The sequence below is a fragment of the Talpa occidentalis genome, unplaced genomic scaffold, assembly GCF_014898055.3.
Source record: "Talpa occidentalis isolate TD23 unplaced genomic scaffold, MPIMG_talOcc4v2.1 talOcc4.11, whole genome shotgun sequence".
Classification (NCBI taxonomy): Eukaryota; Metazoa; Chordata; class Mammalia; order Eulipotyphla; family Talpidae; genus Talpa; species Talpa occidentalis.
In genome coordinates, this window is record NW_023601104.1 from 51,882,447 (window position 1) to 53,035,879 (window position 1,153,433).

Below are 1,153,433 nucleotides of genomic sequence, written 5' to 3' on the forward strand. Positions count from 1 at the left end.
TTATGAAGATCAGGTGGTGCACTGATGTGAGAAATGTTGCAAAGCATCCTGTTGATTGGTTCTAATTAACTGCAATGCTCTTGTGTTCTCAGTTTTAGCCAGCACACACTACACAATGCCTTTTATTTTGCTTTGAATGGATTTTTACTTAAAAACAGCTGATCTCAATATCCACAGCATTTGGCTTTTTTAATCTCTGAAAATTTCCTGCAATATTTTCTTTTCTTTTCAATTTTAAAAGATAAATTTGAAAATATTTCAAAAGCATAAAGTATAATCAGTTAAATTAACAGCACTCATGTGGTCTTTCACATGTATTTTGCATGTTCTATAGTACGTGATTACATTCTTGAACCATATTTCAATTCCTCTTTAAAGTTATACATCTGAGTGGTGGTTAAAGCAGTAAATTCTGAAAAGCAATTTAGAGCATGCTGCTATTTTTTTTTTTTTTTGTAATCAGACTACTAAATAGAACAGAGTTAAAACATTAGACTATGAGCAAGGGATGGGAAGGATTCCAGAATTAAAAGTATTAAATAAAATCCTTTGCACTCACCTTTTTCTGATGATTTAAGTTCAAGCAGCCCTGAGAGAAGTCATGAATTTTCATCAACTTCACACATGCCATACACTTAAAAAGATTTTTATTTGCCCTGGGACCCCTGCATGTCTCTGAAGCACAGTAACAGTACTATGCTGTTTTGTGGGAATAAATTCTATGAAGTCCTAGAGATTTCTAGAAGATATATTACTAATGTAAACAGGCCCTTGAGTGAAAAAATAAATAAATATATAAATAAATAAATAAATAGCATTAACTAACAGGAAGTTTCCAAGCAAATGTGGAATTAGAATGAGAGTATTATTAGGAGCAGTGCACTTTCTATTATTTTAAGCGATATGATTTTACCCGTACACTATCTTTCTGAGAATGTACATTCATCTGAGTTGAGAATTATTTTGGACAGGAAAAGTCATAACCTAAAAATTAAGGCTAATTTATAACTATGTAGACACTGAAAGTGATTAAATAGTCCTCTTGTTCACATGAGAATAAACTATGACTCATGTAGCAGAAAGGCCATAATTTCAAAAGAGCTACTCACATTCTAGTTCCAGGAAAAAATTAGCTGTATTAGGTGTGATGCAATAAAAACAGAATTTTGTACTAACTAGTACATCTTCCAAAAATTTCTCTTCCTATTACAATTGAGTAAAATCATAAGATAACATAAGAAATGAACATTGGGAAAGATAAATAAGTACAAAGTTGCAAAGTTAGAACAATATTTTTTTAATGGCAATACAAATAATTTCCACTGCTTCTCACTTCAGTACTATGGAAACTGAAACCCAAAAAAGGTAAAGTGACCTTTCCAAGGTCTTACAAAGGCTAAGATGTAAAGCTAAACTAGAGCCAAGTCTTTTGACTCCTGGGACACTTTCCACAACACTACACAGTCTTTCAGGACAGAAATAGAAATGTCAGCTCAGGTGGATGTCAGTCATACAAATATGTAAAAACAATGAGCAGTGTACCCTTGATCCTATAGGGTATGTACAGGACATACAAAATTAATCAGCAATCTTTCCCTAGTGTCAACGATTTCCTTAAAATTTCCCTTTTTATGCCTCATAATATCTTTATGCCTTCATTGTTTCCAGGGTTTTTGGGGTATGTAGCTATTTAACAAAGTGAGTTCTCTTTATCACTGTTACATCTAGTCAGCAAGTAAAAACAGCTACACTGTCAATTAATTTGACCCCACTTCCAAACCATTTTCCAGTCTGCTGACCACATGTCTTTCTAAAATTCACATCTGATTATGTTCAATTTTTTTCAATGGCTGCTACAATATAAATCCGCACTTTTTAGTCTGGCGTTCAAAATGTTTAACCCATAACACCCCTTCAGTTTTCTTACTAACACTTTCCTCCCACTTACTGTCCTGGCAATACAAGCTAGATGTGAATCCCTGGATATGCTTTTTGTAGTCTCTGGGCCTTTGCATATGCTGTTTCCACCATCTGGAATGCCTTATAAAATTTTGCTCCTTCTTCAAGAGTGAACTCAAGTATTACCTTTTCTCCTCCTGCCAAACATAGATGTTTCTTCTTCCCCTGGGATCCCACTGCATTTCGAATAGACCTCACATTATTTCACTCACTGCATTGAATTCTAATTGTCTACTTACATGTCTATCTTCCCCAAAGTACTATCTTTGAGATTAGAGACATAACTTTTACACTGTGCCGAATACGGTGCCTGCTATAAGCTCTCAGTGAATGATTACTGACTGAATAAATAAATCAATGCACTGATAACCTTATTTTTTTTCTTATCAGAGAATCTTTAAGCTTTAATAACCCTTAGTTCTTCTGTATAATATAAACTAGATCACATTAAGAACAGAATAAGAGTATCAACCTCTGTTTATCTGCTTTCTCTATGTACAATTTTTTAATCACTATAGTGAATTGACTTTGGCAAGGAGTTGGTGGCAAAGTACCAATTCTGATCTACATGTGAATGAAGAGGTGAATTCTTTGGTAAATAGTGGATTACCATTATTCCAGACATAGGTAAAGGACAATTCCTTGTGGTGCTCCATTTCTTAACAGGGACACAAACTGAAGGGTTACCGGCAACATACTAACACTGTAACTGCATGTTGGAATATATAAAGGAAATAAAGCAGTATTTTCATGTCAAGTGGATGCTTTAAAAGAGGATTTTTAGGCTTAAACAACTGGGGCTTAGTTTGAGATTAAGCTTTTTGGGGGTTTTATTGTTTGACAGCTCTGTTCTTCCTCATCTTGCTGTGCAAATGCTGCCCAGATACAGATGTTTTCTAGGAAAACTGCTCTTCTAAAGCTAGGGCATCCTTGGCACATAAACATACATTTTCTAGTTGAAATAATACCCTCATGTTCATTAATAGAATAAATTCAAATTAGAAAAGAATTTGGGAGTACATTCTCCCGTTAAAATTGATGTCATTCTTAATGCAGGCCCCAAGTCAATGAAGAGCGACTCCCAACATGGTTTGGGCATCCCAACTCTGAAGCTACCCAATCTCTTGATTCCCTTCCCCCTCCACTCCATTGTCTCCATTGTTATACAAAGCTGTAGTCCCTACTCAAATGTGAGGGGTACTCACCAAGGACTAGAAGTTGGGAACATAGTAAAAGTAGACATTGCTCCTGTGTAACAGATTCCTCTTGGGCATTGGACTACCTTCCATTCCATATGTGGTGTTATCATTAACAATTAGCACAACTTTTTAAATTCCTTTCTAGTAGGTGAAATCACTTTGGCCAGTTCCCACCCCATCTCCTAAATGATAGGCTTTTTGACTGTGCAGTCTTCTTACCACTTCAGAAAATGGCTACCCTCTAGAGTTTTAAAGGTCTTATATGGTAGGTATGCTCTAGAAAGTTTAATTCTGGAATGTACAAAGAGAACAACTAAGAATTTTCCAAGTCATTCATTTTTAGGGTTCATTCAAACTTGGGGATGGGTGTTTGTTTTAAACATTATAGCAAATAGGTTTCATTTGAATAGGCAGGGAAATGTGAACACAAGCTTTTTCTCTTGCTAACTAGCAAGGAATGGGACTCTTTCATTTTTAGTTAAACTCACCTAGAATTTTAACAGTTTTTATTCAAATAGAAAAATGCTATTAATACTCCCTTATCTTTACCATTTGCATATCAGAAAAGATTACAACAAGGTAAATTTAAAGTATTTCACAAAGTAAATCATAAATCCATTCATTCAACAAATACTTGTTGAGCAACTATTATGTGCCAGGCACTAAACAAGGAACTGACTAATAGCAATATACAAAGGGGAGGGGAAGAATATGGTTGTTTACATTTCTAAATGTAAGTATGTGAAATGTGGCCACTATCAAATCACATAGGCTTGAATTACCTTCTATTCTCATTTTATCTGTTCTCTCAAAAAAAAAAAAAAAAAAAAAAACCAAAAAACTTCTCTGGCAGGAAGTGTTAGTCAAGATGGAAAATGTTCATCAGCACAAATTTCAACTTTATAACTTAATAAGCAACAAAAAATTATCCATGTCTTGGGTGGGGTCATTAGAAAGTTCTTCATAAACTTACAAAAAACTCAGACTTTGGTTTTCTTGATGGTATGAAATGACCCCATTATATAAAAATGGCTCTTGTGACAAGAGCAAGTAATGATTTGCATTGTAAGCTAATGAAATTGGAGGTTAGGCATATTTGTGCAATAAGATCTCTTTTTATTCACTTTTATAGAGATTCTCTCCCATTCCTGCTTAAATGAACTTGGAAGATTGTTCACCATTCAGTATTGTTTAAATTATAAGGCACAAATCTGTCATCTGGTTTTTAAATATTTTTCCCTTTTGGTAATGTGGATGAGTAATGTCTATCTTCATTTTTTAAGAATACACTAATGTAATGATAGTCTAATTTTAAAAAAATAAATTAGTTTTCTATGTCTCACATCGAGAGACCTCCTGACATATTAGGAAAATATAATATTCTTCTTAAAATATACTTTGTCAGCCTTCCTGAACACTCATTCTTCAGTGAATTGTACTTTTCTGTTCTAAAAGTGCTCTAAGACATCTTACACCAGCAAACCCCTAGAGACGGAGTCACTGATGCGCTCTGTCTGCTTTTCATGGTCCCTGCTAGGGAAAGTTAAGGTTATAGCTTTCCCTTCAATCATGATATTTCTTTCTAGGTTCCCAAACCATTTTCAATAGAGAATGTGGGAAAAGGGCTTATGCTACCAGAAAGGGGAACCCAGGAAGTCTTGCTTAATATTGTGATTCTATTATCTTATACTCCTAGCTTTTACATCCTCAAGGAAAGAATGCATATATTAAAGAAAGGGGTGTTTTGCTTTTACAATGTCCCTCACTGCTAACTACCTGCTTGATTCAATTTGAGGTAGGGAAAAAAACTATTATTGTATAATTTTGACTTTACATTGAAGGTAGCAGTAATGTATCTATTAAAGCACATGCAAAAAGCCAGATGTTTGCCCTATTGACAAGAAGTGATAACCCTCCAAATTTCATTAAAAGTTCTTGATATTTTCCTCTACTACTATCAGATAACGGATGCTTCTCCTGATTTTTGTTCCCTGTTAGTAATGAGAATCCTATTTCTATTTATGGCAGTTTTCAAAACTGGGACTATCAAGTAATGCACTTTCAACTTACTTTCCAAAGAAACTGCCTGAGTGCTCCTGTACCTAAGTGATTTCTTATCATTTCCATCCCTGCCCTTCCCACCAGTGAATTCCCCCCAGAATGACTTATTACATGTATGAAGTGGAAGACTAAGAAATGGGGCTGATGATGGACCTGCCTGCGGCCCCTGAAGTTTTCCTAGTACCTTCTAGATGATACTGCAGGATGCATGGCTGACTCACTCCTCTCCTTGTCTCCTGGCAGCTAAATGGGAATATTGGAGAGCTGCCAGAAGGATAGGTAGCCAACCTGCTTGCCCTTAATTTTGCCTGCCAGCTTTTTAATAAAAGAAGTAGGGTCAAGTAAGTGAAATCACCACGAACTGAGGAGCGTATTCTGAGAATGCAAAGGCAGTTAATGTCCTTCCAAGCCTCAGATGGCTGGCAACCCTTGGCAGAGTAATCTATGATTTGTGGCACCTGACCCTTCCACTGTAACTGTTATCTGTGTATTCACTAGAAACATATTTACACAATCTCTCCATTAGCAAAGATGCCTTGTGTGCAATTACCCAATTGTCATGGTCACACTCGGGTTTTGATAAGAGTTCCTATTCACAAATGAAAAACTGCACTAAACTGCACACAGGACTGATTTAAGGCAAGGATTTTCAAACCATGGATCAAGACTTCTCCTGGTAGCTCTCAAAGAGAGTATCACAACCTTGTTCTCTTCCTCCATACCCCTAAAACCAACACTCCCACCCACTACCCTCCAAAGGCAGGACAGAGTATTCCTTTATTTATTCCCTTGGATCCTTGAGAATTCTTAATGAAGTGAAGAATAATTAGCTATAAGAATTGGCCAAAGAGATAGGTCTGTTTAGAATAGACTCCACCTCAGAAAATATTGGAAGGGTGCACCACTTACATAAACCAGTTAGCACTGCTCTACATTTATATAGAATTTAGTGTCAACAAAGTACTTTCTCCTCACTTAAAATGTTTTAGTTACAAAGGCAGAGAGAGAGAGTTAGGTTGTGGGCTGGCTTTCCTCCGTTCCTTTGGAATCAAGCACAAAGAACTTTTTTTTTTTTTTTTTAAGTCTCCCTGTGACAAGTAACAATGAGAGTACTTGCTAGGAGAAAGTTTATAGGGAAGTTTAAAAGTGGCATCTTCCCCACCTCAAATAAATGGCATTGACGTCCTCTGTGCCAGACAATTGTTCGTGTTTACATCCTACGTGGGCTCAGGGCTTAGCGTTTACTGAGAGACCTGAGAGAGGTGAAGCAGTCATTTAGGCACCCGAGTCAAACCCCTTAGGAGCAAGTAAATGGTCATGAGCCCAAATGGAAAAATAAGTGATAACCTTTGTCATTGCCATGTGTTTCCCAAATGAAGAGATGTTCTGAGGAAATATAGGCAACAAAGTCGCCCCAGATAAATGAAGGTGATAAACTCACCACAGATCAAGAACTGCTACTAAAGAGATCTGACTTGTCAGTGCGGTAATCGCCGGGGACCCTTGTGAACTGCATTGGGGTTAAAAATCCTGAGATCTGAGATCCTGACGACCCAGGCTTCAGGCCCTCCGAGCCTGGCAGGCGGCAGTGCCCCGAGGCCTGCTTTCAACGCCGCCCAGGGCCTGGCGACGAGAGGCGAGAGGCCGGCCCGGGACGCTGCGGGCCTGGAAGGCCGCCTGAGCCTTGCGCTCCGGGCCCAGGGCCCACGCAAAGGAGTCTCCGCGGAGAGGCCGCCACCTTCCCCACCCCTGGCGCAGACTGTGCGAACAGTTGGCCGCCCCGCCGGAGCTAAGCCCCCGTCGAGGCCTCGGGGGGGGGGGCCCATTCGGGCAGCTCCCGGACCCACACGGCACCGCACTGACCACGCCGCGTCCGCGGTGGGAACGCGCGGTCTCCACGCCCCTTACAAGGGTCCGCTCCGCCGCGGAAAGCACCACGCGGGACGAGCGCCCCGTGCCCGCCGCCCGCGCAGGGAGCAGCCGCGCGCCGCCGAGGGTGGGCCGGCTCCGCGCCGGAGGGGTGGCGGCGTCAGAGACCGGGAGACGCCTAGAGTTTGGGGCGCCCTTCGCGGCTGGGCGTTAGCGCCAGACGGTTCTTCCCAGGCGGTCTAAATTCAACCCCAGAGAAGATGCTCCAGCATTAGCGAGCAGCCCGGGAAGAAAGAAGACTTAAGAAAATGGGGGAGGGGAGCAAGAGAGGACAAGGAGAAAAGAAGACAGTGAAGAGACCCCTATCATCACCCAAACAATTTCTAAGGAGCCTGAGGTTTTACGCTTAGAAATTTCACTTTAAACGCTGGAAAAAAAAAAATATTCCCAGCTTTTAATTGAAGTAAACAAAGTGCAACAAATCCTAACTCAAATATGATTGCAGTGAGATTAGGGTCTAATTGCTTAGGGTTCAGGTGGAATCTACGGGCTAAATCCTACAGGGCCAATCTGAATTTCACAATCATTCTGTCAAAAGGAGAGCGATGAGAGCCCACACGCTTCCTAACAAGTCATTTTTAACAGTTACAAGCTTCGCACAAAGACCACACAGGGCGTCTAAGAGATGCAAATCTAATCCCTGGTCATTCTACAGGCCTTCAACAAAGATGTGCTAAACCCTAATAGAAAAGAAATCAGTTCTCTGTCACCAGCCCCTGGTAAAATCTATTAGAGAATGGACAGAGCCTTATCTACAGCAGTTGCCGCAAAGGTTAAGGACAAGTACAAATAAGGGGGACCCAGTTTTGTTTTCCGTGTGAAATATCGGGAGACGCTAACCCCAAACGAGTGATGGGATTCGATCCGTGGCTTCGCATTCATTTGAATGCTAGAAAGAAATAAACACGCACATTAAGACTTTTGAAGACCCCGTTTCTGAATTTAGGAAAGATGAAACAAATTCTCCCCCTGAAGCTGGAGATCTTTGCCTCCGAAATGATCGAGCACGATTAACGCGGAAGGGAGGGCGAACTCGCTGGTGGAAGAGGCAGGACCCCGGCGTCTGGACTGGCGGGACCCACGCGGTGCCGTGGCGCCTGGTCCTCCCCGGGAAAAGCCCCGACGGTGGAGCTGCCGCTGTGTGGGGGCTCGGGGTGCAGGCGGCCTCGCCCCGCCGGGGCGGAGCGCTAGGCGCCCACCGTGGGAAGCCCGGGAGGCCACCCCCTCGGACCTCGCCGCCGCCCCGGGGCCCGTGGGGAGGGAGCCCGGCCTCCCGGCCGAGAGCGTCACAAACGTGCACTTCGGTGGTCACCAACCCAATAAGATCCTCCCGACTCAGCTAATGTCATGCTGGGGTGTTCCAAGGGTTAATGTGCTGCGGCTAAAACACATCACAGTGGGGGGTGGGGGTGAGAGACCCTTAAAAACAAAAAAGAAAAAAAAAAGAAAGAAAAAAAGAAAGGGAAAAAAAAAAAAGGAAGGTCCCTCGAAGAAGCCCCCAAGCGGACTGGGCGGGGCTGGGATGGGGTGGGGGTTAGCGGCGTCCGGACGCCGCCAGTTGCACGGCGGGAAGATTCCCTTCTCCCCTCCGCGCGGCGGAGCCCGGGGGGTCGCGCCGGCCCCAGCCTCCTCCGGCGCCTCGGCCGCGGGGCTCCGAGCTGAGACAGTCCGCGGACCCCCGGCAGCGCGGGAAGGGCCCGGGGGCGGTCGCCCGGCCCAGGGTCGGGACCGCTGGGGAGGCGCCGCCCGCCCCCTGGAGGACGTTGCTCGGCTGTGCCGCCCTCCCAGGCCGCCTGCTGTTAGGGATGGATGCCCGGGGCCCCAGGGCGAGGGCTGCGGGGCGGCCGGGCGCCGCGCCCCGCCGGACTCGCCCAGCCTGTCCCCAAAGCAGCTGGGGGCTCCCTCCACGTGGCGCTCCTTCGAGGACGCGCTCGCAGGGACGAAAGGGGGCGCTGTTCAAAAGCCAGGGCCGGGAAAGACCCAGAGGCTCCCTCTTTTTGAAAGTCCTCTTTCCATTTTCAGGGAGTACTTGTGCGAAAGAAAGGATTTTTGTCTCTTCCCACAAGCCACTATTTCTTCTTCCGGGAGCTTCGTCCTCTGCTCCCCGATTGCCCCGAATTTGCCCCTCCCCAGGGTGCAGAGCCCAGAGCTGGGCAATCTGGAGGAGCAGGCTGGAGTTTGGAAGGCGAACTTCAGTCTCCGGTCCCTCAGCTCCGCAGCCCTTTGATTTGCGCTGGCAAGAAAGCAGCTATTCTTAAGGTCTGGCAGGAGGTACAGAAGGGGTTGCTAAATTTGCCTCTCAATTCACAGACAGACCACTATATATACACACCGGCTTCCTCCGCAAGCCGTTCTGTGCGTTGTCAGGCCAGGGGGCATGCCTGGGTCGAGGCTGTATTCCTTCCTTCCCATCTCCTGACATTAATTGAATTTCTGTGCACTGCTGCTTCTCTTTGCTTCTGTCATTTTTTTTCTCCCTAGTCCTCTGATAGACTGACCTTGGCGGTTCTCTGGTCTTCTAACCCTCCCACTGGCCTCCCACATGGGCCCTACTGGCTCGCATTCTTTGTGGCCCAGCACATCCACTTTATCTGCTTTTCCCTCTAGTATTGACATTAGGAAAATGACACAGAATTGTCTGTGAAGTTAGACTGCAGCTATGAGGCTGGAATTGGAGAAAGCAAATAAAATGTAACAATTGAAATGAAGAAATGGAAAATGAGGAGACAAATGAAAAGTAGGTAATAAGGTGACATCAGGTTATAACGACAAGAATAAAATACTCCTGCAGTTGATCTTTGATTCCTAATGAGTGTCTTCCACATCTGCTTTGGGGAACAGGGAGAGGACTCCTTGAGGAAGGCAGGCTAAGGTGTCTTCTCCCTCACTGCGACTGCTTCTGAGGACATGGACCAGCATCCTGAACCCGTGTAACTCTGGCTCCCAGAAGGTGGGGTGGAATCAGCGCAAATCAACAGCCACTTGGGAAATGGTGCTGTAGTCACCATATCTCCATGGGACTCTCAGATAACTGAAACTTCTTGCTCAGGGAGCCCGCTCTGGCTTTCTGTTACTCTGGGGACACATTTCTTGGTACCCTCTCTACCAAATCTAGCTTAGACTGGGGTCCTGTCTTCAGGGAGGTGAACTCATACCCTTCAACCTAGCAGTTTGGGTCCCCTTGGTCCCAGCCTTTCCCTCACCTCCTGTCAGTTGTAGGAGTTCTCTCTGCTGCTTTGCAGAAATAGGGAGCCTGGAGGCTCGCCATTGTGAGAGGCCTGACCTTCCCCTTCCTCCCAAGGTGGGTTAGTGCCTTGGGACCACTCTTGCTTATCCACAGAATGGGTTTAGTGGGGGGGGGGATATTTAGAGAGTTTATAGCTGGGGTGACTGTGTGAAGAATGTTTTTAGCTCGTTGGTGTCCCTATAATTTAACACCTGTTAAAAACAACACCGTGGCTTTTAGAATGAGTTTCATAGAAAATTGGGCAAGCCAGTGGGAACTGTGCTGATCCCTGCCCCCCTTTTATTGGTTCGGCTGATACCTTCCCAGGACCGAAAATGTTTTTCCAGAACGTCTAAAATCATACCGCCTATCTAGGGGGCACCAACTGGAGTTGAGGGATATTAATGAAATATCCCTTTTTGAAATAAAAATGGAATCGGCAATAAGCACGTACTATTATTAGACTATGTTTCCGCCAACTAGAAAGTTCGTTAAATGCTGGTACCTGGGCAAAGACGGAATCCCTCTTTTCCTTAGGAAAACGAATCAGGGAAATACCAGTATTTTGTGTAGTTGTTCGAGGAAATGTGTATTAAAAGATCCCTTCAGGGTAGGGTTTGGATCTTCGTCATGGTCCCAATGAACTAATAGCTATATATTTTAGAGTCAAAATTCATGAGACTATTCTCATCTGCACACCGGACTTCCAGGTGTGGTATCCAGGAGTTGGGGAGTCCGCAGGTGGCGCGGAGCCGCGGAGATTCCGGGCGCCGAAGGAGTGAGGCAGTGGGCTGGGCTTTAGAGCCAAGGCCTAGGGTGGGCGGGGTGAGGCCTTGGACGTGGGTTGAGGAGAGGGAGTTGGGGGTGCCGCCGGCAGGAAGCGGAAGGTATGGACTGCTGCTTGCTAATCTTGGTCCTAGAAACCAAACTTTCTTCGACGAGAGACCAGATTTTAAGTGCCCACACTTCTAGCTGAGATCCCTGACATCCAATTTGAAACCGCGGGACCGCGACGGTCCCTCGGGTCTTGGGCGGTGCAGCAGCGAGGCGGGGAGCTGGGTTTTGGTCGTCTCAGCTCTTTGCCTCGGCTCCGCGGACGCCCTGCGAGCCCCAGCCACACCGGGGGAAGGCTAACCGGCCCCTGCAGGCGAATTTTAGACCCGGGAACTTCCGGCGGTCCTTCCTTTAAAAACAAACTTGGTTCTGCATTAAATCTCTTACCCGTGTACTCTTCACTAAATGACTTAATGAGCACCGAGGGGAAGCACAAACAAGGTCTTTCACCTTTTTTTGTGCCCCCCCCCACAATGGAGTCTCGATTTTCTAAGCAATTAGGTTATATATTCAACAGGAATATTTGATTTAAAATACATCGAGACTAAAGACTGACGCCTAAGGTCTGAGGCTAGAAGAAAATATTTAGTGCTTGCCTGCAGATTCTGTCACCCATCATCTGCTCGGAAAGCGCTCTGTATCTTTCAGCGTGTCCGGCTCTTATGATTGCAAATGGCCCTGTTTTCAAATGGAAATAAGACTTGCAAACTGATTATGTGTATTGAATCGGAATCACTCCCTAGATCCTCTTGTTTAAAATGTATTGAAAAAAGGATGATGGCTGCAGACCTCTGTAACCAGCTCGCTCTCTTTTCCCGGAGGTCGATCTATTTTGCAACTTTTTGCCATTTGAGCATGTTTCAGCAAGATAATTATGTTGCCATTGTGTCACTGGTCTACCGCTCAGAGGTGGTACACTATCTCCCAGCTCCCCTCCCCTCCCTACTAGCATGCCCCTTCTATACCATACACCACACGCTTGTCCACCTGCCCCAACACTTTGACCCAAGACCAGCTAGAACCAGGACACTCAGCTGCCAACAAACATTAGCAGAAGCCCGCACATTCCCCAGGCACAGTTGTGACTAGTTTCTTCTCGCCCCTCCTTTCCAGCCCCCTTTCTTCTTGCCTTACACAGAAAAATCACATACATCCAAACCCAGCTTCCACGGACACGCCACAAACAGAATCTAAGTATTTAGTCATGTTGAGAATTTTCAACGATTAATTTTGGTGTGGCATTGCTGTTAGAAAACAATTCACACAGGACAGTTAATGTCAACTGTTACGTATGCATGTTATATGCTTCCATAGCTCTCAAAGATTCTCTCCTTATATCCATCCAATGTTACTTTATGACTCTGGGTGGGTTGACTTTTGATAAATATTTCCAAAGGTTTCTCTGCCATTTGATTTCAGTATGAAGCCAATAGGAGTGTAGACCCTCTCTAAACTTTACCTGCTGTGTGAGTTGAGTTGGGGGTATGACACTTCATAGCACAACCAAAGTTTACTATACCCAGCCCCTTCGCCTTAGCAGTCTTGCCAGAGAGCTGTAATCAACACTTCAGGTAATATTGCAGGTCAATTGGTAGTAATGAACTAGCTACACATTCCACCTGCCTTGACTAGAGGTGGAGATATATGCTCTGTGCTCGCCTTTGAGGCAAGGGTTCCGATTTTTTCTGAAGCACACTCAGGAAAAAGAAGAAGCTATCACTGCCCAGTTCAACACCCACCCCCTTCAGTCCCCACCCAAGCCTTGCAGACCTCAAGGCACCATTGAGTGGCCAGGCGGGGGAAGAGGTTTAATCCTCTGCGGCTTCAGTCTCCTCTGAAAAAGCTTGTCACTGCAAGTTTGTTTAAAAACCTGGCGCTCTGGTGGGCATCTTACAGGGACCCTAACTGTACAGGGCTAGCTCTATAGGCAGGCAAAGCTAGATTAGATAAACCATTGACCTAGTCTCCTGGGTTACAGCAGAGTGAACAACCAGCTCAGAAGAACCAGCCCTCTGTCCTCTTCGTGTCATTACGGTAATTCCTAGGTTTACATCTGCGCGCGCACTCAGCCGCATGTGTATCGGGAGATCAGGTAAATCGGTAGCACGCGGCCCAAATAAACCCTTGTTTTCCTAGAGCTTTGGACACCTTCCTGCGGCGGCCCTGGGAGAGAAAATACCAGGAAAGCTGAAGGACATACTGTTCTGGGGGGCGTTTCTACAAAATGACTCCCAAGGAATAGCGACAAGGGAAGGGTATCCAAGGACACTTTTCATGACCTGACATCTTTGATTTTGTAGAAATGACATTATGAACAATCACCAGACCCCCTAAAAATTAAATGTTTAACACTCCACTAGCAACAGCCTATGGTTGACAATTCCACCTAGTGATCAATAGGTAATGGGGGTGGTGGGGTGGGAGGAGGAAAAGTTTGACTTCTTCTTGCTATGGACTGCATTCAGACTGGCCGCCTTTTTTGCACTACTCTATGAAGGAGTATGTATCCTTACAGGGTACACTTACAGCAAATAAGAAACAACATATCTAGTTGATTTTGTTAGATGGAAAATTGCGTTCATACTAACAGATTTTATCAGTGGATCATGTAGGTGTGGCAAATAACAACAATTTTGTTATAGATTACTTCAAGTGTCCCATGTACAACTTTATGCCTCAAACAACAAGTTCATTTTCTTTAAGAACAAATTTTGGTATTTCCACCAAACACAATTAGGTTCCCAGACTTTCATATGAAAACAAATTAACATTCCCATTAAAGTGGGCAAAGGCAAGGAAAGTTTTTGTTTACTTGATTTAAGGGAAACTTGGTTTTATGTGACTTTTAATTGAGGTAACGAAGGCATTCCACTTTCTTGCATTTAATAAGATCTGCAAGTTCTTCCAAGAGAATCTTATAGAAAATGATTTTCTTTTTGCACATCTCTAAAAAAATATGTTAGATACATGTGTGTATATCTTTCTATATATACATATACAGTCAGGCGTCTGTATGCAGCCACTTACACCTACATACAGAGTGGGCAGATGTGAATAGTATATTGAGGAAAGAGTCCTCTTTAAGAAGGCCTTTTGCATGCAATATTTATGTTTATTTCCATTTCAAGCAGAGCACTAACAGTACTCAATTTATATTGTGGTGTCCTGCAAATAACTAAAAAAGAAAGGATAATCAAGCAGATGAATGAATTTCCAAAATCTTGTTACAATTCATGAATAACAAAGATAATAAATGATTCAGAAGCAGAGACCAAATGGGAAACATTATCATGTAAGAAGCATGGGGCTTAGATTTAAGCCCTCCAAGTAGGACATTAGGTCACTATCAGAGAGAAATGCAGCCAGACACTTCATATATGAGTTCAGACGAGGCTGAAGCTGTGTTGTCACGTTGCTGAGTCTGCTTCTCCTGGTTTCTTTGTAAATCATTAAGGAAAGTTAAAAAACACAACTATCCAAGGGTAGAAGGGGTAGATACAGGCATATCCTTTCCTCCACTCCCGCCCATACTCAATTCTTCCAGCCTCCTGAGTGGACAAGCTCACCGGAGAGGGAGACTGGGGAAAATACTCTCCCGACAGAAGATGCTGGTCAAAAAGTCACTAGAAAGTTTTCTGTGCTCCAAGTTAAGGCAGGAGCCCAAATTGGGTCCCACAAAGGGTGACCTGAAGCTTCAGGAACACGCTTGCACAACTACAAACACACCAGCTAGGAAAAGAAAAGGGCCCGTGGAAAACTGTGTTCAGCATCTCCTAATAGGGTTCTGGCTGAGCAAGTAAAGCATTCCATCTCATCCCTCCCAATAGTCACATCTATCACTTTTCCTCCATTCTGAAAGAAAGCCGCATTTGAAACAAAACAAGCCAGCAAACCATGCCTAAGAACCATATCATTTCAGATTCACATTTCCCAACAGGCTTTCTAGTTCTCCGCAAATAATATCACCAGTTCACTCTGCTCTCTAGTTCTGGTAATTGGGGTGGGGGTGGGGTCCGGGCTTGTGGGCCGCGATGTCTAGGGAAACTGGAGACATTCGATCAGAATTCTAGGCTGCTTCTTACAACTCTCTGGTTTATAGAAAATGAATGTCTGCCTGGCTTGCTTTTCCTTCAGGAAAGGGGTGAGTCTTTATCAGCACGGTTCACATAGATCTGGGTCCCCCCACCCCCTTATCTTAAATTGACCCGCTTTTAAGATAAAGACATAATAGAGAAAGCATTGACCTTACCTGGTCCCTAATGAGTTGGAAGTCAGGAAACCCCGCTCTCATTTCCTTTTATCTCGGGTCGCCTGAGTAGAGACTCAAGCTACCTTTTGTGCACTCGCGCCTGGAGATAACCCCTCGCGGACACCCAGAGCCGGTGAGCGCGCTCAAAGAGCGCGCGGCCTCTGAAGTCTGAGATTCTTCTCTAGGGTCTCAAAATCCGAGACCTGGATGCAGACCTAGGCCAAACCCTGACTTGCAAGATTTCTGAAATCCCTGCGAAGGCTCACAAGCTGGTCCTCCCCTTCGAAAGGACCAGCTCTAAGCTGTGGGAAAAGATGACTCCTGCAAGGCCCTGGGACTGGAGCGCTGGCGGCCTCCCCCGCCTCCGGGAGTACGCGCTCAGAGCCTTTCTCCCGGAGTCAGCTCCCGCCTGCCTCTGATTTCACTCCCGGGGCCCCAAGATACTTCCCACCAGGCTGCCTCCTCTCCCAGAGCCGCTGCCCGGCTGCGGAGGCATTCCTGCCCCAAGGCCTTGAGGACTCCCAACTACACTCGCTTGGGTCTGGGTCGGGGGCGGCGGCAACCCAGGCGCTCTTCTTCCCTGCTCAGGGCATCTCTGTCCCGCTCTTCTCGCCTGACCCGCGCCCGGCCCCTGTCCCTGGCCTGGCCAGCTGAGAAGGCTGCTTTCCTTCCTCCCCGACCCACAGCTCCGGGTTCCCAGGCTGGGGCGGGGGTGGGGAGCCGCTTTGGGATGCTAAACATCAAACAAGCCAAGCCTGGGGTTTCAGGCCCCGAAGCCACTAGAGCCGCTCTCCAGGGCTCTCGAGAAAGTCCTCGTGTTTACAAGGCTGGGTGGGGGTGGGGAAGAGGAGGAAGGGGGGATGCCGTCTGCAAAATATCCCCCACTCTCCTTAGCCTTCGGGGCCTAGAGATAGGTGGGGTGCTTAGGCGGGGGGCGCTCAGCTTCTTCCGGATCCCAGGGCGAGAAGCGTTGCCCCCACACTGGGGAAGCTTCTTGGCTCTTCCAGGCGCCTCAGTGCCAGGGGCATCCTCAGCAGGCTGATTTCTCCTACTGAGAGGCAGAACCTACCCGGGCCAGAAAGGCTGGAGACCTTAGGGGAGGTCAATTGCGGGAGAAGACGACGATACACTTCTCAGAGGTTGACCAGCGGCGTGTGGGGTGGGAGGGTGTCCCCAGGCTGCAGTCCTTCGATGAACCCAGCGCGCACCTACTTCCCTCTCAAGACGTTCAGATTGTGTTCCAGGGACGCTTCCTGCGGCTGCAGTAACCGCTCTCCTAGGAGCAGGGAGCTGGTGGACCCCACTTAATTTATGGAGAGACGAGCTCAAGGCCATGTTTGTTTCGGTCCTATCGAAGACCCGGCTGAATTCACCTTTCCCTGGGACAAGTAAACAGACTTCAAACTAAGCCGGCTCTAGACAGCAGGGAGAAGAACATATCTGATAGAAACTCCGTCTAGTTTAGGGAACTCCAACCCACTAACATTGTGATTCTCAGGGGCCTACTCTAGCTTAGAATGGGTGGTTGGACAGCCACAGGCCATTATCAGGATAGCCGTCTCCACCCTGACTAGGCTTGTGCTGGGCAGGGAGCTGGCTGTGGCAACTTCCTACTCCCACTGACTTGGAAGTTCAGAGCTTAGAGCCAAACATTTCTCCTGCCAAGCTTTGGCCTGAGCTAGATGTCCTGGCCACGACTCACCCTATTCTCCAACCACTGCTGCCCATTCCAATACAAGTGTTCAAACTTTACAATTTGTTTTCCAACATGTGAGGCCTGCTGAGATTTTTGTACCGCCCCCCCCCTCCCCAGCACATTCTCTAGACACAACCAACCATCCTCTCAGAAACTCTGAGTCTCCTCTGGATATTGAAGACTCTTATCTCAGAGTCCATGAAGGAAGCCCACCTAGCATCCCAGTACTAAGGCACCACAAGAGGAGCATTGTGGAATATAACCTGTGTGGAGCAAGGCTCCAGGGCAGGTAATGTCCCTTACAAGTTTGGGGTGGGAATGAGACTTGAGAGGAGATGGTAAGGGTGGAGGGGAAGAAAGACCCAGACTGAAAAGAAAATGAGATGAAAAGAAAGGAGATGGAGAGAGGCAAGAAAGAAAAAAGGGAAAGTTGAAATTCTAATCGAGAAGTGAGTATACGCCAAATTTGAGTCAATCCCCCACAATCTCCCACAATCACTTTCAGAACTAGAGAAAAGTGTGGGGAGGGACATCATTTCCTAGGTATATTTCTCAGGAGTGACATAGAAGGGGCAACAGCCCACTTAGGGACTGTGATTTCTTTGCAACAACCACTATTTCCCCCTCTCCTCCCCATTACAAACCCGAGTTCTCCAACACACACATCTGGGCACCAAGAGACTAGGAAATTAGTGGTAGGAAGAAAGGGCAAAGGTACTTTTGGTTTTTGCTGGAGGGTGGGGAGAGGTGGAGAATTAGGAACAGGAGAAAGACTCATTATTGTCAAGATTTAGGAACCCAGAATGGAAATCTGTGGAACAAAGAGAGAAATCCCAGCTGCCAAAGTCCTGGCAGGGGTGTCCTCAAGCCAGCAGCTCAGCCCAACATCTCCGGAGGCTAAGAGGCCTTGAGAAACCAAGTATCTACCGCTGGTCACTCACTATGTAAAGATCCGTGTTTTAGAACAGAAACGAAACCTGGACTTCCCACTGTCCAAAACAGTCTCCCACTGGATCTTAGAATTCTAGTTGAGACAGGATACTGAACTGAAACAAAAATTTGAGGTTCAAATGTACAGAGACAATCCCTTTTCATTAAAAATGATAGCTCATTCAGGATTATTTTAAAATGGATGTCCTGGCCGACTGTTTCAAAAAGTTGACTCAGCTGTACGAGCCCACAGTAGATACTTCGGAGGTTTCCAAAAACAGAAGCCTGTCTCTGAAAAGGAGTCCCTTGGTTTCTTTCTCTTCCTCCCGTCTCTCCCTTTCCTTCCTGGTTGAAGTAGTTTAGCTTTTCTCCTTTCTATTGCTGAGACCCAGGCCTGCTCAAGGTTTGGTTCCACTCCATTCTGAGGCAGAACAGAACTCCTTCTTCCCATGGGACAAGGATTCTGGGCCCAGCCCCTTTGGTTAATTCAGGATCCTTTGAGCCCCCAAACAATTCAAATCCCATCAGGCTAGTGTTGAGCCATTCCCCCAACCAAAAAAAAAAAATTTTCACTTAAAGCCAAATTAAAACCAAACAAAAGGAGGATTTTTAATCAGAAAAAGAATCTTTTTAATTTGTATAATTTATTAGAAGCTTCTTAGGAACTATATTTAAGCCATATATCTACATAAGTTACAACAGAAAAAGACTGACGCTGCAAATACCAAACTGCCAAATAATATACACAGATTTATCAATGCCCATAAAAAATACCATGGGCTGGGGATGGGGACTGGGTTTTTGTGGTTTTTTTTTTTTTTTACAACAAATGTACAGATTACTAAAAACTAGGCGTTTAGTCCAACTTTTGACAGTGTTTTACAGCTACAAGTTCACATCAAACGTAAAACAACTTTAGCCAGGGCGGGTCCCCACTGAGCCCGGGCTGCCAGAGGGCACGGGGAGGGGGCATTTCCTTTGTGTCAGTGACAAAGAGTCTTTCCTCTCCCCAGCCCGGGACTCCCTTTCGAAAGAAATCCTGGTATTTACAAGCGAGTCCACCTTGCTGGCACGGCGTCCCCAGAATGAAGTTTTCGATCTTTAGAGTCCAAAGCCGATCTCTAGAGTCCAGAGCCTTGTCAGCGCAGAACCCTCTTCAAACTGTGCCCCGCCCCAGCGTGTGAAACCCATTTGAATCACCTAAAAGACACCCCCAAAGCAATGCTTGTTATGTCCTTCTCTATTTAAAGACTCCTTAAGGAATTGGTTGTTTTTATTTTCTCTTTTAAAAAATAAATCCCACAAATTTTAAAAAAGAAAAAAAGACGTCCAGCAGTTTGGCCTTTGTATTTTATCCCTTGGTCTAAACGGGGACAGGTTCTTAAGAAAAGTCGAAGCGCGTTGGAGCGGCGGGTGGTTGGTGGTGTGTGGTGGGCAGAAGGGGAGGCTGTGAGGCAGCGCGCTGGGCTAGGCCCGGCTCCGCGTCCTTTCACCAGGTCCGACCGTATAGCAAGGTGGAGCAGGACATGGTGCCATAGTCCGAGCCCGAGGAGTTCAGGTGGGACAGGCTGGAGACCTGGCCCTGCAGCGCCGCGGGGCTGGCGGCGTGGTGCGCCAGGTCCGGAGACTGGCCCGCGCTGCCCGGCTGGTGGCCCGGGTGTGCCCCCAGGCCAGGGCCTCCGCTACCCACAGAGATGGCGGCCGCGGCCGCCTGCGCGGCTTGCGCCTGCTGCTGCGCCTGCTGTTGCGCGTGGCCTTGGAGGCTGGCGGCGCCCGGCGCCTGAGCGCCCGCCTGGCAGGGTTTGCCGTCTTTCACCAGGACCGGCACCGCCACGCGGCGCGGCGACTGCTGCTGCGCCTGCTGCTGTTGCGGGCACCCCGCGCCCCCGCCGGCACCACCGCCGCCGCTGTCCTGCTGCAGTTGCTGCTGCGCCGCCTTGTCCTTGGCTTGACGCTTCATCTTGTAGCGGTGGTTCTGGAACCAGATCTTGACCTGCGTGGGCGTCAGGTGGATCATGCTGGCCAGGTGCTCGCGCTCAGGCGCCGACAGGTACTTCTGTTGCTTGAAGCGTCGCTCCAATTCGTACACCTGCGCCTGGGAGAAGAGCACCCGGCGCTTCCGGCGCGGCGCGCTCGGCAGCGGGGCCATGTTCTTGCTCACGTCCCCCAGCGAGCCCAGGCCGCCCATGCCGGTCATGTTCATGCCGCTCGCCGGGCCCATGAAGCGGGAGACTGTAAGCGACAAACCACAGCGTCGGCCGGGGCGGGCCGGGCCAGGCCACCGTTGCCTTCCTAGCCCTGGTCCGGCCCGGCCCGGCCCGCCCCGACGGCGCCCTCCTCACCTAGGCCACCTGCGCCCAGATAGGCCCGGTCGCGGGGCATCGCCAGCGCTTGTCCCGGGCCACGCCGTCGAGGACGTTACTGGAGAGTTCCCCGCCTCAACCCCGGCTACCTCCCAAAAAGCACAGTGAAGAAAGGCAGCTCCTGTTCTTTCGCGCCCAACCCGGGCCGGAGTCGCGGGGTTAGCTGGCGACACACAGGCGGCGAACTGGGCCCAGGCCAGGAGTTGGGGTCCGACGGTAGACCCCAATTTGGGGAGCTTAAGAGAGGGAGGTGTTCTCTTCCGAAAGCTAGCGCCTTCAGGCACGCTTGCTCGTGGCCCCTCTCTCCTGTCCGCCCCAGTGAAGGTACTTGCTCGGCCCATATGGAGCCCCCTCTGGAGTCGCGCGTCCCCCCACTTTCCTAGACTCGGCTGGAGAGCGGGACCGGCCCGGCGCCCGAGCGCGTCCCCGCAGGGCAGCCTCCCACCCGGCCAGGCCGCACCTCTCCGCGCCCTGCTGGCCCGGGCTCCCTCAGCTGTGGGGGACACCTCCCTCGGCGCTCCGAGGTCACCCGTGCGGAGCTGAGCTGCCAGACGGCGGCATCCGGGAGATGCCGAATGCCAGCACCTGCCCGCAGGAGCCCCGCGCTACCAAGTGCCTCTGGCTGGACCCCTCAGCCTGGCAGAGAGAAAAACCGCCAGCTCCCGCGCCGGACTCCCCGGAGCCTCTACCCAGTCGCCCACCCCGGTGCCCAGCGCGCAGCCGGCAGACGCCGCGCCTCCCGGGCGGCTCGCCCCGCGCCTCGCGCGCTCAGCCCGCGGCCCTGCGGTGGGGCGGCCTCACTTACTGGCGGGGAAGCGCGGGTCTGGGTTGGCGCCGTACCATCCCGGGCCGGAGGCGCTGTTCCGCATGGTGTCCTGGTACGGCGGCAGCTCGCTCATGTTGCCCAGGTTGCCGTTGCAGTAGCCCCCCACGGCGGAGTGCGAGAGCTGGGGCACCCCCGCCGCCGTCATGTGGTAGGCGGCGGTGACTGCGCCGTGGTGCCCCACGGCGTGCTGCTGCATGGCCGCGGCCGGCGCCGCCGCCTGGCCCTGCCTGTAAGCCGCCAGCGGAGCCCCGAGGCCGCCGCCCTCCATGCCCACTTTCTTGTAGCTTTCCTCCAGGGGACTCAAGATGTCAGACACTGAGAACGGAGTCGTGTGCTTTGGACTCATCGACATGATTCGGCGGCGGCTGGAGGAGGAAGGAAGAGGAGGAAAAAAAAGGGAGAGGGGGAAGGCGAAGCCTCGCTGCTTTTTTTTTCTCCCTTTGCCAAATATTCTGGTGTTACCTTAACGCCGATCTTGTTGGATGTACACGTAACCGAGTGGACCGAGTCCGCCTTAATTGGCTTGAGTGGAGGCTCGGGGGCTGCCTCGCGTTTGTTTTAGCCCGGCGCCAGGTTTTAGGCAGCCACCAGAGGCGGGGCGTAAGCGCTAAAGCAACAAGACAATAGAAGCCTACATCTTGCCCGAGATAATTAGCTTACATGCTGATGACAAGGTAAACACCTTTAAGTTTCACTTGTCAGGATTTTTAGGTCTCAAAGAGGGAGAGGAGAGAGAGAGGCAGAGAAGCGACCCGCAGCCTTGCTTTCCCCCCTCCCCCGGACACCCCCACCCCCCATATTTTGTGGGGTGCGGGCGGCGCGCGGGGGGAGGCGGTGGGGGGGAGGGAAAGGAGGAGGGAACCGACAGAAGGGAGGGCAAGAGGTGGGGTGGGGAGTAGCAGAGGCGGAGGGACGCCGGGGAGGAAGGAAGGTGAATGCTGCTTTGCCACCAACTTGCGGAGTTACAAAGTGGAAACCACTTTCCAGTTCAGTCGGGGTGACCCGGGCGGGGACCGGTCTTTGGAGGGGGGGGGCCGAGGGACGGGGTAGGGGTTCACCTGAGCCTGCCGGGGCTGCTTCTCCCTCCCGCCGCGGCCTCCCAGCCCCGCGCCTTCCCACCGCCTCCGGACCACATCGGGCTTCGCGGCGCCGAGCCCCAGTCGCCACCAAATGAGCGCGCGAGTCTGGGGACGAGCCCTGGGGCCGCGCCGTTGGTCTGCGTGTCTGTCAGTCTGTCTGCCGCTTCTGCCGCCGTCAGAGGGACACCTCTGCTCCCCGCCCCCTTTTCCCCTACCCGGGAGTGAATCCCGGCGGGCGGAGGGGGCGCTGAGCAGGGGGACGGCGGCCTCGGAGAGGCTGTCCCAGATCCCCGCGTTTCCTCCCCCAACTTAGGGTCTCTTCCTCCGCCGGCTACGGCCCCCCCTGCATCACGCCCCCAGCCCACCCCCAACCCCCACAACCGTCTCCCTTTCCCCACCCCCACCTCTGGCAGAGGTTAGGGCTCCACTGGCCGCTGGAGCAGGGAGGCTGGGGGTGGAGGGGCCGGACAGGAGGGGGCATCACTGAAGTTGCCCCACCTGGAACAAACCTGGTGTCCCCGACCCTCTCCCATCGCCCGGACGCGCGGGATTCCGGGCCTGGAGCTGACTTTCCGAGGACATCACAGCCCCAACACCCAAGCCCAAGGCCGCGCCGTTTTCCCCCTTGAGGCTTCAGGGAGGGAGCGAGTAGGGAGCGTCGTGAGCGCCCGCCCGCCTGTTGCCGACAGAACAGAGCCTGAACCCCGGTGGGACTAGCTGGCTGGGAGGGGGCGAGTCCCGACGCGCGCACAGCCCAGCGGGCGGGAGGCCGGGCTGAGGTCCGCCTCCGCCCGGAGCTCAGCCATGCAAAAGTGCACTTGCTTCCCCGGGAATAACCAAATATCTTTGTTTAAAGTGGCGGCGTAAATGGCCAGTCGCTTTGTGGCCACGCTGGATATTAGTAGATGAGGATCATTCTGCTTCAATTGGGCGCCTCTCATCCGGCGAGCAAGAAACTGCTTAGGAGGAAGTGAGTTTCCTGTCTGCGCGTTCCCAGGCTTCAAGTGTGAGCCCCGCGCCTTGAGGGTCCTTGGGCGCTTGGAGAGGGGAAGCTGTGGACGAGCTTCCCAGCGGGGCCGGAGGCGTCCCCCGCCGCGGCTGCGGCCAGGCCGGGGCTCCGGGCGGGTGGACGAAAAGAGCCGAGCTCTGCGCCGCGCACGTCCTCACACTCCCTCCGACTTTTCTCCTTGGATTTTTAAATGTTTTGGTTTTGTTTTTGGCTGTTGTTTTAATTGTGTTTTCTTTTTGATTCTTTTTCGTCTCCTCTGCGCACGGGCGACTGGGAGCGCAGAGTGCTCGGTGGCCTGGCAGGGGCCGCCAGAACGCCGTAGGGGGCGGTCGAGGAGGCTTCCCGAATTTGGATTTTGTTTTCACATTTCCTTTCCCCTCCTTGTAGAGAAGAGGCTCCCGGTAATGAGCAGGCACTTTTGAACTATTTGATTCTGCAGGATAGGCACCTTTTCATTAATGACAGGTGTAGTGCCGAAAGATGTTTTGTTTATCGACTTTTTATTTGAAAATCTCAGTCCTCTCCCTGAGGACTACTCTGCACTCCGTCATACACGTCAACTTCTATGACAGCACTAACTTCTCTCACCACCCTCCTTCCTAACCAGGGGAAGAGAAAACTCGGAGGAAACCCACCCCACCCCCCATCAAGGGCCCACATTTCTGCGCAACCCCTGGGCAGGCTCGGGGCAGCAACACTGCATTTGGCGCCGAGACGCGCTTGCGGGTTGTGCAGCGAAAGACCGGTGGGAAACCGGATTCCTTGTCCTTCCTTCCAGGTGACTTCTCTGGGGGGCGCTCACAGGAAGGATTCAGACCCCATCAGCTCCTGTTTGGTCAATGTAATGTCGAAGTCCTGAGAACGAGGAGGGGAGACGACGCTGGAGTCAAGCAATGGTCCCGGGCAGCGACAGCGGGCTAAAATGAATACAGATTTTGCCACAGGCATCATTCCGGCGGGCTGGGCCTGCGGCTGCCTTGGGGTCTTCGTGCCAAGGCGGGTTGGGCTTCCCAAACACCCGGCTCTCTTTTTTTTTTTTTCTGCCCTCCATTATTCCGTATTATTGGAAAGTGTAAGAAGTACCAGGTCTAAAACGTTGTAAGTCTCTCTCAGTCTCAATGCCATTTAGAAATGGTGGCAATTCTTCACGCGGTTTTTGTGGATTCAAGTAAGATCGCGCACATAAAAGAGCTTTGAAAGCTGAAATGTTTAAGTTCAGTGCCTCACTCAGGATTTCTGTAGTTATTGTTATCGCTAGTACCCTCCACCCCTCCTCCCCCTCACCTCCTAAAGGGAAGAGTTGAGCGAGTCTTGCAAGTTCCTGGGTGGTGCAGCCTTAGCCTTCGACCCTCAGCTGCTTTCCAGTCAAGCAGCCGGCCAGGGCGCACGTGGCTGGCTGCTCCCCGCCCTCCAAAAGGCTCGCCTGGGGATGAGTTCCCTCACCGCACCCACCAAGCAGGCACAGAATTACAGTATTGGGTTGGCGCTGGAAGCCAGGGGGCTTGGGGGTCAGGGAAACAGCTCCCGCTCCACCCTGTCAGGGCAATCCAGAGAGTACTGCACACCCACTGGCTCTCCTCCAGACCTTGCCTGGGCCTTTGCAGCTCCTTTGGGCATCAGCCCCATCTCTCTCTGTCTCTGTCTCTGTCTCTGTCTCTGTCTCTCTCTCTCTCTCTCTCTCTCACACACACACACACACACACACACACACACACACACACACACACACACACACACACACACGCTGCTCCACATTCTTTCCCAGATGCACTGCACTGTGGAGAATAAGTCCCCAGACTAAGGCGCCTTGTGGGGAAAATGCAGATATGGTTATCTCCCAGCTTGTCTAACCAAGGACCTTGAGAGGCAAGGGCCCGGGAGTCCCTCCCCTGGCCAGAACACCTCTTCCAGATCAGAGAAAGTTCTTTCTTTTAGGGCCTCCCAGACTCATCTCAATAGGGTGATTCCCTAGTTAAACCAGTACTTTCTCCGTGCCTGTAGGGGACTTTTGGGTCCACCCGGTAGGACCCTTGCCTCCTCCTCTATTCTGCAAGTAACTCACTACCCGGTGAGGCAGGAGCAGGGTGGGACAGTGGCTAGACAGGGTCCAGCTCTGACCTCTCCAGGAGCGACCCCACACGTCCCCCTCCATGCCGGTCACACTCTGCTTTGCTGGCTGCCTCTTGGCCTGGAATCCATGAGCCGGGGACACACAAGTCCAGGCCCGGTGACCAACGTGCAGAATTGCCAGCAGTCTTTGCACCTCACGCGCAAGGCTGATGGGAAACGCCCATCTCCTCTCCTGGGTTCCTTCTTTCATAACTTAGAACTGTGAGTTCAAACAGAAGATAATGCCGCATCTGTATCTCTGGCCACGCGGGAATGGAAGGGACATGTGTTTTTCACTCTCCTCCTACCCCCCCCCCAACTTTTTTCTAATTCCTTTCATGGTGCTTCACACTTTTTCTAGGGTGGTGAGCACAGGACAGATTTCCTTGTAGTGTTATTTGCCTTAGAGTTTTCTCGTAATTCATGAGTCAGTTCATAACAATTTACTGAGCACAAGTTCAATGTCAGGCTCTGCGCTAGGCCTGAAAATTCTGTCTTATATACAAACTGGATATAGCTCCTCACTCAGAGAGCTTACAAATGAACACTCGATCACCCAAACATTATGTAGTTACTTTATGACAAATATTACTCCAGGATACAACCCACATAGAGTCTGTGCTCATTAAGTCTCGGCTCATTTCCCGATCTTCAAGTTCTCCGAAAAAACGGGAAGAGCACTTCAGTAGAATGCACAAGTCCTGGGGTTGGAGCCTGGGCTTTGCAGACTTTGTGGTATGGCTCTTGTGGATTCTCACCACACCCTGGGCCCTCTACCGTTACAGCGGGCATAGTTTCCTGACCCTCCTCCAGAGCAAGACCCCATTTTATTTGTCCTGTACAGGCTCGAAAAAGTGTTGAATTAAGGACAAAGTACTGTTTCTCGAGAGACAACGATGAGAACTTGCCCTAGGTGCCTCCCATATTCTGCTGAGGACTGAAATATTTAAAGATGGGACGATGTGCACAAGTTTGTAAGTCATAACATTCGCTAGCAAACGGAAGGAATCCAAGTCTCCAGGCCTGAGTAAGGAGCGCATAGGCTTCTCCGCCGCTCCCGCAGCCAGGTGCAGGCTCCTGGGCCAGGCTGAGCTGGACTCCCAGGTGCCATGCAGGCCACCCGCCCAGAGAGCCGGGGGCAGGAGCACAGCTGGGCTCTGGGGGTCGTTGCTCTCCAACCCGGAGACACAAGGAACCGAGAAAGGATCTGGAGCCCCCTCTGGAGGGCGTCTTCCCTCTGCGCCCCTTTCCTGGGCACCGCAATTGAGAACCTGGAGAGCATTAGCGCAAAGCTAGGGCTGGGGCTAGGGCGTAGAGGGATGATTTCCCCAAGACGCTCTCGCAGACACAGTTCGAGGCAGAGATTCGGGGATCCGCGCTGAGGAGGACCACCTCTGCTGCTGTCTCTCCCGGCCTGACTGTTTAGGGCCTTCGAGGGCTTCTTTCCTTTGGGGGACGCGTTCTATTCGCCGTGGCCTCTGGGCAGGTCGTCGTGGGGAGTGGGGCTAGGCCAGCACGTCCGAGAGCGACTCCTGCGCCACCCTCTCCCTGCACTGGCGCTCTGGGGTTGGAGTTCCAGGCGAGGTTGTGTACGAGAGGCCCGTGCACGCGGAGCGCCCCGGGAGAAGAGGGGAGTGCCCTCCGCAGAGGAGAGGCCAACACTCTCCTCGGTCTGGTCAAGTCCTTGGAGAGATTAACATTTGCATCTCAAAACTCGCCTATTTTCGTGGCATACAGTTCAAGCCCAGAGTCAACTTGCCCCCAGTTGTATCCAGGTTCCCTAACTTCTCTACTAACTACCGAGGGTATCCCCTTCGGAAAGGGTTGTAGAATAGGAGCAAATTTGGGGACTGACTTACAAAGGCAGAGATAGCGGGGAGTCAGCCATAGCGACACCCTTTGAAAGCCCCAGACAAGTGTAGAAGTGGGGTACTCGGCCTGCAGTTGCTCTGACGCCCATCGAGGCTGATGCGGGGCGCCGCAGGAGACGGGTGAACAAGCTGAGCGGCACCCCACGGTGAATCCGCATTGTATCCTCCCAGTTCTTCGTTATTGTTTCGATTAAGAGTTTCTAAGCAGGCGCGAGAGTGAATGAGTGGTGGTTCCACAGTAACCTGGATAAACGCGAAGCCCCACCCTAAGGAGCTGGGACGCCTGTGAAGGCGCTCTGGGGGCGCGTGCAGCTCAAAGCAAAGTTTTGCAGCCCTGTTGAAATCAAATGACATATTCAGAAGTATCCTCGGGGCGGCGCGGCTTCACCCCAGGACCTGTGCAGCCAGCTGCGCTCAGCCTTCCGTGGACAAAACCTGCGACCCTTCCTGCCGCCTCTCTCTCGTCAAACCCAAAGCCCACTAGCGCGTGCCCAGGGGCCGTGCGCGTTTGCGTTTCCGGCCAAGTGGCCAGCAGCGCCGGGGGGCTCTTCCTCCACGCCTCTCTCCTTTGGAACCTCTCCTGCCCTCCACTGCCACCGCCACCGCCAACACTTGGCTACCGTAAAGTTTCAGGTAGCCGCATACCCACCCCTGGCCCCCCGCGGGAGATCTCTGAGGCTCTGGGTTTTCTAGGAAAGATGCCAAGACTGTATTCCCCTTAGCGGCCAGGGGACTTGGGGGCCTTTTCTCTGACTGTTGCAGACCAAGGCGATCCGCAGCGCCCTCTTCCGGTCACAAGGAGAACTGAGCCGTCAAGACTGTCCCGGAGAAGCCTTGTTACCTGGTGGCCTCCGCAGGACTGGCAGTGGTTAATCCGCCACATATTTGCCTACTTACCTATTCACCAAATTATCCATACGACCAGCTGCTAATCAATCGGTCCATCCAAAGTATCTGCAAGAGTAGGATATAGTAACTTTTTGGAGTCACCCAGGCTCTTGCATCGCTCTTTGAAAGACCCTATGTGTGGATGGCAGCATTGGGGTCAGCTATGACACCTAAATCCTTCCTCTAATTACACTTTGCTTTGGTATTACAGGAGAATGTTATCTTCAAGTCTGACGGTAAATGCACAATTACTTGGTGGCCAGTGGAGTAGCTTGCACGTTCTGTATGTGCAAAGCCTGCAGGAGGTAGTGACCCTACTTGCTTGACTTACGGGGCTCTGTTTGCTGTTGGAGCAGTAGAGGCATGGTACCTGAAAATACTGATGCAGGAAAACTTGTAGGACTAACTACACTAGGACGGGTGCCCTACAGCCTTTCCGTCTCTGGCACCAATTCACACACACACACACACACACACACACACACACCCAACCCCAGGATTTCTCACTGGTTAATTCCATCATCCTTGTGCTCCCGTCAAAAATGGAACCACTCCACCACCACCAGTCCACATATGCTTAAGTTCTTTCTTTCTACTATTCTTTTCCTCTTAGTCAGAACATTTTTATTCCCAACCCTGTAACTGAATCATACTCTTCTTTTAAAAAGAAAGCACAATTGCCTCTTCCAAAAACTTTTGACACACTGTAGGAGCTCGATTAAATGGATGACAACTCACCCTCACTGAGTGGTTTCCAATGTTTGTGTTGTCTTTTCAGGTAGACTCCTTGATTGTCAGGGCCACATTGGCCCTTAGACTTCCCCAGACATGTGCCCAGTGCTCTGCAGCATGACTGTTAATCATCCCTTCTCAGAATTCTCTCCCTGGCTTCGGAGTTACCACTCAGTCATAATTCTCCTCCATTGCTGGCCATTCCTTCTCTATTATGAGGTTTTTCTCCTCCATTTTATATCCGTGTCCAGTATATTCAATTGCCACTGAGTGCTAGTGGTTCCCAAAATCCTCCTCTCTCCAGAAGTGTGTTTCCAGATGTTTGCCTCCTCGTGAATGTCCCCTAAACTTAACATGTTCCAATTTGAACTCATAACATAATCTTTCTGTGTTCTTGACTTAAGGGAATGGCCTGAACATTTCCTCAGCCTCACCACACTACTATCCCCAAAAGCTCTTGTAATAGTCTGCTTGGGCTACCAAATAAATAGACTGGGTGGTTTAAACACAAAATGTATTTCCTCCCAGTTCTGGAAACTAGAAGGTATAAAATCAAGGTCTGACTAAAGTCAGTCTGTAGTGAAACCATTCTTCTTGTCTTTCACACAGTGTTTTCTCCTTGTGGCCTCACATGATAATGGAGAGCTCTCTCTGTCTCTCTGTCTCTGTCTCTGAAGATTGGGACCCTACCCTCAACATTTTATTTAACATATTTAACATTAATTACCTCTTAAATATACTGTCTCCAGTTATAGTCAAATTGACAGGACTGTAGCATATAAATTTGTGGGGTGGGGGGCAAAATTCAGTCCAAAGCCATTCCCAAGACAGATCTGATACTCCAACCTTTTCATCCAATTTATCGTGTAATCATGTCAATTCCACATCTTAGATGTCTCCCCAATCCAGCTATTTATTATCTAGTTATTTATAATCAGTTATTCTCTCCTTTAAATGCTTTCTTCATGGCCACCCATATAGCTCTTGTTTCTATCATTAGACTCTTTCCAATCTAGTCCATGACCCTGTGTAAATTCTCTCTCCTGCCCTTCCCTGCACTCAGTCCATAGGCCATGATTGACTTGCTTCCTATTACTATAAAGTAGTTATAGTTTTCTAGAATTTTACCTAACTCTAATCAAAAGAGCATACACTGAGGGGATTTTTTCATTTAGCATAATTATTTGGATATTCATCCATGTTGTTACATGTACCCATAGATTATTCTTTTTATTGTTGAGTTGTATTCAATAGTATAGATATACCAAAACATGCTTCCACTTATGGGGGGGGGCATTGGGTTACTGGGGGGTATTATAAACAAAGCAACTATAAACATTTATGTCAAGTATTTAATGCAGACCTATGTTTTCACTTGTCTTGGATTAACACCTAGGAGTGAAATGACAGGGTGATATGTCACATGCATGACTGTCAAAGCATTTAATCTTTTGTCACTAAGTATGATGTTTGAAGAAGTTCCTTTTCATTCCTGTTTGCTGAGAGTTTATTAGGAATGGATACTAGTCCAGTGTTTTTTCCTGCTGTCTTTTGAGATGACAATGCAATTTTTCATTTTTAGTCTGTGAATATCATAGATTATATTAATTGATTTTTTACTGTTAAACCAATGTTTTATTTTTATTTTATTTTATTTTATATATATTTTTTACATCATTTTTCATTTTTGCACAATGTATAAATTTTCATTTTGGTTATATTCCCCATACAATTCCCACCCCCCTTATTTTGACCCTAATCCCTCCTCCTCTCCCCTCCCACCCCTGGAGTGTAGCTCTGGTTTATAGGTGCTTGTTGATTTTGATTTTTACTTTATTATAATTAGTATTTTTCCTGATCCTTTATTTAGGTTTTCTAAATTCCTGCTATGAGTGAGACCATCCGGTATTTTTCTTTTTCTTTCTGGCTTATTTCACTGAGCATGATCCCTTCCAGCTCCATCCATGTTGCTGCAAATTGCATGAGTTTATCTTTTTTAGTTTTTTTGATTGCTGAGAAATATTCCATGGTGTGTATGTACCACATCTTCTTGATCAAGTCATCTATTTTTGGGCATTTGGGTTGTTTCCATAGCTTAGCTATTGTAAGTAGTGCTGCTATAAACATAGGGGTGCAGGTGCCCTTTTGAGTTAATGATTCTGTGCCATTTGGGTAAATACGTAGGTGTGGAATTGCTGGATCATATGGAGCCTCCATCTTTAGCAGGTTGAGGAATCTCCACACAGCTTTCCACAGTGGTTGGATCAGTGTAAACTCCTACCAGCAGTGCAGGAGCATTCCTTTTTCTCCACATCCTCGCCAACATTTGTTGTTGCTAGTTTTTTTTAATATGTGCCATTCTCACTGGCGTAAGATGGTATCTCATTGTAGTTTTGATTTGCATTTCCCTGATTACAAGTGATGCTGAACAGTTTTTCATATGCCTCTTGGCCGTTTGCATTTCCTCTTTGGAGAAGTTCCTTTTTAGCTCTTCTGTGCACAAATTTGTATTTTTGAGATAAACTACTTGTTCATCATTTATTATCCACTTTATATAGAGTTGTAGTATTCAGTTTGCTGTAGGTTTGTTCAGAACTTTTGTATCTATGTTCAAGATCATGTTAATCTAAAATTTTCTTTTCTTGTAATGGCTTTGTCTGGTTTTGGTGTCCGAGTGATGTTGGCTTCATAGAATGAGTTGGAAAGTATTCCGAAAGAGTTTGTGAAGAATTTCTAAGTCTTTCCCAAATGTTTGAATGTTTGGTAGATCACCAGTGCAGTCATCTGGTCCGGAGTTTGCTTTGTGAAAATAATCTATCTCTATATATAATTTTATGTAATGATAAGATATATATTAATTACCTGTTTCTTCATGAGTGAGATTTGGTAGTTTGTGTCCTTCAGGAATTTTTCTGCTTTTATTTTTAAAGAATTATTTTATTTATTTATGCATACAAGAGCTGGGGTGTAGGCCAGAGGTGTTGGGGGTATGTGTGAGAGAGAGAGGATTCACCAGAGACAGAGTGGGGAGCAGAACAGACAGATCTACTGAAATACACTGCTGAGGAGAGCAGTAGGTAAGACAGGAGAGGTCTGTTGTGCCATGCGGGTTATCTCCCTGGCTGGGGATCGAACTCATGCTACAGTGGCTGGAGATAGCTTGATATCACTGCGGCTTTAACCCCTTGTGCCATTAGGGAGGCCCAATTTTTCTGTTTTTCTAAATTGTTGAAATTATTGTTATAAAATTATTCACATGAACTATTTCCTTTTTATCCTTTTAATACCTGTGGGGTCTATCATTATGTTATCATCTCTTTTATTGTTATATTGATAATTTGTGTCCTCTCATTCTCTTTTTTAGATAAGTAAAGCTAGCTGTTTATCAATTTTATGGATTTCCTCCAGTAATCCACTTTTGGTTTCAGTGATTTCCTGTGTTGTTTTTGTGTTTTCCATTTTAGTGATTTTTATTCTCATCTTTATTATTTCACTTATTTTTCTAACATTTTCTTAATTTGCTATTTTTGTAGTTTCTTAACATGGAAGGTAATGTCACTGATGTGAGGCTATACTCATTTCATGTGACTGCTTTAACTAATTACCACAAATGCGGATCCTTAAAAAAAAAAAAAAAAAAAAAACCCAGAAATTTACCTGCTCACATTTCCAGAAGTCAGAATTCTGACTTCAAGGTGTTAGCAGCATCACACTCTTTCTAGAAGGGCTAGAGGAAACGCTGTCCCTTGCCTCTTCTAGCTCCTGGTGGCTTGTTGGCATCCCTTGTCCTGTGACTGTGTCATTCTAATCTGTCTCTATTTTTGGCCTTCTTCTCTGTCTGTGCTTCCCTTTGCCTCTCTCTTATAAAGATGCGTGTGATAGCATTGACAGTCAACCTGATTAGTCCAGGATGATTTTTTCATCTCTAGATCTTTCTTTTCTTTTTTTTTTTTTAAAGATTTATTTATTTATTTATTTATACAAGCACTGGGTATAGTCAGAAGCATGGGAGGGTGAGAGAATTCACCAGAGTCATAGGGGAGAGCAGAGCAGGCAGACTGACGAAGTACACTGCTGAGAGGAGCAGTGGGCGGCAGGAGAGGTCTGCGCACCATGTGGGACCCTCACCCGGTGGCTGGGGATCGAACTGGCACTGCAGAGTCTGCGGGAATCTTCCCAACCCAGCGCTCAACCACTGTACCACCAGGGGAGGCCCTTCATCTCTAGATCTTTAACTTATAACTGCAGACTCTTTTTCCAAATAAGCTAACATTCACAGGCTCTAGGGATTACAATATGTTTGTTTTCTGTTTTAAATAAAATTTTATTGATTTACTATTGGTTTTCAATACTATATACATTTCAGGAAATAGCTTCATACCTCAATATGTGTATGTGCCTAACTGCCTCCATCACCAGAGTTCTAGTGGCATTCACACTATCAAATCAACCCTCCTCTACCCTTTTTTACCACCCCCCTTCCCATGTGATAGCCACAATATTTTTCACAGAATCTAAGAGTTATTTTTGCTGCATTGTGTTAATTCCTTTGCTTTGGTTATTTATATTCATGTATGAGTGAAACCGTATAGGAAGATAACCATTGTCTTTCAACTTATGACTTATTTAACTTAGCACCTCAGGTTTCATTCATGTTGTCATGAAAGGCAAGATTTCGGGGTTTGTTTGTTTGTTTATAGCTGAAGCATTCCATTGAAGTACCACAACTTCATTGTCCAGTCATCAGTCAATGAATATTTAGGTTGTTCCTGTGCCTTGACTATTTATTATGAATAATGCTGCTATGAACATAGGGATGCATATGCATATGTATTTTTGAATTAGTGTTCTCATATTTTTCCCATAAATACTAAAGTATTTAGCTGGAGTATTTAGTTGGATCTATGGAATTTCTATTTTTAGTTTTAACATTTTTTTTTTTTATACAAGCACTGGGTACAGTCAGAAGCGCGGGAGGGTGAGAGAATTCACCAGAGCCAGAGCGGGGAACAGAACAGGCAGACAGATCGAAATACACTGCTGAGGGGAGCAGTGGGCTGCACGTCATGTGGGACCCTTGTCGCTGGCCGGGGATCAAACCAGCGCTACAGAGGCTGCAGGCAGCTTCACAGCCCAGCACTCAACCACCAGAGGAGGTCCTATTTTTAGTTTTTAAAAGAATCTCCATACCATTTTTCAACAGAGGAAGCACCAATTTACATTTCCACCAGCCGTGAATGAAAATTCCCTTGTCATGATGTGGTGATGGGATGTTTACAGGGACTACAGCTGAGGGGAAAAATCAAATGCTATAAAATAATGAACAATGCTGTAAGAAGGTTAAATAGCTTAATAATAAAAAAAATCCTTTTCTCCTCCCCTTCACCAATGCTTGTTATTTCCAGTCTTTTTGATATACACCATTCTCAAGGTATAAGGTGATATCTCATTGTGATTTTGATTTGCATTCCTCTAATAACAAGTGAAGCTGAGCATTTTTTCAGGTGCCTATTGGGTATCTCTGTGTCTTCTTTGATAAAGTGTTTATCCAAATCCTCTGCCCATTTTTTGGTTGTGTTGTTTGTTTTTCCCATTGTTGAGTTGTATAGAATTCTTTGTATATATTATATATTAACCCCTTGCCAGGCAGATGATATACAAATAGTTTCCTACAATTAGTAGGTTGCCTTTTTTTGTATGGTGGTTTCTTTCCTATACATAAGATGCTTGGTTTAATGTAATCCTATTTGTTTATTTTGGCTTTTTTTTTTTTTTTTTTGCTATTGATGTCAACTCTCTATAGACATCTTTTTTTTTTAAATAATAAATTTTATTTTTATGTTCCCCCATACAATTGCAACCCCCCCATTTCTATAGACATCTTTGAAGTTGATATCCAGGAGTGTATCAGCAATGTTTTCTTCTATATATTTTGTGGTTTAGGTCTTACACCCAAGTAATTAATCAATTTCAAATTAATTTTTTGTGTGTGATGCCAAATATTGATGTACTTTCAGGTCTTACACCCAAGTACTTAATCACTTTCAAATTAATTTTTTGTGTGTGATGCTAAATATTGATCTAGTTTCAGTTTTTTGCTTGTGGTCTTCAGGTTTCTTATCACCATTTGTTAAAAGAGTCTTTTCTTATTCTATGGTTTTGGTTCCTTTGTTATAAATTAACTGTATATATTGGTGTCAGTTTATTTTTGGATTTCAATTCCATCCCTTTGGTTTGTGTATCTACCTTTGTTGCAGTACCATACTGTTTTGATTGCTATTGTTTTGTAGTTTATTTTGAAGTTGGGATGCATGATACCTTCATTTTTCTTCTTTTTTCCTCAGAATTTCTTTCACTACTATGGGTCTTTGTGTTTTCATATAAATTTTAGAATTGTTTGTTCTATTTCCTTGAAAAATGCCATTGGGATTTTGGTAGGGATTTTGTAAATTGCTTTAGGTAAGATGGTCAATTTAATAATGCTTAATTCTTCCAATCCATGTGAACAGGATATCTTTTCATTTCGTTGTATCTTCTATTTCTCTTAACAAAGGCATCTCTTTTTGGAGGTCACAATGCATCTGTCTACAGAGATCTTCTTTTCTAAGTAGGTGTTTAGTGCTGCAAGTTTTTTTCTAAGCACCACTTTAGCTATCTCCCAAAAGGCACAAAGATTGAAATCTCTCACAGTATCCTATATGAAGATTATGGAACTGTTCTGATTGCTTCCAAAACGGCAACCACTATATTTCTGTGGGGAAATATCAGTCAGATATTCTATAATTACTATTTTTAGTGCTTTTCAGGATATAATTATCATTATCATGGTTATTATTCTCTTGCCTAAATCTCTTATAAATTATCCATCAAGATGTATTCTTTGGGGAAATTGAGGAGGAAATTACAATATAAGTTTTCAAAAGTGTTGAAGTTGTTTATTAAAACCTTGCTGGCTTTAAAAACAAAGTATTAGGAGAATATAATTGAAATGCATTTGTCAAGGCCTTTTGACAACAAAGCTTATGGAACGTTCTTAGATAACGGGAATCCTTCTTTTGGACAGAGCCCAGGAAATGTGCTAGGCATTTTGACATTCAGATTAAAAGACAGAGGTATTATTTTCCTAATTTTTATCAATGAGGAAAACAAGGCTCAGAAAGATTAGATAAATTGCTGAAGATAAATAGCTAGTGAACTTTAGAACTAAGTTTTGATTGTTAGCATCATATTCCGAAATACAAGAGGAATTTTCACCTAGACAAACAGAAGCTTTTAAGAATTCTCTATCTATTATGATCAACTAATCTTTGACAAAGGAGCAAAGAATATGCATTGGAGCAAAGAAGGTTTGTTCAACAAATGGTGCTGGGAAAACTGGGTCGCTACATGCACAAGAATGAAGCTTGACTACTACCTAACACCATGCACAAAAACCAACTCAAAATGGATTAAAGAACTAGACATAAGACCTGAAACCATAAAATACATAGAAGGAAATATAGGCGAAACACTCCATGATATGCACATCAAAGACATCTTTACAGACACATCACCCAAAGCAGTGATAGTGACGGCAAAGATCAACAACTGGGACTACATCAAATTAAAGAGCTTCTGCACAGCAAAAGAGACCATAACAAAAACAAAGAGAAATCCCACCAACTGGGAGAACATTTTTGCACACAACACTAATGATAAAGGACTGATCACAAAAATCTACAAAGAGCTGATGAGACTCAACAAAAACAAAGAAAATAATCCAGTCAAAAAATGGGCAGAAGAGATAAAAAGAAACTTCTCTGAAGAGGAAATGCAAATGGCCAACAGGCATATGAAAAAATGTTCAGTATCACTTGTAATCAGGGAAATGCAAATCAAAACTACAATAAGATACCATCTTACACCAGTGAGAATGGCACGTATTAAAAAAACTAGCAACAACAAATGTTGGCGAGGATGTGGAGAAAAAGGAACTCTCCTGCACTGTTGGTGGGAGTGCAAACTGGTCCAACCACTATGGAGAGCTGTGTGGAGATTTCTGGACCTACTAAACATAGAGCTTCCATATGATCCAGCAATTCCACTCCTAGGTATTTACCCAAAGGACACAGAAACATCAATTCCAAAGAACACCTGCACCCCTATGTTTATAGCAGCACTGTTTACAATAGCTAAGCTTTGGAAACAACCCAAATGCCCAAAAATAGATGACTGGATCAAGAAGATGTGGTACATATATACCATGGAATATTACTCAGCATTCAAAAAAGATAAACACATGCAATTTGCAGCAACATGGATGGCGCTGGAAGGGATCATGCTCAGCGAAATAAGCCAAAAAGAAAAAGAAAAATACCGGATGGTCTCACTCATAGCAGGAATCTAGAAAACTTAAATAAGGGACCAGGAAAATGAATATAAGAAAGTGAAAATCAAAATCAACAAAAAAACTATGAACCAGAGACACTTTTGGGGGGTGGGGGGCGGGAGGGGAAGGATTGGGGTCAGAATGGGGCGTTTGCAATTGTATGGGGGAATATAAAAATAAAATTTATTATTTATAAAAAAAATAAATAAAAATGAACAATGATGTAAAAAAATAAAATTAAATAAATAAAAAGATGTATATTCAAGAAACTTTCCCAGATAAATGTTTGCTAATATTTTTGTATGATCTTAAAATAAAAATATCACAGTGTAACTTTTCTCAGAAAGGCTTAAATACTGTGTTTTCTTTGCCATATTCCTTTGAAGATTCTGAGAGTGAAAGAATATATAGTTTGTCAATTAAGTTGTATTAATTCATGCTTCATTCACAGTAGATTTTAAAAGTGAAAAATAAACATTTGTCACTTGAAAAAAAAAATAAGGGGGTTGTAATTGTATGGGGATTATAAAAATAAAATTAAAAAAAATAAAATTTAATTTAAATTAAAAAAATTAAAAAAAAAGATTTCTCTATCTAACCCCCATTCACATCTTTTAGTTTTATAGTATTTTGGCAACAGGGTACTTTGAATGTTCATTCAGATACTTGAATAATTTTTTTGTATTCTCCCCTTTTGTTCTACCTTGGTAGTTCTCAAACTTCTGTGCATAAAAATTACTGTATAAAATTATATGCTTGAAATTTCATTACTATTTTATAGGATTTTCTAGGGTAATTTTAATATTATTATATTTTTATCTTAGGTATTATCACATTTAAAATCTAGCAATAGAATAGAATATTCTCTACTTTATTACAATGTTCCCTAAAGTCCAACAAACAGGTTCCAGTGCTTTTGGGAAAATGTATCAATAGTAATAAGGAGAAATTGTTACCATATTAATAGTGCTTTGCTTTCACTGTTAAAGGAGTGTGGCTATGTACTAAGGAGATTAAGTTGTTTATAGTGAAGAAGATTACTTCTTGAAAAATAAAGGTAAGCACAGAAGTTTATGTAAGAATAGCAGCTCTCAAATGTTAGAGTACATAAGAACCACCTAAAAAGCTTGTTTTAAGTGTATAGTCTTGAATAGTAGTTCTGATTCTGGTAATGCAAAGTAGTTTATATCAGACCAAGTTTTTCTCAGATTTAATAAACTTTTTATGACACACACACACACACACACACACACCATTTGAAGGCACCAGAAAGTGGTCAAAAGCAGGCAGAACCTGAAGAGAGTCTAGTCTTTAATGGAACCACTTGCTGGGTAAGAGGCTTATAAGTCTCTTCCATGGTAAGTACTACTCATAGATAGCTCAGTGGAGCTAGAAGCAAAAAGGCTCAATGTTTTCAGCTTGAGGATTTAGAAGATGGAGTTATAAACTGCATCTGGATATCTGGAAAATTAAGAAAGTTAACAGAGAAAACTATGTAGGGATGAGTAGAGTGGAGGATGAGTAGGGTAGGGGAAGAGGAAGACTGGACATTTAAATCAATTAATTAATTGATTAATTAATTATTAAAAGGATGTATTTATTTATGCACACAAGAGCTGGGGGACAGGTCAGAGGTGCAGGGGGTAAGAGGATTCACCAGAGAAAGAGTGGAGAGCAGAATAGGTGGTTTGGCTGAAATACACTGCTTAGGGGAGCAGTGAGTGAGATAGGAGAGACCTGTGCCATGTGGGTAACCTCCCTGGTCCAGGAGAGAACTTATGCTCAGTAGTTGCAGATAGCTTCGTAGTACTGATGCTTAACCCCTTGCACCACCAAAGAGGCCCTAATTGATTTTTTAAAAGATTAATTTATTTATGCATATAAGAACTGGGGTACTGGCCGGAGGTGGAGGGGGGGTGAGAGGATTCATCAGAGACAGAGTGGAGAGCAGAACAGGCAGGCTGACTGAAATACACTGCTGAGGGGAGCAACAGGTGAGACAGGAAAGGTCTGCTGTGCCATGTGAGTCACCTCCCTGTCCTGGGATCTGCAGATTGCTTCATGGTGCTGATGCTTAACCTCTTGTGACACCAGGGAGGCCCCTGGAAATTTTAATTTAAATGCTATTGAAATCACAGGCTAGCTCCTGAAATTCATATGCCCAGGAGTCCAAGAAACGCAACATTAAACAGTACCTGAAGAATGTAAACACAGAGCAAGAGAATTTGGAGTTTGATTCACACCAACTTAAATGGATTCACTGAACACTCTGGTTTTCCATTGAAAGGAAGCTTGCCTTGGAAAAGTCAATGTCACAGAACAAAAATATTGACCTCCAGTGTGAAGGGCAAAAAGCATGATGAGTAATGTGTAAAACCAACACAACAAGTTCAAGGATATTAGCTAGTAATTTAACTACTTGCTAGAACAAAAATCAATACTATTTATTAACAGACAAATAACAGGAGATAACAGAATACAGACTTCAAAGACTCTAAAATGTATTATTTACAATGGCAGATTGTATAGATTACAGATTACAATAAAATTGTCCAGATTACAGATTGTACAAATTACAGGCTTGTGAAAACAAAGACGATAGGTCCCAAGGCCAAAAGAGAAAGCAGTTAACAGAAACAAACCTCTAGCTGACCAAGGTGTTGGCATTAGCAGAAAAGTACATTTAAAGAGGCAAATACTTACTACAATGTAACATATTCAGAAAAATTAAGATATTGTAATTGAAGAAATGGGAGAATTTATCAGGGGAAAGGAAGCTATTTTAAAAATCAAATGAAAATTCTGAAACTGAAAAGTTACCATATATGAGATGGGGAAGACATTTCTTGAATAAGCTAAAAAGGACACTGAAACAGCAGAAGGTAGGAAAGAGAACCAGAAATTAGGGCCCTCCTTGGTGGCACAAGGGTTAAAGTCTCAGCGCTATCAAGCTATCGCCAGCCACTGCCATGGAGCTAACCCACACAGTGCCGCCCACCTCTCCTATCTAGCTCGCTGCTCCCCTCAGCAGTGTATTTCAGAAGATCCTCCTGTTCTGCTCCCAGTTCTGGTATGCATGAATAAATAAATATTTTCAAAAAAAAAAAGAACTAGAAAATAGACCAACAGAAATTATTCAGCCTGAATCACTGAGATATTAAAAGATCGAAAACAAAGCTTAGTGACCTATGGGAAAATATCACGTGCTCAAGAAACACAAAGCATAAAGATTCATTTTCATGCTCTATTAGATCATTAAACAAGCAGAGAGGAATTTTTCTTTTCAAATTATTTCTCGTTCAGTAAAGAGTATTCTTACTATGGCCATCAGAATTGTTAGCCTCGATAAAGGTATTTCTTATCTTTATACTGGTTATAGACTCCATCCATGGTGTGACAAATACCTCACCAGCATGATCAGTCTATTCATTTATGCTTTGATTAAACCTCACCAGCAAAATTTAACACATTTTTAGATACAGTGTCTCCTAAGAATTTCTTCTGCCTTCCTTCCTAGCCAGCAAAACATGGATCATTCATTATTGCTTGGCTTGATTTCTTCCAGCAGAAAATTAATCAGACCCTTTGCTGAATAGCTACACATTCCTCTTTTTTCTTCAGAAGAGTGGGGAGAGCATTCTAAAAGAAAGTCATATCATCCTTTTCCCCCCCAATTTTCTTTAGTTGAATCTCATAATTTTGAAACCAATGAAATACTTCTTTCACCAGTATGTTAGATCTACTTTTTGTGTTCAAAGGCCAACTGAATATTTCTTTCCATTACAATAGGCACAGCATTAATAACCTTATGATGAATTATTTGTGCATTAGCTACTTGATATTTTCCAACAAAACTTCAAAAAGGAGAAATTCCTCTCATTTATATATATGTGTGTGTGTGTTTTATATATATATATATATACACACACATAAATATACATATATATATATATGACCTTACTGATAGGATGGTTACTATGATTTTGCAGGATTTGCCATGCTCAGTCAGAAAACCCAGTAAAGAGCTATTCAGATTCATTAATTTAATGCCTATTCAGTCAGCATCTTCCATCTTGCTCTTAAGGCTGCAAAATCCAGCAGAAGTTATTTAACTTCACTAGGCATTGGGCTGGGTCCTGCTTAAACTGCTGGACTTTATCATCCTGTTGCATATAGCTACAGAAAATATCCCTCATACATTTTATAGTCAAACTAAAAGGACAGTCTTTTGACATAATTACTATCAAAGTCACTTTTCATCAAATTTGGAATATATTTGGCCCTTCATTCTTCAAATAATTTTCTGTCATCTCCCTTTTTGAACTCCAGTTACAAGAAAGCTAGGTTGCTAGAAAGTTTCTATAGATCATTAGATATTGCCTGTTTTTTCTTTTTTGTGCTTTAGTTTCTATAGATTCTATTGCTATGTCTTCAAGTTAAGTAATACTTTATTTTGTCCTGTCTAATTTTCTTTTAAGCATATCCAGTGAATTTATAATTGCAGATATTTTTTCTTTCCAGAAGTTTGATTTGTTAGTTTTTATATCTTCTAATTCTCTACTCATTTTGCTTACATTTTCCTTTAAATCTTTAAACATAATAGCTATTTTTAAGTCTTACCTGCTATCCATCGCCTTCATAATTTCTGGGTTTCTGATTTTTCTTCTAGTTCTGGGTTAGATTTTCATGTTTCTTTACATGCCTGGTCATATACTTTAATTGGAGGTGCTAAATATTATGACAATTACATTGTTGTGTGTATAGATTGTATTACTTTACAGCATTAGACTTTGTTTTCCAGACAGTTAAGTTACTTGCTGATCAGTTTGTTCATTTTGAGAGCTTGCTTTTAAGTTTTAGAGGCAGGATTAGAGTATCTAGATAAAAGAACTAAGTTGTCTTTAAAGAAATAAAAATCATGTTATTCTCAGAAACACAGTATTAAATACTAAATGATAGTAGACTGATAGCTACACAGTTCAGAAGGAAAGGTGGTTGCTAAACTATAAAATGTAAAAATTTTAAAAAGTGTGTCATAAAATCTATGAAATTCTGCATGTCTGGAAAAGCAATATCCAGACAGTTTTTGGGAGCCTGTAAACTTTCAAGGACCGTCTGACTGGGGTCTTGTTATTTTCATGTCAGGATGTTCTTATTATCAAGGAGGAACATACATGCCATCCAGCTTAGCTAGGCAGAAAATAAAAAAAAATAATAAAGATATACTCTCTTAGAGTGATGAACAGAGTTTCAAAGCAGTATTGTGCAGACTGGCAAGACTGAAAGTTAGAGAAAAAGTTTCATTGTGAATGTATTTTCTGTATAAGCTCTATATAATACGTACTATTCCAAAAGCTAATGATATCTTTAAAAGATGTCAATAAAATCTCAAGTTTCTAGTGGTTTTAATGTTTTGTTTTACTTACGTGGACATTTGAGAATCTTTGTCTTTTTGGTTTTAAATGCCTTCAACAGGTCTGAAAAAAAGACAAAACTTGCAAACTGACCATATATCTATGGCACACAGTAGGGGAGGGGAGATTGAGGGGTCAAAACAGGGGAGGGAAGAGCACAAGGGACCATGGTGATAGATGACAGGTGCTGTGGTTGGTGGGAGAACTATGGGCACTACACCTGAGGGGAGAAATCAAATACTGTCCAAAAATGAACAACGATATAAGAGAATAAATATAAAAATAAATAAATAAATAAATGCCTTTAACCAATGATAAACAGATGATAACATAAGTGATAAAATAATTGGTTTTGTTAATATCAATAAAATTTAAAGGCTTGTTTCAGTCAAATAAAAGGTTTTTTTTGTAAACTCACTGAGTTTTTCTTACAGGGATATCATTTTAGCAATGTATAAAAGCTTATTTGTTTTGAGATAAACAATGACTTTATCCTCCTACTTTATTTTTTTAATTTATTTTTTTTTTATAGAGGCATGTTTTATTTATTTATTTGTTTGATGGTTTGTTTATACATGCACTGGGTACAGTCAGAAGCACGGGAGGGTGAGAGAATTCACCAGAGCCAGAGCGGGGAGCAGAGCAGGCAGAAGGACTGAAGTACACTGCTGAGGGGAGCAGCGGGCGGCAGGAGAGGTCTGCGTGCCATGTGGGACCCTCCTCCGGTGGCCGGGGAGCAGCCGGGGATCAAACCGGCGCCTCAGAGGCCGCGGGCAGCTTCGCAACCCAGCGCTCAACCACTGCGCCACCGGGGAGGCCCTATCCTCCTACTTTAAAAGAATTTTATTGAGATCATTCTTGACAGTCTCTTTTTAGACAGTCTCAAACACAAACATATTGCTTTTAGATGTTTTATACTATTATTTTATACATATTATTTATACATGTATACATTTATACATATATACATATACATTTATACATTTATATATATGTATATTTATACATGTACATATATACATATTTATATATACATATATACATATTTTATATATACATATATATGTATATTTATACATATATATACATATACATTTGTACATTTATACATATTTTTACATATGTTTTATACTATTATTTTATACATATTATTGCTTTGAGATGTTTTATACTATATGTATACATAACACTGAGAGTATTCTCTGTTTAAACAGAAATACTGGCCACCAAAAACTATTCTTCGATAGCAAAACCAGCAATTATTATCCCAAACCAAAAAGGTGTTGCATGAGTCGGAATAGATTACACAGTGGTAAATAAACAACTCTCAAATCTCAATGGTTTAGAAAAACATGTCCATCATCTTCTTCAGGGGTCCCTGCTCATTGAGTCATCCAGGGTCCAGGCCTGTCTCTAACATCACCCATCTTCTTGCCAGAGATGAGTAAGTGGTGGCCTAGAAAGCCTTATCTCATTTCTGCTCACAATATGCAGGTCAGAACTAGACACATGTCTCACCAAACAACCACAGGGCCAGGATGGACTTTCCTAACCTGTTCCTAGAAGTGTGAACGTTTTTGATGAATGGTAATAATGACAAACCAAAAAGGTGTTGCATTAGTCGGAATAGATTACACAGTGGTAAATAAACAACTCTCAAATCTCAATGGTTTAGAAAAACATATCCATCATCTTCAGGGGCCCCTGCTCATTGAGTCATCCAGGGTCCAGGCAACAGCAGACATACTTTCCCGTACACTTTGGTATGGAACTTCAACTGAAACATAACTTCCCTCATCTCATTCAGACCCAGTTCTACTCCATCAGGAGCAGATGAATGGTACTTGGTAGTAGAGACTAGCAGAATCCCAATAGGTGCCTGAAAGATCCTAGTAAAAGGCAACTTAAATCTGTACATGGCAGACAAAATACTCAGTCAAAAACCTTATCATCAACTTGGCTCTTACTTTATTCCTGAAATAAAAGCTGGGATGAGCTTTAAGTGTATAGGGGATAAGCTCCAAAGAATCTGGCGTCAAGGTAAATTTTTCCCTGATTTAAGATCCAGACAGCTAGCTTCTCTCTGTTACGCTAACTTGAAAGCTTAGCAAATGAATGCACAAGACTGACCAGTGAGTTTCCTCATGGCCTCTAGTTCCTTTTCCCTTTTCCCTTCTTACTTCTTTAGTTTTTTAATACTGTCTCTGCCTTCTTGACCTACTCATCTTTGCTTCCTGCCTCTCTAATCTCCAGAGAATATTCTCCCTTTTCCAGAAATACCAGCCCAAGCTCTCAACCATGGAGCCAGAGGCAAGTGGACTTGGGGGATAAGGGTGATCTGGGAATAAGGGTCATCTGTTGACAAGAACAGGGTGGCTGGGACCAATAAGAGACTCCAAGTCCACTCTCTGCCCAAATCATACTTCTGTGCAAATTAGAAAAAGATACATCCTCCTTTCAGATAGATGTAGATCTGTATTCTACATATACAAAAATTCTTGTGGGATCCCGCTAAGTATAGAGGTGACTGAATTCACCCTTAGGGTATTGCTTAATCACTTTGAGCCTTTCCTTGTATATAAAATGGGAATAGCAATATCTTGGTTTGGAAAACTATTGTGATGATAAAATGACATAATATGTGTAAAATTCTTACCCTGGAGCTCCTTCAGGCACTATAGAGGGAATTCAATAAAATGTTAATTTTTCTCTTCTTCCTTTCCCAGAGAATAGCCCCAAATAATGGCAGCTGGGGCCCATTGTCTTCTAGAGTGCAGGGAGGAGACACCAGGGAAACAACTTCCAAGCCAATTGCTACGGGCATCTAAATCAACTAAAGTGGTGAGTTTCCAGAAACATGTTTGTGGGAAAAATGACTCGACAAAATTCCTCCAATTTGTTTGCTTTTTTTTTTTTTTTTAAAGATTTATTTATTTTTATGCAAGGCCGGGCTAAAGGCCAGATGCACAGGAGGGTGAGAGGATTCACCAGAGACAGCGCGGGGAACAGAACAGGCAGACTGACGAAATACACTGCTGAGGGGAGCAGCGGGTGAGACAGGAGAGGTCTGCTTCTCCATGTGGGATTCTCGCCAGTTGGCTGGGATCGAAGCCGCGCTGCAGAGGCTGCGGACAGCTTTACAGTGCAGTGCTCAATTGCCTGCACCACCAGGGAGGCCCTGTTTGCTGTTTTGTGAAATATCTTTAGCGAGAGATATTTCTGTTTTATGAATAGCAGTAGTGACAGCAGAAAGTGCCAGATACTAGATTTTTTAATATGTGCCATTCTCACTGGTGTAAGATGGTATCTCATTGTAGTTTTGATTTTCATTTCCCTGATTACAAGTGATACTGAACGTTTTTTCATATGCCTGTTGCCATTTGCATTTCCTCTTTGGAGAAGTTCATTTTAAGGTCTTCTGCCCATCTTTGATTGGATTATTTTCTTTGTTTTTGTTGAGTCTCTTCAGCTCTTTGTAGATTTTTGTGATCAGTCCTTTATCATTAGTGTTGTGTGCAAAAATTGTCTCCCAGACGGTGGGGTGTCTCTTTGTTTTGCCCACTGTCTCTTTTGCTGTACAGAAGCTCTTAATTTGATGTAGTACCAGCTGTTTATCTTTGCCTTTGCTATCACTGCTTTGGGTGATGAGTCCTTAAAAATGTTGCTGACAACAAATGTTGGCGAGGATGTAGAGAAAAAGGAATGCTCCTGCACTGCTGGTGGGAGTGCACACTGGTCCAACCACTATGGAAAGCTGTGTGGTGATTCCTCAACCTGCTAAAGATGGAGCTTCCATATGATCCAGCAATTCCACTCCTACATATTTACACAAAGGACACAGAATCATTAATTCAAAAGAGCATCTGCACCCCTATGTTTACAGCAGCACTGTTTACAATAGCTAAGCTATGGAAACAACCCAAATGCCCAAAAAATAGATGACTGGATCAAGAAGATGTGGTACATATACACCATGGAATATTTCTCAGCAATCAAAAAAGATAAACTCATGCAATTTGCAGCAACATGGATGGAGCTGGAAGGGATCATGCTCAGTGAAATAAGCCAGAAAGAAAAAGAAAAATACCGGATGGCCTCATTCATAGCAGGAATTTAGAAAACCTAAATAAGGGACCAGGAAAAATACTAATTATAATAAAGTAAAAATCAAAATCAACAAGCAACTATAAACCAGAGACACACTGGGGTGGGGAGGGAGCAGAAGGGAGGACGGATTAGGGTCAAAATAAGGGGGGGTGGGAATTGTATGGGGAATATAACCAAGATGAAAATGCATACATTGTGCAAAAATGAAAAATGATGTAAAAAATGTATAAAATTTAAAAATTAAATAATATTTAAAAAAAGAAAGTGCCAGAGATAGATATTCTACACAGGAAATAGTGCCAGACTAATCTAATGACCTTACATAAGTCACTCAATCTTTTCTTTTTACATGCAGTCAACCCACTCTTTTCCTACTTTTATCTATAAGTTTTGACAAAGCATAGTCATGTAACCACCACCAGAATTCAGATACAGCAGTTTTGTCATCCCTCAAACTCCCTCATGCTGCTCTTTTGCAGCCAACCTTCTTACCACTTGCTCCTGGCAACCACACATCTGTTTTTTGTCCCTACAATTTTAGCTTTCCCCAAATTCCATATAAATGCGATCAGATAATACATAGCCTTTGGAGTGTGGCTTCATTTACTTAGCATAATGTGTTTGAGATTCATCAATGTTGTTGTAAGCATCAGTAGTTCAGTCCTTTTTATTTCTTAGATGTCTTCCATTGTAGGGATAGATCATTATAGAATGTACCAGACTGTGGGCCCCAGCTGCTGCAGCTGGGAAAGGAAAAAAAGAAAAACTAACATTTTATTGAATTCCCACTATGGTGCCTGAAGAAACCGAAGATAAGAATTTTTACACATATCTCATTTTAGGAATTTGTTTATTTGTTCACTGATTGAAGAACATATTGGTGCATATATATAAAACATTAAAATTTAGTCTGAATTTTGCTCAGCAGAACACTGCTGGGACATGCAAAGTAGTACAGAAAGGGAAACTCGGGGCCTCCCTGATTGTTCAGGGGTTAAAGACACAGCACTGTCAAGCAATCACCGGTCATTGCATCCACTGTTTCAGTGGATCTGCCTGTTCTGCATATAAAGGTTTATTTATTTATGCATGCAAGAACTGGGGTGTAGGCCAGAGGTAAGCAGGGTAAGACAGAGTGGGGAGCAGAACTGGCAGGTCTACTGCAATACACTGCAGAGGGGAGCAGCAGGCGAGACAGGAGAGGTCTGCTGTGCCATGTGGGTTAGCTCCCTGGCACTGACTGTCAATAGCTTGATAGCGCTGAGACTTTAACCCCTGTGTCACCAGGAAGGCCCAAGGCCATATTTTTCTTAACATGTGACATCTTTAACTATTTAGCTTGAAATTAAAATATCCAAGAAACATGAGATAAACTGTGGAAGATACTGTTGGTACATGTCATGTCATCTGTATTTCATAGAGATTTTGATTTTCTCTTGTCTAGTTCTAAACCTTTGACATATGTAAACAGCTGTGGTGTAGCCATCCTAATAGTGCCTACTTTTGTAGGACAGCAAGTTTCCCTTACTTGATACAATCGAATGTGCTGCTGGAACAGTGAATATATCTATTTATAAAATGAAGATTTAAGATATGCTGTATAACGATCATCTTTAGAAGTCTCAAAAGTAATGAACCTAACTATTGATATATTGTCTTTTCTCTGAAAACCATAGTGCATGAGTTCCAATAATGGTAAAATCATTATGACCACTAAAACAAAGTACTACAAACTAAATGACTTAAAACACCAAGAATTTATTCTCTTATAGTTTTGGGCACCAGATGTCCAAAATCAATTTTATCGACCTTAAATCAACATGTGGGAAGGACCAGAGTCCTGCCAGAGGCTTCAGTGGAGAATCTGTTCCTTTCCTCTTCCAGTCACTGGTGGCTGCCACATTTCTTGACTTATGCTGCACCACTCCAGAGAATGCCCCCATTCTCTTCTCTGTGTATAACTCTCCCTCTGCCTGACTTTTATAAGGATATATATTATGGCATTTAGGCACCACCTGGATAATCCATGGTAAGCCCCCACCCCAGCTCAAAATGCTCAATTTAATCCTATCTACAAAGACTATTTTTTATACACGGTAACATTTACCAATCCCAGGGATTACAACCTGATATCTTTGGGACTACATTCAGCTCATGGTGATATTTTTCAGGTAAGCCTTTGGGTAAATCAAATTTAAGAGACACTTGACATCACAGAAAATATAACTGGGCCAGGCCAAGCCTAGAATTTTTCAGAGGGACTTGGTGTTTTATAATCCCAGCTATAGATGTATATCGATGGATTTTCTCCATATTTATTTTTTCTTTTTTTAACAACTGCAATCCAAAAACATTAAAAGTAGTCAACAAAAGAAAAAAATATTATCTCTTATTCCATCACTTACATTAAGTTATTGATAGCATTTTGGAGTAATTCTTTTACTTACTTATTCTTATAAATATTCTTACTTTGTAATAACCATAATTTACAAAGAATTTTATATCTATTTTTTCATTTCATATTAAATTATAGCAATATTATAATTTAATTTTCACAATATTATCTCATGATCTTAAAAACAATGATTGTATAACATTCTACAAAATAGAGGAACCTCTAGTTAACCATTCTTTTCTCATTATTTTCTCATTCCTTTCAATTTTTTACTCTTCTAAGTATATAATATTATTGTAATTACATCCATGCTTCAGATTTTTTGGTTTGTTTTTTGTTTTTTATAACTGTTTCCTTGGGATAGATTATGAGAAGCTGAATTAGTAGATTAAACAGATGTGAATATTTAAATGAATCTTAATGCATTTTTATAGAGTGCTTTCCAAAACACTCTCTGCTCCTAATGAAGCCTGTTTCACCACACTTTGGCAATACCCCGATACTACCATTTTTTAATTTTCTAAGTGATTACAATGGTATCTTGTCATTTGGTTCTTGATTATTAATGAGATTGAATATCATGAGGGTTGACAATCATTCAGTGACCTCTCCCTTCTACTATTCATTCCCTTATATAATACCCTCTAAGTGGGGGCTGGACTTACTGACTCACTTCTAATAAGATAGTGATATATGGCATATACCAACTCATAGAACAGATGCCTTTCATTTTGGGAAAATTAGATCAGTCCTTTAGTAACAAAAAATATAAATTAAATACAAATTTTCTTAGATAAAAGTATGACATTTTAAAAGGTTGATTACAGATTCTGTCTATCTTAGTGGGTTGTTCCTTTGACAAGTTGGAGAATTATTGGTTATTTTAAGGACAGATGTAGAACTGACTATATTATCTCATCATTCAGGTTAATGGGGACCTGGTTTTGGCCATGGAAGCCTAACTGCATTGCATTCAGCAGGTCACAAAGTTTGGTTCAAGTTTAAGGGTGGGCAAGAACAGTAAATCAGACTTGGTTCAAGATTGCTTTTACTTTGATTTACTGTTAAAGTGAGCAAAAAGCAGAGTAAAGTTTATAAACCCAATGGAGATGCTGCATGTCTCTCTCATTAGCCCGTCCAGAATGAGATATTTCACCCAACCGGAGAGGTGAAGGCCTTTATACCCCTAGCCACAGCAGTACACTGTGTTCTACCACACAGAGCAATCATTCAGCTTCGTCTCCCATGCCAAATGTTTAGGTATTGGCCTTCAAGCTCTTTCTATGATGACACTGGGGAAAATGCCCTATGATTCTTCTACTTAATCTCAGTCCATTGGGCAAGTCCATTGGCCCTGGGCCACCCCTCTCACCCTGCCCCACCCTGTATCCCCCAAATGACAGTGGATGGTAAAAATGACCACAAATCAAAAGACTTTCTGGACTATATCAGGATATCTTGTTAAGGACAACAACAGCAAAATCAAGCAAACATCGAGAGTTGTTATTGTTATTATACATGGCTGTTTTGATTTATCCTAGTTCTGATACTGATTTGGATAAATCTCTTCTTTGTACCACAACTTTTTCTGAAGGACTGGAAAAATTCTACCAGATTTTAATAATATTATATATAATTCTTATAGAATATTAAATCACTTGGAAAATAAATTGAAATTGGACTACATACATGACATATTTTGAGCTAAAAGTTTAAATTGCCTATATGTGTGAGTTTATTAGTTTTTTCCTGTATAACCCAGTCCAGGGGCACAGATTTTAATGGCCTCATCACATCCTAGATTCAGCAGAGTTAAGTGTTGCTGTGTTTATTTTTGCAGCCACAAACCCTGCTAGTTTGAGTGAATGACGGTCTTTCCTCAAATCATATCCCTAAGTTCAGAAGCTCATTTCATTCACTGATCTTTTCATTTTTTGTAACATTATTTAAATTTAACAAATTGCTGCATGTGATTTATTTTGAATTTAATTACAGAGCCAAAATGCCACATATAATTATGGATGTAAGTAGCAGTCAATTCTTTACCCTGATGGCTTGAGAAAGGCTGTAAAGTGTAGCAGACTCTACATAATCTCCTATGAGCCTTCTCTCCCTGCCATTGAATCAGTGCTGACAAATAAAGTATCAGAATAGCAACTAATAAGAGGTCATGCTTTTGTGCTGAGCCCACCCCTCGCTCCTCATTCATGTCAATGCTAATGGGATGCCATTTAACACGGCTTAGGAAATTTCATAAAATCAGCCTGCTTGGGAAGAATCTTTGATCAAAGATGGACAAATCACAGCACTCCAGGGGTTGGTTTAAAATAAGTAGTAGTATGACATATTTCCCTTTGTTATGAGGTAAAGCTCTAAAGTGCATTTCTATACTCGGAAGGAAGAGGTTCAGCTCTCTGGAACAGAAGAAGTAAATATGAAAAAAACAATTACCTCATTGATATCACCCCAGTTCTCATTCTATACCATACAACTAGTGGTTCCAACATGGAACATAGGTCCCACTATTCTCTGGGATTTAGGCTGCACAAATATTTTTCTGGGGTCCTTTGCTAAATGAGAAGCCTCCTATCTTCTCAACATTACATGTGCAGAGATGAGTTTACTGGCAGTGAGGTTTTAGGCAGGTTATTTAACTTCTCTGAATCTCAGTTTCTGTATCTGTACTTTAGAGAATCTAATGCCCCTAGGATTGTGGTTTGAACTCCCTGCATGTGTGCACAGCTCTTAGCATGGTGCCTGGCCTGGTGGTGAGTAACAGTTTTTATTACTAATTTACATTTACTTGTCCTCTATTGATTTTTTTTTAACTTCAGTTCCTGCAGAAAGACATAATATATGTTTAGGGTTTGTTATGTAGTCAAAGTTTTGATATTGGTGTGACTTTGTCCAGTGGCTGTGAATGCAGGGGTTCTGGTTCTGACCCTCATAGTCCACTCAGCAGTTTAGTTTGGGCTTCTAATAACAAACATACCACGGTTGGTGGCTTAAATCATTCCATTTTTCACAGTGACTAAGGATTTGTTGCAGTTGCGTTTGGCTAAATTTCACTGGTTATTTATTTTTTTTTTAAGATTTATTTATTTATGCATACAAGAACCGGGATACAGGCCAGAGGTGTGTGGGGGGGTAGGTGAGAGAATTCACCAGAGACAGAGTGGGGAACAGAACAGGCAGAGTGACTGAAATACACTGCTGAGGGGAGCAGTGGGCGAGACAGGAGAGGTCTGCTGTGCCATATGGGTAGCTCCCTGGCCGGGAATCGAACTCGTGCTGCAGTGGCTGCGGACAGCTTCATAGGTTGCGTCTTAACCCCTTGCACCACCAGGGAGGCCCTTCACTGGTTATTTCTATTCCACAAATGACTAAAACTATCTGGTAACTGTCTTCACTTTCTCACTCACTTCATTTAGCACTGTCACCTCGAAATCCCTCCATTTTGTCCCAAAAGGCATTATTTCATCTTCTCTGAAGCTGAGTAGCATCCCGTGGAGTACATGTTCCACATTGTCTTTATCCAGGGTCTGTCAGTGAAAACTGAGGTTGGCTCCATGTCTTGGCTCTTGTGAATGACGCTGCGGTTTACACAGGAGTGATAGCTCATTTCTTTTTAGGACTTAATAATATTCCATTGTCTGGATGTACTACAGTTTATTTATCCCTTCATTGCTGAAGGACATCTTAGTGTAGCTTCCAAGTTATGGGCATTTTTATGAATAAAGCTGCTTTTAAACATCCATGTACATGTTTTGTGCAGATTAAATTGCATCTCCTTTGGGGACATTCTAAGAACCTCAATTGGCAGATCATGTGGTAAGACTGTTTAGTTCTGTAATGTTTTATACTTAGTGCCTTTATTAGCACATTCCCCCACTTTTTGAACAAAGGATTTGGCATTTTTGTTTTGCACTGGGCCCTGCAAGTGATACACAAAATGGGCAAGGAACTGTACTGGTGACTAGGAGCGTGATTTGGCCGGAAGGGAATGTGATAGCCAAAATAAGGGCAAGGTTGGGTGTCATGGGTGCTTCAATAATGGGCATGGGTGTTGAAACTTCTGGGAGGTAAGCTGATACATGGATATGAGCATATGGGAAGGTAAACATTGTCAGGAAAACAAGCATTGCATAGGTATGAAGTCCTTTCTTTACTTTGAGGATATATTTTATATTTTGCAATTAAAAGATAAGTGTAGAAAGTTAATAGAGGCCTTTTGAAATGTTTTATAAGAGGTCCAGGATGTGTACATGTTCTAACCCCACCTGCAGCTTTCCTACATGAATGCATCTTCTTAGTCAACATATTACAAGAAATAATAGCACAGGATGTGCATTCTTAATATTACTTGGTGATAAAGCAACTTACTATTTTGTGGTATAAGCAAATAGAATCAAACTGTAGGTATAAATTTGAATGATCCTTAATTCAGTACAAATAACGTTAAGAGTGAGAAGTCCTCATACAAGATAGAACATCTACAATAAATAATGTGTAATATTTAAAGAATATTCAAAGGTATTTTAATTCAGAATAAAGGTTTTTTTTAATAATTTTTTTTAAAGATTTATTTATTTATTTATACAAGCACTGGGTACAGTCAGAGGCATGGAGGGTGAGAGAATTCACCAGAGCCAGAGCGGAGAGTAGAACAGGCAGAGTGACGAAGTACACTGCTGAGGGGAGCAGCGGGCGGTAGGAGAGGTCTGCGCGCCATGTGGGACCCTCGCCCGGCGACCGGGGATCCAACTGGCGCTGCAGAGGCCACGGGCAGCTTTGCAACCCAGCGCTCAAATGCTGCGCCACTGGGGAGGCCCCAGAATAAAGTTTTTAATATCCATTCAAGGCCTCCCTGGTAGCACAAGGGGTTAAACACAGCACTGTGAAGCTTTCTGCAGCCACTGCAGCACGAGTTTGATCCCAGCTGATCAGCCAGGGAGCTACCCACATGGTGCAGCAGACCTCTCCTGTCTGGCCCACTGCTCCCTTCAGATTTCAGTAGATCTGCCTGTTCTGTTCTCCACTCTGTCTCTGGTGAATCCTCTCATCCCCTGCACCTCTGGCCTATACCCCAGTTCTTGTATGCATACGTAAATAAATCTTTAAAACAAACAAACAAACAAAAATAAAACAAGCACAAAATCCATTCAAAGACCAACTTGTTAAATTTCAATATTGACATTTGGTATTTTAGAGTGTTATAATTTTGTTTGCATCTGACAAAACTCCAGTTTACCTCAGAAACTTAAGGATAGGCTTTCTCATCTTGAGCTCTGCATTTTATTAACAGTTCAAGATACTACTTTATATATTCTTCCCCTAATACATAGGGATTTACACTTATAACTCTTAGAATATATTGGTGAAAACATCATCCCTGATTTTTTGGCTTTGACGAGATCATCTTCTAATCTGTGTTGAACATTTTAATTCCATTTCTCATCTTAGTTATATCATTGACATAACTAACATAAAAAGTAATGTTGGACAATGAATTTTCCTATTACTAATACTTTTGGGGGATGTCAGCTAAAACATGATGAACATACTATATTAACTTAAGATCACTAAACCTTCGGGAGAATTGAGGACTGGTTATATATCTAGCCATGTTTTTGATATTTCTAAATATTCAAGACTACATATGATTTAAGAGGGAAGGTGTTCTGCTACTGTAATTTTCAACTCCTTCCTGGTCTTTGCTTTAAAAACTGTCTTCCATATTATGACTCAGCAGCTTGTGCTCATCTAAAAAATTCTCTAAGTGAGGGGTTGAAAGCCAAGCTGTGGCCCACAGGCCAAGCTCTGTTGCTTGTTTTTGTAAACAAGCTTTTGTTGGAACAAAATCACACCCATCAGCCTATCTGACCCTAGACAAGGAAAATTTGCTGTCTCTTGTGTTGTTGATAATCTATAAATTCTACTCGCTCGTTTAAAAGAGAGACCAATATATGCTCAGTTTAGAAGAAAAATTATGTGAAGTACCATATTACAGCTTCGACCATTTACTGTTGTCATTCATTCATCAAAATAAGTTATTCAGGGGCCTCCCTGTTGGCCCAGGCAGTTGAGCGCAGCACTGTGAAGCTGTCTGTAGCTTCTGCAGTGCCGGTTCAATCCCCACCGGCCACAGAGATACCCACATGGCGGGACAGACCTCTCCTGTCTTGCCCGCTGCTCCCCTCAGCAGTGTATTTCAGTTGGTCTACCTGTTCTGTTCCCGTTTCTCTCTGGTGAATCCTCTCACCCTCCCGCACATCTGGCCTGTACCTTGGTTCGTGTATAAAAATAAATAAATCTGGGCCTCCCCTGGTGGCGCAGCGGTTGAGTGCTGGGCTGTGAAGCTGCCCGCGGTCTCTGCAGCACTGGTTCAATCCCCGGCCGCTGGCTAGGGTCCCACATGGTGCGCAGACCTCTCCTGCCACACCTGCTGCTCCCCTCAGCAGTGTATTTCATCAGTCTGCCTGTTCTGCTCCCTGCTGTGGCTCTGGTGAATTCTCTCACCCTCCTGCACTTCTGATTGTGCCCAGTGCTTGTATAAATAAATAAATAAATAAATCTAAAAAAAAATAAAAATAAAAATAAATACATCTTAAAAAAAAAAAGCTATTTATTCTATTTCTGAGGCAAGTGGACAGAGCCAAATGTGCACAAGATGATTCAACCCAGAATATCACCTTTTAAGCCAAAGGGTGCTTTCATGGTGTAAAATCCTTAAACTATTGAAGCAAATCAGGAATAAAACTCCTTGTTGAAAATCAAAATTTTCTTTATATTTAAAAAAAATTGTAAACCAAAGGTTTGTTTCTTTGCACTTCAATACACTCTAAAGAACATTATTTAATTTAAGCTTCAAAATGAGAGACAAAATGGGCTTTACAATCCTTTGAGTTGCACAGAGATAAATTATTTTCATTTTGCATCAGAAAACTGAAAGTCAGCTGTTAAGTGTATATTTTAAGGTTAAGGCTGGTAAGTGACAAGTTTGGTCCTAATCAAAATGTTGATTCCTGATTTAGTGCTATTTCTAACTACCTCCTTGCATCATCCATTTTGTTTTAATCATGGCAAATATTGTTACTAGATCCTGAGAATCTTTCACTTTCCAGGGAGTTTATACACCATGTTATTTGATTCTCACACAGTTCTTGGAGATAACTGGTATTATACATTTTTATAGAGGAATAAATTAGAATCAGAAAGATTAAGTAACCTGCCCAAAACTATACAACCAATAAATCTCTGTGATCCCAAAGTATATACTCTTTCTACTCCACCACAGTGGCATCAGCACAGAGTTAGCTTAATATTTGATGATTCAAAGGAGAGTGTTTAAAGTCTGTGATAATGTAGATACATTTTTCAGATTTTTGAAAAGAATTCCAGTTCTCCATAAATTTTTACTTACATGAATACAAACTAGATCTAAATGATAAAAAAAATTAAATCTATTAAAAAAATAGAGAAGGAGGGCCTCCCTGGTGGCCTAGGGGTTAGGTCTCAGCACTACTACCGTGAAGGCCTGAGTTCAATCCCTACCAAGTTGGTGACTCACATGGCACAGCAGACCTCTCCTCTCTTGCCTGCTGCTCCCCTCGGCAGTGTATTTCAGTAGATCTGTGTGTCCTGCTTCCCACTCTGTCTTAGTGAATCCTCTCACACACACACTCCCCTCTAACCTGCACCCCAGTTTTTCTATGCAAAAGTAAATAATTGAAATCTTTTAAAAAAATAGAGAAAGAATATGGAATGAAAAAAATATTTTTTAAAGATTTATTTATTTTTGCATATAAGAGCTGGGGTATAGGCCAGAGATGCAGGGAGGTGAGAGGATTCACCAGAGACAGAGCAGGAAGCAGAACAGGCAGATCTACTGAAATACACTGATGAAGGGAGCATCAGGTAAGACAGGAGAGGTCTGCTGTGTCATGTGAGTAGCTCCCTCGCCAGCTGGGGATCAAACTCGTGCTGCAGAGACTGCAGATTGCTTCATAACTCCTTGTGCCATCAGGGAGGCCCCTGGAATGAAAATTTTTAAGTCAAGATCCATGTTTTGGCAAAGATTGACATATCACTCATCTAGTTAGTTAGCTAGCTTCTAGCAATTTGACAGCTTATGTGCACAGAGTCAGGGAAAGTAGTGAACAAATTCACTAAACTATAAATTTGTTAATAAATTATAAATATTGTTTATAAATAATCATCAACCATTTCTTCTTTATCTCCTCTTTTCTCAGATCCCTATCAATTAAGACAGCAATTTCATGTATATACTTTGCAGAATTTTCTTTACAGGGACCCATACTCAATATTTCATTGTGTACCGTATAATTAAAAGTATTAGAAATTCCTCAGGCTGATAATGATTCTTCATATTAGAAGTCTTGATGAAATTATGACTCACTAATTTTTTTTTCTATTATCACTATGATTTGTCATAGCTTTTAAGAGAAATCTTTTGTACAATAACCAAATGTCCAGTTACCCAGTACTGAGGGTTTCCTTAGCATGCAGGACTTGCAGTGTTAAAACCGTAACAAGAAGAAGATTTTAAACAATGATGTGTTGCAAAATTGGGCATTGGAATTAAAAAAAAATATTCAGGTAACATTGGTTTGCAACATGATATGTGATTTAGGGGAATAGGTTCACACCTCAGATTTATGTCCCCTCCACACCCATCACCAAAGCACCCATAGTCCTTTACCCTAGACCACTGGTCGCCCATCCCCCACCTTGTTCCCATCTCCACCCTCACTTCCTTTCTAGTAACCTCGATTCTGTAGTTATATATCTTGGCTTTGTTTTTGTTTAGTTTTTTAAGTTCCTTTGTTTAGTTTCTATATATTCACATCTGAGTGAAGTCATCTGATATTTGTCTTCCCCCTTCTGCCTATTTCACTTAGCATAATCCCCTCCAGTTCCACCCATGTTGTCACAAATGACAAGATTTTATCATTTTTTTTTAAATAGCTGAATAGTAGTTTCTTTTTCTCCACACCCTCACCAGGATTTGTTCTTGGGTTTTTTTTGTCTGTTTGTTTGTTTTTTTATGGGCTGGAGTGAGGAGATATCTTACTGTGGTTTTGATTTGCATTTCCCTAACAAGTGATGTGAACATTTTTTCATATGCTGTCTTCTTTGGCCCATGTGCTGTCTCTTTTGCCCATATTTCGATTGCATTATTTGTTTTCTTTTTGTTGAGTTGTAGGAGTTCTTTGCAGGTCTTGGATATTAGCCCCTTGTAAGATGTATGATATGCAAATGCTTTCTCCCATTCAGGAGGGTGTTTTTTAGCTTCACATAGTCCCATTCATTTTTTTGCTTTCATTTCCTTGTCATTGGAGTCGACTCCCCAAAGACAACCCCAAAGTCTATGTCATGGAGTGTTTTGCCTGTGTTTTCTTCAATGTATTTTAGGGTTTCCAATCTTATATCCATTTTGAATTAATGTTTGTGTGAAACTGGTCTAGTTTCATCTTTCTGCATGGGTTTATCTAGTTTTCCTAGCACCATTTGTTTTTTTTTTTAAGATTTATTTATTTATTTATACAAGCACTGGGTACAGTCAGAAGCGCAGGAGGATGAGAGAATTCACCAGAGCCAGAGCAGAGAGCAGAACAGGCAGACTGACGAAATACACTGCTGGGGGGAGCAGTGGGCGGCAGGAGAGGTCTGGGCGCCATGTGGGACCCTCATCCGGTGGCCAGGGATTGAACCGGCGCTGCAGAGGCTGTGGACAGCTTCACAACCCAGCTTTCAACCGCTGCGCCACCGAGGAGGCCCGTCCTAGCACCATTTGTTGTAGAGATTTTCCTTTCTCCATTGTATACTCTTGGCTCCTTGTTGTAGTTTAGCTGAGTACTGGGATTTTAAAATAATCTGGGGCTCCGATCTCCTTTTTGCTTCCAATTATCAAGGAATAATTATTTAGAATATTATTTAGAATAATTATTATTATTTATCCAATTATTTAGAATAATTCAGCATTTCATCAAAAAGGTGAGAATTTTAGTGTCTACTTTATATCTTTTTTATAAGACATAAAAACATATCTTAAAGTTTTTTAAGGGGAAGAGAGGTTTCAATTAGCAACCTTCTACACAGGATTCTCCTAGCCTTGACCTCTTTTAGTTAATACAATCTATACATTAAAAAGTGAAACATTAAAATTGGGGAGTCCCAGTGATTAATAGAGAATTAATAAAATAACCCTCAAATTTCTCAGGAAATGGTTGCAGGATGTGTAAGAAAGATCTAACTTCATTTCCTTTTGGAGACAATTTTTGGTATGACTGTTTATTTCACTATTTTTTTTCTTACCATTAGAAATGGAACATTTATCATGTGAACTTGGATCCATGGTTAATCATCCTAATAAATTCTTTGACTATTCCAGCTATGTGTTATTATTGCATTGTTTCAATCACAATGATTTTAGAGTAGGTGTTCTATCTGGGATACATTTTATTTACCCTTTAAAAATATTGTTACAATTCTGCTATATTTATTATTCTATATGAAGACATGTGTACATATACATGTAATTACTACATGCGCATATACGTATCCCATACATATACACTAATTCTAAGAAAATCCTATTGTTATCTTTCCATGCAGGAGATAGTAGGGCTTTACATATATTGCTTTTTTTTAATGTCCTTTAATAAAATGTTATAATTTTTATCTATAGGATCTTACTTAATTTATGCTTGAATATGTTTTAACTCACTGACATTATCTGACTCTAAATCTTACACAGGACGCACTAAATCTGCACTGTCCAATAGCCACCAGTCACATGGATATCTAAATTTAAATTAGCTAAAAAAATTTTAAATTAGTTAAGACTAAAAATATACTAAGATTAAATAACATTTAAAATCCAGTTCTAGATTTAACTAGTTATTACTATGTTTTCTTTAAAAATTTTTATCTATCTATTTTCTCAATTTAATTATATAGCACCTCATCAATTTTCTAAGTATATGATGAAATAATTTGCAGGTATTTAGGGAGTTATTTGGATGACTTTCAGCTGTGGGAGGACTACTTATATAAGTTAGAAAGCTCAGGGCCTCCCCTGGTGGCGCAGAGATTGAGCGCTGGGCTGCGAGGCTGCAAAATAAATAAATAAATAAGTTAGAAAGCTCAAAATCCATAAATGATGGTTGGGCTACATAAAATTTTAAAATTTCTGCATAATATTAACAATAGCTAGCATACATTGGGCATTGTTTTAAGAAGTTTGCATTTTAAAAATACTCAGGATATGCTAGCTAAAGTTTGGCTTTATTACTTTTGACAATGATTAGAATCAGTCAAAATGTTTTGTCACAGGTACTTTAGGGGCTTTCAGTCAGTCAAGAAAACAGGAATTTTAGAATTGAAACCAAGCGAAGATAGAATGACAGAAGAAGTAAGGATGACTGTGTGGTTTGGGTAAATATTGCCTCTGATGGTTAACCAGGAAAACAAGTCATATGGAAGGCAGTAGGATCAGAAAGGAAACAATTATATCTGTGAACGCCATATTGGAGTGCAATTAGAGAGGTTAAAGAGGCCAAAATTTCTCCCTTTTAACCTAGTAAAATAGCAGGTTACCTTAACTTTTTGGAGATCACTGTATGTGGATATGTATCATTGAGGGAGTGGCGAGAACTTTAGCATTTCTTCTCTAGCAAAGTGATCGAACAGAGTGGTCTTGAATTTAGGGCAGACTTTGGCTAAACCGTATCATCTCTTAATATAATACAACTGGAAACCATCATCCTTCATGAAGAATGCTTCTTAGCCTGCCTGGTAACCTAGGATAGTCCATTACTCATGCCAGACAACCAAAATGCAGTGTTTTTAATCACTTCTTACTGTCCTGCTAGTGTGCCATCAATAAGCTAAAAACAGAAACTTGGCACCAAAGTGGACACTGATCAACATAGCAATTAGTCCCTGAATTCTTCATTCGCCATTCTGTAGCATCTAGAGAATTTGAATGCTACGTTAAGTAGTGGTAGAAACATCAAAATATGTGAACAATCCAGAAAGATTTGTATCTTAGAGAAACAGTATCACCTACCTTACTAATAAGTTGTGCTGTGTCCTGAAGATAACAGTCCCCTCCACCAGGGGTCTCTGCTCACCGACATTATCTAAATCTGACTCTTCCATGGGATACACTAAATCTGTGCTGTCCAATACAATAGCCACCAGCCACACTAGGCTATCTAAATTTAAATCAGTTGAGATGCAACAAAATTTAAAATTCAGTTCCTGAATTGTACCAATCACCTTTTAAACGCTTAACAGACTCCTGCGTCCAGTGGCTCCCATTTTAGACGGTATAGATATCTAAGAGCACAGAAAGTTCTAATGGTCAGTACTGCACCAAATCCTGTAAGTTTAATTCATCAATGAAGAAATACTAACTCAGAATCACAACTGTTAAAAGGGCACAGAGGCAGGCCCTCCTGACTGCCCACCTCAGCCTGCATACCATGTGTGAATCCTCCCATTTTCCAGGTGTCCTGGGGGGATGATGAAAACTTTGTAATCACAATTTACTCTCCCTTCACAATATGTTATATCACTTTAATAATTCATAGATAACATTTCCCTTTTTTCTCTTATTGAGAAAAGCAGGGCTGGGAAATTTTAAGAAAAAGACATAATTTAAAAAAAAAAACAGAAGGTATTAATTTTTATTCTCAATTTTGCCCTTAACAAACTGAGAGACCTAGAGAGCCGCTGACTTTCTCTGAACCTGCATTTGCTCCTGAGGTGACCAGAGGTTCCCTAAGACCTAACACAGAGGAATCTATACCCAAAGTGCAGAAGGACCATCCTATCTACTTATAAGTAAACTAATCTCAGCCCCACACAAGAGTTCCAGTATGCCTAGAATGTGTAAGCAGCTTCTGCCTTACATCACAGATAAGCTCTAAAGTCACTGACTGGTGTGGCTTCAGCAGTTTTAGTAAATAACCTTGGGTAATTGTTTAGATCATCCCAGAAGATAATTGCTATTTTTAGGATAAATATCATTTTCCATTTAGATGAGACTGAGACCTTAAGAGATAATACCAGTTCCATTCTTTATTGCTAATGTGTCACAACATTACCTCAGTGAGAATATTTCAAAGTAACACTGTGGTTTTATTCTGAGGATCTCCATTATAGACTCCATGTGATTTTGTGATCATTAAAATAAAAAAAAAAACTCTCTCTAGGTGGTTTCCTGAATTATTCCTCTCTATAAGAGACCGGTCCTTGAAATAGACATCACTCTTGAGGCATGGGCTATGTTCTCTGTTCTATCCACTCATATTTGGAATAAATGGGTTTTTTTAAAATAAATTTTATTTTTATATTCCCCATACAATTGCAACCCCCTTATTTTGACCCCAATCCCTCCCCTCCCCGCCCCCTACCCCCCACAGAGTGTCTCTGGTTCATAGTTTTTTGTTGATTTTGATTTTCACTTTCTTATAGTTATTCATTTTCCTGGTCCCTTATTTAAGTTTCCTAAATGGGTTTTTAATTGTTTTATTTAATTTTTTAAAAAAGGTGGTCTTCTTTTCAGGCTTAATGTTCCTGTCTTTCTCAAACTGTAGATGAAAATATTTTTTTGTACCTGGGGTTTCACGTGCAGCTAGAAGAGTGGGCTACATCCTAACTTATTCACATGAAGTTCATTGCTTATCAAGTCTATGATTCATGGTAGGATGAAAATGGGGGAAATCAATGATAAAATGGAGTTAAAGGAGAGAAAAGTGTGGGCAGGAGGAAGCAGGTGATTGAAATGAAAATGGTGGTCAGGAACCTTAGTTGTTTTCTCCAGGTGCTTTGTTGGCAGAAATTAAAAAAAAAAAAAAAAACTTTTCTATCAAACTCCACCTGAATTCTTTCAACTACAATGATGAAAGAAAATACACGCTAATTATGAGCAGGAACATTATCTATTAATATGTTAATGAAGCAGGTTTGCTAATGGGGAAAGACCTGAATTTTAATAAAATTTTAAGAGCTTCTTGATTACGTGTTTGTTAGTCGATATGATCATTTAAAATTATCTCTAGGTGGCTTTACATGGAATAAAACCTACATTAGAACTGTATTCTAAACAGGCCTTAATGAAGCAGGTGAGGATACCATCTGTGACATAAACACTGTCAGCCAGAAATTCACTTCAAAAGAAATGTAAACTAGTTAACAGGAAACATGTTATCATATCTGCCAGTAACAGCTTTCAATGTAGGTAATTTATTTATGCATTTACTTGCTAATTTTTTCAAACATATTTGCTTATGAAAATAATGTTCGATTGAATTAATGGATACTGCCTTACAATATTGGAAGGGTTATTTTTCATTAAAAAACCACAACTCTAGTGTCCTGTTTTGACAACATCCCATACATAGATGAAAACTGTTTTATCCACCCAAACCCAGACCTCTTTCAAGAAAGAAACTGTAGTTACCAAAATTCCAAAAGTCAAACCAGAATGAGTATAGAAACCTCATTGGTGTGTCTCCATGAATAGGAAAAATTGTGTTAACTATTCCCCAAGATGATTTTGACATCAAAATGACTGTCAATCCTCGGCTTTCTCTCTAGACCAGGGGTGAAGGCTTCCTTTATTTTGCACATTAAAAATACAAAGCCCTGATAATGGATGAGCCCGGTATACAACTGAGGGCTTCTGAAGAAAAGGCAGATGCCAAGGAGGTAGAATGGAAGCCCAGATGTGTATGAGCCCAAGGAGCCAGAGAGAAGTGGGCCTGAAGTCTCTGCAGGCCGTGTGCAGGGGACCTAGGTGTCTCTTTGGGGGAATGTTGTCTGGGTTTGGGTGGGGCCTATGACTTCGTATCTGGGGTAGCGATGAAAGTGTTGGTGAGGGAAAGCAAAAAAGGCAATCCTAGACGCCAAGGAGTAGAGGCTAAGAACGACGTCTCAAGTGCTTAATGGGCCAAATGAAGGAAAGTAGAGAAAAAAAAGCAGGCGCCTCCTTTCACCCAGTCACTGAGATCTGAAGGGAGGCTGCAGGGAAGCTATGATAGGAAACCGGTTTTGAAGAAAGAACCATGTCTGAAAAACCAGAGTTGCTTCCTCCTGAGTTTTTCCATAAAGGTGAGGCAGATTCACTAGGCTTATTAATTTCCCATGTATTATAACTATTTACTTGATGGTATCGATAAAACATACCTCTGTGGTGGTCATTAGAAAGTGATAATGCTCTCAAATTCTTTTTTTTAAAAAAGATTTATTTTATTTACTTATGCATACAAGAGCTGGGGTGTAGGCCAGAGGTGGTGGGGGGGGGTGGACGGGAGGGTGAGGGGGAGAGGATTCACCAGAGACAGCAATGGGAACAGAACAGGCAGATAGATTGAAATACACTGCTGAGGGGAGCAGCAGGTGAGACAGGAGAGGTCTGCTGCGCCATGTGGGTCAGCTCCCTGGCCAGGGATGGAACTCGGTGCTGTTTGGTTGCTGATAGCTTCATAGTGTTGAGACTTAACCCCTGTGCCACCAGGGAGGCCCCTCAAATTCTTAATAGAGTTTCTAATGAGATTTTTGAGGGCCATATTTTAAGGTTGTCAAGAAACAATTCAAGAAGATAATTGGTCATTTAAATGGCTTTTAATTGAGTCCTGGGTGGATTTCTTTGAGGGCATGCTGCCCTCTAGGGGTTGAAGTACAAGGCATAGAAAAGGAATTCAGAGGTGCAAGAGCTTTGTTTGAGGGATAATTTGTGCTTTCCTAGATGCATATTTTTTCATAAAAATGACTTGTCTTTTCATCCAACACTGTCCAATGTATTTCAATTCTTGGAAAGTTTTATGTTATAGAAAGCATCACCTTAAATATGCAATATTAGATTCAATATATTCCTTTAGTTCCTTCTTTTTTTTTTTTTTAAGATTTAGTCTTTGCCATGAGGAGGGATAGGTGGGGACAGACAGAAGAGGTACAGGGTTTTTAAAAACCATAATCCTTCAATTTCTGGTTATTTAATACAAAATTCCCCTAACCCTTTATTGGGCACTACTTTCTGTAAACCTTTCCACAGGCAGCCACATTTCACTCACACGTCCATTTTACTAAGCTGTTCTTTAACAGTCAAGAAACAAATCTATGACAGCCATACATTTTATCATTTGGTAACACATTTATCCAAAACTTCAATTTTACTAACATAGACTAGAAAGAAAATCAAATAGGACAATTAGTAGTGTGGTATGTGCCAAAGCCCAGAGAGAAATTCAGGTCCAAAAAGACTCATGGAGTGGGCCAGGAAAACTTGTAATAATAATAGAAAATAAAACGGGAGGCACAGGGTAAACTGTAAAAATAGAAAAAAAAATAGACAGTAGGTTCTGACCCCTTAGCAGGGTGCTTCAAATATCACCGGAGGACTGTGGGACATCCTGGGTATGAGCTCCCTCCCTGAAGGTTGCTCCCAACTGGAACCTTCTCTCTCCATCCCCTGCCTCCCTATTCCCAGCCTACACAAAACATCAGCAACAAAAGGTCAGGACAGGCTGTAAAACTGTTCTGGCTGGGACAGATGCTGTGTTAGTGGAGAGAGTGTTTGTGGAGTAGAGAGCCACAGTGCAGAGAAGGGTAATACAGAGCAATAAACAGCTGCAGCTGGCACTTTACACACAGAGCACCCTACACACACACACACACACACACACACACACACACACACACACACAGAGAGAGAGAGAGAGAGAGAGAGAGAGAGAGAGAGAGAGAGAGAGAGAGAGATAAATAATAGCACCATAGAATCTCAGATTTAAAAACACTTTACCAATTTGTTTTTTAACCCAACTATCCAAATGCACAAGCCTTTAACTCTTAGCAAGTCCTTGCTTAACTTATATTCACTGCCTATCTTGAAATCCTTTAGTTGTAGCTCTGGCTGGTGCTGGTGACTTTGATATTTATAGTCAGTTGTATCTTTCCTAAGTTCTGACTTATAATACATATTGAGGAAAACCCTCAGTTCCTGCCCCCACTCTTGGTGATCATCCCCCATTCCCAGCTGTCCCTGATGTGCAGAGAACACTCGAACCAGGATGGCTGCTTTTCTGATGATGGTATCGATGTTAGCAGTGATTTTCGTTCTTTTTTCACAACTTTTGAAAACGTATCCTTGAAGTGGAAAAAATAATGCTGCTGACAAAACTCTAAATAAGAAAAATCAAACTGTGTAGGGTCCCCTACTTGCAAAAGAAACTTGTAGAGGAAGAAAAACATGTTCAGTTACTTAATGCTTGAAGTTGCTTTGGAAAGTGGCCTAGCATACCCTCTTCTCTTGAATCAGAGATGCTTTTAGACAAAACTAGGCATAAATTGATAGCTAGTGTGTGGGGGTGGGGGAAGGGGAGTGAGTGGAGAGAGGAGAGAAGAGTGAATTGAGTCTTTTAATCACTCACTTTCCCTGCTGTGCCTAACCTTATATATCCTACTACAGTTTCAGCCCAGTTCCTCTAGGCCTGACCTCAGTTAAAATGAAAAACTACTCATCACACTGACACCTTCTTTCCCATCTCTTTTTCTTTTGTAGGTTTTTGAATAACTTCTTTTCCTATAGAAACATTTCTTTAGGTTTTTGGAGAATTTATTCTCCAATCTTTTATAAAATGGAGAAAAAATGGAGATGGAATTGTCATTACCTCTATCTAATGTTGAATTTAAGGAGGAATATCATGAGGTTTACAAAGTTTTACAATTCTTATTAATTCTTAACAACAACAGATTTTTTATGACTCATCTTCTGTGAAATGTAGCCACCCCTTTCCTCATTTTAAACTAGTTTAAGATCAGAGCACTCACACTATCAGATTAACTTATTTGGGCATAAAGAACCAAATGACCCAGAATAAACTAACTGAGAAGAAATTTCCCAAGAAAATACTATATTCTCTTCCCCTAGAGATAGAGTTGGTTCTAATTTAGGGTCATGTAAATGGCCTTCCCCACCCAACTCAATCTATTATTTTCAGTAGAAAAAGTGCCAAAAATCGGAAGCTTCTGTTCCTAGAGCTTCATTCACAAACATTTTAGATGTATTTCTGAGACTGTCTTGTGGCAAGCATAGTGCAAGGTGTCAGCAACACAGAGGTGAACACAATTTACATGATCCCTGTCTTCATGGCGAGTGAAATAAGTAAGCAGACAATTACAGAAGTGTGGTTAGAGTTGTGATGGAAGCAGAATGCTGCTGACATGGACTGGCAAACAGAAAAACCTCTTAGGAGAATATGTCTGCATCAAGCAAGGTCTGAAGGGTCCTTTGAAATAGGACGAAAGGGAACAAGTGTGAAGATCAAGAAATTAAAAGCTTGGGCCTCCCGGGTGGCGCAGCGGTTGAGCGCTGGGTTGCGAAGCTGCCCGCAGCCTTAGCATGCCAGTTGGATCCCCAGCCACAGGGCGAGGGTCCCACATGGCACGCAGACCTCTCCTGCAGCCAGCTGCTCCCCTCAGCAGTGTACTTTGGTCCTTCTGCCTGCTCTGCTCCCTGCTCTGGCTCTGATGAATTCTCTCACCCTCCCGCACTTCTGACTGTACCCACTGCTTGAATAAATAAATAAATCTTTAAAAAAAAAATAAAAGCTTGGGCCTCCCCGGTGGCGCAGCGGTTGAGCGCTGGGCTGCGAAGCTGCCCGCGGCCTCTGCGGCGCCGGTTTGATCCCCGGCCACCAGAGGAGGGTCCCACATGGCGCGCAGACCTCTCCTGCCGCCCCCTGCTCCCCTCAGCAGTGTACTTCGGTCCTTCTGCCTGCTCTGCTCCCCGCTCTGGCTCTGGTGAATTCTCTCACCCTCCCGCGCTTCTGACTGTACCCAGTGCATGTATAAACAAAACAAACAAACAAATAAATAAATAAAAACATGCCTCTATAAAAAAAAATTAAAAGCGTGATGTCTTTAAAGAACTGTGGAAAAATCAGTATAAATGACTGTGTGTGTGTGTGTCTGCACGCGCGTGTGTGCGCAGAGCACTGGAAGAGAGGAGTGAGTCAAGCGAGAGAAGAGACCAAATAATAGCTATATCCCATCTTTGGAAGTTTGGACTTGATGATGGGAGTTCATGTAGCTGCTGTAGGGTGTTAAGCAGACGAGCATCTTGGTCAGACATATATTCCAGGAACGTTGATGTGACTATACAGTGGAGAAGGAGAGTAAAACTGGAAGTAGGGAGGAGCCTGCAGTGTCCTGGCTCTGAGCTGGGTCTCTTGACCAGTGTCCAGGAATCATCTTATTTCCCTTCTCATTGTATCTTCCCTGATGAAGATAAATCCCTGCATGGTGGGTGATTTGTTTTTGTTGTATATTAATCATTTTTTTTAATTTTATGATGCTATCAAATCTTGGAGCCTTGTAGACAGAGGAGGGACTGACTCTCCCAGGACTAGCTAATCCCTAGAGATAGCAAACAACTTTCCTGCAAGCAAGCCTTCTATAGCAAGCCAACCAATCCAGAGTCCATACTCTAAACCCTCTCCTCTGGCTTCTGCACCCCAGGAGGTAATATCCCTCTGTCCTAAGTACCCCAGGGCCAAGTATGGAACCAAAGGGACTAGCCCTATAGCCCATGGAAATTTTTCGAACTACCCAGTTACATGCCTGATCAGTTGCTTACCTTGCCTTGATCATTCCTTTCCACAAACCATGCTTCCCCTCACTCCTTTTGCCTCCTGACTGGCTGTGGTCCTTTTCTAAGGGCACTTTTCTAGTACCCTGTGTGGTATGGCATGCCTCCTCCCTCTTGGGCACAGTGCATTACACAATTATCTTTTCAGTGTCAATTGTCTCCTGATCTGTCATCCTCAGCCATACCTGAATATAAAAACAAAACCGCAGGTACATCTTAAAACAAGTTTCATTTCATGTATGTGAGTCTCACACTAAGGAGATCTTGGGAATCTAAGACTAATTTTCTTTAGATCCAAAGAGTTTTACAGTTTTATCTGTGACTCTTACAAATTGCTCTACTTATAACACCTACTGTAGTCTTCAGAGTTTTGGAAGAAAGTTTATAGTCTCTTGTCAATCTCAGATTCAAATAGTATTAGATTTAGCAATCTAGAGATAATTGGTGGCATTGATGCAAAGAATTTCACTAGAATGGTAGGAAAAAAATTGACTAGAATAAGCTTACAGGAGACTGGAGATTTCTTTTTTGACCATGAAGTATTAGCACCAAGAAGAATTATCCTTCAACTATATGCAGTCATAGGATTTTATAAAATAGATGATACAACGGTGGTCCAGCAGAGGAATATGATCACTGAGAGAAGGGAAACAAGTGAGATGTACTTTAGAGTTTCCTAGCTTCCTGTTTAGAGCCAATTTTCAGATCGTAGAGCAGGGAAGGGAAATCCAAAGAACCTGAGTTCCATCCCAGCCAGGGAGCTACCCTCCTGGCACAGCAGACCTCTCCTGCCTCGCCCACTGCTCCCCTTGGCAGTGTCTTCGGTCCACCTGCTTGTTCTGTTCCCCACTCTGTCTCTGGTGAATTCTTTCACCCTCCCATGCCTCTGGCCTGTACCCCAGTTCTTGTATAAATAAATAACTCTTTTAAAAAAATCTTAAAAAGGGCGGAGCAACATGGCGGCGAGGAGACGCTGCGAGTAAGATCTCCCATTAAAAAAAGTGAATAGGGAGGAAAAGCGGCAGGTCCCAGTGAGAACTGGGACACGGAAGATAAACGGGTGACTCCAGCAAACTGCCCAAAGAAGAAAGTTGCCATAAAAGAGGACCAGAAGGGAGGGAAGCGCAGAACCCTGCTCCCCTCCCCCGCCCACAGAGGCGGCACTCTCCGACCGGCAGAGGGGAGGAAACAACAAACCAAAACGGCCAACAAGAAAAACGGACGCAGCAAGCGGGACTGTGAGTGGAAAGGAACTATTGCAGCCACCACACCCCGTGAACGGGAGCTGTGGAGAACCCTGCAGGATCCGCTGCGGCGGTGAGCGAACGGCTCCGGGCGCCATTAGAGAAGAACAAAGACCCCGGGAGACGCGCACACAGCCCGGGCTGCCGGTAAGCTGGCGCGGATAGCGGCGCGCTCGGCGCGCTTGAAAAGCAAGTGCAGACCAGGATCACGGCTGCCCAGGTCCCCGCGCCTGCGACCTAGGCTTGGGAGACGACCTAGGCTTGCGGGGAGGCTCGGAGGTCCTCACTGAGGTGAAGGTCCCTCCCTGAGTGAGCAGGAACCAGGCGCCCAGGCACGGGAGCGGTGCAAAAGGCGCCCTTCCCGCGCCACTGAACTGGGCTACAGCCCGCGTCCTGGAACTGAGGGCTTTGGAACTGAGACCCGGGGCACGAAATTAGGGGCATGGGTTCCCCACGACGGTGGGGCACAAGGCAGACACAGCACCCCAAAGCCGTTGAGGTGTACCCTACCATCCCCGCTTTGCTCCCTGTCCCACGGCGTGGAAAATCAGTTCCCCAAGGGCTCTAGGAGAGATCTTTGGCGCCACCTAGCGACTTGTAGACAGCACAGGCTCCTGAAGGAACTAGTGGCCAGCTGGGGAGTTAGCCCACACCCGGCCCCTTCCGAACAAGTAGTCTGAGCCCACAGGGAGAGCGAGCACCCACAGCCAGGGCAGACCAGGCACGCAGAAGAGTGTGCCTGACACCGGACGCGCAGGGAGTGTGTCCCACATCACCATTTTAGAACAGGGACATTTCTTCAGTAAAGACTACCTGCAGAAGGCTTCCTCAGGAGCCAGAGGTGAGCGGGGGAAGTTCGCCCACGCCAGACCCCCTCTGGCCTGCAGTCCAAGCCCAGAGGGGGAGCAGGAACCCACCGCCGGGGCAGACCAGGCGCACAGGGGAGTGTGTCCCCACATCGACATTTTAGGACAGGGACCTTTCTCCAATAAAGACTGCTTGAAACTGACAGATGACTCCAGGAGGAACCAGAGGGGAGAAGAGAAGCCCACCCAAGATGCCGGCCAGTCCCAACAACACAGTGTCCCAACGCATACGGCAAATTAGAAAACAGACAGTAGGGAGGAGAAGAACCACACGCAACCTAGCAACTCTCCAGAGAAAAAGCACACCACAAAAGAAAACCAGCCCCCAGATTGCAACGACAGTAACTTGGAAGAACTTCTGAGCCTTCCAGAAAGAGAATTTAAAATTGCCGTGATTAAAAAACTGACAGAAGTCATAAAGGAAAACAATGATAAGGGAAAAATAATCAACGATCAGAAGAATGAAATTGAGTCCCTAAAGAGGGAAGTAAAAGAAATGCAGGAGATCAAAGAATTAGTGGAAGAACTAAAGAATTCTGGGAAAAGCAATGAAAGCAGAATTGATGAAATGGAAGAACGAATAAGTGCTCTTGAAGACACAGAAATAAAAAGAACCAAAACAGAAAAGGAAAGAGAAGTACGAAGGAAAAAGAATGAAGAAAGACTTCGGGAACTATCTGACTCCATGAGGAAAGGAAATATAAGAGTTATAGGAATACCAGAAGGAGAGGAGAGAGAAGTAGGAACAGAGAAAATATTCAAAGAGATAATTGAAGAGAACTTCCCAAATGTGAAGAAGGAGCTGAAAATTGATATACAAGAAGCAAGAAGAACACCAAACTTCCACGACGAAAGAAAAAATACAGCAAGACACATAATAGTAAAGCTCCCAAGAATCCAGGACAAGGAAAAAATAATGAAGCTGGCAAGAGGGAAGAAACAGATAACATTCAAAGGAAAGCCAATCAGGCTGACATCAGACTTCTCCGAAGAAACACTATGGGCAAGGAGAGAGTGGAGGGACATAGTCAACAGACTCCAAGAAAACAGATGCCAACCAAGAATACTCTATCCCGCAAAGCTCTCCTTCCTCTTTGAAGAAAGAATATGGACCTTCCCAGACAAACAGAAACTCCGGAATTTCATTGCAACTAAACCCCCACTCCAAAAAATACTACAAGGAGTCCTAAAGCCAGAACCTCAGAGGGATGAATAACAATGAAAGAAGGCCAAAAAAAAAAAAAAGTTATAAAAGAATAAATAAATAAAATCAAAGGAAAGACAAACACAATGGCAAATACAGATGTTAACATATCAATATTAACTCTAAATGTAAATGGACTAAACTCTTCAATAAAAAGACACAGAGTTGCAGCCTGGATTAAGAAACAAAACCCAACATTTTGCTGTCTCCAGGAAACACATTTAGCTACAAAAGATAAAAATAGGCTCAAAGTCAAAGGATGGAAAACAATCCTACAAGCAAATGGGCCAAAAAAGAAAGCAGGAACAGCTATACTTATATCAGATAAAACAGATTTCAAACTCAAAAAGATAAAAAGAGACCCCAATGGTCACTACATTATGATCAAGGGGACAATACTTCAAGAAGAAATAACACTCATTAACATATACTCACCAAACGAAGGAGCACCAAAATATATCAGACAACTGTTGTCTTCTCTGAAAACAGACATCAGAGAAAACACATACGTAGTGGGAGACTTCAACACACCACTATCAACAATGGATAGATCAACAAGACAAAAAATAAGTAAAGAAACCAAAGCTCTAAATAAGGACCTAGAGCAATTGGGCTTAACAGACATCTATAGAACACTAAACCCCAAAAAAACGGAGTACACATTTTTCTCAAGCGCACACGGATCATTCTCCAGGATCGATCACATACTGGGGCACAAGACAAACATCAACAGATACACCAAGATTGAAATCATACCAACCATCTTTTCTGACCATGAAGGCATCAAACTAGAACTAAACCATAAAAAGAAGGCAAGGAACTTTCCTACCACATGGAGATTAAAAACCACACTACTGGAAGACCACTGGACTAATGAGGAGATCAAAGAAGAAATTAAAAAATTTTTTGAATTGAACGACAAGGAGGACACCAATATCCTAAATGTATGGGATGCAGCAAAAGCAGTAATAAGAGGAAAATATATAGCAATAGAAGCTCACATCAAGAAACAAGAAAGAACTCAAAGAAACAACCTAATCTCGAAGCTCAAAGATCTAGAAAAAGAACAACAAAAAAACCCCAAAACCAGTAGAAGAAAAGAAATAATAAAAACCAAAGCAGAAATAAATGAAATTGAAACTAAAAAAACAATCCAAAAGATCAATGAAACCAAGAGCTGGTTCTTTGAAAAAATCAATAAAATAGACAAACCCCTAGCCAGGCTCACAAAGGAAAAAAGGGAGAAAGCACAAATAAACAGGATCATCAATGAAAGAGGAGAAATCACAACGGACACAGCAGAAATCAAAAGAATAATCAGTAACTACTATGAACAGTTATATGGAAATAAGTTTAATAATCTAGAGGAGATGGACAAATTCCTACAACTCTACAATCACCCAAAGCTAGATAAAGAAGAAATAGAACACCTAAACAGACCAATTACAATTAGCGAAATTGAAATGGTAATCAAAAACCTCCCCAAAAACAAAAGCCCAGGACCTGATGGATTTACAAATGAATTCTACCAAACATTCAGAGACGAATTAGTGCCTATCCTTCACAAACTCTTCCAAAAAATTGAGAAGGAAGGGACAATACCAAACACGTTCTATGAAGCCAACATTACACTAATACCAAAACCGAACAAGGACAACACTAAAAAGGAAAACTACAGGCCAATCTCCCTAATGAACACTGATGCAAAAATCCTCAATAAAATTTTAGCCATCAGAATCCAACAATGTATCCATAAGATAATTCACCACGACCAAGTAGGATTCATTCCAGGGGCACAAGGATGGTTTAACATCCGAAAATCAATCAACGTTATCCAACACATCAACAAAAAGAAATATAAAAACCATATGATAATATCAATAGATGCTGAGAAAGCTTTCGACAAAGTGCAACACCCATTCATGATAAAATCCCTTGAAATTCTTGGGATACAAGGAACATACCTCAACATCATAAAGGCCATCTATGACAAGCCAACAGCCAGCATCATTCTCAATGGTGAAAAGCTGAAAGCAATTCCATTAAGATCTGGAACAAGACAAGGATGTCCACTCTCACCACTGCTTTTCAATATAATACTGGAAGTCCTAGCCAGGGCAATAAGACAAGAGAAAGACATCCAAGGAATCCAAATAGGAAAAGAAGAAGTCAAACTATCACTATTTGCAGACGATATGATATTATACATAGAGAACCCCAAAAACTCCACAGAAAAGCTAATTCAACTCATCAATCAGTTCAGTAAAGTGGCAGGATACAAAATCAACATGCAAAAGTCAGTAGCCTTCCTATACACAAACAATAAATCTGAAGAAGAAGAAATCAAAAAAACCATCCCTTTTGTTATTGAAACAAAAAAAATCAAATATTTGGGAATAAATCTAACAAAAGAGATAAAGGACCTATACAAAGAAAACTATAAAACACTGTTAAAAGAAATAGAAGAAGACACAAAGAAATGGAGAGACATCCCCTGCTCGTGGATTGGAAGAATAAACATTATTAAAATGGCCATCCTTCCAAAAGCAATATACAGATTCAATGCTATTCCAATCAAAATTTCAATGTCATTCTTCAAAGAAATAGAACAATTATTGATGAAATTCATATGGAATCACAAAAAACCCCGAATAGCCAAAGCTCTCCTGAAAAAAAAAGAAGGGAATGGAGGCATTACACTCCCAGACTTCAAACTATACTACAAAGCCATAATCATCAAAACTGCATGGTATTGGAACAAGAACAGACATACAGACCAATGGAATCGAATAGAAAATCCAGAAATAAATCCACAGATTTATGGTCAACTAATCTTTGACAAAGGAGCAAAGACTATGCATTGGAGCAAAGAAAGTTTGTTCAATAAATGGTGCTGGGAAAACTGGGTCGCTACATGCAAAAGAATGAAGCTTGACCACTACCTCACACCATACACAAAAATCAACTCAAAATGGATTAAAGAACTAGACATAAGACCTGAAACCATAAAATATATAGAAGGAAATATAGGCGAAACACTACGTGATCTGCACATCAAAGACATCTTTACAGACACATCACCCAAAGCAGTGATAGTGAAGGCAAAGATAAACAGCTGGGACTACATCAAATTAAAGAGCTTCTGCACAGCAAAAGAGACAATAACAAAAACAAAGAGAAACCCCACCAACTGGGAGAACATTTTTGCACCCAACACTAATGATAAAGGATTGATCACAAAAATCTGCAAAGAGCTGATGAGACTCAGCAACAACAAAGAAAATAATCCAGTCAAAAAATGGGCAGAAGAGCTAAAAAGAAACTTCTCTGAAGAGGAAATGCAAATGGCCAACAGGCATATGAAAAAATGTTCAACATCACTTGCCATCAGGGAAATGCAAATCAAAACTACCATGAGATACCATCTTACACCAGTGAGAATGGCACATATTAAAAAAACTAGCAACAACAAATGCTGGCGAGGGTGTGGAGAAAAAGGAACTCTTCTGCACTGTTGGTGGGAGTGCAAACTGGTCCAACCACTGTGGAGAGCTGTGTGGAGATTTCTGGACCTACTAAACATAGAGCTTCCATATGATCCAGCAATTCCACTCCTAGGTATTTACCCAAAGGACACAGAAACATCAATTCCAAAGAACACCTGCACCCCTATGTTTATAGCAGCACTGTTTACAATAGCTAAGCTTTGGAAACAACCCAAATGCCCAAAAATAGATGACTGGATCAAGAAGATGTGGTACATATATACCATGGAATATTACTCAGCATTCAAAAAAGATAAACACATGCAATTTGCAGCAACATGGATGGCTCTGGAAGGGATCATGCTCAGCGAAATAAGCCAAAAAGAAAAAGAAAAATACCGGATGGTCTCACTCATAGCAGGAATCTAGAAAACTTAAATAAGGGACCAGGAAAATGAATAACTATAAGAAAGTGAAAATCAAAATCAACAAAAAACTATGAACCAGAGACACTTTTAGGGGGGCGGGGGCGGGAGGGGAGGGATTGGGGTCAGAATGGGGGGGCTGCAATTGTATGGGGAATATAACAATACAATTTATAAAAATATAAAAAAAAAAATAAAAAAAAATCTTAAAAAAAAGGTCATAAGGTACCTCTTCACTCACAAGAATGACTAATATTTTAAAAGACTGATGATCCCAAATTGAAGATGTGGAACAACTAGAACTCCTAGATATTACAGAGAAAGCAAAACGATACAGCCAATTTGGTAAAAACTTTGGCAGTTTCTTTTACTGTTAAATGTATACCTATTAAAAGACCTAGCAATTGCATTTTTAAGTACTTACCCAAGGGAAATGATATTTGTCTATTAAAGACTTGTTCATGAATACTCATAGCATTTTGAATCATAATATCCAAAAAGTGGTGGGAAAGCTGGTTAACTGGTAAACAAATTGTGGTACATCAATATAGTGGAATATTACTCAGCAATTGAAAGAAGCAAAAACTGCCTGGATGCATTGCAAAGTATTACACTACATGAGAGAAGTCCTATACAAATGCTATTTTATTTCCATTTTATAAAATTACAGAAAAGGCAAAACTATAGATATGGAAAGCAGACCAGTAGTTCCCAGAGGTTAGAGGGTAGGGTAGAAGACTGACTACAAGAGGCACACGGGAACATTTTTCAGTTGATGAAAATGTTCTGTATTTTAATTGTGGTGGTTGTAACATGAATGTTTGTTTGTCAAGAACTCATCAAACTGGTGAATCTATTGTATGCAAATTCTGCCTCAATGAAGATTATACAAGAGAATGGAGAAAACTGAATGCTGTGACTATAGATAAATATTAAAGCGTTTTGCTAAGAGATGATGAGAGCTGGCAATGGAAGGAGGAACTACTGAAAATACTTTTATTTTTTTAAGATTGGGGAAGTAGCACCATATTTGTACGCCAATAGGAATGATGCTGTAGAGAGGACTATTGATAATGTAGAAGAAAGCAAACCTGCTGGATATCTTTGGAGTAGAGAGGAGAGGGACAGTTGGGAAGTCAGAGTATAGGGGAATGCTTGGTGTGAAGGCGGTAGAGTGGTGGTAGAAGTCTAGGGATTATCTCTCTTCTGTGAAGACCTCAGTTTTCACAATGAAGTAGGAACCAAAGTGTAAGACAGAGTTCTATTCTTAGGGTTAAAGGTTCATTTAAAGATAGGAGAGTCCATTTAGATTATTGTTAGATATCCTAGCTCTCGTCTTCCTCATAGGCAGTGACAAGTTATTGGCACATCTGCAGTGGTGAGCCCCTGCAGCCCCATGGACTCATTAGACGTGAAGAAGCGAGCTCACCTACCCTGGAGCCCTAATTCCCATACCTGCAAGTCAAAGTTTAGAAAAGTCTCTCAGCCTCTCTCTGTTCTCTGTAAATTAGCTGACTGAGGCATCACATAGTGACAAATAATAAGAGAAAGTTAATGTCAAACAAAAAACAAAGGTACCTTTTCACAGGGATTGAAGGCAACTAAACATTCCAAATAATTTACTCTTTACCATTCCTCTGCCTTCTCAGTCTTTACAGACATGGGTTTGGGTTAACGGAGGTTTCAGAAGTCCATTATTTACCAGAAGCTGATGAATTACAGCTTCTGGAGAAACAGTATTGCTCTGCAAGAAACCGACAGTAAGCTTCTTCCACGCCCTTTGGTCTAGCTTCACAGTCTGGTTTCCACCATGTGGATGGCAGAAATGGCTGTGGTTTCCAATGTACGATTCTCGGTTAAGGGAACAAAATGAAGCTGCAGAGAAGAAAAAACTGAAGGATATGGGGGAATTGTTCTTTCCAAACCTATATGATCGCAGTCATTTCTCTTTATGGTTATAATTTACAATTATACAAATGAGATATTTCCCCTGCACTTTTAGTAGCTTACATGAATCTCTGATTTATTATGTCACTATTAGTGAGAGACCAAGTGTCATATAAAATAATGATATGTAAGAGTATAGCTTATTTATGCATTCCTATGTTTTACATGTTATCTTACAAAGAAAATGTTCTTTTTAGAATAAGAAAAAAAAAATATCCTTCTTCCATCGGCCTGACAAATGAAATTATAAATTACAGGGGATTTTCTGTAATTTGTAGGGGATATGTTCCAACATCCTAGTGGATTCCTCAAACCACAGTTAGGATGGAAACCTAAATATACTGTTTTTCCTCAAACTGCATCCATAGCTATGATAAAGTTTAATTTATAACTTAGTCACAGTAAACACGGAACAAAAAATAATAATAAAATAGAACAATTATAACAACATGCCAAAATAAAAGTATGTGAATGTGGTCTCCCTCTCAAGGCCTTACTGTATAAAAAATTCTCAGGCCACCTTTGACCTTGGGTAGCTGAAACCATGGAAAGTGAAATCACTGATAAAGGACTAGTGTAATTTTTCTTTCTCACCAAGAGAAAAGAAGTGAAAATTTCCAAAGTTTGCTTCTGACCCACTGATAGATGCATGTATAGTGTGCTTACATCCTTAAAGGTTAGCAGGACAGTTGTGGAACTAGGTTGCTCAGTTCCTAGACATACCCAGGGTATGTGAGTACACATTTGCTTTCCTCTCAGTGACAAGTTGGGTGAAGAAAGAGAAGACTCTTGTGGTGTTTTCTGGACAACAAAATTCTGGGAGCTCTATTTTATTGTTGGCCCCTTCTGGTCCCACACCCTTTCCCACAAACTGATAAAATGATTAACCTTATTTAAGATAATATTTAATTCACAAATATGAAAAATAAGAAAATCCTATCCTATTTCTACATTTTGACTTAAGTTTGAAACATCCCCTCAGTGAATTAGGAGCACTGCTCAGCATGTAGACAGATGACTGGATCCATCAGTGTGGTCAGCAATAAAAAGTTTCCCAGAAAAGCACTTACTTCTTTACTCACCATATCAGGTTTCTTTTGTCTTTTGCTGGTGTTTTAGTGTCTTTTCCTCTGCATTTAAATTTTATTGTGAAATGGTTTTCTTGCCATTGCACTGATGCTTATCTGACTGTGTCAGACCCTGACATGTTATGATTCAGGGTTGCTTCTAGTTGAGACTTTACCTCCCAAGACGTAATTTAAACCTTAGCTGTTAAGTTCTTTAGGCTGGAAGAGTTGCTGCTTAAGACGCTACCCTTCAGCAAAGCTGGAGGAGGAAGGTATAACAGATAGCTCAGGTGAGAGACTCAAGGACCCTTTTTCATGGATAGTTTGGTACTTTTATCTCCAGTTTAATTTGCAAAGAGCCTCCACTCCCCTTCCTTCTGAATTCTGACAAGTATGCTATCTGACCCCAGGAGTGGAGAAAGGGAAAGAAAGAGGGGGTGGGGGAGATGGGGAGAGGGGAAGAGAGAGAGAGAGAGAGAAACAGTTGGTACTGGGAAGAGAGAAAAGGGACAGTTCAATTGAGACCTCTTAGCTGGGGAAAACCTGTTGACTCAAAGGACCACCCAGCAAGAATGCAGGAGGAAATTAAGCATGACCAAGGTCCCCTCAGATGTTTGCTCCATAATACCCTACTCATAGAAACTATAGTTAAACTATAGCACCTTTTGAAATTACATGACCTCAATTAAGACCTAGAGATTTTTATTGGTCCATAAAGCAGGGTATTGAAGAGAAAATTATATTTCTAAAATGATATTCTCTGTATAAATTTAAAAGTTCTTCACTGCACATGACTGCAAAAAATGAGAACACCTGTGCTTGAAAATTTAGGGTACATGTGAAAAGGAGTTGGGGTGGGATTAAAACTTATGATTATTTAATAGTCTAGTCAATTCTTCCTGGTTCTATCACAAATGTATGGATCAGCATTGAAGGGGAACATTGTTCATTCCTTTTGGGAGCTTCGAGGCTAAATAACATGAATGGTGGTACACAGGAGAAGGGAATGTCTTATTCCTTTAGTTATTAGTCTAGAGAGTATCTGGAGGGGAATTAGCAGGTGCAGAATTGGAATTCTGAAAATGAATAAGGTAACATTTAGTAAATCTCCCTCCTACAAGGTTAGTAAAAATGATGAGTGACCTGGGGGGAAACAATTTTGCATGCAGGTTTTGAGTACTAAAGGGTGCAATCACATTCAAGGACAAGATGATGCTTTGGGGTAGGGACAATACTGTCCCAGCAGTCCAAAAGTCCTTTGACTATCCTTCATTGTTACAGATAACCCACCTAAGCAGGCTAAATGAAATATCCAGAGTAGAAAATATGGTTAACAAATTAGTTAACTGTGCCCAAACTTTAACTATTCTGCCTGGGCATTTTATTCCTAAGCCTAAAATGCTTTAAAGGTAGTGAAGTGTGTGAATGTGTGTGTGTGTGTATAGTGGTGGTGGTGGTGGTGGTGGTGGTCAAGAGACAAACTGTCAACAGGCAAAAGAATAACAAACATCTAAACACCATTGTTAGAAGGGATGGTATAGGTTAACCCAGACTCAAATAACTTCCTTCTAGCCCATCAGTAGCACATTATCTAAGATTCTAAAGTGCTAAATTGGTCAGATAAGAGATGTGCTAAGATATAAGATCTCTTGAACAATGAGGAAAGAAAATTGAAGTGAAAATTGCAATCTCCACCCACAAGAGTCTTAAGTGAGATGAAGTGAAAATGTTTACAATGGAAGAAGAGAGAAAATGTGAAGAGGATGATATTTCATAATAAAGATAACACTGGAGACCTAGGAAGGAAACAGATGACTGGAGAAAGGGCTCGGGAAGTCAGTCACAAACCTCAAGGCAACTAGGCCTAGGAGCGGGAAAAACTAAGAGGAGTTTCTCAGAGCCTGTAGCAGCGCTACCAAATGAACACTAAGTAGGCAACTGGTGTTGACTCAGTAGTAACAGATGTTTTTCTGAAAGAAGAATGGTGGGGAATGATAGTCACAGGAAAATATTGTGACCTGCAGACAAGGGCTGTGTTTCATTGACAGCTGGACAAGGAGACACACAGAGGCTGTGTGTGTATCTAAAAGCTGGAGGTTTGATTGATGGGGAGGTGGGGGCAGGGTGAGGGAGGAAAAAGGAGGAAGGGAGGAGACTGAAACATGGTAAAAAACATGTCTCTTGGAGAAGCATCTGTAAGGTAACGAGGCACATCAACTGGGAGAAATAAAACATAAAGAATGGGTAATAATTCCCACCATGTCATTACAGGTGCGATCTGGAGATCAGACTGCTTGGGTTAAGGTCCTCTCTGTCACTTACTAGGTTTGTGACCCTGGACAAGTTGCTTATAACCTCCTTGGCCTCTGGTTCCTCATCTGCAAAGTGGGAACAGTAGAGACATCTCAGGGGATTGTTGTGAAGATTGAAAAAAATTATATGAAAAAAATAATTTAGAATACTGCCTGGTACACAAAAAAGATCAAGAAATATTAGTAAACACTATGACAACATGTGATCAGCTTCTGTAAGTGGCTCTGACCTGTGTAGGGTGCTTTTGACTTGTTCTCTCATCCTTCCAGACTACCTGAAAGACTAGTTCTTGCCAAGGGGTAGTGTGTATATTGCTGCCACATCAAAATCCATCGTGGCATTCTCTCAAGCTTACAAATGCTTTGAACAAGTCACTTACTTTCAAACATTGAGCCTCAGTTCCTTATCTGTAAAATGGGGGGGAGGTAATCACATATACCTGCATAAGGTTTCTGTGATATCAACTATGAAAGCACCTAGTACAAAACCTGGAACATCGTTTCAATGCTATGAATTTGCTATGAATCTACCTCGTGATGTTGGTGATGGGTGACAGTTTGAAGTATTAGGGAAGAACATTTTAAGTATCCTCACAGCTGCTGGTAGAGAGGTCTTGGGTTTAACCTTTCTTGTCAGAACCAAAAAATAATTGATTTTATATAAACATCAAACCCTTATAAATGTAAATTTATAAGGAAATTGGCTTTTATCTTTTCCAGCTCATCACATGTGTAAACAGAAAAAAATGACAGCCTGAGTCTCCAAAGTGGATCAGAGGTGATGGAGTACACTTTTAAGTCTCCCCTGCAGCCTTTCTCCTCTAAAGGAAGGGGCCTGAAAAGAAAAAGCAGCAAAAGGAAGCAGGTAACAGTTTATATAGTGTGGTTCCCGATGTTAGTGTCATAGTGAACTTGTGCCTCTTCCTTTCCAGAAAAGGTTGGTGTGCTGGGAGGTCTCCTGCTTAAGCGCTGATCACAGCACTGGGAAGCAGGTAAATGGCCTTTGTTATTGTAAGATTTCTGGATGAATTTGGTTGAGATCCTGTGGACCTTATATATCGAAGGGTCTCTCCACTTAGTAAAAAAACCTGAACTGGTGGTGATTTCTTTTGCACTTTCTCCCCAAGAATATTCATGTCTTTGTCACCAGTAGCAGCAAACAAGCTATGAATCTTTACTTTCATTCTTGGAGAAAACCACCCCTTTATGGAGGAAGAACAGGGAAGAGCCAAGCACCCAGCCAGCTGACTATAGGGGGTAAGTCCCTGTTCTTCCTCAGAAATCCTTTCCTCCTTTTCTTTCCCATCTGCTCTGCCAGGGCTAACTGGGAAGCCACCAGGCAGTTTCCAATATATGTCTTACAATGTCATGGCTCCCTCCCCAGCAATCATTTATTAGAAAGAGGTTTTATGATACAAATTTGATAATCTCCCATCACACTGGCACTGTTATAATTGAAGTTGTAAGCCCATAAAATTCAAACCCTTTGTCTTCCTGAAGGCCACAAGGTTTAAAAAGATACCATTGTCCTCACTAACACCCACTACATTGTCACCAGGGACTGATTAAACAGAGTCCTGAATCGAAACAGTGCGGATTTTGTCTAGGTCCTTTTCAGGCCTGACAATGCCCTTTTCAGTTCCCAAGACAAAAGGAGGTTTAAGGATAGAGATTCTTCTTAGATAACCGCATCCATATGGAAGGCAAGGTGGCCAGCAGCTGAGACCCAAATACCCCACTCCCTTCCCCCTCCTCCCTCTCTCCCAAAATCCCAGGTGATAACACTGCATCCTCCTCCTCACAGACGTCCTGGATCCCTTGCTGTATCTAATGCCCCAAATTGCTCTCCTCAAGCTCTTGTCCCTGCAGTAGGCGCTAGGGAGATCATTACTCTGGGAGAGAGTGACTGCCTCTCCCAGGCACAGAGGCCTGCCCCCAGGCTCAAAGCAGTTAGGGCCTGCAGGGGTGAAAACTAGATCCTAGAACTTAGAGTGCACTGGGACTGTGGGTGAAATGAGACCAATCAGCAGATCCCACACCTATGTCAAGCCACCAGTGCTCTCCAAAGCATCCTCCCTTAGCTGCAAGCCCTGAAGTGGGTCATTCCCCATCAGTCTTTGATTTCTTCACTGAGCCACCCCCTCCTCACCCAGACCAGGTGTCACACCAACAAGAGGTAGGAAATCACAGCCACCAAGGCACTCGCAGACTGAACTGGTGGTTACAAGTTCTCCGAGGGGTGCACTTCCGGTTCCAAGCCCTCTGCAGCTGAACTCCGCAAACACCCGGTTGATAGCCAGGCCTGGGCCACAGAGAGTGCGGTGCATTTGCCCGGGGCCGAGGACCGGTTTCCAGAGAACCCTTAAGAGAAACTGATTATGTTCTGCCAACTAGGTTGATTTCTGGTGTTTGAAAGGCCAGCAGCGCTTGGAACCCTAGGTGCCTCCAAGTCATTTCAGGGCCTGAGCTGCCTCTTGCTGATGGGGACCCCAAAGGTGGCCTCTGCTTCCTCCCCGTACCTTGCTCTGCCCGCCCCTCCACCCCTGCCCCTAGTATCATCCTAAAACCTTGTGGGGGCAGGGATCACCTGGGGTGGGTTTTAGCCAGTGAAGAAGTGACAGGGCATCCCTGACTCAGAACTGCCCTCCGGAAAGCACAGGTCCCAACTACACTCCCGGCAAGCACGCAAGAAGACCCAACCCTATGCATTTTATTCTGCACCACACTGAGAAAAAATATTCTATTTCTTTTAAAATAAATGGCTTCCCATACAAATAGCTATTTAAAAATATACAAATAAGGTCCAGGCAATAAAGTCTAGCTCTGGGGCCGGTGGGCGAGGGAAGAGGCGAGGGGGATCTTGGCGAAGCTCCCTGCGCGAATGCTGGTCAGGGCGGTGGCGCTGAAGGAGGCGGTGCCCACTGGGAGGTGGTGCCCGGGGAGCGCTCCAGGTCTCGGGCTCCGGCTCCAAGTCCGGGGACGCTCCAGGCGCCCGCGTCCCGCAGCTGCCTCACCAGTTCCAGGAGACCAGGGCGGGGGGCGCTAAGTGCTGGTAGGCGGGGAAGAGGCCGAGCGCCGAGCAGGGCCCGAAGGCGGCATAGCGGGGCAGAGGGCAGGCCGCGGCCCGGGGCGCGCAGCTCTTGTCCTGGGGGGCGGCCGAGCCCACCTCGCCGCAGCCGCCCCCACACGGCTGCCCGTCGCGCACCAGCACCGGCACCACTACGCGGCGCAGCCGGCCCGGCGGAGCCCGCAGCTCCGCAGCCGCGGCCAGGTCGGCGGCCCCCGGCGCGCGCGCGCGCTTCAGCTTGTAGCGATGGTTCTGGAACCAGATTTTGACCTGCGTGGGCGTGAGGCGCAGCAGGCGCGCCAGCTGCTCGCGCTCGGGCGCCGACAGGTAGCGCTGCTGCCGGAAGCGCCGCTCCAGCTCCAGCGTCTGCGCCTTGGAGAACAGCACCCGCCGCTTCTTCCTCTTCTCCGCGTCCGAGCCGGGAGACGGCCGCGGCGCCGCGTCGGGCGGGCTGGGCTCGGGGCTGCTCTCGTCCGAGGCTGGGGACGGCAAAAGCAACGCGACCCGGTGAGACGCCGGCCCCGCCGCGCGGCTCCCACTTGCGCGCGGGCGTCGAGCCTCCGGCCCGAAGGCGCCTCGCTCGCCCGCGTTTCGGGGCAAGGCCGTTTCCTTCCCGGGGCCACATCTGGACACCCCTCCCCTCCTTATTCGGGAAGCTCGTTCCACCGCAGCCCACCCACTCGCGGACCCTCGGCACCAGCCGCGGCGCCGGCAGACGAATTTACGCCAGCCGGGTCACCAACCCCGGCCACCTCCAAGTCCACAGTTGCCGAGGTTTGAAAAATAAAAAAAAAAAACATCCAGAGGAGCCAGGCTTGCCCATGCTGCCCATCCCAGACGGAGGCTGGGGGACGTGATGTTGTTTTCCGGCACTTAAGAGCGACGCCTTAAGCCGGTAACTATTCTGACCTCTAGAAATATGAGCCCAACCCCGGGCGTCAGTGCCCAGCAAGGCGCAGGGATCTGCGCTCAAGGTGTGCCGAGAGGGACGCCTGGCACAAGGGTTTGAGGAGGACGGAGCCTCCGCTTCCAAGACCGAGAGTCAGAGTTTGGGCGTCCCTGTCCCGCAGGGGTCGGGCTCTGCGCGCCCCCCTCCCCCGCCGGGGCCCCCCGCTTACTCACAGGGATAGTGGCCCCGCTCCGATTCCAGCCAGGTGGCGCAGGTCCTGGGGGCGCGAAGCTCTGGCTCCTGCCTCCGCAGGAGCTGCGCATCCTGCTCGGGTAAATCCAGGAGGCTGCGCACCGTGAAACTGAGGCGTCCGGAGGTGGCCATGGCCGAGCAGGGAAAGGAGGCGGGGGCCGGGTACACTGGGAACCCAAGGGCGGACGGGGACGCCGCGCCTACGGTCGGGCGCGAGGGGCGCACGCCATGCGCGGGCTGCCGGGATATTAGCGCGTTTACAGCCCAATCCCTGTTTATATAAACAGCCCTTCCCACCCGGGAGTTTTGAAAGCCGAGGTCTGGGTCTCCAGGGTGTTAAGTACCTGAATGAGCGCGGGACCAAAGCCCCAACGCGCCCGGAAGGTGCCACCTCCGCCCCCCGCTCCGCCCCATCCCCCGCCCCTTGGCGCCCCGTTACCTCCTAGAGGCGGCAGGAAGCAGCCCTCGGCATTAGCGATTCTGTCTGATTAGCCCAAAGTGGGGACAGATAATGGGGATTGTTACCAGTGAATAACATCTTGGGTGGCGAGCAGTAGCCACCACCCGCCCGTCCCATCCCCAGCTTCCTCCTCCTGGGCCAACCTGGGGCCTGGCCCCGCGGGAGCTCCGGGAAGGGTGGGGGCGGCACGGGTGGGTTTATGAGCACCCAGGAATTTATTCCCTGTTTGCATTATTCCTTGAGCTACTGTGCTGGAGTGTTCGTTTCCCGCAATTATCCGGAAAGCGATTTACAAGGCAACGTTAAACTTTCGAGTTCTCTTTCTGATTTTGGTACGGCCCCCTCAAAAGATTCAGAGGAGAGAAGTTTCGGGAGGGAGGAGTGGCCTGATCCCGCGGCTCTAGGTGCTTCCCCATACCCCAAACGCCCCCCCACAACTTTCTGGTTGCTGGCAGCTTCCAGGGAGCCCAATTCTGTGCCTGTTTCCCTAGACTGGTAAAAGGAGGCGGAATCTGGCCAAGCTGTTCAGGTCCGAAGTGCTGGCCTCTGTGGCCTGGTCGCTGCCGGCCGTGGACTGGGACCCAATGGCCACACTCCTCAGAGTGAGCCGGGGCCTGCTCGCTCTAGTGTGCGCGGGCTGTGTGTCTCTCAGAGCGGCCTGCAAAGTCGTTGGCGCCTTCTTGGCATCGCCGCTTGTGCGCTTAGGCTCCGTGGCCTTAATGGCAGGGCCCTGCAGTATCTGCGGAAAACCAGGTAACAGTTGCCCGGCCAGGTCTGGGAATGGATCGATGGGGAAAATTTGAACTGAGCCCGCCGAGCAGAAAAGACTCCCCCCTTGCACCCCCCCCCAATCAGGATTTCTCCAAGATCTTCTAGTCCCCGTAAAACTAGGTCCCACTCGGAAAAAAAATCAACATATAAGGCGCAGGGAGGCTCCCTTCCTGGGTACATTTTATTGGCCCATGGCTTTGGCGGCACTTCAATATAGGGCTCAGTGAGCACGCGCTCAGGGGCTGCTCCCTCCTACTGCCAGTGGTTTGGTTATTTGGTTGCTAAATTTTACTGCATCGCCTGGGGGGTAGCACCCTAAGTCTTGGCTCCACCGGAGGTGAATTCGGACTTGGTGTCCGTGCAGGAGCCGCGACCCAGTCGGCAGGGTGCACTCTCCCTGGCAGCCTCCCTATCTAGCATGCCGAAGGCGCCGGGGGCTGCCTTGCGCACTGGGTGGTCGGGCGGAGGCAACCCCAATACAGGCCAACTGCTAGGCCTGGGACAAAGGAGAAATGGAGCTCGACGTCCCGGACCTGTTGGAAGCGTTTGTTCCAGTCAAGATTTTGCATTTGTTCAGTCCGAAATAATGCGTGATTGACGCCTGCTTACAATGCGCTTTAGCGCGCCGGGATAAATCGGAGCTTGTCCCGTGTTGTCATGGTTTTCAATGGGGTTCAATGGGGTTGGGAGCACGATCGACTGCTGGCCCTCTCTCCGAGCCTGGCAGTAGATTTATTAGTTATGTCTTTTTAAATAAGATTAAATGGAAACGACTTGGCTGTTCTCTCTGAGTTTGGGAGGAAGAGGGAACATGGAGTAGAGAGGAGGTGGCAGAAATCAGAAACTTGCTGGGCACTGCCATCCCAGAACCCAAGCTCCTAGCATCCTAAAAGATGGGGCAGGTCACAGACTGACCCAGGGCCTCATGGACTTATCTCCAAATAGAGCCAGAGACCAGACAAGCTCTGCCAGCCCATGTCCTCAGATTTGGAAGGAGAGTACTGATCTGGGGAGACATTATCACAGACTCCCAAATTCCAGTCTGAACTGTGAGACCCTGTAGGGTAGGGGGAGCTTTGCCCTGGGATTCAGTTGGCACCCTGGCTCTACCTCTGACTAGCCTAATCACCTCATCACTCTGAACCTCTTTTTTTTTTTTCTTTTCTGAAACAGAATAGGCTTGGTAATTTCTAAGAACCCTACCTGTTTCATGATTCCATAAATCATACAACCGGAATCTAAACCAACATCATTGTACTAATCAGTGAGGATCTGCTCTTTCCTTCCAGTCCTGGAACACTCATCCCAAGAGTCTGATTCCACATTCTCTGGCATGTTCTAGGAAAGGATGTGTCATCTTTTGAAATTCCAAAGAGCCCTCCACAGGAGTGGGGTGAGGGTAGATAACAATTTTGGAAAGAGAACCAAATCAGAAGAAGCAAAAGAAGAGTCTTTCTTGGAGTGACTGACCTCTCTTAGCCTTTTAATCTATTTAACATCCTAAGCCCACACTGGACGTGTAGAAATAAGTAAATGGCACTCTTTAGTACTTAAGAGCTCTTCAGTATCAAATATTTGCTTTTACTCTTAGTATTTGGCTCCCAGAGAGGAGATACATCCTCTCCTCCCCAATCTAGCTGTTGTGCTCTGGGGAGGATCTAGATCTGGGATTAACTCCAAATATTACTTCTGGCCTTGCCTTCCCTGATCTGGCAACAATGTTCCCGAACCCTAGTCTATGCTTAGAATTCCCAAGGAAATTCTACCTCCTGGTTCTAGAAAGAGATTCAACTTTCCTGGTTCATGGTGGAGACCTCCCTCTTCTAAAGGTGACTGTGAAAGTGTAATCTCCTTGACTCTGCTCTAGGGCTTTTTCTAAATTATCTCCCTAAGCTAGAGCCTCGGGACTCCAGGAAGATGTTCCATTCAAACTATGCTTTCTAAAGAAATGGAGAGAAGGAGGTGGAGAGCCAGAATTATTAGAGAAAGATGCTGTATTTATTGCCTCTTCATGCTAGGAAAAACCCAGGAGGTGAAAATTAGTTTGATAGTAAGTAGGTCAATAGAATAAAGTAGTCAAGATATTAAGTTTTATACATGTTGGAAATATTTATCTGAATTGCCTCCAATTCATGAAAGATTCTTAGCATCACAAGTACATCTAGCTGGCATTACTTCCAGATTTTTAAATACTGTTTAATGTTCTGGACACTTGAATTTATTTTGCATCTCTACCTAGTTTGTCAGTATTATTATTTGATAATAAGTATGTTTCTCTGTAATTGGATCGAGTGCATCTCAGTATCAGTAAGAGTTTGAATCTTTAGGTGTCTGTGGCGTAGTGAGTCTATTTAAGCAGGCTGCACTGATCACTGAGTTATCCAGTACATCACAGCTGCGTGCTTAAGAATTTAAGACTAGAAAATTCTGAAATAAAAGTAAAGTATCTTGATTTTTTAGAAAACGATTGCATCTATATCTTGCATTCTAGTTTTAAATCCTTCCATTTTGGCTAAGTGTTTCACAAAATCCTGCAAATCTATACAGTATTGAAGAGAGGCAACATTGCAAATTCCCCTTGATAGATGGAGGGCCCTCAACTGCCAGGACATTTTTCTTTGCCTCATAGCAACTGCTCTCCTTTTTTAAAAAAATCAGTATTCTGGTTAAAATGGCGAAAGGAAAATAAAATGAGCTTTTGACACTTCCAAGAAGAAGTGAATGATCTTGACTGGCTTTAGGAAGAAAGAAAAGGCAGCATTTAAAATCAGACCTCTTTGGCTTTCCTTCTGAAAACTAGTTGCCATGAATAAGTAAACATTTCCCTTTTAATGGCTAATAATCAATTGCTTGGTGGTGGTCCAGGCCTGGCTGCAATTCTTTCTTGTTGTATTGATGATATATATACACACAGGACAAGGAACAGCAATTATTTTCAGATGGAATTTAGTACATCTTTTGAAATGGGCTTTAGATTTTATTGTTTAATGTCAAATGACCAGACTCGAAAGATCCCATATTGACTTGGCATGGGCTTTTTTGTTGTTGTTCTTGATCTTTAGGTTATTTAAGTATATCCATGAAAAATAGATGGGGGAGGGGGGAAGAGCGATGAATTAGTGAATAAATCCAATATATTAAACAATGAATATATTTAATTACATATTCTATAGTCTCCATTTCCGAAAGAATCGGTTGGTAACATTGAATTTTTAACTGGCTTCATGAATATCTCTGTTCTTTCTCACGCTTTAGAGTGGTGTGATAATCGTAGTATAGTTATAGGACCATGGAATATAAGTTGTCAGACTAAAAATGAGATCTTGCATTGGCGGGGAGGGGGTGACATTTTATTTGTCCAGAGCTGGACTTCTCATTTTGGTCCAATATTTTTTTAAGCCACCAATATATACTCCTTTGTTGACTGATACATAGTTTATATAACGTAGGACCCTTATTAGTGATTTAGGCCCCAAGTCATACTTAATGGCACAGTAAACTGACCCCAGGGCCATAGTTTAAGATACTTGCTTCAATACCTCAGTAGGCCTGCCTACTGTGCTTGCTTAACCATCAGCACTTCAGTTCAACTCAGTGATCATTGTTTTTTCTTAAATTACCCAAGCATTAGATCAAGGCCTCTTTCTCTTTTATAAAATCTACCTTTAGTTTGTTCTGAAATTAACTTCAGAATTTTCAAAGGGTTGCATTTTTAACCTGAGACATTATTTCTGTCTTATTTGAAAACACTTTAAATACTAAAGTAGCTATTATTCTGGAGACATATTTGTGAATATTTGGAGAAGATAAGGACCATAATTTCTCAGAGAGGTAAACTATTCCATTACGTTATTAGTAATGGTATATCAGCAGTAGAATATCACTTTATTTTTATGTATTTGAGAATGTTTGCAATATGTACTCACACTTGTTACCAATCCTAAATCAGATTACTGACAAGCAGCAAAGCTTAAGGAGAGAAACTTAAAGGCAGATGGACTGTGATATTCCTAGAATTGAAGAAAGGGGTGGAGGTGGGGGAGGAGAGAATGAAGAGGATCTAAAGAGGAAAAAGAGAGTCTATTATAATGGAAGGTATTAGTAAAAGAATGATTAAAAGGTGAAAAAAGAGTCTGTGCTAGCTTAGAGCTGTGGGTTCAATTTGATCTCATTAATTTTAAAAAAATGCATGAACCAGAAAGCTCCAGTCAATAGTAGCTTCTATATATTCTTTCCTAAAGTCTTTATATTTTAAAAATTAATGACTGTAGCTTCCAGTTAGGAGATTAAAAAAGTCATGGGAATGTAACATACACCATTATGACCATAGTTAACAATACCGCATTGTATATCTGAAAGATGCTAAAAAAGTAGATTTTAGAAGTTCTTACAAGAAAAAATATTGTAACTATTGTGGTGATGGGTGTTTACAAACTTATTCCAATAATTATTTTTCAATATATATATATCAAATAATTATGTTGTATATCAAATAATTATACAATGTTTTATGTTGATTATGGCTCCATAAATTGAAAAAAAAATGACAGTAAATCTCAGCTTTAGTGCACATCAAGTTTTTCTAGATTCTATTTTGTTTACCTTCAGTGTTTCTTTGGAAATATCTTTTTCCCTCTTTTATGAGGCGACAAAAGTATACAACAGGAGCATTAAATGACCAATTGTAGGAATTTCCCCACAAAAATAGTAAAAGAGCTACATAGGTTTACTGCAGTTGCTGGAAATCCCTCAGCCAGCAAAGGTGGTCGTCTTTGTATTCTTGATTAAATGGGTATTTGCACTGAAGTCACATACTAGACAAAGGAAACAAAACAAAATAAAAATGTCCTTCGTGTTCTGTTTTTCAATCATTTGTGTGAAGGGGGTTTTTGGCCTTTATCACTGTCAGTGAAAAGTTCTTCATTGGGAGGAGACATTCCACTCACCCTGCTTCTTGTGCATAGGCAGCTTACCATGGAAACTACCTCGGGAGCCATCAGACAAATACGTAAGTGATGCAGCTCAACACTGGGCGTTTTAGGTTTAGCTTAATCTAAATGAAGGGTATGATGAGGGTGTTTAGAAGTTTTTTAAGAAATGTATTGTTTAATTTGTCTGGCTCTGAATCCTAACACACATAAGTTGAACTCATTCAAGTCAGGAAAAAATCAAGAAATGACTGGAAGGAAATTCTGATACTAAAACACGTGTGCTATGTACTTAATACAACTGTGTATCATAAAGCTGTGCTTTTTTAGACTTAAAAATTTGATAACCTCAGAGTCCCCATCTTTAATAGGTATCTGTATTCTTTTAATTGAGTATTAAGTAAAGGTCATAACTGAATAGCTTCATAGTGCTGTGCTTAACCCCTTGCGCCAGCAGGGTGGCCCTTACATACATGTACACTGGAAGTACATGTATGTTTGGGTGGCTTGTGGCATGAGAAAGAAATGAATGGTCACCCACTCAATTTTAATTGTTGTGAAACAAATTTAGAAGGGGATTATTTTTTTAAAGATTTATTTATTTATGCATATAAGAGCTGGGGTACAGGCCAGAGATGCAGGGGGGTGAGAGGATCCACCAGAGACAGGTTGGGAAACAGAGCAGGCTGATTGACTGAAATACACTGCTGAGGGGAGCAGCAGACAAGACAGGAGAGATCTGCTGCGCCATGTGGGTTGCTCCTTGGCTGGCCTGGGATAGAAGTCATGCTGCAGAGGCTGCGGATTGCTTCATAGTGCGGTGCTTAACCCCTTGCGCCACCAGGGAGGCCCTAGAGAGGGGTTATTAAAGAAATAATGCATGTACCTGAAGTTAGACATTCTATTTCGTATGTACATCTAAAATGACCTTATAATGATGAACTCTGAAAGTTCAGATGACAGACTATAGCGGGCTCCACAATATAAGAAGCAGTTCATTCTTACTGAATTTAGCTTTCTGGTTTCTTCTATAATAAGAATAAAATAAAGAACCACCCAGGTTTCATGAATTATTTCAATCTTTATTTTATAGAACCATTAGTATATGAGTATATCTTTTCATTATGTACATTTTGTTTTCCCATTATTGAGATTTTCTATCAAATCCTAGAAAAGTCAAATCTGAGAGATTTTCTGTTATTCAAATCCTCATAGGATCCTGACTGTCCCATTAGCTGATTGATCTCAAGAGCATCTCTGCAGGGAAGGTCAAGGGAAACCTGTTTGTGTTTTTAAGTGTATCTGGATGTTTGCTCTGAAAAGAGGTAGAAGTGACTGTGTGGAGGGAGGAGGCAGGCAGAAGGAAGGAGAGCGAGTACCTGGTTCAGCTGGGCTGTCAGCCACCTCCAACCAGCCTTGGCTTTTACCAGCTGGTGGTTGGTGAGAGAAAGGTGAGTAGCAGAGATAGGTTTTATCACCTCTGGAGGAGCATGCTGGGAAGTGCAGAGGGAAAAGGGTGGTTTTGTTCAGATACCAATTAATGAACCTGAAGGCCTGCTACATTTAGAAGTTCTGTAGGGAACAGAGGCTAATTTCTAGGAATCCTGTTGCGATTTGCTTTTTAACAACATCTCAATGACTAGCAAAATTTGATTTCATCTGGTGTAAGTTATATTTGTTTCCAAACAGCCTAACAATGCTAATTGGGTACACAGAAACCCTTTGCAAGTTGCATTTTTAAAAAAAGATAACTCACCCTAGCAATGAGCATAGTTGAAAACCAGTTAAAAGCCAGTGAGAACAAATGTGTCTTAAATTGAGGATGAAACAAAGGGAAGGTGGGGGCACATCCCCTAACGTCAATAGTGGAAAGGCCACGTGCATAATGGCCATGGGAGTGACCACCCAAGGTGATCTGAGTTAAATTTGGAAAAGGACAGAGACCAGAGCCTGGGGCCAGGTCAGCCACCCAGAGCCCTGCTCATGAGGGAACCAGACCAGCACGGTGGGGAATTGTTTTATTCCTGTTTTATGCCATGCTTATATTCACAGCCAGTTTTCTTTCCCCAAATATAATCTAAGTGTCAGGAGGTCTGCACTCTGTGGTCAGCAGTCACACTCACAGTGGATCCAGAAGGCTGCTAATGAGCGTGATCAAGCTCTACCTAGAGTTAGTTGAATTATAAAAACAAGTAACTCCATTGACCCCCTCCCCCACCACCACCACAAGGCTGCCCACCCACCCAGCCATTTATCAGTAGCATGTAAGTCTCTCAAGAGACAGAATTTTTGGGAAAATTGTAATCCACAAATAATGGTGAATAATTCATGAGCTCCAGGCGCTGAGCTAGTACCCGTGGCTGACCTAGTCACGCATAAGACATAGTCAGAAGAAGCAACCAGAGTTTTTCTAACATGCACCAGATTTTGAGATAAGATGGACAGAACCAGATCTTGCTTTGAAGTCTGGCTCTCCTAATAATCCCTGAACACCTAGGTCAAGTTTTATAATTTTTTTTTGAGGGGGTGGTCACAATTTTCTCATTTGTAAAATGGAGATAATAATTCACTTGGGTTGAGGATTGATGAGATATTGTATGTAAATATGCCTGGCGGTTTGTCCTCGGTTGGTGCTTTGTTAATTGTTGCTATGATGTGTGGAGATTGTCACTCTAATAATAATGCATCTTGAGGGAGGTGGGATGCATATAAAGAGGCTGAGTTTTGCATGCCAGTGGGGGTTCCTGTGATAAGGTGAGAACCCTTAGAGAGCTAAAGTGAACTTTTATGTAGTTCACAGAAGAAACTGAGGCATAGAGAGAGGTTGTGTGACTAGCTCAGCATCTCAGGATTCTGGCTTGGAGCCCAGATTTTCCTAATCTAAGGTTCTTTCCATTTCAGCACACCCTGCATTACTAGTCCCTGAAGTAGCTTTTCTCCTCCTAACAGAGTTAGGTTAAAAACTGCCTATAAAGAGATTTCCGTAAACTCAGTGGCATTACCCAGACCCTCCAATTTCAGATTTGGTCTCAGGTCTATTTGCCTCCATGGCTCTGAAATCTGTTCACAAGGCAAAGACTCTCATTGCATTTAATGGAAGGATAGAGGTTCTGCCTTCCAAGCCCTAATGTTTTCATTTCGGGGTGCCTCAATAGCCGCTTCAGGTGTTTTTTCCCTCAGTCTCTATGCTCCAGGATTCATTCTTCCCAGTATGTGAATCCCTGAAGTAGCATTTGAGTCCTCTCAATACGGTCAGAGCATTTTGTAGTAAAGTTCTCTCTTTAGCACATATGAAACATCGTGTAAGAACAGAATCACATGAATTAGAACCAAGTGCATTTGCCTGGAGGACTAGAAGCAAGGTAACTATTGACTGCTTTAAGAGCAAAGAGAAATGCATTAAGATTTAAAAAAATAAAAAGGTCCTCTACTTACTGGGAAAAATGGAGAAGAGGGTTCAATGCTGGATGGGACAGTGACTCACAACCCCATAGATTTCCCTGGGGGACTGCGTGTGAATGTGGTTGGACAAAGGTGTTTCATTCTGTGGGTCTGCATTCCTCATCTATTCCTGCCTTCCAGCACTGATTTTTTGGATAGGCAAGGAATATATTGCTAAATATAAAACAACTGGGCTTTTTAGGCAAAAAACATTCCATTAGAAAAAACTGTTTCTTTTTGGCCACGGGGGTGTCTAATCAGATAGGAACATGAGTCCTGATTAATTTTCCATGGGACCCAAGTGATATAAGAATCATTTCCTGCTTGAGGTATTGTGGCATGCCACCAGTAAGGGGTGTGTTGAAAGCGGTCACCCCTTGTTCGAGAGAACTCATAATCCTTTGATCTTGGAGCAAATTATAAGGGAGTTCGCTATTTGTATGAAAAGTTCTCTTCCCTTGGTGTGTGTTAGACACAATACATGATAACAGCTGATTCAGAATAGTTATAGTCTAGTGTATAAATATGTAAACATGGGTAAGTATGTATTTAGACAATTTAAAAGTGTGTCTCATTTACCCAATTATAAACAGCTGTCTGAGAGCAATTACGATTTATCATGTAAATGCTTATTTGCATAATTCAAAATATGAATATTATTTGCTTGATAAAGACTGTAAATAAAAGGCAACCCGAACTTTTTCATGCTTAGAGTTTTATGCTAAGTTTTTACCTTGTAGAAAAAAAGGCACTTTGTTCAAATTGTACTAAATTAGCTAATTCTAGCAGGTCCAGATAATAGCTAATTTAATTTTAAAAAACCGTAAGTTTTAAAGATGGCTCACTGAGAATTAATGAAAAGGGTCACACTATTCTGCTACTTTTAATCCTATGTAGGGACCGTGAAATTCCTTATAACTGTTTTCATTGAACTGAATGTTTAATGGTGAGTTCTGTCATATCTTATGTAGTACAATTTGATATACACATACTTTAAAAAAAAAAGACTTATTTATTTATTTATACAAGCACTGGGTACAGTCAGAAGCGTGGGAGGGTGAGAGAGTTCACCAGAGCCAGAGTGGGGAGCAGAACAGTCAGAAGGACCGAGATACACTGATGAGGGGAGCAGTGGGCACGGCAGGAGAGTTCTGTGCGCCATGTGGGACCCTCGCCAGGTGGCTGGGGATCAAACCGGTGCTGCAAAGGTTGCAGGCAGCTTCCTCGCAGCTCAGCGCTCAACCGCTGCGCCACCAGGGAGGCCCTGGTAAACACATACTTTTTCAATAATATATCATTATATTTTTTACAAGTGTAGGACTAATAAATGAATATGCTGCCAGTGTACTCAGGATCATTTTCCCTTAAAATATAACTTCTATATTGATGAGAACAAGCAATAAAATGTGGACATTGAAACATCTACTCTGTTTACATAATGTACTAGTTTTCTAGGGCTACCATACCCAATGAGTGACTTATGACAATGGAAATCTGTTCTCTCAAAGATCTGGAGATAAATCTGAAATCAGCAGGACTACCTTTAGATCTTTCTTAAGGCTTTCCTCGCCCCTTTCCAGCTTTTGGCAACCCTTGTCAATCCTTGTATCACTCCCACGTTTGCCTCTGTCTCCATGTGGTCTTCTTCCCTGTATGTCTGTGTGTCCTCTGATTTTCTTAAGATACCAGTTACTAGATATTAGGGATACCATCCTACTCCAGTGTGACTTCATCATAACCAATTATATCTGCAGATACCCTATTTTCTAATAAGGTCACATTCATAGGTACTCAAGGTTGGAACATATCTTTGGAGGAGGGGCACACAGCAACCCACTGCGCTCAAAGAGAGCCAGTATGTGCTGTCTTTGAGCACTAAAGGATCCTAAAACAGTAACTGAGTTACCTCTACCCCAAGAGTAATTTGTATTGTGCATGATTTTGATATTAGAGCAGAATATTTTATTATTTGGAAACTAAGCATTCCTATGTGATACAGAACATGTCATATATTTATAGAGTATATTCAAGTATTTACCCAGTTTCCATTATGTGAAAAGCAATGTAATACATGAGAACACCCTTTACCATACAGTTAACCAGAACACTGCATTCTTCTGCTACTTTTGACAAATGAAAGATCATTATCTTTCCTTGATCTTAGTGCTTCCCTTGAAGTTTTCACTGCTATTATTGTGCCATTAACTGGGACAAGTCTCCCCAGGTGGATTCAGCCTTTCTCTGCAGTTCTCCATTGAATTGAGGGACCAATCACTGCCTCCCTTACAATTCTTTCCACACATCTAGAGAAGAAGCTACAGTATGCCAAGTGCAGTGCCAAGCATTTTATAAAAGGTAGCTCATTCAGATTCACAACTATGGGAATCATTTTTATGATACCCTTATTTTATAGCTATAAATTCTGATCATTTCATAGGGTTATCCAATAGCTACTAAGTGGCAGAACCAGGCTACAAATCCAAATGGCCCTGTCTCCAAAGCTCATTATATCTTTGGAGGGCAACATTGTGCGATGGAGGGCAACATTGGCTCCCTCAGCTGTCTCACACTTCCAGATGTGTCTAGGAATGCTTTCTGTGTTGTTTCGGTGGGCTGGTTTGCCATATTGCTACTCCTCCATTAAGTGGTTTCTGGTCCCCAGGAGAGTGCATTGAGTGACTGGGGTTAAGGACTTGGAAACCTACACTGTTCAGGAGAGGAAAGAATAGATCATCACTTAGAAGACCCTTATGGATGGGCCCCCCTGAGAAAATCAAAGCAAGAGAAATAAGGCACCACAGTGTTTCAGAGGTGAGCCTGAGCACAGGCATAGGAGCTGGTTATAGACTCCCATGAGCAAGACCAAAAATTTGAGATTATCAGAGCTGAGGTGAAGTATCAGATTGCCAGCCTGTCCTACACCAGTGGGTATCTAATGATACTCATCAGGCAAAAAAGAACTGAAAATCTCATGCTTAAATTCTATCATGGCCCAAGAGTATTGCTGCCCCTCTCATCCTGTTTGGGTATTTTGCTTCTCTATGGTTAGCATGTCCTCTGCTTCTCATTAGACTTCCCAGAGCAGTGGAATGGTTGTCATTTCCACCTTATTTCCCTACTTGTCCTCTTATGTATGTGTCCCATCAGCCCAACCAGACAGCAGGTTATTGAGAAAAGAACATACTCTCTTGCTATCCTCATGTTACCAGACTCTAAAAACTCATCCCATCTCCAGTGCTCGCTGTTCAGAGAGGGTCACATCAATAAGCATAAATAGATAGGAAATTAGTCATTGACAAGCTCATTGAATTTTAACTTTTCCCAGTTAAAAAACTTTACTTCTAAAAGAAAAGACATGCTTTGCCTAACCCAACATCCTATCCCTTAATAAAAGACCCCCAGCCTTTATAATTTATATGAGGCTTAGATGCTGCAAAATGCCAAATGACTGGCTCAGGACCAGTTCCAGGGTTAGGAGAAAGTGACAGAATCAGTATTCAGTGCAAGTTAGTTGAGAGTCCTGTCTTTTTTGGTGAGGATAAGTTGTATTTTAGTAGTAACTACTGAAAATCAAATCTGCTGTGGAAGTCAGACTTCTGTGATTCCAAATCACACTTTCAATGCAGGCTGAAAGCAAATTCACTTCATGTCTTTGTTTTCTAATTGTACTTTCCCTCCCCAATCAGAAAAAAGGATCGATTCACATTTTATGATGCCTGTTAGGAGCCAGTCAGGTCATAAAAGTGTCCCAGGATTTCCACACTGACATAAGCAATGACCTTCCCGTGGGTCCTGAACTGCTCTCAGTTAAACCAGGAGAAGAGGTCCAGCCTGAGTCACCAGCCTGGCACCGACTGTGTGAGGGTTATGACCTTTCCCAGAAGGCCAGGCAGTGCAGGTCCTCTAGTCACCTGTCAGTCCTGAAGTGACAGAAAAGGCCAGTTTGTAGGGACCTGCCTTCTGCGTCACCTTCAGTCATATTTCAGTTTCATTTACTACTTGCCCTAATGTTTTTCAATTAGTTATTTCCTTTCTAGTTTTCAGGGCAAACTTATGGGGGAAATTTATTTTGCTCTCTCCTCTATGAATTAGCTTCAGGTTAGGATTGTAAGTCTGTTTTGATTGCTAAGCTGAACATTTGAGTTTTAGAATCAATTATTTCCCCATTGAGGGTTGTTAATTTATCATCACTATTTTATTTATCTATTCCTTCCAGCAACAAGCATCTGTTCAATGCTTTACCATGTGGCAACGGCTGTGTTAAGTTTGGAAAATGATGTTTACACGTGTTTACAATTTCCTTTGTTTTGTTTTCAGTCCTAGGAGGCAGATATTATCTCCCCTTTACAGATATAAAAACTGAGAGATAAAAACAGCCTTTGTGGGAGCAGAACTACTACTACAGGTTAAACTACAGAGAGACCAGAAGACTATCAGATATATTTTTGTGGTATTGTACTGGAGATTTCATAATAAAAATGGTTCAGTCTCTGACCTTATGGGGCTAAATGCTAAATACATGAACCATAGAGTTTGCATATAATTTACTATCCAAACAGGGCACTTTTGGGAGGAAAAAGAGGCTTTGTAATCATGTCAGGGCAAGTGATACAAACTGGAAGGGATGATTACCCCTTTCCTCCCAACCATTCTGTCCAAGGGGAAAACAATGAATCGCTGGAGACACGTCATGTCTGCCCTCACAGAAGCCGGGCAAAGCCGCAGAGTATGTGCAAGTGTGGGGAGTTGGGGGAGGTTAGGAGGGATGGACAGAATGCGGCAGAGAAAAGGCAATGAGGCCAAAGAATTCTTCCTGGGTTGACATCTCATACTAACGAGGTTGTCATAGATGAAGCCAATTTGAGAGGCAGTGTAAGGGCCGGACCGGGCACAGTGCAGGTTTTCTTATCCCATGCAGACCGGGTAAAGGAGGAGTCAGAGTCCTCAGTAGTTTTGCAGGTTTTTTATTTGGGGTTCACCAGGCATATGACAGGCAGGGGTGCTGGCTGGCGGGCTGGGAGGCTGGCAGGCCTCCCAGCCCCCAGCAAGTCTTCACTCTATCTGAGCTCTCTGGCGTTCTTTCTGCTGCTTCTCCGCTTCCGCTTCGGCTGCTGCTGCTGCTGCTGCTGCTGCTGCTGCTGCTGCTGCTGCTGCTGCTGCTGCTGCTGCTGCTGCTGCTGCTGCTGCTGCTGGCGTCCCCGTGACGCCGGCCTTGAAAAGCACAGTTTTAGCTCAGCTGAATCCCATCTACCTATGCCCACACCCTATTCCAGGTGCCCGCCATCAGGCATGCATTCAGGATAAGAATCCATCATCTATCCTGATGGCGGAAGGGCAGAAAAGCCTGACATTTTCTTTACCCTACAGGCAGTGACTGCAATGGGGCTGGAGGCTGACAGCTCGACCTTGGCTGCCTCTTGTTGCTTTAGTTTAAACTCTCTGAGGAGAGGGAGTGAGCGGAGTGTATTCTCCAGACAAAAGCACACCATCTTGTTCTATATTCTCTTCTAGAAATGCCCACAGTGAGTGAAAATTCCCAAGCTCTTTTTCAGATTTTTAAAAAATTAATATATTTTTTAAATCATTGTTCATTTTTGTATAATGTTTGCTTTCTCCTCTCAGGTGTAGTCTCCATAGAATTCCTACCACAAGTTCACCCGGGCACCATCACCATAGTCCCTTGTGCTCTTCCCGCCACTGTTTTGATCCCTCTCCCTTCCCCTCCCCTGCAGAATGTCTCTGATTTATAGTTAATTGCCTGTTAATTTTGTTTTATTAGTTCTTATTTTTTAAATAAATTTTGTTTTAATTTATTATTTATTACTTATATACTCCCTCCCCCCAGGAATTTATTCTCTGACTTGATATTAAAATAACTATTCCTGCCAGGTGAGTATTGGCCCTTAAAAGCTCCAGAGGGCAAGGAAGATACCATTCCATGGTTCATGAGCAGGAGCTAAATGGAAGCAGTTGTGTTAAGACTGTGTGCCCAAGATTGAGACTCTGCCCTCAGCAGGAATCACATCTCCGGGATAAAAGGAATCTCATAGGATTCTTTTTTTTTTTTTTTTTTTTTAAAGAGAATGGGGGACTTTTTTTATAGAGGCATGTTTTATTTATTTATTTGTTTATACATGCACTGGGTACAGTCAGAAGCACGGGAGGGTGAGAGAATTCACCAGAGCCAGAGCGGGGAGCAGAGCAGGCAGAAGGACCGAGGTACACTGCTGAGGGGAGCAGCGGGCGGCAGGGGAGGTCTGCGCGCCTTGTGGGACCCTCCTCCCGTGGCCGGGGAGCAGCCGGGGATCGAACTGGCGCCGCAGAGGCCGCGGGCAGCTTCGCAACCCAGCGCTCAACCGCTGCGCCACCGGGGAGGCCCTCTCATAGGATTCTTGATTCAGTCTTCAGCTTGTAGGCAGTTAACTCACAAACTCCAAAAACCTCTAAAGGATGTTCATAACGGTATTCTCAGAATGTTATAGATTTCCTGTACTGACTTTTCTCCTGCCAATCCCACATCTTACCATTTCTGCATGTGAACTCAGAATGATGGTGGTGATGGTGATGATGATGATGATATCTAACATCTTTGGAGCTCTTAAAATGTATCAGGCAGTTTTCCAACTACTTTATTTGTGTTATCTCATTTGTTGTCCAGAGTTCTACAAAGTAGTTTACATTAGTAGCATTTTATAGCTGAGAAATCAAGGGCACAGAGTGGTAAGAGAACTGTGCCAGGTCAGCATCTGCAGGTGCTGGAGCTTCAGGCTGAACTTTATGCCATTTCTCCAGGATGTTCCCCTCTGTCTAGAACACTGATGTCCCAGGTCTTATGTGCGGTATACTTTTCCCCCTTGGAGATACAGCTAAGTGTTGTATCTTCAGAGGTGGACTTGTGTGTACCTGGTCTGGGCCTCCACACGCCATGTACTTGGGTCTTTTGTGGGGCCATCTGTTCTCCTTGCTGCCTTTTATGACGGTCTTCCCCTCTGTACTGACAACTTGAGGCTAGAAACTGTCTTCTATCTATGGTTTCCAGCACAGAACCCACTGTCATTTGCTTAGTAGGTTTTCCAAAAACAGAGTAAAATGTACATAACCAGAAAGCATATTTTTTAAAAAGCTGCCAACTTCCCTTTGCAATGCCTTGGAGTGGGGAGAGGGACAAGGCTAATGTGTTAGGAATCCCAACACAGTTACCTATGGGGTTGAGTCCAGTTTGCAGTTTTAATTTAGCACTGGTGTTTGGCAGCAACTATTTTAAACCATGGGCCAACGAAGACTGAATTGATGGTAAAAATTAAATATTATTTTGGAAAAATATCCTGGAAAAAAAAAGTGCTATGAATCCTATTGTATGTGTGTTGGTTGACATCACCTGCCTGAAACAACTGGGCAAAATAAATCAAGGACTTTAAAAATAAATGTAATAGCTTTTTGACCCTTACACTTCTAAGAATATTTTTTCTAAGGAAAGATCAGAAATACACAGAAATATGTGTGCATGAAGTATTATTGCAGCATGAAAAATGGAAAGATGGCAGTGACCTACATATCAAATGTTAGAGGTATAGTTAGATCACTGTTGTAGGGTAAAGAAAATGTCAGGCTTTTCTGCCCTTCCGCCATCAGGATAGATGACGGATCCTTGTCCTGAATGCATGCCTGATGGCGGGCACCTGGAATAGGGTGTGGGCATAGGTAGATGGGATTCAGCTGAGCTAAGACTGTGCTTTTTAAGGGCGGCGTCACGGGGACGCCAGTAGCAGCAGTAGAAGCCGAAGCAGAAGCCGAAAGAGAAGCCGAGAAGCAGCAGAACGAACGCTAGAGAGCCCAGATAGAGTGAAGACTTGCTGGGGGCGTGGAGGCGTGCCAGCCTCCCAGCCCCCCAGCCAGCACCCCTGCCTGCCATATGCCTGGTAAACCCCAATAAAAAACCTGCAAAACTACTGAGGACTCTGACTCCTCCTTTACCTGGTCTGCATGGGATCAGAAAACCTGCACCGTGTCTATTCCTGACTCTGCAACTGTTCAGCCCAATGATTGGCTCTATGTAGCTACTTATATTCTGTATACAAAGAACTTGTACACAGTGAGAATATGTACATAGTAAAAGCATCACTCACGATCATGTTTGCAGGGTAAGGAAAAATGTCAGGCTTTTCTGCCCTCCCGCCATCAGGATAGATGATGGATCCTTGCGGGCCTGAATGCATGCCCGATGGCGGGCACCTGGAGTAGGGTGTGGGCATAGGTAGATGGGATTCACCTGGGCTGAGACTGGGCTTTTAGGGGCGGCGTCACGGGGATGCCAGCAGAAGCCAAAAGAGAAGCCGAAAGAGAAGGAAGAGAAGCAGAAGCTGAGAGAAGGCCGGAGAGCCCGGAGTGAAGACTTGCTGCCAGCCTTCCAGCCCCCCAGCACCCATGCCTGCCTTGTACCTGGTAAATCTAAATAAAAAGACCTGCAAAAAGCCACTAAGGACTCTGACTCCTCCTTTACCCGGTCTGCTTGATCATAGAAAACCTGCTCTGTGTCCATTCTGGCCCTAACAATGTTCAATAAGCAAACAAACAAAAATCCCTAGAATATAAAATTATACAAACAACTCAATTTCAATAATGAAAAAAAAAGTATGAAAACTAAAAGGAAATTACTAAAATATTAATGATGGTTATATCTGATTCATGAAATTGGGTAATTATTTTTATTTACAGGTTCCTTGACTTCTCAAGTATTACACATTCAGCATGTGTAATATTTTATTTTTCTGGGAGTGCAAGTGATAGAGTGTTATAAGCTACAAGTATGGACTTTTGTTTTATTCAGATAGCGGGATTTTGAATGGAAGAGTGACAGGATCTGACTTGATTTTATAACATGTATAACTTTAGTATCTGGGGTATATTTTGTTTTTAAAATACTGTATACAACATAACATGCTATTACTATAGAGGAATAAAGTTGAGATTATTTGTATTTTCTTAGTTTAATTAAAAATATGCCACTATCTCACAAATCGAAAAAATAATGAAATTAGGCAAATATAGCAAAAGTTATAAGTACAGTCAGGATGATTTCATGAGCAAAAAGCTGATGTCAGGAGATCTGGTTAGTAGTATTTGTGTCAGTAATTGTTAAGCATGGGAGAATCATTTAACCTCGTTTTGTTTGTTTCTTCATTTGTAAAAAGAAATTGCTTCAGTCAGATGATCTTCAAGTTTCCTTCTGATTCAAAAAAGTCTAAGGTCTTTATCCATCATTCTGTCCACTTTTATATGCATAAAGAGCCACAGTTTGGGGTGATTTGACTGCACTAGATTTGACTGCACTAGGTGCCGAGTGCGAATTCACAGAAACCACCCCATGTCAGCAAAAAGGTATTGACTAATTAACTCCCAAGTGAGAGTCAGTGCAACTGTGATGCTCAGGGAGTAGAAAATGGTGGGAAAAGCATGGAGGTGATGGGAGAGGCCAGATGGAATGGGAAGAGTCCTGTTTGACAGAAGCAGCCACTGCTTCCTGGTAGGCAGTCTGTGGTCGGGGTTGATTGATCAGTGGTTGAGAGGCTGCCTGACAACTCACCAAAGGAAAAACAGGGGCTAGAGGGGGGATGACCTTTCACCCTCTCGCTCCCAGCACCAGTTCCCTGGAGACCCACTGTCATATCACTCTATGGAGTTAGACATGAATGAATGAAAACAAAGTTCCACTCAGGACATGGCCAGAGGACATGGTTTTTGACCTGTGGTTACTAACAAGCAAAAGAAATGTTTTTAACCAGAAAGCAAGCATTTAGCCCAAAATGTAAACAAGGGATAAAGGGAAAGGAGTACTGTGGAATTCAAAAAGTCCTGTGTCCTAATCCTGGCTTTGCTGCCGTCTTGCTGGGTGGCCAGCAAGCCATTCACCCTTTCCTGCCTCACTTTCTCTCAGTAAAATGGAGACAGCAATCCCTGTCCCCAGCGTAGGGAGGGTGTTAGGAGAATCACAGATGAGTTGTGATGCTTTATAAATCCACAGTGTCCCATTTTCTTTCTCCTTAGACAAGGTGAATCTGCTAAGGGGTGGCAGGTAGGGAGGAGAGAGATCAGTGTCCTCTCACGTAAGGGGTCATCCCACTAACCACACTCCCGAATTTAGCAGATGTTAAATAATGGCAATCCTATAACTTAAATTGAATCCCAAATTATCTAAATTCTTCTAAACCAACCAACCAAACAAATAAACAAGCAAACAAAACAAACAAAAAACCTCCGAAATTCTGGGAGAAGCAATGGATACTTGGAAATTCCACATTATTTTTTTGTGTGGCAAATAGTAACACTACTCATTTCCTTCTCAATGTTATTTTAACCTGCAACTGCCATGAGTTACTAGCTGTTTTTATTTTCCCTGTAATACCTTCTGGCTTTAAATATTGTTGTAGTGCAGTAGTATTTGATTAACTTGTCCTTAAGGGTAGAGGCTCTATCTTCTGCTCTCTTGTATTTTTAGGGGGTCAGAATAGATATTCAAGTTCATGCTTCATCTAAAATCCATCCCATTCCTTCCCAGGACTTACTGCTAGCATTTGTGTTTCGTTATGCCCTTTCAAGCCTGCTTATAACTCCTGCATGACACAAGAGCTATTAAGGTGAAGGTGTTGTGGTATCTTTTTTAGTGATAATAATGGAGCTTATTTCTGGCTATGGATTTAATTGATCCTAATCCAGAAGGCTCTGAAATCACAATAATTCTAGGCAAGCACCTCCCATGAAGGATGATTGCTTGAAGACCTCTGTCAATCACCCAGCAGAGATGAGTGCCCAAGTATTTGATTTTAAGGAGCTCCTTTAATCCAATCAATTGCCAAGAGTCTTACTTCCTATAAGCCATGCATGGATAAATTCTATAAGAGCACCTTTTCCATTAAAGAAACTGATTACAAACTTCCCTTCTAATTGTGAAAATGCTCACCTGCTCAGAGTAAACAGTTCTGAAAAGATACCTTCACTTTGCTTCAGGCATTTGGATGAGGAGAGTGTAGTTAAAATTCTACACCCATCTACATTCACAAATGGAGCAATTTGTGCCTAAGATGAGTGTAGAAACTACAAAGTGACCTCACTGGTCACTTTGCAAGGACCTCGATTGATTATAACAAAAAATTAAAAAAAAAAAAAAATGGAAGGGAGAGTGGAAGGGAAACCCTAGTAAGGGAGTCTGGGAAAGGTGAATATAAGGATGCATTGAGTTGATTATTAAAAGAACAATTATCAACAATTGGAAGCAACCTAAATATCCAAGAATTAGAGAATTATTAAATCAGCATTCTATTGAACTTAGTATATTTATCTGCTGGAGTACTATGAAAGCATTAAAAATCACATTTCCAAAAATAAAATCACATTTCTTGAAAAATTATAATGAGATGGGAAAATATTTACACACTGCAAAATGAAAAAAAAAGTGTGAAAAATGTATGCACAAATTTTTGAGAAAGAAATTTTTGAGTCCTAGAGAAAAGACTGGGCTGTGCAGTAGCTCAAAACAGTGAAATGAATCTAAATGTGCTAACATGGAAAAATATCTAAAATCTGACAAAACATCTAGAGGGTAGGTTTCAAAACAAAATACAGCACAGTGCTACTTGGTGGGGAGGGACTTTGTATTGGGGAGATTAAGGGAGACTTTATATTTCATTTGAGTTTCCCTAATTAGAATATATTCCTGTATTATGAAATTTAAAATCATATTTGAAAAATGTAGAGTAAGGATAAAAAGGGAGAGAAAATACTGGAAGAAATTATTTCCCAAATGTTAATTGCTGGCTATCCCTAAATGTTTTTTTTTATTTAAATTTTATTTTTATATTCCCCATACAATTACAACCCCCTTATTTTGACCCCAAGCCCTCCTTTCCTCGCCCACCACCCCCCATAGAGTGTCTCTGGTTCATAGTTGTTGTTGATTTTGATATTTTCTTTCTTATAGTTATTCTTTTTCCTGGTCCCTTATTGAAGTTTTCTAGATTCCTGCTATGAGTGAGACCATCCGGTATTTTTCTTTTTCTTTCTGGCTTATTTCGCTGAGCAGGATCCCTTCCAGCTCCATCCATGTTGCTGCAAATTGCATGTGTTTATCTTTTTTGAATGCTGAGTAATAATCCATGGTGTATATGTACCACATCTTCTTGATCCAGTCATCTATTTTTGGGCATTTGGGCTGTTTCCAAAGCTTAGCTATTGTAAATAGTGCTGCTATAAACATAGGGGTGCAGGTGCTCTTTGGAATGGATGTTTCTGTGTCCTTTGGGTAAATACCTAGGAGTGGGATTGCTGGATCATATGGAAACTCTGTTTAGTAGGTCCAGAAATCTCCACACAGCTCTCCATAGTGGTTGGACCAGTTTGCACTCCCACCAGCAGTGCAGGAGAGTTCCTTTTTCTCCACACCCTCGCCAACATTTGTTGTTGCTAGTTTTTTTAATATGTGCCATTCTCACTGGTGTAAGATGGTATCTCATGGTAGTTTTGATTTGCATTTCCCTGATTACAAGTGATACTGAACATTTTTTCATATACCTGATGGCCATATGCATTTCCTCTTCAGAGAAGTTTCTTTTTAGCTCTTCTGCCCATTTTTTGACTGGATTATTTTCTTTGTTTTTGTTGAGTCTCATCAGCTCTTTGTAGATTTTTGTGATCAGTCCTTTATCATTAGTGTTGTGTGCAAAAATGTTCTCCCAGTTGGTGGGGTTTCTCTTTGTTTTTGTTATTGTCTCTTTTGCTGTGCAGAAGCTCTTTAATTTGATGTAGTCCCAGCTGTTTATCTTTGCCTTCACTATCACTGCTTTGGGTGATGTGTCTGTAAAGATGTCTTAGATGTGCATATCATGGAGTGTTTCGCCTATATTTCCCTCTATGTATTTTATGGTTTCAAGTCTATGTCTAGTTCTTTAATCCATTTTGAGTTGGTTTTTGTGCATGGTGTTAGGTAGTAGTCAAGCTTCATTCTTGTGCATGTAGTGACCCAGTTTTCCCAGCACCATTTGTTGAACAAACTTTCTTTGCTCCAATGCATAGTCTTTGCTCCTTTGTCAAAGATTAGTTGACCATAAATCTGTGGGTTTATTTCTGGATTTTCTATTCTATTCCATTGGTCTGTGTGTCTGTTCTTGTTCCAATACCATGCAGTTTTGATGATTATGGCTTTGTAGTATAGTGTGAAGTCTGGGAGTGTGATGCCTCCATTCCCTTCTTTTTTTTTTTTTCAGGAGAGCTTTGGCTATTTGGGGTTTTAAAGATTTTTTTTTAAATCATGCTTGTTCTCTTAAGGCTTTTATTTTATTTTTTTAAGATTTATTTATTTATACAAGCACTGGGTACAGTCAGAAGCACAGGAGGGTGAGAGAATTCACCAGAGCGGGGAGCAGAACAGGCAGAAGGACCGAAGAACACTGCTGAGGGGAGCAGCTGGCGGCAGGAGAGGTCTGCGTGCCATGTGGGACCCTCGCCCAGCGGCCGGGGATCAAACCTGCGCTGCAGAGGCTGCAGGCAGCTTCGCATCCCAGGGCTCAACTGCTGCGCCACCCGGGAGGCCCAACCAAATGGTTTGGTTATAGTTAATTGATGAAACAAACAGAAGAGCTTGCAGAGTAAATGACTTGAAAATTGATGTAAGGTTCAATCCCTGGTCTCTATGACTGCAAAGTTCATGTTCTTTCCACCTCATATAGTCTTTCTACTCATGTCCTTGGGGACTATGTGGTCAGGATTGGTCAGCTTAGGGGGCGAGGACAGAAAAGCAGGCTTTGGGTAATAGGTGCTGTCTTTATTCATGGGCTTTACATCCCAGAGTTTAGCACTGGAAATCAGGGACCAGGTCAGTAAATCAGAGGCAGTGAGGGAGGTGGAAATGGCGCCACCAGCAGATCCAAAAAAATCTGCAGCTTCCTTGCAGTGGTGGGTCACAGAACAGCCTATTTAGGAGCTAACAGATGAGTTCCAGGACACCCCCCCCACCCCACCCCGGAGATTGTGACCCAGCAGGTCCCAAGCGTGGCCCAGAATTCTGCATTTTCACAAGCACCACCCACCCCATGGTTCTTGGACCATTTTTTAAGAACCCCTGGTCTAAAGATGTTATGGATCCAGAAAACAAATACACAATTGCCACCCTCTATTTCCCACCTTATCGGACAATCCTAATGTGCATCCTATGTGGTCCTTTGTGCTCATTTAAAGCGAATTTCACTGAATTAAAATACTGGGTGGGGACATTGGGGCAGGGGTGGAGGTAGGGAGGTGGTAGAGCACAGCGTGACTGGGCTGGGGACATTGGGAGAAGTCAGGAGTGACCAGTGAAGAGCAGGGCAGCAGCCACATAAGTGCTGTGACGTTTAAAAATCAATAAAATTACTCTTTTTTACTCTTTTTTCTAGATATGACCCTGTCAAACATGACATAACAGAGTAAAACCTGTTAAGTAACAGTCACTGTCAGAGGATTACAGTGAAAATAATTGCAGCATCTGAAAAGTGAGCATTTGGACCTTGATCATTAGCTTAGCTAGTAGAAAATGCTGTTAGCCCACCAGGGTCAAGAAGAACCACAGTAATAAGGTTTCTTCCTGAAAAATTTGTCCAGATTGCTGATACGCCTGGAAAGCAAAACAAAGGTCCTATGTTGCCACCTAGAGCCCAAATCCTGGAAGAATTGACTAAAGACCTATAAATTTATCTGGCTCTGTGGAGAAATCTCTGTCCAGGTTCAATTATACCACTTAAAAACCACCAGATTTGGGCTTAAAACTGCAATCAACCCTTTTTTTCAAAGCACATGAATACGTTTGAACTCAAGCCTTCATAATGATTGAGTGATTTTAGGATGAAAAAAAAAAATTGGCTATTTTAAAACCTCTATTGAATGTGAGAAAGCATGTTTGTGGGGTGTGTGTGTGTGTATGTGTGTGTGTGTGTGTGGGTGGGTGTGTGTGTGTTAACTGCATTGTCTAGATGACCTTAGGTAAATCACTTAACCCCTCAGGACTAGTTCCTCTTATATGATGAGGATTGAACCAATTTGACAACACTATAACCTTTAAAGCCCCACAATTCTGCTACTATAATAATCTTAACTATTTGAAACCAGACTTCAATCCAAAAGAACTGGCATAGTTAGCAAAAGCTGTGGGTACCATGCAGCTTTTCATCAAGTACCATTTCTTCATTAAGGAAACCATGTCTTTGCTGCCCTCTAGAGCTCTCTCTGAAAGCTGTTTGAATTTAATACAAATATCCCCCAAATGAGACTGACTTGCTCGAGGCTTAAAGCCTTGGCAGCTCTCTGTAGTCCCTGACACACTTTTCCCCTGCAACATATTTATTATTCTTTCCATTCTTGTTTCTTATACATCTTCTGATTCAACATTTTATTCCAGAATTCTTTTCCAACTCTTCTGTTTATGGCTTTTGGCTGCTGGAAGTTAAGTCCACATCATTTATTTGGAAGAAGGGACCAATTTTTTTTTCAAGACTTCTCTACCCCATAAATGTGCTTCCTCTAAGCTGTACAGTTGCACCAGGGAGGATTATCTGTTCTAACTCTTGGTGTCAGTACTTATAAAAATAATCCCATGCTCTTGTGTCACTTCCAAGAAATGTATGCACCAAAACCCCCACAGCGCTGACCATGAGGACTCTTAGAAAACTGTCAAAGAAGCACAGACAGCTGAGTGGAAGTTCATGACTGAGACTGCAGAGGATTCCGTTTTTCAGTCTCATCTGGGAATTATAATTCAGTCCTGAATGATTTCAGAACTACAGCAAATCTTTTACCCTTCTGATCTGCAAGTTGGTGGGCTATACATAAAGAACAGCTTAGAGAAAAGTAGAAAGAAAGCCTTTTGCCAATTGCATCTTTTTTCACACTGGAAAAAATATCTGTTTAAGGCAGGAGACTTCAACTTTAGTTGGAGTTTTTACCCTGAGTGGAACTCCTGCTGTTGCTATTATAAGAGCAGTGACACATATCAGCATATTATTCCAGAAATTAAAGTGTTGGTATTGATCTCCTAGAAGCTCAAATACTCCATGAGTCCAGTTCTAGGGTACCTAGAGATTATGCCCTTTCAAGTCACTGCTGAAGAGGAAGCCCGAGCCCCCTCATTGATCTAGAGCCTCATTCAAAGTCTCATGCACTCCAGGATTCACACCACTGCAGGGTGTGAAGTCAGGCACAGTGGGGATTGCGCTGTGCTTTTTAGGAACTAGTGATCAGAGAGATCAGAGAGAGATTTGCAGAGCTGCAAATGTTCTTCACTGTTCATAGTCATAAAAGTATCTTCCAGTGGCTAGTGTTAAGGGATTGTTAGTATTTATTATAACTCTAAAGAGACTATCCATAAACTTGGCTTTTCAACTTACCCATAAAGCAGCTAAAGGGCCAGCCAAGCAATACAGCAGTTTCCTTTGTTTGGCCAAGATACAGAACCCTTAAATTTCCATCAACAGAAAATAATAACTTGCTCTCTTCCCCAGAACCTGGCCATGTGTTCTTTTGTTTAATCCCCCCAAAACCACACTCCCCAAACAAAGATCCTGCCCTGTCTTGCTTCTACCCCTGTTGACCATGATGACCGGGGGTGAGGCAGGGGAGCAATCAAACCATTGAGATAGTCCAGGAGAGTTTCTGTCCACCCAGAATTAAAAAAGTGGAATTAGAACCCTCTGTTTACTATAGCTCTTGGTTGTACATGACCTGAAAACTTGTTTCCAGTGTCAGGAAAGGTAGGTTTGTAGAAAGGAGGTAAAGGCATCTTACAATGACATTATTGCTGACCACTGATATTTCTATGTCTCCTCTTCTTCCACATGCTTAAGAACATTGCTCCGTCCAGCTCCCTGGCCAATAAAATATGAGAGAAAGTAAAGACAATCGCTTCTGTGTGGAAAAAGTTAATAGCTATTCCCCTCTTGCCCTGCATAGAAATCTGCCAATGTCACAGTGCCACAAGACCAAAGGATCCTGGAATGTTGAACCAGTATTCAAAAGACAGCTGCCTAGAGAGTCTGTTGGACCTGTAAAGGAATAAAGGTGAGTGAGAATTACACCTTTGCTATTTAAGTCTCATATTTTTGGGGAGTTGCTAATTACTGCAGCAAATCCAGGCTCTCCTGACTGTACTTGCCTTTGTGCTACTATACTTTTTAATCTGAACATGGTTGTCCTCATCAAGGGAGACAGAAGCAATCAGAAATTCATATTTTTCTCCGATCTCATATTTTTTCTCAAATTCATATTTTTCTCTGATAAACGACCACAGCAGTCTAAATGTTTGGCCTAACCATGCTTGCTCTAAAAAATAATTTTCTTATTCTAAAATTTAAATTCCCTTTTAGCTATATTTAGCGTTTTCTGCCAAGCTTGCCTTACTGGGGACATCAACTTTTCCAGCTCTGCTGCCATTACGTATCTATGCACCCTCTTAAGTTTGTTTTTAATATTATGTCTCTCTCCTCTCTCCCCCTCACAATATACACACTTTCAATTATTAGTAAATATTTTTCTTAAGTCTTGGCTCTTTAAGTTTTTTCCTTCCATTCCCAGATCACATAAAATTACATTTTTGAGAGTTTTCATCATTATTAAATGGTCTTTCCTTTTGGCACTCCCTGCAGTAGAACTATATCTCTTTTGCCCTGTCCTTTAAAATTAGTTTTCCACAAGTCATCTAGGATCATGGTTCCCAAACTGTGTGCTTGGATGCCCTGGTCAACACAGCATACTCACATGCTGACTGTGAACTATTTTAAATTTCTGAGAAAAACGCAGAGATTCCCAATGTCTCTTGGACATAGTATGAACTACTAAGTCACGAGTTTTTATAATTTCAACCTTAGAGCATATATTTTTGTTGACAGTCATCTTTACAAAGTTGGATTTTTCAGTGATTACAGTGATAAAAAGCAAGTGCCATGTGAAAATCAAAATTAAACAGGAAATGAGGGTGGTAGTATCCTATTTGAATCCAGAGTTTGGAGTATTGTGTAATGTCAAACAGGTACACACATTTAATAACTGTTGGTTATTTAAGAATGAAATTGATATATCTTTTTTTTTAATTAATGTATAATATTTTCTCAAACAGCTCTTAAGTTATCAGCACAAATAATGAATTTGTTTGGCCCTAACTACTATAATACATAAATCTGTTAGGTATTTCTTTTGGCCTAGGAACACCATAGGAAAATTGCTGAGACATTGAGGTTCATCATGTGGGAACCTTTGGTCTAGTACACATCCAACCATTCTCAAAAACTTGTCCTGTTGGGCCTCCCCTGGTGGCGTAGCAGTTGAGCGCGGGGCTGCGAGGCTGCCCACAGCCTCTGCAGTGCCGGCTTGTTCCCTGGCCACCGGCGAGCATCCCACAAAAAAAATATATATATAAAAATAAAAAAAATTGTCCTATTACATCTGCTTAGCGACATGGTCCAATATCTTCAACAGTGTTACTGAGAGAACTGAATACCCATATGAAAAATAATGATGCTGGATCCTTACCTAATACCATATACAAAAATGAACTCAAAATGGATCAAAACCCTAAGCTATAAAACTTTTAGAAGAAAATGACCTTGGATTTAGCAGTGGTTTGTTAGATGTGACACCAAAGAGAAGCCCAAAAAAGTACATAAATTAGACTTTTTCAAAGTTTTATACATCAAATGATACTATCTTGAGAATTAAAAGACAACCCACAGAATGGGAGAAAATATTTTCAAATCATATATCTGACAGGGTCTAGTATTCAGAATATGTAGGAAAGTCTTACAATTCAACAACAAAATACAAACAACCCATTTTAAAAATGGACAGAAGACTTGAATAGCTTTTTCCCTCAATATATAAGCACAAGAAAAGATGCTTAATAACATTCGTCATTAAGAAAATTTGAATCAAAAGCTTGTGAGATACTGCTTCACATCCGCAAGGATGGCCATAGAAAATAAACAGAAATAGCACGAGTTGCTGAGGATTGAGAGAAATAAGAGCCCTCATTGATTGCTGGTAGGAATGTAAAATGGTCACTGACTATGGAAAACAGTTTAGCAGTTTCCTCAAAAAGTTAAACATTGAATTACCAAGTCATCCAACAATTCCACTTCTAATATATACCCCAAAAAACTTAAAACTGCTATTTAAACAAATGCTTTCACACAAATGTTCATAGTACTATTCACAATAACCAAAAGGTGGAAATAGTCCAATGTCCATCAACCGATGAATGGACAAACAAACACTCTTACAACTGGATGTTATTCAGAAGCACGAAGATTAAAAGCACTGATACATACACAACGCAGGTGAACATGGAAAGCATTATGCTGTGTGAAATAATCCAGACACAAAAGGTCACATATTATATGATTCCATATATAGGAAATATCCAGAGTAGATACATCTATAAAGACAGAAAGCAGACTAGTGGTTGTTGGGGGATGGAGAAGAGCTGCTAGCGAGTGACTGCTGAATGAGTAGAGGGTTTATTTTTAGGGTAATGAAAATTTCTTGTAACTAGATAGAGGTGCTTGTAACTAGATAGATTGCATAATCTTGTGAATACACTAAAGGCCCCTCATTTGTACACTTTCATAGTTAATTTTGTGTTATGGGAATTTTCTTTCAATTAAACATATTAAATGTTTATATAATTAATTTGGGTATATATTCATTTAAATGTCTTTAATTTATATTATGTATATAAAAGACCATGGTCATTTTCTCCCAAGCTTTCTGTATCTTTGTTGCCAGTAACTCCCACTTGCTGATAGAATTAGTTCACTGTATCAGGGGCCTTGTCATCCTTCTGTCCTGTCATATAGAGATTCTTAACCTTTAGTCCACTTTCTGGACGTCCTCGAGGGATCCTTTAAAATTTAGAGTGAGATGTTGTGTCCATGTGCAGTAGGAGAAGATAGTGCAATGCAGTTGCCACGGAAGTCTCAGCCTCTCCTATGGGAGTTTCTGAAGCTGGAGTGGTCTTCAGGTATACCACAGGGTGCGGACACAGGGTATATAAAAGAAGTTGGGTTCAGGCTGCTCGGGGCAGAGGACGTAATTTTCTGCCAAAAGCCATCCTAGGGAAACATACAATGTGAGCTGGGCAATGAGTTCTGTGGTCATGGAGTGGCATCCGGGCAGTGCACAAGAGCAATTGGTAGAGTTTTGATAGGACCCTGGTACCAGTAGGTGCAGTAGATTCCAGATGCTCCCTGCTTCTCCTGCATGGGGCTTCTTGTCCCAGGGATGTCTCCTCCTGCTGAAGTTACCTGACAACCTTTCTTTCAGTTCCCACTTTCCAAGTGGGCTTCTCATGGCGTGTCCTCCCACTGCAGGTAGCCCTCTTGAATGGTGCGCCTCTTAGGATGACCTAGCCCAACCATTCCAAAGACTTTTCTATCATATACTCAAAGTGTTCTTAAAAAAAAAAAAAAGTGACCCTCCTCTAAATGTTGCCAGAAAGAAAGAACTACTCTAAATCAAATTCGTCATTCTTGACAGATGTGCTCTGTCTTTCATGTGGCTTCTATCCAACAATTTCCAACCTCTGGTCAAATCATTTCACTATCTGAGAATATGATTTGCAACTAATTCATCTTGAAGTGTTTGACCAGAACCTACAGTGCTTAAAATTAGAAATGCTATGTGTATTGTATTGAGATTTTTTTTCAGTGCCCAGGGTGGGTGATTGCTAACATCTGCTTTGAAAATTTTCCAAGCTAAAATCATTATGGCCTTATGCTACAGTATAGAACTGTGGATCTCAATGCCTGCTCCTCGGTGTGTCAGAACAGGCCTCAGGACTGTTTGTTAGGGGTTATTTCGACCCACTCATAGTTTAATCTTTCATCCCACTGCCATGTAGAGTAGGTTTTGGTTAGACGCCGTAATTTTCAAAGAATCTTAACTCTACCCTGGCCCTACCTTGTCTTTTCCTTTAATTAACAATTTAAAATATTCACCCTTCACAGTCTTTCCAGAAATGACAGTTTTAAACTCTCTAACATGTATCAGAAGTTTTGAAGAAGTATTTATATGGGCTAACTTGAAAGGCCAAGGAAACATTCCTCTAGATATTTTAAAGTTTTACCTTTTACCAGACCGTGGGAGTCTCAAGATGTTAGTAGATGTGTGAATCTGTATTTAGGCCTACACCAAAGGATTTTATAAGAGACTCCCTTTTGAATTTATGGGGACTGTGGTTGAGAAACTATCCACTTTATGACTCTGTTTCCTCTGTATGAGGTCTCTTGGGTGTAAGGAAAAGGTCTACTCAAAACCTAGCTTGTTTGGTAGGTAGTGGAAAGCATTATCTTTTTTGTTGTTAATAAGCTTTTTAATTAATTTAATAAATAATATATAAGTTTAATAAATAATGTGATTTTTAATAAATTTAATAAATGAAATAATGCACCATTTTTAAAATATTTTATTTTATATTATTCTTACATCATTTTTCATCTTCGTACAATGTATGCATTTTCATTTTGGTTATATTCCCCATACAATTGCACCCCCCCTTATTTTGACTCTAGTTCTTCCTCTTCTCACCCCTCCCTAATCCCCCCCCCCAGTAGTGTGTCTCTAGTTTATAGTTGCTTGTTGATTTTGATTATTACTTTGCATTGATTAGTCTTTTTCCTGGTCTCTTATTTAGGTTTTCTAGATTCCTGCTATGAGTGAGACCATCCGGTATTTTTCTTTTTCTTTCTGACTTATTTCGCTGAGCATGATCCCTTCTAGCTCCATCCATGTTGCTGCAAACTGCATGTGTTTATCTTGTTTGATTGCTGAGAAATATTCCATGGTGTATATGTACCACATCTTCTTGATCCAGTCATCTGTTTTTGGGCATTTGGGTTGTTTCCATAGCTTAGCTATTGTAAATAGTGCTGCTATAAACATAGGCAAATAATGCACCTTTTTTTCTTTTTTAAGGGCTAAGTGAAATTTTTATTTATCTATCTATCTATCTATTTATTTATTTATTTTGTGGGACCCTCGCCGGTGGCCAGGGATCGAACTGGCGCTGCAGAGGCTGAGGGCAGCCTCACAACCCAGCGCTCAACCCTTGTGCCACCAGGGGAGGCCCAATAATGCACCATTATTACAGCAAGCCTTTTATAAACCTAAAGTCTTAAAATCTCCTTCTCCAGTGTATCTGTAACAACAAAATCTATTAAATTTTTATATATCAAAACATTTATTTACAATTATTAATAGAAAATCATTTGGGGCCTCCCTGGTAGTGCAGGCAGTTGAGCACAATGCTGTGAAGCTGCCTGCAGCCTCTGCAGTGTCGGTTCGATCCCCACCGACTTCGTAGCAACCCACATGGCAAGGAAACCTCTCCTGTCTTGCCCGCTGCTCCCTCAGCAGTGTATTTCGTCGGTCTGCCTGTTCCGTTCCCTACTCTGTCTCTGGCGAATCCTCTCACCCTCTCGCACCTCTGGCCTGTACCCCAGTTCTTGTATAAATAAAAAATAAATCTAAAAAAAAGATTTATTATAAAAAAAGAAAACCATGTGGTGACTTAATGTCAGCTTTCATAGTGGCATCCATAGATAACACAAAAGAAAAGTGATTTGCTTTATTTCATGCACACACTGATCCATCAAACACAGCTTTTACTGTATAGCAAGGTCTTGGATGGTTAATACAATTGCAAAACAACTGAAAGTACTTCAAATATTTATATATGCTCTCTCTATATAATGGACGAACAAAACACACCCACAAAAGATATCCACTAACAAGAAAAGGAGGTTCCAAGTAATTGCCAATATTTTTCAACTTTTCTTACTCCAGAGAAGCATCCTCAGAAATACTTTGTCACTTCTGTTGCTCCTGTCCATTCAGAGAAAGCACAGCAACTGCACCACTCCTTTTTCAGTTACTACAACACCCTAAGAGTTTGTGTATTTTACAATTATCCACTTATCTTCATTTGAAAAATTACCAACAGAAAATTAAGAATGATTCCAACTTATACAATTGCTTATATAATATAATCTCCATGGAAACATAACAACAAGGTATACAAAAATTGTTTAAATAAGTAAATGTGACCAGAAGAAAAGGCACAGAAGCCGAGTGAATCAGTGTTAACCCAGGACTTACCTTTTAGCAATTTAGTTTTCTTACTATTAAGCTTTTTAAAATGGAACATAGTGAAAGACTATTAGGGCACTGGTGGTGGGCAGGGTGTGAAAATATATATTTGTAAAGGTTTCAGCCTATTTCCCCTGGAACAGTTACAACTATGTAAACCTACTTTACCTCAATAAATATAATTTGGTAAAAAAAAAAGTTTCCTGTTTCACGTACTTAAGAGGATTGGCAATAAAGTGGGGAGCATGAGACAAGAGACTGGTTATGAATAACTTCACTGTTAGGATTTTAAGTACACAGCATACTAACTTGGAGCTTGAATTTGTCTAATTAAAAGAAAACTTCTATTTGTATCTGACAATATGATAAATAGGTTACCATAGGTTACCTCCTCCAAACCATCCAAGCTCTTACTAAAGCTATAAACTCATTAGTTCACTTTTTGGAAAGTAGTAATCTTGAAACTCAGCATATCTCCTTTATATTGAATTATCACAAATTTCAAAGCCAAATTCGTGACTCATCCCTAGCAACTACCAAGACCTTAGATTATGCATTTTTTTCATGACTTAGCTTGTTTGTAGTTAGTGGAAAGTGTGACTCTTGATGTTCAGTGTATCTTCCTTCTTACATGAAATTATCATAAAATGTGAAAGCCTAATTTGACTCACCCATAGCAACTCTCAAAATCTTAGGATAAGCATTTCTTGGTATTAACTTCACTATCTGCCTATTTCCTTGTCATAGATTCCTTTAATTATTTCTATCCTTAATTTTGTACATGTTTATAAGTTGCCTTATATCCTTCATAGAAAAAAGCTTGGTTTATAAGTAAAATGGAGTAGTCATCCCAACTCCAGTCCCACTGCTTTGCCTAGACACATTTCTGTTTTTATTATTTTTATTATTATATTTTTAAACAATGTTTGCTTCCTCCCACCTTCTCAGATTGAGTCCCCATAGGATTTCCTTCCCCAAGGCACCCATGCACCATCACCACAGTCCCCTGTGCTCCTACCTCCTCCCTCCTCCCTCACATCCTCCTCCCCTGCAGGATGTCTCTGATTTATAATTGTCTGTTTTTTGCTTTGTTGTGTTTTATCCTGTTATTATTTTTTTACACTGATATATTATTTGGTTTCCCTATATTCCTGTTATAAGTGAAACCATCCGATATTTTTCTTTTTCCTTCTGACTTATTTCACTGAATAGAATTCCTTCTAGCTCCATCCACATTGCTGCGAATGGCATGAGTTTGTCTTTTTCATTGCTGAATAACATTCCATTGTGTATATACACCACAGCTTCTTTATCCAGCCATCTGTTTTTGGGCATTTGGGTTGTTTCCAGGTTTCACCTATTATAAATAGTGCTGCAATAAACATAGGGGTACAGGTGTTCTTTTGAATCAATGTATTTGTGTGCTTTGGGTAGATCCCTGGTAGTGGAATTGCCGGGTCATATGGTAGCTCCATTTTCAGTAGACTGAGGAGCCTCCAGACAGCTTTCCATGGTGGTTAGACCAGTTTGTACTCCCACCAGCAATGTAGGAGAGTTCCTTTTTCACCACATCCTGGCCAACATTTGTAGTTGCTTGTTTTTTTGATATGTGCCATTCTTACTCGTGTAAGGTGGTATCTCAGGGTGGTTTTGATTTGCATTTCCCTGATTATACGGGATGTTGAACATTTTTAAATATGCCTGTGGCCATTTGCATTTTCTCTTTGGAGAAATGTCTTTTTAGTTCTTCTGCCCATTTCTTGACTGGATTGTTTATTTTGCTTTTGTTGAGCTGTGTGAGTTCTTTGTATATCTGCCTAGACACATTTCATTTGACTTCTGAGAGCACACTCTATAAGAATAATTAGATCATTAATGATGATGATGACAGCAGTAATACTGTTGGTTGAGATCTTCTGTGTGCTAGATTCTTGACATGCATACATGTTTCACTTAATCTTCAAGGCTACCTCTCAAGGCAGATGTTATTTCCTATTTTTTAAAAAGATTTATTTATGCATACAAGAATGGAGGTACAGGTCAGAGATGTGGAGGGTCAGAGGATTCACCAGAGACAGAGCGGGGACCAGAACAGGCAGAAAAACCAAAGACACTGTGGAGGGGAGCAGCGGGCAAGGCAGGAGAGGTCTGCCGCGCCATGTGGATATTACCCTGACCAGGGCTCGAACTCGTGCTATAGAGGCTGCATTAGCTTTATAGGGTGGTGTTTAATCCCCTGTGCCACCAGGGAGGCCTATTTCCCTGTTTTACAGAAAAGGGAAACTAAGGCTCTGGAGGTTTTAAAGTATTTGCTTAAAGGTAATAAGTGACAGAACCAAGACTGGAATTCTCCAGTTCTTTTCTCTGTGCCAGACTGCCCACTCTGTGGAATGACGCTCCCTCACTCTTTGTAAGAGTCATCATTCTATAGATTTGCACTCACACAATGACACCTACCAGTAAAAACCCAATGGTTCATTTTACAATAGGGATGGGACATGAGATGGTGTATCTCAGCCACTTAGCAGGTTTTGTTCAACCTTGCTGAGTTCCCTGCTCCCTTCAAAGTAGGTGAATACTGGCACCTACACCAGAGTTAGAGAGGGGAGTGGAAGAAGGAAGCTAACAAGATCTGAAAAAGAAATGTTTGACTCAATCCCAATGCTGGAGAAAGGAAAGGAACTGGGGGTTCTGTTTTCATGGACTTGAAAGACTAATTTTTAGGCTCAATTTTTTCCTTGAGTAACAGGCAGAGAAAGAAACATGTTGTCTTTTATTATTTTTCAATGTTAGGTTTATTGAGAAACAGTTGATGTACATTAAAATTCAGGCTTGTAAGTATATAGTTGAGTAAGTTTTGACAACTCTGTGGTATGTAACCATCATCTTGACCAAGATGCATCACCCCCAAAAGTTTTTCTTCTGCTCCTTTGTAGTCAATGCCTTCCTCCCAACTTCCTGACCCCTGGCAACTATGTAGTAGTGCATTTTCTAGATCATATAAATGGAGTTGTATAGTAGGTAGTCTTTTCTCTCTGTCTTCTTGTACTTAGCATAATGCATTTGGACTTTATGTTGTTGCATGTAACAATAGTTCATTCCTTGTTGCTGAGTGGTGTTCCATTGTGGATAGAATTCACTTATGTTGAGTTTCCAAAACTCATTTACCTACTCACCAGTTGGTGAACTTTTGGCTTGTGAGTAAAGATATTATGAACATCTTCATGCACATGTTTGTGGGGGAATACCCAAAAGTGGGATTGTTAGATTGTGTGGTAATTGGATGCTTGACCATGTAAGAAACTACCAAAATAGTTTTCCAAGTGCTATATACCATTTTGCATTCGTAACAGGAATAGATGAATGCACCACATTCTGCTGTACACTTGCTATTATCTTTTAAATTTTAGTCATTCTAGTGAGTGTGTGTGTTTTGTGATTAAAGTTGCATTTCCGTAAACACTAATGATGTTGAGCACTTTGTCATGTATGTAATTGCCATTCATATTTCTTCTTTTGGTGGAGTGTGTATCTTTACATCTGTGCATTTTTTATGGGATAGTTTATATTGTTAACATTTTTAATTTATTTTAATTTATTTTTATTTTTAAATTTTTTAAATTTTTTACATCATTGTTCATTTTTAAAACAATATTTGCTTCCCCCAACCCTCTCAGGTGTAGTCCTTATAGAATTTCCTTCACCAAGGCACCCGTGCACCATCACCTCAGTCCCCTGTGCTCCTCCCTCCCTCCCTCTGATCCCTCTCCCTCCTCCTCCCCTGCAGGATGTCTCTGGTTTATAATGGTCTGTTTTGCTTTGTTGTCTTCTGTACTGTGATTATGTTTTTACACTGAAGTCTTACTTGGTTCCCCTATATTCCTGCTATAAGTGAAAGGATGGTTTGTCTTTTTAATAATGATTTTTAAAGTCTCTATATATTTGAGTTACAAATATTTCATCAAATATATGTTTTGGGAATACTTTCTCCTTTTTGTGGCTTTCTTTTTCTTTGCCTTAATTGTGTCTTTTAAAGAAGAATTTTTATTGCATTGTTTTTATTGAGGTAACAATGGTATATAATACTGTATATGATTTGGGAGTACAGTTCACAACTCTTCAGATGTATGTTATAACACCATACACCTAAACACCCATAATTCTCTAGCATAATCCATCAGGCCCCCTCCACTAATTATTCCCCTCCTCCCACTCCCAGTCCCCACCCCCCCACTAGTAGTTTCATTTTTACTGGTAGTTTCATTTTTAGATTTCTAGGGTTTGTTTCAGTTTTTATTATCTGTTTCTTTGTTTAGTTTCTCTGTATTCCACACATGTAAATGAAGTCATCTTGTACGTGTCTTTCTCCTTCTCAACATAACCTCCTTTAGTTGCATTCATGTTGTCACAAATGGCAAGCTTTCATCTTTTCTTAGAGCTGAGTGGTATTCCACTGTGTATATAGACCACATCTTTATAATCACTCATCTGTCATTGGGCCCTAGGTTGTTTCCATAGCTTGGCTATTGTAAATAGTGCTTCAGTGAACATGAGTACATACATCCCTTCAAATTAGTGTTTTTGCATGCTCAGGGAAGATCTAGGAGTAGAATTGCTGGATTGTATGATGGATTTTTTTTAATCTTTTGAGAAACCTCCATACCATTTTCCACAGGGGCTGGACCAGTCTACAGTCCCAGCAACAGTGTAAGAGGCTCCCCTTTTCTCCACACCCTCTCCAACACTTGTTGTTTCTGGTCATATGCATCCTCATGAATATCAGGTGGTATCTCATCATGATTTTGACTTGTATTTCCCACATGATAAGCGATGGTGAACACTTTTTCATTTGCCATCTAGAAAACTCTCGATTTAGCTCTTCCATCATTTAATTGGGCTGTTTGTTTTGTTGTTGTTGAGTTATATGAGTTCTTTGTAGATCTTGCATATTAACCCCATTGTCATACATATATACAATTATTTTCTCCCACTTAGTTGGATTTTTAATTTTTATGATAGTCTCTTTCACTGTGCAGAAACTTTTCAGTTTAATGTAATCCTTTGCATTTCCATACACATTTTCTAACCTTAACTTCTAAAAAAGAACAACCTCCTGTGTTCTCTTTATGAGAATTTGTTGAATTTGTTGGTCACTTTGGAGAGAAACTTACCTTAACAATATTGAGAATTCTAATCCATAAACACAGTGTATAAGTCTATTTGATTCTGTGATTTTTCTCAACAAAGTACAGGGTACAGGTGTACTTTATGCAGATTATTGTGTGGTCACATCTACTCTTATTACCCTCTAGAGACTTCTCCCATGAATCTAAAATCCCCCAACGAGTCCAAACCCTGCAGGCCTGGAACAAACCTACATGTGTATATGGGTTAGACACACAAGCCAGTTTTAGAGAATTGACATATTTTTGCTATTGTTTCATAACTTGCCAGAGGCTATCCAAGTGACAGAAAGCCATGGAAGAGGAAAGATATTCTACATGTCTGTGATCTTATCCTTCTACCCTCCAGCCCTTTCCTTCATGGTGGAGAGGGGATTCATGAAGGAAAGCCACATGCATATGACTTCTCCTTTGGAGATTTGCTAGGGAGCATGTGGAAGTCCAGCTGAGATTCCTGTAGGAAGAAAATGTATTACACAAGGCGGTTTTTACCCTTGCTTCATGAAGACAGGAAAGCAGAAATGAAAATCTTGGGGACCGTACCTTTAAGGCTCTTTCCAGGGGATGTCTAAATCCTCTTCACGCATGGGGACCAGCATAGGCCTTGGAGCTCAGTCATAGAAGGAACATTTGCTGGCAAATCAAATTTGGTGTACAGCCCTGAAGTGACTGTTGTCTGAGACCAAAGGAGCTGCGTCTTGCCAGAGGAAGAGAATCTGAGTCCACTCAATTTCATCAATAGTAGTGGGTCTGTTTCGTCTCTCTGGCATGGGGGAGTATGACTCTTCTCTGTACATATAAGTCTTGACTCCAATCCTGATAGATTCCCTCCCTGATCCTGAGGAAAAGCAACCTTGTTCTTCAAATATGGCTAGGCAATGATAGCTGTTATCATCCAAGATTCTTTTAGGAAACAGAGGCTATGCTCAAATTAGGCTATTCTGAGCATTTAATAAGTGAACTATTTGCAGAGATGTGGGTAGGATCCATAAATACCACTCTAGGACTAGTAATTGTGGGGCTCCATTGCTGCCTCAAGTCTGAAAGGAGGAGGGGAAGACATTGTTTCTGGAATCTGAATGGGGCAAGCTGTAGAAAGAGGGTCTCCTGAGCTGCAGCCACATGGGATGGGAGCCAGGGAATGATACCCCTCTACCTCACTGTCTAACTCGTGTTCCATGTTGGCCTATCCCACGGGGAAACCAGAAGACCAGGGATCCTGTTGATGAGGTGGCCTTCTGGGTTCCAGAGGAGGGTAAAAGAGGGTGGGATGTAGATCTGGAGGAACAAAGGGAAGACATCCAGTCAGGTGCTGTGTACCCTCACTCCAGGCCCATCTTCCTAGGGCAAAAGCATCTCTCCTTGTCCATATTAGCATCTGTTCCTTGGGAGGAAAAGCTCAGGGTTCCACCATCTCTGAGGTGGAACCAAGGAGTCCGTCATGGGACCTGGCTCTTGCCACTGCAGCTGGGTCACCAGGTGGGCCAGACTGGAAGGAGCCAGAACCCATGCTCTTTCTGCCAGTGATAAAAAAAAAGGGCCCTGGAAAAGGCTAACTGGCAGAGTGGAGTTTGACCTTGCTCATTCCTGTTAACATCCTCTGGCAGCCAGGGGCACTGAAAGGAGGCAGAAGTAAGGAAAATTCCAAGAAGCTTTTACTAAAAATAAAGTAAATAGCCATTTCTTACAAGATGCCCAGCCACTAATTAGCTGCAGTACTTCTGTATGAGGAGAGGCCCTTGGCTACAGAATATGAATTTAAAAACTAAGCTGCATCCAAAGTGGCAATTAAGGGCTTTACCCAATCATAATAAACCTTGGTCTTCCTTTCCTAAGCAAGCTCTGCATCTAGCTGCCAGAGCAAACCCATCAGCTCATTCCTGGTTTCCTTCTTAAAACAGAGCTGAGCTGTGATACTTTGCAGAGCAAATGCTCTTGGTTTGCTCTCCAAGCTCCCTGTGTCCAAAGAGCAGCTTTCAGGGCCCCTTAATAGTGTTGACATGGGCACGGCAGACCCCAAGTATCCTTCACCCTTGGGCTTCAGCCCAAGCCACCAGGACACCTTCCACGAAGACTGTGTTCCTGGTGGTTAAGGACACGGTCTTTGCAATCACAATCATTGTGTTTGTAAGAACAGAACAAGAATCTACACTTTTCCTTCGTGACGCTGATCCAAGTTCAAAACTTGACATGTACCAGGAACAAATGTTTTTATCTCATGAATTCTCTGCCTCTTTCCTCCCACTAAAGAAAATCCTGGCGTTGTCCTCTTGACTTCTGCTCCTTTCTCTGTTGTCTGGAGAGCAGAGCAGGGAGCTACGTGTGAAGCGAAGACAGGCATCACACAGTGCAATGCTTGAGGGGTGGGAAGGGGTGCAGCGGGTGAAGGGGCCATGTTGAAGCAGCAGAGTTGGGGCCTCTAAAGCAAAAGTAGGTGAAGCTCTGACCTCAGCTCAGTCCAGTCAACTCTTGTCAGGCCAGAATGTTGCCTCTTTGTAGCCAGATCTAACTTTTTTTGTTTTAAGTCAAACCCCAAATCTGAATTTGTTACGCAAAACTCCTTTGATTGTGAGGAAGCCAAACTAAGCAAGCTGTAGCCGGTGTGTGACTCCAGTATGTGACTCTTGGGTGAGACGATGTCCATCAGGAAAGAACAGAAGATGGTGAAGGGGGGATGTGTAAAAAGCCAGGTTTTAAAGAGTCCTAAGCTGGGAGTTGGGAGGAAATTAGCAGTAGCTGAATAGTAAGGTTGATTTTGAGTGTTTGGAATAGAGAGAGGTGATTTTAAAGATGTTTTGGTGTGCATTAAGAGTGGATTCCCTGGGCCTCCCTAGTGGCGCAGTGGGTTGAGCGCAGCACTGTGAAGCTGTCCGCAGCCTCTGCAGTGTAGGTTGGATTCCTGGCCGGCCAGGGAGACACCCACATGGCGAGGCAGACCTCTCCTGACTTGCTCGCTGCTCCCCTCAGCAGTGCTTTTGGTCCATCTGCCTGTTCTGCTCCCCACTCTGTCTCTGGTGAATCCTCTCACCCTCCCGTGCCTTTGGCCTATACCCCAGCTCTTATATAAATAAAATAAATCTTAAAAAAAAAAAGAATGTATTCCCCATGTGGAAGTTACCTCAAGACACTGAATAAGGATTGTAATTCTGTTGAGTATTCTCTGCTTGGCTGAGTTGTTTGACTGTGCCCGGCTTCTCTGGATGGCTCACATTCATTTATCGAGGTCTGTATTCACTATTATACTGTGAGCCACCTGAGGACAGAATAAGGGCCCATTTTGCTTCTCACTGTTGGTTGAGTGAAAGCCTCCCCTTTCATCCTGGTTCTTTTCTCAACAGGTGCAAATTTAGTTTAAATTCACTTTCACTTTCCCCTGGACCATCAACATAATCAACCATGATACAATAAGCAGAATGGGGGGAAGCTGGGATATCCGAGGGTTAGCAAAGACAGAGCGGACTGTTCTTGAAGTACAACCTGGCTCCAGCTTGGCTGGTGTTCCAGTAAAGGAAATAGTTGGAAGGAAACATAGTTTGCCCCACTCCTTGAACGAGGGTTCTGTCATCTATCCCAGTGGTTGGGCTGACTTTAATCTCCTTCCTTCACCCTTAGGAAGGATATGAGTTATCTATGCTGTGTTAAAAAACTATGCCAAAACTTAGTGATTAAAGCAACACACAGTTATTTTAGTTTCTGGTTGTCAGGAATCTGGGCATGGCCTAGCTGGGTGCCCCCAATTTAAGATCTCTCATAAGACTGCAGTCATCTCAGTGCCAAGTTGGGAAGGGTCCATGTTCAAGTTGACTTTCCTGGCTGTTGGCAGACTTCACGTCCTCCCTCGTGGCTGGCTGGAAAGGTCACTTCTTTGCCACAGAACAGCTCATAACACAGCAGCTGCTTCCTTCAGAGCAAACCTGTGGGAGCGCAGGTCTTTTCATAACTTAATGTAAGTACTGATATCAGATCAATTTTTCTCTGCTCTATTGATTAGCAGTAAGTCACTAGGACCATCCCACAGTCAAGGGGAAGGAAATCTACAGGGCCTGAATGCCAGGAGGCAGAAATCCTGGTTAGTTTAAGTCCAGTTTTCTTACTCCCTGCCCACAGGGGCTCCAGAGGATGTGATCTCTTGTGGTCATATCACTGTGGAGATGACCCCGGCTCATCTCCCTAAACAAGCTGGGGAATACACGTAACTGTTCCTTATCAACCATCTCCCTGCAAAAACCAAGCGCTGACGTAGTTGTACATGTGCATGCTCCATATACAAATCCTGAGGAAAGTTGAGTCATACTGGAGTTCGTTGAGGAGAATGAGTTTGAAACATAAATTCAGCAGATTTTCTCCACATTCTCCTGTGATCTCCAGATTCAAGTTCTGGTTCTGCCTTTTACTAGCTGTGTGACCTTGGATAAAAAACATCCCTAAAGCTCCCTTTCCTTATCAGTAAACTGGGGATAATAACAGAATTCATACCACTGAATTTGGGGTGGGATTAAATAAAAGTGATTCTATCTATAAAGATCTAGCATCGTGCCCAGCACATTAAAAGTACTAAAGAAATCTTGGTGCCTATCATTATCGTTATTATTCCATTACTATTCTCTAATGTATTTTCTTTCAAGCCTTCTGCTCTTAAAGCTTGCCTTGCCTCCCCTTAGGATTCATAAAAACTGGTCAATGTTAAAAACTCATGGGCTTATTTTATGGAACCAATGTGTGTAAATTATAATCATACTCTTTGGAGATTTGATGCTGGTAATTGGCTTTTATCAAAATAAGGCAACTCAAAATAAGAACAGGTTATTGAAGAAGTTTGCATGGCAAAATGATATAGTTTGCATGGCAAAATGGGAGAGTGAAGTTGGTCTTTTTTATTTCACCTCTTTAATCTTTGCCCACATTTTAAGTCCACACAGAGAAGATCAGACACCTTTTCTCTGGGGTTGGAAGCCCCATGTGTTTCAGAAGGAAGAAGGTCCATAGATACTCACCAACATTACATCCTGGAGTTAAGCAGAGTCCAGTGTCTTTTACTGCTCACCTGAAGAGTGTTAGTTACATTCCAAAAGTTTAGAAATACGTGGATGGAATATGATCTATGAAATAGTTGTTGACTTTCCATATGCTTTGAGACAGGGCTAAAGAGGACAAAGTCACTTTTTTCTTTCTCAACTATTTTTCCCCCCAAGAAGCCACAGAATTTTGACCCACTTCACATCCGCCTCCTGCCTCTGGTTTTGAAATCTGCAGCCTGATGGCTTGTTTGCTTGTTAGCATGAAAGGCTTGCTCTGGGTCTGTGCTTGCTTGTTAGTAAGGAACAAACAAGTATAGCAGTCCAAAGGTAATCACAGAAAGAAATCACTTCCAGATGCCAAACCCCACTCCTGATGGTGAAACCAGACTTTACAATTGCAGTGGACCAGGTATTCAATGGCTCTCACCCAATCCTATTAGGGTTCTGAACATGCACATATGTTCGCCTCTTCCTTTTCCTCCTCTCCCCTCTCTGCCTCCCTTCCCCTTCTCTGTCGCTCCTTGCTTTACTGAACTTGGATCAATTTTAATCTGAAGAGCAAAACCCAAGCTGAATATAACCTAGTCTCAATTCTCCCACAGGTATCAGAGCCGCCGTAATCCTGGGATCTTTTAGAAGATGATTGCTCCCCTCTTAGAGATCCAGGCACCAGAGAGGAGGAGCTCTTCCTTCCAGCTCCATCTTCCTGGGTTCTCAGAAGGCCTGTCCCAGGCAAAGTGCAAACGTGAAGAATACTGTTCCTCGGACAGTTGGTAATGTTGCAGCTGGAGCGATTATCCTACCTGCAGGATGAGGGGCACTGTCCGTACTCGGCTCAGAATTGGCACAGAAATTAACTGGCTGTCAGAGCTGGAACTCACACTGGTGGAATGTGCAGGGCTCAGGCGTGACAAGGGATACTGTGTTTTCAATCCCTGCCAGCTGAGATGTGTCAGCTTCCCGCAGAGTTTGATAAAAGAAAGAAGAAAATAAGATAAAGAGAGGGAGAAAATGAGGCCAAAGGCAGAAACCGACTCAGCACTAAAAGAACATTTTAAGAGGCATTTAATTAGAGTGCTAAAGTCTGAAAAAGAATAGAAACAAGAAGACTTTCAAAAGAGGAATTCATCATAGACATATTGATTTTCTCTCCTCAAAAAGTGAGTACCATGAAATCCAATTTCATGTCCCATTTCAGCCTAACCCCTGAAAGTACTTAAGTGGCAGAATCTTTCCTTCATTGGCTAATTAGTCTCTTTCACCAAGCCTCCAGTGGTAGAGTTGGCCATTTGTGAAAGCAAGAATCAGTATGATTTGATTTGATCATCTGCATGTAGGTAAAACACAAATGAAGCATTTGTATACAGTCCATAGGTTTTTAAAAATCTCTTATTTGACTTATGTGCAGCTAGTAGTTATTAAGTTATTACTTCCCTTGTGAATAATTCATTAAAATTGAAATGTAACACAAATGTATTTCTTCCCAGGCAGAATAGCATATAGCTCTCACTCAACCATTTATTCCCAGAGGTTTATATCCATGGGGTCCAAGAACTCCATAAAGCTAGGATAATAGCACATTGAAAATATCTGGCCACAACCCATAAAAGAACGTGTGTAATAAAACTGCTCCCACCCCCCAACCCTCTCTCCAATGCAAAACTTCCAAAGTAATTTTTCAAAGGTGGACACCCCAATTCCTATATTCTCACATTACCAAGACCTGAGTTCAAGATTAAATTGAGAAAATACATGTATCTAACCCCTTTAAAAACAATTTCTTAAAAATGAACCCAGAAAAAGGTTATTTTTAAATGGCTGGAGAACAGTTTGTTATATTGTAAGAAAAAGTAAAAGGGGGTGTCTTTGTGGGAGAGTATATATTCAAAATAATGAAAGTATTCTCCAAACAACCAGAATCCCACCATTCTGTTAACATATAAACAACAGCTGCTTCTCCAACCAATTGCTAATACTGCTTTTTTTTTCTGTTTGGTTTTGGAAATATAGATTATTTTATACCATCCACTCAAGCAGCTACTCATCTGAGATCCATAATAATTTATGCCAAATAGCAAAAATCTCTAGTTTATTCATTTCTGGAGTCCTATTAGAAATAAGGCATCCAAAACACTGACTAGTTAGATGTCCAGCCAGTCAGCAGCATCTGTGGGTCCTCATCTAGTTAAGAGGATAGAAGTAGGTACACGAGGGAGAAAGCCCTGCTTCTGCACCAGGGGTATAGGACAACCCTAGGCAGTGTGCTGGAAACAGGAAGAAGATATGATATATGAAAAGATGGATGAAACACACATGGCTCCTGGAGCACAGAGCACAGTGAACAGTCACCGAAGGGGGAAAGGAAGGAGTTGAAGGACTTGTGTTTGACAGTGGAACAAGTGAGAGAACAACCAAACTGATTTCAAGTCAGAAAATCTGGGGTGGAGTTAGGCTTTTCCTCTTAGTAGTCATGAGTTTGGGCTTTGTTTTGTCATCTATAAAGTTAAGATAATCACCCCTACCATGGCTGGTTGCTGAAAGACCAAGTGAACTAAGAGGTTTTACAAATTGTAAAATACCATACACAGATCCCTTATCAGAGTGAGTGAAGTTGTATAAAGAGTTAGACAAACGATGAAATGAAAACCCCCTGGAACCTGGTCTCATTTTTATTTATGCTCTCCACGTGCTTGAGGAATGCTTTCCATGTCATTTCTTTATCAGTTAAATGAAATGGATACTGCATTTATTTTACATGGCTGTTGCATGATCAAATGACAGGCTATGCACAGAAGCTTTGTAGAGGGTGAGAGGATATTTAAACTGAAGGCTTTATCACTCTCTGGTGAAACATAGTATATGCTCATTCATTCACTTATCCATTCATTCAACAAACATTCTTTTAGCAGGGAACTAAGGCTCTGCTGTCCCCTAGGAATATTGTGGCAAATTAGACTAGACTCTGTCCTCATGGAACTTATAGTTGTTTGTTAACAAATTACTTGCACAGTGAAATAGATAAGTCCACTTTTCACTATTATTGTTTTAATTGCATCATTTTTTGTTGAGGTAACTTTTTTTTTTACAACACTGTATATGTTTTAGGGGTATAGCTTCATATCTTTACAAATGTATGTTATCACACCACACCCATCACCAGAGCACCCACAATCCTCTACCATAGTCCATTGAGTATCTTCCGCCCCACTTTACTCCTTCCCCTCCTCCTACACTTCCCCTCTAGTAGCCTCAGCTCTAGTCAAATTTGTAGGGTTTGTTTTAGTTTAGTTTTGTCTGTTTTGTTTCTTTATATTCCACATAGGAATAAAGTTATCCAGTATTTGTCTTTCTTCTTCTGACTTATTTTACTTAGCATCATCTCCTTTAGTTCCATCTGTGTTGTTGCAAGATTCCACCCTTTTTTATAACTGACTAATATTCCATTGTGTGTGTGTGTGTGTGTGTGTTTCACATCTTTATCCACTTATCTGTCGTTGGGCACTTAGGTTGTCTCCAAACTTGATAAACCCACTTTTTGAAGCCAAATATATTTACAGAATTCCACCATGTTTACCCTAGACAGAGAAACACAAAGCCAAGAAAGTTTAGTAGAACAATAACTATGTAAGAAATTATGAGATGAGGATTCATCTCAATTTCAGATCTTCATAAGCACATCATTCAAAATCTTTGTGCCACCTTTTTCCACTAGTAAGTCTAGGCTAGTACAGGTTCTATGTGCTTCAAGGGCTTTCTCTCATGATAAATGGGTAGATGCCCTTATCTAAATCCAATAAATTAGAAACCTACTGCAATATAGACTACTGGACAATTGATCTAATTTCTTCCACAAGTCAATGTGCAAAGAAGAAAGAGCATGGTGAAAGATACTTAAGAGCTAGACCTCCATATAATGTGTAGACTTTGGATTAAAAAACCACCGGTCACAGATATGTTTGAAATAATCATGGAAACTTGAATATGGCCTGTTTGGATGATACCAAAGAAATATCAGTAATTTTGTAATAGGTATGATAGTAGCAAGATGAGTTTATCAGAAATTTCCCATACATTTTGGCATATATAAGTCTGAAATGACTTAACATCTGGAACTGCTATAAAATTAAATACTAAGTTAACAAAAGGATAAATTATATAGTGAAGGAAAAAAGTGAAGTCTTCAACAAGTGTGTGCATATATGGACACATCTTACAGACATATCTTAAAACCGACATTACTCACCAGCATTTTTCTCTCCTCTGATACACAAAATAGGTTACACGGCTCTTTGAAGTGGAAATATTTCCCCTAATTGCTCGAGCTTATAAGGGTGGGGAAAGAACTTAGGAAAGAAAGTTTCCGAAGTTATTTCTGTGTGACAAGATTTTCTTGAATCCATGGGTGGTAGACTTCAGCTGGGTGATTAAGGAAATTTGGGTGCTTCTGGCACTGCACCTGGCTTTGGGACAGTTGCAGAGTTCAGGAGGGAGGATAACTGGACACCGAGGACCAAAAGTCATCAAATCCTTCTACACCAATGACTCGATACCATTACTCAGTAGAACTAAATTGGTAAGGCATTTTTTTTCTAAGCACGTGTCTCTGCATATCTGAAGTAATATGTCATTAGCAGTGTTTTAAACCCTCACTACAAGTGGTCCTCAGACCAACAGTAGAGGTAGCACCTGAGCACTTGTGAAAAAATGGTCTGACCCCACCCCAGAGTTACTGAATCAGGATCTACATTGTCTTATGTGGCCCTGAAATTTTGAGACTCCAAGGTCTAGGTAATCATCTAAAAGAACAACAGCAAAGAACCATATCCTTTCTTTCTTTAAATGTCTGAAGTCACTGACTCCTAAAGAATATAAAGGTATATGATAACAGCACCAACAATCTCTCAAACCCTTATCTCTTTGTAAACTTAGAATTTCTCTAGGAAATTCTTAAAATAGTCTGATCTTGATTTATTCAGCTCTTCCAATGACTTTTATACCCTCCAGTGGTCAAAGTTATGATTATTAGAGAATTTTTTCCTGCGCTATTGCAGTCTGAGGGTCTGCAAAGGTGAAGGGTCCATTGTCTTGTACTCAGCAATGACCCACCCCCCAAAATGGTCACCACTTTCTCCTTCACCACCAACCCCTGAAACTTTGCTCCTCCAAACAGTACAGCCCTCCCCTTGACCTTTTGCCAAAGAGTAGCTGCAGCAGCCCCCAGAGGTGACGTGCTAGAGTGATGGTCCTGTCTGTGCCAAACCAGATGATCATGTTTCACTTATTCTTCTTAAGCTCCATTGTGCAAATTCTACATGTTATTCTTTGTCTGGTGACATTTATTAAATTAATCCTCTGGCTATCAGCTTTCTGTTCCATTTAAGGCTGCTTGCAGGACTTTTCCAGTTCTGTCTCTCCATATTAAAATGGGTGAAGCATACTATAAGTAGAATTAATGCCAAGAGTTCAAAATTGAATAACAATGCAAACCTGATCATTTGTGTTATAGGAAAAAGCACACTCCCTTTTAAAATTCCACCAGTCTTTTGTTTTGCTGGGGTCCTGGATATCTGGAGGCTTGGAGGGTGAATATAATAGGAACATCCTAGGCGCCATAACAGCCTCATAAATATCTCCTCGGCAGGGCTGTGGATCTCCTTCTGGATTTGAAGAGCTTTCTTTGAAGTCACGGGGCAGAAGTTGTGCACGTGGAAGAGGTATGTAACTTATTATTATCATTATTCACTATTGCTTTAGAAGCTTTTAAGTAATACTAGATTTATCACATTTTTCTTACAGCAAATTTTAGTTTCATCTAGTGTTTCTTCTGAAGCCTGAACCAATAAACTAGTTTGTCTTTGTAGTTGATCTGCCACAGTAGTTCCCATATTTTTCTGCCAAGAAGTCCTTTTGGAATCTGATTAAATGGGTAACATGACATTTATAGTTTCAGAGATTAGAACACCTGGAAAGAGGCCCAGAACGTATCCAGTCTCCCGGGGACCCTCTACTATAAAGCAGATTGGCCCTGGTCAGATGGATCTGAGAGTCTGCCCGTTGCTACTGTCCCCTCCTGAGGTCTCTTTTTTTGGAGCAACCTCTCAGGTTGAATTACCGAGCATTGGACATATAAGTGCTCAGTAAATATTTTGTATTCCTTTGATTTTGCTGACGGGCTCATGTAAAATTAGTTTGCATGTAAATGTTTTGCCTTGTAGGGGAGGAAGAGAGTTACAGACCCATGGAACACCTCCATTCCTGTGAGAGGTTTATACCCTTGCTCTCTGTCTGATTTGTATATGACAAAGATGTCATTTCTTTCTTCAAAACACACACACACACACACACCTTATTTTTGTTGTCATTATAAAAGTAAAATGTGCTCATTATAAAAACACACTGTAAATAAAAATAGGTATTTCCCTACTATCAGGTACCAATGTTAAGTGATAGCCCCACTGTCATTCCAACATTTCTCTGTATGTATGTGAGTGCATGTGTTTGTATGGTGCGTGTATACATAATGTCTTATACTTTCCAGTTATCAACATAACTTGCAGGTCCTCCCTGGTGGTGCAAGGGGTTAAGTCTCAGCACTTTGAAGCTATCAGCAGCCACTGCAGCATTAGTTCAATCTCTGGCCAGGGAGCTACGCACATGGTGCAGCAGCAGACCTCCCCTGTCTCGCCCACTGCTCCCCTCAGCAGTGTATTTCAGTGAATCCTTCTGTTCTGCTCCCCACTCTGTCTGGTGAATCCTCTCACCCCCCTCCCACCCGCCTCCGCCACCCCCCACACCTCTGACCTGCAACGCAGCTCTTGTATGCATAAATAAATAAATCTTAAAAAAAAATAGGAAAGAAAAAAGGGGGAATTATAGTAGAGGTAACAGAAGCCCCCAACCCCAGAGGTAAAGATTGGCATTTGCTCAGAATGTACAACTTAGTCTGCAATGTGAAAGATCTATGTTTGCGACAGCTGGGATGGGTGGGTCTTGCTTTCTCCCCCTCTGGAAATAGAATGATTAGCGTGGCAATTTTTGTCTCCCAAAAGCCTAGGACATCTGTCTGGGAGGACTACTGGTGAACATATGAGGGCAAAGAGAAGGAACACCATATTTGAGAGAAATCTGGACTCCTGCAGCAGCTCGAGAAAAAAGACAGTGCTACCCTAAAGACCTTCGCTCCAGAGAGAAGTTCTCCTGATTTGGGCAGTTGTCAAAGTAATCTGCCCCCCTGTGGATTGGCATTGGCAATGGGAGCTCCAAAAGGCCATGCCACAGTGTCTCCCAAAGTTCTAAGGGAAACTATTTTGAAGCTGGTTTTCTATATCCAGCCAATTTCAAGTATGAAGGCTAAAGAAAGGTACTTACATGCACATTAAGACTTCAGTAAATTTAGTAACTACACACCCACAAGAAAAAATTACTTCTGAAGTAACCCAGCGCAATCTAAAAATAAGCTAAGAAAGAAGAAAACATGAGATACAGTTACCTAATAAGACCCAAGAAGATTTGTAGAAGTGAAAAAGAAAATGAAAGACAATCCTTTAGACACAGGTATGTGGCAGATACTTGAGTGTTCCAGATAGAGGGCTATATTTTCTTCTCTAGAGAGATATGTTTTCATATGATTTTATAAATATTTCATTTGGTTTTTGATTATTGAAATCAATCTATAGACAAAGGAAAAAGAGGCAAAGTGTGGTTTAAGAAACTTGCCATAAATAATACTATAATAAAAAATATATATAGGAGTTAATGAGTTAATCAGAGCTGAGAAACCATTGCAGTTCCAAATTCCTCATGTTTTGTCCCTAGAGGCTAATGTATAGTAACCCAATTCAACAAAGATAAATAGGAGCATAATTTGATTATATATTTTTAATTGATTATATATTTTTTAACTGTTACAACGAAGCATAATAGAAACTGTTTGCAGGGGTTGGGGACAGTGAGGATCAGGAAAGGGAGAATTCAGTTTTTCATTTGACATATCCTTATACAGTATGATTTTTTAAACCTTGTGCATGCATTACTTGATGATCTTTCCAGGTATAATCCAAATGTTACCAGCCTGTGGATATAATTGAGATCACATTTTCATTTTTGCCCAAATTGTTAGGGGTCTGTCTTCATTTGGAGACCTTAGCTCCCTCTTAGTATTTCCCTATTTTTGGGAACTCCTGAAAGGATGCCTCTCCATGACCAGAGTGATCTCTTTCAGCCCCAGCCACCATGATCCATTGGGTCTTCCTCTCCTTGGTTCATGGCACTTAGTGTTTTGTTTTTTAATATTTATTTATTTATTTATGCATACAAGAGCTGGGGTACAGGCCAGAGGTGTGGGGGGTGAGAGGATTCACCAGAGACAGAGCGGGGAGCAGAACAGGCAGATCTACTGAAATACACTGCTGAGGGGAGCAGCGGGCAAGACTGGAGAGGTCTGCTGAGCCATATGGATCAGCTCCCTGGCTGGGGATCAAACTTGTGCAGCAGTGGCTGTGAATAGCTTGATAGTGCTGAGACTTAACCCCTTGTGCCACAAGGGAGGCCCCAGCACTTGGTGTTTTTAATAACAACCATTTCTTGATTTTTGTAAAATCTTGTCTCCCACTCCAAACCTTCAAATCCAAAGTCAAAACTTCCAATTTAGAGAAGCTCTAAGAGGTACAGGAACAGGCTAACTATCATGAGGAAACAGGCAGACACCAGCGGCAAGTGCCTGGAGCAGAAAGGACTTTCCTCTTCAGTCCCACCTTACTATGGCTGTGGAGATTCACTCAATGCAAACTCAAGGGCCACACCCAGATGCCAGAGGTGTCCTGGGTCAGAGCTAACAAAGAACATTTTTAGGTCATTGGGAAATTTGATTTTGGTCTAATTATTTTTATGAATGGAAGCTGAAAACATCCTGGCATGGAAAGGTCCAGATCGCTGACTAAAACAACAAGTACGATGTGATGTCTTAGCAAACACATGCATCTAAAAGAATATTGACAGTGGTTGTCTCTTGGTAAGAATGTGTTTTAATTTTATAATCTTTTAAATGTCTGTTTATCTTTTCTAATTTGATATCACAGGTACTGCTTTTGTAATAATAAAAGGTTATAAACATTTTCCCGGAGACTTTACGATCCTTTGCCTGTAGCGGACCCTTCCTCCTCCATCAGCGTGTAACAACTAACAACAGAATGGGGTCTCCTTTCTATCAGTGTCTTCCCTCATCTCCATCAATATTTTATTCTTGGAAACACAAAGGTGGTATGGATGCATAAGCTGGGTAATTAAGGCTGGTGGATTGCACAAGTGGGAATCTTCTGAAATCCACCCCAGTCTAGGTAGACTGAGACTTCATGTGCATACCTGGTGTTTTTAATTCCTCAGTTCACCGTGGGAGATGCACGGCTTTGTGAAGGTCAAGACATAGCACATCGTTCCTCAGGTCATAGCAATGCACCGAAGGTAAGATGGATTTTAACATCTCTTGTGCTATTGCTGACAAATAGCTGATGGAAACCTTAAGGCTTCCTCTGTCAGAGAAAATAACGCTAGTTGTGAATGGCATATGAGACATAGCAAGAGGCCCCTCTCGCCGCACAATGTGAGCTGCACATGTGCACCCACACTTGACTCTGACCCCTAAGCATTTCCAACACCAGGAATGTTAAAGGTACACTTTCTTGAAACAGCTCTTTCCCAGGTACTCACAGAAGACACAAAGAACAAGGGCGAATTTATAAGGCTGTGAAACCCATGAGAGTTCCACATGGGGGGAAAAAGGGAAAAAAATCACAAAATTAATCAGTAACCCTTCATGTTATCTGTGCAAATGTTTGGCCTTCTGGGAATTTGTGTAATTAAAGTCACATAGCTGGAAAAGCAACACATAATAAGTCCTGGGATATATGTGCAGGATGATGGGGGCGGGGAGGCTGGAAGTTACCGGGAGGATAATGAAAAAATTTTTAAGAAAATCCAGGTTTAAGTGAAATAAGAGAAAAGCACTTTATAACTTAGCGTATTTGCACATTTAAAGAAAAATTCCTACACCATAGTCTTCCTCTGCAGTTGCGACAGACCATTCCAAAGAGTTAAGATTCTTCTACAGCATCACTTGTTTTACCATGATTTGGGTGCATCCTGAGCCAGACTGTTGCAAATAGATCCAGGAAAGATGACAGGACTGTTCAGCAGCGGTGTGGAGAGCCATCCCAGCCTCCAACAGCTCTATCTTTTCCTCCATTCTCAACACTATGTTGTAGGGACCTTGAAAAATGAAAATAACTGTCAATGCAATTCTTCCCTTCCCCCCATCTTTCTCCCAAGATAATCTGTAAATATTATGAGATGAAGCATCCTATGGATCATTTATTTAAGCCCCAAATACAGATGATCTGGAGAGGGAAAATGGCTTCCCAAAATAATTGGTGACAAAACAAGACCTGACTCCAGTTCCAAATTCCAACTCCAGAGCTGCTTATTTTGAAGCCCACATGCTTCTTGACACAGATAGTGCTTAACTTAATCCTCTTCTTAGTAAAGCTAAGCAAAAGAAAACAAAAATTGGGCCTCCCCGGTGGCGCAGCGGTTGAGCGCTGGGTTGTGAAGCTGCCCCGCAACCTCTGCAGCGCTGGTTCAATCCCCGGCCGCCGGTGAGGGTCCCGCATGGCACGACAGACCTCTCCTGCTGCCCGCTGCTCCCCTCAGCAGTGTCCTCTGTCTGTCTGCCTGTTCTGCTCTCCCCTCTGTCTCTGGTGAATTCTTTCACCCTCCCGCGCTTCTGACTGTACCCAGTGCTTGCATAAATAAATAAATCTTTCGGAAAAAAAAGAAAAAGAAAACAAAAATCCCCAAAATCTTTCTCCCCCACACATTAAAAACCCACTCTTCCCTTAAGAACAGCCACAACACTCTGCCACAGTTTTCTGTGACCAACAAGCACTAAACCTGAAAACATCCTCAATGTACAGAAGAAGCCTTTGATCTTAGGCTTTCAGAATTAATCATGTTTTTCTATACCTTCTCACAGAAACATTTAGTATTTAATTCTTCAAGATAATCACCCATTCTTTATTGTCTCAAAGAACATGTTTTAAAATAAGGAGTGAAATATTTATAATTAGTTATTTGCATCACTGTTTCTTCCCTTATATTATAAGATTGTAGATGACAGGCATCTGTCAAATTCATCTGTTGGTCCTCATATCCTGCCTGTAAGTAGGAGAAAGAATGAGTGAATGAATATCTTTTGGATGGCTCTTCCTGCCCTCGGGAAGATAATCCCTTATAGTCATCATGAAATAATGCAATGCACTTCTGTTTAGCACCTTAAATTTTACTACTAAATATTTTTTAAAGATTTATTTATTTATACAAGAACTGGGGTACAGGCCAGAGTGCGGGAGGGTGGGAGGATTCACCAGAGACAGAGCGGGGAACAGAACAGGCAGACTGAGGAAATACACTGCTGAGGGGAGCAGTGGGTGCGCGACAGGAGAGGTCTGCCTTGTCATGTGGGACCCTCGCCGGCCCGCTGGGATCAAACCCATGCTGCAGAGATCAAACCCGTGTGGACAGCTTCACAGCACAGTGCTCAACTGCCTGTGCCACCAGAGGAGACCCACCACTAAATATTCCTAAAATATCTAAGATTTAGTAGGGATTTTGCAACCACTAGCACTGAAAATAAATGATGATATAGTTCATTTTTACATGACAATCTTTTCTATTTTGTGGATTTTAAAATTTTTTTAAACCATGTGAATTTAATTTAAACTGTATGGTGTCTAGCAAGGCATAGGAGCTGAAAATCCTAAGGTAAGATATAAGGGTTTTTTTTTTTAAATGGTAGAAAATGAGTTATGCAGAAATTTTATTTCCAAGCTCTTCAGAGACTATTATTACAAACACAAAATAGTCTTTAAAAGTGTCACAAGTTAAATCAAAGGCATATTATCCAAATAAACACATGTGTAAGAATGCATTTCACTTGCAACATTTGTATACTACTTTGTTTTTAACCATTGCAATATCCTGTAGGTTATATTTTTAACATTTTTTAAAGACATGAAGTAATATTGTTTTTAAAGTACAACCACAACTATAAAATAGAGGCATTTAAAAAACAAAGATCAACTCTGCTTCAAACACAGAAGGGGACAATCTTATATAAACATTATTCTTTTCAAACAAGTTTGCTAAGAAATATTTCCCATACTTAGTGTTAAAAATAAGAGAACCTCCTCATTTAGAAAAGTCCACCTATCATTTCATTAATACTTACTCTTCCCCTAATTTTACTTGCTTGTCTTCACTTAGAAATTGGGTTGTGTTTTTCTTTATTTTTTTTTTTTTTTGTGGGACCCTCGCCAGTGGCCGGGGATCTAACTGGCGCTGCAGAGGCTGCGGGCAGTCTCACAACCCAGCGCTCAACCGCTGCACCACCAGGGGAGGCCCTTCACTTAGAAATGAGGAAAGAACAAATTTTGTTATAATATAAAAATCTTACAACAAGTTACAAATATGCAGTTTTTTTTTAAGTAAACAAAAATGTTTCCTTCCCAAAATATAAACCAGTAAATAAAATACATAATATTCCAGGTATAGAAACACCAGGAATTCACTTATGAGAGAGGTGCATTTTGGTATATTTGATGATAAGGTATTTGTTTAAGTATAAAGTACTTTACCCACAAACCAGACCATTATTACTTAAAAGTCTATGGTTTCACCCAATTTCCTTATTTGAATAGAAACACGTCAATTTCTGTAGAATTTTGCTATAGGGCCACAGAACAGGTCTGAAACATCTAAGTTGCTTGGCTGGCCAAACATGTTTCCATGAGACTTGAAGGCAGGCATTCGTTGCATTGCTGTTGAAAGCATTCCTCAATGAACGTCTTCCATAAGTTTCCCCCAGGAGCTACATTTCTTCCTCCATTAAATCTCAGAGGTATGTTTTGAAAGCTTTTGGGAAAGAAATCACAGCTGGTGGTAGGAATGGAGTGTCTTCTCAGGGCAGTCACTGGTCCTCAGAGCAACAACCAAGCAGCAAATTACAGCTCAGTCTTCAGAGTAAAGCGCAGGATCTGGGCTCCGGGAAGGGGTTGCTTCCAGCTGGAACGATGACCAGCAGGGCGTTGTTGCAGGCGTTCTGCATGCAGTACTGTTGAAGCTCTGTTGCCGCCAGGGAGACCTTGGAAGTTCTCTGAACCCAATCATTTGGGTTTCTATGGAGGCTTTATTACATAGGTATGATGATTAAATCATTGGCCATTTGCAGTGGATTCAACCTCTAGCACCTCTCCCAGGTGGGTGAGAGGGGATTGCAAGTTTCAATGTTTTAATCACTTGGTTGGTTCTTCCAATAACCAGCCCACTCCAAAAGTTGCCTCATTAAATAACAAAACTCCTGTATCATCTCATAAGCAATTCCGTGGGTTTCAGGAGCTCTTGATTCGCTCCACGCCAGCCTCCAGCTTGAGCTGCCCCACCAGGTGCTGCAGGGTGTTCAGGCTGGCCCTAGAAGACATGGCCGTGGTGCTGGCTCCAAGGGGGTGAGATATTAGTTTTTTATAGCCAGTCAGTGACCAACCATGATTCAGGTAATCTGTCTCCAAAATCACACTTCTTAATTACATTTTGAAAATATATCTTTCGGGCCTCCCTGGTGGCACAAGGGGTTAAGAGGCAACCTATGAAGCTGTCTGCAGCCACTGCAGCACAAGTTCGATCCTTAGCCAGGGAGATACCCACATAGTGCAGCAGATCTCTCCTGTCTTGCCTGCTTCCCCCCTCAGCAGTGTACTTTGGTCAATCTGCCTGTTCTGTTCCCTACTGTGTTTTTGCTAAATCCTCTCACCCCCCACACCTCTGGTCTGTACCCCAGTTCTTGTATGCATAAATGAATAAATCTTTAAAAATAACTGAATAAATAAATCTTAAAAAAATACATACATACATACATACATACATATATACATACATAAAATATATCTTTACTTCACCTCTTTGGGTTCTTCAGTTTCCATGTTTATAGTTGGGGGCTTTGTCTGTACAGTGGTATGCTGGTCAGTGTTTAACAACTAACTCTTTGTAAGGGGAGGGTCTCCCCTCCTTTGTAGGGAGAAGGTTAAGACTCTATTTGGAGCAACTGCTGATTTCTGTGATGTATATATTCTACAGCAATAGACTGAATGCTACCAACATGAACATATGTTAGAAAGAGACGCGTAGTAGCAAGCCATTATCTTAATATGTTCTTATATGTATTTCATCATCCACACAAAGGAGACATACATAACCTCAAGAATACTTAAGAGTAATGAGGAAGTGATGAAATTTTAACCTTTGTTTAAAATGTATTTAATTGTACCTTTATATAACTTGATTGTTAATAGTGGTTGAGTTGAACAACTGGCTCGCTAAACTCCTAAAAATTTAATAACTAAAAATTTCTTAACCCCCAAGCCTGTCACACAACTGGGTCTAACCCAAAGTGCCAGTATGTCTCTTATGTGAACTTGGATGAGCTATTTGATCTTGCTTGCCTCTGTTTCCTTACTTGTGAAATGAGACTAATAATAATGCCTACTTCATAGTGGAGTCCTGGGGATTAAATACATAAAGTGCTTGGAATTGTACCTGGCAAAAGATAAGCACTGCATCAGTGCTACCTATTATTGCTGTCATTCTTCCAACTAATGGGCTAAAGGTATACCATTTTTAAAATTCAGAAGACTCAGAGCAGTTTGTCTTAACCCCTTTCAAACTCTGTAATAATGGCCCAGCCAGAACCAACTTCAAAGAAAGCAGATACAAAATGTGATTCATGTGGATATTACTTGCTTATAGCCAATACTTTCTGGACAGAATTACATTATTATAGAATGTGGTTCTCAAGGTAGCTGCATCATCAAGAAATCTGAATAATTGAAACCAATTGAAATACAATGTGAAGGGCCTCCCCGGTGGTGCAGCGGTTGAGCACTGGGTTGCGAAGCTGCCTGCAGCCTCTGCAGTGCAGGTTCGATCCCTGGCTGCTGGCGAGGGTCCCACATGGCGCGCAGACCTCTCCTGCTGCCCGCTGCTCCCCTCAGCAGTGTACTTCGGTCCTTCTGCCTGTTCTGCTCCCCGCTCTGGCTCTGGTGAATTCTCTCACCCTCCCGCGCTTCTGACAGTACCCAGTGCTTGTATAAATAAACAAATAAATCTTTAAAAAAAAAAAGAAATACAATGTGAACACTACAAAAATATCTTTTAACAATATTAAAGTTTTAAATAAAAATAGAATGATGGTTTGGAAAACAAGTTGCTCTCCTTTGGCTTCCACCCCTCCATGATGCTAGCATCAGACAAGAGTAAGGAATTAGATAGCCTAACCTGGCAGTGAAGGTGCTCAGGATTATTAATCCATCAGTAACACCTATATGACTTCAAACAAACAAGTTTCTTAACTTTGCTGCTAATGAATTTCCTCATCTATTGGAAGGGGATCTTTATAGCATCTCCCTCATGGCATTGTTGTGAGAATTACATAAGAGATGTTATGTGCTTAGCACAATGCTTGACACAGAAGACATGCTAAAATAAATATTAGCTTTTATTGTTATCATCATCACTGTGGGCCTTCTCATTGAGATAACTGCAAATGCATTTAACCAATTTTTTTTAAAGATTTATTTATTTATTTATGCAAGCACTGGGTACAGTCAAAAGTGCAGGAGGGTGAGAGAATTCACCAGAGCCACAGCAGGGAACAGAACAGGTAGACTGATGAAATACACTGCTGAGGGGAGCAGCGGGCATGGCAGGAGAGGTCCGTTGCGGACCCTCGCCAGCGGCTGGGGATCGAACTGGTGCTGCAGAGGCTGCGGGCAGCTTCGCAGCCCAGCGCCCAACTGCTGCGCCACCAGGGGAGGCCCTTAAGCAATTTTTTAAAAGATTTATTCTTTTATGCATAGAAGAACTGGGGTGTAGATCAGAGGTGCAGAGGGTGAGAGGATTCACCAGAGACAGAGTGGGGAACAGAACAGGCAGACTGATGAAATACACTGCTGAGGGGAGCAGCGGGCAAGACAGGAGAGGTCTGCTGCGCCATGTGGGGAAGCTCTCTGGTGGGGGATCAAACTCATGCCTTCTTTCTCTCCCTGAATGCTAATATTAATCCACAAGAATTTTGAGATGCTCCATAAGTAAGATGACCTTACAGCAATAGAGGCTAGACAATGGAGGAACTGATGTCTGACTCCTTTCTTGACCTTGGTCAGATAGGGAAATTAAATAAGCTTTAAAGCCAGGGTTTGTCATCCCTTAGCAACTGAGTGACATTTCTCAACATCTCACATGTCTTCATGAGCTATAAGAGTTAACAGTCTGCAAGATCTGCTGACCAACTGTAACATGCTAGTTTAAGGGAAATGGTACTTTTTAAAGCTCTGATTAATCTGGATTATATGTTACCATATCCAACACTTTTAAGACCAGAAGGGAGAAAGCAGCAAAGTCTAAGTGATGCATAAAACATCAGTATTCTTGGATTCGATTCTGCAATTTGGTCAATGCATGTGGCCATTCCATCCTGGGTAAAATAGGCCAGTGGCTTAGAGACTGAATCCTCCAGAATCCTAGAACTACTCAGCTCACTTATGGTTCTGCAACCAGTATTTATTTCTCTTTTTTACACAACATGCAAGTGGTCCCTTTGAAAAAAAGCTTGAATGAATAGAGAATGGACGCCAAACCTCAACAACCTTTTCCCTAAATGTCCAGACACACTTGGGGCCATCATTTACAGGTAAAAATTGCCAATAAAATCCAACAAAATCTTATCTAGGCCTTCCCAATGTTCCTCCCATTCTTAGGAAGCCACAAACCACAAGCTCTTGCAAGGTCAATCAAAAAGACAATGCCAATTTAGGCCTCCTAAGACCCAACTACCTCTTCTTTGACTAACAACAATCATGGAAGAAAAAATTTAAAGGTAATAAAAATTCCTTTCCAAACAGGTGAGTAATGGTTGAAATTAAAAAATCTGAATCATTTGCATCTTTATTTACATGGAGATCCAAATAAATAGCCAAATTAAGTGATTTTATTTATCATCTCCCTTCACACTTCTGCCCTTGGGTCTCACCCCTGTCCTTTGGAGAAATATGAAATAATGTATACATTCATTCATTCCTACAACAGAATTTCATGACTATCTTCCCTGAGCAACGCACTGTGTTACCAAGTGAGCAAGACACATATGGCTCTTATATTCTTGGAGCATCTGTCTGGAAAGGAGAGTGAGATTATGGAGGGATGTGTTACTGCATCAACATCTGGATTAAAAATGAGAATATGCTGACTGTGGTCTTGGACAGCATAAGTTCAGCATCATTTCAATATGAGAGCCTGTCAAGTATTTGAGAACACCTAAGTCATCCTTTCCTGTGTCATCTGGTCTCTCAACAATCCCAGTTCCATCAGTCATTACTAGATTTGGGTTAGGGCCTTTCATCATTCTGTTGGCACCATTTTGCCCATACAATGTAATTCCCAACCTCCCTCTTACATGAATGAAGACTGGCGCTAAGACATGTGCCAACCACAAGAGGAGCAGAATACTCACCCTTATGCTGGATACTTTACTCCTTTAACTTCAGCTAAGAAAATAAGGTTCGAAGCTCATGTTGAGCTTACAATCAACAGTAGATCTTAAGTTTACTTACGCTGCTATCCCTGACAGTCCCTTCCATACATTCATGCAGTTGTTCTGCATCTGAAATACTTTATACTTGCCATATATATTGATTTGTGTTAGTTATGGTTAATTATTCCTGTCTACTTAAGGCATTTTTGTATTTTGAGTGTGTCCTCTTTCAGATTTCTTATCTTCCTAAGTATCATGTTTTACACATAGAGGAAACGTGCCAACAGGCTCTCAGCAACCTGAAGACCACCCTTTGGGGACCTCTTACATTCCCCTGGTATTTTGTGTCTAACTTCATTACAACATTATACTGTTGCCTTATTGCTATTATATTTTTACATGTCTCTTTCGTCACTCAACTCTGAGCCTCCCTAAGAACAATGGCTTATCTATCTTTGTATCTCCAGCACTGAGCACAGTTCCTGACACATAGAATTTACTTAAAAGTAAAGCTGTTTATTTTGAGGCATGAGTGAGTGAATAAGCCATTCAATTATATCACCCAGGCTATGTTTCTCTATTTTAATCCCAAGGCTGCCATAAAGAACTTCATCAAATGCCTTATTGAAATGCAACTCTATAGCTGTGCCAACTCTGCTACCTTTCATTTTCCTTCCATTTTGAATAAAAGCCACTTTATTTCTCCGTGCCTCAGATTCCCCAAATGCATTCTGTCAAAGCTTATAAAGATTAATAAATGAAATAATATGTAAAAGTGTTTTACAAAACTGCAAAATGTGCAAATGTAAGATGTAAGCATTCTTTCATTCTAGGAACCTTATCAAAAAAAAAAAAAAAAGGAAATATGTTTATTGACCTTGCAAGAGCTTGTGGTTTGTGGCTTCCATTTAGAGGCAGGAAGCAAGACCTCTGAAGAGAGTGGCAGGGAAAGGCCAAAGGACAGCCCTGCAGTCCCTATAGAAGGGCTCTGAGGGAACACTGATGCTGCCCATCCAGATCCTACCCTCTTGGCTGGACTTTGGGGCATTTCCAAAGTCCAAGTTGAAGGGTCCAGAGAGGGTTTCCTGCAGATCTTTTTTTTTTTTTGAAGATTTATTTATTTATGCGTACAAGAACTGGTGTGCAGGCCAGAAGTGTTGGGGTTGAGAGGATTGACCAGAGACAGAGGGGAGCAGAACAGGCAGACTGACTGAAATACACTGCTGAGGGGAGCAGTGGGCAAGACAGAAGAGGTCTGCTGCACCATGTGGGTTGCTACCTGGCTGGGGATCGAACTCATGCTGCAATAGCTGAAGACAGCTTCATAGGCTGATGCTTAACCCCTTGCGCCATTAGGGAGGCCCTGCAGATCTTACTTTGAGTGAACCTGTGAAACATTTTTAGGAGACCATGAAATTTTTTTGTGTGTGTTGAGGTGCCATTGGTTTACATTGTTGTTTGTTTTTTGGAAGGATCCCCTCTAAAGGTGTTACTACCATAGTACTCCCATCCTCAAGTACCCAAAGTCAACCACATAGTCCACTGGGCTCCTCCACAATTTGTTCTTGCCTCTTCTGTCCCTCTCTAGATATTTCAGTTCTATCATGAGTTTTAAAGGGCTATTTTTTCAGTTTAGGCCATTAAAATGTATACCATGTGAATGGGGAAATTGTCCTTTGTCCTAGGAAAGAAGGAAGAGCAGCCTAGAAATAATCCTTACCCTGCTGAGTGGGCACCAGAACCTGCAGGGTAGCTGTTACAATTTTTTCCCCCTAAGATTTATTTATTTATTTGTGCATACAAGAACTGGGGTACAGGCCAGAGGTGTGGGGGGTGAGAGGATTCACCAGAGACAGAGTGAGGAACAGAACAGGCAGATTGACTGAAATACACTGCTGAGGGGAGCAGCGGAGGATCAAACTCGCACTGTGGTGCCTGCAGATAGCGTCACAGTATTGTGCTTAACCCCTTGGGCCACCAGGGAGGCCCTCGCTCTGCTACAACTTGTTGTCGTTGTGAGAAACCAGCTGCTTGGCACTATTTATGGGCCTCTCTTTTTCTGTCTGGGTATCTCACTGCCGTTGATATTATTGTCTTACTGAAGCTATAAAACCGTACTACATTGGGTAAAGCATCCATGTTGGAGGTAGGTCCTCCATTCACCTGTGTTTAGGAGTTTGGAAGCTAGGTTTCATCTTTGCCAGAGAATCCACTTGTCTAGCAGTCTGTCTCCTTCACTTCCAAAGAAGATAATTGTATTTAAGGACTTTTGAGAATAGAAAAGAAAATTTGCCTTTGCCAGAAGGAACCAATTTTATATAGAACCCCAAGCTGAGAGCCATATTTTATCATCAAATGGTCCACCTTATCTATGAGATCACGTCTTTCTTCTTTGTTATTGTACCCCCAGTAGGTTCTCAAGAAATATGTATTGATTATGGGAAGTGCCATTTTAGAATGATCAGGATAGTTACGGAAGGCCTTGGCCGGATATTTAAAAAGATAATACCACCTCCCCAGGCCAGAGTTAAGATGACAGAATAATGACAGTAGGAGTGACCAGAGCAGTTCACCAAGGATAAGTCGGATGGGAGCACCCAGCACCTGCATTCCTCCTTGAGAGTCTCTGGTCACAACCAGCCTCGGCTGACTGTAATAGGGGTGGAGGGACACTTACAGCACCTCTTAATGTGTGAAAAGGAAGTTACTACACTGTCCGGCTCAAGTGCTCACTAACAGAAACCCCGTGTTTTCAAAAGGAGGCAAGGATGAAGCCAGAGAAAGGAACTCAGGAATGGGGTTCCCCTGAATGGGGAAGGGGGACCAGCTGTAATTAGTGTCAGAAACCTAACTCTGAAAACTGTTCTTTCTACAACATATTTCTGAATGTTTTGTTTCCAACCTTCTGACTTTATTTTCTTTTTAAAAGGTTACTTTCAAAATTTTCTACCCTGTTGGCATAAACAGAGAGGAAAAGTTTTATGTCTTCAGGTGGTGTCTTCAGGCTGGAGGTGTCCCCAGGAAGGGAGTGGAGGTGACTCAGACAGGCTGGCCCAGCTGATCGCTGCCATAGGGCTTGCCCCCACTCAACCTGGAACCTACCTTAGGAGGCCACAGACACCCCTGACCTCCAGTTACCTCTTTCAGCTTCTTGCTGTTGGACTTGAGGAGGGGCTGAGATCCCCGGAAAGTGAAGGCTCATCCCCTTGGTGGCTGACCAGGCCTTGGACTGGGGGGCGGGGCTAGGGGTGGCGGGAAATGCTGGATCCTTCGGCACCTTCCCCCAGGCGGGAACACAAGAACCCGGTTGCGCGTGGGGGTGTGTAACTGGATAAACTGGGTCCTTCCTTTCAGCACTGCGGAAGGACACCGACCAGATGCTTAGTTAGCACAGGGATTCCTGGAGGCATCCGGAGCGTTATGAGGGGAAATCGCGCCAAGAAGGGACGGTGGCCCGGCCCTGAAGCTGCTGCGGCTGGGGCCATGTGCGAAGCTGCACTTCCTCAGAGGTTTCCTCGGGAGATGGCGCCACAGCCCGCCGCAGCGCCGGGCCAGCCCGCCTTTCCCCTGCGGAGCTCCAGCGGTGCAACAGCAGTGCAAACACCAGGTGGAGTCGGTGGCCCCCGCGCTGGCCGCCGTCGGGACCCGCGAAGCGCTGCTCCCTGGGGCTCTGAGCTGCTACACGTGGCGATCCAGGTTCCCGGAGCCGGACTCGGAACCCACCCACGGCTGCCCGCGCGCACAAAGCGAGCTCGGGTGTCCCTGGCTCTCCCCACCTGCGCGCCCATCACCCTCTGTGATGACCCTAGTGTCATTTGTTGGGCCATGGTCTATAGGTGCCTCCCTAGGAGCACCCAGGGCAGGGACTGGGCTGGTGACTGGTAGGAGAAGAGGAATAAGCTGAGAGCCAGTTTCCCCAAGACTCTTCTCTCTGTCTTGGGGCCTCCCAAGTTTTTTCTCGGGGGTCACCAAACACCATAAAGATAAGGTCAGGTCTGCGCTCCTTAGCGATTCGCAGTTCGTAAGTACTAGACTGGTGAGTACTAGAAGATCTGCGGGTTTTGTTTGCTTGCTTGCTTGCGTGCGTGCGTGCATGGATCTCAGCCGCCTAGATCCGCAGTGACCACCTAGTTCGCAGAGTGGGTCTGGTTTCGCGCGTATTGTCGAAGGAGGAACCGTGCGGATAGCCGCGCGCTCGGCACGACTGCGCCTCTGGGTCTGGCAGGGGCTCTGGCCGATCAGGCTCGGCGCCCTTGTCCGCGATCCTGGAGTCTGGAAGCCGCGGTCGGCGGGAACAGGACGCGCAGCCGGCACCGCCTAGGGAGCTGGGGCTGCCGCAACGCTGCGGTGCTGGACGCCGAGTCCGGGGAGGAACGGACTCGGCGCGCAAGGGAGAGTTTCCGCAGATCCGGGAGAGGGCGGTATTCACCAACCCCTTCGCAGGAGTAACCGAGCTAATTGGGGATGGCTAGGGGTGGGGAATCTGCACACGTCTGGACGAAACAGTTAGGGCCTTCCTACCCCGGAAGGCTCGCATCTGGGGGCCGACTCCAGAGCTCAGGTCCCGGGACAAGAACGCGCGACCTATTTTTCCAGGCGCGGTGCCTCCTCCTCCCGCCACTCAGCCGCATTTCTGCACTCCCCAACCAAGGCTCAACCCTCGCCTGAAGGAGAGTAGCTGTCCGAGGGCTTGTGCAGCAGACGCTTCGTGTTTTGCACCATTTTTCGCTACAGTTCTCTCCATCCAAATCGCAAAACATTATTCTCCGCTGTATTTCTAGCTAACATTTAACGGTGGACAAGGGAATGTTGTTGCACGCGGGCTTCAACCTCAACCTGGGAGTCGACGCTGTAAATAGGAGGCCCCGAATTCTTGGTTGGACCCTGGAAGCATCTCTGGGAACATTTGGGGTCAATCCCCCCAAGCAATCGTCCTGGCCCCATCCACCTTCCCTCCGTTGGGATGATTCAGGGTAGGATGAAATACCAGGTCTCCTAAATCGTTGATATCTTCGGGTCTGTAACAATTTTTGTTTCGCCTTTGAGCCCATCATCCATTCCTAACTGCCTAGTTATTTAATGGACGACCTCTGGGGTTACAGATATATATAGCGTTCGAGTGGCCTTTCTGAGAGAATTATCGTTCAAAGGCTACCACCCCCACAAAAGACCGTCAATTATTTTATTGAGTCCTTTAAAAAATAATTTTAGAAGTCTTTTACATGTTCTTATAATTTAGCTGTATGCATCGTTTTACTCAAGAATAGATAATTTCCATGTAGTCCCCAAATTGTCCACATGACCGAGGAGAACAGACCTGAGGACTTTTCAACCTTCAATAAAAAGAGGAGGACTTTATGACTGGGGTGAAAAGGGGCTGGTGAGCTAAGCCAATGAGGGCAGCAGGCCTTTACTATGTGTAAAAGCATTCAGACACATGGCGACCCTTTCGCAATAAAACTTTATTGATGATCGTTTGAAAGTTATGGCAACTCCAAGGTTATAAAACTTGTCATAAAATACCAAGCAGTCATTAGTTTACCTGACCTCATTTCAATATAAACTTCCACAAAACATTTTATTTTGTTCCTTCCTATAAGTGGGGAAAAGAAGTTGAAGAGGTTGGACACAGTGGCCATTATTGAGGACCCAAGATATGCAATTTGATGCTCTGACCTTAATCCAGGCAAATAAAGCAGTGAAATTTACATTCTGTTCTTTTCTGCAAATATCATTGTACAAAAGATAATGATAGCAATGTTTGAGTCTGACTGTCCATTGTTAGCACATAACCTGAGTTCAAATTTGGATGGAGAGTTGCTCTTCTTTGCAAGATATCCTAAGACACTTTTAACAGTTGTTTTAGCTTATCTGCTCCCTAAACGATGCCTAAGAAATCTAAGAAGCGTATAACTACACATTATTTGGCATATGACCTGATGAGCAAATTATTTAAAATATTTAGTTGATATTTAGAGCTATTGCAAGGTCGGATGAAAGCTCAGTCCCCTCTCACCCTCCAATCATGAACTTGAAGGAACGCAGCTGCCATAATTGAGATCAGCACTTAGAACTGAACTGCAGCAAATCAAACGGAGTTCTCTCAAAATCGTCATTGTTTCTGGTACAACTGTATGTGTGCACTTAAACCACTGATGGAGAAAGAACAAAACAGTCAAAAAGCACTGATAATTCTGAGTAGCTTCTATCTGTGGAGGTTTCATGTGCCCCCAGTGCTGTATAACTAAGGTCAGTTTACCTGCTTTTAGGGCAAAGGGATTTGTGAGCAAGTACAGATGACAAAGGTTGACCTTGTGTTAGCTGCGTGCTAATTTCTCCCAATCAAGTAAAGGTCTGGATATACTTTTCACGGGTTGTTTAAAATATAAGCTTCAAGATAGATCCAGGCATATATACATTTATGGTGGTTTAGGAATCTAATATGAAGAACGCTAAACTGCCTTATGACCTCACTGGAACTCATCTTGGTAATGTTATGCTTAGTTTCCTGGTGTGCCTTAAAATATTTCAGGGATTTCATGGAATTTTAACTAGAAAAGAACATTTTTAAAATCAAAATCTTATGTAAAACTCTGCTTTCTTCTAGGAGTGTTTAAAGGGGTGTGTGTGTGTGTGTATGTGTGTGTGTGTGTTTGAGAGAGAAAGTATTGTATCAGAGAAAGCAGTAGAGATGGTGTTCAAGGAAGTAAAAGATACAGTACTAAGTAAAAGGCAAATTTTCCTGGTGTCCTTAGTTTTCCCTAGTTGGTGGGTGTAAGTTGTAGTAATTTGAGTTACTATTTCATAGTCACTCAGGTTCTTAGGCACAGTGATGTTTTGCATCAAAAGAAAGAAAGAAAAGAAAAGAAAAGAAAAGAAAAGAAAAGAAAAGAAAAGAAAAGAAAAGAAAAGAAAAGAAAAGAAAAGAAAAGAAAAGAAAAGAAAAGAAAAGAAAAGAAAAGAAAAGAAAAAGATTCTGTGCTTCCCTGATTTAGCACTTCCAGGGAGGATGGGGCTGGGTTTGCAGACTTGTAACAGCTCATAGCTGACCAGAGTATCTTTATCGGATTTTAGAAGCAAATATGGAATCTAAATTCAGCCCTTTGGGCTTGGGATATTTCTAAAAAGCTCATTCAGGGGTAAGTTGGTAAATTATTCTTATAATTGAGTCATTAATTTATTGAGATATGTACACAAACATTCATACAGACAAACATATTGATTACATTATAACAATAACAGCTGTGAGTTTAATTTATAATGTTTGTATCCCTCTGCTATTAATCCCATCATTCAGTATAGTTTTCCTAGATGTAGAATGAGGTGGAAGGAGGAGATACAGGAGAAAGATATCTTTATTTAACCAGTAACAAAAATATTTCATCTTTTCCCACCTTCCTTCTTCACCCTAAAAGAATCATTTAGACTCTTTACAATGATGGACAGTCATGAATGCTCTCCATTTAGTTCTATTTAAACACATTTACCAGGAAGACTTTATTAAAGAAGCATCCATTTGGATTCACCTTTCTGAACTCTCCCATGTATACTAGGAAAAGCATGGAAATTATCTAAGTGGATTTGAGAAATAATTCTTATGTCAGAAAGGTATAAAAGGACAGCATATCATGCACACTTGTTTTGCTTAAATTCTTTGTTCAGAGATGTGCAGGTCATTAGGAAGCATTCCTAAGACACTCTGTACTCCAGATTTTATCCACACTTGCTTTCCTAGGTGATCTGGTTCATTAGGGCTTAACTACATGATGAGAAGTATGTCTTCAGGGGGGCCTAGAAATGTATTTGTTTGAAGATTTTGGACAGCAGGGTGATGCAATTGTGAAATCCTAAATTATGCCTTCAGTTCTTTGCAGATGGCATGTACTGACTGCATAGCTTTACCATCATCATTTCTATTGACACAAAAAACTTTCTTATGAGGGAAAAAATGCAGCTTTTATGTAGCATCATCCAAGTGTAGTTATTCATTCCTTCTATATAATTCAATATATATTTTTACTGCAAGGGTATATTTCCCCCAGTGAGACTAATTTGCTCTGGTAGAAATATCTCCACTGTACCTAATACCTCTACTCCCAAACCCTGATGTGATTTAGCAGATCCATAATGAAGCAGACAGATCATGTGCATGTGTGGTCAGAAGCTGTGGTTCATCTTACACACTAACCCTCTAGTTTCTGTTTGCCTTTGGTGCCCTTTGACTTAGGGCACCCTTGAGAAACAGAAAGTCAGGTATTTTCCTTTCACATCTAAAATACAGACAAGTCTGATTCTAAAGGAAAACTCATGCAGTTTTTGGTTGACCCTTCAATTGAAAGTGAACAATTTAGAGGACACTTTGGAAGTCATAATTTTTACGTAACCTAGTAACATCTGAAGTCCCAGTACAGAACGGTGTTCTACTGTGTATTCTCCTCTTGGGAGAATGGATGGATACTTGCATTTAGTTCCAAAATTAAATTTGAGAAAATGATAACGAAATAGACCTATTCACGTCAATTACCATTGGAAGACTTCATTTTATGTCAGAGTTGAAGAAATGCATAGAGCTAGTTTTGTATGATAAAAACTTACTGGATTTAGTAACTGGAAGATTTACGAGGTGCGTAGCATTTACTGCATGTCTTTATCTTATTCTGAGTTGGCATTTTGTTACTTACAAGTTAATTTGCTTTCCTTAATCTTTAAACCCATTTACCAATACAGCCAGTGCAGTATTTTCTCTTAGCCGGTAACCTCTGAAATCTACTGACATGAAACATTCAAACTGCAAGTGAAAAATCTGCCCAGTCAAGTGGCACTACAGCACTCTCTCTCTCTCTTTAATTACAGCAGCAGCAGTGCTTGGTTCCCGGAATGGTCTTGCTGGGGAGGCTTGTAAATGTACCTTGTATTATAAAGCTGGGCAGCAAGCATGATTTCTCCCAACTAAAAAGAATTTTAACTTTTCTATTTCCTGACTTTCAGGAGTTTAAATTTTTAGCCCTAAACTGGCATTATTGAAATTCTCTTTTTTTTTACATTGAGTAATGGGATCATTATTTCTCCCCCCACTAAAAGGGGTGTCTCCAAGAATGGAACCATGTGGCTAGGCAGACTGCAGCCCCAAAGGGAATTGTACAAGAATCAATTGCCCAGGCAATAAAAATTGCTAAGGGAACTTGTATTGTCAGTTCACCAGAACATCAGATTCATACGTCTGGTCCTGTTTAAAGGTGATAGTGGGCATGACCTTGACTTTCTATCCTTCTAAGAAGTGGCTCACTGTTCAGCCACTGTCATGAGCTAGTGTCTAGATCTTGCAGGAAACAGAGCCAGCCTTGTTCTTCCAACCATCTATCTATGCTGGGAGCCTGTCAAGTATAGCAGCTGCACCTTTGTAGGTTACACGTTGTATGCAAGACCCTGGTCCAGCATTTCTGGTGCTAACCTCTGGTTGTTGCAATCCCCTCTTCCCTACTGTAGCCATCTATCCCATGCTGGATTTTTGACAAAATCAAAATTGTAATGCCTTACTATGTAAGAACTGAAATATCACAGAACTGTAGGAATTGGTATAAAATACAAATGGTCTCTGGTATTGTTTAAAACCTATTTTTATTTTCCTGAATTCTCCCCTCAAAAAATTCTTTCACTTTTGTTTCTACTATGCCAATTCTTACTAAATATAATGAATTTTGTTAAAAGCTCTACAAAAATGATTTTTATTAATTGCACTACCAAAGTAGATCTATGTAATTAAGATATGTACTTAAATTTCTTTGTACATATTTTAAAACATTAAGTGGCCTTTAGGGGTGCAAATTCCTTTACAATATAAACAAATCTTTCAAAAATTTATTTTATCACAACTACACAAAGGACATAGATGTACTGAACAAAATCATTAGCACTTACTTGAGCTATCCTAAAAAAAGAAATTGGGTGAATTTATATTAATTTTAGAGAGTTTCATTTGAATGAAAAAGAAAGCAAGTCAGAAAGACAGTATTTTTTTCTCTCAGGAAAAAAGTAAACTCCATTTACTCTGCAAGGATGTATTACATTTTATCTCTCTGGATTTAGGAAAGAGTTAGAGCTCTTGAGAGGTTACTGGTTTGTTTTTGTTTTTGTTTTTTTTACATTTTTTTTCCCTTAGCCTGTATGTACCCACCAAAAACGACATTGCTGTGTCCCTCGGGCATTTTCCCCAGAACTACTTTCCAATCATGTCAGCGGAGAGGTGGTTACATCCTGTGTTCCCACTGGCTCAGACTCACGGCTAGTCTCAAATGCCAGCGCTACTGCAAAGGAGGTGGGAGACCAGCTCTTTCGCTGGAGGAGGTAGGAGTAGAATTTTTAGATTGACAGGAACTCAGCTCTTGCACAAGAAGAGAATGCTGGACCGGGTAAGTGGGCCTCTTGGGGTGGACAGCCTTGGAGCTGAGGGGCTTACCTGAGCCTGCGAGGGCGGCGCCCAACCAAGAAAAAGACAGACGAGTGTCTTAGGACCCTGGCTCCTCAGGTCCAGGCTGCAAGAACACAGCCAGATTCTTCCTGGCCTGCACTGCTCATGTAATCCCAGCCAAGACACGGGCCACCAGATCCTGGTCCGGATTGAAGTTTCTGTCTGAAACCTGAAAACACCAGCGTGGGATTTCTCAGTCTAGGGCCGAGTCCCTGACCCAGAGCCCCTCCGTTGCCCCTCCCCAGTCCCACCCAAGGGACTAGCACCTAACAAATTCTACACTGGTTGAGCAGCTGGGGAGCATTTTCCCAAGCCAGTAGAGGGGCACTTTCCCTACTCCTAATAATTTCACAGCTCTTTTTTTCTCCATGCGCCGCCTCTCTCAGCATGCGCTGAAATCCCCTTGTCATTATTAGTATTTTTTAATGAGATGATTTATTTCACCGCTATATCCGGGATAAAGAAAAGAGTTGAGCCAGACTCCAAGATGCACCCCAGAGCAAGGAAAACGTAGCTGTAGTCGGAATTCGTGGCTCGCTGCCACGTGCACGTCGGAGCCACTTGGGTTCAGCGAGCTGTGTTAATTATGCGTTCTAACTTCATTGCAACTCTGCCCCTCCCTGACTGCGCCCACTATAGTGGTCTTAAACAGAAATACCCACACCTTGAATCCTCAAGAAAGACAGGAAGATTTCTCTGCCTGTGGGTTGTACGCTGAGAGCACACGGGAGCCAGATGGGCAGGACCCGACACTCATGAAAAAATACCTGATTCTTCCCCAACCTCTCCCTGTCCTTTGGTGACGGCTCTCCCGGGGACGCTCTGTATCCTCACGGTCGCTTCGGTCCACGCCTCCAGGCACCAGGATGGTCCGGGCCAGGAGGGAACAGCGCACACTGCCAGAGTCCGATCTCGGTGTCACCGGGGCAGTTCCTCAGCGTGAAGGCTGTGCCCCTAGAGAGGAGACACAGCAGGCCCTCTTTGCTGCAGGTTCGCAGTGAGGCCTTGGGCTGGTTTCTCTCCCCTTAGCCGTGGTGGTGGGGTATCCACATTCCGTGAAGACACCTGCGAATGGGGGCTTCTCTTTGGGCTTCAGCAAGAGCTATTCCTGAAGAACAGAGAAATGGGGAGAGCAACGACTCTTGTGGAATGATGAGATTCAGACCCGACGTAATTAATCGTGTGATCTCACCTAATCTAAGAACCATGTGTGTTCTTATTTAAGCCAAGCCTCTGTTTTATCTGTTGTAAAGCGGGAAAGATAATAACCTAATTTGTAAGATTTGCAAATAGTAGGATGAACTAGTTAAGGGTGGAACTATCACTCCCCTTCCTGGTGCGGGTTCTTTTTGCAGTTTCGGGCTATGAGGCTCTAGAGCAACCACAACACGCAGCCCTTGGTCCTGAATAACCCTTGGGAACCGCGAAAGCTTCCAGCCCCGCAGCGTGCAGAAGATCAGCATTCTTTCAATCACGAAATGATTCACGCTGGGGTTTGCCTTGGAACATGGTGGAGAAAAGTACAGGGGCTTGGGGTTCTGTAGAAAAATTATGGTGGAGGAGAAATTGGAAGGGGGAACTAAAATTTTAGGGTTATCCAAATTCTGGATTTGCATAGGCCTTTAAAAAAAAAAAAAAAAAAAGAATTACTCCGGGAGCGCGATCAAACCTAACACCTACAGGTGGCGCTGCGACAGGGTAACTGGACCGCGGAACTGGGGAAAATTCCCGGTGGTTCGGACCCTAACACTGTTCCAGCCGCAGTTCCTGGTTGCTGGTTTTGTTTTGTTTTGGTGGGCTGGGGAGGGTAGCGAAGGACGTGCAGCAACAACCTTCGCTCTCGGGATCCACCTAGGGGTGGTCACTGCTGGGGTTCGTCCGGACTACAGGTTGGAAATCCAACTCCTCGACGCCACCGGGCAGGCCCACCACTCTACCCACAGGTCGCCTGCGAGGACTCGAGGGGCAGCGCAGGACCCGGGCGCGATCGCGGGACCCAGTGGCACCCACAATCAGTTGGGACAGCGAAGCGAGCAAAGCCAGGCTCTGAGCATCACTGACCATGGGAGCAACGTTCGTGCTTAGCAAGACTGTTGGTTCGAAGGGTTCTTCCGGAGCCTCGAATCCTGCAGGCAACCCCAACCTCGACATATAGCTGCACTCTGCATAACCTAGACCACTGTTTGCCCCCACCCATCGCATCATGACTTTGCATTTGCTTGAGAATCAAAATCAAGACTTAGAGGCGCGGCCTCCTTGGCGTTTATCTTTTCCAGACAGCCCTTAGGCCAATCGGGTCTTCTGAAGGAAGTCGCCCCTCTACCTTCCCACCGACGCCCGCGCTTAGTCTTTAAGCACCCCGCAACCCCGAGTCCCCCTCTCGTCGCCGAACCTCGAGACTTCTGCAGGGGCTTGGACCCAGGCGGGGCAAAATCCCACCTCCTCTGGCCCAGGCTGAGCCGGGCCTCCCCAAGCGGTGCTCCCTCTGCCCCTGCCTCCAGCCAGAATCCCATCTTTGATGGCACTCGCCGTCCCGCAACCACCACTTTTGCCCCTTGCACAAAAATGTGTTCTCTTTCATTTGTGGGTTTAATAAACAAACCTAACCATATCACATGGGGCTCCGCGCCGTCCTTCTGAAAGCAATTCTGCTGTTGAAAACTGAAAAATGGGTGTAATTTGCGTTCAGAAAGTGATGTTAGGGTCATGGCAATTTTCCGGGCCATTATTTATTTTTACTTTAAAGTCTTTAGGGAAGATTTGCTTCTATGCTCGGAAACCTTCCAAAGTGAGGGTACCAGCACCCCCACTCGCCTGCCTTCACCGCGCGGGAGGGGGCGGGGTGGGGAACAATTACTGAGTGACGCTAATATGGGGAAACTGAAAAGAAATGTCGATTGTTTTTATTGTAACAGAAGGAGTGAGCAAACAGAAAAACCAACCCGGGTGATCGGAAACAGGCAGGCGGAGAATTAAAAGCGGGTTTCTGAAGACCACAGGCCCCTCCCCTGCCCTCGGAAGGAGACAGCGGAGCGCAGCGCTCGCAGCCCCGGGGGTCGGTCCCACGGCCCGACAGCGCTGGGACCCGCGGCCGCGGCCCCGCCGCGCGCAGGGAGCGAGAGTCGCCCTCGGAGCAGAAAGGTCTTTGGTCGCGAGAATCGTCGAGGGCAGGCGGAGCCCGCGGGGAGGCTTTGGCGACCCTCGGAGCTGCGGGCCGGCTCCGCTCGCGGGCCCTGCGGCCTCTGCTGGGGCCGGCGCGTCCCGAGGCTCCCGCAGCCGGCGAAGTCGGGGCTGGCAGGTCAGTGCGCGAGCTCCCCTCCCCGCCCCGGGCCCCGCGGGGGCCGGGGGGGGGCTGTCTCTCCCTCACCCCTGTTCCCCTCTAGCCACCGCCCCCGACCCCGCCCGCGGCTCCACGCGCGGCCCGGGCGCAGCCCGCAGCTGGCGGACCCGCCCTCGCCTCGGGCGCCCGGCGAGCTTCCGGCTGCCACGTGCGGCCACTGCGGCCGGCGGCCCAGCGGGAGGAGGCGCGGTCGCTGACCCCGCGAGGCCCGGCCGGGACGGGGGCGGATCGGGGTTTGAACCCGCGGCCCGGGCGCTGGCAGCGCAGCTTGGCGAGGACTGGAGAGACCCGGTCTCTTTTTCTGTCTCCACCGCGCGAAATCCTGAACTTACCCTGGGAGAGGTGTTCCCGGGGGTAGCCGGATCCGAGAACTCGCCTCTGCAGGGCTGGAGAAGCCACTGTGCTCTGAGAAGCCGACCCGGAGCTCAGACGCTGGCTGCCTCTCGACCCCCGGTCCCGGGAACGCCGTGGGTTGGGCGCGAGGCGGGTGCAGCCGCCAGGGCCTCGCCGGGGGCTGCTGTTCCGAGCACGGGAGAAGGTGGAGGACTCTGCTTCTTAGTGTTCTCGGCCAGCGCTGCACTTGGTGCTCGCAGCTGCGAATAGCAGCCCCCTCTCCTGCACGCACACACTCCCCTCGCGCTGCATCCCCGGTTCGCAGTCGTCGCTGACCTGCAGGCTCCGGGAAGCCGACGCTGGGCGGAGCAGCCCCGGCAAGCGCGGGTCGGGTTTGGAGAGTTGGGGTGTGATTGGGGGTGGCCTCTGGCCCCCTGCACAGCCTGTAGCGCCCGGGTCCACCTCGGCAGCCCCCACCCCCGGTGCCCCCAGCCTTCTGTCAGACACCCTAGGGCAGCCTCGGAGGGAACTGGATTCCGGTTCCTTTGCTGCGGCTGCGTCTCTCCTGAGACCCTGCCGGTGCCGGGAGCGCGACGCCGCAGGTGACCGCCGGCGGCACTGGGACAGCTGACAGATTTATGAAGACTTTACAGCATCTGGCTTGAGCCCCGCAGGCGAGGGCTGGAGCCCAGCCGAAAAGGCGCAGTGCGAGCTAAAATTCCCCCAACCTCGTACCCCGGCCAAGTAGCCTCTGGAGTACCCGACTCTGGCTCCCCACGGGAGGGTGCGCACATCTGTCGCCCGCAGCCAGAGCAGAAAGACTTCTCCCAAGCAGAATGCCCCCTCTTTCACACCCTCCAGCCCGACCAGCTTCCAGTCTCCCACTGAGTAAATATTTACCCAGAGAACTGGTCGCCCCTCAGAGGAGGCCACAACAGCGCCCTGGGAAGGGTTTTTGGCTTCTTCGCGGCCTGTGTCAGCTGCAGGCCTTACTGGCTGTGTTTTGGTTATGGTCTTAAATTTCTTTTAGTCGAAATTCTTCCGATCTCTGTGTGATCTCCCGGGTCCAGAGCGAGCAATAACCAGGGGGCGCTGACCCCTGCTGACCCTTGCTCTTGCTCGCAGCAGCCCTGCATTTCTATGCCCACCATTGAGACTTACTGGCCCTTAGTCTCCCCTCCTGCCTTCCACCCCACCCCCATCTCTCCGTCTCTCTTCCTCTATCCATCTTTCTCTTGGTCAGGTCGGGTCACTTCTCCTTGGGGCTCAGAGGGTATTCTGCTACTTGACCGTAGCCTCAGCGTGCATCCTGGGGAGTGTTCAGAATCAGCCTCTTCCTTTAGGATCTCACTGCCTCTGTCAGTTCCCTGAAGCTTGAGCTTCTCTCGTTCGCGGGGCCCCAGCCTTAGTTTGTTGTGGATACGTGGTGCACCCAAACATCCAGAGTTCTTCATGCGCTCTTGGGAGAGCGCTAAATAGAGAGAGAGCTCACCTTAGGCACCTGATGAGGCCGGCGGGGTTGGAAGAGGGGTGAAGCAGAGGGTCCACCACAGCTAAGAGAGAGCGCGGCCCCGTGCACCTCCGCGGCGGCCGTGCACCTCCACGGCCAAGCCCAGCAGGTGGAAATGGAGAGATGGCAACCCACCTGGGCGAGACCGAGGGAGACGTGAGGCAGGTGAAGAAACTGGGGGCGAATGAGAGGGAGTTGTGTTTTAGATTCACTTAATCAGAACTCTAAACAATACGAGTCTCTAACTGGGCTGGTGCTGTAGAACCGCGAAAGTCCTCACAGAGCAAGCACATGACCCACATGGGCCACTGGTGGAAAAGCCAAAATTTACCCACATCGCCGCCCTGCAGAGTCGCAGAAGCGCTCCACGCGCGCAGACCGGCTGAGCACAGAGTGCAGAGGTCGCTACTCAGTGAGAGAGTCTGTTGGAGGAGGGGACAGGGGGATTCTTGTTCGAGATGTCCAGCAGTCCATTCCTTCACAAAAGCCTAAGGCATAGTTTTAATGTCCCCCCTCAGATACTTCAGTCTCAGCTAATTTGCACCTCAGAACTAAGGAATAGCTGCTTTTAAAATCTTAGATTCCCAAAGGACCCCCACTTTGTAAAACTCCAGGAGGCCCCACCCAACAGGTATTGGGAGTCAGGCCAGGGTGAAATTGCTAGCAAGTCAGATTTAGAAATTTCAGACACTTGAAACAAACAAAAAAGGCAGACAATTTCAATTACTTCTAGTTGTGAGATATTTTCTTTTCACAAAAAAAGGATTGAGAAGAATTAAGAGTTTGATGTATTTTTAATCTTTCAAATACTTCCTACTTAATTTGAACTTAGAGATTACCCTCCCTGCAGAAGTGTGAGGTCCTGGAGAACATTGTTCATTTTTAAAAAATACCGATGATCATTAGTTTGCCCTGGGTTTTTGTCACTTACTGGCGGGGGATCTGAATCCAGTCGGCTTCGTTGTGTGTAGACCAGAGCTGCACAATCCCTCGGGACTGTGGAAGGATCAGCCCGGATCCTGTGTGCACAAGAAGGACCGTTTTATCTGTCAAATATCAGTATCCTCGACCGGAAACAGTACAAACTTCCAAGTTCATAAAAAAGATACTTCTTATCTTGCTTTAATTTGGATTCACATTCTTCACAATCCAGACACAAAATGTGAAAAATTTTGGTCGCCAAAAACGAACTGTTAAATTTAGATTTATGCTTAGAGTGAACGAAAGCGAAAATTCAGAAGCAGGCAGAATCGCTGGGCCTCTGGCAGCTAAACGGAAGATGCAGGAATGGCATAGTTGTTCAGGCTGGGTGTTCACCTTTTGGGGGACCAAATCTTATTTTCCTATTTAAACAAAATCCCTTTGCAATAGTTTGCTGGTGGGGAGTAATCCGCAAACAATTCTAGGAAACTGGCTGAGCGCAGCAGCAGCGCCTGTTTCAGCCGCGAATGCCCGCGCACCCGCAATTGATAAACGTGACAGGCGCGCCTGGTTTGGCCGCGTGTGGTTAAGTTGCCTGCACACCGCATGGCCCCTGCCTCCAGCCTGGTGTTGAAGGCTGGATCCTGCGCTCTGGGGAGGAGCCTCTAGAGACTGCTGTGAGGGGCTTCTCTTGGGGGGGGGTCCATCGCAGGGTCTGTCCTTGGCGGTAACCGACCTCCATCTCTGATTCATCTCCCTGAAACGTCCTGTCTCTTGGACGACCTACCTTCTTACACCTGTGCTCTGACCACCTGGCATAGGCTGGACTGTGCTGCTGTGGACTGCTAACAATGTTGTTCTCTTTGCAGTCCCTGGACGTCTGTAAGACACGCTCATCTAAGACCTCCTTCCCCCATCTCTCATGACAGTGCCCCCCACCTCTGATGACGGGGGTGCCCACCTCCCACTTGGAAGGTTAGCTTCAATTCTGAGACGTTCATCTTTTCTCCAAAGAAATCTCAGCCCCTTTGAGTCTCTCGTATTCGGGTCAAAAAGCTTTCGTTTGCTTATTCAGCATTTTTAACAGCCTGATTTTGCTGTCAGTTTGCGGTGTTCCTGGGAAGGTGTCAAACACCCTATTTCATTGTATTTAGTCACCCAGGTGCGGAGCAAGCCTGAAAGAGACAGCGGAAGAACTTTCCAGGACTGCGCTGTCGCTCTCTGGCCCACACCAATCACCGAGCAGCCTGTCCTCGGGTCCTCCTTTTTTGGGGGCGTGTCCCCAGTGAGTGATAGACGGAGCCGCCCGGCCCCACTCAGCCCAGCCCACGTTGCTGCTTAGATTGAAATGCAGAACTCAAGCCTCTTTCATCGGGGCGCAGACTTCCTTTTACTCCTTCCTTTTGCACTCTCACCGCCTCCTCCCGGGGAGAAGCGGAGGCACCGGCAGCCCGGGACCGCGACAGTCAGGGTCCCTGAGGCCGTGCGCAAAGTTTCTTTCTGGGAGCGCAGAACTGGGGCCCGGCTGGTGTGCTGCTCGGAGCAATGGGTGAGTGGCGGCGGGGGGACGCTGTCAGAGCCGGGCAGGGAGGGAGGGAGCGAGCTGGCGAGGGAGGGAGGGAGCGCGCGAGCGCGCACCCCTGAGCGCTCACACTCTCCTTATTGACTTTGCTCGTGTTCCTACAAGTTGTCGGAACGCGCTAAGGGTCAGCGGCGCACAGCAGCTCAGCCTGAACGTGGGCTACCAGGCTGCTGCTGATGCCATTTTCTGATTTTAAGGAAAAGGCAGCAGTGGCGTCTGAAAGCCCCTCATTCCCACTGGCAGGCCAAGATTTGTTTCACGTCCACGCACCCGCGCCGACAAAACAGAAAGAAAACAAAAACAAAAACAAAAACAAAACCCTAGCAAAACCTAAAAACCCTGGATTTTCCCCTAGACCTTGTCTAGTTGCGCAGGTCCCGAGGCGGGGCGCTGGGGATCAAGGGGGAGCGGCCCAAAGACTAGATTTGAGCTGGCGAGCAGGAGCGGGACGCAGTCGTCAAAACCGATTTCCCCGCCTGCTTCGGAGAGTTTTGGACACTAGGAGCTGTCCTCTGTCCCACCATTGAAAATTGGTTTGTAGCGGCCACCGCGGTGGTTTGGGGCAATTGAGTCAGGCTCAGGGACCTTATGGCTTGGGGGAAACCCGGGTCTTTAGTCCGGGGCGTGGGCATCCTCCCAGGCCCCTGGCGCGAGCGGAGACCGAGTGGCAAGTGGCTGTCCCCAACCCGGGTGCGCGTCCCCGCGCGCTGTGTGTTCATTTTTCAGAGCCGGCCTTTGGGGAGGTGAACCAGTTGGGAGGAGTATTCGTGAACGGGAGGCCGCTGCCCAACGCCATCCGGCTTCGCATCGTGGAACTGGCCCAACTGGGCATCCGACCTTGTGACATCAGCCGCCAGCTACGGGTCTCGCACGGCTGTGTCAGCAAGATCCTGGCGCGCTACAACGAAACAGGTTCCATCTTGCCTGGAGCCATCGGGGGCAGCAAACCGCGGGTCACCACTCCCACCGTGGTGAAGCACATCCGGACCTACAAGCAAAGGGACCCCGGCATCTTCGCCTGGGAGATCCGGGACCGCCTGCTGGCGGATGGCGTCTGTGACAAGTACAACGTGCCTTCGGTGAGCTCCATCAGCCGCATCCTGCGCAACAAGATCGGCAACTTGGCCCAGCAGAGCCATTACGACTCATACAAACAACACCAGCCCGCGCCGCAGCCCTCGCTGCCCTATAACCACATCTACTCGTACCCCAGCCCCATCACCGCAGCGACCGCTAAGGTGCCCACGCCGCCCGGGGTGCCTGCTCTCCCCGGCTCTGTGGCCATGCCGCGCACCTGGCCCTCCTCACACTCCGTCACCGACATCCTGGGCATTCGCTCCATCACCGACCAAGGTAAGGGTTCTGGGGTCAGATGTGTGGCTGTGCAGACCCTCCCTCTGCACCTTTGCTGAGGCCTCGGTATCTGTGGCCTCCCTGACCGAGGCCCACGTCTATCCCACCACCTGAGGCTTTTTTCTTTGGAAACGTAGTAAGGAGTCCTCCCAGGGGGTGTCCTGATCTCATTAACTTGAAATTCATGCCCTTCGTTTCCTTGCCACACACAGTCTCCAGCCTCATCTCAAACTACCAGACCCATAACATCCCCCCATCCCCAACACATGGTTCGCATTTTCCACACTCCCCCGCCTCTCGCGCTGCGGCAGCCTCAGACTGGCTTGCTCGCTTGGAGAACGCGGCCGGGGCCGGACTTGGGGCGCAGCCCAGGAGGCCCGAGCCGGCGTGGGGCTGCCGGCTGCAGACACCGCTGCGGGCTGCTTGTTTGGGGATCAGATGCAGCCGCGAGGAGTCGGGCACCCTATGGAAATTGCAGTATTCTTCTTGGATTCTGGCAATCAGGCCAAATTTGCTCAGGCAGGAAGTTCAAATGTCACCTAATTGGTTTCATTCTTATGCTTCACTTCATTTTCCTCGGAAACAGAGGTCCTCAAAGTTACTACTATTAACTTGCATGTTACTTCATTGCTTGTTCTGGGACTAATTTTCTTCTTTATCACTCCTTCAGCTTTATATATATATATATGTGTGTGTGTGTGTACGTACACATATACATACAGATACGTATATATATATATATATATATATACACACACATAGGTATATATAATCTTACAAAGTGTCACCAACCACTCTGTGATGGAGACAAAAATACGTGACGATTCCATACTGTTCTCTCTTCTGTTCTTTTCCCTCTCCCCTGCCGCTTCCCTCTAGGGTCACCCAGTCCCAGTAATGCGAGTGGACATTTAGTTCCTGCATGTTTGCTGCGGTGCCATGCCACTGTTCCTTTTCTTTCTCACCCTTGACCTTGCGGTGTCCTGAGTGTCTTTTCTACTGGTTAAGAACAACTCATCGAGTCCTCATGCTCAATTGGAGGAAACCCGAGGGTTTTGTTGTTGTTGTTTTGGTTTTTGTTTACTTTTTACTGCATTGTTAAAACAACAGCATTAACTTCTTTCTCAGCAGGGAGAAAAGAAAGTAAAAATCCCCTAGATGCAGAAATTAAATAATACGGAGAGCTTACTTTTTTAATTTATCAACCGAAAGTTTAAAAAGTACAGAGGAAAAAATAGGAAAGGCGGAGAAGAGTTCTTTTAATTATTTCCTGCCTTTTAGGTTGCCACCACACTGGCACAATTATCTTTTTAAGTAATTAAAGCAGAGCCCCCTGATTTCTCATCTTTCAGTTTTCTGACAGTGAATTTACAAGATCCTTCTAAGAGTTTAGTTTTATCTTACCCGGAGCTGGTTGGAGATTTAGTTGGAGAGTTTGCTGTTGATTTATAGGATAAACTGACCTCACTGACATTTAAAGGAAGCCCCTGTTCATGGGAAAGTGTGAGATCAGCAGAAATGGGGGCTCACAGGGGATCTCAATTTCTTAAGATAACTTCAGTCTTGTGCCCACCGACTGTCTTTTGTCTGGAAAGGCAAGGAGAGACTGGCAGTTCTGGGCCAAAACATGGTTTTCTGGTGCAAATTGGAACACAATCTAATTCTTTGGAGAGGGGAAGGCAGAGTGAAAAAAAAGACTGACAGAGCTGAAAAGAAAACTTTTTTTTCCCTGGGGATCCTACAATCAGACCAAATGTCAGTGGAAAGGTATTAGATAATGGAGAGGAGCAATTCTTTACTTTAGATGTTAATTCTGGATGCCGACTTTCAACAATCTGTTTTCTGACAAATCTATGCATATAAAGTAATTGTCTCTACAAATGGTCAGTTCTACAAGTGACCATCCCTCCGAAGTGCTATGTCAGATGGAGTGTTTTAAAATCACGTTCGTTGTAGTCACCTTGTCAAACTTTTCTCTTCCATCCATAGGTCCCATACTCAAAAACAAATTGCTGGTGGTCTTTAAATATCTTCTCTTTAAAATTGCACTCGGTCACTTTAGGATAACAGTGATTCGATAGGCACAACTCTAGGTATTGTGGCAATCAGTTTATACTATATACTTTTATTTGCATCCCTATTAGAAACACAAAAGAAAATCGACAGTTTCACTTTTCAAAAACACTTAATTGTGTCTCTTAACCTTTCATTTCATTCTAAAAAAAATCTTCTCTGAGCTTAATACTGACATTCAAGTCATTTATATGGTAACTGCATTAATTCTTTGTGCCATATACACATGAACTCATACATTTACTGTGTAAGTACAGAGCGTGGAGGGGAGTCTCACACAAGCCAGAAGCCTATGCAGGTATATTTTCCATGTGTGTTGTGGGCATTTTTTAGTTATTTGCAAAGGACTTTGCAGGTCCATCTGTTGACATAAGTAGTTCTCCACAGCACAGCGAGCACTTTTCTGGGTGTCTCTGAGCACCAGCACGAGCACCAGCAAGAGCATGGGTAGGCCAATGCTCCTCTCCGCCTTTCAGCGGGCACCAGTGCAGACCTTCGTCACCACCATCCTCACCCCAGACTCTGGGTCAGGAGAGGAGAGGAAAATGGGCACCCAGCTTCACAGTTTCTTCCCCCAATTTGGCAAAACTTTCCGGTTCTTTCCACTTGTTTCCCTGGGTCAGCCAGGAGGGGAGGAGGAAATGAAACACCGGTTGAAAAGGAAAATATTTTCCCGAACACATGAGAGAGTTTGGAGAGGCCTACTCTGAGGCTAGGAAATGTTACCGGGTCCTGGGCTGGAGACCTGGGAGGATGCCCCTTGGTCCCGAGCTCTTAGGAGGCCAACGGCAGAGGGCCGACTGAGGTCGAAGCCCCAGTGATCTCGGGTTCGGGTCCCATCTCAGGAAGGGGCACTCTGCTGGCCCTTCAGCCTGACGGTTTCTCTTCCTCCTCAGGAGTGAGCGACAGCTCCCCCTACCACAGCCCCAAGGTGGAGGAGTGGAGCAGTTTGGGCCGCAACAACTTCCCTGCAGCCGCGCCGCACGCGGTGAACGGGCTGGAGAAAGGAGCCTTGGAGCAAGAAGCCAAGTACGGTCAGGTGAGGAGGCCAGGCCCCTGCTGGGTCTTGGCGGCGGGGTCTGGAGTACCAAGCACCCAGGTCTGTGCCTGACCCTCCACGGAGGAGAAGCCCAGGCCAAAGACCAGCGCTGCCAAGAGTTGATTGGGCAGAACCGAGGCCCGGATTTTCGAGGGCGGAGTTGAGGCCTAAACCCCCTGCCAGGGGCCCTGGGGCTTGGGGCGGAGGCCTGCAGGCTTGTCCCTAGGAGCGGTCCGATGTCTGCAAGACCTCTGGAGGCGCTGGGAGGCCGAGCCCGCAGCCCTTTGGCTGCAAGCATCAGGTCTGGAGTTACCCTTTAGGAAGGCGCTCGCTGAAGGCCGGCAAGCGGCATTGGACTCTCAAGAGTAGCACGGACGCGATCGGCCTCCAGGCCTGCGAAGTCCACGTTAAGGTGGCGGGCTGCGGGGTCCTCACGCCGGGACAGTTCCCATACTGCGGCTCCCCCAAACAAGCAAGCGTGACTTGTCCTGCGATGGTTAGAAGAGGGCAACCAGATAAACTTAATAAAGTTACCATTTCCCTTTTAAAGGTCACGTCGTAATCTCTCAAGGGAGATTAGTGAGAAAACCTCAAATTATACGGACTAGCTGTGAACCTTTTAATTTTTCTTTCCTCCTGTTCCTCCCCTGACTCTTCAAAAATAATTTAAACACCCGTGTGTGTGTGTGTGTGTGTGTGTGTGTGTGTGTGTGTGTGTTTCCTGAGAAAAACTAAGCAAGCACAACAGCAAGCACCCAAGAGTTTTGAGTAAAAATTCATCACTACATTGGAGTCAGGGGTTCAAAATTCTCAAAAATAAACATACAAACAAAAAATGAATCTTAAAGCGGCTCTTTAAGCAGACCTGGGTAGATTTGCTAGTTTCTTATTCCCAGATGCCAATTCCAAAGCCTCAAGATAGCCAGTTTTTTTTTTTGTTTTGTTTTGAAGTCTTATCTGTAAAAATCAACATCAACATTTTAGTGAAGTGGAATTTGTTATTTTTGTTAGCTTAGGAAAAATCCTAGTCATTTTCAACCAAACTCCATTTCCACTTCCTCTTCCCTCACTTATTTTGTTAAAACAGATATATTTTAATAGCTCTCCCATGACAAATATCACAGAAAAAGCAGCAAGGAGAGTCTCTTTGCTGAGTCTGCTTCTACTGTAAGACGCTAATGAGAAATTATAAGAAAGTCTGTCATTTTCTTTTATAAAATGGTCTATAATTCATAAAGAAGAGACAATGTGTGATGGTTAGGCACTCCTGCCACTTAAGCAAATTAATAATTTTTTAGAACCCCCATTTCTTCATCTGTAAGTAGGGAAATAATAGTCCCAACCTTACAAAATGTGAAGACTCCACGAGATAATGCAACCATATGGCACACAGTATTAAATATTACTTGTGGTTGTAAATGGTAGATATTGACTTCTAAAAACAAGCAGTTTTTAAAAATCAGAATATGCTTGGTTCTGCTAGCACATAGTCAAAAAATGTCAGGGTATTTTATTGCAAATAATAGAAGGAATGTATTGAAGCACCTAGAGTTGTAGCAAGCATTTAATAGATACTCAGTAATTTCTATTAGGTAATCATTTACTGGAATAGAATCACAAAGTATACAATTGGTCTCTAGTTGTTACATATAGTTGATGAATATAGTTTATATTTAAAAACTCTGTCATAATCAAAAAATCTTTATGATTATATTAACTCCCTTGAATTGTAGCTGTAGTGTTTAAACTTGTTTAGAAGTGGCTAAAGTAACTAATATAAAGTTAAAAATATGACAGTTTCAAATTATATATATTCTGAGCATTAGAAATCAATTACCTTTTATTCATTGACTATTGAATCATTAAATTACCAGATTTAAACTTAAGAAAGTGACCAAATAAGTATTGTTCTAAATGCTTAAAAGTTCAATTTTTTTTCCAGAAGAAAAAGATAATTATGACAAACTTAACTTTGGAAATTTCTTAATTGAAATGTGGCAATTTTTGGCATTGCCGTGTAGTAAGATAATTCAAACAATGTAAAATTTCAAAACTGGAAGTTTCTAAAGACAATAAAATCAGTGGTTACTCTAGGACAATTATCAAAATAGTGCTCAATGTTGAAAGTAAACTAAGTTGTGTCATTTTGTGAACAGTTTTGGAGTTTAGACATCGATCTCCTTGAGGGTAAAATTATACATTAATACTTGCTCTTAAACAAACAAGCAAAGGTTAGGTAAATATATGCATTTCTCTTATCAATTTTCAAAGGGAAGCTTTATTTTAAAATATATTTTTCAAGAAGTTATCAGCTTATGTACATTTTTACAACCAAAATGTAAACTCAGGTAGAACATTTTCTCTATTTGTATATAAACAAAAATTTAAAAGTCTTTGGCATAAAAAATTCTCAAACTTTTTGTACTTAGTAATTTCAGGGCATTTGCAGTTATTAAATAGTACTATAAATATGATCCTGGTTTCATTTTAGTTATAAAAGAGGAAATTGAGAATTTGCAATCATAGGACTGACAGTATAATCTTTTTCCCACAAGGCACCTGTAAAATTTCTAAATGGGCTGAACTGGCGACTGGCTGTAGGTACTATTTATCACTGAACTAGAGTTTCTAGTTCTAGCTTAAACTGCACATGCCTAGTTAAGAATAATTATAACCTCATATGTATTTCAGCTACATAAACCTATCTTTTGTTTTTAAAACACTAGTTTAGAATATGAAACTTGTCTTCCAAATTAATATTGCACTGCAGTTGATATTTCATAGTGCATTGAGAAGTGCTTATTGTCTACCTCATTTTACTTAAACAATTTAAGTAGTTGTATACTTCTTAAAAATTTGTCTGCCACTGGTCATGCTTTCTTAGAAAAAATATTACATATCTGGTAATTTGAATGGTAGTTTTATTATCTTCAATTTGGAGCAGTGTATATGAACTCATACAGCAAATTTAGCTACAAATAGAGATGTCAGAAATGGAGAACATGCTATAAATACTTGAACATAAGAAAAATTTGAGAATTAAACAAGTTGTGATAATAGATGAATTTAAATACATATATTAATATGAGACTATTATGAAGCATTCACTTGAACACTGAATTGGAAATAAAGACAGTACTTCAGAATCCTAGAATACTTTTGTAGTGCATTGTTTAAAAACACCAGCCACCCTTGTGGATATATTGTTCCTATGAAGATATGAATATAAAGTTGCACTGAATTTTTCATCATATGAAATAAAGTTAATTTTGCCTAAAATAATGTATAACTTAATGGAGAATAAAATTTAGGCAAATATCAATAGAGTGTCTCTGAAATCATAACATTTATTATGAAGAATATTCTTTGACATGCCTGGTTTTGAACTATTAGTGTCTGAAAACAAAATTACTGATTATGTAACAGTAAAATGTATCATATACCAAAAAAATGTAATTTAAGGCTTTATCAATTTTAGTAGCATTTTAGAAACAAAATTTAGGGAAAAATTAAATTGTGACTTTCCCTAACCTAGAGGCATTTAGATCTTCAATATGATAACTGAATATGATTAAGAAAGATCTTTTTGAATGAATGTTGAGATTATTTTATCAGACTTGCTTTATGAGGTATACGCAATGGATTAAAAAGGGCAGAATGACAGAGAAAGTCTTACCTGACTTTCCTTAAATGATATGGGGGGTTGAAATTCTAAGTAAAAGACACCTTTACTTGTGGCTAAATCTAGTTTATTAAAAAGTCAGGGTAAACTCACTTTGCCACAAGAGGAGCAGATATAACTGATGAGTGGATGAAAGATTGTGGGTAGAGGACTTGGCACGGCTGTTTGCATTTTCTTCAAGAGAGAGAATGTTGAGTAGACAATTCTGAGAATTAGAAGACTATAAACTCTCATTGCCCAGACAGTTGTCATACCAGTTTTCTTCATGGTCTTAAGTGTTTGGATACTAATGCATGTCCATTTTATTGCATTGGGGGAGGGGAGGGAATAAATGGACCGACCATAAATCAAATAATGAATGGCTAGCTTAGAACTTTTATTTACTTTTTTCAACAGCTTTATTTCTTTTGCTTACTTAAAGTATAATGCTTATTCCTTGAAAAAGATTCCTAGTTTGCTTTTTATTTTTAAAAGCGAGAATATCATGTCATTTGCTTTCAAATGTCTGCACTAATTTTAAGTATATGAATGATTATGAAATGCCTGTAATATGTCCCAGTTTGTGGGGATAAGAGATGATTAAGGCAAATTCTTGCCCTCAAAATGTTTACAATCTAGCTCTTTGCCAATACAGTTTCTCAACATTCATTTAAAACATACTTTAGTTTTTTAAAAATTGAGGTGTCATTGATTTGCATCCTTTTTAGTGTAAAAACATTTTTTAAAACTGGAAAATCTATATTTCTAACATTTTAGAATAAGTGATTACTCATACTTTCATTCATTTTTATGATAATCTTAACTAGACTATGTTTATTTTATTTTAGACAATTTCCTTTAATGTCATGGGATAATAATACCTTTTTTCTAAAAAATACTCAACACAGTATGTAACTTTTCCCAGGGTATGTAATTTGACCTGTTTTATTTTGTATTAGTAAATCTTATTTCAAGATTAGGGAGAAGAGAGTTTGCTTTAGGGAGGACCCTTAGTTGTTTTTTTTTTTTTTAACACTTTAAAAAGACAGGTTTATTAGGAAAAAGAGAAAGAAAAAGAGAGGCACCTGCATAGTCATAGGTGGGCAGGAGGGCTGCCCTTGTACAGTTCTTTAGAGGAAAGGATTCTCAGGTCTTCCATGGAAGAGCATATAAAAAAGTAGCTGATGGACCGAGGTCTTATTTATGGAATCTTTAGGTAAAGTCATTTTCAAAAATGAGATTTCCATTACATGCCCATTGCTGGGGTTTCATTTGGAAAATTTGTTTACTCTTCCCTGGGGATTCCATATGTTGGTTGATTTATAAATCATATTTACAATCCAATTAAATAGAGTAATTTAGCATGTTTGCTCCCACTATATTTATGGTGTACATTTGGTAGTCTACTCAGCCTAACTAGCTTTTCAGATTAATTACATGCCCTTCATTGAAAACATTAAACAGATTTGGGAAGTTTAAGTCTTCTACGCTCTTGCTGGAAAGAATAAACAAACATCAATGCTACCTGTAGTTGTTTTCCTTTGCGGTGGAAAATTTTACTCTTTTAGTGATTGCTTCATAAATAACAATTACTTTACCCAGTAGAGATTTATATCTTTTACAATGTCATGTTTTAAAATTAATAGTGAGAAAATTGATGTGTTTATTGAGTCACTAAAGTGAATGAATAGTGAAGTGGCAGGTACATTTAAAAGCATGTTTGTTTTCACATCTTGCTTATGCCATTTAAAAAAATTCTATATTGAAACTTTAAAAGAGGAAAATTAAGACAAAATCTTTCCCACCCCATCTAAGTCATTATCTAATCTAAGGGAAAGCTAAGAGCTATTTTTGTATTGTTCATTGTTAAAATTTCTTCTCTCTCTCTCTCTCTCTCTCTCTCAGCAAATACATTAGCCTCCCCTTGCCTTTTTCTACAAGATGAAGAGGTCAAGCCTCTCCATCCTTCCTTTCTTATTGTCTTTTTCTGTAAGACAAGGGAACTGTATCACTAAAATCACCGTAAGTACGTTGTGGATTTTGGAGAACTGCTAAATCTTTAATACTAACAGGAATAAAAACATGAAATCAAGTTTGGTGCCTCAAGTTGAGAAATTGGACAACTATGGAAAAAATCAGTACTTTTTTTTATACTTAACACACAAATTTAGTCATGGAGTAAGTGGGGCACCTGGAGGTAGCATGGGCCTAAATCCAGTGCTCTGCCTTCTCCTAAATCCCAGAGCACTATCCAAGATGAGTGTCCAGTCCAGGCTCAGAGGTCCTTGTCCAGCAGGGGAACTTCTTTGTGCAAAAAGAAGTGGGTCCAGGTAAGGGGACTGTAGACATAATAACAGAACAGCTGAAGAGTCCCAAGTCCCAGGGTGCATCAAGAAACCATAGATCCAAGGGCAAGGGTGTAATGGGGCCGAGGGGTGGGGGGGTTGGAGGGGTAGAGTGGGGGAGAAAGATGGCAAAGCAAATATTTCAGAGAGAAATGGATGATAAACAAAATACAAAGTAAATAGCATGGGTAGGAAAATTTTGGCAGTGTTAAAAAAATGAAACTGCCAACAGATTCTTTTTTTCTGCTAAGTAGGACGTTTTTGTCATGTGTAATATAAAGGATTTTAACCTTTAGGTACTTGAAAAATGTTGAGCAAAGGTTTTTATTATTTTAAAAGTAATTTTACCTTACCATTTTAATATTAACATTCCTATTTTAGGATTCTTTGTGCGCACTAGCACCAATAAGTATAAAATCCTAATTAAAGCTGGAACAGAAGAGGCCAAACACAGTTGGAAATACCTTTCGATACTGAATTGCAGCAATGTCTCATCAGTTATTAAGAAAATCTGAAAAAAGATCTGAACTTTAATGGCTATGCAATGCTAGATTTCTTTTGCTGTTTGACAGCTCTCTGTCTTTTTACTCGTGTGTAGAGTCTTAAAATGTATCTCCTTTGAGCCATCCTCAAATGTGCCATTCTCAGAAGGGAGGAAAGATGATTTTTAGAAATTAAGAAGCAGAATAAAAATCTAACAATGAGAATCAGGTTCTAGAAGAAGACAATTTTTACCAGATGTTGTCTCTGAAGATGTTCTAGTTTGATATTAAATTATATATATCTTTTAATTGTTCAGGAAAAGCAATATAACTTGCCACAGAGAATCCTGCACAAGACAGGGGTTATAACTTCTTTTAACACATGGCCGTTGACATGTCAATGGGTCTGCGGTAAATGACTAAATTCCTGGGTCTATGTTCTTGTGTATAAAAAAAGGATAGTATTCTATTTATATTCAGCAGGCATGTTCAATGGTTTATTGTTAAAAAACATACAGCATCAGCTCTTGGGATCCTTGTAATATATTTCAATATCAATTGTACATTGTGTTGTACTTGTGTATTATCCTGTAATTATTATGTAATTATTATAAACCCAATAATTTATAAGTTATAATTGATCAGTTCTCTATATTTGATAAAATATATTGGCTATTTCTTGTTGCTTAGGACATAGGACATACTCAAGAAACCTTAGTTTCCTTTCCCTTTCTTCATTTTTCAAAGTATAGGCACTTTGACAACCAGAACTTGAGGTGTGTGATCTTAAACACCGAGGACACAGCTTATACTTCCATTTCATCCTCATCAACAGTGTATTTCTTTAAACAGAAAAATTTGTTGAGACTGTTGCCATTTGCATTCTCATAGATGTGGAAATAAAAATAATAACCAAAGGAATTAAATTAGAAAACTATTTCTATGTTGCAGTTGAATTGGAAAAACTATCTAAGATATGTCTGTTTCACTTACCTCCAAAGATTAAATCAGCTTTACTAATAATAATTCTATTGTTTACATTATATTTTCACTAGGAAATATGTTGATTTGTTAATTCATTCACCTCACTACTGGGAAGTCAGAGTTACTCTTTATTTCTAAATAATATAGAAATTGAGGAGGGAAAGTTTCTTGAAGAAGAATGACAAGTGTTCATGCCAGAATCAAGGCTTAGAAATCAAGGGGTTTTGGTGTTGTCAATAGTAACAATACCAACAATAATTATTAGATGCCAAGAGAGCACTGATTTTAGGCAGACTTGCCTGCCAGAGCTGCTGCATTTTGTTTACAAACTAAGATTTTACATTTAAATTATTTTCAAGAGATATATCCATGTGGCTTTTAAAAAATCACACTGCGGGCCCGAAAAACTTTGTAAACCAATTTTCCAGTTTCAAAATCACGCATACACTGTTATTCTATATTAGAATAGAATTTCCTTTTTGATAAACTAGTTTGGAGAAGGAATACCCCAATCTTCGTTTAAACACACACACACACACACACACATACAAAACTTGCCTGATTTTGTAAATCCTGTGTCCAATGGGTATTTTCAAGATGATGTTTAAGAATACAACCCATGTGTTATTTAACAAAGTTGTGCCTATTCTGAGCTTCCAAAGTGACAGTCCATGCTTGCTCTGTGCCCTTCTTTACTGGAAATGAAAGCTACACCAACTTGGACTGTCGCAAATGCCTCAACAAAAGAGTCAAACAAAACCCAAACATGGAGAGAAGGCTGACAAAGGCATTGGATAGCTGAACAGAGTCTAAGAGTATTTAATCACCATTCATTGCCTCACCCTGCATTTCCTTCCTATAATGCCAAATAGCAAAGACAAATACAGGGAATTTTCTGGTTGTTACCTTCTCTAAAACCTTTGTGGAAAGAATATCTTGTCTTTCGGCATTATATTCGCTTACGTAGCAAGACGGTGAATGCATTTAGAATATAATTAAGGTCAGATCTAAAACAAATTTAGAAAGCAGAGTCAGAATATTGTCAGCTGCTAGTTCTCAGAACTTACGTTGTTTTTTTTCTAAGAACCCATGAAATGTCAACTGTTATAACATGATTCTTTTCGCCCCTTCTTTTCCCTCCTCTTAGGCACCAAATGGCCTCCCAGCTGTGAGCAGTTTTGTGTCAGCATCCAGCATGGCTCCTTACCCTACCCCAGCCCAAGTGTCGCCTTACATGACCTACAGCGCTGCTCCTTCTGGTTATGTTGCTGGACACGGGTGGCAACATGCCAGCGGCACCCCACTTTCCCCCCACAACTGTGACATTCCTGCGTCGCTGGCGTTCAAGGGAATGCAGGCAGCCAGAGAAGGTAGTCACTCTGTCACGGCTTCTGCACTCTGATGGGAAATTCCGTTTGCAGCGGCTTCACCCAGGTCCCCCCTCTCGGCACACCCTCCCCTGCTCCCCTGGTCTCGGATCCCACCCTTCCTGCTCTCCAACTCTCCTGCCTCGAAAGCTGGCTTACGGACTCACATCCTTTGTGCTGATGACACTTAAATATTTTCTTGCCATAACTTCTCTCTCACAGAAAACCTGACATGACTTTAAGATTTAAAAACAAAAGCAATGCTAAGAGGATTGAACGAGACATTTGTGTTGCCCACACACTGTTTTAACGTAGTGAAGAAACCTGCACCCCTCAAAGGGCTTAAGGAACTTTGTAAACTAGTCTTTGGTAAAACCACATGTGTATATTTATTCTAAATCAACCTGAACTTTTGAAACGTGCAATTGTTGAGATTTTTCAAATCAATAAAGGAAAATACATGTAGAAAAAAGCTATGCTACACCCTCTAATCAAATAAGGTGGTGAAATAAGCCTTAATACTTCATTAGAAAACCAATCAATAATTGACTTGTTTGAGTGATGCTTTGTTTATTTTTGAGATGACCTATTTTGTTGCAAAATAGTTGTATCACACAAGCAGTATCTGAATTCAGCTCCTCCTGGTGTTTTGACTTGGGTTCAAATACAATAATGTTTATATTTTCTACTAGTTTGTAAATATGGACTCTGGATGGTGCATTTGTGTTTTCATGCCTCCTCCCCACCCCCACTCCTATTTTTTTTTTTTTTCCTTTCCTTTTGCAGAGGTGACTTTCTGACAATGTCTTTGTCTCTGTTTGGTGGTGGGCTGCTTGGGCTCCTGGACCTGGACTTGCCCCAGATTTTGTGTGTGCAGTGAAGGTTTTGACATCTCATGAAGGACATTTTCTTTCTACAGCTGAGGACTCAAAAAAACAGATCAAACAAGCCAGTCTCCCATTTTGTATCCTAATCAAATAACACACATGCCAAGCATATAAAGACAAGAGGGTGGAAAATATCTGAACAAGAAAGCTCTAAAGAAAGTCACTTAGAAACTTATGTTTAATGTGAAATGCTTTGCAAAGACACTTACATGAACTTTTTGTTATGAGAACCACTGTGAAACTAAATTGTACTGTTATTGTTGGCTTACCTGTGTGTTCAGCAATCTCAGCCCCAAATTATGTTGTAATTTAAAGAAAATGGAAAATTCTGCTCTAATGAATGTAAAAATGGCTTGCTGTGAAGTTTACATTGTTGTACAGAAGCATGTTTCACGTGAGGTAAACTGGTGGTGGTATTAGAAATACAAATGCTATTTAATTTTAACAAATTCCATTTATTCATTTCTGGAGTTGCAGGACACAATTTAACTGATAAGTCTTACTAGACCAATTCATTTTTCACTTTCATATTAATGGTAGAGCTGTGGGGTATATGTGTGTGTGAGTGTGTGTTATGTGTTATATTTTAAGACAATTGATTTTTTTTTGGGCAAAATTCTGTGGTTTTGATCTCTTCTGTTTAGATGGTTGTTCCTGCTTGGCAATATAGGCTTGAAAATACATTTTAAAATCATTGGTACAATTCATCTATTGGAAAATTAATATATTGTGGGTCTTTTGGTATTAATTCTGTGCAATAACTAAAAGGGCACATTGCTATATATGGATGTTAAAAATGCATTCGTTAGGTGATTTTGATTTTTTTCCTATATATGCTGTGCACAGCCTATATGGCAATCCAGTTCCGTCACATCATTTCCATGACTGCATTTAACACTCAGATGGCTAGATTAGCCACATTTTCAAATCACTGGGATATAAACAGTAAGCAGATTTCTGACACACAAGTTATGTTCAAGGAGTTGCTTTTTTAAGCAGCCGATATCTTATAGGGAGCTTTGAACTGCATCTATTTCTAAAGCAACTGAAATTCAGTGCTACAAACAGAGGATTATAACTTCAGGAGAAGAATAAGCAGAAGGAGCAGATGAACTCTCAGGGCCATAGTCTTCCTTTGATCTTGTAAAACTCCCATTGACATCTGGAGTTCCCAGTCTTGTGAGAAAATAGACTATAAACCAAATGGAACAAAAGATATCAGTCCAATAATTTGTTGGAGACTTTAAAACCATACCATACAGGGACTCTCCTGCCGTCCAGAAAAACTGACATAAGGTACAGAATTATTCCTTATTAGATGTTTTTAGGTGGCTATTAGGAGTCTTTAAAAAATATCAATTGTTTGTATGGAAACACAATTAAATATTATTTTCTTTATCTAAATTAAGAAATCTCTTGTTATTATGCTATTTATATATTTTTTTCTGGTTCTCGTAATTTTAAAAATTTATGACTATTAATGGTATCAAAGTTTTCTTCTCCCCCCCGCACCCCCAGGTCTTTTCATTACCACAGTGAACTCACATGCAGTAAATTAAAAAAGACAATATAAAGTCCAAGTACAATTTTCCATTAAGAGCAAATTATGACTTAAGGTTATTTTAAAAAGAAGAGAAGGAAAATGGGATGGGATATAAGGTTTGGATTATTTGATTTTTAAACATTATTATTATTGGTTAATATTGACATATTTGCTGTGTTTCTTGGGGAAGGGGGAGTAACAGTATTGTTTTAAAACTGGCCAGTGCACTCTTCAGAGATCCTTTTCCATCCCATCCACGCCGAGAGGTTAACGGGCACATCTCATGATCTCTATGCTGCCATGACTCTTTCTCGCAAGATATGAGTATTACCTGCAAGGTCAGAACGCAGTTGTACAATAGACACAATCTGATTTCTCTTCTTTTTTCCTATTTTTAATGACCCTTTTATTGAATATTGGGCTGAAATATAAATTAACAAACATGTTGGAAAGGATGTACAACCGAAGGCTGTGTATGTATATACAGTATGTCAAAAAGCCTTTATTTTTATACTTCAAATGCTCTAAATTAATAAAAAGTAATAATTACCGTGCTATCTTTTATTTTTTATTTTCAAAATGCCTAATAACAGCCTCATGATAGAACTATCTTGTAGTACTTAAGAACAGGTGTTTTCTAGAATGTGCAAATATTTTTGTTGATTTTTAGCTACTGAAGCAGCATCATTTCAGGACGCAGAATTAAAATGAAGTTTGGTTATATCACGGACAAGGAGATATTTTTTGGAGTGCATGTTAGTACAGGAATCTTCAGAAATGCTAAGAATGTACTTCTACTTTGAAACATTTTTCCTTTCATAATACATATTTTAACAATGTAGATAGCAGACTTCACACCCTAAACTCACTTATAACTAATAACCTGGAAATGTAGTCTTCTTCTAAACATTGTTCTCACTTCTCAGTAAGAGTTCTGAACAGAAGTATTTGGATGCAAATAGAGACAGTACAAATGGGCCCAAGGAGTGGTTCCAATTTGTGATTTCACATGAAAACATTTCAGCAACAAAGCTTGTTTTCGAAGGAACTACGTGAAAGAAAAATAGTTTACGTTTTCTATTTGCCATAAAAGACCTCAAATATCATGCTTTTAAAATGTGACCTGTTGGGCCTCTCCTGGTGGCGCAGTGGTTGAGCTCTGGGTTGTAAGGCTACCCGCAGCCTCTGCAGCGCCAGTTCAATCCCCGGCCACCGGCGAGGGTCCCACAAAAAAAAAAAAAAAAAAAAAAATTAAAACAAACAAACGAATAAATAAATAAAAAGTGACCTGTTGTAAACAGCAGTTCAAAATACAGATTTAGGAAAATATAACTGAGATGTGTATTATTACTACAGAAAACCAACAGGTTTTCATTTTAACATAGTACTCTTAAAATTCAATATTTTGAAAAGGTATTTTAGTGCATTTAAAAAATATTTTTCTTGTGTACTTTAAATGTTTTTTTGGAAGAACTTAATTCCTCATAGAAACTGCTTATATTTTGGCTTAACAATTTTTTTGAAAAGATTTATTTATTTTTATATAAGAATTGGGGTATAGGCCAGAGATGCGAGGTTGAGAGGATTCACCAGAGACAGAGTGGGGAAACAGAACAGGCAGACGGACCGAAGTACACTGCTGAGGGGAGCAGTGGGTGAGACAGGAGAGGTCTGTCCCGCCATGTGGGTTTCTCCTTGGCTGGCCGGGAATTGAACTCGTGCTGCAGTGGCTGCGGATTGCTTCATAGGTTGCATCTTAGCCCCTGCGCCATCAAGGAGGCCCGGCTTAACAATTTTTTAACCGAGTTTTTCTTTGAATAAAGACATGACCACAGAATGATTTATTTTCAAGAACTTTCTTTAAGCATTTCTTGGCAAAAATAATTATCAATATAATGAAGTTTCAGAGCACAAAATTTATATTGCGATTGTGAGATACATCTGATTTCTATGGCATTTCTCTGTATTCAGTTTACATACTTTATTGCCTCATGTTATTTATTTTTTTTTATGATTTTATGGACCGGTCTAAACCACAGTCTCAATTTGTCTAGAGATAATTTCAGATGTAGCAAACAAGTTCTTTTCTAGAACAAATAATTTTCCCCTCTATAAATGTATAATTATGTTATAATTATATTGGCTTAGCTGATTGACCTTCTCTCCTTATAGTGCTACATAGCAAATATCCATTATCTCAGAGGGGGAAACACATCCGCAGGCCGTTACCACTTCTCCTGAAGCCATGAATAGGCGTATTCATAAACCAGCAGCATCACTGCACCACCTGGAAAAGAAAAGGGCTGGTTTTTATTGCAAATTCTGTAAAATAGTGTTGTCTTACGCACTGGGTTTGTGAGTCCATGACGTGTGACACAGCCTAGCCAGTAGAGACTGCTTTATGAAGATTATCGTCCTCAAGCTACAACACACTGATAGCAAACAATTGTGGAACATTCTCAGGGTAAAAATCAAGACCATCTTAAGTCTCCAAATGCATTTTCCCCATGAATTTCGTTAACTTTCATCAATTCTCATCAGATTCTTTTTTGGCACTTTTAATTTTTAAAAGTCAATAAATTTAGACATATTTAGTCATGTAAGGGCATGCAGCTTTCCTGCAAACAGAAACCTTCCTATGTAGGCAAAGGATTTATCTTTTTCAATCCATAACTAGCATTGTTGTCATTGCCTTCAAAGAAGAACTCTAGGATGGTGCTTGATGGATGAGTCTGTTTTTTCTCTGACAACTTTCAAACTGAATTACACGTGATAAATATTCTTTTTCACAAAATGAATATTTAAAAAATCTGTATTACAAAACTTAGCTAGCTTTCAACCTCCTTTCATGTGCCTCAGTTACACATTAAGGAAATTGAAAATTGGGTATGGGGGTTGGGTATCCTAGACCATCCTTTGTTTGGAAGAGAAGAATTATGTAACTGACTGCAAAGAGGCTTGTTATTTAATATGTCAACAGGAACATGATACAGAAAAACAGGCACTGAAGCTGCTGGGTACCTGGATATCAGGAGAAACATTTATATGTGGATGATTTGGTATTTTATCTGATGCAGCAAATAGCACATGTTCCATGCCCTTTAAGATAATCTCTATTTATCTTTTCATGTCTGTGTGAAAAATATTACAAAGGCAAAATGTGGACAAATATCCTGAGCACAACTTAGGAAAGACTTGGCTGCATGAATTGAAGATTGACTTCTGATGGAAAGAAATAAAACTTGATTTTGATCTTAGTTATTTTGTACACAATGCCATGTGTTTTATTTTTTATTTTTTCAGTCTACAGGCCACACATGTTTGTGTAACTATATACCAAAGATAATTATCTGCCTGTAATTTTCATTTTTAACCCATGATGATACTTTATTAGGCCCCTCCTCACAGCTGCTTTAAACCCTCGCGGAGCTCTAGCAAACAAAAAGGACACATTACATGTCAATTTGTATGTAATTGCTGTGTTTACTCTTATTAACTGTTCACAGTGTAAGACAACATGCAGAATTGCTCTCGGCCTAGTGATACTTGGAAGTGAAACCATAGACTTCGTGACCTTCCTTTCTTGGGCAGTACCTGATTGTCAACCACATAAAGGTGCTAAGATTGTTAGAAAAATATGATGGGACGGTATTCCAGAGCTAAGGATGAAAACTCTAAGTTCACCACTTTTCCCCCCACCATCTCTGTTTTTCAGCTTGTCTCTCTATATTAAAAAAAAGAAAAAAAACTTATCCTTAATTCGAAAGTCTTACCTTTTTCTCTACCTTTCTTTCCTTGGAAGTTTCTAGGACTTGCACATTTGGAATAAGAGCGGAGGCCAGGTCCTTGAGCAAGCATTCTAGTCATTCAGTTTTGTTTAGCCTACACAGTTCTCAACAACTCTTGTCATTGGACTTAACAACACAGCAACTCAGGACACCTCATGCAAAAACATTTAAAAAGCCAACCAAACATTTGCAAGCCTCTAACAAAACTTGGGGTCAGATTATTTTAGAGTTTCGGATTAAGGTTCCAGTCAATTAGCTTTTTAGCTAAGTTCTTCCTGGTCAGAAGGTCCATCCCCTTCTGAAAAAGCTAAGTTGGGGCCAGTGCTGTGATTTTGTCTAATACTAGGTCTACTGGCTGGTTTTTACTGGGTGGTGAAGGAAATACACCACATATGTGCAGCGAGAGCTGCATAAAATCACCAATATTCTTTATTATTGGACCAATGACTAACATAAGGCAAGTCTGGATCTCAAAGATGAAGCAAAATCCATGTTCAAATTCCAAGGGAGGTTTGAAGACATGAACTGGGAGTCGTGGGAGTGTTTTCTGAATAAGTGAAATTGTAACGGTTTCACTAGCTTCAATTTCCAGTCAATTGTTCTCTCAGATGCTGTTTTATGGATTGAGATTGAAAAGTAAATGTGCATGTGTGTGACTGTGGTGGGAGGAGGATATTGATGTTAAAATGGCAGGAGTGGGAAAGGGAGCGAGGAAAGGAGGAGGAGAAAGTTCTAGTGAAGATTACCAGATCGTCTAGGTCAGTGAGTAAAAATACATGCACACCCTGTGCATACTCTGCACTGGTTTATAATCCAAGGCTATTTGCCCAGGCCGTTGAGTCTGCAGCAGTTGTTTTTTTTATCTGTTTACAGAGAGGCAGCTGACTCTCCCTGTGGGAATGGCAGCTGGTTTTTTTGTGGGCTGCCCTCCTGAGGGAAGGCCCTGAGCCAGGAGCCTCCACCTTCTTGCTGACTGAGGCCAGAAGGTGAACGCCAGGCTGTGGCTTCACCTCTTCCTAGAGGTGACTGTGAGGACGAGTGACATTTACTGTTCAAGGAGGCAAGTTGTCCTCTTTTTCTCTTTCGAAAATAGAGGTGAAGCAGGAACAGGAATGAACTAGGAGTACTGGGAAAGGTTTCCCTGGGTGGGTCTCTCACTCACTGAAAATCTTCCTCTCCAGCCCGGAGTCGCTGGGTGTATCTGTGCTCACCTGAGCGGCCACTGGCGGCGGATCCTGTCCTATTGATTTAAGCTGGGTTTTGGCTTCTATCAGCCTCCAGCAAGGCCATAAATAGTGCCTTATAAACAAAGGTAGAACATGTGTCATGGAAGCCTTCCGTATCTTGAACACTCAGAGGCAACTTTATATTCTCAATGTTTTTATCTTCTAGTACAGCAAACTTTTATTGTGTGGCTGATAGAAACAAATAAGAAAAAAGGGAGAAACTGGAAACAATAAAGAAGGAAGGATATAAGTAATAAAAACATCGTTACCTGGTCCAAGCCTCATAATCTTGGGAAGCAGGCCTTTGTACAAAGCTAAAATCCTGTAACCAGAAAGGAAAGAACATTTTTAGTCTGAAAATTAAATACTTCAGTTTTGTTCAAATGCTAATCCAGAATTTACAAAAAAATATTAAAATTACTCAAATCCCAAACCAGACAGTATTTGACTAAGTATTCTCTGCTGCAAATTGGACGAGGGGACAGAATCAATTCGTTATTACCCAAACTATGTTGAGCTCGTCCAATCAGAAATAGGACTTTCATCAGCGAGATGGTTTTTGCTTTCCAGACGGATCTTACTTTCAAGGCAGCTGTGTATATGGACAATATGACTTTTATAATTGAATTTAAAAGACCACAAACTCAGTCTTCACATAAGGAAATATGATGCAGTTTAGATCAAAATAATAAAATATTACTTGTTTACTTGAGACTAAGACCTGGGTGCGGAGGGATGGGGGGTGGGGTGGGTAAAAGACCACCAGAAAAAGACACATACTTTACATTCTTTAAAGAAAATTTAAAGGGAATCACTTTTGAAGAACACTCCTGTCTAATTCTCTTAGTAGAATATGATTAGGTGACATTTTGATTAGCTCTACAGTCAGCAAACAATCGTTCATCTGCCTGCATGTTAATGGGGCATATTCTATGTACATTATGTAGACAAGTTCAAAGTTCATCTTAGCATCTTCGGATCCATGTGGAGCATATTGTATGGTGGCAGCTCATAGTTCTTGTTGGTGGAAGAATGTTTTGCCAACAGCTGATGATTGTGTTGTCCTGCAAAGTTGGTCCTCGATCTCATAGAGCTTCCCAGACACACACCCAATTTAAGCGAACTTAAAGGCTCTCATCAAAATGGAAGTACAGGACGGTTTTAACCACACCGAGTCTTACATATTTATTAAAACGAGAATGCATTACCCTTCTTCCTGGTAGACTGTTGCCATTGTTTGAAAACAAGTTCTGTACTTGATCTCTCCAGGAACTGGCTGAGGCCCTTGAATCCTACTCTTGGCAACATCAAAAGGGATGTTAATGACTGAGGCGATTGTGCCCGAGACAAGACCAATCCCAAATTTTCTGAAAAACTCCAAGGTTGGATCCTAAAAGAAAAGAATAAAATAACAGAAAGGGAAGCGGAAGCCCCTAAATCGGTTAAACACTCTAAAGCAATATGTATTTAAGCAGAGCATTGCACTCCCGGCACCCTCCTGTTATTCCAGCGGAACACATTAGGATTTCCTAGGCTGGAACTTGTTTTCTTGACAATCCCATTGGCTATGTTTTTACACATGGTCTAAATTGCTGAAGTACACATTTCCTCACACAGGATTTATAAACACAGTTCATAAAGAAAGACTGGTATGGCATATGGGGATGATTTGTATAATTGGGCTTCACAATGTACTTAGTATTACTGTATCAAAACAGGAGAAATCCAAGCACACTATTAGCTAATTGGCCAGAATATTTTACAAATGACAGCAACTTCCACCATGAAGCCTACTAAAATGCTCATTTGTGTGTGGACCCCCAAATGTTAAATTAAATCAAGGCTACTCTCGGTCTGCTGCTATTCCCCTCCAGGTTTTTTGCATTTATTTTCACGTGTAGCTGATCCACTGTACTGAGAAGTGCTAGCTTCCTGTTATTAACAAACCAACTTGGGGAGGCTGCAAAACAGCCTGTGACATTCTGTGCGTTTTAAACAGTAGTAAGTCAGTGGACTAATTGGCTGAAGAATTTACAACCCATTGTTCCTGAATCTTATTCCTCCTTCATGGCAAAGCAAGAAAAGGAGAGAGACAGAGACCCACACCGAGAGGGAGGGGTGGGGGAGGGGAGGGGGGGAGAGAGAGAATTTGTCTTCTTTCCATTTGAGTTTAAGTCCTTCATTTTGGTCTGATTTGATTTTCCACCCCTCCTTGCTCTGCTTTCTGACATCAAAGTATTTAATTAGGTCTTATGTGGGAGTCACTTTCCTTCGGTCTATTTTTTGTGCCCAGCAAGCTTACATTATGCTTTGTTATAATGAATTTTCTGGGAAGTTCTCATTATGTTTTCAGCCTCAATTCTTGCCCCAAAGAGAGGTCATCTCACAAACCATAAACTGCCGACAGAGCTCCCGCGCCCCTGACCTTGTCCTCTTTTTTGGTTAATATTTCAGAAGGATCTTCACAGAGAAGCAATATAGGGTAGAGTCATCATACTACTTTATTCAGCATGAGGAATGGGGCAGTGAGGAACCATATTTTCCTTAATTAAGAACAAAAAAAATCAGGTTTCTAGGGAAGAAGAAAACTTCTAGAAGCTCAGAAATTTTCAACTAACCAAGAACCAGATACCATCACAGAAACTCCTATGTGGCTAAGTATAAAAAGCAAGGGGTTTGGTAATAATTTTTGGATCTGAGCCATACAGGTGCCGGCTAGGTTTAAAGGGATTTAAAAACCAACAGGGTGTTTCAACAGGAAAAACAATGCAGCTATCGCAGTATGAGGGAGGTGTGTTTAAATAATCCCCCTCCCCCATTTTTCTCTTTTACAAGGAGAGAAAAATGCCTTTATGTTACCCTTCTCCATTATGGCGCAGAAGCAGAACTGGGGCTCAGGAGGATGCGGCTTCGGGACCAGCTTGGCTTGTCTGACTTTGCACAGTCACCAAATCACTGAGTGCAGTGTGTGAAGGGGCATTAAAAACCTGCCTTATCTTTGTACTGTATGGTTTTTCTAAGAAATATAAATAATGATAGCAGTAAAACTGCTATGAATATTGTACAAATCTGGCGGAAAATCAACAGAATTAGGTAGTCTATTTTCTGAAGACTAAAACCACCCAGTAATAAACTCCTTCACGGTGTCCCTGTAACACAGCCAAATTCTCTTTCTTCTTTCATTCGAGGACAAAGGGTGAAAACGATGACTTGTATGCACATTGTCCTTTTGGGAAATTCAGACGACCTTGCCAAGCATGCAGCCTCTCCATCTCCTGATATATTTGCTGAGGATTAGCGGCGGGGATGGAGGGTAAACTACAACATTCAATGGAGGTCATTGTGTTTGAGACACTGTTGGAGACCAAAACTGAAGGTTTTCAAGACACGGTGTTCATGAGCATGGGTATAGGGTGAACCCACATTTCCTGTATATATCCCATCATGATGTTATGTCCCGCAGGAGTTCCCCAATCCTTTTATGCATCAGGATCACCAGCGAACTTCACAAAATTTGGGGACCTGGGCCCTGCCTTAGGCCTACCTCAGGTTCCCAGATTACATCACCTGTTGCTGGTCAGTTGCTATCCCTCTAAAGACAGGAGGCACAGCTGGGGGTGGAGGGCCACAGAAGGAGCACCAGGCTGGGTCAGGGAGCAGAAGCAGGGGCAAATGATAAATTTACAGATTCCCAAGGGGAAGACAAGACAGGGCAGGGTTAACAGTTTAGGATTGGCTAGTTTAAATAATTGCAGTGGGCCCTAAACTATAGGGGTGGTTCCAGGTTGCCTTCCAGATCTGGATGATTAAGGCAGAAGAATATTCCTTTTGGGGGCATGTGGGCCAGATAAAGGATTTTTCTGGATTGGTTAGTATGCATATCAGTGGCATATCTTAATTGGGTGCTTTGCTATCTCTATTGTCTAGCACCCTGGTACCCTGGCAGTCTTTCTCCAGCCAGAAAGATTTTTAAAGATGTCAAAACATCATAGGCAGAAAATATAGTGGGGTTAGCCTGCCTCAGGAGTAAAAGTAGTGTGGGACTCTAGCCTCTTTCAGACTCTTGTTCTTTCTGCTGTTGCTTTTGGGGGGCCTCTGGATAGTACCCAGGACAGCCAACTTCAATCCTACCACACCACCCTTAGAGGAAGAAGCATTTCCATTCTCTCCTCCCTGTCCCTGAGCAATTTGCCCCAGATTAACCACATCCCTTCCCCTGCTCTCAAAGGTGGTAATGATTGTAATAACATTACAATGTATGCATGTATTTTGTGCAAATTTCCATGTATTACCTCAGTTACAATCTTTGAGGCAATAACTATTATTATTATTCCTATTTTACAAATGAGTTAACTGTAGGTTAAGAGGAAGGGGATTCTTGTTACATCCAAGAGAACCCAAGATTTTGCCTTAGGATATTTTTTAAAAACTGATATTTCTAAGGGTCTTTGGGTGGGTTGATGGGGGAGTACTCCAAGAACCTCCTGGGGCCTCCCCGGTGGCGCAGCGGTTGAGCGCTGGATTGCGAAGCTGCCTGCAGCCTCTGTGGCGCCGGTTCGATCCCCGGCTGCTCCCCGGCCACCGGAGGAGGGTCCCACATGGTGCGCAGACCTCTCCTGCCGCCCGCTGCTCCCCTCAGCAGTGTGCTTCGGTCCTTCTGCCTGTTCTGCTCCCCGCTCTGGTTCCAGTGAATTCTCTCACCCTCCCCCGCTTCTGACTGTACCCAGTGCTTGTATAAAAAATAATAATAATAATAATAAAATAAATAAATAAATCTTTAAAAAAAAAAAAAAAAAAAAAAGAACCTCCTGGAATTATAAGCCATACTTCTGTATATGTGTATTTAGAACTTGCTGAAGAGGATGTGTATAGATTTTTATCAGGCTCACAAAAGCTTAAAAACAACTTCATGAGATCATTTTCCCTACTGGTAAGTTAATAAAGTAAGAAAAAAACAGTGTAGGGTTGAAAGGATTGGGGCTAAAGGCAGGAATCTCTCATTTTCTTGGGGGTGACCAGGCAATTCACCTTTACTTTGTGAAGAGATTTGCATACACATTCTTGCTCTGGAGTCAGGCTACTCATGTCTCAACAACATGTAAGAACTCAATGGTCTGAGAGTGTGGTCCCCAAACCACCATCATAAGTATTTTGTGGGACCTTATTTGAAATAAAAATTGGAGTTCCACCCCAGGTCTAATGAACCCCAAACTCTGGAGGTGGAGTCCAGCAATCTGTTTAAACAAGTTCTCCAAATTTTGATGGATGCCAAAGTCTGAGAATCACTGTTTAACTGTAGTTTATGGTTTATCTCTTTGGAACGCTGAGATGGATAAATGATGCTCTCAGATTCATTTTAATTATTGGCTCTAAGGGGCTCTGGATGTGCCAGAAAACATTTTAAAGTTTCTGTAATAGAAGCAAGGCCTTCTTTCTTTAACGCTGTAGAAAGGAAGACAGTGCTGTTAACTCTGTTCAACCTTTCCTACCCGAGCTCAGTTCAAAGTAAAAATGCTCATCTGTGAGACCGTTGGGTCTGAATGACATCAATCATGTAGTCTGAATGGGTCTTTCTAAGCTGATTATCAGTGGATCATTCTAGCATTCCTTTCAATAATTATAACAACAAATGACAAGAAAATCAATGGCAAAATTAATAGAAACAATAACATATATGTTATAACATTTATATTATTTTCCACAACTTTCATTAGGAGACATAATGTTACTATAAATAATACTTATTGCTAGATGTATCACAGGCAAAATATGTATCTATTATATATCCCATGAATCAGGTATATAAGACCATTTTACAAATAAGGACATGAGAATTAAAAAGTTAAATAAGTTGTCCAAAATCATACTGCTTATAGGTGAAACATGGATTTTTTTTTTAAAGATTTATTTATTTATACAAGCACTGGGTACAGTCAGAAGCGCGGGAGGGTGAGAGAATTCACCAGAGCCAGAGTGGGGAATAGAACAGGCAGAGTGACGAAATACACTGCTGAGGGGAGCAGTGGGCGGCAGGAGAGGTCTGTGCGTCATGTGGGACCCTCGCCTGGCAGCTGGGGATTGAATGGGGCTGCAGAGGTTGCGGGCAGCTTGGCAACTCAGCACTCAACAGCTGCACCACGGGGGAGGTCCAAAACATGGATTTTTAACTCAGATTCTCCTAGAAGAAAACATGTGGGCTATTCCTCATGACATTGGTTTAGTGATGATTTCATGGATATGATATCAAAAGTACAGGCAACCAAACCAAAAATAGACAAGTAGGACTACATCAAACTAAAAAGCTTCTGCATAGCAAAGAAAACTAAAGAATGAAAAGGCAAGCTATGGAACAGGAAGAAAAAAATCGCAAACCACATATCTGAGAGGGGTTAATATGCAAAATATGTAAAGAACTCCTACAACTCAATACAAAGAAATCTAATAACCCATTTTTAAGAAAGGGCAAAGAACCTGAATAGACACTTCTCCAAAGAATGGCCAACAGGTAATATGAAAAAGTGTTCAATGTCATTAAGCATCTGGGAAATGTAAATCAAAACCCAAGTGAAATATGCGCCAGAATGACTATTATCACAAAACTAAAGACAATTGTTGGACCAATATGGAGAAATGACACCCTTCTGCACAGTTGGTAGAAACACTATGCAAAACAGTATGCAGTTCCTTAGAAAATTAAAAATTGAACTACCACATGATCTAGCAATCCCACTTCTGGTATTTATCCAAAGTAATTGAAATTAGTATCTTCAAGCAATATTAGAACTTTACATTTAAATATTTTAGCATAATTTAAAATAGCCAAGTTTTGCAAACAACTTAAATGTCAATTTACAGATGAATGGATAAAGATTTTTGAAAGCATGTATAGATACACTATGCAGTCTTTCAGAAGAAGTAAATTTTGCAATATGTTGAAAACATGAACAAACCTTCAGGACACTGTGCTCAGTGAAATACCACTCACAGACAGACAAATACTGCATGATTCCACTTACATCAAGTATCTAAAATAGTCAAACTCAAAGAATAGAAGAGTGGGGTGGTGACTGTTGGGGGAGGATGGAGAGTTACTAATCAACAGGCATAAAGTTTCATAAAGTTAAGCAAGATGAATAAACTCTAAAGATCTGCTATCTGAAATTGCACCTATACTCAGCAAGAATGCATTGCACTTAGACATTTGTTGGGGCTAGAGCTCATGCTAAGTATTTTTACTACAGTACAATATATTTTTTTCATTGTAAAATATTTTTTTAATTGATGGAAGACTAAGTAAAGACTAAGTAAGACTAAGTAAAACATTTAGAAAGGACATACCTTAATAATGTAAATGCAAATCTTATTAAAAATTTCCAACTTCCATAATCTGCTCCAACTGTCACCAATCAGGAAACTTCTCTTGTTCCTAACCCACATTTCTCATGCATAATTCTAAATTATTTTTTGCTCAATTGCGAGGGCAATCAACTGGCACCATTTTGATGTAATTCATTTGGATTTAAAAACTTATTTAAGTAAACTTTTCCTAAACACACTGAAAAACCACAGTATCTTTTAAATATTTATAAGTAGCATTATTTCCCTATCTATAGAGGAGTAGTCTTTTTCTCTAAATATTTTCCTTTTTTTTTTCTCATAGAAGATGGGACTTATAACCAAACTGGAACTGAATAGCCTGGAATATTAATGAATACATATGCTTTGATCTTATTGGGATAACAATAGAAAATCCAATATTCATAGCTTTTAAACATCACCTACTTTTAAGAAAAATATTATATGATTCCCCTGAAAAAAATTTTAAGAATCATGTTAACATTTCAGCAAAATTGAGAAAATTGAGAAAGGAAGGTGTAACTGGCCAAAGAGGTATGACTAACTAGTAAGTATCAGAACTGGGAATTAATGCCAGGTCTCTTACTAGAACCCTCTGACAGTTTCCATCACCCTGGGATCTTAATGAGAGAGCAGAGCTGAAGAGAAGTGTTATCCATCCCTTAATCAGCCTCTCTGATAGGAAATATTAATTATAGACTCTCCATGGTATGTGATCCCAAAATGTTGGTGGCTGTAAGGTTTTACAACTTGTAAAAATTCAACAAAATTGGGCCTCCCCTGGTGGGGCTGCGGTTGAGTGCTGGGTTGCAAAGCTGCCTGCAGCCTCTGCAGCGCCGGTTTGATCCCCGGCCACCAGCGAGGGTCCCACATGGCGCGACAGACCTCTCCTGCCACCCGCTGCTCCCCTCAGCAGTGTATTTCGTCAGTCTGCCTGTTCTGTTCCCTGCTCTGGCTCTGGTGAATTCTCTCACCCTCCCTCTCTTCTGACTGTACCGAGTGCTTGTATAAATAAATAAATAATTCTTTAAAAAAAAAATTCAACAAAAGTTAGCAAGTTATCAGAAATGGGATCATATGGCTCAAAACAGTTAATCATCAACACACAACATGCTTGTAATTAATGTAACCTTTTAACCCAAATGCTGTAGCCAATTAAAGACGACATCGGTAATTTAAGGAGTGGGCTTGAGGCGTTAATATGCACAGAGGCAAGCGTCTTGGTCAAAAGCACGCGCTTCTTTTTCACCTTTCCTGGCATGGACTTCCACCGCTTGCTTACAAGTGACTGGCCAGCTGGCTGTTAGCTTGATAAACAAAGACTTCACCCATCTCACACACCTTTGTGATTAGGGTCTGGCATCTTTAAGAAGACATTTCAAACAGAGACCTGCCATGAGGGGGAATTAAGGAAGATGGCGAGAATGTTTATTAGTGAGTGAGGACTAGGGTGGTGAGGGGGACTGGCCAGGAAGCCTGCTGCCCCCGACAAGGCAAGATTGAGCAGAGTACAGTAATGGGTTTTTCATCTAAGGCAGCTCAGCATGAGTATATACATATGTATACACACACACACACACACACACACACACACATTAAAGTCTAGTCTAGATTGACTTTTCCTACCTCAGGTTAGCCCCAAGCTCATTTCTTTTGCTTCCTGCAATTCACTCATCCTTTTATTCCTCCTGGTAACACGCTTAACTTGAAGTCTAAAGACCCTGATTCCCCAGGCAATCCTAAAATGATCACTCTGAGAGGAATGTTCTCTGTTCAGAATTGGCCTTGGATAATCCTAGAAAGGATTTAATGTTAGTAGTCAAAAATTGTTAACATAGATTTGCGATTGGAAGAACTAAATTTATTCTTTAAGAGTGACTGAAGGAGAAAATAAAAGACAATCTGGGGGCCCTATGAGCAGTCACAGAGTTTTCAGGGTCTCACAAACTATGTCTTTTCAGAACTTCCTTTCTTCTCCCTCATCCCCCAGTGTGTAAGTTGTTGGATAATGAGAATGTCACAACTGTAACAGTGTGATTCAAAAAGAATGGAACAAAAAAAAAAAAAAGGATACTGAGTCTACCAATAAAAGAATATGATGCAAAAAGAATGGAACCGTTTGATAAATACATTACTGAGTAGTTAGATTATATACGATGAGGTCAAAGGCAAATTTTAATAAGATCTATCACAGTTATTTCTACAATCTAACAAATGCCCAGTTTGTACCAACAACACACATCAATTCTGTACTTTAATTCAAGCTTCTCATTTGTAGCACCTTTGTTTCCTCAAGACTGCAAGCGAGAGGTGATACTAACATGAAGCATGTGATGTATCCCTACATGAAGAAACTGCAAAAAAGTCACTCTAATAGTGAGATTTTGAATATTTTCCTTTCTTTTTGAATCATCCTGCACAGGTGATCTCAGAAAACCATTTGAAAAGGTCTCCCACGTTATCCTGAAGAAAAGACATTGAATTAATAAGATACTGCATGGAGGAGGGTGGCTGAGAATATAGCCAGAGGAATTCTCACCCAGCTAAACAAATGTGCCCATTTTGGCAGCCAAAAGAGAGGCCCATGTGGCTGGGTGAAGATGTGGAAGACTGTGCGTTGGGACTGCTGGTGACACAGGCTGGGAGAGGAAGAGAGAATGCCAGATGAGAGACTCAACACTAACATTACCATCACTCTTATACTCACCTGAACCCACAGGATTAAATGTAAGCATAGTAAAGACAAACTGCTTAAGTTTAAGATAAGGGAGTCTTCAATTGACCGCACTTCATTAATCTGGGGATTTTAATAGACCATAAAGATTTATACATGCCAACATCTTGATGTAAAAATAACACCCATTTTCTCTAGTCTCCACCCCTGACAAATCACCCAACAATTCATCCCTAGACAATCTTTGGCTGCATGAAGAAAGGCACGTGTTCAGATCACAGGAAGGGTTCACCTTGGTGGACTCTGACTTTGTCAGCTCAAAACTGCAGCATTGTGATTAGTTCTGATATTGCCATTGACCAATTGGATGCACTTACAGAGGAACAGACAGACCAGATCTCACAGAGGACCAGAAGCTATGTCATTTGAAGAGGTATCGAGGAGCCATGGATCTATTCTGCAGAAGGAAAGACTCAGACTCACGTATCCATGAGACTAATACCATAGGCTCTGGTGTCTTTGATAGGACCTAGTGGAGATGGGCTTTGACTCTGTGAAGACTCCTCAATGTCTCCTAAAGGAAAAGGCTGTGCCAAGTCGTGTTCATTTTTGTATGTGTGCGAGGCCTGACACATCATAGGTATTTGACACATCTTTTCTCTCCCTTATAAAGACATATTACACAAAGAACAAAGGTCTCAGAAGGAAATTATAAAGGGGGTACCTCCATACACTGGTTAAGCACCTGGTTGCAACTGCAAGGCAAATAACAGCAGCTCATCATTGCCTTCCCACAGCTGGCACATCATGAAAATGATTTGGTGAGTTGAGATCATAGTTGCCTCCTGGTAACCAAACAAGGAGGCAGCTTGAGTGAGAGTGAACTGCTTTTTTTTTTTTTTTTAAGAAGAAATTTGCATTGTTAGTTTTAGTGAGTAGAAGTCAGTTAGGAGTCAGCTCTCAATATAACATTTCATTTTCTCTAATCTTGGCTTTTTTTGTTATTTTGTTCATCAACTTTAACAAATGCTTTCTCCCCTCTGATGTCATGGCATCATGCTGTTTTGTCCCCCAATGAAAATAACTACTATTGAAGCTTAATTAAAAAATACAGTTGTTTCCTCTTCACAGCTATCAGAAGAATCTATTACAGTGTTTGTTTTTTCTTCATGTGAGATAATTTGGGGAAATGCTAGCTCCTCACTCCACAGAAGGTCACTAACTAAAATGAGATGGTTTAATTGATAAGCATTCTTTCAGGAATGCGGAGTATTCCCAAGATCCTATCCTTGCGGGGCTCTGGGCTTTGGAATGAAATCAAAGTCTTGTTAAAAGCTCAGCATCTAAATGTAGCCATTCAGAAAATAGCCGTGAAAATTTCTTTTTTCCCCCTAAGCTATCTGTTCCTTAAAGTGTTGTGAAATGTAAAATAATTTTAAAGGTCTTACCCACTTAGCTCAAATTATAAAATACAAACAATGTCAAAGTGGGTTAGGATTTATGCATAACAGCTATCACTGGATTAGTTCATACATAGATGGAATTTCATATATATTCACACATATAAATATCTTTTATTCTTTCAATCTCTGGTCTCAGTTTCTCTATCTCTTTGTATATGTACATATAAAAATGTATACATAAATATATATGAATATGTATATGTGCACATATATATTTACATATATATTTCTATGAGTAACTGTCTTCCAAGAGTTAATTACATGACTGTGTAGTACACAAATGCAGGAAAGTATTAATACAGTTCCTTGGGAACCTAGTAAGAGTCTGCTGTTTTGGTGTGTTCTATCTATTCCTTGCCTCAATAAAGGCACTGACCCCAAGGAAAACTAACAAACCAGGTTCCCAGAACAAAATTCAAAAGGTTGATAAGTCAAGGCAAGGACACACTGAGATGCTTTGATATGGAGGTAGGCAGATGATCAAGAAGAACAAGTCTTTGAACCAAGTTTATTTCATATGATTCCACTTCTGGATTTCTTCTATAAATGAAACGTTCCCATGCCCATTTTGTTCCACTTATGCAATGTTTGTTCGACATGCCCCCTCAGTGAAATCATTTGAGGCTGCCTGACTATTACATGCCTAAAACATTCCATTCCCTTTAGCCTCTGCAGCCTCCACTGTCCCCCCTCTTCATTCACCACACACCAGTTATCTCCTCCCAGGTCCCCAAGCTTCTTTCTGCTTCGAAGTCATCACACAACCTGTTCTCTCAGTCTGGGCTCCACGCCTGCTCTTCATCTTGGTCGGGCTAATCCTCATCCTTAACGTTGTTTTTGAAGGTAGGTCTTTTCTACACCCTTGCCCTGCTTCTCTCCCCACCCCCCATTAAGACTTAGATTAGGATCCTTGATTGTAAATTCCCAGAGGTTGATCGTTGTTTTTCATAGCACTTATAATGCTACATCCTTGCTCTGCTTCTCTCCCCATCCCTCATTAAGACTTAGGTTAGGATCCTTGATTGTAAATTCTCATAGCTTGATCGTTGTTTTTCATGGCACTTAGCATAGCAGCCACGATTCAGTTCCCTGTAATGACTTGTTAATTGTCTCCTCTACTAGATTGTAAGCCTCATTAAGGCAGGAATGGAGCTGATACTCAGTGAGCTGGTGCTGGGCATGTGATCGATGGAATGAATGAATAGAAGGAAACTACTGAGAATCTAATATGCACCTTCTTTCCATATACTTGGGTGGTGCGTGACTGGAAACTTTAGGCTTGAGGTTTATTTAAGAAACTGTCTGAACTCCTGCCCCTCTTCTCTCTGCCCTCCCCATGCCCTCCTCCTTCCCATGACACACACACACACACATACACACACACACACCAGGGATTCTATGAAAACTGCCGATGACAGATAGCCCTTTATAACCACAGAATCTTGTCAAATATCCTGGAATTTTAAAGATAATATATACTTGTAGGTTAGCCCCAGCGGTTACCAGAGAGGAGAGTTGTTCTTAATGAAACTTTAATGCTCTTGCCTTTCCCATTACCGGATGATTGGTAAGACTAATGATCGAGTAAGAGAATCAGAAAAATAAATGGTCATAAATTAAATCCTACTATGATCTAATTCTACTGAGATTCTTCTTTTCAAAATACAAACAGCTCTGTTTAAGTTCTCCACTTGAACCCAAAGGTACATTTGTCATTCAGCTCAGTGCACACCTTAGGGAAGGGTAGAACTCTCAATCATGAAACTCTTACACATTCCCACATTACTTCTGATAAACCTGTGTGTGTCTGGCACCACCCTCAGACTATCTACAGAGTTTACAAAACAAAGAAAATATTAGAAATCAGAATTAAAAGAAAAAACATTTGCATTTCTAAAAGGTCATCTTTTATATATATTACGGTCTTTTATGAGTATTAGGAGAAAATAAAATATGTTTGACTTAATGCTGTCTGTAGTAAAATGACCACAGGGACAGGTCTAAATGGTTTATTAAGTAAGAAAGATTGAACATATGAAAAATTGTTCTCTCCTAGAATATTTCTAACCCACATATGTAATTTATATCATGGCAAAATTCAACACAAAAGGTCTATTGTTTTTGGCAAAATAACCTGCAAACATGCTTAATTAGGATGCAAACTGAAAGCACAGTTTAAAACTGTTGAAAGCCATGAGCTTGAGAGTGATTTCTGCTGTTATTATTATTTAAGTTATGAAACATATGAAAAGCAGTAAATATGAAAGTAGAAGACAAAGTTAGTAAAGTCATGTAACATTTTAATCTTAGGATTCTCATTTTGCATGTCAACATCCAAATAATATGCTCTGAACATCTCCAACTTGGAAAAGAAATGAAAAAATTGTTTTTGCAGTGTATGCTTACTCTCATGGATATTTGGAAAAGATCTCAACTTTTAAGTTAATATCTGTTCCAGTGGGCTTTACTTTGAGAAGTGATGGCCTCTTTCTGGGAAGAAGGGATAATTCTTTAAATGACATTCCATTCCTTTTACTGTGGGATGTAAATGAATGCCTCCCTGAGATGAATTCCACAGTCAGTTAATATCCAAAGCAGCCTTTTCCCTATTGTAGTCACTTATTTACCATTCAACAGGTAAAGCTAGATCCTAAAAATAAATCTGAGAGAATACAACACAAGTCACCGTTTTCAAACTGGTAATGCCCAGTTCTTCTAGAACTGTGTCTTGTAATTATTTCCATGGATTACAGACTAAGGCTATGAAACGAGAGGTTACAGGTCTGAATGAGGCAGAAGAGAAAGCTGATTATATTATTTGGATATCCTAACTGTTCCATTTATTGAAATTTTGGTCACCATTTTTAAGAGACAATTTGACAACACACAAGGTAAAAATATATCGTGAAAGCGTCACATGGCACATTGGAGTGAGTTCTAGCTTCTTGTTCTTCCTCTGACCTTGCTCAATGGCCTCAGATAAATGATTTCAGTAACTTTTGACACTAGATCTTAACTTTCCACTTGGTTTCCTTATCTGAAAGTGGCATTACTGGGGTGAGGAACAGGCAAAATCACAGAATCTACAAAACATTTTTAATAATGTCAACAAAGGTGAGGATATTTCTGTGATAATTTGAAACATGTATCTACCAGAGCCCAAAGGGTTAAAGTTACAAACTTCAAGGCTGAAGATTTGCATGAGTTATCGAGGTTTACTGTTTCAAGTTCTTATTTTACCTCTGTAGCTATAGCCTTAGAGTTAACTAAAATGTGAAAAAGTAGGTTAGATACTCTATTTGATGAAGTTCTGTTAAGTTTTTCACTGATTTATTTCCTGTTATGAAATTAGCACATATTTATTGTAAAAGCTTCCAACAACTCAGCATAGTCTAAGCAAAACGTACTTTACCTCTATTCTTCCTCTCCCTCCCCCAACACTTCCCCATTTCCACTCCCCAGGGGTAATCATTGTGGAGAGCTTCCTATAAAATCAAGTACATCGAAAAGAGAAAACATTGCAAGACAATTTATGGATTTCAAAAGATAATAGATTAAAGAAAAGCCTAGAATTACCCCATGCCAGTCAGAGATGGTGAAATCTCAAATTGCACCTGAAACAGCACAATGACCAAATGCTGGGAGAAGAAACAGAAACAATAACCCTGTAAACAAACTGTCCAAAGTGTTAGACTAGATACAGCCTACAGCCCAGAAGGAATAAAGCCTTCAAGGAACACACGTCCCCTTCATGGTTAACAACTTGATGACATTCTTCAACATGTTTAAATGATTATCATACCTTCTCCTTCACTATGGATTGATTTATTATGGTTGAAATTTAAAGAATACTGGTTTTCCAGTTGAATCAATCTTGGATTACAGAACACATAAAATCAATGACTTTGTTCTAGGCAAGAAAAAACAGTGTTCTTTTAAGTACAAAAGGAACAGTCCTGGGGAAATTTTTTTATGCCACTCTACATGCTGCTTTTACCACTTCCCTTCCTTCTCACTTCTACAGCACCTTAACATTCACAAGCAATTTCATAAATTATTTGTATAAATCCTCAATAAAATTTTGTCAGGTAGAAAGAAGAATCTTAGTTTTATAAATTACAGATTTTTAAAAGAGGAAGCTCAGAAAACCCAGTAATGGGTATTCTTGCCCCGGGATATTGCTGAGTTTTAAATGTCTATATACAACTCAGCTTTCTCAAGTTCTAGGACCCACATCTGATCATTGACTTTACATCTGTACTTTGCAGCTCCATGCCAGTTAAATTCAGTTTCCAGGCTAAGCCCATAACCGCATTCTCCCATAAACTTGTTTCTCTTTCTATGGTTTTCTTTTTCAATGAATGGCACTATTATCATTTTAGTTGTTCAAGGCAAAACCTGGGCATCAACTCTACCCCTGCATTATCTCAAAATGCATATTTAAACCATAACTACATCCTACAGATTTAGCCTTCTGAATTTCTCATATCTGCCACTTCTCCTTGTCTCCACCATGAAGATTATGGAGTAAGACTGTAACAGGGTGGTCCCTAGGAAAGGGGGAGGTTCCAGGTTTCCTGCCCCACCCAAGGGAGGGTGGAGCTGAGCAGGGAGAGAAGAGGCTGCAGAGGAGAATGAGGAAGCAGGATGGAGCCAGAAGGAGACCTGGAGGAGGCACATGGAGCAGAGAGACATGTGGAGAAACTGTGCTTGCCTTTTGGTCGAGACTGGTTGACACAGATGTGGGTGAGACCCGTGGGGAGGTGACAATGGTGGTTTTTGCCTTGATTTTGGTTTTGCTCTTTTCCTTCCAGACTCTTCTGGTGGTTTCTGATCCTTTTCTGTGGGTCCCCACTGGAAGGTACTTTAGACTTGTGGCAGGCTTTGGGGCCTTGCTCTGGGCCAATCCTGCTTGGGTGGACTTTTACCCATGAGGGGACAGGTAACTTTGGGTGTTTGATTTAGAAACTATATTCTTTGCCTTTCCTGTATTGTTTCCTAATTGTATTAGAGTTCCTTCCCATTAAAGTCTCATATGTTTTGTGTTGATGTGGCGGATGGTAGAACCTATTTAGAGCAGGCAGGTTTTCGGGGTCTGGGCTGCCCCTCTCCCTGCCCTGTAACAAGACCAGGCATCTCTCATTTAAAGCATTTCTGTGTTACACTCTGCCTCTCCCTCTCCACCCTTTCTCCATACTCCTCTGCACCCCTTCCCTACACTGAAGACAGAGTGATCAGGTAATTCGTCTGCTTAAAATCTTAGGCTGGTTTCCCAGACTCTTTAGATAAAGATAAGAATTCTTAGTGTGACCTATAAGGGCCAGTAGGATCTAACTTCTAGAAAGGGCACCTACTGGACAATCACAGAATTCACACTAGCAAACCATGCACTTCTATTCAGTGATGAGATTTCCAAGTAGATTGAAGCCTGGTTAACAAATTTGACCTTTGTGAGTGAAGCAATGTCAGCCGATAGATAATGTGGAACATGCCTCAGATCTAGCTGTTACTTGAGGATTATGGGGGGTAGCTGAGCACAGGTGGGCACAACCAAATTCACTCAAGAGTCTGGTGACAGGCATATTAGAAATACTTTTGTGATTTATAAAACGCTCTTCAAAATTTTTGTACTAAGCAAAATAAAGAACTCAACCTCTGGGAAACTTTTTGCTTGTGAGCAATATTCCCCCAATTGGTATACTTCCAGGATTGCAATTCCCATTGCAAGCAGGCAGTGTGAAGGCAGGAAACTGTGATGCTATAGTCTGAAAGGTGCTCATTTTAAAGTATGTCATTTGTGGAACTGGAGGGGATTATGCTAAGTGAAATAAATCAGAAGAAGAAGACACATACTGGATGATTTCACCCACATGTGGAATATAGAGAAATAAAAAAAAGGAACAGATAAAACCAAACCAAATCAATCCCTGGAATTATGACTGAAGAAATAAGTCTGAGAGAGGATGAGGGTGGGTGGGAGCAGGAACAAAGGGAGGAAGGGCCCACTGGTTTCTAGTAAAAGACTATGGGTGCTTTGGTGGTGGGTGTGGTGTGATCATACGCATTTGAGGAAGTGTGAGCCTTCTTCCTCAAATCATATACTGCATTGTAAACCAATGTTATCTCAAAAATTAAAAAAAAAAACACACACAAGTGTCCTCATTTTTCCTAAAAAAAAAGTACATCATGTACTTTTATCTTGTAGAAGTTTGAAAAACTGCTGGCATCTGTAAGTTAACATTTAAAATAATAAGCATGTAATATTGCTATTATTTTGCATCAAGAGCAAATGTTCCAGTAAGAGTTGATTTATATATACCCTATAAAATATATAAAGGTGAATTTAAAAATTAATGCCTGGGCCTCCCCTGGTGGCTCAGGCAGTTGAGCGCCACGCTGTGAAGCTGTCTGCAGCCTCGGCAGCGCCGGTTCGATCCCAGCCTGCGAGGGTCCCACATTGCGCAGTGGACATCTCCTGGAGCGCCTGCTGTTCCCCTCAGCAGTGTATTTTGTTAGTCTGCCTATTCTGTTCCCCGCTCTGTCTCTGATGAATCCTCTTACCCTACTGCGCATCTTGCATAAAATAAATAAATAAATCTTTAAAAAAAATTAATGCCTTGGTAAAATTTAAATTTTAGGCTGAACTCAAATTCTCCCTTGAGTTCTAAATTTATTTAGACTATAAATTTTTCAACTTTTTAAAGAAAGTTATACTTTGGGGAAAAAACTAAGTAATAACACAGTTTCTAGAAATTCCCAGTAGGGATAAATGGGATGCAGTGAGGTGTGATGACACATTCGTCAAGTAGGTGGATTTTGTTGTCAGATTTGAGTTCAAGTCTTCGCCTTTCTCTTCATTATGTTACCTTGGACAAATTTACTTGCTCTTTCTAAGCTTCCATTTCTGAATTTAAAATAGGAATAACACTCAATGTAAAGGGCTGAGGTGAGGATCAAATTAGATGAGTTTATCACAATGACTGGGACATGATAAACACTCCACAAATGTAGCTATCATCAGCAATAGGGTTTTTCCTCCAGAATTTTAATCTATTACATAGTTACCTTATTGACAGGGATAATGTTTTTGACATTGTGGTAGAAGCCAAAATAAACCATGTTGAAAACTCCATGACGTCCCAAAGTTGCTGTAAATCCTTTGTTGAGGCCCTGGAGTCCGAAGCCTTCCTTCTTGATGATGTGTCTTGCATAACTCATAGTAGATGGTTGCTGCAGGAGAGAGAAGCAAAGCCAGAAAGACCTTCTTTGGGACCATGAAATAGAGTAAATTACCAGCCTAGCCTCTCTTTCAGCCAAAATTATTAGGAACTTTTTCCCCCCCAAAACATGAATAATCATGCTTAGTGCTTTTTGAAATTAGGAAATGCAAAAGTAAACAAAATGGCATGCATAACAATAGGCCTTTAAGGGAAGATTGTTAACAAAGAAGAAACATCTTAGGTGGAATTAGTAAAATGTAATGTTATGTAATAACGATCACCATTGTCAGCATGTAAATAGTTGTATCCAGTTCTGGATTATCTGAACTAACGGAGGGATTAGTCGCATAGATACACTACAATCCATAACTGTGCATAATCCAAAAGGAATTTTTTGGCTCCTGAATCCAACATGTTTACTTTTCCAATTATGTTTTTCTAGAGCAAATGTTGCAATTAGCCTTGATTTCATTGCTTCAATTATTTAAACAGGCTTTAGGTTAGAAATCAGCCATGGATAAAGCAGTTGATAGGAGACTTCCTCAAGAGGTTGGGCCATCAGCGTGCTTACCACTTACTGTGCTAAATGGCCAATCAATGGTGTGGGGAGTGCTGGGTTACCTTTAATTTACTCCTTGCCAGTCCTCTGATTGATAACATAAGGTTAAAATTCCTTGACTGCTGAAATCTAGTCTGGCTACTTTCGGATCTTGCTAAAGAGCTCACTTTAGTTTGCCCTGAGGTTTACAATTCAATGCAATACAATTACAACAATTCAGGTGAATTTTTAAAAAGGTTGAGTGATTGCTTCCTTTTGGGAGGTATAGCACAAATCTCACAAAGGATATCTCTCCCTCCTAAATTTTTGACTGAATAATAAAGAGGGGGAAATGTTAAGTATTTCTTTTCCGTTTTTTTGCCTAAGGGGCAAGCACTGACATGATATCTGATATTTCACTAGAGCAGGTTGCTGGAGTGGTCATGGCAGCCTGATGTACTTTCTGACAAAGTGTTCTTATCATGTGCAATTAAGACTGCCTCAGCAAAACAGAATAGAACAAATCCAATCAAAGTCTTTTCATTCAACTTGTATTTATAGTACTGTAATTAACAGGATACATATAAATGAGCTTGTTTATATAGTAAATCCTAGAGTTTTTGCTGATAAATGTTTCTAAAACTCTGCCTACAATGCTATACTCAAAGTCATCTTTTTCATTTGAGAGGATTAATTGCAATAAATTACAGTAAGCTTAAGGAAACCCTTTTTTGTTACATGAAAAGAACACCTGAAAATATATCTTAAAACAAGAAAAGACATTTTGTATAGAAAATCCAAAAATTTTCAGAAGATTAAAGTGCTTGCTTTTTAGTACAAAATGGGATTTTGGCATATGGACTATCAACCCAGATCATTTATTTTGGTTTTCTAAAGTGATTTGAGGGCAAGTTGAGCAGAAGTTCATTTCTGTTGGGGAGACCCTGGAAGTACTGAGCAAGTCTAGGTGCTGTTCTCCTGCTCCAAGGAAGGCAGCCTAAGGGGCAGGGGATGGAGACGAGGCAGATGGAAAGAACAGGGCAGAGGCAGAAGTGAGACCACCGGAACAGACTGACCAATGCTGGAGCACGCCGGTCAGGTCCAAAATTTCTCTCCATTCTTACCTACTTTGAGATCCCAATGGCAGGAGGAATAGGGAACTCAGACGCCATCAGATTCTAGAACAATGGATGATCCAATGACTGAATGAAAGTACAAACTAACATGACTTTCTTTAATAAAACAGGGAGAAAGATGTTTGTGTTGTTTAAAAATCCTAGAATGCTGAATCATCAGAATTAAAAGAGGAGATTTCGAAATCTTGATGAGGATTAATAAATATTCAAACAACATTTACTGGTAGTCTGATCCCCTGATTTTCATTGGTCTGTGTGTTGCATGGGTACGGAGAAGCAAGACATAAATTTTGAATTCAAGTGCCTTGTTGAGTTTGACTTGTAGGTGTGAATAATTAAGTAAACTCACATAGAAGGCAGAAAAATGAGAAATAGGGGTGGGAATCAGCCCCAGGTTTGAGTCTCAGCAATAACTACTTATTAGTTTAGGTAAAAATTATATGTTCTGATTTAAGCTCACTTTGCTATTCTGCAAAAAATAAGGATAATAGTAGAATCTTCCTCATAGGATTGTTGTGATGATAAATTAGTCAAAGAATTTATTCCTTTGTAAGCATTCACTATACATTGTTAACAATAATGGCAATTACTCTGATAATAATACAAATAGAATAATAAAATAACAGATTAGTTGAAGGCAGTGATGATCAAAAGGTGGAAGCTGATCTGAGGGAGAGGAATGACATGGAGAGGAAGGAACTATCAATAGCTTCTTCCTTCTTATTTCTTCTTTCCTTTTCCCAGAGCTGAGGACCCTTGCAATCAAGGCCACCAGAGACAAATCCAGGAGGCAAGATCACAGGTCATCTTTGTGGGGTAAGGTAAAAAATCAGGCTTTTCTGCCCTCCCACCATCAGGATAGATGAGGGAAACTTGTGATCCTGAATGCATGCCTGATGGCGGGCACCTGAAGTGGGTACACCTGCGCTAAGACTGTGCTTTTAAGGGCAGCATCATGGGGACGCCAGAAGAAGCCGAAAGAGAAGCCGAGAGAGAAGCAGCAGAAGCCGAAGAGAAACCAAGAACGAACAGAAGCCGGGAGAGAAGCAGAGAAGGCCGGAGAGCCCAGATAGAGTGAAGACTTGCTGGGGGCTGGAAGGCCTGCCATCCTCCCGGCCCCCCAGCACCCCTGCCTGCCATATGCCTGGTGAACCCCAATAAAAGACCTGCAAAAAACCACTGAGGACTCTGACTCCTCCTTTACCCGGTCTGCATGGGATCAGAAAATCTGCACTGTGTCCATGTCCTGCCCTTTACAATCTTCCTCTGAGGCCCAATCAAATCCAACCCTGGGGCTAGAAACCTCCTTTCTGGGATAGTTCCAGGTCTTCCATCTCTGGAACACCAGATCCTTAAATTGGCTTCTTTGTTATCCCTTGGTAAGCATCCTAGGTAAGAACGCTCCACTTGACACGTCTATGGGCTGTAAAAGTAAAGCCACAGGGGTGCAAAAGCTGGAACAGAAAAGCACTGTCTGGCCTCTACCTCACATGTTTTACAGTCTGGAGAGCAATTTCATGTATGTTACCAGACACCTGGATCACAGTAAGTGCTCAGCACCCTCAGTCACTGTCACAGCGGCTTGACCTTACCTATATTGTCTAATTTAATCCTCTTAGTAAGTGTGTGAGACAGGTGTTATCACTACCCCATTTGACTGAAAAGGATACTCAAGTCATTTGGTCAAGATCGCAGAGTAAGTGGTGGTGCCTGAGCTCAAACTGATGCCCTCTGGGCATCCCCGTCTGAAGTTTCATACTTTGCCTGGTTCTGCAGAAGCTTTTTCTTTCTTTATTTAATTTTTTAAAGATTTATTTATTTATACAAGCAGTGGGTACAGTCAGAAGCGCGGGAGGGTGAGAGAATTCACCAGAGCCAGAGCGGGGAGCAGAGCAGGCAGAAGGACCGAAGTACACTGCTGAGGGGAGCAGCGGGCGGCAGAAGAGGTCTAGCGCGCCATGCAGGACCCTCCTCCGGTGGCCGGGGAGCAGCCGGGGATCTAACCGGCGCCGCAGAGGCCGCGGGCAGCTTCGCAACCCAGTCCTCAACCGCTGCACCACCGGGGAGGCCCTGCAGAAGCATTTCTGATTGCTTCTCTCAACAGCTCTGCAAGGTAGGTACCAGGGATAGTCTCCTTATTTTGCAAGTGAGGAAGCCAAGGATTGTTAAATTATATTCCGATACATAATGCAACTGTATTTTCTTGGCAATTTGGGACCTTGAATAAAGAAAATCCTGTACTCTAATTCCCATAAAAATAAGAATGCTTTTTGCTTCACTCAGCAACATCATATCACACACATGTAAGCAAATATTTAATTAGAAAGGCAAAATGACTTCCACTAGGATGCTTAAATAGGAAAATATAGAATCATTTTTGACTAGATCTCTGTAAACACAAGGAATTTTACTAAACTTATTTGATTACTAGGTTTCCATTTCAAAACAAAATGGTGACTGATTAGCATCATCAGCCAAATGATTCCAATACTATCCAATCCAGCAGCTCACCCACCAGTTCGGTTTCCTTCCAATATTTAGATTCACTCCAATTTTCATATTTAGTTACCGATTGTGAGCCAAATTGCATTCTATCGTCTCTAGATGTACCTTTCACTGACTGCACCAGAGCTGCCAGCATGGAAGAATAAGTGGATTGGAATGTAGTTAATATTGTGATAGCACACTGCTCTCCACAGTGGTTTATAGATATCTTCAGTTCACTCATACCTGCCAGAAATATTCTCATTTGAAGTAACTCAAAGATTCTTTAGCTTTGATTTCAGCTATTGCCAACTGCTAATTCTGGGACAGCCCTGCTCTTGCATGCATTCATTTATTCAACAGATACCTTCAAGTTACCAATGCATTGGAATAAGTGTTCAGCATAATACTTTGCTCATATTCTAGAAACTTCACACATATTTTTGCTTTGATTTTTATTTAGTGAACTATGCTGATACTTTTTATAGTTGCCTATTAGAATACATATTCATGTTATGATGGTTACACAATATGGAATAAAATTTATCTTTTAAAGGTCCTTAGGAGTTAGTTAATACAGAAGATCCTTTGCCTACATTACTCTGGGGGACTGATTCCTCACTCTCTGAGAACCCAGATGACTATGGCAATCTGAGCTATTTTTTCTGGAATTCTTCCATCCAACTATTGACTGTAGCTGGTTCTGAGTATCTTGTGAAATCACAGACAGAAGTTTTAGGCAGCAGGCATTGTCCCTTGGGTAAATAGCTATCAGAGAATATGGCCAATAGGTTCGGGCATGGGGTCTGTGTCAGTGGATTTCTTCCATCTCTGAGGTCAGAGGAGAATTCTAGGTATACCAAATCAAAATATAGCATGCTCCACATGCACTCCTTTACCTGCTTCCTAAAGCAAGGTGAATTTTGTTGCCCTTTAAAGCCAATAGAAAAGGGTGTTGCACTGGATTTCATCGCATGGCTGGAAAGCAAACCGGATAAGACCTTTACACAATGGAGTGAGTGTCCATACCTGGGCCTTCAGAAAAATGCTGCTTTGTTAAAAAAGAAGAGAACCAGTTGCTACATTTAAGTAGGAGAATACTCTTGCTTTTCAGAAAATATAAGATCACTTATGCTTTTCATTACTCAAATAAGTCTTAAAGCATTTTCATAAATTAAAAAAAAAGAAAAAACTTTCCTTTTATCTGAGAATAAAGTGTAGTAGAATCAGTTTCAAAATCCCATATGTACACATTTATTTTACCTTAGATGTTCATTAACTTATTACTGTTTAACAAGTCATTATTTTAGACAAAAAGACACCCCAGATATAATTATATTCTATCTAGAATTCACAATGAACAGATCTATTTTAAAACAGCTTGTGAATGGAGGATAATTTGCTATAAGTAAATTCTCCCAGATGCTAAGCCACAAAACTGCCCAATAACTGCCCTTGGAGAAGCACAGCCTTCTCCAGGTGACAAGATGCTGATAAGGTGTTTTGGTTTTTTTTTTTTTTTTTTTGCTGATAAGGGGCTTTGATCCTGCAAGACAGGGCAGAGTGGCAGGGGTGGGGCTGTTAGTGCTGAGGCCCCAGGGCTAACTAATTGGAGGAAGGGGGTGGGGGGGGGGAGACTAAGAATGTGGAAGAAGCCTTTGCTTTTTCATAGTTTCAGAAACATTTGATTTTCCTTACAGCTTCTCAATTGCCCACATTTATTTTCCCAAGTAAATTCAGTGTGATTTACTAGAAAGAGACCTTTATGTTAATGTTGAGTTTCTTAGAGTTTCTAACTTCAGTGGGCTTTATTATCCCTATACATAAAATAGAGATAAAGTGTGTGTGAGCGTCCAGGAAGGCAGAGGATGTAAGGCAGTTACCAGCGTGATGGGATTACAGGCAAATGCTGGCAGAAAGCATCAATTATTTTTTCTTTATATAGCTGTACATGACTTGCTTTGTGAAAGAAAGGACATGTATTACTTTTGTAACTTTCAAAATTATATGAACTTTAAAAATCAGATAAAGGAGGGCCTCCCCTGGTGGTGCAGGCGGTTGAGCGCAGTGCTGTGAATCTGTCTGCAACCTCTGCAGCGCCGGTTCGATCCCCGCCAGCCAGGGAGGGTCCCACATGGTGCAGCAGACCTCTCCCGTCTCGCCGGCTGCTCCCCTCAGCAGTGTGTTTCATCAGTCTGCCTGTTCTGTTCCCCACTCTATCTCTGGTGAATCATCTCACCCTCCCGCGAATCTGGCCTGTACCCCGATTCTTGTATGAATAAATCTTATAAAAGGAAAGAAAACATGGGAGACATCTTGCACAGTCTGGTGTACAACAGATGTTCTGTAAGTGGTAGCTATTATCGTAACTTCAGAGTCTCAATTCTGAAAAAAAAAAATCTACAGTTCCTGGCATAGCTGAATGAAAGGCTGATGTCTATTTTCTGTAAATGATAATAGAGAAGCAACTTGGCTTCTGCCTTAGGTATTGTTGAAAGATAACTATAGGAATGAATTCATACACATAATTCACCTTTCTGCCACAAGCATCATAGATTGAAAAGAAAAAATTTATGTACTGAACAGTTTCCAAGCAGTTTTTCACATAGTAATAAAGGAAAAATCTGAACTTAACCCACTACATCATTGCAAATGTTGACATGCCTTGAAGCTGGCTTCTCACACCATCTATAAACAGAGCCACACGCTCACTTTCTACATAACTTAACTTCGCTCTTGAAAGAGATGATCACAAAATACAGTGCCTCTCTTCACTTTATCTTAATAAAGTTTAGTTTAAATATTGTAAATTGTCTATGGAGAAAAAATCATGTATAATCATGATATCATGTATAATCTAATTGGTCTCTATTAAATTATTAAGCTTCTAGGGTGAATTGTGCAGAACTAAATCAACCAAACCTAAATCAAATCTTGAGCTAATAAAAAATCTCTATTTTTAAGGATTCTACCATCAAGTATATATTGACCCTTAAAATTATAATCAGAGTGCATAGGTAGTAGACAAATTCTTCCTTTTGCTGGCTAAACATCCTTAAAGACTAAGTTGAGGTGAAACAGGCTTTTGCAGTTTCCTAAAGGTTAAGTTTCATATTCTAGGGTGAAAATGATTATGTTCATATGTAATATAGATAAAAATGACAGAGTAGAAGGAAACCTGTGCCCCATCCACACATCAGAGGCAAATCCTATAGACCTCAAGGGAAGGAAAACATAACCCTTTAGCCAAATAATGACTTTGAAGTAGATTTCAAAGTGGAGAGAAAAACTGGGAAACAATTCATACAAGATTTTGCTTCTGGGGAGAAATTCACATTTTCCAGGCTAGCAGAGAACATTTCAGCCAAACAACACTTGGCTTAGCACAACTGATAGGGCACATCTAGTCTTTGTAAATATACAAATAAAAGTGATACACCCAGTTAGAGGGAAGAAAAATCTTATAAGGACAAGCTATAGAGTTACACCTTTGGCAAGGCTGGATGTGGCAACAATCTCCAATAGTGAAATCCTCGGGCAGGCCTAGTTCTCAGTCTAAGAGACTACAAACCAGAACAAAACTTTGCTGGGGTTTAGTTTGAAGGGGGGAGGAATTTGGGTCTGTCTTGATTTTATCTGAACATGTTTTTACACCCACTGAACCAAACCAGAGCATGACAAAGCTGTGATTACTTTGCTCCCCACAGAAGGTCAAGCATATTTAAATTAGAGACTGGTTTTCTTTATTCACTGTGAATTTTAAGATGCTGGCCAAGATTCTGGTATTGGAATTAGAGGAAGTGTGGCAGGGATTATAGTCTTTGAGTGATACGGGGGTAATTTGGTAATGGATGGTAAAAAAGGTGGAGGCAAGACAAGCACACCTATTGAAACACTTTCTATGGAAGCTGGAAAGATACATGGGAAATATCGGGAACCCAATTAACCACAATTTCCTTTAAATTTTGAGAATGGTTTATGGTTAAACTGGGTGGGAAGGCATATTTTCTGAGTAACATACTTCTGACTGGTGAGAGAATCAGCCCCTAGACAACAGAGGGGAACTGGGACAGCTGGAGCCCACAGAGTACCTGTCATTCCTGGGAAACCCTGATGGGAATTGCATGTGGGGGCTCTAAGAACATAACACACACAGCTTCTGCTCTGAACCAGTACTGACCTTGAACCCCAGCTAGAGAGGCCAGAGGAGCTCAGCCAACCATACATTACCCACGAGGCCAAGGGGGCATCTACTAACATCCTAGACCATTCTCTGTGAACTCAGGCCCGTGACACCCCTTTTGTTCATCTGTATCTCTCCACCATTGTCTACAAGACTTTAAGTGTAACATTGACTGCTGTTGCCCTAGGCTGTGTTTCACTGCAGAGTCCCTCTATGTAGCAATAACTTCTTGGGACATTTGCATATTTAAAGGACTATGTCCCTTCTCAGTCTGACAAAATAGGAAAATCCACAATTACTGTGTAGAATTTCATGGTGTTTCATATTTAAGAAATGATGGTAGAAAGTGTCAACAGTAAACCTGCTGCCTGGAAAAACTCACACTATAGGCAGAACAACAAGTTTTGTGTAAAATAAGCTCCCAGGGAAATGACTCTGCTTGTCTTAAAGATGTTGCCAAGTCTTTTGCCCATTCTACTTGCAGCCGATCCATTGAGTGTTCTGCTACAACTGGTAGCTGTAATTCACTGAAAAGATTAACAGTGAGCTTAGTTCACATCCTCCCTGTGTAGTGACGAAGAATCTTTGATCAAGAATCCATGTTACCGTCATATGATTATTCCAGAGGAAGAAAAACTTGACATGGTAGAATTCTTTCCAATGTGATTTCAAATGTTTTCAGTTTCAGCTCTAACTTCTGTTGCTACAGGCTAGTTATTCATGGCAAACAAATATCTAACTATTACTGTTCATGACAGTGGGCTTACATCTGAGTTGAAAGACCTTGTTAGCAGGCACTGTGACGAGGCTGCCAACCTTTAAGTCTTTTTTTTTCAGATTTATTTATTTATGCATACAAGAACTGGGGTATAGGCCAGAGGTGTGGGGGTAAGAGGATTCACCAGAGACAGAGTGGGGAACAGAACAGGCAGATCTACTGAAATACACTGCTGAGGGGGAGCAGCAGGCAAGTCTGGAGAGGTCTGCTACGCTATGTGGGTCATCTTTCTGGCCAGAGATTGAACTCATGCTGCAGTGGCTGTGGATAGCTTCATAGTGCTGTGTCTTAACCCCTTGCACCACCAGCAGAGCCCCCAACTCTTAAGTCTTGATAAAGAATTCAGGCTGAATGTATGGTACTGGCAGGGGAGAAGACTAATCATTACTCAGTAAGCTGTTTAGGCATCTATAGCTAGAGTGAGTTGTTACTGTTCAATATTAATTGGGGCAATAGCTCAAAATAAATATGTCTCTACTTAAACTTAAGAGCTCGTAAGATTAACTTGCATATACAAATTGTTATCATTGGTTGAGTGCCTACCATGTACCAGAAAAGTAAGACCTTTGCATGTATTACCACATTGCTTACTTATTTTTTAAAGATTTATTTTTATTTATTTATGCATGGAAGAACTGGGGTGCAGGCCAGAGGTAAAGGGGGTGAGAGGATTCATCAGAGACAGAGTGGGGAGCAGAACTGGCAGATCTACTGAAATATACTGCTGAGGGGAGCTGTAGGTAAGACAGGAGAGGTCTACTGTGCCATGTGGGTTAGCTCCCTGGCTGGGGATCAGACTCATGTTGCAGTGTCTAGTGATAGCTTGATAGTGCTGAGACTTTAACCCCTGAGCCACCAGGGAGGTCCCTTTATAGTATCACATTTAAATTCTCATAAAACGCATGTTGTAATGATAAATAATACTTATTAAACCATCATCACATGCCAGACTATTGACAATTTTACACATATATCTTATTGAACTTCATTCATTATCACTATTACTATTATACTTACTAGTAACAAAGGAATCAGGGGTAAAGTCAGGGTGGGAAATGTGAAGTTGGCACATAGTCATAACAGATTGCCTTCTAGAGCTTGACCATGGAAACACCTTGCTGTAGAGTAGCTGAACTGATCACCATCATTTCACCATTGAGGGACTGCAAGTAACTTGTGCAAGGCCATGATGTGAGAAAAAGTGACGAAATGCTGGGAACTTGGGTGTATCTCTCCTCAAGCACTGTTTGGCAAGTGCATTAATTGCCTTTCTATTCTAGACAGTTCTGTTTTCATATGTTCTTCAATACTTTTCACATATAGCTTAAATAGTTTTAGAAATTATAGAGCAGGAGAAAATGGGAGACCTTGCGTCTATGAATGGAACCTGAATTATGAAGAATTGAGACCAAAGTTGGGCCAGTAAGTCATTTCATCCAAGTCAACTGAGAAGGTGGGCTTGATGCTGGCTGTCTCTAGAACATTCATTCTCTTCTTTATCCTGTTGTGTATTTTCTAAATTTTCTACAACAAGCAAGTGCTACTTTTTGAAACAAATGTTCATAGATAATACTGAATACTTTCTCATGTTAAACATTCAGCTACACACTTAGCTTCCTCTTTTCTATTCCAGTCTTCTTTCCAGAGTTAATCTCATTTAGAATTTGGTATGAATTCTTCCAGACCTACACTGTCGCATAAGGAAGACACTACCCCATGTGGCTACTGAAATATCCTCCTCCAAACTGTGTGCTGTTTAGCATAAAAGACATATGAGATTTAAAGACTTAGTTTGAAGAAAGAGTGAAAAATATTTGATGTAATTTTTATATTGATCACATGTTGAAATGATGATATTTTGGATATATCGGATTTAATTAAATATAATATTAAATTAATTTCATCTGTTTCTCTTTACCTTTTAAATATAGCTACTAGAAAATGTGGCTCACATATTTCTATAGGACAGCACTGCTCTAGTGTCTGGATCTTTTTAGTACACTTACCCACATTCACAAATATAGAAATATAGATTTTGATGTTTTATATTTGAATTAAAACTATTTTTCCTTAAAAACAAAGTATAGTATTTAAATCTATTGGGCATTAATTTTTTTTAAAGATTTATATATTTATTTATTTATTTATTTATTTATTTATTTATTTATTTATTTATACAAACACTGGGTATAGTCAGAAGCGCAGGAGGGTGAGAGAATTCACCAGAGCCAGAGCAGGGAGCAGAGCAGGCAGAGGGACCGAAGTACACTGCTGAGGGGAGCAGCGGGCGGCAGGAGGGGTCTGCGCGCCATGTGGGACCCTCCTCCGGTGGCCGGGGAGCAGCCAGGGATCGAACTGGTGCTGCAGAGGCTGCGGGCAGCTTCGCAACCCAGCGCTCAACTGCTGTGCCACCAGGGACGCCCTGGGCATTAAATTAATTCCTTTTTTCTTCCCTTTTTTCCCCCTCTCCCTACTCTGTCTTCAGCTCCTCCATACTTCTTAACAACCTCCAAAGCACAGAGTAAAGAAAGTAATAATTTTTCTTGGCCACAAAAATGCTACAGTGTACACACCTAATATTTAGGTTGATTCAACAGAGGTGCAGATTAACAAAATGGTATCTATCTTCTTATTGGATAAAAGAAAGTGTTGGTCAATGGAGGGAAGATTTGGAGTTCACGAGTCCTAGACAAATGACTTAGGAAACAGCTGCATCGATCCATCAGCAATGATTTTTAAATAAGTAGACTCGAAATTTCTACGCTTATCATGTCATCTCTTCCTGTCAGATTTTTTTTTTTTGCAGTAAGTATACTTTTATGGTGGTTGACTATGTGCTACTAACTGCTTCTCAGATAGGTCAATATTACCTATAAATTACTACCTCAGTTATGCTACTGAATCCTGATAATTGCTGAAAAAATATACTGACATGTTAAGTATGTGATCATTACTTTGCTAAGTTCTCATTAGTTGAAAATAATAGTTCTCATATATGTAATTATATAGGAAGATTTTAGTTTGTCCAAGTAATATATGAAAATGAAATGAGCTCAGTGGGTTCTACAAAAGAGATGACTTCAAGTTTCCTTTTCTCTTCCACTTAAAAATGGGCTACATATGCATGAACAATCTGCACAGACTACATTGGTGTAAATGAGCTGGGCACACGTGTACACATGCAGCAGTCTTTATGGGGATGGAAGGGTGTTAACCGCGTGCTAGCAGGGTCGCAGTGCCTAGAAAACCTTAGCAGCTCAGCTTACTTGATGCTCAGTGTAGATGCTCCTTGCAGGCAGAGGAGAGAAAAGAACATTAGGCATGAACAGAGGTGCTGTGAAAACTCAGTATTTTCAAGCCCTTCAGACCTTCCTGGGGCTCTGTCCACGAGGAAGAGTGTGTCCATCTCTCTGGTTACAAGCAACTTGATTAAAGATTGCAGTTGAAGGCTTATTCCTTTGCCCACTCATTGCTGCCCCAAGACAAACTTCCCAATGAATAAAATGATTCATGAGCTTGGGCACTTCTAGTTGGTGTTTCCACATAAATAATCAATTTTTCTTAAGTAGATTTCATGGGGGCTCTAGGCTGATAGGACACTTGAAAAGGGTTTCTTTTCCCCATATTCCTCACCATCTTTCTTTCATCCAAGGAAGAATAGGGGAAAAAAATATGCTAGAAACAAAGACTAGGATAATACAGGGATTTTCAACCTTTTTTGAAGCGCCATACAAGACAATCTTTTGAAATTTTAACGAAAATTCCCCCCTAATGAGGACTGACCTATCTGAGTAGATAGTCTCTGCTGTAGCAACCCCACCCTGTCCTCCTGGGGTCTTAGCAGGTACAGGTGAGTAGGGGCCTCTCTCCTCTCCACATCCCTGCTGAAGAAGTTGCCAGGAGATCTCAGGCAGTATCAGCAGGCAGGAAGTGGGTGGGAGTGAGGGTGTCTCCACCCATTAGCAGCTGCTTAAGTAGTAGGCTGGAAGCTTTTCCACAGAGAAATTCAGGTCAGTATATATACTCCCAGCCATTTTTCACCATATGCTACCCAGTTGTGGAATGAAATTAAAATGCTAAGAAATGTCCTGGACTGCCAATCCTCTTATTTTTTCCCCTAACTTGTGAAGAATAAAAAAATACAGTTGGACTTGATGGTTTAAAAGGAATTATTATTTTTTTTTCTTCCAGTACTTTATTTTATTTTATTTTATTTTTTTTATTTAAATAATAAATTTTATTTTTATATTCCCCCATACAACTGCACATGCCCCATTCTGGCCCCAAACCCTCCCCTCCCGGCCCCCACCCCCCAAAAAGTATCTCTGGTTCATAGTTTTTTGTTGATTTTGATTTTCACTTTCTTATAGTTATTCATTTTCCTGATCCCTTATTTAAGTTTTCTAGATTCCTGCTATGAGTATGAGTAAAAAAATAAATAAATAAATAAAAGGAATTATTAGGCAACTGAAAGGAGATGAAGGGAGCACACACCAAGAGAATATGTCTTCATGGAACACCACGTACCAGCAATTAAATGTCAAGAATCATCGTTGTCCTAGCGGTGATGTCTACACAGGCTTAGTAACTTGCTCATTCACTGCTAACCAAAAGACAAGCTTGACCCATTATCAGAATCTTTGGGGAAGGGTGGTAGGTGGAGTGGGGAAAGGAGTGAGGTCGTTTTTAAAATGACTTTATACTTTTTTTAAAAAAAAAACACCAATGTTATCACTGTGGTAGTGAATGTTAGCAGGAAGTTTTGCTGATATTTGTTAATACTTTCCTAGTGAAAGAAATTTGACTTTCTTATATTACTTTTATAACAGTAATTTACTATGGATTTAACAAGTGGGATCATAATTTTATACATACATATAAATCTTAAAAATACTTTTTATATTCCCTCAACAATAGGAAAACGTAAATGATTACCTCTTTAAATGTGTTCCGATTGGCTTGCAAGCCAACTTTTACTACCTCAAAAGGGTTAACCACGATGGCTTCTGTTAGTCCTGCTCCCAATCCAGCAATGGTAAATGTCTACAAAAATTAAATCAATCAATACTTTAAAGCAAGTTATTATGTACACTGGGTTAAACATCCTACTCATTACACTATGCAGCTGAATGTTATGATGAGAATGGAGAAACTAGCAAAAATGTACCATATACCATTACTAAACAGCTTTGGTTCTTGATTAGATGCTGACAATTCATGAAGAAGAAATTACAGAAGCCACAAACCACATCCTAACAATTCAAAATAAAATGTCAAAGCCCCATCAACAATGACTTTTTTCTTTTAATGAAAAGAAAGGTTGTTTTACTGATTTAAGGAGGATATGAAAACATCTGCACATGTAACAATTAAAAGAGAGTTTACTTGTAAAAGGAGAGCTTCATTTTTAAACATCTACTTAAATACATTTATTGAGCATATAAAAAATTCAAGGAGCAGAACCACAAATAAAATGTTTATAAAAAGCTAAATTTCAGGTAACGAAACAGTGTTGCTGAAAACCTTTAAATGGATAGCCATGTTCTTAGAGTCATATTATAGACAATTAACAAACAAAAATTAAATTTTTTTTTCATTTTTCCTCTATTTAAGAAAATGAGCAATTGGCCTATTCTTCTACATCTAGAAACTGAGTAACGATAGCTGAGATCAGAAATGGTTAGGTTGTTTAGTTAAAAGATTCAAGTAAAATCTAGAACAGTTATCAAGAGATGACTATATGTCAGACTAATTTGTTAGCTATTAAGAATTTCTTCAATAGGAAAGAACAATTTTCTAAAATTTCCTCTAAGTGAAATGCTTAATAAGTCAGATTTTTCTGAAAATATGTATCACACACACACAAACACACACACCCAGAAAAGCAAAATGAATCAAAGCTGAAAAAAAATTTCTTTAGTGCTGAAGCTCTAATTCCAGAAAAGGTAGTTTTACATATATCTGAGAGAAGAAAGAAAGCATGCAAAGAATAAAGAACATACATTTCTTATTAGGAGTCTCTAATGTCTTCCAAGTAGGAGACTAAAAGAGAAAAAGGAATGGCTTATAATATTACAAGGGGACACAGGGGGTTACTATCTGTAGGCTGTGTGACCAGAGCTGCCATGTACATAGTTGTTGCACAGATAAAAAGTATGTGTGGAGGCTGAAACTAGTCTGTATCCTTCCTGCCAACCCAGAGTGCTGGAGAGGCTTCTATCAGGAGAAAAGGGCACCTTTTCATAATTCACACAGTGGCAACCTATGTGCTAGCTGCTGCTCTGTGTCTAAATCACCCATCCTTTTATACATCACAGTCTTCTCATCCGTAAATTGGAGACAATACTATCTAATCTCCCCATCTCACAAGATTATTGTGTAATAATGCATGATTAATGTAGGAAAGTCTTTATAAAGTGCTGTACAAAATCCAATGTTTTTGTTACATATAAAAATGGAGAGGAAACATGGAATCATACACAAATTTCTAAGAGAGAGGGAACAACTAATGATGTTTTCTCTTCATTACAACTTTAAACATGTTTGTATAGGGTTATAGCTCACTATTTTATTCATTTATCTCAGACTTCCATCATGGCAGCCAAAAGTGGAAAAAAAAGTACTAGTCCCAATCTCTTCTAACTTAGAAAGCTAAAATCCAGATGTTCAGGTTTTTATTACTATATGCAATCTTCCAAGTAATTCACTTTTTTGTTCTGCTATAAAACTCAGCTACATGTGCTGTCAGAATCAGTGTTCAGCAGTCCCTTGTCAAAAGAATTGATCAGCTATCAGTAGATCGTGTTACGTAGATTGTTCCAGAGACTGACGGTAACTATGGGGTTTCCAGTCTCCTGGCTTTTCATGTGAGAGCACCAGGGGATATTTAATGGTTGTTTAAGTGTGTAGCTGTATTGAAAAACTGGGATAAATGAGTTCAAGGAAAGAGAAAAATGTACACAGTTTGTGTGCATTTGGTTATAGTAATTGGCGAGGCCAAGATGCTCTTCTGTTTCCATTCTCAGTAGTGGAAAGAACTGCAGTCTCTGGTCCTCTGGACATCATATTTTGTTGACTCTTGCTAGGAAGTTTTAAATCTTCCTTTTAACCAAGATGCTTTAAAAATTAAGAGTGACATCAAGGGAAGATATTGAGGAAATTTAAAACATTCTAGTTAATTTTAGGAGTCATGCTAACATTTCTCCGTGGTACGAGGTCACCTTGTGTAGGCAAGAGGTTTCTTTGCCATAACACAAAACCAGACTATTAGGTTTCTTAATAGGTTCCTTCTTGGGCAACAGCCATGCATCATTTTTAAAATTAGAGATACTTCTGCTTGGAATGTCTTCTTCTTCTTCTTCTTTTTTTTTTTTTTTTTTTTTTTGAGTGTCTATTTAGCAGAGCAAATATTCCAAAAGGAACCTTTACAAGTAAAATGATTACAGAGCTGGAACTCAAAACATGGCCTCATTGGTTGAGTTTTGGGGCACATTTCAGCTGGTAAACTGGGGGATTTTCCTAGAGGCTAGAATTGAAGGGGCAATACAGATTTTGTTATGTTTTGATTTGTAGATTTAAAGGGATATAGTACATTTGTTCTCTCTCAGCTCTCAATGCACAAATATTTGTAGGACCCATTTGGTCCTTATAATTTAACTTGTTTTGTGAAGGGTGGTGAAGTCACCCAGAGGAAAGAAGTGGCGTCAGGAAATCTTCAAATCACCAAGTGATATTCAGATAATAGTTGAGCTGTGTCATTGTAAGATCACTATCCTCCCTGACTACAAAAGGCCCTTCAGTCTTGTCTGACCACTGAAGGCCTATATTTATGAGAGCAGTGCAAAGCAGGAAAAGTGACCAGTTATAAAATAATCTCAGGCATATTGACTTTTTCATAAGTAGATCTGAGCAGCATGTCTGTAAACACACGCATGTTTTGGCTTTAAAAGAGCCTTTGACAAATGCATTCTTTATTTTATATTCTTGACCATATCTCATATGGATCTTTCCACACATATCATTATTATCATAAATTCATCATTGGGAGCTATAAAATAGTCAAATTGTGAGTTATTAGGAAGATAGCTTTCAACAAGTAGCTGAACATTGAATAACCTGAATTCATATTTTAGTAACTGGGCTTGGGGAATCAAAAGGGTTTTTGTTTCCAGATACTGCTTTATGAAATAGCACACACACTTAAGTATAATAAATACTCTCACTTACCAATGCTGGTGACAGTGACACATATCCTAGCAATTTCTTGTACTGCTCAAAGGTGAAAAACTGTGAAACAAAACCAAACCCAGAGATTTATAACAATTTCCTGAAACAAACCCTTTAATTGACTCAAATTTCTTTAGTAAATCATTGCATTAACCAGCATTTAAAAAAATGATAAAACATCCAATATAGCTTTTTAATCCAGTCTCGGGTAGTTGCTATTGGATTCTATTTTAACTTTCACATTTTCAAATGAAACTATAATAACCTACAGAAGAGTTGATGGAATCCTTTATAGCAGTAAATGAACCATACAGCTTCCATTTACCATGACCATTTTCAGTTTCCCCAGACATCAATAGCCTTCTTTTTATGGCAGCAATTCAAAATTATAGGCATAGAGACCTGAAATCTTTGGTCTCCTATGTTTTCTCTATAACTGCTTTCCCAGTAAATAGCCAATTTTCTAACTTACTTCTAAGAGATAGCCACTTCTCAGCTTCAACTGTGCATTTATATGGTTGCAATAAATGCAACCATAGCATTTCTGAATACTTGATGATGAAGATGCTGTGATAAACTAGGGAAGGACCCAAGGAGGAGAACACCTACATCCCCAGCCTTAAAACCAGATTGATGTCAACTTGAATGAAGAAAGAAACTGCTTACTCCTTCTTAAAAATCTGAAGATGACGGTTTTGTTTATTTCTTTAGTAGATGATGCTTAATACAATTTTTCTTTGCAAATAGGTTTCTACGAAGGCAACCTAGTCATTTGTTTCAAATATTGTAACTCAAATACATTTTCTTCTTCTCTTCTTTCTGCATTCTACATTGTTTGAACATGATTTTTTTTTAAAGATTAATTTATTTATTTATACAATCACTGGGTACAGTCAGAAGCGTGGGAGGGTGAGAGAATTCACCAGAGCCAGAGCGGGGAGCAGAGCAGGCAGAAGGACCAAAGTACACTGCTGAGGGGAGCAGCGGGTGGCAAGAGAGGTCTGCGCGCCATGTGGGACCTTTGCCCAGCAACCGGGGATCGAACAGGCACTGCAGAGGCTGTGGGCAGCTTCACAGTCCAGCGCTCAACCACTGTGCCACCGGGGAGGCCCGGAATATGATGTTTTTATTCCTGGGTACTGTGGTAGGCAGCTGCCAACATCACTGAGGAAACACTCTCTTTCATAGGTCCTGCTAGAATCTTATTTCAAGACTCCCAAGTGGCATGAGTATTTGATGGTCCCAACTACATTTTACTTCATTACTTTATAACTCAAGAAAATGGGACAAGAATAAATTATGCATCTGGAGACAAGATAATACTTTTATTAGAAAGAGGCAGTTTTGTGTAGATGTGGCTCAAACGAGTCTTTGGGCAACTCAAGAGTCATTACATCACCGGATTAATTTTGATTTGCTCACAGACCCAGAATAACTTTTGCACCACAGTTCTTTAGATCTAATATGGATGCAGATTTTTCTAGAGCAGGAACTCATCCAACAAATTTTTATTGGTTGCCTCTTCTGTTCTAAGCACTGGGGCTGCAGGAATAAACAAAGTGAAACTCCTGCCTTCTTGGTCTAATGTACTAGTGGATGATAATAACTCCCACTGTTTTGATGAGATATGTACTAGAAGCCATTGCCATGGTTAAAAAAAGGGATATGGTCCTAAGCCGTATAAATCATTTATTTTTTTCTTTCTTTTTATGTTCATCACCATCATTATTCTTTGACAGTCATCTTCCTGGGATTTCAAGGGGAGCTGTCCTGGATCTAAATCCTTGCTATGCTACTTAGCGGTGAAGTGCGGACAGGTCACCTAAACTTTTTAATACTCAATACCACACAACTTACCTTTAGAGTAGTTCTTGGTACAAGAATTTAAGGAAGATTTACTGAGATGCCTGACACATAGGAGCCTTTCAGAAAACCCTAGTTTCGATTTACATTCCCTTTCTATGCTATGCGTTACCAAAGGAACCAGAGATGCTTCAATTGCAGGTATCACTCATGGCAGCCTGCTGTGGTCCAGGAAACATGCCAAGGCCTTCACATGTGCTGCTGCAGCTAATCCACACAGCATCACCAGGTGACAGGATACATAGTGCCACCACAATGCCCATTTTATAGATCAGTGTCCTGTAGTGAGTGGAAGGACTAAGATTTCCCCCTAAGTCCTCCATAGACTATGTATGCTTTCAACTCATTGCTGAATCACAATTGTTAGTGGTTGGGGAAGAGATTCTCTGCCTTAGCAATTTCATGCTGTGGAGGTATTCTTGCTTTCTGAGACCCTGGAAGCCCAGGGCTCCTCAAGGCATAAGACTTCAAACTCTCTCTTTTTTTTAAAGATTTATTTATATAAGCACTGGGTACAGTCAGAGAATTCACCAGAGCCAGAGTGGGGAACAGAACAGGCAGACTGACAAAGTACACTGCTGAGGGGAGCAGCGAGCGGCAGGAGAGGTCTGTGCACCATGTGGGACCCTTGCCAGTGGCCAGGGATTGAACTGGTGCTGCAGAGGCTGTGGGCAGCTTCTCAGCCAAGACTTCAAACTTTCTTTTACTACAGTCTACATAAAAAATATTTACCCAGTGCATGAGCATGAATGGTTGCAGTGCACATTTGTATTTATAACTGAAACCAAACATTGTTATAAAACAAAATTTACCTCCTTACTATGTGTAATGTGCTCTGCTTCTATTTTTTTAATTTTATATATTTTTTGCATCATTTTTCATTTTTGCACAATGTATGCATTTTCATCTTGTTATAGTCCCCATACAATTCCCACCCGCCCCCTTGTTTTGATCTTACTCCCTCCCCCGCCCTCCCTCCCCACTCCGTAGTATGTCTCTGGTTTATAGTTGCTTGTGGATTTTGATTTTTACTTTATTATAATTAGTCTTTTTCCTGGTCCCTTATTTAGGTTTTCTAAATTCCTGCTATGAGTAAGACTATCTGGTATTTTTCTTTTTCTTTCTGGCTTATTTTACTGAGCATGATCCCTTCAGCTCCATCCATGTTGCTGCAAATTGCATGAGTTTATATTTTTTGATTGCTGAGTAATATTCCATTGTGTATATGTACCACATCTTCTTGATCCAGACTGCTTCTATTTCATTACCAAAATCTCTGGTCACCACTTGTTATATTTAGTGGCTCACTAAAATGATTTCATGACTCATGGGTCATGACCAACATTTTGGAAATACTGCTCTAAGGGGTGCTCATTGGGTCTAGGAGATGATGAACCTCCAAAAGCCCTTGCTGTTACCTCATAAGCTTCCAGTGTATGGATGCCTGTCTGCCTGTCTGCCTGCCTTCCTGCCTTCTTTCTTCCTTTCTTTTTCTCTTCATCCTTCCCTCCTACCCTCCTTCCCCAACATTACAGGGATTAAGAACCAAACAGAGATCTCAATGGAGAAGTCTGGGGACAAGGACTTTGCAGGTCACTAAGCAATTCTGACAGGGAATCTCAATTCTACACCTTGGGAGTTACTATAGGTTTGCCATCTTATTTTTAACATTTCCTTTTTATAAACTTATTTATTTTCCTACATCATTGCTCATTTTGCACAATATTTGCTTTCTCCCCTCAGTTCCCCTACACTCAGGTGTAGCCCCCAAAGTTCTCCCATCACCATAGCACCTGTGATTCATCACCATAGTCCCCTGTGCTCTTCCCTCCCCTGTTTTGACCCATCTACCTCCTCCTCCCCTGATGCATACTTCAGTTCTATGGTCAGTTTGCAAGTTTTGTCTTTTTCCCTACCCTTTGTTCAGTTTCCCTATATTCCGCCTATAAGTGAAATCAACTGATATGTCTCTTTCTTTCTGACTTATTTCACTTAGCATAAACTGTAGGGTTTTTATCCTTTAATTTCCCACACTTTTACATCTATAATATCTATAAAACTGTTAAAAAAATAAATTAATATGAGGGTCTCCCTGGTGGTGCAGCAGGTTGAGCACGGTGCTGTGAAGATGTCCGTAGCTTTGGCAGCGCAGGTTTGGCCCCGGCCGGCTAGGGAGATTCCCACATGGCACGGCAGACCTCTCCTGCCTCTCCTGCTGCTCCCCTCAGCAGTGTTTTTGGTCTGTCTGCCTGTTCTGCTCCCCACTCTGTGTCTGGTGAATCCTCTCACCCTCCTGCACCTCTGGCCTATACCCCAGCTCTTGTATAAATAAATAAATCTTTTTTTTAAAAAAAGACTTAAAAAAAACCCAAATTAATAAGAGCTAATTGGTGTTTATCAACAGTCTTATCAGTAGCTTTTGGTGAAGGACTAGAATAAAGTGACTTAGTTTCCTGGGAATAGCAAAGCCCTGCAGGTCATAGTGATTAACTGCTAATGTAGTAAATTCAAAAGTAATGAATAATACATTAACCCATATTCTAAATAATCAAACAGTGCCTGAAACTGAAAACAAACAGTTTTCATTTCACCTTGCAATCAAAACCTAATTTACTGAATATAAAATAAAACAATATTTTAAGAAAGGAAACACTAAAATTATCATTACAATTAGAAATCAGTATTTACTAAAAATCTTCACTCATTCATCAACTATTAAACTGGATGCCTTCCATGTTCAAAGCTTAGAAGACATTATACTAGAAATATATTCTTAGAATTAGTAGATTGACTATTGTTTTAATTCCTCTTTGTATTGAGTATTGCTTTAATTCCTCTTTGTATAATACTACTCCTTAATGGTCTTCATGGAATATTTTAGTAATTTCTCACTGACAACATTAGTTAATTTATAGATGTGATAAAAATACTCTGTCATTTACGATATGAAATTACACTCTAAAGAAGCAGTTAGGAGAGTCAACATGTAATAAAGCTACCAATGTCATAAAATGTGTGACTATGGAGTTTTGAAATCTAATCTAAACCTAGGAATCCAAATTATTTATGTTATATATAACCTATGTATTGGAATCTAGAAATGTGTGGTTTGGCTAGTTTCATTCTTGGGAGACGGGCTGAGGCTGGAGGATGGATCACATAGGCCACTGCTGAGGTTGGGGAGGGGAGGTTGGCACAGTTTGCTTGGGTGACCCAGCCCTTCAGATAGCTTCATCCATGCTCACTAAAGCATGGATGACTAAACACAATCTGGTGACTAAACTGCCCTCCAAGATACTCTTCTGGAATGCAGTTCTAGTACATGGAAACAGCTTGATTCACTTGCGTTTTGTTGTTTAGGAATTGGGATTTGAGCATTGCTCAGAAGAGGGCTAATTATTCCCATGATGGCAGCAAATCCCTCCTGACTCCTCCCCTCAATGCCCCGTGGATGTCAAAGCCTTCTAGTTTGACTGGTGGGAACAGGCACTATTCCCCGCCCTGTGTGACTGCCAAGTATCGTTCCCTCTAATCCTTTGGACAACTCCTTTCTGGGTCTTGCTAGTTTCCTTATATGCACAGAATGGTCAATCCCTAGCTCAGAGCTTCGGGTATCCCTCTCCGGTCTTAGCAGTTCTCTCTCCGGGCGGCTCTCTCTCCTCTAGCACTCTGTCCTGAGAACTCTAACTGTCTTGTTCTCTCCGGCCTTTTAGCTCCTTTTCAACCCAGGAAGTCCACCTGACTGACCCTGGGCCTGGAAATCCCATCAAGGGAGTAAAACATAAGGGGGGCGATTTACTTGTTTTCCATCCATTGCTATCCTTGTCCAATGGCTTGAAAATGGTGGTTTCTTATAATTTACTCATTTCATTTATTGTCATTCAGGAGAATAAATCTGTTCCTTGTTAACTTTATGTTGGCCAGAAATGAAGTCCTGACCTTCTAGAAATCCTAAATAGTAAATATGGGAATTTTGGGGAAAAGGACAGAAAAAGCTCCTCTAATAAATTAAATTAATAATTAAAATGCATTAAATTAATCTCATATCAACTCTACATATACTATGTAGAGATGGTGATAGGTGTGGGGATACAGTGGTGAAACAAAACCTTTCACAGTTTATAATTTGTCATGAGCTGGGTAAGCACTAGGAAGTCCTTGAGGGTCTGACCATGGAAAAGTCATGTTTCTGGACCTGTGGAGCTGAAGGCCAGAACCGGGGACCTGGAATATGGTGCCTCCTGTCTCTGAGGGACCAGCAGTCTCCTTACTTTATTTCCTTCATTTTCTTGCTTACCGCAATATTAATCGGCCTTCATTTATGAAGGGGGAAGTTTCATTTTTTTTTAACATCAAGGAATATTATTTTTTAATGATGACTCTCATTTCAAAGTATAAAAAGTATAGAAAAAACTTAGCATCATCTGTTTTTGATTATAGCTAATGATTGTAACTGAAGTAGTGTCAGTACCAAGGAAGATACATTATAAATATCTATATAAAATATTTAAATCAGTTATATGTACATTATGTATGTGTTTGTGTACCTATATAAATTCTCTGAATATATTTTCTGAAATAAGCTTTGATAATGTACAATGGAGCAGTTTATGATGTATGAAATCGTTACAATCAGATGATTGTTTTTCCTCACAAATCCTAAGATAAATAACTATAAGAAGAATGTTTTCGAAAATTGTGTTGAAAAACCAGTGCTATCCATCTGGTAAAGATACACTGAACTCCAAGTTATACTTTAAAAGCCAACGTACTTACCATATGTCTCAATAATTTTAAGGTAAAGTCTACTTGAAACAAGATGTCTGGGACACATACACCATATCCAGTTGCCCAAAAGTTCATCTGTTAACCATTGTTCTGGCAGGGAGCATTGCTTTTTTGCAAAGAGTCTAACTCAGTTTTGTAAAGCTCAACTTTTTTTTTCTTCTGTGAAAGACTGCTCAACATTGATAAACCATAATCCTCTTAAAGTTTAACTTGTCTCCAATATAAAGTATTAAGGAAAAATATTTCAGGAAAAAGTTTAATTGTAATTTACTTTATTTATACATGTAAAACACTGAACAAATGAATATGTTATTCTATGGAGACAAAGTGACTTTCCTTTTGAACAGGAACTCTGCTCTGTTTGTTTACTTGGGCAATCTTTTATCAAGTGAAGCCGTTTCATAATTCAATTCAGCCCTCTTGTGTACTTTGGTGAACTTTTTCCAGATTCTCTACTGCGATTCAGATTCTCATAATGAAATTTGTATTGAAGTAGTAACATGAAATTACAAAAACTATGGCAACAAAGAAGATGCATTTATAGAGAAAGTATGTTTTAAAGCTTTGCTTTCTGAATTCTAGACCCAAATTGAATCCTATTAAATTACTGTTTTGACATAATATGAAAGTATGGTGTCTGTGTATATATGTTGGCTATTTTATCATTTTTAACCCAGTCACTTTCTTAATTTACTGAGTAAAAGCATATAAGCTGCCCTTCTTACCTTTCAGAAATATTGGGAATACAAATTGAGTAATGCATGTCAAAAAAACTTTATGTCATTATTGGAAAGGAAGTCTTTCAGTCCAAGTTTATGTTAGCCTTATTGTGAAAAGACAAAGCCTTATATGGTTGATGTCAGCTAGGTGGGGGTGGGCAATGCCAGGCAGAGTCACTGTGTTCAGAGTTTTGTCTGAGAGAACATATGAAAGAGTGATCTGATTTAGTTCCTTCTCCCCCGGAGGTCTTGCCAGATCTGAGTTCCTATCCACATACTGAACCAGCAAGTGGCACATAACCCTCCATATTTATGTGGTTAAAGAGATGGAAATTAGGATAGTGGAAGTAATAATTTTGTGAAAACAGAAAAGATAGGGGTGAAGTTAGCATGCCAAATAAATGTGTTATATGAGACTCATAAAAAAAGTACAGTCTGTTAGTTTACTCTGTTCTTATAAAGGGAATGATTTGGGGAGAAAGGTTTTCCACATATCCTCTCTCTTCTCTTCTCCCTCTCTCTTTCTTTAATAATTATTGCTCCAAAGGAAAACATATGAATTTCCTTGAGAAAAAGTCCAATAATTTTGTGAAAACCACGTTGATGCCATGGTTTGATTATGTGAGTTTCATTCAGCACTATACTTTTTTATATAATTTTCCCATTGGAGGGGAGTGCCTTTATCTAAAATGAAAAGCTGCAAACCAATATTGGAATGATTTACCATGTCTACTTATAATAAAAATTATGCTACAATTTTTGCATTAGAATTATGAATGTCTATGTTTAATTCACATTGATCTCCCATAGTTTGTTGTGGAATGTTTTAATGATACAGCTGTTGCTATAGTCTATTTTTACTTGGTGAGAATACTTACCTTTACTGCCCTTTTTGGTGTTTCAGCCAAGATGGGTGGCAGGATTCCCTTGTAAAAGCCAAACAACCTATGGGAGAAAGAAAATATTTCACATAAGTAAAGGGGTTAGGGGAAAAGGTAATTCTGCCTTTATTGATGAATAAAGTAACAAATCTTAAAGTACTCCCAGTTATTCAATGTAATATGCCAGTGTTGAAGACCTCCTCTGTATTTATTCTAAAGAGTGAAGTATGAATTCCATGTTTATTAGCACTATGATGATCAGAAGAAGAAATGCTACTGTGACTAGAATCCCTTAGCAAGTTGCTAAACAACCTGACTTGCAATCTAAAGATGAAGTTGACCCCTTGTGCCTCACTAAGGAATGCTGACTTTATTTATTCCCCTGTGTAGTAGGTAGTATCAAGCTGTCTATTATAATATTACATTTCTTCCCTCATGATAACCAAATTAAGATAGGGTTATTGGGCCTCCCTGGTGGCACAAAGGGTTGAGCACAGCACTGTGACGCTGTTGGCGGCCTCCGCAGCACAAATTCGATCCCCAGCCAGGGAACTACCCACATGGCACAGCAGACCTCTCTTGACTTGCCTGCTGCTCCCCTCAGCAGTGTATTTCGGTCAGTCTGCCTGTTCTGTTCCCCACTGTCTCTCGTGAGTCCTCTCACCCCCTGCACCTCTGGGCTGTACCCCGGTTCTTGTATGCATAAATGGATAAATCTTTAAAAAAAAGATAGGGTTATACCTGAACCCACTAGACTGAAAGCTGTCTGAGGCTAGCCAGGTGATGAATTTCTTAATTTTAGGGAATTAACACACTGTATGGCTATGGAACTTGGGCTCCCAGTCCTGTAGTTAATTAGGTATAATTTTTTAACTTTTTAAAACTTCCTTGACTGGGGAAGGTCAGGGAGGGCTGAATACAGGAACATATGGTGCTGACAGAAGAAATGTCAAAATCCCTTGCTGATGTGCCATTTCACAGAGCCTGGGTCAGCTCTTGCTGCCAATGTTGAGGGACTCATGGTCACATATTCAGATGTTTTTCAAAACAAACAAGCAAACAAACACAAACAAACAATAAATGAATGCTTATGTTAAGATTTTTAAAAAGTAAAACTCACTAATTTCTTACTAGGTTTTAATATTAAAAATATGTCTGCCCTGGAATATATATATATATATATATATATATATATATATATATATATATATATTAAACCTAAAAATATATGAATAGTATATAGTATTCTCTTATTTTCTAAGGTAATCAGTTTTCCTGGTGAACACATAAGAGGTTACAGATAAGAGCAGGAAGTTCATGTCACTATGTCAGGAAGTTCATTTAACATAAGGCTGGAGCTTCTCTGACCCTTCGAGTTTCACTACAACTTCCTTAAATTGGGTTCTGCTTCTAGCTGTGCCTTTGTAACAAGAAAGTTAAGCGTCTATTAGGACTAAGCCACTGTGCCACCCAACTCAACATGGAAATCTCTTGCTTTTTGATTTCTTGGCTTACATAGCACTCTTCAGTGAGGGGAGCAAAGGGTTTGTCTTACAGCTTCTAAACTGTACGTAGGTAACCCCTTGAGGGGTGGGTGTGTGTTAGGGTACTTGAGAGAGAGCGCCAGATACCAGGACACAAATATTTATTAAGCATATGGATTTCATGATGATAAAAAAAAGAATCAAATGATCCTCTGATATGGGTTTCTTTGCCAACTATTTTTTACTTAATGGATATTGCTAGCATTACTAATAGGAAGGAAAGCAGACATGTGATTTGAAGAATGAGATTCATGAATTCCCCACTGCCATACCTCCTTCCATTCCAATATCAACTTTTGATGTCTGAAATTCTCATATCAGCACTTTTTTCCTTTAGAAACTTTTGAAACTTAAATATCACAACTTTGTATAATCTAAATTTTGTTGTAAACGATTTTGAAATATAATTGTCACCCCGAGGGTGACTAAGCATAGATTAGGTCTTCCCAAAAGATTAATGTGATTTTCCTGAATATAAGTTTTATATAATGAAAGATGTTATTAGTTCTGCTCTATCTGTGCTGATCTTTCCACATCTGGAAGATTATGCTTGGTTGTTAGGGGAGGGAGAGATTAAGAAGACCATTTAAGTAAGCAAAGGTTTTAGAACAGACTGTTAAGTTAGATAGATATTTGAAATGCCATACAACAGAAAATAGTTAAAGGAAGAACAACTGCTCGGTCTGGAGAAGAAAGATCAGAAGGGAGAGATATGTTGAACACACGGAGCTCTTGAAAGGCAGACATTTAGGAAAGAGATCAGACTTTTCTGTTTCCACATGGTAGATCTAGGAACAACAAAGAGCTGCAATGAGGAAAGAACTATTTTGGGCCCAATAGGGGCTTAATACAAACAAATACTTTTACTAGTAGGAACTATCTGGAGCTAGAATGGGCTTTCCTAGAAAGTGGTAAGTTTCCCTGTGTGGTATGTGATCAGCAATTTGGAAGACCACTTGCCATGTGACTCATGGAGAGGTGGGATGTGCCCAGCAATGGATGGATTTGAGGGCTCTTGAGATTGGTCTGCTCCAACCCTCAGGATTTGTTATTCTAAGAGAAAAAAAACAAAACAAAACAAAACAAGGGGACATGGGAAAGCACTTTTCTGAATAGACTAACTGTCTCACTTCAAACTCTTGCCTAAAGTAGCACACTGCTTTTCTGGATGAGGACAGAAGTCTTATAAATAACACAGAAGGTCTTTATTTCAAACATGATGGGAGAAAATATTAAAAAGAGGTGTAAGGCAGGAGGGGAGAGAGGCAGCTGGGGGACCATAAGGGTTTAATCTGAAAAGAGCTGGGAGGTCCAGGGACCTCTGCTTCATGTTGGCAATGCTTCCTTGAAGTGCCCTCCTTCCTTTCTTTCTGATGGTTCCTTTCATTTAATAGGATGACTATCCTACCCCCACCCCATCGCCTCTAGCCATTCTACCATCTTGAAATTTCTAACAGTGAATGAACAGTTTTAAAGGGAAACTCTCAAAGACCAAATGCAGCCTTTGCTGGCCAATGGGAAACGAGGACTATCAACTTGTCAGCATTGCGTTCATGGTGTCTTCCCGCAGTAGTGGATATCTATGGCATGGTTAGGCTGCCACCTCTTCTGCTGAGAATGGCTCATTTTTTTAAAGCCACTGGAACCGCCATATTATTATAGTGTGATATTGCCTGTAGGTAGCAATTGATTGGACATCTCACCAAGTAATATTCTGTCACCATCCCAGTTCATCTGATCCAAATGAGACAGCAGATTTTTTTTTTAACCCAGATTTTGGAGTTGGAACTAGAAAGGTCAATCTTTTTCTTTGTGATTGAAATTCTAAGATCTGCAGCTAGGATATCAATGGCATCATGTGTTCTGCCCTTGGAGAAAGTCAACCTGCAGAGATAAAAATGAAGGAAGCCACCCTTCAGGGACACAAGAAGCAAGATGGCAAAGAGAAGTTCTGGTATTTTAAGTATGAGTAGGCTGCCAGGATTTCTTTAAACTTTGTTGTATCTTGACTTTTCTTGAGTAGTGGCATCACCCTTTGCTTCTGATTCTTTGAGATATCCAGTCACATAATTTCCCTTTTTTTACTTAGATCTTTTGGAGTTGGGCTTATTACTTATAACCCAAAGTCCTGGATCCAGAAAGTAAGCATTATGGCCCTACAGTAAAATGAGTGCTACAGGACCCCCATACCATACCATTTCCCATGAAGAGTCTCTTGGCAGGGAAAAATGGGCCCTTGGGCCAATCAGAAGAGTCACACCCAAAATGCAGGCACGAGAAAGTGGACAAGCACTCAAGGAGATGAGCTTTCCTAATATAAAATGCGATATATAGATATTAGACACAAAAGAAGTAATTGTAATGTTTTATAAAGGAGTTACATTTTTTCCCACCCAAGAACTGATGTTGATACCCACATGCACTCTTCATTCTGCCAATTTTTTTCTGCCCTCCTAGTTCCAGCTTGAAATACAGATCACGTTGTTTACCAAGACGATAACTAGGGACTTCTAGAGATTTGTGACACATATCAACACGCTCGTTGTGCCTCCTTCTCAGGAAGCAAACTGGCACATTCAGTCTATCCTCTGGGTGAACAGAAAGTGCGGTCCTAACGTTGATGTAGCATTAATAGCAGTTTCCCCTGAAAATGGGTCAAAGTTTTGACCCTCATCAACCAACTGGAGAAACCTCTGGAAGAGGCACAAGCGCCTATGCCAGGCCTCCCATAAATCTATGTAGTGTGAATTGCATGGCAGTCCTCGTATTTTGTTTCTCAAAGTTGTTAGTTCCAAAAGTGGTGAGTTTGTTTTTTAACTGTACCATGTAGGAAAATGTTAACCTGGAATCCTGTGGACTTTTGTTAATATTGTTATAAATGGAAATCGCCAAAATGTGTCCAATACTTGCTATGTACTAGGTACTCTGTCAAGATAAATATACACAGGCACATGAACATTTTTCAATCTCCTTCAACTCTCACAGCAGTCCTTTGAAGGAGGTATGTTTATTACCTTCATTTTGCAGATGACACCTACTACCTCACTGCCAAACAGAGTTCTGTATCTCAAATAAAATTCCATTGTTCTCACAATACATGGCCTTGACTACAGGCTTATACTGTACTGAGGTCTTTTCTTAGAATTAAACTGTTTTTAGAAATACTTTGGAAAGATAAATTATTTCTGTTGCAAAAATATCTTATCACTTCTTATTTAAGTAGGAAGCAGAAGAGACAGTTAAAAATTTGGTTTCTAACCCCATTTTCATTCAATCCCATTTTAAAGTAACATGATAGATCTGGATTGAGATGAACAAGATAATTTTTTGGGTGAAAGCTTTTGGGTCATTGATTATTTTCTAGTTGGGTGAGAAGGAGGAAAATATGCAGGCCCTAGGATAAATTACTTTTTCCCCTAGGTAAACTGTTGCCCATAAGAAGCACACCAGGTTAATTCTGTCAGTGTGGGAGAAAAACAAAGCATAGTTAGTAACATGATAAAACAGTGAAATATTTTAATACTAAAATGAAAACTGTTAATATCTAAAAAGATAGTGGTGATCATCTGTTGACTCAATAGATACCCCTTCTCATTCCTCTTTGTTCTTGGGGTGCAGATATTTCCCATGCCCTGTTTTCAGGAAAAAAGCCCTCCTCCAGTCCAGAGAGTAAAACAATCATTCAAGCCAGTCATGGAGGTCCCATTCCCATGCTAGTGAGTCAATTAGGCATGGGCATCTGACCCAAACCTCGCCCAGGGACCAGCAAGGAATGATGTAATGCTGGAGGTGGTGGATTTCTAGCCTAGGGAAAAGAGGCACATAAGAAGAAAAGTCCCCCCTTTTTTTTTTTTACTAAATGTTGTCCTAGCTGCATAAGATGCCAGTGTGGCAGCCAAGTGAGCCATCGCTGCCCGCTAGCTGAGGGCGGCCAGCAGGAAGAGCAAAGGACACAGGCCTCAATGACACTGTGGAGTTGCTGAGTAATTAACCAACTCTGGCATCCTACCCCCGGATTTTTGGTTATGTGAAATTAAAAATGACCCTGTATTATTCAAAATGCTTTCAATTATGTCTTCTGTTAACGTACAGATAAAAGCATTCTGATTTAAATAACTTTTAACACTTCTGTTTCTGAAAAAGCCTTAAATCATAATTCTTCTAAAAGCTACTTCTGGAGAAGAAGGGGAAATGAGATGGTAAAAGGAAATGTACGGGGTTTCACCTACTATGTGATATGTCATCTTTTAGGAAAAAACATGAAAAATATTAAGATTTGAAAAAAAGTCATAATTTTTCAATCACAATAATATTGAAAATAGTTGTTAAAAGTTAAGCAAAGTGTTTCAAAGTGTTTCAAAGGAGACTCTGAGAACCACCTTTAAACATGTTCCTTGGTAGTTTCTTTCAGGAGCTATCTCACTTGAAAACCCCACCCCCTTAGTATGATTATCTGCACCCCAAACTGCAGCTGGAACATGAAGAAGCTCATAAATAAATATGAGGACACCGCACCAGCTCTCCAAAGCCATTAGATGAGAACGGTCCATACACTAATGAGTTATTGTTCACAAACATAAGTAGATACAGAGCACTGCAATATTGGGTCACATTTGTTTCTAATTGTATAATCAAAACAGGCCTTGTATTACTTATGTACATCTATAAAACGAAGATCAAAACTACACTGCACGTGTTCTTCTCGAAGACACAGCTCACACATAGCTTATTTGAAATACAGATGTGTGCCAAACCCTACAAAATAATTTTACCCCTCATTTCTCCCCTCCCACATTTTTAAAGTGTGAAGCTATTTAGCATATTAGGTGACTCCAAGGTCACAGACCAGCCCATGAAAAGATACTGATTGTATGAAGCAAGGAAATGTGGAATTTCCTGTGTGTTTCAGATTGTGTCCTGCCTCGGTGGTTCATTTGCAGCAAGTCAAACCCTGGAAGAAGTCTTCCTGCTGTCTTCATTACTAGGGTCCAATTTTAAGTTACCCTGTTTAAGGTCCAAACTTTAGTCATCCAAAGAGACTAGACGAATCCTTAATCAAACATCTTTTACCTGATACAAGCTTTAGCCTACTTGGCATTTGGATGGCTTAAAAAAAGTTACTTGGCTTAAAAAAAGTTATTTGTCTTAAGTCAGTTACTGAAATCTGAAGATAGGTAATTAATGGGTAGACAGATGAGAGCTTGACCAAGGCCAAAAAAAAAAAAAAAAAAAGTAGAAAAATCATGTCTCATCTGCTCCTCCCTTTTTCTCTGTGAGCCACCCCCATGTTATTATTATTTTTTTGTCATTTTTATTATTTAGTTTACAAACGTGTTTGCTTGGAAATTGCCTGTGCCATGGCGCTGGTCTGCTCCTATGGGCAGGCTAGGAAATTTCCGAAGTTGCAAAGGTAATAAGCAGGTCTGTGGTGTTAGCAGCAAGAACATGAAATCTTTTCTTTTTTGCACCCCCTAAGGAGAAAACAAAATGTAGCTGCTTCACCACTGACCTTTAGAGGGAATCAAACTCTGTTGTCTATCAGAAAGGTTATCGTAAAATTCACCTGGTAACTGAGAAAATCAAGACAAGGAAACTGAGACCAAAATATCTTCCCCAAGAAGAGAGGAAAAGGTCACCGTATAAATCTGCTGGCTTGGGAAACGGAGGCCTTCCCTGTTTTTCGGAGATGAGGTGCTTAGGAGCCCAGACTGCTGAGATTAACACCACAGGTCCAGCAACCATCCCACAGAACACCAGGACCCAGACATACATTGTCTGAGCTGAAAAGGCCAATTATAGAAATGACTTCCAAGTTGAGCTGCCATTTCAAAGCCACCTGCAGCGCACGCACATGCTGTACGAGAAGGATGCTTTCACCTGCATCCCACTTCTTCGCCAAAAACCTGGCATTCAGCAAGCATTCAGTGCAGTAATAATACTCGCCGGTGAAGCATGAAATAGGAGCGACAGGGAAAGTGACACCAGATCCCCAGTTGGGGAAATTGGAAAGCATTAACACATCTGTGTACCTAAGAGAGCACAATTACTACATTTTATTTTGTTTCAACAGTCAGGACCTAAATGAACATCACCATTCAGTTCTGTTCTGGGCAACAATCCAAGCTCATCTTTGGTACAGTTGATTCTGAAGGCTCACAGTCAATCATATCTTCACAATTTGTTCTTTCAGGCTTCAGGCATCCTCCTGATTTCCATTTCTTGTTTGGAAGCCTTGAGTCATCTGTTCTGGCAACATGACCAACCCAAATCAGTCATTTTCTCCAAATTATATTGAAATAGGGATCTTGCTAGTTTGTTGTTTTCTTCCTTCTTTCTTTCACATAATTTTCCCTTTAAGGATCTCCTAATACAAAGCTGATTGAAGGCATACAATATCCCCTTTCTTCTGCTGTTGTCAAATCCAAGTTTCTTACCCACATGCTGGAGCGCTGTAATTAAAACAATGAGGGCTCACTCAGCCCTGGGTTAGGAGTGCTTGGCTTCCATTGCTGCAGCTTGATGGGCGGGGGAACCCAGGGCAGAATTCTGGCCCTGACACTCCACCTTTAGGGCATTATTCTGACAACATTTACACTCCACAAATCTCAGCGGGTCGCAGAATCCAAATGTAAGAGTGAGGTTTCATGGCTCCATAATTTGAATTATGTAGAATCTGAAGTTCACAAAATTGTATGCATCCTGGGGCCATCTTGGTTTTTTTGTTTGTTTGTTTTGTTTGTCAGTCATTTCCGAGGCCACTTTCATTTAGAGAAAAGAGAGAGAGGAGAAACTAGGTATTCTTCCAAGGAAAACAAACAAACAAACAAACAAAAAACAGCTCAAAACAGTGCCACAGATTCTTTTTTCGAAAGCAGCATGTGATCTTTAGACAGTGCAACATACTGAAAGTTTTAGCTAATATTCTAGCATAAAACTAACGAAAGTTTTCCGTGCTTCAACTCCTATCAGGTCTTCAGGCACAAAAATATAGTTATTTTTCATTACAGAGAATTAATTGAATTAAGTTTCTGCATATGGTCCTTGGATGCATTTGTTACCCCAAACCATACCACTTTCATTATATGCTCTATGGAGGAATTCTTTAAAGTTTTCCCGAACCCACATTTTTAACTGAACTTTCAGCATGATTTTACCACGACAAACTTTGTTGATATGTCTAAAATAAACTACAACTCTGATTTTCTAAGATACAAGAAAATTAGTTTAGCTGTCAGTATCATTTAGGAGGTAGATACATGGCTCCCTTCCCTGGAAAGTTGGCAGGGCACTCCATGCACTAAACATGTTGCACGGCTCAGCCCAAGGAAGGCATTAGCATGATATGAGAACCAGAACCCTCATGGAAAATGTTAAGGAGAGAAAACACAAAAGAGATACTTGAGAAGGAACTAAAATGGTAAATAATGTGGGTAAAATGGGGTGTTAATACTCCATTGATCTGTAAGTGAGGAGACTTAGGTAGAGCTGATAAGTGTATTCATTTTCAGTGACAGCAGATTACCTTGCTTCTAATGATAAACACATTTCCACCAGGAAAGAAGAACTTCGCCACAGTCTTTCACTCTGAACAGCAACTAGGACACAAAGGACTACAGCAAAACAAAACAAAACAAAAAAACCCAAACAGCTTTATTATTTCTTGGAATGGGACTAAAATCAGGAAAAAGGATCTGATCATGGAGTCAAAATGTCCTTTCCCCACCCACTCCCAGCCAGCTCTTTACTGAACAATCCCACCAAGGAAATTTCTTGCTCCATCCTAGTCCTCACCACCTTCTCACCAGTCTCCTTTTTCTTTCCTCTTCTGTTTTCTAATTTCTGTTCTTATTTATGAAGTTGCTAAAATTCATCTATTTGCTCATTCATTCTTTCAACGAACTTTGTTCCAAACACTAGGCTAACCACCTTTTACTGGGGTCAAATGTGGATAGGGCAGTCCCATTTTCCCCAAATCATCTATGACCTTAAATTTCTTGAAGCAGTCGTCTCTGAGATGGTAGACCAAATCTTGATAGTGCATATGCCTGTGTTAATTGACCCAGATATTGCCTTTCCTATTCCATCATGTGCTTTACACATCATAACATTGGCGAACATTATATTGAATATACTTATATTCAGAAAAGAAATGTAGGTACTTACGCATATACCTCTGTATGTGTATACACACATATGTATATAGATCCACACACACAGACTTGCCTTGTTATCCACATTGTCTCATATTTTTTGTATACTTTTAACTGAATAGAGTATTTGTTTTTCACATGATTACCACGTTTAATCCAGGTTATAAATTGCTTAACAATGGTAACTCCTGTTCTTTATCACCACCCTCCAGCATTTAGCATTATTTCATTGCTACCTGTCAGTAAAGCCAAAGCAACGTAATGGTCAGGGGGCGGGCCCTGGGGCCACACTGCTTCAGCTTGTATTTCAGCTGAGCCATGTGTTAGCTATTTACCCAGCGTGAAAAACCATTGGCGCAAAAGGTGAGCAGATTGATTCCCAAGCACCATTGCCAGAATAGAGGTTTTTTTAAAATGCCAGCCCACTCTACAAATGCTTATGAAAATCAGTTAGTACATTGTTGTAAGCAGCCAGGTTTAATAGCTTGACCTAGCTTCAGGGCTATATATGGCCACAGCTGGGGCAGAAAGTAGCAAAATTCAGAGATGTCCTTCATAAATGGAACTTTACCTAAGTGTGTGACCCAGTGGCTTAGGAATTCACACTCTGGAATTCTGCTACAACTAATTCATACAAGTTTGAGGCCAAAGATGTTGTGCAACTAACTGCACTGAGCAGGCTACTCCCAAAGTATAAGTCACATTTGGAAAGGTATTAACTCTTTATGGCTGCCAGTTACTACCCTAGGTTCCAAAATTAATTTCTTGAGGTGCCCCCTAGTGGTACTAGAGTTAAATGCAGTTGAACAATCATCTTCACCGTACCAAAGAACAAAAAAGTCCAACTATTTGTAAGTTACAGATTATAGTCGGATTTAGCAGATTTTAATTCATTAAATTAGGTTCCAAAGGAATGCTACTATCACAACTTGGACTTCTAATGGTATTGAGACTATTGAGAAAAACCTGAGAAACAAAAATAGCGTTCGTGCCTAATGCTTTACAACTATTACCCCATTCAAATTTTACATGAAATAGATTCTAGTCTTTCCATTTCACAGACAAGGATGTAGAGATTCATAGAATTTAAATAACTTTCCTACTAGCCAAGTAGGTGGTAAGTGGTGGAGTTGCAGTGTACCTCCACTCTTGACCGTTGTGCTTGATCCCCATGTTCTAGGGAAGAGTGAGAGTTAATTCACTGGAAACATCATTCCACCACCTGGCTTTGATACTCCTTCCTTCACTTAGTCTGGAGTGCTTGACCCAAGGCTCTATTTGGCTTCTGGGAGGAGCTAAAATGCTGGCTTTTGAATGGAGGAACAGTCAAGCCAGTTTTTTTTTTTTTTTTTTTAAAGATTTATTTATTTATTTATTTATACAAGCACTGGGTACAGTCAGAAGCATGGGAGGAGAGAGAATTCACCAAAGTCAGAGCGGAGAACAGAACAGGCAGACCGATGAAGTACACTGCTGAGGGGAGCAGCGGGCAGCAGGAGAGGTCTGCGCACCATGTGGGACCCTTATCCGGCGGCTGGGGATCGAACCGGCGCTGCAGAGGCTGTGGGCAGCTTCGCAACCCAGTGCTCAACCGCTGCGCCACCGGGGAGGCCCTCAAGCCAGTTTTTATAGCCCCCTTTCGTCATGCACAGTCCTCTGAGTTGAACAGATTAAAAATATAGATTAAGTGGAATAGCATGGAGCTTTATGGAATTATGAGTCAAACTCTATATGTAATTTTGTGGGTTTCTGGCCAAAAATAGTCTTCCAGATCACTTTGAAAAAGTGTTTCTGTCACACCACATTATTGTCAATGAATAATTAAAGGTAATGATTTTCCTACCTAAGCCCTTCAGTCAATGTCTCAGAAACTACAAGTTGGATACACTAAGTAGAATTCAAGGCCTTTGAAAAACATTGCAAAAGACAACTCTAGGGCTTAGTTTCTGGACCTTGTCTATCTGCTGCTTTCTTCCAGTCCTGTGACTTAAATTATCAACCATATGCTGATAGCGGTCAGGCATCTCCATCACGGTGTCACCACTTGACATCTCCACTTGGAAGTCTAACTGGAGTGTTATAATTGGCACATTCAAAATGAACTTCTGAGTCTGCCTCCACACACTTGTTCCACCCACAATATTCCCCAGATCAGTTAATGGCAACTCCACCTTTCCAGTCCTCAGGCCAGGAACTTTGAAGACATGCTTTCATTCTCTCTTCCTTTCATTCATGTCTATTGCCCTGATCCAAACCTAGACCATCTCTCTCCCTTGAACCATGGTGGTGGCATCTTAAGTGGTTTCCACAACAGTCCATTCTCAAAGCAGTCGCAGAAAAAACTGATTAAAATAAACAGTGGATTGTGTCACTTCCCTGCTCCCAATATCCAATGTCTTCCTAGCTTTCTCAGAGCAAAACCAAAGTTCCTTTAGAGGTCCTAGGAAGTTTGCTCCTGAGATACCTGTTACACTTTCTCCCTCATGTCCTGCTATAGTTTCCTTGATCTCTCCCCTCCCTCCCCAGTCACCTTCTTCTTGTTCCTTAGAAGGGGTCCATTCCCACCCAAGGGCCTTTACGCTTGTGGCATGCTGTCTACGATACCCTCCTTTGCATATCTCCATGGCTCTTTACTTACCTCCTTAAACTCTGCACTGATATTCTTTCTCAGAGAGGCTTAACCTCACCTTTCCTCTATTTAAAATTACAACACCCTCACGTGATGCTACCTATCCTTTCTACTTGCTTTATTATTATTTTTAAAGGTTTATTTATTTATGTATGCAAGAGCTGGGGTATAGGCCAGAGGTGCAGGGGGTGAGAGGATTCACCAGAGACAGAGTGGGGAATAGAGCAGGCAGATTGACTGAAATACATTGCTGAGGGGAGCAGCGGGTGAGACAGGAGAGGTCTGCTATGCCATGTAGGTAGCTCCCTGGCCAGCCAGGGATCATACTCATGCTGCAGTGGCTGCGGATAGCTTCATTGTGCTGAGACTTTACCCTTGTGCCACCAGGGAGGCCCTGCTTTATTTTTCTTTATAGAACTCATCTCCATCCAACATGCTTTATAGTTTACCTGCTTATTTTAGGTATTCCCTGTTGCTCTCACTATGATGCCAGCTTCATGAGGTCAGGGCAAGGTTTTTTTTGGGTTTTTTTTTTTTTTTTTGGTCTATTTTATTTACTGATACGACCCCAGGGATAATTATATTGAATCTGACATTTAATAGGTGATCAGTAAACATCTGTTGAATGAAAGAAAGAATAAATGCATTATATTCCCGTTGACCCAGTTTGATCATGCTGTGAATAAAAAATTGCATCTGATATTTTAACTCACTTCAAGATCAATCTCACTTTCCCATCAAATGACAATTCTTCCTGGTCTCTTTGAGGTCATCTAAACCACCAAAATTGCCATTGAAAAAATGGAAACTAAGGAAGCCTAGACTTCATGTGTGTGTGTGTGTTTTTTTTAAAGATTTATTTATTCATATAAAGAAGAACTGGGGTACAGGCCAGAGGTGTGGAGGGGTGAGAGGATTCACCAGAGACAGAGTGAGGAACAGAACAGGCAGACTGACCGAAGTACACTGCTGAGGGGAGCAGCGGGTGAGTCAGCAGAAGTCTGCTGTGCCATCTGGGTAGCTCCCTGGCCGGAGATGGGACTTGTGCTGCAGAGGATGCGGACAGCTTCATAGGCTGTGTCTTAACCCCTTGCGCCACCAGGGAGGCCCTTCATGTGTGTTATTATTCCCATCTGCTACCAAGCCAGTGTAGCAAATGCCATTTTTCACCCATTCAATCTGCCCCATGCCTTCTCCATGCTGGCAGAATGTATTTCCAGAGACTTTTTTCCTTCCTAAAAACAGAATATTGTATTTTATCTCCAGAGATCTGGCTTGATAGGCCCGAATAGAGAGAGGTTCAGGAATTCTGAACCTCCAATTCTGATGCAGAAGGTCCAGGAACAGCACATTGAATAATAGAAAAAACACTTTCCTGGACCTCCCCGGTGGCGCAGCTATTGAGCGCTGGGTTGCGAAGCTGCCCGCAGCCTCTGCAGCACCGGTTCGATCCCCGGCTGCTGGGCGAGGGTCCCACATGGCGCACAGACCTCTCCTGCCTCCCGCTGCTCCCCTCACAGTGTACTTCGGTCCTTCTGCCTGCTCTGCTCCCTGCTGTGGCTCTGGTGAATTCTCTCACCCTCCTGCGTTTCTGACTGTACCCAGTGCTTGTATAAATAAATAAAAAAATCTTTAAAAAAAAACCAACACTTTCCTAACTGGTTAATGACCTAGGGCCATTCTTGCCCAGATGTTCCTTTGTAAGCAATCAGGCCAGAGTACTAAGTACCAAAGTCAGGTAATCCCCCCCTTACAAACTCATTCACAATTTCTTGCACTTGCAAGTCTAGAGTGTATTTCCTTTTTTGAGTCAATGACTGCTAATTGTATGTGTGTTCCATGCCACTGAGATGGCCATCTTTGATCTCGGAGACCAGGAAACTACAGACGTTCTTACCATTAGTCACTGCTGAATGGGGTACCAGGCTGCCTTCCCCACCCCCTGCTGCCGACCTTTTGGCTGGAGTGATTTTGTTCCTGTAAGGGCTATTTCTTGGTTTCCTCTTTGGTTTATTCAGGAGCAACATTGAGACAACCCCCCCAAAGATTATTATCTTGCCCACATCTTTTCAAACGAGATTAATAGTTCATTCTGCCTGTCTATCAAGACTAGCAATAATCTGGGTTGGCATAAAACATGTTTCCACTGTTCAAACACTAGAGAAAAATTTAAATGAGAGTATTTTTCTCTCATTTTACTAACAGTCAGTTCTTTGCTGAACAGGTACAACAGGAAGTCGCTCCTGCTGTAAAACAAGCAGGACCACACCTACGGCTGATTGAGCTGAAGAACGTAGAAAGGTAATTTCCTTGTGCCGTATGGAGGGAACCAGCACAGAAGCGTCTCCTGGGTTTGGCAGATGATGAATTTTCAGAGATGCAATACTGTGTGGGGAATGTGGCTTCAGATTTAGTATATAAATTGATTATATACTTGACCCAAAAGACCTGTATATTACCCACTGAAGGGTAAGGAAAAATGTCAGGCTTTTCTGCCCTTCCGCCATCAGGATAGATGATGGATCCTTGCGGTCCTGAATGCATGCCTGATGGTGGGCACCTGGAATAGGGTGTGGGCATAGGTAGATGGGATTCACCTGGGCTAAAACTATGCTTTTAAGGGCGGCGTCACGGGGACGCCAGCAGAAGCCGAAAGAGAAGCCGAGAAAGAAGCAGAGAAGTTGAGAGCAGAGAAGCAGAGAGAACGCCAGAGAGCCCAGATAGAGTGAGGATTTGCTGGGGGCTGGGAGGCCTGCCAGCCTCCCGGACCCCCAGCACTCCTGCCTGCCGTGTACCTGGTAATCTAAATAAAAAACCTGCAAAAGCCACTGAGGACTCTTGACTCCTCCTTTACCCGGTCTGCATGGGATCCTAGAAAACCTGCACTGTGTCCAGTCCTGCCCCTACACCCACTAATCTTGGTGCTTATACTTCTCACCCAAACCACTTACTGTCTAGGATTCTTTTGTACCACGGAGATTCCTGTCTCTCTCATATGGTCTATAGATTTATCACCATTTAGTCACTGTTTTCAGAAGCAGTCACTTATTTATCAACAAATATTTCTTCAGCTTTTATTCTAAGTCTGGTATTAATTCCCAATAGTACATGTAATTTGGTTACTGCTATATAATTCAGTTAATTATCAAGATGATCAGCTAAAGAGTGTCTGTCACAATATTCTACTACTCTATGTAATGCACCCAGAAGGCAGGAAACTATTTTTCTACCATTTCTCAAGGCACACTGAGTATTAGAAAAGTTGTATTTGCTTCTGGTCTTAGACAAAAAGTTGAGCTCCTGATGATTCATTTGGAGAGAATTTTTCTCTCCAGTAAAGTCACTATTTATTTATTCAACAAATAACTGAGCACGGGCTCCCTAGTGGTGCAAGGGGTTAAGCACAGCACTGTGAAGCTACCCACAGCCTCTGCAGCAACAGTTCAGTCCCCGGCCAGCCAGGGAGCTACCCACATGGCACAGCAGACCGCTCCTGTCTCACCTGCTGCTCCCCTTAGCAGTGTGTTTCAGTCAGTCTGCCTGTTCTGTTTTTGTTTTTTTTTTTAAGATTTATTTATTTATTTATACAAGAACCAGGGTACAGGCCAGACATGCAGGAGGGTGAGAGGATTCACCAGAGACAGAGCAGGCAACAGAACAAGCAGACTGACTGGAATGCACTGCTGAGGGGAGCAGCGGATGCAACGGGAATGGTCTGCTGTGCCATGTGGGACCCTTGCCTGTCGGCTGGGATCAAATTGGTGCTGCAGAGGCTGCAGACAGCTTCACAGAGAGGCGCTTGCCTGCGCCACTAGGGGAGACCCAGTCTGCCTGTTCTTTTTTTTTTTTTTTTTAAAGATTTATTTATTTATTTATTTATACATGCACTGGGTACAGTCAGAAGCGAGGGAGGGTGAGAGAATCCACCAGAGCCAGAGCGGGGAGCAGAGCAGGCAGAAGGACCGAGGTACACTGCTGAGGGGTGCAGCGGGCAGCAGTTGAGGTCTGAGCGCCATGTGGGACCCTCATCCAGTGGCCAGGGAGCAGCCGGGGATCGAACTGGTGCTGCAGAGGCTGCGGGTAGCTTCGCAATCCAGCGCTCAACCGCTGTGCCACCGGGGAGGCCCCCAGTCTGCCTGTTCTGTACCCCACCCTGTCTCTGGTGAATCCTCTCACCCCTCACACCTCTGGCCTGTACCCTAGTTCTTGGATACATAAATAAATGAATCTTAAAAAAAAAAAATAACTGAGAACCTGTGGTGGGCCAGTCATGTCTCTCTTGTTTAGAGGTGGAGCAGTTAGCTATAAGACTGGGAGTAGTTAAATCCGTAGAGACAGAAAGGGTGGTTGTCAGGGGTTAGGAGCAGCAAGGGATAACAGGGGGACAGGATTTATTGTTCAGTGGATACAGTTTCAGTGTGGCAAGATGAAAGGAGATTTTCTGAGGAATAGAGGTGATAGTTGCATAGCAAAGTGACTGCACTTCACGCCATTGAATTGTTCATTGAAACACGGTTAAATGGTGAACTGATGCTATGCATGTTTGTCACAATACATAAAAAGTTATACCAGAGTGAGAAGGTATAGGGAAAATAAAATAGGAGAGTAACTGGTTGCCATGGGGGAATGAAAGGAAGATACTAATTTTGACCAGGTCTCCAGGGAAGACACCTTCACCAAGAGATACTTGCTGGGCTTAGGACTTACATTTGGAAGTGGTACCATCTATTGCAAGCAGAGAGAGAATTTAGAAATAGAGAGCTTTAGGAAAAAAATCACACATCTTGGGAGAAACTAAAGCAACAATTTATAAGCTTTTGCTTTGCTCTTCATGTAAGGAGGATGGAGAAGTCCGAAGTAGTCTTTCAGGATAATCTAATATTAATTTTAAAAATAGCTCATGCTGGGGCCTCCCTGGTGGTGCAAGGGGTTAAACGCCACACTATGAAGCAATTCACAGCACCAGTTCGATTCCCGGCTTGCCAGGGAGCAACCCCCATGGCGAGCAGACCTCTCCTGTCTCACCCTTTGAGCCCCTCAGCAGTGTATTTCAGTCAGCCTGCCTGTTCTGTTCCCCACTCTGTCTCTGGTGAATCCTCTCACCCCCTGCATCTCTGGCCTATACCCCAGCTCCTGTATGTCTAAATAAATAAATCTTAAAAAAAAAATAGCTCAGGCTTTTTAGATTCATTCTTTTTCCCTCAGAGAATTTAATGCATAGGAGTTGTACACTGTAATGGCACTCAAGATCTAAAATTGAACCATTGGGTTAAACCATCAGGAGAAAAGTCAATAATAAATATAGAATTGTAGTACAGCATTCTGGACTAGGAAGGTTCTTCCGTGCCCTTAGCCCCTCTTCTGAAGTTTGATTTTTTTTCTGCAATGTCTCCACCAAGTTGTCACACTGGCTGCTGATCAGACACCACTAGCTGCCAGGATCACCCATCCTTTCAGAGTGTCAGTCTGATGCTGAAGAAAGACCCTCCTGCTTTGAATCCATCTTCCATTTCCAACTCATTTTCATGTGATGGTTAATTTTTTGTGTCTATTTGATTGGGCCATGAATTTGGTCAGACATTATTGGTGTTTTTCTGAGGGTGTTTAGGATGAGATTAACATTTGCATAAGTAGCCTGCATATAGATGATTGCTTTCCGTAGTGTGGGGGGGCATTGTGCAATCACTTAAAGATCTGAATAGAACAAAAGGCCAATCCTTTCCCAACTAAGAGAGAGTTCTTCTGCCTGAAGGCCTTCAAACTGAGACATCAACTTTCCCTGGTGACAGCCTTTGGACCTGAAGTGGAACATCACATTTTCATCATAAATTCTGGATTTGCCTATCTCCATAATCTCATGGGTCATTTCCCCTTCCTTCCTCTCTCCCCTCTCCTTTCTTCCTTCCTATTGGTTCTGTTTCTTTGAAGAACATTAATACACCAGACTATATAAAATGCTTCCGGTTATCTTGATGAACTGATACATATTTGAAGATGGTTACTGCGCACCCTCATGCTTCTCTTATATAAGTTAGACACCTCAGGGTTTCATATGACAGGGTCCCAGACCTTTTATGAATCCACCTTGGAATGCCCTGGACCAAAATCCATGCTTAGTGTGGGCTGATCTGGGAACAACAGAGCAAAGCCATTACTTGTACTTATAAATGTCATATACATCTATCTGTGTGGCCAAAGACCCACTTTGATTTATCAATGAAATTCTGCTGTATGTGTGTAGAGCACACACACACACACATACAACCTGCTGCTGTAAATCTGCCACTCACTTTGTTAAGTGTGGAAGAAAAGGAGGATTGGTGAGGAGAAATACATTCCAAGTACATTAAAGGGGAGGAACAAATTTGATGGCGCTTGCTTCTCATACGTCATCTTCCTTCATCTTTATTTACAGATGAGGAAACAAAAATTCTTGGTGGTTAAATGACTTAACCACATTAAGACAATGGGGAAGTAACTGAGATGGGATTGAAATGTCTCTGATCCTGAAGACTGTGGCCTGCCCAGTGCTCACACCACACAACATACACACGATGGGCCCTGAAAATAAATGCCAGAATAATATAAGTTGGTGGTGTGAAAGTAGGAGAGAAAGGTGGTGCCTAAGGAGGAAGAAAAGGGACAAAAGCTTAATGTAGGATTTTTGTATTCTTTCCTACAGAATTCAAGAAAATTTTCATAGAAAACTTCTTACCTCCAATAACAATGTGTGGCAAAGGAAAATTAATTACATATTTTTCAGCTGAGGAAGGAGTGAGGAAATGGAATAAAATAAGAATACACACTCAATAATCATTGCCTTTAACTGTAAAATTGGTACTTGGATGAAAACTACAAGTGTTAGGGGACAGAGTAGGACAATACAAACTTTTGAAAGAAAATAATATATATAAACACCTATCTACAATTCTAAAGAGGAAAAAAGGAAAAAAATAGAGATTTATATTTAGTCTTAAACCTTGAAAATTTGTGATCCAAATCACACCCTCATTTATATCAAATATTAATGAATAGAGGCAAATCTGCTAGCTGATTACATATTAGAAATATCTGACACTAAAAATATCTGACATTAGAAATATCTGGGTGAACCATTTCACCCAGAAGGGGTGAAGGTTGGTTCCCTGTTCATGAAAACAATAGTGAGGTACCTGAGAATAATTCAGTTACCCCCCCCCCCACCTTGAAGAACCAACACTGTATTCAGAGGCTTGGAGTTTTGCACATAGAACTATCCACACACCACGTAAGTGCACACACAGAGACTGTTTCCAGACAGGATTTTCCCCTTCATCTCTGTCAGTGCCTGTGTGTGGGGGGGTCACTGAAGTCCACACACCCCACGTTCCCCGGTGACTGGGCATCAATGCTACAGCATTACTAGCTCATGTGTCTGGTGATAGCCTCAGAGCTGACCCTTTTGTCGAGGCCTGGCACCTCTACCAGGGCTGCAAATAAGAGCTTGGGACTCAGGACTCAACATGGATTTCCTGCAAGGCCCAGCCCAGAGTTTCCCACTATGCAGCCAGATGTTTCTCTATAGCGCCCTGGCAGACATGATTTGGAAAGAAGCCAGAACTGATTTCTAAAGAGAAAAGCTTGATGGAATGCTGGGGTGGTGCCATCCCATAATAAGAGGGTGGTCTCTCAGATTGGCATACATTCCTGTTTGCCTTGGGAGTTGCTCCAAAGGGAGAGGGGTTTGAGTAGAAGTGGGTGTGTCCATCCAAATCATGCCAGCACCTGGGTGCAGGAGGGGAAGTCCAGGGGCTGTGGGAAGGTGGCTGGAGAAGAAAGGTTCTGAGTGATTGGGAGCTGGTGCCAGATGGAGCTGGAAGACAGTGATCTGCCGCCTCCCTCCACACACGTGTGGCCACTTGGGGCTTGTCTGGCTAGGCACGTTGCTTCACATCTGTCAGTTAAATCAAAGATGCATAATTGAAGATGCAAAGCGAGAAACATTACATGGTTCACAAGGCTCCCCAGAGGATTTTGGATCTGTAATCCAACAAGGAGATTTTAATGAATCCTGAGCCTAGTGCTCTCATCTGTGAGAGGAGATCTCATTCCAGCTGTGTCCGAGACTGGGCAGAAGTAATTTTTTCAAGACATGGGCAGTCTTTCTTGATTGGCCACTGCATGCCCAGTTTTCTAGGCATCATTTGGCCATCTTTCTCCCAAAATACTTCTTTTTGAAGCTTAGACAATTTCTCAGCAATGAGGAAAGCTCAAAAGATGCTCTGATGGAGGTTTTTGGAGAAATGAGCCAAGGAAGGCTATGCTAGATAAAACTATTAACCTGGAATAATTTCTTAGAAGTAAGTTCAAGCATTTTTAAATGTTTAAACATAAAAGTAAATAAACATCCAAGGTAAAAATTCAAACAGTACATGAGAATGGAAACTGTGAAGTAGGGCCTCCCTGGTGGAGCAAGGGGTTAAAACGCAACATATGAAACTATCCACAGCCACTGCAGCACGAGTTCTATCCCCGGGCAAGGAACAACCCACATGGCACAGCAGACCTCTCCTGTCTCCCCGCTGCTCCCCTCAGCAGTGTATTTCAGTCATTCTGCCTGTTCTGTGCCCCATTCTGTCTCTGGTGAATCCTCTCACCCCCCACACCACTGGCCTGTACCCCAGTTCTTGTATGCATAAATAAATAAATCTTTAAAAAATGTGAAGTAAAAATAAGAATAGGCCAATTTTAGATGGCTTATCTAGAATAGTGCTTCTGAAATGTTCTATAGTAAAGGATAATTTTTCTTATTTCCAATCTTCACGAACCAATATTTTTATAAAATACAGTAAAAAATAATTATTAGAACAATTATAAAAAAAGTGCTCAAAGCCATACAAAAATAAAAAAAATTAAAAAATATCTTTCAAGTTCAACAGATCACACACTTGGATATAGTGAAAACATCAAATTGTTATAACATTCCAAAATTCTAAAATTCTGCTCTAATTGTGGTTTATACTTTGAATGTTTATACTTTCGCTAGAGATTTAAAAATATATCTATACAAAAATATAGAAAAACTTTTAAAAAAATCATAAAGTGGAATCATAGTATATAACTTGCTATTTGTACTTAATATAACTTTATATCTTTCATATTAGCTCTTAAAAATATATACCTCATTTCATTTTATAGCAGTCTAGTTTTCTAGAATGTGAAGGTACCACCATTTTATTTTAGCTGCTCTTAATATTTATAGACAAGCAGATGGTTTTTAGATTTTGCTTAAGGTCAACTTTTGATTGCATGATCCCCGGAAAAGTGCTGATAATAATTCTACATACTTTTTGATGCCAAAGTTACCACTAGCACTTGCTAGAAATATGCTTTGTGAGCAATAGCAAAATGTTTTGCATTCCTAAGGTCCTTTTACTTCAAGCCAGCTTGCTGATCTGAGAGTCACATCAGTCGTGTAATGGCTGGAATAAGCATTTATCATCTTGTCCAGCATATGGCAGCCCCTGCTCCCCAGGGCTGGATCCCCCCTGCAAGGCAGTGGGGATGGATACTTTAACGGGCAGGCTTTGCCTTTTCCACTAGGTAGCAAAAACGTCAATGTGCAGTGAAGACTGCAGGCTATCTTGGGGGCCCTAAACATGACAGCCTCTGGACTCTTATCTGGCTGACTCAGACCTACCCAGGGAGTCTGCATGAAGGGAAGGAAGGTCAGGCTGGTGACTAAAGTCCACTTACTGCACAATCCCTCTCTTGCAGTATTTTTGCTAACAAGTAAATCTGCTACTCCTTAGGATTACCTGCATGATTTTTCACATTATTGTTTAAGGCTTCAAGTGGCCCATCGTGGGAGCAGGGAGCTTTGTGTGTGTAAAGCCACGCTCCCAGGCAGGCAGGTCTAGTCAAGATGAACCTGTGCATTTGGCCACAGCAGTATTGCTCCAGGCATAGGGCATGACCCAGGAGAGGGGCGTAGTGTTTCTGGTGTTTGTGTTTAAGATGTCTCCAATGCAGCCAGTGATGTCAGGTCTCCGGGCATGTGTGGAGGTACTGGGAGGGATTTTGTGTTGAAGGCAAAACTGCTCAAGCAGAAAGACCAGTTTTCCTTTCTACTGGGTAGGCCAGGTCGAAAGGAAAAGGAAGTTCTAGGTTTGTACCAGGAAGTTCATCAACTTGGGTTTGATTATCTCAATGGGGGGACCCAGAAACTACTCCCCTTTGCATTTTCAGTACAGAAGTCATCGTGAATACCCCCCAAACTCCTAGGAGCCAGAAAATCTATTCGTGAGAATTAGACGTGTGAGAACTGAGAGACACAAAGGAACCAATTCTTCAGTCTTGTTAATTTCAAGTGGTCCTGACGAGAGTAGAAGCATCCAGGTTCACAACTGAGTTAGAGTTACATGGAGAACAGATGAGTTTTCCAGAGCTTTCCTTCTGGATGTGCATTATGTGCGTCAAAGGAGGCTCAAGAGAGGTTTTGAGCACGTGACCCAGACTTGTGTGGGCGCAGTCCTTATTAACCTCACCCATAGCATGGTCTCTGAGATGGCAACTGTGTCCCAGGCTTTTCCTGCTCTGGAAAAGGGTTCAGGGCTCAGCGTTTCATCAGTGACCTGCCCATCCCTGACGTGGATCTCCCGCAGGGATTTTTTTTTAATTCCTGCAAAGAAACTTTTGAGAAGAAACCTGCCCCAGCAGGTCTGCCTTACACATCTCTTCAGAAATGTTTTCTTTTTATTCTGAATATGCTCTTCTGAGTGGGCATCCTTCCTACTCTCAGCCTACTTTGTGTGAAAGGAAAGCTGACATCTAAATCTGGGGGACGGATTCTTAAACGTGTACCAAGTTTCCTTGTCAGAAAACCAGGAGACCCCCCTTCCAGCAAACATCACCTCCACTTCAAAGTCGTAAGAGGGACATTTTGTTTTGCTGATAAGAAAATGCTGATATTTGTCTTTAGACTCCCTGATTCTCCACACTCTTTTGCAGGAAGGCTCTAAATGTTTTGTGTAGCTGAGTTTATCCTTGGCTGTACGGGAACACTTTTCTCATTGCTGTTTGGCCCTGGATGACCTCAGGTATGTCTTACAGAGAAAACCATATCCCAAAAGGGATTTTGATTTTGACCAACAGGATTACAGAATAACTCACTAATACAGACAGAAAAAGATCATCCCTTCCTGACAGCATATAGTTCTCATTCCAGATGATAATGACTAAAGCAGTTACAAAAGTAAACTGCTAAATCCCTGGGCATTTTTTCCTCACATCACCTTGATCAGCTATTTGGGATACAATTTCAGTGAATGCTTTCTCTGTGGGTAGGTGAAGAGAGAACCGGGCAACTCGCTGACAGTTTAAGGAGGACTGTGCTCCTGGTTGTGCCAGGGGATGTGATGTGGACACCGTGATTCCAGCAAGAGTTGCTTCCCCTGTGACAGAGCCTTTGCACCGCTTTGTTCTACATCGTCACGGGCCATGGCAAAGTCAACCCAAATCGCATTTTACCAGGCATGACTAAATAATTACTGTGACATTATTACCATGTTGATTTATGCAGCTAGGAAAGAAAAAAAAGATCCCGTACGTGATAATATCCAGAGAAGAGATTCTATAATTTTTTTGTCTTACATTGTTCTATGTAGGCAAGGAAAACTTGGTCGCTACCTCCAAAGCTTCTCAAACTCAGTGGGAGTGAAAAATTGAACACAAAACTAAGCACTATTCTCTGCCTATCACCAGGAAGCAAATGGCAGCTCCTCACTGGCACAACCAGAATTTGTCCATACATCCAAGATTTTCTGTGTGAAAGGGAACGGCTTAGTCAGATCTGACAGCAGCTATCTCACAAATCATTTTTAGAAATATTTTCACCATTTGTCTAACTTCTCACTCATTTCCATATCTACTAACAGCATGGAAGCCTGTATGTCCTTGTAGGAAAACGCTCTCCAAGAATGTGCTGGTTTCTTCCCAAAGAGAGAGACAGAAAAGGAGGGATGAAGGACAATCCCAGGAGAAGAGAAAGGAAGGAAAAAGGAAAAAAAAAAAAAAAAAAAGGAAAGGAAGGGAAAGAGGGTGACAGGGGAGAAATGAAACAGAGTGTGGAGTGGTTTCTGACTCATTAGTTTTCATTCTTGTCCAAGTTGGATGGCAGATTCTTAGAGAATGCAGTCTGTTCCTTGAAAACCAACTAGATGTCTAGACCAGGCTGAAAGGCATCTCTTTAATTATAGCCACAAAGATGTTCCTCTTCTCTTTCATCTCGGGCCTTTGTGGGGCTCAGCGCTGGCCCTCACCATTATCTCCTGAAAGGTTATACTGCCGCAGTGCCATTCAGTTTGTGCACCCAGTCAGAAGCCTTGAAGCATTCTTCCCTTGCTTTGGTTGGCACGGCCATCCCTTGGGGTGTGACTTTACTACTCTCCCTGTCCTTTTTTGTTCTCTTGCGCGCTCTTCACATTAGCGTCCTGCTCTGTGCCAGATACGTCCCTCACGACAGCATTCACTTCAGAAAACTTCCTTGAGGGGGTAGCAACTATGCACCTCTCTCTCAAAGGAGGCAGACCAGGAAAAGGCTTGCCACTCTCTTTGTAGAGCTGGTTCATTTTTAAAGCTGACCCAATCAAGTGGCAGAGCCTGCTAAAGAGCATTTTAAAAGGATTTGTAACAATTACTGGAAGTCACTTAATCTGCACAAATTTTCATAGAGGATCATAAACTGCATTTTGTAGATAAAGAAACAAACCAATAATCTTTTTTAAAAAAAGATTTATTTATTTATGCATACAAGAGCTGGGGTACAGGCCAGAGGTGGGGGGCGGGGTGAGAGGATTCAGAAGAGACAGAGTGGGGAACAGAACAGGCAGATGGACCAAAGACACTGCTGAGGGGAGCAGTGGGTGAGACAGGAGAGGTCTGCTGCGCCATGTGGGTTGCTCCCTGGCCCGCAGGGGATCGAACTCGTGTTGTAGACGTTGCGGACAGCTTCATAGATTGTGCCTTAACCCCTTGCATCACCAGGGAGACACCCAAACCAATAATCTTAACGGACTTCTCAGAGGCCACACAGTAAGTTGGAAAAGAGCCAGTTTAAGAGTTCAGTTCATGAATCAATAGTTCAGACTATTCTGGTCTCTTGACACTAGGTTATATTTACATAGAAGCAATTTAAGAATTAACATGGGATTAGTCCCTAAGAATAAAAAAGGATACATATAAATGTGGACTATGATGGCATTTAGAAAAGTTTGTTCAAGTTATCAGATCAACCACAGAGACATGCAAGTTGGTACATCATGAGTTGGGTGCCTTTAAGGACATGGTTATCACTGATTATTAGGTGCTAATTATTTGAAGGTAATATCTGGGGTTAATTTAAGTTTTTGTTCTTTTTTCCTTCCTACTGCCAGATTTCTGCTTATATTATTGCTTAAACATGGAGTATAGACAAGAGAAGAAAATGTATAGCACAAATCTGATCATTTTTACTGTATCAAAATCTAGGTAAGCCATGAGGAAATACATGTAGATTTCAATAATATGATCTACATTTGCATATGGAAATAGTTACCGTGCAGCCATGAACTCAGTGAAGGCAGCATCACCAAATTTGGTAAGACCTTCTGCAGAACTGAGGGATCATCTCCTCTAGTGATCACACAGGATGCATGTGTCATAGATTCAGGAAACTTTTATGTCAATGAAAATAGCAATCACATCAATACCAGTTTATTGTACATATCAGGTATTGAGTTAGTTATTTTATACAAATTATTGTATCTAATTCTCATGAGTATCCCAAGGCAGAGTTTTTTCATTTCATTTTTCTTTTTTTTTTAAAGATTTATTTTTATTTATTTATGCATATAAGAACTGGGGTGTAGGCCAGAGGTGCGAGGCGGGGTGGCAGAGAGAGGATCACCAGAGATAGTGTGGAACAGAACAGGCAGACTGATTGAAGTACACTGCTGAGGGGGGCAGCGGGTGAGTCAGGAGCGGTCTGCTGTGCCATGTGGGTCAGCTCCTGGCAGGGGAACTAACTCATGGCTGCTGTGGCTGGTGATAGTTTGATAGAGCTGAGACTAACACAGGGAGTGTTAGTGCGCCACCAGGGAGGCCCTATTTCATTTTTTCTGTATGAAGAAACTGAGCTCAGTACCAGTGCAAGCAGAGCGGAGAGGCACTTCTGGTTCTGAGTCTTTCACTGAGATTGCTGTCTTGGTCTAGTCCTCAATGGATAGTGTGTCTCAGTCCTTAGAAAGCCAACTGTGAGAAGTGTCCTAACTCACATAGGTGGCATGAATTTGAAAAACTATGTGACATTGGAATCATGGCTATTTGGAAGGCTTAGACTTCCCTGAATATTGCAGATTCATATAAGTTTGAAATACAAACTGTAGTCAGTTCTCATAATATGGTTATCAAGCATTTAAATCAGGAATTGGATCCTAGTTCAAATCCTGGCTCTGGCATTTAGTAGCTGTGTAACCTTGGACATGGATCTCACTAAACTTTAGTTTCTTTATCTGTAAAATGGGCTATTATGTTCTGTTAGTTTCTTTCATTTGGCATGGGAATTGAGATAATGTTTATAAAGAGCTTATACCTGTGCCTGGAGCTTAGCGAGCTCTCAATAAATATTAGTTATGCCTTGCTTAACTTTAGGGATATGTTCTAAGAAATGCATCATTAGGTGATTTCATTATTGTGCAAAAGCCGAGTGTACTTAACACAAATTTTGATAGCATAACCTACTACACACCTAGGCTATATATAGGCTCTCCATGACTGGTCACTGACTGAAATGTCTTTCTGTGGTACGTGACTATATTATGGCATCTCTTCGGCACAGAGTGGAGTTTGAGAACATGTCATTCAATTAGTCCAGCATACTTTGACAACACAGCAAAAATAAGCCCAACACATTAATTGTATAGACTCTGTTAGTTATGTGGCTACAGAAGCCTATAACTGCTACAAAAGATTAATATCATGTCATAACTATCTTCCTAATTTAGCTTAGGGAGCCTGAATTAAACCATGGAAAGCAAAGAGGTCTTGGAATTTCAAAAAATCACATTGCCATTTTCTAAATCAAGAAAAACAAAGTTAAATAATATTCAATGCAGACTTCTAAACACCAAAAAATAAATAGATACACTCATTCTGGGGCTGAACTGTACGATAGGGGCCCAGAGCTGGGGTTTATCCCAAAAGGATTTAGGACACAGAAAGAGAACATTCATTTGTTTAATTTCTCACCCATTTAATCCTTCTCTCTTTTGTTCATGAAATAAATATTTATTGAGTGTTGCTAAGATGTACTTGGGTGGTGCTGGAATACTGGGGTGAATCACATGAGATTTTCCCCTGTCCTTGTGGGGTTTATAGTCCTTTGGGGAGGAGAGAACAAGGCACTATTAACAAATAACTGACTAATGACAAAGGTGGTGAACGCTTTCAACAGGAATTGTGTGTCTCATAGTCACTCCTCTACTGGAGGGGAGACCAGGAAGAGCCTTAACTGTTTGAACCATATAAGAAATGCTGGCCGGCCGGCCTCAGATATTTGGGTGGGGCCCTGGGGTGCCAAGATTAACATGGATGCTCACTCTTGGGGTGGGGTCTCTGCTTGATTTCAAGGGGCATTCATATAAGAGTCAGACACCGAAGCACATTAAGAAGACCAGAAAGAGCAGTCCCAGCAAATCCATTATCAGAGACACTGTCTAGCCTCCCAAGACAAAATGCACCCCAAGGAAGGGGCCATCGAGGAACCCTCACTTGGTCCAATACAATGCTTCAGCCAGGGGCCAGCCCTGGAGCTGCTTTCTCTGACAACCTGACATGCTACTTGGACCTGGTCCTCAATAGAAGCTGAGTTCTGGGGACTCCTGCTGTAAATAGAAATAATGGAGACAAAAAGTCATGCCAAGGGGAGTGTATAATCTTGTATAATCTTTATGAGACACTGATGCATAAGCTGCATAACATGCAGACCAAGCTAATAGGAACAAAAGGGATTTTAGACTCACTCCAACATACAAGTTCTTCACCACAGGGGAGGCAGAGGCCATAGCTTTCACAGTGATGGAAGCAAGTATCCTGAAAGTGTAATGGCAGCCCCCCCCCAGCGGGTGTATGACAGGCAGCCCACAGGCACCCCACAGGGCTTCACGTGTTGCAGGAGCCCTACAGCACAGGGGACGTGAACCTGGAGCAAGAGGACGTTGACCATAAATAACTGGTTGCCTTGCTCTTGAACACACATGAGACCCTTTGTAGACTTCCAGAACTAGCTAGGCAGGAGGGTCTGTGTCCCTGCTTTTTAAATCTAAGTGGACTGGGTAAGAATTTTGATCAATAAAACATTGTTCAAGAGATCTAGGCCAGGGTCTCCCCTAGTGGCGCAGTGGTTGAGCGCTGGGCTGCAAGGCTGCCCGCAGCCTCTGCAGCACTGGTTTGTTCCCTGGCCGCCGGCAAGGGTCCCCCGCCAAAAAAAAAAAAAGAAAAGAGAGATCTAGGCCAGTTTGGGGCCCCAGGTCTTTTTCTGCAACTGAAAACTCCGATTACTTCCTGCATTTTGAAATGTTTGCTCTTTTGTCCTAAGCTTCCACACAAGAAGTCTGACTACCTAGAAGCTGCTGTATTCTGAGGCCAGGTGTTGTGAAAAGGCCTAGAGCAGGAGATCCCAGGTGGAGAGAGCTAAATGCCAAGGAGCCCTGAGGTACCAGACGTCTGAGTGAAGAGACCATCTTGGAAATGATCTTCTAGTTCCTTCTAGCTCCAGCTGCCCCAGCTAACCATGTGAAGTGGAGAGGAAGCACTTGGCCAAGCCTGACCTGAATTCTGAGTCACAAAAGGGTGAATAAGTAACATGGGTGTTTCTAGCCCCCAAAAGATAGTTTATTACACAACAGAAGATGACAGGGACTGGGGGTCTGAAGGAGTAGAAAGATGGAAATTAAAAGCAAAGAAACTACACACTATTCTATTTGAGATTTCCTCCTGTATTTTAGGGGTCTGGCATCTCTTCCCCCAGACTATATTCACAAGGATGTGTCCTTGACTTCCCCTTCTCTCACCTGGACATTATTTACTCTCTTCAACTGCAACTCCCCCTCCAAACAGGTGACAACACACAATACTCCACATCTGATAATCTAGCTCCAAAGTCTGTCCTGGGCTACAACTTCTGACTCTCAATTGCATGTTTTATACATTTTAGAATGTGAAACTGGCTTCTTGGAACCTGAAACGCAACATGCCCCAAATCAAACTCTCTTAGCACACAAAGCCATTTTCTCCACCCAGATTTCCAACCTTTGTTAATGGTCATCAAACCAGGGGCCTCTTGAATTGCCAAGTCATTCCCTTCTAAAATATCTTTTGATAAATCTCTCCCATTTCCCTAGTTTCAGCCTAGACTCCTGCAATAGCCTGTAATTGGTTTATTCACCTTGTCCCAGTTTTCTCCACCAGTGTTTTCTTTTTTTTTTTTTTCCCAAAGATTTATTTATTTATGCATGCAGGTACTGGGGCCTAAGCCAGAGGTGCAGGGGGTGGTGGTGAAAGGATTCACCAGAGTGAGTGGGGAGCAGAACAGGCAGATCTACTGAAATACACTATTTAGGGGAGCAGCAGGTGATACAGGAGAGGTCTGCTGTGCCATGTGGGTTAGCTCCCTGGACAGCCAGGGATCGAACTCGTGCTGCAGTGGCTGTAGATAGCTTGATAGTGCTGTTTTTAACCCCTGCACCACTAGGGAGGCCCCCCGACCAGTGCCCTCTTACTTGGGTTGCAATTGGTCAGTGAGTAATACTACAGTAGTTACTATTATACTATCAATAAAACTAGTAGTACTAGTTATAATTGATTAAAAAAACATACATAGAGTTATACCTCAATAATAATGAGATAATTACTAAAAGAGGAAACAGGGCCTCCCCGGTGGCGCAGAGGTTGAGTGCTGGTTTGCAAAGCTGCCCGCAGCCTCTGCAGTGCCAGTTCGATCCCCGGCCACTGGGTGAGGGTCCCACATGGCGCGCAGACCTCTCCTGCTGCTCGCTGCTCCCCTCAGCAGTGTATCATCAGTCTGCCTGTTCTGCTCCCTGCTCTGGCTCTGGTGAATTCTCTCACTCTCCCATGCTTCTGACTGTACCCAGCGCTTGTATAAATAAATAAATAAATCTTAAAAAAAAAAAAACCCTAAAAAAAAAGGAAACAAATAAAATAGAACAGGGTAGAATATGTCAGTATTTTGCATATAATAAATATAGTTTTTTTTTTTAAGATTTATTATACAAGAACTGGGGTACAGGCCAGATGTGTGGGAGGGTGAGAGGATTCACCAGAGACAAGTGGGGAACAGAACAGGCAAACTGACTGAAATACACTGCTGAGGGGAGCATCAGGCAAGACAGGAGAGGTCTGCTGTGCCATGTGGGACCCTCGCCGGCCAGCCAGGATTGAACTGGCGCTGCAGAGGCCGCGGAGAGCTTCACAGTGCGGCGCTCAACCAACTGTGCCACCAGGGGAGGCCTAATAAAAATAGTGTCTTACACAATTTTCCTTTCAATCAAAATCTAGGTTTTAAATATGCATACCATGTTGCAACGGAATGTGTATTTTTTTTTTTTTAACTGTGGGCTGTGATCTAAGTAAGGTGGGAGAGCACTTGTTTGAACTGGACATTCCTGCCAGATTAATGTTCCTGAGGTAAATTCTGGTCATACTGCTCCCCTGCTCCAACCCCTTTGACAGCTAACTCTTGCTCACCAAAGAAGTGCCCTCTCTCACTCTGGGTTCCATAACCTTCCTCATTTAGCTTAATCCCCCTTCTGGCTTTTTTTCCTTTCATTTGTCTTCATAGGCTCTTACCAGTGTGTGCTGTTGTCATTCTCTGACCTATCCCCGCTCTCTGTCCTCTGGTCCTTTGCTTAAGTTGTTCCCTTCGTCTGCTCTGGTTTCTCCTGACATCCCTGTCTGACTTCACGCCAGAGCTCAGGAGGCTGTGTGGCATGCGCGAAGGTCAGGCCTTGGAGTCACACCCACCAGGAGTTGATTCCAGGCTCTGTGACTTTGTCTCTAGTCAAGAGAAATAAGCTGAAGACTGAATTTCTTTATCTTTAAAAAGGGACTTTGTGAGATTGGCATGAGGATTACATGAGATAACACACATTATGCATTCAGCACAATTTGTGGCACAGCGTAGGTATCTCTGAGTGGAGCGGTGTCTCTAACACGCTAATGTTGTATGAGGGGTTTTCTGTTTATGACACAGCTATTAATTACATTGTTGTACATATAAACAATCATGATATAGTGCCAGACCTGTTGGAGACACTCACATATCCTTTCTTCTTTCTTTTGCCTTCTTTCAAACTTTCCTTCTAATTTCCTTCTATTTTATACTCCGTGATTCTTGTTCGTTTTAATCTTTCAGTGGATTTAGTATTCCTAGATCAGGAATTAAAAATATCTATCTGGTGTTTCTCATAGTGCTTAATAAAGTGGCTGTTATCTAGGATATATTGATGAATGAAATGAAATTGGAAGCAAAAATGCTACCACACTCTGATCTAGACAGCGAGAACTACTACATCTGTGGGCTCTGCCTAAATCAACTGAGAGTTAACCCTGACTCTCCAGGGTTTTATTCTGAACTCACAGGACAGTTTGCACGTCTTTTGCTTAAAATCTGTATCCATAAGTAGCTTCTCTTAGAGTGGAAAATACTTAGTGCTATTATAATTTGCCTTAGAGAGAGGTGATGAAGCTCAAATCCATACGTTCTGTGAGGTACTTTGGGAAAGTCAGTATAAACATAAAAAAGCAAGAATCTGAAACTAGTTATTTTAAAGGAGAAAGGAGCCATCAAATCTTGAAAAGTTGGAGTGAGTCAAATACAACCAAAGATCAAATGTGTAAATCCCAGGACTGCACTTACTCACTTCTTGCAGTGAATGCTCTTTTCCTCCTAATCCATTATGCTAATACATATGCCACATTTTATGAGGCCAAGGTGAAAACTAATCAGGCTCTATTGTAACTAAGCCTGTTTAGCTGACACCTGACACCCAAACGGATTTCCAGCCTAGCAAATCAAGCCCGCTGGTATCTGCTGGGAGGTGATGAATAATGAGGTAATCACAAAGGATTGTCTCACCAGGGCACTTTGTGAGGAGGTGGCAAAACAGGCTTCGGATCTGAAATTTTAACCCTTTTACTGGACATCTGGTGCCGCAAATACTACCATGATGAAACTGTGGTACTCCTGACACACATCTGGGCTGACTCCCGGGCACTGTTTCATTGCATTTTGCAGAGTGGAAAAACGTGTGACTGCCTGCAGCCCAAAGAATCTAAGAATCTTCAGGATTCCAATTGGCTCTTCACATTTTTGAGGCCCTGGAATCAGCCACTGGCAATGACTTTGTTTAATGGTTTCAGTGCATTAGGGATGGGCTTCACATAGTAAGGATCAAAGAGCCCATTCTCTTGTTGACCTAGAGAGACAACAGAAGAGAGCCAGCTTCAGTCTGAGAACCAGCATGCAAGAGATACATCTAATATGAAAGACAGCAGCGAAACAAAGGACAGAAGCAGTTGTGTGCCTTTCTATTAGCATTGACAGCCTTCACAGCAGAGAAAACCCAAACCAGTAAGCCGACAATGTTGTGGGTTTCACTACTAATAAATTTATTTTTAATAAGTAATTATTAAGATTATTTTAAATGCCCTTTTAAAAGAAAGATTTATTTTTTTTTTTATGTATACAGGAGCTGGGGCACAGGCCAGAGGTGTGGGGTGGTGAGAGGATTCACCAGAGCCAGAGTGGGGAACAGAACAGGTGGATCCACTGAAATACACCGATGAGGGGAGCAGCAGGCAAGACAGGAGAAGTCTACTGCGTCATGTGGGTCAGCTCCTTGGCCGGGGATTGAATTTGTGCTGAGTGGCTGCAGATAGCTTCGTAGTGCTGAGACTCAACCCCTGTGCCATCAGGGAGGCCCCTAACTGCCCTTTTTTAAATAATAGCACTACACATCTCTTATTCTGACGCCACGGTCATGTGTTCTGACTCACTCAGGCTTTCTAAGTGTGGCTGCGGCCTGCTACTCCTTTGACAGCTCTTTGGCTGAGGCAGTGAGACACAAATTGCTTTTAGCTGACCAAAAGTTGCTGTTAGACCTGAGCTCAAATATCTCCAGGTTCTGAGCAATGGAAAGGTAAGTTAACTTCTCCAAATCTGTGAATGAAAGTAGTGATAAAAGTCATATTTTGGGAGTGGTTGAGGATAAAACAAGTACTGCATGTACAATGCGTGGCTAAGTAGCTAATAAATGATGATTGATTATAATTACTTGAGATGACAAAAATCCATTTGCCAGTTTGTCTTTAATAATTCCTTGACAAAGAAATATAATTTCCTTTGAGGTGATATTGGTATTTGTCACCTAATATTGTTGAAATTGAAGCTAATGGAAACACAGGCGATAGGATGGTATGAAAGTGTCTGTGGATACAGAGATTTGTTTGGAAGCTGTAAAGGCAGGAAGGGACACGGTGCAGGTTTTCTGATCCCATACAGACTGGGTGAAGGAGGAGGCAGAGTCCTCAGTGGTTTTTTGAGGTCTTTTATTGGGATTACCAGGTACATGGCAGGCAGTGGTGCTGGGGGGCCGGGAGGCTGGCAGGCCTCCCAGCCCCCAGCAAGTCTTCACTCTATTTGGGCTCTCTGGCGTTCTCTGCTTCTCTCTCGGCTTCTTCTGCTCTTCTCAGCTTCTCTTTGGCTTCTACTGGCATCCTCGTGATGCCGCCCTTAAAAGCCCAGTCTTAGCCCAGGTGAATCCCATCTGCCTAGGCCCACACCCTATTCCAGGTGCCCGCCATCAGGCATGCATTCAGGACCGCAAGGATCCATCATCTATCCTGATGGTGGGAGGGCAGAAAAGCCTGACATTTTTCCTTACCCTACAGAAGCATAATACTTTCTTTGTCTTTGTTTTCTATCTTGGTTCTTTTTAACATGTCTATCATACTTCCAGCCATTACAAATTTCTCCTCCCCTCTGGGAATTGGCTGGGTAGGCGAGAGTTCTTCCTTTCCTTTTAATAGTCTTGTAATGGAAGAGTTTGGTTTTGGAGTTTTCTTTTTTAAAGCCACGTTATCGAGTTATGGTTGGTACAGAGAAAGTTGTGCATATTTGACATAATCAGCTGGATGAGCTGGAGGTAAGTACTCCTATGAAACTGTCATCACCATGATCTATGCTAGAAACAGACCCATGATCTCCAATAGGTTTTGTCTCTGCCCTACATTATACTATTATTTTTTTAAAGGTGTTTTCAAGTATTACTGTTTTTTAAAATTACATAAGTTTTTAAAAAATTTCTATCTTTTCATTGGGTTAATAAGACTATCAGTTTTAAAGGTCATTCATAATTTAGAATTTTTCCTCTATCAACACTGGGAAAAAGGATTTAAAAATAAAGTACCAGTGATTACAAAATAGAGCTAAATTTCCAAAAATCCCAAGGAGTATCTACTCTCATCACATTATTTTCATGTTACTCAAATGCCTAAGAAAGATGGCAGTTTGCTTTGGATGTTTACATATTACTTCCCCCAAGGGCATATTAGGATTTTTAAATTTCCTTAGTTGCTTAAGATTCTTTTTAAAATATGTAGACCCATGTTTTTCCTACAAAAATAGAATCCATGACAAGGAAACTGAAGCCTTCTCACAGAATACAAAACCTCAAGTGGCACAGAATACTGACATTTTTGTATCACTTCCATTGCTATATTCCTTTACTTAAGGCTTCTTACTCTTGAACACTTCTGTGGTGACCCTTGTCTTCTACTTTATTTAATGTCAAATCCTCACAAGGCTGGCATGAGCCTTGTTTGAAGAATGAACAGTCCACATTTCCTGTGAGGTCAGAGACTGGTGCCTTTGAAGACAGAGGCCACACATCTTTAGAGAGCAATCTAGAATCCATTCCCTTGTGCTCGCTTCGGCAGCACATATACTAGAATCCATTCCCATCCCAGACAAGAGTTCTAGTCTAGACAGAGCTTGTCTCAAAGATTGAAAACTGAAAGATTTCCCTGCTTGGTTTATATCTACTTCAGAAAGCATTACACTATATACACACAGCATTTGTTGTTGATTATTTATGATTTCTAGAAAATGTTAGGCATCGTGATCTTGGTGAGGCATATAATCCCCTATTATGACTGTTTCTATGAGGAAATCAGGTTTGACTTATGTCTTTCTTACTTATGTTACCTTTACTGGGAACGTAGGTAGATTTGGAAGTCGCCTGTATTTCATTTTGCCATATGCAATTATGTTATATGAACAATCAGTCTTAAATATGTGTTGGCTAATTCCTATGACTCTTGTAACCCTCTTGACTTTCTGCATATCTGTTTTATTTAGATGTTTAACTAATACACTGATGGATGTCCACCTCATGCTCTCATGTACGTGTAATCCTACCCTCTTCTCTCCCTTATCAAGGAAGTCTAAATTTAAAGGCTCTTCCTGGAGACTGGGTCCAGGGTGCTGCATTATGACTCCATAGTACAGTAACTGATATGTCAACATTCCACTGTGATAAACAACAGGTGAAGATGTAGGTTTTCAAGAATAATCTCTTGTTCGCTCAAGTTTTGTTATCTGACAGCCCATCTGGTCCTGAACCTGAGTGCTATATTTAAATCTTTAAGATGCTTTTAAAAGTATTGCTTAATATTTCCCTTAATGTGTAAGTCTCAGCATTCCTCAAGTACTGTATGAGTCTTACCAAGACAGAAATACTACAACTTAAAAAAATATACAAAATAAATCACTGATTCAATCTTATTTTTGCAATTGTCATTTCTGGATGCTAGCCAAGAGTGGATTTTTTATTTTTTTGATGCGGCTTATGAATGCAAAGTACAACTCCTTTCATTGTTATCAGAACAAAGATCACTTACTTTGAATGGCTCAAGATATGTAAACACAGCTGGTCCAATAGCTTGAGTGGCAATGAAATACACTGCGACAGAAGAGCTGGGTTCACGTGTGACCCAAGGACTCCGAGGCTCTTGTGCAAAAAGCCCAGAGGCTGTACAGTGTCTATTTCTGAGTGAGAGGAAAATCTTGTGCTCTCTAGAGAAATTTCTCCCTTGCTGAACCTTAGAACTAGATATAGTCTTTTGGATTTCCCAGATAAGCAAAATTTCAAAAAATCAGGAGCGGGGGAAGGGCGAGGGACTAGTATTTAATCTTGCCAGGTATGAATCATTAAAAAAATCTTATCATCTACTGACACCATCATTGTATTAAAAATGACATTTTAACAAAAAAATTAATAAAGCACATCCCTTTCAATTGCATATATTTAAGGTTTACAAAATTGTCTCCTTATTTTGTATTATACCAGAAAACACTTTGTTATATAGAGTACAGAGAGGTATATGGAGCCATTTGTCTGGCCCCTGTGTGATATTTGCTGCTAACTGCCTGATCCACAGAGGTTCAGGTTCACAAAGTGGTGTCAGGCAGGGCACCATTTTCCTCATGGTCAAGTGATGGGAGAGCTGGCCAAACCCTCTGATCTCCCATTCCAAGAATGTGCTATGCCAAGACCACAGCTTGGCCACAGAGCACTGTTCCCAGTCCATGTGGGCTCCTTCAGGCAATGCCATATCTCCGAGGCATTCATAGGAAGGGAAAAGAGAGCACTCTTGTAGCTGACCACTCAGGAGCCATTTTTTAATGGTATTAGAGCAAAACTAGGAAATTTTTTAGTGTTATAAAATCTCATCCAGAATGACATGTTTGGTAATTACTGATAATTGCAAGGGATAAATCCTGAGAAAGGAAAAATCTCCTAATCTGTGGATATGGAGATATTTGCATGGGTTCCTCAAAAAAAATAGTTCTTTTTTTTTGATTCGTGTTTCTGAATCTTATTGTTTCTCCAAACCAAGGAATGAAGTAAACTATTTTTGCTCGTTCAGTATTCCTGATGATTTTTTTTTCACACTGAAACCAAGTTTCTAATTACCTTTAGAGTTACAACCTAGGTCAGAAGTAGAGGACAAAACAACCTGATTGGAGAGGGATGCTGAGTGGCTGACTAGTCCAACTCACTAGCTCCTCAATCACTCTCTAATGCTAGCTTCAAAGTACATGTGATTCAAATTTGAACCTCAGCAAAACTGCCAATTAACACATCACAAACCTTCATGGTCGATTGCAAATATTCAAAACCTAGAGTGTTAAATCTGTGAATACCAAGGGTCTCCTGCATAGTTCTCTGGCAGTTCAGTGTTACATAATTTGGGGTGAGAAACCCAGGTTGCTGTTGAGAATGGTAACAATCACTAACTACATCTTCCTTTGCTGCAATTCATAGCAAATAAAAGCAAAAAGGATTTTAAAAACACATATAGCAACTGCCTATATGCATTTCTCTTGTTTTTCCAATGCACTATGGCATGGCAGTACATGGATTTTATGAATTAAGAAATTGAGAGATCCATTAAATATTGTTCAGGAGAAAAAGCTGGTTAAGGTCTCTTTATTGCTGAGGTACTATGTTAAAGAAAAAAGTATCTTACATTTACTAACATTCTTGAGAATTTCATGTTCTCTCAAAATAAACTTCAAATATTTTGCCTGGCTGCATATATGATGACAGATTTTGAGGAGGAAAAAAAAATCGCCTACCAACCACTGGGTGGCTGAGCAACAGTGTGCAAAATTTGTGTCTTTTCAGCTGTGAGTAATGAGTTAACCACCCCCAGACACTGCTGTGAGACAAGGTTCACTATCTAAGGAACCCAAGGCCATATCAATGAACCATCATCTGTTAAGACTCCTAACGAACACAGACGTGGTAAGTCATGAATAGAATATGTGATGGGAAAAGATTTTGTGCTTAGCTTAGCCTCAGATTTTTATCGGGTTCTGAGAGAATATGTTTAAAATTTTAAAAGTCAAAACACACTCAAAATCTAGAACTTTGTTCAAATCAATTATAAAAGAGTAAAACGAACAACCTCTGTCCTGGAGGAGCTCCAAATCTCATTGTACTGACAAGAGCAGAATTCTAATAGCAAATACATGAGTAACATTTACTGAGTGTGTACCAACCTGTGCCATTTCATTTCATTCTCATGATGAACCTAAGTGGAGAGATTTAGGGGTGTCAATGGGATATACACGAAAAAACTAAGGCTTTGAGAAGTTAATAACTTACCCAAGTAGGTCTCTTCTCCCTGACTCTAAAGCATACGCTCTTAACCGTTTTATCATGAGTACACACGACTGTGGGGGAAGCAGAACTGTAGCAAGGCAAAGCTTCAAGGTATTCACTGATGCTTTGTGTGAAAAGCACATATGAGTTGTATTAAATGTCCATCTGATGGACATTTGTGGAAGTCTTGGCTGCATATGTCGACCTCTACTGAGTAGATGAATAGATGCCCAGAGATCAGGCACATTTCTTCTTTCCTTTGTGGGAGGAAATTGTAGAAGTGCTTTCTTTGTATTCTTCTAACAACCTTTTGCCATTTACTGCAGTGATTTATATAGTTAGAATTTTCTACTAGACTGCGGGCCCTTGAACAAAAAGGAGGTAGTTGCTTTCTTAATAGTTGGCAAGTATTTTATATCTAGTAGGAACCTGACATTTGTAAACTCTAACAGTTTAATTACTCACCAGGTATGGGGAATAGTTTGATTATATTGCTAGTTCCTACAAATTGATTTGGCTTACACATTAGCGATATTATTCCATATGACATGAGGAAATATTAAAAAGTGGATAAAAATGTATTTTTCATCATTTTTCCTGAGATGACTTCTGATTAAGCCAGCAGAAGAAAGTAGTAATTTGCTACTCACACTCAAACACTCACAAAGTGTTCTAGACTCCAAAGATGAGCAGAGGCTCCAGATCCTTCTTATTAACACAAATTTGGGGGCTGTTTTAGAAACTAGTTTAGAAAAGAAACAGATCGCTTCTTGGTCTTTGGCTAAGATCAAGTGTAGAAAAGAAACAGAAAGGGTACAGTAAGAACTTAGATTATCTGTTGACCTTTGAGGACTGTGACTAATTGAGAAGCCTTTCTTTAGTAATATAAGTTTTGTCCCCTATCTTGTCATTTAAACAAATTGTTAGAAACTAAATTTAAAAAGATGATGTTTCTAGTTTAGAAATAATCATAGTTTAATATATCCTAATGGAAATTTAAAATAATTTAAAATTTATCTCAATAGTACTAATGTGCAATATTACTTTAGTAATCTTTGCAGCATAGAAATATTAATAAATAGAACAATAGGAATCACATAATTGATATCATTCATAAGATTTTATTCCTTTCACTCAAGAGTTGCATATGGAGCATTCTGTAATTGCTCATTTCCAAAAAACCATTTGGGTAGAAATTAATTCCCCTAGGACTTATAAAAACAAGTGTGTCAGCTTTAGTGAAAGGTAAATTATTGCTAGTCAGGAAATCAACAGCAGAAAATGTGAAGAGTAGAAACTCAGTTCCATGTTTAAGTTTGGTTTCCAGAGTACTTGGATTTACCCCTAGGTGCTAACGTAAGAGCAATTTAAAGTCATCAGAGATGTGAAGAATGTGTAGCCCTTTAGAAACGATCTTCTCAACTAATTTACAAACATTGACAAATATTTAAGGACTTCACGAGTCAAAAGCAGTCAAACCTGGTTGAGGAGAAGGAGAGCCTGCTTTCAGCACTGGGCTTCTAGGAAGGGGGAGGGGAGTATGCTAAGCGAGGGGTCCTCATGCTGAAGTCACTGGCACAGAAGTTGAAAGAATGATTTAGAAGATTGAATGTGCATAAAATTCAGTGGAAAAGTAAGAACCTTCTATATTCCATAACCAAGTGAGTAATGCACCACTATTTCTTGACTGTCCCTGAGCAGAGAGGTACTCACTGCTTTCTTGCATTGGTCAGTCTGAGCCACATTTGTGCCAGTTGCTCACATTAGTGAGGATGTAAGTTTTCCCACGTTACTCTCATCAACACTAGCCATCATATTATCCTCCATCCCACCCTAACACCGCAGCCTAATATTTCCTTGACTTATTTTCAAAAAAAAATTTTTTACTACCACCTAAATTTGGCAAACTGATCTCAAAGTCTAAGCGTTGCATCACTTGGAACTGAGCCTCTTTGAAGCAGTAAGGGCCACCAGACCATTTTTCTTTCCTTATCCATTGCTCTCATTGCGTTGGTTCAATCACACCAGCTTTTCAACCTCATCTGGATCTGCTCCTTTCATATTTCTTGTCAGTGCAGTCTGTTAGAACTACTCTTGGATTTCCCTTTCCTTGTTATATTCTTTATTATTATTATTTTGTAATCACACACCTACATCAATTTTTAAAAACTCTCAATTGCTTTCCTGATCCTATCCCCAGGTTTTAGCACCACTGGGGAAAACCACTTCAGTGGAAGGTTGGTGCCACCCAATGTCACCAGGGTGTGGAGTCCATTATCAACAGGGAGCTCAGAGACTCTTGACAACTGTACCATGAGTTCCTGATCTTTTCTTTCTCTTCTCACCAGTATTATTTCTAACTTTCATGCCACTATCCCCCAAGTTTCCTCTTCATTTTCAGCAGATAAACTTGGCTTCTATTTCACAGAATAAATGGTGGTTATCAGGAAGGATGTCTGCCAACACCTAGCTCCCCAGTGTCAAATCTACTTACCTTTACACATCCACAAAACCTGACCTCTGCAGTGGGTTGAATAGTATCCCAAAGAGACATTTCCAAATCTTAAGCTCCAGTATCTGAAAATATGACCTGATTTGGAAATAGGGTCTGTGTAATATAATTAAGCTAAGGATCATGAGATTAATCATCTTGGATTAGAGAGTGCCCTACAGCCAATAAGGGGGAATCAACCAACACAGCAGGGGCAAAACCCACTAGCTGTATCTTCCTCATGGAATGTGTGCCATGTACCAGACTAAAACTAGCGGTTGTTCCCTTTACCAACTTCTACTGTAAACCAGACACTACTGTCCGTATCTGATATGCAGCCAGTTCTATGAGCTCTATTATGTGGAATAAATATATGTTATGTTTCCAGGATGAACATCAAAATGCCCACATTGGAAACAATTTGGAGAACTGTCTCTTTCAGCACATGGCACCCTGCTTGAAACCTGCTTTTAATGCCACAGCATCTAATCATTAGTCATGTTTTCATGACTAATGCAGGTTTCTGCTACCTAAAGCATTTCCAACAACAGCATTGACATTAATAATGCCCACTAGCATTTCTAGTGGCTTCACAGTTACACTTCATTTTCTAGAAAAGGTATGCCCACGCAGAGTTTCTGATCTTGCATCCTCTGAAGGTGCTCACTGCATCCAAGGATGCTCTCACAGGAGACAGTGTTGCTCATCACAAGCCTTTGCACAGGCAATAGCAGCAGCACTGCCAGCCCACGTTCCCCACCCACATCAAAAGTGCCCTCTAGGACCAAGCTGTGCAGATGTGTGCCTCACAACAGGTAGAAATAGAAGCTAAGCGATTGGGTAACTTTATTACTCTGAGATGATGCCAGCACTGCAGAGGCTGCGGGCAGCCTGGCAACCCAGCGCTCAACCGCTACGCCACCGGGGAGGCCCTTAATTATTTATTTTTTACATCACTGTTCATTATTAAACAGTATTTGCTGTCCCCCCACCCCCAGGTGTAGTCCCCATAGAATTCCTTCACCAAGGCACCTGTGCACCATCACCTCAGTCCCCTGTGCTCCTCCCTCCCTCCCTCTGATCCCTCTCCCTCCTCCTCCCCTGCAGCATGTCTCCCTGCAGCATGTCTTTGGTTTATATTTATTGTTATTTGTTTGCTTGTTTTGTTTATACATGCATGGGTACAGTCAGAAGCACGGGAGGGTGAGAGAATTTTGCAGCAGCGGGCCGCAGGAGAGGTGCGCGCCATGTGGGACCCTCCTCTGGTGATCGCTGCCGCCTATCGCAACCCAGTGCTCAACCGCTGCGCCAACGGGGAGGCCCGAAACCATCCAACATTTTTCTTTTTCTTTCTGATTTATTTCATGGAGTATAATTCCTTCTAGCTCCATCCACTTTGCTGCGAATGGCATGAGTTTATCTTTTTTTGATTGCTGAATAATATTCCATTGTGTATATGTACCATATCTTCTTGATCCAATCGTCTGTTTTTGGACATTTGGGTTGTTTCCAGGTTTACCTATTGTAAATAGTGCTGCAATAAACATAGGTGTACAGGTGTTCTTTTGAATCAATGTTTTGTGTCCTTTGGGTAGATCCCTAGGAGTGGAATTGCCGGGTCATATGATAGCTCCATTTTTAGTAGACTGAGGAATCTCCAGACAGCTTTCCACAATGGTTGGACCAGTTTGCACTCCCACCAGCAATGTAGGAGAGTTCCTTTTTCACCACATCCTCACCAACATTTGTTATTGCTAGTTTTTTTGGTATGTGCCATTCTTACTGGTATAAGGTGGTATCTCAATGTGGTTTTGATTTGCATTTCTCTGATTATAAGGGATGGTGAACATTATTTCATATGCCTGTTGGTGGTTTGCATTTCCTCTTTGGAGAAATGTCTTTTAAGTTCTTCTGCTCATTTCTTGACTGGATTGTTTACTTTCTTTTTATTGAGCTGTGTGAGTTCTTTGTATATTTTTGTGATCAGTCTCTTATTAGTTGTTTGGAGTGCAAATTTTTTTTCCCCAATCAGTGGAGTGTCTCTTTGTTTTGGTTAAAGTCTCTTTTGCTGTACAGAAGATTTTCAGTTTGATGTAATCCCAGGTGTTGATCTTTTCCTTGACTTTCTTTGTTTTGGGTGATGAGTCTTTAAAGATGTTACTGAGATGTATGTCTTGTAGTGTTTTACCTATATTTTCTTCTATATATTTTATGGATTCAGGTCTTATGACCAGTTGATTTTTGTGCATGGTGAGAGGTAGTGGTCTAGTTTCATTCTTTTGCCTATGTTGTCCACTTTTTCCAGCACCATTTGTTGAACAAACTGTGCATGTTCCATGGCATATTCTTTGTGCCTTTGTCAAAGATTAGTTGTCCATATAAGTCTGGCTTTATTTCTGGGCTCTCTATTTTGTTCCATTGGTCTGTGTGTCTGTTTTCCAATACCATAGTGTTTTAATTATTATGTAGCTAAATTAATGATTGGATAAAGACAAGCTGAAAAACTAACACTTGCTAGCTGGCTACAGAAGACACCAAGGAGACACCAAGGAGAAAAGTTAAAGGGCATAGGGAGGGAGAAAGAAGAGGGAAGGAAGCACAATGGTCTATGGTGGTGGAAGATGGGTGAGTTGGCGGTGGGTACACTATGGTGGTATTACTTAATGCGGGTACCCCAAAATTCCTCAGTTAAAATAAAATAAAGAACAGATTCAATAAAGAACAGACACAATAGAGACAATCAAAACACAGTTAAGGGGTTCAGCCTTACCATTACCTCCATGTTATTGGTTAAAAATGGAGACCCCCCGATTGCTCAGAATTAGTGTTAGGCTGAAGAAAGTGTTCTTTCTCCACTTCCAGAACATTCCCCAGTCAGTGAGACACACTCCATAGTTGTGTTTCTGGGATGAGTAAATTTCTTAAAAGTTAAAAAAAAAAAAAAAACTACTTAAAATCTGAAAGAATATTTAAAGACTTGAATATTCTACTTTTTTTTTTTTTTTTTGCCAAAAATTTTCCTGTGCCAACAAAAATAATTGCTCAGAGGTCAGATACTTTGCAGTTGAAAATTTTCTCTGAGCCAGAGAGATTTTAAGAGTTAGCTCACTGGTAGCAAAAGCGCCATGTAAGCGAGTCCAGAGACCTCTCCTAAGTAGCACGCTGTCTTTTTTAGAGCCAACCTCACCCTCTCCAGTCAGCTTCAAGGTCAGGCACAATCTTTTTTAGGACTTGAGAGGTAAGGGTGGTAACCACTCACAGGAGTCTCCAGGGGGAGCACATTCTTTCCTTTTAGAAACAGATCTGTAAGTTAAAGCCAATCAGACAATTTCTACAGATAAGAGTGGGAGAGCAGAAGTAAGAAGACAAAGTGATTGGGTTCAGCTTTATGTCTCTTTTTCATGAGACTACAGAAGCGGGAATGCAAATGCTGACTCAGCACTTACCATATGCCACTTGCTATGTTACCCCATGGACCAGCTACCCAGATTCCCCTTTCACAGAGAGGGGCTCTGTATGCTTACAGTGCTGTGTATGTCACACATATACATTAGGCAGTTTGCTTTTTAAAGATATTTTATGCAGTGAGCAAAGAGGTGGGACCTTAGAACTAAGAGCCAAAAAAAATTCTTAGTTACTCTGTGAATGCTTCTGTCCCTCCTGTTCCTTATTCCCACATGAAAAGAGGTTAATTAATTATTCTACCCGGGCTCTCGGGAAGGCTGGTTGAAAGGAAGTGACGGTCCAGCACAATGTGTAATGAGTCTCTGTACCCTTGTGGGTACAAAATCCACTCAAGAACACATGGCCATTTCTCCTACAGGAACAGATCAGGGAAGTTCCTTTAAGATGTGACCCAATCTTTCCTGGCATAAAGGTGGGCACTTGTGAATGGAACATGAATTTGGGCTGCTTTTTGCTTTCTCATTGAATTCTGAATCCCTTGGAATCTTGGGTTTACAAACAAAACAAAACTAAACTAAACCAACCACCTAGGAAAAAAAACAAGTAAAAAATAAGTTTGTAGGTTTCATCAACAGGCATTTAATTGACTGAGACAGCACATAGAAAGTAACCTTGCTAAGCCTCACTCTTGCATGTGAAAAGTAGATATGTGTGTGTGTGTGTGTGTGTGTGTGTATACACATATACACTCCCTCATCTCCCCTGAGGGGTGGTGAAAAGATTATTGAGACAATAGTCACAAAGCTATTTGAGCTTTGTACTAAAAGGTGCTACTGGAATAAAATTATTATTAGCACTCCCATGTTATGTGGTTTTAAACTACAATATTAAAAGCAGGGTATATAGATCAGTGTGTCAGCATCCTGCATAATTTAAGTTCGACTTGAAGCTGGTTGTCTTTGCACGCTTAGGTCCCATATTAAAGCATTCTTTTGATGAAAGCACATACAAGGGGCCAGATGTAGTCACCCAGCAAGAATAATAATGAAGGTGCAAGAACAGACATGCACAGGTAACACCTGTGGAAAATGGATGTTTGAGCTCTCATTTCTTTAATGCATGTTTATATTACAAAGTCCCACCACAGTGAAATTTCGGGACTCTTACAAGTCTTTATTAAGTGCTTAATGTACAGATTATGTGACCTGAGACCAGCTGGAAACAGATACTGAAATTTTGCTTTGATAAGTGAAGCATTTTGATAGAAACTGAAAATGTGGTATCACTGAGCATTATTTTTTTGGGATAAATGTGGTATTTCTAGTCATTTGAGACCCTGCCCATGGGTTTGATCCTTGGGAGGCACCCTGGTGCACAGGCGAGTGCATGGGCTCTGGATCAGACACGCCTGGATTTATTTATTAGCTGTGGGACCTCAGGCACCTTGGTTTTGACCTATAAAATGGGACAATAAAATCTACCTCAAAGGTTGTTGTGAAGATCACATAATGTAATGTGTATAAAGAACCCAGCACCAGAGTAGGCACTCATTAAAGACTATTCCTGTCCCCTGCTGTTTGGCACGTTTCAAGCATCCATACTGTTCTTCAAATACAATCGACAAACTGGCATTATTTTACAAAATCCTAGTTTCAATACTTGAATCTATTGGGCAACCCAGAGGTGATTTTTTTTTTCATAATAACCCACTAAAATTATATTCTGTGATATTAGGACAGGCTGACTAGAACAGTTCCATTGTTCTGATAATCAGAAGAATTGTCAGTAACTGAATTCCAGAATATTCCCAACTTGTGTCTGAATTCCCAGGGACATCATTCGACAGTGGAGCAAAAATTCTTAAGCACTTTAATCTCTCCAATAATCTCTTTGCAAGGTTTCTCTGAGTCTTGAGATCATGTTAATTGTTTTCTCTTGAAACCCAAAGGTCCTCTAAAAATTTATTCTCCCTTCATCCTCATAGATGTTCCTGTGCTTTAAAATACCCACTAAAGGCAATCTAGAAAAGGAGAAAAAGAATGGCATGAAAATGGTGTTGGGGGGCAACTTTGAGAGTCTGGCATATCGCCCTGCACCCCAGGCCCCAGCCTTTGTACAGGAAACGTTCTGGGGCACACTGCTGGCCTTGGTAGAGGCCCACAGTCTTTTACAGCAATTAGAGCTGATGGAGGTGAGGCCCCTCACCTCTCTGGCAATTATGAGCCTGAGGTAATAAAATAAACACACACAGCCACTGTCCTCCACAAGTTTCCTTACTTGAGAGTTGCCGAGTCAACACCGAGAGCCTTGATAATGAAAGTTAGGTGTTGGGGCAGGGACCTGGGCTGCGTTCCTTATCATTTACTCAATGGGCTCGGATGCGCCAGATGCACACACAACCTGAGCCACCTGCTCTCAGTGACTTGAAGGAATTTTGCATTCACTGGAAAGAGCAGTGAAGAAAAAGAAAGGCGGATAAAGGCCATTACATACAAGAAGCCTTGAAAACCATGGTGGGGGGAGGAAAAGGACATTTGTTCTAATTCCAGCTAGGGGGCCTAATTTATTTAATTATTTCATGACTGTTACCACTAATTTTCCTTTTCTTTTCAAAGGAGCTAATGACATCTAAATATCAAAATAATAGATGGAAACTCAGAAGGTTTTAAAACACATATAGAATGGCGGTTCTAGAATCCAGTTTCTGGATGTTTTCAAAAAGGACAAACTCTGTCATGAAGAATTAAAAAAATCAGTATTGAAACTGACATTAATTTAGAAAAGATGAAAACAGTGAATACACAGCCCATTAATACTCAACAGAGCTAATATTTTAAAAATGTGTAAATATGTTAACAAAACATGCATAGGTTATGAACAAGATAATATTAAGAGCAATATCATTTTCTAGAAATTTTTTCTTATTGAAATATAGCAAGAAGTCTTTAAAAAGTATTACTCGGGCCTCCCTGGTGGCGCATGGGGTTAAGAACCGCACTATGAAGCAATCCACAGCCTCTGCAGCACGAGTTCGATCCCCGGCCAACCAGGGAGCAACCACATGGTGAGGGCTGCTCCCCGCAGCAGTGTATTTCAGTCAGTCTGCCTGTTCTGTTCCCCGCTCTGTCTCTGGTGAATCCTCTCACCCCCCACATCTCTGGCCTGTACCCCAGCTCTTTAATGCATAAATAAATCAATCTTAAAAATAAAAAAGTATTACTTGCTGCAGGAACATTTTATTAACATAAGAATAACTAAGGCGGCGAATTGGTTTGTCTTATACTACTTTTAACACCTAAAATTCCTGTTTGGGTTTTTTTCATGAATGAACAAATGGTTTCTTTGTGTAGTTCTCTGCAATCATGCCTGTTTTAATCAGAATGATAATGCAACATGTACGCGGAGCTGAATCGAACCAAGGGGAAGCCCTGGTGTAGACGCTAAGAGTAATTCGTTTGACGTGAACCTTAGACAACTACAAACACTAAGTTAAAGCCTATTACCCTCCATCCTTCGAAAGACAAAGACTAGCACTTCTGAAACTCTCCGAGTTTATGTCTCAAGCAATGGAAAAAATAAAGAGGCCACTTTTTATAAGTTTGGACATATTTACAGCATCGCTTTATTTTCTTAAAGCATAACAGCATCCATTCATCACTTGAGAGTAACAAAGCAGTAACCTGATATATGACAAATATCATGAGCTTAATGGCTGATGTCCATTACCGATGGGTCCCACTCGCTCTTAGGAGGAGATTGGCACTGAAGGATTACTGAGCAAACAGAGAACCTGAAAAAACTTGCACTCCACAGTCTGTCATCAGGGCTAGGATGAGGGCATTACCTGAGAAAGGCGGCTCTTATCTGAAGCTGCAAACTGCGGCCACTGCCAACAATTTTCGACAAAGAGCAGCGGTCACGGAAGGCTGGGCCACCGCGGCAGGCGGCCAGGGGCCTCGCCTCCCCACCTCCCCCTTCATGGATTACTGAGCACCATCCCACGCTGAATTGCTGATGACCACAGCAACTGAGGACAGGCATCCCACCTCTGCACACAGTGACAAAACAAAAAGACTCCCAATAATCTCTTGTAATTCTGTACAATATCTAGCATTTAACTCTGTCTTTAATTTCACAACCAGCTGAGGAATGTGTGTGCGCATATGTTTAAAATTCGGATGGAAATCTTTGGATTCAATCAATAATGAAAGTATGTGCTTCTGTTGTCTCCTATCATTCTCCCTTCCTAAGAGGACCTCATATGAGAACTAAACTTGTCTTACTGGTTTGACCCTCACAAAAAGTAAGTCACTGCTTTCTCTCCAGTTATTTTACCTAGCTAGAAAAGATCAGTTTTCCAATCATAAGGGTTTATGGCTTAATGGACGTCAAATTTATAATTTCCAGGTGAAACAGGATTTTGTGTAGATTTGGTTTTACTCGTTTTAGTGTCTGCAACCAAATAAAACATCTACAGATTTCCAAGAAAGAGATAGTTATCTAATATTTCTTATTGTTTAGCACATGTATTTTATTTCAATTATATATTAACATTTGACTTATTTTAATGTCCATCTAATTTCATTTATGAAAGGTTAAGTATATTATTACAAATATTAACTTTGTAACAGAATAAAAAAAAACTATAGTAAATTGAATTATTTGGAGTTAATACTACATTTCATTACTCTGACAATCTTTCATAAATAAATTCAGTGAAATGAATAGTAGGGCTCATTTGATTTCTGAACTTCTGCCACTGATAATTGTGTTTTCCTTCTTTTTAAAAGAGGGAGAGTAATAAAGCAAACATTTTCAGGGAGGAAAGGACAGGGTTGGAGTGAAAGAAGAAAATAAAATTTCTTTTTAAGAAAACCATTGATAGTCAGATACACTTTTGTATTTAAAGTGATTGTTACGCTTTCATTTTGGTAGTAAGTCCCCCCCTCCACCCCGCCCGGAAAAATTTTAGTTGAATCAAATTTCATCAAAGAAACCAGACAGCATTCACTATATTTCATGATTATCATTTGTTACAAACACATTTGTACACAGATTTGGGTAAAAATAAAATGTGTAAAAAAAATGATAAAAGTAAAAGATGAGCAGGAAAAATATGTCCATTTTGCCTAGATAAAAGTGCATTCCTTACTATATTTAGATTTGATGTATTCCTTTCTAGTGGACAAGAGAAAAATCAATGATTGATAAAAAAAGAGAACAGTATGAACAAAGTACTGTTTAGGACCTTTGAAGATGTGCTCCATAAGCGTTATGGGGTGGCATTTAGTATCCATTGATCCAGCACCCAAAAGTGTTTTTGTTAAGTCTAAATTTTCTTTCTGCTGGGATGGTAGCTTAGAAGAGCATTATATTTACAGTCATAATGCAAAGATAATAGGTAGAATAATAATCATTAACTCTCTTAAAGGAAATGTCCAAACCAAAATTCAAAACCATCATCAAAATTTCAGATATGTATAAAAATTTTCAATTAATTTTAATCCTAATTTTTGAGGGTTGCTGTGTTATTCTGTATAAACCTGCAAATCTGTAAATTATCTATTTTTCTCCTGCTACTTTTGAAGTTCTGTGACATCTGCTCTTGCCAGGTAAAATTCTGAGTTTATTCTGCTGTAGTGCATTTAAAATAAACTATGCATTTAGAGCTGTGAATTCACAAGATTCATTTGCACACGACCCTATATTGAATATTCAAAACGGTTCCTATTCTGCTCATACTTAAACCCACAGTTCACTCAGTTGTAGATAATGAGAATTTTTGTTCTCCAAATGCCTGCAACACTTTTGAGGGTATAAAAATAAGTCCTCTGTTAGAAAAGTCACAAAATAATGGGATTTGGGAAATCTGGTTTAAGATGAAAGGTTAGCTAGCACACACAATTGGATGGTGATGATTGCCCTACGTTTTGAAAAATAAACTTTTCAAAGCAGGAACTTGGGAAGGCTGGACTATTATAAAACTACACGTATCACAGCATCACAGCATCACAGTGCTGGAAACAGGGGACAGCATGTAGCCAAAATCCATACTACATATTCCAAAGATAATATTTCAGTAATAAAAGGAACATGTTAATATCAATTTCAATTTAATAATAGAGTTCAAAATTAAATTCATCAAGACAGATCTGTCCTTTCTTAAATTTCAAAATAACAAGAAATTAGTGACCATAAACAAAAGACTGTAGGCTTTAAAACTACCATTTATGCTTACATTAGAACAGTTTGATCTAATTGAACTGTTGTATATTTCTAAAAGGATCATCAGAATTATTTAAATCTTAAAAAATTAAAAATAAAGTTCTGCAGTAAATTGCTAATTAATGAGTGTCTTTTCGGAACTGAACTATCCCTGTTTAGGAAACACTTTAGAAATGCATATATTACTTTGGATTGAACTGAAAACTTCTCCACTCAATCACCTTCCCAGGAAACATTCTGCCCTTTTTAAGATTTTAGTTAATTACTTATTTACTTTCCTCATCTAAACAAAAATGCTTTACCTGCCTTTTAAAGTCTAGAAATTTCTTTCCCAAAACTCAGTGAAAACCTCTAAGTTTTAGTAACTAACGTCCATGGAGAAAAACCTGGCTTAATTATAGTTCTTAGCTCCACCAGCAGCCATTTTAAACAGAAAACTGGTTTAGTTGTGTTGACAATCACATTTTAAACTGATTCTTTCCAGATGAAAAGATACTTTTTCAAACAATGTAATAAAAATGTAAACTCAGCTGTTTCACAGACATAAAAGTGATTTATATCACATGTACTGTGCTCATGGAGTTTTTCTCCTTACACAATGGAAGTTTTATTTTAAGGAAAAGTTAATAATTAACAGCTAGGAAAATCCCACAATGCAAAGAAGTCAGCTATAGGGGATTAACCGCCCCCCTTTGCTCTCTCACAAAAATCAGCCAATAAACCTGGTGAGAAAACGATGTGATATTTGAAAATTAAAAAGAGTCAACATCAGGATGGTCCCTACCTTGGGTGGGGGGTGGGCTGCAGGAGGAGGCGCCAGGAGGCTTCTGGGAGCACAAAATACTCTGCTTTTTGCTCTGCGTGTTGAAACTTGGGTATGTAGCTTGAGAAAATTCACTGAAACTGTACACTTATGTGTACTTTCTACTCCACTTCAATGAAACATTTTAAAAAAGATCACATATTGTCCTTTTAAATGATAGTCTGAAAAATGTTTTAATGTAACTAGACAAGTACTTGTAAATACTCTGAGTTATTGTCAGACCCTCAAGTATTCTCCCCCGAAATGTATTACTAGGGGGCTAAAAGTCATGCCAGTGGGTCATGTCATGAGTCCCACACTGGTCCTAAAGAAGCAGGGAGGAGGGTAATGTTTTACGTTTTAGGAGAGGAAAATATGTGTGAGAGAGAAAGAGTGGGTATCTAAGGTAACGTATCTGAAATCTCCACAAAACATGGTCTTTTTGAAGAGACTTTAACAGAGGCCTGTAAAATTCATGTTCCTAGCAGAATCTTTTGATGGCTGTGAATCTGTATTGTGTACATCTAGTTTCCAATTATTCCTGTTAATGGGAGGCAGGCCACAAGGGGAATGGAAAACCCACAGTCAAGAGCTGGAACATGCCCCTCCCCCATCCAAATGGGGGCCCACGTAGTGTAGTACATAAATAGAGAAATTGCTTTGTGTTTGAGTTGCTAATAAACTGTGAAATGTCCAAAGAGGGCGGGCAAAGAACATCATTCAGCTAAATATCCCTTGAAAATGTTAAAATTGGGCACATTATGTGTGTTCCTATTGTAGCAGATCTGTTTGATCCATTAGCTCAGAAACCTTTACTACTTACATTTTCTCAATATAATATTTCTCTTCTCCTTAAAAAAAGCAAATAGGTTTCACTTTTGGTATCACACGTCCCCAAATCACACTCAGCTGCCCAACATCACCAGGATGGTCATCAAGGAAAAATACTTCTCCCATGATCACAGATCTCAGCACTTCTCCCACTCCAATGTGAAAGGCAGTTCTCTCCAAAACTCCTCTTTCAGCTTATTTGCTAATCCTTGCCTTCCTGTGGTGTCCTTGCTCTCAGCAATGGGGTCTTATACTAACTTTGCATTTTTTTCAATCCGAGTCAAATAAAAATATCATCTTTAAGCATCTAGCTCTGTACACATTTTTCCTTCAGACAAAACCAGAAGCTCTAGATGTGGACAGGCAGCATAAAGGTAAGGGGCATATGGTCTGATCATCTCTCTATCCTGTATGGTTCTGCAAAAGGTACTGCAAAAAAATAAAAATTTCATAACTTGAAATCTAATCAGCTATTTACTGAGAGAAAACAGAAGTAGGATATGGAGGTAATGGGGGAAAAAGAGACAGATTGGTTTTGTTCCTAGCAGTCATCAGTAGGAAAAATCTGAATAAATTCTATGCAACAAGGAACTAATGCGCTATTTTATACCTCACAATCATCCTGATGGAGAGAAGTCTCTTCTCATACAATTTTACCCTCTGTCTCCCTCCCTCTCTCCCCTCAAAAGACACACACAAATCCCCCAGCACGAATGCCATGACGGTCTCATACATGTCATATTATTTGCAGTTAGGAATTAAGGAGAAGGACAAGCATAAGTATATGATGAGCCCAAAGTTAATGGGCCAAATGTTTTCAGAGTTCCTTGTGTACATCCCCAGGGTCAAATTCTATCCTCAGAAATCCACGTGCAGTTTCCATAGAAATAACTATAAACACCAAGCAGGGAAAAATAGCTACAGTCAGTCTTTTTCTCTGTATTGACACACAGCTTTTATTCTCTCCTGGCTTTATCTTTTGAATGACAAGTTTTGGCTTGGTTTTATTTATACAATGAAACTTCATCAACTCACACATCTTCAGGAGACCCACAGTAAAATACTCTTTGTGGTAATTAGCAGAGAAGTAGAAACGTTGGTGAGAAGAAGCAAATCAAAGAAGTTCATAAAACATTTATTTTATTGGGCTATGAAAAAGAATACAGACTTGGAAAGTGCATATGATGTAACCTCAAAGGAAAATAAATAGTTAATAGAGATGAAGGTGTCAATCAGCACGCATCAAGGCAAATGTGTGAAAAAAAGGGGTCTGTGGCCACAACTAAGTGTAGATAAAATGCCATGCAGGTAATGAACATGATCAAGGGAAGGGGAAGTGGTAACAAGGGAGTAGAAATGAGTAAGTAAGATGTTTCCTAGTTAGAGATGTTCATTTTTTTTATTTCTCTCCAGGGATGTTTTTATTTCCTCCAATGAAGATAGAAGAAAATTAACCCCCACCTTTAATAACGTTTAACAAAATGAACTGCAATGAGTCTTTTAACAGGCACACAAACCAATATACAGTATTTCAGAATGAAACAATATTAGAAAACATGTAGTGTTTAATCAGATTAAAACAAGATTAAGAAATATGATTATGTAATGAAACAAAATTTTAGTTGTAGAGTTACTTACTTTTGATGCATATAAACATTCAGGAAAATGACTCTTGTCCAAGTAATAAGATAATGTTAATAATAATTAAGTAATAAAATTAAAAGGTTTATTTATATAGTAAGAGTTATATATATTAAGAAAATAAAAAGTAAATGTTTATGTCAGTGGTGTATTGTATCAATGAAATTGACTCAAAAATTAACAGTATAAAAAGCTCATAAATTTGAAATTCAAATTTTACCTGCACTAGCAATTTATGCATTTTCTATATTTGTTTTTATACACCATGCTTATTTGGTATATAATTGGAGGCTGCTAAACCATTCTGACAAAAACTTCACTTATTATAACTTTGTGAATCTAGGGGAAATGAGGGAATTTCTAGGCTACCCTAATATGACCATGGTATATTATAATAACCTTAAAGATACAATAAAAATTAATCAATTTAAATTGTTCATTTTGTTATAGGAGCTTTTCAGGAAACTTCTTTTAAAAAAATGAAAATTAGAAAATTTAAAAATTTAAAAAATGAATTAGAACACAGTTTTAAAATGCTGCCGAGAGGTATAAAGCTTAAAAATGATTGTAACTTTGTTACTAGGACAAAAAGGATCATAAATAAGTGGTCAGTTTGGTCAATTTAAATTGCAAGTCAACCGAGCCGTTTTGAGCAGAATTTTGCTGGAGGCAGCGTCCCGTTCACCACTCAATTCCTTCCACATCTCAATTCCAGCTTCTCGAGCTGGGAGCAGTGTACCTGCTTGCCTGACAGATTCTAACAAAGGCCCACATGTCTTAAAGAAAGTGTAAAATACAATGTGAATCACTTTGACTTAATACATCACTAGAGGTTTGGGGTTTGGCTTTGAAGGAGGGATGGATTTACGTGAGGTTTCTGGTCACAGAAGTCCCAGGCTGAGGAAGAGTTTATTTGCAAACCTGGGGATAGTGGGTTCCATGCACCACAGAAGAAGCTGAACGGTCCTTGTGGGGACCACAAGTAGATGACAACTATCTGCTGAACCCAAATCCCTGTTGCCAACCCAGAGGAAGACCCAGGATTCCACCTCACAGAATGGGTCAGAGAGCCATGGCAGAGCTGTGAGCTGTGCCTGAAAAACAACAAGCAGTTCATAGAGATGGGTCTGAAGGGTGTGGGGAGGAGAAGCAGGATTCAGCACATGCAACACAACATGGCCATAGCCCCCTCAGCCCCAGTGTCACAGAAATGCCAAGGAGTTGTCCCTGCGCGTCTGACATGGGTGATGTAGAAAAGGACGTCTGGGATGTCTGATCAAGGATTCCCCGCTTTATATTAAGAAAGTGAAGTGCTGCACAATATACATCAGAAGAAGCGTCCACAAACCTCTTACTTAGCTCTCAGGAAGAGTCAAAACGTCGATGCTGTAGGAACAAAATGAAAATCTCATAGGCACTGTAACTACCAATTTACTAGCGATCTCTGCATGACTAGACATTAAAGCACTTTAAAAAGGAGGTGATCATCACTAGCATGGACATGATGCCGAAAGGAATTAAAAATAAATTACATCTGCTGAGAAATAAATTATGCGTTGCACCTGGTAAATTAAAAAAAAAAAGTATTTTTTTTTTTTAAAGAATCAAATCTCTCTTTAAACAGAGTTGAAATTTTTTAATACAGCTTAGTTCAGTTCAACAAACATTTGTCGAATTCTGCCTTTGATCCAGGCACGATGATGGGTCCCAGAGGCACCGAGACTGGGCAGGAGAGGATCTTTAAGTCGCTCACTGTGCCTGGTGGAGACGTGCTAATGAGCTTTAGGTGCGCACTTGGGATAAGATTCCATGAAAAATCTACCTCTCAGTAGCTGCAAGGTTCTGACATGCCCAGTCTGTATGGTCAATTCGCAAGTGTGATACTCAGCACCCTGACACAGAAACCTCCCAGACTCACGGGACGGTTAGTGCAGTGATGAAATCCGAATGTTCACTTATCAACTTTGTCAGGAGAGAAACGGTTTTAGCAAAAGGAAAGAGCCAGTGCACTTTGCTGAACTGCCTTGGGGCACAGGCATCGGCTAGTAAACCTGGTTTCCATTTCTGGCTCAGCAGCGGCTCCTTAGCGAGCGACCTTTAACAAGTTGCTTAATTTTTTCCTCTCATTTAAGTTACTCAATGCAAAATGGGATCAGGAGAGCGCTGGGGTGGGGGTGAGTTTGGTAAAGAGAGGAATAGTAAGAACCAGCCTGAATATTATTGGACTTAGATATCTGAGTATAGAATCCTCCTTTATTTTTTGGAGTAGACGTTAGCAGAAGCAATATTAGTAGTAATTAAAATGAACATCAAGTTAAAAAAAAATTAAAGTCAAGTATTGCTCATTGAACAACAGTTGATGAATCTATTTTTAATCTACTCAGTTATTTCCAGATGGGTAATATTTCCACTCATTGGAAGAACAGTTTATTTCTTGTGACATTTCAGATGTCTCATTTAAAATAAAGACAATAATCTAATGCTTGTTGAAGCTTGGCTAAATTTAGGTGATACTGAAAACAACTCCTTACCAGTTGAAAACCAGTTTTAAAACAGTTTAAAGGACTTCCTGTTCTCCTTCCCTCCAACAATGATTAAAAAACACAGAAGTAAACAACAAAAACAAAAAATTAAAGTTATTTATTTGTAAGTTACAGGAACCAGTGGGAAAAGACAGTTTCTAATATGAGCAAGGTGGTTTAGATTTTACTTTACTGTTAACTAGAAAGTTGGCATGGCCCATGTACATTTTCTTGCAATAAATCTCTGAACGGTAGCATCTTCTGTTCAAAGTTTTAGTTAGTTCCAAACCCCTGTCGTAAAACATAATTTGGGGTAGGGAAGTGGAGGGAAGTAAGCAGTGGGATGAATTAAGGGAAGAGCGTTAAAGATCAACACAAAAGTTTTTATGTAGTTGATCCCAAGCCTTATTTGAAAAGTCTGAATAGGATGAAAAGGTTTTCTCTATTCAGTAGTTTCACTTAATCCTCAGTCCAAACATTTGCCCCAATAAACATTAGATTATTTTTATGTTAGCTATAAAGCTGTCAGTCCTCAATAAACAGATACACTCCTGGTGGTTTTACCTTTGCTGTCAAAGAATTGTCAATATGCATAATGGCTCTTAAATTAAAACAAACACACAGGAAAAGAAAGGTAAAATAGAATCTCACAGCAGAGTTTAACTGGAGACTGTTGAAATACCAAATGAATGATGGCTCAAAGAGTCGATGGTGATTAGAAGTTCAATATTCAGTGATATAAAGCAGTCAATGCGTTGTTAGCGCCTTGCTGTCTCTCAGTGGAATGCTGTAACCTCTCCTATGTTCAGGTAAGACAGACCCTTACGCCAGCGTATCTCAATTACATTTTATGTCTGATGTGTCCATTTGTTGTCGGAAAAGAAACAAGGTCAATGAAAGGGACACTTTGAAGATTTTTATTTCCTATGGGGACAGTTTACTTCTGTCTGGAAAGTCCCTTCGTAGTTTTTCTGGGCTTTTCCACTGTCGTTCTGAATGGCTATACGAGAGATGTGAGATCCGAAGGTATTGAAAATACAAATCTATTTCCAACTGGTAGAATCTCGGCCATCTTGCAGTTGCTTTCAGAAGGATTTTCCACAAAGGTCAGTAGGATCATCTGACTGAAACAATTTTGCTCAGTCATTTCATCACAGAATTAAGCTTTTAGAAGGTTAAAGTTGAGGCCTTTTTCTTTTTTCTTTTTATGTATTCTGTGCGCTGCCTGGCAGAGGTCTGGTTGCACATCAGCAGCCATACTCTGCTAAGGCTGGTAATAAAGTTTTTGCTCTTCATTTAGATCAAAAAGCTTTGTAAACTTAGGGAATTAGGTCTTGCACTAGAAAAGAATTTAAGAAATATGTAATCATGTGACTGCCCAATTTCACAAAGGGAATTGTTCATTTCACATCATTCATTGGCAAAACAAATTAATTGTGTTCGGTAGCTCTTTCTAGGAAAGAAAGAGGGAAGAGGAAAAGAAAAGAAGTCTTTTATATTGAAGAATCCAAAATAAGAGATTGAAATAAGATGGGGGGCACTTAGAAGTATAACTTGGGTGAACAAAGAGTTTGAGCAAAAGAGCTAACGGCAAATATGTTGGGAATCCGAAGGTCCCGATGAATACTCCCTTTGTACTATGTAATAAATGTATGATCTTCTGAGCCAAGGTTGAAAGAAAATGAATTTCCCCAAGGAATGTCCTATCACTGGAGAAGAGATCTGCCATCAAAAGCCATCACGCTCTGAGGAGGTGTTGCAAAAAGACTAAACATTTAAGACAGATGATGGGGAAGAGGAAGGAGTGAAGACAGGGTTGTAAAAAAGGTAAAATGTCAGCATCCTGAAAATGAGATTCACAAACATGAAAGGAGGAAATTGAGAGTGTCAACTTTAAACCCATGGTTTGTATGTTGTGGCCCTGAGCGATCTGGAGTTTCAGGAGAAACACAGCACACTCTGTTCGTCACAGTTGTGTGTCTTACATGTCAAAGGTGCATACACAGCCCATGCCAAAATATATTAAGCAGTGTCCCCTGGTCCAGGAGGAGCTATGAAAAATTTAAAGGCCATATTACAAGAAGAGTTTAGTGCCCTAGCCAATGTCACTTAAGTATCCATTTATTGAATATTTCCCAAAGTTTGCAAGTAGCCAGTCAAAGCACAGCAATTAACATTTCTTTAAAAAAAGTATTTCTTTTTAAATAATAAGAGGTAAAGATCTTGCTGTAGATCACCTGAAATTGGTAGATCACCAATTTGATGTAGGCATCAAATTCTAATAGACCATGAAACATTAGATGAGTTAATAAAATTTTAGGCCTTGGTTGACTTATGGATAAATGGGATGAAAGATGAAAGATGAAAGATGGTTTTTTCCCATAAGTTATTGTGAGAATGACATGAGTTAAAGTCAGTGAAACAAACAGTAAAGTGCCTGCTACCTGGCGAATCACTATTTTAGTTGTTAAAAATGATTTTAAAAAAAGTATGATTTCTCTCATCAAAAAACATATGTATTATTATTTCTATACCTTTTCAATCAAGTAATTATAATATTGAGTACTTGCTACTATACAGCAGTAGGATAAAACATGGTCCCTAATATTTAAGAACTTACCAACAGTAAGTTACTTGCTGACAATATAATAGTAGGTTGAAGACTTTCCTAATGAGTTCTTATTTTCTGTTATAGTATTTTTGAAGATTTAGCAGATTTCAGGAATCTGATGGTGCAATTCCCTTTCTTTTCCTTTCTTGAACATATTTATTGTATCATTTTAAAAAAGCCCCTGCCTGTTAAAACTAGAATTATCATGTGATACAGCAATTCAACTTCTGTGTATCTATCAAAAAAACTGAAGGCAATTGAAGAAATAATTGTATATCCATGTTCATCTCAGCATTTTTTGTAATAGCCAAAAAGTGACAACAACCCAAATGTTCAATGGCATATGAGTGAATAAACAAAATGTGGTTTATACACACAATGGGGTATTATTCAGTCTTAAAAAGGAAGGAAATTCTGACGCTTGCTACAGCATGTAAAAACATTGAAGACACTATGCTAAGTGAAATATGCCAGTCACAAAAAAGATAAATATCATACTACTCCACTTCCATGAAATACCTAAAGTAGTTTCAATTAATAAAGAAAATAGAGTGGTAGTTTCCAGGGCCTGGAGTAGGGAGGAATAGGAGTTATTGTTTGATGGTTACAGAGTTCAATTTAGGAATATTAAAAACTCTGGCGATAGATGATGGTTACGACTTCACAGAAAAGTAAATGTACTTAATGCCACTGAACTATATACTTAAACATATTAAAAATTATAAATTTGGGCCTCCTCTGGTGGCGCAGTGGTTGAGTGCTGGGCTGCGAGGCTGCCTGCAGCCTCTGCAGCGCCGATTCATTCCCTGGCCACTGGCAAGGGTCCCACGCACACAGAAAAAAATTATAAATTTTACATTATGTATATTGATCACAGTAAAAATTTAATTGAACTAAAAAATCTCTGTCTGATAATTTCAACATTTGAATCACACCACACCTAGTACCAAGGCACCCATAGCCCCCACCCCATCCCCATAGTGCTTTGGGCCCCCTCCACATTTTGCTCTTCACCCTCCCCTTAACCCTTCATAGCCTAATTCTACAATCTGATTTCTAGGTTTTGTTATTGGTTTGTTTTTATCTCTTTCCTTCTGACTTATTGTGCTTAGCCTTATCTCCACCAGTACCATCCATGTTGTCAAAAATGGCAAGATTTAATCTTTTTTAATAGCTAAGTAATATTCCATTGTGTATACATACTCCATCTTTCTAATTCACTCATCTTTCCTTGGGCACTTAGGTTATTTCCATGACTTGGCTATTGTAGACAGTAATGCAATGAACATAGGGGTGCAAATATCCCTTCAAAGTAGTCTTTTTGCAATCTTCAGGTAGCTAAGTAGGAGTGGAATTGATGCACCATATGGTGGATCTCTTAATATTTTGAGGAACCTTCATACCGTTTTCCATAGTGTCTGGGCCAGTCTACATTCCCACCAACAGTGCTAAGAGGGTTCTTTTTCCAGATCCTTGCCAACACTTGCTATCAGTTCTTCTAGGTTATTGAACTTACTTGCATACAAATATTCTTAATAATCTCTTACATTCTTCTGTATTTCTGAGACGTCTGTTTTAACTTTTTGTCTTTCATTTCTGATTTTATTCATTAGTATTTTCTTTCCTTTGTCTTTGTAGGCCTACTTAGTGGTTTTTCTGTTTTGTTTATTTTTTTTATTTCATTGATCTTTTGGACTTTCTAATTTTAATTTTAATTTTTATTATTTCCTTCCTTCTACTAGCTTCTGGTTTGTTTGTTTGTTTTGCTAGTTCCTTAAGATGAAAGGTAAGACTATTTGAGTTCTTGTTTCTTGATGTGGGCCTATACTGGTCTATATTTTACTCATAGTACTGCTATTTTTTCTGTTTCCTATAGATCCTGAAAGGCTGTATCTTCATTTTCATTTGTCACAGGTATTTTTAAATTTCTTCTTTGATTTCCTCATTAACCCAAGAGCTGTTCAGTAGTGTGTTACTCGGTTTCCACATCAGAGGTTTTTCCTCTAAGTATTTTGAATATGTCATCCAATTCTCTCCTTGCTTATGAGTTTTTCTCAGAGAAGTCAGATATAAGTCTGGCATGGGTTGTATATCCATGGCAGGGGTATTTTCATAGGTTACCTGCTTTTTATCCCTAACTATCCTTAGTATTTCATCTTTGTATTGAACTTTGGAAGTTTCACTATCATATGACCTGGTGTAAGTCTCATTACGTTAGATAACCTGGTATTCTTTTGGTTCATAGACTTTATATTTAGTTCCTTCCTCAGGTTCAAGAAGTTTTCCTTTATTATTCCTCTGAATAAATTTGCTGTTCCCTTCTTTTTCTCTTCCCTTTCTGGGATACCCATTGCTCTTATATTGCCTTTCTTAATGTAGTTAGATAATTCTCAAAGTGTTTCTTCATTTTCTTCTTTCATGTTTCTCTGAATTAAGCTCATGCAGTTAGTGTTAACCTTAACTTGTACCCTAAGACTTCTTTTTGGAGATGGTTGTGTCTTGAGGATCATGGACCTTTATCTCGTTCTTATGGGACGATGGTGCCATAATTCAGAACATATCTTAGTCCAATTAAATTTTACCCAAGACACATTTTCCTAAGTTAAACCTTTGTATTTTTTTGAGTATCAATATTATTCTGGGGATATCACTAATCTTTCAGCTAAAGTTTTATGGTTTGTACAATGTAACCAACCATCTCTTCCCCACTTTCCCCAGAAGCTGTTTTGCCAAGCAAGATAAGATATGTATTACATTGCTTTGAACCAATAGAGAAAATGGTATAAATCTGAGGTGTTCTATTATTATCCATACTATTATGAAGTTATTGACAGAGCAAGGAGCATGATCCAAATACAGAAGACCCTGGATGAAGCCCTACCCCAACAAATACCAACTGTAGAACTTCTTTAATAACACTTATCATTTTCTTGACCAGATAACTAGAAATGGCCCTCCCTAGCTTCCTACCTTCCTGGGTTCTCATGAGCATCAAGTGAGGTAATATATGCAGACATATTTCATGAACAATAAAGGATCAAAATGGTAACAGTGGTTTTACATATAATCAGTTATATATAATAATGTCTGAACCTTCCTGCTTTCTTCTAATTTAAACCACCTGAAAGATCTATAGGAAAGATAAAGCTAAAGTCATAAGATTAAGCCCCTAAAATTCAAGGGCTGGTGACAATAGCATTATAATTGGGTGATTAAACAGATTCTTAAGCAGTAATTGAATTGAAACAGGCATTATAATTAACACTCATGGATTCATCAATGGCATGGGACTTACTGGATTTACAGAGAAAATGTAGCCATCTGAACTATAAGCCAGTCAATTAGAATTTAAATAAATGCCTATGACATCTTAACAGTTTTCTAGAATATTAAAAATCCATATGACTTTTTCCTTTATGCAGAAAATAAGACCTCTTGCCCACTTATTACTATGCAGGTGCCTTTCTTTTTCTCCTTTTCCTAATAAAGAAGATCAACTCTGTATATATTAAATGAATAGAAGGCATTCTATCAAAAATATAGTATGTCGATGATTAATTCCACAAAATCAGACACATTCATTGGAGTCAATGATGAAGAAATAACATTAACTTCTTTAACCTTGTCTATCTCAAACCATGGCTTATTTTCTACAATAAGAGAAACAAAAGTAGAAGTGTTTTAAGAAGATTTTCTCTCCCATTCTTATCTGAAAATGTTTAATAGTCACTAGAAACAGGATTTGGGTTTTGATAAAAACATTTTTTCCTGAGGTGATTATGCTTCTAGCCCATCAGAAATCCAGAGTAAGTTAAAATAAAAGCCTGAAATTATTTCCAACTGGACATCTCCCCTCGACTACGGATCTCCACCCTCACCCACCTACCCACCCATTAACACTCCATAAAACATGGGCACATCCGCTCAGGCTCTGAACTGGACACCAACCTTCTTGAAAGACAACACTTCCACCCAAACAACTGGTCTTCCTTTCCTTCTTGTCAGCACTGTGTGCTGAGAGAGGCTGTGTTTGGTCTCTTAATCAGGCCTTGCTGACGGGCTGACATCACTGCAAACGTTTTCACTTATGCTTTGGCAACACTTAAATCTTTGCCAAAGACCAGTCAGTAAGTCAGAAAACGTTGTCAGTAAGAGGCTGGGGGAGTTGGAATGTGACTGTCAGCTAGCAATCTGTGGTGATGACAGGAGGGAAATCTAGGAGCCGAAACCATTTTAAAGGTCACTTTGTGGGCTGAACAAAAGACCTCTAATTTAGAAAAGGAAACAGAGCCTTGGGACATTGAGGCACTAGGATGAAAGCACTAGAACTGAAAGTTCACTATCTGCTGTTTGATTCTAAGACAAATTTACAACAGAATAGAGCTTAAATCAACAACTATTTTGCCTTTTCAGTGGTATAAAACAATCTGCTAAAACATAAATGCCAAATAAACTACCACTAGTCCAATTTCTTATTTTTTTTTAAATCACTGCCTATTCTTTAGTATTCTTTCTCCTCCTTTTTCCTTTCATTTTCAACCTTGAGTGGTTAAATCGTCAGAGCTGAAGTTCTCAGCAACATAAAAAATGGTTTCTGTGAAAGGTAATTACATAAACTTTAAGACTAAAAATTTATGAACATACTATATTTAAGCACTGATAAACCATTTTTAAATGGAACAAAGATCATTCAAGAAAAATAATAGTGGGCCCATGCCTGAATTGAGGTCATTTCTTCTTTCTTTCTAAAATAGGAGTTGGAAGATGAAAATGGCCTCAGTGCAGGAGCCCATCACTTATGCAATCTGCAGATAGATTTGCTATAGTTTAATCCTCCAAACTTTCACCATCTGTATTATTTTTTCTTGTTCCCTATTTTCCTGCCTAAAGAGGACACTGGTGCCATAGCTAAGAAGCCCAGACAGGCCAGAGCTAAACTGAAGCGTGGGAGCAAAAGCAGCCTGGAGTTTCTGTTTCCCTCCTCATCACCACATCAAAACAAGGGCACAGAGATCCAGTGCACAGCAAGATGACTACAAGGAATAATACTGTAATATACTCAGCTGCTGGGAGCAGATCTTACGCGTTCTTGCTATACATACAAAAATGGGAAATAGATGAAATGACAGATGTGTTAGCAAATCCTATTGTGGTAATTATTCACAACATATATGTATTAAATCATACATAACTGTACACAGTGTTATATATTAATCACATCCCAGTACAGCTGAAAACGAAAAAAAGGAACATTTAAGGGAGGTTCAGGGGGTTCCAGGAAAAGACTCTATAGTAAAACAAAAAAGAAGGGGAGAGAAAGCTCTGAAGGCACCAGGAAACTCCTCAGAGAAGTCAGCGCTCATCAGGCACCCACCAAAGACTGAATTCACTTGAGAAAACAAGGTTTAAATCCCTGTCAGCACAGTGATCTATATCAATGTGACTGTACTACAAATTATCTGCTTAGGGACAGCCCCAGGATCTAGTCATCAGTGATGTCAAAAGCCTTTCACCCAATTCCAGCTCTGCAGTGATGAGTAGATGAGTTGGTTGAGTTAGTTTCTGTTGGATGATGAAGGGGAATCTACAGAAGAGAGCGAGAGCGAGAATGAGAGCAAGATCGAGCAAGAGAGAGAAGAGCAGCAGCAACTACTGGACCTTGTGAAGTTGGAACTTGGTTTAGGAGGTGAGGATGCTGATTGCTCAAAATACCACAGTTTCTGGGAAGTGCTGGTTCCTTCACTGTCTCTTCAAACCCAGTGATTACCCTGACTTTCCCCTAAAAGTAAGAGACAGTTTCCAGGGACTACTTTACTCAAGGGTTCTATAGAATAGGTGCTTCTATTTGCATAGCGTGTTTAAAATCATCCAGCTGTGTTAGGTTAGGTAAACCACTTTTTAAAAAGTAGACCCATGAGGACACCATATTAAGCCAAAGATCTTGGAGTGGGTCTACCTATAAAAAGAAAATGCCCAAATCTCACCAGATTGTTGTTGATTTTGAGTTGTAGACATCCTGCTTCCTTTGTCTGTGTCACCAGCCACTCATTCCCCTTCTTAATGAAAACAAGAGGGAGTGATTATACCTCCTGGGGCTGTGCCATTTATGCTGTCTGAAAGGCACTTAAACGAGTGGCACATTATCTCACACATCTGGAGTTTACCAAATTAGCCAATTATGCTGGAGCTCATAAAACGAGGCCTTAAATGTCATTTAACTAGAAAATATTATAATCACCAAGTGGTCTGATTGTAAGATGATACTCGGGGCAGCATCAGTGGTTACAGAAAACAAATCGTGAAACAAAACACAGTTCAAATGCCCCCCAAATACAACCACATATTTTCTACAGTAATACTTTCTGAGGAATACCATATTTCTGAAGGCACCAGCAATCAACATGTTTCTCATTTGAAACTAAGTTTAATCTGACCTAGTTGTTTCCTAGTTATTTGCCTCAGGCAAACCAATACCCAAGAATTTTTCTTGTAAGAAAAGGAAGGAACATACAAGATGAAAGTAGAGCAATGGTAAAGCATAAACTTATCAGAGATATGGAGCTGTCTGTAAGGGCCATGAGGGAATTAAGAATCTTGAGTTGTCAGAAAAGTGTTTCAGAATTGGCAAGATTTGATTGACTGAATGCACACTGGTCTCCTAGAGCTTTTATACTTGACTTAAGACACAAAAGCTGCTTTACATGGTTATGTGATTTGAAGGTGAGATTACCAAAAGTTTTATAATAGCTATTTAGAACTTAGGAGACAAATAAAACTTTGGGGCTTAAACAGCCACTGCTTCCATATTGTCTTCCTTTCATTCAATAATTAATGAAATTTAGCGTATGTGACATGTTAAAATGGAAAAAAAAAATGGTATGACACTAATACCTGTGTGACTTTAGGCACATTGTGTAACTTCTTATTTCTCTTCAGTTACCTTATACAAAATACATAATCTGTGTTGTACTGACCATAATACATGAAAAAGTCCCTCATACATTGCCTGGTACACCGAGAAAGATAAATATTAGTTTTATGTCTTTCTTTCCTATGTCACCAGAATATCTTAAGTTCGGCTTAACTCTTTTTCTCCTTATTTGAGGAAGAGTGACTAGTAGGTGCTTTCAGAGGAGGAAGACTAAGGGGTGGGTGGTCCTGGTTTTTATTAGCGTCATTTGTAATCTACTCACTGATTGTTGAACATCTCAATCACTCTCTTGAAAGGAATGACAAGTACAAAAGAGACTAGAAAAACTTTCTGGAGATACTCTGAAGCAAGAGGAAGTGAGGCATGGTATATGAACAAATGGTAAATGGAGATACCAGGCACTGTCTGCCTAGAGAATTTACAAAATGAAACTTACGGGTTTGAGAGGCCCTAATCAACTAAGCTATATCTTAATGTCTTTTGGGCTCACTATTATGGAAGAGGGAATTGTTAGTTTATTTTACCAAACAAGAGAAAGATGAAGAATCACAGTGAAAATGGAGGCATTCTCAATAGTGACAGTGTCTTTCCTCTGAGTTCTCCTTTCTCTGTTGAGGAAACAGTGATGGTCTGTTTCCATATAACAGAAATTCCTATTCAGAATTTGGAAGAATTTTTTAAAATGTAATTTCATCTCTGCAAAACTGGGTAGAGAAACTTTGTCTTTAATAAAAATGAAATGGATCTATGCTTTAAAGAAGAAAAATAATTTTAAAAGAAGCAAAAGGATTTGGGGGTCTTGTGATTGAGTTATTGTCCTTGGAAAACATTTGAATTCTGGGCAAAGGTGGGGAACTGCATCTCTAAGATGCTGAAGCATACCATTTCACTTTCTTAAAGCAGGAAAATGGGAGAGCTGTGCAGATTCTAAGGTCACTAACAGACCTTAAGGTGTTTAAATGACAAGAAGGACTAGCTTTCAAAAAAAACCCTTACCTTGAAGGAGACAGGAAAAGCTAGAAGGGGTGAATTCTCCTAGTGATGCTAATCATCAAACTAACATGATCTCCCTGCAAAGACCAGACTGACTCTATGCACCTGAGTGAGAGAAACTTTGAAAGCAAAGTGCACTCCAAGAGCTAAATAAGAAAATTAAATGGAACTGCTTTCACTGGGGAAAAAAATTCAAAGCAGCATGTGTTAAAAGGTTTTCTTTCTTTTCTTCTTCTTTTTCTAACCTAAGGCTACGAAAAGCTCTTGCTCTGTAACAAAAATAACGGGCAGCTTTTTCTTTTGTATTTTTACAAATATTTCCATCTCTAAAACTGGGGTTCTCTGGTTTTTGGCTAAAAATATGTCCAGATCTAAAGACATTACAGAAGGAATGTCAATTTGCTCTAGAAGCAATTATATATACAGACTAGGAAAAGACCAATTTTACTATACAAGGACCACACAAACTGTATGTTTGTTATATTACTTGATATCAAAGGAGAAACATCAAATTTTTCCTAGAACACACATGGAATGAAGAGCCTGACTAAGAACTCCCACATCCAATTCAGTGATATCTGTTACAGCTTACAGAACTTGGCAGTGCTGACATAATTGTTTTAATGGAAAGGGACACTTATATTGACTACATAATGCACTGGGTGTTTTTTTTACTTTATATTTTGGGTAACATGGACACAATTTTGACCCAGTGTTTTTTTTTTTTAAAGATTTATTTATTTATGCATACAAGAGCTGGGGTACGGGTCAGAGATGCAGGGGGCGAGAGGATCCACCAGAGACAGAGTGGGGAACAGAACAGGCAGACTGACTGAAATACGTTGCTGAGGGGAGCAGCGGACAAGTCAGGAGAGGTTTACCTCGCCATGTGGGTTGCTCCCTGGCCGGCTGGGGATCCAACTCTTGCTGCAGTGGCTGTGGGTTGCTTCATAGTGCAGTGCTTAACCCCTTGCGCCACTAGGGAGGCCCTGATCCCAGTGTTCATAAATGCAGGTATATAACCAATGTAGGCACTTAAGTACCACATCACCAGAGTAATGGCCAGAATTTGCTGAGCCTTTGTCACGAGTGTGTGTGTGTGTGTGTGTGTGTGTGTGTGTGTATAAGAAAATAAAGTTAACCTAAGAGAAATGGGCAAAGGACACAAATAAACAATTCATGAATGAAATGATACGTAATGATATAAAAGTATGGTCAATCCCATTAGAGCCAAAAGGATACTAACACAGTTTTATTTTTCACCTATTACATTATAAACAGGAGATGCATATGACTGACAGTTACAAGAAATCATAATCAGTAATGTTTGAGGGGTTGTGGGGAATGAGAACTCTTAAACATTAAGGGTATAATATCAGTATATACTTCTTGGAAGATTATTTTCCTACTCTTATATAAAAAGTACCTACCACTAAATTCCCTAAACCCATAGCTAGCTACACTGAAACACACACACACACACACACACACACACACACACACACATGTGCAAAAATAATAGCATGAGAATGAATATAGCATGAATAACATAGCATGAATATTAGCATGCGAATATTAATTAATTAATGTGGATTATTTACTATGCTGTTGTCAAAAATAATATACCTTCATTTGAGCTTCCGTGGTGGCCCAGGGGTTAAGTCTCAGCGCTATCACCACAACAGCCTGAGTTCGATCCCCAGGCAGGGAGCTGACCCACATGGCACAGCAGACCTCTCCTGTCTCACTCAGTGCTCCCCTCAGCAGTGTATTTCAATAGATCTGCCATTTCTGCTCCCCACTCTGTCTGTGATGAATCTTCTCACCCCTGTACCTCTGACCTACACTCAAGTTCCTCTACACATAAATAAATAAATAAATAAATAAATAAATCTTTTTTTTAAGACTATATCTGCATGGAACAATATTCATGATACATGTTTGACTTAAGCAATTAGCAAAGTAGTAATACTATACAGTACAGTATATAATCTGTCAGAAGGGGTAGTGGTTAGATCTTCATGGACTAGGGGTCAAATAGATGTGAAATGGAGTTCCAATTTAATTACCTACGAAATATGTAAAACATACTAACTTTACTGAATCTGGGTTTCTTTATCTGTCCAAATGGAACGGATTCTAACAGAAGATGCCTCACAGAGATATAAGAATTCCTCATACACAGTAGAGCTAAATGCATGGTATTATTTTTGTATAATTATTATTTTCAACCAATTTTCTTATGAAATCAGCCTCAAAAAAGCAAACCTGATATCCTTTGGAAAATTATGCTGGATAATATCTTTAACCGAATCTATACATTAAAGACAATTTTAACTAATCAAAATATTCTATTAACCAGGTCACTTAACAGATAGGACGATTAATTTGACATGTCAAATTTTGATATAGAACTGTTTTGACTGAATAATCATAGAATACAATGAAAAAAAGAAATACATTTAGGCATTATATTTAAGTACCAAAATAACTATTATATTTAGGCAATCCTAATTATGAGAACCTCAAAAAGTCCTTAATGGCACATATTAAAAACTAACCTCAGGTCATCAATTAATTATAATAATATTAATATTTTTGTGGTAGTTATTATTGTATTTATATTTAGTTTTCACTTGGGTTATTAGGGAAAACACACAAAAAGTAGGACACTACCCTTTAAAAGATTCTCCCCTATAAAGATAGGAAAATAAGCCATTCAAACTGAGGACATAAGTTATGTAGTGATAAATTGAAACTCCTATACAGCATAGAATCTGTACAGGAAGCACCATACATACCCTTCTGTGCGGAAAATCATTCGAAAGCTGTCTCCTAAGCTTTTATAACTATGTGGATCAGTTGCACGTCTCTGGATCTGGAATCTAGAAACAGAATCAAACAAACCAAAAATATCCAAGTTAAATAGTTTTTCTCATTTTTCAAAGTCTTAGGAAACTCAGCTTTTACAGATTAATCTAAAATATTTTGGGTCTTGCTATATATTTTATTGATTTATTTGCTTTATATAATCTTTACCTTATTTTGTGGCCTTAAAATCATGACATTTCTCTGTACTTTAAGTGAAACTGTAGAAAAGTTTTTTTTGTTTTTTTTTTCCAATCTGTTTCTTAACCAGGCAGATGCACCCTGGGGCATTTATATTTTTTTTCTTTCGTGAAAAGCATACACAGATGTCAAAGATTGTTTTAACATATAATTCGGAAATCTGAAGATGCATATGAAACAAATAAGTAGCTCTATTTCTTATCTTAATTAGTGTTCCTTGATGGTAATTTAATACAAAGGTTAAGAATACAGAGCAGCTAATATGGCCTAACTTTGATCCTGATTATGACTTTGGAATTCATTCTGGCAGACAGAAGCCTGCGCTTAGAACAAGAGTTAGAGTTGTATGGCTGAATGGCCGGTGACCAGGACTTATCATGGACAGAGTTGGTTTTTGTGGGTGTTTAGGCCACTGAACCTTCACAGAAGCAAGGTGCTCTGCATAGAGTTGGTGCTGAATAAAATGCATCCCACTCCAGAAAGCTCGATTTTTCTTTTTTCTTTTGGGTATGATCATGCATTTCAGAGCACCTTCAAAATGTGGAAGTTTCCATTGTATAGGTCTTAACTTTGGATTTTGAATTTTGCCCTGGGGTTTTTCTCCTAAAGATATTTATGACAGGTACTCTCATTCCCCCTACATCTCATTTGGTCTCTATTTTTGCTTTCTTTAGTCTGTCTATATCAGTACAGCTAGCTCATTTACACTGCTCTAGATCCAGGGGAACACTGGATGTGTGTGAGACCACTGGATCAGAAGACTCAGTAAGCAGATATTTGTTTAAAATCAAGAATATGACTTGATGGTCAGGTGGATGGACACTATTTGTTGTTTTTGAACTCAGTGCATGTAGATCAGATAGCTTGGTATTTACAAAACAAATGAGTTAACTCTAAGCACAAAATGTACAATAGGAAATCTATATGTAGGTTTATATACAAATAACTGAGAGCAGCAAAATATGATTCTTCAAAAAAAGCATCTCCATCTCTGTATTTGCTTATTTATAAGCTACAGTCATTGTTCAGTATGAAACTTCTTAAGTCTAATTGGGAAATTTAAAACTCTAACTGTTCTTTTAAGAAAAATGATTTAAAATTGTAATACTTTTACAATTGTAATTACATGCTCATACATATTTCTCATAATGTCTATAAGAATTTCCATTAAAATCATTTGCCTTTATCAATTCCTTTCTGGATTGCTAAGTATTTTTAAAAACGTTTCCCATATTATATAAGATGCTACTGGTTTTACAAAAATCCAGGGCATTACCATTACTCTCAAGAAATACAATAAATATAAAACATGAGAAAAAAATAATTAACAACATGAGGAAGAATATCCAAAATGCCTAGTAGCACCAGTCCCAAGTTGCCCAGGTGTTTATCAGGGGAGCAATTACTGTTTTCTGTGGAGGCTCAGGAAGGACTTCAGGAAGGAGAAGGGATTTAAGTTGGTCCTTGTGGGATTCAGAGAGGTAAAAAGAGTTAGCCAGGGGGAGCACTCCAGGTGGGGAGAAAGGAAGGCCAGTTAGGGGAAGCTGCCCTTTCAAGAGAAGTGAGAGGAAACACTCCTCCCTCCAGCCCTCCCACTCCCAATAATCTTTGCTGAGTTTCCTTCAGGACAGATGTCACAGCTGTCTGTTGGAGGACTCAGCTGCTCAGGGTGGGTGGAGACCCAACCTGGTTGGAGGAGGGTATTTATGTCACAGATAAGTCAAAGTCTAATATAGAGCATTTGACCCTTTCCTGCTCCTCAGCTGAGCATTTCCACTAATTTTGGTTGGCGAGTCTCACAGGTAAGTGGGCCTAGAAGATTCTGAAAGAGGCAGGAGAGGGACCAACCCTAGTTCCTCGTTTACTACCTGGGTTAGAGACATAAGCTCTGGCGATGATGTCTGCCTGCTCAGGTAGTACCAAGGTGGGTCTTCTGTCAGCTCACACAAAGATGCACACAGAGTACAGTTTTTTCATAATTAACTAGTTCTGACTACTGGGAGTCTAGGAACTTCCTTCACTAATTGCAATTTCTTTTTTCAAAATCCAGCAGATAAAGTTTTCATTCTTTTTCAGTTAATGTGTCCTGAACACTATGCATTAGGTACTCCACTGTTCAGGGTGTTATAAAGAAATAAAATATAACCCACCCCTTTATAAATATATACAGTTAGGTGAAGGAGATGTACAAATAGATGATTACCATATGCAAAAAATATTTTGGAATACTATTTCAGAGGATCATATGTCAGCCAATGAGTTTTACTGACACCGAATAAACACTAGTTTCACTCTTATTGGAGATGATCTCTGTCACGGACTGTGGCCGGCAGAGAAGAGTACTTTGCAGAGAGAGACACTGGAGGGAAGACAAAGGAAGGATATCTTTGGGCTAAATATCTGTGATTAAATGCTATCCACCCATTTAGAACAGGCAACATAGGCAGTCTGTGGAATCCTTGAGGAGTGTTCCATTTGGAAACTGTCTGATGAGTGACGCTGTGTTAATTACAAACAGGAGTGGCAGCTTCAAAATGACATTAAATGAGCTGTGTTGCATTGCAGAGCAATGCAAAAGGATGAGCAGGCATAGTAAACACTAATTCCTCTGTAAAGCCTCCCCACTACTCTTTATTATGCTAAAGCATTTGGAGGTCCCATTAAACAGGCTAAGGCAAGTACAGTTGTCTCTTACACGATGCATCTGACACATGGCATGTCCACACTTTGCAGAGAAAGTACATGCAGTATTTAGTTGTACTACACATGACTTATTCTGATCACAGAGTTATCAGTTCTTTTAAGGAATCTGTTTCAAGTTGATATAATTATAGTGTATTTTGGTTAATCATGTAAAACAGCAATTTCCTTCTTCCTCTCCACTGCATTTCAGCAACTTAAAAGGTTTCTCTCTTGGACTAGAGCTTTACATCAGCATTTTCCAAGCTGCATTCTGTTCTTACAAATTCTCTATATGCGCTGGGAGACAATTTTCCAGTTACGTAATACAACTCTTTGTAAAATTACAAAGGCTAAGCCACACTACTCTTGATTGTGTTTAGAAGAAAAGGTTGGACCTTTCCATTGTCCTAATAAAAGCAACTTAGACACATCTGGAATCTCCATCTGAGTAACTTCTTTTATTAGAATGAAATCTTGCTGCCAAACTGGCAAATTGGACAATGGAGTAATACTTGAGAAATATTCAGGGCCTAACATCCATTCAAAGTGAAATACATAGGAAACAGTATCACTCAAGCCCTGTGCTTCATTGCCCAGGAGTCAGCGATCCCATCTACCGAGGTACCAGGGAGCACTTCTACCAAAGGGAAAGACAACCTACCATGTTCTCTGTGCCATATACATGAACTACCAGAGTCAGGAGGATAGCATTTGCAAGCGATCAAGCCCATTTTTAAAAGTCAAAGGAAGTTCTCACCAAAACATTTTTCTCTAGACTTGTTAAGAACCATGACATTTCCCACTGATTTAATTGTGTGCTCAGTCATTGATTCCAAATTTTAAAGTAGTCTGTGGCTGATTCTCAGCATAGTTACCAATGGCACTGGAGGCATTCAGATTGTCAGAGCTCTTCATAAGATAGGGCCATAAAAAAAAGTGTGCAAGAAATAAAACAACTTTAATACTTTGAGATTATTTGAAAATTCCAAAATTTAGGCAATGTCTTTGTTTCTAAAGTAATATCTCTATAGATTTCCCTTGCTATCTTGAGATCATTTCTATTTGGTATAATTTGGTAAGACTATTTTTTAGGCTGGGAATGCTAAAAATTTTTCCATATAAATTACTGGTAATAATATTCCCAGGACCGTCAAAAGACCTACCAGTTCATACCATATTGGAACATTAATGCTATTTTCAAATAGCAGGAGAAACCTGTGCCATCTTCTTAAAAATACTGATGGCCAGTGGAGTCTATTTTGGGACTAGAGGCTTCAGGACACACACACAAACACACAAGTGGATATAGATGCATATATACATATATATCTAATATATTACTATAAAGGTCAGCAATTGAGTTATAAGGAATCAAATTGGGGTAGGTGATGAGGGTTGTCCTGAAGCTACGTATGTGCAACACAAACTCTCTTATTTAGTTAGAATGTATAATTATTTGTGGTGTTTTAAGGGAGAAAATCTATGGAGATTTTGGGGGTGGGATGGGGAGAAAAGCCATCAAACCATCTCTTTGGTATCGCTACTACTTCTAAACAAGACAGTGAGTCAGGGGAAAGTGCCTTGTAGCATCATCTCCAGGTCATTTTCCAGTTCAATACTGTTGTACTCACCCCTGCTTTCCCCAAGTCAACCCTCTTCCAGAAAAGCGTTCATACTAGTCATGGATCCTTACTGTGGCTTGTATGTTGATACACTGTCTCTGAACTTGCCCCCTGCTGAAGGGATTCCAGCTATCAAGGAGAGGCTAGGAAGACTTGGTGTGGTTTAGGCTGGGTTTATGTGGCTCTTACCACCAAATACTCCCCTAAGTGAACCTCTTTTTCCTGGGTAGAATTTTATGCTATGTTATACACGAGGCCACATAAAAATTACACCTTTGTGTCAGAGGAGTTGAGGCATATTGGGGAAATGAGACACAGACTAGGAGTCACCAGATATAATCCCAGTGTTGCCAGTGATAAATAGTATAAATGGGTGAGATTTGTAATTTAATCCCTCTTTGCTTTTCTCCTCAGGAGTAAAATGGAAGAGCAGACATGATACTTTGTTGAAGGGACAGTGATACACAGACTTAATATTTGATTTTAGCCATCAGAGAGAAGAGACATCTCATTTTGTTTTGTAAAACCCCAAATTTCAGATTTCACAGGGATGGGAGACCACTAATAAAAACTGTACATTGACAGTAAGTGATGAATCTAATGAAACTCCCTGCAGAGATCTTTGTAAATGTGCTATGAACAAAGATTATTAGTAATTACCAGACTGCTACACGTGCTCCTTAATAAGCACTTAAGAAATCCACTAATGAATCAGAGATTAACAGACTAAAGGTTTGCAATTACAGAACACATTAAAGGGATAACTGTAGGGAGATTAAATAAAGATTTTTTTAACTCTCTGTAATTAGCGTATTTTACTGAAATAAGATGTTGCTCCTACAGAGTATGTTTGCTCTCTTACTGGTTGACTGAGCATGGCCAAAGTCAGACTGAACGTGCAAAGACACGTCTGAGGTTTTGAAATTGAAATGTACACACCCGCCCACCAACTTTGGAAAAAGGCCCTAGAAAGCACTTCTCTAGAAACATTGCCACTGCATGTGTTAGTATCCTGTACGCTGAGAAATCAGCTACCAGGAGAAGAAACACCCTTGGCCCCCGAAAGGCAGATGACTGAACTGAAGGAGGAGGCAGGCTCTGCTGTCACCCATGCAGGAGACTCCGCCAGCCTGGAGAAGAGGCTGCTGGCTTTAGAGATGATCCGTCAGTTTTCTTTAGCAAGTTCTGGGGAGAATGGGTGCCCTCTAGCATTGCTCTGTGTCCATAGCCTTATTATTCCAAATTTAAGTAACTAGTGATTGTGAATGGTCATTCAAAAAAAAAAAAAAAGTGAGCTCTGGGCATTGTGTTTTACTTCAGATTAAATACAACCAATTGTAACGATGACAAGCACAAGATTCCTCTGATGAAGTTGAAAGGGTGTGGTTTATAGTCCTCGAGACAGAGTTCTGTCTCAATATTTACTGAGATCCCCATCTGCAGGTTCAGGTGAAGTGAATAAAACATAGATCTTGCCTTCTAGGACTGAAAAAACAGGTGGGGTGCAGGGAATGTTAGTAATTAATTATAAGATAAGGCAGAAAGAATTCAAGTGTTAAATAGAGTCACGAGACTTGATTCCCTCCCTTGCAATCTAAGTAACAACTCTGCTTGCTGGATCCGGCACGGATTAACCCCTTAAAATAATGCTGACATATTCACAAGGGTCGTGAGTTAGGTTCTCTCTGAGCGGTGATCACAGACTGAATTTCAAAAGTTATGCTAGTACATATTTGGCTGCTTATCAAGTTATTCTAAAAATTTAGGGCAAACAGATACTTTTCCTGATTGTTGCTTAGTCATTTCCCTAATAGATTATTTTATAAAAGAAATAGAAATATATCTGGTAAAAATTAAGATGTCATTTGCCTGTTTAAAATCTAAATGCCTCTGCTGGGTGTAAGTAGGCTGGGCTATACTTTGATTTAGCATTTATGATTTTGTAAAGAAGACTAATAAATTTCTTTATGTTATAGTAAAACAATTTCAAATTTGAAGAAATATATAACCCGGAGTGAGCAGTCAGGCTAGATAATTGCTCTAGATAAGGGAACAACATCTTGGCAAAGCCACAGAGGGAAGGAAATTTTCTGTGCTATATAATTTTGAACATGCTTTTGAACAGAGCCTCAAAAACATTATCTTTCTGAAGTATCAGATCAACCTAGATAACCCAATTATACTTTAAGTAATTCCCTGTGATCCTAGACACATCTAATTACAGTCTTCTTTCACAAGCCGAGCGAGAAGATTTAAAGTCTGATATTCTATGACTGTGCATTTTACAATTCACACCTAAAACTTAAAGTACACTTAAATATCCTATAAATGGATCATCATTTTGCCAACCACAAATTTTGTTACATTTACTTACATGTCCCTAAAAAATGTGATGAAATAGGTCTAGTTTTGTATATCTTACACAAGTATAAGACATATGGCATGTCTAGCATTTAGAATCTGTGTATAATTTGACATTGAAAATGAATCATGATAAGAGAGTTTATTATACCACCTGGCGTAAGTTCTTCCAGTTGTTTGTATTACTTATGGGATAATAACTAAGTACACTGACAATATAATTCTAAAATTTATTTTAATGACAACATACTAGTTAACAAGTCAGAGACAAATGATCATTAGAGATTATAATCTAAATCTAATAATGTTAAACCACAAGCAATAAAATAGGCTAATTGACATAGCTATATAATTAAAATGCTCCAAGCATAAACTGGTCTCAATTAAACAAAAGCCTTACTAGCACAAACTTTTAATCATTTTGTTTTGTAAAATATGTCACATTACAAAACTATACTTAATATCAGATTATTGTGCTGCCACTTTGAATGTACATGTGTGTATATATACACACACTTTTAACTAAACTTCATATTTAATGCCAACAAATGACATCACATTCAGATGCATCTACCTGTGGTTTCTCAAGTGCACAGACCTAGGTTGGCCATTACAGCAATTAATTAACAGGAACCCAATTTGCACTTGGGAAATGAGGGAAGGATGAATCACAGATTGGAAATAAAAGCCATTATCAAGGGTATGAGAATAGAGAGGGATACACTGATTTCAGAAATCAAATAGTAATACTACCATAGTCATGACAGGTATCATGCTTTCCCCATATCCCCCAAATAGTCATAAAAACTGTAACTTCCCCTGATGCCCCACCCCACTCCCGCCAAATTTATCTGTGTCCTTTCTTTTCTCACCCTTCCCACCTAGCCCATGTGACAGTGAACCACACGACATTCTTCTTACCTGTCAAACCTCAACTCATTGTTCAGGATGAGACTGAAATTTTTGGTTTTTAGCATCCATGAGAGATTTTCAGAACAGGCAATTCAAATGTAGTCGAATCTACCAGAATCCTCTTATGGCCCTGGGAACTAAGCCACTTCACAGAAACTAATCACACACTAGAGACCATAATCCAGGATCCCAGGGAGGGAGAATGTCAAAGCATATAGAGTCTCTGCAGACCTAATATACCATTCCATTTTATTTTAACTGATAAAATGTGCCTATTTTATGCTTTATTTAGCACTGATAAGGAAGGATGCTTTTCAATAATGTCAAAGCAACAAAGATTAAAAGAATGGGTGGTTTCTTTGCATTCATAAGCATAAAGGCTTATGCTAGAAAGAAATTTGGGGAATGAAGATAATAAACTTGGCTAATAAGAAAACATGCTTATGCTTATCATAGCTGAGGAAATTTTTAAGGGAAGTTTTTATTTTTATACCAAGATTGACCTCATATGTGACCAAGATTTGGAACAGTTATTATCAGTTCCAAATAAGGACACAGTTTTCCAAAGCATTTCAGAGGTGGACAAGACCCCAAAATGATAAAAGTGGCAATTACACTTGTAAATCATTCTTAATTTTGGAGCATTTTTACAAATATGATCGCGCCTCAGGGTGTCCCTTAGTTTCCCAGTTCTTTATGCTTGTGAGTTTAAAGTCGCTTGAAAAAGAATTGGCTTGGAGTTTAAAAGGTGTCAGACTAGAACAAGTTTCTTGAAGTCTTCCAGTTGTACTCAGAAACTAATTTAGTTAATAAGCTGAAATATTACTTCTCTGAGCCCAAGTATTTCCACTTTCTACTATAGAGGAAATATTACTTGTGTATTAGCCAAATGACTTCGAAACTTAACTCTGGAATGCTAAAGAAATCAGCCCTGAATTATCTGTGTTGTGGGGAGCCAGGTTTCAGAAATGTACCAGTTATGTTCATTTAATAAGATCCCTCACTGACAGAAGTACAGAGAGCATAAAGAGATTTCATCAGGAAGGTGGGATAGACAACTCTGTAGAAAAATTTAGATGCAGTCCTATTTGAAGAACAAATAACATCATGTGATTCCTCTCAATCCTCTCATTGTTGATAATTACATTTATATATCTGGATAAAAAAAATCTTGCTATATTTATCTGGTATCTGTTTTATGGAATTTATTTATTTCCAAGTTTTAAGGGCCTACTGTGTGTTGGGGAACATCATTAAGGCCAATATCAACTAATGATATCTTTGTTTATAATCCTCCTCTCTCTCTCAAATGTTTTAATAATGAATATTTCATTATGTCATATGTCATGAACCCATGTTCAAGTGAACCCCAGTGGAAGGGTGTGGTTTCACTATTACCATCAAATAACATGTTAAAAATAATTAAAAGCACATCGCTTGGAACACTGGCAACAAAAGAGATGCATGAATTATTCCCACCCAGAAGCAGGCCTAACTTGTCCATAGAATGTGTGCAGAAAACTATGTGTCACTAATTAACCAAAAATTTAATAAAAATCAATTAATATTTTTGGCAGAATTATAGGTGGCACTTTGGCAAGTAGCAAAAGACAAGACAGTTCAAGTCATTTAATATAAAATGCTGATCTTATTCCAACTAGTAACTTGAAACCATAATTACCCTTTAATAATTAACTCTTCCCTGGACACATTAAGATACAGATAATTGGATATCTGGGTTAATTAAGGTTCTTTAAAATCTTAAAAACTAAACATAAGACAGTCATTTAAAATGAGACTCAAGTGAGACACCCATAGTGAATCCATGAGCTATGTCTAGTGAAACTCCACTCACTCTTACTCAATCATGAAAGCTAAATGTGAAGATTAGATTTAAACATTTGGAGTTTTAGCCCACCCTTTCATAAGTAAAACTTTATCATTACCTTAACAGGGGTCTCCCAGGTAGCACAGGGGTTAAAGACAGCGCTATGGAGCTATCCACAGCCTCTGCAGCCCGAGTTAGATCCTGGGCCAGCCAGTGAGCTACCCACATGGCGCGGCAGACCTCTTTTGTCTCACCCACTGCTCCCCTCAGCAGTGTATATCAGTCCAGTCTGCCTGTTCTGCTTTCCAGTCTGTTTTTGGTGAATCCTCTCACCCTCAATCCCCTGCAACTCAGGCTTCAAGCCAGGTAACGATTTTTTTTAGGTAAATATGGTTTGCAAAGTTGTCTGTGTATAGAGCCATAGAACCTCCACTTCAGATGTTGTTATTATACTGCAATAACCACAAAAGCACCCACAATCCACCACCATTGCCCATTGTGCTCCTTCCCCACTTTCTTCTCAACCCTCTCCCTCCCTCTCTGGTAGCCTCAATTTTGCAGGCATATTTCTACAGTTTGACTTTATCTGACTCTTTTACATCATGTTCTTGCTTCATTGCTCTAGCCAGGGCTTTCAATTCTAAGTGGAGTAGAGTAGTGAAAGTGGACATCCTTGTTATGTGCCAGATCCTAGTGGAAAAGCTTTCATTTTTTCACCATTGAGAATGATATCAGCTGTGGGTTTTTCCTATATGGCCGTTATTGTGTTGAGGTATGTTCCATCTACCCCAAGTTTTTCTAGGGTTTTCATCATAAATGGATATTAAATCTTATCAAATGCTTTCTCAGCATCAACTGATATAATCATTGATTTCCACCTTTCCTTTTATTGATGTAGTGAATAATGTTGACTGATTTTTTTTTTTTTTGATGTGGAAGAATCCTTGTGTCCATGGAATAAATCCCACTTGGTCATTTTTAATGTAGAATCATTTTAATGCATGTTGAATTGACTTTGATATGATTTCGTTGAGGATTTTTACATCTATGTTCATTAGAAAAACTGGATTATAGTTTTCTTTTTTTGTGCTGTCTTTGCTTTTGGTATCATGGTAATGTTAACTCTGTTTGGAAGTATTCTCTTTTTCTCAATTTTGTGGAAGAGTTTGAGCAGTATAGAGTATTAGCTCATCTTCGAAGAATTAGTAGAACTCATTAATGAACACTTCTGGTCCTGGAGTTTTGTTCTTTGGGAGACTTTTGATTGCTGTTTCGATTTCCTTGGATGTAATTGCTCTGTTCAGGTTTTCTATTTCTTCCCTATTCCATCTTGGATGTTGGTATATTTTAAGAATTTCTCCATCTCTTCTAGGTTATTCAACTTACTAGCATACCAATGTTCATAGCAATCTCTTATGAGTCTTTGATTTTCTAGATTTCTTTCATAACTTCTCTTTCACTTCTGATCCTATTTATTTGATTAACAACATTTTTTTGAGTGCCTGCATGAAATGGGCACTTAGGAGTTAGATTCTGCTTAAGACATAGACCCTTGTACACATGTTTGCATTCTAATGGTGACAAAGATGTAGCATGAAAATATTAATAGGCAAGTTTTCCCAAATTTATTATATTCTTACTTGTCTCTTTGAGTAGTATGTAGGGATCCAACATAGTATTTTCATAGTGACTGGGGTTGATAGGGGCCTTCTGAATGGGACTGGGCCTCCTGGGATGCTATATAGTGACTTCCTGAATCCTCACAAAGCTGAGAAAGGTCAATTCCTACACTAATGGTTTCACAGTGCTTTTCTCCTTTTTGTTTTTTCCCTTTTTTAGTTTTGTTCTTTCTCCTCCCTTATAGCTAGGCAATGAGCTATCATTTTTTGCACATCAGTGTGTCATCTGCCCCCAACTCATTCTCCTTTTTTCTCCACTTTTATTTCCTGCATTCTCCCATGACCTTTAATTCATCATTTAAGACCAATGGCAAACTAATGATCAGGTAACCCAACTTGGTCAGGGATCTTAGTGAGGGTCTGGCCTTTGTAATAACCTTTTTTGACTGTAGAGAGACCATGTGCATATGTTTTGTTGTTCAGTTCTGTGCTGGAGAGTTGAGGTTTTGAGATCAGTGGCCTCTGACTGAGTTGACTTTTCCCTGAGAACAGGAGAGGGTGGAATGCAGCCTTCATTTCCCACTAGTGTTCTCTCTCCCTCAGCTCTGGTGCCATGCTCAGGTAGAGTAGCTCAGGCGGATACAGTCTCTCCTCTTGGTGAGAGGATGACCCTGCTCCTATCTCCTCAGAATTCCTTCACTCAAAGGGTTTAATAAAAAGGCTCGTCACTCCTTGAAGTCAAACAAGAACTAATTTGAACTTATGATGAGGATGATGACAAAGCAGAGCTGATGCCAGCCATAATAATTTCTTCTTGATTTTGTTCCCCTTGTTTTGTGGATTCTGTTTCTGTTTGTTTCTTCCATGTTTCTTGCATATGTGTGCGTTTGTTTTCCATTTCTGCATTATAGATTATGTGGTTATTTAGATTCTCATAAATGTATGTTTAGTTTGAAAATTTGAGAAAAATATGAAAGTGTGTTTTGAAAAACCTATATATTTTCAGAATTCTAACCAAATCACTATAGTTTTCTGTTGATTTGGTGGCATTACATTATCCCTTTGGGGGAGAGAAAGGGGGAGAAAAGGAGAGGGAAGGAGGAGAGAGAAGAAAAGAGAACCACTGCAAATCTTTCTACTTCCCAGTACAATACTTCCAAAAGCATTGTAAGCCACTGCTAAGCCACTCTTAATCACGCGTGCTAGGTCAAATTCTGGCAGAAATCATAGGTCAGCTGCAACTCCACAGTTTGAAATATCTTCTTAAAAAGTCTTGATATAATTCATAGTACAATTTGCAGCTATTATTATTATTTTATTCCCTTGAATGTAGACAACTTTAAATATTTGATGCCAGGCCTCTCCGGTGACTCAGTGGTTGAGCGCTGGGTTGAGAAGCTACCGCAGCCTCTGCAGCGCCAGTTCTATCCCTGGCCACCAGGCAAGGGTCCCACAAGGCGCGCAGACCTCTCCTGCCGCCCGCTGCTCCTCTCAGCAGTGTACTTCGTTGGTCTGCCTGTTCTGTTCCCCGCTCTGACTCTGGTGAATTCTCTCACCCTCTCGCGCTTCTGACTGTACCCAGTGCTTGTATAAATAAATAAATAAATCTTAAAAAAATAATAATAAATATTTGATGCCAAGAGAGCATTCTACAATCAAGACTGATTTGAATATGTAATTTTTAGTGATATTACTTGCATCATGTTGAGTGTTAGATAGCAAGTGAATTAATGATTATTTTATGATTTAAGAAAAAAAACCCACATGTAAACAAGCATACCATTGATAACATACTTTTTTCTATTGACATAATTTTGTTTTATAACATTATATAAGTTTCAGGTGTTCGACATTATAATTTGACATCTGTACATTACAATGTGGTCACCACCTGAAGTCTTGTTTCCATTCACAACTATACTACTGGCCCCGGTCATACATTCCCAATTCCCTTCCCTTTTAGTAACCACTGACCTGTTCTATCTTTGAATTTGTTTTTTTTTTTTGTTTTATTTTATATTCCACCTATGGGAGAAATCAAGTGGCATTGTTTTTCCTCTATTTGACTTATTTCACTTAACATAAAGCCCTTAAGGTCTATCTACAAGTTGCAATGGCAAGATTTCATTCTTTCTTTATGGCTTAGTAGTATTCCATAATATAAATATATCAGATCTCTATCCATTCATCTGTCAACAACCAATACTTTGGTTGTTTCCATGTCTCAGCTGCTGCAAATTATGCTACAATGAAATATACCATTTGAGTATACCTTTTTGAGTTAGTGCTTTTGTATTCTTTGGATAAGTACCCAGAAATGGAATAGCTGTATCATATGGTAGTTCTGTTTTTAATTTTTTGAGGAGTTTTCATGCTGGTTTCCATAGAGGCTGTACCAATTTACATTCCTATCAACAGTGTATGAGAGTTCCTTTTTCCCTAGATACTTGTCAACACTTGTTATTTCTTGTCTTTTTGATAACTGTCATTCTAACAGATGTGAGGTGATATCTGATTGAGGTTTGATTTACATTTCCCTAATCACTAATGACATTGAATATCACTTCATGTGCCTATTGGCCCTCTGTATGTCATGCTTGGAAAAGTGTCTGTTCAGATCCTCTGCCCATTTCAGATAATAAGGCTACTTTAGCCATATTAATTAATCCAACCCATAAGCACAGAATAACTTTCAATTTCTTTGTGTATTTGAAGATATCCAAGTTTTGGATTAAAAAAATAAAGAAAAAATTTCTTTAAAACCCCAAGTTTAAACATCCTGGGAATTTTAAGACATAACCAGAGATCTCTTTTTGTGTTGTTACATTGCAATACCTTTCTTAAACGAGGATGGCTTCATCAGGGTTTTGGTTGCTAGGACGGGCATGTCTCAAAGTATAATAGGAAACAAACCTAGCGGTCTCCACTTACTCTTTATGCCACCACATGAGCCAAATACTTTTCATTTGTTCCTCCAGATCTGCTCTTCACCCTTCTCTACTCTGTTTACCAATCTGAGAAGTGACCTGAGTTATTACATCACAATTCTCCTATATTCTCTACTTCCCTATTGCATTGTGGCAATGAGAAGCCCTGACAGGTGACAGGAGGGAAATGAGTTTGGGATATTTATTTGTTTGGTTCCTTCTTATGTGCTTCCTCAGGCTTTGTCTCTGTCTATAAACAATTGCTGCTCCTCACGCGGAGCCCTCTCCTCATGACTGTCGTCTTTCAGCCTTTGGTAACCTTGCCCTTTAGCATGACTTTGAGTTTAGAGGAAGTGACAGCTTTACTTCCTACTACTGGTGGTCCCAGGATCCTGAGTTCTTCTTTGTGATTTCCTTATATCCTGCCCATACATTTGTAATAAATCCATTTATAAGTCTCTTTAAATTATCCTGCTTTGAGAGTGTTATCTGTTTTCAATTGGTTTGTTCACTGCAAAAGCAGAGCAAAGTCAAAATTCTCTAGGGTGTGGCCTGTTCAGCCATGTCCAAGGTGTAGAGTCATTGTGCAAACATGGCCCAGGCCCACCCATTTGGCTGAGGCTGTGAGTGGTGGAGACTGACAGAGAAGGAGGCGTTTAACAGGCACCGCAAAACACGTCTACCAAATAGTACGCCTTCATATTTCCTGGTTAAAAAAAAAAAAAAAAAACCTCCTTTCTGTTCATTCCTCTTCAGCTATATGATTGCCATGATCTGCTGTTGCAATTCTTTTTTTCCTAGTGGGTTGCTTCACCACGGAGAGAGCACATTACTGCTTTTTCACATGCCTGTGCTTTGTGAATAGTGCATTCTCTAAGTATGCCATTTAGAATCCACATCATCACATAAAAGTTGAAAATGTTTATAAAAAACCAAAAGGGAGAAAAAAGCAAAAATAACAACAGAATCAAGAAGTTTTTTTAGGAGAAAATTGTATTGTACCAACCTGGATATGCCATAGATATGACATGCAGTATTTGTATTCAAAGAACTAGTTACGCTTTTTTTTCCTACCTTTTTTTTGGGTATCATTTACATTCTTTCCTACTGCCACTAGTTCCCAGTGCTCCAAAGACACTCAACTGAATGAGAAATTGTCATTACACCAAGTATCTTACCACTTCTATCTAGAGTGAAAAATGCATCAACATATGAGAGACCAGGCAGATTCAGTAAAGTATCTAATTTAAGGCACTATAATGATTGTGTGGATATGCAGATAGAGAATCCAAACACATCACTCATGAACCATCACCATGTTGCCTTGTGCTCTTCCCTCCACTGTTTTGATCCCCCTTCCTCCCCCTCTGCTATATGCTTCAGTTCTATATGGTGGCAGAACTGTGGGGAATGTAAGAAAAAAGCTAGACTTAAGCAACAACAACAAAAAAATAGAATCCAAATATTCCATTTTAAGGGTTTATTTTTCTCTAAATATTTTATCTTAGTACACTAGTATGTCTTTGGTGATGACCATTATATCATTTTTTTTTTTTTTTCAGAAAAAGGGGAACTAGAAAAAGATAAATCACTTTCTATAGATCCACTGGAAACTAGCTTTCGTGCTGCACTGATTTCTCAGCACACTATTTTTCCAATTTTAGCTAGGTACATGTATACACCAGGAAGTCTGGGTATGGTACTCACATTGCCCCTTGGGACAAGACAAAAATGGGAGAAAATATAAATTTCATCCCACTTAGTTTTAGAGTTGCATATTTTTATATAAGTTGAAATAACGTTAAGATTGCAAAACAGCTAATTTTCCAAATTAGTGTGTTCTAAAGGAATATCACCACTGCCTGCACCATATAGACAACCCATATCATCCCCTCTTTTGTATCCTACATCATCAATTTCAAGACTTGATATGTGTAAAAGCTTAGACCAACTAAGACTTCATGAAGGGATTCTAGTGAGAGGTGATTATATGGCTTTAAAAGTCAGAGACTGAGGAAATGGCCACAGTTTTCTCTTGCCACCTCCTGTACCACACCCAGACTTCCTGGCTTATGCATGTACCTAGCTAAAATTAGAAAAATAGTGGGCTGAGAAATCAGTCCAACATGAAAGCTAGCTTCCAGTGGATCTATAGAAAGTAATTTATCTTTGTTTTATTCTGTTTTCTCTAAATAATAACTATATACAAAAAGATCATTAAAATAGCACTGGAGGGCCTCCCCTGTGGTGCAGCGGTTGAGCACTGGGCTGCGAAGCTGCCCGCAGCCTCTGCAGCGCCAGTTCAATCCCCAACTGCTCCCCGGCCACTGGAGGAGGGTCCCACATGGCGCGCAGACCTCTCTTGCTGCCCGCTGCTCCCCTCAGCAGTGTACTTCGGTCCTTCTGCCTGCTCTGCTCCCCGCTCTGGCTCTGGTGAATTCTGTCACCCTCCCGCGCTTCTGACTATACCCAGTGCTTGTATAAATAAATAAATAAATTAAAAAAAAAATAGTACTAGATCTTTGAGTAAAATCAATAGAGGCTTAAAACGCTCTGCCCAACATGGTGGTAACTAGTCACATGTGGCTATTGAGTAGCTGGAGATGTGACTCATGCAACTGAGAGAATAAATTTATTTTAACTGATTTAGATTTAAGTTTAAAAGCTATAGGAGTAGAAAATATTTTTCTATTAGAAATAGTTTAGGGCCTCCCCGGTGGCGCAGCGGTTGAGCGCTGGCTTGCGAAGCTGCTGGCGGCCTCTGCGGCGCCGGTTCGATCCCCGGCTGCTCCCCGGCCACCGGAGAAGGCTCCCACATGGCGCGCAGACCTCTGCCGCCCGCTGCTCCCCTCAGCAGTGTACTTCGCTCCTTCTGCCTGCTCTGCTCCCCGCTCTGGCTCTGGTGAATTCTCTCACCCTCCCACACTTCTGACTGTACCCAGTGCTTGTATAAACAAAACAAACAAACAAACAAACAAACAAATAAATAAATAAAACATGCCTCTAAAAAAAAAAATAGTTTAATTGTTTTTTTAAGGCTATACTTTAACTGTTATATCCCATATGATGTTGCTTTATAGTATGTAGCACTTTTTACTCTTTAAGAGGAGGCCACCAACAAATTAAAATTATATGTTTGATTCACATTATATTTCTTTTGGGAAACTCTGGTTTAAAAGTTAAGGTTTAAAGCTAACGTATTTTTTTCTGCATATATTGTACCCTAATATATGCAGCATTATCAAAAATTGTGGGGGAAACATCTGTAGTACAGTTGAGTAGGTAAGAATTAGGGAAATATCCTGAATTTCAAATTCAATTCTCCTTTTATTAGCTTAGTGTTACTAATTGTATAGTTCCTCATTACTTCAGTTATTTATATAGGTTTAAAATAAGTAAGGTTCCACAAAGAAACTTTATTACACCAGTTTTGAAATGATTAGAGATCAAAATATCTTCTTTGGTGTTTTTTAAACTATTATGAGATACATCAATGCTTAGAATGAAGTCACAGTGCCTATAAGTCTGGCAAAAATGTTTTCTGAGAAATGCAAAATGGAATCTACTGAATTAAATTCCAAACCAAATTAGGAACATTGAAAAGACTCTTAAATACACAATGTTCTTTTCCTTCAAGCTATTTGAGTCGCAGCTGAAGATACCAGTAAAGTCTGTTCCAAGTATAAAATTTGAGAAAGATCTCTACATAGATATGTTTAAGTCACTTCCATGTCTGTGTCTTTGCTAGTTTGATAAAAATTAAATAGTATCTTAAAAACAAAAGGGATTGTCTGTCTAGTCTTAAAACAAAACAAAACAAAACAAAAAAACCCAACAAAATCCCTCGCTGTTGCAACAGAAATAGCCAGTTTCTCAGGAGAATGCTAGAAAGTAGTTGGAGTTGTTAACAGAGAGATAGTGACTTGAAACTCACCGGAGTGTAATGAAAATTAAATAATATTTTTCTTTCCAAATCAACCTAATGATGCTATAAAATAATACCTGTATCTTCAGTTCAGTGAGTCCCAACAATTTGAGCTCTTCCAATGAAAATTTTATGCCCCTTTGTTTTTCCTTAGACAGGACAAGAGACAAAATCTGGAAAGTTTGGGTCATATGGATCATGGCAGCACTGCTATGTCTGGAATTTTCTTATAAATATCCTATTGCTTTGAGGCTCACAAGCCTGGCTAAAACAGCAGGGACAATCTCATTTGCACTTTTATAGTTGTAGAGGGATTTTCAAGAGTTAAAACAATTTTCCATAATATTCTGTATTAACTTAATGGATCTGAAGTGTGATTATTACACCTTTTCACGCTTTTCTGCAAGATGAAAATTTGGAAGTAATTTTAGAAAAACAAACAAAATTATAAACAAATGCCAAGAGGAAGGCATTCTTGGGTACTCAAAAAAGTCTACTTTGCAACAAATTTTTACTGCCTGTTTGCAGCTTTATGCCTTTTTAAGATTACTTTTTAAACACTATAAATGACTGTTTCTACCCTTGTGAAAATCATCACTTCAAAGCAACGTCTTGTGGCACTCTCCAGCGACTAAACAAATCTCAGAAAACAAAGTGGATGCCACGCTTTCTGTGTTGATTAAACAACAAAGAACATTTTATCAGGATCTATTTTTACTTGACTAAGATAAATCTCATTGTTTAACTGAGCTGGAAAAATTTCACTTGGCTTAAAATTAGAAAAAATACTTTCATTAAAATGGAAAGCTTCCATATAACTCCACTCACATTAATCTTTCACCTCACCTATAAAGTTCGTAGCAAACTAGAACAGGCATAAGGATACCAAAAAAGGCAAGATATAAGGAAGTTTAAAAATCAGTCAATGAGAAGGGAATTCAAAGTAAATATATGGTGCTAATAAAATAAATTTTATGCACACACAAAGAAAGTAAATAAATGCTTAAAGGAAATAGGATATACAAACCAAACTGATGGGATGGAGAACAGGTTAAATTGGAGAAAACTTATTTGAAGCTGTGCATGAGATACGTGCATATCAGTAAGGATTGATAACTTCTTTCCGAGAACTAAATCTATAATTTTCGAAAGTTTTGAAGGAACATTCTAGAAGCTCAGAAGAAATGTACATATAAAGTACCTAAACAATAGGTAGAGAGTAAATTATCAGTTGATTCAGATCTACTTCAGAAAGGGCATTGGTTTCTACTGAATTTGGCTCTGTGAAGAGAAAACTGTGCCAGACCAATTTAATTTCCTCCACAGAAGAGTGACAGGCAATGTCAACCAACAGGAAATAATAGTGAAAAAGGAGGTTAAAATAGGCCAGGCATGAGAGAACCAAAATCTGGAACACAAATTTGATGAGGGATTTGGAAAGGACAGAATACAGGCAGATACAGCTGAAATTCTTTTAAAAGTCCAATTTTTGCTATGAAAAACCATTTAAAATTGTGTGAAGTAGATAATGAAGCAGTGGCAGACTTCTAATAACTGTGCATTGCTGGATCAAAATAGCAAATCAGACATATTTCCTAAATTCAAGAGGTCCTCGATTTGAGAAACCTGTAAATTTTAGTGTACACTTCTCCCCCTTGTATCTTTTGCACACTGATGTCACAACTAAATTCGAAAATACTGTGAATGAAGGTATGCATCAATTTTGTAATAATGCAGTATATGAACTATGAGCAATGTAAGACTCTGTTAAAAAGAAGTCACCACGTTGCATAAGAAAGAAAAATTAACAGAGAATATTAATATTCCAAAGAGCAATTAGGTAAACTTCAAGAATCTCTTGTATTAGGGGAGAAAAGACTGAACTTCAATCAGATAAGATTTCATTGACTTCAAATCTTTTACCTTTAGGATCAGGTTGTGTGATACAGTGGAAATAGGAAAAGTTTTGGCATCACACAAATCTGGGTTCAAATCCTGACTCTGCTCTCACCTTCTGTAACAACTTGGACAGGGATTTTATGCCTGTTTTTTTACTTAAAAATGTAACACCTACTTTGCCATTTGCAGTAAGGATTAAACAAGATAATGTGTGTAAATGTTTGATACATATATTTCTTAGTAAATATTGGCTTCAATCTACCCCTTCTCAATCATAACCTCTCTTCCCTCCTCTCTCCCTAACACCCCATACGCATGGGAGAGGGAGATATAAGAAAAGGCAAAAATAAAGTCTTGTCTTATGAAACAGGAAAAGGGACACAGCCTCACTTCCTTTTACTCTTAAACCCTTGTTAAAGGTTTCCTGACTCTACAAGGAACCATTCACACTCATTTGGCATTCTCACGGTATTTCCCTGTTTTTCCATGAAACATGTTAATAAGCTGAACGAAAGAATCTCCTTGTCAAGTCATATTTTTTGGTTATTTCCTATATATATGTATGAGATAAAATACAGTCCAAATGAGTAAATCACCAATAAATGTTAATTCTATTAATGCTAAAAAACAGCCATCCGACCATGTCAGCTTTACAACTATAACCTTGAACTGGGAGATCTGTCTCTTTTCTTCCAATGGATTTGTCCAGTTTTCTCAAGTAAACAAAAGTCAATTTCCTACCAAGCTCTATAACATCTCCATAGCAATTTAGCACCTATGCATAAAGAAAAAGTCAGGGATTATAAAATCACTTAGAATGTATTATTTCTAGACTGAGCAGACATAAGTCTTTGAGGATTAATTTCATGCTGAGGGTTAAATTTCACTTTCACGATAAGCTAACCATTGCCCGGGGCTGCACAGATAATGAACCTGCCAAGGGATTAGCAAGGAAACACTTGTGTTATTATAAAGCGGGTACACTTCCCTTTCTAACCAAGTTCATCCTACATGACATTAACAAATTACTCGTTCTCTCAGCCCACATTTCAATATAATGTGAGCCAGTAAGTGACCCTGAACCAATAGGACGCCAGATAAGATCTTCTCAGTGCATGAATAGCTATTAAACTCGGCTGAGAGAGCGAGACCTCCTGCAGGGAAACACAAGGCATTTTATCTCCATGGGCCCCTGCCTCAGATGCAGAAACCTTTCTTTGGTCATACAGTCTCTAAATGGACACAGAGCCAAGAGGTGAGGGAGATTTAACACAACATGTTTAGCCCACAGAAAAGATACTCTCCAGAAAATACAAACGACATAATTCTTTTTTGACAAACCCACAAGGATGTAATACCTCCTACACAAGACTGTATTGACTTAACTTTTTTAAAAATACAAATGATTAAGAGATTTCTGGTATTTCACATAAAAATATCCTTTTCTCAATGGAGCCTTTCTTACATAACAGGTATGTTCACAGATGTCGAGTCTGTTGGTTTTTTTTCTCTGTCTTCATTTTGGGAGATCACCTTCTGCTCAGGCAACCCATCCCCAGCCCCCACCCACGTGGAGGGGTCCCTCCCTCTGCTGAAAGGCACTCATCATGGTCTCCTTTCTACTGTAGTTGTCTTCTTCCTACTTGACTGTAAACTTCCTGAAAGCAGACAGTTCATCTTAACTCACCTTAGCTTTCCCTCCAGAGTCTCACCTTCATAGAGAAGACTCAGCCATTATCAACTACATTTTCCCATATCCTTATTTCACTGTTTATTGCTTGGAACAGAGAAAACATAATGGTTATGCAGAATGTGTGGCTTCTGTTGTCTATGAAGTTGTAATTTAGGAGTGTCTAGTATTAATGAGGAGTGCTTTTGTCAAGAAATTGTTCTGTTATTGAATAAAACAACCACTGCTTCAGTGACACCTGCTACTTCTTCCCAGTGAGTAGCAGATGGAGAGAATAGGGGTGTTTAGGGCATCCATTGGCCTTTGCTACAACACATCTTGGTTCAAACCATTAATCTTATAGGAAATTATGATGAGGTTTTTTTACAGTGTATTAGTACAACTCTGTTCAAAATGTCTTAGGAACAATAAGTAGATTAATATTTATATAAATGCACATTATTTGCCAGCTTGAAGGCTTTAGCATTGGGCCCATAATGACATGGTTGCATTTCATATATATTCTCAGACAAGTAGGGTATACAGTTCTCAACACAGATGAGTTCAATGCTAGCACAGAAGCACTGAAGATGAAGGGGCCTCAGCTTGGACCTGTGTGTTCTGCTAGTGCCACATGAACCTTTGTTTGAGAAAGTAGTTTCAGAGATGGGTGGACGTGGGATGCAGCACCTGGGTTAGGAAATAAGCAGGTGGCAGGGAAAATGCATGTGAAAAGTAAATGCAATATTCCTCATTAAACAGTTCGTAGAATAAAAGGAAAGAGGAGACAATAACCAAGATGAATAGGAGGCTTTGTTTGTTTGTTTTTATTTAAGGATGGGGGAGACATTTATAATTAGAGAAGAAAACTGGGTTAGATGATGAAACTGAAAAAGCAAAGGACAGAATGGATATGTTAGTCCTATAGGTGTAGAGTCAAGAGAATCTATTCTTAGAAAAGAGATCAGATACTGTCTCTTTGGAAATAAGAATAAGGAACGACAAGAGAAGCAAACAGGCTTAAACCAGAGTAGAGGAATTTTGAAAATTGTTCCCAATTTCCTTAGTGAAAAAGGAAGAAAAATTTATCTGCAGAGAGTGGTAGAAGGTGTGTCTGAGGTGTGTGGAGGGTTAGGACGCCTGGACAGGCTGCTACGGGAGTCAAGGGGGATGCCGAAGAGAAGTTAGAAGCGTTCTCTAAATGAATCAAACAGGGACCTCCCTGGTGGCACAAGGGGTTAAGTCTCAGCACTATGAAGCTATCCACAACCGCTGCAGCACTGCCCCTAGCTGCGCTGTGGCTGCGGAGCTGATCCACATGGCACTGCAGACCTCTCCTGTCTCGCCTGCTGCTCCCCTCAGCAGTGTGTTTCAGTAGATCTGTCTGCTCTGTTCCCCACTCTGTCTCTGGTGAATCCTCTCACTCCCTGCACCTCTGGCCTGTACCCCAGCTCTTGTATGCATAAATAAATAAATCTTTCAAAAAAATAAAAGAATCAGACGAGTTGCAGTGGGACCAGAGAACATGACCTGGGGTTCCCTGTGCCTGAAACGGCTGAGGTTGGGCCTCCAGAGTGAGAGTCAAGTGAAGTCAGAAGGGAGCAGAGGACTAGGAGAAGCAGGGGGAGTGGACGAGCAATAGTCCTGAGTGGGATAAAGAGGGGGCACAACACACAAAAGTGAGAAGAGCAAGAAGAGGGGTATTTCAGATTTCCCATGAAGAAGGCGAGTCTGCAGTCACCGCCAAGAACGGTGCAGGACTGTGAGGACAAGAGGCAAAATGCCTGGTAACGCTGAGGCTGAGTCTGACGATGCCACCAGACAACAGTCTCTGGAGCCTTGGAGGGTGGTGGGGCCTTGGGCGTCAGCTGGCAAGTGACCGAGGGAGGAAAGGAAAGATGTCGAGTGCGGTGAGGACCACAGCGAAGGCAAGTGAGGAACATGCCCGCCCCTGTGTGAACTGCAGAGAAGCAGCAGTCTCCACTGGAGAGGTGTGACGAGTAGTCAAGCAAAGGGGTGGAAGGAGGGCGCCAGGAAATGTCTGCTGAGAAGGTAGATGGGGCTAGTGAGCCAGGCTGGAGGGACAAGTTTCGGGCGATCTAGTCCTGATCTAGCCTGGAGCACAGAGCAAGAGGCAACAGGACACCCTGGATTTGCAGTTCCTTGGTTCTCTTTGCTCCAGTGACCGCTATCTCTGTACTCCATCCCAACACTCACCCATATAGCTCAGATTTGACCTTGTCAAACTGGAGTAATGTCTGCTACCATGATTCAAATTTTGACTTGTTGCTGTTTTGCTTTCCAATTTTGCTAGTGAATGAGCTCTTCAGTCCTGGGAGCCAGTGTCCATGACCATCTTTACCTCCCAGTCCCAGAGCAGTGGGCCTGCAGGTGGGCTCAAGGGCTCATTCGTAATGAGCACCCGGAACCCTGTCACTACCCAAAGGGAGAGATTAGATGCAAGCCCGGCACAGCTTTGCCTCTGGAAGGCTGAAGTGGTTTATGATCAGAGTCCTTTTACCCAACTAGTATCAAGATGTGTATTGTTGGGGAAATGAGGTGCCCAGAGGTGGGCAAAGTGCTCACAGCTGGCAGGATCCTCATTGTTTTCTGGGTAAGCTTAGGGACTTGCTAATGTGGAGTTCAGCTGGAAAACTGAGGAGCCCCGAAGTCTGTAAGATTTTCTACTTTCCTCCGGAAGGGTGAAATAAGGCAAATATTCAAGAGCTGTAGTAGAACATAACAGTTCTTTCTCAAACACTGTTAGTGGCAACTGCACAGCCCTGTGGGGTCTTTGGGGTGTCTGGGAAGCCACTGGGACCCTGTACCTGTGCCGCTTTTGGGTGACCACATAACTTCTACTTAGATTGCGTCTCTTTTGCTAAATAAATCAGGACTGTAATACAGACTTCCAGAGCACGACCACATGGTAGCCTCCTTGGGGTAATGTGGCTGGGGTGTGAATAACAGGATGCAAGATCCTAAGTCTGACACCCCAGACAGAGAGCCTACTCTGCAAAAATCAGCTTTAGAGATGGAGCAAAGTAAATTTCTGGGATGTTGGAAGATGGGAAAAGATCATTGTTAGAAGCAATTTATAATGCTTTGAGTGATATTCTAGGCTACAGTATCAGGGAGATATTTGGTACACAAGTCAGCATTCCTGTTCATGGGAGCATGAAACAGCGATGCTTATCTTTAGTTATTAAGAGCGAGTCATATTCATTTGTTAGTAATGAGTAGCTGCTGGAAGAAACATACCTTTCCCCTTTTTTAAAAAAAAAATATTTATTTCATTTTATTTATACAAGAGCTGGGGTACAGGCCAGAGGTGTGGGAGGGCGAGAGGATTCACTAGAGGCAGAGTGGGAAGCAGAATAGGCAGAGACCAAAGCACTGCTAAGGGGCGCAGTGGGCGAGACAGGAGAGGTCTGACGTGCCATGTGGGAATCTCCCTGGCCGGCTGGGAATCAAACCTGCGCTGCAGAGGCTGCGGGCAGCTTCACAGTGCTGTGTTCAACCCACTGCACCCCCCACCTTTCCCTTTTAATAAGCATTTTGGTAGGTTAAGAATATTATACCAGTATATTTACTAGATTTTTAATGGGAATTTCAAGTTGTCACATGGTTAGTACTTTTTCAGTGTCTCACTTGCTAGAAAGGGTGCATCTATCATCTGCCAAAAAGCATTCAGCTGAAGGAAGTCCTTTAATTTGCATAATTACTAGATAAGATATAGTTAGTATATTTTTATTTGATGTTTCATTTAAAGGAGTCAGTGGCATCTATCCAAGATCACTTATAATAAGTTTCCATTTTCTATATGAAGATTATTAAACCTTCATTAAAGTGCAGTCAACTATTAGAGGCTCTTACTCAAATTATATGACAAAATTTATTATAAGTCCCTTTGGTATAAATCCATTAATTCATCTCTCAAATCAAATTTCAGAAACTATTTGAATTTGTACATACCAGAGGGAATATAGTAAGTATACATTGAATATCTACTATGCAGTAGGTATTTTTTTCTCAGGAGCCAGAGAACTAGGAATGCAAAGGACCAGTTTTCTTAAAAAAAAAAAAAAAAATTGACCATTTAAGCTAGTAAATCATCTCCACAGCTTAAATGGAATTGGCCAAACAAAACTAAACTAACTTTTTGTATAGCTGAATTTAGTAAAATGTCACCCTAGAGCATTAAATGATATTCTTTTGATCTGAAAAGTGAATTTGACATATCAAAAACTAATTCCCCCTCAGTCCTTGAATGAAGTCAAACATTGACAAATACAACTGGAACTAAAAGTTTCTATGCAAAGGAAAAAGACTCTAGAGATTCAACCTACATCAGTGCCAGAGAGGTAAACTTCCCGAGGGAAACTAGACGCATAAAGCAAATTCTATGAAAACATTCTTTGATAGTCTTCATTGCCACATGTCAGAGTAAAACTGAATTCAAGGTCAAGAATCAAAATAAGAGTTAAGAAAATGATTTTCCAAGAAGTCTTTGGGGAAAACCCATGAGAGTAAATCCCTCAGTGACCACGCAAGAGAAAGTTTTCTAATGAAAAACAAAAGGAAGAATTTATTTCAACCATGAAATAAATGGCTGTTAGCCTTTATCTTTTAAATTTCTGAAGTAAAATAACTGTTATGCTATCCTTACTTGGAACTATCTTTTATCTACCAAATATTTCAGTATTCTTAAAATTATTTAAAAAAACTGGTAATCTGAGCAAATTCCTTATTAGCCTCAGTAATGGGAACAGAAAAATCCATTTGTTTTGGACAGACTTTACTCATATAAACTTTCTTTAAATGTATTGTCCTTCAAGTGGTTTGATAATATTGATTTACTTAGGTTAGGTTCTCAACAACTAAGTGTTGCTACCAAAAAGTATTCCCAGTTAATATTATAAACTACAATTATGTAAAACACAAGGTTCCCAAGTCATTCTAAATTCAATAAGCTATGACTTGCAAAAATCATAAACAAATTACTTTTCAATAGCTCTGCTGTCTGATGAGGTGGAAAGAAGGGAGTAAGAAGTAAGAAGCCAAGTGGGATAGCATGGAGAAAGGGGGCAACTTTGACAGTATTTTGGGGTTGAGCCAGTTCCATTACTTAGCGGTATAAGTAAGGCTAGCACTTACCCTGCTGTGAATGAAAAGTAAGAGATAGTAGGGGAGGAAATAAAATTATGTTTGACAATATACTTGCCATAAAGCAGGCACAAATTAAATATGGATTGTTTTCCTTTTAGGAACTTCAAGAAAATGAAATTTCCTTTTTCTTTCTTAGTGAAGAATTAATACAGTAAGCCTTGAATTTCTTGAAATATAATCAAAATATCAACATGTCCTTAGTGTGTCTTCTGTATGTAGTAGATAAGGATTTTAGGAACTATTGTTTCTTTCATGAAGACATTCAACTTCTTTAAAACAGAAACTACTGGGAATGTTCCAACTGGAAACATAGACAGCTAAACACAAAAGCCCTCTGCAGGTCTTGATGAACACAGTAGAAATAACTTGGAGGTTTTTCAATTCTACAAACATTATTTCATGACTTTTGTTATATATTTTCTTTTTTTTTTTAAAAAAAGATTTATTTACTTTATACAAGAACTGGGGTACAGGTCAGAAGGGCAGGAGGGTGAGAGAAATCACCAGAGCCAGAGCGGGGAGCAGAACAAGCAGACGGACCAAAGACACTGCTGAGGGGAGCAGCGGGCAAGCAGGAGAGGTCTGCGCACCATGTGGGGTTCTCCCTGGCCGGCGGGGAATCAAACCGGCACTGCAGAGGCTGTGGACAGCTTCGCAGCGTGGCACTCAACCGCTGCGCCACCGGGGAGGCCCTTTTGTTATATATTTCCTATCCACTCTTTATAGTTCTTCCTCAAAACCTACAAAATCCTCCAGAACGTACAATTAATTCCTTTGGCCTTTGTCTCCCAGGCTAGAATACTCAAAATTATCTATTTTCTTTTCTTTCCACTCCTTAATCATCATCCCCCTCAATTTCTCTTCCAAACATTTTACAAGTTTGTTCTTCCCTCTTCATTTCCATTGATTTCTTAGAACAAGGTCTATATTAACTCAAACTGTAACTCATTTATAACTCCAGCATCTGTCCTTTCCTTTGTAATTAGCAGTCACCCTAAAATACTACTTTCACCTAATGAATGACTCGCTGAGCAGCCTACAACAGTTCCCTATTGCTTGGCCCATCAAGATCAAGCATGTGTCTTGGGTTCAATATCCTTCATAATCTATCTCTACTCCACCTGTAATTTTAGTTTCTATTATTCTCCAAACCAATCTGGTTAAGTGAGACCAAGGTACTGACCCTGACTACTCAAATCTTCTTGTGCTTTACTTCTGCTGTTTCTCCTCTTTGGAAAACTCTCTAACCTTATCTCATATAAATCTTATGCAAAGCCAGAAAATTTGCCTGTAGATTTTGGCATGCTCTGGTCTCTCTTCTGTGAGTCCCATTTAGATTAGCAGCAAGTTATCTAATTTTTCCATATATTTTGCCTTATTAAATAAGTTGTAAACTCTTACGAGATTAGGTGGTAGGAGATGTGTCCTGGTTTCCATGTATCCTACTCAGACCAGAGTCTACATGCAACATACAGTGTGACTCAGTGAGATACTAACATGCTGGAATTGCACATTACTACTTGTCTTGTTTACATTCTTTCTCCTCTTCCTAATAAATTCTCTGGTTTTATTTGGGGGCAACAATATGTCCAGGGAAAAACTACATGTTCAACCTATGTACAAATTGGCTAGGCGCTGACAGAAATTATTAGGCGAGGTTCCCAGGATGCTACTTTAAAGGTGGTTGACTCAGCTAGGACGCATATCTTCTTTGCCCAAAAGGTGGATGTATAGATGGATTTCTGGTGGCCATTTTGTACTATGAAGTAACTTCACAAAAAAGTTGGAAGCTAAGACTAAAGATAGAGAAGCCATCAGACAGAAAGAGCATAGGTCCCAGATGATATTGCAAGACTACATCCCTACATTATTTGGAGAGGAGGGCTCCCCATTACAAGTAGCTAAATACAATTCCAGGGCCTCCTTGGTGGCATAGAGATAAAGTCTCAGCACTATCAGGCTATTATCACTAGGGCCTGAGTTCGATCCCTGGTCAGGGAGCTAACCCACATGGCACTGCAGACCTCTCCTGCCTCACCTACTGCTCCCCTCAGCAGTGTATTTCAGTAGACCCACCTGTTCAGCTCCCCACTCTGTCTCTGGTGAATCCTCCCTGCCCCCTGCACCTCTGGCCTACACCCCAGCTCTTCTAAGCACCAATAAATAAATTTTTAAAAAAGCAAATAGCTAAACACAATTTCTAACTTATAATCTTTGATGCCAAAAAAGGAAAGACTTGGGTGTAAGGTGACATAAAGGGAGAAGAAAATACTTGGTATAAGCAGGAAAAGAGTAAGGTAGGAAAGGGTTAAAATTGGGTAGAAAGCTATGGGATATCCAGAGAAGCACCAACATTGCACTCCAATACTGGTGCTTCAGAAGCAGAAATCTGGGCTTGGGGAATGTGGGGTGAGGGCTAGGGGAAGGTACATCTGGATCTGTTACTCTCAGGGTCTGACCCATGGATGTTCAGAGGAAAGAAATTGCTAGGGGACATGCTTGTTATTACATGGAGTCTGGCTAATGCCATGTAGAAATCCTTGGTTAAGAAATTTGTATGTCTAGTAATGGCATTCACAACAGCTGTCAATTTAGTCTGAGTGTGTTAATCAGGTGGGGTATTGCATGGAAATGCTATGGCTGACTGAAGGGAGGCAAGGCTAGCTGACTTTACTGTTGACACCACTGAGAGTAGCTGCAGAAACCACTCACTGAACTAATCAGGGTGTCATTCACTTTGCTTACATAATTTTTATTTAATATTTAAAAGTCTTGTGAGGTAAATACTTTAAATATTTCTCATTTCCAATATTCATCTAGAGCCATCAGTTTTTACCATTTTGCCACATAGTTTTCCCTCTCCTTTGCTCTTACTCCTTGTGTGTTGTGTATATTAATAGATATATAACATTTTATTTTATTGACTATTTTATTGACTTGATTGACATTTACTTGAAGACATCCTGACACATTACTCCTAAATACTTCAGCTTGTGTCTCTAATAAAAAAAGATGTTCTCCAATATAACCAAATGCCATCATTTTATTCACCAAATTGAACATTGGTACAATAATATTATTCAATATCCAGCTCACATTCAAATTGTTTCAACAGTCCCAACAGCATCCTTTGTAGTTTGTTATTGCTTCTAGTTCCACAAAGTACATTCAATTGTGTGGAGTCCTTAGTGTCCCTTAATCCAGGAGTGCTTCCTAATCTTTTATTTGGTCTTCCATGACACTTCCAAGACCTCTTTGAAGACTATAGACCAATCGTTTATAGACTGTCTATTTGAATTAGACTGATTGGCTCTTTACAGCTTTTCAGATTAAGTATAGCTATTGTTGATAAAAAATACTCCACAGACGATGCTGTTCCCGCTTCATGTGTCATATCAGGAGGCATTGTGATGCAACTTTGTCCCATTATAGGTGGGTGAAACTACAGGTTTTAATGCTCTATGGTACTTAAGAAACCACCTATTCCAAAGGCATTTAATTTATTGGCATGTAAATCTATCATTAAGCAAGTCAGTAACATTATACTCAGCATTCATTTTTTTTTTTTTGACATTTTAAGAACACATTGTTCCCAATTATAACTCCCCCTCAATTAGATAAGTAAGAGTGTCTTATTTCTGACAAGTTGTCTGTCAAGGGGAATTGCTCCTGGTCTGCATGGTACAGAGGCACAGCATCTTTCACTTGTCTCTTCCACTTGCCCTTGCTGGAAGGTGAGTACAGGTAGGCACACACAATGGCAGCAGCACATGGGGTGGAGGGGAACCCCCTCAGCAAGCAGATCACATACAGTTGTTACCCAAGAAAGTGTGAGGAAGAGATGAAGTCAAATCTGAAATGTGATCCTGAGCACTCAATCATTTCCATTTTATTTTACCTAATGAGGCAGGAGTTAAAATGGTGACCTGATCAGAGTCAGATGGAAGCCTAAAGAGCAGTGGGCCCCCCACTGCCCTCCTGTACGACACCCTTTGTTACCTCCAAGTGAGCTGAGACCAGGCTGTGAACCATGTAAATAGAAGACTTCCAGGTTAATGAAAAGCTTCAGCACCATTCAAAAATCTGGACAGAGGGTCATGCCGTCTCCTAATCCAAAGAAATTTCATGCAGCTCAGTAATAAAGTTTAATGAATACTGGTCATTTGGAATCACAGCCTGAGAGACTGGCTAAGGGCTAATAGTTTCCTTACAGAATCTTTCCTTTAGCTGGGACACAGCAAGCACTTGAAACCCACATGAGAATCCAGAGACATCCATGAAATGTAATATTCCAGATACCCAAATCTAAAGGGAAGTTTCTAAAAAGGGCAGTAAACATTTCCCACAAGGTGATGTTTTTATTAGGTGATGGCATGCTTTGTGCTGCATTTCATTAATTATCTGCAAAAAGAACTTTCTTTCAGCGCCATGTCAGATTTGACCTATTACACTCATGTAACATAGTATAAAGCCAGCGTGCAAAGTAGCTTCTCCATCTTTCTAGGGGCAAACACATGTAAGACAGGCTGACAATTTAACTGAAATTGACCTTGGAAAAATTCGGGTCTCTGAGACAATCAAGAATGGGATTGCTTTACATGGATTTTTAAATGTGAGTACCCTAATTGCTTCTAAAAGTAATATGGGAAAGGATGGATTTTTGGAAAAGGTATGTATCATTTTAAGAATGCATGAAAAAAATAACTCATAGAATAATGTCAAGACCTAAGGCTACTTTCATGTGAATGGACGCAAGCCTTACATCCTTGAGATTCACTTTAAAATACGGTAGAAATAATATTCTAGCTACCGAGTACATAGATTTAGATATGACATAAGTCAAATCAGGTCCTAAAATTTGTCTTGCATACACACAGAAGTCTAAAATGTTCCAAGGTATTGGGAAATGTATGAGGTATTGGGATTTTGAGAAATGCAGAGAACATTTTGACATTTAAAAGAGCCTCAAATTAGACAATTTCAAATAAAACTTCTAAAGATTGATTCAATTGATTGCAAAATCATCATTTTTGTCTCAAACTCCTCTTTCAACAAAGAGGACTTTCACTTATATTCTTGTAAAACAATTAGTTTGGATTTTATACATTCTCTTGTCAGGCATGTCTGGGAATTCAATATAAATATGGATTTGAAGATTTATGGGGCGGAATATTGTGATCACACACCAGCGCTTCTCCAGTTTTCCAGAGATCATAATTCCTTCCTCTGTTTATTATTCAGTTTATGGTTGGAACATAACAGATAATTCATTTTTAATGCGATAAATGTTTGGGGGTTTGTTTGAGGGAAATAAAAGTTTATAGTTCAGCACTGGACATGGATAGTAAACTGGAGTGTAAGGCAATATATTTCTAAAACATGGTGATTAGGATATTTATTTGCTTCTTTATACCCAGGGCACCAGTGAAGAGTGACTGATAGTGTTTACTTTTAAACCCCAAAACCATATTGCACTGCTTTGCAACTTTGTGAACTTTTTGGAAGGAATTTTGATTTTCTCAAAAAATTGAAAACTACTGCTTTCGGGTTGTAAAAGGAATTTAAAATTCCCTATATGTAGAAAGTACTGACTATAGAAAAGTACCAAAGAACAAGATGTGATCAAAACAACAACACTGGCATGTGAAAATTTATAATCGATGAAAAAAAAATGCTTAGAAACACACAATCTCCATTATTTGAATTGTATCTACATTAATTCAGAGTTGTTTAATTCATGTATGACTTCATCTACCCACCCAAAAATTTATTGAGCATATACTGAGAGCCAGACACACTCAGCACCAGTGATACAGGTTTTGGTGGCAAAACCTTCCCTGAAAAGAAGTGAGACTATGTGGCTTTTATGCCATTCAGTGTGAATTTGCTCTGTGCAGCTGCAGAGTTGTTGTGTTTGACTATGGAGAACTGCCTCAGGCCCACTGGCATGTTTTTATACTTGTTCGGTAAGTGCACCATATTACTTTTATAAGATACAAAAATTTCTGAGTTCTAAAATATATTGGTCCCCTGGGCCTCCCCTGGTGGTGCAGCAGTTGAGCACTGGGCTGCGAAGCTGCCTGCAGCCTCTGCAGCGCCGGTTTGATCCCCGGCTGCAGGGCGAGGGTCCCACATAGCGGGCAGACCTCTCCTGCCACCCGCTGTTCCCCTCAGCAGTGTGCTTCGGTCAGTCTGCCTGCTCTGCTCTCAGTCTGCCTGCTCTGCTCTCCGCTCTGGCTCTGGTGAATCCTCTCATCCTCCAGCGCTTCCGACTGTACCCAGTGCTTGTATAAATAAATAAATAAATATTTTTAAAAATAAAATATATCGGTCCCCAAGAGTTTTTTTTATAACAGTTTTACTGAGTCGTAATTGATATACAAAGAATCGTACATATGTAATATATACAACTTGAAGAGTTTGAACCCACGTAAACACCTGTGATACCTGTAGTCCATTCAAAGTAACAGATACATTCACTACTTTCCAGAGCGTCCTTGTGTCCCTTTGTTTTGTTTTTATGGTGAGAACACAATATGAAATATATCACTCTTAATTTTTTAAAAAAGGGTTCACTCTAACACCATGATGGGTAGCAGATCTCTAGAAATTATTCATCTGGCTAAAGTGAACTCCCTATTTCTCACATCACTGAGTTCCTGGCCACCACTATCATAGTCTTTAAGTTTAACTATTTTAGATATCTCATCTAAGTGGAATAATATAGCATCTGGCCTTATGTGATTGGCTTATTTCACTTAGCATACTGTTCTTCACGTTCATCCACGTTGTTGCAATTGGCAAGATTTCCTTTCTCGATGTTGAATAATATGCCATTATATGTATGTATCATATTTTTTTTAGCCATTCATCTGTCAATAGACATTTGAGTTGCTTCTATACCTGGCTATTTATTGCAAATAGTTCTGCAATGAACATTGGAGTGCTGACATCTCTTTGAGCTCCTGATTTCAACTCTTTTGTTATATGCCCAGAAAAGGGATTGCTGCATCTTATAGTAGTTCTGTTTTTTAGCTTTTGAGAAGCTGTCATTCTATTTTCCATAGCGAGTACACCATTTTCATTTCCACCAGTGACAAAGAATTTAGGCTAAGGAACTTGGACCTGTAAACCATAACATCAGAAAGTGAATGAATAATTGCATAAAAGGATGGATGAAGAAACAGATATTTAGAATTAGATGAATTTGAAAATTCAACTAAAATATTTAATTTTCTGTAATCGACAGATTTATACATTTTGAAATATCTCAAACCTAAACTCAGGATAATTAGTAATTATTGGCTTTAATATTCATTAGTTCATTTACTAGTACCTACTTGTCTATAGAGAAGACAAAAATAAGGCATAGTTTCTGTCTTTGTAAAGTACAATCTAATAGGAGAAGCAGACATGAAAACAGAAGAATGTCACACACTGTGATAAATGCCACAATCACCTTATTCTGCCTGGGAGAACTGGGCAGAGGAGGTGACATTTGAGGAGCGTTGAAAGATGAGTAGGTGTTTGCCAGGCAGAGAAGGTGAGAGAGGACCCTCCAGGAGGTGGATTTCTATGTTCAAAGGCTGACAGAATTTGAGAAGGGCATGGCATGTTTGAGGAAAAGGTGAGAAGGTCACCATGGCGGTAGCAGAGGGTACACGGGGGTAGGTAGCTCTGAGGTGGAAACACAGGAGTCATAAGAAAACCTGTCTGTTTTTTTTTTTTTTTTTTTTGCAAAAGAGTCTAGACATTTTTGTAGGATGTTTTTAGGCACGGTGGGGGAGTGGCAGAGGGAGTGGAATGAAACACCCAAATTTTTTGCTGTTTTTCATCTATTATTTCAAAAGATAACTCTGGAAGCAGTATAAAAGTTAGGCTTGAATATGAACTGAGAGTGGAAGGCAGGCACTGAGGAAGAGGTAGAAAGGCTGAGCTAAGGCAGGGGCAATGGCAATGGGAGGGCAGATTTCAAGGACATTTTTTTTCTTTTCCAAATTCTGTTTATTGAGGTTAAGTGGGGAAATATCTTTGTATTGACGTAGATCCAAAATGGTGATCAGTGGCTATGTGCAGTGAGGGGGAAGCAAGAGGCAGGGTCTCTGGCCCAGAAGCCTGGGAGGAGATCAGATAGAGAAAAAGCACAAATTGAGACCTATATATGGTATTGCTAAATATTAACCATCAACCTCCAGATGTTCATTATCACTCTACCTCAAAAGGTAAATGATTTTCTGTTTTACACAACTGTGGACCTTATTTATAAGGCACAATAAGATTAGACGTTTTTTCCTTATACTTAGGGACTTAACAGTGGGACAACAAAAAGAATTAGATATTAAGTATATTCACCATACTGTCAAGGCCCAGATTCGTTTTCAGTGTCATAAATCATCATAATTAACAACCTTTCAACTAAATGGATCCCAAAGCACTTCCCAAATTATGCAACTCTGGAGGTGAATTGCCTCAGCTGTCCAACAGCTGTCAGCAGCACTCTGCATCAGGGACAGACCAAGAGGGAGGATGCAGAATCTCCATGGAACTCCATGCAGCATTAAGGATTGTGGAATGCAATTCCCCAAAACGGAACTTGGCCTAGAAGTGGGTCTCAGCTACCTCTGGTAGAAATGCAGTAAATGGTCAACAGATTCCTCTTTCTTGCAAAAAATACCTGTGAATGGAATCAATATCAGCCTCTGCCTCTGAGAATTTGTTACTTCTAATTACATTTCTTATTTTGGTAATGGCTTTCTTAATAGTTAATCAGGGCATGGTGAGTCCAAGAAGAACTGCATTTCTATTTCCCATATTAAGAGATCAATAAACACCTGTGGAATTGAATTGAAGGAGGCTATCTATCTCAAATCTCATGAGTTTCATGCTAAGATCTACTTTTTTTTTTTTTAATCTAAGTTTGGGTTTTCTGAGGGACCATTTTTGTAACCTAATAAAATTTTAGCTTTTCATCTCTTGCCCTATTATTTCAGCCCCAGCTGATCATAGTCACCCCATTTTAGAATATTCTTTTAATTCCATACTTTTCCAAATAATTTGAGCAGAGGATTTGCAAAGTCATAAAGTCAACATGGTAAATTTCCTTGGAGTTTCTAATTTATTCTAAGATTTGGGATCAAAACAAAAACAGATATATTATGAAGTGTGATGTAACACTGAAATAAATTTTAAAGATATAACATGGGAATTTGAATTTGCTGTGAAATGCTTGGGTACTTCCCTAGATAATCCTCTGCATTGCTTCCTGTCCCCATCTGCCCATTTGCATTTGATCCCCTTTCTTTTGATATGTAGAAGACTTTGGGGAATCCCTTCTGAGACACTGCCATAATGAGTACTTTTATTTTTAGAGCATTGCTCTTTTGGACAACATGAGGATGAATCACATATTTGCAAAATGAAACCCATATTCAACAAATCTGAAGTTAAGGAAGTAGCAGTGATGAAAGGGGCTTATATATTCATGTTTGATAATAAGCAAACACTACCACTACTAGTCTGAGAATAATTCAAAACAATCATGCCCCAGTTGACATAAATTATTTTATCAATATCATTCTACAGGGAGAAGTTAGAACTTGATTCTTTTTATATTAATTCAATAGAATGAAAGTTTCTGCATTGCCTATCATGTTTAAAACACTCAGCTAATAACTCCAAGTGCTGCAAAGTGAACTAAGATGGAAATGGCATTGTTAAAGCTTTGAGCTATGCTAACATTTAGGACAATCTGAGTATATCTCTGGTGGATTCTGGAGAGCAATTACTCAGATTTTATTTCCAGCTTAAAACTCATACTAGAACTGTAATAGATGCATTCAGATCTGATGTCTTGCTCAGTTAGTCTTTCTGAATCAAAGAATTAGACTTTTTAAAAGATTGAGCTTGTTTTGCTTACTTCTAGTTACTCATTGATCACTGGTTAATTCGTCTACCCACTAAGTCAAATCTCTTTCCTTCAAATTTTATTAACTTGCTAGTCACTTACATAATTCTATTATTTGGAGGTACATCTTCACACCTCCAAAGTGCACATGCTTTACTCACCCTCTACAAACTCTCATGCCAATGTCTTATCCCCAGCCTCCCCCATCCCTCCTCTCCCCGCCCATGCCCTTTGGTAGCCAGCGTATTTTTCATAGACTCTAAGAATTATTTTTGCTGTGCTTTGCCAGTTTGTTTTCTTTGGTTACTTATATTCTACGAATGAGTGAGCCCATCCGGTAACTATCTTTCACTTTCTGACTTATTTCACTTAGCATCATCACCTCAAGATTAATCCATCTTGTTCCAGAAGGTACTATTTCATCTTTTAATTAGCAAAGTAGCATTTAAATCTTTATTGTTCTCCAGTTATGTACCAGTCTCTGAGGGCCAAGTGAATGAGTTTCTATAGTCACAGAACTTTCAGTCTCATAGGATACAGGTAAATGAACTGGTAACTGTGATAAGGGAACATTGGGGTGGGGGATCAGTAGTAGGTGGGGAATTGGTTCTAACAGGAGAGAGTGACCTTCCAAAGAAAAAGATGCATAAACAGGGACTTAAAAGATGAGGAGTTAGCCAGGCGAATGGTGAAAGGATTAAAGAGGAGGGAGAAGAGGGCTCCTTGTAGAACAGGAGCCAGCATAGGCAAAGGCAGAGCAAAATAAGAGAGTGGCATTTGGGCACAGAGTTCAGAAAGGGACAATGATGGGAGAGGAGGAGGAAAAAGGACACAGGGGTCAAATGTTAAAGTCCTGTGAGCAGAGATGAGGTACATGGGTTTTCCTGAAGGTCAAAGGTGCCTGAGTCCTAAGATCAGAGAAGAATATGAACTTTACCTAAACAGACATTATCCTGACTCTCTGGCTCAGAAAGCAAACAAAATATCCGTGCATGCTTCCAATCACACCAATCCATATTGCTTTATTTTTACTGATGTTTGCCTGCTTGCCAACATGATGACCATGTCCAAAAATTAAATCTTTTCCTGGGACATGTTTCCTTAATTCCTAAATAGGAAAGGATGAGCAGAATTTAAGAAGCCAATGCCAGAAATTGTAAGGCATTTTATATATATCATAGCAGCTAAGACAACTATCCCATTAGGAGGCTATCATGACTGTTTTACTTATCAGTAAATTTGTAAAGTCACACTGTTAGTAGGTTACAGAGTCATGACTCAAACCTACATCTGTATTGCACTAAAACTAAAATGTTTTCCATACCTTACCTTGCCAGCTACTGGTGGCAGCAGAAAAGATTAAAAAAAAAAAAAAAATTCTGCCTGTTGTCTCTGTTAAGAAAAAGACCTAAGCTCAGCAAAAGCTACTGAGGGCCTCCCTGGTGGTGCAGGGGGTAAGCCACAACCTATGAAGCTGTCCACAGCCACTGCAGCACGAGTTTGATCCCAGGCCAGGGAGCTACCCACATGGCGCAGCAGACCTCTCCTGTCTTGCCCTTTGCTCCCCTCAGTGGTGTATTTCAATCTGCCTGTTCTGTTCCCCACTCTGTCTCTGGTGGGGAGACAGAGTCTCCCCCGCACCTCTGGCCTGTACCCCAGCTCTTGTATGCATAAATAAACAATCTTTTTTTTTTTTAAAGCTACTGATCGGATCACTCAAGCTACTGATGAATCACTCAAAAATGATGCTGCTCAGGGAACCTGCCAAGCACCCTGGAAAACTGACTGAGAGTTCACTGCTTTTTTTTACAACATCCTGGCTTGCCCTGTAACACTCTCTCCATATCACCTTGTAGGGTAAGGTAAAAGGTATCAGGCTTTTCTGCCCTTCCGCCATCAGTATAGATGAGGGAACCCTGTGATCCTGGGTGCATGCCTGATGGCGGGCACCTGAAGTGGGTCCACCTGAGCTAAGAGACTGATTTATAAGGGTGGTGCAGCAGAGTGCGGTGTGGTGGTGGTGCGGTGTCGAGGGTGGAGGAGTGGAGTGTACGGTGGCGTGCGGCGACTACAAACCACGGCAAAGAGCATGTGGCTGCTAGAACCGTTCATAAACCTGCTCGGAATGGGTTGGTTGCCATACAACTGGCGTCGACGGCAGGATGGTTCGAGGCAGGACAGCTCTATGCAGATGAAACCCTTTGAAATCTGGGGAGGGATCCCCGGATGGCTGGCCACGAGCAGATGGTACCCGGTGGCCGACCTCCTCACCCAGTGGGCACCTCCCCAGCAATGGCCAGAGGTAGATGGATCCCCGGGGCAGTTGGAACAGGCCCTGTATGAAATAGAAGAAACCCTGAGTGGATGCAGTGCCCGCGAGGCGGCAGGAGCCGTGGGATGGGTGTTTCTCACGGCTCTGCGAGAGTCCAGGCAGACAGAGCAATCTAGGATCCGGCAAGTACTGGATGAGATGCGAGAAGAGATGCGAGAAGAGATGCAGATACAGCAACAACATTTGAGGATTCTGGAGGAAGAAGTTCGGAGAAACCGACCCACCCCTCCGGAGATGCCAGACTCCGTCTCAGGAAGGAAGGAGAGGGAGGCTGGCCCTTTGCCCGAATCACAGCCGGTGGTGGCAAACCAGCCTGCGACTCCAGAGATGCCTGACCCCTGCTCAGGAGAGGGGGAGAGGGAGGCTGAACCGTTGCCTGAGTCCCAACAGGCCGTGGCAAACCAACCTGCAACCCCGGAGATGCAAGACTCCTCTGGAGAGGAGGAGGAGGCTGGTCCCATGCTCCGGGCCCGCCCGGTGGTGACTCAGAAAATGAAGAGGCAGCCACCCATGGCCCCAGGGGGTCTGGCTGTGGGACCACCACAGATGACGGAATTTACTACCTACCGACCTTACACCCAGGCGGAACTGGTGGACTTGGGCAAACAGTTCCGCCAGAAACCAGGGGAACCCTTGGCAGCCTGGCTGCTATGTTTATGGGGCCTGGGGGTGGATGGGATTATTTGCATGGCTCAAGAGATGGAGAGACTGGCCTCCGTGACTTCACACCCATCCTTGCGACAGAGGCTGCAGAACAGCTGGCGGTATGGCCAGGGCGACCACACCCTCCTGGAGTGGATAATGGCTGCCATACGGACAGTCTGGGCTGATGCGGGAGACGTGCTGGAGACAGTAAGCGGATGGCAGACGGACGCCGAGCTGGTGCAGGTACTTCGGGAATTGGGGATGCGGCAGGCCATGTTTAATGTGAATACGCGTGGTCCTGACGACGAGCGTTTCACAGCAGGGATGAGAGACTTGGTATTAAAGAATGCCCCCTCCTCTACATTTGGATCTCTCATGGCAGTTCTAGCACCCTATGTGGGACGTCAGATACATGACGTCACCACAATGATAGCCAGCTTGGGAGAAGTTGAGAGCCAGCGCTCTCAGAAAGGAATATGGGTAGTTTCAGAAAGGTCAAAAGGAATGCCAAGGAGGGCAAGGAGGCCTCTTGGCATCACAGAACCTATAAAAGTCACCCGTAACCAAATGTGGATGGATTTAATAAGAGCAGGTGTAGATGGCACTAAAATAGACGCGCAGCCCAATGCATATTTATTGGAATTATGGCAGCAGCTGCGAGAAGACCAGAGGTTCACACCCATGAGAAGAACTGCTGCTCAGGGGGAGCCTGGAAGCCCCAGGCCTCAGGCGTGCGCCCTGCGCCTGGAAGACCACTTGCTGCCAACCCCGTCCTCGGGTGATGGCCTGATATCCTTTGAATAGGGTGAGGGCCAAGGAACCCGTCCACAGGGGACGGGCGGGGACCGGAGGCCACATGTGGAGCTTGCCATCCACTGGTCCCCAACTAACGTACAAAGGCTTTTAGCTCTAGTAGACACAGGAGCAGAATGTACTCTGCTCTATGGGAATCCAGAAAGATTTCATGGGTCTACTTGTTATATTGATGGCTATGGAGGCCAGAGTGTCAAGGTGACAGCAGTAAAACTATCTCTGGGGATTGGGCGATTACCCCCAACAGAATAAAATTGCCAATCCCAGAGCTAGTGCATCCTGGGGGTGGATGTTGTGTGTGGCTTGTAGCCGAGACTACAGCCAGAGAAGGCCAGGAAGTCTGACAGCTCCTGGCATGTTGCAATAGATGTCGTGAGTGATTCCCCTCCCTCGTATGAGCAGTGCCTTCGGCAGCAGGTTTGGTGGCTCATCTGCTGGTACCAATAATTGTCTTTTGCACTAGGTTGGTGCCCTGCCTGGACTTATTTGTGTTCTGTTGTATTTTGTTATATTGTATTTTGTTATATTTGATGTATTTGCTTTGGTGGGCCATGGCTGCATTGTTTGTTTGCTTAGAAAATTGTATATATATGTATGGACTATATGGCAGAAAACCCTGAGGGGGTGGACTGTAGGGTAAGGTAAAAGGTATCAGGCTTTTCTGCCCTTCCGCCATCAGGATAGATGAGGGAGCCCTGTGATCCTGGGTGCATGCCTGATGGCGGGCACCTGAAGTGGGTCCACCTGAGCTAAGAGACTGATTTATAAGGGTGGTGCAGCAGAGTGCGGTGTGGTGGTGGTGCGGTGTCGAGGGTGGAGGAGTGGAGTGTACGGTGGCGTGCGGCGACTACAAACCACGGCAAAGAGCATGTGGCTGCTAGAACCATTCATAAACCTGCTCGAAATGGGTTAGTTGCCTTACATACCTGTACTCTCTAAAGGAGACATGGTACACAAACACCTACTGAAGTCTCTAAATGGATTTTAGTGCCATTCAGTCAAAAAGGAGAGCCTTTCTTCAGGAAGCAATGTTTTGGTCTTGATTACACTCAACGGGAATCCTTTGCTCACAAGTAGAAATTCAAACAAACTGAATAATACCTGGAGCACATATAGGGACCATGGCAGGTAACAGGGAATCCTGTTTTCTACCTATTCTTTCCCTCGACCAACAATGTAATGGTAGAAATGGTGATGAAAGATGATGAAATTCTCCAGTCTTCTCTAAATAAGAGATACAATTTAAGATTTTAAAGTACAGCACATGCTCTGTGCAGGGAACTGCTTGGTATGTCTATTTAAAGGAAAGTATTCTTATTGTGAACAAGCTAACAGATGCTGGAGTTATTCCTAGTTTATTAAACGTGGTCTTTACTATGCCCAAAGATAACCTGGGAGCCATTTGTGTCACATGATTCGTTAGGATCCAATCACACCTAATTTCAGTGGCTGAAGAAAAAAGAGGCAAGCAATTAAGGGAGCGTTTGGTCAGCTTCTGTTCAAACCAAGGAAGGAAACCTGCACAGCTGGAGACAATTCTGAGCAAATTGATCAGAATTCCTTTACCTTAACTACAGCCCCAGCTAACAAGTTGATACTCAGGTTTTCTATAATCAAGCAGCAAGAATTTAGGAACCCAGAGAGGCAAGTCCACCTTGGAATATTTAGTAATTCAAGTCTGTGTCCTTTTATGGAGCAGGGACACCTGTTAGTTTGGTTCAGGCAGGCTAATTTTTAATGAAAAATATAACTCGCTGGATACCAAAAGCTCTATCTGCATGTCAGGAGAATTAACCAATTGAATGTGGCTGATTATAAAGTAATGACAAACTACACCAAAAATGGGGACTAGTGAAATGATGGAAATTATTACTCTCAGTGGCATAATATTGGGTATTCAAAATGGTATTAAAAAGAAAGACTTAGATTTAGATTTTTAATGTGTGCTCTTCAAATGAACAGCCAGGTCTTCTCTGAACTGCTAATCCCCAGGTCCCTGCAAAGAGTTGCTTTCTATAGACTGATGTTTGTTTGCTCATTTGCTAGCCAGAACAATGACTAAGGCCAAACACAAAGTCTTTTCCTGGGACAGATTGGCTACTTTAAGGAAGTTTCCCTAATTCCTAAATAATGAACATGGTACTCTGGAAGGATACCAAGCATATTAAACATTTGGAAGAGTTAGTGAAAACACTGTTACATATTTTCTTAATAATAAAATTGATCTACTTCCCCCCAACCTTGATTATTTTTGCAGTTGCAGACTTTAACTCAAAGCCAAAAAAGTACTGGAAACACACTCTTTGCTATTCAAATGAGCATGCTGCATGTCCTCTTCTCTACTGCACAGAGCAGGGAGGCCCTACCCAGGAAAAGCGCATAGCCCAAAGGCAAAACCACCTACACACACAGCAACAACCTGCTTCCATCTAGCAAGAGGGAACCTGGTTAGTTTGCATGAAAATCCAAACTCTCTTCCTGGACTCTACATCTTTTCTTAACTATACCGCTGCTATTAAAAAAAAACACACACACCCAAAAAAACAACTAACAATTAGACACACCTGCTTAAAAAGTGCCCTGTGCTTTGTTCACACTTCATGGTGTATCTTAAAGTGACAGCATATAAAATGTCAATGCAATTCCTGTGCGTTATGTGGCCATAATGGCTAAAAGCACAATTAGAGTTCCCACTATTATGTATTTGAACTTGACTCATTTAGAGTGCAAAAAATTCATACATTACAAGAAATATGGACTTTTCACAAGATTAGAAAAAGTCAAAAATATTTATAAATTCCTACTGGTTTTTATTATTTGTGTTTTTAGAGTATCATCATAGAATTCACTGGGTATCTAACATCATTAGTTGAGTATAATACATGAAATTTTGGATAAGGAAATTGTCACTCGTATATTTCCAAGATAAACATAAAGCTAACCATATTCAGCTTTAAATATATTGTTAAAAAACCACACAGGAAGCATGCCTAACATTTTACATGGAAACCAAATATACTGAATTTGAATATAATGAATATCATAAACATGAAATGGGATCAAATTGTTTCCATGCACTAAAAAAGGAAAACTGTAAATCTGTCACAGCATATATCCCTGGTAACAAATTGTGATCTATTGTGAAAACCAGGAGTATAACTAAGTACTTATACTGTAAGATTGTCCCAGTAGCCAAAAAACAAAAAGGGAGAATTTTAAAGGAATTTGGCACCGAAACCAAAAAAACAATTGTTCAAGGGGAAATAGTATAATTAAATTGTTTGTTTGAAAACTGTAATGATAAGATATGAATCACATACTCCAGATAAATGGTTTTGGCAGGCCTCTGCTTCCATTAGAATCTCCCAAGGACAACCCTAAAATTGCAAAATTTGAGATGTTGTCTGAGTAAATGTTGTATGTAAATAAAGCATTTCTTTAAAAAAATATATGTATGCATGTAAAAATGTATACACACATACACACACAGATAGAAAGGTAAAGTTTGTTTACAACACTGTATATAAGTAAGAGGTGAAGGACCACACTTCTTCAAGCTATGTTACCAAACCACACCCACCACCATGGCAGCCATAGTTGCCCACCAATGCCCACTGGGACCCTCCACACTTTGCTCTCCACCCTCTTCTTCCTCTCCCCATAGCTTGTTTTACAGTCAGATTTCTAAGGTTTGTTTTCAGTTTGGTTTTGTCTGACCCTTTGTTTTGTTTCTCTAAATATCAAATAAAGCATTTCACAGTAAATTGTCTAAACACTTCTCAGCATAACACTACACTACTTCAATTTATCAACCTCTTATAAACAAACACTCAGTCCTTCCTGAAGTAGTGTGGCTATGAGACACTGTATTGTACATCAGAGCATTCACTTCTGGCTTCTAGAAATCTTTTTCTAATTTGCTAAGTAGCTCGATTCCCTCGATTCCTGCTCCCAGCCCAGGTCATCATGCCCAATTCCTTCTTGCTTGTGGAAGCCCCTTTCAGCCCATTTGGACACACAAACATGTGCTTAAGCCACTAAATAATTGGTGGGACCAGGAAACGTGCTTTGAAGGCTGCAGTTGCTCCAGCTTGGCTACTCCTGGTTCTGCTGGACCAGTGACAAATGCCACAGCTTTTTAATGGTCTGGTCCCTGGGACTTTCGTCAGCCAACACCCTATTTTTCAGAGGTCTTAGATGTCCTCTGAGACCCTCCAACAAACACTGCTGCGTTATGCATCTAGTGCTTTTGTTCCACTTGGATTAGAGAGCACAGTTCATATATTGTCTTATTTTTCCCCCTTTTTTATACAAAAGTGGGTAGGGTGAATATCTTTTAAACTATAGAATTTAGAATTATGCGTAAGTGTTCATTTCTACTCAGGTTTGGCAACTGACAGATTGATGTGGCCTGGATACATTTAAAGTTGGGATATATCATTTGTTTACTCACTCACCCATTCCTTTATCTAGTATTTTTATAATATATATAGATATACTCCCAGGCATAATGACAGTTGCGAGAATTATAAATGTAACTACAACAGGATCTCAACTTTTAAAGAGGGCACTATAAAAAATGATGATAATAACATCATGATATGAAACATGCAATTTTACGTACATTATAGACACATGCACCACATGGTGCATGCATAGACACATACACACAGTTTTACTGTGTGAGAGAAAGGAATGGTTCATTCCACATGGAGATGTAGTAAATCTTCACAGAATATAACACAGAGATAATTTATTTGAATTGAGTCTTGAAAGATGAGAGAATTTCCCCAGGATGAAACTGGGTGGGAATAATCATTGCAAATACAAATAGTGCATATTGTGCTTAACATAGGCAATTAAAAATGGGAGAGAGAAGGCTTAAACAGTATACATTCCACACCCATGGCTACCTCACAATTGATAAATCAAGTGCCAGCACAGAAAGTTACAGGGCATAGAGTCAGATTTCCATTCCTGGCCCTTTGCTTTAATCATTTCTTGAGCTCTTTAAGACTCAGGTTCCTCATCTGTAAAATGGGGATGTGTTTTCTTTATGGAAGTACTAAAATTTACAACATGGCAAAGAATAGCACATAGCACACAGTAAGTGCCCAATCAAAGTAATTTCTAATGATTTGTATGTGTGGTTACAAGTCCTGTTTGGGAAAAAAAAATGATAGTCAGGTACACAGAGGTGTACCTGACTATCTGCACCACATATAATATTGTAAACCAATGTTGCCTCAATAAAATTTGTGTGTGTATGTGTGTGTATGTGTGTGTGTGTGTGGTGTGCATCAGAGCCAGTGGATACAGCAGATTCTGAAAAAGGCCAGTTGCAGTTCTATGTAAGGGACCTTTTGCAGATCATGCTTGAAAGATGGACTTGATTTTATCAATAAAGGAGTCTCACGAATGGTCACAGAGTTTGGTCAAGCACCTGCTAAGAAACCTGAAGGTACACAGCTGTAGTGCAGAAGGTAGCTGGTGTCTTTGGTAATTGTCCCGAACATCAGGGAGAAGAGGCATTTTGCCAACCTTGGAAATTACCAGGGGGCATGACGGTAGCAGTTGGCCAGGAGAGCAGCCAACAGAGTGTGTTGTCTGGACAGAGATTTAAAAAATAAAAACATTGACTTGCTTTTGTTATCACCAGTTATGAACAATGTCATTGAATATATGAATATATATGTATGTATACATACATATATATACACATATACATATATTAGCATATATATATATATGCTCTTCCCTGCTGGGCAAGGCGCCCTCAATAAACCACAGCTTGGCAGAAGCTTGTATTGTGAAATCTGAGAATTAACAAGCACCCAGAACTGGGTGACCATTAGGCATGGGCTAATTCAGGTGCAAGGTATGGACCCAAAGAGTGAACAGTCAGGCAGTTTTAGAGGGGCCTAGGAGCTGGAGAAAGTTTGGGGCATCTCCCAAGGGGAACAGACCAAAGAGGGTGGCACTAGAAAAAAGAGGCCAAATGACAGTGAATGGAGAGAAAGATTCAGACACAGAGAAGGCTTAAACCAATATATCTTCCTCAACTACAGTTACTTCACTATCGGTCGGTCAAGTGCCATTCCCATAAGGTTCTGCCAGGTGGTTTTCAGGACCACCAGCATCAGCATCACCAAGTTAGTAATGCAAATTATTGGCTTCCACCCACATGACCCAATCAGTAACCTTGGTGGGCCCAGCCATCTGATTGAACCAACCCCTCAGGTGACTGTGACACACACTAAGGTTTGACAGTCACAGATCTGCCATCTGTGTTGAGCTCCCTGACCACAGAACTATGTCTTCTGGCTTACAGCATCATATTCAATTGAGTCACTGGTATTTGTGACATTTGTCACATCAATTTTTGTGCCTATTGTACACATGAGCAATGGATTCGTCCCTTTGTTAAACCCAGTGTTTCTTGTGGTGGGTGGATGGAGAGTGATTTTGTCCCCCAGCAGGAATTTGGCAATACCTGGAGACGGGTTTATCTGTCTCACTGGGAGGAAGGTGTTACTGGCATTTAGTGCATGGCGGCATGGATGCTGCGAGACATTCTACAAGGCCCAGGGCAGATCCCCCACAACAAAGAATTAACTGGCCCAAAGTGTCAATAGAGCCCAGGGTGAGAAACCCAGTTAACCTTACAAAAAGATTTCCTTAGGATCTCCATTAAGTTGGGGGGAGGGAGAAACTAGGTGGGGAAGTCGGCATCCAATCTGGAGTCTTTGAACACAAATCCCCTCTCGTGCAGTGAGGAATGTTTACTGATTGGTGACTGACTGTTTATTGTTGGTCCTTAAAGGAAGTAGGAGCTTTATGACCCTAACCAGGAACTGCTGGCTTTGTTTGCTCTCCTTCTCTTGAGCTTGTCCTTCTGTATATTGTTTCTGCCCTGACTTCATTCTTTGATTCCAAAGCAGTCAGGCCAGTCCTGATCTGCATCTTTAGCTAAGGTTTGAATCCTGGCTCTTGACATGGCTTCTAAGAAGAACAGGGGTAAGGGCTGGGATTTTGGAGACTGCTAATTTGGTAGTGGGTACACTGGGGGTAACAGACTCACTGAAATGCTCAAGGCAAGATGCCAGAGAACATCGGAAGAGTCTCCCAATGACCGTTCGCTCCTTAAATTAGGGGGTACCAGTGGAAGGAGAAATCTGCACCTAGTTAGGGCCATGCCCGACACATGGGGTGACTGACAGTTTGCAACCTTGGGATCCCCACACCCTGATACGTTGCTGGTACTGCAGAGGCAAGCACATGAGGCTATTTGTTAAGTGAAGTCAGCAAGATCCTGAATGAGGCAGGAACTGGGCTTAATAGTGGGGTAGAAGGACAGGAAGGAGATAGATCTATGGAGACTGGAAGCTGGGCACTGGAAGCATGTCCCACACAGAAAATGAGGACTCAAATGGAAAGAACAAGTGAAAGGCAGAAATATTTGACTTGTTTTCTTTTCACGTAATATGGGGGAGGCTTGTCTATTGTGCTGTCCAAGGAAGCTCACCGCTGGTGCAAAAGGACATTTAATTCCTACAAACAACTCTTGACATCTTCTCTTGCATAATGATTCTTACAGTCTTCACATTTCCATGGGGTCTTTTCACATTCCCCAATGTCTGATGACTCAATGGTGCACTGGAGAAGCCAAGTGGAACCGAGCTCTATTTTCATTTTAAAGGGAATTCTTTGCACTTACAGTCAAAAGTGTATTTTTGTATTTATAAGCGTGCTCTATCTTAGGCCTGGGGTCTGGATCTTCTGGGTTTGGGCATCTGCCTTTCTTATCAACAGCAATGGAGCTGGGCAATATGAAAGCTCTGGAGGACAATACCAACACTGGAAGTTCACTTCCTAAAAGACACAGAGCAAGTGAGTGAGGCTCTGGATGAAAACACCTTTTAGGCAGCGCCACAGGGAGTCTCTATTTAAACAGGTGACCTTGTGGAGAGGGCTCCAGATCCCATTACTGACTGCCTGGCTGAGAGGCAGATTTGTTTTTATGAGCTCTCAAGGCACACATTGGGGGCCAGGAATAAATATGGAGAAACTCGCATGCAACTTACATGTACAATGCAAGGAAAGAAAATTATGCGGAGGCATTTTGAGAATGAATAACATAACAGCAAATGGCCAGTGTGCAAAGTGGTTCGCATTCAATTAACACTTTCAATGGATTTCATCCAGTGGGATAAAAACGAGTGATTAGACATTTCATTCTTCCTGCTTCCTTCAGGGAATGGTGAGAAGGGGGAAACAGCTGCTTCTACATGCAGCCGTCTATGGGTCAGATATTGCTCTGCCCAGCGGTGCTGACATCACTTGACTCTCCCCGGGAGAGGGGCGCTGGCGTCACTGGCTGGGCTGGGCGGCCGCAGGCCTGAAGATGGGCTGGCGGACGCTCCCATTCTGTTTCTCCTTGAGCACCTACAGGGTCACAAACTACCAGCGAACATTGCAATTAAGACTCTCAAACTTTGTTTTTATTGGCTGTGGGGGGCGATTTTTTTATTCACAATTGATGAAAACAATGTAGCCCAGTAAGTTAAAATGTGGATGTGAGTTTCAAACTTTGCATAGTCATTAGGCTAATCATTAGTCATTTGTGGTTGACGAGGAGGGTTATAATTTGACACCTGGCAAAAATCAAGCCGATTTCAGAGAATTTAGAGCTGGGAAATGAGATGGAAACAACACCCTCTTTTTCCCTAGGAGGTCTCATGATGTAACATTTGCAAACCACTTTTCTCTCCATAGAAGTGAACAGCTCGGTATTCAGGGCTATGATGTCTCTCCATCTCTGACGGCTGCACCCCCTTTTCCCCAAGAGCTTTAGAAGCACTGGCCAAAGAATCTGGCTCAGAAGGTTCCCAGAAGTGAGCCTCTGGGAGTTCAGAGAGAGAGATAAATAACTTCTCAACCTGATGCTTAAGGAACAAGAGACCACCAGAAAGTGCAGTGTCAATTGTGAAACTAGTTTTTGAAATGACCTGGAGTCATGGGAGAAAGCAGTTTTAGAATGACAGAATCCTCAGTTCCTGATTTCTCCATAAAATGCCAGATTTTCTTCTGTCCACTATCTATGGCCATTTTCTTTTGTGTAATGAGATCAAACTATGGAGCCCTGAGTTTGTATTTTCTGATCCCTGACCTCTCACAGGTGTTCTGGCTCATTTCCTGAGAGTTATGTTTGATTTGGGACTGCTTCCCTCTTTTCTCCTGTTCCCCTGTTACAGTTTGAAACCTGGAACACCCGCATACAAGACCCTGACTATCTCCCTGTGCTGCCCAAAAAACACTCTGAAATGTTCTCTCAAAACCTGGCAAGCATCTGGACAGGGACAGTTTCTCACACTCTGGGAAATCAAAATATAAAACAAAAGTTCGTTTCCAGTTCTTCAACATAAGGATAAACTTCAGAGCCATTTCTTTTTCTCTTTCTTTTTCTTTTTTTTTTTTTCCTATTTAACCTAAAAGTACCCCTGGTGTATTACCAAGAGGAAATCAAACAATCTACTTAAGTTTTCAGAATGAAATAAGGAAATAAAAATATTAATTTGAGATACTTTAGGAGGAAAAATAAAAAGCAAAAAGCAAATAATTATTCCAAGGTCATTGTTCGGAAGCAATAATTAATATTTTCCCTAAAAGTTGATCTCTTTCCCCTCCTCCTTCTTTCTCTCCACACCCCTTTCTCACCCAGGAGGACACTAGGAAACAGAACTTTTGGAAGTCAGGAATTATTATTATTTTGAAATGAGGCTAGAGCCCCATTTCACACTACTCTTCCACCAATTTCAATTGGCACTGAAAAAATAAGTTAGGACCAACTACTGATCTAGCAAAAAGCTACTCTGAGGAAGGCAATGGCTCAGCCTACTCTGTCTGTTGTTATTCATGGAAGAAGGAAAAGAACAAACATAGCTTCAGTTGTGCAAGCAAAAATGAGATTGTGTGCACTAAAAACCTTTCCTTAAGGAGTGTCTAGGCCTGCATCTCATGAACCCCACCTGGCACAGCATTGTGGCATCAAGCATCTCCCAGGAGAGCGAGTCCTTCTCTCCTTAATCCAGTGGGTGGGGAGATCACCCACAGCTTGGATTGGGAAGAGTCTTGAAGGAGAATGGACAGGATGGAGAAAGTCTCAACTATCCCAGGTCAAGATGACAATTTCTCTGGATCAGGATTAGTAAGAGAGCAGAGGACAAATACACTGACACACAGTGAATGTATAAATACCGTTTCTAATTCTTGTTGGCATAAAACTATCAATCACAAGTTAAGAACTGAAGAAAACACAGCTTATATTGTATAAACACCCATGGTAAATTCCGTAAGGTATTTGAATTACCTTAATGTGAAGCCTGGTTCATGATTAGAGCAAAAGACAGATTTCATTTTTTAATTTTTTTCCAAATATATAACCTGTAAACATACATATTGTGTTAACTTTAAGCTACAAGCAATTATTCATTCACTAAGTATCTACTGAGCACATACTTCATGCCAAATACTCTTGTAGACCAACCTCTATCCAAGAATCAGGGCTTTGCCTTTAGAGTCTCCAGTCTAGTGGAGGTGGACATGGAGTTAATGAGCACACAAATAAATCAGTGCAATGAGATCAGATGATAATAAAGTAATGTGAAAGTGAGCAACACAGGAGGCCACTTCAGATGAGGCAGCCAGGGAAGACTCTCTGAGGAGATGACAACGGAGCTGAGGTATGAAGGCTGAGAAGGAGCAGCTCATTCCAGGAAGACGGGCTAACACACTCAGGTTCTGAGATGAGAGAGAACCTGGTGGGTGTAAGGAGTAGAGAAATCGTACTGCTGTGTAGGTCATAAGACGAAGCTATTTTTAAGCAATGAAAGCATAGGCAATCTCGTTAGAAGAAGCCTCTGAAATCATTTTGGGAAATGCTCCTAATTTCCAGGTGAGGAATCAAATCCCAGGGCAGTTTCCTTGATCACACAGCTGGCAAAGGGCTTCAGGCTGCTGCCCCCTCCTTCATTTTCCTGCACGAGCCATGGCCTCCATAGTTGATGTGTGTTAATCACATTTCCCCTTGACATTGTCAGACTGTCCACAAAGGGGTCCTTTCTGCGAATGTGTCCTTCTGGAATGAAAATTCTGAATTTTCAGACTTCTATCCAGTTCCCACTTTAGAATGTCTAGAAATAAAATCAATACATTTTTCTTATATGTACTTGTTACTTTTCAGAATTTTTTTAAAAGATTTATTTTATTTATTTATGCATACAAGAACTAGGGTCTAGGCCAGAGGTGCAGGGTGTGTGTGTGTGTGTGTGTGTGTGTGTGTGTGAGAGAGAGAGAGAGAGAGAGAGAGAGAGAGAGAGAGAGACAGAGGATTCACTAGAGACACAGTGGGGAGAAGAACAGGTGGATTGACTGAAATACACTGCTGATGGGAGCAGCAGGCAAGACAGGAGAGGTCTGCTGTACCATGTGGGTCAGTTCCCTGGCTGGGGATCTAACTTATTGCCACCGTGGGTGGTGATAGCTTGATAGCACTGAGACTTTAACCCCCTGAGCCACCAGGAAGGCCCTACTTTTCAGAATTTAAAGGGGTACAAATATTGACATAAATTTTGAAGCCTATCTATTTTTTCATTGATTATCAGTACTAAACTCAATGTGATAATGAAACATTAAGCATGATTTTTTTTGCATAGAAAAGGGAAATACATATGATAGATTTAAATAACAAAATGTGAAGGTGTTTATGTTAATTTTAGAGTGCTTTTGCTGTAAAAAGAAAGTATGTAACCTATTAGGTACTCACAAAAGTTTCACTGAAGAAAATATTATTCAATAATCCCCAAATGGGAATATTTTATTCTGTAGAAACTTGGCCCAGAGTAAGTAGAGTTGCATCCAGAGACTATACAGCTCTATTTATCATCTTACAAACTTCTTCATTATGTCAAAAGTAAATCTCAGCTGTACCTTGACTGCAAAGCAAAAGCAATACCAGCTATTTTATCCATCTTAACAAGAATATTTTGAGAATTAACTGATTTTCCAGGAATGTTTAAACAATTTTATCAATTTTAAGTCAAGGTTTATAGTTACATTATCAGCCCTGAATTTATGTTTGTCTAAATAAATTTATGCATTTTATTCTTACTTCACAAAAAAGGAAAAACAACCTTCTAGAATGTGCATGACGGCCATAGTTTTTAGGCTTATTACAATCTCAACAATTTAGATTCCATTAGACTTGATTCCCATTACAGGCTCAACTCCAAAGCTTTCCCATGAGCATGGGTGAGCTTCTAAGGTTCAGCTCACAATGAGATTTTCATCTTAAGCAGCTTCTTTAGCAACACTTTTAGTTTTTCTCATGCTACAGGAAGAGCCCAAGTAAGTAATCTAAAGCGTTTCCTCTATGGCACATGCCTTTTAAAAATTATTCCAGCCCTTTTGAGACAGGGATCTATTCTGTAGAGACACTGCTGAGGAGAAAACACCCTTGACAAGACAATTTTATTTTCACTGGCAATAGGTTCTTAGAGTTAAACTAGAAATCATTTAAAATAATGTCAGTGTGACAGCCAAATAAATAGCCAACATTTTGAATGTTTGCTTTACTTCCCGAATTTAGAGCTAGAGCTCACCTCAGATAGCCTTTCAATAACCACTGAAAATAGACATGGTATTATTCAGATGCCCCTCCCCTCCAATCCTAAGCTTAAAATAGAAGATTATCTGGGAAAAGTGTAGGATTGCACTAAAAACATTAAGAAAAAATATTACATTTGTTTTTAACTCAAAACGATCCAAAATCAGTTTATTTGATTCTTATATTTTATAGTCATATTAAATTATAATAACCTAAAGGTGGAATCTAAGTCATGCTTGAGGTGAAATGTCATTGTAAGCGGAACCTGCAATGGGCATTGGCTGAAAAAGTAGATTAATGAAGTTGTTGAAAATTTAAAAGCAATTGGGATAAAACCCGAATTGGGACTGGGAGGAGGAACAGAGGAAATAGTCTTCATGCTGATGCTCATTTTAGAAGTAATTCACTTTCCCATGACAAGGATAAGAAAGCCATTTAAGAATTATTTACCTTTCAGCTTTAAAAAAAAGAAGCTGTCTGGAGAAGGCCCTTGATAGGCATGAGGAATGCATGGGCACTTTGCCTTCTCATCGTCCAGGCTGGGATCCTCATAAAAAGAGGAGCCTTTGTAGCTAAGCAGAGGGGACAGAGTAGCAGCCCAACAGAGCTCACCTGATGTTTCCAGCTAAGGTGGAATCTTCTCAACCCATTTAACTAGTTGAGGAAGAATAGTGGCAGTACTTGAAACAAATGTCAAATCTTTATTTTAAAAATTTAGACCAAAATACAAATTCAGGAAAGATTAAACACTTTACAAAGGGCTCCATAATGTGGGTCATAAAAATAGCAGCCTCCTCTAGGGAGTGATTTTAAAAAGAATGCCATTTTCAAAACAAAAAGGAAAAAGTGGTAGAGCGCTGGGTTGTGAAGCTGCCCGTAGCCTCTACAGCCCTGGTTCGATCCCCGGCTGCTCTCCGGCCACCAGAGGAGGGTCCCGCATGGCGCGCAGACTTCTCCTGCCGCCCGCTGCTCCCCTCAGCAGTGTACTTCGGTCCTTCTGCCTGCTCTGCTCCCAGCTCTGGCTCTAGTGAATTCTCTCACCCTCCCACGCTTCTGACTGTACCCAGTGCTTGTATAAATAAATAAATAAATAAATAAATAAATAAATAAATAAATAAATAAATAAATAAATCTTAAAAAAAAAAAATTAGAAACTACGTTTCAAGATTATAAAGTGCAGGGACTCCCCCAAGGTGCAGCAGGTTGAGCTCTGCGCTGTGAAGCTCTCCGCAGCCTCTGCAGCGCAAGTTCAATTCCTGGCAGGCCAGAGAGATACCTACATGGCGCAGCAGACCTCTCCTGCCTGGCACACTGCTCCCCTCAGCAGTGTCTTTGGTCCGTCTGCCTGTTCTGCTCCCCACTCTCTCTGGTGAATTCTTTCACCCTTCTGCGTGCCTCTGACCCATACCCCAGTTCTTGTGTAAATAAATCTTAAAAAAAATAAAGTGAGTTACAGTTGATTTAACAGAATAGAACTTTGTTATTTTATATGGGGAGAACTCACTGCATTTTTTAAAAAGAAAGGATTTCCTCCTTATGTATAAATCTGAAGGAAAAAAAATAGCTTATGGTAGCAAGATTACTCTGCATGAGAGCTTTGGCACCAAGTTTCTCCCTGATGCCTGAGAGCAGCAAAGCCTTAGGTGCCCTCTCATTCTATCTCCCTCTTGTCATTGTTGGGCCAGTGAACAAATGATTAAAACTATTGAGTAACAGCAAAGGGCAACATGCACAGAGCACTCTCGGTGGCCAAGGAAACTAGCACAGCCCACCCAGCTTCAGCCTGACTTTAATCTTCGTGGGAAGGACCACCAAATGTGAAGGAGGGACAGGCCTTCCAAAGGTGGACCCAAGTGAATTTCCTGCAGTTTGGATACAACCCTTGTTATCCAAATTGGGGTAACAGTGTCAAAGCTGTAATCCCGGGAGTAATATTAATGAAGTCTCTTCATGGGAGTCCTAGTCTATCATCCTCAAACCTTCTACCGTTCTGTAGAAATGTAGACATGCAACAGTTTTAACAATACTAAAATAGAATCATTTTCTCTAGTTTTAGGGTCATGCTCAGGTTATATTAGGCTTTTCAAATTACATTGCAATACAGTGTGGGATCTTTTCAAGTTTGCCATGAACTCACTGGCAATGATGAATTTAATATGTAATAAAGCTCTTGGGTGGAAGCAGATGGCATTTTAAAGCACACATTAATTCACTTAACATGTATTCACTGCAGCCCTACGATGTGTGAAGGAGAGGATAGTTATTTGTCACCTCCTTCCCTTTCAAGTCTATCATCCATTTTAAGCACCGTTTCATTTACTTGATTACTTTTACTGATGACAGCATGGACAAAAATGGCATCTTCAATGAATGAAGAGTTGACTCAGTAACTACAAAGAGACATTTCACTTAAAAAAAATCCCAGAGAAGCTCTAATATGGTCATGCAACTTCAAAAACAAAGTTAAAATTATATTCACATGTATTTGGGGATACTGCAACCATTTCATACCATTATGTTACTGTTGATTGATTTAGCTGCATGACAAAGTTGCAACAAAAATATACTTTATAGAAATGTGGTTCTGCTCCCTGGTTACTTTACTTCAGACATATTCTCTCTATGGTTAGAAACAAGCCATGACAGGGGTCTAACACTGAATGTCTATGCATGATGAGAAATCAGGCATAACCATGGCCTAACCCTGAATGGGATCTTATGTTTTCTACCACGGACAAATCATTAACATATGGCAATAACCCTCTCAGTTGGTCTGTTAATTTTCTTTAATCCTATAAACTCTACTGTCTTTGCTCTATACATCATCTTAACCTTTTCCCATTGTTCTCCTCCCATTTCGAAAGGATTCATTTCTTTTTTAAAAAAAAGTCTATTGGGCGGAAATTCTTTGTTCCTTATTTCCACACTGCTGTTCTGTTGGCCCCAAGGACTGCTCAACATCCCCTCTCTAACCTCTAAATTAAGTGTTCATTTTCAAGTTCACGGCTGTTCCCGTCACCACCCCACCCCGCTGTGGATGTTCCCCAGTCCTGGCTCCTTGCTCACTGCTGGGATCCCTGCAAAGCAGCCTCTCGCCATAGCCCATACTCAGATTTCTCTTTTTAATAAGTTTGTGGTGGACTTATGCCTCTAAATCATTTTTTACCCATCAGAGTCATTTACCTTCCTGCCATAACAACCAATGCTCATTCCTCTCCCATCTCCTGGTGCTAATTTTGCCCCTGTAACCTCATTCAGTAGGACAAAATGTGTTTTTTCTGGCTGTGGATAGTGTGTCCCATATCACACTCACTGACCACAAAATGAGCTCTGCAAGGAAACCTCTGCCCTTGGACTTCTAGTCCCTGCTCACAAAGCAGTTTCCATAAATGAAACCAGTGAGAAACACAGGTTAATGAGATGATTAACCCCCAGCCCCCCAAAAAAAGGACCAAAAGAAATTCTTTACAAGAAGACTTTTTACAAAGCTACCTATAAAGTACTAAGCCGTGGTTCCCAAAGGCTGACCTGGTGACCTGTCTGGGTTAACTGTTTAAGATTCACCCAGGAGGATGTTAAACAGAAATACTGGAAGTCCCCACCTCTTGAGTTTAGGAATCAGCAGGTCTGAGGTTTGGGAGCCATGGATTGAGAGTGTAAATCAATCTCAACAGCTTGAGTAAAAGCCCCATAAGCTCATATATAACAGACCGGGATGCCAAATTTTTTTTTTTTAAATAATAAATTTTATTTTTATATTCCCCATACAATTGCAGCCCCCCCATTCTGACCCCAATCCCTCCCCTCCTGCCCCCACCCCCTAAAAGTTTCTCTGGTTCATAGTTTTTTGTTGATTTTGATTTTCACTTTCTTATAGTTATTCATTTTCCTGGTCCCTTATTTAAGTTTTCTAGATTCCTGCTATGAGTGAGACCATCCGGTATTTTTCTTTTTCTTTTTGGCTTATTTCGCTGAGCATGATCCCTTCCAGCGCCATCCATGTTGCTGCAAATTGCATGTGTTTATCTTTTTTGAATGCTGAGTAATATTCCATGGTATATATGTACCACATCTTCTTGATTTGCAACCCATGTGAGTCTTTAGAATTTATACAGTGATTAATATGTTTTAAGAGAAGTATGACAAGACTTTTCAGTGCAAGTTATGTCCTGATGGGAAAAAAGATGAAGGCCAAAGTATGAGCTGACCGGTCCACTCACTGACAGCCTGCAGCTACCCCTCAAGGAGCAGCGGGGTGGCCTTTCCTCTCCACTATCCCTCACCAGTGGCCCCCGGAACATGTGCCCTGCAGCCCTTTGTGGGGGGTGGGCTTTGAAAAGACCAGTGCTTACAGGGTTGGTAATTCATTTCATTTGCACCTGATTTATGCCCCATTCAAAAATGAAACAAAACAAAAATGATGAAAAATGACTCAGGGAAACAGAATGAACACTTCAGTAATTCCCTCTTCCTGAAGCACAACGAGCCATTTCCCTTCCTGGGACTAAAAGTGTGAAAGGGATGGATATAAGCTAAACCCCCCTTAGATTGTGACTTCCATCAATCCTTGGGGCTCTCGAATGCCACTTTTCTCACACAGGTACAAACCTTCAAATGCATCTGTGGTCAAAGTTCTCCCTACACAGGACCCTGCACATTTGCAACTGTCAGTACATTTCAAGCAAAAGTTTTCTGCTTACAAAGGGCCAGGGGACTGCCTCTCCTTTCCCTTAAAGGATTCCTTTCCCGTTGCTCTCTGGGTCTGTGCTATCTAATCTGGTAACCACTAGTGTGTCTATTCAGCATTTGAAATGGTCCCAGCTAGTTAGTACTAAGTTTAAAAAATGCACCAAATATCAGTGATTCAATCAATGTAAAAAAATTAAAGTATGATATTAATAAATCTAATTCTAAAATTAAAATTAATTTTTAATCATTTTGGACAATGTTTTAGATATACAAAGTTAAATAAAATATATTTTTAAAATTAACTATACCCAATTCTTTTTACTTATTTAATTATTTTTTTTTAAGATTTATTTTATTTATACAAGTACTGGGTACAGTCAGAAGTGCGGGAGGGTTAGAGAATTCACCAGAGCCAGAGCGGTGAGCAGAACAGGCAGATTGACGAAGTACACTGCTGAGGGGAGCAGCTGCGGCAGGAGAGGTCTGCGTGCCATGTGGAACCCTCGCCTGGTGGCCGGGGATCAAACTGACGCTGCAGAGTCTAGGGGCTGCTTCGCAACCGGGGAGGCCCCTTTTTACTTTTTTAAATGTGATTTTTAGACTGAAACCTATATGCACGGTGCATTTTATTGCTATCGGCCAATACTGTCATAGATGAAGTAAATCCCAGCATTTGAATTTCCATTTCCAGCTTGTCAGCGTGTCTCCTCGGCTCCCTCAGTCACTCCTGCAAGCCCAGTCCCCCCACTGCTCACCTTGACACACATCCTGGAAGCCTTCTCACCTCACTTTTCCCTAGTCCAGCCTCTGAAACTCCACTGCAAACTTGAAATATTCTTACCCACCATACTATCAGGTAATTTTCCCCTTTTTATTTGAACAGAATTTTCTTTCCCACCTCTATCATGAATTCTTATATTTTTCAGTGAAGACAACATAGCTGTATTTTCTCACTTTCCAGACATTCCAGTTTGGCCAAAGAACTCATAGAGCTATTGTTTCTGATTGTTACCAAATATTGATTTACTCATTCATTCAACTGCGTTTACTGGGCACCTCCTGGAGGCCAAACACTGGTCTAGCCTGGGGGGTCATCTAATAACATCAGCACATAACCCTCCAATGATATGTGCAATGATGTCATCAGGAACATGCAGGCTGTGTGGATGCAACCCCCCTCCGCTCAGACCCAAAAGGACTCTCTACTTGCAAACACCCTTCTGTGGAAAGATTTCAAGGCAGCGCTCACATAACACAAGTTTTCCGGCTTAGAAACTTGAAACCTCCTGACTCCACATTAAACATTTCCCCTCTCCCACACTTTGTATTCTCCCTGTGTTTCCTTGACTACCCTATAAACTTCATTTGTCTTTGTATTCCTCTTTCCTTTGCTCACACAGTATTAAATACCATGTGTGTGTACATTAAGTTTATATATATTCATTTACTTCTCACAATAACGTAGAAACCACCGGTGTTTCCATTTAAAGATATGGAAATTGAGGCAAGGGGAAGTGAAGCAACTGACCTGAGGTCACATGGATAATAAGTGAAGAAGCAGGATTCGAACCCCGGCAGTCTAACTCTAGAGCGAGAGCTCTTAACTGCTAGATTCTACTGTCTCAGAAAGGGTACAAACACCAAAGACCATGTAAACTTGAAGCTGCTGGGATCCCCTGGTGCCATTGAGAAAAGTCACCTCAAAATTAAGCTTATATAGGAAAAAGGAAAACTGAAGGGAAAGAAGAGACAGAGACAGAAAGAGAACATAGGAAAGAGAGACAATACGAGAGATATCATAAAAGAGATATTACTGATCACTTTATTTGAATGCCTGGAGAATACAAAACTAGAAAAATCTTTGGTATTCCAACATACACATGTGAATAGGGTCTTATCATCTGTAGCTATTGGTTTCCTGTATTATCCTTTACAGCTTACAGTTTTATCTCATTTAGAAAAGTAGCCATCTGTACAATATAACAGAGAAGAGATTTCATCATTCATTTAGTCTGTCCTGTCCATTCCCTACCACCTGTGGATTAGTGCCCGGTGATCACCTTACAATATTCTATTTCTGTTGCAAAGTTAGTTTGCTCTATGATTGTGGATCTTTATTCAATAAACTTTTTATTGTTCTACAGATCAAATACCATCAAGTACCCAGTTCCCTTCTCCTTTAGGGCACCTGAAGTATTGCATTTTCCCTCCTCTTGAAGTTAGGCAAGGGCATATGACTAACTCCAATCAGTGAATGCCATTTTCATGAAAACACTGATATAATAAAGGAGATATAAAGGCCCAGTAACTGGTACATCCATTTGAAGAAACATTCTATTCCACTTTAGTGCAATGAAATGATAAACTATTTTGAAATTGATTATGATGACATTCTCATTAACTCATCAGATTATGAGCTCATCCAAGGCTGAGCTGGTGTGGATACTCAGGACATACTTGCTAAATTGATAAACAAACTACCGAGACACATGATTTCAATATCATATTTATTAAAAGCATTCTTAGTTCTCTTCTATGCTCATTTCCACACTTAATTAATTTTGAAAATTATGCTTAAAAGGAAAATACCATTTAATTTCATCTTTAGTGAGACTTGCAACAATATCTTGGCTTTTCAATGAAGGCTAACACAGAATCTAGGAAGGAAATGACAGTGAGCTTTGTTTTCTGTTTTTGAGCAATAAAAAAATGTCCAGAGAATATACAGATCTTACACTTGAATATGATTTGTGACTTTCTTCTCTTTCTGTTTGGATTTGGTGACTTGAGGCCATAGTGAGCCACATTTATATGTCTCCAAAATGCATATATTGGAGCCCTAATAAGATGTATTTGGAGGTGGAGTTTTGGGGAAGATAATCAGGTTTACATGAGCTAGTGAGGGTGGGGCCCCCAGATGGGAGTTTAGCTCTCTGACATGTGAAGATACAGCAAGAAGGTGACTGTCTATAAGTCAGGAAGTGGGTTTTCACCAAGAACAGAATTGACTGGCACCTTGATTTTGGACTTCCTAGCCTAAAGGACTGTGGAAATAAACTTCTATCATCCAGTCTGGTATTTTGTTATAGCAGCTCGAGATAAGACAGAGACTAAATTCTCATTTTCTTTACTCTCTTAAAAATGTAATATTACTTGCCCATCATAGTCACCTTCCCTTGCTTTCAGCAACCAGCCTAATATTTTGTGGTCTCTTTAGTTAAATTAAGCAACATGCCCATTCAGTGACCGTTGTGACTCATCAAGCATTTCCTAATTGTGGCAAAAGGGCTTATTCAATCACCATTGTTGCATGGCACTGGTTAAGCTCCAACCTAGCTATAGTATTCTTGTGTTTTATACAATGCACACAAATGGATACTTTCATTGCATGCCAAGAGCTTCTAGTTTGAAAAAAAGATAGAGTTTAGTAATTCAGCACAGGTTTAATTTATCATAAGTGCTTGAGATTATATTAAAACCCACAAGATTTTTGTTTTCCTTTTAGGAAATAAATCTCATACATTATCCTGACTTGTATCTCCCTGTAAAAGTAGCTGCATTTTCCTAGAAATATGGCATTTTGCATCGGCAAAGAATTATAGGAATAAATTATTTAAGCATCATTTAAGAAGCATACCTGAAATTTGGGGGACTTACACCAAGATGCTGACAATTAAATATCAATCTGTTAATATGAAATGCCAAAGAAAGTCAGCTCTCATAATTCACTGGATAAAGTTGAGTTTCTACATCATTTTGATAAATTTACCTCATTTATCAGTTTACCCACAAATCATAACTTATGGTTGTCATGTGATAGCAATAAAATATTATATACCTTCAGATGACCTCTATCCAAAAATGCTTTTCACTGTTCACATTTTATCTGTCAAATAGTATTTTCTTTTAGAAGTAAATATAAATGCCATTATTGGGAGAAGCTACCGGCCTAGGACAAGTTCTAGCATTTAGTGTTCTGACAGATCTTAATTTGGATATCAGCCAAAGTCAATAAAACTTGTTCATGCAGAACCTTACCTGGTTTTCACCACATCGAGGGGGTGCATCAAGCAAATTTCTACAAGACCTGAAAGATGATAAAGAAAAGTCCAATAAACACTTATGTAAACACTGGTTCTTATTTCCCTGACCCTATTGATTTCTCAAGTATGACGATTCAAATAAAAAACCCTGGGACTTTGGACATGACAGCTAATGGTGTAGGCTAGTGGCAAAAGACAAAAGTATAATGTGATTTTCTTTCAGTGGAAGCAAGATAGGTAAGTGAGTACATTCTTATAACAGCTCTGACATAAACAGGGGAAAGAAAATGGGGGAAAAATCAGATGTCCTAAATCCAAGTTAACAGGAATTACTGTATCCCAATCCAGTTCAATAAATAAATATATGGGAAGAACAGGAGAGAAGAAAAGAAAGAAGGAAAGAAGCTCACTCCCCCAACACAGAAAGACATTTGCTAACATGGAAAATAACGAGCCTGTTTCAATATCCATGTAATAAAGACACCGATGCCTCCTATCTCACCAGAGAGTGCTGACAATTCTATACATAGTAAAGCACTAACAGCTGATAGAAAGTATGTTTAGGAGTTTATTTCATGGTAGGTTTATTGCATGTTTAAATGCTTATAAGCAGTACTTAGATGATCTCATTTAATCTTCATAAAGGCTGTTTGTGATAGCAGGTATTATATTCCTATTTTACAGCTAAGATAATTGAGGCATACAAGGTTAAATAATCTCTCTAAGATCTCACAGCTAGAAAGTAAAGTCCTAATCCAACCAAACCCATGATCTTAACCACTGCACTTTGAGAAATTTTCTAGTTTTTGAAATCAATTTTAAAACCCTCTTTCCTATTGTCTAACTGAGCAGAGGTGACTTCTCAGTTACAAACTACTGGCATGGCCTATCAAAGTTTCAATGGAATTCTCCAAAGAAATAGAGCAAACATTATTGAAATTTATATGGAACCACAAAAGATCCTGAATAGCCAAAGCAATCCAGACAAAAAAGGAGAAAAATGGAGGTATAAGTCTCCCAGACTTCAAAAAGGCTATAGTGATTAAAATAGTATGGTATTGGAATAAAAATACACACACACACACACCAGTGGAATAGCTTTGAGAGCCCAGAAATAAAACCACATTTATGTGTACAGTTAATCTTTGACAAAGAAGTCAAGAGTACATAATGGAGAAAGAAAAGTTTCTTCAACAAATGTCCTGGGAAAACTGAACACCCACATGCAGAAAAATGAAACCAGATCACTCTCTCACCCCAAACACAAAAATTAACTCAAAAGGATTAAAGACTTGGATATAAGATTGGAAACCATAAAATACATAGAAGAAAACACAGGAAAAACACTCCATAACACTGGCTTCAGGGATGTCTTTGGGGACATGACTTCAATGGCAAGGAAAACAAAAGCAGAAATAAATGAACAGGACTATATCAAACTAAAAGGTTTCTATGTGGTGAAAGAAATAAAAAGACACTCTACTGAATGGGAGAAAATATTTGCATTTTATACATCTGATAAGGGTCTAGTAGCTAAGATATATAAAGAATTTATATAATGCAACAACAACAACTACACAATTAAAAAATGACTAGAAGAGCTAAATAGACACTTCTTCAAAGAAGATAGACACTTCTTCAAAGAAAATTGAAAATAGAATGGGTACATGAAAAAATCTTCATCATCACTTATCATCAGGAAAATTCAGATCAAAATCACAATGAGATACCACCTCACTCTAATGAGAGCTGCTCATATGAAAAAGCCCAGAAACAACAATATTAGTGAGGTCATAAAGTAAAAGGAACCCTCATACACTGTTGATCAGAATATATCCAGGTCCTGCCCCTATGGAAAGCAGAATGGAGGTCCCTCAAAATATTAAAAACAAATATACCATATAATCCAGCAATTCCACTCCTAGGTTTTTACCCAAAAAATACAAAGTCAGTGATTCAATGGGATATATGCACTTTTATGTTCATTGTAGCACTATTTACAATAATGGCTAAGTTATAGAAGTAACCTAAATGCTCATTGGCAGAGCAGCAGATTAAGATGTACACAATGGAATACTACTCAACTATAAAAAAGGATGAACTCTTACAACATGGATGGAGCTGGAGGGGATTATGCCAAGTAAAATAAATCACAGGAGAAAGACAAATATCAGATAATTTCACTCCTAAGTGGAATATAGAGGGGAAAAAAAGGAATGAGGCCAAACAAACCCTAGAACTATGACTGCAGACTAAAGGCTGATAAAGAAGGAAGAAGGATGGGGGAAGGAACAAACTAGGTAGGGGGTCAAATGGTCTAGGGTAAAGGCCATGGGTGCTTTGACGATGGGGGTGAGGTGGTAACATACATTTGAGAGGTCTGGGCACTATGGTAAAGCCTCTGGGTCACTAATTTAGCTTTATTAATAAGTTTCATTGTTCAAGTTTGCATGGGTGAGTGTATCCCAGTATGGAGCCAATGCATTTCCCTTACCTTGAAAATTCACATTGTACCTTGAAGAATCAGGTACCAGAATTCTTGTCCTGGTGCCTGCAAAGAACGATAATTTACCCCAAGGCATATCAGTTCCTTATCTGTAAAGGGAAATATTGAATGACCAACCTATAATACCTTATAAGTCTAATATCCTGTTTATTTCTTTGTTCTTCAATTCAATTCATGTGTGTGGGTGTATGCATATCTTGCTCACAATTCTAATTTAAGCGCTATTATAGTAGTTAAAAGAGGAAAAAGACCAAATCCTATAAATAAAAAATACCCTTGAATCTCTGACATAAAATAGCATTCTTACCAAGTATATAAACTGTCTACAAAGTGCACTTTTGTGTAACTCATGAGCATAAAGGAATAAGCGACTCAGAATCAGCTTGCCAAAGCGAGTACACTACACTTCTCCCACTAATTTTGTATTTAAAAATACAAAATATTAAGCTCAACTGGTACTAGTTGATACATCTCTCAAAAAGTTTGCTAAAAGAACCATGAATTCCAACAATTTATTAAGAGATGAGACTGGAAGTATATAGGTCAGGGTCAGGTTCATGCTCAGGGTCTTCATCTCATAGGTCACAAGGAGCCAGTGCAAGGTTTTTTAAATAGCTCATCAATTTTTCTTATTACTATCTACTCCATATTCATTGAAGACATTTTGAGGGATTTGAAGCAAAGGAGTAACATTAACTTCTGTTTATGTGTTTTTCCAAATATCTACTCATCTGTCTATTAATCCTCCCACTGTTTCCATTAGCATGTATTCCATGCAAACACATGAACTCAGATGCCCCTACCCTCTTTCCTTTGTTTACAAGTAATAGCATCATCTTTCAACATATGTACCTCTTAAATCAGAATGAGTCAATGCCCATCTATGAAACTAGCCACTGAATATGACTTGGTCAAAAGCAAAGTGTAATTTAAAATGTGAAATGTAATCTCCTTGGTTCAGAATCTCTGTGTGACTGACTATTCCTCCATTATTATTTTTAACCAAAATAAGCAATTTTGCAGAATTCAAGTTAGCAACAAAATACATTACAAGCAGAGAGACTAGAGCCATTGCAAGTGATATGAGGTTTTGATTTTAGATCTGATCCAGAGCTAAGCTTAGACTCAGGGCAGGAATGGTTACTTGTTATCTTTCACTGGATAACAAAGAACTGTGAGATTGATTATTTTTCATGGAGATAATCATAAAAATAAAATCAGATGAATTAAACAGCCATACATCTAGAAGTTACCTCAAGAAGCCAAATTGTATGATGTGCTTCCTGGCAATTCTCTTACCTAGTATGAAGTCACAAGTAAATACTGAGTTACTGGAATCAGAGTTTAATAATTTCTTTTTTTCTCATGAAGTTTAACGTCTAACACATCAAAGAATCAAAGAAAATGATTCTGAAATATCGGGGTCCTTTTAGCAATCCATACTAGTTGCCCATTCAAGACACATCATTCTCAAAACAAATACAATCTAGAAGTTTTGCTCTCAAAGAGTTGAATGAAACTGGTAATATGACTGTACCATGAGCACAGAAAGGCATGGGTTAGCCCTTGACCCTGTAAACTTAAGCTATCCCTTTGAATGCTCTCTTATTTGAACTGGCTCAACGACATGCCCTCACCTGCACCAATATTTTTGGGGAAAAATACTAAGCTGATCCTGTAGAAAACCTTCTTCAAGCCCCCAACTGGATCTCCTGGATGTTTAACCACAAAACTGCACTGAACATCAACCTTATCTCCTTCCAATGCTATAACCTGAGCCCCATGCCTCTTTGCTAAGTAAAGTGAAAAACCACTATGATGCAATAATTGACCATGATTGATGAAAGGATAGTTTCTCCCCAGTGTTTAGTTCCTTGGACCTTTTGTTTTCTCTGGAATGTTGTCATCCTTTGAGAATGCACACACATACACTTGTGAGAATCTTACTTATCTTCAGATCTCCATTTAGGTAATAATTTCACAAAAGCTCTGTGGTGGGGGTTGTTATTTGTTTCATAGTATTCATCTGTTCTTCTTCCTGGCTGTCCAGCATACATATTGCATTACTACATGACTAAGTTCTAGAATGTAAATTAAAGTAGTTTGAGACATTTCTGGGAAGTGTTCTAAAAGTAAGGAGCTCTTCTCCTCCCTTGTCTTCCTGTCTGCTGTTGGAATTGGACATAAGGTAGGAGTAGCTATCTTGGACTTATAGGTGACTTTGAACATAAAGGTTACTACACACAACACAGTAACAAGACAGAAGTCCCTGACATATTGTTCTGTTTGTCTACCTCTAGATGTTCATGTTGGGGAAAAAAAAAATTTCTATTTCCTTTGAACTATTGCTATTTTGCTTTTCTGCCACTTGTACCTGAACCAATTTCTGACAGACACAGGAGCCTCTGATGTGTTCCTACAGTTTTTTGTCAGAAAGCTTCATGAGGACAGAGATTCCACCTGCTTACTCATCTTTATTTCCTCATCATTTTGCATAAAGGCTGGCACTCAGCACAAGGAAATTTTGTTGAATAAATAAATTAATGCCGATTAGGATTACCATACATGCTATCATATCAACTAATACTTAAGATAAACTCAACTGGCAATTATTTATTTCAGTAATGTAAGCATTATAAGTACAGAAGTATTGGTAAAATTATATGAAATAAAGCACAGGAAGTACTTGAATACAGAATTACAATATTAATCACATATTCAGATGTTTAGCTGCTATATAAATGTGAGAGGGCAGTGAATCAGCACCTAGCAGGCCTGTACATGATTCTTGAGGGCTGTGTGCTTTCAGGGCATTGTGGTAGGAGTTGGGATCCAACCTCCTGCCATACCCAGGGTGCCTGAAAGTCTGAAGAATTTCAAAGGTGGGCATAGAAATGGCACATTGAGAATGACCTTACATGGAAAGGGAAGAACGTTGGGCAGAGAACAGTAAGATGCATAAATCTGTTTCAGGCACAATGATTTACTGTTGTTATTTATACTCTGAAGTGTCATTCTCATCAATTCTAGTCTTGCATAACAGTTTGCCTTTATCACAAATTGTCGACCACCTTCAAGAGACTACATCATGGTTCTCATAACACAAATGACAGAAAATTTAGACAAATATTTAAAGGTTTTTGGGCAAAATTTTAATTCATCGTTGCTGGGGTGTACTTTATATTTGAGATTGCTTGCTCTAAGTCACAAAGCTGATATTTATGAGCTAAAGACCATTCAAAAAATCTCTCTCTCCCCCTTCCTTTCTTTCTACCAATAACCAGGAAACATTGTTATTATATATTAATCTGTTCTAAAATACATTATTTGAGAACAGATTATTTTAAATTTATTCAACCTTCTTATCACTAAGTCAATTTACAGCTCCTTTATAATTATAAGACAGAGATCAATTATGTTATATTTTATATTACCAACTACATTACATCACATTACAATTTCACTTCGTATATTAAGAATGCCTTTATCATACCATACTACAACTGGTAATATATAGAAATATGTAATTGTTTGTCTTTGCATAGGCTCCACCCACATACCCAACCATTGCACTATTCATCTCCAGACATTGTAATCTATGTTAATGGCAACTCCTGGACTTGCAAAAATGGTTAGCCAAATACAGACCATGAGCTCTTTAAGACGAGGGAGTATTTAACTTTATAGGCCCACTGAGTAAATAACACCAAATATATGAAATTCACTTAAGAGGTTCTCTATCTGCACTCACTCCCTTGGTGATCTCACCTCAAGCCATGGTTTTAATTACCATCTATATGTTAACTTGCCAATTTACATTTCTAGCCCAGACTTCACTTTCCAAGTCTAGACTTAAATATCTGGTTGTCTGTTTGACACAGCCACTTGGATATTTAATAACCATCTCTCAAAATTCTCACTTCTAAAACTGGACTCCTGACCCCTTCCCTCCACCTCTACTCAAAATACAACACAAAACAAACAAAAAACAACCTTTTCCACATGAGAATCGTACTGGACTCCTATGCCTCTCAAAACCCCCTCTTAACCTATCTGGATATCCCATTGGGTCTACTTCAAAATAGACCCAGCCTTCTAGCTTCTCTCACTTCCTCTACTGCCCCCACTCTAGCCTGAGTCATGACCGCCATCTCTCAGCTGATTAACTGCAGCACCCCATTAACAGGTCTCCCTCCATCTACCTTTGACCCCATCCATCTGTTCTCACCCAGCAGCCTAAGTGATCCTTTCCAACTGTGAGTTGTTTCACACCATTCCTCTGATCAGAATATTCCCCTGCATTCCACTCAGAAAATTATGCCATCCATCTCGCATGATGTCTCTCAAGAACATTGTTACTGCACTCCCCTTACTCATGCTACTCCAGCCATGCTGACTTTTCATTATTTCCCAAACAGGACTTCTTCACATCTGCCTCTTTGTGGTAGCTGTGCCCTCTGTCTGTTAAGAAATTCCTCGAGATTATACTTGGCCAACTTCCCTCATGGTGTTAACACATAGCCTTGACCACACTAACATAGCTCTCTCCTCCTTCCTCAGTGTTGATAAAATTTCCTCCTGCTGCTCTGACTTTTCCTTTCCCCACAGTATTTAGCAACATCTAAGGCACTACATTATTTGTTTATCATTTCCTGTCTGCCTCTCCCAATAGAATATAAGCTTCACCAAGACAGAAAGATTTGTCTGTACTGTTCATCGAATTGCACTAAGGACCAGAGGCTGTCTGACAAGTAGTAGTGGTTCAAAAAGGAAACTGGACAACATAAAAGAATAAACCTGCTACAATGATGGAATTTCTGTTCAGTTATATGCAGACAATGAAGTTTTAGAGATTTAGATAACAGTCAGGGAAATTAGGCATTCAAAGAATTTATGATAATGTTCAGAACAGGAAGGAAATCTACAACTAGGTTCAGAGTCCCTGTCTCCCTCAAAGTAGAGTGGATTATTCTAAAGATAATTTTGGTAAGTGACATTTTATGAAATAGAAACATATTGACTTCTCCTTGAACTGCGAAAGGATATCAATGCAAATGGAGAATTGGGCATTCAAGCACCCCCAAGATGTCAGTTAAAAGTAAAACCTAAGTTTTCCTTCAAGTAAGCCAAAAATCTTTGCATTATACTACAGCCCCTTCCTTAGCATTTTAAGTTAAATCTAAGACTTCTGTTCTCTGAAATTCACATTGTTCTCACCACTACCTTAATTAATTTTGTGGACAATGTTTAACTCTTTAAAATATGAACGAATCTTTTTATATTTGAAAGAGAACCACAGAGGAATAAATGGTTTCAAACTGCAAATTTGAAATTCCAGAATAGAACAGCTACAGACAGAAATGATATTTTTCATCTACTCTACTAGTCAAGCAAATCATTACAACATCCTATTTGATAGCCTGCCCAGAAAATGTGGTAGCCCTACTGAATTATAAGCAATGTGAGACTCATAAAGGGAAATCAGATATATTATGCTTTCCCCTAATAACAGTTAAGGCACACTACCTTTGTAGCTCAGTAAATTAATATTATACCCACTGAACTGGCTAAGTGGGCGATGAGATTTGGCAGATTTGAAAGCTGTTGTTAAAAGTTGTGCTTTTGGGGAAGCCACGGTCTTCCTTGAAAAGCTTGAAGCAAACATTTTAATAAACATTTATTATTTGCCTGAATTTTTCTAAGGAAACTAACACTAAATAGTGGCTGTGAGCCTGTACTGAAGCAATAATTTCCTTGGCACATAGTCCTTGCTCACGTAGAGTTTACTGTCTAATTGGTGTAAGAATTTAGGAAAGTAAGTATCAGATATATCTTAAAATCATGGGTTAGAGCATGAATAAGGGAGGAAGAAAAGTTGAGGCAGCATTTTAAGATAAGTGGATTTTAAAAAAAAATCACACTTTGAAATAAAAAACAGAAAGGTTGAAAATTATTAAACTCAGAAAGATCTCATTTGTAAACAAAGTACATTAATTATCAAACCCAATTTCATTTCAATGTAATATCTTTAAAAATTATTGCTTGGTATTTTAACTTAATGGAAGGGATTCTTTTTTATCCTGTTTCAGTTCTGTTATTTAACTCTCTTATTTGCCCCAGAGCAACTTCCCCATGCCCTTGGCTAGGTGTTGGTCATTTAAGGCAAGTTTATTGCTATTATATGGATGCTAACACAATCAGAACTGCAAGGAGAAACACCAGCAGAAAAATAAGTTGTAGATTAAGTTAACAGATGGAAAAACACTTTTAGAAGTTCATAAACATGTCTTTACAGAGAAGGAAATGTGAATAAATGAGAAGAATTGCTTATTTTACAAAGGCTACAAATAGGAATTTTTGTTTGTTTCCCAGACTGCTAATTGTTAAACATTTACCAAATGTAACCACAAATTCTGTCCATTGGGCTTGTATAGTTTTAAAATTATACTAACTGGAGTATTTTTAATTTCTGCAGTTTTTGACTGTCACAAATTTCCAAAGTTGCCATAAAGATAATATTTAGTTGATAGTTTCTGTTCACTTCAACTTAATAGTAAGAATTATGATCCTACATCAGAATTTTTTTTAAATCCTTAAGAATGGATATCCAAGAAAACCAACCATCCTATCAAACCACTGACCATATATATGATTGCCATGCTGCAGTGCAGATGCTTCTATATCTTGACCACATACAGTTTCGGTAATGAGAGCAAGAGTCTCCCATTTCCAGGAAAACAGCTTTCTCCCCCTGCTCCTTTCAATGGCATGAGCACCCAAAAACCAAGGAGAGGAAACGTGGCTCCCAAACCAGCTCCACCCTTAGTCATTGGATACCAGTACAGCAAAGGGAGGAAGGCACAGCCTCTTGCTAAGGGAAGAATTCAGATTTCTAGGTCAAAGTAGCTAGTTCTTTCTTTTCTGTCACTAACACCAATTATCTTTAAAAAATAAAAGCAGAGTGAAGTATAATGATTTTCTATATTAGTATTATTTCTTACAATCACAATCATCTTAATAGAGAAAAAGACTTAAGACTTTTAAAATATTTTCTACCATTGCCTTAATATATAGCCACATCTCCTGCTTTTAATTAATTATACTGCTTTACTTTGTTTTAGGTGATAGTGCTTAATTTTATATTTACTGATGACCTGGAACTATAGCTATACCAACTTTTAATTTTGAACTGTTAATCAACACCTGCCTCTGAGCCATGACCCCATGAACAACAAATGACTAAGTCAAGTGTTTTAGGTAAATTACATACACCCCATTTTTTTTTTAATCAAAGTGGTTTGTCAGGGAGGAAAAGTAGATTCAGAGTTAGAGACTCTTCTTTCAGTTGTGAGACATCCATACAGTTTAATCACATAGGATTTCTATTAATGGTGGATAAAGCTAATCTTCATTTCCATATGAAAAGTTCACAAAAATGAAACTGATTATACTTCATGTAAAATAAGTACCAGCTGAAGAACAATATTTGGATACTAAAGTGTAGGATATTACATAAACAAAAAGACAGATAGATTTCATAATAAAAATATTTAGTTGTAATAGAAGATAACAGTATTGTTCATAGAAACATTATCTAAATAATAATCAATGTTTTATTTCAGCTAATATTCTTAAATTACTAACTCACTGAAAACAATATCTGCTTCCATGGCTCCCATCCCAACAAACACTGTGGAGTGTTTCTTTGCCAGTGTACAATAATAAATGTGCTTTATCTCAGATTTCTAGGTGGTGGACAAGTTTTCATCTATTAAACATTTTTGGAGTATCTACTGTGTGCCTCATTTTTTTCAGCACCATTTTAGATGCTGGTTCTCTTCTGTTTCTATCTTCTCAGCAAATGGGAAGTAAGACTATCAACTGAGTGTGAGAATGAGGCATGGGAGTTTGCAGAGAGCAGAGGAGAAGGTATGAAATAGTTGCCTTTGTGACAAAGGGAGGGATGGACCAGGAAAATGGAGCATGATTACTAGGTAATATTGAGGGTCCACTGAGGTTTGTGGCCATGGATTTAAAGTGTTTTCTCTAACCACATTCAACCATTTAGATTTAATTGGGAAGAAATTTTACCAAATGAATATGAGAAGGTGAGAGGGCAAAGGAAAGCACGTGTGCTATCATGGAACTTGGCTGGGAAGGAGAGAAGAGAGGCATGGTAAAGATGAGAATATGGTAGCAAGAGCAGTGACTTCTTGGGCCTCTTGGAGTCAGAGCACTAGAGAAGAGAGGTGGAAAGGTAAAGGATAGAGTTAACATTAAGATAACTACTAGGGCTTCCCCGGTGGCGCAGAGAGTTGAGCTCAGTGCTGTGAGGCTCTACAAAATGTGGGTTCGAGGCTCTGCAGCACGGATTCGATTCCTGGCTGGCCAGGGAGATACTCACACGGTGCGGCAGACCTCTCCTGTCTTTGGTCCGTCTGTTCTGCTCCCCACTCTGTCTCTGGTGAATTCTCTTACCCTCCTAGGCCTCTAGCCTGTACCCCAGTTCTTGTATAAATAAATAAATCTTAAAAAAAAAGATAACTACTGAGTCTCATTTTTAGCAATACTTGGTGACTATAGTTTATTTTCCCTTATCTCTGTCTGGCACAGGATGATACATCAGTTTTATAATGAATATTACACTAAAGGAATATATGGGAAATGTATATTACATGTATATTATACTAAAGTATATTACATGTATATTACACTAAAGTATATTTATGTATACGTATTATACACTACATGTATATTACATTAAAGTAATATACAGGAAATGTGAAACAATGTTAGAAACTAAAAGGCTATAATACTGAGAACAACAGCCTAAATCCATTCTCTCTTTCTTCCACCATCCACGGTATCTCAGCAAGAGGGTGTTTCCTAGCATCTCTTACGGGGTAGAGCAACCTCAGAAGAGACCTGTGTCCCAGAGTGACTATGAGGAGCAGAGATTCTGTGCTTAACTGAACGATTACCATCAAGACTGTCCCATGTATGAAAAATAAACTTTTTGTTTTTCAAGCCAATGCATTGTTGGGTCTCTTTGATATAACAATTAAACTTTACCCTGACATATACAAATGCCAAATCAAACAACACCATCACAAAGCTGCTAACTCTAGTATGCCTCCAAATAGCACTTGTCACCAGAACACAAAATTCTGAAAACAGGATCCCAAAACACATAACATAACAAATTAAAACAAATTATGAGTGACCATATTTGCATCTAACAGGTTTTTAGTCTTTCTTTGAATGCAAATTTATAAATCATACTTTCTCTGAACTGAATTCAACTTAGCAGCAAGAGAAAAGAGGATTCCCCTACCCCCCAAAAAGAAGCATGAGGTGGCCAGCAATATACAGATTCAATGCTATTCCAATAAAAATTTCAATGTCATTCTTCAAAGAAATAGAACAATTATTGATGAAATTAATATGTAATCACCAAAAACCCCAAATAGCCAAAGCTCTCCTGAAAAAAAAAAAGAAGGGAATGGAGGCATCACACTCCCAGACTTCAAACTATACTACAAAGCCATAATCATCAAAACTGCATGGTATTGGAACAAGAACAGACACACAGATCAATGGAATCGTATAGAAAATCCAGAAATAAACCCACAGATTTATGGTCAACTAATCTTTGACAAAGGAGCAAAGAATATGCATTGGAGCAAAGAAAGTTTGTTCAATAAATGGTGCTGGGAAAACTGGGTCACTACATGCAAAAGAATGAAGCTTGACCACTACCTCACACCATACACAAAAATCAACTCAAAATGGATTAAAGAACTAGACATAAGACCTGAAACCATAAAATACATAGAAGGAAATATAGGCAAAATACTATGTGATATGCACATCAAAGACATGTTTACAGACACATCACCCAAAGCAGTGATAGTGAAGGCAAAGATCAACAGCTGGGACTACATCAAATTAAAGAGCTTCTGCACAGCAAGAGACAATAGCAAAAACAAAGAGAAACCCCACTGACTGGGAGAACATTTTTGCACACAACACTAATGATAAAGGACTGATCACAAAAACCTACAAAAAGCTGATGAGACTCAACAACAACAAAGAAAATAATCCTGTCAAAAAATGGGCAGAAGAGCTAAAAAGAAACTTCTCTGAAGAGGAAATGCAAATGGCCAACAGGCATATGAAAAAATTTTCAACATCACTTGTAATCAGGGAAATGCAAATCAAAACTACCATGAGATACCAGCTTACACCAGTGAGAATGGCACATATTAAAAAAACTAGCAACAACAAATGTTGGCGAGGTTGTGGAGAAAAAGGAACTCTCCTGCACTGCTGGTGGGAGTGCAAACTGGTCCAACCACTATGGAAAGCTGTGTGGAGATTTCTTGACCTACTAAACATTGAGCTTCCATATGATCCAGCAATTCCACTCCTAGGTATTTACCCAAAGAACACAGAAACATCCATTCCAAAGAGCACCTGCACCCCTATGTTTATAGCAGCACTATTTACGATAGCTGAGCTTTGGAAACAACCCAAATGCCCAAAAATAGATGACCGGATCAAGAAGATGTGGTACATATACACTGTGGAATATTACTCAGCATTCAAAAAAGATAAACACATGCAATTTGCAGCAACATGGATGGCGCTGGAAAGGATCATGCTCAGCGAAATAAGCCAGAAAGAAAAAGAAAATACCGGATGGTCTCACTCATAGCAGGAATCTAGAAAACTTAAATAAGGGACCAGGAAAATGAATAACTACAAGAAAGTGAAAATCAAAATCAACAAACAAGTATGAACCAGAGACACTCTATGGGGGGCGTGGGGGGCAGGGAGGGGAGGGCTTGGGGTCAAAATAAGGGGGTTGCAATTTTATGGGGAATATAAAAATAAAATTTATTAAAAAAAAGCAGCATGAGGTTATTGAAGTATGCCTGACTAAGACTATAAGGTTATACTGGGTGCTCTACAGCTTCACCTATGGTTTTCCTTGCCTTGAAATGAATTTCATTCTGGGGACAGGAGTGCTAATAATTGAAAATTGAGTTTAAAAACATGAAACTTAATTAACCTTGTTGTGGAAGACATGGCTCAAGTGGAACATAACAAAATTAGTAAAATGAACACAAAATCTAAAACATTGATGCCTAAAACATGAAACAACGGTGCTTCTTCTATTGCAGAGTTTCATTTATACAGCATTTGCTTCCTATAGCTTGAAAGGTACTCTCACAAGGAGCTAGTGGTGTTTTAAACTGTTTTCCGGGGTGAACACATATATTCCATGTTTTCTATTTTACCTTACCAGTAAAAAGCTGGAGGAATTTGTGTGGGAGAAACAATGCTTTCTTATTCATGGAGGTAGTCAGTTCCAACAAAAATAATTTGTCAGGACTCTTTTAGTTGTTTCTGACAAAATTCAACACAAATCAGCTTAAACACAAAAGGGGAATTTTGTTGGCTCATATTGAAATGACAGAAATGGCAGGGTGCTTGCCTCCAAGACGTCTCTCCCCTTTCCTCTTCTGCTTGTCTCTGCTTGTCCTTCTTCACTCCTGCCACAGAGCTTTCCTAGCAGAGAGGTATGCTGCCTGTGAGAGGCCCTAATTCCCATCTTGTCATCTGTAAGATACAAGAGGCAAGGAATCTTCTCTACAGAAAAATCCTCAGAAGGGCTCTGATTGGCTTCACTTTGGTCACATATGAATCCCTGAGCCAATCACTGTGAGCAGGAGGCTGTGGAGTGATTATTGGCGGACTCCTGGTCACATGTGTACCCCCAGTTGGAGGGCTATAGAAAACAGAAGCTCAGAGTTTTAAATTTATTTTAATCTTTTTCTTTGTAATTTGAAAAATCAGCCTGGAGTTGGAATATGTAGATATTCTTGCTGCTTCCTTCTCTAAATAATTAATTTTTAAACTAATTGACCTTTCTACACTACTAACTATCCAATGACAATGGTACTGGGACTAATTAATTGCACTTCATTTCAAAAAACACTTTCCTATTCGGAGTTCTAGTTTATAGATTGGTTATTCTATATTCCTGTGAGATTAGCAAACTTGGAAAGGAAACAAAATGGCTCCAGCTTTAAATACACATATGCTGCATAAGATGTATGCTGGAAAGCCCTGGCTCTCCCAAACTTATCATTTATAAAGTGTTTATCACATCAGGAAAGGTGTACAAAAATAAGGAGGAGATAATCTTTGCTTGAAAGGCTTACATATAACTCTGGAAGTCATTGCAATTGGGCATTATAATTATTAAAACTGTGAACTGCTTCCTGGAGGGGCAAGCAGAGGTGACTTTGGCTGCACATTACAATTCACAATTCAGTTTGGCATCCCCTCTTGTACAAAAATGTATCCCAAACCACTTTACAGAAGCGAAATTTCCATGCTTAAGCCAATATATGCTATACATTACAGAACAGCTGTGTGCAAACATTGCCTCATGGAAAAAAAAAAAACAACAAAACTAAGGCATTAGGTCATGAGATGAAAATCCAGAGGAGAACTCAGGAGGCAGAGACCACTGGCAGGAAGGAGGGAGAAGTGGAGAGAATGATAAGAAAGGAAACACCTTAATCTGCAAGATTTACAAACAGATCTAAGTTAAAAACAATCCACAATCTTATTTCTTTGAAAAAGTACAGGTTAAAACAATCTCTTAGAGGATCCAAAAAAAATAAACAGAAAATATATAAAGACTGACAAATTTTCAAAGTAGTGGATAATTACACAGGATTAGCAACTTGAATTAATATGGGATAAAGGCAATAAAATGAAATATTTTTAGTTAACCTGAATTATGGTAAACTATTATCTAGAAAACTTAGGACACAGGATGAACTGTAAAAGCTAATTTCATAAGCACAAACACTAAACATGAGTTGTGCATTGAAACTTAAATTTAATTTTATAAATTATAATTAATACTAGGTTAAACCAAATACATCAGATGCTTTTAGAATCTTAGCTTTTTTAACAAATCATAAAATGTTAATTTTTATTTTATTTTTGAATCCTGGATGGACCAGTTAATGGGGATTTATATTAAACAAATGGAAACATTTGCCACACTTAAACTGGATTTCTAATGGAAAATCCTGCTTTGAAAATCAAATAAATTTTTAAATGAAAATTACTCTCTAGAACATAAAGGAACAAAACATTCAACTCTCTATTTAGGCTACCTATAATTTACATAACAGTAAAATACATTTTAAAATTTCAAATTCTCCATTTTGGATGTTCAATTGAAGCTTAAGTTTCGATTTCAAGAATCATCCACACAGAACTTTAATCTTCTATACACCGTGTGTATCACAAACATTATTCAAGTTCTTTGAACTCCCAAGATTATACATTTAAAAAGGGGTTTACATAACTCATTAAAAGTTATGAACTTATTTTATTATTTATTTATTTATTATTTTTTTTTAAATAATAAATTTTATTTTTATATTCCCCATACAATTGCAGCCCCCCATTCTGACCCCAATCCCTCCCTCCCGCCCCCGCCCCCCAAAAAAGTGTCTCTGGTTCATAGTTTTTTGTTGATTTTGATTTTCACTTTCTTATAGTTATTCATTTTCCTGGTCCCTTATTTAAGTTTTCTAGATTCCTGCTATGAGTGAGACCATCCGGTATTTTTCTTTTTCTTTTTGGCTTATTTCGCTGAGCATGATCCCTTCCAGCGCCATCCATGTTGCTGCAAATTGCATGTGTTTATCTTTTTTGAATGCTGAGTAATATTCCATGGTATATATGTACCACATCTTCTTGATCCAGTCATCTATTTTTGGGCATTTGGGTTGTTTCCAAAGCTTAGCTATTGTAAACAGTGCTGCTATAAACATAGGGGTGCAGGTGTTCTTTGGAATTGATGTTTCTGTGTCCTTTGGGTAAATACCTAGGAGTGGAATTGCTGGATCATATGGAAGCTCTATGTTTAGTAGGTCCAGAAATCTCCATACAGCTTTCCACAGTGGTTGGACCAGTTTGCACTCCCACCAACAGTGCAGAAGAGTTCCTTTTTCTCCACACCCTCGCCAGCATTTGTTGTTGCTAGTTTTTTTAATATGTGCCATTCTCACTGGTGTAAGATGGTATCTCATGGTAGTTTTGATTTGCATTTCCCTGATGGCAAGTGATGTTGAACATTTTTTCATATGCCTGTTGGCCATTTGCATTTCCTCTTCAGAGAAGTTTCTTTTTAGCTCTTCTGCCCATTTTTTGACTGGATTATTTTCTTTGTTGTTGAAGGCAAAGATAAACAGCTGGGACTACATCAAATTAAAGAGCTTCTGCACAGCAAAAGAGACAATAACAAAAACAAAGAGAAACCCCACCAACTGGGAGAACATTTTTGCACCCAACACTAATGATAAAGGACTGATCACAAAAATCTGTTATGAACTTATTTTAAGGGGGTATGCTCTTGAGTACTGGAATTTTTTACATAAAAACATGACGAACACTATCTTGTGTAAGTTATTCATGTTTGACATCTGTACATTTTAATTTGGCAGCTCTTTCATTTACATGATACATATAGCACTATGTGTGAACAATGAAAGAACTAAATCCACAATGTATTATTTCCCCCATCCACTTTGGAGTACCAGATGCTTAGTTGGGCTGCAGATGAATTAGGTATGCCATAACCTGTAAGGCATAGCCAGTGAAGATTATACAGATTACTACTGATTTGGGCAACTTATCAAAGGGTTTAGCAATGACTGATTTTGTATATAGATGAAAATTCCCACCAGACTAAGGTAGAATTAGTTTTTCTTTATACTCCTAAATGTATAATAATTTCTTTGAAATCTGTTATCTAAAAAAAAAAAATCATTGTATCTTAGAAGGAAAAACAATTGACTTTACAGGAATGTTTGTATTCTCACATGTCTTGAGAATAATGATAGACTGAAAAATCTGCTCCTTCTCCCCTCTTACCATATGCTCATTCTAAAGAAGAATAACAGAGCGGTGAACAGTGTGGATCCAGAGTAGGATGATAATCTTGGTTTAGCAGCTTTCTTATCTGGGTGGGTGATGCAGGTAAAATCTCTGCTGACTTCACCACCCAGCATAGTGTTGGGCTTATACAAGGCTGGAGTAAGTGGCTACTCTTACTGTTGCTATGACTATTTGTAATCCAAGACATCTCAGATCACACTGAGAAGCATTTCAGAGACTATCCTGGTCAGGGTTCCTGCTGCACCGCTGATGTCACCCTTCCTGGTCCCAACCTCACCTTAGAGTCTAGGGCAACCTTCCTGCTGGTGGTGGTCCATGTATGATGGAAGGTGACTCCAGCCTGTGGCTGCTGTCCCAAATGTGCCTTCTCTAGGGAGAGGAGCCTCATTTACCAGAAAGACACAGACACAAGCAGACACACACTAAAAACCTGAGTTTTGGTTCTATATCATGTTTCATAGACCATTTATTTCAGGGATTCTTAGTCTGTGGTTGGACTTGGAAAAGGTGAAGGTGTCCACTAACGCCTAGAAATTATGCACCACATTAGTTTTTTAGTGTTCGTATTTGTAGCAAGAGGTGTCCATGACTTTCAACTATTTTTCCCTTCTATATTCTGAAAAGAATCACTTCATTTTCCTGCCCTGTAAAATAGGAAGAACAATTAAAACAACTGGCCTGGCAAGGTTGTATTGAGGAGACATTTGAAGAGTGTGAAAGCACACTGAAGCCATCACTATACAACATTTGCTATTCCATTACTTTTTACTAGTTTGTATGACATTTCTGATTGTACGGTGTTGTCTGCAAGAAACTCAAATTCCATCTACTTTGAGAAAGCCATGCCATGGTTTGCTCAAGCAGTAAGCAATGAAAAGAAGATTGAGGCACTACCTCCAGGAAATGATCTACAGATGTGTTTTGTTCAGTTCACATAGTGTGTTTTTAAAAAGAATTGTCATCAAAATTTTAGAATCATGATTTTTCATACTAAAAAGCTAGATTTCCAGGTTTCTGACAAAACTGAAATACCTGATATCCCTGAATCACCCTGCAAGGCAGTAACTGGCTGGACTTGAAAACAGAGACTTATGCCCCCCAACATAGTTGCATCTGACTTTCCAGCTTCCCCTTTTGACAAACTGGCCATTTAACTGTCCCTAGTCTAAACAAAAATGTGAATCCTAAATCTCAACTCACCATAACCACTCTGCTGTGTAAATACATAAAATAAGGTGTCACCTCTTCTTCCTTTTTGTTCTGAGAAAGTTCTTTCAAACTTCCTATAGTTAGAAATGAACAGTATGGTAATTGAGAACAAAGTGTCTTTATTTTCCACATGCATTGCTTTTCCTATTAGTGATTTAGTGAATTCATCTATTAGTGAATTCTTTTTTTTTTTTTTTTTTTTGGCATGTTTTATTTATTTATTTATTTGTTTGTTTGTTTTGTTTATACATGCACTGGGTACAGTCAGAAGCACGGGAGGGTGAGAGAATTCATCAGAGCGGGGAGCAGAACAGGCAGAAGGACCGAAGTACACTGCTGAGGGGAGCAGCGGGCGGCAGGAGAGGTCTGCGCGCCATGTGGGACCCTCCTCCAGTGGCCGGGGAGCAGCCGGGGATTGAACCGGCGCCGCAGAGGCCGCGGGCAGCTTCGCAACCCAGCGCTCAACCGCTGCGCCACCGGGGAGGCCCTATTAGTGAATTCTTGACTTAAAATTACTTCTTATAGGAATATTGAAGGACAAGAAACACACCATGATTAGAAGATGCAAGAAAGGCAAATGAAGTGATTGGGAGAAAGTCATAGGTTTAACCAATGGGAAGTCTTGACCCTGACTCATAATTTGACCATGTACACACAACAGGTATGGAGAAATAAATGGATTGGTGACAAGAAATTGGGAAAAATTTAAATGAAAGAATTAGCAACTCAAAAGACTTTATGGTTTTACCCTGAGCAAAAATGTCACATTTAAGGATAAGAAACTTGTGGAGTATAACATGGTATTTGTTTCTCTTAAGTTTCATAGGTTTAAAAAAAAAGTTTCATAGGTTATAAGATAACTCATATGGCTGATTTTTCTTTAGAACTTAATTTTTATGAAATTAAAAATGCATGGTTATAAATTGAGGATTGGAAGTTCTCGGTCTTCTCTATTTTATATCAAACATTCTTCATGTTACTCGAGGCCCCCAAATAATAAATAGGCGGCGCTGGATTACAATAAAGGAGGAAAAAAAATGACACAAGGAAACACATTTAATAAGATTAGAATGGATTACTTTCTAAAACCATTCTTAAACTCCAGTTCAGGATTATTTACTCTAAGGAACACTTTTATTTTAATTGATGATATTGGCTTTCAAAGTTTGACTCATAAGAGGACCATATTAATGACTTACACCTGTGAAAATTTCAAGATTTATTTAGTCATTACCAAACTAAAAGTTATGCTGGACCAGGTACTATAGTAAATGCTTCAGCAAAAGCAATGTGGTGTAACAGAGACCGACCAATCGAGCAGCGCAGCCTGTAGGAAGTTTTTCTAAACCTCATTGCAGGGGCCATTTGGGATAGAGCAAAGTTGCACCGTAAATCTGCCGTGCTTAGAGGGCCAACTTTCTCAATGCATATTGAACCAATATTCCTGCTATGAAACTGTGTAAGCTAGATTCTGTGCCACTGTAGTAAAATGCTCCTCAATAAACTTGTTTTCACAAGAAGTTTGCCCACTCATGCGTCCCAAAGCTGTTGTAATCTTCATTGTTGAGGCTGATCGAACAGCAGGGACATTATTCTATTTCTTGACATGTTTAAAGTTCTCTAATGAATAAAGCTAACAGCTTATGGCTGCCTCGACTGTCACTTGATTACCCCGGAGGGATTTTCTTTTCTTTCTTTCTTTCTTTTTTTTTTTTCTCTTTAAAATTGGCCTCCTAGTTTGTTTTTAACTACCTTGTGCACAGAGGTCTGAAGGGGAAAGCAGATCAAAGATCAGTGCTCAATGTAAAAAGCAGCTGTAGTTAATTAAAGGCAAATGAAGGACATCTGACCAGATTCTTTATGAGCCGCCTTGTCACACATTCAACAGTCTATAATCTCTGTGACCTTGTCCCGTGGTCCTGATCTGTCGCCAAACCTGAGAAATGGATACCTCTCAGGTTATACACGAATGGAAAAAAGGGAGGAATGTTCAGGGTGTGGTTTATGAAAGAAGTGATATGGAAGAACACAAGGAAAGTGGAGTTACCTAGGATATGCAGAAGTCACTAGGAGTTTGCACTGAAACACAGTCTTTTCCCACTTTGAAAATAAAGGGGGGATTATTGGGACATTGGTGGTAGATATGGCGTGACAACATACCGTTGTAGGCCTGGGAACCCTAACCCCTGAAACATATATTGTAAATCAACATTATCTCAATAAACATAAAAAATAAAGAGGTTTAGTTATAAAGAGCTAAATACATAGCTTATAAAAGGTAGCATTTGAGAGGTGAAATGCGTTATTTATGAAATGTAATACAATTCTGTTATGATTTGAACAGAAATGAACTGAAAATACTCTTACAGGATCCAGTATCTGAATTTTAAGAATTTACAATTATTTCTAATTTTTATTATTAAAATCTGAATCACTTAAGTAAAATAATAATTTTTTTTAACTTTAGAATCAATACATATTCATTCCATAGACTCAAAAAAATTGCAGAGACGTGTAAGAAAGAAAATATAACTCCCCCCAATTCTATTCTATGGCCTATTAAGATTGATATTTTAATAAACAGAAAATTTTTGAATAGGCATTACCAAAAACAAAAAAAAACAAACAAATAAATAAAACTAGTGAAGTTTCAGGGAATCCCTGTTTATAAATGGCCATGATGACTACAAGCATGGACAAAGGAGCAGACACAATATTGAACAATGAATAAAGATATATGTGTGTGTGTATTATCTATCTATCTATTGATATCTAGATATATAGATCTATATATACATAACATAAAGCATGAGTGGGGGTCTGTGAAATAGAGATGGAGAGTTATATAGGAGATAAATACTGGAGGATCTTCCAATTATGTTAAGGAGCATAAAATTTATCCCAAGGAATATGAGGTGCAAAAGAAAAGATTAAAAAGGGAAAATAATAAACATGATCAATTTATTTGCTTCTTAGCCTCATGACAAAGTGAGAATGGATTAGGATTGGGGTGTTGGCTTGCTTATAGGCAGGGGTGCCAGGAAAAAGGCTATTGGATAATCCAGGGAAGAGGTGGTATGACCCAAAAAAGGGAAAAATAAAGGGAGACTTTAGGGATATTTGGGGGGTAGAGAAAAGATAGATTAGATGTCACAAAAGAGGGAAGTAGAGAGATGACTATATGAGACTTGAGAATGGTAGATTGTGGTGCCATGATTGAAGAATGGGTTTGAGGAGATAAGTCCACTTGGGGACACTTTGACTATCAGGGGCCTGCTAAGCATCCCAATAGGGTGATACACACTTGGGAACCATGCACATGTAAGTAGAATTGAATCCATGGGAAGGGTAAGATCATCCAGATCAAGTCTGATAGTAAGAAGAGGATCTAGGACAAAACCTTGAGGAACACCAGTGCTGTGATATTTCTTCTCTGAGTCACTTTCATATTCTTTCCTGCATATGGTAGCTAGTCATAATAATCTGTACTTATTGTAGTTTTTTTATATAGTATCTCCCACTCACAGTCTCAGCATTCCATCACTTTCTCAAAAGGCAAGTTTTGGGGATTCTTTCCCCACTCCCACCCATTTCTAGGATACACTGACAGATAAAAAGTCATATTCTTAATTCAGACTTCATTCAGGACACAATTGCTGACAAAACAAAGTGAATTCTAATATGAAAAAAAATTACCAGGTTAAGTAAACATGTTTAAAAAGAAGTAAACAGGGCCTCCCCTGGTGGCTCAGCGGTTGAGTACTGGGCTGCGAAGCTGCCCACAGCCTCTGCAGCGCCGGTTGGATCCCCGCCCCAGGGCGAGGGTCCCACATGGCGTGCAGACCTCTCCTGCCACGCCCGCTGTTCTGCTCAGCAGTGTATTTCATCAGTCTGCCTGCTCTACTTCCCACTCTGGCTCTGGTGAATCCTCTCACCCTCCCGAGCTTCTGACTGTACCCAGTACTTGTATAAATAAATAAATAAATCTTTAAAAAAAAATCTTAAAAAAAAAAAAGAAGTAAACAGTCACAAAAAAATCCACAAGCAATTGGTATAAAATTCTATCTTTATGCAGAGGATAAATTACTCCACTTCAACACAGACTGTAAGTAGATAAAATCATGTCCTTTTTAAATTTTTTTTTTAAATGAAATTCTTTTTTCTTATATCCTTGTTAACTTTTGACAGTATGGGACTTACATAGCTCTTTGCATATTGCCTAATAAGTTTCACATTGAACAAAATTAACTGTGGATGGATAACAATGAGCAGAAATTTTTTATCTTATTATGATTCTCAATTTTGATTTCAAGTCTCTGAATTTATTAGTAAAATATTATTTTAGGAATGTGGATAGTTTAATATGCTTTTTAAAAAATTACCCTTTGTGATTCTTCAAAAATGTTCATTCATATTATTCAAATGTTAATTGCAATATATCTATATTTATATGTGTTACTTATGCTAGGACAGAAACCCTTAAAGTCAATTTGTGTTACTCTGAGATAATATACATTACTTGCAAACACAATTGTTCACTGGTAATTTGTCAGCTATAAAATGTGTATGTATTTTAAGCTGGGAATTCAGCTTAAAAATAAAGAATAATTATTATTCTTTACATAAATAGATTTCACAGGTGTATAAAAATAAAATAAAATAAAAATTGGTGAAATCAGTAAATAAAATCCACAAGCACTTCTCTTTCCTGTATATTTATTATCAAAAAATGTCCAGTATCTAGCCAGTCATCAATAAATTACCAGCAGCTAATCACAGCACAAAACAAAGTAAGATAACCCATTTTTTAAAAGATTTATTTATTTATGCATACAAGAACTGGGGTACAGGTCAGAGTTGTTGGGGGTAAGAGGATTCACCAGAGACAGAGTGGGGAACAGAACAGGCAGATTAACTGAAATACACTGCTGAGGGAAGCAGCAGGCAAGTCAGGAGAGGTCTGCTGCGCCATGTGGGTTACCTTCCCAGCCAGGGATCGAACTTGTGCTGTAGTGGCTGTGGGTAACTTCATAGTACTGCATCTTAACCCCTTGCGCCACCAGGGAGGTCCCATAACTCATTTTTTTTTTTTAAGTGAAAACGTAACACAAACTCCCCTAGATAAATACTATGATACCTTTCAGGGAATTGTAGGAATAAATCCCCTAGATAAATACCATGATACCTTTCAGGGAATTTATTTTGCTCTGTCCTGACTCTTCACTCTGCAAATCAAAGCTTTAATGAGTGGTGTCTCTGCTCCCTCATAAAATTTATAATTGTGTAAGGTAAAACTATGTACGTGCTACTCTCAATTATTTAGGTGCATTGGACTGTCAAATGCTTTTACCTAAGGAAACTTAGTTAATTGGCTGAGATATTACTTATTGCATATGAAGTATCATGAAATCTAGCAGACAATGCAAATATAAGTCTAGGAATCACTATGGATCATTCTTATTTCAATAACTCAGCAGAAACTTTCCTATTAATGGGTTAAGCTAGCCCTCTTGTTAGATTATTCTTTCTCTTACTGAACTCTTATAAAGCATACATTAAGGATCAAAGTATAGAGGATTTGAGCATCATGTTGAGCTCTCTGGACTTTTTAAGATAGGGGAAAAAAGCATCCAAGTGCTGGGAGACAAAACATGATGTGGATATGACAGGGTGTCATCTCTATTTTCAAAGAAGTATGGTGCAAAATTAGAACCCAGAGAGCCTGGGTTTGGGAGCACAGTTAGGTGACTATATTAGCTTGGATCGGAAAGATATTTAGAAGTTGATATGGGAATTGAGGAATAATTCTGAGGTTATTACCTGGGGGAATTAGGGAGATGTTCTTGATTCCAGGAGTTTTATCTAAAGATAATAATTATTTCTTAGCCTCTATTTGTGGTCTCCTCCTAAAAACAATGTGGAAGTGCTAAGCCCTCATTAGTGGTTTATTTTGGACTCAGTCATTTCTTCATTGAATAGTCTGGACAAGTAATTAATGATCTTAAATTTCTTAATTGAACCAGGAAGAGCTTTTTATATTAATTCTTTAAATCACAACTTTTTAAAATTGTATTTTGTAAATTACAATTTGCTTCTCTTTTGAATTGTTTTTATCTCTCAGGGCGTGTTCCCTATCCTCTTGAGTTATGAGGAATATTTTAGTTTTTCAGATGATCAAAGGGAGACTGAACACAACCTATTAGTTTTCTAAGAATCAACATACCATAGGCTTAAAAAGCTCTAGTGAAACCAAATCAGCAATCGTCATGAAATTTTACTCTACTCCTAAGATATTTCCTATACTGCTCCTGTTTTACTGCTGCTACTACTAATAGCTCTACAATTGCTCTTATTATAACTATTACTACCATCACCACAACTACTAAAACTGCCTTACTCTATTAAGTGCTTTTATGTATTTAACTGTTGCACAGTTTACATGTATTAATTAGTCTATTAACTCATTGATGACTTAATATTCATGCCAGCATTCTGAAAAGAGTACCATTATTTTTCCCTATTCTGCTAGCAGTAAGATTGAGGCACAAGGAGAAGAAATAATTTGCTCAAGGTGTCACAGCTATTAAGGAGCAGAGTTGGTATCCATTACTTTGGAGATTGCCAATAATATTGACTGTTTTAGATCTGTATTTATAAAATGTGTCTTTGTGTGGTATACCAAATATGCTAACTCCAAAATATATGCTTGTTTTATATATTTATAAATGTTTATATATTTACATAAAATTTATGTATATATTTATATATAATATAAAATATATATACACACATATAAAACAAGCATGTTTTGTTATATATATACTTTTGTTTTATATATATATATATATATATATATATATATATACACACACACACACATATAAAGTGCTTGTTACAAATTTTTACCTTAAATCCAAAATGTATCTTGGGAATAAAACACTAACAACCAACCTATCCACTGACAAAGTTCAGTTTTACCACAAAAGCAAGTAATAGAAAAATTAGAGCTATTTCATTAACTCTGCTAAGAATTATAACAATAATGTTCACTCACTCAATCATTCAACAAATAGTATTTATTTATTGCACAAATACTATGTGCCAGTCACTATGCTAAGCAGCCTACATACCTTTGCTCTTCACAACCACAGGCAGTACAAGGGCTGGGGATGTACCAGAACTGAGCCTGAGGTCACAACTAGTGACAGAGCCTGAGTCCAAGTTCAAGTCCATTTAACTTTAAAGTCCAAGTTCCTGCTCTACTTTCTGCCACACATAATTGGGGCTGTCATATACCAACAGGCACTAATCAAATCCTAAAGGATTATGACAGTAAAAATCTTAGAATCTGACCTAATGCATTACTGAATAGCTAATCTCTTTAGAAGGTCGTTCAAAAGTGCCTATCCCTAGTTCCAGTTTGAGTTGATACAGTCTGTAATTTAAGATAAACTAATATACAAATACAAATTGATGTTTAATCCATAAAGATCATTTTGTGTGTGAGTAAAAGTATGTCCACAGGTTAGTTCCAAAATTTTAAGCCTCTATGTGGCTAACGTCAGTGCTTAAATTATTAACTCAATCCTTTCCTCCTTAGCCAACTGATCAACTTGGACTAACCCAATCAAGTTAGGTGCACATCTTATTGCTCATATAATTTATCACATTGAATTCTAAAATTATATTTACCAGTCTATTTCCTGATTCCCTCTCATTCATGCTGAACTGTGAGAACAGTGAGAGCAAGAAAAAGATAATTGTTGAAATCTTTGTTGTCAGAAGCATCTTTGTGAAAGAATGAACCCTGGGGAGGAAGCTTCCCTCCAACATTTCTTCTTTTCCCCCACTTGACTTCCACCTACCACTGGCTGAGAAAGTCTGTTCTTCCCATTAAGAGATGACAGTAAAGATGCAACTTTAAATAATCATTAAACTCCAAATTTTTATTATTTGAAGTCACATTTTCTTTTCCATCAATTTAACTTATACAAAATCAGTCAAAGGGTTATGGAAATGATATAAAAAGAAAGGAAATCCCTAACATAGAGGCTACTCTATAATCCTCAGCATTATTTAAAATAGTTAAATTCCAAAACAGATTATAGACAGAAAAACAATCTTCAAGTAGAGGTAGAAGTTGTGATGTCTGAATTGAACTTTGAAGGTAAGAATGGTTTGAGGAGATACTTATAATCCTTTCCACCACGAATGGTAGAAAAACAGGTGCTAAGAAGTCCGAGTAAGGTAAATCTATGTTGTCAAAAGAACCTTTTATAGATCATTTAATTGTCATCATTGTAAATTAATCACTGCAAATATTAATTATCTTAAATGCCATGTTAAATATTTAAACATGAATGGAAGTACCAGGTGGGATGTCTCTGAGAGACAAAAAATCAGAATCAGATCAGTCAGGATATTCTGAATTCTCACAATGATGTAAAACTTTTGGAGTATTCTAAGAAGGATCAAAAGACTCCAATAAATACTAAACTTTCAAAATATGTGATTATGGGGAATATTGCTAAGTTGTGCAGTAATAAGTCATAATAATATGGTACATTTTCAATTAAGTAAATAGCAACAAGTAACTCTTCCAGAGCATATTTTCTACCTAAATGCTAAATACATTGACAGCAGACAGCAAACAAAAACAGATGAACATAAACCTTCTGAAAAAGCAGAAAGACTTTAAGGAAATCTTCCAGCTTAGAATAAATACATGTTTAATTTGCTTCCCAATTCCCTTATACCTGACTGGTTTTAATCACCATAATGAAAATTAATAAATGATTTGACAGAGCTTCAGAAGACAGTATAGTCTCCATCTGGTATAACTGAGGTTTGTGGAAACATTTTCCAGTACTAGCCGGTGACAGAAAACACTGGTAAGGTAAACTCTTACAGCTGAAATGCAGCAGTTGATTGCCAATGGAAGCTACAGGAAAGGATGATTAATATAAACAGGCTTTTGCCTGAGCTTCACAGCAACATTACATAAAGCAGTGCTATTTCAGGAGACTTTTATATTTTAATTTCCGAGAGTCCATAGGGTAATGGATTTTTTCTTCATCTTGTTTGATCTTTGATATTTAAGACCAACTTCTGTGTTTTGTTTATTTGTTCTTTGCATTGGAAAAAGAACATAAAGTGAGTGACAACACATAATCAGGACTAATTGGTATTTTTCAGAGGAAAAAAAAGAAAACACCTTTTATGATGAGCCAAATGCAAACATTTTACAAATAGGGTATCTTGCACCAAATAATCATGTCAGTTAAAAAAAAAAAAGTGGTTATGTTGCATGCATGGAAGTATTTGTTAGCTTCAGATTTAATCACAGCAAGTGGTTTTAATTTATATTTCCCTAAAATTTGGCTATTACACAAAGCAAGTACTTTAAAGGACTAAATGATTGTCTTTTCCCTGAAGGACAGAAACTGAAAGTTGATTTCAGACTACAAGGAATAATAGAGACAAAGCCTTTTAAATGAAAATAAATAAAGGGGTAGGGGAACCATCCAGTGGCCAGCTTGTTTACTGTGAAAAGATGGTTTAGTTTCCTTTTTTTAAAAAAGCTTACTATTTTTTTTTTACTCTAAAATGATCAAAATGATGAAAACTAACTATTCTTCCTTAAAGTACTATCAACTATGTAGGGGTCTTCTTGTTGCATTTTGGTAACTTCTGTGTTGTCGAAACAGGTGATGACAGCACTACTATTTTGTGTTATTTTAGCCGTCACTAGCCTTCCTAGTATTTTTCACCACTCCCACTTGCTGGCAGTATATCATGGCACAGTTTCAACAGAATTCTACTATGAGCTGTGAGCTAACTGGGAAATGTCAACATGTAAAGCCATGTCTAGAATTAACCTGTCTTTAACAAGGGCAAACTCCCACACTCTCTTCTCTCAAAAGTTAATTACAGCAGAAGCACAGCAAAAGGGGTGGAGAAGTTCGGATGAGGAGACGCTAAAGACAATTCTGCAACCAAATGATAAGATAATCACACAAAATCCATCATGAACATTTTACTGTGGACTAGGAAATAACAGGGAACAAACTTCTAATTAAGCACCACATGGTCATCTCAGCAAGTCTCTTTATCCTTCCAAAGTGAAAGGATCATGCCCCCCAGCTTATTGTGATGACTGCCATGTACCCTTCTTTGTGGAACATCTGACTTTAATTGAACAACTATTGAATTTCCTGCGTGGTATCCTAGAGGTAGCATCACACTTTTTGTCATCAAACTTGCAGTGACCCACCCCATGTCCTCTTAAATGACAAGAATTCAACATTCTATTTCAAGTCAACTCACCACACTGGAGATGGCTTCTCTTAGCACTGCACCATGCCTGTTGACCTTGAAAAATGACCAGCAGGCAAAGGACAAATCAGTAAAGCCCTGGAAGTCTTGGCCTCATCAGCATCTCTAAATAATTTTGTCAGAGTCAAGTTGAGTCATACACTGGATGGACATTGCTGCCTGCATACCTGAACCTTCTCTCAGATAAGAAGTGGATCCATAAGGAAAATTTCACTAAGTAAAGAACAGAGATCTAGAGATCCAGACATCCAGAAATACAAGCGGCCTCTGACAATACTCATGGCACTCTGGGGATCATAGAATGTCAAGGAAAAGAACACAGATATTGTGTCTCTTGAGGAGATCACTTCTCATTTGGGCTATTTACCCTTTGTTCTCTTAAAAATTAATTTATTTTACATCTTACCATCATGGATAATAACTCTATATATTCCTCATTTTCTCTTGTGCATATATAGTTCAGTTATTCATATGGTTGGAAATGCACAAAGCATTTTATTCAGGTTTCATTTATATCTGCTAGTTAACTGGGGATCATCTAAATATGCTAGAAGGGTCTAATGAACACATGAAAAGATGTTGTGTACTTGTAGGCCATAATGGCATAAATAGTTGATTTTGTTTAAGGAAGATAAATTTTAATTGACCTTGAAAGAATGGACACAAACTTTGAAGAATTACAGCAATCATTGTAGTAATTAACTTATAACTACTGCCTTCAAACTGTTGGCTTCCAAGTGTATAGATGTAGATTTGATTTAAGACCCAGCTCAGCTTTTAAGCTTCACCTAGAAGGCTAACTGGATAGAACAAACTGAATAGAACAAAATCTCTTCCCACTCTAAACCAACCTGTTCCTTCTTTGGCGCCTTGCATATATTCTGCATGCACTAATTCGAAACAAAAAACTTTGACTACATCCAAATGTCCTTAGCCCTCACCTTCAAGCTGGCTCCAAATCCTGGGATTTCTAACTCTTAATTTCTCTCCGATCTCTTCTCTTCTTTCCATTTCCATTGTTCTGATCAAATGTCAGTATCTCACTATTTGTTGCCTGGACTTTAATAGTGTTTTCTGCTTCAACTTTCTCTTCACTCTATGCATCCCTGGTATTGCTGTTCCATTACCTCCATGGTTGCCTGCCACCCACAGGGCAATGATGTGTCAACCCCATCTCCTTGTTCAGGCCTTCACCTCCTCCATTCTTCTTCTCTCTCTCCTCAGTGAGCTTCCTACTTTCTGGTCCCAGAGAAGCAGTCAAGGTCCTGTCGGACCCTGGACACCCAGGGTTGGAATGCTGTTTTCCCTGTCAGTCTTCCGAGGACCACCTGACGCCTCCAAACAAAGCAAGCCCCCTTTCTCATGATTCCTCATTTATGTCTTGTTTCTTTGAATAAAGTTTTACATATCTACACTTTCCCATCAAGCTGTGAGTTTCTCACAAAATCAAACCATGTATCATCTGTATTTCCATCCTTAGCATCTATCACAGTGCTTAGTGCACAGAAGGCAATTTATTAATGTCAACTAGGTAAATAAACAAATGAACCTATAAAGCACTTGAAATAGCCTTCAATTCTTGAATTCAAGGCTACATAAATAAGGCATAAAAGATAAAAGATAGCGCAAGCGGCATAGTTGAATAGTTCCTAATTGAATAGTTCCTAATCAAATACTAGAGAAGCATTATTTTTAGAGGAAAATTTAATTCCTTAAGAGACATAATGGGAGTTATGAAGAAAGTCACATGGAAACTCACATTTATATTGTGCCATTAGCAGAAAAGATTTAAAACATTCAGGAAAATGTAGATTTTATTTTCTATTGGTTACAACCTGACTTAGGGTAAATGACACGTCCTCATTTGAAAAAGTGAACTGGCATCCCAATCCTATTACTTTTTGCCATTTTATGATTATGAATGTTTTTGGGGGGCCTGAGGTGTATTACCTGGTATCACTTTTGTATCGAATATCTACACTGTTCAAGGCATTAGACCTCAGGGAAGAGAGACAGAGGCATTAGACCTCATCTTATGTGACTGTGATGAGGAAGTACACTCCCTAAAAAAGAATATAAAATGGAAAGCTCCATAAGTTCCTGAGCTCAGGCTAGCTTTCTTATTGTATAAGATTTACTATAGAGGCTGAACTGAAAAAGTTTCCAAAACCTTAACATCAGTAGAGCAGATGTTAAACATACTTTGAGCTCCAGATGTCCACAGTCACCCACCCCAGAATCACATGTCTATATAGTGATAAAGGCATGATTGGGGAATGCCATGGTTTTCCTCCAAAATTTTAAATTCAAAATGATAAGCAAGTATTTGTCAAACATCCTAAATAAGTCATTGAAAACCTCTCATCCTCAAGTCGATCGAAATCTTTCCTGAAAAACAAAACTTACTGCAGACCCCTCTATACCTAATTCCTCTACACCTAATTTGTTTTCAATATTGCAGGATAAGAAAGTCTAGCACAGGGGGCTTTAAAGGGATTTCACCAAAGACATGGAAATACTGTCCACAATAATTGTGTAAATAGAGAGTCATTTTTAGAAATCACCTTCAATTAAGCATATAGATTTCCTACCTTCTCATTGTAAATGATCAGAAACCAACACAATAGTAAAAGCAGAAAAAATGCAGAAGCTATAACTTTGTCACACATCTTTATTACCTTTAAAAATAACTAATGAAAAACATTCACAAAAAATACCAAATGGGGGGAAAAAGAGAGAAGTTGTAAAAGGAAAAGCCCAAAAGATCCTTTTAAGTGTAAGACACATAAATTTTTCTTTCTCTCTCTCTTTTTAACAGCCCTCCTCTGTGGAAAAAAAGGGTTTTATATGATCAGTCAGAACTTCTAGATAGTAAGTAAAACAGAGAAAAACAGATAGTAAAAAGAACTAGGTCCAATGAGAGAGACAAAAACAGAGTTCATATTCTTTCCATTGATCCTAGAAATATTTGTCTCAAATAAATTAATAAGGTAAGTTTATCATTCTTACAGACTCAGCAAAGTCCTCTCTATATTCTTTTTGAACCAATTTTTTGTGAATCTACCATAACATTAGATATTATTTTAAAAGCTATAAAGTGCTATTTCCATGTTAGATATAAGAGAATTGTTTATTATATTAATCTTCATTAGAATTCTATATCTGTGTTTGAACATGATTTGTTTAAGGAAGCACCTTTTGAGGGAAAACCCCTAAGTCATCTATAGAAATACTGAATTAATTCTCAGTGCATTTTAACCTTTGTATGAACACCTGTTAAGAGGTATAGCAAACTGACACTGGACTAATAGTTAGGATTTCATAATAGTACTTCCAGTGTCCAAAGTCATAAATAGATAGATAGACAGACATACACACACATACACACACATACAATTACATATAAACCCCCAAAACTTAAAATACTCAAAGGTTGAATTTTTGGTAGTTATTCAGGGGGCCAAAGAACAGATAGTAAGAATTTTGATTGAATCAAAGATATACACTCACTTGATTTGCAATCAAAATGTTTCCTTACTAAAGACCACAGACCACATTATTATATCACATACTAAAGACAAAAAGACAAATAATGGTGATGAATGAAAGTAAAGAGCTTGCCAATGAATTTTATCTTCTGTAAGTGAAATTACACTACCATAAAAGCTCTGTATAGATGTCCTGAAGATATTTTGTTTTGTCAGTTCTCCAAACTTTTCTTTTCTGATTGCTAATTTCAACTCTGGAAATCAGTCAAATAAACACAAATACACAAGATGTAGCTGAAGAAGCAAGTTTTGAAGTTTTGCTATATTGGATAAGTAAACCAGTTAACATTTCTTCCAGATACTGTATTAATTTTAAGAACTTTTTTTTCTAATTACAATTATGTCAGGGGAAAACGTTCTTTAAACAATATATCTATCCTATTACAGAGAAACTAGCTTGAAAAAATATATTGGTTCAGGTAAAATCATTCTTGGTTTCAGTTTACAGTTTTATTTCTATAGAACACTTACAATTATAAAACAGCTCTCTTTGAAATTTTATGTTCACATACAGGTGGCAGAAATGTGGTATATTTTTTTAAAATATGGAATCAAGTCAGCTTAACTATGTTTATATTTACATCATTTTAAAATCATGGCAAGTTAAAGATTCTTTATAATCAGGACAGCTACCCTAACAGAATCTCTAAACAAACTCATGTAAATAGTATTTGAGAGACTCCACATGTTGAGAAGGTAACATGTGTCTTAAAATTTAGGAGGCCATTTCCAAGCTGAGACGTTCCACCACACCTCCTTTAAGTGTCCTGGGGAAAGTGTCCCAAGAGAAGGAAGACGAACGGGTTTTAAGTGGTGATGCAATACAGATTGAAAATTTTAATTATTCTTACCTCCATTCTTACAGTTTGGGTTTCATAGATAATTACAATAGATAAAAGCTTCAATATAAAAAAGGAGGAACACTAGCAATTCCACAGATCTTATGGGAAATGTTATGGCACTTAATCCAAAAGAAATCCTAAAATTAACCAAAGTTAATTTACTCTTCATATTGTTGTACAATAAATATCACTCTCATACTATCCATGTATGAGAAAAAAAATTATATTGAAAATTATTGATTCATGATTACAAGCAATCCTTTGGGAAAGTGGAGCTGTTTGCTTTCAATTCTGTGGTGAAACAACTCATGAATTTGCAGATATAATGTATTCTTAAAATGAAATCCTTCTCTAAGGTTGTTTAGATGCCTCTTCTACAAGAGCTTAGAAATTGTGGCCCCATCAACTGTCCCTTAAATTGAACTATTTCTATATAAACTTCAATTAGTTGTATTCTGAGCCACACTTGAAGGAAGTAATAGTAGTGTCCATAACTTTTTCTTTAAAAAGTATCGTATTTCATTTGTTCACCCAGGGAACATTATTTTGGACACTATATGCAAGGTATGATACTGGGTCCTAAAGATGCAAAAATAAGAGTCCTTTGCCCTCAATCAAATTACAATATAATAGAAAAAGATACAACATGTTTATGGAAATTGACAAGCTAATTCTTGTCACGGAAATACAAAATTTATATAAAAATGCAGAAGCCAAGAATAGCTAAGACAACCATGATACAGAACAAAGTTGGAGAACTTACACATATCAAGATGTATTATAAAGCTATAGAAATTAGGACAATGAGAAATTGGCATAAAGATAAATAGACCAATGGAATAAAATCTTAAAAATCCACAGATTAATTTGTGTATATAAGAACACATGATTTATAACTAATGTACTGCAGAAGAATAGTAAGGAAAGGAAGTTCTTCTCAAAAAATGGTACTGGGACAAATGGGTTTACATATCAAAAAAATGAATCTTGACCCCTATATCACACAATATCCTAAAATCAAGTCCAGATGTTTGTACATCTAAACATCAAAAGTGAAACAATAAAACTTTTAAGAAAAACCATAGAAGAATATCTTCAGAAACTAGGGAATAGATAAAGATTTATTAAACAGGTCACAGAAAGTGCTATAAAGGAAAAATAATATATTAGTTTAAATCAAACATTTTTGAATTTTATAATTAAGAGTGAAAATGAAAGTATTGGGGCAGAGCAGATAGTTGCAATATGTGTATTGACAAATGACTCCTGTTCTGAACTTGTGATGGGCTCTTAAAAATCAATGAAGAAAAAATCAGGAGGAAAATATGAGTAGGGCCTCCCCGGTGGCGCAGTGGTTGAGCGCTGGGTTGAGAAGCTGCCCGCAGCCTCTGTAGCGCCGGTTCGATCCCCGGCCACCAGGCAAGGGTCCCACATGGTGCAACAGACCTCTCCTGCTGTGCCCGCTGCTCCCCTCAGCAGTGTACTTCGGTCCTTCTGCCTGTTCTGCTCCCTGCTCTGGCTCTGGTGAATTCTCTCACCCTCCCACACTTCTGACTGTACCCAGTGCTTGTATAAATAAATAAATCTTAATATATATATATATATATATATATATATATATATATGGGTAGAAGAATTAACAGTTATTTCATATAAGCAAACATGAAAAAATTCTCAAATTCAATAGCCATCATGATACCAAAAATTAAGCCCTCAATTCAATATCACAATACATCCACCAGAATAGCTAAAATGAAAACACATACACGCACACACACACACACATATCATTGAGGGTGTTGAACAACTGAAATTCTCTATATATCCCTGGATTATAAATTGGTAAAACTAATTTGGAAAGCTGTTTGGAGGATTTGCAGTGGCTGAAATACATGTACCTTATAAAAATTCCATTCTAGGAAGATACCCAACATAAAGATGCATATGTATATGTATAGGAATGCTCATAACTGTGATATCCTCAAACTAGCTCACTAGAAGTAGAATAAATAAATAAAGGTACACTATACTGAAATGAAAATGAATGAACTACAGCTATATACAACAAAGATGTTTATCATAAACAATGAATTTTTAAAAACAAACCCTAAAGAATACTGTGTAATTCTATTTCAATAAAGTTTGAAAGAAGGCAAAACTAATCTAAGGTAGTAAATATTGGGGTAGTATTTTGACTTGGGAGAAAGAAATAATGTGAAGAGGACAAAAGAGGATTTTTAGTGTGTTCATTATATTCTAGTAAGCTGATTTAAGTAGGTATATTTACTTTGTGCAAATCTTTTTAAGCTGAGCATTTATGACCTGTGCATTTCTCTGAATGCATGATATACATTGATTAAAAATCACTTCAAAAATTATTCTGCAGAAACTTCCAATTCTGGCCATGCTTTGGTATCCCACTATAAACAATTGAACTTGCTCTCCCACTATAAACAACTAGAAAAATGGATAAAATATGGAGAACTGCTTTCAGAAAATGCTGGACTGTTTTCCCTAAGAGAGGGAGAGCAATTAACTTATCTCTGGAAAGTTCTGGGAAGCAAAGGCAGAATAGTAAAAAGGAATCAATTATGTTAGAGAGGGAGTTCTAAGGAATCTTTTCATGGGAATCTTCTTGGCTTTTTTTTGCTAAACTGCAGGATGTATATATGCATACTAAAATGCTACAAGATCAGGCAAAACAAAGTGAAAGAAACTATCAGCAGACTAAAAGAACAACCTACTGAATGAGAGAAAATATTTGCATTTCATATATCTACTAAGCAGTTAATAACATGGTATATAAAGAACTCATCCAACTTAACAACAACAAAATAAATACAACTTTAAAAGTGAGTAGAATATCTGAATACTTTTCCAAGTTTCTATTGGCCAACAGGCATAAGAAAAAAATGTTAATTATCACTTCTTCTTTTCTTTTTAAAGATTTATCCATCTATTCACACAAGCACTGGGCACAGTCAGAAGTGCAGGAGGGTGAGAGAATTCACCAGAACCAGAGCAGGGAGCAAAGCAGGCAGAAGGACCGAAGCACACTGCTGAGGGGAGCAGCAGGTGGCAGGAGAGGTCTGCGGGCCACATGGGACCCCCCTCCGGTGGCTGGGGAGCAGCCAGAGATCGAACCGGCACGGCAGAACCGGCGCTGCAGAGGCCGCGGGTAGCCTCTCAAACCAGCGCTCAACCTCCGCGCCACCAGGGAGGCCCTTTTTTTTTTTTTTTTTAAGATTTATTTATTTATTTATTTATTTATCTATACAAGCACTGGGTACAGTCAGAAGCGCGGGAAGGTGAGAGAATTCATCAGACCAGAGCGGGGAACAGAACAGGCAGAGTGATGAAATACACTGCTGAGGGGAGCAGCGGGCACAGCAGGAGAGGTCTGTTGCGCCATGTGGGACCCTCGCCGGAGGCCTGGGATCGAACCAGCGCTGCAGAGGCTGCTGGCAGCTTCGCAGCCCAGCGCTCAACCGCTGCACCACCAGGGGAGACCCCATTATCACTTCTTAATAGGGAAATGCAAATCAAAACCATAATGATATAACATCTCACACCCGTGGGAATGGTTTACATCAGGAAGACTGTTAACAAGTGTTGGTGAGGATGCAAAGAAAGAGAAATCTTTATACACTGTTGGTGGGAATGTAAATTAGTGCAGTCACTTTGGAAAGTGAAAACATTCCTGAAAAAAACTAAAAATAGAATTACCATATGATCCAGTAACCCCATTTCTGTGTATCTTTCCACAGAATATAGAATAATTAATTCAAAGAGCAATGTTTGCTGTTGCATAACAATAGCTAAGAAATAGAAGCAAACTAAGCGCCCACTGAAAGATGATTTGATATAGAAGATTTGAGAGATATATAGACATATAAATATGTGCATACACACAATAGAATTCTATTCAGCTATACAGAAAGATGAACTTTTCCAGTTGCAGCAAATGGAAGGAACTCTCTGGGATTATGAAAGTGAAATTAGGGAGATAAGGATAATTTTTGGATGATAACACCTATATATGCAATATAAAGAAACAAAGCAGATAAATTGACAAAACAAAATAAAAATAAACTAGTGGACACTGAAATTAGGTTACCAGAGGTGAACAGGGTATGGGTAGAAGTACTGATGATGGGGGAGGGGGATAGTGGATAGTGGTAGTAGTTTTGTTTTGTGTTAAAAATAAGATCAGGCATAGAACTGAGAATTGATTAAAAATTAATTAAAATCAGTTCTCAGAGCTCACATTCATATTTCATCCTTAGAGCTGAATGACATTCATATAGTTTAAATAGAGAGATGTCATTGAAAACATGGAGCATTCAGTAGAGACGACAAAGTGTTATACCTCTAGAATAAGGGATACTCTAGATTCACCCATAAAAACTTGAAAACAAGTTTTGGAAGAATAAAGATGAACCATGGTAACTCTAGCTGCAAACAAGCAAGCAAGCAAACAAAAAAACAAAAACACCTAAGAGCACATTAAAGGAGAAGAGTGAAATTGGACACTCAGTAATGTAGCTTTTATAATGTGCAGCATTCAGTCAAATATATACTGGGAGACACTACCAATATCCAAGAGAAAAATCCAAGAGAAGCAGATCCAGAAATGATAAAGATGATAAAATTAGTTGACAAATACTTCAAAGGGGCTATAATAAATATGATCAAGCAGAATAAAGAAAAGCTCAAAGGCAAATTACATTCAAATCAATGTAAAGCAATGATAGAGGAAATCTTAAATGCAGTCACAAAAAAGACACACGTACAGAAGAACAATGATAAAAATAAGTTGGATTCTAATCATAAATTTGTATCAAAAGCAATAGACATACATCTTGACAGGAATAAAAAGTTATAACCTAGATTTCTGTATCCTGAGAAGAATATCTCTTAAAAAAATAAGTAAAATAGAGTTTTTTTCATACAAAATCCAAGTGTATTTGTGCCTGCACCCCCATGTACTATAACAAATATTAAAGAAAGGGATAAAGTCTAAGGGAAATACTACTAAAAGGAAATTTAGGTCTACACAGGAGAGCAATAGCACAAAGGAAATAATGAGAAAAGTGGAATCATTCTAGGGTGAGATTCTTACATAATAAGGATATGGTACAATATTAGTTGAAGATAGGTTAAAGTAAAGATGTATATTGTGGAACTGTAAGCAAGCACTTAAAAATAAAGCAAACTAATAAATACCAGATGACTTTCCACTTATGTGTGTCTTTATTTTCTTCCATTAGTACAATACAGTTTTTAAGCATCCTAGTCTTTCACCTCTTTGGTTAAATTTATTCCTAAATTATTTTTTTGATGCTAAGATAAATGGGATTTTTAAATTTACTTTTCAGGTGGTTCATTTTTAGTGTCTTAAAATTCAACTGATTTTTAAAAAAAAGATTTATTTATTTATTTGTTTGTTTATTTGTTTGTACAAGAACCCAGGTACAGGCCAAGTTCCGGGGAGTGCGAGAGGATTTGCCAGAGACAGGGCAGGGAACAGAACAGGCAGACTGATGAAATTCACTGCTGAGGGGAGCAGCGGGTGAGACAGGAGAGGTCTGCCTCTACATGTGGGACCCTCGCCGGCTGGCTGGCCGGGATTGAACCGGCGCTGAGAGGCTGCGAACAGCTTCACAGCGCTGTGCTCAACTGCCTGCGCCACAAGGGGAGACCCAATGCAATTGATTTTTTTTGTGTTGATTTTGTATACTGCAACTTTGCTGAATTCATATAGTTGTTCTAATATTCTTTGGTGGAAACTTTTGGGTTTTCTATGTATAAGATCATTTCAGGTACAAACAGAAATAATTTTATTTCTGCTCTTTAGATTGGGATGTTTCTATATCTTTTTCTTGTCTAATCGCTCTGACTAAGACTTTCAGTAATATGTTTTATGAAAGAGGCAAGAGTGGGCATCCTTGTCTTGTTCCTAATTTAGGGGAAAAACTTTTAGTTTTATACAAATGGGTATGATGATATCTGTAAGCTGGTAATATATTATCTTTATTATGTTGAAGTATATTATCTATTCCTAATTTGTTCAGTATTTATCAACAGAAAGGGTTTTGAATTTTGTCTAATGCCTTTTCTGCATCTATTAATATGATCATTTCATTTTTATCCTTCATTACATTAATGTGGAGTTTCACATTTATTGATTTGTATATGTTCAAAGATCCTTGCATTTTAGCGATAAATCTTTCTTGATCATGATTAATGATCCCTTTAATGTCTTGTTGAATTTGGTTTGCTAAAGTGAATCCTTTTTACACTATTAGTGGGAATGTAAAATGGTACATCAACTGTTGAACACAGTATGGAAGTGACTCAAAAAATTCAAAATATGACCCAACTATTACACTGAGTAAATAGCAAAAGTAATTGAAATCAGGATTTCCAAGAGATATCAGTACTCCCATATTCATTGCACCATCTATCTTACAATTACAAACACAAAAGTGAAGCAGTCAGGTAAAAGAACACATGAGGACGACATAGGTAATGAGACTCACTAAAATTAGCTACAAAGAGCACAGGGTAAACACCAACTCAGTGGATTTGAGAATATATTCTTAATCATTGTATAGTGCTATCTCCTCCCCCCAAAGAATAGATTATGAAAACTATCTCCTCTGTTTTCAACTAAATCCAAAGAAGACATTTATGTGGTAATTCTATATTACTAAAAAAAATTTATAACCAAAACTTTGTAGAACATATCTCATTTCTCCATTGTAAAAGTCAAGTAATTGATTTAATAGAAAGTATTTTGGACATTTCAATAAAATGGAACATTTTCAATATCAATACATTTTTAGCTATTTCAATCAGAGATTGTCTGAACCTCTGAACCTATTCTTCATCACTTATTCTCTCTTTCAGGGGTCACCTCTATGTTTGGAATTTACAGATTAAAAATGAAAGGACAGAGGGGCTTTTCTTCTATTTTGTCTTCTATTGACAGGTCTGCAGCCAGCCAGGGCTCGACATTTTCCACAGGAAAATGGAGTAACAGCATGCATTTGAAATTTTGACTATGTCCATATATTACTCAATATAGATTCTGTTGCTTCCTCCAATTTAGATGATCAGGAAATAGGCAACTCAACTAAAGTGGAGAGTCAGTCCAGAATATGGTATGCATGAAGAAAATTTAATCTTTGAAAGCCAACAGATTATATTCACAGTGCCGTCACCTAATCCAAGCACGGAAATAGTTTTGCACATCCTCAAAATATCAATAATAAAGTATCTATGGTGTCTGAAATCACAGATCTGATAGCTAATAGCCTCAGCAGTAGGGTATGAACAACTACTTAGAAAAATAAAATCCCCCTATTCCCATTACTGTGTACAAATCACTCATCATTAGGAATCCTTGGTACCTAGCATGTAACCTGAGGCCATGGAAGGCAGGCCCTAAAACAGTGATTTCTTAATGATACCTTAGAGGGCTAGAAAAATTAATGCTGATTTCTAAAAGCATCTAATCTTTCGCAGGGAGAGGTTTTCCTTCCTCATATAGTTTGGCTCATTATGACAACATCAAGCCAATGAATGCCCTTATCTTTAAAACAATTCAGACTAATTTAGTCTTGGAAATAACCATAGCATAAAAATTTATAATAGTCACGTGTGAAAAATAATCAAATACTCCAAAGAGAACTAATTTACTTAAGGAATAATGCCAAAAACAGTAAACGTGATAGTTTGGCTTTTAAATAAAATGTGGTTAATTTGATTACTATTTATTTTGCTTTTTGCCAGATTTCAATCAATTTTTATGGCAGGATTAAGCTTCTAAGTGGAGTGGTGGTATATGTTTTTTTAAATAATGGAAGCACTTTTCCAAACTTTACCATGATTAACTAATGGGAGGTTAATGTACATTATGGATCTGTGTTTATCCTCAGACGTATTTATCCACAATGCATGCACATTTAGGTCTGTGTTAGAATGAGTAGGTATGTGTATTGCAGACTCTCATTAATTCATAACAGCTTAAATTGTGATTTTTATTTGGCATCCTACTGTGGAACCCAGTAGAGAATGCCGAACTGCTCAGCTAAACATTTTCAAATCCGTGACTCTCCATCTGGTTATTCAATCAGAACAAAATCCCTGCAAAGAAAATCCTCTTCCTAAAATGTACCCCATTTTCCTGGCTAAGAATCATTGTGGAGAAATGTGAACTGTTTGCCCAGTTGTACAAGGAGTTTATTTGCAGGAAAAACTAACACTATAAATATCAACAGCACTTAAAGGGAACTGAAGAAAGAATTCCCTTATTCTGCATAATGGCAGGCTTGTTGGAAATAACTGCACACAGAAAATAGAAATGTTGTACTTATTATTTTGGAGCATTCTTTTGGAAAACTTCAAGTCATCATAAAACAAATGCCTATGACTCCATTGACATATGAGGAATAGAAATTTTAACATCATCATGTTTAATAGAAAGTTCAAAGTAATGGTTATTTAGTACCTCACACCATGTAAGGCCTCCATAAAAATAAATTGAAAAAAATCTGCTCTAAACAAGCAAGCATACTCTGAAGACTCTGGAATAAAATAAAACTATTCTACCTAGCCTGGGACATAGTAGTCCCTAACAAACATTTGTCAGATGAATACTGAGACATACCACTCATAGTTCATGGAACTTTTGTTCCTAACAAAAAGATAGACAATTAGATTTAGATTCCCACTTTTAGTAGTTTTTATCAAGGTCTTTTCTAGAGGCCCTTTATTTGGGTTACTAATGTTTTTAATGTGTTTTTCATTGCTTTAATTCATTGGCTATCCCTGACTTGGAGAAGAATGGAAAAGTAAACATTGCGATTATTTTTTTTCTTCTTAAAAGGTAAGTCTGTTACCAATTAGAGAATATTATATAAAAGAAGTTTTTTTTTGTGTGTGATAATGGAAAAGTGATAGGAATTGTATGGGTTAGAAGTAGCAAACTTGGCTATAATGTTAGAATAAACATCATCTAAACATTGAATGTTGGAAAACACACTGTTTTTAAATAAAAAGTGACACTTTAATTCTCTTACCGTTAGGATACAGAAAAAATATTTAAGGGGAAAAGGTGAATGCCATCTTGATTCACTTAAGAACTATGGCAAGATGGCTACCTTCGACTTTCCTCCCATGTATATGCAGCTGTCCCTCTTCTGAGAGCTGGAGTCGATTTTCTCACTGGGCTGGTCTAAAGTTGCTTTGATCAATAGACTATGAGATCACATAACTCCAAGATTAGGTTATAAGAAAATGTGTAGCTTCCATCTGGTCTTTTGGATCAACCACTTCTGGGGAAGCCAACTACCATATTAGAAGTTGGACTATTCTGAGAAGACCATGCTGAGGCAACCCCAGTCAGCCTGGGAAGGTGGTTCTTGAAAGAGAAATATCCAGCCATTCACTGCTAGTCATGTGAGCAAAGAAGCCTTCAGAGTAAAGAGTCTCTATCCTCACTGACTGTACATGCACTTCAAGTGAGACCTGCCTCGTTGAACCTAGGTAATCCCAGAAGAGAACACACATTAATAACTTGTTGTTTTAGCCACTGGATTTTGGAAAATTAAAGAATACCACACAATATCAACATGATTTTAAAAATAAGACTTACCATTATTCTATTGGTGAATGATTTTAAAACTAGTGAGATTTTAAATATTATAAGGGAGGAGCCTAACTGATCTTCCTCAAGTTGCTAAAATCAGAAAACAGACTCATATTTTTTACTAATTACTTAATATTTTTCTTATACAGTTATAGTTCCTGTAGTTCTCCTCCACCCCAATCAGCTGTGAACAATCACCATATTCCCTTGTGTTGATCCTTTCCCTGTTTTGCCCCCTCTCTCACCCTCTCCTTTGCTGTTTGCTGAGGCTCAGAGGACTCAACAATGTGGTCAGCTTGCTAGAGAAAACAGAATCATATTAAATTCTCCTCTTTCACTCAGTTAGTTCCCTTGTCCAGTCACCAAGTTCTCCACTGATCACTCAATTCTATCTCTCTTCATCCACATGGACACTGCCTTATATCGAATTTGAAATTCTTGTTTAAATAAAACAAATAGGATTCCTTCCATCAGGCCATCTCACCCTCCCCCATCAAGTCTTCTCTATTTATAATCCAACCCTGTATGGATCCTTCTCACCACTACCATAATGCTTTTTTCATAGCAAATTCAAGCCTCTCGTCTTTCTGTCTAAAATCCTTGACTGGCTTTCAATAACTGTTATGACGAAGTCTAAACCCCTCAATCTAGCACAGGAGGGTCTTCATGATCTGTCATCCTCCTGCCTTTCAAATCTCACTCCTCACCATACTCCTCCTCCTAAGTCTATTTAACCACATCAAACTTCTTGTAGCAATCTGAGGGAGTTACGTAGCTCAATGATGGCTTTCAAATGCCCTCAGAAAGTCCTCTAATTTTTTGTCTATTTAACTCCTATTCATTTTTCAAACTTTTGTTCCAAAGTCTCCAAGCTTCCCTGAGCTGGTCCACCTAATTTTGATGCTTCTTCTCTAGGTTTTCATAGACTCATTTGTTTTTCCATTTGTGAGTTCAATGTACTTTAGATTAACCCCCTAGGTCTCTTATTCCTGGGATCATGACCAACAAATATTAGGCCCTTTAGAAATATTCCTTGAAAGAATAAATGGATTATTGAAAACCATATTTTCATTTATGTAATAAAAATAAGAAGTATCTCTTCTAACAGTGAGTCAAAAACTGTTTCTCTGGGGAGGGCAGCTGTCGATCCAAATTAGTGAGGAATGAGGAGCTTCTCAGAGGGGCTGACTCTGAGCTGAGCATTAGCAAGGATGAGCATAGCTTATCAGATAAGTAAAGAGCAGGAATGTCCTCACAAAAGGAGAAGACTTAGTTGAGGTGTAGAGGTGAGAAGAGAGTCAAAGAAACACAAACAGATAAATGTGGTGACTGGCTTCATGTCTGGAGAGAAGAATGTGAGGTTGGTGGGATCTGAAAGGGAGAAGGACATGAAAGGGGCTCAGAGGACTTTATACGTTATAAGATAGGCAATGGGAAGTCTTTAAGTAATTATAACAGAAGAGAAATATTGGGGTTACACCTTAAAAAACTGAAGTGTAGAAAACAGATTAAAGGAGGGATAGAGAGCAGAGAGGAACAGTTAGGAGTCCAATGAAATAATTCAAGTAAATTCAAATAATGAATTAGAATTGACAGGATCTGGTAACTGACTGGACATAAGGGGTGGGCAACTTGAATGCCTCTTGGAATTTGACTTTGTGTCCTTTTGTCGATGGTGATACCAAATTAAACTAAAGTTAAATTAATCTCCAAGGATTTTTTAATCTCCATGTATTTTGAACTAATTAATGAAGTTTTATAACACAAGGGGTATGGTGCTTAGAGATGAATCTGACACTGGTGTCCATTTTCTATGAAATATGATTCTTTTGGATTATGCTATGAATTTTTTGTGCGATCCCAAAGAGTCACTTAAATTTTCTGCTCCTCGGTCTTTAAAATTCTTTCATACAAATAAGAAAAATATATATGCATCCCAGATAATTTAATGAGGCAATTAAAAAATAAATCTGTCTGTGCAATAATTTCTGCTTCCTAAAAGGAAAATGAAATACAATCTCACTTTCTTCCTCTATTTAAAAAGAAGAAGGCTTAAATTATTTCAAATGACCCTTTCAGCTCAAAAGATCAATAGCACCACAAGTGAGAGCATTTGGTCAGAGCTACATTCTACCCAGATCAGTGGTTGATCCTCAACAAGAACCAAGGGATTTATGGTGGAGGTAGGTTGTCCTATTTAAACACTTCCTGCTGAGTGAAGGACTACTTCTCTTTCTTTGTCTTAATAGTCTTCTTTCTTTATAGAGCTACTTTTTTTAACATGCAGTTTTCATTTGTTTAGCAAATATTTATTGAGTGCCTACTATGTGCTGAGAAACAAAATTAAATGTGACATGCTCTCTTTGGTTGTATTTTTAAATGTAAACCATATTCAAGCCAAAATACACCATCTTACAAAGTAATATTTATCATGTACATGATCCTGCTCTAGGAACCATGCCAGGCTACCCCATTAAACTTGATGGGCCTGAGAATAGTAAAACTATACACTGTATAATGTATTTATGGTATATAGCAAGGCAACAAGGTCCCCTGAGAAGGTAAGGCAGGAAAACTGAAAAATCATCATGAGTGAACTTGGAACTCACAGAACATTCACCAACTCCCTGATGTCTCTGTGACTCCACTCCTTTCCCTATAAAATGGAGATAATAAGGCCTACTTCTATATTCCTCATAGGATATTATAAGGATTAAATAAGTAAAAGCACATTAAATACTTTGAGCTGTAAGAAAAACACTAAATAAATGTTGGTATTGTTGTTTGGTAGCATTACATGAAATCACATTAAAGTCAAAAGCCTACTATAGTGATTCTAATGGAAGTTTAAATCCCAGGATGAAAGCTGGGTGAGTTGAATGACAAAAATTAGGACACACCCTAATCAGATGTAGTCTGGAACTAAAATTAAAGCTGGAATTAACTGCATCACTGAAGGATGGCTCCACACACACAACAGAATTTACAAGATATCTAGCTTGGGTCTACTGGGAAGGCGAACATGAGCTCCACCTGGGATGACCACTCTTGGAGTTTAAATATTCTATCATAAAATATCCAGTCTCCTGAAGATAATTTCTTTTTTTTTTTTTTTTTAAAGATTTATTTTTATTTATTTGTACAAGCACTGGGTACAGTCAGAAGCGCGGGAGGGTGAGAGAATTCACCAGAGCCAGAGCAGGGAGCAGAGCAGGCAGAAGGACCGAAGTACACTGCTGAGGGGAGCAGCAGGCGGCAGGAGAAGTCTGTGCGCCATGTGGGACCCTCCTCCGGTGGCCGGGGAGCAGCCGGGGGATCGAACCGGCGCTGCAGAGGCTGCGGGCAGCTTTGCAACCCAGCGTTCAACCGCTGCGCCACCGGGGAGGCCCCATCCTGAAGATAATTTCTGAAGGAATTTCTCTGGCTAAGATGTTCAAAGCTAATGCACACAAACATAGAGAAGCTAAACTAATAAAATCTCCACCCATCTCTACATTAGAACTATCTCTAAGCTCAGCAAGAGGACCAGGCAATTGTCTGTCCTCCTGAATCCCAGGATGGAATGTTTCTGATTTAGGAAATAGCAGAGAGCAGTAGTACAGTATTCCTTTCCTTTCTGCACTGTAGATACGAAGATAAAAGAGATCGGAGTTGAACAAGATTCAATTCTTGTTTTTGTCACCAAAGAGGGAATGAGTAGTCGAGATGGGTGAGAAGATTTTTGAATCCCAATAATTTAACATCATAAGGTTGTCTGATGGTTAGCATGGCTGAATGTTGGGAGCAAATTTTCAGGAATGACTTTTGACTATAAGCAAGTGTTTAGGGAGAGTGGATGAAGAGAAAATATTAGTTAGAAACATAAAAGAACTTTAAATATTTAAGTTTCCAAAATAGTGGGTTTTAAAAAATGTATTATTGGAGTAACATTGCATTAAAAAGTCATGTTATAATAATCAGATGTGCATCTCATCAATGTGTCTGTATATACTACATTTAAGTTCACCACTAAAAGTCCAATTCCAGCCTTCACCATACAACTGACCCTTTCCACTGGGGCTTGTAAAATCAATTTCGTTAAACTAAAATTTTTTGAAAATGAAAGTTTATTTGGGTAACAAAAATACATTATTACTAGTCTTTTAGGACTTTGAGACTTTAGGAGGAGAAGAACTGCTGTGAATAAATCTCTTCAGAAAGGAAAATCTTTATAATTAAATAAGAAATAAGAACAAGTCACAAATTCTAGTAAGTTACACAACTTTCTGAGCAAGATATTCCAAGATTTCAAAATTCTTGTAATCAAATTCTCCCTTATGCCAAGACTATATCTATTTTTTTTTTGGGGAAAAAAAATTAAAAGCATGTCATCCCTTGGGAATTAACTCTTCATTTATATTAAAGTTATAAATCACAGCCACCAACCACTGACTGAAATTAATGATCCTAGTTCCTATGCCATTTCCACTTAACTTCCCATTCTTCAGGATTGTGGGATGAAAAGAAGGTGGTGGAATTCTCTGTTTTTAGTTTATAAAATAAAATAATATATTGTTGTTAAAATCCCCACTCTTGCTCTCTCTAATTATACCCACACATACATACACAAAGAGTATAGGAGCTGAGATTACAAAACTTAATACAGTTGGTAAAATACATTTATTAAGATTTATGAAGTACCTACTTTGTTTTCTAGGTTACTATTTCCATCTGACAATGAAAAGTGATAACTAACTTATATTTTCATGAGTTTCAGTCCACAGGATATTTCAACTTCCCCTGCTACTCCTGTCACCTATGTAAATAGGTAGGTAGGTAGGTAAGTAGGTAGGTAGGTAAATAGATAGATAGATAGATAGATAGATAGATAGATAGATAGATAGATAGATAGATAGATAATAGATAGATGCTGGCTGGCTGGCTGGCTGGATGGGTGGATGGAAGGTTGGATAGATGGATGGATGGAAAAACTCCAGCAGCTTATAAAGTTTGTGGTACCTCATCTTTCTCCTAAAGACTATTATCAAAACTCTCAGTAATCCTATTAGCTTATTTTAAATGGGGGAAGATGATTCAAGAGTTCCTATCAGGTTCTCAATCCAGTATAAATTCCCTACTTTGCACTGCTACTCCTAACAATCTATTTAAGATCCTAAAGCAGTGGGCTGGTGGAGATTTTCTAACTGTCCACACAATATTCAGAAAGCTGCTCTGGCCAAACCCTTCATGTTCCATGGGACTCTCCTGACAGAATAATTTTGAATCTAGTTAAATTTCTTTCAAATCACTCACAGCTTCCCATTACAACTTATACTCACAAGGAGCAAGTTGTGGCCATGCAGGGGACTGACCTCAAGCTTGACTTGAGAGGCCCCTCCAGCCCCAGCCCTAACTCTATGGACTGGATTTTGAAGGGATATGAACTGGATTAGGGGACCCACCTGGGCTATGGGCAAGGTGATGTCATTGTGCCCACTGTGATTCTCTTTGAAGGTTAGCCCTAACAACTAAATTATTTCTAAGGTGCAAACTAGTACATATGGGGACTACCTAATAGCTTCATCTATTGTGAAGCTTTAGTGGAATAAACCCACATTATTTCATTATTGTAATTGTTTAGTTGGTTTAACTTTAACTTTTCCTCATTGCCATTTCCTTGAATATAACCAACTATAAAATATTTGCAGTAGAATAAAAATCCCATTTGCAAATATAGAAAAGTAACTGGAAAGTTGAGGAAGAGCACTCTTCAAGTTTTACTGTGATAAATTTTATTCCTATCTAATTCTTTTTTTTTTTTAAGATTTATTTATTTATGCATACAAGAGCTGGGGCACAGGCCAAAGGTGTGGGATTTCAGAGGATTCACCAGAGACAGAGTGGGGAGCAGAACAAGCAAAATCATTGAAATACACTGCTGAGGGGAGCAGCGGGCGAGTCAGGCGAGGTCTGCTGCACCATGTGGGTAGCTCCCTAGCCAGGGATCAAACTCATGCTGCAGTGGCTGCGGACAGCCTCATAGGTTGCATCTTAACCCCTTCTGCCACCAGGGAGGCCCTCTTATCTAATTCTGAGATTCCTCCCTCTACAATTCTTGTAAGGTCACAGATTTCTCTTTTCTATATTTAAAATTTTAGAATGTCTGTAAAATAACATATTCTCTAAGTTTTTCAAAAGACAGATACATTTGGGTCCTCTACTTTTCAAAGAGTCACCTTATAGACTCCTAAAAGTTTAATGAGTAAAATGCTCCATGGTTTGGACATCAAGGAAAAACCAATTTGTTTCTAAATGATGGAATAGTTACTGCAGGGTAAGTGAGTCCACATTTCCTTCAGCTACTGGTACTGGGACTTTATCAGTACTATCAGTTTTGCAAACTTCAGGCCAACAATCACAGAAGTTCAGAGAACCGCATCAGGAGAAATCAATCCTAGTTGGGCTAAAGAAACTCTCATCTGCATTTCTTCCAAGCTGAATCACAAACAGTCCACACCCATCATGATCCCTCTTCAAATAATTTCTTCATTTACCTGTGTGGCACTTCCTGAAAGTAAGGAAGGGGCTTGACTGGATGAGCTATTATCTCATTAGGTTTGTGAAGGAACCAAACAGCCTGGAATGCTTTTCAGGCTTTTCATGGCCCCCTCCCACACCCCCTCTCCATTTCCCGGACCCTGGCCACCATTTGTACTGTTTGCCTTTTCTCAATTTCTCTGTTGCTCAAGGCAGATAGATAAGCCCTTTAAATGATTACTACCACCCTGCATTAGCTTTCAAAGGCACAGACTATTTTTCCATGTTTGGTAACTGATTTGGGATAGAAGTGTTGACAATGTAAAGTGATAACTAAATCACAGACCTGAACTTCTCAGAATATTTGGAAATAACTCCAAGGCTCTCTGGGAAACTTTTCCTAAGGATTTCAACCCACAAATCTGTACAAAGCACATGTAAATTTTAAGGTAAGATATTTTTCATTGTTCTTTAATCAGCAGAAATACCAAAAACAGTAATCTAGGTATACATATTATTTGTTTGTTTCAAAAGGATAGTTGTAAACATGAATTTTATTTTTCCCATTTCCCCCTTTTAGATTATCCAGGAAAAAAAATCATATCATTTCTTGATTTTATATCTCAGAAGAATCACAAACTGTGATGTTCATTGAGAAACAAAATAGATGCTTCTGCAGAGGGAGATCAAAGCACACTGCCTTGCCTTTACCTTGCTACATGTATATTTGTGTGATTTCAAGTTCATTTATAACAGTGTGACTGGAGCTGCCAGACCCAGAACTCTCCTGAACTATCTACAGGACAAGGAGGTATTACATTTCAGCAGGAGAGACAAAAAAGAAAAAATAAGCCAAGAGCATTTGCTAAATATTTGCTTCCTTTCAGAGCACTCAAAGTTTTCTGCTGCTAGTTGATGGACTGTCTGTTACAGGAAAACATCCTGCAGTTGCATTGCAGAAACTGTGGTGTCTAACTAAACTGAAGTGATCCTGGAAGCATGCTCTTCCTTAATACCCCCTATTTTCTTGAGCTCCAAGAAAGAATATGGCCAATGAAGAGGAGGCAGAATTGATGTTCTCACTTGGATTAATTTCGAGTAGACTATCTTTTTCCTGACAAAAGACGCCAGATTAATTAAATATGCCGACACAAATAAAGCAAAGGGAAAAATAAAATACGCTACTTAAGCATATGCAAAGACAATAGTGAAGTGGAATTTGAGCAGGAGAATAAAGAGTGGCAATGGTTTCTTTGGACAAGGCCTGCCTATGGCAAATGATGTGTACATTTAAAAGGGCAGGACTCACACATCTGAATCTCTTTCAACACCTACTATGTGGCTGATACTGCTCAAGATGAAGGAATTAGGGCCTCCCCGGTGGCGCAGCAGTCGCAGCCTCTGCAGCGCAGGTTTGATCCCCAGCGGCTCCCTGGCCACTGGGCGAGGGTCCCACATGGCGCGCAGACCTCTCCTGCCGCCTGCTGCTCCCCTCATTAGTGTACTTCAGTCCTTCTGCCTGCTCTGCTCCCTGCTCTGGCTCGGTGAGTTCTCTCACCCTCCCATGTTTCTGACTGTACCCAGTGCTTGTATAAATAAATAAATTTTTAAAAAAAGTTTAAAAAAAAAAAAGATGAAGGAATTACATAGTGTCAAGCAGGAGGAAAAATAAAGGATACTGTGTCAAGATAATTTTGATGAGGTAAACAAACAAAAATGATAGGGAGATAGCAGGGCAGAGATGGGACAGACTATACAGATAAAATATTTATCAAAGAGTGGGAAATAGCCACTCAAGAAGTCAGAAGAGCAATCCAAGTAGAGAACACAGCAAATACAAAAGCTGTGAGTAAGAGAAAATAAAACACAATCAATAACACTGGCACAGAAGAAAAATTTTGTTGTTGCTGTTTTGATAACTGACTTTCCAATGAATAGCTAGGAAATAAACAAGAGAATAGAATAAAAAGTACAAATGAATTGTTTACTTTTAATGTCAAATTATTTCAGATACTTTCTGGAGAGAATACTTTATTATGTCTTTTTTCAATTTAAAAAAAATTTCAAAGACTAAATATATTCAACTTTTTTTCCTTTTAATGTTCAGGAAACTGCTGTAATGAAGCCTGATATAGATTATTTTCTCAGACATACTCCCAAAAGCATATAGTTAAATTACATAATGATCCTCATTATTGCACCATTTCTTTTTTGTGTTGTTGTTTGTTTTTAAAGATTTATTTATTTATACAAGAGCTGGGGTAAAGGCCAGAGGTGTGGGAGGGCGAGAGTATTCACCAGAGACAGAGCAGGGATCAGAACAGGCAGATGGACCGAAAGCACTGCTGAGGGGCGCAGCGGGCAAGAGAGGAGAGGTCTGCTGTGCCATGTGGGTATCTCCCTGGCCGGTCAGGAAATGAATCTGCGCTGCAGAGGCTGCGGACAGCTTCACAGCTCTGCGCTCAACATGCTGCACCACCGGGGAGGCCCTATTGCACCATTTTTACTTGACTTTTCTTAAAGGAGTCTTCTCCCAACATCACCTAGACTTGGGTTAAAACTGACCCCTGGATAACAACAAATCAGTTCGCATGGCACAGAGTGACCTGTGGCCAGGCCTTTGACTAAAACTTCACAGGAGTAAGTGAGGTAGGACTCTAATTAGGCTGGTTTACTCACTACCAGATGCCAGCTCTTCACAAGGAAAATACCACCTTATTGTCTGTTAGGGCAAAACACTGTTGGAGACTCAACTCCAGACAGTGTTAGAGGAATAGCAGGGTTGGGATCTTAGCACCTCTGTGCTACCACCTCCTAGGTCTGCCTCTCACTAAGGCTTTGTCTATATATAGGATGAAAAAGACTTCTGCTTGATTGACTTTGATTTTTCAATACATAATAACAAACAATTGCCAAACAATCCATTTGATCACCGCACAACCAGTCCAATGGAATCACCCAGATCACATCTGAAGACCAAACAGGATCAACCATGAAGAAATTTTGGTCCCCTAGTAATCAGTTAATCTCATAAGCTTCTAAACAAAAACCTGATGAAAAAAAGTCATGCTGGGATATGTGTATGGGCATAGCTTATATGAGGAGTAAAACACAAATTTATAAAGGAAATAACACATCAAAAACCTATTTTTCTTTATTTTTTAAGGAGTTATTTATTTATTTATTTATACAAGAACTGGGGTGTAGGCCAGAGGTGGGGGGGCGGTGAGAGGTTTCACCAGAGACAGAGTGGGGAGCAGAATAGGCGGATCCACTGACATACACTGCTGAGGGGAGCAGTGGGCGAGACAGGAGAGGTCTGCTATGCCATGTGGGTCAGCTCCCTGGCAGGGATCAAACTTATGTTGCAGTGGCTGGTGACACCTTGATAGCACTGAGACTTTAACCCCTGCACCACCAGGGAGGCCCAGAAACCTTTTTATCTTATTGCATCATTGAAATAGATCAACCTGTTAAAAGTATTCATATTTAACATTCTCATACATTAAATTTTTGCAAATTTAATCATTTTAAATACATACCAGAATTTAACTTAGACTATAAATCTGTTTATAATCAATGAAGTTGGGTCTCTCCTGGTGGTGCAACAGTTGAGTGCTGGGCTGCGAAGCTGCCTGCAGCCTCTGCAGCACCGGTTCGATCCCCGGCCACTGGGCAAGGGTCCCACATGGCGTGCAAACCTCTCCTGCTGCCCACTGCTCCCCTCAGCAGTGTATTTCGTCGGTCTGCCTGTTCTGTTCCCCACTCTGGCTCTGGTGAATTCTCTCATCCTCCTGCGCTTCTGACTGTACCCAATGCTTGTATAAATAAATAAATAAATAAATAAATAAATAAATAAATAAATAAATAAATAAATAAACAAATAAATAAATCTTTTTTTAAAAAAAAGAAATTATTGTATAATCAATGAAGTTCCCTCAAAATGTCTTTGGTGTAGAGCTGGAATTTCATATGATAGATTTTGCTTAAAAGTGAGGTTTGTTGCAAAATTCTGGGTTTCCCAGATAATTTGTAAGAATTTTTAGTGAACCTAAGATTGTGGTCAAACTCACTGATGGAAAAACACAAAAAAGCAGTCTTTGTTTAAAACAAGTGAGGGGGGCGGACAGCTTGTGTTGTTGTTTCCTTATCCATTAAATTGGAACTAGAGGAGAAAGAATATAAATATGAGTTCTCTATCACACATATTTCCTTTTGTCAAGGGTTTGACTGCAAATGATTGAAAAGAATATTCACGTGTATTGTTGTCAAGACAGAATTTTTGTTAAATCGCTCTGTCAAGTTAATGTGACTTATGTCCCTTTCTCATTCCCAGAAACTTCTGATTGTCCCCCTAACTCTCTCCAGATCACCTGGAGCTCCGTCAAATCTCCCAGAATCCCGTCTCTTTCCTCTTTTGCACTTTCACCACAATCTGCCTCTCGCTCTATGTAAAGAATCCTTTTTAAAAAATGTATTTCTATTTAAAAAAATCAATGATTTTTCTAAGGAGAAAGTATTCAGTATGCACATACCACATATAAGTTGCATGCAGGCAATTCTACTTATGTTTATTAATTTTACAAAAGGGAACAAAATGATTCAGAAAAAAACAGAACTTTAAAGAATCAGCACCATTAGCAATAGAGACCACAAACTTAAATAATTGAGTAGAAAACACTGACGATTTTAGTCACTAAGAATGTGAACTATAAAAAATAATGTTTTCTAGTTTCTGGTTATTTTGCATTTCATTTTTACCCTGAGGGCCCTTCTTTACTTTAGACTTTTCCATTGAGATCTATGCCACCATTAGCTCTCAGCAGTGCGCTGAAGTAGGTTATAAAACTCACCTTAGCTTCATACACACCTACTTTTTCCACAGTTTGTATAAAGGAAATCTAACAAGAAATTTTTAAATATATAGTCTAAAATGCTTATTGGAAAGTTTCATAATTATACTTAAATCCAGTCAACTTTAAAAACTATCAACAGTCTCTGAATTAACACGTTAAAACATTTTCCCACACAACTCAGCTAGTTTGGAGTTGAAAAAAAAACAAAAATGTCTTCAAAACCACTGACCTTTTTTTCATTTGTTTTCTTCCAACTTAAAAGGAATGAAACTATGTTGATTTCAAGTTTTTAGTAAAATTTTCTCTGATTAAAAAAAAAAGAAATCTACTAATTTGAGCGTAGGTTGAGATTTTTTAAATGGTTGAGTTATAAACCCAAACTCCTAAAAATAGGAGTTTATGGTGGAAATGACAGCATCCTAACTATAAAGGCATGAGCGGAGTCCTTTTACAGATGCCTAAATCAAACACAGAAAAAAGCAATGTGTTGCCAGGACATTCAGTATACTTTCCCTTAATTGCCATATATAGTTAATAGTCTGATCCTTTTTTTTTTTTTTAAAGAAAATAAATTGCAAAGATGCAAGCAACTCAATTACATAATATCTTCCCATGCAACATATCAAAAACAATGAATTTAATCATTCTGTGGTCTGGGTTGAATTCAACACTGAGATTTTTTTATTGAACTTCACAGCAACAACGAATTTCAAACTTACAGATGACCATCTTTGAAGTTGGCTAGAACCCTGACCATACTATGATTGTCTGATACTGAGAAAGGACAAAATACAGAATACAGTATTCCAACCAGGATTTGGGCTGATCTGAGAAACCCGAGAAAAGTACTGTGAAGGAATTACAGATATAGAATGACTGGGTAGGTCATTTGATCTTGCTTCTGAGGCTGAACTTAAAAACCTCTGTTTCAGATTAAACAGCACTTCATTTCTTTCTTTTACCCATTTTTTTTCCTTAACACAAAAATACATCTAAAAGAAACAATCAGAATGGAAGTAATAGAATCATACAGTATGTATAACATCTACATAGGTCCAGAAGCTTCCTCAAATTTGAATAATCCAAGCTTTCTTCAAAATACTGACACTAAGTGGTATCAAACCAAACACTGGGAGCACACAAGTGGTCTTTTTTACAATGTGTGTGATCAATAAGAGCAGCAATCCTATCCTATAGTATCCCATAAAAGAGAGGAAAGAAATGGTCTCACATTTTTAAAAATCAAGCTATCCATTAGCCTGCATGTACAGTTCAGGCAGTCAACATTCTATGGCTGTCATCATTTGCAACTATTACGCTGCACAATGACAATGTTCTGCAGAGAATGTTTTGATTTCATATTTAGAAAGGAATGACGGCAACAGCCCTACTGACAGGAGTTTTAACTTATGGTGTCAAGGTAACCATATCAAATAAATTCAAAATTCACATAATTTTGATATAAATATTGAGTCAGATAGTTCCCACCACTCGAAGGTTTCAGTTTAAATGTTGACTGTATTCATTTGCACTGTGATGGTAATTTATAGGTAGATCATCTCTGGTACATAGTTACGGCATCAAATACTTTTATTGTATTTTCTCGGATAGCTTAGGATACACAAAATTAAATCTGTACTTTTTTTTCCACAGAATAATTTGACATGTTTTTCTCATAGTAACCAAGATATTAACTGCTAGTTATTAAAAATTCAAGTTTTTATTAAAAATTAACTTAAAAATAATGAAACCATTGTGAGTAGATGGATAATGAAGGACTGAAATATATAACCTCAGAGATTGTTACATACACAGAATACTATGAAAGGAAGAGTTTACTGAGTGCAAATACAGTAGCATTAAATTCATTTGGAAATGTATAAGACTTTTTCCAAAATGAATTTTAAATATGTAATTAGATGAAGATCAAATTATACATCAAATCACATATACAACACTGAGGGAAGAATAACTATCAAGTCGAAAAACTATCTTAAACCATGAAACTGGTAAACATCAAAATGTTGGTTATTATTTTTAAAAATACCATCTCACTCTAGATTCAGTTTTATTAAACCATTGTTTAATTTTCAATAATTTTGACACTTATTAACTCACAATTAATACTGAGCTTATATGCAAGAATTCAGACAAAAAGTAAGAGATCTTACTGCCTGTAGTGACAATTTCATTCTATCCTGAATAGTTTTTACAACTGAAATTCTCAGCAATTAAAAAGTCATTCTATAATAAGAAACTCTTTGGTCAAACTTAGTCAAAATTACCAAACCACACAACAATAACAAAAATACACAGCACATGCAAAGTCCACGTTATTAAGAAGGCTGGAGAACTTGCTCAAACAACCACCTCCAGAAATTTCGGGAAGCAGGGAGCAGAGCTGTGCTGGCATCTAGTGGAGAAGGCGGTGGGAGTCATGTACCCTGGACCTCAGAAGCGTGCTGGGGAAAGAATGCATTTTAATGATTTTAATCTATGCTTTCCATCACATACATCTGAAAAGAAGATAAATGAAAAGTATCTGGGGTAATTCTTCCTAAGTATGTAACCAAACGTTATGATTTTAATTTTCTGCAAGGACCAAAAAGAAAATTTGGAGAGGTGGGAGTGGTGGAAAGGAATAAGACCAGCTGTGGTGAAATACAACATGGTAAAAACAAGGATTGTGCAATTTTCTTTGCCCTTAATACTTTCTGCCAAACCTAGTCACAATAGTGTATTCTCTGTCAAGCAAAGAATTTTTATGAAATCAAATGACAGGTTGTTTGTGAAGTTCTGTCTATATTTGGGACACATGTCACCAAACACTACTCACACACACCCCTTAACATAAAATTTGGATTTTAAAATGTGACTATTAAGGGCAGTTGTTTTTTCTTCACAGCATTGAGGCCACAGGAAAATTCTGTGGGTCTAGGAATATTTAACAAATATGTAATAGGGCAGGCGTGGCCACTAGGCCAAACCTACTGCCTGCCCTTCAAATGCTAGAACAGGTATCTTTCTCCTCAAGCTATCCGGCTGAGAGGGAGAGTCCATCCCAACCATGCTTTCTTCACACACAGTTTACTCTTAAGTTGTTTTTTCTTCACAAGATTTTTTAAGTAGAAGCGCAAATTTGAATTTGAATCCTGCCTTTCCTATCTTTTGGGTTCAAGGGAAGGTAGCACTCAAACAGAAAGCTTCCGTCTTAGAAGGCAAAGGGTTCCAATTTGATGTGAGCAAACAAAGGCACAATTACAACTTGCCGGGGAAGTCAAAAACCACTTAAGCTCCCCAAGTGACTGCTATGATCTCTTCACATTGCGAGTCTTTCTAATTTCATAAAGAAAAGGTTATGTTATTCTCTTCTCTTTCCGGAAATGGACTTTAACTTTACTGTCCATGTAAGTGTTCCAAGAACTACTTCTACCCCCTTATTTCTTGGTATCCCTAGAATGGCTAGTAGTTACATTGTGATGGAGACACAGAGGGTCAAATTACTAAGGTTAAATCAAGTTATTTTGTGGTAAATGAAGAATCAATTTTTCATAATTGTAGACTGATTTGGGTCACTAAGATATCAGAACCCCATTATTCACTCTAGGTCTTTGCTTGGCCTTATCAAGCATGTACCTTTTTTTTTACATAATTGGTTTAATTTTTAACTAATATGTGATGAAGGAGGCTCATATACACATTCTTTGCAATTAATAACCTTTGTTTGATCTTTAATCAGGGAAAGCAATTTGTTTTCACCTCCTCGTGTTAAACTCATGTCACACCTAATCGCGTGTCTAAGGTTTACCCTTTTTACCTTACTGATGCTCAACTTTTTTTTTTTTAAATAATAAATTTTATTTTTATATTCCCCATACAATTGCAGCCCCCCCATTCTGACCCCAATCCCTCCCCTCCCACCCCCGCCCCCCAAAAAGTGTCTCTGGTTCATAGTTTTTTGTTGATTTTGATTTTCACTTTCTTATAGTTATTCATTTTCCTGGTCCCTTATTTAAGTTTTCTAGATTCCTGCTATGAGTGAGACCATCCGGTATTTTTCTTTTTCTTTTTGGCTTATTTCGCTGAGTGATGCTCAACTTTTAATAGGGTTTGTTTCCTATCATGTTGCAGACAACTAGTTTATTTCAGGGCACAGGAATAAACACTCCGGATATCACACAGTTGGAGGACTGTTTTTGTTCCTCTAGATCTGTGTGTTGCCGCAATAGAGAACCAGCGCAACAGCCCATGGGACGTTGCTTCTCAGGAAACTTCAGGATAGCCCAGAGCTCCAGTCTCCCAGGCACCACACAGTGAACACAGTACCTGTCTTGAGAGTACCACAGGCTGGGTCACAGTGGCTTGCCAAGACTTAGAAATAACAACAGGACCCCACTCCTCGATTACATGATTTTTACCTAACAGTGAGCAAGTGTTTTGTTTAACAAGCTGGCTAGAAAACTTCCTTGTAACCAGTGTGATTAATTGAGAAAATATAGAGTAAGAGACTTTTTATATGAAGTATGAAATTATCACTAAGTTTATATGAGAAGATGAAAAACAAAAAAGAAACTGATGGAGACTAGCTCAATGGCAGGAGAAGGCGTCCTTCAAAGGACACCTCTTTTGCCCAAATGCACATAAAAACAACCTATACTCTAATCCCACTTCAATCACATCACAGAGCCAGCCACTCTTGTGTCTACTTCTGTACTTTTTTTGTATGTCCACTTTCTGTACATTCATTGAAAAATGACCAGAAGTAAAAGCTTCTGCCCCCAGCAGGTCCTGCCCCCTGTCAGTTCACCTGTGAGACCCTGAGTCAGCAGCTGCTGTGAGATCAGGACAAGGATGTACCAGAGCCAGAGCCTGCCTGCCCTTAGTAGGAGAGGAAAGACGTGTGGAAAAGTAACAGGAAAGAAGTGACAGCCTTGGTGGGTGCAGGGAGACTATTATGAGGGTTCAGAGGAAGGGAACTGCCTTCAACTTGGAGTGGGGCTCTGGGCATGATGGTTTGAAGGAAGACGTTCTGAAGGAGGTAGCTGGGCTTTGAGAGATGGTGAGGACTTGGGAAACCTTTGATGGGAGGAGAGTAAACTGTGCGTGAAGAAACTGTGGTTGGGGATGGGCTCTCCCCAGATAGCTTGAGGAGAAAGCTATTTGCTCCAGCATTAGAAGGGCAGGCAGTAGGTATGGACAAGTGACCACGCCTGCCCTATTCCATATTTGTTAAATATTCCTAGACACACAGAATTTTCCTGTGGCCTCATTAGCAATGACAAATTCCAATGTTTTGCTCTTTCTCCCAGCCTCTTCCATCTGTCATTCCTCAAGTATAATGAGAAACCAAACCAACAAAACACAGAACCCAGATTGAGAGCTCCAAGTGGGTCTTCTATCTGTAGCCGATTCATCCTATCACACTTGACTTTGGTTGTGTGAATCAATTCTAATTTTTGCAGAGAAATATGTTTTATTTTGTCCTTTTCAGAATACCCCTGACATAGTTGCTAAGAACATGCCAGCCATGTTCCTCTCTCCAGGTTCATTTCTCTGTGAATGCCCTTACCAGTTAGCTTTCTTAGGATAGCAAAACCAAAAGTCAAAGCCCAAGCAAAACCCTTCTTTCCTCTGACCCAGATTATTGTTTTTAGTTCTTTAGGACAACGTGTGAGGATAAGCAGAGATGACTGCTCACTTCCCACTAAAATGTTTCCATAACAATATCAAAACACCTGAGTAATTAAAGAAAGTTTTCTTTACTTAATGAAAAAAAAAAGACAGTAAAATTAAGAACACTGCTACAAAAGAAAGTAGAAATGTAAACTGATTCCAGAAACCCAAGTGACAGATCTCATTTTCAGCCTGCTTAAAACAAGTTTCAGCCATAAGATCCAGCAACTCGCAGTTTTTTTGGCATATACCTAAAAAAATTGAAAGTAGTAACGGAAAGAGATATTTGTACACCCTTATTCATAAAATCATTATTCACCGTAGTCCAAAGAGAAAGCAACAGATGAAAATTAAACAAGATGTGGTATATGCATGCAATGGATTATTACTCAACCCTTACAAAGAACAAAATTCTCTAATATGTTCCAGCATGAGTGAACCTTGAGAATATTAAGCTAAATGAAATAAGCCAATCACAATAGTACAAATACTGTAGGATACCACATATTTGAGGTACCTAGACTAGCCAAATTCATGGAGACAGAAAGTAGAAGAATGATCACCAGGGGGTGTGAGGGGAAAAGGAGAGCTATTATTTAATAGACAGAGTTTTAGTTTACAAAATGAAAAGAGTTCTGGAGAGTGATGGTGGTAATGGTTGCGATGCCAAAAATCTATACACTTAAACATGGTCAAAATTTAAAATTTCGTGTTATGCATATTTTTTACAATGAAAAACATAACTAGTATTATTCAATACGGAAAAAACAAATTTTGCCATTCAAAATATAAAATATGAGTTTGTATATATGAATATGAACAAACTAGCTTATAATGTCTAGTCCTATAATATACCTACAATGCTATTATGTGAACGACAAATTTATGTTTTAGTAGATGATACAATCATCAGATAAATTAGTAAATACAACTAGATATCATTAATATAAAAATAACGTAAGATTCAGAACAAGAAACAGAAGAATGATGTTATCAATTATAAAAAATGAAATATGAAACAAGTTTGTAAATGCAAATTTTACTTTGTTTTTCACACTGTATTGCAATAGTAATAAATTTCTTATTAAAGTATCATGTTTAAAGCTTTCAGTAGTATCTAGTATTTCACAAACTAAAAGTACATTCAAGGATTAAGCCCTCTTGTTTCTAAATAATTTTTCTATCCATTAGCTATTATCAACACAGGAGGAAGAGTCTGTGGTTACTTTGAATGCAATTAATCACATTTAATTAATTATACCATAAATAAATGGATATTTTGTCAGTTATTGATAGCTATAAGTATTTAACCTCATGGATGAATAATAGCAATAGTAATTCCAACCAAATTTAGTGTTAGTGTTTTTAGATTTTTCAGTGACATCAACACATACCCACATAGACTTTTTTTCTATACATGCATCTGCATGCCTGACATAACCGCATTAAGCAAAAACCTGCTAAATAATGAGTAGGTAAAACTTTTCTTCCATAAATCATTATTTCAAGTATGTTGTCACAATGTTCAAATGTCCAATTAATTAAAATCCAAGTAACAGTTGTTTTTGCTCAACAACTGTCCAGTCTAGCAGACCAATGAAAGATGGCCACCCCTGTAATCTTAATAATTCCTCCAGACTGTCAGCATGTCAAGGCCTGGTCATGAAATCTAACATGACAGATAATGGAAATGAGCTATTAACATAAAGCAACGTGTGCTCAGGCCAAGTCTTAATATTTTATATATGCTTATTATTTGCCATAATATTCTAACCTTTTTTTTTTTCAGTTTGTCTATAGCAACCCCATTCTAAACACTGTGTTTTTTCTAAACACAGAGAATTTATTTAATTCCTTTATCTCCAACCTTCCTCATCCCATCCCATGTGCTTAGCAAAAGTTTCTAGAAGTTATTTAGTACTTTATTCTTAGGCTGTTTCAACCCTTGCCTTTTGAAACAGCCCATAAGTGATAATGAAATGCATAAAGGAATGAGAAAGAGAATCCAATTACATCTACCTGCATAGTTCAGCTGCACAGCAAGTCACAATAAACAGGCATTCTTAAGTCACAGCATTTCACTGGAAATGGGGCAGAACTTGTGTATTTTAACAACTTTTTACAACTAGTAACCACTATAGCATTTATTTTACTTTCTCAAAGAAAACCAGAGAAGGTTCATAATTTAAACTAAAGGGTCTTTCAGCCTTGAAGACAAAAAGCATTTCTGCTTAGCACCTGAGTAATAATGTGGGATGTGTACAGGTGAATTAAGAAGACTGAACTCAAACACAGTTTGTCTTTGGCCAGTCTAAAACATATGACTCCTTTCCAGCCCTGCAATCATTTATTATCCAGTAAAGAAAGGATGGGTTTTTGTTCCACAAACACAGTGGTGGTCCTCAGTTTATGATGATTTACCCTGTCTGCTCTGAAATGCATGACACAGACTGTTCCAAAATGATCTCACACGCATGCACATGCACACACACACACACACACATCTCATGATATTTTAGGTCTGATTTACTTTTGTGTCACTAAAACCAGAGAGGTTGGATCACCTGCACATATTTTCCCTCTCAAATGTGACACTCAAAACACATTTTAGGGGGTACTTTATTTTAAATGATATATATCTGAAAATACATAGCAAAAACATCTCGAGTTTTATTGAGTTAGTAACCTGATATTCATTTTTCCTCTTAGAAGGGACTGTTGTTATGACTTAGAAGTATTGCACCCAAAACACATTTTAGGCATTACTCTATTTTAAATGGTATGCATGTGGAAATAAATAGTGAAAGCTTCTTAGGGAATGTTGGATTCTTTACTAGGTATTTATTTTTCCTCTAAGAAAGGACCATCATCATTCCAAAGTATGAATATTTTACAAGAGCACTGAAAAATATATAGTATTAATGAGAAGGAGCTTTAGTGCTGGAGAGTTTGGACACACCAGTTTAGAGATCTGAGTTCCTTGGTGTGCAATTATGACTTCAAAACTATATTATGTACATATTCAACCCAACTATAAAGACTACCTTATGTGTGATATATCTATGTGTGCAGGATATGTACATAAAGTCAAAGGCTCCAGTTTTTCAGATTTGCTACCATCATTAGCTGGGACAATACAAGTCAAAAAAAATAACTTTTTATTAGCTAGTGTATAGATTTTCCTTAGATACACATAGTAGAATGAGTTCCGTTGCTAAATTAAGAAATGAATGGATTCAGTTAATCTCAATTCTAGCAGATATATTGTTACAAATGCAGCACAGATAGTTTGGCATAACTGACAAGTTTCACTCTACATTGTTCTGTAGATATAAGAGAGAAAAGGTAGGAAAAAGCAAATAATCATTTAATGAAAACCTGCTTAAAGACAATAGAAGTAACAAGAGATCCAGTAGAACATAATAAAATAACCTATAAGGAAAAGCAAAGTAAAGTTATTCCAAGGTAACAAGTAGTAATAAAAGGTTTTGCTTTCTGTTGTTCTGGGTCTAAAGCTGTGAAGTCAAATATGGCAGCCACTAGTCAAAGGTGGCAACTGAGCACTTGAAATATTGCAGGTCTGAATTGAGATGTGCTATACGTATAAAATCACCAATTTCAAAGACAGCATTAAAAACAGAAAGTAAAATATCTCAGTAATTTTATTACATGTTGATACGTTAATATTTTGAACTAATTACATTAAATAAATATTTTAATAGTAAAATCATCAGTATCACCTATTTTCACTTTTTTAATGTGATGAATCAAAAATTTAACTTACATATGGGGTTTGCATTACTTTTTCCCTAAAACTTACTTTTTGACAATTAACTAATTTATTTATTTTTAACTGAGAACCTCTATCAGGTATTACCACCACAGTGCACCCATCACCAACTCACCCATATTCTACCACTGTGCTTCCTTCCCTCTTGGCTCTTACCACCCCCACACCTTGGTTCTTTAGTTCTATAGTCAGCAGTAAGCTATCAAAGGTTAGTTTCTTGACAACACTTGATCTAAACAATTAGTGAAAACTGCTTAAGAACTTAAAAATCAGCTTGTCCAACACCCCACATTTTAGAAACAGGGAAATGTAGGCTTGGATAGATAAAATGATAGGTTTTTATTAAGCCCAAAATTAGCTGCAAATTCTTTCAGAGACCAATATCTTATCAGTTCAGCTGTCTTTTCTTTAAAGGAGAGATTATGACGTCACAATCCCCACAATCAAAAATACTTTACTTTCATGCAGTTTCAAACCATTTTCTCATCTTCTAAGATATAATGTGAAAACCTTTCTGAATCATGACAACTTTCTGATTCTCAAAGGTCAAACTCCCTCCTAACCAGCCCACTGACCCTGTCCATTGTCTAGTCATGTCACTGAAGGAAATGAAATACACATTTAATTAAATATTTCATTAATACACACATTTATTTTTAATATTTATGCAAGAAAATATTTTTTTGCAAAGGATTGTTTTGCAAAAACATAAAATAACGAAAATGCAGTTGACATTAAAATAATTCAATTGTTATAAAATGATCTAGTCTATATCTGGCTATTGAAAAAGTCACCCTCTCTGAATCTCAGTTTCTTCAGACTTTGAATTAAGGAAAACTTTTATTTGATTCCTAAAATACCTCTAAATGCCATGATTGAACAAAAAATATTTTCTTGAAATAACTCTAAAAGTTACCCTTAAAATTCCATTCCCACCTATTTTGCAATTCTTAATTTTAGTCAAATCATGATACACTAAGAAAATAGGTTCATTTTACTTTAATTTTTGCCACTGCAAAAACTATGCAGTTGAGTTGCGGTTTTTATTTAAGTATGAAGGAAAAGCAAAACAATGCCAAATGCATGCTACTATTTTCTTTCTAGAAATAGAGACAAGGCAAGTCTGTTGGAAAGAATGAGTCTGAGATTTTTACAAATAAACTATGTGTATACTTGCATAAAATATGTTTTTAAATATCACTGTAAACCTTCACATTGTTTTAAAATACCTTATGACTGGTTAAGAACTGGCATCTCGGTACCAGTGTAGAGTAAAATTATCCCACTCTGGATTGTACTTACTGTTCTTTATCCCTGTTTTGTACTGGGCATGCCCAGGATCCAGAGGAAAGGGCTCTGGGGTCTCATGCTTCTGTCTGGGTATTCACTACCAGTACATATCATGGCCTGGATGTGGGACTCAACATCCAGCTGCCATTGTGGATATATGTCATAGGTCCATACATAAACAGCACCAATTCAGTGCTTCTGATAAAGCTTTGGGTCATCCAGAGACCTCACCAGCTGAACTCTGCATCAGGAACTCCACAAAATGATTGCCTAGTTAAATACACCATATAGGGAATTCTGTATTAGCAGCCTTTTACCTATGCTTCAGGTAGTCTTATTTCAGGTACAATGAAGACAAGATAAATTTGGACCAATAAAAGAGGATCACTATGGAACCAACAATTGCTTTTTCCTTTCAGTTCTTGACAGGCCAGCTATTAAAGATGGACATAAAGTATCAGTTTTTGGGGTAGGAATGGCATCCTGAGCAAGGAAAAGTGACATTAGATTTAGAAGCAATTTATAAACCAAAGAAGTCTAGATTTCAAAAATTCTTACTATTTTTCAGATACCTGCAGTTCAGACTGACACTTCTTGGGAATTCTGAACTATGTACTTAAGCATAGAAACAAAACAAAACAAAATAAAAAACAGTGATCCCTTAACATTATAACAACAAATCCCAAAAATACAATATAAAATACATCTTATTTTTATCCAGTCCACAGGAGTACGGCCTTGGACAAAAAGACTTCACCTTCAATAGTTTGAACTCAATCTTCGAGATGTCAGGTTTCAGATATTGAAGAACAGGATATTCAAGAAGACATCTCTTTAACAACTGTTATTTACAGAACGTTTAGATCTGGTTACTCATCTATCATCAAGCTGTGACTACCCAGCATTCTCTGGATCCTTCAGCACTGTTGTGGAATTTGATTTTTATCATTTTGCTATTCTATCTCTGCCTCTACCTATTTAGTTTTGAAGTATCAATTGCCTGTATTATGGTGCATATCTAAACACTACTTTTTGGTTATCAGGGGTTGAATATCAGAAAATATTTAGTTAATGATAACAAGGCATATTCTAAGCTATTACTAATCAGCAATGTGCTTGAATTTTAAGATGTTTCTCAATCACCAACTCCTGAATTTCATATAAATATATATAGCAGAGTACTTTTGGCCTACTTTGTGTAAATGGAAGACTGGGCTAAATAATAAAGAGTTATTAATATTTATATTTTGTAAAACTGTTGGCATAAACAGTTGATAAAACTGAGTTGCAAATTTTAAAGCATTTGTAAAGTCAAAAATATGGACAAAGGAAAAGTCAAAGTAGGACAAATGAGGACATGAAAGTTTCTAAATGTTTATCTGTAAACTGGAAAATGTGTATCATTGCCTAATGAAAACTAATATTCAATAGATGATAAAAATAACTGGGTAAAAACTTTCAGATAATGTTCTTCATTAATATTACAAATGGCTACAGGGTTATGTTCTTTACAGGCACAAATTAATTTTGGCTCGAAGTTATTTGGCATAAATTTTGTCAGCACAATATCAAATATTGTATTCAGGATTAACTGGGAAGGGAAGTTATGTGTGTGTGTGTGTGTGTGTATACACCACTTTGGAAATGATTGCAAAAATGGAGGCATTTATTTAAAATTTTTATTTGCCATTTAAGCATATTATAGTTAATAAATAAAATTTATTAGATATTCAATATGTGCTTAATTGTATACTATTTACCATGTACAGAGAAGAGAGAAAATTATTTGCTTGATTTTCCAACATTTTACTGAACATCTTCACATGGGGGATTTTCATATTAAATAACATTCCAACTTTTCTTCAGCATCTATGCTTTACTAAAATTTTGGTATTCAAAGAAGTATACTACATGATTAGATAGAAAAGGATTGTCATGCTGGTATTCAAGACTAAATTTGAATCATTCTTTTATAGCTGCTCCCATTTTTATTGAATCTCCCAGAAACTCAGGTGAAAGTTGAAGGTCCATCATCATCCCATGTAAAAGATGTTGCTATTCCTCTGTTGTGATTTCTGTCTCATGTTTCTCATCCAACAACCCTCTCTCTCCATGTTCTTTTATAGGAATTCTTGCTCCCATATCAAGGCATCCAAATTGGCCTCATCAACTTTGGTCTCTTTGTCCTCTACCCCATCCTCTCCCTTAGCACACTTATGATCAAGTCTGTTATTACTAAAGACTTTCAATCACTCTCATCTGACTAGGGAAGAAGCCCTGAAATCTTTAGCATGACCTCTCAAGATCCTTTCTGATATGACCCCAAGTTATATCTCCATTATTTTGTGATTTCTTCTACTCCTCCTTCCTCCCTTTTGTCTGTGCCGTTCATCATTTTCCTTTTGCCAATAGTGGCTTTCCTCTACTTCATCCTGTTCTCTGCAGGTTCAAATTCTAAATATTCTTTAAGCCTTCCTAATATTACCACTTCTAGGTAGTTTTTCCAGAACCTTCCAGCAAGAACAAATGATCATACATCTGCACCACTCAACACTATTAGTAAGTTTCTAAGAAACTGCATCATATTCTACCTTCTACTGAGGGCAGTTCTATACTTGTTTTACCTATTTTACTGCTTTTTAAGCCACTTGAAAGACTTTTCTGATGCCTGTTTGTGTCCTCCTCAAAACTAGGCATAGCGTAGGTATATAAAAAAATACTAATGAATAAGTAAGTAAAAGAATGAACAAATGAGCAAAAAGTGACTAAAGATAGACATGGTGGAATTAACTTGAAAGTTGTAGCCATAAAAAAAAAAAGATGATGCACAGTACTGCTCAAAAAGTTATAAAAATTAGGTATAATATCTAACACTATGAAGGTAATAATTTTTGTTCAGTATATGGAAAATTTCCCCAAAGGAATTTTCCACTTAGTGATGAAAGGAAATTATCACTTGGATTGAAACTAAGAGGTTTTCATTTTTCACTATAATTCCATTTTATCCAGACTGTAAAGGGAAGTGTGGAAACAAGTCTATGCTGTCATTCAGATGGCCTGGTTGACTTCTTGGTCTCTTATATTTCTGGATTTTGTGATTTTTATCTACAAGCACTCTCAGTAGCAACTGACCATTAATCATGGGAATTTTAAGTGTAGACACATCAGAGATGACAAACCAAGATTAAAGATACATGACAAATGCAGTAAAAACCTTTTCTGCTTAATTTTTCATATTTACCCATCAAAAATTGCACCTCTGGTAATGAATACTTAGGCTGAAGATTTTTTTAAAGTGTGCAATCTATCTTGTAGAATGATATCTGTGAAACAACTTAAGAACTGTGGCCGGTGATGGGGTGGGACACAGAAAAGAGTTTCCAAAAAAGAAAAAACACAGACACTGTTCAAATCCCAGCTTAGTCCTACCCTTAGGTGCTGGTCAATAAACTTGGTACCAGATATAAACAAAACATTCCATTCAACATTATGTCAACCTTCAGCAAAAAGGTCATCCATCACTGTACATTAATGTTCTGAGCACCTGTAAAATCTGATGTGCATTCTTTTAGGTCATTTTTTTTGACTTTGTGTCTGTCAGAGATACCCCCCACCATATACATATTATTTATGTTGGGAGTAGCTTTCTAAATGTCACCCAAATGAATTAGTATCATGCTGAGCCTCAGAGTTAAGAGAGTCGCCATGTGCATTTATGTGTTTTCTCTCCCTGAATACTGACACATTTATATCCTTTCCCCGTCTGCTCTGGCTTTGGCAGGGATGCATAGTACAAGCAGTTTATTTTACTATGACATGGTGACAAAATAGAACTTTATTTATGTGAACCTGGTTAAAAATGCCCTGGCTAAAAAATATGACACCAGTTAAGGAAATCTAATAAAACCTCTTGTAGAAATGGTGTAAAGTATAGAGTTTTATTTGGAACTTAATGAGGTTAGTAATGTGGTTTGTACCTTACTGTGTCTACCAAGTAATACCAGGTCAATGTTGCCAAATGTTTTTAAAGGTAGCCCAATCTCTGTTAAGTTGGTCAGCCACTTTTAGCTATTTAGCCAACTATTCCTTCCTTCCTTCCTTCATATATTCTTTCAAAAAACAGAATATTTATTACATATCTACTTTATGGAGCTAGATAGGAATTACATTAATATTTAGGTATCAGGAAGCTCAAACCATTCTTATCAAAATTTATGAGTTCCCCTCAGAGTTTCAGTAGAAGCAGCTCACTAATCACAGGGAAAGCCATGGAAGCTTAAAGATGAAAACCCTGAAATTATGTTGGTGCTAAATGACTTATCATCTAGCAATTATTTTGTGGGTGACAAAAACAGATAACTTCATTCACACATCATACCATGGGTCTCAGATATGGTGACCCAGCAGCATGCATAAATAATGCCCCCCAAGAGGCCAAAAACTTTGGGTACCTCAAGTATGTCTCTGTATGCAAACAAACTGAAACGATACCAAAGTTTTTAAGTCTAACTTTGTACTGTTTTTCCAAGGTAACATACTGAAAGATTGCATATGATACAGTCTACTGACTTCCCAAAGCATTTTTGGCTCTTGCCTTTGACATGACTATCAGATTGCCTTGGTAGATCATAGAAGAAAGTCCCTCTCATTACTTCAGAGACACATGGTTGATTATTATTGCCCCTCCCACCTCTCTCGTCATATTTCTAGCTTCCCCTCATTCCTGACTTCCTTTTCAATGTAAGTCATCATGTCTACCTTAACAACTAACTTACAGGCTTCTAACCAGAGCATAAAAATGGTTTTATTATACAGAATTTGTTCTTATAATGATACTCATTTATATGAGTTTTTGCATGTTTTATCTCATTACAGCTTTCTCTTCTTGGTAGTTCTAAGATTACATGTTAGTAGAGAATAGAAGATGAATGTCTTTAGAAGTTACTTTTTAAAGCTCATTAGACCACTAAGCCTACTCAGGCCTTTATTATACATATAAAGTTACTAAGGATAATTCAGTTAGGTTATTTGCTGGTATGCTTGGTCAGACAGTAACATTGCCAATACATTCCACTGTCATCCCTTGTTGTCTAAGTGCCTGTGTGCCATGTAGCACACACAAGTACTCACATCCAGCCTGGGGCCTTCCTGTCCAAGTCAGACAACACTCACTCAGAAACAGACAACTACAGCTTTAACTTTACATTTCCTCTTCTGCAGTCAGTGTGCATATTTATTTCACATAGTGAAGAGGAAGGTGAGTCTGAATAAAATTTCATAATGGAAAAATCATTTAAGAGTTTGTTCTTTTACTTTCAGAAATCTTAAAGAGTAAACTCCTTTCAAGTCTTCCTGCAAGTGTGTTTCATTATCATCTCTAATGCAGTGAACACCCACCCAGTCAGAGGCAAGCTTCCTGACATCAGAGATATTAAGAGTTATTAACTGTGCCCTGTGGAAACTAGCCTTGTCACCAGGTGCTCAGGCCTTACCCAGATATGGGAGACTGGTTCTCTCCTCCCACATAACACTGTCAGGCTTGTGCACACGTGTGTGTACACACACACACACACACACACACACACACACACACCCCAGAGGAAGAGGACCCTGAGGAATGCCATTTGGTTTTCAAGAGCTCACATGAGGCTGCCATATGAATGAAACAGAATAGAGTGGGCAGAGCCAAAACCAGCTGAAGAAAATCTCCAAAATCAAGACACACTCCAAAATTGTCTCTGCAACCAGCTTCTTGACAGAGTAACAAACTTCTTCAGGTCTGTTTGTTGAAACATTTTCTAGACTATGCATACTGCCTCCACAAACTCTTAGCCCTTTAGTTGTCTAGTAAATGAATGGTTCCACCATCACACATGGAGTGAGAACATGCACCTCTTGTGGTTGCTTTGACCATCAGTTGAAAATATTGTAAAAGGGAGTCTGCATGTGTGGCATGAATTCATAGCCCATTTTGGTTTTCAGGGGGTGTCCCTGCCATAGCTAATATGCCTCATTCTTCCACAGCACACTGACTGAGGGCCAGTTCACTGCTTCCTCCTCCAACTGCTTTCCACTCACCTCACTTTCTTCCCTCCATCAGTGTTCCATGATGAAGTGAAGACAAATGGAGTTGACTGGTTTGACTGCTCGATCTCAACTTGATCCTCCTCACACAAATCAAGATGCTCTCTTGTCTCTATTGCTTCTAAAAACAATGCTCAATACAGGTCTGTAAGGATTCTAATCCCCTATAATCTCCCAGTAACTACACACGGAGGAGGTGATGCTTCACCTGCTTTTACAACCTGAGAAATAAGGTCGCTGAACCTATGCAGTGAATCTTTGCCCATCTTTCCTAGAATGTGAGAAAGGGTAGGCTCTCCACAAGGCCAAAGAGATAAAGAAGAAAGCCCATATATCATCAGTTGATCTGAGATAAAGAAAAAAGATAAAGAAAAAAATGAAAAAAAGGATGACCTAAATTTTTGCTCATTTTCACCTTCAGATCTTTGAATTTCCTGAATCTAGATTCTACCATATAGACCACAGTTCCTGTCTGGTCCTAGTAAACAGACTGCACATGATGATGTTTCATTACCCAGTTAGCAACACCATGGACTGTGACCAAGAAGCGCAACCATTGATCTTTTCCAGTACTACTCAGACAAGAGAAATGTCGTAACATTACAGATCATTGAAGGAAATAGAAGAAATTTGCTGTGCTCCTCCTGCCATTTGCCAATCATAAAATATATAGGCCACTTAACTTTCTTACTCTTAGGTTCCCTGTAGGTCTGATTAGGGCAAGAAAATTCTCCCAGCTTCTCTGCAGACTTTTCTGGGCATCAGATGAGATGAGGTGGGTATGAAACCCATAAAAAGTAAAGCTGGAGAGAGCCATGGGATATCACTTTTGTTTTTTAACTTAGAAGAGAAAATTAGAATCTAATCATTTAGTCCAAATATGGCGAAGTGTTTATACAAGTATAATCTGTTTTCACTGACCAATTTATTTCATCCAGATTTTTGTCTTGTGACTCCTATTCTTATCTAATTTTACCTTTTTCACTTTGGTAGTTTTAATCACACAGATATGTGTTTGTGAAAGCTACCTGGAATTTCTAAGATAACTGGAAAATAATCCAACATTGAGAAAACTTGCTTTCACTAAATGGAGAACCAGATTTCTGGGTGTACAAGCAGTGATGAGAAGTGGAGAGAGAAGAGGTGAAGTAGAGATCATACTAGATAAACTACTCTGCTTCTCAAATCATGTCAATAGTTCTTTCTCAAGCATGACTTTTTCATATGATTCCATGCCCTCCAATGCTGACTCTATGCTGATGTCATTCTGTTGCCGTCTTTTTTCATTTGTACTTTATCCTCCTTGTCACAAGCTCAGTCCTTTCTTTCCGTCTCTTCTCTGACCCACTTGCCCTGAAGATAGTCTTACCATGACCTCTAGTTTCTTTTCTGACTTGCACTTTTACAGCAAATAAAGTGCTTTAGTGTGAAAAATGTAAAGCCACAGACTGTGGTGATGTGCACTGCCCTGCCCAGCAGCACCAAGCACAATGGCAGCCAAATAAGCAGGAAGACCATGGGAGTAGCTACTAGACCGCAGGGTGCTTCCACCTGCCGAGTCACCTGAGTGTGGAGTCTCTCCTTGCGTGTAACTCATGTGTTTTGCCAATAATCATAAAGAGTGAAAGTTCATAGTGTATAGAATACAACCACCTAGCTGCTCATCTAATAGCACAATACTTTTAAGTAATCACAATTGGTCAAGTTGAGGAGGTTTAAGATGATTGTTCTCAAACTTGCATATGCAGAACTGCCTGAGAGAGCTTGTAAAGACCCACCCACAGGGGGTCTGACTCTGAAGGTCTGGGGTAAGGTCTGGGAACCTATAGTGTTAGCAGGTCTTCCCCAGGTGATAAAGGATGTTCCAGAGCCACACTTAAAAACATTGCTCTTGGGCCTCCCTGGTGGTGCAAGGGGTTAAGATGCAACCTATGAAGCTGTCTGCAGCCTCTCCAACACGAGTTCGATTCCCCAACTAGGCAGCAGTTGCCCACATGGCACAGCAAACCTCTCCTGGCTCACCCGCTGCTCCCCTCAGCAATGTACTTCGGTCGATCTGCCTGTTCTGTCTCTGGTGAATCCTCTCACCCCTGCACCTCTGGCCTAAACCCCAGCTCTTGTATGCATAAATAAATAAATCTTAAAAATAAAAAAACACACACATTGCTCTAAGGTTTTGCTAAGAAAGCCACCACTACTATTGTATACAGCCTAGGAGATCTACGAGGGGATGGTCCCTGGAGGATCATGCTGGGCTCAGGACTGATGCTCACCCCCTTTCTGTCTTTAGCCTCAGTTTTGTCCCACAAGTCTGGGGTCATTCCTCTCCTGCCAGGCAAGCTCCTGCTGGTGAGGAGTAGAGGACACTGGGTCATCTAATTTAACACTAAGCTATAGTCTTTGTAGATTATAAAGGGAAATATGGGGCTCTTCCAGAGTGGGGGACAGTACCTTAGAAAAGGCAAGTGCCTTTGCCCCTGAATGCTACACCAGAAGTAGAGAGACACCTGCCCTCCCTAGAGTTGGGGAGAGAAGCAGTATTCACTGAACCCTCACTCTTAACTCCTTGATTCCACCAGGATTGTGAGAGCTATTTCCAGTACAGACACATTCCCTCCTTCCCATATGTCTTAAAACATAATTTTTCATAAAAACAATAATAGGAGAATTAAAGCCCTTTCTCATTCGATGAATGTGCCACCTCTTGGAAGTATTTTTTTTTTGAGTTGTTCATTTTTTTTTAAAATAATAAATTTTATTTTTATATTCCCCATACAATTGCAACCCCCCATTCTGACCCCAATCCCTCCCCTCCCGCCCCCGCCCCCCTAAAAGTGTCTCTGGTTCATAGTTTTTTGTTGATTTTGATTTTCACTTTCTTATAGTTATTCATTTTCCTGGTCCCTTATTTAAGTTTTCTAGATTCCTGCTATGAGTGAGACCATCCGGTATTTCTCCATATCCCGCCTGGGGTCTCATCTTTTGTCTGGGCAATTACAGTAGCTTTCAAAGTGGTTCACCAGGCTCCATTCTCTTCTTCCACTCACCATTCCTCTAACCTGCTGCCAAAGTTCTTTTTCTCATATATAAGTTGTTTATTAATGTTAATATACTTGTTTCTGACTCCTAGACTCCATACTAAACCTTTGCATTCTATTTTAAAAACATAATTAAAAAAACATCCAATTTAAAACAGCAATTGAAATACCTGGAAAAGATAATTATTTCATATGGTTGATGCAGAAAGGTATGTAGAAATTATTCCCCAGTTTGATTAGAAACCATTGAATTTCACAGAGCCAGGCATCCTTCCTTGCCTTAAAGGATAACACTCTCTTTTAGTGGTCAGACATACAAAACACAATGAAATTCACTTTTTATAGTTTCATTGCTTCCCTTAATTCTCAAATGTGAGCTGGAGGTAGTTAATAGATTGTTTTGACTGACATAAAATTTGTACTTTGTATTGGGGTAGAGTATTAATAGGAATAGCAGTAATTTTACTTTTTGGCAGAAAAGTTATTGTGAGACCTGAGTTGGCAGCCCTTGAGTTTTTATTTTATTATTCCTTCTTTTTTTTTTTGAGTCACTTAAGAGGTTGAAAGAAAGTCAAAATGTTCCAGAAAATTTTTCCACTTTCATTTGGTTACAAAATAGGCCTCCCTTCTCACAAAACATTAGTACATATCCCCCCATAGAACATTAAAGTAGTTAAAGAAACAATAAGTGAAAAAGCCATTAAGCTTATTCTATTTTTAAAATTCCCCTTTTTTTCCTGCTTTATTCCCCAACGTCGTGCAAAAATGCTGTTTAGATATGTGAACACAGGATATAAAATGGCCCTCCCCAGATTATGGTGGTTCTGAACAGCATGTTAGCAAAGAATGTATTTATGGCTGACACAGTAAGGGAAAATTTATATTTTGAAATAATAGATTATTCATGCAGGGACCATAACAGCTCTGCCTTCAGCACAAAGAGATACAGGACTACAAATGGGGTTGTGATCAAAATAGATAGCTGAATTGGGCTGCAAGGCCATGCAGACTATTCTACTTGTATGCCTTGGTGAAAGGCATGTTTTGGTTCTTTGTTAGTGGAAAATGGGGCCCAGGACCTTTAGTTCTGTCTGCAAAATTAGCCAAAGGTTCACGCAGATAAGAGCACATACCCTCATTCAGAGCTTGCTGGGACTTTGCTCACAGTGCCAGGAGAACCTGGTGACCCCTTATTACAAAGCTCAGCCCAGAGAGATCATGGAGAGCTCATCATTGGATTTTGCTTATGAAAGAAGTTACTAAGTAAAGCTGAGGAACACTTATAATGTTGGGTAAAGAATGGTGTTTCTTGTCCTCTGGCTCATTTATTTATAGTTCTATCCCTTCAGCTGCATCAGTATCATTTAAGCCAAGCTTGGATGGCCCAGGATACAGAGGGTAACATGTCAACTGGATCTTTGAACAGCATTCAGTGGGTTCTTGAAGAAGTAGAATCTAAGCATGCAAGAGGATCATCTTTTTAGACCTTGGGACCTGAAATTATTTGAACTGGTAACTAAAGTCACAATGTGTATTTGCTTGATCAGCTCATTTTGTCCTGTTTTTGGCAGGTGGGCTTCATATTGGACATTTGTAGCTACTTTGCTTTTTTTACATATAAATTTACTTTTTTATCTTAAATCAATTACAAGAAAAAAGTTCACTGCTAGCAAACTTTTATCCCTAAAATGACCCTTTTAAGATTTTTTGATAACTTATATTTCTCCAATGAAACCTCTCTTTGAAACTGCACTTTTGCTATATTTGCAAAGGCTATTTAATGCTTTCATTTTCCAAGACTTCTTACATGCATGTCTAATTTCCTAGTCTAAGCCTACAAAAAAACAAAATGGGTAAAAAATATATTTTTAAATGAATATCATTTTATTACTTTCTCATAAATACTAATTATCATGGAATCAAACCAAATGCCAATAAGATGTTTCTAACTATACGCATTCGAATTTATGAATCAATAGTTTATTTATAATCAGTATATTGAGTGTAAGCCAATGCAGATGAAATGTTTGGCAACCTTTCTATTTCTATGCAACATTTTCCTCTATGTTTGTGTTAATTTCATTTGCTCAGCCAGCCCGTCTGTATGGACTCCACAAAGTGGATCCCTTATGTATGTTCACAAATTCTTAATTTAATGGGGTCCACATGACCATTCTCTGGGTGAGAGCCATCACAGAATGCCTCCTTCAAGTGTTAATCTCGAGGGTGGAACAGTCAAGCCCCTGGAATCAGGAGCAGCTTTGTAACCACATTAGAGACTTGGTTTGCAGCCTTTGAACAAGTTACTTATATCCATAGGAAGCAGTTTCCTCAGTTATAAAACAGGAAGAATAATCCTGGGAATAACACACTAATGTGAGTAAAGCTCTTAAAGATCCTCTTGTGAGAAGTGCAGTAAAAGGACAAAGTAATATTATTGGTACCTTGTCAACACTCAAACAATACGCTTAGGTATTAAGCAAAAGTAACTATAAATATAAGTAGAATCAAGGCCTGCAGCATAATCACATAATCCCACTCAGTGTGTTAAACCAGAACTATGATTTAGTTATGCATTTCAAGAGGATAAACTATTCAACATGGACCTATCTATTCAGGTTTATCATACCAGAATGAGAAACTTGCTTATGATGGGGAGGGTAATGATTTTCTTATATCCATCTCATCAATTGAATTCTGACTTGCTTTGTGAGTTTAGCTTGTTTTTCTTCCCAGGTGGATGTTTCTATAAATTGTGGATAGACTATTCTAAGTCACTTACAGGAATAGTTTGAGTTGGGCTCTGACTTTGTCTTCCAATAATCTTCTCCATGTTCAGTTTTAAATGTCTGTGGTTACGTTCAAAGGATATGGATCAATTGACAGCAGGTAAGCTAACTTGGTTCTTTTTGCAAATATGTGCTAGCTTTTCTCCCTTTTGGAATTCCTAGAATTGACCAGATTGTAGGAAAATGGAAAATGTGCTTGTTTGATCCTTGTGTGATGAAAGTAGTTAGGCTTTCATCAAAAGACATCATATTTGGGCCTCCCCGGTGGCGCAGCGGTTGAGCGCTGGGTTGTGAAGCTGCCCATAGCCTCTGCAGCGCCGGTTTGATCCCCGGCTGCTGGCGAGGGTCCCACATGGCAGGCAGACCTTTCCTGCCGCCCGCTGCTCCCCTCAGCAGTGTACTTCGTCAGTCTGCCTGCTCTGCTCTCTGCTATGACTCTGGTGAATTCTCTCACCCTCCCGCACTTCTGACTGTACCCAGTGCTTATATAAATAAATAAATCTTAAAAAAATAAATAAATTTACAAAAGACATCACATTCTATATCACAAACACCATGACATCATATGTTATATCACAATCACCATGACATAATTATATAATACATTTCATGTGTCCATAATACATTTGCAGTCCCACAGTTATTCATTTTTTCTACTATACTTAAGTTTAAACTATGGTCTTTTTAAATAAATCTTTTCTCAACCAGTCAGTGAATCTTGGTTGTGATTTTTAATATTTTCAGATTTGGATGTTTATTATTTTTAAGACTCGTCAATGGACATTTAAATTCTTTAATTTTTAACAAATAACAAAGATCCCATGAAGTGCTGGTATTTACAGAGAGTTTTACAATCGCTAACAAGCCTTTTGGTTGGTATATAAATACACACAAACTATATATAGACTTACTTTCCAAACAAAAAATATAGCATTCTTATCTATTCTTATCAGAAATAAAAGTAGAATATTCTGGAGCAAGCCCAGTGTTTCTTGGCATAGACTAGACCAAAAATATTTTTCTCTGGTTTAGTCTCTACTCTCTGACTCTGAAAAATTCTCAGTAAATTCTGAAAAATAATTTTCATATTCATATGAAAATATAGTAATATAATTTATTGCCCATTATTTTCATATAATAGTTCCAAGCAACATTTCCTACAATTTGTAAATATACATTTGGTTGAGGATAAGAACTACAGAGAGCATAAGAAACTGCATAGCTCTGGTGTTTCAGTCATGAGGAACGGATGGATCTTTGTTTTCAAGGTGGGGGGTCCGCTCTTCTCTCTGCTCTTCTGCCTCATTTGCTACCCCAAAGAAACATTTCGAGAAAAGTGTCCCCCAAAAGACTGCCCATCAACCCAGTGATATATAACTTCACAGACACTCCAACTCCCTACTCTTTGCACCACAGAGGTTGGACCTTGATGCACCAGGAAAGCAAAATAGAGGAAATTCCTGAGATGATCAAAGGAACTGTCTAAGAGTCTTCTTCTTTTTCCTACTCAACTCGAGTACCTCAAAGAAGAGTCCTGGGGTGTCCCAGAATGGATTCTGCCCAGCCTCATCTAATGTCCCACTGATCAGTAGACCAGTGTCAAAATTTTATCAATTGCTTGTTTTTCCTTTAGGAAATGTTTCTGCTCCTCTCCTTGTCTACACACTATACTCACACTTTCCAGTTTACTATTGCTCTGATCTTTCAACATTTGAATGAGCTAACTAATGTCATCTGCCTTGAGCAAGAATCCTTGAACTCTGCAGTTTAAAAAAAAAAAGTTAGCAAATGACAGCAACAGAGCTCTTTCTTCTTACGAGAGTCTAAAATTCTAAAACAAATGTTTCACACCAGTCCTTCTGGTTGGAGGACCAGGGAGACAAGAAGCTTTATCCACTGAGTTCTTCCTTTCCTAACATCTTCAGAAGACCTACAGGGATATCACAGGGAGTGAAAAACCCTCTAAATTAAACAGCAAGTAGAAATTTCCTTGTGAATTTTTATTTCCCTAAATATATCTAATTCCTTAGCTCCTTCTGAACACAATAATCAACAAAATGTACCTGCTGCCACCCCCAAATCTTGTGAGGAATCTTGTCTTCTTTTGAAAAGCAGGTTACTTTCAGAATGAAACCACAAGAATCATGGGTCATAGATCTATACAAATTGCCACTAAATGAGGGTGGGTACGCATTTATCCTTTCTGATTCCACTAAAATCTGACCCGCTAAAGGGAGAACATTGAACTTTCCTGTGTATTTGTGCTTCCCCCACAGGCCCACAGGTGAACACTTGTTTTGTGGTCTCTATCTGATATTCCCTATTCAAATAAGTCTCAGGAGGGCAGGGATCGTGTATATAGTAGTCATCTCTACACAACACCAAAGGACTGTCCTAAACACACACCAGCACTTGGCAACCGTTGTTTGATAGGGTCAGTAAGAAAGAACTTTATCTGAAGTATGTCTACTCATTTACCCTGAAAATGCTGAGATTTTTTAATCCATTAATTTCAACAACCTCCCCCCACGCAAGAGCAGCTGCTGTGCTTTATCACTAAGCTCTTAAAAGGCCCCTCATACTCTGACTGTTGTTTCCCTCACATGGCTATTGAAAAGGACATGGTAAGTTTTCTGTTTTCCTAATGATATAGAAATCAAATATCAGCTCTACCCAGCAGCAACAGGTATGCACTGAGTAGTGAGCCCTGGAGATACAATGATGAGAGTGGACAGCCATTGTCCTTGCCCTGTGGAACTTGCAGGTGTAGTGGGAGGACAGGCACTGTGCAGTGGTGTCTGTGTGTGCCACAGTCCCCAGTCATGGGAAGTTTAAGAGGAACATCCACCAAAAGGTTGCCCAAACAAGTGCTATCAAGAGAGGGACAAAGTTGGGAGTCTGACCTAAGCAAAAAGGCTGGGAGATTTTTTTATTAAATGAGAATGGAAAAATGAGTAGCATTTAAGAAGGCCAACCAAGTAGGGAAGAGCATGAACAGCCAAGGAAACAGCATGTACAAAAGCCTTGTAGTAGGAGGGAGCTTGGGAAACACCAGACAAAACAGCGAGGAATAATTTCCTTACATGAGGTAAAGTGAAATGCTTCGGAAGCAAAAAAGGTCAAGTAAATTCTGAAGCCACTTTGCTTATTCGTCCAGTGCAACCTGATTCTTTTCCCTCACAGCCCTTCTCCTCTATGTGGAATTGCGCAGCTAAACCCCTCGTCTGAAAGTGGGAGGTCCAGCTGATTGACAAGTAGTCACTGTGAGTCACAGTCAGTCATTCCTGACAACCTCGGGTTATTATTAAATGTAGTGGAGCAGTGAATTCAATGGTTAGAAACAGAACGGAAAGAGCCTGAGAAACGCAGCGAGGCAGCCTAGAGAAAAGCCACCTCCATGGAACAGGAAGTCTTTTCTCTTTTCAGAGCATCATCCATCATGCTGGGGGAAACTGCAGGAACGTAACCCACTACTTCTTAATAGGCTTCTGCACAGAAAGTGGCTTTGAAGCAGCAGCTGCCCACAGTAAATTTCACTGACCCTTAGAGCCTTTCCCCAAGTTTTCCAACTGTTTTGTCTCCTGAGCTGCAGCTTAGCGTTGGGTCCAAGTAACAGCACCTGACAAAACTAAAGCGCCTCCGCCGTATGAGAATGGAAAGCGTTCAGCGATGTTGTCTTTTCTGTGCTACCCCAACAGTGAGACATGATGCCATTCCATCTGGCCATAAAGTGTATTCTTTCCCAGGCAGAAGAAGCACAGCAAGGGATTTTACTTTAGGGTCTGGTATTTTACTGTATATATAGTAAAGAAAAAAAGCTGAAATGTAGCCCAATCCCAAGATAAGGTAGCCTAGGGTTCAAGTTGTCTCATTTAGGCAGCACTAATAAGTTGACTAGGAACAAAGATCTTTAGAGGCCATTTGGTCTTGATTTTTTTTTAATTATGAAGCTGCAGAAGACACAAAAATCAAAGGATGGTGTCAGAAAAAAGTCATGTTGCAATTAAGAATGTGATTTGAAAATTCAGTTATTTCCTCTTCGGAATCATTTTCATAACAATTCCGACTAAATTTGGGAAAATAAAATTTTTATGAACAAAACAGAAACTACTTAATAAATATGTGGCCCTTGATGCCCAACACTGATGTTCCAGGCCCCTGCTCTTGAATCTGAGCTGCTTTTCCTGAAGTGGGAATAGTATTTAGCTCTTGCTGTCCTGTCTTAGAGTTGGGCTCCCCCTCTGAGCTGTGGAAGATCTTTGTGAAATGAGGGACTGGACCACAGCGTATCGACTTGTCACTTGGGGCCCTTAGTCATACTCTGGATTGTATTAATATCAACTGAGCTGAGTATTAGAATCTAAGAAATTTTTCCAACGTTCTTCAATTCTTCCATGCCAAACAAATTAATAGAGGCAGATGTTAAGCTTGAGGATTTAGGGAGTATAAGTTCTAAGCCATGCTTTCACAGCTGCCTTAAATCCTCAGGACAGGAGAAGAGTTCAGAAAGAGAGTTTGGATTCTATCATCTCTGATAACCTTCATCAAAGGCCCAAATATGTTCTCATGAAATTGTCACAACTGAGCATTTATTTAACGTAGAAACCTCCTTTGGCTTCTCAATCTCATTCGTCATGAAAATCTCTTGGGGTAAAATGATATGTCAATGCTTTTTTGCTATGAAGAGAGAATCTTAAAATACAGTTAACTATCAGTAGGAATTATGACCATCTGCATAATAATGATTATCACAGTAAATGTCAGTTGAGCAAAAACCATAGACCAGACACTTTTCATACCTTCTCCTCTTGAGGTCAGGACACCTATGTGAACTGAGATGGGATGCTCAGAGTAGATGCTCAAGGAACAGTTGCTGATGGGATTGTGATGCATGGTTGAGCCTAAAAGCATAATTCACCAACATGCACAAAAATTACTGAGTCAGGGTCATGATATAGCATGTATATACCTTTAGGCCAACTTCAAAGTAAAGGAAATACCCAATTAATTTTATATATTAAGTATTAGCATAATAAACCAACTAATTATGAACTAATATGGACCAATAACAAACAGGGAATTAAGACAATAATTACCAGTAATAACTAAGGGACAGCATTACTAATTAGCACTCTAGCTCCATAGAATGAGTCAAAAATAACAAACTAATTTAGGGTGAAGAAAGAGCCAGATGCACACAGATCCTAAGCAATCACATTAAGTTCTAAAGATTCAAGACTAATCTCACTCCATGCTTGCCTAGGTTGAGTCATATGAAATCACAGTTTTTGTTAAAATGCTCAAAGATCATCAGTTTCATATGATTCAGCTTAATATTTTTGAGTAGGTATCCTTGTGCTGAAGTAAAAGTAGAGATAACAAATTACTACAGATTAGGTATATTATTAATATATAACTCTTTGAAGAGCTCTTAAAAGAAATTATGTTAAATTTTCTGGCAGCTTTACATTTATACAGTAAATGTTCAGCATTCACACATTGAACATATTCAGTCAGTTTCTACCCATAGGGACTCAGAAACATCTCTGTCGAGGATTTAGATATATGAACACATAAGTTTTTAAAGATTTTTTAAATTTCAAATATGCACCTGTATAGGCATCTCTCCTCACCAGGCAAGGCAAATAGAAATGAACGTTCCAATATTCCTTTAGCATTTCTTCATTAATCCAGAAATGACAACAGACTCTTGAAGGATTCTTTCCAGCTTTCTTTTTCAAGGTACAAGTCCTGGCTGGGAAAGGGAGGTCCTAATCTTGGAATACAGCGAAAGTAAAGAAACAGTGACTGTCAACATTGTGGATTTTTTTTTTAAGGAAATAAATAACAGGGATAGAGAAGATTAGTTTTTAATTATATTCCAAGATGTGCATATTTATCATGTACCACACATGTATAAAGCATTATACAGGGCACAATGGAAAATAGAATAATTAAGGTGACGGTTATCACTTCCAAGAATCTTAAATCCTAGTGAACAAGAAAGAAAGAAACATAACAAGCTATAAGAGAGGTGAAGGATGACAGACCAGGAAAGAGGAACAAGTAAAGTGAAAACTGGCTTGCAGGCTTGGGAGGGGACACAGCAGTGCCAAGATGGCTATATGGAGAGGTAGTATTTGAAAGGTCTTGAAGAATGTCCAGAATTCTGACAGGTAGTGACTGGGGAGGTAGGTTTAAAGACCCCAAATCAAAAAGATAATGAAAAAATGCAACAGAGAGGATCTTAAAGGCAGAACAAGTTCAGAAAGATTCAAAACTGTCTGGAGTACATGGAATGTAGAAAACCTGGAAAAGAAGAATGAATGAATTTGGGCTACCATTCATCTTAGTCATTAAGGAAAACACCAAATTTATTCTATAGGCAGCTGGAGAGGAGCTAAAAAGATGTGGGGCAGAAATAAACAACTCTTCGAGTCACATTTTAGGAAGAATAATCTATAACTGTGTATAAAATGCATTGAGAGGAAGCAAGGAAATTGAGGACAGCACATGATGTGGGGTGGTAATAATGGAGTTACAAGTTGGAAACAATGTAGCAGAAGAAAAGCAGTGAGGTGAATCAGTACAGTGACATGAACATGGAACTGAGAAAAATCAATGTGATAAACACTCCAAAGACTGACTTAATGGGATGTGGTGACCAGTTGCACGTGGAACAAGAAGAGGAGGCACAAGGTGGAGAAAACACCAAATCTGCAAGCTGGGATGACAGAGGGCTTCCATTACAAAGCTGGGAACATAGAGTTTATAGCATCAGAGGGACACTTCCTCACCAGGGGATGAGGAAGACAGTTGTGAGTTAGGGGAAGCGGGGTCAAGTCAATTGGAGTCCATTTCCTAGAGTTGAAAATTGATCTAATTTTGAATTTTAATTTATGGTTTCAGAAAATATTACAAAACTAATAAGAAAGTTTTTCACTAGGAGAATTAAATGTGAAGTATAATAAATTGCAAATGAAGTTAAATGGATCCAGTAATGGTTATAAGTTTTACTGATAGAAAGAAAGTAAATGAATAAACAGACTAAAAGCCCTTAGGAGAGAGGGAAAGGAAAGAGCACAGGAGGACTCACTTTCAGATACATGGGCAGAAGGAGAAGAGAGTGTGGTAACTCAAATTTTGAAATCAAAATTTGCAAGGAAAAAGTCAAATGCATTGTTAAATTGAGAAAGATATCAGCAAAGAATGGGTAAGACTCTGAGACAATCCTATTCATTTTAGAGTCTAAGACTACAGAGGAAGGGGGGGAAAAAGCAACATTTTAATAAGTGGATTAGAGAAATGCCAAAAGAGTTGATTGGAAGTGAAATAAAAGGACAGTGGGATGGGCTCACCAGAAATATTTGTTTGAAAGATAGAAGAAGATTTGTTTTTCCAGTGTTACGTAAACTAATCACCAGTATTTAAAGTTTACTGACTCTTGGTAATCCCGACTTCTAGAATGACTGAGACGTTAACAGACGTGCTTCTGCATTGTTTCCACACGAAGTCAGTGACTGCCTTTTCTTGTTAGAAATATGAGTCACACTTTCTCTTAAATATCCCCTCTGCTCCTCCCTTTTTATTTGCCAATATAATTCTGAAAGAGTGGCATATACAAAGACCTTCATTTTGACAACAGTTCTACATTTGAGAGCTTATCTTAAAAAACAGTAGGCACATGTATTATTTCTCTTTTTCTAACCTTTCAGGTGGCTGCTGCATATTCCAAAAGCTTATATTTCCCGAGTTTCCAAATACTTTGTTAAAAATTATGCACCCTAAAAACTTGGGTCATTTTTAAGTCTAATTCTGAAAGAATGTAAACAGGTACTAGTAACTGCATAAAACTTAAATTGAATTGAGCTACTGTAGCTTGGTCATCTGATGCCCCAGAAGCAATCCCGCATGTAAGATGTCCTGCCATTTTGTATCATCATTGGCTGCACAGATCAGAATGGGGTAAAACTCAGAAGAGATGATGAGCAAATTGAAGATATGTGGAAAGCATGGGACTCTGTGAAGTATGCTTTTCTTTGAGGATTTAACAATATGATTATACATTTTTCTCTTTTGCCAAAAACTAAAGACAAAGATTAGAATAAATCTTTAACTGTGATCATTACTACACCATGTTGAGGTTGACTATAGAACCGAAGCACCCAGAGGGCAAGGGGTAGAGAAGATGGGGGAGGTGTGAGGACAAAGAAGGAAGGGAACACCAAGGTCTATAGTGGTGGACTATGAGTGAGGTGATGGTGGGTGCACTGTGGAGGCAACACTAGAAGCTGGGGAGTCCTAAACTTCCAAAATGCCAACAATAATGTAAGCCAATGCTACTTCAATTAAAAAAAAAAAACAAGTCTCGGGCATCCCCTGGTGGTGCAGGTGGTTGAGCACCGCTGTGAAGCTGTCCGCAGCCTCTGCAGTGCCAGTTCAATCCCAACTGGCCGGCGAGGCTCCCACATGGTGCGGCAGACCTCTCCTGTCATGCCTGCTGCTCCCCTCAGCAGTGAATTTCATCAGTCTGCCTGTTCTGTTCCCCGCTCTGTCTCTGGTGAATCCTCTCAACCTCCCGCAAATCTGGCCTGTACCCCGGTTCTTGTATAAATAAATAAATAAATAAATCTTTTTAAAAAAGTCTGTAAATAAATGCATGCATATATACATATATATGCATGTATATTATATCAAGTAAAATAATAATTCAATAATAGTATAGAGTATACTTGTCTAGGGATATAAAAAAAATAGGCAGAACTACAACAAGAAATGTAAAAACATAAAACAAGAAACCAAGTAGCACAATAAAAGATGAACTTGGGCCTACAGTGAGAAGAAAGAGATAATAATAGTGCCCAACACTAAAGTTAGGAAATGACCAAGTTGGTTCCTCTGATTACCTATTATTAATGATTTGATGAATATGATGAACGATGATGACTGCCATTTTAAAAGCTTTTTCTAGGCATATATCTCATTTAATCCTCACAACAATGCTATAAGGAAAATACTTTAATTAGTCCCATTTTGCAGATGAGGAAATTGAAGCTTCCTGCAATTCCTGACAGGATATACAAGACCATGAAGAATTGAAGGCAAACACAAAGAACTGACTGATGATCAATTCAAAAAAGAGGTGCTAAAGAATAAGGAAGTAGCTCAGATGACTAAAGATTACACTACAGTGAAAGATGCATTGAAAATACAACTTAAATCAAGGAGAAATGTGAGGAAGATATTTTTTCTTCCAACCCCCTATCACTCTGTCTAGAAAATAAAGTTGAAGAAAAAAATTATTTTGCATATTTGTGCCACTTATAACAATGGCAGTTATTCAATGAGTACAAACTTAAAAAAGAACACACACATTCCAGTTTTAAAAATCCAACTGTTAAAATATCATTTTAAGATGGTCTTGCTTGGCTGAAGAAGCATCTAGAAAAAGTTGAGTGATTCACCTCTTTCCTGGCTAACCTTATTTGGTCCGCGGCACACACACATCTAGTGTCCAAATGCAGACAGAGTCCTACTGTCTCCTCTTTGGCAACAGGAGTAGAACCCAAGGGGTGATAAATGGGAGGAAACCTGGGAACAGTGGTTGAAATCAGTGAAGTGGTCCAGCAACAGTCATAGAAGGAAGAATCAAAGTTCAAGACACCCTGCAGAAGTAGAGTCACAGGAAGAAACAAACTAAAAATGAGAGTTACAGAGAAAACATCTGTAAGCGGTGCTACTGTTGGGGGAGGCAAACCTTCAGGCAGTCCCTTGCCAGGCAGAGTCAATGTAAACCAACACCTCAGCCATGGGAATTTCTGCTCCAGATCAAAAGGACAGCAGCAATGCCATCTGCTGTTTGCTTAGAAAAATGGTAAGAGCAGATGTTTCCATGTGCTGACCTGCCATCCCTTGACTAAGAGGCCACTTGAAAAATAATCATGAAATAGCACAGGAGAACATCTGTACTGTGTACTGCAGACCACCAATCGCGCCGCGGAGGAGAAGGAACAATCAGTGCACCCGTGAACTGACTGTAGGCAGGTCCCCATCAAGCGATGGGGGCCCCTTCATGTGTATATGTGAAAATAAGAGCATCTAAAGGGGAGACCCATGCTGGGTGAGGAGTGGTCAGAGGTCCCCTGTAGACCTGAAGGATTGCAGTGTGCAAATGCTACCCTACTTCAGACATCTCCAAAAGCCTTATAGTTACACATGCTCTTCTTAGACTTCCCTCTGTTGTTGCCTATAATATCTTTTGATTTTGTTTAGCCTACATTTTAGGCATCAGTGAAACTAAATGATTAGTGGTTCCTTAAGAACAAGCCATAGTCTGTTGATGAAAAAAAAAAAAATACAAACTGCCTGTGCAATGTGGGGTCAGGCTGTAGTGAGAGGATCTGAATCTCACCTATCCTGCTAACCCAGGCTTCAGGAGGGCTTCACCCCCAGGGTGTGGCTGAATGCTGAGAGGGCTTCTGGAATGCTGAGTCACCCAATAGCCACCAGGCGGGGCAGGTAAGCTCAGCCACAGAAGGAACCAAGTTTCATTTAAGATTTGCACCTCAGGCGTGCTCCATTTGCTCTATTTGCTTTGTTGCCACACCTGCCACCCTAGGTGAGTTCATCCTCTTGCTTTGAAAGCTACGTGTGTGAAGAGCAATAGTCATCTCTTCCTGCCACCCTGCTCATCCTCCATCTGCACACTGCGGCAGCTCAAGTCACGTTCATTCTCAGTCTGGACAAAGGAACTTGGGAACAAAATACTCAGCATTTTCAAAATCATGTTTTCCCTTTGTGTAAATGGAAAACAGACAAAATGTTTACATGCCTTATATTTCCACTTTAAATTTAGACTTTTCTATTTAAGAGCTTGCTTTCAAGGCATTATTCTTTTCTAACTTCATTGAATTATTTGTTCTATCCACTTTTTTTTTTTTAAAGATTTATTTATTTATGCATACAAGAGCTGGGGCACAGGCCAGAGTTGAGGGGTGCTGAGAGGACCCACCAGAGACAGAGTGGGGAACAGAACAGGTAGATTGACTGAAACACACTGCAGAGGGGAGCAGCGGGCAAGACAGGAGAGGTCTGCTGCACCATGTGGGTAGCTCCTTGGCTGACCGGGGATCAAACTCATGCTGCAGAGGCCACAGATTGCCCCATAGCGCAGTGCTTAACTCCTTGCGCCACCAGGGAGGCCCTCTATCCACTTTTAATCTGTTTTCTGATCTTAATGATCCATTGCCTCATCTATCCTCAACAGTTTTAGTTGGGTTTGGGTTCTATAATTTGGCAGGGGGAGGGAGCAGAAGATGTGCTTCATTTGTAAGTGAATACTTCCTTTCCCTATATGAGTGAAGCATGTTCTACTGATTAGAGAGAGAAGACTCATTCTTATTTTCTTTGTTTAAGTGACACACAATCTACTGGCACATAGTAATGCTCAAGCAATTAATTTTTTTTTTTCAGGAGAGGTTTTAGTGGAAATATCTGCTATACCACAAAACCATCATAAATCATATAGGTTCTCCTTAAAAATAAAATGAAAGTACTGGTGGTAACCTTGAACTCTAGAATAGCCCCTACATTCTCATCCCAAACTCCTATGGACCCGACCTGGAATGATCCCTCATATCTTCTCGAACAGCAAGAAAACATTAAGACAAAACTTACAAGTTTTCTATATGTTCTAATGCAGGTAGGGACTACTAATAAAGATTGTTTTTTTAGATCCTTTCAGCCATATAACATAGTACATGACACTATTATTCGTATCACACATCATTGCCAAAGAGAGATTAAAGATGTTATTTGAGGGCCTCCCCGGTGGCCTAGCGGTTGAGCGCTGGGTTGTGAAGTTGCCCGCAGTCTCTGCAGCGCCAGTTTGATCCCCGGCTGCTCCCCGGCCACCAGAGGAGGGTCCCACATGGCGCGCAGACCTCTCCTGCCGCCCGCTGCTCCCCTTAGCAGTGTACTTCGGTCCTTCTGCCTGCTCTGCTCCCCGCTCTGGCTCTGGTGAATTCTCTCACCCTCCCATGCTTCTGACTGTACCCAGTGCTTGTATAAATAAATTTAAAAAAACTCTTTAAAAAAATAAAAAAAGATGTTATTTGATTTTTATAACTGAAACATTTTGTCTCCTTCAAAGTAAGTTTTTTTTAAGATAAATGCCTATCATTAGCATTCTCTATAGCACTTAATTTTTTTAATATTTTATATAATTCTTACATCATTTTTCATCTTTGCACAATGTATGCATTTTCATTATGGTTATATTCCCCATACAATTGCACCCCATAAAGTGCATGTGTAATGGCACTTTAGAATATGCCCCCAGAGCTTTTTCTTTTCTTTTCCTTTTTTTTTTTTAATACTCTCTTCAGTGGTCACAAAGTTTTTCTTTTGAGAATTAATTTGAATTTTGTAAAATACCCAGAAGTCATCTGGAGACAAGTATAGGCAATAACACAATCAAGGTGGATGCAATTTGATTCAAATTAAGATGTGACTATATGAGTCCTATATGAGTTATTTGTTGTTTGCTGTCGTGATGTAAACTACTTTCTAAGAAAATACAGACAAACTTTTTGAGCAACAGCAGAACTACTGCAGCAATTCTAAGGTTGTAATTTTGATAGATAATATTTATCTGCATATGTAAATTCTATCTAAAGATGATAATCATGTCTTAAAGTCAAGTATAAAATCTAACATGACAAAAAATGATAAAATGTAATACCATATTTTGGGTTGTTGAGGAATATTGCAATTACCTCAATTGGAAAACTGGGTTTTCCATGTTTTTTCTCCAATTAGATGATATCAGTGACTAAGTCATTCATTGACTGTTTATCAGGCAAATTGCTATGGTCACCTCTTTGTCAGCTGACCCTATGATTGTTGCTATCAAGTAGCTAATCTTAGTCTTTAAAGTGTACTTTATGATAAGACACCAATGTGTTATAATAGGTAAGATATGATATTGGTACTTGCAAAATACAAGTATTTACCAAGTACCTGTTTCTTTGAGGTACTCAAAGTAGAACATATGGTCTTTTCCATCACAGTTTACTATGATGGAAACAGGTCAGTCAAATATTACCGTAAAAATTATTGTAGAAGAAAGGGAGATAATATAAACATCAGTTGAATTTATAGATATAATGCAATCCCTATCAAAATCCCAATAGAATTTTTCAAGAAAATAGAACAATTATAAAATCTATATGGAACCATTAAAGAAATCCTGAGACAAAAATAGGAAAATTGGAAGTATCTCAATCCCTAGCTTCAAGTTATGCTATAAAACAATAACAATCAAAATAGTATGGTATTGGCAGAAAAACGCACACACAAACCAATGGAACACATTGGAGAGCACAGAAATAAAGCCATGCGTATATCAATGACAGTTAATCTATGACAGTTATGCAGTTAGTCTATGACAAAGGTGCCAAGACCATATAATGGAGAAGGAAAAGCCTTCCAGCACCTCTAGGTGCTGGAAAACCTAGAGTGTCACATGCAAAACACTGAAAATAGATCTTTAACGAATACTGTACACAAAAACTAACTTCAAATAGGTTAAAAAACAGATATGATTGGAACCCATAGACAACAAATAAGAAAACATAAATAATATAACATTTGAAAAGAGAGACCACAGAGGCATCTTTAGAGGGTCAATTCCTATGACAAGGGACATAAAAGTAAAAAAAAAAAAATGAGATTACATCAAACTAAAAAGCTTTTACACAGCATAAGAAACCACCGCAAAAATGAAAAGTAAACATATAGAGTAGGAGAGATATTTACCTATCATATAATCAACAAGGGCCTAATATCCAAAAATGTATAAAGAACTCATATAACTCAACAACAGATCAAAAGTTTGACAGAGGAATTGAATCAGCACTTCTCCAAAGAAGATACATAGATGACCAAAAAATGCTCAAATTCATTATTTTAAGGGAAATGCAAATCAAAACCACAATGAGACATTACCTCACACCTGTGAGAATGGCCTATATCAAAAGGAGTGGAAATAATATGTATGGTGAGGGTGCAGAAAAAAAAGAACTCTCTTTCACCATTGGTGGGACTATAAATTGGTAGTGTCTCTACAGAAAACAATACGGGGGTTCTCTAAAAAACTAAAAATAGAAATACCACATGACTCAGCAATGCTACTCATAGGCATTTATCTGAAGTATATGCAAACACTGAATCGAAAAAATTTATGAACTCATACATTCATAGCTGCACTCCATGTCTTTGATAGCTAAGGCATAGAAACCATCTAAATGCCCATCATTGGATGACTGGATAGGGAAGTTGTGGTATATACACTCAGTGGAATACTACTCCGTTATCCAAAAAGATGAAATCTCACCATTTTGAACCAACATGATGGAATGTGAGGCGCTTATGTTAAGCAAAATATTTCAATCAGAAAATAAAGGACAATTACTGAATGGTTTCTTTCATATGTGGAATATAAATAACCAAAACAAATGAACTAACAAATCACAACAAAAACAACTCTTAGATTCTGTAATAAATATCACGGAAAGGCTGACAGTGTCAATGTGTTAGTGACAATGCACTCAAACTTTGGTGGTAGAAGAGGTAGGCTTATAGTCACAGATGTAAAGATGTGCCCCTGATATTGTATAGTCTTGTAAATCAATAGTATGTCAATCAATCAATCAATCAATAAGTAAAAAGTTAATAATAATAAGTAAGAAGTTAATGCTTTTAAAAACCTGCTTATACTACCTGAAGACTAACACTTCTTTAACTGATTAAATAACAGATCAGGGAGAAAAACCCATGTCCTCAAAATCCAATTTTAAAAATGTTTGCATATAAAATGAAGGTGGTGCTAATATCTTCATTTTTTTTTTTTTTTTTTTACTTTCCCAACAGAGACATAAGACTCTTGTGTAGGGCTTAGAAACTGCAGACCTACAATCCAGCAAGTTCTCGGGTCATAAAGACTCAAATGAAAAAAAAAAAAGATTACTCCTAACCCTGCTACCTACAAGTTAATTCTTTCTCAATTAAACAATGAGATTTCCTTTAAAAAAATTAACCCCTTTAGAATTTTAGAGGGAAGAGACAGTGTATCATCTGAGTGCATCCCAGGACTTAATTCAGGTTTTAATGCAATAGTAATACCTCTAGGACAGTCTTAATGGCACCAATATTTTTTTCTGACTTGTCAGATAAGATCATTAATAAGAGGTGGTTCTTTACCTTCTATTTATTTAGTAAAGCATAGATGAGGTATATACAACAACAAACATTTGTCCTATAGCAGGACAATAAAAAAAAAGAGTTGAGGGTTGCTCCACTTTAATACCCAACAGGTTGATTTATAATTTGAATTTACTCTGCAAATTTTGCTGAATTGCATGATTGTTTATGTGTCAAGGAAACAAAACTCTAAGTGTTCTACTGATCATCCCTATAATTTCATGTCCTTTGGATTATGACTATAGTGACCCTATATAGTCAAATATTCTAGAAAGTGCTTGTAAAACATGGAGAATGTCTATTATTGTCAACAACTTATCATATCAATACATAGAGGCAACAGTATAAACTTGAGCAGGAAACCAAATATTAGAACTGATTTTGCAATCTTTTAAACTCATTTTAAAAGAATTAATGCCATGAGGAAGTTGTTTCAAAACACACTTCACAGAAAGTGTGACTCACTTAAAAACCAAAATTATTCATTGCATACTATTCACAGTATCAATGTTAGTGTGAACACTCCTTAAAAAATAAACTCACAATGTACAAAAATAATAAAAATATTATTCAAAAATCACACACAATAACCTCATTTTTATTCTATTAGACTTGTACACATGAAACAGGGAATAAAATCTTTTTAAAATAGCAATGTATGAGTAATAAAATTTTTAACTGCAAAAGTTTCTAGTGCATTATTTAAGTAGACTGACCTTTTAATTGGCTAATACAGATATAATTTGCTAAATAATATTCCCCATATTTAAGGGAACTCATTTGTTTTTGCCACTCTGCTTTTCCAAGTCAACATTAAAGATTCATTTCTTTTGAATTTTTCTCAAAATAGGCCAAAGGAATGGCGAAAAGCCATAATAAAGTATGACTTAATAATGCTCAAAAATAAACATTTAGCCTTTTATGTGAAGTTAAATATTCCTAGACTTTACTACCTATAATTTTTTTGAAAAAGAAAGTCACTTTGCTTTCACTTGACACTCAAGAGTTGTCAAAACAAGACTGGGAGATTTTTCAGTGAACAGTCTATTTCGTTAGCTTCACTTGCATATTTCTGTGTCTTTCTTTCCCTTTTAAATCTAAAATTAAACATGGGAGAGAAAAAAAAAACAGTAGGGTTTATATGGTTCTGATTGGTTTACTTCACAATTTTTTTTTTTTTTTTGATTTCTACTCAATGCCAGTTATAGGCATAGGTGCTAGCACAGAGTGGGGATCAAAACAGAAAAAAGACCCTATCCTCTTCCTTCTTTACTCCATGTAACTAAGAGTGATACATTCCAAGTATCCTAGAATAGTGCTAAAATCAACTGAATTCTGAATAATTATCTCTCCTTTCATTTTCCCCAAGAAGATTATTTAAGTGACAATGTTAAAAGTAAAGAATTGCAATGACTCTGCTATTATGTGAAACTGTTTGTGATACTGTTTGAAAGACAGAGACTATGAGAAAGAATGTGAAATTCTTTCACATTCCCCTCTCAAAGAGAGTACGCGTACATTTTAGACCTTCCTTTCCTCTCCAAATTCTCACTGGGGCTTCCCAGGCACTATAATATCTCCACAGACAAGTGATGAATAAGTAGTTCCAGCAATTATAAAGGACAATATAATTATATCTGCCTGCACCTAATTGGGACTTGTTCAGTGGAAAGAACCCCGTTTAGTTATAGATCAAATTTAAGGGAGGTGAAAGAGTAAAGCTTAATATTGCTTAATGTTCTCTTTAAACAAAAAGACAATTTTTTTATCATTTTTTTCTGTTTTAAATGTTCTTGAAATACTATGGCCATATCTGCTACAGAGAGATTAAAACCTACTGGTTTTAACTTAAATAGGGGACCAGGAAAAAGAATAACTATAAGAAAGAAAATATCAAAATCAACAAAAAACTATGAACTAGAGACACTCTATAGGGGATGGGGGATGGGGAGGGGAGGGATTGGGGTCAAAATAAGGGGATTGCAATTGTATGGGGAATATAAAAATAAAATTTATTTAAAAAATAAAAAAAAATAAAAAAAAATAAAATTCTTGCAAAAATTTAAAAAATATATATAACCTACTGGTTTTCTTTTCTGTTTCAGTGCAGAAAAAAAAAAAAAGCAACTAGAGAAATTATTGGACAACATAATATTCTGTTTGTATCAGAAAATAGGAATTCTTTATAGGAAGGCTATGATACAAATATTTTTCTTCAATGTTAAAAATAAAACGGGAATTCCTATTTCTTTGATCCAGATCTAAATTGACACATGGGGAAAATGCAGCCCAGAGAAGTAAAATTTCTACCAAAGAGACACTTTGCTTATTTGGAACTTGGGTCTCTTGCTCTATTGTTCCTGATTTATTTTTGCCCAATCTTTTTTTTTTTTCCTAACCAAACTCCATGATTTTTTTATAAGTGTTTTTAATGTGTTTCCCATTTATTAAAATAATACATGATCATTTTAGAAAATATCTTAAATGAATAAAAATATAAAGAAAATAAACTTCATAATCCTACTACCTGGAGATAACTACTGCTAACATTTTGACATTTTTAATGCTTACATGCCTTATTTTCATAGCTGAGATCATACCATATAATTTGGTATCTTTTCTTCACACAATATATCATTAATATTTCCTCACCTCATTAAAATCTCTTTATAGGCATTATTTTTGATGCTGCATGGATATTTCATCATATGGATGTACTTAAGTATAGTGAACTATTTGGCTTCACTAAATATTTAGATTGTTTCCACTTTTTCCTATTATATATAACATTCTGAAGAATATTATTTTTAGCCCATGCTGATGATTATTCCCTAGAAACAGACTTACTTGGTCAAAGGATGTGAATGTAATTAAGATTCCTGAGATATACCACCTAATCACTTTCCAGAAAGATAATACCAATTTATGCTACTTCCAATTGGGTTTAAAAGAGTTTATTTTATGTCCTTATGATAGTTCTACCATATAGATTCCTGAGTATTTCTTTTCATTATTTTCCTAAAGTTCCAAGTTTTAAAGGGCTGGGAGTTTTTGATTAATCAAAATCAACAAAAAACTATGAACCAGAGACACTTTTAGGGGGGCGGGGGTGGGAGGGGAGGGATTGGGGTCAGAATGGGGGGATTGCAATTGTATGGGGAATATAACAATAAAATTTATTAAAAAAAAAAAAAATAAAGGGCTGGGAGTACCATGGACAGCCCTCCAATTGGATAGAGCTGTGTAAGTGTGACAAGTCCCATTTATACAGAATGGCCCTTTCCTTCCTTATGGAAACATGTCTTCACGGGAAATCACAGAATCTGGAATTAGACATACCTGTTCTACTCCCACTTCCGATTACCTATGCAATCTTGGGTAAGGGAGCTAAGTGTCATTGAAATGCATTTTTCCTACCTGTAAAATGGAATATTGATGTCTATTAGTTGCCAGGATTAAATGTAAAACTTCTTGATATTTTTTTATCCCCTAACTAGTCCTTCCTATCAAGTTTGAATATTTTCCCTTTTGACAATTTCATGAGTTAGATAAAACAAGACATGCTCCTTCCACAGGTCACAGTATCTGAGAGTCACAGTAAATATATACACCCTCCTACAATTTATCTGACTGATGAGTTGATATATAGGATGCCTACCTGTTTGTAATGTGGCAGTAAGAAATCATGAGGCTTTCAAAGGACTGGCCTTTGGGAAAAGATATACAAGAAACAGACGCCAAAATGGGAAAGTTTCATAATATCTATTTCATCACCTTTCAACTGAGTAGATCAGGCTCTATCTAGGAACATAGAAGAGCCTACCGAGGGGTTAACTATTTATTACAATCTCACCCCTGGATATACAACTACTTTTTAAAAGCTTTTAAAAGCTTCACTCAACCTACCGGATTGGAACTTCTGTGGGATGGGACCAGGTATCTGTGATTTTTAAAGGTCCCTAGCTGATTCTGATTCACTGCCAAGCTTAGGTTTAATGGTTAATGTGGCTACAGATTCTGGAATGTAAGACCTGGAAATGGTTATCTAAACCTTCAGTTAAACACTTTTGATTTATAGATTAGGAACTAAGGCCTACAGAAGTTTAATTACTTGTGAAACATCACAGTTTGGTAATAACAGCACAAAAAACCTAGAATTCTAGCACACTGTCAGAATGTCTTCAAGAGCTAAATAGAAGACAAAATGTCTCATAGAATGCAAACTTTTTTTCTTCAAAGCAGATACTACCATTTGGCAAGGGGTCTTTATTGTCCTCTTTTTAAGTTATCATATTTCATATTATATGTATGAGCAGGATGAAGTAACTAGATCTTAGTTCTCACCTGGATGAAGAACCGAAAAATGCTGGCTTAGCCCCTTAAGAAGTGAGTGACTTGCTGGCACGTAGAATATTCGTCTTCTCTGCTTGGTGCATTAAATCCTATTAACTTTTTAGTGTTCAAAACTGAATGTTCAGCAGTTAAGAAATAGACGCTTCGAAAAGGTCCTTCAAAGGTTGCCACTTCCAAAACCCTTTTTAATTTCTAAAATGTAATTACTATTACCATGAACTTTGGGAAGACCCTCTATTTTAACATACACTGTTATTTTTCTTTAAATATTGTGGGGAAAAGTGGTGGATGTTGAAAGCTGCTTAGGTACATAATTGTGGAGATAGGATGATCTAACAAACATTGGGTGGGAAAAGAACTAGACCAAACCAACCTTTTACAGCTTAATGTTGATTATGGTCAGCCTGTTAATGAACTTTTAACCATGTTATTTATGAAGTCTCAGCTATGATTTTGTTTTAGTTTTAAAAGGTTTCCAGAAACAAATACCTAACCATGCAAAAATGCCTGGTTAATTTTTATTCATTTGGGGCTATGTTGGGAAACACCAGGTCCTAAAATATCGCTTAAAGGCCCTGAGTTCACAGCTGACACGTTCTTAACATTTATAGTGATTCTGAGCCCCTCGGTATCTAGTGCTACAGTTCCCTCACTCACTGTTTTTCTTGGATTGGATTTATAGCCAACTGGTTGTAATTGACTCTCTATTGGGACAAGTTAGGATATGAGCATATGACTTTGCTTTTAAAAAAAGAGAGCGAGCAAGAGAGTGACCAAAAAAAAAAAAAATCACCATTGATATTTATCTTAAATATCCTTCAGTTCCAGCTTCTCTGGCAGCAAGTCAAGCTGCTGTCATAAAGTACGACTCTCAGTGAAAGGGGTTCCTGGAGAAATGATACACTACAGAAAGCAGAACCACAGAAGAAAGAGTAGACTAGAAAAGACAAGCCTTTTCTCTTTAAGACACACTCAACACCTAAATCTTGCTCCCAAAATGCAGTATGCCACCTGAGGTTCCAGGCAGGCACATTCCCCATAGAAAAAAGATGTGAAAATTTCTATCAGCTTCTTCAAGAAAAACAGAAGCCTGGCAAGTTCCACTAGCCCTCCCAGCCCCCAGCAGCACCGTCTGCACTCTCATCATGGGTCCACATCCCTCCCCGCAGCCATCCCCCAGCTGTATCCCTGGAGTTGATCTGTGGGTCCGCTTCCACGTACTCCAGTCCTCCTCCACTTACTTTTAGTAGGTTACATGACCACCCAAAGAAAGAAATATGAATGAAGGTTTCATATACAAATAAAAATCTGAAATCCTTTTTTGTTTAATCTAATGTGGTTGGTTCTAAGCAGCCAGCAAAAATTAGAAATAATTCTGCACAAGGTGCATGAAATGCTTATAAATTTATGCTCTGAAGAACCCTTCAACTTCCATGCTTACTACATAAGTACAAAGTATTGCCTTGTTAAAAATCTCATTTTAAGAAAACCAACCAGGTCCCAAGCTCTTTAATTTTATAGTGAATAGGCGGGATTCCTATCCTCTTGTGCTGGGGAAAAATCAGTGCAAATCATTCTATTTAACAGCTTACAGTTTTCCCTTCAAATAGACTTTCTTTTTCAATTGAGCAGTTTCCTGTTTTTATTAATCTGAGGCAGTGGTAGTTTGGAAATGATATAAGAAAGTTATTTCAATAATTTTTTCATAAGTCCTTGATATGATGCAAGGTTTGTGAATTTGCCACTTGAATTCTTTTTTATTAAAGTAGTCTTTCTCATGCTTCAAATTCTAGTATTTTGGTATTTGGTAAGTAAATGCTCAGTCTCTCTCTCTCTTTCAAGATCATATTCCCTTCATAGTAGAAATAGTAAAATAATTGGGAGTAAAGCAGTGTTTCCAAATCTAGTGATTATGTTTCAGATTGAAGGGTAAACAGGTTTTTGATTATTTAGGAATTAACCGAGTTGTGGATGTTTCCTATTTTGCCATTCTATGGCTATTTAATGGTCCAAAGTACTCTTGGTAGTATGAAGAGGGAAAGATGAAATCAATCTCCTACTTCTGTTAGATTGACGAGGAGGCTGAAATTGATAGATAGGAGACCTGTGTATTGCAGCAGATCATTTATTCCATATTTGCACAAATAGACTTTATTTTTAAGTTGACTACACCTGAAACCTGTTTTTTGTAAAAGTCCTAATAATGTCAATTGTCAAGTGGGCATTTTTAGTCATTAGCACTGAAAGAACATCACACACTTACTCTTCACCTGGATATGAGTGTGCGCTGCTGCTTTCTGTACAAGGCTGTTGGTCACAATGGAAGATTGTCTATCCATCAGATCACTGAGTAACACTAACCAGATGTGGGAAGACTTTGGATGGCACCTCTTGAATGGAGGTTTCAGCTCATCTCAGTCTTGGCTCCTCAAGCTTCACACTAACTTTACATTGTCTGACTGAACTGAGAGAGGTAGTTCTGGTACTTGGCATTCAAATCTTGAGAACCTGGCTTACTGATTAGAGGGTTCCTGAAGCAACCCTTGGCACTACTGACTTCAAAAAGCACCTCTTAAGTGCTGTGCACTCTTATGAGAACACCCACCCTATACGAATCATAGCCAAGAATTCTTACATGCTAAATTGTGTTAAGACCTTACCAACATTACTTCATTCATCCCTCCCAACAATCCTAGGAGGAAGGTAATATTATTATTCCTAATTTACAAATGAAGAAACCTAGGCTTGTCAAAACTTTCCCCTAGCATCAGAGCACAAATTTAAAACCCTGCCAACCCCATTCCACAGTCAACACTCGTAACCAACGTACAACACAAGGAAGTCAGTAGTCTCTTTAATGTTGCTCGTCAGTGCTAACCTGTTTTGTTCACATCACTTCCCTATACAGCAGATACACTGAGGAAGAAGGATGCCCACCCAGAAGAGACAGCTTTGGGGGTTGTTTCAGTAACATCAGTGTCTTGCAGTCAACACCCCTTAAATGGGAACTTCCTTTGTCTTGACAAGATCCTAATGAGATTTTGATTAAACATCACATTTACACAGAGATGTAGTAATAATTTGATGTTGGAGCAAGGCTTCTCCATTTCTCCTTTAGCAAAGCTCAAGCTATTCTCTTTTTCTTATAAAGCAATATCAAGCAACACTAATGATTCATTAAATGTCCTCGAGTTGGGCACTTTGTAACTTTCTGGGGGCCATGAAATGGCATCAGTAATAATTGTACAACATCCCCGTGAATATAACCTCCCGTGGGTGGAACCAGGTATCCTCCTGTGGATAAAACCCCTATGCAGACTGGTGAGAGAGATCACTTCACGCTTGGACACTCATTCTGAGACACTTATTCCTTGCACTTATTCTGAGAAAGGAGCATTTTAATATCTGGCTCAAGCCTTGAGTCAGCAACTGGATACACAGACTTAAGGTATGCTAAGGAGAAACTATTAACCATGCAAACTAGCCCCAAATGGCTTTTCTGATTACTTGCTAGCTTGCTAGCATGCAGGTGGCTTGGAGAAGAGGCCTGCAATTCTAGAATGTTAGTTTTTGTAGTATGAGAAAATCATAACTTTTTTTTTCCAGGAACTTGTTTTGCCACAGATTTAAGGCAGTAATTTGTTACAGGCAAGACATTTATAGGGGCTGCGTTATCGAAGCTGGAATCATCAAGAAATTCTATCAGAAGACACAGTGTTTAAGTATAGTTCTAATTACTGCAATCATTTCTTTTTTGTTTCCTTTGCAGAGATCCACTTAATCCCATCTCTTAGTGTGGGCACAAGCTGACAGTTGCATGACAAGGAATGTTTCCCTTTGTAAAAAACCCACTTCCTTTCTGTGTAGATTTAGCCTAATTGAAATGTTTCCTATTAAGCTCAATCAAGGCAGCAATTATCTAATTACTCACTTATGCTTTTCCAGCCAAAAATTTGCCTAAGCTGGTATATTGGAATGAGAGAGAACATATTTATTATTGCTTTTACATTTTCCTGTTTGGCTTCAGACAATAATCATAAACATTTACTTCTCGCTCACCAGAATATATCTAATTAATACTGATATTTTCTATAAAACCGTATCTCTACAACCTACAGCCAGTGCCAAATGTGGCCCTATCTAAGAAATGTGCTTTAAACTTTAAAAATTTTGTGGTTATGCTACATGAATGGTGTCATTGGAGAAGGGTAATGAGGAAAGAGACTAGTGAAAACAAATCACAAACATATATTCAATCATTTCAAAGCCACAAGTTTTATGGCTTTACAGAATAAAAAGTGAATCACTTAGATTTAATTGAGAAAATAATTTTTACAGCATCACTTTAAAGAAACATGTATCCTGCATGTCTGGATTTTCTCTTGATACAAATCCCTTAGGTCTCAAGATGATCACAACCAGTTAACAACACAGGTGGTCCACACTTTTTAGGTATAAATTAGAGACATATATCATTAAAACCAGAATTAATTTTAGAGTTAGTGACCCTATGAGGTCACTCCTGATTAACTCCATTTTGATTGAGGTTGTACCAAAGCACAACGGATAAATTGGGTATGAGGGATTGATATTTTCATTTCCAGACAATAAATTTTATCGTTGTTTTCATCATAAATGTTAACTAACATGGGACTAATACAGGCTTCTGCATAGAAAAATATCCCCAGAAAGCTTGTGTACTTCAGGGTGAGTTTATAAGAAGGAAAGGAACACTTCATCAATCCCCCAAATATGACCATTGGATAGTCTCTCACCTACGTTTTTCATACACACAAAAATGTCTATGCTCGATGAAAATTTGCTGCAACAACAACAAAAACAAAATAAATCTGCAAGAAAAGACTATTTACTGGAAGGCAATGAGAGTTTTTACACTGTGTTGGTAAGGGGAAGAGCTTGTTTTTGTTCATTTACACATACTGATGACCGAGTTATATGTAATATCAGTAACCTCAGGGGTAATGAGTTCTGTACAAAGAAGGCACTTTACTGTCTAATAACTGGTTTCTCTCAGGTACATGCTAAGTGTTGGCTGAATAATGAATTAATCCTGAGTTGCACAGACATTGAGGGTAGGAGATACGTCTTGCTATGTTACTTGTTTCACAGTTTACAAAAAAGTCTAGAAAAGAAAATGCACAATATCTGATATCCCAAAGATTCTGCGTTTCTGTTTGCTTGTTTATTCTCCTTGGGAGAGGAAGACAAGGGCAAAAGTCAGAGAAAAAGAGAAGAATCAGTGTCTTAGTGAGAAAAAAGAGAATATAGTCGTTGTATGTTTTTCACAGGTCCTTTACTTAGGGACTTGAAAGTTTGTGAAGTGTGTTCATAAAATGACTGGCAAGTGAATTTGATTTCTTCAGGTGACTTTTCACCAGAAGACAAAATAAGTTTCAACATTCTGCCTGAAGTTTGCCTCCCCTCCTCTGTTTTCTCACTGAGCAGCTTCACATACTCACTAGAGGGACTAAACCCATCTGACAACAGGCTGAGTGGGAGCCTGAGGAACTAGGTAACAACTATCATCACTGACAACAAACACGGAGATCAGCACCTTCACCGCTCAGTCTAGATCTGCCCTCAGCTGACCCTGCCTCAGGATCAGTGAAACGTGGGCACATTGAACCTCCTAGCACCTCCTCTACACACAGTGCACACACCTCCTGCCTGGTGTCCAGTGATAAACACAAGCGAACAAGCCATTAAACCAATGTGGCCCTTGTTTTCGAAATTATTTAGCTCTTGAAATTTTCAAGTTGAGTTACCCTTGTCTATTTCCCCTTACTTTTATACGAGTTCTCATATTTCTATCCTTCCTCCACTGCAATAATTCAATAGAACTAATTATGTCTTTCCGTTTTCCCTGATACTGGGTCAAATGGCTCCTCAAGTTTGTCTGAAATGATACCCTCACAGGTCTAGCCAGAGTCTTCTTTGGGGATTATTTTTATGAAGTCCCATTACACTTTCCAAAGTGTGTCGAAATGATGGTGTTTCATCCAATTTAAAATAATACTTGCTGGCAAATCTTAGGCTCATAGGAATTTAACACTAGAGAAAATAAAATACTATGGTTTCTTAATTGCAATTGTGGATTCTACATATATGTTTATTCCAAGTTTTCTATTTATGAAATAGTTTTCTATTTTGTGTAATTATAATACCTGATTGGTGTGTTAGTTATTTTGCTTCTAAGGCCTATAACGTTAATGCTTTTCAGATTTTTATCATGATTAAGGCTTTGACAGAGGGAGCATGAACAAAATCATAACTTACCCTCTTCATTCTAAAAATGCAAATTAATTATTGGTGCCTTAAAGTCTTGACTGTAGGTTCTGAGTTGCCTCTGGTAAATGAAACTATTTGCTTTTCATCAGTCTACTAAGATCTTATAAATCAAAGTTATTCAATGCCAAGAACACCTACTATGGGAAAGTCTAATTTTAAAAGTTTTTCAGTTGTCATTGCCTAAATTAAAAATATGTCACGTGGTTTAAGGTTTAAAAACACTATAACTCAACAATGTATTGGAATCACCTGGAAGCTTTTTAAAAACACTGATGGGTCCCAGAATCTGATATAATTGGTATGTAGATGCCTGGGTCACAGGACCTTAAAACACTCCCCAGATGATTCTAATGTAATTCCAAGGCTGAGAACACTGCTTTAGAATGAAAATACAAACACACATTCACAATTCATGAATGGTGGTGAGCATAGCTGCCTTCCCCAATTCATTGTTGTGTATTTTTTCCTCTAAGTGTCTGTAGGGTTGTAGGGTAAATGATTGTCAGGCTTTTCTGCCCTCCCCCCATTAGGATTGATGATGGATCCCTGCAGTCCTGATTGTATGCCTGATGGCGAGCACCTGGAGTAGGGTGTGGGCATATGTAGGTGGGTTCACTTGGGTTGAGACAAGGCTTATAAGGGCAGCGTCACAGAGAATAAGCAGGAAAGAAGACCAGAAGAGGAAAGCAGGACCAGAGGAGAGGAAGAGACCATGAGAGAAGGCCGGAGAGACCAGGAAGAGTGAAGATTCGCTGGGGCCTAGGAGGCCTGCCAGCCTCCTGGCCCCCCGCCCCGAACCCCTGTCTGCCATGTACCTGGTAAAATCCCAATAAAACCCTGAGAAAGCCACCGAGGGCTCCTAGGACTCTCCTCTTTCACCCCTCTGCTTGGATCATAGAGATCCTGCTCTGACTCATCCTGACCCTACATGGGTAAATGAAGATTGCTCAGGCTTTTGCGCCGATGGCCTCTGGCTATCACCTGTGGCCTTGAATGCAGGAGGTACTTGGGGGCGTGGACTCGGGGTACGCATGCCTGATGGTGGACACTGGAATATGATGTGGGCATGCGTAAATGGGCACACCTGAGCCTGGAGGCTGAGCCTATAAGGGCTGCAGTGGGCCCAGCGGCGGAGAGCCTACAAGAGGACACCAGAGAGAAAAGATTCACCAGGAGCGTGGAGACCCTGTGCGTGGTTGCCACAGAAATATCATTAAAAGCTTGAAAAAGCCACTGAGGACTCCAGAACTCTCCTTTGCCTTCTGCCCGGATCCATAGAGAACCTGCTCTGTGCCTTCCTGTCACTACAGTGTCCTGTTATTTGTTTGAGGTGAAGCCAATGAGCTCTAGTCCTTCATTTATGTAACATTATTATCAAGTATGTCCACTGTAGAGGCCACAAAATGACCTTTAATGGCCTTACTGGTCATGTAGACAAAAGAAGCACTCCCTTTCAAATAAAATGAGAGAGGAGAGAGATATTTGGGAAAAATAAGTTTGGAGAAAAAGTACTGTGTAGGCAAAATGATGATTCCCAGAGATGTCCCATCCTAACCCCTGAGGCCTGTGAATATGATTCTTTACACAGCAAAAGGAATTTTGCACATGTGATTAAGGACCTTGAACTAGGGATTCTTTAGGGGGACTCAATCTAATCACATGGTTCCTTAAAATCTGGAACATTTTTCAACTGTGGTCAGAGGAAGGATAAAAAGCGCAGAGAGATGCAACTTTGCTGCCTTTGAAGATGGAGGAAGGAGGCTGTGCTGAGGCATATAGGAGACCTTTGGAAACTGGGAAAGGACAAGAGACACATTTCTTTCCTAGCACTGCCAAAGGAACGCCGTCCTACTGACTTCTTGAGTGTGGCCCGGTGAGACTCATGCTGGACTTCCGAGCTACTGAAAGGTAAGAGAAATATTTATGTTATTTTAAATCACCAAGTTTGTGGCAGCAAGAGAACACTGGTACAGACATTGATGTTAATTTTGAGTCTTCAGAGTTAACAGACAGAGGAGGCGTAAAAGGAATGTTATGTGAAGTCATGAGCTTGAAATTCGAAAACTTCCAACAACAGGGAGCATAAATGATCCAGAAGTGTAGATGTTGTTGTGAAATTCATCTTGGTGTTGTGCTGAGATCCAGCCTCCCACAGTTGATCCCAATAATGATGGAGCCAGCAGCAATGCAGAGGTCGGCAGGTTCCTGGGTTACAAGCCCAAATCGGCTGATCACTGAACGGGCTTAAGGAGGCCACTCTGTGATGGCCTTGCCAGGTGTTCCTTAATTTACACTGCTGTCTAGGATGCTCCCACCAACACTCCTTTCCTCTCCCTTCACTGCAGGGCAGTTTGCATATGGGTGAGACAGCACTATTCTACCCCTTCTAGTTCCCTCCTTATTTTCTTCAACAGACGGTTTCCTTCCAGGACCAGCTCTTTTGGTCCTGTTGTTCAAAAATTATTAGGAATTTCCAGCCAAGGATATCACAGCATTAAACCAGTGTTCTTCTAAATGCAGTGTCTTGTGTACTAACCTCAGTAGCTCGTCCTTGAAGCTAACATGGCCTGTTCTAGAAAAATCCTTCATTGTCGAATCTCAGTTTGCTGTCTGCTCAGGGGAGCTTTGAATGGAATTCCCATAAAATTAGCTCCAGGGCTTCAAACCTGTTATGGGGTGAGTAGAAGTCACACTCAGTGGCACCCCACCCTTCCAAACCTCTGATATGGCTTTTTAATTAATTGTATTGACTTCAGCTGTTTTGCGCCTCCGTTTTGAGGTTTCCCATTCCTGTATTAAATAATATATACTATACATAAGAAGTAGTGTGGGTTTTGAGTCAAGCTTATTGGGAAAAAAAATATGTAGTGAGAATTATAATTGTGATTGCAACATTTTGCTTGAAATAAACACCAAGGCAAAACTCAGGCAAAAACACTCACACATATGTGCCTTGATTTCATATTTAAAGAAAATCTGAAAACAACTAAGGACTAGTTAGGGGAAGGCCTAAAATTCTCTCCTCTGTTCTAATTTGCAATTCCAAGTGCAATTGTTTTTGGAGATGTTTTCCAAACATTCAGCAATTTTAAATATTAGGGTAAAACTCTGACCTTTGGCATCCTCTCCAGGTATCAGTGTTCTAAGTAAATTGTACTGTATGTTCACTCTGAGAGTCCTTTAAACAATGAAACACTTTAAAGCACATGTTTTTCATGTATTCAGTCACATCTAAGTAATTAGACATCTCAGTAATTCTACATTGGCATATATTCTTATTAAGTACATATTCTACCTGAAAGTATCTCTTTTAAAAGATTTATTTAGGCATATAAGAACTGGGGTACAAGCCTGAGGTGTGGGGGGTGAGAGGGTTCACCAGAGACAGAGTGGGGAGCAGAACAGGCAGACTGACTGAAATACACTGCTGAGGGCGAGACAGAAGAGGTCTGTTGTGCCATGTGCATTGCTCCCTGGCTGGCCGGGGATCGAACTTATGTTGCAGAGTCTGTAGATATCTTCACAGTGCTGTGCTTAACACCTAGCGCCACCAGGGAGGCCCTCTACCTGTAAGTATCTGTCAGAGTTTTCAAGGGAAACTGATTTGCTTAGTACTTCTGTCATTATGTTTTGTTAAGTTGTTATAGGTGAGAAAAAGAAACAAGTGAAAATTCAAATGAGTAGCCCAGTCTCCAACGTGGGCCAGGGGCAGGCTTTGTACTGGAATCTGAACCTCTTGACTATTCATCACATTTCTCGTCTGTGCAATGTTGACTACTCTTAATTTGTTTTTTTAGGACAACATCTATTAAATTTTGCATTTCTTACAATATCAAATGAATAGATTAACATTTGTCAGTTTAACATACTCCCTTAGGCAGTGCATGGGTCTAGCCATAATATTGAATTTTCCAGGCAATCCAAGCAGGTTAATAATTTGCCCTACAAATTGATGTTATTCAAATAGGAACCTAACACTGCTGTGTATCAAGCACTGGGAGAGGGAATGTGGGGAGGACCACCAGCTCGTTGTCTGTGCACTGAAAGGCCGGCAGATAACAGGACCCACTGCCTTTGGTGGGCCTATGGAAATCATCTATTGCCATGGGGGGTGCATTTTGTGGTCCTACCCTAAGCAGCTCACCCATCATAGAGGTGATCTTTTGAACTACGTGTTGGTGCCCTGGGTAACTGTCCCTTCTCTTAATCCATGTTTCATATTATACATGTTTACCTTTAAGATAATTTCCTTTTTAATTTTTTTTTTAAAGAGGCATGTATTTTCATTTATTTATTTGTTTGTTTGTTTGTTTGTTTATACATGCACTGGGTACAGTCAGAAGCGCGGGAGGGTGAGAGAATTCACCAGAGCCAGAGCGGGGAGCAGAGCAGGCAGAAGGACCGAAGTACACTGCTGAGGGGAGCAGCGGGCGGCAGGAGAGGTCTGCGCGCCATGTGGGACCCTCCTCCGGTGGCCGAGGAGCAGCCGGGGAGCGAGCGAACCGGCGCTGCAGAGGCTGCGGGCAGCTTCGCAACCCAGCGCTCAACCGCTCTGCCACAGGGGAGGCCCTCCTTTTTAAATTTGAGGCAATATGTAGGGGTGAAATAATGGATCCATCATAAACCCAATGTGAATGTTGAAAACCTCTGTTCCAGGTTTTCTCTTGAACCAAATAATTTGTTATTGCAAGGTCTGGATATGGGAACTCCTAAATCTCTGAGTAAAATAAACGCAAAAGCAAACTAGAACCACATAGAGTACTAACAAAAAACTCACATTTATTGAGTTGAAGCCTACTGAAAGAATAAATTTAAAACATCAGAGTTTATGACCATAGCAGGGACATAAGGCAATTTGATGGACTACAAATTGTGCCAAACTCTTTTCCTCTCCTCAGGAACTAAGATGCTGATGAATCTCTCCTAAACTTGCCAAATTTATCAGAAAATTGTATAAAGACTCTAAACTTTTTTGAAAAAAAAAATCCTTAAGAAAGAATAGATACATGATAAATAGCTAGCAGGTTATTCTTGGAACAATCAACTGAGGCATTTTGAGCACTATTTATTATAGGTAAATACCTACAAAGTCAGCTAAGATTGGCAAAGCTGGCTTCTAGCCCAAGCCTTAACCATTTTATCATACTACCTCTACAATTTCTCTTTATCTCATTACCACAGCTAGATTCCACTCTCCCTGCATCACCCTTCTCTTGGCTAGTGTCTTCATAAATAGCAGAAACCTTTATTTCTGACATTGTTCTGACAATGTCCATTGCCTGGTCCACCCAACCTGCACCATCTTCGTTTTCTGTGCCTTACTTGTTCATAGTATTGAAATCATGCTAGTAAGCCTACATTAAGTCCTTATAGATAGCCCAAGCCGAGTCTCGTGTTTGGCTTAGCAAGTTACTTAACCATTTTTTGACTGTTTCCTTATCTGCAAAATAGCATAATAATACATTGTGAAGAGCAGCAAATACACGTTGTTGATTAATCACATTGGTTATTATACATCCTATTGGTTTCCTTTATACTCTTTGAATGTTTCCATTCTTCCCCTTAACTTCCCAAAGGTTGCTGTCTGGGTGGGGATATGGTCTTATAGAAATCTTAATAGTAATGAAACCAAGATAATTAAGTGATACAACAAGGGAGGAAAAAAGCAGGATAAAGAGATAAGTTATCTCAGAAATTAGGCAATTAGGTAGTCAACATTTAAGACTCACAGTTGAAGGAAGAAAGTCATAGGTGCTTTCTCCTCGAAGTGTCTTCCACGAGAATGTGGTGACAAGTACATTCAGAGCATATGAAGCAAAGAAAAGTAGAGGTGAAAAATGAGTGATTAATTCAAAAGGAAGAAGAAAACCTTAGAATTTTTTCCTACTTCTATGGATTAGTGTCTCATTTCACTAAGAAATAGAAGGAACAAGAGGGAAGAGGCAGCCCTTTCTCAGGACAGCAGGCAGTTCCTGAACCACAGGACAATTTTTTCTCAGAACTAGAACTAAAGAAAAGTCAGTAAAGGATTACGTTGTGGGAACCTTGATGATAAACACACTCAAGATGAAGGAAAGAGTTTCCCTGTCTCAATATTGTGGGAACCAAAATTGAAAACAGGATGATGTAATTTCTTAGAAATGGAACAATTTAGGATTCAGTCCAATATTAATTGGACCCCTATTGTGTTCCAGGCACTGAAGACATGGTCTACACTCCAGAACTACACACTTGAGCTGAAGCAGACTTTTTCAAGGGGACACCAAAGAGTAGAGAGGGGAGAGAGAAGAGGAAGCTAAATTAGAATGACATCCTGGAGAAGAGAGTTTAGCCTCAGCTCTGGGTAATAAGTACACACTAAACAGTTGGTGAGGGAAACTGAACTTGGCAATCAAATTACTGTTAAGTTAAGAATATTTCTACAGAATATGCTTGAGGTGGAAGTTGAACACTTGTTAGAAGAGACACAAAGATTTAAAACTATATCATTTAAACCATGTAAAGTGATTTCATTTATATTTCATATGTTGAGATACCAAATGAAGCCTAAAGTAATCCTAGGAGATTCAGCTACTACCTCCACTTTACAAATGAGAAATTGAGGAATAGAGAGAGTAGTTGACTTGCCTAAGGTTACACAAACAATGGCAACTTCATTTCTCCAGATTTACTCCAGAATTCTTACCTAAAATGCTGTCAGCCCACTCAACATTTTCTTAAAGTATAAACTCTGAAGCACTAGTTCTATAAAATATAGAAAACCTAAATAAAGGACCAGGAAAAAGAATAACTATAAGAAAGAAAAAATCAAAATCAACAAACAACTATGAACCAGAGACACACTATGGGGGGTGGGGAAAGGAGGGGTTGGGGACAAAATAAAGGGGTTGCAATTGTATGGGGAATATAAAAATAAAATTTAAAAAAAATTATAAAAGAAAAAGAACACACACACACAAATGAAAGTTTCTGGTTTCTGGTAAAGTCAATCTTGAACATCCTTGAACAGATTTAAGCATGCTTCTACTGTGAGACTTCTTAGAAAACATAGAATGTGGCTTTTCTTAAACTTATTTGATCACTGAACACTTTTTTTGTGGATTGTCTCTTGGATTTATAGACTGTGCTGGAAAATGTCACACCAATTTATACCAAAAAGTTATATAGGTTTTGAGTATAGGCATAGAAATATAAGTCTGAGATGGAAAAATTATGACAATTCTGTAAATTATCCATATGGAACAAACAACTTGTCATTAAGCAGAATGGAGCTGGTACCCAAAAACTATATCACCTCACTCCATAAATATCTAGACTACACAGCATCTGCAAAGTATGCATGTGTGTACCTACATTATGGAGAATTCAGATATAAGTAACATTATGAGACAGCACCTGTCATGAAATATGCATAAAATAAGAATCCATTAATTGCATCTAAACACCTCTGAGGAGAAAGATGCAAATTGGAAAGCACCATGAAAGACAACTGAAAAATTATTGTCCAGTGCCAGAAGTAGTGGATTGAGAACTCACAAGAGGAGTGAGGGAGTAATGACATATCCACCAATGTCATTCAAAATAATTACATGCTATTATTCATTATCTGCCCCCATTTGCATGAAAACTTCCAAAGGGCAGAGAATTTTGTGACTTTTTCCCCACTAATCCACCCCCAAAAGTCTAGTAAAACAGTGCCTAATACACACTAGGAGATCAATTAACAGTGAAGGAATCAATGTGCAGAAGAAACTTAACATATCCAAATTAGAATCTTTGATCTCCCCTCCACCTACCACCCATAACAAATCTTTCTCCTCTCTTCCCCATCTTCATCAATAACAACTCCTGTTGACATAGTTCCTTGGGTCAAAAACATTGATGCTTATTTTCACTCTTCTTTCTCTTCTACTCACATCCAATCAAAGAGCAAATTGAATCATGGCCCCAGGCACTAAGCATTGTGACAGGGACTAGGGATCCAATTTTTTTTTCATTATTTTTTTTTAAAGATTATTTATTTATTTATACAAGCACCAGGTACAGTCAGAAGTGCAGGAGGGTGAGAGAATTCACCAGAGCCAGAGCGGGGAGCAGAGCAGGCAGAAGGACCGATGTACACTGCTGAGGGGAGCAGCGGGTGGCAGGAGAGGTCTGCGCGCCATGTGGTACCCTCCTCCAGTGGCCGGGGAGCAGCCGGGGATTGAACCAGCGCTGCAGAGGCTGCAGGCAGCTTTGCAACCCAGCGCAAAACCGCTGCGCCACCAGGGAGGCCCTCGGATCCAAATTTAAATAAGATATACTCTATACCCACAAAGAGCTATTCTATCTAGATCAGAAGACACACAGAGTCAAAAAAGTTCTAGGTAAGTATTTTCTCTTTTAGAAAACATAGGTCTGATTTCCTCTTTGCATTAAACTGCAAGAATGTCCTGCCAAAACTGTGGCCTAAATATTATAATCTGCTTATCTCAATTGCCCCAAACATATACACCATACCACACACTTGCTTTTTCTTGCACGTTGTCTCTGGTTCTTTGGAAAGCAGATGTGGTATAAATAGTAAATGGCAACATATTAAGCATTTCATTGTTCCTTAATTATTGCTATTTACCATCAAGGCACAGCACTTGGCATTGTAGGGGATTACGACATGGCACCTGCTCCTCAGTGAGCTCACTGAGCTAGAGGATGCTAAAGAAATAACTGTGTGTAAGACCCAAGCAAAAGGCAGCTTGAGGACAAGTACAGAGACTGATGTGTTTTGTGCAGAAACTTGATTCTCTGGGTGGGGTGATGGAGATTTAAGTGTGGAAGGCCCAGTGCCAGGACCATTATTCTTAACCATTTCTCTTTAATCTATTCACTGAGGCTAGTAAATTTACATCAGTAAATATAAGAAAGTCTTCAGCTCAGACATTTTAATGTAAACTATTGCAAAGCTGTGTCTCCTGTGGAATTGGTCAGGGCTCTGGCAACATTGTGAGCACCCTCTGAACATACGTATGATTTCAGGAGTAGTCCACGGTCAGTTTTTAAACATCATACAGGTGTTACATGTAAAGAATTAACATACATTCTTCCTTACTTGTATGTCATTCTCTGTATAGCTTCTATAAAGTGGGGTTAATAGGAGTACCTACAGCATCATAGTAGGTGGTGAGGATATAAAGATGATTAAAAAGCAAGAAGAAACTGAGAGCAGTTAATTAATAAGACACAACAGCATTCAGGTAAAACCATTACAAACTGACATAATAGTGCTACAGAATACAGTGATAGAGTAAATGTAACATATACCTATACACAGCGTTAGTCCTTAGTAGAAATAAAGTAGTCCCTGATATTCCGGTTCAATCTTTCCATTAATTCTACAGTGCAGAAACAATGGTGTAGCAACAATTTCCATGAATATCTGCATTTTAAAAGGTAATAGATATGATGGAAAATTGCCTGGAGGCATCTACTAAAGTTAAACTTTTCTGTGGCTCTCAGTAATTCCCCCTCATAACATACCCAACAGAAATGTCCATATGTCCACCAAAGGTTTACAAAAATATTCACATTAGTATATTTGTGATCAGTAAAAACTGGAAACTACCCACTCATCGACATAAATAGCAGTATATTCATGCAACACTGAACAATGACTATAATGAACAAACCACCACTGCATGCAACAATGGACAAATTTCACAAATGCAGTGGTGATGGAAGAAGCTAGACATAAGTGTGTATACCTATGACTATCGCTACATAAAGTTCAAAAACAGCAACACTAACCTAAACTAACCTATGATGTTGGAAGATAAGGGATTGGTTTCTTAGGGCATATGGTCATTAGAAGGTGTTACAGGGAAGATTTCTGAGATTCTGGTGATATTTGTCTCTTTCTCTAGCACTAGTTATATGAGCATGTGCAATGGATCAAAGTTCATCAAGGTGTACATTTAGCATAATGTTAAGTTACTTGATATATGCTATTTTTCAATAAAATTCTCTCCCCTCCCCGCTAAAAGGGTACTGTCTTCACAGTGCCAATAGCCAGACCACGTGTTTATTAGTTTTTTGTGTTACTCCCTCCAAGCCCAACCACTCTGAGATACCATCCAATTTCAGCCTTCATAGTCTTTCCTTCTGGAAGCATAATGCCCACAGAGAGCATTGCTGCAAACCACTCTTTTTTATTAAAAAAAAGATTTATTTATTTATACAAGCACTGGATACAGTCAGAAGCGCGGGAGGGTGAGAGAATTCATCAGAGCCAGAGCAGGGAGCCGAACAGGCAGACTGCTGAGGGGAGCAGCGGGCGGCAGGAGAGGTCTGCGCGCCATGTGGGCCCCTCGTCGGTGGCAGGGATTGAACGGGCGCTGCAGAGGCTGCAGGCAGCTTCGCAACCCAGCGCGAAACTGCTGGGTCACCGGGGAGGCCCTGCAAACCACTCTTAGAATCAGTGTTTTGAGAATGATTAGCTCACTGATGCCACATGTTCTTTGGGGCATTAAGATAACATTTTTTAAAGTGGCAAAATAAATGAAAGGAGCAAGTAAACAGCTCGTCTTTATTTTCCAAAAGCAATGTGCAGCCACACACCAAATTCTATTTTGAAATGTCATCAGTGCTTGGGGGGAAAAACTATCCACTGCCAACTGTTATTTATAAAAGACCCTCTGAAGGTATTAAAGATGTCAAGAGTGTTTTATCTACCAACCTGAAACCTGTCTCAGACTGAAATAAAAATGGCTGCAGAGACAACACAGGCCTTTCATGTCAGTGCTCATTTGAGGGCACCTGGGCCAAAGGTATGTGTTAAGTCAGTGAAAATGTGTGATTCATGGTGTTACTGGAAAAGTCACTAGACAGGAAGTAGTGACTTGAGCATTTTCTGTGCCACCAACTAGCTAATGATCAGGTAAACTCCTCTGAGCAAAAACAAAATTCAGAATTGTTCAGTCACTCTGTGGCCACCCTTTGCCTCTGGCAAAACAGACATAGACCCACTGAGGGTTCCTCCAGAAGAGGGGCCAGCTGCACAGCCCCTGGGAGGTCCCATCCTCCTGCCTTCAGAGCTCAGTGAATAAATAGCTCATTAGTCAGAGGCACCTGGTATAAGACAGAGCCAGGACTGAAATCAAGTTTGCGGATTCAAAAGCCCAATCTCATAACTATTACACTATACTGCTTCCAAACTCTAAACTACCCTTTTGCATTCTTCTGGAATGAGGAATAAAAACAGGGGCAAGGCCAAGGAATTCATAAAGATCCGTATCTATCCCTTCAGATCTCTGGTCTGTGTCTCAAACACCATTCAATAGGAGGCATGGGTCCAGTCGACCTGTATTTATGTAGAATAACCACTTCCCCTAAGGATACTGTTCTCTTCCATTATTCCATCAATGTAGCCATCCTTCTGACATCATACACCAGGATAAAAAGAATTCTGGAGACAACAAGGTCTCCAGGTTCTATCTCATTTCAACTGACTTCTCTAGGAAGCTCTTCAAAATTAACCTCTTGTGTTTGGTTCTTAGCTCTCATCTGTGGCCAATATGGTATATTGTTTGATTTCTCTTATTTATTCTTAAAGAACTATGTCAATAGTCATCCATTTTACTTTATTAAATAGCCACAATTGGATAATATAAAGATACACAAAAAGTTTTCTGAAAAAGATTTTTGTTACAAACTATGAAACATAATATAGCATCTGTTAAGAATTGAGTTCACTTACCTAGTTATCATATACTCCAGTTGTTAAATACTGAACTATGGATTAGATTTGTCTTATGTGTATTTTGCAATTTACATTTACTTATGAAGCAATATATTGTATAACTTTCATGCATATATATATATATATATACACACACACACATGTGCTATACATACAAAATCAGTGCACATGGAATTAAAACACATTACACACAAAATAAAAAAAGCTATCGCATAAGACACAGAGCATGTACCTTGCCTAGGAATGTTAAACAAAGTATATGGCTATTATAGCTCCAGAATGTTTTCCTTTTTCTTCCTAAGAAATGAGGCCCATTTCTACTTGTTGAGTAAATACAAATGCAGTTTTATAAAGAATTTGTGAGGTAATGTTAAATTTATTGTGTTCTTGGCTTCAGCGCACCAACTATTTCAAAGACATTTAATAATAAACACTGTTACATGAATTGTTGATTGTTCAAATATCTGAATATTTAACCTCAGTACCACATTGGTGAAGTGTGGGCTTTTCCCATTGTTGTTTCAATAATAAAGATAAGGGCCTCCCGGGTGGCGCAGCAGTTGATCGCTGGGCTACGAAGCTGCCCGGCAGCCTCTGCAGTGCCAGTTTGATCCCCGGCTGCTCCCCGGCCACCAGAGAAGGGTCCCACATGGTGCGCAGACTTCTCCTGCCGCCCGCTGCTCCCCTCAGCAGTGTGCTTCGGTCCTTCTGCCTGCTCTGCTCCCCGCTCTGGCTCTGGTGAATTCTCTCACCCTCCCGCGCTTCTGACTGTATCCAGTGCTTATATAAATAAATAAAAAATAAATCTTTAAATAATAATAACAATAATAATAAAGATAAGTTATTGCCTCCTAAAACTTTTACAGATTTTTCACCTATTTAGTAAAAATCTCATGCATTATTTTCAGCATTTTACTTTGAAATATAATGGCCCTATTCTTCTCTCCTTACCTCAAATTATACCCAAATCTTAAAAATATAACATATATAGCAGCATATACATTCAAATACTTATTAAACAACTTATTAAAATAAGGTCCCTATGAAAAGATTTGTCAAGATAGTGCAAAACCAGGATTGATAAGATGATCTCTAGCACAGCTATTCAACTCTTTATTATACTGACTGGGGAAAAGAAGTCCTCCAAAATTTTACATTGTCCAAGTTTATTAACAATGTCCTAAGATACTTACTCCAGAACCTCAAACACATGATTTGTTTAATTTCTAATTTTGTTTCTATAAGTGCATTATCTTACAAAGAATGCATACATTTTTATGAGTAGTTCCTCTGTTAAAAAAAAAAAAGCTATACTAAATGAAAATCATAGAACTATAGCAAATATGTTCTTATTCATCAAGAGAAATTCTAAGCGCTTTTTCATTTGCCATTTCTTCAAGTAATAATTGCTAAGGTTGCTATTCACCCTACCCAAAGCTGAGACATTACAATCTCTTAAAACACACACACATAATCCTGGAACCAATGCATTTTCAACATATTTGTTTTCTATAATAGCAACTAATGCCAAGTCATTTGATCACTTACCAATATGAAGACATCAGGGAGTAATTCAGAAATTAGAAAGATATAAAACAGACAGAAGCTTACTGGAAAAAAGGAGGGATAGAGGTGTATTGCCAAATTGGCAGTATGGATGATCTGCTGTAGAAGGGCCTTCCGATAAGATGACACACAGGGACTCCAAGAATCTGCCGTTAGGTTAGTTTGGTCAGGCCCCGGGCAGCACTTCAAGAAACTGCATATTAAAGCCTGGGTTAAAAGCTACCTCTGATGGCCTGGAACTTACTTTGGCATTAAAAAGCCAGACTTTCAAACCACTTGACAAAATTTGCCCAAGAAGTCACTTCTCTCAACAAGAAAGGAAGCTTGTTCAGTTATCTTGATTTTAACTGGCCCATTTTAAGGGAACAAATTATTGATAGTTTATTCATTTATAGTTTCTTCTATTCAACAAAAACATTATAGGCATATTTAAAAATATATTAACTTCCATTTAAAACCACCTCAAGGATTCTGAATTTATTATTATTTTAAAGATTTTGTCTATATGATTACTCCTGAAATTCCCAGCATCACTTCTGACTCACCATCTCAAGTAAACCATGAGGCTAAAAGGGTTGTACAGATTTTGAGATTGCCTAAAGCTGATTGTTGGGAAAGGCTATCAAACCAATTTTCCAGGCTTCTCATTGCTCCAAATACCTACCACTGCTGAGTTACTGAATGGAATTCTAGATCTTTACCTCAACTACTTTATTCAGCTTGTGTGGAAAAATTACAGCCTCAATTTCCTTATCGGAAAATTGGACAACATAAGTACATACATGATGGGACTGTAGTGGTGATTTAATAAGATAAACCATGGGAGACCTGAGTAGTACCTGAAATGTAGCAGTAGAGACTCAGTAAACAGTTCACAGAAACAACTTTCCTCCACTGCAGTTATATGTGTGGACTCATTAACTTAAAATCTTTTGAGAGGGTGACAGAGAGGAGGGAAAGAAACAGTCCTTTTGATAGGCCACTGTTTGACATTTACATTGCTTGAAATACTAGATCTCTCCTGTTATTTTATGTGAAATGGTCTGAGGTTCATCTAGCCAGTTATTGAGGAACTATCTTTCAATGGGCTTGCCATCTAGCAGTAAGAGAAATGTAAATTTCCTGGTATAACTGCCACACCAAGGCAGGCCACAGTACCCAGTAGCAGGGGGAGAAATGGAGCCAGAGGGAGCCTGAGAACTCAGGATTAGTGATTAGAGAAGGAATCTGCCAAGCAGGAGTGAGAAACAGAAGGTTTTCCAGATGGACCTAAAGAAAGATAATCAAACTCAAAAATATATTTAAATGTTTGAAATGGCCATTTTGAATGTGCCTAAATTTTAAATTCATATGGGTCCATATTAAAACATCCATAATTGGGGCCTCCCTGGTGGTGCAAGAGGTTAAGATACAACCTATGAGGCTAGCTGCAGCCACTGCAGCATGAGTTTGATCCCTGGCGGGCCAGGGAGCTACCCACATGGTGCAGCAGACCTCTGCTGACTCACCCGCTGTTCCCCACAGGAGTGTATTTCAGTAGATCTGCCTGTTCTGCTCCCCACTCTGTCTCTGGTGAATCCTCTCACCCTCCACAACTCTGGCCTGTACCCCAGCTCTTGTGTACATAAATAAATATTTAAAAAAAATCCATAATTGCACACATTTTCCCACAGTGACTCTAATTGAGATATTAAAAGTAATAGATATTTATGTCTTTTGGACTTCATAAGAACTACAGGAATGAGCAGTGATGGGAATAAATTGATTAAACATTCTACTTTTATGTACTCATTTGTAACAGAGATAGCATGGCAGACCCTTGATATTTGGCATAGGGAAATACCTATGGAGGTCTGGTTTTCTCTCAAATCACAGTCTTATGCAGGATCCACATCATCATCATCCTCATCACCATCACCATAGCAGCTAATACTTATATAATGTTTATGTGCTAGACGTTGTTGGAAGTGCTTAATAGGAATTTACTTATCCCCCAAATGAGCAACATATTCTCATACCAAAAGTCAGTGGCATTTTAATTTTGCTAAGATTGAAAATTCTAAAAATGTGTTACTCAATGAGAAATCTTTACATTGGCCAGAACATTTTCAGCACAGGTTTATAAACCCTTTGTTTCTCTGTGGAACATAAAATAGGATCACTTCACTAACCAAATCATAGTAAAATAAACATCACCCTTCATAGGCTTTTTGCACACTCATTTCATATTGTGCTCAGCAATTCGCTCTTTATTCTTTCTAGGCTACTTTTTATAAACAGACCCAGTTCTCATTCCTCACAAGAGTTATAGGATCAGGTTGGAAGAACCAAGTTGCCCTGAGAAGTTTTTATAGAGTAGTCAGCTTGATCACTCTCTGACTACAGTCATTTATTCCCAAGCAAATTTTAATTCATCCTTCAGCAAAAAGACACATGACTATGTGTCAGAACTGTGGGATCATGCATGAAGAGTGATATCAAAGATATTAAACCCAAAGGTATATTACTGCATATGATCACTGAAATTAGAAGACAGTATGATGTGACATTTATATGAGAACATAAATGTAATATTTAAGAATAAAGATTCAAAGTTACTGGCGCCAAATTTCAATGTTGTCTTGATATGCCACATATACAATTTTTTAATATATAATTCACATCTTTCATCACATTTGTAATTTACCTATTAGAAAATTTAACTGCAACTTTTGTCTCTACCATCCTTAAAATGAGATGATTAGGAGATTACAAGCTAAATTATACATCTGAGTAATAATATACCCACAAATAGTATAACCTGTACATACAGAAAGTAGTAAATAACTCCATCACAGAAAAGTTAATCTTAGTTTCAAGGCATTGACAATAAGTTTAATATTTTCTGGACTTTTGATAAATTTTAGTCAGTTCTGATCCTTATTATTTCATGATTCCATCACTTAATACATGTTTTCAGAACAGTGGCTATATGCATACATGTGGGAGACAGACTTCCTGATTTTATAATAGTTATTTGTCTTAAAGGCCTCAATTTTCATAATAGACCAACCCCTTAGGACATTCAGTGTAAAACAATTGCTCTTGAACTTAGAAGGGTCACCACAAAGAATCTACAGTGCTGGGCTATGTTTAACTTGTCATTTCCACTGTTGGAGTGACAGAACTGATTTGATCATAGTCTCCAAAAGGGCAGTGTGCTTTGGGGACACACCAACTTGGTCCAGCCACCATGAACTTGAAACTGACAGCATAGTAACAAACTTCTGAGGGCATAGTTATGGAATGTGGAGCCCACAGTCTAGTTAAAAATTAAATTGCTTTTTAATTTAAAAATATATACTCCAACAACCCTAATAACTGGGATACTATTTGGAAATAATAGCTTCCAAATTTGATTTTTAAAGACTTCTTGCCTTTCAGAACTGCTGTTCTATGGGTGTGAAATAAAACACCAGGCTTTATCCCACTGAAATCTGAGAAGCTCAGAGCTAGTTTTAACTATTCGTATGTCTGTGTTGGCTTTACAGATAAAGATCAACTCAATGGCATTTTAGAAAATTAGTTGTGTCTAATCCCCAGTGTCCTAGTCAACATTTCCTTTATTAATAGAACAGGATACACATGGCTGTGGGCGACCTCCGACTAGATTCGCTGTGACTGTTGCAGCAGCCTGCAAAGTAAAGTTATTCTACGACCTACACTGGCATGTAAAAGGGAAAAAATGTATTTCATCAGATTCCTTGTTAACTTTTTCTATGTCAGCCACCCAAGTTTCTAGAGTATTTGCAGATTTGCTTTCAGAACTCTCTTAATATGCAGGTAACAAAAATAGACATTAAAACACTGACTTCTAAAATGCTTTCAAAAACTAGATCTAATATTTTGTTGATATGTACCTTTTACAAATAAAACTGTAACTGGAGATTTTCATAAAATATTTAGCCTAACCACCCTCCAAAGTTACACAAAACAAAGGAACAAAGAGTAATTAGGCCTCCACTTCTTTCCATTATTTTCCTATTGCCTTTCTTATTTTCTTCTTCCTTTATTTTTTTTAAAGATTTATTTATTTATACAAGAACCAGGGTTCAGTTCAGAGGTGCAGGAGGGTGAGAGTATTCACCAGAAAGAGCAGGGAGCAGGACAGGCAGACGGACCGGAGACACTGCTGAGGGGAGCAGCAGGCGAGACAGGAGAGGTCTCCCATGCCATGTGGGTTTCTCCCTGGCCAGCCGGGAATCAAACCCTTGCTGCAGAGGCTGCAGACAGCTTCACAGTGCAGCATTCAACCAGCTGCGCCACCGTGGAGGCCCTTCTTCCTTTATTTTTTTATTACTTCTCTTAAGTATCTGAATTCTATTTTACTTTTCATTCTAGAGTCATTTCATATTTTATTTTCACATAAAAACAAAAAAGGGGGAGATGAATACTAAACATAAAACATGTTTAAATCATGAATCAGGAGCCAAAGTAAAGTAACACTGAGATAACATTTTCCCCTTTCATATTGAAAAATATAAAATAAGTTGATAGAAGTCAATGTTCAGGAAATTGGCACTGCAATACATGAGTAGTGGCGCAATTTCTTACATACGTGACTATTTCTATCTGAATTAGAAAGGTGTATACTTTTGAATCCAGCAGTTCCACCTTTTGAAATCTATCCTACATAAGTTCTTATAAGACTGTGTTACACATAATAATGCATATATGGAAATTATAGATCAAATTATCTAGTTATCCTATTTGTGCAACTTTCAAAAAGGGTGTTTTGGTGGTAGGTGTAATGTGGTAGCATAACTCTGAAAAGGTGTGAATCTGTACTCTTAAATCATACAGTGTTGGAAACTAATATTATCTTGATAAAAAAAAATACAATTTAAAATTTCTTTTCACACTACCATATCTATCATTTTTAATCAAGATTTACCTTAATACTATTATCTGATCATTGATCTTTTTGTATATATACTCTTTTAAAATATATTTTTCTATTTTATTTTACACATTTTTTACATCATTTTTCATTTTTGCACAATGTATGCATTTTCATCTTGGTTATAGTCCCCATACAATTCCCACCCCACTTGTTTTGACCCCACTCCCTCCAACCCCTCTCCCCCCCGTAGTGTGTCTCTGGTTTATAGTTGCTTGTTGCTTGTTGATTTTGATTTTTACTTTATTAGAATTAGTCTTTTTCCTGGTCCCTTATTTAGGTTTTCTAAATTCCTGCTATGAGTGAGATCATCTGGTATTCTTCTTTTTCTTTCTGGCTTATATCGCTGAGCATGATCCCTTCCAGCTCCATCCATATTGCTGCAAATTGCATGAGTTTATCTTTTTTGATTGATGAGTAATATTCCATGGTGTATATGTACCACATCTTCTTGATCCAGTCATCTATATTAGGGCATTTGGGTTGTTTCCATAGCTTAGCTATTGTAAATAGTGCTACTATAAACATGGGGGTGCAGGTACCATTTTAAATTAATGTTTCGGTGTCCTTTGGGTAAACACCAAGGAGTGGAATTGCTGGATCATATGGAAGCTCCATCTTTAGCAGGTTGAGGAATCTCCACACAGCTTTCTATAGTGGTTGGACAGTTTGCACTCCCACCAGCAGTGCAGGCAAGTTCCTTTTTCTCCACATGCTCACCAACATTTGTTGTTGCTAGTTATTTTAATATGTGCCATTTTCACTAGTGTAAGATGGTATCTCATTGTAGTTTTGATTTACATTTCCCTGATTACAAGGGTTGTTGAACATTTTTTCATATGCCTGTTGGCCATTTGCATTTCCTCTTTGGAGAAGTTTCTTTTTAGCTCTTCTGCCCATTTTTTGACTGGATTATTTTCTTTGTTTTTGTTGTGTCTCAACAGCTCTTTGTAGATTTTTGTGATCAGTCCTTTATCATTAGTGTTGTGTGCAAAAATTTTCTCCCAATTGATGGGGTGTCTCTTTGTTTTGGTTATTGTCTCTTTTGCTGTACAGAAGCTCTTTAATTTCATGTAGTCCCAGCTGTTGATCTTTGCCTTCACTATCACTGCTTTGGGTGATGTGTCTTTAAAGATGTTACTGAGGTGTATATCATGTAGTGTTTCGCCTATATTTCTTTCCATATATTTTATGATTTCAGGTCTTATGTCTAGTTCTTTAATCCATTTGAGTTGGTTTTTGTGCATGGTGTGAGTTAGTAGTCAAGCTTCATTCTTTTGCATGTAGCGACCCAGTTTTCCCAGCACTGTTTATTGAACAAACTTTCTTTGCTCCATTGCACATTCTTTGCCCCTTTGTCAAAGATTAGTTGACCGTAAATCTGTGGGTTTATTTCTGGATTTTCAATTTAGTTCCATTGGTCTGTGTGTCTGTTCTTGTTCCAATACCATGCCGTTTTGATTATTATGGCTTTGTAGACAATTTAAAAATTTTTAATGAACTAAATCTATTTTACAAATATGGAAGAGTCCCATGACTTTTTAAATGACAAATATCAAACAGCAAAATAATACTTAGTTTTTTTAATTTAAAATATATACATGTAAATGTACTTTTAGATCAATATTTTTAGCTGTCTACTTAGAAGAATCTCTGCTTGGCCTCAGTTGTTTCAAATGTAATATCTTCAACATGAGCTACTGATCTTTCCCCCAATAATTTTCCCATCTTTCTAAATGACACCTCTATCCTATCACTTACTCATTCAGAAATCAGGGATATGTTGCTCTTTTATACTCCATCCCAATCCAATCCTAAAAATGTTTCAAATCTGTCTCCACCTTGCTATCTCCACTAGCATTACTCTCTCTAAGAATCCATTGTGTTTCACCTGATGTTGCAGTATACTGCCTCCTCTCTGATTTGTAGGCTTCTGTTGCTACAAATTTTGAATATATTTTTCATGCCCATTTGAAAGTACAATTTGGATCATGTCACTCCATGCCTAAAACCATCTATGCTAACTTTTTTTTATCACTGCAAATGTAATTGTCAAAAATTTTATTAGTTCAATTAGTATTTCTTTCATTACCAACTAATGGAAATGAGTAAGTTATTTTTATTGATAATTTCTCTTTCTTCATTTGTGCATTTCCTGTTTTATTCTTATTCTATATTAGTGTTGTGATGCCCCTAGCTTATGAGAACACTAACCCCTTGTTTGTCATGTTTCTTAACTTCCTTTTTAATGTTTTATGATTTTTTAATCTAAGGTAGATTTATATTTTAATATAGAAAAGTACATAGGGTTTTCCTTTGATGAAAAATAAATAAATGAAACCCTCCATGGTTTAACTTTGTACTCAGATAAAATCTATTCTCCTTTCCTTGGCCTATACCATCTCAAAACTGACTACTTCTCCAGTCAATAGCTATGATAACAATAAAAAAAAAAAACTGAAATATTTCCTCACTTATATTTCAAAAGAACTGTTGAAGAGATAAAACTATTAGTAACTTACTCTGAAGAAAGCAATGGGTTTATCCCAGGACCCACTGTTTGAAAGTTATCACTTAACCAGACTTTTGCAATAGCTTCCATTCTCGTTTTCCTAAGATTTTTGCAGCCTTCCATACAACAGCCAGGAAGTAATATATTCATGACACTCCTTTGCTTAAGAGCCTTCAATGTTGTAGGCCCACTAGACCAGGCCCCCAGTCAGCTCTACAATCTTTTTGTTCCCAATCATTTTGTTCCCTTGATTGCTATACTTGAGCTAAGTGGCATCTTTTCAGTTGCTCAACCACCAATCTCTTCTTCATCTTGGATCTTTGTGCTTCTCTGCCTGAAGCAGTTTTCTTTCCAAGTTTCATAAGTCTGACTCCTTATACTTTTCAGAGAGGTCTTCCTTGACCAATAAGTAGCCCACTTCTACTTTCTTTCCCATTTCACTATACTCATTTCTTTTATGTCACTTGAGACAAGTTGAAATTATTTGCTTATTTGTTTGTCACCTGCCCCCGAAATCCTCTGGAAGTCTATGCAACACAGCCATCATAGATACAATTGGTAGTGGGAGCTAAGGATCATGTCTGCAGAGTCAGGAAGGCCCATTAAAATATATAACATTAAATTCAGAAATTAAGGAACAAACTAGGAGAGGAATAAGGTCATTACAGAGGACAACTGGTAACTGGATGGAAGCATGTAAAAGGATTCAACTTCCAGAAGACTGTGACAGATATTTGGGTCCTAAGGAGGAATGTGAGGAGGGGTAATTAAAACTGGAGGGGGGCTTGGAGGCTGGAAAGATAGGTGTGACCAGCTGTCGAGGGACCAAGGAGGCTTTTTTTGATCCTACAAACACTGGGGAGTAACAGAAAGAAGAGTGAAATGAGATTTATGAGTTAGATGGAGTAAAAGGAGAAAAGATCAGATAATCTTCTAAAAGATAAATCGGTAGCCCCAACTCTTACTAATAAAAGATACGTAATGCCAGTCTATAACATGAGGTGAAATAAGCATAGTTTTTAATGAAAATTGAATATACAAGAACAGACATATGCAAAATATTTAGTACAGATTGGTATATTTTTATGTTAACTTCTTTTGAAAAAGAAAGTAATTTTGGAAATGTCAGCTGATTTTCTGAAGGAGTCAGTGCCCAAAACTGTGCTTTGTAAAAATCAGTCAGTTAGCTAGTTTTTAGGAACAGAAACAGAATGATTTGCCAGAATAAAAAAAAAACACTCCCAAGGATTATAATTCATGTATCACAGTGGTAAACTTTATATAATAAGGTTGCCTGATATATAAAAAACAAAAGCATTGCAAAATGTTTTCATTTAAAACTAAATTGCAACAAAAATGAAGACTTGGAAAAATACATGAAGCTCAATATTTCCCATTTAGGGAGTCATCCAATTATCAGGGAGCAGGGAAGGGGGGAACCTAGTAAATATGAAAAACGTCACTTTTTTCCCCCAAATCACAGAGTTTAGATATGACCTGATTTGACCCCAAATTGCACTGGACATTCTGTTACAAAGTAATTAGAAATACACAATGTACTAGTTCAATTTGTTTGTACTATGTAAAATTGATTTTTTTTCTTTAATACTAAAATTTGGTCCATCTGTTGAGAAAACAGAAAATGTTCTAAATATATACAAAGAGTGGAAATGCTTCATTCCACTGGCTGTATCCTGTGGTATATGCATTTTCATCAGTATGTTTGTCTTGCAGACAAAATGAATATCAGATGGTGGTTTTGAAAAAGGGCAGACCTAACATGAGGTGATTAGTTTCAAAAACAGATTTTTATTCTTGATAAATTATTACCAAATACAATCATCTGTTGATTGAGGATATAAAACAGATTGGTCATACTACAACCCACAGGTTAAATGAAAAACGGAAATAATAAGTTTATTTAACATGGTCTTGCATTAGGTTCCCAGCAGTGCAAATCTAAGGCAAATAATTAGATTTCCAATTTAAAGATATACATTTGTTAAGCCAGACATTTCCTGAGGTCATCTATTTCTCTGTTGGCTAGTTTCATTGCACTAGCAATGTATTTAGGACATTTTCACTTAGAACTTTATATTACTACACCTTGTACATTATTCTAGTCAGCCAGTATTATAGTGTGACTCAGGGATAACACAGAGAGGGCAAAGGGCTGACTGTGATGACTCCTGGCTGCAAATCAGATTCAAAAATACTATGACACAGAGGCAGGGAAAACTAATGCCTTAAAAAAAAAAATTCCATGAGGGGAGAAAAGAATTTGCTAAGAGACAACTGGTAAACCAAACAAATCAAAACATCTCATATGAAGTAACTGGAACAACAAATACAGAACAATCAATTTTGTTAAATAGTCACTTTTCTTTTTCTCAAGCAACCACTTTATTTTATGGTGAAAAATAAAGTTAAAGGACAACTGCTCTGATCAATAATATATCCTATGTTTAACAGAGCATACTTCCCTTTGTCCCCCTCCTCTATTTTTTCAGTAATTTACATAGCTCTGCTATGTAATGTCTCTCCAGGGAGCAAAGAATCCCATTATAGATGATTCCTCTGTGCAGGCTTCAGCTCTGTAAATCAACAGGCTGAGCTCTCTAACAGATTTTAAATCCCTGCTTGAGTTAGGTTGGGACAACTTGCAAATTGGTTGGGTGGGGAGTGGGAGGGGGAAGAAGAGTGGTACCAAAATGAGTTCCAGGAAAAGTGCTAGTAACAAAGTTTGTGTTTTGTTAACTTTCTGCATAACTGGTGCACCTTCCTACAAAACAGGAGAGATTCAGAAATGCAAGGATTGAAAAAACATCCAAATCATTCTCCTTCCAAAACACTCTCAAAGGATTCTAACAAGCCCAGCAGAGTACATCAGAAGCAGAAAGTAAGCAAGCTGGACTAATGCCTTGTTGGTGATAAGATTTCTAAATAGAACAGAGCACCTTAAAAAAGATTGAGTGAAGTTGTGTGACAACCACTGAGAACTAGAGGTCTCACAAGGAATTATTTTCTACAAGGCTTCCTATGCCTTTCTTACTCAAAAAATGAAAACTTCTCTAGAAAGCCGTCGTGGTAGAAGCAATCTGACAGATTGCCATTATTCTTTATATTATTTAGTCTCATTTAAAATGAACTGATAACATGGCTGATAATGATACCAAGTAGGCTGTAATGCATAACTATATAAAAACTTATTTTGCAATGAGTATATTTTACACATACTAACACTGATCACATTAAATATTCTTGCATATTTCCATTATTAAAAATCCAACATCATGTGTTTTAAAATTTTCCTTATTTTAAAATAATATGTTCAAGATAAACCAGGTGTTTATTGAAATAGAACAGAAGAAAAGGGGCAGGAAGGCAGTTCAATATTCCAAAGCAAATTGTTCCTGGGAGTCGATTCCATGTAAGACACAGTCATTTGTGTTTAACAGAATATTTTATTGTTACTACTGCTGCCAAACAAGGGCCCACTGCCTCATTGCACAGGAAACCAACAACCATGTTATGAGCTGCAATGAAAAGAAATAGTTAATGCAAGGTCACCTGGCAAGAGACTGGAGGCAAGGTTCTCAACTCAGTCTCCCTGAGGTTGGGACTTAGGTCCCAACAGGTGAAAATCTGAGTGACATTCTGTAACAATCTTTGCTACAGTTGGTTTTCTGGAAGGACTCTCACTGTCAATCTTTATTCCAAAAGTGTTCTAAAAGTCAACCTTTTCCTTAGCATGGATTATTATGTAGGGACTTCTCTGTGCTGCCAGGAAACTTGAGGCTGAACTTTTAAATGGAAGAAAAAGCCTTAGGGCACAATAGGGCACCATTTTCTACTTTAAGAATGGTGTATTTGTTTTAAATTGGTGCTCCTTCTCTAAAGTTCAAGAGGGACCTTTAAAAAAAAAAAAATCAGTATTTAAAAAGATCCAATTTCCCTGCACCTTTGGTCAAGAGTTCATAGTGACTTCCTCTGTTAGGAGCCTCACTAACTTACCTTAGCAATAGCAAAGAAATTTAAAACCAAACCTTTTCTCCATCTATTGATTCCTCAAGTAACATTCCTATAAAACTATCTTTGCTTTTGTAGGAAAACAGCTTTAATTCTCTACCTATTTGGCATTTTCAAATTCTCAAATATAAGTAATGAGGGCCAAACTCCAGAACATCCTTCCGAATACACTATCCTGGCTTATCCTTCTTTCAAACACTTCCTTGACTTCTGATTACTAGTTCGATGTGCGCTCTCTCAGAACATTGTCTCCCTCCCCAACCACCAGCCTCCAAGGCTCATATAGCACCTCTGATCACATCACGAAGATGGTCACGTGTGCCTCCTTCCTGCCCGTGAGGGCTGTGAGCTCCTGGGAGACAGAGATCGTAAATTTTTCAACTAATTTCCAAACACGACATATTAATTAGCACATATTAGATGCTGCATAAATTTGTTCACTGATTTGAAATGGACTGACAATTTTCAATTCAAACCATTTTAACTGCTGGCTAAGACCAGGTCTCCACAAATAGAGAAGAGCAATCTAGTGAAGTAATTATCCAGATCACTGAGAACAAGAAATATGCTGATTTGGACAAAGTGAGTAAGCAAGATTTTGCTTCGCTGACCTTATCTATCATTTCATTCCAATGCTTAGTTTTGCCAGTGGAAATCTAGCAGAGTCTCTATGGGGCAGTCCTATTTTCTCTTATGTTTTGTGTTATAATTGAGCCATCTATTTCATATTGATACTGAACATACCCTACATGTCTTATGCACTGGACACAAATCACATCCTAATCCCTATCAGCTGTCTCATGGGGGTGTCATTGGTTCCAAGCAGCGTGTAGACAGTTGTGTGAAACCCATGAATGGACCTACATTTTAAAGACCACACCCCACTAACAAAGTGAGTCGCTACTATTTTCCTTATACAGTATATCACTGTCAGCAGGCTACATTGCTAATTCAACTTCCAGTCACGTGGTTTCTCCAAGTGAAGACAAAAAGTGAGGTGGGTTTCTCAAGACATTTACCCTTTGGGATGAAGTTAAAGAACTTCACTGGATTTTAAGGATTATTAAAAGAAGAAAAAGATGTCACTTTTTAAACAGACCAACATCTTATTATTTGTAATTTTATGTTTGTTGGCATCTTTCCTTCCTGGCTCATTTGTACTTGGTCTAAGCAGGAAAAGCAAAGTTACTTAAAAAATGACATAACAGATTAGGTATTAAAGTCCTTGACTTCTGGGCTTTTTAACTCTACAAGTGTAATGAATTTCCTGATGTACATGTGACTAGCTTCAGAAATAGGGGGAAAATTGTTGTTTCATGAGGAAGCATACTATTTGAAAAATACTTAGCATTTATAAATTCAAATCTTCTAATTTTAAGAAAGTCATTTGCAGATAACTGGGGAAAAACTGCATTGAATACATAGCTGTATTTGAAATGAACAATGCCGAACATATAGTATACCCTAAAGGCTCAAAAGTGAGCTATATTTTTTAATTAGTAGAGACAAAATGTTTAATAAAAATTTAAATGAGACACAGTCCAGACTACTTTCAAAAGTATGGAGAAGTAGAAAGAATCTGGATATGAGAAAAATCCAAGTTTGAATCTCAGCTTCAAAAGTCATGAACTTTGTGACACTGGGCAAGTCACTGAATCTTTTTTTTTTTTTAAAGATTTATTTATTTATACAAGCACTGGGTACAGTCAGAAGCACGTGAGGGTGAGAGGATTCACCAGAGCCAAAGCGGGGAACAGAACAGTCAGAGTGATGAAATACACTGCTGAGGGGAGCAGTGGGTGCAACAGGAGAGGTCTGCATGCCATGTGGGACCCTTGCCCAGCGGCCAAGGATCGAACTGGCGCTGTAGAGGCTGCGGGCAGCTTCACAATCCAGCGCTCAACCGCTGCACCACCAGGGGAGGCCCCAAGTCACTGAATCTTTCTGAATCTCACTTTGCTCATTTTTAAAACAGTGGTGAACATAATGTCGCATACACACGGGTCAATCTATGATGACACACTCCTGAAACCTACACAATATTGTAAATCCATATTACTTCATTAACAAATTAAATAACATAAAAATAGACATATTTTATATAGTTCCACCCTTATTTAATTCCTGGAGATTTTTTTAGAAGAACCTGAGACAAAATAAATGAAAGTACTTTTGAAGCTATTGAAAGCTACACAGATGGCACTATTATTTTGGGATCTGCGTACCGATGGTGGTGATGGCAGAAATGGACTGATATTTGTCATCGGATGCTGCTTAAGTAATGCTCTGCTGTTAGTCAATGCAGTTATCATAAAAGTAAATTAATTTTTGTTCCAATTCATATGCAAGGCAGAAATATTTGTTTCAACACCAACTGGAAAACAAATTCTTTCAGCTTAAATAGAGAATAATAAAACATATACACAATCCAGAAAAAAGACTACCGTTCATATCCTTCAAATAAAAGAGTTCTTTTCTCATCTGACGTCTGCCTCACTCTTGTAGGACAAACTTGTTAACAAATGTCAATCATATTTTATTAAATTGACGGTGAAAAGGGTGAACTTCAGGCAGAGATTTTCAGCCCCAGGCTTCCTTGATTTGCTTGTTGCAAATGCAATTTTAGCAACTCTTGTTCAGACTTAAAATAAAAAAGTGGGGGAAAGATGAGATAAACAGACAAGTGCACAAATTCAAATTGATGTGGATAAAACCAAGTGGTAAATAACAGAAACTGCAGCAGAGGGAAGGTGCCCTAGATCAGGCATGTAGTAATTTATACTTCACCACAAGGGTCAGGAACTAACTCAGACTTCATCTACTTTGTCTCAGGTGATAAAAATGCCCAGAGGATACCAGATATGTTCCTAAAGACTAGATGTCCTAAATCTTCAACTACCTTTCCCTCTTTGTGGATTGCTAACATCCAAGAAACAACATTGCCATGGCTCCTAGTAAGGATTCAATTGCGCCATAGGAAATAATCTTTGCTTTTCTACAAATCATTGGTTCTTAATTATTTTCAATAATATTTCCCCCCAGCACTAAGTATTACAAGTTGACTACAAAAAGGTAGACGCATCAGTGTAGTTCCCTGGATTTTGTCAAAATGGTTACTCTTGAACAAAGCTATTTAGGAATAGCACAAATCGATATGCTTTCATGTATTCCGAGAGTGTAAGAAAGTCTTTGCAAAATTTATCACATCATGAAACTCTTTTTTAGAGAACTCAATAAAATTCTGGAAGGAACATAGTTAAAACTGTAGGTCTGTGACATGGCAGGCATTTGTCAAACAGTTCATCGTGGCCAATTAATAATCTGTCTTTGTGATGCTGACTCTGTCATGCCAGTGCAAGTAGCCACAGAGAACCTACTGTCTTGCCAGGATCTGTTTATTTAAGGTGGAGATACAGATTACTTGAGAGAAGAGAAAACGGATTAAATCAACACCAACAATTCCAAAGATTTTTTTTTCTGAATAACAACAATCTCGAGAAATGGTTTAAGCTACCTCTCCCATGAAGTCACAAGATTCCAATATTGTTTTACTATATTTTTTTCATTATTTATATCATTCACAAAATTTTTTTATTATAAATTTTATTTTTATATTCCCCATACAATTTCGACCCCCTTATTTTGACCCCAATCCCTCCTCTCCCCGCCCCCCACCCCCCATAGAGTGTCTCTGGTTCATAGTTGTTTGTTGATTCACAAATGGCTTGTCTCTGTTCTCCCCTTACTATATTTTCATTGGGGAGAACAGAGACAAGCCATTTGTGGGATTACAAAATCCATGATCCAAACCACAAAATCCTGGTGCATCCTCATTTTTAGCAATTTTAGGAGAACTAGCTTCACAATGAAAGCAAACAGATCATGTAAGAGATACATTTTAAGGGCAATGGCTTAATACCTACTACTTTTGTATCTAGCTACCAATAATTCACACTTGAATTCAAATTTCCTATCTCAGAGTCTCTGACATTCATTTCCCTGGTTTCCAAGACAGTTGAGTTATGACACAGCTGGTGAAACTGTTAGATGACTGTTTCTACTACTAAAGGAACTCAAATCAAGTATTCACTCCAGAAGGCTCTTCTTGTCATCAGAATAATGATGACCAGTTTTGTTTTGTTTTGCTTGTAAAGGGCAGTGGGAGGATTTTAGATTTTATCTGTTTTTGTGAAGCTCCTCTTTTCCAGGAGCTGAAGTGGAGCCTCCCACAATACTACAGTAGCTCCGGAGTGTGTTCAGCGGCTGTGGCAGCTCAACCATGCAATTTTATAGCAGGCAGCAAACAAGGCAGAGAATTCAGGGTTAAAAACTCAAGTGAAGTTTTGTCTTCTACAGTAATGAAAGCTGACTAAAAGAGTAAATCAAATGGATCTCCTAACAAAATGAAAACAGCTGTTTGGCCTGGCTTGGTCTCTGATTTAGGTTAAGTAATTATTGCTCTAGTGTGGTTCAAGGTTGTTCTGTATTAGTGAAATAGGATATCACATGAAAATCATCCAACTTTTTAATTTACTGTAGCATCAGAAATTCCACTGTATAAAAAATTCCAGAAACGTAATCTTCTAAAAACTTTACCTATAAACCTTTTCAAATACCAATTGATTAAATCTTCCAAGACATAATTACACAATACATAATTACATTATAATAATAACCTTTAGTATCTATGCTGAGAAAATATTTTAATATTTTAACTTTAAAACACCAAGTTTTTCAAGTTTCACTGAAGTGGTATATTATGTCCCAATTCCCAAATAACTGTAAAGATAATTTTTTTTGTATAGAGATTTTATTATGAAAAGTACTCAATGAATAGCTACTTCTCGAGCTCCTGAACAAGTCTACTTTAATACATCTTTTAATTTTTTTAATTCAACCTTGGCATATCAATAGTGATTGACAGGAAAAACAATTATAATGAAGAATCACAGCAAAGGATTATTCTTGAGGAAGGAGTTTCATGTTTAATACTATTTAGGGTAAAAAAGTACTCAAGTCACTTCAAACTCTATTTCTAGTTTATGGACTTCAGCTTCTCATCCCTCTATTATCATTAGTACTAGTCCTCTTTTATTTAAGCACTTTATCTCTGTTTCAACTTGCCTATAACAAAGGACAAATTATTGGTAGGTTGTTGCTGATTTTTAAATGATGCACCAGTAATCATTTTTAAATAGTTTAAAATGATTATCTGATACAAGATGTCAAATTCTTCAAGAAAATAAAGGCTGAGTCTTGGCAACTAAAGCCAATCTCTATTATATCACTAGATGGATACTTAAGTATATAAATAAAAATTAACATTAAAATATTTTCTAAACAAAATAAAAAATATTTTATAACAAATATTTAAATTTTAGGAGACTGTTTCTTCAATAAAGTGCTATCTTCAGGGCTTTTACATTCACTTTGGTACACTCAGCCCAGTTCCCCCACCCCCCAAAATAAGGGATGAGAGGGAGGGAGGGAGGGAGGAAGTAGAGAAGGGAGTAGAAGAGGAAGACAGACAGAAAAAGATTACATCAGAAAACTAATATTATGAAGAAAATTACTTAGGTGCTATAAAAATCTCAGAGAGATTGAGATTGTTATTGTTATTATTTCTGGACACAAAACATGACAGCTTTACCTTTCCGGTGGGATAGTTGTGTAGCTTTCCTAGGTGTAAATAGTACTTTTTGGTAGTCCTGCCAATTATTCTAACTAGTGCTTGCCAGCACATCAGAATAACAGTAACAACAGTTATATGCGTTATTTCTCCAAAATATTTCTGCATTACATTTTTTGTGGGGGTCAATAATCCTTAAATTGGAGAATATATCATATTTGGGGGTCTCCATTCAGAAATCGTGCTGTGGAACTAGATCAATAGTGTACCTAAGGATTAGAGAGGAACTCAGTGTAAATAAATATTTTGAAAGGTTTAATTTTTCCTCTCAGACAGTTAATGTAAATTCTATTAAGTGAGATCTTCAAAAATGATAGGGCACAAGAAGCTAGTCTACATTCTTAGCTGTCTGCAATCGGAGGAGGGTAACATAAAGAAATGGTCCCACCACTTTGCACAGTCAGTGTTTTCCTTTCAAGAAACAAAAAGCCTGCTGTTGTTGATGCATTAGTCTTAGTGAATAAGCAAATCTCATTAGCTCTAACATATAAAGAAAATGGGGCAATAAAGTTGAAAGTATAAGATCAAACTGTTAGGTTATCTGTAGACATACTTCTACAAGTTGTGTCATATAGTGTGCTTCCAGATAGAATCTCCATGCCAATGGAGAATCTTCCTGAAAATTACATATATTACTCTCAAATATTTCTTTGGAGTTCACAAGTTCTATCTTGGGGACAAGTTTTCTGAATACACACTGAAGATGTTTTGCCCTTTTTTTTTTTCATTTTACTTTGGATTGGCCTTCTAAGATATTACTATTTTCTTCCTCTCTTCTTAACAGAATTTAGGAAAAAATCTAGAGAATCCAAGAAGTCATACTGAGGAATTTGCAAGTGATACATTTGTTGATTTGAAAGACTGTTTCTGATGTGGTGCTGAGGTTCAGACAGGACAGACTGCAGGAAGAGAGAACATCCATGGCAACTGCTGTGACATGCTAAAGGCCTTATATTTTCTTTTTTTAAGTTTCATCCATGGCAACTGCTGTGACATGCTAAAGGCCTTATATTTTCTTTTTTTAAGATTTTTTTTAAAAAAAGATTTATTTATTTATGCATACAAGAACTTGGGTATGGGCCAGAGGTGTGGAAAGTAAGAGGATTCACCAGAGACAGAGTGGGAAACAGAATAGGCAGATCTACTGAAATATACTGCTGAGGGGAGCAGTGGGAGATTACAGGAGAGGTCTGCTGCACCATGTGGGTTAGCCGGGAATCAAACTCAGGCTGTGCTGCAGTGGCTTTGGATAGCTTCATAATGCTGAGAATTAACCCCTTTCACCACCAGGGAGGCTTTCTATTTTCAATGCATGTTTCTTGTCAAGTGTTTCTATAGCCACAGAAACTCCTACTTGCTCAAAATGAATGTAGTTCAAGGTCCTGGATCTTCTGGATTTGGTCAAGAATCTCTAAATCCCGGTCATTATCTTGGGCACCATGTAACCAAGAGAGTAAAAATTAATCACCCAGTATTTCAGCATGGGTATAGGCATCCGGCCCATCTTTGATTTAAAGATGGATCAACCAAGTTGCTGTGTTAGGAGGTATATCCCACCACACATGGCACAGCTCTACTTCCCCTGGTTTCCTTTGATCATTGCTTTTACCTTGAAAATGGGCAGAATACTGTTCACAGAGAGTGGATTTCAAAGATTGGCATTCTTTAAGCCCCTCCTTTACTTTCTTTCCTGTATTCCTCAGAAAAATTCCAAAGCAGAGCCACTTCCCAACAACTCAGAGCCATTCAAGAGAACAGTCTTTCTATATATACTGGTTAAAGAATGGCCTGGAACTTGGTATTGAGACAAGTTGAGATCAGGTTGATAGAATGCACAGACCACCCTGTAGACTATTTGCACTTGAAAGGTGTACCATGTTTCTTACAATCACACAGCTTACAACCCTGCATCTAACCATTTCATATTTTACACAATTTTCCCTTTTCCTCTTAAACTCATATAAGCGGGATAATACAGTATTTGTCCTTTTGCAACTGGCCTATTTCACTTAGCATAATGTCCCCAAGATTCATCAATGTTGTGGCATATGACTGGATAGCCTTCCTTTTTAAGGCTGAATAATATTGCATTTTCTGTATAGATATATGTATTATATATGTATATACCCATATATTATGGAAATTGGACCTTTTTTTTTGTCCATTCTATTCATTTGGATTACTTGGATTACTTTCACCTCAAAGTCTTCATCTTAATATGATATTTTCTGAGGAAACTGAAATGAAAGGTTCTATAAGAGAAACAAAACTAAGCTACAAGGAGAAAGAATGGATGGGGTGTGCAAAACTGAAACAAAAACTATCTACTGCCTGTATTCAAGTTGATCTTTATCACTGCAGGGCCTAAAGAATTTGGACAGGTACATTGAGTGGAAATCAGCCAGTGGGCCTATTAGAAGCTCAATTTATTATTTACTTTTGTTTCCTAGCACCCTCTTACTTTGGTATTCTCTCTTGATGAAACTTTTCAGGAGATATTGATGCATAGAAATATATTTTTATGCCCTCAGTCTAGGTATTAGCTGAACAAGAAGGTACCATGGACAGATAAAGATTGGAAAAATGCCAAATTTTCCAAGTAAAAACCTTGTGATAAAAATTGCGTTTAAACACCAGATGTGTCAAAGAAACTGGGTGTTACGGGTATTCTGTAGTTTGTTTTTGATGATGAATTCGACAAACAATTTGATTTCTGAAAGGCAGAACAATTTGTTCCATTCAGTGACTTAGAAAACTTTCTCAAATTGCACTATGATATTATGGTGTGGGGGGGTTATTTTAACATTTATTAAAGAGAGAGAACCTACTGTAGAGGTTGTTGCTCTTCAGATGATTTTACTTCATCTGATCCAACATGGGATAAAATCTATGCAAAATCAGGTGAGTTTCATGGGTGTTGAAAAGCCACTACCATCTTATCTGAAGCCACTTTTGTATTTTAGATTTTTTGCCCCTCGTTTGCTTTCTGTGCTCCCACTCCCACTCCAACAGGCCATCGATCCCTAGGGCTCTGTAAATATCTAGCTTGGGTTATGTGGAGTGATTAATGGCGTTGGGCAATGTTGAGGTCAGCGTGCTGAGCATCCTGTGTGTCAGCGGCAAATACAGCAGTGTGCATCCACCGACTCAGTTTTCCTTTTCACAGCCGTAATTTATTCATCCCAGAGTACACTCAACCATCTGCTATTTATTTTGTTTTTTTTAAGCATTATTTCCCTCGATTGGCTAAGCCAGGGCACAGGTGACAAGTAGTAAGAAGCAAAGGGAAGTTGCTGTTGTTGGACACAGGAGGGGTGAGTGGAGCTCACCAGGAGGAAGAGCATTCAGCAACACAATAAGGGCCTAACTGTATTGTTGAAGACTTAAATCCCTGTCTAATAGGAGCATTTGGGTCAGGCCCAATCATAACCGGCTAAGGCTAGACCCCTGGGGTGAGGAGTGCAAAGCTGGGGAATTTTAAGCATCCTTAATAGTAGTCCCATAATAAACTGATGCTCTGAATCTTTGCTAGAGTCCCTACAAGACTGGGCTATAAATTTTACATTTGGCTAAGTGACTCATAAAGAAACACCCACCTGATTTCGGACATGCATTTTTGGCAGTCAGGACACTTACTAAATTAGCCATGGTTCTATTTTTAGCTGCTTTCTTTTCTCTGCCTAAAATACAATGATTCTATCTGCAGTTTTACAACTCTGCCTTTCACTCCTGCTTATTAGATGGGCTCTTGATCTTGGGAGAATGCTTCTTTTTAAAATGCTCAAAACATTGGAATACATTTTATTTTACTTTTATCTGTAAGTTTGTGGCCCTCTGAGCTCTTCCTCATGAGAGTAACTAGATAAATAATTGATTGAAATGCATTTCAGCTTATTTGTAGTACAACTATCTCTGCTATTACAGAGTGATGAAAATTTTAAAAACACTTTTTCTCAGGAAGAGCTGAAGTATCTCTTGTCTGGGGAGGTCCAGTGTTGACTTGAGGAACTTCGGTCAAGCTGGTATTTGACCTTTGGCAGGAGGCTGCCCTCGGTCTTATATTCTCAACAAACCGGGCCCAAAACAATAGTGTGCTTTATAGCCCAGAGCCCCATCCATGTGTTTCTCCAAGGAAGACCTCAAGCTGAAAAGCCAACATGCCTGACAAGCACCAGCAAGGTACCAAGGGCATAAGCACTAGACATTGGAAAACAAATGGAAAAGCACACACAGCTACATCTGGAATCCTAATGGGCCGCCAATGGTTCCCAGCTAAAGGAAGAATTACCCGTGTTATTTTATCATCCCTTGTGCTAACTTTGCTGTTTATGTACAGCAATAAATGATTTTTTAAAAACATATTTGGGTCATTATGTCATATACCACCAGCAAGTAAGGTTGTTTTATTGTGCTTGGAGTCAAAATACACTGCTGCACCCAGATGTACGGGAAGTTTAAAATCTCTTGTCCTTCTGTATTCATTCCTCTTGGACAAATGAGTTAAGTTTTTAAAAGGGAAATTGAGAATTTTTATGACTTCTACTCCCACCTCACCAATAAAATTTGCACCAGTATTTTTCTACCCAGCAAAGGTGCCTGGCCAATGATAACACTAAATAGTCATGCAGAAGGCCAAAGAGCTTCTAACCAACAGGAAATGCCAGAGATTTTTTTTTTCAAACATTTTTAGTATGTTGGATTCTTCTGCCAAGCTGTGCTTTAATCAAATAGTAACTGTAGATCAGGAACATGGAGTAAAATCCAGAAGTTCAAGTCTACTATTAGAATATAATGATAAGTAGATTTCTGTTTTTCTTCTGGTTACTGCAAGCAGCTTTAAAATACACCTGCTTTCTTAACTATTTATCCTACACATTTACAACACATACAACATTTACCAGCAAGATGAAATAGTGACCTTAAAAAATACAACATGGCTATCTCTTTGCAGTGTATTCTTTTGAACGCTCTTTAGTCAGTGGATCTGGTTGGTTTCTATTTTGACCACTTCCATACTTTTCCAAAATTTTGAACAATAATTCTCCTTAATTCACGATCACACCATTATTAATAAAGGGAGTCTTTTTTCACATGAATAAAGTTAAGACTTTATACATCAAGGCAGGAAAAAGAAAGGAAAGGCCGAGAAAAGGAATTGTTCAGATACAACTGGCCCAGCTAGCCAGAGAATTGGTCCTGGTGTGAGTGTTTGGTTTCTGGAGTAAGGATGATGGTTTTCCTGTTTACTTAGCGAGCCCTGTCACTGGTTTACAGGTGGCCTGGAAAGAAGATTTAGGAAATGTTTTTTCTCTCCACAAATGAACATCAAATTATTTTACAACATGCCCTGGTATATGTATCATGACAGGTTGGAGACCAAAGACAATCTCAAAGCGGAGGTGAGGGCTTGGGCAGGCAGGAGAGCTGGAGTGTTAGGGGACTGTGAGGAACTTTGCGTCAAAGTTCTTGGTGAGGCCACATTATTTTAAAATTTTCAAACAATTTGCAGGGAGATAAGTCACTTTTCTCTTTCACCCGGCATATATTCCCTTTTTTGGGCAGAATTTCTAAGTTCTGGCTATTTGAGTGTTATAATAGACTTTTCTTTTTCAGAAGATCTTTAATACCCAGCACTGAGTTTCCTGGAACCATCACCATAATCTTACTTTTGATACTAATGATCAGTCTCTTTTCAAAAGCAATTAACTTGATTGTGAGGTTTACTCGAATCTTCTATACAAGTAAAGCCTAAAATTGCAAGCATTGCTTCCCTATGGAAGAAGTCGTTACTTGGCAATTTCTCAACTAAGGCTAACATTCATCTCTTTTCATGATACTTACATCCATCTTTTTTGTTTGTCCTATGAAGTTTTTCACCAAATGTCAGTGTTGCTTCCAGTGATTTCTTCCCTTTTTCTAACTTATATTCTGATCCTCCTAGCCTCCATTTCTAGCTTCGCAATATCTGATTCTTTTTCTTATTTCACATTTCAAGGGAATGTTAGCAACTCTTGCTCCTGCCTGCTTGCTTCTCCATTTCCCCAGCCCAGAAATCTTCACAGATCATTTATGTCAAATCATGGCCCTCCTTTTCAGAACGCTGCCAGAAATCATCCCCTGAATAAACCCCATATGGCTCTGCTCAGCTGAATCACTTCAACAATCCTATTTGCACATTGACAGGAAAGACCACTTAGGGAGATAGTTCTATATTCTGCAGATGTTTATATTTCTTCCTGGGTTTCTTCTGCTTCTGTTCTTTGTTTCTTTCATTTGAATCTCTCTTCTTGTCCTTATTTAAACTTAAAGTTTCTTGGGGGTATGGTATGATCTTATAATCAAATACCTTTTCTGTGTTTTAGAGTCCTCAGTTCTATGCCCACTCCATTACATGGCAGTGAATGAAGGAATATGGTTATCTGATGGAACAAAAGTCTGAAATTATTTTTCTATTTCACATATTCTTTGGTCTGTGATAGCTAAACTTACCACAAATGAGTACTCACTGTGTCTTGTATCCAGGTATTTTAGTCATATCCATCTAACTCAGTATACCTGAGGTGGGCCTTCTATGTGTCAGTACTAAAAAGAAAAATATTAGAGCTGGCAAAATTATAACATCTGAAAAAATTGTTATTGTACTTGTAACCTCCTCTTCAGTATTTCTGAGTACTCCACTTGCCCAAACTGAAGTGTTATGTGCTTTCTTAATTTACTTCTCCACATAAAAACACCAAGATATGATATTATTTACAATTTAATTGAAGTTAGTTATCATATATATGTTCACTCTTTTAGCAACTTTCTATTTTAAGCCTGATTTCCTACTATGGAATAAAAGTACCTCCTGAGAGAGGAATTTAAAGAATATTCTGGAGGTGATATGTTATAAGGGTAGGAGAGTGTGGAGCAGCATCTTCATAGTGCTTTAACCACACTGCATTTAATTCTGATCGTATAGACTATACAGCAAACATTAGTTCTTTGGAATATTATTTAGGGACTACTAGAGCATCTGCCTTCCCATTTTGCTTAAAATAAAGATTCCTATACCCCCAAATTCACAGATACAGGAGTCATGTGCCCCCAACTCTGGCATGGGTGTCTTAGCATCACTACCATTCATACATCTTCCTCACCCCCCCCTCACCACCACGTGGACAAGTAGTATGCCCTCCCAGGTCCTCATTTGCTTCTTCTAGAATATAATTCACAATCCCATGATTCAACATTTCAGTTACCTCTAGTACCCTCAAACAATTGAATCTGATACAGCCCTAGAAGCTAAATTATAGACATCAGGGGTGGTAAATAAAGGTAAGGTAGGGAATGGGGACCACCAACCAGTCACTGGGGAACCACCATCAAAGCACCACAATTATTAGTAGATACAATCCTGCTTCTTTCCCCAAGTCCCTGAGAACAAGTCCCAAAAAAGTATTCACTGTTACATTCACTCCTCTGCTTATTGGTACTTTTACCTGAGGGATCACTGATATGCAATAAACTGCATATATTTAACATGTACAACTTGATAAATTTTATATTTGTATACACCCATGAAACCATTACCACAATTCAAGATAGTAATGAATAAATCAGAGCCACTCATGTTGTATGTATCTCTGGTATGTTTACTTTTATTGCTAAGTAATCTTCCATTCAATGGCTGTGCCTATTGGAGAAACATTGATTGTACCTCTCTATGTGACAGGTACTATACCAGATGATGAAATATAACATAGATTGAAGATTAGGTCCTAGTCCTCAAATATCTAATTTTCCATTTAATATAGAGACACATTAGTAACTTGAGGATTAAAGTACAGTTTGATTTACATTATAACTCAGGTAGTCAGTGCTCTTGGAAACTCAGCAAAAATCACATAAATCAGCCTTGGGGGGAAGTTCAGCAAAGCCTCTTGGAGGATGTAGTGGTTGGGGTAGGTTTTTGTGAATATGCAGAAATGTATTACAAATAGTTCTATGAGCTACAAATGGGCTCTATAAAGCTGGCATGATAGAGGGCAGATGAAGCTAGTGAAAAGGATCTTTTTCATGTTAGGTAAAAAACACATATCTTGAGGCTTATAAAGTTATTTAAATAGAAATTTAATGAAATGGAAGATGATAAGACTAGAGAAAAGACAATGAATAAAGAAGCTATCAAAATAGCCCAGATGGAAGGGATAGAGTCTTAAACTCAAATGATGGATAAAGGGACTAGGGAAAGTAGGCAGAGCAGAGGGAAAGTGATAGAGACAGAGGAAATAGAATTTTAAGTACTCATTGACTGATTATGTTAGTAAGAGTCAAGTAGAGTCCCATATTTAAGGCCTGAACAACTTAGAAGTAAAAATGGATTAAAAATGAAAGTAGGGCTGGGGAGATGATAATTCACTTTAACATTTTGAGTTTGAGGTTAGATGGGACATTCAAAAGGAAAAGTCCAGACTTAGATAAATGTAAATATGAGTTCAGACTGTGGAAGCTTGGAGATGAAGAGAACCTTTTCCTTATATTTATAGACTTGACACAGGGAAAGGATTAAGACAAAAGAGCAAAAGGCTAAAAAATGCAGCACTTGGAAAATTAACTAATGTATCTCACATATTTATTTTTGCTCCTTTAATTAGTTTGTAAGTTCTCTTAAAATACTGGTAACTCAGTGCCTCTAATAAAGAAGCTCAAGACTGGGTCATTATTTGCATATTTGCAAATTGGAAATATGGTCTCAGTCTGGTTCTAAAACTACCTGACTATGAACTCGATCCACGTGGCGTATTAAAATGCTAGAATAATTGATTTGTGAGTGGTAGGGACGAGTTTCACCAGCACTCAGATATATTTCTGTTGAGTAGGAAGAATAATTGCTAATTACAGAATTTTCTGATATTCACTAAATATGCAAAAGGGAAAAGTACTTTCAGTTTCAAATATAGTACAGTGACTTTAGCAGGATTCATTCTTGTCAAATCCAGCAATAGGCTTCATACAGTGCTAAAAAGAAATTCGGGCAGCTCAGTGAACATCAATTTTGCTGTTTTCTTCACATCATGTAGAACTTAGGCAATGATGAATTGGATACATTTTTACTTAAATGATTAAGACTCCCATTTGTCTTAACAGCATTCCACAAAAAAAAAAAAAAAAACTAGGAAAGCCTCCTAATCCAAATTAAGTCTAAAGATCGTAAATATTATTCCATCTTTAAACTAGATTAACTTGAGGTAAATGAGTGTAACAAGGTCAGGAAAACTTGAGTGAATCAATCCCCATTTTTCTCACCACATCAAGTGGAGAAGCTGTGATTTAAGCAATTTCTGCTAGGGAAAGTGCTTCCCGTGTAACTTTTCCTCCATGATCTCTCCCCCATAATACATTAAGGGGTAACCTTTACTTGCCATAGAAAAACAGACTTGTGAATTTGATACTCTCAGTTTGTTGATATGTTTTTAAAGCTGGTGAACAAATAGAGTGCAGAATGTGAATTTTTTTTTGCTTCTTTTGCCACATGGCTAGCTGGAACCTTAGTTCAGGGCATAGCAAACTGTCTATTCTTATTTCCAAGAACAGCAAAAATGTTAAGTTATGTTGAGGGAGAAAAATTCTTATTCTTGATATCATCAAGCTGTTGTTTCCAAAATACTCCTCAGTTTCTTCTAGATAGAGAACCTTACAAGTAAAATAAAAACAGCAAGCTTTAACCATCTCCAAGAGATATATAACAATTTTCAAAGGAATTTCTACTCTCGTCTTTTTGAAGTTTCTTTTTTAAAATAGAAAACAACAGTGTAGTTTGAGGTCTGGATACATTTCCCATACTGAAATGTCTAACTGCAATATTGTTTAGATATAACTTTAAGAAAATTTAAGGTGTGGAATCTTTCTAAAGAAAATAAATTAGGAAGATACTAATTGTTTTTTTAAAGCATTCTTTACAAGTTTCATTAATATACTTATCCCTTTAGTGAGCTTAAAAGATTAAAAGAGTTTTGTTCGTACAGTTTTGGGGGAAACACATTTATTATGTAAACCGAGGCATGAGTGAATATATTTTTTTGATAACACTGGGTTCATAGTACTCAGGCCATCTTTCTTTTCTGTTTCCCTTTATATATTTGATTTCCCCTTAATATGAGCTTACCAATCCACTCCCACCAGGGCAGATACTTTTCCTATGCTACAGGCCCATATATTAAGTTCCTTATGAGACTTGTTTAAGCCTTGGAAACCCAAGTTCGGTGCATTCAAGACTGACAGGCTCACTCCATCTTGCAAATCCTGCTTGCCTTCCACTTCCTTCCTTATTTCAGTAAACTGCTAAACCAGCCACCTACAATCCAAGTTAGGACCCTGTGGTCAACCTCAAATTCTCCCCACCTTTAACCACAGATACCACTCAAGTCATTGCTTCCACCTTCTTAGTATTACTTCAATACTTTCTCCTTCTCCCCTTTCCACCTCAGTTTACATGGACTCCACTACCCCTACTCAAATGCTCAGCTATCTTGCTGCACTCTTCCCTAATCCATTCCCCATATCACAGCCAATCATAACACTGTAAATCATTCCTCTTAAATTCTTATAGAATTTCACAGGGTAAATCCTAACTCCTTTGCACGGCATCAAAGACCTTCAAGATATACCTCTTTCCATTCCTCCTCACATTGCAGTTTGATATCCACCAATATAGAGCCACCTGGAGTCTCCTGTCTGCCCCCTCACAGTCAGTTCATTTGTTTTGCCTTATGTGAATTTATGAGCCAATTGCCTTGGCTTACTTGCCTTTGATGTCTCATGTCAGAACATTACCTTTCCAGGAAGCTTCCCCTGACTAGACTCCACCCCTTACTGTGTGTTCTGGAGAGTCCCTGCACTTACACAGACTATAGCCCTTATCACCCTATATTGTTTTTTTTTAAGATTTATTTTTATTTATACAAGAGCTGGGGTACAGGCCAGAGGCACAGGAGGGTGAGAGGAGTCACCAGAGATAGAACAGGGAGCAGAACAGACAGATGGACTGAAATACACTGCTAAGGGGAGCAGTGGGCAAGGTAGGAGAGGTTGGCCATGCCATGTGGGTATCTCCCTTGCCAGCCATGAATAGAACCCATGCTGCAGAGGCTGTGGACAGCTTCACAGTGCTGCACTCAACCCGCTGCACCTCTGGGAAGGCCCTTATCACCCTATATTGTAACTGCTTATTCATTTGCCTGTATTTTCTAGACTATGAATTTCTTTTTTTTTTTTTTAACATTTGTTTCTTTTTTCTTTTATTTACACAAACACTGGGTACAGTCAGAAGCTCGGGAGGGTGAGAGAATACACCAGAGCCAGAGGGGAGAGCAAAGCAAGAAGTACACTGCTGAGGGGAGAAGCGGGTGGCAGGAGAGGTGTGCGCACCATGTGGGACCCTCACCCGGAGGGCAGCCAGGGAACGAACCGGCGCTGCAGAGGCTGCGGGCAGCTTCGCAACCCAGCGCTCAACCGCTGCGCCACCGGGGAGGCCCTAGACTATAAACTTCTTGAGGGCATTAATGATATTTTTAATTCTTGACATGTTTGTCTTTCTTTAATAATCTTAGGGTCTTAGTTTATAATACATAATTAGAAATAAATTCAAATATGACATACACATTAACATATAAAAATTAAAACAAACATAAAAGATACTTAGTAACTCAAATGCAAGCTTAAATGTATTTCTTCTGAAAACTAGTAGACTATTCTTACAAACTAAAGGTATACTTACAGCTTCATAGAAAAATCAATGCAAGCATACTTTGATATATAATATAAAGGAGATCCTGAAAAATTACAGGCAAACAGATGTTAGGAATATTAATTTTGAATGTACCATTGAAATATTTGCTTCTCTATAGGAGAACTGGCTTTATGTAATGTGACTCTTCATTCTCCTTAGTTTTAGAAACTTGAACTTCCGTGTATCGTATTAGACTCTCTTAAAGTAGGGTAGTGTTAAGAAGCAATACAAAGCAAGGACTTCAGGCTTGTAAAAAAAAGGAAAAGTAAAGTATGAAACTACATAATGAAGAATGTTCCCCTAGCCCTGTCTTGACTTAAGGAGTAAGTGCCAACTATTTTGGGTTTTAAATTTGTGGCAAAATTCCAAAGCTTTAAGATTAAGCTATTTACTGACCATTTGTTTCCTCCTGTGCAAAATGAGAAAATTGGTCTGAACCAATGTTTCTGAAACATTATTCCACTGAAAAACATTTTCTTTTAAAAAATATTATGGAATGATGAATTACAAAGCAAAAAAATTCTAAGAAGGGAGATTTAAAAAAGGGGGGAGAGACTTTTGTTCCCCACTTGATTTGCCCATAGCATGCTGCTTCTAATGTACCAAGAATAGCTTTAAAGCCACATCTCTGAGAGATCTCCAAAAGCCCCTTCCAAGACTGAAGTCACATGATTCTAAAATTTGCAAACATTTCTGTGTATGTAATTATATAGAGAAGAAAGTTTAAATATTTAATCAAATCGCTATAGTGAGACTTTATAGAAAATATAAAAAGGATGTGATGTAACATGAGTGTGTTTTAAATGACTATGGCTGTGAGATCTCTGGGCATTATTATCATAAAATTAATGAATTCTATGTTTCTGAAATTATTTTTATATATGAATTTCTATCATTGAAGGGAGTCTGTTAGAGTATGTATAATTGAATGAAAAAGCAAACTGCTAGAAAAAAAAACTTCACTAATATTTCAAAAGTGAAAAGAGTGGGTTTCATTGAGAACCACAAAATAATGACAGGAACTCAGTTTGAAGAAAGCCCAAGACATTCAGAGACTCAAAGTAATGAGTTTAATTCCCCAAAGTCTCAAGCAGTTTCCACTCCAGGGTAACAAAAACAAGAACTTGTGTTTGTTTGTTTTGGAGTCTCCATTTGGACCTGGAAGGTCAGCTCAGAACAGCAAAGCCATTGTTCAGCATCATTCATCCTGATCTGATCGTGCTGCAGCACCTGACTAGAAATTAAGAAACCTGGGTTCTCTGTCTGACTCTGGGATCAACTCACTCCAGGGTTTTTGAGGAGTCACAGTTTCTCCACTCTAGAGCATCTGTGAAATGATCTTTCCCCTCTGGATGAATGAGGAATTATAGGGATTATTTTGTCTCCTACTACTTGGAAACAAACTAAGGATGGTTATGCTTATAGTTTATTACCAAAGATTTTCATTTCACTACCTGAAAACAAGTTATCTCCTAACTGAGGGACCATTCTGTACTAATCTCTTTTGAGCTAATCTGTTTTAAGAGCTTTACATGAATTTATTTGCTTAATCCTTGAAACAACTCTATTGCTTAGATATATTTTAATTCTCATTTTACAAATGAGGCAGCAAAACTACAAAGTTGAGTAGCCAACTTTGTGACCTAAAGTCACACAGCCAGTAAATGGAAGAGCCAGAATTCTAACAGAAAGAATGTCTTTGCTCTTCACCTTGCTCTGCTCTTGCTCTTGCTCTTCACCTCTCCACAGAAGTTGTAGAGATTTCTCTTCTTCTTCATGAAGAGGAGGGCTAGAGAAAGGCTAGAGGATTTATGATTTCTTAATTGCCTGTTTCATCAGATTAGCTAGGTGTGCTCTCATATAATCATGGTCTATGTCATAAACTGACCTTATACTTGTTTTTTCCCCTAAAGAAAGATCTTACTGTTTTGTAGGGAGGAAAAGGGTTAAAAAGCTTCCGTTTGTTTTTTTTTTTTTTTTACTAAAATGAACTATCTCTTAATATCCATGTATTTAGAATAGAAAAGGATTTGAAAATTGTATTAAATATTACTCCTACTACCATTTGAATATAACAGCAAATCCTGACCTTTATGTTAAAGACACTTTGCAATTTATATCAAAGTGCCAACCAGATAACAGCTTGTAAAGTGAAACCTGTTACAGAGCTTTCTCTGATCATGTTTCTGCAAAGCAGATGTTGGACTGATTTCTTAAAGTCTGTGTATAGTCATGATTGTGCTCTGCTTTTACTTTGTTTTCTCCCCTGCTAATTAGAAGTTCTGTCATCAGATTGTACAGGATAAGGGATTCTGAGGTCCCAGCAGAAACAAGAAAACAATTGAAAGTATATTGGGCTGTTGACTGCAGCTGCAAATGTTGAACTATTTCTGCCCCATGCAACGCCCCTGGTTCCTATTCCCCAAAGAGTCCCTGAGTCTGTCTTAAATAGGAGCCAAACAGGACAATGGTATCCGGAACATTTGGCCTTATTGTAGTTTGTTTTAAGACATTACAGTTCAAAAGCCTCTAAGCAACTACTGAGTTGCACTAATCACAAAGAAATCTCTTGTACAGGAACTATGAAATAACTGGAGTCTTCCTTCCAAGACTTCAATAGCTTTTAAAAGTCACAATTACTCAAAGGATTTGGAAAGGCATTGAGGCTAAGGAAAAGCACACTGGTGGGGTTGTATTAAGGCGAAACCAATCTGGAAATCAATTCACATGGAATTAAGAAGAGCACTCTGCAGGCTAGAGGAAATGAAGCCTAGGTGTCAAGTCTAGACCCTTGGAATATGTAAATAAGACACTTTGTCCAGGCAACTGAGACATGTTTGAAGTGTACATTCTGTGCACTAACACAGGGATGACCGATACGAATCAACTGCTGTGAAGCTAGAACAAAGTCAGAAGTATGGGAGCAATAAGAAAAACATGACCTAAAGTGGCAACGTAGCAAAGAGCAGCCCATGGTCCATTGATGGAACTTTGCTAAGAGGCAAAAGCAGGAGGTTCTGAGTCTCACTAAACCCAGATGGTAAAGCAAAAATAAATGAATGAGTGATGAGTAATTATTTATCAAACAGCATGATCATTCCAGAAACACAGAAAATATGCAACATAACAAGAACTATTAAATCAGTCCCAGCAGAGTTTTGAAATGGGGCAGTAAAGAAGTTCACATTGATTAAAAACCAAATGCAATCTTATGCTTTTGATTTGCTTTGCTCTTAAAAATAAAAGTGTTTTTATCAATATGCACATGTGGAGACAGAAAGAAGGCTTTTCTTGAATTTCATGTAGAGTAGATGTGTTTTTCAATATACCGCCCACTTCTGCCAGGTTTCAAATTATCAGGTTTATCAGGAAAAACAGTAAGTATACTCTAATAGGCAGATTTGTATGTGCCAGATTTCATACCATTCTTAAGAGAAATATATATACATATATGTACATAGATATATTCTCACTTAGCCATGTTTTTAAGGAATAAAGCAAACTTTAAAATTAATGTGGAATTCACCACCATTACTCAAAGAATGAAGATGATATTTTAGAAAGAAAATCATTCTTTAAAAACTCCTTTCCACATCCATTCACAAAGTTCTTCCATTGTTTACAATATTTGTGTACCTATTTAAGCTTTTTTGAAAAATGACTCCTACTTCCATTCCTCCCTGAACATAATTTCTGAAAGGAAGCCAAGGAAAACTTCAGGAAAAATGCTGTCTCCTGAGAATCCATGAGAACAGTAACACATTTAGATTTTGCAAGATTAAGGTAGATCATACAAATACATATTTCTCCCAGAGGCCATGCCATTTTTCATATGGTAACCACCACTTTCTAATAACACATAGGTAGGAAACTACTGTCATAATAAACTAGATCATGTATCTCAATCAATTGCTACCCTACAGATGGGGTAAGGGAAAGGACAGTACTATAGTCCTGTATCTTCCTGGTTTTGCGGTAATCTCTGCACTCCAAAGAGAAGGTGGCACCACCTAACTAGATCTACTTTATTCAACAAACTCAAAACTGCAGACCTTGCAAATAACCATAGACAGGTCACTGGTTACTAGCCTGTGATATTTGACAGCTGAGAGGCAGCTGATGATAAATCTCCATAGAATGGTCCAAAATGCTGTCTGGTATCAGCTAACATAGAGTTGCTTCATGCTGGAAACCCAGCTGAGTAGTCTGCCTTAGGGTTCTTGAGAGGATAAAGGGGATATTCAAAGTCTTAAAGACTTGAATCTCAATAGGAACCTTGCCTGGCACACCACTAACTAGATAGCCAATAATTAGAGCAGCCACACCTTCTAGTTTTACCCCTGCAGCCTTACCTGCAAATGGTTTGTCCTAGGGTAGCCTCTAAAATTATTAATAATGATTTTCAACCCTAACTCACCAGTGAGGTGTTAATTTTACAGCAATTCCACTCCTAAGTATTTACCCAAAGGACACAGAAACATTAATTCAAAAGGGCACCTGCACCCCCATGTTTATAGCAGCACTATTTACAATAGCTAAGCTTTAGAAACAACCCAAATGCCCAAAAATAGATGACTGGATCAAGAAGATGTGGTACATATACACCATGGAATATTACTCAGCATTCAAAAAAGATAAACTCGTGCAATTTGCAGCAACATGGATGGAGCTGGAAGGGATCATGCTCAGCAAAATAAGCCAGAAAGAAAAAGAAAAATACCGGATGGTCTCACTCATAGCAGGAATTTAGAAAACCTAAATAAGGGACCAGGAAAAAGACTAATTATAATAAAGAACAAATCAAAGTCAACAAGAAACTATAAGAGACACACTACAGAGTGGGGAGGAGGGAGTAGGATCAAAACAAGGGGGGTTGGGAATTGTATGAGGACTATAACCAAGATGAAAATGCATACATTGTGCAAAAATGAAAAAAATGATGTAAAATATATAAAATTTTAAAAATAATAATAATTAAAAAAAAAAACCTCTCTAGCCTCTTCCCACCCACCAAAAAGGCTCTGAATCAAGAACTACAAAGATAGTGTTAAGGTGATCTTTATGTATTTATTTTAACCACCGCAACTGTTGCACAAGTTTATAAAGCAACCAGGGATAAGAACTACTAACAAAACCTGCCAACCTTCTTGAAATTCCAGTGTCTCAACACATAGTAACTGAATGAAGTCACTAAGTTTTGCAAATTAAAAAAAAAAAGATTCATGAACAAAAAAGACTGAAAGCCATTAAAAATGAGGGATCAAAGAAATATTAAAGTGTTAATTCAAAAGCATACATTTTAAGTCAATTTTGTGCAATATTTATGTAATAAGTCAAATATGTAATATCTAATTTTCTAGTAGCCACATTAAAAAAGGTGAAATTAAATTTACTAATTATTTAATGTCTAAAATATTTCTATAAGCAACAAAGATAAATATTAGTGAGATATTTTATATTCTCTGTTATCTACAGTCCTTAAAATCTGGTGTATTTTATACTTAAAGCAAGGCTCACATCGGATAAGCAACATTTCCAGTGCTCAATACTTAGTAGCCACATGTGGCTAGTGGCTATTGGATAACATAACTGTAGACTATCTAGATATCATATTTACCCAAAAGACAAAACCTATTTATAAATAGGTTGTACAGTTTACAACTATAATATATAGTTGTAAAATTAGCATATGCTACAACTCCTTTAATAAAGCCTCAATGTGGTACATTAATATAGCTTTTCTAATTCTATGATAGCCATGTGGATTAACTATCATATTAAATAATGAAGTCAATAATTACTTCTAAGGGCTACTGAATTGAGTTGCACTGATTATCACATGAAGTCATTTTTAATAGTGCAAATAAATACAGCAAGAAGAGTAGAAAAATAAAGTGTGCCTCAAATGAAGCAATGATTTTTAGATATATTGCTTCTAAGAAATCAGATGTCTTTCATGTATACTCATACTAAGTGGTCCATGTAATTATCTGAAGATGCAGCACCTAGAATTGAAGTTTCTACACCACACAAAGATTCACGATGATAATGGTGAGTAGGAGCTGACAGCCAGCTCTCCTGCTTACCAAGTAGGAGAGAAGCCTTGGATTCATCTTCCAATTAATCAGCCAGAAGGGGCACCTTTGTTGTAACACAGAAGAACATTATATTTTCTAGTGGTTGCCCTGAGTCTTGAAAACACAGAAGCGTTATTAGAATCCATTCATTTAGGGAGCAGTAGATAATGAAAGCAACCCATGTCTTACAAGTCGAAGTCATCTCTTCCTCACCTATACTCAACAATACAAAACTAAAGTAGCAACTGAGCAATTCTAAGACCCAAGTTAACTTCCAATGAAAATACTAACCTGCAGACTACTAGTAAAAAGTTTGAAAGGGCCACTCTCTGGGCATAAGGAATGATAGGAATTTTAATTTTTCTAACAAAAATCAGTTTGCCATCATTGGATATAGTTTTCAAAGTATAACAATCTTATTTCAGACAGTGGCACAAAAAATACTTTCAGGCTTCTCCATTTAAAATAACTACCTCCTCTGTCCCAGTTACTATCGATTTACCCTCTCTTTTTTCATTGGATTTGGCACTATCATAAATTACTTTGTCCATTTGTTTGTTTACCTCTTGAATATTGGGGACTTCTAGTAGTAAATAAGCTTCATGAGGAAAGGAGTTTTGTCTGTTATTCACTGCTTTATCCCCACTTCATAAATCTAACCACTCCAGAAATATTTCTTAAAATAATAATTGAAGAAATATTCCACTGTTCTTAATCTCAAAAAGTCTGCTGTCTAAGACCACCTGAAGAAGGAGGAGCAGAGGGAATACTGTGTGTGATGGCATGGAAACTTGGAATAGCATGACTGGCTCCAGGAAATACAAATAGAAAATATGATTGATAAAGGCACTGGCTTCAGTAAAAGGAGAAGAAAAAACTCATCTCCCAGGCATAAGTTCAACATTTACAAAAAGCTTGTCATTGGAGAATATGTTAACTCATCAATGCCTGGGTTATGATGACCTGTGATTCAGTCAAGATAGGTTAAAAAAAGTCACGTGAAAACTGAGTAATTAAGGAAGAGTTTAATAAGGGGCTATTTATAAATAGGTGAGCAAGGTTTAAGGAAACCAATAATAGATGTTTCAATACCCTGAAAGAAGCAAAGCAACTTCCACCCCAAAAACTAAAAGGACAAGGGAGAACCAGAACCTTGAAAAAAATAACTGCATGGAAAGGACTTCTGGTAGGTGCTGTGACCTTTGTGTCAGGGACAGAGCCAAGCCACGTGGCCAGTGTTCTCCTTCTACCTGCATGATCTCTCATTCAGGCCTTCTACTGGGCAAACATAACTGTAAATCAGAAGGCAAAGGAGCCCACTGAGCAGCCCAGAGATAAGCCTCAAGGTATAGAAGAGAAATGAAGAGTGAATCTGAAAGGTTCTAGCACACCCTGTGAAATACAACATGAAAAGCAGGTCTGTTTTATAAACATCCATGTTTCACTCTTAGGTTAAAACCACTATTTGAATTATTTAAACACAAAATTGTTGCCTCTACATCCAAAAAGGAAATTTATATGCTTAATAAATTTCCCTTAATATGATAAAAGCTGATTATAGCATTAAAGTATATTTATGTTAAAGCATTTAAATGAATAACTAAAGAAATGTGATGCAGGAATGCGATTTTGATCATGTAACTCAATACAGAGATGGAATTTTAGAACATTGAAGAATTGATGGTATGAACTTTAACCTAGTAGTTCAAAACATCGCAATGCATCAGCATTACCTAAAGAACAGTTTAAAACTATAGATTCTAGGATCCACTCACTTCTAACATCTGACTTTGACTCTTCAAACTATAGGCTAAAAAGAGAAGAATTCTACTCTCTGCTGGAAATGTCTTCTCCCTGCCCCAACCCCACAACCCCCATTGCATGTCAGAGCTGCCTCAGAGGCTGGAGGCAGCAAAAAATGGTCTCTGCCATGAAGAAGTACTATAGCAAGAAGCTAGGAAACACCCTGAGGAGTCCACATATCAATTCCTCCTCTGTAATGTTTATGAGTTGTTAGAAGAAAGAAAATGAGATAAAGGCCTGACTGCACCCTTTGTCTAAAGGGTATTCTCTAGGGTAAGAGATTCAAGTTACTTTGCCCTTGACTGCATAAGATTAAGGAATTGCTTTGAAGTTATGAAGGGTATGTCTCACTTATCATTAATTAGAAACAAACTTCCAATCATTAACCAAAAATGGTAGAAATTAACTGGGTATCTTTTCTCTGTTAGAGTACAATTTTGTGTTCTCCCTGAGAATGTAGCTTAGCTATATAAACTGAGACTAAACCTCCAGGAGGGTGGCCAGTCACTCAGAGAAGTCTGATGGTGTCTCCTAGGTCCTAGGTTCTCATTTGGCTCTAAATAACCCCTTTAATAAACTTCTCTATTATTAAATTTTGAATTAACGTCATAGAGGTGATTATTTCTCTTGACACAGGCCAGGGCAAAGGATTATGACACATATTTTGAAATTAATGTTTTAGATTTCCCCCTTTCAAATGTTAAATATCTTGGTTCTGTTAAAAATGTTTTTATTTTTCCATGCTTGCTTTTATCCTGTTTTAAATTAAGTATTCATCAGAGACAATTTGTTATTCAAATTTCTAAAACCAATCAGTAAAATTATTACTGAACATAAAAACTTAATGAGACTTCTGGGAGTTCTAGTCCAAGATGAAACTTCTGAACTCACCTCCTCCAATGGACGCACTTACAGTTACACATGGAAAACTCCCTCTGGAAGAAATACAGAAACTAGCAAAGCAACTCTTACACATTGGGCAAATGGGAAAAAAAATCCACACTGAAAGAGGGTAGGATAGGCTGTAGTAGACTCTCACCATAAACCCCATGGTAGGCACAGGCACATATAATCAGGAAGGGACTGCCAACTTCCAGCTTCTCCCTGAGTGAAGGATTTTGACACAACACCTAGTGCCCCAACTTCTAAGACTTCCAACTGAGGCAGGGATCACCCAAATACCTATCTTAAAAGTCAGGTAGAGGGCCTCCCTGGTGGCACAAGGGGTTAAGTTGCAACAGTATGAAGCAATCTGCAACCACTGCAGCACGAGTTCTATCCCTGGGCAGGGAGGTGACCCACATGGTGCAGCAGACCCCTCCTGACTCGCCTGCTGCTCCCCTCAGCAGTGTATTTCAGTAGATCTGCCTATTCTGTTCCTGATTCTGTCTCTGGTGAATCCTCTCATCCCCCGCACCTCTGGCCTATACCCCAGTTCTTGTATGCATAAATAAATAAATCTTAAAAAAAAAGTCAGGAAATATCCATCCATGAAACAATACTACAGTAAACAAACAGTTCTTAAGGGCTGCTGGAGGACTCAGGTTGGCCCAGGAGAGTCCAGAGGCAGCAGTCAGAAGTGCCCATATCACAATATTCCCCTGAAAGATGTTAATTTGCATATCTTAAAAACTGCAACCCGAGGGACAGGTTCCTAATTTAACACACATCTAGGAAACAATTGCCATCCACTTTCAGAGACTGGGGAGACAGGCAGAAACCATCTCTGCCACCTCCTTTTTCCACACTCCTGATCACTGATACCTCCTGTATATTCTCCTCAAACTGAAAAAAAAAAAAAAGAGGGAATGCTTCCAAACTCATTTTGTGAAGCCAGCACGACCTTGACTTCAAAGTCATAAAAGAACACTGCAAGAGAAGTTGTAGTAAAATATCCCTAATGAATATAGATGTAAAAATCCTCGACAAAATATTAGCAATTTTGAATTCAAGAGTACAATAAAGGGATCATACACCATGACTAAGGTTTATTCCAGGGATGCAAGGATGGTCCAACATAATCAATATGATATTCCATTTTAACAAAATGAAGAATAAAATCCCATGATCATCTCCATAGATGCAGAGAAAGCAAAATTTAAAATCTGAGCCCTAAATGTAAAACAAGGGGGAGAATAACTTGTCTCTAATTCACAGACCTTTGGCTCAAAAGGAACTAAGCCAGAGAACACTATACCTGAGAAATCACAGCCAAGGAACTTCATTAGCATCTAAACTTAATTTAGATAATGTCTTAGATCATCAGCCTAAGTTGTTAAAACAACTTACCACAGATTGGGTAACTTGAACAAAAAATGTGTATTTCTCCCAGCTATGGAGGCTGGGAAATCTATGATCAAGATCCTAGCAGATTCACTCTATGAAGGCCTGCTTCCTGGTTTGCAGATGACACTTCTTGCTCTGTCATCGCATAGCAGAGAGCAGAGAGATTCCAGTCTCTTCTTGTAATGACACTAATTCCACTTATCAGGACTACCTCCTGATACTATCATTTTGGGGATTTCAATATGTGAATTTCATATAAATATATATATGAATTTCAGTATACAATAATGTGTGCTAAACTTTATGAAAGTACCATAATGTGATGAGTGTTTGGGAAACTTGGGAAGTTAACTATTTTGCACTTGGTAGGAATATTTTACACTTGGTAGGAATGTGAGGGCAGCCTGAAATAGACTACATGTAGCCACAACTTCTTCACTACTCCGCCCAATAAAAGGTAGAATCTCATTTCTTCCCCTTAGATCTGAGCTGGCATTAATTACTTGCTGGACAAAGAAGGCACCAGAAATGACATCTTAGGATCTCCTATGACTCAGAGGTCTTAAAGGTTCCACCTGATCCTTTGGAAACATTCTCTCTGGTAGATCTAACTTGCCGTTCACAGAAATCCAATTACTATAAGGCCTCTATGCTGGAGAGGCAAGAGGCAGGCTCTCCAAGTGACAGATCCAGATGAGCCTAGTCTTTCAACCACTCCAATCAGGGCACCAGACATGTGAGTTATACACTACAGATAAAAATTTCTATCTCACTCTTGGCTTTAAAGACTAGATAATGGCCTAAGTGACAAAGGACAAAAATTCCTAAGTATAAATCCTATAACATTACATACCCAATTGTACACCCATAAAAATGAAACACACATCTCCATAATGTACACATTCTCCAAGCTCTATGAAACAACACATACTCTTTCTAACCAGGTCCACACATGAGGTGTGTGCCACAGTTTTCTTACATTCTGGTCACCCTGCTGTGCACTGACCTCCAACTACACACAGACTTGGAGTCTGTAGCCAAGTCAACTTGAGAGAGAATTTATTTTTACACATGGAAGCAAGCGTTCATCCATATCTATCACACCTTTCCAAACCATCAGGCTTCTCTTTCTTCCATATAAACTTCTGAAAATCTCTATCTGGACATGGTATTGATTTTAACCCTGGATCCATAAAGACTAAAGACACTTCAAAATCTTTTTATTTCCCTCCCTGGAAGCATTTAAATAATTTTTCACAGACTGAGAATTAGATTTTTTTTTTAACTACATCTCAAAAGAAAGTAAATATCCAGGGCCTCCCTGGTGGCGCAGCGGTTGAGCGCTGGGTTGCGAAGCTGCCCGCGGCCTCTGCGGCGCCAGTTCGATCCCCGGCTGCTCCCTGGCCACCGGAGGAGGGTCCCACATGGTGCGCAGACCTCTCTTGCCGCCCACTGCTCCCCTCAGCAGTGTACTTCGGTCCTTCTGCCTGCTCTGCTCCCTGCTCTGGCTCTGGTGAATTCTCTCACCCTCCCGCGCTTCTGACTGTACCCAGTGCATGTATAAACAAACAAACAAACAAATAAATAAATAAAACATGCCTCTATAAAAAAAAAAGCTCAAAAAAAAAAAAAAGAGAAAGTAAATATCCATTTTGGATTATCACAAACTTCTAATCTTATATTCAGTGATTTAATATAAAGGCTTCTCTAGATTTTTGCCATTATTATCTAAAGTAATGCAGTGCCATTCTCTTCCCTTTGGATGTAGAACTTTCAAATATGTGTGCATAGCTACAGCAACCTCTCTTTAGGCTCAGGATATCCTGTTTGGTTTTTGTTGTACTTTATTCATTGATACAATGACAGCTGAAACCTAAAATAATATTCCAGGTAGGTCCCGAGTTTTCCTGTCATTTATATAGTATTTTTGTTCCTCTGGTCGATTTTATGATAAATTTAAGTTAGGGAAACTCATCTACAAGAAGAACAAATTTTATAAATGGAGGATTTTCATAGTGAACTGAACAATTTCCTTTGATTTTTCTAGCTCCCACTTCACAACCTCAGCTAAAAAGCTACAGAATCTGAAAACTTGGTAAAATTCTCTCTGTTAAAACAGAGAGAAATCAAAAGACATTTAATAACAATAAGAAAAATGTAATGATTCTTTAAAAGTGGAAGGATTTATTTTTACATTGCCCACAGTATTGACTAGGTCTAATGAATATTTATAAACAATTGGAAGAAAACCCTATCTTAAATTCTTTTATCTATTGATGGATTACACTAAATATACAAACTGGCACCAAACGTTGGTCTACTCCTGAGATTCTCATCTGACCTTATACTCTTGGAGCAGATGAACATGAATGGTATTTGAATTGGTAGTGATCCTTTTCCTCTCCCTCTTATTCTTCTCTCAAGTATTCTTTCCTCAAGTAAGGTTAAACATCTCCATGAGGACTTCATTGGCCTCTCTAGATAGGGGTCCCTTTTTCCTTAGCTATGATTCTTACTGTAATCTTATTTTTTTCTCTGTGTTCCACATATAAAAGAAACCATCTGGTATTTCCCTTTCTATTTCTGATATATTTCATTTATTGATAGCATTACCCTCTCTAGTACCATCCATGTTTTTACAAATGGCTAGAGTTCATCTTTTTTTAAGATGAACTTCCTGATCCACTTACTTGTCCTTGGGCACTTAAATTGTTTCCATAACTTGACTATTGTAAATAGGTGCTGCAGTAAACATAGTTGTACATATATCCCTTTGAATTTGGGTTATTTTCATTCTTTGGGTAGATACTTAGGAGAGGATTTGCTGGATTGTACAGTATTTTTAGTATTTTTGAGACATCTCCATACCATTTTCCATAAGGGCTGATCAAGCCTATATTCCCACCAACGGTGTAGGAGAGTTCCTTTTTTCTTTATATCCTCATTAACAATTGTCGTTTCTGGTCTTTTGGATAATGGCCATTCTCACAGATGGTATCTTATGGTGGTTTCAATTTATAGACCAATATTCCAGATGAATATAGATGCACAAATCCTCAACAAAATCTTAGCAAACCAAATTCAACAATGCATTAAAAGGATCATACAACATGACCAACTGGGATTTATTTCAGGGATACAAGGATGGTTCAATATATGAAAATAATCAATGTAATTCACCAGAGCAACAAAAAACTATAAAAAATAGGATCATGCACAAATGATAGCCACAGTACACACAACATTTGATAGAATTCAACATTTATTTTTTATAAAAATCCCTTAAAAATAGGCATAGGTGGAGAATACATCAACATCATAAAGGGAATATGTGACAAAACCACAGCTAATATCATTCTCAATGTTGAAAAATGAAGTATTTCCTCTAAGATATGGTATAAGACAAGGATGTCCAGTTTTAATACTACTATTTGTCATTATTTTGGAAGTGCTAGCTAGAATAGCTGGGCAAAAGAAAGATATAAAAGGACTCTAAATTGAGAGAGAGGTACAACCATTAGTATTTGCAGATGGCATGGTAATATACATACGAAACCCCAAAGACTCCATTTAAAAACTAAATTGAAACAATAAATCAGTATAATAAAGTGGCAGTTTGAAAAATCAATTTACAAAAATCATCTGCATCCCTACTTGCAAACAATGAGTCTAAAGAGAAAAATAATTTATAGTTGAAAAAGACAAAAAGAAATAGAAAAATATTCTCTGCTCAAGATTGGAATAATTGATAGTTAAAATGGCCATCCTACCAGAGCAATATACAGATTCAGTGCAATCCCTATCAAAGTTCAGTGGCATTCTTCAAAGAAGAAACATTACAGAAATTCACACGGAATAACAAAAGACAGCATTCCTTTACTGCTCAACATCAACTTGTAATCTTACAACAGCTTTTTAAAGTATATATTGTTATTATCATCATCATTTTTTACAGCTGGAGAGAGAGTCACAAGATTAAGTAACTTGTCCATGGTTATTCTCAGCTAGACAGTAGAAGAGCAAGTATATGAACCCAAGTAATTTGACTCCATAGTCTGCACTATTAATTAGCATGTAGAAGTTAATTATAATGTGATACCTCCTTTTATTATGTTACCGTGATATATTATCACTGAAATTATTCTATCCCTCCTTCTGAGACAGATGTAGTATTTCCAGGAAAAGCCTCCAAATGACATATGAAGTTATATGAAGTAAAATTATTACTTCTGTCTTATATAGCTGTAATCCCACTTAGGAGAGGTAAGCTGAAACAAACAAGCAAACAAACAATCAAAAAGCAAAGCATGCAGAATTGTTTAGTGGTATTCTAGGGAAAAAAATCACAAAGGCATATCTGTACACACCATCTTTTTTTGAGGAAAGTCTTCACAGTGTTGATATAAATTTGGTCCTAGATAGATATAATAAAAATGGCATCTGAAATGTCATCTTCTAATACTGCCATCCCAAATTCTGGCCATTAGCTAGTCAAGGATGGCCAGGTGAGCACATTAGTACAGTGGGTATAATCAAAACTAGAGGAACACCAAACAGCACTTCCGGTTCAAACCTGGAACCAATATCTAGCAAACAACATACCAGTAAGGTCTAAGTAGCAGGCACAAGCTCTGGTTATTTCAAGGGGATCAGGCATCTAACAAGATTGAAGTCTATCTTGTTAGGAAGGAGAGAGGACTGGGATAACAGAAATATTTAATTTTATTCTTAATTCTACACTATTAAAAAATAACAAAGCCATGAGAAAAATAAGGCATGGTAGAAACTATGAAGAACTAAAAGGAGAGGCTGATACGCCATTAGGCATTGGTTGCCAGATATTTTAATTTCTCATGGGATATCAGAAATTCCAGTTTTGATAGGAAATCTTCCAATGTGAAAATATTACCAATCCAATTTTTAAGAAAATCACAATGTAAATAAACCCTAGATGTAAAAAACAAAATATAACTGTAGGTCAGATTTATCCAATTGCCTACCAGTTTGCAATCTTGGAACAGAGGCTCCAAGTTCCCCAGAATTTAGAAAACAGGAGCCTACATGGGCAAACATGATTACTTGTGCTCAGACACAAAAAGAGAGAATAAAATTGGACAAGGTGAGGAGAAGGTAAGAGTATCTAGAGGTTAAGGCAGGAGAGAGTCCAGAAACCAGTAAGTTCAGTAGGTTAAGGCAATGGTACCAGAAATCTAAACCCTGGAGAAATGCCTCAATCAGGGGATATCTGGTATAACTTTCCAATTGGTATAACTTACACCAACATGTTGATTAAATGGCCCAATGGAGCCATTACCTCTCTCCATAAACTGAACCTGGTAGTAGGTGGTGGCCATCCCTGGAACCATAAATTGCACCAGGAAGTGAATGCACCTGGTTGGAAGAGAAAGTCTTCTCCCTGCAGGTGTGCCCTGATCCATTTTGGAGCAGGGACAGTCCAACTGGGATTCTAGGGAATTTCTCATGATGAGGGTCCCTGAACTTCCCATTCTAAATAGGAAGCACACTTTAGAGACCAGGAGGGTAAGCCCTCCCATATTTTATAGCTCCCTTTGTCTGCCAGCACTCCTCAAGTGTTCCACAAATAAAGCACATTTTGCTATGACACCAAAAAGCAGCACTGGTCCCAAGCAACAACATTCAGGCTGATTCTTCAAATGTCAGTTTGCACAATCTGCCCTCTCTCTTGTAGACCACCCAGTCTTCTTATAATGATTCTATGTTGTCTCATTTATTTTCTTCATGGCAGCGGAGGTTCCAATTTCCTTAGTCAAATTTCATTCTCTCCCTTATGCAACTGCTGATTTATTTGTAATTCCCTGGCTCTCTATTAGTCAGCACAGGATGATTTTTTCCTTTCTAATCAGCTGAGAAATATGGTAGAATTGGTACACTCTTACTTTTGTACTCTATTTAGAGAAAAATGAGGAACAAAATAATATGGAAAGAAAAAAATTAGAACAAAGATATTAGAAGAAAAGGAAACAAAGGCAGATACTACACATAGGTAGTTTGTGGTTCATAGTGTCCTTTTCACTGAGTGTTATGAAAGAAATGGACAAGAAGTCTTAATGAATTTACCCTTTCATTTGGTGTAGCCTGTGATATTGCATTATTGTAATGAAAAACACATCAGAATATGTCTAGACACATGACATACTCCTGGTAGAGAGTTCCCTGCACTTCAAAAATTTGTGGTTCAATTTCCTTCTGGGAAACGCTCCAATGGCAACATTTCAGGTTCTTGAAAGGCTCTTCAGAATGACCGCCTAAGGGGAGGCCACCTCTAAAAGTAGACTTAAAGCACCAGGGCACTGCAAGGGCTGGCACAGCTTTCCATGGGAAAATGGTCCGAACAGCATGCACCCCCACCCCCTGTAGAAACCCCATGTACAATGATCCACTGATAGGTTTTGCCATGTACAGAGTAGCTATGACAGTCTAAATAAAACACTTGAAAGAACCTGTAAACAGAACAGAAGTAATGAAATACTTTGTTTTGGGGATACTTTAAGTTTAACTACATAGGGATTAAACAAATCCAATTGGTATAACTTTCACCAATGTGTTGATTTAAACCAAATTCTATAGGCGTTAGAAGTCAAATGAAGAAAATAATACCACAGCCCCATGGTACATATTACTTATAATGGGGTAGGATGCTATGCCTGTGTCCTCACAGAAGAGCCATGAGAAGAATAAATTCTGAACTGCAGTCCTCATTCTTAGATTGTTATTCTCACTGCCACTCACAGACTTAAATCTCTAAATGTCTGAACCTGGGAAAACCAGATAATCGCTTGTCTAACATTTGTGAAAAAAATATTGTAAAACAAAACAAAATGTAGCCTCTATGCAATTCAGCTCCTGGAATGCTCTGGATTTTATTACATACGGGATAGGATGATTTGAGAGGTGTGAAGATACTCTTTATCTGCACTCAATCAGTAGACAGGTATTTAAGTGCATAACCAGTACCACACCTAGCTCAATGGCCCACTAGGGTGAATATAAAATAATTTTTGAACATTAGCATTTAAGGAACCAACAATCAAGATTGGGAAGGAAGAGTGACCCCTGGGGAATAATTAAGAAGCACTGAATGTAATTAAATGTAAAAATGTTGAGGGTTAAGATAAACTATAGGAGTTTGATCAGTAGGCTGGAATACTAGAAAGGGGTTCTTAGCAGAGAATTTCATCTTTTTTTATTTTATTTTACATTTTTGGCCTTGAACCCTGAGTTGAAAACACAAAGAAAGATATAGTGGAACAGGAAACTATAACACCAAAGACATAAACTCGGGAATGCATTTTGAAGGGAGACCCACATGGAGCAATTAAAATATTTCTGTCAAAAAATAGTACAGACATTGTATTAAGCACTGTGGACACAAAGACAAATTAAGACACACTAATTCTCAGAGAGCACAGACAATTGGTAAGTTGGGTCTGCTTTTGTTCATTTATTTTACAAACATTTCTTAAGGATCTTATATAAAAGCCACAATTCCAGGCCTTGTGGATAAAAAATGATTAAGATGCAACACCTATTCATAAAGAACTTTCGAACTATTAAGAAAAGATAGACAGGAAAACAAAACAAAAACCACATTACAAAGCAATATACATGCTAAGGCAGAGTGGAGGAAGATAGTATTGTTTCTAGGCAAGGAATTTGGTTAAAGAAGTCTTCATGGAGGAGTGATATATGAAATGAGATTTGAAAACTAGGAAATGTTTGAGAGGCAGAGTAGTTAGAAATGCTCTATGTAGAGATCATAGTATGGGGAATATGCCAACCTAGGTTATTCAAACCAGTCTTCCCAGTGGAGAAAAAAATGGGTAATATGTAAAAACATCTTAAAACCGTCAAAAAGCTGACAATTATGGAATAACCAGGCTAAAGATCTAAGCAGAACAAGAGCTAGAAGAGGTGAGCAGATCTCTAGAGTTGCTTTAGTTCCAGTACATTTATCAGAAAAGTAACTTTGAATTTTTATTTGTAAAGCTCTCAGGGTAAGGAGAAATGAATTCAAAGCTTGGGTCTAGCAAAGTGTGGAGAAAACATAAGAGATTCTTACCTTTAACTGTTTCTCTTCAGGGTTAGTATGAATTAGAACTAACTTATTCCATCCCATTCACAACCCCAGATATTAAAGAAATCTGTCTATTGCTGAGAATACTAGGGGGAAGTCTTTGAGAAGCTATTAAAATAAAGAATCCTTGGGTAAAACTGAAAATGATATTCACATCATTTTGAAAAAGGTACATAAGCAAGAACCAGCAGAATCAGATTTTCAAATACTTCAGATAACTATTAATTGAACATATATTATAAAATATTTTATATTATTAAAAGAAAAAGAGTGGGGTACAATTTAAAATGGAAATATCAAAATGTATCCTAGCAAATTTAAAAGGAATCAAATAGCTCTATTATAATTGAAAAATTAAAATGGATTTTGCAATAATGATAGTAAAGATTAGATCAGAAAAGAAATCATTAGTTAATACTAAATCTATGGAGATATTTTTTTATAAGACAGGATATTTGGGTTAGTTGTTTTGATTGTTTTGATTGTTTTTATATGCATGGATTATTTACTTAATCAATCTTTTACTGAAATAGGCTTTATTTCATTTTGAATTCTCCGAAGAGCATAACACATTAACTGTCAACAAAATTTTCAGTGCATAATACAGTATTTTTTAACTATGTGAACAATATTGCACAACTGATATCTAGAACATATTCATCTTATGTAAATTTTATACCCATTGAACAGCAATCCCCATGTCCTCCTCCCAGGAACATATTTTAAAGTGTTCATCCACGAACTGCTTATTAGTTGCCAGAGAGGGGGGAAAGTAATTATACTGTGGAGAAATTGAATAAATTGACAGATTTTACAAATTAATATCACCACCTCTGAATATAATAGGTATTCTAAGAACAGAATACCAACTAATGCAGTATTCTATCTAAAAATGAATAACCTGAACTAATCAAGAGGGAAGATCAGATAAACCCCAAAAGAGGAAAAGTCTATTTTTACAAGGCAATGTGGGAAGGTACAGTCTTCCAAAGTGTAAATGTCATAAAAAGGACCAAGAAAGCTTAAGGAAAGTTCTAGACTATAAGGAGTTTAGGAGAGGGCCTCCCCGGTGGCGCAGTGGTTGAGCGCTGGGTGCGAAGCTGCCCGCAGCCTCTGCAGCGCCAGTTCGATCCCCGGCTGCTCCCCGGCTACCAGAGGAGGGTCCCACATGGCGCGCAGACCTCTCCTGCCACCCGCTGCACTTTGGTCCCTCTGCCTGCTCTGCTCCCCGCTCTGGCTCTGTTGAATTCTCTCACCCTTCCGCGCTTCTGACTGTACCCAGTGCTTGTATAAATAAATAAATAAATAAATAAATAAATAAATAAATAAATAAATAAATAAATAAATCTTTAAAAAAAATCACATTTAAGAAGTTTAGGAGACATGACAAATGTCTGCTTTTAGAGTGAACAATATATTGGAGAGAAAAAAATGCTACATTACCTAGCTAACTTAAAAAGAAAAAGGAATATGGCAGGAAATCAGACAAAAGCATTGTATTAATACTTCCTAATCATTAAATTTGCAATGTGTAACCTAATTGCAAATATCAGTACATCACTTTATAGTATATGTATATAAGTAAGTTATTATGTATAAAGTTATATACAGAGATACAGCATAAATGATAAAGCAAATGGAATGTAATGTTGATAGTAATGTATCTGGGCGATGGGTTAACAGATATTCTCTGTAATGTTTTCATTTGTGTGACATCTGAGGTTTGAATGTTTAAAGTTATTTACAAATTAAAAAGAAACCTTAATGAATAAATACAACAGCAATATAGACAAAAATGAGGGAAAAATTAGTATGAGGTAAGAACAAAAACAAAATTTGAAGGAGTAATGATTAACAATTTTTTAGAACTGATAAGACATTAATCATGAGGCATAGTGAATCTTGTGCAGGCAAATAAAATGAAATGCACCTGAAGATCTATCATAGAAAAACTGCACTACACCAGAAGGAACAATGGTGAAATGGCAAGGACAAAGTGAGAGCAACCAAATATAAAAGGACCATTACTTTGATAGCTGGCTTCAGAAAAGCAACAATGAAAGCTAAAAGACAGTAGAATTACATCTTCATTGTGCTGAGAGAAACTGGCAACTTAGAATCCTATACCCAGAAAAAGTATAGAGACTTTTTTTGGCAAATAAAGAGATTTTTTTCCTCTAGCAGATACTAACTAGAAGTATTTCAAAAGGATACACTTCAGGAAAAGTGATCCCAGGGCCTCCTGGTGGTGCAGGTGGTTGAACGCAGCACTATGATGTCCACAGCCTCTGCAGTGCCGGTTCGATCCCTGCCAGCCATGGAGCAACCCACATGGCGCAGCAGACCTCTCCTGTCTCGCACACTGCTCCCCTGAGCAGTGTATTTCGGTCAGTCTGCTCACTCTGTCTCTGGTGAATCCTCTCATCCTCCTGCACATCTGGCCTGTACCCTGGTTCTTGTATAAATAAATCCAAAAAGAAAAAGAAAAAGGGGCCTCCCCGGTGGTGCAGCGGTTGAGCGCTGGGTTGCGAAGCTGCCCGCGGCCTCTGCGGCGCCGGTTCGATCCCCGGCTGCTCCCCTGCCACCAGAGGAGGGTCCCACATGGCGCGCAGACCTCTCCTGCCGCCCGCTGCTCCCCTCAGCAGTGTACTTCAGTCCTTCTGCCTGCTCTGCTCCCTGCTCTGGCTCTGGTGAATTCTCTCACTCTCCCGTGCTTCTGACTGTACCCAGTGCATGTATAAACAAAACAAACAAACAAACAAATAAATAAATAAAACATGCCTCTATAAATAAAAAAAAATTTAAAAAAATTAAAAAAAAAAAAGAAAAAGAAAAGTGATCCCAGATCTAAGTTGCAAGACGAGCACTAAATACATGAGAAGACAGCATGAACAAAGGCACAGAGGCAAAAAGTAGTCTGTTGTGCTAAGAGAATTGCCAGGAGCTTGAGTGTAGGTTAGTGTAGCTGAGAGTTAGTCTCTCAACTTCATCCACTACAAATCCTATCAATAAAAAATAAAATTAAGTGTATGCTTTGAATACATTTAGATTTTCAGGAATATATTTTTATATAATAAAATATTCACAATAAGTAAATACTGAAAGGGATTGGATTAAAAATAAAATACAAATAGGACTTCTGGTATTTTAGTCCCATATTCTGTAGGACTAGATTATAAAACCAGGGGTTAGCAAACTGACCCTCAGATCAAATCAGGTATTCCACCTATTTTTGAAAATAAAATCTTATTGGGACACATTTCTCATTCCATTTGCTTACATATTTTCTCTGACTACTATCACACTATAACAATAGTTGCCAAGTTGTAGCAAAACTGCAGTGCCTAGGATTCTAAAATATTTGCTATCTCGTGCCTTACAGAAAAAGTTTCCAACCTCTAAGCTCAAACAAACCCCTGGGTAGGGACAGCAGAGCAAAGGACTCATAAGTTACCCCACTGTGGACATGAACATACAGGAAATTGGGGTGTTTCTGGAGAAGGTAAAACAGAGAAAGATCACTGGCAGATATGTGATAATGGGATAGAGGAAAGACGCCTGATGAAATGGAATCCAACTAGGAGATTTTTTGGATATACTTTTTCAGAGACCAGTTTCCTTGTCTATACAGTTGGAATCAAAAATTAACAGTCATTTTGTGAGTTAAATGAAACAATACATAGTAAAGCACTTCTTAAATGGTAAAAGCTCTATATACAAATTAAGGTATGATGATTTTACTTGCAGATTTTGATGAAATGAATGTTGGTAAAAAGTTATACCTGTTTTGCTATTTTGTTTTTGTTTCATTCTTTGATATTCACACATAAAATTGTATCACATTGCTATACTGAAATCATTTAGTATCAAATATTAGATGTGAGTTAACTGTATTAATCAACTTAAACCCACTTTAGTTACTTGCCTAGAAAAATACTTCCAGATGCTAATTTTCAGTGTAATTTATTTGCCTGTTCCATTAGAAAAGGTAGTCCTCAATTAAAGCATGCATTGCACAGGTATTCACTTTTTACTAACATCTAATATATAATCCCATGCAAAAGACATAAAGTCATAAGGAAACAACATAGCAGAAAAAAGTAAATATTAATACAATCTTGCATTTTTTAAATAATTTTTGAAACTCCCAAAACATTAGGAGGTAGAAAAAAAAAGTGATTCAAGCTTCCTTTAAAAAAGACATTTACTGTACTCTTATTGCTATTTATGATGCCTGAATGTATGATCATATCAGTTGATGCTTTTTCAGATTGAGGGGTACAGTTTCCAAGAGCACCCATCTGCATCCACCATTTCATATGCTAAAAGTGTCAAGAGCACAACTTGCTTGTGATATATTGCAGATTATCTGTGGCAATAACAGATTATGACCTCATAATTTTTATGTGCTTCTGTCTCTCATGTGTATACAAATATGTGCTTAGGAACACATGTGGAGATGTCCTTTTAGAACATGCCAGCAAATTGGTGAAAGAAAAAATATTATCATCAGTGAAGATAGAAGGTGCGAAACAGTACCACATGCATCCTAATAGAACAGCAGGCTGTTTTAATTTAAACTGGTTTCAGCCTTCTTCGTTGAAAACAGAAGTAAATCATGTAAGGAACTAATTCATACTGGAGAGACAACAAAGAATGCCAATAAAATTTATTTGTAAAAAAAATATTACTACAAAAATATTTCTACCACATTTCCAGCTTTGTTTTAAATAAAAGAATAGAGGCCCTTTCTAGGACATTTTAAAAGGATATAGCTTAAAAGGAACTTTTATTTCTTTTTTTATATATATGCTGGGTCTCATTTATTATGTATTAATTGCAGACAAAACCTGGGTTCTTTGCATAAAAAAAGGGTTGACACAAGCAACATGGTGGTCTATGAAAGAGGTTATGTGATCCCTAATTCTGCCTGTGTCTAACACACACACATTATTGTTTGCTCTTCTGATAACAATCAGCTGCTCCTAGTGTAGAAGGTATATTTTTTCAGAGATTTTCTACCACTTATGCCTAAGAATTTATTTTATTCTTTAAAATAACTTATTTAAAACCTAGTTATTAAAATAACTAAGAAGTTATTTTATTCACATGTCTTTGGAACCTGGGCAATTCAGTGCATCCAGTATTTTCTACTTTCTTGAAGTTGTTTTACCTACCTAATCAGACTCTAATATATATCCTCCTCATGACCCCTCCCCATAGTATTCTTTCTTTGATGGGCTCAGCAAAGACTGGATGATGGAAGAGTATGTCTGATCTCCTTGTAAGGGACAAGTCCCAATGTGTCATTGTTTCCCCAATCTGTTATTCATGAGCTTATCTGAACTTCTAATAAATTTATTTATATTTTCAATCTGTACTACATCCTGGGATAATGTATTCCACAAGTTTCTGCTCATGGCAGCCTCATTTAAGCTTCTGAGAGTGCCCTGAGTTCTCATATACCAGGATTCAAAAATTAAAAATTATAGTTTTCATAATTGTATAGATTTTAAATGTATCAGCTTTCTCAGCTTTTCTTCCTGGTAAATAGAACCCTCCTCCTTTCATGCTATACTAAGAAAAAAAATTAATGAATTCACCAATTTAAGCTAATTTATTAATAGAGAAAGCTAGTCTTTCGCCCATGATCATTAACTTCTCTGGGCCTCTCACTTTAATCATGTCTTCGTTGAGGGTTGCCAACCAGATCTGCACACCATGTTCCTGGTACAGTGCATAACAAGGTACAAAGAAAGACTGTTTATTCTAAAACAATTTATAAGCAGGTCTGGAAATGATTAAGATACTTGTGGAATCACCACATACACAGGAATCAAGAAGGGCTTTGGATGAAATGGTGCTTGTCAGTGAAGATAGGGTGTGGAGGTGGGAAGCAAGCTGCCCATGTCAAGTTCACCTCCTCTTAATCCTGGGCTGCCTTCCTCCTTGGACAAGCTGTCACAACAGTTTTTCCAGGGCAAAAACCTTCACATAGGTTTTAAAATGTGAAGAATTTCATTGAAAGAAGACTTTCCAAATAATTTTACAAGACAAGTTAACTACAGTAATCATACAAGAGGAGAGGAGAAAGATACTAGGCTATTTGTCCATTTGTTCTTACATTAATCCACATTCCAAAGTGATTACCCATTTATAAAACATCAAAAGGATCAAGGGCATAAATCCCCTGGAAAACTAATTCAGAAGGGTTCCTGGCAAGTATAGAGTAGAAGTAAAGGTGTTTACATGGTACTGATGAAAATGTAAAAACATGCTAAATTAATCCTGTATACTGCAATATATCAGGGTTATTACCATACAATTTGTACCCACCAGATACTATTTTTCAGAGACTCAGGCAATGCTAGATAAACCATTACATTATCAATTTCCAATTTCGTTTTGTGTGTAAATTTATATAAATTCAATTACTTTATGGAAGAGAAGATAAATGCCTGACACACAGCTAGCCATTGTTCTATTTCCCCATTAAATATCTTAAAAATGGGATAAACCCTGATCCAAATATTTCATGATATAGCATATTTGGTAATCATTACAAAATTATTACTAGGTTAACTAGTAACTAACTACCTTTCAGCTTTCTTGAGCTATACTTTAGTTCCAGAGATACATTCTGGTCATTCAAGATATAAAAATACCTAAATGATATTTACAAACATTCTTTCAAGATTGTTTTCCAACCACTTTAAAAGCCTATCAGTCATCAAGTGCACCATTGTTTTTGTGTGTCACTAAGGAAGAAAAATGCTTCTAATTATTTTTAAGACTACGGCAACTGAAAAATACATCATGATTTCAGAGACATTAAAGAATGAGGGGAAATGTACCTTGAAATCTGTGAAAAATATTTAACTATTTTTTTTTCAAACTAGTCTCAATTTGGAAACATTCTTCATCCAGACACCCACGTTTTAATTTCCACATATTCTTGGACTGTACTAAGGACCGCTTCAAATTAGTGAATTTGGGGAAATTGCATCACTGTCAGGAGCCTCCCACACTCAGCCTAAGGAATGAGTAGAGTTTTATTTGAGCTAAGTATGGCTTCTGGTTGACTACAAACCAAAGACAGAGTTATAGGAATAGTTTCTGGAAAAATCACTTAAAACAGGAAAATGTCTAGCAGGCTTAAAAGAACCATTGCTTATGAAGTGGGCCTTTCAGCCACACATGCATGTGTAGCTAATACAGTCATCATCTGATGTGTTATCTTTAAATACCAAAAACAATAGCAATAAGAAGAACAATATGAACTTTTGTGACAAACATTTCTGGGACAAGGTGTCACCCTTGAGCTTGGTTCCCAGGGTCATTCAGTCCCTTCTGTCCCTGCTACACAGACTCTCCTACCATGATCCTTGAAGCCAACAGGCTTTCTCAGTGTCCAGGTTAAATGTTCTAACACAGTACACTCTGGCATCAATTCAAGGTAAAGTGCTGAATTTTGGGCATAACACAGGTCGGCCTCCTAATTTCCCACTGCTCCCTGGTTGACCATGAAGTTTAGTTATTTCTCCAGATTTCCATACTCTCAGACACATCTGTGGTGTCCAAATTATCTCCTGCCTTTCCACAAAGTTTCTTTATGCATTTGAGATACAAAAGCCCTTGAAAGCTCTAGAAAAATGCCCAGAAATCCAGTTCTTAAATCCTCTCTAGAACCTACCCCCGTATCTCCCCGGGAACAAATGTTCATCTTTGCCCAAATAGGTCTAGTAACATCTTACTTCAGAAAATAAGCAAAGAATAAAAAAGTATTATACCATTGACATAATTCAGTACAAAAGGATGTCTTTAACCTTTTCTATAGACTGCCAACAACAAATGACTGAAAAGCAGTTAAAAAGAAAACCATTGTCTTCCAACAACAAAGAAGGTTGTTCCTAATGACTTTTCTAGGGTTGAAACTGATGTTTTCTATATTACATATTGCACAACTTACATCCATCATTGAAGGAAAAAATGAGACAATTCCTCATTGACTGAAGTAGAAATCAGATCCCCAACTATGATAGATGCTGTTGGTTTGCTCCTCCAGATCCATGTTTCTGCACCTCTTTGGCCTGGTTGGCCTACCAGGAGGTACTTTCTTCTCAGCACTAATTGTAGGTACTGGGAGGTACCTACAAGAATTCAAAAGCAGGAGAAAAAGGGTTGACTATTTTCCCAGCATCTTCCTCTCTAGGCACAACTTTGAGTCCTTTCCCTCTAGGTAAGGCCACAGTTCTTTATAGGCTTCTGCTTCAGCTGTGGCCAGGGGCTGTAATAGTTTCCCATTGTTGCCACTCCTGGGTGCTGCATGCTCTGTGTTGTTTCCTTAAATCCACCCATGCTTGTCGATAGCTCTCCCATTAATCTTTCTCCCGTTATATCTTTTGAGTTTGCCATTCCCTGCTGGGAACTGACTGAGACATCAACTCTTACATACATCCACCTAATGCTTAGTGTGGATCTTTCCTTCCATCTAAAGTTAAGGCTGTATCTGCCTCAGAAACTTGCTAATCACCTTAATTTTCAGGAAATAAAAGACCTTTAACCATTATGCTACTGTCAAATCCTGCCTGAAATATCTGATATTCAAGAGGATCCCGGATGTCAATCAATTTCTTCAAAAGCCCAAGTGTTATGCCTGTTTGGGGCTAGATCACAAGGAGGCTTCATGCCTCAACCCTGCCTCACTATACAAATCCTACAGGCTGCTTTATCTACAAAGGACTGCACTCTCCCATTTCCCTGATCAGTGTTAGCTACTCCTATGTGACCTTACACCCTGAACTTGTTGTCTCTCCATATGGTAGTTGTTTTGTTTCTTTGTTTTACATATCTCTCTGTCCCACTAGATTATAAACTGTGTGAGAACATAGTCTTACACACTTTTGTATGTATAGCACCTAAAACTGCGCCACTAGGCTCTCTATTATATTTGTTTTAAAAATGAACTGAACATTGTACTCTTGAACTTAAAGTGCAATGAGACAGTAACAAGAAACAACCATAGGTGGAACACATATATATTAAAAGTAAACTGCTCACAAGGACATCAATCATTTTCTATTGCTTCATTCACTGTTTCATTCATTTAGAGTTTTATCAAACATGTTTTAGCAAGCATAGCACTAGATCCTGGGAACACAAAGTTGTATGACCCAGCATTATTAATTAGGTGGACACTGTAATGGATATATTTTGACTGTAGATGAAAGATTCCCATGCAAATTAGTCTCAAAGGAACTGATTTCCTTTTGCATCCCAGTAAGAACTGGGAAGATCACTTAGAAACTCTGGGGATGTTTTATAGCAAACAATTCTGCTTTTCACAACTAGCACTTCTGGACTAACATTTCCTTTCTCTGAATATTACCCCTTTCCTTCTCTCATTTACAAATTAGTAAATGCAAATTAGTCTCAAAGGAACTGATTTCCTTTTGCATCCCAGTAAGAACTGGGAAGATCACTTAGAAACTCTGGGGATGTTTTATAGCAAACAATTCTGCTTTTCACAACTAGCACTTCTGGACTAACATTTCCTTTCTCTGAATATTACCCCTTTCCTTCTCTCATTTACACTTTATGAGTGGTTTTTGGCTATATTTTCCTTTGTCCTGGTTTTTATTGTAAGCTGTTTCAAAAGTTTCTTGAAAGAAGTTAAAGCATAAATACAAAAAAAAGTTCTTTATTTTCCCCACTTAAATTATATCTACTCTTGAAATTTTTTTGATAAATCTAGTTAATTTTTCATTTGAATTGATTTGAAAAGGCCATTATTGTATTGGTATAGCAGTAATAGAAAATCCCATTAATATTAAAAATAATCGATGTACGCCAAATTGTTAATCTAGTCAATAGATGGGGGGATGGGGGTGATGGGAGAGCTTTAGTTCTAAATTACATAATTTTCAAAATTTTACAAGCATTCTACTTATAATACAGAAAAAAGACAAAGTTATAAGAAATAAAGAGACGACAGCTTAGATTACCTTTGTTTTCCCATGTCCACATGGTGGTCGAATGAACATGCAGATTTGAGATATATAGGGTGGTAATTTGATTATTGAGTCATATGTGACCCAGCTGAATGAACGTAATAACAGACAGATGATAGTTTATGTCATTGATATGAACTGATTTCCCTCATTCCCTAATTTAGCAGCCAGTCATTTCCAGAATTGGCTTAGACCCTGAAAATATTCTCAATAGGGATGCAGTTTTGAGCTTGGGACATCCTCTAACAGCTGGAAGACATTCAGCGACACTAAATGATGAGCACCATTGGGAGTGTGTGACAATGGGCACCTGTCCTGGAGCAGAGCCAAAGCTCCCCGGAGCTGGCAGACACCTTGTTCTGGCAATGAAATCTCCCCTGGGCTCTTTTAGATATTACGTATGAGAAGCTAAAAAAAAAAAAATATGACAGTTCATCTGAAATAGGGTTCATGTCTCGAGAACACATTGTAAGGCTTATGAAAGTTTGAGTCTGGGATAGAGAATGGCAGGGAGAGTGGTGTACACAGGGAGAGTGTGGCAGAGATAACCTTATTTTCAAATTCCTAGGCCACCTTCCTCAGAATTCTTCCAAAAGTTAATAAAACAACTTCTTTACAGTGCAGAGTAAAATAGTTCCCATAAAATATAAAATCAGATGTAAAGTATGTATAATGAAATATTGAGGTTCCATGTTTTTATTCACATAGCATAAAATATTTGAGCTGTTTAACATTAAACCCCAAAGATCTAATCAAATAGATATCTAAGTGACTCAGACATTGTAAGTAATTTCAGCATTGTAGCCCAGCATTTGCCAGCAGATATAGTCTGTTCTTTCACCACACTGAGATATCATTTAGTCTATAACTTAAACAAGCATTGATAAAGTTTTTTACAAAAGATGCTATCAGCAAAACAAACAGAGGACTTTGTATTACTTCAAAGCTTATTTATAATGTGTTTAGAAAAAAATTCAATGGAAACAGGAAAATAATGTCTTGATTTTCTAAACTTTACAACATCTGCTTTTACTTACATTTCAGCATTGTAAAGGTCTCTGGGTTTCAAGAGAATTACTTTGCTTTCCCTTTGTCTATTCCTTTACTTGACTATCTTCACACTAAGTTATACATCCAGCCATAATCTATGATTATATGGAAATCTCTATGGCATATATAACCAAAGAATTTTAGAATACGTGACACAAAAAGATGCCTTAACATACGTGTAAGGCACACAATCACTATAAAAATATTCAAAACCCTGTATCATTCTTTCTCATATCATCCAATACTGGTTATGTACATGCCATTCATAATATTAGCTGGATAATATTAAAATATTTACTAAAGGAAAACGACTTTCATGTATGTTGTATGTAAGTATATTTATGTATTTCCCCAAATTCAAATGAGAGCGTTAACATAATGTCGAGTAAATTCCCAGGTTTGGGACAAAATTCACTAAAATCTGTTGGCAACAATATTTTCAGTATTAATCTACTTCATCAGGTATTTGCCTTCCTTCTCTTCAAATTAAAAGGCATTAATTCCAAGCACATTTTAGAATTTTTTTTAAGAAAGATATTTCTCTCTCTTCAGTGAGAGTTGTCCATAAAAGACACCAATGTCCAATTAGTTTACAGAGCATTAAGTGTCTCGTTCCCTGAACTTTCCCTGACTAGGCATTCCTTTATCATTAAAAATAAGTTACATTAGAAAATACAACCATTCCTTCTGCTTCTTTTCCTGATTTGTTAAAATTTGAGATTTTAGTAAATTATGCATCAATAGGAGACAGTGGGCAAAAAGGAAAGACGATATTTTGGTCATCATACAAATACAATTTTACTCAGAACTTTCTTGGAAACCTTGTTGAGATGCCTTAAACATTTGTTGGTGGCTTCTTATGAAGCTGCTTTAATGGCTGTGGGTTATTTGTGGTTAATATACAAAAGGGAAAAAGGAAAAACAGGGAGAAAACGGCCTTTACAGAGCACACTCCTGAGGTTTCACCGCTGGGTTAGCTCACATTCTTTCCTTCACTTCCCAGTTGGGCTGACCTCAACATTCTTGGTGTCCAAGACTTCTAAAGGAATGTAAACCACATTATCTTCCCCAGAGGGGAAAACAGAAACAAAGTTGGATGATATGTCAGGATAAGGAACGGTCCACCATGTGTTTAAGGAGGAAGAGTTCCACTGCAATCACACCAGAAATCAAGGTTTTGTGGACATGGGTTTGTCCACATGAAAAAGAAGAGTGGCTCTGCTGTTTAATCAAAGGGTCTTTACAAACAGTTAAAAAAGAGCAAGTTGGGAGCCATTATTCTTGGTTTCTGCCCCACACCTGTGAAATCAAGATGGGAGGGAGAATACAAAGATCCGTATCTCTAAAGGATGTAAAAAATGGAAAGACATTGAAGTGAGTGGTATAAAAAGGGGAAAGGAAGCAAGACCCTTCTTGGTCATCACTGAATGTTGGCAACACTGCCTTTTATGGTTGCTTTGATTTTGCGCTAAATTCAAAAAGTTTCAGCCATGGATAATTTGATGCTTTGGTTTGCGTTTATTCTCCTTTTTTTTTTTTTTCATTGCATGTTTTCAAATGGTTTGTGTTCAAGAATCAATTTAACCACAACAGAAGAGACTGTGATTTGGAATTTGTATGACTTCACTTGAGATGGAAGCAAATGGGAAATCAGTTCTGGAAAAAAAAAAAGGAAACTCACAAACCTTCCTCTTTTCCTTAAAAACATTTTTAAGATGTTTTCATCCAATGTTATCTATAAACTATCACTTCAAAAAAGATCTTTTACATGTCAGTGCTATTCTGAGGTCTCCTTATAGGCTCTGCTTTTCATTCTACACATTGGAGTAACTGAATCTACCTCAATGCCCTTTAATTAGTACCCATATGCTAGTCACCCTCAGATTTTTATCTCCAGTCCAGAGAGAATCATGCTGCTTTTTGGACCCATGTATCTTACTGCCTACTGAACAGCAGATTACTTGGCATTTCATAATTGCTCCAGTACTTCATGTTCAGAACTGAACACCTGTCTCCCCTAACCTCTCTTCCTACCCAAGCTTTTGCCCTATGTTCCCTGTCTCAGTGTCTCAATTACTTGCAACCCAAGTAATTAATCCAAATATCTCTGCTTTGACTCCTCTGTCTCATTCAATTAATCATCAAATCCTGTCTGTCTTCTCAATATTTAATATTCATTTGGCTCCATCTCTACTATATACCTAATTCATTATTATCACTAATAAATTTTGCTGAAACAAGTATTTAACCAGTCTCTTCGCCACTAATCTTTCTCCTTACTCCTATTCAATCCATTTTCCCTGCACACTGCCCTCAGAGTAATCTTTCTGAAATTGAATTTCATATGGACCAGAAAGAAGTGTTGGCAAGAATGAAAAGGGAATCCTAGTACAGATTTGGTGAGAATGTAAGTTGGTACAGGCATTATGGGAAACAGGACAGAGAGTTCTCAAAAAATTAAGAATAGAAATACTATGTGATCCAGTTACCCTTCTGCTGGGTATTTACCCAAGGAATATGGAAACATTAATTCAAAGAGATATTTGCACCCTTACACTCACTATAACATTATTCACAATAACCAAGAGCTGAAACAGCCTAAGTGTTCATCAACGGATGAGCAGATAAAAAAACATGTTGTACATATACACAATGGAATATTACTCAGCTATAAAAAAAAAGATGAAACGCTGCCATTTATAACAACATGGATGAACATAGAGGGTATTTGTAAGTGAAATAACCCGGATGTAAAACAAATGATTTTACTTATATGTGGTAGATAAAGAAACAAAACAAATAAATGAACAAAACAAAAACTCTTAGACTAAAAGAACAAAACAGTAGTTACTCAAAGGGATTAGGGAAGAAGGGTGGGTAAGCTGGGTGATAGTGATGGATGGAAACTAAACTTTTGGTGATAAGCATAATGTAGTATATACAGATTTTAATATATATAACATATTTATGTTATATAGAACATAAATAAAACTAAATTTTAAAATATATCTATATGTATCTGTACACCTGAAACCTATATAATGTTATAAACCAATGTTATTTCTATTAAAATTTTAATTTTTAAAACAAAACAAATCCTATCTAGCTTAAAACCCATCAGTAATTTCTGATCATCCTTATAATCAAGTTTAAACATCCTAACTTAAAACACCCTTAATTTAAAAGACTTACCATCTAACCCATGTCTGCTTCTCCACTGTCAAGGTTTCACTCCTCTCCCAGCTTCACTGAGCATCTTTCAGTCCCTAGAACCAGTCATGCATTCAGCTGGACAAACTACTCTCACTGTCTGTCTCCAATCCACACATCACTTTCTGGGAAACCATATGACTTTCTATAGAAGTGCCCTGTCCAAAAGTAATAGTACAAAAGAGAATGGGCTTCACATGGAGACCTGGGCAAGGGACTTAGTTTCACTTTTTTCCTCCCTTAGTCTCCCTAAAGATTTAGCCCTCAGAATTGCAAAGCGAATGATGCTATCCATCTAAAATTATGACTGTGAGCACTGAATTAGGACCTACAAATCTCATACATGGTAAAGCACCTAGCATATAGTAGATATTTTTTTTTAAAAATCAGTTTCTTTTCTTCTTCCTTTCCCCAGGCACACTCAAGTACCTGCTTTACCATATATGAATCTCATATTCACTGGACAAAGAAGGAACCATTCAAATATGACATGAGCAGATCCCATTCTACAGACCCCTCTTCCCAGTAGTTTAGACTAGTATTTTTTCTTATAGAAACTAGGATTTTTCAGTATTTCTTCCATATTAATGAATAAGGGCATTTTGTAACTTTCTGTATAACATAGATATATCTCAATAGCATAACATAAATAACACTAATTTTTAAAATAGGTCAGTCTACAACTATTCTGTCTTTACTTGAATATATTAAGTCTACAGCTCATTACAGACCCAAATACAAGGAAATTCTCCATGTAATGGTCTCATACTATTAAAGTTTAATCTATCCTACCTGGCTTAATACAACAAATGATTCATAGCTGGGAGGTAGGGTTTTTTTACGCTCTGGTTTATGTTGAACTTAAGCAGAGAAGTAAAAGAGATATTAGAATGGAAGTCAATTCTTCCAGTCCACACATACTATTAAGTGAATTCACAATTCATTTATTCAGTCAACAAGTATTGCTGTGTGCCAGGCACTGAGACATTGTTCAAGGGTATGAAGTTACAGCTAATTGATTTACAATGTATTATCTGAAACATGTTTATAGTTTTATCTAATGCTTATTATCCACCATGATTCTTCTTCTTCCTAACTATAACAACAACACATGCTAAGGGTTTACAATAATGCCAAACACAATGCCAAGTGTTTTATCCAATTTACTCTTCACAACACTTATATAATGCAAGGATTATTATAATCCCTATTTTACCAGATGAAGAGAAGAGCTGTGGAAAGAATATTTAACTTGTGCAAGGCCACCCAGAAAACTGAAATTCAAACCAAGTCTGTCTGACTCTAAAGCCTGTTCTCTAAAATCTAAATCAGTGCTACTCAAACTCTGGTCCTCCATGGACTGGAGGTATTAGAGCTTGTTAGAAATACAGAACCTATTAATCCTAATTTCAGGCAGCGGGGTCCAGCCATGTGTTTCGACAAGCTCACCACATGATTCTTATGCATGCTAAAGTTTGATAAGCACTGTCCTCAGCCACTAGTCTATATATACTATTCAGTCTCCCAATTCATAAGTTATTCATGGCGTCAGATCAGATTATTGCTCAATTGCATTTAAGAAATTTTAGCCATCATCACAGTTGTCTTTTTGTTCTGGATTCTATAAGTAGTTAAAACACAACTCTGTGCATCCTAATTCTCCTGGGACAGCACTATTAGCTTAAGTGTTAAATATACAGAAATGCTACTGTTGTTCCCTATTTTTAGATTTTTGCTCAAATACCCCTCTAGCTCCCACTTTCTACCTCCTTAACTGACTTTTCTTTCTTAGTAACTTTTATGATACTATATTATTTGTTCATTCTTGCCTCCTTCACTAGGATTAAAAGCTTGTCTGTGTTGCTCATGCCTGTATAGTTAATTCATGGTACACAGTCTATCAATTATTAGTGAATAAATGCTAAAAATTAAATCTATTGCTTACATTTCTTCACATAAAGAATAATGATGATTTTATCTTTGTGCAAAATTTCTGCTTTTTTTTATTTTGAGATGAAAACATTGATTTTCATCCTTCTTCTAATCAGAGTATCTCCTATATGAACACCATATTCTGTTAGATACTTCAAAAGTGTCTGGACAATCAAAATCCTCTGTCCAAAAGTTTGAATTTTTTTAAATATGTAAAGCATTTTATAACTGCATTATCTCCAGTGAGGTCTATAAGCTGTATTTCAATTCACAATATCTTCTTAAAATTTAAGATTAATCAGCTTAGATTATCTTAGAATTCATTAGACTAGTGATCTAGAGTAATGAACCTAAATATTGGTGAACCTAAATATTGCTGGACTTTTAAAATAGATTTTAAAACATTTACCTCTAAAAAAGTGACCAATTTTTATAGAAATTACTTCATGTAGCCTAGAATTTTTTTTATCTGTATTGCTTTAGCTCCTTTTCAAAACACTATTTGAACTTTTAAAACAAAGCAGAACTCTGTTTTAATGAGGTTCACTATTACACCTGAGTAGCCAGGTAAATCCTGTTCCTCTCCAATGTGACAACCACACAGTATAAAATTGATCACTCTATTAAGCTACACCATTTGTTAGTCATGTGCAGGATTATGAAAGTTAAAAAGAAAGGACATTACTATCTTTGACAAATAACATAACATTCCTTCTACAGAAAACCTCTACACATACTGAAATACTCTGCAATCTCTTGAATAATGAAGTTGGTTGATTTAGATATTTGTGGGTAGATCCTCAACTACTTAAACAATGTTAAGCCTGCATTACAGAATAATTAAGATCCTTGAATCTGGAATCAAAGTCTATATTCAAACCCCCAATCTTCCATCTGCTAGTTGTGTGACCTTGGACAAGTCACTTATCCTCTCTCTACCTCAGTTTTATATAATCTTTAAAGTGAGGATAGTAATACCCACCTCAAGCAATGTGATGATTAAATAAGCTAATCTATGTGAAGTATTGAGAACCATGCTGTAACACAGATTACAACCAATAAGTGCTAGCTATTGTTTTTAGGTGAAAAGAAAAGGGCATTTAAAATTTAAAGTCCTACAAATAATGATTTCACTCATGTGGGATATAGAGAAACAAATAAAAAAAGGAACAGACAAAACAAAAACAAAACAAACCCTAGAAATTGGACTACACAATTGAGACTACCAGAGGGGCAGAATGGGGGTACAAAGCAAAGAGGGGAGGGTACCCAATGGATTGTGATGGAGGGTTATGAGTGCCTTTGTGTGATGTGGTAACATACATGTGAAGAGATGTGCATTTATGCCTTTGTATCTTATACTGTGTTGTAAACCAGTAATACTCAATTAAGGAAAAAACCATTAAAATAATTAAAGTCTTAGTTATCACTCATATATCAATGAAAAAAGAGGCGATATCACACATTTTAATGTAAAATAGTAGAAGGACACCACACTAGCTTCAGGTCTCCATATTAAATTACATTTTATACAGGTAGCTAAATTAAGGACTTTCTGAAGTGAAAATTTATGCAGAAGATGAAAAGGGGCAAGGTTATTTTCTTGTACTATTGTAGCCTAGTAGAAAAAAAAGAATCCATGGCCCTCCTGCTAAGTTTAGACTAGACGCTTTTCTTAAACAGTCACATATTTCTTCATTAAACTGTTTTTTAATGGCCCTTTTGATGACTGCCAGTTTCCTCCACAATAAAAGAAGTTTTGACCTGTGAATTCATTTTTTTTAATCTAGTAATAACTCTGAATACATTAACTGAGCATTGTGGATCAAATAAGGAGCCAATTAGTTGTATTTTCCATCATCTGAATAAAATAGAAGGAATCGGCTTCATCACTAAACTTAAAAGGTTGTCTTTACTGGCAAAGTCTAAATATTGTTATGCTAACTCAAGTTCCTTTTAGAGAGTAAGAAAAGTGGAATTATCTGTGACCTGAAAACAACTGAGTTTCATTTTCCCTTTCCCTTTGTGAATCCTAATCAAGTGACCTAGTACCACTCCACAGTAGCACTCCCCATAAAATTACTTTAAGAACGCATTACTTAGAGCAGTGCCTATAAATTATGATGCAGCACAATATTCATTTTCATAAATATGTGCTGTTTACTTTTCCTTATTCATTCTTTATTTTCCTTTCCCACTCATCTAGATACAGGGTCAAGGTGATGAATGTATATACTCAAAACTATCATCATTGGTAAATAGACCTCAGATAATCAACTCATCAACTCATCATAAGTCAGAAAAGAGACAACCATGACTGAATGTGTAATTTTAGTGCAAAAACTCTCCATGTTTTCTCTCTGTGAAAATGTATCCTTTCTTCTCAAATGTATAGTTTTTATAGATACCAACCAAAAATATTTCAAAAGCCACACAGATCAAAGATATCACCATTTTGAGCCTCTCCAGGGAGTAAGAAAGTACAGCACACCTAACAGGAAATATGGTTCATCTCACCCAAAGAATATTGGAAAAGAGCCTCATTTTCAGCAATTCCGCGTCTTTTTTTCTTTGGTGTTTCAAAGAGAAAGTGAAATATAACTTCAAATTTTAAATGTGTCACCAAGGTTTTCAGGATTTTCATATTTTATTAAAAACACAATAACGATTCATTGGTAATTCACGATCACGTATTTAAATGCATAAATAATGATTTTTTTCATTTGAAAATGTAGATTTAGATTCAGATGGCCTTTCATTTTCCTAATTCTCCTAATGATATGCTTACATGGATGCTAACATATCACAATACACACAAGCTCTACTTTTAAATACCATGATTTTAAAATATTTATTTAACCGCTTTTTTTTTCGGATTCACAATTTTTAAAATTGAGGAATAAAACACAAGCCAATGATACAAAGATTATTAAAAAGCCATTTTATGTTGAAAAATAATTAATTGGGTAGATAACTAAGGAAAGTACAAAACCCTTAGCTTTAATACTCACAGGTTCTTATTTTGAATATTTGTTCTGTTGCATACTTTTCTGTCAGGCCAGGTCTCCAAGTTGGAAATGGGCCTCTGCCAAGTCTCTGAAATCGATTGTTCAAAATCTTAATTATAAGAAAGTAAACAAAGAGCGAGTTGAAGCAGTGCAGAGTTCTAATGAGTTAATGTAGCAAGATTCGAGCAAAGTCAACTTTCTTCAAAGCCAGCAGGCTCGACTCTGACAGTCATCCATCAAACTGAAGGTCTCTTTAATAAATGCCAATTAGAGGGCATATCTGCACCAACATGGCTAGCATAAGCCATAGAATCATTTCCTTCCGAGAAAGCTAGTGACCAAGAAAACACCCAGGCAGTGCAAGTGACAGCCCACCCGACAGTCAGGCTTGTTCCTGCTAGGAATACTAACCAGCATTATTTCTTTCTCTTTTTCAACTTTGGAAAAGTTCAGAACCACACAAAATTTTGTTTGGGGTTAGACAAATTCCTTCACAATTTGTATAGAAGTCTAACATAACTTTTTAAAAGCCATGACATGCCCATAATGTATACAGAGTCTCCGACTTCCGCCGTAAGCGAGGCTTTTTCCTAACTTAATCATACTCAAATTTCACCCCTTTTAAAGATCCTGATTCAAAAATGTTCACTCATTCTCCACAGTCCACAAATTTATACCATCTCTTCCTGTGGTATTTTATGTGCATAAATTAAAAAAGAATGGCCTCCAATGAGGATTAAAAGGCTGAAAAAAATCATAGCCTTTCTAAATTTAGTTTCATTTTTCTTATTTTAACTCTCAAAATATGTGTGTTAACAAAACATATATTTTCCTACACTCTTATAAAATAATCCATTCATGCTAACCTTATTACCTAGAGGAAATACTGGATCGACTCAGATAGGAAGTCACATCGTAGGTTTCACATCATATCATCATGTAAGTCAGCATATATAAGAAATAAATACATCAGAACTCTTGAGAAATTACTAAAATGTGTCCCACTGGTGCATTAGCTCTTACTGTGGAATTAACAACCTTAAGATTCCAAACTTTCAAAAATGTTTCTCTGTAGCCTTTATCGACTGTGGAAGCACTGAAGCTCATCCTCAGTTTTCTTAGTGGAATTTGATGACATGGGTGGGAGGGAACTTTCTTAGAAAGTACTGCCACAAATCTTTTGTCTGGAAGCTAAGGGCCTAAATTTTATAGCCCAGCACTACTTTTTAATGGAGAGAGGTGGGTTTTCACAAATAAGGGCTGTATCCTATGATGACAGAGATAATTAATGGAGTAAATGAAAACTTTCATGTTTGATATTTTTATGCAAATGGGTTAGAATAGTCCACATTAGCCCCAAGTTGATGTCTTATCTAATTGCTCTTTAAAGTGACATCTTCCATCATACATGTGGACCCGTGCTAAATCCATTTATTTCCATCTTGCCTGAAATTATGATGAATGGTCTGAGCTCCATTCAATTATTTAAAATGTGCAAAGAAACAGAAACAATGGAACTGGCAAAGCCCTCTACATTCTTCGGAACAATTTAGGCTAATTAGCATCAACTTCTCCCCCATTCATCATACCCCTTTAGAAATATAAACAAACTGTCAGCTCTAACCTAACAAACAGATCACTGAGCTACTTAACACAAATTATTCTTACATGAAAAGCTCCTTCTCAGGCAATATTCTCCTTTAGGGCATCTGGGAAGCTGAGCTATTAAAATTGAAGACATATGTTCCAGTCAAACTCAACTCCCGGATTGTAATGATCGCTGTTGTGACAGTTTTCAGTCAGCATACTTGCTGCTGGCAACAGAGCCCCAAGCTTGAGGGAAACAAAAGTCAAATGGAATGATTTGACAGAGTCCTCGATGAAGACACCTCCACACACTACCCATCATGACTTAGTTCGTGGGTCTCAATGGATGCTACTTCATCTCAGCTCAAGGTTTTTTGCATTTGGTTTGGGGGCAGTAGAGAGAGAAAGATAACAAATGTGATCTGTGACAAGACTGTGGATTTCATCACGTGTTATTTTGCATTATATCCTCTGAGGTGGATGCTGTTTAGCTTGCGATATTCAGTTGAAACCTATGAGGTCATGGCATATCATTTCAGAAAAGCTCGAGAGGACATAGTTGGAAAGGTCCAGATGTAGAGAAATTTTGCTTTCAGATAGATTAAATCTGTTCCCTCAAAGGGACTACTTAGAAGCTTTGAACTCTTTTCCTTCACCTAACAGTAATAAAAACAAATTGTTTATCCCTTTCTATGCTAGAACCTGTGGTTAAACCCCTGCCTTTATATTGGGCCAAAAGAATATTTTCCTCACTTGGCTAAAGGCAGTTATCTATATACCATCAGTTCTCATTATTTGCCATAGTTATGTTCTATGAAGGCACTGTGAACACTGAATTAGCAAAAGCTGAACCCATTGTTCCTGAGGGGAAATACAAGGTTAAGTTCCTATGAGCCCCTGGTCACAACCTTGTCATCAACCAATCAATACAAAACCTTATTTTATGTGTGTTTCTGTTTAAAATCACATAATACATATTGCTGATTTATTAACATTGAACTCACAACCAACAGCACTATACCCCATGCCTATCTAACACATTTATTTTCTCGTAAGGCACATCACAGTCTTCTTTCATTTAGAAACACTAGCAACCTTCAGCATTATGCTGATGGGCCATTTTAAATAGTGAAATTGCCAACAAAAAAGTACACAAAAATGTGGAAAACATGGCACTACATAGACCATGAAAGGAACACTTGTTTACAGTATGAGAACTGAAACAGGAGGACAGAACATCTTCTTTTTCTACCTTAGCTGAGAATGTGCACTTCAGAGGACTCATTTTTTTTTTACCACTCTGCACATGTCTGCAAATGCCCGTGAAAGCACCACAAGTATTGCAAATAATGAGGATCAACTGTGTATACACTCAAATATATTTTGTGACCTCAGACTTCCCACTGAAGAGCAGAGTTATTTCTCTTAATAAAGCAAGAGTCATATTCTGAAAAAAAAAAGTAGACCTTCAGAAGCTAACCGATAAAGTAGGTGGTCACAAACTTCCGAGTGAAATGTAAGCCACAAAACCCTTCTAATATGTTCCTGTTCTTTAGCATCTCAGGAAGATGAACATGAACATTGGTGACACCTATAACTGCCGCAGTAATAGCATCCAGCCCACACCCAGCCACTACACACATACTCTTCCTCTGCTTTATTGCAGCGCTTGAATTGATATGGTGAGTAGTTGTTAGCATCTATCACTTCCTCTCACCCTTCCTACCCAGATCTCAGATTTTCTAACTACCCTGTTTAGGTTGTGTTGCCTCTACAGCATGTTTTGGACCTTTAAGCCAATTAATCCACTCCATCCCCTTAGTTCCAGTGATTCCTTTGGCATGAACATGTGGCTCAGTCTGGGCTAATGACACTTTAAGAGATATCTGCAGAGCACTTCTGGGAATTTGGTTCTTCTCTGTGAGAACCATGGTAGAACTAGCCTCATGATAAAGTGGGTCCTATGGAAAGTAGATCAGAGAACCTTAAAGAAATAGGGTCCTTGGGAACAGTGTTGAGCTACTAGAAATAGTCTCACATTTATACCCCACTATATTTTTTTTAATTTTTCAACTCAATTGCTAATAAATATGCTTTGTTGTTTAAGTCAACTTGGGTAAGATTGTTTCTCTGATACCCAAGAGAATTCTGATATTTCTATGTGAGTGTTTACCTTCCCCCCCATCCCCCCAACCTCATATACACAAGTGTGCACAGGCACGCGTGCACACACACACACAGGTAATTAATTACCTGAATTAATTCAGGTAATTAATTACCTGAATTACCTTTTGCTCATCTTGTTACAAACTCTGACTTCCTAGCATCATGAGTGATGATAGCAGTTATTGATTAAAAAAATGTTGAATTTAATTAGTAGAGTAGAGAATACTTCTCATGATGTACTCATATACACAACACACTACATTAACCACAGAATGGGGACCCAAGAGAGTTGCTACCTCATTGTCACTCACTCATGATAACAGAGTTTTTGTTATAATAACCTTAATATAGAAATGATTCATTTTAGAGTATATACATCTGTAGTATGGAAGACTGATAGCACAATTAAGAATAATTTTTTCCATTATCAAGTAAATTATTAAGGTAACAGGATCTTATCTCCATACTCCTCACAGTGGTATAACTTTGGAATAGTTTTTCTTCAGTACCCCTAACTCCAGTTCCTCTGGATTGGGATAAAAATGAATAGAGCTAAATGTTACCCAAGCTTCATCCATATATGTGAAGCAATATGCCAACTTTTTTATGTTTCTGCCCAACCTTTCTTTCTCTTTGGGTGGCTTCAGCAGCCATGGTTATTTGTGGAAACAAATCTCTGTGTATAATAAATTGCAACTGCAATTGACTAACCTCAAAACGATAGACAAGTAACTAATTACTCCCACAGGTGGCCAAATGCTTTGGCAATTAGCCCATAGTGGGAAAAATTCATTGCATGTAAGAAAGAAGCTTCCTTTTCAAAATAGCCACACCTCCTTTTCAGAGGATGAATGGAGGAGAGAGGATATAAGGAAAAAGGGAGGAGGGAGGAATGAAGGGATAAGGAGTACAGAAAAAAATTAATGATTTCTTCAACAAATAAACTATTTAATCTAAAATTTTCTCCCAAGGCAGTACGATAGCACTCAAACACTCCATATCAATAAGGTAAAAACCACAAAGAGAGCTCAATCAGATCATCTAACTAAACATTTTAAATACCTCTATAGTTTACTATATGGTTACTATATGTTTCAGAAATATTTGAGTGATAACCTCGCAATTTTAGCAGCTCTATTTAGCCCATTATTCATAGCAAATAGCATAAAAGAGATGTATCTAACAGTGCATTCTTTCCTGTTACTTATCTGTGATTATACTATCTCATTAACTTACTACTAATATCTCCTAGCTCTAGATAGTGTTCCTAGCTCACTGCAATGTGGCCAAATATGGAATTTAAATTTTAAAACTATCTTTCCATAATAAACTTCAATTGTGAATTAGGCACTAAAATGTCATATTACCCACGGCAATCTACAGATTCAATATAATCTTTATCAAAATTCCAATGTTTTCTTTTTTCACAGAAATAGAAAAAAAAAAGCAATTCTAAAACTTACGTGGATCAACAAATAACCCTGAGTAGCCAAAATAATCTTGAGCAAGAACATATTTGGAGGCATTGCTCTGTCTGATTTCAAAATGTACAACAAAGCTATAGTAATCAAAGCAATATGATACTGGCATAAAAACAGATATATAGATACCAATGAAACAGAAGAGAAAGTCTGGAAATAATACATAATTCTAGTCACAAGTGGCAAAGAACACACAAAAGGGAAAGAAGATAGCGTTTTTAGTAAATAATATTGAGATTACAGGATATCCACATGCCATGCAGAAGAATAAAATTGGACCCTTATCTCACATGATATACAATGACAAAAAATGGATTCAAATGCATTAAGGACCTGAAAATAAGACCTGAAACTGTAGAACCACCAGAAAAAAAATAGGAGAAATGCTTTTGGTATTGGTCTGGACAAAGATTTTTTTTTTTTAACTTGAACCCAAAAGTACAGGCAACTAAAGCAAAAATTAAAATAGGACTGTATTAAAATAAAAAGACTGCATAGAAAAGTAAACAGTTAACAGAGTAAAGAGACAACCAATGAAGAAAAGGGAAACTACTGCAAACCATCTGATAAAGCATTAATATCCAGAATATTTAAGGAACTAAATAACCCAATAGCAAGAAAAACATAACTCAGTTTTAAAATGGGCAAAGGACATGAACAGACATTTCTCAAAACAAACAGATATATGAAAAGGTATTCAACATCTGTAATCATGAGGAAATGGTAAATCAAAATCATAGTGAGATATTTACTTCCTCATACCTATTAGGAAGGCTATTATTAAAAAAGAAAAACATAACAAGTGTTAGTGAGGTTATGGAGAAATTTGAAGACCTGTGCACTGCTAGTGGTAAAAGCAAATGGTGCAGCCACTGTGGAAAACACTATGGTGGTTTCCAAAAAAAATTAAAAATAGAACTACCACAATTTCATTTCTGTGCATATAGCAAAAAAAAAAGATGAAATTAGTATCTCAAAGAGCTATCTGCAATCCCACATTCATTGCAGCATTTTTCACACTCCCCAAAATATGGAAATATCTAAGTGCGTATTGACAGATGAATGGATAAAGAAAATGTGGTACGTATATACATACTGGAATATTATTCAGTTTTAAAATAAGAGGAAATCTTGCCATTTGCAACAATGCAGAGGAACCCGGGGGACATTACTATAAGTGAAATGCATACAGAGGACACATGTTACATGATCTGACTTATATGTGGAACCTGAAAAAAAGGTCTAACTCTTAAAAGCAACGTAGAAAAGTGGTTACCAGGGTTTGGAGCAGAGGCATTGGGGAAATGTTGGTCAAGGGTACAGAGTTTCAGATACACAGGATGAAGAAGTTCTAAAGATCAAATATAAAACATAACATTAGTTGGTATTATTTAGATGACAATAGTTAATATTGTATTATATACTTGAAATCTGCTAAGAGAGTTCTTAATTATTCTCATAAAAATGATAACTATATGAGGTGATGGATATGCTAATTAGTTTGATTGTGGTAATCATTATGTATACATATCAAAACATCGTGTTCTCCATCTTAAATACAAACAACTTTTATTTGTCAAATATCTTTCAATAAAACAGGAAGTAAGAAAAAGAAGCATTTTTTTTAAAGATACCAGTAGCCGCCTTGTTATCATTCTCTCTGTCACCAGACATGTGTCTCTTGGAGAATGAAACCAGTAGGTCTTCAACAATCAAGCACAAACAGGCACTCTGTTTCCAAACTTGTAAAATATTGAACTCTTCATTACCAACCAATCAAAATAGGGTCTGTTGTAATGGAAAAGACAAAAACATTTGATAAAATTCAATTTGATGAGAATGGGGAGATACAGGTACTCACTGAGAACAAAATACAATATAAGAACAAAAATTAAAGGAAAATGGTAGCATCTATCAAAATATGAAAACCAAATTTGTTTGATCCATCAATTTCTCTTAATTCTACACATATACACACACTCACACACATTCATACATATATACAAATACACAACAAACAAACAAGGGCACAGATATACACACATGCATCTAGATGAATATACTATATAGTACATTTCAAGGTCTTACTGAGGCATGGTTAATGTTAGCAAAAAACAGTGGAAATAAGCAAAATGTCATCAGACAGCCATCATAATGGCTGAGTAACTCTAAGGCACATAAATACAAAGAAATAAAATACTAGTATCCAGTTTTATGAAAACTGGAATCACTCTATATATGAAAATGCAACACATATTTCCAAGATAGAATATAAGATCTATGAGAGCAGGTATTTTTGTTTATATATATTTTTAAAGATTTATTTATGCATACAAGAGATGGAGTACAGGCCAGAGGTGTAGGGGGTAATAGGATTCACCAGAGACAGAGTGGGGAACAGAACAGGCAGATTGACCAAAGTACACTGCTGAGGGGAGAAGCGGACGAGACAGGAGAGATCTGCTGTGCCATGTGGGTTGCTCCCTGGCTGGCCGGGGGATCGAACTCATACCACAGAAGCTGCGGATAGCTTCATAGGTTGCTTCTTAATCCCTTGCACCACCAGGGAGGCCCTTTGTTTATATTTTTGACATATCACTGTGGTCTCGAATAGTGTTTGACTCATATGTACTCATAAATATTGCTGCAGTGAAATAACTATGTTATTCAGTAAAAAATCATATTGAGAAAGATCATGAATAAAAGAGACATCTATGAACAACTCCTTGCCTGGGTGTTGAAAATTAGCACCACAATGAGGCATATATGAACATGTGTGCCTCATCCAAGAGTACATAGCGAGTAGCTAATCATGAAGAACCATCACAAAACTCAAAATGAGTGTTATTCTATTAAATTCTTCAAAAAATGTCAATGTTATAAATAGTAAAGAACAATTGAAGAATTGTTCCAGATTCACAGGGACTGATATGATGTAGCAACTAATTGAAAAACAATTCTAAACTAGAATTGGTGCTGAAGTGGGAAAATAAAACTATAAAGCTCATTGTTGGATAAATCTTACAAAAGTATGGTATCAGTGATAAAATTACTGAAGTTTTATTGAAGTTGATAACTGTATTGTGCTTAGGAATGTCCCTGCCTTTTGAAATACACACTAAAATATTTAGGGGTTCTAAAGAGTGAATAATTATGCCTCCCCACCCCCCAATTCATATATTAAATCCTTATGCCCAATATAATGACTTGGAGTTGGGAGTAGGTGATGAGGTCATAAGGGTGGAGTTATCATCAATAAGATTAGTGCCTTATAAAAGAGATCCCAGAAAGCTCCCTTACCCCACCACAGGAGGACACAGGCAGAGGACAAACATCTATAAACTAGGGAGTAGGCTTTCACCAAACACAGAATCTTCTGTTGCTTTGATCTTGGACTTCTCGGTTTCCCAGAATTGAGAAAAAATAATTTCTGTTGATTATAAGCCATCCAGTTGTGGTATTCTGTTTAGCAGTCTGAATGGATGAAGAAATTCAGAGCCAAAATACTTGCAATTTATTCTCAATTATTTCAAAATATGGGTGGATGGATGGATGAACAGCTATAGAGAAAAAAATGATAAGGCAAATAGAACAAAATATCAAAATCTGGGTAAAATTCTAGAATTTCTATAATTCTTGAAACTTTTTGTGTTTGAGCTTTTTTCCAAATAGAACATTTTAAACACACACACACACACACACATATGAACTCAAATTCTGAAAGTAAATATCCCAAAATATTCACAATATTTACCTCTAGGGAATAGGAATAGAGGTCTTCTACTGGGGTGGGGGGGTGAGGTTGGGGAAAGAATAGCATTGTTGAGAGGGAAGGGAACGCTTAGCTTTCATTTAATATCCTTCTATACTGCCATAATTTAACATGAACCTATGCTACTTTTGTAATATGAATGCCCAATTAATTTTAAAGTGGCAGTGTGGAGTTGTAGAAAGTGTGTGGTCTTTGAGCAGACATTGGCTGAAATCCCATAAGTGCCCCCTTCACTTAGGGTGTAGCCTTGACCAAGCCAAGTAATTTATTTGAATGTAGAATTCCTTAGAAGACCTGGTGTCTGTTCTCCATCCTGTCACAAACTCACTGGGGACTGTTAGGCAGGTTATTGCTCCTACTTTACACTCAAAGTCTATACTATGACTAGAGAACACAACTATATTTTTTAATCAATTTTTGCTGCAAAAGAAGTTAGGTTTTACAGGTTATTATCTCCTTGAACAGGAAAAGTTCTGAATTTTATCATTCACATGAAGAAAAGATGATTTACCATTTTCTGGACTGATGACCATAACTTAATCCCTCATAGGACTTAAAATGTTTTTAAAACCTTTCGAGTCGAGGTTACATTGATTTGTAATAATTTGAACTTCCCCAGAGCTGGGGCTGAGAATAAGGATACCTTTCCTCTGTTCTTTCTCCTCCCTACCTTCTCCAGGGAGCATTTCTTAGTCTTTTCTGTATGAGTCTACCTAAAACCCTCCTGGGGCAAACATCAGAGAGTTCCTAACCTAATAGAGCCCTGTTCTCACGTGTCTTTCCCCATAATATTTAAACCCATGCATTGCTGAGAGGAAATTTGATCCATATCTTCCAAGCAATTTACACTTAACACATCAAAATATTCAGTTGTAACAGTCATTTGTTGTCCCAAGAATCCTCTTGAGTCTTTTTAAGACCTTTCATTCTTAGCAGCCACAGTTTAGCAGTCATAAATGGAATTTGAACTCCAGGATAATTCTTTATTCTTATTATTCCTCACTTCTTGGGTAGACTTTGCCAGACTTCTTTCTACTCCCACCCGGTAGGTAAGAAAGTCTTTGTTCTAATGTGCTTTTCATTTCACATTGTTTTAGTTATATAACCAGGGTGTTAAAACTTACTATTTGCTGGCATCCACAGGACAGGCTCTGTATTAAGAATTTACATGTATCTTTTTTACCTTCACCTTGAGATAAGCATATTTTTTCTACTTTTCTAGATTTATAATTCAAAGCTCAAAGAGATTAAGCAATTTGCCTGAAATAACCTGAGTATGGCTAACCCTTAATACATCACTGTACTCTTTCTAAATTAAAAAACAAAAAATAACAGGTAGTACTCCAACTTCCATAGCTAGAGGCTTTGCCAGCAGGCCTTTTCACGTTGCCTCCCTGGCCATCTTTATTAATCCTAGTTCACATGTCTCCTCCTCTCTTTTTTGCTGTATTACATGTCCTTCTTTATCACAACACACTATAATACCATCATATTTTTCATGTCCCATTTCCTTTTAGACTATGAGCTTTCTGAGTTCGGGTTTTTGTCTTACTTATCATTGTCTTCCCAGAGCCCAGCTCAGATTAGGTAGTTAATAGGTGTCTGTTGAATTGAATACATCTTAATTAAGATTGAGATGGAAATGCTATTCATTGATTGAATATTCATTCTAGGTACTTGAGATACAGCAAAACAAGCAGATCACCTACCCACCAAATACCACTAAGGTTGGGAGCCGCTTCTCCACTCCCTTGCCTATATCTGTACATTCTCTCAAAATACAAAAGTCAAGCAAATGGATTCTGGAGTCTGCCCACCTAAATTTGGGCAATTCACTTAGTCTCAATTTCCACACTACTTGGAAACTTAAAATAGTGCCTGAAAAATAAAGCTCAATAAATATTAGTCATTATCATTTTCTGCAATATCCAACCTGTTCATTCCTCTTTCACTACTATCCAACCTAATTAGGCATTATAAACTTAGAAATTTTAATGAAATGACCTAATATGATTATCTCACAGATATACTATCTTTATTATGATGGGCTTTTATCATATACTGCAAAATAAATGTATTAATTCTATTTAAAAACACCTGGACCAAACAGATATGAGAATTTTATACAAAACACAATTAGTATTGCTAATTGGCCAGATGCTTCTCACTTCTGTAATTTCTCCCAACACAGATATGCCTCTTTTCCACTTCTAATACTTCTACTATTTAAACGCTATATTTTTATTTTTCTCCTTTCTTAATTCTAAGGCTGCTTTGTCTGACACTGTGTGAGCACACAAAAGTTGATGAGGCTAGGGTCATAAATTTATTCCCTTTGCAAGTCAGACTGTTCCTTATTTGATGGCTTGCAGAATATCCCCTGAATGTTGGCCAGTGTTACTAATGAAAACCATTTATCATGAGAAATGCCAGTGGGTGAGGATACCACCCTATGTTATAAAAACCTCAGATATCTATTAAAATGCAATAGCTAGATAAATGGAAAATATTCACATGTGAAGACATCCATCATGATGTTATTTTTAATTGCTAAAAATCTGAAAAAAGTACTTTGAAAATGTTCCATAATAGGATAGCCTAATAAACTTTATAGTCGTGCAATGGATTTTAAGTGACAGCTTACAAAGAATTTTAGGTGACATTACTATATATTGATAACCTTAAAAAGCCTTAAAAAGAATACAGAAGTATATATATGGCATAAATTTAAATATGTTTATTTAAACACACATTTATGTATTTTAAAAAGCAATAGAAAGAAAATGCACTAAAATGTCAATAGTGGCTATATCTGGGTAACAAAATGAACTGTGGGTGATTTTTATTTTCTTCTTTATCATTCAGTGCCAATCTTGACTTTTATTAACTGTTATTTAACAGACTTTTATTAACTTTATTTAACAGCCTCATGTAGTTTCCTTCATTTCAGTTTTCTCTGTGAAATGAGAACAAAAGGGTATCTGCTTCGTAAGTACTAGAATGCATCAGATGAGCTAATACACATAAAATAACAAATTTTAAAGTAAGGTTTAAATATTAAATTATTGGAAAACAATATAACTTTATTATATGTATATGTCATATCCATTAACTAGAAAACTTACTTTGTCTAAAAAGTATTTAACAATATAATACACATGTGGCTCTTTCTTCTGGAGCTTTGCCATTCTCAGTATTCTGTACTCCCTCCCTTCCCCTCCCCTTGTTGTGGCGCTGTTTTACTGGGGAGGCTGGGAAAATATTAAGAGTGGTTAATTTAAGAGAGGAGATAGAAAGGGGATCAAATAAAAAATTCAGAGCTAGATGCCATCATTTTAGACAGATAATGGAAAGTAAAGCTAAACTCTGAAGCATAGGAAAGAGATTAGGAATTACACCAAACAGAGCAGATAATGAACTACTTGGTGTTCTGGACCTCAAATTGGAGGCGACTTTAGTCAAAGGTGGCCAGACTAAAAAGGTGCAAGCCAAAGGGCTAAAAAGGAATGAGGCGTCCAATTCTGAATACAAAACGGACCCTTAGGTGTCCTGCAGGATTGGTGGTCTGGGTCCTCCTCCTCAGGTTCAAATCACCACAAGGGAAAATGCAGAGGGGATTTCTGTGTGTCTAGACTGTGTTTTATTATTTTATTTTTAATTTTAAGAAAGAAAGAGGACAGTCATTGTAGGGGTAAATGAAGGTTATCCACCCCAACAGGAAAAACCAAATATCCTGAACTATTAAAATGAAGAAACTGAGGGCCTCCCTGGTGACACAGGGGGTTGAGCGCAGCGCCGTGAAGCTGTCCACAGCCACTGCAGTGCAAGTTCAATCCCCGACCAGGGAGAAACCCACATGACACAGCAGACCTCTCCTGACTCGCCCGCTGCGCCCCTCAGCAGTGTACTTTGGTCTATCTGCCTGTTCTGTTCCCCGCTCTGTCTCTGGTGAATCCTCTCACCCACACCCCCCACCTCTGGCCTGTACCCCAGTTCTTGTAATCATAAATAAAATAAATCTTCAAAATAAAATAAAATAAAATGAGGAAACAGAGATCATAAGTCAAAAATAGATAACTTATAAAGACATGAAAAACCTATATGTGGAATGGAATAGAATTCTATTAGTAAAATTCAGTAAATCGCAGGTTATTATGAAGTCTACCATTTCATCACAAATCCATAATGCTCTAAGAGGAGACTTTAGCTTACTAATGCTATCTTTATTTGTATATGTTAATAATGCTATATACTAAAATTATGATTGGATCATGTCACTCAGTAGCATTAGCACAGATATTAGTAATTTCAGGGCTAGACAATGAAAATACAAGAAAAAGGAGACAAGATTCTTAAAATTGATTCAAAACATGTTCCTTATATAAAAAGAGTATTTTTAGCTGCCTTTCCTTTTAAAAAATTGTAATCAGGGTTAATATTCATATTTTGTTTACCAATTACATAAAGTTACTTCTAAGTGCTAGGCAGTATTCCAAGAATTTTAACCAGTCCACAGAATATTACTATAATGTAAGTATGGTGAAAGTATGATTATCATCCTCATTTCACTAAGAAACTGAAACAGAAAGAGGTTAATGTGCTTGAGGGGTACCCAAGAGTTTAGAGCTAATAAGTGAAGGTTCCAAGATTCAAACCCAGTTATTCCCTCTCCTGTAATTTACATATACAGATACATATATTTGTATATACTTACCACAGGGAAAATGGAAATATGTGAGAATTCACTCTAGCTCCTTAAAAAGTGAAAACAGGTCTAGTTTCCTTGCAGCAGTCTCAATTCATTTCTGTTGTCCCATGTAATTAATAGTATCCCTTGTCACCCTCACTAATGTCCAAGTTCGTGCAATGTATCATAGGGACCACCTGTTAGAAAGGTCCTATTCTACTAACATGGGCAAGGCTCATGAACTTGTTATTTATAATTTCCCCATCTGTAAAATGGCAGTGCTCATGTTCACTTCTTCTGCCTCCCAGAATATTAGTGTGGCACTATGCAGAAGAATATATGTAAGCAGTTTTAAATGCTATTAATGTCAGAAAACTGTATAAGGAATTTCTGCAACTGTAAAGCTCCCATCATATGCACTTCATATGAATGAAGGTGGATGCTATATATTTATAACGACTCATTGCACATGAGTCCATAATGCCTTTTCTACTCTTACAAAACAAACATTTGGGATAGAAACCTAGGTGTCAGGATAGAGTACAAGCAAACACAATCATTAAGTCATGCTTACCCACTTATTACTGAACCAGAAACTATGTCAAGAAATTTGCAAAGGAAGTTTTCTAAGTTCATTAAATAACAACCACTTTATGGTTGACTCATTATTTCCATATAAGCAAGTAAAATGAGCATAATAAAAAGTTTTATTATTTAAAACATGGTTTAAAAGGCTAGTGCTGCTAAGTAATTTATCAAAATGAAAACTGTGGATTCATTTAACAAAAGGAAAAATACATTAAAATCTTGCTGCTATAGCAATGAGTTGAAATTCACATGAAGTAGATATTAAAAGATGTGAATTCTATCATGGTCTGTGTGTGTGTATGAGAGAGAGAGCGAGAGTGAGAGAACACTTTTGTGTTCTGACTTTTTTGTCTATCAATTCACAAAAAAATAAAACCAGGGCCTCCCCAGTGGCGCGGCGGTTGAGTGCTGGGTTGCAAAGCTGCCCGCAGCCTCTGCAGTGCTGGTTCAATCCCCGGCCACTGGGTGAAGGTCCCACATGGCGCGCAGACCTCTCCTGCCACCCGCTGCTCCCCTCAGCAGTGTACTTCGTCATTCTGCCTGCTCTCCTCTCCCCTCTGGCTCTGGTGAATTCTCTCACCCTCCCGCGCATCTGACTGTACCCAGTGCTTGTATAAATAAAATAAATAAATCTTTTAAAAAAAAAAAAAAAACAAGAAAAGGAAGAACATCTAAAGTGGATAAAGGTATTATTACTTTTTTATCTTGTTGTATCTTTCCCCAGTTTTTAACTTTTGTTGCATGATTTCCATACATTCACACAACATACTGGTTGTTTATTTAGAGACTATCACTTCCTTTACTCTTATTTAACTTACCATCTCAGTAAGTACTCACCACTTTGATTGAAAATAATGAAAGAAATCTTAAATTGTGGCCCATTTACAAAATCAAAGCTTGGGTTATAGTTTCTTCCCCTATAAATTGAGAAGTTTCAATCCAAAAAAGTGAACTGAGATGTGAATTCAAAAAATTCACCATATTTATAGGCCATGGAGTAATATGAAACATGAAGGGAGGAAGCTTAATGTTTCAAGAGAGCAAAGAAGAAGGCAGGAGGGAAGGAGGGTAAAAAAGTAAGAAGTGGGGGGGGGACCTTTTGATACATAAAAATCGAAAGTGTCAGATTTGTGGTATTCCTTTAACTTGTTGCTCCCATGACTATTATCTATTAGTCATTAGAATGTTAAATATGAAGCCAAGACATATCAATTAATTTTGGCTTTTTAGAAAATGCTTTTATCTTTAACCATCATAGGAGTAGTTGTGAAAGTAAATTAATAGCTGTGAAAGTAAATTAATTCCATTAGTTAGGAGACCCTTCTGCTAGTCTTTATTTTACTTCTAATTAATTGCTCAGAAACAAGCAAATTACTTGGATTTTTTTTAGCTCTGGGATTTGTCATGGTTCCTGAGACATCTCTCAGGATGAGAAATAATGGCAGGGGTTATACCTTTAGTCCTTTGCAACTTTGTTACACTGCAAATTTTCATATAATTGACAAATTCTTTTTTTATAGATAACTTGAGATCTTTTTTTTTTTTTAAGATTATTTATTTATACAAGCACTGGTTACAGTCAGAAGCGCAGGAGGGTGAGAGAAGTCACCAGAGCCAGAACTGGGAACGGAACAGGCAGACCGATGAAATACACTGCTGAGGGGAGCAGCGGGCACGGCAGGAGAGGTCTGTTGCACCAAGTGGGACCCTCACTGGCAGCCAGGGAATCAAACTGGTGCTGCAGAGGCTGCGGGCAGCTTCGCAGCCCAGGGCTCAACCGCTGTGCCACCAGGGGAGGCCTGATAACTTGAGATCTTAAAGTTGAAAAGATCTTAAATCTTTTTAAGATTAAATTTAATGAATAATATTTGCTAGTTATATTTCTCACAGAGATGCAAAAATTATTAGCATTGCATGTCTAAAAACAATTCACAGATTAAATGTATGTAGTAAAAGAAACTATTACAGTATTATTAAAACAGTTTATGAGTATTCTTTATAACATCATAGTATTCCAAGAACCAGAGCTTCTGACTTTAAGTTGACCTGTGCTTTCCATAAAGACTATTTCTATACTTGTGAAAAAAAATGTATAATTGCTGTAAAACAATAGTTTGTGAACACTACTTCAGACTTTTTAATCATGCTCTAGGGAATCCAAGAGCTCATTTCCTCTGAATTTCTATTACTTATGTTTTATGTTAAGAAATTATATTGGTTTGTAAAGGCACGATTTAGCCAGAAAACTAGTCTCTAGAGAACCTGCTGCATTATTGAATACAAAATAAGATACTAAATAGCAGAATGAAGGCAACTTTCACATTTCTCAAAATTACCTAACAGGCTTACAGAGAACAGGTGACTATCATTCAGTTCTGGAATATTAAGCACCTCCACCTGAAATAGGGTACGCATGTGCTCTTCTGAGCACAAAGGAGTCATCTTATTTCTCAGAACCAAAACCACAGCATGTTCAGACATAAGTTATGATAATGGTACAAGGACAGCACTGCCTTCTCACGTTGAACAGTAAAGGGGAGAGGGTGATGGGATCAATCGGGACCCAGTTCTCTTCAGGCCAGCCCCTCCTTTTGTGCGGAACCAAGGTCAACTCCATGCAATCTCCCCAGGACCACAATTCAGCTATATAAGGGACCCCTGATGACTGTGATCAATCACTGCCAGTTCTCCAGAAGACATGGCTCATGAATAGTTGATAATATATCGTTCACAGTGGAGTAATAGCCTGTTTAAACCAATGCAAATTACACAGGCTACTTGAATTTTAAGCAACTATAAACTATTGGAAGAACTTTTTTGGTTTCCTGTCTGATGCCAAACCTCACTAAATACTTCCAAAAGAGATAACTACCTTTTTTATTTTTTAACAGTGACAGATCACTGACACCAGGATGTTTTGGAGCCAGTGAATGCAGTGTAGTCGGAAGATATCCAGGCAGGAGTAGAGATAGGAATTCTGGACCTGGTTCTTTCTTTGAAATCTTTGAAAAATTCTTTCTCTCTACACCTTGGTATTTTCATTTGTAAAATAAGTTGGGTTCATTGGAAGGTTTCTAAAATTTTGTTAAAATAAGAATCCCTTTTTTCAACAAAATGTGGTAATGAACACAATCCAGATGATAAAAGTGAGTCTGCAGTGGTTGAAAAGAGGGCAGGACATTTGGGGCTCCCTGGTGGCTCAAGGGTTAAGTGTCAGCACTGTGAAACTATCACCAGCCACTTCAGCATGACTGGATCCCCATATGGGAGCTAACCCATATGGCACAGCAGACCTCTCCTTTTTACCTGCTGCTCCCCTCAGCAGTGTATTTCAGTCGCTCTGCATGTTCTGCTCCCCACTCTGGTGAATCCTCTCACCTCCCCACTCTGGCCTACACTCCAGCTCTTGTGTGCATAAATAAATAAATCTTTTAAAAAGAGAGAGAATGAGAGAACAGGGCATCTGAGCTTTACCAATCAGCTTCCTGCCTCTTCCTCTTAATCCAGACTGCCAATCACTAAACATTGGGGTCCCTGATGTGCCTTCTGTGACTTCATGGGAAAGTCAAAGAGAATATACAATACAGACATTAGTTTTTAAAGACTGATAGTGAGCTGTCTGAAGCTCTAGAAAAGAGTTCAAGAGATATATGGAAGGAACTGATGACCATCTCTTAGTGGTTCTAGATTCTGGCTCTGTCTTAAAGCACACTCTTGCTTTTACTATCACTCATGACTGTAAACTTGGGCACACCTTGAAACAGTTAAATAATACAGGAAATCAGAGAGAAGATTTTTTTTTTCAGCTCTAAATTTTAAGATTTATTTATTTATTTATACAAGCACTGGGTGCAGTCAGAAGTGCGGGAGGGTGAGAGAATTCACCAGAGCCAGAGAGGAGAGAAGAGCAGGCAGACTGATGAAGTACACTGCTGAGGGGAGCAGCGGGCGGCAGGAGAGGTCTGCGCGCCATGTGGGACCCTCGCCCAGTGGCCGGGGATCGAACTGGTGCTGCAGAGGCTGTGGGCAGCTTCACAACCCAGCGCTCAACCACTGCGCCACCGGGGAGGCCCAATTTTTATGTAATGAATGTCATAGTTCTTATCTGTACTCATTCATTCTCAAAGGAAAGCCAAATTATGTTTAAGGTATAAGTTACCTCTTCTACATGTTCTCTTGTACATAACAATAATATGTCAAGCATCCCTTAGAGAAACAACTAACTATACTCCTATTCAAAGATAAAATCCAAACTAAAACAAAATTAAGTCTATTATTAATTGTGAGACAGAATGAGACAATACCGAGTTGCATTTGCAGATAGCCTGCTATTTTACATTCAAGAAAGATTTTTTTAAGGGAAAATCAGTATGTTGGATGAAGTGGAAATTTGAAACAAACTTGAGGACAAATAGTGAAATGGAAAAATAAATTCATTCATTAAACAAATAATAAGCAGGGCAATTTTCTGGATATTGCAGAGGTAGTTGTGACCAAAATAGAAAAAAATCCCGGCCTTCATAAAACATATTTTCATTTCCTAATTTTTTCTCCCTTTCCTTCTTTGTCTATCTTTTGCTCTCCTTTTTTTCTTTGATGGCATCTTCATATTTCTTTGAAGTTTCCTTCCTTCTTTCCTTCCTTCCTCCCTCTCTCTCTCTCTCTCTTCCTTCCATTCTGCTTTCCATCCCTTCCTTCCTTCCCTATACATTCTTTGTTCCAGAAAGGATTAAAGGTGATAAGGACAATGTATTCCACTAAATAAAATGTTTGCCTATAGCTAGCAGGCAAAAAATTATATAGGTAACTTTGCAGGACATGGACAACCAGTGAACACTAGTTATTAGGATGAACATTAGCATTGTCATTACTAAAGTGTAAAATAATGACAAAGAAGCAATAAGCAACAAAAAAGAGAAGTGAAGAGGAAACAAAAGGGGGGAATAAGAAATTAAGAAAACAGAAATTCAACTTAGATTTTTTTGGCAGAGACTACTAAATGCTTTCTGATATACATTCTCCTCTTTCTGTTAGTAATAAAACACCCCACCATTACTACTTAGTTTTAACTGGACACATAATTACCTATCACCAAACCACAACTCCCAGAGTCCTTTGCAGCTAGGTGGTCATATGACTGAGTTCCAGTCAATGGAATGTGAAAGCAAGTGATATAAGTGATTTCAGGTCATATCTTTCTTTAGGAAATTTCGCCTCCCTTCTTATGAGCACCCCACCACCAATTCATGCTGTGGTTAGGGCATGGCAGTGGTAATCCAACTTCTACTAAGCAGATAGGGATTATATTCTAGGGAAGTCAGGGAGAAAAGGAAGTAATATATTCCTTGACCTTATAAAACAGAAACTCCTGTATACCTTTTTTTTTTTTTTTTTCTTGAGTCACTGTATTCTGGGATCTCTTTGTACAACAGCTTAGATTGCGCCCTACTTAATTTCTTTCTACTTTAGTAATGATTTTTAGAAATGCAAACAAAAATATACAGATAGATGCAAAGAGACAACATCCAAAAAAGGTCTCTGGCTCAATGTTATAAAGGTAAAAATCCCCAGGGAGTTTTACTTCTGGTTGGGTTCCTAGAGTGTCAAGTCTCACTAAGAAAACTTCACAAAGTGATTCTGAGGGTTTTCTTAGACATTTCAGGTAGGTCAAATTTCAACAAGCCATAAGAACTTTCAGCAGGAGAGAAATAGTGAAATCGTTCACTATTCGTACGTGCTCACTATGGCTGCTGCTAGTTTCCTATTATACAGAACTTAAAAATACACATTTTCCCCCCTTTTCCTATCATACAAGTATCCCTACATTGCCATTTTGCTTAAAGTCCTGAATTTGGGGGAAGAATCCATTAAATACTTCTAGTCTCTGTTCCTTAATTCCATTCCTCATGACAATAAAAATATTAAAGTCAATTACATAGATTGTGCACACAAACCAAGCAATACAGACACTGTACACAATATATATGTAGGCATAAACGAATTTTGTCTTATTATTGAGATTCACTTCTTTCTCAGAGATTTTTCTCTACTTATGTGAAGAATACCATATACAATTATTAAAACATGCTTTGAACTAGCAATGCTAAATTTCTCTTGTTTTCAGTATATTTTATACCTGCTTGAAATTTTTACTAAAAGATACTTGGAGGAATTTTTGAATCCAACATGAAAAAGTTTGTATATTTTTTTAATAATTCATGTAATTAAGCATCAAAATAAAAAAAATAGGTTAAACATGGTGATACAATAAAAATGTTTAGCATGTCTCTTACATTTCATTTCTCTTCAGACTTTTAATTGTTTGCTTTTCCTCATACATACCATAATAAAACATAAGAGTTACAATCAATGTGTGATGACAAATAGTCTCAGGGTTGGGTTTGCATTCTTCTAAATATATTGGCATTTGTAAGCTGGAAAAGATAGATGTAATCAACCACCCTCAGACAAAAGTAGGATGACGATTCTGGCAAAATGTTCAAACCACATTAAGCCCTAATTTGAAATGATGTTTGAAAGAAAGCAATGAAACTAGGACCGATTTATTTGTACAGCAACTAAAAACTGAACTCACTAGACATAGTTAAGAGATGGAAACAATTAAATGCATTTGTTTTCTAAATAGACCAAGTATATTAGAAACTCCGAAGATTAAAAAAAATCCAATTTTGCTAGACACTAGTATTTGTTGCTGCAAAATACTTAAATCATTTTCTTTAATGGCCCTATGAGGTTGTTCTTATAAAACATGCTATTTTTAAGAGTGAGTAAACAATCTGTTTAATTTCACATTATCAATATATCATAGTGCTTCATTCTAATTAGCAGCATATGTAAGAAAGAAGCTATGAGGAAGTGTAAGCAACTTAAATAAAATTTTTGTTTTGCAGAAAAGATGAAGCTTGATGTTTTTCCTTTCATATTCAAACCAAGTTTCCATAGTATTCTGAGAACATTTGGGTGAAATTCTGTCAAGTGAGTCTTTTGGGGTTCATATCTAGAAACAATAGGAAAGTCAAATGAAGATAACAATTGTTCTGACTCCAAAGAGATTGAAATAATGACATTTCCATTCAGAATAACATCCTGCTCCAAATGCGAGATGGCTAGACACCAACACACCATCAAGTCTTTGGCTAATATATGTGCCCTGACCACTCAATCAAGGAGAGCTTCTTTAAGACCAAGTGTCCTAGACTTCCTGGCGTCCTTTCCCTGGGGCTATACACTGACAAGCCTGGCTAAGTGAGGTGGCTCTTTACACACCATAATGAAGCACAGGTCTGGTAGGGCAGCATTGCCAAGGTCCCACTGAAGTTTGCCAAGAATTGATGCTACAGAGTATTGAAAACAGGATGTGGCCCTTTTCGGTTCTCCTCCCCAACGCCACCAGTTTGTGCAAGAGACTGATGAACATGCGAATGAATAAACATCAAGAAGGACTTTTTTCCCCTAAGGATCACACCTCACTAGCAAAAGTCTTTAAGACCTGCCCCTGCTTTGAAAACACAGGAAGGACTGGTGGGAAAGAGAAAAAACTTGCTAACTTTTTAATCCCATTACTGCCTAACTCCAAAATACTCAGAGGCTCTTCCCAGGGCTTATGTGCTTTCCATAGAAAAATTAACAATTTGAATGAACAGCATTTTCCTAGCAGTAGTTGTTCCTCCTAGAACTCCATCCAGGGATAGAGAGAGTACTTGGCTTTGATATCATGTCTATTTAAGCTGCAGAAAATAGAGTTAAGGAGAGTCTCCAGATAAAAGCAATCAATCTCAAAGATAGTTGAAAGGATAAAACATTGATGAGACAACTAAGACTGACGGAAATATCCAGTCTAATTAATTGTTTCATTCTATTCCAGTATAAGATTTCATATCTATCAAGTTCAGTGTATTTTAATGGAGCTAAAGTGCAATGAATGCTTCAGTTACTGTAATTACTCAGCACTTCAGCTAAAATGTTTTAAAATGTTACTTTGTGAGTGGCACACTAAGAAATAAAAATATAAAAGTCTATGTAATAAAAACACATTTTAAAGACATTCACATTATAGACATTTATGGAAAATAGAACTTGCCCAGGAGGACAATCCTGCTCTAACACAAGGATCTAAAAGTTCAAAAGGTGTTTTAAAGATTGAACTGATAGTAAAAAACCTGAAACTACTGAGCAAATCTGGTCATAACATCGAAATGAGCCAGTCAACATTAAGTGAGCACCAGTCCATGTAATATGCTGTATCTCGAGGATCATGGAACACAACATACAACCTCTCACTTCTACCTGCCTCACAGAATGAGCTTGATACTGAATGTACAGATCTAAGTTCTACCTAGGCTAGCTGATCTTTAAGTAGTCCACTCTTTTTCATTTTGTTTATTTATTTATTTTTGGTTTACAGCATTGTATATGATTTAGATGTACATACAGCCTTCAGGTGTGTTATCACAACACCCCCGCCACCAAGGCACCAGCAGCCCTCCACCATAGTCCACTGTGCTCTGGTACCAATTTGCTCTCCCCTCTGGGAGCCTAAATTCTGCAGTCAGATTTCTAGGATTTTTTTTCTTGGTTTGGTTTTATCTGACCATAGGATCCAGCAATTCCACTCCTAGATTGCTACTCAAGGAATGCAAAAACACTAATTTGAAGGGACATGCACACTTACGCTCATTACAGCACTACTTAAAATAACCAAGCTATTGAAACTATCTAAGTGCCCAAGGACTGATGAGTGCATCAGGACAATGTGGTATACACATACAATTGAATACTACTCAGCTATTAAAAAAAAAAAAAAAAGATAAACTTGCCATTTTTGACAGCCTGGATGGAACTGGAGGGGATTATGCAAAGTGAATTAAGTCAGAAGAAGAAAGTTATATATTACATGGTGTCACTTTACGTGTAGAATATAGAAATAAGTAGCCTATTCTTAAATGGAGTTCTGAGAGTAGAAAGAACTACCTTAGAATGCCTATCCAATGCCTATCCATCTGCCATGTGTTTCTTGCAACACACAAGATGCAATGGTACTAAAGGCATATGCTATGTTCTTTAACTTTGACATTACATTTTAAGCCCTTAGACATGCTATTGGAAGCCCTTACTAGCAGACCTTTCCAAACTAACCAGAACATATCCTTTTAATAAAAAATAATAGCTATGTTCTCATTTTCAAAGTTTGCGATTAAAACCTACAGTGAAAGTATCCAGCTGAGAAGAAATTTCCTTTTGGTTCAAAAAAAAAAAAATGTCATTAGATTTATCGGAACAATATGAAATGAAGATGTTGTTGTTGGGTCCTTCACTTATAATGGAAACCAAAGGGGCTTGCTGGCTTAGCTAAACCCATAAATTATTCACCACATAACATTTCAACAATAATTTTAAACATGTAAAAATTAAGGGGCAAAAGAATATCCCACTATCAAGGATTATCAAACTAAACAATTATACATCCTTTTGCATGTGATTTAACTGCCTAGATTTAAAAGAAAATCACATAATCTTATATGTTAAATATTGCTTTTACATATTTTAAGCATGGCAGGACAGCTTTTCAAAACATAGTCTAGTATTGGGTGCCATTCCAATTGTCATTTCAGATCCTTTCACATCACAGCTTAGCTTGCTAATCTTCGCTTATACTTTTAAAAACAAGCTACTACAACTTTACATGATAGTTTTCTTTCCCACAGTTAATACTGAAAAATGCACTGTTAAATTGCCTTTGATATTGACAAAGGGCACCGTTACTCACTTTATTTTTCAACACAGAGCTAAAAGGTGCATGAATCACCCTTTAGAAGCCTGGAATGCAGGCAAAACAGTGGATGTGAATGGAGACTAAGTAAATAATTCCTCTCATCATCTACACTTTTTTTTTAAGGGTATTAGCTCTGGAAAAAGTCATTTTCTTAGCAGTAGCCTATTGCTCTAAAAAAAAAAGAAATAGTGAAAAATTTATTCCCAGAGAGGATTTATTTACCAAAAGAAGTGGCTCAGTAAAGTGTTTTGTGTTCTGAAAATGTAAAGTTAATTCTTCTTGTCAAAGTGTTAGGAAAACAGGCACATCGTAAACATACTTTTACATTTTAGAGCTGGCCCTCATTTTATTTCGGAATAGGGTTGTTTCCATGCAACACATAAATCAGCATTATTAGATGTGCAAAAATGAGAATAAGAAATTTAATGGTGTCTTTTGTACTACAGATCTAGTAAAACGTAGAACGCTCTTTCATTCTCTGTATGGGATCACAAAAAGGGTAGAAAATGCAACCCCAAGAGATGTGACTGAATTTCGCAAAAGTGATACTTCTTTATGACCAATTTTAAGTTCCTTCAAATACTATCAAATCAGAGCCAAGGCTCAATACTGCCATCTCCTTCTTAAATGCTGAAACACAAGGAACATTCTCAGAAAAAACAGGATAGCCAAGCCAAAAAAGAAGTAGCTACTAGACACATAAAAGTCACCAAACACGTACTTTTATATTTTGTCATTTTGAAAAGTCCAGTCACTAAAGACAGTGACATGTTCAATTAAGTTAACAAATATATGTACTACAAAGTGACATTTTTGTGAGTTCTTCCCTGCCCAAAGGGAAAAATATACCCCTAACTTACTCATTCTAATATTGATAATAGCCACCTTTTCTTAAAGATATTAAAGATTTGAGACAAATACCAAAGTAGTAAATAAAGCTGACCTTAAATTTAGGCAGAGGAATCTTTTAGGGATTTATGCTCATTTTCTGAATCTGTTCCTTACTGAATACTTGAGCTGAAAATCCACCATTAGAAATATTTTTTAAGCTTTTGAGCTCTATTAAAATGCAAATAGCTAAACTGAGAGGTGAACTGGTAATATGCCATCAACTGCATAGATCTTATTGTACATTGTTCTTTCTTAGGTAGGATGATAGTAGTTTCCTGGAATGCCAGTTGATGTCTCTTGTCTCAGAGTAACTAAAAATCTCCCTTTATCAAATGTCAAAAAGCATATGATTACCCAAGTCTTAGCTCCTTTCTGAAGTTTGGACTTAGCAGAATCCATCGTGTATAAAAGGGGATACTTCCAAAGTAAGTGGATGAAAATTAAGAAGCAAAATAAATCATAGGTGCTGGAGAAGAGGAGAACTCCAGAGACGACACATGAGGGGGTAAAATCAAATGTTGTCCAAAAATGAACAAAGATGTAAGAAAATAAATATTAAAAAATTTCACAAAGTAAAATAAAATAAAAATAAACAGGAGCCAAAAAAGTAGCATGAGAAGAATGAGGTTCAGGAAAGTGTATCTTAGGGAATTATTTAGATGTTACATTTCTAGAACTAAAGGGGGAAAAACCCTCATAGTAGGAAATGCAAAATGATCTTAATTTATAATACTACAAATATATAGCTAAAATAAATATGACAAGGCATTATGTTTGTTTTATCACTAACTTCTTGAAAAAAAATTTACCTTTTCCCAAAACACAAAAAATGTTAATTTAGAATCTCTCATCCCCCAACTGAATATATAACTTACTATAGCAGCCATTTCTCACACCCCCAACAAAGAAAAATACATGAAGAATCAGACTGTGTATGAGAGGCCAGGGGAGGAATGGTTCCAATGTATGAACTTTCATCCTGTTCAGCAAACACTTTCCTGCTCCCTTCTCCACCCTGCCCCCCAGTATATTGAGAGCTGTGAAAAACCTAGAAGGAACAAGTGGAATGATCATCAAGTTAGCTGTTAGAAAAGCTTCTTATTGACAAAACTATTCTACTGCCCTGGCTGACACATAAAAGCCCACATTCTTAAAAATGGAGTTAAACTCAAGATGGGCCAATGATTCAAGATATAAAAAGAGTGCGTGGTCACTCTTACCAAGGAGCTTTAAAGGAGCAATGCCTCCAGAATATGAGTGGCAGGAGATTCAGTGTCCAGATGTTAGTAATAGAAAATAAGATAGAAACCTTCCTGTGAATCTATCAAGGAACACACTTCATACAAGTTATAAGAATAATACTAAAATTTAACTTTGACAATATAACAATGTGATCATGTTTTTTAATTGTATTTTTTTTTTATTGAGGTAGTGTTTGTTTACAACACTCTAAGGGATTTAGGGTGTAGGTCACACCTCTTCAGATACTTCAGGTATTTTATCATCAAGGCACAAATAGGATAATTATTTGGAAAACTAAGAGTAACCATGCACCCTTTAAAAGTGACTTTCAAACTTCTTCAGAATTCCACACCATTTGTACGGGGCAAGAAGTTAACAACACTGCTTGCTCCAAGACACAGCTCATGAAAATTATTGAAAAGATCCCTTGTTGTAATGAGCATGGCTTCAGTTATTTGATCCGTTCTTTTGAGCAATTACATGATGGGACATGATTCTTCCCCTGAATAAAATCTCAACTGATTTTAACATTCCTAATTTCACTGACCAACTGGGCAGATATAAAATGGCCTGTAAACGCAAATGAGGAGAGGGAAATGTAAAGAGGCATGAGAGAGGCACATTACTATCTAAATAATACACAGTCAGGCATCACTTATGTTAAACCACTCTGTAACTTTTATTCACTGATCTGAATTATTCATACTAGAGTTAAGAAGTCTACTCTAACTTTCATGCCATAATCCTTCATTATATTTAATTTTCCAGATTAACCACTCTGCATAAAAATTGCTTCTAGAACCCTTCATTACCTTTTTATCCATCTGGATATATCTTCAATTTCATCAACAACCTTATTAAAATCTTCCATCAGAAACTGGAAAGCTAGGTGAGAGAATTAATAAGTGGACAAAAACAAACACATGAATAATTGCAGAAGCACAGTGGGAAAAATAATGATCTGGTTTGGGAAGTCATAAATTAACAATCAGTACAATAAGTAAATAAAACTTGACCATGGTTAAAGAATCCTATAGTATCCCCTGAAACACCTGTCTGTGAGTAACTGTTTTCTAAAGTGTTTGAGATATTATCATTACATTAATTTGCCAGTAAGGAAACTAAAGCCTAAAGAGATTACTTGGTAAAGTTTACACACCGAAACACGCAAGGGGCAACAATAGAATTTGACTAAGTGTAGCAGATTCCAAAGCTCAAGCTTATTTTAATGTTCTGATTTTTTTTTATTAAGGTAACATTGTTTTATAGCACTGTACACAATTCAGAAATAGAGGATTCCACCTCTTCAGGTCTATGCTACCACACCACATCTACCATGAGGGTAACCATAGTCCTCCACCATAGTCCACTGAACCCTCTCCCCACTTTCTCCTTTGCCCCTCCACTTGTGTAGCCTTAGTTTTGCAGTCAGATTTCTAGGATTTGTTTGGGGCTTGGTTCTGCTTTATTTTACAGTATTCCCCATAGGAGTGAAACCATCTGGCACTTGTCTTTCTCCTCCTGGTTCATTTGTTTAGCATAACCCCCTCCATTGTTTACTCTTAAAAATAAATTCATAGGTAGGTAGACAGACAGACATTAAATTAAAAAGTACTTGTGATCATATAAATTTGGGAAATTCATAATTATATAAAGAAGTAACTGATCAATTTCTCACAACCTTTAAAATGCCAGTTGACATGGTTACTCTCCAACAAAAGGACATAGTATGTGATGTTTCCCAAAGTTACTAAAAAGAAACACTTTTTCCTAAGTGCATCTTACAGGACCAATGTTCCATATTGGAAGATAATGTCTTAGATTAGGAATAACTCTTTAAATTTCCTTTAGCGTCATTTGCTTGATCAGTTACGAATCCATTCAGCGGTGCTTGTGCAAGTGGATTTTCATTTTCATATCTGAATTACTTACTTATGGAAACCAACTACCTAAATATAGTCTGGGGAGTAGTGAGGAACGTGCTTGACAATAGCTCGTTCTTTCCTTCATTCATTCAAAGTTAAATGAGAATAGTTATGAGGAGCCAGGCTCTGTACTAAGCACAAAGCATTCAAAAATAGCCACATTCTTATTCCTTGTGTCAGGGCTGTTGTTTTGAGGAGTTTGTAGGGAAAGACAGAGATGCACACTACCCATTACCAGGGGCCTGGCTCCCAGGCCAGTTCTGTGCATAGTGGCCTCAAAGAGGTAGAAGTTTTAGTGGGGACATGGGAAGAAATAATATGATAAAGCATGATGAGTATGCCATTTGAACCCTAAAATGTTTAGATTCCATACAAAGGGAAATGTAATTCCATTTGAATATACCAACGAGGATTTCACCATAGGGGCTGCACACACCTTCTTTTTGGCCTTATCACTAGCAGCAGACCAAGTGTTTCATTGATGTTCTTGTTCCCCAGTATCTGAGATTTATATCTCAAAATGCCATAAATAAAAGTATCAGCTTTTATTTGATACTTCAAAATTGCTCTTTTGTCAAAACAAATTCAATATAGGCCCATAACCTGATAACAATAGAGACCAAAATACCTGTATATCTGGCGAGATGAGAATGTTCAGGCCAGCAGAAAAGAATGTGGTTTTCCTTGGTATGGAGCAATTTTTAAAACTAAAGTAACAAGACAAACAAAAAACCATCTAATGCTGTTTGCCCCACCAGACATTCCCTCTGTGTAGGCTTTCAAAATTTCCCACTGACTATAACAATATGTTGTGGCAAATAGTGAAACTGGAAAGAACATCAATATTTCCCAATATCAGAAAGTGATTAAATCAATTGTGAGGTATCATCAATAAAAACTGGTGTCTACATTCATCATATAAAATGACAGAAATATCCTTCTAGTGTACATTTGTTGTACTTATTTATTTATTTTATTGAGGTAACATTGTTTCACAGCATTGTTTGTGATTTAGAGGTATAGGATTCCCCCCCAATAGGTATTATTACCACCCACACCCATTACCAGAACACCCATAGTCCTCCACCATAATCCATGATCTATAGTGTAATTTTAAAATATGAAACTATAAAATATGTCATGAGAAACTTATAAATATAAACACACAATCTAAAGACTAGAGGAAATCACATCCAAATAACCATGATTATCACTGGGCGACAGCTATTAGTGAGTTTATTTTTTTTTTATTTTGCTTTTCTATGTTTTCTAAATTCACTAATTTAAATTGCATAGGTTTTAAAAGGAAGAAAAAATACTTTCCATCACATCATTTTTTTAATCCTACATCATATCTCTTTTTCTTCTACACCATTTTAGATTAAAAATACTGTCTACACTTTTGTTTTAATCCTAAATCAGGGCTTCGCTCCACTGTGGCCTGAATAAGGAAGGGCCTTCCTCCCCTCACACACCATCCACATATACCGCATTCAGGGTTTAAATGGCTTTGCATTGAGGACTACAATGAGCATCAGCATTACTGACTGTCCTAGAAGTGACAATTCACTGACACTGGATTAACAAAATACCATTATAAAAACATCTGTCAAGACTTGACAATAGGTGTTTGAAATGGTCAAAATGGTGTTTGTATTGGAGCCACTGAAATGGAATTTGACCAATAACCAGGCTCTCACTGGTAAATTCCTAAATTAAGGAAACTCACTTGTGGAATTTAGTTCATCTATATAGAGAGTTTCTCCTTCACTTTCTGTTTAGATGCTAGGTTACCAGTACAACTGTGCAATTCTCATTACAAGTTATTGAGACATTGAAAAGAATTTGTAGCAAGGAAATATATACAAGTGTATAATTTTATGTTTTTTGGCAAAATTATACAGTACATGCAATGAACTTCTGGATGTTAATGAATTGTGCTTTTGCTACATGTTGTTTTCGTGAAGATGACCATGGAACCCATCTTTTTTTTAAAAATTTTTTTAGATTTATTTATTTATTTATACAAGCACTGGGTACAGTCAGAAGCGCAGGAGGGTGAGAGAATTCACCAGAGCCAGAGCAGGGAGCAGAACAGGCAGAAGGACCGAAGTACACTGCTGAGGGGAGCAGCAGGTGGCAGGAGAGGTCTGCGTGCCATGTGGGACCCTCACCCGGCAGCCGGGGATCGAACCGGCGCTGCAGAGGCTGCGGGCAGCTTCGCAGCCCAGCGCTCAACCGCTGCCCCACCGGGATCCCTCGGAACCCATCTTATTTGAAGGAAAATTGCCAGGGACCACTGGAAACTACTGAATCACATGTTTCTACAACAATAATACTAAAGGGATACTGCTTTCTCATGCCCACTCTGGTTCTGAGAACACTGGGTTCCACTAAGGTAAAACAAAAAAGAAAAACAAGAAAATGGTAGAGGTAGAAATTGTTATAATAATATGGCTTTAGGTTAAGCAGATACAATAATTACTATTTCATAAGTGTTGACCAAGTGCCAAGCATAAATAGGAAAAAGAAATATTGTCCTATTAACTCTGAAAAGTTGGCATTTTTGTCGTTGTTTTACGAATGAGGAGACTGAGGCTCAAAGGGCTTAGGAACTTTGCCTGAGGTCACACAGCTTTGTGGATTGATTCTAGTCCAGGACTGTCTCACTTTGAACACCCATAAATGTTTACTCATCAGCTGGCTTGATAGAGGGATACCTCTATAGGTACCTACATGGGTACTTCCCATTTGGCCAAAACCAAGCTTCTTTGATCTTAACTTTAATGCTGTACAATGTGTCCAGAGCTTTCAGTTTTTCCCTCCCTTGTATCTGGATCCTTATCTTTGACTTCTAGTGCATTTTTGCCATTCTTCCCTTAATGATAAAAGCTCAAAAGTGTGTGGCAATTTACTATGGGAACAGAGTTGGAATAGGTCTCAATTTGTTCTTTTTGACATATGTAAGATTAAAATGCAATATCTGCATTGAATAAATGCAAAGGAAAGTCTCAAGCACAGAAACCAGTTTTCTAGATGACTACTACATTCAATTGTCTTGTCTCAAATAATGCACACTGGCATATGGAAACCTCAAAACTAAAAATCTGGTCAGAAAGCCAGAAGTAGATTAAAACAAACATGATTTTTTTCCAGTATTACATGGAGAGGTAATGATTTTGGTAAAGATGGGATACACTGATGTTGGTAAAAGCCATATCATGTTGTCATAATGAGAGGCTATTAAAAATATAAGCTAAGAGAAACCAAATAGTTTGCTATCAGTCAAAAAGCAGTAAGAATGTGATTCTAAGATAAAAGATCAAGGAATTCAACAAGCAAACTTTCCCAAAAAAAGTTACAGTATAACCTTAAACAGTTGTTTTCTTCCCTATTGTGTACCTAATTCAGCCACATCTATACAAACAGAATTGCTCATTTTTTATCTCCTTAACTTTTAGGTCAATAGGCATTCATCTTTAAGAACTAGCCACACTATAATGATTTTAAAATATTATGCTATTTAAGCCAAGGAGAGCCTAGAATAACAAGCAAACACAGGAGCTGGTGAAAGAGAATCATGGAGCAGATTCTTCCATGTTGGATGTTGGTCATCTAGTCTCCAGAAATGTGACACAATAAATAACTGTTGTTTTAAGCTCCACAATATAATTTAGCAAGAATTTTATCTCTTAAAGTGAAGCCTGAGTTAGATTATTATTTTCATGAGTTTATACAATAACCCCATTGCTCCAACATAAAGATTCAAATCAATAAGATTCATTATTCTACCTTTCAAACATTATTTCTTGATTTACAATGAGGCATAATGTAAATGGTGCTGTCCAATTCAGTAGCTGCTAGCTATATGTGGCTATTTGAATTTAATTATAATTAAATAAAATTAAAAATTAACATCCTCAATCCCACTGGTCACATTTCAAGTGATCAACAACCACATGTGTGTATAGCAGCTACACTAGTGGACAGCACAAAGACAGAACATTTACATCAATGCAGAAAGATCTACTGAAAAGAGCTGGTCTAGGACGATAGGATACAGAGCAGAAAACCACTGCCATAGCCACTGCTTCTATTTAAAGAAATCCCCACTTCTATCCAACACTGACTTCATAACACTCAGTTATATGACAGCTATACTCCACAGACTCATAAATATCACTTTCTTGGATTTACATCCTAGAGGAACCCAACAACTGGCATTTTATTATGCAGTGTCAGGTTAGCATCTAGTTGGGAGATGCTATAGACCTGATCTTTCTGCTGGCAAGAGCTATCCTGGGCTGTCCCTTTGTCTGGATTAGAACACAGTGGGGATGAGAAAATGGAAAATATGTTGTTCCCCGTTCAGAAATGACCCAGACTAACCCAGTGTTCTTTCAGGATTGTTCCTAAGTTACCATGAAACACATTTTACACCAGTAGCAATACTACATTTTCAAAAACACATAATAATCCGTCAAGATAATAAAAGCATTGATACTGGATAGAGGATACTTAAGGATTCCACCAGGTACCATATTCTATTATTGAGCTAGAAGCAATGTATTAGACAATTTTTTTAATTAATCACATACCATTATTTTATATCCTTGTTTGTTTTTTCACAATATAGGATTTCTCCCCTTAATTGTGGTCACAATGGTTTTCCCACCACCAAAGAAACCATGCTCCTCCACCGTAGTCCACTGTGCTCTCCTCCCTGACTCTCACTCTTCACCCCACCCCTACCACCCTTCAGGATACTTCAGATCTATGGTCAGCTTTAAGGATTGGTTTTAAAGTCTGACATTGTCTGATCCTTTGTTTGGTTTCTCTAACTTTTACATATAAGTAAAACCATCTGGTATTTTTCTCCTGGCTCACATTACTTAGGATAATCCCTTCCAGTTCCATACATGTTGCCACAAGTTGCATGAGTTTCTCCTTTTTTGATCGCTGAGTAGTATTCCATTGTGATATATGTATATATCACATTCTTTTTGATTTACTCATCTGTTCTAGGGCATTTAGGATGTTTCCATATCTTCACTTCTATAAATAGTGCTGCTATAAACATAGGTGTGCAGGTATCCTTTCAAATTAGTTTCTTTGTTTTGGGTAGATACCTAAGAGTGAAATTTTGGGTCATATGGTAGAACCATTTTTGGTTTTCTAAGGAATCTCCACACATCTTTTCATAGAAGCTGAACCAGTGTACATTCCCACTAACAGTGTAAGAGAGTCCCTTTTTCTCAACATCCCCACCAGCATTTGTTGCTTTCAGGTTTTGTTGGTTTTTTTTTTTTTCTTTTTTTTTTTTTTGATATGGGTCATTCTCACAGGTGTGTTGTGGTATGTCATTGTGGCTTTGATTTGCATTTCTCTGATGATAAGTGATGATGAAATATTTTTCAGGTGTCTGTTGGCCATTGGCATGCCTTCTTTGGAGAAGTGTCTATTTAGGTCTTCTGCCCATTTTTTAATTGGGTTGTTTGTTTTCTTTTTGTTTCGTTGTATGATTTTTTTGTCCATCTTCAAAATCAGTCCCTTGTCACATGTATGATGAGCAAATATTTTCTCCAATTCAGTTGGGTGTCCCTTTGTTTTGCTTACTGTCTCTTTCACTATACAGAAATTTTTTAGTTTGATATAGTTCCAGTTGCTCACTTTCTCCCTTGTTTTTCTTGCTGCTGGAGATGAGTCTGCAAATACGTTTCTGAAGTTTATGTCAAGGGCAGTTTTGCCTGTTTTCTTCTATGTATTTTAGGTTTTAGGTCTTACATCCATTTTGAATTGATTTTTGTGTGATGTGAGTAGTGTCTAGTTTCATTCTTTTGTATGTGCCCATTTTCCAAACACCATTTATTGAAGAGGGTTTCCTTGTTCCAGTATATACTTCACTCCTGTGTCATAGATTAGTTGTCCATAATGGTGTGTTTTTATTTCTGGGCCCTCAGTTCTATTCCACTGGTCTGTGTATCTGTTTTGCTCCAGTACCATGCTGTTTTAATTATGGATTTATAATATAGTTTGAAGTCTGAAAGTGTGATGCCCCCATTTTTCCCATTTCTAGTCAGGAGAGCTTTGGCTATACAAGGTTTTTTGTGGTTCCATATGAATTTCAGTACTCTTTTTGTTTCTTTGAATGACATTGGGTTTTTGTTTTTTGTTTTTTAACATTTTACCCACCATATTTTATTTTTTTTTTAAGATTTATTTATTTATTTATTTATTTATTTATTTATTTTTTTATTTTTAATAGAGGCATGCTTTATTTATTTGTTTGCTGGTTTGTTTGTTTTGTTTGTTTTGTTTATACATGCACTGGGTACAGTCAGAAGTGCGGGAGGGTGAGAGAATTCACCAGAGCCAGAGCGGGGAGCAGAGCAGGCAGAAGGACCGAAGTACACTGCTGAGGGGAGCAGCGGGCGGCAGGAGAGGTCTGCGCACCATGTGGGACCCTCCTCCGGTGGCCGGGGAGCAGCCGGGGATTGAACCGGCGCCGCAGAGGCTGCGGGCAGCCTCGCAACCCAGCGCTCAACCGCTGCGCCACCGGGGAGGCCCCAAGATTTATTTATTTATACAAGAATTGGGGTCCAGGTCAGAGGCATGGGAGGGTGAGAGAATTCACCAGAGACAGAGTGGGGAGCAGAACAGGCAGACAGACCGAAATACACTGCTGAGGGGAGCAGCGGGCAAGGCAGGAGAGGTCGGCCACGCCCTGTGGGTTTCTCCCTGGCCAGCCAATAATCAAACCCGTGATGCAGAGGCTGTGGACAGCTTCACAGTACAGTGCTCAACCTGCTGCACCACTGGGGAGGCCCACATTGGGATTTTTATTGGGGTTGCATTGGATCTGTAAATTGCTTTGGGTAGGATGGACTCTCTGACCATGTTGATTCTTCCTATCCATGCACATATATTTGTGTCTTCTATTTCTTTTAATAATGTTTTATCATTTTCCTTGTATAGATCCTTCACCTCCTTTGTTAGGTTTATTCCCAGGTGATTATTTTTTTCTTTTTGTGGTGAGATTGTAAATAGAATGGATTTCTTAATTTCTTTTTCTCTTGGTTCATTATTTATATATAGGAAGGCAACTGATTTTTGCATGTTGATTTTGTATCCTGCCACTTTACTGAACTGGTTTGTTGTTGTAATTAGTTTTTCCATGGAGTCTTTGATGTTCTCTATGTATATTATCATATCATCTGCAACAATTGCTGGCTTTACTTCTTCTTTCCCAATTTGAATTTCTTTTATAACTTTCTCTTGCCTGATTGCTCTAGCTAGGACTTCTAATACTACATTGAATGGTTGGGTAGACAACTATGTCCAATAGTGGACATCCTTGTCTTGTACTTAGTGGAAAGGCTTTCAACTTTTCACCATTGAGAATGATAAGAGGTGTGGGTTTGTCTCTTTTTACCTTTATAAGCTGAAAGTCTATTTTATCTGATTAAAGTATGGTTGTTCCTGCCTTCATTTTGATGCCATTTGCTTGCAGAGTTGTTTTCCATCCCTCTACATTTGCTTGCAGAATTGTTTTCCATCCCTTGGGACTTAAGTGCATTTGTGGGCTGCAGCAGAAGGTTTGATTCTATTTCTTAATCCAAGTAGATACTCTGTATATTGGTGAAATCAGTCCATTGATATTTATAGTGATTATCAATATTTAAAATTATGTCACTGCCATTTTGTTCCTAGTTCTGTGGTTCTATTTATTTGCTTGTTCAATTCTTTGTATTCCTTCCTCTCTTTTTGTTTAAATACTAAAGCTCCTTTTAATATTTCTTGGAGTGGAGTATATAGATGCAAGCCCCTAAGATTTTCCTTGTCTAAGGTACATATTTTTCTCATATACAGGAAGGAGAGCTTTGTAGGATAAAGTATTCTTGACTGGCATTATTTTGTCTTTGATTATTTTGAATATATTTTGAATATTTTCTTCTTACCCATAATGTTTCTTCAGAGAAGTCTGATGGTAGCCCAGTTGGAGGTCCTTTATAGGTTATCTGTTCTTTCCCCTTGTCAGCTTCATTATTTTTTCTTTGTCTTTACTACTATGTGTCTTGCAGTAGATCTCCTTTTATTTACATAGTCTGATATTCTTTTTGCTTCCTATATTTGTATGTTCAGTTCCTTCTTCAAATTTAGAATGTTTTCTTCCGTTATTTCTTTGAGTAGTTTTTTAGTTTCCTTCTCCTTCTCATTTCCTTCTGGGATTCTTACAGTTCCTTTCCACATGATATAAGATAATTCTTGCACTGTTTCTTCACCCTTTTTATTTGTATTTCTCTTCTTCTATCTTGATTCTTGCCACATTTGTGTCTTCGAGATCACTGATTCACTCTTCTATTAGATTTATTCTACTTCCATGGCTTTCTCAAGAATTTTTCTACCTCTTCCATTGAATCTTTATATCTTGCAATTCTGTTCTTTTTTTTTAAGATTTATTTTATTTATTTATGCATACAAGATCTGGGGTGTAGGCCAGAGGTGCAGAGGGTGAGACGAGTCACCAGAGACACAGTGAGTGGGGAACAGAACAGGCGGATTGACTGAACTACACTGCTGAGAGGAACCACAGGAAAGACAGGAGAGCTCTGCTGCACCATGGGATCAAACTGGCCAGGGATCGAACTCATGCTGCAGTGGCTGCTGATAGCTTCATGATGCTGTGACTTAACCCCTTGCACCACCAGGGGGAGCACTCTGTTATTTTCTTTTTTAAAGTTTCAGTTTCAATCTCTAGTTTGTTGATTGGTTTGCTCATGGCATTCATTTTCTTTTGAGTTTTCTCATATATCTCTGATCTTTTTTTCTGGGTTTCCTTTGCATTGTTCCAATTCTTTGATTTTCTTAATCATGGGAATTTTTAATTCTTTGTCTGATAGGTAATCCAAACTCTTACAGGTCTTTGTGGTTAGGTTCTGGGGTTCTGTTTTCCTTCTGTTGTGTACTGTTACCCTGAGGACTTACTTGACCATTTGTATTTTTCTTTCTTTTTATTGTTTGCTTTGGGTTTGAGCTGTTGTAAGTGGAGCTTTGGTTGTGTGTGGTTCCATCTCTCCCTCTGTCCTGTGTTTCTATCTGTTGGTGGGCATAGCTGTTGAGACCTTGTGAGATGTGGGGTGGTAGCAAGGGTTCTCCTGAAGCACTTATGGACATGGTTCCAGTGGCTGGGAGAGCTGGGAGTGTACTGGGCTGAGGGGCCAAGTCATAGAAACTTCACACAGCTCAGGAGTGATAGCTCCATGGTATCATGGTGGCCATGAGTGCTGGAAGGGTAATGGGTTGGGGGGGGGGTGTCCAGTCACTGTGTAGGAGATTGTCATACAGCAAGACATGTTTGAGAAAGCAATGGCCAGTGTAAATCCAGGGAGATATCATGACACAGGTCCTTGAAATAGCAGCAAGACATGTTTGCTCTGTGTTAATACATAAACTGGATCTATCCTGATTATTTTTAACTGTTCTACTTAAAACAAACATATACAACAGGGTGTGATGCTTAAAGCATAAATCTAAAGAAAAGTGAATAAGTGCATTACTATGACAGGAATTCTGACTTAAGCAAAGAGGAAAGTATCTTTTAAAATTTCAAAGCAGCCCCTGGGCACAGCAAAGATTTTTGAGCAACACGGGTTCTGAGACAGACTTATAGCCAAAGAAGATTTGGAGGTTTCTCATTAAGACCCTGGCAGTGAGTATTTCAGAAAATTAAGCAGTTTATGGAGCACATACTCTTGAGACATTCCCTTGCTTGATTAGATGAGGCAACAATACAATGTGGATGTGAATTCTAAACAGATGGGGAAAATAACCATAGAAAAGGAGCTGCTGGCTTTGGCCAGATTGTAAAAGGGTTCTCCTAATGGGCAAGCAAAATACACCTCATTGAAAAAGAAGTTTGAAGAGATCTGGTCACTAACAACAAAAGCCAGAGCTAAATGCCCTATCGTTGGGGGAGGAGGGAGAAGGAAATTATTAGGGGAAAAATAAGGGACAGTCTCTGGGTTGCTGGTAATATTTGATTTCTTAACTGGGGTGGTGGTGACACAAGCTTGCACATCTGAATAATTTGCCAAGCTCTACACTTAAAATTTGTGTACTTTATTAAGTTTGTATGTTACACTTATTTTTTTTTAATGTAAAGAAGTTAAACATCCCCCTCTTCCACAGAGTCATACAGACTAACCTCAGAATCTTTGCGGGTTTCTATGAAAGCAGCAACAAAAAGGAATTTGTTTAATGTAACACTAAGGCATGTCATTGAGTCAGACACATGTTGTTGTGGTGACATTTCATCTTATGAGGTCCTTTTGTGAACATTCTGGTGTGGCATTAGTCCAAGCTCACTGGTGCATACTCAACAAGATGTTTTATATTTGACTGGTACAAACCAATGCGGTTGTCAGCCAGCAGACATATGCAGAGGACTGCAGAGGCAGAGCACGGTCTGCACCAGCCAGGGCGGTGAGAGAAGTATTCTACCCACAGCAAAATAAAAATGACTCCATGCATTGTTTTTTCCATACACAACATAGCAGTAAGTGTAAAATAATAAAGTCACACTAAGATTGTAAGTGCTAAAGGGAGAATGACTCATCATCTAGATTACTTTACTCAAAAAGAATATCTAAGAATGGGAAGCTAGTTTAGAGCAATGGCCTTAACCTTGGCTGCTCAGTACAATCACCTGGGGAGTTTTTAAAAGCACTGATGCTTGTGTTCTACCTCTAGAGATGCTGATTTTAATTTGTCTGGGGCATGACCTAGTCATGAAATTTTTTTCTAACTCTCCAGATGATTCTAATGTGCACCCAAGGATGAGAAAAACTGCTTACACTAGGACTTCAGTTGATAGCCTAGTGCAAAGCTAACTCAGGTAAGAATAACAGCAAAAAGAGAAACATGAGAGTCAGTAGAAAAGTCCTGTGTTGAGGAAAGAGCTAGCATGCTTAACCATATGCTGAGGGCCATAATGAAAAATCAGGTGAGATAAGTGGTTCCAAAGTCTCAGGCAATTTCTATCCCAGGGTAACCAAAAACAAGAACTCATTTTTCTTTAGGCTTATGAAGACCAACATTATTCACACTGTCTGTAGCTATCTGTATCTATATTGAACCATTGCTGTGATTTGGGAGAGAGGGAGTCAAAATTTCTTTACTCCAGAACATGACTTATATTCTCTTCCTCACATCCTTAGGGTACTTACTACCAATGTTTCCCATTTCAACACATACAAATTATTGAGTCAGAAACATTATTCATATTAATTCATGCAATCCTCACTGCAATCCTATGACATCAATACTTTCATTACTCCCCAAATGCAAGAAACTGAACCATGCATGTTAAAGTAGAACTTGACAGTTAATAAGTAGAGGAGTGGCTGGGGCTCCCCAGTGGCGCAGCAGATTGAGCGTAGCACTGGTAAGCTGACCGCAGCCTCTGCAGCACTGGTTCGATTCCCAGCCGGCCAGGGAGACTCCCACATGGCGAGACAGACCTCTCCTGTCTCACCCGCTGCTCCCCTCAGCAGTGCTTTCATTCCGTCTGCCTGTTCTGCTCTCCACTCTGTCTCTGGTGAATCCTCGCACCCTCCCGTGACTCTGACCTATACCCCAGTTCTTGTATAAATTAAAAAAAAAATGAATTTTTTAAAAAAATAATAATAAGTGGAGGATTGGAATACCATGGCCCATCGGGCTGTAAGTTGGGAGGGGAGGTATGGGTAGGAGGTATACATTTTTTTAAAAGATTTATTCATGCATACAACAGCTGGGGTACAGGCCAGAGATGTGGGGGGTTAGAGGATCACCAGAGACAGAGTGGGAAACAGAACAGGCAGACCGGCCAAAACACATTGCTGAGGGGAGCAGCGGGTGAAACAGGAGCGGTCCGCTTCGCCATGTGGGTTGCTCTCTGGCAGGACGGGGATTGAACTCATGCTGCAGAGGCTGCAATCGCTTCACAGTGCAGCGCTCAACCCCCTGTGCCCGGGGAGGCCCTAGGAGGTATACATTTAAAGGTGAAAATTTTAAACACCAGGCCAAGGAGTTTCAACTTACTGGTGATAGATGGTTCATATGGAATGAAATGTAAACAGAAGGCTTTTCAGGCACTATTGCCGATGGATGGGAAGAGCATTTGACACCACTGACATCCTTGAAATGCTCTTTGGCTTCATGGAACTTTTCTGGTTCCTTTTCCATGTCTCTGATTCACTTTTCAAACTCCTTTAAAGCTGGCAATGTCGCTCCTCCTCCTCTTTCCTCTCCTCCATGTAACCCTAAAGTTCTGCAAAGTTCTGACTGTGCTTCTCCCCTACCCTTCTGGCTTCTCTAAGGATCTTATCTTGGGCTGTTGAGAGGGGTATATGGGAGGGGGGGGGCACAGTTTAAGTATCTCTGGTAAAAATGTAACTTTTTTAATCCCCTCATCTGATACTAAAACACACAGTACAAGCCAACACACATACTAAGTGAGAATCACTGATAAATATGCTGAGGACTTTCAAACCTTCATAAATAGCCTACTGATTTTCCAACCATCTCCTGAATAACTCAAACCTCACAGACATCAAGCACAACTCACCACTTCCTGGTCCCTCTTTTGATATTCTTTTTTTTTTTTATTTTATTTTTATATTCCCCATACAATTGCAATCCCCCCATTCTGACCCCAATCCCTCCCCTCCCGCCCCCCACCCCACAAAAAGTGTCTCTGGTTCATAGTTTTTGTTGATTTTGATTTTCACTTTCTTATAGTTATTCATTTTCCTGGTCCTTTATTTAAGTTTTCTAGATCCCTGCTATGAGTGAGACCATCCGGTATTTTTCTTTTTCTTTTTTCATGCTTAATGGCATCAGACATCGGCTTCACTCAGTCTCTAACCGTGAGGTTCTTTTTCACTTAACTTCCCAAGCCCAGCCCACCACCAAATACAATTGATTCCTCCAAATGCAGTCCTTCTCTTTCCCACTGTCTCTACTCTAACCTAAGTTTTCATCCTCCCTCCTCTGAAAAATGGCAACAACCTTCCAACTAGTTCACTTATGGCAATTCAGTATCTGCATGATCAGATTTATTTTCCCGGGAAGAGTCTGCATGTGCCTCCCTTTGTAAACACATTTCACAATCATTATTGCCAGTAGTGGAATTGAGAAAACCTTATGCAGCATAAAAGAACCACCAACCCTTGCTCCAACCCACCATAGTAGTCATCTGAAGTTACCCCAATAGCTTCACCTCTCACCATTCCTCCAAACCCCAAGCTTCACACTAAATTTCTCATCCTTTTATGAGCTGACCATACTTTTCATACTTCCATGTCAGTGCAAGTACTACTCCCTCTGTCCACGATGTCTTTGTTCACTCAAAAAACTCCTATTCACCCAATACAAATATTTACAATTATTTGCCTCCTCAATAAAATTATTCTTTGCTGCCTCTTTCAGGTCTCATAATACTGGTAGACCCCTTCAGGCCCAGGACTCCCTTTATTCCATGTTGTCTTTTCTTTTTTTTTAAGATTTATTTATGCATACAAGAACTGGGGTATAGGCCAGAGGTATGGGGGATGAGAGGACTCAACAGAGACAAAGTGGGGAACAGAGCAGGCAGATTGACTGAAATACACTGCTGAGGGGAGCAGCGGGCAAGACAGGAGAGGTCTGCTGCACCATGTGGGTCACCTCCCTGGCTGCTGGGGATAGAACTCATGCTGCAGTGGCTGCAAATAGCTTCATACTACTGCATCTTAACCCCTTGCGCTACCAGGGAGGCCCTCCATGTTGTCTTTTTATCCAAGTTCAGCATCTGACCCCTGATAGACACTCAATACTCTCAGTGTTTATAAAACAAAGGACTGGAGAACTTGACCCAGGAAGCTAAACAATTAAGATAACTTCAGTAAACAAGGGAGACACCCCAATCTCCTGACAATACTGTAATAGTTGAATTATTATGTAATATGTTCTTCACTGTCTTTAAGATGACACATCCTCAACCATTAATTATAATGGTCTTATCAAAGTATGAGTTTATCTCACCTTGAAATCTCATCAACAGTAAACAGTCGGAAAGTTGGGTTGGAATAATCTTCTATTACTGCATATATTTGCAGCAAGAAAGAATTTTTTTTTAACCAGAATTCAACCATATGAGTGAATCCAGGAAACAAATTTTTGCATCCCCTATAATTAATATCCACTAAAGATGTATGGATTCCTAAATACCAGAGACATTGTTATAATTAAGTTCATTGAAAACTATTTCAATGATTCTGGTATCACATGCCTAAGTATTTATCAAAATGAGTTGAAAGTGTATGTCCATATAAAAATCTGCAAATATTTATGCAGTTTTAGTCATGATTGTCAAAACCTGAAAGCAACCAAGATGTCCTTCAATAAGTAAATTGATAAACAAATGTTATAGAGATAAGTGGAATATTATAGAGATAAAAAACAAATGTGCTATCAAGTCATGAAAAGACACAGGGTACATTAAATGTATTTTGCATGTTGTCAATCTAAAAAGACTGTATAGTATATGATTCCAATTATATGACATTCCAGGAGAGGCAGAATAATGGAGACATCAAAAAATTCATGGTTGTGATAATGTGTGGGTGGTGGATGAATAAGTGGAGAACAAGAGAATTTTGGGATAATGAAACTATTCTGTGTGATTCTACATTGGTGGATACATGATATTATGCATTTTGCAAAATCAGTACAGTACTGATTTTTAAGTACTCGTACTAAAATATTACTTTCATGTTTAAGTGTTATTATTCATTTATGTCAACTATATTTCTTCCCAAAAGTAAATTTCCCCCATATGCAAAAATCCCAATTTTAATTCCTTGTTAGAAGCATAGATATCAGGTAGTTTGAAGACTTTCTTATTGTTTATGTCAAGTATATGAATGTACTAGGGTGAAATAGAAATTAAAAAAACCTCTGTTAGGGACTCTCAGATGCATCTTCATTTTGCCTGATTTTTACGCATCATTATATTATAGGACAATGAGTAAAACTAAAAAGAATGATACGACATTGACCATGTAGTTTGCTTTATTTAGAAAGTGGCAATTATCTTCTGCTATTCTCAAAAGAAAAGAAAACATCATTAAAGAAGTCATAAAGATAGCAACTTGCTTGCTTAATTTACAGTTTGGTATCATTTAATACATCTGTATATCAATGAATTCATTTTAACAAGTATTCATTGACTGAAACGCCATAGACTACATAGAAAACATTTCAAGTATGCTGAAGGTGGATCATTCATGAAGGCTACACTCACCAATGTTAATAGAACAATATTCCTTTTCAAAATGCTTTTACTTATGTTGCTTGTATTCCTAGATCATTTTCTCTTCAATTTGCCCCAAACTTGTTTCTTAAAATATTTTGCACGTATTCCATTTGCTTCTTTCCTGAGTGATTCTTAACCACTTAGGAACTTAACAGTCACCCTGTTATAGTGACAACAGAATCATATATAACACCTCACTGTACAATAGGCATCTAGTTCCCAGGTAATTCTAAAAGCTACGGAAACATGATCTTACTTTAAGAAATCTGAGACAAAAAGAAAGATAGTAAAAAAGAAAAACAAACAATAGTAGTTATTCTAGAAGCTCTAACTCAGTAAATATTTCAAATAAAGTACTTGGTATTCAAAGGAGTCATATTCAAAATTGATAAAATAAAGCCTTTAAGTCTTATTTATGTTTTACATAAACAAATTTCCAACAGAAATAATTCTTAATAATATTAAAGTTTAAGGGGAAATGTGAAGGTTTTCCTTGCAGACCATGCTTTTCAAATTGCACTTTCACAACAATGTGCTTGCTTTCAAGTAAGATCCAAGAATCTAGCTACTGATGAAAATAACAATATGCTAATGTCTATATAGTTCTGCCTTAAGGCCATTTATCATATACATTAATTAGAGCTGGACAATATCTCACTCTATTTCACTTTACTTAATTGCCTATACATTTCTAATAACTCCATCTCCAGTTGCTCTTTACTGAAATACTAAATATTCCTTGAGCTGCTTAAAAAAAATCTTCCAAATACACTGACTGTGCGTCATAGTTATATTTATTTTCATAAGATGAAATTAGTTTTTAAATAGAAAATTTATTTTAAATGGTTATATTATGTCCTGCACTACAGTCTTCAGCTAAATTTTTTGGGTAAAATACATTGCAGTCTTTTCCCAATGTTCTTTGGTTCAGTATAAATGATATGGTAAATTTGCATTCAAATTCATGGAACTTTTCAAATCTGTTTCTCATTTAGCTGGCCAGCCAAAAACAATATTTTCATTTGTAAACAGCTGTTTCATAATCAGCTCTTTTGTACTATGAGGAATTTCATTTTAAAAAAATAGAAATTTTTATTTAAAATATAGGAATTGCATTAATCCACTGCAAATCATTGATTAGTTTTTGCATACTACCACACAGTTTAACTTATAAGGAAAGATTTTAAGGAAAATTTAATCTTGTGTCCAAATATAACATTACTTTAAACATGAGGTCATCTAAACATCTGTCTCCAATATATCACTGGGGATTTAAATCAAAAGTCTGCTAAACATGTACAATCATTTTGAAAATAAATAACAGGACAAATTTTGTCTTGATTATGATTATCATGCATTTTAAAAGGAAACATTTATTCTAATAAGAAAAGTCTGAACTAATTTAAACTTTATTGACATTAAGTTAAAATAGTTTCATACAAGAGTAAGATATATTTCATTTATTTGCTGCTTAACAATACCTACATTTTAAGTTTTCAACATTACACCCTACTCCTTTATCTCTTCATATATTTTTAATTGTAAAATATTCAAAGAAAATTTTCAAGATATAAAATGTTTCCATTCAGTAACTGAAAATCTATTAATACTCCTTCTGAACTTCCCTTCCTTAAGGGCAAAGTGAATCCTCAACAAGAACTAAAATAGTTCTGTTTAACTGACTGCTGCTTTTTGCTTGAATATGGTTAATTACAAAAGACAGTTAAGGCAATAACTTCACACCAAGATTTTACAGTCAGCAAAACATGGAGGCATATTAAAGAGAGTTTAGTTAAACTTAAACTCCACACCTTCTGTGAAATTTAATTTGTCTAGCAGGATGCATATTTTAATTCAGCAACAGAATAACTTTAAAACCCAGCTAAAAACTTGAGATGAGTTGGCATTAAAAATAAGCCAAAATGCTTAATCTGCAAAATAGCTTCTGCCAAAACTAAAATGAACATTAGCAGTTGAAAGCCTGGAAGGAAAAAAAAAGTTAAAGCAATGCTGAATAATACAGTCTTAGAAAAACACTATAGCAGTCTCTAATGATGCAGAAATCACTAGAAAGTCCAGCTGCAAGGGATATTAATATCCAGGCTGGTCTTGCCTCTAGTACGCGTCACAAAATAAATTGTAGGAGGTGGTGGTTGTGGGTTTCTGAACTACCTCAGTACTTTTCTCCTTCCTGCTATGTCTCAGAAGAATTGATAAGTTGGACCATGGCAATTTCCGGGCAAGTTTTCTGCCTTGGTAGAGAGAGATTAAGAACTTTAAAATGCATTCATGGTACTGTGTCTGCAACTCCTTAAGGGCAAGAATAGTGTCTTACACGTCTTGGGTGCCTGCTGCCTGGAACTGCGTTTGACACACATCTGAGCTTGATAATGACTGGTAAATGCAGGAATGAGTTCATGAAAGGAACATCCGACTAAAAACCAAGAAGTTTTGCTAGGCTTCTGTTGAAACTGCCTACTAATAAACTGCCTTAGTTTTGCCCCTTCGAAATAAGGCTAATTCTTGACCAGCACCTTCAATGAGGCATTGTGAGAACAAAATGAAAACAAATAGACACAAGTATCTGGAAACCAACAGTAGTAAACACCGGTAATTTTTATGATGATTATCACATGTGTAGGTTGAAAGTGTATACCCATAGAAACAGACATTGAATATGAGAGGAGGTATTTAAAAACATCCTTTGGAAGAGTTAAATAAAGAACTACTTAGCAAAAATAATGTGAGATGTTGAAATATAAAGAAATTCGCTCTTGAAAATACAGTTAAAGAATTGAAGACTAAGATGTCCCTTCAGAAAAGTTGTTTTATGGTATCTCATATTTTAACTTTAAATAGGTTGATATATTTAATTACTATATTCTGAATGACCAGGAAAAATTTCAGATTTCTTATGTAATTAATGCAACTGAGCTTATCCTGGATCTTAGTCTTCTCTTTCAAAAAGGTTTCATTCTATAATAGGTGACCAAAGATGCTGATTCAATACAAGAAATATATACACATGTATTTTGTGTTGTCAGTGGTTTTCCCAACATTATAAACAACACATACATAACTTAAGTGGGAAGTGTCTGAATTTTTACTGATCTTTGTGCTCAAATAAAACAGACTAGTCTTTATGATTCTGTTAATTGATAAACAGTTTTTAAAAATCAATAATATGTAAAAATAATTTTGTTTTAGTATGGCTTCCATTTGTGTAACAAATTTCTCACATTCAAACTCAGCTTTCCATGTATTTCATGATTTTCCGTTTCTTTCATCATAGATTTCCTCTACTCTGATATTGATGAGTGGCCACTTGAAAAAAAAATCACTTAATTTGACTTTACGCAAAATACCTATAGCAAAATGTTCAGGCTACTGTGTCTTTTTTTCCCTACATAATGATGATTGTTATTTTTTAAAACATCCACTTTGGCAAGTTTTTCAGACATTTTGGTCTGGGTGTTCCTACCTGTAAGGACAGTATTTCTCAACTTTAGATGCACACTGAAGTCATCTAGAGCACTTTTTAAAATGTTCAATTGCAGGCCGTTCCTCCAAAGAGGCTGATTTAGTCCATCTGGGATGTGGCCCTGGCATCAGAATCTTATAAAGCTAACTAGTGATTTTAACACGCAGTCAAGGCAGCGAACCACTCTGGGATTTTACCTTCTCACAGGGGAATTACTAGTAACAGCAACAAACCACTACTTTATGGGTGATTTCTTGTGCCAAGCAGTGGAAGAAGCACTTTGTGTGCATTATCGCACTTTACTCCCAACAACCTAATGAGGAAAGAATCTGTTACTATTCCTATTTTATGACTAAAGTTAGGAAGATGAGAATGATTAAGAAACTCATGCAAGATTCCACCACTGTCAATTGGCTGAGCTGGAATACAATGTCAGCTCTGTCCAACTGCAGAGTGGGATGCTTCATCACTGACCACCAGCACAGGAGAAGCCAAGCCATGAAACAACTTTGTCAAAGGGGCAAGTCAGAGTGCTAGTGATAAGGAGACATGATAGAATTACCTTCAGGGATATGAAAACACTACAATTCGCAACATCCTGGAATATCCATTTTTCTCCTAAGTCTCACTGTCAGAGTAATTGTGAGTGTTCTCTGTAAATAGTGGTATGCGAGGCAAAGCACATTCTCAGGCAGTGTTCCGGCTTTGCTGCAGAGGTCTCAGTTGTCATGGACACAGAAAGGAACAATGAAATCATTATTTGACTATTATTTTTTAGTTGCTAGTCAGCATATGATTCTGGCTATAAACAGCATCTCTGCATTCCCTATGGATCAGGGGAGCTGTCCCTCCTGATAGTGACAGAATAACCACAAACAAAACAATCCTTCTCAGGGGATAGCCATCTTTATCTGTCAGTATTAGTCAGTTAAGAAACAGAACTGCAGGCAGCTGAAAAAACAGTCACACTGTTTTAAGTTTACAGGTGGCCTTATAATGGAAAGTTTTACACACTGAAATTTCTTTTTCAATTTAAAAAGTTTGGACAAAAATGGACAAAGTTTGGCAGTATTTTAATGCAACACTTCTAACCAGCTAGCGAAAGCAACATATCACATTTTAGTGAAGTCCGATGAGCTGAGCTAAGTACCAGCCTCTGATAAACAGGCTCAGCTAACTGTTAGCAACTAGCTTTTCCATCCTGCACATTCCTCAAGGTTAAAATCAGATCAGCCAAAAATACCTGTTATCACAGGGCCAGCATGACACCTAAGAAATGGTTTCTGAACAAATTCATGGACACTGGGGTGATCTAATTCAGAAAACATTTTTGAAAAGCAGACTGTACACACAGTGACATAATGATAACATCAGCATGTAAATAACATGACAGCTCCTTAAAGCCCAACTAGAAAATATTCTGATGTGTATATTTGTGTGTGTGTGTGTGTTTCATTTGAGTGAAACCAGAATAAAAAGAGAAGGCATTTGACTACTAATTCCATAACAGTTAGCAACATTGATCAGATAATCAGATACTTGGGGTGCCCCAAGAGAGAACCAACCCGTTGCGCTTTCTCTGACATTTGGGGCAATGAAGCAGTCCAGGGCAGTTTATTTTGTAGGTGATTTAAAATCTTTTTCTTAATTGGTCTACCACAACTTAAACTTTTTCGGGAGGAAGGCAGTTTGGAATCTCTCCCATGGGGGAAAGTGTAATTAATTAAATTTAGCTACTAAAATAAAATTTTCCTCAAATAAATTTAAAAAAAAGATTAGGCAGCTATTTCTGAGAGTTGGAAAAGTGCACCGGTAGGGAGCCCTGGCAAGGTCCTGAATTAGAGCACTGACCTGCAGGAAAGGGTCCAGAGAGATTGGCGGGGTGATAAACTAGCGAGAAAAGAAGAAGTTAATTACAAAGTTGTGTAACGATTTTGCCTTCAAACTCTGGGAAAAAACAGAGACCCTAGTTAATCTGTAAATCAGTAATTGTCAATCAAGTGGGCTCTTCATCACTGGCATAAGATATTGAAATAACTACATTAAAGACAATGTCTTTATTAATTGTCTTGAGGAATAATATTTGATAAAGTTTACTCCAAATACTATTATATAATTTTAACATCCCCAAAGTTGTTATGAACAAGTAGAAAACTTATAAAAATATAAATGTTCTTTTTTTGAAAAGAGAGATCTCGGGAGAGGGGAGTGATCTAAATTATTTAATAGGGTAACCATTGGGATATGAAATGAAAATCATTCTTCTAGATGTACCATGGGATATTGGACAAGAAATTTCCAGATGCAACGTAATAACTCCACGTTGGGAATCAAAAGACCACCTGGTGAAGAATAAGATTATGATAATGATATTCACACTTGAGAACAAAACAACTCTATCACCCCAAATCAGTAAATTTAAGATAAAATATTAGGTTTCTAGACGGTAAGAATAAAAAATACAGCTTACATTAGAAGCTTATATTTTACATTAGAAATTGTAGGATAGAATTACAGTTAGCATTGTCATATATTGTGTCATTCATCTGTGAAGATATAAAAAACTGAAACATGCCAGAATACTTTTATATTTTCCCTCTCCATTAAGAATAATGAACACTTACTGAGTGCTTATGATGTGCTAGACACAATTGTAAGCACTTCACACATATCAAACTATCTGATCCTTCCAACAGCCTTAGGAAGTAGATTGCAATGTATACTCATTTTAAGAATGAAGCAAAGAAATATTAAACTGCCTGCTCAAGGAAATACATCTAGTGACTATCGGAGTTGGAATCAATGTCAGAAGGTAAAATATCAGAATCCCACAGGACACTACCTTTCTATATTACCTTTCTTTATAAGGTGAAGTGCACTAATAAAACATGGAAGCTTCTCCACAGGGTGTCCAATTTTCTTCTTGGCTGAACTCCATCTTACATATTTCATTGCTTAGCTCCTAGAGTGTACTCAAAAGTTTGCCATCTATGTAACTAATCCTGGAAAACTATGCTACTATAAAACAATATGTAGAGAGAGAGATGTTTCATATACAAACAGACAAAAATGAATGAGCTTAGTTACAGTTTGGGATACCTTCTTAGGAATTTAGAAGAACAGAAGAGAAAATTAAGATTTGGTTAGAAAATTAAGATTATGACCCCACTGTAGTCCTCTGCCATGTGACCAGCCTCCCCTGTGTGTCTGCGACATGTGGGCATCCTTGAGGGATTGTGGGATAAGTGGAAAGACTGACTAAAAACAAATACAAGTGACACCGTGGGCTTTGAGTTTGAGAAAATAAACCCACCTCTAGAGTAGGCAATTCAACAATCAAATAATCTATACTTCTTATAATCACCCCTGGGAAGCCAGTATTGGAAAGAAACAGGTGTACATCCATGCACAGTCCAGATCCAGGAAGACAACATCCAGGGCCTCCCTGGTGACTCAATCAGTTAAGACGCAACCTATGAGGCTGTCTGCAGCCTCTGCAGCATGAGTTCGATCTCTAGCCAGGGAGCAACCCACATGGAGCGGCGGACCTCTCCTGCCTCAACCTCGCCCACTGCTCTCCTCAGCAGTGTACTTCAGTCAGTCTGCCTGTTCTGTTCCCCACCTGTCTCTGGTAGTCCCTCTAACACCCCACACCTCTGGCCTGTACCCCAGCTCTTGTATGCATGAATAAATGAATCTTAAAAAAAAAAAAAAGATAACATCCAGGTTTGCAGAAGCAACAGAACTTGTCCCTAGTACTTATGAATAAAAGCCCTCCAAGACTGATTCCTACTAGAGCTATCAGGACATGAAAAGTATGACCCGATGGATTTCCTTTTCTTTTCCTTTGCAGCTATTAGAAATAATATAGACTGATACATCTTGACAGTATGAGATTTCTGTGCAGGAGCTGCATTTAGCAGCAGGAGGGAGCTGCACCCACTACTTCAGATCACTCAGCAAGCTGTATGCTCTCTAGTATCTTGACGAAGTTTTAAAAATGGTTTAGTTAATTAACATTCAAAACTGAGAACCAAAACAAATTTGACACGTATTCATTCAGCCATGTATTCATTCAACAAATGTTTACTGAGTGCACAGCCTGTGCAGGATCTGTTTCAGGTACTGGGATATAGCATGGTACCAAACAGACCAAGATTTTTACCCTCAGGGAGCTTATATCTAGTGACAGAAACAAGAACAGCATGTTTTTAATATCTGTTATGATTGACATCAATTTTATTTAATAACATAATTCATTTTTATATTTAAAATATGCATGCCAATGTTGATTTATAAGTTAATAAAATACAAAAACTAAGATTTTTTTTTGAATTTGAGATAAGGCCATTTTCCCAGTTATGCAATGTTAATAAAATATATTTTAAAAGTATCACTTCCCTCACATTTATTCAAATGCAAAGAATCACTCATGTAAGTTGCACAAATGATTAAAAATGACACATTTTCCAATATAGAAAATAGTTAATTTGCTAACAATATATGTATACTAATGAGCACTGCAGCCCCCATTTTCTCTAACGTTGATGCCTCCTTTATTACAGTTTTGTTGTTCAAACTTCCTTTTTTGCTCTCCTTTACTGTCTGATTGGTCAGCATCCATCCATCCATCCATTCATCCATCCATCCATCCATTCACTGCACAAATATGTACCAGGAATCAATGGAGTGAGAAAATTTCTGACACTTTCACCCTTATCTATTAGGACCAGCATCTTTCAGAGCTTGAAATAGACCTAAGATTTCTATTTTTTTGAGGCTCAGTATATTAAAAAGTAAAGATGCACCAACTAACAGAACAAGCAAAATGTAGCTTATGTTAAATGTCTCCACTTCACACATTAATGATTTTAATACACACAATGGCAATGACTTTATCCAGCTCTATCTGAAAAAAAAAAAAAGTCAAAAGTTTAAAATTATAAGGTCCTCTGTGACTGTGAAGTCCCATTCAAATTGCCCTCCTGATTCTGTTAGTGTCACTTCCCTCTTGGATGCTGGCACATTTCTATCTCGTTGCCAAGGAGAAGTTACCAGACTACCTCCGTATATGAGCTGCTAGATCTCTTTTTTTTTTAATATTTTATTTTACATAATACTTACATCATTTTTCATCTTTGTACAATGTAAGCATTTTCATTTTGGTTATATTCCCCATACAATTGCACACCCCCCCTTATTTTGATTCTAGACCCCTCCCTAATCCCCCTCCTCCCTAATCCCCCTCCTCCCCCTCGCCATAGTGTGTCTCTGGTTTATAGTTGCTTGTTGATTTTGATTATTACTTTGCATTGATTAGCCTTTTTCCCGGTCTCTTATTTAGGTTTTCTAAGTTCCTGCTATGAGTGAGACCATCAGGTATTTTTCTTTTTCTTTCTGGCTTATTTTGCTGAGCATGATCCCTTCTAGCTCCACACATGTTGCTGCAAACTGCATGTGTTTATCTTTTTTGAATGCTGAGTAATATTCCATTGTGTATATGTGCCACATCTTCTTGATCCAGTCATCTATATTTGGGCATTTGGGTTGTTTCCATAGCTTAGCTATTGTAAATAGTGCTGCTATAAACACAGGCGTGAAGGTGCCCTTTGGAATTACTGTTTCTGTGTCATTTGGGTAAATACCTAGGAGTGGAATTGCTGGATCATATGGAAGCTCTATGTTTAGTAGGTCAAGAAATCTCCACACATGAGCTGCTAGATTTCATTCTCCACAGATGATAGCCTTTGAAATGACTAGGGCAGGGCCCAGAAGCCTGTATTGGGGCTTAAGATCCTAAGGGTTACTTTTTAGGCATTACTATTTACAAATTGTAGGGCTACCATTACTTATATTTCACAATGACTACAGGTTAAACACATTTTTATTAAAAAAAAATTAAATATAAATTTAAAAATATTGTGACTTGCCCATGAATTATGCAATTGTTCTAGGAAGAAATTTAACCTGATTTCAAATAATTAACCTAAAACTTTGAATTTATGGAACATAACCTATACACATAGGGTGTTACATGAAACCATACTTTTTCTTACACATAGCAACTGTATTTCTGTTTTTTGTATATTTTGTTACAGATGTTTTTCCTATACATGACAACTGTTTTTTTTAAATTTCAATTTGTATACATTAAAACTTGCCATCCATTTCTAACATATTAAATAATGGAAAGTAATAGAATCCCTTTTCAGTTCATAATATAAAATATTTCTGTATATAAGTGTGTCTTACATCTATTTTATGTCAAATATTCAACTACAGAAAGCAAATCATACAGCTTTACACAGGACTGTGTTCATTTAGATACACCTTTGGTCAAAAATAAAAGTTTAATTTTAGTGCTGCTATGAGAAATTAGCACACCCACAAGGAATATTCACTCCTCCCTCCAAAGGGAAAATAAGATGTTACAAAAAAATTAAAAGGGTTTGTCTTCTAAACTAAACTAAGATATTGTCTTCACCTTCACCACATTTATGCCTGGTTAGGTGGAGGCACATAAGTAAAATGGGTCTCAACAGAATTGTATTGCTTTGTGGCAAATGATATTTGAATAACCTATTTATTGAGTGGTTACTATAGTCTAAGCACTGAACTAGGTCTGGGTATACAAAATAAATAAGACTTGGTCACTACCTAAAACAGACTTACTGTTTGCAAGATTTCAAAAGCAAGAAATAAATCTAGCTTAATCTTGTAACTTAATCACAAGAAAACTAAAGTAATTTTGGAAAGCATCCATATAGAATGAAACAAAATATTGCATAATATGTCATCATACCAATGAAAACATTAGAAATACAGATAATTCTGGATAATGGCTATTTAAATACCCCCTCTTGCATGGACAGATTAGATACAGTTTTAAACTATGGAATATACAAATCTAAAAAGCATCACATAGATGTCATCACTACTACTTTTTTTTAACTTATTAAAAAAAAGTTTTAAACTTATTATAAAAGTATATTTCCTCTACTTTTCTTTTTTTTTCTGTCCCTGCATCTCTGTTGAACTTCTAATCTCCAATATAAATAGGCTAATAGAATAGAAGGTCTAGGCTGGTGCAGAGCTTCATGAAAACATGAAGGAAACAGAAGAAAAAACTTTTTATTATTTCTTTCCCTTTTATCAGACAGACACAAGACTATATTATTCCATGAAAGAAAGTGCTGGTATTGCTTATAGTTCATCACATTTCTACTTTCAACTTTAAAGAATATAAAAATAAATGCTGCAGCTGCCTTGGTGGTGGGTGTTGTGTGTGGACATGCATTTGAGGAGGTGTGATCCTAGGCACTGAGTCACATGCAGTGCTGTAAATCAATGTTACCTCAATAAAATATAAATAATTAAAAATTACACATTTTCTTAGTGCAACTATAAATTGTTCAATAAAAAATCACAAAAACCTATAGCACTGCTACATTAAGTACTTTCAAAATCCATTATATTATCATTTTTCTTACATATCTCATTGAAAAAGAAATCTTTTCTGTAATTCAGTAATAATTTAAATATTTTTAGACAATGGAAAGTTATACTGCCATCTTGTGGTTAAACATTCATTTAACAGTAACAAGGACTTCTGATAATTTCCTACTAACTCCACAATGCAGTATGCATTGATCTAAAAATACATATATTTCCTATTCGGAAATCATGCCCCAGAAAAAAATTTTCTAAATCTCTCTCACTTTCTTATATTAAAAATTACGAGATTAAAACAAGAAATTGCATTTTGATTAGCTGCCTCAGATAAACAAAAGCAATTATGCATTTAGCACTAGAGCCCCTGCTCACAGAAGCGTATATTTTACTGTTAGTGTAACAGACACTCTAACCATATGAATTTAGAAAAACAAAATTATGGCATCTACGAAGCTCACTTTATTGATCTCCAATATCTACAAGCCATTAATATGTTATGCTTATCAATATTTGATCCATGACACTACTCTAAATTCAAAACAAATACCACTACATAGAAAATAAATATTATAGCAATAGAAATAGTTTCTTCCATCTCTCTTACTCCTATGCATAAACATATTTTGTATATGAGTACTTACATAGCTAAGAAATATAATAAAATGGGGGGAAAACCTCCAAAAGTATAATCTTCTGTTTTTCAAGTATGACCCTTCATACTCTAAAGGTACCTGTTCCTATGTTTGACAATCTAATTAGAAACGAACACACTTCAGTATCTAACTGCAGAAAGTTTTACCTTTTTTTAAAAACAAATCACCCAAATTATAGGAAGACAGCGCCACCTATGGGTACTCTCAAGCACAGAACAGTGTTCTTGGGTTGGGAAGTGACTGCCCAATTAAGTGCAGTAACCAACCCAGAGTACTGTCCCCACTATCACCCAACTCATTCTTGAGCCCCTGGAGAGAATACTACAATTTATTACAAAATGGTTTAGTCTACTCCTCTACAATGATTCTCCAAAGTAGAAGTAATAATAGCAAAAGCCACCACAACAGGAACAAAAAACAGTATTTCTTTCCCACAATTGTATTACTATGATTTTGGTACACTTGATGACCCATAAATATTAGTAATTTTTCAAGAATTACTAGCATATTGGCAAGTATTTTTTTCCCACCTCCTCTTCTCTCTCTCTCTCTCTCTCTTTCATAAAGTTGAACTTGTTCTGCCCACAATTCTATGTTAGGTGTCAATCTAATTTATTGACACATACATTTCACTACTTTTTCCTCCAAAAGACTATATCTTAACCCACTAATAGTCCAGTCTAGTTTTAGAGATATGCAACTGCATTCACGCTTTCCCCTAACCAAAATTTACCAGACTCATATGAATGAAAAGGCTCAAGACAAATCTATTCCCTGCACCTTAAATTCCCTCCTTTTACACAGACTCCTGCAGTTTGCTTTAGGGTTGCCCACACACCAGTGAGTCACTCCAGTGTCTCACTTGTATAAGCATTCAGTTAGCAGTTGCACGAGTACTGAAGCTCAGCTCATTACTGGTTAATTGCCTATAGGGGCTAGCAGAAAAGAATAGCCCCTTTGAAGCTGACAGAGCCCTCTGCTGGGTAGCATTGAGAATTTCACACTTGTGCTATGACTGGTATTTTAAAATCTGGCCAAAAAACAAAATGATAACAATAAGGAAAAAAAAAAAAGAAACAAAAAAATGCCCCTTGCACCTAGGGTGGACCCTGCTCAGTACTTAAGTTCTCAGAGCAGCTGTGGTATTTAACTCAACCAGAAAGAAAAGAGGCCTTTTAAAAACTAATTGTAAAAAGTACAAATCAAAATCAACAGGCAACTATAAACCAGAGACATACTGGGGGCGGGGGTGGGGGGGTGGGGGTAGAAGGGAGTAGGATCAAAACAAGGGTGGGAAGAGCACAAGGGACCATGGTGATACACTAATACACGGGTGAATGGGTGGTGGGAATTTACAGGGACTATAACCAAGATGAAAATGCATACATTGTACAAAAATGAAAAATGATGTAAAAAATTATATAAAATAATTAAAAATAAATCTTTTAAAAAGAGGCCTTTTAGGTAGGTAATGCTGCACTTATTTTATTAATTATTAATTTTATTAATTGGTTGTTTAAAGAATTGTATAATTTTGGGAGTACAACTTCATACCTCCATATACCCTGAGCTTCATGCATCCTCCAAATTCCAGTGTTGATGTCCTATTCCATTTTCCCCATCCCCTCCTTCCTTCTCCTATTCTCTGTGGTAACCAGTATATTTTTCACAGAGACTAAGAATTATTTTTGCTGTGTTTTGATGGTTTGTTTTCTTTGGTCATTTATATTCCACAAATAAATGAAACCATCCAGTAACTGTCTCTCACTTTCTGACTTATTTCACTTAGTATAATCACCTCCAAATCCTTCCATTTTGCCCCAAAAGGCACTATTTCATGATTTAACAGTGGGGTAGTATTCCATTGGGTATATATTTCATAATTTCTTTACCCAGTCATCTGTCAATGAGCATTTGGGCTGTGAATAATGCTACTATGAACACAGACATGCATAAATCTTTTTGTATTAGTGTTTTCATATCCTTGGGGTAAATACCTCACATTCGTATTGCTGGATCATATGGTATTTCCATTTTCAGTTTTTTGAGCAATCTCCATACTGTGTCTAAAGAGGCTGCACCAGTTGCATTCCCACCAATACTGGATGAGAGTTCCTTTTTCTCCACATCCTTTCCAACATTTGGTCTTTCCAATCTTTTTGATATAGGCCATTTTCAGAGGTCAGGTGACCTCTCATTGGGGTATTGATTTGCATTTTCCTTATAATAAGTGATACTAAGCATATTTTCATGTCGGGAGGCCACCTGAATATCTTCTTTGGAGAAGTGTCTTATTTGGGTCTTTTGCCCATTTTTTGAGTGTCTTTTTTTTATTGCTGAGTTGTATGAGTTATTTACATATTTTGGAAATTAACCCTTAGTCAGATATGTGATAAGCAAATATCTTCTCCCAGTCTGCAGGTTGTCTTTTTGTTTTAGTAATGGTTTCTTTTGAGGTATAGAAGCATTTTTCATTTCATTTGTTTATTTTTGCTTTTGTTTTCTTGCCATTTGGATTGCGAACCCAAATACATCTCTGCAGTTATATTTAAGACCATAGCACCTATGTTTTTTAAAGTATTTTATGTTTTCAGAAAATACATTCCAGGTCTTTGATTCCTTTTTAATTAATTTTTGTGTATAAAGTCAAGTGAAGATCTAGTTTCATTTGGGCAGGTGGCTGTCCAGGGTAAAGGAAAGAGGAGAAACCAGCAAGAGGCAGATCTGAAGACAGTAAAGGCATGAACAGATATAAAGAAGGGAGAGCAAAATCAACAGCAGTGACAAGTTTGAAGAGAAAAGTGGTTAGAGATGTGAAATTCCCCAAAGATCAGGTTAAATTAGAAATGAAAACGTGCAGTTAACAGTTAAGTTTCAGCAGAAAGGTAAAAACAGATATGCCAATTAAAGTAGGCTTGAAAACCTAGGGAGGCGCTTTTCACAAAGGTTGACATGGAAAAGAAGAGAAACACAAGGCTGTAATTTGAGAGGATGGATATGGAACACAATATGAGGAGAAAAAATACAATCAAACACCTACTGTGGGTTGAATCATTTCCCTCCCAACCCCACCTAACCCCCACCAAAAAAAAAATATTATGTAAGTCCTGCCCCCTAGTAACTGTGAGCATGTTCAAACTGGTTTGGATTGGGCCCTAATCCAATGAGTGGTGTCCTGGTACGAGGGGAACTGGACACAAACACAGAGAGAGAAAGTCGTGTGATAGCAGCCAAAGAACAAAGATTGCTGACCACAGTCAGAAGCTAGAAGAAAGGAATGTAACAGATTCTTTCTCAGTGCCTCCTGAAGGAAACAACCCTGCCCAAGCTTTGATTACAGACTTCTGGCCTCCAGAACTCTGAGACAATAAATTCCTATTGTTTTAAGCCACCCAGTAAATGCTGCTACATTATTGGACAAACTAATACAAGGCTTATAGGTAACAATCAAAGATACAGATCTAAAGAATATTACAATATGTGGGGCCTCCCTGGTTGTGGGAGGTTAAGTCTCAGCACTATCAAGCTATCACCACTGTGGCCTGAGTACGATCCCGAGCCAGGGAGCCAACCCACTGGCTCAGCAGACCTCTCCTGTCTCACCCATTGCTCCCCTCAGCAGTGTGTTTCAGTAGATCCTCCTGTTCTGCTCCCCACTCTGTCTCTGGTAAATCCTCTCACCCCCTGCACTTCTGGCCTATACCTGAGTTCTTCTATGCATACATAAATAAATCTTTTTTAAAAAGGAATATTACAGTGTATAAACCATGAGCAGATCAAAGTATGGAAGTAATTCATACAAACATAATAAAATCAAAATAACACTAAGAAAAGTCAGTTAAAATCTTTGATAATTATAAATAAAAAATCTTATAGAAGTCACGTACCCTGGTTTCACTCATTGGCATTTTACGTTTCCATCTACTTAAACTATGGACAGGATTGAAAATGATTCCTGAGAGAGGAGGAAACAACAAACTAAAACGACCAACAAGAACAAACGACGCAGCAAGCGGGACTGGGAGTGGAAAGGAACTATTGCAGCCACCACACCCCGTGAACGGGAGCTGAGGCGAACCCTGCAGGATTCGCTGCGGCAGCGAGCGAACGGCTCCGGGCGCCATTAGAGAAGAACAAAGACCCCGGGAGACGCGCACACAGCCCGGGCTGCCGGTAAGCTGGCGCGGAAACGCGGCGCGCTCGGGGAGCTTGAAAAGCAAGTGCAGACCTGGATCGCGGCTGCCCAGGTCCCCGCGCCTGCGACCTAGGCTTGCGGGGAGACGACCTAGGCTTGCGGGGAGACGCGCGGAGGTCCTCACTGAGGTGAAGGTCCCTCCCTGAGTGAGCAGGAACCAGGCGCCCAGGCACTGGAGCAGTGCAAAAGGCGCCATTCCCGCGCCACTGAACTGGGCTACAGCCCGCGTCCTGGAACTGAGGGCTTTGAACTGAGACCCAGGGCACGAAAATTCGGGGCGTGGTTTCTCCACGACGGTGGGGCACAAGGCAGACACAGCACCCCAAAGCTGTTGAGGTGTACCCTACCATTCCCGCTCTGTTCTCTGTCCCACGGGGTGGGGGGAGGCGAAAAACAGCCCCCCAAGGACAATAGGAGAGATCTCTGGCGCCACCTAGCGACCAGGAAAAAAAAAGTCACTAACACCCTATAAAACAGGACATTTCTTAAGACTGCTTGAAAAGGGCAGAAGGTTTCTGGAGGACCCAGTGGCCAGCCGGGAAGTTATTCCACGCCAGGCCCCTTCCGACCAGCAGTCTGAGCCCACAGAGGGAGCAGGCACCCACGTCCGGGGCAGACGGGGGCGCAGAAGAGTGTGCCTGAAACCGGAGGCGCAGGGACTGCATCCCGCTTCGCCATTTGAGAACAGGGACATTTCTTCAGTAAAAACTGCCTAAAACCAGCAGAAAGCTCCCCCAGAAGACAGAGATGGCTCCTGGAAGAGCCAGAGGGGAGCGGAGAAGTTCACCCAAGATGTCAGTCAGTCCGAGCAACACAGTGTCCCAACGCATACGACAAATTAGAAAACAGACAGTAGGGAGTAGAAGAACCACACGCAACCTAACAACTCCTCAGGAAAGAAGCACACCACAAAAAGAAAACCACTCCCCAGATTGCAACGACAGCAACTTGGAAGAACTTCTGAGCCTTCCAGAAAGAGAATTTAAAATTGCCATGATTAAAAAAGTGATAGATCAGAAGAAGGAAATTGAGTCCCTAAAGAGGGAAGTAAGAGAAATGCAGGAGATCAAAGAATTAATGGAGGAACTAAAGAACTCTGGGAAAAGCAATGAAAGCAGAATAGATGAAATGGAAGAACGAATAAGTAATCTTGAAGACACAGAAATAAAAAGAACCAAAACAGAAAAGGAAAGAGAAGTACAAAGGAAAAAGAATGAAGAAAGACTTCGGGAACTATCTGACTCCATGAGGAAAGGAAATATAAGAGTTATAGGAATTCCAGAAGGAGAGGAGAGAGATGTAGGAACAGAGAAAATATTCATGGATATAATTGAAGAGAACTTCCCAAATGAGAAGAAGGAGCTGAAAATTGATATACAAGAAGCAAGAAGAACACCAAACATCCACAACGAAAGGAAAAACACAGCAAGACACATAATAGTAAAGCTCCCAAGAATCCAGGACAAGGAAAAAATAATGAAGCTGACAAGAGGGAAGAAACAGATAACATTCAAAGGAAAACCAATCAGGCTGACATCAGACTTCTCTGAAGAAACATTACGGGCAAGGAGAGAGTGGAGGGACATAGTCAACAGACTCCAAGAAAACAGATGCCAACCAAGAATACTCTATCCCGCAAAGCTCTCTTTCCTCCATGAAGAAAGAATATGGACCTTCCCAGACAAAGAGAAACTCCGGAATTTCATTGCGACTAAACCCCCACTCCAAAAAATACTACAAGGAATCCTAAAGCCAGAACCTCAGAGGGACGAATAACAACGAAAGAAGACCAAAAAAAAAATAAAAAGTTATTAAAAGAATAAATAAATAAAATCAAAGGAAAGACAAACATAATGGCAAATACAGATGCTAACATATCAATATTAACTCTAAATGTAAATGGACTAAACTCTTCAATAAAAAGACACAGAGTTGCAGCCTGGATTAAGAAACAAAACCCAACCTTTTGCTGTCTCCAGGAAACACATTTAGCTACAAAAGATAAAAATAGGCTCAAAGTCAAAGGATGGAAAACAATCCTACAAGCAAATGGGCCAAAAAAGAAAGCAGGAACAGCTATACTTATATCAGATAAAACAGACTTCAAACTCAAAAAAATAAAAAGAGACCCCAATGGTCACTACATTATGATTAAGGGGACAATACTTCAAGAAGAAATAACACTCATTAACATATACTCACCAAACGAAAGAGCACCAAAATATATCAGACAACTGTTGTCCTCTCTGAAAACAGACATCAGAGAAAACACATATGTAGTGGGAGACTTCAACACACCACTATCAACAATGGATAGATCAACAAGACAAAAAATAAGTAAAGAAACTAAAGCTCTAAATAAGGACCTAGAGCATTTGGGCTTAACAGACATCTATAGAACACTAAACCCAAAAAAAATGGAGTACACATTTTTCTCAAGCGCACACGGATCATTCTCCAGGATCGATCACATACTGGGGCACAAGACAAACATCAACAGATACACCAAGATTGAAATCATACCAACCATCTTTTCTGACCACGAAGGCATCAAACTAGAAATAAATCATAAAAAGAAGGCAAGGAACTATCCTACCTCATGGAGATTAAAAGCCACATTACTGGAAGACCACTGGACTAACGAGGAGATCAAAGAAGAAATTAAAAAATTCTTTGAATTGAATGACAAGGAGGACACCAATATCCTAAATGTATGGGATGCAGCAAAAGCAGTAATAAGAGGAAAATATATAGCAATAGAAGCTCACATCAAGAAACAAGAAAGAACTCAAAGAAACAACCTAATCTCGAAGCTCAAAGATCTAGAAAAAGAACAACAAAAAAACCCCAGAACCAGTAGAAGAAAAGAAATAATAAAAACCAAAGCAGAAATAAATGAAATTGAAACTAAAAAAACAATCCAAAAGATCAATGAAACCAAGAGCTGGTTCTTTGAAAAAATAAATAAAATAGACAAACCCCTAGCCAGGCTCACAAAGGAAAAAAGGGAGAAAGCACAAATACACAGAATCATAAATGAAAGAGGAGAAATCACAACGGACACAGCAGAAATCAAAAGAATAATCAGTAACTACTATGAACAGTTATATGGAAACAAGTTCAACAATCTAGAGGAGATGGACAAATTCCTACAACTCTACAATCACCCAAAGCTAGATAAAGAAGAAATAGAACACCTAAACAGACCAATTACAAGCAGCGAAATTGAAATGGTAATTAAAAACCTCCCCAAAAACAAAAGCCCAGGACCTGATGGATTTACAAATGAATTCTACCAAACATTCAGAGACGAATTAGTGCCTATCCTTCACAAACTCTTCCAAAAAATTGAGAAGGAAGGGACAATACCAAACACGTTCTATGAAGCCAATATTACACTAATACCAAAACCGAATAAGGACAACACAAAAAAGGAAAACTATAGGCCAATCTCCCTAATGAACACTGATGCAAAAATCCTCAATAAAATTTTAGCTATCAGAATCCAACAATGTATCCATAAGATAATTCACCACGACCAAGTTGGATTCATTCCAGGGGCACAAGGATGGTTTAACATCCGAAAATCAATCAACGTTATCCAACACATCAACAAAAAGAAATATAAAAACCATATGATAATATCAATAGATGCTGAGAAAGCTTTCGACAAAGTGCAACACCCATTCATGATAAAAGCCCTTGAAATTCTTGGGATACAAGGAACATACCTCAACATCATAAAGGCCATCTATGACAAGCCAACAGCCAGTATCATTCTCAATGGTGAAAAGCTGAAAGCAATTCCATTAAGATCTGGAACAAGACAAGGATGTCCACTCTCACCACTGCTTTTCAATATAATACTGGAAGTCCTAGCCAGAGCAATAAGACAAGAGAAAGACATCCAAGGAATCCAAATAGGAAAAGAAGAAGTCAAACTATCACTATTTGCAGATGATATGATAATATACATAGAGAACCCCAAAAAGTCCACAGAAAAACTAATTCAACTCATCAATCAATTCAGTAAAGTGGCAGGATACAAAATCAACACGCAAAAGTCAGTAGCCTTCCTATACACAAACAATAAATCTGAAGAAGAAGAAATCAAAAAAACCACCCCTTTTATTATCGAAACAAAAAAAATCAAATATTTGGGAATAAATCTAACAAAAGAGGTAAAGGACCTATACAAAGAAAACTATAAAACACTGTTAAAAGAAATAGAAGAAGACACAAAGAAATGGAAAGACATCCCCTGCTCATGGATTGGAAGAATAAACATTATTAAAATGGCCATCCTACCAAAATCAATATACAGATTCAATGCTATTCCAATCAAAATCTCAATGGCATTCTTCAAAGAAATAGAACAATTATTGATGAAATTCATATGGAATCACCAAAAACCCCGAATAGCCAAAGCTCTACTGAAAAAAAAAGAAGGGAATGGAGGCATCACACTCCCAGACTTCAAACTCTACTACAAAGCCATAATCATCAAAACTGCATGGTATTGGAACAAGAACAGACATACAGACCAATGGAATCGAATAGAAAATCCAGAAATAAACCCACAGATTTATGGTCAACTAATCTTTGACAAAGGAGCAAAGACTATGCATTGGAGCAAAGAAAGTTTGTTCAATAAATGGTGTTGGGAAAACTGGGTCGCTACATGCAAAAGAATGAAGCTTGACCACTACCTCACACCATACACAAAAATCAACTCAAAATGGATTAAAGAACTAGACATAAGACCTGAAACCATAAAATACATAGAAGGAAATATAGGCGAAACACTACGGGATTTGCACATCAAAGACATCTTTACAGACACATCACCCAAAGCAGTGATAGTGAAGAGAAAGATAAACAGCTGGGACTACATCAAATTAAAGAGCTTCTGCACAGCAAAAGAGACAATAACAAAAACAAAGAGAAACCCCACCAACTGGGAGAACATTTTTGCACCCAACACTAATGATAAAGGACTGATCACAAAAATCTGCAAAGAGCTGATGAGACTCAGCAACAACAAAGAAAATAATCCAGTCAAAAAATGGGCAGAAGAGCTAAAAAGAAACTTCTCTGAAGAAGAAATGCAAATGGCCAACAGACATATGAAAAAATGTTCAACATCACTTGTAATCAGGGAAATGCAAATCAAAACTACCATGAGATACCATCTCACACCAGTGAGAATGGCACATATTAAAAAAACTAGCAACAACAAATGTTGGCGAGGATGTGGAGAAAAAGGAACTCTTGTGCACTGTTGGTGGGAGTGCAAACTGGTCCAACCACTATGGAGAGCTGTGTGGAGATTTCTGGACCTACTAAACATAGAGCTTCCATATGATCCAGCAATTCCACTCCTAGGTATTTACCCAAAGGACACAGAAACATCAATTCCAAAGAGCACCTGCACTCCTATGTTTATAGCAGCACTGTTTACAACAGCTAAGCTTTGGAAACAGCCCAAATGCCCAAAAATAGATGACTGGATCAAGAAGATGTGGTACATATATACCATGGAATATTACTCAGCATTCAAAAAAGATAAACACATGCAATTTGCAGCAACATGGATGGCACTGGAAGGGATCATGCTCAGCGAAATAAGCCAAAAAGAAAAAGAAAAATACCGGATGGTCTCACTCATAGCAGGAATCTAGAAAACTTAAATAAGGGACCAGGAAAATGAATATAAGAAAGTGAAAATCAAAATCAACAAAAAACTATGAACCAGAGACACTTTTTGGGGGGTGGGGGGCGGGAGGGGAAGGATTGGGGTCAGAATGGGGCGTTTGCAATTGTATGGGGGAATATAAAAATAAAATTTAATATTTAAAAAAAAAAAAAAAGAAAATGATTCCTGCATCTCTTTTCAGTTCAGAATCCAGGAACAAAAGACGATTCATAAATTTAAAAATTGTCATGAGCCCCTCCCTCAGCGGGTGGCAGAGATTATAAGCCTGAAGGTAGCTCTTCCACTTCATTTATTGAAGGAAGATGAAGAAAATAGCATTGAACGTTTTACTGAAATAGCAGTTGTTTTATGACTAGAACCCTGAATGTTTTTCTCTCCTCAGAGTAGACTCCTAAAAATAATATTCTGTGACTGAGCCTCTGATATTTATTAATAAAGTCAACAAACTTTTGTGAGCACCCTACTGAGCTATATCTAAACCACCAGGTTCTCAAAGTTCTAAGATGCTGTAGTCAACACAGGGGTGTGGGGGGTAGGAGACAGGCAAGGGAGAGAGGTGAGAAATGACTGGTTTAACAAGGTGTTCTGAAAATGTTGCCTAAAAGTGGTTTTATGTTTTCATGTCAATTGAATCATGTGTCCATATATGATATTTGCACTTTTCAAACTCCTTTAAGTGAAGGACAATAAAATAAGAAATTCTTGGAAGGTAGTTATTCAACCCATATTTTATTGTTCCTAAATTCATATTTTTGAGAATTAGATTTTCTTTAAGACAAGATTACATTTTAATTAAAATATAGCCCTTTAAGGTATTTTATAATTAATTTGAGCAAGAATTGCTTCCTCCTATGTGGTTGAAATAAGGGGGATTTTTTCCATCCTAATTACCCAGATAATGGGTTCCAGCCTCCCTTTGATGTGTCATAAAGGCTCACCTGTTTCACTACAACCTGCTATTTATTATCAAACAATTTCAGTTTCTAAAATCCTGAATTTCCAAAGGTGCCATTTATCCAAATCACATGTGTCTCCCCTTTGCACCCATTCTGAACTAGAATTTTCCTTGATCAAAATCTTAACCTTGATTACCCCCTGGTGCATCAGCCCTTTTACTACCTAGTCCAAATTAAAATCCAGAGAACCACTAGTATACATAATCTTACTAAGGCATTTCTTTTAACTGTATTTTCACTATTATGTGTCAGGGTAAGAAAAGGTGGATGTCTGGTAAAAATGAAGACACAGAAGATAGATACAATCGGAAGTTAAAAATTAAGATTTGAAATTATCCTATACCTTTTTAGTAATCTTTTGTGGTTGAAAGTCTTGGACTCTTTCCATCAGTATAATATATTTTATATCTACTCTCAAAAGTTAACCTCCTGGAAACCCAGAGAAGTATCCCCAGTTTTCCCTTCCCCTTTAAATATCTTTTATTTCACTTTCTCATTTGACCCTTTGAAGGTGATTAATGAGATACGCTGCACAAAGTACTTGAACTATGTGGACTGCAAAATTGGAAAACATTTCCAGAATATTTCAACTAAACAATCTGACTAAAACTTCTCCAAGGAGATGAACAAAGTAAAAACAGAAACTGAAATGACAGACCAGGGTGGGTACCTAGAAGACAAGAGACGAGGGCAGGACTGGAAAAGAGGAATCAGCAACCTATACATTTTGTGAAATAAATCAATGTCCTGCCAACATAGCAGTCAAGTAAATGATATATGGAGGGGAAATACTCTAAAAGCATTCCAAGTGGAACTTAGACTTTGAGAAATATGAGTATAAGATTCTGGGAGGAGGCAGAGAGGCTTGGAGATGCCATTGGGAATGGAACTCTAGGGCCTCCCTGGTTGCACAAGGGGTTAAGTTTCAGCACTATGAAGCAATCTGCAGCCACTGCAGCACAAGTTCGATCCCAGGCAGGGAGCTAACCCACATGGCCCAGCAGACCTCTCCTTTCTCGCCTGCTGCTCCCCTCAGCAGTGTGTTTCAGTCAGTCTGCCTGCCCTGCACCTCACTTTATCTCTGGTGAATCCTCTCACCCCCTATACTTCTGGCCTACACCTAGCTCTTATATGCATAAATAAATAAATCTTAAAAAAAAAAAAGAATAGAACCCTAAAAAGCTCCTATACAATCTGGGAGATCAGAACAACTCCATGCTTCAGGAACAACTTCAGAAACATAAGGATGAGCCAAGCTGGGCTTTTGGGAGAATGAGAGAGTCAGGGGGATTGCTGTTCCCTGCTCTAAGGAAGAGCTGGATATGAAAGGGGAACCTCCCAGAGCCCAACCCATGAGCAGACAGGCTAATTACGTGGTACCTGGGAGATGCTGAGGCTCAGGGACCTTGAAAGCTCTAGGCAATTTGGGGAAGTTCTGTCAACGTATTGTCAGATATGCTAACACTGGGTGTCTTTGTGACAAAAAGAAGTTGTCCTTTCTCCCCCAGCTGCACTCAGCTCTGGTTTAAGATGAACAGATTACAGAAGCACAGCATGGACTAGATTTCAGCTAGCCAGAAGCTCTTTTCAGTCTGCAATATGCCCAAATACACTTAGAGGCCCTGCATGGATTAAGTATTTTCTTTTGACTAACAGCTAAGGTTGTACCCATCCACATGAAATCATCTGGAGAGAACAAGGCACTATTCATCAGAAAAACTTTAAGGTATGCATTTGTAAATGAAAGAGTTCTTTTAAGGACTATAAACTGGCAAGAAATATGGAGATGATAAAAAAGAATAGACTTCATCTCTCCAACTTCTAAAAATGCTGGCAGTGGGGTATCATCTCCTAATTTCTCTCCTCTCCTCTCCCTGATTTCCTATAGAAATGGTTGCTTATTTGTGCCCATAGAGAGCTGAGCTAAATTAGGTGCTCTGGGCATAATATTTCTTCACAATTGGAGTTGTAGTGGGAATTTAAAATGTTGATTGATGTAACATTTAGAACTGGGTCTGGTATTTAGTATTTACTCAATAAATGTTAGCAAGTTTTTTCATTGCTACCATTCATACGTTAACAATAATGTTAAAGCTGAATGGGGCTGTGGAGGCCATCTGGGAAACTTTTATGCAGAAAATAGTTTTCAAGCTGGGCCTTAAAAAATGGATAAGATTTCAACAGGTAGAGATAATAAGAAGATATTTCAGGCATTGGAGATAAAGGTGGAAAAGTACAGGTAACATTTAAGAATGATGAGCAGACCTATTTAATAGAAACTAAATGGACTGTGTAGGAGCAGAGTGGAACATAAGCCTGAAAGCTAAATTGAGGGCACTTCTAAAAGGAGCACAGAAGTCATTCTTCTCTCTCTGGTGAGCAATGAAAATCAAGAAAGATTTAACTTGCAATCCTCAGCAATCTGGCTCCTAGTCCACAGAATTTTTTCTCAAAGGTCTTCTAATGCAGTGCTTCTAGAACTTTAAAGTACAAACCAATGAACCTTCCTAAAATGCAGATTCTGCTATGATAGAGATGGAGGGGAGCCTGAGACCCTATATTTTTAACAAATTTCTAGGCATTACCATGCCCCTGATGCTCACCCATGGCTGTTGTGTATTAAGGATCCAATCCAGTGACCTCTTCTCATTCTTACCCTTATCTCCTCTACAGCGTTGGGTCTAGCCAATCTTCCTAATGCTCTTCCTAAAGTCATAGATATCATTGGAATCTATGACTCTCTCACCTGAATGTTTCCTTTTTTGAATTTTTTTTTAATCAAGGTAATGTTGGCCTACATTATTGATATTTTGAAAGTATAGGATAACTCTCACCCCTTAAGATGTAATTACTTCAGTGCACCCACCACCAAATCACCCATAGTTCACCCACCATCGTCCACTGTGTTTCCTACCCATTTTGTTCTCATCCCTCCCCCTCTGGATGCTCCAGTTCTATAGACAGGCTTTCAAGTGTTAGTTTTTAAGCCAGTCTTTATTTGAACCTTTGTTTGGTTCTCTATATTCCACATATAAATGACACTATCTATTATTTGTCTTTCTCCTGACTTATTTTGCTTGCATAATCCCTTCCAGCTCCATACATGTTGCCACAAATGGCATGAGTTTATCATTTTTTGATTGCTCAGTAATATTCCATTCTGTATATATACCACATATTATTGACCCATTTATCTGCTTTGGGGCATTTAGGTTGTTACCATAACCTTGTTATTGTAAACAGTGCTACAATGAACATAGGAGTGGAAATTTCCTTTCAAATTAGTGTTTTTGAATTCTTCAGGTAGATACCTAGGGGTAAGTTACTGAGTTATATGGCAGATATTTTTTAATCTTTTGCCAACCCTCCATACTCTTTTCCATAGGCTAGACCAGTCTACATTCCCACCAAGTATAGTAGGGTTCCCTTTTCTACACATCCTTGCCAATATTTATTATTTCTCGTCTTTTTGACATATGTCATTCTCACCATGTGAGAATGGTTTTTTTTTTTTAAAGTCTTTTTTTTTTTTTATATAGATGCATGTTTTATTTATTTATTTGTTTGTTTGTTTTTTTGTTTATACATGCACTGGGTACAGTCAGAAGCGCGGGAGGGTGAGAGAATTCACCAGAGCCAGAGCAGGGAGCAGAACAGGAAGAAGGACCGAAGTACACTGCTGAGGGGAGCAGCGGGCAGCAGGAGAGGTCTGCACGCCATGTGGGACCCTCCTCCAGTGGCCGGGGAGCAGCCGGGGATCGAACCGGTGCCGCAGAGGCCGCGGGCAGCTTCACAACCCAGCGCTCAACCGCTGCGCCACCGGGGAGGCCCGAGAATGGTCTTGATTTGCGTTTTCTTGATGGTAAATGATGATGTACATTTTTTCATGTGCCTGTTTGCCACTTGTATACCTTCCTTGGGGAAATGCCCATTTAATTCTTCTGCCCATTTTTTGATTAGGTTCTTTTCTTTTTGTTGAGTTGGATGAGCTCTTTGAAGATCTTACACATCAGTCCCTTGTCATATGCATGGTGTGTATGTATTTTCTCCTACTCAGTCGGGTGTATTTTCATTTTGGGTGTGTTTTCTTTTTCACTGTGCAGAAGCTTTTTAGTTTAATATAGTCTCAGTATTTATACTCTCTCTTTTTTTTCTTGATTTTGCAGGTGAACCCAGAAAAGGCATCAAGGAAGCTTGTGTTGTAGTTTTTGCCTGTGGTTTTTCTTCTATGTGTTTTGTAGTTCCCAGTCTTATATCCAAGTTTTTCAGCCATCTTGATTTGGTTTTTGTGTAGAGTGTGAGATCATGGTCTAGTTTCATTTTTTTCCCATGTGGCTGTCAAGTTTTCCCAGCATTATTTATTGAAGAGGATTTCCTAATTCCAGTGTTCTTGGCTCTTTTGGTAAAAATTAATTGTCTGTGAAGGGTGTGAATTTATTTCTGAGTTCTCAATTCTATTCCATTGGTCTCTGTCTGGTTTGTTTTTTTTTTTTTTTTCAGTACCATGCTGCTTTAATAATTATGGCTTTATAGTACAGTTTGAAGTCTGGAAGTACAGTGACTCCATTCTTCCTCTTTTTTGTCAGGATTGTGTTTGTTATCTGGGGTCTTTTGCCTCACCTGAATCTTATGCTATCACTTGAAGCCGAGAACACAGACAAGAAGCCTACTCAGTAAAATTCCAATATACATTGACCTGTCTTGAGCACATCCTTCATCATAAAAAACAAAGTTGCCACTGGTAACAATATCCATATATAATATCTATAGCTACAAACTGAAGGCCAATCTTTAGATGCGTATTGTCCAACCATCAGTGCCTCATCCTTCTCTTTGGTGTTTTCCATACAAATATTGCAAACTCTCTTTTAATTAACAACATGAATCTAGCATTCCAGATAACACCTATTACCCATCTCTACTTAATTTGGAATATAATGTCCCCTGAAATTCCTCTCTCTGACTCTCCCCATCCACATGGACACTGGCTACAGCTGATTCGTGCAGCGGTGGGCCCCTGACCAATACTGGGTTATTTTTATATCTCCAGGATTTTACACTAGAACTGAGAAAAAGCAAGTCAATTTTTTCTCTGTGTGTGCGTTCTCTCTCTCTCTCTCTCTCTCTCTCTCTCTCTCTCTCTCTCTCTCTCTCTCTCTCTTAAAAAACAGAAACCAAGTGCATGTAAACTCAGGAGCAATTGTGGACCACATACTGTCTTGTGGACTGACAAGCAGGAAATAGCAGTCAACTGTGAGAAAGAAGACTGATAAAGACAGATGGAGAGCTCTACAGTGTGGCATGCTGACAATCTTACACATCTCTACATAAGCGAGACAGAATGTGTCTTGGCAGAATGCCTTGTGGTTTCTCCAGGCCTAAGAACAGATAAGCAGCCTGGCAAGGAGCTACAGAGAGGCAGTTTCTTTCCCATTATCTTGTGGAAGGTTGCCACAGGCCACTTCTCATCCATCTCCCTCGTTTCAGTTGAGAACAGTAATTTCCACCTCACTCCCACCAAGGATACAATTACAGACTTCAGCATAAATCTATATAACTGCTTGGCTGGGTTCTGAGGTTGCTCTAAAGCAAGAGGAACCCCTGCTCATGTGGGCTATCTTCTGGCTTCAGTTTGATGTCTGTGGAACAAGGGACAAAGGGAACTGACATAGTCTTGACTCTTGGTGTCGTGTAAGTAATTAACTGTCTGAATCCATTTGAGTGATTTCAGTCCTTATCAGATTATGGAAGTTACAACAAGCCATCCTAACAGTTGTAATAGAAATACTTATGAGCCACAGTCTTGCTGCCTTGGTAATGCTTAGCCATTTGACAGAGAAGTAAGAGATGGCACATTTTTACTCTGAGTTCCCTTCGGTCTCCAGCCCAGTTCCACTCTGTTCCAGGAATGGCATCCCAAACCTTGGGATTTCTCCAATAAACCTCCCAACTCTTTTGTTTTTTACTTTAAGAAAGTCAGAATGTATTTTTAACCTTTACTACCAAATGATTATACACAGATATTGCATTTGATGACAGCATCAGTAATTAAAATTCCAGTGAGATTCAAGTGTATTTTCGATGTTTATTAAAATTCTACCTCTCTTGAATACTGATATCTTTTTTACTTTTGGCATAGTAAATGTAATATTATTAGCCTGCACTTATTAAAGCCCAATAAATATAAAGTTTTATAAAAATTGAACAAGGAGAAGATAAGCAGAAAGAAAAAGAAAAATACCGGATGGTCTCAAATCATAACAGGAATCTAGAAAACCTAAATAAGGGACTAGGAAAAAGAACAACTATAAGAAAGAAAAAAATCAGAATCAACAACTATGAACCAGAGACACACTTTGGGGGGGCCGGGAAAGGAGGGATTTGGGTCAAAATCAGGGGGTTGCAATTGTATGGGGAATATAAAAATAAAATAAATAAATAAATAACAAAACAAAAAAATTGAACAAGGGGAAGATAATATGACTTCACTATGACAAAAGTAAAAATTATTCTCATCATTGGGTCTCTCTGGTGGCGCAGGGGTTAAAGACTCAGCTCTATCAAGCTATCTCCAGCCACTGAGGCACGAGTTCGCTCCACCACCAGAGAGCTAACCCACATGGCACAGCAGACTTTTCCTGTCTTGCCTGCTGCTCCCCTCAGCAGTGTATTTCAGTCAGTCTGCCTGTTCTATTCCCTACTCTGTCTCTGGTGAATCCTCTCACCCCCTGGACCTCTGCACCTCTGGCGTACACCCCAATTCTTATATGCATAATAAATAAAAATAAATCTTTTTTAAAAATTATTCTCATCATTGATCAATAATTTCATACCAATTACATAAATCATCTCTGTTACTACTATATTTAACTTACCTTACAAATGTACTGATTTGCCTTTATATTAGTTACAATTGTAAAAATACAGGAGGGACTCAGGTATTATATGTGTGCCAAGTGCCAACTCACAAAACAGACTAAGCAAAATTAGAGTTTGATCTACTTTCAACACCTCTTGAGTTTAGTTATATCTAATACACAGGATGATCTTCCAATCCAATATAAGGATGCTTATGCATCATTTCTCATAGGCTCACCAACTAGCCTCACTTTCCTGTTGGACCCCCTGAGTTTTCTTTGATCAGGATCATGGTCTGCATAAATAGACTCAGCGACAGCTGAAGAGTCTTAAGTGTTGTGAGATTTGACCAAAATGGTGAATAAACTGGTGTAAATTCATCATCACCACTGGGGAACAACTAAAAAAGTAGACAGTGAGGCCCCTGACATCATCATAATACATGGAGACAACGCAATCACATGTAAGAAATGAATACCCAGATTGCCATTTAATGAAATATCATCTTCAGGAAAGTGTACAGGTTATAAGTGACACATCTGACTGTGGTACCCCCATGAGATACAAATATCTGTGCCAAATATAATATGATAACTAGTCATAATTTGTACTACCCCTTTATAAAAAGTCCAAATTGTTTGAAAATAAATTTTACTAGTCAGTTTAGTCATTGTCTAAATATGATTTAATAGCATCACCATAATATAATTTAATAAGAGAATACATTTATAAAAATCTTTTATGGTGATGAATGAATTATGGCAATTATCTTACATAATTACAATAAAACTGCACCACCGTATGGAAGACCATGGCTCAATGAACTCCTCATTGATATCTCAAGATATATTCACATAACATCATCTCAAAAGGTAGTAACCTTCTAGCCGCACCTGGTAATTACATCCAAGAGTAGTTTCTTTTATAACAGATTTTTTTCCTAACGGTTTTCTGACAGTGTACTCTCCATGAATTCATGTGAACCTATCACAGCAAAACAAAGGTGTTTATACCCGTTAACATATCCATTTAATTTTAATATACCCATTTAAGGCAGCAACAGCCCAGGCAAGCAGAGCACGCAGCAGACCTGCGGAGCCGGGGGGGGGGGGGGGGGGGGGGGGGGGGGGGGGGGGGGGGGGGGGGGGCACCCCGTTTACAAAGCGCCCCGGAGTTACGGAAGATGGGCGCTAACTCCCAAGAGGCTCCAATTGATAGCAACACTACTTTTTCTCACGGAAACTGGACCATTTCCAAATACAACAGGCAAAAAGGCCTTGTCAAAGTCGCAGGCCTTGGGGCTGCCTGCTTTGCTTTTCAGGCTAGGAACCGACGAGCCCGGGAACCCGAGCGCGGGGGCGCGGACGCCGCGGCCACTTTATCCGGGGCACCGGGCACCCGCGCGCCCGCGCGGCCGGGCTCGGGCTCGGCGCCCCAGAGTGGAATTCCGAGAAGGCGCCTTGGGAAACTTGTCTGAGAAGCGTTCCCCAAACAGGTGAAAGGGAAAGTAGCCCCAGGCGGGGCGGCCTTACTTACCCGCGGAACCGCCGGCCAGGATCTGCCGAGAAGCCTCGCTGGCGAAGCTGACCCCGGGCTTGGCGGACATCTTCGCCGGCCCCCGACGACGGTGCGGGCTGAGGCGAAGGGGCCGGGGCCGGCCTGGGGAGCCTCTGGGGAGGGAGCGGCCCGGGGCTGGGTTAGTGGCCGGGTGGCTCCCGCTCTGGCGACTGCCCGAAGGCTCGGGTTCCGAGCGCGGGCTAGTCTGGAGAGTTTGGCGCCGGCTAACCTGCCCTGCGCTGCTTCTGGGGCTCCCTCTCGCCCCCGTTTGGCTCCGTGGGCAGCAGGGGAGAAGACAAGCCGGTCGGGTGGGGTTGGCGACCGCGGAGGGTCGGGTTTGGGTTTGGTCTCCTAGATTGTCTCCCGCTGGCGCCTATCGGGAGCCTCAAGCGAAGTTCGTGGAGCTGGGCGCTCTGCCTCTGATAATGCGACAGGAGAAGTCACCCTGCCCTGCGCTCCCTTGGCGGGGCTGCAGCGACCCTTGACCCCCAAGGCCAGCCGGAGCATAGTGCAGTCCTTCAAAATGGAATAAATACCTCGGCGTTCCTTGTCCTCAACTTGTGTCCCGTGACAACTAAGTCAAAGACAGTACAATTTACAGTGATCTTACCGTTCAGGTAATGCAGTACTTTTTTTTTTCCCCCACGAAATGGTTTCAGGGAATTTATCTCCCAGCTGATCAAGTTGAGTTTTGTTTACCGAAAAACCAAAATTATTATTATGACAAAAATTATTACAAATAATAATTCAGATCTGGGTAAGCATCTTAGGACCCAAAAGCAGCCATCAGCATGATGTGTGTTTGTAAGGCAAGTTCACGGCTTCAGCCAATCTACTGAAGCACAATCTCTCAATGTCGAGCTCAGAAACCTGTGCTTTTTTTTTTTTTTTATTTTGTATATTTTTTACATCATTCTTCATTTTTGTGCAATGTATGCTTTTTCATCTTGGTTATTGCCCCATGATATTCTCACCACCGATTCACCCATGCACCATCACCATAGTCCCTTGTGCTCTTCCCACCCCTGTTTTGATACTATGCCCCTTTACTCCCCTGTAGAATTTCTCTGGATTATAGTTGCCTGTTGATTTTGATATTTACTTTACTATAATCACTTTTTCCCCCCTGATCCCTTATTTGGATCCTCTACATTCCTCCTGAAAGTGAAATCATCCGGTACTTTTATTTTTCTTTCTAGCTTATTTCACTGATCATGATCCCTTCCAGCCCCACCCATGTTGCTGTGAAAGGCATGAGTTTATCTCTTTCGATTGCTGAGTAGTATTCCATTGTGTGTATGTACCACATTTTCTTGATCCGGTCATCTATTTTTGGGCATTTGGGTTGTTTCCATAGCTTACCTATTGTAAATAGTGCTTCAATAAACACAGGGGTGCAGGTGTCCTTTTGAATTAATGTTTTTGTGTCCTTTGGGTAGATACCTAGGAGTAGAATTGCTGGATCATATGGACGGTCCATTTTTAGCAGTTTGAGGAACCTCCACATAGCTTTCCATAGTGTTTGGACCAGTTTGCATTCCCACCAGCAGTGTAGGAGTGTTGCTTTTATGCCACATCCTTGCCAACAATTGCTGTTGCTATTTTTTTTTTTAATATGTGCCATTCTCACTGGTGTGAGATAGTATATCATTGTGGAAAAACCTATGCTTTAAATGCTTTAAAGTACTCGCGTGATTGTTATGAAAGTTTAGGTTGTGAACCACTAACCTTAATAATCAAGGAATGTTAAAGAACTGCCAGTGTATTCTGTCTATAAAACATTTAGTTATTACACTAGCCACTTGTTTATTGGCAAAACAAACATATTAATTATACCTTTCTTTAAAGATTTATTTATGCATACAAGAGCTGGGGTGCAGGCCAGAGGTGGGGGGGTTGAGAGGATTCACCAGAGACAGTGGGGAACAGAACAGGCAGACTGAGTGAAATACACTGCTGAGGGTAGCAGTGGGTGAGTCAGGAGAGGTCTGCTGCACCATGTGGGTTGCTCCCTGGCTGGCCAGGGATTGAGCTTCTGCTGCAGAGGCTGTGAACAGCTTCATAGGTTGCTTCTTATCCCGTTGTGCCACCAAGGAGGCCCTAATTAAAGCACCAGTAACAAATGATATGTAGGAGAGACACAAGTTTAAATTTAAATAAATAAATAAACAAATACATGCCACATCCCTAACAGGCAGGAGATGATTAAAAGAGAGAATGGGAGATGTTATTGTCATATCTTAAACACGATATTTAATACTACATATTTTTAGTTTGAACCACATAAAATTGCCATTTTTGAATGTCAAAACCTTAATGTCAGCAATATAGTATAATTGTACTCAATATATATGGTTTCCAATTAGAAGTACAGAATGCTTTGGCTTCATTGTTTTTCTTTCTTAGATAGAGCTATTAAAGTTAGTAGTGGGCCTCCCCTGGTGGCGCAGGCAGTTGAGCACTTCTCTGTGAAGCTTTCCGCAGCCTCTGCAGCGCCAGTTTGATCCCCGCAGGCCAGTGAGGGTCCCACATGGTGTGGCAGACTCTCCTGTCGTGCCCTCTGCTCCCCTCATCAGTGTTCCCCCCCTCTGTCTCCAGTGAATCCTCGCACCCTCCCGCGCATCTGGCTTGTATCCTGATTCTTATATAAATAAATAAATCTTTAAAAAAAAAAGTTAATAGTGATATCTAAATGGCAAAATTATTTAAAGGGTTAGAGGAATTGGGGGAGACTACTTTTCTGATCAGATATACAAAAATTAAGTTTCTCATTAAATATTTTATTAAAGTTAGTAACTTTGAAAAATAGTTTTAAGAATTTTTTACTAAAATTAGAGTAAAAGCTTTTGAGCAATATTGCAGCCTTTAATTAAAATATGAGGTTCTGGGTGCAATATAGAAACACTTTTTTATCCAACACATATTATATACTTAGCACTAGAATCCAATTCAGAGAAACAGTAGAAAACATTAGAAAACATTTCCATTAGTTTCCAGTGAGAAAATAGTCTCTTGAGATCACCACATGAGTTAACAGTATAGCTGGAATTCAATTCCAGGATCCCCTCTTCTAATAGCAATGGGATTATAGATTTAAATATTAGCCATAGGGCAAACCACATTCTGTCACACAGAAATGTAAAATAATTAATGTCCCTCAAAATTAATTTTATGTATAAGTAGACAGTGTTCTAAAATTTAAAACCATGGTCACAACTATTAAACCCCAAGGCACATCATGAACTAAATTCTACATTTATTCATTATGAATTCATTGAACATCAGCATTTTTTGAGTAGAACTTTCATACTTGTTGGCAATGTAACAGTTAAAATCCCTATATATAATTTAATGGAGGCGATATTACCATCTTGCAATGTAAGTCCATTTTACCTTCCCTAGATTATTTTAGGAAATACAGCAATACTTCCATGTGAAAACAGCTTTTAACCTCATCTATTATCTCTATGATTACGTTCATCTCTGAATAACTTATCCTGAGGAAATAGGCGCGGGTTTATGATCTCACTAAGACCTCAGTGTCTCAAGATCTGTATGGATTCAGAAGTCTCTCCCAGACATCCTTCCAAATACCTTATTAGAAAAACAAGTTATTTCCAAAGATATCTTTGGAAGTAAGCAAGTCTTGACATCATAAGCAATCTTGTCTTATACTTTTTGAATAGTTGAGGATACAGTTGGTATAAAAACATTCTGGAGCTTGGGGGTCAGCCAGTGTCCATTCAGCGTCACCAGTCTCACTCCATCCCCTACTCCTCCTCCTCTGCTCTGTGCTGAAAGCTCTGGTTTTGAGATATATCTCATATCTGCAGACATGTTTCCCCATGACAAGTATTAGAATGCTGGAAGGTTTACTACTGGGAGGTAGGGAGGGAAATGGTGAAATGTATATGACCTGTTATTTTAGATTCCTTATACTCATCTACCACTTTATTCTTTCTATTACTGTCTCAGCCAATGATGTAATGTCCTCATATTGAAACAAAACACCAGCAGAGAAAGAAAGAAAGGTAAGGAGGAATTGCTAGGTCATATAGTAATTCTGTATTTTAGGAACACTATAGCAACTCTACCATTTTATATTTCTACAACAATGTGTAAGCCTCCATACACCTCCACATTCCTACCAAATCTTACTTTTCATTTTATTTTTATACTAGACATCTTAATGTGAGGATGTGAACTGGAATTACATAGTAGTTTTCATTTGTATTTCCCCAGTGAGGGAAATGAGGTTGGTCATCTTTTCATGTACTTACTGGCCATTTGTAGATTGTCTCAGATAAATGTATAATGTTCATGGCTCATTTTTAAATTGGGTCCTCTTCTTGTTACTGAGTTGCAAGAATTCTTTATATATTTTGAATACTAAACTCTTATCAGATATATGATCTGAAAATGTTTTATCTGATTCTGTGATTTCATTTTCTTGATGATAGGCTTTACTACACAAAAGTTATTAATTTTGATAAAGTTTTATGTGTCAGTTTATTCTTTTGTTCATTATGCCTTTGGTGTCAAACTAAGAATCACTTGTCAAATCCAAGGTAATGAAGAGTTCCCCCTATGTTGTGTCAGCAACACTGCAGTGATAAAGAAAAGAAACAGGAGTCACGGAGCAGGCTGTAGGATGCAGGATGTTGCTCAAGAGCAAGATCCTGGCCTTTTTATTGACAGAGAAAAAGGTGGGTCAAACTGAATACTGGATTTTGGGGCTTTAGAAGAATGAGTCCATGGATGTATTCCAATCCCCGCCCATGGCTCCAATCTTATTAACAAGGAGTTCCATTGATCAGTCCCTGGGCTACAAAGCACATTAGTCCCTGGGCCACAAAGCACATAAGATCACGTGGGTATTGTTCCTTTGTTTTATTAATATGTTATATTACATGGATTGAGTCTTTTATTTGAAGCCACTCTTAGCTCTCAAGTAAGTTTTATCTATCACATGATTCCATTCCATGTGGAAAGGGAATAGGTGTCTCTTCTGATTTTTACTGCCACTTCAAAATCATCTCTGCTCCTTTTTTTTTCCCTAAAAAAATTTACTGTAGTATTGCATTATAACATTATAGAGGTTTCATCATTATAGTTTGGCATTGATACATACCAGATTCTGTGCCTTCTACTTGAAAAAAGTCCACATCTTTTGATGTTGTATTACCTTAGACCATAACACCACCCCTGCTTACCTGTCTCCCTGAAGTTAAGTCTGTGTGTGACTATTGTGGATGACTCTCCAAAAACTCTGGTGTCAAGAATTATGAAAGATGTGAGATTTTTATCCTCCGTTTAAACTTAACAAATTAGTCTCCCAGAGTTTCATACATGGTGGTTGAAGACATAAGATTGCTGGATTAGAGACAAAGGACCTTAATACTCATTGCATAGCAGGTGTTACATAGCAGGTGTTATGAGCTTTATGTTCTCATTGCTTTTACTTGTTTCTTCCATAGCTAATGGGGCCAATGCAAATGCACCCCAAATAGATGCTTCGCACATGTTGGGTTTATATCAGAGCTCAAGAATCTTGAGCTTCAGAAACATCCAACCTTTGCCCCATAGGAGGACGTTATCTTTAGAATATCAAGAAACAAATATTGCCACTACACCAGAGACAGACACTATCTCTGTCTTTCAAAGTTATTATACAAGCATCCTTGAAACAATAATACAGAACAAAAGTTGTTGCAAGACATGCATAGATGCAAGAGACTCCCAAGACCTAGCCCCTAACTCCAATGCTCTTTTCTTACCAACTTCCTGACATCCTATTACACCTGCACCTTGTTGGCAGCATACCAGCATCATATACAAAATATTGATTTTAAGCATTTCAATTTTGATCAAAACCTCCTATTCTTTCAGTATACCATTTAGAATCCTACTGGATCAATTCTTCTACCTCACCAATTTTGCCAATACAGGTACCCAGTTTTCTCAGTATTCATTAATCTTTATAACTCACTTTTGTTCCTAGGTAGCCCAGATTCTACTTTTTTTAGATTTTTATTTATTTATGCATATGAGAACTGGGGTATAGGCCAGAAGTGCAAGGAGTGAGAGGATTCACCAGAGACAGAGTGGGGAGCAGAACAGGCAGATCTACTAAAATACGCTACTGAGGAGAACAACGGGAAAGACAGGAGAGGTCTGCTGCGCCGTATGGGTTAGCTCCCTGGCCAGGGATGGCACTCATGTTGCAGTGGCTGGCAATAACTTGATAGCGTTGAAACTTAACCCCTTGCACCACCAAGGAGGCCCAGATAGCAGATTCTAAAGTCTATCATTATAACCATTCTTTTGTAAACCTCTTTAAATCCCTTACTCCTCTTTCCTACCATGGATTTTCTAGAAATGCCACAATTCTGTTGAGACCCAATTATGGCCTTCTCAGTGCCTACAACGGGAGATCTAAACACTGCTGGAGAAAATGATAATGGATCTAATTACTCCAAACTACCAGGAAAGCGCCTCATTCATTAACTTTGCCTCATTCATTCGTCACAATCTGATAGATGAAATCAGGAATGAATGAAATGAATAGGAACTTCATTTTCTCAATATCAAATCACCATATCTTCCTTGCTCTATTTTTTACTCCTGTCATAATAGGAAAAATTTCTTGCTCCCATTGAAGAACTATGCCATACAAACATGAAAAGTCACATATTGTATGATTCCGTTTATATTAATCCACTATAAACATGAAAAGTCACATATTGTAGGTTTCCATTTAAATGAAATATCCAGAAAGGGTAAATCCACACATACAGAAAGGAGATTAGTGGTTTCCAAGAGGTGGCTAGAATGTAGAGAGGAATGAGGAGTAACTGCTTAATGGGTAAATGTTTCCTTTTGGGGTGATGACATGTTCTGGAAATAGATAAAGATGGTAATTGCACCAACATTGTGAAAGCACCAAATTCCACAGAAATACTCACTTTAAAATAGCTAATTTTGTTATGCAAATATTAACACAATAAAAAAAAGTATCCTTTTTCATGGAATTGTTTATTCATTCTCAAGCGCAATTTCTTTTCTTGTCTCTCCTTTCCCCCTATATATCAGTTTCTTACTTTCTATTGGATTAGCTTCATACATATGGACTCTAGTATTTGACACCTTAAAAGAAAACAACAAACAAAAATCTTTCCTTGACCCTTACTGTATAATCACCTGGAAAACTTTTAAGATGTATCAATGCACGGTGCTCCATCCCCACTTCAGAACAAATGAATCAGATACTGAGGAAAGGAGCACTACACATCAGTATTCTAACTCAACAAGGGTTGAAAATCTTTGAAAGTAGTGGCCGCTCTATTGGAATCTCTTATGAATTTATTTTTTCTAAGATTTATTTATTTATATAAGCACTGGGTGCAGTCAAAAGCGGGGGAGGGTGAGAGAATTTACCAGAGTCAGAGAGGAGAGCAGAGCAGGCAGACTGACAAAGTACACTGCTGAGGGGAGCAGCGGGCAGCAGGAGAGGTCTGCGTGCCATGTGGGACCCTTGCCCAGCAGCCGGGGATTGAACTGGTGCTTCAGAGGCTGTGGGCAGCTTCGCAACCCGGTGCTCAACAACTGCGCCACCAGGGAGGCCCATGAATGTTTTTGTTTTTAACTAACAGAAAATCTAAGAGAAGTTAAAGCAATACGGGATTGTTTTGATCGCATCTACCCAAAGTTTAGAAGTAGGCAGCTGAAGGTTTATATAGCAACTGAACAACGTCAGTGAAAACCAAATCTCTCCCTATCTCTTCAGGGTACCATGCTCAATACATGGGCTCCTTACCCTCTATCTTGATTGATGTTAGGATGTCTGCCTAATGTTATGTCCTCTCTCCAGCATCCCAAGTAGAAGGGAAAAGGTGAGACAAAAGCTTTCTCTTTATGAAGTTTTATTTACCTTGGAAATGAAGCCCTCCATCAGACTTCCCATTCTGCATCATTAGAAAGAACTGGATCATACATTTGGCATTCTCAGTGTACGTAATTTTTTTTCATGCCTTTTTTTCCCAGAATGATCAGAGCACCTTCTACTTTGGAGAAACTTGGTAGTATTTGTGGACTTGATAGTGCTCATGATCTGTTGCTCTTTTGCTCCCTGTCATAAAAGATAATTTTCTTTTCTTTTCCCTCTTATCTTTATCCATATTTCTGTGTATGTCAAACTTACAGGACAGATGAGGCATCAACATCTTTGATAATTACCTTAAGTAGAGAAAAGGAAGCTTTACCAGGGCTCTTGCATTTCTTGTAGAAAGGTAACTATCAGCAAGTTAGAGAATAAAGGATATGTGAATGATGATGGTGACAGTAGGGGGTAGAAAAAATATTACCTACTGTGGGCTGAAAATTTAAGGAAAACAGTAATTAAAGAGTTACCTAGGGTAAGCTGGAACAAGGGCTAGGGAGAATAAGGTTTAATGTTTGAATTCATTGAATCAAAAAGGCGGAAGAAAAAAGGTTACAGAAAGGCAAGAAAAATGGATTTTCTTTTTTCTCTGGAGACTTTCAGCACCAAGAGATGAGTTTTAAGGGGGTAAAAATGGGCCAATATACCTTTACCCAAAGAAAAATAGTATAATCTTTTCTGAAATTTAACCAATGAATTCATCACTTGGTTTGAATTTTCTCAATGTTGTAGTGACTATCCTTCCTTCACCCCTCCTATATTTCTGGCTTTTGCTTAGCTAGGTAAAGCAACTTTCCCTCCTTTCTTGTACCTATAATTTTCTTTGACTCTATAGCTTTCACAAGTGCCCTATGCACCTGCTCTGCTAAGCTATACTACTCCTCTTTCCATACCATGTAGTTTTGGTACTTCATGTTCATATTTGATCCGACTTTGAGGTAACTTCAAAATGCATTTCAAAGCTGAGTTTTTAACAAATCTCTTCAGAGCACTTTGCACGCATTACCACACCATAACCACGAATTTGTGAATATTATAACCCCTTTTCATTCGTCCTTTTTACACTTACTAAAGTGTAAGTTCCTCTCATTAACCTTAACCACTAACTTGGAAAACAGTCAACACTTCATGTTATTCCTAGTGTCTGGAGATGTGTCAAAAAACATTATTATTGCTTATTGCCCAGCACCCAGAGGAGTACACGGCACACAGAATGTGTTCAATATTAGGTGTCTGGACGCATAACTGAAACATTGTGTCTGAAGGAGTTCATGTGATATTTATGAAAGCAGTACTAATCGGTGGAACAAGCAAACTACTTTCGAATTACTAAGTAGCTAATTGATGATACCTGTTCTTGTTTCAACCAAGACGTACACCAACTGAGGACTTAATCGCTTAATTCTGAAAGGTTCAGCATTTTGCCTTAAAGTATTCATATACTGAACGAAAGCATCCAGATAGTTTGCAGTAGTTACGTCAAAAAGGTTACCAATTCTGGGCCTCCCCTGGTGGCGCAGCGGTTGAGCGCTGGGTTGCGAGGCTGCCCGTCAGCCTCTGCAGCGCCAGTTCGATCCCCGACCACCGGCGAGGGTCCCCCCCCAAAAAAAACACAACAACCCCCCGCAGCTCTCGGCAACCTCCACGTCCCTAAAATCCAGGCCGTAAGTCATGGCGGGCCACGCCTCCGCCTCCTCTAACCAGACCAGGCCCCGTGCAGACCATGCTTGATGTCGCGGACAGCGCCCGTCGTCCAGGCCCGGGTCATCGCGGCTCCCGCCTGGGGCAGCCAGGACTGCCTCTTTCTCCCCCAAACTCGGGAGCCCACGTCCCCCACATGTGGTCTCCCAGGCCACAGGCCCCGCCCCGCGCATGCCCGGTGCCGCCGGCCCCGCCCCGCCTCCATCCCTGTGGGCCTCGCGCGCGGCGTGCACCGCCCCCCGCGCCCGTCGCGCCCCGCCGAGCCGTTCGCGGGCGCGCTCCTCCCCCCTCGGGGAGTCCCGGGCGGCGCCCGGCGATTGGCTGGCGCGGGGGCTGCGCGCCGGGGCTGAGAAACGCGGGGCTGGTCCCTGGAGTGGGCTCCCGGGGCGGTGCCGGGCGCAGGCAGGTAAACGGGCAGGCTGGGAGGTGTGGGCTACCTAGGAAAGGGGGAGTCAGCTGCCAGCAGCCCTGGGATTTCCGGGCGCGGCTCCTGGGAGGCGTGGAAGGGGCCGTGTCATCCGCGCACGGTGGTGTTGGCCCCCTGCAGCCAGAAACGGGGGGCAGCGCTCCGAGGGCAGAGACATGGGGGTCCTCAGGTTCCCGCAGCGGGATCTGGGCATCGTCCCCGTTTCCTGCTACGAGAGTTAAGCAAAGTAGCGGTGAGTTACGGGGTTCAGGTCCTGGCTCAGCCTGCGGTTGATTCTGTGCCCTTGAGAGTCTCTTTATCGTGCTGGTTTTAAGTTCTCGCACTCGTAAGTTTCAGCCGCTGCTGTAGGTGCGCTCAGTCACGGTTTGGTTCCCAAAGTCTGAGTCCAGGTTGCTCTGACTGGAAGGTGAGGCCAACCAGCAGTGTTGGTGAGGCGCCTTAAGCAGCTTGGAGGGAAGAGACTGCATCAGCAGGAGAGCAGCATTACTAGATAGGATGGTAGAAACAAACAACACTCCACAAGCGTTGACTTTTTGAAAGACTCCTGTGAACAGTTTATGCAGATGAAATCAGTAGTATCGTACTTAAATGTCAGACAAAATTAAGGGCTAAACAGAACTACATTTTAAGGGGTTTTCCCCATTCTTTCCCAGGTAACTTTTTAACATACTTTCACAAGTTACCAGCTTTTCAAAGTTTCTCGTAGTGTGGAATTAACTTAAAATCACCATGAAGGTTATATACTCGTTTGAGTGTCCTAAGCAATAGCAATATAACAAGAAACTTTTTAAGACGCTGACTTTTCTATATATGGTAACAGGAATTAAATTATCTTGTTGGTGAGAGAGATCTTAATTGGTAAGGTTGGCGATAATAATGATGGCAAATCAGAAAAGTGAATGGGAAATATATAGTTTCCCTTCCACACTTTTTAGAGTGTTTTAAAGTACAAGGAACATGCAGAAAAGTGCCGAATCATGTGTATAGCTCACGGAATTTTCAAAGTCTGCATTCCTATACACCCAGGACTTACATCAAGAAAGAGCATGAATTGCACCCGAGAAGCCCCATTTTGTGACCCCTTTCCAAAAGTAACCATGGTCTCGATTTCTAATGTGATGTGTGAACATGACTCCTGACTTATGTAAGTGGAATCATATAGTACATAGTCCCTTAAGTCTCAGCTTTGTTCAGTATTGTTATTTGTGAGAGCCGTACAAGTTGCGTAGCAGTAGTTTGTTCTCATGTTGTATAGTGTTCCATCCATATTTTGACTGTCAACCGATAGGGCTTCTCTGAACATTTTTGTAAGTATTTTGGTGAACATACATATAAATTTTTATTTGGCATATACCTACTATTAAGATGACTATTATAGGACATTCAGATATGACTAGTATAGGACATTCAGATATAAACTACCAAAAAGTTTTTCCAGTTAGTTTTGTTAGTTAACACTCCTATAAGAGAGAATTGTGACTACTCCAAATGCTTTCAACACTTAGTATTGTCTTTGTCATTTTAGCCATGCTGGTGGATATATGGGAATGTCACATTGGGTTTTCCCTTAATTTCGCTGATGACTGATAATATTTAACACCTCTTCATATATGTATTGGCTCTTTGAATTTCCTGTGTTTAGTGGTCATCACAATTTCTGTAAAAGGCCAGGTAGTAAATGTTTCTGTTAACGCACTGCACTGTGAGGCTAGGCCTGCCAGTGTTTTAGACTTTGCAGGCCATATTCAGTCTCTGTTGTAGCCCCTCCCAACCTTCCCTCCTTTCTGGTTGAATGTACTGTATTCCTATATGGGGAATAATAGCCGTTGGCTTGGACCATGAAACTCATTTGTGGCATCCCTGACCAACATGGAGATTCCTCCCTGAATTTCCCACTGGTCTATTCAGTTCATTTTCTCTTACTTTGGGACGCCTGCCTTTTACTCAGTACCATCAAAAACTCTCATGGAATGCTATTTCAATCATGTTAGCATTTTTACCTAACACTTTTGTATCTTTAGGTGGTTTATAGAGGTGAATTTTGCTGTATATTTAGATATATGCCAAAACTAATGAGAGGTGGGGGTTTTTCCCCATTCTTGGGATAATTGATATGGATAATTGATTTCCAATCTTAATTATTATGTAAATTCAGATTTAAGATAAACTTCTAGGTCCCAGCTTCTACCACTATCCCATTGCTATTCTCAAATCTTTCTTCATATTGAAATTTTGCATCTAGTTATACATTTATGTACATGTACACACACACACATATTTTGACTAATACAAGCACCATCCTACTTTATAATTGCTCCACAAAACAACTGCTTACATACAATTTTTTCACTGCACTCTTGAATCAAAGGTGGACTCATTATAAATTTGTGTGCCTGGTATGTGCTAGTTAAGGGATTCTCTAACCTGTGACTTACTCCTCTTCCCCCAACCCATATAGGAGCAAATAGGGTATTTATGTAACACAAATGTTTAGTAGCACTAGACTTTTGACCGATGCTTCTATATTAATAAGAATATATCTGTCTAGCCTAGTTGTCATTAGCTTCCTAAAGTACCTTCTCCCCTGACCATTTGCTGCATCCACTTGCTATTGCTGGTCTCTGGAACTCTCCATTTTCCAGGACTCCAAGGGGGACAAACCTTGCCTTTTTTGATTGCAGTTTCTATTTTAAAATACTTCATTTAGGTTACATTTAATCTTGTTTACTTTGTTTAAAGTGACTATTTCTCTGCTATGATTATCTGTTCTTTACTTCTAGCCAGTAATCTTATAAATATGCCCACATGCCTGGGACTGGGGATGGGCAAAGGATAACTTACTTTCATCTCAAATGCCACCACAGAGAGAACCCACACAGAGAGGTTGATGTGAGCAAAAGAGATAATGCATATTAACCAATTCTTGCTGCTATTGTTAGTTCTGTATTATTATTTTCTCTTCCTTTTGAGTTTATTGGATTTTGAGATGATTATAAAGAGTGGATTGGGTTGTTTTTAGAGCCTTAATTAATTCCAAAAGCAGTGCACTGTTGTGCAAAGAATACTGAACATAACAGCAGAATAAGTGTGACTTACTACCTGTTTGTGTTAACCTACTTAGAAGGAGACTCTTTTTTGTAAAATGATGCATTTTGAACAAATCCCTTTAATCCTTGGTAATCCTTTCCAAAGGACACAGTAGAAAAGAACAGAATTTAGAATTTAAATGACCCTAGAGGTCATTTAGGCTATGCTCTCAGTATTTTCAATGAAAACACTAAAGGCTTTGAGAGATTGTATTTAGTCACATAGTTACTAGGATCCAGTTTCTGACTTTCATTCCAGTTGCTTTTTCTATTATGCTACTTATGATAGGCAGTGTTCTAGATAACCTTGGTATTCACACTTTCTAATCCTCTCCCTAGAGGTAGAGGCTCCCTTCTAATAAAATGTGGCAAAAGTAGTAGGATGTCACTTTTGAAATTAGTTTACAAAAGACTATGACTTTCTTTTTTCTGGCAGTCTCTTGCTTACTCACTTTGATGAAACCAGCTATCATATTATGAGCTGACCTATTGATAGGGCTACTTATCAAGAAATTGAGAGCGACCTTTTGGCCAGTAGCTAGTGAAGAACTGAGATTCTCAGTCCCATCACCTAGTGAGTGAGCCCTGCCAACAACCCTGAGTGAAGTTGGAAGATGTTATTCCATTTGAATGTTGAGATAACTGTAGCCCTGGCTCCACCTTGATTATAACCTTGTGAGAGACCCTGAACCTAGGATCTAGCTAAGCAACGCCTGATTCTGACCCTGAGCAACTGTGTGAAAATAAAGTGTGTTGCTTTTAAGCTGCTGAGTTGGGGGTCATTTATTTGATATTAGCAGATAACTAGTAAATCACTCATCAATTTTAGAAAAATGTTAACAAAACAAACAGTTCATCTTTACGTAATAGCATCAGTCTGTATTTATCATTTTAAATATATTTGAAGATGTGAAGTTTTATATTTTGAAAAGTAAAATATCCTTTTAACCTTAAATTCTGTATTTGTTTTTGGCTATAAGTTAATTACTAGGTATTTGTTTTTATCTCAATACTGGCAATATAAAAAGATAATTACTTTGAAGAATGGTTGGGAGTTTCATTAAAGGGCTGACCAGTGGAACAAAATCAGCTTAGAACTGTTTTTGGCAGTTGACATGAGTATGTCTGATTCATACAATGTCTGTATTGAAGGTGTTTTTTAATTTAGATTTTAAGCAGTTTGGGATCTATCTATCTGTCTCTCTCTCTCTCTCTCTCTCTCTCTCTCTCTCTCTCTCTCTCTCTCTCTCCAGGTAGTCTACTGTTGTTGATCAGCAGTTCTAGGCTAGGGTAATTTGATTATGTATAAATATTGTTTTGAGAATTGCCTTTAGTATCCCTGGATTTGTAAGTTTTAGAAACTACTAGAATGGTTTTTATAAGTTCTGGAAACTAGTAGATCATTCTGTTGGAATCCTTAATCCAGAGTCTTGTTTTATTTTCTATTGAATCATACCAACTTCCTGTCTTCGTAATTTTATGTTGAGTGTTTACTACTGTGGAACACATTTTGGAAAACTGAAAAAAATATATGATGAGTACATAAGTGATATAGATCGTTTAATTTTTAAAAACTTTATTGTGAAGTTTAATACATGGAAAAAGTATATAAAATACATACGAACAGCTTAATGAGTAAATAAAAAGTGGAAGTCCACGTGGCTGCCATCAAAATATTTTGAATTGAATAGTTATTGAAGTGTGTGAGTTCTTGTTGTGTATATGGTTATTATTTTTTAATGTGTTGTAAGTGTGTGTGTGTGATGTAAATTCTGCAGGCAGTGGGTGAAATGCTATAGATATGTTTCAGGTGAAGTATGTTGATGCTGTTAAAATCTTTTTTTCTTACTGGTGTGTGTGTATGTGTGCACAAGTGAGCATCTGGTTCACAATTACTGGCAACATACTGAGTGTTAAGTCTCCCAGGGTAATCAAGGATTCTACTTTTCTCTTGTTCTGTCAGTTTTTGACTTACTTATCTTGAGATCGTGTTTTTAGAAATATATAACTTTGCAACTGTCTTTCTATGAATTGAATCTTTTTCCTTCCCATTAAGTGTCCTTTTTAATCTCTAGCAATAGATTTTGTTTCAACATCTAGTCTTATTTTTAAAAATCTTTTCATTTTGAAATAATTTGAGGCCAAAAAGTTGCAGAAATAGTACAAAGAGTTCCTGGGAACACTTCATCCTACTTCTAAGACAGTGATACTTATAATATAATTATCAAAACTAAGAAATGAATATCATTGTAATACTAGTCACTAAATTATATACTTTATCCAGATAGTGCTATTTTCCATTAGAGTTCTTTTTTGTTGTTGTTCTAGGACCCAATCCAGATCCTGTGTTGTACTTAGTTGTCACATTTCTTAGGTCTTCTGCAATCTTTGACCTTTTTCTCATTTTATACAGCAATGTCAGTCTTTTTGTGCATAAAATTGGGTTTTTAAGAATGGAGTGGGATACAACTTTATCTTATAACTTGGAACATTTGGTAATTGGATCCTTTCATGAATTTGTATTTTATGTTATTCCATCTATAGCCTCTGTGATTTTGGAAGTTATATATGTTTTACCATTCCTTTAGTGGTTAGTATAGTAGGAACTATTACATCCTGATATGTATTCATAGGCCTTTCTTTATACTTTTCCCTTACATGTGCATATGAATTCAAACACCTAGTTTGGGCTTGTTTGCTTTTTTTTTTTATTATTATTATAATAGTGGTTATGGTTTATTGTTATATGACTATCCATTTTCATTTAATTATGTTGTTTACATCTTTCTATGTTAATATTATATGTAAGCATAGTGTTTAGTGTATGAATTTACCAGGTTCCAGAGAAACCACTTAAGAAAGGAGGTTTCCAGGAAATAAAGGTGATTTACGAGATCTTATAACTTCTCAACACTAACTTTTCTCTATTGGAAATTTTTTTAAATTATGGACTAATTTCTTTATTATATAGAGAACTTTTCTGATTATCTGTTCTTAAAGAGTTAGCTTTGGAAGATGGTGTCTTTCAAAGAATGTGTAGTTTTCAGGTGTGAAGTCCTTTATAACATTGCTTTTTTATCTTTTTATGACCTTGTCAATTTATATCTTCTTTATTTCTGTTTTGTTTGGTTTGGCAAGAGGCTTGCCAGTTTTATTTACTCTTTTCAAAGAACCAGCTTTTGGTTTCATTGATTTTCTATGTGTGTTTTACATTGGCAATTTCATTGATTTTTGCTCCTTACCATTTCCTTTTGTCTGCTTTGGGCCCTATTTTCTATGTTTTTGAAAGTGGAAACTTATGTTTTAATTAGAGACCTTCCTCCTTTCCTAACATATGCATTTAGTACTATAAATTTTACTCCAAATACTAATCTAACTATAGCTCTTTAGTGCTGATATGTTGTGTTCTATTTTTATGTAGTTAAAAATATTTGAAAATTTTTTTCCTTTACTGTTCCCTTTTGAACCATAGATGATTTAGCAGTGTTTGGAAGACTTTTGAAATATCTTTCTGTTATTGATTTTTGAATTATTCCTGTCATGATAAGATAGCATAATTTATATGATTTCTGTTAATTGGAATAAAAATTTCAATGACAGTTAGACAAAGTTTATTTGATAAAGTGAAGATTCCAACTGGGAAGCAGTCCAACAGATTTTACTCTCAGAGAACTGTTCCAACAGTGATGAGTTTGAATTTAACTTGTGAATTTAACTTATGTAGGAACAGTGTGTCATTGACATTAAAGATGTAATTATTCTTGATGGGAGGACTTCTGGCTCTAAGTTGTTTTGACCTAAAGATATGTTGGTGTTACCTCTGCACAGAGCAATGCAATACTGGGATTTATTATCTTCCTTTCTTAAAAGAGCACTGTGGAAATGCAATGTATCCATTTGTTTAAATCTTTTTTATCTAACTCCTTGGTCATTATTAGGCATTGAAATGGCGGCTTTATATATAGATAGTAGATATTTTGCATAGCTGCTTCATAGACTTCAAGTTTATGCAGATGGCTTTACTCTCTTGTCTGCTAGAGCAGGGAGGAGTTATTCCCATAATATTTTACAGTATGTTCACATAGCAGTTCTTAAAATGTGTTGAGGTTTATTTTATGGGCCGAGGTAGGGTCGATTTTGATACATGTGCCATGTGTACGTGAAAAGATTGCCTATTTTACCATATTGGGTGAAGTCTTACAAATGTCAATTAGGTCAAGTTGGTTGATAATTTGGAGTCTCTTATCTCCTTACTGATTATCTGAGTACTTATTTTCCTGATTACTGAGAAGTGGGGTGAACTTTCCAACTGTAATTAGGGATTTTTCTGATGATTTTTTCATCAGTTTTCAGCACATGCATTTTGGCATTCTGTTAAGTGCTTACATATTTAGTTTATGTCTTATTAGTGAATTAAACCCTTGAATATATGTATTTGGTCTTGGTAATATATCTTGTTTTAGTTTTTCTAAAAAACTAAAATCCTGCCTTTTGGTTAGTACTTTCCTGCATTTTTCACTCTGCTCTATTATTCTAAATAATATAAAACTAGGAAAGGGTAATTTGTAAGATATTTTCATTTTATCTTACTCCAAGATATGACACCTTGGCATATTGAATATTTTAAGCTGTAAGAATTTGAGAAGCACTCACTGACCTTTCCCTCTCCCCTGCAGCACATCATAAGACCCTCATATGAGAGGTGCCCTCTCTGGACCCGAGGGGAGGAACATTCTCCTCTGCAAAGATAAAGGGACTCCAAGGGATTCAAATCAAACAGGTCCTGCTAAGTTTCCCACTCTCGGGTTATAGCTTTTGTCCTATTATGTTTTTCTACAACTTGCCACTCTCATCAGTTCTACTCTAAAAATACTTAAAACTGGCATAACTATTTCCTTGTATCTCCATTTCCTTGTGAAGAATTTTCCCTTGTCACATAAAACTTACATTGAATAAATTTGTATGCTTTTCTCCTGTTAATCTGCGTTTGTCAGTTTAATAAACAGGTCCAGCCAGAGAGCCTAAGAGGATCAAGACAAAATTTTTCCTTCACCACAGTTTGCATTTTATTTTGTCTGTATTAATATTTTAATTTTAGAAAGTAATGTCTTATGACCTATGATCATGTAATTTTGTGTTTAAGTGCAAGGATATAATTGACATAATTAGTAAACTTTTTTCATTATTGCTCTGCTTCTTGGATGGGATTTGAATGGTAATTTCTTACAGATAATATTTGCATTCAAGTGTTGAAATGCTGTTTTGCATTAATTCTCAACCATATACACGAAACCTAAAAAAATATTTAAACTTTCTAATTCCTTCCACTTAATGAAATATTTTCTAAAGTATGACAGACCTCTTTAAGGAGCATGTCTTAAAACTAATTAGTACTTTAATACTTTTATCTTTAAAATTTGATGTAAATTTAAGTCATTTCCTTAACTTATGTCAAATAGCTTATTATCAGCGTGGAAGTGCAGATATAGTATGATATAACTTATGAAATCCCCAAGTAGAGCATTTTATTCAGTGGCATGAGCTGGTACAGTGGGAAAGATAATTCTAATTTTTTTCAGTAAGTGAACTGAGCTTATGAAGTTTATATACGAAAAATCACTGTCAGAGTTTCTTCATACTTTAATGGTAAGAAACAATTTAGGATTTCAGTGACTTGGTTTTTGTTGTCTTTATTTCATGCAGGGAGTTATTTTCGTTTAGTTTAAATTAAAATTGAAATTCACATTTTTAAATGCCTGTTTTTGTTTGATAATAACCATGTTAGAATTAAATCTCATTTTTTAAAATATTTTGTTGCATGATTATTAACTGATTGATCTAAAAGCTCAGGTTTGGTCTGCATGTAAATGTGCCTTTAAACTTACAGAAATTTATTATTTTCTTTGCTAAAGATTTTTGGAACAGTTTTCCTTCTAAGTATGTTTTTAATTTTAGGAAGTATTTTATAAAAAATAAAAGACTGTAGGGCCTCCCCTGGTGGCACAGGCGGTTGAGCACTGCGTTGTGAAGCTGTCTGCAGCCTCTGCAGCGCTGGTTCTATCCCAGCTGGCCTGCGAGGGTCCCACATGGCGCTGCAGACCTCTCCTGTCATGCCCGCTGCTCCCCTCAGCAGTGTGTTTCATCAGTCTGCCTGCTCTGTTCCCCGCTCTGTCTCTGGTGAATCCTCTCACCCTCCGTCGCATCTGGCCTGTACCCCAGTTCTTGTATAAATAAATAAATAAATCTTTAAAAAAAATAAAAGACTGTATTTCCTGCCTATTAGTAGATACAGATTTAAGTTATTCTTTAAAATTTCCAAGGTTAATGTTAATGGGATTTTTAGAAGCTGTCTTAAAGATATCCCTTTGAGTTCTACTTGTAACAGAAACCTTAATGTTGTCACTGAATGGAATATTAACCAGCCATTCAAGTGAAACTTATAATAGTATATCAAATATACTCTGCTATACTAAATAATAATCAAATATGTATTGATTGATTACACATATAAACATGTAAAACAAAAATGACAAAGGGAACACACTTAAAATTTTAAGAGTATTTGATATTTTAACGGTGAACGTAAGAGTTTTTTTGTTTTTGTTTTACTATTAATGTATTCTGGATTATTTTCTCTAGGATATAATTATTTGATCAGTGCCTAGATTTTTAACTAATTTTTATATATCATCACTGATTTCTACAAAATTAAGAATTCAGCATCATTTGATGTTAATATTAGATCAACTCTGACTTCTCAAATGATTAAAGATGTTTTGTTTTAAAGAATAGTCATTTAAAGAATGTTTTAAAGCCATTTCAAATCTTACAAATAAGTTCTCAAAGATTTATATATTTTTCTTTTTTAAAAAATATTATTTTTATTGAGGCAATGATTTAGAACACTATGTTATAGGCTAACAGCTCTTTAGATGTGTATAGCCACACCACATTCACCACCAAAATAACCGAAAGTCATCACCATTGTCGCCTTCCCTGCCTTCTCTCTCCCTTCTATAGCCTTAACTCTAGTCAGATTTTTAGGGTTTGTTTTGGTTTAGTTTTGTCTGTTCCTTTGTTTTATTTCTTTGTGTTTCATACATGAGATTAAAAAGATTGGTAGTTGTCTTTTTTCTTCTGACTTCTTTCTTTTTTTTTAAGGGTTTATTTATACAAGCACTGGGTATAATCAGAAGTGTGGGAGGGTGAGAGAATTAGCTGAGTGGGGAACAGAACAGGCAGACGGATGAAATACACTGCTGAGGGAAGCAGCGGGCACAGCAGGAGAGGTCTGTGCACCATGTGGGACCCTCGCCGGCGGCCTGGGATTGAACCGGTGCTGCAGAGGCTGCCCAGCGCTCAACTGCTGCACCACCAGGGAGGCCCTCCTTCTGACTTATTTCACTTAACATAATCCCCCTCAGTTCTATCCATGTTTATTTTTTCTTTTATTCAGTTATGAGATTTCTTTGCACATATTGAATATTAACCACTTATTGCATGTGTGATGTGCAGCTATCTCCTCCAGTTTGGTTGGCTATCTTTTTATTTTAATGAAAATTTCTGTCACCATGCAGAAGTGTTTTAGTTTGATGTCATCCTACTGTTTTTGGTTTTGTTTTTGTTTGTTTGTTTTTGTAACGCTTTTGGAGTCCAGTAATAAATTACTATTGATATTAGTTTGAGCTTATTTGTGGGCTTTCAGTTCTGTGCCTTTGGTCCGTGTGACAATTTTTATTCCAATACCATACTGTTTTAAATACTATAGCTTTGTACTTTAGTTTGATATCTGGATTATACCTTCATTCTTTTTTTAAAAAAAAAGACTTATGTATTTATGCATATAAGAACTGGGTACAGGCCAGGGATATGTGGGGGCAGGTGAGAGGATTCACCAGAGACAGAGTGGGGAACAGAACAGGCAGATTGACTGAAATACACTGCTGAGGGGAGTAGCAGGGGAACCAGGTGAGGTCTCCTGCGCCATGTGAGCAGCTCCCTGGCTGGGGATCAAACCTATGCTACAGTGGCTGCAGGACAGCTTCATAGGTTGTGTCTCAATTCCCAATTTTGTCTCAATCCCCAAGCAATCAAGCCAATTGCTTTGGCTGTTCAGTGTCTTTAACAGATCCATATAAATTTAGGTTACATTTCCCAGTTTCTTTGAAGAATATTATTAAAACTATTTGATTGCATTGAATTTGTATGTTTTTCTGCATTTTTGTCCATCAGTGGTATTGATCTGTAGTTCTCTTTTTTGTAATGTCTGTGTCTACTTTTGGTATGAGAGTAATGTTGGGCCTCATTAATGTGTTTGGAAGTGGTCCCTCTTCCTCAGTTTTTTGGAACTGTCTGCGATGATAGGTAATAATTCATACTAGCAGGTGTGGTGGAACTGACTATTGAAACCCTCTGTTCCTGAGGACTTGTTCTTTGGGGGACTTTTACTTACTCTTTCCATTTTCTTGCTTGTAATTGTTCTGTCCAGATATCAAACTAAAGTACAAAGCTATTCTTGGAAGGTTGTATGGGCCTAAAAAATTGACCATTTCATCTAGTTTATCTAATTTATCTAATTTATTGAAAGGTGCTCATAGTAGTTTCTTTGATCATCTGTATTTCTGAACTATTGTAATTTCTTCCCTTTTGTTTATGATTCTACTTATTAGAGTTTCCCTCCCCTTTTTTCCCTTAGTGAGCCAGAGAGAGGTTTGTCTATTTTAAAAATCTTTTCAAAGAACCAGCTTTTGGTTTCATTGATATTTTTGAGATCTTTCTTGTTTCTTGATATAGACTTTTGTTGTTTTTTTCTTACCCATACAGAGCTTGCCCTTAGAGATCAAGGTTCCTTCTATCTTGTGATGCCATCATCTCAAGTATGGTTTTCAAGGTTGTTTCAGGAGGGAAAGAGAGGATTGGCGGGCCTCACACCTTCAAGGGAGGGTAGAAAAATTGGCACATATCACTTCTGCCCACACTACCATGGTACAACTCAGTTACATGACCCAAAATATAAAGAAGGCTAGAAAACGCAGTTTCCTACACATTTGCAAACAGGAATTGTTATGGATATTGTCCATCAAGTCTGGCACTTGAAAGGGCAGAAAGAAGAAGAGTAAATGATAGGTCTAATTATGAACCGAATGTTTGTGTTCCCTGAAAATTCATATGTTGAAAACCCTTCAACCTTCAACTTCTGTGTAATGGTATTAGGAGGTGGAACTTTTTGGAGGTGAAAAGCAGAGCCTCATGAATGTGGTTAGTGGCCTTTTTAGAGTCATGAGAAAGCTTGCTATCCTCTTGTGCTCTCTGCATTGAGAGATACACTGAGAAGTCCATAGGCTGCAACTCAGAGGAGGACTCTCACCAGAACTGTGAGTAAGAAAGATCTGTATTTTATAGTTACCCCATCTATGCAATTTTTTTTTCTTATAACAACCCAAATGGACTTAAGACAAATCTCATCTCTTTCCATTACACAGTAGGACTTTTGTTTGCCTTGACATTATGCATAGCACTTGCAGCTTGGATTATTGCTACTGCTTTCTGTATTATTAGGGCACACAAAATTTTTTCTATGGCAATGTAGGGAAAGTATGAGATATGCAAATTTTCCTCTCGTATATTCTTTCAATGCCACCAGAGTCTGACCTTCACCTATCCTATTTCAAGACAACTGACACTTTATATAGCTGTCTTGAAGGTTTGGATTTGTTGCTCGGGTCCATGAGTCCTTCTTACTTTTTGAGTTTTTCTAGGTTCCTTTTGGGGAGAGAGCCAGCAATCATTGTAGTTAGCTCACTGTTTTAAACCTTCCTAATTTATGAGTAAATGAAAGCCTTCCTAAATTCCTGAGGGGGGGGGAACCCAGCCTGTCTTAACAGAGGGAATTGTTTCTTTTCCCTGTAAATGAGAGAGAATAAATTACTTCTAGGACTAGGTAAGATGGTACTTTTGATAACCCAGTAACTTTGAGCATCTGACAGTGACCAAGCATAGCAGAAAACTTAGTTGTTACCTATTCGAAATCATTCCTGCTTTAGCAGGCAGATGCCTTTTCTTCCATTATCCTCCCCCCTCCCCATAATTCAGATCAGTTCTGAAACAATAATTTAAAAACTTTTATCAAAACAAGTATATTGTTCAAATTTTTAATCTTTCATGGCATCCAAAAGGAAGGAAAACTTAAAACTATCCAATTTGATGAAAGAAGCACCTTGACCAATAAAAAATTATGAGTGAAAATTTTGTCTAGGTTTCCAAATCAAGCTAACAGTTTCATCAAAAATCTTAACATTGGTTTATTTATTTAAAATATATACTCTTTACCAGGTGCTGTGGTAGTAGGTTCTAGAGATATGAATTAGTGCAGTATAAAATCCTAGACATCATTTAAAAAATTAATGTATGGTAACCATATTATTCAAATGAGTTAACGTCACAAAGTTAAGAACTAGTCAACATTCATTTTACCTAAATAAACATGAAGAGAAATACACTTAAATTCTACATTGAGTTTACTTAGAAATGTGGAAATAAAAGTATTAAGAGGAAAAAATTTGTTAATGTTACTTCTGATTGTATGCCTCTTCATGCTGATACCTGATTTTAGTGGGTTTTTGTTAAGTTAAATTTATATACATTGTATGACAGTTGATTAGAAAATAATTGAGTTTGAGTCCACGTTTAGATTCATCAATGGTTAGAATGTTTGTACTTGTATTAAAATGTATATTTAAAAAGTTATTAAAGAGAATTTTTAAATCTTTAAAAATGCTATATTCATTTTTAAATCAATTTTTCAGAAATTATAATTTTTAATATTTACTCCCTGCTTATATTTTAGTCTTTATCTCCCTATTTGTTACTATGACCATGGGAACTTTGAGGAGAGTTTTATATTGGCATTTGCTTGCAGGGTATTGCTCCATACTTGTATCCGTGTGGAGTGCCTTTAAAGGAGCAGTGTTGAATTCTAAGGTTTCCCTTTACAAAATCAGCTGCGACTCTTACCTATGGATACATTTTAGATGTTGACAAAGTTCCTAGTTTTCAAAAATATCAGTGATGAAATGGAAAATGTTGGTTAGAATATCAATTAGGAAAAGATTGGTAATTACATGTTATAACTGAAACACTGACCTTTTAAAAAGTTTTATTAGGTTGATAGTGAAATTAGCACTGAAACATAAACTCTGGAAATGTTTTTCTACTTGTCCACTAGATGGAGCTGTATACTAGTGTTTTTGCTTTTTAGCAAAAGGGTATGTGTCGGATGGTATAACACTAAGGTTAAACTTAAGTAATCCATATATTAATATAATGAAATAATTGGTCTCTTTGTTATGTGATTATATGTAGCATATAATTTTATCCCATATAAATGAAGACGTTATTTCTCTCTGGAGAATGTGTAGTTGTATTTATATGAATTTTTTAGAATTTCTTAAAATTTAGAAATTTTTTAGAATTTCTTAAAATTTAGGAATTTTTTAGAATTTCTGTTGGTCTATTATATTTTGTCTAAATTTAAATAGCGAAAAATATTTTTTAAATTTCAATATAAAATTGAAATTATCTTGAAGGTCTTCCACTTAATGATTTGCAAGAAAACCTAAAGTCCTGCATTCCTTTTCACATCAGTATACTGCTTGATGTCTATGATCTGCTTAATGTTCAGGTTACAAAACTGATCCCTTGTGAATGCTTCTGCTCCTTTTAGTTTAATGAATTTACATACTAACCAAGAGTCACTTGTGTTTGTCCCCAAAGCTGTTTATATCAGTTGTATGTGTGATCATAATTATATAATTCAAATTAAATCTAAATAGACCTGAAAATATTTTTAAAAAGTCCTTCCTATAAAACTAAGGTAGATGTATTGTAACTCTCAATAAAAGGTGAATGCTAAAAAGAAATTGCTATCAAATTGGGGGTGAGAAAACTATGAACAAAACTAGGTTTTGTATTTGTTTTAGGCCACAGGTAACTTCTCTTTAAAAGGTGCTTTCATTTAACTGTGTAATTACAAGTGTGCAAGTTTCAGATTTGGGTGCTTATAGCTGAGAAATAACTCTCCAGGAAATCTTGCTAAAAAATGCAGAATGTATTTGTTTGTTTTTTTAAAGATTTATTTATTTATGCGTACAAGAGCTGGGGTGTAGGCCAGAGGTGTGTGTGGGTGTGGTGTTGAGAAGATTCACCAGAGACAGAGTGGGGGAGCAGAACAGGCAGATCTACTGAGATTCACTGCTGAAGGGAGCAGTTGGGTGAGAGTGCAGAGGTCTACTGCACCATGTAGGTCAGCTCTGTGGCTGGGGATCGAGTTGGTGCTGCAGTGGCAATAGCTTCACAGTGTGGAGACTCAACCCTTTTTGCACCACCAGGGAGGCCCCACCAAATGTATTTGTATGAAAGTTTTTTTTTAATTGAAAAATTTACTCAAGTGCTTAGTAATTTTAAAATGTTTCTCATTTAACATCACTATTTTGCTATAGCATTATGTGCTTGTTTTAACTGAATATTATTTAAATGAATATTATTTAAATAAGAACTTAATAAAAGGTATTAGTAAAATACAAAAAGTGTTTGGAAAGAAGAAAATGAAAATGTAATACTTTATCAAAAGTTCCAGATAAACAGTTTCTCAAGTAACATAGCTTTTTTCTGCCTTGATTTTGAGTAATAATGATTTTTATCTTATGATTTTCCTAGATACTATGATTTTTATACTAGGTGTTATGATTTCTATTATTCTAGATAATATGATTATCTTAGATAGTATATGGTATTATGATTTTTTAGCCAAATGTTTGGAATTTGTTCCCATTGTTCTCAGGCCTCTTCATGTTTAACTAGCAATGAATTGTTTTCCTTCAAGAGAGGCGATTTTGGTTCAATAGTGAGTTCCTCTCTATTAGGAATTTCTCTTCCCTGCTGTCATCCTTTGAAAGTAGTTTCATTACTAAAAAAAAGAAGGTTTTTTTCCTACCTTTAGGGAAAGAACAATGTGCAGTAGTAGTCAAAGTCTCATCTCTGTGCTAGATTCTGGGATCTAGAACAATAAATATTTGCTGAATAAATGAATGAGTAGCTTTTCTACTTATTAGTTTTGACATTGTAACCTGGACAATTAACCTTAGAGCCTTATCTATAAGATGAGATTTTATTAATTCAACACACATTTCTGAGTGTCATGAGTCAGGCACGAAATGAGAAATGGAAGTGTCCTTTAATCAGATTGCTTAATTGGGTGGGACAGATGGGGAAATCATTAATATACACAAGTGCTCTGACAGGTATGGGGAGATAGAGCCATAGAGAAGCAAGTGGATGGCCCCTTTAAATTTGTAAATAGTCTCCAAAGATTTATTGGTGGGGCCAGGGAGATAGATACTGATTTTATGACCCTAAAATTATTTTATAAAAATACTAATTTTCCTTTACCAACTGAAGAAAACATTTCTGGACAAGATTTTGCAAAATACATTTTCATTTTGTATAGTTTTTGTTTTCACTTCTGAAACCCACAGTTTCTTAGGAAGCATACTGAAGAGTTAAAAAATTAATGTCATCAGGGCCTCCCTAGTGGCCTAGAGGTTAATTGTCAGCACTATTACCGCCATGACATGAGTTCTGTCCCTGACATGAGTTTGATCCCCAGCATGAAAGCTGACCCACATGGCACAACATGCCTCTTCTTATCTGCTGCTCCCCTCAGCAGCATATTTCAGCCAGTCTGCCTGTTCTGCTCCCCACTTGGTCTCTGGTGAATCCTCTGAATCCCCTTACCTCTGGCCTACACTCCAGTTCTTCTTCATACACCAAATTATTTATTATTAAAAATATTGTATAAAAAAATTAATGTCACCAAAAAATTGCTATGCATTGTTTTCTAAATTTTGATTGAGTGGAACTATACCTGTAGTAGATGTTGTGGAAAAATGTTTTTAAATTTCCAGTTAAGTGAAAAGTGACCTTAGTTAACTGACATCGTGCATATTTCTGTGTTCCAGCGGTGCGTTAGTCATAGATTCCCCCTCACCCTATCTGCCCCCTGAACCCAAACTGGCTTGCCTGTATCCAGTTTTCTACTTAATAGTTTTGAGATTATAACCTGGTCAGTTAGCCATGGAGCTTTATCTATAAGAAGTGACATTTCATTATTTGGAGTTTTCCAGACCATGACCATTGTAAATATCTATATTTATTTAAGGCTTTCTTTTATATCTCAGTAAAGTTATGTTATTTTCAGTTTAGTGGTTTTGCATTGTTGTAATGGCAAGTACCTTCAGTATAAATGTTGAAAAAAGTATAAATAGATGAGATTCTTAATTTTTCCAGTATCAAAGAAATGGTTTTAACAATTCACCATTAAGAGATTTTTCTTAGTGATGGATGTTTGAATACATCTGTTATCAGATTATTATATTTTTAGAATGCAAGGTTCTTTTTTTTTTAAAGAACTCATGTAGAATTTTATTGTTTCCTTCTATAGATTTTTGCCATTCCTTTGTTTCTTTACTATTAGTGTAATGAATGCATTAATTTCCTTTCATTTATTGAATATGCTTTTAGTATGATAAATACAACTTAGTAAGAGTACATTATTGCTATTCTTATGTTGCTGGTTTCCATTTGCTGATATTTTCTTGAAGATTTTTATGTGTTCATTTATAAGATTCACCTGTTTTATTTCTTACAATTTTCTTATGTGGTTTGGTATCAAGATTTTGACTGTCCTCAAAGAGTTTATTATTCTACTCTCTGGAAAATTTGCTAGGATTGGAATAATTCTAAATAAAATTGGAATAATAATTTTTGTAAAATATTCTAATTACTGGGACTATTTTCTGTCCCTGATTAATTTCTTAGATGGTTATATGATTATTCAAGTTCTCTATACCTACTAAGACAGTTTTAGAAAGTTATATTTCTCTGGGAATTTGTCTTTCACTTAAAATTTCAAGCATATTACCATAAAGATGTTAATAATGTTCTCTTCTTATTATTGATAATGTTTATTTGTATATTCTCTTTTGTCTTTAATCAGTTTCCCCGAGTAAGTTTTTCTTACTTCAAATAACCAACTTTTGGCATTGCTAATCCTCTTGGCGGTATGTTTACTATTTAGTTAATTTCTACTCTTAATTTTTTTCCTTCTCATCTCTTTGCACTTATTTTACTTTAGTTCTGATTTTTATGATGGATGCTTAGTTCATTAATTTTCATTCTTCTTCCCTAATATTTGTACTTGAGGATATAAATTTGCCTCCAAGTAATACTTCAGCTGCATCTTACAACTTTTGCTTTGTGGAATTTGTTGTCGTAAAGTTCAAATATTTTCTGAGCATCATCTTGATTTTTTTCATTGACTTATATCTTAATTTCTAAACATATGGGAACTTTTTTTACTTTTTGAATATATGGGATTTTAATATCTGAGCATGTGAGGATTTTCATTTTGTTACTCATTCCTAATTTCATTGTAGTTAGAAGGTGCTATATCCAGTTTTAATTCTTTCAAATTTTAGTGAGTTTTTTCTCTTGTTCTGTCATTGTGATTTTGTCTTTTTTCCCCCTCACAATTTTCTTTAGTTCCAGCTTTACCTGTGCAGAAACTATGTTACTAGGCCTGTATAAATTAGACTTTTGTGTTTCTCTTGTGAATTGAAAGTTATCTCTCTGACTTAAAATTTATTTTGCATCAATTTAATATAACTTAAGGTCCTTTGTGTAATATGTGCATGGTAAATCTTGTTGCATTCTTTCCCCCCAAATTTCCTGGACCCTTTCATAATAGATCAGTCTGTTGTTGTAAAGACATAGATGGATTTTTAAGAATTGAGTTTCACAATTTCTTTTTAATTTTGCATGTTAAATAGTCATGTAGATGGATTTCATTTCATTAGGTATATATTTCTGTGACTTTCTTTTTTTTTTTTTTTTATTTATTTATTTATTTATTTATTTTTTTTTTAATATTAAATTTTATTTTTATATTCCCCCATACAATTGCAAACGCCCCATTCTGACCCCAATCCTTCCCTCCCGCCCCCCACCCCCAAAAGTGTCTCTGGTTCATAGTTTTTTGTTGATTGTGATTTTCACTTTCTTATATTCATTTTCCTGGTCCCTTATTTAAGTTTTCTAGATTCCTGCTATGAGTGAGACCATCCGGTATTTTTCTTTTTCTTTTTGGCTTATTTCGCTGAGCATGAGCCCTTCCAGTGCCATCCATGTTGCTGCAAATTGCATGTGTTTATCTTTTTTGAATGCTGAGTAATATTCCATGGTATATATGTACCACATCTTCTTGATCCAGTCATCTATTTTTGGGCATTTGGGTTGTTTCCAAAGCTTAGCTATTGTAAACAGTGCTGCTATAAACATAGGAGTGCAGGTGCTCTTTGGAATTGATGTTTCTGTGTCCTTTGGGTAAATACCTAGGAGTGGAATTGCTGGATCATATGGAAGCTCTATGTTTAGTAGGTCCAGAAATCTCCACACAGCTCTCCATAGTGGTTGGACCAGTTTGCACTCCCACCAACAGTGCACAAGAGTTCCTTTTTCTCCACATCCTCGCCAACATTTGTTGTTGCTAGTTTTTTTAATATGTGCCATTCTCACTGGTGTGAGATGGTATCTCATGGTAGTTTTGATTTGCATTTCCCTGATGACAAGTGATGTTGAACATTTTTTCATATGTCTGTTGGCCATTTGCATTTCCTCTTCAGAGAAGTTTCTTTTTAGCTCTTCTGCCCATTTTTTGACTGGATTATTTTCTTTGTTGTTGCTGAGTCTCATCAGCTCTTTGCAGATTTTTGTGATCAGTCCTTTATCATTAGTGTTGGGTGCAAAAATGTTCTCCCAGTTGGTGGGGTTTCTCTTTGTTTTTGTTATTGTCTCTTTTGCTGTGCAGAAGCTCTTTAATTTGATGTAGTCCCAGCTGTTTATCTTTCTCTTCACTATCACTGCTTTGGGTGATGTGTCTGTAAAGATGTCTTTGATGTGCAAATCCCGTAGTGTTTCGCCTATATTTCCTTCTATGTATTTTATGGTTTCAGGTCTTATGTCTAGTTCTTTAATCCATTTTGAGTTGATTTTTGTGTATGGTGTGAGGTAGTGGTCAAGCTTCATTCTTTTGCATGTAGCGACCCAGTTTTCCCAGCACCATTTATTGAACAAACTTTCTTTGCTCCAATGCATAGTCTTTGCTCCTTTGTCAAAGATTAGTTGACCATAAATCTGTGGGTTTATTTCTGGATTTTCTATTCGATTCCATTGGTCTGTATGTCTGTTCTTGTTCCAATACCATGCAGTTTTGATGATTATGGCTTTGTAGTATAGTTTGAAGTCTGGGAGTGTGATGCCTCCATTTCCTTCTTTTTTTTTCAGTAGAGCTTTGGCTATTCGGGGTTTTTGGTGATTCCATATGAATTTCATCAATAATTGTTCTATTTCTTTGAAGAATGCCATTGAGATTTTGATTGGAATAGCATTGAATCTGTATATTGCTTTTGGTAGGATGGCCATTTTAATAATGTTTATTCTTCCAATCCATGAGCAGGGGATGTCTTTCCATTTCTTTGTGTCTTCTTCTATTTCTTTTAACAGTGTTTTATAGTTTTCTTTGTATAGGTCCTTTACCTCTTTTGTTAGATTTATTCCCAAATATTTGATATTTTTTGTTTCAATAATAAAAGGGGTGGTTTTTTTGATTTCTTCTTCTTCAGATTTATTGTTTGTGTATAGGAAGGCTACTGACTTTTGCGTGTTGATTTTGTATCCTGCCACTTTACTGAACTGATTGATGAGTTGAATTAGTTTTTCTGTGGAGATTTTGGGGTTCTCTACATATATTATCATATCATCTGCAAATAGTGATAGTTTGACTTCTTCTTTTCCTATTTGGATTCCTTGGATGTCTTTCTCTTGTCTTATTGCTCTGGCTAGGACTTCCAGTATTATATTGAAAAGCAGTGGTGAGAGTGGACATCCTTGTCTTGTTCCAGATCTTAATGGAATTGCTTTCAGCTTTTCACCATTGAGAATGATACTGGCTGTTGGCTTGTCATAGATGGCCTTTATGATGTTGAGGTATGTTCCTTGTATCCCAAGAATTTCAAGGGCTTTTATCATGAATGGGTGTTGCACTTTGTCGAAAGCTTTCTCAGCATCTATTGATATTATCATATGGTTTTTATATTTCTTTTTGTTGATGTGTTGGATAACGTTGATTGATTTTCGGATGTTAAACCATCCTTGTGCCCCTGGAATGAATCCAACTTGGTCGTGGTGAATTATCTTATGGATACATTGTTGGATTCTGATAGCTAAAATTTTATTGAGGATTTTGCATCAGTGTTCATTAGGGAGATTGGCCTATAGTTTTCCTTTTTTGTGTTGTCCTTATTCGGTTTTGGTATTAGTGTAATATTGGCTTCATAGAACGTGTTTGGTATTGTCCCTTCCTTCTCAATTTTTTGGAAGAGTTTGTGAAGGATAGGCACTAATTCGTCTCTGAATGTTTGGTAGAATTCATTTGTAAATCCATCAGGTCCTGGGCTTTTGTTTTTGGGGAGGTTTTTAATTACCATTTCAATTTCGCTGCTTGTAATTGGTCTGTTTAGGTGTTCTATTTCTTCTTTATCTAGCTTTGGGTGATTGTAGAGTTGTAGGAATTTGTCCATCTCCTCTAGATTGTTGAACTTGTTTCCATATAACTGTTCATAGTAGTTACTGATTATTCTTTTGATTTCTGCTGTGTCCGTTGTGATTTCTCCTCTTTCATTTATGATTCTGTGTATTTGTGCTTTCTCCCTTTTTTCCTTTGTGAGCCTGGCTAGGGGTTTGTCTATTTTATTTATTTTTTCAAAGAACCAGCTCTTGGTTTCATTGATCTTTTGGATTGTTTTTTTAGTTTCAATTTCATTTATTTCTGCTTTGGTTTTTATTATTTCTTTTCTTCTACTGGTTCTGGGGTTTTTTTGTTGTTCTTTTTCTAGATCTTTGAGCTTCGAGATTAGGTTGTTTCTTTGAGTTCTTTCTTGTTTTTTGATGTGAGCTTCTATTGCTATATATTTTCCTCTTATTACTGCTTTTGCTGCATCCCATACATTTAGGATATTGGTGTCCTCCTTGTCATTCAATTCAAAGAATTTTTTAATTTCTTCTTTGATCTCCTCGTTAGTCCAGTGGTCTTCCAGTAGTGTGGCTTTTAATCTCCATGAGGTAGGATAGTTCCTTGCCTTCTTTTTATGATTTATTTCTAGTTTGATGCCTTCGTGGTCAGAAAAGATGGTTGGTATGATTTCAATCTTGGTGTATCTGTTGATGTTTGTCTTGTGCCCCAGTATGTGATCGATCCTGGAGAAAGATCCGTGTGCGCTTGAGAAAAATGTGTACTCCGTTTTTTTTGGGTTTAGTGTTCTATAGATGTCTGTTAAGCCCAAATGCTCTAGGTCCTTATTTAGAGCTTTAGTTTCTTTACTTATTTTTTGTCTTGTTGATCTATCCATTGTTGATAGTGGTGTGTTGAAGTCTCCCACTACATATGTGTTTTCTCTGATGTCTGTTTTCAGAGAGGACAACAGTTGTCTGATATATTTTGGTGCTCTTTCGTTTGGTGAGTATATGTTAATGAGTGTTATTTCTTCTTGAAGTATTGTCCCCTTAATCATAATGTAGTGACCATTGGGGTCTCTTTTTATTTTTTTGAGTTTGAAGTCTGTTTTATCTGATATAAGTATAGCTGTTCCTGCTTTCTTTTTTGGCCCATTTGCTTGTAGGATTGTTTTCCATCCTTTGACTTTGAGCCTATTTTTATCTTTGTAGCTAAATGTGTTTCCTGGAGACAGCAAAAGGTTGGGTTTTGTTTCTTAATCCAGGCTGCAACTCTGTGTCTTTTTATTGAAGAGTTTAGTCCATTTACATTTAGAGTTAATATTGATATGTTAGCATCTATATTTGCCATTATGTTTGTCTTTCCTTTGATTTTATTTATTTATTCTTTTAATAACTTTTTTTTTTTTTTTTTTTTGGTCTTCTTTCGTTGTTATTCGTCCCTCTGAGGTTCTGGCTTTAGGATTCCTTGTAGTATTTTTTGGAGTGGGGGTTTAGTCGCAATGAAATTCCGGAGTTTCTCTTTGTCTGGGAAGGTCCATATTCTTTCTTCATGGAGGAAAGAGAGCTTTGCGGGATAGAGTATTCTTGGTTGGCATCTGTTTTCTTGGAGTCTGTTGACTATGTCCCTCCACTCTCTCCTTGCCCGTAGTGTTTCTTCAGAGAAGTCTGATGTCAGCCTGATTGGTTTTCCTTTGAATGTTATCTGTTTCTTCCCTCTTGTCAGCTTCATTATTTTTTCCTTGTCCTGGATTCTTGGGAGCTTTACTATTATGTGTCTTGCTGTGTTTTTCCTTTCGTCGTGGAAGTTTGGTGTTCTTCTTGCTTCTTGTATATCAATTTTCAGCTCCTTCGTCTCATTTGGGAAGTTCTCTTCAATTATCTCCTGGAATATTTTCTCTGTTCCTACATCTCTCTCCTCTCCTTCTGGAATTCCTATAACTCTTATATTTCCTTTCCTCATGGAGTCAGATAGTTCCCGAAGTCTTTCTTCATTCTTTTTCCTTTGTACTTCTCTTTCCTTTTCTGTTTTGGTTCTTTTTATTTCTGTGTCTTCAAGATTACTTATTCGTTCTTCCATTTCATCTATTCTGCTTTCATTGCTTTTCCCAGAGTTCTTTAGTTCCTCCATTAATTCTTTGATCTCCTGCATTTCTCTTACTTCCCTCTTTAGGGACTCAATTTCCTTCTTCTGATCTATCACTTTTTTAATCATGGCAATTTTAAATTCTCTTTCTGGAAGGCTCAGAAGTTCTTCCAAGTTGCTGTCGTTGCAATCTGGGGAGTGGTTTTCTTTTTGTGGTGTGCTTCTTTCCTGAGGAGTTTTTAGGTTGTGTGTGGTTCTTCTACTCCCTACTGTCTGTTTTCTAATTTGTCGTATGCGTTGGGACACTGTGTTGCTCGGACTGACTGACATCTTGGGTGAACTTCTCCGCTCCCCTCTGGCTCTTCCAGGAGCCATCTCTGTCTTCTGGGGGAGCTTTCTGCTGGTTTTAGGCAGTTTTTACTGAAGAAATGTCCCTGTTCTCAAATGGCGAAGCGGGATGCAGTCCCTGCGCCTCCGGTTTCAGGCACACTCTTCTGCGCACCCGGTCTGCCCCGGACGTGGGTGCCTGCTCCCTCTGTGGGCTCAGACTGCTGGTCGGAAGGGGCCTGGCGTGGAATAACTTCCCGGCTGGCCACTGGGTCCTCCAGAAACCTTCTGCCCTTTTCAAGCAGTCTTAAGAAATGTCCTGTTTTATAGGGTGTTAGTGACTTTTTTTTTCCTGGTCGCTAGGTGGCGCCAGAGATCTCTCCTATTGTCCTTGGGGGGCTGTTTTTCGCCTCCCCCCACCCCGTGGGACAGAGAACAGAGCGGGAATGGTAGGGTACACCTCAACAGCTTTGGGGTGCTGTGTCTGCCTTGTGCCCCACCGTCGTGGAGAAACCACGCCCCGAATTTTCGTGCCCTGGGTCTCAGTTCAAAGCCCTCAGTTCCAGGACGCGGGCTGTAGCCCAGTTCAGTGGTGCGGGAATGGCGCCTTTTGCACCCGCTCCCGTGCCTGGGCGCCTGGTTCCTGCTCACTCAGGGAGGGACCTTCACCTCAGTGAGGACCTCCGCGCGTCTCCCCGCAAGCCTAGGTCGTCTCCCCGCAAGCCTAGGTCGCAGGCGCGGAGACCTGGGCAGCCGCAATCCAGGTCTGCACTTGCTTTTCAAGCGCGCAGAGCGCGCTGCTTTCCCGCACCAGCTTACCGGCAGCCCGGGCTGTGTGCGGTCTCCCGGGGTCTTTGTTCTTCTCTAATGGCGCCCGGAGCCGTTCGCTCACCGCCGCGGCGGATCCTGCAGGGTTCGCCTCAGCTCCCGTTCACGGGGTGTGGTGGCTGCAATAGTTCCTTTCCACTCACAGTCCCGCTTGCTGCGTCGTTTGTTCTTGTTGGCTGTTTTGGTTTGTTGTTTCCTCCTCTCTGCCGGTCGGAGAGTGCCGCCTCTGTGGGCGGGGGAGGGGAGCAGGGTTCTGCGCTTCCCTCCCTTCTAGTCCTCTTTTATGGCCAGTTTCTTCTTCGGGCAGTTCGCTGGCATCACCCGTTTATCTTCCGTGTCCCAGTTCTCACTGGGACCTGCCGCTTTTCCTCCCTATTCACTTTTTTTAATGGGAGATCTTACTCGCAGCGTCTCCTCGCCGCCATGTTGCTCCGCCCCCTCCCGTGACTTTCTTTTTGTTGTAGTAAAATGTACATAACATAAACCTTCACTATCTAAACTTTTAAGGGCACTCCAGTGGCATCAGCATTTACAGTTTTGGGTGCTTTGGCCACCAGCTGTCTAAACCGAGGCTACTACTGTTCACTTTTCTGAATTCCAGGGGTATATCTGTGACTTATCACTCACCATCGCATTTGCACTTTCGGAGACTACTCCAGTTCCATGAATGCTGTGTGTGATGGTGTTCCATTTATATTAGTGACTTTCATAACCAAAGGCACAAAACAGAAGACTTTTTAAAAAGTGAGTAAGCTGCAGCAATATTTTTGCCCTCATACCCCAGTAATTTTCTCATGAGGGAGCCTTGGTGATTGGCTGCAATAAAGTATAGTTGTCTTAGACCTATGACAATTTGTCCCATCTGATAACAAAGGCAAACTTTTTGTTAAATGCGGACAAAGATACCATTATGATAAATATAACCAACAAAAATGGAACTTAAATAGCAAGTCTAATCTACTACCAATGGAGATGAGTCACTAAAGGGATTTTCTTTGATATCTTTTCCCTAAGTGACTTCTGGTGGTTGTCATAAGTCAGTGTTATTCAGTTTCTATACTCTAGAGACAGTGGGTCAAGTGCTTTCTCCCAACTTCATTTTCTTTTCTCTTTCTTTATTGGCTGAAAATATATTTTATTTTATTTTTATTGCGATTAATGTTGGTTTGCAACATTGTATGATTTAGGTGTGCAGTTTCACACTTTTTCAGTTGTATGCTACCACACCACCCCCATCACCAAACTACCAATAACCCTCCACCATAGTCTACAGGATTCTTTCTACCCCCATCTCCCCTCTCCCTCTGGTAGCCTTAATTCTGCAGTCATATTCTGAGGGTTGGTTTTGGTTTGGTTTTCTCTGTTCCTTTGCTTTATTTCTTTCTATTCCACATGTATGTAATATCTCTGGTATTTGTCTTTATCCTTCTGGCTTATTTCACTTAGCGTAACCTTCAGTTCCATCTGTGTTGTGGTCAATGGCAAAATTTCATCTTTTTTTGTATAGTTGAATAGTATACCATTGTGTATATATAACACATCTTCATTTAATTATCTGTCGATGGGCACTTCACTTGTTTCCATATCTTGGCTATTGTAAATAATCTGAGGTGTTTTTGTATCGTAGCCATTTCTTTGTCCCTTCACTATTGGCCACTATTTCTTTCTGTTTCAATTTCTTATGTATTTTGCCCTCCCCCAGTGGAATGCTCTGATGGGCCACACTGCCTGTCTGTACAGAGAGCAGTTGCAGCAACTTTGGCAGGACTTCTGCTTTTATTTGTTCCTGGGAAAACTTTGTAGAGTTTGACAGTCAAAGAATGAAAGGACTAACTTTTGCATGGTAATGAAGCAGCACTTACAGCTAATTTCAATTTTAACTACATGGAGTGAAGTGAGCACCATCAAAGTTCTGTTAGGAATATGTGCTAGCAAATTGATGTAGAGAGTGTGTCTTGTGCAGCAATAGCTCCCTCTGCTGGCACTGCCCTCCTGGACTTGGCATAATTGGGTGTGGTGAAATGAAAGAAAAATTTGTGAGTTGTGAACAATATAAAATTGTGTGTTGTAGCCATCCCTTCACTGCCCTCTCCACTTTATAGAAACTTTTCCAGTGAAGTCCCCACTTACTTTCTCACTTATATTAAATTTTGAACACAGTGACCGAGTTGAGTTCGTCATACCTTAAAATCTTGTCTCCCATAATTTTAAGTAACAGATGTTTTAATTTCACATCCCAATTTTTAATGAGATCATAACTTTGAGAGTGATAGTAATTTGCTATGTCCTTGTAATATTTTATTTTTTTGCTCATTTTTGGACACAGGTAACAATCAGCGGAGTCATACCCAGGTGGCCCAAATTTACAAGTGATTCTCTGTTCCAAACCTTGAATTGAATTCTTGGCAGTTGCTTTTTATTAAAGGATAAGGAAAACCTAGAATACAGTTAGAATACAATGTGAATTCTAGTCACTACTCACTTTTAGGTCCCTGCTGCCCTGGGGTGGCTCTCATAGGGACCTCTTGCTGGTTTCTAAGTTAGTTTCTAACTTTTTTTCTACGATGCTTTTGTGTTTTAGTAATATTTTCACAGTGTTTCTAAGCTGCCCTCCTCTATTGGTCCACATTGATTTTTGCGTGGTATTTACTTTTTATTCCAGCATGCAAAGGTACAAAATCATTGAAAAGAATATGCTTGCAATGAACTTCCTTGAACTAATGGTTCATGTGATGTTCAACAGATGTTACTGTTTCCTTTGAAAATTAAAAATATCCTTAGAACCCTTCTTGTGTTGGGGATACCTTTGTACACTATTTAGGGACAGTAGATACACCGCCAATTTCAGGCCATTAATACTGACTTTATGTGTTTGTGTTCATGTTATAATTAGAACACTGTATATTAATCATAGGTAGCGGCCATTCCATTTTGTGTGTTGTGGTAAAATATATAAAACATAAATTTTAGCATTTTAACCATTTTTAAATTGTTCACTGGCATTAAATACATTCACAATGTTGTGTAAACATCACCACTACCCATTTCCAGAATTTTTCATCATTCCAAATAGAAACTCTGTACCTGTTACACAATAACTCCCCGTTCTTTCCTCCCCAAACTCCTGATAACTTCTGTTCTACTATCTGTCTCTGTGAATTGGCATATTCCAGTAGGTAGAATCCTATAATATGTCTTCTTTTGTGTCTGATTTATTTCACATAGCATAATCTTTTCCAGGTTCTTCCATGTTGTAGCATACATCAAAATTTCCTTTTTAAGATTGAATAATATTCCATTGTATGTCTAAACCACATTTCGTTTATCTGTTCTTCTGGTGATTAGATACCTGGCTGTTTCTACCTTTTGGTTATTGTGAATCACGCTGCTATGTGTTCATAGCAAGAAACACACAGGGAATGTTCTCTTACAAGTGTCTGACTCCGTGATCTTTATTCTTTTGACTATATACCTATCAGTGAAATTTCTGGGCTTTGGGCAATTCTGTTTAACTTTTTGCGGAACCACTCAACTGTTTTCTATACCAACTGCATCATTTTATATTCCTGCCAGCAATGCACAAGAATTCCAATTCCTCCACATCCTTGCCTGCACCTGGTATGTTCAGTTTATTGATTATAGTCATCCTATTGAGTTTGAAATGGTTTTGATTTGGATATCCTTAATGGCTAGTGATGTTGAACATCTTTTTATGTGATGGTTGACAGTCTGTATTTCTTCTTTAAAAAAATATCTCTTCAAGTCCTTTGTCATATATACACATATATGCACACACACATATATATTTTACTATTGAAAGCTGTAGTAATCTACTTGTTTTGAGACCTTTCTAAGTTATTTTTGCAGACTGTTCCTTGTTATGTGAGTTCTTTGTTCCTTTAACTCATGTACCGCTAATGTTTGTGCAGAGATTCCCTTTAATTCCAAGCTTTTCCAGTCTTTGCATATTGCCCCATGCTTTGGCATCCCTTCATTCCTTTGCTAGGCTTTTCCTATGCTAGTGACCAGACCAAGGGGAAATCTTATGGTCATCTGAGAGCTTTTCTGAATATGCAGATGACTTTCTCGATTCCTCCATATGCCTGGCAGCTTTTGTGTATCTATATTCTTATCTTCCTCCACTTTCTCTTCTAGTTCTTGAATGATCTATATCTCCTTTTTTACCCCAGGTGTCTGTGGGTCTCTAGTTGTCTTGCAGCTTTACAAGCCAAGCCTGTTTTTCTTACTCACCAGAGTTTCCAGGTAGATGATGGAGAGGCAAGTGCCATATGCCAGTCCTTCAGGTATCCTCCAGTTTAGAACACACTGGCACAGCAATTTACATATCAGGTCTTCTTTGTTCCCTTTGGAAAGAGGAGGAGACTGGGAACCAGGCTGCTGCTGCTTAGAGAACAAAATCATTATTGCAGGGGATTGGAGGAGGGTGGCAGGGAGGGAGTGGAAACAGCCATAAAACTCTCCTACCATTTTGAGGATCACTTTTTCTTGATTGAATGTTGGCTCACTTGCTGTTAACTTTTGACTGTTTTCCAGAACTCCAGCAACATTGGTTCAGGCAGTCCCGGCTTGTTTATTTTGATGTTTCTCTGGGGTAATAAGAGCTTGGAGCTTTCTCATGTGCCATTTTGCTGACATTCCCCCTATTGACTTTTAATACAGTTTATTCAGTGCAAGGCAAATATAGCCTCATTTGTTCTATCTTCTTGTTGCTTGTGCAACCCAATGCTCACTCATTTCATGAACTCAGGAGGGTAGTTCTAGAGGTTTGCTCGGCATTCCAGCTCCCCTCTGAACCAGCACTTTAATTTTCTCAGGAATTTCTATAGGTGAATATTCCATAAAGTAGTGTGTTTGTATGCATGCATGTATTTATGTATGTTTCTGTGTCTATAATTATTTTTTATTGAGGTAATGCTGGTTTGATATGCCGTATGTTTTAGGAGTATAGCTTCATACTTCAAATGTATGTTATGACGCCACGCCCCCCACTAAAGTAGCAATAATTCTTCCACCCTTTGCTCCCACCCTTGGTTCTCTGATAGCCTCAGTTTCTGAAGTTAGATTGTAATGGTTTTGTATTTGTTTGGTTTTGTCTATTCCTTTGCTTTGTTTCTTTATGCTTCATATATGAATGAAACAATTTATGTGTCTTTCTCCTTCTGACTTATTTTGCTTAATACCCTCCAGTTCCATGTATGTTGTGGAACATAACAAGGGTTCACCTTTTTTCTTCTTGTGTGTGTGTGTGTATACATATGTATGTGTATATATACACATGTATACACACAAGACATCTTAATCCATTTATCTGTTGTTGCACACTTAGGTTGTCTCCACAGTTTGGCCATTGTAAATAGTGATGAAATGAACATAGGAATGCATATGTCTCTTTGAATTAGGGCTTGTTCATTTTTCAGATTGATACCTAGAAGTGGAATAGCTGGATAGTAAGGTAGTGTCTTTTTTTATTGCCCGGTCACCCAGGGCAAACAATTTTGCCAGACTATACTAGAAGGACCCAAGGTTTTATGACTACCCAGATCTTTTCCTGAAGGCCCATTGTATATGTTTTCTTTACCACCTTCATCTGGAAGCTGTTATATGGCTAAGTTTCAAAAAAGTCACATCTCTCTCAAATGGGCAGTGGTGTGCTGGTAAGTGAGAAAGGATTGACTCTCTGGCAAAAAGAAAAGCCCTTACTGGTTACATTTGCTGTAAATACAGTAGACCCCCTTCCCATCCCCACCCCAGTTTTGCTTTTTACAGTTTCAGTTACCCACAGTAAACATCAGTCCAAAAATATTGAGAGGAAATATGTTCACATAATTTTTATTACCGTATATTGTTATGTTTTGTTTTATTTATGGTTAAACTCTTACTTTGCCCAGTTTATAAATTAAACTTTAAGCTTTATCATAGGTATGTATGCATAGGAAAAAACAGTATAACTATGGTTCTGTACTGTCTGAAGTTTCAGGCATTCACCTGGGGAGTCTTTGGACATGGGGGGAGGGACAACTCTACTCCCATGAAAACACAGCAGCACTGGTCGTGGAGTTGGAAGAAGGCACGTGTGGCTTTTGCATGGTAGCTTTAACATTACATTACAGTTAGGAAAACCAATAGGGAAACAATTGCTGGAACAAGTAATATATTTTGCTTTGACTCAATCATAGGTATCACTTTACAAGCAACACAAATTGGGTGATCCTGAGAGGGCATTTCTGTAAATGTCTTCAGAGGTGGTGAATCATCCTGCATGTAATTGCAGTAAGCTCTTCCTGAACACACTCTTGCATCCGGCATGTCTAAATTATCAAAGATCTCTCCTGAGTGGTCGTCTCCTTATTTGAAGGATTCTTTGGAAGCATTTAGGACATTATGTGTATTTTTTTTTTTTTTACCCCAGGATTATTTTGATGATCTTTGATGATAGGAACAAGTTTCTGCTAATACCCAGTAACAAGTTAGCTGTATTCTTTAAAAAAAGGACAATCTTGAACACTTAGATCAGGTAACTTTCCAATTTCTAGTCATCTTGTGAAAGTCTGCTGAGGTACAGTAGTTTCTGTCCAAGTTCTGTCTTATATATCAGCAATGAATATACTTCTAAAATGATTTGAGCATTGAGATCATAATGTACAATATGCTAGGACGTAGAGGCACTGCCTGGGAGACAATCCTTTGTAAATCTTTTATTGATTATTTTGGCTTAGAGCCCTTTTCAAATTCATACTTCTTTTTTCCTGACTTGATTAATAGGCTTAGCATCATCCTTAGGTGGAAGATGTGGCTTTGTCAAAACCCTAATAGTCTCACTAGTCTGCTCTGTCTGTCTGTGAGAGGTTAGAAAGAATACTAAATTACTTTTCAAAGATTAAAGATGTCCTTGTTGTTTTTGTTGTTTTTTTTAAATTAATTTATTTATTTATACAAGCACTGAGTACAGTCAGAAGCGCGGGAGGGTGAGAGAGTTCACCAGAGTCAGAGCGGAGAGCAGAGCAGGCAGACTGATGAAGTACACTGCTGAGGGGAGCAGCAGGCAGCAGGAGAGGTCTGCGTGCCATATGGGACCCTCACTTGGTGGCCGGGGATCGAACCTGTGCTGCAGCGGCTGCGGGCAGCTTCGCAACCCAGAGCTCAACCACTGTGCCACCGGGGAGGCCCTGTCCTTGTTGTTTTTGGCAGGCATCATTCCCCCAAAATTTTACAGATTGGGCTCTTTGCCGCATCTACTGCGAGAATGAAGACCATTCTCAGCAATCTGACTGTCGACATTCCAGAAAATGTTGACATCTCCCTGAAGGGTCACACTGTTACTGTGAAGGGCCCCAGAGGCACCCTGTGGAGGGACTTCAATCACATCAATGTCGAACTCAGTCTGCTTGGGAAGAAAAAAGAAGAGGCTCCGGGTTGACAAATGGTGGGGAAATAGAAAGGAACTGGCTACTGTTCGCACTATCTGTAGTCATGTACAGAACATGATCAAGGGTGTTACACTGGGCTTCCGTTATAAGATGAGGTCTGTGTATGCTCACTTCCCTATCAACATTGTTATTCAGGAGAATGGGTTTCTTGTTGAAATCCGAAATTTCTTGGGCGAAAAATACATTCGCAGGGTTTGGATGAGACAAGGTGTTGCTTGTTCAGTATCTCAAGCCCAGAAAGATGAGTTGATTCTTGAAGGAAACGACATTGAACTTGTATCAAATTCAGCTGCTTTGATTCAGCAAGCCACCACAGTTAAAAACAAGGATATCAGGAAATTTTTGGATGGTATCTATGTTTCTGAAAAAGGAACAGTTCAGCAAGTCAATGAATAAGATTTAAGTTGTCCAGCTACAGAGCAGCAAGATAATGGATGATTTCTTAGACCTAATTGTGATATATCTTTAAGATGCAATAATAAAAGTCATCATTGATTTGGGACTTTTTTTTCCCTTAAGCTGATTATCCTTTCAAACTTTTTTTTTTTTTAAAGATTTATTTATATACAAGAATTGGGGTACAGGCCAGAGATGTGGTGGTGAGAGGATTCACCAGAGACAGAGTGGGAAACAGAACAGGCAGACGGACCGAAGTACACTGCTGAGGAGAGCAGCGGGTGAGACAGGAGAGGTCTGTCCTGCCATGTGGGTTTCTCTCTGGCCGGCCGGGAATCGAACTCGTGCTGCAGTGGCTGCGGATTGCTTCATAGGTTGCGTCTTAACCCCTGCGCCACCAAGGAGGCCCCCTTTCAAACTTTTAAGCAAATAAACAGTTCAAGTCAGTTCTAGTGTGCTAAGAAAAGTAACAAGAAACAGTTCTACCAAAGGACTTTACAGAGAAAAGGCTTGAATCTGATTTCCAAAGGAATATCAAGGGTGTTACAGGCAAGAATAATGTAGTAAAAGTGTCAGATGACTTGAAATTGTTAATTGGATATAGAATTTTGGGAAACTCTATAAGTAGTGACCTAAAATTGAATGTTGTGAGGCAAGTATGCGTCATTCAGTTGTCTATACCAGTAACTTCTTGTGAAAAGGCAACTGAGAAATAGAACAAAGAGTTTTGGTAAGAGTTGGAATATTGATTTATGATAAACATGGTTTCAGTGCTCCAGGATCCTCTCAATCTTAAATCTTTGACTTGCTTTAGCCATTTATTTCAGCATCCTAGTCCCTCATAATTTTAAATTAAGAAAAAATAGATAACAATCACTTGGAACATGTATGTTTTAGTGAGACCTTAAGTCAAATAAATAGGGTTTTTCTATATTAAAGAGTTAATCTTTGGTTTGAAAATGGTTAAATATTTGATATGTAAATTAAACACTGTAGTGTTTAAAAAAAAAATTTACAGATTGGGCTAGACCTTAAGTTTTAGTTGGGTTTCATTGGTCAACATTTATGTCCCATGAGTAAGATAGAATGCAAAAAACAGTTACTATCATTTCACATCTTCTCCATTAGTTTGCCTTGAGATCTCTTAATTATATCCACATTGGTGAATGTGTAATATGTGAATTTCATTGTTTCTTTAATTTATACTTTTTCTAATGACCAGTGATAATGGGAAACCCTCTTACATGTTTATTAACCTTTTTTGTTATGTCTTTTTTACTGTCTGGCAAATGGAAGTTCTGTTTGTCCATTTAAAAAATTATTGTCTGACTGTCTTATATAGATTTGTAGGAATTTTTAAAATATATTTTGAATATGAGTCTTTTATCAGTTAAATGTTACAAATATATTCTTCCAGTCTGTTCTTTGCCTTTTTCATTCTAATAATGGCAGTTTTTGATGACCAGAAAAACCTTAATTTTCATGAAGTCCATTTTGTCAATATTTTATAATCATTCTTTTATGTGTCCTTTTAAAGAAACTGTTACTGGGGCCTCCCTGGTGGTACAAGGGGTTAAGACGCAGCACTATGAAGCTATCAGCAGCCACTGCAGCATGAGTTCCATCCCCAGCCAGGGAGCTGACCCTCATGGTGCAGCAGACCTCTCCTGTCACAGCTGCTGCTCCCCTCAACAGTGTATTTCAGTGGATATGCTTGTTCTGCTCCCCACTCTGTATCTGGTGAATCCTCTCAATCTTGCCCACCTCTGGCCTACACCCCAGCTCTTGTATGCATAAATAAATAAATCTAGCTCTTATATGCATGAATAAATAAAACTTAAAAAAAAAAAGTAAAACTGTTACCCATCCCAAAATCAGTAAGTTATTCTTCTTTGTTTTCTTCTTGAAGCTTGATTGCTTTAGATTTTACTTTTAGAATAATGGTCTAGCTCCGATTAATATCTTGGTTTGGTGTGAAGAACAAATAGAGGGTGATTTTTTTCTGTATGGATATCCCACTTTTCCTAATTACAGTGGATCATTTGCCATAATTAGGTGTGTGTTTGTATGCATGTTTGTGTGTTCTGTTTCTGGATTCCTTATTCTATTAGTCTATTTCTGTATCATTATACCAATATTATACTATCTTATGTACTTGACTTTGTAGAAATCAAGGCATATGGACTGGGAAGAAAATTAAAAATGTCTTTATTCGAAAGTCACATGATTCTATAAATAGAAAACCATAAAGCCTCTATGTAAAATGAGCAAAACTTAGTGAATATAGTGAGCTTATGAGATTCAAAGTCCATATGCAAAAGTCAGTTGTACTTCCATATATAGCAGAAAAGCATGGAAAAATGAAATAAACCTAGTACATTTACAGTAGCATCAAAACATTTGATACTCGGGGCAAACTGTATAAAATACAAGTAAGAATTTTTATTGAAAACTATAAAACATTGCGGAGAGAAATTAAAGAAGAGATAGATACCATGTTCATGGATTGAATAGTTAAGCTTTTAATTCTCTCTTAATTTAATTTCTTTCTTTCTTAATCTCCATTAAAATTCCATCATACTTTAAAAAAAATATAAACATATTCCAGTATTTATATGGAAATGAAATACTCAGTAATTTTAAAAGAAGTAATTTTGAAAAGAATAACAAAGAATTTACAGATTTATAAACTATAAAACAAATATATCTCTCTAGCAGAGAATGTGACCCATACCCTTGCCTCATGACCATATACAAAATTTAAAATGAATCATTGATCTTAATGTAAAGGTTAAAACTATAACACTTGTAGAAGAAAAGATAAAAGAAAATTGTTGTGACCTTAGATTTGGTGAATATTTTTTAGAAGATAAAATATATTAAGTTCAAAAGGAAAGGTAATAAATTGGATTGCATTAAATAAAATTATTTCCTTTCATCCAAGTACTAAACAGGTCTGACCGTGTGTATCTCCCAAGATTGGATGAGATCAGCCATAGGACTTTGAGTGGTGGACTTAATTTAATACAGTATATATATATATATATATATATATATATATACACACACACATATATATATATATATATACACGTTGGTTTTCAACAATGAACACTTGAAATGTGGCACTTCTCCAGAGAAGACAGTCACCAACAGGCACATGAAAAAGATGTTCATCATCACTTATCATAAGAGAAATTAAAGTCAAAACTGCAGTGAGACACCATTTCACACCTTTGAGAAGGACCCATATCAAAAAAAAAAAAAAAAAAAAAAACCACAACAGGGCCTCCCGGGTGGCACAGCGGTTGAGCGCTGGGTTGCGAAGGTGCCCGCAGCCTCTGCAGCGCCGGTTCAATCCCCAGCTGCTCCCTGGCCACCGGAGGAGGGTCCTGCATGGCGCACAGACCTCTCCTGCTGCCCGCTCCTCCCCTCAGCAGTGTACTTCGGTCTTTCTGCCTGCTCTGCTCCCCGTTCTGGCTCTGGTGAATTCTCTCACCCTCCTGTGCTTCTGACTGTACCCAGTGTTTGTATAAATAAATAAATAAATAAAATATTAAAAAAAAATTTTCAAAAAAAAAAAAAACAACAGAAATAATAAATGCTGGAGAGGATATGGTAAAAAAGGGATCCTATTACACTTCTGGTGGGGATGTAGATTGGTTCAACCCCTATGGAAAACCATGTGGAGGTTTCTCAAAAGACTACAACATTAATGTGAAAAGAAACTTGTATTCCCATGGTCATTGCAGCACTGTTTACAACAGCCAAGATATGGAAAAAGCCTAAATGCCCCAAAACAAGTGAATGGATCATGAAGATATAGTATTTTTAAATACCATTCAGCTATCAAAGGAATAAACTTACCATTTGCAGCAACATGGATGGAGCTGGAGAAGATTATGCTAAGCAAACTCAGTCAGAAGGAGAAATACAATCACTGGATGTTGTCGTATATATATGGAATACAGAAAAACAGAACAAAAAATCAGATAAAGCCTAACAGAAAAGCTAACCCTTGAAAGCTGATTGTGGAATGGGGGCAACTGGAGGGGCAAGGGTGAAGGGGAGAGATTAAAGCAGAGGGAAGGGAGCACAAGGGATTATGGAGGTGAACTATGGGTTCTTCAGTGATGGATGGACTATGGCAACACCACCTGTAGGCAGGATCCTACACTTCTATAATGCAAACAACAATGTAAATGAATATTGACTCAAAAAATATCTTTTTTTTAAAAGTCTGAAATAATCATGGGGATGTAATGTGCAGCATCGTGTCTAATGACTCTTGCATATTTCAAAGTTGTTAAGACAGTAAATCTTCAAAGTTTTCATCACAAGAAAAAATATTTTGAATATGATGATGGTGACATATTGTGGTCATCATTTCCTAATGTGTGCAAATATTAAATCATTATGTTGTACATCTAAAAGTAATGTTATATATGTTATATTTCAATTAAAAAGAAATTGATAAGGCAAAATTATTGTTTCATTTGTTCCACATTATAATGTAGCTGCTACAATGAATAGGGAGATTAAAGAGCTTTGTCTATATACAACTGTCCATACAAACTCTTAATGATAATGTGAAACATCTAGAGCTCTCACACATGGCTGATATATATGTAAAATAGTGCAGTTGCTTTAGGAAACAATTTGGTAGTTTCTATGATCAAGCAATTCCACTGTGGTTTTTTATCCAAGCAAAATAAAAACACGTCTGTATAAAGGCTTCTGCCCGTACATTCAATATTGTTATATCCATAATAGCCAACAACTGGAAATAACCCAAATAGCTACTAATAGGTGACTAGATAAAAAAAAAACAAAAAACTGCAGTATATTCATACAATACAGTGGAGTATTATTAAGCAGTAGAAAATAGCAGACTAGTGTTTTACATAATAGTATGAATCTCAAAACTCTGCTAAATGACAAACTTGAGATATGGAAGAATATTGTCAGGGGCTCAGCTGGGCTGGAAAGACCTGGTTGACCAAGTATTAACAGATTAAAACAATATCCAGAATAAATTAATAGTCAAGCTTTTAATCATTCACTATGATAGTATAAACAAGAGTTTAAACCAGAGAAAGCCTATTCCAGCTGAGGGTCACATAGGTCACATAGACAGGATGGTCATGTTACTGCTTAGAGAGCCCAGAACAAAAAGCTCCTGCATTTTTATGGACCTCTTTGCCTTTCTTTTCTTTCTGTATGTATTGCTAGAGTATATCTTGACATAATCTTTTTTTTCATAATCAGACCATGAGGTACATAGAGACTAGGGTATGTAATTCTTAGCTGTTCACCTTTCAAACAGAAAGCAAGTGTCAATGTTTGGAGAGCCTATCCATGTAACTACTGAGATGGCTCTTTTAGATACCTCTGCCTGCCATTACACCCATTTACTTTCTCTTTTCTCAACTTTCCAATCTAATTACATTGTAATTATGCTTAGAAAAATATATTTGTATGCAATGTATGAATGTAGAAGCTATTTAGAACTGGTACATGTTGTCTATTTCGATGAATTTCCCTTCCCCCTCCCCTGCATAGTTTTTTGCTATCTTTTTTTTTTTTTTTTTTTTTTTGCTTAGTTTTCTGGGTATTTATTATATTCAAATCCAAACTCTATCATTTATTTGAAACACCTCTTTATTTCAAACCCTTGATTCCTGAAACCAGGGTCTTCCCTTTTCATGCTTTGCTCCCTTGTTTTAGTGAAGCATCTTCTTTACCATTTCCTGAGAGAGAATGTAGAAGTGGGGTAAACTGAGTTTTTTGTTAACTCCTGTTTATTTGTGTGTATATAAAAGAAATGGTTTACAGAATTTTGCTAATATTTTATCCTGTGCTCTGAGTGCTATTATATGTTCTTACTAATATTCTCTTAATGATAGATTGCACTATATCCTCTCAGCTTTTAAGTATTATCTTGTATTCTACCATTTATTTTGAGATTTGGCAAACAGTTTTGACCAAGCTGGTGGCAGGAGATGTACAAGTGATAATGTTGGACTATGAAAAATAAAGAAATAACCTCATGATAGATGTTAACATGCAGTTATATTGGTGATGTCCTGTGCCTTCTCTTTAGAGGTGGAGGAAACAGTGAATAGCAATCACATTTTTAAACATTTCTTGACATTATGAAGGAATTACATGCATCACTTTATTTTGTGGCCACAAAACAATGTATATGTGCTGCAATTTTAGAGAATCTGAAGGGGATGAAAGATTATTGTCAGAATATGTTTCTGGGAATGCCATTTCATAGGAAATACACAGTGTTGCTACTATAATAGCTCTGATTCATTACTTTTTTCCAGAGACATATTTTCTATACTGTTTTGAGTATAATTATTTTCTTTATCTGTGTTGACATTTTCACCCTTCTTAGTCATAGTTCAGAGCTTTTATTTTATCTTCCTCATGTCTTAACTTTTTCATATTTTCCAACTCTGTTAGTCCTTTCTACATTTTGGGGAATTTCTTCCCTTCTGCCTCCAAATCATGAATTCTTTGCTTTAATGTTCTCTAATTTTTACTTCATCTATATTGTTTCAACTTAAATGAGCATAATTCTCATGACTGTGATTTCTAATTGATTCTTTTAATATCCATGCTTTTATTTAATAACTTCTTGCTCTCATTTAATGGATTGTGTTGCTTTATTTGGTGAGTTAAAAATTATACTTATTTTGAAGATTGATTCCAATTGCTTTATTTTCAGTAGTTGGTCAAGTGTGAAGTCACACCTTTTTATGTCACATTAGTTTTACTTATATCAAATTCTTTCATATGTATTATAGTTCTTTTTATGACTATAGGGTTATTTTCCAAATTATCTTGTTAAAGAATCTAACTCATGATTACTTTTTTTGTCCTTTTTAAATTACTGGCTGGATCATATGCTCTCAGATTGCTAACCAGCTTTATGTTAGTTGATTGGCTTACATACAGATTTGAATGCCTCATCCACAGTGACAAAGGCTTGGAGTTCTTTTTAATCTGAGGTAGTTAACTTTTCCACCTGATTTGGCAAGTGCCTTGTGTCTGACTAAGATATTGAGCAGGTGGTTGGAGATTATCTGATTATTGTTTAAGGAAGGGAAAAGTCGGTCCGGTTAAACTAACCTTTAAGCCTATTAGGTCTCAGCATTTTCATGAACTCCTTGGCTTCAAATCCCACTCTTCAACTATTATGGTTTTAATTTGATATGTGAATGTTTCTGTATATTTCTTTGAACTTATCTTTGTTTTAAAACATATGTTAGTATTTCAAAGAGTGGAATAGTAGATATCAGAAGCATTCCAGGATATATGCTTAATTATTTCAACTGGATGGGATTTGAGTTTACATTTCCTCAAAGTTGTCAAAAAAAAAAATCAAACTGGATGGGAGACCTGACCTAAGACAAGCTATTGCTTCAACAGATGAAAGATTGTAGACATACTTGTTTCTTTCACTGATAGGAAGTTATTATTTATCAAAGTAACTTTTTGAGGGCCTCCCCGGTGGCGCAGCGGTTGAGCGCTGCACTGGGTTGCGAAGCTGCCCGCGGCCTCTGCGGCGCCGGTTCGATCCCCGGCTGCTTCCCGGCCACCGGAGGAGGGTCCCGCATGGCGCGCAGACCTCTCCTGCCGCCCGCTGCTCCCCTCAGCAGTGTACTTCGGTCCTTCTGCCTGCTCTGCTCCCTGCTCTGGCTCTGGTGAATTCTCTCACCCTCCCGCGCTTCTGACTGTACCCAGTGCATGTATAAACAAACAAACAAAGAAAGAAAGAAAACATGCCTCTATAAAAATAAAAAAAAATAAAAATAAAGTAACTTTTTGAAACACTGTGGACTACAAAATTTGTTGGTTCAGATATGTATAGACTTAGACCTAATGATGAAAGTGATGAAATTTTGAAACAGTGGTACAGTCATTGTCAGTATTTCTGTTTATCATTCTTTTGTGTAAATCACTATCTTTGTTAATTAAAAAATTATTGTGCATTTTCAAAGACATATGATTTCTATATATGGAAAACAACCTTAGCAATAAAGTACAGTAAAATTAGGGAGTATTTCAGATTCATGTAGTTAATGACTCCAACAAAGGATAAACTGGGTTACATATGTTGTAAGACAGTAGCAGTAACTAGGATGTTGCTTCAGGGTATAACAGATGGCCTCTAGGAGCTTGGTGAGGCAAATGTTTGCTAAAGGTGACAGAATATACCTTTCCGCTTTGCCATATGCATTAGGTCACTGGTAACATAAGGTATTAGCTTCAGGAAGTTGTTAAAGCTAAGGACAGGGAGTAATTCCAAAGCATTTTAATAAAGTTCATGTCCTTCAGCTGATAATACTTTTTCATTCCTACATGCTAAGTTAAAATTTGTAGATTTTTATTCCAATGGCTCCCAGCATAGACTCCCTGTGAAGTAGGTGTGTATGTATTGTGAAAGATGTGCAATAGTATATAATCGTGTGTGTGTGTCATGAGATTGATAGGATTTTGATAGCATGGTAATCTAAAACAATACTCATTGATAGTTCTATGAAAGATTGTTGGATGACTTCTAGACAATAAATGATGCTGTATATTTTATAGTTTACAATTCTATAGTACATATTTAAAGCTATTTATTATGGAAAAATTCAAACATACAAGAATGGAAAGGCAATATAATGAATTGCTATATACGTTACCCAACTTCCTATTAGTAAATTTTGTTTCATCTGCTCTTCTGTATTCTCCCTGTTCATATTCTGCACCTCCATATTCTGTTGACTGTCCATTGAATCCTGCTTCACTCTCACCCCAATCTCTAATCCCCACTCCCATCCAGAATAGTGCTCATTAGTTATTGTTATATATTTCCATCAGAAGACTTAAAATGTTTGATTGCTGTTTTGTAGTACTAATATTTTTGACAGGGTAAGGTTCAGTTTTTGGTTTTTATTCATTTCTTTGCCATTTATGAAAGGTTTCCTTACAGAGTTAGTATAAAATATTAAGTTGTTATTATAGACTTTGGCAGTAATTCTGGTTGTATTATATAATTCAGCATATGGTAAAGATGCAATTTTGTTGAATGAAGTACAATTCTTTTAAATAAAAGACAGCAGTGTATTTTAAAAAAATTAAAAATTTTATATGTTTTCTCATTATGTTTTGAGATAAAGTAGGTTTAAATCATTGTATCTGTTTTGGGGATATCGGTCTAAGCCTCTACAAATGTATATTTTCACACCCTGCCCACTACCAGTGTCCCAGTAATTCTCCATCATCCATTGAGCCATTCCTTTCCCTGCTTCTCTCCTTTCCCTGCCATTCCTTTCCCTGCCACCCTCCCCTTTTGGTTACTTCAGTTTTGTAGTCAGGTATTAAGAATTTGTTATTGGTTTGATTTTGACTGACTCTTTGTTATGTTTCTCTTTATTCTACATATAAAAGGCACCATCTGGTATTGTCTTTATCCATCTGACTTTTTTCACTTAGCATTACCCTCTAGTTCCATCCATGTTGTCACAAATGGCAAGAGTTCATCCTTTTTTATAGCTGAGTAGTATTTCATTTTCCTGATCTACTCCTCTGTCCTTAGGCAGGAATTTTTTTTTTCTAATTAGCACTCATTGCTTGTTTTATTTCATACTTTGGGACATTGTACATTTATGTTATTATTTTATGTTACCCTTAGTAAGTAATATTTTTAATGCAATCAATTTGCCATTGGTAGACTTCTTAAAATGTATTTACTGAAGCAGATTATTAGTGAATATGTGTTTCTATAGTCTAAGAAATTTTTAATAGTATGGTTTTTAAAAAAGAGTGATAGTACAATGTTTTACATATATTTATAGTTGAAATTATCTTAAAATTTTAAATGCTAGAAGAATAAGTTTTAATTGAAGGAAATTCCTATATATAGTTTGGCGTCTTATACTTTTCTGTATTCTATAGTAACTATGGGATGTCTATTTTAGGACCATGTTCCTATATGCTTTTCATTGATGAAAACATTAAGAATGACTAAATTACATGAGCTTTTATAGTCGCTCTGATAAGTGAAGACTATTGCTGTACTCTTTTGATATTGGACAAAAAATTAGAGCCATAAGCCTAACACTGATTTCACTTTCTTTAAGGATTTTGCTTCTACAAATAGTATTTTGCAACCTAGAAGTAGTCTTTAACATTTTAAATTTTAGGGAAATATATTGTTTGAATGCATTGTGTCTGTTGGAAATGTTTTCATACTGTAATCTTAGAAAATTATATCATAAACATTCATTATACAATGTATGAATTGCTATTGTGTTCAAAATGCAAAAGCACAACTGTTGTTAGTATATTAACTCTCATATATATGCCTTTATTTGTTAATGTCTCTTAGTTCTTATTATATAAACTATAGATTATTAAACAGCTATTTGATAAAATCTGTTAGTAACCATTATGACATATGATGGATATAATCACCTTATGTGATTATTTTTACTTTATTTTAAAAGATAGTTTCTGATAACTTTTGATTTCAAGTGGCTGCTCATACCAGTTGTCATTATAGATTGATTTAACTTGCTCTAGTACTTCTTTACCTTTGATTTGCCAAGAACTTCAGTTGGTTATGTGGAAATGTAAGCTCTTGTGTGAAAGAGTGTGTCATTGCATCAGAACTTGGCACCCACATGAATCTTAAGAAAACAGACTGTTTGTTCCCTAGAGAAACTATTCTATAAGCTGACTTTGTTTTTATATTCTGTTCTGTGCTAGATTAAGTGATTTCGTTTAGTTTGGCCTAGAGCAAAACGTTTCAGGATATTTTTGAAAATCCTGTATCAAATTAGTCCTCTAAAAATAATACTAGTTTGAAAGTTTTGCTTTTTAAAAACTTATCAGTAGGCTAGGCAGAGCCATATCCATTCTCAAATTGTTATTTGCAATTGGCATACCGAAACTATTACTGTGTTCTAAGTGGGATATTGTTTTGCCCCCTAAGCTTTGAAAATGGGAAAACCATATATTTGAAAAATCAGCTGTTTATTCACTCTTAATCTGATGTCCTTCCATGACATTCAGTTATGGATTTTGATAGAAATTTCTTGATTACTAAAACATTAGGTAGGGGAACTACCTGTAACATACATACAATAATCCTAATATGAAGCAGTTTATTTTTGTTATATACATTTTAAACTTTAGAATCCTGAACTGTAAGACTATTTGTAAAAGTCCCTACTCTAATGAAAAAATGTGATTATTTTAAGAAATATTTGCTTAATTCTCAAGGAACTTTTTCACTCATTTTAAACTTTTCTAAAAAAATTCCTGCTGCATTTTAGTTTAATTTGAACTTTTAAACTCTACTTAGACCAAGCAAGCAAATAACCATAACAGTATAATTTTAGAAGGTCAAATAGAAAATCATAGGTTTTTCAAGTTTCAAGAGTCATAAAGATTATTTCCTTTCTATTCATTATGGATTTCTACGATATAATGTGGCTTCCTTCAGAGTTTCTTGTCAATTTCCAAGGTCATTAATAAATATTTAATTATTAAGTAAAAAAATAAATGAAATCATACAGATATATATAAGGTAAAACACAAATACATTCTTCCCTCACTGTCCTCACCTCAACTCTTAGACCCAAAGTAACCACTGGTAATAATTTCCTTCTAGAAAAAAAAAAACCACTCAAGAATGTCTGCATATTTAAGTATAATTTTACCTTTTTTCCTGTTTTTAATTAGCTGTGTTCTGTGCCTTTACTATTTTGGCTAAAGATATATTTTGTTTTATTTACCATTTTATATCTAACTGCTATATGGGTGCTTAACAAATATTTGTTGAATCTTCCACATATAGTATATAGCTTTTGCATTTGTGCCACAAACCATATAGATTTGCTATGTGGTTCATATTTTATTTGATAAATTTTCTATTGATGAATATTTATGTTAGATCTATTTTTCTGGCTATCCACTCACCTGTGTGCTCCTGAAATGTACTTAGTACTTACTGTGTGCCAAACACCTTTACTTTTCTCTGAAGGAGAAAGACATGGAAATTCTCTATACATAAAGGCAGGTTATATGGGAGTTTCCCTCAATTGGCTGAGATATATAAAAAAGCAAAGAAATAAAACCTAGACAGATTGTTTTGTGAAGGCAGAATCATGGGCAGTGTGATGAGAGAGGAGTTTCTGTTTTAGATAGAATGGCCAGGCAAAAATCTGTTTGAAGAGATGACTTTTGAGGAAGATCTAAGTGATGAGAAAAAGGGTTTGCAGATTTAGAGGTGATAATTCTAGGCAAAGGGAATAAACAAATATTAAAAACTCTGAGATCTAAATAAGCTTGGTGAGTTCAAGGAACAGAAATAAGTCTAGTATGACTAGAGTGTGAGTATTTGTTCTTACAAATCAATGCTGCTTCTTTGTACATAAAAATATGCTTTACATAATTTTCTAAATAATTGTAGTAGTGGAACTAAGGGTTCAAATTCTATATGCTTTTTAAATTTTGGTAGTTATGGTGTGAGGCCACTTTCATCTCTTAGTCTTTCTCCTAAACTTCTTTTTGCATTCCCTGTCTCTGAGGAACAAGAGTTGCCCCAAGCTTGGTAGGTAGTGGCCTGTACTATGAGGTGCATTGAATGAAAGGAATCTTTTTGAGGAGAGAATGTACTGGGGACTGTGAATGTTTGAGAGACTTATGTTTAGTAAGATGAAAATCCAACAACAAAACATCCGTATGTTGTGTACGTTGAGTTATGTTATAAAATAGCTTTCAGAACTAACGTTGCTTTCCTTTAGACCATTTAATGAAATAATTTCAATGCAAAAATTATCAACATTTCTCAATCCAGGTATATACAAAATTTGGAGTTTTATAATATTTGCACTAGAGGTGGTACTGTAAATGATTCAGAGTTTAACACTGTTTAGTGTGTGATTAAGGAAATATTATTTTAAAAAAGCCATGAACCAAAATTAGCCAGAAACCTTTACCATAATGTAGTTTGTAGAGGAAGGTAGGAAGAACATCTTCCATTTAAAGTAAACTTTTGAAAAACCTGGGTATTATTACACTGAGGAATGAAACCCCATTTTTAAACACTGCTTTGTCAAAAAGGCATTGTTTAATTTTAAAGGATAATTATTAGAAGTACTTGTAAATTTTTAGGCAGATTAGAAATTTCAGACAGGTCAAAGAACAAATTTTGTTTTATTAAGTGTTTAACTGCTGAGTAAACAAGACGAGTCAAGTCACATTTGAGAGCATAGAGATGTTTGTTTAAATTTTTTTCAATTTGCATTTACTTTTGTATGGTGCATGTAGGAAATTTTGGCAGATTTATTTAGATTGCTGTGTACCTAGAGAGAGAAGAGAATATGTGGTTTCTTTAATTGTTATTTATTTTCTTCTATGTAATAAAACTTCCTTTCACAAATAAAAACAACTTGGAGGGAATAAAGTTAGGAATATGTGACAGAGAAGATCTTAATTTAACAGATGCTAATGTGGTATGCTGTTGTTATAGTAACGATTTTATTTTTTGTTTTTAACCTGTGTTATTTTTTTCCAGCAAAACATAAGCAAATTTTAGGTGGGAATCCACTTTATTTTTGATATTTGAACATGGTATATATTAGTAATAATGAAGTAACATTTTGTTTATAATGGAGTAAGTTAATATTTTGAAAACCTAATTTATCTGATGTCTCCTGTAAAATCATCAGTTTAGTTTTTTCATGAATATGTAATTTTTGATTGAAATAAATTCTTAATATCAGATTTTTGTGGTGCGTGTAGGGAACAGAAGTAGTATTTTATTAGTCATAGTCTTTTGTCCAGAAATGATTAGAAATGTAAAATATGTTGCATGTTTATGGAAATCTTTTATTCCTATGACAATCTATAGATATGTAAGTTGTAATTATTTGAATCATTAGAACATGTAATTTTTGCTTGACAATATGCAAATATGCCCTTAAATCTGTTTTTAAAGATTTTTCCAGTTTAATGTCTGAATCCAAATTCATAAAGAGTTGGAAAAATGAGATGTCTGAGCTATAGGATTCACAGGGATTTCATATGAAGCCTATTTAATCAGGATAACACTGTTATTAATATTCATAATGTCAGCTGGAACACAAATGACAGACTATGGGGCCTAAAAATTTTACTTGGCGAATTTATTAAAACTAGCTTAAAAAATTAATGGAATTTAAGTAAAGTTGGTGAATATGAAAATCTTGTGTTAGCAGAAAAAAATTTCTATTAGAACTTTCTTTAAGACCATTTTGCATTGATGTCTTTTGACAGATTTCATTGGTACTTAAAGAAGAAAGATGCATGAATGGTCATTTAGAAGGATTTAAACACATTGGCACATTAATTTTTACATGAATAATAAGTACTTTCCAAAAGCAATTAACTTACAGTGTACAAGATATGAATTGAAAAATAAGACTGTGACATCAAGGGCAAAGCAAATGTGCTGTACATTTTAAACTTAGTGACAGGACTTTTAATATTTTGGTTTATTTTATTTTTATTGTCTGTATCCAGTAAGACTTAGAATATAGTTATTTAAGCACATTTGAAAGCATATTAAAAGGGCAATAATTCTTTATCCTCCCTCAAAATATTGGTAGTGTTAAACATCCTCTGCAAGTATAATTTGCTTTTTTTTGAGAATCAAACACTTGTGTGATGTTGGTAATATTTAAGGATATGTTCAGTTTCCCAGAAAGTCAAAGGGATGATTCTGACAGCTTTAGTGCTACAAATACAAATGTGTTAACACAGATTTATTGAGTATAGTATACTCAATATATGAAATGTATATAATAAATAAGGCTCTGAAAGTTTAGTGTGAGAAACGGAATAGTGTATATATAAAGTTGTGAATTTTAGCCCAAGAATATAAAAAGTTGGGAATGACTTATAAAACTGGGATGCATTTTATTTGTAAATCTTTGTGTTTTAAAATGTGTTTATAATGTCATTATATCAGTGCTATAGTTTTTATTCGTATTATTAAAGTTCCTTAAAAACAACTTTAGACTAGTGTGAATGGTTACAATAATACTGAGTGTTTTGTTTTACTTTTTTTCAGAGATTACTTTTTTCACAAATTTTGGTACTGATAAAAGCGTAATTTATTGTCAGTTCATCAATAGGAGAATGCAGGTGGTGGTCTGGCAGTTTCATTTGCAGTCTATCAATGTTATGAGTGATTTAGTTTTATTAGAGTACAGGAATTAGCTGGTATGTTTTAGGACTTATACAGAGATTGATTGGAAAAAGTGCCAATTACAAGAGTGTGTAGAACTGATCACAGTATAAGCCAAATATCTAATTCTTTAGTATAAAGAATAGAATTAAATCGATTTATTGGTAATTATTTTTTCTAATTGCTTTTTTAAAGTTGCGGTTTTTGGAGGGGGATATTTTATTTGATTCTGAGATATTCACTTATATGTCCAGGAGAGGGCAGCATTTTACTATGTCAGGCTCATAAAAGAATTAGCCCTGCTTAGACTGTCAATGTTTCTTGTAATTACTCCCAGTATATTTGTTGCTTGCTTATGAATTAACTTGCATTTATGGAACTAAATCATTCCAATCATTTAATTACACCTGAGGAGCTGAACTATAATTGCTTGCTTCCAACTAGGATCTGATATGGCTTGAGCAGTATTAATTTGGTGTTTACTTTTCTGAGTGCTAAAAGCATTAAAATGATTGTGCAATGGGATTACATTTTACTAATTGCTGGCATTCATTAGCTGGGCAAATGATGAGGAAGAGTGACTGTATATTGCAAAGGGATAAAATTATGGTTTTAAATAGTATATTACTAAGCACATTAAGGCCTATAAGACATGTTTTGAAATACTCCAGAGGTTATTAAAGACTGTATTTTCTACATGTCTTGCTATATGAATCTCTTATTAAAAGACTGCAATTATTATTAACCTTTTTGGGCAATATGTAGGGAAATGGCTTCATTGACTGGAACATATTTCTTTGATATTAATAACGTCCTATATTTTCAGCTAATCCAAAAGTAAATGAGGAGAACTTAGAAAAAAATTGCCAACTCCAGATCAACATATTTAGAGAAAATTGGAAAAGGAGACGCTTACTGCAGCTTTATTTGAGGAGTTTTTAAAGAACGCAGAGTTCTAGCTGTGAGGTAAATCTAATTTTATTCTCTTCAAAAGGATGTAAAAAAAACTTGCATAGCTTTTGTTATGTTTATTAAGAAATCAAAAGCAAGAGAGAAACACCAGTAATTCCCCAAGTTAATGGTAATCTTTGTTTTTTTTTAAAAAATTAGAGTAGTATTCTTAAATTACTCTTACATGTATAAAATGTTAATATGAAAATATACATTGTAAATGCAAATCAATAAATATTAATTTTTATTGAATGTTATGACAGTAAAAAATGATTTTTGTTAAATTGTGAAGTTGTAGTTGGAAAAAAATTGAGTTATATAAATAAATTGTTTCTAGATGCTTAATCTGAGTTATGTTTACTAAAAATATGTGAGGGGAAGAATTTTTTGCTGAGGAAAAAAAGGTTTAATTTCACTTGTTGAAATACATAGTTAATTGTTCCAATATAAATGTTTTAGAAAACCGTTTATCCTATAAATTCCTGTTAAACAAATATAAGTTTTAGGTGTATTCTGATATATTGTTTTAAGTTTATTTATTCAGAGTTGACTTTATTTTAGCTTCAAATCTTTGAGCAAAAATCAGAGACATTGCCAGAGCAAACAAGAATAGAAGTACAAATGGAGAACTGGTCAAAAGGTAAGGACTTTTAAGGTATTAATACCAAACCCCAGGTGTTGTGCTAGTTCAAGGCACTGAATGAAATGTGTTTGTTTTAACCAATATGTTAGTCAGAGGCAAGCAAGCACACATGCGTGCTCTCTCTCTCTCACTCTCTCTCTCTCTCCCCCCTCTTGCTTTCTCTCTCTCCCTCTCTCTCTCTCTGTCTCTCTCTCTCTCTCACACACACACACACACACTCACACACACAGAATGGGGCACACACAGAGAGCACACACTCTGCAAAAGAGACAGAAAGACACAGAAAGCAATACACACAGAAAAGGCCATGCACACACATACAGAGAAAGAGATATACAGAGAAGAAGAGCTACTTACAGAAAGAGGAAAATATACACAGGAAGAGAGAAAAAACACACATACACACAGTGATAGAAAAGACTGAGAATGACTGGGAGAGAGATGCATGCAGAGAGGTACCTGCAGAGAAAGAAACACAAGTAAAGAGACACAGACACAGGAAGGGAAAGGCTTAGCTCAAAGAAAGAGACAGACACACATTAAGGTGCACACACACAGACAGACAGAGACGCATATGTGTAAATACAGAAAGAGACACGCACCAAGACTCACAGAGAAAGGGAGATACCAGCAGAAGAGAAACACAGTGAGAAGAGGCAGAGAATTATGGTGAGAGATAGATAGGAAACAAAGAGACAGAGATAGAGGCATAGGCATTTAAACATACATGCTCAGGAACACATGGTGAAAGAGACTAGAAGATATGTGCACAAGAAGAAAGAAACACACATGGAGAGATCATGAACACAGAGAAACACATGGAGACGCATACAGATACAGAGCCGCATGTAGAGACATGTGCACACGGAAAGATACACCTGAAAAGAGGTGGAGGCAGAGGGGCCAGAGAGACTCAGCAACAGAGTGGTGGAGAGAGACTGAGAGAGAGAGAAGTGAACGCAAAGTCAGAGCCACAGAGATGCATAGGGACAGGCACAGGCAGAAGGAGAGAAAGGTCAGAGACAGAAACAGAGTTTGCAGAACAGATAAACTGAGAGATGGCCTGAAAAAAAGAAGTATATGAGTAGGTAGGGCAGTAGAGATTCTCTATCTGTAGAGCAAGAGAGAGAGACCTGTGAAGAGAGAGGTTTAAAATAATACTCGCTTTAAAAAAAAAAATATGTATGCAAAGAAGAACTGGGGTGTAGGCCAGAAGTATGGAGGATGAGAGGATTCACCAGAGACAGAGTTGGGAGCAGAACAGGCAGATCTACTGAAATACACTGTTGAGGGGAGCAGCAGGTGCAACAAGAGCGGTATGCTGTTAGTTCCCTGACTGGGGCTCGAGCTCAGACCACAGTGATTATAGTGTGATAGTGCTGAGACAGCCCCTACACCACCAGGGAGGTTCCTAAAATAATACTAGCTTTTTACTTGAGATCTCTTACAGTAAAATGTTACAAATCTAGAATCTTTGGGAAATGAGTCATTCTGAATATAGTATTACATATAGGTGAAGATTTGTACCTTTGTACATCATTTTTATTTCCTCTAAATTAAAAAATATGATTATTAGGTAAGCAGTCCACATTTCTCTGTTTTTGGATTCCTCTATCCCAAACCGGGTTCTTTTTTCACCAAATATCATCCATACTATTATCTTTTTTCAGGTTAAAGACATCCGATACTGTTCTATTAAATAAGACCATAGTTACACATTCTTCTGAGGTGTAAGAAGATGCTGTGCTTTTTGAGTATAACTTTTTCTGCTTTCTACATTCATTGTTTATTTTTACACTGTTAAAAGTTTTCTTGCAGTTTATGCCTGATACTAGCAACCCTTTTATTTGTGTTACATGCAGCAACCCCTTTACTTTGCTGCATGTTACAGAGTTTAGAAGCCAGGTAACTGAATTGAGTGTAAAGTTATAGCAAGTAATAGCTGAGTATGATAGTTAAAGGTTTTCATGTAAAGTTAATAGTTTTAGTGAGTGGACTTTGTAACACTTGAGGTTGGTACACTATAAGTAAAAAGGATGTATCAGTATGAAACTGGGAACTAACATGTTTTAGCCATTTTTATTCATTTATGCAAATAAGCAAGCAAACATTCTCCCGATGAAGAACTCAAGCAGTTTTACTTGATTTATGTACAAAATAAGAAAAGAGGAAGTAAATACTGAGGCCTGTGTAGCTTATGTTCCCTATTCAGAGGTCACATTGTAGTAAAAGTCCTGTCGTTCAAATTACAGACAAAAGGACCTTTAAGGAACCAAAAGACTTGTTTTTAATATATGTAAAGAACTAGAGGCTATAGAGGAACTACTTCTCATAAATGTAGAATAACCAGGAAAGATGTTAAGGAAGGGGGTTGCTGAAGCTCCTGGACACTTATGGAAAGGAAGGTTTCGGGGCTAAAGACATAGATGTATAAATAGTTTGCAGGAGGCACAGATTGTAATAAACGTGACTGAAACATCATTAAGAAAATTTGCATTTTACAGGCAAGTTTTTGACATTGGAAATAGAAATTAGACATTCTTTTATATAAGGGCCTATTAATGAACTATTATTAAGAAATAAAACTGAGTTTTGTAATAACTGATATGTTTAAACAGTCAAATCTCAAATGGCCATCCTTTTGTTATCAAGGTTCATGGAATTCATCATAAGGCACAAATTTTTTCCAAGTTCGTTTTACACTAATGTTTGTAGTCTATTCTCAAATAGTTATTTAATATTGCTTTCTTTATTTTTTAAACAATTGAGCTACTTTAATCAGCTAAATCATATAGATATGCCTATACCATTTTATAAATATAAGAAGTGCTGAACTGCCTGTTTGTTTCCTAGCACTGTTGTAAAACACTGCTGAAATATTTGGAGTCAAAGATTTGATTAAGTGTGTAATGTAACAGATACAATGATTTACATTATTCTTTGTTTTTGTCATTCTAGATAGTTTGGAAAATGCAAAGTTGAGATTGGTAGGTAGGAAAGGTGAAGACATTCTATGAACAGTGTCAGAATTTCTTTAAATAGCTTAAAAAACAACCCTGAATGAGTCAAATTTTTAAGTTGATGGAAGAAATATGCGAGTTAGCATGTGTTGCCCTGTTAGCATTCGTTACAACTTCTGCCTTCTTGTGAAGTAAATGATATTTTTTCCTTTGGTGAAAACCTTCTATTTTTCAGGGTAAGTTTCTCTTTTTGTAATGAAGAAAATGAATTGGTATAATCAAAGGACTTACTTAAAATCAACACACTGAAAGAAAGAATTGTTAATAGATTGGTTGTTCAGACTTTTTTAGCAGTTACCTATTATTTACTTAACTATGTAAGAAAAAAGGCATGGCGGTCAGAAATTTCTTAGCAGTGAGTATATATTGGGAAGTGTATGATAAATTTCTGAATATTTTTATATTAAATTTTGGTGGTTTTTATTAATCTAGTTGTTTCATCATATATGGTAGTCCATTAGAAATAGTTCACATTATTTATGAATAAATGCTTGTGCCATAAGTAGACACCTATAATAATACAGGTAAAAGTGAAGTCTAGATGCCAGTGAAATTTAGAATATTGTGAAACTTATTTAAATTTAGAACCTTTAGGGGTCAGTGTTCCCTAAGAAAGGTTAAAAAAGGTTATTGTGTCTACCCTAATTAAATATTGTCTACTATATTGTAAATATTTTACCAATTGAAAGTAAGAGGTGATTAGATTCACTCAGTTTGAGGAAGCTTTAGACAGAAACAGTTCAACTTTATGACTTTCTTTAACACTATTTTTAGGTTTATTATTTTAGGAAATTATATTTAAATGTATTTATACACAGTGTTATTTTTCTCTTATGTATTATCTCAATTTAGATCTGAACATGTCTTTAAACTATTTTTTCTTAAACTAAAAAAGTTGTCATGATTCTAATTCTTAGAACTTATTTGAAAGTTGAGGTGAAAAACCATTTCTAGCACTGCTTATGATAATAGAGTCCTTACATATTACAATATATTGGAGGTGAGCGAATATTTTAAGAATCTTATCTTGCTGAATTTAAGTAAATGCAACTGTCCTCTTTATTTTAGAATTGGAGTAGCAATAATATTTTGTCCCCCTGATTGTTCTGGTTTTCTACCCCAATAAAATAAAGAAGTAGAACTAAAATCTGGTAAAGCAACTGGTTCCCTAGTTTCTATTAAATCAGAATACTATTTATTTTTGCTTGGTATTTGGAACCTGTGTGCCACCATCAACCTTTTATTATTGATTTCATTTTGCTTTCTCTTCACAGAGTATACAATCTTTTTTACTCTTTGTTAATCTATTCTATAAATTAAATCTAAAACTATTGCATAATTTGCAAGCATTTTATCAGTGTAGACATCTATAGAAGCACTACAGAAAAACATTTATACTTTTAAATGTTTTTGGTCCGTGTGACTAAACCTTAATTATAGAATGTCATGTCATTTCATAAACTGTTTTATGTTTAAAGCAGAGAGTAAAGAAATGGCAAGTTACATAGGATTAACATCCATTTCTACCAGTAAGATAGCTGGTAGGGGAAAAAATGATTCCCACATATTTTGATCAGACACTCCTTGAAATTCAAGATTTTGAAAATATACAGATAATTAATCATTGTGTTAAATTACAGGACTTCAATTGAGTAATTGGCTTCTTCGGAAGAAATTGCATGGCTTCCCAAATAAGTAATGCAGTGTGTTTTTGTTTGTTAGAGCAGAACATAAATTGTACTGGAGAACCAATGCATTTAAAATTTCAATAAAATTTTATAGTGGGAAAAAAAACAAGTTTAGGAGCTCGATGGACCTGGGTTTCAAGTTTTTAATCTTTTACTTATCATCTACCTGGACTTGGGTGCAAGCTTCATACTTTTTTTTTTTTTTAAGCTGAGTTTTCTTTTGTATAGAATAGGTTGATAGCGTGATAATTCCTTTAGTACTGATCTGAAGATTTAGGGATTGTATATGTAATAGACCTGTTGTAATACCTGAAACAGGAAATTAATATCTATTCACATAGCGAGTAGTTATTTTCACTAATGGCATGGTGGTAATAGTTTTTATAGGTGCTTACAAAAAAATATTGTTGACATTTCATGGGGCCTAAGTAAATAGTGGTGGTGGTTGTCATTGTTATTCCATCCAGCTATGAAAGTTAAGGCTATAAAAAAATTTCAAAATTACTTTGAAACATATATTACAGTATTGAACAGTATTTCTTAATTTTATAAGTCTATTCTCTTCAAATACAATGTTTATAGTATCACTGGTAATTTGATTTTCCAAAGTGTAGTGTACGTTATTATACTTGATCAAATATTATATAAAATCAATACTTATTTTGGGTAAAAATCTTAATTTTGTTTGTATTGAAAACCTAATTGTAATAAAAATCTTCAGACTAGTGTCATCACACAGTGTGCCCTTTCCTTTTGGCAAGGTTGAATTGGATTTAAGAATGCATTTTTTATTTTCCATATGTCATAGAGGGGTTAAAGAAGAACATGTCTGAGGTCTGATTAAATTTACTATTTATCTCCATAGGCCTTAACTTAATAGAGTCCTGGTAGCTTCTTACATATAACTATCATCTAGAATATTTGAGAGAGTGTTTATAGAACTACTGGCAGCTGGCCAACAAGGATTGATTCATTTCCAGAGGAAATGCTAAGGCTAACTCTTAAAGAATGATTGAAGTTATACTATTTTATTTAAAAAAAATTCTCTTATCTTAAATACATTTACTAAGATAAATTGGATTCTGGGTATTTTTAAGCTTGATATGAATGACCTCAGTAGAGAAACAGAATGAAAGAAATGTTTACAAGGGCAACTTAGTTTTCTAACTGGTTATAGCATTTGCTATGAACTGTATTTTGAGATTCATTATTTCAATATGAAGTAATTCACATTTGTGAATATATGCCATAAATTACATGTTTTACTTTTAATTTTTGGCAGTTTAAACAGACATTATTTGGTAAAGCAGTTTCAGGTTCACAGCAAAATTGAGCAGAAAGAAGAGAGTTTCCATTACACTCCTTACCCCTACACATATACAGTCTCCCCTACTATCAATGGCCCCCACTGTTGTTGTACATTTGCTGCAATTGATGAACCCACCCATTATTTCTCAATGAGGGAAATGTTTGTGAGATTGATAGGTGCCTTTATTTCTTTTATTTTTATGAAACTTAAAGATCAGTTTTATATCAGTTCATACTGTACTCTTCAAGCAGAATTCTTATTACCCCTTTGGTCCTTCACTTTATAAAAAATGATAATGACCAAAACACATAAGGATGAGAAATGGCACCTTTCTTTTTTATTAAGACCCCTTTCCCCACATTTCTGTACTATTGTTTTGATCCTCTCTTTGTCCAACTTGTCGCTGTATTCTTTGATTTAAGGAAGCGCATCTCTACTTTTAACCTGTAAGCTTTTAAAAATTTATTTATGGTCTTGAAAATATGAATATGTCATTTTGAAATTAAAATAGCATACGTAAATATATAAAAAGTTTTTTCTTCACTTTAAATTCTCCATCCTGAGGGTTCTAAGCTCTTAAGTAAAAAAATCCTCCTTCATTTATGGTTTTGGTTCTTTTGTGCCAGAACACTTCCTGAAACACATTTACAGTACAAATCTTAATATTATTATTTATTTAATTTTCCAGAAATTAAAATTACTGTTTATCATATTTAAGGTGACTATTGTGATCTCCATCGTGTGCTGTATTTGTCACCGTAGTGTGATTTCTGTAAAGTCCTCAGTCTACATTGGCATTTTGTTGAATTTGGAGATCTGGATTAATATACATTGGTGAGCAGACTGAATTTAAGGCCATTTACACAGTTCATCCAGGTTGAGTGGCTATTTGTAGAGTAGGACTTGATGTGCCTATATCTACTACATTTACATCCTGTTTTCAGTTATAAATAAACCTGATAATTGAATAAAAATTTGGGGGAGAATCACCAAGAACTCCAACTTTTAGTGTATATGGAACAATATTGTCTTTGGGAGAAGTTTCAGGTGCAGTTTTTCTTTGTGTTCTGCATTTTGTGTTTTATTTTGAGGAATATGAAAAAACAACAAATGAGGCTACAAAATTTTGAAATTGGTTGCATAGATTGTTTTGTAGTCTAAATGATTAAATTAAAAATATTCTAATCTATATTTTTTTGGGTAAAACTAGTAACCTTTCCCAAGTGGTAAGAGTGTGCCAATTAGATGAAGGTAAAAAGTAATTATTTTTGAAAATCCTGATTGGAATTTCATTTTTACTTTTCCGGTCTTCACATAACAAACCTTCTTTTAGTAGTTTAATGTCAGGATGCTAGTGGGTGAAGAGTTAAAAGTGATTAGTTCATATTGATAAAAAATAGGCATCAAATGTTAGATTTTGCTAATTAAATATTTTTAATTAAATTCTCCTTTTTCATACATTATCCCTGCCTGTATATTACATAATTTGATGAACTCTGAAACAGTAGTGTGCATTGATTTGAGCATTTTTAATATAAAAATATGAGCAAAATTAATCCAGAGTCCTTATTTCCTTCTTTAATATCTTGTTTTCTAAAATTTTTCCTTTTCTTTTCAAAAATTTCAGAATAATATGATTCCTAACAGTTTAGGATAGGTGGGATCATTTTGGCATTAGTTTTCTTGAACCAACAACATGTACTCAAGAAAATATGATAGGAAAGACCATAAAACGTAGTCCTAAGAATTTGGGCTTTGTGTATAAACTTCAGACTTGGAATATGGAATATTCTGCGTTCTTTCCACAAATTAATGTAAGTGTAAAGAGTTCAAATGTGAAAGAATTTGTATTTTAAGTAGGTTAGATGGGTTTTGAATCTTTATCAAAAAAAAAAAAAACAACTATTGGCAAAATTTGGAGTCACTGAAGCCTTTTACTCATTTGCTTTTAAGAATTTAAAGTTTAAAAAAGTAATGATTTCAGTTCAATAAATCTGATTGTTTCTTTCCAAAAATCCTCATTGCCTATATTTTATAATCAACCAATATAGAGTTTAAGACCAGGACAAGGCTGCATTATTCCAGGTAAGAAGAGCAAAGACAAAACAAAAAATTTTCATTAAAAAAGCAGTCCTTGATCTCCTGAGAATGCAGTAGAGAGACTGGCATCAGAGACTTCCTCTGCATTTTTAATAGGCCATTTGCTCTCTAAGATGTTCTATATTGGTCCTTTATTACCTTTTTCTTTTAAAGTCTCTGCACCTCCCCCAAGTCATTTGAAATGAACACATTATAAGAAAAAAACAAATTTACTTTTCTCAGGCTTTTATTGTCTCAGGTATTTAATGCCTGTTTTTTTAAGTTAAAACTTCTGACTCTAACAAGGAGCTGTATAGTATAACTGACTAACAAGGAACTGGTATAGTGTCACAGTTGATTAATGAAATGGGAGTCCCTACCTTTTCCTTTTATGCCTTTGTTTTTTTTTTTTTTTTTCTCCTGGAGAAACAAATGGCGAATTTGAATAAAATACACATCATTTGCATAGAAAGTTATGTAATGATTCCATATAGAGTATAATGATTTCCTAAAACCTTGTATTTAAAGTAACCTGAATTACAATGAGAGATAAACAGAATATTTACCCATCCCTTATGAGCTGCTGCTGATATGTAAATTTATTCTTCTACTTTGCACAAATATACTTTTGAGCTACTGCTTAAACACTTTGAGGTCCTTAGTCAAACAGTTTTAATGATGCCTCCAATATTATGAAAGTGTGACATTTGATGAATGTCTCATATAGTTTTGATATCTGGGCACATGTCAACAAAAAAAATTGAACATTGGTTTGTCATGCAACACCTAGATAATTTATAATTTTACTGTTTATATCCATCTTGACATTTTTTATCTGCCAAAGGCAGGTTTCATTTGGAATCTTAATCTGAGATTTATTTGGTGGATCTGGAAATCATAGCTAGGGTTCCCACAGGAAATGGTCCATCTACCAACAGATTAAATGGCAGTCCTGCAGTTGTTAGGGGAGCTCTGCATTTAACACACATGCATACTCATTCAGTCAGCACTGTGGAGAAAAATTAAAGTAGTAACCCAGGTTTAGGAACAATGTAGCTAAAAAGTCCCATATTTGCTGAATGACAAAGGGTTATATAGCAGCATTTCATTTTATTATTCGCGCTTGAATTTCTTGTTTGCTCTGTTGAGTCTGCTGACGAATACTAATAAATGCCTGCAACAATCCAGACGAGAGATGCCTGGCAACAAAGCTATGCGGTGGACCTCCCTGATCTTCTCCAGTTCACAACCTGACCTTTTGAAAAATTGGCTGGGCTAAGCTGCAGAATTTGGGTGTAATGGTTATTGTTAACTCCAGCTTTAGGATTTATTAATTTGTGTGATCAAGACTTACCTATACTTCAAAGTTTCAAAAGACCAAACACAATCATCCATCCATTAGAACTAACATTGTGTTTCAGTGATTTCCACTTAGTTATCTGACTGGTGATTCTTCTATTTTGTTTTCCAAATTTAAAAAATACTCTTAAATAAAATGAAAAGCATATATACCAAAAAGCTGTTTTTTCTCTTTACACTTATTTTTGCGAAGGTTCCCTTCCATACATGATTTACGAAATTGTTTAGTTCATGGATAGTTGGTATGTGTTCATACTTAACAAAAAAATGTATAATTATAAGACCCATTTTACTTGCAGTTGAGGACATTTATGATTTGCCTAGTTCATGCACTTTTAAAAATTACTTTATATAAATTTGTCTTATAACAAGGAAAATTGAGAAAGGCTGAAAATACTAGGAATACATAGTAGTCAAATAATTCATATCACTGGGGAAAAAAAGAATAAAGATTATTGTTTTGTCAGTCAAAATTTAGAATGATTTTCACGATAATTTCAGTGTAAATAATATTTGTGACTTTTTAAGAGTAACATAGGTTTTACAAAGCTTTAGATTACATTATTATACTGTATTCATGGCCTTCATATTGTGAAGGATGTTAAAATTTTGAAGCTGAAACATTATGCTAGAACATAGCACTTACACAGAAATCTGACCTTTTTCCCAACAGAATGAATATTGATGTGTTCATGACTATTTCATATTGGATGAAACAAACAAAAGCTTTTCAAATTTTGGTGTAGTACCATTTCTTTGAATTGTTATTTTTAATAATAAAACAACAAAATTCCAGTAATCTCCATTACTGGTCATAGGATAATTGAAACTTGGTATTGAACATGGTCATCGATTGTTTTAATCAAAAATTAAACAACCTCACCACTTCTTTTTGACATTTTTGTTTAGATATACAACCATGTACAGGAATGTAAGGAAGTAGTTTATTTTGAATATTTAATCTTGGCATCCAAATTATGTGATATTGATGTTCCATGATTTTCTAGCTTTATAAATCTTTGTAAAACTTTACTTCAATATCTTCAGTTTCATCTAGCTCTCTTAACCCCCCACCCCCCCGCATTTTTTTACTTTCTCTCTAAATACATATGACCTTATCTCTGCTTTCTAACATGGTAGCCACTGGCTATAAGTAGCCTTGAGCACTTGCAATGTGGTCAATGAGTATGCAGATCAATGAAAATGAAAGTTTTAGTTCTTTTTTTCCCTCTTATACCTTATCTCTGCTTTCTAACATGGTAGCCACTGGCTATAAGTAGCCTTGAGCACTTGCAATGTGGTCAATGAGTATGCAGATCAATGAAAATGAAAGTTTTAGTTCTTTTTTTCCCTCTTATGACTGTTCAAGCCAAAAACAACCCAAATAAATTAAAAAACTCCCAAGAGACTACATATTATGCAAGTAACACGTTTGCATTTTTTAAGCCAAGTACTCAAAAGTTACCTAATTTCCTGTGACTCCTAACTTAGACTCTCTGAAGGATAAGTGCCTGTGATCTACTATGATACTGCTTGTGTGTAATATCAGGTGCCAATATAGTGAGTGCTCAAATTATGTCAGAGAAACTTGTTATTTAAATTTGTTTTTCTGTCTTGCGATTCAATTTATAGAAATAGTATTAATTTTTTCTGTGAGATGGAATTTTCTTTCCTTGTCAGGGTTTCTAAATTTTGAAGGTCTTTTGATTCTGTAATTTCTTCATGTTGTATGGACTTTATTAAGCCATTATGTATTAATTTTTTATACATATTAACCTCATTAAACATTTTTCTTTAGTGTATGTGTCTTATATGAATTAGTATCTTATTTTCCATTTCCATGTCTGCTGATATATTAGTAAGAAATTTCCTAATTCATTTTGTTTATCTTATATTTTAGTAAGAAAATCTTTTGCTTTCACCAAGGCAGATTTTTGCAGATAATAGCAGCTAAAATTTATTGTGTATTCCGTCCTGACACTTTTTTAAGAGATTATATAATTTAATCCTCAAAGCAACATTCTGAGGTAGGTGCTATTATTATGTACTTTTTATTGATAGGGAAATTGATGAGAGGTTAAGCAATTTGCTAAAGGTCATACGGCTTTGTGATGGCACCAGAATCCAAACCCTGCAGTTTGTAGAGCATATGCACTGTGGTTCTGCTTGGAAGATCTAAATACGCCAGTGTTCTACTTGGAAGGTCTAAACTTTTGTCCTGTACACACTCATATTAGATGGGACCTCTGTGATACAGTAGAAGTTTCTAATGTCTTTTTTATTAGGTTTTGGGAAGAAAATAGCCTATCTGTGCACCTATGTGAAAAACTAACCCTCTCCCTCACAAAAAAACGGGGAAACAAATAGAAACATTTAGTAAAGAAAATAGTGTGTGTGTGTGTGTGTGTGTGTGTGTGTGTGTGTGTAGAGAGAGAGAGAAAAAGAGAGAGCGAGATCCTACATTTAACTTACTGAAGAAATTAGTGGAAATTATTAGGAGCCACTAATATTGTTTTTCTATTTATGTTGAAATTAATGTTTATTTAGAAATGCTGAAAGAAGATACCTTTTGTTTAATTTATCAGCCTGCTGTAGTATTTCATTATCACATCAAATTTACACTCATATAATAGTACAAGTCATTTTGATGTTCTTGGTACAATGTGTTCTTTTTATTACAACATTATGGTGATATATGTAAAAGAAAAAAGGAATATGAGGATTTTGCTATTTTATATTAAAAACATCAGATGCTACACTGTAAATAATAGCTTTATAAAAAAAGAAGTGGTGACCAATTCTGTTAGCAAGTGCCAGAGAACACATTAACCAGTTGCCTCCTTTGTGATTCATTTTAGATATGAATGTCTCTAAATGTTTACCTGTAAACATTTTTACCTGTATCTTAAGGAAGAAGAGGTTCATTTACTTGAATGTACTTGCCTATAGTACTTCTGTTCCCCCTTTTCTTTTCTGCCCCCTAAGCTCCCAGGTAGCTGGGATGTTGCTATTTTGAGTAACATCAGCAAGGATCCCTGGAGACAATTCTAGCTCAACCACTCTGAAGAAACAGCTCTGTAAACAGTATTGACCCCCCAGGGGACCATCAGATCCGTTTACACAGATACCAGTTGTCACAAACTATTTACAAAGCCAGACAGAACAGAATTTCCCAGCCTCTAAGAATCCAGATTTGATTCTAGCCACTTCCTCACTTTTGTGTAGTAGTTGTGAAATAACAGTTATTTTTGGCTATAAGTCATGATTTCTTGGGTAGCATCAAATTTAATTGAGTATATTATGCATTAATTAATGTGTAATTGTCCAGAGATTTGAGCTTATAGAGAATCCAAAAGCGTTCTTTCCTGGATAGGAAATGGCATAATACTGTTAAGTTTTCTAGTCTAAGAAATTGAGAATTTAATAGCAACCATAGCATTGAGATGGTTGGCAATAGTGATACTTCCAGAAGTAAAGGGAGAATTTATTATGTCATGAAAACGGCCCATTGGAAACAGCATGAAAATCACTAGAAAGATGCAGGGTTTTCAGAGCATATAATGCACCTCACCTAGGCATATAAAGATTAAAAAAAAAACTTTATTAAATCCATGCATTTTATGCAGGTGAATAAATTATCTCTAGCATTAGCAAAAAGTGACATTTAAGAAATACCTGCTCCTCCTTTACATCATTTTCAAATGGCCACAGGATAAAATTACAAGGCAATGATAGCGTTAAAGAATAATAGCAAAAATTGGGAAATATATTTAGTTTGAAATGGTCAAATTCTTGTACAGATAATACTCTCTGCTCTCAGAAAAGCGAATAAACAGAGATTGGTAGGCATCATTACAAATTTTCTTTAACTCTAAGAAAAAATTAGGCCATAGATTTATGAATTATGAAGAAGAGATTGATAATTCTATTTGGAGAAATGAATTTAAATAGTATTAATACTGTTGGGCATACTGATAGAACAGTTAACAATGTCTTTGATGAAACACTGCAGCAGATTACTAAAGAGGATTATAGAGTTTCCATTTCAAAGTATATGAGAGAGAGAAGAATCAATAATTTTACCATTTATTTTTAATGAAGTACCATTATTTTGCATCCTTGTTATTTTTTTGCATCATTTATTGTTAATTTTTGGCCATATCAGATAATAATTTCAGTTTTCAGCTTTTATCTGTCTAGAAAAAAGAGTTTGAATCAGAGTGAATGTTTTTCTTATAAACATTTATCTTTCAAATTGACTAGTGTGCAAAAAAAGACCCGTAGCTTCACTTTTTGTTACATTTAATTGACTTACATGTTTATATTTTGTTGTGAAATTTTTTCTTCAGTAATGGAGCAATATAAACAGCTTAGCTAAAATTTTTGGTAGTTTATCCATTATCACTTCATAAAGATCTTTCTCCTGGACTGCAGAGTTAAGGGGAAATAATTGAAAACTGAATTAAGATTCATTAAATTTCTCTTGATTGGAGAAGGTATTAACTCAGAAATTTAAGTTGAATTTTTAGTAAGTAAAGGAAATTGGGCAAAATGTAATATGACACATTATGTTTCAGAAAAATATTGTATGTGGAGGGAGGGAGGAAAGGTAGAAAGGAGGGAGAAAGAAAAAGAGAGAGGGAGGGAGGGAGGGAGGGATAGGTAGAAAATAATAAGGTATGTGTCTCAAGACTTTGCCATATATCCACAGAGACGATTGAGTAAAATCACCCCCTCACCCTCAGTTGGGAATTACTGAATAGGACAAATGTATTTTTTATTTAGATCATCAAAACACAATTTAGAAAAGTGAAATATAGTAAGTTTGTTTTAATCATAAATAGAACTTTGCTTTTCTAAAAGAAATTTCAGAGAATGAAAAGACAAGTCATTAAGAGGCAGAGCATATTTGTAATCACATTATCTTACTTAAAAATTGTTTTCAAAAAAGGTTTTTCAACATTTAATAACGATAGAACAAGCCACCCAATAAAAAATTGGGAAAATATTTTGACATATACTTTGCCAGAGATAATTATTAGTGGAAATTAAGTCCATGGAAAGATGCTTACTATCATTATTCACTAGGAAAATACTAATTAAAACTACAATGATCTGTAAATACTAACAAATTGGAAGCCAAAATAAAAGACAGCATACCAAGTGTTGACAAATAGATACAACTGGAACCATCATACACTGGTGATAGGATTGTAAATTGCTATAACCTCTAAGAAAACATTTGCAAGTTTCTTAAAATGTTCAATACATTTAGCCCTTAACAAGGTGGGTGTTAGGTGCCCTGACAACCTCCCCACCAAATCAAAAATCCATATATAGCTTTTGAATCCCCAAAGAAGTAGCTGCAGCATCCATTGGTATGTGTCGGGGATTGGTTTCAGGACCAACCTTTGACATCCTTGCTTGATTGAATTCATGAATGCAGAACCCACTTCGGTGTCTAAGTGCTCTTGCAAAGTTCAGACCCATGTGTTCAAAGATTAACTGTACTCAGCAGAATAATCCAGCCTTTCCGTCCCTTGTTATTGACCCAAGAGAAGTGCAAATATATTTATCTAAAAAGACTAATGAATACTGTTCATAACAATTTTATTTATAGTAACAAAAACTCCAAAACAAAATCACAACAATGGTTAAATACAGGAATGGATCTCAAAATAAGTGTGCTGGTGAAAACAGCCAGAGGAAAAAGGAAATATGATTTAATTCATTTATATTATGTTATAAAAAATGAACTAACCTATAGTGACAGAAAACATCTCAGTGGTTCCTTGTAGAGGACTAGAAGGAAAGATTAAAATGGAGTAAAACAGACTTCTGTAGGTGATAGATATATTTATCATCTTGATTATATTGATGATTTTGCAGTTGCGTGCATAGGTCATAAACCTAATTTGTACACTTCATGTGTAGTTTATTATATGACAATTATATGTCATGAGATAAAGCTTTTTTTTTAAGTAAAATAAAGCCAGTGTGGTAAAACATTAGCATTTGAGGAATCTCAGTGAAGAGTCTATATGAATTCTTTATATTATATTTGCAACTTTTTTATAAGGCTGGAATTATTTCAAAATAAAGTAAAAAGAAATGACTTATCTACCATCAATTCTTGTCAGCTGTTTCTTTTGGCTTGTCTTCTCTAGTGTATTTATGCAGTCAATAAAGTCTTTTGCATTTGACTCTTCTTTCTCTGTTCTACCATTTTGGGAATGACTTTATTCTTCTCAAAGCTGACACTTTAACTAGATTCTTTGATTTCCCCCTCCTTTATCAGTCTAGTTCATCAGCCTATTTCCACATGTGCTATGTCTTGGATTTTGTCTTTACACATGATAGTCATTTGACATCGTACCATTTCAGTACAATAAATATCTTTGTGATTTTCCCTTAAGCTGTTTTTTCTCCTTTGTATCCATTTCTGTTCTTTCTGTTCTCTTTTTTTTTTCTTCCCTAACCCATCGCTATGTGTCCCTCCCCTCTCCCTCAGCTTTTTGAGTATTTTCCATTATCAAATTGTTGGGTAAATGTCTAGTATTTTTTTTTATCATTCTGATTTCTTGCCTCGAATATTTCTCACAAACTTCCTTCATTTTTGTATTCAAATTATTAGTTTGCAGTCCTCATAGCTCTTGAGGGCAGTCTGTGTCTTATTCATCTTTGTTTTCCTGGTACTTATCATAGGACATATCATATGTAGCTTTCTCATAAATTATTAAATAAGTCAGTTGAGGAGGTCTGACTTTCTATACAAATAATTGAATTCTGATATAGGATAATGCAGTATCTCAGAATAGAAGAGTTTTCTGAGATTTTAAGCAACATGTGCTAAAATAGTTGATCAAATGAAAGGTAGGTAGGAAGGAAAATTTTATAAATCAGCTTTATTTACGCTGAAATAAACTTAAATCTCAGTCGAAGATTATGGATAGTGTGATTTGCAGAGCAGACTTCGAAAGTTTAATGAACACTTACTTCCAGTTAGGAATCAGCGCTTTTAGTGCATGGCAGGATTAGAATTATCCAGAAAGGATTAGAGCCAAATCATACAGTATGGGTTCTCTCAGAAATTTTAAATGCTGAGCATAACTTAGTCTCACAGAGGAGGAGGTGTGGGAGGGCAGGAGCAGGCTGGGCGGGAATCCAGTAGATTATGGTGGAGGATTTTTGGGACTTTGTTGATGATATAGTGTAGTAACAAAAATTTGTAGCTGTATGGACCTGTATCCCTAAAACATAGTGTTGTAAATCATTACCTTAAAATAATAATAATAAGGTAATACAGATTTTTAAATTAGTGTTAATAAAATAAGATTATAGAATTAAAATGTGTGTTAGAGTTTGATGAGTTTGTGTTAATACCATAAGGGGTTATTATTACTAAGATACAGGAGGGATCAACAGAGTCCTCCTCTTTTTTTTTTTTTAAAGATTTATTTATACAAGAACTGGGGTACAGGTCAGAGTTACAGGAGGGTGAGAGAATTCACCAGAGACAGAGCGGGGAGCAGAACAGGCAGACTGACGAAATACACTGGTGAGGGGAGCAGCGGGTGAGGCAGGAGAGGTCTGCCATGCCATGTGGGTATCTCCCTGGCCGGCTGAGGATTGAACCCGCACTGCAGAGTCTGAGGACAGCTTCACAGTGTGGCACTCAACCTGTTGCGCCACTAGGGAGGCCCAACAGAGTCCTCCTAATGGGAAATTCCCACATATGCTTTGAGTTTGGAGATGTAGCACAGTTAGAGGTGAAAGGGCAGTGATTCACCAAGAGGCGAAGGGATCACACAATTTGACAGTAGGTAGTTGTCAGTGGAAGAGATATAGATGTAGTAAGCAGATATTGTAGATCCTAATAGTTCTTTGCTATGTTCCTAGTGACATTGTTATTTTGATATTATTTTTACTACATATAATTTTCTTTCCTTTTACAAGTTATGTTGGCATTAGAAAGCAATGATTTATTAGTGATTTAGTGTATCTATTAATATTCATTTGTAAAATCCCCACATTTAGAATTCTTGGGTTCCATTCTTAATAATACCAATCCATTCTAGAAAAGAAGCATGATGAACTTCCTAAGGAAGCCAGTGTTTTGTAGTAAATATTTTGAAGGGTCAAGCAACAAATAATATTCAGATACCTGAAATTATTAAAATTTAAGTAAAAACATTACAGAATATTGAAATTTCATATATCTCCCAACATGTAATTATGATAGCACATTCTCCCAATTCACTCCTTCTAAGTGAAATTGAGAGTAACATTAAAAAAAACGTGGTTTTGGTCTAGCTTTCAGTCACCATTAAGATGTCTAATACCTTTGATATGTAGGTCAAGAGTTTATAACAGACTGTGCTTAATTTTAGCATATGTTCAAGCAAAAATTTCTCCTTAATGAATGAATCCTTTCAGAGGTATCTTATTTACAAGTGCCCCATTTTGTTTTTATTTTAAATACTACCTTCTGCTTCAAAAGGATTTTTTGGTTTGGGAGGCTGGAGAAATCATATCAGCAAGCAGATGAGATTAATCTGCTTCTGAAAGCTCAAGAATTATTTCTTCTGGAAATAATTAAGTACTAATTATACCAATATGTGTGTTTATTGCTCTGATTTGCCAGTAAAAGTTTATTTTTTTGTAGTTGTGTCTGTCATTTTCTCCCCCAAATTTCACTCTTAATGTCAAGAAGACACTGCCTTTGAAATAGTTGCTATTTACTAGTTATAACTTAAAACAGTTTCTATACGATATCAGGCATCAAAAATAGATTCCCTAATGTATAATATTTGATAGAATGGAAATTATAAAAATAATTCTTATATTGTGTCTGGTTTAATAATATGGGGATGATTACAAAATGGTAGCTACATTTATGTGCCATACACAAGGCCAGTGTGTTTTGCATTTATTAATTCAGTTAATTCTCACACAACAACTCTTTTTATCTTCTCATTTTACAAACAAGGAGCTGAGGCATGAAATGGTTAAATGACTTACCTAAAGTTATGCACTTGACAAAGTGGAATTCTAAGCAAGGCAGTCTGATACCAGAGTTCATGTCTATCATCACTTTCATTATAATGAGTTAATTTTTTATATCCTATTTTTCAGAATCTAAAAAAACAAAATACTCTCACTGCTTCCTATCCTTGACTGTGTGTTGGTATCATCTACTCACTCCAGTAGATTTTGGTTTAATTAGTATGAGGTATGGTCTGGATTTTAGGATATATAGAATCTCAGCTAATGAGTAGCCAGGGTTGTAAACCACTGTCCTAAATGCCTACTGACTGTGGAAATGGAAATATTAATAGCAAAACCACTCTATATATGCTTATGAACTTACAGTAGAAATAAGACTGGTAAGTACAGGCTTAATGCAATAAGAAAACTTGGGCCACAATAATATTCACTTGATTGACTTAATGTGTAGCTATCATGTTTCATATATCAAAAAATTTTTTTTGTTTTAATTACAGACATAGCCCCTACTTTTCTTGAACAAGAGTCTACAGGGAGAAATACAAGTACACAGCCAGTTGAGCAACTGACAGTGAATTCTAAGGGAAGCATGAATCACAAATGCAGTAAATTAGTTGATGAAGCCAAATATGAGGACACAGAACTGCCAGAGCAGAGTTCAAGGAATTTCCAGGTCATCAACCCTTATCCAGGTGATGGGACAGCTCACTGCACTACTGAAAACTCCAAGTGAGTGCTGACAGCCTCAGACTTCCTATGTAAGATTTAGGAGAATTCCTTCTCCCTCCCTTCATCTCCTCCTCTGTCCTCAGTACTTCTTTTTGATGTTGGCCAAATTTGAACTGTCATTAATTTATTAGGGTTTGAGGAATCTACCTACGTTCTTTGCTGTTTCCATTGCATTGATATTATTAATGTGTCTAAATTTTAAAATGAAAAAGCACAATCTGTGTTTGAAGACCATGGGATTTTACTCCTATTTGTTGACTGTTTCTGTGACCTTTCATTATGGATTTGGAAATAACAGTTGATATAATGATATTTTTTTTTCTCATAAGAACTTATATTTTATTGAAAGTACTCTTCTATACTTTTTTTTTTTTTTTTTATAGAGGCATGTTTTTATTTATTTATTATTTATTTGTTTGTTTGTTTTCATTTATACATGCACTGGGTACAGTCAGAAGCACGGGAGGGTGAGAGAATTCACCAGAGCCAGAGCGGGGAGCAGAGCAGGCAGAAGGACCGAAGCACACTGCTGAGGGGAGCAGCGGGCGGCAGGAGAGGTCTGCTCGCCATGTGGGACCCTCCTCTGGTGGCCGGGGAGCAGCCGGGGATCGAACCGGCGCCGCAGAGGCCGCGGGCAGCTTCGCAACCCAGCGCTCAACCGCTGCGCCACCGGGGAGGCCCCACTCTTCTATACTTTTTAAAACATTATTCTTATTTTTTTTCCAATTATGTTTATTGAGGTAAAGAAGGTTTTCATCATTGTATTTGTTTTAGGGGTTATAGGTTCAAACTGTTACAAATGTATATTTGCACACTATGTCCACCACCAGTGTTCCAATAATCTTCCGCCATGCTCCACTGGGCCCCCTCCCTCCCCAGCTCCCACCCGTCACTCTCCTCTCTGGTTGCCTCAGTTTTGCGGTCAGATGTCAAAGGTTTGGTTTGGTTTTGTCTCACCCTTTGTTTTGTTTTGTTTCTCTATAGTACACATATAAGTGAAACCATTTTGTTAAATGGGATATTATTCATCAGCACCCAAGACTGGGAACTCCAGGACAAATTAAGTCCATAGATGTGTTTTGGTTTTGGTGCCATTATTTTTTTCTTTAAATGAATTAGAATACGTTTAGAAGGGCCTTATACTCTCCTATTTACCTTCCTTATTATTTTACATTCTGCAGCTTTTATATGTTTAGTTTACTTACCTATCCCATAAAGGGGTTTGAATTTGTGTTACCCTGACTTTAACTTATGGGATTAAGGCACTTTGATAATTTGTTACATAGAATGAAAATACTGCTAATTTAAAAAAAATCCAAATGACTGATACAATTATATTTTCAGTCCAAACAAAGTCCAATGAATGCAATTTTAAGAGTTTTGTATAAACACAACTATTTCTATTTACTTCAAAATTAATCAGTAGATATGTAATGAATATTAATATATAGTAAAATAGATATATTAATATGTTCCTACTTCTTAGTAATCAGTTATATTTTTACCAAAGAACAAAGTGGAGTACATTTTTGGAGGAGAGGTGTATGAATGAATAAGGAGGTGATAAGCATTTTATACCCACATATACAAAACATGAACAGAGTCTTTGTTTTCCCTTCAGTGTTACAGGAATAGATTATCATGTTTAATACATTTTGAACTTAATAATGAAAATATGTTCTATCAACCAGATTGAGAAAGAATTGTGATTATTGTTTCCATTTTCAGAAAAGTGAGAAATATATCTGCAGGTTTGACTAAAAGTACAAATTGAATTCATATTCATAGTCCCTTAAAACTTGATTCATGAGGGCCTCCCTGGTGGCACAGGGGGTTAAGATGCAACATATATACGCAACCACTGCAGCATGAGTTCAATCCCCAGTCAGGGAGATACCCACCTGGCGCAGCAGATCTCTCCTGACTCGCCCACTGCTCCCCTCAGCAGTGTATTTCAGTCTGTCTGCCTGTTCTGTTCCTCACTCTGTCTCTGGTGAATACTCTCAACCCTCTACCTCCACCTCCCACCTCTGGCATGTAGCCCAGTTCTTGTATGCATAAATAAATAAATCTTAAGGAAAAAAAACAACTTGATCCATGAATCGCTATAGACTTTGAATGCATTCCACACATGTAACTCTTAGTTGATAGATTAGCACCTTGTGAAATTAATATGTTTACTCTTTTTCATCCATAGTATTTTCTTAACAGTGCATAATAGGATAAATTAAAAATTATAAACTTACACATTATTAAAATTAAAAATTTTCCCCCATTTGAGGTATAAAAGTTATAAGTCCTGTGTAGTAGAAATCATATATATACTGATTAATAGTTTTCTTTATTACAGCATTATTGAACATAGAAATAATGATTTGCATTATGAATATATGACTCCTTTTCAAGTTACTCCAGACATAAATAAAGAGAAGACAATAACATTTCTTATGAAAGAATTGGAAATTCTCAAAGCAAGCAACAAAAAGGTACAATATAGAAAGTGTAATAATTGTACAATATGCTTTTAAATGTTGACCCTCTAAATTGCTTTGTCACCCATCATAATTCAGTTTGATTGTATGCTATAATTCTTTAACAGTAATTTCCTGTTTTGTCTTACCATGCTATCAGGGTTTGATTGAGTTAAGGGACTGACTATGCAAAACACTTTTTTAGATGTCCTGCCTTTCTAACCTGTGATGTCACTTCCTTTTTCATAAATACGAGGTAGCTTGCATAGGTACCAGAATACTTACTCAGGTTTTACTGTAGTAAATCTTTATTTCATTTTTATGGGCAATGAGAAATATAATGCACTGGTTTCATGTTACTTTCTTAACTTTTTTTTTATTAAAAAGTAAGGTCCTATATTCCACCTCAATAATATATGTAATTCAACTTTAAAGTAGCAAGGGTTGGTAATGTTGTCATTTACCTGTGTTATTTTGTATTGCTGCATTTTGTCCTATTCAGTTTGTTATATCATGTTTTATTTTTTCTGACTCTTCTTAGTTACATTTCTTTGAGCATTAAATAATGTGATTAAATAACATTCATTTTCCATTCCTTTCTTTTTTTGGTTAACTCTACGTACTTCTCTGATTTTAATATTCTAGTTGTTTGACCTAATCAAAATGAAGTGTGATGTTAGGAATGTTGATCATATCAGATGGAAATAAAAAATAAAACATTTGGAGGATTTTGTGTGAGAGCATGGGATATTTTCTGTACTTTCATTTGAGTTATTTATTATATGCCAGTTAAGAATCAGGTGCCAGTGCCAATTTAAGTAGAATATGATGGATAGCATTCTCAAAGGGGGATATATATATATATATATATATATATATATATATATATATATATCAGATATTCTTAATTTTGTTTCAATATATTAGAATTACTAGGAAAAGCTATAAAGCTGTATTGTCCATTTATTTTAGTAGGATAATCCCTTCCAAGTCTTTTACTTTAAGACAAAAGAATGGATCAGACTGATTTTTACAGTAGTTGTTTTTAGTAATAATGTTATCCCCACTCTAATTTCATCTGTCTATACACACACATAAAGTGTGTATATTAAATTGCTTTTATGATTTTTATATTATTATAGGTAATTGTTGCTTTGTTAAATATCTTAAGATCTTAATTTTTTTCTCCCTGGAATTATGTATTTAGGCAACTAAATGTAATATTACATAGGGATTTAGAAGAAAATTTACTTTGGGATTAATTATATTTGTGTAAGAAATTTGTCAGATAACAATCTATGTTTGTTCCCTATCTATTTAGCTTCAAGAAAAACTGACTAAAGTAGATAAAGAAAAGAGAAAACTAACGCTTCAGCTGGAGCTCCAAGAGAAAGCAACTGAAGCTCAAATTGCTGAAAAGACAGCAGGTATAGTAGATGAGCATTAACATATGGCATTAAGACTCTCATACAAGGTTATTTTATTATGATGTGGCTTGATGAATGCTAGCATACTAGCTTATTTGCTAAAGGAGGGGAAGGCTCTGATTTGTGGGTTTTTTTTTTTTTTTTTTTTTTTTGGCTTCTTAGAAAATAGGTGGCTTTAACATCCTGGTACTGGTATTAGTGAGAGCTTTACCTGTATTCATACTGATTTGGGCATTAAATGCATTGTTAACACCATGTCAATCCAATCACAAAAAGGTTGTTTGTTTTGTTGGAAGGGCCTGAACAAACAAGGGGAAATAATGATTACCAGTGCCTCTACCTTTCAACCAGCAGTTCAAATACCACTTATTGTTTTAGCTTATTGAGAGGAAATATCTCTCCTTTGTATGAAAATAGTCATATATTCATTGCCAGTGGAAACCTACATTTGATTCAAATATCTGTTTTGTGCAATTAATAAATTTTCATCTGATGATGTGAATGATGGTGGAGGTAATGTATTCTCTGAGAATATTAAAGGAAAAGGTTGCCAAAGTTTAAGATTATAATTGACTGGCTTAAATATATTTTGGAGTCTGTCTTTACTCAGTCTCTGCAAGGAGATATTTTTAATATGTCAATGAATTGCTGCAGGTATGATCAAATTGAGTCACAGCAATCTATGAGGGCTCCAGAGTGACTCTCTTCTTCACACTGTTTATTATATTGAAGGAAGCACAAAGTTCATAGAGTAATTGAAATTAACATTTAGAGTCATTTTAGAACTAATTTAAAAATTTTTTCTGTCAGTAGGAATGATTTTAAGAAATAATTGTATTTTGTGATTAGTTTGAAGTTATAATCTACTTATAAGCCAGTTAACCTCATTGCATTAATAAAATAATTCTAATATTTCAGGTCAGAGACATCATTAACATGTACAAAGAAGAAGTAAACATCACTGTGAAAATATAGCCAAAATATTTCTTTTTTAGTGGGAATACATAACAGTGATATATTTTAAGCTAGCTAAGAGTCTGTTAGGAATGAATAATTCAAATATAAATTTAGAACAATTTTGAAGTTTCTTGGCGTTATAGTCAGAAATATATACTAATTGTTAAATTGGTATTATAAGGAGTGCATTTGTCTTAAGGTGTTTGTATCATACTTTAACCTAGCATGTGTGTTACAGAAGTGAATTAATAAGATTTAGGCCATTTTGACCTACTGAAAATCATGAATTGATAGGTCTGCATAACTCATTTATCTTTTAAAAGGGGAGAACTTACTAAACAAAAAAGTTTACTCCTTAAATTTTGTATAATACAACTGATCATAGACTTCAAACATTTATTTATTGGTATATATTCAAGGGTTGTTCCCTTTGACTAATCAGTATAAATCATGCCTGCATGAAATGGAAAGAATTTCATTCTTTTATAAATTTTTAATCAAAATTTCTCATTAATGGTGAGACACTATTTTACTAAATATTAAATAATTGAAAGATGGATGTTTAGTATGCTTTTGTAGTCCTAAATTGATGAAAATAACAGTGTTGTTTCTCTGAAATAAACAATACAGTTAAAAGAGATAATGTACAATCACTTAGTTATAAAAATGACACAAAATGAAAACACCCTAAAATTTTTAAGGTGTAAATTTTTAAAGTGTGTTTTTACTTTTAATCTTTCAATTCTATCTTATTACAGAAAGTAATAAGCTAATTTACTTTAACTTTAGAGGCAATTATCATAATATGTTACTTTTTTATTAGCAACCTTAATTTCTTAAGAAATCTATTGATTTTGAACTATAAGAAATTTGTTAGCTGACCATTGGTAGACTCTGAACTTTTTCCTATTTTCTCATAATCTGTGCAGTCTTAAACAGCTTGTCTTCTACTTGGTCAGTAGTAAATACAATCAAAAAGAAAAACATAATAACAAAAACAATGTCAGTACCTTTATGGAAACAAGAACATTATTGGACTACAGTTATATGTGGTAAATGTTTTATTTGATGTCATGAAAGAACAAATAATCCACATGCACATGGATGTAGTTTCTATCACTGCTTATTTTTGCATGCAAAATAAAAAGTGTATTTGGTAAAATATACTATAAATATGCACACATTTAATATTATAAGTTATGTAAGCAAAATATAAATGTTTAAGAAATCAAAATATAATCAATAAATAAAAATAAATCTTATGTGATATGTAGTCAAAACCACATTAAACTAAAGGGGTCCAATTCTCTAAGTGAGCAGATGGAAGCATCAGGAAGACCAAAAGCACTGGAATCAGATTGAAACAGGTTGAAATCATGGCTTTGACACTCCTTACTGACTGTGGGTCTTTGGACAGGTTATGGGCTTCTCCAGGCTGTCTCTCATGTAAGTTGTCAATATTAAGTAATGTACCAGGTTATTTTAAGGATTAAAATAACCTAACTGGCTCATAGCTAACTGGCTCTCAATAAGTTGTAGCTAGTATTTGATTATTTTTATGAAAATTCTTAAACCTTTGGTAGGGTCAGAAGTCATGAAAAAACTTGTTCTGTTTAGCACTTAGTTAAAATTAGTGATTCACTGTTAATAGATTTTACAAGGGAAATAAACAGAAATAAAAAAATTGGAAACAACATTATATAATGAAGAAAATTAGTGTTAATATTATCTTTATACATATAAATAAATATATAATTTATGAATACCACTAATATATTTTACTTAAACATGAGTCTCAAATAAAAGAAATAGCATAGTTTGGACTTTATTTTAATGTATACCTATGATAAACCTTCATGTAGACTGTTATCAAACTTCAGGCCATTTCTTTTGCTTCCTATTTATCTTCACATGACATATATACTGTCATTCTAATGTGATCTCAGAGTTGAAGTTGTTATGTCCTCTGGTATGATGACATCTCAAATGGTTGAACCTCTTTATCATTATCACCACCACCATTGATAATTTTTTATTAGATACTTTATAGGAACTATGTTAACTAGCTTCTTAACCTATAGAAGGCACTCAATAATGGTCATTATGATGATAAGATGATGATATCATCATCATCTTTTCTCCAGACTTCCTGATATTCTAGCGGGCATAATTAAATGTACCTAATATAAATAACTACCCCATGACTATTTATATATGCTTTTTTTCTCACAAAGTATTGATTTAAAAAAAATAGTTTTTATAGTTTATTTTATTTATTTATTTATTTATTTTTAATTAATTAATTTATTTATACAAGCACTGGGTACAGTTAGAAGTGCGGGAGAGTGAGAGAATTCACCAGAGTCAGAGGGGAGAGCAGAGCAGGAAGACTGACAAAGTACACTGCTGAGGGGAGCAGCGGGTGGCAGAAGAGGTCTGCGCGCCATGTGGGACCCTCACCTGGCGGCCAGGGATCGAACTGGTGCTGCAGAGCAGAGACTGCGGGCAGCTTTACAACCCAGTGCTCAACCACTGCACCACCAGGGAGGCCCAGTATTTTATTTTTTAATCTATATTGTTTCATTTAGTGTACATAGTATATTTATTTCATTTCATCCTATACTTTTTAGTTTACCTTGATTTTGACAAAGATTTGAAAATATAAAAATTATTTTTAAACTCTACTGAAAAGAAAATAAGAAAAAAATGTAAGTTAATATTTGAAAAAATATCATAGTATCTGTTTAGGACTTTTTTCTGTGTTTTAACTCATAAATGTGGATAATATTATGTTAAAATAGTTGGGACATATTACCTTCAAATGCTATGGAATATTTTAAAGAATCACAGCAGAAACATTGATTCTTTGTCCTTTAGATAATATATCTTATCAAAGTAAAACCATAAACACTTAAAATTTGTTTTACTTAATTGAACTTGACTGGGAGAAATAATAATATATGATTGATCAGATTCTGTTTATTTAATTTTAGGTCAGTGATGTTATAACTTAAAAAATACCAACTTGTTCAATAATACCTTTTTCCTTTAAGAGTCTCCGTGGGCATTGTCTAGTGTTCAATATCTTCTAATTTTTGCCACTTTATTGCATTTACGGTATGCAGATGATTACATTTTATGTAGAAGAATCATTAAATAGTTTTTAATGTTAGTTTTATAATATTTAAAGCATTTATATTTCTTTGAAAGCATTTTTTCTCTTAAATGCTCACTGTAGATTCTCTGCTTTATATGTTAGTTATTTTTCTTTCTTGCATGTCATCCATTAAAGATTAGCTGTGGAAGGTTGGAGCATGGAGAGATTATGAATGACAGAACAACTCCCGTAGAATAATAATCAGTTTTTGGTATTTAATGCTGTTTGACTTTTGCAGACACATTTCTTATTAACCTTTGGTACAAAGAGAAATCCAGGTTCCTGATATCTCATGGAGAAGATGAATTTGAGATCCTCTTCCAATTAAACTGAAATAAGGCCAATATTGGGCTTTAGCCAAAAGAACTCCTTAGTTCCCAAGTCTTGTGTTTATCTATCTGTCGGTCTGTCTGTCTTTCTACTTACCTATCTATTTATCTATCTGTCTTAGTTTATTTTGCATATAATTAGTGGTTACATACTTTACTTAGCTTACTGGACTGATTCTGTAAGCTTTTAATTTACTTTTTCTCTTTAAACATAGGTACTTTCCTATGCACCCAAATGTAGACTGATATTTTGTAAATAAAATTTTGTCAGGCTCTCCTTATCATAGAGAATCTTGTTTGTTTTTTGCTAGGGAGGAGTTTGTGATTGTTCAAGCCATCAGAACACACACCCTCTGACATTTATAATTATACAAGTATGTAAATGTAAATTTATAGTAAACAAGTATACATATATAAAATCTATCATATAGAAAAGGTGTTAAGACACTGATTAACATGGGAAGATAAAAATTGTGTAATAAGGATTGTTTACATTTTTGTCTTCTAATAAATTGTTATCATATATCATATTTTAGATCACGTTGACCATTTACTGATTAAGAATGAAAGTGAGTTAGTTCTATATATCAGATTAATAGAAAATAATATGTTTGCTTTCAAGAAATACAAATTGGAATCGCACTTACTTGTGTACATAATGGGCGTTCTTTCAAGGTGATAGCTTTAATTTAACACATAAATGCCTTAACAATATTGTTACAATGCAGTGTTACATGTATCTATATATCTGTTTTAATTTGAAAGACAAAAAGATTTTAAGAACATGACTAGCTATTTCAGGTAAAAGCAGAAAGGCACGTCTCTGTGAAATACAGTAGTTAGAAATATTGATAGGCAGAATGTAGAGCATATTATCTCTGGCTGTAGAATCTGATGGGTGTGAATTAGGATTAATAATGATAAATGACAGGTCAAATAAAGTTTGAAGGTAGAGTATGGCCAATTTTGTAAACTCTCTTCCTAGAAAAGTTCATATATTTTCGGAAAAAGCAAAGTAAACATTGAGTAAGCAGAGAAATATTCATGTTTAACAGTAAACAACAATTGAAAATGTTTTATTAGTTATGGTGTACTATGGAATTTATCATGATATCAAATATTTCAGAACATACATAATAAGGGTATCTACAACATAAAAATTACAGAAAACTTTAGAAGTGATTCTTACGATTTTTTTACATGTTTAATTCTAAAGAAAAAATGATCCTAGAAAATTTTAAAGTAGCAGTTACATTTTTATAGGAATTTAATGTTGGTATTTATTAACATTTATAGTAGATATTCTCTACAGCCAATAAGTTAAATAGCTCTTAAATTACATTGAAAAAACACATAAATAATTGATAACTGATTTTAATACTTCAGGGATAAGCTTATCCCTTTCAGAATAAAAATTAGTTCTAATATCAGATAACATTAAATGTTTGAACTAAATATAGAGCATATTTTTTTCAGAACTGCCCTTTAAGTAGTCTTACTTATCTGTACTAAATTCATAGAGACGGCAATTGAGGGTTTTGCCAAAAAAATTTCTTATTTTATAGTTTTACTATTTAAATTTAATATTTTTATATAAAATTTTCTAATTAACCTTTAGCAGATACTACACTTGGCAAGTATAAATTTATAGCAGCTTTTCAGAGAAAAAATTTTAAATATATACCAAGAAAATAAAAAGCTGACTTTTACTGTAGTAATCATACTTCTAGGAATTTTCATAAGTAATTAGCTATGTATAGAACATAAAGTTTTGTGTACAAAGCTGTTCATGACAGTATTGTATAAATAGTGAGTTGGGCACAGTGTAAAATCTATGACTAGGAGTATTTTAGTTCAGTCAAATAATGGTATGTCAACTTATAAAAGTCCAGGCACTATTTTACATTTTTGAGAAATACTAAAAAATATAGAACACATTCTATTAATTTTAAATATAGTCAGAAAGTTATGAAGCTGTGGAAAATATTTCTATCTCTATACTTTTACAATGAGCCTATATTTTCAATCAGAAAACTTTATTTACACAATAATAATATATAATGTTGAAAATTCAAACCCAGCTTTGGAAAAACATAATAGTGTAATCTGTAACAGAGGTATACTTGGCTAACAAGTTGAATACAACATTGTAATGGCAAGAATAAAAGCACCAATCTAGTAGATTTGTTCATTTTCTGCTTGTATGTTATATTTACCATCTACATTTAAATTTCCAATAACCAGTTTATGCAAAGAGATGAAATCATAATTTGTAAGGAAACTAAAAAACATAGTGTAATGCTTGTGATTCTGGAATATAATTGTGGTGGTTTCATAAAAAACTATCTTATTTGCAAGTGATCCATTTAACATCATGTAAAGCAGTAATAGATATTCAGACAATCTAAAATTCTTTCATATGTTTTGATTTTACAAAACTATTATCTACTGATAATCCTTCCTTAGAACTTTGGACATGAATTGTAATCAGTGATTATTTTATATCACTGATGATTTCAAATCCTGATGATTTCTTCTTCCCTTTCTTTGGTTCATCCTTTCTATTTACTTAACTACATTGAGGATGTTAACAAATGGATTCTTTTTCATGGGAAATATCTATCCTCCAAATTATGTTATTTAGAGTCTCATGATCCAGTGTTTAAACTAGAATGTTTTGCAATATACTGTCTCACATCTTCCATATTTTAAAAGTAGTTTGAAAAGTGTAGAATATGGGTTTGTCAATAGACTGGGTTCTATTAACAAAATATGTACTCTGTCTTGACTCAATAAACTTGTACTTAGATGGTTCAGCTTCTTCATATTTACTCTTGCCCATATTAGAAAACAATTAGCTTACTAAACAAATTTGAGTATTTGGTGGGGGTGGGAGTGGGGGTAGGGATGATCCTCTCTGAATCTTTCTCATTTGACTAAGAATTATAGGATATTTGATAACCATGTTTAAAAATGGAGATATCCAAATATTATTGTAAACACCCAATGATTTGTTTTACCTACAATATAAGTATTTTACTTGGTTGGCTTACATAGTAGCTAATAATATTTGTTAATGTAATTTAACTGCTGTGAACCTTTACTGAACAAATATTGAAATTTATTCAAGTCAAAGAAAGAGAATCTCTAATGACTTTTGTTAAAGCTTCTATTTAATAGTTAAGGAGAAAAGTTTGTATGACATACGAGATGCAATTAACAGTAGATTTTACATTTAATAAAAAGAAAGAAGCATGCGTATTTGCTTTATTCATTCCATCATAATTTGCATTAGAGCTGTGGGTGTTTAATGAGCAAATTCCAACTAAAATGCTATATTGATTTTCTAGTGAACTTTGTAATAGTTATCTACCTTGGAAAAGCTCAGTGTTTACAATTAAGTTTTCTTTACTAAAAATGTTTGAGAGTTGCATATTGATCCTTTAAAAGGACTGAGTTCTAGTAAGAACTAGGTTTTTCATATCAACAAATTTCACATGTAACCTAATATGTGTTAAATTTTTTCATTCACTAGTACCTTAATTTTGGAATACTTTCCTTAGCATTCATAATCAAATTTTATGTGTGTGTCTCTCAATAGCATTTTAGAATTTAACCTTAGAATACTCAGAAGCCAATCTCCTATAAATATACACATTATTTATATAATCTTTAGAATTGATGAAGCATTATAGTAGGAAAAATTTTTTTCTCGATCACCCAGAAGAAGCCCTCGTGTAAAACATTTTCCCTTAAGTGTAGAGATAACTAGGCTTATTATTAAAACTCTTGATATTGCTAACCTTACCTCTTTGATCAAGTGTTTCTATATATAAAGTGGAACACAGTTTACATTAAATGTCACTTTATAAAAATCTTGTCACACTTTACAGAAATGATAAGAAACCTACTGGTATTATAAATTTAGTAATTAATACTTTAACCTTTTGATATGCCAGAATATTTTAGAACAATATGATACAGATGTTAACCTGTAATTAAATCATTATTTAGCATTATTTTGTCCATTCTACCTTACCCACAAATTTGAAGTGTTTTGTAATGCAAAAATTTAAAAATTGATACTATATTACTGTACTGTTCATTATACAATATAGAATGGATTCTGACTAAATTTTCCTTTAACAAAAAAGGTTAAAAAGAGGGGGCAGTGGACAACTATGGTGGAGGATTGTGGATGACTTGGTGTTAGGTGTGGTGTGATAACATACATCTGAAGAAGTGTGAACCTTTATCTCTAAACCATATACAGTGTTGTTAACCAATGTTACTTCGATAAAAAATAAACAATTAAAAATGAGGACTTTTGAATATTATTTTCAAATAATGTATGTAATCCAAATCACATTTTTAATATGTGTAGAAAAGAAATCAAATTGTAAATCTGTGGGTCGATGGTGGTAGTGGTAGTGGTAGCATGAAACTAGTGTGTGTTTAGAATCTGTTGTCATTTATTATTTAATTTTCCCTAACAGTCACAAATAGTAGTATTATGTCCATTTTATACAACTAAATGGTGACTTAAATAATTCAAGAAATGAAAAAAGGAAATTGCCTAATTTGGTGTAACACCTTGGATTTGAAATAAAGTCCATATTCCTCCTAATATACCATGTTCCTTTTTCTGAGTTTTTGTGAATATCCTTACTGAAGGAGATTGAATACAATCAGAAAGGAAAAATTAAAATCATTATTGTTACCACATATGGGCAGAAGTTTCTTTCAAAATAGCATGATGAATTGACACATGGTAGAAGAATAATATTGCTGTATAGCAGTGGAGGTATTACCTTTAAAAAAAAGCCATGAAAAGTGTACAAAAGTGTACTGGTTCTTCTAAAATCTGTGTTCATAACAAGAATTTCTTAACCTTATCTGAACTATTGATTAAAAGCATTAGGTTTTATATTTGTGGATATGTGGTCATTGCAGCCCAATTTGTTATATAATTCATCTTTTTCAGACTTTGGGGTTGTCTCTAGTTTTTGCCTATTATAAATAAAGATGCTATGAATATTTGTGCTTTAATTTCTATTGGATAAATATCTATTAGTGGAATAACTGAATCTTATGGTCAGATTATGTTTAATTTTTTAAGAAGCTGATAGACTGCACTTATATGATCTTAAATTCCTGTCAGCAATATGTGAGAGTTCAGGCATGAGTTGTGGTGCTCTTGACCATGAATTCAATAATGTTAATGTTAATAAATCAATATATATTTAATAAGGTTTTATATATATTTAATTAGGTTTTATATTTGTGGATATGTGGTCATAGTAGCACATTGTTACCACCCCACACTCACCACCAAAACAATAATCCTCTGCCATATTCCACTGGGCTCCCTTCCCACTCTTTGTTACCTTCCCCTTCTGGTAGTCTCAGTTCTGCAGTTAGACTTTTAGGATTCTTTACAATTTAGTTTTGTCTATTCCTTTCTTTCTTCATATTCCACATGAGTGAAATCATCCAGTATTTGTATATGTCTCTGTCCTTCCAACTTATTTCACTTGACATAATCCCCTCTATTTCTATCCATGTTGTGCAAATATAACATCAAAAGTCTAGGATGGGGCCTCCCTGGTGGTGCAGGCAGTTGAGCACCATACTGTGAAGCTGTCCACAGCCTCTGCAGTGCGGATTCAATCCCAGCCCTCCGGGGAGAAACCCATATGGCGCAGCAGACCTCTCCTGTCTCTCCTGCTGCTCCCCTCAGCGGTGTGTTTCAGTCAATCTGCCTGTTCTGTTCCCCACTCTGTTTCTGGTGAATCCTCTCACACTCTTACACATCAGGCCTGTACCCCGGTTCTTGTATAAATAAATAAATCTTTAAAAAAAAAAAGTCTAGGATGGCATATATGTTTATTTCTCAGTAACTTATAGTTCCAGGGAGTGGGTCATTTATGTGGATTATTGTGTGAATTCTTGCTTAGCCTACTCACATAATCTCCTGATCTCGGCTTCCACGCTTGCTCTACCCCATGGACTATTCCTCACCCAGAGTCCGGAATTCATTTTTAAACATCAATGTGATGCTATCATCCCCTTGCTCAAAACCCTGATATAGTTACCATCATGTTTAGCTGATACCTAAAGTCCTATCGATGACTTACAGAGGTCCAGTGTGATCTCTCCAAACTGTCACCTCTCTCACTGGGCTCCAGCCATATTGGTTTTGCTGTTCCTCTGATACTTGAAGATGTGCAGATAATTGAAGGGCTTGTGCACTATTTTTCTACCTTCAAATACATAATTTCAGGTAGGCCAAACAGTAGAAGAAAATATATATATAATTATAAATATAGCTTCTCCTTCTTTACTTGCTAAATATAATTGATTTAAAAAGATCTTTTCTGACCACCTTTCCTAAAATAGTTTGTGCTGTTCCCCATCTGCCAAGTCACTCTTTCTCTCACACAGGCTTATTTTTCTTCAAAGCCTGAAGTACTACCTATTATTTATATCTGTCTATGTGTTTGCCTGCCTAATTTTTTGCCTGTTTTTCTCTACTTTTCTCCCTGTTACAGAATATATACTCCAGAATGGTATTCGTATTCCTTGCAACTGGATGGATGATGCTCATAGGAGCTTACTGAATATTTGATAAATGAATTAATTTATTTTTCTTCACTTAGGCTCAGCGTCTTGGAAATGGTTTTGGCTTTTGCTTTGTCGTTGCCATTTTATTCTCTTTTGAAAAGATATAGTGATATTATTTTCAGGGTTTGTTTCTTTTCCACCACTTATTTAAGTAATACAAAAATAGCTATCTTCATTAACTGTATTAATGTATGATAAATCTTAATTGGATCCCATGTTTTATGAGCTAAAATGGCATTTCAGACATCTTCCTAAGTTTATTTTGTGACTTCATGGTATATTTAAAATTTGGTATAGTGATTCAGATATTCGTGCCTCTTTTTGTGTAACATTGCAATATTTTAACAGTTGTGTAAGATTTCATATAAAAACAATGTTCAAGAAACGACAATTTCAGATAACATCGAAGTTCCCTTTGTAGCACTACACAAATGTGGATAATGCCATTTGTATTATAATCTACATAAATGGTGTCCCTAGGAGATGTACAGTGCTAAACCAGCTTAGCCCTGCCCCAGTTTGCTCTTCCCTATCCCATTATCTTCCTCTCTTCCCTCATCCTTCTGAGGTATCTAATATACTGAATTTGATGTTTAACATCTCCATACTCATCTTAATGTTATTACTAATTTTCTGTCCATGAATAATAAGCAAATTATTTTACTTTGCAACTTACTGTTCTTTTCTAAATTTTCATGTTTGAGATTTATCCATTTGTCTGTAGTTAATTCATTACAGATGCTGAACTGTGTTTCATCTTAAATGTAGAGTAACACATTTATCCTGTTCCTGTTATTGGACATTTGGGTTATTGCTAAATATTTCTGTTATATCATGCTGCAATAATTATTCATTTATATTTCTTGGTGCATATATGTAAGACTATCTTTAGACTACTCACTAAATAGGACATTTTCCAGGTTATGGGCTAGGCACATCTTCAATTGTAATAAGCAGTTGCCAAATTGCTCAGCAGTTGGTTATAAAAATATGTTCACTTATCTTCAATTTAGTGAGTTTCCTTTATTTCATAAACTCATGATACTGCTTTTTTATGGGTGTGAAATAATAGTATCTCAGTTTTGCAACAGCTTCAAGTATATTTTTTCCACCAATTGATACTAATTCAGTGAATATGAGAGTAAAATTATTTTTGCTAAAAGTACACGTTTCTCCCTTATTTTCTTTAATTAATAATGGATAATGTGTGTTTTGATAGCTCTGGTTGAAGAAGTGTATTTTGCACAGAGGGAACGTGATGAAGCTGTTATGTCTCGATTGCAGTTAGCCAACAAGGAGAGAGATGAAGCAATTGCACAAGCCAAGCATATGGAAATGTCTCTAAAATCGTATGTACATATTTAAAACTGTACCTGGCATTAGGAATATTTATAAAGCGCATGCATTTGTGTGATGGTTACATAATAAAAAAAATGTTGGTTCTTATATATTACATTAGTAAATTCCATAGTCCCACAGTCTTTTTTTCTAAAGCTTTTGGCATGCTAATAGTTTGCATGTCAGGGCTAACAGGTACTAACATAGGAAAAGAAAGGGAAAAAAATGCATAACCTCTCAGTCCAGTTCTTTTTTTACTGCTTCATAATTAATTGTCTTGCTTGCTTCACATTCCTTTGTGACTCTACTGTTCTTCCCTATTCTGTTATCATTGTACTGAAATTTCTGCTGTCTGGATTCTTTTACTGCTCTCTGCTTAATATGCTCATTCGTATACACTGCGTTTTACTTTTTTTTAGCTCTGGTTCTTTAGTGACACCTGAACTTTAGTGACCCCTGAAGCAGGGTGGAGCCTGAGAATCTAAATTTTTAATATGCAATCCAGGTGATTCTGAAATAAGTGAAAAATAGACATTTAGAGAAACTGCTCTGAAATAAGCACTTTTCCATTTTTGGAATGTACTTTAATTGCTCAGGGAATCTTATTAAAATGAAGATTTTTCCTCAGTAGGTCTGGAGTGGAGCCTGAGATTCTGCCTTTTCTAACAAGGTCCCAGATGTTGCTAATGATGCTAACCTAAGGAGTCTATTTTGACTAGAAGGTTCCTAGAGCATCTAAAAATATGTTACTTGTAAGATAGATGGAATGTAATACTCTAATATTTTATGACTATTAATAATGTACCTATTGCATGTTTTGTCTGCCTAACATTGTATTAGGCTCTATGAAGGATTACAGTAAAGTACTAATTAAATGTGGTTAATTAGGGAGGAAAAAGAGTATACTTAATGGGATGGTGTTCAAGTTGTGATTACATAATGTGATTTCTTAATTTTTTTAATTGAGGTAATAATGGGTTATAATACTGTATATGATTAGGAGGTATAGGACCATAACCTTTCAAATGTATGTTACTACACCACATCCACCAGCAAGGCACCCACAGTCCTCCTCCATCGTCTGTTGGGCCTCGGCCTCCTCTTCCATTTGCTACCCACTCCTCCCATCCCCCCTGTGGTAACCTCAATTATATGTTAGGTATATAGTCTTTGTTTTGACTTAGTTTTGTCTATTCCTTTGTTTGTCTATATTCCACATATATGTGAAATCATTCTGTATTTGTCTTTTTCCTCCTGACTTATTCTGCTTAGCATAATGCCCTCTAGTTCCAGCCATCCATGTTGTCACAAGTGGCAAAATTTCACATTTTTTGTAATAGATGAGTAGTATTCCATCATATTCATATATATTATATATTTATATATACACACACACCATATCTTTACTCATCTGTCACTGGGCAATTAGGTTGTTTCCATAACTTGGCTCTTGTATTGATAAATACTATAGCAATGACTGTAGGAGTGCATATATCCCTTCAAATTAGTGTTTTTATATTCTTGGTTAGATACCTAGAAGTAGTATTGCTGGCTCATGTGGTCTGTTATTTTTAATATTTTGAGAAACCTCCATACTCTTTTCCATAGGGACTGGGCCAGTCTGCATTAATGCCTGCAGTGTACTAGGGTTCCTTTTTTTTTTCTGTCCTTGCTAACACTTGTTTCATGACTTATTTTTGTTTAGATTAATAGCTTCATTTTTGGGGAAGACTGTTAAATTTATTTTACAGCATTAACTTCTTTGAAAAATGTAGAGGAACAAAAAAATTGCCTAAATTTCACAGAGTGCTATCAAGTAAGTGTCTGTATCAATAGGGAAATAATATTCCAAACAGTTGTTTGCTTAGTACTTATATACTATAATCATGAAGGGTGGGTGGATGGTGGTTGAATGGATGCATAGCATATGTCGAGTAAATCTGATAAAAATCAAATCATTCTTTCCATGCTATTTAATTCCAGAGGCATTATAGTACAGACGTTAAGAGCATGGTTCCAGACCTAGACATCTATCTTTGAGTTTTGGTTCTGTAGGTTTCTAGCTATGTTACTTAATGTCTGGACCTCAGTTGTTTTTCCACAAAATGGATAAATAGTGCCTACTTTATGTGTGTTGCTTTATTACTGGATAAAATATTGAAAAGTATTTGGCTCATCGCAAGTGCTTTACATGCAGTACCTGAAATTAATAATCAACTGAAGTGAAACTGAAGAAAATTTTCAACTTCTTATAGTATTTTCTCTGAATAACATATATTAAAACTCTAATGATCCTTCTAAATTTAAGAAAAGCCACTGTGAAAAACAATAAGGTGTTGGAATCATTGTATAGTTTAATGCAGTGTTTCTATTAAACAGTATCGCTTGGCTTTGAGTTGTGAAATACATAATCAGTTTTAAACTCATTTTTCTTTTGCTTTATATATACTACCTTAAAAATATTTGTAAAATTTGCGTCAGATCCTATAGACAAAGTGCCACTCTGTTGTCCCTTGGACTTTTAGTGGTGGACTTAATATAGTATAATGTAGCCAGCGCGCGCACGCGCACACGCACATGCACACACACACACACACAGTCACTTTGCAGTGATGCTTACCTGAAACGTATGTAATGTAACTCAGTGCTACTTCAATTAAAGAAAAAAGTTTTTAAAGGACTGAGTAATCATTACTGGAATTTTTACCATCATGCCTGAGTTCTTGTAGGAATCTCTGGGTAACTGAATTTCATTTTCAAACACTTTTTTGAGGAAGGGCTCATAAATACTTTATTCTCTGATTAATATGCTCCACACTGGCTGTGTGTTATCTTTATATTCAAATTGGTTATGAATAAAATTATTGGATCAAGTATTTTTTCATTCTAAACATGGTAAAAATGTTTGTCACTTGTCTTCTGACATTGAGTTTGGCTCAAAATAAGTCTGAGGTCAATTGGAATTTTTTCCCCCTTCACTTACAAGCGGTTTGTTTTTCTGCCTGGATACCTGAAGGGTGTATTCTTTATTCTTGATGAAAAACTCAATCAGGATATTTCATTGAATTTTCTTTACAATGCTTTTGGAACCTCACCTTGCCTTTCTAACAGCTATTTTGTTCTTTTATTTGAGGTAATTTTAGATTTGTGAATTTTCTGTCCTATTTGTTAGTTTTTTTTTTTTAATTTTAGAAACTCCAGTTATTCCTATATTGTGACACTTGTCCTTACCTATTTTCTGTTCAGTAGTTTAATCCTTGTCTTTTCCTCTAATTCACTGTTATAATTTCAAGCCTTTTCTTTATTTCAGTAATTCCAGTTGAGTTGTCCCTATTTCCTTATCTGTTCTTTCTAGTTGATTTATTAAATTTGATTTATTTGTTTATAGTTCTCAACACTTGTTTCCTTAACTTTTCTTTTTCCCTTTTCATTTATGCTTTTGTTTTAGGATATTTTTTTAACTTTGATATATTGAATTCATGTTCTTCAAAAAATTCTACTAGTGGACTTCCCTGGTGGCGCAGCGGGTTGAGTGCAGCGCTGTGAAGCTGTCCGCAGCCTCTGTAGCACAGATTCGATTCCCGGCCACCAGGGAGAAACCCACACGGTGGGGTAGACCTCTCCTATCTCACCCGCTGCTCACCTCAGCAGTGTATTTCAGTCAGTCTGCCTATTCTGCTCCCCGCTCTGTCTCTGGTGAATCCTCTCACCCTCCCGTGCCTCTGGCCTTTACCCCCGTTCTTGTATAAATAAATAAATATTTTTCTAAAAATTCCACTAGTATATTGATAGGAAAATGTTCTTTTTTGTCATATTTCATATTATGATTTTTATCTCTTATAAAATATTTTCTCGTGTTTTTGTTGTATTCTTATTGATAGGTCATTTCATCTTGGTCATGCTTAAATTGTGTTCTTTGTTCTTATTTGGTAGAAGTGAATTTTCATGTATAAATATTTCTTAATATTTGAAATATATTTGCATTCTTTGACCTGCTGACTAGAGACTGCCTTTTGGCTCCCTTCCTAGAACAATGGGTGGGAGATGACTAGAGGTTTGAAAGACTTCCCAGGGAATTGTATGCAACTTGTGTTGCACATTCTGTCTGCTTCTTACCTGTTTTTTAGCACCAAAGGTTCACTCTATATGGTCTTGTACATATCTTGCTTCTGAAGTATTATTTTTTATTTCTTCCACCTGTTGAGAGGAACTCTGCAGCCAGTCTTGAAAATTCTTGCTTCCTCTGTAAAAATTCTTCAGCAATGCAAAATTATCTTCAGGAGGATTTCCTTTACTTTTTTCTGGGCTGTATACTCAATTTATTGTTTTCTTAAGTTATCGCTAAACTGTGTGATATTAGTGAAAGATTCTCAGATTTTTTATGCTCTATCTTTTTTCAATACTTATTTTAATGTTTAAAAGGAAAAGTTAGGTGAAATTGGCCAAAATCATCATCTTTCTACCCTGTGCCCTAACTTTGATTTGAAAAAAATTTTGACACCCACTTCCTTTATTGTGTGATTAATTTTTATCTTCTGTTCATTAGATTAAATAATGGGACAAATAAATATCTTAGTCTACATTCTATCCCAGGATCCTCTGACCACCTGGTTCTTCTTTCTTTCCCAGTGTTTGGTAATTTTGAATAAAGTTTCCATAAGTACTTATATACAGGTTTTTGTGTATTCAAACAGTTGGCTAAACCTAGTAGCATAATTGCTGAGACGTATGTTGAATCTATGTTAAGTCCCTTTCAAAGAAACTGCCAAACTCTCTTCCAAAATGGCTGTATCATTTTACATTCATACCACAATGAATTTGAGTTCCTGTTGCATCCTTGCCAGCATTTAGGACTGTCAGATATGTGGTTTTCAAATATTTTTCAGTCCATGTTTTGTTTTGTTCTATCAACAGTTTTTTCAGAATGTAAATTTTGAATTTTGATAAAATCCAATTTCTTTTTACTTTCATGGAATGTCCCTTTGGTATTAAATCTAAAACTCAATAAGATCACACAAGTTTTTTTTTTTCTCATGTCAAATTTTTTTGTGTTACATTTAGTTCTGTGGTCCCTTTTGAATTAAATTTTGTTTTCAAGTCAGGTACATCGTACATGTGGAGCTATTCTTTTGTTTGGAGATATTTTGTTTTACACATGGACATTCATTCATTCCAGTATGATTGTTAAAAAGGCTATTGCTTCTCCATTAAATTTCCTTTGTTCTGTATCCGAAAAATTAGTTTTTTATATTTGCTGTATGGGTTAATTTCTGGACTTGCTGTTTTGTTCCTTTGATCTGTATGTCTATCTCTCTGCCAATACCACATAATCCTGATTACTGAATCTTTATAGTAAGTCTTGAAACTGGATAATATCAGCCCTCTAACTTTACTCTTTTGTTGTAGAATTATTTTGGCTATTCTTGTGCCTTTTCCTTTCATAGACTTTTTAGAATCACTTTGTTTATAACTTATAAAAATACTTGCTGGAAGCAAATGTTTTTAAACATACTTTTCAAAGTAGTCACTTTTTTTTCTTAATTTCAGTAATGTATCCATTATAACTTTAGAACTCTTCTCTGGGGATTTGCAAGTACTGTTGTATTCAATTTACCAGCTGCCATACAATACTACCTAGTTTGATAACTGAATTTATTCATGAAATTTTCTTCTAAATATTTTCCTGTTTTTCAAAAATCAAATTTATCCCACACTATCTCAATTCAGTTTTTTTGTCTGATATCCCAACATATTCAGGTAGGTGATTACTTGTGCATTTTTGAGGAAAAATCTTCAAGTATTTGACTGCTTGCCCAAAGAGTCAAATTCAGTTCCACACTGTAGAACTTGTCGAATTCAACTTTACACAGCAACTCAAATTCAGCACCTCCAAAATGGAATTTATTAATTCATTCTTAAAACCAAATCCTCCATCTCTTACCCTGGTCAGTGGCACAAACATCTGTGCGCATATTCAAAGCAAAACTTTTTCCCGAGGATCCCTATTAAATTAACCTCTTAGTTTTGGTCATTCTGTCTTTTTAATTCGTGGTTGTAAATTGGGCATAGTATGGTAGCTTACCTCTATAAGCTCACAGTTCACAGAGTGAATCTGTACTCTAAATCATATACTATGTTATAAACCAACATTGGTCTTAACATACAGTAATACAATTTTTAAAAAAGGGGAAAGAGAGATGATATTTATGTGAGGTGATGGAGATGTTAATTATTACAGTTGTAATAATTTTGTAATGTGTGTTATCATGTGAACATGCTGTAAACCTTAAACTTACCCAATGTTATATCTCAGGTGTCGTAATGACAACAAAACAAAATAAAATCTTCAGGTGTTTGTTAAAAACAAATACAATATATTAAGGCTAAGATTTCTTGAGTCAGAGTCTTTTTCCTTTTATTCATTGTAGTACTTGTTTTAAGGAAGAAATGGGGTAGGCAGTAAAGGAATTATTTAATCCTATATCTTTTCTTTAATTAATCCATTCAATATGTATTGAATATATACTGTGTGTCAGGTACAGAATACTGCATTATGGTCCCAATTTAGTTAAGATAGACATTAAGTAAATAATTACATAAATACATAAAATACTATTAATTGATATGAAGAATTATTGTTTCCTAGGACCAGTTATAGGACCATTTATAGTCAATTTCTACTGTATGTTAGTCTAGGGGCACAGGTGGAAAAATCATACATAGAAACAAGAATAACCACAGAAAAGAATACCCAGCATAATTTTAAATGACACTGCGGAGGTTCCTTTCTACTCAACTGAAGTTTATAGAGTCTGAATTTTCAATAGTGCTTTTTAAAGTAAATCCTTATTAAGATAAAGCCAATTTATAACTGAGCTTTGCATGACTGAAAGACATACTTGGAGGAGTTGAGTATAGGATGAAATTTTTAGATTATTTTACATCCCTTTTTGTTTTAATTCACTATTGCTTCCTATAATCTTCACATTTGTTCTGTCTTCTTTTTTCTCAGCTTCTTTGCCACTTCTGAGCTCATTTGTATCCTTCTGTTATAATGTCTGTCTTCAGTCTCTTTGTTATTGTTGATGTACTTTTTAAAACATCTTTAGAGTGACACTATGTAAAACTTCATCAGAGAATAAAAATAGACAATTCATACGTCTGTGGTCACTAGTTCTTTTTATCATTTGAGGTCAAAGTTTAGCTTCTTCCTGTTGAACAAGATGAATGACTATATGACAGTAAGTTCAGAAAGGAAAGAGCTGGTATTGACTGATTTAGGGATAAATCAAGAAATGTGACATTTCATGCACGGGCCTTTCACAGAGTGCAAAGTTGTCAGTCAACAATTTGCATGGTATAGGAAATCAATTGAAACTTGAGCCCATGGACATTTACTTCAGCAAAATTCTTACTAATTATCATGGCTACGTCTAGTTAGACTGTTATAGGCATAATTTAGAGTTTACAAAAGGTTGAGAAGTGTCTGTATAATTGTAAACTTTGTATTAATGATACGTAATTTGGAGTTTGTCACTAATATTTTATATAACACATTTGTTAACTACTAAAGCCACATATGTTGTACATGCTGCTAGTAAATCTTAAGCCTAAAAAATCATTTTATATAAGGAATTGATTGCCTTGCGTTCTATTGGAATTTTCTGCTCATATGTAGAATATAGAGACGCAAATCAAAGAGTCAGACAAAATAAACCAAAATCATGCCCTAGAAATCTGAGGATACCAGAGGGTTCGGACGAAGCTGGAGGGCAAAGGGGAAGGAGACCCAGTGGCCTGGTAAAAGTTGAAGGGTGCTTTGGTGGTGCATGTGGTATGGTTACATAAATCTGAAGAGGTGTGAACCTATATTTCTGAATTATTTATAGTGTTGTAAACCAGTGCTACTTCAATAAATTTTTTTAAATGTTCTCCTTTTCTAAATGTAGATCATTTTAATTTTTTTATTTTAAGTGACACAATAAGTGAACTTGTTATTATAGAACTGAATTTAATTTTCTGAAAAACACTTTTTTTATGACTAATCTTTAACTAGATATTGAAAGATCTAACTCAGAAAATTGTTTCAAATATATATTGAATGGCACTTTCAGTGTATTAGCATCAAAGATTTGGTCACATTTTTCAATACTCTGTGTCTGGGGTAAGCAAATTATCTTTGGTGCAGCTTTTCACCTATTTTTTTGTAAGTTGAGTTTTATTGCAACACAGTCATACCTGTTCATTTACCTATTGTCTGTGGATGCTTTGTAGTACAAAGGCAGAGTTTAGTGTTTATGAAAGAGAATACACAACAAAGCCTTCAATACTTGCTGTTGGATCTTTACAGAAAAAATTTGCTCATCCCTACTCTGTATAATGTAGTTGAGACTAAATTATGATGCAGTTAATCTTTGATATCTGTGTGACAAATGCATCCTGAGACTTTTCAAGAAGTGCAAAGCTATTGCCTTTTTCTAGTTTCATGTTTGTATAGAAAGTTAATTTATTCCTATGTAAATTTTCAAGTCTTCAGTTAACCATTTGTTCATTTTTATTACAGTTTTATTTTTCTCCTACTGACCAGTTATTTCTATATTTGCATCAATTAAAAAGGGTAATAATAAAGTACAGTTGAGATCCAAATGCTATGTGGCTGACTTCTCTTACTCATAACCTGTAAGTTAGACCTGACACAGTCACCAAAACATGATTCAAATTCATTCACCAGCAAAATGATAAATCACGATATATGTAATTTGAAGCTTAATCATATAAATTGTTTATACTGGAATGCTAAATTTATTTGCCAAAGATCTACTATATTTTAATAAGAAGATTTGCTTTTCTTTTTTCTTTTGAAAATTTAGTTATCAGAAGGAAATTTTAATTAATTTAAATATATAATTATTTTAATATCTTATTGACAGATATTAATTAAAAGCATTTGAACTCTTCATCTTCCTCTCCTGTTGTAATGGTTTTTTACATTGTAATACCTGAGGAAAACTTATGAGCATTACAGAGACATTCCATACACTTTTTATTGCATTGTTTATTTGGAATATACAAATTTGGTAACCTACCCACACTGTTATTTTCTTCCTGCATCATATTTTTCTGGTATACTTTTTTGTGGTAAATGTTAAATTCATAGAAGCATAGAAATTGCAGGGGGGGATCCCCAAACTTGAAAAAACAGGAATTTGCATGTCTTACCTTTTTAATGCAATTTTTTTAGATAAGTAAAATCATTTCTGAAATACCTCATTCTGCTAACCATTATAGGCTTTCACTTAATTTGGCCCATTTAAAGATTGCCTAAATTGTAAATATTTCCTAAGATATGTTGCTTGAAACTTTTCTTTACCTTTACTGCATTTCTTCAGTTCATCAACAAACAAGCATTTTAGTGATCCCTATATGACTCTTACTAGACAAAATTCACTCATGAGGGAAACCAATTCACTTTCTTTGTCTTTAAATTGAATCATTCTATGTATGTTATGAAAAAGAAAAAACAATATCATAATCTAAAAATATGGTCTAATTTTGGTCAGCTTTTCTTTATAGTATATTTATTTTAACAAATAGGTAGCAGCAGGAGATTTTTAGGTCAAATTTAATGGTAATTGTTTGTCATTGCTTTTGAGGGAACATAGTTAAACTTTGTAATAAAAAAAAAAACTTGCCTTGTTTTATTTGTGATGTCCAAAATAGAAAGGAAATACAGTTTCTGATAAGAATTGAAAGTCCAGGAATAAATATAATGATGAGAATGAGTGCTTCTATCACTGGGGAACTTTCTTCATCTAAGCACATATGAACAATTGATCCTTGTAGTCATATATAGCAGTAAACATTAATAACTTAACAGTCTGAAGTCAGTGCAGAAGATATGGAGCATTATTGAAAGATGGAGTCGAGCAGGTGGCACTTTAATATGTTCAGTGTCATGGTTGACTCTAAAGACTAGTCGAATGAAATTACTTGAGGTTCTAAAGATTTAAAAAGCGAACTCATTTTGCTGCTCTAAGGAAATGCTACTGATCAGGCTTTCTGTGTCCCTTTTTTCTAGGCTAGAAAATATTAACCCTGAAGAAAATGACATGGTAAGCCATTCTCTGAGGAGATTTCTTGATGTCAGTCTTATATCTTAGAGGCTTAAGTTCAATTGAGTGGGTTTCAAGAACTAAGATGTGGGAAAAAGAAGAATTGACACACTAATAATGTACATCTTTGCCGCAATATGAAAATTCAATAACTTCACTCAGTCAATTTACAATTCACATGTGCCTATTAATTAAAACCCTATATTAAATAAAATATATTAAAACTTCATGTCTGACTAACATATAATGGTGTTGGTAGACATTACAGGAATTACTGAACAGAATAAACAATGCAGACACAGAGATAGCTATTCAGAAGAATGGAGCTATAATTGTGGAGAGAATCTACAAGACCATGGAACGTAAAAAGAGAATAACTGCGGAAGAAATGAATGCAGTGATAGAAGAACGGGATGCTGCTTTGTCTCAGGTAACTGCCTGTATCTGTAAAAGCATATACTTGCCATTTCCCCCTTTTTCTTTGCAGTTAAAAATGTCTCTCCTTATATGTGCATAATTTAAATTAGTTTTTTGGCCTCTAATTAGTGCCATAAGGAATGGTTAGCTGTATTAAAATCACTTATTTTGTTGTACCATTCTTCAAATCCTAATTTCTCAATAAAACTATTAGCTTGTTATAAAAATACAGTTATATCCTATCAAGTAATCACTTTTACATGAAACTTCTTGAGTCACTGTTTTGTGAGGGCTGAAGTGATGTCTCTATTGCTCTTTTATTCCCAGTGTCTAATTCACTGCCTTTTAGTAAACACTGATAAACGAATCAAATCATCAGTGTATTCTCTTTTGAACTTTACTTACACCTTCCTGCTCTAACTGAAACCTGACTACCTCCCTGAGGACTCTACTTCTAGTGCAGTCCTTTCAAGTAGTGATTATATTCCTTTCCATAGCAGTGACACCATTGGGCTTTTAAGGCTTGTTCTTCATGAGTGTTTTTAGATCGTTATTTCTCTTCCTTTCTAAACACTTTCAGCTTTGAAACTCATGCCTCAAACTGTAGCACCCAGTACACACTCCTGTTGCAATCATGTAGATCACTTCCTTCATTTCTTAAAGATTTTAAGCTTCATTTCACTGTCTCTTCAACCTCTTCCTATTATAATTCTTGCCAATTTAAATACCTCGTTAAATGATCTTTTGAATATTCCATCTCCTTGAGTTTCTCTCTGCCAGTCATCATAAGGCTACAGTACTTTTTCATCCACTTTATTACCTGCCTACTTTCTGACTGCTGTCTGCTGTCTTTCCAGCTCCTTTACTGTAGAACTCTGGCTCTAGCAATTTTCAACTCCACTGGCACATGTTTCTGTTGATTCTACCACCTCTCCTTCTATTCTTTGAGCCTCTCATGTCCTTACTTTCCTCTTTTTCTGACTTAGATTCCATGACCCATCATTATATCACTAGCGTGCATATCTATGTATCTCTGATGCAGAGAGATATATGGAGATAGTTATCTAGCTAGATACATATGACCTCTGTTCACCTGGCTTTCTTTGTACTACTTAACTAACAAAACCTAAACCTCAAAAATTTAACTCGGTGCCTGTTCTCTACCTTAACACTTTTATATGACAAAACCCCACAGAATTGTCGACTGAATTTACCTTAAACTCATGACCACTAGATTAAGGTAGGCCCTTGGCATTACCTGGTATCTTACTGCCTTTTTCTGTCCAATTGCTCTCCCTCCTAGAGTATTTAAGCTCTTTTTTCCCCTCAGATATCCAGTCTCTCCTCCCCAATATTTTTTGTCCCCATCATTTCATCCATCAGCCTGCCTGCATTTGCACCCATACATTCTGCCTTTCTGTTTTATATCTTTTTTACTTGAGGCTTCTGTTTAAGGCCAACTCCTTCTACCCTAAGTCATATCTTTTCTTGCCTACTAAAGATTATCACAACCAACTATCTCCTGCTTTCTTACTTTACAAAATGTTTCCTATTAGTTCATTTCTATCACCATCTCAAATGCTGTACTATCTACAGGGAACTGAGTGGAAGTTTTGCTAAGTCTTGGCCCACTTGTGGTTCATCCCTGTACTTTTGGTGAAGTTTCCCAGGTTGGGAGCTGAGTATTCAGTAGGAGGGCCCTGTTCTGGCAGAGCCTGTACTTTAGGGTTGGCTCCTCTGCATTGCATGGCTGAGGAAAACTCTACTATTCTTTTCAGAGATTTTTAGGGCTTAGCTTTTTAACTTCTAGCCTTGTACAGCCTTGGGATTTAGCAAATTATTGGAGGTGAAAACAAATCTAATATTCCCAGTTTTGTCACCTCAACCTTTTATGTTTATTTTGTCACGTGTCACATCTGCCAGTAGCTCTCTGTCCTTCAGTAGGAGCCTTCTGTGTCATCAGAGCCCCTTACCCATGCCTAGAATCTTTAATGCTCAGGGGGAAAATGACTGCAGATTTCCACGTCACTTCTCTTGAACTAACCCCTCTCAAATCTCAGCCACTAAAGTCATTGTTTCAGCAGCAACCTTGTAATGTCTTTTAACAGATGTTTTAAAATTTAATCTGGCATTTTTTGTTCTTGGCTGGAGTATTGTTCTGCCACAAATAATGCCATCCTATCCAGGTGATCAGACATTTATCTTCAAATTAGAATTGGAAAAGGTCCTTAAACTTTTTAAATGGGCCATGTTTTTGTACTATTTTGTGGCCAACCAAGTGTATTCACTCTTTATATTGCTGAAGAGATGGCCAAAACTATTTTTATGTGGTTGGAAACAATTGTAGTATAAACTCAGATGATTGATTTTTTTCTTTCATTTTCCTAAGTTCACTGAAAATAAACACAGAACATAATTAAATATTGACTGACACCCATTCCTTCTTTCACTTCCTCTCTCCTTTGCCCACTGCCTTTATATTACTGATGATAAAGAAAGATAAATTGGTTGTTTCATTATTTTAATTTATACATGTGTCATACTTTCCAACCTAGGTGGTATTCTTTTTAATTTTTATCTTATTTGTCATAAACAAATTTTTGAATTACTGGTATAAATTATGAATGCAAACACTTTTTACCTTAATTTTTTTAAATCAACTTTTTCATTTTGGAATAATTTTAGATTTATAGAAATTTTTCAAAGATAGTACAGTACAAAGTTCCCATATATCTTGCACCATTTTCAGTTTCTGGTAATTTTACCTTTGCATATTACTGTGGTACATTTGTCAAAATTAAGAAACTTATTGGTATATTACTCTTAACTCCAGATGTTACTCAGGTTTTTACTCATTTTTTTAATTAAAGTCCGTCTGTTCTGAGTTTTAATTCAGAGTACCAGACTGTATTTATTTGTCAGATGACCCTAGTCTCCTCTAACTTTTGGCAGCTTATTAGTCTTCTTTTTTTTTAAATGAGAGTAATATTTATTTATTAAAAATGTTTCCTTTTTTACTGAGGCTTATTATACTATGTAACTTTCAGGAAGATAGCTTCAAACTTCAATAAATGTATATCCTATAACATACCCATCACCAAAACTTTAATACTTACCACTATCCAGTTGACCCCCTCTATCCAGTTCCTTCCACTTCCCATTCCCTTCCCCTCTGGTAGCCATCATTTTGTTTCCAGAGTTTAAGGATTTCTGTTTCTGTTTTATTTGCTTTTTTTCTACTCCACATGTAAATGAAATCATCTGGTATTTGTCTTTTTTTTTAAAGATTTATTTATTGATGCAGACAAGAGCTGGGGTATAGGCCAGAGATGTGGGGAGTAAGAGGATCCACCAGAGACAGAGCGAGGAACAGAGCAGGCAGACCGACTGAAACACACTGCTGAGGGGAACAGCGGGCAAGACAGGAGAGGTCTGCTGTCCATGTGGGTCTCTCTCTGGCCGGCTGGGGATCAAACTTGTGCCACTGCAGAGGCTGCGGATTGCTTCATAATGCAGTGCTTAACCCCTTGCACCACCAGAGAGGCCCTGGTATTTGTCTTTTTATTTCTGACCTATATTTCTTAGCATATTCACCTCCAGGTTAATTCATGTTTTTGCAAATGACAAGATTTCATCTTTTTTTATATAGCTGAATAGTACTCCCATTGTATGCTATTCCACATCTTTATCTAATGTCCATTGATGGACTTTAACTTTGCTTTCATGTCCTGACTATTGTGAATACTGCTACAGTGAACATAGGAGTGTGTACATCCTTTTGAGTTAGTGTTTTCATATTCTTTGGATAGATGGGTAGAAATGGAATTGCTAACTCATGGTAGTTTTAGATTTAGAATTTTGAGGAGCCTCCTATAAACCCCACCAATTTACATTCCAACCGACAATGTACAGGTGTTCCTTTTCCCACATCCTTGCCAGCACTTATTTTTATCTTTTTGATATAGGCCATTCTTAAAGATAAGAGAAGATATCTCACTGGGATTTTGATTTGCATTTCTGTAATAATGATAAGCGTTATAATTATTTATTATTATTATCAGTCTTCTTTTTTTTTTCCAACATGACCATGACAGTGTTAATGATACTGATCAGATAGTTTATAGAATGTGTCCAAGTTTGAATTGGTCTAATATTTTTCTTATTATTAGCCTAAGATTTTGAATTTTTGGAAAAAATAGCACAGAAATCTTATTCTTAATGCTATTAATTAGCATCATATATTTTCTAATTACACTCTGTGGTGCTAGGATAATTTTAGTCTAATTCTGTTTAGTTATTGGAAATATTCAGATTCAGTGAGACTTTCTTGATTTTCATATAATTATTAACTATTTTTCAAATCTAGTTAAAATCCCTTTCTTACTTGAACTGGTTTCCTTAATATCTTTTTTACATGAATTCTTATACTCTTATTTATTGACATTCTTCTCCCATATTTCTTCTATTTAAACTGACACCTTTAAGACATTTCATAAAATGAAATAAAAATTTTACGACTAAACTTTGATTAAGGAATTATTACCTATCATTCCTTCATTCTTTGCTATTTTTTAGCCCACTAATGTTCACATATTTTATTCAAATTATAGAAATAGCTGGAATTTACCTGCTATAAACTTTCATTTACTTTAGATTCTTAAATTCTTTAAATTTAATTTTAATTTTTTCATTTAATTTAGATTCTTAGTGTGATGGGTTAGTGGACCGTGCTAAAGATTTATATGGAGATAATTTGACATATTTTTCTTGGTTTGTGTGTAAATGAACACACTAGAGATATATAGGATTGCCAGACCTGGCAGAGTGTCCATTTGAGAATTAATAAATTTATTAAATGAATACTGGCAGAAAGTTATAGCAACATTCAGACTTTGAATGTAGTGTGGAGTCATAGATAATTTGATTTTAACTCGGGTTGAGATTTTAATGGGTAAGAGGTGAAGGTAATGACCCATGGCCCCTCCCTTGTGTAAAGAGAAGGAGGAATGATGAGTGATGCAGAAGGAACTGAGGAGTGTGTATTGTCATGGAAGGCAGGATTCTGTGATGTGATAAAAACAAAACAAAGCAAACTGGTAAGTCCATGTACTGGAGTTCTTCATTTGTCTTAGAGTGCTGTAGTTGAGTTATAATCAAGAAAAAAGATGCTTGAAATAAAGATTTGAATTATTGTAATTAGCAGGATCAGTGTATTCTAGGTAATTTTCTAATTTTTATATGGATTTATTTGGGGAGGGACATTGTGACTAAATAACAAATATTTTACCACACAGTGAGCAAAATGGATCCAACAGTGGTAAAAGAAAGGGTGTACAGCTGAGGAAAAGGCATGAATAATTTAGAAATTAGAAGAGTTTTCTCTTAATTTTACTAAGTACAAAAATTAAGATTTGAGAATATAAATATAATGACATATTTCAAAATACAGAAGTCCAAGGTAGAACATTCCTTACCTGGCTATGAATTTGTCACGATTATGTGACTAAAAGCCTCTCTGAACAAATACGTTGAGATTTGGGAATACAGCATAAACTAACAAGTCCACTTGAAGAGCAAACCCCACGTCTTGGCCAGTAATATAATAGTCAAAGTTAACCTTGCACATCAGTAGAGAAAAAGATCAAATAACTAGTTACTTAACCTTGGCCTTGTAAATGTTATCTTCAATTTATAGCCATTATAATTTATATATTGCCTAGCCTGTAATAAATGAAAATAATTCTTTTTCAATTATTACAAGTTTTACAAGAAGCTCATACTTGAAAAGAAAATAGATTATAACATTTATAGTTTCATTCTTCAGGAAAAGGAAAAGTAGGAAATATGTTTAACATACTTTATTATTGTGAATATAAAATTTTTATTAATTTTTCCCCTGTCAGTTTGTTAATTTGCTTTCCTGTCCATCATATGATTATTGCTTATGTGTATTTTTTTCCAGTCCATCTTGCTAAAACATTGTTATTTGATCATGCCTAATAATTATTTCTTTTTCCTTGTAAAATTTTTACAGCTTCAGAAAGTGAGGCTAAGGAAGAAGGAAAAACTGTTCATAAACTGTTTCCTAGAAATAACAACTTACAGATATTTTGCTTTTTATTTCAGTGCATATTGTATAATTATACTCCTTGGCATCTATATTTTTTACTCTTCCATTTTGTCGTGTTTTTTTAATTTCTTTGTGTGAATACAGTAAGATTTGTTGAACTCACCTGTCATTTGAGAGGGTTTTATACTTTTTCTATTTTTTGATAGTGTGAACATTTTGTAGGTAAAATTTTATGTGTATCCATGTTTATGTCCTTAGGGAAAATTCCTAGGAGAGGAAATACTGTATCAAAGTATATAAACTTCTAAAAAAAATTTTCGAGTTGCCTTTTTAGGAAAATTGTATCTCAAAGTATTTGAGATTTGGGCCTCCCCTGGTGGCGCAGCGGTTGAGTGCTGGGCTGAGAAGCTGCCCGGCCTCTGCAGCGCCAGTTCCATCCCCGGCCGCCATCGGGGGTCCCACATGGCGCGCAGACCTCTCCTGCCGCCCGCTGCTCCCCTCAGCAGTGTACTTCGGTCCTTCTGCCTGCTCTGCTCCCCGCTCTGGCTCTGGTGAATTCTCTCACCCTCCCGCGCTTCTGACTGTACCCAGTGCTTGAATAAATAAATAAATCTTTAAAAAAAAAATTTGAGGTTTCATCCAAGGACACTTAGTGAATTAAATGTTAAGAAATGTGGACTTTACTCTCTAGGTAAATGTAGACCTCCTGAGGTTTTTGAGTTTTTTGTTAGTAGAGAAAGTGCTATGCTTGAAGAAGTTTTCTGGACAGCACTGCTTAAAGTAGACTGAGTAGTATAAATCTAAAACTAAGAGACAAGTGGCAACCTATTATAATAATTTAGCCAAGAGATAGATAATGAGAGTCTAAACAAGAAAAATGAGAGAGGACTAGATATGAAAGCTACGGAAGCCATTTTATTAGGTATTTAAGTCTTGTACCTTCTATTTAATGGACTTTTATTTAGAAATACCCATTTGTTTAATCTCATTTATAATATTTCTTTCTATTCAGTGTCTAAGTGTCATATCCTTCTCCATTCTTATCTGAACTTTTGTCTTCATTTTTTTTATGAAGTATTTCCTATATTGGCAAAGTTGTAAAAATTTTACTGTGGATGTTATTTACCTACTGCATGAAATCTATTGATAATATTTTGCTAAATTTGATGTATTACATTATCTCTGCTTTTATCCATCTTTCCTTCCATCCATCAGTTCATCTCACTTGCTTAATGTGTTTCATGCAAGTGCACGCATCAGTGCTTGCAACCTGAATTCTTCAGGATAGCATATCATTAGCTAGAGTTCAGTGTTTCCAGGTTTTTTCTTTTCATTTAAAACTTAAATTTACCAAATGCACTAAGTGTGCATTCTCTTAAGTTTTGACAAAGTTGTCCAGCTCTGTAGCCATTATTATAAACAAGATATAGGACTTTGTCACCTCAGAAAGTTCCCTAATGCTCTTTTCATTTCCTCAGTGTTCCCATCTCCAATAGCCATCAGTGATCTGATATACTTGCATCATTAATTAGCTTACTTTTTCTAGCAAATCATGTTTGAAATCACAGTCATCTAATATCACATATATTTGTGTTCTGTTCTTCTGCAGGTGAGAAAGAACATGTCTTTATCTAAGTTGTAACTTGTTTGTAAGGATAGATTTTTTTTATTTTAAGACTGTCTTCATTTTTCTGAAGTAGTTCTAGGGTCTCTGTTACTCTTATTCTATTAATGTTTATAGGCTCAATCAGTTAGAATAATTATTTTACATTTCAGCATATCACTCCTAAATCACTATTTATAACTGCTATTTTAAGATATCAAAAACTAAAACTTTTTCCCTAAAAAATAGTTCTCACCAGCATTATAACCAATTTGTTTTAAAATATAGTAACTATGTTAAGTACATAATAGCGTTTTTTCAGTATGTTATTATTCAGTGTTAGAATAAACCCTTCCTGGTTTTCCAGAAGAGGGAGTATTCTGGTGTAGAAGCTTGTAAAAGGTGTAAATCTAAGCCATTAACTCATGAGTATACCTTTTAATTATTACAAATCTTTTAGTATTGGGTAGCCTATACAATAAACTTTTTGGCATGAACATATCTTGACTTTTTCCTTAAGGGAACTGAAATTTTCTAGTATTCTTAGAAAACTTAATAGTTGGTTTTTTAAACTGTCATTTGGGCACAAAAATTCAAATTGCCATGGTTTTGTTTCTACGGTTAACATTTTATTGGATTGTATTTATGATAAATTTTAACTTCAAAACAGAAATCTATGCATCCAAACATCTAGTAAAATTATCTACTGTCCTTACACAAATATTGCAGGAAAGATGTAATGATATATGAGTATATCATTCACAGCAGAACAAAACAAAACCCACCTTATCTTTAGTCCAAACTGTAGGAACACTTCAAAATTAAACTTGCATTCTCAACTATATCTGGGTCTTCAGTCTTCTTTAAAAATTGACTCTGTGACTGTTCTTCTACATTTGCATACAGGTTTGTTTGATTAATTGCTACTTGACTCATCTATCATAATACTAAGCTCTGGGATCACAAAAGATCAGATTTTCAAACCACTTTCTAGAATTAATTTAAATATTTAATGCCAATACCTTGATAAGATTCAGAGAAAAGTGGCTTTTATTGTTACTAGAAGTCTCTCTTATTATTACAATTCCCTGAAAGAAATTTCAAAATATATTAAGTAATTGTAATTGTTAATATTATTTATCCTGTTGAAATACTGATGTACATACATATACAATATAACCTACATTATAAGTTAAAATGTGTACTAAAATATTTTTAAATTATGTGTTTTAATATCTAATATAAAATAAGCATACACAAATTTTTTTTATTATCTGGAGGTTTTGTCAGTAAATCTTAAATATAATAAGGATTTTCATAAATGTGTTGTTACTATTTAATGATCATTAAAAATTGTTAATGTAGTCACTTTATTTTTCCATAGATTTTATTCCAGATAAAACTTACATACACAATGAAATTTTGTATTGTTTAATCTATTTTTGATTCAAAATAAATTATAAGAAGCAAAAGTATATTCATCTTTTTCTATGCATTCATCATTTTCTGTACTGTGTTTCTTCATGTTGGAGTATATCTTCATTTTGTCTTATTTCCCTTAACATCTTTTAGTATTTTCTTTCTACCTTTCTTTTCTTCTTTCTCATCCCTTCTCTTCTCTTACACATTTTTTTGGTAGTGAGTTTAGCTCTCATTTATCTGAATATCTATTTAACCCTAATTTTTTTTAAGATTTTTTATTTATTTATACAAGCACTGGGTACAGTCAGAAGCGCGGGAGGGTAAGAGAATTCACCAGAGCCAGAGCGGGGAATAGAACAGGCAGACCGACGAAATACACTGCTGAGGGGAGCAGTGGGCACAGCAGGAGAGGTCTTTCATGCCATGTGGGATCTTCTCAGCAGCCAGGCCTTGAACCGGCGCTGCAGCAGCTGCAGAAAGCTTCACAGCCCAGCGCTCAACTGCTGCACTACCATTAGGCCCATTTAACCCTAATTTTGAAAGAATCTGCATATTCACAGGACATGTTAATAGATGGATATATAAGATAAATATGTGGTGCCCTGAGTGATCTCCTATGTTTCGTATATTTTCCTCCTTATCCCCTTTTTATAGTAGCAACCCAATATCCTCTCAGTAGTCAGGATCTAATAATACTAGCTAATATAGGAACCTAATTCCTTACATGTTGATTGGGAGGGTCAAGAAGGTCTAAGCACACAAGTGGCAGTTCCAATTTCCAGTTTAACTGAATTTTTGTTATGTCTCTAGGTAGGTGATTTTCTCCTTTTGGAAGTAAAACTTCTGACTTAATGAAACCTCATTTTGCACAGAGGGGAGCAAAATTTTTGTTACTGGATCACTGGGGGTTATAATGAATGAAGCCACTGCTGTTTCTTCCCCTTCATTCCTGGTCCTGTCAACACAGGCGATGGATGAAATAGTGCCATATAGTATACTCTAAAATAGAGCACATACACTGTCTTGGAGAATTTTGTCCTAGTTTTGCAAGATATTGCCCCTAGCTAGCACTCTAACCAAGTCTTCAAAAATTCATTCTAGTGTTCTATCAAGCCACCTGTATCATGTTGATGGGGGAACATAAGCATAGTCCCACTGCCACACTTCATTTGCTGTGCAGTGAGTTCCTTGATCGGAACCATGCTGTTTGGAATTCCATTGTGGTACATAAGGCATTCTTAAGTCCATAGGTGGTTTTGCATAAGCATTGCAAAACTGTCTTACTCCCATAAGGACACTAAAGAGCAGTTATAGTAGGAAGTTAGAAAGAATAGAAGGTTTCAATCTACAAGAGTTTCAAAAGTAAGAATTTAAGAAAAATAAGAACATGATAATGCCTGTGGGTATTGCTGAGTGTAAATTTTATTAGAATAAATGAATTAAGAAAATGTGAGGCTAATTATTGTATGGGTAACTTTTGGTTTGGTCTAGACCTTTGGCAGGAATTTTTCTTCAAAAATATGGGAAAGTAACTTTGGTTGTCAGGGCGTAGTGACATAGTCAAGAAGAAGCATGTCTTCCGAATCAGTGCTTCTCAAACTATCTGTGGTAAAGAACCAGTTTTAAAGAAAAATTTTCTGTTGTGTAATGGACTGCTACTACTTTTGTAATATGTCACAGAAATGAATTGCCAAAAAATAAAATGAAAAGGTATATGGACATGCGAAAGTCAAGTGTATGTTTTTGTTGTTACTGGATTCAGGAACCAAAAATTGCCTTGTGAATTCCAGTGGCATATATAATTGCTTCCTCTGAGTTGTAGTACTAGCTTTGTGGCAGTATCAGTTTTGGACAAGTACTAGTCCCTGGACCACCCTCTCTCAATGGGTAACAAACTTCCCAAGTAAAAGGGTTGTTTAATGGAGCGGTAGTGGACTGGAAATGACAGTTGGGGACTAGGAAAACACAAGTCCTTTATTCTTTCTCTGATGTAGCAGAATATGAAAGGAGCACACTCTACAAGAGATGGTGCAGAGGGAAATGACTTTGGATTTTACTGAGCTGAAGAAATGTAGAGCTTAAAGTGAAGAATGTGTGGACATAACTTGGTAATGAAAAATTACTTCCAAAGACCAGTCCTCAATTCTAACAAAATGACAAAAGTACATGGAGGTAGAAAAGAGAATTGGAGTTTTAGTTGATTTTCTGGAGTTGAATATAATGTATAGTATTTTTCATTGAGATTGTTCTTAATCACTAATCAGTGATTTAGCTGATGTCTCTGGCCTTGCATATGTACAACAATAAAAGTATTTTAAAGATGTTTAAAAATTAAAAACATAGGCTTAAATGAATAACTTCATTGAAAAACTAAGCACTATCTTGAAATACCAGTTTCCAAACTTACAGTAATCATTAAATCAATATGAAAGTATTTAATGGTTTCCTATGGAAAGTGCTGTTTATCATATTTACATATGCAAGAAAATAAAAATCTTATCTCTCAAAGTGAAGTACTTTAACATTCAACTTCTTTTTACTTTGATTTGTCACACAATTTTTCAGTTTTTCTCCTATTGTAATCTTAGAAGTTGGGATAGCTTCTGTTAGGATTAAACATTGTTTGGGCCACACATTATACAACAAGAAAATTAAGAATAAGCATTTAAGTAATTGACAGCTCTATTGAGATTACAACATTTATAACAGCAAACAAAGTTTGTACACCAAAAGGAGGCATCTGTGATTCCAGGAATATAATAACTGAAAGGTAGCTTAATAAACTATTAAACTGTGGCTATCATCCAGTGAGTATTAATACTATTTCCTGAACTCTACTTTGTGTTTTATAATAGTATAAGAAGCATCTCTGTCCTTTTGTGCAATAACTGCCAACTTAACATTTAGGTTATACTGTTGTTTGTTTATGGATTTTGAGAAAATCCATTGAAGTTTACTTAAGAACCAACTCATTACAATGGTATTATTTACTGAATTTTGTTTTCCTGACCATTAGCTAACTACAGGGTTCAGCATTACAGGGTTATAACTGTACAAAAAGGATCAACATACCACATCCTATTAGTGGCATTAGCCAGAAAAGTAAAGTCATGATCTTAGAAAAAATGCCTTTGCAGCACTGAAGAGATTATGGAAAATGAATAAGCTAGATCAGACCTCTTTTATGTGGTAATTTTATAATTATCTTTATTCTAATTAGTTCAGTTATGAAATCTACATTTTAATTACTTTCTGGTTATTCATATTAACAACAGAAATGTAATACTTTTCTGATATATTCATATCAAAACAAAAATTCAGAACAGTTTTAGAATTTTTATTGAAATTGAAGGGGAAGTGTTATTAATGAACTGTAACTTTTAATTAAACTCCTAGAATTATAATCTCAAACTTAGTTAAAATTTTAGGTGACCATTCTAAACATCTGTAACTACATATTATGCATTCCTAAATATGTTACAGGCATATTTCTAATTTCTAATTATGAATCCATATAATTAACTAATTAGCAAGTCATACATTATATGTGAGATATGATAGCTGTGGTGTTATTTCCGTTTCGTTGGAATTGAGGACCGCCCTGCTAGATTGGGATCCTGAGACGCTTTAGGCTTATGGGCTGTCTTCCAAATTAGCAGATATTACTGATATGAAGCGGCTTTTATTTTTGACCATCATTTATGTTTTTTCAACCTGTTTAGATAAATTCCTCAGATTTATCATCCTCCCTTTTCCTTCTGTTATCCACAGAACAAGGTGCCATAATACGCAGCCAGAGAATTAGGTTGCTAGGGAGGAGAGATAAGAGAGGGGTGAGTTGAAGGGACAGGTGATAAAGTTAGCTTTGGCAGACTTTTGCATTTGGAGACGTATTACTTGTATTAAAAGGGCTAAAATGGAGGAGAAATCCCATATATGTTACATTTGTTACCTACTAACATGCTAGGAATCATTGCTAAATGTGTTCTTATTAAAATTCAGATAAAGTGATTTTTACAACTCTCCACTTAGAGTCAGTAACCAGATTTGCTAGTTTAGCAGTCTCTGGTTAATAGGTGCTTAGTAAATAAGATCAGTATAATTTACCCGTTATTTAATAATTATTGTTTAGATCTTGTGATAAATTCTGAGAAAAAATTTCACTGCTAAATAAGTATTTAGGAAATTAAATTCCTAATTTCATTTCCTGTTAACTACTCTGCAAAATTGCTGACTTTATGCATATTAGGAAAATATATATTGAATGTTTTAGGAAAGTGGAAGGGAAAAAATTGTCAATGTATTAAGTCAGTTTGAAGCAATTAAAAGTTCCATACCAGCCCATCAGTTTACATGCTGCAGGAGCCTATTCCTTGATCAAGAAAAATTGCTTTTGATTCCTTGAAGAACAATAGAGACTTCTTCCCATGGCAGATTAATTATTGCCAATCTTGCCATTTCTCCAAAAAATCAATTATAGAGTTGGAAAAAATGCATAGATGACAGGTTGCAAGGAGGTGAGGTTGGTGAACCCCTCACTTTATACCAGGAGGCACTTTCCTGCTTTGCTCACTGTAGTTATATATGAACCACACATGGATTTTGAGCACTTGAAATGTGGCTAGCAGAAGAGAATAATTTCAATTTTATTTCATTTTAATTAACATGGTTAAATATTTTTTTTTTTTATTTTTTAAATTTATAATAAATTTTATTTTTATATTCCCCATACAATTGCAACACTCTTATTTTGACCCCAATCCCTCCCCTCCCGCCCCCTACCCCCCATAGAGTGTCTCTGGTTCATAGTTTTTTGTTGATTTTGATATTCACTTTCTTATAGTTATTCATTTTCCTGGTCCCTTATTTAAGTTTTCTAGATTCCTGCTATGAGTGAGACCATCTGGTATTTTTCTTTTTCTTTCTGGCTTATTTTGCTGAGCATGATCCCTTCTAGCGCCATCCATGTTGCTGCAAATTGCATGTGTTTATCTTTTTTGAGTGCTGAGTAATATTCCATGGTGTATAAGTACCACATCTTCTTGATCCAGTCATCTATTTTTGGGCATTTGGGTTGTTTCCAAAGCTTAGCTATTGTAACTAGTGCTGCTATAAACATAGGGGTGCAGGTGCTCTTTGGAATTACTGTTTCTGTGTCCTTTGGGTAAATACCTAGGAGTGGAATTGCTGGATCCTATGGAAGCTCTATGTTTAGTAGGTCCAGAAATCTCCACACAGCTCTCCATAGTGGTTGGATCAGTTTGCACTCCCACCAACAGTGCAGAAGAGTTCCTTTTTCTCCACACCCTCGCCAACATTTGTTGTTGCTAGTTTTTTTAATATGTGCCATTCTCACTGGTGTAAGATGGTATCTCATGGTAGTTTTGATTTGCATTTCCCTGATTACAAGTGATGTTGAACATTTTTTCATATGCCTGTTGGCCATTTGCATTCCTCTTCAGAGAAGTTTCTTTTTAGCTCTTTTTTTTTTTTTTTAGCTCTTTTTTTTTTTTTTTTATAATTTTATTGTTATATTCCCCATACAATTGCAGCCCCCATTCTGACCCCAATCCCTCCCCTCCCGCCCCGCCCCCTAAAAGTGTCTCTGGTTCATAGTTTTTTGTTGATTTTGATTTTCACTTTCTTATAGTTATTCATTTTCCTGGTCCATTATTTAAGTTTTCTAGATTCCTGCTATGAGTGAGACCATCCGGTATTTTTCTTTTTCTTTTTGGCTTATTTCGCTGAGCATGATCCCTTCCAGCGCCATCCATGTTGCTGCAAATTGCATGTGTTTATCTTTTTTGAATGCTGAGTAATATTCCATGGTATATATGTACCACATCTTCTTGATCCAGTCATCTATTTTGGGCATTTGGGTTGTTTCCAAAGCTTAGCTATTGTAAACAGTGCTGCTATAAACATAGGGGTGCAGGTGTTCTTTGGAATTGATGTTTCTGTGTCCTTTGGGTAAATACCTAGGAGTGGAATTGCTGGGTCATATGGAAGCTCTATGTTTAGTAGGTCCAGAAATCTCCACACAGCTTTCCACAGTGGTTGGACCAGTTTGCACTCCCACCAACAGTGCAGAAGAGTTCCTTTTTCTCCACACCCTCGCCAACATTTGTTGTTGCTAGTTTTTTTAATATGTGCCATTCTCACTGGTGTAAGATGGTATCTCATGGTAGTTTTGATTTGCATTTCCCTGATGACAAGTGATGTTGAACATTTTTTCATATGCCTGTTGGCCATTTGCATTTCCTCTTCAGAGAAGTTTCTTTTAAGCTCTTCTGCCCATTTTTTGACTGGATTATTTTCTTTGTTGTTGTTGAGTCTCATCAGCTCTTTGCAGATTTTTGTGATCAGTCCTTTATCATTAGTGTTGGGTGCAAAAATGTTCTCCCAGTTGGTGGGGTTTCTCTTTGTTTTTGTTATTGTCTCTTTTGCTGTGCAAAAGCTCTTTAATTTGATATAGTCCCAGCTGTTATCTTGCCTTCACTATCACTGCTTTGGGTGATGTGTCTGTAAAGATGTCTTTGATGTGCAAATCACGTAGTGTTTCGCCTATATTTCCTTCTATATATTTTATGGTTTCAGGTCTTATGTCTAGTTCTTTAATCCATTTTGAGTTGATTTTTGTGTATGGTGTGAGGTGGTGGTCAAGCTTCATTCTTTTGCATGTAGCGACCCAGTTTTCCCAGCACCATTTATTGAACATTGATAGGCGTATGTGACTCTGATGGCTACCATATCACACAGAGCAATTCTAGAGTAAGTACTGGGCCCTAGTCTAAGTTTGAAACTGGAATAGATCTGCTCAAAGAAATGATAAACTAAACATTTTCGGTCAGGATCCAGCAATAACTAAGCTGAATGCTGATGGAAAGAAAATAATCTAGGTAACTTTCAGTGAACTATTGACAATATCTTGCATACAGTTAAAAATAGAAGCACAAAAATGTGATCTAAAATTCAGAGAAAATATAGGCAATAGAAACAAATCTTGACTTACCTCAGTATTTTAGAAACTGTGGTAAAATATTTTATAAATTTCTTCACAACTTGAAGGAAAACTAGATATCTGAACTGATGAGGAATATTAGCAAGGAAACTAAAATTGTTAAACTAGTAATAAACCTAAATGGAAACATGAAGTAAAAAATTCAGTGATCCATTTAGAGACTTGAATCCAAGTAGAGACTGTACAAAAAAGGTCAGTGAATTTGAAAACAGATCAGTGGGGCCTCCCTGGTGGCGCAGGTGGTTGAGCACAGTGCTTTGGAGCTGTCCGCAGCCTCTGCAGCTTGGGTTTGATCCCACATGGCGTGGCAGACCTCTCCTGTCTTGCCTGCTGCTTCTCTCAGCAGTGTATTTTGGTCAATCTGCCTGTGTGTTCCCTGCTATGTCTCTGGTGACTCCTCTCACCTTCCCACACATCTGGCTTGTTCCCCGGTTCTTGTATGCATGAATAAATAAATCTTTAAAAAAAAAAAAAAAACAGATCAGTAGAAATTGTCCAGCCAGACAAAAATGAAAATGAAAGAAGATAACTTTAAGTGATCTGTTGAACAGTATCCCACAGGCCTAACAAGTTTGCAACTGGAGTCCTTGAAGAACAAATTTAAAAAATTGAGCATAATCAACATTTGAAAAAAGAATACCCCAAAGTCTTTCAGATTTGATAAAAACAAGCTTCTAGTTAAGATCTTAGTAAACACCAGGAAGAATAAATACAAAGAAAATCCCAACCTTCATGGTAAAGCTAATGAAAGTCAAATATAAAGAGAAAATTTGACCTATATTGGAAATTTGACCTATATTGGAAACATGGAAGTGAAATGAAAGTGGCTGAAATCTTTGAAGAGTAAAATGAAAAACAAGTCAATATAGACTTTTATGTGTAGTGAAAAATATATTCATAAAGAAATTGGTTTACAAGTATAGCTTGTGATCCTGATATCAATTCTTCTGTGTGTATATGACGGAGTAGAATTGATGAATCATATGGTGATTCTATTTTTAAATTTTTTAGAAACTGCTCTACTGTTGTTCATAGTGGTCATGTCATTTCACATCCCCACCAACAATGCATAAGACTTCCAATTTATTCAGATCCTAACAACAGTTAAACTGTGGATAGTGCTGAAGTTTATATACACTCTTTTTCCTATAAATAATAACTGATAAAGTTTAATTTATAAATTAGACATAGTAAGAGATTAATAACAATAATAAAATAGAATAATTATAACATACTGTAATAAAAATTAAGTTAATCTGTTTTCTCACCAAATATATTATTGTAGGTAATATTGTTGACCCATGATTGACTTTGCTTGTCCTTAAATGTAAAATGAGTCTATTGTTGATTAGATATAGTTGGATCTAGTTTTTTTTTTTTAATTTGCCTTGCCAATCCATGTCATTAGGTTGAAAAATTTAGTCCAGTTACATTTAAAGTAATAGCTGCTAGAGAAGAGTTGTCATTTTGTGCATTGTTTTCTGTATGTTTTGTAGCTTTCTTGTTCCTTGTTCCTCTCTTACTGGCTTCCTTTGTTTTCAGTTGATTTTTGTATGGTGATATACTTTATTTCCCTTCTCATCTCTTCTGTGTAAATATTGCACATAGTTTCTTTGTTTCTTTTGGGGATTATAAGAATATTCTTAAAGTTGTAACAATTTATTTTAGACTGTGATTAAATCACAGAAAAAAGCTATAGTTCTACCTCCCTATTCTGTATAACTTTCATAAATTACATCTTTGTATATATTTGCACTAATTAACATCACTTATAATTATCTTTTGCCTTTATTTATAAATTCTTTGAAAGAATAAAATGTAAGATTGCAAGCCAAGATTACAATAATACGGATTTTTATAGTTGTTCATTTTGTCCCTGCTTTTTAGCAGCCTGAATTCTGCAGTCATATTTCTAGGGTTTGTTTTGGCTGAGTTTTGTCAGTTCCTTTGCTTCATTTTTCTTTATTCCACATATGAGTAAAATCATCTTGTGTTTGTCTTTCTTCTTTTGACTTATTTCACTTAACATAATCCCCTCCAGTTCTATCCATGTTGTTGCAAATGCAAAGGCCAACTTAAAAAAAATGCAAATGTAAGCCATAACTTGGGAGAAAATATTTGTAATTCATGTATCTGACACAGAACTTGTATTAAGGACATTTAAACAATCCCCACAAAATGATAATAAAAAGATAAATAATCCAAGAGAAAAGTGGGCAGAAAATTGAAAGAGAAACTTGATAAATGTCCAATGAACACATGATATTATTTGTGAACAAAGAAATGCAAATATAAGTGTGATGCCACATCACTTGAACTGTGGGATCTAAAATTAAAAAGATTAATAGCAAATGTTGGTGACAATGTGCAGCAACCAAAAAATTAATCCATTGGTAATGGAGTGTGAAAGGGTACTACTAGTTTTAAAAGTTGCTTGATAGTTTCTCATACAATTGAGTAATGTCTACTCTGTGACCTAGCAATTCCATTTCTAAATACATATCAAGGAAAATGAAAACAAATGTTTAATGTAAGACTTTTAGATGAATGCTTCTAGGAACTTGCTTATTTATTTATTTATTTATTTATTTTTAAAGATTTAATTATTTGTTTGTTTTTTATTTATTTATTTATGCAAGCACTGGGTACAGTCAGAAGCGCGTGAGAGAATTCACTAGAGCCAGAGTGGGGAGCAGAGCAGACAGAAGGACTGAAGTACACTGCTGAGGGGAGCAGCAGGCGGCAGGAGAGGTCTGCGCACCATGTGGGACCCTCCTCCTGTGGCCAGGGAGCAGCCCAGCCGGGGATCGAACCGGTGCCGCAGAGGCTGCGGGCAGCTTGGCAACCCAGCGCTCAATTGCTGCACCACCGGGGAGGCCCTAGGAGCTAATTTATAATACTCCAAAACTGAAGCAACGCAAATGTCATTTCATTAAGTTATTTCCAGTAAGCTAATGATGAGTTGGATTGTTGTACTCCAGCAATGAGGGTACCAGTTTTCAGCATAATTATGTGAGAGCAATCAATTACAACTTTTTATTTACAGAGGAAAATTAGAACTCACCTAAATGTTCATTTACTTTAAGAAATCTGTTATGAACTCTATAGCATTTAAAACACTAATATCAATTTTTTGTAAGATCTTTGGTTGAATTTCTAATTCTTCACACTGTAGAAGATCCAAGTTCAGCCCACATCTATTATAATTGTAAAATACATTACTACACAAGTTTTAGCAATTGTAATTGATTTATATTCCTGCACTATTTCCTGGATTGTCTAAGACTTTTTGGGATAAATATAAGATGGCAGTTTCTGAATATAGCCAAAATAGATTAGTTTTCTAAAGTAATAATTGAAAACCAAATAAAAATTACTCTCAACATAATTTTTGATAGAGAACAGATGTTTTAGGTAAAGGAAGTGACATATACTATTGCTTATTATGATTTTTTTTAAAGAACAGAAGTCACTACGACAAATGAAGAAAGTATGAATATACTACAAGTTGTGGTATATTTTTATAATGGAATACTATTTTTTTATTATTTAAATTTTATTTTTATATTCCCCTTACAATTACAACCCCCTTATTTTGACCCCAAGCCCTCCTTTCCCTGCCCCCCAGCCCCAATAGAGTGTCTCTGGTTCATAGTTGTTTGTTGATTTTGATATTTTCTTTCTTATAGTTATTCTTTTTCCTGGCCCCTTATTTAATTTTCTAGATTCCTGCTATGAGTGAGACCATCGGTATTTTTCTTTTTCTTTCTGGCTTATTTCGCTGAGCATGATCCCTTCCAGCTCCATCCATGTTGCTGCAAATTGCATGTGTTTATCTTTTTTGAATGCTGAATGTGTATCACATCTTTTTGAATGTGTCTATGTTTCGCATCTTCTTGATCCAGTCTCTATTTTTGGGCATTTGGGTTGTTTCCAAAACTTAGCTATTGTAAATAGTGCTGCTATAAACATAGGGGTGCAGGTGCTCTTTGGAATTGATGTTTCTGTGTCCTTTGGGTAAATACCTAGGAGTGGAATTGCTGGGTCATATGGAAGCTCTATGTTTAGTAGGTCAAGAAATCTCCACACAGCTCACCATAGTGGCTGGACCAGTTTTCACTCCCGCTAACAGTGCAGGAAAGTTCCTTTTTCTCCACAACCTCGCCAACATTTGTTGTTGCTAGTTTTTTTAATATGTGCCATTCTCACTGGTGTAAGATGATATCTCATGGGAGTTTTGATTTGCATTTCCCTGATTACAAGTGATGTTGAACATTTTTTCATATGCCTGTTGGCCATTTGCATTTCCTCTCCAGAGAAGTTTCTTTTTATCTCTTCTGCCCATTTTTTGACTGGATTATTTTCTTTGTTTTTGTTGAGTCTAATCAGCTCTTTGTAGATTTTTGTGATCAGTCCTTTATCATTAGTGTTGTGTGCAAAAATGTTCTCCTAGCCAGCGGGTTTTCTCTTTGTTTTTGTTAGTCTCTTTTGCTGTGCAGAAGCTCTTTAATTTGATGCAGTCCCAGCTGTTTATCTTTGCCTTCACTATCACTGCTTTGGGTGATGTGTCTGTAATGATGTCTTTGATGTGCATATCATGTAGCATTTCGCCTTATTTCCTTCTGTGTATTTTATGGTTTCAGGTCTTATGTCTAGTTCTTTAATCCATTTTGAGTTGGTTTTTGTGCATGGTGTTAGGTAGTAGTCAAGCTTCATTCTTTTGCATGTAGCAACCCAGTTTTCCCAGCACCATTTATTGAACAGAATTTCTTTGCTCCAATGCATATTCTTTGCTCCTTTGTCAAAGATTAGTTGACAATAAATCCGTGGGTTTATTTCTGGATTTTCTATTCGATTCCATTGGTCTATGTGTCTGTTCTTGTTCCAATACCGTGCAGTTTTGATGATTATGGCTTTGTAGTATAGTTTGAATTCTGGGAGTGTGATGCCTCCATTCCCTTCTTTTTTTTTTTTCAGGAGAGCTTTGGCTGTTCGGGGTTTTTGGTGATTCCATATGAATTTCATCAATAATTGTTCTTTTCTTTGAAGAATAACATTGAAATTTTTATTGGAATAGTATTGAAACTGTATATTGCTTTTGGTAGGATGGCCATTTTAATAATGTTTATTCTTCCAAGCCATGAGCAGGGGATGTCTTTCCATTTCTTTGTGTCTTCTTCTATTTCTTTTAACAGTGTTTTATAGTTTTCTTTGTATAGGTCCCTTACCTCTTTTGTTAGATTTATTCCCAAGTATTTGATTTTTTTTGTTTTGATAATAAAAGGGATGATTTTTTTGATTTCTTCTTCTTCAGATTTATTGTTTGTGTATAGGAAGGCTACTGACTTTTGTGTGTTGATTTTGTATCCTGCCACTTTACTGAACTGATTGATTAGTTGAATTAGTTTTTCTGTGGTGTTTTTGGGGCTCTCTATGTATATTATCATATCATCTGCAAATAGTGATAGTTTGACTTCTTTTCCTATTTGGATTCCTTGTGTGTCTTTCTCTTGTCTTATTGCTCTGGCTAGGACTTCCAGTATTATATTGAAAAGCAGTGTTGAGCATGGACATCCTTGTCTTGTTCCAGATCTTAATGGGAATGCTTTCAGCTTTTCACCAATATAATGGAATACTATTTTACATTAATAAAGTGAACTGCTCATGCCTACAAAAACAGATGAATCTGTAATATAGATATTGATTCAAAGACTTCAAACATACACAAATTAAACTTCATATTTTTATATTTTAAAATTATTTTTCATATATTTTTTCCAAATTCTATATTCTTATGCTGTGTTTATGCTTATAAGTATATGAATGCCTAAATATTGTTAAGGCACATATGCCTTTAATTTTAGAAGGACATTAATATGGAAAAAATAGAGTTTATTCTAGGATGGACAGTGACTCTATAAAAGTGAGAAGGAAATGGTATTCCAAAGAGAGAGCCACCCAATGAAAAGATGGGGATCTAGTGCTGTGTAGATATATTGGATACATAAAAACTAAGCAATGGTATGAAAGTAGTGAGGAATTTTTATATTTTAAAATTCATAGATTATTTAGTATATCTGAACTGTACCAAAGTACAATGGTGGGGTCTAGGGGGTGAGAAAAGATGAAATGGGTTTGGTTCATGAAATGCTTCTGGCTGTCATACTCCAAAACTTGATTTTAATTTTCTGAGCTGTGGAAGAACTTTATATAAAAGATATCAAGATAGGATACATAGGAGTGAGTGTGATTTCTTAGTGTTATATTTTAGAAATAGATTTTTCGAGTATTTATGAGGTCTGAAATGCAACTGGAATACATGTGCATACAACCTACATTCTTTTTTTTTTTTTTCACTCCCTTGGTGATTTTGATTTGCAGCCAGCTTTGGGAATTACTAGAATAAAGATAAATTGAAATGACTGGAAACTGAGGACAGACACTTGTCAATTAATGAGAAACTTAGTGAATGAATGAATGTTATGACTGTGAGTATGGAAAAAAAAAAGACACGTTGAAGGAATAGGGCTTGGTCTGATTTTAGGATAAAGAGAGGAGGGAGCTTAGGACAATTTTCAAGTTTGGCAGGGATGATTCAACAAATGCCATTTATAAACAGAATATCATGAATCAATAAATACATGTTTAATATCTCCTATATTTAAAGTCCCTTACTGATTGTTTGGTAGTGAACTATATACTAGGTTCTACCTTCTTGGGAACTATAGTTTATACAAAAGAGCAATAGATAATTTTTGTCATTTTTCATGTGAGGTCATTTTGATTTCATTTTTGTGCAGTGTGTTTTTATACATGCACATAAAATATGTCAGTACATTAAATGCACATGTATATTAATATGTGTAGCTTTTATATTACCTTCATATAAAAGAAGCACTTTACAGTGGTAATAAAAGGAAGAGCTATTCTTGTATAGTCCTAGAATGACCATTATGATTTTACATATGAATAGCCTTTGGATGTGTAATTATTGATAAAAGGAGAAAAGTAATTGCCTAGGTGGTTTTATTGGCATACATAGACTTTGTTGGGTGTGAATGAATAATTTACAAGATAATCATTCCATATACTAAGTACTCCCTAATCCATTCTTACCCATGATGTTTATTAACTTAATATCAGATCTATATACTGCATAAAAACTATCTGTATCTCTATTTGCCCCAAGTTCAAATTTTAAAATATTTTTTCTGTATTTATAGCCACTTCTGTTTTACTATTGTACACATCTGTGGATAGTGTAAATTTTATTGATAAAGTTTATCAGCAAAATAAATGCCTGAATTTGATTCCTATATCTTACTCGTTGCGTGACTTTGAAGAAATTAGCTATTACCCTGTATCTACTTCCTTCTCTGAAAATGGGGATTATAATTTAATTTATAGGGGCCACATGAAGATTCACTGATTTAGTACATGTAAAGTTTTTAGAACAGGGCTTAGCATATACTGATTTATCACTTAAATTTTCTTTATTCAGAAATAGGGATACAAATCTTGATTTTTCCAAATGATAGATTTTTTTTTAATACAGATATAAAAATCTTCACCAGTATTATGAGAAAATGATACTGTAATAGCATAGCATATTAAATAAATACCTGTATATATGTTGTTAACTTTGTAAATAATTCATTACTAGTCCTTTTCCTTTGTGATTTAAGTGTTGCTTTAAATTAATCTTATTTTGCATAATAGTTAAAAGTGTAAATTACCATATTCATTATTAAATTCCTAGTTATTTACTTCATATGTTGTTTTATAAATATCTATATGTAATTTAAAAATATGTACGTATAAATATTTTGAAACACATCTTTGCCTGGCATGTTGCCTGGTGAGTGCTGGTACATTGTCTAGTGTATGCTCAGTGAATATTTCCAGAATAATTTTTGTTCTACTGTAGTTCCCCCTATCTGCAGTTTTACTTTTCCAGGTTTCAACTACCCCTGGTCAACCATGGTCTACAAATATTCTGTAGTTTAGATATTTTGAGAAAGAAGCCACATTCACAGAACTTTTATTATAGTATGTTGTTATGATTCTATTTCATCACTAGTTACTGCCATTAATCTCTTACTGTGTCTAGTTTTATGAATGAAAGTTATCATAGGTATATACCTATATGAAAAAAACATAGTCTGTATAGGGTTTAGTACTATCCACGGTGTCAGGCATCCACTGTGTATGTTGGAACATATGCCTGCACATAAGGGGGGGGGACTGCTCTGTGTGTGTGTGTGTGTGTGTGTGTACACATGCACATGTGTCCACACATGAGCTGTAGCATATATGGTTTCAAGGATTCATTCACATAGTTGTTTTCTTCTCTTCTCTTTGACATTTTTAAACCTCTTATATATATATAATAATATATATATAAAATATAAAACATATATATAATATATATAAATAAATATTAAACCTTGTTGTTTATATTTTGCCACAACTTTAAAGAAACATGTTACCTTCTCAATTTAGAACTCTTTTCCAAGTTATTGTAATGTATTCTTTTAATCTAAAATGAAGTAATTCTTTAAAAAATTAAGAGAAATAAAAACTTATTTATATGATCTTAACTGCTTCCAAACATCTGCATGTCAAAGTGTATAATTCACATTGACACCAAAGTTAAGTTTCTGTTTTGTCTGGAAGAATCTGGTATTGTTTTTCCTGTCTGCAAAGGAAAGTTGTATAGCATCTAAATGGGAAGATGTTTGATGTAATACAAGCAAAATGATTTGTGGCTGAATACAACTGTTATAGGAGAATCAGCAACTGTTAAAAGTATAGACAATATTAGAGACCTTTTTGTCAGAAACTTAAGACATGATAATCTTTCATAAAATAAAACGGAATCATAACAATGAGCTTGCTTGATGTAGTTCTTCAGAATTCACAATGCTGAGTAAAAAAATTTGTCTGTGAAAACAGTTCTTATAGTAAATATGGGCTAAACTCATAAAAATTATCAATAACCTATGTTTTCTTTATATTTTCCAAAAAGTTTGAATATTTTCTTTTTCTTTTTAATTAACTTTTTTTTTAAGATTTATTTTTTTTTTATAAAAGAGCTGGGGTACAGGCCAGAAGCACAGGAGGGTGAGATGATTCACCAGAGACAGAGTGGGGAGCAGAACAGACAGATGACCAAAATACACTGCTGAGGGGAGCAGCGGGCAAGACAGGAAGGTCTGCCATGCCATGTGGGAATCTCCCTGGCCAGCGGGGAATCAAGCCTGTGCTGCAGAGGCTGTGGACAGCCTCACAGCGCTGTGCTCAACCTGCTGCGCCACCAGAGAGGCCCAACCTACGTTTTATTTAATATGTTTAGTTCACTCCTGTTGTAAAGTTTGTTTTGTTTGTGAGGGAGATGTAATCCTTTTCTTATCAGTAACCTTAGAGAACATAGAATCATGAACTCCCCTGTGATTTTCACCTGGCAACAACACGTATCTTTTTTCTTCTATTTCCTTCACTCATTTCTCATTATTTTGAAGGATATACAACAGTTAATGTGCTTTTATCTGCAGCTTTTATTGTGTCTTTAAAAGATACTGGCTATTGTTTAAAACATAACCACAGGATTTTATCACATCAAAATTATTAACATTATTATTTAATATTGTGAAACATGCAATTACTTTTCAAATTTCAATGATTTCATAAATGTCTTAATTTTTTAAAAATCTGTATCTAGGTAGAAATCATTGTAAATTATTGAATTGACTCATAACACTATGTATTTTTTTAATATCAGATGCCTCGCCTATCTCTTTTTTCCTTTAAAACTGAGTTTTTAAATAAATGGAGTCAATTTTCTTATAGAATTTCCCCATTTATTCATTGTACTTTTGTGGTATCATTTTGCATGTTTCTGTCTTTCCTCATCTCCTATAAGTGTGGCAATTTCATCTAGAACCTTTATCAGACTTAAATTTGTTTTTATTAGCAAGACTACTACATTGTAGGTCATTTTATGCTTTTTTCACTTGTGGAAGAACTATGTTGTTAACAGATCTAAGTTTCCAAATCTGTTAATGGATTAATGATTTCAAAATTGTGATGTTGCAACATTCCTCTTCATTATTGAATGCGTCTATAGTCATTGTCTTATCTTTTGATTAACTAGTGGTAGTGGTAAATTTATATAAGTATTTGGTAAAATCTTATATTGGTAATATAAATCTTATATTGGCTTGGTAAAATCTTGGCTTATTATATTTCCCCAGCAATGCAATTATTTTTAATTTTTGTCATTGTAGATTTAATAATTTAAGCATATTTAACCAATACCCATGGTTTCAGGGTATTGCAGTTACTCTCTTTATTGATGCTTTTCATGTTGACTACTAAGTCGTTTGTGATTCTACTTGATAGCTCCTCACGATCTTCCAAACAGATGTCCCAGACCATCTTGTATATTTTTTGTCACAGAGATAAACAAATATTCATAGTATTCTTTATTCTAGTAGGAAATAGTACCTGGAATTCACAGTCTAGGTGATAGGAGTACTCATTGTTACTGGGTTTCCTACCGTTTTTAACCTCTTTCAATGGGCAGAACTGGAAAAATACATAGACATATTTCTTAAAAATAAAACTTCAAATCTTTGTACTGTTATAGTATTTGCAATTTAAATTCCAAATTTGAGGACTTTTCCTTAGTATATTTTACCTTTCATCTGTGTCTTTTGGCTTCTATGTAGAGAACCCTAGTTCTCAAGATTACCATGACAATATAAAAATAAGATTATCTTAAGTTCAATTTGCATATTAAAATTTTGTAAGTATAGGGCCTCCCCAGTGGCACAGTGGGTTAAGCACAGCCCTGTGAAGCTGTCCACAGCATCTGCAGAGCCAGTTCGATTCCAGGCCAGCCAGGGAAATACCCACATAGCACAGCAGACCTCTCCTGTCTCACCTGCTGCTCGCCTCAGCAGTGTTTTTGGTTGTCTGCCTGTCTGTTCCTCCTGCGCCTCTGACCTGTATCCATTCTTGCATAAATAAATAAATCTTTTAAAAAAATTTTTGTAAGTATAAAAAATATAAGAAAACTCCTAATTCATGCTTTATAACTTTTAGGAACATTAATATTTGGCAGAATATGAACAGGAAAGTTACTGTGTTATTTTTGTGTCAATTCAAAATGAAACTGTCTGAAACGATAGAAAAAATTATTTAGTATATTACTTGATTTTGGGACATACATGCTTGTCCAGCATCTGTCTTGTCTTTTTTCATTCCTTCAAGTTGGGAGGATCATTCAACACCTGAAAACATAGACCTTTGAGACACTTGCATGCACTTCCAGTGTTTCCTGAGCTTTGTCCTATATCCCACTTTACTCTGTGGCCATGGAAACTGAACCCCAGTATGCAACATAGATAAATGTTCCCAGTGCAGCAATAGTTTTATTGCACTAAAGCATTACTTATTTCTTTGGTTGTGATTTTCATGTAAAATTGGCTTGGGACTACACTCCTGCTCTTGTATTTTCAGAAAGAACGAAAAGGAAAGCTTATGAAGATTGAAAAATGAGAGGAAACCTAAGGAGTTACAAACATACTAATTAACTAGATATAAGACCAGTTATAAGTTTCAAGGGTTAGGAACTTGGATTTGTTTGCCATTTTAAAGACTGATGATTGGAGCTAATTTAGTGCAGACCCTGGCACATTTTTCCAGAATCAGAGAAAACTCACTGGTCAGGAAAGTGATAAGGAAGTTTATTTCTGGCCACAATTGAGCAAACAGTAAAATGAAATTGAAGAGGTCAATTGGGAGGTCACCAAATCACGTAACTATCATGGGGACAATCCAAAAACTAAGACAGTAACATAAAACCTTGTCCTAGATGAGTAAAGCCTGTATCACTCAGCAGAAGCACATGAAAAATCAATCTGGCACTTCTTCCACACACCGGTTAATACAAAACTTCTACCAAAAAAGGATTCTCCACCTCTCTGCATGTCATATAATAAAACAGTCCACTATGAAGGATAATGAAAAAAATTAGGCCCTCAGAAATTTGAGATAATAGGAAAGCATGAAAAAGTATAAAATATATATTTACAGAAATCATTAAATAAACACATTAAAAAGTACTGTAGAAAATAGAGGCAGAGTTGGGAAAGAATACAAGCAAGCATCCAAAAATGAAAATTATCATCATGGAAATTAAGAGGTCAAGTTGATAGAGGAAGAGTAGATTCAACTGAAAATAAAGTTTCGATTCAGTAATGATAGATCCTCAATTTACACACAGAGATTTAAAACATGAAAAAGATTTCAAGATGAAAAAAAGAGACCCAATCTAACATATGACTAATATGTGTTTCAAAAGAGATAATCGTGGATTTTTCAGGTTTGGGAAACACAAAGAGGATCTGGAAAATATAAATATGCTCCTTGATATAGTGTAGAGTTGTAGACTCCAAAGTTAGACTAAAGAAGATATTAAAGTAACTGTTCAGAAAATACAGATTAATTTACAAATGAATGAGTATTACACTAATAGTGACCTCACATTAGCAACAATAGAAGCCAGACTGCAATGGAGCAATATCTTCAAAGTGCTAAGAAAGTAATTTTAGCAGTTATATTCAGTAAGAGTGTGTGAACAATATAATCACATAGACTAGTAAAATGTATCACAAAAAGTTTTCAAAAGCTGTGCCTCTCAAAAAAAGGAACTTGAATTTGGAAGGAAAACTATATGGTTTGCTAGGAGAGTTTTACCAATTCTTTTCTAAGAATAAGCTGTTTCTAAGATTAAAATGGGAAAACTCTTTATGAGGTTAATTCGACAATGATAACAAAACTGGAAAGGACACCCAGCAAAGGGAATATAGGTAAATCTCCCTTAGGAACATACCAGCAGTCTGAAATAAAATATGTGGAAGCCAAATTAAGGTACCTTGTTTTTTTTCATACACACACATAGACATAAACAAATGAGTGTAAACAATATCTCTAATGAATAATTAAGGTTCATCATAGTAATCACATGATCATTCACCATTTTTATACATCTGGAAAAAACAGTCAATAAAATTAAATGCACTCATGATTGCACCTTCTAAAACATCCAGTCTGACTACTCACTGTTGCAACTGCCAACATCCTAGTCTTGAGTCAGCTCTCTCTTGGAATATGCATTAGCTTGTGCCCTGACCTTCTAGAATCTAAACAGAGCAATCAGAGTGAACTCATGCTATTTGTGACACAAAACATGGTGGTGATTTTTTGAAAACTTTCCAGCAACATTTCAGCTCAGAGAAAACCTAATGTCTTTATAAGGACTTCAAGGCTCTTCTCACCTCATAGCTAGTTTTTATCTCCCTGATTACTCAAACATGCCAGACAAGCTTCAGGACCTTTGCACTTATTGTTCTTCTCATTTTAACCATTCCTTCCAAAGATTTGAAGATTGACTTCTTTATCTTAGGTTCTTTATTCAAATATCTTTTTCTAAATTACTTTCTCAGTCACGTGCTTTCTACTTAAATTTTTTTAAAACATCTTTTCTATTTTAAAATGTAAAATTAAAGATTTTTTTTTGATATTCCCTATAATCCTAATCTGTTTCCACCCCCCCCACCATAACATTTTCACCTCTTATCATACTACTTACTTAATTCATTTGTTTTGTTGTCTCCTTTCCCAACTAGAATGTGATTGATTTCCATGGGGCCAGGGTTTTCGTCTACTTTGTTAAATGCTATAACTTACAAGTGCATGGTAAGTGCTTAATAAATATTGTTTGAATGATAATGCACTTCAGAATAGTGGTTCATTCTGAGAGAAAAAGTGAATTGAAGAAGCAAAATTCCTTGTAAAGTTCTATTGATTTATATTATAACAATCTGAAAGAATTTTAGCAAATTTATTTATATTTGGGTAGTATTAGGGAAGGTGCACACTTTTCTGTTAAATTATTACCTGTATCCTGCAAATTTGAAGTGACAAATAATTTTAATTTAAAACTAGGCATGTATAAAGACTGTATTGGTGAGATTGTCAAGAAAAATTTCAATATTTTTTAAAGGGTAAGATCTTTGTCTTACATAAAATAAAAAATGACAGTCATTAATATGTTGTAGCACTTGGTAATAAAAAGTGTAATCACTTTGCTTCAAAATGAATTTTAAAATTAAAGAGTTATTAAAAAACAATAGAAGAAATTATACATGAGAATGCATGTGTGAGAGAGTATTAGCTGCAAGTCAAGTATAACATTCAGTGTAGAAAAGTATAGGGCTGGAGGCCTCCCTGAGGGTACAAGGGGTTAAGCACCACACTATGAAGCAATCCAAAGCCTCTACAGCATGAGTTCAATCCCCAGCTGGCCAGGGAGCAACCCACATGGCACAGCAGACCTCTCCTGTCTCGCCCACTGCTCCCCTCAGCAGTGTATTTCACTCAGTCTGCCTGTTCTGCTCCCTACTCTGTCTCTGGTGAATCCTCTCACCCCCCTCATCTCTGGCCTGTACCCCAGCTCTTGTATGCATAAATAAATAAATCTTTAAAAAAAAGAAAAGTATAGGATTGAATAACTTAAATATCATGAAATGTAGATCAAAAACTTGTATTTGATATGAGTGTTTATATATATTTTTATTCAATTCAAAGTTATTGTTGATACAGTTTGATTTCCACATCAATGTTAAATTTGAAACCCATGAAGATATGAAAATACATTTACCATTTATTTTTATTAAGGAAACATTGACTTAAAATACTGTGTATGATTCAGAGGCATAGACCCACACTTACTCAGATGCATGTCTCCATACCACATGTGTTATAGGACAGCCCCGATATTGAACAGGTTGCCTGGCTGTGGGTCCTCACCCGCGCGCTTACAAGGGACTTATTAATACTCCACTACAGGCACTCACAAAAGGTTAATAAAAGGTTTATTTACAAGGGAAAAGGAAATAAGGAAAATGTACAACTCAGAGAGAAAATAGGGAAATAAAGTCTTTAATGCGTCCTACCCCATCTGCCGACTTGGAAACCCAAAGTCACTCTCAGAGCTGGCCGGATGCTGCTAGCTGGTGGAGAGCCAAAATGGGGAACCCCCCCAAAGCCCACGTGTCTGTCTTTATACTCACTTGGCTGCTTAACCCCACCTTCAGGTCCCAGCTAGCTTCCCTTTGGTGGTGATGGGATTTGGAGTTCCCAGTGTCTTTGGCTTTGGCCTGGGGTGGGGGTGGAGTCCACAAAGCCTGTATGGAATTAGCTTTAGGACATCCTTTTCCCCCTAACACATGTACCACCAAGTCACCCAGAGTCCTCCACCATAGTCCATTGTGCCCTCTCCACACCATTTTCCCCTCCACCTTCCTGTCTTGTAGCCTCAATTTCACAGTCAGATTTCTGGGGTTTGTTACAGGTTTTGTTTTGTTTGACCCTTTGTTTCGTTTCTCTATAATTCCACCTGTGAGTGACACCATTCGATATTTGTCTTTCTCCTTCTGACTTATTTCACTTAGCATAACCACCTCCGGTTCTATTACCTTTTTTTTTTGGGGGGGGGGTGGATCAAGAGTAAGTGTATTCTTGTGTTTCATGAAGAAAGGAAAGAAATTGTTTCTTAGGGCCTCCCCGGTGGCGCAGCGGTTGAGCGCTGGGTTGCGAAGCTGCCCGCAGCCTCTGTGGCGCCGGTTCGATCCCCGGCTGCTCCCCGGCCACCGGAGGAGGGTCCCACATGGCACGCAGACCTCTCCTGCTGCCCGCTGCTCCCCTCAGCAGTGTACTTCGGTCCTTCTGCCTGCTCTGCTCCCCGCTCTGGCTCTGGTGAATTCTCTCACCCTCCCGCGCTTCTGACTGTACCCAGTGCATGTATAAACAAAAACAAACAAACAAACAAATAAATAAATAAATAAAACAAACATGCCTCTATTAAAAAAAAAAGAAAAAGAAATTGTTTCTTAGATAATTTCTGATTTACTTGTGAACACAAAATTAGGTGGTCATACAACTCTTGACCATGCCTTTCACTTTTTCCAGATATATCCCTGACGTTCTACTGTCATTCCTTTTCTCGTGTATTCTTCTTTTTTCAGCTTATAAAATTATATACTCCAAATAAACCCTTGAACATTCTTTCATATCTAGAGCCAAGACTGTGCCATCTTTGTGTCCTTATGGGTCATATTAAGTCATTGCATTTGAATACTCAATATGTAATAATTTTGAATTAAGTGAAAATGGAGAATAATTCTAGTTGAGAATATGTGCAGAATGATAGGTAACTTCAGTTGTCACACAACACATAGTGGAACAGATATGACAATGTAAAAAGGACCTGCCACTATATGTGTCAGTACTATATTTGCCAAAATGGGCAAACTGCATTTGCTAAACTAAATCATTATTAATTGTAAAAGACTTAATTTTGTGATTATTTGATTTTCAAATGTTTTTTGGTTTTATTTTGTGTTACATATGCATGAGGCTTGTGTTCCCAATTTTATATTTGTTTATAAACATCATTATATAATTTAAATCAGCGTTCGGAGTTTAGTAAGGCTTTTTCTTTCTAAAAAGACTTGTATATTATTTAAAATTGGGCAATACTGATATGACTGTAAATTATTTTGAAGAGGCAGAGGAAATCAACATTAGAGTAGTAAGAAATGCCAATCTATGTTAACAACTGCATCTTAATTACATCATAATAATGATTTTTTTAACGTTTATTAGGCAACTAATTATTTGTCAAATATTCTAGAAATGACTGTCAACCTTATGTCAGTATATGTGTACTTGTGGGTTATCACTTAAATTCCAAATTTAAGAATAAATGAGCAATTTTTAACTTTTTTGTAAAAAGTGGTTTGGTATTTTATTCTCCCCAGTATCTTCATGTGGTTCTGATTTGCAGAATATCAGCTTACAGCCTGAAAATTATTCTGTAAAATATGCAGTATATTCATGTTGACACCTATTCAAATAGCATGACATGTCACTGATTTTTTTTTTTTTTTGGACATAGACACTTCTATTAGCCTAATTATCCTTTTATTTATACTTTATTTTTTATTTATATTCTCATATAATTCCAGTAAGTCAAAATCTCACTTCACATGTTTGTTACCACTTGCTTTACTTAAAAGTAAGGTTTAGTCAAAAAAGGAGAAATTAAAAAAACTTGTTTCTTAGTCTTAGAGCAGTTTATGACTCTTAGTTTTTCCCTACACAATTGTTCCTTTAGATATTTCTAAAAATATTTTAAAAAATCTTAATATGTATTTTATGACAATTTTTAAATGAGTAAGGATTCATCACAGAATATCATCTGTAATTTATTTAGAACCCAATGTGATTTTTAAGAGCATCTTTAATTTAGCAAGAAGTTATATCATTTGGTTAATGAAGAAAAATAATGCTGAATATAATCTGATTGTAATTTTATAAAAAATAGCTATTCTAATTTGTATGGTAAAATTTAGTATAATGAAAGGCAACTGCAAACTGCAATTGAATTGACTGAGTACTATAAACAACATTATTTTATTCCTCTTCAACATTATTTTTAACTTGTTGCAAAAGATATTTTGGTTTTTAGAGAATACAATGATATTATTTACATTAATTCATGTGGCTTGGTGAAAAAAAATGCTCTAACTCCTTTACTTAATGGGATTCTTCCCCTGTGGCAGTGCAAACGGCTAGAGCAGGAGCTTCATCATCTGAAAGAGCAGAACCAGACTTCAGCAAACAACATGAGACATCTGACTGCTGAAAACAATCAAGAACGTGCTCTGAAGGTAAATCTCCGTTCCTTCTTGCAGGCAAATTAAGGTTGTAAGCCCTTGGTGCCAGCTTTCTGTGCTGCATATATCAGTTGTGTACATTTCAGCAGAAGTGAGCTGTGGTGTTTGCCAACAACCCCTTCTTTAAACACAGATACAGCACCCTTCTGTTATGGTATTATTTTATTTCGTGTATGTGTACATGAAAACAACATATTTTCTGAGTTTTGAGTGCTGGTATATTAATAAATTTTGGTACATGTTCATTCTGCTTCTGATTTAATAACATATAACTACCTTTTGTAGTTAATGAAAAGTGACCACATTGAAAGAAAATCTCATGAGCTTTTTCTTTGCTTCAGTATTTATTACACTAATTTTTTTTTCATAGCTTCCAATATCAGTAACCCATAGAACTGGCACCCCTTGAAAGGTGGGTGCATGTTTGGGAACTGAAATTGTTCTAAAATGTTACTTATAAAAAATGGAAGAAAAGGAATGTGTTGAAGAACTTGAAACAAGTGGAAGGTACACTTCATGATAAGAAGGTCTATTCATTGTAATGTAGTTTCAGTAATCATGAAAAAGGGCAATATATCTATTCTACTAATTATATATTTTTCTAAGATGCTTTAGAACTTTTCATTCCCCTTTTGTCTTTGCTCCAGTTCCTAGCAAAGAGTCTTGTAACATAGTGCTGGTCCCTGCCCTCAAGGTGCTTACCAGTGTCATTAACACTTTTAATAAAAGCAAAAACATATCTACAGGACACAGAAAAGATTTGCCGTTTGTGTTACTGAGCAGAGAAAAAAGATGTACTATCAAGAGGATTGTATTGTACTTTGTTGTCTTGAATTTAGTATTTCCTTTAGGCTAGCAGTGTAGCTCACTAAGTCAGAATTTACTACCAAAATTGTGAAAGATGGTGACATTTTGATGTGGAAAATATTTTTCATCTGCCCCGAAAGTATAAGGTTTAGTTGAAGATCAATTTTCTGCAAAATGTACTGTACTTCACTTTGAAATTCCCATTTAGTGGTAGTTTTATCATCACTTTGTTATCTTTTGTTGTACTTTCTCTTCTTTACTCTCAAATTTATAAATAGGTCAGAAAAATAAATAGGAAAAATGTGTAGGTTGCTGTGACTATTTTTTCAATTACCCAAGGAATTTACTATTATACAAGTAAAATTATATAGAATAGTATTTTTTTTAATATATACTTACAAATTGTTTAGAGATAGCCCCTATTGTGTATGCTAAAGTGTTATCAACATTAGGGAGCAGGTTTTGTGTATTATTTGAGAAATGGCTATTTCCATTTAAAACAGAACTTAAAAGCTTCTAGTTTGTTAAGTATATAATAAATGCATAGTCTTTGTTTTGGCATTTGTGGTTTTGTATTTATGTTCAGTTGAATTAAATGGCAGCTTCTATTTATGGAGAGAAATAGATGCACGTATTTAAGAGTTTTTTTAATTAGAAGGCACGATATAGACCACAAGAAACCTAGAAGTTTAAAAAAACCCCAAAAACCAAGCCCCCATAAACAGAAATTTCTGTAAATCATACATTGTATAAAGTAATATTTAGATAAAGTACATTTTTTTCCTGACAGAAGTACTGTTAACATCTTTTCTACTACATCATCTTTATCTGCAAAAGTATCAGATTTTTCTGTCTTTTGATTCTCTGTAACTTCATTAACAAAATCAACTTTTTCAGTTTTATGTACAGGAGGGGTAGAATATTTTTAAAAACTCTCATCAGTTCGTTCTGTTAAAACTTCTGTGTTCATTTTAGTTTTTTTTTAAAATGTCTGACTTGTATAATAGTGATTTTGAATCATGTTTTATTTTATGCCACATTTCCTCATGAGAAACCTTAAAAATTATATTGTGGAAATTAGGTCATTCATAATACGTCAACTTTATTCTGATTCATTTTAAAAATATTATTCTTACCTTATAGGGACTTTGTATTTATTTGCTGCTTGTGGTTTTACTGCTGTTATTCTTGCACTCTGTATTTTCATGTTGCCATATAGCTATAAATAAGTTTATTACTAGGCTTTCTAGTAAATCAACTATTTGTCTCCTTTTTGAGCTATATACTTATAATTTACAATCCATTTACATTTATTTGTTAGCTGATTTAATATTTAGCTAGTACCTAAACATGAAATTTAAAAAGAATTTTATAAAGTCACTATTGTTAAGTGCCTTTAATCTGCCTATGATATTTTTAGTGTTTTATCATAAATAGTACTGTATTTACTTCTACTAATAAAGGTAAAATTAGATAGGGTAAGAGCTGAAAAATTCACGTGTCATTTCATTTTGTTACATTGAAATCCCTTAAGGTACCAGTCCTACAGATATACTTGGGAAAAATCTAAGTTAATGGTCATGCATTACATAGAACTTTCAAAGTTATGATTATGGCAATTAGATGATTATCATACAAGGAAATGCTTTTTAATATTCAAATGCTATTTGAGTAATAATGACTTGTTTATTTTAATAACCAGGACATTTCTTCTGTAATTAATTTTTTATGACAGTATAATAAAATTGGATTTTTGGTGATTATTTTTAAGCATTTGTTCTTGAAGTAGCATGTAATTATGCTAGCTAAATTAGCTAACATGACACTTTCACACTTTCATGTTTGCAGTTTTCCCTAATAACAAGTAAAACACAGTGGTCCGCAGGCTAAAGTGCTGAATTTAAGCTGATGTTGGTCTATATCCTTTAAAAAAGGGAGCGTATATTCTCACTTAAAATAAATTTTATCCACACATATTAAGAAATTGGTTTCTTGAAGAACATAGTTTGGAATTAGTATTGCTTTTTCTCCATATCCTAGCCAATACTTGTTTTTTGTCTTTTTTGTAATGGACATTCTAACATGAATGAGGTGGTATCTCATTATGGTTTTGATTTGCATTTCCCCGATAAGTGACCTTGAGCATCTTTTCATTTGCCTGTTGGCCATCTGTGCATCTTCTTGGGAAAAACGTCCATTTGTAATACCCATTTTTTAGTTGAAATTTTTTTGAGTTGTATGTGTTTGTGTTTTTTACTGTTTAATGAATTAATTTATTTTCTTATATCATTGTGCATTTTTGTACATTAATTGTTTACTTCCTCAGGGGTGGTCCCTGTTGTTCTCCCACCACCACAGCACCCGTGAGCCTTCACCATAGTCCCTTGTGCTCTTCCTTTCCCCCTCCCCTGCTGTATGCCTCAGCTTTAAGGTCAGCTTGTAACTTTTGATTTTTCCTGACCCTTTGTTCACCTTCTTTATATTCTATATTCCACATATAAATGAAACCATCCAATAGATATTTTCCTTCTGACTTACTTCACTTAACATGATCCTTTCCAAATCCATCCATGTTGCTGCATATGGCATATATTAGGGGTATCAGCCAGATTATAAATATTTATTCCCATTCAGTAGGTTGCCTTTTTGTTTTGTTGATGGTGTCCTTTTCTGTGTAGAAACTTTAGTTTGGTGTAGTGTCATCTGTTTATTTTTGCTTTTGTTGCCCTAGCCTAGGGGGTCAAATTCAGAAAAATTGCAGTTTAATGTCAGAATTTACCATCCATATTTTCTTCTAGAACTTTTATGGTCTCAGTCTTTTTTTTTTTTAAGATTTATTTATTTATTTATACAAGCAGTGGGTACAGTCAGAAGCACGGGAGGGTGAGAGAATTCACCAGAGCCAGAGCGGGGAACAGAACAGGCAGACTGACGAAATACACTGCTGAGGGGAGCAGCAGGCGTGGCAGGAGAGGTTTGTCGCACCATGTGGGACCCTCGTTCGGTGGCCGGGGATTGAACCGGCGCTGCAGAGGCTGCAGGTAGCTTCGCAACCCAGCGCTCAACCGCTGTGCCACCAGGGGAGGCCCTGGTTTCAGTCTTATATCAGTCTTTAATCCATTTTGTGGTAATTTCTGTGTAACTGTTAGACAGTGTTCCAGTTCATTCTTTTGTATGTGGCTGACAGGCTTTTCTAGTACCATTAATTGAAAAAGCTGCCTCTTCCACATTATATTTTCTTACCTCCTTTATCATAGATTCATTGACAGTGTATGTGTAGGTTTATTTATGGGTTCTGTAGTCTATACTATTGATCTGTATGTCTATTTTTATGCCAATACACTTTTCATTGCTACAGATATATAATACAGTTTTAAGTCATGGAATGTTATGCCTCCAGATTTATTCTTCCTTAAGATTCTTTTAATTATTCAAGATTTTTAGTGGTTCCATAAAATTGAGGATTGTTAATTCTATTTCTGTGAAAAATGCCTTTGGAATTTTGATAGGAATTGTATTGAATCTGTAGACTGCCTTGGATAACATGAAATTTTTTATTATGCTAAGTTTTCCAATCCAAGAACTTGAAAGATCTTTCTATTTCTTTGTCTATTTTGGTTTCTTTCATCAGTCTTGTAGTTTTCTTTATACAGATCTCTTACTTCCTTAGTTAAATATAGTAGTAGATGTATTATTCTTTTTTAAAAATTTCACTTCATTTTATTTTAATTTTTATTGAAGTATTGTTGCATTATAACATGACATAAGTTTCAGATGAGCGTCTTTGGAATCAACATGTATATAAACTACACAAGTTCAACAAGTTCAAGTCAATTTTATGGATTGACTTGGATATATTATTAATTAAAAAAATTGTTTTCTTAATTTATCTTTCTGATAGTTCATTGTTAGGGTATGGACACACAACTGATTTTTATGTATTGCAACTTTAGTGAAATTATTTCTTTTTTTTTTTAATTTATTTACACATACAAGAGCTGGGGTGTAGGCCAGAGGTATGGAAAGAAGGTGACAGGATTCACCAGAGACAGTGGGGCGCAGCGCAGGCAGATTGACTGGAATATATGCTGAGAGGAGTGGCAGGCAAGACAGGAGAGGTCTGCTGCACCATGTGGGTCAGCTTCTTGACTAGGGATTGAACTCAAGCTGCAGTGGCTGCTGATTGCTTCATAGTGCTGAGAATTAACCCCTTGTGCCTCCAGGAAGGCACTAGTGAAATTATTTCTAACAGAGTTGGTTTTTTTTTTTTGGTGGAAGTTTAGAGATTTTTCTAAATATAATATCATGTTGTCTACAAATAGAGTTTCACTTCTTCCTTTCCAATTTGGATGTCTTTTTTTATCTTTTTCTTGCCTAATTGCTGTAACTAGGACTTCTAGTAATTGGTTGAATATAAGTGGACAATTCTTGTCTTGTTCCTGTATATTAGAGGAAAGGCATTTAGCTTTTCACCATTGACTATGTAATGTTATCTGGAGCTTGTCACATCTTGACTATTTTGTGCTGCGGTACCTTCCCTCCACAACTATGTTGAGAGATTTTATCATAAATAGGTGTTGAATTTTTTTCAAGTGTTTTTTATGCATCTACTGGGATGATCATTCAATTTTTATTTTTCATTTTGCTGATGTACCTGATTGATCTATGACTTTTGAACCATCTTTACATCCCTGGAATAAATCTACTTTATCATGAGGTATGATCCTTTTAACGTATTGTTGAATTTGATTTGTTAATATTTTGTTGAAAATTTTTACATCTTTGTTCATCAAGGATGTTCTGTAATTTTCTTATTTTTGCAGTGTCCTTGTCTAGTTTTGTTATCAGAGTTGAAACTTAGTGTTTATATTCTGTACATTTTGATAAATGTGTCATGTATCCACCATTGTGGTATCATACAGAAGAGGGTCACTTAAAAAATCCTCTGTACTTCATCTATTTATTTCTCTCCCCACCAAAAAACTTTCAACCATAAATCTTTTTTACCATCGCCATAAGTTTTGTCTTTTCCAGAATGTCATATATTTGGAATCATATAGCATACACTTTTTCAAATGGGCTTTTTAACTTAATAATATGCCTTTATACTTCCTCTATATCTTTTGATGACTTTATAGCTCACTTCTCTATTTTCAGTGTTGAATAATATCCTTTTGCTGGATGTTTCACAGTTTATTTACCATTAACCTACTGAAAGATACCTTGTTTGCTTCTAGATTTTAGCTATTATAAAGTTGCTATAAGCATCCACATGCATATTTTGTGTAGACTTAACTTCTTGAATTCATTTGGATAAATACAGAGAACTAGATCAGACAGTAAGAGAATATTTAACTTTATAAGGAACTGTCAAACTGTCTTCCAAAGTGACTGTACAATTTTTTACAACACCCAGTAATAAATGAGGGTTTCTGTTGCTCCGTATCATCCTTGCCAACTTTTGGCGTTTCTTTTATTGTAGGTTTTTCTCATAATTTTATCTCTTCCTTCAATATTCCATATCATTGATGTCCTAATGATGGATTTGTCTGTCTTTTCACTTGGCTTTTTTAATGTCTCCAAGTTTGAAACCAAATCCCTCATTTGTCTTCCCAAGCTTTCTCTTCTTCCTGGGAAGAGGTCAGGACCTGACCTTTTTACCATTTATTCTCACTCAGATTTTTCTGTCTTTACCCTTATTATAGAAATTAGAAAAGGTATACATGTTCTTAGTTTTTCTTTTTTGCCATTGAAATATGAAAGAAATTCTATGGCATGGATGGGAGAAAGAGGAGTGTGTCTGGAAATATTTTTGTTATGCTGATAAAGGACAATGCAGGAGGCACCATTCTTTGCCTTCTTGTTACCTTGGATACTTAACTTATTGCCTCTAACAGTAGCAGCCATTTTACAGTCATGAAGTAAACAATAAGGGGACTGTCCTTTATATCATTGAGGCCTGTAAGTGAGCCACTTTGAGAATATTAAACACGTAGACTGACTGATCATGAGGTATGATCAGACTACTGTAGACTGACTACATTATTTTTGATAACAGAAATAGTGCCCTATATATTTAGTTTTTCAAAATTGTTCTTATTGATCTCTTTGTTGTTTAGCCCCAGTTATGTTTATAGAGGTAAAGCTGGTTTCCATCATTGTACTTATTGATTGTTCACCTGTCATCATACTCAAATCAAGAACTTACTAAGCATAAGTGGTCGTAATTTTTTTTTTTATGTTGCCTTCTCTTGAATTTTCACACATTGTTGAACTCACACAATCAGTAAGGTCTTTTTTTTTTTTTTTAAAGATTTATTTATATAAGAACTGGGGTATAGTCAGAGGCGTGGGAGGGTGAGAGAAGTCACCAGAGACAGAGCCGGGACAGCGGGGACAGAGCAGAACAGGCAGATGGACAAAGGACACTGCTGAGGGGAGCAGTGGGCGAGGCAGGAGAGGTCTGCTTCGCCATGTGGGTTGCTCCCTGCCCAGCCAGCCATTGAACCTGCACTGCAGAGGCTTCGGACAGCTTCACAGCATGGTGCTCAACCCACTGTGCCACCGGGGAGGCCCCAAGGTCTTTTTTTTTAACCAAAAATCTATCTATTTATCTATTTAGTCTGTTTGTCTATTTAGTCTATTAATCTATTTGTCTATTTAGTCTGTCCTAGTTGAAGTCTGCATTTATTATCTACTAAGTTCAAGACATGGAATTATTTGATTATTATATGAATTATTTCTATAATCATTCACTGTGCCCAACTAAAGCTTTCTAGAATGATTTCCGTTTATGCTAAAGTTTCTTGGTTCATGAATTATACAATGCAGTATTAAGAATTCTAGTTTTTACTACTGGCTTAAAAATATTGAACACAGAAATTTTTTGTTTGTTCATATTCTGTTACTGTTTAGATTCACTGCAGGATAAGTTACTCTTTTAAGAGTAAATAGGGCGTTCTCTATTCAGTGCACTACATACTAAATATTATAATTTCTATAAGAAAGCTATATATTGAGATGAGTTACTAGTTATTCTTATTTATTAGCCATATTAATTTACTGTTTTTAACATGCCTAAATGATAATACCCTTCTACTGGCTGTGGAGTTCCTACTTTTCTAATCCATAACTCTGGTAATAGATTTTTAATTTAAAAATCCTAGACTTCCCATTTACTATTTGAAGAGCATTTGGAAAGTCAGTTTACTTCTTTTGAGTATTGACTCCCACATTTGTAAGTAGTGAGAGCAGAATACTGTTGTAGTTGTTAAAAATATAGACAGATTTGTAAAATATGATACATTATCCCTTTGTTTTATATGTTGTGGTAATAGAATGAACATAGATATCAGACACTGTGTCCTTGCTTTGCCATGAATGGACATTCATAAATGATCTTTGTCAAATTATTTTGTATTTTCAAAGTGAGGGAGTATAATACCATTTAAACTGGAAAGTATGATTTTATGAATTTGCAGTATTATATCATAGTTTTAATCATTTACTAAATTATATATACTTATGATCAGAATGAAGGTCCACTTAGATTCTGAATTAAAGAATAAGAAGTCAATTTCAAGCTTGTATGACTATAGGTAGGCTGACTACATATCTTTAAACCAAGACATTTTTGAGAGTAAAATGAATATGCTTACTATTTACAGCAGGATATCATGGCTGTGGCTACAAAGGGGGAACAGTGGATCGTTGTGTTGATGGAACAGTTTTGTATCATGATTCTGGTAATGATTACATCAGTCTACATATGGTGTAATTGCATAGAACAACATATGTGCACATACATGTAACCTAGTTTGTATAATCTTTGTGGATTTTGCCTCAATGTCAGTTTTGTGGTTTAGGTATTGTGCTGTGATTATGTGGGACATTAACCACTGGGGAAGTTAGACAGAGGGTGTTTGGAATATCATTAGCCTGTATGTTTTTTTTTTTTATTTTTTGTGAAATTATAGTTATTTCAAAATAAAAAGTTATTTTATAGGGTGAGTCACTAACGCTAGTCCACACTTAATGGAGAAATTGTGCAAGGTGTGAATACCAGGAGGGAGAGATTATTAGGGCCCGAGTTAAAAGCTACTTATCATAGTTTGGATGTGTATAAGCTCCTCAGCTGCCAAAAACCAAACTCATAATGTTACTCCTAAACCGGTTCGTTTTATAAACTCTATCTGAAAAGAAAATCTGTGACCTTACCAGAGGTTTAGGTCAGAATCCTTGGCATTAATCTTGACTCCTCTCTTTCTCTCATACTCCATATCCTGTTTGTAAACATTCTCATGGCTTTACTTTTAGTGCATATCAGAATGCAGCCACTTCTAACCATTTCCATTGCTATACTCTCATGCAGGCCTTCATCATCTCTTGTTCTGTTATTGCAAAAGCCTCCTAATGGTCCTTATTTCTATCCTTGCTGCCGTCTATGCTCACCATTGCCTCCAGATATCCTTTTAAAATTAGGATTAAAGTCAGATCACATTACTCTTCTGCCAAGAGCTTTCCACTGGTCTGCCATTTCACTCAGAGAATAAGCCAATAACACCTCTTGATCTGGCCCTCAATTTCCTCCTTCACATCATGCTTCACTTCAGTCACACTTCTCTCCTGCTGTTCCTCAAACACACCAGGCATAATTGTTTCTCAGCCTTTGTATTTCCTCTCCCTGCTTCCAAGTTATACTCTTGGCTCAAATATTCACACCACCCACTTTTTTCCTTAAATATATACATTTAGTTTTATTTCATTGTCTTTAAAGCTTTATTTTATAAAACATATTTTAAGAGTTCTGAAGTACAGGAATTCAAACAGTAGAAATACCCATAGCTTTGTAAGTTCAAGTTTTATAGATAAAAGCAAATAATTGATTTTTTTCAATATGGAATCTATGCAAATGAAATAAATGGAAAAGGAACTAATAGGAGAAATATTGTCTTACTTATGGACTATCATAAGTTACTTTCAGGATCAAACAAAGATTCTGAATATTCAGACTCCTTTTGCTATGTTTTATATTTAAATATCTCCCACCTAAGTTCAGAGTTAAGCTACTGGACCAAAAGGTTTGATTTGGGAAGGCCTTAGCTTTACAGAAAAGGTGTTTACATTCATAATTACCACTTTCAATGCTGACATAATCTCCCCCATTTGAACAGTGTGCAATAAATTCATTATGTCAAACGTAAAGACAGTCTAACATACACCCAAAAATGGAACAAGTATGCAAAGTTCAGGAAAGCATCATTTAACTTTTCCGCTATTTAAAAATTAACCAGTAAAATAGAGCATACCAACTGTTATTGACTTGATTTCAAGAAAACCCCATATGTGAGAATTATAAAAACATTATTGTCCTATCTTCAATCATTCAGGCATTGACAGGAATTTTATAGGCCACCATGCTTTGTGGATTGTAGTAGTAAATGAATGAATATGGGCTCCCTCAGAATCGGTAATGAACTGTGGTCTGGACTCTTGCCATTTTTTCAGATACATTTTTCAGGTATATTTCAGTGAATTGACTAAATATGAAACATACAGTAGTGAGAGAAATGTCACTGTAACTGTGATCTGGTCTGACCCCTAAACCGACCTCATCTTGGATAGCTTTCTGAGCCTTTTGTCTGGATGCCCCCATCATCTTTTTCAGTGTTGTCACACTCACTGTGGAAGGACCTCACCAATTTCAATATCTGAGAGTAATCAAATACGTCTAGTTTTTTAGCTGGACAATTGTATAATGAATCTTTAGTTGACCCAAATTATTTAGCTATTTTATGAGCTCTGAATCAGTCATTGCATGCAAGGTGAGTCCATGTCTCTGCACTCACCTAAAGGTTTCAGATGGCTTTACATCATGCTCATATAAAATTCTGTTAATGCCAAAGGAGAACTTTGCCCCAGTTTTCTGCTTCTATGCAGTGTGATGCCTTGCTCCCTGGAGAGCTGTAGTGCCATGGTCAGGCCCACAGACAAGCCCCAGTGCTTCTACCAGACAGGCAGCAGCAGCAGGAACTCCCCCACACGACTTCCCCACCACTAGGTTCAAATGTCATGATGCAGCATCCACAGGACCTACTTGCTTATCTCTTTCCACTTTATTCAGCTGCCTTCTCAGTGAGGCCTTCCCTGAGCAGCACATTATAACCCCACCCATATCCTTACAAGCATTTTCTCTTCTTCCTTGCTGCTGGTCCAAAGTACCCATCATCTAAGAAAGAATATATTGATATTTACCTTACTTATTATATTCATTGTCTGTTTTCCTGATAGCAATGACTACTCCATGAGATCAGAGATTTTAGTTTACTCTGTCTACTTCTGTATCTACTGGTGATATTTAAAGTATTTGGCAGCTAGTGAGCCAAAAATAGTGACCAGTCATGACAGATGCCAGTGGTTATCAATTTGTACAGCTGCACTTACCTGGCAGTGGAAAGCCAGCTCTGACTGTATTTCCCACCAATATACATGATAGCCATGAATAAATATCTTTTGATTGAATTAATGCTTTTCATAAGTGTTCTCCAGTACACTTTTTCTATATCACATTACATAATTTTCTTAATTCTTCCTTTAGTGTTGAATGCTTGCAGGTTTATACTCTTGTGAACCCTGCTGTGAAAATATTTTTGTGTGCAATTATTTAACAATATTTAGCAAATTTTTAAATTTTGATTTTTCTATTTTTAACTTTTAATAAAGCACATAGTTTTAGAAGCCAAATGATTCTACAAGGGTGGTAATAAAAAGACAACTGGCTTCCTCCTCTTAGCTCTCCTTGTTTCTGTATCACAGAAGAAATTACTTTCAACCCTTCTAGCCATTTATCCTATGTCTGTACTATATCAAGTTTATTCAAAATGAAAAATATATAGTTTTTATTTTCATTTTTCTTACTCATTGGCTTCCTAACGAGTGTTGTGAAGATGAGGATTTTAGCTTTCTCAATTTTTTATAGAGCAGTGTTTGCTATTTACATTATTTAAATTTCTTTTATTTATCTTTTACATCATTTGTTTATTCCCGATAAAATTCCCACCGCCAGTTCACCCGTGAACCATCACCCCACTCCATTGTATGTACAGCTAATCATATAGCAGGATTTATATTTTATCTCATAACCCAGTTAATAGACAATACAGTATAAAATTGATGCAAAATGTAAGGAAATAATACATCGTCTAATGACATATTTGTGCTTAGACATTTTAAATTCTATTCTATTTGACTTTTTAAAATTAATGCTGGTGTGACTCTCTAATTGTAATGAATAACAATTCTCAAAACATGGGTTTTTGTGTTTCTTAATGTCTTGTGAACAGAAGCACTAAAAACTTTTGGTCTGGACTATATTAAAGGATATTTATTTAGCAGACATCTTTGAAGGATAGAGATAGTGTCTCCCTCTAAGCAGAAGACAGATTGGCTTACTGTCCAATATAATAAAATCAATGCCTCTCTCTGGAACAAAGGTCAGACATGTTTGCCTGTAGTATATTGTAAGAGATTTGGCTACATTGAAGTTCTTCAGCTGGGATGCATACCCACTGTGTGTGCCACCTGTTCCTCTATGCATTGCCTGCATAGGGAGTTGGATGTAAAGGCAACCAATGCAAACATGAAGTTTGTGCTGTTTGTGCTGTTTCTGAGTAAAAAAAGCCTTTTGTGACCTAGAATTCTTGTGTCTTCTGCTGGCATATATGGGAGGCTAATTTGTGGGCTTGCAAGTAGGATAAAAATCTCATACCCTTCACACTTCTTGAAAAACTACATTTCCTTCTTTTTCAACATTTTGTCTTCTTAGAATTATTGTCTTGATTTTTGTTTATATACTGTGTATCTGTGTATCTATTACTAATACAGTCACCTATTTTCTACCAGATATCTAAATCTCTTGATAATACATGCAATTATATCATTTGACTTAAAAGTATTGCCCATATTTTTGGAGGATCTAAACTAATTGCTCTGTTGGACATTTTGTGTGCTGGAACCTACCTGCTGAGTCATTCTATGAGTTCCTTTAGTTTCATGTTAGGTCACCTGTTGCTGGATTCCATTTTTCTTCTGCTTTACTTACATTTTGATGGAATGCATTCTCTAATAGTTTCCTTAGAAAGGATACATGTCGAATTTTTCAAGACTGTATTTCAGATAGATTTCCAGAAGTAGAATACTTGAATAACAGTAGGATCATTTAAATTAAGATACTGGGACTCAATTCTAATATTGCTGAAGTAGAATGTTTGACAAAAGGTCCCAGAAATGTTACTTTCATTTTGATTTTTTAAAAAATTTTTAAGTTGCATTTATTTCTACAAACTTATATGTTCATTTAAGTCACAAGGAACTCCCATGGCACACCTATTATAATGATCAAATTTAAAAATATGCATAATACCGAATGTTGATAGGATAAACTGAGTCTCTCATCCATTGCCAGGTAAAATGATACAGCCTTCACTGGAAAACAGCTTGTCAGTTTCTTACAAAGTTAAAAATAGCCACACCCTATAACCCTGCTTTTGCACTTTTGGGTCTTTATCCCAGAGAAATGAAAATTTATGCCAACACAAATTAAGTACATGAGTAATCATAGCTTTATTTGTAATTGTGCAAAAATAGAAAGAAGCCAGATACCTTTCAGTGGGTCAATGGATAATCGTCTCCTTTTGTACTTTACAGTTTCATTCATATATTGTAACACTAGCTATATAATTAAAGTGTATAGGTCAGTGTTTTTTAATATGTTCAGAGTTGTTCAACCACCACTACAGTCTAATTTTAGAACATTTTCAGCACCTACTTGTAGATTTGCCTTTTCTGGATAATTCATAGAAATGAATTATAATCATACAATATATGGTCCTTTTGGACTGCCCTCTTTCCCTAACCATAATAATTTCCTTTCAAGTTAAAAAAAATTTTATGGTCTATTTTTTTTTTAATTGAGGTAGCATTTGAAACACTAGAGATGGTTTAGAGGCATAGGATCACCCTTTTCAGGTCTGTATTGCCCACCACACCTACCACCAAGACCCATAGTTGTACACCATCATCCATTGTAACATAATAATTTCAAGGTTCAATCATGTCATAGCATTTTTCAGTATTTCATTCCTTTTATTTTATACATAAAAATATGTTCATTTTTATACATATTATATACAGCTATACTTCATTCTGTTTATCAGTTCATTAGCTTAGGGGCATTTGGGTTTCTGCTTTTGTGCTATGATGAATAATGCTGCTATAAACATTCATGTACATTTTTTGTTGCACATGAACGTATGTTTGCATTTCTCTTAGATACCTGAGAATGGAATAGCTGGAGCGTATATGGTATGTTTAGTATTTTGAAAAATTGTCAAAATGTTCTCAACTAGAACATTTTACATTCTCACCAGTTATTGTAAGAGTTCCAATTTTTCCACATCATTGCTAACACTGTCTTTTTATGGTCATCTTGAAGGATGTGAAGTGATGTCTCATTGTGGTTTTGATATGCATTTCCCTAGTGACTGATCGTGTAGACCCTCTATTCTCATGCTTATCAGTCATTTGTTTATTTCTTTCTGAGTATTATCTATTCAGATCTTTCCCCCATTTTTTAATTGGGTTATTTGTTTTTTTGTTGTTGAGTTTGATGTTTCCTTTATATATTCTGGAGACAAGTCCCTTTTCAGTTACATGGTTTGCAAATAATTTCCCTTTCCATGGGTTTCCTTTTCACTTTTTTGATGATGCTTTTTAACAACCAAAGGCTTTTCTTTCTTTTTTTTTTTTTTTAGCACAAACACATTTATTTACCAACTATTTGAAATAATTGCATGTAAAATATTTGTGATAAAGACAAGTGAATACAGTAATGGGGAAAAAAAAAACAATGCAGGGATTTTCTCATTGTTCTGAGCTTGTTCAACCTCAAAGCTATTCCTGTCCAAAGTGATGGAATTTTTATTTTCCTTTTTCATAGTTCTGAGTACTGATGACATTATTCATGACAAAATCCATCACTAATTTCCCTTCTTAAAGTTTACTTGTTAGTGTGCTTTCCTTTGCACCCCTTTCTGATGTAGAACCAATCTGCCATTTGTGAAGTTGTACCATCAGCTGTAGTTTCTTCAAACTTCTCTCTTGGATTACATGAACATTGTATTGCTTTTAAAATACGTTCAGTTTTTATGGTGAAGTTTTTTGCCTTCAAAAGTGATAGCACAGGGCCTCCCCTGGTGGCGCAGCAGTTGAGCGCTGGGCTGCGAAGCTGCCTGCAGCTTCTGCAGCTCTAGTTCCATCCCCGGCTACCCGCGCGGGTCCCACATGGCGCGCAGACCTCTCCTGCCGCCCGCTGCTCCCCTCAGCAGTGTCCGCCGTCTTTCTGCCTGTTCTTCTCCCTGCTCTGGCTCTGGTGAATGCTCTCACCCTCCCGTGCTTCTGACTGTACCCAGTGCTTGTATAAATAAATAAATAAATCTTAAAAAAAAAAAGTGATAGCACAATCTGGTTTGGCCATTGCATGCATTTCTCACAGACCAATTCCCATTCCTATTTTCTTCACATATTCTTCAAAGTCATTGCTGCTTCCCAAGCATCATAGTCCGATCAGATGCTAAATGGTGGGCTTAATGATCATGGGAGGGTGTGTGAAGAGAGCAGAGCAGTGTCCCACATGGTAGAGTCCCCCATTGTAGAGGGATGTGCCAAAGGCTTCCATTTTAAATCCAGTTTATCTCGCTTCTTTTGTTACTTATGCTTTTGACTCAGACATTAAGAAGGCTTTACCTAACTCAAGGTCACGAAGATCTATTTCTTTGTTTTCTTCTAGGAGTTTTATAGTTTCAGCTCTCACATTTAGATCTATGACTAATTTTGAATTAATTTTAAAGGACTGTATAAGTAAGGGATCCAATATTTTCTTTTTAATCATTCTTTCCTGGGAGCTACCTATTTTATTTTCTTTTAATGATGTTTTTTGTTTTATTTGTACTTTCAACTCGTTAAATGTTTCTATTTCTATTAATCTTTCACTCTATTTTCTCTTCTAATTCTAATTTTTACAAGTTAATTAGTTCCCCTCAGTTTTTATAAATAATAAAAATGAATACTTAAACTTTATTTTGACTATAATTCCAATTGAGTTTCATACTTTTGAAGGTAATGAAATTTTTTTCTTTCTAGTTTCTGTTTCGATTTTTTTCTTTAATCACGGTAATTTATAGAGTATAGTTTAAATTACTATATTTTAAAATATATTGATACATTCTTACAAAGTAAATAATTTAATTAACAAAATAAATTACAGTCTGTACACAGAGCTTGAGGTTAAATACATATTCATTCGAATTCAATTCTACCATTATTCAAGTATCCAATATTTAAACCTCCACAATAATTGTATTTTTATAATTTTATTTATAGGAATTTCTTGCTTTATGCATTTATCTTGGAAAGCCAAGAACAAATCACCAGCAGGCTGTCTTTCAGTGAAGGCCCTCCTCCTGGTTCACAGCCAGTGACTTCTCACTGTATTCTCACATGATGGAAGAGCATAGGGAGATCTTTGAGGTCTCTTATATAAGAAACAAGACCCATTGTGAAGCATCCTCCTCATGATCTAAGCATCCTCCAAAGACCCTGTCTCCTATTCTGTGGGGTTTAGAAATCCAACATGAAATTTAGAGTGACACCGATTTTCAGACCATAGCAACTCCTTTTTTTAAAGAACCTCAGCTAGATCAAGTTCAGTTTTTTTTTTTATACCAAATGGAGAATTGCTGTGACAACATACACAACTATGCTTAAGGGTCACTCTGTGGACTATAGCACTACGTACAGGCAAATCATTAAGATCTGTGTAAGTTCATCAAGTCCATCAAGACAATAAAAAGTGGTGAGCTTCAGATGAAACTATACCTTCTACATGGAAGGAATACTAAAATACTGTGGAAGACTTCACAAATGTAATACTTATGAATACTTGCATTTAATTACACTTTACATTGTTTACTAATGTTTTTCTAATTTTCATGGTATTATTTTAGGAATTTGAAATTTTGATAAAATAATACTAGAAAGAGGGGGCTCCCTGGTTGCACAGAGGTTAAAACAAAGCGCTATCAAGCTTTCAGCAGCCACTGCAACTTGAGTTCAGTCCCCAGCCAAGGAGCTAACCCACATGGTGCAGCAGACCTCTCCTGACTCACCCGCTACTCCCCTCAGCAGTGTATTTCAGTAGATCCACCTATTCTACTCCCCACTCTGGTGAATCCTCTCACCTCCCGCCGTTCTGGCCTACAGCCCAGATCTTGTATGCGTAAATAAATAAATCTTAATAATAATAATATAAAGTTATTCCAGTTCAATATCCTGTTATTTAAGCCCCAATTTATTGTGTTGAAAACATTCATTTATTTGACGATTCCAATATGTACCAATGTTAAGTAAGACCTGTTAACCTATATGCTTGCTAGGGTTATGCATCCATACTGCATTAAACATTTTGTAATATGCCAAAAGTTAAAACGAATACATGATGAAGACTCAAACTTTCAGTAGGAGACCAGGGCAAGTCATGTTTATATGGAATGGTTTTAGGTAGATCCTGGAATCTTTTCCAGTCTTTCTATTTGGATTTTGGTCTTTGGACCAGATAGTTCCTCTGACTAAACGACCCTACTTCTATTACCTTACTTCCTTTGCCCAGCTAATATCTACTCATCCTGTCTTCAGTTTAGCCATAGAGCCTTACCTTAGTCTTCCAGCTGGAGAATGATTTGGGTGGTAGGATGAAATTGTTTCAATAACACATGAGCCCTCATCTGAAGAGAAATGGAATATGTGAGAAACTCTCGGTATTCCCACAACTTTCTCGCAGACCTTTCCTATTTCTGCCCACATCAGCAATAACTCCAGTCTTAGTTTCCCCTTTGCCTTCTGCTCTCACCTCATTATAACTTTCCCTTTTTTCTCTCACATACTGATTTTGGCAGTTCAGTGGCCAAGAAGACTTAGAAGAGCACATGACCATGATACATTGTTGGAAACAATATCCTTGTACCTTTAAAAACAATAAAGGTCAGATTGAATGGTAATAAATATAGTTAAAGTTCTTCACAGAGGCATGTATCAGAATCATCAGAACAATGTTTTCAAAATCATAAATCTGGGCCTGACCCAAAACATACTGAATTGAAATGTCCTTCTCTGAGATTGAAAACTTGCTGGCATAGACTTTGTGTTTATGTTAGGCAGTAAAATAGGGACAAAATATTTCCTAAACTTCTTAGGACCACAGATTTATTTTTTTCAATAATACTTCTGCTTTCCACCAATTGTGTTTTTAAATTTTACATCTCCTTATTTTCTATATGATTTCAGTATTGAGCTAATATCAGCATTTTGGTGTCATCTGTTTTTATGTCTTTTAAAAATGATTTCTTGTTGTTTTGGAGGTAGGCTGGCTGAACTACATAAGGAATTTTGGTCAAATGAAATTTTTCTCTTTCATTTTTAATGTTTTCTGTAACTAAATTATGTTCTACACTGATTTGCTATAAATGACATTAAATACTCTCGTGAATTGTAGTAATGCTATACAAAGTGTAATACAAAATCAAGACTGTTATTTAAAATACTAAGAAGATCAATTTGGTGGATTTTTTTAAGTCACACATTCTTTCTAAACTGAAAGTCTTTATTAAAAAAACAAACTTTAAATTGTCAAATACCATGAACTTACTTTGGCTGGTTACAAAGAAAAACAACTTCTGATTTGAGACATCATGAAAATTTTTTTTTCCATAATGAAATCTCTTTTTTTCATTAAGGATTACGTAACATTGCCAATGAAAGTAACTGTTTTAACAATGTAGTTTTCTGTTCCAAGCAAGTCATTATTCTAGTAGCATTTTTGACATGAGTGTTTTTCAGGCACAGTTTTTAGTAATTCATCTATAGAACTTTCACATGTATACTTATTGTGGGGAAAAAAAAAACCCTGACATTCATAAATTGACATAGCTGTTGACATGCCCTCTATTTTGACTTTATTGTGTTGTTCAGTGTTGGTTAGTTTTTCTGTTATGTTGATGCATTAAAACAGATATTAAATTTTATCATTAATTCAGCGCCTGGTCTCTCATCAAATCCCCTTAATTACAAATTGACTCCAAGGATTAGACAGCATGGATTTTAATTTTAACTGAAACAAAAAAAGGCATCTTGAAAAATCACTCTTGTCTAGTGACTCATAGACACATTTTTAAAGATCCCATTATTTATTGCTTAGTATTTAAATTTCAGTATGAAAAGCACATCATTAACATTCATATTCTCTTCTATTCAGATTAAATATATATCTTAGAATATATTTGACAATTTGAAAATCTGGTATTTTCAGATGAACAGCAGACTAAGGAGTTGTGATAACTTGTAACCCTTTCTTTAGAAAATGTTAGCTTTGAATCTTGCACAACCAATTATATCTGGAAGACATTTATATTATCTTGTATTTCTACTTTCTTAATAATTTCACAAAACCATACAGTGTGGTTGTATATATTCTAGGGAAGTGTTTCAAATATAATCCAGTATCCTGTTTCCAGTATTAGTTGTATTTATGTCTATTTAAATGTTTACTCCCTTTGACACTTAGTATTTGAAGTCCAGAATCACTGAGGTGCATTTTCTTCCCAAGATGTAGGAGCATCTCTGCGCTTCTTCCTAAAAGTGATCATTTTTATTAATAATTTGAATTTTATTACACAAGTTATTCATTTTAAGTACTAAAAGTTTCACTATAGCTTTTAACTAGAAATAGTAAGATTAAGATATATACACAGTAATCAAAACCACATTCATTTTCTATATTTTTGCTCCTTTATCTGGATCATCAGTTTTTGACTCTGAGATGCCTCTATAGAAGTTCCCATATTATTCTGAATAGTTTCCAAAATCTAAGTTGTGTTAGTTATTTATGTTGATCTTTATCTTGATCCTTAGGTTTTCAGGTAATTGTCTTACTTTAGAAAGACCAAGAAGAAATTATTAAGTCCCAAGTGTTTTAAGGTATACACCAATTGTTTTCAGTGACCTTTGTTGTGTTAATTATCTTCACCTTTTGAGAGTTTACTAGAAGCAAGTGTTCTTTTCAATTGGGCAAATGTTGTATATCTTCAAATTTTGTGAATTTGATTTTTAAATGACATTGCCTTATGAGCTTTTGTTGCTGTTGCTCTTGCTTTAACCCTGATTTTTATATGCTGACAGATATTTAGCGTCCAAATGAGCTCAGCTCCTCATGGCAGAGGAAAAAATAAATTGCCTAGAAGCAGATTGTTTACGTAATATTAGATGGTAATATAAACCAACAAAAGCAAGGAAATGAACTTCTAAAGCTGACACACTGCCCTTTCCTTGCTCCTTTGTGCCTGTAGGTATCATGTATGTGTTGTAATACCAAAGTGCAGTGGACTCGGTTAAGAACTGTCAAACTTAATTCTAAATTTCTTTACTTTGTTGGTTTATGTCACAACTTAACATTATGATTTTGTCTCTTAATTCTATATAATGTCCTTCACATGTGAGATGAAGCAATGCTTGGGTGAATCTAAACAAGATGACAAAAGTTTATTTGCTTTTCTCTCATTTACAGTTGATTGCTTCTGATTACCTAAATATCATGAAGCTCTGATACTAATTCTTTACATTATGAAAAGAAGTAGGATAGGAGAAAATTACATAATAGCTGAGGAAATTTTGAGAAAAGGTAGATACTGATATAAAAGTGTTATTCAGACTTAAGTTTTATTTCTGTTGATTAGCTTTTATCATTTTCTTACTATTTTGAAAAACAGTTTCTCTTTATAAAAAACCTGATGAGAAAGTGTTGGTATTTTGTATTTGTAGGGTAAGGAAAAAATGTCAGGCTTTTCTGCCCTCCCGCCATCAGGATAGATGATGGATCCTTGCGGTCCTGAATGCATGCCTTATGGCGGGTACCGGGAGTAGGGTGTGGGCATAGGTAGATGGGATTCACCTGGGCTAAGACTGGGCTTTTAGGGGCGGCGTCACAGGGATGCCAGCAGCAGCAGAAGCCCAGGGAGAGAGAGAGAAGGTTGGAGAGCCCAGAGTGAAGACTTGCTGGGGGCTGGGGGCTGGGAGGCTAGCAGGCCTCCTGGGAGGCCAGAGTGAAGACTTGCTGGGGGCTGGGAGGCTAGCAGGCCTCCTGGGAGGCCAGAGTGAAGACTTGCTGGGGGCTGGGAGGCTGGGAGGCTAGCAGGCCTCCAGCACCACTGCCTGCCGTATGCCTGATGAACCCCAATTAAAAGACCTGCAAAAACCACTGAGGACTCTGACTCCTCCTTTCCCGGGTCTGCTGGATCAGAAAACCTGCTCAGTGGCCATTCCTGCTCCAACAGTATTTGAATAATCAAATATGTATGCACAAAACTGTTCTTGTATGAATTACACAAAGAAATTATTTGTGGAACTCTGAGTAGAACTGAACCTCCCAAAATGACTTCCAATATTAATTTAGGAAGTGATAGATACTTGGCCATTTTTTTGGCACACCTGTTTCTTTTTTTAAAAGATTTATTTATTTATGCATATAAGAGCTAGGGTACCAGCCAGAGGTGTGAGGGTGAGAGGATTCACCAGAGACAGACTGGGGAACAGAACAGGCAGATTGACCAAAGTACACTGCTGAGGGGGGCAGCGGGCTAGCCAGGAGAGGTCTGCTGCGCCATGTGGGTTGCTCCCTGGCTGACTGGGGATCAAATTCATGCTGCAGAGTCTGCAGACAGCTTCATAGGTTGCATCTTAACCCTTTGTGCCACCAGGGAAGTCCACACACCTGTTTCTTGATGCTTATGATAAAGTATAAATAATTTACTCTCTTTGGTTTTTATGCTCACTAGTTGAGTAGTAACTCACCTATTGTAAATGTTACCCCTGCTTTGGGTGGATTTTGCAGTGACAGGGATGAAGTGATAATTCAGTATTAGAAAATTCATTTGATTTATGAATATGAGCTTCATATATCTTTTAGAATGTGGAAGTTATTTTGCTTTCTGTTTTTCTTTATAAATGATTATTATGTCTATTAGGACACAATTTTATGTCCACTAGGACACAATTTCCTAAATGATAAATACATATTTTGAAGCTTTAGGGTTTTCCAAGTCTAAATCGCTCTTTGCTTAATAACTAGAGGTATTTGACTACTTACAAATATTCTTACTTATTTCTGACTTGTGTGCTGAACCTTACAGGAACAGATCAGGTACTTTCCGTAAAATCTATAAACTATTAAGTGTGGTCAAAAAGATTTTTTTCTTGTAAACAAAATAAATGTATAAAATAAGAGTAGAGCGGGGCTTAAGGCCGGGGTTAGCAGTAATACTTTAAGAAATTTTACTTTTTGTTTTATGCAATTAATATTTAATTGCTACATTTAAAAGCAGTGAAAAAAATGATCTATTTGCTAGAGATTTGCGAAACAATACTTTAAGCTCTTACTTGTTTTGAGGTGTTGAAAGGTGAAACATTTGACATTTTCTTTTTGGGCATTGCTTTAAAAAAACAGAGGGCGGGAAAGAGGCGTTGCCACATCAGAGTTAAGGGTGTTTGTGGTTGTCCGTGACAGCAGCTCTCCTTTTAAAACACCTGTGTTTACTTTCCAGCTTTTCAGAATCTGCCTGGAAGTGGCCTAAGAATGGCACTGGCCTTCATGATGGCTAGGTTTCTTACAAGTACAGAAAAAACTCTAAACTTTACATTTGAATTTTTTGTTGTTGTTGCAAGTATTTACTTTTCTTATGTCACACATTTTATCTTTACATGTGCTTGTATGCATAAGATAATGCATGACTTAAATAATGTATAGATTATATCATAGCCATTTGTTTTTATAATGTTTGGTTTCCCATCAATTACTAGAAAAAAAGCTTGTGAAAAACTGTTGAGTTTTATTGTGTAAATTATTTTCATTCAAAATTTATAAAAGTTTATTAAAAAACAAAAGTAAAAATCAAATCTCTTTTTAGTGAGAAATGAATGTAGGTCTGACATGTGTCATGTTATGTTGATTTCTACTCTTCTAGGAGAAGTTTATCAATTCTTTTACTTTGTAATTAAATGTTCTGCTTTGTAGGTATTTTTTTTTTAAGATTTATTTATTTATACAAGAACTGGGGTACAAGTCAGAGGCTCAGGAGGGTGAGAGAATTCACCAGAGACAGAGTGGGGAGCAGAACAGACAGATGGACCGAGGACACTGTTGAGGGGAGCAGTGGGTGAGGCAGGAGAGGTCTGCTGCTCCATGTGGGTTTCTCCCTGGCCGGTCGGGATTGAACCCGCACTGCAGAGGCTGTGGACAGCTTCACAGCACTGCGCTCAACCCGCTGCGCCACCAGGGAGGCCCTTCATAGGTATTATTTTTAAAAACATTTCTATAAATCTACAAATATAATTTTCCCTTTAGGCTAATTTATGACTTCTTTACTAATTTGGAAATAGGTTGATGTTTCAACTTACCTACCTTTGCTTAGTCAGTGTTTCCAATTTATGGACATACAGTGTTTAAATAATCAATTTGCACATTTCTTATTATCTTATAGCACTCAAATAATACATATTATTATTCACAAAATTGAGATATTTCTGGCTATGACAGTCTAATTCAATCAAATTGAGTTTTTACTGATTATTTTCAGGATTTTTATGGTTTTCAGACCTCTTAATTCTATATTACAGTAGATGGAATTCAGATGCCATATATTCTGTGATACCCACTTGATCTACATTCAGATTTTTTATTATAGTGGCAAGACATTTCGATGAGATTACAGTAATGTTAAGGCTGGTTGATGTATAAAAGGAATAATTCTATCTTTTGAAAAGTGATTGTTGTTCTTTATTACTCCATATAACTGGCTTTTTAAAACATTTTATCTATTTGAAACCCTTTAGTGAAGGCAATGCAAATTTTGAATTTTCTCCCTGAAGAACACACATACACAGACATTTACATGGTGTGTCAACGTGTCTATTCCCCTCCTAAGCCCACCTAAGTACTATACCAGATGAAGAACCCATATTCTATTTGATTTATTCTCTCTAGTCATTCATTCTTTGGGATATCACAGAGAGTCACTGAGTCAAATAAAGTATTAAGTACTTAGCTAATAAAAATCACCATAGTAGGGCCTCCCCGGTGGCGCAGTGGTTGAGGGCTGGGTTGCGAAGCTACCCGCAGCCTCTGCAGCGCTGGTTCGATCCCCGGCTGCTCCCCGGCCACCAGAGGAGAGTCCCACATGGCGCGCAGACCTCTCCTGCCGCCCGCTGCTCCCCTCAGCAGTGTACTTCGGTCCTTCTGCCTGCTCTGCTCCCCGCTCTGGCTCTGGTGAATTCTCTCACCTTCCCGCGCTTCTGACTGTACCCAGTGCTTGTATAAAATAAAATAAATAAATAAAGCTTTAAAAAAAAAAATCACCATAGTAGGTAATGAACAACGTAAAGCAATAATTGATTTTACTACCTTTAATACTAAATGGTACTTTAACAATTTAGTTCACGTCCCATGAGGATTATGCATACAACAGCGTTCTAGTCCCAGAACCACAATGGATTGGAAATGCAGCTTGCAGTTACTTCATTTTTCCAATTGACAGTATAGCTACTGTATTATTTAAAAAGTAGATTCAACTAATATTACTGCATAAAAATGATATTCCACTTCAAAGACTGAATCATTTTGGTGTTGGAATCCATCTAGGTAGATAATATTCAGCTATAGAGAGTGCCCTAAAGGAATTATGTAAATAATAATGTAATAATGTATATCATCTGGAAGATGATGAAAACTTAAGAAAGTAACTAATGACTCAGGTTTTTTTTTTATTTTTAATATAAAAGCATTTAGAAAAAGACAATAAAAGGTGTTTAAAACATAGGGGAAAAATGTAAAATTGTTTTGTGGCATAACTTATATGACAGATAACCAAAATTTTTTAACAAGGATTTATGATAATGCTTTATTGTAGTAGTTTAACATAGATCAGAGGAACTGTTTTTATCAGATGAAACTACTGAGAAAAGGAATGACTTTGTCTAAAGTCTTCCTTCTTTATTCTTTTGTGTGACTACTGATGAGGAAGTAAAAGAGAGAAAAGGGTCTTTAAGTGCTGTTAGTATATTTGTTTCCAGAAGCTCTCAAATTGCTTAACTTAATTCAGAAACTTGATATAGTATTTCCATTGGGTGTGTCAGTTTTATCCTACAGACAAATTCTCATTAGATAGTAGCATTTATTAGTGACCTAAGTTTCAACATAATTCATATATACTTACTTTATTGTGTTATATAAAATTGATAATTCCTTAACAAAAATTCAGTGTTATGTCTGGTTAAATCACATTTTGAACTTCCCTAGTCATTATAAACTGTTAGGTATTTTAAAATTCTTATTTCTCTAGAACTTTTGGTTTTCCCACGTAATTTTATTTTTATGGTTTTAAAGATATATTATTTATTCATACAAGAACTGGGGTGTAGGCCAGAGATGTGCCGGGGAGGGGGATGGGCAGTGAGAGGATTCACCAGAGAGTGGGGGGAGCACACAGGCATATCTACTGAAATACACTGCTGAGGGGAGCAGCTGGTGACACAGGAGAAGTCTTCTGCACCATGTGGGTTGCTCCCTGGCTGGCCGGGGATCGAACTCGTGCTGCAGTAGCTGTGGATAGCTTGATAACTCTATATCTTTAATCCCTGCACCACCAGGGAGGCCCTCAATTGTTTTTTTTTTTTTTAATAGTATTTTAAGATTAAGAATGAAGAAGAAACAGTACTATATAATACCTTGAGATCATCTCAGTAACACAACGGTGATAAACATGCAAGGAATCTATAACACCAACCACATTTGACCTCCCCTTTATCACAATTGCCCATACTGCCCATTTATGATCCATTTCGAGTTAATTTTAGAGTAACGCTTAGGTTGAAGTTTTGGGGCTCTTTTTTTGGCAGATGGGTATCCTGTTTTTCCAATACCACTTGTTTAAAAGTCTCCTGTTGAATTTATTTTGGACTTTTATCACTAACAATTAGACATATTTGGGTCTTTTCCTGTACTTGCTAATTTTATTGTGGCTTTTTTTTTTTAATAGAGGCATGTTTTTATTTATTTGTTTTGTTTGTTTGTTTGTTTTGTTTATACATGCACTGGGTACAGTCAGAAGCGCGGGAGCGTGAGAGAATTCACCAGAGCCAGAGCGGGGAGCAGAGCAGGCAGAAGGACCGAAGTACACTGCTGAGGGGAGCAGTGGGCGGCAGGAGAGGCAGGAGAGGTCTGCACTCCATGTGGGACCCTCCTCCGGTGGCCGGGGAGCAGCCGGGGATTGAACCGGCGCCGCAGAGGCCGCGGGCAGCTTTGCAACCCAGCGATCTACCGCTGCGCCACCTGGGAGACCCTATTGTGGCTTTTATTGTGGCTAATTTATTGTGGCTTTCCTGTACTTGCTAATTTATTGTGTAAAGCCACAATAAATCTTAAATAGTATGCACAGTACTGTGCCCAGTCCTAGTATGCACAGTAAATCTTAAGTAGTATGCTTACTCCAACTTTATTGTTTCAAAATTATTTTAGCTATTTCTCTTCGCATTTTATAAATTTTAAAATTAGCTGGTCTACTTTTGCAAAAATAAATAAATAAATAAAATACTGCTGGAATTTTGACAGGAATTTCCCTATGTAGATCTATAGTCAAGGTTAACTGACATCCTTAGTATGTTGAATCTTACAATCTATCAACACATTGTGTGTCCCATTTGTTTATACGTTCTTTGGTTTCTTTCATTAATGTTTGTAGTTTTGAACATACAGATCCTGCACATGTTTATTAGATTTACTCATAAGTATTTAATGTTTCAGTGCTATTATGAATAGGTATCATTTTTAATTTTGGTTTCCAGTTGTACATTTCCAGTATATAGAAATATGACTGCTTTTGGTATATTTAGCTTGTATCCTGCAGCCTTGAAGAACACACTTATTTGTTCTTGTTGGTTTTTGTTGTTGTTGTTTTATTTTTGTTTTTGTTGTTGTAAAATCACATTATAACATTATGCTAGTTTCAACAGTGCTTCATTGAGAATCCTCATGTTCACTAGACATCCCATTCTATCATTTACCATTCTGTTGGCTCCTTTGTCCCAATTTACCTATCCCTCTTCTCCCTTCTCTTCTGGTAACCACTGTTTGGTTTTACAGTCCAAAATTTATCTTTGTTTTATTTAGTTCATCTGTATGTTTGTATAGAAAAAACCAGGTGAGTGAAACCATATGGTCTTTTTTTTTTTCCTCTGACTTTTATCACTAAGTATAATAATCTCAGGTCTGTCCATGTTGTTGCAAGTGGTAGGGTTTAATCTTATAGGTGTATAATATTCCATTGTATGTGTATGTATGTATATACATATATACATATTACATTTTTATCCATTTAATTGTCAATACAGAGTTAAATTGTTTCCAACTCTTGGGTATTGTAAACAATGCAGCAGTGAACATAGCAGTACACCTCTCTTTGAATTAATATTTTTGTAATTTTTGGATACATATACTGAAGTGGTTTAATTATATCATAGGGAGTTTCTATTTTCATTATTTTGATGTATCTCCATAACGGCTGCACCAATTTATATTTCCCACTAAGTCTTCTTTGTGTAGTTTCTCCAAAACTTGTTATTTCCTATTTTTTTGGATAATTACCATTCTCACAGGTGTGAGGTGATGTCTTACTGTTGTTTTAATTTGCATTTCCCTATTAAGAGATAATAAATATCTTTCATGTGCCTGTTGGCTATCTGTATGTCTTCTTTAGAGACATGTCTATTTAGCTCCTTGCCCATTTTTTAATCCAGTTGTTTGGTTTTGAGTTTTCTGAATTCTTGATATATTTTGACTATTATATGATAATCAGACATATGATATGCAAAATATCTTCTCCCATTCAGTAGGATATCTTTTCATTTTCATGCAAGTTTCTTTGGTTCTGCAGTAGCTTTTTATTTAGTTTGATACAGTCCCATTTGCTTATTTTTGCTTGTGTTTCCTTTGCCTTTGAATCAGGTTCACAAACACATCTGTAAGGCTGATGTCAGGAAGCTTATCACTTAACATTTTCTTCTATGTATTTTATGGATTCAGGTTTTCCATTCTTAAATCCATTTTAATTTTTGTATGTGACGTTAGTGGTCTAGTTTCATTATTTTGCATGTGGCTGTCCAATTTTCCCAGCAGAGGGTTTTTTTTTTTACTTGCGATTCCTTGGGATTTTCAACATAAGCAATCATGTCATCTGTAGTTAGGGAATTTATTTATTCTCCTTACCTATGCTTATTGTACTGCCTGTCATTCCCAGCACTATGCTGAGTAACAGTGTTTGGAGTAGACATCATTGCCTTGTTCCCAGTCTTGGGGAAAGCACTCAGTCTTTCACCTCTAATTTTTTTTTACACCATGAATAGATGTTGAACTTTGTCAAAGGCTTTTTAGCATCAATTGAGTACAGATGTAATTTGTACTTGTGAAATCATAATTGAGTTCCAATTAAATTAGCTTTCTGAAGAGATTGAGAATGTCCTGTTTAATTTAGCTACCTGTATTTGGTAAAATTTTATCCCTCTCAAAAAACATATTTTAGTTCTAACCCATACTTGTCATTGTACCCCAATTTGAAATAATGTCTTTGCAAGTATAATCAAGGTGAAATGTTGCCATACTGCATTAGGGTGGACCACAGTCCAAAGATTGGTGTCCTTACAAGGGGAGGAACATTTGCACACAGCACAGAAGACAAAAGAAAAACATGAAATGAAAAAAGCAGAGACTGGAATGATATGTATATAAGCCTAGGAATTGGGGTGATATGTTAGCCCAAGAATTGCTGGCAACCCCTGGAATCAGGCAAAAGGCATGGGACAGATTCTTCCTCAGTGTCTCTAGAATGAAGCAATCCTGCTGACACTTTGATTTTTGAACTTCAGACCTATATAACTGTGAGGAAATAAGTTGATATTTTTTTAAGCTACCCAATTTGTGGCAATTTGTTTTATTGCCTCTAGGAAACAAAATCCTTGCTACTTTCTGGGGTTTGAAAAATAGTTTTATTCTGAATATTTTGTGTGCCACTGATAAATATTATAATCAGTGTCTAAGAAAATGTTACTTTCTTAACCTATTGCTGCAAAGAATATAGTATGAAATTAAACAGCTTAAAATAAATAAAAATTCTGGATCTACTCCATAATACTTTCAATTTACAACCTTATAAATTACCCATGCATTTTTTATGAAAATAATTGCTTTTCCCTTGGTAAAAAGAAAAAAAATATTTTCAAAAAATTAGTCCTTCTGTTGTTGTTGTTGTATGAGTATTTGCCATAACCTACATATGGCATCAAACAACTCAAGTGGTTCATTCTGCCTTTTCTGGGTTTCTCATAGCTTTTCCAGTAATCATCAAGCAGTTGTAGAAAAAAGGCGTATAAAAATTTCTTATCCTCAATGTGTTTCCAAATCAAAACAGACCATTCTTTTTGTCCTGTACTTTGAAAATATGATTTTATGGCAGGCCAACCTTTTAATATTATTTCTATAACAAGCAACAATGATAGCCATCATAAACATGTGTCTAAGGAGACTATTAACCTCCATTCCTATAAAGTAAAAAAAAATCTCATTAAATTACTTTGTATGTTTTGAACTGAAAAGCCAACAAAAACTTCCATTATGAAAGCCTCCATATCACAGGTAAGCAAATTACACCCCTTTCTAGAAGTGCTGTGTAGAACATTTAGCTGGTGAGAGTTTTCATATTTAGTAAGTTCATAGACTGAATGGAAACTGCCAAAATTATATTTGCATCGTCTGCCCAATGCCTAGATAAATGAGAAAAGTCTATTTCATATGTGTGCAAGATGTAAAGTCTTTTTTGTTGTTGTTGGTTTATTAAAACCCTCATAGAAATCAAGGAGATCATTTGAAAACTTATTTTTCTGATAAAAGTAGCTGATAGTAGGCATGATGTATGTTGCTCTGATTTTGCACATGAATTGCTATACTATGGAAAGGTTAACTGCTATTAAGCACTCACAGAAGGTCATTATATTACTTATCAAAATTTCCTTTTTTGTTTATCCATAAAGACATTTTAGTTGCTGTTCTGAGAGATAACTGCATTTAGTTTCATGGAACTATCAGGAAAATAATACCCCAATGTGTATTCTGCAGCTACTTTAATTGGTGTTATCTTAGTAGGAAAAAAATCTTGATTGAGTTAGAAATACTTTTCTGTCTTATCCACACTTGTAAGATTAATATTCCATATATGCTTTCACATCTCCTTACCAGCATGTTTAGTGTCAAATTCTTCTCAGCATATTTTGCAGTGTGTTCTGTTTTATATACCCATATCCCTGTTCTGATTGTATGTGTCCTTCCATTTAACCTTTATTTTTGGTGTTGTCTGGATCATAATGAATTTGATATTCTCATGCTTCTCATTTTCAGTATCTGAACTCTAAATATTGGTCCTAATATTCACAATGTTAAAAAAAATTAAACAGTTAATCTACAGAAAAAAATTATAGATGAACTGGTAACTCCACAATGCACTTTTGTTGAACTTATGCTGCATCACTAAGAGTGATGCAATAATGAATGATTCATGATTGTGAACTGTAAATCATGGTTGTTAACATTAATGGTCAGGTGAAGGACAGCAGCTGCATGAGGCAGATAATCTGGGCTGTATCCAGCAGAAAATAAAACAAGTATACTTCTAGTCCTATTTTTGGGACCACCATTTGAGTTTGTAGTTTCTTTCCAAACCTCTTGCACCATCACCAAGCACTAGGAATTTTTACAACCCATGGAGGAGTTTCCCAGATTGTTTAGTCACCCTCTGGGTAGCTCTGATTTCCTAGAGTAGGTTCTTAAAAGTAAAACAGTTTACATATGGCAAAGTGGAAATTAGGACAGCTGTAATTTTTTTTTCCTGAAGGACTGATAAAATATATGGCTCATTAGTATTAGAGTAGGATGAATGTAATCTCATAGATTTTAATGGAATTAGGGAAGCCATAGGAAGGTGTAGAAATGACTGTCTTGAGTTTCCTGAATGAAGTGCATGAGGTAGATATATGGTTGGTAGTTGAAAATGCTGGAACTGGAGCTCATTGATGAGGATAGGACAACATTGAGTGGAGCACGCTGAAGGACCAATGCTAACTCTATGGAGTCAATATTATAATCCAAAAGGAGGACTATTTGTTACTTGTGCAAAAGGAATACAGATACAATATTTAAAAATATGAATGAATGATAGGGAAAGAAGTGATGGAATAAAGACTAAACACCAATAGGTTCTCTTATTTTAGAAATAAACAATTTCTGTCCAGTTAATGATTGTACCCTGAGAAACTTCCCAATTTGCCTAATGAAGGAACTACTCACTATCCATTCTTCTATATCACCAGTTCCCCAAGTATGACAGTTTTCAAATGTGTTGAGGGAACCCACACTAGCTCTTATGAATAAATTTGAGAATCTGCATGATTCAGGGAATTTGATTGTTTCATGGAGAAAAACTACATTCTGTTCCAGTTGATGTGTTTTATTATATTAATTGTAAGAAAAATATTTTGATTGAAGTGAGACTTCTTATGAGAAATCAAAAGGATATTTTTAAGAAGTAATCAAAATAGACACATAATTAATGAAAGACATAGTATATGATTTGAATAACAGGATGATTGGGGACCAAAAAATATTATTAGTGACTTTGAAGAACAAAGAGGAATGCTAAGCAAAAATACAAAGAAATGGAGTGAAATGATAGGGAAAGGAAATATAATGTGTGAAAAACATAGAAGAGAAAGTGTATATAAGAGCAACAATACCCAAAGACATAATAGAAGAAAACTCACTTGAATTAAAAAGAACCTCAAGTTGAAAGTGCATAACAAGCACTAGTTAGAATAAAATTTTAAGGTTACATACTAATAATGTAAATTTATATAGCTTTGTTAAATGTTTATACATATTTGGATAAAATGTTTATACTCTAATGGTGAGAGAAAACTTAGCTTTCCAGTATCAAATTGGTTATTTGCAAAGAAATGAACATCATAGTAGCACTAAGTCCCATACCGCCAAGCTGGAAAGCAAAACAGTACAACTATGTTTTATAAACCTTACAGGAAAAGCCTGTAATTTGGAATTACATATGTAACCAAAATACCGTTTATACAAAAGTGTAAAACAAAGACTTGTTTTTTTAGCAAGTAAGATTAAGTACTTACTTATCATTTGGGGGGGGGTGGTTACTTGAAGAAGTGTTATAGCTAAGAGAAAAGTTTGAAAAATTCAAGAGGGAAAGACAGTATATAAAATCAATGAAAGCCCATGTATCTTAAAATTTGTAGATAAATTTAAAGCATTAATATTTTGATTGTCATCTATGTTGCAAAGTATTCTCAATGTAAGTTGTATACAATAAAAAAATCAAAAATATGGAATGGAAACACAGTTTTAAACTATTCCAAGTAAATTGTAGTCATGGTAGATGATCATACAGTGTGTTATTTTATTTTATTTTTTTTTTTTTGAGGTTGCATTGGCTTACAACACTGTATATGATTCAGAGGCATAATATAAGGTCAACCTCCTCAGATGTTTGTCACCACACCACTAAGACACCCTCAGCCTGCTACCATAGTCATTGTGTCCCCACCCATTTTGGCCCTCCTCCTCCCTATCTTACTGCTTCAGTTCCACAGTTAGATTTCTAGTGTTTCTTGATGGTTTGGTTTTTTCTGACCCTTCATTTTGTTTCTCTGTATTGTACATAAAACCATCTGGTTTTTGTCTTTCTCCTTCTCTCTTAATTTCACATAGCATTATCCCCTCCATTTCATCCATATTGTCACAAATGTTAAGAGCTCATCTTTTTCTAAAGCTGAGTAGTATTCCATTGTGTGTGTGTATATATATGGCACATTTTTGTAGTTCATTTCTTTCTTCCTGGGCACTTAGGTTGTTTTCAACCTGGGTTATATAGCATATCTGTTTTCAGTGTTTTGAGAAACCTCCATATTGTTTTGTAAAAGAAAGTTATTTAAAATCTTATTTTTGCTTTTAAAATTTTTTTTGCTTATTTATTAGGTATGTCAACTATGAGAAGTTATAACGCTGAAATTCGTGTTTTGAATATGAGTCATTGCAGCCAAATTGACTGCAGATTCAAATAAGAGAACAGATTTTCCTATTTATAGGGTTATAAATGGTGGGTCAACCTAGAATAAGTGAATCACATCTTTAATGTTACATTTGTATTTATGAAACTTTACTTTTTGAATAAGGTATCTTTCTTACTCTTAGTACTTATATTTATTGAAAATGTTTAGGAAGAGCTTATGTATGCTGGGAATACAAAAAGCCAAAGAAATTTGATATCTCTTGGGGAGATAAATTAACTCAAAATGCAGATATAAATTGATGGAAACTATAATAGGACTGATAGCACTGAGACTTTAACCCCTGCACTACCAGGGAGGCCCTTGTCTGGGAGGACTTTTATGAGTCTGTCAGTGAGCATGCTGAACAGTAAGAAACATGCAAATGAGAAAATACAAGTATATATTCCAAGTAATTAAATCATAAAGTAAGATTCTTACATTGAAAATTGAAACTGGGGCCTCCCCTGGTGGTGCAGCAGTTGAGCACTAGGTTGAGAAGCTGCCCGCAGCCTCTGCAGCACCGGTTCGATCCCCAGCCGCCAGCGAGGGTCCCACATGGTACGACAGACCTCTCCTGTCTCGCCCACTGCTCCCCTCAGCAGTGTATTTCGTCAGTCTGCCTGTTCTGTTCCCTGCTCTGGCTCTGGTGAATTCTCTCACCCTCCCGCACTTCTGACTGTACCCAGTGCTTGTATGAATAAATAAATAAATCTTTAAAAAAAAAAAATTGAAACTGGTATGAAAATGAGGTATCTCAAGTGCCCCCTGTTGAAAGCAGCTCTGTATGTTTGAGTACTGTTCTGGTTATAACAAGGTATTTTCAAATTTCAGATAAAGCAGCATTTAGAGTAATGGGTGCAGCAATCAGGTATTCACTGCACATCATCATTAATGGTTTGTTGCAGAGGAGTGAGGATATAAATTTCCAGGCTTATTTTTTAAACCGCCATGAGCTTAAGCACCGCAGTTTCAAATTAGGTTTCACTTCTGCCTTCTCTGTTTAGGTCACCTAGGATATAAGGGGACAGCCCTCTTGCTTCAGCAGTAACCATGGCTGCCCGGCATGGTTAATAAAATGTGATAGGATTGTTAGATGGTAACCACAACCTGCTCATTTCCACAAAGAGGAAAGCCTGGTCGGCAGCTATATTGCTTGTGTACTTTTCTAATACTCCTGTGTAGTGCAAAAGGGAGAGGCAGGCAGCTCCAGTGTCGGGGCAGAAGGTGTTTGCTCTTACTGCTACTGTGCTGAGAAATTAGGTCTTTTCTTAGAATTCAGAAATCATAGGATAAATACTATGGCCCAGTAGAGATTTTCAAACATAGCAGCATGTTCTCTCTTTTTCCACATTTTGGTAGCTTCCCTATAGCAGGAGGTTCCCTGTAAATTTTAGAATTTTAAATATTGCAGATTCTCATGGAAATTTGGTTTTATGGAGATCAACTTTCTTTTGGTAGTGTGCTTATTTATCTCTTTGGTTCATAATCATATAAACATTGAGATTCCTATTTTAGGAACCATAATTCCATAGACTATGGTGAGAGTTTTCTAGTAAACATTTTTCATATCAGAAATCTATACTGCCTAGTAGTAACTTGAATAATAATGCTTTAGAAAGTTTACTTTCATTCACTTATTTTTTGTTACAACCTCTTTTGGTGAGATGATTTATTTACATGTTTTTTAAAGTTCTGTCCTTATTAATTGTCCTGATGCCTAACTGAGGTGTTCAGAACTGATAATCGCCAGGCTTTTCTATTTAATGCTGGAAGAACAAGCTGCTTATGATGACCCAACAGAGACATGAGGAAGGTTTGTGAAAGGGGTGTATTCATCCAGCTCTAATCCTTGTTTTCAGAAACGCAGTGTCTTTAAGTGTTCTCTAATTAGTGAATAGATATGGTTGTAAATTCTTGTAGACACCTCTTTTGTAGGACAGAGATAGATGCCTGGCTTGTTTAAATCTTTGTTTTACATTTCTTTTAAGTGAAATTTTAAATCTAAACATTTAGCAATAGAGGATAGTAAAAATAATTTTGAAACATGTAATTGTTGTGTTTTTCTTTTTTAAAATCATCATAAGAAACTTGATTATTTATCATAAGATGGGCTCTACAAAATAAAATAAGCTTTTATTTTTTTTTTTTGTTTTGTTTTCTTGCTTGGTTGTTTGTTTTGCTGATCTCTTTGTATACATGAAATAATGTTTGCTGCTAAGAAATAAATTCTTTTTGAGTTTGGTAAAATTGCTTCTACCAGTCACCTAGGAAATGTAAGCTAGGGAACAAGACACTGATATTTAGGCATACCAAGAAAAAATATATTGCTTCAGTGAACTGAATATAAAACATGATCAGCAAAAACACCTGGAAATCAAAAAGAACAGATTTTAGATATGCTTCTCTTTTTCAAAGAACTTAAGTGCTTAGCTATTATTGTTAGTGCTAGAGAAATTGGCAGTGACATTTGAAATATGATAAATAAAAGCCTACAGAATGTCTGCTTCTACTTTTAGCACTTGTCTGATCCCTTCTCCAGAAATTGCATAATGGAAGCTACCATACAGTTAATACAGCACTAATATACAACCTTACTTGTTGTAATAAATGTGTTCTCTATTACTGTGTAATGATAAAGCCATAGTTATTGAAACTGCCAAAGTTATTGAAACAGAGGGATAGGAGCTTTTTGCCTTTATCACCTGTATTATTAATTGAAGATAATTACTGCAGAGCAGCTGGCTGTTGGTTTTAGGGAGCATCAATTGTTCTTCTCACCCAGCTGTTGACTAATAAGGATAGTCAACACATCTGTTTCAACAGCTGGTAATTAACAAAAGCCTAATTGCTGCAACTCTTTTAACATCCAATCTGTGAAAAAGAAGGGATGTAGAAGAATATTATTTACTTTGTGCTTTGCGCTTTCTGAGACCAGTTTCTCTTTTCTCTCTCCACTTTTTTTTTCTTTCTTACTTTGAACACCACTGCCTTTGTATAAAGCATTGAATGGCAGGAGAACACAATATGGTAATCCAGAGCTTAACTTTTTCAGATCTTTGTTGGTGTTTCTTATTGCAACATTTCTTTGCTAACTTGCAAGATAAAATGGATCAAAAGCATTTTGAGTAGTTCCATACAGCAGTTAAAATCCGCAGCAGTGTGCCCTCGGCTGTGTTGCTGTTGTCTGCAGCATCCAAAAGGAAACAGGGAATTCTCTTTTCTTCTGCTTTTCACATGCTTAGATGCAATTTCCCAAAAACTTCCAATTTCATATACAGAAGTTCTCTTTATATTTAGTAACACAAGTGAAGTCAGGTTTGGCAATCCTACTTCCTTTGGTTGAAAACTAAATTGTCATCACTTTAAAACTTCAGATGCTTTTTAAAAATACTTGTGTATCAGTTTAAAGCATTTAAGAAAACTTCAGATTTGTGTATTAAATCTTGCTTCTCTATATTTCTTTAGCATCTGATTTGGTCTTTTTTGAAAATTGCCTTAAATTTAGATAATTTCAGTTGGTTTTTGTTGGTTTTTATAGTAAATGGTTAGAAAATTTATTGGATTAGTTTAAAAAGCCTGAATAAAATTATTTATCAATTAGATTCTTATAAGTTAATATTCTTTTTTTGGAATTTTTTCAGTGTTCTTATTTAATTATGAACTACCTTAGTAAAAATATCTTTCAGATAGACTTGACTGTAAGACTTCATTTTTAATAATTATAATTTTTGCTAGTTACATTTTAATGTTTACATAACCAGAAACCTATCTTCCTATTTTAAATTTTTATTTAATATATAAATTAAGACATTATTTCCTTTAAGAGTAAATTTTTCCAGTTCTCATGACTGATTTTTCTATAACCCCATCCAAGTTTTTATTATTGATACATAAAACTTTAATGAGTGAAAAAATTATTTTCATTAATTAGAGATCACATAATCATATTGATGTTTCAATACAGTCATGAAATCTTGAGGTTGATGCCAAGGTTATTTGATAGACAGTGCTTATGGTCCTTATTTAATAAGTATCTAAAGTCCTTAGCTAATGGTAGTCAAGTTCACTTGATTAAACTTCGCTTCACTAACTTTTCAGTTGGCAATATTTCTATGCAGGTTGTTCTTTAATTGTTGTTAGGTATGTTGAAAGGTGTAGAAGAAATTCTACCCAAGTGCTTGCCATGGACTGAATTGCAGATTGCATAATTTCAAAATTTTTTGCTGGCAAGACAAGTTTAGTACAGCAGGTGTTCAGGTGATGAGGTGTCTTATAGATATAGTGAAAAACATACACGATCCTGAACAAATAAACAAAATACTGCTGACTAAAATTCTAGCTAAACGGAAGGGCACTGGCATGTAGAGAAATGTTTACAACTCAGTATAAAGGAGAATATTGTCATTTTGGGAAATGTTTGCTTCTTGAGTTTAAATAAGAATTTAATTTTCTCTGTGTGCTCATGTTCTTAGGTAGTACCAGAGAAAGCAAGCTTAGTGAAAGGAATGTATCATGCCATAAGAAAGGAGAATGGACTTTTTTGGGGAACTCACATTCCAGCTGATGCTTTGTGGTTTTTTGCATATATTTTTTTTTCCTGAGGAAATAACTTCAAGAACAAGTGGTATCATAGACAGAAATTTAATAATTTAATGGATAGTCTCTGTGGACTATAAATACTACATGACTAACATTTTCTAGATCTTAAAAGAGGTAAATCTCATTAAATAATAGATTATTAGTGAAGTCAGTGAAGTCACCAATAGTTTTGTACATATCAGTGTGAAAGACTTTCAGAGGTACAATCAGGAAGTCCTTGGGGGCTAGACATCTAACAGGATCTAACAGGATCAAATGTAAGGTCAGGGTAATTAGTATATTATCAGAGTTAATTCAAAGGAAAGGATAAAGCCCCCACTGCCTGAATTAAGGGGCAAGGATAAAATAAAGGTTCAGGACATTATGTTAAATAACTTACAGCTTTAAAAGTAAATGATATCATATACTCAAAATACAAAAAGAAGATTTCAAAATAAATGACAGAAATGCAAAAAGTGCTGGAAGTTGGAAAAGACTGTCACGTCTAGGATATAGTGGCATGTTTAACATTTGCGAAGAGGTTGGCACAGACACAAGGTTATCTGCTGAACTGGTAGTTAATTCTGGGTTCAAATTCTGTTTCCAATGTTAAGTTTTATAATTTTAAAACTGAGAAAGTTTACATAAAACATTTTCTAATAAGTGGTTCTTCCAACATAGGGTTTTATTTTCCCTAAAGTGCTTACATTGTCAAAAACAATTATGGGGAATGTTTCAATTTCTACTTTTCAACAGTTCTATCAATTGGGTGATTACTTATAAATACCTTCCCCCTTTAAAATAAAAGTGGAAAGAAAAGAATAAAATAAAAATGAGATTATGTAAACCTCTATCGTAAATTAGAGTAGGGGGCAGTTATTGGAGATCAGACATATAACAAACATGAAATAGTCTTAACACTCAGCTGAACTATACAAGCTTTTGTGGTCATTTTGTCCACTAAGTTTTTTTAAATAGTTTTAATTTTTGCATTGTTTATTGTAGAACAATAGAGACTGTTGTTTAAAGACAAGAAGCCAAAAACACTAATTGTTGTCATATAAGTTAATATACAGCTTAAAAATGATACAGGAAATTTATCTCATTTTAGTATTACCATCTGATGAAATAGATAGCCAATCTTTATATTCCCCAGTACTTACATAAAACAACATTAAGGGGGAGAGTGATTATTAGAGTAATTATATCTAAAATTTTACTTTACAATACTTTATATTGAGTTTTTAGACTAGACAACCCCACCGCGGGTTGTTTTCACAGAGGGTTTGCATGTAGCAATCTGAAGCCTTATATCTTTTCTATTTAAAACAAATTCAGGAAAAATATTAAACTAAATAAACTCAGTTAATGTACAAAGGGTGTGAATTCTAAGCATTAAATTATACAGCTTGATCTATTATTGATGATAATGTATATTAAATTTCAATATAGACTGTTCCTTTCTACAGTGTGGCAAGAAGATACTGTTAGTACTCTTCTACTGCTAACCTTTCAGGATACACATCATTTCCATGCATTGCTAGATACACAGTAATAGAGAAAATCTTCATCAAAATATGGTGTGGACAGCCTTCTCCCCAGTAATAAGGAAACAGGTGGACCATAGCTGCACCAAGGTCAAGCATCTAAAAAGTACTTTGATCTTCAATTGTGAGCCTAATTCTTGCACCAGTAGTAAGACTAGGGAACTGAGCATTGATTAACTACACATAAACCCTCTTCAGAGGAAGGCATACCCAATTTAGTCCAGCTGGAGTCCTACAGATTGTTATGAGAAATATGAATTCACATCCAAAGCTCAGTCAAGCACATAAAGAAGAAACCCATCATGAATGAGTTGCCTGACAAACCTAAAACATGCATACAGAAATACATATACACAATAAAGTCAGCTAAAAAAATATGGTAGCTATAGATGAACTGTTTTGGTTTATAATTAAGTAGAGTATGGAGTGCTACCATGAATAAACCATGAGTGTTTTCTAGGAAATACTATAGAAATCTTAAAAGGAATCATAAACAAAAAGAGAGAGCGACAAATGTTTTGATGTAAAACACTCTAGGTGAGGTTAAATATCACATAAACTAAAGAAAGAATTAGTGAGCTGAAAGATACTAACTTTAATATATATGAAAAATTACCCATAATACAACACAGATGGAAGAAACAAAAATTAGGAGACTTAGAGAAAGATAGTTCAAAATATATTTCATTGGACCCAAAAGAGTGAATACAGACAATCCAGGAAAAGCATTATTACGTCAGGAAATAAGATTGTTCTAAACTGTTAGAATATATGTTTCCACAAGATGAGCAAGAATCCTTTAATTTCATTGTGTTGTGAACTAATCACCTAATCACACCATGATGAAACAGAAAATTGTAACATCAAACAGATAACCATTAAAGTAACCAGCCAGAGGGAAAACACAGATTCCTTTCAAATGAGTAACAATTAGACAAACAGATGGTTTTTCATTCAAATAATGAAAGTCAGGAGACATTGGAATAATGCTTTCAATGTTGCTGAAACAAAATACCTATTTAAAATTATATACTCAACATGAATATCTTTAAGAGTGAATATGAAATAAACACATTTTCAGACAACTAACATTAAGTTGCCTGTTGTACCTTTATAATTAGCTATTATTTAAACAGAAACAACATGATTCCATAAGGAATGAGGCAACAAAAAAGTAACAAATATGAATGATCATAAACTCAACCAACACATATTAATGTTTTTGAGACTTAAATATAAATAAAAGGAATTATAATTCATTTTTAAATTAACAAATAATTTGGGAGGAGAGTAGAAAGAATTAAAGGATTTTAAAGTCCTCTCATTGTCCAGTGGTATTAATATTAGATTTTTGATGTAAAAATTGTGTCTTGTAATTTCTGGGATAACCATTAAAAGAATGTAAAGAAATGTTTAACCTTCAAAATGAAGAAGAAGGAAATGGGATAATAGTAAAAGAATCAGATCAAAAGATAACAAGAAAAGATGATTTGAAAGAAAGAAGTAATGGAACTAGTGGGACAAACAGCTCATAATAAGATAATATAAGTAAACTCAAATTTATTGCTAAATATGTTAAAATGTAAGTGGATCAAACATTCCAGTTAACAGACAAAAATCATTAGACCCAAAGAATAGTACACTATAAATAATATATGTCATTTACAATAGTTACATCTAAACCTAAGCATATAGAAAATTTGAAATTGAAAGGACGTAAAAAGATCAATGCCGTGCTCGCTTTGGCAGCACATATACTAAAATTGGAACGATACAGAGAAGATTAGCATGGCCCCTGTGCAAGGATGACACGCAAACGACTGGGAGAACATTTTTGCACACAACACTAATGATAAAGGACTGATCACAAAAATCTACTAAGAGCTGATGATACTCAACAAAGACAAAGAAAATAATCCAGTCAAAAAATGGGCAGAAGAGCTAAAAAGAAACTTCTCTGAAGAGGAAATGCAAATGGCCAACAGGCATATGAAAAAATGTTCAACATCACTTGTAATCAGGGAAATGCAAATCAAAACTCCCAAGAGATACCATCTTACACCAGTGAGAATGGCACATATTAAAAAAACTAGCAACAACAAATGTTGGCGAGGTTGTGGAGAAAAAGGAACTTTCCTGCACTGTTGGTGGGAGTACAAACTGGTCCAACCACTATGGAGAGCTGTGTGGAGATTTCTTGACCTACTAAACATAGAGCTTCCATATGATCCAGCAATTCCACTCCTAGGTATTTACCCAAAGGACACAGAAACATCAATTCCAAAGAACACCTGCACCCCTGTGTTTATAGCAGCACTGTTTACAATAGCTAAGCTTTGGAAACAACCCAAATGCCCAAAAATAAATGACTGGATCAAGAAGATGTGGTACATATACACCATGGAATATTACTCAGCAATCAAAAAAGATAAACACAAGCAATTTGCAGCAACTTGGATGGAGCCAGAAGGGATCATGCTCAGCGAAATAAGCCAGAAAGAAAAAGAAAAATACCGGATGGTCTCACTCATAGCAGGAATCTAGAAAACTTAAATAAGGGACCAGGAAAAAGAATAACTATAAGAAAGTAAAAATCAAAATCAACAAACAACTGTGAACCAGACACTCCATGGAGGGTGGGGGCGGCGGGGAGGGGAGGGTTTGGGGTCAAAATTGTATGGGGAATATAAAAATAAAATTTATTTTAAAAAAAGAAAAAAAAGATAAATGCCATGTAAACACTAATAAAAAGGATGCTGGTGAAACTTTATTAACCTCAATCAAAATACAGATTAAAGTTATAAGGACTTTTTTGTCTGTCTTTTTGTTTGTTTTGCTTGGGTATAATAGGTGAAACATGCCTCCTTGGCAAGGTGATTTCCCATCACAATGCAGTGTTGCCAGGCAAACACATGGTTGCCATATAGCCAACTTTAACTCCTTTTTTCTTGCTGTCAGTGTATACCCTAAAGATCCTGTTCTAGAACAGTATGAATTTCAATTTTGTTTCTTTGTCTCCCAAAAGCTTGTTCATTTTAGATCAGTTGAACTGGAAATGTGGTTTGCACTTCCATTCTTCACCTTTCCAGCTGACAATTAATGAAAAATATTTTTAAAAAAACCAACAGATTTTCTGGGCTGAGTGCAAATCTGTAATGTCTCATAGTTGGCAAACTAAGGTCTCTGGACCGCTGCCTGTTTGTTTTTGTTTTTGTTTTTGTTTTTTTTAAATAAAGGTTCATTGGAATATGGCCATGCCTGTTCATTTACATATTGTGTATGGCTTTTTTCATACTACAGAAGCAGTTGATTAGTTGCAACAGAGACTGTAGTCCACAAGTCTAAAATATTTATTGTCTGGATCTTAATGACTTTGCTGTAGACTACCACGTGGCTTGAACTTGTACTTTAAGCCCAAACCCTTCTCACCATATTCAGCTGTTACTTGGTATAATGCTACTCCTACTGACATTAGTTATTTCCACAATAATTTCACACCAAGGTTTAATTGTATGACTTAGATATTTGTTCATGTTGACATAGCTATATCATATGCTAAGTTATCTCATTATTGTGTAATACTTCTGTGAGATGGGTATTATCACCTCCATTTTACCAATGAGAAAATTGAGCTTCTGAGGCCTTTATTCCACATCATAAAAGTAATTACTGATAACCAAACCCAAGTTTGCTCTTAATCTCTGTGCTGCACTCTCTTTCTGGCATTCTTCCCTCTGCTTTCCATTCCTGTTCCATCCACTGTTCCAGCAGTGGATTCTGTCCATTGCTAGTAGATCCTTTTCTGCCTATGAATATATCCTTTTCTGCCTATGAATATCCTTTTCTGCCTATGAATATGATTTCTACTTCCATTAAAACTTTCCTTCTGTTATGTCAGACCATTGATCAGTAGAGAATGTGTGTGTGTGTGTGTATTTGAGTGCTTTTGAGCCAGGAACCTGATCTGAGAGGCATGGCACAAGGATGAAAAAAGTTTCTAAGGAGTCACCTTAGAGAACAATAAATTGTGTTAATATTCTGTGGTGAGCAATCCAAGTTTTCTGATAAAAGGCAGGTATAATTGCAACTCAGTCATTTTTTATCCTTTTGATGGTAGCTTTTAATTTTTTTAGATATATTTTTTTATGAAATGTTTTCTTTCTTTCCTCAGGTCTTAATGTGTGTCTGAGGCTTTAAGTCAAACACTGGAATGGCTATAGTCATGTTTGAGCACTTGTCGAATTAGATGCAGTGTTTGAAAATATCAAATTAGATCTCTTACAGATGTGTTTAATGATATAGTGTCATCACATATATTTATGATTACCCTATAGCAATTCTATTAGAATAATAAGCATACATATTAAATTATGTCATATTTAAATAAGAATTTTTGTGGTAGAATAAATGTTTTCTGGATCCTTGAATTCTATTTCCAGCTTTCCTTCTAACCAGCCATGAAACCTTGAACTATTTCCAGATATTTCCCTAAACATGTTAGCAACTTCCTCACCAAAAAAAAAAAAAAAAAAATAGTAAGAGACTATATTATCTTTAAGATCTTTTTTGTGGATAAAATTTTTTGCTTCTGTGATTTAATTTGTACTGTATGTTTTGGAAGACCAATTGCCACTGTTCTCTGATAAAAGCAGACTTCCACTAATGGTCTTGAAGTTACTAAAGGAAAGCTTAATTACATCAGACTATCACTATTAAAAGCAAGGGGCGGAGCAACATGGCGGCGAGGAGACACTGCGAGTAAGATCTCCCATTAAAAAAAGTTAATAGGGAGGAAAAGCGGCAGGTCCCAGTGAGAACTGGGACATGGAAGATAAACGGGTGATGCCAGCAAACTACCCGAAGAAGAAAGTGGCCATAAAAGAGGACCAGAAGGGAGGGAAGCGCAGAACCCTGCTCCCCTCCCCCGCCCACAGAGGCGGCACTCTCCGACCGGCAGAGACGAGGAAAACAACAAACCAAAACGGCCCACAAGAACAAACGACGCAGCAAGCGGGACTGTGAGTGGAAAGGAACTATTGCAGCCACCACACCCCGTGAACGGGAGCTGAGGCGAACCCTGCAGGATCCACCGCGGCGGTGAGCGAACAGCTCCGGGCGCCATTAGAGAAGAACAAAGACCCCGGGAGACGCGCACACAGCCCGGGCTGCCGGTAAGCTGGCGCGGAAAGCAGCGCACTCGGCGCGCGCTTGAAAAGCAAGTGCAGACCGGGATCGCGGCTGCCCAGGTCCCCGCGCCTGCGACCTAGGCTTGGGAGACGACCTAGGCTTGCGGGGAGATGCGCGGAGGTCCTCACTGAGGTGAAGGTCCCTCCCTGAGTGAGCAGGAACCAGGCGCCCAGGCACGGGAGCGGTGCAAAAGGCGCCATTCCCACACCACTGAACTGGGCTACAGCCCGCGTCCTGGAACTGAGGGCTTTGGAACTGAGACCCGGGGCACGAAATTAGGGGCGTGGGTTCCCCACGACGGTGGGGCACAAGGCAGACACAGCACCCCAAAGCCATTGAGGTGTACCCTACCATCCCCGCTCTGCTCCCTGTCCCACTGGGTGGAAAATCAGCTCCCCAAGGGCTCTAGGAGAGATCTCTGGCGCCACCTAGCGACTTGAAGCCAGCACAGGCTCCTGAAGGAGCTAGTGGCCAGCTGGGGAGTTAGCCCACACCGGGCCCCTTCCGAACAAGTAGTCTGAGCCCACAGGGAGAGAGAGCACCCACAGCCGGGGCAGACCAGGCGCACAGAAGAGTGTGCCTGAGACTGGACGCGCAGGGAGTGTGTCCCACATCACCATTTTAGAACAGGGACATTTCTTCAGTAAAGACTACCTGCACAAGGCTTCCTCAGGAGCCAGAGGTGAGCAGGGGAAGTTCGCCCACGCCAGACCCCCTCTGGCCTGCAGTCCAAGCCCAGAGGGGGAACAGGAACCCACCGCTGGAGCAGACCAGGCGCACAGGGGAGTGTGTCCCCACATCGGCATTTTAGGACAGGGACCTTTCTCCAATAAAGACTGCTTGAAACTGACAGATGACTCCTGGAGGAACCAGAGGGGAGCAGAGAAGCCCACCCAAGATGCCGGCCAGTCCCAACAACACAGTGTCCCAACGCATACGGCAAATTAGAAAACAGACAGTAGGGAGGAGAAGAACCACAAGCAACCTAGCAACTCTCCAGAGAAAAAGCACACCACAAAAAGAAAACCAGCCCCCAGATTGCAACGACAGTAACTTGGAAGAACTTCTGAGCCTTCCAGAAAGAGAATTTAAAATTGCCGTGATTAAAAAACTGACAGAAGTCATAAAGGAAAACAATGATAAGGGAAAAATAATCAACGATCAGAAGAATGAAATTGAGTCCCTAAAGAGGGAAGTAAAAGAAATGCAGGAGATCAAAGAATTAGTGGAAGAACTAAAGAATTCTGGGAAAAGCAATGAAAGCAGAATTGATGAAATGGAAGAACGAATAAGTGCTCTTGAAGACACAGAAATAAAAAGAACCAAAACAGAAAAGGAAAGAGAAGTACGAAGGAAAAAGAATGAAGAAAGACTTCGGGAACTATCTGACTCCATGAGGAAAGGAAATATAAGAGTTATAGGAATACCAGAAGGAGAGGAGAGAGAAGTAGGAACAGAGAAAATATTCAAAGAGATAATTGAAGAGAACTTCCCAAATGTGAAGAAGGAGCTGAAAATTGATATACAAGAAGCAAGAAGAACACCAAACTTCCACGACGAAAGAAAAAATACAGCAAGACACATAATAGTAAAGCTCCCTAGAATCCAGGACAAGGAAAAAATAATGAAGCTGGCAAGAGGGAAGAAACAGATAACATTCAAAGGAAAGCCAATCAGGCTGACATCAGACTTCTCCGAAGAAACACTACGGGCAAGGAGAGAGTGGAGGGACATAGTCAACAGACTCCAAGAAAACAGATGCCAACCAAGAATACTCTATCCCGCAAAGCTCTCCTTCCTCTTTGAAGAAAGAATATGGACCTTCCCAGACAAACAGAAACTCCGGAATTTCATTGCAACTAAACCCCCACTCCAAAAAATACTACAAGGAGTCCTAAAGCCAGAACCTCAGAGGGACGAATAACAATGAAAGAAGGCCAAAAAAAAAAAAAGTTATTAAAAGAATAAATAAATAAAATCAAAGGAAAGACAAACACAATGGCAAATACAGATGTTAACATATCAATATTAACTCTAAATGTAAATGGACTAAACTCTTCAATAAAAAGACACAGAGTTGCAGCCTGGATTAAGAAACAAAACCCAACCTTTTGCTGTCTCCAGGAAACACATTTAGCTACAAAAGATAAAAATAGGCTCAAAGTTAAAGGATGGAAAACAATCCTACAAGCAAATGGACCAAAAAAGAAAGCAGGAACAGCTATACTTATATCAGATAAAACAGATTTCAAACTCAAAAAGATAAAAAGAGACCCCAATGGTCACTACATTATGATCAAGGGGACAATACTTCAAGAAGAAATAACACTCATTAACATATACTCACCAAACGAAGGAGCACCAAAATATATCAGACAACTATTGTCCTCTCTGAAAACAGACATCAGAGAAAACACATATGTAGTGGGAGACTTCAACACACCACTATCAACAATGGATAGATCAACAAGACAAAAAATAAGTAAAGAAACCAAAGCTCTAAATAAGGACCTAGAGCAATTGGGCTTAACAGACATCTATAGAACACTAAACCCCAAAAAAACGGAGTACACATTTTTCTCAAGTGCACACGGATCATTCTCCAGGATCGATCACATACTGGGGCACAAGACAAACATCAACAGATACACCAAGATTGAAATCATATCAACCATCTTTTCTGACCATGAAGGCATCAAACTAGAAATAAACCATAAAAAGAAGGCAAGGAACTTTCCTACCTCATGGAGATTAAAAACCACACTACTGGAAGACCACTGGACTAATGAGGAGATCAAAGAAGAAATTAAAAAATTTTTTGAATTGAACGACAAGGAGGACACCAATATCCTAAATGTATGGGATGCAGCAAAAGCAGTAATAAGAGGAAAATATATAGCAATAGAAGCTCACATCAAGAAACAAGAAAGAACTCAAAGAAACAACCTAATCTCGAAGCTCAAAGATCTAGAAAAAGAACAAAAAAACCCCAAACCAGTAGAAGAAAAGAAATAATAAAAACCAAAGCAGAAATAAATGAAAATGAAACTAAAAAAACAATCCAAAAGATCAATGAAACCAAAAGCTGGTTCTTTGAAAAAATCAATAAAATAGACAAACCCCTAGCCAGGCTCACAAAGGAAAAAAGGGAGAAAGCACAAATAAACAGGATCATCAATGAAAGAGGAGAAATCACAACGGACACAGCAGAAATCAAAAGAATAATCAGTAACTACTATGAACAGTTATATGGAAACAAGTTTAACAATCTAGAGGAGATGGACAAATTCCTACAACTCGACAATCACCCAAAGCTAGATAAAGAAGAAATAGAACACCTAAACAGACCAATTACAAGCAGCAAAATTGAAATGGTAATCAAAAACCTCCCCAAAAACAAAAGCCCAGGACCTGATGGATTTACAAATGAATTCTACCAAACATTCAGAGACGAATTAGTGTCTATCCTTCACAAACTCTTCCAAAAAATTGAGAAGGAAGGGACAATACCAAACACGTTCTATGAAGCCAACATTACACTAATACCAAAACCGAACAAGGACAACACAAAAAAGGAAAACTACAGGCCAATCTCCCTAATGAACACTGATGCAAAAATCCTCAATAAGATTTTAGCCATCAGAATCCAACAATGTATCCATAAGATAATTCACCACGACCAAGTAGGATTCATTCCAGGGGCACAAGGATGGTTTAACATCCGAAAATCAATCAACGTTATCCAACACATCAACAAAAAGAAATACAAAAACCATATGATAATATCAATAGATGCTGAGAAAGCTTTCGACAAAGTGCAACACCCATTCATGATAAAAGCCCTTGAAATTCTTGGGATACAAGGAACATACCTCAACATCATAAAGGCCATCTATGACAAGCCAACAGCCAGTATCATTCTCAATGGTGAAAAGCTGAAAGCAATTCCATTAAGATCTGGAACAAGACAAGGATGTCCACTCTCACCACTGCTTTTCAATATAATACTGGAAGTCCTAGCCAGGGCAATAAGACAAGAGAAAGACATCCAAGGAATCCAAATAGGAAAAGAAGAAGTCAAACTATCACTATTTGCAGACGATATGATATTATACATAGAGAACCCCAAAAACTCCACAGAAAAGCTAATTCAACTCATCAATCAGTTCAGTAAAGTGGCAGGATACAAAATCAACACGCAAAAGTCAGTAGCCTTCCTGTACACAAACAATAAATCTGAAGAAGAAGAAATCAAAAAAACCATCCCTTTTGTTATTGAAACAAAAAAAATCAAATATTTGGGAATAAATCTAACAAAAGAGGTAAAGGACCTATACAAAGAAAACTATAAAACACTGTTAAAAGAAATAGAAGAAGACACAAAGAAATGGAGAGACATCCCCTGCTCGTGGATTGGAAGAATAAACATTATTAAAATGGCCATTCTTCCAAAAGCAATATACAGATTCAATGCTATTCCAATCAAAATTTCAATGTCATTCTTCAAAGAAATAGAACAATTATTGATGAAATTCATATGGAATCACAAAAAACCCCGAATAGCCAAAGCTCTCCTGAAAAAAAAAGAAGGGAATGGAGGCATTACACTCCCAGACTTCAAACTATACTACAAAGCCATAATCATCAAAACTGCATGGTATTGGAACAAGAACAGACATACAGACCAATGGAATCGAATAGAAAATCCAGAAATAAACCCACAGATTTATGGTCAACTAATCTTTGACAAAGGAGCAAAGACTATGCATTGGAGCAAAGAAAGTTTGTTCAATAAATGGTGCTGGGAAAACTGGGTTGCTACATGCAAAAGAATGAAGCTTGACCACTACCTCACACCATACACAAAAATCAACTCAAAATGGATTAAAGAACTAGACATAAGACCTCAAACCATAAAATACATAGAAGGAAATACAGGCGAAACACTACGGGATTTGCACATCAAAGACATCTTTACAGACACATCACCCAAAGCAGTGATAGTGAAGGCAAAGATAAACAGCTGGGACTACATCAAATTAAAGAGCTTCTGCACAGCAAAAGAGACAATAACAAAAACAAAGAGAAACCCCACCAACTGGGAGAACATTTTTGCACCCAACACTAATGATAAAGGACTGATCACAAAAATCTGCAAAGAGCTGATGAGACTCAACAACAACAAAGAAAATAATCCAGTCAAAAAATGGGCAGAAGAGCTAAAAAGAAACTTCTCTGAAGAGGAAATGCAAATGGCCAACAGGCATATGAAAAATGTTCAACATCACTTGCCATCAGGGAAATGCAAATCAAAACTACCATGAGATACCATCTTACACCAGTGAGAATGGCACATATTAAAAAAACTAGCAACAACAAATGCTGGCGAGGGTGTGGAGAAAAAGGAACTCTTCTGCACTGTTGGTGGGAGTGCAAACTGTTCCAACCACTGTGGAAAGCTGTGTGGAGATTTCTGGACCTACTAAACATAGAGCTTCCATATGATCCAGCAATTCCACTCCTAGGTATTTACCCAAAGGACACAGAAACATCAATTCCAAAGAACACCTGCACCTCTATGTTTATAGCAGCACTGTTTACAATAGCTAAGCTTTGGAAACAACCCAAATGCCCAAAAATAGATGACTGGATCAAGAAGATGTGGTACATATATACCATGGAATATTACTCAGCATTCAAAAAAAAAAAAGATAAACACATGCAATTTGCAGCAACATGGATGGCGCTGGAAGGGATCATGCTCAGCGAAATAAGCCAAAAAGAAAAAGAAAAATACCGGATGGTCTCACTCATAGCAGGAATCTAGAAAACTTAAATAAGGGACCAGGAAAATGAATAACTATAAGAAAGTGAAAATCAAAATCAACAAAAATCTATGAACCAGAGACACTTTTTGGGGGGTGGGGGCGGGAGGGGAGGGATTGGGGTCAGAATGGGGGGGCTGCAATTGTATGGGGAATATAACAATAAAATTTATTATTAAAAAAAAAATAAATAAATAAAAGCACATTCAAACCAAACATAACAATATTTTAAATTAAGAAAAAAGTGGTTTCTCTACAATATCTGTAACAAAGTATTCCGTGATGTGAACAATGTAGTCTTTTCTTTGTATCTCATTCTAGTTATTAGATAAAATGTTTCAGGATAATGAGACCTTTACTAACCTACCATTAGTTAACGAACATTGTTTTCCATCACCTAAGATATTTAAGTTCTGGAGGTGTTGTGTACAGCATAGTGACTAAAATTATCAATACTGTATCATGCATTCAAAAGTTGCTAAGACAGTAGATCTGAAAAGGTTTCATCACAAGAAAAAGAACGGTAATAAGTTAGGTGAAGATAGCTAAACTTACTGTGGTAATCATTCTGCAGTGTATAGTACATCAAATTGTATGTCATGTGCCCAAAATTAATAGTGATTTCTGTCAATTGTATCACAATAAAACTAAAAACAAAATGAAAAGAAGGCAGTGTTACAGAAAATTTTAATTAAAAATTTTTTGTGAAGATATAGAGGGAGGATATTATAAACGTAAAACATCCACTGATGGTGTAAATTTCCATTGTTATCATAACTAATGATTTGATTCCATTGTTTCACCTGGACTTAATTCAGCAGGTGCTTCCAGGTGTTTTAAGCAACACCTTTCAGTTGTTGGGAAGCAAGTATGAAAGGTTACTGGAGAGCATGTGAAAGTGTAGAGTACACCATTGGATTTGTGGTCATAACTTCCAAATTGTCCCTATATAAGCAACAAAAGAGAGGGTCAAGAATATTGCTGTTCTCTTTATGTAACAGGTAGTACTACTTAAGAGAAAAGGGCAAGGTGGAGGGGGGGTTGTGTATAAATAGAGATGAGATGAGAAAATTTTTAAAACATTAGCTATAGGCAGGAAAAAATATTTTGGTATTGCTCAGAGGAGACTTTTGTTTGGAGTGGGGAAATGTGGCCTATTAAGAACCAGTACACATTTTCACTTAGTGGATGCTTGCTTGTTACAATAGATGGTGTCTTCAAAGGGGATTGGAGTGGTTTTAAAGGCAGTATCTGAGAACCAATGGAATTTGGTGATAAGTTCATAAAACTTGCTTAGAGAGTTTTAAAAAGATGGTTGTGACTATGTATGCTTAGAAAATTTTTTTCACAGTAGTAAAATTAGTGGATTGAGGATATCATATGTTAAAAAGACAGACATTTTTGTAGGCAAATTTTGGTGGTGGAAACTGTGGAGTGTTTATATTTTTTCTGTTCTTAAAGGAGAAGTGAACCAGCAACACAGTTTGAACTCAGAGAAACAGATCATGCCATGATTAAATACTGTAGTGACTCCCATTACTTAGATGAAACACACATGATGCCCAGTGAGAAGACACCCTCATACTAAAAATATTAATGACTCAAAACTGAATGCAAACAATGCACATATTTATTAGAAGTACAGTACCTAGTTTCTTACATTTTTACATCAGGTGGGAGTTGGCGGGATGATGGAGAAAGAGTAGGTGGAATTTGGAGCTGTTGAAGAACAAAATGTACAATTATATATGTGGAAAGGATTGAATGATACATAAATAGATGTCACACTCAGGAATGTCTGGTACATCTCTGCTTTTCCTTTCCCTGCAAGCGTAGCTGTAATATTTATAAACCACGTGCTTGTGAACGCACATATATTTGTATTGTTTTTCAAATTCCTGAATCAGTATTTTTTGTTGTCTGTCATATGTTCTTGAGAACATAGATTAATGTATATGTATATTATCTACATGTATGAGTCCTATCAATCACTAGGTATGTTATATTTATAAACCACTTAATCTTCATGAACCTCAATTTTATTACCTGTAAAATAGGGATAATAATAATTACCTGGTAGCTTGGTACAAAGTTCACCCAAGTAGTATAAATTGAACTCAAATTAGCTTGTCAAAACTAAATAAAATAAATTGATTAATTAATTAGTAAGGCTTCATCTACCCAAGCAGTCCAAGAAATGGATCTGGATCTGTCTCTGGCATATGGGGATCCAGTGGTACAAATGAAGTCCTCAGGATTTAGTTTTCTCCTGAAAGGTAGTGGGATGGAATAGTCTGCTTTAGCAACCTGCATTATGTGTACCTAAGGTGGTAGAGAATTAAATTCATCCTAGCCACCAGGACTGAGCAAGATCATTGTGGCATAGGGTAATGGTATGTTCCCCCAAAAAAATGCTGGAACAGATAAGCACATTATCTGATAAAGTGTAGGTAAGAGGTTGTAAAACAAGAAAGTTTATAATAGCTTTGAACACAGTCATAGGGCCTAGAGAGAAGAGTAAACATTTGAAATTTATTAATTGAGTGAATAGCTATGAAGCAACACCAAAACTTCATAGCCAGTTAAATATGGGAAGACAGATGAAATGTTCAATATTAATTGTTACATTGACATTTTCATTTCACAAACTCCATAAGCATGATCTACACAGGGCATTTTCCTGCTAGTACATTGTTGGGTTTGGTATTTTGGGGGATCCAGGGATTGTTGCAAAAAAAAAAAAACTAGGATAAAAAGAACTCAGCATCTAAGATATTTCAGATTGCCACATATTTATCTAGCAAATTATCTCTTTCCTCCAAAATCTTTTATGTTTCTTAAATGTCTACAACAGAATGATGTTTCATAAGTTGAATGTGATAGTACTTTTTTGTGTATTTTTTTGGCTTGCCATTAGTCACAATGAGTGGGTGTCAAATTACCATTTCAGTCACATTTTATAATAAGCTGTAAATAAGCAAAACTTAATTTTTGTCATCACAAACCTAATTTTATTTTAAATGCTAGTAAAATTAATTTTCCTATTATCAAGATTTCACCTTCTGTCTTATGATTGAATTCTTAGCAAGAAGATAATTTTAGTAAAACCATATGAGTTCAACAAAATTTTTAAATTTTATCTGTCTCCAAACTTTCAATTAATTTTTTTAAAGATTTATTTATTTATTTTAAGATTTATTTATTTATACAAGCACTGGGTACAGTCAGAAGCAGGGGAGGGTTAGAGAATTCACCAGAGCCAGAGCGGGGAACAGAACAGGCAGAGTGATGAAATACACTGCTGAGGGGCGCAGCGGGCACAGCAGGAGAGGTCTGCCCACCATGTGGGACCCTCGTTGGTGGCCGGGGATCGAACCGGTGCTGCAGAGGCTGCAGGCAGCTTCGCAGCCCAGCGCTCAACCGCTGAGCCACCAGGGGAGGCCCCAATTAATGTTTAATTATTGCCATTAGTGTAGTTTATGACTTGTATGATAGCACCTTAATCTGTTATTTATCTAATACTATTATTTTATTAATTGAATTAAATTCATCCTAGCCTTTTCATGCAAGTTAAACTTTGAATACAAAACTGAAATCTGAGTTATTAGTACCATCTCTCTGAAATTACATTGAAAACTTATTGTCTCTTCCAGAAATCCAATAGGAATGATGGCTGGAAGTTGGCATTTCTTTTTACGATACTAGTTTGAACTCTATTGAAAAGCTCATTGCAGACCCTTTAAAATTTGAATAATATAGGCAGGGAGATTCAATAGCCCCTCTTGAATAAAATATTTCTAACATTCAAAATTGCTACCATTCTCCCCTTTAGATATTCTTTTTTTCTATAAGAAAAAGAATTGAAAAGGTTAAGTCATATCTCTAAAAATCAGGTTTCAGTCTTTCATATTTTTTTATGTTAAATATCAAAGATGGCTTGACAACATATTTAGAATTTTCTGAGTTGTAGTTTAATAAAGTTAAAAGAAAATCTAATGTGATCAGGCAGTGGAGCCACATTAAATTTTTATGTGAAACACCCATTGTGCTTATCTCTCCTAGATACTGCTCTGAACCCATGTTCCACAGTCTGAATCTGTGTATAAAGTTAAACATTGCAGAGAGGCATATATCTGATGATACAGATAAATAAGTTTGAAGTTTAGTTATGAGCAAAGTTGGTAAATTTATTATGTTCATGTCTTTAGTTTCTGTTATTAATATAGTTGCATTGTATAGGGAATTACAAGAGTATTAAAACTATTGATAGGTTTTAAAACTACTAGGAATTTAAGAATCCTCTTCAAACTGTAGTACTGTATATTAATATGCTAAACTAATATTAAATTTCTTAAAATATTAATTACTTGCAGGCAAAGTTGTTAGCTATGCAGCAAGCCAGAGAAACTGCAGTACAACAGTACAAAAAACTGGAAGAAGAAATACAGACACTTCGAGTTTACTACAGGTAAAATTTTTTTTGACTTTAGTTAAATCTTAGTTGAGAAGCATTTCTACCTGATTTTACAATAGAAAAAGAGAATATATCTCAATGAAATTAAACAGTGTACGCTTAAAACATTTTTATAATTTTTAAATGATTAGGTATAAAATATTCATATGCTACCTCTTTTCTTTCTACATTTTCTAAAGCTTAAGTTTAGACTCCCAGCAGAATTAAATAATTTGCATAACTCACAGTCAGTTGTCTGAAACCTGGTTGGCTGTTGAAATATTTACTCATCTAAATGCTATCTGTAAAATGATGATACATTTTTTTTCAATACATGAGTAGCAATAATAACAAAATTTTGCCAAGTATATAATATGAGAAATTTCTGAAGGAATACTTCTATAAAGATTTTTTAAAATATAATTTGTGTTCCAGGAGTAGTTGTGAAATTAACTCAGTAGGTCACACTGGCATTTTTTTAATGAAAAGAAATAGAATAGAAAATGTCAGAGTGCATCTCCTCTTGTAAGGGTCAATATTGTTTTGTGATACTTTTGTTTCAAATTTTTGTTACACTTGAAGAGATAAGATTGTTTAATGGGCTATAAGTAAAATATTCTGACAGCTAATTATGGTAAAAAAAATTAGGTAAAAATTCTAATTCATATACAATGCTTTGTATATTCTTTGATTAAGAACTTAAAGTCTGAAATGTAAGTATTTATTAAGTGGGACTATAAATTTGTTGAAAGATTTTTTTATTAATTTGACTTCCTCTCAGAATGTTGTTAAGGATATAAACTGCAATTAAATCAAAATCAGTTTCATCGATTTTCTAGGTATATGTTTTTTTAAAGTATTATATCGCGCTATGTTGCTATACCTGCATTACTATCAGTACATTAAATAATTATATCTAACTGCAAGTCTGTGATTTCAAAGTAGTGATGACTGTAATTGGTATTTGGGGGGTAACTGCAAACACTGGAATGTAACATGAAAATACCAGTGGTTTCTATGGGTGCAAATTCTAAAGAACTGCTAATAGTGCTACTGTGGTTTGTTGCTTGTGTTCATAATTGTAAAAAAAACCGCTGTACTTACATGAAAGTTAGTGAAAAGTAAAGATGTAATTTTTTCTATGCTCATTAAGAACCTTGCTTTGAAGCAGTGTTACTGGCATCTAAATGACCCCTCTAAAATAATGATATATAGGTAGTAATATTGTTATTGATTGAATTATGTCCTTCAAAAATTACATGCTGAAATTCTAAACTCTAGCACTTTATAGTGTGGCTTTATTTGGAAATAGAGTCTTTACAGGGGTAATCAAGTTAAAATGAGGTAATCAGCCTGGGGTAACCCTGAAGCACTGGTGTTCTTTTATATAAAGTGGAAATCTGAGAGGAATGACAGAATTAGAGTAGCTACTGAATTAAGGCAAGAAGAACAAAGTCAAGCAATACTAAGGACTCAGCTGGGGATGATGCACAAAATTGTATGAGTTCTAATTTGTACTGTTGTGTAATTTAACATATTCAACTGTCTTTGTAGAGCAGTACAGAAGGCAAAGGATTGAAATGATTATAAATTTGCAGGACTAAAATGACAGAGAGCAGAGAGTTTGAGAGTGTGCTAGCCGAAGAGTTGTTGAGATGATGAATGATAGTTTGAGCTAAAAAGGGCAGGAAATAAAATGACAGAGATATGTATCCCGAAAGAAAAAGGAGTAAAAAAACAAAACAAAACAGAAGTGTTGAGGACTTAGAAAAATTTAAAGGTGAAAAGATAGGAAGACAGAAAGTGAAATGTTGTGACATCAGATCTCAGGAGTGAAACACTCATTTCTGTGCCATGACAAGGTTTAAGGCATTGACCTACAAGTGGATGGTTGAAATTGAGAGGAGGTAAAGATCACTAGATAGAAAGAAGTCAAAGATTATTAAATTAAAGTATTGAATGTTCATTTAAATAGGCCTCTAACAATATTTGTTACTCACTGTAAAGTGTCGTAACAGAAAATGCTTAACAATAGATAAATAAAAGTTATGTGCTGCAATAAAGAATGACATGTAGCTGAATATATCAAAAAGAAAAGCCTATCCAGTCATGTGTCACTTCACAATGAGGATACATTCTGAGAAATGTGTGATTAGGTGATTTCATCATCATCCGTACATCATAGAGTGTAATTACACAAACCTAGAGGTTATAACCTACTATACACCTAGTCATATCATATAGCCTAGTGGGACACCCATCATCGATGAAACATCAGTAAATAATGCACATCTATACAGTGTTTGATGCACGAAGGATATGTGTTATCAACTCAAGAAAAATACAAGGGAAGATGCTTCCTTTTGGAAGATCCACATTTCTATCGAAACAAAAATGTACATAGAATGTTTTTGTATTGTTGATGGGAATGTAGAATGATACATCCACTGTGTAGTAATAGATAAAATAGATATTCCTGTATTATCCAGCAATTCCACACCTGGGCATGTACCCCAAAAGAATGGAGAGTAAGGACACCAGCAGATGCTTGTGCACTAATGATCATCACAGCATTGTTCACATTAGCCAAAAAAATAAAAACAACTGAGGTGTTCATCAGCAGATCGATAAACAAGACATGGATATACAAACTATGGAACAGTATCCAGTCATGAAAATGAATGTAATTCGTATATATACCACAACATTTATCAGATGAAATGTAAAAAGCATGATGCTAAGTGAAATAAGACAGAAAAGACGACTAGTAGGAGCTCACATTCTGATTTAAATGAAAGTAAACAATGTTTTTACATTCCTAAATAGTGGTGGTTATAAATCCATACATGAAACACAGTGAATTAATAGAAATACTAGTTTTTTTTCCTCAGTTTCCCATGCTTTGGAAGGAAAGGAAAAGTTCCATTTTTGTATGAAGAAAGCCAAGACCAATTCTGTAATCCCATATACTAATATTTATATATATATTAAATATACATCAATATGCAATTTTTATATATGTACTTTATAAAGATATATATAATCCATTACTCATAATTCATAGATAATGGATTGTATTTAGCAAAGTTTAAGAAAAAATAAACTTTCAACTATTTCAATCAATTTTATATGTATGTTGTCATGTTAAAGAAAGTTACTTCCCAATAAGCTAAGAAAAATAAGCTAAGAAAAGTAAAGGAATATTATAGTATACCATGAAACAGCAAAAGAATAAGCCTCAAGTCTTGCTCTCAACTTTCCAACAGCTGAAGCAGAGCAGAGAAGAATGTGTCATCATTTACTAGTTTTAAGGACGGATTAAAAGGTGCAGATGGCTTTCATTCTACCTTGCCTTTAAATCAACAAATTAGTGATATTGATCTTATTCTTTTAAAATATTTTTTCAAAAAATTTCCTTTACACAATTGTGCTAAGAGCTACTGTTACTGTAAGTCTTCTGTTTCCGTGCATGGAAATAAGGTATATAGAAGTATATTTTTATAAAAGGTATATAGAAGTATATTTTTATAAAAGGTATATTTTTATAAAAGGTATATAGAAGTATATTTTTCTGAGTTTTTCTATTCTGTTTTTTTCCTTTGAGTTCCTATAGTGTTTGAATGCTAAGAAGAGGAAATGGCCTTTTCTTTGCTTTTGCAGAGTTGAGGACAGGGGCAAATGAAGTGGATGGGTAGAGAAACTTAATTTACCATTATAGCAACTCTCACATTAAAGGGGAAGGGATAGCAGGAGAGGACGAACAGTATGAAGATTTAATGTCTTATAAAATTGCTGTTAGTTAAGAATTAGTACCTCCTTATCGCTGTGCTGAATGCTGAATACGTTTGCTGCAGCAGCTTCCTTAGTCTAAATCTAAACAGTTTCATCAGAGAAATGTCTTCAGTGCTGTAAGTTTAGATTTGTATTTAGTAATAATTTTTTCCTGTTGTTATAAACCTGTAGTGCTGCATTCCTAAGTTCAGGAGGCATAATAATAACAAACTCTTTTCTAATCAGAGATTGCCCAGGTTACCGTGTTTGCAGAATTTTATGGTGCTTCTTTATATTTCCTTTCACTTAAGAACATGTAAGTTAAGGTGTGCAGATAAGAATTAGATCCTGCTATTTGGTGTCAGTAGATTAGGATTTAATGTACTTACTTAAAATAGCAACAAGTTAATGTTTCAAATTTTTATTATATTTTGTTTGAATCCATGTAGGAAGTCGTGATGCCTTTCAAAATATGGTAAAATTAAAATTTTAGGCCAAGTTTATTGAATAGAATGCTCCATAATTTAAGGTAGCATGATTTCTATTGATTTTTTTAATTGTCACTATTAATTAATTTCACATTTGACGTAGTGAAAGTGGACCAAACCTGAATTCTGTTTATTGGATTTCATATTCATATAGATAGAAGTTATGTAAAATATCCTCAAAAAGGGGGTAGACTTTTTAATTTTCTACATTCTTTTTATAAATTTTATTTAGTATGCGTCTTTTACTTATTACATGTATTTTTGGTCTGAATATATGCAATCCATAGCAAGCAGAAGTATTACTATCAGTAGAATCTGGTTGCTTTTTTTTTTTAACGGGAGCAATAGTTCTTTGTTGAACCATATGCTCTCTCAGTGAAAACCATACATTGATAAGAAACCAAGTAGTGATCATAACATGCAAACTCAAACCATGAAGCAACAGTTTTCTCATTATAAACCTCTTATCAAGAAGGGTTGAACACTACATTCTAACTTCATTTTTTTCTATATTCTAACAAATTGTGATAAATGGACTTACCCAATGATATAAAATTTTTGTCACATGTATTTTCTATGTATTATGGTACCATATTGCAAAAGCAGTAATAAACAGAACAAAAGAAAGCCGGAGTTCTTTCTTTGCCATTAATCAGCTGTTTTTAAACATAGGCATGCTCTTAACTATCCATGTACCCGTTTTTTTAACTTTGACAGAGGTTTTTCTAGTTCTGACAGTTTATGAAATTCATTAATCCTTCATATGAGGTAGGTTACATTTTTGTTTAGTGATGAGAATCAAGAACTACCTTCTTATGCTATTAAAGTGTCCCTATTTTCACAGCTTTTTAAATATATATCGGATTTATAATTGCAAGCCCATTCTGATAGTAATTTTTGGCTTCACCTTTACTATTAAAGTCACATATATATATATATATATATATATATATATATGTGACTTTGGAATGTAAAACAAAGTTTTTAATGAATTTTGAAAATCAAAACAAAAAATCTTAACATTTGTATTTTTTGCATGTTCAGTGATTTGGAAAATAGTTATTAAAGATTCTTTCCTTCCTCCTGTCAACTTATAGAATGTGACATTTAGTAAGTTACTTAACTTCTAAATGTCAGTTACTTCACCTGTAAACAGAAATACCTGACTTGCTTTTTATGAAAATCAATGAATGTTATACTGGAATGTTTTTTGAAAACTAAAGCACTGTGCAAAAGAAATGTATTGATATTACTATTGATAAAATTACCTTAATATTTTCACTTTGTTTAACTACAAAACGACTGAATTAGTAAAGAGGCAATTTCTACTGAAGTATTTTATATCTCCTGTGACTTTGCATCCCGAAGGACATTATTTTCATTATCAGGTTTCACTATTTTCTTTGCCCTATTCTAAAATTGTTATAACAAGACTAAAATTCAACATACATAGCTCTCAAAAGCTCTTTGTTACTTTATAAAATGATCAGCCTCCTCTTTTTAAGAGCATTTAGTGAAACATTTTTTGTTTAATCATTATGGTTTGCAAAGTGCCCAGAATTACTATTAGAATAAGCTTGCTAATTATAAATTCAGGGGTACCATCTGTTAATTAAAATTAATTCTTTTTTTGATTAGATAAAACAGTGAAGTGTTGCCATTGGTCTTGGGACCCACAGTCATAAGTACTTGTTGCCTCCTGCATAATCTTTTCTCAGTTTTAATCAGTAATCAAAGTGTGCTAGGTATTTCCTTTCAATGGCTGTTACTTTTGTCTTCTTATTTTGCAACATTTCTACATTATAATAGACTTGAGCAGACTGTTTGCTGCTTCATCTACTTGTCTCCATTCTTTACTCCTCTTAAGATTCCCCAAATATTATGATTAACTTCTCACTTAGATATCCAGTGTTCAATGACACCACATTATTTATACAAAAAAGTTCAAACTCCTTAATGTAACATTTACAAGTTTCCTTGATATTGCTCCTGCCTCTGTTTCTGATTTATTATTTCACCAAAAATAATTTTGCCTTCTAATTTTATTCATCTTTGTGCCATTGGTGTCATACATACATACATAGTAGGCACTCACGCATAGTGGGCACTCAACAAATATTTATTATACTGAATTGACTATTATCTACACACCCAGAACAAATCACTTATTCTTTCCTGGACACACCTCACCATTTCCCACTTCAGTGCTTTCCCCTTTATACTTATTCCTCCTGAAATAATCCATCACTGCCTGTTAGCTTCATATTGAGTCTTCAGAATACAATGTAAATACCAACAATTCCATTAATCCTTTCTGATTTTCTTAACCAGAATTGAGCTAATTTTACTTAAAACTAGCAGCCATAGTTACTCACAGTTGCTCTCTCATAATACATACCCCATGCTTACCCATGTCATCATTGTGTGAATATTCCTCTTAATTCCCCTACTAGGGCTTCTATTCTTTATATATAGCATGCCTTCAGTAAATATTTGCCGAATAAATAATCAAATTTAACGCTAGATTGAAAGTTTCTTCATGTTAAAAGTTTCTTCTGCAGAGTGGTAGTCTGTGCAATGCAAATAATAAGAGCTCAGTGATAAATGTGCAAGTGAATTATATGATTAGATATAACATGAACCTAATCCAGCATCTTGGTTAGTTATTTGGGGGATTATGGAGCAAGGTAGCATCTCCGTGTAATAAAGTATATATTGTTATAGGGCAGCCCCGATATTAAACGGGTTGCCTGGCTGTGGGTCCTCACCCGTGCGCTTACAAGGGACTTATTAATACTCCACTACAGGCATACACAAAAGGTTAATAAAAGGTTTATTTACAAGGGAAAAGGAAATAAGGAAAATGTACAACTCAGGAAGAAAATAGGGAAATAAAGTCTTTAATGCGTCCTACCCGATCCGACGACCTGGAAACCCAAAGTCACTCCCAGAGCTGGCCGGAGGCTCCGCGCTGGCCGAGCGCCCCAAAATGGAGAGCCCCCAAAGCCCACGTGTCTGCCTTTTGTATCCACCTGGCTGCTTAACCCCACCCTCAGGTCCCAGCCACCTTCCCTTTGGTGGTGATGGGATTTGGAGTTCCCAGTGTCTTTGGCTTTGGCCTGGGGTGGGGGTGGAGTCCACAAAGCCTGTATGGAATTAGCTTTAGGACATCCTTTTCCCCCTAACAATATCACCTACCAACAAAGTTTATTTTTTTCCTAGCCTATGATGCTCAAGTTAGAAAACCATTATCAGAAACATGTTTGGGGGGTGGGGGGGGTTATCTTTCTTGAAATGTAGAATTTAAAAAAAAAAATAGAAGAAAATATCATTATCTTGTCTTCATTGAAGTGTTTTTGTTTTAGGTTTGGTTTATTAGAAGAAAGAGAGGGAGAAAAAGACAATTTTATAGACACATGCAGGCAGAAAGAGTTGCTATGGTATTGTTTCTTATAGTAAAAAATATATGTTAGAATTTCTACTATGAGTGTTTCATTTAGCCAACACATTGTTTTAAAATATTGTTGTCAAAATAAAGAAAGGGACCATCTGCCAACCTGGGGCCATTTAGGGTTATGACATAGCACAAGTATCAAGGTTTTCCAGAGCAACAAACACTGTTTATATGCAGGGGGAGAGATTTATTTGAAAGACCTAGAGCATTTTGGGGGACTGCAAGTCCAAAATCTGGAGGGCCAGTCAACCAGCTGGAAAACCAGGGAAGTTTTGAAGTTGCTACAATGAATCTAAAGATACAGAATTTCTTGTCCGGTCTCCAGTCTTTCTCTTAAGTTCTTCAACTGACTAGATGAGGGTCACCTATATTATGGAGAATAATCTACTTTTCTCAAAGTCTACTGATTTACATGTTATTAATATTTTAAAAATACCTTTACAGCAACATGTAGACTACTGTTTGACTGAATAGCTGGGTACTATAGCTAGCTGAGCCAAAATTAACACATAAAATTAACCATCAAACATGTATTTCAACATATGGCTGGGGCACACTATCAGGCTACTTTCACCAAAAGACGCATGTACTCTCCTTTTTACCACCCTTCCCATCCTGCCTACTTCATGCAGTATTATATCACTTCCCTCAATCCTCTAAGCATTTAAATTTGTGACCCCAGATGAATGTTGAAATCTTATTTACTTATAAAAGAGGTATCTGCACGCATACACATATGCACTGACCCCTGGCTACCTCTCTAACCTCATTTCTTCACATTTCCACTCTTGCCTCACTGTTGCCACACTAACTCCCTCTTATCTCGAACTTTCTAAGAATGCTCCCATCTCAGGGTCTTGACTGCTTTTTTCCTTCTGTCTGGAGTTATCTACCCCAAATGTCAAATACTCCTTAACTTTGTTCAATTTTCTGCTTAAATGCCCTGATCACCTTATCTAAAATAGTCCACATCTTTACTACATCACTCCACTTGCTGCTCTCCTTTGTTTTAGTTTATAGTAAATATGCCTACACACTGTACTTGTGTATTGTGCTCTGGATATTAAATTCTGCAAGGACAAGGATTTTGTTTGTTTACCACTGCATCTCATACTTGAATCAGTGTACGTCTTTCATGGTCGATGAAAGTTTTCTGATTTTACAAATATATACATATTTGTATATGTACATATTAAATATTGTGATATGTCAGAAATATAACAGCAGGTTACCTGGAAGGTGAGACTGAGTGTAGCAGTGAGATTTCTTCTATAGATATGTGGTAAGTGAGAAGAAATTTTAATTTGCATTTTATACCTTAATGTATGAGTGTTTTATGTGTATACATTAGTTTTAAATTAAAATGAATTTGTAATTTTTAAACATACGTTGTTACAATAACCTGCACAAATGAAATTTGATGCCTAGAAATAGACATCTGTGAAAAATAGATTTGTAACACCCATGTATGCAGATGACAGTAAAACTCATTTTCTTCAATATATTTTATTAGTGTGTTGTAGTTTATTAAAAAAGATGAGCTATGTAAGGGAATAACAATCCAAAGAAGATTCACCTACATTATGAAATAGATGCCTATAAATGATAACCTCTCTTATGTTATAAGTATGTTAAATATTTTGAACTTTTTAACTTTTTAAGTGCTGCACACTGCAGATATTAAGCACGTTAAAAAAATAAAATATTAAGTAAAATGTTACCAACTTTAAAAGATGTATTAACATTTTTCTACTACTAGGTAGAAGCAGGAGCCCATGACAAGTTAGTATGGGAAAGTGTCCTTTTAAAAATGTTTTAAAAATTCAATCCTGTGGACATTAGCTATGGGCAGAAATAATAATAATAAAAGGAGACAATTCCTCCATATGTCAAGGCCTTCACTCAGTACAATAGATTTATTTAGCCTATTTAAATTATTTTTTTTCCTTTCCTGTCTACACATATGCCTTTCTGGCATGTAGGCATTATATACATAAAGTTTCATAAAATCTAAACTAGTTTAAAATATTTGACAAATGTAAATAATATCTAATAAGCAAAAACCTTTGTTCAAAAACATTGTGATTCATTAATGCAAAAACAATAAATAACTGCTAATATAAAGAGCAAGAGATAATAAACAGATCTTTGATCTACTCTTCATTCCTGTAAACTTTCTAATACCACTGCTGTCATTAAGAACTTAGCAAATATTGACTGAGGAGGAGGAAGATGATCCAGCAATATTTTTAAGACTGGGTGGCACTGGCAATCCAGTTAGATATCCGGGACTTAGACTTGTCATTTTGCCATGGGGCGCTTCCACCTGGGCCTCTCCCAAAAGGATAAATGTTTACTTACAGTTAGGCGTTTAAATGTGTAAATATTTCAGCCTCGATTATATATGAAGTAGCTAGAATTTTTACTCTTTAAATCATGAGGTAACTGTGCTCTAAAGTTTAAATTGATTCCCCCAAATTTACAAAGGTCGAAATAGTCTTAATTTTATAAACTCAGTTCAGTGTAAAAATACTGTGTTCTACTTTCCCTCCCAAACCCAAGATATTTATGAAACATCTGAGTTTACTAGGGTTTATTTTATTATTCTGTTTGTTAAATTTTAAATGTTGTTTTACAGTATGTCTTGTTCCTTTAGGCTCATAAGAGTTTTACTACTATCAGTAGCCTGTTTATATAGTCCCAGTTATTTCCCCAATTAGCTGGTTCTGATTGGATCACATGAAACAATCAGGTAATTCAAAGCTATAGAGGGTTTTTTTTTTTTAGTTTAGCTTATGAGATATTATTGATCTGATATTTAAATTTATTTAATGCATGGAAATTTTAAATTGTCCTATCAAGTTTTACTAATTGTTCTGAATATAAAAAATAAAAATTTTCTAAAATAGCAATTAAATGAAAAAAGGTGATAATTGTCCTATCAAGTTTTACTAATTGTTCTGAATATAAAAAATAAAAATTTTCTAAAATAGCAATTAAATGAAAAAAGGTGATAATTAGGAGTCTGTTCCACCAAATTGCATGTATAGTTGACTTGTAATTGAGTTATATATGTTTTCTGATTCTGTTTGGTTTGGTTTCACTGGTTTTTGTTTTCTTCTATGTTACTCAGAATTGAAGTCACCATGTTTCCACTCATTCTACTGTTACCTAAAAAACCAAGTGAAAACAAGGAATCAAGTATTAGGCTTTGGTGTCATGACTGGATTTTCATTCATTTCTTTTTGACTTAGAATGAGTAACATGATTAAAAAGTGATAGCAATAGACTTCAATTTTAATTCCTATAAAGAAAACATCATTTATTTATATTTTGTTGAGCGTTTGCTTATCTTTTTAAATAAAATTTTCGTTTTGCATTTATGCTTTCGATATGATAAAGTATTTCAATTCAGAACTAACACTACAGTAGAACAGAGGGTGTAGATTCTGACTTCTTGAGGTGAACTTTGATAGGTAATTAACCTCTTTAAGCCTCAGTTTCCTAACCCACAAAATAGGAATTGCATTAATATCTGTCTTATATTTTCATTTCTGAAAAAATCAAATCAAATAATGCATAACAAATACTTTATCTAGTAACTCAGTACACATTTAGGTATTTAATAAATATAAACTACTGTTATTATAATCCCAGTGTTGAGTTATGTTGAGATGTCATTTGCTTTTCTTTGAGATTATATTAATATATCTTAGGTTTTTTTTAGTATTTTTGACTCAAAATATTGTGACTGCAATTTCAAATAACTTGATTTTTCTTTGAAAATCAGTTTTCACTCTTACTAGAAGTGCTTTTTTTTTTTTAATTGTTGAGAATATTTTAAAAGATAATTTAGGGGAAACGTTGGGCTTGAATTTAGATTTGGCCTTTTTTGGTTAGCAGTTTGTTTTTAGAAATTGTTTATTCAGACAGGAACATTTTAATATTCAGAAATCCATTAAGTTAGAAATGTCATAAGTTTTAAAAATGTTTCTTCTATTTTATTAAACACATGTTTTTCGTAGAGTACACTTTCAATATATACCATTTCTTCCCATCTTTTCTATTAAAAATATCACCCCTGAAAATAGTAACGATCTGATTTTAAAGTTATGTTTCAAATAACTTTCTGTTTTCATGGGATTCTGTATGTATGTTATCTCCTTTAATCCCTTAAAAACCCATGTTAGGTATTATCCCTTTTTCAAATGGGGAAGCTGAAATGCAGATATGAACTAATTTGCTCTAAGTCACATCTGGGCTAGTCACAGAACCATAAACATTACCTAGCCTGGCTGATACTTGGGCCTTTACTCTATTTACTAGACAGCTTCTGTCATCCCACCCAGGCACCCACATACACCCCTCCTCTCTTAGAAATAGTTCAGAGGCAAAACTGGTACTTCGATATTATTTTCCTGATTTGGATATGCTTGATATGTTTATGACACAAAACACACCATTGAGACCATATTGAAGACATGTTGAAACGGTAAAAGAATCTGACCTGCTTTGGAGTTTAACAGTCTTTGTCTGTGTTCCACCTAACTATACAAATTACAACCACAGTCCATGTCTGGATTTATAAATAGGCTGCCTCTGAATTTTTTTTAGAACCATTAAGCTCTAGCATTTATATCATATGTCATACTAAATACTGTGCCTAAAAGTAATTCTATCCACATAACTCATTTATTTTTATTTGTATGTTGTAGTTTTAATATTGTTTTATTGCTCTCTAGTGCAATAACTAACGTAATTTAACTGTATTTAGAAGTAATCATTAACCAAATAGTCATTTTCATTGAAGGACCTTTTCAAGTCACCTTTACTTTAAACTTCTATAATTTTTATATACATACGTATAGACTCTTGTTTTCTTGGATTAAACATCATTCATCTTAGTTTTCACATGCCCCTTTCCATTAGTCATTTTAAGATATGATCGTGTATATTATGAAATTGGAAGTACGTTAGAAGTCAAAAGTATTTCACTTAGTTATTGCAGGCATGTTTCTTATACTATATAGTATACTGTAATTCCTGCATTATTACTCCTTGCATAGAATTTTTTCCTATGTATTAACACCAATTCTTAGCTTCTTTTATATTCTTTGCAACTGGTAAAAGGTAAAAACAAAAAAATATACTTTATCTTCCTAAAATTTGACCCACTATGAATCAAAGCTAGAGTTTGGAATTCTGTTTTTTAAAAAAGGTGTCTTGAACCCTATTCATAAGACTATCACACAGATTCTATTGTAATATTGTCTTGTGGAACTGCTTGAGAGCATAGTCCCTGAGATCAACAAATATAAAGAGAAATATAGAGATTTCACTTGAGCATCATTTTAGGCATGGAAATATATTGATAGAAAGAATGCCCTCCAAGTTTACTAAGTCACAGAGCTATGTCTCATAACAAACTAACTCAAAATAAAGTAAACCTGTAATTATCTTTAAAGTTAACATGTATTAGTCACCAGATGGCTATAATTGAAAAATGAAAAATAGCAAGTAGCATCAAGGATGTAGAAAAAACATGATGCTGGCACATAGCTGGTAGGAAAATAAAATGCTTCCACCAGTATAGATAACAATTTGGTGGTTTCTGACTAAGTTAAACATAGAGTTAGTAATATTACCCAGCAGTTCCAAGAGTGGGTATATGCCCAAAAGAATTGAAAACAGATATTCAAGTGAAAATATGCACACAAGTGTTCTAACAGGGTTGTTCACAATAGACAAACAAATGGAAGCAAATTGTCCACTAATGAGTTGATAAAGGGAACATGGTATATCCACACATTGGGACATGGTGATACATTACTGCAACATGGATGAACATGCTTAGTGAAAGAAACCAGATACAAAGGCACATATATTACATGAGTTTTTTATATGAAATACAGAATCAGCAAATTTATAGAGACAGAAAGCAGATTAGTGGTTTCCAGGGGCAAGCGGTAGTGAGAAATGGGAGTGGCTACAGGGTTTCTTTGGGGATGATATAAATATACGGAGATTAAATGTTTGAGAACATTGTGAGTATACGAAATGTTACTCATGTTATATTTTGTTATGTTTAATCTAAAAAAAGAAATTAGTTCTTAAGGGATTTGAGTAAACACCCCATGATTTCTGAAAGTTTCTTTCCATCTAATGAGATAGTCTGATAATTTCCTAGTTGTGTATCTTTGGTTCAATAGAAATATTTCAAAGTGGTATGTGACCACCTGATAGAATCTAGGTTTCTCTATAATCAATCCCTTTGCTAAGTGCAAGAGTTGCAGACCCACTGCTGGCAAGAGTGTAGCAAATGGGTGAGTAAAACTATCCTGATGTGGAAGCATCTTAAGTCTGGATCAAGGAGCCCTTAAGGGACTGGACTACTAGATGGGTTACAGTATCTCCTAACATGATATGTGGACCAGTTCTGAGCAATAATGTTGACATTATTTGAGGCAGCAGCAGGATGTCTGCTTTCTGATATGTTTGGGTGACTAGGTGAGCCAACCAATTAGAGGTCAAGTGATTAAGCGAAAAACCCGGGATTCTTGGTTAAAGAAAAAAATTCATTTGGGAACCAAAAATCTTTTTTTTTTTAATTTTTACTTTTTTTATGTTATATATATTTTACATCATTTTTGTACAATGTATGCTTTCTCCTCTCAGGTGTAGATCCCATGAAATTCCCACCACCAATTCACCCATGTCCCATCACCATCCTCCCTTGTGCTCTCCCCACCCCTGTTTCCATCCTTCCCCCTCCTCCTCCCCTGCAGAATGTCTCTGATTTATAGTTTCCTATTGATTTTTGATCTTTAATTTATTATAATTATTATTCTTTATTTTGGGGGGGGGACCAGAAATCTTAACAAATAGTCTCTTAGACCTTGAGCCACTTATTTCCCCTGAAAAGTATGCATTTTTTTCCCAGATGAATATGTGAAGGTGTTACTTAATGGCATCCTGTACTAGAGATCTGTAGATCTGCAGGAAATTTAAAATTCCAACTTGTAACTTTTTAAAAAGAATGTGAAATTATCAAAATGTATATGAATCAAGTTTTAATATACTATATGATGGATTGATGAGGCTGTCCATTGTACCAATTTTTTCATTAAAGTCTCAGGCATGGTTTGGCAGTGCAAGAACTCTGTAGCACTAATAAGCACAATAAAAATTAAGCGTATAGAAAGAAAAAAATTAGCAAACTGAACCCAGGAATATACAAAAACAGTTATTTACCATGACCAAGGAAAGTTTATTCCAGAAATGCAAACTTGGTTAAACACATGAAAATCAGTAAATGAAATTCACTTAATAGGTCTGCTAGGGCTACCATAGCAAATACCTTAGCTAGGTCACTGAAACAGCAGAAATTTATTTTCTCAAAAATTTGAAAAGTAGAGGTCCAAAATCAAATTGCCAGCAACTCGGCTTTCTTTTGAAATTTCTGTCCTAACTTGCCGATAACCTCCTTCTTACTGTGTTCTCACATGGCCTTTACTCCATGTAAGTTCATATCCCTGGTGTCTCTTTCTGTGTGCTAATTTCCTCTTGTAAGGACACCAGTTAGACTGAATTAGGTCCCACCCTAATGTCCTCATTTTAATTTAATTACCTCCTTAAAAGCCCTGTCACCAAAAGGTTTCATTCTGAAATATGAGGAATTAGGGCTTGAAGGTATGAATTTGGGGGGACACAATTCAGTTCAGAACACTCCAAAACTCATGTCTTTCTCACATGTACAATGCATTCATCCCCATCCCAATAGACCAAAGTCTTAACACATTACAGCATCAACTCTAATCTCAAATCTCCTCTAAAACACATATGGATATGGGTGAAACTTAAGATATGATTCATCCCAGGGCAAATTCCTCCGCAGCTTTGAAACTGTAAAACTAGGAAAGTTACACGCTACCCAAATACAATACAATTTTGTAGCAAGTATAAGATAGACAGTCCCACATTCAAAAGGGAAATAGCACAGTTAGTAAAGGGGTCATAGATCCCAATTAAGTTCAAAAACTATTAAGGCAGAATCCATTTGATTTTTTTTTAAGTAAAATAAAAAATTTAATTATTCAGAGAATACATACACACACACCACACACACATACTATATTAAGTTTGCTACTTAAACAGAATCCTTTAGATTTAAACCTGGAGTATAATCCTCTCTGTCTGTATGCTCTGTTCACTGGGCTACTGAGGTGACAGCCTCACCTTCTGGGCCCTATAGGTTCACAGTGTTATATCTTTGCCTGGACAGCAGCCCTGCTCCCACATCCAGAATGATAGCTTTGCCCCCCTGAGCCTGTGGTTGGAGTCATAGTCCTGCTGATGTCCGAGTCACGTCAGGGTTATTCTTTTCTTTCTTGAAAGGTGGCACATGGGTGCAGCATGAAGCATATCTCTGTTTCATACTGTAGAATCTAGCAGAAGTCCAGCAGCCTTCCTTCATTTTATCCCATTTCTATCCCCTTTATTTGAAGTTGGCAATGTTTGTCCTGGTATCACCCCTCATGATTATTCCTAGTTTATGCTGACATGAGTGATGAAATCTGTGGATCACTCCTATAATTTTTTTTATGGAATGACGAACTTATCTTAGTTTCTCTCTAGAACACACGTTCTCATTTTTGCAACATGGATAAGCTGGGAATTTTCCAAACCTCAGGTTCGCATTCCTTCTTGCTTAACAGTTCCTTATGAGTGTATTTTTCTTCTCGCATTTTCCTGAAAGCAGCAAGGAGAAACTAGTCCACACTTCAATACTGTTTGTTAGAAATCTCTTTAATTAAATATACAGGTAATCATAATTCCTACTTCCCACAAAACACTAAAGCACAATTCAACTAAGTCGTTTGCCACTTTACAACAAGGTTTGCCTCTTCACCAGTTTCTAAAAACATGTTCCTCCTTTTCCACTTAGATCTCATCAGAATCAGCATCAATGTCCATATTTCTACCAGTAGTCTCTTCAAAGCAATCTAGGTTTATTCTGACATGTACTTCAATCCTCTTGCAACCTTTATACTTTATCCAGTTTCAAGGCCACTTCCACATTTATTAGGTTTTTGTTGTAGCACTCTCAATACCACTCTTAATACCAAAATTTGTATTATCTACAGTCTTCTGAAGAAACAGCCAGTGGAGGATGTGTGTATGTATTACAGATATTCTAAAATATACTATTTATATATACCGAGATATAGTTCTATTTAGACCTACCTAGAATATGTGTATGTATATGCATGCATATATACATTTATGTATTTATAAATGTGTGTGCATATATAGTGTTACATATAGAGAGAGATTGAGAATGAGAATGAATAGCTCTTGTGAGGGAAAAGTCCATGTTGCAGTTTGTTTCCAAACACAATCTGCTACTGGAATTCCCCCTATTGTGGGAGGTCAATTCTATTAAGGTCTTCAACTGATTTGGATGAGGCCCACTCCCATTGTGAAAGGCAATCTACTTTACTCAAAGTCCACCCATTTAAATGCTAATCTCATCCCAAAACCACCCTCATTAGAAACATTTAAAATACTGTTTGACCAAATATCTGTGGCTCAGCCAAGTTGACATATAAAATTAACCATCACAGGCACATATGTATCACATATGCATTAATATAAAACTAAATATAAACAAAATAATATAAAATGAATAAAAGCAAAATTCATGTGATAATCTCAATAGATGAAGACAAAGCATTTGATAATTATCCAGTCACTTTCATGATTAAAAACAACAAACTAGGAATACAGGAAACTCTGAAAAAGGGCTTTCATGGAAAACCCACAGGGGACATCATACTTAATGATGAAAAACTTAATGTCTTGTCCCTGAGATGGCAAGAAGTCAAGAATGTCCACTCTTACTACTTACACTAAACACTGTATTGTAAGTTGTAGCAAGGACAATTAGGCAACATAATGAAATAAAAGTCTTCTGCACTGAAAAGAAGAAAGCAAACTCTTTTCATACATCACATGATCATGTACATAGGAAATCCTATGGAATTCACTAATACTCAGTTTCAGGATTAAGGTTTCAGGATGCAAAAATAATGCAAAAATCAATTGTATTTCTATAAATTTTCAATGAGCAATCCAAAAATAAAATCAATATACACAGTAATAACCCAAAGAAATAAAAACTTAGGATTAGATTTTTTTAAGTGCAAAACTTACTTTCAAACCAAAAACATTGTTAAAATATTAACGATTTCAATACATGAAAAAATCAGCCCATATTTGTGGATCAAAAGATTACGTTGTTAAGATGACATGACTCTGCAAATTTATTTAACAGATTCAACTTAATATCCATCACAGTCCCAATTGTCTTTGTAAGAACTGCATATGGAATTTCAAGGGACCTAGAATAGCAAAGAATCTTAAAAGAGAAGAAAGTAGGCTGACTCACACTTTCTGATTTCAAATTTTACCATAAAGGGATATTAATCAAAACAGCATGGTAAGAGCCATAAAGTTAATCATCTAGATAAATGGAATAAAAAGAGTCTAAACCTGTGAACATATTATTGGTTTGTTGGGAAATCATGACACATTTTCTCAGTTTTTCAATACATCATGAATTTTCCCAACAACCCAATATAAAGTTTTTTAGAGAAACCCTCCTAGGCTAGAGCAAAACCATCTTCATAGAACTTAAAAGTTTGGACAGGCACCATCCTGTCAGGTATGCAGCAATTCTGCTGCCTGAAGGTGAAGCTAGTCTTTTTATACCTTCTGATGAACTGATCGAGGAGCCAGATAAAAAGTTTTAACAATGGGCACTCATTCTTTGCATCTCAGCAGGGCATTCTTTAGAAAGGAAGAACTTAAATCTTGCATTGGTTTCCTCTAGTTTCAGCATCCGCGTATTTTTAGGTCCAGACAACTTAGAACTAGAAGCTCCTCCTCTCAAGAATAGTTACATTCTTGGGCCTCCCCTGGTGGTGCAGCGGTTGAGCGCTGGGCTGTGAAGGTGCCCGCAGCCTCTGCAGCACTGGTTCAATACCCGGCTGCCGGTGAGGGTCCCACATGGTACGCAGACCTCTCCTGCTGCCCGCTGCTCCCCTCAGCAGTGTATTTCATCAGTCTGCCTGTTCTGCTCCCCGCTCTGGCTCTGGTGAATTCTCTCACCCTCCCGCGCTTCTGACTATACCCAGTGCTTGTATAAATAAATTTAAAAAAAAAAAGAATAATTACATTCTTAATGCCATTGACTCACTGCTTCTACCTATATAAACTAAATTCAAGCTTGCATTTATTGGAGCAGCTTGCACAGAGTAAGCTCTGTTGGACTGCCTTCTGGGTTCATATCCCTGTTGATGATCTTATAAATACTTTGTCTATCATTAGGACTTTATTTCCGGTGTAAAAATCTGTATCTAACATAAGAAATGGAAATTCTGACTAGTCCTACATCTATTAAAATTAATTCATAATTTAAAACATTCCACAAAGAAACATCAAGCCCAGATGTGTTTGTGATGAATTATGTCAGCCATTTAAGAAAGATAATAACAATTCAAACACAAACTCTTTCTTTTATTTTTTTTAAATTTTTTTGAGTAGAAGAACTGGGGTGTAGGCCAGAGGTGCGGGCGGTGAGAAGATTCACCAGAGACAGAGTGGGGAGCATGATAGGTGGATCTACTGAGATACCCTGCTAAGGGGGGCAGCTGGTGAGACAGGGGAGGTCTGCTTCACCATATGTGGGTTAGCTCCCTGGCTGGGGATAACACTCAGGCCAACACAATGATAGCGCTGAGACTTAACCCCAAGGGCCCAGGGAAGCCCACAAGCTCTTTTTTAAGAAGTTTGAAAGAGGAGGGAATACTTCCCAACTCAATTGATTAAACTCAGTTATTTACATTAGTGTAAAAACCAGATGAAATATGGAAAATGGGATTTGCAGATGTGATGAAGGTTGTGGACCTTGAGGTGGGGGATTTTCCTTGAGGCACCATTATAATCACATGAGCCTTTAATTGCAGATGATTTTTTTCTTTGTGTGATCAGAGAGATACCATGATGGGAAAAAGGGCAAAGAGAAGAGATATTATTGACTTTTAAGAGACTAAAAGTAAGGCCACAAGCCAAGAAATGTGGACAGCCTCTATAAACTGGAGAAGGCAAGGAAGCCAAATCTTTTCTAGAGTTTCTGGAAAGGAACAGCCTGGGGTAACAGCTTCCTGTTATCCCAGGGAACCCAATTTGTATTGTTTTAAATTCTCTGCCCCCAAAAAATCTGGCGATGGCATCACAAGTAACAGAAACTGCAAACCAGGGCCTCCCCGGTGGCGCAGCGGTTGAGCGCTGGGTTGCGAAACTGCGCGCAGCCTCTGCAGCGCCGGTTCGATCCCCGGCTGCTCCCCGGCCACTGGAGGAGGGTCCCACATGGCGCGCAGACCCCTCCTGCCGCCCGCTGCTCCCCTCAGCAGTGTACTTCGGTCCTTCTGCCTGCTCTGCTCCCTGCTCTGGCTCTGGTGAATTCTCTCACCCTCCCGCGCTTCTGACTGTGCCCAGTGCATGTATAAACAAAAAACAAACAAACCAGCAAACAAATAAATAAAAAAAAAAAAAAAGAAACTGCAAACCAATGTATTTCATGATCAAAGATTCAAAAACTCTTAAAAAAAAAAGAACAAAAACAACTAGGAAATGAAATCAACAGTGTATAAAAATGATACTGCATTTTTATCAGAAAGGTAAGTTTGGTTTATTAACATTTGAAAATCATTGTAATTTACCATGTTAATAAAATAAAAGAGGAAAAACAATCTGTTCAGTAGATGACAAAAAATCATGTGATAAAATTAAAAACCCATCAAATTGCTCATTCATTCATAAAGAACATTTAGGGGGAAAGTTACAGCTGACATATTTAATGATAAATGCTTTCTGGAATACAGCAAGGCTATCACTCACCACAGCAACTTCCTACAGAAAGTAATTATCATTGATACTTGAAAAGGAAGAAATAAAGTTGCCCTTTTATTGCAGATAATATGATTGTATACACAGAAAATCCTAAGGAATCTTTAAAAAAAGATACTGGAATAATTGAATTCGGGTCCATATATAATGAAAATAATTGTATTTTTCAGTTAAAAATAAGCATTTAGAAAATGAGATTTAAAAAATCAGTTTCTCACATGGTTGCATCACATTTTAAGAAAAATTTAACTATGCAATTACTGCTATAACCTGAAAACTGCCACAGTCTTTAGAGTAATTATGGAAGACCCAAGTAGATGGAGAAATACAGTATTCATGAACAGGTTGACCACTAAATCTTAAATATTGCTAAGATACTTTCTCTTCAAATTGACCCATAGATTTAACATTTACATTAACATTTAACATCATCCTAAAAAAGTTTGCATCATTCTTGTTGTAGATATCAATAAGCTAATTCTAAAATTTATATGAAAATGCAATTGATTTAAAATTTCCAAAGCAATTTTATAGAGGATACATCTGGAGGAATTATACCACCTGCTTTCAAGACATATTCTGTACAGTCACAGATACCAAAACACTGGTACTTCTAGGATAAAAGTAGCATGTAAATCATTGGAGTAGAGTAGAAAGTCACACACATATCTGTTCTGTTTGCTTTCAACAATGAAGACAAGCCAATTCATAGGAGAAAGGAAAGTATGTTCAACAATGGTGCTAAAACAACTGGATGGTCATATGTGAAAGAATTAGCATCAACCCTTACCACATATCATTCACAAAAATCACATTAACAAGTAGTTTGTATTGAATTTTTTTCTAGCATCAAGTATACTATCCAGCTGGTAGTAGGTGCTAAATAATTATTTGTATAATAAATGAATGAATGATTAAATTCTTGTTCTACTGGTTTCTGCCTTAATCTCATTGAGAGATGTTTGTTACACTTATAGAAAGCCATCCAAAATTTGTTTTATCTTCAGTAAGATGTAACCTAGTTCCCTCAGTTAACTACCACTCTGGGTAAGTGTCCATGCATAGCTTTCAGATGCCTGGTATTGAAATGCTTAATAGTTTTACTGCTGTTTCCTTGTGTCATTGCATTTATATATATATATATATATATATATATATATATATATTAAAAGCTACAAGATTAAGAACAAGTTAAACTAAATAGAGTAACAGGAGGTTGAACAATGATATGTGCCTGTGGATAATTCAATACCATTTGTTGATGCTGCTGATTTGCATTTTACTCCCAGTGGCAGCTAGAGTCAACATGACATATTCATTTATCCTGATATTTAATTCCAGTGAGCACTCTCTTTTAATAATATAGTTATAATATGACTTTATTTTGCTCAAAGAGGTTAAAAGATAGTGGTACCTATCTTTTTCATATATGAGAGTGGTTAATGTTAGTAGTTGAACAAAAGAGGTAAGGTGACTTGACATTACACCGAAGAACAAGATTGATGGCACAGTTCAGGACTACTGATGACTGACTTTATAAAATAATCCCTAAAGAAGTTGAGTATATTATAGAAACTTTTCTTATCATGCACAGCTGCCAACTGTATATGTGGATAAATTAATGAAAAAAAGTCTGACCAGCCAAAACCAAATTGCTTATTTTCAGAGCTTTTTGATAATATCATAATATCAAGGGTTTCCTGATACTACTTCAATCACTACACCACAGAGAAAACCGTAATAGGTTCTAACAGCCCTTTGTAACTCCTCAGTACTTTCTAATCTTCCTATTAAGTTTCTGTACCATAAAAGTAGCAACAATAGCCAGTGTGAGCTGATATAGACCAGGGAATCATTGTAGAAGGTGCTGTGTATTCTGGAACAAGAATATCATTGTAGTCTGTGTATGCTGCTTAGTTTTTGAAACTGGTCTTCTAAACCTCTAGTATTATAGAAATTTATTTGACTTTATTTTTAAAATTTTCAATTGAACTAACATTGATTTGCAACATTGGATATGATTCAGAGTTATAGCGACACACCTTTCAGTTATCATATTACACCCACTACCAAGGCATACTCCTCCACTTGTACTCTGTTGGGTCCTCTTCCCCTTTTACTTTCTACATCCTCCTCCCCTCGTGTCACCTCAGTTTTACAGTCAGGTTTGTAGGGTAATTTTTTTCTTCATTTTCTTCCCTCCATTTCTCTTTTTCTTCCCGGTTGCTTTTTGCATTGATATCTTGAATGTCTCTGGTTGGATCCTCCATTTGTTATATGCTTCCATTGCTTTCTGTAGACTTCTTAAAAGCTGACCTTTTTGCATCCTGACTTTCCTATTTTTTTCCCCATTAAAACCTTCAATTTCTATTTTCTGTTTACTAATTTTATTTCTGTTCATCAGCTTCTCATTTGTTCTTCTGAATTTTGTTGTATCTCTTTGATTAGCTTTTCTGAGTTCTCTTGAATCACTTTGACTTGCTTTCCTGTGTTTTCTTTCATCCCTTTGATTTTCCTTTATTATGGCGGTTTTGAAATCTCTGATAGGAAGATCAGATCTTCCATATCGTTGTGAGTAGATTCTGGAGAGTTGTTCTCTCCTCATGATATAATATTCCCTTGAGGACACAATGTCATACTTTTATGTCATACTTTTTGTCTGTCTATTTTGCTTAATATTTCCCAAATTTTTAAAAAGTATTTGTAGCAGTAACTTAAAGAGTTGAATTTCTTCTATTTTTCCAGTAGGTGGTGTTGGTGTTTTAATTTTTTTGGGGGGTGGTGTTTAGACTTTGCTAGCTTCTGTAGTTACTGAAACTTGTTTTCTGTTGCCTAGTCACTGTGTGGGGGAAGGGTCTGTAGGGATACAGCCACTGGTGTGAATGTCCTAGGGACATGGATTATGACTGGCTCATATTTGTGCCACCACCCATATCTCTATTCTCTGGGATCCTGAACCTAAGACTCTGCAGTCTGTCTAATGTCACTGCACGTCACACAGACAGTACTACTCACCAGGGGGAGGAGTACAGGGAGTGCAGCCCAGCACACTGACCTTGTCCCTTTCATTGGGTAGCAGCCTGGCTTGTGGGAAGCAACCCAGTTCCTCCTCAAGTATTTCCCCTCAGTCAAGGGTACATGCGTCCACATTTAGTCTCCTTCCCTGAGCCCCTAACTAAATGATATCACCCCTCACTCAATGATATTATCCCAGACCACAGGTTCCAGGTGTTTCTCTCCACCTACCTCTAGCTCAATGAAGCATAAATCTCCACGTCCCTTCTCATGTAGTCTCTGCTGCTCTCTGACGACCAAGAGTTGCTCCAGTTTCACTCCAACCCATAGAATCTCTAGGTATAGTGTCCCTTTGATTAACTACTTGGATGATGGTCTCAGGAGTAAAAGCCAATTAATAAATATTATTAGTAACAATAAAATCATTAGCAGCCTTCAAATTCTCAATAGTTCACATTATTCTTTATATATTAAGTAATCTTAGAATCTTTACAGGAAGTTATTACTGTTTGTTGTGCAATAGACTTTTAAGTCAGTGAGGTAGATGGAGTGCAAGGGGAGACAAACTTCCTGAAGTGATCTTAGAGAACTAGAAGTCTTCCTTTACACTATTAACTACATGAATATACAACAGGATCTCAGATTGCAAAATCAGTATTCTGATAGCTCTTTCTTATGTATGAGATCATTTGAACCTTTTGCATTCATCATTATGTGTTGTTGCATATAAACTGTTCAAATCCCATGACGGACATATTCCTTTATACTTTGAAGTTTATGTTTATTTTTACGTAACTCTTTAAAATTTTCTATCTTGTATATGACTCCACAGATATTCTAAAAGACCACCTTATAGTAATTTCTGTCTCATGCCAACCAACAAGGGGATGATGGCAAGATTGCTTGCTTTCTTTTGTTAACTGAGGAGTGTTTTTCACATTCCAAACATCAGTACTTGATCAGATTGCTGAAATATCTGCCATGTCCAGAATCAAATCATAAGTAATCAATAGCTGTTTTCCATTTTCTTTGAATTTCCTGTTAATTGGTTTAGCTCCTGACAATATGTTTTAAAAATGGAAGAAACCTTTGGCAGAGTTAATCCATAAACACTCATCAAATGATATACATATGAGGTATACATATCCTCAGAGTGTATCTTAAATAATTATGTCTTTCAGTATAAACACTGACAAAATACAGAGTTCTAGAAACTTTAAAATAGCAACTATAGAGATCAGTAAAGAACTCATCCCTATTGTCCTGCAAAGTATTCAACAACTTGTATGATGGCAATGAATTTGATTTTTACTTTCTCTCTTTTCTCCACCTGTCTTTCAGTGGAATTAGTAATGAGTTTCTAAATTGTTTTAAGTAAAGGTTGATGTTAAAGGTTTTTAATTTTACTATTTGAAAAATAGGAAGCAACATTATTGACTATGCAGTCCATGTGGCATTCCAGGATTATAGTTCCTTTGCATTGGGTTGAATTTGTCAGCCTCTGTGCCAAAGAAAAATGTTCTTTGGATCAAGACAAAAGAATTTTCTTCACATCATCAAGTACTTAAAATTATACCATATTTTGTGGGGTTTTTTTCTTTCTTAAGCTGTTATTTTCTTGTACAGTATTTCATCCTGTTTGAAATTTCTAATTACCTTTCTTTTTGTTGGATCTTGTGCTTTATTATTTCAGCTTTTTCCATCTTGTCACTGTTACTTTTTGTTTTATGTAGAGTTCCCTTTGTGCCAGAGCTCTCATCCTTCTGCTATAATCTGGACCTGCTGGTTGCTCTCCAGGCTGCTGCACAGCTGTCATCTGAGGATTTCTCTTCACTATTCTACTCTGTGGGTTTCACTGCTTCTAGGACTCCAGGTCTTCCCTTTTCAAGTAACTTCCAAAGGATAGATGGCAGAGAAATTTTCTGAATATAGAATTCAAATTTGAAAATTACATTCCTTTGAAATTTTCAAGATATTTTGCTTTCCTTTTTCTGCTTCCAGTAACTGATTCCAGAATGACTCAAATCAGTCTTCCTTTGTAGACTTTTTCTCATGAAAGATACTGGAAGTTTTTTCCTCCTCAGTGTTCTAAAATCTCTTAGGTATCTGAGGGTGGATCTTCTTTCATTTACTGTGCTCTGTACTTATAGATGGTTTCAATGTTAAGATTCTTGTCTTTTGTTTCTGAGAAATGCTCGTTAAAGTTATTTGATAGATCTTTCCCTAAAATTTTTTCCTTCTCCTATTTTTTTTCTGGTTTCCTAATTGCCAGACTTTGTACTTCCCAGACTGATTCTTTCATTTTTTTTAAAAACTAACTTTCTGATACATGATTTTAGAAATTTTCTCAACTTCATTAAGTATTTTGAGGGGAGCTAATAGATTTGAAACAATTATTTGTATAAACATAAAAATGTAGTCTGTTTCCTCAGTGTTACCTTTAAGTAGCTTCCATTTCCAGGAATAAAATTAAGTTGCCTTTAAATAAAAACATTACTTAATAAGCTATTTGCTCAGAGGAGTTTTTCTGGAAAATACTTTCCCACTTAGGAAATTGCATAAAGATTCACACTTTTTTTTTATAATAAATTTTATTTTTATATTCCCCATACAATTTCAACCCCCCCATTTTGACCCCAATCCCTCCCCTCCCTCCACCCACCCCCCCAAAAGTGCCTCTGGTTCATAGATTTTTGTTGATTTTGATTTTCACTTTCTTATAGTTATTCATTTTCCTGGTCCCTTATTTAAGTTTTCTAGATTCCTGCTATGAGTGAGACCATCCGGTATTTTTCTTTTTCTTTCTGGCTTATTTCGCTGAGCATGATTCCTTCCTGCACCATCCATGTTGCTGCAAATTGCATGTGTTTAAAATTATCTAACAAAGTTTACCATTTTAGCCATTTCTAAATGTACAGTTCAGTGACATTAAGTAGATTCACATTATTGTGCATTCAAGTCCTCTGCTAACTATTAATTTAATGAATGCCATTTTGATTATCTAAAATAATGCTCTCACTCAACAAAAACAAAATAAACAATCCAGTCAAGAAATGGGTACTAAGGGGCCTCCCTGGTGGCGCAGCTGTTGAGCGCTGGGTTGCGAAGCTGCCTGCAACCTCTGCAGCACTGGTTCGATCCCCGGCTGCTCCCCGGCCACCAGAGGAGGGTCCCACATGGTGCGCAGACCTCTCCTGCTGCCCGCTGCTCCCCTCAGCAGTGTACTTCGGTCCTTCTGCCTGATCTGCTCCCCGCTCTGGCTCTGGTGAATTCTCTTGCCCTCCTGTGCTTCTGACTGTACCCAGTGCTTGTATAAATAAATAAATAAATCTTAAAAAAAAAGAAAAAAAGAAATGGGTAGAAAAACTTGAAAGACATTTCTCTAAAGAGGAAATGCAAATGGCCAACATATGAAAAAAGTGTTCAACATCCCTTATCATCAGGGAAATGCAAATCAGGGCCTCCCCTGGTGGCACAGCGGTTGAGCGCTGGGCTGCAGCCTCTGCAGCACCTGTTTGTTCCCGGGCCACCCACAGGGGTCCCACAAAAAAAAAAAAAAAGGAAATGCAAATCAAAACCACATTGAGATACCACCTTACATCAGTAAGAATGGCACATATCAAAAAAACAAGCAACAACAAATGTTGGCAAGGATGTTGTGAAAAAGGAACTCTCCTGCACTGCTGGTGGGAGTGCAAACTGTTCCATCCACTATGGAAAACTGTCTGGAGGCTCCTCAGTCTACTAAAAATGGAGCTACTTACAACCCGGCAATTCCACTCCTAGGGTTCTACCCAAAGGACACAAAAACATTGATTCAAAAGAACACCTGTACTCCTATGTTTATTGAAGCACTATTTATAATAGGTAAAACCTGAAAACAACCCAAATGCCCTAAAATAGATGACTGGATCAAGAAGATGTGGCATATATACATAATGGAATATTATTCAGCAATCAAAAAAGATAAACTCATGCCAATCAGCAAGATGGATGGAACTAGAAGGAATTATGCTCAGTGAAATAATACAGAAGGAGAGAAAAACATTGATGGTTTCACTTATAGCAGGAGTATAGGGAAACCAAATAAGACATCAGTGTAAAAAAATAATGACAGTACAAAACACAACAAAACAAAAATGGACAATTGTCAATCAGAGACATACTGCAGGGGAGGAGGAGCACAGGGAACTGAGGTAGTAGTGCACGGGTGCATTAGTGAAGGAAACTATGGGGACTACACCTGAGGGGGTGGGGGAGAAGCAACTATTGTTTAAAAATGAACAATGATGTGAAAAAAATTTTAAATGTAAAAAAAAGAAAATAATGAAATAGTGCTCTCGAATTTTTATACCCTTTTCCTAGCCCCTGACCTTATATAACCAACCCAATGTCTTCTTGTATCTTGGTCTATATTAAATTTTTTCTAATTTTTTTTTTTTTACTTAAAGTGTATGGGGTAGAAGAGATCCAGTTTTCTGTTTCTTTGTCTTGCTCTTTCTTTTTCATCCAGTGGTTCACATTCTGTCTTTTATAGTTAAAAATGAAATCTGAGTGTCTGGTATGAGCTTCATTAATGAGTAAGTAGTTCTCTTTGTCCCCTGAGTGGGAATTCTATTGGAAAGTGCTGTGTGGAATAGAAAAGGGAACATAAACTGGTGGGATTTAACTTTTAAAATATTTAAATCTAGTGAGTAGTAATTCTGTAAGTGCCAAAAAGGGGACTGTTTCATTTAGGGGTACCTATTCAGATTCATTCCATTCAGGAATTAATTTTCTTAAGCAATTCAAGGAATTTTTTTTTTTCTGTTTTTTAAAGATTTATTTATTTATTTATACAAGCACTGGGTACAGTCAGAAGCGCGGGAGGGTGAGAAAACTCACCAGAGCCAGAGCAGGCAGAAGGACCGAAGTACACTGCTGAGGGGAGCAGCGGGCGGCAGGAGAGGTCTGCGCACCATGTGGGACCCTCCTCCAGTGGCCGGGGAGCAGCCGGGAATTGAACTGGCACTGCAGAGGCTGCGGGCAGCTTCGCAACCCAGCGCTCAACCGCTGCACCACCGGGGAGGCCCTCAAGGAATTTCTTTAAAGAAAAGATGTTCAGACTCTGCTTATTGGTAAACATCAATGAACCAGCCCTCTGTTCTCAGGTATAGTAAGGTCTTGTATGGAGACTTGAAGTTTGTCCTCCTGTTTTTAAAGTTTCATTTCTTACTCCTGCCCTCCTTCATACCAGTGGCCTTCAAGTAAGTTCTGTTAGCCCAGAGCAAAAGCATCTCTTCCTTGCGTTCCCATGTAGTATATTCTAGAATGCTTCTTTCTCTGCCTATTTCATCTGTTGACACACCCGTCAACTTTCTTCCAAAATATATGAAAATTTATTAGGAGTAACCATGACCTCCATTTCCACCTCTCTTCTTCTCTTCCCTTTTTTGGATTTATTTATTTTTCAAACTGTGTTGCTTTTGTTTCAGTGTCATGCATATGGGAGATATATGCATATTGTGATGGCTAGATAGATGGATGGATGGCTGGATAGATAGATAGTTAGATAGATGATAGGTAGGTAGGTAGGTAGACAGACAGACAGATAGATTTCCAGGAAGAAACTGATGACTTGGAAAAGTAATTCATATTCTCTATACTGTTAAATTAGCCGTATATTTCTACAGGAACACATGGACTCTGTTGTTTTTGTAATGTTTTTATTTAAAACTAAAGGAAAAAGGCAAAAACAAAGAAAGTAAATACCCATTATCTAACTGCTTTAACAATCAAAACATATACATATATTTCCTACACTATACACTTTTGAATACATTTTGCATATATTTTATTTGAATCCATTTTCAATATCTGAATTTATTCAGAAGCTTTGTACCCTCCTATGTAAATTTTCTATATCCATTTAAAATTGAATAAAATGAATTTGCAACTGTATCTCGAAGTTAATTCAGTCACAAGATTAGTTTTTAAATAAGAATACGATTTGTTTTCTCTATTGAAAGTACTCTATAATTTTTTTTTAATCTACATCACATTTTTTAGTCATCAAGATAGATATTTTCTTTTTTTCCCAAAGATTTATTTATTTATGCATACAAGAGCTGGCATACAGGCCAGAGATGCAAGGGGGTGACAGGATTCACCAGAGACAGAGTGGGGAACAGAACAGGCAGATTGACTGAAGTACACTGCTGAGGGGAGCAGTGGGCGAGTCAGGAAAGGTCTGCTGCGCTATGTGGGTTGCTCCCTGTGGGTTGCTCTCTGGCCGGCTGGGGATCGAACTTGTGCTGCAGAGGCTGCGAATTACTTCATAGTGCGGTGTTTAACCCCTTGTGCCACCAGGGAGACCCGCAAATGGATATTTTCTATGGAGTTCTTGACACCACTCCCCCAGGATACATTAGCTACTGTGTACACATTGCCATTGTAATCTACACTCTTGTTACATCTATAAACAATTATTCTCCTCTCCTTTGATAGCCATAGGATTGTTAAATGAAAGAGAAAAGTATATGTAAATAACTGATATTATGTATTATCTTCAAAATTGTTTCTGAGATCCTAAGAAACCACTAAACCGCTTCTTTCAGGGATGTGTGTTTGTGTATGTGTGTGTGTGTACATAAATATCTACCTATATAACAGAAAAAGAATTGATATCTAATACATTTAGAAACTCAAAGCATGACTTATCTAAAGCAAAGGATATTTTTAAGAGGAAACTATAAAATAAATGTTCTACTGAGCTGTATGTGTTAAAGCATATCGAACAAATCATTATGAACCTTAACGTTCTTTTGTCTGTTCTCTTTGCCTAGCACTTGACCACTAAGGACTTGAGATGAAAAGAAAGAGATATGGCCATTCAGCAGTCTCTCCTTTCAATACACTTGGAATAACAAAGTATGAAATCTGGAACTTAGCCAAGTGTTGGTTATTAATAACTTAAAATGATTTTTAAATGTAAATTTGCATTTATTAAAATTTAATATACTAGAAATGCATGAATTACAGAAATGGTCTTAAGAATAGGAACAATAAATGAAAACTTGATTAAAGGTGGCCATATCAAGCATTCTTCACTTGAAGTATCTTGCCAGCTTCTGAGTAATACTTTGATTGATTTGAACCTTTTGTATGTAACAATTTTTAGAGCAAGTTACTACAGTTCTTTCTGAATAATATAGGTCATGAGAAGTTCATTTGTAGGTGGGGCAGCTGGACTACTTTGGGGGACTGTCTTAATAGATCCATTTCATTAATTGTCATGAATTTTTTATTAACAAAACCAGTACATCAGGTTTAGCCAGCTAAAAACTGTTCTCATAGTTGTTATCTTTATGTCAGAAACAATATTGTGAAAATAGGGAATTACTGCACATGCTTAACTCTTGACTAAACAGAGGAATGGCACTATCCATGAACAATAACTTAGGGGCATATTATCAAGTTGACATGCAGTGTTTCAGTTGTGCAACTCCCATTAACTTTAAAGCCCTGTGCTTTAATGCAGTGTCTTCTAGTTAGGAGTGATGCCTTAGCTGTCTGTTAGGTACTCTCAGTTAATATGATTAATGTCAAGTAGCAGGATGTTCATTCTTTCTTCCTTAAGCTTTATTTCTTAGGTATTTTTGGCTAAACGACCTTCTTAGGAAGGCTTTCAGTAACCAGGCAGTGGTTTTAAGAAGCAGCAGTAATGGATTAGAAAATGAATGAGGTTAAGCATGTACATTTTATTTAACAATGGAAGAAATTTCCCTCAATTATCATCTGATAATCTTTATTATTAAGTCATGCATAGAGCATTAAAATCATGATTTTTCTTTAAGAAATTTCAAAAGTATGTATGAGAGGCAGTTATAATATTATTAGCCATATTCTTTATATCTTCCATATCAAGGGCATAAGCTCTTTTTTTGTCCCATTTCTTGTGAGGTAATAGCATGAGTTTTGCCTTTGTATAAATGATTTAAAAAGTGTAACAGGGAAAGAGGCTAGGGGGTTTGTTAGGACCCCATAGCTAATTTTGATAGACTACATAATAGAATTTAGAATGTCTGTTTGTACTCATACTTGATCAAACTCTGGTATTACAAAATTTTAAGACAGAGAGGATCCTGAAAGGATCATTATTTTTAGCAACGATTTTTAGAAGAAGGCCTATCATGGTTGGAATTCTGGTTCAGCCATTTACTTGCTTGGGTAAATTACTTAATCTCTTTGGCCTAGACTTTCTCATTTTAAATGGAAATGATAACTACTTTGTAGAGTTACTGTACTGTTATAGGGCAAGGGGAAGGTCACCCCAAGTCCCCCAAACCTACCTGCTCTAAATAGGTGCTGCCATCCACTGCATACTCCAGTGCATAAAATCTTTAATCGAAAGGAATTTTCATACAATTAGTGTACAATACAAAAAAGGGGAAGAATAAAGTTTCCAAATCAAGCCCCCAAAGTTATCTATCTCCTCGTGGGTAAATGCCCAGCCAAACAGGGTTGGACCAAAGCAGGGCCATTGAGGCCTAAAAGTGGGCCACAAGTCTAAGGCACCTCCTGGTGGGGACCCATAGGAAGGGAAAAAAGGGGGCCAGCATGTCTGGGCCAGAAGGAGCAAAATCAAAATCAAGATAAAAGCTGCCATTTTTTTTTTTAAATAATAAATTTTATTTTTATATTCCCCCATACAATTGCAAACGCCCCATTCTGACCCCAATCCCTCCCCTCCCGCCCCCCCCCCCCAAAAAGTGTCTCTGGTTCATAGTTTTTTGTTGATTTTGATTTTCACTTTCTTATAGTTATTCATTTTCCTGGTCCCTTATTTAAGTTTTCTAGATTCCTGCTATGAGTGAGACCATCCGGTATTTTTCTTTTTCTTTCTGGCTTATTTCGCTGAGTATGATCCCTTCCAACGCCATCCATGTTGCTGCAAATTGCATGTGTTTATCTTTTTTTGAATGCTGAGTAATATTCCATGGTGTGTATGTACCACATCTTCTTGATCCAGTCATCTATTTTTGGGCATTTGGGCTGTTTCCAAAGCTTAGCTATTGTAAATAGTGCTGCTATAAACATAGGGGTGCAGGTGTTCTTTGGAATGGATGTTTCTGTGTCCTTTGGGTAAATACCTAGGAGTGGAATTGCTGGATCATATGGAAGCTCTATGTTTAGTAAGTCCAGAAATCTCCACACAGCTCTCTGTGCCCAGTTTTTAAAGCCCCATATGTGGGTATGTATCCTTGAGTTAACAACAAGAGAAGTGCTCAGATAGCAATCACCCCTCCTTGTTATGGTTTGTACTAACTTGATATTGCTATAACTACAGTTTAATTACTGTTTTGTTGGCTTTTTTTTTTTCCAGTCAAAACCAGCAAGCTGACCATAGATCTGAGGCATAAAACAAGGGAGAGGAATAGAAAGCAGTCACAACAGGGGAGGGAAAAACGCAAAAGAATATGGTGATCTTCATGAGTGATGTGGTGGGAAAACTATGGGGACTAGAACAATTTAAGGAAAAAAAAAATAATTAAAAAAAAAGATAAAATTTAAAAATATAATTACTGCTTTTTCTATGCCTTTTCTGTAGTTTTGTTGCTCCTGATGTATGCACTAGCCATCAGTTTATCTTTCAGGGATTGTTGAATTTGCCTTGCATAATTTGGTTGTAAATATGTGGAGATGAGCCTAGGATCTTCACTTTGCCACCATCCTGCTGATCACCTATTAAATAAACAGAATTCTAGGAAAAGTTCAGAAATCTTGTATTCATAGCAGCTGGACCATCAGTAGTATCTTAAAATTTAACTTCAAATGTCATTGGCAATAGGAAGCTATTTCTCTTTCATACGTTAGCTATGTCAGAGACAAAACAAAAAATATATATATATAAACATTCTTTTAAAACTGCTACAGAATAAAATAGGCAGATTATCCCAGTATTGTTTAATCCATTGTTTCCACCTCAAATCTGGTACATTTGTAATATTTTCCCATTCTGAAAACTTTTAGCTTTTTACTGTCGCTCCTTTTCTTTGTTTTCAGTTTTAACCCTTTTGATGTAAGATAAGTGTTATTAATTTGTATAATGCTTTGAATTAGTGGCTCTTATTTCATATCTTAAGAAAATAATTTATGACTTTCTATAGTTAGAGTTTTAAAATTCATACCTCATAAGTCAGTCAGCATTAGCATTAATATTTTAAGCTGAAATACATGTAAACTATTTCTCTTGCCAGAATAAAAAAGAAATGTGTAAATTTTCTTTAAAATCTGTAAGCATGAAATAAGTGTAAATTTAATAGAAACCAACCTTGTTTCTAGAAAGAACCTAAGCAATTATCAAGTATGCTAATAAAACTGAAGTCTGAAGAGCTTTACTCCTTACTTAGAACCTACAAGTGTAATTTTTTTCTGCCTAGCCAGGAGTGAAACACAAACAAGGAAGCCTAAAATTCAGGTCATTAAAAAGGTAAAGATGTAAAACCCAACCTTTCCTGTGTTTAATGAAAAGCAAAAATCCTAATGTCTTCTAATTTTCATAGAGCATATGCCAACTTACAGCAACAGAAACTTCATAACATTTCCTTATAACAGCAGCTGTACAACGGGTTTTGAACAACTCGGGAGTAGATTTTAGTGAAGTGAAAGGAGCTGGATTGTTCTATGTTTTGAATTAGCATTTTACTAAGGTGAGAAGTTTCATGATTTTTTTCCCTCTCTCATTTTTAAGTGACATAATATAGATTAAAATGAACATTTTTTTAATATTTACATTTGGTCTTTTTCTGAGCAAGATACTCAGAAGTAGAATCCAAATGCTTTTACACCTACACACACTATATAACTGAGCAAATTATTTATGGAAGGGAAGGCAAGATAAAGTTGCTTTTAAGAGTCCTTTAACATATCAGTTTGATAACTAGCAAAACACCTTTACTGCCATTAAATATTTACTAAGGCCTGGCTTTGGGCAGGGGGGCAGTTTAGTGCAACAAATTTGACTCTATGCAATGCCATTGATTAACTATCAGAAGGACATAGTTAATAAATAACTTTCGGTATTACAGAGCCCTCTACATTCTTGTCAAATCTTTTCTCTGAAGATGACCTAAAAAAAGTCAGTTACAACCAGCATTCACTGCAGCAATGATTGCACAAGCACAGCTATGAGAGAAAGAAAGGCCAGGCAAATCAGTTGAGCAGTACTTAGGCAATCTTTCCTAGTGACTGTTGTCATTGCTGCTGGACTTTAGAACTGAACATGTTTACATTTAATTAGAAAGGACACACAGTTTACAGCACAGTAGCTATCAATATCGGATCAGAATTGATTTCCGCTTTCTCCCCAGTGATTGCTTCCTTCAAGCTAATTAAAAAAGGCATATAACCAAAATGACTCACATAAATTTTAAAGCAAAGTAAACAATATTCCCTGGAGACCAAAACAAAAGTAAATAACATTCATCCTGATTATTAGCTACATTTTTGGAAAGAATTCTGATGTCTATAAATGTGATATAAGGCATGTTTTAATGTTATCAGACTGCTGATAAACCAAGTATTCCCTTTTGAAGAAGCCTTGAATGAATGCTTTACTGAGTACTTTAGCTCTCAAAGAAACAATAACCTTACTTTTATCTTTACAATCCCTAAAACATGTAGATAAAGCAGTCTGTTAGAAGCCTTGGACTCATTTTATTCAAGTCTTCCATTTTCACATATTGTGCAGAGAGAAATCTACTGAAAAATATTAACTAAATAAGTAACTAATTGATCTTTTAAATGAGGTATATAAAACACAGTATAATGTATTAAAATTGAAGAATCATTCTGGTGTGTTTAAATAACTTTGCTGTTATCACTGTAGCCGAAAATCATCAACATTCATAAAATACAATGTAAAAGACTCTGTGTAGTCACTATAAAGAGAACTGTTTTAAATTTCAGAAACTAATATTTATTGGTCATTACAAGTTTGTAATAAAATAACTTTAAAGTCAAAAGAAAGAAAGAGAAAGAAAGGAAAATAGGCAAGACATAGAGGTCACTCCAGAAGAATCATGTCAGAGCTCTCCTTCCTTATCTGTGGATCTGCCATGCAAAAGCCATCAAGATGTAGAGAAGAACAGGATGACTCATATTAAAAGGAAACTTTAAAAAACATTAATTAGTTAATCCACAATTAAGTAAGTTAATCCACAAATTAAGTAATTTTATTAAGTAATTCTTCTAGGCACTAAAGATAAAATGGTGAACAAAATCCAACCATTTACTATGTAATATATATGTATGTGTATATATATATACATACATACATACACACACGCACACATATATATAGTTGCTCAATAAATATTTATTGAATGAATGACCCCTTTAAAAGATTATTTCAATATAAGTAAGTATTCACTCAGCCACCAGGGGGCCTTCAGTGTCACTTGTTTCCTGGATTCCAGGAAAACTGGGGAAATCTCTGTTGATGCCATAGTAGTGAGAATCCATTTAAAATCCCCTTCTAGAATAGAATAAGTTACTGATATTATTTTTGCTTAGTTTTCTTTTTTTCCTTTCCACTTTAAATCTTAGACTTCTTACTACATTCAGTGTTCATAAAGCAATCAACCTGTAAGCTACATTGGGGAACTACCGAGCAGTCCTAAATATCCATAGCTTATATTCTGACTATATGAGTGACAAAGATTCGAGTCAGCTATTAAAATATGAAAGAAAATAAGAACCACGTGAAGTAAGCCTAAGGAATCAGTAATTAATTAATCAACTCCACAAATATTTATTAAACACTTTTCTAGGTACTACAGATCAAATGGTAAAAAAAAAAAATCCAAATATTTATTAATCCCCTTTCTAGGCACTAGAGATCAAATGGTGATAAAAAAACAATTGATTAACATCTATTTAGTTGAAAGGTCAGAATAATATCAGAACACATGAGAGGATCATCTAATCTGGACAACAGGTCAGATTTCTTGGAGAAACTCCAATCTAAACAAGATCTAAAGGATGAGTAGAAGCCAGTTAAATTAGAGAGGATAGGGTCAGTATTTTAGGGGCTATGAATGTTATTCATCGTGACTGGAATATAGAGGTACAAAAAAAGGTGAATAATGAGAAATGATCTAGAAAGAGAGGCATGAAAGCCTTTGTAAATGATGTTTAAAGAATTTGGACTTTATTCTTGTAGGGGTGAGGAGTCACTGAAGAGTGTTCATCCAGATGGTTGGACATTCATCTTTGTACTTTAAAAAAATAACTAAAGACAAAAGACTATTGTAGTAATTCACTTAAGAAAATAATAGCTGGCACTCTAAATTAAGATTATGGTAATGGGAATGAAAAGAAACAGAAAGATGCAAGGGAGATTAAAGCTGAAGTCAAATGAACAGATTAGATTCTATGATGCTCTCATCATAGGTTTGGGGCTGAAATACTAAGAGACAATGATGAATGAGAGATGTGGAAGAGAAAGGCTGATTGAAAGAGGGGTATAAAATGAGATCATGAGTATCATTGGTTTATAATTTTATGTAAGTTTGAAGTATACAGCATCACCATATAGTTGACCCTCTTTGCCAATTTTCCCCTCTGGTAACCTCCAATCTGTTCTCTAGATCTAAGAGTTTGTTTTTGTTTTATTTGTTCCTTTGCTTTGTTTCTTTCTATTTCACTTAGCATTAAAATCCCCTCTTGCTCCATTCATGTTGCCAATGGCAGGATTTTATCCCATTTTATAGATGAATTGTGAGTTCAGTTTTAGACATTGAGTTTTAGATATTTGAGATGGTCAAATAATTAGGTAGTTCTGGTGTTCAGGACAGAAATTTGAACTAGAGAAAATTCTTCAGAATTAGGGATCATTAACTACATAGATGATGAAGTGAAGCCTTGGGGGTGAGTTGAGCTCAAGGAAGAGCAGACAGAATGGAAAGAGAAGATACCAACAGTTAAGTGTTGAATAGCAGAAAAGAAGCCCCCTGAGAAGATTGAGAAGCACTAACAACCTTAAGTAGAAGTTGAAGAAGTGAGACAGCAAGCACAGGCAATTTGATTCTTAAATAAAATGATCCCAAACAAGGTCCAAGAAATCTCATCTTTTATATAAAAATCTTCCTAAGTAGTATATATAGCCCAAGAAACTAACAGGTAAATTCTAGAAATTTATTTCATTTCCTAGATCTGAGTCTCAATGTAGTTCCATATTCTCTTGAAATTCCAAGGCTGGCCCACTCAGAGAAGGAAAAAGTGTCTTACCAGCTTGAGGCTATTTGTCTACTCAAGTAATGGAGATACGTGGAATACCTGCTAGCCAGAACTGTTTTTAAAATGGCAAATTCTTATTACTCTCTCTTTGAAATCCATCAGTAGCTTCTCACTTGTCTTAGGACAAAGACTCAGATCCTTCTCAGATTCCCAGAGGCCTAACGTGATTCAGTCCTAACCACTTTTTGGCTAGCTTCTGTGCACTCTAGCTATCAGCAGTATTACTGGGTTTCCTTTAGTTCTTCAGCCACTTCTCTCGTATTATAAGGCCTTTGTGCATGCTAATTCCTGTGCCTGAAATTCTGCCTCTATGCTTTTTCTAATTAATACCTCCTCTTATCTTCAAATCTCAACTCAAATGCCATACTCCTTCCTTTAAAGCAGTCTGAAGTGTATGTTTAGTCACCACTCTAGCTCTAGATCTAACAAAGTGCCCAATACATTCATTTATGAGAGAAAGGGAAGCAGAGCCTGAAAAGTCATAATGCAGCCACCCAATCCATGTAACACACAGCTTTCAAGATGCATAGAACTGAAGCATCCAGAGGGAATTGGGGGTGGGCATGGGGTAAGAACCAAGAGGGAAGAAAACACAATAACTGTGGTAGTTTGATTTTGGTGGGTGTACTATCATGGCAATACCTGGTGGGGATATCCTAATATTACCTCAATTAAAAATTTTTAATAAAACAAAATATATACTGTAAAATAAAAGAAGAAAAGAAAAAGGTGCCGGTACTAGCAGAACTGTTCAACTACAGCTATGTTGCTCCATTTGCCATGTTCATAAGATGAATTTATTTAGATGTCATATTTGAGATCAGCACCAGTGCAGCGTAGCCTTAAGCTACACTGCATATAATGTGAAATAAAACTAATAGAATTTGATTCACTTTTCCTGAAGGAATTAATTAAAATCTTTAATAAAATTGAAAAATAATTCACCCATGTAAGAACCCATTTTTACTTTTTTGGTAAATCATTTATTCATGTCAGTGGTGTGGGACATAATTTTCAGTACTTCAGTAGCTATTTGCTAAGAAATTTGCTCCTTGAAAATGTTTGCTGAGCACCTCAAAAATCTTTTTGTCCACAACTGGACCTAATGTAGATGGCAGCCTTCTTCTGTGACTGTTCTTAGATGGAGTACCCCATCTCAGTAAAATTAGGATGAGAAATTATGATAGCTAGCCACTTAACTAAGCTTCCGCATTGAATGATCTAGAGGTAATTTAGTTTAACCTTTGACATGAAGGATTTTTTTCTACATCGTTTGTAACAGGTTGCTATCTAGCTACTACATAAATATAATGATACCTGATCACAGGTAGGACTTATCCTACCTAGGAAGTGCTTCACTGTTTCACTTATAAAGTATAGCAGGCATAACCAAGTTCAGGTACTATAAACAAGTTTAGACATTGTTCGACCATTGTTTATACTGTTGCTGACTGTGCTTGACATTTTTATTGGAATTGGATTGAATCTATAGATCAAGTTGGGAAGAACTGACATCTTAACTATATTGAATTTTCTTATCCATGCATAAAGAATATTTCTCCATTTGTTTAGACCTTCTTTGATTTGTTTTATCAGAATTGTGTAGTTTCCTCATATAGATTCTGTATATATTTTGTTCCATTTATATTTAAATATTTCATTTGGGAAGTGGTGTAATACAGTTTTATTTTTTACATTAAAAAAGTGAAATGAAATGGCATGTAGATGAGAGAAAATAGTAGAGCACATGGGTCTGCAAATCAAGATAGAAAAAGGGAAGTAAAATTGATGTGATTCTTTTAAAATACTACAGTCCATTTGTTCAAGTGGAACATTTATACATTAATGTTTAATAAATACTTTTTGTATACCTCCTATGGAGAAGGCACTACTTTAGACTCCATGGAAACAAAGAAGAATAAAATGTAATCCTTCCTTTCATTATATTAGAATCTAGTAGAGAAGATTAAACAAGTATACAATAGCTATATAGGATGGTAGATAGTAATGACTATGAAGATATGGAAAGAGCATAGAAGCTTAGAGGAAGGAGTGTGCCCTTGGGTAGGATACAGAGTATGGCAGTTCGTCTGGATCTTGACCTGTAGTGGTAGGGTGCATGGTGGGATAGGAAAAGAACTTTGCAGTGCAGACAACAGTGTGAGTAATAATCCAGAGTGAAAAATGCGGGCATTTTTCCAAGAACAGTTTATATTTCTGCTTGACTAGAATAAAAAAATGGTAATAGGGTAGGTCAAAGGAATTGAAAAGAAAAAGAGAACAGAATTTTGGAGCACGTTTATTTATTTGAATCCAGTAAAACCAGCCACGCCTGCCTCTTTTTTTCCCCCAAAAATGATTTAAGAATTATCAGTAAATGATAAAGGTTAGGAAAACAGGTTTACTTCTCCCAATTTGTGAAAAACCTGTATCAACAGGTAATTGTTTTTCATCAAAATATTTTAAATTGTTAAGAGTATTGTGTGAGATTTTATTCAAGGTTAAATAGCATTAATTTCTTTTTAAAACTATACATGTTTGGGCCTCCCCAGTGGCGCAGCGGTTGAGCGCTGGGTTGCGAAGCTGCCCGCGGCCTCTGCGGCGTCGGTTCGATCCCCTGCTGCTCCCCGGCCACCAGAGGAGGGTCCCACATGGCGCGCAGACCTCTCCTGCCGCCCGCTGCTCCCCTCAGCAGTGTACTTCGGTCCTTCTGCCTGCTCTGCTCCCCGCTCTGGCTCTGGTGAATTCTCTCACCCTCCCGCTCTTCTGACTGTACCCAATGCATGTATAAACAAAACAAACAAACAAATAAATAAAAAATAAAAAAAAACTATACATGTTTGAATGCCTGTTCTTCACCAGATACTGTGCTAGATATTTTCATATAGATCACCTTATTTTTTTCTCATGTGAACTCCGTAGACTTTTTCTTACAGTTGAAGAGATTAATATTCAAAGGGGTAAAATATTTTCCCAATATGATACAAAGTGAATGACAAGGCTGATATTTGAATCTATATCTTCAAAGTACAGGCCTGATACCTTTTAATCTACACCAGATTTGGCATTCTAGACGTATTGGACTGGATAATTCTTTGTAGTGGGGGGTCTGACCTCAGCAATGAGGGATGTTTAATAGTAACTCTGGCCTCTACCTACTAAATGCTAATAGTATTACCCCCCTCCTCCAGGATGACAACTAGAAATTGAAAAACATTCCCAAGGGACAAAATTACTTCTGATTAAGAACCATTGGTCTATACTGTGGTCCATCAGCTTTAAAATTTTAATCTAAAAATATTTAATCAAAATAAATGGCATAGTTTGGTGTGATTCCATCTGTTTATTTTTGCTTTTGTTTCTCTTGCCATTGGAGTCAAGTCCTCAATACATCACTAAGCCAATGTATTAGGGTGTTTTGTCTATGTTTTCTTCTATGTATTTTATGGTTTCAAGTCTTACATTCAAGTCTTTAATCCATTTTTAGTTAGAGAAATCATCATTAAAACCTAAAGACACCATTGAATGGGAAAAAATATGTGTATATCATGTACCTGACAAGAGACTAATATCCAGGATCTACAAAGAACTCGTACAACTAACAAAAAGAAAACAACCTAATCAATAATTAAGTAGAAAAACTAAATGAGTACATTGCCAAAGACATACAGATCACCAACAGGCACATGTAAAAAAATGTTCATTATCATTTATCGTCAGAGAAATGCAAAGTGAAGCCACAGTGAAATACCGTCTCACACCTATGAAAATAACCCGTATCAAAAAGACCAGAAATAAGTATTGGAGAAAAAGGAACCATCATACGTCGTTGATAGGAATAGGGACTGGTCCAACAACCATGGAAAACAGTATGGAAGTTTCTCAAAACATTAAAAATGGATCTACCACTGTCAGGGAGGGAGGAGGTGAAAGGGGAGAGCAAAAGGTGGGCGAGGGGGCACAATGGACTGCGGGACTCTGATTTTAAATCAATACAATATTGTAAACCAATGTGACCTCAACAAAATATAAAATTTAAAAACATCTTCTGACAAAGTTTCAAACCAACAAAACAAAACTCCAGCATATATGGAATATATGATTGCTTGAGCAATCGCTGTAAATAAGTGAAGCGTAAGCATTTGAGTAAACACATACCCTGGGATGGTGAGTAAAGTAATTTCATGGAGGGATTTAAATAATACCTGATCATGGAGATAAGAAAGGAAGCCAGGGAAAGTAGCATCAAAACTTGGTATAATGGGGCCTCCCCTGGTGGCGCAGCGGTGAGCGCTGGGCTGCGAAGCTGCCCGCAGCCTCTGCAGCGCCAGTTTGATCCCTGGCTATCTGGGAGGTCCCACATGGCATGACAGACCTCTCCTGCCACCCGCTTCTCCCCTCAGCAGTGTATTTCGTCAGTCTGCCAGTTCTGTTCCCCGCTCTGTCTTTGGTGAATTCTCTCACCCTCCCACGCTTCTGACTGTACCCAGTGTGTGTATAAATAAACAAATAAATCTTTAAAAAAAAAAAAACAAAACAAAACTTGGTATAATGGAAAAGTACTAGCCGCAGGGATAAGCTGAATCCATGTGTGACAATACAATTCAGAGAATTCAGCAAGTAGGTAAGCAGACATGCTGAGTACATAAATATATGCAGGCGTAACATAAAAGTGGGTTATATATCTGATGATTTTATTTTAAGCTGAGGCAATACAGAAAGTCAGGAACCAGGAAATTAGGATCACAGACACATGAGTGGGAATCAAACTTAAGACAGAACCATTGCCAAAAAGAAATGGATTGTCTGCTCCTTACTAGTATACTGCCCATGGAAGGGTGTTTTCCATCCTGGCCTGCTATTGGATGATGTGGTGAGCAGCATAGGAGATAATGTGCAGTCTCATTTGATGTAGATTAGAATTATGATTATATGAAATATTACTGTGAAAAAAATTTAAGTCTCATTTTCTAGACTAAATTGGATATTTTTATTTATTCTGAATTATATATTGTCACAAATGGAAGAATGAATTGAAACTGTATTTAGGATGTTACTTCATTACCTTTACAGTAGAGATAAGTACCACCGTATGTCAGTACTGGTGAACCACGATATTGATTCATGTTTTGGAATTTCTGAGATTGATTTAATGCTTCTTCTGCTGTAGTTTTAGCATTTATTCTTATTATGACAACATATTTTTCCACACATTGTCATTAAATTGTAATGCTACTGTCATGCTGAAAAATGCATCTCAAAAGCAGTAATGGGGAAAAGGCTAAATAAGATATGATTATATGAAGAAAGCTAGTAGTGTAGCCCTCTTATAAATTTAGGGATGCACATTCTGAGGGAAAAAGTAGCACTAAAACAAAAAAGTATTTGAGTGGTTTTAGTTATACACACTGAAAATATAACTCTTGTATTTCATTTTCCCTGTAATTCCCTTAGAATTCTAAACCTTGTGATTTATTGCTGTTCTTTTTTTTTTTTTTTTAAGATTTATTTATTTATTTATATAAGCACTGGGTATAGTCAGAAGCGGGAGGGTGAGAGAATTCACCAGAGCCAGAGCGGGGAGCAGAACAGGCAGAAGGACCAAAGCACACTGCTGAGGGGAGCAGCGGGCAGCAGGAGAGGTTTGTCTGCACGCCATGTGGGACCCTCCTCTGGTGGCCAGGGAGCAGCCGGGGATCGAACCGGTGCAGCAGAGGCTGCGGGCAACTTCGCAACCCAGCGCTCAACTGCTGCGCTACCAGGGAGGCCCCTTATTGCTGTTCTTAAGGAATGTGTTCTTCCCAAAATCTAAAATTGCCCTACATAAGTGGACTATTAATATGTTGGAATAGTCAAGTAAATCATAAGATGAAACTGAAAAAAATGCAAATTATCATAAATTCTAAGAGGGAAAAAATCAGATCAGTGAGACATTCACAAGAGTGGTCATCAAAATTTAGTTTGAAGAGTCACAAAAGGCTTATCTGATAAAACAGTGTCTGTGCTGAAATCTAATGCTTGAGTAGTAGTTAGTCAGCTGGAGGGTGGAGGGAAAGGCATTCCAAACAAGTGCCTCAAACAAGGAAAAGGTTAATTTGTTTAAGAAACTGAATTTCTGGCTACAAGGTTAAGTGGTAGAGAGGCGATGGTAGAGGGCTTTAGAGCCCAGAAAAGTGGAGAGGAGTATCTTAGCCTCGTCCAGAGAGAAAGACCATGTAGGTTGGATTCTGACTCTGCTAAGTGTGAGGACTAATTAAATCATTTACATCTCTTTGTTTTGATTTCTTCATCAGTAAGAAAAGTAATATTGATAGAGCTTCTCTGATAAGTTGTGAGGTTTAGTGAGTTAAAATATGTGATTTATTTCTGAGTGCAGTGAAATGCAACTGCGGGGTTTTCAGTGACGCTATCTAATTCATCTCTTTTAAAGATTACCCTAGCTACTGCTTCTGTTTGAGAAAGTCTCAATGAGAATTTAATGTTCTTCAAGGCATTGTGAATGATGATTCACCTAAATTGCCCCAGTCACAGAGAAAAATCAAAACTCGGTAAAATATTTGCTAAAACACAAATACCAAATGATAGAAGACTTGGAAGTGATAAACAATTGGGGGATTAAATCAGAATATCATTATCTTAATAATAATGTGGCTTTAAAAATGAAATTATTTGGTTTAATATTTAATTGATTAGGGTACACTGAATAGTTGTTTAGATATCATGGGCAAGTGTAGAATTCCCAAACTAAGTTGGGCCACTATGAATTTTAAATGAGATCATGTATATAAAATTAAAATATAAAGAAACGGGGCAGGCTAAGGTTTTAAAACAGGACACAAAAAGCAGTGCCACTAAAGAAGCACTAATAAACATTTTACATGCTACAAATGTAGCACAGCACGCCATACTTAACTTCATGAGTAGTAAGCCATTGACTGCGGTTGAATAGCAGTCTCCTCAGGCACTAATTTGAATCTTGAAATTCTTTCTTTTGGAATGTAACTGTCCCCATTTCACATCCATCTTATTTCTGACACCTTCCCCAAAGTAAGCATACTGGAGAGCTTAAGGTTACTTAAATAAAAAGGAGAAATTTATAATTACTTTAGTTTGAACAGTTTTAAATAAAGTACCAGCCTAGGTATCTGTCCAGTGCTAAAAATTCCCTGACTAGCTTTTTGCAGCTTTAGGAATTATATTACTTCACATTGTCAATCTGTATTATATATTTAGGTTGTTTTACTTCCAGTCTCTCATCGACATTTCTTTTGTATGCATATACTGAAATGATTTTATTTAATAAAAAAAGAACATCTCCTGTGTGGATTTTAAATTTCCCTTATTAAATATTTATATTTTCAAAATGTCTTTATTTAATTGAGTGAGGTGCTTGGTGCCATTTCAAAATAACCTCAGGTGGTAGGTGTAATGACATATCAAAGATTTGACCTTTAGCATTTTAGGATTCTATTTGCTGCATTTTCTTCTGCATTCGTTTAGTCTTAATTTATATGCTTTTTCTCTCTTTGACTTAATGAGTGGTTATATTTGGCATAAGATTCATTAACAAAAAGAAAATGTATACGAATACATATTATTTCTGTGCAGTCTGACGGCATTTGAATCTCAACTGTGACAACTGGAAAATGCTTTGTATACGGCGCTGACCAGTATTTGTACAAACCTCATTAAGTACTCAGCTGAATAGACCCTGGATCTCTTAACCTGATGCCTATTCTCTTACTTTTCACTTCTTGCAGTCAACTTATTATATTCTTTTATTTACCTAGCGATGCTTTATTTTCCAATTCTGCTTTTCCTTTTAAAGAAAATTGAATGTAATATTTACACTGATGTAATTAAATTAACATCTTACAGCATCTTTTTGTATGCTTTAGTTGCATAGATAATCATTTGCCTTGGTAGCTTTCAGCCTAGAAACAGAGAAAGGGAATAATTATCAAGTATAATATTGTGATATAAAAATTATTTTTGTGTCTCTATTTAAGTATGTCAAGACTGCTTTTTTAGGAATGGGTATTTCTAAGTGGAGATTTTTATTAACTTGACTGCTGGTCAGTCAGTCTACATATTTATGCTTGTCTTATTTATTTTTTTATTTTCTCAGTTTACACAAATCTTTGTCCCAAGAAGAAAATCTAAAGGATCAGTTTAACCATACCCTTAGTACCTATGAAGAAGCTTTAAAAAATAGAGAGAACATTGTTTCCATCACTCAGCAACAAAATGAGGAACTGGCTGCCCAACTGCAGCAAGCTCTGACAGATCGAGCAAACATGGAATTAGAGCTTCGGCACACCATGGAGGCCTCCCAAGCGGCCAATGACAAAGTTCAGAAGTAAGTAAAATGATCTTGCGTTATTTCAAAAGTGTGAAACAAAGCAAAACAAAATACACTTTCTTTTGGCAACTAAATAGTATTTTTTTAATCCATGCTGTTAATAGTTTAAGATGAAAGGTGATTGAGCCACATGAGCCTTTTTAGACTGCTTATCATATCTGTATCTGGGGTCAAAAAGTCATTAACTTGGAATCATGGTTACTATTTAGGACAAACCATTTTTATTTACTAGCTGATCCTCATCATTTTGTGGAGGCCATGCTATTGAAATCATTTCATAGCTAGTAGAAGCTATTAGCAAGGAGAAGAGACATTCAAGTTACCAACTTTGCTCATTTAGCTACACGATAATCCTGCTTGAGTTGAGATCATCTGTGACCTTGCATGCTGAGACCTCTAGGTACATAGAATCCAGTACGGTGAAATTAATTTTCATGTATTGTTCTTCTGGAGTATTCAATACAGCTATTCACAGTGCATAATTATGTTTGTTTATTTTCAATGATCTTTGCATTTTTATTAAAATTTAAATAAAGCTGCATAATCAGTCTGTCCTTATGACAGCTAGCAAAATGTTAACAAATAACTTATCAGACAAAGAAGTCACTTGGTAATTTATGGAAGTTGAACATTCTAGCAGAATTTTTTCTAAGGTAGCTTTAATTTAACAGAAGTTGTCCTTTTTACCAATACCTTCCTTGTGTGTAGTTAACAGCACTACATCATCCTTGTACCTAATTGCCTTCAATTTCTAATATATACCTTTTCCTTAACAATTTTTTTCTGTTTCACAGCATGAAGCTGTGCTAACTTCTAGGTTTCTTACTACTTGCTATGTCTTATTAAAAAAATAAGTCATCTCAACCTCTTCCCCATTACCCCTGAAATTATATTTTGATTAATAACCCAGGGTCGGGTCAATCTGTAGTCAAGACCATTTCAAAACAGTTTAGGAATTTGGACTATTAATATTTACTGTCATTTACCTTGGAACTTGTCATTTATGATAAGTATCATATTTTTGTAGGTTTAAAGATTGTGTATTCAGTCAGAAACTACATCCGATTATTCATAATGTATTATATTAACATTATGAATACTAAGATATATAGATAAATCTCTCATTTCATGGGAACTCCAAATCAGTAACTTTTGACAGTCAAGATCTGCTTGAACTCTATTTGCTTAAAAGACTACAAATAACTAAAAATTTCAATGTTTTCTTTGTCCATTATTCTCTAATTTCTGTACATGACTAAAATTTCCTGAAAGTCTTTGGAAATGATGTCAAACTTTTATTTTTTGAATCTAATCAATTATCATTACCACTTTGCAAAAGGAAGAGATTTGAATACCAAAAAGAAATAATATCATCTCAGCTAATACTTTAAGTTTAACCTTTTGAAAATCTTACTATATTGTCCTTTTATTTTTTTCCATGTAACCTCATACAGATAAGTCAAAACTTTTTAACAGAATGGCACCTATCCATAAACATAATTTTCATGCAATAATTTTGTCATTTAAAAGTTAAATTTTAATTGAAAAGATAAATCTTTCATTCTGATTTCTAGCAATATTGATGAAATATTATCAGACTTTCCTTTTCATATTCAATCTACTTTATTTCTTTTTCAGTTGCCCTCAATTAGGCAGTATATACTTGTTACAGTTAATGTGGCCATGGACATTAACTTATTTTAGTGGGCTCAAGGATATCCTTCCAAATGAACTTATTAGACTGTGTTAGGTGATATTAGTATTTTTCCTATTATTACCAAGTATTTTTGAAGATCCTTTGTGAATTTGTCAGTATCCTAAGCAATATTTAAATTTTCAATTAAAAAGGTACACATTTCTCTTTTCACTGCACAATTTCTTAAATTACTGATCTATATCCTCTAACGCTAATTTTTCATTACCCATTTACTCCTTTGCTATTTGGTATACTAAGGTTAACTCTTGTACTGAACTTTTCCTATTGCTGTAATTTCTTAGCTATTGAATTCAGTGGCCCATTCTTAACTATATTTTTATTATAAAACATTCATTATCTTAACCTTATAGCATAGTGGTTTAAAAACATAGATTCTGGATTAAGAATGCATAGATATGTAAACAGACATTTTATTTAAAATGCTGTGCAAATGGGGACAATAATGTGTGGGCAATAATACTGCTGTCTCATAATGTTGTAAGAATTAGATGAGATAATACATGCAATGCTTTTAGAACAGTACATGTTACATAGTCAGTCCCTCTTTTTCTTATCATTTCATGCCACACTCTGCTGTCTTTTCAAGACCGTGTTTATAGTTGTTGATCCCTCTTGCTTGGAGCCTTTTGCTCTCCTACTCCTAAGAGACATATTCATCCTGTGAGATTCAGTGCAGCACAGTGGAGAGAGACGGCCTTTGTGGTCATGTCAGAAAGACCTGTCATTGCTTTCCTACTTACAGTGTGTGAGATTTTACAAATTACTTAACCCCTGGAAACAAAAGCTCCTCAGTTTAAAAACTCCAACAGTAATACTGGCTTCACAGGCAGTGTTAAGGAATAAACTGGATACTATGTGCAATGTCTAATTCAATGCCAGTTACTTTAAATAAGCATTCTATAAATCAGTCCCAGCATATTCATCAGACTAGCAAGACTAGTTCAATTCACTATTCTCTACAAAGTCTTCTCCAGCTTCCTAGAAAATCAAATCACTCTTTTCTATGTGTCATAGTAGTTTTGTTAAAAATACTTTCTTGAAAATAAAGCCCTCTACTCTTCAGTTTCCTGTCTCAACATGGACTTTAGCAATTTCAGCACTGTCTTGTTCCCTCATCCTTTCTTACCTTTCACAGTCAGGTTGCCAGCATGCCTTGTTTCATGTATTGCCTAAATATTTCCTTACTCACCCCCACCCCGTCTTCTCTTCTTAATGGTGTTATTTCCAGTCCTCATCCTCTCGTTTGGAATATTAGCAACAATCAGAAAATAACTGGACCCGCCTCTGCCTCTCTCAAATGTGTCTTCTTCCCTGACTCCAAAGTTCTTTTTTCTAAAATATAAATCTGGTCTTATTACTTCCCTTTTAAACATCTTTCAGGGGGCTTTCACCCCTAAAATTCACATATAAACAACTCACCATGACAGAAGAGGCCTATGGCTGGCCTTCTCCTGTTGGTCTCCTGTCACTACCTCCCTGACTGCTGCCACCTTACCTCTGCACATGCTTTTTCTTCTCCTTGGGCATATTCCTCCTAAAATTGTAGTAGCTGCTCAAATTTTTATTACTCCTTAAGGTACAATCTAAATGTCACCCCTACAATGAAGCCTTAACTGATTTCTTTCAATTAATTGTTTCTCAATTTTCTTGTTCTTTGTTTTCATAGTACTTTGTCCATACCTTTAGTAGAGAACTTAATCATCCAGTTCTAATTGTTTTGTAGATCTGTTTGTTATCTACTCCCCTCTCTGCAAAATTGTCCATCTTTAGCTTTCCCCAGACATGGACAGTGTTCTCTTTAGCCTCGTGTCCCCATCTCCTCCAGATACTCACACGGATGCTGCTATAAAGTAGGACATACTCCATGAATGCTTATGAACAAATGAACTAGAGCAATTAAATTATTTGATAGAATTACAGAATAAAGTAAAAGCAGGTCAGATGATGAATTTACAGGGAAATCTGATATACTCTGATCTGCTTGAGACCCTAAATAAAAAAAAATTATCCACTCCTGTACCCAAAGTTTACCAATTTCAAAGACAATTTGGTCTTTATGGCTAATCCCACCTACATCGCCTCCTGGCAGTGCTACTCCTTTTTACTCTCCTCAAAGTTGGGAGCTCTTACTTCTTAGGGATCAGCTTTTAACCCTTGTTCTAACCAACAACTTCCATCAAGCTTAATTGCATCTAAAAGGCCTGAAATCTTCAGTGGGAGTGGAGAGAGATTGTGTACTCTTTCCAAGAATTATAGAATTTTAAATTTATATTTTATTGTCTTTCAAAGTTAAAAATATTTTTACACTTTCAGACCTACAGAACTGCTCCTGAAAAACAAAGTCATATACTGTTACCTTCCATAAGCTAGCCAATATTTATAGCTAAGTAATCACTTACAGGGAAAAATGTAATGAATGCCAGGTTTTGTAGCCCAAAAATAACTTCTTGGTCCAGATGTCATAGAACCTAAAATTTCACCATTGGAAACAAATTCTCTTGGGGTACTACTGTTTGTATGTTTTTCTCTTTAAAAATGTGTAGGTTTGTGGAATAACAGCATTTTGTGATTTATCTTTTAGATTGTTCTTTTCTGAGACTGAGTGTACTGGTTTTGGAGAGTTATGTGAAGTTTAGAAAAGAAAAACTTCTCTTAGTAGTTTTGCCAAAGACTGAAAATAATCCTCATTTATTAAAGAGATAACTTTATTAAACTATATGAAAGCAACACACCTATCCTTAAATGATGTTTTTATCATTCACGCAGTTTAAAATTTTATTGGTTCTTTGTGCCATATTTTATTTTCCATCAGTCTTTCTGTATACAGAATTGCTTCTTATGACCTAGAACAAAAGTTTTCTAAAGGATTTTTAAAATATATTTTGCTATAATTAACATGCCTAAGTTACACATAGTCACTTAAAATAAGAGTATTTACAACCAGGTTTATAAGGCCAGAAGATCTGTAAAATATATGTCTTACAATGAAAAAACTTTTGTCATATATCATCTTTACTGTGGGTCATATTTTCATTAATACAATTCAAATTCCTTTATAAATTATAAATATGTAATGAATAGACCAGACAAAAAGATATAGGAAAAAATTGTAAACTTTATATGTAAATTTTCACAAGAAAAAATGTAGCAACTATTTAGAACTTTCTTCTCACACTTTTCCCAAAAGTTATGTAAATGTGTGTGAGTTTTGCTAATTTTTGATTGCATAATTAAAATATCAAAGATCAGTATAAAACACTTCCTTTTGAAATATACAGCATTCTGTACCTCTTGAGTGTTATTGACAGAAAAGAAAAAAAGAAAGAAATGTAAAACTAACAAAAAGTCTTTCCTGCCTCTTGACCGAATACTGATTTCTATGAAGAAGTTGAAGTTACAAAGAAATTGTGAATTCTCAGCCTGGTTTCCCTGCTGATGAGTAAAAACTGTCTGTAGTTCTCTTCGAAGTGTCAAGGGAGTCGCCATAGTGTCACATAAGGGTTCTTAGCGGAGAACAAACATACTTTCCACAAACTCAGCTGCTTAATCTGTTTGCGGGTTGAATTATAAAATAGAGTAGATGACTGGGTGCTGGGAAGGGGAACAGAGCATTTCTACAGTTTCTCAATTTAAAAAAAAATGATATTCTAATTAAAAAAAAACTGCAAATATTATTAAAAGAGTTCACTAAACTTTTTCGTTTTGTTGCTGGCTCCAGAATCTGATTGTAACCATAGTGAAATTAATTCTACTACAGTATTTTTGGTTAGTTTACCATGGAAGGCATCAGTGAATTTTTGTCATTACATTGTCTTCTTAAAATTATTCTGCTTCTTGCCAAAATTACCTGTGATATTTTTCCTCTAAATTCTTGGTTGGGCAACAAAGTACAAGGCAATATTAAGTATATCTTAACACTTGTAAATATTTGTTGATTGAGTCAAAGAATAAATTTCATACGTTCCCAACTCAAAAAAGTTTTAAGGCAATATTTAATATGTGGAAAGTTGATTTTGATTTATTAGAATTGTTAATTCTAATTAATTCCAGAAAAACTTTTTGGAAGTTGGTCTATAGAATGTTTTTATGTGTGAGATTTTAAGCCCTGTGAAATATGATACGTGTCTCAGCAAGTAAGTGAAATTATTAATTTTTTACACCAGTAAGTTTTGGAAGATAACTTCTAAATCTAGATCTAATTAGATAGAACTTTATTGTCATTTATATATGGAACATGGAGTCACATGACTTCTCAGCAATCATCATAGGATGTACAACATATAACATACTTAATTTTTATTATTGAACATATGATAGGTTTTAAAAGAATTTAATATTCTGGTTTTATAAATCATAAAACGTTTTTAAATTACTTCAATCCATATTAAACTTGTGCAATGCAAATCTTGTTCTCTATGAAACATGTATTATTTTATCTAAAATTTTATTTCATTATATGGTTGTATGTATCCCATACACACACGCACACACACACACGTACACATATAGATCTCCATTGAGTACATAAAGTAGGTTTCTTTAGAGCTACTTTTACTATACACATAAGTACATATCTACCATGTTTGATAAATGCATAATTATTCATATATATTCATTTGGGAATTTGGGTTTACACCTTTATCTTTAGGGAATGCCTCACTTTGACAGGAAAAAGAACATAGTTTTAATTATCTATTTTAATCCTTCAACCAAAGAAGGATTAATGTAGGATTATTAAAATTGTAGCATAACCCAGAATTTGAGAAATTCCAATGAAGTAGAAAGTGAAGCCTCCAGGCTCAAAAAAAAAGGGGAGGGCACTTCTCTAAACCTGAGAATCTGTACTTTCCTTGATAAGTTCCCTTTAATAGCTAACTTTGTGGAATGAGTTGAAAAGAGCATGACAGTTTAAGGAACTGAAAATAAATCACAACACAGCATCTACATGTCATCTGCTTCTTCATTTCAGGCCTATCTTCCAGAACTGATCTAGAGCTGGGCTGTTTCAGCTCAGCCTATCTATTAAGAGAGATAGATAACACATGTTTCAGAGAAGCACAATGGAGAGGAATCAGACCAAAGAGTTAAAACGAGAGACTTATGTTGTTTCCATTTAAGACACAATAAAATGCATGAAATAATGTTTTTTCATTAATCTCAGTGTTCCACTAACAAGAAGTCATAGATAAAATTTCTATATTTTAGGGAAATTATGAGATACCCTTAAGATAATTATATACATTTTAACTAGAACTTGATAGGATAAAAAAAAAAACCCACATCTTGAGGTTTTATATTTCAAAGATATGCAAATGTATTTGCACAGATGTACATATATACTAAAATGTAATTTCTTTAGAGTGATATGCTCTAAGAAGTATCCTTTTCCTGATTGCTGTTCTTAGTGCCAGCTAACAACTATACTGTTTAACCCTTGACAGGCCACATAGCTCCTGGGTCCTTCTGTGAAGACATAGGAACTCATGCTTCTTACCTGAGAATAGTTTTAGAATTCATAAAAATCAGATCTATAAAGTGTTTTGAACTTCCTAGGAAAAAGTAATTGAACACTAATCACTAGTGTACTTTAGAATACTTTTGTGGTAGTAAACGGGGAAAGGAAACTATTGTAGAAATTAGATTTTTAGAAGTTTTATCATTCCTATTTGAATGTTACTCAACCTCATTATACTTGATAACTCACTCAAAACTTCCTCCTTTGCATTCTCTATTTTTAATTTCATAGTATATAGTATATCTACTTACTAATACAGTAAATATCTATATTCTTATGTAAGTCAGTCTGGTTTTATTTAATAAATCTTAAGTGTACTCATTTAAAATCTAAAATGCACTTTCTTACATGTAGGTTATGTTCCAGAAATATAATTGGAAAAAAATTAAATTGAACCCAAGAGCAAGAAGAAATACAAATTTCCCTTGCATGCCAAGATTCCATGTTTGATTTTTCTCTTCACTAATTTAGGATTTTCACACATACACGTGTAGTCCTTGATAAGTAAAGAATGAGAGAATCTTTTGCCTATTTCAATGTAACAGTCTCATAGTAAGATCATAAACATTGTCTATACACAAAAACCTCATCCTTGGGCCACCCTGGTGGCACAAGGGGTTAAGTCTTAGCACTATGAAGCTGTCCGCAGCCACTGCAGCATTAGTTTGATCACTGGCCAGGGAGCTACCCACATGGCACAGCAGACCTCTCCTGTCTCACCCGCTGCTCCCCTCAGCAGTATACTTCAGTCAGTCTGCCTGTTCTGTCCCCCACTCTGTCTCTGGTGAATCCTCTCACCCCCTACACCTCTGGTGTGTACCCCAGTTCTTGTATGCATAAGTAAATAAATCTTTAAAAAATAATAAACCTCATCCTTGATCATTTTGCATTTTAAAATACATCGTTTTGTAACAGTACTTTGTATATTGAAGATGTGAAGTGTTTCTCCTTTCTTCCACATATTGTTGCATGTTCTTGAAGAACTCAACAACTTTTTCATCAGTCTTTAACCTAAATATAAAGAAAAAATAGTTATACTACTGTAGATTTCCTTCATTGGGTGATTCCATAGAAAGACTGACTTAAAAGTGAAAAACAATGCTCCAAAAATTACATAGTAAAACAGTATTTTGCAACTAAACTTAATTTTAATTTTTATAGTTTTGGCATATATAGCTTTCAAAATAATTGCTCTTAGAACATCATCATTATTTCACTTTTTCCTTGACCACATATAACAGTATGATAAAAACACATGAAGAATATGTTATTTTTCTTTGTTACCACTTGCCAGTGATAAGCTATGTAGTGATAAAAATAACACATGATCTCATGTAATATCTTGATACATCTTCCTTAAATTAAACTAAACCTGCTATCTGAGTTATATGTGTTTCACATTAGTTCCTAAAAGTTCCCTTCTACTGACTTGAGCGCCTAATCTTTCCCAGAGTGATGGGAGTAGCACAGTTCAAGAACAAGAATGAATCTCTGTATAATCGCACCACAATGTGAGGTGACCCTAAGACAGAGAACTGACCAGATACACATATGGGTTTTAGGAAGACTTTCTGATGCTCTTTTTTAACACAGCTGTGAGAAGAATGTGGCTAAGACCCAATAGTCATTCTTGAGTAGAGCTGGCAAAGGAAACCATGAGGAGAAGAGAATTTAACACATGGGTGTAAGAGAGTACGGCTTCATTGATGCGATCTGAGAGGAATGCCTAATGACTGGAAGAATCAAACTTGGCAATGAAAACACAAAGCTCTTTTCATCAATTCAAACGCAGACTCTAAAGCTGCAGATGGTCACCTCCAGCCTTGTCTATTCAGTGTGAGGTTTTATAAAATGGTACTTTGGTGAATACTAATAGATCAAAACAAAGATTTAATAACATAAAGATGTGGTGTTCATTTTTAAATGAGTATACAGGTCAATGTCTCCGAAAAGGCTAAAAAGAGTACCTTTTATATGTGGGTCTAAAGTCTTTTTGTTATTTTTCAACTTCAAAAATAAATGACGTCGTTAACGTACAGATTGTGTTTTATGAAAAACAGTTTGCATTATGAAAAAGATTCCAAAATTAAGGTTTATATTTATGCTCATTGATTTACTTACTTTTTATTTGTTTGAGGGTTCTTAATGTATAAAATTTGCTAATGTCATCCTTTAATATTTTCTTAAAGCTCACTTGATAGGATAAATGTGTTGCTATTCTCACAGATGAATCAATCTAACCAAAATTTAGGCCAAAATATTTAATACTTGCAATAGAACTTCTTTCCTTACTTTTTCAGAGACTTCATAGAGACATTTTTTAGTTCAGAGGGTTGCAGTGTTGAAATTGCATTTATTCTACTTTGCATTTGATTATCTAAGATTTCAGAAATTTATAATAGTTATACATTGATAGGTAATCCATTGTATTAAACATGTTATTTATATTTATATAACTGAATCTTACTTTTAAGTGAAAATGAAATATGGTATATTTTTCAAGAATGAACTTAATTTTTAAACTTGTTTAGCAAGTCATAGTATATAAAACTCTTGCACTAAACCCAAATTAATTTTTATTCATAAATGTGAATTAAATAATTTAATGGCTTTCGTAATTCTGTTATTTATGAAGTATAATGAATAACTCTGTACTCCTCATATTTTTATCAAGTAAATGATACTAACTTAAAATAAAACACTAGAATTGAAAGTTAAAGGACATATACACTTTAGTTTCTAAGAGAAATATCAGTGAACTAACAAAATGCTTGACAGTCATACATTGAGTATTTACAAGACATTAAGTTGTATTTCTTCTGAGTTTCCTTACCTGGAAGATGAAGTTGATTTACTTACCCTATCTACTTCAGAACATTGGTGTGAGGGACAAATAAGATGTATGTACTTATGAGTACTTTGAATAATATAATGTGTTCTATAAACATAAGCAATTGACTGAAGAGTATCTTCTACTTACACATTTTGAATAAGAGATTATAATCTTTGGAACCAGAAATGTAAGGAGGAAAAAAACATTTCTTTTAGCCTCTGAGACACAATGTACATAACATGTACCTTAGGAGAAAGAGATTCTTCGCATAGATCTTAGGAACTGGAAGTAAAAAGGATTGTGGGCATTCTCATATATTACTGGTAAGATTGCAAAATGGTAAGAAAACAAAAATATGGAGGAGAATTTGATAATATATAACAAAATTACATATGCATTTACCAAGCTAAGGAAAATCACGTATAGGAGTCTGTCAATGTATACCTTCATGAATATGAAACATTAGAACTGCAGTATTGCATTTAATAGCAAACAAACAACCCAAGTAAGAGAACAGTTGTATAAGCTAACACAGTACCTGTAGCCAATTTATAGATTAAGGAAGATATCTATAAACTGATATTGAATGATTTTCAGAATAAGTTGCTAACCAAAAAAAAAAAAAATCAAATACTTATAATATGCTGCATTTATGTGAAAAATAATTTAAAAAGGGACAAAAAGCCTAAACCAGAAACTAATGAAAATGCTTTTTGGAGGTAGATGGGGAAAAGGTTCTGGCATAGGATGAGAGTGCACCTTCTCTGATAACATTTTGTACATTTTGAGCCAAGTAAATGCTTTAAATATTCAGAGAATTAAATCAGAAAAGATAAAGAAAACCCTGAAAATTAATACAATTAGAAGCAAATGTATCTAGCTATATGTCAAACTGATAAATACTTCTAAAGAGAAAATAACCAATTCAAGCATCTTTTGATCATCTTACTCTCACTATACATCCTTAGTAGAATGTATCCTGAGAACAAAAAGAAATGCAGAAAATTCTTGGCTTTGCTTTGTTTAAGCAAATAACTGAATATATTCACTTATCAGTATATTATTCATAGTACTTGTACTGCTGATGATCAACATTTTGAAACTATGTTTATTGTTGGATTGAGTAATTAGTAATATTATTAGGGGCCAAGATTTTCACTGTAAAATAAATGACACCAGGAAAAAGAAACTATAGTATTAAATTTGAATTGAAAATATCAATATGAACTCATGATTTAAAATAAAATTTTTTCATTGTTTTATCCATTAATGCCTTAGAAGTGGACCCAATACACAGATTTTAGTTCCTAAATTTCTCATTAAAGGGTACCTACACTCCTATGTGAGGAGCAGGGAAAGTACAGTGAATCTAGAAATTTTTTGTGTGCTAAAAAAGCAAGAAAATACTCAAAGACTGATTGGGTCCTATCATAAGCATACAGAAATCATCTTGAAAAGATCCAGATTTGGGACTACTTATGTATGAAAAAAGAACTGCATTTGATTACAGATTATTTAATATTTACATGTTAGAGCCTATAAATAAAAAATCTGTAAGCTTAAAGGATGGAGGATGGAAAGGAAGAAACCCTTTCATGGTAGTTAATAATGTAGATAGAAAGATAGATAATCACCACCTTGTAACCCCCAGTGCAATTAATTCACACAGAGACTATCCATTAGCTATATAATGTGTTAAAATAAGATACTTGGCACTAGAATCAGTCTAGTTTGGAAAAACTTATTTAGCATATACCAAGGAGCTTAGAGCTTAAAAATCAGAGAGGGTTCGGACATGGGGATTTAGGATATCAAGTGCCTTTGGACAATATTTAGGGATTTATTATTAAAATTTACTTTAGAAATTTTTCTTACTCAAATATTCTGTTGCTTATGTAAATGATAGCAGATAGACCTAAACCATTCAACCTTTTATCAAAATTCCTCTTTTAAAGAAACTCACTACAGTGTAAAGAAATTTTGCCTTAGAGACTCTATCAATATTAGACTAAGTCCTGATCCCTTATTTAAATTTTGATATTTTGTTTATCATGGAGTTCTTGTGTTAATTTTGATTTTTTTTAAATATTGCATCAAAATATTATTTCATCTTGATTGAGTTATTTTTTAATCCTCTTAATTTTTTCACCTGAATTGACTATTTCTTTCCCTGAATAATCTATACAGATAAAAAAGGACACTGCCAGAGAGAGGAAAATACCTTTTTACTTTATCCTCATTCAAAAAATAATAATGACAACTTAACTAAAATTCGTTACCTTGTACAATTTCTAATGAATTTTGTTTTATGCTCAGATATGATAGTGCTATAATTAAGAGAGCTAAACCATTGTGGTTCTTCCCACACTGTGGAATTTGACTAGGTTTTTAATTATGTACTGTTTAGAAAGCCTATTATTGTTAGAATTTCTGTTTCTTAAGGTCATCACCTTCACCATATTTGTCAACTGTTGCTTCATCTTTCTTTCAGTCATCTGTGTGATTTGTTGTCATGTCTATCAATAATAGGGCCCTGGCTGCATTGTAGTCCCCAAATGTTGATTTCAAATTGACAGTACATGGGTCTATGAATCAAATATAAATCTGGTAGAGAAAATTACTGTGACAATGCCAGCTTAATAAGTTGAATATTACTTTTATTTCATAGGTCTCTGGCTTAGTCTGAAGTTTGAAGGTGCATTGATGTATTATCTGTACTAGACTCCCAAAGGATGTTGCCAGTCTTTTGAATTAAACTTGAATAAGGTTGATTTGTATTCCCTGTTAATCAAAATTTGGAATGTTGACATTAGAAAATTTCATTCAGTGCTAATTATATATGACTTTTATGAAAGTTAGGAAGGAAAGAATCCTACATTTTAAAGTTTAGTATCAGCCTAAAGCCCTATGAAAACAAAAGTCAGTAGCTTAATAAGCCATCTTAATAAGATACCTTAATAAAACTAACCAGTTATTCTAGCTTGCTGCAATTTCACTTGGCAGTATAAAATTCAGTGACTCACTTCCTCCATCAGTAATTGAAACTTTTCTGGGTTTAAAATGATCAAAAAACTAAGCAATGTTATAGCAACATTTCCCAACCTTTCTTAACTCTTGAATCTCTTTAATAACAATACATATTCTCTAGGTAGTTTTAAGTATCCTTTTTGCATTAGTATAGAGAAAGAAGTCAATTTGCATTGATTGAATTATAAATTTTATTTGAATATATATTTAATATTCGTAATATGCAACATCACATGTTTAACTTCACTATATATGAAAAAGCATAATTTATTGTTTTAAACTGGCATATTAAGTTTGGTTTAGAGACTATATATATGAAAGTAGATTAAAATTTAGTAACATGTTATGACATTAAACAACTGCCTATGAGATGATATTTGGAATTCTTAACATTTTACTTTTAAAATGAAAGAATAGAGGTTTTTCAATCTCCATTCGCTAGACTATTTCCACAAAGCACATTATGGGTGCTTTGGCCTTTACTTCAATATATGTAAAGCTAAATTAAATATTATCATGCCAATATTTTCTCTCTTTAACTTTGTTTTTTAAGTAACAGCTTCTAAATAGGTGATGTGAGTTGTCTGACCAAATGAATCCTGTTTAGAATAGAGATCTGGTGAAGAAAATCTTAAGACAAAATCTACAGATTTATTTTTATGCATGTCATTAATTTATATTTCAACATTGGTGTACTTTCTACTTCCTCTGAGTATTCAGTGGTCCATTAGGGGGACAATTAAACAATTTACAACTGAGAGACAAAAAAATACATTCAAAAACATGTTGACCAGCTATCAGCTAGGCACTGAGTCATGAGTATGCTATTCTGGTCCTCACTTACATCCACTCTATTCATTCTGTGCACACAGAAACCTCCAAATTAATCCATTTTAAAAGATGAAATAAATCAAATAAAAAGCAAAATATTTAATAATAATTTTGGACATTGGCTTCAAAAATAGACTCAGAATAGATCCTTTTTACAACCTTTGGCTACATGGTCTCCTATAAATTGTTCAGTTACAAAATGAAAAAATTATGCCCTAGAAAATTTCATTATATAGTTTTACACACCCTTTTTACTCTTTTTCAATTTTAATACATTTTTAATTGGTTTAAAAAACATGTATTTGCTCAAAAACATTTTAAAGTACTTTCATTATTTATAAACTACCATCCCCCAAAATACATACTAAAATCAAATAAATTAACTGAATTAGTTAAATCAGGATATGTTATTTAAAGAAAGGAATCATTTGCTGGAAAGAGTAGGTGTTATAGCATATTAAATAAATGTTAATGCTTTCTTTACATACTTCAAATAAAGAATATTTTTCAAAATAGAATATTTCATAGTTTATTATGGAATAGTTGAATGTGTGCTTTAAAATACTAAGTAAATATTTTTCTCATCATGAGCAAAGTATACAACTCTAAGATTGGATTTGTTTGTGTCAGTGGACTTGCTAAATATTAGTCTTTGCTGGTTCAGTTTATACCATTTATCTTTTCTATGCCAACACTCTGATTTTGCTCTGAAGTATTCTACAACTTGCTGTTATATGATACTAGCCCCAGAGCTAGCTTTTCCAGTTTATTGAATATACTTAGTGTATTCTGTAACTAATAAATCAATAAAGCCTTTTTGTAATGTACAAACTCCTATCTCAATGATGCAATTATAAGCAAACTATGAGCGAACACATGAATCCTAAAAAGATATGTTGTGATTATATTGACTCTGGAAACATTTGACTTTCATAGAATACATCAACCATTGCGTGGTATAATATGGTTGTAGTATTGCTCGTAAGTTTTTGAATAATCAAGTGAGTAGTAAAACAATAAAAATGTTTATATCTTAGGAATACATTTTAAGTAATTATTCTGAAGAGCTACATATTAGTGGTATCTTCAGGCACATTGATAGATAGGAATCATATTTCTTTTTTTTAATTTATTTATTTTTATATAGAGAGGCATGTTTTTTATCTATTTGTTTGTTTGTTTGTTTTGTTTATACATGCACTGGGTACAGTCAGAAGCGCGGGAGGGTGAGAGAATTCACCAGAGCCAGAGCGGGAAGCAGAGCAGGCAGAAGGACCGAAATACACTGCTAAGGGGAGCTGCGGGCGGCAGGAGAGGTCTGCGCGCCATGTGGAACCCTCCTCCGGTGGCCGGGGAGCAGCCGGGGATCGAACCGGCGCCGCAGAGGCCGCGGGCAGCTTCGCAACCCAGCGCTCAACCACTGTGCCACCGGGGAGGCCCGGAATCATATTTCTTATTTAGAGTGAAACTAAGACCTGGTAATAAATTTTTTAACCTTTAATAATTTAATTTTATATTGTTCATATACATTTCCTTTATGAGAGGAAAAATTCTTTAAAAAATTTTAAATGTTTTAATAGCAATATAAACACAATAAATTCTACATTGGTTAAATAAATGTGTTTAGAAAGGAATAAGATAAATGCATCAAAGAATTTACTTTAGCAATCCTATCACCTTGCTCACTTTAAAAATAATTCTACCTTAATGTAATGTTTCATTGCTCATTAAAACTTGACCAACTCTTAAATAGCTTACCCACATAGTTACCTAATTCTTTAATGAGACTGTATGTCCGTGATAAAACTAGCTTCCATACTGTTTTCCTGATAGATTTTATCCCTTTCAGAGTATTAGATAGTACTTGTTTGCATTTATATTTAGTTAATGGTACATGTCCTAATAGTTCCTGTAACCTGCAAAACTAAGTACAAGTCATTACAATTGAGTTAATTGAGGAAGTAAACAGATGATTTGTAATAACCATAGCAAATATAATTATTAGATTTTTATATTTTAGATCTCAAAAACAAATGAATTTCATTCTAAATAAGGTTGTTGACCAGCTATGTTCAACTGAATGATAAATCAGCTGAGGGACTGAGTCATGAAGATGCTATGCTGATCTTCACTAAAGGATGATCTTTCTATTGAATGAGAAGCCATGATTTAAATATTTTCCCAATTATAGGACCTCCCTGGTGGCACAAAGGGGTTAAGCACCACACTATGAAGCAATCCTCATCCTCCGCAGCATGAGTTCGATCCCCAGCCAGCCAGGGAGCAACCCACATGGTGCAACAGACCTCTCCTGTCTTGCCCGCTGCTCCCCTCAGCAGTGTACTTCAGTCAATCTGCCTGTTCTGTTCCCTACTCTGTCTCTGGTGAATCCTCTCACCCCCGGCATCTCTGGCCTGTACCCCAGCTCTTGTATGCATAAATAAATAAATCTTTTTTAAAATTCATTTAAAAATAAATAAGTAAATATTTTCCCAATTATAATTACCTATTAATAGGATATTATCATTTTTTATATACAAGAACTGGGGTATAGGCCAGAGGTGTTGGGGAGGTAAGAGGATTCACCAGAGACAGAGTGGGGAGCAGAACAGGCAAATCTACTGAAATACACTGCTGAGGGGAGCAGCGGGCAAGACAGAAGAGGTCTGCTGCACCATGTGGGTTGCCCCCTGACCAGGGATTGAACTCGTGCTGCAGTGGCTGCCAATAGCTTCATAGGTTGTGTCTTAACCCCTTGTGCCACCAGGGAGGCCCCCTTTAATAGGATATGAAATAATTTTATTCAATAAGCATATTTAAATTTTTTTTCTTATATCATTGTTCATTTTTGTACAATATTTGATTTCTCCCCTCTTGTGAAGTCCCCATGGTTCTCCTACCACCACAGTACCCATGACCCATCACACAGTCCCTTGTGCTCTTCCTGCCCGTTTAGACCCCTCTCTTTCCACCCCCCATCCCCTGTGCTGTACAAATCAGATCTATGGTTTGCCTGTAAGTTTTGTCTTTTTCCTGACCCTATGTTTGATTTTCCTATATTCCTCCTATAAGTGAAATAATCCTATAATTTTCTTTTTCCTTCTGGCTTACTTCATTTAGTATAGTCCTTTCCAGCTCCATCCATGTTGCTATAAATGGCATGAGTTTCTATTTTTGATTACTGAGTTGTATTCCATTGTGTGGATATTCTTGATCCATTCATCTATTTTGGGGCATTTAGGTTGTTTCCATATCTTCGCTATTGTAAGTAGTGCTACAGCAAACATAGGAGTACAGGTTTCCTTTCAGAAATTGCTGGGTCATATGGTAGATCCATTTTAGTATTTTGAGGAACCTCTACACAGCTTTCCATAGTGGTTGGACTAGTTGGACATTCCCACCAGCAGTCTGAGAGGGTTCCTTTTTCTCCACATCCTCTCCAGCATTTGTTGTTTCTAGTTTTTTTAATATGGGCCATTCTGACCAGTGTAAGGTGGTATCTCACTGTGGTTTTGATTTGCATTTCTCTGATTATAAGTCATGTTGAACTTTTTTTTTTTCATTTACTTTTACACTATTTCCATTTCTTCTTCAGACAGTGTCTGTTTAGCTCCTCTGTCCATTTTTTGACTGGATTGTTTGCTCTGTTTCTGTTGAGTTGTGCAAACTGTTGATCTTTGCAAAAGAATGAAACTAACTACTACTACCTCACACCATACACAAAAACCAACTCAAATGGATAAAAATTTGAATGTAAGACCTGAGACCATAAAATATATAAAAGACATCCCCTCTGTGACATGCATCTCACAAACATCTTTGAGTACTCATCTCCAGAAGAAAGAAAATGAGAAAGATAAACAGCTGGGAGTACATCAAACTAAAAAGCCTCTGTACAGCAACAGACAGCAACCAAAATGAAGAGACACCCTATTGAATTGGAGAAAATATTTTCACACCATACAACAGATAAGAGACTGATATCAAAGAACTATAAAGTGCTTACTCTACAAATATTTCTAAAAGGTAAAAAATTTATGCAGTCTGAAGGAAGACCAGAGTAACAACAAATATGTGTATGTGTGTAATGTGTCAGGCACTTATCAGGTGCTGGTGAACAAGATCAAATCATACCTTGACCTCATGAAGCAAAGCTTTTTTCAGGAAAGCTAAAGAGTAAATATTTATGCCAATAAGTATATAATTACAAATTGTGTTTAATGTGATGCCAAAAAAAATTCCTATGAGAAAATGAAACAGGGAAATCTAATTTAGATTTGTGTTGGGGGAAAAGGATTTTTTTCCTAAACAGGACCCAGAAGCATAAACTGGAAGTAGCGGGGCGGGGGCAGGGGGAACTTCCATGTGGCACACTGGAAAGACAGAAGGGATATCTTTGTTGCCAGAGGGCAACTTGGTACAACAACAACAAAAGAAGATGAAGTCATACTAGTACTTAGAGTCAGAACTTAAAGAACCATATCATGTTTATCAAGGTTTTTTTCTGTTTCTAGTTCTTAACTTTATCTTACAAACTATGGAAGCTGTTGGTAGTTTTTAATCGGGGGACATGTTCTGATTTGCATTTTTAAAAAATTAACCCTGATCCTGTGTGGGGGACACACTGGAATGGAATAAGTATAGAAGTAGAGACATTCGTTCAGAAGTAAAAGCACGAGTGAGAAATTGTGACTTGGAACAGGGGAATGTCATTGGAATTGGAGATAAGTCGTATGACTTGGATCTGTGTGGCATACAGGTGGTAGACTTCCTGGATGGAATGCAGGATTTCTAAGAGAACTGCCAATTTTGTGACTTGAGCAGCATTGTAGATGGAAATACTATGTATTGAGATTGGGAAGGCTAGAGGAAGAACAGAGTTGAAATAGAAGAACATTTTTAACAAGCTTAATTTGAGTAGTGTGCAAGACATCCAAGTAGATGTCTGTCTTGATATCTTAGTTACTCAAGGAAGAACTTAGAGCTGATAATTCTCCAAAATTACTAATGGTCTGTTTATGAAAATATTTGGGATTTAAATTACTTATATTTATTGTAAAAAATTCTAATGGCATGAGGGTAGCCTGCAGTTTTCTTGCTAGGTAACCGGACCATTAGGCTACATAGGATGCCAGGTAACACCCTGCCATGAGTTCGATGTCAACAACAGCAGGATGACCTAAGGACACTATTTATTTTGTACATTTTTCCCTTCCTGTAAAACAGATCATTTCTCTCCAAGTTTTCATTGATCCTTCTCATAAAGAATCAGTTTAGTGTGTATCTGTCACACACACACGTTTCAGTGTTTTGAGCCAGAACTCTCCTTGCTACATGTATACCTGGAAATCATGACCTTTTATCATATTTAATGATATAACAGATAAATGTTTATCAGATAAGTATCTAATTTGAAGCTATAAATTCATGTTGTATTTTGTTTCAAGACTAAAATACCTTTCTTTTGAGGTTTATGTTAGTTATCTAATGCTGTATAACAATTTACCCCAAAATGTAATGGCTTAAAAAAATAATTATTGACCAAGAATGTCAGTACAGCTTAGCTGGGTCTTTTTTTTTTTTTAATTTATTTTTTTTTAAATAATAAATTTTATTTTTATATTCCCCATACAATTGCAACCCCCCCCCATTCTGACCCCAATCCCTCCCCTCCCGCCCCCCAAAAAGTGTCTCTGGTTCATAGTTTTTTGTTGATTTTGATTTTCACTTTCTTATAGTTATTCATTTTCCTGGTCTCTTATTTAAGTTTTCTAGTTTCCTGCTATGAGTGAGACCATCCGATATTTTTCTTTTTCTTTTTGGCTTATTTCACTGTTAGCTGGGTCTTTTAACCCTGGTTCTCTCACAGGCTGCAAACAGCTCTAGGCCTGACAGGGAAGGATCTACTTTCTAAATGATTCATATGGTGGCTATAAGGACTCAGTTCTCACAAGCTTCTAGACTAAGGCCTCAGTTCCTCTCACATTCAAGACCTCCAGACCTTCTTTTATTCCTTCCTGTCTGGGCCTCTTCATATAGCATTTTGCAATATCTCTTTTACTTCAAAACTATATAAACACAGAATGTAAGATAAGATTTAAGACAATCGTACTAGTAAAAAATGGGAAAAATAATGGTGTGGGGAGGAAAGAAAGTGTTCCTTTGTGGTCAGTGCAGAAAGCCAGTCAATACTATTTGAATGTATGCTGAAGAATAAAAATTTCACTGGTACTTCAAATATGTTTGTTATTGATATTGATGCTATAAATGATATATAGTTATTTTTAGTAGCAATGGAAATTCAGCAAAAATTTAAATTATCAAATATAAGAATTTAAACACTGAAGCTTATTTTAAATAGAGAAAAAAATTATTAACATGAAAGATTATGAAAAAATAAGTTCAGGTTATGATAAACATGATAATTGCCACAATAGACATATCAATAAATGAAAGTTAAAAATGGATTTATCATACAACCCGGAGATTCCACTTTTAGGTATCCACCCGAAGAATACCAAAACACGAATTTGAAAGGAAACCTGCACTACCATGTTTTTGCAACACTTTTTATAATAGCCAAGCTATAGAAACAACCTAAGTACCCAAAACAGAGGAGTAGATTAAGAAATATGATATGTATATACACTGGAATATTACACACATATCAAAAATGATAAGCGCATGTCATTTGCAGCAACATGGATGGAGCTGGAATGGATTATGCTAATGAAATAAATCCAAAGTAGAAAGATAAGTATCGGATAGATAAGTGATTATCTGTGGAATATAGAGAAACCAAACAAAGCATCAGATAAAGACAAACTTAAAAATCAACCCTGGAAAACTGACTACAGACTGAAGCATAGTATTTCTAAAAGTATGGCATATCAAAGAATCACAAAAGAGTGATAAATGTTTTTAAATAGGATTTTAATAACTTTATTAAATATTAGCTCCCCAACGTAATATTTAGTCAAGCCTCTGGTCAAAGTAGTTGTTATATATATGCTGCTTTATAATACCAAGATGATGTAGTAACTTAATGGATTAGGCTGTTTCTGTTGAGTTGTGCAAACTGTTGATCTTTGCAAAAGAATGAAACTAACTACTACTACCTCACACCATACACAAAAACCAACTCAAATGGATAAAAATTTGAATGGAGATTTTTATATTTGAATATTTGGAGATTTTTATATTTGAATATTTTCCCCAAAACTTTAATCCATTGTTATTAAAGTTTTTCTCTGGGATCTCACAAGTCAGTTAAGTTTCATAATTAGTAAGTTGCATGCCTAGCTGTTAGTTGGGCTATGTAAAAAGAAAGTCAAATTCCATATCCAAAAAGAGGGTTTTTTTAATAATTAATTTTTTATTTTTTACATTATTGTTCATTTTTAAACAATACATGCTTCCCCCACCCCCTCTGGTGTAATCCCCATAGAGTTTCCTTCACCAGTGCACCTGTGTACCATCACCTCAGTCCTCTCTGCTCCTCCCTCTCTCCCTCTGATCCCTCTCAAAAAGAGTTTTTGAAAGAGGGATTTATGATTTTCTCTGGAGAAGATGCCCTTGTATCAATATTTACAGACTCCATCTATGTTTTGAGGGATGAATCACTAAAGAAGAGTACAAACTGTAGAAACAAATTATTTTAGAGAATCAGGTTCTTGTTGGAGCCTGTGTTCAAACTATTTGCTTCCCTGAAACCTCTTTTCTTAAAATTCTGTGACTGTGGTCAACTGTTTTAAGCATTTTGCCCACTCATGTATAAGGATTTATATTGATGTGACTAAGAAAGATAAATAGATGTGTGTATCTTGATAGTTCTTAAAAAAAAATAACTTTGAAAGTTCAGTTTCTGGGCCTCCATGGTGGCATAAGTTTTTAAAATGCAGCCCATGACGCCATCTACAGCCACACAGCACGAGTTCGATCCCCGGCCGGGGAGCTACCCACATGGCACAGCTGACCTCTCCTGATATAACAGTCATTCTGCCTGTTCTGTTCCCCACTCTGTCTCTGGTGAATCCTCTCACCCCCCACACCTCTGGCCTGTACCTCAGTTCTTGTATGCATAAATAAATAAATCTTTTTTAAAAAAAAGAAAGTTCAGTTTCTAAAATATTATTAACTTTCTTACTTGATTTTCAGAAATATAAGAACAACCAATAGGAAAACACTTTAAAATTATAATTTGAATCTTAAAATATATGTAGATCTTTTATTAACTGAATTGCAAGTTCTGTGAGAAAAGAATTTGGGTCTGTTTGAGTTTTTTTAATTTGCTGTTATAAACAGTGCCACAAATGAACAATCTTCCTGAAATATTTCTAGAGTTCTTTTAATTGATCTATTAAATTCCTAGATATGAAAATTTTAAGGTTGAAAAAATGTGAGCCTTTTTATTCTAATTGCCAAATTGTTCTTTTAAAAAGTTGTAACAATAATCTATGAGAATGTTCATCTCCCTAAGCTTCCCCACAATTGAATATTATCAAAACTTTTAACCATTAATCTGAAAAATGAAAAATTACACCTCATTTTAATGTGTGAATCACTTTTATTATGAATAAAGTCAAGCAATTTTTTATATTTTTATTTGCAATGTTTTCCTATTATGTGAATCACTTGTCCATAAACATTTCTCAGTTTTGTAACATAGTACTAATCAATTATAGTTAATATGTAAGAAACCTTTGGATAGTAAATAAATTAACTTTTTATTATATATACTGTAAACATTTACTCCCATTTTAAAACTTTGTTTATTTTTTTTAAAGATTTATTTTTTAATACAAGAGCTGGGGTACAGACCAGAGGTGTGGGGGGTGAGAGGATTCACCAGAGACAGAGCGGGGAGCAGAACAGGCAGACGACAGAAATAGACTGCTGAGGGGAGCAGTGGGCGCAGCAGGAGAGGTCTGCGGCACTATGTGGGAGTCTCGCCAGCCAGCCGTAATCAAACCCGCGCTGCAGAAGCTGCAGACAGCTTCACAGCACAGCGCTCAACCTGGGCTGCACCACCGGGGAGGACCTTTGCTTATTTTTTAACAGAAGTTTTTCTTTTGCATTATCAAGCTTATTTGTTAGTGTATTTAATGATAATCCAATGCAAGTTGCCTTCTCTTGTGTTGTTTGAGGTTTTTATTAGTACTAATTATGATCACCTGCCTAGAAAAAGCAAAAGCATTAAAATTGTAAGCTTGATGTTTATGTACCTCTTTTTTTCTTTTAAACAAAGAATTGTTTTCATTAATTTAGTAGTCCCAGTGGGTAATAGTTTTCATACCTTAATACTAATTCAGGTTGGTTTATCTTAGCAAATAAGCTATTTAGTCATAGTTCTTCAGCCATAAATCTCCTCTTCCAAAGCAAATATCCTGCAAGGATAGAACAAACAGGATCAAAACACAATGAGAGGTTTGAACTCTTGGATGCTGGGTTGACTTCATTTGGGTGTGGAAGATTAAAGGAAAGTACCTGAAGTAGCCTTGACTGTGTAAGGAAATCTGTCTCTGTTGATTCAAATTTTTTGGAAATATTTTAAATACTTAACTAGCAGAATTGCAGGACCTTGATTTATGATGTTAAAAACATCTTTATCTACCCTCTATCCCCTTAATTTATTTGTCTGGGAAACTTCTAATTAAGAAGTTATTAAACCTGCATAATATAGATACTGAATATAAATACTTTTATAATCTCATGTAACTATTAAGTCTCATGACCTCTGTCTGCCTGGCAGGATTCCCTAACCTGTGGAGAGTTCAGAAAAAAATTAGTGAGAGTGGGGAAAAAAAGACAGAAGTTGTGATTTTTTTTCCTTCTATAAATACCCTCCTGTTCACTTTATGATGTTCACTTGTTTTGTTTTGTTTTGTTTAAATACAGGCATGTTTTATTTATTTATTTATTTGTTTGTTTGTTTGTTTGTTTATACATGCACTGGGTACAGTCAGAAGCGCAGGAGGGTGAGAGAATTCACCAGAGCCAGAGAGGGGAGCAGAGCAGGCAGAAGGACCAAAGTACACTGCTGAGGGGAGCAGCGGGCCGCAGGAGAGGTCTCCGCGCCATGTGGGACCCTCCTCTGGTGGCCGGGGAGCAGCCGGGGATCGAACCGGCACCACAGAGGCCACGGGCAGCTTTGCAACCCAGCGCTCAACCGCTGCGCCACCGGGGAGGCCTGATGTTCACTTGTTTATGTTTGTTGAAAGAAGTATTAAATAGCATCTTTTTTAAAGGCTAAGCCTTTAAAAAATGCTTTTTAACCACAATATGTAATTTTATAGATTACTAAAGCAATACATATTAATTTTAGGAAGAAATTTTAGATATCACTTAGCAACTTGGCATTTTCACAAAATTTCATATAGCACATACAGTTTTACAACCTGTTTCACTTAATATCATGAATAACTTTCTAATGTCACCCCAGTAGTCCTCTCTCATCTGTAATTTCACATTCCTGGGTCGCAGTTAGAAAGTATTATGTATAAGATATTTTGAGAGAGAGACCACATTCACATTATTTTTATTACAATATATTACTATTGTTATGTTTATTGTTAGTGATTGTTGTTAATCTCTTGATATGCCTAATTTATAAGTTAAACTACCATATGTGCATATAGGAAAAACAATATATATGGAATTCATACTATTCAATGGTTTAAGCATCCATTGGGAAGTCTTGGAACATACTACTTAAGATAAGGGGGAACAACTTATACTTCAATCTTTTACGAAATAATTCAAATGGCTTTAAATCCATTGTATGGTTCTAACATAACTTATTTAGTAAATTTATTATTGTTACTATTCAGTTGTTATTATGACACAGTGAGTATATTGCAAGTAAATATTTGCACATTTTGCAATTATTACAGGGGACCCAGATTCCTAGAAGTGGAATTGTTGAGCTAAACAGTATTTAGAATTGTTTGCAAAGGTTTTTATATTTTTTAAGATTTATTTATTCATGCATACAAGAACTGGGGTACAGGCCAGAAGTGCAGAGGGTGAGAGGATTCACCAGAGACAGAGTGGGTAGCAGACCAGGCACATTAACTGATGGACCCTGATGAGGGGAGCAGCGGGAGAGACAGGAGAAATCTGCTGCGCTATGTGGGTAGCTCCCTGGCTGGCTGGAGATCGAACTTGTGCTGCAAAGGCTGCTGATAGCTTCACAGTGCTGTAATTGACCCCTTGTGCCACCAAGGAGGTCCAGATTTTTTTTTATTATTATTATTAATTGGAAAAAACAGGCTCCTTGTAGAGATGCCATTGAAGAATTGTAGGTTTTTTAATCTGTTCACGTATATGGGAAAGGGAGAAATATGGTTCTGGCTCTTTTATAGTAAATAGACAATATTTCTTCTTGTCCTTTAAGATAACACATTGTAATAAATACTCTCCATGACAGGAATGATCAAAATGGTAACAACTGTATGTATGAGTATATGGTGATAGCTCTAATTTAATTTGAATGTATTTCTTATGGCAGAAGTACTAAGAAACTTCTTATTCAAAATTTCTGTAACTGTAAAATTGTGTATAGCTTTCAAAGACATGGGCAATGATGTGATGTGAAGCAGAATGATGTGAAACTGGAAAAGGCAGAGTATGCATCCTATCAAAGAGCTGCCCTGTGGGAGCTCAAATTCAGAAAGTTTATTATTTTTTTTTTTTAAATAGAGGCATGTTATTTATTTATTTTGTTTGTTTGCTTGTTTGTTTGTTTATACATGCACTGGGTACAGTCAGAAGCGCGGGAGGGTGAGAGAATTCACCAGAGCCAGAGCGGGGAGCAGAGCAGGCAGAAGGACCAGAGTACACTGCTGAGGGGAGCAGCGGGTGGCAGGAGAGGTCTGCGCGCCATGTGGGACCCTCCTCCGGTGGCCGGGGAGCAGCCGGGGATCAAAACGGCGCTGCAGAGGCTGCGGGCAGCTTCGCAACCCAGCGCTCAACCGCTGCGCCGCCGGGGAGGCCCACAAATTCAGAAAGTTTAGACAGGAGTTAATAGCTTGCTTTGAGGATAGTAAGTAATTCTCTGTTCTCTGTAAGCATGTCAAAATAGTGGATGAGCACTTTTGACAGGTTAATGTGGCTGATTTAATTCTTTGGGTGTATGTACATAGCACTAGAAGCAAGCTGCCTATGGAAGCTTTTTGGAAAAAAAAAAGATTACAATTATGAGTAAGATGAACTATTACTTTTGTTCCTTTACAACTGGCAATACCTTTGCCCCTCGGTGTTTCATATTAAGCATTTATACAGAAGATTCTCGTTAGCCTGCTACTTACTATATGAAATTGAAAATATTTTATTTCTTTTTGGGAACATATAGTGTTTTAATGAGAAATATAGAATAGTGTATGTGGAGGAATAGCAACATATTTGGGTTTTATTTCCATCTCTGCTATTATTATTGCAAGATACAGAGACCCCAAATTAGCACTCTATTAAAATTTGCTAGCATAAATAAAAAGTATACTATATGACTGTAGCCCACAAGAAATGTATGGCATTAGTGTTTGTTTCCAAATGCTACTGCAATGAACAATCTTGTAGCTAAATATTTAGAAAGGACTTTAATTCCTGAAATAGAATTATTGAGTTAAAGAGTATCTGGCATCTTCTATTTGTATGTATTACTAGTAATATACTAATCCATATTTTGCCTTATTATTTCATAAAATAAAACAGTATTGAATAATACTCTTATAATAATACAATTACAATAATCTAATTGCTTAGTGCAGGCAATACAAAGAAAACGAAGACCTTAAGGAACTTGGTCTTGTGGACAGGGCAGTATATGAATAAGTAGAGAGGAGCGAAGGTGGTAAAAGAGGAGAGAAACAACTTTAATGAAGCAGAACAAGTGTGAATGTAAAATAAGAGGAAAAACAACCCAGAGACCAGCCTGGCAGGAACAGAGGTCCCTGTAGAATGATACCAGATAGGAAAGAAGAGGCTGATTTACTGACAACCATCAAAAGTATGCAAAGGTGTTTGCATTTCATGCTATAGGGAATAAGAAGCCGCTGTAGAGTTTTGAAAGCAGCAGTGGGTTACTTGAAGGAAACAGTATTCTAGGAATATCAATTTCACTTAGCACTGTGGAAAATTAATTGAAGCAGATTGGTGTTAGACATGAGTATCAGCTAAGAAACAGCCATGCAGTGTAATATAGACAACGGGTGGGGGAGTGGTGGTACTGGTGTAGGCTAGTAGCGTGAGACTGGGAGGATAGGATTCATGTCAGAACATTATGGAGGAAAACAATCTGATTTGGTGACTAAAAAAGTAAGTCTGTATTTTAAGATTTTCTGCCTAAGAGATAGGAGCAACACAGTGCCATTAATAGAATGTCTTAGTTCAGTGGTAAGAACTAATTTCATCTTCTTTCTGTGTAACCCTAACTTATAAACTTATGAGAAAAAATATTAAGTTGAGTTTGAGAACAGTGCTATCAAATGACAGATATAAAATTCATCAAAACTGGCTTCCAAAAACTGAAAAGCAAAAGAAGGGAAGGGTTTCTAAGGATTCTTCTCTGGGAATAATAGAAATACCCCTGAGAATTTCTTTGGAACCATAGCAATTTACGTTCTATAACCCTGCTTCCCACCTAATTAAACTCTTTACGTGGAGTTCAGTGCTGAAAGTCAGAATGTCCAAAGTTATTCTGAATGATAAAGATTATTCTTAAAAGCCTATGTCTCAAACCATTCAAAGATAGGCCAAGTGTCAAGGTTGTGGTTTGAGACTTCATTCTTCAAAAGGCAGGATGTATATAACTCTGACTGGCAAACAGCAGATCACTTCCACAGGTGATATCATTTGGATTGGAGAGAATTATCTGTCTCAAGCTGGTGAATGAATATTTAAAAGTCCAGATAGAAGGGTTGAAAGCAGCATATGAGAGAATTTTGTAATTATTTTGTTTAAAAAAGACATGTGATGAGTATGGGCTATTAGAAAAGATTTATAGCCACTATGTTTTATGGTATAAACCTATTTTGTTAAAACCAATATGTGTGCAACACGTAAGCATGGGAGAACATCTAAAAGGATCACAACAAACTGTTCAGAAAAGTTTATCTTTGGAGGTATAGTAGGTCTTTGCATCTAAGTTATGTACTTTGTATTACTTGAAATATTTTAAGCCAATTTATATTCATAATTTAAACAGGAAACAGATGTGAAAAAATAATCAAGGATTCTCTCATAATTACCATATTAATTACTATGAAATTTTTAAAAATCCAGTTAATGGGGCACAGCTTGATTATCAGTAAAGTAGAAGTGATCTATGATTACTCTGATTTCTGAAAAATCAAAGTCTTACTATTATGTATCAAAATGAGAAATCTGTACTTTTTTCATATCAAACATATTTCACTGGTTTTTTAAAGGTACTCATTAGATATTTAGGCTCACTGCTTTTAAGTAGAATTTTTGGGAGGATTGCCATTCAGGTGCACTGGGAAGCCACAAATTAAAGTTTCCTTTTTTTTTAAATTGTATTATTATATTTTTTGAGGGAATACTGGTTTACAATACCAGCTCTATATATGACTTAGTGATATAGGTTTGAAACTTTTTAAGTGAGAGTTCCTACACCATGTCCATTACCACCTAAGCACCCATAATTGTCCACTATAGTTGATTTGGCTCCCTACCTATGTTGCTCCCCAGCCTTCACCCTCTGGTAGCCTCAATTCTACATTTAGATTTCTAGGGTAGATCTTGGTTTCTTTTTTTCAGTTACTTTGCTTTGTACCTTATATTCCACATATGAGTGAAATCACTTGATACTTGTCTTTCTCCTTCTGGTTTATTTTGCTTAGTATTATCTCCGCCAGTTCCATGCTTATTGTCTCAAATGACATTTTATCTCATCTGATAGCTAAGTAGTATTTCATTGTGGGCCCATATCTTCTTATTGTACTATTTGTCCTTGGGCACTTACGTTTCCATTCCTTGGCTGTTGTAAATAGTGCTGCAGTGAACAGCAGTGCATCTATCCCTTCAAATTAGTGTTCTTGCATATTTTGGGGTAGATAGCTAGGAGTGGTAGATCTATGGTTAATATTTTGAGAAATCTCCATACTGGTCTCCACAGGGGCTAGACCAGTGTACATTCCCACCTACAAAGGTCCTTTTTCTCCACATCCTCACCGACAATTGTTGTTTCTGGTCTTTTTGATATGGGCCATCCTCACAGGTGTGAGGTCGTTTCTCCTTATGGTTTTGATTTGTGTTTCCCTGATGATAAGTGCTGATGAGCATTTTTTTCATGTGCCTGTAAGACATTTGTATATCATCTTTGAACAAGTGCCTATTTGGCTGTTCTGCCCATTTTTTTCTTGATTGGGTTATTTATTTTCTTTTTGTTGAGTTGTATGAGTTCTTAGTTATCAGTACCTTGTCAGATATATGGTGTGCAGATATCTTCTCCCACTCATTAGGATGCCTTTTGTCATAGCAATAGTTCACTGTGCAGAAGCTTTTTAGTATGATGTAATCCCAGTATTTTATCTTTTGTTTCTCTTGCGGTTGGAGACCAGTCCACAAATATATCATTGAAGCCTATGTTGTGGAGTGTTTTGCCTATGTTTTCTACAGTGTATTTTATAGTTTCAGATTTTACATCTGTGTCTTTTGTCCATTTTGAATTAATTTTTGTGTAAGATATGAGATGGTAACCTAGTTTCATTCTTCTGTATGTAGCTGTCCAGTTTTCTCAACACTGTTTATCAAAGAGACTTTTTTTCTTCCAATGTATACTCTTGATCCTTTGTTATAGATTAATTGTCCATGTAAGTGTGGGTTTACCTCTGGGCTCTCAGATTTTCTCCATTGCTTTTTGTGTCTGTTTTTAGCCCCATACCCTGTAGTTTTGATTACTATATCTTTGTAGTATAATTTGAAGGCTAGAAGTATGATACCACAATTCTTCCTCTTTTTTGTCAGGATTGCTTTGGTTATTTGAGGGTTTTTCTGCTTCCGTATAAATTTCAGTAATGTTTGATCTGTTTCTTTGAGAAAGCTATTGAAACTTTGACAGAGATTGCATTGAATCTGTATATTGCTTTGAGTAGGATGGCCATTTTATCAATGTTAATTCATCTAATTCATGAATATCCTTCCATTTCTTTGTGTTGTCTTCTATTTCTTTTAATAAAGTTTTCTAGTTTGCATTGTATATGTCTTTCATTTTCTTTAAGTTTATCCCAGTTATTTACTTCTTTGGGGGGGTGATTTTTTTTAAGATTTACTTATTCATTTTATACAAGAACCGGGGTACAGGCCAGATGCGTGGGAGGGTGAGAGGACTCACCAGAGACAGAGTGGGAAACAAAACAGGCAGACTGATGAAATACACTGCTGAGGGGAGCTGCGGGCATGACAGGAGAGGTCTGCTGCGCCTTGTGGGACCCTCGCTGGCCGCCCGGGATTGAAATGGCACTGCAGGCTGCAGAGAGCTTCACAGCACGGCACTCAACCTCCTGCGCCACCAGGGGAGGCCCTCTTTGGGGGATGATTTCAAGTAGAATTGTTTTCTTGATTTCTTTGTCTTCTAGTTCATTGTTTGTATCTAGGAATGTAACTGATTTTTGTATATTAATTTATAGTCTGCCACTTTACTGTACTGATTTGTTGTTTCTATTGGTTTCTTGTGGGGTCTTTAGGGTTTTTTAAGAGGTGGGGTGTAGGCCAGAGGTGCGAGGAAGTAAGAGGATTCACCACAGACAGAGTGGGGAGCAGAACAGGCAGATTGACTGAAATATAATGCTGAGCAGAGCAGCAAGCGAGACAGGAGATGTCTCCTGTACCTTGTGGGTTAACTCCCTGGCAGGGGATTGAACTCATGCTGCAGTGGCTGCAGATTGCTTCATAGAGCTGAGACTTAATCCCTTGCACCACCAGGGAAGCCCCTAGGGTTTTCTATATATATTACCATGTCATTTGCAAGTAATGACAGCTTTATTTCTTCTTTCCCAATTTGTGTATCTTTTCAACCCTAATTGATCCTGCTAGAGCTTCCAAACTATGTAGAATAGTAGTGATGAGAGTGGAAATCCTTGACTTGCACAGAATATTAGAGGAAAAACTTTCTTTATCCAGGACCCAGCCTCTGTGGAATATCCCAGCACCTCTGGTGATGTTTCCCCACAGCCAGTGGAGTATGCTTCTACATCATTTTGCTCTGCTGTCTGTGTCCCTGGGTGGTTGCCGCCACACATTTTTCTACACCCACCTTATGTTGACTAAAGCATGATCCATCTGTGTCTCTTCTGTGCAGCTTGTGTTGATCTCTTATGTCCAAAGGGTGTTCTAATTTTCCCTCAAGAAAGGGGACTCCAGGTATAGTGTCTCTAACTGTAAGATATTCCTCCTGAGAGTGAAGCAAAGAACCTCCTCTTGTGCCATCAATGTGAAGTCCTCCTTCCAGCAACTATTCATTAATACCATCCTATTTGTACAAAAGAAGTATGTCTATAAAATTTAGGTAACAAAATATATACTAGAGGGTATAATTGTTATCATATTGCCCAAACCTAAACAAACTTAAGGGAAACAATAAATTATAAAGTTGCTATACTGTGTTTTATAGAATATTTAAATACCTTTAGGATTGTATCAGTTTTATCAGGAAGCATGTTTGAGGTGCTTCTCTTCTAGATGGTAATTGCTCTACCAATTAAAATGAAAAAATACTTTTCATTAGCTTTACAAATCCCCCTATAGTTTTCTTTAAATCATAGTCATTATTAATATATGAGGTCATATTTATGATCTTAGCTGCCAAATTTAAGATAGTTTCTAGAATATAAAAATCTATATCCATTGTTAACAGCAAATACTTTGTCTATAGGAAATCATATGAAAAATCCATCTCAATGAATAAATTGATCACTAAATAAATTTGAAAGCAAGTATAATTTATGTTTAAGATTATATCTCACTCCCTGATTACTATAGTGCCCTGTAAACTCAAAAGAGTTACTTAGTGTTCTTTTGTCACTAACTTAGTACCAATGAATAATGTAGAAATTGAGAGTAAAGCCTATTAAACTCTATTACTAATACTTTTAACACATAAAAGAAAGATGTGTGTGATTTAATTTCAAGCCTTCCATGGTACTTGAAAGCATTAACTGTGAAGTGAATGGATATTAAAAATGAACATTACATTTACATTTGGCATATAAAAATCAGAAATCAGAAAGAAATGAAACCTAGTCAGAAATGGTGATCTTTGTGCATCCATAATACCCTGTCTATAAGTACAAAATTTGTGTACATATTATTTGGATACACACAGTTTTTGAAAGACATGAAAATATAAGCCTGCTCCATTCTTTTACACCTGTGGCATAGGTTTTTATAACATTTTCCCTTTCATATGTTGTGATGGCAATTCTAATTAAATAATTATGTTCTGTAACCGGCATGTGTCATAAACTTTTCAGAGAAATCTTACCTTTCATGGTTATGTCACTTAACTAAATTTGGTATTTGAGAAAGATGGATTTCCCTTACTTATTTCCCTTACTTATGTAAAACATACATAACTACATGAAATGTCTAAGTCTAGTAACATACAATTTTAAACTGCCAGAAAGAAGAAATGACTACCAATCCATTTAATAATATCACAATTAAGAATAAATTTCAAACTTTAATTTGCTCTATCTTAATTAATTCCCCACAGGGGAAAAAAAAATATTTAAAAAGACAATAATGTGGGCCTCCCTGGTGGTGCAAGGGGTTAAGCACAGCACTATGAAGCAATCCTCAGCCTCTAGCACAAGTTAGATCCCCGACCAGGGAGCAACCCACATGGTGCTGCAGACCTCTCCTGCCTTGCTTGCTGCTCCCTTTAGCAGTGTATTTCAGTCAGTCTGCCTGTTCTGTTCCTCATTCTGTCTCTGGTGAATCCTCTCACCTATCTCTGGCCTCTATCCCAGTTCTTGTATGCATAAATAAATAAGTCATTTAAAAAAAAGACAATAATATTTTAGAAAAAGATGACTGATCACTTAATTTGTAACAAGACACTAAAAATAGTGAAACTGGTATTTTCAAGAGAACAGTGATATAAAACTAATAAGCAGTCCATTTCATTCTAAAGAAATAAAATTTTCCTACATGTGCTTTCAGATGTAACTTAAGCAAATGTTCACAAGGATTGTGCCAGAAACTGAGGGGCAGGGATAAAATACAAAAGTGAGAATAAGGAAAATAAAAAGAACTTTTGCACTAATCTGCATCTTTTTTAAAAATACCACTAACAGGGCCTCCCCAGTGGCGCAGCGGTTGAGCGCTGGGTTGCGAAGCTGTCTGCAGCCTCTGCAGCGCCGGTTCGATCCCCGGCCACTGGCGAGGGTCCCACATGGCGCACAGACCTCTCCTGCCACCCGCTGCTCCCCTCAGCAGTGTATTTCGTCAGTCTGCCTGTTCTGCTCCCTACTCTGGCTCTGGTGAATTCCTCACCCTCCTGCACTTCTGACTGTACCCAGTGCTTGTATAGATAGATAGATAGATAGATAGATAGATAGATAGATAGATAGATAGATAGATAGATAGATAGATAGATAGATAGATAGATAGATAGATAAGTCTTTAAAAAAAATACCACTAACATACTTTGTTTCAATTCTTAGAAATCAAAAGAGTTTTGAATGGAATAATTGAAATAGTTGATCTTGTTATCGATTTTTTTTTCCTATAGTCTATCATGTACCTGTTTATTTTATGCTGATGCTTTTCCCAGAGAAAATACATAAGTAACCCACATCCATGGAAACTTTATTCCTTGGTCTCCTTCATTTTTTCTCCTCATCAGTTATGAAGTGAAAAAAAGAAGAGCTGAAGATACTGGTTTTCAGAATCAGTAAGTCATTATCACATTACCTAAATTTCAATCCAATCCATTATTTTAGAATTGAAAACAGAATGAAATTAATCCTTATTCTGTGGGGGGGGTGTATAAAATATATTTTCATAAACAGATAAATTATATACTTTTAATTTTGAAAAGCCTATTCTGCTACTTACCAAATGTACAGTGATGAACAAAATACCTGCCTTCATGGAAAATAATTGCACATTGTCCCTGTCCTCATGGAGACTCATGGGCTTCTTACTGGTACTAGGCTTTCTTGGGAATTTTCACATGATTTAAATATCTTCTAATAGATAAAAAAAAGAACCCAACGAAATTGTCACTTGATCTTAATTCATCCTATTATCTCAATCACTTTGTGATTCTAAGTTAGGGGCTTAAGCAAAATAACTCCATTATCTCCTGTAAGCACTTTCCTAATAGTATCATCCACTGCACTGTGCTGCCATAGACTAATTGGAATCCAGCAGGACTATCTAGACATCTCATTTACTAACAAAGTCTTAATAAAGCCCTGGATAAAATTACAATGTAATTATTATTTCAAAATCCAAAACTTGACAAAGTTATTTTAGAGATACTTAAAGAGGAGATTAAGTTTCTACATCTTCTCCATGTTCTAATTTTTAAATGAAGAGAAAGAAAAGTAAAGAATGCAAAGCTTTACATGTTTGGATGTTATATATCTATATTCTCAGTCATCTAAATAATGCTAATAATGTTGCAATCAATTGGTGAGCATAATTTTTCATGGTAACATTGATGATAACAAATGTTATTCTATATTTAAAATATATGTAGTATTTTCAGTACCTTATCTACAGAGAAAGATTTAAGTGTCAACTAAGGAATGTCCTATATCTATTCTAAGAATAGATATGAACTTTTTTCTATGTTCCGTTTGATCTCAAGAATAAATCCAGGTTTGTTTGTTTTTTTTTTTTTTTTAAAGATTTATTTATTTATTTATACAAGCAGTGGGTACAGTCAGAAGTGCGGGAGGGTGAGAGAATTCACCAGAGCCAAAGCGGAGAACAGAACAGGCAGAGTGACAAAGTACACTGCTGAGGGGAGCAGCGGGCGGCAGGAGAGGTCTGTGCGCCATGTGGAACCCTCGCCAGGCTGTTGGGAATCGAACCGGCGCTGCCGAGGCTGCGGGCAGCTTCACAACCCAGCGCTCAACCGCTGAGCCACCGTGGAGGCCCTAAATCCAGGTTTATTGCTTAATTTTTTAATGAATTATATAATTTTGCTAAGGTGCTAAATTAATCTAGCCTTATTTTTTCTTTTATTCTGGCAAGCCAAAATATCTTTTTAGACAGCAAAGTAGTTTTGGGAAAAGTATTTAATTATATTTGATTAACTTGAAAGTTATGGTAGAAATCAACAATCTAGTAAAATGGTTAGTAATGATGCATAAAAAATAAGTTTCTATTTCTTCAATGACAACATTATTATAAAAAATACTTACGGCAAGTTAGAGTTAACAGTAGGAAATTATAATTGGAAGTGAGAGAAGTTTTATGTAAATTTCTGCTCAACATTGGCTTTGATTTTTGTTTTTATTGTTCCCCAAATTCCTTGATTACTATCTGGATTCAATTTTAATAAATATCATTACCATTATCACTATTTTAAGCATAGGTCTTTGATCCACTTTCACACTTATGCCCCATGGACAGACAGACCCAAATAACACAAATGTTACTGGGACCCATTTTATATGTGGTATAGGGAAGACGTGGCCCCAAATCATTTCAAGAATCATAATTTTGGGGCCTCCCCTGGTGGCACAGTGGTTGAGCTCTGGGCTGCAAAGCTGCCCGCAACCTCTGCAGTGCCGGTTCAATCCCCGCAAGGGTCCCACATGGTGCGCTGACCTCTCCTGCTGCGCCCGCTGCTCCCCTCATCAGTGTACTTCAGTCCTTCTGCCTGTTCTGCTCCCTGCTCTGGCTCTGGTGAATTCTCTCACCCTCCCATGCTTCTGACTGTGCCCAGCGCTTGCATAAATAAATAAATAAATCTTTTTTAAAAAAATCATAATTTTGTAATCTTTATTTCCTGAATATCATCTTGTGTTTGGGATGGTGGAGTTTTAAAAACTGTGTGCACTTAATTTATAGTATTATTTGGAAATTACTATTTTTCAATCAAAAGCTAGAGCTGAGAACATAATATTTTTACAGAAAGTAAGGGGTTTTGGGCCCTCCTGGTGGCGCAAGGGGTTGAGCACCGCCCTATGAAACAATCCGCAGCCTCTGCAGCATGAGTTTCATTCCCAGCCGGCCAGGGAGTGACCCACATGGTGCAGCAGACCTCTCCTGACTTACCCACTGCTCCCCTCAGCAGTGTACTTTGGTCAATGTGGCTGTTCTACTTCCCACTCTGTCTCTGGTGAATCCTCCCCCCACATCTCTGACCTGTACCTCAGCTCTTGTATGCATAAATAAATCAATCTTAAAAAAAAAAAAAAAGAAAGAAAGTAGGGTTTTTTTTTTACTATTTAAACAAAACCCAGGCATATACTGTGCTCCAACCTACATAGGCTGTATATTTACCAACATTTCAGTACTGAAGGATATTGTCAAATCTCATGACAGTCATAAAATAGAGTGGTGTTGATCTAGAGTCCCTATCTTCTACTAACAATAATATTTTTGTGATGTCCTCTTCAAAATATTTTATATGAGTCTGTATAGTACATAATTGTCCTCTATCCACTTTTTCCCTCAGAAATTGACCTTGGACAATTATTTTGACTTTATACATTCTTGCTGTACTAATTTTTCCACATTGAAATCTTAATTTAACTATTGTTAAATTAATATTATAAAACCTAATTCTAGATAAAGTATGCCTAAATCAACCACAGGCTATTAGCACTGAGCTTGCTGATGATAATACAAAAATATCTTAAGCTTCAAATTTTATGTAAACAAGGTGTAAGTCCCTATCTATTTAATAGTGAAACTGTTCAATTTTAAAATGTTGATTTTTTTTCAGTAAGGCAAAAATACATAATACCATCCTAGCATTCTGAAATTTATTATTTAATTTTGATAAATAATCATCGGTGGACTTTTCAATTTAATATTTCAGTGAGTACATGCTGAATATTAAAAAAGACTAACCATTAAAATTAAATTTAAAAATAAAAGATGCATACTATGAACCATACTAGGGATGATATCAACTTCAGGAGCAATGGTGTACAAACACCATATTTGCCAAGTATCATCACTGTCTAGAAAATTCTTTTTCCATGCCAAGGATATCAGATTAGATCTGTAAAAGTCCAAATTAAGCCCATTAGATACTCTAATTGAAATAGTTAAGAGTGCTTTTGGATGGCATCCCACAGCCAGTTCAGTTACCTTAGTTGCAACTTATCTAATCATTCCCTCTCTACCCACTCAGAACATGGTATGCTTTGGCAGCCAAGCTGATCCTAGTTACATATTAGGCCTTCTGGATCTAGCTGCATTTCAGGAAATAGCCTCTATAATTGGTAGGTAAGCAAGAAGAGCTCTACTATATCTTGATTTTAGCAGTCTTTTTTTTTTTTTAAGATTTATTTATTTATTTATACAAGCACTGGGTACAGTCAGAAGCGCGGGAGGGTGAGAGAATTCACCAGAGCCAGAGCGGGGAGCAGAGCAGGCAGAAGGACCAAAGTACACTGCTGAGGGGAGCAGCGGGTGGCAGGAGAGGTCTGCGCACCATGTGGGACCCTCCTCTGGTGGCCGGGGAGCAGCTGGGGATCCAACCAGCGCTGTAGAGGCTGCGGGCAGCTTCCCCAGCGCTCAACCGCTGCGCTACCGGGGAGGCCCCTTAGCATTCATTTTTGACAAAGTATCTCAAAAGATCTTGTGGACAAGATTGAAAAATGTTTGCACAATTCAGAGAATTCACAACTAATTGAATAGGGATACATATTATGACCTATCTAGGAGTTTTTCTCAGTACTTTACCTTTGGTTCTTTTCTGCTCATCATTTTTTAATGCTTAAGTTAAAAACATGAAAGGTACGCTTATAAGCATAAGAAGAAGTGATGTATAAACTCAGGATGCCAAAAGTTACTAATTGCTGGGAAGATGACCTAAATTTACCAAGACAAAATTTGTCATGGGTAGAGGTAATATTTCACATTTAAGATCAATACTGTGGAATAAAAAATGGCCACAGCTTTCTTGTTCCTGCTCCTGTCAAAAGGTGGAATCCATTTCTCTACACTTTCAGTCTATGCTGACCTCTAAGTCCTTTGACCAATAAGTTAAGGGATATGATAGGCAACTTTTAAGGTCATGTTGATTCCTATATTGATAACCTGTGCTCACCCTGTTAAATAAGAATGGACCACGTACAGAATCCAAGTGGGAAATTAGCACCAACTGTCAGGCTTATGAATACCCAGCCCCAACTAATGAGCTTTATGAGAGATTCCAGGCAATGCAAGCAGAACTGCCCAGCTGCACAAATTCTGGTTGGCATGATTAAATTAATTAACTGCAGTTAGTCACTAAGTTTTGGTTGGTTTATTATGCAGCTGATATAGACATAGTAATTTTGAATATGTTCAAATATAGATATTGATATAGATATGTCTATATCAATAACTGATATAGACATAGTAATTGTATATGCCCAACATAGGGGAGACTTGGCTTGTCTTATCTCTCCTATTAGTGGGTAGATCATTTGCCCCAAAGCTCAGGGTATTCAATAGTAAAACATGGCAGCATTAAAACAGAAGTCCAGATCAAAGGATTTATCAGTCCCACTTATTTTTATGATTGCAATGATCATATAATGATTATTATGTCAGACTCAACCTTTTTAAAAACTCTAGATATGATAGAGAACATACAAAAAAGAACAAGTAATGATGGGGGGCAGTCTATTAACTGCCCCAAAGCTGTTTGAAGACTGTTAGCCTAGAAAAAATAAAATAATAAAGATATGACCGCTCTCTTAACTTTTTGACCTAATATAGGAAAACAAGTAGATAATGATTTAAAAGGTAGGCCAAAGCAGATGAGTGGAAGATCCAGGGAGGCAGATTTCCTATTAAAATAAATGATTTTGACCATGTTATTATCAATTCTCCATTCTAGACACTCTACCAATTTCTGTGGCTCCTTTCTTCACCATGACTTTTCAACCCATTCTCTCCTCTGCTTCTACCATCATCTTTTCACTCACAAGCTTTCTTTATTCTGTTTCAAATGTAATCTTCTTTTTCCTTGTCAATTTTATTCTTTCCTCATATATTCTTTTATTTTTTACATGTGCTTTTGTGAGCATATGTGCATGTGTTCATATTTATATGGCTGTGTCTTTCTACTTTCATAAATATGTTTGACTATGTAGATTTTTTAGGATCTATAAGTATCTTAGTTTGTATCTTTCATTTACATAATTTTGCCTAAACTAAGCAAGAACTTTTTATTTTGTTAAGCATCCTATGCTTTCAGTAGAGAATTTTGTTTTCCGCTTCATAAAAAATTGAATCCAGCAGGCATGAGTTCTGTCAGTTTCTTTCCTATACACCTACAGAATTATCCAAAGCTGTATTCTTCCCACCTTTTTCTCCTTAGTCTCCAAGAAAAAAATTGCTCAGTCATATTTTCAATGATAATACTTTAGTTCATGCTTATGACTCCATCTGCTGAAACTCTACTTTAGAAAAGTATTCTCTTTCTCCTTAATGTTCTGTGGTTTTATTTTCCATAGTCTATAAACAAATTCACACTGTCACCCATTTCTTTAAAACTTGCTCAGCCTTACATTTCCCCTATAACTCTAATCCTCTCTACTTTCTAATCGAGTTCTTATAAAATACCCTATACTTAGCCTTCACTTTTTCGCATTCCATTCAGGCTTCATCCCACTTCTATCATGCCATTGAAACTAAACTGAAAAAGGCTTTTATTTCCTTTTTTTCAATTGGATACTTTTCACTTTGATCTTATTTGAGTACTTAACCCTCTGGTCACTCTCTTCTTGAAATTCTTGCCTCTGGATTCTGTGACAGCACCTATTCTTAGTCCATCTTTAACTTCTCTATTTTCTCACATTCTTTGGCCAATTTCATTACCTGAATATTTGTTTTCACTTGGACGCTATCCCTTTCCCGCCTCTCTTCTTTTTCATGTCTCTCACTAAACATTTCTATTGCATCCCAGAGCCTCCCAGCCTCATTTCCTGCCATCTTCCACCTTGTACTTCATAATCCCGAGAAGTCATGCTACTGATAGGAGTTGACACACTTCTTGATTGTCCTGTCCCTGTGCCTTCACACATGTTATTTTCTCCATTTGGAAATAACATCTTCCACTCTGTGAATCCTGGCTCTTCTCCATCCCTATCCTTGTTGAAATGGTTGTTTCCTTTTTATCTTCATAATACTTTAGTCAGGCATCATGAGGAATCCTGTACAGACTGTTTCTCTCCTTTCCTATCCAAACTACATTCTGATTAACCTGCATTTATTCTTTTATCATAACATTTTACCAGTAATTTATTGGAGCTACCCATGTAAAGATTTGCTTTCTTACTTTACTTATGAGCAGGGATCATGTCCTATTCTTTGAATATCAATGTCTAGAATAATACCTGGTATATAGAATTACTGCACAAATGCTTACTGTCAGCTAAAATCAATATAATAAACCTAGTATTGTCTTTTTAACACAAATTCAATATAATAAATCTAGAATTGTCTTGTCAAAAAATAAAAATTCTTCTTGTCTCCTGTTGGTGGACTTAACAAGAACAACATCTTTTATTTATACTCACAACAAAAGAGCATCTTTTTTGGTGGCTTTTTCTTTCTCCTACGATGGAAGAATGTGAAACATCTCTGCTGAATTCCCTTGGTTTTTCCCTTGAAAAAAATTTTAAAGCGAAGTATATTTGATGGGGCAACCTCACAGCCTGAATAGTAGGATGATGATTTTTCTGGAGAGAATTTGTTGAGCCGATGAGAATTATAGTCTCATGTCGACAAATATAAAAATTAATTCCAAAAATAAAATCTATAGTGATACTATTCAGTTGATGATGAGGAATTTGTTCTGTGTTCACTCCTTTCTATCACTTTGCAAAAAAAAAAAAAATTATCTAGTCATTAGGCATAATTCAAACCCACAAAAAAAATTTTAAAAACCACCAAAATTAGCCTTAAAGTTGCAATACTTTTGGAATCAGTGTAAGACATTGGAAAGATCTGGGACATATGAATTAGACCTGGTGTTGCATCCTAGCCCTGAAAGTTATGAGCAGTATCAAATTGATCAAATTACCCCCTATATGCTTTGCTTTTGTCATCTGATGATAACACCTGCTTCATGGAGTTATAATGAAAATTAAATATATGCATAAATTACTTCTAAGTTCCTAGTGCACAGTTAGTGTTCATTAAGTATTACTTGCCTGTCAAAATACATCACAATATTCATTAAAAATGAAAAATGGAAATAAACCAATTGGGAAAATTTGTAAATAACTTACGGTTCATCCACTTGGTAGTAAACCATGTATTCCATTTTATTACATACATATTATATAGCTACATAGAAAATATAAAAATAATGTTAACTGGAAAAAAGAATTTCCATCTAAAATATAAGTGTTTTTTCAAGTTTATATAAACATAATATATAATAACTTGTAACTATCATTTCCTACGTTTGCGCAGTATCTTCAGTTTACTTTCTTAAATATGTTACTGAAATGGCAGATGAAACACACCAGAAATAGTTTCCCAGTTTAACTGGAGTAAAAACTTGAGAAAATTTAATGATCCAATTAAGACAAATAGTCCATTAATCTATCATTTGAAATATGTAACTCTCTAGTAACACAAAGCCTAGTGGAGACTGAACTGAGAACAAAGAAACCAGGCCCAGATTTGTCATTCTTTTACCTCAAAACCTTACATAAGGGTTTATTTGTCCGCTTCAGTTTATTCATATTTAAAATGGAGAAATCCTAATCCAATCTCTAGCCCTTTCCTAGTTCATGAAGCCCTTGGGAAGTTATTGTTGGGCAATATGTAAAGCAGTTGGAGCCTATTTTAGTGAGCTACATAATTTTTTAAAGGATATTGTTTATTTGGACAGTAAGGAATAGCCTCCAGGCAAATCCTGCAAGGTGCTTCAACAGACATACACAGCTACCTTCCTGTTGGCACAGTCTGGGTTTGGCAGGTGTATTCCATTCCTTACAGGAAGGAATAGGTGCTTCATTGTGTTTCAGAAGTCAGTAAGCTTTTACAAAACTAAGTAATTGACATTTTTCTCATTTCTGAGATCAAATTTTCATAAATCATTCAACTTGGATAAACTGAGAATGTGGTTGATCTAGTAATTGTTGAAATATAGAAGAGACATTGCAAAACATGATATTTAAGTATTTCCTCCTAACCTCTTACCTTAGCAAGATATGAGTGCTAAATAGAAGGCTGTCTTAATGTCTAGAATGGAAACAAAAGTACGATGAGGAGAAATCAAAAGAAAGCACAGCACAGATTCATCTCTGTAATTTCAGATTTCATTGATTCTGAACTTGTAGTGATAATTAATAAGTGGAGTAGAGCTTACTTTTATAAGATAGTTTTTTAATGATATGGTGTAGGAGGATGTATTTAACAAGCTTGCAGATAATATTTTCTGACTTTCACAATATGTACATTGAAATGTTATTGGTTTATTAATATTTTTTCTGGGAGTCATTTGTTAGCAGTTAACTTTCTTTCATATTTTAAAAATACATTTAAAATTTTGTACTGATCTTTGTCTTCCCCTTCTTCCAGTGTTCAAGTTGGTGAAACTTTGCCTTAAAATATTCCTGTAATCCTATGAATCATAAATTCAGAGTGAATAGAGAATGTTCGTTTTTTTTATTTTTTTATTTTTTACATCATTGTTCATCTTTAAACAATATTTGCTTCCCCTCACCCCCTCAGGTGTAGTCCCCATAGAGTTTCCTTCCCCAATGCACCCATGAACCATCACCTCAGTCCCCTGTTAGAGAGTGCTAGTTTTTATCACTGGGAAAAGTCCAACTACGACAGATTAATCTATGTATGAATATAGTGAATTTTCCTGTGACTCTTCTAGTTCAGGTATTTGTACAAGTGTAAAACTGTTTTGGTGGATGTACTACACTTAACCTATAATTTATGTTTGAGAAATTTGTAGGAGTAAACTGAGGCAAGATTTGCCTTTTTACTCACAGCTCATTACTACAGTTCTCAAAGCAAAGATATCTGATGCACTGAGTTATTTTGTTTCATATCACTTTTTAACAGAGCTCTTGATACATGCAGAATCTTGCTATAAACTTGAGCTGGTTTTTAGTTTGGTGTGCAATGAATAAGTCCATCTAACCAGTGTATGGCACTCAGAATACCCTCATTCGTGCGGTGTCTACCTCTGAGCTGTGTTTATTTTCAAAGGCCCCTCATGCATGGATCCATATAAATGAGGCAAGCTACAGCAGATGAGGCTGTGTTGCTCACCAGTACTGAAGGAGGGAAGATTGTGTATATGAAAACTGCTGGGCATGATTTTCACTTTTAAGGAAGATTTCTGTAACATCAAGCAAGATTTTTGGTTGAGGTTTAATGGTTTTAGTAAAGAAAATAAAAAGAAAAAACAATCAGTGGTCTGATTCTATCACATTTTGTCAAACAAATTTCTCACTGATCCATGTGAATATGTCTCCCTCCCAGAGAGGAGGCTAAGAACACTGCAGAATGGACTTCTGAACTTTTGACTCTGTTTTCAGTGTGCTTGGTGAGTTTTTAATCAACCAAAAGATCAGTTCTGTGACTAAAAGCATAGTCATTCCTAGCCTATTTGTACTACTCAGAAATAGAAACATGGTTTTTAATGTACAGAAAGTCTGCTGTTATTTGTACACATTTAAATTATTTTCGTGCCTCCGAAACATGAAGTTTTTCCTATCTCACCACTTATTTCCAGGCTTTATTCTCATGGTGTGACGATATAAAAAAAAGAAAGAAATTTAATGACTAAGAATTGTACAATATACCAATGTGTCACTTATTTAGCAAAGTAACAGGTGTAAGATTGCTCCTATTTCTGTATTGAAATATGTATTTCTTAGGTGAAAATCAGTTTGAAACCAGTCTAGATTTAATATGCCATCCTGACATTGCATAGTAACTGATTCATTGATAACCTTAATGCAAGTAGGTAAATGAGTATCTTATATTTTCATGCAGCACCTAATGCTGACATAATCTGAATATCTGGGATAAAGTTTGTGTTGTTGCTTTTTTTAACCTCAAATCCTTGGCACTCTGCACCCGTGCACTTGCTTACAGTAATGCTTTGTTTAACCTGACTACCAGGACTGTTTGGTCACATGCAAATACTGTCCTTTTTCAGCCTAAACATTCTGACAGTAATTACACTTTTTATATTCTCTCCTTCCCTGCCCCCAACTCAGGCTGGAAAGGCTGGTGGACGTCCTGAGGAAGAAGGTTGGAACAGGGACCATGAGGACAGTGATCTGACTGAAAAACGACAGTCTGGGGAAGCGATCACATCTGGTGACCAGGCTGCTTCATTCAACACTGTGTAAACACTAAAGCCTTAACTTAGCAAACAGTTGTTAGAAGTGGGACACTCCAACCACATTCCAAGCTGAGATAAAATCAAATCACAAATGTTTAACCACTTTGCTGCTGACTTGAGTTACTTATCCACATGTATTAGACATAGACTTTTTACCAGTTGGGTAGCTCTAAAGTTGTAACTAATTTGGTAACTATTTTATATCTCAATGTATGTAATATAAATCTTTTTACTAATAGACTGTTTTAGATATAGTAAAATTGATTAGGATCATATCTTCACATATGGCCCTTTCTGAATAAAAAATGCAGCAAAGTAAATATTGTCTAAGCCTTAATCCACTGTGTTAGGTCAAAATTTCGGATACATGCATTTTTCCATATAGAGTTTATTTCTTAACTGTGATGAGAGAGGCTCAGACTTAACAATATGTAGTTTTCCTTCAATGCATGTGTGTAACCTTTGTTATTATTAAAGTATATGAGGTGTCGATGCCAGGAATTAAATATAATTTGCTTTAATGAGAGTTTGGTACATTGTACTAATCATGACATGATTTTTGTTTCATTGCAAATAATACAGACTCTTCAATAAAAAGTAGATATTGTGTACTTATGTGTACTTATTAATTCATGTTGTCAGTATTTTTTTTATGTTGGATCTGAATAATTATCTAAACTTTAAGTTGTAGAAATTGCTAGTTAGCATGTGCCAGCATGTCTGAATCCTAAAAGAGAAGATTCGGTCATCAAACAAGCTAAGTATTCTTTTTTATTATCTTTATTTATATTGCCCTTTCAATTTTTGTCGTGGGGAATCTAATATATAATATAAAATAAAATGATAGTGTAAAAATATAAAGACTTAGAAAAAGTAAATGCAATGTATGCAATTTAACACACCAATTTATTTGGTGTTTCTTTTATGTAAGAGATAACTTAGAATAGTTAGAGCATAGCAGTCACTAATATGAAATTATGAATAAAACTAACATTTATTAGCTATAGGAAAACATCTTTATTTTTTTAAATTGAATAGATGAGAGACCAGTAGAAAATGCTATTCTTGGAACAGGACAAATAGACATGGAGAGACTGAGTGAAAAGTTTGTAAGTGAGTGAAAATTTTTCAAAGTCTATCATTTTTCTAATTCACCTTTAAAACTAAGCTCCATTACCTGCCATTGCCTACTTTCAGGACAAGTATAGATAATTGATCATGCTTTCTTTCCCTACACTACTGGAAATCATTCATTTGAAGTTTTTCATTCCACAAGAAAGTGTGAGGTGCTTCTCATAGGTGACAAAAATCATGTTAACAATGTCTATTTCTGCCTTATTACATCCAATAAATTAACTGGCAGTTGGAATGATCACATTGAGAACAAATTTATAATTTACTCATGTTGCCTGCTTTTAATGATTTTTTTTTTGTAGAACAATGAACACTAAACAGAACAACAAGGGTTAAAAGTAAACTAAACTGGACGTTCTCCATAGTGCTGAAGAGAGTAGAAACTTCATGTTGACTAGGAATTATATAAATACAGAAATCTGGAATAATTAATCAAGCAGTCTTCTCTGGGCTCTAATTGAAACTTCCTGTATGGAAGAACAGCACCTTTGAACCCATGCAGGTAAGTGCAGAGAAATAGTTCTTGTTACAATATAGTCCATTCATGAATTCTCTTCAAAAAATCACAAGCAAACTCAAATTTCTAGTCTAGAAGAAAAGACAAGCTTTTCTTAGGTTCGTTTGGTTGGGTTTTTATGAAACACAATGTGTAGCATAAATTTTGACATTTTTCAATTTCCAGACATCTCTTTCTATACCTAAATAGAGCAACCAAGTCCTGTAATCAATATGCAGGACATTTATAGAATTTGAGATTATAATAATAAATTTATAAAACAACTCTATCACTTACTATTGCTCCATATAGGTAATCTCCCCAAAATATCACATCCCCTTGAAATGAGTTGTCTACAAAATTACAAATGTTAATTATACAGTCAAATATGATCATTAATTGACTTTTGCATTTAAAAGGTATAACCTGGGCCTCCCTGGTAGCGCAGCGGTTGAGCGCTGGGTTGCGAAGCTGCCCCCGGCCTCTGTGGCGCTGGTTCGATCCCCGGCTGCTCCCCGGCCACTGGGGGGGGGTCCCACATGGCGCGCAGACCTCTCCTGCCGCCCACTGCTCCCCTCAGCAGTGTACTTCGGTCCTTCTGCCTGCTCTGCTCCCTGCTCTGGCTCTGGTGAATTCTCTCACCCTCCAGCGCTTCTGACTGTACCCAGTGCATGTATAAAAAAAAAAAAACGAACAAATAAATAAATAATACATGCCTCTTTTAAAAAAATAAATAAATAACATAAAAGGTATAACCTTACTCACTGAAAATCAGTTCTACATATATATATTTTTTTTATTAATTCGACTTCTTTTTTTCTTTTTTTTAAAGATTTTATTTATTTATACAAGCACTGGGTACAGTCAGAAGTGCAGGAGGGTGAGAGAATTCACCAGAGCCAGAGCAGGGAGCAGAACAGGCAGAAGGACCGAAGTACACCGCTGAGGGGAGCAGCGGGTGGCAGGAGAGGTCTGCGCGCCATGTGGGACCCTCCTCCGGTGGCCGGGGAGCAGCCGGGGATCCAACCGGCGCTGCAGAGGCCGCGGGCAGCTTCGCAACCCAGCGCTCAACCGCTGTGTCACCGGGGAGGCCCTACATATATTTAATAACAATACAACTTTGAAAGTATTCCGCACTGCCCAGAGACGTTGCTTTGAGTTTGTTTTAAACATCAAGTCGAATTCCTACAGTTACATGAGAATTCACTTCTCCTTATAAAAGTAAGTAGTTTAGAGGAAAGGCAGAAAAATATAATACAATCATGTAGCACCTGATGATTTAGAAAGTCCTTTCACATCTGTGTTTTTTTTTTTTGATCCAATGAACAACCATATAATAATAATAGTAAATTATGTTAACCCAAATTTTTCACAAGACATTATTATGATGTTGATAACTATTATTTACTACTACGTCTCCATCTCATCATATCTGTATGCATGAAATATCTGTGTGTATAAGTATATGAACACAAATTTGTCTTTTTAAAAAATTGATTTACACATGAACTGTTAGGCTACCGTGATTTCAGCATTTTGTTCATGTTTTATTAGAAGTGCACGTGGTTTCTGAGGCTTTTAAACAAATACATGGAATGGTTGAAAGATTTATATTGCTCATGCTTAGCTAAATATGTCATCTCTAGAAAAGATGTGGTTTATTTTGGCACTGTTTTAAAAACTCAAATATTTTAAACATTTGTGAAGTTGGAGCTTGCACATTTGAACTAGTAGCATATGCTCCAGAATAGCATCTCAAGTTACCAAACTTTTTGTAATCCTTTTACTAGAATAATCTTTTTTAAAAAGTTTTTTTTTTCTTTTCATTATGTACTTTAAGTTAAATTTATAAAGATTGAAGTTATTATTTGTTAATATAGGATATAGTAAATAGAATTGGACTATGATAAATGTATATTTTTCTGAGTTTTCTGAGAAGCATTAAAATATTACATATATTGATGCTATTTTGCAGAAATCTTTATATTCTTATTTATAATTTTATTGTTTTCTAAACATAGTTTTGGAATACACTGGTACTTTGGAAGCCACCGGTTTCTCGACTTTTTGGTTGTTAACAAAGATACATTTTTATACACAAACTAAAATACCTAAAGTACGTATTTACTTTTTAGTCACATAAAATCCCACACATTCCTACATTGCTACAAGTCCTACACATTCCAATGCAGTTCTTACATATTGATCTTAATCAAATGTTTAAGTGTACAATCCCAATGATAAAATATATTGCAGTAAGGAAACAGACTAAGTCATCCTCAAACTGTTTCTGACTTCCTTAACAAGTATAATAAAGGTAAAAGTAAATATGGGCAGGTTTAAGTACTTTAGGACCCTTTCAAAGCAATCCAGATATAAAATAAATTGATAACATCAGAATATTAAAGAGAAACATTATTTTTGGTAAATAAGGTTAGAAAGAACATCAGATTCTCTTAATTAAAAATAATAAAAAACTGAGTCAACTCTACTACAAAGCACCTCTGCTAATTTTGGAGTGTGCTTATGGAATTTTGCTGGTAGCCAGTAGTTGAAATCTAAAAACACCCCATCTGTTGTGTTGATTATTCAATCATGAAAAATATAAATAGACTCTGTAACACTCTAGTACATGTAGTGAACTTAGAATTTAAAGCTTCCAATACTTGACTATAACCAGACCAGGGTGGGGTGGACAGTGGGAGTCTTAGGGCAAAGATCCTATAAACTGGTAATATCTAAACTGTGAAAACACTGTGTAAAGAAAAAAAAGTTTTCTATGCTTTGTCATACATTTTACTTCCATATATATACTACATAATATTATTTTTTGCATTACACAGTTAAGTCATATTTTACTTCCATATATATATACATAAAACTATTATTTTTTTGCTTTACACAGTTAACTGTTTTTGAGAAAATTTCTAAAATAAGAACAATATTTTGTATTTGCCATTCCAGTGTAGATTTATTTACCATTTTCTTTGTGTAGATCCATTTCCAACTCTTAACATTTTCTGTCTTCCTGAAGTGCTTATTTATAATAATGCAGGACTCTGAATGATGAATTTTTTCAGCTTTTGTATGCCGAAAACTATCCAGGGGGGTGTGTGTGTGTGTGTGTGTGTGTGTGTGTGTAGTGTTTTGCTTTGTATAGAATTTTAAGTTAATTTTTTTGTTTGTTTGGGGTTTGTTTTTTTTTTTTTTAATATTTTCAGAGTGGTGTTCTGTTGTCTCTCTCTTTTCTCCAGTTGTCAGTCCCATTTTTGTTCTCTGTACATAATATGCTCTCTGGCTGCTATAAAGATATTCCCTTTGTCACTAGTTTTACCAATTTGATTGTGATATGGTATTTATTTTTACATGTTTTTGCACTTATATTAAGTTGATCTTCTTGGGTTGTGGGTTTATAGTCTTTAACAATCTTCTTAAAATTCCAGCCATTATTTTTATCAATATTTTTGTTCCACAATTCTTTTTCCTCTCCCTCTAGAACTAGTACTTTACATATGTGTTAGGCCACTCAGCGTTATCTGACAACTCATTCATGCTTCATTCTTTTATTTTCCTACTTTCTTCCTTTCTCTGTGTTTCATTTTGGATAGTTTCTGTTGCTTTTGTCTTCAAGTTCATTAATCTTATCTTTCATAGTGTCTGATGTGCTTTTATTCCTATTGTTTCTTTTCACAGCCACATTTTTCATTTCTAAAATTTAAAAACTGAGGTTTTAATTTCTTTCATATCTTTTCACTTTTTCATGATTTCTATTTTCTGAAATATAAAAAACAGAGTAATAACTGTTTTAATGTCCTTGTCTGTTAATTCTATTACCTGTTCTTTCCAGGTCTGTTTCTATTGATTTTTTTTCTTTATAAAATGTATTTTCCTGCTTTACATGCCAGGGAACATTTTTTGGATGCCAGTCATTGTGAATTTTATCTTATTTGGTATTGGATGTTTTTATTTTTCATTAAATTTATTTTATCTTTGTTGAGGAATTCAGTTACATTTCTTGGTAACAGATGATCCTTATAAAGATATTTTAAGCTTCAGTAACCAGAGTACCTCTAGTCCAAGAGTGCTTTTTTCCCCCACAACTTAGGAAATTCTCTTCTGAATACACTAGCTGATGCCCTATGTAGAATGAGGCTTCTCTTCTCAAACTGGTCTCAACCATGTGTGAGATTGAGTCATTGTCCTGCCTACTCCTTTCTGGTGGTTCCTACCCTTGTGTAGGTAGTGACTCACATGCAAATGTTGGTCCATAGTCAGAAGCAGCCTGGAGGAATGCTCCGCATCTCTCCAGAGCCCACATGCTCCCTCACTCCCCACTCCACATAGTATCTCTCCTTTCCAGGACTCTGTCCTGCAAATTCCGATGACCTTGGCCTCCCCAAATGCTCAACTCTGTTCTCAACACAGGAAGTCTGTTTTGATTCCCCCTCCCTACACTCTATAAACTCTTCAGATGGTTAACTGGTAAGTCATAGGGCTCATTTCATCAGTTTCTCTTTTCTTCAAGGATCACTCTTCTGTGCTGCTTATTGTCCAAAGTCCAAAAAGTCTAGTCTGTGTATTTTCACTGATGTTTTATGTGGGTTTTTTTTTTTTTGGGGGGGGAGTAAGATTTTGCTTTTGGTTTTGGATTGTTGTTGTTTGTGGTTTTTTTAGGTGGGAAAGAAAATGTTCTCACTCTTATTCCATCATAACCAGAAGTGTAAGTCCTCCTATAAATCTTTTAAAATGTCATTCTCTTGATGTCTAGCTCCCTTCTTCCCTGTTGAGAAACCAGCTATCAGCCCTAGTTTTTCTCCTGAAAGTAAAGTCTCCGTTTTTCTCTGTTTGCTTTTTCAGTTCTTTTTCATTTTTTTTTTTTTTTGGCAGTTTTATTTTGTGCCTGAATATAGTATTCTTTGGATATTTCTTGCTTGAGCTCATAGAGTTTATCAAATTTCTAACTTGATACTTTTTCAATTTTAGGAAATCTGAGAAAATTATTTTAGGAAAAATATCTTTTCTGTCCTTCTGAGACTTCAAATATGGATCTGTGAACCTTTCATTGTGTTCCAACTGATCTCTTCCACCCTCTTCTGTATTTCCCATCTTTTTTTCCTCTATATGTATTAGTTTTAAATTTTCAAAATTACCTGTCTTTCATTTCGCTAATCTTGCCTTCTGCTGTTGAAGCAATGTATTCACTATTAAATATCAGATTCTGGATTTTTTCTATTCTTTAGTTTTCTCTTGATTTTTTTGTTTTGTTTTGATACATTTCAATTCTCTGGTGAAATGCTCATCTTTCTAATTATATTGTCTCTCATTTTGCCTATGTTTTCTTGGATAATACTAGTAATATTTACTTAAAATTTCATATGTACTAACTCCACTAAATAATCACCTGTGGATCTTTATTTTCTGTTTTGTTTCTTGGTTTCTAGATGCATAGTTGGTCCTGTCTCTAGGCGTTCCTGTAGTTGTTAATTGAATAGAAGACAGCCTGAACTTCTAGGTGATTTTGTCTTCCTCTACAGAGGACCTGGTCTTCCTTTTTTGGGGAAGATTAAGCAGGAGCTAATTGCCTTAATCTAGCAGGTACCTTACTGAGTTAAATGTGGGTTGTGGTTTGAATAAAACTCTATTTTCCCTGTTTGCCTCTTTTCCTACAGCCTAGCTCACTAAGGCCTTCAAATGATATGAGAGCTATCTTTACTGGGACCCTTTGAAGTATTGTCATCTAAACTTTTAAATCTCCCACTTAGGACAACTCGGAATTTGCAAAGAATCTTGAAGGAGTATCTAGGTACTTGTTTCAGGCCCTTTGACCCTCCACGTCTGTCGCTCCAGCCCTACCAGATTGCCAAAGCTCTAGTGGTTTCTACAACCCTACAACCCTCTTCTGCTGGGAGAAAGCGCAGACTGTCATTCTCTCACCTTACCCAGGAGCAGCAAATACCTTCAGAGGAAGAGCAACTACAGATCATCTGTTTACCTCTCTGTTCTATCTTCTCTGGAGTCTTTGTCCCTCTGGGTATCTTTGTCTCAGCACAGTCTTAATACTTTTTAAAAAAATATAGTTCTTTTTTTTAATCCAGTTTTTCTAGATCTAGTTCCACAGAAATATTGGTCTGCCACATACTATTCTGTTTTGACAGGAAGTACAATTCCAATGAGTTTTTAATTTCTATTATCATATATTCATTTCAGGATGTTATATTCTGTTCATTCCCAAGTCCATTTGACCATTTATTTTAGTATTTTGTTACTTGTTCATATTATCAACCCCTTTATTTTCTAACGCATGCTTATTCTATAGCTTCTGATAATTTCAGTATCTCAAATATCCACTGATTCTATTTCATTGTCATTTCTGCTAGCTAAATTTATTTTATCTTATTGCTGTGGGTATTCACCTTCATGTATGCGAGTTTATATTTCCCAGAATTATTCTCTGTGTGACTTCTCAAGGCCTGGGTTAAAGGTCGACTCCTCCATACAAGCTTTGTATTTTCTTCTGCTTGGGGCATGTATGTATATGTGTAAGCCCAGGAGCACTTTAAATTCTTAATTTGAATATTATTGGGCTATTTATATAATGATATTTGGATTAGAAAGCCACACAGGGACTAGATTGTGGTTATAAAAATTCATAGGGGAATTTTTTTTATTTTTAGATCCTCATTGGTAGCCTGAATTCAAGATTTCTCTTCTTAGATGTGCCCTAGATTTTGTCCCCCATTAGAAGACCATGAAAACAAAACCTCAACTTCATGTCTATCATAAGGCAAATACTTTCATGATTAAAAACTGCCTTTTGTGCTTCATTTACTCATTGAGAGTTTCCAGTTTTATCTTGATTGTGACTTCTGGATACACTTTACCAACTCGCCAGCATATTTGTGCGTTGAGAAGATGTCTGTCATTTTCTATCCAGCACATTTAGTTACTTACTGCAGGAGGTTCTAGGTCCTTCATAGCAGGAAACAGTAGTCAGGGCTGAATATTACTGTATTTATACACACGCACACAGATAGAAATTGTATTGTTAATAAAATGTTCTGAATTTAGTATCACATGTATACATGATTTATATGAGCAAATAATAAATTTACCTTCCAAGATCCATAATTGCAGTTCTTTGTCTCCACCAGTAACTACAAGCAGTTTTTCATTAAAGAAAAGAAAATTATTGAATAATCCAAATTAGCCTGGGCAAGAAAACTAACAACTGCCTAAAATGAAATGTTTGAGTTATGAGCCATGTGCCACTTTGGTTTATCTGCAGCCAAAAGGTTCAGAAACCTCATTCAATTAACCATGTTGCTTGGGAGGGCCTGGTTGCCCTGAATCAAAACTGCCTGGTGATGAGTAAGAGGTATCCGTGACACACAAGTTCAGACCTTGCAACTCTGTTTTTGTTGTTTGAACTTTCTTCTCCATTGTAGCTAGGGATCCAGCGTGGAATTTAAACACTTGTGTGGTAACTCCATTCCTTCATCCATTGTGTTGTTAAGCTCTAGCTAACGAATTTTTAACACTGGCTCCATGTAACACAAGGCTTAGGAAACAGCAGCAGTCAACATCTCTGGCTTTATAATTAAAAGCATATGATTTATATGTCTTTAGGCAAGTAAAATGCTCTTGCCTGTCTAGTTAGTCCAACTGCTTTCTGCAAGTAGCCTCCATAACATGTATGAAAAATAAGGTAATAAGCCAAGGTGCACCTAAGAAAGCTTAAGTTAATAAATCACTTTCAAAGTCATACCTACTGTATAGCAGGAACTTTAAAACACATACTTGTTTTAAGACTCATGAACTTCTCCTGAAATAGAGGAACCAAAATTACATAATAATTTGAAAAAGTAAGAGCTGCCAAATACATCAGTCAAGTATACTTGTCTTATGTGGCTCTTTTTTTTTTCCCACACCAACAGTTTTTGTTGCTTAGGGAGATCCTCCTGATAATGTCAGAAAGAATGTTTCTCAGACCTATATAGATTATGTACATAGTGACTTGCTAAGTATGAATGTTGGTTTTTAAATCTCTAAGCTTCATTTTGCTTCCTAACATACTGTTTTGAAACAAAAACCAGGTAACTAAAAAAGAGACAATTTCTTCTCCAACTCATAAACCATGAAAAGTTCTGACCATAGAAAAGTCGGAGAAAAGTCAAATATTAAGTATGATTTGACATAAACTGTCTAAGTTGCTGTGAAGAATTAGTCTTTACTTGACTGCATATACTGAATACTAATGTACTATATCATAGTCTTATCACTTTTCAAAATTAGATTTGATTTGCTTTGTTGTATTTTCTTAAACTGTAGTCTTATTATAAAGAATAGTTATATACTTTTATCGAGGTGACGTAAAGAAATGTGAATATATAATCTATGAAATACAAATAAAGAAAAACTTGAAATGAGACGTTTCCATTCAATGAAAACCTCAGTCATATCAAAATAATAGCTTTATTTCTGCTTTTATAAGAGTTGCAACAATGTTTTCAAGAACTAATGCCATACTGTGGAAATATTACAGATAATACTAAGTTGCAGTATCAAACTGGATTTATTTCTAGAATCAAAAAATGAAATGAGTATGTATATACTTTTTTTTAGATTTTGGGAGTATTTTCTGGATCCACATTGGACTTTTTAAATCAGTTACCCAGATCATACATCAAAGTTCTGACACATTACTTTGTTTTCACATGGGTGGCAAGAAAATTAGTGAGTGACTTTCATTCAAACTAATACCTGAGACCATGCTCTAAGCATACTCTCCATTTTAGTTTCTACCCTGTATTTTCATTAATTTATTTGCTATTTTTAATCCTCTACTCAGTCAAATCCATCTTCATGTGTTTAAATTCAATTTATCCTTCAAGAACACTTATATATCACCCCCTACGTGAAGCTTTCCCTAATTCCTCAACCCCGCCCCACCACCAAGTCTCAGTTAATCTCTCTTCTGTGTGCCTTATAGCTCTTTCTTCGTGTGTATTAGGGCAGTTATTTAGTTTCCTCTTGTTTCAGTGTTCCTATACTATTTCCCATTAGAATGCAGCTTCTGGAGGTCAGAGATTCAATCTTGTTCATATTTCTTTGCACAGGTAAATACTTGAATAGTCATTCTTGTTTAATGATGAAACCTAAGTTTTCAAGCTATGTTTTTGTTTTATAAACATTTGTGTGACCTCTCTTTCTGAAAATAAATGACATTAAAAGATTAAATATCCTCCTTTCCTAAAATAGTGGGTGAGACACTGTGTTTATCTGAAGACTTTAGCTTTTAACCATAATCAATGTAAAATGAAGGGGTTTTCTGTTGTTTGTTTGCTTAGGTTTGGTTTTTCTAATTCACAGTTTCTTGTGTAGCAGTTAAATTTTGTCCCATACAGTCCAGAGTCTGATATTTCACTCTGTGATAAAGTGAAGGCATGATTTTGTTGTCTTGGAACAGCTTATGTAAAATTTTCAGGCTATAAAATAGACCATTTAAATCTTTATTGAGCAACAATAATAATTACATTGCTTTCTAGAACCAACTATGTCAAAATTCAGACCCAGAAAGGGAGAAAACAAGCAATATACAAACTACTATGTGTTTGGATGCCTGCTGGTTTTGCTGCAATCTTTAAATCATGGTTTCAAATTCAGTGATTCCTCATTCCCTAAAAGTAACTAAACTTTCCTGAATTCTGATTACTTGATATACTTTCTTGAGAATTTACTTTCTGGTTTTATGTTTCTCTTTCAATGCCATACTGTATTTTAAGATAATTAAGAATAAATATGGTGAGTGAATATTACCCACCAAGCTATAACTTCAAAAATTAATACTAAGTTGGGCCTCCCTGGTGGAGCAGGCAGTTGACCGCAGCGCTATGAAGCTGTCCGCACCCTCTGCAGTGCTGGTTCGATCCCGCATATGGCGAGCAGACCTCTTCTGTCTCGCCCTCTGTTCCCCTCAGCAATGTGTTTCAGTCAGTCTGCCTGTTCTGTTCCCCGCTCTGTCTTTGGTGAATCCTTTCACCCTCCTGCACATCTTGCCTGTACCCCAGTTCTTGTATAAATTAATTTAAAAAAACCTTTAAAAAAATTAACACTAAGTTACTAATTTTAATCTCTGCTTCAGTTTCCACCCATTTCTATCATGTGACATGTTTAGTAAAGGTCCTAAATCATTAGCATGCATACCATTCTTCAATAAATAGGTCCATTATGTCAAAGGCTTTTTAAAATGTCCAGGCAGAGAATAGTCACTGCATTTTACTTATGTGATGATGAAGATAACACACTGAAAGCCTAAAGAAGAATTTTTTTACATATATCTATCCTGGCTGTATCTAATCAAATTATGTTTTTTTTAAGGTTAGTATGTCCTGAAATTCTTTTTATTATGTCCCTCACACATAAAGTTAACTACCTTAGTTATATTTGGTGTAAGAGTAATTCATTTCAGATACCATATTTGTGGGGTAAATGTCTAGGAAATATAACTTCATTATTCATCAAGGAACAGTAGACCAAAACTACCAACATTGTTAACCATGTTGAAAAATTGACATCATCTTAATGAATAGTTCTCAAATGTTGGCACAGGGCCAAAGTGAATCTTCTTTGTCTTAAAGTAACAAAAAGGTTAAGATATTACCTGTAGTAACAATTTTCAATAAGACAATTCACCAGACAAGACACAAAAATTTTTATAGCTTCTTAGCTTTTGTCATTATCTGAAGTGCTCTTAGCTAGTAATTTTTTACTTAAAATAATATCTTTAATTCTAGGCTGTCCTATGTCTTTGAAGCCAGCTAATTAAGACACACTGTCACCTTATAGAACTTCCACATTTGGGCAAAATGAGAGCAGAGAAACTGAATCATTAATTGTTACGCAGAAAGGCATTTTCATAGCTTTAAATACTAATGGATATATATTTTCTAAGTTCTTGCTTTCCTATGTGTTTCTGTTAAGAGCTGAAACTTGTGCCATCTTGGTTAATGTTTTGACAGATTTTATCATAAAACTTACTATTGTAAATTTGCCTTGAGCAAAATGTAACTTGATGTAAGCTTAGAAACAGTTTTTACTGTTGGTGATCAGAAAAAGAAATAAATCAGTTATGAGCTTTTGGTGATAGGAATATAGTTTAACTCTTTAAATGTTATACATTACTGGAAATGCAGGAGAAATTCACATTTTATATGTCCACGTCCTATTGAGTGTCAGTAAAAGCATACATTAACATTTTTGTAACTCTCATAAGGGAGAATATATAAAAGGAAATAATTATATGGCGTATATATACACTCACTAAATTTTATAACCAAAATATTATGCCTAACTTTTTTTCATGCAAATGTCCTTTACTTTAGAGTAAGAATCAAAAATTAAACCTTCAACTTGTGATTGATTCAAAAACCATGGAGTATCACTTTGTTTCCAGATAATTTATCAGACAGCTCTATAATTAATCCCTACTTTATGGTGTCTGTCATCTATTATTTATAATTACTTAGAATACTTTATTAAACATACTTCCAATCATTGCCATTCCTAACAGCCTAAGACCTAAACTTCTTTTCTCCCTGAGACATCTTCAGTGATGATGACCATTAATATTTACTCATACGTGCATTTGTACACAGGTTCAACTATAGCACATCAGTGAAAGATAAAAAAAAAAATTCATTACCCAGTTCTTTGCCCTAGAATAAATCAAATCAACAAATATTTATTGAATGTCTACAATGTGCAGATAGCTTTGGAGTGGTCCTCTTTTAAAAGCCATCCAACTTTTCACATTGACAAATCGAAGCATTATTATTTCAAGCATTGCAGAGGTTGTTTCCATGCCATTAAGGTGAGAGGGAATATGAGGACCTGCAATTCTGAGGGATAAAGAAAGACAGGAAGAGAAAACTCAGAGTGAAATGTAGAAAGCGTGCTATCAAAATAGCACTGATAGATTATATTATATAAGTATGTGTATTATTTTATACATATGCGTGTGTAGTATGTATATGCACACACAGAAGGATGAGTGGAATTTGAGAAAATTCATCTTAGCTCTTTGCTAAGGTGAAATAAGAATGGACTCTCCCATCAGAGTTCAGAGCTTTGCTTTAAAAATAGGCTCAGTAGTTTGGTTAGTGTTCAGTCCTATGGGAGCAATGCACCAAAATATGTCAAAGTATAACAGGAAGATCACCCAACAAGTTCTCAAACCACAAGTTCTCAAGCCTAGCTTACCTTAGAGTCAATTATGATATGATCTCATTAATCAATAGATTTATAATAGAAGTGACTTTCACATTTATACTGTAGAAAATTATTGCAGTACCTAAATCAAGTTAATTTTATCATAACTAAGAGAGGTTACTTAAAAGCACATTTTAAAGATTAAAATTGTTATTGGAAACTAAAAACTTACCAATAAAAGATAAAACTTGCATATTTAATATCATATACTAAATAACATGGTAGTCTGCACATTTTGTTTTATTAATCTATAAAAGGTAAAATAATATACCATCTACATCAAAAAATTAAATGTTCTTCCTTAGAGAGGTATAAAAGGGAGGCTAGTGATAATTTCCTGATTATCAAATAGAATGAATCCTGGCCACTGTGTGGGAAAAAATGTATGTATGTTGACCAATGAAGAGCTGACATTCTCACAGGGGAAGCCTGGTGTCAATTTCTAAATATTGGTTAAAAGAACTAAATTTTAAGTATCACTTTTTGCGTTCAAAAAATTAATGAAAATCAAAGCAAACTTGTTATATAACCTATTAAAGCAGCTCTTAGCTTCCCTAAATGCCCAAAATTAATTTCTCATTGCTTGTGTTGGGAAAAAGACTATTACAGTTCTATTATTAAAGGTGTATGCTTCTGTTCTGATATTTCATTATGATTATTTTGAAGCAAAGGTTTCTTCTCATATATGTCTGTTTAATTATTTGATAATTGGCCTCTTTGGTTGTAATTTATTTTCAAAGATACCCTAATTGTTCTATAGTCAATATTGTATTTCTCTTCGGGTGCAATCTTTCCATTTTTGATAAAACCACACTATTGACCTTCTCTTAAATACAGTAAGCTCTTTCAATATATGATTATGTTAGTTTGGTTTCTTTCATTTTCTTGATATATTGCAATTGAAGTCTTTGAATATATTCTAAATAAAATTTCCCTTGGATGATCCAGATCTAATGCTTATGAGGAAATAGTATCTTTAGAGTTAATTTCTAATTTTCACTTCATCTTTCCCCTCCTTGACCAGAATACATCACCAATTCTGAGACCCTCTCACCTAGGGCCTAGCCTGGATTCACCTGCCCCCTTGTGGTGTTCCCTTCTTCATAGTTAATTGATTTCTGAAATTTGGATTTGGTATCACACAGCCTGAGAAGAGAAACCTCATTACTCTTGCCTAACAGGCTAGGATCAGAATTTTTTTTTTCTGTTAGTCTCTATCATAAAAAGATGGATGTTCTTTTGCCTTTTTTAAATTTAATTCAATGCTCAAGAAGGATTGGGCATGATCAGTTTGGAATAAATGGTGATATTTAATTTTGTCTAGAACCAGTTTTAGTGACTTACAGAAGGATAAACTATAGAGATGCTTCAAAAATACTTACAAAGCATCTTAAAATTAAGTTCCTTTTATGTCAGTATCTCCTTTTTTAGTGAGTGGAAGAGGAAGGAAGAATGGTATTCTATATTATTCAAAATTTAACTTGATTTCCTAAGCCTTGTTTTAGGAATTGATGAACATAAAAAATGAATCTTGTATGTAGTATAGTCAGATATGATTGACTCAAATATTGCTTTGTTTCCCTCTTTCAAAAGAAAATTCTCTCACATACCACAGGACTACTTTTTACATCTTCAGTTGAAGTCAGATTTGCACATGGAAAAGGGAAGTGTACGTTCAGTTAGTGAATCAGCTAGCCATAAATTCAGAGACTTTGGCAAGAATGAGTTATTAAGAAAAAGGCCTCTAGTCAATAGAGAATAATATGAAGACAAAAGAAAGGGAAAAGGAAAGAAAATAAATATTTTCTTTAAATAAAACTTTACATAAATTATATTTGATGATGAGATAGATTACTAAATTATTGTTAACAAGACCCAGGTAAAAATTTTAAGACACCATTTTCTGTGTACAGTGAATATTTCTAGTAAAAAAAAGAATTGGGTCTTTCTATTCTGTGCCACATCGCACCCCTATCCCCCACCAAATCCAGTTTTGATTGAGTAATAGTGATATTTTGTGGCAGTTTATACTTTAAATCACCTCATTTGACATCTAGAAGAAACAATGTAAGTTTTAATAAATCTATCTGTACTCCAACTCCCAAATTTCTAGTGCCTACCACTCCTTTTCAGTTTCTCTACATTTCTAACAGTTGACCTACTAACAGGTTCCCAGAAACAGATTCAGATTTTGGCAGGTTTACCTCACCTCTTTGTCCTTCCAAAGTACATAAATGCTAAATTGTGTTCACAGTGCGGAAGGGAGAGTCATTCCAGTGCGACTTAAAACCAAGACCCTTTCTGCTCCCTACCAAGTTAATACCATCCTCTCCAAAGGAATAAAGTTTGTCAGTCTGCCCTTGGCATAATTTCTTCAGCCTGGATTAAACACAGGTGACTGAGAGTCTACCTTATCTCCACAGGGCATTAGTCACTCTATAAAAGTTAAGTTTATTATGGACTGCTTTGTTTGTGGTAACATATATCTTCTCTGGGAAGTTGGAAACAAAGGCATGTCCTCTAAGACTCCATATGGGGAAACACATCCTCCTTTGGAATTTAACCTTAATTTGAACCAAGATGTGTGAAAGAAAAGCACTCCAGTGTATTGTTCCATTGCTCCACCTCTCTATCCCCTTATCTAAATGGGGTTACTGTTGCTTCGTGTTTTTTTAACTCTTGCCATTCCAAACCTTGCTTTCCTGCATTTAAAATTTATCTTAAAAGTATATTAAAATAACTTAGTGGCATCTCTAACTTGATAAAATTATGCTTTGCTTTCAGAATGAGTGGTTTTAGATATTATTTTTTCCAATATCTTTTAATATTAGATTTATACCCCATTTATATTTACATATATTATTGTTCATTGTGTTGTTCTAACAAATAATATTTTGTAAAGACTATTCTATTTTTCTGATACACTTCTCTAGGATTCTCTGCTGAAATTGTCATATGTGCATATAGTTTATGCTTTAGTCAAAGCAAAAAAATTGGAAGAAAAATTTACATTAGGAATGATGATAAGGTATGTTTGAAAGACCAACTTTTGAGTTCTAATTTCCTTCCTTCTGCAAAGTCTTTGTAATGCTTTTAATTATCTAAATTAATTTAATAATATTAAAAATATTAGTTATTTTAATATATCTAAATATATAAATATTCAAGGCACTTTACTAAACACAAAACTTCATTACTGCTACCTTAGCATAACAGACCAGTTGTTTATAGACATCAAGAAACTATTTCAAAGCAATTTTTAGGTTGAGATTTAAAAAAATAATACATAAATACTTAAGGTTTTTAAATAGCATCTACCAATTATCATTTGTAATCACCCAAATGATTTTCCTTTATTGTTAAGGAAAAATCACAAACTAAATTTAAATATAAGCTTAGATATTGATCCAAAAAAAGGAAAAGAACATGAATTTAAAATGGATGTGTACTCAACCCATCGCAAAATAACTGTTTTCAGAATTATTAAATTGAAAATTCCTTTAAAATATTCATAGTAAAATATTTATAGAATTCTTTGGTCACATATCAGTAAATTTCATTTAAACTATAATATTGAGATAAGTTTGATAGATTCTTTAAAATATAGAATGTATACCTACCCTGTTGGGACATTAGCATATTTATCACAAGTAATATCAAACGAAGGCATTATTGTTGTCCACCTCAGCCCACCACATAATAGGTCCTACCTTATCCAACCCTCATATGACAACCTTTGAAGCTTAGTCTCTACAATTTGTTAGCACTTGACCACTCTCATTATTATTTAATTCTATTGTTATTTATTTTTTAAAGATTTATTTATTTATGCATGCAAGATCTGGAGTACAGGCCAGAGGTGTGGGGAGGTGAGAGGATTCACCAGAGACAGAGTGGGGAACAGAACAAGCAGATTGACCAAAATACACTGCTGAGGAGAGCAGTGGGCGAGACAGGAGAGGTCTGCTGCACCATGTGGGTTGCTCCTTGGCCAGGGATCAAACTAGTGCTGCAGAGGCTGCGGACAGCTTCATAGGTTGCGTCCTAACCCCATGCACCCCCAGAGAGGCCCCTGATACAAACTTTCTTAAAGACAGCAGTTCTATACCTCTGTTACTTTACCAAATGCTGCTCCCAAATTTTTCCAATGATGATTTTGGATGACTTCTCATTTCATGGATGACTTTTGAAGATTATCATGGCATATTCCATAAAATTTTTAAAATTATCATGGCATATTGAATAAAAATTTCAAAATAATAAATGAGGAAGATAGTGCAGGAAGTGATGATAGCTAAGAATAAGATTGAAAGGCAAATGCTAATCAGAAGAGTGTGGACTTTGTAAATGATAGTAAGAAACAAATTGGCATGAACTGTAATAAAGGAGCAAAGGGGAGAGAAAGAACCAAAGATAATTAATTCTAAACTGTCACATATACTCATGTTGTAAATCCTAAAGGACCCTCATCCTTCTCTTGCTTCCAGGCAAGTCCTTCTGCACAGTGGGCTCCCCTTCTTTGTTAGGTTTGTGGGTGGAACCCCTATTAGTGCTCTCTAAAAAACTAAAAATAATAAACTCACATGTATCCATGTTGTTAAATCTGAAAGTATTTTCAAATTTGAATAAAAGAGGTTAAATGTGTATGGGGGTATATAAAAATGTAGTCATAATAAATTTGTGACAAAACAATTAGAATAAAATAGCTAAGGATGAAAGAATGTGGCAAAACAATAATACAGTCATACAAAGGTGAAAATGTTTGCAGATGAAAGATTTCTATTCTGGTTATGTTTGGAGGTCTTTAGTATTTTTCCTAAAAGTCTATCTTGATGATAGGACTGAAAGGGATGACAGCAGGGAATTATTGTTTCTATTTATCAGTAATTTGGAACACCATATCACGTGCTGGAGATACAAAGTTGATATAATACATGATGATAGGTACCATAATAGAGGTAGGTTCAAAATCCTGTGGCAAAACAGGCAAAAAGGCATCTTGTACTGTCTGAGTTTAAGGGAGGCTTTTTAGAGGAGATGTTGTTTAAGCTAAGTGCCATTTGGATTGGCAATTAACGGGTCTGTTGTGACTAACGAGCAATTTCTACTGTTGTGAGAGACAAAATACAGATTGCAGTGAATTAAGAAGTGAATAAACATTTTCAGTGCATAAAACTGTCACAAATCTTATACTTTACAGATATTACTATTATTACAAAAAAAACAAAGCAAATAATAATTGTATTTTATAGATTTCTAAGTGTACAAGATTTTTTTCCTGAGGAGCCAAATAGTTCTAGCCAATAGAATTCCTTCTATTTAATATGATGGTTTGAATTATCTATATAATAACCTAATTTTATCATTGTAAACAATAAAAGAAAGTGTTTTATTAAAAAAAGAAGTGAATGAAAAGTGTAGACAGTGAATGTAGACTACTTTTCCCAGGGACATGCCTTCTAACCCTTCTTAGTTGCTGCCTCTGAAAAAAAAAAAAAAAGTTAAGGAATTTCACATTACATAGCAAAATTAAGTGTAAATGTGGATTTTTTTAAGTGTTAGTGAATAAATTGCATTCCACTTGCACAAGGTCAATAACATGAATGCCTCTAGCGAGAGCCTTAGCACTTGAGGAGAGTCATATCTATACCTTTGCGTGGCGAATGTCTTTGATCCCCAACTCTCTTATTCCTTTCTACTCTGGAACTTCATAATCTCAATGGCCAAGTATCCCCAAGTGAAACTTGGCTTCCTCTGTCATCTTTGTCATTATTTCTCTTTATACCTCTAACTGAATTTCCTCAACTGATTCAAATACTTATTACCCATACATTATCTTTCTGATGCTAACCATTATCTACTGGACTTTCTTAGCACATTCAAGGCACTCCAGATTTCCAGTGCACTTGATCAGCTTTGTCTTCCTGCAGCCCTCTCTTTCATGCTTCAACCTTCTCCCCTCTCTGTTCCTTGAACTTTCTGGCTTCCATTTATGGACACCATTGCCTCCACTTGGAATTGGCCTCCCTGCAATTTCGTATCTGTATCCTACCTGACATTTATGTGTTGTTCAGTTATCATTATTTCCTATAAAAGCCTTTCTTGATCTTTCCAGATAAAAATGACTTTTCAACTCATTATTTTATATGTGTCTCTCTGTTGCCCTCATTCAATCAATAAACGTTTACTGAGCACCTGCAGTTTGCCAGGAACTGAAATGGCCATTTTCTACATTTTTCCACAATGGAATAACTTTTATCTCATCACTTCTATAAAACTACAAGTTGTCTGAGATAACGAACCATCTTTATAGCTCTATAAGTATCTATTACAATGTTTTACACGTAGTAATTATTCAATAAATGTGTTGATTACATCAATGCATAAATTACTCTCAAATGGAGAGTCATCCTCTAATATTCAATTAGATAAAGATAGCACTCAAATCTTTTATCTTCCCACCATGAAGTTCTCTCCTACCATTATCTGCAAGAATGCAATAATTTGTTGCTTCTCACTTTAACTGTCATAAAATGACATTTTAAAGAAATGCTATTTGGCTTCCTTGTATTTATTTTCTTAAGCTCTTCCCTATCTTCCATCTATTCCATTGAAAGATTCTGCAAATAACAGTATTAATCAAATCATTCCACTTTGCCTTCATTACTAGTTCACTTATCTGGTGGCCACACCAGTTGAGTAACCTCCTGAAAGGGTGACTCAGTTCTAGTCACTTCCTCCTTTGAATCCATTCTGCATGTGGTGCCTTTGATTATAACTTAGATTACATTCTTTGTCAAATCTCTCCTCTTTCAGCAGATATTATAAAACTGTGTAATGCTAGCACTTCCATTTCACCCCTAACCTTCCATCTTTTTGCTATTTTCCAATAATCTCTAGCTTAAAATGTCTTTTGCCTCTAAAACATCCTACCTCTTCACTTTCTTTTTTATTTTATATATTTTTACATCATTTTTTCATTTTTTCACAATGTATGCATTTTCATCTTGGTTATATTCCCCCCCCCCCATACAATTCCCACCCCTCTTATTTTGACCCTAGACTTCTTCCCCTGCCCCCACATAGTGTGTTTCTGGTTTATAGTTGCTTGTTGATTTTGATTTTTACTTTATTATAATTAGTCTTTTTCCTGGTTCCTTATTTAGGTTTTCTAAATTCCTGCTATGAATGAGACCATCCCATATTTTTATTTTTCTTTCTGGCTTATTTTGCTGAGCATGATCCCTTCCAGCTCCATCCATGTTGTTGCAAATTGCATGAGTTTATCTTTTTTGATTGCTGAGTAATATTCAATTGTGTATATGTACCACATCTTCTTGATCCAATCATCTATTTTGGGGCATTTGGGTTGTTTCCATGGCTTAGCTATTGTAATGCACATGGCCAACAGGTATATGAAAAAATGTTCAGCATCACTTGTAATCAGGGAAATGCAAATCAAAACTACCATGAGATACCATCTTACACCAGTGAGAATGGCACATATTAAAAAAACTAGCTACAACAAATGTTGGCGAGGGTGCGGAGAAAAAGGAACTCTCCTGCACTGCTGGTGGGAGTGCGAACTGGTCCAACCACTATGGAAAGCTGTGTGGAGATTCCTCAACCTGCCATAGATGGAGCTTCTATATGATCCAGCAATTCCACTCCTAGGTATTTACCCAGAGGACAGAGAATCATTAATTCAAAAGAGCACCTGCACTCTTCACTTTCACCACACAGTTTACTATCACTCCAGCTATCTCGAACCCCACTTAAAGTATGTTTTTTAAAGAGTTTTTTTTGGGGGGACCTCCCCGGTGGCACACTGGGTTAAGACACAACCTATGAAGCTGTCCACAGCCTCTGCAGCACTAGTTCAATCCCTGGCCAGCCAGGGAGCAACCCACATGGTACAGCAGACCTACTGACTTGCTCCCCTCAGCAGTGTACTTCAGTCTACCTGCCTGTTCTGTTCCCCACTCTGTCTCTGGTCAATCCTCTCACCCCCCACACTCTGGCCTGTACCCCAGCTCTTGTATGCATAAATAAATGTCTTTAAAAAAATAAATAAAAGTGAAAAAGAAAAAAGTTTTTTTATTGACCTAGAGTCATGCATCACTCTACTTATTTTCTGCATGTTGTTCAATTACTGTATTCATTTGAATCATATAAATGTTTATCCAATTTGCCTCTGTGGGTGAGTGTGTGTACTCCTACACACTCTATCAGAGTCCTCTATTAAAGTCATGCACTAATCCAAACTGTGTAAACTCCAGCAGGAATTCTGTACACTGATTTGTATTCTCAGTGTGAAGACTTGTTCTTCATGATGATGTTAATCTGTGGTTTTCTGACCTTTAGGTAAAACAAACATAGTAGATTAAATAGTACCAAGATCTTCAACTCGTCTAGAATGACAATCTGTAGCCTGATGATCTATTGACTTATCAACCAAAATTTACAAAAAAAAGCTACCATATTGTTGTCTTAAATAGATGACAATCCATAAAATACAAATAAGAGAGTGAATTTGAGGTTTGAATACAAGACAATTACGAGTACGTCCTAAGAATTAGTAAGACTTGATGGTTAGGGACTTGGCTTTCGACACTAATCTTCTGCTTCTGGCTGTAACAGAGTTCCTAGAATCAGATTAATTCACTCACTGAAAATAACTATAAAACTTGAACAAAATCCAAAACAAAATCCAAAGGCACTGGTGAATAGCCAGTACAGGCAGGACCTGAGGGGTCAAGGTCCTGGAGAGAAAGAAAACACACTGAGGGGTGTCCTAGATTTGCAGCTCTGTTTCTCCCTTGAGACATTTTGTGGATTCAAAATTTGGGATATGGATGCATAACAAGAGCAGTTTATAGCTGTTTAACTCGCCGGGGAAACAAAAATAAAATGAAGTTCAGAGAAACAGCGATTCTATGAAGCACCAAGATCAGGAGAAAAGAACTCCAGTTAGACCCACATTATATATACAAGTATCTCTCTCCTTTTTAAAAAAAAAAAGATTTATTTATTTATTTATTTATTTATTTATTTATTTATGCATACAAGAGCTGGGGTACAGGCCAGAGGTGCGGGGGGGTGAGAGGATTCACCAGAGACAGAGTGGGGAGCAAAACAGGCAGATTGATCAAAGTACACTGCTGAGGGGAGCAGGGGGAAAGACAGGAGAGGTCTGCTGTGCCATGTGGGTTGCTCCCTGGCCAGCCAGGGGATCGAACTCATGCTGCAGAGGCTGCGGGCACCTGCAGAGGCTGTGGGCAGCTTTGTAGGTTGCGTCTTAACTCCTTGCGCCACCAGGGAGGCCCTATATTTACCAGTATCTCTTAAGGCATTTGCTAATTTCTCAGAAGTTAGATTCAGCACCAAATAAGGAAAATTAAATTAAAAATGCTATGAAAATTAAAAGCCATGGAAAGACTATATCAGTCCCATGATGGTGGGTAGACAATCATTGGAGTACAGGCTCATCAAAGAGGAAAGACTCAGTTTTTGATTCAGATCCTGGGAAAGCTGTACTATGAGAGTAAGGATAAGCTGTAACAAGAGCAACTTCAACTGCAGCTGTTTGGCACATAATGATGTTCAGTCAAGTATGGACTTCATATGAAATGGTGGTCCCCAAATTCCTTTGCTTAGTGACATCATGGCACATTGCCAGTGTACTACAGGAGCAATAAGAAATCACGGATAACATGGCTTCTCTTCCAAGAAGCCCTCCTGAATTGCCCTGCCAATGGAAAGGAGAAGGACTTTGTGAAGAATAACATACGCTCTATAATGGTCACATAATGACAAAGTCATGTAATGATGAATTTCTTAAAACGTCTCACAGTCCTTAAGTATCATATGACTGTACACCAAGGTGATCTTCCTGAATTCACAACTAAGTCACACCACTAATAATACAAGGTGGAATTTGGAGGAAAGGGAGAGGACTTTCTTGAGCTCTAGATCCTGCACTGAATAGGAGCCAGAGAGTTGGTGTACAAGGCTTTCCGAAGACTGAGATGGCAGCAGAAGACTGAGAATTCCCTCCACTGCCTCACCATGAGCCTTGCATCTAATAACAGGTAACAGCCATGTTTGCGTGGGACAGAGCGGGGAGACAAAAGCATGGGAATAGGTTTCCTCTGTGCTGCAGGAGTAGAGACCCTACTGAAATCTGATGGTAGAGCAGAGAAATGAAGGGGGGAAAAAACTCCTGCACTCCAGGCATGTAACAACAGTCCAACCCACCATTGGTGGAACTGCAAAGCTGTGGTACACTAAAGGTAACTATAGCAACCTCAAAGCCCAGCTCACCTCAAATACCAACTAAATTAACAATTCCCCACTAATAGCCTGAAAGAAGAGATACTCCCATTTTGGATATTTACCTCAGTTCCTACAGTTCTTTTATACACAATGCCTGGCATTTAATTTTAAAAAATACATTAAAAAGAAGGGGGAAAAGACCCATATGAAAAGATAAAGTAGCCTACAGAACCAGACTCAAAGATGACCTAGATGTTGGGATTATCCAACTTAAGCAAGAGGAAAAAGGTTAAAAAGACATTTTACTTCCAAATAGTAAAACTAATGGTTGACTTCTCAGAGAATCAGAAGCCAGAATAAAATGAATGAGTATCCTGAAAGTAAAAAATCAACACCATAAAGCTAAATGACCAGCAAAAAATGAGGGAATATCCCAAGCATAATCTCCACAAAATCAAGTTCTATAGGAACTTGATTAGGCAAATGAAAAGTAATAACATAAAAAGTGATCATAGATAAAGTAATGGTAATAACAGGAAAAAGTGAGAGTACCAGATAGGGTAAATATTGACCATATAAGGAAAAAAACAGAATATAAGAAGCTAAAAGTATATCTTGTTCAAAAAACAAATCTATTATTATGAATGTTTAATGGTCTCAGTTAAATAAATAAAACCCAAATTTGAGAGAGAGTCATCTAGTCTATACTTTCAATGTTGAGAATATCACTTTTTCTAGGTAGCCTACTCTCTATATAGCGCTACTACAACTGTCTTTGTGTTGATCTGTCATCTCTAATCCTCTCCAATTTCTACCTCCAAGTCCTAATTCTGCTCTGTATAATCACGTGCAATAAATAATTCTAGTCTCTCATACATGCTTGGAATACCTATAAAATCCTCCAGTGTCACGCAATCTCCACCGCCCCCCACCCATGGCCAAACATCCTGTCTAAACCATCCTTCCCAAGTCATGGTTCAGTTCTCATCTATATCCAGAATCTTCTAAATGCATCTCACTTTCTCTATATTTCTCAAAAATTAGATCCTAATACGTGAAACTCAACCCTGTGGTACCAGTGCATTCTTGGTTTCCCTAATCCATGTGTGCTGCGATGGCATTTATCTTTTATAAGGAGAGGGAGAGGGAGAAGGCTATTTATTCATATAAGCTTCCTAATTTTACCTCTATGAAAACTCTGACCTCTAGAAGTTAGAACTTACTTGTGTTCACTGAACGTTAATACTCAGTAATACTGGGCTTAAAACAGCACATGGACAGTTGACCAAAGAGAGCTTGGAGGCTATTGCAACAAATAAGAGTAGTTTGAACTAAAAGTATGACTTTTAGAATGTGAAGGAAGGAAAGTTTGAGGCATGGGTTACTGATTGTGCATATTATTTAATTGCAGATGTGTAGGTAATATGAGGGCTTTATTGGTGATGGTTTTTCTTTTGATCCTGAGTTACAAAGAGAATGAGACAATATGGAGTCCAGTAGTTATGCCTTGTTGTTGAAAGAAATGTGTTGCTAGAATTTAAATGTGTTGAATACTCATGGGAACTTTATGGAGAAATATGATGGAAGTATTTACTAGAGGTCAAGGATGAACTTTTAGCTTGGCACATGAGAGCTCAATCCATTAAACAAAGAAACAAAAAGTCTGTCAATGTCCTCTAACCAAAGACCTGTACATTGCTGAACAAGTTGTGTTTATTGCTTGTTGTAAATAAGAGACACTATCTACCTACCATAGAGAACTGTGTGGCATTTGAATAAGTAGGTGTTTAAAGGACTTAGAGGGAGAATGGCACATATTAAAAAAACTAGCAACAACAAATGTTGGCGAGGTTGTGGAGAAAAAGGAACTCTTGTGCACTGTTGGTGGGAGTGCAAACTGGTCCAACCACTATGGAGAGCTGTGTGGAGATTTCTGGACCTACTAAACATAGAGCTTCCACAGGATCCAGCAATTCCACTCCTAGGTATTTACCCAAAGAACACAGAAACATCAATTCCAAAGAGCACCTGCACCCCTATGTTTATAGCAGCACTGTTTACAATAGCTAAGCTTTGGAAACAGCCCAAATGCCCAAAAATAGATGACTGGATCAAGAAGATGTGGTACATATATACCATGGAATATTACTCAGCATTCAAAAAAGATAAACACATGCAATTTGCAGCAACATGGATGACGCTGGAAGGGATCATGCTCAGTGAAATAAGCCAAAAAGAAAAAGAAAAATACCGGATGGTCTCACTCATAGCAGGGATCTAGAAAACTTAAATAAGGGACCAGGAAAATGAATAACTATAAGAAAGTGAAAATCAAAATCAACAAAAACTATGAACCAGAGACACTTTTTGGGGGGGGGGGGGCGGGAGGGGAGGGATTGGGGTCAGAATGGGGGGATTGCAATTGTATGGGGAATATAAAAATAAAATTTATTAATTAAAAAAAAAATAAAGGACTTAGAGGATTGGGTCTTGTGCTAAGTAACTTGGGGAAAAGTTCAAGAGAGTGGGACTTTGGGTTGGGTGCTACCAGGATGTGAGGTAGTTCTGTGATTGGTTATCTTAAGAAATCTTACCTAACGGGCCTCCCTGGTGGTACAAGGGGTTAAGATGCAACCTGTGAAGCTAACCTCAGTCACTGCAAGCACAAGTTCAATCCCCGGCCAGGGAGCAACCCACATGGCACAGCAGACCTCTCCTGTCTCATCTGCTGCCCCCCTCAGCAGTGTATTTCAGTCAATCTGCCTGTTCTGTTCCCCACTCTGTCTCTGGTGAATCCTCTCGCTACCCCCCCCCCCCCCACCTCTGGCCTGTACCCTAGCTCTTGTATGCATAAAAATAAAAATCAATCAATCTTTAAAAAAAAAAAAAAGAAAAGAAAAGAAATCTTACCTAAAAGAAAGGAAGACTATGACCAAGCTAAAGCTACAATTTGTAAGGAAGCAACAATTACCAGTATTTGGTAGAATGACAATGTTTTCTATTTTGTGATTTGTAGTGATTTTATTTTTACCTGTGCTTTGTATCTTACATCTCTGCGGTGGTAGAATAACCCTGTCTAATGTTGGCATTCAGTAAAATTATCTGTTTGCCAAGAGAAGACTTAGGCCTAACTGTGAGTGCCTGCCCTACTCCTGAAAACACCATAGCCTAGCTAGAAGTATCCAGCCAGTTTCCAAATGTGAGGGCTGTTTTTACTTTCTTAAGCCAGTGGACTTAGCCCTGGGGAACTATGGTGGAGACTGGAACTTACAAAGAAGACAGTTATGGGATAGAGAAGCAATCAAGAAGAGGTGGAGAATGAAGATAGGTTGGTACCAAGGGGTCCATGGTGGGAGAGTGTGCAATATTCAGAACATTCAGGAGCATTGAGGTATTTGAGACTCCAGAAAGAGAAGTGAAATAAAACCATCATCTAACCAAGGGATTACTGAGGCTCTTCAAGGAAGAAGAGTAGGGGCCTCCCTGTGGTGCAAGGGGGTCAGGTGCAGCACTGTGAGGCTATCCCCAGCCACTGCAGCACAAGTTTGATCCCTGGCCAGGGAGGGGACCCACGTGATGCACCAGACCTCTCCTGACTCGCCCGCTGCTCCTCTCAGCAGTGTATTTCAGTAGATCTGTCTGTTCTGCTCCCCACTCTGTCTCTGGTGAATCCTCCCCCCTCTCCCCCCGTACCTGTGGCCTGTACCCCAGTTCTTGTATGCATAAATAAATAAATCTTTTTAAAAAATCCTTGAAAAAAAGAAGTGTAAGGGCTCACAGGTCACATTATAAGGCTGTAGGAAAGTAGAGATGGTGTGTAAAGACCGTTCATTTGAGAAGGCCAAGAAAAATAGGGAGGAAATGTTTACTAGATGATTTTGTGAAACCAATTTAAGAAGTTTTACCCCCTAAAATAGAGATGACCATTACATGTTTGAAACTGAGAAGTCACTGGAAATAGAAGGATAAAAACAGGGAAAAAGAAAAGCATATGTGTCATGGAGATGAGACAGACCCTTGAAGAGGATGTCATGGGACAGAAAGAGGCATGGATTAAATGTTGAGTTGGTATACAGGATGGATGAAGGACTGGATGACAAGTACAACCATTTTTCTTTCTTTTTCAGTGACACTGATACAAGATCATCTGCCCAAGTGTAGGAGAAAGGGAGGTGAAAAGGCCTGGAGAAGGTTTGATTCATCTGCTAAGAAGTTGATTAGTGAATCAGCAAAAAGCTGTTTTCTAGTAAGTCATCTATTAAAGAAGCAAGTGCAACTGTTGCTGTATATTACAAATTTGTGAAGAATTTAGAAATGAGAGCCCCTGTATTCTGTCCACAATAATTGGGTGGTTGCCATCTTTTTCTATAAAAGTGCTACAAATAATTGGTTTCCGGGAAACCCAGGCTAGATTAAATATTATTTGATACATACAATTTGTGTCACTTTTATGTTGGCTTTTGGACTCGTGCTCCCAAAAAGAGTGTGTGTGGGGTGGGGTGGGGGGGAATCTCGCTGTTTTCAGCCCCTAAATAGAACCTCACCAGGGACGATAACCAAGCAGAAGGATGAATTCCATAGTATCCAGGGCAAGGGAAATTAATGTTTCCACTCACAGTCATAGAAATGGACTCCCGCTCCCACTTGAATTCTGTTTATCTGTATCTAAATAACTAGATGCCTTGTTCATTCCTGGTATTAGGTGTGATTGAGCGATAACTCACTCAGCGGCGGCTGCGGCTGTTTCTGTGCACGCAGTAGCCCATGCTCTTGTGAGCATCAAAAGGAGATGAAGCCTGATTAACCATTTTGAAATCTATCGGATGAGGAGAAGTCCTTACAAAACAACTTTTATACGCTTTAATTAAAAACGTGTTCCGGCAGCTCAGAGCTGAATGGGCTTCAGGGGGAGCAGGGCTGAGCCCGTTGCTATGACGACACCAAATCTTTTCTTGGCCTGGCCCCTCCTCAGCACACTCTGTCTAGCTCTCTCCAGCCATTAATCTGCCTCCATCCCATGTCTCACTCCCCCAAACCCTTGGTCGATAAGTCTCTGTAAGACCCAATACTCTTGCTTTTTCAGCTGTGATAGCTTGCTCAGGCTTCTCTTCCCCTTTTCATCTATTGCATTTCCCTGGCAATCTCTGTTTTCTTGTTTCTCTTGAAAACAAGTTTACTCCCTAAGCTGAAAACACTTTAAAAAATCTTTCTTCGTCACAGCCTGGTAGTCATTGTTTATTACCCCTCTGGTAAAATCCATTCTTAGGGGTCTTGAGTGTTGTTGAGGGGATCTTACCGTGTTCCACATGGTCTTATTTTTTCAGGTTAAACGCTGGCTACCATGCCACCCTTACTGAAAATAATGCTAAAATAAAAGGGCTCTGTTTTGCTCTGTTAAAGTTAATTTGCACTTATTAAATCTTGAGTTTTCCACAAGCGGTGTCATCTGGCAACAATTGTAGGTGAACGTGAGATTGTAAAATATGTATTTAATACAAATCCTATGGAAATAATGCAGTCTTACTTTAAGAAGGGTCTTTAAATATTAAAAAGTTTGGACTCGTTATACAAAGACTTAAATAAAAACACTGTTGCTTGCACAATGTGAATCAAGAATTGGGTAAGACTTGCCTGTCTCAGAACCCAACAGCCAGCCAACTTGGGAGAAGTTGATATCTTTGCAATCTTGTACTCGGTGGATTTAGATAGACTATAATATTATTGCTCAGCTACTTAATGTTACGCTTTGAGTCACCAGAGGCCTTACAACCTTTCATTTTGATTATGATTCCAATTTTCCCTTTCACCTATTCTATTTTATAAGATGAAATAGGTGAATGGAATGCAGTAGAGATCATTTCTTACTTGTTCTCCCTGCTTAACTCACAAGCTGTTCATACTGTGATTATACTTCCAAAGTGAATTGTCAGCTCCAGCAACCATTTCCTTTCTAATTGCTTGACTCAGTGGAGATGGGGTAACTAAAGAAATGGGCATAGTCTCCAGGGTTAATCCTGGGAACAGTATGCCCATCAGTCACTGGGCAGAAAAGTGGGTGAATTCTTCCGAACCTGAGCCTGAGGAGCTGTTTGGGATTCATGACACAACTTTGCAGCTCCAGCTTATACATCTCTATAATTGAAATTTTAAAGTTTGATTTCTCTTTAGAAGTTTTATAATGAACTTCCTTGGTATTTTTACTATATAGAACTCTAATTCCTGATAAGCCACATGTAAATCTATGGGCCAAAAGTAACAAATTCTCTCTAATATGATAAATAGTATTTCTTCGGAATGAACCAGTCTTCAGGTTGGCTTCTAGATTCTTATCATTTAAGAACTTACCACATTTCAAGAAGCTGAAGTCCTATGACTTCTTATCACAAGTCAAACTTAAAAGGTGAAGAGGCTGCATAGCATTTGGGTGACATCTCACAAATGAACCAAGTCTCCTGTTTCTAAAGCTGGTATCATTCAAAGGAATTATTCAGATTTAACTTTATTTTCCCTCTCACTATTAAGAACAGAAAATCAAATACTTATACATGTTAAAGATGTTTTCCCAGTTGGGACATTTTATTTGGATCAATCTTAGGTGGGCAATAAAGAAAGTAAATATGTGTAAATTGGCTGAAGTGTTAGAAGACAGGCATTTGGGTATCTGAAACAGGTTTTAGACCTAATAAAAATGGCTCCTCAAAAAGGAATAAGTAAAATGTAAGTCAACTTAACCTTCATATCAGAGAAAATATTTCATTAGCAAAATGTTTTAGATAGTGAGTATAGAGTTTCTCCATTATCTAGAAAAACTCAAGAAATAGCAGTAATTCAATTCTCGACATTTGAATCTATTCTATACCTGACTCTGGGAAACTCTGAAGGGAGTAATCTTGCAGATGAGTGGACTAAAAAACAAAATAGGCAGGTCTTTTCCATTACTGCCTTCTACTGCCAGTGACTCTCACTGTTGAAGTGTGCTTTGGGGTTTCTCTTTAAATATCATTGAACTCTCGTTTCTACTGAAATGCTTTATGTTTCCTTCCCTACTAATTTTGTTTCACGGCCAAAGAAATCCAGATGAAAATCATACTATCACTTGTTTAGTAATTCATCCATCTTATGGTGCCCTGCTCACTTGAAGTACATACTTTATATGTACCCTGGCACTAAACAAATTGTTTTACATCCTAATCTTCAGTACTATCCTGTAGCTTCTATTGTCTGGGATATATGTCAGAATTAAAGATTTTTGATGCTGTTTTTGATTGTTAGTCATTAGAATGGTTCTTACAACTTAATCCAGATTGTGGACTCTGAAATCCTCAAAAATTATAAAAAATAGTACCCTTATGGTTATACATACATATAACTTATTCTTGTCATATATGTTATAGTAAACTCTTACTCAAATTGTTAATCTATGAAAGCTAAATCACTGCCATCTTTACTTTGTATAAATGCTTTTCTCCCCACCCTGCATATCCCCCTCCATATTCCTAAACACATAGTAATGAATAGGCAAAGGAAGCACAGCAGGCCACCAGATGTGGAATCATGTGTCACAAATGAAGATAAAATTAAATCACCACATGATGTTGAAAAAGATATTTTAGAAAAAGTCCCCAAAGTAAGACCACACTTAAAATATACCAGTCCCCAAGATCCAATCCTATTCTGTAATAAGTTAATGAAAAGCTGGTATGAATCTAGAAGTCACTTATTCTTTGATAACTTGTAATAAGTATTTGAGTAGAATCTAAATAGAATATCCTAAAGAATAGAATTACCCATGGGCTTCTTTATTAGACACTTAATATCTGCAAGGTAAATTGTTTACATCCTTTTTCATGTAAGTCAAAAGCATAAAGACTCCACAAAAGTAAATATATGTTTTATTGTAAGTTATATTTAGGATGTTTTTCTATAAGACAAAAAGAAAGGGGAGAAGAAGGAAGAACTGAAGTCTTTTTTTTTTTCACTTAAGACAATGAATTTTTTTTTTTTTACTCCCCTTCCCCCAAGTGTCTAGGCCTAAAAACTGAAGGAAGTGGTCAGTTTCATGGGCTAAATTTGTAAAGGTTACTCCACTTAATGCTGTAGGAAATTAAATAACCAAATGCCTCTATCTCCTGATGAGAATAATGCCTAGCTGAAAATCTTAAATTTGAAAAGCTTTTCTTGGTTTATCCCAAATCAGCAGATCACTTAATTTATTGCTTTCACGCTTTGGGTAGTTCTTGTGGATGGGAAGACCTTCTGGCTGTCCCTCTAAATCAGCATATCTAATTACAATATAGACTATCCTAGGGTGTATGTGTGCCAGCTTTAATTTTCTGAAGAGAAAGGTGAAGAGTCCATTCCGTGAAGAGTGGAGTAGTCATAACAAATTGACCAGGAACTGCTGATCTTAATCCTTGATTACTAACATAGACCATTCCATAGTTGTCCTTTTTTGGTGTGGACAGTACTTTAAATTCTGTTTATTATCTATCTGAAACAAAACTACAGTACATACTTTTCTCAATAATAGCTGAGGGGGGATATGGGGTTGTGTAGGAAGTCCACCACTGATGAATAGACACCTAGATACAGGAAAGCCTTCTTTGATCATGTTCTTAGGGAATGTCCTCTCTCTCTCTCTCTCTCTCTCTCTCTCACACACACACACACACACACACACACACACACACACACACGCACGCACGCGGTCGAGGCACGTGACAATGCTCGTTTTTTTTTTTTAGGTATCTATGCTGTTCACCTCCTTACACTCAGGGGAACAGACGCAGGTGCTGAAGGTGTCTGAAAGGGCCAGGCGGGCAGTGGAATCCCGGCGGGGGCGCTCGCGTGGAGGTCGCCGTCCCGGGCAATGAGCGCGGGGTGGGCCGAGCAGCCCGCGGGGCCGGGCTTGGTGTCCGGGAGCCCTGCCCCAGTCCCCCAGGGCCGTTCCACGATCGGTGCCGATAGGTGCCCTGAAAGCGAGTGGGAAGACCCTGAGCAGAAGGCATCCGGGGTAGGGGCGATCTAAAGCCCTTTCCATTGGTGCTGGGCTGCGAGCAAAGTTGGCTCCGAGCGCGCTGGGCGGCGCGACGGTAATGGGGGGAGCCCCGAGCGCTCGACCCCAGGCGCAGGGCCGCATTTCTGGCCCGCGCGCCGAGGGCGCCGGGGACAGCGTGGCAGCTGGAGGCCAGGGGAGAAGAGAGTAAACACCCAGCCGGAGGGGCCGCCCTCGGGGCACGGCTGCAAAGGCAGAGCGAAAAAGAAATCGAACGGGAGGGGCGCCCCGCCCCCTCCCGCGCTGCCTGCGCGGGCGGCGCCACGGCTCCCCACGTCTCGCGGCGCGCCCGTGCCCCCGCGCCCAGGGGGCGCCACCGCCGGGCGGGCGGGCGAGACTGTGCCTCGGAGCGGGCCCCAGGAGCGCGCCTCGCCCGCCCGCCCGCCCGGCCGCCCCGCCCGGCCGGGCCCCTTGGGCGGCACGGAGCCCTGCTTTGCTCTTTTCGTTGGCCAAGCACAATTGTGTTATTGGAGATAATGAATTCAATCCCCATCAAAGGGCATTAGGCTCGCCCGGGCCTTGGAGTTGCTGATGCCTTTTTTTTTTTTTTTTTTTACCCAGGAATGAAAGGCTGCGCAGAAAAAAAAAATTCTCTGGGGGAGTCTTTCCCCTGATCGCCGCTTTTGAAGTGAAGGGGCCCGGGCATTGTTGTTCACCTCGCGGCCCATACGGCTGAAGAAAGCCCGGGCTTTTGAAGGGCTGAGAACCGCCTCGGCATTGAGCACCACGTCGGGCCGCGCGGCCTGCGGGCAGCATATGTCCCCGGGCGCCGGGGCCCGTCTGGCGGATGGGGCTGCGGGCTTGACGAGGAGGGAGGCTGGGACCCGAAACTAGGCCCGCACCAAGCCGCAGGGTTCCCGGGGGGCTCCAGCCCCGAGGTGGCGGTTCCTCGCCCCCACTTGGCGGCACAGCGCAAGACTTGCACAAGGGTCAGTTAGTTGAGACCTCCTGGGAGACCGGGCGGCCTTTTGGGGGTGCGGGTGGGGAAGGCAGGGCTCTCGCTGAGCGCGGCAGCCCGAGGTGGTTGGAAGGAGTCTTGTTTCTAACCTTGGGGACCCAGATCTAAGGCGGCGGCCGCCTTAGCTGGACTTCAGCGCGCCCGCGAAGGTGCACCCCTCAGGCAGGGCATCCGCACGACGTGCAGTCAGGGCTTCCCACGTGTGACTCCAGGACCGCGCCGAGCAGCCCGGCTCCGGGCAGGGGCGGGGGAAAGGGGTGGAGGAGCTGGAAGGCGGACTCGGCGGCTGGCGCGCCACCCGCTCCTCCAGCCCGGCGGCGTTTGCAGCGTCCCGGCGTCCGGCCGCGCCGTTCCGAGCCCAGGACCACACATGAGCATCAGACCGCCGGTTCTGAGGACTTGTTGCAGCGTTTAAATGTGCTTTCAGCGCCGTCTACCTGCACTTTCCCCACCCCCACCTCTGCCCGCCTCTGATCTCTTTGGCTCAAGGTCAGCAACTGGAGCAGTTCGAATCCTTTCCCTCCCTTCCCGTCTCTAACCCCCTCCTTCCCTCCTCGAAGGATCCGGGTTATCCGCCCCATTAATATATTAGCCAGGCATAACACAAAGGAAGCGCGTGTCAGCAGAAGGCAGTGTGACTCCTGGGAGAGGCGAGGAAAGCTGGACGGTGCCCTGAGCTGCAGCACGTCTCGTCGCAGTTTGAGCTTGTGAAACCGCCTCCACCTAGGAAAGCTGTGGGGAAGGCGGCGGGCGTGGAGCAGCTTCGGGCTGAGCAGTTGTTGCGTTAGGCCTTTGCAGCCGCGCTGTGGAGTGAAGTACAAGGCTCCGAGGTGGAACTCAGAGAGCGGGAGAACGTCCCCAAAAGTCCCCATTTCACCTGATTCCTCAAAGAAAATCAGTTCTCCAGGAATGCACCATTACACCGGCGCCTGCCTCCTCCCTTGTGCAACATGGGAACTTAGAATTAAAATGTTGCATACACACAAAACAAACCACAGCTGAGTCCCTTATAGTCTTTTCATTTAAGTTGCTTGCGTTTTAAAATAACTCCTTTGGGCGGGGTGTGTGTGTGAGAGAGAGACAGACAGACAGACAGACTATCTGACGCAGGGCATGATTAGACAAGCAAAGGAGTAACTCAATTTTCATGGGAGAGAAGGGGAAGAAAGTTAGCGTTCCAGTTGAGTGCATTGTTCCCTATTTCAGGCAATACTTTAGGGGGTATTTCCAGGTTGTTTTTCTGGGTTTCAGCGATTAAGGGGCCGGGGGAATAAGCCCCTGATGTGTAATCTCAAAGAGTTGAGAAGGAGAAAGTAAACCCAAGGCAAACTCACAGAACTCTGAGTCAAACCTGCAAGCAGCACTGGCGGGGTTCTGAAGTTGATCTGAAGTGATTTGATCAGCACCCCACCCAGATTCTAAAGCCTTCCAGCGCATGTTCTTCCTGGATTCTGAAGAATATTCTGCACTCTTAAGTGACTAGAACAGAGAACCCAAAATATCATGAAGTGGCCTGCAGCTGGAGGGATGCCCCCCTCCCCACTGTGCCAGCTGCAGGGGGGAGCGCCTTCTCACCTGGAGTTTTGTTCTTACAACTGTGTAGTCACCGTGAACATAATGAGGAAGTTAGACAGAAAAAGAAAAAAAGAAAGGTAGCAAGGGAGGATTTCCCCCTTGTCAGTTTTTTAAAGAAAATGTTTATAGCAGGAAAATGCATGCATTGTATAAGTTAACATTGAACTGCACCAGTACTTTCCAGCCCCATATTGATTGCTAGAATGATGACTAGAGGAAAAGAAAAAAAAAAAAAAAAAAAGGTAAAGGCTGCATTCTGAGATGTCCAAAGTTCAAAGCACTGAGCCAGACTGAGAGCTAAAAAGAGAAACACCAATGGAACCATATGGCCTCCAAGTTAACTATTTGAAAGAAAATAAAACAGAATATTAAAAATATCTTATTAAATGTTACTTGAAAATATACCAAATAAGATGAATCAATAGAAAACAAACCTTGCATAAATGGCTACTTTAAAAACAAAGCTTCTACATCCCCAAATGGATTGTATTTCTATCTAGAAAGGTAAAAATCTTCCTGTTGTTTTATTACATTCATACTTTCATGAGTTTCTATTGATGATAATTATTTGGTTTGGAAAAAATTATTTCTAAATTAACATTATTTAATTAGTCTATTGTGGCTTGTAAGTAATCACTCTTTTGCACATAATTTATCTTAAAGTAATCAGGCATTATCTTCACTCTGCTTTGCAAAACATGTTTTACTACAATTCAAATATGTAATTAAAATTTAAATTTTGAAAGTAAAACTTTTACAAATTTATTAAATAGCTATTGAATAACTTAAGTAATTTTCTCTTTTCAACGAGTTGTTCCTCTTGACATATTGAAGTATCACATTAAATACATTATAGCTAAATGTTCTCCAATATTACTGCTAGATCAACAGAAAACCAATTGATCTTGAGGAAAGGTTAATTAATTTGGGCTACAGGTCTTCTACTTTGGTCCGCATTCAAAGGAATCTGTATTGATCACAGAAGTTTTTTGCAAAGAAATTTAATAAGCATTTTTTGAGTAATTGTGATCAGTGTTTTAAAGTGCCCAAACAAGGAGTTTAAAAAACTAATCACCCTAGGAATTTTTTTTCTTCTATGGTTTATTCAAATGTAGTAGACCCTTAAGAAAAATGTTTTTTATACTTCAATGAAATCAGCTGGGTAGCTAGCCTTCAGAAAACGAAAACAGAAGTTAAGAACTTTAATAGGATTTTGTTTGTTTAATCCCTCCTCCCAAATAATTCTCCCCAGTTTATTCTCTTATGAGGGGATCACGAAGGGACAATGTTAAGTTTTATCTTTGATGTAAACATCGTGTCAGCCATCGTGTTGAAAACAGACTCAGCCGCCTTCTACTTGGGAACACTTGTAAATTGTTCAGTTTTGCAGTTTCTGCCAAGCAAAACCGGTGATCTTTCTTTTCTTCTTCCCTATGTCTTTTTATCAATCAAAGAAATATTTCGGGCCAGGAATAAGATGAAAAAAATATTTCAAGTTCTCCTCCCCAGCACTATACTTATTCCCCAAACATTTCTCTTTCTTCCTAAAAGTGTTTGCTCGGTGGCATTGTCAGTGGATCTGAGGGCCTCCGGAGCTTTGCTCTTGGGTCTATAGGAAGATTCTCCTTCTCACTCCCTCCTTCTCCTCCGGAGACCCCTCCCCCAAGTCCAGCGAAATTCCTAAATAAAGCGAGCCGGTGGCCAGCGGCTGGACGGTCGGCATCTCCCTTCCGGCCCTGGTCTGCAGGAGCATCCGAGGCGAAGTAGCAGAGAAACTTGTCTCCAAATGGGGGTGGGGGAGAGTAGGAGGGGGTCGCGGGAAGGCGGCGCGCTCGAGGAAAGTCCCAGCACTCCCTCCGAACCACAGATGTTTTCCTCCTGGCCCTGGGGCGCGGCGCCCCAGCCCTGGGCGATCCGGCGTTTGTGTGTCGGGGTTTCCGAGGAAGGGATTACGCAGCGGGAGCAGCCGCGGCAACGCGGGCGTTGGGGCCGCAGGAGCGGTAACGAGGCGCCTGGCCTTCTTTGTTGACTTTTAGGTCTCGGGCTCAACAGAAGATTTATTCGCTAGGAAGGGAAAATGCCCAAACAATGAAGAACTAACTGCACTTGTCACCTCGAGATGCTTGCGGTCCTGCTCTGCCCCTCTTCCCTGGCAACCGGCTGCCCTGGCCCCCAACCCGCGCGCGTCCTGACGCGCAGGGCGCACCTCGCCTCGCCCAGGGAAGGCCCACCTTCGGGGGAGCAGCCCGCGAGGCGAGACCTGCTCCTTGCGACCCCACCATTCCAGCCTCCCAAGAAGGTCTCCAAAGTGGCCTCAGCATTATTAAGTCCGCCGCGCCTCGCCCCCCGCGAGCCCAGGAAAGTCCCTGCCAAGTGACATAGAGCAAAGGTCGACTCGAGCCTGGCGGGTGAAAGCCAGACGTCGCTATGGCTAATATGTTTTAAAACGAGAGGGGTGTGGGGAAGTGGACACCAGCGGAAGGGCAGCAGGACAATTAAACGATTTAGAGGCAGTGGGTACGATTCGAGGCCCAACAAGCTCACGCCTTTGTGTTACATTTGGGATTTGAATTTGCCAAACTTTACTCACCCGCTGTAAAAATATAGTTACATGAATAACTCCTGGAACTGAAAGCTTTTCCCCCTCTCTCTGGGTTTTTAACGTCCTTCTGAGGACTCCAAATTAGGTTTGAAATTGCTGGAACCAGTATTTTCCCTCTGCTTTCATTAGCTGAAGGGGGGTGTGGGGGGGGCTTCTGGATTTTTCTCAAGTGCTACAAGGCATCCTTCCCTTGGGGAGGCAATTACCCGATAATTAAGGGACTCACACAGCTCTTTTTATCTTGTCTGTGGTGTGGAGTGGGGCGATCAAAGTAAAAGCTGTCCAAGTTCAAGCCCCGCGAAGATGGAGTTCATACACAAGGGCTCAGGCAGGCCAGCCTCTGCTCGGGCTGGTGGTGGTATTGTTGATGTCAATCTGAACGAGACTTACAAAGAAATAGGTGGACTGGAAAGTGAGCCTACTATCAAAGGAGATTAATGATTTTGTGATCTCCAGCAACTGCAGGGGTGTGAAGTTGCATTTAAAAACAAACTTCTTCGAAGACAAACAAAATCATCAGCTTTAACTTCTGGGAAAGATATTTTTAGAAACGATGTTTTAAAACATAGCTCCACAAATTTCAAAATAGCAGATACCCTGAAATTTTCCCGGTGGCACAAAGCTTCTGCAGGAGTGAATTAATTCGCTTTTCTCTGGACCCCTCCAAAGCTACCGCGATGTTAAAGTTTTGTTTCTCTTTTAATGAAAAGAGTGGTCAGGATTCTCGGTTGTAGACAACTTAATTTTATCAGCCACATCTGATATTTTCTCACGTGAATACTACTCAGCCAAGCGAAAATTATACATTGGGGAAGGGGGAAAGGGAGTGAAATTAATAATATTTGATTTCACTGTGGAAAGGCTTAAAAGAAACACAGAAGGCTTAAGCCCATGTCAAAAACTGAAGTAAACATTTCAAGAAATAAAGAATCTTTAAAATCTCAATTCTTGTCATTGTGAATCAATTTATCTACCTACTACCTACTTTTATTGAATTTCATTAACTACTTTTTACTTGCTACATGTTCATAGAATAAACTTAACAAAACAATTTTGTTTAGATGATAGTCCTTTTTTCCATTTATATTTAGTGCCAGACTTTAAAATGTATCATTTTTAGATTATCTATTTGGGCTATAATTAACGAAAATAACAAATTCTTTTTTGTTAACATTTGATTTATTTAAAGTCCTTAACTGCAAATGATCAAGAACATATTCCACGGCTTAAAATTTATCATTTTTGTTACTTAAATCAAAATATTTTAATTACAATCACATTGATAAAATTAACATCTTAATTTGTAATTTTAACCATCATTTAAAGCAATTTCAGCTGTAAAGGAAAAAAAAAAGGATAAACCATGCAATAAATTAACATTGAGAAAGCAAAGAGGAATAATAATGAAACCCGTCTGGCTATACTAACACCATGTCCAACTGTGAAAAGTGCATTAACACTGAATGAAACAAGCACACGATGGCAATAATTAAAATGGTCACAATCAATTGGATTTTGGAATCTTGGACCCAAATTTGAAATGCGCCTCCCTGTAACTTCTCACTCCTCCAACATTGTAATGTTCCCTTTTTTTTTCTTGAAAAAACATTTCTTCAAATGTTATAGATACATAGAAGCTAATTTTATACATGTTATGTGACCTCTGAATGACATGACCATGGCCCTCTGCAAAGCAAGGAGCAGAGTTATTGAGGAGGGTAGTTCTTCAGGAATGGACTCCTGGAGCTCTGTGTGGGTGGAGAGAACAAAGTGGGGGTGTCTTTGTAACTTCTTGGTCAGGCAACTCTTGAAAATACAGCATATATCACCTAGCTATCACTTGTATACGTTATGAAAATACAAGGAGGATGTCTACAATTCTGAGCATGTCATAAACAAGAAGTTCGTACATAGTGTATATGCATATCATTTTAAGACAGCTGCTATCTGAACGTATCTGAAATGAAAGCTGAAAAACAAATGGCTCTGATGTTTATAATTTGCTTCTGTTTTGCTGCATAAGAGCAGTATTGTCCTTAAATACTTTCGAATGTCTACTTGCTTCTTCACCCTTTGAGTTCTTAAGGTTAAGAGTATTGCCATAGACCTGTAAACTCGTGGGAGGAGGGTCGGGGGAGGGGAGGGGGGTGAGCACAAACATTTTACAAGCTTGACCATCTCTCTCCTTTTTTTTTTTTTAAATAAACCCTGTGTGGACAAAATGTGTCTGGAGAGGAAAGAGAGAAGAAAGGGCTAGGGACAAGAAACTAGGATTTTATATATACACTTGTGAATCATTAAACTTTGCAGAAAAAAAAAATTTGTTGGTTTGGGATTGGTTTTCTTTGTAATAATATACACGAGGCTTTTGAGTACAATAACAAAGTAACAGTCTTTTGCACTGGGGGAAAGATTGTGCACCAAAAAAAAAAAAAAGTAAATAAAAATAGCTGGGATTTTATTATGCTGTTGTTGGCTTGGTATGTGTGGTTTTGTTTGCTGTTGATTTTTTTTTTTCTCTCTCTTGCTACCAACAAGGCCATGCCAGACAAACCCCCAGTCCCGTGGAGCTAGGAAGTGTTTAGGACGGGTCTGGAATACACACCTTGGTAGTAGGCCGGCTCCAGGGCGGAGGGCTCGATGGGGCTCCTGGTGGCCACCGAGGCGCTGCCAAGCGGCAGGCTGGCGGGCAACGCGGCGCCATAGGGCGAGTACTGTAGCGCCTGCTCGTATGCCTTGAAGTCCAGCTTGTGCTGCTGCTCCGAGGAGGACATGAGGTTGTTGATGGAGAAGGGATGGTTGAAGGAGTAGTGGGGGTCCCCTTTCAGGTGCAGCTGGGACTCGTGGGGTGCCAGGCCGTGCGCCGGATGGGAGGGGGGCACAGATACCAGCGTCCCAGGCCCGGAGCTGATCGGGGGCGCAGCCGAGGAGGCCGGAGTCTTCAGCTCCGAGGCGCCCCCTGTCGCCGTCGCCCCGCTGTGGTCCAGAGTCTGGGGGCTGGCCGCGGGCCCGGGGGCCGGCGCGCCCTCTAGCTGGCCGGCCTTACCGTGCACACCCCGATGAAGGGGCGAGTCGGCACCCGGGTTGGCGCTCGAGGGGTCTTTGCGGCTCTCAGGGCCACCTTTGGCGCCCCCGGCCCCGCCCCCACCGCCGGCCCCCGGCTGCTTCTCGCACTTGAAGCGCTTCTGGCGGCGCAAGTAACAGCCATTCTCGAACATGTTGCCGGAGTCCGGGTGCAGCGTCCAGTAGGAGCCCTTGCCGGGCTTGTCCGGGGAGCGCGCCACCTTGACGAAGCAGTCATTGAAGGAGAGCGAGTGGCGGATGGAGTTCTGCCAGCGCTGCTGGTTCTGCCGGTAATAGGGGAAGAGATCCATGATCCACTGGTAGATCTCGCTCAGGGTCAGCATCTTGCTGGGCGCCTGCTGGATGGCCATGGTGATGAGGGAGATGTACGAGTAGGGCGGCTTGGCATGTGGGTAACTGCGCTTGAAAGTCTTGGCGTCCGCGCCGCCACCTGCCCGGCTGCGGCCCAGGTTGGACGGCGCGTACGCCATGGGGCTCATGCACGGGTTCATGGCGGCCGCATAGGGACCCAGGCCGTTCATGGAGGCCGCCGGCTGCGCGCCCATGGCGCCCATGCCGCTCGGGCTCAGCGTCGTCCCCATGGCCGTCACGCCGGCCGCCGTCATGCTGTTCATGGCGCCCGCCGAGCCGCCCGGCATGCCCGCCACGGCGCCGGGGCTCAGGCCTGCACCCAGGCCCGGGTTCGCGTAGGACATGTTAAACGAAGCCGGGGTCATGTTGCCACTCGTGGTCATGGTGTTCATGGTCATGTAGGTGTTCATGGAGTTCATGGAGCCCAGGCCCGAGTTCATGTTGCTGACCGGGACGGAGGAGTAGGCCTGGAGCGGAGACAGCGAGTGGAGAGGCCCCGAAGGGCGGGGTTAGTGGGGGGCTCCCCAGGCCTACCCACCCCGGCCAGCGGAAAGCATTTCTACAAAGCCGCAGACCCCCCACCCAGGGCAAACCCTCAGGCGCCCTCCTCAGAACAAGCAGAGATGTTTTGCACCGCAGGGGAAAAGTCCCAGCGCGGCAGGCATGAAAGACAAACGCTCACAGAAAATATGTCCCCAGGAAGATGTGTAATCGCTTTACACGCCAGGCTCAGGGGTCGCCTTCTCGGGGACCCCTCCATCGCCTCCTCTGTCCACGCCAGGTGGTATCCCAGTCTCCACCCCAGACCGGCCTCCGCAAAGCGCATTTTTGAGCAAATCGTGTTTTAAACTCTGAAATCAAAATTAATTTCGGACCCTCTGCTGATTCACTCCACCTTAAAGGTGCGGTGGGTTTGGAGGCACATTCTTCCCGTGCCCCCCTGCCCCCCCCCCCCCCGCAAGAGGGCACCAGCTCTGCATCCATCTTGCCTATGTCTACCAGGCCCAGCGGACCAAGTAACTGCCTCGTTTTGTGCAGGGAGGCTGTTAATTAAACTCTCCGTGATGGAGCAGATCATGGCCATATGATCGTTTTTCAGCAACTGGCTTTACTGTCTTAGCACTATTCGTCAAATGGCGACTTTCGGTTGGTTTAGAGGTGTTTCCTACCTACTTGTAGCAAATGCACTATTAGAAGGGTAAAAGCCAGAAGTTAGGCTAAGTTTTGGGAAAAAATTAAAAATGGATCTACACCAGGAGCAGGGCAGGGAGAGGTGCCTAGTAATATCAATGCACTACATGCATTTGATAGGACCTTACACTTACACCTGTTTAAATCAAATCACTCAAAAACTGGCAGTAATTTCATGACCGATGTCTAGCCCCCGTGTTCGAAAATTTTAATGATATAATTTGTAGAAATAATCATCTATATTTTCCACACACTGACAAGTTACCGCTGATCATTCAAAATCTGACTTTTGACGCTGTAGGAATAGTTTGAATTACAGTCAAACCACAAAATCAAAGTCTATTTATTTTCTCTTAAGTCTACTTCCTAATGCTCTAACATGTAAGAAAATTCTTTCCATAGGGGACTTAAGTGACTGATGGGTCTAGAGCACTGCATGTATATTAAGTCTCAGGACGAATGTTTAAATCGTCCCTACAAGAAAATTTGTATCACCAGTTTGGTCATACATTAGACATTTTAAGAAAAACTGAGTCCAGAAAAATAAAAACTACTTCTGATAATTTAAAATTGATGCCCTTAAATTCATTCTCATCAGTAAATAGGACTTCTTGGAAACCATAAAAAGATGAAGAAACAAATTTAAGTAATCACACTCTGCTATGGTATGCAAATAAACTCAAAGTAAGTTTAGGAATGTATAAATACACAAATTTAAATACACCAATTACCATGGAATATTTCCTATATTTTTCTATCTATGTCTTAAGGTATTTTTTACTTTTTTTCCCCCCTTTCGCCAAGATTACCCAAGGCAGTTTCAAAAAGCTTTTTCAACAATGATAAACTTTTTGGGGGGGTAATCGCCAGCCGTTTCCAGAGAAGTACTTTCGGTAGATGGTGGTCCTGCCTTTACCTGGTTTTTCTCGCAATCCCTTTGTGCACATTGTAAAATAAACCACATGAATGTGCCACCAAGGGGACAATGAAGAGAAACAGGTTCTCCGCCCTGAGTGCGGCAGGAAAAGTCAGCTCCCACTAGCGCCACCTAGCGGCTCTAGACACGAATGCGCACACTTGTCCCCAAACAGGGCTTGAGAAGTTTTCTAAAATTTCGGAATCGTTTCATGATAAACACACTCAACTTAGCAGCAGCACCTTTATATCAGAAAACACCCGCGAATCCAACCGCCGGAGGAAAAGGCCACCCTGAGAGCGAGCTCTGACTTGCGAAGAGTTTCCTCCAACTCGTGCTGGCGCCTGCCCGCCAACCCAGGCACCCGGGGCCGGCCTCCAGCTCCGGCTCTCCGGAGGGAAAAAAGAAAAGTGCTTCCCGGTGCAGGCGCTTGCAAAGCCTCGACTTTTCTAAGGCCTCCAAACGGCGCCGCGGGCCGGGACGCAGCCACCTCGGCGCGCAGCAGACCGGCTCGGAGCTGGGGTTCCTGCGGGTGGCGGGCGGCGCTGGCACCGGGGAGGCGCCCCCCGCGCGCCCGCAGCGCGCTCCGCTCGGCGCCCGCCTAGTCCAGCCTCCCCGCCGGCGCTGCCTCCCGAGGCGTCCCGCCGATGCCCGCCTCTCACCTCCTGCGTGTCCGCGTAGTAGCTGTTCCAGTCGTTGCTCTCATGCCCTTCCATCTTCACAGCCCCTAACATCCTGGAGCCACGCTGCCCTGTGCAACCATGCAGCCCTGTGCGCAGCGACGGGCGGCCGCGGGGCGGGGGGCAGGGGGCGGGGAGCCGGGAGCCGAGCAGTTGCAGCCACCGAGCGGCCGCGCCGGCCCTAACGCCACCCTAGCGAGGAGGAAGCCGGGCGCTGCGGGGCGCGGCGAGGGCGGCGCGGCGGGCGGGGGCAGGCGGCGGCCGCGGAGCGCGGCGCCCGGGAGCGCCTCCGCGGGAAGTGAGCGGGCGGCCTCTGCGAGACGAGTGCAGTTGAGCTGATGTGGATCTTACGTCGCTCGAGTGCCCACCTCCTCGTCCTCTCCCCATTTGTCCGCCGCACAAAGACGCTCGCACCTACAAAGCCCGAGGTGCACCTGCGAGGCGGCCGCCCGCCAGTCCAGCTGCCGCGCCTCCCGCTCCGCCGCGCCGCCGCCGCGCGCGCCCCTCCCGCCGCGCCCCCTCCCCCAAACCCGACCCTCACTTTGTTTGCAAAGCAGCGTAATTGGTTTAAACTGGAAGGCTGGGGGAGAGGGGAATCGGTGGGGGTGTAACCCCCTTTGGAAGAGGAAAAAAGGAAAATAGGCGGGGCCGGGCGGGCTGGTGTGCGTTCAGGATGGGAACACCGCAGCCAGAGAAGGGCTGGGGACGCGGGCGTCGGAGCCTGGGACCCGGGGGGCAGTGTCGGTAAATGACCCCGGCGGCCCTAACCGGGGGGGGGGGAAGGGGGCGGGGGGGAAACCACCGCCCTCCGGACGCTAGAGCTTCTGCCGGGTCCCTTGTCCCAATCGTTTCTCTTCCACCCTCCACCCTTCTGAAGCCTGACCTAAAGTTCAACCCAGGGAGCCTGGAGAATACATACTCCCCCCGCCCCCCACCTCCACCTCCCCAGGATTTCAGGCTTGAAAAAGGAAAACAGCCCACTTTTGCCCAGTCACTAGAAACTCGGCCGTCTGAGTCAGCCGAGGCGAGTGACGTTAGGCCGAGCTGGGCTCCTGGCTAGCAGAGTGGAGACGCTGCCACGAAACCAGTACCTGCGGCTAAAAGCAGGTGAGTCACAGCACCGTTTTATATCTTTATGACATAACATTTTTATTCCGCCTCGGTCCGCTCTACTCCTCTTGTCATCTGTTGGGATCAAAAAGAGGAAGAAACCGAGCACAGATGTCTGTGTGATAGGGCAGGCGGACCTCGTCGGGCCGTCCTCTCTCTGCCCGGCTCCTCCTCCCGCCCCCCTTCCGCAGCCTCCGGGAATGAGCTGGAGGCGACCGTCTGGTTTCTGATAGGAAAAGGTCAGGGGGAGGGGACATCTCCCTAAAAAACGCGCGTTACTTGGAGAGACTGGGCACCGGCGCGGGAATGCATCTGCTTGGCTAGAGTGGTGCCAGGCCGAAGGGAGCGGAGGTTGGCGGTGTTGCCTTGTGCCATCTCGGATCTGGAAGGCCGGGTTAGGACCCCTGGCGCCCCCTGGTTTGCATATCGGTCCTGGACCTCGGTGGGAAGAGCTCCCCCCCAAGCAAAGCCTCTAGGCTTCTATGTGGCACTGGGTGGTGGATTGTCCACAAGTTCTGGGGAGAAGGACCGACTGGGTGGTGTGCACTGAGTTGTTGGTAGATTGCGCGACGGTGCCTGTGCGTTTTTTAGTGAGTATGTGTATGTATGTGTGTGGCCATGTGTGTTGTCCCCTCTGTAAAACCACTAGGTTTCCTTAAGTAGCAATGACACAAAATCCTTCCAAAATGACTAAGAATCCGCGAAAAACACTTTTGTTTGGCGAAGTTGTTTTTAGTATTATTAATCTCATTTTAAGAAATGTGTTTTAACTTGTCTTCCAAACAGATACCTTTCCCCCTTGTACTTTGTTCCTTTAAATCTTTCTTCCTTGAAATCTGGCAACAGAATCACGTTAAATCTTTGAACTAAACAAATCTCTTAAGTCAGCAGGGGAGCACGAGAGGGTGAAGATGTGCAGTTAAGGAAATAAAAAAAAAGATAAAAGCATTGGATTACAATTCCTATTTTAACAAAAAAAAAGGGGGGGGGACTTTGCACTGTAAGGAAAGACATGAGAGTGAAATTAAATCCACCTGGAACTAAACGGAGGCAGCACCCCCACCCCCAACTTCAGCCTAGTCAGTCCCATCAGTTTGTGTAAATGTATCTGCAAAAGTGTGGGTCTGCACATATTTCTCAGTGCGACAGAGTCAGATACTAATTCTGTTGTGCAAAGTTCCCATCAGCACCAGGACCTTAATTCCGTTTGTAAAGTACACGGATGCTTAGCTTCCTGGGCCTGGTGGGGGGAGGGGAGGGGACTTTCATTGCTAATGAGCTTCCTCGTTCCCTCCCACGGTGAACATACAACACCCTCTTGGCTTTACTGCAACGTCGGAGCATGACTAGGGTGTTTTCTCTGGGCCGTAACAACTTAGCTTTTAGGGTGCACAAAAGTAGGTGTTTTAAGGGGGCAAAAAAAGTCACCTTAAAGGGGAGTCAATTAAAAATGAAAATATTCTTCCTTTTTTAGGCCACTTCCCAAATCTACTAGGTCTCATTTTTTTTTTTTAAGTTAACTTAAGGATTAAAAAGTCCACCGTTCATAGCGGAATGGCCAAAGTGAAGTTTCTCCAAAGCTTATTTAAGGTCCAAGACCGGCGCTGAAGAGTGGACTCTTACAGTTTAAGAGTCTGGATCCAGCTTGGGTGCTCTGGGGTGGGGGAGTGGGGAGGGACAGGCCGAGGAATTCCCGCGATCACAGCGCCTCCTGTCGTGGGAAAAGAACGTGGAGTCCTCTTGCAGCCCTTTAGCTTGGCCTAGGATAGGTTAGAACCGCGGCGACCATCGCCTGGGGAGACGAACCCCACGCGACTCGTACAGCCAGTGACTTCGGTTCATTGAGTTGACCGCCCCAGGCCGAGGAGAAGGAAAAGTAGCAGCTCGCTTAGCACCCAGGCTCTCTTCATCACAGGGGCGGTATTCCCGCCCACTTAACACATCCAGGAGATGAAAATAGTTATTCCCAAATTCCAGATGCCATCCAGCCAGTGTTTCCCGAGGTTTAAAAGTCTTCATTAAGCTGCTGTCTCCGGGCTGCTGGCCCGTGGCAGTCAGGTAACGTGACAGGTTGCTGCGGCCCGTGTTTCCCCAACTTCTTCTCACCAGATTGGCCCTCTCTTTCCGCTTTGCAAAAGACTGCGCTCTCGGGGGAACTAGACCTGTCTTCAGCCTTGCGGAGGCTGGGTGGACTCGAGGCCGAGAAACCACGAGGGCAGCCACGTGGCGGATTTTTGGGGTGTCCGGGCCAAACTCGCTTGGTGAGGACAAGTCTGCGCCAGCCAGGCGCGGTCCAGGTATCTGGGAGAGTGGGCTTCGCAGAAGCGGAAAACCGGGTGGTCAGGACAGTGGGCTGCGGGGGTGCTCCAGGTGGCCGGGGGCGGAGGAAGCGGCTCCACCCTTCCCGGAAGCTGAGCCGCCCGCGTCCTCACGGCCTGCTCCCCGCGCAGTGGGTGCCAGGAGCCGGCGGCGCAAGGTCCTCCAGCGAGACTCGGCCCCTCTGCTTCCTCTTCTCAGCATCATCGGGCTGGGTGCCCCTTCTGCAGGTCTTCCCGGAGCAGGGAGAAGCTGCCGGTGGCTGCGGAGACTGATAGAAGGAAAGGGCAGGGCGCGCGCCTCCGCGCATTCGGTTGTTTCTGGCGCGCCGGGTCCTTCCCCTTTCCTTGGACCTCGGGGTAGGCAGCGAGCGGGACCCAGGGGGACAGGGCCCCACGAAGCCTCCTGGCGCCTCCCAAGCACTTCCCTCCCCGGTTCTCCCTCCTTTGCCCACTTACCCCGCCGACCCTCCCTCCCACACACAAGGTTGTGTCTGGTCTCTGCCACCTGCGTCTTCTGAGATCTCCGCAGGCCCCCCACTCTCCAGGCAGATAAGAGCGTAAATCATCCGCCGGCGGGGGAGGCGCGGGGGTCCGGGGAAGAGGAGAATCCCATGCAACGATACTAAGGTTTGGTGTTGTCTTTCGTGCTGTTTAAAGACGATCCTGAGGATTGGGACGCGGGTCAGTTTAGGACTGAGGAAGGCCTAGGACACTGGGAACGACTGTTTTAATGACGTGTGCCAGGCCTTTGAGAGCCAAGGTGTGTGCCCAAGCTGGGGAAGGGGCCCGCGCACCTCGAGAAGGCACACCCCAGCGCCAGCCGTCAGATCTTGCCCACCAACGCGGGAGGCGCGGCCACCCAGGTCTTAGGGGTACACGGCCACCCTGACCAGAGCTCACGGGGCAGAGAAGGAAAACACGGGGCTGGGTCAGTGGCCCAGCTGCTTTACTTCTGTTTCTTTCCTTTTAATTTCCTCCCCATACCTTACTTCCCCTGCCCCTTCCATCTATCATTAAATTATTAATTGAGAAATTAATAAACATGGCCCAAGGACTCCTCCGCCTACTCCCTCCCCAAGCCCACATCTTAGGTAGACGCCCTGGAACCACGAACTCCCCCGGGCCAGCGGTTCCACGCGGAGGGTCTAAGGTACATCGCTGCGCCCCTGGCCTGGTGTTTGCGTGTGGATCTACACAAGTACACATCCATAGCTTCCACCTTATTAAAAAAAAAAAAGTGGCTTTTTTGGGTAATATTTTAGTCCCAATTATTTACCACTACTTGTCCTTTTCCCTACGGCGTCTGGACCCGCCGCCGGGTTTCCGAGCCGCGCAGACCGCAGGCCTCGCTCGCCCGTAGCCGGATGTCTGAGCCGGAGCTGCTCCCCACCCGGCCTCGCCCGCGGGCTGCAGAACCGTTCCTCTGGCGGCCAGCAAGCATCTCCTAGCCAAAATCAACTCGCATTTTCATGTATTCAAATGAGAAATGTTGGGAAGAAGGGCTGTCTTCCTGGGCAATCTCTAGTGGTGCAAGGAAGGAGCAAATGTCCCTACCGTGCCCCCAAAGAACGAAAACTTCACGCCCTGAAGGCTGGGTATAGGACAGGGCGCCCCCACCGACGCCTGGGTCCCGGAGGCGGCCACGGGTCTGCAGATTGCGTCCCCCCACCCTACTACTACTGTACCTACTACTGTACTCACAACGGTCAGTGCCAGCTCGTGCAGATGCCCAGTCCCAGCTGGGCTCCCCTCACCCTGCGCGCCCCTGGAGGGCTTGCTGCGCTCAGTGGTGCCCACTCTTTCATTTGACTACTTGAAAGTCTCTAGGGAAAATTAGGGGGAGATGGGACAAATATTAGATCTTAGAGCAGAAAGGGGCTGGGGTGGCTGAGGCCCTACTGTGTGCCACAAAGTAGAGCGGGGGCGCTTTGAGATCCCGGCTTTTCTTCTTCTGCCCAGAGCGGAAAGACTTCCAGCCTGGGCTGGGGTGGCCCAGAACAGAGACCCCTCCACACGGGGCGAGACGCTAGAGCTGATGAGGAGCAGTGATGGAAACCGAGGGCTTCGGGAAAGTCAACAAATGTCCTCTCTTGCCTGGAGCCCGCCAGCTTGAAACCTAAATCCTTCCTGAAGGGTCAGCGAGTATTTAGATGCGCAGTCTCTGGATCCACCCCACCCCCTCCATGCATCCCTCCGTTCTTCCTTCCACACACACCCAGGAGCTTTCCCACGGCCCCAAAGCGGTCCATGTTGGCTTAACTTTGGCTATTCAAATGTGATTACCCTCAAATTTACATAGTTCTATTGACAGATGCTCTTGCAACAACCATATAAATCATATCCTATACATGGAGAAAAAAGTCAAAATGCATTCTATCCAGGCTTTTTTCATTGTGTTGGCTTCCTGATTTCACTCTCCCAACGTTAAAGTTGTGCTTTGGACGGACAAAAAGACGAATTTATTGGCATGGCTAAAGAGAGATTAGTTACATTCATCATTTAAAATTAAAATTCGATTGCAAGGCACTGTTAGGTGGCAGCTTCTGGGACTTTCAGCAGTTATTCCAGTGCTAACATCAGAGGAAAGTTTTATTTGAAAACTAGTGCATTTGTTTGAAGTTGTTTGGTTTCCCTTGTCCTGAGAGTCACAGTGCAAAACCAGTACTTAGCTCAAGTTGCAGTAAATTTACTTCTAAACAGAAACACTAGTAAGAGACCTCCTTGGCAGCATTCCCTTTCACTGGGATACTAGCAAGATTTGCAAGAACCTTGACCGATTTTGAACGCTGAGATCCTGCTTGCTTACTATGAGTGGATCAAAGTAAGAAACGCAGCTGGCAATTTGGGACATCACTTGTGGTGGCAAGTCCAGTAAAGCCTCCTTGGCTGTATGGTGCGACCTTTGTAGACATCTCCAACCAGCTAAGTTCTGCTCTCATTGGGTTCACACTTTGCTGTAGAGACAGGCCAGGCTCTTATCATTCCCCCTCAATGGCAAACTACTCTCTGTAGTAGGGACCAATGTGATTCCTAATGCCAGATCAGAGTCTGGAGCACAGTAAGCTTTCAATAAAGATTTATTGACTCAGACAGCTAAGTGCCCCGATTCAAAGACTGGACAGGATAGTGTCAGATGGGAAAGATGCAGGCGTCTAGAAACTGTATCTCATTCCCCTGTCTCCAAGGGAAAGAAACCGAATAATGTGTCTCAGCTCCATGCACAGAGAAAACAAAGCACTTGAAGAATGAATGGACCAACAGGCAAATAAAGGAATGTATGGACAGGTGCTTTTGGCAGAATGGTCACTACCTCAGAGCACGTTGGGTTGGGCATGGCTCTTGCTCCTGGCATCTATGCTTGACTTCAACTAAAATCACCGAAGTGAAAAGATCAAATCGGAAATGCCCCCATTTCAACGGATACTTGAATTTGGCAGCATCAGCAACTGCGCTTACACACCTAGGGTGTCAATGTGTGACCCAAGAAAAATATTACACTCCCTAGCCCTCCTTTGAAAAGGCAGCAGACTTGCCTTTCAATAGCAGATATTGATTAAAAGAGAACCGCATCAACTTTTCATCAAGCAGAATATTTCACTCCAGCTGAAAAGGAAACATCCTTGTTTAAATAATATGTTTAATTTGGCAAACAAACGAAGCCAAACCCACTCAGTGGGGAGGACAAGCCTACCAGCATAGCTCTCTTTAGGTTCAGGATTGTGTGCCCTGACTTCCAAAACCCAGTGCCGGGCTCTCATGCCTTGGTGCTGGGGGTTGCCTGGGGCGCTGGGGTACTTGGGCTGGGGTGCTTGGGGTGCAGGGACGATGCAGTCTGGGTTGAATTTGAGCAGCCAGAGTCGCAGATATATCCTCCCCAGTGCCGAGCTCTCTCTGGGCAATGTGGCAGTGGCAGCAGATTCCGAATTATCAGGCATAGGTCTTAAAATCTTCCCTTTCTTTAGGATTCAAAGTACTGTATTCCACAGGCAGCCTGTCTTCCATGTAATCTAATGATTTCCTAAAGAACCACAAAATCTGTTAGAACCTGCCATGTTTTTGCAAGGTAATGCAACGGAGACCCTTGCGTTACTTTCTCCTGAAGTTTTATTTGCCTTAAACGCATACATGGGAGTCTCTGTGAGAGGCAGCACAGCTTTTAAGCTGCTGTTGGTCAGAAGTCACCTGGCAGAGAGCTAACCCAGCGGCGTCTGCTGTCCTGGATGGCATCAGGCATGTGGGGTTCATGACTTGGATACCACCCAGTTCAGACCATTCTCTTTTCAAGTGCTTTGATGATACAGTTGGCAAGGAGGAGCCCACTGTCCTCACCCCACTGCCCTCCTCCTGCCAAAATACCGTACATTGCAGGTCTGCTCTGACTGCCTCCTGACCCTCCTCTCATACTCCCGCCAAGAGAAATGGTTTCGATAAATAAAGCACAGTGCTGGGGTTGAAGGTCAGTTTACACTGGGGCAAGATCTTCTAAAGTTCCCGTAGGTGCTGAATGGGAATAAACCAGACCATCACCCCAAGAGCTGAAAGAGGGAGGAGTGGAGGACTAGAGAGTATTTGAGGAGATGCAACAGGGGCTTGGAGGTGGGGGGCTGAATTTGGGAGCCTGATGGAGGTCTAGCTGACCTCAAATTTGCACAGGAATCCAGGGTGACTCAGTTTCTTTCCTTTCCAAGTAAGGAGTTTGGACTCAATGCCCACTGGGCTCTGGCAGTCATCAGTTATCAGACGAAACCTGAAGTGGCTGATGTGACAGTCAGGCCTGAAGATCCCACTCAGGGGAACAAGTCTGCATGATTCTAGGAAAGGAAATATTATGGATTGGGGGGAAAGGGAATGGCTCAGCTCAGAGTGGTTAAGCATCTCTCCACAAGGAGCCCAAGACTTTGGAAGAATGGGTATCAGGAAGAAGACTTCCCTCCCTTTTGCTCAGTATGTAGTTTTATGTTCCATGCATCATCATGAATCTTGGGCAAAAGCTTTCCCCCTGTTCCTTTCCCAATAGCTCCAAATTGTCTGCAGCAGGATAGAGAGCCTAGGGTGTCTTCCAATTTCTTTGCTCAGGCAGATTCTTTAGCAAGGCACCAGGACGCCACCAGCATACTTCTCTGGGCGGGGCTGGCAACTTTAGCCACTGGTGTCTGAGGCTAAGGGGCTCTCTCATAGGACAAACTTCAACCCAGCTTATTCATGCAATTGACCAAGACAGTAGGATGAATATTTAAGAACAAGGGGTTTGAAATCATATGGATCTCAATCTATATTCTGAAGGGCATTTACTCTCTCTGAGCCTGTGTTTTCTTAACTGTAAAATAGGTCTATTAGTACCTAACTCACACTAAAAGTAAAGAAAGTGTTCAAAGAGCTCTGGGAGCCTACAGCAGTGCTGGAGTGGCTGGCAATGTGGACCTTCATGGGTGGGGGGTTCGCTGGAGAGTAGACCCACCCCCAGGTCTTTTGCTTGTGGTGGTCAGCCTAGTTCCATGGACGTCATCATCATCCTTTGAGTTGCAGTGGGTGAGCAGGAGGAAGCTCCTATGTGGAGAAAAGACCACTGCTGCTAGCTGCACCTGCATCGCCAAAGCAGCCCTGCCTTTATTTCCCCCCCAATCTCCACTGCAGTTTGCAATGGCAGAAGAAAAGCACCACCAGAAAGGGGTCCAGAGGCAGCATCATGAATCCTTAGGGATCTTTGGGGTGGGGGAGGCTCAAGGGGTGAAGAAATGAGAAGTCTCACACCTCCTGTCCCACCCCCCCAGGCCCATGCCTAACCCCCCAGGGCAACAAGACAAATTGTCCTTCCCGCTACCCTCTGTGAGAGGTTCAGGGAAGGTGGTCTGGCTTCAGGAGCCCATACGTGACTTCTTGAGGGACCCCTAGAGAAGGTGAGTTGGACCTGGGCACTGGCTGGACCTGCACCCGTCTCCTGGCTATGGAGACTCAGGTAAAACCCTGCTGGGAGTTGGAGTCTGGAAGCAGCAGGCAGGAGAGGTGGAGGAAGGGAGAGGTGGGAAAGGAAACAGACTGGCTCTGCAGGATTATTCTGCCCTTAGCACCCGAAATTGGGGTGAACTGAGGTGAGAAAGCAGGGCTCTTGATTCACTAGGACACTTTCTCCTTTCTCCTTTGACCCCCTGCTCCACTTCCCCTCTCATGGAGAGTTAGAAGTAACCATTTATTACTTATATGAAGCATCATCACTTAAGACATTTTCGAAAATCCTCAAAACCCAAGGCAATATTACAGTGAGGACATTTTGGTGCTGTCGTAAAACTATTTGATATTGCTTCTCCTCAAAAAAAGTTTCTTCTTGGGCATCCAAGCCCATCTGAAAGGGAGCCCGCACGCTGGGTTTATGGTGGATCCTTCAAATATTAAAGGCCCTAAATGTTACCTTGCACATGCAGGGGAGCTTAATGGGATGTCAAGTCTCAATTAAGACAAACAATAGAATATAGGAAAAGACCAAGTCACAAAGGGTTTCAGCAGCTGTAGATCAGTTTGCTGAGTGAAGATTCCAGAGCCAATTGACCCTTCCTGCTGAGGCTCTCCGAAGGGCCAGAGGTGGGAGGTGAATCCCTGGGGCTCCCATGAACAAGGTCCAGCAAATTTCAGACGGGACACGGATGGCCTAAGAAGGTTTGTTTACAGTTCTGTGTACAGGCTCTTATAAATTTTTGAATTCTGCTTCACTTGGTAATCAGAACCTGGCGGATAAAATTAAACATTTCCTCCAACGGAGAACAGAAAAACAACACATCTTCAAAGCTTATTAATTTTCCTTGGATCGGTATTGGGGGAGGTGCATTTGAGGGAAGTGGGCTGGTACACAGACGTCTCAGCCTGTGAGCTCTGGCTAAATGCAGCTTCTGTTTTTACAGCTTACTTAGGGAGAGCTGTTAGTTTTTCTAAGCATAAATCGGGCATTGGTTCTCTAAGCTCAATGTTTAGGCTACAAAGCACATCCAACAGTCTTACATACCTACCTTTAGAAAAAGAATGGTTCTGGAGAAGAAAGACCTCAAGCTCAGCAAAATCTCCAGTGCATTACCATACTTGGAGAACGCCTAAGAAAGCCCTTTGGAAGTGTGAAATGTAACTGGAATGCTAAATACCAGTCACTACCTGCAAGAAAAAGAAATCCTTACTTTTAACCAGGTACACCCGCTTTGGACCAGGCTTGTTTGTCTTATTTGTATTTTTTCTTTTCAGTGGATGGTTTTACTCTCAGTTTTCTTTCTGGTCAGTGCTTTCTATTTTTATCTTACATTTAAAATACTGGGATCAGGAGTCGTCAGACTTTTGCGGCACCCCAGGGAAGGGTGATGACTGGCTTCCCATTGGTTCATTCCTGAACTCCATAAACTCAGATGTTAGAATTATGTCAGAGTTGGGGACAGGAGGAAAGCCTCACATGTGGGGGAAGTAGGGGGAGCAGGTACTCTGAGGACAGAGGATGGATTAAGCAATGCCAAGGCAGGTCCCCAAGCTAGGAGAAACTTTCAATATATTCATTTCTGTGCATGAAAGAGTGGGGAGTGGATTTTGCTACTTTTTCTGTTTTTCTCCCTAGCTCCCTCCTCTGCCCTTTCTCTGCTCCAGAGGCAGTCTTCCGGGGCTGCATCACCCAGTTTTTTAAGCTTTGGAACTTTCAGTTGGGGAGCATGGTGTAGGAATTATGGGCAAGGGAACAGAGTGGTGGGTGTGCTCATTCCTCATGCTTTCTTCCCAATCCCTGGGGCTTTGGGTTTGTCTTTTGTCACCTTTCTGTGTCTACTGCTCCTGTCAGGCAGCCCCTCTTAGACAGTTTATGCTCTCAACAGGTTTTGCTGACATTTCCCTCCTCCTCTTTCTCCCCTCACCTCTGCAGTTCTGGGGTGGCAATGCCTTCCTGCAGAGGTAGACTTTGCGTAGGTTCCCTTTAACAACACCCCCACTGCCCCCTTCCTCACTCCCTCCCCTCCTCTCAGCGGCTCTCCTTACCTTTCTCTATTTCTCTCCCTCCCTCCTTCCCTCCTTCCCTCCTCTCTCTCATTCCTGTAAAACTCTTGAGCACTTTGTTTCCAGTGGGGACCTAACCAATACAAAGAGTGAAGACTCATGGAAGTGAAATGCTAGGCCTTTGGTTCTTCCAGTGTGGTCCTCACATTGTAACTCATTGAAAGGCTCCACCCCTCTCCCAACGTCCTCTCCAGCCGTGCTGATGGCTCCCGGGTTTCTGTGGTGGCTGCTTTCTGCAGGCAAGTCTGCCTGTGGGTCTAGCAGAGGAGCAAACTCTGAGTGGATTTGCTTTATAGTCACCACTTTAATTTGCTGGTTTGAATTTGATATCACTGTTAAAGATAATTGATGATAGAACCAAAATTTGATAGTAACGAAGAATTTTTGACCTTTGGTAAACTGACCTTTGCTATAAACCAAGGACTGAGATTTTACTACTGGTAAATTGTGTTAAGATCATGGTGCATAGGTGCATGCATTTCTGCAGGAGTAGATTCAGTGACCAAGGGGCTCATGGGAAAAGCTTATGTATATTCCCTAAGCCTGAGCATCTTTGACTTCCTCATTTCTAGAATGCTAAGTCTAGAGCTCAGTTCTCACACCTGTCTTCTGGCAACAACTCAGTCTTGACTAATGCTAAGTCACTGAGAGTACTTAAGTATGTCTGTCAATGAGCACTCCCTGTGCCTGTCACTGTGCTAGGCCCCAGGACAGTAAATTCCAGAAAAGGTTCATGCCTTTCATGCCTTTTGAGGATTAAAACAATGCTGCAACATAAATATTGCTAAATTTTACATACATCTATGATTAGGAAAAGATATTAAAGTTGAATTTCTATGACAAAAAAGTAGTGGTTCGGGTTTCGAGACTTTTTGCTACATGCCATCTAGCAAAATGACAACAGAAGTTTCTAAGTCATCCTGTCCCCTCAACTCCATGCACATACGCTGTTATTCACCTTGTAATTTGGTGGAAATTGCAAACCATTGTTTTAGTTGCACTTCTGAGATTACTACTAAAGTTGGATATCCTTATATTTCTATTGATTAGAAATATTTCTTTTGGGAGCTGCCTGTTCATACCTTCATTGGCCAATTAAAATTTGAGTATTTATTTCTCATCTAAGTAAAATGATCCTATGTCTGCCATAAACACTGGTTTTCATTTGAATTATAATTTTGTTTATTTGTAAATGCATAGATTTTTTAAAAAATCCACCAATGTTTTTGTTTGTAATATCTATAAACACAGCATCTATACCTACTACTCATGTATGTAATAATATAACAAAATCTTTACTTTGGTGCATGTTATGAAGTGGAGATACAACTTTAATTATTTTCCAAATAGCCAGACTTTTGGGCAGGCCCTAATTGTGAAGGGTCTGGAATTCTCTTTGGAGAATTTCATTTCAAATTTGTTTGTGAGGATACTTTGGGCATATGGAAGCAGAATGTCCTCTGGGCAGGGTCCCAGGACACTTGGAAGCTGAGTGTTTCCTGGGCTCTTCTTTACTTGTGACATAGTGAGGGCAAAGAACTAGTAGGTAGTGGATGAAGGTGACAAAAACTAGGTGAAATGATAGTGTTTCAATGATTGCTTGAGTAATTTTATAATGCTCTTTTGAATCTAATCCACCTCTTTTTAGGATGGAACCATAAGATTAACATTTTCATGTGAAGACATTACAACATCAACGATGAATTTGAAATACCTTTAGACAATAACTCACAATTATTCCTTCTCTTCCTCTTCCTTCCTTTTCTTCATTCCCTCCCTTCCTCCCACCCTCCCTCTCCCCTACCTCTCTGAATGTTGACCTAGAGGTTCCTAGTTAGGGAACCCAAGTTAAATCTTTAATCTCTTTCAATATCAGTATCTTCTCTGTAAAATGAAGCTAATAGCATCTAACTCGGAGATTATATTATCCTATTATATGGATATCCATATAGATACTAAATTAACTTTTTTGATTATGAAAAGTATTAATGAACTATATTTATTTGCCATTTAAATTGTTTCCTAACCATATGATATATACATTTTAATATTACATCTATTTTCCAGGGTTTTTTTAAATTTAAATTTTATTTTTATATTCCCCATACAATTACAACCCCCTTGTTTTGACCCCAAGCCCTCCTTTCCCTGTCCCCCACCCCCCACAGAGTGTCTCTGGTTCATAGTTGTTTGTTGATTTTGATATTTTCTTTCTTATAGTTATTCTTTTTCCTGGTCCCTTATTTAAGTTTTCTAGATTCCTGCTATGAGTGAGACCATCCGGTATTTTTCTTTTTCTTTCTGGCTTATTTCACTGAGCATGATCCCTTCCAGCGCCATCCATGTTGCTGCAAATTGCATGTGTTTATCTTTTTTGAATGCTGTGTAATATTCCATGGTGTATATGTACCACATCTTCTTGATCCAGTCATCTATTTTTGGTATTTTCCAGGTTTTTAAAAAAATATGTTTTTTAATTTATTTTGTAGAAGAACTGGGGTGTAGGCCAGAGGTGCTGGGGGGTGGGGTGAGAGGCTCCACCAGAGACAGAGTGGATTTACTGAACAGAACAGGCAGACTTACTGAAACACACTGCTAAGGGAAGCAGTGGGCAAGACAGTAGAGGTCTGCCAAGCAATGTGGGTTAGCTCTCTGGCCCTTGGTGGTGATTGTGCTGAGACTTAACCCCTAGGCCACCAACGAGACTCAAATTTTTGCAGTTTTGGAACATGGTCTGTATGTTATTTTTGCTGAGCCTCCAGGATGGTGCCATGAACAATAAGTCACTCATAAGTACTTTGGTTATTTGCTTACTATTTCAATTAGCACAGAAAAGTAATTTACTCCTGGTCTGGAAGTTTTCCTCCCAAGCTTACAGAGCTCTTTTAGAGCACCCTCAGGATTGGGGGGTGTGATGTAGGTGCAATGAAACCTCACAAATGGCAGTTCCTTCTCTGCAGAATGCTTCTCATCTTGTGGGCATTCAGCAACCATTGTTGAACTCTCTGTGTTAGGGAGGAAAGCATGAATCCTTTTTTTTTTTTTTTTTTTTTTTTTTTAAGATTTATTTATTTATTTATACAAGCACTGGGTACAGTCAGGAGTGCGGGAGGGTGAGAGAATTCATCAGAGCCAGAGGGAAAAGCAGAGCAGGCAGACTGATGAAGTACACTGCTGAGGGGAGCAGTGGGTGGCAGGAGAGGTCTGCGTGCCATGTGGGACCCTCGCCCGGCAGCTAGGATTCAAACCAGTGCTGCAGAGGCTGCGGGCAGCTTCACAGCCCTGGGCTCAACCACTGCACCACCAGGGGAGGCCCGAAAGCATGAATCCTTTGAGGTAAATTAATGTCTACATTTTACATATGAGACTGAAGAAACCCAGAGAGAAAAGCAACTTGCCCAAGTGCAAAGCTAGCCATCCTGACCTGGGATCTGGCTTTGTGTGCCTGTGGAGAGCTCCACTTGGGGAGGGCTTAGGATGTGTGAGCACATCCATTTCCACATTTGGCCATTCTAAGGTCTCCAGCCCCAGAGAATGAGTGCCACAGAGTCTTTTTTCATCTTGAACTTCTAGGAAGCATGTTATCCCTTTGAGCATCTGGAGTCTCATGGAGCACTTCCAAAAGATTTATTTACCATTTTCTTGATCTTATTTATTAGTTGCCTGAATACTTGGGGAGAGAGGTTGGTAGAAGGATATAAAATAAACATTTGAGAGCCTGCTAAGTACTGGGTTTTGAGCAAACCACTTTCATCTGTATTATTGCATTCTAATTGCTTTTTCTTTTCTTTTGATCCTTTTAACCAGTAATGAAATATAATAGAGGAAAATGAACAAAACAGAAACCAATGGCTTATCCCAAAGAGAAAAGTCAAGTAGCAATCATCACTGTTAAAAAGTAGAACACTATTGGCGCTCCAGGGCTCCTACTTGTATTGTTCATCCTGCTCCCCATTTTCATCCCCTCCCAAGGTGAGTACTGTAGACGCCTTTTTTTTTTCTTTTAAAGATTTATTTATTTATTCATACATGAACTGGGGTACAGGCCAGAGGTGGAAGGAGGTGAGAGGATTCACTAGAGACAGAGTGGGGAACAGAACAGGCGATTGACTGAAATACACTGCTGAGGGGAGCAGTGGGTGAGACAGGAGAAGCTGGCTGTGTCATGTACATCACCTCCCTGGCCAGCGATTGAGCTTGTGCTGCAGTAGCTGTGGACAGCTTTATAGTGCTGTGTCTTAACCCCTTGGGCCACCAGGGAGGCCCACGTCTTAACTCGTATGGCCAATACTTTCTTGCATTTATTTCTGATACATCAACTGAGCATGTGTCCATGAGCACTATAGTTTGTGCTGGCTTGGGCTACAGTGTTTACTGTGTTGTCTCTGTTTACTGTTGACTCAACATTACATTTGGAAAACATTCATCTGTGTTGTTTCCAAAAGCTGAGGATTGTTCATGCCTTCATGTATAATATTACCTTTTATAAATATATGCAATTAATTTAGGCATCCTACTTTTAATGCATATTTGGGTTGTTATCAATATTTAACTATTAACTATGAAGCTGCTATGAGGTTGGTGTACATACTTCTTGGGGCACATGTGCATGCATTTCTATCAGGGGTGGAATTGTTGGGTTAGAAAGTATGTGTATATTCAACTTTCATAGGTAATGCCAATTATTGCTTCTTCTAACTTTTCTTATCTTGGAAATCAGAAATTCTGAATATGGCCTAATCCTGGATTTTAATAGGAATTCTCCAGAAGTCTGAATTCATGCCCTAAGTTTCAAGTGTTGTCTTTTTTTAAATATTCATTTATGTATACAAGAGCTGGGTACAGGCCAGAGATGTGGGAGGGTGAGAGGATTCACCAGAGACAGAGCAGGGAACAGAACAGGCAGACTGACCGAAATACACTGCTGAGGGGAGCAGCGGGTGAGACAGGAGAGGTCTGCTTTGCCAAAAAATATGGAACTCTTCAAGAATTTGTGTGTCATCCTTGTGCAGGGGCCATGCTAATCTTATCTGTATCATTCCAATTTTAGCATATGTGCTGCCGAAGCCAGCACTGTTTTGTTTTTTTTTTCAAGAGAAAGAAAAAGTTTATTTTTTTAAATTTTTTTTTATAGAGGCATGTTTCATTCATTTATTTGTTTGTTTTTTGTTTATACATGCACTGGGTACAGTCAGAAGCGCGGGAGGGTGAGAGAATTCACCGGAGCCAGAGTGGGGAGCAGAGCAGGCAGAAGGACCGAAGTACACTGCTGAGGGGAGCAGCGGGCGGCAGGAGAGGTCTGCGTGCCATGTGGGACCCCCTCCGGTGGCCGGGGAGCAGCCGGGGATCGAACCTGCGCCGCAGAGGCCGCGGGCAGCTTCGCAACCCAGCACTCAACCGCTGCGCCGCTGGGGAGGCCCAAGAAAAAGTTTATTAAGGAGAAAAGGAACAGAAATAAAGGCCAGGAAGGGGCAAGGTAGCCAGTTTGAAGTTTTTTTGTTTTTTTCCCCAGGAATTGAGCTCAAAGTGGAGAGCATGGGGCCTCCCCTGGTGGCGCAGGCGGTAGAACACTGCTCTGTGAAGCTGTCCTCAGCCTCTGCAGCATCGGTTCGATCCCGGCCGGCCAGTGAGGGTACCACATGGCGCGGCAGACCTCTCCTGTCGCGCCCGCTGCTCCCCTCAGCAGTGTATTTCAGTCAGTCTGCCTGTTCTGTTCCCTGCTCTGTCTCTGGTGAATCCTCTCACCCTCCTGCGCATCTGGCCTGTACCCCTGTTTTTGTATAAATAAATAAATAAATAAATCTTTAAAAAACAAACAAAACAAACAAACAAACAAAACAAAGTGGAGAGCATGGAAAATACCCCCTGGAAGGTATCCTTAACTGGTATGTAATGCAGACATGAACTTTACAACCATATGTGGGGTGTGTGGGTAAAGGGCACCTTAAGTCTCGGGGTCCAGCTTTATCACTTGAACAGTAGAAAGAACCAGGGTGCTAAAGATACAGTGGGTTAAATTGGCAAAAGTAGGCAGTCACGTCGACGAGGCTCTTTGGGATCAGCGTTTACACCACTCAGGAGGTGAGGCCTCTCGGCCTTGGTTTGGGATCCGGGTAGGAAGCAGCCCTGGAGCTGGGTGGGCCAGGCAGACACACGTGGCGCGTGGGCGCCCACACTGTTGGGGGACCAGGAGGTTAGGGGCACCGGGGTGGGAGCAGTGGAGGGCGCTCTGCTTGTTGCCCGGCAACAGAACGTGTCCTACCGGCCAGTAAAGCGGGTGGGTGCGGCTGGGCTGCCCAGCCCCGGGAAAGCTGGTTGGATACACTGCCTGGGGCAGCTGCACCAACCTCCGCGCCGCCACCACCGGACTGGAAGTAGAGTTGTCCCCACCGCCAGGTGAGAGCAGGATTTCAACAGGGTCGCTAGTGAGTCTGGGAGACTCTGGGAAGGAGAGGCCCTAAGCACAATGGGCTGGTGCTGCGGAAGGGACTGGAATTGGAGAAGGGGCTGGGCTACTGTGGAGGTGGAAGTGGAGGCCATGGGTTGAGGAGAAACTGGAGTGAAAAGCCTGGTGGAAGGAAAATATAGGTAGATTGTGTCGACTAGGTGTGGCGAAATTTGATAAAGGAGTTATGAAGGCAAGACTGGGAGAAGTTATCTGAGGGCAGCGCGGAGGATGAAAGGTCACAGGGGAGGAAATTCAGTTTCTAACGCCTTGATCATTTCTGCTATTCCTTGAGAGGCGCTGGTTGTTTGGGGCAAAACTTAAACACCACTGAGGTCTCCCCCACTGATGTCAGTGTGTCTGACTTCGGGACTGGAGAGCTGTTTCCTGAGTTTAGCTCTAGTGTAGACTGAACTCTGGCGCGCTGTAGGGCACTGTAGGCTTAATTGAAGGCACAGATCCACAGTAAAACTGTGGTAGGAGCTCGAAGGAGTTCAGTAGCTCATTTTTTAATTTTTGACATGCAAATAAAAGTTTATAACTTCATAGAGTCATAATTTATATTCAATGAACTGCACAGAATGTACAGTGTGTATAATGTATGTGCAGGCCACAATTTGATGAGTTTTGACAGATATATACACCTTTGGCATTATTTCTGCAATCAAGATAACAACCTTTACATTCTTCTGCCCCTTTTGCTGCACACCCCTCCTCCCACTCCAAACCAACTGTTGCTCTGCTGTGTCGTAGTATTGAATAAATTGCATCTTCTAGAATTTTATATAAATGGAAGCAATCAATATATACTCTTTTGTGTCTGGCCAGGAACTTTACCTTGATTACTGTAGCTCTATCGTAAGTTTTGATACATCTTAGAATCAACAGATCTCCTATAGAAAGCCTTCTGGAATTTTGATTGGGGTTGCATCAAATCTATTGATGTGTTGGAGAGAACTGTCATTTTAACAATGTAGAGCCATCCAGTTTATGAACATGGTGTATGTCTCCATTTATGTTGGTCTTTAATTTCTCTCAGCAAAGTTCTGTAATTTCCAATGTACAGATTTTTTTTTTTTTTAAAGAGGCATGTATATTTATTTATTTATTTGTTTGTTTGTTTGTACATGCACTGGGTACAGTCAGAAGCGCGGGAGGGTGAGAGAATTCACCAGAGCCAGAGCGGGGAGCAGAGCAGGCAGAAGGACCGAAGTACACTGCTGAGGGGAGCAGCGGGCGGCAGGAGAGGTCTGCGCGCCATGTGGGACCCTCCTCCGGTGGCTGGGGAGCAGTCGGGGATCGAACCGGCGCCGCTGAGGCTGCGGGCAGCTTCGCAACCCAGCGCTCAACCGCTGCGCCACCAGGGAGGCCCCCAATGTACAGATTTTGGGTAAATTTTGCTAGATTAATTCCTAAATACTTTTATTTTTTGGCATTAGTGTATTAGTGTAAGAGGAATAAAAATTTACTTTCCCATTGTTTTATGCTAATTTATACAATAGAAATACAACTGACTTTATGATAACCTTATATTTACATACAACCTTGATACTCAGTAGCACTAGTAATTCCCTTGTATATTCCTTGAGATTTTAACTTATGAAATGTCATCTTCATCTGCAAATGGGGGCAGTTTTACCTTTTTTACTTTCAATTTTTACCCCTTTTATTTCACTTCCTCACCACATTGCAATGGTTAGGATCTCCGGTACAATGCTGAATAAACATGGTAAGACTTTAGTCATTTTTTCCTAGTTTTCAATTTCAATGGGAAAGCATCATTATAATGTTATCTGTATTTTTTTTTGTAAATTCTCTTAATCAAATTGATGGTGGTCCCTGTGATTCATAGTTTGCCCAAAGTTATTTAATTATTTTTGTCTTACATGGGTATTGGATTTTTTCAAATATTTCCCACTATCCATTGAAAAGATCATTTTTTCCCTCTTATATTCTGTTAATATTGTCAACTATATTGATTTTCAAATGTTAAATAACTTTTTCAAATCTGGGATAAACTTTATTTGGTCGAGATGTACTATCTTTTGAAAATATATTTTTGAGTTGATATACTAATACTTTATTAAAGATTTTTACATTTATGTTCATGAAGGATATCAGTATGTATGTAATTTTAAAAAAAGCCTTTGTTAGATTGTTGGGGGGAAAGGATGTCCTGAACAAACTTCAGAAACAGGTTTTATGGACCCCACCCCCACCCCAGACCAAAGAGATTCAAGACACCAAGGACTACAAATCCCTAATGACATCACCACCAAAGGGGGGATTGCTGGAAACTGAGGGTGGAGTTAAGCAACCAGGTTAGGTATATATCCAGGTTAAGTATATATATGCGGGCCTTGGGGGTGCTTGATTTTTCACAGAACTGGTAGAAAACATTCACCAATATACATCTCTTCGTTTTTCTCCCTAAGTTATTCCTTTCTTCATTTCCCCCTTTTTGTAAATAAACCCTTTATTAAACTTTTTGTTAGTGCCTGCAGTTGAGTTTCAATATAAGTCCATGCTGGTGAGGACCCAGAGTCAGTCCGACCCGTTTCACATTGGGGTTGCCCTGTAAGGAGGTCTGTTGTTAGTGTTATACAGGTCTCAGAAAACAGTGGTTCCTTTTTCTCTCCCCTGTTTTCTGAAAACATTTGTGTGAGATTGGTATTATTTCTTTCTTGACTATTTCAAAGCACCATCTAGGCCTGGAAGATTGTGGTAAGGTTTCTGATAGCAAATAAATTTATTTGAAGTAGTATTATTCAGATTTTCTGGTTCTTGTGTTAATTTTGTAAAGGTGTGATTTTCAGAGAGTTGCCCATTTCATCAGTTGAATTTGTTGGCACCAAGTTGTTTATCATGTTTTCTTATTATTCTTTAATATCTTTAGGATCTATAGTGAAAATCCCTCTTTTATTTCTGATATTGGTGTCTCTTGTCTTCACTCTTGTTCTTGAATAGTCTAGCCAGGATTTAAATTTTTTTATTGATATTTTTGAAAGAACTAGCTATTGGCTTTATGAATTTTCTCAATTATTTTTGTTTTCTATTTGATGGATTTTTAGCTGCCTTAAAGATTCTTGTTTAATATTTTCACATCTGGGTCATTTCCAGACTCTCTTTTAATTATATTTTTCCTTGAGAATAAGTTGTTTTTTTCCTGAATCATTTTATGCTAAGTATTTCTTTTTGTTATCGCCTAGACATTGTTAATGTTTTATTGTATAGACTCTGTGTTCTATATTATTGAAGAATGTTGATGTTTTTGATTGAGAGGGCAATTAAACAGATTGGATCTACTTTGTAAGCTTTATCTGTGGTTAGAGTTTGAGTGGAGGTTAAATTCAGCTAAATTTCAGTTCAGCTCCCTAAACCTTTCCTGTGTTGCTTTGAGTTTGGCCCCCATATGTATGTATGGGTCAGAGGACAGCCTAGTCTTGTATGAGTTTAGACATGATCTGGGGCATTGCCTTCTTCGCCTCTTTTTTCCTCTGGGATTTCTCTCTCCTTGGTGATGGATGTTACCTGGACTCTTCCCCGTGACTTTTTACCCAGAATGTTGAAGGGCTTTCTATCAGAGTTTTTGCCACTTACTTTGGGTCATTCTGCAGTATGGTCAATATGGCCAGCATTTAGGCAAAAACCATAGTAACATTGGAAACTCACCTCCAGGGAAATGTTTCCACAAATTTTGACTGTTCTCTACAATCTGCTTGTTTTTGTTTACTCCTGAGAATATGCAGGCAGTTGATTTTTATATTTTGTCCAGAGATTATAAGTTGTAAGTAGGGGAATGGTCTGTAAGATGTAGATGTGGAACACATCTACATTGAAATTGAGAGCAGGCAACATTTAACACATCAAAAGCATGATGACAATAACAATAATAAAAATGCTCCTAGTGCTATTTAAGCATTTAGATGAAGAATCCAAGAAGGAAAAGTAGAAGTAGAACACGCCTATTGAAAATACACAGGGGGATGCTTTGTTGTTCCATTACTTGCTGTGTATTTACTTATGTCTGTATTTTACATATAAACTTATGTATATATGTTTATTCACCAAGGACATGAACATACTTTGAGTACTGGTTATAAAGAATTGAATAATTTTTTTACAGTCATCGAAATGTCTGTGGAGTTCTGAATAGTTTAGAAAAAAATCTTTTCTGTGCTTGAAAAAAGCTGTTCTCTATGTTCTATAGAGTTTTGACCAGCACAATATGTTAGATATTATTTTATTGCTATTAATAGGATTAAAGGTAGTAAAGCAAGTATAACAGAAACTGTGGGAAAATAGTTAGAAATTACTATTATCTTATTCCTTTAGCAAAATTGTTAAAATGTATATTTCCTATTTTACGCTTTTTCATAAATTATAATCAGTGCACAAACAGATCTTGTTTCTACCACCTGTACTGGTAAAAAATAAAGAAAATATTATTTTCAGAATATTTTTGTCATCCTATTGCTGAAGATTTTACCGAATGAGATAGATTCCCTTTGGACTTTAAAACTTCTCATGAAACTTGAGTGCTGTGAATTGGAAGCTAATATTAGTGTGAAATTTAGGAAGTGAACTGAGATGGTCTTTGGTCATAGACCCAAAAAAAGCTAAGTCTTGTCCTTATGGGTCACCCCTCCCACTGAAGTGCTTGTGAGCAAAACAGAAGAAATCGGGGCCAGGTAATCCATACGATGGAGCTTCGCTCCAGTGTAATACTGTAATACTGACAGCGTGAGGCCTGTCGTATGAAGGGCTCCATTCCCTGTGTGAGTGGCTTCATGGAGCTTGAAACCAAGTCATCAAGTAGTTTGTTTCCTTTCCACTTTAAAGTCTAGAGCAGAATTTTGGATCTTCTGTGCCAACAAGAGGAGAGACACGCTTGTAAGAATAGAAAGCGACCTGCCTCAGAATCTAGAGAAGTATAAACTTAATCAAAGTATAAACTTAATCAACCTGGATTGTGAGCAGCAGGCTTGGCACCTTATGTGGATCAATACTTTCTCCTGTCAGTACAGTAACATTTTTCCTTGAGTAACTCCAAATTGGAGCTAGTCTCTTTCTTTTTGTAAATTGTTGCCAATAAAAGGGAACATGTCACTTTGCCATGATACCAGATGTTGAAAAACCATTTTATATATTTTGTAGTATGAAGGGATGGGGGGTGGTGGGAGATGACGGCTCCAAGCTCTGATGGACTGGCCCATTTAGTATTGGAATAACACCTACCTTGAAAACACAATGAAGTTCTCATCAAATTTAGAGTTCTGTTTCCTCGTGGTTTATTTTTTACATATAAAGAGCAACTTTCCTATGGAGAACTCAAGGGAATGTACTGAGAAATGTTCAACAATGAATACTTGTTAAACTCCAATAGCAAAGAAAGGGCCTGGGAGAAGTTGAGAAGAGAATGCCAAGCAGGAACTAAGGAACAAAAGGGAAGTGCAGTGGAAGAGTAAAGTCAGGTTCTCATCAGGTATTAATGAGCTTCTGGCCTGTGCTTTGTTCCAGATACCACCTTTCACTCTTTTGTAGGAAGAAATGTAGATGGTGTCAGTGTGAACGTATTACCACCTGTGTAAATAAGAACAGCCAGAACACTATGAGTAGGATTACACAGTGTTTTTAAAATAAAGAAACTTCCTTAAGAGTTCTAGAAATCATTTGTAAATGATTCTAAATGCTCATATACTGTGGCCATGAAGAGAATCAGCAGATTATTATTTTCACTTTTTAGTATGAAATCTTGTATATATTATTGATGGTCCAAGGTCTAGTCATTGGTGGAACTGGGTAGAGAATGAAAGGCTGTTGTTGATTCCCAGTTAACTCTGTCATAAATAAAGACTGGTTTTTGTTGCACAGGTGTGTCCTCCTTGTTGATTATTATTATTATTGCTGTTGTGGTTACTGTTACTACTTCCCTTTTTGAAACTGAGTTATCTATCCTGTTTATGTTTCAAAGAAATAGTTACTTTTTGAAATTCAAAATATCATTTTTACTATGATTTTGGCTATGATGACATTAAACTAATACAGTATTTTGGGAAAGCCTAATATAAGTAAAATATTTGGCCTTTGCACTGAGAGACATTAACAGTCTATTTAACGGAGTCTTTCTTTTGTTTCTTTCAGTAAAAATAATTCTTTTTCATGTAGCTTCATTACATTCTTATCATGCTTATTCCAAGCTAATTCTAAATAAAATAAAATTGGAATTTTACTATGTTTTGAGTGGATAGTTTTGGTATAAGGGAAGTTACTGGTTTTTGCATATTTTTCGGAAAATGACTGGCAGAACTCTACTATAATTCTAACAATTCTCTAGAGCTTAGGTTTTCTCGGTAATCAGATTTGCAAATAGTGATGATATTCCAAAGGTGTTTCTGCTTTATTATTTTCAAAGAAACTTGACCTTGGGTTTTTGAAAAATGAGCAAGATTTTTTTCTTAATTCATTGGTTTATTTTTATTTTCACCTTACCTTTATTTCTTGAAACTCTCTTCTCCTTGGCTTCTGTGGACTTGGTTCTCCTCATTTTCCTAACTCTGACTGCTCTTGTTTCTCCTATCTCCCACAGGTGAGGGTGCCAAAGAATCTGCCATTGCCAGACTCCATTTTTCCTGTCAGCCTTTAGGTTCAAGCTAGAAGACTCTTAGTTGCCCTCCCTTTGTTCTTTTCCTCCTACTCAATATCAACACCCCCCAGACACTAGATCCAATCAAGCTACTTTTCTGCTATCAAGTGATTTCCAGTAGCCCATAGAAAAACTGCAAACACTTGGCATTCTGGCCACAGCCTACTTTGCAGCGGATCTCCCTTCTCCTATCATACACTCTGTTTTAGCTCAGGTGCCACGTTGAAGGAAGTGGGCTGGGTGAGGGATGGAGGATCAGCTGGAGAAGAAAGCCAGAATAGCTAACCTGCCACACGTGTAGGGATTTGGTCCTTGTTTTCTGAGAGCTGCCACCTTTTTCCCCCCGAGAAATGGCAAATGTGAAAATCCAGATCTTAATGTGATAATCTCTCAATTTAAAATGGTTGGCTATGAATTAGTATGTTTTTAAAACTTCCAGGAATTGGAAAACATGTCTGTGAACTGGTTCTAGACCACAGCTGACCACCTGTATGTTCTCTTAACAAGGCCACTTAGATCTTCTATGTCTGTGCTTACTATGGTGTCTCTTGCCTGGAAGTAGGACACTACATTAAAATGTAAAGAAATGCTAAAATAAGCCCAGTAGGGGTTTCAGAAACTCCCATTCAAGAAAAGTTTTAGGTGGTTCCTGTGCCAAGACCAATAGTTAGGTGGATTTAAAATAATAATAAACTAAGATTACCCACTTATGCTTCAGGGAGCACGATGAACTGGCATTGTATTTATCAAAGGAAGTTTTGCTTTATATATTACATGTTATATACTCATCTGTTGTTATCTTACAGAACAAATTAGTTAAGATGTCCACAGTTCGGAAGCACTTTGGACTAAAAGGAACAGAAGAATCGTACATCTTTAAAGAGCTTGAGAAGATTCGCCGGGAAAATAAAAAGGATTTTCTCCAATTCAAGCAGAAGTTGCTCTCCAGGCCCACTGTGGATGAAAGCCCAGTCTTTGGCCTCCAGGCCAGGCCGGGGGAGATGGAGGGCCTTTCTCCTCTTGGGCCCCAGAAGCCATCAAGGTCCCCTGGGGGTCGAGGCCCTGAGGCTTCTGCGGCGGCCCTCGCGCAGCTGGCGCGGGAAGGCACAGCGCACCTCCGGGGGGCGAGCGGGGCGGCCGCTCCGGGGAAGCCTCGCCACTTTCGCCCCCAGGACTTCTACTTGCGGAGCTCCGCGTTCCTGCGGCATCGGCCCCACAAGAAGCCGCCGGTCATCGCCTCCAACGCCGGCACCACCAAATCCGTGGTCCTGATGCCGCCGCCTGCGCCTCGGGGGAGGCCCGGGGTCCGCTGGCGCTCCCCGCGCCCGCGCCCCGCGGCCGTCCGGCCCCCCTCCACCGGGCCCGGGAGAAGGAGGCTGCGCCCGCCGAGCCCAGAAAGGTCAAAGAGAAGAGCAGCTCCTACCCCAGCGAGGAGCGGGACTGGAGGGGGGCCAGCCCGCGGAGGAGCCCCGGGAGGGCGCGCACGAGTTTCGCGCGCCAGGCCCCTGCGGCCGGCGAGGCCCGGGAAGGTGCAGCCTCAGGTCCCAGAACAGGCCCGAGGAGCGTCGCGCCCGGCGACTCGCTGGAGCCTGGCGCGCGAATGGCCTCCTCGCGGCTCACGCTGCCGCCGCTGGGGCTGGTGATCACCATGTCCCTGGAGGAGATCATCGCCCTGCTGCAGTCTGAGGCTCAGCTGGCGTCAGACCAGACCATGAAGGAGCTCATCCAGCGCGTGCTCGGCCAGAGCTACGACATGAAGATGGAGGTAGGTGTCCTGGAAGGAGAGTAAGGTTTCCCCTGGGTAAATGCCACTTAGGTGTACCATCGTAAGTTATTGCAGTTCTTTGAATTTGAAGTTTTGAATTTCCCTCTGAGGGGAGTGCATCCTCCTTTCGAAGTGGAAGAAATTGAGAGGTTATTTCAAAAACTGCTTCAAAGAACAGGAGTTGCAGACTGGAGTAATACCTCACTGGTGCCTTTCCTTTCTAAGTCCTTTTTATTAAAAAAAAAAAAAATTATTTATGTATGCATACAAGAGCTGGGGTGTAGGCCAGAGGTGAGGGTGAGGGGATTCACTAGAGACAGAGTGGGGGGGGGGCAGAAGGGGTGGAGCCACTGAAATACACCTCTGAGGGGAGCAGCGGGCAAGACAGGAGAGGTCTGCTGGGCCAGGTGGGTTAGCTCCCTGGCCGGGGATGGCACTCGAGCTGTGGATTGCTTCATAGTGTTGCGATAACCCCTTGTGGCACCTGGGAGACTCTCCTTTCTAATTCTTTGTGATTAATCAATATTGAAGTAATAGGTGTTTTAAATGGAAAAACTCAGTCTTCTGTTACATCTTAGCATTATTAACAATGAATTTTTATTCCAAGAAGATTACTGTGTTACTTTTAAGAAGTTGAATTTATGAGACTTGTGATACTTTCAGTGAAAACCATTCTCTTTAAAAAAAAATTATATTTTTAAGAATTTATTTTCTAGGCCTTCCCAGTGACACAGAATACATGATCCTTGTGTACCAAACACTATGGGATAGGCACACTCCATGTGCATTTTTGTCCCACCAAGCACCCATCAGGTGGCTATGGTGAAGAGCCCCATTTGACTAGGTGCCTCCTAGCTTTAGTGAGGTTAAATGATTGGCTCAGTGTCCACGACTAACACGTGCTAGGCTGAGATTCTACTCCAGCCTGTCACTCCCCATATACTGGACCTGAACCAAGCCAGAACTGACAGTTTGTTGATTGTGGCATGCCCCTGGGAGTAAAACTAGAGAGAGTCTTAGTGAGGATATTGTGCCCATTATATAAACTTCACTCTGGCAGGGATATTCAAAGCAAAAATAATAACAAGAGAATCTCAGTGAGAGAGAGAGAGTGAGAGAATTTTTTTCTTTTTTTTCGTGAATGACAATAAGGAAGAAGATTCTGTTACTGTTCTTGGCTGTGGCAGCAAGCTTCTTGTTAGTACACAGAATACTGCTGCCACATTATGTCTTTAAAATAGTTTTAGCCCCAGTATACACTCTTGGCTGTGATTTAAGGAATGTGATCATAAAGCCCATTAGGGAAACAAAAGCATGTAAAGACAAGAGTCCCCAATGTTGTCTTTGACCTAGTGTTTGTCAGCAGAGGAGGGCAAATGTTTTCACTTAAGACCCACACCTACTCATAGTTGCTGAGCAAGATCAGTTGGGGATTTTCAATTAGGTTTTCTGTGGGTCCAGTAGAAAAAAGATGCCCATTTGACAGACTTAACAGACAAAGTAAAGGCTTCAGTGCTTGTCCCTTTTACGTAGTGCAGGTATTTGACATGAAGAGAAGCCAGTATTAGAAACTGGCACAGAGTTCCTGTACAGTTGGGGAAGGTTACACTTTCAGAACAAAGGCACATAGGAAAAGGTCGATTTTGAAGTGTTCAGATAGAATTAGAATTTAAGAAGGGAGAAAATCAAATGATGAATGAACAATGGATGAGTGAATTCTGTTCTTTATGGTATTCTATTTCTTGTGGTTATCCTTTTTTGGGTGCTTCAGTTACCTGAATTTTGTGTAGAATTGCATGGCATGTCAGAGTCAGGAGCCAGAAGTACTAGCTCTGAGTTACAAGATACCTCCATTCATCTCTATCAGATACCTATGTTCATCTCTAACTTCCATTATACTTTTTTATTTAAAAAAAGATTTATTTATGCATAGAAGAACTGGGGTACAGGCCAGAGGTGTGGGGGATGAGAGGATTCACCAGAGACAGAGTGGGGAGCAGAGCAGGCAGATTGACTGAAATACACTGCTGAGGGGAGCAGTGGGTGAGTCAGGAGAGGTCTGCTGTGCCATGTGGGTCAGCTTCCTGGCTGGGGATCGAACTCATGCTGCAGTGGCTGCAGATAGCTTCACAGTGCGGTACTTAACCCCTTGTGCCACCAGAGAGGCCCCCATTACACTTTTTAATGCAGCCTAGCTTTTGTTCTTGTTTCTTCATTTTTGTCTCTCCCAACTCTAACAATTCCTAAGCTAAGGGCATTTGTTTTAAACATTTGGAGTTTATATAGACAATGCTTTCTCCGGGATAAATAAGGACTATTGTTCTTCGCCTTAGCCATCTTATCTTGGAGCCACACAGAATTCCCTAGAGGGAAAAACCAAAGGATAAGACAGTCTTGGCAGGGTGTGTTTTCTCTTTGTTTGGAGTTTGGTCATTCTGGATTCAGCCTTCAGAGTTCCACAAATAGTCGGATGGGCCAAAAGGTGCACAGAATACCTGAAGATTAAAACTAGCTGTCAAATATAAGTTAAGCAATCAACCTTGGCATTGTTGACATTTTGGGTTGGATAATTATTCATTATGGGTGGCTGGTCTATGAATTGTACAATGTTTAGAAATATACCTGGTCTCTACTCACTAGATGACAGTAGCATGATCCTCTTTCTCCCCAGTCCCATAACAATCAAAATGTCTCTAAATGTTGCCAAATGAACCTCTTAGAAGAGGGGAAAAAATACCACCTACACCTCCCTCCCCGAGTCTCTGGGCTCCAATGGTTGTCTGTGCTTACCTTAGGAGCTGAGGAAGCCATTCATTTCTCCTCCCATGTAACATCTAGGCTTGCTCACAGAGTATGTAGTAAGACAGGAGTAATCGTAGTCTTCTGAGTGGGCTTTTTGTGCCTGCCTTGGGGAGTTGGCAGAGATGAAAAACTGGACTTGGTGTGAACTCTTAAGCTCCAAAAATAAACATAGGCTCAAGGTAAAAGTTTGGGAAACAATCCTAGAAGCAAAGAGGATCCCAAAAAAGCAGGGATAACCATACTTAGATAAAATAAACTACCAGCTAAAAAAGGTAAGAAGAGACAGAGACAGATACTATAGAGTGGTTAAAGGATTAACATATCAGGAAGACATAAAACTTATCAACATATACATGTCAAACAAAAGAACATCAAAATATATCAGGCAACTCTTCTCAAACCTGAAACCAGACATTGTTAGCAACACAATAGTAGTCAAAGACCTCAACACCCCACTTTCACCAATTGGCAAATTGCCAAACAGAAAATAAACAAAATAACAAGAGCATTAAATGAGGAATTAGACCACATGGGCTGAGTAGACATTTATAGAAAACCATACCCCCAAAAGATGAGTACATAGTCTTCTCAAGTGCATGTGGAACAGTGTCCAGAATAAACCACATGTTGGGTCACAAAGCATGACACTAAGTTCATGAGGATAGAAGTCATATCAAATATCTTCTCAGATCATAATTCTATCAAACTAGAAATCAACCATACACACAATGCAGGAAAAAAACTTTAACATATGGATACTGAATAACACACAGCTGAATGGCCATTGGGTTAACAAGTACATCAAAGAAATTGAAAAATTGGAGATGAACAAAAATGAAGACACAGCCTATCAGAACCTAGGGGATACAGCAAAGCAGTACAAAGAGAGACAAATATAGCAACACAGACCCATTCAAACAACAAAAAAGAAAACTCAAATAACCTTAAAGGAAGAGGGAATGCTTTCAAACATATTCTGTGAGGCCAATATCACTTGGGTACCCAAGCCAGACAAAGACATCATTAAAAAAAATTACAGAATAATAACCCTGATGCAAAAATCCTGAACAAAATCTTAGCAAACCAAATTCAACAAACACATCAGAAGGATCCTACATCATGATCAAGTGGGATTGATTTCAAGGACACAAGATGGCTTAACATTCACCAACTGGTATCATTCACAAAGAAAGATAAAATCAGATGATCAGCTAAATAGATGCAAAGAATGTGTTTGATAAGATTCAGCATCCATTTATGATGAAACTCTCAAAGAAATGGGGATGGATGGAATATACCTCAACATAATAAAGGCCATATATGACAAATCCATAACTAGCATCATACTCAATGATGAAAAACTGAAAGCATTTCCTCTAAGATATGGTAAAGATAGGGTTGTTCACTTTCACCACTACTATTCAATATAGTGTTGGAAGTCCAAGTTAGAGCAATTAGGCAAGATAAAGAAAGATATAAAAGGAATCTAAATTGGGAAAGAAGTAAAACTATTAATACTCAAAGATGACATGATAACTATGCAGAAAACCCTAAAGGCTGCAGTAAAAAAAGGAATTGAACTAATAAAGTTAGCAGGCTATAAAATAAAATTTCAAAAATAAGTTGTGTTCCTATATGCAAGTAACAAGCAAGATGAGAAAGAAATAAAGAGTACAATCTCATTTATGATTGTAATATTAAAGAATTAGACACCTATGAGTAAACTTAACAAAGGAGGTGAAGTACCTATGCAGTGAAAACTATAAGTCATTATTAAAAGAAATAAAAAACACAAAATCATAAAAAGAGATTACTGTCTCAAGGATTGGAAGAATTAACGTTGTTAAAATGTCCATCTTACCCAAAGCAATATACAGACTCAATGCAATACCTTATCAAAGATCCAGTGGCATTCTTCAAAGAAATAGCACAAGCATTACTGAAATTCACATGAAATTACAAAAGACTGCAAAGAGTCAAAGCAATCCTAACCAAAAAAGCCACGATATCACATTTTTAGACCTCAAAATATACTATAAAGCTCTAATAATCAAAATATGGTACTGAAACAAAAAAAGGCACCCAGGCCAACAGAATAGTATTGAGAGCCCAGAAATAAACCAACACATGTGGAGAATTAATCTATGATAAAGAAGTGGAGCGTAAAGCAGATAAAGAGAGTAAAGCAGATAAAGAGAGTAAACTGTATAAAGGAAAGTGTCTTCAGCAATGGTTCTGGGGGAAATGGACACCCAAATGCAAAAGAATAAAACTAGATAACCATCTCACACTTTGCATAAAAATTAACTCAAAATGGACTAAATACTGGGATGTAACACCATGAAATACACTAAAAAAAAAAAAAAACAACAACAAACAAAACATGCCATGACATAGGCTTCAGTGCTTCAGTGATGTCTTTGTGGATATGTCTCCCATGGCAGAGAAACAAGAGTCAACATAAACAAATTAATTTATATCATACCAGAAAGCTTCTGCACAACTATGGGAGAACATATTTGCATGTCATATACCTGACAAAGGGTTGATATCTAAGGCATATAAAGAACTCATAAAACTCAAGGAAAAGAAAACAAATAATCATAAAGTAGGCAGAAGAATTAAATACACACTTCTCCAAAGAAGACATAGATAGCCAACAGGCACATGGATTATTCCTCATTATCACTTATCCTAGGGAAATGCAAAATGAAGCCGCAGTGAGATACTGCCCCATGTCTATGATAATGGTCCAGGTCAAAAAGACCAAAAACAACAAGTGTTGGTGAAGATATGGAGAAAAAGAAACCTGTTGGTGGAAATACAGACTGGTTCAACCCCTATGGAAAACAGTATGTAAACTTCTCAAAATATTAAAATTAGTTCTACCGTATGACCCATCAATTCTACTTCTAGGTATCTACTAAAAGAATGAAATACACTAATCTGAAGGGGTATGTGTACTTTTATGAACATTATAGCACTATCTAAAATCTCCAGGTTATGGGAACAACCCACATGCTAAGTGATGGATGAGTGGATTAAGAAAATGTGGCATATATAACAAAATGGACTATTACTGGGCTATAAAAAAAGTTGAACTCTTGTCGTTTGTGACAGCATTGATGGAAATGGAGGGGATAATGATACGTGAAGGATGTCAGAAGGAGAAAGACAAATACCAGGTAATTTCTTTTATATGTGGAATATAGAGAAATAAAACAATGGGTCAGACAAAACTGAACTAATAAAAGCTGTAGAAAAATCTGACGGTAGAAACCCTACTAAAATCTCATTGACAGAGGAGGAAGGAATTGGGTGGGGGGAGCAAATTGGGGACTGTGAACAATGGATTATGGTTGAGAACTAACTGCCTTGTGTGTGGTATTACTTATTTTTTCAGTGAAGTGCTATTATTTTATATCCCTATTAATTTTTTTTTACAGGATTTCTCCCCTCAGGTGTGGCCATTATAGCTCTCCCAGTGGTGGGTATTATATTGTGACACGTATCTGAGGTGATGTCTATGCCTCTGAATCACAAACGATATTGTAAACCAATGATACCTCAATAAAAAAGAGAAAAACGATAATTTTACTTATGCAGAAAAACAACGGATGACAATAGATTTCTCTTCAGAAGTTAGAGAGTCCAAAAGAAATGGATATGTGGTCTCACTCATAGCAAGAATCTAGAAAACTTAAATAAGGGACCAGGAAAATGAATAACTATAAGAAAGTGAAAATCAAAATCAACAAACAACTATGAACCAGAGACACTCTATGGGGGGGGGGGGCAGGGAGGGGAGGGATTGGGGTCAAAATAAGGGGGTTGCAATTGTATGGGGAACATAAAAATAAAATTTATTAATAAAAAAATAAAAAAATAAAAAATTAATTAAAAAAAAGAAATGGATATGACGTTTTTTCAAGTGTTGTAGGAAAAGAACTATTCACCTGAAATTTTATATCCAGTGAAATTTTTCTGCAGGAATGAAAGGCTAATCAAGACGCTCAGATAAAGGAAGGCTAAGAGAGTTTGCCTCTAGCAGTCCTACCCTAAACAAATGGCTGTAGGAAGTTCTCTAAACCAAAAGGAAGCAATTAAAAAAAGAGGACACTTGGAACACCAGGAATGAAGAAAAAACACAGTAGACAAAAACTATGCTAGCTACAATAGACTTCATTTCTTCTTCAAGGGTAAATGGATAAATCACTCATCAATGAAAAGAAATGGAGTACTGATAACCTGAACAACTTGTGTGGGTATTCAGAAAATGCTGAGGAGAGAGTCAGTCAATTGCTAGAAGTTAAATACTATCTAATTCCATTATACAACATTCTTAAAATGACAAAATTATGAGTATGGATAATAGGTTTGTAACTGCCTGAGTTAAGGATGGGCTTGGAATAGGTGAGGGTGGGAGGAAATTGTGTATGCCTTTAAGAAGGCAACATAAACAAATCCTTGAACTAATTGAAACATTTTGTATCTTGATTGAATCAGTGTCAGTACTATAGTTGAGATATAATACGCACAATATTATCACTGGGGAAAGCTGGGGAAAGGGTACAAAGTCTTATTGTGTTATTTGTTATTAGTGAGTATGAATCTTCAATTATCTCAGAATAAAAACTAATTAAAAATGTTATCAGATTCTTTTTTTTTTTTTTTACAATGTTTGCTTTCTTTTTTTTTAAGATTTATTTATTTATACAAGCACTGGGTACAGTCAGAAACGTGGGAGATCATGAGAATTCACCAGAGTCAGAGAGGAGCAGAGCAGGCAGACTGACAAAATACACTGTTGAGGGGAGCAGCGGGCAGCAGGAGAGGTCTGCGTGCCCTGTGGGACCCTCGCCTGGTGGCCGGGATCGAACCGGTGCTGCAGAGGCTGCGGGCAGCTGCACAACCCAGCGCTCAACCGCTGCGCCACCAGGGGAGGCCCGTTATCAGATTCTTTATAAAAGTGTGTGCTTCTTTTTACAAATTATAAGAAACCTAAGGAAACAATGTATTCTCTTCTAAACTTTAACTCCCTAGCACGAACCAATGTTTACTGTTGTTTATCTTGCAACACTTTTTATTTCTTCAGTACAAATGTATAAATATACATATACATATTTATGTGGTCTTTTCTTTACAAAAATAGAAGCATATGGTATATGTTATTCTGCAATATACCTTTTAACACATACTAATGGACATACATCAGTATGTATAACTTCTAATTTATTCTTTTAAGTAATTGCACTTTATTATTCCATAGTATTTAAGCATTTCTTTGGTTCATTGCTTTTCATATTTCATCTTTACCAATCCTAGGAATAAATTTTGTTCATTAAAGGTGTAAGTTAGGAAACCTACAAGGATCTGGGCAGAGAAATGAAATTTATATTGTTTGAATAACATCGGTACAATTGGAAGGGACTAGTTTGGACAAATCTTTACCATTCAAAATGCCGGACACATTTATTGCACATTTCGCCAACACATTCCCTTTCTTTGTGTGATGCTTGATTGTTCTCATATACGTAGCAGCTTTTAAGCCGGTACAAATGATGTCGTGATTAAGACATTTTTTCATCTACAAGTTTTTTTTATTTATCGTGAAGTTTTAAAATCAGTTCTCATTTGGATAAATGCTTTCAATAAGTGCAAAATGCTTATGTATTTAATTTTCATTCATTTTTAAATGATGGTAAAGAAGATATTTATAGTAGATCTTGAAGGAAAATTACTGTTCCTTTAGTTGGTTAGATTGCAATAATGGTTTTGAACCAAGCTAGAAGATATTTCTTCGAAAGAAATGTATTCTTTATTGGATGATGACAAATGCAGTTTATTTTCCACGAGGATTCTTTCCCCTACCCCCCAGATCAAACTACTGAGTTATTTGACAAATGAAATGCAAATTCAGAATTCAAATGTATTTTTTTTCTGATTCTTAGTGTCCCCCCACAGTGATTCTTTTCCCTTTCTGCCTATTTGTGTGATAAATTCCCTTAATTTTGGCCACAAAGGACAGATGTTTGAACCTTAAAAGTAATCTATTTTTACATATACCAGGATTTAAGTATATGTGAGGTAAAGTGAATAGTTTTAAAATGTTGACAGAATAATTGATTTTTATGGTTATTTCAGGTTTAATTTATAATAGTATTAATTTGGATATTTGTGATAAAAGCTTTTCTCCTCCTGGATTGTTATTTTGATACACAACTCAGTTTAAACTTTGATTTCCTAATGTAGACCTTTAAATGCTTTCACATTTTAAGGACTGGTCCTAGGACTTAGAATCTCCTATGGAAGGTGAGGTGGGTGTTAGCTAATATACTACGTATTTAAAACCCAGCACTAATTGTACCTTAGCATTGTAGAGTGTTAGTCCGATTCAAGGACAATTTTTGTGATATCTTGAAGTCATGACTCATTTATTTTGTGTACAAAGAAGAAAATGTTTAAACATTTTTAAATTTAAAGTTTTTTAAAATGTAAAGTTGCTAGCAGGGCTTAGAATAATATAGCAGATTGAACCAATCGAATATACCACTGAGGCTCTACATTGCTTGATTGTACAAGGGAAGCTATTGATTTATTATTTTTTTAATTACTGAAAAATACGCTATTTGTGATTTGAGTCAGTCATTCTGACGCTACAAACCTCCTGAATCTTGGCAGCTGTATTCCTTACAATGTTTGTTTTAAAGCATCTTAGGTAAACATGTGAGTTCTAAGGATGGGTAGATAAACAGTTTTGGCAGTAAAATCAAAATCTTGAGAACTAGCTAAGCATGGTCATGTTTAAGCATCTCTCATCCCTAATGAAATCTGTCTAATAGGCTGTGCAGCACACCCTCTAGTTGTGTTGACTATACAGTTCATTTGGGGGGAATATTCTCTTACAAGTGCCTGTTCTTTTAGTCCACTACAAAATACTCTGAATCTTGGTCTCACCATGGTGGAGAGGGGTGACTTGATAAAATCAGTCATGCTTATTAGCTTTATGAGTTTTTATGAACATAACAGGAAAAAAAGGTCAAATTTTTAATCCGTCACATTAAAACTAAAAATAATAGTCTCATTTAATAATTTTTCTTTGACATAGCTTGCTCTGTATTTTTATAAATTGGAAAAAAACCTTTCAGAGTCTTGGTGGTAACTTTCTCCACAGTGTTTTCTTACCCTCATTTCTCATTAAAATAATGGAGTTGGAAGGTAATCTAATTAACTTTGTATTATAAATAATAAAACTGAGGCCCAATGAGAGAAAGTGACTTTTGCAAGGTGTAATGCTAATTAGCATAGTTGAGACAACAACCCCTTTAGTTCTTTTGATAGCCAAATCAGCATTGCTTTTATTCTTATTACATTTCACCTCCCCCCCCCCACCCCGCCAATTCCCTTCCTCCTTTTCTTCAGTGTCTTAAGACCTATACAGAATTATTTCTTATAATGACTTCTCCCCTCTCAGATCTTGGATGATTTTGCATTAGCAGGAGGACCATCACATTGTCCTGGATGGCCTCCCGTAACATCTTCCAGTGACTTCTGAGCCCAGCAGAACTAGACTTGGGGAAGGTCAGCAAGTAGCAAGGAGTTGCTTCTGGAGCACCATGGTGGTAATAGAGAGGGTGGGGTGGCACTTGAACTGGGTATCTAAGGTGATATATTATGCCACAATGTGAAAGTATACAGTTGGGGCAAATTTTAGGTCATGATGACAATAGTTACTAAGCAGTTACTTTCAGTCAGCTATGATTGATTCTGCCTACTAAAGTTGCTTGTTAATAGGAATAAAAGATAAAATCTCCATTATCTGCAATCACCACGTCAAATAAAGTCAAAGTAACAGACTGACCCACTTTTATTTCATTTTATTAACTTTGTTTTGAAATTTTTGAGGTATTCTCAAAGCAAAGAAATACCTGCAAGTACTTTTTTTTTTTTAGCCCAGTGGGTATGGATTATGAGTCCAAAAGAGCTACTTTTGACATACTTGAAATCTTATTATCTGTAGTGGGTTGGAGTCTTGTTGAGAATCCTTGACTTGAGAGAATGGAGTGTATAAGTGGCCTTACCAGGAATTCCCAAAAGCTAGGAGGAAGAGCTGATGATTTGATATGATCTAAGTATCTGTAGGATGCCATGATCATGTGGTTAACTGTTGATTGGCATACTCACCATCAGATTTGACAAGTCTTGATAATAAGTCAAATTCCCTGCACCCTTCACCCTTCCCTGTCTTTTAAATTGAGAGCCTACCTCCTCTTCAGGTCTCACAGATAATATGGTAAATAAAATTCCTGTCCTTTGCTTGGCTTGCTAAAAATTTATTAGGCACACAGGAAAAGATTATAATAAAGCCAGACCTCATCATTTCAGCCAGATTTCCCCTCAAGAACATCTCCAGTCTCAAGCTCTTCATCTCTTAATCAGTGGAAATAGGGTTCTGAAGGAATGAAAGATTGAGACAGCTGAGACACTTTTCATTGTTCTGATTTCATTATGCTGTTGAGACTTGCCTAGATGTACAGTCTTTGACAATCAATTACTACTCTGGGAAGTGATTATTAAAAAGTTCACTGAATTATGGCTTTTTATGCATGACTCTGTTCTATTGCTCTTTAGGGTTAAGTGAAAAAGCTTATTAAATATCCATTTACAATGGAATCTTTGAAAATGCTAAATGGAATGCATAATTCATATAGGCTGTCACTACTACAATGCCAAATCAGTTTAGCCAAATATCAAGTAACAAGGAAATGGGAGTAAGAGGCAGTCCTAATAGAACTAGTTCTGGGCAGCCGATGGGTGCAGTTAATCAGAAAATCGAAATAGAAGTGACTTAGACAAGATGGGGGTTTATTTCTCTCTTGCATAAAGGCTATGCAAAAGGTAATATAGGGTTGACATGGTATTCTGTAGAGTCAGGGATCCAGTACCCTGCCATCTTATTGCTTTACTGACAGGGACCCTCATCCCGAATGCCATCTCGTGTTCCCAGTGTGCCTGTTTCAATCGTCACATCTGCATCCCAGCCTGCATGAAAGACATTAAACAAGGGTGTTTCTGAAGTTGGCCCCTACTTCTGCTTATATTTCACTCGCCAGAAATTAGCCACAGTACTACAGTCAAGTCATTATTTGGGCAGCTATGTGCCAAGGTTCACATTCTGTTACTATGGAAGAAGGTAGAAGAGATAATGGGGCTATCATGGTCTCTATGGATGCTGCACCTTCTGTGGAAACTTTTATGGCTCATTTATTTCTTTTTTCAATAAAGGTTTATTGACCCCCTGCAGAGTTTAGTATTGTATTAGGTGCTAAGAGTTAAAAAGATTTTCTGTGTGACACAGTTTTTAGTTTTAAGGAGCTAGGTAATAGAACAAGGGAATTAGCAGACAATGGAAAATATTGAAGAAAGTCCTAGGATTGCAGTCTGAAGACATGCTGGGATCCTTGAGTTGTAATTTATTTGTTCCTTAAAATGATTGGTGCCTCAGTTTCCTCCATGTCGTGGAGTTAATAACACTCGCCTTACATGGCAAAATGATCCTAAATAAAACAATATTAAATGTAATGTGGGGCCTCCCCTGGTGGTGCAGGTGGTTGAGTGCTGCTCTGTGAAGCTGTCCACAGTATCTGCAGCGCCGGTTCCCGGATGGCCAGGGAGGGTCCCACATGGCACTGCAGACCTCTCCTGTCTCGCCCGCTGCTCCCCTCAGCAGTGTATTTCGTCACTCTGCCTGTTCTGTTCCCCACTCTGTCTCTGGTGAATCCTCTCACCCTCCTGCGCATCTGGCCTGTACCCCGGTTCTTGTATAAATAAATAAATAAATCTTAAAAAAGGGTAATATGTTTAAAAAAGTCTCAGTACATACATCCACACTTGAACCACCTGCAGTCCCACCAATGTAGGCCTGTTCCCCTACACCCTCAACACCATTGTGCTTTCCAATCTTTGCTATTTTGAAAGACCATTGTCTTTCCAATGCTTTTCAGTTGTGGAAACCTTTCTTAAATGCTATATTCAATGAAAGTTCAATATTCCAAACATATAATGTCAGGATAGCAGTGTCTTAACAGGCAGTGAGGGTCCTGGAACCTACCTGCTCAGCCCGGCCTCCCACCAGCACTCTCTTTGGCCCCTACGACATTCATCAATCCATTCAGTTTTATTGGGTTCCTGGTATGTATGACGCTGTAACCGACACTGGGAAACAGCATGGAGCAAATGAAGTCTCTGCTTTCTTGGGACTGGCATTCTAAAGTGAGGGGCCAGAAAGTAAACAAATAAGTAATACAAATAAGTAATGCCTGATGGCAGTAAGTGACACAAGGAAAAAAACAACACAGGATAAGAGAACTAGAAAATGATGGGGTAGAGGGATAGTTAAGCCAGATGGTCAGAAAGGGAATGTAAGAAACCTTGGCATTTGAGGAGAGTTCTGAAAGAAGTAATGGACCAAGTCATGTAATGCATGCATGTGGGAAGATCATTTCAGGCAGAGGGAAGAAACATCACAAACCTCCAAGGCAAGGATGTTCCTGGAGTGTCTGAGGAACTGAATGGGTCAGTGGAGGGGGAGGAATATGGTCAGGTGAAGTCAGAAAGGTAGTCAAGTATGACTGATTCTGCCAACAAAAGTTGCTTGTTAATAGGAATAAGAGATAAATCAGATCAGTCATGCATGTTCTTGTCAGACCCAGCACATCCTTCTTATTGAATATACTTTGCCCATTTTATTATCCTTAATAGAACTCATAATTATCATCAACATATCCACATAACGTCACAGATTAATATAATGCCCTATTTGTAACAGAAAAGAAAAAATGGGAATAATTCATAATTAAATTATAATTTTAAAGATCTATTTATGCATAGAAGGAAATAATCCTAAATAATATTTAATGTAAACAATATTAGACCAGAGTGGGGTGAGAAGAGTCACCGAGACAGAGTGGGGAGCAGAACAGGCAGATCTACTGAAATACACTGCTGAGGGGAGCAGCCGGGAGACAGCAGAGGTCTGCTGGACCATATGTGGGTTACATCTCTGGTTGGGGATCAAACTCAGGCCATAGCGGTGATAGTACCGAGACTTAACCCCTATGCCACCAGGGAGGCCCCTAAAATTATAGTTGTAAACAATTATACCAGAAGATATAATGAAGTTAGTAGCTGCTTTTGTCTACTGATAATGAATGTACTTTGGTTGGGAATATAAATAGCCATCATGTATAAGACAGACCTGAAACTGATAAAGCAGTGCAGGTGGCACTAGAATATAGTTAGGGTAATTAATAGCAAACTGCCCTTTTGTGTATCTGGTAAGAGAAAATGGAAAATAACCCAGGATGTATGCAAAAACTTTTTAAGTGGAGAAATGAGTTCTCTTTATGAGTGTAGGGTCAAACATTCCTGTTGTGACATTGTCAAAGTGAAAAAGAAAATATCCCAAGTCAAAATCTAGTTTATTCTTCATTTTCTGAGATGTAAAGATCAGGCTGAATCAATGCTGGTTTTGGACTTGTTTGGTTTGAAATGTCTCATATTCTCCCAAGTGGAGGTGTCCAATAGGCAGCTCATTATAATTCTAGGCTTTGGGGAAGAGTTAGACGAGGACTGGAAAGATTGGAAATCAACAGTGATCAGATGGTATTTGAATTAATAAACTGGAAGAGATGACCAATTGAAAGAGTAAGAAGATGTGGTACATATACACCATGGAATATTACTCAGCATTCAAAAAAGATAAACACATGCAATTTGCAGCAACATGGATGGCGCTGGAAGGGATCATGCTCAGAGAATTAAGCCAAAAAGAAAAAGAAAAATACCGGATGGTCTCACTCATAGCAGGAATCTAGAAACCTTAAATAAGGGATCAGGAAAATGAATAACTATAAGAAAGTGAAAATCAGAATCAACAAAAAACTATGAGACAGAGACACTTTTGGGGGGGGTGAGGGGCGGGAGGGGAGGGATTGGGATCAGAATGGGGGGGTTGCAATTTATGGGGAATATAAAAATAAAATTTATTATTTAAAAAAAAAACAATAAAAAGAGTGCTGTTTTAACAGTAAAAAAAAAAAGAGCTCTAAGGACTAAGGCTGGGGGCACGCCATTGTTCATAGGCAGAAAGAAGAGGTAGTATTGACAGAAGAAACTGGAAAAGAGAGCCAGGTGTGGAAGGAAAACTAAGAGAGGTATGTGATGTTTTGGAAGGCAAGCAAAAGTGTCTGGAAGGACACAGTAACTGTTTCAAGTCTTGCTATCAAGCAAAATGAGGACTGTAAGGTTTAACGCTAGCATTTAACTACATGCACATTTATCTGATAGATTTTATTGTAATTGTGATAGGTTTTTCCTTTTTTTCTTGGGAAATCCCTGGCTCTTCCTTTCTGTTTTTTGTTTGTTTGTTTGTTTGTTTTACCTGTGTGTCTCTTTTACCACTCCCTCTGGACACTCCCACCTCTGACACTGCTGATCACAAAATGTGTGGGTTTTTTTCTCCCCACAACAGGTGTTCTCTGAGACACCAGGTAGGTATCTTACAGTTTAACTCAATCCTGACACTATCTACCCGGAATCGGCATCAGATCCCACAGCTTAAGCACTCAGTCCCACAAGATGCCAGACATAAGCAGTAGGTACCTGGGTTTCCTACAACTTCTGTCCAACTTAGCTACAAATCTGAGGTTCCTGGGTTTGATTAATTTGCTGGCATGACTCATAGAATTCAAGGAAATGCTTAGTTTTTATCACCTTACTAAAGGAAATGACAAAGGATGGAGACCAACAGGCAGATGAAGAGATACATAGGGTAAGATCTGGGCGGGTCCACAGTATAGGAGATTCTGTCCCAGGGAGTCAGGGCCACATGCCCCTCCCAGTATGGTTGTTTTTGCCACCCTGTAAGCTCCTCGAACCCCTTACTGCTGGAATTTTTATGGAGGCTTCATGACTAGTCCTGATAGATCATTAGCTCCATTTTCAACCTTTCTCTTTTCTCAAGAGAATGGTGGGCGGGGCTGAAAATTCCAAGTTCCTAATCATGGTTTGGTCTTTCCTGTGGTGAGTCCTCACCCAGGGACCCATCCAGAGTCACTGCATTGAAACAAAAGATGTTCTTATCGCCCAGGAAATTACAAGGGTTTTAGGAGCTCTGTGCCAGGAACAGGCTCAGAGACTAATTACTCTCTGTTATCTCGCAGATGTCTTTTCTATTTACATTTTCAAATTGTTTATTATTATATTGGTTTTAATATGTTGATCATGTATCTCATAACCCTCTCTGAACTCCTGTATTTGTTCCAGAGGTTTGCCTGCAGAATTTGTTTTTTAAATAAAAGTAGTGACAGCGAGCACCCCTATTTTATTATTGACTTTAAAACAAAGGTTTGGTTCTTAGTTTCATCACTAAACATAACTATGATGTTTACTATAGCTTTTGTGATCAATATTCTTTATTAGGCTGATATTCTTTCTCCACTTGTTAAGAATTTAGCAATTTTGAATTGAATTTTGTTGATCCCTTTTTCTGCTTCTGGGGAGATAGTCACACTTTCCTTCTTAATCATTTATTGTGAGGTAATCATCCATCTAAACTATCCTTGCATTCTGGAGAAACCTTTTTGGTTATGTTACAATATGTATTCATAGGCTGATAGTTTTATGAGGGTTTTTGCATTTGTATTCACAGGTGAGATGGGTGTATTTTTTCCCCTTTGTATTGACTGCCCTTGTCCATTTTTGCTATCATATTGTATTAGCTGCATAAGTTAAATACTTTATATCTTTTTCCACTCTCTAAAAACAGTTTTCATAAAAGAGGGATTATTTATTCCTTGAAAGTTTGGTAATTTTCACCTGTAATGTCATCTAGGCTGGTGTCTTGAATAAAGAAAGATTTATTTTCATTATTTCAGTTTCTTTAGTGACTATTAATTTAATCAGGTTGTCAATTCCCTCCTTCCCCCAGGTCAATTTCATAACAAACTTTTCTAGATAACAATTCTTTTTATCCAAGTTTTTAATCCAACTTTTATCTAACTTTTTACCCAGGTTTCCCTGCATTTATTGGCATGAAGTTATTCATCAGTTATGTCTTCTGTTCTGTGACTTGGCCTTTTGATTTTTATAGCTGTGGAATCTGTCTCAGCATGCAGTGGGTCTGAATCTCAGTTTCCAAACACAGATGTGCAAGAAATATGTTTATTTGTCTGGGATTCAATTTGGTCTTTATTTGGAGTTCCAATTCCATTAGACTTGCAAAAATTTGGTTTTAGGCAATTTGAGAGCCCCCTCTCCATGCCTGGGATATTTACAGGCTTCCTTAAGGTCAGGTACCATACTGACCTCTATAGAGACATCCACATTTACTTTCATCTGGTGACCCACTTAAGTCTTGTTGGGAAAAGCAGTCTTGTGCATGCAGTCTTTTGACCCCCCACTTGACTACTTAAGAATGGGCTTTGGACCTGGAACCCTGCTCTACCACCAGGATAGAGTCCCCATAGCTTGTGCTGAACTGGTTGCCTTGTGTGGGAATATCTTTCCCTGTTACAGACTCAATGTGTGCTCCTTTGTTCTGCTTGTGTGCAACCCTCACTACTGTATCTGTCCCCTGCAGGGAAGGAAAGGAGACCTGTGCTATGGGGCACACAATGGAGTGTGTTTAGGCCAGTGATCCTGCCTTGACTTTCAGGAGGGATATGCTGGCCATGGGGGAACTGATTGATGCCCACTGCAAAAGTTGATCTTTCTGTTTCTTTTCTCTATGTGAGTATGCCATTGTTCTTTCCACTCCTTGAAAAACATTGTGCTTTGTTGGTGACTCTGATACAAAGATGTGGTGGGCAGAAGTATTTGGAGCTCTAGTCTTAGTGATCAGCAACACAGACAATTGGCTGGACAGGTCTTTCTTCCATAATCAGTGCTCACAGGACCCTGCTTGCATTGTCCTTTGTTCCCACCTCCAAGGCTCCTTCAATTTCTCCCCCCTCCCTGTTGCCACTCTTGGGCACACAGAAGTCATCTTGCTGTTATGAAGCATGCTGGTAGATGGTAAATTTTGCAAGATAATGATCCCTCTGCCTGGACACTCCCACCTGGTGATTTCTGCTCTGGATCATGCTACTTGTTGGATTCTCTATGGGTAGTAGTTAGTCCCTGATTTTTTTTTTTTTAAAGATTTATTTATTTATTTATACAAGCACTGGGTACAGTCAGAAGCGCGCGGGAGGGTGAGAGAATTCACCAGAGCCAGAGCGGGGAGCAGAGCAGGCAGAAGGACCGAAGTACACTGCTGAGGGGAGCAGCGGGCAGCAGGAGAGGTCTGCGGCCATGCGGGACAAGCCTCCGGTGGCCGGGGAGCAACCGGGGATCGAACCGGCGCTGCAGAGGCTGCGGGCAGCTTCGCAACCCAGCGCTCAACCACTGCGCCACCGGGGAGGCCCCAGTCCCTGATGTTTTCTGCTCTTTATTTTACATCTGTCCCTTGTTTCATCTGGGCTTAGCCTGGGGTCTGGGTACAAGTCCCCACTCCAGGGACCCAGCCCCATCTATGTTTTCATCAGTACCCTACTAACTTCTTTTAGCACAGAAATTCAATTCTTTTCTAACTATGGATGGATGTAACAGTATTTAAACAAGCTTACCCTGTTTTCTCCGAAATCAATTGTGAATGTCCTACCTCTGTTTTTCTTTTCCAGAGATTCCCAGGTTTTTGAAACCTGAATGCCAGAAAAAGACTTTTGTTTTATCACTTTGTGCTCTGTGATAGCACCTTTCACACAAGGCATGGGCTCAGAATGGCCAAACTGAGTCAAAAGTCAATACTGAGGATGTGGGTTGGAGGTATCTGTTAGTGGATCCTTCAAAGTTATGTCTTCAGACTCTTCATTTGACAGATAGGAGAGCATCTTGGAGGAGTAACTGATTTGCCAAAGCCATACATAGTTAGTGACTTATCACAAAGATGAATTTCCCACTGCTCTAACTACTACTCTTGTGTTCTTTGATGTTATATTTAGGTTCTACAATTCAATGTATATTTTACCTACATTTTTTAACAGACCCATTTTACCCTATTTATGCCTCCCCCCTTCAACCTTCTCTTCTGATACTGTAACAGGGTGGTCCCCAGGAAAGGGGGAGGTTCCCTGCCCCACCCAAGGGAGGGTGGAGCTGCGCAGGAAGAGGAGAAGCTGCAGAAGAGACTGAGGAAGGAAGCAGGATGGAGCCAGGAGACCTGGAGGAGGCACATGGAGCCTAGAGACACGCGAAGAAACTGCGCTTGTCTTTTGGTTGTGGACTGGGTGACACAGATGTGGGTGAGACCCATGGGGAGGGGACAATGGCAGCTTTTATCTTGATGTTGATTTTGCTCTTTTCCTTCTGGGCTTGTCTGGTTGTTTCTGGCCCTTTTCTGTGGGTCCTCACTGAAAGATGCTTTAGACTTGTGGCAGGCTTTGGGGCCTTGCTCTGGGCCAGTCCCATTTGGATGGACTTTTACCCACAAGGGGACGGGTAACTTTGGGTGCTTCATTTAGAAACTAGACTCTGCCTTACCTGTATTGTTTCCTAGTTTTATTAAAGTTCCTTCCCCTTAAAGTCTCCTATGTTTTCTATTGATGCGGCGGATGGCAGAACCCATTTAGAATAGGCAGGTTTGTGGGGTTTGGGCTGCCCCTCTCCCTGTCCTATAACAGATTTGGCGTCCAATAACAATACCAGCTAATTTGGTCTTGTATCTACAAGTTTATTTTGTTTTATTTAGTTCATTCTTTTGCTTTTGTTTGTATATACCACATATGAGTGGAATCATATGGTGTTTGCCTTTCTCCATCGAACTTATTTTACTAAGTATAATACTCTTACCTAGATTTGAAAATACATTGTAACAGCTGCTATGAAATCATTTCAGATGCAGAATTTTCTTAGTAATTATGGATTTAGTCCTTTATGGACAAAGGTGCCCTTTAAATGTTTACTCTTTCAGAAGAAGCATTTTCTATCATCTGTCATACTGTATTCCCTTTGTAAAATTGGACACAACTTGTTCCTTCTTGCGCCCCTATTACCTGGCACAGGCATCATGCCTTTCTGAAGGTGTTGAGTCCATCCTTTCCTTGAGGACAAAGGGCACCATTTCGGATGCTGATTCCTTGTACTGGGCTATGATAAATTGATGCCCAAGGTCTTATTGGGTGAAGGAAATGTTTGCCCCATACCCTATATTCAGTTGTACTTAAGGTTCTTTTGTGTTTTCTCTTTATAATTTTGTTTCCTCCTTCCCATTAGGCTGACAGAAGTCTGTATTTTGCTGTCAGTATTTCAGAATGTTCTAAGTAGCCCTCTCCTGTACCTCTCTTTCTTATATCTTATTTCTATTCTGTGGTAGGCTTAGAAACTAGGTAAATAAGCCTGGTAATATTGTTTGTAAAGTGATAGTAAATAGCCCCTGAGGAGGGCCTCAGGAACCTTCCTATAGGGAAGTGTGTGTGCCTGCTCTGAGGGGCCTTTGCTGACATCTCTTTTGCCTGCTTTAAGGTCTTTCCTACTTACATCCTGCTTCCTGTCTCCCCTAGATCCTGCACCATGAATAGGTAAAGAATAACTGCTTTTGCAAAACTGATTCAGAGATACTGCAAAAAATATTTTTCATTTGAATAAGCCATATTCTTAGCGTAGGGCGATTAACTAGATGCGTTGCAAATCAGAATAAAAAAATAACCATGGAACCACAGAATACCTTCGAGCAATTTGATCACTTAAGATGCAAACTATATTGCTGACCTGGGGGGCTTTTTGAACCACAGATGTCAGTTTAAACAAAACTCAAACCTAATTAAACTTTTGTTGGATAGGGTGTGAGTTTAAGAACTGGTTGGACAGCTTTTAAAACTTCTGACGGCACTTCTTCACCAGAAAACAAATAGAAGTACTCACACAGAGCACATAGATTCTTTAAGGCTAACTATGAATTCTTGGTTGTATCGCTTTTTGGAAAATAAGGGACAAGTTCCTTCACACAGATTAATGTTTGCAATGCTTAAATATTTTCTTCACTTAGTTGTTACATTGTAAAACGGAGGTGAAACATTTTCTAGTCTCCTATACTCCCCACCTTTCCCCCCCCCCTTTCTGTCCTTTTCTCTCTCTCACCCCTCTTAACACAACTTGGAAGATGCTCTTAGTTTCCTGTCACTATGCATTTGAATGTTTAAGTAAACATAGTCAACCTTTTCAATATTCACTTGGCCCTTAGAAGAAACTAAATTTATATACATATATATTTTTTATTCATGATTCACTTTTGGGTCATTTACGAATATGATGAATTTTCCTTTCATAAATATTTATCAAGTACCAAATATTAGGGATATGTAATTTCCTCTGTGTGTGTGTGTGTATGTGTGCGTGTGTTTAAATATATAAAATTGAAAGGAATAGTTCTGCATGTGAATTGTTTAGTCTGTCTCAGTACAGAGGGCAAGGTTGGAATCAAGTTAAGGTGGATGCAGAAACTAGAGGGAGATGAGGCTCTTAGGGCAGGCAATGGTCAGCTTGTGGCCATGGGTAGGAGCTTGGTTCTGACAGTATTGGTTTTAGGGAGAGGAGTGAAGTGATAAAATGAATGTTTTAGGAAGATCATCATCATGGACTGGTGGGAAGCAAGAGTTAGACAGAAGCCTTAATTCAAAAAAAAAAAAAAAAAAGATTGAATTAAGGCAGAGCAGTATGGCTGGAGAACAGAGCCCAAGTGACAGGCATAGTGAAGAGATATTCAGGTGACAGGCTCAGAATTGGGTCACGGAGAAGCCGGTAGGCCACGAGGTTGAACTAGATGAAGTGGCTCTTAGAGGTAAAAAAAATGATGTCAGAAATTTCTTAATAGTTTGATATAATCCATTGTAGCAAGTTGAGGAGTGAAGATGAGGACCTGACTAGAGTATAATTTTCAATAAGATTATCTGTGATAGAAAGACATGGAATTGGACTGTAACTAGAAAAGGTCATAGGGGCCTCCCCGGTGGCACAGCAGTTGAGCGCTGTGTTGCGAAGCTGCCCACAGCCTCTGCAGTGCCGGTTCGATCCCCGGCTGCTCCCCGGCCACCGGAGGAGGGTCCCACATGGCGCACAGACCTCTCCTGCCGCCTGCTGCTCCCCTCAGCAGTGTACCTCGGTCCTTCTGCCTGTTCTGCTCCCCACTCTGGCTCTGGTGAATTCTCTCACCCTCCAGCGCTTCTGACTGTACCCAGTGCTTGTTTAAATAAATAAATAAATAAATCTTAAAAAAAAAAAAAGAAAAGGTTGTATAAGGATTTTCTTCAAAAGTATGGTCAAGTGAGGACGGACGATGGAGGGAGAGAAAGAGATTGAAGATACAAGAAGAAATGGATTTATGTTGTCATTTATTTCCTTGCTTTATTTTTTTTTAATATAAATTTTTTTTTGGTCAAAGGAATATGTAAACATAGTTTTTAAAAAATCATATAATACTACTGGGCTTAGAGCAACAGTTTCATATCAAACATTTCCATTCCTGCCATCCCTCTCCTCCCAGACAGCCACTTTAAGAACCTTTATCTATTTCATCTTATACAGATCTTTAAGTTTGTTAACCACATTTTAATGTTGTTAATCTCTTACTTTTCTCCATATTACATAACAGCCCTTGTTTTCATTTCATGAAATATAACCCTCAAATGCTTTTCCTATCATTCACCCCCATTGATGGCACACACACGCATTCCTATCTTTCCAATATAGTTAAAAATTTTTTTGGTATTTGCAATATTATATTTAGTTCTCAAAGGTAGCACTTTCATTCTTTTTTTTTTTTAAAGATTTATTTATTTATGCATACAAGAGCTGGGGTGCAGGCCAGAGATGCAGGGGGTGAGAGGATTTATCAGAGACAGAGTGGGGAACAGAACAGGCAGATCAACCGAAGAACACTGCTGAGGGGAGCAGTGGGGCAAGTCAGGAGAGATCTGTTGTGCCAGGTGGGTTGCTCCCTGGCCGGCTGGGGATTGAACTTGTGCTGCAGAAGCTGTGGATTGCTTCATAGTGCAGTGCTTTAACCCCTTGCGCCACCAGGGAGGCCCAGCACTTTTGTTGAGTCGCTTCTTTTTTTTTCCTAAAGTTGATAATTGCAGAAGTTTCTACAACCCTTACTAAGTTTTTTACTGGCAGATCACTGATTTATCCTAAAACTCTAGTACAAACATAAGTGTCCTTTTAATATGTTCAGGCTCATTGGACTGTCTTACATTTTCTTTTCTGGAGACATTGCTTTGGGAGCTCTTTGATTTCCTGTTCCATCAGGATTAGTAGCTCCCTGGCCACTATGCTGTGGCCCTGTCATCTGCCTTCAGCAGCTGTTGCCTGGCTCCCATGTCTTCCTTTTTCTTGATTTACTAACTACCAGGAAAATATAGATGGGAAGTACATCTTTTAAAGATTTTACCTCTGAAAACTTTTTCATTTTACTTTGACTTAATAGTTTGCCCATGTATTGCTAAGTTGGAAATCATTTGGACAAAGAATCTCGTAAGCATTTTTCAATCTTCTAAGATCTGTGGTTGCAGGTGAGAAATCCAGTGATGTTTTCATTTCTGTTTTTTTTCTTTTTCTCATTGACAGTGTTTCCTCTCTTCCAAAACTTTCTCCCCATGTTTTCTGACTTTCACCATGACAACACTTAATATGCTTCCTTTTCCATTCATTTGTGGTGGGCCTTCAGTATCACTGTTATTCTAATAATTCAGATCCTTCAGTTCTGGGAAATTTCCTTTTGCTATTCCTTTAAAAATATTTTCTTTTTCTCTCCCTCCTCTTCTCTCTCTCTCTCTCTCTCTCTGTCCTTTATTGCTGCAGCATTGGTTTATAACACTATGTATGTTTTAGGAATACGGGTCCACATTCCTTCAAAATGCATGTAACCACCCATACCCACCACGAAAAAAGTAATAATACTCCACCACAGTCCACTGATAATTCTCTTTCCTGAACTCCTATTGTTGGGAAACTGAAACTCTGAGTCATTCTCTTATTTGAATATATTTCTCTTCTATTTCCCTCCACATTGTTCTCAGCTTTATCTCCTTTCTTTCTATTCAAGTATTCATTCCTCCTAGCATGTTTTATTTTCAACATTTCTTTTCAGCTCTGGTGTGGGAGACACAGCGTAGAGGCAGATCTAAGGAGGCTGCATTAGCTCCACTTGCTAATGGAGATTGGAGGTTGGTGCCTCCAATTTCTAAATCTTTCTGAGGTTCTATATTTTTATATGTAATTTCTAAATCCATACTAAGTATCTGTTCTGCTTCTGAGATGTCATTTTTGTAAAATGTGGTTACATATCCTAGAGAGGCTTTGGTGAAACAATAAGGAAATATTTATGAGGCATTCTTGTGTCAGCTTACCAGTGTCTATTGTTATTTCTTGATTTATTTATATATTAGCAATTTATATGCATTTACATAAATCATAAGAAATAACTATGTTGGGGCCTCCCTGGTGGCGCAAGAGGTTAAGCACAACACTACGAAGCCATCTGCAGCCACTGCAGCACAAGTTCGATCCCTGGCTGTCCAGGGAGCAACTCACATGGCGTGGCAGACTTCCCCTGACTCGCCTGCTGCTCCCCTCAGCAGTGTATTTCAGTCCATCTACCTTTTCTGCTTCCCACTCTGTCTCTAGTGAATCCACTCACCCCCAGCATCTCTGGCCTGTACCCCAGCTCTTGTATGCATAAATAAATAAATCTTTAAAAAAAGAGAAATAACTATGTTATAGAATCCATTTTAGGGCTCTTACTATCTTTCAAATTATGTTCAAAGTAAACTTCCTTTTATAAATTTGTTCCCAATTAGAAGATTTTTTATTTAAAGGAATGTCTTCTTTTTTTTTGAAGTGATTTATTTTTTATTTTTTATTTATTTATTTTATTTATCTATATATTTTTAAATTTTTTTTTACCATCTTTATTTTATTTTATTTTTTTAAATAATGAATTTTATTTTTATATTCCCCATACAATTGCAACCCCCCATTCTGACCCCAATCCATCCCCTCCCGCCCCTCACCCCCCAAAAGTGTCTCTGGTTCATAGTTTTTTGTTGATTTTGATTTTCGCTTTCTTATAGTTATTCATTTTTCTGGTCCCTTATTTAAGTTTTCTAGATTCCTGCTATGAGTGAGACCATCCGGTATTTTCTTTTTCTTTTTGGCTTATTTCGCTGAGCATGATCCCTTCCAGCGCCATCCATGTTGCTGCAAATTGCATGTGTTTATCTTTTTTGAATGCTGAGTAATATTCCATGGTATATGTACCACATCTTCTTGATCCAGTCATCTATTTTTGGGCATTTGGGCTGTTTCCAAAGCTTAGCTATTGTAAACAGTGCTGCTATAAACATAGGGGTGCAGGTGTTCTTTGGAATTGATGTTTCTGTGTCCTTTGGGTAAATACCTAGGAGTGGAATTGCTGGATCATATGGAAGCTCTATGTTTAGTAGGTCCAGAAATCTCCACACAGCTCTCCATAGTGGTTGGACCAGTTTGCACTCCCACCAACAGTGCACAAGAGTTCCTTTTTCTCCACACCTCGCCAACACTTGTTGTTGCTAGTTTTTTTAATATGTGCCATTCTCACTGGTGTAAGATGGTATCTCATGGTAGTTTTGATTTGCATTTCCCTGATTACAAGTGATGTTGAACATTTTTTCATATGCCCGTTGGCCATTTGCATTTCCTCTTCAGAGAAGTTTCTTTTTAGCTCTTCTGCCCATTTTTGACTGGATTATTTTCTTTGTTGTTGTTGAGTCTCATCAGCTCTTTGCAGATTTTTGTGATCAGTCCTTTATCATTAGTGTTGGGTGCAAAAATGTTCTCCCAGTTGGTGGGGTTTCTCTTTGTTTTTGTTATTGTCTCTTTTGCTGTGCAGAAGCTCTTTAATTTGATGTAGTCCCAGCTGTTTATCTTTGCCTTCACTATCACTGCTTTGGGTGATGTGTCTGTAAAGATGTCTTTGATGTGCAAATCCCGTAGTGTTTCGCCTATATTTCCTTCTATGTATTTTATGGTTTCAGGTCTTATGTCTAGTTCTTTAATCCATTTTGAGTTGATTTTTGTGTATGGTGTGAGGTAGTGGTCAAGCTTCATTCTTTTGCATGTAGCGACCCAGTTTTCCCAGCACCATTTATTGAACAAACTTTCTTTGCTCCAATGCATAGTCTTTGCTCCTTTGTCAAAGATTAGTTGACCATAAATCTGTGGGTTTATTTCTGGATTTTCTATTCGATTCCATTGGTCTGTGTGTCTGTTCTTGTTCCAATACCATGCAGTTTTGATGATTATGGCTTTGTAGTAGAGTTTGAAGTCTGGGAGTGTGATGCCTCCATTCCCTCTCTTTTTTTCAGGAGAGCTTTGGCTATTCGGGGTTTTTTGTGATTCCATATGAATTTCATCAATAATTGTTCCATTTCTTTGAAGAATGACATTGAAATTTTGATTGGAATAGCATTGAATCTGTATATTGCTTTGGTAGGATGGCCATTTTAATAATGTTTATTCTTCCCATCCATGAGCAGGGGATGTCTTTCCATTTCTTTGTGTCTTCTTCTATTTCTTTTAACAGTGTTTTATAGTTTTCTTTGTATAGGTCCTTTACCTCTTTTGTTAGATTTATTCCCAAATATTTGATTTTTTGGTTTCAATAATAAAAGGGATGGTTTTTTTTGATTTCTTCTTCTTCAGATTTATTGTTTGTGTATAGGAAGGCTACTGACTTTTGTGTGTTGATTTTGTATCTTGCCACTTTACTGAACTGATTGATGAGTTGAATTAGTTTTTCTGTGGAGTTTTGGGGTTCTCTATGTATATTATCATATCATCTGCAAATAGTGATAGTTTGACTTCTTCTTTTCCTATTTGGATTCCTTGTATGTCTTTCTCTTGTCTTATTGCTCTGGCTAGGACTTCCAGTATTATATTGAAGAGCAGTGGTGAGAATGGACATCCTTGTCTTGTTCCAGATCTTAATGGAATTGCTTTCAGCTTTTCACCATTGAGAATGATACTGGCTATTGGCTTGTCATAGATGGCCTTTATGATGTTGAGGTATGTTACTTGTATCCCAAGAATTTCAAGGGCTTTTATCATGAATGCATGTTGCACTTTGTCAAAAGCTTTCTCAGCATCTATTGATATTATCATATGGTTTTTATATTTCTTTTTGTTGATGTGTTGGATAACGTTGATTGATTTTCGGATGTTGAACCATCCTTGTATCCCTGGAATGAATCCTACTTGGTCGTGTTGAATTATCTTATGGATACATTGTTGGATTCTGATAGCTAAAATTTTATTGAGGATTTTGCATCAGTGTTCATTAGGGAGATTGGCCTGTAGTTTTCCTTTTTTTGTTGTCCTTGTTCGGTTTTGGTATTAGTGTAATGTTGGCTTCATAGAACGTGTTTGGTATTGTCCCTTCCTTCTCAATTTTTTGAAAGAGTTTGTGAAGGATAGGCACTAATTCGTTTCTGAATGTTTGGTAGAATTCATTTGTAAATCCATCAGGTCCTGGGCTTTGTTTTTGGGAGGTTTTTGATTACCATTTCAATTTTGCTGCTTGTAGTTGGTCTGTTTAGGTGTTCTATTTCTTCTTTATCTAGCTTTGGGTGATTGTAGAGTTTGTAGGAATTTGTCCATCTCCTCTAGATTGTTGAACTTGTTTCCATATAACTGTTCATAGTAGTTACTGATTATTCCTTTGATTTCTGCTGTGTCCGTTGTGATTTCTCCTCTTTCATTTGTGATCCTGTTTATTTGTGCTTTCTCCCTTTTTTCCTTGTGAGCCTGGCTAGGGGTTTGTCTATTTTATTGATTTTTTCAAAGAACCAACTCTTGGTTTCATTGATCTTTTGGATTGTTTTTTTAGTTTCATTTTCATTTATTTCTGCTTTGGTTTTTATTATTTCTTTTCTTCTACTGGTTTTGGGGTTTTTTTGTTGTTCTTTTTCTAGATCTTTGAGCTTCGAGATTAGGTTGTTTCTTTGAGTTCTTTCTTGTTTCTTGATGTGAGCTTCTATTGCTATATATTTTCCTCTTATTACTGCTTTTGCTGCATCCCATACATTTAGGATATTGGTGTCCTCCTTGTCATTCAATTCAAAGAATTTTTTAATTTCTTCTTTGATCTCCTCATTAGTCCAGTGGCCTTCCAGTAGTGTGGTTTTTAATCTCCATGAGGTAGGAAAGTTCCTTGCCTTCTTTTTATGGTTTATTTCTAGTTTGATGCCTTCATGGTCAGAAAAGATGGTTGATGTGATTTCAATCTTGGTGTATCTGTTGATGTTTGTCTTGTGCCCCAGTATGTGATCGATCCTGGAGAATGATCCGTGTGCACTTGAGAAAAATGTGTACTCCGTTTTTTTGGGGTTTAGTGTTCTATAGATGTCTGTTAAGCCCAAATGCTCTAGGTCCTTATTTAGAGCTTTAGTTTCTTTACTTATTTTTTGTCTTGTTGATCTATCCATTGTTGATAGTGGTGTGTTGAAGTCTCCCACTACATATGTGTTTTCTCTGATGTCTGTTTTCAGAGAGGACAACAGTTGTCTGATATATTTTGGTGCTCCTTCGTTTGGTGAGTATATGTTAATGAGTGTTATTTCTTCTTGAAGTATTGTCCCCTTGATCATAATGTAGTGACCATTGGGGTCTCTTTATTTTTTTGAGTTTGAAGTCTATTTTATCTGATATAAGTATAGCTGTTCCTGCTTTCTTTTTTGGTCCATTTGCTTGTAGGATTGTTTTCCATCCTTTAACTTTGAGCCTATTTTTATCTTTTGTAGCTAAATGTGTTTCCTGGAGACAGCAAAAGGTTGGATTTTGTTTCTTAATCCAGGCTGCAACTCTGTGTCTTTTTATTGAAGAGTTTAGTCCATTTACATTTAGAGTTAATATTGATATGTTAGCATTTGTATTTGCCATTGTGTTTGTCTTTCCTTTGATTTTATTTATTCTTTTAATAACTTTTTTTTTTTTTGGCCTTCTTTCGTTGTTATTCGTCCCTCTGAGGTTTTGGCTTTAGGATTCCTTGTAGTATTTTTTGGAGTGGGGGTTTAGTCGTAATGAAATTCCAGAGTTTCTCTTTGTCTGGGAACGTCCTTATTCTTTCTTCATAGATGAAGGAGAGCTTTGCGGGATAGAGTATTCTTGGTTGGCATCTGTTTTCTTGGAGTCTGTTGACTATGTCCCTCCACTCTCTCCTTGCCCATAGTGTTTCTTCAGAGAAGTCTGATGTCAGCCTGATTAGTTTTCCTTTGAATGTTATCTGTTTCTTCCCTCTTGTCAGCTTCATTATTTTTTCCTTGTCCTGGATTCTTGGGAGCTTTACTATTATGTGTCTTGCTGTATTTTTCCTTTCGTCGTGGAAGTTTGGTGTTCTTCTTGCTTCTTGTATATCAATTTTCAGCTCCTTCTTCGCGTTTGGGAAGTTCTCTTCAATTATCTCCTGGAATATTTTCTCTGTTCCTACATCTCTCTCCTCTCCTTCTGGAATTCCTACAACTCTTATATTTCCTTTCCTCATGGAGTCAGATAGTTCCCGAAGTCTTTCTTCGTTCTTTTTCCTTCGTACTTCTCTTTCCTTTTCTGTTTTGGTTCTTTTTATTTCTGTGTCTTCAAGAGTACTTATTCGTTCTTCCATTTCATCTATTCTGCTTTCATTGCTTTTCCCAGAGTTCTTTAGTTCCTCCATTAATTCTTTGATCTCCTGCGTTTCTTTTGCTTCCCTCTTTAGGGACTCAATTTCCTTCTTCTGATCATTGTTTTCCTTTATGAGTTCTGTCATTTTTTTAATCACGGCAATTTTAAATTCTCTTTCTGGAAGGCTCAGAAGTTCTTCCAAGTTACTGTCGTTGCAATCTGGGGGGTGGTTTTCTTTTTGTGGTGTGCTTTTTCCTGAGGAGTTGCTAGGTTGCGTGTGGTTCTTCTACTCCCTACTGTCTGTTTTCTAATTTGTCGTATGCATTGGGACACTGTGTTGCTCGGACTGGCCGGCATCTTGGGTGAACTTCTCCGCTCCCCTCTGGCTCCTCCAGGAGCCATCTCTGGCTTCTGAGGGAGCTTTCTGCTGGTTTCAGGCAGTCTTTACTGAAGAAATGCCCCTGTTCTAAAATCGCAACGCGGGACTCAGTCCCTGAGCATCCGCTCTCAGGCACACTCTTCTGCGCGCCCGGTCTGCCCTGGACGTGGGTGCCTGTTCCCTCTGTGGGCTCAGACTGCTGGTCGGAAGGGGCCTGGCATGGGCTAACTTCCCAGCTGGCCACTGTCTCCTCCGGGAGCCTTCTGTCCTTTTCAAGCAGTCTTAAGAAATTTCCCTGTTCTATGGGGTGTTAGTGACTTTTTTTTTCTGGTCACTAGGTGGCGCCAGAGATCTCTCCTATTGTCCTTGGGGGGCTGTTTTTCGCCCTCCCCACCCCGTGGGACAGGGAACAGAGCGAGAATGGTAGGGTAAACCTCAACGGCTTTGGGGTGCTGTGTCTGCCTTGTGCCCCACCGTCGTGGAGAACCCACTCCCCGAACTTCGTGCCCCGGGTCTCAGTTCAAAGCCCTCAGGTCCAGGGCGCGGGCTGTAGCCCAGTTCAGTGGCGTGGGAATGGCGCCTTTTGCACCCCGCTCCCGTGCCTGGGCGCCTGGTTCCTGCTTACTCAGTGAGGGACTTTCCCCTCAGTGAGGGCCTCTGCGCGTCTCCCAGCAAGCCAAGCCTAGGTCGCAGGCGCGGGGACCTGGGCAGCCGTGATCCCGATCTGTGTTTGCTTTTCAAGTGCGCCAAGCGCGCCGCTTTTCCACACAAGCTTACTGGCCGGCCTGGGGGCTGTGTGCAGGTCTCCTCCAGAGTCTCTTTGTTCTCCAATGGCGCCCGGAGCCGTTTGCTCACCTCCGCGGCGAATCCTGCAGGGTTCTCCACAGCTCCCGTTCAAGGGGTATGGTGGCTGCAATAGTTCCTTTCCACTCCCAGTCCCGCTTGCTGCGTAGTTTGTTCTTGTTGGTCGTTTTAGTTTGTTGTTTTCCTCCTCTCTGCCGGTCGGAGAGTGCTGACTCTGTGGGCGGGGTAGGGGAGCAGGGTTCTGCACTTTCCTCCCTTCTGGTCCTCTTTTATGGCCACTTTCTTCTTCAGGTAGTTTGCTGGAGTCACCCATTTATCTTCCGTGTCCCAGTTCTCACTGGGACCTGCCGCTTTTCTTCCCTATTAACTTTTTTTAATGGGAGATCTTACTCGCAGCGTCTCCTCACCGCCATGTTGCTCCGCCCCCTTCAGGAATGTCTTCTTATGGTGGAAGCTTATGTAAGAGAATTGTTTCTATACATGCTTTTTAGAATTCCTCTTTTTTATTGAGACAATACAATATAATGTTAAGAAAACAGAAATTGGGGGCCTCCCTGGTGGTACAAGGGGTTAAGTCTCAGTGCTATGAAGCAATCCACAGCCACTGCATCAGAGTTCCATCCCCACCAGGGAGCTGACCCACATGGCGCAGCAGACCTCTCCTGTCTCACTTGGTGCTCCCCTCAGCAGTGTATTTCAGTAGATCTGCCTCTTCTACTCCCCACTCTCTCTAGTGACTCCACTCACCCTCCCACACCTCTGGCCTACACCCAGTTCTTGTATGCATAAATAAATAAATCTTAAAAAAAAGAAAGAAAACAGAATTTGGAACCAACACAAATGTGAGAGTAAAATATTTCAGAGATAAATAATTGTTCTCCCACCTTATTCTCATTAATTTAAGTGAAAATATGTAGTTGGTATCTGGGCAAAAGTTAATTAGCCTTAATAACAATGCTCCCAGAAATATGGGCAAGTCAGGTACTGGAGTTATCAGAAAATTTTGTTTTCTAATCCACAGGGAATAATGATTTTATAGTTGACTGTAATCTATTCCTATTAATCTGGAGATTATACTTTTCCATTTATCAGCTTGTCCCTTAAATAATTTCTAAATCCATACTAAATACTTGGTTTCATTATCCTGTGGATGGGTTTAGGAATGTGTGAGTTATTTTAACTGCTGCAAGATGTGTATTGTAGTCACTGTCACTACCACCTCCCCCCATTCCTCAGTGAAACAACTTGCTTGTCTTGTGTGGTGGGTCTAGAAGATTTTGACATAAAGACAGGAAAAGCAAGAATCACAGCTAAATATCACCTTGGATGATACCATAAAGATAAACAATTATGGGGCCTCCCTGGTGGCGCAGCGGTTGAGCACTGGATTGCAAAGCTGCCCACAGCCTCTGCAGCACCAGTTCGATCCCCAGACACTGGTTGAGGGTCCCACATGGCGCGCAGACCTCTCCTGCCACCTGCTGCTCCCCTCAGCAGTATATTTCGTCAGTCTGCCTGTTCTGATCCCTGCTCCGGCTCTGGTGAATTCTCTCACCCTCCCGCGCTTCTGACTGTACCCAGTGCTTGTATAAATAAATAAATAAATCTTTTAAAAAAAAAGATAAACAATTATGATAAAACATAAATTGACAAATACATTTATCTAAATAAATAAATTGAATGATACTCAGAACAAAGATTTAAAAGGGAAAAAAAGTGTAAGTACAAAACAAATATTTTTTGTATTAATTCTTCTAGACTCATTTTAACATTCTGCATCTTAAACTATTTCCAGCAGTTTAAAAAGAAAATCTGGCATTTTAATTTCTCCAGTGTTCCTTTCCTCTTCTGCGATTAATATGAGTCATCATATCTTGAGTTTATAGAGTATGAATAGTCTTCATGTCAATTTGAAGTAACTTTCTTTTTTCTTGAACCTTTTCCTGTCTTTATGATGAAGGCATATGATGTCCTTATTCTAGATTTTTATTTTTCTAACAGATTCTTTCAGGCTTACTCAGTGAATGACTCAGCATTGTGAATAGGGCCTCAAATACTTTGAACTAGGACCAAAGATAGTGAAATTAGATAATGGGTTCTTAGGAAATGTGAAGACAAATGCTGGTCTGATACTGGACAACAGTATTGATATACTTCAAGAATTAAAAATTATTTAAGTAATTGATTGTCATTAAGTAGATTTTTTTCCCACAGATATCAATCTTGTAAAATATTATTATTTTTTTATGTATAAAAGAAACCCTTTGTCTTTATTTTTTTATTTTTTATTTTTTACAATATATGCATTTTTTTTTTAAATAATAAATTTTATTTTTATATTCCCCATACAATTGCAAACCCCCCGTAAAATATTATTTTGATGAATAAAAATCTTACCAAATTAAAGTGAAGAGTAGAGTGATTGCTTAATTCTTAATAAAATCGATCCCATTTATCTTGTTTTCAGACAACATAGTGTGTAATAAAGTGAGAAAATTAATGTAATCCATGTAACTCTACATAAGGAGATATCTTGATTTATTTTCTGATATATACTAACACTTAATTGTATTCCAGGGTTACAAATTCAATCCTTTGGTCCTCTTTAGGGTATGAATTTGTCCCACATAGTGGTGGTTTCTTAGTGGTTACCAGTCATTTACCTCAGGGGTCACCAAACTTGCAATATCAAGGGCTAGATAGAAAATTGTTTAATCTTTGTGGACAAGGAGGCAAAATCAAGAATTATAGGCACATCTAGGAGAAGACAAATTTTACAGATATTTATTGATGAAATTTGGAATGTCCTTAATGGCTACTTACATTTGAATTTCATGTAAATTCCACTGTTCATGAAACATTATTCTTTAAAATTTTAAAACATCATTTAAATATGTAAAGATCCAATATTATCATGAGCTAAACAAAAAAACTGGTCATTAACCAAGATCTGGTCTTTGGACCACTCAGTGCATTACTCTTTAATTTGGCCTGTTCATATTCTTCAGGTAAATAGTTAGAAATGGGGTTATTGAGTCATGTGATACTTCTATTTAATTTTTTGAGTTATCTCCGTACTGTTTTCCACAGTGACTGCACTAATTTACATTCCTACCAGTAGTCCCTGAGGGTTTTTTTTTTCTTCCCTGCACATCCTCCCCAACACTTACTGTTTCCTGGTGAAATGCTTATTTAGATCCTCTGCCCACTTTTAATTGGGTTGTATGTGTTCTTTGTTGTTGAGTTGTATGAACTGTTTATATGTCTTGGATATTTAATCCTTTGCCTGATATACAGCTTTTAAATATCTTCTATTAGGTAGACTGCCTTTTCATTTTAATGATGGTTTCTTTGCAGCACAGAAGCTTTTCATTTGATGCAGTCCCATTTGTTTATATTCTCTTTAGTTTCTCGTGCTGTGCTGACTTTTGATTTACATTATTTTGTGAAAGACTGCCAGCAATTTTATGTGATCATATTGTTTTTTGCTTTTGAACAAAAGAGGGAACATGAGGACACTGGCCATTGTTACTTGAAAGTGGGTGTGAGATGCTGAGACCAGGTGGGGCCATCTTGCATTTGTCTAGTCTTGGCTTTCTGTTTTTAGAAAACTCCTGGACCAGTAAAAGGGCTGGAAAATGAACAGATTTGGGAAACTAATGAAAATTTTGAAAATCTGTGTCTCTACTCTAAAATTTAGATCTTAGTCTCACAAAACTATATTCCCTCAATGACATAGTCAATGTTTATTTTTCTTTGAAATATAAGTTATATGATTAATTATCAGGACTAACAAGTTGACTCAAATGTTAATCTAAATTATTAATTCTCATTTCTATTATCAAACTAAAACTTTTTTTTAATATATTTTGCCAATTACTTCAGACAAGATTTTTTTTAAAGATTTCTTTATGTATATAAGAACTGGGGTACAGACCAGAGGTGCAGGGGGTGAGAGAATTCACCAGAGACAGAGTGGGGAACAGAACAGGCAGATTGACTGAAATACACTGCTGAGGAGAGCAGTGGGTGAGTCAGGAGAGGTCTGCTGCGCCATGTGGGTAGTGCTGCAGTGGCTGTGGATAGTTTTATAGGTTGAGCCTTAACCTCTTGTGCCACCAGGAAGGCCCATCTTCAGACAAGATGTTCATGGCCAAAGCAAGTTACATAGATGACTCCAGGGTGAAGCAGTAGAAAGTACACTTTGCCTCTTGATGTGATAATTTAAAGGTTATATAGCAAAAGGTGTGGATAGAGTGAGAAGCGAAGAATTGAGACCATTAATATGATCTACCACACTAGTAATCCTCTGCACTTTTATTTTTTATTTATTTTTATTTTTTTATATTTTTTTTTTAATAGAGGCATGTTTTCTTTCTTTCTTTATTTGTTTGTTTGTTTGTTTTGTTTATACATGCACTGGGTACAGTCAGAAGCGCGGGAGGGTGAGAGAATTCACCAGAGCCAGAGCGGGGAGCAGAACAGGCAGAAGGACCGAAGTACACTGCTGAGGGGAGCAGCGGGCGGCAGGAGAGGTCTGCGCGCCATGCGGGACCCTCCTCCGGTGGCTGGGAAGCAGCCGGGGATCGAACTGGTGCCGCAGAGGCCGCGGGCAGCTTCGCAACCCAGCGCTCAACCGCTGCGCCACCGGGGAGGCCCTCCTCTGCACTTTTAAAACCTCCTCATAACACTATATCTTAAGGAAAGAGGTGGTAAGGATTCATTTTGGCCATTGTGTCATGAGGAAGCCCAGAAATCCCATTTTGTGAACCTGTGACTCCCCTGATGCCTCTCCCACTGATTCTGTGAGTTGTGCTAGCTTTTCAGTGGTTCCTCCATGAAAGGGTTTGTTTCTGATACTGAGAACCTTAATTGAAATACTTGAAACACAAAGTTCCTGCCTTACATCCGGAGATTAACTTCCTTGCTTCAGTAACTACCAAAATGGAAAGAGGGAAATTAAGGATATAGAGAATGTGGTGTAAGTTCTTACAGCTTCATATAAACTAATAAAAAGAAAGCAGTGATTTTCCTCTTTAATTAGAATCTGGCTGTCAGCAGAGTGGTGCAAATTTATACCCCACTTCTCTTATACCATGTGTTATTGTTATTTACACACACACACACAGATATATATGTTTGTCTAGGTTGTGAACACCTAAGTGATCAGAACTGAGTTTACTCATTTTTCTATTTTTAGTAGCATGGATCAAAAGAATGCCAAATCTCTTTTCTAGTACCATAAACAACCTGGAGACAAAATTTTTTATCTTTTGCTTTTTTTATCCCTCACATCACCCCGCATAGTTTCTTGGACTAAGTAAGTCTATAAATATTTGTCAAATGTTGTAAATAAAAATATGCTTACTGAGGACAGAATTTTTTTATTGACGTATTTATTTATGTTATTAAGTGATGAACTTAGAAGGATTCAAGAATATTTTTTTTCTTAGTTCTTGAATTTTTTTTAAAATAAATCTTATTTTTATACTCCCCATACAATTGCAACCCCCTTATTTTGACCCCAATCCCTCCCCTCCCCCCGCCCCCACCCCCACCCCCCATAGAGTGTCTCTGGTTCATAGTTTTTTTGTTGATTTTGATTTTCACTTTCTTATAGTTATTCATTTTCCTGGTCCCTTATTTAAGTTTTCTAGATTCCTGCTATGAGTGAGACCATCCAGTATTTTTCTTTTTCTTTCTGGCTTATTTCGCTGAGCATGATCCCCTCCAGCGCCATCCATGTTGCTGCAAATTGCATGTTTTTATCTTTTTTGAATGCTGAGTAATATTCCATGGTGTATATGTACCACATCTTCTGGATTCAAGAATATTTTTATGGATTCCTCTAAAAGTTTATTATTTCCACTCTCAGAGCTATGTGAGAAAAGTTTGGAAGAGCTGGGATACAGTATGGAAAAGAAATTACTGAAGGCTCTTTGTTAATGCTCTTTTATGGATGTAGTTAGTCATTCTTTACCTTCATTAAAGCAGGTATATACATTGCCTAAAATATAAATATAGATTAGGTGGTATTAGTTATAGACTTGTATTACTGAGCGGACTTATAGAATGTCCTTCATTGACTTTGCTTAATAATGGGACAAGTAGTCCTCCCGATGACACAAGGGGTTAAGTCTCAGCACTATAAAGCTATCAGCAGCCACTGCAGCATGAGTTTGATCCCTAGTCAAGGAGCTAACCCATATGGTGCAGCAGACCTCTCCTGACTTGCCGCCTGTTCCCCTCAGCAGTGTATTCCAGTAGATCTGCCTGTTCTGCTCCCCACTGTGTCTCTGGTGAATCCTCTCACCACCCCCCTGTAACTGGCCTGTACCCCAGCTCTTGTATGCAAAAATAAATAAAATAAATCTTTAAAAAATATATGAGACAAGGAATCATATTCTTGGAGTGGGTTTATCACGTGTTCTTCCTTTAGTAAGCTCTTGAATTCTCTGTGATTCTGTGTTTTTCACAAGTGTAGCAGTGGTGTGAAGGATGTGTCTTTTAAATGTACTGACAAGTATAATGAAGTGTTGGCTTGATAATATTTCCTGATGTATGAGGTTATTACATGAGACAAAGAAGTATTCCCGAATATATATTGTTAATGCACATAACTTTTTGTTTTGCTTAAAGATTTAGGAGACAGTACTTCATTTCTTAATGGAATATCTTAAACAATGTTTATCTTTTAGTATGGTGAAGACAACCTACACAATAATCGATAACAAGAACGAAAACACATAATTATGTAAATAAATGTTATATCATTTGAGATCTTAAGTTCTATAGAAATGCTATGAAATAGCAGAAGCTCTGAAGTTTTACCCCTAGAGCCTTTTTAAAGTTATTTTTTGGGTAACAAATCACCCCCCAACCTAGCAGCTTAAACAAAGAAAATTTATTATTAAACAGTCTCTGTGGGTCACGAATCCAAGAACAGCTTTGCTGTGTGATTCTGCCTTGAGGTTTCTCCTGGGGTTGTGGTCAAGGACCCATTGGGGGCTGCCATTATCTTGAAACTTGGATGGGACTGGAGGGTGTCCTTGCTGGATGCCACAGTCACCAGATGGGCAATTCTGCGCCGCCTGCTGACTGGAAACCTCACTTCCTTCCCATGTGGAGCTCTCCATAGAATGGTTTGTGTCTCTCTGATGTGGCAGCTGGCTTGCCTCACAGCGAGTGCCAGAGAGTGAAATGGAAACTGCAGTATCTTTGATTACACAACCAAACTCTCATTTCTGCTATATCTTATTCATTGCACAGGCTCCCCTACTCCCTGAGGAGGGAACCATCAGATTTCCGCGAATGGCACCACGAACGATTTTTGCTGAGTATTTGGATAGTTTTGCTGTGTATTAATTTGAGTTTTATTTTAGTTATTTACTATTTAAATTTTTTTATATTTTATTTTATATATTTTTTACATCATTTTTCATTTTTGAACAATGTATGATTTTATCTTGGTTATATTCCCCATACAATTCCCACCCTCCGTATTTTGACCCTAATCCCTCCTACCCCCTCCCCCCCTCGTAGTGTGTCTCTGGCTTATAGTTGCTTGTTGATTTTGATTTTTACTTCATTATAATTAGTCTTTCTCCTGGCCCCTTATTTAGGTTTTCTAAATTCCTGCTATGAGTGAGACCATCCGCTATTTTCCTTTTTCTTTCTGCCTTATTTCGCTGAGCATGATCCCTTCCAGCTCCATCCATGATGCTGCAAATTGTATGAGTTTATCTTTTTTGATTGCTGAATAGTATTCCATTGTGTATATGTACCACATCTTCTTGATCCAGTCATCTATTTTGGGGCATTTGGGTTGTTTCCATAGCTTAGCTATGGTAAATAGTGCTGTGATAAACATAGGGGTGCAGGTGCCCTCTTGAATTAATGATTCTGTGTCCTTTGGGTAAATATCCAGGAGTGGAATATTTTAGATATTTTTTTTTTTTGCATGAGTTTAAATAGAAAACATTTAAGATGAGTTGAACGTATCTGGTTTAGGCACATCAATGAGAGTTTTTCAGTTTTAAAGTCATTAGAGAAACTGAGACAAATATGTTTTTATCCTTCTTCAGTTTGTGTTTTGAAAGTCTTAGTTTTAAAGATTTACATTGACTAAATAAACAAAAGCGGTATAAGAACTTTCAGTATTGACACAGGCACATAATTATTTTCAGGTGGCTTTATGTTAAGATGTGAAAAAAGAACTACTGATTTTTCTTCTCTCTTCTCCTACTTCCTATCCCAAGAACCCAACTCTTCCCCAATTTGTTTCTCAGTGACACAATTGAAACTGGAGCATTTTCTGATGTTTATATTTTTTCCTGATCTCTATGAAAATGAAATTCATATTAAATTTGGAACCTGTGTTTGACTGCATGTATCAGTTTGCATTAAAAAAAAAGCATTTCTAGTATGTCATTTTTGTCTAACTAAATAGTAAGCTTCTTAAAAAAAAAAGCATCTTGCTCTATATATCTCTTGAATTCCTAGCCAGGAAGCACTGTAGCTGGTCGCATCATAACTCACTGAAGACTTTGTGCTAAATTCAAAGGACCGTCCTATCTGACACAGCAGATACTATAACCTAGGAGCAGACATGGTGACTTGAAAAATGAGTGTAAACTTCTGAAAGGAAAAACCTGGATCTTGTGTTACCTTCCCTGGTATGAATATCTAAGGAGTGAAAAACAGTGTATTGCCCTACATAGACTTGGTGATATTCTGGAAATATTTTTCTCAGTGTATCTGTTTTCTACAATCTGAATCAAACATACTTTCCATGAATGTTTCAGGCATTTCTTTCTTTCTTTTTTTTTTTTTTTTAAAGATTTATTTATTTATTTATACAAGCACTGGGTACAGTCAGAAGTACGGGAGGGTGAGAGAATTCACCAGAGCCAGAGCAGGGAGCAGAGCAGGCAGAAGGACCAAAGTACACTGCTGAGGGGAGCAGCGGGCGGAGGGATAGGTCTGTGCGCCATGTGGGACCCTCCTCCGGTGGCCGGGAGCAGCCAGGGATTGAACTGGCACTTTGAATGTGGTACCCTCCTCTGGTGGCCGGGGAGCAGCCGGGGATCGAACCAACGCTGCAGAGGCTGTGGGCAGCTTCGCTACCCAGCACTCAACTGCTGGGCCACCGGGGAGGTCTGTCAGGCATTTATTTCTAAAAGCCCCATATAGTTTTAAGCTATAGGGCACCTACCAGAAGAGTGATATAAAAAGTGGAAATTACTTGAAACAGTGATTCTGGAACTATTTTGTTTTTTAGCCTGTTTAAATAACAGGGCATATTTTGTTAGGACTCTGTGGAAAAGATACATTATATATTTAGTAATAGATAGTATCTGTAACAATTTTGATGTTTAAATTTAGATGGGAGCCAACTGAGTTCTGTTGTTTTAATCAGGTTTTTCTAAAGTGACAATTTACTGAATACATTCTTCAGTCCAGCCATCCAGAACAATCATAGAAAATGTTTAATTTTTTTAAAACTCAAATGTGGTTAAAAATGAATGCAAAGCAGCCCTGACACATTCTTGTGCCTGTAAGCAGGATTCTACAGGCCAATGCCTGCAGGGTTTTGCCTGCAGGGAAAATTAAAGAAAGTCAATGCAAATCAGGGCAGTTTTTCAAGAAGGTAACCTGTGTGGACAAGTATTTGTTTAGGGCCATAAAAATGTCTTTTCTTTCCTTCTTTCTGAAACTTGAACTTCATAGTAATAGTTATTTAAAGGCAGTGCACCTTGAATAGGGGCTGACGAAGCCATGAAAGGGTATATGTTAGAAACATTCTCTGGGCCAGTATCTGCCACCATCATTTGGGGCACAGCCTGGATGCCTGAGGAAGAGTGGGGGGTGGGGTGGGGAGGAGCTGATGTTCCATCAAGATCTTTCCTGCTCTGACATTTTTAGATTCTAACTAAGATGCCCCGGGTTGGAACTGCTGTGAGACACATGAGAAATGTATCCAGGATTGTGAAATTGGACTGCTCACGGCTTTATAAATTTTCAAGTATTTAAAATATTTGTTTAACATTATGCTAGAACCTGCAAACGATGTGGAAATTTACTACTTGTTTATAATTTTTTGACTCAGGGAGATAGAATCAATACCTGTTAGGCAAAATGCTTACATTGAGTTTCTTCTAAGAATTTTCTCTCTTTTCTCTCCCTTAGTACCAGATCCAAGATTTATGATTCAAGACAATTTTTATTTCTCAGTAGTTTTTTTAAATAACATTTCCTAACACTATTTTGTACTTTATATATTTCGTGATTTTTTTTTTCTTTTCTCATTTTTTGGATTTAGATTTTGTGAATTGACTTTCTGCCTACCCAACCTATTTCTAATAGATTTACAATGGACTTTTGGGGGCTGTAGGCCTATCATCACATCCTCTTGAAATAATAGTAATTTGGTTAAATCATTTATCGTATGTTTTGTTTCTATTTCATAGCTAGAATTTCCAGGATAAAGTCAAATTATGATGGTAACAATGGTCATCCTATTTTGCTTTTTATTTTAATGTGAGTAATACTATTTATTATTAATGAGATATTTTGTTTGAATATATTCTCATTTATGCCTCATAGTAAACCTGAGGTGTGTACTATTATTGTTCCCATTTTATAAAATTGAGGCATTTTTTTTCTTTGGTCTCTTGGGTTTCACCATTGCATGAGCAGATTGGTATTCAGCCAAAGTTTAATGGTTCTATGCAGATTTCTGGGTCATTCTATATGTAGCTACCACCGCTCAGTACCAGGCCTTGCAAATTCTGCTCTCTTTATCGTTTCCATGCTGATGCCTGTCTCTTCAACTAAGTGAGGCACCGAGGGCCTGCATGTTTCCCCCTCCTTATGCTGTGGGCTAGAAATTGTGTGAGGCAGAAATCTGAGGTGATTTATCCCTTAACCATTTTTCTTTCCACTAGTTCAGTCAATATAGTCTTCTATTGCCAATTGTGTAGTTATAAAATATTTGTTCTTACATTTTGTACAGTTTTAATAGTTTTTTAATTTAAGAGGACTTAAGAATAAGTCACTGGCCTTGGTTGGATCTCTTTAATGAAACAAAGAAAAAGTAGAAAAGCAGAATTTTAAGGCAAAATAAATGCTCATATCTCACTGTTGGCATTACTGGAGGTGAATGGAAAAAGGGACCTTAAAGAGTCATGCAGTAAAATGCCCATTGTTAAGGATGATGAAACTGAGGTAAAGGGAAGCAAAACAATTTGCCAATTGATGTTTGATTTGTGACTTTATAGTTTGGGCGGAACCTGGGTCTCTAGTCCTATTTATTGTTCAATAGTCTGGTGTGCTATCTTTTTACCTCTTCAACTGCATAGAATATATCATAGTAATTAACATTTGTAATGATAAAAATGACACTAACAATTATACCCGTAAAAATGTTAAGTACATTCAGACTCCTTGCTTTTGATTAAATTAAATTTTAGTTTTGATTTTATCTTCCTTATGCAGTCATTTAATAGTAGTGTTTTACAGTATTTGATTTAAAATTATCCATCTTATTAAATCTGATTACACATCTATAGAAGTTAATAATTAGAAAAGCCATGAAATTGGAAAAATAGACAAGGTATTTTTATTGTATCTTTTGTTCTATATTTCTCATTTACTGCATCATATTGACTGGTTCATTTTCTCTTTTATGTGTTCCTTATTCACTGCATTATATTGACTAGCATTTTGCTGCACTGAATTCTATGCTTCAGTGATTTTTAAATTGGCATTATTCTAATTGTTTCATTTTCTTCCTTCAAGGATATTGCTTTAATGGGAAAAATTGGCTCTCGGAAAACACCTCAAGAGCCAGCAGAGCAGGGATTACAGATAAGAGTTGAAGAAGCTCAAATGGTAAAGTCTTTCATAACAAAATTCCTTGCTTATATTATTTTATAGTCTACCTCCTGTTGCATGAATGTTTGTTTAGAGAGTTAAAAAAAAAACCAAAACTCCTTCAATTTACTGTAGAGATGTGTTTCACTATTAATACTTCTAATCCAAAACCTCAATGAGAGCTGTGGCTACTTTGGCTCATCCTTGTTTTCTATGATAGATCTTGTGAGCTAAGGGGCCTATCTCTTTTCAGAAGGGAAAGATTATAACAATTATTCTGATCTATAGACAGTCAGATCTAGAAGGTAGTTGGAGCAGTAAAAGTCATTAGCTCCTCAGGAACTTTTATTTATTTAGCTAGAAATGTGAAAAGCATTGACAAGGGAGAAAAATTCGGAGCATAAGTCATTTTAAGTCTAATGTATCAAGTTTAGAAAACTTATGGAAGTTCAAAAAGCCATGTATCCTATAATATGAGAATTACCACATGTGATTGAACTACTAGAGTTTGAGGTGCTTCTTGGTTTAAGACTTTGTCTTTCCCGGGCCTCCCCGGTGGCGCAGCGGTTGAGCGCTGGGTTGCGAAGCTGCCTGCAGCCTCTGCAGCCAGTTCGATCCCCGGTTGCTCCCTGGCCACCGGAGGAGGGTCCCACATGGCGCGCAGACCTCTCCTGCCGCCCGCTGCTCCCCTCAGCAGTGTACTTCGGTCCTTCTGCCTGCTCTGCTCCCCGCTCTGGCTCTGGTGAATTCTCTCACCCTCCCGCGCTTCTGACTGTACCCAGTGCATGTATAAACCAAACAAACAAACAAATAATAAATAAATAAATAAGACATGCCTCTAGAAATTAAAAAAAAAAAAAAAAAAAAAAAAAGACTTTGTCTTTCCCCCTTTTGTACTCTCATCCCTTGTTATAGGACCCAACATGTGTGGCACTAATAGCCAATCAGTAAAGGTATTTGGATAAGTCAGTTTTGAAGCCTCAACTGGAAATTGTATTGAGGCAACCAGGAGCAGAGAAATTTAAAAGAAACGGAGTGATTATCAGTGCCAAAGCTATGGAGCATAAGATGAACAAGTCTCTCATAGGTGGAAAGTATGGATAGAAATAGATTACCCTAGTCTTGATCTCTTCTGTGATTTTATGAAAAGTGTTTTATTGCTTGGTTTTTATTTACCAATGAGAAAACTGAGGTTGTAAGAGTTAAGTTGCTTGACCGTGATCATGAATCTGTTAATTGGCTGATCCAGGATTTGAATTAAGTCCCATTGGGCATAAAGCTCTTACTCTTACCACAACCCATATCTTTATAAAAACACAAGCTCCAGATAAAAGTTTCACTTTACAAACTTAGTTTTTTTTTTTTTTTCTCAGATATCTCATCTTTCATTATAAAGAGATTGTAAAGTATTTGGTACTGTATGCCATCTTTACCTTTTACTTATTAACAATGAGTGCGTCAAAGAACAAAGTGAAAAATTGCATTTTCAGTCTATAGAATTTGACTTTTATATAAATCAGACAGGTTTATTATCTATTAATTTAAGATAGTGAAGTTTTACCTGCTAATGCTCCATACTCCCAAATAATCGTGGCTTAAAATTGGGCAACACCTAAATATGGCTATAAAGATACTTAAGACTTGCTGAGAGACAGATTAAGTCAGTGAGGCATTTTTAAGAAACCCAAAACAGGTCAAGCAATGACATTTTGTAAGACTTTTTCATCTGAGCTTAGAACGGAGTGGTATGTCTGGGTCTCTTCTTGAGACCTCTGGGTCAACTCTTCTTTGAAGGCCTGATGTCAGGCTTCTAGAAGAGTACCTGACTAGCAGGAATCCTACTTAGAAAAAATGAAACTCAGGATAGGCAGAATGTTTCAATTGGCCTTGACTCTGTGTGAGTGTGGAGTGGAATCGGTAAGATTTGAGTTTGTTTCCTTAGAATTGTAGCATGTAACTGTTTTTGCTGATAGCTATCATGTTCTAAGACAAGAGTGGAGGCAAATAATTTGCCTGGCTTCCCATATTGCTTAAGTCATTTTGAGTTTCTCTTTCTAAATCTTCAGAGGAAATGTACTACCTCAGCTTAATTTCAATCATGCATGTTTAGAATGCTTTTGTTGCCAAAAAACAAACATTGCATGACTTAACAACTTTAGAAGGACCAATATAAAGAACTTGCTTGTACATTTATGTTTTCCAAAAGGAAGCGCTGGATGAACTTCCTGAAGTTGTATCAAGTCTTTCACAGATTGAACAAGAGGATATATCAGAATGGGGAATCTCAGATGGAGAAAGCATGGTGTTTAAAACTCAGGAAACTTTGGAAGTGAAGCCAGTTGATCAATCAAGTAAACCTTTGGAAGATAAAGAACCTGAAAAAGGTTCAAAAGCAGCCAAAAGGCTATCTTTAAAGGTAAAACACTATTTATGTTGGATACAGAGTTTTGTAAGTTGAGGGTGTTCAGATGTAAAGAAATGGCCCAGGCAAGGGCCAAGGCAATGGGTAGAGGGTGGGAGAGTGGGGGGGGGTGCAGGTGAGTTACCCTGAAAAGAAACCCTGTGTGCAACTGCTAACAAACATAATTGCAAGTCTGGGGAGGGAAGACAGATTTTTAAAGAGGGAAGGACCTGAAGACTTTCAGAAATTGGCCAAGGATCTTCCCATTGTCATCTTGAGGAAGTTAGGAGCAGTTGCCTGGGGACCAAGACTGCACTCAGTTACAATATAGCTTACAAGTTACAATATAGCTTTGTAACTTGTCCCTTTTAGGTTTATCCTAAATCTTTGTCTTTTCCTATTGCAAGAATGTTTCCCAGATTTTCTTTATGTATAATATTCGTAGCTTTCAATCATATTTGCATATATTCTCACTGTTACTTACTTTCGTTTTTTTTTTTTAAAGTTTATTTTTTATTAATTTGTACATACGAGAACTGGGGTACAGACCAGAGATGTGGGTGGGTGAGGGGATTCACCAGAGACAGAGTGGGGAACAGAACAGGCAGATCTATTGAAATACACTGCTGCGGGGAGCAGCAGGTGAGCCAGGAGAGGTCTGCTGTGCCATGTGGGGTAGCTCCCTGGGTGGGACATTGAACTCATGCTGCAGCTGGAGATAGCTTGATAGTGCTGTTACTTAACCCCAGCGCCACCAGGGAGGCCACTCACTATTATTTTCTTAGTATTTTTCTTTAATTTGGATTACTTTTTATTAAACAAGTTAATCTAAAAATAGCTACATTATCATTAGGATTAAGAAAGTACTTTTCACTGAACCATAGCATATTATATGATTATTGTTAGTTACCTTTCTTGGACTATTGTAGATGGAGGTCCATTTTTAGATAAACTATCTTCCTTGTCAAACGCGTTCCTTCTGGGTTCCCTCTCCTACCAATGACTATGTTTCTACTATACTCATCCAGGTTATCCATTCTTCAACTTTTGCCCAAAACTCATAACTCCACAACTTTGCCTTTAGTTTTGACCTTCTACTTTCCTTGCCTCACACATATAATCAGTTTACCAGGGCCTATATTTCTCCTAAACATTATTATTCATGCTTTTTTCTTCTTCTTCTCTTTTCCAGTTGCCCATATTCTGCGTCCTGGTCACCTTATGTCTGGATTTGTTCAACTACCTTCTGGTTTTTATTCATTTCTCAAGCTCTAATTTCTTAGGTTCATCCTATGAACATATCAGTCTTCTGGGAGTTGTAGCTAATAATGAAGATACACAAATAATAATTGACCAGAGAAAATCTACCACAACTCTGAGGGACACAGGAATGGTCGTGTTGTTGCTGAACAACTCCATCAGAAGTCATTCTGATAACTTCCACCAGAAGTCATACCCCAATTGCACTTGGGGTATGAAGTGAAGTCTCCCAAGTGTGCAGAAACCCACTCATTTCTAGCTGTTCCGGGTGAATCCTGTGTGTTAAACTGACACCTTCTAGGTGTGAAGACCTTAGAAACATCCTTAAAGACTGTGGTATAGATGAAAAAGTATTAGGCTGGTGGGAACAAGTAATGTTACATCTATTCTTCTGCCTGATCATTGGGATGATGGGAATAGAATGTTGGCCTGATTGTCAAATATTAGTAACAAAATGTGTCAAAGAATGGAACTGGGTTTTCTAGATAGTGGTTTATTCACTATGACCTATCAGGAATTTAAATGCCCCCTTAAAAAGTTCCATAATGTTCATTCTTTTGGCTTTTTGGACTTCTACGAAATATTATTAAGAAATTATGCAAATTATTTATTTTTGAAAAAAAATGTAATCCTTTCCTAAGGTTGTTAGAATTTGAGTGCTTACCATATGCTAGCAACTTTACTAATGCTTTGCATATGATATCTTATTTTTTCCTAGTAGCAGCTCTATTATTACCCTCATTTTATAGTTGAAAAGCTGAGTCATAGAGATGATAAGTAACATACTCAAGTACAACCATTTAATTAAGTTGTGGAGGCAGGGCCTGAGCTGATGTGTTCTAATCTGGAACCTTCACTCTTTAACACTTGGCAACACTGCCTTTTCATAACAACTACCCAGTGTCTGGTGACGTACAAGAACATAGACTCTGAACTGTAAAAATGACCGGCTATTGAGTGTCCCTCCTGAAACTAGGAGGAATGGTTTGATCGCAGAGACTTGGATTAAGAGAGCTCTAAACAGAAACCAGCAGTGTTTCCAGGGGAGGAAAAGAGAATGTCTGATCAGACTTTGTGTTTTATTGTGGGATATTTTGAGGCAAGTGAGAAATGCCATAACAATAACACTGGAAGTATTTCTGTGACTTATTCCACTGGGTCTTCATTATCTATCTTGTGTTTATTTGTGTTAACATCTTAAGATCAGTTATTATCCATGAATTTACCCTGTTTGGACATCTGAGTCCATAAAATTAATTTCTAACATCTATGACATAGGAATGAGGAACAATATACTCCAAAAAAGCCAAGATTGGGTGGACAAGATCACTTTTATTTTTTTGCTGGTTACAGTGTACTGTATTGATGCTACATGACAAACCCCTCCCCTTCTCCAGCCAGTCTGGGATGGAACTTTGACAGGTCAGGAGATTCTCAGTGTGGATGAGTCGGGGGAGGACTCCTCAGCAGTGGAGGCAGCCTCTCTTCCTCTTGTGCTGTCACTGGGGTTGCTGGTCCAGGGGGCTCTTACTCCTTGGAGGTCATGTGGACCATGAGATCCACGACCTTGTTGCTGTAGCCAAATTGATTGGAAATGAGCTTGACAAAGTAGTCATTGAAGGCAATGTCAGCCCCAGTAAGGAAGGTGGGGGAGTGGGTGTCACTTAAAATCATGGGAGACAGGGCCTCCCTGGTGGTGCAAAGGATTAAGATGTAATCTATGAATCTATCTGTAGCCACTGCAGTGTGAGTTCGATCCCCGGCCAGGGAGCTACCCACATGGCACAGCAGACCTCTCCTGTATCACCCACTGCTCCCCTTACCAGTGTGTTTCAGTCGGTCGGTCTGCCTGTTCTGTTCCCCACTCTGTCTTTAGTGAATCCTCTCACCCCCCACTCCTTTGGCCTGTACCCCAGTTCTTGTATACATAAATAAATAAATCTTAAAAAAATAAATAAAATCATAGGAGACAACTCCACTCACAACATCGTGAAATAGAGAGGCTGAAATCAACCTTTCTCTTAAAAAATAACGATAAAATAGCAGGAGACAACCTGATCTTCAGTGTAGCACAGGATGCCCTCAAGGGGACTTTGTGATACTTGCTTTACCACTATCTTGATGTCATTGTATTTGGCAGTTTTGTTCAGTTGGCAGGTCAGATCCACAACCGACACATTGTGGGTGGGAACATGGAAGGCCATGCCAGTCAGCTTCCTGTTCAGCTCTGGGAGGACCTTGCCCACAGCCTTGGTGGTGCCAGTCGAAGCAGGGATGATGTTCTGGGCAGCCCATTGGCCATTATGCCAAGCTTCCCAGAGAGGCTGTCCACAGTCAAGAAGATCTCTTTTACCATAACTAAAAAATAGGATGGGGGTGTGATGAAAGAGTAATGCAGGGCTCATATAAATGCTGGGAATTTTCATGCAACAAAACAGTAGATCAATTCTTACCTTATTGGCCCTCTCTACTCTTAGAAGCTTATTAGTATAGTAAGGTTTTTAAGATTCCAGTCTTAGTCATGACCAACCAAAATACAAAAGAATTAATGATGACTCTGAAGAAATGACTGACAGAAGAGGCTGTGAGAGGATTATTAAGCATTTTAGAAGGGAGCTAGGCCAAAAATTTAGCTATCACATATTCTGCAATTCTAAATGGAAGGAAGTTTAAGAGATGTGGGTTGCCCTAAATTCCCCCAAATTCTTTCAAAACAATTATGAGTGATCTATTTCATTCAGAGTTTAGAAAAAAGACAAGAGATGAAAGAAGAAGTACATATCCACAGATAAACATGAAAGTGGCATGTGGCTACAACAATTATACCAAGAAGGCTAGGATCCAGAATGGGTTGAGGCCTGTGAATAAAGCTAGGGATACAAAAAGTTTTTTTTTTTTTTTCATGTTAGTTTTGGAGTGAAGAGAGAAAAAGGGAAGGATAACCCTGTCATTATGGATGAATAGTGTGATGACAAGAGATGACAGAACTGCCTTATTTTATTTTTGGGATAACATTGAGGTTTTAAATAAACAAATATGACAAAAAGAAAAGCAAACTGATAAACTTGTACTCTGCTTCTCTTACATCTGACGAGGAGCATGATCTCTTGTTTAAAAAGTAGAGTAAAAGAACTGATAAAAGAAACATGAAACCCAAGGTTGGTAAAAGATTTTAAGAGGCAACTTAGATATGTGAGCCTCTAGGCTCAGGCAGGTAGGTTTAAGCCTGTTGTGTGTCTGTCACAGTAGCTTTGAGGCTCTGCTGTGGTGGGGGAGATGCTAGTCGCCTGGACACTGGCAACTGGAAATCTGGGTTTTATTTCTTTTGTTTTAGAATAAGACTTTATGTTCCTGTGATATTTGGATTTATCTTGGGCAAAGTTCAGCTGTAGGATGATTAAATGAATTGCATTTGAACCCTCATAAGAGGAAGTAGCAATCACTTGGAGCTAGCATGGGTTTCCTAAAAACAAGCTCTGGGAGGTAACCCTTATTTCTTGTTCTAGAATTGTTAGGCTAAACATCAGAAAAAAGTTAGAACTGGAGTTCAACACAAGAGTGTCATGGTGAAAAGCCCGGCATAAAAGAAAACTAAATAAACATTAATTGTTATTATCCTTTGGATTTCAGCAACTATTTAGGAAAGCTTTCCAGTGACAGTGAGCAAGTCTGTGGTCTTGTTTTGTAGGTGAGATTGCAGTTAAGTGAACTGCTAGATGGATTTTTTTTAATTTAATTTTATTTTTTTAAAGATTTATTTATTTATGCATACAAGAACTGGGGTACAAGCCAGAGGTGCGGGTATGAGAGGATTCATCAGAGACAGAGTGGGGAGCAGAACAGGCAGACTGATTGAAATACACTGCTGAGGGGAGCAGCGGGCAAAACAGGAGAGGTCTGCTGCTGGGTAGCTCCCTGGCTGGCCGGGGATTGAACTCGTGCTGCAGAGGCTGTGGATAGCTTCACAGTGCTGTGCTTAACCCCTGTGCCACCAGGGAGACCCTGGATTTTAATCAATTATGCAAAGGACACACAATTCATTATGAAATCCATAGTGGACGGCTACAGGCTTTTTCAGTTTACCATATTTCCCAATAATTTGGTTGGAAATATGGAAGATTTACTGATTGGAGTTGCAGAAAACAAAATGTGATTGATGCGATTGGATTGGCCAGAGCTGAGATGACATCTAATTGAGATAAATGTGTGTATGGTTTAGCCATGGGTCTGAAGTAAGTGCACAGATAGGGAAGTCATGACTTAAAGCAAAAAAGACTTCAGATTTTTTTTTTATTATAACTTAGTTTTGTGATAGGAAGACAAATGCAATCATAGTTCATGTTGATTGACAAATGCCATCAAAGAGAATCATCTTTCTCCTGGTTTATCTAATCACCATCACACTTTAAATGATATGTTGAGAACTGGGTGTCTAGCCCCAGGGGGGACACTGACAAATTGGAGATTGTTTGAAATAATATTCTACAAGCATTCTTCAAAGCATAATACTTCAAAACATAAATGTCACGTAAGTTAGAATTAAAGGGGCTGGGATGTGGACCTGGGCAAAAGAAGGCACAGGGGAGTCAACTGTGTTAAAATATTTGATTGTCAAGAGGAAGAGAGTTAGATTGTTACTGTATGATCTCAAGGATTGAATTCAGACTAATGGATGAAAGTTGTTAAGCTCAATAATAAATAAGCGAAGAAACAAAAATTCTAATAAATGGAAAAGTTTCACAAAGAAAATGGGTATCTTTGGTTGTAGCCAAGTCCTCTGTTCCTGACCATGTTTAAGCCAGGATAGATCACCAGCTAGTGTAGATACTCTAGAGGAAATTTAAATGTTAGCTGGATGTGAGATGGATTGCTCTCTGTTCTCTGAGCTTTCCTCACTTGTCATCAATTCCTTACCCAAGAAATTGCAATAACTCTCTCCTTACTACTGTTTCAACCCCTCTACCTAATTTTTAAGCCCCCTTCTTAATCTGGCCTCCTTCACTTATTCAATCATAGCTTTCTGCTTTCCCCAAGGAAAGCTGCCTGCTTTTTCCCTAGGATCTAGTCTCTAAAATACAGAGGAATCCACAGAAAAAAAAATATCCTTAGATGGACTATTAACATGGATTCTGCAGATTTTCTAGGACATCTAGGAAAACAATACTCTCAAATACCTATAAGGATTGAAAGGCAATTAATCAAGAGAAAAAAATGCACTCGATTTTCCCCCAAGCAAGTAGAAATAGAAAACAGTCAAACTGTAGGAAGTAATATAAAGCATTAAAGTTCATTTTGGCTTGTGCTTGCAGCCCCAGTAATGCCAGATTTAAGAGACTAAGTTTAGTCATTTCTATTAAAAATATCAATTCAGAAGAGATTTACCTGGGGAAAAATGTTATATTTCTTCTTTAATAATTTTAAGGTAATAAAATAATACAAATAAATCTGGTACTAACATTTTTATTGCTGTGAAGGTATATATGTAAAAATTTAGCAATGGATTTAGAGGAAAATAACAACTTACTTTTACAATTTATGTTGTTATCAGATATCTATCTATCTATCTATCTGGAGTTTAAATTTAAGATTGACCATTAAGTATGAGTGAAAGATCTAACTCTCTTTGTAAAACTTTCCTTAATAACACACTTTATATTTTTTAAAGGGAGAATCATCTGAAAATATCCAAATCAGAGGAAAAGAAATTAAGCACATGCTAACAAATAAATTAAAAGTTCCACAAGGCCGAACAAAGTCTTCAAAACCACTGCAGGATCAAAAACAACCTACAAAAAAGTAAACTCCTTAACTTTACAAATTTTGATGTCTGAAGAGAAGTTACTCAGTAACATTTATACCTGACAATGCATTCTTAGAAGGAAAATTCAATGCTTTAGAAATTTATGTATGAGGTCCAATTTAATTAAACCTTTTCATAAGAGGGGTTGGTAGTAGATAGCACAGTTAGGACATATACACTTCTTTCTATTTTGTTTTTGACCAATGTCCTTAGTTTAATATCGTCACAATAGCCAGAGTAAATAAGTCCTTTGTGAGATAAAAGAAAATTCAATGTTAAAATGTTAGATTTTATAATTTTGTTTATTACAATGACTAATTTGTATTAACTATTATATTGGTTAATCTTATGATAAAATAAATGCTAACCCAACATGAAATGTCCAGAGGCCAATTGATTTGGTAATTTAGATGATCTTATTTTTCTCTACTACCATTTTATGTTTCAATTCCTGCCCCCCCCCCATATTTTTAATGGAGTTTCTCCTTATTCAGGGATGCAATCACAATTTTGAATAATAATGTGGAACTGTATTTTAAATTTATGGTTTTTCTTTGCCACTCCTTGTTGAAACTGATTTTCTGCTTATTTCACCACTAGGTTTTTATGGGTTGGTTTATTCTAGATTCTTCTTCATTTAACTCTTTATGGGGGCTTAAAGGAGCATTAATTATTAGCTTTTGTCATTGCTTAGGGCACTGAAAGGTGTGCTGGACATAGAAGACAACCTTTTATGGCCAACCTAAACTTTGTAAATGGATATTACTCACAATTTAGTAGCTGAGAACAGACTCATGGGAAAAGAATTCCAGAGTTTATGAAAGAGTCAAATTGGCATTTAAGTGACCCTCTACATGCCATTGCTTATCTGCATTGCTTTAAGCTCATTTAGTTAGCAAGATTATGTATTAAAACAAATAGTGACAGCAGACAACAAGTATTTTACCTTCAATAAATAGTTACTGTCAGATTATCAATGAAGCAGAAACTTCTTGATTTTTTTTTCTAAAAAACCTTGCATTTAGTGCATTAAGCAAAGTAGCATGGCCACACACAGAGTCAGAGTCTTTTCTTTTTTATGTCTTAGTGTTTCAAAGAATGACAAATAGTCCTGTTTAAGGAGAGTGTACTATGAAAACACACAGCCTTCCTTGAGCATGCCAAAAATATTTGTAGATCTTTTGACATATATAATACTATGTTAATTCATTAAATTGAAATTAGAAATTTCCATGAGAGAGAAAGAAAAATGAGTGCAGAGAAATAAAAATTTGATATTGAACAAAAATTATGTAAAAGAGAATTTTGGAAAGGGGCTTTTGAAAATTTTTTATTCACTGCTCCTTTTTCCTTAATCATTTTTTTAAACTAACTTTTCTCACTGGTGACTAGGTGCTAACATTAATTGTTTTCTTGGAAGTTCAGCCACCTTTTGAAAAACATGATGTTATTTAGCTCAGTAACCAAGGGCGATTCACTCGCAGATCTATGTTTTTAGAGTATAATGGGAACAGAGGAATTCAGATTGGTTGTGATGCTTTTTTTAAGAAAAAAAAAATCTGTAATGTAATCTCAAGTACATTCCACTAGCCAGGACCTGTTCCAGACAGAATGATGATATAGGTGAGCTTGACATCAGAACTCACTTTTTTCTTCCCTCTTTTTACCCCTGATCTTTTCTTACAAAACAGCCCTTCAGGACCTCTGACTTCCCAGAGACCAATTTTCTCTCCCAAGTTAGGTCTTTCTGTGTCAGTCATTTCCAAACACTTTAGATCTACTTCTCTTTTTCTCTCTACTTGAACATGTATAAATATCATGTCCTATTCTTTTTGGGCCTTGTGCTGTTTCAGAAATGATATAAACTATTAGTGAATCATAATACACATCTCATGTCTAGCAATGAATTGGGTGCTGTGCAGTGCAAATTAATAACAGCAATAAAAATGAAACAAGCACTTCTTGAGAGTATTACAGACTAGGAACTGCTAGTATTATCATTTCTTACGAAGACAAGAATTAAGGAATTTTATTCTCACTTTACAGAAGACCTACAGAGACTTGTAATATAGTTTGCAAATGTTAGAACTGAGATTCTTCCAGGTCCAACCAGCGCCCAAATCTGTAATCTATACTATTACCTGAGACAAGCCCAGGCACATGGAGCAGTCGGTAGATAGCCTCAAATTGGGTGGCACAAAAGGAGGTTGATGTATGAAAAGAAATACTGTGTAACAAGAAAAAAGAAACAGTAAAATTTCAAAGAGGTTTGTCCTTGCCATTTTTCTGAAGAACATTTAGCTGCGGACAAAAGGATAGGGAGCATTCTATCCTTAACTAAAGAAAATGACACCTCTTGCTGTGCCGGTGATTTGTCCTGGAAACTGGTAATAATAGCTAAATCTGCCGTGTGAGAGACACCGTTCTGAATGCATCTGCACCTTTCTTTCTTTAAACTTATCCAGGATGCACTAACACTGTGATTGCTATAGACAGTCTAACACCAGAGTCCACTCTCTAACCACTAATCTAGAAGTAGGACCAGAGGCTTGAGACTTAGCAGAGAGGATGTCAGACAGATGCAAAAAATAAGTCATTGTGCTGGGCAGGAGGAGTGTTTCAAGATCAGTGTGGTAGGGTTTTCCAGGGCGTGTTGAAGGAGGGAAGAGACAGAGATGCGGTGCTCAGCCACGAGCAGACCCCTGTTATTGCACTCAGGCTGAGGTGATGAGGACCCTGGCTAGAGTGTTTTGGAAGTGAGGAGGCAGATGGAGTGCACCTGAGTAGCCCTGTGCAGGGCAGACACTCAGTTTTTCATTGGCTTTGCAAGTGAAGGAGAGAGGAGTCAAACATGGTGGTGATGCTTTGTACCTTGAAGATGAGGAATCTAGGTGAGATGCTGATGCAAAAGATGAGCTTTGGGAGCTCTCAGCACACAGAAAACAGTTGACTTTTTTTTTTTTAAGAGAAGTTCAACCTTAGAAGTCATACTCAGTTTGGAAGATGGGGAAGGAAAACCAGTGAATTTGAGAGGCAGGTGGATATCTGGTATAGTGGCAGCTTAAAAAAGCTTTTGGAAGAAGAACAACATCAGGAACTTATCAATATTGTCAATATATTGGATGTTATAGCTAACACAACCTAAAGATATAAAGTTTATTTGATTTGATGAAAATGTCCTCTTTGGTTAATGTAAGAGTAACCTTTATGTATTTTAGGTAATGTAAGTGTAAGCTTTAATAGGGAGGTGGGGATGGACTAGTACTGGATAAGGGCCTCATCCTCCTTGGGGATCATTAATAAGCATTAATAGGCAATAAATTTGGCTTTTAATCTGCAGTATTATGTTTAGATCATAGAAGCCACTTACTAGTTTTGCCACTTATGCAAAATAAGGTACTTTAAAATAAGGATAATAATACCACTCATATAAGCTCACTGTGGGAGTTAGAGAAAATGTGTGTAAAGCACGTAGCACAGAATTTGTCACGTAGTAGGTATACAGCAAGCATTTGTTGATTGGTGGCAAGTGGCACTGAAATTTAAGGAAGCAGATTTTCATGTCTTCCTCTACTTTGGAAAGGCTGGAAAGAGGCAAGTTCCATCTTAGTGGAGAAGGGAGAGGAAAGCCAAATTGACTTAAAGAGACCCAGGGTCACACCGATGCTAGCTACCGTACACACAGTGTACCACACTGACCTATGACTTCAGGTATGTTAGCATTTGAGAAAATTAGCAAAGGAGTAATTCATGATGAGTGGATGTAGTATCACCGAGTGAGCTACAGAATTCAGGAGAGAATAGGTTGGGGGTAGGCAGATAATGAGTTTGTTTTTTTGATTTGTTGATCCTGAGGTGTCTGGAAGACTGGTAGATTGAGGTCTTCAGTAAGCAGCTGGATATATGATTCTGAAGTACTGGTCAGTCATCTGAGATTGTGAGATTAAATTGGTTATAAACCATTAATGTAGATTTAAATCTGATCTCCCGCACTTGGTCATCCTTTTTAGAACTTGAAGTAAGCTATTAATGTAAATGTGCTTATAGATAAAGACTACAAAAAGATAATAGAAACCCACTTCCTTTTCTATGCTGTAGAATTCCGCAAGACTACTCCATCCGCAACCTTCATCACCTGTGCACCACCGTCCCAGCCAAGAAGCTGCCCATTGACTTGTGCCTGGCTTCTCGAATATACCATACAGTCAACAAGAAAGGCCACAAAACAGTAGTGGAAGCATTTGGAACCTCTTTTTTAAATGATCTCTATACAGATGAAGAACAAAAAAATAAGTAAGAAATCCACTGACAATTTTTTTTAAAAGTAGATTTAAACTGTCAAATTCTGCCTTTGGGGTTTGGATTTTGAAGACTTGATGCTGTCCTAGGGCACAAAAGAGCACAGCTTTTGTTCTTTTCATTCCTTCCCAATAACATGCACACTATAAGTCAGCATCTTCATTTTCAGGCAATATTAACATGAGTTACAACTATCACAAGGTAGCTTTAGTGTAGTGGCATGTAGTTCCCAAAAAGTGTCACACACATGATCACATTTGTTCTTTATAACAACTCTGTGGATACAGATAGAGAAATTGAGACTTATAAAACTCAAGCAACTTTGCCAGGCTTATACAACTAAGAAAAATCACAGACTGGGGAGTTGAAGTCAAGTCTTTTCGATTTCTCCATCATTGGGAAAGAATCATGAACAAAAGTCACTGCCTTTGAAGTCTCTTCCGTTTCTCCTCCTGTCTCATTTACCATTGAGATCTGAGTATTTCTTTTTTGTGTGTTTGAGTGTGTGGAGAGTATATAATTTTCAGTGTCTGCAAAGGAGAGGAGAAAAGGGAAGGAGGGGGCTAATATTCATTTAGCAGAAACTATATTCCTAGCCTGGTGCTGCATGCTATGTATCTTTCTTTCCTATTTAAGTCTCTAGCTATAAGGGAGAAGTCCTAATTTACATTGTATTCGTGAGGAAACTTAGACTTCATATTATGGTTAAGGTTACTTGCCCAAGTTCTTACCTCTGGATAGAGATTAGAATCCAGATTTAAGGCATCCTCCTAATTACCTTTCTCATTAAATTTTTTGTTGTTGTTGTTTTCCTCTCATTACATTTCAATACCCCAGCTGTCCTGTACATGTGGTTATGGTACTGTATGTATATACCTGTGCTTTATGCATAAAGAAGACATCAGAATTCACCCACACTTGGGGGCGATGTCATCCACCCATTGAGAATGCATCCTCGAAAGTCTCTTGCTTTTCAGAATTGCTAAGTAGGAATCTTGCAAAATCATCCATTACATGCTTCAGGGATATTTAAAACTTAAATGTTACATTAAGTAGAAATGTTTTCAGTATTATAACTGCTCTAGATACACGAGGACAATATTTTAAAAGATCATTTTTAATTATATTATCACAAAATTAATCAGTACCTTACCCACTCTTCATGGTATAGTCTGAGCCCTTTTTTTTTTCAAACTTGATGTTTAGTAAAAATAGTAACACTTACTGCATTCTTTCATGGTTTAAAATCATCTGGTTTCCTTGTGTTTAGTACTCACAATGTGATTCTATTTGAATCCCTAGAAGATAATTATTCTCAGTTCTATTTTCTATTTAGGTAGAAGGGTTACCTTTTAGGACTTACGTGTTATTCATAATTTTATACATCTAACTCTTCTAGCTATGATTTATCAAGTCAATGTTTGTGGAATTTTAGAAAAAAAGTATGTGTGAAGAATCTTGGAAATTTCAAAACTGTCCTTGTAACTTTGGTAGAAAATATCCTTCCATATGACATTCTCTGGAATGTCTTTAAAGAGCCTAAATCTCGGAGTGGAATATAGACATAAACATAATCTAGTAGTCACAAAACTGTGATTTTGAGTCATTTCTATTAGCACTCTGCAAGCCAAGCAAGTAAATATTGTTCTGAATATTTACATCCTCTATTGTTTATACCAAGTGTTAAAAACTGTTTCTTTCAATTATCCCTATTTTTTTCTTCAAGTAACTCTCACTTTGTTTTTCTAAGAGAGTCAATAAATGTTCTATTTGCTGATGTTAATTCTTGGCAATTTGTTCCAAAGTATCAAGTAAGAAATTACTTTAAGGACTGAATATTTAAATCTTTGGCATCCACTTCTTTTTTTTTCTGTTAAAAATGAATGTATTCTTATAAGAATCATAAAGAATTTGGGGACCCCAAAGTAGAAATGTGTAACTTTTCTTCACTACTAAGTGTTCTCAAGAAAGGTAATTGCAAACATGAAATGAATACCCTTTCATTTGATGGTGTTTTGGTTTTTCTGTGCAAATAAACAGTTAAAAACAAAGAATAACATTACTTATGGTTATATGGTTTTGTTGCTTTTTTTTTTTTTTTATAGAGGCATGTTTTATTTATTTATTTATTTGTTTGTTTGCTTGTTTATACATGCACTGGGTACAGTCAGAAGTGCGGGAGGGTGAGAGAATTCACCAGAGCGAGCGCGGGGAGCAGAGCAGGCAGAAGGACTGAGGTACACTGCTGAGGGGAGCAGCGGGCGGCAGGAGAGGTCTGCGCGCCATGTGGGAGCCTCCTCCGGTGGCCGGGGAGCAGCCGGGATCGAACCGGCACTGCAGAGGCCATGGGCAGCTTCGCAACCCAGCGCTCAACCGCTGCGCCACCGGGGAGGCCCCTGGTTTTGTTGCTTTCTTAACTCATCATCTTGTGATGGGATGTGCTACAATTGAGATAATGAGGTAGAGCTCTCTGTGTTTGTATATAATCATATATCTGTGATTATCAGATATATATCAGATATAGGATAAGTATATGATATATAATCATATATTTGTATATAATCACAGATATATGATTATATACAAACACAGTTTTTGTGTAGAAAGAAATTCAAGAAATTTGTTCCGTTTTCATTGTAGATTGTACATTAAATTCACAAATAATGAAAATCTGCCTTTTTTTTTGTTGCTTTATTTATATGGTATATGTTTGCCCATTCTTTTATTTTTAATCTTTCTTAGTTGTGTCACTCGCAGATTTCATAGACAAGTATATTTTTTAATTGCTATCTTCATAATAGGTAGGATCATCCATTGTCATATTAGGTTAATCTAGTATTCTTACTATCTTATTTGTATTCTCTTTTTATTTTTTTCACTAATTCACTGTTTGTTACTATCCATCATTTGTCAATGTTTCTCTTTTTTATTTGTATAATTATCTTTTATGTTATCATTTTTTCTGTTTTATTATTTAGTGTTTCCATTCTACTTACTGGTGCATTTCTTCATGAGCAGTAACTAGCCATTTGTTGGATCTTCTTTTATCCTCTACATTTATCATTTTTTGCCCCCATTCACCTCTCAAATCTCTGTTTTATATCAATGTTTTAATTTTCTGATGTATACATTTTAAAATTTCTTTCTAATTACCATTTTAATGCCATTATGATATTTTTTGTTATTTTTAAAATTCTATCAGTCTCAAGAAAACTCTCAGTCTTTTGTCTCATTTAAACTTTTGTTGTCTGTATCAAGAAAGCATTGACAACTTCACTTATTATCAGGGAAATGCAAATCAAAACCACAATGAGATACCACCTCATACTGCTGAGAATGGCTCATATTTAAAAAACTGGATACAATAAATGCTGACGATGTGGAAAAAAAAGAACCCTCTTTGACTGGTGGTGGAAATGTAAACTGGTCCAGCCACTATTGAAAGCTATGTGGAAATTCCTCAAAACACTAAAAATGGATCTGCTATATGATCCAGTGATTCCACAGTTAGGAATCTACCCAAAGGACACAAAAACATGAATTTGAAAGGATACCTGAACTCCTGTGTTCATTGCAGCACCCACCTACAATAGCTAGATATGGAAACAACCAAATGCCCCCAGACAGTTGATTGGATTAAGAAGATATGGTGTATATACCCAATGGAACATTGTTTAGCGATTACAAAAGATAAACTCATGCCATTTGCAGTAACTTGGATGGGGCTGGAAAGGATTATGCTAAGTGAAATAAGTCAGAAGGAAAAAGAAATATTGGATGGCTTCATTTATAGGTGGAATATAGGGAAACGGAACAAAGGGTCGGAAAAGGACAATACTAGCAAGCTGACCATAGACTTGTGGCAAGGGGAAGGGGAGGAAGAGGGATTAAGATGGGTAAGGGAAAGGCACAGGGGCTTCTGTAATGGTTCATGGGTGATATGGTGGTGGGAGAAGTACAGGGACTGGACCTGAGGGGAAAATCAGATATTGTACAAAAAGGAACAATGACATATGAAAACAAGAATAAATTAAAGAAGAAAGCATTTATAGTTTTCCTTGACAGCTCAAAGCAGACCCTTTCTGAAATATTTTTTGATTTCTATAGTAAGTCTCTTTCAGAAAGATGTTCTTCTGTAATTTCTTGAATATTATATATCTTTCTTATACTTTGCAGATATGACTTGCAATTTCATCATTGAGGCATCAGAAAACTACTTTTAGATCTTAAATAGGATAACCAGAAGTGCAGGTTTATATTACTAGCTCAGTCATTCAGAATCCTGAAAGGTGTTGTGGGATAGGACAGGATTTAAAAATTTTGTCTCTACAGTTTTTCCTCTGTGATAGTTAAAACTATTGTATTAGAGGCTGACCTATACCTATGCGTTTTCTATCTGATCAAGATTATTCTAGGATTTTTATTTTCTGTGAGTGTGCATATATTGCATATATATAATTTTACAAAAGTGGCATGAAACATATTCCTTTGACAACTGATATTCCTTTGAGCATTTTTGTTTTAAACTGAAAGTTTTAAAGTTAGTGAACTAATTTTGATTTATTAACTAACATTTATAGTTTACAAATCAACTATATTTGGGCATACTTTCATTATGAAGATTTTATCTAAACCTTGAAAACAGTATAGTGATATTTAAGTAGGAAAACAGATAATTACTTAATAAAAATGCATTGGGGGCATTCATTACACAAGGTACATATTTATAACAACTCCACATTAAAAAAAAAAACACCATTCTACTTCCCAAATATAGAATATGCAATTCAGAGATGATCAAGTGACATATTTATAGAACTGGTAAAACTAGTTTCAGACCCTGGCCTCTCTGATATGAAATGTGGTTTCCATTATATCCCACTGTTTTGTGAACTTATGAAAGCCCATCTGATTTTTATCTCTTTATGCTTCATTGTGGATATTCATTCTCATCTTGTTTTAAAAGTAATGCTGATGTATAAACTTGGAAGAGTCTAAGGAGCTCTAGTTGAATAATTTGAGGTGAACCATATATTACTCCCTGTTGGTGATTTGGATTTGACCCAATAGTTGAAATAGTGGTTCTGCTCATAAGAGGTGGGTGTTCTCTTTAATAATGCCTGTTCCCTCATAGGAACTGGGATCCTTTTCTGAGAGTCCTATGCCAGGTAGGGCAGCTAATTACTTAATTACTGAAAACTTGCACTGACTACTGCCTGGTTTTATATACCCTATCACTGCTTGCTCCCTACTAGAAAGTGCCACCTTCCAATGCTTGACCTTTCTGCTGAAACTTCTAGCACTTCACCACTGTGGTCTTTCTGCATTAGAACATTATGTTTTGTCTTCTGCTCTGCATTTTCATCCACTGTGGCTATCTGGAACAGTCTTTCTCCCATTAGCCTCCTTTCCTCCATTGTCTGCCATTTCTCAATAGTCAGGTTTAATCCTGGCCCCACCTCCACCCCTTACTTGGCTTTGTTCCCTGCTGCAGAATCCAAACAATGGCCCAAGATATTATGCCAAAGAGCATAAAATTTAATCCCTGGTTGAGGTCTAGCCGGTGATATGTCACAGGAGCACACATATTAGAGCCATAAGAGATTTTAGCCTTTTCCTAGCCTTATCCTCTCATAAATGAGGATGCTGAGGTAAAATTTTGCACTCCAAATTAGAGTTGGTGGTAGAGTGAGAACTAAATCAGTAGTAACTTTAATTAGATTTCTATTATATTTATTTTCAACAAATAGCCCCTGAGCCCAAGTGAGCCTTAAACATACTTAAAAAAAATACAGATTGGGATGACAGTCATTTCTGTATACTCTATCAGTGTTTTATAAGAGATTAATGTATTTTTGTTTTTATATGAAATACCAAAAAGGGAATTATTTAGAAATTTGTCTGATATCATGACAGCCAGTATGTAAAAGCTGTAATGTTTTTTAAGGCAAAAACGATGTCATTCCACCAGATGTCACTGTTTGCATGTAGCAATGAGGTTACGATGATTAAAAATAAAATTCCCCCACCCTAATTGTATTTTGTAAAAATAAATTCTATATAGTTATACCCCTATTCTTTAGATTTATTATTTTAAGACTACATTCCATGCATTTAAAAAAGTATTTAAAGTACTTATTACCTGTGATATAGATTTTAAAGACAATTTAAAGACAACATTGGTTAAAGACAATTATTTGTAGATTAACATCTTCAATATTAGCATCTTCAAGAACTCTTTTTTTTAATCTAAGAGTTTGCATTTTAAATAGCATTCTTTGTAAGTTACTATTTTCCAAATGGTGGATTGTGATCCAATAAGTAGGTTATAAAATGCTATGAGCACTTAAAAAAAAGTCTGAAATAATATTACTATAGTAAATCTTTTGTATGTGAACATTCTTAAAATATCCCTGCATACATTTTTGAGTTACCTAAAAGTGACTGTGAGGTCTCTCCCGTGTTTTGTATCCGAAGGCCCAAGATAAATGTGCTAAAGAAGGGGTAACAAAGATATGATGGGGGAACTTCTCTGTTGGGATCACATCATGGAGGAGAAAGGGTGGTTGGAGGGAGAGGCTTTCTGCACCATTCACAGAATGCAGCTCACAGTCACTTTCATGTAACTCATTTAAGACATGTACAGAGACTTTTAACGAGCAAATGTTTTCCAATGGGGGAGAATTTGGAGAAAAATTTCAAAGTAAGTGATTCCTTTTTATCAAACAGCACAGTTGTTTAGGGGAGACCCTAAAATCCTGGATTTTAACGTCATTCCGAAGGCTAGTTCTTCCCACTGTATCAGTGTATTTTTAGTTTTCCCTTAAGATTAGACTTCAGTGATTAATAAGTGTATCAATTCACAGGCTCTATCTCAAACATACTGAATTAGGATCTCCAGAGGCATGATCTACAAAGTTGTCGATTTCACAAACATCCCACATAGTCTTGCGGTCAGGCTGTTTTAGGGAACATTACAGTATATCAGCAGTCCTTGACCTTCAGCACACATCAGCATTGCAGGGTTGGTGAAAACACAGATGGCTGCACACTCAGAGGTTCTGATTCATTGCATGTGAAGGGGTTCAAGAATTGGCATTTCTAGCTAGTCCCTGTGTGATGCTCAGGATGCTGGTTAGGGAACACTGAGAACTCTGCAGTACTTCATACTAACTCATGCGTCTCAGTCCCCAAGGCCAGTCTCTGGGCTGATTTTGACTGTAGGAATTTTCAAGATCAGTCAAATTCAATAATACTTCATCAGTATCAACTACATTAGCGAACATGAATAAGAATCACTTTCCACCCTGAACCAGCCTATGATCAGGTGCGAAAAAGATACAGAATAAAAATGTATATTTTTATAATGAAAGAGGAATCAAATTAAAGAGGAAAACTAGTAATGCAAAGCTTAATGTTGATTGGGAGGAAGGGGGTTTTTCAAGGTTTCATGTAAGAGTTAAGATCTGAAATTCTTGTTTTCATTATTTTCAAAACCACATGGGACTATAATTTGGTTTCTTGTCTCCCTTGTTGCTCCTGTAGTAATTTTGGCAACTAGGGCGTCTTTTGCATAATGAAGGTAGGTTGGGCCAGGTGTTAGGGGAGAGAAGTAGCCTTGGTAAGGTAGATGGGGGCCACATACGGAGGACCCTGAAAGCCGGACTCTGGAGCTCATAGTCAGCACTATATCTGGAAGGAGTGTGTCTGACTATAACTGTGGAAGGAGCCAATTGCATGGTTGGAGGAGGGTTAGGCTGGAGGTGAGGGGCCGGCTAAGATATCACAGCACTTAGGTGAGAGAAAATGCAATGGACACCAGAGACACTGGCAGGAAAAGAAGCAGGAATAGCAATTACTTTTAGGGGGGAAGCAGAAGGTTGTAGAGAAGGGATGTTCAGTCTGAACTACTGAGACAGTGGTGTTTACCAAAGGGGAGAACTCTAGAAAGAATTGATTCTTCTCTCTAAAAATAAGACAATGGGGGAGAATTTGGAGAAACATTTCAAAGTAAGTGATTCATTTTTATCAAACAGCATAGTTGTTCTCTTAAGTACCAAGACTATAATTTAGGGAGTTGTCACCACACTAGGTGAACAGTGATACTTAGGTGTTTCCAGGCAACTGATGTGAGAAGGTGAACCCATGACTCTGTTTCTAGAAACACCGTCACTATGAAAACACTTTGCATTTTAACAAAAAAACAAACTAACACAGTTGGTAAGCTTGAATAGCCTGTCCACATGTCTACCAGACATGTGGAAACAGCTGATGAATGCTGTTTTCTTTTAACTTTTCTTCTAACCAACCACATCATTTATCTTTAGTGCACTTTGGGAATGTGAAAAGGTGGTAAGTGTGAATGACTCTATCTGCTTGTTTTTGATTGGAGGCCAGATGAAAATACAGCAGAGTAGCTTCTTAAGTAACCCCTCTCCTGCCTGATATTAGGAACACTTTATTGCTTTTGAGGAGTGTACTCTTGCTTCATCCTTCTAGACCCGAGACCTCACTCTGCTTCCTTGTTATTGTTTTTCTTCAATATATCAATCAAGATTCAGAAAATAGTAATACATGTAGCTATTATAAGCAAAAAGAAACTTGCTAATAGGATTTTTGACACTTAAAAAATCAATGAAAATTTTGGAATCATGAGTTCTAGCAAGGGAGAGCTTCCAGATATGACTTACCGAGCACTCTGAAGGACTCACCAAGCACTCTGAAGGACTCACCGAGCAGGACTGTGCTCCGTCTGGTGTAATTCAGGAAAATGGAAAATCTGGAAGCCAACACTGGCCAAATATCGTCTTAGCTGAGATTCATGGATCAGTTGGTCTCTCCTCTCAAAGCTTTTGACTCTGGAACCACACATGGCGCCTGTTTGCTATGCTCACTAGCAAAAATAAAAGGGCATCTGGCAAAAGAAGTACTGGAACACTTATAAATATATATATATATATATATATAGAGAGAGAGAGAGAATATATATAGAATACAAAGAGAGAGAATATATATAGAATATATATAGAATATAAATATATATAGAATATATATAGAATATAAAGAGAAAGTTGAACTTTATCTTCTTTTTACACTCATATATTTCACTAGATGATGCTGGACGCTTTCCCCCAATGCTCTTTTAGCTTTGGGTGGGCCATTTTTAAAGAATCTGATATGATGGCATTGGAGGGGCTTAACATATTATTAATAACTGCAGGCAGTTGGGTTTGGTTTTGTTTAATCTTCACATTTGGTGGCTTATAAAATGACTGTCTGTTCACATGATTGCATAGTTGCAAGACTGACTCTAAATGCTTCCGTGGGAAATTGATATAGTCTGTGCAAGCCTCCTTTAAATCATTTTGTATTTCTTTTATATGAAGTGCTACAATACAAAAATGAATGTATTTTTCAAGTAGTCTGTAAGTCAGTCATGAATAACACATTTTGTCTTTACATTCTGATTTACTTCATATCCTTGGTTTAATTAAGGCTTTTACTGGTAAGTTTTGAACCTCCCACTTACATATTCTTGTGCATATGGAATTTGTAACCTAGAACAAAATCTGATGCCCAAAGAATTTTCTGTTTATTCCTGCAAGATATGAATCAAAGAAGAGGAAACTTTACTATGAGAAGGCAGTTCTGCTTATGCTTTGCCAGAGTCTAAGAAATGAAACTTGGGGCCTCCCTGGTGGTGCAGGAGGTTAAGACGCAGCACCATGAAGCAATCCACAGCCACTGCAGCACTAGTTCGAACCCCAGCCAGGGAGCTACCCACATGGCACAGCAGACCTCTCCTGACTTGCCTGCTGCTCCCCTCAGCAGTGTATTTCTGTTGATCCACCTGTTCTGTCCCTACTCTCTTTGGTGAATCCTCTCACTACCCCCCTGCACCTCTGGCTTGTACTCCAGCTCTTGTATGCATAAATAAATAAATCTTTAAAAAAATGAAATGAAATTTATTTGTGAGCCTGTAGTGAGGAACAGCAATCTGAAAATAGAGATCTTATTTTTAACCTCTTTTGTTATTGGGATTTCATAGAATAAATTTATTCCAATATCACCATGAAGTTCACCACTAAAATATATTCAGAACCAAACAAATTATTTTTGAATTATTTCCCATTTTGGGTCTGACTTCTACAGAATATCTGTTTAATGTGGATGTTAAACATCAGTGTGTTTATGTTGGCAGAACGTGAAATGAGGGCAATCTTTGGCTTAATTCTATGACTTAAATAAATGTATTATCTCTATCACACTGCAGAATACTGCAAGGAATTCCTGTTATGCGTGACGATCAACAGAATGTTGCCTTCTTTCCAGCAACACCATTGCTGCCTCCTGAAATGGCAGAAAGAACTAGACAGCACACATGCAAACCAAACCTACAAATCTTGGGAGAAGAAGTAAGAATTTCCTTTAATATTTGTTTCTCTATCTCCTAGTTATAAAACGTTTTGGTTTAGGACCCTTTCAACACTCTTTAAAGTTAATGAGAACCACGATAAGTATTGATGTGAGTCATATCTATTGGCATATATAATACTGGACATTGAAATGGAGAAAATGCTAAATATTTGTTTTCTGAGTTTTCTCGGTGTCTTCTTCCATTTCTTCAAATTTCTTTATCATGGCAATTTTAAACTCTGTATCTGAAGACGATATCTTCCATGCCTCTGAAGTTGGGTTCTGGAGATTAGTCCTCTCTCTGTGTTGTACTATTTCGCTGAGGACTCATGGGGCAATTTGTTGGGTTATTTTTTCTCCCTATTACTTGCTTTTGAGCCCTGCTACTGTAAGTGGGGCTTCTGCTGGTCAGGGCTTTATTTGCTATTTCATGAGCATCCTTGTACATATCTTTTCGTACATGCTTATTAGAATTTCCTTACAATATATATTATATATGTAACATACTATGCGTGTATATATGTGTGTGTATATATATATATATATATATATACACACACACACACACACACATATGTCTGGGAATGAAATTGCTGGATCAGTGGTCATGTACATTTTCTGTTTTACTAGAATTGGCCAATGTGCTTCCAGTATGGTTTTACTAATTTGCTGATCTCCTTGGCAGCACTTGGAATCACCAACTTTGCATTTTCCCTAATCTGATGGGTGTGTAAAGTAGTCTTTCCCAGGCTTTCACAGACTCTGGAACTAGAATGAATATTTTTTTAAATATTTATTTTTTATTTGTACAATAGCTGGGGCACAGGCCAGAGGCACGGGAGGGTGAAAGAATTCACCAGAGACAGAGTGGGGAGCAGAACAGGCAGACAGACCGAAGACACTGCTGAGGGGAGCAGTGGGTGTGACAGGAGAGGTCTGCCGTGCCATGTGAGAATCTCCCTGGCCCGTTGGGAATTGAACCTGTGCTGCAGAGGCTACGGACAGCTTCACAGCCCTGAGCTCAACCCACTGTGCCACTGGGGAGGCCCTGATTTTTTTTTTTTTTTTTTACAGGAGCTTAAATTTTCTTCCTAATGACCTTTTATTGGGGTTTTTTTGGGGGGTTATTTTCAAAGGTGTCTTCTTATCCAGGATGTACAAAGTTGTTTTGGAATATAACTCCACCCAAATTCTCTGTTCCAGTATCTATCATGAAGGAAACTGTATATCCAAATTATGAGGTAACATGATTGTTTGACAATTAAAAAAGGTAATCGTTTGACAATGAAAATTTTTTGTCTTTTCAGGGTTTTGTTTATTATGTTTATTTTTCATGTTTATTATTTTTCTCAAGTCAATTGCTAATCTATATTCTTATGAAAGGCACCTATTTGATTGAAATTTATAATTTATAAACAGAATTTGTATATATTCTCTAGTTTTAATCTCCATTTTTAATGTTGCATCATTTTCTTTCCCATAATGCAATTTAAAAACTTTTTATTGTGGTAACTTTGATTTACACCATTGTTTGTCTATGACAAGTATAGGGTTCTACCCTAAGGTGTTGCTAACACAACACCACCTCACACCTGTGAGAATGGCCCATATCAAGAAAAGCAAATCCAATAAGTACTGGTGAGAATGTTGTGAAAAAGGAACCCTCTTACACAGCTAGTGGGAATGTAGACTGGTCTGGCCCCCATGGAAAGCAATATGGAGGTTTTTTAAAAAGATTAAAAATGGATCTGCCATACGACCCAGGAGCAGGTACTCCCAGTTATCTACCTTAACTTGCAAAAACACTTATTGAAAAAAAAAAAACAAAAATCACTACTCCAAAGGGAAGCTTGCACTCCCATGTTCATTGCAACACTGTTCACAATAGCCACGCCATGGAAATAATCTAATGACATATTTAAGTTCTTTCTTCTTTTGAGTAGATGATTTTGAAATAAGTTTTTTTTTCTCTTTTCTCATTTTTCAATTACAAATGTTTTAGTCTCTACTTGTGAAGCTACTATACTCACATCAGTATAAAACCATCCCCTTTGTGAGTTGGTGGTGGGTTCACTATGGCAGTATCTGATGGGGTACCCCAAAATTACTCAGTCATAAATAAATAAATAAATAAAATCATAATTAGGTTCTCAGTAACAAAAGTGTATAATATCTTGAAAAAAATCCCTTTAATTTTTTAGTAGGGTTTGTGATGTCATCCCTTAGCTGTTACATATCGTGGCCAGTTAGCCAGAAAACAAATGAGTTCAACTTACCATCTTTGACCAAAAATTTTTAAATTTATTAATTCAACTTTTGCATCTCTGAATGCTTTTTAATTTTCTCTTTGAAAATTTTTTGGTTATTGACTCTCTGTTTTCCTTAGATTGACACTTGTGTTTGGTTGTTTTGTTAAACACTTATGTTGGCAATGAAATTAATTTATCTTCTTTTTAAATAATATAAGTACTTCATAAATTTTCTTCTAAGACTTTTGTATTGTTTATATAAATTTTTATTTATAGTGCGCACTTTTATATCCTGAATAATTTTCATTGAAGTTTGGTTATCTTTTTTGATACATTGCTTATGTCAGTAAATTGTTTTTAAACTTTTTTGACAGATTTATTTTGCTTAAATTTTATTCTTAATTCTTATTGACTAGGAAAATATATTCTTTAGAATAACAGTTTATTGGAATTTATTGACACTTGCTTTGTGGTATACTAGACATTCCAATAGTATCTATCAATTCTCTCTTCAATTTTAAATGGTTAACTTGGCCTTACTAATATTATCTTTTTGTGGGCAGTTTCTTCTTATCTGTCCTATAAGTTAGGCTCATAATTTGAACAAACAAAGCAGGAAGATGATTTAACTCATCATGAATCCACCAGCCTGTCAAATTTAGATCTAGCTGTTTGTGCATATACAAAGCACTGATTACGAACAGAGAAGTAGCACATTTAATAATAATCATAATTACCTCAGAAGTTTATCATTATAATAAATTGCATAAGTGACTTCATTAATGGATAGTTTGAACTATAAAGCATTAAGGATATTTTTATTTCTATTAACATTTAGGAATGGTCACTTTTCACCATAGTCCCTTGTGCTATTCTCTCCCTTAATCCCTTTCCTTCCCTTCCATCAAATAATGTTTCTTATCCACGGTTGCCTGCTAGTTTTATTACTATTATTATTGTTTTTGCTGATGTAAAAGATACAAATAAAAATAAATATAAAAAAAAATGGTCACTTTTGAACAATAAATCCAAATGATAGGTCCTGTTCATAATCCTGATGTTGATATGCTAGATTCAGTGCTAACCTATGAGGTCACAGGCTCATCCATGGTTCCTCAGATTAGGTTAGGGATAAAGGAAATAATGTAAGCATATTCATAAATGTTAAATTGTGTGTGTCAGCCAAATACTAAGACTGTTGCTGGATTTGAATTATCTCTGGTAAGTGTTTTCTAGCATTCTACTTTTCCTATACGTTTCTCTTTTGGTAGTAATGTACTGTGAAGTAATAGTGATCCTAAGTTTTTAAAAAGTATTCTATTACATAATTCAAAACTTATCTTTTTATCACAGAGTGTTCAATCAAGCAGAATTTTAATTGACAGATTATCATGTGAAAGCGAGGAAAGTGTCATTACTTTAAGTCAGCGTAGGATAAGTTCTAGGGTATGTATAATTTTTATTCTGAGTTGTGGGTTGGTTGGTGTATCTGCCTACAGTTCATATGCTATTTTTAGTAATTTAAGACATTATTTGTTTGTGTTTCCTCATTCTGGAAAATGCCTCAGAACTCACTCTGCTGAGAAATAAGCCAGAAAGAAAAAGAAAAATACCGGATGGTCTCACTCATAACAGGAATCTAGAAAACTTAAATAAGGGACCAGGAAAAAAGAATAACTATGAGAAAGAAAATATCAAAATCAACAAACAACTATGAACCAGAGACACTCTATGGGGGGTGGGGGGCGGGGAAAGGCGGGCTTGGGGTCAAAATAAGGGGGTTGTAATTGTATGGGGAATATAAAAATGAAATTTAAATAAAAAAATCAATGAGAAAAAAACAAAAAACAATAAATTAATCTTAAAAAAAAAAAGAATGGAAGGAACCGGGCCTCCCTGGTGGTGCAAGGTATTAAGACATAACACTATGAAGCTACCCGCAGCCAAAAAAAAAAAAAAAAACTCACTCTGCTGAGATAGCTTTTTTCTTTCTTGCATAGATTGTCTTTATCATTCTGAGAAGTTATTAGTTACTAATCGGTTTGTCACTTATTCATCACTTGTTGCCCAGGTCTTAATCATCAAACATGTTTCTGAATCTTTTGACCTAAGGGAGGATCTATTTATAGCCACAAAGCACAGTAAATACAGTCCTTAAGTGATGGTAAAATTTTTTACCACTCTACAGTGCATCCAAGAAAGCTAATTAAATAATAAACACAACCGGTGAGAAAAGAGAGTGTTTGTGGGAAATTTCAATAACGGCTTTAATAAATGTCTTGAACTTTATGGGGGACAGACAAGAAACCACTTCATTTTTCACAAACATTTAATATTTTGAATCCCAGTGAAAATCCCCTTCTTGTCGGTTACCTAGATGTGTCTATGTCTCCACCATTGTCCCCCACATGGTAAGGTAATTTTTTTGACGGGGGGAGAAGATAATGTTTCTATTTAATATGGATCACCGTTCTGTTCTTTTCCTTACAGCACTTCTTAAATATTTGTCCTTATGGTCTTTTTACTCCTCATCAGCCTAGGGCCATGTCATTCTCGTTCACTGTTTTATCCACAGCTCTAGAGCACATAAAAAATAATCGAACCAACAAATGGCACTTTCTTGTTTGAAAAGCCATTTGTAATTTCTGAACTATTGGAGTGGCATTAGTTACACTGGCTGCCAGATATTCTCTTTTTTATAACTGTTCCTGTCAATCCATCCTCCCTACTGGCCCCTACTACATTCTTTTTTTTTTTAAGATTTATTTATTTATACAAGCACTGGGTATAGTCAGAAGCGCAGGAGGGTGAGAGAATTCATCAGGGCCAGAGCAGGGAGCAGAGCAGGCAGAAGGACCGGAGTACACTGCTGAGGGGAGCAGCGGGTGGCAGGAGAGGTCTGCGCGCCATGTGGGACCCTCCTCTGGTGGCCGGGGAGCAGCCGGGGATCGAACTGGTGCAGCAGAGGCTGATGGGCAGCTTCGCAACCCAGTGCTCAACCGCTGCGCCACCGGGGAGGCCCCCCTACTACATTCTTAAACACAGATATGATTATGTCTGTCACGTCTCAACCAAGTAATATTTAGTAGGTAATATAACTAAATATTGGTACCTCAACTATATTTTCTAACTTAATCCCCATTACACTTTTGCTTCCTTGTAACCTCCATGTGTCCTGTGTTCTGTCTGTACCAAAAAGTCCTTGGGACTGAAATCCCTGAACACCACAGCTTGTTTAGTCTATTCCAGTGGCTGTTCCATGTTCTCAACCCTTTTCTGTCTATGGAAAGTTTGTTACCTTTAAAAGCCTCCTTTGAGGGAGAGGAGTGAGAGGGATGGAGAGAGGAGCACAGGGACAGTGGTGAGGGTGCACGGGAGCCTTGGGGAAGGAGATTCTATGGGCACTCAATCTGAGGGGGTGGGGGGAAGAAAATATGGTCTAAAAAATGTAAAAAATGATAAATGTTAAAATAAAATGAAAAAAAAAAAAGCCTCCTCTGATGCTACCTCTTTATCTTGGTTTATCAGGTGTCTTGTCTTTCAGAATTACCCTCTTCCTCAACTCTTTTCTCTTCACTCCAGCTTTATGCCAGCTTTATAGCCATTGCCAGTCGCTTTCAATTATGCTTACTTCTTTTTATGCCTGTTTAATCCATTATACTGGTTTAGGGTATGGAAAATGTCATTTTGGGGGGTATTTTCTAGGGGGTAGTATTTCTCAACTCTTATAATAACTGTCATATTAGGTGATATTTGTGTGATTCTGTGGAGTAAAAAGTTGGAGGTGGTTCATGATTAGAAGTGATTTTTCAAGTGACAGTAGCTACTCTAGGTGCCACTAGTGCCACCCCAGGACAAAGGGGATTAGTCCCCCAGCATATTGATAGCATATACACTCACACTTGTGCCACTTATACAAACTGGAAAGCTGCAGCATAGCACCTTGCACACTTGATAAGTGTGTGCTTGTCAAGTTGAATTTTTAAAAACAAAAGTTTCCATGGTTATATACTTTTTAAATTTAATTGATGGATTCTAAATTCTGTTCTTCCTTGCGAAATCAGTGACCTTGAACTAGTAAGGACCTACATTTTCATTAGTATTTGTAGGATAAATGAATCAATCAGGCTTCTTCTACCATTAGCCCCTGTGGCTATCACCTGCAGTTTTGATCATACTAACACAGAAGGCACTAGGGAGTGTCGGTGCGGAGCAAGCGTGCCTGACTATGGACACCTGAGCATAGGGGTGTGTACATGTGCAAGTGTGTGCACCTGAGCTTAGAGGTCAGGGATATAAGGGCGGTGTCACTCAGAGACAGAGGATGGCTAGGAGAAGCCCAGTGGCCTGACTACAGAAGAGGCAAGATCACGCAAGAATACCACAGAGCCCAGAGAGAGTAAAGATACATGGGGAGCTGGGAGGCTGGGTTGCCTGGCTGCATCCCAGCCCCCCTACCCCAATGCCGGGCCTTTGCCTACCTCCTTGCAGTCCAGCCTCCCTGCCTGGTGTGCCTGTGTACCTGGTTCCATGAGAGCATTAGAGCCTGAAAAATTCCACTTGGGGCTCAGGAACTCTCTTTTATCCTTATGCCAGAATTGATAGAGAACCTGCCCTGTGCTTGCTTGCACAAGAGTATTTCTGCATTTTTATTAATTTACTTACACAGTTATCATTAGCCAGCTGTAATGTATTTTAGTTTCACAAATATTCTCTACAGTCAATGCATATTTATCATTTGCTTGTTTCATAGGCTTTCTTCCTAAGAAAAGCTGCATCATTTGAAAATATCCAACATTTCAATACACAGCCTCCGTGGTTAAAGGTATGATAATTGTTCAGATGTTATTCAAAGAATAGTAATAGACATCACTTAAACTTAAACTTTTTAACATTGATTCATCCAGAGTTAAATGAAGGTTGGGAATCAAATGTGTATTGGTATACCCTCTAAGATTGTGGTTCATGGTGCTACAAGCAATACAAACTAGCTGGTGCTTATTTCCAGTTCTTGTAAAGTAGAATATGTCACACTGTTTCCCAGGTTTGAACCCTTGCTTTGATTATTTAACATACTCTTTGTCCAGTTAAAAATGCAGTCACTTTCCTCTGCGCCAAAAATGCACAGATCTTTTGGATGGGCTGGTTCTTACCTTTGGTGCATTGACAGCTTAGCCCCAACTTTTCTTTTTCTCTCTGAAATAAATCATTCAGTCAGCTTCCTTGCTTCTTCATGTCACTTGCTTTTAACTTGTTAACTTACTCAACTGTAGCATGCTTCCTATTTTATTTCTGACATTCTTCCTTCTTAATTGACTTGATTCTTCTGCTTTGTCTCCCTTTTATATGATCACTATCCTTAAGATTATTTTTAACTGAGATGTAATTGAAATATAACATCAGTTTCAGGTGCCCAACGTAATGATTTGTGATATCTGTCTATATTGTGAAATGATCACCACAATAAGTTTAGTTAACATCTGTTATCTCACATAGTTGTGATTTTTTTCTTATGATGAGTACTTTTAAGATCTATTCTCTTAGTAGCTTTGGAATATACAATACACTATTATTAACTATAGTACCTCTGCTGTATATTATCTCCCTAGGACTTATTTTATAGTCGGAAGTCTATATCTCTGACTCCCTTTGCCCATTCTCTTCCTTCCCTCCCAGGCTTAGGTAACCACTAATCTGTTCTTTGTATCTATGAGTATGTATGAGTATGGTTTTTTTTTTTTTTTTTTTTACATTTCACACACATATAAGTGACATCAAATGGTATATATCTTTGTCTGACTTATTTCACTTGTCAACTCAGACTTCAAGATTAGTCTGAGTTGTTGCAAATGGCAGGAGTTTCTTCTTTTTAATGGCTGCACAATATTCCACTGACTATACGATCTATATCTCTATATCACAACTTGCTTATCCATTCATCCATTGATAGGCATTTAATTTATTTTCATTCCTTTGCTATTGTAAGTAATGTTGCAATGAACACTACTCTGCTATCTCCTTAAGGTATTCTTTCTTTCTTTCTTTCTTTCTTTCTTTCTTTCTTTCTTTCTTTCTTTCTTTCTTTCTTTCTTTCTTTCTTTCTTTCTTTCTTTCTTTCTTTCTTTTCATGTTTATCCTATAGCTTTACTGAATTCATTTTTTTTTTAAAGATTTGTTTATTTAGGCATACAAGAACTCGGGTGCAGGCCAGAGGTGTGGAGGGTGAGAGGATTCACCAGAGACAGAGTGGGGAACAGAACAGGCAGGTTGACTGAAATACACTGCCGAGGGGAGCAGCAGGCTAGTCAGGAGAGGTCTGCTGTGCCATGTGGGTAGCTCCCTGCCTGGGGATCGAACTCATGCTGCAGTGGCTGCGAATGCTTCATAGGTTGCATCTTAACCCCTTGCGCCACCAGGGAGGGCCAGTGTTGTTGTTTTTTTTTTTTCCTTTGAGTCTTTAGAGTTTTCTCTATTATATAAGGTCATATCATCTGCAGATATAGACAATTTCTCTTTAGTTGTGATTCGAATGCATTTTTTTCTTTTTCTTGCCTACTTGTTCTGGCTAGGACTTCCATCACTATGTTGTGTTAAAGTGGCAAGAGTGGACACTTGTTTTCTTCATCTTTTTGGAAAGCTTTCAGTCTTTCACTGTTGACTATGATGCTAGCTGTGGCCTTGATTATGTTGGGGTATGTACCTTCTATACCAAATCTGTTGAAAAGGTTTTTTTTTAATCATGAAAGGATGTTGATTTTTGTGAAATCCATCTTTGGCATTTATTTAGATGATCATATAATCTTCATTGTTCATTATACTAATGTGATGTAACATATTTATTGATTTGGGTAGGTTGAACCATCTTTGTTTGTAAGAGATAAATCCCACATGATCATGTTGTATGATCCTTTCAATGTACAGTTGAATTCAGCTTGCTGGTATTTTCTTGAGAATTTTTGCATCTATTTTTATCAAAGATATTGGTTTGGTTTTCTTATAGCTTTATATACATACTAACCATATAAAATAGGAAGTTAGTCATATAAAAGAAGAAAAGCCTATCTTTTTTAACAACATGGATGAATCTTGAGGGCATTGTGCTAAGTAACAGAGAAAGATAAATATGGCCTCTTCTCCTACATGAAGAATCTATAAAAACTGAATTTGCAGAAATGTGGAATAGAGTGCTAGTTGCCAGGGACTGGGAATGGGGGAGGAATAAGTATATGTTGGTGTGAACTGCCAGTTTTAAGTAAATTTTGGGGATCTAATGTACAGTACAGGGTCTATAATTATACTGTATTCATATTGAAAGTGGTTAAGAAAGTAGATATTAAATGTAAGTGCCAAACACACAAAAATGGTAACTACATGAGCTAATGGATGTGTTAACTAACCTTATTAAATGGTAATCATTTCATAATATATATTGTATCAAGTCATCACATTACATACCTTAATTTTATATATGTTATGCACAAACAATTTTACAAGGCTATAAAATAAAACAAAATCCTCATTCTGGTACCTTTCATCTATAGTTATAGATTCTATCAGTAATTGCCTACCCAGTGTTTTTCAGACTGCATATTACTTCCTTGTGTGATTCATATCTACTGGGTAAGTGGGGAGTGAGGGTATCTAATGTTCTACCCTTTTTTTCAGGCACATGTTTTCAGGCTCCAGTATATTCTCTCTCTATGTATAAAATATATACACATGTATATATTTATGTATATTATGTACATATATGTACATATATACTCTGTAGTCTACATATTTCTCTAGTCTCCTTTTTAATTACAAATTGAATTATAGTTTCTTAACTAGAAATATAAGATAAGGGGAAGTATAGAAAGTCATGAAGGGTCAATATTGCTGTTGTTTTAGTACAACTATTGTATATAATGAGCTTGTGTGAAATTGTTGTGCTTGAAATTTGGATCTAAATTTACTTTAAAGTTATCTATAACAATTAATTATTTAACAAAATTAAATAAATGTAGTAATTTACTGTTGAAAACTCAAAAGGCAGGAAATACTATATCAAAGGATTAGAAATAATTTCTCTCTTACTAGTAATAAATATTAGTTTCAAGTGCTGATGAATAATCTTTAAAATTGTTTAGGATTATTAATGTGTCACAATATTGAATCATTAAAAATTAAGTGGATTCTCTAATGATTAGATTAAATAAATATTAGGCTGACATCCTGTTACTTTAGCTTGCAAATATTGAATTGAAAATCTCGTAGAGACCATCTGAATACTATTGTTTAGAAATTTAATGCTGTTAAAGTGCTTTTGAAAATGGACTCACACATTGATTTTTATGACATTTTAATCATTTTTATCCATTATATCAATTTTTGCATTAAAAATAGAGCATGTGTTATATTTGAATATGTAAAGAACATTTCTGTTAATTAAAAATGTATAAAATCAGTTAATTCATCTATACTTTGTAGTGTTACTTTTATGTAACTAAAAATGTCATACCTTGCTTTAACTAACCCACTGTTAACTTTAGAAGCTCACTTTTGAAGAATCTCATGAATACATGATTTAAAATTTTTCAGTAGTGTCCAACTGCATTATTAATGATTGGAGCTGAATTAATTTTAAATGTGTAGCAATTAAATCAATTTTTTTCCTGCATTTTAATTTCCTTATTAGAGAGTAAAATCTACAGTTGAGTTGTGGAGGGAGGAGGCTCCCACAACAAAGTTTGAGATCAAGAATGATGTGAACACCAACATGGAAGAGGTGTTGTTTCAGAAATCAAAGGCGTTGGAGTGGCAGAGCATTACTGAGCAAAAGGAAACTGAGGAATCCAGCTCTGTGCGAGAGAGTATCGATACCATCTTAGATAATATGCAGCACAGACACAGTTTTAGAAATCTCTCTCTCTCTCTCATTGAAGCATCCAAACAAGCTGGCATTACTTACATTGTTTATCCCAAGAAAAGGAAGATGAAGTGGAGAAAAAGAATGAAATTTCAGAAACTTACAATGGTGTATGAAGAATTAGCCAAGCCTCCAAAAATTATTGAAAGGTCTTGCTTAATTAATCATTGTTATAGTTTAAGAAAATTATTGTGGTTTTGACCTTAATTAATTTTCTGTATTGCTTCTATTAAAAAGTATTTTAAACTGGGTTAACAGTGGGGTGCCCCTATCAGGGTACTTACCACCTACTCACCCATATTCTACCACCATGGCCCATCATTTTGATGGCTAAATGAAATCTTTTAGAGGAAAGACATGGAATCTACCAAGTTATTTCCCTGGAGTGATTTAACACCAAAACCAACCTCTGCTCTAAACAAATATCACTTATTCAAAAATTGAAATAGATTGTTGGTATTTGACTTTTTTCAAATTTTAAGCGATTGAATCAAGTAATAAATCTAGATAGAAAAATTGTTTCTGTATGCTGTGAACACTTACACAGGGATCAACACACAGAAATAATTAAATTTTCTCCTTACTTGGAAGTAATTGTATTTAGCATGTTTAAAATTATGAAGGGAACTAAAATAACAACAACTGACATTTCAGCTCTCTTCATATAAAGTGTTCAGAATATAGCTTTCTTATAATCCAAGTGTTGTGCAGAATAGTTTCTAAAAAGCCTCTGGGCTTTCTCTTTATCCTGAGATGACAGAATTCATTACACTTACACTCTTTTGAATAGTAAGGATTTTACTGGTGATGAGTCATAAACACTTTGTTCACTTTATTGTTACAAAGACTTGCTGATTCTGATTAAGGGTTAGTTATATTTTGGCGTGGTGGCTTACTGTCCTTTAGAAGACTGGGGAATAACCCTATATGGGTATGAGTGAGAGTGGAACAGAGACCAACCTTTTTTTTTTTAAAGATTTATTTATTTATGCACGCAAGAACTGGGGTGTAGACCAGAGGTGCAGGGGGTTAGAGGATTCGTCAGAGAGAGTGGGGAGCAGAATAGGCAGATCTACTGAAATACCCTGCTGAGGGGAGCAGCTGATGAGACAGGAGAGGTCTGCTGTGCCATGTGGGTCACCTCCCTGGTGGGCTGGGGAACTGAATTCATGCTGTAGTGGCTGGCAATAGCTTGATAGCTCTATCTGTAACCCCTGCGCCACCAGGGAGGCCCCCAGAGACCAACTCTTGAATGACATTTAAGTCCTGACATCTCTGCTCACTACTTATGCTTAAGTTTCTCTTACAACAAATATAACATGTAGAAACTTTTTGTTAGCTAGCTTTTAGGTGATTTTAGGTAGAAATTTCTTTTTCATTTGAAAAATATTTCAGATCAGAACCAGAAGTTTGCTTGTATATCTTGATACATTTGCAGATTTCAAAGTATTATTTTCATTTAAAATAATTTAAAAAATAATTATTTTTTAATTGAGGTAACACTGGCTTACATTATTGTTAGTATTTTGGAAGTATGGGATCCCCCACCTCAAGTATTGCCACCATAGTGTGCCCACAGCGAAATAACCCACAGTCCTCCACCATAGACCATTGTGCTACATTTCCTCTTGTTCTGACCCTTACCCCATCACTCTTGCCTTGGAGGTTCAATTCTGTATTCAGTTTTTATTATCTGTCTTTATCTGGATCCTAGTTACTTTATATTCCATATATTAGTGACACTATCCTGTATTTTTCTTTCTCCTTATTTCACTTAGCATTGCCCCTTCCAGTTTTATTCATATTGCTGCAAACTCATATTGGCATGAGCTTATCTTTTTTTGATTGCTGAGTAATATTCCATTGTTTATATATACCACATCTTGATCTACTCATCCGTTTTGGGGCACTACATTGTTTCCATAATTTTGCTATAGTAAATAATACTATGATAAACATGGAGTGCAAATTTCTTTTGAACTAGTGTTTTTGAATTTTGGGGGTAGTTTCCTAGGAATAGAATTCCTGGGTCAAATGGTAGATCCATTTTTAATATTTTGAGGTGAATTTTAACAATTCACCTCCGTACTGCTTTCCATAAGAGCTGAATCAGTTTGCATTCCCACCAGCAGTGTAGGGGGTCTCCCTTTTCTCTACATGCTCTCCAGCATTTGTTTCTGGTCCTTTCAATGTGGACCATTTCACAGTTGTGAGATGATATTTCACTGTGGTCTTGATTTGCATTTCTCTCTAATAAGTAATGGTGAACATTTTTTCATGTGCTGTTTGCAAGTCTGAATATCTTCTTTGGAAAAGTGTCTCTTTAGTTTTTCTGCTCGTTTTTTGATTGGGTTATTTGTTTTTGTAGAGTTTTATGAGTTCATTTTGCATTTTTGCTATCAGTCCTCTGTCAGATGTATGGTGTGTGTGCACATATATGTGTGTGCACATATTTTCTCCTATTCAGTAGTGTTTCTTTACATTTTAATTATGGTTTCTTTCTCTGTGCAGAAGCTTCTTGGTTTGACATAGTCCCAGTTGTTTATTTTCTCCTTTGGTTTTTTGCTGCTAGAGATGAGTCCTCAAAGAATTTTTTGTTTATGTCAGTGTTTTGCCTAAGTTTTCTTCTATGTGTTTTATGGTGTCAGGTGTTATCATCAGGTATTTTATCAATTTTTGAATTGATATTTTGTGTTTTCCCTCCACCATTTATTAAAGAGGCTTTGTGGAAGTGTATGTATCCTGTGGCAGTGTATGTTCTTGGTCCTGTTGCCATAGATTTACCATCTATATAAGTGTGGGTTTATTTCTGGGTTCACAAATTCTATTGCGTTTTTCTGTGTGTGTGTTTTTGTTCCAGGTTTGTAATATAATTTGAAGTCCAGATGTGTGATACTTCTATTCCCTTTCTTTTTTGTCAGAATTGCTATGAATTTCAGTAGTGTTTACCCCAGTTCTTTGAAGAATGCCATTGATGTTTTAATTAGGATTGCATTGACTATAGAGGTTCTTCTTATGGTTTTACAATTTTAATGAATAAACTTGAGGACTGACTTTGCATAAAACTAACATGCAATGTTATTTTTTTAAGATTTATTTATTTATGCACACAAGGGCTAGGGTACAGACCAGAGGGTGTGTGGGGAGGGGTGAGAGGATTCACCAGAGACAGAGTGGGGAACAGAACAGGCAGGTTGACTGAAATACACTGCTGAGGGGAGCAGCGGGTGAAAAAGGAGAGGTCTGCTGTGCCATGTGGGTTGCTTCCTGTTCAGCCAGGGGATGGAACTCATGCTGCAGTGGCTGTGGACACCTTTATAGGTTGTGTCTTAAGCCCTTATGCCACCAGGGAGGCCCAGCAATGTTATTTTGATAGTAGAGAAATTGTGCTAATTGCTCAGTTGTTTTATTGACTATAAAATGATATTTCTTTCATTTAAAAATCACTCTTTCAAAAACTAGATCAATGTCTCATGGAATCCTCCCTGAACAGAAGAAATATTTGCTTAAACTTCCATTATATGAACGTCTGTATCGATGCCCCAGCCTACCTAAGAAATTAGATTTTGACAAATTTGTTGAAAGCATGGGAGGAAATAAAGAAGATACTGACCTTAGGACATGGGCTCTTGGTTTATTTACTAAATATAAACATCAGAAATCCACCAAAAATAAAGTTGTTAAGATAGCTGTTTCTGGAGGCCAGTCTGAAGAAGTGAAAAAACCAGCAAACCTGAAACTGAGTGATTCTTTGCAGTCTGAACTTCCTCCAGAGGTCCTTCAACATTATATATCCGAAGTGGAGATCTTGACTCAAGAAATAAATAATAAGGAAGTATATCCTGCATTTTCATATTGTAGGCGTGGAGCTATTTATAGGAAACTGGGAATGTTAAAGAGTGCCATGAATGATCTACAAGAAGTAAGTCTTATTTAATCAAAATATTGTTAACAATTTGCATTTGCTTAGAGTAGTAATAATGTAAAAATAATTTTCATGAGAATTTCAAAAATAAGAATTTATAGTATGAATGTGATATGAATCATAATTATTGAAATTTTCAAATAATTAATATTAAAAACACTAGATTTTGTCTGTCAGATTGAAAAGTACTGTTTTCTACTGTGACATTGAAAGTCATGTGGATCAATAGTGTTTGAAAGTTTCTTTGGTGGTATAGTGCCTTTTAATAAAGCAGATTTCACCAAGTTTATGCATATATTTTCCAGGCTATACACTTGGAACCATTGTTTCTCAATGCCTATTGGCACCGACATTTCATTTATCTTTTCCAAGACAAAATTAATGAAGCATTGGATGACCTCAATTATATAAATAAATGTAATAAAAATAATGCAGGTGGGTTGTCTGTATAAACCTGAGCTTTGGTTACTTGGTGGTATTATAAATATACACGAATCAACAGATATGTATCCTAAACTGGTTGTGACTTTCCTAAGTTAAATTTACTCTTGATGTGGAAAGTTTAGGTCTCACAAGCTCCTATATTGTTTTCAAAATACTCATCATGATTTACAATGTTAATGCCTTTGGTATACATTACAATAAACTGGTTCCTTACTGCTCATCCCACATTTGCGGAAGTGATTCACAAATCTTTTCTTGACCACATATTTTTGAATTAAAGTTGTAATGTTCTGAAGACTTCTTGGTTGGAAGAAATCTCTGTTTGCCCTTATGTGCTACCTCCTAACCAACTTGAATGACTGGACATAGTTCTATAATGCTATACTCACTTTAGTATTCCCAGCACCTACAACATATCCCTAGAATATAAGATGAGCTTAAAAATTTCTGATCTTTGCTAAAAGTCTGTAAAATTCTGTGCAGTGTACATCTAACTTTTTACTATGAACCTTAAGATTATGAAACATTTCAGAAATACAAAAAGTTTATAACTTCAAACTGAAATTGGAAATGATACTATCTAATCTTTGAAAACAAAATTTGCATTATTAAAAATAATTCTTTAAATGTTTAAGAAAGTTCAATAGTAAAAGGATTGTAACACTAACTTTTACTGTTTTAATGTTCTTTAGAGGCATATTTGTCAAAGGCAGAAATTTTCAGGAGGAAAAATGAGAATACCTTGGCAATTCTCAACTACACCCAGGCAATTAAGTGTAAGCCAAGCGATGCTGACATATATTTCAGGAGGGGTGAAATGTATGAAATAGAAAACAAGGTACTGGCCATTGATGACTTTTCTAAGGTAAGCTGTATCACATCTAGCTGCCATTTATATATTTTAGATAATGATAGTCTTATCTAAATATAGTATATTGTTGAATTTCTTTTATATGTGGTACATAATAAAAATGAATTTATTATAGATTAGGACCTAAAACATTCATACTGGAATTGATATTAATACTACATCAAAGATCCTTTACATTATTAGCGAATGAATGGATTTACATCAAAGAGTTGGATGTGGGAGTGTTGAGACAACTCTGAAGGTGCTTAACTTTTCCAGTTCTTTCCTCTTAAATTGTGAAATAGTTGTTAAAAACCTTTGAAAATTGCTTTTTCCTTTTGAACAATAGAGAAAATCACTTTCCATTTCTTAACTCTAGAGACACAATCAGCTATCTTCTGCAGCAAACTTTCTTGCTCTCAAAGAAGCAGTGCCCACTGGCTCATTCATTCATTCACTCATAAATATTTATTGACTATAGTGCACTATAAGGCAATAGTGCAATATAGTGTCTGAATCTGGTGAAAAAAATACAAAAAAACAGATATATATCTGGCTTGTACAGAGTCTATCGGCTAAAGAACAGATATCAAAGAAATAAATACAAACATAAATTATAGTTACAAATCATATTTAAGTGCTATGATGGAAATAAGGAGGGTGGGGCTAATTCATATTTGACTTGGGGATATCAGCAACTTCCCTGAAGAAAATGAACTTTTTCATGATCTGTACTTGGAGGCAAGACTCAGGTAAAGTAGTCCCCTGATTGCAGCAGAATTATAACCTGGATCTCCTGACTATGAACTCTTATTCGTAATACTTTAAGAAGTTACTCAAATAATTAGTCATCCATGTTTCCAACTGCCCAGTTTCTTAATCCATGATGGCTAGCTACACATTTGACATTCTTTTGTCTTAGAAGACTATTTTAAGTTTTGGAAACTTATGATTTTGAGGTGACCAAATGTCTCCTTTGAAGACATTGAAATTATTATTAGATTGTGTATTCTGTTCATTTCTTCCATCTGGCACCAATTTAAAAAGGCTTCAAAATCTTGGTTTTTCCCCATGGTTTTAAAAATACTTGCTAATCTGTTTCAATTTTTCCCCCACTATCAAAAGATGAGGAGATTTACAATTTAGGATGCAATGATTGTCTGTTCACACTGTTGCCTTGTATGTTGATGTTGAATAAATGAACCGTGACTACACCAATTCATTACTTTTTCACCATTTTACGGACTGGGTTAATCCTTATTTATTACGATTGAATCATCCTTGATATGGTGATATATGTATCATCTTGATTGTGATAAAATGCTATATGCTGTTGGATAGATCCAATAAAGCCCCACTCTATTTGAATAGTTTACTTCTGAAGTTCTACCAGTGAAAATTTTAGTGTGCAAAGTCCTGGGCTTCATGTATATGCTGTTTTTTCCTTCCCTCTCTGTGGATTTCCTAAAGACATGATCTTTAAATAATGAAAGTTTTGGCATCTTAGTTTTATATAATCTGAAGTAAAAAATGTGGTTGAAGTCCATTTAATTTGCTATGTGATTATTTTTCTTTCTTCCTTTTCTCATTATGTGATATATTTGTGTGCCTCTCCTCCACTCACCTTCCTTTTAGTGTATTTTTTATGATCCCCAAAGAACAGATGCATTATTGAAACGTGGGATATTTTACTATGAAAATGAAAACTGGATTCCAGCCATACAAGACTTTACAGCATTGTTAAGGATAAATCCACAAAATTCTCAAGCAAGGTGAGAATTATTTTAGATGTAAATTATTTTTTAAAATACATTCTCAGTAAACAACATTGCTTGAAATATATCAAATAGCCCTTTAAAGTTAGTGAATTAATTTTCAGTGCTACTAGTGAATGAAAATCTTTACTTATACTTCAGCAGTAGTGGATGTCCATAAAGGGACATTTAGGGTGGTTTCATTTGCATTTCCTATATACTTGCTGTATTATCACTTTCAATATTATTGGTCCAAAATCCCTATGGAATGAGCGAGCTGATTGCTTGTGTGATTGCATGTGGGATGACAGTAGTGTCTCAGCATGGCAGACCAACTGGCTGAAGAGTGTATTGCAGAGTTCAAAGAAGCTTTTTCACCATTTCTGAGTGGTGATGGAACTGTAACAGCAGAGGAATTGGGAACTGTAATGAGCTAGTCACTTGAGCAGAATCTCACAGAAACAAAGTTACAGGGACATGATTAATGAAGTAGTGCTGATGGAATGTCACAACTGACTTCCTGGAATTTCTGCCAATGATAACAAGAAAAATGAAAGATACAGACAGTGAAGAAGAAATTAGAGAAGTGTTCTGTGTGTTTGATAAGGATGGCAATGCCTATATTAGTGCAGCAGAACTTCGCCATGTGATGACAAAAGTTGGGGAGAAGTTAACAGATGAAGAAGTTGATAAAATGATCAGGGAAGCTGATAATGATGGTGATGGTCAAGTAAACTATGCGGAGTGTACAAATGATGACAGCAAAGTAAAAACATGGTACAGAATAGGTTAAATTTCTTGTACAAAATGGTTCATTGGCACTTTCTTTGTAACTTATTTGTAAAAGGCTCCCCTTGCCTATTCATACATACACATGTATAGCAATTAGCACTTCATTGCTCTGTTTTCTTCCCTTATCTTTTTTTTCACATTTTAAAAGGATAGGTTTATTAGGAAGGGAGAAAGGAAAAAAGAAATACCTGCATAGTCACAGGCAGGCAGGGAGGAGAGCTGCATTTCTTCCTTTATGTTACTATCACTGTCCTGAAATCTTTTTCTAGAAAATTGATCAAGTAACTTGTTGCATGTGGCTTATCGAATCCCTTTATATCATTACTTAGCTTTCAGGTTTATAACACTGTAAATCAACATTGGTATATACTACACTATGCTTGTCACCAAAATTCTGGCTTCCATCCTTTGGATTTATCTGAACCCTTCTGTGTATCTAAACTTAGATGGAGTAGATCAAATAAGGAAACACCTGGCGTAAGCCTTCTTTAAAAGGCGTTTTCTTTAGCAACTCTCAGTATTTTGTTGCTGAAGTGTGGAATTGTAACTGTGTGGACTATGAAGAGCCAACAATATGTTCTTCAAGGTTGCCCTAATGCAGAATGGGTATATTATTCATATACTGGTACACTCGTAGTGCTGGTCAGGTACCTGAAACATTTTCTTTTTTCTTTTTTTTTAAGATTTATTTATTTATACAAGAACTGAGGTACAATCAGAGGTGCAGGAGGGTGAGAGAATTCACCAGAAACAGAGTGGGGAGCAGAACAGTCAGATGGACCAAAGACACTGCTGAGGGGAGCAGTGGTGAGGCAGGAGAGGTCTGCTGTGCCATGTGGGTTTCTCCCTGGCTGGCTGGGAATCGAACCCTCACTGTAGAGGCTGTGGACAGCTTCACAGCATAGCATTCAACCCACTACGCCACCAGGGAGGCCCGGAAACATTTTCTTTTATTGTTACTTTTAAAACTTTGTTTTAGCCACTGAAAGAAAATCTGCTTATGGCACAATTTGCTTCAAATCCATTCCAAGTTGTATATTTCTTTTCCAATAAAAAATTACAATTTATCTCCTAAAGTACTGGCCTACATATTTTAATTTCTCTTTTATATTCTTTGTATTCATTGAATACAAAGATTGTTCATGTATATTTTTGTAATATCTTATTGTAACTTGGATATTAAACTTTGTTCTTCCAACCTTCTTGTGCATAATGCTGTTCTCATTTTATTGCTTTTCTCTTAGTCTAAGTTTTGTTTTGAAGAGGTTTAAAAAGTGTATATAGTTATACCTGCTTATCTTTCACTCCCAATTTTTAATATTAAAAATTTTATAATAAAATAAAGCATGCATCCTGAAACGTGCTTGAAATTTCACAGTCAAAGCTTATTATTTAAATTTTATTGAAGAAGCATTAGTTTATAATATTACATAGCTTTCAGGTTTATAACAATGTAAATCAACATCAGTATATACTAAACTATGCTTTTCACCAGGTGTTTCCTCATTTGATCTACTCCATCTAAGTTCGCTTACTCTGTATAGGCTTTTATTCTAATCTATGCTTTTTGATTATAGCACTATGTAGTATAGTTTGAAGTCAGAAAGTATGATAACTTTTTCTTCTTTTTCTCAGGATTGTTTTGGGTATTTTGGTATTCTTTTTAAGTTCCAAAATTATTTTTGTTCTATTTCGTGAAGAATGTCATTGGGATATTGTTATCCTGTATTATTTGTTGAATAACCATTTCACCAATGATTTTACGTGCTAATTTCTCATTAGCTGCATACATTATGATGACATATTTTTCTTTTTCATTTATTTGTTTTCCTTTACTTATATATCATTTTAAGGATTATTTAGGGTATGTTCTTTCATTGCTCTTTTTGTCTATATTTCCTTTTCTTGCTTGCCTTTTATCCCTTCTGGGATAAATTTTGCAATCACTTTTTAAAAAGATTTTAAAATGTTTAGAGTATTTCAGAGAAATATTTATAAATCTGCAATAAACTTCAGTAGTATTTTCACTTAGGTCCTGTACGTTTTAGGAATAGTTCTAGTTTTTAAAAGTTTTTTTTCTTTAATGAATGAATTTTTTTCATGACATTTTAAAAGGACTTATTCTTAGAAATTAGGAGAGCAAGTTTTTTTTTTGAATGTTGAGTTAAATACCATTGACCACCATAAACAATTCCAGTATTTGGTATTGAAATATTTCTTGGCTGATACTAGTAGATTTTCTATGTGGACAAGCCCATTATATTTAAGTCATTTAATTTTGTCTCTGAAATTTCAAAATTCTTTTTTTAGATAAAATTCATCCAAATGAATGGTTGTTGGATTTTTGTCAAATGCATTTTATTTATCTAGGTTTAGGGTATTTTATTTCCCCAAAGGAGACATCCTATCCATAACATTGTTAAGTTTTCCCCTAGTTATTGGTCTAAATTGTCTACATCTTCTTTAGTTAGAGGACTATTACTTGCAGGATGGCATCAAAATAATTGGAGAAGGACAAGATGGCTAATTCAATATTACAAGATGGTGTTATCTTGTGGTGGGCCTTCTACGTCATTTTAAGGAATTTAACCTTATCGCATTGTCAGTGGTGAGCTGTTGAAAGTTTTTGGAAAGGGAAATCTTTATTTGATAATAAAGGAATGGTGTAAAATAGTAGCAAGGTGTGAGATGATGAGGGTTTGAAGTATTGAGGCAGTGGAAGTGAAAGAAGAAACAGATACAAAAAGTTAGTGCTTTTGAAGAACTGACATGACTTATGCCATATTACAAAAAATACTATTAAACATTTATTTGGTAAAGTGTTAAGTTTGGAATAATATATATGCTGAAAAATAGTAAGATTCTTTATCATAAATTATTAAAATATCCTTGTATTCATCAGAAAATAAGTGACATTTCTTCAATATGGGATAAATACTATATGGTGGGCTTTAGGCTCCAAAATACAATATGGTGGGTTTTAGGATGTTTAGTACTTTTGAGAGTTGTTACCAGTCTGCAAACACACTGACTGCATTTCCTCCCCACCCCCCAAATTTCCAGTGCTTGAATCACAAGTTTCTTCAACATTTATTTATCCTCCCTGGATTTATTTTAACTTCTTTAGAGCAGGCAGCCTACTACCTTCTTCAGCCTGTTTTTCCTTAATTGTCTTCTTTGTTTCTAAAAGCTGATTTGCTTTACACTATCAACGAATAAGGAGATTTTCTGGAATTGATAAGTCAATGATAATTTAAAATCTGAAGTCAGAAGTTAATGGAGATAAAACCTGATTCATACGACTGACACAATACTTTTCAAGCACACTAGAGCAGTTTCCCATTTTTTTTTATTGTATCTTCAGTGCCAGAGAAAACCCCAATAACTCTACTCACTGGGGTGCCTCTCCTTCAAAGTGGGTTATTTTGTTTATTTAGGAAACAATCTTGATTTTTAGAAATATGATAGAGCTTAACATTTTGGATATTTGATAAATAATAAAAATAAAACTCATTTGTATTAGTGATACACCTCTCTAATAAGTATAAGAAATGCAGTAAAATTAGAAAATATATAACTAATAAGCATTTAATTTTATATACTTTATAAAGTACATTTGATTTATTTATGAAATGCTCATATCCTCTTTGCTATTAATACCATGACTAAATCACCTGGGAAATAAGCAGGAATAATCACAAATTGTTATTCACATATAGAATTTGTTGTATAGGTTTGCTGAAGAGGAAAAAATATATGCTTTGCAATACATGTTAAAATTATTTTTTTCTCTTTTTCTAGGACATACCGGGGTAGAGCATATTGTAAACGGCATTTTTATAAACTAGCAGCTCAAGATTTTTCGTTTGCAATTCACTTCGATCCTAATAACTGGTTAGCATTGTATTATAGGGCCTGCTTATTTAGAAAGAGTAACCCTTTTAGAGCGCTACAGGATTATAGTGTTTCAGGTACTTTTCCTTCAACTGCACATATGGGGAATTTGATGAGTTTCTTGACCAACTTACTTTCATGGAGTGGAACACTAATGTGGGATAAATATTGTAATGTATATATCATATGACAATTATATCAATATCTTTAGTATATATGCTCATATATGCTTATAAGCAACAATGGTTTAGCTAAGGTATTTCTAACATTCTCTTTTAGGATATGTGTGTATATTTTTACACCTATGTGTAACTATGGCAATGGAAGAATATCATATTAAACATTTTTCTATAACTGAGTTCTGAGGATGCTTCTGGAGATCCAGCTCTATTTCTTAGTCAGCCTTCTAAAATAGCAGTAAATTTTTCAGTGGACCCAGCCCACATGGATTAGTCAAATTCAGCTTTTTTAAAGTTTTTTTCTAGATAATTTTTCCCTTGCATCATTGTTAATTTTCAAAAGTAATTTAGTTTTCCCCCTCAAGATATGTTTTAATTTGTATAATGTTAAAAAAAGCAATGAGAAGTTATGTATATATACTAACATAAAACTTAGACATAAGAACCTACATAAAATATCTCATGTATTTTTTTTTCTTTTTAAGTTCTCTTAAATGATGGTTATGAGAATGTTTCTTCTTTTCTACATCGGGGCATATTATATACAGATCTAAAACTTTGGATGCTGGCAATTTGCGACTTTGAAACTGTTATTTCTCTAGAAAGGTATGTTTACCTTTTCAAACTTATTGATTTCACTTTTATATGAATTAAGAAAATCAAAATGAAAGAAAATTCTTTCCCCCATTATTAATTACCTTGTAGAAAATCAAACAGTTGTAACCTCATTCAAGATTAGAATACTACTTCTACAAATAAGATAACTTCTAAAATAAGACCTGTTGTCAACATTGATAAGCTTCAGATACTTTGTAAATTTTAGAGGTTGGCATGTTTTAAGAAGAGTTAAATCCATGGTTAGCAAAATCCCCAAGTTTTTAGGAGCTGCCGAGGGATGCCAGGGTTAGATCTTTATGGGGTTAACTTTATGAAAAACTGTCATCGTATTAAAATGATGCCAAATATTCTGCTTTATATATCATTTTGATATATAACATATAACTCAACAGGAGGAAACTTTCTAAAACTATTTAGAAAGGCAAAAGAATAAAGCCAATGCCATTTGGAACATATGTCCAAGAAAAAGCACAAGTTAAAATTACATACATTATTCAGAAATCCTAGCTGGAAAAAGAATTTAATTACACAGTTTTCCTTTTTTCCAATGAAGCATTCATTAAAATGGATGGTGTCAGAAAGAATGACAAATTGTGTCAATTCCGCACCAAATAGCAGGCTGTTTGCTTAGCTTATCCAAGGTAAACCTTGCCTCAGGAACGTACTAGAGCATCACTCCAATGTGGTTGCAGTGGTTTACTTTGGGAAAATTTTGAGCCAGGAAGGAAAAGAGAAGAGTTTCAGTTGGTATAAATAGGCAAAAAATGGGCAGTAGGAATTTTCATTTCTTTTTGGCAAAGGATAAGTGGTTCTGTGAAGCAAGGCTGTAGGATCTGTAGTTTATTTTGAAATAGAGGCATTGACCAAGGTAATTTCTAAGGTAAATCCTGTATTAAAAATTGATTCTCAGAGAAAGACATTTATTTTGCTTTGGCGATACATTAAAAAAAAGCTTAGTATATATTGATCTATGTATTTCATTAGATTCATAATTGGTGAACATTTGTAATAATTAAAATTCTAACAAGGCTTTACTTTCTCATATTTTTAGAACAATTATTTTGGCGTATATCAATATTGGTCTCATAAATATGTTATACCTGGATAACTATGTTGAAGCCATTTTTCAGTTTTCCACAGCTATTAGACTTGATCCTTTATATATGCAGAGCTATATTTGTCGAGCAGAATCTTATTATAAGGTATAAAGGTTTGATAACTTTGATTTTAAAAAATTTAATTTTTAGATATTTGCTAATTATAATTTAAAATTTATTAACATATTCTTGTAAAGCTTGTTGCAGAGGCTAGTGTATTCATAAACATTTAATACTAAAGTATCTTTAGCTAACTGTAGATATCCACTTACTAAATCTCTTTTGATGAAGTATGAATTTTTGCTTATAATTTTCTTTCTTTAAAATAGTATCTGTTCTGTCCTTATTACAATAGGACATATATAGTTGTTGCATGTTATATGTATGTGAGAATAAGTTTAAAATCATCCACAATTTCATTTTCTAGAGATAACTACTTTAACATTTAGAGTCTTTTGGTTGTGTGTGTGTGTGTGTGTGTGTGTGTTTGTCAATGAGTGAGTAGGTTTGCAGAATAATTTTTATGCATAGAATGGGAGTCTACTAATTCATTAATTCATATTATTCCTTAAATTTTACAAAAATTATTTAAATTAAAATATATAGTATATCCTTAGTGTAACAAATTCCAGCAATGCACTAACAGTAAAAGTAGTCCCTGAGTCTTAGCATATGTTACTTTCCAAACCACAGCTAACTTTGCAAAGATAAACACTATTAACTTGTCTCTGTCTTTCAAAGAGATAGCTCTTTCCACTAATCCACTGCTGACTGGCCTGTCTGAGACACTATCATGTCTCACCATGATTTTTCAGTAGCCTCCTGGTCTTCTTGCTTTTTTGTCCTTTACCCCTTTATGTTGGATTTTCAACACAACAGTCTTAGTAATTCTGTCAAAACATAAGTCAGATTATATTACTTCTTTGCCACAAGTCCTTCAATACCTTCCATTTACCACAAGAATAAAAACTAAATCTTGCAAAAGCCAAAGGCCTACAGGAGCCTATATGAATCAGTTCCTCATTAATTTTCTGCCTTCATCTCCTGTAAATCCTCTAATCACAAAGGTTTCAATAAGGATAAGATTGGTTAGACTGTGGAAAACAATGAACAAACCTCTCAAATCACAATATTAAAAGGCTTATTTCTTGCCCACACTGCGTGTCCATTGAGAGTTGGCTAGAAATTCTGTTCTTCATCGTCTGCTTCTCAGGACCCAGTGTGACTACAGTCCCATTCAAGGTCCTTACCTTCCTGATGATGAGGTCGAAGACTCAGGCAGGTTTATGATTGTTCCCAGGGAATGTTTGCTCTGACCTCTGTTGGTGAAGGTATGGACATACTTGTGGTATGTGGAGGTTTTGTTTATTTCTCTGTTGATGGAGCTGAGGCCTTCTGAGGGAAGTGGCAATGTCCTCTGAGTATACTTAGAAGGCAAAGCACCAATGTAATATCAGAGTATAAGAACATATATTCAAAGGCTTATCATTCTAGAGATTCTAAAAATCTCTACACAGTAATGGTTGAATAAATTGTGTTATATTCACACCACGGAATATTACATAGAATAGTTATATAGAATAATTATACCAGATGACTGGTATAATTGTTGAGTAAGAAAGGCAAGTTTCAGAAGAGCATGAAATGTGTACAATATGATCCCATGTAAATAAAACAATTACAAATCAAACACTATGTATGTACATATCTATGTGTGTATGTATGTAGAAGAACACATATGCTTCTGTGTGGAATCAGGCTCCAGGGTGACTCCAGTACAAGAGTGCCTGGAGAAGTCTACCCCCAGGGCTGCCTGTGAAGATCTGATCAGGGTTTCCTCGATGCATTGATTGTTGGAGCAGGTGGAGCAGGGCAGACATAGAACTTGAGAGCTTATTAATGACACCAACCTGAGAAGCAGCAGGCTTGAGAAGCAGAGGCTGGAAGTTCTATAGAAATACTCAACTTTATTTAAGCACTCCTTAAATTCTTTCCTTTTGGTTCCTTCTTTTTCTACCTCAAATTTTATTACTTGGCAGTCATTTACATAACCATAATTTTGAGGGTACATATTCCCACCAACATATGTGCACATGCTTCAATCCTCTTCTACCAGAACTCCTGTTTTGATGTTATTCACTATGTCTCCCAGTTTGGACCATGTTCACGTACACTGCCCACTTGCATGGGCAAATTTTGTACATTTCATTACATCATCATGCTATCATGGTAAGAGGTGTGGTTGATTGTCCCAGGTTCATTTTGCTGGGGTCTCTATGTATAGTCCTCCTTTTGTACTAGTCCCAATAATAGTAAGTTTTTAATAATAAGTTTTTGTTCCCCTACTTGTGCAAATCCAGACTATGCTTCTGTGACCATTGTTAAGGAAAGATTAAATGTTTGATTTTTAGTGTATGCAAATGTTAAACAGATATTTTTCATCATTCTTAAAAGCAACTTTTTTTAAATATTTATTTTTTATGCATACAAGAGCTGGGGTACTGGCCAGCAACGGGGGGTAAGAGGATTCATCAGAGACAGTGGAGAACAGAACAGATAGACTGACTGAAACACACTGCTGAGGGGAGCAGCAGGCGAGACAGGAGAGATCTGCTTCACCATATGGGTTGCTCCCTGTCTGGCCCACGATCGAACTCATACTGCAGAAGCTGTGGATTGCTTCATAGTACGGTGCTTAACCCCTTACGCCACCAGGGAGGCCCTTTTTCATCATTCTTGAATTTTGTTTCATTACTTCATTTGCCTATCAATTTAAGTGCAAGCTCACTTTTCTTTCCTTATTTTAAAGTGAAATTGACTTTTACTTTTTACTTTACCCTTCTTTACAAGCTAGTTTATTAATATAGGTGAAGTCTGGTGAAAAAGATGTCAGAGTTGAGTTAACAAAAAAGGAAAACAAATGAGAGCATATATTTGTGGGTAAAATTGAAGATAAATGGTTTTAAAAACCACAAAGAATTGGAATCATAGACTTTCAAAAAATCTCCTTTATATATCCCAGTTGCATTGATTATTCTTAGGAAATAACATGTATATTAGGAGATGTTACTGCATAACTTCAGTGTTGAAGGATGGGAGGGGATAAACATCAGAAATAAATCAATTAGGATTCTTATGAATTAAATATCTGTCTATTACTCAACAGTTACATAGGCTAAAACAGGCAGTAAGGGAGTTATCTCGGGCCATCCACCTTCAACCAGATGGAATCCAATTATACATATTAAGGTAAGAGCCTAGAAATAGAATTCTTCTTGGGCTAACTTGGCATCTGAGCTAGTTGTTGGGATCTTTAGTGTACTCTTGCTCATTCCAGCCTCCATTTTTTATGTTTAATTTCCCAACAATGGACTTACTCTTCAACCAGTAAGTCATCAATTTTTGTTAAACTTTAAGGTGATTTTTAACGTAGGATAGCCAGATCTTTCCCTTTACTGTAACCTTGCGTCAAAGCACAACTGTTTAGTATTTGCATTCTTTGAAGCCTCTCTAAGTTACAAGGTTTATAGTTATCACATATCTTATAAAAGTAAGATAACACATTTGAACAGCTGTTTGTGTCTGTAGAGTTACCAAACATAAGTCTCAAAAATTCAGTAAAAAAGACACATATTTTTGGAAACTGTATTTCAAATTTAGTAGAGCTCACAATTAAGTGACCTATTGTAAGTTATTACGAGTTATCACTACCAAAAATGTTATAATCTCTAATATGGGTAATGAACTATAAAGACATAGAAAACTGGACTGGAACAATGCTGGTGATAAAGGCTTTATCTTTTGACTCTTGAACCACATGTCAGTAATTTATGTAAATATTTTCCCCTGTTATGTCCCTGAGCTCTATTTTTGAATAATTTCTTAGTAACAGAGTACAAGATTTCAATTGAAGGTAACTGCAAAAAAATTTCAGTACTTTCAGGTTTACATTTTGTAAATCACATATTGCATTACACATCCATACTAATTTCTCTATTAAAATTACATAAAATGTGTATAATTTTCTCATTAATTTGTCATAATTAATTTTCACATTAATTTAATTAATTTTTCATAATTTATCAGAATTAATTTTCACATTAATTAAATTAATTCTCATAATTTATCATAATTAATTTTCACATTAATTTTTCATGATTAATTTTCACATTAATTTATCATACATATGTAAGTACATGTGAATATAGTATAATTGTAAAGTTTTAAGTAATTGGATATAAGAAACTTCATTTTTAACTGCTTAGACTCAATAAGATATTATTTCTTCTAGAGGACAATATCTTCTTATGATGAAAAGGTACGATCTTGCAAAGTTCACTATTTATCAAGTAGCAGCAATGAACAAAGGTAAATGTATTTAATGAGAAATTATAATAGTCTTCATTTAAAAGAAATCTCTTTAGAATTTGTATGCTATTTGTAATAGCTATGTATAGAGAGCATGAGTGTTCACTTGAAAGTCAGTTTGATTTGGTAACACTTCATTTTCACACGTACATAATCAATTAGTAGCATACTTATTAACAATGAATTTTGTGAGAGATTATTATAGAAAATATCAAGCTTATACTTTTATTTATTCATTTTCTGCTTGTAATTAGAATGTCTTTTTGATTATTAATAGTAAATAGACTTTAGTGTCACAATGTTTTAACTCATATTAAATAGGTTATTGAATTGTTTGACTTCCTGGGAATAGGCACATTCTAGTTCCTGGATATTTGACAAAGATACTGATAAACTTTCCTTTTCCTTTAGATTCCATTGGGTTGAGTCCTATACAGGAATCACTCATTTATTCATTTTGTGAAAAACATGACAAAGCCATTCAGATCTTGGAAGGGGTGATTTTACAAAAGCCGGAGATAACCATGTACACTCTTTTAGCAAAAGCCCAAATGAAGGCCAAGAAAAACAAGGTGAAAAGTCTTGAGTAATGTTTGCTAAATCTATTAGTGGAATTTTCATATTGTGCTTAGAATGGCAGCTTATATATTCTTTTTACAGAACTTAGTCATATCATTTATTTGTTGATTCTTCTGTTAATTAACATTTGGGTGGTTTCTTTTTATTTTTATTTCCTCTTTAAAATAGGGTTTTTATAAGTAGTCTTTTTAATGACTCCTGTAGATATGGGGAGGAGATTTCCAGGATATATTCCTAGGAGCAGAATTGGTGGCATGTGAATGTTTAGCTTCCAAGAAAATGACACATTAAGTTATGCCAATTTTTTCTCCCTCCTGCAGTATATGTGTGATCCTGTTGACCTGCTTTTTCTGTTTAGTCATTGTTGGATAAAAGCTGATGTCCCATTATGTTCTTAATTCATGTTTCTAGTTTGAGCACAGGTTAAGCATTTCTGTACATATATATATATATATTTTAAAGATTTATTTATTTATGCTTAACAAGAACTGGGGTACAAAGGGGTGAGGGGTGAGAGAGTGGGAGACACAGTGGGAGACAGAGACAGAGTGGGAGCAGGACAGGCGGATCTACTGAATTATACCGCTGAGGGGACCATCTGGGTAGACAGGAGAGGTCTGCTATGCCATGTGGTTTGCTCCCAGGATGGCTGGGGATCTAACTCATGCTGCAATGGCTGCTGATAGCTTGATAGTGCTGTATTTAACCCCTGAGCCATATTTACAGAGGGAGGCCCTCTGTATATTTTTGTTTAGCCACTCATGCTTCCTGTTCTATCAATCTCCTGTACACATTTTTTGTTTGCTTGTCTTACTCATCAATTTCAGAAAATTAAAAAACAAATTTCATATATTAATCTCCACCTATCTTCTTGTTATTTGTAGCTGGTCTTGTAATTTACTTTATTATCTTTTAATGAACAGAGGTTCTTAGTTTTCCTGAAGTTGAAAATATTTTTTTTGTTATAGATTACATAAAAATTCTTATTTAAGAATTCATTCCCTATTCTGCTTTCAAAGGATGGTTTTAATGTTTGTCTTTGTCTAAACCTTGATTTTGCTTCTCTATATTCCACATCTAAGTGATGCCATCCAGGTGTTTATATTTTTCTTTCTGACTTATTTCACTGAGTATTATCCCTTCCAGCTCCATCAATGTTGATTCAAATGGTGTGTTTATCTTTTGTGATCGTTGATTAGTATCCCATTGTGTATATATACAACACCTTCTCGATTGATAAAAAATTTTATTAAAAAAAAGTCCTTCTGTAAGACAAGGTCATAAAAATATTCTCCCATATATTCCTCTCAAAGTTTAAAAGATTTTTCCCCCCATTTATGGCCTTAATTTGATTCTATCTTAATTTGATTCTCTGGGGATTTGCAATAAGATAAAACAATGACTATCCAAAGGCTCTAGCATCATCTATTAAAATGTTTTCTTTAACCCAATGATCTGAAGTATTACATTTATCATATGTGTTTTCATGTACATGTAGATTTGATATTTGGTTTTCTATTCTCTGCTTGTCAGTGTTTCTCTCCCTGGCCCAATAGTACAGTGTCTTTATTACATAGCTGTAGTAATCCTTGTTGTCTAGTAGAACATGTCCCTACTACATTCTTCTCCAGGACTCTTCCATATACAATTGATCAAGTTCCACTGAAAAATCCTGTTGGAATTTTACTTGAAATGTATTGAATCCCTAGGTTATTTTAGGCAGAATTGATACTTTTATGATACTGAATTCTTTTTGGAAACTTTCATATTTAAATTGACTCTCCTCTGCCATATTTGTTCTGCTAGAAACCTGGGGGTTACTTTTGATTTTCCTCTTCCACCCAATTTGTGGTGATCTTTTGGTTCTGCTTCCTACATCTCTCTCAACTCCTCTCCCTTTCTCTATTTCCACAGTCACTATCCTAGTCCAGAAAACATTTTTATTTTGCTTGAATTATAGCAAGAATGTTGCACTTTCCCAAGCCTTTATCCACCAAGCAGCCACAGTACTGTTTTCAGAATGTGAAAATGCCTTACCTGCAAATCCCTCCTGAGCTTCCTAAGGAGATTTTTCAGAGTAGCAAAGGAGTGACAGTTTAGGACATCAGCGAGAGGAGGAAGTGAAGATGCATTTATTTTAACTTAAGTGGGATGAAAGACTCTTTATCGGTTCAAGAAGACATTGGTGGGTCAGAGATCCAAAAGAGGAAGGAAATAGTGCAGGTGGGACAGAAGGAGATAGAATTGAGAACACAACTTGCGGAGTTCACTCTGAAAAGCAGAAGAAAAGAAACCACTCAAACACTGGAAGGGAAAATACGAAAGATGTAGATACATTGAAAAGTAAACAGGAGGGAAATGGAGTTCATGTGCTGAGTGAGGATGGAAGGTTAGATATTGAGTGAGCTATAAACATGTGGAGAATAGCTAAGGGTGGGTACACACTTAGCATACTCAAGTTAAATCTCATTTTTTCTTCAGCAATTTAATATAATTTAGAAAATGGCTAAACAGTCGCAATTATTTGTATAAGCTATACAGATATATACATACAGATATATAAATGTAAAATGTACATTTATGTAGGTGTACATATGTATATATGTTACATTGATTAGTTAATTTTGAAGAGGTATTTCCATTGGAAAATAGATTTTTTTCTCATTAGTGAGTTTCAGCTATCTTGACTAGATAATTTAAATGGGTTATTTTCATGTTAGTTTTCTTTTCTGGTGCCAGTGGAACCCCCTCTAGCTCACAGCAGGACAGTTAAAACCTCATTGGATATTATTACTATAGATCTTTTATACCCTAACAGCTGCCCAATATTCCCTTCAGGAAAATTGCTAAGAAATTGGCCATAAACTTGTCCATAAGTTTAAGTCTGATTCAAGAGTATAAGAGCATAATTTTTATTTTTATTGAAATAACATTGCCTTATAACATATACCTTTCAGGTATTCATTGTTGAGAATCAGCATTGCATATGCTGTTAAGCTCATGATAAAATTTCTAAATTATTCTTCACCATACTACACCATACCATACCATACCATGCCATACCTCGCTTTCCTTTTATTCCAATTTATGCACACTTCTTCTCCCTTCCCTTTTGGTCACCACTAATTTGTGTTTTAATTAGTTCACCTGTTTGTTTTTTTCTATATTACACATGATTAAAATCACATGTGTTGTCCTTCTCTGTCTACATTTACCAAAATAAGCCAGATGGAAAATAACCTTTAGATGTTTAGAAATTATAGTTCTAGAAGCCCCCGTTCTTAAATTACACCAGCAAGATCTGTGACTTTTCTGAGCCTGGTGAAGTCTTTTTAGTGTTTAAGGCTGTTGTATTAAATCAATATTAGAAAAGAACATTCACTGCCCCTTATACGTTTATATTTTTATCATTATAGGAAGCTGTGAAAACATTTAAAAAGGCTTTGGAAGTGTTTTCTCATTCCGATAAAGGGCCAAGTGCTGTAGCAGCTTCAGCAGACTGTCTGTATTACCTGGGTCTTTGTTACCTGGAGGATGGCAACACGCAACTGGTATTTTATGTAGTTGGACGTAGGTTATCTGTATTTTAGAAACTGATTGCTTACATTCTGTTCTATTTCTGAAAGCAACCTCCCCAGTGAAGGACTAACCCAAAACATCTCATAAAGCTTAGCTTATCACATTCAGTCTGCACCTGCGATACGTCCACATGGCTTTGTTTGATCAGCACATTTCATGTGATGCTTGTCAACAAAGACTAAAGCTTAATTTGTATTTCCCATCAAAACTGTAAATTTTCAGCTGCAAGAACTTATTATTGGAACATAATTTCATTGCATTACTATGAATTTATTTGCTGAATTGCAAGTATTTAAATTGTGTATGTCAGTATAAGATAGATTAAATGGGAAATGATAAGGACATTCTCGCTTTGCTTATTGGCAAGTGAAAAATTCAATCAGATTGAAACTGACTATTAAGATGGCCAGATTAATTGAAAGTCTGTTGATTCAATTATTGTCTATACAGTCTTTCACTATTTTCTTTAATTCTTCATTCAAAACTATTAATGATATGAGGAATATGTAAAATAATTGATAATTTCCAATGACTAATATGGGCTGCTCTACAACTTCATCTTTACACACACACACACACACACACACACACACACGTCATTCTAGAGGAGGATGGTGTCCAAAATTTGTATCAATTTTAAATAAGAGTTGCACTTGATTAGTTGTTCTATTAAGAAATTCCAATAAGTATATGTTTAATTATAATTTTTTTTCATTTTCAGCCCTTTTCAACAAACAGCAAACTCAGCTTTGTTTTGCAAAGTTGACAAGTTTGGAGTTCCATCATACTGAAATTTCATTATGGGCCTAAGGGGACTTGTAAATTATAATACTCTGATTTGCTCAGAAATGTTACTTTTGTTTGCTACACATTTTAATATAGTCACTGGCAGAAATGTATTTAACATAGCAAAAAAGTAGGGTGAAAAACCATTCAACAACAATTACATACTGTGATTTATTAACATTTAAAATTAATGTATTCTACTCACTAAACAATTTGCTTTATATTAATATGCTCTTCCAGGCTTTTGATTCATTTACACAAGCTGTGAAAGCAAATCCTGGATTTGCTGAAGGCTTTTATCAACGTGGGATTTGTAAAGTAAAACTCCAAAAGGATGGCTCAATCCTGGATTTTAATCATGCACTTGCCATTGATCCAAATCATTACCAGGTATTTTTTTTAAAATAAGGTTTTTGATTGAGTTGGTCTTGGAAGGGCATGAAGAGTTGTATTTCAGTAAGTTCCCCAGTGATGCCACTACACACATTTTAAGAATCATAAGTTTAGACCCAGCTCTCATATCTTGAGCACACATTAAGCCTTAGAATGAAACTGTACTCATCGCTAGAGCAGACCAACATTACCAGGTATTTAAATACACAATTTGTGATTTGAAGAGTGTGTTAATTTGTTAAAACTATTGAATCCTGAACATGTCTATTATATTAGCAATTGGTTACTTATACTTACTTTTTAGTTGGATTTTATAATCCATATGTCTGTATATTCCCGTGAATCAAAAATATTATTTCTAACAGGGAAATTATATATATTCACACATACGCTTTTTGAATTCTTATAGATAAATATTGCTAATAGTTTAATGAACCTAATAATTATAATTTCATATACTATATCGTTACTAATTTTATTATTTACTTCTCGTTTTGTTATCACATTGATTTCTGCCTTTTTTTTTTTAAAAAAATTATTTATTTTTATACAAGCACTGGGTACAGTCAGAAGTGCGGGAGGGTGAGTGAATTAACCAGAGCCAGAGCTGGGAACAGAACAGGAAAACTGACGAAATACACTGCTGAGGGTAGCAGCAGGCACAGCAGGAGAGGTCTGCACGCCATGTGGGACCCTCGCCGGTGGCCGGGGATCGAACTGGCGCTACAGAGGCTGCAGGCAGCTTCACAGCCCAGCGCTCAACCACTGCACCACCAGGGGAGGCCCTGATTTCTGCCTTTTAAGAGAACATAGAGACAACACAAGATTCAATAAGTGAGACTTGATTGTATCCTGATTTAAAAAGCATATGAAATCTGAATATAAGCTAAATATTGATGATTTTAAATAAGTACTCTTAATTTTCTTAAGTATATAATGAGAGTGAAGTTATGCTGGAGAATGTCTTTCGGAGGAGATGAATACTGGAAGACTTGGGGTCAAGTACTATGATGTCTGCAAATTATTTTCAAATAGTTGAGAAAAACATATAACAAATATTGTGAAATGTTAATAAATATTGACAAATATTGAATCCAGAAATTGTAGGTAAATCGATGTTTACTGTACTATTCTTTCAATTGTGCTATATGTTTGAAATGTTTTCTAACAAAAGAGACTAGGAAAAAAACTATACCATCTTTGGTTGCACGGATTTATTCAAATGCAATACATAGTGGTAGAATTAATACTTTTACTAAAACATTCATTTCTGTATCCCTCCTCTTTTTCTGAAAAGGCATATTTAAGTCGAGTGGCCTTCTATGGTTTGCAAGGCAGATACTCCAAAGCAATCTTGAATTGTAATGAGGCCATCAAAATTTATCCCCGGAGTGTGCGTGCTTTTATCTACAGAGGAGTTCTGAAGTACTACAACAAGGTAGGGCGATTTCCTGCCATTTTTACTGCAACTTTAGAGTAGGTGGCTGCTTACGTGCCAAGCTGGGGTTCATTTCCTTATTTCCTCTCAGACTTTCCATGGTATGAAGGACAGAAAGACATAGAACACTTATATTTTGACAACACATCAATGGGATATCAATTCATAATTTTTTACAAAGTAGTGGGGTGTTTTTTGACATTTAAATAGCCCCCTCTTATTTTTATTAAAGAAGGAAAATAAAGGAGATAAAAATCACCCATTATCTCATCATCAAATAAGTCCTGAACATTCTATTATATTCACATTTAGTTTTTTTTCTGAATAATTTCTGATGTATACATTTTCTAGAATTGGGATGATGCTACTTACATTAATTGTGTTATGCCCTGCTGCTTATATTAAATCTTTGAAGGTACCATTTTTTTATATTCCCCATACAATTTTTGTATTCCCCATACAATTGTAACCCCCTTATTTTGACCCCAATCCCTCCCCCCCGCCCCCTAACCCCCATAGAGTGTCTCTGGTTCATAGTTTTTTGTTGATTTTGATTTTCATTTTCTTATAGTTATTCATTTTCCTGGTCCCTTATTTAAGTTTTCTAGATTCCTGCTATGAGTGAGACCATCCGATATTTTTCTTTTTCTTTCTGGCTTATTTCGCTGAGCATGATCCCTTCCAGTGCCATCCATGTTGCTACAAATTGCATGTGTTTATCTTTTTTGAATGCTGAGTAATATTCCATGGTATATATGTACCACATCTTCTTGATCCAGTCATCTATTTTTGGGCATTTGGGTTGTTTCCAAAGCTTAGCTATTGTAAATAGTGCTGCTATAAACATAGGGGTGCAGGTGCTCTTTGGAATTGATGTTTCAAAAAACTAGCAACAACAAATGTTGGCGAGGGTGTGGAGAAAAAGGAACTCTTCTGCACTGTTGGTGGGAGTACAAACTGGTCCAACCACTATGGAGAGCTGTGTGGAGATTTCTGGACCTACTAAACATAGAGCTTCCATATGATCCAGCAATTCCACTCCTAGGTATTTACCCAAAGGACAATGAATGTACCATTTTTGATGACTATGTAATACTTTACCTACGTTTATTTTGAATCACTTTATTGTTAGACATTTGGGTTACACAATTTTTTTTTTCTATTTGAAATACTACAGTAGACTCACTGAGAACAAGATCACTGTTCCTGTTGGTGATTGGTTCCTTAATGGAAATGACTGGGTCTAGGAGTGTGAGCATTCTGGACGTCTGATACTTCATGGAACAATTGGTTTCTCTACTTCTTATCTCCCTACTTTCCTGACCTTTCTTTGTAGTTGTTTCATATGAAATATTTTGCAAATAATACTTTAAAGCAAGGTAAGGTCTTGTATTATGTGTTAATTCCATGAAAATTACTATCTACGGAAATGGATGATACAGGTATCAGAGAAACATCATAGAGGGAGCAAAAGAAAACGTGGATAAAAAATATGACGACTATGTGCTATGACAGTGTGTGACAGAAGCAGGCACACTCTGGTGAATGTTTGATGAATGTGGCTTCTTTCTCTTTTACCAATAAGTAGTATAATTTTCTCCTTGGTGTAGAGCAACATTGGCATTAAGATAATTGTCTACATTAGTGTTATTTATATACTGGATTTTATTTGCAGGTGAGAAAAACTGTAATAATATTTCCTACCCAGGGATCTTAATTAACTCTGTAGATTAGCTTGATTGTCTTAATTTCATGGATGATACACAGAGTGGTTAAATGAGTGTTCCAAAAACTGCTTGAACCAAGAATTTAGTTTACAATTAAATTTCCGTCCATTATGATTAACCCTTCTCACTTAATTATTTTTTTCTTTGTAGACTTATAAGCTAGCAATTATAGATCTAACTACAGCTGTCAACATGGACAAGACCAGTTACATAGCATATTATAACAGAGCATTATGTTACACCAAGATAAATGAAATTCAAATGGTAAGATGACCATTTTTAGTAAATAACACATTCAAGTACTTATAAACACATTAAATGCATGCATATTTCCTTATTATTCCTGTTATCACTTTGAAAAATATTTCCCATGGAAATATACCTACAAAGCAGGAGAAACCAACATACCATTTCAAAGAATATTTAATGTCTTTGTTAGTGTTCACCAAGTTTTCTTACATTATCTCCACAATATCAAATGAAAAATTAATTTTGCAAGACTTACATAAGCATTTCAACACATATAAGTTAAAATACGTTATGTAATTTTCATTTGAGCAAATGTTTTTATTGATAAGCAGCAGTACAAAATTTTCAAGCAGTGATCACTGACAATATTATTGCTTCAAAAAGTTACCACTATGAGTTAGAACATGGAGTTTTTTGGTTCAGTTCAGACCACAGGTGCAGTAGACAGTTTTGAGTGCTGGTTCCCAACTCCTGGGGCCAGCAAGGTGGAGGATTGCCTCCGCATTTTGAAAGTTGCAGCACCTTCTTCTAGATTTGTCCTCTTTCAGCTTCTGTTTGGAGAAGTCTGCGTTCATATTTTCTAATATCATCCCTAATTTTTCTCCCTTTTTGTCTAATCTTACCCCTATGTCCTTCCTTTTGTCCATTTGGTCCTTTTCCATTCAAGATGCCTTATTGGGGAGCAGAGAGCTTAGTGTTCTGTCCCATCCTCTTGCTTCTTAACCATGTTTTCCCTCCCATTTATTCTCCCCACTTTCACAGTCAATGAAGCATCCCTTTGAAAGACATCATATTCCTGCTTTTCCAAGCAGATACACTCCCCCATCTCCTTGTAATTTGGACAGTTAAATCTGCTTAAAACATTTAAAAGTGTTTAAATTTATCTGCTATGAAGGGAAGAAGTCAAGAAACATTGTTTCCACCTAACAGCTTCCTGGTAACCACATCGTGCTTTTCTTCCTGATCTATTGACAAATGAATAACTAATTTTTAACAAAGGTGTTGTTAAGATTCTGGGAGCTAATTAAAGGATCATTTATCAGACTAACCTGCACAGCAGGTGTCTTGGACGACTCCCTCTCCAACCCCCATCCTGCCTTTTCTGGGCAACACTAAAACTGAAAACAATGACCTGGGTGGGGGCAGGGAACTCCCATTTTTGTTAGCTCTGATGTGTGACAGAGCCAGTGTGCTCTAATAATAAGAAAAATGAGCAATTACCTAAACAGAGATCCAGTTGATAATAACATATTGACTATTTTAGTGTGGCCACGTAGCCAACACATTTCCTCCAATTGGCTCATTTTACAGATGAGGAAATGGAAGTAGGAGAGGTTAGAAATGCATCCAAGTTACATGGGGAGTAGAGAGCTGTATTGGTGTCATAGGTTTGTTTGCATCCGGTTAACAGTCTTCAGGTGGCTTTGTCAAAGGTCTGAAGTCCAGCATGTGAACCGGATGTCATTTAACAGCACCACCGCCTCCCTTTTTGTCCACCTCCACCTGTTTCACAGCATTCCTGCAATGGCTAGACAGAGGAAACCCAAGTCTTTTTCCATGGAAAGTCCTCTTTAGCATGCTCCCAAGAAATGGTTCCATGAAAGCTAAGCAAAAAATGAATTCTGATTCCTACTACCCTATATTAATAAAAACCTTAACAGTTACCACCTACTTAGGGCTTGTGGTATGATAGGCACTGAGCTAAATGCTTTACCAACAGACAATCAAAATATTTTTAACGGGACATTTATAGCAATAAGATGAGGAAAATGAGGCTTAGTGTTAAGTAATTTTCCCAAGACTGGTAGTTGTAGCAGAGGCATAGCAAAAATCCTGTGCTTTGACCTTCGTGAAATCTCAGCTGTTTAGTGGATCTCTAAGGCATCTGATGAATTTTACATTCTGTGATCTATGAAAGGAAACATTCTAGTTTTTTTTTAAAATAAGAATAATGAATTATTTTTACAGACTCAGCAATGTTTATTTGTAATTATCCCACAATTCCATATACGATCTTTACTTGTACAATTTTTTTAAACACTTAAGAGCACAGTTATGAAACGCTAGACGAGGACCAGTGAGCAAAGAGTACAATACTATTTATTTGCATTTTCAGTTAGCAAATGCTGCGGACATAAATGATTTTGACATTTCTGATCAAATCTTATGGCTCTCTTAGACAACAGGTTAAGTAGAAATGAGTGAAGAGATTCAGTTCCACCCCAAATTTGAGACACTTCTAGGACCTGATTCAGAATAGATGACTAGTAGAAACTTGCTTATTCAGTGAATGAAAAAAAGTAGAGAAAGGTCCTCTGAGTGGATTAATTTTCAGCTTAAACTAATGTCTTAAACTTCTTCTTCCAGTATACCTATTAATTTTTGAAGTATTTTTTCCAATAAGTGTTTTTTTTTTTTGTGAGTTTTATTAAGATCCATTTTCTTTGACTCGTGATTTATTCAGGCAACAAAAATTTATTGAATGCCCATTATGTGCAGTCACAATGCTAGTACTAGATTTCCATTGGTGAGCAAAATGGGTAAGCTCTGCCTTCATAAACCTTAGGCCTCAGTGAGGAAAACAACAAAACAATAAAAAGAAGTTAAATCTCAAAAGGTAACAAGTGCCTCTCTTTAATAACAAAATTTATTCAGGGAAACTACTGAGTGGGGCAAGGGAGTTTCACCTTCCTTCCGACCTATTTACAACAAAAGTGCTTAGGGTGATTTAATAATAGCATGTTAAATGCAGGCATTTAAAAAATAGCCACATTCATAATATTTATCAGTGAAGAAGCTTTAAATTATAAGACAAATTACAGGACTTTGAGGTCCTAGTTTGGGGATAAACATACCTGTCTGTTGCCAATGTGTATGATTCTAAAGACCCCAATCTAGGGTTTGTGTTTAAGTGATTATTTTATTTCTAGGCATTAAAAGATTATGGAATTGTGCTTCTTCTTAATGCTAGAGAAAATGTGACATTAAACACCTTCATTAATCGTGGACTCATCTATGCAGAACTAGAGCAGTACAGTTTTGCATTAGAGGTAAACCTTTGTTTATTGTAAAAATTAATCCACTTGATTTTGCATGTTCACTTGTGAAAACTAATGAACAAATATTTTCTTGATGCCAAATGGGAATATTAATGTGCAACAATTCAACTTTTGTATTGAAATTGTATTGTATTGAAATGCTTTGACTGTGTAATATAATCTTTGCAGAAAATTGTGTACTTTGCTTATCTGTTTTGATTACAGATTAATAGCCAGTATGTTTAAAAAATTCTGATTTAATGAAATCTCTTACCAATTATCAACTCCCTAGGGGAATAATTTGACTACACAAAATTCAAGTATTTGGCAAATAAAATGATCTGTGTATCATTTACCCTGTTGCTCAGTGCTACCTCTTATTCACAATTTTCCTCATTTTACCATTGAAAATATATCAATAGAAATGTGTTTGTTTTGCACAGGACTGGAAAATAACTGCACAGAATCGGTTACTGGGAATAGGCACTCAGACTTTCAGTAGAAGAAACAAGTGGTTTAAAACATAATTCTTTACAAAATAGTTAAAGAAATTCACTGTTCTCATTTTCATCTCTTAATTTTTATTATCTGTTTTAACTTTGGATTGAAATTGATGAAGGCAAAAATTCAAAAGCAATTTGAAATTTTGTGTTAATAGGAGTTTTGCTACTTTGTTTTTGAGAAACCACAGATAACATTCACATGCTTCTATTCTTTTTATATCCATTGATGGCTTGTATTATTTTTCTATTTCTAGAATCATCTTTTGAGATTCTTTCCCACAGAATTACTTACTTCTTATTAAGGGAGTGTCTGAGAATAGGCAGTTGGCATGATGATGACTTGTAATTTCAAGAGTTGAATTCTTTTAGGTCTTCGTATACTGAAAATATCTTTGAGATATACAATTGAGAATTTCTTTGGTTAGGGGGAAGTAAATAACTCTTTATTTGAAGCAGCTGAAAAAACTGAGGTACTCTGGGCCAGCCACAATGTTCAAGTAGAAAAAGAGAGGAAAATGAGGGTTGAGGCAAAAGGACCTCAGTTATTGGAGAATCTGAGCTGTTGCCGGGTCTGATTTACCTATGAGTAAATAATTGTGTAGTTCTTAAAAAAATAGCTCTATTACATAGTTTCTATATATCTGGTCCTCAGCAATGCTATATATGTTATAATTGTAACTTACAATGAGGAAGATGATATTAAAATATGTTAAATGAGATCTTTCAACCTGGAAGTATTGGGGCAAGATTTGATATCAGGTTCAACTTGATTCCAACTCCTGTGTTCTTTCAGATAAGACAAGGTACTGTCATTGGCAGAGAAGATACGAAGATAAATAAAACAGATTTCCAGCCCTCACATCCCATATCTAATTCACCAACAAGTTCAGTCAGCTCTTTTGCCAGAGTACAGTTTGAATTCAGCCATTTCTCATTTTGGCACATTGTCCTCTTAATTTAAACTTCAACAATCCTTCCCTGTATTACTCTCGTGGCTTCCCAACCAGTCTCTCTGCTTCTGCTCTTGTACCTCCCCATGCTGTTCTTTCTATAGCTGCCAAATAGATCACTTAAACATTAAGCAGACCAAGCTACTTCTCTGCTCAAAATCCTCCAGTGGTTTTCTATCACACTTAAAAAAAACAAAAAACAAAACTAAACTCTCGACTATGGCCATCTGAGACGCTAGATATTCTGAGCGCTCACCAATCTGACTTCCTTGTCAAACATTCTTTCCTCTAATCACTCCACTCTCACCTTTGCCATTTCTTGAACATGCCAGAACCCCCTCCTCCTTATTTCCTATTCACAGAATACCCTTCCTACTGGTCAGGTTTCTGCCCAAATGTGACCTCTTCAGGCAAAAGACAGTAGATTGATTAACATAGTATATAAAAAAGAATTGAAATAATGCAAAACAAGTCAAGAAAGGGAAAATAAGTGAACAGAAACTAGGAGAGCAGTAGAAAACATAACATGACAACTCTATCTAACCATATCAATATATACATTAAGTAGAAATAGTTAAGATGCATCAATTAAAATAAGGAGAATGTTAGATTGGAATTTTAAAAAGAAGTCCAACTATGTTCTGACTATAAGAAACACACTTTAAATAGATAAGTAAAAGACAAAAATTATTTTTTCTCTATGCAGAGTAAAATAATTAAAAAAAATTAAATTAACAATGAAAAGATTCATACTGAGGAAAAAGCAATGAAGGGATAGATAAGACTGGATAATTAGAGGACAGATGAAGAACGATGAGAGAGCAAAATCATAAAATCCACCCAGAAAAAGTTCATTAGTGGGAAGGATTGATTAACAAAGAAGTTAAGTAGAATGAGTGCTAAAAATATATTAGATGGTGGGTAGTTGTATCACCTTCATAGGAATACCTTGATCGGGAATTAGAGGGTAGCATTTCAATTGGTATTATTTGGGAAATCATTGGTTGGCCTGTTTGGGTGGTGGACTTTTTTTTTTATTGCTTTGTCCTCTTGAAAACCTACCAGGAAGAAAGTAAATGAATAAAAAAAAATTTCACAAGGTTAAAAGTAGTGAAGAAGAGACATTTAGGCACCTCAAACTAACATTCTCATTGGAGAGGGGAAGTATGTGGCATGGTGGTATATGATAACATGGTACAATACTCATGTTGTACTGAAATTTGAAGGTAAATAACAGAACAACAAGATGTGAAAACAGTTTTCTTTGGAATGGAACTCAGGACTAAGGAGAGGGTTGGAGCAGGGGACCACAGTAAACATTTCTGGCTTTATTAGACCCTGCACATTGAATACATAGGTTACTTTGATAAGAATAAATGAATGAATAAGTAAAGTGTTGTAAAAGTACATTACAATTTATAAGATAAAATTGACCTTATTAAACAACAGAAATTATAAGACTGATTGAATTTGGGGATACAGAGACAGTGTGCAATGAGTCTGCTTTCGAGGAAATTGAACTAGAAAAACTTGACTTTCTGTAGGTTGCAGGAAGAGAGGGTTGAGGGAAGTCACGTTAGGACAAAGGGGTGAGACAAGGACTAAAGATATGGAAGATGGACCTCCCTGGCGGCATAGGGGTTAAGTCTCAGGACTTTCAAGGTGTTACCACTACAGCAGGTCCAGCCAGGGAGCTAACCCACAATATGGTGCAGCAGACCTCTCCTGTCTTGCCCACTGCTCCCCTCAGCAGTGTATTTCAGTCAGTCTGCCTGTTCTGCTCCCCACTCTGTCTCTGGTGACTCCTTTCACCACCACCCCCAATACCTCTGGCATATACCCCAGTTGTTGTATGCATTTAAAAAAAATTTGTGTATTTAAAAAAAAGTTATGGAAGATAGCAAGAATATGATGGATAAGTTTCCAAGAAGATGGAAAGGAATGAAATCAAGAGCCCACCTTCTGATGCAAAAAAGAAAACTGTATGCTTACAAATAAACTTTTAAATTGCTCACAAATAAACTCATCAGCGGAGGGGATGGGAGTAAAGGGAATTTTCTTTGTATATGAGTGATTAATGTGATCTTCAGAGAAGAAATGTAGAAGAGAAAAAAGATAAAAACTATGATTAGCTTTTTATTCAGTTATGCTAATATCACCATTTATTTCTGTTGCTGATAATGCTCAATTATCATGTAGCATAATAATGATTATTAATATAGAATCAAAATAGATTTATTATAGGCTATAAATAAGGGATATTATTTTATCTGATTACAAAATTAAACAGTATTCTTAGACTTTTAAGGTCCTGGTCACTCCTAACAACTCCCAAAATTAATGGAAATGTTTGTATGAAATCTCACACTTGTAAGTTTGCCTACATTTAATTAAAAAAGGCATCTTAAGGGAGTTACCAGGTGGCATATTTGATTAAACTAGATATTTAGGTAGACAATAAGTTTCTTGTTTTCTTCCAAATAGTTCAATTTAGTGCGAAGGATGCTCCAGGAAGCTGAGAAGGGTGTCGGGTATGTAGACTGGCCTATGGGTAGTGCCCTCTTCCTCCAGTAAGATCTCAGAGTGCATCGTTTAACCCTACTATGCCCTTTTCCACCCCAGTATTAGCAGGAAACTCATTCTCCTCCCATAAATGTTAAGAGGAAAAGAGGACGGTGCGGTTGGAGCTTAGAGGGACTTCCTTTTGCTACAGGAGGTCACTTTGTAGCTTAATCAAGTGAGGTCACAACTGAACCTGCCCAATCTTCAGGGTAAAATCAGTACCTTTAAATTCCTTCACGAGTTTTGAGTGCTTACCTTAGGCTCCTTCTCACATTATGTTAAACATTAGACTCCATCTACATCTCACATCATTTATACACACATACACGTCTCTTGCAGTTGACATGATATTTTGATAAGTAGGTGTTTATTTAAATTATTAATTTCAGTTGAGTGCTCTTAGTTTGTTTCAGGTTTCATATACATTTGTAGGGCACTGAAGACTTAGGAGCATCTGACCCCCTATCTCTTTTGCTGATAGAGGAGTTTGGGGGCCACAGAGGCAGGATCTCTTTTGGCTGAAGCACTGGTAATTCTCTTAAACAGTCTTTCCCCAGGGCCATTTCAGTCCGCCTCAGCTGACTTTCCTAACTCAAAATCTTGGGTTTAGAATTTCCATTGCTCCCTTTTAGGAGGATTCTGGATTCCGGGATAAAACAAAACACCCTCTAAAAGTGTGGATTCCAAAGGCAGAGCACTTTTACCTAATCCACACAGAAAGCCCAGGCCTGCCCTTTCTCTGGGTCTGGATTTCCATTTGTCCTATAATCACATGGGAACATCAGAGGTTCTCTCCAGGTAAAGTTCCATTTTCTTATAGCTGCAGAAGTCTGTGGGCTGCACTGGGAGTAAATGAGATAATCTTATTTCATAAAGCAGGTAAAACCACAGGATATGTGTCTGCCTTGGAAGTGGAGCCAGTAGCACAAGATTATGAGTGAATTTTCAGGGATGGATTTCTGTTGCCCCAGTGATTCTCACTACATGTAACACTAGAGGAAAAAATTCAAGTTTTAGGAAGATGTATATTTTAATGCTAGTTTTAAGTATATTCTTGGAAGAATCAGAGTTATAAGATGGTTTAAGAAAGCACAAATGATAATGTAAAATTAACAAAAATTTATGAAACTGTTTCAGGATTTTAAACAAGCTACACTGATGAAGACGTGTGTGAATCTTTGCCAAGCCACTGCCATATGCCATCACAGGTATGGAGTGTGACGTGTGTGGAAGTGAGAGCAAGGGAGACTGTGACATTTAGCATTACAATAGGAGAATAAAAGAAATGGAAGAAAAGGCTGTGCAAGAGACAGAGTGAAGAATAGGAAGAGACACTAGAATCCCTATTGCTGAGGGTGTCGTGAGCACCCTCTGTGTTCTAATAAGCTGTAGTCCAGTGAGCCAGCAAACACCTGCCTGGGATGTTGGGAGCAGCCAGCTGTTCAAGCCCATGCATTTCCTGGAAAAGGACCTTGGTGAGACATAGGATAAAATCATGCATAACTTAAGCTATCTAGAGTAAAATCAAGTAATTTATTTTGTTTTTAAAATGGAACTAACTTTCCCTTTCCCTTGAAGAGAAGGTGGTTTAAAATAACATCTTTTCAAGAAAATAATACATTTAGAAAGTTTAATGCTCAATCTAAAACAAGTTCAAACAATGCCAGTAAGTGTCTCCAAAATACAATAAAATTGCAAAAAACCTATTACTAAAAACATTATTATCAATTTCTGGAATGATTGTAAAAACAAGTGGTAGGAGGGGAGAAAAATACAGTTACATGTGACTCAAATGTAGAAGCCGATCAGTTTAAAATTTACTCTGAGATAACACAGTATTAGATTGTGTTAATTATAATGCTTATATTTCTACAAATACATTTGACATCTAAAAGTTAATTTCTGGTCATTTTGCTTTTCAAAACGTAGAAATTCAATACATCACGTTCTTAATGTGGTATAAGATGTTTTTGGTTAAGTAATAGTTGAAAGCATTATTTTCATGAGAGAAACAACAGCAGTTAATTGGAAGAGGAAATTAGATAGTAGACTAGGCTATGTAAATATTCTGCTTAGAGAGTAGAACATAAATTGAATTATTTTAGGACCTAGATAGTATAGCACCTTTTCCCTAGATAGTATAGAGATTTAAAAATTTTTATGAACTTAATAACTAGAACTTTTGAAGTTGTCTTTGGCTTAAAATGCCTAACCTGGTCTTTGGCCTTTAATTTTATGCAGAAACCCAAACCGAGTCACCCTCTTTATTTTAATCCAGCAACCTTTTGTACAACCCATTTCTTTAAGTAATTGTTATTCTTAAAAAGAGATGGAATAATGATGACTGATGTGTTTGTTTTGGTGGGGGAGTTTTCACAGACCAAAAATGTCTGAGGTCATTCCAGTTCTCTTAAAACTAAAAACAGAATCTGAAATTTCTCTCAATGTCTTTCCTATGTTTAGAAACTATTAGTCAGTCAACTTCTCCATGTATCACTTCCCCATCTCTTATACAATGTAATCACTGGGTATATAAGATGGCGCCTCCTTAAGCTGATTCTGCTCTGTAATTCCAAATCACCAACTTTTATCCCCTGACTAGGGTCTCTGTTGTCCTTTCATGAAAGTAGAATTTATGTCAACAGTAAAGCCCTGATAATTCACAGTCCCAATTGCATGTGTTTGGGGTTTTAACAGTTTTATTGAATTTAAAAATAAGAAATGTTTAGTGACCAGTTATATTTATTTCAGGAAAAATATTCTTGCTTTTCAAGCTAAGCTATAACATACTTACACAATGGCCACGTGGCTTGTAGATATTAATTTTGACGATGGGCATCTTATTGTGGAGAAAATAAAACTTCTCCCAGTTGGAAAATTTTAAATAAGGAATAAATCTTAAATTTTAGGGCTTTGATCTTTGAACTCGTGGGGTTGAAGACTTTTGAAGTGTGCTTCTGTGTATCCCCCCTGCTTTTCACTCTTGTAGTTGCTAGGAGACAACATTCCTTAGGCTGAATATCCTACTTGTTGCCCAATTTGGTCCCTGAGAGTGTTAGGGGAGAGTTAATTTTTAGACCTCTTTGAGAAAGTCACCTTTAGATTTTGAAAAAAATACATCGCAGAGGGAGAGTCTGATTACTCAGTTCTATGCCCTGCATAAAACTTTTATTTTGCTCTTTTTACATTTGCATCATTTTCTTTTGAACCTTTAACTTGGCAAGGCTCATTCTTCAGTTTTGGGAGGTATTTATGACTTATTTGGACAACTCAGTAGTGCACATCTGGTCATGAATGTGATTCATTGGGAAATGCAGTGGCCTTGGCGTCTGTGGCCAGGTGCAAGCTCAGGGCATGACCCAGAGCTAATGGGCACCATGAGGAGAATCACACACCTTCAGTCAGCAATTGCAGAATTTTAGATCTATATGGACGTATTTTAGAAAAACTTCTTTAATTTACTTTTATACCTGTGATACCTGGTGCCTTACAATTTATGTCTTGATGAACATGTATCCTGATATAATGTAAATTCCCTGCCACATCTTTCCTTGTGATTATTTAACAAGAATTTCCATCTACAGGATGCTTTGTGATATACAGAGCTACAGAAAAAGAAAATTGCTCTGTTTCTTTTATTCTTTCCTGTCTGTTGGTGCAGGGGCTTGGGGATTCTCTGACTTTGACTCTGCATTTGACTTTTAGTTACCATCTGCTCTAAAGAACTTAGTTAGTACCTTTAAGGTTCTATGATTATTTATTTAATCTGAAAAAACTAGCTGTTCATTAAATATTAGTGTTGATAATAAGATAAGGAGGGAAAATAATTTATGGCCCCATTTTTTTAAGTTGGTTAGTCTATAGCAAAGGTGAAATTATATTTTATAAAACTTATATCAGCATATATACTCCCAAAGGATTTTAATCTCCCTCTAGGTAATAGGGGTGGTGTGTATGATGCTATTTAGATGTTCCTATAGTAAGAACATTCAATGTTTTCTGGGGAGTATGTGGAAGAACTCAGATTGCCTTGGAGATTTCGGTTTACATAGTTACATAGTTACATAGATATGCATCATAAACAGAGTCAATTACCTATGGATAAAAATATAAACACAAAACCTATACTTTCATACAAGATTAAAATTATTGTATAATTTTGTACAAAATCATTACTGTCTTTTTGATAAATAATTTGTCATCTGTGTTTAGAATTCTTCCTACAGTATATAGTGAGAAGGAAGGTACAGGTATTTTGACCCCAATATTCAGTGAACTTTTGCTTCTCAAATAATGTCAGCATCAAGAAAGGGGAGCACAATTTCTCTGTAAACTGCTGGAGGGAAGAGCCAGTGTTTTCTTAGGAACAAGTCACAGAGTTTACTCAGAAGATTCCAACTGATTCACATATGTGAATGTTAACCTTCTCCTGTCTGTAACGGCAGAACTCAGCTTTCCTGTTATTCTTGTGTTACCTCTCAGCAGAAGGCTTGATGCACCACTTTTGGGTAGTATTTGCGAAAACATGGAGCAACTATCTTGAACACCTGAATTATTTTTCATGGTGTGGTCAAAGAGTTAAAAAAAATGAATCACATTGCGAGAAACAGACCCACATTTTATTTTCAAACCTTCTGAATACATAAGGAAGAAAGGATCATCCAGGAGCTGCTCTTTGAGATCTTTCTGACACTTGGTAATGGGTGATGTCAGATGCCATCCTCAGGTTTCTGTTTTCTGCAGATCACAGTATCCATCTCCAATATTTATTTTCATGGTTACCTTCTGTTAATGGAAGAGATACTGAATTTTTATTTATGATAAAAATTGTGACTCAGTAGGTGGAAGAGGGCAGCTTCCACAAAGGAGTAACTAACGTTTGGGAAACACTATATTAAGAGTTATTCCTGAGTAATATTTAGGGGGGGGGTGATAGTTTCTAGAACTAGTTACATATTCCACAGGCATTTCCATGTGAAACTGACATAGTAGTGAAGCATCTTGTTAAATTTTGAAGTCTCAAAAGTAATGAAGAGAGTGGAAAGTAGATGATAATCTTTATCTGGTGAGGGTCTCTGTGCTGTTTTCCACGTGCTATCCTTTGATTCTTATAGCAAATTTGAAAAATTAGTACATGCACAAGATTAAGTCTGAACCCCAGGTTTTTCTTCTAGTTACACTATTGAGATACCAGCTCACTGGCTTTCTTGTGCCAACTACAAGCACATTAAAGGCGAAGAATGTGTGGGAGAGATAACTGTGTAGAAAGCATGGATTTGCAGTATGGCTTACTTGAGTTTGAATCTCAGATGTATACTCTTTTCTCCTTAGTTGGTATTTATTATGTCATTTACAATGTGCAAGCTTTTCTGAGCCATGGTTTTCTTTTAATCTAGAAAATGTAGAAAATTATAACTAGTTTACAAGATTGTTGGAAGGAGTAAGTGAAAATGAGGTATGAAGTTGAATTCTCCACATTACATAGTTTTGTAAATGAATGGCAGATCAATGAAAGTTGATGAAAAAAAGAAGTAGCACATGTATTTAGCAAAGTAGCTAATAAGCAGTTCCTCAATATTAGCTCTCATCCTATTAAAAAATATAGACTTTCTCTCTCTCTTTTTTTTTTTTTTGAGGTTAAATGCTGTTATTAGATGCAGTAGATTGGAAAGTCAACTTTATCTGCCCATGAACAAATTTTTAATCCCTTCAGCAGCCCTCACTCTACCTTAAGAAAGTAATTCGGGATGACAGAGAGATAGAGTTAACATATATTGTCACATTACTTACAAGTTAATAAATGAAATGCATTTTACCTCTTTTCTTCCTTCCTCTCCTGGTGCCCACAATGCAATGGACTACTTTTCTAAAAGATCTGAAGTAAGGACTTTGGTGTGATGAAACTTTGGTTCCTTTCATCATAAAAGGAAACACTAAATATATATAAATAAATTTATTTTAATATTATTCAAATAGTGAATTTCATCAATAATAATGATGGATAATAAAATTAAAGGTTTTTTGAAAATAAGTATCACTGCAAATCCTTATGAAAAAGTGCTAACTTTCATTGATCTGCCATTCATTTACAAAACTATGTAATGTGGAGAATTCAACTTCACACCTCTATTTCACTTACTCCTTCCAACAATCTTGTAAACTAGTTATAATTTTCTACATTTTCTAGATTAAAAGAAAACCATGGCTCAGAAAAGCTTGCACATTGTAACACCAGAAAGTATCAATACTTCCATTTGTTTTCAGAATTAAAGAGTTTGAAGATGCTGTTAATTTCTTCACCCGGGCTCTTAAAATTGACCCATGTTTTCTGGATGCTTACGTTGGACGGGGAAATTCTTACATGGAATATGGTCACGACGAAGCCACCAAGCAGGCACAGAAGGACTTTCTGAAAGCATTGCATTTTAATCCGACGTACACAAAAGCCAGAATTAGTTTAGGCTATAATTTGCAGGTAATATTATATAGCAACACTTTGTGCCATGAAGCACCTTTTGGACAAGAATAGAATTATTCCGCCCTTTGCTGTCATTTCTTTGGTTAGGAACGTTTCCCCCCTTACCTTGCATTTAGTATCCAGAGTAACAGTGGGACAGTGGCTAAATTAGCCCCACGGAGGCTGTTCTGGGTATGGCGTGCACTCAAAAGAAATCTTCTGAAACTAAGTTTCTTTAATGCCTACACCCCTACTCCTTCAGACCCACACTTATAAACTAACTTTAAACTTTGCCTGATGAGTTTCACATGTGAGAACTTCCTAGCATTTGTTTAGCATTTGTTAGCATATACCTTGGGGTGTCTTAGTTTTGTACTACTGAATTTGTGAAAAATTTAAAGGGAATTAACAACATATGAGAGTTCTGCTGTGGACTTCAGTCAGGCAACCACTTTATGGGGATTTCTGAATCCAGATCTTTGTCCAAATGGCACAGACTATGGGGGGTAGGGTGGGGGGAGTCAAGACACCAGGCATTTGTCCTTTCAGCAAGATGGGAGAGTGCTACCCTGACTGTTGCCAAGCAGGGTTCAGAGTGATTTCTGGGTCTCTCCAACCTGAGTCAGATACTCACAATGGTAATTGTGCCAATTTGCACCAATAAAAGTTGTACTGACACTCTTGGGGTAAACAAGATGATTCTCAAACAGGAGACAGGATGATTCTCAAAGGAACTAGAGCTGATGGTAATCTAATGAAATGTGTTAACATGCTCATGATTGCATTCAGTGGGCATTTAGTGAGTACCTAATATAGAACAGGGACTTTTCTAGGCTCAGGATACAGCAATGAAGAAAATATACTTAGGTCTTCTCATACAGTTTGCCACCTAGTGAAAAGATGAGTATTGTGCAATCATGTAAATATTTAATTATTCTCATAATAAATGCAATGAAGGAAAATAATGGCTGTTAAGACAACTTACAAAGGAACCCAACTTTGTTTGAGGGGTAAAGGATCACGATGCAGTGTCAGTTCCTGAGGGGGACAGAAGCCTATACTTCCAAAGTATCCACAACAATGTGACCTCAATTAAAAAAATTAAGGCATGGCCTCCCTGGAGGTGCAAGGGGGTAATCACCGCACTATGAAGCAATCCGCAGGCAGGGAGAAACCCACATGGCGAGGCAAACCTCACCTGTCCCTCCCGCTGCTCCCCTCCGCAGTGTATTTCAGTCAGTCTGCCTGTTCTTTTCCCCACTCTGTCTCTGGTGGATCCTCTCACCCCCGCATCTCTGGCCTGTGCCCCAGCTCTTGTATGCATAAATAAATAAATCTTTTAAAAAATTAAGGCATGAAAGATTAGCAATTAATCAGGGATAATGATTGGGGCTAGGACACAGAATTGTAGAGAACAGGAAGAGCTCAATAGAAAGTCTTGTGAGAAAGAGACAGAGGGCCTAAGTGGATGAGCGCTATGGACAGGCAAAGTGAAGTGGCAAGAAGCAAGATTTGAGCAGTTACTGGAGGCGATGACTTTGCAGGCCAGTAAAAATATAACTAGTGCTAGCAAGAGCAGTCATGCCAGATTTGTGTTTTATGGTGAAGATTTCACCGGGGCGATACCAACATGGAAGAGAATTAGAAAACACACCAGCATGAGAAAGGATTGGATCAGGAAAGGAGGGACTGAAAAAAAAACGTTAGGCCCATGCAAGTACTGCTCAAGGAATGAGTGACCATTCATTCAACAAAAACTTACAGATTCTCCTACTTCCTGCCTAGCTCTGGGGATATATAAATGTGAGCAAAACAGGTGTTGTTCAGAACAAATGACAGGCAATCCCACTGTTAGTCTCTTTGTAGTTTCATATCCTAATATGCTAATCTCAATTTGCCCTCTTCCTTGCTTATCAAACAAACTTGTGATGACGATTTTGCTTTGTGTATGATTTACCTGGAGGAAGATGATTTGCTGGCAAACGAACAATATCTAGTTATCTTGTTAGTTATATTTATTAGTTTTATGTAAGAGTCTTGGGCTCAGCTTGGTTAATGTGAGTTCTGAGATTCTGAAAAGTTGAGTTTTTGAGCCCATGAGAATGGAAAACAGACGCAGGGACATGCTGACTTTATCAACTCACTGCCTTCCTGTGATGCAACTAATCTTTTCAGGAAACACCATGACATATCTCTATTAAGGTGCCCCTCTCTTGGCTTTTTTTTTTTTCAGTTGACCCCAAGGTTGGTCTAAGCATGTGGTAGATTTGCATGCATTTTCTATGGACTAGATATTGTGATCCTAAAATTCCAGGTGCTGTTACAATTTATCAAAGTAGGTTTTACACTATTCATTTATTCATTTATTTATTCCACATGTAGTTATTTGATTGTGTATATTATATATAACTGGAGATTAGACTAGATATTGTGACTAGATATTGTGATCCTAAAATTCCAGGTGCTGTTACAATTTATCAAAGTAGGTTTTACACTATTCATTTATTCATTTATTTATTCCACATGTAGTTATTTGTGTATATTATATATAACTGGAGATTCAATGCTAAGCATATAAATGCAATCCCTGCACATGTGAGTCAAGCTCAGTATAAATTTTTGGTAATTATTTGTTAGAAGCATTGGCATTTTACTGGAGACCATGATTTTATGTTGTCCAAATTGGTATAAGAGATGACTCTGACAAGTAGAGTTTTTTTTTTTTTTTTAAGATTTACTTTATTTATTTATGTATGCAAGCACTGGAGTCTAGGCTAGAGCTGCGGGGTGTGAGAGGATTCACCAGAAACAGAGCGGGGAACAGAACAGGTGGGTCTACTGACATACACTGCTGAGGGGAGCAGCGGGTGAGACAGGAGAGGTCTGCTGTGCCACGTGGGTTAACTACCTGGCCAGGGCGCGAACTCATGGCTGGTGATAGCTTGATAGCTTAATAGCACTGAGACTTTATCCCTTACGCCACCAGGGAGGCCCCCAATTAGAGTTCTTTTAATTAATATGTCAGCCTCACTTCTTGGCGGTATTTGGTCAATTGAAGATATTCACAGTACAGCCTGCTTCCTCATTTAAAGTATCAAGATTTAGCTCAGTACAATAACAAAAACAAAGAGAAACCCCACCAACTGGGAGAACATTTTTGCACACAACACTAATGATAAAGGACTGATCACAAAAATCTACAAAGAACTGATGAGACTCAACAACAACAAAGAAAATAATCCAGTTAAAAAATGGGCAGAAGAGCTAAAAAGAAACTTCTCTGAAGAGGAAATGCAAATGGCCAACAGACATATGAAAAAATGTTCAACATCACTTGTAATCAGGGAAATGCAAATCAAAACTACCATGAGATACCATCACACACCAGTGAGAATGGCACATATTAAAAAAACTTGCAACAACAAATGTTGGCGAGGATGTGGAAAAAAAGGAACTCTCCTGCACTGCTGGTGGGAGTGCAAACTGGTCCAACCACTATGGAGAGCTGTGTGGCGATTTCTGGACCTACTAAACATAGAGCTTCCATATGATCCAGCAATTCCACTCCTAGGTATTTACCCAAAGGACACAGAAACATCAATTCCAAAGAACACCTGCACCCCTATGTTTATAGCAGCACTATTTACAATAGCTAAGCTTTGGAAACAGCCCAAATGCCCAAAAATAGATGACTGGATCAAGAAGATGTGGTACATATATACCATGGAATATTACTCAGCATTCAAAAAAGATAAACACATGCAATTTGCAGCAACATGGATGGTGCTGGAAGGGATCATGCTCAGCGAAATAAGCCAGAAAGAAAAAGAAAAATACTGGATGGTCTCACTCATAGCAGGAATCTAGAAAACTTAAATAAGGGACCAGGAAAATGAATAACTATAAGAAAGTGAAAATCAAAATCAACAAAAAACTATGAACCAGAGACACTTTGGGGGGGGGGTGGCGGGAGGGGAGGGATTGGGGTCAGAATGAGGGGGTTGCAATTATATGGGGAATATAAAAATAAAATTTATTATTTAAAAAAAAAAGATTTAGCTCAGTATAAAGCTACCTGTACTAAAGATTTTATTTGACTGGATTAGAATCATAAACATTGGTCATGTATGAGCTACCTCCTTGTTCATAAAGTGGAAAATCATTTTAGGCTCAAGGAAAATTCCAGAAGGCTTGGAACCATTTTACCATTGCCATAGAACTTGATCCAAAGAGCTACCTAGCCTATGAAGGAAGAGCTGTGGTCTGCCTCCAGATGCGTGATTATTTTGCTGCAATTCAGGATATAAATGCTGCCATAAAGGTAAAAACTACTAATATTATCATTATGAATTAACACCTTCAATGAATAGGGCCAAGTAAGTTTTCTATTGTCTTTTTAAAGTGACTTGCACAGGAAATGTTTGTATGTTTTTTCCCCCCAAGTCATTCCTAGGATGAGGCATTATTATGACTTGCCGATTTTATAACCTAAATTCAAAAAGCAATCCCTGACAAATGTTGATGCCTCCCATTAAATATAGTTTATAGTTGAGTGGAAACATCAGTATAGTTTTGTAATAAAAGTGAATATAAAACATAAAATAACCTAATCTAGGTTTGAGGGAACTAAAAAAAAAAACCAATACAATTCCCCAGATTAATAAAAATCTCAAATTTTGGATTCAGTGACAGAATATCTTCTTTACGTCTATATTTTTAAATGCTGTTTCTATAGATATTTGGTGGGTATTATAATCTTTGAGATTCAAGAAATGCTGAAAGATAATTGCTAGTACACAGGACAAATAAACATGTTAACTATTTAATGTCTCCTCCAGCTTAATATAGCTAAACAAGTTTTATCCCGTGTCTGTTCTTTGGAAAGGAACTAAGTAAAGTACTAAGATTATTTGTTTTATTGCAACCAAATCAACAAAGTGTTGACATTGAACCGACTTCATACTAAGTTCTTTCTCAAAATATTTGCTCAAATGGGGTTTTACCTGTACTATAAAATTACTAGTTTCCCGCAAGTAGATTTCATAACCTTCATTTTTGCAGACATGAAATTGGAGATAAATACTATTCCCAGATGCTAAATACTCATACTATTATATTGCAGATCAATACTACAGCAGAATTCTTAACAAATCGTGGTGTGATTCATGAGTTTATGGGTCAACAACAGAATGCAATGAAAGACTATCAAGGGGCAATTTCTTTAAACCCCACGTACTCGCTGGCTTACTTTAATGCAGGAAATATCTACTTTCACCACAGGCAGTTTTCCCAGGTAATGTGAGTTTTCCTTAACATTTTCTTTTGGACACTAAATGCTTTCTTTGTTCTACATAATTTCAAAATGCAATCCTTACATGTCAGGTTAATCACTCACTAGATCTTCTCTTTCAAAATATATTCTCATTCATAAGGATGTTTATAATTATTTATTAAATGTTTACAACTGTAATGGATTTATTCTCCTTATTACCAGTAAATGGTAATAACATTTGTCCAGTAAATGTTTTTTTGACTTCCCCAAGTGTCTGCAATTGCACTGCTTTCCATTGTCACCAGCTTTCAGGCTGGAATCTCCTGTTCTTTGGGCTCATTTAATTAAATCTCAGACTTTCTTTAAGACCCTCTTTCATGATGTGATTATTTAATTCATATTAATTTCCACCTTTTTAAAATTGCAGTCACTTACTGAGAATAAGGAGATCTGGATGTGAATTCTGATTTTATGACATCTTGGTCTTTTTGGATCTCAGTTCACAATGTCTGAAATAAAAGTGTTTGGTTATTAGATGACTTTTTTTTATATGCTATATTTCTTTTATTTGAACTGGAATGCATTCACATGATTCAAGTGTTTTAAATTTTACTTCTTAATCTTTATTTACTCTTTTTTTTCTTGTTCTTTGTCTATTTTTTTTTCATTTGGAAGTTAAATTCACTTATTGTTATCCTTTTGTTTCTATTGTGAGGTATGTTATTAGTAATTTTATGTCTTTCCCCGAGTATTGCATTTTGCATTATTCCATATATTTGGATCTGTAATGCTTTTGTTTTTGTTTCCCCAAATTTTGCACCTATAATTTTATTTCCCTTTAACTCCAGAATAAATTAATAGGGTATTTAAAAAATCCAGGTGAAAAGGCTTTTATATTTTCAAAATTTGAAATTTATTTTTACTGACAATATATGACATTTTTTTTCTTAATTCCAGGGGACTTTCTAAAGATGCATATCTTACAACAGTATATATATGTATAAGATCTACCTTATAATTGTTTTTTGGTCTATAGCCACCCTTTTTTTCCTCATTAATTTCTGTTGAACTGAGAAAGGTTTATTCGACAATCCTGTAATTAGTGTGGTCCTCTGTAGTTTTCTTTACATCTTTTGTAAGTTCTACTTTATGAAAATTTTGTTGCATTCTTTCATATATATATTTATACATATTGAATATACATTGTCAATTGTAGTTGTCAGCATTACATGTGCCCTTCTTTATTTTATTTTTTTAAAGACTCTTTGGAGTAAATTCAGCTTTATCTGACATATAGGTTATAAGCTCTGGTTTTATTTGGTTTGCTTCTATCTGGTATTCCTTTGCCCTTACTTTTATTTTCAACATTTAGATGTATTTCTTTTAAATAGCATAAAATTGTATTTTGCTTTATAAATCAATTTGAAAAAAAATTACCTTTTAATATGTATGTAAAGCCTGCTTAAATTTTGGCAAGATCAATATGTTTGGTCTTAGTTCTGTTATTTTATGTCATATTTTACTAGTTTTTAAAAAATATTTTATATTTTTAAACTACCACGTGCTTTCCACATTCATATTTATTATTGAAACAACAATGCATTCCAACAAATAAAATGCATTCCAACAAATAAAAATTTCAGCTGTTCATCTTGGAGATTCGAACTGTATAAACTACATTAAGTTCACTGCTGAGTAATTTATTCTGGGTCTGTTTTATTTTTTCAGAGTTTTTCTGTTAGTAAGGTGTACAGTTTTGCTCTAGTAATTACTTTTTATAAAAATATTTTTATATCCTTAGTTCCTTATTTCATCAGTTTCTCGACTGTGAACAACAATAAAATTATCTTTTCATCTCCTCTCATCTTCTAGTCTGTTTTAGTTAATAGCATTTTCTCTTCAAAAACTGTATGTTTGATTTCTTAAATGTGCTTGAGCTTATTGTGTCAGCTAACTTTCCACTTACTTACTCTGCTCTCCCATTTTGTGTGAGTTTCATTATCTTACACTGTCAGAGGACTAAATGTTTGTATACTATCTGCTATGCTTATTTCAAATTTTAGTCTTAGTTCTCTAGTTAAGTATATTCAGTCCTCATCACCAGACAGTTTGCCAAAGATTCCCTTCTAAGCAATCCTTCCTTAGTTGTCTGAAATTAGTTCTTTAGTGGAGTCCTGGGAACAATATTCCTTGATTATTTTCACTTTCATAGCTTGTTGCTTATCTTTATCTCTTAAGGCAGCATGTCTGGGTTTGAAATCCCTGGTTCCCTTATTTTCTTGAGTGTCTTGTAAATGTTGTTTCTGTTTTGGGATATTATAATTTGATATCAAGAAATCTGATGCCAACCTGATTTTCATTCTTTTTCTGTGAATCCTTTCTGTAAGGATAACCGAAGATTTTTGCAGTAAAAAGTTTTACCCCGAGGCATGGGGTCACATTTATCAGGTACCCAGTGTGTGTTTTCAATAGTAGTTTTCAGAAAAGCTGAATTCATTGGAAATTTTTTTCATTGTTTTGATTTTCTTCATTAGGAATACCAAGATGCATAAAGTTGGTGTGTATACACACACACACACACACACACACACACACATATATATAGATTATATATGATGTCTTTTGACTTTCAAATAAAATTTTTTTTCAAATATTTAAATTTAAATTTATTTCTCATTTTCTTTGCCTTCCTCACATTTCTCTTTTACAACTTTACTGTGCTTTTTCATATACATTTTGTGGATCTTGTAATTCAGGTTTCTTTTTAATTTTTTTCCTTGTTCCATTCCATTTCCAGGTCACATCTTTTCTAATTCCTTTATTAGTCTGATTTTTTAAAAATGCAGTTACTTTCATAGCAGTTTTTTTCCTTGTTCATTTTAAAATGTTATTTTAGAATTTTAGCTGTATTGCAGCAATTTTTTTGATGAATTTCATTATCTTTACAAAAATTGAGCTTTTTTTCACCCTTGTTTTACAATGAAGGCAGAAAAATTACTCTTCTGCTACTACATTTTAATGAGATAAATTATTTTTCTGGAATAATAGCAGAGATTCTTGTGGGAGAGTGGGGCATGGGCTATAGTAACTTTTCATGTTGGGGTCACTCTGAAGCTATTATAGCAAAGGACTAGACACTATGTCCTCTCTACCTTCACCTGGTCCAGGAAGATTTCCATACAAGCTCTGTGTTTCTCAGAACTTTTCTCAGCCCTTTCTGTGTAAGATGATATACTCATTTTACAAAGTTGTCTTTATTGCTTGCATTTTCTGGGGCTTTTAACTTCTGTTCTCTGCCATCCAATACTGTCACCATACTCTTTAATAACATGATCTTTGATGCACATAAATGTGTTAAGAAGTTATGGTTCTTACCTGTATTTTGCTGACAAGTTTAGCAAGTAATCCTGATTCTGTTTTGCTCTTTTTTCTTTCAATCCCCATATTATATAATGTACCTGCCATGTGCTGGGTAGTAAGACCCTGAGGATTGGAAAGCTGAACAAGACAAAGAAAGATTTTGTTCTGGTTGTAGCTTAAATTTTCTGGAGGAAGAAATAGAAAATAAATAAGAAAATACTAATAGTAACAAATGCTTAGTTTAGTATCATATAAGCATCAGATTATTATTAGTATATGTGTGGGACTGTATGAGATTACCTGGGTGTAACCTATGTCTTTGCCTCAATTTCTTCACCTGTAAAGGAAGGTAACGGATAAAACTCTACAAGTAGAGTTTCATAGGAAGTGTTCATAATAAGTGGCAGAGCCAGGATTTGAGCCTAGAAACCTGGCTGTGGTTGAGTTTCTGCCCACCATGCTGTCAGGGTTTCCTTTCACGCACAGTGGAAGTCAACTAAAGACAACTGCATGGCAAACGCAAATAGAGAAAATAGTTCAGTGAAGGACACTGAGGAAATTATTGGAGAAATAGAACAAAAAAGTAGGGAGACACACTGTTGCTAGGACAGAGAGTTTTGACAGGAGAGATTACATGTGTTCACGTGACAGAAATGTTGTGGAAGAACTACTAGGAAATATCCAGTGAGATTGAGGCCATCTTCAATATTAGCAAGAGTCGAAATCATGGACCAGGAAGCGGTAGATGGGAGGAAGATTGTGTTGTGTTTTGGAAAAATTGCTTAGTAAGAAATTGAGGAGAGCAAGCTGTATTATTAAAAATGGCTCCCTTTAAAATATGTTTAAGGTAGGAGTGAAATTTTCATGAATCATGGAGTTAAAGAAGAGATTCCTACCTTGAGCATTAAAATGTCTAAACAGCATTTTAAGCTATTTGTGGTGGTGAATCAGTTTTTATTTAACTTTCTAGTTTATATATTTTTATATATTTTTCTTCTTATATATATTATATGTATGCATATATACTGGGTTATGGTATATGTGCTGTAGTGGGATGTGGGATATGTATGTGTAAGGGTTGGGGAATGGAGCATTTTGTCTTAGCAGTAATATTTTATCACTGATGTTGTGTAGAATTGCTGACACACGGTGATAATGAGAAGAAGACTAACTTTTGGTCAGTTTTATTGATCTTTACCTTCTTTACAGACAATGCATCTCCTTATCATATGGGATGAAATGCTTCCACTATTTCATTGCTCTATCCCTGACCTTAATTTTATATTGATAGTGCTTCAATTTCTGTATAGCTACCAATTAAAATATATTCAAATTAACATTATCTTCATATTTTATAGGCCAGCAACTACTTCTCAAAGGCTTTAAAATTTGATCCAGAAAATGGATACATAGCCATGAATCAAGCTATTTCAAATACAGTATTAAAGAAATATGAAAAAGCAAAAGAAGATTTTGAACGTGTAGTTGAAACCTGTCCCTTTTGGTCTGCAGCATATTTTAACAGAGCACAATTCTACTGTTGCTTAAAGCAATATGCACTAGCTGAAGAAGACCTTAACAAAGGTAATTTTGGGGTAACTTTTTTGGAGTAAGATTACAACTATTAATGCAAATAGATGCAAAAGAAGAAAATTATCCAATCTATTTATCTAGTTAAATGTTCGCAAGAATTGATATTTTATATCATGTCTTCAGTGTAATTAATATAGATTCCTCTCATGTAATATCTTAAAGCTTTGGTTATCTGAGATAGAGAAAATTATTAGGGAATCATAAACAATGCAAGTCTCTCAAAAAAACACATACACACACACACTTTACTGCATTTTTTTCAAGTTAATTTTCTTAGAAAGATGTACTATTTTTAATTTAGCTTAGGTACATTTTAAGCAAAATATTTTCAAATAAGTAAACCCTTAAGTTCTTCTGATATAAGGTGTTTGTTTTTAAAATGAGACTGTTTTCGAGTGCTAGCATAAAACATATCTTGAAATACTTTTCTTTTACAGCCCTGTCTTTGAAACCCAATGATGCTCTAGTATATAATCTTAGAGCACAAGTTCGTGGTAAAATAGGTCTGATTAAAGAAGCCGTGACTGACTATAACCAAGCACTTGACCTTCAAGAATTTGCCTCACATGGACTGTAGTTTCCAGTGTGGTTTACACACCTTCCAGAAATTGAAATGCATTGTTGTTTAAAAGTTTGCACTATCTTCATTATTGTATTCATTGTTTTATCTTTAATAGCCCTCTAATGCATTTTAACAACATATTTGAGTTATATATGAGTTATAAAACTTTTAGATCCTTTTCTGCTTATTTGGAATAACTAATATTTGCATTTCTTAATGGGATGCTGAATTTAATGGAATATTTCTTAAAAGATATTAACACAAAACTTTCTTTAAAGTCAAATGATAGCATTTGAAATGATGCTGCTGATAATAATTGCAGAAAAGTGTCTGATCTTTTCATCAATATCTATACATAATGTATGCACAGTGTCCAGATTTAACACAATAAATATGGAGTTGATGACTATAAAGAAGTTTAAGTCCAGTATATTTCCTGTCTTTTTAAAACCTTGTATATACAAACCTGTGTTCTTCCTGGTGCTTATTATCTTCCAACATATAAACACGTTTCTCTTTTATGCAATGCCTTCTCTCCAGGACAGCACCCATAAAAATTTTGCACATCCCATTTGGTCTATGCCTTGTGGCTATGGGTAGCAGATAATTAAACTTGAAAGTTATGACTGTAATAATCATGTTTTTTCACTTACTTTAAGCAAGATACGCTGTTGCATGCTTCATAGACATTGCTTTCTCAATAACCTCTTGAGGTAGGAGGTATCTCTAGATGAGGAACCAAGGTCTGGAAAGACTGAGTTACATGATGAAGGTCACACAGCCAGTACATGGAGGAATGGAGAGGTAACCTGTATTCAAGTTTCAAAGCCTCTGCTTTTCCTGATCCTTTTCACCTAGAAATAAAACCAGATAAACTGAGAATCTATCAAATAAGCTTTATAATGTTAAAGCTCTGGATTTGCATTGTGAGTAACAATGCAGAAAATGGATCTCCAGTCTTTGACACTTTGTTTTGTTTAAAAAAATAAATTTTCATTGAGGTAACATTCATTTACATTATATGACTTTGTGGCATGCAGCATCATAATTCATTATATTTCAGTTCCCATCTCCCACCTTACAGCTGACTTCCCTCACCCTTTCACCCACTCCCCATCTCCCGCCCCTCCTGGTAACTGCCAGTCTGTGTATCTAAGACTTGGTTTTTGTTTTGTTTGCTCTTTTTTTTTTTAATATTCCATATATGAATGAATTCATACCGTAACTGTTTTCTCTGACTTATTTCACTTAGCATAACAACCTTGAGTATAATTCATGTTGTTGTAAATGGCAAGATTTCATTTTTGGTGTTTTTTTAATAGCTGAGAAGCATTTCATTGTGTGTATATGTATATACCATATCTTATCTGTTCATCTGTTGATAGGCACTTAGGTTGTTTCCATATCTTGGCTATTGTGAACAGCGCTGCAATGAACATAGGGGTGCATAACTTTTTGAGTTAGTGTTTTTATGTTTTTCAGAAAAATACTCAAAAGTGGAACAGCTGGATCATATGACATTTATAATAATTTTAAAAGAAATCTCCATACTGTTTTCTAGTAGTGGCTGCACCAATTTATATTCCTGCCAACATTATAACATTTCTTTTTGTATTGGTATGTATCTGTGTATAGCGTTGTCTATGTCTATCTGTCACATATCTATCCATCCATCCGTCCATCCATGCATAATACCTGAAACTTTTAATTTGAAATACAATGTGCAATATCTTACATTTTATTTTTTTAATAGTTTTTTTTATAGAGGCATGTTTTTATTTATTTATTTGTTTGTTTGTTTTTTGTTTATACAAGCACTGGGTACAGTCAGAAGCGTGGGAGGGTGAGAGAATTCACCAGAGCCAGAGCGGGGAGCAGAGCAGGCAGAAGGACCAAAGTACACTGCTGAGGGGAGCAGCGGGCGGCAGGAGAGGTCTGCGCGCCATGTGGGAGCCTCCTCCGGTGGCCGGGGAGCAGCAGAGGATCGAACCGGCGCTGCAGAGGCCTTCGCAACCCAGTGCTCAACCGCCAGTGCACCACCGGGGAGGCCCTCTTACATTTTATTTTTAATAATAAAGACCAGATAGAAATTTAAAGCAGAAAGTTCAACCTGTAAGCAGTAAGAAAGGGGGGGAAAAGTAATCATCTCTTGTTAAAACTCAGCTATCGCTTAAGGATATTTTCATTTCACCATTATCAGTGAACCAGGTTTAATTATTTTCATTTGCAGAAGTAAAATATGAGGCACAGAAAGGTTAAATCATCAGTTTAGAGCACCTCTAGTATAATGATGTTACCCAAAGTATGTTTTACTTGTATTCAGTATATTTCTTTACTGACTAATATTAATTGAATTTATTTTAAAAAGAAGGCATTTATAAATATAATTTCATAACTATTAAAAATTTGTTCTTATTCTACCTAAAATATCTATTTTTATGCCAGCATTACTCAAAGTACATTTTGGGAAACATTAACCTGACAGTGCTATTACTAGATTGGTACAGCTGGAAGGGCAATAGAGAGAAGGAGGGAAGGACATTTAATGCCTGTTGAGATGGGTGAGAGAAAAGAATGAATAAGAAGCAGAAGTTGATGGGTGCCTATGGAGGCAGAAAGTCTTGTGAAAGCAGTAGTCTTGTGCTTTGAGAGTTTCGGGCTATATTCTTAGCATATTGTTGCGATAAAATTTTATTCCCAGAGATTCCCCAATGACATAAAATGTTTTATTAGTCAATGTTTTTGTGCCATTGATTCCTGAAAAGAAGTGACTTTATGACCATCTACTATGAGATGCCAGTGTTCAACATTCTTCCTCTCCTCTTTTCTTGGATAATTTATTCTCAGAAAGAGACTCTTTCCTCACTCCTGGAGAGAAGCTCAGATCTTTTTGCTCTACCCTTCCACAGCACTGCTATCTACTTCTTTGTTCATGTTTGTGTATCCTTGTTTAATGCTTGTCTTTCCCGCTAGATTAGAAACTATTCGAGGGCAAGACTTAGATCCACTCTGGTCACTTAGATCCACCACTGTATCTTCAATGCTTATCATAGTTCCTGACACCTAACAAGCTCTCTCACACATTTTGATGAATTACTTAGATAAAATGCAGTCCTAGACTCATAATATATTTTAATCTAATATATTACAGATATGCTTTATTGTTTATTTCTATGATACAGTGAGAATCCTGTGAGATTCTAGGTGAGCTTAGAATTTTCAAAGGTCAACGCAGTGGCGGCATGGATCCTCAGTGCTGCTCTTTTTTAACATTGCCTGTGAGTATAGAGGTCCTTAGCATCCACACAGCTCTCACAATGATGTATTATCTTAGGAAATGAAATTAGAAAAAATCAAGATGTAATGGACTCAATCAATCTTTTGTAAAAATTATCCTAAGCATTAGTCAAGAAAGAGATATTGGAAAAAAAAAATATCTCTTGTTAAAGTGATGAGGATGAAATGTCTGTAACCATGATGTATCAGCCTCTCAAGTTAACCATTGTAATTTGTATAATTGGATGAAGCTATGACATAATCAAGTTGCAAACCAATCAAATATAGTGAATAAGAGACTATGACAAATTATTTTATTATTTATTATACTTTTCATTGAGGTAACATTGGTTTACAATACTGTATATGATTCAGAGGTATAAGGTCATACCTATTCAGAATACATTACCATACCATACCCACTACCGAGGCACTCACAGTCCTCAACTGTAGCCCATTTTGTCTCTATCCTCCCTCCTCCTACCTGGTAACCTCAATTTTGCATTCAGATTTCTAGGGTTTGTTTTTTGGCTTTCTTTTGTTTGACCCTTTGTTTTGTTTCCCTTTACTCCACGTGTAAGTGATACCATCAGGTATTGTCTTTCTCCTTCTGGCTTATTTTGCTTAGCTTTATCACCTCCAGTTCCACCTCATGTTGTAGCAAAGGACAAGAGTTCACTTTTCATGGCTGTGTAGTATTCTAGTATATTTATATTTATGTTCTAGTGTATATATTTTTTAAGCATGTGTTTTAGCATAGTTTGGGTAGATTCCTAGGAGTAGAAGTGCTGGACTGTATGTTAGATCTGTATTCAATATTTTGAGAAACCTCCAAACTATTTTCTAGACTGTTTGGACCAGTCTACATTCTCACCATCAGTGTAAGGGAGTCCCTTTTTTCTCCATATCATAGCCAACACTTGTTTCTGGTCTTTTTGACCAGAAACATTCTCACATATGTGAGATAGTATCTCATTGTGTCTTGTTTGCATTTTCCTGATGATAAGCATTTTTTCTGTGCCTATTGGCCATCTGTATGTCTTCTTTGGAAAAGTGTCTGTTTAGCTCTTCTGCCCATTTTTTAATTGGGTTTCTTGTTTTCTTTTTGTTGAGTTGTATGTATTCGTTCTGCTGCTTGGATATTAGTCCCTTGTCGGATGTATGATGTGCAAATATTTTCTCCTATTCATTAATGTGTCTTTTCATTTTAATTATAATTTATTTCACTATGGAGAAGTTTTTTAGTTTGATGTAGTCTCATTTGTTTTCATTTTTGTTTCTCTTGCTGTTGGTATTTAGTACACAAAAACATCACTGAATCCAGTGTCTTGGAGTGTTTTCCCTGTGTTTTTTTCCCAATAAATTTTATGGCTATAGGTCTTACATCCATGTCTTTAATCCATTTTGATTTAATCTTTGTTTTTTAGAATATTAAATTTTTAAATAATGAAGTAGCATTGCTTTACATCCTTGTTAACATTTTGACAATATATGATTTCTCTCCTCTCTCACCACAAAAGGATGAATAACCCTCTACCATGTTCCATTGTGCTCTTCCCCTCTCTCCATATAGCCCTTTCCCCCCCTACTCCACAAACACCCCCAATGCCTCAGATTTATGGTCAACTTTCACAAAGGTTGGTTTTAATGTTTGTCTTTGTCTGACCTTTGTTTGGTTTCTTTATATTACACATTAATTTCTGTATATGCTGATATATACGTGGTGGTATAGTTCCATTATTTTGCATGTGGCTGTCCAGTTTTCCCACACCATTTGCTGAAGAGACAGTCCTTTCTCCAATGTATACTCTTGACTCCTTTGTCATAGGTTATTATTTCTGGGCTCTCAAGGCTCTCAATTCTATTCCATTCCATTGGTATATGTGTCTATTTTTTATTTCAAATGCCATACTGTTTTGATTACTATAGTGTTGCAATACAGTTTGAAGTCTGAGAAAGTGATATCTTTGTTTTTCCTCCTTTTTGTCAAAATTGCCTTGGTTATGTGGGTTCTTTTCTGGTTCCATATGTATTTCAGTAATGTTTGTTCTATTTCTTTGAAGAATGTCATTGAAGCTTTGATAAGGATTACATTGAAAATGTATATTGCTTTGGGTAAGATGGCCATTTTAACAATGTTAATTCTAATCCATGAGCAGAGGATGTCTTTATATTCTTTGTATCTTCTTTTTCTTTTAGCAATGTCATAATTTTAACTGTATAAGTTCTTTATTTTCTTTGTAAAGTTTACTCCTAGGTATTTAATTCATTTTGATGTGATTGTACAGGGGATTACAACAAATTTTTAATGACTATCCTTTCTTAAGTAAAGTTGCAGGATTGAAGGGTCATGTGTGTACTGAACCTAGAATGGGGGGAGGTAATAGTCAGAGTGTAGACACATGTTTCTGCTCTGGTGAAACAGGTGCTCTAAATAGTGGAAGGGAACATTTTTATTAGTTGATAAATTCCCATGGAGTAAATTTAGCACACCATTGTGTTAGCTTAATCTACTAAGTCATTAAGGCACTTCAATTGCTTCTCTTTCTGATTCTATTCTAGCCAAGAACACTTCTAGTGATGATTTGGATTTCCATGCAAATGGGTGGAAGAGTAGAGTATAATTTCACTTTAATATAAAATAAAAGTATACATATTCAGAATGTACCTATCATATTTTCATAAAAAGTCTTAAATGGGGGCCTCCCCGGTGGTGCAGAGGTTGAGCACCGTGCTGAAAAGCTGTCTGCAGCCTCTGTAGCACTGGTTCAATTCCCCGCCGGCCAGGGACAAACCCACGTGGCACAGCAGACCTCTTCTACCTCGCCCACTGCTCCCCTCAGTAGGGTCTTTGGGCCATCTGCCTGTTCTGCTCCCCACTCTGGCTCTGGTGAATTCTCTCACCCCCCTGTGCTTCTGACCTGTACCCCAGTTCTTGTATAAATAAATAAATAAATAAATAAATAAATAAATAAATAAATAAATAAATAAATAAATCTTTTTTAAAAAGTCTTAAATGATTTTTATACACCAGCCTTTAATAGTGAGCACCTGTGGGATAGTATTGCTGGTGAAGGGTTTTGCTAGACAGTGTGTGGTGTGTGGGAGGGTTAAGAAAACCCAGTTTAATTTTTCACTCATGACACTTTCCTGATTTATTTTTGATTATTGAGCACATTTTGGTTTTGAAATAGAAAAACTATAAAATTACCTCCTCATCCCCTGAATTAAATAGTTTGAGGCAACATTTCAAACTATAAAAGACTGCCTTTCTCTTGGGGGCCCACAATGGACTCTGAATATGAGCTGGCAGGCAGGGCCCTTTAGAATTCTGACTGTTTGGGCAGATCCTGCCCACAAAGTATCACAGGTTTATATCATCCATGACTATCTCTTTGGAAAACTTAGCCTTAAAAACCTATTTTTCTAAAATGATTGTGGTCAGTTAAATTTCCAGGTAAAATATAATTTGTTTTCAAAACTTGTGAGTCAATTGTGATATTTTATCTTCCCAAGAGTACAATTTTAGCTTACATTTAAAAGGAGACTTTATCTTGCATGTACTCACATGGTGATTTTACTTTACTTTAGAGCTCTTCTTTGGAAGTGTAAAGATCTCCAAACTTTCTGATGAAAAGAAAAAAATTTATCACTGAAAACTTTGTCTTAATATAGATAAAATTTCATCACACAAATTTTAAGAAAGGAATCTTAAAAGACCGTCTTGTTCTGAAGACACATGTAATTTTATAACCATTACTTAAAAGAAACAAATCACTAAGTGGAAAAATATCACATCCCAAATATAAAAATGCTCCTAATCTTCAATTGCTTAGTAGGTTAGATAATTATTTATTGTTATAATATATAGGTTATTTTTGGACAATTTAATGTATGATTTTAACTCATGAAGCTCTAAGACCCAAGGAATAGATCACTAATTGTTGTAGGAAGCATTTATTTTTTTCTATGCTTTCCCATAGGAAACCTATGTAAGTCTGTAAATCAAAATAACTTAACTTGTATTTATTTTACTATTATTTAGAAAATTCTCTAGAATCTTTGTTAGTAGGAGATAATCAACTACCATGAAGTTTAAGTTTTAAATGGATGCTAATATGCTTCTCATACTTAACTGTGTGTCATGAGTATTCTATATACTTTGTATTGATTTATTTCTAAAAAATGTTACACATTCATAAAATACAATCAAAAGATGGAAAAGATATATAGTGAAAAGTTTCTTGGTCACTCAGGAAATCCTTAGACTGTTTCTCCTAGGAAACTCCAGCTTTAGAGGAAATCAGTGTTATGATTTTCTTAATGTCTGTTATTATGTACAGTTTGACTTGTGTTTAAAGACAAAAAAAAGAAAAGAATTGGGATTTTATTTTATTTTTTAAAGATTTATTTATTTATACAAGTATGGGGGTGCAGGCCAGAGGTGTGGGAGGGTGAGAGGATTCACCAGAGACAGAGCAGGGAGCAGAACAGGCAGACAGACCGAAGACACTGCTGAGGGGAGCAGCGAACGAGACAGGAGAGGTCCCGAGCCATGTGGGGATCTCTGTGGCCAGCCAGGAATCAAACCTGCGCTATAGAGGCTGTGGACAGCTTCACAGCGTGGCACTCAACATGCTATGCTATCGGGAGGCCCAAGAACTGGTATTTTAACTAAATATTTTATGGCAATATGATGTTACATGGTGGTAAGTTGTTGTTGTTTAAACTTGTTGTAGGGCACAGCTTTCTGAATTCACTATACTGGAAGAGCACCGTTTAGGTATATTTGCTATATTAGCTAGGAGCAAATCTCTCTTTTGATTTTGAAGACCAAAATAAGGATCTTAGTGTCGGTGTTAAAGTGTTTTATTACTCAAAAACTAAAGATGAGTTCTTTCCTTAAATATGATAGAAAAAAAATTATTTTATTAAAAAGTCTTGAAGATCTTGTCAGAAAATCCACAAAATCTATAGTATAACTCTGTCTTTGAAATGTGGGTGATATCTTAGCACAATTTTTCTGAGTGTAATTTGCTGTGAGTAATATATGAGCTGCATGATAGCTCTTCAGAGCATCCTCATCTCCAAAGAATGCTGGCCTCCCTAGTATTTCATCTCCCACTTTGAATTCCTGTGCTGGATGGGGACTGCATTGGGTCTTTCTTTGATGGTGAATAGACAAGGTGTGGGGAGAATGTTTGAGAATTGAAAATCCTTGGCAATTCAGGAAATAATTTCGTATACTACACTTATCATTGTAGCTTGGTTGTGAAAATGTGGCTTTTGCAGAAAACTTTCCTGTAGGGTTTCTGAAACTGGGATATATTTAACTACTAGGGAAATAAAAGGAGTATCAAATTTACTTTAGGAGTAATAGAGGGACTGAGGAGGAAGAAATTTAACTGAAAAGCAACTTAAAATATTTTTTGCACAAAAAATATAGTTATGGGAGCCTCCCTGGTAGCACTGGGGGTTGAGCGCAGCACTGTGAAGCTGTCCGTGGCCTTTATGGCACGAGTTCAATCCCCGGCCAGATGGGAAGCAACCCACATGGAATAGCGGACCTCTCCTGCCTTGGCTGCTGCTCCCCTCAGCAGTGTATTTCGGTACATCTGCCTGTTCTGCTCCCCACTCTCTCTGGTGAATCTTCTCACCCTTCACGACTATGGACTATTCCCCACTTCTTTATATATATGTGATGGACTAGAATTCCAGTCATTCATATGAATCTTCTTTAAAAAATTTTTTTTAAATATTTATTTATACAAGCACTGGGGTACAGGTCAGAGGCGTGGAGGGTGAGAGAATTCACCAGAGACAGAGCGGGGAACAGAACAGGCAGAAGGACCGAGGTACACTGCTGAGGGGAGCAGCGGGCGGCAGGAGAGGTCTGCGTGCCATGTGGGAATCTCCCTGGCCGGCCAGGAATCCAACCCGCACTGCAGAGGCTGCGGACAGCCTCACAGCGCTGAGCCCAACCCACTGTGCCATCGGGAAGGCCCTCATTCACATGAATCTTAATCGTAAAATGCAAGACTTCAGAGCAATTTCTCCCTTTGGGGTGTCTTCTCTGGAATGTGCCATGAACCCACAGAGTTCGGTATTCACGCTCTTCAGTTGCTAGGGCTCCCAGAAGGCAACAGCCTCCACCACCACAGCAGGTACTTATGAGCCCATTTTACATTCGGGGAAACTTGAGTTCAGAAGTTAGAGGACCTATCAAGTCCAGCACATACGAGAGGAACCGTATCAGTAGAACGCAGGCAACCTGAGAAAATTGAGAAATGCCATTTCAAGGATACTTTGCAATGGAAAAACTAATAAATCAGGATAAAAAGGCTGCCATCCCCCCTTGAGGTTTTTTTTTTTTTTATTCTGATCTAATACGGTCTTGACTAGATGTAGAATAATTCATTTCTCAATGAATATTGAGAAATATTCAATAAAATATTGAATATTTTAAGTGTCATCATCATGTCTACTTAGATCCAGTCTGTGCTGTACAAAATAGGTAGACTAATAAAAACATTTAAGTACTAAGTGTCAAGACCTTTTCTAAATGCTTTCTATGTACTGTCTCTTTAATCACCACAACCAGCCTATGGAGTTATTATGATCAACATGCCCATTTATAGATGAGAAAACTAAAACAGAGAGAGTTAGGTGATTTGCAAAACATCACACATCAATTAAGGGGTGGAGCAATCTGATTTTTAGGACCTTTGCTCTTCATACAGACACCAAAACCTTGTCCTGTACATTTACCTGTGAGCAGCCTTCAGATGGTGGGGAGATGTGCATCCTGGAAACTATCTTTGGAGCCCCAGATATTACATGGCTCCTTGAGAACTTAGGAACTTTTTTATCCTCTGTTTGGCATAACCTAGACCCAAACTGGGAAATTCAATTTTGATTTAAGACAAGGAAGATTAGAGTATATAAAATTCAACCTTAAAACCTAGTAATTAACCTCACTAAGCTGTAGGGTTATAACTTCTACTGTGCCAGAACTTTATTTTCTAGATACTTAGACTGTCTGAAATTTATCCCTGCAAGTTTATAGGAAAAAGAAAGGAACTTCTGAGAGGAAATGGCTAATGCTGACCTAGGTCTCTAAACAGGACGAGGCTTAAGAGTAATTTCTGCCATTAAGCTCTCCTGTGACCCACAAGCAATAAATGACAGTCTTTTAAAAATGACAATGGCTTATCGAATTCTTGGGCATCAAGTAGCAAAGAACTGGAGCAATTTCTCTACACTTGTAATGTCAAGAGGAGTCATACTCAGAGACCTCTGTTATAAAAGAGGAATTGTTCATGGCTATTGACAAATCCTCACAGCACTGTCCATCAAAGTTTATGAAATGTGTGAGTTACTTAGGTATCAGCTTTCTGGATCTAATTTTCTTTCCAGAGCATTCAGAATCAAACCCTTTCCTTATTGTCTGGCTGAATACTAATAAACTTAGAGCTATTTTGTTTTTCTTCCTTTCCTACTTGTTTTTATCAGCTTGCTTCATATCCTTTTGTTCTTCTATGCCCTATTCTGAGGCTATGCTTCCACTCAGTGTTTTCCTAAGTGGGTGAGAATAGTCTGGGATGCTTATTCAAAATGCATATGTAGGTTTTACCTCAGTTGTATTAAATCAGAATCTCTGGGGGTGGAGCTGAGGACCCTGCATATCAGTAAGGTCCTCAGGGATCACTATCCACAGTAAAGCAGAGTCCGGTGGTTTCCTAACTTAACTGCACAAGGCTTGTTACAACACATTCTAGGCCTTGTCCAGACTTTCTGATCCAATACGAAGAGGGTGGGGACTGAGAACTTGCATTTCTATGGAGTTCATTCTGTTGGTTTGGAAACTCCTCTTTGAAAACTCTAGAGCTTTGAGAAGCTCTGAGTCTAATCTTTGAGGTCCCGAAAAGCCTTACAAGGAAACATGCCCCAGAAAGTTAAAAGTTAAACATTTTGATTGCAGAAATAAAAATGGTAACAAAAAAACACCGATGATTCCATCTGGACCTCTGCATGGAATGTGCGTCACACTCTACCTCTACCTGCAGAACCCAGTCCACCCTGGCGGTGACTTCCTTCCCTCTCACGATGTCTCAGTTCACACACTGAGTCAAGTCTCTCCTCAGTTCCTCCCTGTCCCCCAACTTCTCACTAGTTCCAGGACACTGACCGCTTTCTACATGAGGGCACAGTGATTTGTATTGTGGGGAAGAGACTTCATGTTTCCTATCATAGAGCCAGTGCCTTAAAGATAAGGTCCATGTCCTTTATTATTATGTCTTGCCTGACAGTGACACTCAGTTGATGCTCAACAGATGTTTGATCAAGGACTGAAGTTTCCATGGGAGAAGGATAAATTTAATCCCTTTCAATTAGAGCTAGCCTGTTCATGCTTTGTATCTTCCTAAGGAGGGAATCTGTCTTCACAGCAAAGACGGTCACTGTAATTTAGCCGAGGAGGCTGGTGCTGGGAGCATGTTAGAAACAGAATTTGGGGGCCTCCCCTGATGGCGCAGGCGGTTGAGCGCTGCGCTGTGAAGCTGTCTGCAGCATTTGCAGCACTGGTTTGATCCCAGCTGGCGAACTAGGGTCCCACAGGGCGCTGCAGACCTCTCCTGCTGCGCCCGCTGCTCCCCTCAGCAGTGTATTTCGTCAGTCTTCCTGTTCTGTTCCCAGCTCTGTCTCTGGTGAGTCCTCTCACCCTCCCGCGAATCTGGCCTGTACCCCAGTACTTGTATAAATAAATAAATACATTTTTTTTAAAAAAAATCAATTTCAAAAAAAAAAAAAAAAAACACAGAATTTGGGGCCCCGGGCCTTCCTGGTGGCACAGCGGTTGAGCGCTGGGTTACGAAGCTGCCCGCAGCCTCTGCAGCGCCGGTTCGATCCCCGGCTGCTCCCCGGCCACCAGAGGAGGGTCCCACATGGCATGCAGACCTCTCCTGCTGCCCGCTGCTCCCCTCAGCAGTGTACTTCGGTCCTTCTGCCTGCTCTGCTCCCCGCTCTGGCTCGGGTGAATTCTCTCACCCTCCCGCGCTTCTGACTGTACCCAGTGCTTGTATAAATAAATAAATAAATCTAAAAAAAAAAAAAAAAAGAATTTAGGGCCCCACCCCAGAATCAAAACCAGGATCTGTAGGCACTTTGCCTGTGTTTCAAGTTTAAGAGGCACTGCCTTTCTCAGAAGAGTATACTTATCACTGAAAAGAGTACTTAAAAATAGTGACAAGTCAGTGCTGGAAGCTTTGCTATTTGTGATTATAAGTTTGTTAAGTTATGTGTTTTTTTTTTTTTTTTAAACCAGATACCCTTGTGGTAACTGGGAGTTTTACTGGGGGTTTATAACTGTCATCAAAGGTTCTTATTAAATGGGCATCCTATTGTGCTAGACACTATGAAAGAAGTGAAATAAATCTGAACCTTACCACAAAACCAGATGTTATTGATGTGGGTTAGCACATATTAAGACATAATTAAACATGAAGCATATAGATGCAACATAAATACAGCATGAGTGGATTTGTTTTTGAAAGTTTTTATTATTATTCATCCCCTCTAATCCATTTTCTTTGATTTGAGAGTTCTCAAAACAAAGTAGTTTTATCTGTTTAGCTACAGAAATTCGGTACCTGGAAAGGTTTTATAAAGACTGATTTCATAGATTCCCAATCAATCTCAATTTGAATAAAGAAGAATAATTATCCTTTGATATGGAAAATTAGCTATGCTACATGGTACCTAAATAAAAGCATCTTCTCCTTGACTTTCATTTATAATATACCATACACATCAAAGGCATAATTAGCAGTTTTAGAAAATTGTCGAAAATAAGGGAAACTGTTTGTGTGCTTTGTACTGAAATGCTTACTCATAATTTAGGATTCAAAGTATGTCATTATCATCCAAATTTAAAAACATTCATTTAAGCTTCTTTGGGATTATTGTATTTAGGATATTGATTTTCCTGCTCCTTAGTGAATTAGATTATGCAATATTTAATGTGTAAGGCTTATGTGGGATATGAACTTTTGGGGCTAATAAGTCCTGCTTCCTTTTATGACAGTTGTGATTGGCAAAAGTACTCACTAGAAAGGTGAGGATGACTGCTTTGAAAACACATTCAGTAATGGATGAGCAGATCAGGATGGCCACCAAGGAGTTGGGAACTTTGTATGTCTTATTCATTACTGTGTTCTTTTTCATTTCTCTAGGAGGTTTTATGTGACATAATTTAACCAAAGAAGAACAACATCATTAAAAAGCTATTTGGGATATGGATGGCAATGCCAGTTATAAAAATTCTGCTCTCCTATGCCTGCAAGTTTTAGAACAAGGGGATATAGCAGTTAATTATAGGAATATCCTTTTTCCACATTACATAATATTATAGTTTTTAGGTGAATGATTTCTTTACTGTTCAAAAAAGTGTTTACTTTCCGTAGTATATTTACTAGTTATATCACTGCTATTAAGCCTCCAGGATATAATAATTAATATATTATTCATAATAATTTTGTTTCATAGATAGTATCTTTTTTTTTTTAAAGTTGTGTTCTTTTTTTTTTTAAAGATTTATTTATTTATTTATTTATTTATACAAGCACTGGGTACAGTCAGAAGCGCGGGAGGGTGAGAGAATTCACCAGAGCCAGAGCGGGGAGCAGAGCAGGCAGAAGGACCGAAGTACACTGCTGAGGGGAGCAGCGGGCGGCAGGAGAGGTCTGCGCGCCATGTGGGACCCTCCTCTGGTGGCCGGGGAGCAGCCGGGGATTGAACCGGCGCTGCAGAGGCTGCGGGCAGCTTCGCAACCCAGCACTCAACCACTGCGCCACCGGGGAGGCCCTCATAGATAGTATCTTATTTGAGACTGTGGGATTGAGAACAACCAAGGAATGCTATCATTTCTAAATACTAAAAGATGTTCATTATGAGCAGAAATAAAATAAGACCCATCACTTCTTTTTGTTGAATTTCAAATTTTTTAATTAATTAATTTTTTATTTTATACATTTTTTACCATTTTTCATTTTTGTATAATGTATGCATTTTCATCTTGGTTATAGTCCCCATACCATTCCCACCTACCTTGTTTTGATCCTGAAGTAAAAATCAAAATCAACAAGCAACTATAAACCAGAAACACACTATGGGGGGTGAGGGGGAGAGAGGAGGACCCACCTCTTCTTGATGGGAATATTAAAACTTCTCCAAATTCGATATTCGCTTTTCTACATTACAAGAAGTTGAGCATTGTCAACAGCCAAATCTCTTATAAGCTTTATTTCCCCAGGGAGAATTTCATTTTCTTTCTCTTCTTCCTCTCCTCAAAATAAAAATGAGTCAGTAATGGAGTTAGTAATGGATTGCACTGTACACAGTAGGCATTTGGTACATGTTTGTTGAAATAAGCAAACAATATTTGGGAGGAAATTTTGACCTCTCAAAAAGAAACAATGCAAAATATGGACCTGAATTATAGCAATTCACAACAAAAAGTCAATTTCTGTTGCCATGATATAAAAAGTAGTCCTGTATGTTTTATGTGGATAATAATCAATTGACATGCATTTCAGTCTTGTATTAATGTGCTTTAATGTTCAGGATAATTTCTACATAAATGCATATAAGTTCCTTGATCTCACTAATGTCAGGGTTTTTTTTTTAATAAAAGCAAATTTAAAGTAAAATAAGGTTGTTCCCAGAGAAGAAATAGTTCAAAAGACTAGGGCATTTTTTTTTCTAAAGTGCATATCTGGACTTAGGTTTAGAATTGCATGTCTGGAAAAACTATTCATAATCTGCTTTACTCCCCTTTTCTTTTATTTTTGCACGTATTTATTTTGGCCAGCTGGCGAGACAGATCTTTTTCAGGGGCTCAGCCTTCCAGTCTGAGTGTGGTTCTCCAAAACCAATCTTTGGATCAAATTCCTGTCTTACTCGCTTGGGTGTCTGAACAACGTTGATGTCACAGGGGCATGGTGACCCAGTTGTCTGTCCCAAGTGCCTGGTGGCTTGCCAAATAAAGAGCTTAGCTAGGCAGTCACACATTCCCCTGCCTCACCAGGTGGAGGTTGTGGTGCAGTCCTTGGGTTACCTGCGTCACCTTTGCAGTTCCCATGTCAGTTGTTCAATACGAAGACAGAGAGAGGTCTCCCGAAAAAAATTAATGACCCCACATTCTCTTCCTAGCTTGGATCTCACCTAGGCTGCTGTGGTCATTACATCTACGGGCTCAGACAAGGGTTAGTCCAAGGATACAGGGACTGGACCTTTATCCTTGCTCTGAAGTTATTTCGTGGATTTGATTCTTGGGGAAAACTGTAAACTCAGGTTCCATTCCAGTAGAATTTGGATAAAGTCCAATGTATGGGTCCAATGCTTCACAGTCAGTCCTAGAAATGACCTTCTCAGCATTCTAAAACTAGGCATTCCCTGCAAAATTCAGATGGGAAGCCTTGACTGGGACCAAGATCCCTTGTTGTTAGAGAGGCTGGAGGAGAGACTTTTCACTGATCTGTCAACTCTAACACTGCTGCACAAAACACAGGAGCTTTAAGGGGTTTCATACTTCATGCCCTCATAATCTAGAATATCGGGGTGGGGGGGCTCAATTGATGTGGTCATAAAGCACAAACTCTACTATTAAACCCCTCAAACACCTCTTTCCTTCCCTTGTTGTCATCTGCAAACTAAATGAGCACTTTGAGCTCCCCTCCTTGAAGTAGACAAGGCATCCTCTGTGGTAGGAAGGCAAACTGTGTAGGTGTCAGAACTGGGCTTTCTAGCTCCACCTCTACCAATTGTGTCATTTTACTGCTCTGAACCTGTTTTCTTAAATGCAGAATAGGTCTTCAAGTCCCTTCTAGCCTTAAGATCTATGGATTTGGTGGGAATAGTATTACCCGCTTAGCCTACCCGACGGGGTTGTTGGTGGGAATTAAAGGAGATCATATTTATGAAACTACTTTGTAAATCCTCTACAAAAGATTAAGGAATGTGATACTATTAATTCCCTCTGAAGAATCAAAATAGCTTGCAATTTACTTTTAATCTTCAAGACTGTGTATATATCTATTGTATTTAGGTCTTTAATGATGTACACCATAATGCAAGACAAATGAACAGACTAATCTCTCTCTCACTAGATGTTACTCCAAGTGTCATTCTAAAGCAATGCACTGTAGGGAGGAACTATTTTCTTTTTCTTTTTTTTTTGAAAACGGAGGTAAAATTAATCCCAGGTACACAGGGTTCTGGACTTTTTTTCTACTCCTTTCAAAGTTCTGAGAAGCAGTTAGTCTACTGTTTCACATCAGAGATTGCTAAAACAGAGCTGGGGACTCACTAGAATACTTTTTGGGGGAGAAAGTGTTGTGGTCCAGACAAACCCACAAAGGGGGGAGGAGGTGCAATGAGTGGTGATTTTAGGAAGGACACACTCAAAGCCCACAGAAAAAAATGGCAATTTTTGTATGTGGCTGTCTTTTTGAGACTGTTGAGACATAGCTCTATTTTTTAAAAAAGATTTATTTTATGCATACAAGAACCTGGATACAGGCCAGAGGTGTGGGGGGTGAGAGGATTCACCAGTGACAGAGTGGGGAACAGAACAGGCAGACTAACTGAAAAACACTGCTGAGGGGAGCAGCGGGTGAGACAGGAGAGGTCTGCTGTGCCATGTGGGTAGCTCCCTGGCCGGCCAGGGATCGAACTCTTGCTGCAGAGGCTGCAGATAGTTTCACAGTGCTGTGCTTAAGCCCTTGCGCCACCAGGGAGGTCCAGACATAGCTGTATTAAGTTAATTTCTCTCTCTAGTTGTGGTATCAAAGGAGTATTTTCCATTTTGCAGTCCACAAAGTGACACAGAAACTAAAGGACCCCAACTATTTTCAATGTCTGTCTCTATTTCATCTATCTAGTTATGTTCGTATGTTTCTCTGTCTCTATCGCTGTTTCTCTCCCCTCTCTCCGTAATTTGGCTATGACTCTTTAGAGGTACTGAATTGTTCTGATTCTTCATGCACATTGGTCCTCTTGTCATAAAACCACTGGTTTCTTGAAGACAGGACCTGTCTTAAGTTCTGTTCATCTCTCCCTTAGCCTAACAGCGTTGGACCCAGCCCTTCCTCCGTAATAGGGTAATGACTCTGGTGATAAAGAGGTGGATGTTGAGTAGAAAAAGGAGGAGCATTGAGTTAGGAACCCCCATTCTTATGTGGGGGGGTGAGTCTACCTTCTCCTGTGTTCTTGAGTTTTGAGCTTATGGTTAAAGCTAGAGGACTAAGCACTGTCCTTACAACTGTGAAGCTTGCCAAGGTATTGCAAGATGGTGCAAAGTGCCTTGGGGAAGGGGATCCCAAAGTTATTGTCCACTTTTCCATATAATGAATTCTAGATCACCTCAAGTTTACCGGTCCATTAGGAGGAACCACTGAAAATGACTTTTTTAAAGAAAAATAGGGCTTCTGGAGAGGAGGCCTGATCAAATGAAGGGGACCAGCAATGTTTATAATGGTACTGAATTTAATTTCAATGCTGACCTTTTATTTGACATTTTAGATAATGCTATGGATGTGCTCAGTTATTTGTTCTTAACATATTTTCCATCTTTTGGGGGGCACTAATCTACTTAAAGTCAAAGTCAATAAGAGAATAAAGTAAATTTTTGGCTTTAAAAAATCACCCTTTTTAAAAAAAGAATTCATTCACAATAGCAACAAACTATGCAATGCATATGAATTAACTTAAACGATGTTTAAGACTGAAGGAGTGCAAAACTTCACAAAGAGGTGAAAGACAATATTGGAAAGAAAAGTTCTGAAATAAGAAGAGTTCCTAATATATGAACTCTCAATGTAGCAATGAGAATGCAGGACTAGAGCTATCTACATATATATAAACATTAATTCTCCGAGTAAATGTATACCATTACAAATTCTATTAAAAATCTCATTGAGTTATGCTTTTTAGAACTTGACAAAATATTCCCAAAGTTCATCTGGAGGAACAATTGAGCAGATTGGCAACAGCCTAAAAGTTTGAAAAACTAACTCTGGTGAGGCTGTGGAGGGATGAAAACTTTATACACTGGGTAGCAAAGGCAGCACACAACCACTCTGGAAGCAACAGGACACTCTCTAGTATAAAGTTGAGGAGGTGCCTACTTCACAACTCAGCAACTCCTATGTCCTCAAGAAGTTCCTGATACCTATGTAGAAACAAAAACAGAACAGAGGCAAGAATGTTCGCAGCAGGAGAAACTTTGTATAATTTCATTTATAACACAGTAGATAGATGATTTAAACGATGCATTCCCTTTATACAATGAGATAATGAAGGAATGAAAATGCAGCACTAAAGCTATATACATATATCAATTGCACAAACTTCACAAACATAATATTGAACACCACTAATACTTAGCAGGTGTTTCTTTTGACATACATAAGGATATAAATAAACTCAAAGAGCCTTAATATGCATGGTGCCACATGGGTGTTCACTTGATTATTCTATAGTCCTTTTTAAGTGGTAGAAAAATTTCATAACATTGAAAAACGTCAAAATATAAGTGGGTGAGATATATAATTTCTATTTGGACAAACCATTCATAATGACCTCACCATACCGCACCAGATATTACAAGGTGTTATAAAGCTAAAATAAATTATAGAGCATAGTATTGACTGAAGAATGGAAAACCATATATGTTTTACAATTAATTAATTGTAAAATTAATTTTTGTAAATTGTAAATAAATTGTAAAAAATTAACAATTAATTTACAATTAACAAGAAAAATAGAAAACTCTCACACTGGTTATTCATTTATAAAAATTTGGTGTGTAATTAATGGGGAAAACTATGAAAAGGAGGGGAATTTTTTAAATTTAATTTAATTATATATATTTTTACATCATTTTTCATTTTTGCACAATGTGTGCATTTTCATCTTGGTTATAGTCCCCATACAATTCCCATTCCCCCTTTTTTGACCCTAACCTGTTCCCCCCTCCCCCTCCGTAGTGTGTCTCTGGTTTATAGTTGCTTGTTGATTTTGATTTTCACTTTATTATAATTAGTCTTTTTCCTGGTCCCTTATTTAGGTTTTCTAAATTCCTGCTATGAGTGAGACCATCTGATATTTTTCTTTTTCTTTCTGGCTTATTTCGCTGAGCATGATCCCTTCCAGCTCCATCCATGTTGCTGCAAACTGCATGAGTTTATCTTTTTTTAATTGCTAAGTAATATTCCATTGTGTATATGTACCACATCTTCTTGATCCAGTCATCTATTTTTGGGCATTTGGTTTGTTTCCAGAGCTTAGCTATTGCAAATAGTGCTGCTATAAATATAGGGGTGCAGGTGCCCTTTTGAATTAATGATTCTGTGTCTTTTGGGTAAATACCTAGGAGTAGAATTGCTGGATCATATGGAAGCTCCATCTTTAGTAGGTTGAGGAATCTCCACACAGCTCTCCATAGTGATTGGACCAGTGTGCACTCCCACCAACAGTGCAGGAGAGTTCCTTTTTCAAGGAGGAGAATTTTTACCAAATAGTGTTGGAACAGCTGGATAGTTAATTGTAAAACATATATGGACAAACCATTGCTTTGCCACCACATAACAAATTTCAAACGGATCAAAAATTGTACATGTCCAAAGTTTTGAAGACTAGTATGAAAAATTTTGATAAATATTATATCAGGTAGAATGTGTTAGGGTTTCTAAATCTCACACAAATCCAAAAATTATAAAAGAGAAAGGTGGATAGGGCCTCCCCAGTGGCGTAAGGAGTTAAGCACCACACTATGAAGCACTCCACCGCCTCTACAGCATGAGTTCGATCCCCGGCCGGCCAGAGAGAAACCCACATGGCGAAGCAGAACACTCCTGTCTCCCTCGCTGCTCCCCTCAGCAGTGTATTTCAGTCAATCTGCCTGTTCTGTTCCCCACTCTGTCTCTGGTGAATCCTCTCACCCCCTGCATCTCTGGCCTGTATCCCAGCTCTTGTATACATAAATAAATAAATCTTAAAAAAAAAGAGAGAAAGGTGGATAGATTTGGTTGATACTGTATTAAAAATAGTACAAAAATATAAAATGAAACAAGAATTAAAATATATTTGCAAGAATTAAAATATATTTGGAATACGAATGTAGATGCACATACACATATACATGTACATGCATGTGTATGCATGCATATATATACATATATGTGTATATATAAAGAACTATATGTATACAACTGTATATATATATGTATATATAACTTAAATATATATAAAGAACTGTTAAAACATATGGATGAAAAAGCCCAAGTATACAAATTACAAATTGAGCAAAAGACATAATTCAAGGAAGAAGAAATCACCTCAATATTATGCATTATAAGGTATTCAAATAAGCAGTTAATGAAATGTAAGCAAAATATTCTGTTTACTATTCAAGAAAAAGTCCACTTTGATTCATTGCAGGTGGGAAATTAAATTGGTCTAAGTTTTTTGCAAGGTTTGTCAATATTCATCAAAACCCTTTAAAATATGTTTATCAGTTTGTCCTAAAAATTAGAACTCTCTAAATTTGTCCTAAGGAAGCTTTTGCAAATGTAAGCAAAGGTTTAGATATCATGTTCATAAAAGTATTACCTTTAAAATGAAAAAAAAATTGGAAACAACATTTATATATTTTTTGTATATATAGGTTAAATAAATTATAATATGTTTATACAGTGAAGTGTTACCTCTCTAGTACAAAGCAGTTTATCATAACAAATATTTTTTCCATAGAAAGATATGCAAGCACACTCTTATTTATAAATTTATACATATGATATTGTACTATACTTATGATATTATATAAATGATCATTATTTTTGAATGGGATGAAGGGATTAAAGATTTTTCTTCATTTTATATGTTTTTTTCTAAATTTGCTAAAACAAAGATGTATTTTCTATATTTTTGAAAAGGTTAAAGACTTTACATTTATTTTTTATTTATTTTTTATTTTATAATTGTGAGGCAATTCTGAAGTTGAAAGCAAATATTCATGAAATTCTGTAGAAGTCATCCTCCATAATGCTGATTATCACATCTGAGTACCAGTATCAGGTATTGCTAGATTTCATGTAGTGATAACCTTTGTTCCCATTTCAAGTTCTTAAAATGTGTGAAGTAGAATACACACAAATAATATATTTAATGCCTCAAAATAAGACTCACAATGTCTCTATACTTTTTCTGTAATTACTATATAATTGACAAATTACACCTGTCTAAATAGATATTTGCACAAATGAGGCTGTACATTTATGACTTTGTAAGTTATTTGAATGAGTTAAGAATACATGAAAGGTTCCCCAAATCTCTCTGAGGAGCCAGAAAAGTTTCCTGAAACATGCGTCCCTTGTTGGTAAGCGTGAGTGAGAATTATTTTATAGGTAATAATTAGCCATTCAGAGTTTTCTGCCTTGCTCCTCCCTCTGCTGGGCAGGCCTTCCTAGTTAGGATTGGCATAGGCGTTCCCACATGAATTCTCACTCCCTGAGCACACCTAAAAGTTGGTTGTCCAAGAGAATATACAGAGCACTAGGAAAACAGAAAACCAATGATTGTCTTGCTTGCTCAGACTCAAAATCCTGAATATTATAGTAACAGGAGTTACTGCAGACTTTGAACCTGGTATTGTATGCAAGCATTTTATTGGCTATTAAACAGAGATCAATCTTCCCCAAGAAACCATCTTATCAAGTCACTCTCCTGCTAAGTAATCTGTAATGACTCCCCATTACTGTGTAAACCAAAAATCAGATTCCTGGAACTGGCATTTCCATTTCCCAAATTTTCTACTTTTTTCCCACCATCTTTCTCACTATTTCCTTTCCTGTCCACCACTACTCAGTCAAGTAGAGCCATCTGCCCTTAATTTTAAGCATGTCCAGTCTTTCCCTTCTCAATACCATCACTACCACACTACCTTTGCCCGCATTAATTTTACTCTGACCCCTAATTCTACATAAAATCCTTCCAAATTCTCCCAATACAGAGATCATCGTATTTCTCCACCACCTGAATCAACACAAACATTTTCTGTGACTATAGAAAGACCGATTTGTAAGCTGTATAACAGGTATTTTGTGTACTTAGATTAGTGTTTAGTGTAAGTTTTTAGGTGTCAAGGCCTGTGCTTCATTTATTTTTATTTTGCAAAGTTCTAAAAAAACAGTGTCTTGGATATAAACGTTTATTGGAATGAATACGTGAATGAATGAAATGCCTACCCACACCCTGGCTACCAAATCTCGGAGGTCATCTATTTCTGATTTGTATTTGTGGGCCGCACCAGCCAGAGGAAACCGCTGGTGGTCTGCTAATGTGGTCTATCTGTTTGACTCCTGCCTCCAACACAGGTTCCCTGTGAGTCTCACAATAAGGTCTGGGTCCCCCAGCGTGCCGTGGCCTAGGGGTCCGTGAGCAAACATCAGGGGTGTCTATGTCAGCAACTCCATCTGTCCCTCTAAATCTCTGCCTTCCTTCAGAACCGTCTTGATCTGGGGCTGCTGTTGCCAATGCTGAGCCTTGCTGCGAATCTCCTTCATGCATCTCACCCCGGGGCTGACTCCCTGGGTAAAGGCATGATGGTCCCAGGGAGCCAGGATAGAGAGGACCCAGGGCTGCATCAACACAGCTCCCCACCTCCGAGCTTCCTTCCTTTGTTCTTTTATTCTCCATCTATTTTTGCTGTGAGATTTTTCTGCTCACACACAGTGAAGAGTCTTTAAAACAAAAACAACCTTGGTGTTACCGAATTAACTAATCCCTAAAGCATTTTAGTCGGGACCGCAGAATCTTGTAAGAAGCAGTCTTATTTAAAACCTCCCACAGGGAAGCTTACTTACTACACATGGCGCAAAAGGTTGCTCCTCCAACTCACAAAAACACCAGCAGCCTCATAACCTACTCCTTTGCAGTACCCCGGCTTTGTGTCTTTCCTGCACGGTTAGGGCCGCCCTTCAGCATATTTCGAAATGTTGCCTTTAGGGGCAGCCCCCCAACTTCTCTGCGGGAAAATAGAACGTGTCCCTCCCACTCCCCGGTTGAGAAAATGATATATCACTCAACGGTGGAGGAGTCCCCTTCTGGGAGGGTGGGAACAGCAGGTGGGCACAGACCTAGGTGAGCACAGAAAGGCCTCGCTCTGGCAAAGAGAGTGGCTGCCTTCCCGCACTGCACTTCATTTCCTTTGAGCTGCTGCCCTCTTTCCTACACTGGCAAGTGCATGCGTTTGGCAGGGAGATTGGCAAGCATTTCACAAGACAGTAAAGGTTAAGGTACGGTAGAAGTTGTTTAGTGCAGTATTGTAAATATTTGTTAAAAGGTTTGTGGAGCTGCTTCTTTTGATACCTCTAATCCACCGAGACAGAAATAACTTCAAAGCCATGCTTAGTCTGACTTGGTCCTCAACCAAAGGGAAAGATCAGCTACCGCTAAAATATGTTTTCACTCACAGCCAGGCAGCCTGCCTTAGCAGGCGTCCTGGAGTATGAATCATAATTTAATTGTCTTTGGGCACTTGCACATTTGCTTAGGAATGTCAATGGGGCAGGAGCTGAGCTGCATGAATAAATGTGAAGGAGCCTTTAGTTTACACCGTTCCGTGCTGTCAACAGCGGAACGAGGAGTGAGATTTGTGTCTGTTCAAAAGGATGGGCTGAGCCAGCTCCTCTCTCTGCACACAGGACGGGGAGGCATCTCCACCGAGAGGCTGGGCATGGCGGGAGAGCGCAGCCTTACCCTTCGGGCTTCTTGAGAATTTCAGAGCGGTGGTTGTCCCATGAGATCTGGGCACCTGAAGAAATCCAGGGTGGAGGAGAGGAGAGGAAATTGGAAATTCCTCACAATTGCTGATGGGGGTTAGGAATTCTGATAATTTTTTTTCATATTTTAAATGAAATATTTATTTCATTTATTTCATATTTACTTTTGAATCCAGTTTCTTAATTTTCTTCCATCTCCAAATATACTCCCATTTTCATCACATAGGGTCTCATCTGTTCTCCAGCGAAGAGCAGAGAGTGAATAGCACAAGTGTTGCCATCTGTAGGCAGAAACCAAGTTAGATGCATCTGATAGCATCTGACTACTAACCAGTCAGAAGAACGGACAGCGAGCCCACTGCTCTCCTGCCACTGGGGACTGTGTCCCTGAAAGAAGCTGCTCGGAAGCGTGAAGGGGCAGCGCCGCCCTAGGACAAGGAGTCCCTCCTGAACCTTTCGCCACTGCAGAGCAGAAGAGTCAGAAAGGAAGAGGCCCTAGTTTTGCATGGCCAGCAGTTATTGATGCTCCTATGCAGAGTGAACGAGATAGTTATGGGTGATTCTAAGCTGTCAAAAGCTGGGATATTGGAAGTTTGACTCCACTTTGAGAAGACCTGAGCTGGGCTGAGTTGGCTCGGTAGAGAGAGCTGTGGACAGATCATCTAGCATCTATGAGCAAGCCATGTTTTCACAACTCTATTTCATTTGCCATCTTTCCCAGCTCTTCTTCCAGAGTCCTCTATGCATTTCTAAGAGCAGCAGATAATGAATACATCTCTGGGGATGGCCTCATTTGATGATGTAACTGGAAACTTCACCTGGGAGGAGTGGCAGGACCTGGATGATGCCCAGAGGACCCTATACAAGGACATGGCGCTGGAGATCTACAGTATCTGGGATCTCTGGCATGACATTATCAAACCTAAAGTGATCATCAGGTTTGAGCAAGCAGAAGGTCCATAGACTATAGAGGAACCCCCAAACAACAGCCTCTCAGGCAAAGAAGGGCATTGTGGGCTGGTGAATGATTCTGAATGCCATGGGCAAATGGGACTGCTACCCCCAATGGAGACATCTATCTGACCCATCGCATTTATTGAAATGGCTCTTCTGGGTCACCCCGGCCACTCATCAACATGCCCATTTGCATGAGAGTCTTTCTAGATTCTCATTCCATCAACACGGCCTGCAGAGACCTCCTCCCACCTTGTTCACTTTCAACAGCATGTTGCCTATGCTGGGGCCATTAGAAACCATTTTAGAATTAACTTGTGCATTTACTCAAAATGCATGTACATTTTTATTTGGAAATGGCAATGGACTCCTGTATCTCTGTGGGTAGAAATGGCATTTTTACCATACAGAGTTTCCAGTTCATAAGGAAGAAAATTGAACAGAGATGCTTTTGGCATCTTCCACTCTTCCCACCTCCTGCCTTATATATTTAATTCCTACTATCGCTGCTATTTCCATGGTCAACACTATTCACTTCTTACCATGGATCACTGACAACAAAAAATTATAAATTTAACTGCATTACATTATGTTTTACATCTAAATTGTTGACATCATACAATTTGAAGGGTCTTTAGAAACTTTGGAATCTCTCTGAGGTTGGCTTCTTTTACAGACACTGCTTCCTGGCTTTGAGGCTGAGGTTTGAGGACTGACCACAGCCTCTCAGCCACCATCAACCATAAAAAGCTTGTGTGCATTTTCATGCAAGCTGATTATACTGCTTAAAATGATGCTTGTTGGCTGCATCTGAGCACATGGATCTTCTGATGGATGACACATCGCTATGTGGCCCCAGCGACTCCTGCAGCAGTGGAGCAAGGCTGGCTACACTTCAGATCACTGAAGGGATTTAAAAAGGACCCAGATCTGTGCCCACCCCCAGAACTCCTTTCAGTTGCCCTGGGATGGTTCACAGGTCTGGTGGGAAATCATCTGAAAAGGTCTCAGGTGATTCTAATGTACAGGCAGTGTCAAAGAACATTATTCTGTGACTAGGTGGCTGCAGAGCAGAGGGATAAAGCAATTGTAGTACACACCCTTTCCAGATTTTCTGGTCTGTTTTTTATTTTGGCAGACAGTAGGCGAAAGGACAATTTACCTTGACCTTTGGTTTGAAACTTCATATTTTTAAAAACAAACAAAAAAATCAGTGCTAGCTCATCACCATGGAAATATAAAAAAATATAGAAATGGGCTCTCTAAAGAATTTACAAGGAAGAAGCAACTACTGAATGAAATAAGATAGGAAGTATTTAGAACCTGGGTTAAGAGTTCTGGCTCTTAAGCTTGAAAACATTGTGATGCTGGACAGGGAATTTGAGTAGTCACTCAACCTTGTTTTACTCTGTTTTTGTAAAAAATGGATAAGGATGGGCCTCCCCGGTGGCGCAGTGGGTTGAGCACCACGCTGTGAAGCTGTCCACAGCCTCTTCAACGCCGGTTTGATTCTCCACCGGCCAGGGAGAAACCCACATGGCATGGCAGACCTCTCCTGTCTCACCCACTGCTCCCCTCAGCAGTATCTTTGGTCCATCTGCCTATTCTTCTCCTCGTTCTGTCTCTGGTGAATTCTCTCATCCTCCCATGCCTCTAACCTGTACCCCAGTTCTTGTATAAATAAAAATAAATCTTTAAAAAAAATGGATAAGGATGTATAGCTCATAGGATTATTGTAAGAGTGAAAATGATTATACATATAGCACCAGCACCAATGAACTCAATATATGATTTCTTTAATGTAGTTGAGCTGGCAATGAAAACCATTGTGGGGGTGGGGGGACTCCCTGGTGGCGCAGGGGGTTAAGCATCAGCACTATGAAGCAATCCGCAGACTCTGCAGCCTGAGTTGGATCCCCAGCCAGGGAGCTGACCCACATGGCGCAACAGACCTCTCCTGTCTCACCTGCTGCTTCCCTCAGCAGCGTGTTTCAGTCAACCACCTGTTCTGTTCCCCACTCTCTCTGGTGAATCGTATCACCACCCCATCCCCATCCCCCATCCCCCGCCCCGCACCTCTTGCCTATACCCTAGCCCTTGTATGCATAAATAAATAAATCTTAAAAAAAAATTGTGCAAAATACAGTAGCTCTTTTTATGAAATAAATTTCAGGGTCTCCCCAGTGGTGCAGCGGGTTGAACGCAGTGCTGTGAAGTTGTCCACAGGCTCTGCAGAGTGAGTTTGATCCCCACCTTGGAGATACCCACATGGCACAGCAGACCTCTCCTATCTCGCCCACTGCTCCCCTCTGCAGCAATGTCTTCAGTCCGTCTGCCAGTTCTGCTCCCCACTCTGTCTTTGGTGAATCCTCTCACCCTCCCACACATCTGGCCTGTACCCAAGTTCTTGTATAAATAAAAATAAATCTTTAAAAAAAAAAGAAATTTCATAGTCCAGCAATAATCCAGCCATTCAGTAATTGAGTCGCAAAATATTTGTTGAGTAAGTATTATGTGCAAGCAAATTTGTTGGAGATAGGAGATAAACAAGTGTAGGGTAAGGTAAAATTATCAGACTTTTCTGCCCTCCCGCCATTAAGATAGATGAGGGAAGCCTGAAGTCCCGAATGCATGCCTGATGGCGGGCACCTGAAGTGGTTACACCTGGGCTGAGAGACTGAGTTTATAAGGGCGGCGTCACGGGGACGCCAGCAGAAGCCAAGAATGAGCAGAATCCGAGAGAAGGAGAAGCAAAGAGAACGCCAGAGAGAGCCCAGATAGAGTGAGGATTTGCTGGGGGCTGGGAGGCCTGCCAGCCTCCTGGCCCCCCAGCACCCCTGCCTGCTGTGTACCTGGTCATCTAAATAAAAGACAAAAGCCACTGAGGACTCTGACTCCTCCTTTACCTGGTCTGCTGCATCAGAAAACCTGCTCTGTGTCATTCCTGCCCCTGACAACAAGATAGTCAAAGTCTGTACTGATGGGGCTTATAGGTAAATGGCTAAGTTAGAATAGAGAGAATGAAAAATATGTCAAGGATTTTCCTTGTAAAGGCTGGATTCAGATGGAGGCTGATATCATCTGAAAGCTGTTCTGGGCTCACTGGTCCGCCCAGTGTTTGTTGCTTGCTGCTGGTTGGGAGCACAGCTGGACCTGTCAACCAGAGCATCTATTTATGACATAGTCGTGAATCTTGGAGTTCTCAGGACATGGCAATAGGGTTCCTGGAGGGAGTGTTGTAAAAATGGGTTTCAAGAAACCCAGGTGGAAGCAACATGAATCCTGTGATGTGACTTCCCCAGCAATGGAAATCCTACATCATTTCTAGCACTTAAAACAATCCAGTCCAGATTAATATGGGAAGAGACTATACAAGTGTGTGGATTATAAAAGATGTAGTTCTCTCATCTTTGCATGGCAGAATCAGTGGAACTAGGACCTATGGGACCTCAAGGGGACGCACATCTTCTGGCAGTTAGTGTGTTTTGCAGATTTGGGTGCCTGGGGTTAAACCTTAGCAACACTGGCATTTGGGAATGACATCCCTCAGAAGATGCTAGAAATTGGGCAGTGCCTGTGTTCATGTGAAGCAAGCAGGTGCAGAATTCTCATCCACACTTAGGAGTTCAGGAGTCACAGAAGCACCTGGTTGGGGTGAGGGGAGAACCCTGCAGGTGAGGACAATGGGTGAGTAATTTTTGAATTTTTGCTGTCGATGTAATCACTTGTCTCCAAAGGTTGGAGAGCCCTGGGGACATTCTGGGTCCCATAGGGACCCACACTGAGGATATTAATGTATAATTTAATGAGGAGATACCGTCCATGCACGAGATAGGATCATTTAAGGATTGAGACCTGAACAACAAAAATGAGCTTATTCTATACAAACGTAACTTAATCCGCACCCTTTGTAAGCTTCTCATTGTGCCTTGTTACTTGATGGGACTTGGTCTGGCAGCGTCCTTGATGTTTAAGAGGTTATATTTTCAGAAAATAAGGATTTTTTTTTTTTTACTTGAATGTTTCAAAATGCTTTCATGGTATGTGAAGAAAGCCACTTGATTAAAGCGTTTGAGTTCACCTTAAATCCTTTTCTTCTTTCCAAAGAATTCAAGGTTCTGGCACAAACTAAAAGGGTTAAACTACACCTGGCCCTTTCATTGTATCATTTCACAAGCAGTGAATATTGTGAGTAAAGTCCAAACAGGAGTCTTCCTGAGAGTATTTGGAAATAGCCAGCCCCCTCCCCCCACCCTCAGGTCCTCTGCACCCTGCGCCCCTCCCCTTGCAGCTCAGCATGTAAATCTCTTATTCATTCCTCAAGTACTGTGTGGTGATGAAGCGAATTAGTGGTTTGGTCACTCCTCCATTAGTAAGGAGGGCAAAAACCTGTAGAGACTAAACTTTTGCTCGCTAATCTGTTGGCTGTATCACCTCTTTTTTCACAAAACCCACTAACTACAAGCCACCTGGTAATGGTTCTGCCTTTGTCTGCTTCTCTGTGTGTTTGAGATGCAAATGGAAAGGGCTGGCTATTTAAACACACAAAACCCCTAAACGTTAAGACAAGACTGTGCTAAGCCATAAGCTGTCATTTTTCTTGCTTAGAGCATCATTATCGCTGGCTTCTGCCTTGCTCTGGTTTGTCATGCTCTTCAAATTAACAGCTCCTGAGGGAGAGGGAAGCTTTGCCTCACCTTGCCAGCCCACCGCCCCCACTCCTGCCGTCCTGCCCCCCACAACAGCCCTGCTTATTTGGACAGATCGCTCCATCAAAGCAAGGCTGTTGACTTAAAAACTGACTGCCAAACTTGTATAAACAACAGAGGGAGAAAGACAGTGCCGTCCCTTGTCCTCGGCCCTGATCTGCACACTGTTTTATATCTTGGACTGGAGGATGAAGACTTGGAGTGTGATGTTGCCACATTGTGGGCACTAGTGGTTTCTGGCTCTCGGTTCTGGGTGTCCTGATTCCCTACTCAACAGCAGGGAGCCAATGTTATTTTTAGGCAAGAATGTAAAGCAAACCTTCAGCAAAATGCTGAAAGAAAAAGATTGGCAGAGATTGTTACCCAGGACTGATTCAACAACGGCCTAATAATAATTTATTTTTTGACCTTTTTGTCCTTTGCATAGTGTGCTTTCCAGCAAAGTTAGCACAAGTAATTAATATATTCATCAAGTGTTTGTCCAATGCCTCCAATGTGCCAGGTGCTGTAGTAGACAGTGTAAATATGGCATTGAATGAAACAGACACAAATCTTTGACTTTTATATTCTGATGGGAAAAGTCGGGGGGAAAAACAGCATATGAGCTGAAAACAATGCAGCTAAACATAAAATGTCATAGGTTTTTGCATATTTCATGAATCTATTTTGAAATAACTAATCGTGGTATATCATTTTATAGTTTACGAATAATTTTCACATGTAAGATTAAAGCACAGGCAATTTCATATGTTTCAACATGTCGTATGTATCAACTTATCTACCTTGTCAATAACTCTGTGGGAATTATTTTTTATCTGATTTACAGTGGTGAAATATTAGATCATGAAAGCCCAGGATCACACACTCAGGTACTCTGAACTCAGAACAGACAGCAACACCAAAAAACATGGATCCAATGAGTCACAAATCTTTGAAATAATACTGGCAAGAACTTACAAACTCAAGTTGATAGTTGCTCTGTTTCAATTTTTATGTGAAGGGAGATGCATAAATTGTACTGTTGTCACTTTCCTTGAGTCCTTTCAGACTCTGGCTCTTAAAAATGACACATTCAGGGCTTCCCTGGTGGCACAGGGGTTAAAGACACAGCACTGTCAAGCTGCCACCAGCCACTGCAGCATGAGTTAGATCCTGGCCAGGGAGCTGACCCACATGGCACAGCAGACCTCTCCTGTTGCGCCCGCTGCTCCCCTCGGCAGTGTATTTCAGTAGATCCGCTTGTTCTGTTCCCCACTCTGTCTCTGGTGAATCCTCTCACCCCCCCCACCACACACACACCTCTGGCCTACACCCCTGTTCTTCTATGCATAAATAAACAAATCTTTTAAAAATGACACATTCAGGAAACCCCGGGAGTGGTATGTGACCTCAGCAGTGTGAATCCGCCACCTTCTGCTTGTGGTGGGATGTGGTGGAGAGTCCCAGGCCTGACTGAGTGATATCTGTGACTTGATCGGCTACAATTAAAGGGAGAGTAGTCTAGGCTCTATGAACTCTAGAAATTAAAAACCCAAAGCTCCCTTCAGAGGCAAAGTTCTGCACCAAGAAGAAATTTCTGGGAGTAGAATCCAAATTGAGAACAGAAATAATGGCAAGGAAGTGAGATGTTCCACTGAAAATGGGAGAGGGCAAGAGAGGAAGCACAATCACAGGAAGCTCCGGGATTGAAAACCAACACACCACAAACAAACAAAACACAAACCCTAGAAATCTGATGTAAAACTAAGGGTACCAGAGAGAGAGCGAGAGGGTAGAAAAGGGGGAGAGGGAGCACAGTGGATTATGGTGGAGGACTATGAGTGTCTTGGTGGTGAGTGTGATGTGACAATGCACCTGAAAAAATATTTTATATTTTATATTTCTGAATTATACACAGGGATATAAAAATATTACCTTAATAAAAATTATTTAAAAAATAAACTAAACTCATGATCAGCTGTAATTTGTTGCTAAGACATCAACTTTATTTTTTTTTAATAATTTACCATTGATTTACAATACTACATGTATTTTGGGAGCATAGCTTCACATTTCTTAAATGTATATTCCCGGAATACACCTACCATTGAAGTTCTAGTACTCCACTACTATCAGATTAACCCCCTCTACCTGTTCCTTTTATTCCTCTTCCAGGACTCATGCTTAACATAATAAAAGCAAACAAAATAAAACAAACAAACAAAAAACCCAACCCAAAACAATAGAGGTGCAAATTCTCAAGCTATGAAACTAGAAAACCTATCCATTCACCCTTTCTTCCTAAAAGTACAGCAAGACTCCTTTGTCTGATAAATGAGCACTAAGTTATTTTAAAAAGGAGAAATAGAAGTAGAATAATGTCCCCATTCAGTGAAAGAATCCAGAAAAATATACTCATAAAGTAGTTGACAGCCAAAACTGATATTTCACAGCAAACTAAAAGATTTTAAAAATTGATAGAAAATATGAAAGAAAAACAGATATCAGAATTTGAAGTTACAAATGAAATAATTGAAGAAAGGGAAGCTTTACATGAGAACGATCAGAAATCAAAAAGCATAAAATAAATGAAATAAAATGAATACCAATATCTATAATTCAAGAAAATTTCCCTGAAGTTAACATATCTCAAGCCTCAGATTAAAAGGGAAACTACTTGGGAAAAGCAACCCCAAAAAGGCCAATACACATTTGAAAGAGATGTGGAAAAAAATCCTTGGGGTATCGAAACTAAAAGGCAATTTATGTGTTAGGGAAAGGAAGAGCAATGTATTATACCAAAGAACAATGGAATAATAAAAGTGAGATACTCAAAGAGAGAAAATAGAAAGGAAGGCATTATTATCAAGCAAAATTTGCCTTCAATTATAAAGAGTTCAGAACCAATATTACAACTGTGCCAAAACTTAGGAAGCATTGGTCCTGGGAGTTCTTTCTAAGGAATCTACTAGAAAATGCGTCTTAAACGACCACAATGACAGAGAGGTATTGACATAAGTGTATGCGCCACTAGAATGAGAAAAAACAAGGAGAAAGTCTGGATGGGGGAAACATGGGCTCCAACACAAAAAAACATCAATCAGGATAATCAGACAAATACCCTTATGGGGAAAACTGTCTTTGGAAGAGACCTTTTACAGACATGGTAGAGAATATGGGGCCTTTAGGGAGAGAGTCAAAGGAAGCTAATCAATAAAAATGTAAGACCAGTATGAATTCTAGGATAAACAAAGTTATACAAGCAGTTCAATATAATCAGCTTAATATTACTTGACCATAGTATATTAACTTGACTAATATTTATGTAGTTATAATTATGGAAACAGTGACTATAGATATGATCCCAAAAATAAGATAAATTGTGTTGAGAAAATAATGAAGGGGGCAAATATGGTGTGATTGAATTAATATCGTAATTTACCACAGGAAAAAGTCATTGACTAGTAAATCAAATCCTAGTGTTATATTGTACACAGTCTTTGGAAATAGGGACTCAGATATGGAGAAGAAACAACAGAAATAGTTTAAAGACATTGCCTCTGAGGAAAAGGAAAAGGAAGATACGGAGGGGGCCAGGAACTTGTTTAAATTATGTCTTAAAGTTCTATCTCACTTTTAGACCGATTTGCATGTAATCTTTGATAACAAATAAAATTAACAACGCAAAAGCAATAATAAAAAAATCTGAAACCCCAATTGACACTGAACATTCAGGCCAAAGTGGCTCACAGCCATCCACGTATCCTGCTGAGCTGTTTCCTAGGCAGCAGTCTCTCCTTGCACCCTTTCTGTTCAAAGTTTGAACAGAAAGAATGTGAAAGTTGGAAAAACCCATTACAAGTCACCCTTTGCACTTCCTCTTGTTTTACTGATGAGGGAATCGTGGCTATAGATTGAGTGGCTGGCCAAAGGCCCTGCTCAGTCGTTTCAAAGTCTGGATTGGACCTTATGTCTCCTGACCCTGTAATTGGTGTATTTTCCAGTGCTACAAAGTCTTCTTTATTTTGGCGCATATGACTATCTCCCTACATGCTGCTTTCAAGGTCCTGCTTCTCCAACTGTCCTGTTCTACCTATTCTATTTTGAATTGAATTTTTTTGGCAGTCTTGGGGTGAGTCCTGTGCAATTTACCCTTCCCTCTGCTGCCCTCTGCTGGTCAAACATGGTATTTGCTGTTCACCCTTGTCCTGGCCCCACCAGTCACTAAAATCTGTTCCTTCTGGCATTATCTCTCAGTAAAAAAAATCTGTTGCTTCAGGACTTGATTTTACCCTCTGACTTTGCGCTAATATGTGTTGACCCATCCTGTCTGTTTTAGTCCCTTGTTTGCTACTTAAACTCTGATCCTTGAAACAACAGTCTAGCCATTATCCCAGAGCTTGTTTGAAATGCAGATTCTGCAGTTTAACTAGACACCTCAGCGATTCATATGCACATGAAAGTCTGAAAAGCACTGTTCTATAGCAAACTTAGCTACTCTTCAGGAAAGACTCAAGATTAATCTTATCGGCTTGTCAGTGGTCTCTAATCACTCTCATACCTGTTCCGGATCTGTCACCTGGTAATGACAGATTCTGGGCCAGGTGTTTTTTCTACTCCATTTCTGCCAGATCTGCTGGCTACAACAACAGAGAGCAGAAAGTAGCATGCCTGGGATACTAAAATTAAAAAATTCACTGAATTATAATGAACTTCATTCATTAAATTAAAAGGCATGTTAGCTTGTGATGGTTTTTTGAGCCTTCTGCATATTTCCCCCTTTGTCTGCCACTATTAGTTGGAATATATTTTGGTTTTGAGGATAGATTAAAATTATTTATTATACTTCTAAGAGGTGTATTTTGTTGATAGTTTACAAAATCTCTCCATATAACTGCAGCAGGTACCTAGGAAACACTGACTGGGCTTTCTTCCGAAAGGTAGTGATGGAGGATGTTACCAGCTGAAGTGTCCTGCATGCTCACATGCAAAGCCTCATTCATTTTCAAATGCTCAGGCAGCAGAGAGTCACTGCAGCTCAGTATGAGCCAGGCACTATGTGGGGCTGGGGATTCAGGGAGATATGGCCCTAGCTTTCGCTCATCTTCCAGTTTAATGCAGATAGCCATTGAACACATTATGATTTAATAACAGCGATTTCAAGTGCTTAAAGTGAAACTATAATAAGATGGCAGACCGGGTTGACCTCCATGTAAAAATAGCACTGAAAGACACTAGAGTTGGTGAGAGCTGGAGGGAAAGGACAGTTCAGGTAGAGGGGCCTCCCTGGTAGTCAAGGGGTCAAGTCTCACTCTATGAAGCTATCTGCAGCCACTGCACCACGAGTTCAATCTCCACCCAGGGAGCTACCCACATGGTGCAGCAGACCTCTTCTGGCTCACCTGCTGCTCCTCTCAGCAGTGTTTTCAGTTGTCTGCCTGTTCTGCTCCTCATTCCGTCTCTGGTGAATTCTCTTACCCTCCCACACCTCTGGCCTGTACCCCAGCTCTTATATGCATAAATAAATAAAATAAATCTTTAAAAATAAAAAGAACATTTTAGGTAGAGCAGGGTCCTGAGAAGAGCAGGGGCGTGAGGCTATAGCACAAAGGTGGAGAAGGAACGCTCTGAGGAGGCTCTGAGAGGTACATCAAGGCATGGATGTGAATGTATATGTATTCTGTATATTATAGGATGCTGTAAAATTCTCAGACCTGGCTGATTGTACTTTGATTTATGCATTTTTATTTATGTATACATAAGCACATGTACTAGGACATAGTAGGGGCGTCTGGAGTGAAGACACAGTGACAGATTGTAATTCCAAAAATTCTGAGCAATCAGGGAGTGTCCAGGGTTTTCTTTTTTTCTTTTTTAAAAATTTATTTATTTATACAAGAACCAGGGTACAGACCAGATGTGCAGGAGGGTGAGAGGATGCACCAGAGACAGAGCGGGGAACTGAACAGGCAGAATGACTGAAACACGCTTCTGAGGGGAGCCGCAGGCGAGACAGGAGAGGTCTGCCGTAACATGTGGTTGCTCTGTGGCCGGCAGGGATCGAACCGGCAGTGCAGAGGCTGAGGACAGCTGCACAGCGCTGCGCTCAAGTGCCTGCGCTACCAGGGAGGCCCTGAGTGTCCAGGGTTTTCTAGAATACTTGTGAACCATCAGTAGAGCAGGAAGGGTCTGAGGATGATTTATGCCTCAGCAGAAGCCTCTTTACATCACTTTCCTGCTTCAGGAAGCGCCATTTCTCTTCACATTTCTTTTTTACCCCTCAGTCTTCCTTGAACCAGAACAGTGACTATGGGAGCAAGAGCCACTTGCTGACAATCACCGTTTAACTGGTGAACTTCTAGACACGAGACCAGTGTTTAGGTGCCATCGAAATCAATGAGGGCTTTTCTAGCGGAACAAAAACATTTTCCCTGCGGGCAGATATCCAAGGGCACTCACACTTTCACTTCTTGGAAAAGATAATAAATACAGTCTAATATGTGATTTTCTTCAGATATTCTGGATGCTTATTCCTGTGAGATTCCTCTTTGTGTCTTTAATGTGTGTCTGCTGCTTTGTGTTCTGTGTAATGGAAAAAAATGTTTCTGTTACAGTCACTGGCAAGTCAGCTAGGCTGGAGGTGCTTGTGTTTGCTGCAAACAGTCATTTCTTTACAGTAAGACACTCACTGTGGGGGTCAGAGTTCTGTAGAATGGATAAAACTGGGTGAGGTTAAAAAGTAAACTGGGGACAGAGAAAGTGGCCGTATTGAGTAAGTCTAAAATGTCCTGTTTTCCGCAGAGGCCCATAAAACCAACTAACCTTTGAAAGCTGTGTTCACACACTCATTTAAAACTCTGAGCTGAGAAAAACATCTAGAATTTATTGGCCTGTTTCTTACTCCATGCTTGCCCAGTCTAGAGACTTAGACTTTTCTGGGAAAAAGGTGGAAGGGAAGTGGGGAGAGAGAGAACCATATTTAGACCAGTGGCTTTTAAGTTGAAGGGACAGTGTATCTTAATTAAGAGGAAATAAAGGCGTAAGAGCTAAAATACCAGTTTTGGAAAAATCATAGTGTAAGATTTTGCACACCCCAATCTCAGCACAGAGCATGGAGAAGCCTCTGCACCACAGTGTCCCCAGATCCATGTGTGGAACTTGGATACCACCCTGGAGACCTTGTCCAAACAAAATCATCTCTAGAGGCAACCGGTGCTTACCTTCAGAAAGGTAAAGGCTGATGGGTCCCCACTTTGTTTAAAAATAAAGTTTCTTCATCTGGCCCTCGCCAGTTTTGTAATGACCACATCCGATCTTTGCTCAAGGCACATGCTATGCCTGATACTCTGTACCTCCAGGGTACAGTGATAAGGCCTGTCCTTGGAAGACCTTATATTCTTGCCAGAGAAAGAGGATACACACATATTGAGTAAATAATTAAGGCATAGGACAGAATATAAGAAATATCACTGTGTACAGTGGAACAACACATTTACTAAGCACCTACTATGTACCAGTTTCTGTACTAAATACTAAATTACTCATTTATCCTGCCAGCAATCTTATCGGGTAGGGTAATTATTATCTCCATTTGCAGAAGAGAAGAGAGTCGCAGAAGACCATCAGCAACCTCTATTCAAGCACGGGAAGCAGCCTGAACAAGGGTGGACTCCAGGAAGGGAGAGTGCAGGGTCAATAAAGAGACAGACCCATATGGAGAGCAGTGTGTCCCAGTAGAAAGAGAATAGGCTCCAAGTTTATACTTATTTTAGTTCAAGTTCTAGCTCCATCACTTACTGGTTCCATTAACTTCCCTGGGACTCAGTTTCTCCATCTGCCTATTGGAAGGAGATTGATACTCTCATCACAGCTTGTGAGTAGCAAAGACACCACGCACATAGTATATCGCACAGAAGCTGTCACACAGTAGGGGCCCAATAAAAGGAAGCTATTATATAATTTTAAAAGCTGTATTGGGAGAAATGAGAGCTCATATAGGACAGGGATATGGGACCAGATTATGGAAAACCTTGCAAATAAATATGTTGTGGTAGCCACTTGGGAAGGGTGCTCACCCCTGTTAGGCTTGTGTTCCTCAAACAGAGGTGTGATTCATTAACAGGCAGTGGTCAATAATGGGAAGAGCAGCAAGTTTGCTTTTTTAATTTTTTAAATGAAATAGGGGTAGAGTGGAAGGCTCAGAGTGCATCAGGAGTAATAAAGTATTGTTTCATGGTTCTCTTAATTTACATATATTGTTGGTTTGTCTATTATATATGTGTGTGCAGGGTCATATGTAAAAGCTACTTTGTTCTGTGGGTCAAGGTATAAAGGAAAGGTTTAAAGACACTCTTTTTAATTTTTTAAGATTTATTTATTTGTGAATATAAGAACTGGGGTGTAGGCCAGAAGTGCAGTGGGGAGGGGTGAGAGGATTCACCAGAGACAGAGTGGGGAACAGAACAGGCAGATCTACTGAAATACACTGCTGAGGGGAGCAGCGGGTGAGACAGGAGAGGTCTGCTGTGCAATGTGGGTTGCTCTCTGGCCGGCTGGGGATTGAACTTGTGCTGCAGTGGCTGGTGATAGCTGAACAGTGCTGTCTTTAACCCCTGTGCCACCAGGAAGGCCCTAAAGCCACTGTTTTAACTGCTATCTTCCTCTACTAATTCCAGATCTCCTGAGAGATAGGAGCTTGCCAAAACCCAGGGCAATTCTGAAATGCAGATATTGTAGTAAGTATAGCTAATAAAGCACTGCAGAGAGTGAGTGGGGAGTTTATCTTGGCTTTCTCCTATGAGGCTGCAGGGGTACAAAACTGTGACCTGTGCCAAATAGCATGAGGAGAGAGGAGGCCTTTGTAAGAGTCACACTTTACTGCTTTTGAACCTCAAGAAGCCATGTGGTGAAACTTGTTCTAAACCTGGCCAACAACATTTATAAGTGTTTTGGAAAATGTGTGTCAGTGTAAAAACTTCCAAAGGGAAAAAATAACATGTGTAGGAAGTAATCATCGTTATGGAAATATTACTCTGGATTTTACTAAATGGAAAGAATTTTTCCCCACCACCCGTATCTTCTCATCTACCCATTTGATATGTTGGGTCTATGGAATTTCCTCATTCTTCAGAGGCTGGTTCTTCCTGAAATGTGGTCAATGGCAACCACAAATGAAATAAAGAAAAGGTGAGGCTGGGAAATTGAAGAGGAGAATTTAGAAGATGTTTAATAATTACCAGTTAACAACATCAATCTAAAAAGAAAGAATCCTGTCCTGAATGGTTCCATAAGTGAAAAAACAAACAAAAACTCTCTCACTACGGGAAATATAAATTAAAATAGGAAGGACAGATAACATAGTGGCATAAAAAAAAACTGCTTATGAGTTTCCTTGTGGCCAAAGCTAAAAGGCAAGTGAGACATATAATGATTATTGTGCACGAGGGAAAAAAAAAAAAAAACACACCAGTTCTAAAAAGCAAAGCTTTCCTACCATCAAAATTTTTTTTAGATTTATTTTTTATTTATACAATAGCTGGGGTACAGGCCAGAGGTGCAGCAGCGGGTGAGAGGATTCACCAGAGAGAGAGCAGGGAACAGAACAGGCAGAAAGACCGAAATACACTGCTGAGGGGAGCAGCGGGCCGGGAGAGGAGAGGTCTGCCGTGCCATGTGGGAATCTCCCTGGCTGGCTGGGAATAGAACCCGCCCTGCAGAGGCTGTGGACAGCTCTACAGCGTTGTGCTCAACTTGCTGCGCCACCTGGGAGGCCCTCTAGCATCAAATTTAAAAGAAACCTTTGAAATAGGTTAAGTAAAATGTGGAAAATTACTCAACTGCACAGATTTATTTTAGGGTCCCTCATAAATCAGAGGGAAAATACTCTACAGATTGGTGCTTTTTAAAGTGAGTGTGCACAGTCACCCCAGGACCGTGTTAAAATGCAGATTCCCAGTCAGTGGGTCTAGGGTGAGCTGGTATTTCTATCACTGTTGTTCTTGCTGCTCTCTGCAGTGTACCAGTTAGGTTGCAAAGTCAGCTACTGTAAAACTCTATTAATGCAGATATCACACACATGCAAATGATGCATATTATGTTCATTTTGTTGTAACTGAAGGTGCATTCACTTTACTGTATTTTGGTGTAGATTCAGGGTCTTATCTTTTAGTGCAATCTAAATTTCAATGTTTTAACCCCCATTTTTATACTTCTCTAATATAAATCTAGTGTGAAAGCAAATTTTGGCACCTAATTTACTGAGTAGCATCCAAACAAATCAATTAAATTTTCACAGCAACAATATTTTTCTGTATTTTGATCACTTTATATAATACTTAACAAAATTATGAAATTTATGCTAACAAAATTAATTAGTATAAACAGTTTTGGGGAAAGAAATCGAGTCTTGGCAAGCAAGTGAATAACTGGGGAGACAGTAATACTCAGAGCTGGGAACTGCTGGGATCAGCTGGCCATCGGGTTTCCTTGGTGCATTTTCAGAGGGAATGGGAAACATCTGTTAACCTGCAAGCTGGATAAGTGAAGTCAGTGAGCATGACTACAAGAGGCCAACCATGCAGCTCTCAGATAAATATGCTTATACAGTATAGAGGGGCCTGGAATGGCAGTGTGTCCTCCAACAATATTTTTTTTTTAAAGATTTATTCGTGTATGCATACAAGAACTGGGGCACAGGCCAGAGGTGTGGAGGGGGGTGAGAGGATTCACCAGAGACAGAGTGGGGAACAGAACAGGCAGACTGACTGAAATACACTGCTGAGGGGAGCAGCGGGCAGAGAGGTCCATGTGGGTTGCTCCCTAGCCGCCAGGGATCGAACTCGTGCTGCAAAAGCTGCAGACAGCTTCATAGGTTGCATCTTAACCCCTTGTGCCACCAGGGAGGCCCCCTCCAACAATATTGGTTAAATGTTCTGTCTTGATGAGAGCATGATAGCAGCTAACTCTATTCTGCGCTCTTTTGCAAGGCCTTGAAGGGGTCCAATCCTGGGAATTTTTCCCATGTAGGGTAGGATTTGGTGAATGGAACAAGCCAGTTGGTGGTCATGTTAAGTCTATAATACTACTAGTCTCTGCCCAGGAGAGGGGCTCACAGAGGAGCAAGCCCAACCTGCAGGACCAAACCTTGGCACACCAGCACCAGAACAGGACATGTTTTTAGCATGTTAGAAACAAAGGATCAATGTCAGCATGCAGAAGGAGATCCTGTATATAGGTGAGAAGAAATAAAACTTCAATTACTGCAGAGGAAAGTATCCAGATGGGTATTTCACTCAAGAAATTCTCAGGAAATACACATTAACAAGAGCTCTTGGATCAACAAAAATGCAAAAGTTTTATAATATCTAGTGTTGGCAAGGGTGTGGGTTGATGGACACATATCTGCTGTCAGGATGTAAAAAAGATTGATAAAACTGTCATTTATTAACCAAATAAGTCTGAATGCCTTGCAGGTGCCAGCAGTGTGTTAAGGAGAGGTCTTGCCCTCATAGATGTTATTTTATAGAAGATGGTCAGGGACAGCTTCTGATAAGGTGACACTTTTAAGACCTATTGTTTTATAGAAAATGGCAAGTTGCAAAAACACACCTTGGGTAGAATTTCATTATATTAAAAAGATGTGTGTGTGTGTGTTCAAATTAATACATATAGTACATAGATACAATGCAATAAATACATGGCTATGCATGTAGTCACCCCAGACACTTAATCTTGGTTATCTCTGGTGTTAAGTTTGATCTTGTAGGGTGTGACAGGATGGAGGAAATGATATAATATATAATTTAATATTTTAAAAAAGTAGACAGCAAATAAAATACTGGAAAGACACAATTGCATTTGGAAAATGTGTGAAATTAGTAGAAGTATGATAAAACATATTAAAATATTTTTTCTCCAGTTTTATTGATTGGCCACTAGTCTACCTAATATAATATTTGTGGGTACATCTTTACTCCTCCATAAGTGCACACGCCTCTCCCTCCACCAGCTCTCCAATACCACAACCCACTCCCCTTCCCTGCCCTCGCTCTCTCTCTCCTCACCTCCCTTCCTCATCAGTGAACTTTTCATAGAGATTATTCTTGTTGCAAAAATTCTTTTTAACCAAGCATTTTGGGGCCTTCATTTAAGAGGAGAATCACTGGACTTAAAAAAGGAGAGAAGGGTGGGGCCGCCCAGGTGGCACAAGGGGTTAAGACACAACCTATGAAGCTGTCTGTAGCCACCGCAGCATGAGTTCAATTCCCGGCCAGCCAGGTTGCAACCCACATGATGCAGCAGGCCTCTCCTGACTCTCCCTGCTGCTCCCCTCAGCAGTGCATTTCATCAGTCTGCCTGTTCTGCTCCCTGCTTTGTCTCTGGTGAATCCTCTCACCCCCCACACCTCTGGCCTGTACCCCAGTTCTTGTATGCATAAATTAATAAATTAAAAAAAAATAGAGAGAGGGGACAGAGAACCAGTCCCCTGGTGTCCCAGAGGGAAGGACGCTCAGGAGCCACAGCTCACACTCAGGAATCTCCCACAATCTCATGCCTTGGGTCATGGAACCTCTTTCATCAGTAAAATGGGATACCTACTTCTCAGAGCAGTTGCGAGCAATACATGAGTTGATTGGCATGTAGTATGCAGACCACTGACTCATGAATGATGTAGGCTATTAAAAGGGTCCAAGAAAAACTGTGAGCTGTTATAGGAGAAGGGTCCTCAGTTTGGTCCCCCAAGCTGGGGATGGCTTCCCACCAGCGGACAGCCCAGCAGCAGCAGGTGAGATCCCTTGACATGCTCTTTAGAGTCTTGGCACTTCTCAAATATTCTGTGAAGTTTGGAAAATATACTTTTGGTAATTAATGAGAATACAAAAGAGTGACTGATGTGTGGTTTAGCGTTCAGGGGATGCAGCAACAGTGTCCCGACAATGGAGCTCAGATCTGATCCAGTACTTAATAGCCTTCGCCTTTGTTAGGTGAAAAATAAACAGGTCTCGTCTCCAACAGGGGTGCTATTTGCACGCATAGGGAAAGGGAAAATAACAGACAGGCCCTCTTTGCTTGGCTGACATTTGCCTTAATAACCTGAACTATTGGTCCTCAGAAAATCAAGGGGTTGAATTGTTTTCCTAGATTTCTAGGAATGTAAGCTTACACATCTCAAAGTGAGTAACTAACTTTAAATTACTAGACATTTTTCTGTTTCCAGAAAGCAACTTGAAACTCAACCCACTGTATTCCTTTCCTTGCAAACGACAGGAATGTGTGACATTTAATTTTGCCCAGAACACATGGTAAGGGACCTTGCCTGAACTTCTCTGTTAAGGGAGAGGGAACCCAGACTTTCCAATATTCCACTGAACACCCCTTTGCTTATTGTTCCCCCCAAACAGCTTCTCCCTTTTCCTTTCAGAATAATGTTGCCAAGTAAGTCGTGGCATAGAATGACCCCGGCAGAGTCATTACATTGAGAGTTCAGGACAAAGCCAGATGTATTCACAGGACTCAGTCATTCACCCCAAGTCCTGACCCACTGCATCTGTCGTGGGTTGTGAGTGGTCACACACCATTGGTCAAGCCAAACTCAGGAAGGTTTCTCTTCTCTCACTTTTTAACCTTGTTCTTTTCATTCATTTCCACTTCTTCCTTTCATTCAGTTCTTACCCTTTTTCTTCCCCCATTCTGTGCATTTCCTGTGTTATTCCCCATCTTGGGACCTTTGGAGCAAAGTTGCCATCATCGTGTCCACAATTTTACATTTCTTTTAAATCCCTTCAGTATGCTCTCAGTAGGTAAACCTACACATGTTGTCTCAGATGGAAAACAAGTTGTCACTTCCCAAAGTAGAGCAGGCTCAGGTTGCCAGTTCCCCATAAAATCCTATGGGTTCTTCTTTTCAAATGCTTCACAGCATCTTTGAGAAATAACATCTTTGGGAGTGAGCTGTAATTTATTGGGAGAAATTAGCCTCAGTGAATACTTAAGTGCTTTCATGATGAGGGGCCATGCAAGATTTGTCTCTGTCCCTGAGTGTTGAAAAATGTCAGCCCTTGGCTCCTCAGTGCTCTGGGAGGTCAGCGGTCCTACCGCGGAAATTCTCCTAAAGATTCGGGGCAGTTGTCTGCAGCTCCTTGGCTAATGTCTGTTGTGACAGATGTTCTGTACTGTGTTCTTGACACTTAAATTTGCACACGGTGCACAGTGGTCAGATCATTGAAGAGAGAGCAGAAAAAGTGATGTTTTTATGAATCTCATTTATTCTCTTTATCAGGATGACTTCATTGTTTGTCAACTAGAAATAATAGTGAGGATTTAGGGAAATAATCTTGCTCTCTAATTAGATGAAATTGGAGGCTGATAGCTACAGTCATAAACGATCTTCGAGGTGTTACTAATTCAACTAAATCTCAGATGCCCGATTTGAACAGGCTGCTGCTGATACCATTCGGGGAAAAAGGTTTGGGGAGCTTGGGGATGATTAAGAAAATTGGTTTTACCCACAACCGAATGATTACTTGAGGGTATGTAGACACAATAGCAACTTTGAAAGTTAAGATGGGTCATCCATCAGTGAACTATTACTCAGCTTCCTCCCAAGATTTGGATCATTAAGTGCTCAGCTACATGAGGAAGAAATAAATGACTAATTAGTGCTGTTAAGGCTAATGTTCTTGTCTAGCATTTAGACTGACTGACTGGCTCCAGCCCTGTCCTGGGGCCCTGCAGGTTGCGATGAGGGTGATGCTGCCTGCTGTGAGCTCCTCACCAGGCTCCCTGATTGTCTCTCTCCAGAGAGCACTTGTCGGAAAGAGAAAAAAAGAGTCTCTATGTGCTATCTTCACCTCTTTGGCATCAATATCCCACACTACAAGGTCTTCCTATTCTTTAGTTCCATCCACACTGTGCCTATGTTGTTTTATTTTTTATCCCTCGTTCAGTGCAACTGCCTGTCCAAAGAAGTACTGTGAAGGAAATGATGCTGTGTATCCTTAATTCTTTACCTTTTTCTTTGTATAAGGTTCCTGGTATTTATTTTCCCACAGGGATGCAAGCCTTATTACTAAGATAGTTTAAAGAAACTAAACATTGCAAAACTGATTAGTACTTACATGGAAAGCAATAAAGTTCAGAAATTGCAAGGCTGCTGTCTGGACCAAAGGATTCTACACTTCACTCTGATGCATCAGGCCCACTCCCTCAAGGCAATTGACAGATGAACATGGGCCAACACTTTGAAGTCCCCCTACTAGAGTCCCATCCACTCTGCCCATCCTGGGACAGCCCCAGAGTCAAAGGGGTAGTTTTATGAAGACCCGAAGAGCCAGAGCAGAGTCAGGCTTTCACAATGTAACTGACAGCAGTTTCAGGAGCAGACAGATGTGTCTCCACTGATAAACAAGACTCGGTTCATAAAATTAATTCTGAAGCCTCCAGGTTTATAGTTGGCAATTCCAAAATACTGAACTGTTATCCCTGCCATTGTGATGTTTTATCGTGTTGCTTTTAAAAATATTTCTTTAAAGAATGGTGGTTCTAATAAAGTTTATTTTTAAGTAAAAGTGTGACTGTATCACTGACTGGACAGTAGAAAAATTTCCCCTGTGTTCTGAGGAGAAGAGTAAACTTATGCAAAAAGGGCCATTACATGCCAACAACTGTTCAAATAGAGCCTTTTTAAAAAATCTTTAAAATGCCATCATCAGAAGAGTCCTTATAGCATACACTTTTAGTGTGACCATGTCAACCTGGTCCTGCAAAGGGAATCCTCGCAGATCTTCACTTCAAACACACACAAAACATGAACTACATAACATGTAGCTTTATAAATTTCTTTATCTTCAAAATAAATTATTACCAATAATTTAAGCAGCTGAAGTGACTATGTAAATATCAACCAAACGATATCATTTTTCTGAAGAAGTTCTGGGGAAAATACATGAAGGAACTAGTCAGGTACTATAAGAATAACATGAATTAAAAATTCAAACAATCCTTACAGTCGGGCAGGACATGAAAAAACAGGAGTCTTCTAATCTGGCATCAAGTCTCAGGGAGAGCAAAAACAGGGCTCAAGAAGACATGTCTTTCAGATTGGAATCTTATTTGAATAAGCTAAATGTCACAGATAATACCATTATATATCTCCTTGAGAAATGTGGAAGATCAATTCTCAAAATGTATTGTCAAATTTGAAAAAGGCAAGTGCAAAAACTGGGTGGACTACCTTTTGTGTATAAGCAAGGCAGAAAGCGAGAACATATATTTGATTTGCTTGTATTTGCACAAAGAAACCCTGGAAAGATAAATAAGAAACTAATAAAAGCAGAGGGAAGCCATGGATGGGGTAGAGGTTGGGAGCATGCCTTCTCTGAGTAAGACTTTATATTGCTTTGATTTATAAATCCTGTAAATGTATTAGTTGTTCAAGAAAAAAAAGTTAAAAGACAAAAAACATGATTAGATATTTTAATGAAAACTGAAGTCAAGATGCAGTTTTTGCTGGAGAAATGTGAAGCCTGACATTTGAACAAAAGTATAGCATTGCGATGTGGTAGGAAGGTCAGTGTCCTGAGGAAAAGGGCACATGGCTTACTGTGACATCATTTACATGGGTTGGGCAGATGAGCTTAATGCGTGGTGCCAATTATGTTTGTGATTAAATATAATGAGGCTGCCTAGACCATTCTGCTGAGAAAGATTTTAAGGCCATATCCAGATTCAGTAGATTTTTTGGACTGATTAGTTAGGTCACTGCCTTGGTATAGGATACAAGGTGACAGTGTATTCTATTTGTTCAGTCTTTGATTCTTTTTCCACACCTACACACATTAGCTCCCTTCCTTGGGGACTGGGGAAGGCAGTTGGGTCCCACAGACCCTGATTATGCTGATGGAATCACTCCAGATGCAACAATAACATGTCCCTGTGCATTGTCAGTCAGTGGGCAGGCCACATGTTCTGGAATAGTCCTTGTATATTTGAACATCCTGACTTTTCATATCTTCTCGGAGGTTACAGTATAGGCAGAGTAGACAATGAAAATTTTGAAAATATATTTTAACCGTTATATAAAATAAACTTAGCAGAAGTCAAGCTAAGATATTTGAGTAAACATTTGTGCATATGTGTACTTTCTGAGGAGGAATAGAGGGAAAACTAACCCTTGATGTTGAAAGCAATGTATGCTTGCTTTTCGTCAGCCTTTTTCTTGTAACTAATTATGTGATGACACAAGGATATTCGATACAAGGCATTAAATTAATGCCATTTAGGAAAATGAATTCTAGCCACCAACTTGTATCTGAATGGGACTATAATTCAAAGTTGTGTTAGCTAAAACAACAAAACCTGAGCTGAAAGCTAAAATGAAGTGTGCCCAATTAGAATCACATGAGCAAATGAGATTATTTTTGTCTTTCTTTTCTTTTTAAAATTCTAAAATTTTTATTTTAACTTTGGTTTTACATTTTTCTCTTCCATATGGGCACATGTTCCACGCACCCTCCACTAAAACACCTGTGCCAACACCCCCTCTGCTTCTCTACCCCTGGCCCGCACTCCCCCATTCCCTCTGGTAACCATTCAATTATTTCACTAAGTCCAAGATTTATTCCTGCTGTGTTTTGCCTGTGTAGGTTTTTTTTTGTTATTTACATTCCACAGATGAGTGAAATCATTTGATCATCTGTCTTTCACTCTCTGACTTATTTTACTTAATATAATCGCCTCAAGGTCCACCCATATTGTCACAAAAGCAGTGAAAAAAAATGAAATAGAGTTTCTCCTTTTTTGTAGTACTTGGAAATGTGAGTGGAAGACTATGCTGTTAACAAACTGAGAACTTTAGATAATCTGGGCGTTTTGTGTTAACTTTTACTTTTTCTCCTCTGGTCCAGGAAACATTGGCTTGCGGCCTGGTGTCCTGGTTGGTTTGAAGGAAGACAAGTCTTCTTACTAATTACAGGCAGAGACAAAGTGAGAACTAAGTTTCTGTTCCTTTAGAGGACTGAACACTTCCTGTGTGAGTTTTCAGGGGTGGGCAAGAGAATGTGGGCTTTGAACCCACATTCTGGCCAAAGGGAATACTTTAAGACAGAAATGGGCTGCATTGTTCCCTACAGCTGTTTCGGAGACTCTACCCCATTCTATTGGCTGGACGTAATCACAAGTAAAGCTTCTCCAGGACAAAGCGCGGGCCACGTGTAGAAGATGCTGCAGTGGCCTTTGAACTGGAGGTGACAGAACAGTAGCAGAAGGGGCCTGGAGACATTTTATGACTGTAACGGCAGGAATGGACACAGGGCAGGTTTTCTGATCCCATGCACACCGGGTAAAGGAGGAGTCAGAGTCCTCAGTGGCTTTTTGCAGGTCTTTTATTGGAATTTACCCGGTACACAACAGGCAGGGGTGCTGGGGGGCCGGGAGGCTGGCAGGCCTCCCAGCCCCCAGCAAATCCTCACTCTATCTGGGCTCTCCGGTGATCTCTGCTTCTGCTTCTCTTGCTTCTCTCTTGGCTTCTGCTGCTTCTCGGCTTCTTTTTCAGCTTCTGCTCAGCTTCTACTGGCATCCCTGTGACGCCGCCCTTAAAAGCACAGTCTTAGCCCAGGTGAATCCCATCTACCTATGCCCACACCCTATTCCAGGTGCCCGCCATCAGGCATGCATTCAGGACCTCAAGGATCCATCATCTATCCTGATGGCGGGAGGGCAGAAAAGCCTGACATTTCTCCTTACCCTACAATGACACTTTGCCATGTTACCTTTTTTAAGCAAGGTAACAGTAATCAAATGTAAGATGATTCTTGTAAATTTTTTTTTAAGATTTATTTATTTATGCATACAAGAACTGGGGTACAGGCCAGAGGTGTGGCGGGGGTGAGTATGTGTGTGAGAAGATTCACCAGAGACAGAGTGGGGAGCAGAACAGGCAGACTGACTGAAATACACTGCTGAGGGGAGCAGCGGGCGAGACAGGAGAGGTCTGCTTTGCCCTGTGGGTCACCTCCCTGGCCGGGGATTGAACTCATGCTGCAGTGGCTGTGGATAGCTTCATAGTGCTGCGTCTTAACCCCTTGCACCACCAGGGAGGCCATGGTTCTTGTAAATTTTTGTTTAGGTGTGGTGTTAGACAAACATGTAGACATGTGGAGTTCATCTTGTTTTTGTGTTTGCATTAATATCTGGGGACCAAATATTAGACAGACAGATGTGCATTTTTCTTGGTTGAAAACACTTTGGAATTATCATTGGGAAGATGCAGGGAACACAGGCATGGAGACTCCAGATGCTGACACTGAAGCTGTGTTGCAACTTAGCAATTCAGGAAAATTTGGACTAGTCCTGGGCAGTCTCCCTGCTGGGAAGGTTCTCCCAACTTCCTCTATCATAAGACTGGTTGTAAAATAACACATCACCATTAGGTGTCGCTGTCTAACATGTAATGTACTTATTAGTGAAAATGTGTTCCATTTATTTTAAAATTGGTATTGTACAATTTAAAATTGGTATTGTAGGACATTCACTTATAGATTTTTTGAAAACAATTTTTTTCTTGAAAATAAATTCTTTCACGTGTAAAAGTTGGGACATCTTCAATTTTTGTAGTAAGTAAAATTTTGAAGTTTATTTTCTGGAAAGACTGGAAAAAGACAATTCAACTTCTTTAGGTTTGCATGCAAAGATTTTCCTGACCCATTTCAAGATTACCTGTTCAAAATTACATCTTCTTTTTGTCATTAAGCACTCTCTCTCCCAGTCTAATTGTGCCGTTTGCCATTCTTTGGATATTTTTATATTTTTTCCAAGCTATTCCATTTACTGGGATTACCCTTTTTTCATCTTCCAACCACATCTGTTGAAAACCAACTTTCACTTACGAACAAAGAGGGAAGGAGCACGATGGACAAAGGTGGTGAGTGGGTGATTTGGTGGCAGGTCCCAAGAGTGGCGAGACCTCCTGTGGAGAATTCTAATGTTACCGTTAAAAGAATAAATTATTATTCAAGAAGAAAACCTACCTACTCTTATAGACTAGCTCAGATAGTAAGTCCTCTGTGAAACCTTCCTTAATCTTCTCAGAAGCACTTATTCCTATTTCTGTACCTCCGTCATTCTATAACACTTCTTGGGTAGCCTTTTGTAACACCAGCTCATATAATCACTGCTGTTTTATCATGAAAGCACAGACTGTGATATAAGTACATTTCCACAAAGTCTGAAAGTGTGCTAAGAATAAAGGTTATTAGATGGCCGTGAAGTTAGTTAAGTGAATAAATAAATTAAATGGACCTGGGAAGATTGATTTCTAGTTGGTTTTTGGAGCATTGC

The 1,153,433-nt window shown here is 38.0% G+C and overlaps 8 protein-coding genes, 4 long non-coding RNA genes, 2 other non-coding genes and 3 pseudogenes across 26 annotated transcripts; 9 read left to right on the forward strand and 8 right to left on the reverse strand.

Moving 5' to 3' along the window:
* Positions 1 to 19,572: 19,572 nt before the first annotated feature.
* Positions 19,573 to 22,407, reverse strand: NKX2-1 (NK2 homeobox 1). Its single transcript, XM_037501951.2, has 3 exons — positions 22,331 to 22,407; positions 21,252 to 21,637; positions 19,573 to 20,315 (listed from the first exon to the last, which is right to left on the reverse strand). Exons 1-3 carry the CDS (start codon positions 22,405 to 22,407, stop codon positions 19,573 to 19,575), a joined length of 1,206 nt encoding a protein of 401 aa, XP_037357848.1.
* A 29,538-nt stretch (positions 22,408 to 51,945) lies between these two features.
* LOC129144945 (uncharacterized) lies at positions 51,946 to 129,264 on the forward strand. Its single transcript, XR_008549796.1, has 5 exons — positions 51,946 to 52,012; positions 82,196 to 82,467; positions 82,626 to 82,732; positions 112,252 to 112,359; positions 129,241 to 129,264. It is a non-coding gene; the product is annotated as an uncharacterized LOC129144945 (long non-coding RNA).
* Positions 84,486 to 85,815, reverse strand: NKX2-8 (NK2 homeobox 8). Its single transcript, XM_037501954.1, has 2 exons — positions 85,665 to 85,815; positions 84,486 to 85,021 (listed from the first exon to the last, which is right to left on the reverse strand). The coding sequence occupies exons 1-2, from the start codon at positions 85,813 to 85,815 to the stop codon at positions 84,486 to 84,488; spliced, it is 687 nt and encodes a 228-aa protein (XP_037357851.1).
* Positions 129,259 to 135,751, forward strand: LOC129144946 (uncharacterized). Its single transcript, XR_008549797.1, has 3 exons — positions 129,259 to 129,798; positions 134,280 to 134,352; positions 135,688 to 135,751. It is a non-coding gene; the product is annotated as an uncharacterized LOC129144946 (long non-coding RNA).
* Positions 135,752 to 138,642: 2,891 nt separating this feature from the next.
* On the reverse strand, positions 138,643 to 142,167 carry LOC119238256 (guanine nucleotide-binding protein G(I)/G(S)/G(O) subunit gamma-10-like). The gene is made up of 4 exons (XM_037501955.2): positions 142,097 to 142,167; positions 141,325 to 141,840; positions 140,919 to 141,095; positions 138,643 to 138,901 (listed from the first exon to the last, which is right to left on the reverse strand). Exons 1-2 carry the CDS (start codon positions 142,165 to 142,167, stop codon positions 141,705 to 141,707), a joined length of 207 nt encoding a protein of 68 aa, XP_037357852.1. The 3' UTR covers positions 138,643 to 138,901; positions 140,919 to 141,095; positions 141,325 to 141,704.
* Positions 142,168 to 163,996: 21,829 nt separating this feature from the next.
* Positions 163,997 to 179,111, forward strand: PAX9 (paired box 9). Its single transcript, XM_037503222.1, has 4 exons — positions 163,997 to 164,391; positions 165,151 to 165,777; positions 168,750 to 168,889; positions 177,509 to 179,111. Exons 1-4 carry the CDS (start codon positions 164,388 to 164,390, stop codon positions 177,761 to 177,763), a joined length of 1,026 nt encoding a protein of 341 aa, XP_037359119.1. The 5' UTR covers positions 163,997 to 164,387; the 3' UTR covers positions 177,764 to 179,111.
* Positions 179,112 to 179,228: 117 nt separating this feature from the next.
* On the reverse strand, positions 179,229 to 618,871 carry SLC25A21 (solute carrier family 25 member 21). 4 transcript variants are annotated; one of them, XM_037501835.2, is made up of 12 exons: positions 618,388 to 618,871; positions 363,787 to 363,843; positions 361,288 to 361,336; positions 299,322 to 299,405; positions 229,479 to 229,545; positions 221,231 to 221,290; positions 217,940 to 218,047; positions 203,731 to 203,895; positions 186,381 to 186,562; positions 185,442 to 185,494; positions 182,388 to 182,445; positions 179,229 to 179,791 (listed from the first exon to the last, which is right to left on the reverse strand). In XM_037501835.2, coding segments are annotated over exons 1-12 (954 nt in total). In that variant the 5' UTR covers positions 618,458 to 618,871; the 3' UTR covers positions 179,229 to 179,790. The 4 variants fall into 4 exon arrangements, with proteins under 4 accessions (XP_037357732.2, XP_054545926.1, XP_054545935.1 ...); XM_054689951.1 differs by lacking the exon at positions 179,229 to 179,791 and having other exon boundaries at positions 182,035 to 182,445; XM_054689960.1 differs by lacking the exons at positions 179,229 to 179,791; positions 363,787 to 363,843 and having other exon boundaries at positions 182,035 to 182,445.
* Positions 365,692 to 372,787, forward strand: LOC119239024 (uncharacterized). Of its 2 annotated transcripts, none has more exons than XR_005123725.2 (3): positions 365,692 to 365,767; positions 371,614 to 371,727; positions 372,671 to 372,787. It is a non-coding gene; the product is annotated as an uncharacterized LOC119239024 (long non-coding RNA). The 2 variants fall into 2 exon arrangements; XR_008549812.1 differs by having other exon boundaries at positions 371,657 to 371,727.
* LOC129144951 (uncharacterized) lies at positions 544,046 to 552,861 on the reverse strand. Its single transcript, XR_008549811.1, has 5 exons — positions 552,606 to 552,861; positions 550,940 to 551,093; positions 550,582 to 550,656; positions 545,740 to 545,904; positions 544,046 to 544,159 (listed from the first exon to the last, which is right to left on the reverse strand). It is a non-coding gene; the product is annotated as an uncharacterized LOC129144951 (long non-coding RNA).
* MIPOL1 (mirror-image polydactyly 1) lies at positions 618,746 to 904,193 on the forward strand. Of its 9 annotated transcripts, XM_054689928.1 has the most exons (14): positions 621,878 to 622,439; positions 622,977 to 623,114; positions 677,338 to 677,477; positions 678,024 to 678,102; positions 697,064 to 697,295; positions 699,646 to 699,781; positions 701,088 to 701,193; positions 713,480 to 713,609; positions 723,677 to 723,710; positions 723,970 to 724,140; positions 757,937 to 758,044; positions 812,696 to 812,790; positions 858,881 to 859,111; positions 903,445 to 904,193. In XM_054689928.1, the coding sequence occupies exons 4-14, from the start codon at positions 678,084 to 678,086 to the stop codon at positions 903,509 to 903,511; spliced, it is 1,329 nt and encodes a 442-aa protein (XP_054545903.1). In that variant the 5' UTR covers positions 621,878 to 622,439; positions 622,977 to 623,114; positions 677,338 to 677,477; positions 678,024 to 678,083; the 3' UTR covers positions 903,512 to 904,193. The 9 variants fall into 9 exon arrangements, with proteins under 9 accessions (XP_054545910.1, XP_054545903.1, XP_054545892.1 ...); XM_054689935.1 differs by lacking the exons at positions 621,878 to 622,439; positions 622,977 to 623,114 and adding an exon at positions 618,746 to 619,025; XM_054689917.1 differs by lacking the exons at positions 621,878 to 622,439; positions 622,977 to 623,114 and adding an exon at positions 628,415 to 628,454.
* Positions 660,676 to 661,352, forward strand: LOC119239026 (60S ribosomal protein L9-like; annotated as a pseudogene).
* Positions 768,243 to 768,835, reverse strand: LOC119239513 (mitotic spindle assembly checkpoint protein MAD2A-like; annotated as a pseudogene).
* Positions 799,044 to 799,146, forward strand: LOC119239585 (U6 spliceosomal RNA). Its single transcript, XR_005123871.1, has one exon. It is a non-coding gene; the product is annotated as a U6 spliceosomal RNA (small nuclear RNA).
* A 39,065-nt stretch (positions 904,194 to 943,258) lies between the features above and the next one.
* Positions 943,259 to 948,355, reverse strand: FOXA1 (forkhead box A1). The gene is made up of 2 exons (XM_037501956.2): positions 948,139 to 948,355; positions 943,259 to 945,836 (listed from the first exon to the last, which is right to left on the reverse strand). The coding sequence occupies exons 1-2, from the start codon at positions 948,208 to 948,210 to the stop codon at positions 944,505 to 944,507; spliced, it is 1,404 nt and encodes a 467-aa protein (XP_037357853.1). The 5' UTR covers positions 948,211 to 948,355; the 3' UTR covers positions 943,259 to 944,504.
* Positions 948,356 to 964,564: 16,209 nt separating this feature from the next.
* Positions 964,565 to 964,671, reverse strand: LOC119239579 (U6 spliceosomal RNA). Its single transcript, XR_005123866.1, has one exon. It is a non-coding gene; the product is annotated as a U6 spliceosomal RNA (small nuclear RNA).
* A 1,190-nt stretch (positions 964,672 to 965,861) lies between these two features.
* Positions 965,862 to 1,104,060, forward strand: TTC6 (tetratricopeptide repeat domain 6). Its single transcript, XM_037503224.2, is given in 33 exon segments — positions 965,862 to 965,993; positions 973,495 to 973,975; positions 973,978 to 974,453; positions 1,016,968 to 1,017,060; positions 1,019,249 to 1,019,458; positions 1,026,369 to 1,026,499; positions 1,030,602 to 1,030,796; positions 1,041,076 to 1,041,217; positions 1,042,355 to 1,042,459; positions 1,044,821 to 1,044,913; positions 1,048,221 to 1,048,292; positions 1,052,145 to 1,052,524; positions 1,055,838 to 1,056,297; positions 1,056,606 to 1,056,735; positions 1,057,437 to 1,057,609; positions 1,059,230 to 1,059,366; positions 1,063,942 to 1,064,111; positions 1,064,699 to 1,064,819; positions 1,065,883 to 1,066,033; positions 1,069,095 to 1,069,177; positions 1,070,220 to 1,070,296; positions 1,070,708 to 1,070,868; positions 1,074,292 to 1,074,426; positions 1,075,481 to 1,075,630; positions 1,076,931 to 1,077,071; positions 1,078,949 to 1,079,062; positions 1,081,978 to 1,082,097; positions 1,087,238 to 1,087,308; positions 1,092,365 to 1,092,575; positions 1,096,726 to 1,096,878; positions 1,097,680 to 1,097,850; positions 1,102,548 to 1,102,773; positions 1,103,220 to 1,104,060. Coding segments are annotated over 32 exon segments (5,658 nt in total). The 5' UTR covers positions 965,862 to 965,993; positions 973,495 to 973,509; the 3' UTR covers positions 1,103,360 to 1,104,060.
* On the forward strand, positions 1,059,553 to 1,060,118 carry LOC119239029 (calmodulin-like; annotated as a pseudogene).
* Positions 1,104,061 to 1,153,433: the final 49,373 nt, after the last annotated feature.

What these genes read in the sequence shown, in the direction of transcription:
- PAX9 (XM_037503222.1), top strand. An exon ending in TCGCTCCATCACCGACCAAG is followed by an intron (nt 165,778 to 168,749) that starts GTAAGGGTTCTG and finishes CCTCCTCAGGAG; the next exon opens with TGAGCGACAGCTCCCCCTAC. An exon ending in AAGAAGCCAAGTACGGTCAG is followed by an intron (nt 168,890 to 177,508) that starts GTGAGGAGGCCA and finishes CCCTCCTCTTAG; the next exon opens with GCACCAAATGGCCTCCCAGC.
- FOXA1 (XM_037501956.2), bottom strand. Translation starts at nt 948,210, where the DNA reads ATGTTAGGGGCTGTGAAGATGGAAGGGCATGAGAGCAACGACTGGAAC. An exon ending in ACTACGCGGACACGCAGGAG is followed by an intron (nt 945,837 to 948,138) that starts GTGAGAGGCGGG and finishes TCTCCGCTCCAG; the next exon opens with GCCTACTCCTCCGTCCCGGT.
- SLC25A21 (XM_054689951.1), bottom strand. Translation starts at nt 618,457, where the DNA reads ATGTCCGCCAAGCCCGGGGTCAGCTTCGCCAGCGAGGCTTCTCGGCAG. An exon ending in CCTGGCCGGCGGTTCCGCGG is followed by an intron (nt 363,844 to 618,387) that starts GTAAGTAAGGCC and finishes CGTTCTTTGCAG; the next exon opens with GCACCAGGACAAGAATTCTG. An exon ending in ATCGGAACACATTTAAAGAG is followed by an intron (nt 203,896 to 217,939) that starts GTAATCATTTAC and finishes TCTCTCCTGCAG; the next exon opens with CAACCATCTACTATGAGTTA.
- LOC119238256 (XM_037501955.2), bottom strand. Translation starts at nt 142,167, where the DNA reads ATGTCTTCTAGGGCCAGCCTGAACACCCTGCAGCACCTGGTGGGGCAG. An exon ending in AAGCTGGAGGCTGGCGTGGA is followed by an intron (nt 141,841 to 142,096) that starts GCGAATCAAGAG and finishes TTGGGTTCAGAG; the next exon opens with AACTTCCAAGGTCTCCCTGG.
- NKX2-8 (XM_037501954.1), bottom strand. Translation starts at nt 85,815, where the DNA reads ATGGCCACCTCCGGACGCCTCAGTTTCACGGTGCGCAGCCTCCTGGAT. An exon ending in GGAGCGGGGCCACTATCCCT is followed by an intron (nt 85,022 to 85,664) that starts GTGAGTAAGCGG and finishes TGCCGTCCCCAG; the next exon opens with CCTCGGACGAGAGCAGCCCC.
- MIPOL1 (XM_054689907.1), top strand. Translation starts at nt 636,257, where the DNA reads ATGAGAGGTGCCCTCTCTGGACCCGAGGGGAGGAACATTCTCCTCTGC. An exon ending in ACCCTGAAGAAAATGACATG is followed by an intron (nt 723,711 to 723,969) that starts GTAAGCCATTCT and finishes TGGTGTTGGTAG; the next exon opens with ACATTACAGGAATTACTGAA. An exon ending in GGGATGCTGCTTTGTCTCAG is followed by an intron (nt 724,141 to 757,936) that starts GTAACTGCCTGT and finishes CCCCTGTGGCAG; the next exon opens with TGCAAACGGCTAGAGCAGGA.
- NKX2-1 (XM_037501951.2), bottom strand. Translation starts at nt 22,407, where the DNA reads ATGTGGTCCGGAGGCGGTGGGAAGGCGCGGGGCTGGGAGGCCGCGGCG. An exon ending in AGCAGCCCCGGCAGGCTCAG is followed by an intron (nt 21,638 to 22,330) that starts GTGAACCCCTAC and finishes TTCCTCCTCCAG; the next exon opens with CCGCCGCCGAATCATGTCGA. An exon ending in AGACCCGCGCTTCCCCGCCA is followed by an intron (nt 20,316 to 21,251) that starts GTAAGTGAGGCC and finishes TGTCGCTTACAG; the next exon opens with TCTCCCGCTTCATGGGCCCG.